Genomic DNA, 1,138,084 nt, shown 5'->3' with positions numbered 1-1,138,084 from the left:
AAGAACCAGGAGCCAAAACCATGGATTTGTGGTCGAAACATCCTTGATTCCACGCTCGGCAGTATATCCAAAGTGAAGCTGGGGAGGCCAGGTAGCTCGTTAATTTAGGGCTCTAGCAGCTGGAGAGTATGCGACAGTGTCAGCCCTGCAGGAAGTTGCAGACTTAGGATGGGAATCAAAGATTAGGAAGGTCAATCAAGATTAAGAGCAAAGGAGTTGCTGCTGTGGTACAATGGGATCAGAGCCGTCTCTGCAACACTGCAATGCAGGTTCCATCCCCAGCCCAGCACAGTGGGTTAAGGATCCAGCACTGCTGCAGTTGTAGCATAGGGTGAAATTGCACCTCCAGATCTGATTCCTGGACCATATGTCTCAGGGCAGGCAAAAAAAAAAAAAAGATTAGGAGCAAAGGAAAGGGGCTGGGTGTAGGCAGATAAAAGGTGGGATGCATGGTGGGTATATTTACTATATATTTACATAGATAGGACTTTACAGTTTGTATCTATGTAAACACCATATATTTCCATAGATAGGACTTTACAGTCACCCAGAGACTGCTGGCACTGTCTCATAAACTTGGCTAAGTTCACTAACTTCTTGGCTTTCCAACTTGATTTTAAGTTCCTTGAAGTCAAGAGCTATTCTAGTGATCTCTTGCTATGTAACAAATCACTCCAGTATTCAGTGGCTTAAAATAAAAATAGTCATTTCAGAGTTCCTGTCGTGGCACAGCGGAAACGAATCTGACTAGGAAATGTGAGGTTGTGGGTTCCATCCCTGATCTTGTTCAGTGGGTTAAGGATCGGGCGTTGCCGTGAGCTGTGGTGTAGGTCAAAGATGCAACTTGGATCTGGCGTAGGCTGGCAGCTGTGGCTTCGATGAGACCCCTAGCCTAGGAACCTCCATATGCAGCGGGAGCGGCCCTAAAAAAAAAAAGAAAAAAAAAAAGTCATTTCGTTATCTCATAGATTCTATGAGTCAGGAATTCAGAAAATTCTCAGCTGGGTGGTTCTGGCCTTGATCTCATGGAATTACAATCAGACAGTGGACAGAGCCACTGTGGGTTGGCTGGGCATCTTTAAGTGGTCTCAGGGCCACTCCATCTATGGGACTTCGGCCTTCCTCACAGCATGGCAGCCTCGGGTAGCTGAAAACTTCAGAAGTGAGTTTTCCATACAGGAGTATTTTTTTTTTTTTTTTTTTTTGTCTTTTTGTCTTTTTGTCATTTCTTGGGCCGCTCCTGCAGCATATGGAGGTTCCCAGGCTAGGGGTCCAATCGGAGCTGTAGCCACAGACCTACGCCAGAGCCACAGCAACTTGGGATCCGAGCTGCGTCTGCAACCTACACGCCAGCTCATGGCAACACCGGATCCTTAACCCACTGAGCAAGGCCAGGGATCAAACCCAAAACCTCATGGTTCCTTGTCGGATTCATTAACCACTGAGCCGCTACGGGAACTCCGGTTGTCTTCTTTGTTGTGACCTTTCTGCCATCCTCTAGAAAATCCCGAGACCTGAGAGGGAGTGGCTCCTTAGCAAGACTCAATGAGAGAAGTCACGTTAACAAAACTAATGCTCTGCTGATCACACTGGGACTTGGCATTGCCTGTGGCTTCTAAAGCTTATGGGTACTAAAGCTGACATTCTTCTTCGTCTTCTTTTTAACAATTTCAAAATTTTATTGTCTTCATAATAGAAGCTCAGAACGGGATCACGTGGCCCTTTCTCTCTTCTCCGCCCAGCTCAGAACATTTGCATCTCTTAACAGCCAGCATTCTCTTAGATCAGCAACTGGGCTCAAGGCGTTCAAGCCTTGACCCATCTTCTTTGCAGTTTTGGCCCTTTTCCGGAAAACCAGCTTGGTCTGCCCACCACAGCCGCTCCGCTTCCTGTCATAGCACCGCTTTCCCTGGGCACACAGAGAATCCTTGTGCTTCTTGTACCATGTCACTTTGTGGCACTGGCCTTTGCCACACTTCTAACAGAAAGTCCGGCACGTTTTAGGAACATTCACCATGTTTGTGAGAGTGCTATCAGCACGAGAAGCCAAAGCTGATATTCTTCTGGGTCCTGGTGAGTGACCCCTGGGATTACAGAAACATGGGTTACCTCTGAAGACTTGGGGGAGGGTAACCTGTCAGTCCAGTAGATAGGGGCTCAGGGCATAGCTGATGGGGCTGCAACCAGGGACCCTCTGCCTGGGTGGGAGCAGGAGCCAGGAGAGATGGGGGCTGGAAGATGCTTTTGTACATACCTGGGAGACTTTAATTCTCTCCAGTACCAATCACCTCCAGTCTCCTCCACAAACACCCTCCTAGTCACCTCCCACCAGACTGATGACAGCAAGCCCCTAATGGGACCTTCTGCTTCTGGCCCTGCACCCTACTGTCTATACAGCAGCCAGAATAACCTAGTGAAAGAGTAAAAAGACTACATCCAATAAAATAAGCTTCCTCAGGAATTCCCGTCATGGAGCAGCAGAAACAAATCCGACTATGAACCATGAGGTTGCGGATCCGATCCCTGGCCTCGCTCAGTGAGTTAAGGATCCGGCATTGCCATGAGCTATGGTGTAGGTCACAGACACAGCTCGCATCTGGCATTTCGGTGGCTGTGGTGTAAGCTGGTAGCTGTAGCTCCAATTAGACCCCTAGCCTGGGAACCTCCATATGCCGTGGGTATAGCCCTAAAAAATTTTTCAAAAATTTAATTTAAAAAAATAAAATAAACCTGGCGTAGGCTGGCGGCTACAGCTCCGATTAGACCTCTAGCCTGGGAACCTCCCATATGCCGCAGGAGTGGCCCAAGAAATGGCAAAAAGACAAAAAAATAAATAAATAAATAAATAAAAATAAATAAATAAAATAAGCTCCCTCAAACCTGCCATGGCACCCTATCTACTAGAGTGAACGCCTTGGTCTTTTAAGTCTTGCTTGGTCTGATCTCCTTCCCCCCCCCCAATCTCCATAGGCATCATTATCAGCTTTATTTTTTTTAGCATATTGAGTTTTTTTGTTTGTTTATTTTTTATTTTGGCCTTGCCCACAGCATATGGAAGTTCTCAGGCCAGGAATCAAACCTGTGCCACAGCAGCAACCTGAGCCACTGCACTGACAACACCAGGTCCTGAACCCAGTGAGCCACCAGGGAACTCCATATAATTGGCTTTATTAAGGTCTGTTTCTCTCTCTCCCCTCCCGCACCATACCGTAAGCTCCCCGAGGGCAGGTATTTTTACTTGTTTTTTTTTACTTGAACTGCTCTGACCAGTTGTTGCCAGGCAGAAGCGGAAGCTCAGTGTTGCCAGAGCTTCTGATTTTTCAAGAGAAATTACATGTCTGGATTTTTATGTCAAATCTGATGTTGAAGTACCGGCATGTAATAAGATTGTTCAACAATATTGTGCTGGCCAAGTAAATTAGAGTCATGGATTTCTAATTTATGGTCTGGTGCTTGTGTAAAAAGGCAGTGGCCAGGTGTGGAGAGCTGGCTCAGGAAGGAAAAGGTGGGGTGGAGTGGGGGCTGGTGGGGAGACCCCTTGTTGACATGCTTGGTGGTGGCCACTAGGGGGCACTCCCTACTACCTCCCCTCAAACCACACCTGGACTATCTCCACTCTGTCCCCATCCTACCCCCATCCCGGGAAGGGTGGGGAGGAAATCTTGGAAAGAACCCAAACCAGAAAGCACTGGCCAGAGGTCCCCAAAAGGAGGTGCATCTGGTATGATGAGCAAAGTGGTCCACGGCTCTGGGGTCAACATGGCCAGGTCTCTTCAGTCTTCTCTTGGGATTTCTCTTGGACCCTCCCTGTATTGGAATGCTTCTGGCTCCTCCAGTTGGATTCCCACCTCTCAAACCCTAGGTGCCTAGATGAGCCTGGGTGATGTCTACCTGCAAAGTCAGGGAGGGGCAAGGTGAGGCCAGAATAGGGAGGGACAGGAAACCCAAGCTGGGATGGGACTGAGCTTCAGTGAACACCCCAGGGGGACTGAACAGCTGCTTCATGAACAAACATCAGGGGACAGGCCGATTGTCAAGAACAGCTGGACTTTGGAACCTGGTCCAGTGTCCTTCTGTCTTGCAATTACCAACAACCTCACGAGGGATGTGATGTCTCCATTTTTGTGGACAAGGAAAAGTGACCAAAGAAGTGACAAACCCCAAGCCTCACAGCTGTGAGTGTTGGGATTTGATTAAAACCCAAGGCTGTTGCAATCCAGAGCCCAGGTTCTTTCCACCCCTACAGATCTGCCCAGGAGGACAGCATAAGTGAATCATAAAAGAATCAGATTCCTAAGACTGGAAGGACATTTAAAGTCCCTGAGTCCATTGCCTACTGGACTTAGAGCTTCTTTTTTTTTTTTTTTTAACATTCTAAAATAGAAAATAATTTTTTTTTATTTAAATGTTGTTTGCTATGCTCTTGGACTGGAAGAACTAATATTATTAAAATGGCCATACTACCCAAAGCAATCTACAGATTTAATGTGATTCCAATCAAATTTCCCATGACATTTTTCACAGAACTAGAATAATCCTAAAATTTATATGGAACCAGAAAAGAGTCAGAATTGCCAAAGCAATTCTGAGGAAAAAGAACAAAGCTGGAGGCATAACCCTCCCAGATTTCAGGCAATACTGCAAAGTTACAGTAATCAAAACAGCATGGTATTGGCACAAAAACAGATCAATGGATCAATGGAACAGAAAAGAGAGCCCCAAAGTAAACCCACACATCTATGGTCAATTAATCTTCGACAAAGGAGGAAAAAATATACAATGGGGAAAAGAGTCTCTTCAGCAAATGATGTTGGAAAAGTTGGCCAGCCACACGCAAATCATTTGAAGTTAGAATATATGCTCACACCATCCACAAAAGTAAACTCAAAATGGCTTAAAGACTTAAATATAGGACATGACACCATAAAACTAGAGGAGAACATAGGTAAACCATTCTCTGGCATAAATCACACCACTGTCGTTGTTGTTTTTTAGGTCAGTCTCCCAAAGCAATAGAAATAAAAGTAAAATAAACAAATGGGACCTAATCAAATTTATAAGATTTTGCATAGCAAAGGAAATCATAAACAAAATGAAAAAACGATCTACAAAATGGGAGAAAATATTTGCAAATGCTGCTATGGACAAGGGCTTAATTTCCAAAATATACAAACACCTCATACAACTCATTAAAAAAAACCCCACCCAGTCAAAAAATTGGCAGAAAATCTAAATAGATATTTCTTCAGAAAAGATATACAGATGGTCAACAGGCACATGAAAAGATGCTCATCATCGCTAATTTTTAGAGAAATGCAAATCAAAACTACAATGAAGTACCACCTCACATCAGTCAGAATGGCAATCATTAAGATGCCAACAAATGATAAATTCTGGAGAAGGTACGGAAAAAGGGTATCCTCTTTCACTGTTAGCGGTGATGTAAATTAGTGCAGCCGCTATGGAAGAGAGTACGGAGGTTCCTCAAAAAACTAAAAATAGAGTTGCCATAGGATGTGGCACTCCCACTCCCGGACATATATCCAGCCAAAACCATAATTTGAAAAGATACCTGCACCCCAGTGTTCACAGCAGCGCTATTTACAACAGCCAAGACATGGAAGCAACCCACGTACCCCTCAACAGATGAATGGACAAAGAAGACGCAGCATGCATATATATACTGGAATCTTAGTCATAGGAAAGAATGAAATAATGCCATCTGCAGCAACATGGATGGACCTAGAGATTCCCATACTAAGCAAAGTATAAGAAAGACAAATATCATATGTTATCGCTTACGTGTGGAATCTAAAACATGACACAAATGAACCTAACTACAAAGCAGAAACAAACTCACAGACATAAAGAACAGACTTATGGTTGCCAAGAGGTGTCAGGGGAGGGAAGGTTTGGGAGTTTGTGGTTAGCAGATGCAAACTATTATATGTAGGATGGAGAAACAACAAGGTCCTACTGCACAGCACAGGGAACTAGAGTCAATATCCTCTGATAAAGCACAGTGGAAAAGGATACAAAAAAGATTATATATGTATAACTGAATCACTTTGCTATACGGTAGAAATAAACCCAACATTTAAATCAACTATATGTCAATAAAAAGTTTTTTAAATGCTGCTTGTTATAAATATGACGGTTTAGGGAACATTTATCAGAAAAAACTGAGGTAAATTCTATATGCTTCCTACGTAATTTACAGTGAGCTCAATCCCCATTTATCCCATGTAACTGTATATAAAGTTCATCTTTTTTTTTAATTATATTTTTTGAGGCCTACCTTTATTGCTTGTAGCTATTGGTCACCAGTGAAAGGTCCTGTGCATAAATCCAGCCAGACGTCCTTCCTGGTGTGTCTCTGACCAGCTCTGATTGGAACTTTGTCTCCCTGGGAGGAGCCCAGCCTCTGTAGGACTTCATCCTCTTTCCCTGAGAAGGTCCGTTGTGTGTTTGACCAGGAAGGAAGGCCTCCTATCTTCCAGAACGACACATCTTTTTTGGCCGTGCCCAAGGCATGCGGAAGTGCCCAGACCCAACATGGAACAAGGCCACAGCAGTGACCTGAGCCACAGCGAACTCCAGGCACAACACAGCTTCTCTTTAAAAGGACCCAATGCAGGGAAAGACCCTACACTGGGATTTGAATCAGGATCAGTGCGAGGCAGGAGCTGAGCAAAAAATGGGGGTGGGGGACGTCCACAAACAGCATCTCTCACTCACCCCATGAGCTCCAAGATCCCAGTCAGAGAAAGGAGGTCAAGCCTCACCTTTCGGGGGTTTGGAACAAGCTTCCCGGCCAAGGTTCTCCGCCCTGGTCTGAGAAAGGGCAGATGCTGATCGGGCTTCCTTCTCGGCAGCGGCGGACCATCAGGCCTCTCCTGGAGCTCTCTGGCTCCTCTGGTCTGCTCTTGTCTGCTTGGCCAAAGGCGACAGCACTTGCCGGTGCCACTGGGGCCAGAGCTATTGCAGGTCCGCGCAGATGCACAGGCGCGGAGGGCGGTGGGCGTCGGGGTGGCGAGCAGGCCGGGTGGGATCAAAGCTGGTGGAGGTAGAGTCCGTCCCGTCCACTGGCCTTGCCTGCGCACTGACACGCACCTTGCTGAATTACCTGGGTTCCGGGGATAAACCTTCCTTCCAGAAAGGCTCCCAAGAGCAAGCCGCACGGTGAACGCACTGATCAGATCCCGCGAGAAGTTGTCCGGCGCCTTTCCCTGAAGTGCGATCGATCTCGTCCCGTTTCCAATTTACGCAATTTATGCAATAAGAAGATGCCTTCGTTAACTTCATAAGAAAAGCACCTTAGTCTATTCTAGAGCTCCTGCTTGCTTGTGAAAGCATAAATAATATCAGTCCCTGTTAATAAATGGAACCCATCAGGAAAATCAAGACTAATTACTGTGCTTATTAACTTTCGGTGATTAACATTTCAAAAACAATTTAAATACATACAGTGCAAATCTGAGAGGGAGCCCCAAGGTAGCCATCTGTATGGAGTAGTACAATACTCATCGGAACCCGGGCAATTCTTGCTGTATAGCGCGGGGAACTATATCTAATCACTCGTGATGGACCCTGAAGGAGGATAATGTGAAAAAAAGAATGTACCGTATGTGTATAACTAGGTCATTTTGTTGTGCTGCAGAAATTGACAGAACATTGTAAATCAACTATAATACGTTAAAAGTAAATAAATAAAAGTCATGGTTTTCAAGGTGGCGTAGAAAGTGAACCTCTCCAAGGATCTCAGGCTGTGGGGAATGAATGGGTCCAGGGCAGCGGCCAGGAGTGTTCCTTCTCCAAGGGCAACAGGAGCCTGGAGGTGGCTGTCCTGCGCTCTGTCCATCCTACTCCTCCAGGGTCTTTAGTGAGAGAGAGAGATGGGACCAGAGGGCAACCTGATTCCAGGGCAGCGGGCAAAGGCTCTCAGGTGGGTGTATGCATTCTGGAAACACAGTATCTTATTTCTTTTTCTTTTTGTCTTTTTGGCTGTGGCATGCAGCAACTTGATGTGGGATCTCAGTTCCCAGACCAGGCATTGGACCCCAGCCACAGTGATGAAAGCGTGGAGTCCTAACCACTAAGCCAGTAGGGAACTCTCAAAATTCTTCTTTCTTTTTTTTTTTTATAATTTTGATTTTTTTCCCATTATAGTTGATTTACAGTGTTCCGCCAATTCCCACTGTACCAAAAGTCTTATTTCTTAACTTGCTCTGTTCCAAACTTCCTGCGCCACTGTGATAGGCTGAACAATAGTCCCCTAGCCCCTTAAAAATATCCGTGTCCCAATTCCTGGTGCTTGTGAATATGCTGCCTCGCTTGAAGGGAGGAGGGAACTTTGTAGACGTGATTAAATTCAGGATCTCTTTCTTTTATTATTGAAGTATAGTTGATTTACAATGTGTTCATTTCTGGTGTACAGAAAAGTGATTCATTTATACCTATAGATATTTTTTTCATATTCTTTTCCATTACATTTTATTACAGGATAGTGGATATAGTTCCCTGTGTGCTACAGCGGGGACTTCTCATTGATCCCAAATCCAGGATCTTGAGATGGGGTGATTTTCCTGGATGATCCAGGTGGGCCCTAAAGGCCACCACATGAATCCTTATAAAAGGGAGGCAGAGGGAGATTCTACTACACACAGAAGAGGAAGAAGCAGTGTGACTGGAGGCAGAGGCTGGAGTGCTGTGGTCACGAGCTGGCGAGTAGCCACAGCCACCAGAGAAGCCAGAGGAGGCCAAGGACAGATGCTCCCCTCCAGCCTTTGGAGGCAACAGGGCCGGGCCGGTGAGAATGGTTTCAGATTTCTGGGCTCCGCAAGAGTGAGAAGATACATGCATGTTCTGGTAAGCCACCATGGTCGTTGTAATGCATCACAACAGCCATGGGAAATTCAGAGAGCCACCTGTGTGACTTTTGCCAACTCTGCACGCCAGTCGTGCGATTGTTTACTAACATCTGTCTTCAAATCAATCCTGAGCTAACACAGCGTTCTATGCTCACCCTGTGCTAGCAAAAATTTCAGGAAATCCTAAGTTTGATACCCATAAAAATAGTCAGCTTGACATCATTTTAAATGCTCATCCCTGTGCCCCCTACAACTGTCTGATGAATCACCAGACCTTCCGTGGAAGGGCCCTCACTTCATGAAACACTGACCCAGCTCTGCACAGCTTAGGAGGGATCCGTGGTGCAGCTGGGCTTTCTAAACTGCTCCATTAAGTTCAAGTTTCACTTGGAAATAATCAGAAAAAAGAAAGACTCAGCCCCTTTAAAAATAGAAGCCATTTCTCCAGCAGATTTTCACAGAATCAGGTTTTAAAATGCAGAACTTAGCAGAATCTTAAATCATTCTTGGTAGAGTTTCTAACATATAGACAAGGACCCCTTAAAGGGGAAGGAAGGAGCCATAGAGTGTGCTAGCGAGGGAGGGGGACCTGATGGCAGCATCTAGCTACCTGGAATCTTGTTTCCCCAGCTCCTATGGGAACTGCGGGTCTCCACGTGTTTCTCTTCTCGGCTTCAGGTCGGAGGGGTACGTAGGTAAAGCAGGAATGACTGTGCCAGGGAAGGGACAAGGGTTCTCAATGCCAAGGGACAGTGAAGTGGTAGAATTGAGAAGGTCCCCAACTGGAGAAGAATGTGCCCATGATGGAAAAGTTCCCCATGACTGAAGCAGGGCAAAGGGCAAGGCAGGAAACTTTCATCCCAAGGCTGGGACTGCCCCAGTGGGCACATCTGGGGAGGTCTTCAGCTCCTCCAGCATATGGTTGGGAGTAGACATGGAGAAGCAGTGGAGGGGCCAGTCCTAGATTTGCACCCCATTTCCCTGGGGAAATACTTCAAACACGTTGATGGGAAAACTGATGAGTGAATAGAGTCTCTCTTTTAGTTTATACATTACTTTTTTTTTTTTTTCTTCTCTTCTAGCGCTGCATGTTCAGCTTATGAATGTTCCCAGGCTAGGGGTCTAACTGGAGCTGTAGCAATGCCCAGATCCAAGCCAAGTCTATGACCTACCACAGCTCACAGCAACACCAGATCCTTAACCCACCAAGCGAGGCCAGGGATTAAACCCATGTCCTCATGGATCCTAGCCGGGTTTGTTACCGCTGAGCCATGATGGGAACTCCTCTACTTTTTAATTCTAATAGGTCTGTAGCTTAGATCATAAGCCTATCATTCGAGGCTCCGCCAGCCAAGCCTGGAGGAAACCAAGGTCTCTGACCTCACCTAAGTGAATGATCAAGTGTTTCCTCCAGCACCTCTGTATCTCAGCAGGGACCTGGCCCATCTTCTGATCATCAGTACCACCCCCAAGGCTCTAGGAGGAGCTGTCTCCGCTCAAATGCCATCAAATACTGACCTGGAGCTGGAAGGCCACTCTCTTTTTTATCTTCCTAGTGTCATCCCTCCTTTTTCTGGCACCAGCATCCAGGACCTCCCCATGGGAAGACTTCTTTAAAATGGCTGGCTGGATGGAGTTCCCATTGTGGAAACAAACCCGACTAGTATCCAAGAGGATGCAGTTTCGATCCCTGGCCTTTCTCAGTGGGTTAAGGATCCAGGGTTGCTATGAGCTGTGGTGTAGGTCGAAGATGCAGCTCGGATCTGGCATTGCTGTGGCCGTGGCATTGGCAGGCAGCTGTAGCTCCAACTGGACCCCTAGTCTGGGAATTTCCATATGCTGCTGGTGTAGCCCTAAAAAAAATAATAATAATAATAATTTTTTTAAAAACTGCTGGATGGAGCTTGAGCCAGGTCCCCTTTGTTTCTAGGGGTATCTATATAGTGCAGATTCAGCCAATTAGCATATCACGTCTCCTTAGCTCCAGAGAATGTTTAAGGGAGGGGTCAAAGGGAGTCAGGGTCAGAAGTTTATTTCAAATGCTAGAAGAAAGAATCTCCATACCTGGGCTGAATCTGAGAATCAGTAAGACTGGAGATGTCGACTGCCATGATAATGAGCGAGCTGTAAAGGACAAAGTTGACAGAGTTATAGCAAATCAAAAGAAAGCAGAGTTACTGCATAGAGAGGTCAGGACATTGAGACCCTGGATCCAGCTATGCCTGAAGTTCCACAGCCCTGCGTCCTTCATTTATAGGAATCTATATGTTATAATACTTTCTTCTTTTCGCTTTCTTCTTCTTCTTCTTTTTTTTTTTTTTTTTTTTTTTTTTTTTTTCCTTTTTTAGGACCACACCTGTGGTATATGGAAGTTCGCAAGCTAGGGGTTGATTTGGAGCTGTAGCTGCCAGCCTACGCCACAGCCACAGCAATGCTGGATCCAAGCTATATCTGTACCTATGCCACAGCCTGCAGCAATGCGGGATCCTTAACTACCGAGCGAGGCCAGGGATTGAACCCACATCCTCGCGGATACTAGTCAGATTCTTAACCAATTAGTATCTGTGCACATACCTCTTCTAGAGAAGCATATTGCAAAAAAGTGTACCTGTCTGCTCTGACTGGGGCATGGCCAGGTTATCAGAGTTCAGCCCGGATTGCAATCCCCACTTCATGTTGTGGGTTTCCTTGTGCAGGGATTAACCTGCACAACCACACTTGATTGTCCCATGACTCAGAAAGGATTTTCTCTTTGTGGTAGCCACCCTCCAAGATGGCCTCTGACGAGCCTCACCTCCTAGTATTCATGCTCTTGTGTAATCCTTCTCAGCCCCATGTGGGGCTAACGCTGTAACTGATAAAATACTGTAGAAATAGGATGAATAACTTCTGAAGCTAAGGTCATGAAAATTACTGCAACTCTGTTTTACCGGCTGCTGGACCCCTCTCTCTGGAGGAAGCCAGCTGTCATGTCACGAGGACACTCAAGTAAAACTATGGAAAGGATCCATGGGTTGAGAACTGAGGCCTCCTGCCAGCCGCCACCACCAGCTCATCGACCACATGAGTGAGTCGTCTTGGAAGCAAGTCCTCCAGCCCCAGCTGAGCCTTCAGATGATGCAGCTCCTGCTTGTCTCTTGACTGCAAACCCGTAAGAGACCCCAAGCCAGAAACACTCAGTTCAGCTGCTCCCAAATTCCCGATCCACAGAAACTGTGAGATAACAAAATATTTATTATCTCTTCAGCCACTATGTTTTTGCAGGAATCGTTCCATAACTAGTGCACACTTCATCCGTCTCCATCCCGATCCATCTCTTCCTCCTGGCTAACTTCCCTGATTTCTTTACCAAGATACCCACCCCTGCTCCATGCAGCCCTTTAGTCTCATCCTCTGTCTTCAGCTGTGGTTTTCTTTCTAAGGTTCACCCTTCAGTGCAGCCCCCAGGCTTCCTCTCCAATCCCTTTGTTCCTGCCTTCCTCCTCCACCTGAAGAAATAGCTCTTTCTCCTTCCTACATCCCCACTCATTTTCCTCTTGATAAACATCATGACAGCAACTGTGGTTGACGATTCTGGCCATTAAAAAAAAAAAAAAAAAAAAGTCGATTTCTTCATGTATCTCAATAGACCGGGAAATCTCGGGTTTTGTTTGGAGACTGCTGTTGCCTCCTTTGCCCCACCTTCTCAAAGCACAGAAGGGGAAAAGCTCCCACATCTCCTTCCTGTGGAGAAGTCCAGGCAGTGTGAAAGGCTCTGTGAATTCTGATTTTTCACAGGGCTTTTACAGTGGCAGAAGGGGGCTGGGGAGCAGTACGCCAGAGTCGTCATGGCAACATGCTCCCTGGTGGGTCCTGGGCTGCACTCCCAGGCATGGGAAGCAGCTCCCAAGTGTGTCTCTCACTATGGGCATCAGAAGGCGAGCTGTCCGGAAAACAGAAGGGCTGAGACAGTGAGGCTTAGCAGGTGTCCTGTCTCAAGAGGCAGACTGCCAGGTGGCAACGTCAGTGAGTCCAGCACTAGAAGAGGTAAGCTTGACCCAGGGCCTAACCAGAGCCCCAGTGGGCAGGTCTCTGCCCCCCTGCACTATGTTTTCTCCCTGATGATATGATCAGTTCTGCGTTGCAGGTGACTCCTGCCTCTGGAAGTAAAAATCACCAAAGTCCGTCATTCACTCTGTCAGTGGGTCCCAAAATCAGCTAGCTGTTCATTGGCAGCTGTGGAGAGTTTGGCAAAATGCTGCTGCCTGGTTTTCACTCCCAGATATTCATTTACTGGGTATGGAATACCACCAGGTCATTAGGACCTGTTAAATCTCCAGGTGATTCTAATATACAGCAAAGATGGGGAGCCTTGCACTAAGCCAGCGTCTCAGCCAAGTCTAGGCGCAAGAACCAGCGGGACTCAAGAATGCACACCCCGGCCAGGTCCCTCCAACCAAAGCCTCCATAGGTGATCCCGGGTGTCAGAGTTTGTCACAGGCTCCCAGTGATTTCGGTGAACTGTTAGTGTTTCTATCATGAATCAGCAAACATAAGGCAAAGCTTTGTTGAGTGGATGGTCAGCAAGGACTGGGGGAGGAATGGGATGGATTACAGGCATCTGTGGGCCTCACACTACCTCTTGGTAGGTCTGGATGGGGGATATTGCAGGGAAACTGTTATCCATATAGACAAAAATGTTAAAATTGTTATTTGTTTAGACCAAAAATGATCTGGCATTGTTATTTTTGTATGGTTCAATCTAATACCAACTCACTAGGAGAAAACTGTTTCAATAGGCTTCTGTAAGAAGGCAGGGGTGGTGGGGGTTCGGGGGGATGGTCGGAGTTCAAGGTTCCAAGTGACCCCACAGGGTTAGCTGCATGCGTTATAGCACCGGCTGGAGTTATCATCCCAGTGTTAATTTCTGATCCCATCCTGTGACCTGCACAGACGTGAAATCCCCATTTCAGCAGCCTTTTGCTCAAGCTTCAAGGCTTGACACCTTGCTCAGGAGTCGAACAGGTTCAGTCTCTGTAAGGAGTTTGTTGCTAGAAGGTGGAACTCGCCATGGCCTAAAGTGTCCAGATCCCCTACCTAACCTGGTAAAGGATCAAAGGCACAGAATCTCTGTTCATTATTACCTTGCTTATTAGGATTAGTTAATAATGGTTTTTTGTTGTTGTTGTTGTTTTTTGTTTTAGCCATGCCCACAGCCTGCTAAAATTTCCAGGCCAGGGATCAAACCCATGCCACAGCAATGACAATGCCAGGTCCTTAACCCACTAAGGGAACTCCTTAATTTTCTTTATTACTCTTTTTTAGCTTTAGGTTATAAGTCATATGTGCTTATTGTTTTTTGGGTTTTTTTTGTTTTGTTTTGTTTTTGCTTTTTGTCTTTTCAGGGCTGCACCCACGGCATATGGAGGGCCCCAGGCTAGGGGTCTAATCGGAGCTATAGCCACCGGCCTACACCACAGCGCACGGCAACGCCAGATCCAAGCCGCATCTGTGACCTACACCACAGCTCAGGGCTATACCGGATCCTTAACCCAACCTCATGGTCCCTAGTCGGATTCGTTTCCACTGCGCCACGACGGGAACTCCATATGTGCTTATTGTAACTAATGAAATGATCCCAAGATTTACGAAGAAAGGGTCCCCTCCTCCCACCCTCCCCTCCAATCCCACTGCCTTTCCCTCAAGTGACCAATGCTAATAACTTCCTCATTTAACTTTTATTACAAAGTGAATTGTTCCACATAAATGGACCTGTCCCTTTTTGCGAACCCGCCTACACTCTTGGTGGGCATGTAAATTGGTGCAGCCACTATGGAAAACAGTGCGGAGGTTCCTTAAAAAGCTAAAAATAGGAATTCCCTTGTGGCTCAGTGGTTTAAGGATCCAGCATTGTCATTGTTGTGGTGTGGGTTCGATCCCTGGCCCAGGAACTTCCGCATGCTGTGGTGCAAGCAAAAAACCTAAGATAAAAATAGAGTTATAACACATTCCTGTGCATACATCTAGAAAAGATGAAAACTTTAATTCAAAAAGACTCATGCACCCCAATGTTCATTGCAGCAATATTTACAATAGCCAAGATATAGAAGCAACCTAAGTATCCAGCAACAAATGAATAGATAAGGAAGACATGGCATTATATATATATCTATATATATATATACACATATATACACATATATATGAAAAAGAATGAAATGATGCCATTTGCAGCTACATGGATGAACCTATAGATTATCATACTATGTGAAATGTCAGATAAAGTCAAATATTATGTGATATCACTTACATGCCGAATCTAAAAAGATAATACAGATCAACTTATTTACAAAACAGAAATGGACTCAGACATAGAAAAAGAACTTATGGTTACCAAGGGGGAAAGGTGGGGGGAGGGATACATCGGGAATATGGGATTAACAGATACACACTGTAGGACTTCAAGGCTTCTCCAAGGAAATAAAACTCAAAAAGCCTCCAGCCAAGATAAGAACTGCCAGACCCTTTATCATCCCACCTGTCTCACTATAATTGTTACAATGGTCCTAAGGACCTCTCCACCCCAGCAACTTGGCCTGCTCAGTCCTGCCCCCTACTAGTGAAGGTATGTGGCTCACTCCTCCCCTCCTCCCCTCGACCAACCTGGCCTACTCCTTCCAGCCCCCGCTAGAAAAGGTATGTAGCCCACTCCTTACCCTGCCCCTAGAGGGGCAACATATGCCCCCGACCAACCAGCAAGGATGGGTATCCAAAGACCCCATCCTCCCCAACCAACCAGTAAGTATTTCAGAAGACCCCATTCTTCCCAGCAATCAGCAGGTCAGCAGGTGTAAGGCAAGACCCTTCCTCACACTCCTTTGTCTTTGGGCTACAAAAACAGACACAACCATGCACCCACAGTCGGCTCTCCCTGATTATCAGGGAGCCAGCCCACTGTGTTACAGTGTCTCTTGCCTCAATAAAATGGTCTTTCCAGAAAATTCTTTTTCCACCCGCATGCAGAGACCACAACACATACTATTATATATAAGATAAAGAACAAATATTTACTGTACAGCACAGGGAACTATATTCAATATCTTATAATAACCTATAATGGAAAAGAATCAGATATATATATACATTCTTCCCCAACCAACCAGTATTTCAGAAGATATATATATAGAGAGAGATAGATATAGATATATATCTGAATCACTCTGTTGTGTACCTGAAACTAACACGATATTGTAAATCCACTATACCCTAATTTAAACCCCCCCCCCCCAAATAGTGTCCCCTTTACTTGCACGCACATGGAATAACTTGAGGTAGTTTAAGCACTGTGGATGAAGGCAGCCACAGATTGGGTCCCCGCCCCAAACTCATGTTGAAAGCCAGCCCCCAGTGTGAAGGTACTAGGAGACGGGACCTTTGGGAGGTGCGTGGGTCATGAGGATGGAGCCCCGTGAACGGGATTAGTGCTCTTACACACAGAGCTGGTTTGTCCCTCCTGCTGTGAGGACACAGTGAGAAAACAGTCCTCCGTGAACAAAGAAGCTTGTCCTCGCCAGACACTGGGTTTGCGGACGCCTTGATCTTGAACCTTAGCCTCCAGAAGTGTGAGAAATAAATTTCTGTTTATAAGCCCCCCGGTATAGCAGGTTCTGATGGACTTCAGACAAATGGACTAATGAACAAAGATCATTCCCAAAGGTTGTTACATGGTGCCCTGACTTCTACAACGGGAGGGCTCAGGGCCATTGTCACTCGGACGTGACTTTTTATTTGAGAACGTTTCACAGTTCACGAGCTGCCTTTCAATGTTTTGCCGACTTTGGTTACTCCAACGGGCCTGTGGGATAAGAAGCGCAGACACCTTTGTCCCTGTTGCACAGATGTGGGTGGGAAGGGCAGGGTCCAGGGCTGGATCCCCACGGTCTGCTCTTCAAGCTTAGCTCAGGGTCTGCTTACTCAGCCCCACCTCCACGGTGCTGCTGTGCGTGTCAATGCACGTCCATCACCACATCTGAGAAACGCCTCTGGGCTGAGACACTTTTTCTTTCCTTGCTTCTTTTTCAGTGATTCTCCCAGATCCTTCTCCCCATCAGCAGCAACTGTCAGCTGGCACTTCCTCTGGCTGGCTGTCAAGATACCTTGTCTCATAGACTGTGCACTGAAAAATTAGGTAAGAAAAATAAGTTTAATAGAATTGTCTCAAAACTGAGTGAAGAGACTCTCGCTGAGATTTTGAAGGACTTTCCTAAGAGGCTCGAGAACATATACCTCCTTTTTTTTCATTCTGAAAAATATCAAACATATAAAAAAAAGGAGAGAGAATAGAATAATGAGCCCCCGCCCCCACTGAAGTAGCCCAGCTTCAATAATAAAAGCGTGGTATACGTTGCCTTGTTTGTTCAAAATCCCTTTTTGCTCAATTTTCATTGAATTCTGGATTCCTCAGGCATCTGGATATTCCTGTACCATTATCATCAACTTTGAATACCCAGAGAGGCCCCCTGTCAGCCGCTCTTTCATTTCTTAGGGGTCACTCCAGGTGCTGGCATGGGCAGTTTGAAGGGCAGTTTGCTAGAAGGTTCTCAGGAAGCATGTGTCTGCCCCATCTATCTCCAGGCTGCCCTCAGGGTCCACACAGAGTAGTTCTGACCTTCGGGGGACCACAGACAAGCACTGGCCTGGACCAGGAGATCCTGCTAGGGACATTAGTTAGGAAGAATGTAAACCTGTGTTCTATCTCCTCATCAAGGTTATTCTGGAAGGCTCTAGAAGGAATTTTTATTGGTCTAGAGAGTAAATAAGCATGAATTCCACTGGCTTATGACACCAGGCCTGGAAGTTTCCACACACCACTCTGGCTTCACAAATCCCAGATTTGGGTAAAGTTTCTTCCTGTCTGAACCCAGCCCCATCTGCATTTGCTAGAGCTGGACTCTGGACCAAGAACAGTCCCCGGACGGCCTCCTGTGAGCACATCCTTCCTGCTGTCTCCGGAAACAGGCATCCCCCCCACCCCTCCCCAGCTCTCCTACAGATGAGGAAAAGGAGTTTCCGAGAGGTGAAACCACTTACTTGTCCCAGGCGTGCAATTAGTAAGCAAAGACGTTGGGACTCAGATGAGCCTAATAATTTGAGTCTTCATTAATAAACGGAGAGCTAATTATAGTCGTCGAAGAGACTGTTCCTTTTCTGTTGTGATTAATTCCGAATTTATTTTTAGTCTTCAAAAGAACGGGGACTCGCGGTAGGGTTTTGTTCTGAGCCCGAAACGTGCTATTTCTGAGTTTTCCTGGGCCGTCCCCCTTTCCCACGAGGAAGCCAATAACCAGCAGCAAGGTCGTCCATGTGCATTTTTCCAAAACTCAAGATTCTGCAGAGATCTGCGTCCACCTGAGCTACCTTGGAGAAGCATTTTCACACCTTGATAAAAGGAGCAGGTTTCCCAGTGAAAACCTTGGCTTGGCCATGCTGTTGGGGAAAGGAATTAAGGTCTGGCTTGTCTTTGGGGGTAAGAGAAGCAGGCTAGGATGCTAATCAAAAGCCCATCGTGTGTGTGTGTGTGTGTGTGTGTGTGTTTCAAAGACAGCAGAGACCAAGAGGGGCAGCAGGTCTCATAAAACTCTTAAACTTCTCTTTTAAGCCCAAGTCGAGTGGATTTGTCCAGGCCTTGCATGTTGATAGCTGCCGTCACATTGGAAATGGTTCTTGACCCTGGAGACCAACTGCTTTTTTTTTGTCTTTTTAGGGCTGCACCCTCCGCATATGGAGGTTCCCAGGCTGGGGGTGGAACTGGAGGTACATTCCACAGCCACAGCAACTTGGAATGCTAGCCAAGTCTGCGACCTACACCACAGCTCACAGCAACGCCAGATCTTTGACCCACTGGGCAAGGCCAGGGATCGAACCCGAAACCTCATGGTTCCTAGTTGGATCCGTTTCCCCTGCACCACAATGGGAATGTCTCTTCATGCTTCTTTTGCATGAATTTCACGGGGGAAGTGGGGTCTGGCTGGAATCTCCTCTGGCTTCAGAGCCCGGTGGGTGTGGAGGGGGAGAAAGATGGGCTGTCTCTTCCCTCCTCCCTCTCTGCTCTCCCACCCCTTTCTTGTCTTGCTTCTATTCTACCCCTTTTCTCTTACTCTCTAGTCCCTGTCTCTCCCACTCCTCACAATGTCGTCCTCTCCTGACTCATCTATTACACCCCCACCTCCCACTTTTTCTGCCTGCCTCTGGCTCTGCTTCCTCCTCCCTGGACACTTTTTTAAGTGTTCGTGCGCCTGGCCAAATAGGATGCAAATACAAATCCTTCCTGCTTATAAATGGCAATGTTCTCTGATGGTACCAAGAGGCCCGAAAATGTCTGGCAACTTTGGTGTTAAGGATGATGCTTCTCTAAGTATCCTGTAAGAACTCCAGTAGGAAAATCTGGGCGTTTTATTAAAAAACATGGATCCCTGGGTCCTATCGTAGATCTGCTAAATCAGGAAAAGGCATCGTTTTTTTACATGTTGCTTGGGTGGTTCTTATACACACTGATGTTTCGGAATCTTTGGCTGGACCTGTGGCTCAGACTCCAGATGGGAGAAGCCAGGGAGGGGAGGATGGAGCTCTCAATGTTTTCTCCTCCTTGTAGGCCCAACGCCAGGTGTTTCCCAGACTCCAGGAATAGAAGGGGACCCATGTATTTCTTCCAAAGTCATGATTTCAAAATGCTTATTTTCAGCATACCAATGTCCTTTTCCATCCCACCGTCTTTTTTTTTTTTTTTTTTTTTGTCTTGTCTTTTTAAGGCCACACCCAGGCTAGGGGTTCAATCAGAGCGAAAGCTGCCAGCCTACACCACAGCTGACAGACACGCCAGATCCTTAACCCACTGAGGGAGGCCAGGGATCGAACCCGTGTCCTCATGGATACTAGTCAGGCTCTTTTCCACTGAGCCACGACAGGAACTCCTCCTCACCGTCTTCTTAAAGCTGACTCTCGAGATCGCCAATTCCTACAAAATGCACAAAACATCCACTACCATGCAGGGAAGACAATGTTAGCACCTCTAATTGTGTGTAATATATATTTTAATATAACCCTTTTAAAATTTTAATCTTGTGCATTATAAGATACTTATTAGGGGTCCATGTATTTACTTTATAAATAATAGATATACATATATTTGGGAGTTTTACGGATAGAGGCACACAGTCAATAAAGTTTGGAGAATATCGCTGTATAATCAAGATGCTATACATTCTTTGAGGTCAGGGTCTATATTTTTTTCTTTAACATGTACTGAAGCACAGCATCCATACAGAAGGTGCACAAGGAAGTACAGAGCCTGGAGAGGAGCCCTGTGGGAGTAGGACCCAGATCAGAAAGTGGGTTAACCAGCATCCCAGACCCCCTCCACACCCGCCTACCCTCTGTCAAATAGCGACATTCCCGACTTCTAGGAATTTTATATAAATGGAATCATGCTATATGTACTCCTAAGGGGTTTTCCTTTTTCTTTTCTTTTTTTTCTTTTTCTTTTTTTTTGGGGGGGGGGGGACAGTGCCAGCATGTGGAAAGTCTCGGGCCAGGAATTGAACCCTTGTTGCAGCAGTAACCTGAGCCACAGCAGTGACAACACTGGAGCCACCGGGGAACTCCTCTTTAGTGCATTTTTCTCAACTATACGTCAGTGAGATTCACTTACATGCAGCAATGTTTGTTCATTCTCAGAGTGTAAAGGTTTCCAGTGTATAAATATATCATCATTTATCCACTCCACTGTGGCAGTTTTCAGTTTGGGGCTATTATGAATAGCTAATGCACACTGTATCTGTCTCTTGGTGGACACGTGAACATATCTCCGTGACTCTGTACCTAGGAGGGGCAGGGTGAGGCTGAGCCGCTTTGCTAAGTGTTGCTTTTCCAACAGGCTCTGCTTAGCAGCCTGTGAGGGCTCTAGGTGCCCCAGGGCCTTCCAGTACCTGGTATTTTTCTCTTTTGTTTTTATATTTACCACTCGATGAATGTATATTGTTATTTCCTTTTGATTTTGATTTTGTTTTGTTTTGTCTTGTTTTCCCCTTTTTTAGGGCCACACCCTTGGCATATGGAAGTTCCCAGGCTAGGGGTTGAAACTGAGCTACAGCTGCCAGCCTACACCACAGCCAGGTCCAAACCACATCTGCAACTTAGGCTGCAGCTTGCGGCAATGCTGGATCCTTAAGGCCGGGATCGAACCTGGGATCAAACCCACATCCTCATGGATAGTAATTGGGTTCCTAACCTGCTGGGCCACAATAGGAACTTCCACAGTCCAATTTTAGGACATTGTCGTAACCCTAAAAAGAAACCCCCTGCCCTTTTGCTTACTCTCCCATTCCCACTTCTGGCCCCGGGCAACTGCCATCTATTTCCTGTCTCTATAGATTTGTCCTTTCTGGGCACTTTATGTAAATGTATCATAAAATACGTGGCCTTTTGTGTCTGGCTTCTTTCGCTCACGTGATACCTTTGAGGTGCAGCCGTGCTGTAGCACATGTCAACTCCAGTCTTCTCTGGGGCTGAGGGAGTTGGCCGCTGTTTACCACGTCTTCTCTGTTCATCTGTTAATGGGCATGTGGATTATTTCCACTTTTTGGCTGTTAGAAATAGTGCTACTGGGAGTTCCCCTGGTGGTATAGTGGTTAGGACTCGGTGCTTTTACCGGTGCGGCCCCGGGGTCAATCCCTGGCCCGGGAACAGAGATCCCACATCAAGTGGACAAACGCCATGGCTGAGCAAAGAAAAGAGAGGAAACAGGGCTGCTATGCATAGTCCCTGCAAGATCCCGTGTGGCCGTTTGTCTTCATTTCTCTTAGGTAGATACGTGGAAGTATTGCTGGGTTATGTGGCGAACTTATGTTTAACTTCTGAAGAACTTGAAACCCTTATATTTCTCTGCCATCCATAGGCCGATGATGGAAAGGCACATGAGGCTGTCCTGAGTAGGAAGGAAATATCTGCCAGCACAGAGTCATCACATGCGCAGTGCCGAGGGAAAGCTAAGAAAGGGAGACTAAAGCCTGCTCTTAGGAGTTTACAGTCGAATCCAGATGTTCTAACACATGTGTTTATAGAGCAAATGGCAATATGGAAAATCTGAATATGACAAAAGTCCGAACAATCCGTGCAAAACGAATTCAGGAAGTACTGAATGCCTGCTTTTTGCCATGTTAGGCCTTAAGAGGCTTAGACACAAATTTAAAACAAACATGTTATTGCTCCCCTGAGTTACTAAGCATCTCATTGGTAAAACCAGACTTAGTTATCAAAGAAGTTAAATAATTAAAGACAAGTTCGAGATAATAATAGAAGATGGGGAGGGACGGGGTTGGAGGCGGAAGGCAGGGAGGAAAATAGATAAGGGATAAGCGCGTCTTTTTTTTTTTTTTTTTTTTTTTGGTCTTTTTAGAGTCACACCCACGGCGTATGGAGGTTCCCAGGCTAGGGGTGGAATCAGAGACGTAGCTGGGGCCTACGCCACAGCCACAGCAACATGGGCTGCGACCTCCACCATAGGTCAAAGGCAACACCAGATCCTTAACCCACTCAGCAAGGCCAGGAACCAAGCCTGCATCCTCATGGATGCTAGCTGGGTTCGTTAAGCGCTGAGCCGTGACAGGAACCCCGAAGCCCATTTTTCTTTCAAGATCTTGTGAGAAAACAGAAACCCAGAGTGTGTTTCTTTAAAATTTTTGCTATTCCAAAGATAGAAGGGTTTCCACTTCTATTGCCCTGAAATATTCGTTCAAAAAGAAGTGTTGGATAGAAAATAACCAGGACCGTGGGACTAGATAAATAATGACTGCTAATATGAGTCCTTAATGTGCTAGATATTGCTCTAAACAGTTTACATTTTTACTCATTTCATCCTCTTAATAACCCTGTGATAAAATACTACTGTCATCTTCTAATGCTGAGGAAAATGAGACTCAGAGAGGATAAGTAAGTTGCCAAAGGGCACACAGCTAGCAAATGGCAGAACTCAGGTTTGGATACAGGAACTCCAGAGCTTATACATTTAAGCACCTCAAGTCTCCTAACCCAGCTATAGGATTCAGTCTCCAATAACAGTGAAATCAACCCACAGGTGTCAGCGGATTTGTCTGAGGCTACTTGATTGATAAGAAATCAGGGACAGAGACTTCTATCAAGACTGGCGTTGGGGGAGTTCCTGCTGTGGCTCAGCAGTAAGGAACCTGACTAGTATCTATGAAGAATGACGATGTGGGTTTGATACCTGGCATTGATCAGTGGGTTAAGGATCCGGTGCTGCCATGAACTGTGGTCGCAGACGAGGTTTGGATCTTGTGGTGCTGTGGTTGTGTGCTATGGCTGTGGCGCAGGCCAGCAGGCGCAGCTCCGATTGGACCCCCAGCCTGGGAACTTCCGTATGTCACATGTGCAGCCCTAAAATGCAAAACAAAACAAAACAAAACAAAACAACCAACCAACCAACCAAACAAAAGACTGATGTTGGGTATCACCAGAGAACACTTTCTTAAGATGCTATTTGTGGATAAGCTATAACCATACACAGATTCCCAGACTCTTGTAGGGTGGACTGGAGGAAGGAGTGCTCCATGCACAAGAAGCCAGACCTGACCTTCACTGTGGATGGCCGTATGATGGTGGGTGAGTCATACCGTCTAGAGTTTCTACTTGTAAACTGGGGGCAGTGACCACACCAGCTCATGGGAATACAGAATGAAGTGGAAGAAGAAGAACTAAAGGAGTTGAGAGCCATTGTCAATTTGGGTGCTGCAGAACGGTTTGGGAGGGTCATTTGGAACTGAAGTCAATGGGATGATGTGAAGGCTGAGATTTCTCAAGTCCAAACTGGATCAGAGGATTCTGGGTTGTAAGAAGGCTCTGGACCAGCTGTTCTAACCTGAACTGGGCCACAAATCAGATATGAAACCTGAGGTCAGCCTACAAACAGTCACATGTGGCCATGATACAGGGTGTTTTAGTCCCTTTTAAGACTTGACTAGGTCAGTTACTTTTTTAGTGACTGTTTTCTTTAACAGATTTTGCTTTAAGGGACTCTTAGTGGTGACTGTGGTCAAGAGTTTGTTTCCCCAGGATTGTGGACGAGCAAAGGTTTGTGAATTTGCAATCGATGGAATATAATAAACAATCTACACTCGTCAATTTGCCCATAGCCAGAGGCTAGGCTGAGGCTGCTCAAGAGAGATGGCTTCGATGTAGCATTTGGCTCAACAGTGATTCTCAAAGCCATGGTCGGTCTGGGCGTGAGCATTTAAAGTTACTCAGGTGATTCTAATCAGAACCTCTGATTCAAACATGTAAAGATGTGCCAGACCTTAGGGCTCTTCGTGGCGCAGCCAGACTGGTTCTTGAAGCGCGAGTAGACAAGCACAGAGAGATGAGGCTGGGGGAGGTGTTGTGGAGGGCTGGAAATGCACAGGCTGAGAGAGAAGTCGATACTTAACATAAAAGGCAATAGGGAGCCTTGAAAGGTTACTGAGCAGGATGTAAGGGTAGGCAGTTAGAAGTATACAGAGATTAAAGGGTCTAGCTCTTTACAGTTTAGGAAATAGAATTTAAGTTTTCCTATAGAGCAGGCGAACAAAGCTTTCCTTTACTTCTGTACCCTCAGTTCAAGGTCAGCTTCTTTCAGCACCCAGGTCCACTGGTCCCAGAAGAGCAGGAGCTTGTCCAAATGAATTTTGTAGATACCTGGCACGTTGAGTGAACCGTGGTAGCCTCCCACTAATGTTTGTTGACTGAGTAAATGAGTGTAGACTCTTCAGTCTGGCCCATCTCGATTTCAGGGGAGCTAGTACCCTGGGCCAGCCTCCCCTTTGCATGCAAAACAAAGCGGAAGTTCCGGGGCCAGTAGCGACCAGAGCCACTGCATTGACAACACAAGATTCTTAACCCAATGAGCCACACGGGAACTCCCCCCCTTCTTTTATCTCTAACGACTTGTTTCCAATTCTGCCAACTCGGATTTCGACTCAGTCGCCTCCCCTCTCCGGCCTTCCCGTGTAACGCGCTGCCACCCGGCTTCCCGGTCAAGGCGCCCGGCTTCAAACCAGTCTTTCATCCATTCATTGTCCAGTTTCCGGTGAGTCAAGTTCAACCCCAGGTTCAACCCTTACAGTGTTGGCCACAAACATTCCTCTACAGGCACCTGGGAGGAGACGCCCGCCCACCTCCCGCCGCCAGGCCTACGAAACCAGCAGAGAGGGGCGTTTCTATCCCCGCGGCTTTCTGGGGTGGGGGTGTGAGCAGGGAGACCCCTCCCCAGTGGCCGGCACGCTCAGCGAGAGAGCGCCCGGCCCTCAGCGGGCGTGGCCGCCCTGGCCCAGCCCCCGCCCCGCCCCGCCCCCCCCCGCGCCGAGACAGCCCCCGCCTGGCCGCCCGGCCGCCAGCCCCTTCTCCACGTCCGCCGCCACTCCCTCGCCGCGGAGCCGGGCCGAGGGGGATGCTCCGGGTCCCACCTCCTCGGGGAGCTGCGCATTTCCGCGCGCCAGGGTGGCCCCGGCTCCGGCCGGCCCTCGCGGCGGCCGCCCGCGTTCCGCGTCCCCGGGAAGTTGTCTCCGGAGCCCGCGGCGCCTGGGTCTCCTCCCCCTGAGCCCCGCCCCCCCGCCCCGAGCTGGGAGCTGCGAGCCGCGAGCCGCGAGCCGCCCGGCCCGGGGGCGTCGCCGCTCGCTCTCTGAAGCCAGCGAGTCTCCGCTTCCCTGCGCGGGGCTCGCGTCCCCCGCCTGGCCGGGGACCCCTGAGCACCCCCGAGACGGCGCGCGCCCAGAGCGCGGGAGCCCGGAGCGCCGGGCGCCTGGGACCCCGCGGGGCCGCTGCCCAGCCCGCAGGGCTCGTCAGGGATGCAGGCTGCGCTGTGAGCCCGGGCGCTAAGGCCATGTCCGGCGCCCGCTGCCGGACCCTGTACCCCTTCTCCGGGGAGCGGCACGGCCAGGGGCTGCGCTTCGCCGCGGGCGAGCTCATCACGCTGCTGCAGGTCCCGGACGGCGGCTGGTGGGAAGGCGAGAAGGAGGACGGGCTCCGTGGCTGGTTCCCGGCGAGCTACGTGCAGTTGCTGGAGGTAAGGGGCGAGGGCCCGGGCTGGGAGACCGGCGCGCGCGTATACCTGTTGCCCGCACCGGGGAGGCGGGAGCCGCCCTCGCCTGAAGGACGCCCCGGGGGCTGCCGCTCCGCGCCAGACCCTGAGCCGCGCGCTCCTGGGGGCGGCAGAGGCGGCGGGCGCCCCTCGGTGCGTGGGCAGCGCGGGGCTCGACCTCCGAGCGCCCCCGGTGCCGGGCCCCCGGAGCACATCGCGACCGCCCCGAGGAAGCAAGAACTTGTTGCCAGTGGGAGTTCTGGAGCCGGCGGGCTGGCCGGAGCGTTCCGGCGGTGGCCGGGCCGCCGGAGGGCTGCCGAGTCCCGTAGTCTAGGAAGACGCATGGAGGATCGGGATCGGAAAAGTGGCACCGCTTGGGCCCCAGAGCCCCGAGCCTGCCGACCCGTGGACGGTTGTGCTGCGGCGGGTCAGGCTGCCTGGTCGCCACGGGGCCGCCCACTTAGCGGTCAGCTGAGCCTGGCTGGCCACCAGCCCAAGCCCCGTCAGCAGGCTTGATCCAGAGGTGACGCAGCCCCCCGCCAGCGCCCCCTCCCCTAGTCCAGCTCCCCCCGCCCCCTACCAGGCCAAGGTTCAGAACCCGAAAAGTGGCTTGTCCTGGGGTTCTGGCCTGGCCCCAGAGCTTCACGGGACCTACTGAGCCAAGTCGCCTGGCTGTTTATTGTCTGGGTGACAGTTGGGAGGCCTTGCTGTCCTCTAATCGCTGAGCTTATGGTCACAGTTTGACTGGGATCCGAAGTTTCTCAAGTCCTTTGATGGGGGCAGGGAGGCGATAGTACAGGACGCCCCCTTTAGTGAAAGGCTGCTGACCCCAGGATTGTTGTAAAGACTGTGAACATGCAAATATTCTGGCAAAACACTGTCCAAATCATAGAGATTGAACTGATTAATAATTTAACCCTCGACCTACTTCACAAAGAACAAAGTAGCACATTTTGACTGAAAAATGCTCTGTGCAGCTCAAAAGAGAAAGAAAGATAGGATCGAAATGGTTATGGGTGAGTCTGCCTGAGAAATATTTTGTGGAAAGCTTATCATCAAGCCTGGCCTCACTGAGGTACGTGATGTTTCTTTCAGGCTCAGAGAACAACAGAATCCCTCCTAAGTGGATTAGTAGTTGCGTTTGAGCAAAGTTGAGGCTGGAAGGAGCTTTCCAGGGCTGTCAGCTGAGTGTGTTTGGGAACCTTCTTGGTTCTGTAATTTGAGAACCTGTCTGGGGAGGAGAGGCTCAGGTGTTCCTCAGCTTGCCTGTTCTCCTTGCTGAGATTTAGGTGTGAAAGAAAGTGAATTGTTTCTTAGGAAGACCCGGAGCCTCCTTGCTTCTAGCCCAAAAGCCCTGGGAGAAACTCCTATTGTTGAGTCCTCTGGTGGCCACGCTTTTCCAGGAAACACTGATGTGGAAATTCGGCTCTTGGGTGTCCGGCGAGGAGCATCCCTGCCTGGACTCCGCCAGCTGTGTGTTGGGTGGGGGTGAGGCTGATGGATTTGGTGGCTGTGTTAGCAAGAGTGAGGTGGCTCTGCCTTTTCTTCCTGGGAGGAAAGGGAGGGTGAATCAGACCTCTGGGGACAAGTGGAATAATTAGCTGGGACAGTTGTGGGTGTGTCAGTCACAGTTCCTGGGGCGTAAGAGTCTGTAGGAAATCTCTCGCCTAAGGGGCTTCCATTTCTAAGCACCTGCTAGGCACCAGGCTTGGTAATTCATTGTTACCAGTTCCCCTGACAGCCCTAGGGAGAGGGAGGCACTGGGCCCATTTTACAGGCCGGCAGACTGGATGGGAGACAGGTGAAGGCAGTTGTCCAAGGAGTAGTGCTTGCATAATTGGTTAGCATCTCAGCTGGCTGAATGTTACCCTCTGCCTATGTCTCTTTTAAACTCAGTATCCTGGGCCCAACTGTACCAGAAGGCAGGTGCATGAAGGGCCTGGATCCTTGTGGGTCCAGCGGGCAGCATGAGGTCAGAATGGTCAGTGACATCCATAAGGGGAGGCTGAGAGGCTGGGGTACAATGAGGGCACCTTCTCACTTGGGTTATGTCTCCTGCGGACCCTGACGTTTGATTTTACTCAGAGCCAGCTGGTTTTCCTGAAGGTGGAGGCAGAAGTGGGTCTGAGCCCTGGGACTTCTCGGGGCCAAAGCAGATGCAGTTTCAGCAGGATTGTAGCTCATGCCCTCTGTATCTGGGAATGTCACCCATAAGCAGGCTGGACCTCAAGGCTGGGTGGGGATGGAGGCTATGCAGGCGGAGTCCCTTGGGATGGGGGATGACTCCCCAAAGACAGGCTGGGTTAGTGGAGAATGTAGAGCTCCCCAGAGTGTCGCTGGTGGTGGACTGGCCAGTGTATGGACTCATGAGTCTGGAGGAGTGCCAGCCAGGTGTTGGTACAGAAGCAGGAGGCCAGAGGAGGGGCCCGCAGAGACACTAGAGGTGGTAAACCTCTGCTGGGGAGGGGGGGGGCACCTGGCCCTGAGCTTGCGGGGGAGCTGTTGCGGATACAGTCAGAATGGGTGACACCAGCCTCCTGCGGGAAGCGTGGCCTGGTGGGTGCACAGCTGAGAAAGGCACCGCCAGCATACCCCCGACCCTGGTGCATCTTTTGTTCTCTGGAAGGACTGAGGTCAGGAAAGCTCATCTTGGCAAAAGTGTGCTAAAGATTAAGAGCAGCGGGTGCAAAAAAGATTTCCTCCTCGCTCCTATGAAAAAAAGGGAACTGAGAGGCCCTGGCTTGCAGGAGGCCTACCCCGCAGAGGGGAGTTGAGAGCTAACTGAAAGGGTCACGCCGGTGGCCAGCCAGCCCCAGGGGAGAGGCCGGTGTGGTGGTGGTTCTGGCCCTGGTTACCGGGAAACCCCTTTGGTCAAGACCCCAAGGAAGCGGTGGGACGAGGCGGAATGTACTTGGCTTACAGAGGGTGCCTCCAAAGCTCAGCCAAGCAGAGAGGGGGGTGGGGGGAGGCCTGGTGGGCAAGGACTGGCCACAAGGATCCTGCTTCAGTGGGTGGGGCAGCCTTTCAGAGGGTGCTGGGAGGAAGGAGCCAGTTCCTCCCCGAAAAGGGAGGAGGCCGGACAGATAAGTCCCCCAGCTGCCCAAGCATTATCAAGGCCCTTAGATAAAAGCAGCCAGAGACATCTTGAGGTTCTGCCCAGCCATGAAGAGGGAGAGGAGCTGAGACTGTTCTAGTATTTGAGAGACGTGGTCAAGGAGGAGCTGAAGTGATGCTCTTTCCTCAAAGAGAAGAAATTAGGGGTCTGGACAATACTGGAAAGCATCTGTGAAAACCGCCAGAACTTTTGGGAGGTCATCCTGGGGGGTAATAAGATTGGAAGGTACACTCAGCAGAGCTTTCCTTGTCTGAGGTGTCATTCTTAGAATCCACGATCTGGTTGCAAGGTCTGGACCTCAGAGGTACTGACAGAATATGAGACTGTTTACCAGCTGAACTGGTCTGCTGCATTTTGGATTTGAACTGGTCTCCCATTTTGGATTCATGTGATTGATGGGAGGTGTGGCCAGGGGAGAGAGGTTCAAGGCTGGGGAGGTGGGCTGTGCTGTGAATAATTAGGGGTAATGTTTTATCCATTGCTTTATAACAAGCCACCCAAAAACTTAGCATCACAAAATAACAGTTTATTATTATCTCACACATTTCTGGGAGTTGATGGGGCTCAGCTGGGCAGTTCTTCTGCTGGTCTATCTTGGTGTCTCTCAGGCATTTGCAGTCAGATAGTGGCTACAGCTGGGGTCCTGGAGGCTCAGCTGGGCTGGAATCTCTGAAATGGCATCTACACTCACATGACTGGTGCCTTCCATGTGGCCTTTCTCTCTGCATAGTGCCTGATCCTCTGATTTCTGTGGTGCCTTTCTGCACGGCCTTTCTCTTCAGCAGGGCAGTTGGAGTTTTTACGTGCTGGCTTCCTAGATTGCAAAAGCACAAACTGCCAAGCCTTCCTAAGGCTCAGGCTCAGAACGGGCACATCATTTCTGCCCTATTCCATGGGTCACGTGCATCACAGGACCAATCTGGGTTCAGCGTGGCAGGAAGGTGCACACAGGTAAGGGTTTCAGGTGTGAATACAGTGAGGCAAGGTTCATTGAGGGCTGTTTTGCAGACCAGCTCCCTCAAAAGGGTAGCGCTAACACACTGGGACAAAGGATCCATTGGAGGGGAAGCAGCGCCAGGTCCGGCTGATTAGCGAGCCTCTGGGAGGAAAAATGGAGAGTCTTGGCTATTCTGTTAGGAAATTCTCCATTGTCATTCTTGGAAGGTTTTTTTTTTTTAAGGCACCAAGGATTTCTTTATAAAGGCCACACGATATATGGGGCAGCTGAATTTCAAGCCAGATTTTCCTGGTCCCTGACGCCTGAGTCCGTTTCCTAGCCCACTGACAAACCAGCCCAGCTTTTCCAGGTCCTGGCCATTTGGTGCTGGTTGTTGGTGGACAGGGTGGATCTGAGCTGCCCGATGTCTATAAGTGCTTGATGTGTTACACAGATTGACTTTAATACAGGGCTTTTCTTTCTGGCACGTGGAAATTCTCTAAAATGGGGGCGACCTTGGCCCTCACGCCCGTCTTTCTTACGGAGGTCATCCACTCTGTTCACAAAAGGTATGACTGGGGCGGGGGGTTCGTGGAGCATGTAACTGTGGCGGAGAAGATCAAGGCGCTGTCTGCCAGCTTCACCAAGTCATCCTGACCTTTGATTTGGGGGCTGAGGCTGGCGTTTGTGGCTCCTGCTGTTTGAAACTGTACTTCGGCCCCCGCTCTGTCTGCCTCTGCTCCGAGGAACCCCCCTCTTCACGGCCGTGCGCTGCTCTGGTCAAGTGGCCACCCCACTGGACTTCAAAGCACTGGGCAGGGCTTGCGGATTCTCTGGATTCAGGACATCGTCACAAAAGTTCCCTTAGCAACAAGTCGGCAGGAATCCCTGACATCTGTTAGCCACCACGTGAATCCCTGCGGTCCATTACCAGCTAGAAACATGAATGAGATGCTGACCTGCTTGTACTCTTCTGAGCCTGAAAAGGCCCAGCTTTTATCTGCCAGCCGGGTCGACCTCATCTACAAGCACAGAAGCTGGTCCCCGTGTGGCTGGTCAAAGACAATGTTTGGTAAACCAGGAAGGCTTGGATACATGTGTTAGGATTTTTGCCGGGCCACTCCAAGGGATGGCATTCTCCCAGCATGTCCCCTTGTTACTCCTAGCAGCAAGGTGGCACATGACAAGCTTTCTAACAGAATGTCAGCATTGGTCTCCCTGGAACTTAATTGTGAAATGAGTATATCCCATTCTCCCTGCAATGGCGAGGCTTCTGGGTGATGCTTGTTGCCATGGAGGGAAGTAGCAGCGGTGGCTGGCAGGTCAGTCTGGCTTGTCCTTTGGAGGACCAGAGCATGGGGTGACATTGTGGAGGTCCAGTTACAACAGGTGTGTGAACTGTGTGAGGCTTGTGTGGATTCCTAAGAGAATTCACCCGCCGCCTCCTCTCACATTTAGTGTCTCTCCCGTCTACCATCCACTAAAGACTGGTTCTGTTAACGTCCCAGTTCACTGTATTTGCGACACAGACACACACACACTGCTTTGTTTTGTTTTTGCCTGCTGCGTGCAGCAGCTTGACATGGGATCTCAGCTCCCAGAGCAGGGACTGAACCCTGGCCAGAGTGGTGAAAGCGTGGAGTCCTGACCACCAGATCGCCAGGGGACTCCCTTCTCTGACGTCTAGAGCTGATGTCCAGACTCAGTCCCCAGGGACTCACACATCATGTATCCGAACTAAACTTCATCTCTCTCCTCCCTTCACTGCCTTCTATGCCCACCCTTCCAACCTGGAGAATGTCACCAGCACCTCTCCATGGCGTCACCTGGCAATACCCCCCCCCCCACCCCGTTACCTTTCTTCTCCTGTTCATTCAGTTGACAAGTCTGGTCTGTTCTCTCTTAGAAATATTTCTCAAAAGCCTTCTCCTTCTTCACTCGCGTTGGCAAACTTCTTCTGTAAAGGGCCAGGAAACATTTTAGGCTTCGTGGGCCAAGAGGCAAAACTGAGTTAGAGCTGCATCACTGTGATGTGCAGTGCGCCAGAGGCAGTGAGAAGCCGTGAGAGCGCCCATATGGTCTCTGTCACAGCGACTCAGCTCTGCCCGTGGAGCACAAAACGGTTAGAGAGGATCCCCAAACCGTCGGGCATGGTTGCGTTCCAATCCAACTTTATTTAGGGACACTGAGATTTGAATCTGTGCCATGCGGTATTCTTCTTTTCCTTTGTTTTCAACCATTTAAAGATGGATAGGCCATTCTTAGCTCATGGGCTGTGTGTAGTTTGCCAGTCTCTGTTCAAAAGTTGATTATTTGTTCAGCAATCCCTAATCTAGTGCCTGCGATGGGCTGGGAGCACTCTTGTAGGTGCTGGAGATGAAGCAGTGAAAGGCATAGAAAAGCATACCTTTAAAAAAAAAAAAATTTAACTACAGCTGGAGTTTCCGTTGTGGCTCAGTGGTTAACGAATCCGACTAGGAACCATGAGGTTGCGGGTTCGATCCCTGGCCTCGCTCAGTGGGTTAAGGATCCGGCGTTGCCATGAGTTGTGGTGTAGGTTGCAGATGAGGCTCGGATCCCACGTTGCTGTGGTTGTGGTGTAGGCTGGCAGCTACAGCTCCGTTTAGACCCCTAGCCTAAGAACCTCCATATGCCGCAGGAGTGGCCTTAGAAAAGGCAAAAAGACAAAAAAAAAAAAAAAAAATTAAAAAAAAATTTTTGTTCACACCCATGGCATGTGGAAATTACCAGGCCATAGATTGAACCCATGCCACAGCAGTGACCCAAGACGCTGCAGTAACAACCCCAGATCCTTTAGCTTCTACACCACAAGGGAGCTCCAAGAAAAGCATACCTTTTGGTTGGGGAGATGGTAAACTAACAAAAGAAAAAAAAAAGATAATTTCAAAGCCGTACGGGGCCAATAAAACAAGGTGCTGGAGTTCCTACTGTGGCTCAGTGGGTTAAGAACCCAACTAGGATCCATGAGGATGTGGGTTCAATCCCTGGCCTTGCTTGGTGGGTTAAGGATCCAGTGGTTTAGGTTGCAGCTGTGGCTTGGATCTGTCATTGCTGTGGCTGTGGTGTAGGCTGGCAGCTGCAGCTCTGATTCTGCCCCTGGCCTGGGAACCTCCATATGTCACAGGTGCACATGGAAGCACCTAAAAAACAAAACAAAATACCAAAAACCCACCAAAAAACAAACAAAAACTCCCAAACAGGCTGCTCTATAGAGTAGAAGTGTGGGGTACAGGAAGAGGGGTTCCAGAAGACTGCAGGGGAAGGCTTCCCCAAGGAGGGGTATTTGACCAAAGACTTGAATGATGCAGAAGGGCCAGCTGTGTGAGACGGGGGTGGGGGGGGTGGGGGGGAATATGTGAGTATTTGCGCTACGAATGCATATCACCCTGGTGAAAGGAGTATGCTTGATAGATTTGAGAGAACCAGAATATTGCAGAATGGTTAGAAAGCAGGGGGCAAGGACAGGAGAGGTTGGGAAGTGACAGAGGTGGAGGCAGGTAAGTTGGATAGTTGTCTTACCCCCCCCCCCACAACTTTTCTCTAGGAATTTCTTTTTTGAACCCCTGTTCTGCAGAAGAAATGTCCTGTTAGATAATTTGAGCTTTCTTGCCTTTCCCCAGGTGTGCATTTATGTTCTGGGGGATGTAACTGAAAACATCGTTCCAAGGGCCCAGCTGCTCCTCGATGTCCTTTGAGCATCTGCTGAGCTGTGCTTCCCCGTGTGGGTCTCTGTTTGTCTCTCCATACTTTTGCTAAAGACGTCTCCTGTCTAACAGGTCCCTCCATCTGGAGCTCCCTCCCCTCCCCAGCAGGTTTTAGGAGGACAGAATTGGAGTATCCTTCTCTGAAGATGCTTCTGCCTCTACTGGTGTGCTGGTAAATGTTCAGCAGCCAGCTTTGGGGGATGGAGAGTGGGAGGGTAGCAAGAGGGAAATTCTGACGTGGAGCGTTTGCCAATTTCTGGGGTGTAAACACTCCTGCCATAGCTGATTTCAAGCTACCAAGTGGCTTCTTTTAATTGAATGTATTTGACATGTCATCTTGCGGCAGGTTAACATATACAGTGTTAATACGCTACGTTTATATATTGTGGTGGCGAGAGTGAGCCTCTCATCACATTACCTAATGATTCTTTCTTCTTAGTGGTTGTCAGTAGTTGTCTGAATGCAGCAGAAAACACTTTGGTTTGGCTGAAGGGGATGGGTGCTCTGGTTTGTTTCGGAAAGCTCACCTAGGCTCTATGTGGAGAATGGATTTGAAGAGGGCCGGGAAGGATGCAGGCAGACGAGCTAGGAAGCTTGGAGCAGGGTGGTGGGAGTGGAGAGGCTGAGAGAGAAGTGGATGGATTTGGAATGTGTTTCACGCGTTGAGTCAGAAGGATCTGCTGGTGGACCGACTGCGGAGGGTGCTGGGCCTCACCTCTGCGGGTCCCTTGTGATGCACTCTCTCTGTTGTAGTTTCCTCATCTGTGAATCGGACATTCTGCCGCCACTAGAGACCCCTTCCTTAAAAAATGAGATAAAAGGCAAATAAAAATTGGGGAAAAGCTGATATCCTTAGAGCAGAAAGTGCCTTTATAAATTATTTAAAAAAACCAAAAAACAGGAGTTCCCGTCATGGCTCAGTGGTTAACGAATCCAACTAGGAACCATGAGGTTTCGGGTTCAATCCCTGGCCTTGCTCCGTGGGTTAAGGATCCGGCGTGGCCGCAAGCTGCGGTGTAGGTTGCAGACGAAGCTCGGATCCCGCGTTGCTGTGGCTGTGGTGTAGGCCGGCGGCCACAGCTCCGATTAGACCCCTAGCCTGGGAACCTCCATATGCCACAGGAGCGGCCCTAGAAAAGGCAAAAAGACAAAAAAAAAAAAAAAAAAAAAGTGATAAATGAATAAATAAACCAAAAACAAACACATCAGTGTAAGAGTGGGGCCGTGACTTGGACAGACACTTTATAATAGAAGATGCAGAGTCATCAGCATATCCAGTCTCACTAGTAATCCAAGAGTTGCACATTTATAAAAAAATTAGCGTTAATGAAAACTGTCAAAACAAAACAGAATGAGTATTGACAAGAGTGTTGGAAACTTGTCACATGCTTTCTGGAGGGTGATTTGGCAATGTACGTTAAAAGCTTAACAACAGAAATGACCTCTGATCCAGCAGTTCCACATCTAGAAATCTGGACTCAGGAAGCATCTGGTAAGCAAGCTGTAAGCCTCAGAACACCCACTGCAGCCTGTTTCTAATATAGAGCAATAGGCCACATCCTACCTGCCACGTCCTACCAGGAGGAACTGGTGAAAATAAGCTTCACCTGTGCTTTGCACAAGGCCGGACATGCAGAAGGGACTCAGCTGAGTTTTAAAAATATTTTTGTCAGTGATGCTAAACATTTTCATGGCGTTAGCATGGTTCAGATTTTTGCCATATGACCAAGCAAAAAGAGATGGTGTTTCTAAGAATGAATTGCTCTTTAAAAGCAGAGACTGTGTCTCATGTCTCTGTACGTATCTTTTTATACAAAGAACAGGTTGAAGAAATACTTGCCTGGCTCAGGGCCACATTCTTTGAAATATCCTCAGTTACAGCAAATCTTTCAAAGGGTGAATCTGATTTTTTTGGAAACAGCCAAAATTCATTTGGAGCCACGTCTGGTGTGTCTGTACATGTGACTGTCTGTCACCTTGTCGAAAAAGGGATGTAAAGGCAGCTTGGCAAAAAGCATACGGTACAATAAGATGAAAGCATAAATATGTGGGGAAGTCTGGGGAAAGGAGGAAATGAGACGACTGTTGGAGTGAGGTCTGGAGTGTAGACGTTGATTGAGTGATGCTGCTCAGGGTTTAAAAAGAGGTCCTACCTTCAAGTCATGATGCTTTTGAGCAGTTCTCAGTGGGAGGTAGCAGATGTTCTGAAGACGGTGACATTGGGCGCTTGGGTGCTGTGTTAGACGGGTTAGGAAATCACTGCCATGACAAATACCACCCAAGTCTCAGTGCTTAAAAACAACGTAGGCTTGCTTCTCCCTCTCGCTGCGAGTCTGTTGGAAGTTGGTTTGGGGCTGCGGGACCATCCAGGGCCCAGCATGAGAAGCAACCACTGTCTGTAGTCTTGCTGGTGACCTTGTTCAGCAGCACAAGGTTCTTTTTCTTTTTTTTCTTTTTACAGCCACACCTGTAGCATATGGAAGTTCCCAGGCCAGGGGTCCAGTGGGAGCTGGCCTACACAGATCCTTAACCCACTGAGCCAGGCTAGGGGTTGAACCCACACCCTCACAGAGACACTGTCGGGTCCTTAACCTGCTGAGCCACACGGGGAACTCCAACAGCTCGTGGTTCTTAAAGCTTCTTCCCAGAAGTGACACATGAACTCAGTGCTCAGGTCTCATTGACTAAAGCCCAGCCACACCAAATTTCACGTGGGTGGGGAAATGCTGTCCTGCCATGAGCCCAGAAAGAGAGAAGGGGCAAGCTGAATATAAGTGGACTGCTCTGGTGACCACCACGTGTGTCCTCACTCAGGGGGATGCCCCGTTTCTCGTCTAGTCTGGTTTCACTATTTTTGGCCATACTTAGGCAGTGCTTCTCAAGCTCATTCTGTTGCCTCTAGAGCAAGGCTTCTGGATCTTGTTGGATGCAGGGGCTACCTTAGTAGGTCTGGGGTGAGGCCTGGGGGCTCTGCCTGTCTGACAGCTCCCTTGGCCTCAGCAGGTGTCCTTAGCTTCTGAGACCTGGATGAGCTCATCTTGTTCTTTTAAATCAGCTCCCCCTCCCCCAAGCTCTCCTGGCATCTAGCCTGCTGCGTATGTACACCAGCGATACTTGGCCTGATCCCAGACTGCCTGTGATTTTTTTTTTTTCTTTCTTTGGGGTAAATACATCTGTCAACTTTTGGTTCAACAAAAACAAATATTTATATTTGAGCACCTACTGTGTGTGTCAGGCTCTCTCCACAAGGCTCAGTGGGTACAGTCAAGACTTGGAGCTTCCCCTGGGAGCCCTCCAGGATGAGCTGGTCCCTCCAGGTGACTGAAGGGCGACTTCTCTAAAAGACTTCAGTTTCATACTTGTTCTGTTGGAATGTAAGCCCTTCCAGACATTTGAGCATCCCTTGTTATTTCGCAGATGCCTTAATTCCTCCCCCCTTCTCCTTTGTTTGTCAAATGCACAGAATTCCCAGATAAGTCAACAAAAAAACTAAGTTGTAAAAACTCTTTAGAAGTGATATTTAAAAACTTCTTCAGAAATGAGTCCTTGTCCTAATTTAATCACGACAGGGATTCTTATTTTAGCAGTGGCTCATGGAAGAGTGTCAGTGAGGCATTTGTTTTTGATTCATAATATAATGTAGAAACAGGAAGCTGGAGTTCTCATTCAGCAAGTGTTTTATTGATAAATAGCTACAAGCCTTTGTTGTGCTTGGAGTGAAAAATAAAACTGTTGCGTTTTGGATAATCAGGGACATACTTCATACAACGTCTACTGTTCTGCTATTCTGTCTAATATTGTCATTTATAGAAAAGGTTCTGGGTATCTGGTGCTTCTCTTGGTGTGGGCACAAAGAATCTACCTTATAACATTAGTGTGTTATGACCACTTCTCAAATATTAACATGCGTGCAAATCACTTGGGGCTCTTGTTAAAATGCAGACTTGGATTCAGGGGGTCTCGGGTGGGGCCTGAGACTCTGCATTCTCTAACTAGCTCCCGGGTGATGCTGATGCTGCCGGCTTAGGAGCTGCAATTTGAGTAGGAAAGCATTTGAGAAACCTAAGGGGTTTTTAAGTTTGCAAGTCATGATTCGATCCTGGAATTAGATTGGATTTAGGTTTTTTTTTTTTTTTTTTTTTTCTTTTTTGTTTATGGATTACATGAGGCTACATGGGGTCATGGAAAGAACACAGGTTTTGGAATTAGCCCTCACTTTGGGTCTGTTTAATCTGAGGCCAGAGGAATGGAGCCGGTAAAAAGGTAGAAAGGGGGAGGGTGGTGAATGGTGTTCCCATTACCTTGAAGAGTCCACATCACGAGGTGGAGGTGGGGCCGGATTTAGAGCCGGCTGGGGCAGAGTGGTGAGTGACATGGGCGTGGCAGGCCCTGGGTCTTGCCTGTGGTGTGAACAAGATGGCAGAGAGCGAGCCCAGGGGCGTCTTGCCAGATACTGACAGTGCTGGGAGAAACACGCAGGGGGCTGTGGCCCCCACCTCTCAAGGCAGCTTACCAATTCCAGGGGGATGCTGGATGCTTTGTGTGGTTTGGTTTGTGGGCTGGAACGTGAGCCCTACAGCTACACATTGGTGTGGACTGCTCTGTGTTCAAGGAGGGAGCGAGGACCTCCCTCTGTGTGGGCTGCAGAGGGCAGGGCAAGTGTGGTGGCTCTGGGTTCAAATCCTGGCTCAGCCCTTGCTGCCTGTGAGACCCTGGGTGAGCAGCAGGATCTTCATAAGCTTCCTAGGGCTCCTGGGAAGGTAGCTGGAACCTTTACATCCCGCATGTTCCAGGGATCCAGCCAAGTTGGATGCTGAAATATACCAGCTAACTGGGGCTTCCAGTGAGGGGGCTGCTGGGGTGGGAGAAACCTTTTTTCTATGGGCCACTCTGAGATCAAATATAAGACTATCTGGCTGCAGCACTGAGGTCAAGGCCTTGCACACATTTCTTACAAGCTCTAACAAGGAGATGCTGCCGGTCTTGGGCCCACTCTTGGAGCAGCATGACTGGAGAGCACATTGAGGGGGTTTTGGGAAACAGGTCCTGTTAGTTAAAAGCAAGTGAAGCTGCTGCTGCCAGCTGGTTCTGGTTTATTTGAATCGGCTGTGTGATGGTTGCTGCTGCTCAGGCTGAGCTAATTAGTCTTAATTGCTTCTTACCTGGGTCTGATGGGCCTCTGGCTGCCTGGACACTCCCTGAAGAGGCTCTTATAATGAGAAAAAGGCTGTTTTCGGGAAGTGACACATCTTTTGGAGGTTGCTCAAGGATTTAGGTATTTCATTTCATTTCTGCTGGTCCTGGAGCAAAGGAAAGGCTTGTTTCTAGGCCTGGATGGAAATTCTCTCCTGCAAGGGTGTCTCTGGGGCAGAGGACACCTGCACCGGTGGTTAGTGCCACAAAGCCGGCATCTCCCGCAGCCCTGGGTGGAGCCCTCGGGTCTGCCCTGCTCTGCGCCTGGCTCTTGCCTGGACTACGGCCATGGCCCCTACTAGCAGTGGCTGTCCCTTTCCTCCCTTGGGGATGTCCATTCTCCACAGCGATGTCCCCGTGATTTTCTTCTAGCCAGGTGGACCGTGGAATGCTCCTGTTCAAGACTTTGCTTGGGCTTTTGGTTGCCTTTACGATATACGACGACTTAGCTTTGCTTACAAAGCCCCTCGTGACCTGGCCTCTGCCTCCCTCCCCAGCCACGTTTTTAGCCACTTCTCCGTTTGCGTAACACAGCCAAGTAGGATTGTCATTTTGTATATAAGGCGCAGCAAACAGTTCTTATTTCCTGCTGGAGGGAAAAACAGGCAGGCGTTCGGGAACTCGACCTCCCTGGGGGCCGTCTGCTGATGGGCTCATCCTGAGAGACTCGAGCAAGGGGCCAGGACACACCCCTTAGGGCCAATATGGCAGAAGAGCCCGCTGCCAGCGGACCTCGCGACTCATTATGCGCTCATTGTAATACATTAGCATGTTAATGACGCCCACTGGCGCCATGAAGGTTCCGGGCTGGCCATAAAAGGCAAAAAGTGGGCGGTCCCCCAGTGGCTGGAAATCTCCGCCCCCCTTTTAATGTATTAGAATATTCCTTCCACTCGTTGGCCTATGAAATCACCCAGCCCGTAAAATCTGACCATGCTCTGGGGTCTTTCGGCCTTTTGAAACCGCCTATGCTCTGCTTGGGGAGTGTGCCTCTCCCTGAATAAACTGATTTCACTCTGCTCTTGAATTCTTTGCTGCTGGAAGCCAAGGACCCTCTCTTGGCAGCGCGACCCAGGAACTTGCTTGAGACCTGGGATGTGACTGGGGTGTGACTGTCCTCTTTTGCCCCATTTTCCAGTAACAATCCCCCCAAAATCCCTGTTTGTGGACAGTCTGGTGTTTAGAGCTGAACTGACCTGGCTTTGGGTGCTGGCTCTGTGGCCATTGCTTACCTGACCTTGGACCTCGGTTTCCATATCTTTAAAATGGGGATGATAAGGTTCATATCAGAGGATCCTTGTGGAAGTTAGAATCGGCTCCTTTGATGTAAATGCTCTGCGGGGAGCATGGTGTCAGGGCTCCGGAGGTGCTGGTGGCCAGTTCTGGCCATTATTTTCTTAGTAAAGAAACCTACTTCCCCGAGTGGTAGTTGCACCTCTTGGTCACCATTTTTGGTGGCAACTTTGTCTTTCTGGCTCTTGTTACCTCAATTCAGTTTCCATCTTGGTTCTTCCAAAGTAAGTCCCTTTCCTCCAGGTTTCCTATCATTCTTGAAGACGTGTTTTGCCCGAGGAAGTCACGGCCCTTCTGCAGAAGGACCCTCAGCTGTGTTGCGCTGTCTTTAGACCACAAACTTAAGCCAGAAATGTTTGAAATGTCACTGTTGTCTGAATCTGCTCCCATCTGGACCCGTCTTGAGGGTGATAGACCTGTGGGTGTGACCAAGATAAGAATCTTAACTACAGGTCAGTAATTTCGGGGAATTTTATCTTAGAGCTTGTGGCAGAGAAACCTGCCTGTAAACGCCTACAGAGACCTGTGGGTAGGGTCCTGCTGAGTGAGGGGTCATAGGACCTGTGGGTATTTTCTTTTCTTTCTTTTTTTTTTTGGTCTTTTCTAGGGCCGCACCCACAGCATATGGAGGTTCCCAGGCTAGGAGTCTAATCAGAGCGGTAGCCACCAGCCTACACCACAGCTCATGGCAACGCCAGATCCTTAATCCACTGAGCAAGGCCGGGGGTCGAACCCACAACCTCATGGTTCCTAGTCGGATTCGTTAACCACTGAGCCATGATGGGAACTCCTTTTTTTTTTTTTTTTTTCCTGTGAATATTTTCAAGTTGATGTGTTTGTGATGTGGCCGAGGGGCCCTTAATTCCTTCTTTCAGCCACCTGGCTGCTGAATTTCTGAGCATGGCTGTTGGTTCTTTGCGGATAGGAGGGGGGCACAATAGTGGGAAACGCTGCCTCAGCTCACAGCAATGCTGGATGCTTAACCCACTGAGCAGGGCCAGGGATCAAACTCTTGTCCTCATGGATACTAGTCGGGTTTATTACTGCTGAGTCACAGTGGTATAATCTGATTATTCGCAGTGGCACCTGTACGGCTCTCTGCTCATTCTTGGCCCCGCCCCTGTGCCCCCATTAACCAGGGCTCAGAAGGAAAGTCTTCTCTCTGGGTTCATGACAGCCCACCCAGAGGAGAGGGTGGGGAAGGTCTGCTGCTGCCGCCGCCCTATTTTTTGGTTTTTGGTTTTTTTTTCTTTTTTTTCCGCTTTTAGGGCCGCACCCACAACATATGGAGGTTCCCAGGCTAGAGGTCCAATTGGAGCTACAGCTGCTGGTCTAGGCCACAGCCACAGCAGCTCAGGATCTGAGCCTTGTCTGCGACCTACACCAGAACTCATGGCAACGCTGGATCCTTAACCCACTGAGTGAGGCCAGGGATCAACCTCGTGGTTCCTAGTTGGCTTTGTTTCTGCTGTGCCACGACGGGAACTCCTGACTCCCTGTTTTGCAAAGAGAAGACCGTCTGGTCTTCAGGAAGAAAACATCCATTTTCCGGTGGATCTTTTAAAGGGTTCTGCTCGCCTCTCAGACCAGATGACCTATGCCTGCTGATTGGGAATTTGGGGTCAGAGCGACAGTGAGCCGTCTGTGGGTATAAGACCTGATCTCTAGGTGCCCTTAAGGAGCCCCGTGGGGGTGTGTGGCTGCAGTGATGCTGTTGATGTTGAGAATTTCAGACGGGTGTCCTCTGTCTCACCTGGGAGAAGGTAGCCAGGCCTCTTCCTCAGCTGTGCAGAGTCCACTGTGGAGTCATTCTGAGCGGGTTGGAGGCCCTGCCAGTGAGGGAGATGTGGGGAATGGCTTGGCCAGAGCTTGACTGGGCACTCCAGGGGGTTTGTGGAGCCAGGCAGGCCTGAGCCCTTTGCCCTTTGCCCCTGTGTCCCCAGTCCATGAAGGCAGCTGTGCTGATGTGCAAATGCAGACAGGGGAACCAGATCCAGCCTCAAGTCTCCAGGGCTCCCAGACCTGGCTTCACGGGTGCTCCTTGGGGTCTGACCCAGGCACTGCTCTTCTGGCTGCATACCCGCTCTGGGGACTCCTCCAGGAAGCCGTGGTGCTCTAGGTGACACTGTTTGCAAAGTCCAGAATCCCAGTCCGCTACACGCTGCCGCTCCTCTCTGCTCTGGGGCATGCCACGTGCAGCTGTTCTGGTGTGTTTCTGAATTGCGTGCCAGGGGCTGGTTGCAGTGCTTTGTTACTCTAGGTGGCTGGTCTGTTTTATTATTAGTCTTGGAGAAATGATTTTCTCGGAGGAGCAGCAGAAGGTGTAAATGATGCTCCACGGCAAATCATCCAGACGATATATACACTCAGCTACAGCGGCACGTCTCCTGCAAATGAGGGCCGGCGTGAGAGGCGGGCAGGGTGGAGAGGGATCCGGCGCAGACCTGCCGCTGGCGTGATCCATCCTCGCAGAGTCCCGTGCCCTTGGCCTTCTCCTGGCTTGTGGGGGAGGGGGGAGGAGGACGGTCTGTTGTTTCTGGAGGGCTGGACCCCAAGGGGGAAGGCTGGAGGGAGGTGGTTGGAAAGTGGCTGACGTCTCCCAGGGAGTGGCAAGTTTCCTGTTAACTGGCTTCCTAGTCAATATCCCTGTGTTCCAGCTGAGCCAGGGACCCCAGGCTTGGGGCTGGAGTCCCACACTTCCTAGCCTCGCGTGGCCCTCCACGGTGTCCTCCTACAACCTGAGTCCTATGGAGCCATCTCCACTGGCTCCCCACTGTCCCGAGAGTCGGGCTGCTCCTTGCTGGGGGACAGGGGCCTTCACAGACCACCTTCCCCACCCGCCCCAGCCTCCTCAGTTGCCCTCTCCGGGTACACACACCTCCGCACCCCGTGCCTCTGCACACCCGCCCCTCTCTCTGGGGTCCCTCCCCCTCTTGCCTCCCCCAGACCCAGCCCACCTGTGCCCTTCGGTCGCTCCCCAGGCCGGTTGCTCCTTCTCCCCTGGCTTGCACAGGGCTGCCCCCCGCGATAGCCCTGGCCGGTGGTGACTCGTGTGACCCTCTCCCCCTGCACCCTGAGCCCCTCCAGGGCAGGAAATCTCTGGGATGGCCCTGCCCGGCCCTCGGCTTCCATGAGGCCTGGCTGGGTAACTCTTGGATGGCTGGTTGGACGGCTGGCTGAACTGAAGAGGATAAAGAGATGAGAGCTTGCCCTGGGGAATCAGGCCCACCTTGCTGGGATGTGGGCCCCTGGCTTAAGCAGTTTTTCTTCGAGAAGGCGTGAATGGCCTTGTCACGGAGTATGGGTTGGGGTTGTGGAAGGCCCAGGTGGACAGGTCAGTGCTGAACCTCAAAGTGAGGCCCCTGGGTCCTGGAGAGCCAGGCTCTTTGGGCTACAGGACAGGACACCCCAGAGAGCAGGTGTCATGTGAACTGGTCCTCTCCCTGTCCTGCTTCTCTTCTTTTTTTCTTTTCTAGGGCCGCACCTACGGCATATGGAGGTTCCCAGGCTAGGGGTCGAATTGGAGCTACAGCTGCCAGCCTATGCCAGAGCCAGAGCAACGCGGGATCCGAGCTGCGTCTGCGACCTACACCACAACTCACGGCAATGTAGGATCCTCAACCCACTGAGCAAGGGCAGGGATCGAACCCGCAACCTCATGGTTCCTAGTTGGATTCATCAACCACTGTGCCACGATGAGAACTCCCCCGTCCTGCTTCTTGATGGGCTGCCACAGGGGCCCATTGGGTGGAGCCGAGGGCTCTGTGGACAGCGGTGGGGCACCTTGGGTTCTAATTGTGGAACCCCCTACCCCCTACACTTCTGGGCTCTTTGGCCTGGCAAGAGTCACTTCAGAGATTTTGAACAGTTTCCTTATTGATGCAAAATGGAAGCGATCCCCGTCCTGCTGCCTCTGAGGCTGGAGGGATTTTCAGGGTGACGGTGGGTGTGAACATGCTTTAAACCTCAGGGGTGGGCCGAGGAGGGGGGCAAGGCCTGTTCTCACAGGCTGTGCGTGAAACTGGGGTGGGGGTGGGGGTAGGTCTGGTGCCCCTGCATCCCCTGTCCTGGCTCTCCCTGGCGGCCTTGTCCCAACCACGCAGCCCTCTGCTCTGGTCCTTTCTGCACTGGATCCTTTGAACTTGCTTTGGAAGCCCCCTCCTCGGTCCCCACTTGAGTGATGAAAACACTGTGAATATTCTTGTTTCAGACAAGCTTTAAGCATTTGATGGAAGAGCTCCATCAGTCTCATCACCTCCTGTGTCCTTCCACGGCCTTTGATTGGGGGACCCCCCCCCCCACCCCGCCCCAGCTCCCGCCACCGAGGACCAGCTATGTGTGTTCTAGGCGCTTGGGGATGCTGCAGAGAATGAGACTGACTGGACACGACTCTGAGGTCCCAGAGGATTCCAGGCGAGTGGCCAGGGAGATATGCCCAGTGCTGTGAGGGGCCCTGGGAGGCTGTCCAGGGTGATGGGAGCCCTTGGCACCTGTCATGGGCTGCATCGTGTCCCCTGCCCTCACCCCAAGTCCATATGCTGAATTCCTAACCCGCGGTCCCTCAGAAGGTGACTGTATATGGAGCAGGGTCCTTTAAGAGGTCATGAAGTGAAGTGAGGTCGTTAGGGTGTCTTTATAAGAAGAGGAGGTTAGGACACAGACACACAGGAGAAGGCGGCATCTGCAAGTCCAGGAGAGAGGCCTCAGGAGAAACCAGCCCTCAGGGTGGACACTTTGATCTTAGACTTCCAGCCTCCAGAACTGGGAGACAATGGGTTTCTGGTGTTTGAAGCCCTGGGCCCGCGGTGCTTTGTTCTGGCCGCCCCGCTGGACACCTACAGGGCCCTTAATGTGAGTCTGGGTGGGAGACTTATTTGCGTAGTTGTGTGTGGGATTGAAGCCTTGGACCTGTGTTTATCTCCTTAACACGTGTCCCTGGCGAGCACGTGATGTGTTCCGTGTCCTTCATTAGAACGTGAGCCCCAGAGTTCCTGTCGTGACTCAGCCGGTTAAGAACCCAACTAGTATCCATGAGGATGTGGGTTCGATCCCTGGCCTCACTCAGTGGGTTAAGGATCCGGCTTGTCATGAGCTGTGGTGTAGGTTGCAAACATGGCTCAGATCTGGCGTGGCTGTGGCGTAGGCCGGCGGCTGCAGCTCCAATTGGACCCCTAGCCTGGGAACCTCCATATGCCGCGGGAGCGGCCCAAGAAATAGCAAAAAAAAAAGACAAAAATAAATTAAAAAAAAAAACAAAAACAAAAAACATGAGCCCCACGAGGGCAGAGCTGTGCTTCTGGTTTGTTCACCGCAGCGTCCCCAGGACCTGGCACAGGTGAGGGCCCGTCCAGGCCCTGGACTATGTCTCATGGATGCATTCTGTCTGAAACAATGGCCCAAAGTCAAATTCCTTGCTCTGGGCCCACATCCAGGATTTTTAATTAAAATAGCTGGTTTTCCACCACTGGGTCTCTGCTGGGGGCTCACCCTGTGAGCTGGCTTCTTGCTCTTTGTACAGACTCTGTGTTCCTTATCTCTCTAATCTCTACCCAGCCACGGCATGTGATTAAAATGTATTAAAAAATCAGAGGAGGAAGGTTCATGTATTAGTTTGTCTTTACACTTGGTGGGCTGAGCCCCAGGTTATATTAAATGGGGCCGTACCAGCCAATGAGTCGGAGCGCTGTTACCCTCCAGAGGCTTAGCTCAGGGAAGCCAGGGATTTGATGACTGCAGCGTCGCTGACACTGATGACAGTGGCCGTGACCCAGAGGTGGGGACTTGCTCATCTTTGGGGACTGAACAATTCCGTCAGTAGAAAGGGCAGATAACACATGCTGAGCCTTTGCCAGTGGGATCAGCTTGGCCTTTCTGCTGGGAGGCCAGCCCCACCCCGAGCCCTTCTCCTCTCTGCTCCCGGCCCGTTTTCCTTCCCAGGCCGCTGCTGGTGGTTCTTTGTCTGCAGCCCCCTGATGAAACATCCTGTTACCTCCTCCCTGTAAGAGGAGGGGTCTCCTTTTCTATGGCAGACCTCCCTCGGGGTGTGACATGCGGAGAGGGCCCCTGATTTTGAGAAACTCATGACGTGCCCGGGGATTTTAGTTTGCTTCCTATTCCTCGGACTCTGCATCCAGTTTTCTCACTTTGCTGTTCATCCCCCCTACCCCGCCTTTTAAAAAAAAATTGTGGTAAAATATACTGCATCCAAAATTTAACAGTTTAAAAGTGTACAGTTCAGTGACAGTTAATATATTGGCAGTATTGTGTAACCATTGCGGCTGTCCCGTTCCAGAACATTTTCATCACCCCCCCCCCCCCGAAAAGAAGTCCCATACCCATTAAGCCGTCATTTCCCACCCCTTCTCCACTCCTTGAGCCTCAGCCAACCACCCATCTGTTTTCTGTCTATGGATTTCTCTCTTCTAGGCATTTCATGTCAGTGGAAGCAAACAACATGTGACCTCTTGAGTCTGGTTTCTTTCACTTAGCAGGATGGTTCATCCATGTTGTAGCACGTGTTGTGACTTCATTCCTTTTCATGGCTGAATAATATTCCACAGCATGGATTCACCACACTTGCTTATCCGGTCAAAGGTTGATGGGCATGTGGGCTGTTTCCACATTTTGGCCGCCGTGACTAATGCCATTCGCTTCTTTCTCTGCATCTGGTTCTGCCTCCAAATGCTCTTTAGTTTTATGTTCAGGCTGCATGGGTTCCTGGCGGTGGCTAAAGCACTTGTAAAATAAGAAGGCAGGTTCACAGTCCTAGCTCCCGCTCCATCTCTGAGATTGTGTCAAGCCCGTTTGCTCGTTTCCAAAAGGGTATAAAATTCTCTGCCTTCCGGAGTTCCCGTCGTGGCTCAGTGGTTAATGAATCCGATGAGGAGCCATGAGCTTGCAGGTTCGATCTCTGGTCTTGCTCAGTGGGTTAGGGATCCAGCGTTGCCATGAACTGTGGTGTAGGTCACAGACATGGCTCGGATCCTGCGCTGCTGTGGTGGTGGTGTAGGCCGGCACCTACAGCTCCGATTAGACCCCTAGCCTGGGAACCTCCATATGCTACAGGAGCAGCCCAAGAAATGGCAAAAAGACAAAACAAAACAAAAACAAAACAAACTCTCTGCCTTCCTTACTCAGCCAGCCAGATGTTCTGTGAAGCACACATCATTAACGTGTGAGTTTAAGCCCTTCCTAAGCTGGCACATCAGATGGCAAATGTGAGTTCGTTGATGTTCCTCATTTTTTTCTTCTGATTTTCTCGATTTCTGTTTTTCCCTCCACTTCCTCTTTTCTCCTTTTGCTAATGACTGCACTTGAATTCCCCTTTCCCGTCTTCTTCTTTCCTCTTTTTTCAGCTGGCCCCAGGGATGTAGGAGGCAGTCTCCTGTCCAGTGCCTTCAGAGGAACAGATGATGGATGTCACATGGGCATCCTTGGGTGGGATGGGTGGCAGAGGCAGGCGGTGAAGTCAGCCACAGCTGGACCTGAGTGGGAGAATGTGGGAAGAATTGGCCCTGCCATGCCGTTGGGCTTTGCTTTAGAGACTTTGTCAACATGCAGTCTGGAGGCCTTTTGCAGTCCAGGAAGTACGCAGATTGATGGATATTTAGGCAGATATTAGGATCCAAATAATCAGGCCCAAGAGACACGTGGAGGAAGGTGGCAGATGGAGGTGTATGCTTTGCTCCGTGTATTGCTTTGCAGATGTTCCGTCTTTGCATGCAGCCCCCTGTGTGTTGTCTTCCCAGCTGAAGTTTACGCTTCTTGCAGGCAAGGGCGATGGCTCTCTTTTATTTCTCTGCCTTATGCTTGCTCATGGAGTCTGTCATAGATTCTGAATGTAAGTGGTGTTGAATGTTTATGATAAGAGCTTCGTTTGTTTAGTCTATAATGGTAGCTGGGGACTTCCTCATAGGAGTTCTGGTTTGTCTTCTCAATAGCCCGGCAAGGTGGATTCCATTCTCCAGTAAACAAACCTAAGGCTCAGAGAGGTTAAGAAGCTTACTCAGGACACACAACCAGCCAGAGGGGCACCAGCTCGGCACCAGCTCTCCCCACTGCTTCCTCCTCCCTCACAGGGTTTTTAGCAGATAAGAACCATGTGGCAGCACTTATTTAGAGAGGTAGAAAATGAATCCTTGTGTAGCTGGACCCCCCTTTATCTTGGAGGTTTTTGTTTGTTTGTTTGTTTTTGGTATCTTGGAATGTGCAGGTCCAGAAGTTCTGTGGCAGGTGGCCTTGCCTCTTACTCGATAGGTACAGATTCCTCTTTTTTCCACAAGCTTCAGAGAAGCCTTGAGGAAAGCTGATTCCTGCTGTCTTGGTGTGTTCCTCATTTGCTACCAGCGGGTCTGATTTAAGGAACTCTTGTCATTTTTGGTGACAGGCGTGGAGCCAGCTCTGGATGAAGCTGCCACTTGAAACTGAATTCTGGGTTCAGTGTCGGAGCTCTGGGTTGGAAGATGTTGCTGAGCAGTCTGGCTCCGACTGGGTCTTGCGGGAGAGACGGGTGTGAGCGAGCCCAGGGAACACGTGCCGGGAGGAAATTGGGTCAAGATGTTCCGTTTTAACACCTCTGGTTTTCTTCCAAATCAGAAAAGGAAGAGATACTGACTTAAGGGACAAAGGCAGGTTTAGGGTTTTCCCTGAATGGAGCTCAGACCCGATGGAACCTAGGTTCTTGGTGGTTCAGGTGGAGCGATGGCGAGAAAAAGTGCTTGGCAGTTAGGACGGGCTCTGGGCTTGGCTGGGCCCTCAGCAAATTGCTGAACTTCAAAAACATATGGACTGGGAGTTCTCGTTATGGCTCAGTGGGTTAAGAACCTGAGTAGTATCCATGAGGATGCAGGTTTGATCCCTGGCCTTGCTCAGTGGGTTAAGGATGTGGCATTGCTGTGGCTGGTGTAGGCCAGCAGCTGCAGCTCCTATTTGACCCCTAGCCTGGGACCTTCCATATGCCGCAGGTATGGCCCTAAAAGGGAAAAAGAAAAAAAGGAAAAGAAAACATGTGACCCAGTGGTGTCTGCCGAGTCAGCCACAGAAAGTGCCTGCTTGCCTTCGAGTTGTTCCAGGACCTGTCGTGTGTTTTTAAGGTGGTATTTTTAAGCTTAGCAGCCTTTCCTGAGGTGACAGAAGTGCTGGGTATAATAAAAGGGCACTTCCTTCCCATTGGAATCCTTTAGCATTTTAACAAGATAAGGGGTTCCTTCATTGTGTGAAAGCTAATAAGCGCCTACAGCGTGCACGTCACCACCCCCTGCAGCTGGAGATGCGGTAAAGAACAGGAGAGAAGAGTTTATATTCTAGCTGAGGGCAACAGACTGTGAACAAAACTAAATGGTGTGGTGATTGAGAAGATTTGTCTTTTAAACAGGATGGACGAGGAAAGTCTTGTTGGGAGAGGGCATTTGCGCAAAGGCCCCTGGAAGAGGGAGTAAGGGGTGTGGATTTCTGGGAGAAGAGCATTCTAGCCAGAAAGCAGAGGGAAGAGCCAGTGCAAAGGCCCTGTGGCCTGAGCACAGCTGGAATTGAGGACCAGTGAAGTCAGTGTGTCTGGGCCAAGTGAGGATGCATAGAGGGGCAAGGAGACCTGGAGGATGCAGGGAGGTCACTGGGGTGGGGGGGGCGGGGGGGGCGAGGGAGGAGGAGCTCGGAGACCCTCAGGAGGACCTGATTTTACTTCGTGTGGCCGGGGGGCCATGGAGCAGAGGATTGATGTGACCCGGTTTATTGTTTACCTGGGTTACTTTGTTAAGAACGGATGTGAGAGATGCAGGTGGAGTCGGGGACAGGACGAAAGGAAGGCGATGAGGACAGAGGTGATCACAGTAACACAGGTGGGAGGTGACGGTGGCTTTCAGCGGGGTCGTGGGTGTTGGTGTGGTTGAAACGGTTGGATTTGGGCTCTCCTGTGAATAGAGAACCGATAGGATCGGGTGATGATTCGGACGTGGAAGGTCTGGGAGAGAGAGCGTGAAGATTGCTCCAAGAATTTTCTTCTGGTTTTTGCATCCGTTTGGAACAGACACAGGCGTCTTAGAAGGCTGAAGTTCTATTTGCATTTCCTATAAACCATCTCCCCTCCTTGGGCCTCACTGGCAGCTCCATGTCCATTTAGTTTGGGGAAGGAGCTTTTATTGATTGATTGATTTGCTTTTGAGGGCTGCACCGGTGGCATATGGAGGTTCCCAGGCTAGGGGTCTAATTAGAGCTGCAGCTGCCGGCCTACACCACAGCCACAGCAGTGCCAGATATGAGCCGCGTCTGTGACCTACACCATAGCTCACAGCAACACCGGATCCTTAACCCACTGAGCAAGGCCAGGGATCAAACCTGTGTCCTTATGGTTACTAGTCAGATTCGTTTCTGCTGTGCCACAATGGGAACTCCCAGAAGAAGCTTTTAATTAAGAATTTTTAATCACACCAGTAATGTGTGGGAAAGGGGGAGTTGGTTCTTGGATGGCAGGAACATCCTAGGTCTTATTTTAAATAAGTAATAAGAGTGTGTTATTTCTTGGAGTTCCTGTCATGGCTCAGCAGAAACGAATCTGACTAGCATCCATGAGGACACAGGTTCGATCCCTGGCCTTGCTCAGTGGGTTAAGGATCTGGCATTGCCGTGAGCTGTGGTGTAGGTCGCAGACACAGCTCAGATTCCATGTTGCTGTAGCTGTGGTGTAGGCCAGCAGCTGTAGCTCCAACTAGACCCCTTGCCTGGGAACCTCCACATGCTGCTGGTGCAGGCCTAAAAAGGGAAAAAAAAAAAAATAAGTGTGTTATTTCTTAATTTCATTTCATTTCCACTCAATGACACATCTTGGAGGTATTTTCTTGTTAGCACATGTACATTGATGGTTATTTATTAAAGCTGTATGATATCCTATAGGATAGGTGTGGTGTAGTTCATTTAACATTTTGTCGTTGATGGATATCTAGGGCGTTTCTAAGTTTTTCTCTCCTCTCCCACATTTTCTTTTTTTTTTTTTTTTTGGTATTAAAAATACCATCGTAGTGCTCATTTTTTGTACACGTGCCCATGCTCGATGCCTGTCGAGGGTCGTAGAAGAAGATGACTTCCTAGGCAGCAGGACAGAGTCTTAGGACTGAGGGGTGGAGGAAGAGAAGGCGTCAGGCTCCATAGCAGGTCCCTGCAACATGCTGTCTCCTGCAATCTCCATGACAACCCCAGAAGACAGGTCTTTTTTTTTTTTTATGTCCTATTCTAGCTATGAGAAATCTGAAGTTTAGAAAAATGGAATAACGGTCTAAGGTCACACAGCAGGTAGTGGAAGAGGGCAGGCCTGAGGGTGAGACCCTGTCCATTGCGATGGGCTGGCAGGTGAGCATCACTCTGGGGTCCTTCACGTCTGTGAGCATCACTCTGGGGTCCTTCACGTCTGTGATTGACTCCCTGGGGGCTGCCCAGGCTGTGGGAGGCTGGGTCCTGGCTTTATCAAGATGCTAGTCTTTTTCCTTCCGTCAAGGGTTCTGTATTTTGTTGTTGTTGTTGTTGTCTTTTTAGGGCTATCCCAGCAACCTAGGGAGATTCCCAGGCTAGGGGTCTAATCGGAGCTGCAGGTGCCAGCCTACACCACAGCCACAGAAACGCAGGATCTGAGCCAAGTCTGCAACCTACACCATAGCACACGGCAATGCTGGATCCTTAACCCACTGAGTGAGGCCAGGGATCGAACACATGTCCTCATGGATGCTAGTCAGATTCGTTTCCACTGAGCCGCAACAGGAACTCCCTGTATTTTTCAAATATTAGAGCCCTTGAAGTTGTTTTTATGATCCTGTGCGTTCACTCTCCAAGCAGAATAGACCACATTTTTCTATTAAAAAAATTAGTTCGCCATATATAAAAGGCTATAAATTGTGTACAATAAAATCCCAAAGTTGTGTAAAAAAAGATTTTGTGTGTGTGTATGTATAACAAAGTCTGAAAGAAGATTCATCAAAATGCTAATGAGAGTCCTGGCTGGGTGAAGGGTTTATGGGAGTGTATAGTTGCTTTTGGGGGCTTTCTCCAATTAGCCTCTTAAATAACATGTATGAATATTATAATCGGAGAAACAGAACATTTATAAAAGGGAAATGCCAATATTTCATTAAAAAGCAAAAGTCAGGAAGTTCCTATTGTGGCTCAGTGGTAATGAACCCAACTAGTATCCATGAGGATGTGGGTTCGATCCCTGGCCTTGCTCAGCGGGTTAAGGATCCGGCGTTGCCGTGAGCTGTGGTGTAGGTCACAGATGTGGCTCGGATCTGGCGTTGCTGTGGCTGTGGTGTAGGCTGGCCGCTGCAGCTCCAATTCATCCCCTAGCCTGGGTGCAGCCCTAAAACAAGCAAGCATCAGCTTTATTGAAGAAGTATCTGTACCCCCATGTTCATTGCGGCATTATTTGCAATCACCAAGGCATGGAAACCACCTCAGGATGCATCAGTGGATGACTAGATAAGAGTCATGAGGTACACACACACACACACACGCACACACGCGTGAATATTATTCAGCTGCCATGAGAAGGAACTCCTGCCCTGTGGGACAATGTGGATGAATCTTAAGGGCACTATGCTGAGTGAAATAAAAAAAAACCCCAATTATTGTATGATCTCCTTTCTCACTTAAAAGTAGAATCTCAAACAAAACAAAACAAACCCAAAAACCTAAACTCATAGAAAAAATCCGATTTGTGATGCTCGGAGGCAGGGGTTGGGGGAGGAGGAATTGGGTGAAAGTTGTCAATGGGTACAAACTTCTAGCTATAAGATAAATAACATCATAAATCAGCTATGCTTCAATGAAATTTTTAAAAGGGATAAGTACCCGGGAGGTCGCGTAAAGATGGTGACTGTGGTTGACCCTGTGACATGATAGGAAATGAACCTTGTTAGTACATTCTGAGTTCTCATCACAAGGAAAAAAATTTTCCATGTCTTTAATTTTATATGTATATGAGACGATGGATATTCACTAAACTTAGGTGATGGTCATTTCATAATGTATGTGGGTCAAATCATTATGCAGGGCACTTTAAACTTAACTGGAGCCCCATGTCAATGTTATCTCAATACATTTGAAAAAAAAAATTAAAAGGAAGGAACCCAGAGAAAGCAAAGAGCTCGTTCCCTGACTTGGTGTGGTGCCAACTCTTGTACCCATTTGTTCCATTTAAATTCTCACGGGGAGAGGAGTGAGATGAAGGGGCTTCCTCAGCATCTTAGACCCTGGAAATGAGCCGTTGTCTGGGTCCCCTGGTGCTTGTTGCTCTGAGAGCTTTGGGGGGGCTGCCCAGGGTGGGGGCAAAATGGCCTTTCTGTGTGATTGCAAGGTGTCTGGAATCCCTGAGACAGCATGGGGTGAAAGGATGTCTGACCAAGCCCACCTGGGCATCTGGTTTCCAGGCCTGAATCCAGGAGGGCTGCAGGGGGAGGAGCTGGAGTTGGGGCTCTGTCTCGGGGGGAAGTGCAGTATAAGGATGCAGGCAATAGACCTTTTGGTTGTATTTACTTTGGGGGTGCAGTTGTCTTTGAAGATGTCCCGAGGGAAGAAGAAGGTTTGACTTTTTAAAGACACTCTTGGCAAAAACCCAGCTGGTGGACCAAGCCTGCCAACATGGTGGGCAGGCTGTAGAATTTGATGGCAGAAAGTGTTGCTAAGTAACGAAGAGGCTGTGAGATCCATGAGGGTACCACATTGCTGCTGTGAGAACTTTCCACCTGAGTGAGAGCCGCGTGTTTTCCTTTCTGACACATTTTGTAAACCTGGGTATTAGTATTGCTTTACACCTTGTTCTCATATATGGTTTCCTATGTAAAGCATTTTTCCTTGCCCATTTTTGGTTTAAAAATTGGTAATATATACATAACATGAAATTAACCATTTTCACCTTTGGAAGCAGTTCGGTGGCATTTAGTATATTCACTTGGTTGTGCTGCCATCCTCCTCCTCCATCTCTTGCACAGCTGAAACTCTGTACCCGTTAAACAGTAACTCTCCGTTACACCCCCGGCCCTGGCCCCTGGCAGCCACCACCACCATTCTACTTGCTTCTCTATGAATTTGGTGGCTCTAGGTACCTCATATAAGGGTAATCAGAGTGTTTGTCATGCGGAAGTCCCTGGGCCAGGGATTGAACCAATGTCACAACAACAACCTGAGCCACTGCAGTGACAGTGCCTGATCCTTAACCCGCTCAGCCACCAGGAAACTCTTAAAACATTTTGAATGGGCAAATAATTCTGAAAAAGAAAAATTCAGCTGAGTAAACTTGAATATCTACTTGGATTTAAAGGGTTTTTTTGGGACACATTCTGTTTTTATCTCTATCTCTTCTCTCTCTCTCTCTCTCTCTCTCTCTCTGTCTTTTGGCCCTGCAGCAAGTAGAAGTTCCTGGACTAGGGATTGAACCTGTGCACAGCAGGGATCTAAGCCTACGCAGTGATAATGCCAGGTCTTTAACCTACTGCTCCAGAAGAGAACTCCCAGTTGGATTTATTAAATGAATTGGGGTGCACCCCAATAGGTAGCAAGTAGAAAAGCACCCTGAAGAGCTGTACCAGAGGGAAGGTTTTCATAGGTAGAGAAGGAAGCCTTCAAGGAATGAAAAGGCTTATTTAGGGCTAGGTCCTCTTCCTTTGCGGGGGAGGGCTGGGGTCTGCCTTGCAGATTACCTCCCTAATGTGGATCAGTAAATTCCAGACTGATTGGTTTAAAATTCTACTCCTGGGAGAGGCTAGAACTGCCCTTAGGTTAGGTATCATGGTTTAGTTTGTTGCTACGGGGCTTAGCACGGGTGACTCCATTTTGGGCTGCTTGCTTCTTTTTCTTTTTAACATCATTCCTGCTGTTCTCTTATACCCGCTTGTGGATTCATAGAAAAATACAGATTGATCAGGTATGACTCTGTTTTTTTTTGTTTTTGCTTTCTTTCTTTATGCTTTATACCAGTCTGGAAAAGCAATGTGACAAATGGTCAGCAACGTGAAAAGATTGAACTTTTAGAAAATGACCATGGAGCAGACTTGGATCTTTGAAATTTTTTGAGGGTCCCCCCCTTTTTAATGTCTTTTTAGGGCCTTACCTGTGGCATATGGAGGTTCCCAGGCTAGGGGTCTAATCAGAGCTACAGCTGCCAGCCTACACCACAGCCACAAGTGACGCCAGATCTGAGCCGTGTCTGCAACCTACACTGCAGCGCTTGGCAACACCAGATCCTTAACCCACTGAGCAAAGCCAGAGATCGAACCCACATCCCCATGGATAGTAGTTGGGTTCATTACTTCTGAGCCACAACAGGAACTCCCTTCTTTTTTAAAAACATCAGAAGATAGGGAGTTCCCGTTGTGGCTCAGTGGTTAATGAATCTGACTAGGAACCATGAGGTTGTGGGTTCGATCCCTGGCCTCACTCAGTGGGTTAAGGATCTGACGTTGCCGTGAGCTGTGGTGTTGGCCAGCAGCTACAACTCCTATTAGATCCCTAGCCTGGAAACCTCCATATGTTGCGGGAGTGGCCCTAGAAAAGACAAAAAGACAAAAAAAAACCCAAAAAACAAAAAAAACTATCAGAAGATATGAGCTCCCCCCCAGGTCTTTGTCAGGAGTGCCTTGAAAGGGGGGATCCTGAGAAACTTGAAGGATAAATTGAGTCCTTTAAAGAAATTTAGGAAATGACAGCTAGGCATGGTTCACACCATTCCTAAAACATGTAGGCCCCTCCTGGAGAGAGAGGATTCATGGGATTTTTTTTACCCCCTCCTGAAACAAGTGTGCCCAGCTCTCTGAAAACAGGTTGTGTGATTCTCATATGGAGCAGTTCCTGCTCCCTCAGCCCGTCGGCCAGAGAAGGGCTGGTTCATGGCCAAGGCGCAGCATCTGTGCATCTTCAGAGGGGCCAGTGTGCACCTGTGGAGTGGGGGCTGATGGGCACGTTGTCTGCCTCTCTTTGGCTTCCTCATCTGTCATTGGATGTTGCTGCCTAAGTAGTGGGCATATTTGATCCACATAACCACCAAGTGGATTGACAGCTGAAATGTGTGAGGCCTGAGGAAGTTCAAGTTCAAAGACCGTGACCTTCCTCCAGGGGCCATGGTAGAAATCTGCTCGGATGCTTGAGTTAGGGGGCACAGATGCCACCGACTGTGTAGGTAGCTCTTCTTTACTGTCCCTCACTCTCCTTATTCTGGTACTAGCGTCTCCCTTTTTCTTTGGAGAACCACAGGTGTGGGGGATGCAGAGAAAAGGAATGCTTTTGTTGGAGCTGGTGATACCCTTGAACCCTGAAGGGGGCCCTGTGATCCAGGCTTGACCTGACTCCCTCTGGCCATAGTGACCCAGGAGTGGGCACGTGGGAGTCCTCTTTCCCTGGGACCTTTTGCTATTTTTCGGCCAGCATTGTCTCAGTTCCGGTTGCACCACATCCTGGCCCCCGCTTGCCATGCGTGGCCTTTGGAATTTCAGACATTTGGATGCGTGTGTATTAGTCTCACGTTGCATGTTTTATCTTTCTCTTTTCCATCTAAACAACTTCAGTGTTTTATTATGAAAAATTACAAATGTCCAGAAAAATTGTGAGAATTTCGTAGTCCCCACTCCTGCGCCCTCACCTAGAATCTGCCGTTAGCACCTCACTCATTTATTTTTTAATTAAAGTATAGTTGATTTACAATGTTCTGCCAATTTCTTCTGTACAGCAGAGTGACCCAGTCATATTTGTGTGTATACACACACACACATTCTCTTTCTCTGTCTTCTTTTTTTTTGGCGGGGGGTTGGGGGGAACACGCACCTGAGGCATGAGGAAGTTCCCAGGCCAGGGGTCGAATTGGAGCCGCAGCTACCCACCTACAGCCCGGCCACAGCAACGTGGGATGTGAACCACCTCTGTGACCTGTGCTGCAGCTCATGACAATGCCGGATCCTTAACCCACTGAGCAAGGCTAGGAATCACACCTCGCGGACACTGTCGGGTTCTTAACCCACCGAGTCACAACGGGAACTCCTCCTCTTCTTCTGTGATCTTGCTTTATCCCTGGAGACCGGCTATCGTTCCCTGTCATTAGCACTTTATTTTGCTTGCTTTAACATAGATCTGTTCTTCTCTCCATCCATCCATTGTATTTTGGGGGGAGGCATTTCCAGGTAAGCTGAGAACATCTGTACCTACCCCTCACCCTAAAAGCTTCAGCATACAGAGCACTAACCACAGCACAGGGCGGGCACTTATTTTATTCCTTTGAGGTTTAATTGACATATCGTCCAGTGTGTTTACGTAAGTCCTTTGGTGAGTTTTGGCAGCTACCTACACCTACCTGCGTGGCCCCAAACCCATCAAGTTACAGAGCGTGGCCGTAGCCTTCAAGCCCCTTCCCCTGTTAGTCCCTGCCCCCACCCACCAGAAGCGACCTTGGCTCTGATTTTTTTTTGGTCTGCTCTGGACTCTCACTGTGGTTTTCATTTGCATCTTCCTGCTGACTAAAGGGGCTGAGCACCTTTGAATATGCTTACGGGCATTTGGGTTTCCTGTCTTGAACCCTGTGTAAGGATAACTTCCTTTTTTTTTTGGTTGGGCCACATGAGGGCCAGGGTCCAGTTGCTGGTATGGGACCAGCGGTATGTTCCCATAACAATTTGCTTCGCAGGTGTCTGCCGTTATTTGAAGGTGCGCTTTCATACCCTGTAAGGCTTCCCGAGGAGAAAATGCTGAGGCGTTAAGAACTCATCCCCAAATTGGGTAGCATGGTGCTCGAAGCCTTATCTTCTAATCATTTCCAGTTATGTAACTTTCCTCCCGGTGAGTATGAGTCTAGCAGAACTCAAAGGCATTATCAGGTTTATAAAGAGACTTGACCAGCTGCTGCCACAGGAAATGGGACTCTGGGCTCCTCCCCACGTTGGTGTCAGACTCGTCCTTGTAATGAAAAGCGAGGCTGCTGGCTGGCGCAAGGCCAGAGGTTCTCAGGGCAGGTGGCAGAAATGGATCTTTTTTTAAGAAAAAAAAAAAAAAAAGATTTCAGTTCCTGCTGTGGTGCAACAGGATGGGTGGCGTCTCTGGAGGGCTGGGACGCAGGTTCCATCCTGGGCCAGGCACAGTGGCCTTGTTGCAGCTGTAGGTCACAACTGTGGCTTGGATCTGATCCCTGGCCCAGGAGCTCCATATGCGGTCAGGTGGCCAGAAAAGAAAAAAGAAAGACACCCCTCCCCCCCACCAAAACAAAACAAAAAAAAAGGTTTCCCTGGTCCGCTCCAGCGTTGGCTAATGTTGTATTTCAATCTTGTATTTCGGGGGTTCAGGCTTTGTGCCACCCTTCGTCAGGGAGAACTCTGGGTTTGCCGCAGGTTTGTGAGTGCTGGATGTTTCCTCCTCCCTGGCCCGTCTGTCTCGTCCTGTAGCTGGGCTGGTGGCCTTGTCAGAAAGAGTGGGCTGGAGGGGAAGAAGTGAGGCCACCCACATCCTTGTTCAGCCTTTTTGTTTCTTAGCAGGTTTCATTTTGCAAAGGAACTGTTGGTTAGCGGGAGGTGGTCACCAAATGTCCCAGAGAGCCTGTCCTCGGTGGCAGTCAGAGGTGGCAGTGGCATCTTTGGAGGGCGTATTCATCAGGGTCTGGAGGTGTGGTGGGATTGAAAGAAGAGCCTTTTCCAGAGGTGTTGATGGGGTTAGGGGAGCAGAAGCAGGCCAGGGAGGCCGGGGGAGGGAGCAGTGACAGGGAGTTAGGGTGAGGGGCGGACTGGTGGCCAGGTGGTACAGCCAGCCCACAGCCCGCGGAGGGGGCAGGTGGGCATGTCTGGACCTCGCTTTCCTCCTGAACCCTCACCTCCTACCTGTCTCCCCCCATCGCTGAACCACCTGTGAAGCAGCACGCGAGGGAGTGCTCACATGCAGTCCGTGCAGGCCCGCCTCCTGGTGCACGGGGCAAGCAGGAGAAAGGCCAGGAGAGTCACCAGCCTCAGGTGTTTCCAGACCTTTGTCCCGTGTTCGGGTGTCACTGTGTCTGCTTTTGGAGGGAGATATTTTGAAACCCTCTTGGAGGATTTGAAGGGGGACTCTGGCCTAGGAACTGGTGTGAGATCAAAAACAAACGCAGAGGCTGTGGGTCAGAAACATAGCGATCCTTCCTCTGCTTGCCTTTAAGTCAGGGAGCAGTGGGAGGGGGCACTCGTGGGCCGTGGCACCCTGGGCTGAAGGAACAGGGGCACCCTGGAGGAATTTTGAGTCTAGGAGGCCAGGGGAGCCTCTATGAGCTCCCTGGGGCGGGTACCTGGGAAGTCCACTTACTAAGGAACCATCCAGAAGAGATGAAGGCGTACCCTGGTGGCTCAGCGGGTTAAGGATCTGGTGTCATCACTGCTGTGGTGCAGGTTGGATCCCGGGCCCAGGAACTCCCACAAAGAAAGGGAGGCCGTGGCAGAGCTGAGATGCTGCCTAACAAGGAGGAAAAGTCAATCAGAGCTGGAGAAGCAGCCAGGTGCGTGCTAGAGAACCCTGTCTCTAGGCTGGTTTATGGAACAAGAAGGGAGACCAGAGGGCCCAGTGCAGCAGGCTATGGAATGAGCTGAGTTTAAGCCAGCCGATGAAGGAAGGAGGGCTTATTCCCAGGGATCTTGACTCCTGCTGATAGTTGTCCATGGCTGTGGAGGATAACGGTCCAGCGTGTAACCCCTAGAGCCAGAGTGCTGGGGTCTTCTGCCACGTAGTAGCCGTGGACCGTGGGCAGATTGCTTAACTTTTCTGGGTCTCAGATTTCTTTTCTTTTCTTTTCTTTTTTTGCTTTTTTTAAGGCTGCACTTACAGCATATGGAGGTTCCTAAGCTAGAGGTTGAATGGGAGCTGTGGCTGCTGGACTACACCAGAGCCACAGCAACATGGGATCTGAGCTGTGTTTGTGACCTACACCACAGTTCATGGCAACACCAGATCCTTAACCCACTGAGTGAGGCCAGGGATCGAACCTGCATCCTCATGGATCCTAGTCGGGTTCATTAACCGCTGAGCCACAAAGGGAACTCTGGTCTCAGATTTCTCATCTGGGAATGAGACCATTATAATACCAGTCACATAGGGTTGTACGGAAGCTCCAGCAAGTAATGGACATCCTAATGTCTAAAATAAGGCCTAGTGTGGAGTTCCTGTTGTGGCTCAGTGGTTAACAAATCCGACTAGGAACCATGCGGTTGCGGGTTCGATCCCTGGCCTTGCTCAGTGGGTTAAGGATCTGGCATGGCTGTGAGCTATGGTGTAGGTCGCAGACACGGCTCAGATCTGGCGTTGCTGTGGCTGTGCCGTAAGCTGGTGGCTACAGCTCCGATTAGACCCCTCGCCTGGGAACCTCCATGTGCCGCGGGAGTGGCCCTCGAAAAGGCAAAAAGACAAAAATAAATAAATAAATAAATAAATAAATAAATAAAATAATGCCTAATGTAATCAGGCAGTTAGGGTTATCTGTTAATAAGATTGTCATTAAAAAAATATCATTGCTTGGGGCCCATGCATTAAACCAGCCTCCCCAGGAGGTTGGGCCTGGGCATTGGCATACTTTTAAAGCTCTCCTGGTGCTTCTAGTGAGGAGCTAGAAGCCATGCACCCCTGCTCTATGGTTTAACCTTCAAATTCTCTGACGTTGTCCCCAAGCCTGCCTCCGAATTGTAAAGGACCGAATGGAGCAGTTTTGGGATGTGGGAGGTAGGGCAGAGCGGTCCCACCAGGGAGGAGAAAGTGGGAGGAAGCCGGGATCCACTTTGACCCTTTAGATAGTGGTGGGGAGTAAGCCCAGGAAACCGGCTTGAGTTTGCTTCTATTTGGAGGCTGGTCATTTGCCACAGAGGTGAAGTTTGAAGCTCACTAGTCATTTACACCTTAGTATGAATCAGTACTAGGACCATCTGGTTCTGAATAGGGCCCAGTGGGGGGCCTGTGAGGGTGTGGCTGTCAAAAGGAAGAGGGTGGGAAGCAGGGAGGTGGAGGGAGAGGAATCCATTTTCCTGGAATGTTTTGTTTCTGATCTTGAAGAGTCAGTAGGATTTAGGGTAGAGATCCTCTGAAGCTTTGTGGGGATGGGTTTAGGGGCGTGTGTGTGTGTGTGTGTGTGTGTAGGGGTTGGGGGGGGTCCACTTTTATGAAACATTTCTCCAGGGTAGGTTTCCCAGAGCACAGGGCAATGAGCATCTCTTTTCAGCTATAAGGAAGATGTTTTCTGGGTGGCTTGGAGCGTCATGATTGGCAGCATCATCCAGTCGTTAAAGGCACAGGGATAGGGAACCCAAGGGGCTCACACTGGGTTTGAGTCCCTGCTTGGACCCTCTGGCCTGTGGCGAGCTGCTCACACCTCTCACTGCATGCATTTCCGTCTGTCAAATGAGCATCATAATCTGGGCCTCAGGTCGTAGGGTTGTTGGGAGAATTAGATAAAGGAGTTAATAGATGGAGGTAATTTAGAAGTCGATGGGTTTTCTTTTGTCGTGATCTCCCACCCCCGCTGATTTCTTTGGAGGCCATCTGAAGGTGTCTGACAGATGCCCTCTCTTGGACCCTGGCGTGGCCCAGCTGGCCCTCCCACCCTCTCTCTGCATTCTGCAAGTCCTGCTGATCACCCAGCTCTGGAGTCTTCCTACCTTGACGTACGCTGCCCTGAATCAGCATTTTTTTTTAATCGAAGTATAGTTGATTTATAATGTTGTGTCAGTTTCTGCTGTACAGCAAAGTGACCCATCCAGGAGACTGGATATAGTTCCCCGTGCTGTACAGCGGGACCTCCTTGCTGATCCATTCTAAATGTATTAGTTTTGTACCTTCTCACCCCAAACTCCCAGTCCATCCTACGCCCTCCCTCCTCCCCTTGGCATCCATAAGTCTGTTCTCTGTGTCTGTGAGTCTATCTCTGTTTTGTGGACAGGTTCATTTGTGCCACATTTTAGCTGAATCGGCAGTTTCAAAGCATAAGATAGATCCTTGAGGACAAGGACCATATATATCTCTTCTGTGATTTTTGACGCAGTCTTTTGTACCTGGGCAGTGATGTATGACGCACCAAGACTTGAGGCATTTGTGGTTGGGTTCACGTCTCAGCTGCGTGACCTTGACTGAGTCGCTCGGTCTAGGGGGGCCTTACTTTGTCAGGTATAAAATGAAGCTAATACTGCTGAGAGCTGCAAGGGTTAAGAGATGTCTGTGAAACCACCTCTTCTCTGCGAAGTGCAATTGCAGACTCTTATCCGTCCTCCTGTATTTCAATAGCGTGCCTTAGTCAGTGCTGAGCGTGTTATAGTTTCCCAATAAAATCCTCCTGGCAGTTAATTGCCTTCCAAAGGGAGTTGCTGTAGCTTTGGTTTTGATCTGCCTGTCGTGATGTCCTCTCTCTTATCTTTTGGGGAGACTCTCCCCTCCTCCCCTGACCCTGTAGTCCTGGTGGGGCTTGTCAGCCAAGGTAGGTTGCTAAGCTGGGAGGAAGTTACCAATTGCCCTCTAAATTGAAGAGATTCCACCGGCAGAGGACAGCCAGTCAGAGGTGAGAGGTGGTGCCCTGTTTTGTCTGAGCCCCTGGAACCAGTCATTCCTGAACGTCACCCAGTAATAGGAGCTTATAAATCCACCCCGCCCCACACACTCCCCATCCTCTTTGGTTTACACTTGTGGATTTCTGAAAGCCGGCTCCTCCTTCCAACCTGGAAGGCAAGGATGATCTGATAATCTCTTCTGTTCCATTAGCAAAAGGGAAAGAGAAAGGGCGTGGCAGGTAAGAAAATCAAAACTGGGAGTTCCCGTCCTCGTGGCTCAGTGGTTAACGAATCCCACTAGGAACCATGAGGTTGGGGGTTCGATCCCTGCCCTCGCTCAGTGGGTTAAGGATCTGGCTTGCCGTGAGCTGTAGTGTAGGTCGCACACGCGGCTCGGATGCCGAGTTGCTGTGGCTCTGGCTAAGCCAGTGGCTACAGCTCCAATTAGACCCCTAGCCTGGGAAGCTCCATATGCCATGAGAACGGCTCAAGAAAAGGCAAAAAGACAAAAATAAATAAATAAATACATATATGCATAAATACATAAATAAAATCAAAACTGGAAGGTTATTTAAAATGTATATACATCTTCCTATAATCAAAGACTCTGCTGCTGTAGGATGATGTAGAAGAATATTTGATAAAATGTCACCAAGGCACAGCGAACATGTGTTAGTTTTATAATTAGAAAACAGTCTTCAAAAGAAGTTTTGCATCAGGAAGAGGGCTTGGAAGTCAGGTTTGGGAAACCTCAGCGCCAGCCCCGCTGATGGGTTTCTTTCACTTTCTTCAAACACCCATAGAGGATTTGCTACGTGGCAGGTGTGGTTCTCGCTCTAATCCTAACAGCGACTTCATGAAGTAGTCTCTACCATCGTCCCCCGTTTTATAGGTGGGGAAACTGAGGCCTAGGAGCAAAGTGACTTGGCCACAGTCACACAGTGGCACCTTGATTGAAGCTTGACAGCCACTCCCCCAAATCATGTTCCAAACTACACCCAGGATGCTGCCTCTCACAGGCATTTATTAAACGACTATTACCTGAAAGGAGAGAAGTTATTTTTATTTATTTATTTAAGCCACACCCACAGCATGCGGAATTTCCCTGCCTGCCCAGGGATTGAGCCTGTGCCACAGCAGTGACAACCTCAGATCCTTAGCCCACTGAGCCACCAGGGCACTCCAAGAAGTTATTTTTTTCAAAAGGTTGCTACCTCCTAAACTGCATTTAGTCATTCATTATCCCCCCTTAAGGATGTAAGCAGTTCAGGGAAAGAAACAGAAGCAAAACAGAGAAAGGGAAGAAAAGTCAGATGCAGGAGGGAGGGTGTGGGAGGGAGAAGGGAAAGAAAAGAGACGCCCGAGAAGGCGTGGGGTTAGGAGGTGGAGGGTGAGATGACGTCAACTGTGTATGGCACAGCTGACTTCCTCTTGGATGGCAGGGAGTCACTCCTCTTAGAGCTGCCCTTTTGCATCTCGAGTTGGCTAGCTACTCTTCATAGCTCTTTATTTTTATAATACATTTAAAAAATGGAGTTAGAATTGACAGCACATAAACTCACCTCTTTAAAGTCGGCACTTTGGTGTATATCCACTAGTTAATTCTAGAACATGTCTGTCACCCTCAAAAGAAACCCTGTACTCACTAGCGGTCACCCCCATCTTCCTCCTTCCATCACTGCTGACAACCTCTAATCTGCTGTCTGTCTGTCTGGATCTGCCCTGTTTTGGGCATTTCATAAAATTGAAACTATAGACTGTGGGGCCTTTTGGGTGTTGGGCCTTTCAGGTGGCTTGCCATCTTCAAGGTTCATCCATGTTGTAGCATGTGTTAGGACTCCTCCTTTTTCATGGCTGAATAATATTCCATTGTGTGGAGAGAACAAGTCTTTATTTATCCATTCATCCGTTGATGGATATCTGGGTGGTTTTGGCTTTTGGCCATGACAAATAACCCTGCAATGAACATTTGTGTACCGGTTTTTGTGTGGTTGGTTTTTATTTCTCTTGGGTGTATAATCAGGAGTGGAATTGTGGGGACACATGATGACTCTATGTATGCTTAATTTTTTGAGACATTGCCAGCCTGTTCCTAGCCCTTCAACTTCTAATCCTTAAATGTCATTTATGGAAGGTTGTCAGAATTTAACTTGCTGCTTCATTCTTTGGCTGCAGCATCCTAAATTCTATGAGATGGGTTGGAGTATGCCCAGGAAAATGGCCCCTCTTCTGCTGAAGCTGATGTGCAGCTTTCTGCGGTGAGAGCCTGGCTCACGGGTTCCTCCAGGTCACCTGAGGGATGCAGCCTCCTGAGGGAGGACGCCCCGCCCCACCCCGTGGTGATTCATGACCAGCAGTAAAGGGTCATCAGAGGACGGGGTAGAGAAGAGCCCAGGTTAACCCAAACCAGCAAAGCCCCTCCCTGTCCCATGGAAGTGATTCCCCAACACCAAGATGCAATTAAGACGTTAAAAAAACCTTAAACAAGAGTTGCCTTTGTGGCTCAGCAAAGTTAGGATGAGCCTGACCAGGATCCATGAGGTTGTCGGTTCAATCCCTGGCCTTGCTCAGTGGGTTAAGGATCCAGCATTGCCATGAGCTGTGGTGTAGGTCACAGACAAGGCTCGGATCCTGAGCTGCTGTGGCACAGGCTGGCAGTGGTGGCTCCAATTTGACCCCTAGCCTGGGAACCTCCATATACTAAGGGTGCGGCCCTAAAAAGCAAAAGCAAAAACAAAAAACCTAGAATAGGAGGTCCCCCTGCAGCCCAGTAGGTTAAGGATCCACCATTGTCTCTGAGGTGGCTCGGGTCGCTGCTGAGGTGCAGGTTTGATCCCTGGCCCGGGCTGTGGGTTAAAGATCTGGTTTTGCTGCAGCTGTGGCATAGGTCACAGTGCAGCTTGGATCCCATCCCTGGCCTGGGCACTTTTATATGCTGCAGATGCAGCCAAACAAGAAAAGAAACAAACAAAAAAAATCCTTAAAACAAAACAAAACATCCTAAACCAAAACACCCTAAAACAAATGACCCTGACTCTGTCTTTCCCGAGCTACTCAGTCAAAAATGCTTGTTCTTGGCAATGAGCAAGGTTTACATGAGCTCTAAGGCCTCCGTGTTCTCACCTGTCACACATGGCTGGTGCTCAGCAGGACCCTGAACTTGAGCGACCAGTGACCCCTCCCATCCTCCGGATTTTATAGCAGGAGGCTCAGAATTTGTGATTCGCTCCAGGTTAGGAAGTGGCCGTTAGCCCAGGACAGACATAGCATTCAGACCTTTTGACTCAGAGTTCTGTGCTGGTTTATTGCTAGCTCTTGGCAGTGTTTACACTCGTTTTAAAATCTAGATAAAGGTACTCTGATTTTTTTTTTTTTTTTTTTGAAGGAATCGTGTTCATTGGAGAGTCGCAGCTTGGTTGGGGGGAAGCTTTGAGAAAATTGCGGTGGGATGTTTGGCATGAGGGAGAGAGGGGGGGCCCCCAGCCCGCCCTCTGTGTACAAACACAGTTTCCCAGTGTGTTTTTACAAGTTTATTCTCTGTGTTTATGTGTGAGGTTTCTTCCTCTGCTTGGCTGGTCTTAGAGTCCCACTTGGAGCTCTAAGAGGAAAGAGAAGCGTGTTCTTGTGATTTTAAATAGCTGGTAAATTCCAAACTGGTAGATAGGTTCAGCCAGGATCAAACACCGTTTACAGAAACGTTCGGGATGTTTCCTTTTGTCTGAGTATTTCAAAAATCAACCTAATTGAGGGTGTCTAAGAGTTTTTTGCGAGTGTCAGAGACACAGCTGTATATTTATCTCTCACTGTGATTAAACACAGGGACACACACGTCTCCCCACTCCCGGCCCGCTCAAAACCCCCGTCCCCACTGCTGTGGCTTTGCCTGGAAGCGTGAAAACAGCTGTTTAGTCATGAGCCAAAACCCAGGCACATAGTGGATCTTGCACAAGTATTGGGTCGGTAGGAATAACTCTTTGGCCATTAACACATTAACGAAAAATGTAAATGGGTGACTCACCGTGTGTAGAAGGCTTTTTGGTTTCCTTCTTGCTTGTCGAAATTCTTGACTTAATAGGTAAATCTCACTTCAGCTTCCCCAGGGGCGCACGGATTCTGGAATGGCAGGCCCTAAAGTGAGGAATGTTTACCGTCTCCTGCAGGAAAAGGAAGGCTCTTTGAAGCCTCTTGCCTGCGATGTAGCCTGTTACATACAGAGGTGGTCAGCTTCGAGTCTCGGTGCACAACAGTGGAGCCAGGACCGTGGCGTCTCCCAGAGGGCCTCGGAATCTGCATTTCTGGAACGTTCCTAGTGATGCTGGCTTGTGCCTCCCCACCCCAACTGCTTCGAGTAGCAGGGCTCTGGAGCATTCACTGTCTCTTGAGAGGATTTGGCTTGGTAAAGAAAAGTGTGACATCAGCGGAAGACTTGGCCAGGACCCATTCCTGGGGCGTCTTTTCTCTGGTTGACCCGAGAGGTGGGCTGGGGTGCGGGAACCAGTCCATTTCTTTTTCTTTTTCTTTTTGAGGTTTTTTTTAAAATAAATTATAGTTGATTTACAGTGTTCTGTCGAGTTCTGCTGTACAGCAGAGTGACCCAGTCATGAATGTATATACATTTTCCATTTCTTATCCATATTTCTCTATTTGCTACTAGTTTTGGACACAAAGCCTGCGGGTTCGCAGGGCCTGGGGCTCACACTCTGTCCTTTCCTAGTCCTGGCTTTGGACCAGCAGGGACAAGTTGTATCACGGAGGTTGTCGCTCTAACCCCCACAGAGACAAAATAGTGTGTCTCTCCACCTCCCCGAGCCTCAGGGTTCAGAATTACGCCCCTTTGAGGGCTGGGAGGTGGTCCTGGTTTCCGGGGGTCTCAGGGGGCATTGTTGTCACACCCTCCTTCCTGAGCCCCGACCAGGCACTGATTCCCTGGCTGCTGGTTCTCACCCAGCCAGTCTGCCCAGCAGTAGGTGCACTGGTGTCCCTGGCAGGAAGAGAGTATCCACGATGCCTCTCTTCCTGATGCCAGGGTGAGGCCACCGATGGGGCTGTCGCCCCCGTGGGAACTCGGGACTTGGTCCTGGGGGCCCTGGACTCTGCTTAACCTCCCTGCCATGTATATGATGAACCACCGAGGACAGGGCAGGGCTTCAGCATCTGGTTCTTTGGCCTTGAAGCTTTCTTCCAAGCCTCTGCTGCCTCCTCCCTTAACTAACTTTTCTAACCTTGGGGTTGGGGGTCCTTCTGGTCTTACGTGCTGCCTGAGCTTCCAGGCTCCTTTTCCTTCGATGAACCTGGGCATAGCTGCTCCCGAGGACCCTGGGAGCTCCGTCGTCCTTTCCAGGGTGTTTACAGCCTTGAGCTGAGGTTCTGTGCCAGTGACAGGCTGTGGCTTTTCTGTTGACACCATCTGCCCGGGCCCCCCAGCTTTCCTCGTGCCATCTTGGTGAAGCGGCCCAGCCCTAGCTGAGAAGTCCCTTTCGAGACCTGGCTGTGTGTCTCCAGAAAACACTGCTGGTCTTCGGGACCAGGTGGCTTCTGTCATTTGCTTTCTGTCCTTCCTCCCCCAGCGCCTGTTTCTGATTAGGGGTTTGGTTTCCAGAGGATTCTGGTCAGGAGACAGGCAGGAGCTACTGATCTGGCCAATTGTATCTGCCATATACTTTTCTTCTAGCTTAAAGATGATACTTTTTCTTAAAAACTCAGTGTCCATAGATACTGATTTACAAAGTCATTTTCCACACTTCTCTTACCTGATAGCAGGGGTCCTGCAGAGATTGGTGACTTAGGGCTGAGCTCACAGCTTTGCGTGGAACTCGCTCCCGTCTAAGAGACCCCACCCCCCTGCAAGCATCCTGAGGTCTGTGCTGCTCTGATTGGAGTCATTCGTGTTCCCTTGGGGAGGGTTTCCCTGGACCCAGCACTGTCCATAGGAGGCAGAGGTCCCTAGGAGGTGGATGGGTGGGTGCCTTCCTTTTGGCGAGCCCTTTGGCAGCTGTGGTCAGGGCACACTCCTGGCCCTGATTTAGGGGCAAATGAGGAGTGTAGTGGGCTCAGCAGCAGAGTCCTCTGCTCCCCGTAGGAGCCCAGATGCAACCAATCGCCAGCCTTTGCCGGGGGCTTTGGAGTCCTTGGAGCTGCCAGGGTCTCCTGTGATCGCATCTCAGTGGGCCGCTGGCCGACCTCTTTGGGCATCCCTCTACTTCTGCTGGGGGTGGGGTCTACCACCTGACCAGGGCCCCCCCAGCCCTCAGCCCTGGAAGTGTGGGGTAGGCTGCCTCCAATAGGCTCCCCCCACCCCCACTCCCCACACTCAGCAGCTCGAGCTGCCGCACTCGCTTTGCCCGGGGAGCCCAGCGCACATGCTGTGTGGGTTTGCTCAGACTGCCAGAATAAAGTTCCACAGGCTGGGCACTGAAATAATAGCCATTTATTTTTCGCGGTTCTGGAGGCTGGATGTTCAAGATCAGGGTGCCGGCAGGGCCGGTTTGTGTGAAGGCCTCTCTCCTCCTCTTGCAAACAGCCGTCTTCTCCCTGTGTCCTCAGGTGGCTTTCCTTCTGCATGTGTCTGTGTCCTGAACTCTTCTTATGAGGACACCAGTCATGTTGGATTAAGGCCCAGCCTAGTGACTTCCTTTTACTTGAGTCACCCTTTCAAAGAGCCTGCCTGCACGGCCACATCCTGAAGTACTGGGGGTTAGGGCGTTAACATATGGATTTGGGACGGGGGTGACAATTCAGCTCATATTACGCACTCTTATTCCTGTCTGAATCCCCATGAGTTCTGTCTGTGCCTGTTACTGAACCGTACGGCCTGATCAAGGGTGTGTGGGATGTTAAAAAATACTAAGATTTGTGTAAGTTTGGAATCAATTGAGGACATCGGAGAATTTTTTTGGCCACACCTGTGGCATGCTGAAGTTCCTGGGCCAGGGATCAAACCCGAGCCATAGCAGTGACTAGAGCCGCTACAGTGACGATGCTGGATCCTTAACCCACTGAGCCACCAGGGAACTCCACAACATTATTCTTAAGAGTGGTGTCTTAACAAAAATAATGAATCCATATTACACTTAATTTTTCTTAATAAGAATTTTGGGGTTCCCTGGTGGCTCAGCATGCTAAGGACCCAGTTTTGTCATTGTTGTGGGCTCTTTTATTGCCATGGCACGGATTTGGTCTCCAGCCCAGGAACTTCTGCATGCTGTGGCCATGACCCAGAGAAGTTGTTTGAAACCCCTCCACAACTCTGCCTTGTAAGACGTCTCTTATACATGTTTGAAAGGTGAGGAATTCAGAGAGAGGTTGCCCAGGCCACTGGAGTTATTAGTATCTGGCAGAGCTGGCGTTTGACCTGGAGTCTGAGTGACTCCTGACTTGTTAGGCCTGCCCATTGGGGTAACTGCTTCCACTGCCCCTCTACCTCCCTTTTATTTCTGTGGAGCTGGGATCTCTGGAGGGGAGTGAGCGTTCAGAGCTGCAGATCTCTAGGGCTTGGCCCTACCCTGGGGTACCCGCTGGGCTGGGCAGGGCTGCCAGATACTTATTCAAACAGTGGCTCTAATGTCCCCTCCATCTGGCCTGTGAGCCTCCTCCCAGGGCAGGGAATTCCAGAAGTGAGTCAGGGCCAGGGCCCTGGGGCCACCTCCCAGGGTCTCTGAAGCATCCTTTCCGTAACTCTCAGTGGGGCCCAGATGGGTGCAGGGTGGGGCGGTACCGACAGGCTAGGGGTGTGTGTGTGTCCCTTAGGGGACCTAGTGAGGCAGACCTTCCGCTCAGTTGCTTGTGTCAGCAGTGCCAGGGACATAGAAGGGATTCAAATTTCTTTTCACTTCAGTGAGGTAGGAGGAGGGACCGACTTGACTCTGTACTGCCTTCCAATGCCCTGACCTTAAACTTCAGCGTCCCATCCCCAGCCTCTCTAGTGACACTCCCCGCCTCCCACACCACATGGCCCCTGGAGAACTTGTGATGAGAAGCAGCTGAGCTCCTGGATTAGCCAGGCTTCAGCCAGATCAAGCAAGAGATACGTATGCAGACGTTGATAGACGTCCACACACACACAGGCACACACGCACATGGGTACGCAGATATGTGTGTAGACAGACATTCACAGGCACGTAATGCACACAGACACACATATACATAGACACACATGTAGGCACACACAGCGTACACACACATGCACAAATAGATACGTGTTTTGAAGGGTTTTTGCAGGGCATTGGTCTTCTGCATCACGGGGCTGGTTAAACAGCTTCTGTTATGCTGTCGTCTGTGCATCTGATTCTGGAGCTTGAAGCCCACAGGGCAGGCAGGGTCGGGGAGGGAAGATGGTGAGCTGGAAGCCCAAGAGGATGGACTGGAGTTGCCCTTGACCTTGGTGGTGTGGGCATCCTGTGGAAGCTGGGGCCCTATATCCCAGAGTGCTTTATATGCTCACCTGGCCCAGGGGTCAGAGGAGGTGAAGGGGGCTTTTGCAGCTGAAGGAGGATGTGGGGGCAGGGAGCAGCTGCAGCAGGACACTGTGTCACGCTGGCAGTGAGGTGCAAGGAGGACGAGGTGGCCACCACTTCTCTCTTACCCTCCTGCCTTCCACCACTCTTCCTATGATTCATCCTCACCAGAACACCTAAGAATATAACTTCTGGAAACCGAGGGCCCGCCTCAGCAAGGTGACACATCAGACACCCACCCCACCACCGGAGAGTTGGGAGAACTGATGGCAAGACAGCAGGTTTGGGGAGTCAGAACGATCTGAATTTAAGGAAATGGTCTCATCTGTGCCTCTTGCATGAAGAAGGAGTCATAACGCAAATGCCCGCTTTGCAGGGGGTTACTGATTGCGAGGATTACAGCGAATCAGGGATGCCAAGCCTGTCACTTTGCTCCTGGGCCCAGGGCAAGAAATCTCAGGCCTTTCACAGTTCTTAACACTACCCAGGACCATAATATCACCACATAATGAGGTTTCACTCTGTCTGCTCCATAAATGCCTCCTTCACCCAGGGCTTGTGTACTCCCTGCATTAAGTTCAGCCCTAGGAAGCTGATGTTTCTTCCTGTTACTGTGAATGAAATTTAATTATGTTTCTAAATTGGTTATTGATGATATATGGTCCCAGAAGGCTGTTAATAAATAATCATGCTCTGTCTTTAATGGGAATTCCTCTGGGGTTTCCTCGTAACTCTGATCCTGGCTGTGGGTTTTAGATAGCATGTATATGTTCTCTTTAGCATTTTCACACCCTTTTTATGTGTGTTTTTCTGTGTCCTCATGGAGAGTATAAGATTAAGCTGGTCCTGGGGTTCCCTTGTGGCACAGGAAGTTAAGGATCCGGCATTGTCATTGCTGTGGTGTGGGTTCCATCCCTGACCTGGGAACTTCCGCGTGCCAAGGGTACGGCCAAAAAAAAAAAAAAAAAAAAAATTACGCTGGTCCTAATACCAAGAAGAGGTATTTTTGAAGCCAAAAATAGATGTGGAGTTTTCCCAAATGGTATCTTGTCAGCATCTTTCAGGATATCATATATTTAAAGTTCTCTGAAATATGGTTCATGGTATTAATAGATTTTCTAGCAGAACAGTGTTGAAATCAGAGGCGACTCGGTAGGAAGAGCATAGGACAGAGGGTCTGCCGGATTCTAGTTCTAGTTTGGCTCTTGGTTACAGACTTGACCTCAGACCCGCCCATGCGTTTCCTTCTTTCCTTTAACGATGCCCCTGGTCCCCACGATTCCTTACCCCCAATGGGCAGCATCTGGTTTCCCTCCCTTTCTTACTCGTGAGTCGGGAGGGTAACAATGGATCTTTCCTCTACATCTGTTTCATTGCTTTCTCATCTGAACCCTGAAGACATTACAAAAAAGTGTCGAACGCGGGTGCATCCCTGTCTCCCCGAGTGGACCGTCATCAACCAGGAATTCACGTGTGCATTCACCATTCCTCCAGCACATACTGAGGGAGCACCCGCAGCGTTCTAGGAATTGTTCCAGACCCTGGGATCACAGCCGTCGCCCAGGTAGACCTTGCAGACGTCAGCTAAGTGCTACATCAGATGAAGGCTTTATAAGCAGGGGGAGCAGGTGGAGAATGAGGCAGATGGGGGAGGCTTCCTTTAAGTGGGGTGGTCAGGGAAGACCGCTGAGGTGACATTTGAGCAGAGAACAAAATGACGAGGAGCGAGCCATGTGGGGATCTTGGGGGAGGGATGCGAGAAGGGCCTGAGGAAGGGCGGCGGTGCCCCCGGAGGCTGAGTTGGGAGAGCTGGCAGCAGCAGGAGGGGGAGAGGAGTTGAGCCGTCCAGGAGGGTCAGGCGATGCAGGACCTTGGGGGACCATCACAGGTGCTTTAATATTGTTTGAAGTATGAAGGCAGCCTTGGGAACTGTGAGTTGGGAGTGACACGGTCAGGCTTTCCATCCCAAAGGCTGCCCATGGAGGACAGGTTGAAGCTGCTTGTGAGTCGAGACCTGCAGACTTGAGGGAATGGCGGCCCCACCTGGGATGGGACAGCGGAAAGTGGTGAGAAGTGCGGGAAGGAGGCACCGACGGACTAGCGGATGGATCGCAAGCCCCATGGTGTCATTATCATTATTATTATTTTGGTCCTTTTTAGGGCTGCACCTGCGGCATACGGAGGTTCCCAGGCTAGGGATCCAATCGGAGCTACAGCTGCTGGCCTATGCCAGAGCCACAGCCACGCGGGATCAGAGCTGCATCTGCGACCTACACCATAGCTCACGGCCACGCCGGATCCTTAACCCACCGAGCGAGGCCAGGGGTTGAACCAAGTCCTTTGGGATACGAGTCACGTTTGTTACCGCTGAGCCACCACAGGAGCTCCAAGAGGCCCATCTTAGAGGTGGCTCCTTGGCTCTTCCCTGGAGAGGGAACTGTGTCAAGCCTGCTTGCTCCAGTCTGGGGAAATCTGGCCTCTTTTCCGCAGCGCCTCTGTGCTGCGTCGGGAGAAACTCCGAGGACTCTAGCCACTCCCCAGGCCTCTGGCTGGACGGAGAGATGAAAATAACCAAGGGGTTTGGATGTTCCCCGGGGAGACCGTTCTGAGGCCAAGCCCAGAAACAGACAGATCCACGGATCCACAGATCAGACGGGATCCACGGAGGACGCCCCAGCCTCCGTGGTCATGGGAGGTTGGTTTGGAAGCAAGATGAGCGAGTTGGCCCCACGCCCTGGGTTCCAGTTTGGCGTTAGTCACAGGATGCTTCGCCACGGGTGATACCGTGATTAGCAAATAAAAGACAGCCCACGTTTGGGAGGCATTTGCTTTAATTCGGGGCCTCCGGCGGGCAGACAGCCCTTTGTGCCTGCTGGCTGCACACCCCGCCCTCGTCTGGGGCCAAGTTGCTAATTTATGTCCTTGCCCTTTAAACGCTCTCCCCTCCCCCCACTCTGAACCGGAAAAAAGTTTCATCTCTACTAAAATGTTACAGCTTCAAGTCTTCCCCCCTGGTTTTCTGCTAGTGTTCCTTGCTTTGATCTGCTGCTGGAAATTTATTTCCCTCCCAGAGCTGAGGCGTCCAGCTTGGAGCAATGCAGAGGCACCTCCGTCCCTGAAGCTGATGGGCGCCCCCCTTCCTACCCCCAGTTCTGAGGCTGCATCTTCTGTGCTAACCAGGCACAGGGCTCAGAAGGTGGACAGGAAAGAGAAAGCCATCCTGCCTGCACTCCTGGGCTTATTCCCTGTACGTGGAGATAGGAGAGCACACGTTAATGATAATATTAGCAGACGAAGTCAGGAACAGAGTCCAGGCCTCCCTGTCGTGGCTCAGCAGTGACAAATCTGACTAGTATCCATGAGGATGTGGGTTCAATCCCTGGCCTTGCTCAGTGGGTTAAGGATCCAGCGTTGCTGTGAGCCGTAGTATAGGTCACAGATGAGGCTCGAATCCTGCGTTGCTGTGGCTGTGGTGTAGGCTGGCAGCGTGGCTCCGATTCAACCCCTAGCCTGGGACTCTCCATATGCTGTGGGTGCGGCCCTAAAAAGGGACAGAAAAGAAACGAAAAAAAGAAACCAGAGTTCCCTGGCGTGTGCACAGCTGCTCCCTTGCCTTCATTGGTGTAGGAGGAATCTCTCTGGCGAGCTTGATCCCTGGCCTTCACTGTGGAGAAGCACTCTGAGCAATGGGCAGAGGGCCCGAGCTTGGAGTGGCCTGCAGGGCTAATTTTAGGAAGGAGAAAGGCTGGTCCTGAGGATGTGTGCATGAGTGACTGTGGGTCTGCCTGTCTTTTGGGGAAGGATGTCTGCAGGGCCGAAAGACCCAGCCCGCGAGGCGTAGAGGAATTTAGAGTCCTCTGGAGACAGGAGGAAGGAGACTTGGGCTTTGGCTGCTGCTGTGAGTCAGATTGAAAGGGAGAGTTAAGTTTGCTGTGTGTTATGAATGAAGTGCTCTTCCTCCTTTTCAAAGGTATTTTAGTGGAGTTCCCATCATGGCCCAGCAGAAATGAATCTGACTAGCATCCATAAAGACACAGGTTTGAACCCTGGCCTTGCTCAGTGGGTTAAGGATCTGGCGTTGCTGTGAGCTGTGGTGTCGGTCGCAGATGCGGCTCAGATCTGGTGTGGCTGTGGCGGAGGCCAACATCTGCAGCTGCATTTCGACCCCTCGCTTGGCAACTTATGTATGCCACGAGTGTGGTCCTAAAAAGACCCCCCCCCCAAAAAAAAAAAGATATTTTAGTGAAGATCTGGTTGCTTTTTTTTTTTTTCTTTTTAGGGCGCACCTGCAGCATATGGAGGTTCCCATGCTAGGGGTTTAATCTGAGCTACAGCTGCTGGCCTACACCACAGCCACAGCAACACCAGATCTGAGCCTCATCTGCAACCTACACCACCGCTTACGTCAATGCTGGATCCTTAACCCACTGAGCGAGACCAGGGATCGAACCCACAACCTCATGGTTCCTAGTTGGATTCGTTTCCGCTGCATCACAGCAGACACTTGCCAGTTGTTTTTAAAACAATTTTGGTGGTACAACCGCTATGGAAAACAGTGTGGATGTACCTCAGAAAACTCAATATAGAACGACCATATGACCCAGCAATCCCACTTCTGGGCATATATCCGGACAAAACTTTCATTGAAAAAGATACATGCACCCCTATGTTCATGGCAGCTCTGTTCACAATAGTCAAGACATGGTAACAACCTAAATGTCCATCCACAGATGACTGGATTAAGATGTGGTATATATACACAATGGAATACTACTCAGCCATAAAAAAGCAAGCAACATGGATGGAACTAGAGACTCTCATACTAAGTGAAGTAAGTCAGAAAAAGAAAGGCGAGTACCATATGATATCACTTATATCTGAACCTATCTACAGAAAACAAACAAACTCATGGACATGAAGAACAAACCTATGGTCGCCAAGGGGGAGGGAGAGGGAATGGGATGGACTGAGAATGGGGGCTTAGTAGATGCAAATTATTGCATTTGGAGTGGATAAGCAATGAGAGTCTCCTGTATAGCACAGGGAACTATACCTAGCCACTTGTGATGGAATATGATGGAGGATAATGTGAGAGAAGGTGTGTGTGTGTGTGTGTGTGTGTGTGTGTGTGTGTGTGTGTGTGTGTATAGTTAGGTCACTTTGTTGTATAGCAGAAATTGACAGAACATTGTAAGTCAACTATAATAAATTTTTTTAAAAAAGCGGTTTTGGGAAGAGTTCCCGTTGTGGCTCAGCAGTTTGAGGACCTGACACTGTCTCTGTGAAGATACGGTTTTGATCCCTGGCCGTGCTCAGGGTTAAGGATCTGGAGTTGCCATGGCTGCGGTGTTGAGCTGCAGCTCTAATTGGACTCCTCGCCCAGGGACTTCCATATGCTACAGGTGCAGCTGTAAAAAAAAAAATAAATAAATAAAAAATAAATGGAAAAAGAAAACACACAGAAAAACAATTTTTGGTTGCCTGAGTGATGATTCTTGGAGAGTGGTACCCTGGAGAGACCAAGTCACGGCTGTGCAGACAGACTCTGCTGATGCGTGTTAATGCTCTCTGTGTGCACCAGATGCATATGCCGATGCAGATATGCAGGGCGGCTGGGGTTGAAGATCGGGAATTTGGGAGAGCTGGAGTCGATGGTAACTCTACTTAAATTTCTGAGGAACTGCCGGAGTATTTCCTAAAGCAGTTGGCATTCCCCTCTGTAGGAGGGTCATTCTGTCCTTGACACTGTCACACTCTCTCCGATGACAGTCCTTCCAGTGGTTGTGAAGTGGCATTTCATTGTGGTTTTGATTTGCATCTCCCTGAAGGCTAAGGATGTTGAGCATCTTTTCAAGTGTTTATTGACTGTTCATATATCCTTTTTGGAGAAAGGTCTTGTTGGAGTCTTTGCCCGTTTTTGTCATCTTAAGTAACAAATGTCTTGATGATTGAGTTTTAAGTGTTCAGATACTCCAGATAAAAGTCCTTTATCAAATAGACAATTTGCATAAATTTCCTTCCATTCTATGGGTTGTTTTTTTCCTGTCTTGAGAGTGTCCTTTGAAACACAAAATTTTTTGTTTGTTTGTTTGTTTTTTGCCATTTCTAGGGCTGCTCCTGGGGCATATGGAGGTTCCCAGGCTAGGGGTCTAATCGGCGCTGTTGCTGCCAGCCTACACCACAGCCACAGCAACGCAGGATCTGAGCCGCGTCTGCGACCCACACCACGGCTCACGGCAACGCTGGATCGTTAACTCACTGAGCAAGGGCAGGGATCGAACCCAAAACCTCATGGTTCCTAGTTGGATTCATTAACCACTGCGCCATGACGGGAACCCCGAAACACAAAAGTTTTAAAGTTTTGTAAACTTCCGCAGCATGTGGCAGTTCTCAGGTCAGGGATCGCACCCTTGACACAGCTGTAACCAGAGCCACGGCAGTGACATTGCCGGATTTGCAACCCGCTGAGCCACGAGAGAACTCCAGAGGTTTTTAATCTTGATAATGTCTGTTGTTTTCCCCTGTGTCCCTCATGCTGTCCTTGTTGAAGAAACTATTTAATCTGAAGTCAGGAAGATTTACCCTATGTTTTCTTCTAAGAGTTTTATCGTCGTAGCTCTTACATTTAGAGCTCAGATCTGTTTTGTGTTCATTTTTGTGAAGGGTAAGAGAAAGGCGTCAGCATCTTTCTTTTGTGCCTGGCTAACTTGTGCCAGCTCTGTTTGTTGAAAAGACTGTCCCCTCCTCTGTTTCAGGGCCTGGGCGCTTTTAACCGTGTGCTACGTATTTTAATCGTCGGGTAGGGAAACATCTCCTGTCTGGTGATCCACGGGGGAAAATCACATCCCTCAAGGATCATTTACATTAAAAGGTGCCTTTGTTGGCATTTTAAACAAGACGTCAAAGACACCTTCCACTGAAAGTGAAAATAGGCAACAAACGATGCTATTGAATAAATATAAGCCATGAAACGTCGAGTTTTCTTTTCCAGCCCAGTTCAGGGCGAGCGGGGGAGACGCTTGATCTCGGCTTACTCTGCTATTCCGTGGTCCATGGACTGAACTCCAGAGCTGCCTGCATCAAGGGTGGGTCTGGGAGCATGAGGAGCCCCACGTCCTACCCCCTCGGCCTCTCCATCCTCCGCCCATGGCTTCTTAGCTCTGGGAGGTCAATGCAGGGACAGCCGGGCAGAGGGAGCAGTCGGCTGGGGGACGCTGCAAGTTGTTTCTTGGCCTTGATTTTGGAAGGGGATTAGGGAATTATTTCCTCTAGAAGCCTCCACCACAGAAAGGAATCTGGAGCGCTGAGGCCTCTGCCTCCCACGTGTGGGCTGGGCGGTGGCGCCTCCCCGGTACTGCGGGTGTGGCCAAGGAGGATGCATCCAGGGCCTCCTGTGGGACCGGCTGGCTGGGGCAAGGCTGGGTGCTGGGCTCCCAGGCCTGGCCCAATTCCCTGGAAACTGGACCCGGATCCTCCTCCGGCTCCACTGTTCCCGGGAGTCCACCCAAACTGAACACCCCAGAGCGAGGATTAGCTCAGTCCAGATGTCTGGAGTCCTGACTCAGTGTTTATGTGTGCTCTGTCCAGGGCGTATGTGGCCCCAGAGGTGGTCCTGGAATCGCTCAGATCTTTCTGTGACTCTTGTGTGTTATCCCTGTTTCTTGGGAGAGGCTTGGCATTCCAGGATTTGCTCAGCGCTTTCTGCGCTGGTCTGCTCAGCCTGGTGGGACCTTGCTCAGTCTCGGGGGCTTTGGGCGATGGAGGCGGGGATCACAGCTTTGAGGGGAATGGGGTCAGAGCTCTGGGCTTCGGGGACTCCTTGCCCAGGTGCTGCATTTCCCAGGTTCAAAGTTCTCGAATAGTCCAGCCCCGAGGCTGCCCCTCGCTGAGCGGAAGTTGAAATGCTTTTGGGGAGCTGGGTTGGGCTGATGGTGACCGAGGTTCTGGAATAGTGAAAAAGTGAACATTCACGTAGCTCTCAGGACCCAATCTCCTCCAGACAATGAAGCCAGTAGTCAAAGCCCTCCTGCCAGCCCCCAGTAGCCCCCGAGTGCAGACTGTGCAGAAGAAAGAAGTCCATGTGGTGTCCCCCGGAAACCAGGAGTCCCCTGAGATGAGACAGAGCCGGGTCCAAGGAGGGGCTTGTGCGGTTCTTCCTGGGGCTCCCCGAGTCTCTGCCTGTTACTTAAGCCCAGCATTCAGAGCAGAGAGTTACCCACAGTCCTGGAATGTTGCATCATCTCAAGTGGGGGGGGGGTGACAGATTCAGATGTCAGGCGCCAGGTAGGTCACTAAGCTGCAAGGAAATATGCCCCGTTGGAGACAGGCAGCCTCAGCCAAGGGTGGGGAACGTGTGCCCAGCTGGAAATGCGAAGTCGCCCCATTTTGTAACGTTGGTGATTGATTCAGACTCAAAACAACAGCCAGCAGCACTCTAAGCCAGCCAGGACTTACCAGCCTCTGCCTGGCTGCAGCCCTCTCCTGCCAGGACATTCGTTTCTAGGGGGGCGGGGTGATGTGCCCAAGGCTGCCAGGCCTGTCAGCAGCCTGCCCTCACTTGGGTCCAGACGCCTGGGCTCTGGTGCTGAGTCTGGCCAACTGTCTAAGACCCGACCCAGCTAATGAAGATTAGGAAGGGGCAGGACCCGGGTTTGAACTCAGAAGTGGCTGCTCAGAGAATTATATACTCGGCACAGAGTGGGTGATGAGCAGACGTTCTTGTCTTTATTTTCAGGCCTTCCTCAGTTATTCCAGCGCACGTAACTTCTCCTCCACTCCCCTGGGCCCTGGCACATCTCTGTAATTCTCATCTGTCACTTCCTCCACCACGGGACAGCTTTCTGCTTGCAGACTTAAGATATGAGTGAGTTGAATCTTTGAGTGCATGCCGGTAACCCAAGCTCTTAAGTGGGCTATTCCTCGGCCCTCGGACACCTAAACAGGTGGATGGACGTGTGTCAGGATCCCTTGTAGCTCTTTCTGTCAAACTAAAGGGAGGACTTTTTTTTTGGTCTTTTTTAGGGCTGCCCCTTTGGCATATGGAGGTTCCCAGGCTAGAGGTCAAATCAGAGCTGCAGCTGCCGGCCTACACCACAGCCAGAGACACGCCGGATTCGAGCCACGTCTGCGACCTACAGCACAGCTCATGGCAACACCGGATCCTTAACCCACAGAGCGAGGCCGGGGGTCACACTCGCATGCTCACCGAGGCTGTGTCAGATTCTGAGCCACAACAGGAACTCCTAAAGGGAGATCTTGATGAGGTCTGTTGCCGCATGCAAATGGCACTGTGGGCCAGGTGAGAGGGGCCGTATCTGCCAGCAGGGACTTGGGCGTGTGCGTCGGGTGCATAGCGTGTCTGGGACCTTCCTTTGGGGTCTGGGAACTAACTCTGTCCTGGAGGCCGTTTCCCTCTAGGACCCGTCCTGTTGGGTCTCACTTGCGACTCTGTGTTTCCATCAGGTCTCCAGGGGTTGAGGGCCAGGCTGCCCTGGCCTTCACTCTTCCTTGTCCACCTTTAGCCCGGCCTGGCCTTGTCGCAGGCTTGGGCAGGGCCCTGGCACCAGGGGCTGGTCGGAGCTGGGAGCCGCGTGGGGCGCCCTCTCGGGCACAGTGAAGCCCCTGTTTCTTCCTCCACCTCATGGGGGGGCCCCCATTCACGGCAAGGAGAGTCACGCATTCCCCCTTGAGAGAAGAATAGAGCCCGACTGTGCCCCAGGACAGAGTCCAGCTTCTTCAGCCGGCCCTCTGAAGCCTGGCGAGGGCTCCCACATGGTACTGGCATGAGTGGGCCCTGGCTGCCTGCCCCGCTGGCCCCTTGTGCATTGTGTGGCAGGGACACTAGGAGCAGTGTGCGTGCCTGCCCGGCCCCCCGCCCCCAGAGCCCACTGTCCCCAGGCTGTGCTCAGGATGGAGGGGCTTGGCCTGGAATCAGCTACCCAGGGCCCCCTGATGCCCCTTCCCTTCGCGGGGGCCTCGGACTCCACCCTCCCAGCCTTGAGCCTTCCCCCAAGCAATGGTGCCTGTCTGCACCTGGAAGGGTAGAGTCCCGGCTAGGGGCGCAGACAAAGGAGAGGCCACCCAGAGGTCCTTCTGCCACCCCGAGGAACAGGCAGCAGGGACCAGCAGGTCCCACAGCTTGTGGGTGATGCATGGGTCCTGGGGCCTCCATCTGCGCCCCGCCTGTGTCTGAAGTGGGAGCTGGAACAGCCTTGCCTCAGTTCAACAGCAGGACCGGACCAGGAGCCATTAACCAGGCACAGGGTATAGAGTGTCCCCTGGCTTTTCTTGGCATCATGTTGTGTGACTCCTTGTGTACTTTCCAGCCTTCAGATTCTAAGGCCGGGCTTGTCAGACTGTGGTCCCTGGACCAGCAATCACCCCTTAGACCTGCTCAGTCAGAAAGCAGGAGTGGGGCCCGAAGTCCATGCAGAACTTGCTCTCCAGGGAATTCTGTTGCAGGGGGAGCTCCAGGACCCCTGCTCTAAGGAGGGTGTTTGAAAACGGCTTTCCAGGGGCCAACAGGTGACTCTTGAGTGTCAAGGCCATGGCAACTGGAGAATGTAGCCGCATCCAAAAGCATTCAGATAAAGAGCTATTAAAACATGTTTGACCATGGAGTTCCCCTTTTGGCCTTAAAACAGATAATGATCTCAGCCTGCCCCTTTACCCGTATTTTGGTTAATTCTGCACATCAGGGTTCATGGGTGAAGAAAACCAAACTCCTGGCCGTCAGTGAGTAACTGGCCTGTGCAGTGGGGATGAGGTTGGGAGCCAGGGTTTTCCACTTTGAGCTGGGGGCTTGCCACCCTCCCTCCAGCGGCTGTTAACCCAACCCTCCGTCAGCCACAGGGGCAGTGGCTTGTCCCAGGGGGCCAGGCCCCAGGTGACTCCTTGTCTGGCTTGAGAAAATGAGTTGTTTTCACATAGAGCCACACACACGAGCCCATGTGTTTGGGACAGTGAAGGATGCCAGGGGGTCTGAGAGATGCTGGCTTTTCCAAGGAGAAAGCACTGTTGGACAGGTCTTCAGTGGGAGGGCAGGTTGCAGGCAAGCAGAGTGGCCGACCATTTCTGAGGCTTTTAGAGTTTGCAAAGCTCTGTTTCCTGGGTGGGGCTGGGGGAGCCAGACCGCCGCGGTTCACAGATGGGGAAACATGCTCAGGGGGTTGGGGTCGCTCAGCTCATCAGCAAGTGGTGTCCTCTGATGTTCTCTGCCCTCCGTCTTGTCTCCCACAAGGGCTGTGGCACTGATGGTGTTTGGAGCTGGGGCTTTGACGTTGCTCTTGAAGCGTGGAAGTTGTATGGCCGGTAGCGAGAGGTCAGGCTGTCACCGTGGGCTTTGGGGACTTTGCGTCAGGGGCTCACTGCCTCCCAAGTCTTCCCCTGGGGGAATGGGTCTCAGGAAATGCTGAGGTCTGGTGCTGTGCCCTGGCTGGGAGGGTTGCAGGATTCTAGACTGGAGCGCTAGGGGCACCCAGGAGTCCCCGGGAGCGGACGAGGAAGAAGCAGGTGCTCTCCGTGGTCCGTGGTCGGATCCTCCCTCCCCCTCCATAGCCACATTTGCTCTGTTTTCTCAACTAATAAATGGGCCTGTGGCCACACAGGTTTATGCACTCCTTTATGTATGTATGTATTTATCTTTTTTGGCTGCTCCCGTGGCATATGGAAGTTTCTGGGCCAGGGATCCATTTTGAGCCTCAGCTGCCATCTACACCACAGCAACGCCGGATCCTTAACCTGGGAACTCTGGATAGACTGTTTCAAAACAGATCTCTCGATTTAAAAATTTTTAATAATAGGTGCATTTTCATCTCACCTGCTGTTTTTTAAGACACATTCTAGATACTGTACTTTATTTATTTTTGGCTTCCCTGTGGGCATGTGGAGTTCTGGCCGCTTGGGCGACACCAGATCTTTAACCCACTGTGCTGGGTGGGGGATTGAACCTGTGTCCCAGTGCTGCAGAGATGCAGCCGATGCCATTGAGCCACATCAGGAACTTCTATACCTTTATTTATTCACTCACATAATCCTTACAACAGTCCTATGGGTGCTGTTGGGCCCATTTTGCTTATGGGGAAACTGAGTCACAGGGAAGCGGGATCGTTTTTTCAGGGTTAGCAAGTCCGTGGCAGGGTTTGTGCCCATGCCATCTGTCTCCAGAGCTGGTGATCTGAACCACTGGTTACTGGGGTTCCACACATGGGGGGGGTGGAGCTCCTGCAGCTGTGTCACCCACATGCCTCCCCTCCCCACCCCACCCCCGACCCCGGTTGCCCGTCTGTATGGCTGTTGAGGTGTGATGGGCTCAGAACAATTCCCCTGAGAGTCACCCTCGTGTCTTGGGGATTGAACCCTGGTCTAGCTGGACCCCTTAGGGGAGATTTAGGACAGGAAGGAAGAGTGTAGGTGCCCCAACTTTGGGGAGAAATGAGACCTGAGGGTCCATGGCAGAGCAGAAGGAACGAGAGGGCGGCTGGGCCAGCTCCTGGGGGCTGCTCCTTCCCGTCCGTGGCTGTGTCATCTACCAGGGCGTGGGGCCAGCCCTGGTCCAGCTGGCTCACAGCTGGATGCAGAGTGGGAGGAGATGGAGGGTCCAGAGGCCAAAAGACGGCCGGGGATGTGCATCCAAGGCCAGCCTTGACTTTCCTCCAGACAGGAAAAGCCGGCCTTCGTGCTCAGCTCACTCGCAGTTCGCCGGTGGGTTAGTGCCTCTGATAAGAGAGTTCCAAGTCGTGGTCAGAGACGTGCGCCGCCCAGCCGCATTTGGTTCCCAGACAGCCGAAGTGTGACATCCTCCCCTGTCTTCCTCTGCCCCCAGGCCACAGTGGCCTGGGGAGTGACCAGGCTCAGCAAGAGGACAGAGATGGGCAGAGCCGAGGAAACGAGGGCCAGGAGGGGCCCCAGGACGGGGGCTGGCGCTTCTGGAGATGTGGGGTCCCACGCATGGAATTGACAGTTAGTTCTGAGGCCCCCAAGCCAGTCAATAGGAGTCCAGCTCCTGGGGTGATGGTGAGGACAGGGTGTGAGGGAGGAGGAAGGAAGTGGACGAGTAGACGGGGACTTTGACCGTGAATCAGACCCTCTTGGGAGTGTCCGCCATTGTGCTCAGCGCTTTGCAGGAACCCCATTCATCACCCACTGAATTAGCAGGCGTCTCAACTTCTGTCTCTCTGAATAAAATGGATAATAAAATGTGAAATAAAATGTTTTCGGGAGGGTGGGGAACACCTGGGGCTGGCCTAGGGTGAGAACTCAAGTAACTGTTGGAGGGAGAGAGGAAGGGAGGAAGGTTAGGGGGCAGAAGAGTTAGAAAGATATTCCGTGGTGACCTAGAAGTGCTTATAACTGGAGTTCTGGTCGTGGCGCAGTGGAAATGAATCTGACTAGGAACCACGAGGTTGCGGGTTCGACCTCTGGCCTTGCTCAGTGGGTTAAGGATCCGGCGTTGCCGTGAGCTGTGATGTAGGTCACAGACGCAGCTCACATCTGGTGTTGCTGTGGCTGTGGTGTAGGCTGGTGGCGACAGCTGCAATTTGACCCCTAGCCTGGGAACCTCCATATGCCACGGGTTCGGCCCTAAAAAGACAAAAGGCAAAAGAAAAAAAAAAAAAAAAAGTGTTATAACTTTGCTTTTTTTTTTTTTTTTTTTGGCTGTGCCCATGGTATGCAGAAGTTCCCAGGCCAAGGATCAAACCCGGGTCACAGCAGTGGCAACACTGGATCTTTAACTGTGAAGCCATCAAGAACTCTGCAGTTGTAACATTTTGAACTCTTTAAAATTGCTACCTGCCCTCCAAGTCTACCCAGAACGTGTGATTTCTCTTACCTTGCTCTAGTGTTTTTGCTCCAGCACCTATTATTCTTCATAGCTTACACATTTATTGCTTTTATTGTCTCTTTCCCCTTCCCCCCGTGCTGGAACCAGTGCTCCATGGAGGCAGGGTTTTTCCCCTCCTGTCTGATTGCTGACATGCTCCAAATGTCTGGAAACAGCACCTGACATTGAGTGGGTGCTCACTGAGTATCTGTCAAGTGAATGAATGGACGAAAGCACCCAGGAAGAGCTTGGCTTGTCTGTCTTTGAGGATCCGCGCGCGCGCGCAATAGATGTCTGAGGACGTGGTCCCCTGGGAGGTGCCCGCCCAGTCTGGCCACCTGCCCTTGACCCCAGAGGAAGGGCGACGCTGGTAGTGCCCATTGCTCAGATACAGGAAGACTTTCTAGAACTTTGGGCAGGACAGTGAGGACCCTGGGAGAACGACCAGGTAGTGAGTAGAGCTGCCTGCAGCTAAGGATTCTGAAGCCTGTGGTCCGACCGCATTCCTGAACCTCTCCCCTCCCCCTCCTGTCCCCACAGCTTGGACCCCACCCTCTGGGCTTGAGAGGTAGAAAAATGCTGGATTGAGCAATTCGGGCCGAGATGAGATCCCTGTTTACTCAGCCTCTCTCTTCTTGTCTAGTAGCTGGTGCCCGACCCACAGAATTAATCCAGGTTGTCCTGGTCAGCTCCACACCTGGAGCCAGGCGTGTCCCATTACTCAGGGTCAAGTCCAGACCCCACCTCTCAGCCTGGTGCTTGGGCCCAGCCTAGACCTCTGTCAGCAGCTCCCCACCCCCGGCCCCTGCCATGGGATCCTTAGCTGTGCTCAGCAAGTCCATTTCCAGTCTTGGCTCCCTTTTGCCCATGACCTGGATATGACCTGACCCATATCCAGGTGCCCTCTTGGCGTCACCATTCAACCTGTTCAGATGTCATACCCCCCGCAGCCAGTCGTGTTCAGTCTGTCCCTCCAGCCACTCCGGCCCAACAACTGTGACCCTCTTTTCTCCCGTGTCCCGTGTTCAGTTTATCAGGTTAGCACGTGGGCTCCTCCTTCCAAATAGATTTTTTAAAATCCACCCACTTCTCACCACCTCTGCTGTGTCATCTTGCCCCAAGCTGCAGCCACCCTTGTGTCCTTGGACCAGTGGAGTCACCTCCTGACCCCAGGCTGTTCTTCTCAATAATAAGTCCAATCAGGTCACACTGCTTCTCAGAACATCCCCGTGATGGCAGAGGAGGAGCTGAGGACTCTTCCCTCATCTTGCTGACAAGGCTCTGTGCCCCCAGGCCTGTGACTGCCCTTGACCTCATGGCCGTTCCTCCCTCATCTCTAACCTGCAGCCTGGCCTCTGTGACATCCTTCAGATGTTCCAGCCATGCGTCCTCCTAGGTGGATTGAGCAAAGAGGTCCCTGTCCTAATCCCCAGAGCCCGTGGGCGATAACCTTACTAGGCAGGCAGGATGTCGCAGGGCTGATTCCAGGAAGGCTCTTGCGATGATTTGGGCTTATTCAGGCGGGTCCAGTGTAAGGACAAGTGTCTTTATAAGGGGGAGGCGGGAGTGTCAGGGTCAGGAGTAGATGTGGCAACACAAGCAAGAGGTCGAGAGCGGGGGAAGGGGCCCCGAGCCGAGGAGGGCGGGCAGCTTCTGGAAGCCGAAAGAGGCGGAGAAGTGGATTCCCTTCTAGGACCTCTGTAAGGAGCCGGCCCTGCCAGCACCATGACGGTCACCCCATGAGACCCCTTTTCGACTTCTGACTCCAGAGCTGTGAGATAGTACCTTTGTGATGTAACTTTAAGGCTCTTAGCTGGTGATAATTTGGTTCAGCCACCACCAAAAACCAACCCACTCCTTCCTCTCCTTGGAGTGTCTTGCTCACTCTTAATTGCCCATCCCTTTATCCTGCCCTGTCTTTTCCTGCATCACTCATCACCTTCCCACAAAACCGGGTTATTACCCTGTGTGTCAGGTGACTTTAGTGTCTGTGTGTTTCTTTCAAAGCTTTGTCGGAGTCTAAGGGACCCTGTTGTTCTCTAAGCCCAGCCTCTTCTTTTCATGCAAGGTGAAGGTGACCTTGGGGGAGAGGGGTCTTGCTCCAAGGTACGACAGACGTGATGTGGTAATTTCTAGAGCCCCCAGGGCTCAGACCTGCTGGTGCTTTCCTCTCTGGCAACTCTTTGGGGCTCCTCCTCCCCACCCCACCCCCGGGGGCAGCAGGACCTCGCTCAGGGCGGGTGCTTAGAACGTGAAGGCTGGGAATCACTCCTGGCAGAGGGATGGGTGGGTGAGGCAAGATCTTAAAGGAAACCAGGAGGTTCTCCCCAGGGAGGAGGCTGGGAAGCGTGCGTGCGTGGAGGGTGGGGTGTTTGGAAGACGGAAAGGAAGACTAAGAAAGTTCCCATCGTGGCTCAGTGGGATGCCTGAAGATGTGAGTTCGATCCCTGGCCTCGCCCAGCGGGTTAAGGATCCAGCATTGCCATGAGCTGTGGTGTAGGTTGCAGACGTGGCTCAGGTCCCACGTTGCTGTGGCTGTGGAGTAGGCCGGCAGCTGTAGCTCCGATTTGATGCCTGGCCTGGGAACCTCCATGTGCCGTGGGTGCGGCCCTAAAAAGACAAAAAAAATAAAGAAAACATCAGTGATGGGCGAGCTGGTGGGGCAGGAGTCGTGTGCCCACCCTGGGCACCGCAGGCTTGAGCTCCCCCAAACGGCGGGGTGCCTGGCCAAGGAGAAGCAAAGAAGGATAAGGGAGCCCTTCTTTCAGGAGGGTCTGAGGTTTGCTTCCCAGGACGCAGCTGCAGGCTGTAAAGGGTGACCAGTTGGCTATTAGGAAGACTCCTTCCTGCCCCCTTCTCCGGAGGGGGTGGACACATTTTGAAAAACTTCCTGAGCTGGGGAGGGGACGTGACATTTTGCCCCCTCTCCCCAGACTGCTGATGAAGTGCAGTTAGTGATGAGCTTACAGCTGTGTTTTTGCGCCGCTCCCCCCACCCCCAGCCTGTGCACCCGCCTGTCCCCTGGGGCTCCCCCCACTGCCCCCCGCCCTCCCTGGTCCTCCCTCTGCTGGCGGGTGACTCACTCTTGTGCAACAGCCCAGGCGCTCCAAGACGAGCTGGTTTCCTCCGTGCCATGAGCTCCCTTCCTGATTTATGTCTTTCCATTTGGGTTAATGCTTTCCACATTTGGGTCTGAAAATTAGTGTGTGGCTCATTGCTGCAACCACCAAAACCCCAGTGCCCAGCCTGGGTCTGGCACAGAGAAGCCAGTCAGCCGGCGAGCCAGCCAGACAAGCCAGAGGGCGGCTTAGAACTTCACCTGGAGGCTGTCTGGCCTCCAGTTGGCCTCCCTGCCTCCAGGAGGGAGGCACAGAGAAGCGTGCAGCCCCCGCTCCCAGCTCGCCTGCTTGCTGTGAAGGGGACACAGCTTGGAGGGGTGTGCAGAGGTAACTGCCCGAGCCTGTGGCTTCTCATCGAAGAAGCTGTGTCGGGAAGTGAGAGGCACACGTCGCAGGGCGTGGAGAAGCCTTTTATCTCTGTGGCTTTGAAAGCCGAAAGCCACATACTGCACGTTGTGTGTGTGTGTTTCTCTTTTTCTTTGGGGAACAATAATATTACCTTCGTTGCCATGGTGTTGTTGTGGGGGTGGCTAATTGGACACAGACCTGATACAGGCTGGTGGCTGGTGTCCATAGTGATTATCGGACGCGGCCGTGGGACTCGCTTGCATCGTCTCCCCTAGTGTGAGAGGCTGTCAGGGCATCATTGGCCATGACAGCGGGCGCCCTGGAACGGGGTGGCACCCCCTCTTGGAAATGGGACCCGGAAGCTGGGATTTGTGCAGAGGCAGCACCACCCCCTGTCATTTCCAAGGCTGGATCACAGCCCAGGGTTGCTGAGGGCCAGAGCTTTGGGAACTGCTCCTTGGAGGCCAGCAGGGAGGGGACACCTGCTGTGGGGGGGAGGGGACAGAGGCTTCCGTGGCACCTGGGGGCTCATGGAGGCTGGGCAGGTAGGTATCAGTCTTCTCCTTGCTGTTGCAGCATTCATGCAGAAGGGTGTGCATGGGGTAGGTTTCAAATTCCGTTGAGTGTACATCCCCAGAGTGTATCTTTATTGGTTAATTTATTTTTATTGAATAGGTAAAATATAGATCAATTCTGACATTTGATAGGCACTGAAAAATACAAGTAGTTTCCTCCCTCCCACCCCCATCCTCTGCCTCTCAATCCCCTTCCTCAGAGGTGAGCAGGTTACCGGTTTCTTGTGGATGTAGAAGAAATAGTGCAGATATTAACAGATATACCTGTGCCTTTATTTCCTTCATACCTGTGGTAGATCCCTTTTTCTTTTCCTTGCTGCAGTCTTTTTAAACCTGTAAAATATATCTTGCAGTGTAGTCAATGGAAAGATGTTCTTGGGGGAGTTCCCTGGTGACACAGTGGGTTAAAGGCCTGGCATCACTGCCATGGCTCAAGTTGCTCCTGTAGAGGAGGGTTGATCCCTGGCCTGGAAACTTCCACATGCCGGGGGCATGCCCCCCTCCCCCCCCAAAAAAAAGGGTCCTCATATTTTAAATGCCTTCTTGACTCATTTCACCGTTCGGCATATAGGTTGCTTGTCATCTTTTCTTGTTACCTTAACCTGCTGTTTGTACCCTGTGCCCCCTTCATTCTGCACACGGGGGAATGTCAGGGAAGGATCAGTCCTTGAAGTTGAAAAGCTGGAGCAAAGAGTATGTTTGTAATTTTGTTAGAAAGTGCTAGGTTGTCTCCAATGAGGTGGCTCTATTACCCTTCCTACCAGCTAGGTCTGCGAGTGTCCATTTACCCACAGCTTCACCAGCACTGTGCATTTTTAAATTTTTAAATTTTCTTTTTTTTCTTTCTTTTTCTTTTTTCTTTTTTTCTTCTTCTTCTTTTTTTTTTTCGCTTTTTAGGGCTGCATTCATGGCATACGGAGAGTCCAGGCTAGGGGTCAAATTGGAGTTATAGCTGTCAGCCTACTCCACAGCCATAACAATGCCAGATCCGAGCTGTGTCTGTGACCTAGACCACAGCTTACGGCAACACTGGATCCTTAACCCACTGAGTAAGGCCAGGGATCGAACCTGCAACCTCATGGTTCCTCGTCAGATTTGTTTCTGCTGAGCCGCGATGGGAACTCCTAAATTCTCTACATGGAAAAGTTTAGTGTCTTTGCTTTCAGTTGGTTTCTGAGCAGTGGTGCAGCCCCTCTGTAGGTTGGTGATTGTTTGACGTTCCTTTTGAACTCAAGGGAGGCCTCCTTTTTGGCATTTGAATTTTCTGCTCGTGATAACATTGCCAGAGTCCATTTCCTCAGTGCTGCCCCCCTACCCTTCCCTGCTTCTTCCCTCTCTAAACTCCTCCCCCCTTCCCCGCATGAGTCCTGCCTCTTATTTGCAGTTTCCCTACCTGCTCTTCTGGCTTCTCACTGTCCAGAGATAGAGTCTTTTTAATGAAAAGTCAGGCCAATGTGGGCCAGTATCTCTGGACTCCAAGCTGTGTGTCTTAGGACTCATGCTCAAGAACGGATTCCAGAGTAGGTTGGGGTCGGGTGGCTTGTTTCTCTCCCCCTAAGGTTTTCTAGTTGGGGAGCCAAGTGCATTCGGGGAGATGCTCGTAGTCAGCCCAGTTCAGTAGATCTGTGATGATGGAAAGCTCTCTAGTTGTGCGATCCGGTTCAGTGGCCACTCACATGTGGCTGGTGAGTCCTTGAGATGTGGCTAGTGTGGCCCAGAGGCTGGGTCTTCCATTTTCTTTGTAATTAACTTTTATTTATTTATTCATTCATTCATTCATTTATTCAGTGCTTTTTTTAGCGCCTCACCTGCGGCATATGGAAGTTCCCAGGCCACAGGTCGAATCAGAGCTACAGCTGCCGGCCTGCACCACAGCCGCAGCACCGCTGGGTCCAAGCTGTGTCTGCCACAGCGCTCGGCAATGCCAGATCCCCGACCCACTGAATGAGGCCAGGGATCAAACCTGCATCCTCATGGATCCTAGTTGAATTTGTTTCCATGGCATGGCACCAGGAACTCTGTAATTAACTTATGTTTACATTGTTATATGCACCTGGTGGTACCATATTGGGTGGCAAAGCTCTTAGCCATACGTTTCAGGATGAGACGCAGAGTGTATCTGACCTGGGTTTCCTCACGTCGGAATACAGCTGCAGTTCTCCCCGAGGTGTTCAAGCGCGGTCAGCTGTTGCTGGACCTTCATGTGTTTCCCTTAGTGTGGAACACACTGGGGAGGGGCCCAATTCCACCTTGGAATACGGGCCTTCCTTGAGGAGTCTGGCCATCCGCACATGTCCATGGCTGACCCCAAGCAAAGCCCTGTGGACACAGGCGTGAACCAAGCGAGCTAGCCCTGTCCGCGTGGAGCTTCTCATGCTTATCCTTCAGTAATGAGCTCGGGAGAATGTCAGTATCCTTGGACACTTAGAAGCTGACCTCACGGTATCACAGAAAAGGAAGTGTATTCGTTTCCTATTGCCACCAACGCAGCAGCTTTAAACAACACATCCTCTCCTATAGATCTGAAGGTCTGAAGTCTGAAATGTGTCGCAAGGTTAAAATCAACATCCCAGGTCTGGCTCCTTCTGGAGGCTTTGGGGGGAATCCATTGCTCTCCTTTTCCTTCTTCTAGAAGCTCTTTTTGTGGCCCGTGGCTGCACATTCTATTGTGTTCTCCCCATTTTGCCCTCCTGTTGGCTTCTTCCCTCTTTGACCTTGTCTCTTTTTTTTTTCTTTCCTTTTTTTTTGGCCATGGCATGCTGGGCCACAGTGGCCAAAGTACCACATCCTAGCCACCAAACCACCAGGGAACTCCTCCTGTCTCCTTCTTATAAGGACCCTTGTATTGTATTTAGGGCTCACCCAGGTAACCCAGCAGAACCTTCTCATCGCCACACTCTTAGCTTAACTGCACCTGCCAAGTCCCTTTTGCCATATAAGGTAACACCTGCAAGTTCCAGGGATGAAGATGTGGATCCACTTGGGGGACCATTTTTCAGTCGGAGGGTAGCTTTCAATACTCGAAGGAGAACACGCTTGTGTGAGAGGAGGTTGTTAACCAAGTGGGGTCCTTCCCAGGTGTTCTCAGTTGGTGGAAATGGACAGAACTTGGACAACTCCTGTTGAAGTTCTGATGTTCTAAAACAGTGCAGCTCGCTGTTCACAATGGCCAAGACATGGAAGCAACCTAGATGTTCATCAACAGAGGAATAGAAAAAGAAGATGTGGCACATGTATATGATGGAATATTACTCAGCCATAAAAAGGAATGAAATAACACCATTGGCAGCAACATGGATGGACCTAGAGATTATCATATGAAATGGACATATATCATATGATACCACACATGATGCCCATTGACAGAGGAGTGGATAAAGAAGATGTACATATACACAATGGAATATTACTCAGCCATTAAAATGGATGGACATAGAAATTATCGTGCTAAGTGAAGTCAGTCAGTGAGACACCAACATCATATGCTATCACTTACATGTGGAATCTAAAAAAAGGACACAATGAACTTCTTTGCAGAACAGATACTGACTCACACAGACTTTGAAAAACTTATGGTTTCCAAATGAGACATGTTGGGGTGTGGGGGGATGTGCTGGGGGTTTGGAATGGGAATGCTATAGAATTGGGTTGTGATGATCATTTTACAAGTATAAATGTGATAAAATTCATTGAGTAATTTAAAAATAAATACATAAAAATTTTAAGCAGAAAAAAAAAATCAGTACAGCTCCCATTTGGCAGGTCTCCACGTCACCTAGGGAGTGTGGGGACAAGAACAGAGGCCTAGATCGGATCCCACTTCATGAAGCCTTGACTGTGCACTCCTTAGGAACTCTCCAGGTGACTCTTCTCCCCGGTAAAGTGTGAGAAGCCCTGCTCTTGGGCGTCCTCTCAGAGATGCTGTGTGTGAGTGTGCACCCGGGAGGTGGAAGGCGGGCCTTGGTGAGTAAGCGCCCGAGCTGGGCTGGGGACAGGAAGTGCTGAAGAAGGCCAGAGGAGGGGCCGGTGTCTGCAGAGGAACTGCCACCTGAGCCACACCTGGGAGGCAGGAGAAGGTTTGGCCACAGCAAGAAGCCAGGAGAGTGCACCGGGCAGAGGGAGAGACTTGACTGCAGTGTGGAGGTAGGACAAGCATGCACATCTGGGGACACGGAGGCCATTCAAGGTCAGAAGGACAGGGACAGGGAGTTGATTTGACAAGGGGAGTGCTAATGCAATTCACCTGCTAGGGTTGCCAAGGTCAAGGCAGGGCTGAGGCAGGATCCAGCTTGTGGAGCTGTCTGCCGCGGGGCCATGGATGAGGGCCCAGGCTGGGTGGTGGCGGGGAAGATGGAGAAATAGAGGAGGAAATGGGAGTGACACTACCTGAGCAGGTGTGTCAGGTGCCGGAATGTCAAGAGCAAGGCTGACGAGGCCCTTGATTGCCAGGTCTGCTTTGCGGTGAGGAGGTGTATGTGTGGGGCAGTAAACAGACACACCCAAGCCAGCAGGGAGAGTGTTAGTGGGAAACGGTGGAGAAGAAATTGGTTCATACCATCGGCAGTAACCAGACGGAGGCTCATTTAGACTGGGTGCTTCTGGGGGAAACTCCCATTTAAGCTGATGTCAGAATCCAGCCATAGGAAGAGCGGGGGTGGGGGTGGCAGGGATTGGGGGGTGGGCACTGCAGCAGAGGTGACAGTGCAGAAGCCATCCAGGGAAACCTAGAACAGCACTGCCCACCAGCCCTGTTTGACAGCTTAGCACCCGGGACACTGCCTTGGCAGACTTAGGAGCACATTTCACGTTTTCTTTTCGTTTTCATTAATTGCAATTTAACTTGAGGAGCTCCCCCCGTGGCGCAACAGGATCCGTGGCGTCTCCGGAGCACTGGGACGCAGGTTTGATCACCAGCCCGGCACAGCGGGTTAAGGATCCAGCGTTGCCGTCGCTGCAGCGTAGGTCTCAACTGCGGCTCAGATTTGATCCCTGGCCCAGGTTCTCCGTATGCTGCAGGGTGGCCAAAAAAGAAAAAAAAATACTTAAAAAAGTCAAACTACAACTGGCATCCACTGCATTGCATGACATTGAGCGAGAAGGTTTGGTGTGGCTGAAGGGGGTGGGGTGCAGAATAATAGAAAGCAGATTTTATTGTTTTGTGAATTAGACTAAAGAGTGTGGATTTATTCTTTCAAGGAGGAGCGCAAAGCCTTTGGATGATTTTAGTTAGAAGGCTGCCATAGGTTCCTGTTTTATGCGTTTGCTCTGGCTGCCGTGCTGAGAATGGCTTGTAGGGGATGAAGAGTGGAACTCGGAGACCAGTCGGAAGATCACTGGGATGGTAGCGAGTGCTGATGGTGCCTTGGCAACCACGGTGGCAGCATTGGAAACGGGAAACACATGGGTGGGTTCCAGCTGAGTTTTGGAGGTGGATTGACGACGGGAGTTGCGAGGCACTGGATTGGTAAGGTGAGAACTTGAACTTGGGGATCCTAGATTTGACACATTAGCACCATGATGGGTTGTGGTGCCCTTTGCTAAAATGAGGCCTGGAGAGCAGGTTTGGTTTTGCTTTGTTTGTGGAAGCCGGGAAGGTGTGGGGGGTTGTTAGAGATTCCTCCAGAGCATCTGTGTAGTGCTGTGACAAGTAGCCAGGTGGATGTGGGGGAGAGGTCAGGGCTGGAGAAGTGGATTGAGGGGCATCAGTAAATAGAGGGTGTAGAAAGCCCTGGGACGGGCAGGGTCAGGCCTATAAGGAGAGGGTAGAAGCAGAGAGGAAAGAAGGCGAGTTCCCGTGTGGTTCCGCGGGTTAAGGATCTGGCATCGTCCCTGCAATGGTTTGGGTTCGATCCTTGGCTCGGGACCTTCCACATGCCGTGGACATGGCCAAAAAAATAAAAATAAAAAATTCAAAAAAGAGAGGAACGAAAGCGAGGGGCAGGAGCTTGCTGTAGCATTTACAGTTGCGCCTGGGGGGAGATCTAGCTGGAGACGACTTGGGAAAACATGAGAGGCCACAGAAGCCGCGGTTTCCAGAAGGAGGGAATGTTGAAGGTTGCCGTCTGGCTGAGGATCGTCAAGGAGAGTGCCGGGTGCCCTTGCTTTGGTACCAGCTTGGAGGCCTTGGTTGACCTTGGACGTCAGGCTCAGTGGAGCGGGTGGGCGAGCATTGGAGGTCAGGAAGCAGGGGTCCCGACTGTCAGGAGGTCTTTTAGTGAAAAGAGTCACTGTGATGAGAAGCGAAGGAACATGCAGGGGCAGGAAGCGGGGAGCAGGGGAGGGGTCAAAGGATAGATTTAGCTTTCTTTTTAAAAATTTTTGATTTATGTATTTTATTTATTTTTATTTTTTATTTTTTTTTTTGTCTTTTTGCCTTTTCTAGGGCCGCTCCCACGGCATATGGAGGTTCCCAGGCTAGGGGTCTAATCTGAGCTGTAGCCATCGGCCTACGCCCCAGCCACAGCAACACGGGATCTGAGCCACGTCTGCAACCCACACCACAGCTCACGGCAATGCCGGATCCTTAACCCACGGAGCGAGGCCAGGGATGGAACCCGCAACCTCATGGTTCCTAGTCGGATTCGTTAACCACTGTGCCACGATGGGAACTCTACATTTGTATATTCTTTTTCTCACATTTTTCTCCATCATATTCTATCACAAGTGACTAGATAGAGTTTCCTGTGCTATACAGCAGGATCTCATTGCTGATCCACTCCAAATGCAATGAATTTACTTTTAAATAATTAATTTTTAAAGACAGTGTATTTCCTTCTTTCCTTCCTTTGCTTTCTTGGCCACAGTGTACAGCAACTTGCTCTGGGGTCTCAGTCTCAGACCAGGGATGGAAACCAGGCTGGGAAGTGAAAGCACCGAGTCCTAACTGCTAGGGAACTCCCCCACTGAATTTACTTTTAAGGCAGAGCAGCAAGAATTGAGTGCCAGTTTGAGACTTGTGGCCATCCATTTAAAGCGGGCCTTCTCAATGTTAGAATTATCTGGAGATCCTAAAAAACAAACCAAAACAAAACAAAAACCACACACACACACACACACACACACAAAACCCCGAGCCTGGGTATTTTGATTTTGATTGAGATTCTGATTAATCTGTATGGGCTAGATCTCAGGCACCCTGCTTTTTCAGTGTTCCCCTGGTGAGTTTCATGTTCATCCAGGCTTGAGAAGCACTGATTTAAAATACCAGGTCAAGGGGATGACCAGGTCAAGGGCATGCCCGTGAGAGTAGGTGGCTGAAGTAGGCCATGTGTGGGCCCATGTCTATATAAACAACTTGGGCCACCCTAACTCAGCACGCCAAGGCCATCTAGTTGTCTTACACAGTCCCACCAAAGAAATGCCATGTTGGTCAGCAGGTGTGTCTGCTCACCAGGCTGCTCTGGAACCTTTACAGGGTCCTGGGATGACCCTATCGGTACCCAGTCTGGGGCTCCTAGGGGCATCTGGTCTACCTTAAATACGGGCTTCATGGGTGGAGGGACTGACCCATTTGGGTATACGGAGGGTGCTGCAGAAAGGTTCTCCCAATCCCTGCTGATCCAGGCTCCTTAGACAATTTCAAAGAAGGTCCTGAAAGGGTGGGGTGCCTTGGGCCACGCGGCTTGGTCCTGAACAAGGGAAGAGGAAGGAAACAGTTGAGAAACTGAGAGCCCACCTTCGAAGATGGGTCCTCTCCCCCCAGCTGCCAGAACTCAGAAGAGGAATCATCACGAAAGCCAGGAACTCAAGCATCTCTTGGCAAGTAACTCACGCCTCGACAGCCAGCAAGGATCTGAGGTCGGCGCACAGCCACGTGAATGAACTTGGAAGGGGATTTGCTGGCAGCCCAGCCTTGAGGAGACTACAGCCCTGCGCTGCAGCTTTGTGAGCAACCCTGGGTCAGGCTCCAAGTCTGGGTTAACTGGACCCAGAACTCTGACCTGCAGAAACCGAGATGACACGTTAGTTGTTCGAAGCCACTGAGTTTCGGGCTAATTCGTTACTCAGCAGTGAATAAAAGGAGAAGAAGAGGCAAAGCCAGTGTCATTAGAACTCTCCATCTCTTGGCTCTACTTTCCCCTGTGTCGACGTCATTTTCTAGCTTAGTCACCTCTTTGCAAAGATTCTAAACCTCTCAGTACTTCCATCAAAAAAGGATTATCACTAGGCACTTGTGCAGTAGAGCCTAGGATGGCATAGTTGGGAAGTGGATCGTCCTAACTGTGGCCTGAGGAAGGAACAAGAGTGGTACCCAGGGGAAAGTCAAGATCAGTTGACTCCAGAGGCAGGGAAATGGAATCATTCTGCTCCAGCTCCCAGGCGGAGAGGGCACTGAATGCTTAGTGTCATGGACCATCAAGGGAAAAGTCTCAGGGCGTAAAGGCAACAGCTTCAAGGATCTTGGGGAGAAGTGAAGGCTGAGAAAAGGCCCGTGGGAAGTGGTGAGGCCTGTTTTATACTGTGGGAGAGATTTGTGTGCCGTGTCCAAGGAGCACACTGGTGAGGTGCCAGGCAGGCAGCTAGAGACCATTCTTGGGTCATCTGGCGGCGAGATTTTGCTCATCCGTGCTAATAGCAGATGAGGTTGTAGGTTGCACGTCTAGAAATACAAAGACATTCATCTCCAAAAAGGCAAGGCCACCAGGAACCGTATACATCACTCGTGTCATCATCTGTTAAGCCTGAAGGATTCCGAGTTGTCTCTTAACCTCGTGGTTCCGTTTCCTCCTCCTGAGCCTTCAGAGCTCCTGGCAAGGAGGGGCATCATTGGATCCCAGCCTCTTCTTTTCTTCTTTCTTTCCTTTCCTGGTCTCCTGTGTAGGTGCTGAGGAGCTGGGCTAGTCATAAGCTAAGAATATTCCTCCAGGCCGGGAGGAGAGCAGAAGAGCAGAGCCTGGCCCTTCCCTGTCCCCCGTCATCTGCCTTTTGGAATGAGGTGGGGGCCGATCGCGAGTTTAGCTGATCATGCTGTCCAGTTTGAGCGATGCCAGAGAAGATCTCTGGGGGCAACTTGGCAGTGGCCACCACACGGACTGGCATAGCTAGGTGTGTGCCCAGGGCAGCTAACCTTGCCAGAGGCATGGAGATGCAGCTCTCTTTTCCAGACCAGATGTTGTGTGTGCAGACCAGATGTTGTGTTACGAAGATGCTGTCGTAACTGCCTGTTCTCTTTCCTCCATCTCCGGCGCATCTCACGGGGCGGGCGTGCAGGGGGTTGCGGAACTCACCTTGAGCCTGACCATCCGACTTGGCCTCCTAAGTGAGGACACTGGGGGGTGGGGATAAGGGGAGGAGACGTGAGAAATGCCGTTCGTTCCTCACTTCCAACACCCGCGTGGAGAGAGGCTGACTGCCTCTGCCAGCTCCATCCCAGCCAGGGCCCTGGAAAGACGCCCCTCTCAGGTCCCTTGACACCACGACCCGGTTTAAACTTGTCACTGGCCAGAGAGATTTAGAGAGTCCCCGCCTGCTCAGGCTGCTCACTTGAGCTGGTGTGGTGGAAAGCCTTTCCCAGGGAGCTCTGTAGAAAGGCATCGTGACTTTGCAGGGGCTGCTGGTGTTTTGTAGGTGTTGTTTGGTGAACAGGGGTGCGGGAGAGGGAGGGCTGGATGGGCGGGTCCCGGCTCCCTCTGCTTTTTCCGATGACTCACAGGCTGCAATGCTGGAAGGGGCCTCAGAGATGGCTCATCAGATCCAACAGGCTTATTTCACAAGTGTGATTTCAGAAACGGGGCTCAGGGGAGGTCCTGGAGCAGGAAGTGGGGCAGTGGATGTGGGACCCATCGCTCCTCTTCACGCCTGGGGCCACACTTTGCTCCACACATAACCTTTTTGTTTTTTTTTGTTTTGGATAATATATACATCTGGCTGGGATGGGTTGGGGAATGGAATTGGTTTTGGACATGTTGTCTCTGAAGCGGAATGTGGTTTATCACGTGTGTGAGAAGTTGAATGAGAATCTGGGAATGGTCCATACAGATGCAGAGAAGGGGCTGCGGGAGGCTGATCTTGGTTGGGTCATTGTCTTTGGTTGGATGATGAGCAGCCTGTGGCCCATGGGCCATGCACGTTCTCCTTGGTTTCAGGGCTGCTATTTCGGGCCGCCTTCTCTATGCTGGGAGGGCAGAGCCAGCCCAGAGTCAGCCGCATCTGCACGCTGGATTGATGAGTCCACATGCCCATGACTTAGTCCATGGGTGACAGATGTGTCCCCACCTCTGCAGACACGCAAACTAGAATGATGTGGCCACAAGCCAAGGGCTGCTTGCAGCCACCAGGGGATGCAGAAGAGGCCGGGAGCAAAGCCTCTTAGCACCTGCAGAGCGAGGGAGGTCCTGCTGACACCTTGGTTTTGACTCAGTGCCGCTGCTTTCAGACCTCTGGCCTCCAGAATTAGAAGAGAAAAACAGGGGTGTTGGTTTAACTGCCAAGTGGCAGCAGCTGCGAGAGACAGCACACATCTGTCAAAGTCAGCCTGTTGGGATGCCCCTTGGGAGGAAGAAAGTGATTCCTGGTGAAAGCATTTTGAACCTTGAACAAATGCACGTTCATTTCACACATTCAGCACACGTCTTTGGCGAGCCGCTGTTGCCCATTAGGCCCTGTTCTAGGTGGTGGCATTTTTAACACCGTCCCTGCCAGTGCCACTTAGATTCTCCCAGGGAAAGCAGGCAGTAGAAGACAAAGTGCTGTGTGATAATGAGGTACTGTTTTCCTTGCAGAGCAGAGGGTGACAGGAATTCCTATTTTACTTTGTTTGGTTTCTTTGCTTTTTAGGGCCACACCTGTAGTATAATGGAACTTCCCAGGCTAGGGGTCGAATCAGAGCTGGAGCTGCCAGCATACACCACAGTCACGCAATGACAGATCGAGCTGCGTCTGCAACCTACACCGTAGCTCATGGCAATGCTGGATCCTTAACCCACCGAGTGAGGCCAAGTATCAAACCTGCATTCTCATGGATACTAGTTGGCTTCGTTACTGCTGAGCCACGACAGGAACTCCAGGAGTTGCTATTTTATTTGTTTAATTACTCAATGAATTTTATTACACTTATACCACGATCATCACAACCAAATTTTATAGCATTTCCATCCCAAACCCTCAGTGCATCCCCCCACCCCCTCCCAACCTGTCTCATTTGGAAACCATAAGTTTTTCAAAGTCTATGAGTCAGTATATCTGTTCTACAAAATTCATTGTGTTCTTTTTTTAGATTCCACATGTAAGTGATAGCATGTGATGTTGGTGTCTCAGTGTCTGACTGACTTCACTTAGTATGATAGTTTCTAAGTCCATCCATGTTGCTACAAATGCCGTTATTTCTTTGCTTTTAACAGCTGAGTAATATTCCATTGTGTATATGGACCACATCTTCTTTATCCACTCCTCTGTCGATGGACATTTAGGTTGTTGCGATATCTTGGCCATTGTATAGAGTGTTGCAGTGAACCCTGGAGTACATGTGTCTTTTCGAGTCATGGTTTTCTCTGGATAGATGCCCAGGAGAGGATTGCTGGATCAGAGGAGTTGCTGTTTTAAATGGGGTGGACAGGAAGGGTCTCTGGTTGCTGACATTTGCACAGAGACCAGAATGCAGCAAGGGAATAAGCTCGTGGGTGTCTGAGGAGAGTGTGTCCCAGGGGAGGGAATTAACACGGGCCAAGAGGCGGATGCGTTCTCGGTCTTTCCATTGGTCTGGGATGGAGGGAGGGAGGGAGGGGAGGCCGCTCAGGCCCCCATGGACATCTGAGGAAGGTGGGCCACCTTGGGAGAGATTTGATTAGAGGCATGATGTGATTTTTTTTTTTTTTTAAAGATGGAGGTAAAATTCACCTAACGTAAGATTCACCATTTAATTTTATTTTTATTATTTTTAAGTATGGTAAGTATGGTTGCTTGGGAGTTCCTGCTGTGACACAGTTGGTTAAGAATCCAACTCAGAAGTGCAGGCTGGCTCCCTGGCCTGGTGCAGTGGGTTAAAGGAGCCACTGTTGCTGCAGCTATGCCTTAGGTCGCAGCTGCAGCTTAGATGCAGTCCCTGGCCTGGGAACTTCCATATGCTGCAGGTATGGCTGTAAGAAAAAAAAGGAAGGGAGGGAGGAAAGGAGGAAGAAAAAGGAAAAGTTGATTTACAGTGTGCTAATTTCTGTAAAATTAACCATTTTAAACTGTACGATTCACTGACGTTTTGATGCATTTGCAATATTGTGCCACCACCACCTCTATTTATTTCCAAAACATTTTCTTCGCTCTTGAAGGAGACTCATGCCCATTAAGCAGTCACCACCCATACCCTCGGCCCTCCCTCCCCCAGCCAGTAGCAGTCACCTATCTGCTCTCAGTCTCTGGATTATCTGTGTGACATGATTTTTTTTTTTTTCCGTCGTCTTGTCCTTTTTAAGTTCGCACCCTCGGCATATGGAGGTTCCCAGGCCAGGGGTCTAATCGGAGCTGTAGCCACCGTCCTACGCCACAGTCACAGCAACACAGGATCCGAGCTGCATCTGCAACCTACACCACAGCTCACGGCAACGTCAGATCCTTAACCCACTGAGCGAGGCCAGGGATCGAACCCACAACCTCATGGTACTTAGTAGGATTCATTAACCACTGAGCCATGACGTGAACTCCAATGATATATTTTTAATTTTTAATTTTGGCTGTGCCCAGGGCATATAGAAGTTCCCAGGCCAGGGATCGAACCCATACCACAGCAGTGACCCGAGCTGCTGCATTGACAACCCTGCATCCTTAACCTGCTGCAACCACAAGGGAACTCCTATTGTGCCATGATTTTTGATGGGCATTTTAAGAAGGATCACTGTGACTGCTGGCTAGAGAATGCACAGGAGGTAGTGGCCACCGTAAAAATCAGGGAAGCAGTTGGGTAAGAGGTGGTTGGCCTGAGCCATGGCCAGAGGTCAAGGTAGTGGAGAAAGATGGTGAGTAGGTTTGGATTCAGGATGTGGCATTGTCACCTAAGGCCTCTGAGAAGACCTGGTTTAATCCACACTTGACAGCAGAATCCCCTTTTCAGGTGGTCATTCAACACATCGAAGCTCAGAGAGTTCATGGTATAGTGGAGAGGATCCTGGCTTGGAACTCGGGGGAAGTGGGTTCTGAGGTTGCCACCTCCTGGTGTTGAGACTTCCAGCCTGTCTCACTTCACTTCCGGGCATCCTCCTCTCCAAACCGAGGACATTAACTGGCTTCCCGATTCCACAGCTCAGTGACGTCATGCCCAAGGATACATCACCGTTATCTGTGAAAACGCTCCTGCATCTGGGGAAGGCAGGTGCCCTTGTGTCAGTGCCTGGGATGTCAGCCCACCCCAGTGGCTCTGAAAGCTCAGGACAGGTAGGGCCGGCGTGATGGAGTGGGAAAGAGGACCGAGGTTCTTAGGCACATGGAACTTCCGTAAAGTTGGCTGACTTGGAAGAGCCCGGCGTCGGAAGCCTGGCATCAGAATTGTACGGGACCGCTTGGAGGAGCCGTCCTCCTTTGCCACGGGTCGTGTGATGCTATCGTGTCTCCGCCGGGTGTTTGGGGAGGTGCAGGGATCTGTCCCTAATGATTCTGGTGTTTCCAGAAGATTGACTAGTGCGTGTCGGTCAGAGCAACCTCACAGTTATCCTGATCACAGCACACGCCCCCTCGCCTCGCAGTCCGGGAGGTGGTCTCTCCTCGGTGTCTCTGCTGCACCCGTAAGAGCCTCTGTCTTACTGGAAGGAATAGCACACACGTGGTCGAAAACAAAATCACGCCGTCCTGAAGGTTGAGAGTATGAAGCAGCACGCACACGGCTTTCCACTCCCCTCTCCAGCCGCATCGTATGTTTAGTTCTCCTGACACTTGCTTCCACAGTTTTCGAGAAAATGCTTAGATGTTGTTTCGTGGTTTGCTAAAGTTAACACTATCTCTTGGTTTCCTGTTATGGAAGGTGAGGGGCTGTTTCTGCCATGCCAACCTTGCTCCCCAAATGTGGCAGTTTTTGTGCTTTTATCGTATCAGTGAGACCTTCATGACGTGGCGGGGGGTGGCGGGGGAGCTGCCGCTGGGAACTTATACCCGGGCTTTGGAAGGACCTGGTTCAAACCAAGGGTGGAATTGAACAGCCCTCTGAAACTCATGGTCTTTAAAGACTTTTCTTTTTCTTTTCTTTACTTTTTAAAACTGTTGTCTTTCTGTGAACCCGTGGGAGGAATCGCTTTAGGTGTTAGGGCAAGAATGGGGCTGCCCCTGAGCAGGTGGCTTATTTAGTCTTAAGGACACGGGGGACCCTTTACCCTGCACATTTCCCTCGCTCTATGCTCTGGCTGCAAAGCTCCGTGCCAGATTTGGGGCCCCCTCTCGTGCCGGGAGGTGGAACCGGAGGGGTCCTTGACCCCAGCCAGACCTCATCTGGTGTGTGCCCCTCTTTTCTCTGGGTCTTTGCTCTGGATCGGGAAAGACGCGGCGTGGGGACTTTAATTCTCTTCCCTCCGTCCTCCCAGCCCCTCTGCGCTCTGAAATCAGACCTGCTGAACTTGACCCCCTTTTCCTGGGGTTCGTGCCCACACCGTGCTCCGCCCTCCCCCCTCCTCCCAGAATGGGAAGCAGCCACTCCAGAAATAGGACGCGTGGCAGCCTGCCCCGTGTCTTTAAGGGTGATTTATTCCTCTGTTAGAGACACCGGGCTGTGTGAGGATTTACCTCGAGTCCCTTCAGTGCTCCGGGCTGAGCCTTGTAAAAAGATGCTCAGCAATTAGAGCCGAGCGGAGCCGCCTTCGGCCGGGGCCTGTACAGGCTTTGACGAGAGTCGGCCAGAGGCCAGGGAGCCTCATGTTGGCACGTTTGGCTCCCCTTTTCCTGAACCCTCATCGCCTCGACTTAGGGGCTCAGAGTAACCAGACTGTCAGAGGCAGGAAGATTGCCAGCAGCCGGGCTGCCTGGGGGTCTTATACCCACCCCTTCATCCTCCTTCCCTGCAGCTATGCTGGCTCAGTGATTTAGCCCCCCACCCCCCACCCTTTTTAGAGCAGTGTAGACCTTTCCCCTCTTTCATATACTGAACTTGTTCCTGGTGGGGTTGCACTTGACAGTGAGGTGGAGGGGTCTGTTCTGGTTGAAGCCCCCAGCAGCCCTCCTGCCGAGCAGACTTGTCTGCTCCTGATACAGCCCACCGGGATTTTATTCCCTCTCTCCTGTGCAGCACACCCCCTAATAGGCGGATGCATTGCTTTATTTTCAATTCCTTTCTCCATAAAGGATTCTTAGAGACCTGTGGATTTCAGAACTGAGAGGGCCTCAGAATTCGGTCCTGCTTCCATTTCTGTGCAATAAAGGGGCCCTCAGAGTTCCCTCTGTGGCGCATTGGGTTAAGAACCTGACTGCATTGGCTTGGTCACTGCGGAGTCTCTGATTTGATTGCTGGCTTAGCATGATGGGTTAAAGGATCTGGCATTGCTGCAACTGAGGTGCAGGGCACAAGCTGCGGCTCAGATTCAGTCCCTAGTCCAGGAACCTCCATATGCTGTGGGTGTAGCCATTGGGGGAAAAAAAAAAAGGCCCTTATTTCTGAGCTCAGAGGTGCCAGGCTGGCTGCCTTCTGAGATCTTAAGGTTTAGTTCTCTTAACAATGATGGAATTAACTGTTTGAGGGAACTCTTCAGAAAGGCTTCATTTGTTCATTCATTCATTCATTCATTCATCCATTCATCATGGTTCAGCAAACCTATATTGAATTTCTTCAGTGTGTAAGGCATGTCAGCTGGGTGCTGTGGGCAGTGTAGACACCCAGTGGGAACACGTGGCCCTCTGCGTCCCAGGAGCCGACAAGCCCCTTGCCAAGCTGGGACACGCACCTGCCGTGCTCCAGCATAAACCTTTTCTGGCTAGTGATGCTGAGGGCCTGGTGGTGATGAGAGCGGCTCAGAAACCAGCCTGGTCCACTCCTCTATCGGGGACCGCACCTTCCGGGAGAGGGCTGCCTGCTGAGCAGGACTGGGGCAGTCTGTGTGTCCAGGCCTCCGGGGAGGCCAGGCCCAGCTCACTCTGACATCTGGGCGGGTGGGAGGCCTCCTCGCTCTGCAGTCTCCTCCTCTGATGGACTTGGCTTTTTGGATTTTCCCCACGTACACCTGAGCCTCTTGATTGACTCTGAGACTAAGCAGGAGCCACCGCTGTTCCCTTTGTTGAGCAGGGAGGGAAAAAAAAAAAAAAAACAACCCCTTTTGTGTAACCTTTGGCTGTATCTGCTGGTGCCCTGGAGAGGTCTTTTTTTAAACTGATAGAATCATTTGAGTTCCTTGGGAACCACTAAAAGTTTTCCTGGTTGGTCCGAGGGGATTCCTGTAAGCTTCTAGGTTCCTGCGGAGGTCTCTGGCACTGGAGTCTCTTGGGAATCCAGGCTATGGCTCTTACTGTGCTCCCCGCCCCCGGCACACCCCCCCATCTCGCTTACAGTTCAGTCAGCTGTGGTGCTTTCCCTGGAGCTAGGAGCTACGGAGTATCTTCTAAGACTCCTTTTCTTCCTCCCTGGAAATGCGTAGGACCAAACTCAAGTCACGCTGAGATCATGCTCAACTCCCAGCAGGATCTCTCAGGATTTCTTCCTGTGCCACCCTTTAGGATTGAGTCGCAAGTTTAGGTCTGAAGTCGGAATTCTCCACCTCCCAGCCGTCCTTCCCGATTTCGACAGCTTGGGCAACCCGAGTTCGTTGACTTTTCACGTCACGTTTAATTCCCTCCCTCTGGTTTTAGCTGAAACTCTGCTAGGGAGCCCAGAACAAACTCAGGTTCCTTAGGAGCTGGGACGGTATCAGGTGTCGTAAATGCTGTGCCAAAGCCAAGGAGACGTGATCCCCGCTCTCTGAGCCTCAGAGGCACTCAGAGACCCTATTTGCTCCCTACCCCCTGCCCCCCGCCCCCCAGAGTGTATGCATTCTCAGCTGATGAGCTCATGATTTAGGACTGGGCTGGTGCAATGCCACAGCCCTGAGTCACTCCCTAACAGGTATGGACAACAGTGAGCATGCTCTGTTGCCATGGGAACGTAGCCATATATTCCTCTCCAAGCAGAGAGAATTCACTTCCACTCGTCAGGGATGTGGCTGTTTCCCACACTGTTCCGGGGCCAGTCTGCCCTCCCTACGGCTGCAGTGTCCTCTTCACCCCCGCACCCCCCCCCCCCACCATCTCATCCCTGTCCTGCTCTCCTGGGTCAGTGTTTGGTTGAGTGTATGCACTGGTTCCCCCTCACCCCACCCTTCCATGCTGTGGGTGCAGCCAACATCCTATTGTGCCTCTGACGCTTAATTTGAAGTCCTGGTGACCTAATTGTAAAGCAGGAGAAGCCAAAGACTTCAGTGTTTCCTTGGGGTGAGGCAGCGTGATGAGGGGACAGGAGCCAGGCTTTAAAGTTGAACAGATTTGGCTCAAGTTCCGGCGCTGTCATTTATGAGCGCTGTAACCTTGAAAAAATATTTTTCTTCCTCTTTGGCGTCCTTGTAGATAAAGTGGGGTCATCTCTACCTTACCAGGCTGTGGGAAGGACAAAATTAAAGCAGGTCAGCCTGCTTCCCGTATCCCTCAATACGTGATCATCTTTCTCATTCTGTGTCCCAGCAGCCTGGGGGGATTGAGGCGTTGACATCGAAGATCTGAGAAGCTAGCTTGGTGGCCGCCATGCCCAGAGACATCCTTGAGAGTTCTGAACTCTGGGCCGTGGGCCCCGCCTACCGGTGCCCGTTGGGTGATGTGCCACATGGGGTTCTTTGGTTGCAAACTTCAGAAACCGATTCTGCCTGATGCAGGCAAAGCGGAATTTCTTGCAAAGATACTGGAAGCTCCCAGAATGGGCAGGAGGCTGGAGAAATCTCCTGAAAGCCAATAGAAACCAAGATGCTTGGCTCTGTGGGACCAGGAGGTAGGACTAATAGGAACAATCTTAGAGCAAACGGCGAGTGGCCTGGCGTGCCTGGTTGTGATGGAGAGCAGGTGTGCTGGGTTGCAGAGGGGATCAGGTGTGCTGGGTTGCGGTGGAGAGCAGGTGTTCTTGGTTCCGATTCCTCTCTAGAAGTGTGAGCAGAGAGCGTCTGGAGGCGCACACAGCTCTGCCCTGTGAAAGAGGAAGCGCCCCCCACCACTCCCAACCCAGGACCCCTCAGCCTTTGTAGGGGGAGGGCTGGCACCTGGCTTAAGAGACACATAGGAGGTACCCAGTGGGAGAGAGAGAATTCCCTGAAAAAGGAGTGGGGCTGTTAAGGTATAGCTTAAAGACACTGGGAAGTGGAAACAGCAAATGTCTGCGGCAGTGACCTTGGACAGATCTCACTTTGGGCTTTTCTGGAAATGAGAGATTTGAGCTAGATGGTCTCAAGGACCCTTGGGTGTCTAGAAGGACTGCTGCCATGATGACATAGATGGTGCTGCCACTGGGAAGAGATAGGAGTTCGCACCCATGTCTCTTCAGTTTTTCATTCTCCCTGTGAAACCTCTTGCCCCACTGTCTGTGTAATTGATGGCCAACATTTAAAAAAATCCACTTCATGTTTAATAAAATTCATCTGCAAAACATGAGATCATAGCAAATGTATCGGCTCTCCTTATTTTAAAAATCAACTATAATTTATATAATTTACCATAAATGTATCATAATTTACCATAAATACATAAAATCTACCATCAGCTGTTATTTACCACAAAATAAAATGCACCCATTCTCAGTGTACAGGTCAGTAACTTGATGAATAGACACACCTGTGTACCTGCCACGCTGATTGGAGTCTAGGACATCTTTCTGCAAAGTTTCCTTCTTGTCTATTTGCGTTTTCCCTTCTCCTACTTATCTCCTCAGGTCACCTCTGATGTCTACCTCTAGCTTAATTTTACTTATTCTGGGATTTCATAGACATGGATCATGCTGAGTATACCTCGAATCTAGCTTCTCTTGTGCAGGATAAGGTCTGAGATTTATCCATATTGTTGTATCAATCCATCATTCCTTTTTTATGGCTGAATAGAATTCTGTTAGTTGAGTGTGCTAGAATTTGCTTATCCCTTTGTCCACTGATGGACATTTGGGGTTATTTCCAGTTTTTAGCTATTATGAGTAATTCTGTGGACATTTGTATTTAAGTCTTTTGGACGTGTTTCCATTTCTCTGGCGTAAGTACCTAGGAGAGAAATTGCTGGGTCATATGGTCAGGGTATGTTTAACTTCATAAGAAATGGCAAAACTATTTTCTCCATTTCACTCATCACTCACAGCAATGTATGAGCTTTCAATTCTCCTAGCTTCCTGCCAATATATACATATTTTTTCCTGTTCTAGTGAGTATGAAGTAGTTTCTCATGGTGCTTTCCACTTGTTTTTCCCTGGGATTAATGATGAACATTTTTCATCTGCTTATCACCATCTCTGGATCCGACAAGTCTTTTTTTTCTTTGTCTTTTGTCTTTGTAGCACCTCACCCACAGCATATGGAGGTTCCCAGGCTAGGGGTCTAATGGGAGCTACAGCTGCTGACCTCCACCACAGCCACAGCAACGCCAGATCCAAGCCGTGTCTGCAATCTATGCCACAGCTCACGGCCACGCCAGATCCTTAACCCACTGAGCAAGGCCAGGGATCGAACCCGCAACCTCATGGTTCCTAGTTGGATTCGTTTCTGCTGCGCTGAGACGTGAACTCCCTGACAAGTCTTAACACTTGCCAAATGTCAGTCAAAAGTAACACGTGACTTGGTATTAAAAAGAAAAACATCCCTGCATGTTGCTCCAGTGCGATTCCCTTTTCTCCCCAGAGGTAACGGCGATTCTCTGGTTGGTGCATCTTTCCCATGACCGTGTTTAATATCTTCATGAGCATGTATGCCTCTGACATCGCACTCAGTAAAGTCTTGTGTGTTAGGAAACTTACATGAAATATATTTATCTTTTGGGGCTTGGTTTTCTTTACACATTGGGTTTTTGAAGTTTACCCACGTTGATACATGCAGACCGAGTTAATTTTAACCGCCCTCTCGTTTTCTAGCAACACAGAGCTCAGAATTTATCCCTGTGGGTGGACGTTTTAGGTTATCAGGAACCATTGCGCATCTCCTTGTGCCCTTGCGTGAGTGTTTCCTGTAGGGCAGAGACCTGGAAGGAGAATATCTGGGTCTGAGTAGGTACCTCTGGGCTTTACGGTTATGTTTTTCAGAGAGGTTTTGCAAATATGCATGTGTTGCTACCCACAGAGCATTAGAATATCCACTCCCCTTGCCAGCATGTCACACTTATTTTTGCCATCTGAACGTGTGAAATATTACACTTCAGATTGAACTGGGGTTTGCATTTCGTTTCCTGCATTGCTTGTGAGGTCCTGTGTCTTTTCGCATGTGTATTTGCTTGATTTCCTCTCCTGTGATTTTCCTAACGATACTCTGCTCACTTTTCCATCACGATCTCTTGTAAGCATGGCTGTCTCTTTTCCTTTTTCTTAATAGTGTATTTTGTCATGTGGGATTTTAAAATTGTAGTCGAGTCAAATGTATTTATTACTGCATGGACTGTGCTTTTTTTTTTAATTGAATTTTTTTTGATTGCACCCACGGCATGTGGAAAGTCCTGGGCAGGAATTGAACCCGAGCCACAGTAGTGACAATGCTGGATCCCCAACCCAGTGCACCACCAGGGAACTCCTGGACTGTGCATTTTATGTCTTATTTAGGAGAACCTTTTTTGTTGTTGTTGAGGGCATAAGAAGGTCAAAACTACTTTCTACAAGTTTTAAAGTTTTGTGTTTGACATTCAGATCTTTGAGCCATCTGTCATTTCCTCCCCCTGTTTGCTGTAAGGTTGGGGCCCAATTCTACTCTTTCTCATTGAGTTGAGCCTCACCCTCTTAGCTTTAAAACAAAACAAAACTACCCTCACTGATCCAGTGGCCACATTTGCCTTGCATTGGCATACATGTATGATTTCCTGGGGGCTCTTCCTCTGTTTTGTTGTCTATTTCTCCGTGTACCTGCTCACAACTTTAATAAGAAGGCTTACTCTCAAAAAAAAACAATCTTTACCCTTTGAGTTCTGTGAACAAACCTGTTAGGATTTTGTTGAAATAGTACTGCCGCCGCCTTCTTTTTGACTGCCCTCATGGCATATGGAGGTTCCCATGGCTAGGGGTTGAATCAGAGCTGTAGCTGATGGCCCTTGCCACAGCCACCACTATATACCAGATCCGAGCCTCGTCTGCAACCTACACCAAAGCTCGCGGCAATGCCAGATCCTTAACCCCCTGAGCGAGGCCAAGGATTGAACCTGTGTCCTCATGGATGCTAGTCAGATTCGTTTCCTCTGAGCCACAAGGGAACTCCGTACTGCCTTCTGAGATCAGTTTGGAGTGACGAGCCTCCCATCTCGAAATAAATGCTATGAGCCCAGTTGGTTAGGTCTTTAATACAGCCTCCTAAATTTTTTTTTTTTGTCTTTTTGTCTTTTTGTCTTTTCTAGGGCCACATCCACAGCATATGGAGGTTCCCAAGCTAGGCGTCTAATCAGAGCTGTAGCCGCTGGCCTATACCAGAGCCACAGCAACGTGGGATCCGAGCCGCGTCTGCAACCTACACCACAGCTCACGGCATCGCCGGATCCTTAACCCACTGAGCGAGGCCAGGGATCGAACCCGCAACTTCATGGTTCCTAGTCGGATTTGTTAACCACTGAGCCGTGACAGAAACTCCAGTCTTATAATTTTCTTTTTTTTTTTTTTTTTTTTTTGTCTTTTTGCTATTTCTTGGGCTGCTTCCGCGGCATATGGAGATTCCCAGGCTAGGGGTTGAATCAGAGCTGTAGCCGCCAGCCTACACCACAGCCACAGCAATGCCAGATCTGAGCCGAGTCTGCAACCTACAGCACAGCTCTCGGCGATTCTGCATTTTAAATTGACTTGTTTCTTGTTGTTATCTCCCGCCCTCCCAAGGTATAAAGATTTCTGTTTTCTTCTCTGTACTAAGTCATTACCGTTTATCTATTTGTTCTTCCTTGTCCAGAGTTTTGTGGATGTGTTTACTTCATTGTCAACTCTTATTTCATTTCTTTTTTCTCTTTATGGCTTTACACGCATTTCTTTCTTTCTTCAGTTTTTTTGTTTGTTTGTTTTTGCTTTTAAGGCCGTACCTATGACCCGTGGAAATTCTCCCGCTAAGAGTCAAATCAGAGCTATTGCTCCTGGTCTACACCACAGCCACAGCCATGTGGATCTGAGCCGTGTCTGTGATCCCACCACGGCTCTCGGCAGTGCCACAGCCTCATGTGAGCAGGGCCTAGGGATCGAACCCACACCTAAATGGATTCTGGTGGGGGTCATTTCCACTGAGCCACAACGGGAACGCCTTTTCAGTCACTTCTAATGGGGTTTGGAAAGTATGGAGATAATCTGATTTTAGTCAGCTGTTTGAGCCATAAGTATTACATGTTATGATTGTTACTTATATTTAGGAGTACTGTTCATTTTTATAAATAGATCCTGAACTGTCCTCCAGGTTCTGATGGTCTGTAGAATTTCTTGGATTGTTTGGATAGACAATTAGATGAAGGTGTCAGCAGTTTCTTTTGCAATCATTCAATGTTTAAAATTTTCATTTTCTTGCCTTACTGTGTTAACACTATAATACAGGGTTAAAGCAGAAGCAGTAGTGGTGTCTTATTTATTCCTGATTTTTAAGGGACCAGCTTCCAGTATTTTCCATTAAAGACGAAGTTTATTTTCATTTTTGATGTCACAATTTGTCAAACCAAGAAAATTTCCTTCCAGAACTCCAGTTTGCGAGGCGTTTTAATTTCCATTTGGAAAATCACCTTCCCAAACTCCAGTTTGTGAGGAGTTTTAATTCCCTGATACTTTTTGTGCATCTAGGTTATTCTGTTGTTGTTGTTTTTCCTTATAGTCTTGTAATGTGGCGAGTTTAGTTAATGAGCTTTCTGCTGTTTTAATATCTCTCCATTCTCAGGATTTGCTAGTGTGTGTTTAGGATTTTTATACCTATACCCTGTGAAGTTAGGAGGTAGGCCTTCAATTCTTACATTGTTTTTCTTTGAAGATGGGTATCGGGTATTATGAAAGGAACTGATGGTGGTTCTCTCGGTTTCTGGGATAGATTTATAAGTGTTGCCTTTGCCTTAAAAGTTGGAGGAGACTTTGTAAAACTACATAAGCTCATTATTTATTTATTTATTTATTTTTAAGGTAGATCTTAGGCCACAGAATCAATTCCTTTGAAGGTTACAGATCTGTTCAGGTTTCCTATTTCTTCTTGCGTCAGCTTGGAATTTTTAGCTTTTCTGAGAAATGATCCATGGCAGGAGAGAGCAAATGACCAGGCAGTCCTGAAACGCAGGGAAAACAGCTTCCACCGCCAGGAAGGGCAGACACGTAGAAGGCAGGTAGGAGAAGATGAAGGCGAAAGCCCCCATTGCAGGGTTTTGTATTATTCAGAAGGAGGAAAGAGCTACCGGTTACCTTTATTCTTGAAGTCAAGTGTACCTGTTAAAAATGTCCATGTAACCACCTAAGTAGTATAAATAGAGTCTACAAATACCAAGTTTGTGTGGCTGCAGGGAGAATACAGAAAATGCAGTCAATCCAGTAGAATGCAAGACTCATCTAAGGAGGGAGCAGAGAAGGCAAAGAGAAACGCCTGGTGAAGAGAAAGCATGCCCTTCGGTTGGCCTGGAGGCAGCACCTTTTTGGACCCTGTGTTTTGTCCCCTTCGTCCTCTGCACATCCATCACTCTGCACTGTGCCTGCCTGTCTGCCACCTTCCTCTCTTCCAAGAGGCCACCTTCCCGGGGCTGGGCTGGGTCATTTACCTGCGGCGTCTCAGCACCTGACATATCACAGATGCCCACTACGTGTTTAAATGAGCGTGGCAAACACGTAAATAATTCTGGACGGGTGGCTCGATCCAGTTCAGTGGCTGTGGAAGGCGTTTTAATCAGTGATGGCTCGGTTGATCTGTGCGTCGGGAACCCAGGCAGTCACTTCAGCCTTGGGTTTGTTTGATGGGGGAGGCGGGCCTGTGACGCCCTCAGCGTGCTGTGTGGCTGTTACCCACTTGAGCAGATGAGTGTACTCTTGTACAGCAGTAAAATAGCCTGTGGTGCAAACACGAACCTGAGCCCAGTTCACCCGGGGTGCTTAGCAGAAGGCATGGCTTTTCCCCAGGGCCTCAGGGACGACAGAGTGACCCCAGACTTAGAGAAGACGCTCAGATGAAAACCATTCTGACCGGCGACCATGAAAGATCCCAGCCCCCGCCGGCCCGGGAGGAGTAGCATTGGTTTCGAGCTGTGTTTCACGCCTCCAGCCCTGAACGCAGAATGAATTCTCCAAGCTCCCAGCAGCGTGATCACACGCTTTCCCATTTTCCTGCTTCTCAGGCCGAGCCACTTGGCCTGTCTGGACACGTCGCCTCCTGGGAAGCCCTCATTTTTGTGATTCACATGTCACTTGTCACTCTTCTCTGGCCCTGACACACTTTATCTGTGTGATCAAAATCCCATCACCTTGCCTTATTCCTGTGAGCCTTCGCCTTGCTGTCACTCAGGACCTGGGGCAGGAGGGCCACCTCTTACATCTCCGTCGTGCTCCCTGCCCTGGCCGAGGAGAGGCCTCGCCCTGTACACCTGGCATCAGAACACAGGCTGGAGACCTGTGACATCCTGCCACTGGCTTTCTTCTTTCTTTTTAGCCCCTTGTTCTTAAAGAAAGGGCACAAAATCAGTGGGCAGTGCCCCAGGTTGCAGGTAAGCTGGCAGTGCACCAATCCTGGGGCCAGACAGACCACAGGCGCCAGTCTGTCCCTGAGCCTTGGTCCCCAGCTCACCCCAGTGCTGGCACGCAGTCTGTTCTTTTCCTTCCATTCATGATCGATGCCTGTGGATCCGGGAGGTTTGTGGACAGAAAGATCATTCTCTCAGTAAGTGATGGAACCTGGCATTTCTCTCGGCATGATCTGGCTCCAGGGTTTTACAGAAAGCATATTTTAAGCTAGAAGAACCTCTTACCCAGCAGGAAAATCGAAACTTGAATAACTTTGGGGCTGTCCCCAGACGTTGTGCAAGGAAAGCCTTCCTATGTGCTTCTGCCATGCACATCTGGACCTCAGCATGCTTCATCCTTTATCCTTTTCCCAGGATGGGCAGAGGTGATGCGGCCCTGAGAGGAGGCGTGGGGGCCTGATGCCAGCCGGCACAGCTGCGGTGGAATGGGCGATGGTGAAAGCAGGGGCTGCCGGTGGGGTCTGCGTGCTGCCTTTGTGTCCCCAGCCTGGCCTTAGTATTAACCTTGGACAGGCTGTGGGCTGGTTCGTGTCTGGTACCGGCTCCAGAGGCAGGTGGAGGCCACAGAGACATCGGAGCAGCCCTGTTAGAACCGCCTGTGAGCTTTCGAGGCAGCCAGCTCCATCTCTCTCCCTAGACATCCTGTTTCCCAGGCTGGGGGACTTCTGGGCATCCAGGTGTCTTTAAAGCTCCCAGGTGATTTTCACAGACAGCCGGGCTGAAAACCACTGCATCAGAGGATGGCAGGGAAGATGGCAACACTTATCTTCATTCTGTTAGAACAGCTTCACTGTGGCCTTGCTGCGTTTTCACCAGGTGATTGCAATCTTTATTTTTTTCCTGGGCAATTTCCTGGTTTTTATATGTAGGCTCCGGATCTACAGGCTAAACCCTCACCTCTTTGACACAAACATTGTTTGGGCTGAGCTGCATCCAGCCAGCCATTCTCTGCACACGTGTGACTACGCGCCCCTTCACGCACCCTGCCTTTGGCCGCTTCCTAGTCTTGTTCTTGGCCTCAGACTCAGAGCCCATCTTCATAAAAATAACCTTCCTGAGCTCAGACCCTGGGCAGTTCCTGCCGGCCTACTCTATGGGATATGTATCATTTTGACCCCATGTTTCAGATGTGGAAAGCTGCTTGGATAAGGGGATGATGCAGTCCGGACTCAGACCCATGTGTGTGCCCCATAAGCCTGAACTCTCAGTCATTGCGCTGCCTTTCCGTGCTTTGAGGTGGCCTGGCCTGCTGCCTGGGAATACCCCACAGGGTGGCTTCTGACTGGGACCTTGACTCTGATTGAGTGACTCTGCAGAAGTTGTGGTTGGGCTGGACCAGAAGGCCCTATGTGGTTCTGGGGAAGTGAGAATCCTGATGTAGAGAGAGGGTACCTTTCCAGCTTCTTTTTATTTTTCTTCTTAGGGCTGCACCTGCCCCGTATGGAATTTCCCAGGCTAAGATTCAACCCATCAGAGGTGCAGCCACAACCACAGCAATGTCAGATCTGAGCTGCATCTGTGACCTGTGCCGCCGCTTGTGACAATGCTGGACTGGTAACCCACTGAGCGAGGCCAGGGATCAAACCTGTATCCTCATGGATACTCGCTGGATCCTTAACCCTCTGAGCCACAGTGGGAACTCCACCATTTCCAACCTCTGAACGCTCTCCTCGCATCCCGCATCCACTCCCACATCCCAGATTACACCTTGCCCATGAGAGAGCCTCTGTCCCTCTCTCTCAGCCCCTCTGGATTTTGGAAATGGGCTGGAGGGACAGCATCTTTGCTGGCATTTTCTCTCCCCGGGGTCAGGCCAGTCGCCAGGTCTGCTGAGTGGAGCCGCTGGAGGCAGAAACTAGGAATGAGGGAGAACAGGGGGCCAGGCTGGGCGCAGAAGGGCACAGCTGGTCCAGGTGGGTGCTGATGGCACGTGGCTCGTGGATGCAGAGGCTGGAGAACAAATGAGCCAGTGGGAGAGGAAGGGATACGGGATGGGGCCTGGGGCACACAAGAAGCCAGGAGCCCCTGCTTCCCTGCTGCCTGACAGAGCCAGCAGGGCAGGTTCCTATAGTGCACATGGTAAAGTGTATCATTTCCCAAAAGGCCGGGCAAGAGGGCATCTCGGTCTATGGGCAAGGCTTTCAGTCCCACTGAACCACAAAAGGAGAAGAGTTTTCTCTTTGCAGCTTGCACTGCTCCCAGTTCCCTTAAGGAGGAGGTTTCAGGTGGAGCTGGGTGAGAACAGGCAGGATGGAATATTCCTTTCCAGCTAGAATGGAATAACATTGTTTGTTTGTTTTTGTTCTTTGTTTTTGTTTTTTGTCTTTTTAGGGCCACATCAGAGCTACAGCTGCCAGCCTACACCACAGCCACAGCCACACCAGCTCCGAGCCATGTCTGCGACCTACGCAACAACTCACGGCAATGCAGGATCCTTAACCCACTGAGCGAGGCCAGGGATCGAACCCGCAACCTCATGGTTACTAGTCGGGTTCATTATCCACTGAGCCATGATGGGAATTCCAGCATTGCTTGTTTTTTTGTTGCATTTATTTTTGTGCTGTGGATTTCTGGCAGATGTTACTAGTTTTCCATTCAGAGAATACCATAACATTTTCTGAGAAATAATTTTTTAAAGTAAAAAAGTGAGTCAACTAAAAATATTAAGTAAACAAGAGAAAAAGTGGGATGATGTTATGTTGAAAATGCTAATGTGGTCAGTGGAAGACAGGCTCCCCCTGGGGAAGCTGGGTATCAGAGTTCAAGGTCAGCTGTAGGGTCAACTAGACTAGACTTTACACCCGTTAAAATGGGACATTGGTCGGAATTCCTGTTGTGGCTCAATGGGTGAAGAACCTGATAACAGTGTCCTTGAAGACGCAGGTTCGATCCCTGGCCTCGCTCAGTGGGTTAAGAATCCAGCATTGCTGCAATCTGCGGTGTTGTTTGCAGGGGTGGCTTGGATCTGGTGTGGCTGTGGCCTGCAGCTGCAGCTCCAGTTCGACCTCTAGCCCAGGAACTTCCATATGTGACAGGTGCTGCTGTAAAAGGGAAAAAAAAAAAAAAAAAAAGGAAAGGGACCATGGGCAAGTCATTTCATGCCTCTAAGCCGTAGTTGTGACACCATTATAAAATGGGAATATTGGAGTTCCCATTGTGGCTCAGTGGTTAACGAATCTGACTAGGAACCATGAGGTTGCGGGTTCAATCCCTGGCCTCGCTCAGTGGGTTAAGGATCCGGCGTTGCCGTGAGCTGTGGTGTAGGTTGCAGATGCGGCTTGGATCCCGCATTGCTGTGGCTCTGGCATAGGCTTGGCAGCTACAGCTCTGATTAGACCTCTAGCCTGGGAATCTCCATATGCCATAGGAGCGGCCCTAGAAAAAGGCAAAAAGAAAAAAAAAAATAATGTGAATATTATGTTGTTGATGTGTGTCACTTGCTAGGCCCAGTGCCTGACACAGTCATAATAAATGGTGGGGGTTATGGTATGAAGTATTTATCAGTTATGGCACTCGAGGACTGTCTGCATAAGCCAACCGTAGACCAGCATGCTTTATGAGGGTGTGAGCTCTCTGCCAGTGCAAGTGTTTCTGAGGCTTGTCATCTGTCTAGGAGTTGGTTGCAGGAATCTGCCACTGAATGGGTTGGATAGCAGGGGAGGCCCCTTCTAAGGAGCCTTCTATACCCATTGTGCAGAATCGGTTAACTGAGTCTGCCCGAGACCGCTTGCAGTGTTGGTCTTGGGCCGGCGTCAGGGACCTTGAATTTAGGAAGGGTTCCCAGCAGTTCTCAGATGATAAGGATGGCTCTCCTGGAAACTTCTTACAAACATGGTGGTTTATGAAGACCACCCGCTTTCCTTCTGGGGCCTGGAGTTTTGCTCTGTGTCAGGCAGATGGTGCCTACAGGACCAGCCCCCATGAAGCCCCTGGGCTCTGAGTCTCTGGCTGTCCCTGGTAGGCACAGGTACCTCTGTCACAGCTCATTGCTGGAGTGACTCTTTGCATGTCTTGTGGCTGCACTGGGAGGGCGCTCCTGGAAGCTCGTGCCCAGTTTCCTCGGGGCCTGGCCCCGGGCACCTTTTCCCTTGGCTGATTTTTCTCGCGTCCTTTTGCTGTGATAAATCATGGCTACGTATGCGTCCTGCAAGTCCTCCTAGTGGTTCTGGGAAGTCTACCCAGCTGGGCTCTGCCTTCCAGACGGAGGAGAACCAGGGCTCCATCGGCCCTTTGATGCACAGGGAGTGAGGCTGCTGGTGCTGCTCCCGGAAAGAGCAGGCCCATCAAGAGCGTGTTGGGGGCTGCCCTCTGATGCGATCTTCCTGCGCCCTCGCGGAGAAGCTTAAGAGGTTTGGGAGGAATGGTGGGGGGTTTCATGTGAGCCTCAGTCTCAGGTGTGGGGCGTGTTACATTCTGGAGGACAGGTCACAGGCCCAGACTTGTTCTTGCAGAAGTGACCAAGGTCAAGACCATTGTTGGATACCGCTAGCGTCAGAGACACCACACCCCCACTCTTTACAAAATGCGAGGTGACTGCACCTCCGGGTCAAGGTCAAGATTGAGGGAGGTTGCTGTCAACTTCCTCCAGTTATAGAATCAGTGTCTTCCAACTGAGGTCTCTCTAAAGACTTCCCAGGGATGTTTTGTCACCAGTCAAGGCCAGGGCAGGCCGCGGTGGGTGGTGTCCAAGCTGTATTCTCAAAGAATCATCTTGATGGGAGGGTAACAAAGCCTGATAGCCCGGCTTGAGGCTGGTGGGGGTGGCCTGGTGGTTCTGGGCAGGTCTCCAGGGAGGTTTTCCGCCAGAGGGGAGCTCAGAGAAGAGGGCCTTCCTGTGCCTGGAGGAGTGGATGGGAGGCCTTCCGTGACCTCGGGGGAGCCGAAGATATCACGGGGGCGTGAAGAATGACAGGGACCACGTACTCCTCGTGTGCTGGCTTTAAATGGTTTCTCCTAATAGGCCTTAACATGAGCGTGGGGCGCTTTAGAAACCGGCCTCTGAGACCAAGGGCTGGTCTTGGCACCACCGACGGGAGCACCTTGGGTGGTGCCAGTGTTACCGGAATGCCTACCCTTTGGGGAACCCCACTTAGCCTGATGAGTAGGGTCTTCCGACCACAACGGAAGCTCAAAAGTCTGATTCTGATCTTGGTGTTTCCTGAAAGCTCTTTCCTCTGTGCGTTGTGGGCGTGTCCCGACTCAGCACTCCCCCCCCCCCCCACCCCCGGGGGGGGGGGTGCGCGGGGGCGGCTTCCGGCTGTGGTCAGAGGGGGGAGGGGGGGAACCTTCCCCAGCTGCCCGGGTGCCCCTGGGGGCTGGCAGCAGCAGACACGTGGCTTAGGTCCTGGTCGCTCAGACACCCTTGTAGGCGTGAGCAGTACCTTGAGGGGGGCGGGGGACCACCCCAGAGGCATGGCCCCACCCTCGTGCTGCTGGCGAGCACCTGCTTCTCCAGCTGGTGATCTTGCCTTTCCTTTGTTCTGGTGTCAGGACCCCCTTGACAACAGGTTCCAGGCAGAATCACCTAAGTTGTAAGGAACAGCCCAGCTGGACGGGGGTTCCCGTCATAGTCTCTCCTTCTGGCTCCATCCCTCCTCCTTCTGGTACCCAAGGAGGCCTCTCCCTGCTACCCCACCCCCAGCCCTCCTGGTCATTGGGGTGCATGTGGGGGTGTATTCTAATTATTCTCGTCTTGCTCTGAGGTCAGGTTGCATTTTTATCCCCAAGCAGACAGGCCCCTGACTCTAGCACCCCTAAATGGCCCTGATCAGACCTGTCCAGGGTGCCGGCCCGGCTCCGCCTCGCGTGGGCCTCTGCGCTCTTGTGTGTCTTCTACTCTGACCCTGTTTTTCCAAAGCGCCAGTTGTCTCTTCTCCTCGTGTCGCTCGGCCTGCCCAGCAGCTCCCTGTGGTTCTCTGAAGACTCTGAGGCTTTGGAGGCGGGAACAGTGATGTCTCATCCCCATTCACGTAATGGTCTGACTCGGCCACCCTGCAGGGGCGACAGCTCCCAAAGATGTGCCCGCATCCTGATCCCTAGAACCAGGGACGGTCATCCGAAGAGTTTTTGTAAATGTGATTAAATCAGATATTTTAAAATGAGATGAGATTATCATGGATTGTCCTGACGGCCCTAAATGCAATCCCTGTTGTTCTTAGAAGAAGGAGGCAGAGGCTAGAGTGATGCAGCCTCAAGTCAAGGGAGGCTGGCAGCCCCCGGGAGCTGGAGGAGACAGGGAATGGATTCTCCTCTAGAACTTCCTGAGGGAATGTGGTCCCGCCAAAACCATAATTTCAGTTCAGTGATATGGATTTTGTACCTCTGGCCTCCAGAATATAGAATGTGCATCCACTGTTTTTTGCTACCAAGTCTGTGATAACTTTTTACAGTGGCCATAGGAAGTTAATATAGAGGTTATTTGGAAATGCAGATATCTTTGGGAGAAGACTTTACCACAAAGGCAGGTCTATGAAAGGGGCCACATTTCTAATACTCTCTGCTTTATGTTCTTTAAGCTTTGTTGTCTTTTGTCTTTTTTTTTTTTTTTTTTTTGTCTTTTGGTTTTTTTTTGTTGTTGTTGTTGCTATTTCTTGGGCCGCTCCCGCGGCATATGGAGGTTCCCAGGCTAGGGGTTGAATCGGAGCTGTAGCCACCGGCCTACGCCAGAGCCACAGCAACGCAGGATCCGAGCCGAGTCTGCAACCTACACCACAGCTCACGGCAACGCCGGATCATTAACCCACTGAGCAAGGGCAGGGACCGAACCCGCAACCTCATGGTTCCTAGTCGGATTCGTTAACCACTGTGCCACGACGGGAACTCCGATGTTCTTTAAGCTTTGTTGCCATTGATATTATGCCCTGGCCTGTGCTGAGGGAATATTAGGCACAACTCTTTCTATTGCATGTTGCAGAAATGCCACTCAAATTGGCTTCAGATTAAAAAAGAAATTTATAGGTTGGTGTAACTGAAATAGTCACAGGTTATCAGCTTCAGGCACGGTTTGATCAAGGGGCTTATACAGTGTCAGCAGTCTGATGTCTCTCTTTGCCTCCAACCCCCAATCCTTTCCCTCTGTTCCTCATTAGCCCCTTTTCTTCTGACTGTCCTCTGTTCTCAGGGAGGTTTATCCTGTAGGGTGTCAAATGACCATCAGCAGCTTCAGGCTTGTATTCTATATAATACTGCTTCCTCTCCCCAGTAATTCCAACCAAAGTCCATGGATTGAATCTTTGGGCCACCTGCCCATTCCAGAACTAGTCACTGTGGCCAGGGGGATAGACTGTGCTCCTTGGAGAAGTGAGGGCTACTTGTCCCCACAAACTGGGATGACACAGTTGGGGAAAGGTGTATCCTCAAAGAAAAATCAGGGTGTTCTCACCAGAAGCAGGGGTGTGTGTGACTGTGGGGCAGGCATGCAGATCAGGTAACTGTCACAAGTTGCTTCCAGTCTGGTGGTTCCTGAGGTTGCTAAGATGCCCTTGGAGCCCGGGGTGGTTTCCAAGCCCCCCAGATCACGCACAGTGGTGTCTAGGCCCCAGATCACCCACAGTGTGTTTGGAGATGTCAGCTCATGCCACTGAGGCTTTCCCTCTGCCGCAAGAATCCAAGTGTGAAACCCAAGTATGAAAACCAGACATGGGGCCCCACACGTGGTCACAGGAGATAGAGAAGCTGAACCCAGAGGTCCCAAAAGAGGGGGATCAGGTGAAGTTCTGTGTCCAGTGGCAGCAGCTGCTTGTATTAGAAAATCCCATTATCAAGGCATCTTTGCACTTTGGTTGGCATTTGCATGACTAATGTTGGCTCTAGTGAAAGCCGTGCTTGGGAAATGGGAAAGGGAAGCGGTGCTGGGTGCTCCCGCCACAGTGGGGCTCTCTCTTTAGCAACCGTCTCTGGAGGGAGGTGACTCATGGTGATGACTGAGCAACAGAGGAACTGCTGTGGCCACAGGAACAAAGCACACACACCCCCACCCTTTCTCCGCCCCTTGGAGGTGGGAGCCCTGGGCCCCAGGTCTTGAAAGAGGCATTTCGCCAGGAAAGATGCCCGGCGGTTGAGCTGTGCTAGGTGGTGGTCAGGAAACTGTCACAGGGAGCAGGTTAAAGGAGAGGTGACGCGCTAAGAGTTCCCGAGCCAGAGGCGCAAGTTCAGCCCCCCTCAGTGTCGTGTCTTGTTAACTGTGTGACTTTGGGCTTGTCACCCTGACAGAGCCTCAGGGCCACCTGGGGTCCAGTCCCACCCCGCACTGCCGGGGTGAGCCCTAAATGCATGCACATGCCTGGGCAGGCTGCTAACTCTGTGCACCTCAGTTTCCTCCCCTGTGAAATGGGTATACACATCTCCCTCGCCTTACAGCATTTCCATCGGAAGTTGGAAGTATTGCAAAGGTGAATATGCATTTGATACACGTAAACATACAGGTCCACATGCTATAGTCCAGTCCACCTTAAACATGCTCTGAACGTTTGTGTTATCTTAGAGTTGGGCAACATCATGGAACACAGAGTCTGTTTCATAAATTGTTGACTACCTCATGTCATGGATTGGATGCTATACCGCAAGTAAAAACCAGAGTGGTCGCCTGGGTCCGGTGTGGCTGTACGTTTACCTTTGTGATTGTGACCGTGGGGCTGACCAGGAGCCGTGGCTCCCTGTACGAGGCCGAAAAAAGATCCAAGTTCAAGATACAAAGTCTGGTTCCTACTGAGTGCTTCACGCTTTCTGACCATTGTAAAGTTGAAAAATCCTGAGCAGAGCCAACCTAAGTTGGGGCCCATCTGTCCCCCTGGGACCTTCCTCCAGGGCTGCGGTGGAGAGTGAACGAATGCATATGTGTTAACTGTTGAGAAGATTCAGGCACGTTGTGTCCTGTGAGGTGTTTACCGCTGTGCTTGTAATGATCTGAAAGGGAAGATGATGCGTCACCTGTCCCCAAAGTTGGTGTGGATGTTAGATGATGTGGCCAGTGTCTAGAGCTGCTCCTCATCCTCTCCCCTCATTGGACTTGAGCTCCCCATGGACAAGGTCCTTCTTTCTGGGCTGTTGTGGTTTCTGGGTCCAGAAGGCTGTTTAGAGCATAAAAGATGCGTGGCAAACATTTGCAGGACAGACCGGTGGACACAGTGTGTGCTGTGTAGCTGACATCTCGTGCAGGGGGTCCCCGGGCCCCGCGTATCTCACAAGTTATGTCAGTTTCACTAGAGCCGTCGCTTCCATGCTTTGGGGCAGAGATGGTGGCTTTGGCAGAGAAGGCAGGATACTTGCCACAGAGGAGTTCAATCAGCACTTGGTTGTGCGGAGCAGAGACCAGAAAGCCAGGCTTGTCTGGGCTGTAGGGGACAGGGACCCCTGGGTGTGGGACATGGATACACTCTGGGTGCCCCTGTGCCTCTGCTCATCCTTGGGATGGACGTGGGAGGGAGCAGGGACTTCTTTTGTCAAAAGGACAAAAAGGTGGTGTCAGCAGGTCCTGCCTGCCTGTGCCTGCCAGGGGACGCGCACCAGAAACCACCACCGAGTCACTCTCCAATCCTGCGCCACAGCAGCGACCTGAACTGCTGCAGTGACAACGTGGCTCCTTAACCTGCTGTGCCACAAGAGAACTCCCTCTATTGCCTCCTTTTTTTTTTTTTTTTCTTTCCCCCATTTTAGGGCTGCACCTATGGCTTAAGGACGTTCCCAGGCTAGGGGTCGAATCAGAGCTGCAGTTGCCAGCCTACACTGCATGCAGCTCATGGCAATGCCAGATCCTTAACCCACGGAGCAAGGCCAGGGATTGAACCTGCATCTTCACGGATACCAGTCAGGTTCTTAATCCGCTGAACCACAACGGGAACTCTTGCTTCCTCTTCTTGACCCACTCTGGGGAACCCAGCCAGCAAGGGGCCCACGGGGCGGGGTGGAGGTTGCCGTTGTTGGAGAGCGTCCTTTCTAGGTGGCACCTGGGTACCCAGAGGAGCCAGGGGGCTGGAGGGCATTTGATGTGGGGACCAAGATGTGCAGGGTCATTAGGAGTCCTCATCAGCTGCTCAGCCCTCCTGGCGGCGGCGGCAGCGGCGGGGGGCCAGGGGGAATGGGCATCTGAGCTTGCTAATTCAGGGATTTCTGAGGCCAAACAGCACCCCGACAGCAAAGCAGAATTAGCCGCGTTATCTGAAGTTATTTACCTAAGGAGATTTAAATGATCTGTGTTCACTGCGTTCATGTGTCTTCAGTGGGCAAGATGCATTTTATTTGTTTTTAAAGTCTGCATCTATTTTCTGTGTTATCAAAGAAGAATTATTTGAGGTTGTGGATTAGTCGGTTGGTTCTGGATGCTTCCAGAATCATTGATGGTTCTGGTTCTGGAATAGTTACAGAATCCACTTAAAAAATATTGACCAGAGTGGTAAATATGCCTTCTCGATTGTGAGTCCGAGCTTCTGTGTGACCTCCAGAAGTCCTGTGGTGGGTCTCTCTGTGGAAATGGACTTGAGCCAGGGTCACTGGGAACCAACTAAGTCCTGGTCAGTGTCAGGCTGGACCAGGGTTTCTCAGCCCTGGCACCGTTTGCATTTGGGGATGAATGGTTCTTTGTTGCAGGCAGGAGGTCCTGTGCATTGTAGGACGTTTAGCAGACGCCAGTGGTAGCCAAAATCAGGATTCCCCCCCAACCCCCGCAGGATGTTCAGCTCCTTGTTCCTGGATCCTTAGGTCACATGATGAGGGGGAATTGAGATGGCGGTAAAATTAAGATTGCAAATCCACTGACTTGGAGGTGAGGAATAGCTTAGATGATCCAAGCGGGCTCAGTATGATCACCAGGGTTCTTTTGATAGACGCGGGAGATGGGAGAGACAACCAGAGAGATGACAGAATGAAGAAGACGCGACCCACCACTGCTGGCTTTGAAGATGGGGGAAGGGGCCGGGACCCAAGGGGTGCAGGTGGCTTCTGGAAGCTGAAAATTAAGAGAAGGAAACAGAGTCTTTGCAGGAACCTCCACAAGGAACGTGGTCCTGTGAACACCTTCATTTTAGCCTGGCGAGACCCATTTCTGAACTACAGAACTCTAAGGAATTGGTCTGAAGTTTGTGGTCATTTGTTACAGCGGCAGTAGGGAACTGATACACTCGCATCTCTCCCACCCTCATGTGACAACCAGTAAATGTCTCCAGACGTCGCCAAATGCCCCCTGTGGGGCAGAATCGCCTCCGGTTCAGAAACACTGGCTGTGGGGACCGCCGCGCTCAGAACCTGGGAGAGGAAGAAGTGTCTCTCCTCTGTGATGAGAATGAGGCCAGGAGTGGGTGCACCCAGCGTGGTTGGCTCTGTGCCCCGCATGGTTCTCTCTGGGAGGGAGGAACCAGGGTGTAAAAGAGGGCAGGGGTGGGGGCACAACTGCCCTCCCTGAGTCTCCTGGAGGTGCCACACTGCCATCAATGGCAGTGTGCCTATCCGTATGAAAGTACAAAAGAAGCTGCACCATAAAAGAGAATATAAAAACTCAATAAATGTCACCCAAAGCAGCATTGTTCCCAGGGTCATTGGCAGGCAGGGACAGCATGCTGGTCACCCCTGGCACTCACTGTGGGCACCGTGGGCGGTGGGGAGAGGCCAGAGAGCCCAGCCTGCGCTGGGAGCCACCAAGCCCAGGCTCTGGGCCAAACACACCACCCCAACCCTGATGCTGTAATTCTGTTTATTTTGCCCACTATGAAATCCATGTGGTTCTGATTTCTTTATGATCCGCTATCTCCGTGTGGCTTCAGAGCCAGAATCCACGCGAAGCGGCTTTGAAGTTGTTGTTTGAGGACAAGTGGGACGTGGGGCTTTTCCAGGGTTCCCGGGGGCAACCACCCGGGTCCCGTTTGCTTCGAGCCGCGCTCCAGGAGTTGAGGGTGGGAGGTGGGCTGGCGGGAGCGGGGCCAAGTCAGCAGGGGCAGAGCCTCTGGGGCAAATTTGTGCAGCCCAGGGCCTCTCCCTGCCCATCAGCCTTGGTGGCAAGGACTCTTCACCCAGACCTCCCGTGAAACACCACCTGGTCCCATGTCGGTTGTGGCCTCGGGTCGTCAGATGGAGGTGTGGCTCTTGGCGCCTCCCTGAGGGCCGACCGCTGGCCGTACTTGGGGGCAGAGTACAGGCAGAGGCAGGGCGAGAAGAAGAGAAAAGGGGAGGCCAGTGAACAAGTCGGGTGGAGACATCACTTGCATCCGTGGCTTTGATACAGAACCCCAAACCATTCTGTGATGGGCTGGCCTTAGCTGGATCTACTTGGTGTGTGGAGGCCGGTGGCTCCCAGGTTTCAGCATGCGTCAGAACCACTCACCCAGAGGGCTTGTAACAATAGAGTTTCTGTATCGGGAGGGCTAGCGTGAGACCTACAATCCGTACTCTGGAACACATTCCCAGGTGATGCTGCTGGTGCCAGGTTGAGAACCATTGGTCTAGAACGAGAAGAGGGTCTTTGTAACTGAAAGGGGTCCGAGTAACGAGTGGTTCTCAGAGCTTTACACTTTCTTGGTGAGGACCCCACTTTTAAAAATTGAAGTACAGTTAATTGACAATACTAGTTGCAGGTGTACAACATAGTGATTCAGTGTTTTTGTAGATTATACTCCATTGAAAGTCGACATGAAATAATAGCTGTATTTCCCCGTGCCGCATCCTTGTGGCTCGTGAGGACCCCACCTTTTTTGGCCATGCCCATGGCATGCAGAAGTTCCTGGGTCAGGGATCGCACCTGTGCCACAGCAGTGACAATGCCAGATCCTTAACCCCCTAGGTCACCAGGGAACTCCCAGGTCAGGACCCCGCTTTTGGTCTGGATATGAGGAAACAGCATCGTCATCTGTGATTTTTTTTTTTTTTTCAAGGTGAAAGTAGCATTTGTTTTAATTTTTGTCATATACGGAAATTGACCTTGTTTGGTGTACAGTTCTTTGAATTTTAACACATATTATAGATTTATGTAGTCACCACCTCAACTGGGGTATGGAAGTTTCATCACCCCAAGATCCTTCCTGCCCTTCCTTTTGCATTCACGCCCTCCCTGCCTGACTCCTCACGGGCCATCCATCCCTCTGGTTTTGTCTTTTTGAGAATGTCGTATAAAGGGAATCCTACAGAAGGTAACCTTTTGAGACTGGCTTCTTTTTTTTTTTTTTTTTCTTGTGTCTTTTTAGGGCCCCTCCCGTTGCATATGGAGGTTCCAGGCCAGGGGGCTAATCAGAGCTCTAGCTGCCGGCCTACACCACAGCCACAGCAATGCAGGATTCGAGCTGCGTCTGTGACCTACACTACAGCTCATGGCAACACTGGATCCTTAACCTACTGAGCCAGGCCAGGGATCAAACCCACAACCCCATGGTTCCTAGTCGAATTTGTTTCCACTGCGCCATGACAGGAACTCTGAGACTGGCTTCTTAACATCTATGAGGTGGATCAGGCTGTGGCATATATCAGTTGTGCATTCCTTTGTGTAGGTAAGTGGTATTCCATTGCATGGATGTACCATACATTATTCCTTAGTTGGGGGTTTTTAGGAATAAAGCTGCTGTGAACATTCATGTGTAAGACTTGGTGTGGACAATATTTTCATTTCTCTTGGGTACATACCTAGGAGTGGGATTGCTGGGTCATATGGTAAGTGTATGTTTATAGGAGACTGCCAAATTGCTCTACAGAGTGGCTGTACCATTTTGCATCCCCCCCCAGCAGTGGATGAGATTTCCAGTTGCTCCGTATCCTTGTCAGCACTTGATGTTGTCAGTCATTTAAATCTTATTCATTTGCTTGTTTTTGTCTTTTTAGGGCTGCACCTGCAGCATATGGAGGTTCCCAGGCAAGGGAATCGGAGCCACAGCTGCCGGTATACACCACAGCTACAGCAATGCAGAATCCAAGCCCTGTCTTGAACCTACAGCACAGCTCACAGCAATGCCAGATCTTTAACCCACTGAGCGAGGCCAGGGATCAAACCCGCAACCTCATGGTTCCTAGTTGGATTCGTTTCTGCTGCGTCATAGCGGGAACCCCACGTCAGTCATTTAAATTTTCGGCGTTCTATGGAAAGACAAGCAGATCCTACTGTGTAGCACAGGGCACCATAGCCAATCTCTATATGGAAAGTAATTAAAAAGCAGTGTATATGTAGGTATAACTAAGTCACTTTGCCATACAGCAGAAATTAGCATAACACTGTAAATCAGTACACTTTAATAAAAATAATGATGATGATGATGTTTTAGTCATTCTGGATCATGTCTGATTTTTGTTTTTTGTTTTTTGTTTTTTGTTTTTTTTTTTGTCTTTTTGCTATTTCTTGGGCCGCTCCCGCAGCATGTGGAGGTTCCCAGGCTAGGGGTCCAATCGGAGCTGTAGCCACTGGCCTACGCCAGAGCCACAGCAACGTGGGATCCGAGCCGCGTCTGCAACCTACACCACAGCTCACGGCAACGCCAGATCGTCAACCCACTGAGCAAGGGCAGGAATCGAACCCGCAACCTCATGGTTCCTAGTTGGATTCGTTAACCACTGCGCCACGACGGGAACTCCCATGTCTGATTTTTGAATGTGTAAATGAGTTGCAGAAAGCCTCCCCTGTCTAAGGCGCCTGGCCTCTTGGTGGCTCCTTGAATAACTAGAATCCAGACCTTTTGACAGGAAGGTTCTGAACATCATGAGATGTTCAGATGGCTGTGCTGAACAGGATTGGCAGAGGGTTATTCCACGAGCCAGACTGGGAACCACTAGCTTCCGTGTGTGACTAGAGGCTCCAGCACTCTCTGTGTAGCAGGGTTAAGGCATATGCCCAAGGACTCAGGAAACAAAGTCAAAAAAGGAAGTGAGAAAAAAAATAAAAAAGCATATCCTAGAAAACCAGAAGTGGGAGGCACAAGGCTCCTTCTCCCTGTCTTTGTGCCCCCTTATTTTTAAATTGGGGCTCAGAGAGGGGAAGCAGCCTGCCAAGCATCACTCAGCTCACTGGTGCCTCTCAACTCTTTGCCTGTGGCCCACAGTTGGCAGAAGCCACCTTTGTTTCCAGAAGCTTCCTTGGGAGGAACACTCGGGCCACCGGCTGCTTCCTCTCGGTGCTTGAGGAGTAAAGGTTGTGCGACACGGCATACCTGGTCAAGGACATTGTACTCCCTCAGTGTCTTGGCCTCAGGCCTGCTCTGGGTCGGAGTTGGCTTCAAGACGGAGCTTGTGCAGGGGGCCACGGCCACCGCAGAAACCAGAGCGAGTGACTTCATGGGGAGGAGGTTGACGGAGGACCAGGCCCTTCTCTGGAGGCCGTCCCACCCACCCTCGCGGGGGACGCGGCCCAGCTGCCCTGGAAGGCTGTGGACATGCTTTCCCCATTGCAGAATACTTCTTCTGAATATCATTTGTTGGGTTGCCACGGCAACGTCAAGTCTATTTTAACGCTAACCTGCGTGGCTGCAACTTTCTATATATAAATGCTGCTTTGCACAGTGAATTAGCTGATGCCACGGGGGAAGCAGCGGATGTGGGGACAGTGGCAGAAAATGACTAGCGGGTCAGCTTTGCAAGAGGAGGGACTGTGGGGCTGAGGTGAGTGGGCACCCTGGGCGGTGCTGGTTATCTTCGGGGCAGGTGCTGGGAGCTCATTGGAGCAGGGGGAGAGCGAGGCAGTGGCCACACCTGCCACACCTGCGGGAGGGAGGGAAGCCCTTTCTGGATGGCCTCAAGCTGAGTGGGGTGATTCTTCTGTTTCCCCACGGATCTCCCACCTCCTTCCTTCAGTGCATCTGGGCGACACGGGGACCTGAGGCCTCGGAAAGAGGAGCCAGGGTGGTGCTGCGGTGAGCTGTGTGTGCAAAGTGAGTTTTCATTGCTTCCTTTGACTTCAGTGCTTGGGGCTGGATCTTCGCCTCCTCTGTTTTACCTATTCTTCCTTCCCAAGTGTGGCTCCCTGTTGGGGCCAGATGGCTGATCCTGGTGGTAGTGGAATACCTCGGAGAAGCCCAGAGTACCTCGGGAGTCAGCAGGTTCAGATCCCTCAGCTCTAGATGAGGGAGCAGCCCAGAGAGGTCTGTGCCCTGCAAAATGTCACACAGCTAGCCAGGAAGAGAGCAGGACAGGACCAGGTCCCCAGGGATCTCAGGCACCTCTGCCTTGTGCGGGCACTTATGTCATCGGGGGGTCAGGATGGCAGCGGGTGTACACACCAGACTTAGCAGGGAATGCAGAGAGGGTGGCCCAGTGGGGAGTGCTCCTTTATCGGGTCACAAGTCGGGGGGCATGTAAGGAACACAGAATTATATAACAAGATTAGAAGCCACTGAGGTTTCTGGAAAGAGCTCCAAAGCTGGAATCTGGGAACCTGGATTCAAGTGGATTCACCACTTCCCATGTGACAACTGTGTCCACTTTTCGGAGGCTCAGTTTCCCCACTGATCTTTTGCCCAGCAACCTGGTTAGGGGGTCAGGGTCACAGCTGATGTGAACCCGCAGAAGGCAGCATTTGGGCCCCATGGGGGGGTGACACAGCTGAGGTCAGAGTGCTTTGGAAGCCATTAGGCACTTCCTGCCCCCCTCCCTCCCCAACCGGGCAGAGAGAGGCTGTCACCAGGCCAAGGGCTTCTGTGGAGACTGGGTTTCCGCAGTGCCTTGAAACACAGTACAATTTTTTATTGTCCTTGAGAAAGTCTCATTCCGGCTCCCTCCTCTGTAATATCACACATTCGACAAATAGTTGAAGTGCACTGGATCCAAAGATTCGGACTCTGTTCTTGGAAAGAAAAAGTTTCTGTAGTTATAACCCTGAGTGCCAAACAGTCTGTGGGACTGGGAGCTTGGACATTGGGAACCCTTGGCTCTACCGGGGTGAGCCAAGAAAAGGGGAGCTTTTGTAGGAATTTAGGATGCACAAGGAGGGGGATTTTGCAAAAGAGAATTGGGACCAGGTCATGTTTCTTGAAGCAGGAGTCCTGAGCCACACCGTGCACGTGATCTGTATTAACCAGCATGGAAAATAGAACGGGCAGGCAGCGGAGTGCGTTGCATGTAGAAAAGCAAGCAGTGCTGTGTGAACTTTTGCTTTGCGTGTGTATTGGGTTGTGAGGAAAATGTGCTTTTCACTGTGGGTCAGACTTTCCCAAAAAATGACAACTGCTGGCCTTGAGTGGTGACCCGGCCTTGAGTGGTGACCCAACAAGGTTGAAGTCGCCTGTGGATGGCTGGGGATTTCCTCTCCCGGGAAAAGCTGGGAGGAGGAAGGCAGGGCTCTTGGGGTAGGGATGGGGTGGGGGACCGACCCTATGCCAGCGGCGTTTTGAGAAGCTGGCGTGATGCAGTGTGCAGCTCAGACAGGGACCGGCAGGCTGGTTGGGAAGCATGAGGTCTGGGGGCCAGAGGTGGCAATTTTTCTCCCAGGGCCTGAGATCTGAGGTCGCTGTGGGCAGATTGAGAGGAATGTCTGGGATTCCTTCAGCGCCTGCCCGCTCCTGCTACTCTTGCCCTGGCCCAGAGCCCTGTGGATTTGGAGCCACCACTGCTTTCACAGGGGACAGACCTGGCTGCCCTCCCACCAGGACCCTGCCCTAAGGGTACCGGCTCCTGGCTGTTCAGCATGTGCCATCTCCAGTACGTGGAATCTCTGCTCACTGTGGTGTCTGTGTCACCTCACTTTCCTCCCCAAGGATGCAGCTCTGCCCTCCCCGATGCTGCTGTGCGTGACTCACTTTCTCGGTTCCCTCCAAACGCCTTCTCTGCCTGCCTGTGCAGCTGGTGGTGCGTGCCTCACTCCTTAAGCTGTGTCGGCTTCCTCGCCGCCCCCTTCCCTTCCAAACCTTCTCAGCAGCTGCTGGGGTAGCACTTTTCCATAGACGGAGTGGGACAGACTCTCCAGCCAGCATCCCTTCTGGCCCCGAACCTTGTCTTAGGCTTCCCTTCCAAGAAAAGCCGGACCTGGGCTGGGCGCTCAGCTCTGGGTGAGATGGAGTTGGCCACAAATCTGTAGCCTTTGGGAGGTGTGTCCTGATACCCTGGGAGCTGCCACTTAACTCACCCACCAAGAGATGCTGGGAGTAAGAAGTCTCAGCCAGAGGGTGGTTAATATATGGTAAAAGTGCTAATTATACTCTTAGTCCAGGATGGTGGTGTTCAATTCTTTAAAACAAGGGCACCCTCTCTACAAATGACTGCTTATACCGATACCCAACAATTAAAACCAGGAGTTGCCCACTGGTGGCCAATGGGAAAAGTCAAGTGCACAACGGCAGGGGGGTTTGGTGGTTGTTGTGTTTTCGTTTTTGCCTGTGGTTTCATTTAAAATGTTCTGAGTTGGTTGCCAGCATCTGTAACTCAGCAGATTTCACATTAAAAATTCAGATCCCTCCGGGTTCTCTTGCAAAAATGAGTAGTTTGGCAACACAGAGTCCGCCGTCCTACATGGCAGCCATATGCCGATGATGGTGAACGGTGGGCTTTCCAGTTTGCCACAGTCCCCACCCATCCCTGCTGGTCGTCAGCACCAAGAGCAATAATGGAACAGTTGCCAACATTCAGGTGACGTGTGATGTTTTTCTCACGGTTAGGAAATACAAAATAGACCCTGCACCCATGTCTGTGAAAAGAGGGAAAGTGAGAGGGCCGCACACAGTTTTCAAGAAGATCCTACAGAGTCTCTTTCTTTTTGAAAGTGAATTTACTGGCCCCCTAACGATTAATTTTTAAGGAACAGAGATAGATTTAGAACAAGTGCTCTCCCCCCGCCCCCGGCCCCCTCAAAATCAGTGGTTCTCAAAGTGGGATGCCTGAATCAGCAGCGACATCACTTGGGGTCTTGTTAGAAATGCAGACTCTGGAGTTCCCGTCGTGGCGCAGTGGTTAACGAATCCAACTAGGAACCATGAGGTTGCGGGTTCGGTCCCTGCCCTTGCTCAGTGGGTTAACGGTCCGGCATTGCCGTGAGCTGTGGTGTAGGTTGCAGACGTGGCTCGGATCCCACGTTGCTGTGGCTCTGGCGTAGGCCGGTGGTTACAGCTCTGATTCAACCCCTAGCCTGGGAATCTCCATATGCCGCGGGAGCGGCCCTAGAAAAGGCAGAAAGACGAAAAAAAAAAAAAAAAAAGAAAAGAAAGAAAGAAATGCAGACTCTTGGGTGTTAGCCAGACCTACTGATTCAGAACTGTGGTGGGTGGGGCCCTGCGGTCTGTGTTCTGATGCAGCTGAAGGAGCTGAAGGCTGAGCACCACTGCCCGGAGACTCAGAACACAGGATGCCAGCACCTGCTTCCGTTGCTTTCCATCCTCTTAAGACTCTGAGGGGAGGAAGGGCCGGGATCTCCAGCCAAAGAGAAAGCTTCACCTGGACACCACTCCAGGCCGAGTTCTGCGTGTGCTTTGAGGCCTGGAGGAGCCTTCCGCTTTCGGGATCTCAGCAAACCCCGCCTCCCTTTTGTCCAGCAGTTCTATCTTTGGGTCCCTGTGGGGCCACAGGGGTGAGGAGTGCTGGTGCCCTTGACTGCTGGGGCGTTAGATGGTCACTGGGCTCTCTTCCCTTGGGAGCAGCAGAGGGGACCCCAGCAAACAAGGCCGGGCAGTGAATCACATCCAGAGGGAGCGGATGGGCTGCTCAGGCTTACGTCAGAAATGACCAGGTCCTTAAGTGAGAAGAATATCCCTGTTCTTTCAACACTTAGAGGGAAGAGCCAGTCCCACAGGGACATTTTAGAGCCGCCCTTGGTAACTCGGGCAGCTGTAATCACAGATGATCACTTGGCTTTGGGCCACTTTCTTTCTGGCTAAAGGCTTTAATGGCTTCAGTGGACAGTCTACGTGAGCCAGGAGAGAGTACGTTTCTTCCCTGTGGATTTTCTTGGCCGGCCCTAGGCCCGTGAGAGGCTTGTTTCTGAGACGCCGACCAGGCCAATGAGGACTTTCCCCCTGACCCATTTCATTCAGTGGTGATTTGGGGGCCCTGATGGCATTTCAGTGTGTAAGACCCCTCCCGGTGTAAAATAAACATACGGGCAGTACTTCTGCCTCTATCTTCCTGCTCTCCTTTCCCCCTACCTTGATGCCCCATGACCCTGGGAAAGTAAAAACATGCTTTCTTTTTTCTTTTCTTTTCACTCCTGCACCTGCGGCATATGGAAGTTCCCGGGCTAGGGCTCAACGTGGAGCTGGAGCTACTGGCCTGCACCACAGGCTTAGCAATGCCGGATCTGAGCCACGTGGGTGACTGACACCACAGCCCGAAGGAACGCCGGATCCTGTAACCCACTGAGCGGGGCCTGGGATGGACCCCACATCCTCGTGGATGCTAGTCAGGTTCTTAACCCACTGAGTCACAATAGGAACTCCAAGAAACCCGTTTTCTTAGTGGGCTGACAATGTAATCAGAGGCAGGAGGAACGCCGTTGATTCAACCCATAACAATTCGGTGTGTTTTCTGTGTCTGGGGACAGATTTAAGAAGGACATGTTTCGTGTGCTTCGGGAGCTCAGGGGTGAGGACCGCTCATCATTGGCCCCTGAGCAAGAACAGCCGGGGAGGTGGGGAGCGGGCCAGCCCAGGGGGAGGGAAAAATGGGATTGGTGGGGAGGGGGCTGTGTCTCCCAGGAGACAGCAAGGAGTGAGGCGTCTGGCCCACCAGACAGAGCGGGGTGGGTCCCCGTCCGGGCTGGAGTGATGAACCCATGCTGAGCCTTGATTCATGGAGGTTTGGAGGATGGCCTGGAGTCGGGAGGAAATGCATTAGCCTTCCTGAGACAGGACATCAGGTCCAAACCAGTTCTGTGTCTTGTTGGTGGTAAGACGTTGGTTTATTCGATTACAAAATGAAAATAAAAATACTTCTCTTCCAGGATTCTTCCGAAGGTCAAATAAGCTACAGTAGCTACAAGTTCCTGGCCCAGAATAGACAGAAAGCACACCAGCAAGGAAGCACCGTGGGAAAAGACAGGAACTAAAGGTGTGAGGTTCAGGTCGTGGGATGGACTTCGGTGGGAGAGAGACCCCTGATCCTTTGTCCTTCTTATTATCCAGCCTGTCTCCGTTGTAGGAGCATGAATTTGGGGTAGGGAGTGTTCTCTCAAAGTGTCCTTAGTGATGGCAACAGTTCAAATGAAGCTGGACACAGGCTGCTTTGGGAAGGTGGCCAGGCCCCGGATGGGGGCTCACAGCTCTTGTCTGGTGCCACATCTGATCCCTGGTCACTGTCTTTTTGGTCACCCTGGTGGACATGGGTGTTTTCTGGTCTCTTCTGATGTTCCCCCAAATCCCAGTCTTGCCCTCCCCATGCTTGGTGATGCCACGCAGTGGAATCTCACACGTGCCATTCTGTGTCAGGAAGGTCAGAAGGTGTCATTCTGAGAGGTTAGCCCGCAGGCCATGCCACAGGAGTGACTCAGCGCCGGGGACCGCTGATGAGTTTTCTGAAAGGTCGCTCCGAGATTTACTGCGGATGGGACAGCACGGGGCACAACCGATATTTGCAGAGTTTCTTCCATCCCTTCGACCTTCTTATGTAGTCTTTGCAAGAATTTTGTGCCGTCGGTGGTGGTATTTCCGTTTTTATGTGGAAAAGAAAACAAGAGGCCCGTTCAAAGAAGTGAAGTACTTGCTTGAGGTTATACGGGGGCTGAGCGGCGGAACCTGTGCTTGAACTTCCTCTGCCCAGCGGATGATTAGACGCTGCGTTTGGGGACCAGCAAAGGAAGGTCTCTGGGCATTCGAGCGGTTTGTGGGGGTTGCACCTTCTGTTTCGTATCCATGCCCACGGCCTGATGCATCGTGCCCAGCTTGTTTTGGGAGGCCCTGTCCCAGAGTGGAAGCTGTGGTTCCTCGAAGCCTCTGGAATCTTCCAGGCCTCCTTGTTGGAGTGGCGCATTGCATTTCAATGAGAGGAAAAAAATAAGCCAGAGGAGTTGCCAAAAGGGAAAATGAAGTGCGTCTCTGTCTCCTCTTTGTGTGCACAGATGTTTCCTCCCTGGGCCCCCCACCCCACCCCCTTCCCGGGGGCTCCCGGGCCGCAAACAGATGGGAAGGGACCCGCGCTGGAGCAGAGAGCCAGACGCACTGGCAGAGGTCACCGTGCCCAGGACCGCAGAGGCGGGGAGCCGGGGGGAGTCGGGGAGCAGCCCAGGGAGAGGTCCTACGTGGGGTTTGGTTTCTGCCATGCCCTCCAGCCTGAGCTAGTGCCCCAGCCATGACTGAAGCACCAAGGTTTAAGGCGGCCAAAGAGCAAGGAGGAGAAGACTCTGTGGGGACCGAGAGCCTTTGGCATCTGCTCTGCGCTGAGCCTCAGTTTCCCCATCTGTAAAGGGGCAACATGGGATCAAGGGATCTCTGCGGTTTCTGTGTTAGCCCTGCGTTGGTGGAGGAAGTTCTTCACTGTTGCTCATTTCGTCTTCATCTGGTTTCTTAAAAAATAAAGCCCCACCCCCACCCCCACCCCAAGTCTCCCTGCCATTTGAAGGATAATACCATGAACCCGCATTTGATAAACAGTGTTCATTTTAGAGGATGGCAAGTGAGATGGGATCTGTCGAGGGGGATTTTATTAGCACATATTATCTAAATATTTTAAATGAGGCTGTGTTCATGGCTTAGTTCATCATGGAATACACATTTTTTAAAAAATGCCCTGAGGTGAATAGGCTTATCATGGAAAATCTGGAAAATACAGAAAAGCATAAATAAGAAAAAATAGAATCCTTCTCCTTTTTTTTCCCCCACTGTGCATATATGTCTACATAATTGGGATCACAGGGTATATCTAGAATGGTAGATACTGATGGGGGGGCAGTGTTTTCCGCTCGTAAACGTAATCAGACACATTCTTCAAACAACGAAAGATTACATTTTTAAATTTTAACCTTAACTCAAAATTTGAAACATGATGACATGAATACAGCTGCAACAGCCGGTGACTCTCATAACACAAAGATAACCTTTGTCACCGTTTCCGTGTGTGTTTCCTTCGTGCTTTGCTTGGGCAGGGAGCGCGTTATGTTTTCCGTAGCTGAGATCATGCTGCATATTTTGATTTCTAACACAGGAAGTGCTCTTAGAAGATGCTCTAAAAAAGGGTTTTGATGGCAAGGAGGCATTGGCCACTGGGTGGTTTATTAGTCTTTCCTGTTTTTTTGCGGGGGAAGACTTGGTTCATTCAATATGAGTTGTAAATAGGCAGAAAATCATCACTCAAGTTCTTTGGCAAAGAAAGCGGCCGCTCTGGTGCTTTGCGCGGTGCAGCCCTGCTTGGGTGGATGCAGAAAACAAAGAGGACCTGTTTGGAGGTCCTCCCAGCACAGCATCCACAGCGCTTCAGTAACCCCCCACTGTGGACACGTGCTTGGACAGACAATGCGGCATCGGTTATGAGGGTGCCCCACACGTGGCTGGAGGCTTCGTCGGGACCGGTCTTGAAGGATGTTGCAAGAGAACCGTGCATCCTGGCTCCAGGATGGGAGGGAAGCAGGAGAGGAGAGCTGGGGAAAACACTCCGTGCCAGACCTCACCCCCGAGCTGGAAAATGCACCAGATGGCACAGGTCGATCGATTTCTGAGTTGGGGGAGTGCGCGAAGAAATGCATGTATACGGTCGTCTTCCCAATTTTGGTTTCTCTCTCAATGCCTGGAGAGTGAAGGCGTGGTTTCCTTACTTGCACGCTTATTAGAGCCCTTCCTGTATCTTTCATGTCATAGGGTCACACAGTGTGGCTGGATAGGTACCTTTTGGATCTCAGATTTGGGGGCAGGAAATCACATTTGCCGCACTGGCAACAAATGTTTACTGGGTCCCTGCAGGGACGAGCAGCATGATGGCCGGGCCCGTGAAGCTGAAACCTCAGTGGGATTTGTCTCCCTGTACTTTCTAGCACTTTCGGATGGGCAAGGCCGGGTCCTGAGAAGCCGAAAGCAAAACAGAGTCCCCTCCTCTGGTGGGAAGTATTCTCTAGCTGTTCGTAGGAGTAGAGGAGAAGTCTGAGGAAGAATGGGTTTCCTAGATAACTTTTCTCTTTGCCAGCCAGTGTGCACGACGTTTTTAATTATCCAACATCTTTTACCATTGATTATTGATTTTAATGTATTGTTCTGGTCTTTTTTTTTTTTTTTTTTGTCTTTTGTCTTTTTGTCTGTTGTTGTTGTTGATGTTGTTGCTATCTTTTTGGGCCGCTCCCTCGGCATATGGAAGTTCCCAGGCTACGGGTCGAATCGGAGCTGTAGCCACCGGCCTACGCCAGAGCCACAGCAACGCGGGATCCGAGCCGCGTCTGCAACCTACACCACAGCTCACGGCAACGCCGGATCATTAACCCACTGAGCAAGGGCAGGGACCGAACCCGCAACCTCATGGTTCCTAGTCGGATTCGTTAACCACTGTGCCACGACGGGAACTCCTCTTTTTTTTTTTTTTTTTTTTTTTCTTAACAACTGTGCTTGCAACATGTGGTAGTTCCTGGGCCAAAGATTGAATCTGAACAAATGGTAATGCCAGGTCCTTTACCCCCCTGTGCCAGGCTGGGGATGGAACCTCCACGGTGACTCGAGCCACTGCAGTTGGGTTCTTAACCCACTGCGCCACAGCAGGACCTCCCTGTTCTGGTCTTTTCAAATGGAATCCTTTTTTAACCTTACATTGATTCATTGTTTCCTTGCCTTTTGTTTTGTTTTGTTTTGTTTTTGCACTTTCGGGAGATCCTCTTCAGTTTACTCCACACTGTACTGATTTAACTTTGAATATTTTTTATTTATCCACAACTGCTAATGTGGCTTTAAATGGGCAATTTTCAGATAACCCTTACCTCATCTGTTTTCTTCTTTATGTCATTCTTTCTGTTTTGGCTGGTTTTTTCCATTAATGTTTTTCTGTTCCTCTTGCCAAGAGGTCCTGCATCTTGTGTCCTAGCAGCTTCCTGACATTTTGAGCTACTTTCTGAATTGCTCTCTGAAATTGCTCTTTGAGTCTTCAGGATGGTGTTTCCTTACTCATTTCACGTGTGTTTCCCCTCTTTCTTTACTCATTCTTGGTTTTTTTTTTTTTTTTAACCATGCCCAGGACACGAGGAGGTTCCGTGGCCAGGGATGGAACCCCCACCACAGCAGTGACCACACCATGTCCTTAACCCGCTGAGCCACCAGGGAACTTCATTTTACTCATTTTTAGCAAAGCAGGATCTCTGTAGACCCTGCTTTATACCAACAGAGTAGAGACCATCTGTCCCTGGCTTTGGCCCCCTGGGCTCTTGGAGGCAGTTGCATCCCCTTCACAGTTACTCACCTGGAGGTTCAGTGATGCACGCATCTCCCAGCCCAGCTCTTGTTTTCACATTGGCTGTCACCTACCACACTGCTCTTTCGCCACCCGCTCTCTGATATCCCAAGCGGGTGGCATGCATGAGAAATCACGGCTCCCCTGGCCCCCATTCCCACACCCCGCTGCCAGGGCACTCTCCAACCTGACCCGGGGGAATCCGTATCTCTCTGAATGATAAACACCACCCCCCCCCAGCCTCGGCCCCTCCTGCCCTGCCTGCTGGCTGGTTTTCTGGGAGGAGCAGCTCTCAGGCTGCTCTGAGCCGCAGGGGCCAGCTGATCAGCGCTTGGGTGGGTGCAGATCCTGCGTCGCACGTCAGGGGCCAAGAAGGGCGAAGGTGCAAGTGCCTCTCAGATTAGACACCAGAGCAGTGAAGGTGTGAAGTGCCGTTTCCCCTTTCACAGGTAGTCTCTGTCTTGTAAGACGTTCTCCGTGTCCTCCGCTGGCCTTCGTGATTCTGGAGGGTTTTTTCCTGATTTTGATGGGCTACTACTTTTGGTTTTTTCAAAGCCTGGGTGAGTTTTCTCTTTTTCTCTGATGCCCAGTTTAATCTGAAGTTGACAGAGGTGTCCTCCGGGCGCCTGTCCAGTGTCCCTTTCCATGGGGAGTCCTCTGTGTCCCTCCACTGTCCTCTTGGCCCTCCCCCCCGTGGTGATTCCGGCCCCTCCTGGGGCCGCATTCCTGCAGTTGGGCGTATGTGGTCAGTAAAGAATTCAAGTTTGGGTGTTTCCACGGTGATGCGGAGGGTGAAGAATCCAGCTGATCCAACTGCAGCAGCTCGCGTAGCTGCAGAAGCATGGGTTCAATCCTCGGCTATGCTGTGGGTGCGGCCATAAAAAAAAATTCAAGTTTGGTTTTCTGGGATTCAAAAAAGACCATTGCAAGGACACTGCATGATCATTTTACACAGAGGCTGAAACTGTTTCTCAGAGTGGGCTGAGTTTACAGCTAAGGAGAGGCGACATCACCTTAGGTCACGTGGAGATGATAGTTTTTAAGTTCCATTTATTTTAGCGTGTAGTAGAAGAACAACAACCTAGTTTCGTAGAAATTATGGCCTAGGGCCAGGCTGAATTCAAGTTCCATGGAAGTCAGTTAAAAATCACTTAAGCTGGAGTTTCTGTGGCGGCTCAGCAGGAACGACTCTGACTAGCATCCACAAGGACGCAGGTTCGATCCCTGGCCTCGCTCAGTGGGTTAAAGATGCGGCATTGGTGTGAGCTGTGGTGTAGTTTGCAGATGTGGCTTGGATCTGGTGTTGCTGTGGCTGTGGCATAGGCTGGTGACTGCAGCTCCGATTTGAACCCTAGCCTGGGAACTGCCATATGCCACGAGTGCTGGCCAGGAAAAAAAAAAAAGACCAAAAAAAAAAAAAAATCACTTAAGTAAATCACAGTGCAGCTGATGCAGGATGATGAGAAAGTTGTGACAGCAGAACGTGAGTGATGGAGGTTTGGAGACGCTGAGCTGGGGAATCCCGTGCATCTCGAACAGGACCTCTGAAACCAGATGCCATATGTCCAGTCCACTTGATCTTAGGACTCTTTTACAGTGTGGGACACAGAAACCTTATGAGGGGCCTCGGTCCCAACCAAATTGAGTGCAGGAAACTGGCTGCCAGTGACTTCCTGTGAGCCTGCTGGGCCAGGGCCAGCCGCTGCCTACATGCAGCCCTGTCCTCTTTCTTGCTTGGTTCTGAATGGGCATCTCTCTGAGTGTCCTGCCTCCCTTCCTGGTGTGTCCTCGTGGTCCCTAGCTCCTTGTGTGCCTGTGTGCACATTTCCACGCCCACCTCATTTCCATATTCCTCTTTCTTTTGTCTTTTTTTTGTTGTTGTTGTTGCTATTTCTTGGGCCGCTCCCGCGGCATATGGAGGTTCCCAGGCTAGGGGTCCAATCAGAGCTGTAGCCACCGGCCTACGCCAGAGCCACAGCAACGCGGGATCCGAGCCACGTCTGCGACCTACACCACAGCTCACGGCAACGCCGGATCGTTAACCCACTGAGCAAGGGCAGGGACCGAACCCGCAACCTCATGGTTCCTAGTCAGATTCGTTAACCACTGCACCACGACAGGAACTCCATATTCCTCTTTCTGAGTTAGCCGGGAAGGGGGTGGGGGGAAGGACATCCTCTCGTTTTCCCTAAGCATTTTCTTCATTTCTTCCGTGCACACTTCACTACCTACTTCTTGTTAAGAGCCCCTCTCTGCGATCTGATTCTCAGAACTCACCCCTGTCCATTCCCCATCGTGTAGCCCCTGAGTGTGAGGCCCTGGGTTGGGCTGGAGGGAAAAAGATTAAGACCCGATTTTTAGTGTTTAAGAGTACGGAGAGGGGCCAGGGGGTGCTGCGTGAGCTAAGGGAGGACACAGGGCTGGGGTGAGTCGAGCCCAGATATCGGGGAAAATTCATTCTCTTGCTCCCAGAATCATGTACCCCCCCCCACCCCGGGTTCCACTGTGCATCCTTCCTGCACGAACTGCCAGCCCCCCTGTGAGTTCTCACCGCCATCTCCATGCAGATGCTTCAGCTCCACCTGCCAAGGGCCAGGTTCCCCCCACTTGCCCAGGGATCCCTTTGAACTTGAATGTGTAGACAGCAAACTCCACCACGTCCTTCTAAAACGTCTCCCACCGCGTGGCTGGATCCCAGGGGGACTGGTTCTGACTTCTCTTGTTCCCTTTGGAGTCGACTTTTACTTTGTCCTGTCCCCCATGTCTTAGCAGTCACCAAGGCTTACCTTCACCACGGCTTATCCTACTTCTTACGAATGTCCATCTGCTCCGGTCAGGCCCTTCCTTTTCACCCTTGCTGTCAGCCCGCTTCTCTGTCTTCTGAGGCATTGCCCCTGCTCATCCCAGCTGAAAGCGCTCTGCCCTCTGAAAGTTCTTTTTTCTTCTTTCCCTTTCCTCTTTTTAGAACTGCACCTGCGGCATATGGAAGTTCTCACGGCCACACTGAATCCTTAACCCACTGAACGAGGCCAGGAATCGAACCTGCATCCTCATGGATACTGGTGAGGTTTGTTACTGCTGAGTCACAACAGGGACTCCCTGAAAGTTCTTATTGTCCCCTGACTTTGTGGGCGCTCATCACAGACTCCTGTGTACGGGCATTCCTTTTCTTCACTTGTGTTCGTGCCTTTTCTTCCACACTTTCAAAGTCAAGTCCCACATTACCCACAGCATTCAGGAAAGGGTCGTTAGTGGCCCGACTGATTATTAACTTGATTAATTATTAGTTGATTGATTGACCATGTAGCCAGAGGGGCTGCCTATCCAGGGGGCAGGGGTGTCTTTGAGACCCCGTATCCTGGAGACCACATGGGCTGGTGAATAATTTTTCCCTTCATGACTATGAAGCATATTTAGAAAAAGTGAGTCATCATCCCCAGATGTTTTTAGTTAATTATGATTGTAAGACAACATGACGCGTCCCACAGAGGACAAAGGGCCCGCAGCAGATGTGGTGGCCTCTTTTGATGGACAGTTTTCACCTCAGCCGAAACTGAGAATAATTGCAGGAGGGTTGGTTGCATGTGACGCCACTCAACTCTTTGTGCTGTTGGATCTCGGGTTTTCTGCTGCCTTTTGTTTGTCCATGTGCCCCCCTCCACCAAGTACAAACATACCTATTTGCAGAGACCAAAAGGAGGTGAGCAATTGGTGCTTTTCCCAGCCAGTTTGAATGGTAGAGGGCTAGAGCAGTGAAGCAGCATGAACGTGACTTCTGGGTTGGGATGCTCGGATGCCCCCAGTCAGTAAACCCGTTAGAAAGTGTGTGCGCCTCTAATACAACCGGAAACGTTAACGTGGGTGACTCCTAAAGAACACAGCCTCTGCAGGACTGGTTTGTTCTGTCTAGTTCTGGTCAGAACAATGGTCAGCCTCCTGGATTGTAGCAACCCAGAAAGGCCCCTTGCTATTGGCCGGAGGCCTTACGGAGAACTGCTGTGATGGGCTTTCTGTGTTGCTTTCAGCGGGGCCTTGTCTGTGGTTATATCTGCTTATGTGTGCGATGCGGTGTCAGAGGGGTGTCAAGGCTGAACAGCCTTGAAACCGTCCCTTCTTTGCTGTTATAAAAACAATAAGTCGTGGGCTGTGAAAACTTCCATCACCTTTTTTCTTTTTGTCGTTTTTTTGCCATTTCTTGGGCCGCTCCCACGGCATATGGAGGTTCCCAGGCTAGGGGTCTAATCGGAGCCGTAGCCACCAGCCTACGCCACAGCCCCAACAACTCGGGATCTGAGCTGCATCTGTAACCTACACCACAGCTCATGGCAACGCCGGATCCTTCACCCACTGAGCAAGGCCAGGGATTGAACCCGCAACCTCATGGTTCCTAGTCGGATTCATTAACCACTGAGCCACGACGGGAACTCCTCCATAGCCTTTTTAATTCCACAGAACCGGGGGGGCCCCGAAGGTGGAGGGTCTTGCCTGTCTAGGTGCAAAGGAAGTTTTGCTTCAGTCTTCTCTGGAGCGGGATCCCATTTCCAGGAGCAGAGAAGGACCTTGCTCCTGTCTGTGTGTTCCAGGGCATGGCTGGTCCCGCGGCTCAGGGTGTGGGTTTGCATCCGGCCTCTCCTCCCCCGCTACAGAGAGACGATTACCCCGCAGCCTCCTGCCTTCTCTTTGCTTAGGGGCTGGCCTGGGGCCATTTTACAGATGCAGATTTAGGCTTGTGGATAGACTACATTTTGTTTATCCATTCATCCGTCAATAGACAGGTGAGTTATATCCACCTTTTGGTTAATGTGAATAATGCTGCTGGGACCAGGGGTGTACAAGTATCTATTTGAGTCCTTGCCTTTGAGTCTCGTGGGCATATCCCCAGAAGTGGACAAGCTGGATCATATGATAATTCTATGCTTAGTTCTTTGAAGGATTGCCTTCCTGTTTTTCAGAGCATCTCACAGTTCCATCGGCAGCGCAGAAGGGTTCGGGTTTCTCCGCATCCTGGTCAATACCTCTTCTTTTCTGGGTTTCGATAGGAGCCATCCTAAGAGGTGTGAGGTGTTATCTCATGGTGGTTTGAATTTGTATTTCCCCAGTAACTAGAGATGTATCTTTCCAAGTGCTTTTAGGCCATTTGTGTATCTTCTTTGGAGAAATATCCTTTGCCCTGTATTTTATTTATTTATTTTTGTGGCTGCACCCACGGCGCATGGACGTTCCCAAGCCAGGGACTAAATCCAAGCTGCAGCTGTGACCCGAGCTGCTGCCATCAGACTCTTTACCCCGCTGTGCCATAGCGGGAACTCCTCCTTGGCCCGTTTTAAAATCAGGCTGTTTGCTTTTTGTTGTGGAGTCTCACCTTTTTTTGCGTCCAGGGAAACTGCAGCTCCTACTCTTTCAGCCCCTTCTGGTGGTAACAACAACAGCAACAGCACCTCGCATCACTCTTGGGCTATGCCAAGTGTTTACACGGATTTTTTTCCCCCGTTTAATCCTCACAAAGGCATTTTGGGAAAGATAACTGTGATTGTCTCCACTTTACACTGACGCTTAGAGGCCTCGCCCTGTGTGTCACAGCAGGTAAACGGGGACCCAGCAAGGGCGTGACCCTGATCTGACTCTCTCCCTCCACGATGGTGCTGATGGCCCAGCCGCCACCCGAGGAGCTGGCATTGACAACCTCTTCCTAAGTAGACGCTTCATGCATGTGTTTGAGAGAAGAAGTGAGAGTTGATAGGAAACCACCAGTCCTTAGGACCTCAGTTCCTCCGGAAAACCCTATTTACTTCGACGTAAAGAATCAGTTCCTAAAATCCCAAAGGTTTGCATCTGAAAGCAAACCCAGAAATGCATGACCTTTTACATGCTAAACCTTCGGCTGCTCCAAAAAAGCCTTCTAAGTGGTGGGACATGATAATATTGACCAAGAATCCAAGACCCTGTCCACACTCGTTGGTGGAGGCAGTGTTGCTCCCAGGGTCCAATGCTCTTTTCACTTGAAACGAACAGCTTTGTGATCACAGGTGGCTCTCATCGTAGGTGCCCGCTGTCACCTCCCTTTTCCCGCCTTCTGTCCAGGTTTGGAGGTGATGAGGGTGGAGTGAAGACGGGCCCGGCAGCTTTCTGGCTCTGGTTGGGTCTAACACAATGGTTCTTTGGGAGAGCGTTCTCCATCCTTTGTATGTGGGTTTTTATCTGGCCTTGGGTTCGCGCAGCTGGGGCTGGAGCCGGGGCCAGAGCCGTGACTTCGGGTTGGGAAGAAGTTGGCGGAACATTCCCCAGCAGGGCTGGGGCAGACCCAGGGAGTCCCGCCTAAAATACCGCGGACAAAGGCGCTCTTGTCCACAGGCCTGGGGGTGGGAGGCGATCTGGTCAGTGACACAGGCTTGGCCATTGTGTGTCCTGACCTCAGCCAACTGATTTTAGCTGAGAAAGGGGAAAAAGAGAGAGTGCAAAAAAGAAAAAAAGAAGGAAAAAAAAAGGAAAGAAAGAAATAAGCCAGCAAGCAAGCAAGCCAGCCTCCGGATCCTTTGCATCTGGAAAGTCCAGAATGCATTGTCAGTTTCCTCCCAAGAGCCGGAGCAGATTTGGAAGGAACTGTGCAATGTAGTGGGTTCTTTGTGAAAGAACAGCGACGTGAAAAGCCACAGAACATCCTCCGGGGTGCCTGGGGCCCTGACCCCAGGGTGGCAGCTCGCCTGGGCCTCATTTCCCGCAAGGGGGCATGGAGAGGAAGCTGGCAGGGGCCTGGCCAGCAACCCCGGGGACTTGAGGCGGAATCCCTGGCTCTCTGAGTTCACAGCCCTCTCAGAAGATGAGCTCTTCTCCGGGGGTAAGCACCTGCTCGCCGGCCCAGGTCTGTTCTGCTCGCTTCTCCCCTGCAGGCTTCTAAAGTGGCTTCACCGTGGTAAAGAGGCAGCTCTGAGCGCCCTCCGAGAGGGGGGCTCCAGCTGAGCCTGCGAGGCCTGGTGTGTCGGGGGCATCTTTCAGGGGGCCCCGGGGGAAAGGGAGAAGAGACGATGTGAGCGGTGTTGGAGAAAGCAGGAAGGGAGGGGGCGGGGATAAGGTGGCAGAGGGGACGTTTGTGGAGGGACCGGGAAACGGAGCGGTGACACGGAGTTTTCTGTTGTGTAGATTGTGGTCCAGACCCTGCCTCTCCCTTTCTCCCCAGCCCGGACCTTGGCTTCTGCCCACCCCACCTTCTGCACCGTGGCCCAATTCCAGCTGGGACACTGTTGGGTGAAAGCCCATTGGGGGACACAGCTCCCCTGAAGGCACCTGCCCAGTGGATCCAGTATCTGCCCCGTGGTTCCAGGCTGGGCTGGATGCGTGTGTCCAGTTTGGTGGTGGCAGCAGTGGCCGCCATCAAGGTGATGGAGTCTCTCCTGAGACTTAGGGAGGGAAGAGACTTATTTTGCCAACCTCTCTGCCCCTCAAAGTCAGACTCCCTGCTTCTTTGGAAAGAGGGACCTCTGAGCAGCCAGGATTTTTGTGAACCACTCTCTTGAGGTTCTGGACAGCTGGGGAAGGCCCAGGGTCCACGGAGAAGCTCTTCTGTCTCTTCACCAAACCCTCCTCTGTCCCACTGGCTGAGTCAAAAGCAGCATCTCTGGTTTGGGCATGGCTGCCGGTGGAGGCCTGAACCCTACCGGGAGGAGAGATGGGCTCATCGTCCTGGAGCAAGCGCTGGCGGGCCAGGGGACCTAGGAAAGCTGGGCTGCTCAGAGCTTCAGGTGCATCTGAATTGCCAGGGGCCGTTATAATGTAGAGCCTGGCTCGCGGGTAGGGCTTGGGGCTCTGTGTTTCTAACCAGCTCCCAGAGGACACCGGGGTTGCTGGTGCAACGACCACACTTGGAGAATGACTGTTATAAAGAAACCCAGACCAACCAATCCAGTTCTGACCGTTAGAGCTGCCCAGGAGCCAGCTGCAGAGCACTGGGGGTCCAGTGGGCCTGGCCCTGGCTGTGGGTGGTGGCAGGAAGGTTTGTGGGAAGACGGGATTAGCAAAAAGATGGACACTGAGGGGCATTCGGGGAGCAGGGTGCAGCCCGGTGAAGCTCTTGGCAGGATTGAGGTGTGGGGGTTGTTGGCCATTGGCCAGGTGTACCCAAGCTGCGGCGGGCTCTATCTGGGGTGCAGTGTGTGCAGTGAGCAGTGGCGCTGATTGTTCTGCCAGCAGATCCAGAACAATCCTGCTGGAGCCTGCCTTTGGTGCAGGGCGAATTCTAACTTCAGACACAGGGAATCTCAGGATGCCAGGTGAATGTCTGGTTCTAGGCAAGATAGAGTGTGACCATGTGTGGCTCTGGGGGTGACCGGGGAGGGGCAGACACAGGCCATCAGGACAGAGGCACTCACCAGAACTCCCCATGCTGAGAGGTGGAGGCACGGAGCTCCGAGGGGTTGAGGCAGAAGCCCAGGTGTCTGGGGCCCGGGCAGCGTTCCAGGACCGTCCGATGCCTCTGCATCACGAGTCTACACTTGAATGTGACTTTTTCCCTCCTATAAAAATGGCACTTCCGTAAAACAGACAGGCAAACATCCAGAACCATCGAGTATTATCCCATATATTCGAAACACAAAGCCACCCTGGAGACCATCTGTCCAACTTCCGTATTCTTGAGATGAGGAAATTCCGCAGTGGCAGAGACGAAGCCTGTTGCTCAAGATGTCACAGCAAGGCAGCGGCCGCTCCCGGCCTGGCGCTCTGGCCTCCCTGTCCTTGGCGTGGGGCTCCCAAGCGGAGGTCGATCCCAGACCGTGACAGTCATGACCTTGGCTGTCCCCTTTGTCTAGTTGAATCCGCACGAGGAGCCAAGGCTTCCAAAATGGCAGCTGATGTGGGTTGCTTGGAATCGCACCCCTTCTGACTCCTAGAAAGGCGTCCTGGCCCTGTCCGCCTTAACCTCCCTCTGGTGCTCATGGTTCAGAGCCGGTTAGGACAGGCTGGGAACCAGCTCCCAGGGTCAGAAGTCTTTGACGGGCATCGCTGGGAGCACGGGCCATTGGCACTGCAGTCGCTGGAGTGCATTTCCAAGGAGAGAAGAACGGCCGCCCCAGGTTTCCCTTGGTGCCTGGGGGCCTGTACGTGGCATCCACAAAGCCGGACCCGCTGGATGGCGGCCGTGGGCAGGCCATCTGAGACACCCATCGTTGTGCCCTAAGGAGCTCCAGTCTGCCTGCCTTTAAAACGGCACCAGCTCCCCCGAGGAAGCCTGCTTTTGCCCCCAGAGCATCTGTGGCAGCAGCCGTGTCACCTGTCCTTGACGTTCCTTTCTGGCAGGCAGGCTGCTTTCTGCGAGGTACCGAGCGTCTGGCTGCCCAGGCCAGCCGCGTTCACCCCTCTCCCTCACTTCTGAGGGTCTTACATCCATTTCAGACAGAGCGGAATGCTTGGGAAATTTGGTTATGGGGTTTTCTTCAGAGTCATAATAGCTTAAAGTGCCAGAAACAACAGCATAAGGCATTTGGGGGTTTTGCACCTTAACACTAAAGAAAGGCTGTATTTCTCTTTCTCATCCCCTCCCCCCTCCCAATTCCAAGGGCTGGCAAAACTCTCATTCCTGGTTTTACTCTCTGTGAGGGGAATCGGAACTGGAATCATCTAGAGGGGTCTTTACCCCACCAGGAGCCCCCGAGGGAGCGTGGTGCTGGTGAACAAGCCTCAAAATATCCTTCAGAAGCTGCTTCTAGGACAGGATACTTGATATCAGCATAGATATAAACTAGTATAGAAAATCTAAGATGTGGGGGGTGGATTGATTTTAAAAGCTTTTTTTAAATTAAAGTATAGTTGATTTACAGTGTTGCGCCAGTTTCCTGTATCGCAAAGGGACCCAGTTGTCAGTATATATATTCCTGCTTTAGGATGGATTGGAGAACCCTTGCAACGATGAGACGTGCTAGACGCTGCTCCACTTTCTTCCTGTGCTAAGCAGGGAAATTTCGGTCCTTAAGAAGCCAGGACCTGTGGCATAAGGAGGAGAATGAAGGGTTGAGCCTCCCCACAGAGGCGTCAGGTATAATGCTCCCAGTTTAGTGTCCTGGGGTTGGGCATCAGTGTAATGGTTTGCAACTTTTATTCATCACTGCATTTTTCTGGGGTCTTTTCTGAGTCTGGAGTGAATGAAGCGGTTCTCTCTAGACTGAGAGAGTCTCAGACCTCTTCCTCTTTGGAGCCCAAAAGAATTTGGTGCAGGGGAAAAAAAAAAAAAAAAAGCGATGTTTCATGACCGTTTATGTTCCTTGTCAGGAGGTCTCTGGCACCTCTTTTATTTATGTGGCAGTGGCTTTTGCAGGTTTCATTTAAATGCCTCGAAACTTCCCTTGTGGTGGTTCTGGGCTCCGTTACGAGAGCTGTTCGACAGGGGTGGAACCCCAGTGCTGGAGGGCTGGCCGCCGCTGGTTTTACAGAGGAAGGGGCACATGTCCAGAGAGGCGGAGGGCACAGCGTAGACAATAGAGCTCGCTGTCTGGGGTCGCGGCCTCTTGATGCCTAGACCCCTGTGCTCTCTGCCCATGCATCTCCAGTGCTGAGGTGGGGGTGGGATGTCAGGACAGCCCCGGCTATTTTTATCTGCCGGGGCAGGGGTCGGAGGAAGCCAACTTGTCAACAGCTGGTCAGGAAGCTGAGTTGGAATAAAACGTCTCTGTTAATCACAAGGTGGTGAGCAGAATCACTTGGCTTTTTCCTGCTCAGAAGCCAGAGCTGGACCAGGCTGCGGGGAGCTCGCTGCCTTGCCCCGGAAAGCTCCGGAGCCTCGGGATCAGACAGACCTGAGAAACGGGACAGAAGTGAGGGGCTTTCTCTGGGGTCCCCCAAGCTCCTGGAGACTCCAAGAAGGGGAGGCAGCTGTGGTTCCCCCTTTTACTCCTGGAGCCATTCTCTGTGTTTCAGGGCTACCCCCTTCCCCCTGTGGCCTTCACCATGGCCATGACGCCTCTGGACACCTGCTCCACACCTCGTAAGCAACGAGAGAGGCCTCAGTGTTCGGTGGCACAATTATGCCGTTCGGTCAATGTGGAGATTCTCCCAGGAGATGCTGGGGAGTGGGCATGTCACAGATCCCTGTCATGCTGGCTGGCGTCACCAGGAAAAGGACCGGCCACGCAGAGTCTCGCATTTCTTGCACCGTCTCCTCCAGAATCCTGTTAATTGGCCCTTTTGTCTTATATGTGTATGTCTTATAGGTGCGAGGGTCCTGATAGGTCTTTTCTTCCCGGTCAGTGACATGGGGTTCATGCAGAAATGTGTGCTGGGCCCACTTCCTACAGGATCGATTCCTTCCTACCCTCTGCTATTCGGCCCCCAGATACTTCATGGCTGTGAAAGGGCCGCTGCACCAGGAGAGTTCATTCATCCAGCTCGTTCTTGTCATTCGAGTTACTGCTTGCAAAGCTTTTCATCCATCCTTGCCCTGCCGGAGACCCCTTGGTTTCCACTTGGGCGAGTTTTCCCGCGAGGGTTGACTTCCTGTATCCTTGCATGGACCACATTGTAATTGTGTTCATCAAAATTCCTGGTTACCCAGATCACTCCCTTCCTTTTTAGGGTCAGAAAATACAGAGTTTATTGTTCTGTGTCCTTTCCCGGTTCGGTCCCAGTGAGTTGATCCCCCCGCCCCCGCCGCCACCCCCAGGAGGCACCAAGGGGCTTGCTGATGGATATTCAGAGTGGGCAGGACCCTCGCAGAGTCTCCAGGAGCCAGACACGTCTGCAGTGCTCAGAGAGGTTCAGCCTCCAGGCCCAGAGCTGGCAGCTTTGTGGGGACCAGGAGAAAAACCTCATGGCAGTGATGTCTACCTCTTGTCCACCAGTGGCAGCCACAGTGTGAGGCTGCCTCTGGCTGCCTCGTGGATGGAGGACTGTGTCGAGTGGGGGGGATTGCGGAATCGAGTAGCTGATGCAGGCAAGGAAGAGCGAGGCAGTCCCTCACGGGGATGGGGCCAGGGGCTGGGAAGCCCAAGTGAATCACCCTCTGGGCTCTGGTAGACATTGCTCTAGGAGGCTTCTCGTGGGGTGCAGGTGCAGCATGAGCAAGTTGGGAAGTCAAGCCAGAGGGATGTGGATCTTTGCTGTGAAAGGGACCCCCTTCATCCAGCCACCCCAAGCAATGAGGCCCGAGGACACTTGGGTACCAGGTTTAGCAGAATCCCGGGGACATGTCCACTTAAGGGATTGGAGGCTGGTTGGGAAATGTCCTTTGAAATGGACTCGAGGAGGAGTTCCCACTGTGGTGCTGCAGGAGGGGCAGCATCTCTGCAGAGCCAGGACTCGGGTTCAGTCCCCAGCCCGACACCCTGGGTTAAGGATCTGGTGCTGATGTACCCACGGCCTAGGTTGTAACTGCGGCATGGATCCGATCCCTGGCCCAGGAACTCCATATGCTACAGGGCGCCCCCCCCCCCCAAAAATGGACTCAAAGACACATTTTGGACGCAAAGGCACATTTTAAATCAATTTTAAAAATAAATGTTAAAAGAATAAATGTGGCACAAAAATGAAATAAAACGGACTCAAAGAGGCAGCCCTGCCAAGCGGGTGATTTCTTTTTTTTTTTTTTTTATTTTCCCACTGTACAGCAAGGGGGTCAGGTTATCCTTACATGTGTACATTGCAATTACAGTTTTTCCCCCACCCTTTCTTCTGTTGCAACATGATTATCTAGACATAGTTCTCAATGATTTCTAATGGGAGTGTGAGGATACCCGTGGAGGGCTGGCCACAACCTCCCACGAGGCGGTCACATCTGCTGAGAAGTTGTGCACAGAGAGGAGTGGAGGAGAGAGAGGCGTCCCCGTGGCTCTGTGGCTTCTGGCGGGCAGGGGCTGGAGGCGAGCCTTGAGGTTTGATTCGCATTCACAAGGGATCGGGGGAAGCAGAGCAGCTCAGATGCAGGCTGAGCAATAGCTGCAGTCTTGTCTGAGCGCTGAGCCCAGCTTTGGCTCTGAGGGCTTCTGGGAGCAAACGGGCTACAGGTGAGGTCTTCCGAAAGCCCTGGGCTCCTGAACGTGCCCTCATCCATCAAAGAGGTTTGGACCCACCCTGTCCACCTTCGTGGACATTGGGGCTCAGGATTCCTTGTGGAGGCACGTGTATGGGCTTCCAGGACCCCTTCCTTTGGCTGTGTTCCCTCTGGCTGGAACCTGCCCTTCTCCAGGAAAGAGAGGGAAACAGATGCCAGCGGATGGGAGGGGATCTGAATTGGGCAGGTAGCTGGCCAGCTGCGCAGGAGAGGAGGAAGAGGTCGTCGTTTTATGGGGTTGGGAAGAAGAGCGGGCTCTGCTTTCCTTTCTCGCGGTGTCCTTGCTGCTTTCTCTCGTCCCTCCTGATCTGTTTTAGGATTATCTGGAGTTTGGGGTGCAGGTCGTTTTCTTTTTTTTCCCCACACTCTATATTGGGAAGGGTGACACATACACATGTTCTATAACTGGGCTTATGTGATTATTTACACGTTTTTTAAGCTCCTTTCAGTGTTCAGCCGTGGTCCTCTTCATTCTTCACCTGTCATTGTTTTTTGCTGTGTTTTGGCTTTTGGCCGCACCCGAGGCACGTGGAAGTTCCCTGGCCAGGGACTGAACCCGTGGCACGACAGTGACAATGCCGAATCCTTAACCGCTAGGCCACCAGGGAACTCCATCCTGGGATTGTTTTCATCTTTTAGGCACCCAGAGTGCATCTTTAAGGCACCTGCTTGGTCAATAGCCTGAACCCTTGTCTGGAGAGCAGTGCATTTTGATCACTTGCAGTCGTGAAAGATCGTGGCCGCGGAAGACGGGCTCAGCGTTTTCTGCAGGACAGTCCAGGGGTGGAAGTGTGGCCACAGAGGAGCCCCTGTGCGCCTTTAAGGAGACACCCTCCTCCCGCGTAAACGGTGGTGGGACTTTATCCTCTTGGCGGTGTAGCTGTACTGCTGGAAGGTGCCCTCTTGTTTGGCCTGGAACAGGGCAGGACCTTCGGGCCTGTCTCCTCGGAGCTGGGGGAAGTTTTCTTTTGCCCCATCAGCCTTGGTTTGTAGTTTCTCTTCTGTTATGGCTTTTGCGCTGGTCTCCTCTTCAGGGACACCGAGCATCCAATTCTTGGTCTCCTCTTCGGTTGCCTGTGCTTTCGTGTCTCCCCATTTCCTTTGCGTTCCGGGGACAAAACTCTTCTCTTTGTTTTGTACCTAACGGATCTTTTCTTCTTTTTGCAATACTCCTTCTGTGTTCTGTTGCAACCACTGCGGATGTTCCTTCTGTTCCTACCTTTTCCATTTCCCTACAGTTTTGAGCACATCTTGTCCCTTTTGGATATCTATTTATTTATTTCTGTCTTTCTGTCTTTTCTATGGCCACACCCGTGGCATATGGAGGTTCCCAGGCTAGGGATCAAATCGGAGCTGTAGCCGCCGGCCTATGCCACAGCCACAGCAATGTGGGATCCGAGCCACATCTGTGACCTACACCACAGCTCGTGGCAATGCTGGATCCTTAACCCACTGAGCGAGGCCAGGGATGGAACCCGCAACCTCATGGTTCCTAGTCGGATTTGTTAACCACTACGCCACAATGGGAACTCCTTGATATCATTGAAAAAAAATCAACTTGCCTTTTCTTCCCCCCATGAGTCTGTTCTCTCTTCATGACCTCTTGCTTTGGTATCGTAGATGCCGTATCTTCCTCCCTCTTTGGAGGCTGCTAAATGATTTCCTGGCATTTTCCTTCTGGAGACCAGATGAGCTCAGGAGAAATTTGTGCTGCTCCTAAGGCTTCTGGATACTGTTTCTTGATTTATTTTTCTGCACTTCAAGAAACCCTGTATTATCTTGTCTCCCACACCTCCTGTACTCAGAGCTGAGCAGTCCAGCCAGACCCATGGAGAGCTGGGATTTGTCACAGCAGGGCACACGCATTGCCTGGACTGCCATGCTCTACTTCTTTGGTGAAATAGCCTCTCAAATGTGTTTGAAGCCCAGTTTCTACAATTCCCAGTTTCCTTCCTTCTATGCATCCATCCATCCATGCATCCATCCAGGGTTCTGGGTACTGGGCTGAGACCTAAGCTAGGAACAAGACGATGGATATGGCCTTGCCTTCCTGAATCTCAACGTCTGTTTCTCTCTTACGTGGCCTGTCCTCCTCCACCCCTCTGTCTGGGTCTCCAAATCTCTCAGCCCTGGCAGAACATGAAGATGCTGCCAACGCCCGTCTTCTCCCCACCAGCCTGTAGGACTACCCGTGAGGGCTACAGTTCCCAGAATGCATGGTGTTGTGTCCTTCGTCCCCTTCTTCCTCCCCAGCTATCTTCTGAGTTGCTCTCCATGGATGCAAAGGCTGCCAGAGCCAGAGAGAACAATACTTACACCTGGGAGACAGAGGAAACGTGCCCAGGATTCTTGTAGACGCTGACCCGAGGCTGGCGATGTTGATATGGGAGGTGGGGCCCTGCCTGATGCCTTGTGTCTTAACCTGTAGCCAAGGCTTGTCTTGCTTTCGGAAGCTGTTCCCAGCTTTGTGGAGGAAACTCTCCACGCTAAGCAGGTGTCCAGCCCAAAGGCATGGTGTGGCCGTGACTCTCCACGCTTCGGCCCAGCTGGGTCGTGGTCTTCTTGGTGGCTCCCTTGCCGTTCTGTCCCTAATTGGCTGACCCATGTTGAGTGACCGTGGAGGCCACTCCTAGCCACTGGATCCAAGACTGCCCAGGGCGGGCTAGTAACACACCAGGTTCTGGGGACTGATGCCTCCCAGGCCCCCCTGGCCGTGTCCTCCCCGCTCCGGGGTGTCCCAGCTGGCTGTGTGGTTGGGGAAGGGAGAAGTTGCTGGAGAGTTCTTTGTGGAGAAACCTTCAAGCAGTGCCAATCACGGCACCCGGCTCATTAGCAGTCATTGCCATGGCAACGGGTCTGCCAGAAAGTGGCTCGTTAGGCTGACAACTTCAGCACTGTTATATATATAGATGTGGGTGGGGGGAGTGGGGGTGTGGGGCCCCGTGGATATGCCTTTCTTTAGCGCTCCTCTTGCTTCTGGGTTTGGGGTGTGAGAAGACGCGGATTCGGGGGGCCCTTAAAACGGTTTGATCCGGCTGTGAAATCAAGTGCCTAAAGACCATCCGTTACCACCGGCGAGCAGCGTTTGCTCGCATCTGCGGAAGGTAAGACTCAGGTGCTTCTGGAAGTCTCCTGAAGAGAGAGGAGTCCCGGGTTGAACTTGAAGAGTCAGGGAGGCCGTGGGGAGCTGAGGAAGGGGGTTCCTACTGCCTGGAGGCTGCAGACAGGAGGGAGTCGCTCTTAAAATAGTCTATGTGAAGGGTCGGGGCTAGAGGCTTGGAGCCTTGCCTTCTACATGTAGCCATGCAAACGTGGTCTTTGGAATAAAGTACTAATTTTCTGTGCCCAGTTTTGATTTTAGGAGTGATGTCTCCATCGCTCCTTCTAAATAAAGCTGCAAGCCAGTGTCTTCTGAGTTCCTTGAGCATAAGACTCACCTAGGATACATGTTAAAAGGCAGCTTCCCAGGCTCAAGGCTGACTTGGTGTCCAAGACAGGGCCCCCGGAATCTGTACTTGATCTCGTATCCTGGGTGACGAGAGAGGGAGTCCCAGGCACCACACTTTGAGAGACGCTGCAGCAGGGGGACTTGGGTTTGTTTGTTTTGTTTTGTTTTTGCCTTGCCCGAAGCATGCAGAAGTTCTGGGGCTAGGGATGGAGACTGCACCGCAGCAGTGACCACACTGGATCCTTAACCCTTAACCCACTGTGCCACCTGGAAACTCCCTAGGGGGATTCGTTGTTAGTCTCTGGATGACTGCTCTTCATTGCCTGCTTCACCCCCACCCCCGCCGGATCAGTAGCCATCATTAAGAGGTCTTTGGCTGTGTTGTTTTAAGTAAAGGAGACAAGGAAGTCAGCCCACAGCCGGGGAACGTGACGGCTTGGACGTGGGTGGTGATATTTCTGCACGTCTCCTGGGAAGGCATATGCTCATTTGGAGACGGTGAGACAGGCAGGAGAATCAGGCCCAAGTTGCCACCTTCCTTGGGTGGGAGCTGGGCTGTCAGGTGGTCCAGGTGCAGATACAGAGCTGATCAGGGACAGCCGGGGAGAGATGGGCCGAGGGTAACCGGGATTTGGGTAACTGGGCAGAAATCTCTAGAACAAAGCGACTACTTTAAAGCTTGGTCTTAACATTTAAGCTGTGCGACGTTGGGTGAGATATTAAACTCTCTGAATCTCAGATTTCTCCTTTTAAAAATGGGGGAAAAATGGCATCTCTGTGGCAGCTTGCGGTAGCGAGGAAAGTGTGCGAAGCACCCGGCCCAGTCCTTGGTGCACGGCAAACATTTGCTGAGCAGAAAGACCTGATCAGTTGGTACACATGGGATCTGAGCTCAGCTGTTTCTTGAGTACCTCCTGGACTGGAGTTCTGCAGCGGTCTCGAAACTCTGTATCCCATGGGAAATAGGGTGAGTGGATGGTGCGTACATGCCTCCATTTCAGAGGCCAGAAGACCCATAGTTTTCTTCAGATTCTCAGAGGATGGGCTCTCGTATACAGTTGAGCAGGTTGTTTACTGAACAAGGGGGCACAGATTGCAGGGAGGGATCAGGGAGGCTGAAACCCAGCCTTGCATTCAGAGGGCTGGCCCATCTGGAGAAAGAGGCAGCGTTTTCTGATTCCCACAAAGCCATCCTGTGCGTTAGGTTTAGAATTTCTGAGCGGAGGAAACTGGCTTCACCTGCCCTCATTCCCACTCCTTCTGATCTTGTTCATTGTAGGTGGGGGCTCCCCAAGCTCTGGGCCAGCCTCACCCGGGCTTCTAGGTCCTGTTCCCATGGGAAAGAGCAGCCGGAATGGAAGGGGAGAAGCCACAGGACTAGGGATGGGAAGGGAAGGATTTAAGTTGGAAGGAAACTAATTAGAAGAATAGGTTTGGCAGAGACCTTAATTACTGGGTAGTTACACACTGAATGCTCTTGATGGCTGTGGGGCAGCAGGGGGCCTGCCCTTCCACTGCCAAGGGGAGTGAGGTCCTGTTGACAGACTGGGCCTCTTCTATGAGAGCCTGCAGGTGGGGAGGCCAACTTTTTTTTTTTTTTTTTTTAAATACACCGAACAGAAATTTACCAGCAGCGACACTGCGACATTTATCCACGCACAGCTGTGTGCAGTCGTCGCCATCGCCCCCCAAAGGAACCCCTGCACCCATTTTCCCCTCCCCCCAGCCCCTGGAAACCGCTAATCTGCATTCCCTCTCTGGATTTTTCTCTTCTGGGCATTTCATGTAAATGGGATCACACAATATGTGGCGTTTTGTCTCTAGCTTCTTCCACTCAGCACGATTTCCAGGTTCATCTGGGTTGGCATATATTATTACGGCTCATTCCTTTGGGTGGCTAAATATTTTTTTGGGAGCCACAGTTTGTTAGCCTCTTGTTCGTCCCTTGATGGATGCTTGCGTTGTTTCTGCCTGTTGGCGATTGTGGATAATGCTGCTGTGAACACGGGTGTCCAGGGTGTGTTTGAGCGCTGCTTTCGGTTCTTTCGGGGTGCACGCGGTTGTCCCCACCTCTTTGACTCCTGACTTATTTCAGGTCAGCCAAGAGGAGAAACTTTATGGAAGAAGGGAGAAGGCACAGGGGACCGTGGCTGCCCTTGGATGGTGGGCAGAGCGGGGCCCCGGGGCCATGCTTGGAGGTGGGGGTGGAGACTGTCTTTGCCACAGTGACCAAGCCAGAAAGTTGGCTGAGTTGGCCCGGGTGCCCTGTCCCCTCTTTCAACACATCTCGGCCCTTCTGGGCTCAGCATCCAGGATGCCTCCCCCCGACCCCCTGAGTACGTTCCAGAGGGTCCTGCATCTCCTCGATGGAGGAGACCTCAGTCACGGCCCCTCCGTGGGCATCACTGTCCTCAGAAACCTGGGCCGCTTCTGACCCGACAGTGTGGGGTCAATTACCTAGTCATGCTAAAGAGAAAAGTCACGTAGCTATGGAGACAGGACAGATGTCCTTGATGCTATTTCATAGGTGGGCCTTGGAGGGACACAGCTTCCGTCCACTCCTTCCACCAGCCCAGGGGTCTTCTCACCAGAGCACATGAGCCAGCTCGACATTGCCCCCCCACCCCATGCTGGGGGCATCTGGTGACAGGCATGACCCTGGATGGCCACTCTGTTATCAATCTCCAGGGCATCTTATACAAGCAGGCTAATATCATCACCCCCCATTTCACAGAGCTGGCAGTAGACACAGCTGCTTGAGTCATTTCCCCGGGTCACATAACAGATAAGTGGCTGAGTCAGGATTGAACCTGGGGCCAGAGGGCTGGTTTTCGCTCTGTGTCTGGGTCCCTTGCTCCTCTGCCATCTGTTTCTGGCCAGTCCATCTCTGAGCCTTGCTGAACACATCCTAACAATGTCTCATTTCTTACCAAGGTATTTAGACCAGCGCCAATCTGGCCGTTCCATTCTTGGATGCTGTAAGTTAGCTGAACTCAAGCGGAAGCAACCTGGTTCTAGAATGTTTCTTTCCTCAGCCAAGCCCCCTGCCCTCCCTGTTCCTCCTTTGTTCCCAGTTCCATTCAGCCAGAAGTCCATCTCCTGCACGTGGTTTTTTTGTAGACATGCAAACATGGCCCTCATCATAGGGCTTGCAAGTAATTTTGACCCCCTTCCAATCTGGAAGAGGCCAGAGCAGTGTCTGGACGCACAGGTAAACGTGCTCAGGTGTGTGCTTGGGCTCAGTGGGTGTGCTCTGCAGGTGAGCAGGCCTCCTGGCATCTGTCTGGTGTTCCCCCCACCACCACTGCCCGGTAGTTCTAGAAGCCGGTCAGAGAGGCTCTGTGAGTTAGCAGGTGCAGAAAACAGACGTGATCAGGGCATAGGGGAAGGCTTTTAATTAAATCGTGAAGATTCATAATGAAATATACACCGCCCCTCCGCCCTGGGCCACTGGGAGGCTGTGTTTACTCAAAGTCCCAGGAGCTGTTAGGATGGATCCCATCCCCCCAGGGCCTGCGGGGCAACCATAGGAAGCAGAAGCACGTGGTTTTGCAGCTTCAGAAAAGCTGACAGCAGTCCGGAAGCTGTGTGCTTCTGCTGCCTGCTTTCAGTCTCTGTTTTCCAAAGCCGTGGTCATCAGTGACCAGAAACTGCTTCTGTGCCATAGAGGGGGGATGCTTGAGGACACTTAGGAGCTGATGAATTTTAATATTTCTGAACAGGGTCCAGCTTTGTTGAGAAATTCACAGCACTTCTCCTTGTGTGGCTGAAATTCTGATTTTAGTCAATTTGCTTTCATCGCAAGGAACAGCAATTGTATGATGGGCTAATTTGGACCTTCTTTCCTTATTTTTAAGTGTTCTTGGGAGTTCCCTGGTGGCTCAGTGGGTTAAGGAGCCAGCATTGTCACTGCTACGGCTCTGGTGACTGCTGTGGCACAGGTTCAGTCCCTGGCCTGGAAACTTCCACATGCTGCAGGCACTGCCCCCCCCCCAAATGTTGTATAGCTGTCAACTTTTGTTTTTGTGTTGATTGAAGAAAATTTAAATGGAAGAGAGAAGCAAAAAGAAAAGAGTAAAAATTCCCCATAATCCCACCACCAGAAATTGCCTGATTTAGCCTTTGTATCTGCCTCTTCCTTCTGTTACATTTTTTTTCTTGGATTTTTTTTTTATTTTTATTTTTTTTGAGAAAAGTACTACCGAGCATAGTAAAAGAACTAAACTGCGCATCAGTGTGTACGACGGGAAGGAAGTCTGTTTTGACTCAGGTCCCCAGTTGTCTTTCCCAGGGTGATTTGGACACTTGACGAGAAACCACCATTAGCTCTTCATTGATTCCCAGCGTCATCACGGCAGCTTTTACATCTCGTTTTGTTGAGACTTGCATTAATTCCTCCTAAGTAGGTTCCCACAGCAGGTCCTGGCCTTGTCTGCCGCTGTATTCAGAGGTCCTGGGGATTTTCACATTCCACAGCAGGGACTGGGGAGTGACCCCCCCACACACACACACACACACTCGTAGGTGTGGCACCCCGTGAGTGGTTGTCTAGGGGCTCTGGAGGAGAAAGCCCAGATCTGTTAACTGGCTGACATCTTCCTGGCCTCTGGGGGGAGCTGTCCCTTCTGCGGTGGTTCTGAAAATCCAGGTGCTCCTCCCACCTGAGGCTCAGGCAACCCCAGACATCACACCTGCAGCCTGGGACCTCCCGCCGGGAGGCCTTCGGGCCACGTGCGAGCCCCCCATCCCCCCACAATGTCGAGCCATCCCAGGGACACCTCATCTGCCTCCGACTTCCTGGTTGAAAGACAGGTGCAAAAGTGCCCCATGTGTGTGACCTTTTCTCTCCTCCTCCACAGAAGCCTGGTATGGTCCCCCCTCCACCGGGAGAGGAAAGCCAGACTGTCGTCCTTCCACCTGGCTGGCAAAGCTACTTATCCCCTCAGGGCCGGCGCTACTATGTCAACACGGCCACCAATGGTGAGTCCAGCTCTGGGTAGCATCCTGTGCCAGTCCTGGGGGGGCGGGGGTCCCATCTCCCTGGGGCGGGGGGCACTCTCCTCCTTCCTCCACCTCCTGGGTTTTAGACTTTTCCTCTGGACATCATCTCAGAGGCCGCAGGGGAATCTTGCCTTCCCTGCAGGGCTGGGTGGCAGTGGACCGAGCCTGTGGGGGGAAGGCTTCCCTTCAAGGTTGGGGTCATCCTCGGAACCCCACAACCACCGGGCATCTTCGTGGAACTCAGCCTCCTGGTCTGGAGCTGTCAGGAGGGTTTACGGTCCACAGCTGGTTTAGATCAAGTTAAACGGGTTCAGCTACTGCCTCATTTCTTGGAACTTGGAATGCACCAATTGAATTGATGGGATCTACTGATTGATTGAGAGTGGGGTTTTCCTAATTTCTCAGCATCGCTCTCTCTTCCCTGAAGTTTCTCACTGGCTGGTGTTTCTTAGACTGTCCTTTGGGAAATGCTGGGGCTACGTATGGATTAATAGGGGTTCCCTGTGCATGTCTGAGTTGAGACATTGTTGTGGGCATTGCTTCACAGTGACTCCAGGATCCCAGCATGTAGGCTGTAGAGTGACCTGCAAGAAGGCAGGAGAAGGGTTAGTGGCAGGATCTATAACAGAGTGGGTGGCGCACTGTATAGACTGTGGTCTTGGGCCGGGCAGAGCAGAGCCAGCCAACAGCTCTGTCTCTGACCTCCGTGACTCCCCAGGGAAATTGCCGCAAGAGAATGGTGAGAATGGAAACACCGAAAGTGACATTTGGTGGGAATCACAGATGTGTGTGCTGAGGCAGAAGGTGACCTCCTACTCAAATCCACCTGTTGACACCTCGCTTCTCTCATCTGCGCCCACCTCACTCACAGCCACCTCTTCTCACCTGACGGGACCGTTGATGTGGCTTATGTTTATGCACCTGCCCTTGGGGGGGACCTGGTGACAGGAGAGCCAGCTGCTATCTAGAAGGAGCAACAGAGAAAGCAGCTGACAGCTGCCACTCAGGGTGGCTGGTTTGTTTGTATCCCTTGGCAACCTGGCCTTCTGTGGGCTCGAGGGGGGGTTCCAGTTGAAGAAGTAACCGGAGTTTCTAGGAAAAGGGAAGTAAGGCTATTTCTGACTATTCTAATCTTAAACTTCCTCAAAATAAACACATGAGCAGCTTTGTACTGTTATCAGACTTTGAAGTTTTAGGAGAACACGTGTTTATGTGCAACACCTCATCTGTAAAATGCAGAAATTGGACGATATGACCCTGAGATCATCAAGATTTTGGCTTGAGAGCCTCCTCCTGCCCACTTGTATCTCCCATAAGCGTCCTATTTTAATAAATCTATTTCTTGCCTATCAAAAAAAAAAAAAAAAGGATTTGGCTCCATTCTTCAATTGCAGAGAGGCAGGGGGCTAAAAGTGGCTTTCTAAAATCTAACTCTTTTTTCAAAAATAGCTCTGGAACAAACAGTCCATTGACAGTGGCCTCATTTGACTAGCCCCCTGTTAATTAAGTGAGTAGTTAAGACCCATTTTAGATGGCCAGACAGTGTCAGGCAGCCTGTTTTCTGAGGCCCAGATGTTAGTAAATGCCATAGGTCAAGCCTTTCTTTTTGGCCCTGGGTTATAGTGATCCCAAGAGACTCCAGGCCAGGAGTCAGCAGGCTTTTTCTCTAGAGGTCCAGGTAGTAGATGTTTTAGCCTTGGAGGCCCATGAGGTCTTCGTTACAGCTATGCGACTCTACCGTTTTCACATGAAAGCAGCCATAGATGATAGTAGACCCACGGCGCAGCTGTATTCTAAGAAAACTTTATTTGTGGACACTGCAATGTGAATTTCCAATAACTTGGATGTCCGGAACTAGGCTTCTTTTTTCAACCATTAAAAAAAAGCTGACCTTGGAGTTCCCATTTGTGGCTTCTCCGGTTAAGAGTCAGACTAGTATCCATGAGGACGCGGGTTCAATCCCTGGCCTTGCCCAGTGATTTAAGAATCCGGGTTGCTGTGAGCTGTTGTGTAGGTCGCAGATGCAGCTCAGATCCCGTGTCATTGTGGCTGTGGCTTAGGCTGGCAGCTGTAGCTCAGATTCAACCCCTAGCCTGGGAACCTATATATGCCACAGATGCGGCCCAAAAAAGGAAAAGAAAAAAAAAGTCGATCTTAGTTAAGGAGTTCCAATGCCCGTGAGATGGCATATGGAAGTTGGCCCACAGGCCATATTGGCTGCCCAGCCCTCTTGGGACTCCATTGTCCCCAGTCCAACTAGCCCTGTTCACCTCCCCCAACTCCATCTGCCTTTCAGAATCCTGGCTCCTTGGTCTTGCATTCTAGACACATGCCAGTTTCATTTTTTTTTTAACTCAATAATCAAACAATTGCATGTATTATGTACACATAAAGTGTCAAATTATTGCTAAATTACCCACAAATAATTTTACTGAACCTAATAAAAAATCCAGTAAAACGGTACTTCTCCATAGGGACAAATTTTACTCCCAAGGGGGCAAGTCTGCAAAGAATTTCGATTGTTCCAAGTGGGGGAATATCTTGCCATCCAGGGAGTAGAGGCCAGGGATGCTTATCCACATCCTGCAGTGTACTAGACATGTCAGTTCTGGTCATTCACTGTTTCATTCATTCCTTATCTCATTGATCAATTGACGCATTCATTCAACAAGCATGTATTGGGCCTCAGATATGTTCCAGGCAGAGTATTGGGTGCTGGGGATATAATAAGAACAAAGAAGTAGGCTCGGCTCTCAATGGGCGTATCTTCTTTGAGTGGAAGCAGATTTTAAGTGAATCCATATTTGATATTTGATTACACTGGAGCAGGGCTGTGAAGGAGGCATCCACAGCCTTCTGCCAGCATGTTCCAGAGAGACCCTGGGAGGTCAGGGGAGGCTTCCTGGAGGAGGAGGCGCCCTTTGGCTGAGATGGGAAGGCTGACAACATCAGGCACGTGTAGGGGGATGGTACGAACCCTGACCATCACGTGAAAGATTCTGCTCCTTAGTTTTAAGGAACCAGGAAGCCCAGCTGTCTTTCCGATTCTCCTCCGGAATCTTTTCTCAGACCCGTTTTGTCTGGCTGCTGGGCTGCTTTGTAAATTTTTGAACTTGACCGCCCTTCCACAGAAAGGTACTTACCAGAACAGCCGCTCGCCCTTCTCACACCTGCATCTGTCTGACCCCCTGATGTCTGGAGGCATTTGGAGGAAAGCCGCATCCACCTTTCTGCCCCAACTCTTGAATCTCTCCTGCTGTGTAACTCAGGCCAGAGCCCGGCACCACTGTGCAAGAAGCTGAGCCCCTGCTCTCAGCCGCCACGGGCCATTTCTCTCTTCTTCTTCTTCCCATCTGTCTACCTTTCTTCCAAGCTCTTCTGCTCTCCCTTAATCCCTAATCACTCCTTTGGCAGAGGGCGCTGGGGCACAATAGGTGTTCTGTCCCCATTTTTACACCGTGCACAAATATAAGGCATTCAAAGCCCAATTTACATTTGTATTACCTCACTCTCTCGGGCTAATCTGCTTATTTTCAAATCCATTTAGGATTTTCTGCCTGGGGATTGTCACAGGGCTGGGCTGTGGGGATTCAAAATCAAGCCAAAGGCCATCCTGCCTTCCAAGACTGCAGTTCTGAGGGAGTCAGAGAAGCACAGAAACCGATCAGTGTTGCAGGTGTTGGCATGAAAATCTGGGGGCTCAAGGAAGGGGCTCCCCAGCTTTATCAGGGCATCGGACGAATCTTAGTTGGGGTGGGGGGAGCTCACTGCGGGGGCAGCGTGAGCAGAGGCCAGGCAGCAAGGGGAAGGCTCATGTGTCCTGCGCAGTTGAGAACAGAGAGAGGGAGCTGGGATCTAATCCCCTAAAGACCCCGTGGGGGCACTTTGAGGTGTTGGGGCTTTGCCCTGGGGGCATGAAAGCCATGGAAGGATTCAGAGCGGTGGCTTGACATCCTCAGCATGTTGTGGCAGGATTGCTGGAGCAGCAGAGCAAAGGCTCTGAGGATGGTGAGCGGGGACCAGGCCGACGGCGTGAGAAGTGATGAGGTAGCCGGGCATCTGAGCTGTGGCCCCGGAGGAGGATAGGATCTGTCAGGTGGGACGTGGCAGGTCCCAGAGGGAAGAACGCTCAGATGCCTCTGCGTTTTCTGCCTTGCATTCTGGATCCCTGCCGGGAGAACAGGAGACTCGAGGGAGGAATGGGTTTGGAAGAAAGCAGATGAATCCGCATTGAATGTAGGGTTCCTTGGGGGACCTTCAGGGAGGGGCGGCCAGCGTATGTGGGATGGATGGGTCTGTGACTCGGGGTGATCTGGGCTAGAGATGAGACTCAGGGGGGCCATGTGGGTGCATGGCATGGCAGGTGGAGAGCAGGATGGGTTTTCACCCCCATTGGCCCCTTGGTCTGACCCCAGGATAGGGACTGACCAATCTGCCAGTGGTGGCCCAGACCATGCATTTCATCATCGGAGGAAGAGGAAGTCAGAGAATGCCGGAGACCCCCCAGGGCAAGCCTCCAGGAGAGAGCAGAGTGCTGCTGGACCAGGCTTCAGGGGTGGGGCTCAGAAAGAGTTGTCACCCTGCAGCTGGCAGTGTCATGAAAGGCAAAGGAGAAAAGGTTGTCAAGACAGACCGAAATCCAGATGAGATTTATGGTAGGGGATATTTTAAACCCTTGGGGGAAAGTGCAGATGATCTAATAAATCGTGTTGGGCCAGATGGCTCGCAGGAAATTTCGGTGGGTAAGTTAATGCAGTGATGCTGTTGCTTTCGTATCAACTCAGCAAGACCATCAGAGCAGACAGGAGGCCCCCATCTCCCCTTATCTCCTCACAGTCTATGGCTCCCCAGGGCACTTCATCAGGCAGGGTGGTCCTGAGCTCAGGCCCCGGGAACCCTGGAGGTTCTGCTATCAGGAAATCGCTTGTGCTACACGGTTCCAAAAAATGCTCCGTTCCACCCAAAGTTGACTCTGTTGCCAAAAATGGGGGTTGTGTTTAGTTTTTGGATGTTGAGCTATTATCAATAGCCAGCCTGTTCAGGGACCTGAACTAGTGTCAAGGAGGAAACCTCTTATTTGTATAAGATCTTTATTTATTTGTATCAGATCTTATTTATTTATTTGTGTAAGATTATTTGTATAACCTCGCATTTGTATAAGATCATTGCATTTCAGGAAATATAGCAGAAAGCTACTCCCTTCGTAATAGGAAGGCCACATCTGATCACTTAACGGAGATATGGTTCGAGGTATTCACATCTTTTTTAGCTGTTGTCTAGAGTAGAGTTTCCCATTTGGACCTTGCAGGGCTATGTGAAGCCAGGAATTAAGGCCAAGATCAGTTTTGCTTAGTTATGAGTCTGTATTTGACCTCTTGTATATATATTCATGTCTGTCTACTTTAAATTGGACAGTTTCATTTACCCGTGTCTTTTATTTCTAAACTGAAGGTGATTTAAGAGGGAGCTCCGTAGCCCTGTTTCTCTCGAAGGCAGAGCCTGAGGCAAGGATTCAGTGTTGACATCTTGTTTAGGAGGCATAAGCCCAGAGCAGTGAGAGTGGGTGAGAGGGCCAAGGGGGTAAAGAAGAGGTGATGCTGGGTGGCAGGGCCACTGAACTGCAGAGAGATCCAGCAGGTCCCTCAGCAGGTGTGTTCAAGCTTTGCAGAGAGGAGCCAGGCCTTTGCGGAGTTTTATGAGCTCCCCTCCCTCTCACCTCCTGTTTCTGATTGGCCACGTGTCTCCTCGTGGGAGAGCTGTTTCATCAGACCCCCAGCAGCCTCTTGGGGAGCGTGACTCCACCTCCCCAGAATGATGCTTCATCCAAGCCCCAAGGCGGATGGTCATTGGAGAAATGGGTGGGGTACCAACCAAAATAGAAGGAGGTGGGCATGTGAGGAAGAGCCCAGTGCCTGGCCCAGCACTGTAAGCTACGTGCTGTGCTGTACATCCCTGTCTGCCGGCGAACCTTGATGACTTAATTATTTATAGGGTTTCAGTGGCCAGTGACTTTTACTCCATAGTCATCCATCCTCAGCCGGGGGTGGTGTGGGGTCGGGGGGAGTCTTCCAAATCATTAAACACAGAGGTTGGCAAACTACAGCCCTTGGGCCAAATTCAGCTTGCAGCCTATTTTTATAAATAAAGTTTTAGTGGTTCACAGCTTTTGTGCTCTTTTGTTTTCCTGTTGCCCAAGATGGCCAAGTTGAGTAGAGTCCAAATCTCTCACAAAACCCCAAATATTTATTCTTTGGCCTGTAAAAGGAAAATTTGGAGTTCCTATGCGGCTCAGCGGCTTAAGGGTCTGACGTCTCTCTGAGGATGCAGGATTGATCCCTGGCCTTACTCAGTGGGTTAAGGATCTGGCGTTGCCGCAAGCTGCGGCGTAGATCAAAGAAGCAGCTCAGACCAGTGTTTCGGTGGCAGTGGCCCAGGCTGGCAGGTGCAGCTCCCATTCGAACCCTAGCCTAGGAATTATCATAAAGGGCGGTGGGGGGGAAGCTTGATGATCCCCAGTCTAACAAATAGAACTCATTCATTTTACACAGGGGGAAGGGAGTCCCTTACGTGGTAAAGAGATTCTGCCAAGGTTACCTGGCCATTCAGAGGCCAAGCTTTGCCAGGTTCCCCCGTCTTCTACCTTTTCCTTTTTTGGCCTCAGTATCCAGGAAGATGGGCATGGGGTATGGGGGGTGATTTAATTTGCAATAAGGATAACTGAGTTCATGATTAGTAGGAAAAATAATCCGAAATAACTTTTGTTTTCAGGGGAAACACAACCGTTTTCTTAGCGTGTCCGCTGAAACCCAGGAGAGCTGGGAATTGTTTTTCAACTCTTTTGACAAAGAATTCATATGTGTAAATGTGCTATTATGTTTGTGAGGGAAGCTTGGTGCATTAAACCAAGATTTGAGCTTTTGGATTCATTTGCCACATAGTCGGCACTTTACTTGATTTCTTGTTTTAATTTTTCTTGAAATGAGTAGATTCCCATTTAACTTTATTACCCACAAAGCTAATGTGAGTTTCCGGAGAAGTTTTCTGATAGAATGCTTTTAAAAGCATTCTTTGAGCTTTTCTCTGCAGCAAATAATTGGATACTTTTCTAACTACCCAGATAGCATTGTCCTGATCATTTCCTGTTCGTAAAAGTCACCCTGAGAAACTCTTACCCTAAAAACATCCATGTTATTTTCTTCTGTCCATCTGTGTTGAACAAATGTGGGACTAAAGAGACATTTTTATCTGGCACATCCAGTTGATTGAATTAGCTGTGTGTGCTTGTGCACTTGTGTGCGTGCACGTGCGTGCTCGCGGACACGTTTCTTAGTTTGGCTTTATTGCTTTTCTTTAATGGACTCTTGGTGGGAGGCTGTTAGACCTTAAATCTTACTATTAATCTGTTTCTGTGTGGGTTGTATTTTTTTCTCCCAGATAATTCGTTTTAATTTAAAATGTTAACGTAACGCTATAGTATGTAACACAGCCCTCATTTCTCAGGCGTTTTTACAATTGATAATCTCTTGGAATTTTGACATATGCTAAGTGGGTTAGAGACTCATCATCACTGAGGGTGAATTGAAGACCCATAAAATCAGAAGACAGAGGGGACAGGCAGAATTGTATTGTTTGATGGTGTCACTTTGAAAAAGACTTCTTATGGTCAACTTTTTCTTTTCTCAGAGTACTTAACCCTTTTTTTTTTTTTTGAGAGTATGTAATTTTTGTAGTTGTTTATTTTCTTAATTTTTAAATGATTTTTATTTTTTCCATTATAGTTGGTTTGCAGTGTTCCATCCATTTCTACCGTACAGCATACTGACCCAGTCACACATACACACGCATTCTTTTTCTCCCATCAGCCTCCATCCTGTTCCATCACAAGTGACTGGATATAGTTCCCTGTGCTACACAGCAGGCTCTCCTTGCTTATCCACTCCAGATGCAAGCGTTCGCACCTATTAACCCCAGATTCCCCGTCCATCCCATTCCCTCCCCCTCCCCCTTGGCAACCACAAGTCTGTTCTCGAAGTTTATGGTCACCTTTCCTCATTGGCTCTTAAGTGGGGTCACTGATTAGCAGCAAATGGTTCAGAGGTGAAGCAGAAAGCGATGTGTGCAATTTGACCCAGCCATTCCGCTCCTAGGTAGATACCCAAGAGCACTGGAAACACGTGCACACAAAAACACACACATGCATGTTCACGGCAGTATTGTTCGTAATGGCCAGAAACACCCAGACGCTCCTCAGCGGGTGGGTGGATAAACACCATGTGCTACATCCCTCCAGTGGGACATTAGTCATCCATGAACAGGGACGAAGGACTGATGGGTACATGCCACCACGTGGGTGGACCTGGAAAATGCCGTGCAAAGTGAAAGAAGCCAGACGCAAAACGTCATATGTTTATGACTCCATTTATATGAGATGCTTAGAACAGGCAAATCCTTCGACACAGAAAGTAGCTTCATGGGTTCCAGGGACCGGGGGTGGGGGGAATGCTGACTTGTCACGGGTAAAGTGTGTCCTTCTGAGGTGATGAAAATGTTCTAAAGTGAGCTGGTGGTGATGGTTGCACATCTGTGTGAAAATACGGAAAGCCCCTGGAGTGTATGCTTTTATTTATTTTTTTTTTAATTTTTTTTTTGTTTTTTGGCCTTTTTTAGGGGTGCACCTGCGGCATCTGGAGGTTCCCAGGCTAGGGGTCTAATTGGAGCTGTAGCTGCCGGCCTATGCCACAGCCACGGTAACACCAGATCTGAGCCGCGTCTGCAACCTACACCACAGCTCATGGCCACGCCGGATCCTTAACCCACTGAGCGAGGCCAGGGATGGAACCCGCAACCTCATGGTTCCCAGTCAGATTCGTTTCCGCTGCGCCACAACGGGAACTCATGTAGTGTATGCTTTTAGAGAGAGCGTTTCATGGTATGTAAGTGACATCACAATAAAAACAGGCCTGCTGGGGGGGTGGACAAGCTGGTCATTTTCCTGATGTTCTTCTGACACAGTTCCTCAGATGCTTCTGCAGGACATCCCTTCTGCCCCATTCCCCAACTTGGGTGGGCATTGGAGAGAAGCATGCTGGGGAGTTTCCTGGCAGCCTAGTCGTTAAGGATCCGGCACTGTCGTTGCTGTGACACAGGTTTGATCCCTGGCCTGGGAACTTCCATATGCCGCAGGTGTGACTCACCCCCCAACACCTCCAGCCAAAAATAGAAGCAGCACATCTGGAGTTTGTTAAAAAAAAAAAAAAAGTGTATATCCATACACAGGTCCCATTGCAGACCTACTGAATTGGAATCTACTCTTTGGAAGGAGTAAACATTTCTGGTTTAGATTTTGAAGAGGTTTTGCGTGGTCTCCGCCTATTTTTTGCGTGTTAAGGACACAACCAGATGGATAACAGCATGGTCAGTGGATCAGAGCTTCTGAAGCGAAGAGTCCATTTAAATCCAATTTTCTCTTACAGAAATTCCATGAGAAAATACCGTTTTCTTCCAACAAGTAAATATGCATCGTAGTCCCAAGGTTAAAGGTTATGTAACCATGAACTTTTGTAGTTTGTGGAAGAGTTACTTGAAAGCAGATGACTCACTTTTACACTGACAAGACACAGAACGAGTGTACACCTGCCAGGAGAGGCTCTTCACCTGTCTTGTGTTTATACTCTTAAGGGATGGCAGGGTAGCAGACTTGTGGATATTTCTAGCCTTCACTCTCATCCTCATAACAGGATGTAGTGGCAGGTCTCATGATTCCAACACTTTTGGGTCAATAGCTCAAAAAAATTTTTTTTGCAATCTCAGTGTTTTTCCATTAAAAAAAAAAAAATCTATAGACTCTGGTTTCAGTTGTGTTTCTAGTAACAGCTACGTTAAAGAATTTGGGGCTTGTGTGATTTCCCCATTCTGCGGAGCACTCCGACATGGAGACAGGATAAACAGCATCCTTGTCTTCAAAGAACTTGGCGTTCACAGAAACAGTTCAGGCCATGGAGAGGTAAGGAAGTTGCAACCTTCCTCCCTCCCTTGCTCTGTATTACAGTTGATTTGCAATGTCGTGCCAATTTCTGCTGCACAGCAAAGTGACCCAGTATATACAGTCCCTTTCTTCTGTCATCCTCCACCATGGTCTGTCCCGAGAGACTGGATAGAGTTCTCTGTGCTACACAGTAGGACCTCATTGCTCATCCATTCTAAATAAACATGATGGAGGATAATGTGAGAAAAAAGAATGTGTGTGTGTGTGTGTGTCACTGGGTCACTTTGCTGTTCATCAGAAGTTGACAGAAACTGTAAATCAATTATACTAAAAAATTTTTTTTTAAAGCCTGCTGAGCAAAAAAGATTCTAAAGCAATGCGCTAAATTATTAAAAGTGATGCTCTCTGGATAAAAAAATAAATAAATCAGTAGTTTGCCACTACCAACCCCACCCAAACTCCCCATCCACCCCCCCCCCCCGCCGCCCCCCGGCCCCCGGCAGCCACAGGCTTGTTTGCTATGTCTGTGACATTTCTTCCTTTATATTTCTCCTCTCTGGAGATTTTTAGCCTGGGGTTTCCTAGCTTGCTTCTGCTTTGGTTAGGAAGTGGGTGCCAGCATAGGGTCACTGTGCCCTCATCATGTGTCACATCGCAGAGCCCAGTGGTCGAGTGAGTCTGGTGGGATGGGCTTGTACTGAATGATTAATCCAGCCGTGTCACACTGATCCATCCGTATTAAGTGGCGGCGATCTCTGCCAGTCATTGGAGCCACCCATAGGCACTTGTTAAAGGCCAAGAAAAACACAGCTTGACGTAAGCTGTGTACCCCTAAGGAGTGACGTTTGCTTGGTTTGAACTCTTTTTTAAAAAGTGCTGGTCTGTGGTGACTGCATTTCTAGGGTGGTGACATGGTAGTGCCTCTGCAGGTGACAGCGGGAAGCGAGGTGGCATCAGGACCTCTAGAACCTTGTCCTGGCAAGAGTCAGGTGGAATGGCTGTCACAGGTTGGATTGTCTGCAGGTCAGAGCTGTCCACAGAAGCATTTCTGTGCCCAGTCCTTAAAGACGTTCACTTGGGCTGCCACCATTGAAAAATTGAGAGATTTTTAGAGCTTGCATTGTGGCTCAGTGGTTAACAAATCCAACTAGCATCCGTGAGGACGCGGGTTCCATCCCTGGCCTTGCTCAGTGGGTTGGGATCCGCATTGCCATGAGCTGTGGTGTAGGTCACAGATGCGCCTTGGATCCCGCGTTGCTGTGGCTCTGGCGTAGGCTGGTGGCTTCAGCTCCAATTGGACCCCTAGCCTGGGAACCTCCATATGCCATGGGTGCAGCCCTAAAAAGACAAAAAAATAAAAATAAATAAAAATAGAAAAATTGAGGTTTTTCGTAAACACCCAGACACTTGTCTCGTTTTGAAAGACCACAAAGTATGGCCACACATGACCCACCTTCCTGCCTCAACACACCTGGGTGGATCTGATCTGAGAAGGTCCACTCCCGATCTTATTGCCGAGCATCTGCGGCATGCAGCGTCTTACGTGTCAGTTCTCGCGGGGGCGTGAGCTTTGGCCTGTGCCTGGACATAGCCTCACGGTTTTACAGCAAATGTTGCAGGAGAGAATTGACATTAGACGTGAAGTCAGGAAGCTATTTTATTTTTATCATTTTCTACAACTGCGCCTACGGCAGATGGAGGAACCCAGGCTAGGGGTCGATTTGGAGCTGCAGCTGCTGGCCTACGCCAGCCAGAGCCTTAACCAAGTGAGCAAGGCTAGGGATTGAACCTGCACTATATCAGGTTCTTAACCCATTGAGCCACAACAGGACCTCTAGAAAGCTATTTTACAAATGCGCTAGGAAGTTGGAGATTATGAAAGGGGAGCAGGCAAGAAATGAAAGCATCTGGGAGGAAAGGAGAGACTGATGGGCCCACTTCAAGGACCTGAACAGGGCCCGTCAGGCTCATCGCCCAGTCCGCCTTGTTCCTGGAGCTTTTATGCTCCCCCAGCTGACTAGTGCAGGAAACCCTGCCTTTCGGGGGCTTCTGTGAGGCCCGTGTGTGGGGGAGGGGGCAGCGGGAGCACACAGCTGCAGCAGGAAGTTGGGGTCCCCAGGGAAGAGAAGACGGGACAGAGGCAGCCGTCGCAGCTGTGTGAAGGGCCGGGTGCCATGGAGTGAGTGCAACGCCTGGCAAGCGGAAATGATCCGTCAGTTATACCCGGAGAAGTGAGTGGGCAGGGACCATGTGAATTGATTGTCAAGCAACAAGGGTTGGCTCAAGGCTTTGTCCGTGTGCATCTCATTATCCACCTGGATGGCTCCTTGCAGAGGCGGTGTGGGCGAACACAAAGCAGCTGGCTTCATGAGTGCTTCCTGGTGGAGACAAGATTGTTTTGTTTTGTTTTTTGTCTTTTGTTTTGTTTTGTTTTTGCCATTTCTAGGGCCGCTTCCCGCGGCATATGGAGGTTCCCAGGCTAGGGGTCGAATCGGAGCTATAGCTGCCGGCCTACACCACAGCCACAGCAAGGCAGGATCTGAGCCGCGTCTGTGCCCACACCGCAGCTCACGGCCACGCCGGATCCTTCACCCACTGAGCAAGGCCAGGGATCGAACCCGCAACCTCATGGTTCCTAGTCGGATTCGTTAACCACTGAGCCACGACGGGAACTCCGAGATGAGATTGTTAAAGCGGCCTTTCCTCCCGGAAGAGACCTTGGAAGATGCCTTCTGGCCAACCCTGCGAGTCGCCCTGACACCATCACCTTCAGAAACGCGCCTCCGTGTGGCTTCCTGGCGATGGCATCCTCATGACTGGAGGAAGATCTTGGCATCAGGGAACAGCTTTTTTTGTTATTTGAGTTTGAGTTGGATTCCAGAGTGCTCTTCCAGGAGGCGTGGGAGGAAAAGGGGGTGAGAAGTTAGTTCCGTGAGATGCGGGTTGACTGCGTGCTGCTCCCCAAGAGCGGGGAGCTGAGCTGGACCTGGGGTGCTGAGAGCTTCTTTCCTTGAATGGTCTTCTGTCCTTGGACAGATCACAGCCTGGGTCTGGCACCTAGAGGGCTGCCTGGGCATTCCTGCTGAAGGAAGCTCTGCCCGCTTGCTGGCTGTGCTAAGCGCCTCCTGTGCGCCCAGGGACACCCTCAGCCTGAGACGAAATAGGGCCTGTAACGAGTAAGAGTGGAGGAAGCTGCTGAGCTGTCTGGCACAGGGAGGAACGTGCTGGGGTCCCACCTCCCCTGGCCCTTGTAGGGACCTAATGGGGGGTTCCTGGTGACGGGACGTACTTGCAGGGGGTGATTGGAGCAGAAGCAACTTTCCACCTGATGCGCTATTTGAACAACCAGTCTGTCTGCCCTTGTGCTCTGCCTGGACACCTGCTGGGATGTGGCTTCTGGTTCCTCGGGGTCAGGCTCCTGGCTGCCTCTGTGAGCTCTGCCACGGACCTGGACCTTCATCTGCTGAGCACCCGGGCGCCTCTGTTCCCTGGTTGTGCAGACTTTCTTGCCCCCAGATCAACTCCACGGGTGAACTCACCCTCCCTCCAGGCCTGCCACGGTTCCCAGGAGCTCCGGCCTTTTGCTTCCTGATAGGGGTTGAACTGCATTGTGTCCCCCTCCCCCAAAGAAGTTTAAATCCTAACCCCCAGGACCTGCGCATGTGACCTTGAACACGGGGGTCTTTGCCGACGATTGGGTTACGGTCCTGGAGCTCGGTGCACCTTCACCCAGGATGTCGGATCCTTACAGAGAGTTTGGGACCCAGAGACACACACACAAGAGGGAAGACCACGTGGAGACACAGTGAGAGCCCGTTTCTGAGCCTGGGGGCCATGGAGACGCCCCAGGAGGCAGGAGAGGGATCTGGAACAGACTCTCGCTCGTGGCTCTGGAAAGGGACCAACCTTGCTGACACCTTGAGCTCAGAGTTCCAGCCTCCAGTGCTGCGCCACCATACGTTTCTGTTGCTGAAGCTGCCTGGTTTGTGGTGTTTGATGAAAGCAGCCCCAGGAAACCAGGACATATTCATGCCCCAGCATACCATACCCCTCACGGTCTGTTTGGGCACCAGTAAGCCAAGGAGGTGATGTTTTGTCCTCCTGAGTGCCCAGGAGAGGAGCAGCTTGTCGTCTGAGTCTCAGACACCTGGCCTAAGGGTCAGGCAGCACCAGCACTAGGAAGGGTGGTCTCCTTAGAAGACTGGCAAGGCCAACCTGCCAGTCTTAGAAGCCTGGGTACCAGAGCTCTGGTAAGAGAGAAGCGGGTGCAGCAGCGCTTTAATAGTACCGAAAAATGCACTTACAAAGCAATTGATTTCCTGGTAAGTTTGATGCTTCTCTTGAAAATAGTGGGGAGGACCTGGCTGGGGGTCGTGGCTCCAGCTCCGCCCTGGCCTGGCTTAGCCAGTTCCTACGTGCACCTCTGCATCTGGTTCCTGAGCCCCCATCTCTAAAATGACAGCTGGGCTGCTTTTGAAAGTCCTTTCGAGCCCTGTATTTCCTGGGGACAGACCCTCGTAGCCATGCAGACAGGACCCAGCTCCTGGCCACCACCTCCCTCTGTCCCTGATTCCTGCTGCCTGGGGTGCCCTCTGCTCCCATGATGTGCCATTGCATTTTTTTTTTTTCTTTTTGGGGCTGCACCTGCAGCATATGGAAGTTCCTGGACTGGGGGTCGAATTGGAGTTGCAACTGCCAGTCTACACCACAGCCACAGCAATGCAAGATCCTTAACCCACTGAGCAAGGCCAGGGAGTAAACCCACATCCTCGTGGAGACAACATCAGGTCCATATCCCACGGAACGGCAACGGGAACTCCCACCATCGCATTTAGATGTGGAGGGGGATACTTGCTTACAATGGTTCTTTCTGAGCAACGGGATTAGGGAGGATTTTTATTTTCTCTTTGACTTGTCTGTTTTCCAGTGTTTTCTCCCTGGACCTGTATTACTCTTATAAGTAGGGTAAAAATATTTTCTCTGAAATAGAGGAGCAGACTGGAGCCGAGCCCCAGGGCTGTCTCTTCCCTTCCCCAGCATAACATCCCGCCCTCCTGTGTTCCTGTGGAGAGGTGGTCTTGTGTTCTGGGATCCTTCCAGGGCAGAGAGGCCACACCTGGAGCCTGAAAGGGCCCTGGTCTTTTTTATATGGTGCGAGGAGCATCCAAAGATGTCAGGCCACGTGACCCGTGCTGCGAAGGAGGCGTGTGCTGGGCTGGGAGACCTCCACCCTTCCTCCCCTTTCCCTCTCTGGCACAGATAAAGACTTCACTTGCTCTCTGCTGCTCGTCTATAACATTTATATGTGCCGATGGGAGAGCCTCTGCAGAAAAAGGTTTAATGAGCACAGAGCAGGGACACAGCCTTGGGAAGCAGGGTAGAAGGGGCCAGGGAGCACACAGAGCTTTTGGGCACCACGTCCCTGCCCAGCTGGCTCAATTCGTGTGCACAAGGGGTGAAGTCCTATTACCAGGTGTGCAGATGCAAAGCCTTCTTAGCTGGCGGCCTTTGGAGATGGAGAGGAAATCCTCAAGAGGCTTCCATGGCAACCCGAATGTTCGTGTCCCGGCGGATTTCTCCTTTGCTCTCAGAGCATCTGCCCAGTGGGGTTCACTTTTCTGCATCTCTCGGGCCAGCTTGACTGTCTGGCACAGTCTTTGGCAGCATCTCCCTTGCAGAGGAAAGGGGTGAGCAGCGGATGCTTTCGAATCAGAAGTAATTTAGGGGTTGCTTCGATTGTTGCACCTTTCAAAACAAAATCTTTTTAATGGCCCTGCCTCCAGCCTCTGGAGACAGGTGAAGTGTTGCAGAGAACCCCGTTCTTCTCTGTCTTTCTCTAGGTCTGTGGTTCGCAAAGTGGGGTTCCCGGAGCAGCAGCAGCCGCATCACCTGGGGATCTGTTAGAAATGCAGCTTCTCAGGCCCCACCCTAGACCTCCTGAATCAGACCCTCTAGGGGAGGGGCCCTGCGACCTGTGGCTTAACCAGCTCTCCAGGGGATGCCGTTATGCTCCAAAGGCAGAGGGGCCCCTGTCCCCCAGCATTTTGGCTTTTCCCTAATTGGCTGAGGCTTTCAGGCTTCTTTGCAGGGCAGGTTTTGTTTTGTTTTGTTTTGTTTTTTAACCTGCTCCTGCAATTTCCCAAGGAATCTTGTTTCACTCAACTCTAAAACGCTGCCTATTCCTTCCCCATGCTGTGTGGTCTTTTCTACTCCAGATGCCCTTTCTTTTTCTTTTTTTTTTTTTTTTTTTTTTTTATTCCTGCACCCGTGGCACATGGAAGTTCCCAGGCTAGGGGTCGAATCAGAGCTGCAGCTGCTGGCCACAGCCACAGCCACAGCAATGTGGGATCCGAGCTGCATCTGTGACCTACAGCACAGCTCACAGCAACGCCAGATCCCTGACCCACTAAGCAAGGCCGGGAATCGAACCCACGTCCTCACAGATACTAGTCGGTTTCATTTCCACTTTGTCACAGTGGAAACTCCCTGAATGCCCTTTCTTGATGTTTGAGCTCGTTTCCCCCAGATGTCGATACCTGTTTTGCAGGGCTGGCTCACAATGAGGAGTTCCAAGCACTTGCAGGAGCGGGCAGGGGCCTCTGTGATGCTGGCCGGCGGCCTTCCCCAGGAATGCGGCGGCCTTGGAAGTGCCTTTGTGGCTGCAGCTCAGAGAGATTACTGCTTATTTCTCTTTCCCAAAATAACCTTAGCTCTTTCTGCCAGGTTCCTCCGGCTTGTGAAAAGCAACACTCTCCGTGATTCTGAGCAGTATTTATAAACGCAAAATCACACCTTTTACTGGAAAGTCTTCTAAATCTGGATTAGCAACGCGGAGAGACTGAAGTTCAAAAATGCCGAGTTTCTCAGAAAACAAAACAAAAAGATGGCATATGGGTGGAAAATACCCCTTTGTGGATGGACAAGCTTCTGAACCATTGACCGGTGTGATTTTTTTTCCCCCTGGAGAGGTTGTGGAAGCCTCCTTGGGGGCATGTGCTGGAAGTCACAATTCGGTGTGGTCACAGAAGATTCCAGATGAGGATGGAATGGCTTTGGGGCTGGCATTGGCCTTTTGCAGAGCAGTGCGGTTTGGGGAACGTCCATGGGCAGGGACCACCTTTTTTATAGGAACAGAAGCCTCCCCAAACTTGTGTATGAAAAGGGACCTTTATTGGAAGGATCTGGGCATCTCATGAAGCCTCTCCTTCAGGACTGGAAAATCGGCTGCACGGTTTTCCTGGGTTTCTGGGACCTTGTGATGTCTTATGCCCGGTTCTTTCTTGGGGTTTGTCTCATACGTAGTTCTCTTTCTCCTCTTGCCTCTTTCCTTGAGCAGCCCCTTAGCAGAAAATGACCCAAGGGGTTAAAAAACAAGCTCTCACCATCCTAACGTGTCCTCGTCCAGCTCTGCGTGAGGATGAGCACCTTTTCTTCTGCGCTGGTCATTTCTGCGAACCACTTGCGTATGTTCTTGTCTCTTTTTGTCTTTTCTTTTGAGGACCGCTCCAGCAGCGGCGTATGGAAGTTCCCAGGCTAGGGGTCATGTCAGAGCTGCAGCTGGCGGCCTACACCACAGCCACAGCCACGCCAGATCCGAGCCACATCTGTGACCTACACTGCAGCTTGTGGTAATGCTGGCTCCTTCACCCACCAAGCACAGCCAGGGATCAAACCCGACTCTCCGTGGCCATTAGTTGGGTTCCTAACCTGCTGAGCCACAATGGGAGCTCCTGTTCTTGGCTCTTTTGGATTGGGCAGCTAGCTTGATGTGTAATTCATACTGTGTGAGGGGATTGGTGTTCCCGTCTGTTCTCCCCTGGCCCTTCTTTGTCTTTCCATCGTCTGTTTGTCTTCTTTTAACACACACACACTCATTTTCCTTAATTTTTTTTTTATTATACTATTTTTTGGTGGCACCTTCTGCATGCAGAATTTCCCGAGCTAGGGATCAAACCTATGCCACAGCTGTGACCTGGGCCATAGCAGTGACAATGCTGGATCCTTAACCCACTGAACCACCAGGGAACACCACTCACTCATTTTTTTTCCCCCACTGTACAGCAAGGGGATCAAGTTATCCTTACATGTATACATTTGTTTTCCCCACCCTTTGTTCTGTTGCAATACGAGTATCTAGACATAGTTCTCAATGCTACTCAGCAGGATCTCCTTGTAAATCCATTCCAAGTTGTGTCTGATAAGCCCAAGCTCCCGATCCCTCCCACTCCCTCCCTCTCCCATCAGGCAGCCACAAGTCTCTTCTCCAAGTCCATGATTTTCTTTTCTGTGGAGATGGCCATTTGTGCTGGATATTAGATTCCAGTTATAAGTGATATCATATGGTATTTGTCTTTGTCTTTCTGGCTCATTTCACTCAGTATGAGAGTCTCTAGTTCCATCCATGTTGCTGCAAATGGCATGATGTCATTCTTTTTTATGGCTGAGTAGTATTCCATTGTGTATATATACCACCTTTTCCGAATCCAATCATCTGTCGATGGACATTTGGGTTGTTTCCATGTCCTGGCTATTGTGAATAGTGCTGCAATGAACATGCGGGTGCATGTGTCTCTTTTAAGGAGAGTTTTGTCCAGATAGATGCCCAAGAGTGGGATTGCAGGGTCATATGGAAGTTCTATGTATAGATTTCTAAGGTATGTCCAAACTGTTCTCCATAGTGGCTGTACCAGTTTACATTCCCACTAACAGTGCAGGAGGGTTCCCTTTTCTCCACAGCCCCTCCAGCACTTGTTATTTGTGGACTTATTAATGATGGCCATTCTGACTGGTGTGAGGTGGTATCTCGTGGTAGTTTTGATCTCCATTTCTCTTATAATCAGTGATGTTGAGCATTTTTTCACGTGCACTCACTCATTTTTAAAGTCAGCCACTGACCGTGTGATTGGACTGACTTCTAACTGTGCTTTTTTTTTAGCTTCATCTTTCTTCATGGCTGTAGCAGGTGCCAGGGAGTCAGGGATGCGTTTGTTTGACGCAGTCCCTGCCCTCAGAACACTTCTGGGGAAGGACTGGATTTGAAAGCACGTGTTATAGCTGAGACAGGAATAGCTCACCTGCCCCCAGGTCGGCTTCCTGGGGGCAGTGCCGCTGCCGTGAGCCCCCGGCCCCCTCCCCGGCCCCAGCCTGCTGCCTGGTGAGGGTTAGTGCTCAGAAGGTCTGCAGGAGGTTGGCAGAGAGCACACAGGACCTGGAGCGTCCCAGCCAGGCTGGGACTATCCTGCGGGTCCCGACCTGTCAGCTCTGTCCTCGCCAAGCACCTGGGAGCAAGATTACATAAAACTCATCTTTCCTGTCCTGATGCAGGGCTTTGTCCTCAGGGGCTTAAGATAAGGCTCTGTGGACCAGGCCAGGCAGCGCTGGAGTGCCGCCCCCTCCAGGCTGCCCACGCACTAGCACCTTCTCCCGGATCTTTTCCCTCTCGGCTCCCTTCCCTGCGGTGCCTTCACCTGTCTCCCCGAGCAGCTCCGATTCCAGGGAAAACCCTAGGGACTCGGTCGTGCTAAAGGGTGTGTGATGATCCCTGTAATGACAGCTCTCAGAGGCATGTGTTCTGAACCTGGCATTTTGGGGGGGTGGGGTGGAGGGGGCACTTGGGAGTTCCTCAAGTCACCCTATGTTGCTGTCTCACATCTCACTTGGTGCTGTGCCCGATCCTGTATCTGACCCCTCCCTGGGATTTTTGTGTCATCCGGGTACCTCCCAGTCTGCGGCTGGTTCCTGTCATGTTTTACTGTGGCCTCTACCCGTTTTTCCCCCATCAGGCTAATCCCTGAGACTGCTTGTTAAAACGCCGACTTCCGGGTTCCACCCAAGATCTGCCAAACCAGAATCTTTGGGCACGAGGTCTGGGAATCTGTCATTTCAGTGGGTGGCCCTGATGAGAGACCACGTTTGGGAAATAGGACCGGAGCTTTGCCAGATAGCTGCTCTTAGGCTCTGAATCCTGAGCAATCCAGGCTTTGATTTGATGAGATTTCCTTCTCGAAACCTACCTACATTTTTCTCAGCCATACAGAAGGGGTCATACCGTCAGTGAGCTGGCAGCCAGCTGCCCACACTTGTTGGCTCCATGGCAAGACACCCTTTTTCCTATGTTGCATCAGCCCTCATCACCCCCCGGCCCAAGTTCAGGGATTTCCCTGTGTGTTCACCGAAGTCCATACTCTCTGAGGAGGGTGGTACATCAGGGATCCATCGTAAAGGGACTAAAGGACGGGCTCAGGGAGTCCCAGGCAGGCCACCTCTCTCCCCGTTGAATTCTTCCAGCAGATCCCGGCCTTGCTCTGCTAGGCCCTTCTGTGCCAGCTGGAGCCAGTCCAGAGGTTGATTCAGGCCAGTATCTGAAGGGCCAAGGCACTAAAGGGGCTTCTGCTTCACCCACATCACCAGCCTCTGTATCATCTGTGATGTGGGCGTCAGGGCCCCTGCCCCACCTGGACCACAGGGCTGCTCCAGGATCCTGGGGGCTGCTGTGCTGTGGGCAGTTCCTCTGGTTAAGCGAGGCCCCCCTCTGCAGCTCAGACATGCTAGTGAAGACCCTCTAGCTCTTCTTGCCCACAGCACCATAGAGGAACCCTCCCCCCCCCCGCCGCCGCCCCGGTTTTGGGAGGTGTGTTTTGTGAAGGTGTGAAGAGGAGGTTGGGGCAGGGCCGTGGCTGGTGGAAGTTGGAGACAGAGTGAAGGAACGGAGAGGGGTCTGCTTTATTCGTGTTCTTACTGTTGTTTCATGTGTTTGGGGATGTGATTGGTCTCAGAGACTATGCCGGAAGCTGTGCCACTGACTGCCCATCCCAGTGCCATGGGGCCACAGCTGCATTATCCCCGCTTTGCTGCGAGGACACTGAGGCCCAGCACCCGGTTACAAGGGATGCACCTGGGATGAGAACCTCTGTCTGTGTTGCCTGAGCTCTTAGGAACAACTCCAGGCTCCTTCCAGATATTTGAGGGGTGTTTTAAATACCTAGGCCAGGTTCCATCCCGTTTCTTTCCTTTCTTGTGGCAGCAGAGTCCTGGTGTCCCCAGCCCTCCTCTTCCTCACTGCTCAGGGAAGCACCCTGGAGCCGAGTGTGCCGCCTGAACGCTGGGAGTTAGGGGGCAGTAACTGCCGCCTCGCCCACCCCCCGCTCCAGCAACCTCCAACTCAGGTTTGACTCCCACCAGCGTTTCTCACTGAAGACCTCGGGTCCCTGGGTGTGGGGTCTGTTTGCTGAAGATCAGGAACTAGATCCTGGGGCCCAGTGTCTGTGGTGCAGTCTTTTCTGAAACTCTCGGTTCTGGCCCAGGCTCTGAAGCCCTCTTGCAAAGATCCCTGCTGTGTCCAGGATGTCTCTGGAGCACTGGGATGCGGGTTCCGTCCGCGGCCCAGCATAGTGGGTTAAGGATCTGGCATTGCCGCAGCTCCAGTGTATGTCACAGCTGCGCCTCGGATCTGATCCCTGTCCCAGGAACTCCATATGCCTTGGGACAGCCAAAACAAAGTCCTCTTGCTGGTGATCAGACCTAGATGATTCTGCAGAGCAGTTCTTCAGTGGCAGGGGCCTGTGAGAGGGTGTTTCCGAGCAGCTTTCTGATTCCACATGCCCTGTCATCCCTGCCAAGGGCATCCGAGCTGTGTGTAAAGATGATCCAAGAACCCAGTTCCTCCTGGGTTGGTACCTGGAGTTATAGTTCACCTGATAGCCAGTGGGGGCAGCAGAGAGCTATTACCACAACCAAGAAGATTGACCAATCATGAGCCAGGAGTCCACAGGTGGGTGGGGCAGAGTGTGGGATGGGGGGGGGGGGGCAAGGCGGGAGGGGAGGGGAGAGGGGAGGTGGGACCGCAAGGCTTCCAGATCTGCCCAAGGCACATCACCATGACCGGCAGCCTAGGTCCAGGGGCTCAGTGACATTCCCTCTGGAATCAAATCCTTGTAATGCATGTAGGATGCAGTCTTAACAAGGGGACAAAAAGTCTAGATGTGCCCTTTTTTTTTTTTTTTGTCTTTTTAGGGCTGCACCCGCGGCATATGGAGGTTCCCAGGCTAGGGGTCTAATAAGAGCTGTAGCTACCGGCCTATGCCAGAGCCAAAGCAACACCAGATCCGAGCCGCGGCTGTGACCTACACCACAGCTCCCAGCAACGCCAGATCCTTAACCTACTGATCGAGGCCAGGCTTCGAACTCGCAACCTTATGGTTCCTAGTCGGATTTGTTTCCCCTGTGCCACGATGGGAACTCCTAGACGTGACTTTAAAGTTAGTAACTCCTGCCTTGCTTACTGTTTTTTTAAATTAATAACATTATTATTTTAAGGCGATGACATCGATGCTCTGAAACCAGATTTGCATCACTTTCCACCTTTCAACTGTACTTTCTCTCTTTAAAAGCTTTATTCTAGGAGTTCACGTCGCGGCTCAGTGGTTATTGAATCCGACTAGGAACCGTGACGTTGCAGGTTCAGTCCCTGGCCTTGCTCAGTGGGTTAAGGATCTGGCGTTGCCATGAGCTGTGGTGTAGGTCACAGACATGGCTGGGATCTGATGTTGCTGTGGCTGTGGTGTAGGCCAGCGGCTACAGCTCCAATTAGACCCGTAGCCTGGGAACCTCATATGCCTTAGGAAAGATAAAAAGACCAAAAATAAAAAAAGTCTTATTCTACATGGGGCAGCCCTTGTAATCCACTGATGGGAAAACGGAAACTTCTAGCTTCTCAGGTGGATGGCTGGCTAGACCAGCAGACTCCTTTGGGCCGATTTGATCCATGGGCAGCTCATTTGTGTGTGTCCGGCTCCCCTGGTTTCAGTGGAAGAGGTTCCAGTTGAATTAGAGTTGCTTTTGGGAAAAAACATGTTTCTCATGAATCCGGTTTGATCAGAGGTTTTAAGTGTGGATCTCACTCCTCCTACTCTGACCTCACTGTCCCTCCTAGGGCCTTGGGGGCCCACATGACAGTGACTGTTAGGAGTCTGGGTGGTCCCCTGGAATGACCTTGAACCCCAGGATGGAAGCCCAGAGGAAGCAAGGGGGCCCCAATGCAGGGTGACTTGGGCTCCAAACTGCCGCTTGAGTTTCGCTTGGGCTCCGTCAAGGAGCCTGGGGAGCTGTAAATAGATTAGGGAGACTTTTATTGGAAAAGATGTGGAAATGGCTTCCTCCTGTGGGCGGCGTGGTCTTCTGGGCCGGTTTTTCCTGCTGCTGCTAAGGTCAGTCAGCCAGAGCCCCCGGGTGGGGGTGGGGGTGTTCCCTCTAGATGTCAGCCTGGCCTAGCCCCGCTCCTGCCCCACGTTCCCAGTGGCTTTGTGTTTTGGGTTGGTCCCAGCTGGCTAAGACCAGGGGGCAGACTGGGCAGAATCCCCCCCCTGTTGTCTTTGTTGTCCCTGATGGAGCCCAGGTGGAGGTTGGGTAAAGAGACACACTACTGGAGTTCCTGTTGTGGCTCACCGGGTTAAGGACCTGACATTATCTCTGTGAGGATATGGGTTCAATCCCTGGCCTCACTCAGTGGGTTAAGGATCCAGCACTGCTGTGGCTATGGTGTAGGCCGGCAGCTGCAGCTCTGATTTGACCCCTAGCCTGGGAATCTCCATATGCTGCAGGTGTGGCCCTAAAAAGAAGGAGAGAGAGGGATGCAGTACTTCTGGGGAGAAGGGACTCCAGCTCTGGGGGCCTGTGAGTGACCCAGGCCAGTGAGGGCAGGGCAAGGGACCTCCTACTTGGGACCCAGCATCTAGCAGGGGATTCTGACTGCCGGCAGCATCTCCCTATGATTTCAGAACCTCCTCCCCCAGACCCTGGGAAGGCTGCACAGTGGAAGAGGCATTTTAGTTCGGACTTGACAAATGAACACTATTCTGGCAACCAGGGGTGGCAGGGGCAGGAGCCGGCCAGGGTGCGGGAGCAGCTATAGCAAAGGCATGTTCTAAGACCAGCAAGGGAGTTACCTGGCCTGGAGCGAGGGCGGCTGGCATCAATCTGGACAGACAGACCAGGTGGCCCTGCTGGAGCCTTGCTGGCCAAGAGGTGGGGCGGGGCGGGGAGGGGCGTACAAAGCTTGGACTTTATTCTCTGGGCCATGTTGGAAAGGAGTCAGCAAGGGCTTCTCCAGGGGAGCAGTATGCTCCCTGTGATCCCAAGTGGGGAGACACGGTAGGAGCCAGATGGCAAGAAGTGGGGGGGGGTGATGGAGGGGCACTGCCAGGCCATGGAAACTGATTGGACGGGGGTGGTGGGACCTGGGGAGATGCTGGTAAAGCCATGGAGGTTGGTCCCAGGAGCCCCAGGGGGCCGGGCTGGAGAGGGGAGCCTGAGCTGGGTGCTGGGGATGTGGGGCCAGCCCTGTGGCCTCCAGGTGGGGCCACTCCAGCAGGTGGAAGAGAGGACACTTGAGAAAGGAGACAGAGGCTGCAGGCCGCGTCCGGTCCCTGGGGGAACCCACCTCACTTTGTAGGAAGGCTGTTTTCTCATCTAAGTTTCCCCGCGTTTCCACATCCAGCCTCGCTGGTCTGCTTGCTTTATTCGATTCTGATAAGGGACTTGCTGTGGTTCGCTGTCATCCTAAGCACCTTACATGTAATAACCCATTTCATGCTATTACAGTCCTATGTAGGTGCCATGTTAATCCCCTTTTTAAGTTGAGAAAAACAAAACACAGGCTTAGGTGGCTTCCAAAGGGCGCTCAGTTCCTGAACAGTCAGGCTTGGAATGCTTTCTACGGCCCTTGGCCTCTAAACAGGCCAGCGGGATTCACATAGGTTTTCCAAATCTTGGTACATGTCTCTCCTCCTCCAGGGAGACCACCAGGCTTGCTCTTTTGTTCCAGGTCACATCCTCCCTGCTGCTTCCCCCTCAGTCTCCATTTTCTCTCCCTTAAGACATGAAAGAATCTTATTACCACCCACTTCTAAAGCCATAAGAGTCATAAACCCGAATAATGGGTCTGAAAGTTTTAAGACCACTGATCAAAGCTGGGGCGGGAGGTGGGGGTCAAGAATGTTGGGACCTAATACCTCGGGTGCGGCCCTAAAAAGACAAAAAAAAAAAAGAGAGAAGAAAAAGATTATTGGGACCTAAAAGACCAGTCAGCTCAACCCTTTCATTTAAAATGATGAATCGGAGGAGAGGACCAGAGAGGTAGCATGACTTGCCCAGGGCTGCACAGCGGATGAGAGGCAGCGCTGAGGCAGAAGTCCAGTTCTCTCACATCTTACTTGAGAGAGGTCATTGGAAGTTTGTGCTCGTTTTCATTTTTAATGTTTGAGACAGTTGAATTTTCAGGAATAGAATTTTTGACTAAGTGACATTATTTCTATTTATCGGACTAACTTTAAACATAACTTCAGGCTGCAAGCTTGTAAGGGGGCATTTGACATGAACACAGTGGCTGCCGTGGGTGGGGGCCAGGATCGATCTGCTGTGACAGAGGAGGAAACAGAGGTCCCGAGAGGACAAGTAGCTCAGTCCGGGTTACACGGGTGCCAAGAGGCAGAGCTGGGATTCAAACCCAGGCCCTGGCCCCAGACTCAGCACTGTTAATAAACCCCAAGCACTGTGCCCTGTTTTTGGAAAGATACCCACAAAAGTCTGTCGGTGAAAAGAATGGACATTGCGGTTTTGTGTTCTGAAGATGTACGCATGCCTAGAAAAGAAATCAACATAAAAGGACCCAGGCCTTTCGTGACAACCTCCAAGCTGATCTTGGGCGCTGCTTTTTCTTCTTTGTGCTTTTCTATGCCATTGCTTTGTAAATAGTGAGAAAGTATTATTTCTATTCCTCGATAATTGAATGGGAAGTCTCTGCTCCCAGCCCTGAGGAGGGTAAAGGAGAATTTGGGGGAGTGATCGTATAGCCACAACATTGGCTTCATTTCTGGCTGAACATCGGAGAAGCGACCAACCAGATGCAGCGGCTGTAACTCACCCAACGCGTGGAATTGTGGAACCAGAAAGGAGGTCACCCCCACGTGGTCGAGGACCCGTGTCTCTGGACAGACCCCCAGCTGGTGGGGGTGGGGGGGGGTCTTCCCTCTGCGCTTTGGGGTTTTGAGTGACTGTGGGCATTTGGGGAATGATGCCTGGCTGGCAGCTGGCTTTCCGGGACTGGGACTGAAGCCGGGGGGTGTGCGAGGGGTTGGCCTCCAGGGATAAGAAAGGGTCCCAGCCAGAAGGCCCCCTGCTCTGGTCCCAGCTGCATGGAGAGGGGTCCCCGCAGAGGGAAGCTCTGTCTTCAGGAGAGGAGGTGGGTGTGAGAGCAGAAGGCAGACTCCTGCCGCCGCCACCCAGGGGAGGGGCCACCAGCCACTTCTGCTCCATGACACTCTATGAAATTCTTAAAACGGTTGTGTTTTTTTCTTTCTTTGACCAGAGACCACCTGGGAGCGTCCCAGCAGTTCTCATGGGCTTCCAGCCAGCCCTGGCCCTCACAGGAGCTCTCTGCCTCCAACAGGTACTGTCCACACACCACCGCGGGCATCAGGGGAGGGGGGCACACATACCTTCACGGGAGAGGCCGAGACTCTGGATTCCGGCTCTGAACCCTGCCCAGAAAGCTAATGGGCCAGACCCAGGGAGGGGTCTAGAGGGCTTGTAGGCCCCACAGCCTGTGGCCCTGTGGGATGGCATGGCCCTGGCCGTGCCAGCAGCAGCTGTGGTCTATCTCCGTCTTTCTCAGATGCTGGGGCGGGGGGGAGGGGGAAGTGCAGCTGGGGGAGGGGGTGAGGTGTTAGAACTCTTACCTGTCTGCCAAATCGGGATTAGGCTCCCAAAGTCATCAAGGAGCAGAAGTTAAAGGAGGCACTTGTTTAGAGGGCACCTTTCAAACAGAATGTCTAGAAAGCAAATGGATTCCTTGCAAGGAGATGAGTTCTCTGTCTGTCTAGGTAATCAAGCAGAGGTGGCCGAGGGAGACATTCCAATAACAGGTGGTTTTTCCTTAGGAGACATGTCACTCCAGGGCCCCAGGAGGCAGGTTGCAGGACATTCCCATGGGGAGAACAGCTTCTGACTTCCTGTGGTTTAGGCATTATTTTAAATGTCACCTCCTCCGAGAAGCCTTCCCTGACCCCTCCATTTAGAGTCCTTACCCATCACTCTGGATCCCTGCCTCCTGCAGTTTCATTGTCCCCAGAGTAGTCCTACCCCCCTGTTGGCTGTCACTCTCCCACCCAGATCATAAGCCCCCTGAGGTGGGGACTCTGTCTCACTTTTTCTTTTGTGGAATCCTCTGTCCCCAAGCAGAGCCTGGCCTCAGCAGCATTGGGTAAATTCACAAACGTCTCCAGAGTCCTTGAGACGGTGGTCCTGGTTGTGGTTGCAGCATGGAATTTCAACTTGGAATGGCGTTGACAATGTGGCAGAGATTGTAGCCGGATGGGGGGTTGGGGGGAGGCCTGGGGCTCTAGGGGGTGGCGGGAGAAGCCACGTGACGTCCTCCACTCACCCGGAAGGGAGGGGACACAAGAGCCTCGCACCCTTCTTGGAACACAAGTAACTTCAAGCGTCACAGGTAGCCAGAGGCAGAGCTGGGACAGCAAGACTCATAAACCCTGGATCAGGGAAGGGCTGTGCAGGCCCCCCCTTTCCTAGTGGGGGGTCTTGAGATATTATCCACCATTGAGAAATCAAAGTGGGATCAAAGTACATTACCTAGGGGTATGGGGGTTGCCAACAGAAGCACCCAAAACCGGAGTGATGGCAAAATAGACCCAGAGAATCAACTTAAGCTCAGACAGGTGTTTGGACTGGTGGGTAGTTCCCAGGGAGAGTTCTTCTAGGATTTGTGTGTGTGCGCGCGCACGCGCATGTGTGTTATACACATTTTTTTAACATAAAAAAAGGCCCCCTGGGGAGCAGGGAAATGAGGCATTTCCTCCTGATTTCCTATGGGGCAGTGATTGCTCCATTCTCGGACCAGATCCCCAGAAATGGGGCCGCTCAGCCTTCCGAGCTGTCATGGGAGAGGCAACATTTCTGGGCACGCTGCCTTGTCTTTTGCTGCTGTTCTTGTGCTTTTTGAACAATGGAAATGCTCGTGTGAATGACGAGAGGTGTGGCCCTCTATCCTGGCTGGCTCCAGGCCACCCAGGCACTAGACAGAAAACCCAGCTGTCTTTTTCGGCCAGAGGGGCCCACGGAGCAGGACCAGCTGTGACACAGTCAGGGGGAGGCTTGGGCGCGTGAGGTGACGGGCGGGAACTGCCCAGCCTGCCGCCCTATATGGCCTGCTATACGGGGCTGCTCGGGGAATTGGCCCTCTGTGTCAGTGGGGTCCCCTCTCCAAAGCCTGCTGTCCCTGGCACCGTCCCCAGCGGCATCCCCTCCCCCCTCTGCTTTTGGGAGCCACCCCCAGGAGAAGGACTAGGAGGAGCTGGCTCAGGCCACGGGGACAGATGTCCACCTTCACGACCAGCACAAGGGGCCAGGGCCACTCATGCGTCCATCCTTGTGTGTGTGTGTTCGCATCCTGTGCACATCCTTGTCAGCTTCCCTGGCTCTGGCATGGTGCTTCTCAGCTCAGGGGTGATTTTGCCCACCTGGGGATGTTTTTGGCTATGACTGTGGTGGGGGAGGTGCCACAGGAATCTGGTAGGTAGAGGCCAAGGATGCTGTAAATATCCTACAGGGCTCAGGACAGCACAGCCCCACCGCGTGGAGCTAGGCAACCCACGTGTCAGCAGTGCCAGGGTTAGGCGCTCTGTTCTAGGGGGACCTGGGACCCTAGCTCAGCACTATTCAGGGCCTGGCTGATGGACCACAGACCACGGCAGTGAGAAGCAGCAGCAAGTTACGCAGGACCGCAGCTCGTTGATTCCAACACCCATATTGATATCTTCGTTTTGTTTTGATTTTTTTTTTTTTTTTTTTTTAGGGCCTCGCCTGTGGCATATGAAGGTTCCCAGGCTAGGGGTCAAATTGAAGCTGCAGCTGCTGGCCTACACCACAGCCACGCAGGATCCAAGCCCCATTTGTGACCTACACCACAGCTCACGGCGCCGCCAGATCCTTAACCCACTGGGTGAGGCCAGGGATGGAACCTGCAATCTCATGGTCCCTACCTGGCTTCACTTCCACTGCACCACAGCAGGAACTCCCCATGTTAATATCTTGAATGAAACCCGAGTTCCCGTTGTGGCTTGGCAGTAATGAACCCAACTGGTATCTGTGAGGATGCAGGTTCAGTCCCTGGCTCTACTCAGTGGGTGAAGGATCGGGTGTTGCTGTGAGCTGCTGTGTAGGTTGCAGATGTGGCTGGGATCTGGCACTGCTGTGGCTGTGGCGCAGGCCAGCGGCTGCAGCTCCAGTTGGACCCTCGCCTGGGAGCCCCGTGTGCTGCACGTGTGGCCCTGAGCGGCAAGTCACCATCACTGTCGTCTTGAAAGCAGGTGTTTCCTGGTCTCGTTGGAAGCATCGTTTTCTCTTTCTCAGCAGGACTTCAAACAAGGGCGCCTCTAACAATCAGTAACACCTTAGATTTGTGAAATCACAGCTCGTCAGCCCGGGGCCTGGGGCACAGCCCTCCTCTTTGCCTCACTTTGCCCACGTGTAAACTGGTGCCTGGAGGAAGCCCCAGGCTGGGGTCCCGTCCAGCCCTCTGTGATCTGTGCTGCGTGGAGCCCTCTGCCCTGGGTACAAACACGCACGTCAGCCCTCCATCCACCCTCCGGGATGGAAGCGGAGAGAACCCGCCCATGAGGCTGGAGCAGGATCCACGATATTCTGACATCTTCTTTACTGTTTCTGTTTTGTTTTTGTCTTTTTGCCTTTTCTAGGGCCACTTCTTGCAGCACATAGAGGTTCCCAGGCTAGGGGATCTAATCAGAGCTGTAGCCACCGGCCTACGCCACAGCCACAGCAATGTGGGATCCGAGCCGCGTCTGTGACCTACACCACAGCTCACGGCAACACTGGATCCTTAACCCACTGAGCAAGGCCAGGGATCGAACCCGCACCCTCATGGTTCCTAGTCAGATTTGTTAACCACTGCGCCACGACGGGAACTCCTTTGGGTTTTTTTTGTTTTTGTTTTTGTTTTTTTTTCCTCGTCTTTTTAGGGCCACGCTCTCGGCATATGGAGGTTCTCAGGCTTAGAGTTGAATTGGAGCTGCAGTCACTGGCCTACGCCACTGCCACGCCAGATCCAAGCCACATCTGCCACCTACACTGCAGCTCACAGCAACACTGGATCCTTAACCCATTGAGCGAGGCCAGGGATCAAACCTGCATCCTCATAGATACTAGTCAGATTTGTTTCCGCTGAGCCACAACAGGAACTCCTCTTTCCTGGTTTTTGAACTGAGCCTTCTGTCTAGAGAGTAGAATAGCCGTGCTGGTATTTCTCTCTAGAGGGGGACACTGGGATTTTTCCCGCCATTCCTTCCTTCGGTTTTATAAGCAGCTTTCAGGAGATTGCATTTTGTTGTGGGGAGAGAAATCAACTTGAAGATGCAAGGTTGCTTCAGAAGCTGACGGTGCCCACCTCACGCTCCTGGGGTGGTGGGCGCCTCGCTTAGAGACCCTCAGGGCCGTGGATCTCAGCCCCTTTTGTTCTGCCCCTGCTTCTGCAGAGCAACCGTGGTGGAGTTGCAAGCCTTTTCATTCCAAAAGTAGGCCGTGTTGTCCTCGGAACAGGGGATGCAGCCACAGACAAGCCAGACCTTCGTGGTCCCTGCTCCAGAGACGCTAATTCTAGCAGGAGCGTTGGGCGGACAAGCAGACAGGAGGACGTCACATGATCTGTGCTTGGACAGCAGGGCAGAGTGTGTGGCTGGGGCCTCAGTGAGGAAGTGCCGTGTAGGTCAAGCTTTAAAGACAGTGAGAAGACGGTATGTGTGTGAGGTGGTGGTGGAGTGTTCTCGGCCTGGGAGCAGCGAGTGCAAAGGTCCTGGGGCAGGAGTGACCTTGGCATGGTTGAGAGCAGAATGCAGATCAGTGTGGCCAGGGTTGGGGGTGGGGTGATGGGCACTGAGGGAGGAGGGTCAGCAGGGACCAGAGGAAGGTGTTGTTGGGATTCCATTCCGAGGGTGACGGTTGAGAGGGGGTAAGAGGGAAATGCAGCGGCAATGTCTTGGCTGACGGCAAAGATGCCTTTCTTGAAGCAGCCAGGCGGCTCTGGGTTAGCAGTGGGGTTGGGGGTAGGTGCCTGCAACGTGGGCTGGGGTTGGGGGGCAAGAAGATCATGGAGGAACATAGAACTGCAGTTATGGACCAAAAGCATCCCATGTGGTCGTTCCTGGAGATCGCGGAAAAACAGGCAACATGTGGGCCAGGTTACCAGCCGCTGTGAGAGACCTGCAAACACACCCTGGCCCCCCCCCCCCCGCCCCCCGCCACCTGGATTCCGTGCTTTGAATATTAGGGGCGGCTTTGAGTCAGCGCAGGGCCCAGGGCTCTCCCTCCATGGCTTCCTTTAATAGCACAGTGGGAGCTGTGTTGGTTCAGTAACCGTACTGGAGGCATTTCGTGCCAGGCTTTCTGAGTGTGGTCCCCGTAAGTACAGTTGAAACCCAGACAGAACAGTCTGTTCTGTAGCTGCTGCACGTATGCACAATCCCGGCCTTTGGGCCGGTTTAGCAGGCAGTCTAGCAGGAGCGATCTGTGTAGAGAGGCAGGGTCGCAGGCCGATGGAAAGAAACGATGAATGAAAAACGAGCTTCTAGAGTTTCGCGTTTGAGTTACGAGGTGGGGTGGGGTCAGAGGGACATGCGGGGGACACGTCTCGGACAGACCAGGGCTGTCCCTTAGAACTTTCTGTGCTAACAGAACCATGCTGTATCTGCATCATCCAGCGGGGTAGCCGCTGGCCACGTGTGGCTCATGGGTCCTTGAAATGCGTCTAATGTGCCTGAAGAATGAAGTTTTAAACCTGTGGAACGTCATACGTTTCAAATTTTGGAATAACTTCAGGTTTACCAAAAAAAAAAAAATAATAAATGTAACAGCAGTGGAAGGAGTTCTTGCCCACCCTTTTCTCCGTTTCTCCCATTGTTAGCCTCTTACATCATGACGGTACATTTGTTAAAACTAAGAAATTAATGACGAATGTATTATTCGCTCAGTTAGATTTCATTTAGTTTCACCCATTTTCCTGGTATTGTCCTTCTGGTCTAGGGTCCAATCCTGGGTATTAACCTGCTTTTAGATTTTATTGAAATTTTACTTGTTAGGTTTTTTTTGTTTGTTTGTTTTGTATTTTAGGGCTGTCCCCGTGGCATGTGGAAGTTCCCAGGCTAGGGGTCAAATCGGAGCTACAGCTGCCGGCCTGCACCACAGCCACAGCCACGCCAGATCCTTAACCCACTGAGCAAGGCCAGGGATTGAACCCTCATCCTCAAGGATGCTAGTCAGGTTTGTAACCCGCTGAGCCACAACGGTTACTCTCTACTTGTTAAGAGTTTGAGTAGCCGTGGGTGGCTGGCAGCTGACCCATCTGACCAGGCAGGGCTCCTGCGGAGGGAATGCCTTCTGAGCTTCTGGGCCTGGGATGTGCGTTGCCCTTGCGTTTGTGTCTCCCTTCGGGATGGAGGAAATTGTCTCTTCCTGAGTTGCCCCAGGAGAGGACACCTGGATTCAGAGCCTGGCTCTGTCTGGCCGGGAACCTGACTCCCCAGAGGGATCACGCGTGGATAAGCCGCTGCCTCCAGCAGCCCCACGGAAGCCAGATCACAGGAGAGTGAGCGAGTTCTGTCATTAATCAGGGTGGACCTGCTTTGGAGTCTGGAGTCTGCAGACAGACGGCGGCACTTGCCCAGAGTGGAGGCCCCCGGGGGAGCGGCCCCAGGGCCTCACCCACAATGCACTTGCTCCTTCAGATCAGGGAGCCCTGAGCGGCTGTCCCCTCCCGTGGAGGGAAGCAGAGAGGGACCCTCGCTCAGTGCAGGATTAGCAAGCTGCCGGGCCCAGGTGGCCTCCGTGGTCCTCGCTGGGCTCGCAAGGGTACCCCAGGGAGGGCCATGAGGGCTGTGTGTTCCTTTAGAAGCCGTGTTCCTTTGGGCTGAAGCCCCAGGGGACAAAGGCCTGTTTAACCTTTGATGCCCTGAAGAATAGACAGGTTTCCAGCCCTTCCCACCCACGGACGCCTCTGTGATGGTTTCTCTTTGCGGGGAGTACGGTTCTACATCTCAGACAGGGAGGCAGTGGGGACTTGGGCACAGGGGGCAGAGGGAAATTTGGAGACCAGAAGGATTTCTGGACCAGAGGCTATAGACGTAAAACCACTCCCCTGAGTGGAGCCAGGCAGGTATCGCACACAGCTGGGGAGATGCACAATGAAGAGCCTGCTTGCAAGGCCTCCTGGGGGAGGGACTGGTGGGGCAGCGAAGCATCCCACCCTGCCTCCAGGGATGCGGAGCCCAGATCTGGCTCTGGCTGTGTTTGCCTCTGCAGCCCAACCTCAGAACTGCCTTCTCATGGTCCCAGCCATGTTTCCCAAAGTGGGTTCCAGGGCACCCCTCCGGCCACAGATGAGTTCTGTGCTACCTCGCTGTTTGAGATTCCCGGAGCACATTGGTGTATTTTTAAAGGCTGCCTGCAAACAAACCAAGTTAAATCTGAGTGAGGGGACATGTGTCCTCCACCCTGTGGTGTGTAACACTCAATGGTGAACACCCTGCAGAAGTGATACTTGCCTCTCGTGTCATGGAGGTGATCCCACGCGGCCCCATTACATGTCACATGGTGGTGGGAAGAAGGCTTTCCAGAACACGGGCCCCGGGGCTCTCAGGCTTCTCGGCCTTGAGAAAGGAAGTTACTTGTTGATTCCAGAGAGAGAAGGGCCACGAGGCCAGCACCACAGGAGGCAGAAGGAAGGTGTCCCCTGTCCGGGGCTGACTCTCTTGTTTGGAAGAGCAAGTCTTACGTTTGAAGGTCTGGCCTTTTGGGAGTAGAACCTGGATACGGGGGTTTGGGGGATGGATTGTCTTGGACGGCGGGTCGGAGCTGGGGCGGCGTGGACCTGTAGAGATGGGGAATGCTGGGCTGTGGACGATGCTGGCGTCTCCGTCTCTGGACCGTGCTCTTTATGCTGCTGCTTTCCTGTTCTTGTCCCCCTGCCCCACGGGGAGCTCCTCCTCCATCCTTTCTAGGCCCTTCCTCTCCCTGTGTGTCTCCCCAGCCCTCCCTTTGTCTGTTTGCCTGCCTGCAAGGAGGAAATGACCTGTGTGCAGGTGTGTTTTTATATCCGTTTTTGAAGTTACCAAAATTACTAGATAGAGTTCTCTTCTCCCTTTTTTTAAAAACAGCTGAATTTGGCATTTCAGGTGTTTTTGGTTCGTTTTGCTTTTTTTTCTTGTATCCCCAGCTGAATTCTGATCCTTGTGGCTCTGAGTGGTCTTTGACCACATTTTATGGTGTTTTTTCCCCCCGGAGGCTGGCCTCGTTTGTTGGGGGGATCTCACCCTCAGCAAGCTGGGGGCTCAGAAGCGTGGCCGTGCCCGTCAGGACCATCACGGGTGAGCTGTCACCGTTCAGAGCCCCACTGATGACGTTTCCGGAGGGGCCAGGGCTGTCGGCGTGAAATGCACTTGGACAGGCTGTCAGAGGGACCGGCTGTATGAGGAGAGAGGGTTGAATGGAAAATTATTTTTTCTCTCCTGGTGATTGTTTTGACATGAGCGGTAATTAGCCAAGAGCTGACAGACCAGAACTGAAGTGAGAACAAGAGGACGGATTAGGGGCAAATGCCACCGCGTTACACGGTTCCTCGCTGCCGTGAGCGTGGGGGCCACCAGCCCGGGGGAGGCCGCAGGCAGGAGGATGGTGCCTTGAGGGCACACTTTTGAGATGCCCTGGAGGGAGAAGGCGGGGGTCACAAGGGCAGCCTCTGTGCTCAAGAAGGTGGGAACCACCTTGGGGGACAGGGGCCCAAGGCCATCAAAACTACTGGCTGGCTCTAAACTAAGGCCTGCCCAGGTAAGAGCTTTCTTTCATTTTCATGATCAGCTGCTCGGTGGGTCTATGTCTTTGTTGTGCTTGGTAGATTTTAGGTCGAGGCGATGCTGGCTTTGTAATAAACTGGAAAGTTGGCCAGGTGTTTCTCTATGGTGCCGTCGGGGCCTGTGTGTTTCTTTGTGGAGAGCTGGGACCCCGTTGCCCATACAACCCTCTGGGTCCGGTGCCTTTTGGAGGGAGGTCATTTTTCAAAGATTTTACTCCTTTTGGTAAAATGGATCCTTTCAAACCATTTTGATCCTTTGCATCTTATGGATGATTTTGTATTTATTAGCATAGAATTATAAATCATATGCTCTTGCATGAAAAAAAAAAAATCTTGGAGTTCCCTTTGTGGCTCAGTGGTTAACGAACCCGACTAGGATCTATGAGGATGCGGGTTCAATCCCTGGTCTCGCTCAGTGGGTTCAGGATCCGGCGTTGCCATGACCTGCGGTGTGGGTTGCAGACACGGCTTGGATCTGGCGTGGCTGTGGCTATGGTGTAGGCTGGTGGCTACAGCTCTGATTCAACCCCTAGCCTGGGAATCTCCATATGCAGCAGGTGCGGTCCCAAAAAGCAAAAAAAAAAAAAAAAAAAAAAAAACCACACAAGCAGAACAAAACAAAATCTCTCCTATGTTTGCCGTGCTTCTGCTTGCTTTCTAATTCCCAATCTAAGCATTTGCATTTTTCTCTCACCTCACGTTAGGGTGATCTGCCTGTTTATTTGCCATCACTTTCCACCCCGCCCCCGCCCCCACCCCCACAGAACCAGCCAGCGTTGCTAATGTTAGCCTGTCTCCTGAGTCATTAACTTCTCTTGCCATGTTTATATCCTATTTTCCTGTTTTCCTCTGATTTATTTTATTGGCTTAAAACTTTTTTTTTCCCCTAAATTCTTAAGTTGGATGTTTAGTCCATTTATTTTTATTCCCTTGGCTTTGGTAATGACATAATTAAGGCTATGGATTTTCCTCCAGATAGGACTCAAGCCCTACCCCCATGTGTTTTTTTGATGTGTTCTTCCTCCTTCTTTTCAAAATATCATGTAGTGATCATTTTAAATTCCTCTTTGACCTGAGATTATTTAAGAGGGTGTTTCCTTAAATTTCCAAGTGTTTGGGAGTGGGGGGGGGGCAGAGGAAGGGGGACCTGGTATACTGGTTTTTTTCATTATTTGTATCTGCTTTTATTGCTTTCTGCTCCAAAGACGTGGCTTGTGTTCTTTGTACCTTCTGCAGTGTATTGGGACTTTATTTGTGGCTTAAATAGACCCAACTTTTTTTTTTTTTTTTTTTTTTTAATGTTCCATGGCTTCTTGGCAAAAGATAGCATCTCTGCTTATAGGGGATGAGGTTTAATACATGGAGTTCAATCAGCCTTTTAAATTAAATCGCTGAGATGTTCCACCTCCTGACTTTGGTCCGTGAATCAGTCCTGCACTGAGAGCCGTGTAGTAAGGTTTCCTCTTGCTGTCTGGAGATCCTCCGACGTTTGTCTGTTACCCGTTTCAGCGCAGTGGTCTTTGCCAAGTAAAATTCACCAAGGGTTTATGCCTTCCTTGTGGGCTCCATTCATCACTGGTCTAGTGCTTTTCCTGGCATAGCTGGTGCCAGCCTGAGTAGATTTTCCTTGGCCTCAGCCCCTCCGATGCCCTTGGAATCCCACCCCTCCACCCCCACCCCTTACCTGGCAGACTCCTGGGTGGTGTCAACGGTTGACCAGCCTCCCGAGGGCCCTGAGTGTGGGCCGGGAGTGCGCCTGGCCATGCAGGGTTAATATGTCATTTCTCATTGCTTCTCTAAGCCATTGCCGTGGGGGCCAGCTCTGTGGCCAGTTTTCTGCTGTCCTGGTGGGTCTGTGCCAGTCCTTCTTTTGGGGTATCAGGCCAACAGGCGGATGGGGAGAAACCCAGCAGCCGCAGGAATCTGCACAGCGCACCTCTGCTTCCAGGTGGCCCGGGATTTTTTCTGCGCCGTTGGTGGAGAATGGGGGGCATCCCCCAGCATGAGAAAGGATCTTTGTGGGGCCTTCACATCCTTCCACTTGCCCCGTGATTGGGGAGGTGGTGGCCACTCCATCACTGCAGGGCGCTCTCAGCAAGATTGTGAGCCGGACGTTGGCTTGTGCGTGTTTTTCTAGGCCGACGTGCAGTGTCTGTTCTAGCAAACGCTGCAACGGGAAGGCGTGCTTTCCTGGTGTCCAGCGGTCATGCAAGGGCCACCTGATCGAGGAACAGAAGCAAGCAGTGGGCTTTCGTCTCTTCGTCCCCCCCCCCCCCCGCTTTTCATGAAGGGCTTTATAACGCACAGATGTCCTTTGCAGTGGGGGCTTGTTGGATTTTCATGCCAGCTGAGTGGGTTTGGAGACTAGGTAGACCTGTCCCCACTGCGCAGATGCAGAAGCTGAGGCTCACGGGACTCTGTCCAGGAGAGGGGGCCGCCGCCCCGGGAACTGGGGATGTGTGGGCTGCAGGCTGCACCTGCGATGTCAGGACCCTGCCTCCGTCCCCCCTTGAAGGGCAGGGGCATCAGCTCATGCTGGGAGCCTGCGTGAGTGTCACAGTGATAGAATTTTAGAGCCTTGAATTTTTGTTAATGAAAGGACAACCTGTGACCAAGGAAGGACATCATATGATCCCCTGGCTATTAATTGGCAAAGCCGACTTTCATGGAAACCAGTAGAGCCAGTCCTCTTTCCGTTTTATCCGCATTATACTGGGTGAGGGTGAGAAGGTCCTTAAGGAGAAGTTCGTGGGGGCGGGGGTTGGCAGGAAGTGGGGGGGGCTCCTGACAGTGTAGAGATTGGACCCTGGATCAGCATCAGTGACCCCCGCCCATGCGACATTTTCGGTGACGGCTGTTGGGACCTCACCTTCTCCTGAGCCTCATCTTTTTCTTCTCTGGCTCAAAATGAAACTCGGTCCCCCGGGGAAGTCGCTGGGCGGGTGCTGGGGGTTGGCGAGGTGCTCTCCACCCGTGTCCGGCCCTGCAGAGATGGGTGAGATCCTGAGAGGTGGTCCTGGCCCCTCAAGACCCCTCCGGAGCAGGCAAGGAGGTGGGAGCCGGGGCGGCAGCCGCACGCGGCCGGAGGTGCCCATCTGAGCGGTGTTTCTGTCCCCGCAGTGAATGGACACCACACGTCAGGGGCCCCGGCGCACCCTCCCGAGACTGCCCACATGAGTGTCCGAAAATCCACCGGCGATTCCCAGGTAAGGGGTCTCTTCCCCGCTTCCGGGAGGCAGGGGCCGCCGTTTGCGCAGCCCAGGGAGGTGTCTTCAGGATGGGGGCGCCACAGGGGTCCCAGTGGCTACAGCCCAGTTCTGCCCACCGCCCCCGCCCGAGGAGAAAGTGGTTGGTATCCGGGTCCTTGGTGTCTGGCTGGTATCTGGGTCCTTCCAGTGAACTGTGACTGGGGGGGCGCGTGGGCGAGTGTGCTTTGTTGGTTTTTGTTAGACGTGGAGGGTGGTTTGGCTGAGGTGAGGGGGTCCTAACGCCGTTGGGGCCAAGGGTTCCATCCTGCTGTTGGGATTCCTAGTACTGCGTCCAGATTTCCCATGGCTTTAGGACGAGGGACGAGCCAGGCGGTGTTCTGTTCTGCACCCCTTTCCCGCTCCCGATTTGCACAGGATGGAATTGAGAAAAACACCGTATCGCATTTAATAACCTAGCAGAGGGCCAGCTGTGCGGTAGAAGGACATGGGACGGTGCTTTACGATCCCCCAAAGCGCTTTCTCATTGGTCATCTCAGTGACACTTGGCACGCCTGAGGGAGGTGGCAGGATGACCCCCTGTTACAGAGGACGTCACAGAGTCTCAGACCTCGCCCAGGGTGACACGATTACCAGGTGGCCAGACTGGACTTGAGGCCAAGTTCTTGCGGTGGCATTAAGCTGCGTTCGAGGAACTGAGGCCTGGCCTTGTGTGGCCCATCCGTGAATGGTCCTAACCTGCCCTTTCCAGGAGCTCAGAGCCAGGCCCCCATGGCGGTGGTGATGACATTGGTAACGATAGCGTCGTGTGGGCAGCCACGGTGGGGACTCTGACCCAGTCCCTGAGAGAAAGACCTTGTGGCCCATGATGACCGTCGGCCCCCATGTGACCTCTGGCTTTAATGCCGGCAAGAGGGTTAATTCTCAAAAACCACTTACGATGTTGTCTTGGGAGGCTGAGTGTTGGGCTCGGGTCCGTTCAGTTAAAACTCCGGAGGGGAGTTGGGGCGTCTGTGTAGACCCAGGCCTCTTAGCTCCTGCTGGACTTGGGAATGTCCTGGCCTCCTGGTAGAAGGCGGGGTCTGACTCAGGAGGGCCCGGAGGTTCTCGGTTTTAACAGGTGACACTGAAGCTTGCTGCTGCGGGGACTGAGCCTTGGCAGTCAAGGCTGCAGGCGCAGCTGGTGCACGTGTGTGTCCCTTCAGCCCCTGCCCCCGGCACCCGGCACAGCCCCCCACGGCCTTCTCAGCACAGCCCCTGCCAGGCCGCTGGAAACGGGGCTCATCCGCCGCCTCTGCGCAGAGTGTTTGCTCAAGACGTCAGCCTCAGTTCCGCTGCGGTTTCCCAATAACTAGACAAGCTGGTCCCCGCTGGGCGCCGTCTGGAATGATATTGGAAACAACTCCCCCTTCCCGACTCCCTCCTAACAGCCTTCCTTCCCTGAGAGAACGTGGCTCCCCCACCCTGAAGCACTAGGAAGTTGCTACTTAACCATTTAAAACAAAACCTCAGAGTTCCCGTCGTGGCTCAGCAGAAACAAATCTGACTAGGATTCATGAGGACTCAGGTTCAATCCCTGGCCTCGCTCAGTGGGTTAAGGATCTAGCGTTGCCATGAGCTGTGGTGTAGGTTGCAGACGTGGCTCGGATCTGGCGTGTCTGTGGCTATGGTGTAGGCCGGCAGCTGTAGCTCCGATTCGACCCCTAGCCTGGGAACCTCCATATGCCGCAGGTGCAGCTCTCAAAAGACAATAATAAGAATAAAAATAATTAAAAAAAAAATAAAACCAAACCTTCTCAGAAGCCCCTTGGACAGGGTGTGCCATAAGCCTTTGACCTAAGGATTTCCCTTCCAGCCTCTCTTCTTGGGGTCCATTCAGGGGTTCTGACCTGTGTGTGAGGCTGTTCACTTAAGTGTTATTTTCAGCCCTGCAACGTTGGACCCACCCTAATTGTCTAACGAGAGAGGATGGGTCCGATGGATTGTGGCATTGAGCATCCACATCCAGAAGGCAACCATGAAGATGCCTTCTGAAGAAGGTTGAATGATTCAGGACCGTGACAGTGAAAAGCAGAATGAAACGATACATCCAGCCAGTCTTCTGTGGGAAGAGGCAGTCTCTCCACACGTGAAGAAAGGTGACTGGAAGGAAAATAAACCAGAATGGCAGTGGTGCTTCTGTCTGCATCTAGGACCGTGGTTCTCAGTCAGGGGGCGTTGAGCAGTGTTGGGAAGGAGACATCTCGGTTGTCCCAGGTAAGGGGAGTGGGGGTGCTACTGGCATCTAGTCTGTCAGGGGCTGGGCTGTTACACGTCCCACGAGGCCCAGGACGGCCCCCACAGCAAGGAATTATCCCATCTGAAAAGACGACTGCGAGTTCCCTAGTGGCTCAGTGGGTTCAGGAGCTGGCATTGTCACTGCCGTGGCTCAGATTGCTGCATGGGTGTGACCCCTGGCCTGGGAACTTGCCTATGCTGCAGGCACAGCCTCCCCCCGCAAAACCCACCAACAAACAAAAACAAAACAAAGGGAAAGAAAAGATGATTGGTGCTGATGTTGAGAACCATTTGTCTAAGGTGACTTTTCTTTTTTTTTTTTTTTGTTTTTTTTTTTTGTTTTTGTCTTTTTGCTATTTCTTTGGGTCGCTCCCGCGGCATATGGAGATTCCAAGGCTAGGGGTCCAGTCAGAGCTGTAGCCACCGGCCTAAACCAGAGCCACAGCAACACAGGATCCGAGCCTCGTCTGCAACCTACACCACAGCTCAAGGCAGCGCTGGATCCTTAACCCACTGAGCAAGGCTGGGGATTGAACATGCAACCTCATGGTTCCTCATCGGATTTGTTAACCACTGTGCCACGACAGGAACTCCGACTTTTACTTTCTTTGTGCTTTTAAGGATTTAAAAATTTTCCTTAAATGAGCCCATTTTACTTTTGTGGACAGCAGGTGCAGTGAGCCTTATAAAAGAAGGCGTTAGAGGCAGGGTACCTGCCTGAGGATGCAGGGGACATCGGCCCCAGAGACCCTGGCCGGGCAGCACGTCAGGACGGGTAGAACCCAGGGTCTTTTCGGATGATTATTGAGTGCATCTCGTGTCATCAGAGTAACAAGAGTAGGCAGTGCCAGACATGGAGAGAGCAGATTCCCATTTGCCACTCATTCCCAGACCCGTAAGTTTCCGTGGTAGCCCTGGAGGCTGTGAAAGGTTTGTGATGTCGCGGAGCTGGCTGCCGGCAGAGGCGCCACAGACCATCCACCACAGGTTAAGAGGAGTTGGTGTGTATAGAGAGCGCTCCTGGCCCCAGCGTATATCCAGCGAACTTCAGCGTGTATAGTCCTTACTCCCCTTGTTCCAGGCTGTCAGCTATGATTAATGACAGTGATCAGCTAACATTGAACGAAAGAAAGAATGAGTGAGTGAAGGAATGCGTGAAGGCGTGGCCATTTGAGATGCAGGGTTGGGGGTGGGTAAAGCGGGTTGGTCAAACCCCCGTTGTGTTCTTTTTCTGCTCCCTGCCCTTCCTTGAGCCAACTCATCAGGAAGGTTAGAATGTTCATGGAGACCAGGAGTGTGTCTGTGCTGTCATGGACGCAACTGATGGCTGGGTGCCCAGCAACCCAGGGCGGGGAGTTGGGGGGAGCAGCAGCAGGAGGAGGGTGCCTGCCTCTCCTCCGCCCCAGCTCTGGGAGACCTGGAGGGCTGGGCACAGGTGGTGGTGATCTGGTGCCACCCAGTGGAGATTTGTAGGCCTGCAGCCCAGGGGCAGCTGCCTGGGTGCCGGAGACTTGGGACCCATCTGATGGGTGTTGGGAGATCAAATGCCGAGGGTAGTCTTGGTGGCCTTGGCAGAAGCGTGTCCTAGCCTGTCCCCTGCCTGCCTGCCTGGGGCTTATGGTGGCGTGAACCCCTTCCGATCCCTGTGCACGTACCAGGAGGGCAAGGAACCTGAGCCCAGGTCCTTTTTGTCCCTTTCCACTGTTTTAATGTCCATGAGCCACCACCCCCCTGTCCCAGGAAGGCTGTCTTTAGACTCAGGAGAGAGAAAAGGGAATGGGACCAAGAGCTTGGAAACTTAAGGCACCTGTTGGAAAAGGTAGTTTGAAATATAGAAAGAGGCGAGATTCTGAGAGCTCACTTACTTAACAACCCCCCCCCCCCCAGTAAATAGCTCATGTCCTATTGAGCATTTACTGCTTTGCCAGGTGCTGAGGCATAGACCAAGGTAGCCCTTGTCTTGATGGAGGTGAATAGCTGGGGCTGGAGAGAGACGTGAGCTAAATGATTATTTCATTTCGGCCCCAGTGATGGGGCTGGAGGGAGTGTGTGCTGTGAGGACCTGCCCAACTGGTGGTGGAAATGTTGGGTGGCTCCTTTAAGAAGAGCTAAGACTGGAAGGATGAGCAGAGGTTTAGCTTGGTAAAGAGGTGGGAGTAGGGGAACAGTATTCAGGTGGAGGGACTAGCATATGTGGATGCCCAGAGGCAGGAAGGAGAACAGTGATTTCAAAGAAGCCATCGAGGCTGAGGGAGGCTGTGGTTGCTAGATTAGTGGGTGTAAGGGGGGCAGAGGAGGAGGCTGGAGGAGTCCTTGATGCTTTTTGTGAGGAACTTGGGTTTTATCCCAACAGTGCTGGGAGCCTCTGAGAGGTTTCATCGTGGATTCCACCTGCTGAAGGTGTGGGGCCCAGATTCTTAAAAGGCAGGGCTGAGAAGACACGCAGAGCAGGGGCTTGCTAAATCAGCTGGGAATGACCCACGGCAACCAAGATTTTTAAAAAGAGGAGAAAACCCCTCTAGAATCGTAGGAAAAGGACATTTTTAAAAACAGTCTTGTGCTATGGACATTTGCAAACATTTATAACATAGGACCACGGACCAATCATTTAAGCTCAGTTATTCAGCCAGTCTGTTTTATTTGTACTCCTGTTCTCCTCTTCCTAACTCCCCACTGGATTCATTTAAAGCATATTCCCCACATATTATTTTAGCTGTAACTATTTCAGAATGTATGTCCAAGGATGAAGATGTAACCACAATACCATTAGCACACTTAAGAAAACATTAAGGAGTTCCCTTGTGGCACAGTGGGTTAAGGATCTAGCGTTGTCACTGTAGCCGCTCGGGTCACTACAGTGGTGTGAGTTTAGTCCCAGCCTGGGAACTTCACATGTCATGGGCATGGCCAAAAAACCCCCAACATTAATTCATTAATATATATATGAAATCCATGTCTAAACTCTTCACTTGTCCCCAGAGTATCTTTTGTAGCTGCTTTTCTCCCTGATTCAGGCACCAGTCATGTTTCACACACGGATACATCAATTTCTCCTCTTTAGGTTTTTTTTTTTCCCTTTTAAACAGTTTTATGAAGATGTAATTCACATAATGTAGAATTCACCTTTTTAAAAACATACAGTGCAGTGTTTTTTTAAAAATATATTTATTTATTTGGCCATACCCGGGTCATGCGGAAGTTCCCCGGCCAAGGATGGAACCCAAGCCACAGCAATGACACCACCAGGTCCTTAACCCACCGAGCCACCAGGGAACTCCAGCCTAGTAGTTTTTAGTGCAGTCATCCACCATCAAAATCAGTTTCAGAACAGTTTCATCACCCCTACAAGAATCCCCGTAAGCCTCAGGCTGCCACTAACCTGCTTGCCGTCTCTAGGTCCGCCTCTTCTGGACCTTTCACGTACGTGGGTCCTACCGCAGTGACCTTTGTGTGTGTCTGGCTTAGAACACTGTTCAGGGCCCGTTCATGTCCCCGTCTCCACACGTCACTGTCTTTCTGGCCAAACCATGTTCCATCGCAGGGATGTACCATTTCATCTCAATGGCGGCTTTAGTCACTTTTCATCTCGATTGCGTTCTCTGCACATTTGCCTTTGTGTCTGTGCTCGCGCTGACGCTCTGGGGGAGGGGTCCAGGTCAGGTGTGTGGTCCAGGGACCTGTGTTCCTGGCACGGCTGCTCCCTTTTGCTTGGGCTCAGGTTGTGCCGCTGGGGGCCTGTTGAATACTCTTCCTGGTGGCCATCAGGGGACACGCTCCCCGTTCATCACTGCTTCTGATGTCAAGTTTGAGCTTTTAGGGAATCTGGTGACCACAGAGTTCTCCTTGGCAGGGTCCGTTTTCCCATTTTAATGTGTCTGTAAGCCATGGGGCGATCGAGCCCCAAGTGCAGTTCTGTTTCCTGACAACGTTGTCACTCAAAGCTTTGGGTGTGCCTGATGATGGTGGCCTTGAGTCGCCTTTGACATAGGGGTTTGCCAATGGTGACTTTCGAATTTCTTTTTTTTTTTTTTTTAATTTGACTTATTTTATATACATACATTCTTGTTTTAAAATATTATTTTCTGGAGTTCCCACTGTGGCATAGTGGGTTAAGAACCCGATGTAGTCTCCATGGGGATGCGGGTTCCATCCCCGGCCTGGCTCAGTGGGTTAAGGATCCGGCTTTGCTGAAAGCTGCAACTCAGGTCCTGCGTTGCTGTGGCTGCGGTGTAGGCCAGCAGCTGCAGCTCCGATTCGACCTCTAGCCTGGGAACCTCCATGTGCCGCAGGGGCAGCCATTATAGAAAAAAAGACATTATTTTCTTTCATGGTCTGTATCCCAGGAGATTGGACATAGTTGCCTGTGCTATACAGTAGGACCTTGTTTCTCCCTTCTAAATAAAGTAGTTTGCATTTATACATGTTTTATTGGCCTTCTTCTGTAAAGAAGCATGGCTCCCCCCCTCCATCTTCTGGAGTGAAACCTTTGAGGTCATTATTTGCATTATTTGCAGTCCTGCTCCCAGGTTTGGCTGGCGGGAGCGCCTTTGAGCTGGCGTCTGTGTCCCTTCCTCATATGACATCGTTTATGGAGTGCTTTCTTACCTCCAGAGGTCCCAGGTCCACCTGGCATTTGGAAGTGCCGTTTCTCCAAGGAGCTTGACGTCTAGCTCAGCACAGGCGTGGGCATCCATCCTGCTCAGGGACCCTGTTGAGTCCCTAGTGGAACTTCTGATCGTGGGACAACAAAGACCCAGAATTGACCCTCCTCTTTAGGGTTGTGGGCTGTTGGACCAAGGTGATACTTTCAGCTGGCAACTCCTAGTTTTCCGGACCAGCACCATCCTAGGGCTGGGGTGAGCTGCTGAGACCCTCTGGGCTTGGTGGTCCTTGGAGGATGTTTTCTTGTGGGCAAAGGGAAGACGTAAAAAGGCAACCCAGAGTGTGATTGGACGCCAAAACACCCTCCCCGCTCTTGGGGTCGGCAGGGTGACAACTCACGCAGGTGGCTGAGCACGCCCAGTCCACACCTCACGTGTCTAGGACGTGATGCGTGAGACCTGGGGGATTCGGAATAAGATGTCATGTTCTGAATCCTCGGTGTCAGGAGGTGGTGGCCTGCCATCTGCCTTAACTCTCTGCTCCCGGGTAGATGCTGCAGGTTAAGGCAGCAAGCAGCCCGCAGAACCGCTCACCAGCAGAGGGCAGCTGAGGGGTTAACGCCCCCACCCCCGGCGGGGAGAAGCGGCAGCCCCGGTTTGGAGCCGTTTCTTCTCTAATTCGCCTTCGAGCCTGGACACAGGCGGCCCCTGCCTGGCCGGTCCCAGAATATGGTGACCGAGGGGTTAAGGAGCATCCCTGAACTTCCCCGTCTCCGCGGAGCTTCTAACCAGTCCCTCCGCCTTCGGGGAACCCAAATAAAAGAGGATGTCTAACATGGAGAACAGCTTTGACGATGTTTCTCGCCTCTCTCCCCAGAACCTGGGATCCTCGTCCCCCGGCAAGAGGCAGAGCAAGGAAAACACCATCACGGTAAGCGGCTCCGGGGGAGCGCGTGCGGGTCGGGCGCCAGGCAGGGGCTCTGGTCCACCGCAGCGGCGGGGCTGTTGCCATGGCAATGCGGACCGCGGAGGGGAAGCGATGCCCAGCCTGGAAATCTGGGAAGTTCCGAAGCGTGGATGTAGCCCAAGTTTTTTCCCCACTGTCCTTCTTCTGTTGTTTTCTTATCTCATTTTTCTCTCCGGGCAGGTGAGCGAAAGGCTGGGCTTGGAAAGCCACAGAAGCCATTTTTGCAGGGCAGGCAGGGGAAGGTTCGCGTGAAGGAGTGGGTTGGAGGGGGTGGACCATGCGCTGAGCAAGTGACGTGACGTGTAAATTACAGCCGTGGCAGGGTGGCTTTTGTGCGGGGTAACTTCTAGAAGACATCGAAGTTAAAAGCAAGAGGAAGCGCCCTAAGAATAGAGTTCCTGGGAGTTCCAGATGGGGAAGCAGGCAGCCTCTACCTAGAGGGGCCAGGCAGCCTCCCAAGGCTCTTCCAGAAAGCCTGCTGAGGGAGTTCCCTGGTGGTCAAATGGTTAGGATTTGGTGCTTTCATCTGTGGCTCAAGCTCAATCCCCAATCTGGGAATCAAGATCCCACAATGTGCTGCCCACCCCACCCCCCGGAGATAGAAGCAGGAGAGAGTGCCTTTCCTGGGCTCATGCAGGCTGCACATCCTGCTTTGGAGGGGGGAAAAAAAAAGGTGATAGGCAAACAATGACAACAACAGTCATCCTTGTTGCCACTGTATGTGCATTTATTATGCACAGTAGGGCCTTTTTTTTTTTTTTTTTTTTTTTTTTGGCCATACCCACGGTGTATGTTCCCAGGCTAGGGGTTGAATCGGAGCTGCAGCTGCCAGCCGGCACCACAGCCACAGCAATGTCAGATCCAAGCCGTGTCTGTGACCTACACTGCAGCTCACGGCAACACCAGATCCTTAACCCACTGATCGAGGCCAGGGATCGAACTGGCATCCTCAGGGATCCTAGTTGGGTTTGCTACCGCTGAGCCACAAGGGGACCTCCCACAGGAGGGTTCTCAGTGCCCGTTTCATTCTCCGCTCACTGCATCAGGGGCAGGCAATAGGACCGAGGTGCTGTGGTGACTGCACTGCCTCTGAAGCCAGGGTGTCGGGCACAGCCCCTCCCTGCAGGGCAGTGCTCCTGGGCACGTTTCTGCGCTTGTCTGTGTCTCTGTGTCCACGTCTGTGCAGCGGGGAGGCGGTGGGTGGGTGTGCCTTAGGAACGGTGTGAGGGCTAAGCGAGTCCACGCGTGGAAATCACAGAACAGCCTGGCACAGAGTAAGCACTCAGTTCCCACTCTGGTCACCCTGTTTATAGAGGCGGAAACGGAGGCCCGCAGGACCTCGCCCAAGGTCACCTGGCTCTAAGCTTCGGGATTTGAGGCCTGTGCTCCTAACTGCCAGCTGTGCCCCCGTGAAAGTGGTGGCATGGGCCTGAGGGTGGGACACCTGGGCCAGCGGCGGCTTCCTGGTTCCTGGAGCTGGTGGGCAGGGTGTGGGCAGGCCCTGGAGCAGAGCTCCTAAGGGTTCTGCCTCCACAATGAACCTCAGCCAGGGCACAGCCCGAGCTCCTAGAGTTCCCTGAAGTAGGGAGAGAGAGAGGGAAAAGCAAGTGTGAGCGGGAGCGAGCTAGCCTTGTAGAGGAAAAGGAAGAGAAACGACAAGGAGAAGCAGAGGGCTACACCTCCCTTTAGTGATGGGCCCAGCTCGCCAGCTGTGGCCGAGTCACCTGCTCTGGGCTGCCTTTCAGCCCCAGCGTGGGCTGGGCGTGGACGTGGCCCTGGGTCTCCTGGCAACACAGCTGGTCCATCCCTGCCTCCCTGACTTCTGCCTCCTTCCTGCTGCCCTAAAGCCATGCTTCTCACCTGGTGACCTGCAGCCTTGAGTGGGCATCTGAAGCCTTGGGGCACTTGTTTAAAACGCATGTTCCTCGGTGGAATCCTGGACCTATAGTTGGTCTTTCTGGGGCCAGCGGGAGACTTTGCACTGTCACCAACAGCCTCCCAGAGGTTTTAAATAAACCCTCAAGACCTGGGGGCTTTTTTGCTGGGGAATCTGAGGAGGGGGAGGACTGGCCAAAGGGCGCAGAGTGAGTATGATCAGAGCCCTGAACTTAATCCTGGGTCTGAACCTGAGTCTGCGGCTGCCAGCCCAGGTGCCCCCCCTCATCTCCGCGCTGGAGATGGGCCTCCTTGCCAGCCGGTGGGGCTGAAGACTGCTGGACTGCTGCTCTTTCCCTTCCATGGAGCACTCGCTCTCCCCGTGCAGCCTCTTCCCCTGAGTCCTGGTCCTCTAGGGCTTGTGGTTTTCCCAGGAGGAGACGATGCATGGGGGCGGGGGGCGGGGGGTGGGCAAGGCTGGGGCCCAGATGCCCCTCTCCCTGGCCTGTGGGGATGCAGCAGGCAAATGCTCACGCCATCTGACTCAATGAGCAGAACTTTGCTGGCCTGAGTAGCAACGGCTGGTGCATCCAGGCATCCAGGTCCAGCTCACAGAAGCAAGGACTGGGCCTGATTCTGCTGCTCAGCTCCCCTACCCAGGCCTGAAACAAGCTCTGAAGAGGCAGGCACGTGGGCTACTTGACAGCAGCAGGGCCTCGGGCAGGGCTGGCAGTGAGTGGGCTGCTTGATTGGGAGTGACGGGCGCTAATGGCAGTTCACAGCCCTCGGCACAAACAGGATGTGTCAGAATCTAGAGCATTCCGGAAAAGATGACAGGCAAGCCACTCAGCCACACTCCTGTCCTAGAAAGAGGAGTCTGGGGATGTGCGGGGCCCGGGTGGGAGCTTGGGGGCTGGATGTGCGTGCTTGGGGGGCATTTCTATTCTGCTTCCACAGGTCCCAGCTCGGGCTTTAGCCTCTGCCTCCCAGCTTAGCTCCCCACCAGGGGGAAAGTCAGGGCCCGCTTGGCTGTGAAAGCACCTTCTCTTCTGTGCTGCAGGCGGCTGTCAGAGAGGAAGGCACGTAGCTGCAGTCTCTACCTCCAGGGAGGCCTCCGGGCTGGGCCAGGGCTTGCTCAGGGCCACCTGGAGGCAGGCCCCTTGGGTGGGTTGCACTTGTGTTCAGTGGCTCTTGGGCCACGGCCAGGTGACTTAATGGTGACTGGAGCCCCCCTGAGGCCCCCCAAGAGAGTTTCCAGGGGCAGCTCATGGTTCTGGCTGCCTTTGTGTAGGCTGGTCCTGGCAGAGTCTCAGCCGCTCAGTGAGGGGCAGAGGGGTTGTTACTCTGTTTCCTGAGGGCTGGAGAGAGCAGAGTTGGAGCCAGAGTGCAGACCCTGCTGGTGGGGAATGGTGATTTCGGGGGGCAGGAGTGGGAGGGGCCCCTGGAACTCCCCCCGAATAGTTCAGCGTAGGAGGCATCACCCCTCCCTACTTGAGCCCCCGCCTTGGGTGGGGACGTGGCAGATTTCCACCTAAGCATGTTAGAAGGTAGTGTGATGTAGGTTAAGGGCTGGGTTGCCTGGCTTCTGACCCACAATACCCACAAGCTGTGTGAGCTTGCATAAGTTACTTAACCTCTCTGTGCCTCGGTTGCCTTATCTGTAAAATGGGGTGACAGTCACCCTTGTCCTAGGCTGTTGTGAGGCAATACGTGTAAAGCGCTTTGGCACATCATTAGCCCTTAAGAGAGTGGGATGTGGTTCCTTAGGATGTGCCCTGTGTTTTCTGGGTGAAGATGGAATCGGGGCTCTTGCGATGCCTGTGGGGCCTCCTGAGGCCCAGACGGGCAGAGGTGACGTTAACCGCCCGGGAAGTGTCTGTCACTCAGGACAGGCCGGGAAGCCCCTCGTGGCTGTTTCTGTGGGGAAAGGGCTCTCCCACTTTCTTCTCTGGCCCTTGGAGCCCACGGTCAGCCTGGGCTGTGTCTCTGCTTCCAGCCCTTCTGATCCAGGGGCCCGTGAGCCTTGACTGTGAGCTGTGGTCACAGAAGCACAGAGCAGTGCTCAGAGTGGTGGCCCAGCAATTGGGGAACCAGCTCTGGAACCTGCATTGCCACTTTGTAGCTGCACTGATAGTGTGCCAAGAACTTAACCTCTCAGGGGCTCAGGCTCCTCACCCCCGCATGAGCTTGGACCAGGCCCCTGCACGTAAACATTTCAGCTCTTGATGGCCTGGGCCGCTGGCAAACCCCACTGCTCCCACTGCCCCGCTCCGCTGCCTCAGCCCCCCTCTCCCGGAATCGGCTGTTTCCCATCTCCGTGGGTGGAAACCCTCCTGCCGGCCCAGGCCAGTCAACTCTGAGCTCCCCGGAACAGGAACCGTGTCAGGTGGGATGTCCCCGTTCCAAGGGCCGGTCCCGCGGGTCGGAGCATGGTTACCGCCTCCCTGGCCTCTCCCCGCAGACGCCAGCAGCCTAAGCCCTAGCTAGGACAACCCCAGATGCCTCCAAGTGACCAAAGGTCCCCAGCGAGGGGGCGGGGTTAGGGAGCAACGTCACGCCCACTCGGCAGTTAGGGAGGTAACGACGTCATGGAACGCTGCTCTGCTGGGCCTTTTCTAGGCTGCTCTGAGCCACCAGCACAGCTCCCGGTCCTGGGCCTGACTCCCTCCAGTGGCCTTCAGGCTCCAGAGGGGGGCGCTCACCCCCCGAGCATCCCAGCCCGCGGGGCCCCCCTGACCGAGCCCAGCCGTGGGTGTGCCCTCGCCCCCGGCCCCCAGCGGTGCTTTTCCTGCCAGCGGTGCTCTTTTCACACCCCCCCCAACCTGCCTGGATTCTACCTCCCTAGCTAAATATCACTTCCTCCAAGATTCCTCCTCCGAATCCCTGGCCCTTCCTGTCACCCCCCGGACACCTCCTGCTCACCCGAGAGGTAGATTTTACCCCAAAGGGGTGCAATGAGTTATTTACTTGTTTGCCTTCCTCGTTAGGCTGTAAAACCGTCCTAGGCAGTGAGGACACCATCTATCTGCAGCCTCCATTCCTGGTCTCCAGAAGCATTTATAGCGCCCACTGCGTGGCTGTGCGGGGCCGGGTACTAGGGAAGCAGCGAGGAGGAGGTGGGCTTCTTCCCCTCCTGGGACAGACTGACTGGCAAAGGGAGATGCTGAATGAGCAGCCCCGAGAAATAGAAACGTGCGTGTGCAAAGTGCCGGAAAGGTCTAGCCTAGTGTGCAGTACCAAGTAGCCAGTCAACAAACACTTGCGTGGACCGTGGACCGTCAGGTGTTCCACTGAACGGCATCGTGGGGCGGGTGAGGGCTTGAGCGCTGCCATCCACCCTGTCTGGGTGCAGATACTTCTATGATCCTAAGTGGCTCAGACGAGGCCAGCAGGACCCAGCCTGTGGGGTTGCTGGGAGAATGAGGCGAAAATGCACAGTAAGGAGGCGCGCCAAGCTCTTGCAGGAAATCTAGGAATCCCGTGAGTTTTCCAAGGGCCTCCCACCGTGGGGCCGGTGAGGTGCAGTTCTCAAGATGCCCACCAGGGGGCGCAGGGCTCTGCGAGGTCTCAGGGACATTGCTGTGGGGTCGCTGGGCCCGAGAAATCTCAAAACCAGAGTTGACCGGGGTCAGGCCTGCTGGGGTCACTGGCCAGTCGGTCTGAGGACTGTCTGTCCCTCCTCAGACAATGGCAGAAGCCACAAGAGGGTTGGGAACTTACCCTCCCCCGGCACCGCTCCCCCAGCCCGGCTAGCTCTCCTTCAGTGGTGGGTCAAGGGCCATTTGTGGGCCCCCTCTGCCACCCCCACCCGCCAGCTCCTAGATCCCGGACAGGGTTCTCTAGAAGACCTTCATACCTGCTTTTGAGTGCCTTCAGCCTCCTATATCCATGACTTCATGCCCAGGATAGTGTCACAGTTTATTAAATTCATTAAATTTGCTTGAAATTTTCATAGACTCCGTTGTAAGCAAAATGAAGAGGGGCTGCCATCATCATTATCTGCTGCAGCACAAATAGCTGGGATGCGAAATAAGGAATATGTGAAACCTTGGAACCCAGCCCTGAGTTCCTGGGGGAGACTCGCCTCTGGATACGCACTGGGGCCTCAGCCGAGAGGGAGGTTGCCTGAGCTGGGCACTGAGAGGCTGGCTCCTGAGGCCAGTGACACCCCAGGTGGCTGTAGGTACAGGATCTGGGGGGACCCTCACCGCGGGTCCTTCCCGCCCCTGCTCCTTCCTCCCGTGTCATGCTTCCCCACAGAGTGGGGCTCAGACGTCCCTCTCTGGGAGGAGGGGCTCTTTCCTTGGCTGAGAGGAGGGGACTGCAAGTGGGGCCGGTGCCCAGAGAGCTGGGGAAGGGGCCTAGATTTACTTCCCACCGCCCCCGAGCCCCTGAACCAGAGGCCATGCTGGGGGGCCCTGACTCGGCTGGCAGAGGGCTTGGTTTGGCCCACACAGTGTTGATGCTATTAACACTGAATTAATTGCCAGCATTTAAGCATTGAGATACTTCACATGCAAATCCTGATTCTCTGCTGCTCTCCAGTCATCCCATTAAACCCACAACCCTGGACTCCTCCTCCGGGCCTGACGGCCCCTGGGGGGGAGCCGAGAGGCACCTGCCCCCTAGACAGGTCTTCACAGACCCCGGGGCAGACACTGGTCACCCTGTCCCCAAGCCGTCGTTTCCACCGCCTGCGGCATCTCACCTGTGTGCACAGCCGCCTGGCCGTGGAGTCCGTGGCTTTTATTTAAAGCCCCGGGGTTTGTCTGCAGTGTTCTCACCTTGAACATCTGATGGCTCCTACTTGGGCTGGGGCTGTGATGAGGCTTGAAGACTCCAGGGCTCAGGCCTTGGCTTCCCGAGGCCTTGCGGCTCCCAAAACCAATCAGCCAGCATCTCGGGAGCGATCTGGGGCTGAAAGCAGCATCAGTGGGATCAGAGGCAAAGCCACCTTTGCTGAGCGGGGCAAGCCCAGGCACCATGCACAGGGCACCGGCAGGAAAGTCAGACGGAGCGCAGGAACCTGCACTGTCCATGCCTGGGCCTGGGCCAGCCCCAGGCACATACCCTGGATTATAATTTACACTCGATGGGGTTGTCGGATGCAAATTATTATACACAGGATGGCTAAACAACAAGAAGCCACTCTGCAGCCCAGGGCACTCTCTTTAGTATCCTGTGAGAAACCGTAACGGAAAAGAATATGAGAAAGAATGTCTGTCGATGCTGAACTGAGTGCCTTTGCCGTGCGGCCGAAATTGACACAACTCCATGGGAATAAAACAAGAAAATAAACTAACTCTCCCTGTTCATAGACTATCAGGAGATAAAATTCGCAGGTTAACATCTCACCCTGGACTTATTTCCTTTTCCTGGTAGCTGATGATGTCATCAGTTTCCAGAAAGTTCCAAACGGGTATCTATGCCTTCCTCCGTTTTTTATTTTGTTTTTTTACACCGAGGTGGGAAACAGCAGATATTCTTCTGCACCTTGCCTCCTCTCTACCCACTGTACCCTGCCACACCGTCCTTACGGAGGAACGGTCCCGCAGCATCTTTCTCCACACATACAGTTCCCATAGATGTCTCTCTCATACTGTGGAACCCTTCCCCCTGCTGATGGGCAGTGGGGTTGAGCTGCAGCCTTTTTGCGAACAGTGCTGAAAAGCCCTCTAGGTAGGTCACTGTCCCCTTGTGCAGCTGGCTACAGGGTAGAATCCTACCAGTGCAGCTGCTGGATGGAAGGTTCTGGACATTGGCGGTGTTGCTGGCTCCTGCTGCACTGCTCTCTGGGGAGGGGGTGACTGCTGGTCACCTCTTTTTGGACATGCCAGCTCGTGGAGTACCCCATGACCCCGTGTGTATGCCTCATCAAGCTGGCCCTGTAGGGAGGCCTGTTTGTTTGTTTTTCACTTTCGGTCGCCCCACGGCATATGGAGTTCCCAGGCCAGGGGTCAGAACCTAAGCTGCAGCTCTGGCGACACCAGACTGTGCTGGGCTGGGAATCGAACCTGCATCCCAGCGCTCCCAAGATGCCGCCGATCCCGTCGCGCCACAGCGGGAACTCCAGGAGGCCTCTTCAATGCCAAGTCCTGGGACCAAAGCTGGCCCGGCTTCTCCCAGCCCTCCAGCCAAGCCGTGTTCTCTCCTCTTCTGTGCCCTCCAGATAAACTGCGTGACGTTCCCTCACCCAGACACGATGCCCGAGCAGCAGCTGCTGAAACCAACCGAGTGGAGCTACTGTGACTACTTCTGGGTAAGTGCTGCCTCGGTTTCCCCTGTGCTGTGGCCCCAGGGACCAGGAGTGGACACGCGGCGGGGGGGGGGGGGGGGGGGCGCTTGAGCTCAAAGCAGAGCGACCTCTTGGGCGAAACCTAACGGGCTGGCTGTCGATTAAGCACCTGAGGCGGAAACTAAAGACCCGCTTGGAGTCTAGATCATTCCCTCAATCTCAGAGCGTCCTCAGGGCTTTGATTCCTGGCAATGTGGAAACCCCAGCCAGGGTGCAGGGAAGCTGGAGGGTCACCTTGCTCGGTGGTGGCAGGGGACCAGAATCAGCTCCATTAAGAGAACCTGGGCATCAGACCAGCTCTGTTGCTCTTGACGGTGACCTTGGACAAGGGCTTCTCCTCCTGGACGGCCTCACTGTTTCCATCAACGTCACGAGGCGCTCGGGCACAGGGGTCTGGAGGGAGCCCAGCTCTAATAACTCTGCGGGTCCAGAGCTTTTGCATATTGTGTCATGGGTACAGAGTTTCAGTTTTGCAAGATGAGAAGCTTCTGGAGAGGGATGGTGGCGATGGTTGCACGGCAGTGTGAATGGACTTAGTGCCACTGAACTGAGCACTTAAAAATGGTTAAGGTGGCAGCTTCTGTTGTGGCTTGGCGGGTTAGGAATCCGACCAGTATCCATGAGGATGCGGGTTCGATCCCTGACCTTGCTCAGTAAGTTAAGGGTCCAGCATTGCCATGAACTGTGGCCTAGGTCACAGATGTGGCTCAGATCGGGTGTGGCTGTGGCGTAGGCCTGCAGCTGCAGCTCCAATTTGACCCCTAGCTTGGGAACTTCCTTGTGCTATAGGTGTAGCCACAGGGGGGAAAAAAGATTAAAGTGGCAAATTTTTATGTGTATTTTTCCAAAATTTAAGAAATGTCTTTTGACAAGCGTGGAGTCCTTTTCCTAGGAAACTCTGGAAATAGCCCCGGACATGTGTGTTTTAAAGCTGATAGTAACTTTTAAAATGAAATCACCCCATTCTGGAATCAGATAGTGACCTAAAAAACAAACAAAAAAACACAAAACAACAACAAAAAACCCACTTTTGCAAAGGCCCTAAGGAGCCAGAAATAAACAAAATAAAAGCTTCCTTTTTTAACCCCTGTGCAGAATGGATTAGCTACCCTGTTTTATATTTGCTCACCACATATTAGACAGAAGTCCCTTTTGCTTCCCATCACATGGCTCGAGCTTTAGAAAGTAGCCGAAGATTCCTACTGCCCCGCCTGTATTGGGTCCAGACCTTCTGAAGCCGCAGTCATAGAAAGGGCTGGCTTTGGACATAGAAAGACCCAGCTGGGGGCGGGGGTGAGCAGGGGTCAGAGTGCACGGGGCTTCAGAGGCCCGCTACGTGTGCTGGGTCTTACCCTGTCTGCAGCAGGGAGGGGTTGGGGGCTTCTAAGCAGAAATAGGATGTGGTCGGTTAGGAGTGCATCGTGCAGGGCTGTGTCAGCAGGAGGGCCCGTGAGCGGGCGGGTGGGGGGCCGGGGAAGACGGTGGCGGCGGCTGCGCGGGTGGAGAGAGGGAGGGTTTGGAGGCCTCCTCCATAGAGAGGGGCGCAGGGGATAGCGTGTGGGGGAGACCAGCTCAAGCCCCAGGACTGGGCACCCTGGAGCCAGACAGAGGTCAGCATGTGGGGTGTTGTGGGGGGCACGGGGGGCTGGCGGAGTGGGTGACTCTGTTGCTGGTTGGCACCATCCAGCTCCCACCGTGACCCACGCTCCCTGGGCTCTGATCCTCCAGGGTGTTATCTCCCTTCTAGAAATTTCTCTGCTCACCCAGGCCTTCAAGCCCACCGCTTTGGGCTGGTTTTCCCAGGGTGGACACACCACTTGCCGCATCCATCCTCGGGGAGGCAGTTTGGGGCTTGGGGTTTTGGCTCCTTTCTCTTTGGCCTTTTCTTCAAGCTGTAGCATTCCTACAGCGGAGTGCACGCATCTTCAGTGTCCTTGCAGTGACTTCTCCATGGCCAGGGCAGCCCCAGTGTGACGGGGGCCCACGTGGTAGTGACCTCCCCGTCAGGAGAGGTATTCCAGTGGGGGCTCAGAGGGCCCATGGAAGGGATCCTTTGGGAGGGAGCAGGGAGGTAAGTGGGGTTCTCCGGGCATCACAGACCTGTTTCTTTTCCCCTCTCCTACAATAACTGCTGTGAACTGCATCTTAGACGTGCGGCCCATTCTTAGATGAGGAGGAGGGGTAGGGGACACAGCCTAGGATTGGAAGGACCTGACGGCGTCCCCCAGTGGCTGAGAGAGAACCTGGGTCTTCCTGGATCCTGGGACAGGGTTCCCACTGCTGCTGCTTTCTGCGATGGCAAAGGACTGTTTTTTTAAGGCCACACCTGTGGCATATGGAAGTTCCCGGGCTAGAGGTCAAATTGGAGCTGTAGCTGCCAGCCTACACCACGACCGTGGCAACACCAGATCCAAGCTGTGACACAGCTTGTGGCAGTGCCGGATCCTTAACCCACTGAGCAAGGCCAGGGATGGAACCTGCATCCTCATGAATACTAGTCAGGTTCTTAATCTGCTGAGCCACAACGGGAACTCCCCAAAGGACCAACTTTTAACTCCTTCTATGGATTCCTGGTGGGGAAGGCTGCCATGGAGGGGGACAGCCGCAGGGGCAGTGCCCGCCAGCAGGGTCAGGGAGGGCTCCGAGGGGCCATCTCCTGCCGCCGCAGCCGTGGGGGCGGATGCTGGAAATATGTGCAGGGAAGGCCATGCTGGGCTACCAGGCGGACGGTGGGGCCAGTGGAGAGCAGGAGAAGAGGTATCCAGGCGTCCTTGAGGAGGGGCAGGCGAAACAAAACAGAAAGCGACTAACTTCGAAATGTTACAAGTAGTTGCTTGTAAAATGAATTAACAACTTCCCATCTCATTGACCTGGGCCTGTTTCCTGAGTCCTGAGGTTTCTTTAAAAGTAACCAAAGTTTTGGAATTCCCTGGTGGCCTAGCAGTTAAGGATCCAGCATCGTCACTGCAGTGGCATGGGTTCAATCCCTGGCCCGGGAACTTCCACATGCCATAGGCACAGCCGGAAAAAAAAAAAAGTAGCTAATATTAGGTACGATCTATTGAGGTGTTTGCTGACCACAGCTGTGCCCTTTCTGGGTCATTTATCTTGAGGGGACCATGCGAGGTGGTGCCATTATTTGCCTGGTTTCATAGAAAGGCAGGCAGCTCAGGTTGGGAATGAGGGGACTTGCCTGGGGTTCCCAACTGGGATGCCAGCCCTGGAAGCCTCTGCCCCTTTTCTGCCCTGGCTGCCTTTCAATCTGCTTTCTCCCCAGAAGTTGCTAAGGTTTCTTATGATATGACTGGAGGAGGTCCCTGCCCAGCCAGTGCAAGAGAAGACGGGCTGGCCCCGGGCTGGGGTCACCTGTCCCCACGGCTTCTCCCTGTCCCAGCTCAGTCCAGGTGCCAAGACTCCCTAGGGGCCCAGCCCCAGCCGCCACCTGTGCATTTGGCCACCGGCCTTCCTTCTCTTCTTTCCCAGGTCGGGGGGTTGAGAGGCTTGGACACGGGGCGGCCGCAGTGGCCAGGCCTTACACATCAGGGAGCACGTGGAAGTGGGGCCACCAGGAGAGGCATGAGGCGGGGGCAGCCAACTCTTCCACCCTCTGTCCTTGCTCTCGGGCTGAGGTTGGCACATTGGGGTTCCTGCTGGTGTCTGTCTTCCTTGCACTCCATTCTCCCGGCTTCAGACGTCGGCGTGACCTCAACGCTCATGCTTCTCTTCCCAGGCTGATAAGAAGGACCCCCAAGGCAACGGCACCGTGGCTGGGTTTGAGCTGCTGCTGCAGAAGCAGCTGAAGGGCAAACAGATGCAGAAGGAGATGTCGGAATTCGTCCGGGAAAGGTGAGGCCCGGGCCGCCCAGCTCCGGCGGCGGCAGCACCCGTGGGGAAGTGAGCCGCGGGGGAGCCCTGCCAGCCAGCGCTAATGGGAGCCCAAGACGAGAGTCACAGACCTGCGGCCCTCAGGACAGGCCCTTGAGTGTTTTTAAAGATTTGCACCAACAGTAGACAAAATGGTGGCTTTGACATTAAAATCTGCATATCTAGCTCTGCATCCCTCATGCGACACCTGGGTGGAGCTCAGGAGCAGCTGTCCTTGTGCAGGGAGCCTGTGTTTCCAGTTTGCCACGGTCCCCACCGCTCCCTAGTGTCTCCCCACACAGGTTGCTTGGCTCCTTTGCTTACCTATGCCCCAGCCCCCATGCGAAGCTCTGTTTCTTCTCGGAACAAAAGAAGAGACTGTTACCTTTCTGTTCATCGTTGAGCTAAAACTGTATCCCAGTCCTGGACCCACAGACACCACTCCTCCCCGCCCCACCCCGGCCCTTCCCTTCCCTGCCTTCATGGAGGGAGAGTCACGTAAGGTCTTTATGATGAGGGCACGAATTATAATGCTGGTTTGCCTGAGTACAGGTGAGGAGGCAGTGACTTCAGCCTTTGGACGTGGGGAGAGCCACCGAGAGAAGTTCCTTCTCCAGCTCCCCGTCTTCAGCCCCTTCAGGTTCTGAGACCATTAAGCTACACACACATGCATGCACGTAGCCCAGCAGGTGTGCATGCACACCACACACACACACACACAGCCTCACCTCCATCAGGAATTTCTAGGGCACACTGGAAATATTTACAGTCAATGGCCATAGGGTTTTTTAAATGCCTTTTTAGAATCAGCAACAATAATCCAGTAACAATCCTATGGCATTTGAAAGCACCTGTTTTCCTCTGGAGGAAAAGCACCTGTGTTCTCTCGGTAAAAATCACATCTTTATTTTATGACCCATTAAACTGCTAGGAGATTGAGGTTACCTAGCTCAGGTGTGAGAAGACAATAGGCTAAAACAGGCCAAGAGGGAAAGGGCTGTCGAAGCAGGGCTTGAGCCCCCGGAGGGCTCATACTTTGCTGACGATGCGGTGTTAACAAAGAAGTGGAATCTTCGGTGTGAGAACGCGGGTCTTTCCCTGGGGGAGGTGGAGCCTGGGACGTTACTCAGCCCACCTGGGATGTTGCAGGGAGGACCTCTCAGAGCCGGCAGGGCTGGGGGCTGAGGTGCAGAGAGAGCGTGCTGGGCGGGCGGGCGGGACGGGGGTGGACGTCTGGGGAGCCACGTGGCCTCAGGTTAGGGGAGCGGTGCTGGCGCCAGGTCTGGAGGGGATGGGCCTCGCGCCCGTGCATGCACTTGGCATTCACGAGGATGGGCTTTGGAGGTGTGAGGCTAAGGGTGTGACACGGTTAGATCTACTTTTTTGTTTTGTTTTGGTTTGGTTTTTTTTTTTTTTGGTCTTTTCTAGGGCCGCACCCGCAGCATATGGAGGTTCCCAGGCCAGGGGTCCAATCGGAGCTATAGCCGCCGGCCTACACCACAGCCACTGCAACATGGGATCCGAGCCACGTCTGTGACCTATACCGCAGCTCATGACAACGCCGGATCCTTAACCCACCGAGCAAGGCCAGGGATCGAACCTGCAACCTCATGGTTCCTAGTCAGATTCGTTAACCACTGAGCCACAACGGGAACTCCTAGATCTGCTTTCTCGAGAGCTCTCCTGGCCTTGGGCTGGAGGCGGCAGGCCCGCCGTCCAGGTCCTCCCGGGGAGGGGAGGCCATGGAGGCAGGAGGTCGGCTCGAGAGGACGTGGAGATGGCGGAGGAGGCGGTGAACACAGAGCCGCGAGAGGAGGCACGAGACGGTGGGTCTCCCGGTCCTGAATCGGGGAAAATGATCATGACTCAGGGCGCCAGCTCTGTGTGCTCACACTTGCTGCGCCAGCTCCGGAGCAGCAGGAAGCTGCTTTGGGGCCTTTCCGTTTGCCGAGCCTTCCTGAGGCTGCAGTGCCCTGGCCGGCCCTGGCCGTCACAGCACAGCTCCTCGGGGGACCGCTTAGGCGGTGACAGATACCTTGATAGCGTGTTTTACATGGAGGGGCCAGATGCTAGAGAGCCCTCCCCGGAGAGCTGCCTTGAAAGTGTGTCAAGGGCCTGCCTGCTGGAAGCAAAATCCGAGGCAGCTTCCCTCTCGGAGAAGTGGGGTCCGCTGGGCGCCGCGGTTTCCATGGCAATGCTTGTAGCCTTGTAGGCTTGCCCGTTGGAGGCACTGGGGGCTGGGTGGCCGCAGAGAAGTGTTCTCTCCTTGCTCCTGGGGGGCGACACCACCTTGCAGGGTCTCCGCCCCAAGCACTGGGGCTGGAAGGGAGAGGGGGACAGCAGTGGCCCATCACGATTCCATCTGTTCATTGACGGTGTGTCCTGTGTCCTGCCCTGGGCCAGGAGCCGTGCGAGTGACAGCTCCTCATGCGCGATGCTGAGGACACAGAGGGGCATGTCCCACTTTGCAGAGGGGGAGACAGGTTCAGAGGGTGTCGTTCATTCATTCATTCATTCAATTCATCTTGACGAAGCCCCTGCTGTGTGTCAGACAGCCAGACAAGAGCCACGTGCCTGCAGCGCTCGTGGTTCTGGTGGGTTGATAAGCGGCAGGGCTGCAAGTTCGACTCACAGTCGAGCACAGAGGAGCTGACGTGTGGGGTTTTCTCCCTCGGCAGGATAAAGATCGAAGAAGAATATGCAAAGAACTTGGCTAAGCTCTCGCAGAACTCTTTGGCTGCACAGGAGGAGGGGTGAGTAGCGGGGTCAGTGATGGGGGCGGGGAGGGGACTCAGGACGGGGGATCCCGTTCCACCCATCACTGAGCATGGCTGTGAGCCCCTTCGACGGGGAGGTCTCCACAGACCTGGCTGAAGGTGGGCGCCCCTGGTCAAGGTGAGCATTCACGGCTCCAGCTGGGCAGCCATGACTCCAGTGGGCATCCCCCCTCAAGGTTGGCACTTGCACATTATCTGCGCTCTGGTGGCCAAGATCCTCCTGGAAGGTGCTGGAGTATGTCAGGACCCCCCTGCCCTGTCCGCTAGGACCCCTGCCTCCCAACGCCCAACCCTGCTCCCGCCCAGGGCAGGCTGGACTCCACCCCCCGCCCAGTGTGTAGAATCCTCTCTGTGGTCCTGAGATCCCGCTGCCCTCCCTCCAGTTGTGACAACCCAGACCGCCTGGAGTGGGACCTGGGCCGGGGGGCTCAGCCCCACTTTCCCAGCCACAGAAGGATCCATAGTTGGGGAGAGATTGCGGCTTCTCTGCTCCGTCTGTTAACAGAGAGTTTCAGCGGCTGGCGGGAATGCCAAGTGGCGCAACCTACTGTGGAAACCAGTTTGGCGTTGCCTCAACAAACTAAACATAGAATTACTGTGTGACCCAGTAGTTTCACTCCTAGATTTATATGCAAAAGAACTGAAAGCAGATATTCAAATGTACATACGTGCGTGTTCACAACAGCATGATTCACTGTAGCAAGAAGGCGGAACAACCCAAATGTCCATCAAACAGCAAATGCGGTCGGTCCACATGGAATGTGTGACTGTACAGTGTCATGTTCTTCAGCCATAAAAAGAAATGAACTCCTGATCCAGGCGACTCTGTGGATGACCCTCAAAAGCACTTTGCTCAGTGAACAAAGCGAGACACAGAGGTTGCCTGTTGTGTGATTCTTTTTGTGTGAAATGTCCAGAAGAGACAAATCCATAGAGACCGAATGAAGCTTGGTAGGTGCCAGGGGCTGGGGAGAAGGAGGGCTGGGATTCACCGTGGAATGGGTCTGAGGTTTCCTTTGGGGGTGCGTGTTCATCTGCTCCAGCTGCTGTAACAGAATCCCATAAACTGGGGGCTTGAGCCACAGAAATGCCATCCGTCGCAGTTACGGAGGCTGGAAGTCCAAGATCAGGGACTTGGTTGGTGCCCAGGGAAAGCACACTCCTTACGTGGCAGGTGGCTTTTTCTCAGGGAGGAGTGAGAAGGAGCTCTTGGGGTCTCTTTTTTAAGGTCACAAATCCTGTGTGATCAGGGCCTCACTCTTAGGACCTCACTGAACCCAACTACTTCCTTCAAGGCCCCTTCCGCACGTATCAGCCCCACTGTGGGTTAGAGCTTCAGCCTGCGAGTGTGGGGAACACCAACTCTCAGTCCAGCTGTTTGGGAACTAGATGGAGGTGGTGAATGTACCACATGCGTGTTCTCTTTAAAGTGGTTCATTTTGTGTTATGTGAATTTCACCTCAGTAATGACACAGACGCAGCGTCTCAGGAGGTTAGAGTTGAAAGGTCCGCCAAGGTCCCCCGTCTGGTCTGACCTTCTTCTGGCGCAGGCCCTGTTGGAATCCCTCCTACGGGGGACGCGAGCCCCTGGGGACAGGGGACAGCCTGTCGTGCGGTGGCTGTGGCCATCAGAAGCCGCGATGTTGAACAAGCCCCCTCTGCCAGCCTGGCTCGAATCCTTCAGGGAAGGGGGCTTTACCAACCACACGTGGCTTTGATGGGCCTCAGCGGGAGCTCACTGTGCAGCCTAGAGGCCATCTTCGCATAGTTTGCACTGACCCGGGGTGGCCCTGCCCAGCCTGCGTCTCTATAACAGGGACATGCACGAGGTGGCCTCCAGCCTCCTGCTTGGTGCCCTGGGTGTGAGACTGTGGCAGGAAGGGGTTGCTGGAGAGATGTGCCCCTCTGGCCTGGGAAGGGGCTTTCCTAAGCATCCCCATGCCTCGCCGTGCGGTGTTGCTCCGGAACCTTCCAGCTTCCACCTCCTCAGCCTGGGCTGCTGCCAGGAACACTCCATCCTGCCAGCACGCACAGCACGTGCTCCCAGCTCCCGAGTCAGGCCCCCACCACCACGCCGTGCACACTCGAAGCTACAAACACGCGGGACCCGCCGCCCGCTCACGTTCACCTGCTGGCACTGCTCAGGGACAACACAGCCGTGAACACAGATCCGGTGCACGCACCCTCCTTCCTCCCCTGCTCACAGCGGACAGCGCCCCTGCTTTGCATTCCAACCCCGCTGGTTGGGTCGTCGGTCCTTCTGCCTGAAACTGAGAGCACAGTGCTGGCACCTGGAGATGCAGGGCAGACCAGGAAGACGCTGATGGGGAGACACCCGCTGTGTCCCCGTGAGATTGCACAGGGCGTGTGCACAGAGCCAGGGGCTTTTTCCCCCCTTCAGTTTTACCCTCCTTTGTGGAAAGCAAATGGGATTTGGGTTGGTAATTGTGACAGTAACATGCGTTTGGGTGTGGCAGGCCCCAGACCGTATGGTGGAACAGCAATCAGATCTCTGGTTGTTTTTTGTTTTGTTTTTTTTTTCCCCATCGGTCTTGTCAGATAAAAACAAAAAATCTCCAGGGGTTCCCGTAGTGGCTCGGCAGTAATGAACCTAAACTAGTATCCATGAGGATGCGGGTTCAGTCCCTGGCCCTGCACAGTGGGTTAGGGATCCAGCGTGGCTGTGGTGTAGGCCGGCAGCTGCGGCTCGGATTGGACCCCTAGCCTGAGATCGTCCGCATGCCGCAGGTGTGGCCCTAAAGAAAAAAAATCTCGCTTCACCGTGAGAATTTCCAAATGGCTTTTTTTGTAACTCCTGAGTTGGCTCCAGGCGGTGCTGGGACACTGGGGGGTGGCCCGTGGGGACGCATCGGCTCTTACAGGCTCAGCTGCACCAGTGACGTCCTCCTCCCACCTGTGAGGACCCAGCCAGGCGGTGCGGCCAAGAGCAGTAAAACCTTGCGTCTTCCTTCCCCCCAGCGCCCTCAGAGGACAGTCCCTGGCCACTGCCGCTGTGCCTGCCCAGTTCCCCGCCACGTGGTCTGCTGAGAGCAGGCCTACAGACCCTTCCCAGCACCCAGGGCTTCGGGGCCCTTTGGTACCTCCCGCAGGCTCGCGTGTAGCAGAGCTGCAGGGACAAACCCCTCCCCTCCCCCGTAACCGGGTTCCCCTGGCCTGGGACTGCTCCTGTGAGCTCGTTGCCTTTCACTTTGGATGTGAGATCTGTCTTAAGACGGTCATCTGGGTGTATGGCTCGGGGTCAGCGCCCGGATTCCTTTTTTGGATGTACAGTTGTTTCCGCACCACTTGTGAAAAGACTGTTGGAGTTCCCTGGTGGCACAGAGGGTTAAGAACCTGGCATTGACACTGCTGTGGCAAGGGTTCGATCCCATTTGATCCTGCATGCTGTAGGCAAGGCCAAAAAGGAAAAAAAAAAGACTGTCCATCCCTGTCGAGAGGCTTGGCAGCTTTGTTGCACACTCGGTGGCGCCCTTATCTGGTGGAGCTGTGTCTGTATCTGCATGACCAGCACAACTGTTTCCGCTCCCTCCTTCCCCCACCCAGGACCCCCTACCCAGCTGCCCAAGCAGGTGAGACGCCAGGCCACCCAGCGTTGCCGTGGCCCGGCTCCCAGGAGCACAGGCCCTTCAGGCCAAGACAAACGTCAGCAGCCTGGATCACCCCATCTCTCACTCCATCTCTTCTCCTGGGGGCCCCCCCAGCCAGGATCACCCAGGGGGACCGTTCCTTGCTGCCAGACTCCTAGATAAAGTCGGTCAGTCATTTCCCATAAACACCCACCCGGGCCTGAGCCAGCACCACAACCAGATAGGCCTGGACTGTGATCAAAGGATCCGCTCTGTGGGGTAATTCGCAGCTGCTGGCTGCTCGGCCCGAAACCCAGGAGCCTCTCAGCATGCTGCCTTTTAATCAGCTTTTGCCACTCAAGTTTAATGAATTCTCTGGGGGAAGTGGCTTTTTGAGGAAATTAAGCCAATAGAACGTCCAGCCTGGGCTTGGCGGCCTGGCAGAGAGGTTTTGAGCAAGGATGCAGGGGGACTGTTTGGATGGTGAGCCAGGTTCAAGGGTTCCCAGTGAGGGGGGGACTGGAGCCTCGGGCCCCGGGCTGGAAAGTCCTGGGGACTTCAGGAGATGGCTCCCATTTGGAACATCTCGGAGTGGAAAAGTGATTTAACTCAGAGGATGTTCCGGGAGGCGGTGGGCAGCGCCGGGGCTCACATCCAGAATCAGCACTGGCAGGTGGGCGCCACGCTCCTGAGGATGGGGGCGGCGGGCCTCCTGTGCTGCGTGGGCGTCCCTGAGTGGTCCTTCCGAGGTCTGTCTTTGCTCCCCTTGGAAGTCAGGCCCCTGGAGGTTTATCTGCAAACTGGGTGGTGTGGTACCTTCTCTTTGAGAAGGGCTTCTCCCTAAAAAGGCATCTGTTCTCCTTCCTTGGTTTGCGAGCAGGTACCCCTGCACCTCCACGGTAAACCAAGGAGGGATGACAGGAAGGCCAGGGACAGGAACGGGCCAGGTGTCAGGGCCCTCCTGGCACTGTACTGTGCCTGTGTTTCCCATTCCCCCCCCCCCCAGTCCCCTGGGCTTCTGGAGAGTTCCCCCAGGCACTCGGCTGTCTGCCGCAGTCTGTTCTTTCAGCTCCAGGACCCTCAGCTCGGTTTGGGATGGCTCGCCTGGTCCTGTTGGTTGGAGCCTGGTTTGTTCGGTGCCCAGCCTCTGCCCCATCCAAGTCCATGGTCTCTGATGCCATGTGTTCCCCCAGGACTCAGGGTCAAGACCCACCATCCGGCTTCAGGGAGGGCCGTGACCTCTGACTTGAGGTTGGCGGCCCTCCCTGAGCCTCCCCCTCTCCTCGCTGTTGCAGCTCCCTGGGAGAAGCGTGGGCGCAGGTGAAGAAGAGCCTTGCAGATGAGGCGGAAGTTCACCTCAAGTTCTCCGCCAAGGTAACCCCTCCCCGTGGCCTCCCTGGGTTGGTCTGACACACTGATGTGCTGCGAAACGTTTAACAGCTGTCTCGCCTCAGTGTCGTGTTGCCCAATATCCGTGGTGTGAATTTCAAGAGTTGGGACAAGCTGGATAATATACACCGTTAGACGATGCTCCCACGGGGCTGATACGGTAGCATCAATAACCACACACACCCATCAAGAGCGTGAGTGATGGTCAGTTTTAGTTAACAAGGGGTGAGGTATGTATTACCCCTTTTTTTAATATAGATTGTTACTTTCAAGCTTGAATCATTTAAATTATTTTAATGAATTCTTTTTTTTTTTTTTTTTTTTTGTCTTTTTGCCGTTTCCAGGGCCGCTCCCGTGGCATATGGAGGTTCCCAGGCTAGGGGTGGAGTCCGAGCTGTAGCCGAGGGCCTACGCCACAGCAACTCGGGATCTGAGCCACATCTGCAACCTACACCATGGCTCAGGGCAATGCCGGATCCTTAACCCACTGAGCAAGGCCAGGGATCGAACCTGCAACCTCATGGTTCCTAGTTGGATTTGTTAACCACTGAGCCACGATGGGAACTCCTAAATCATTTAATTTTTCATACTGGCTGTCTTTAACAACTAGCTCACAAAATTCCTCCAGCTGATTGTGGATGCCCCTCAGTTGCCCAGATGAGCCCGAGTGATGAAGCCCCACTTACACGTAGCTGGGCTTTCAGAGGAACGCACTGGCATGTCTGCCTCCTCTTGGTGTCGGGAAAGACGAGCCACTTTCACAGGGAGACATGTTTTGTTTTGTTTGTTACAAACTTTCAGACTAGGCAGCGGACCCATTTTTCATTTGGTTCAAAAGACTCCAGCATCATGGCCTTAAGGACAGCACTGTTTCTGTCCTGCTCACTCTGCCCTCAGTTCTCAGGGCATTGCCTGGTACCTAGTAGATGCACAATATATATTTTCTGAAGTTAGGAGTGCATGGGCCTCTGCTCAGCCCCTAGTCTCTTCAGGCTTTCTTTCTGCCAAAATGCCTCTGTTTCCAAATGACTCTCTCTCCCCCAGTCCCTAGCTCCCGCCTCCAAATTCCTTCCTAGGCTCTCAGCTGCTTTTCAGGTAGAAAATACACCAAGAGTCCAAGGGGAAATTCACACTAAAGTGTGCATGACTGATGGGACTGCCCGCTAGGATGCTTGCCTGGAGAGACCCTGGAAGGTAGCGCCAAGCCCGCTGACCTTTGTCTGCTGGGTCTACACTCTTTGCTCTGCCCTCCCACAGTCACTGTTCAGACACGGCAGCCCCAAAGGACCCTAAAACAAAGAGCTTAAACCCTCTGAGCCTGGGAGGGGGGTGCACGCCCTCCCTTGCAACTCAAAAGTGGCCTCCCCTCCAAGATGGCTGCCCCTTCCCGGGCCTTCCAGGCTCAGCATCCCCTGCTTCTGTCCCTTTCCCAGCGCTTCCCCCAGCGCAGTGGCAGTTCTGGGCTTTGTGTGCTGTTGGGGGACAGGGAGCTGGCTTTGTCTCCCCAACCCACCCCCTAATGGTTCTCTGCAGAATGAATGACTCATGTGGCTGAGGCACTTACAGGCACTTTATACAGAGCGGGGGTGGGAGGAAAAACAGTGCCTACCGCCAGCTCCCCGCTTCTGAAGGATGCTGGTGCCCCAGGATGGAGTTGACACCCAGACGTGACAATTCCTGGGCTAACAAGGGCACACTAACCTCAGCACCAAGCGCTTAGGAGCCTACTGCTCAAGCACTGGGAGAGAAGGGAGGCCCTTGGATGAGTCTCTTTGCAGCCTTGCATGCAAAGCAGAGAGTTGTTTTAAATGGTAGATCACGGTCGTGTCCCCTCTGGGTTTCTTTTCTGCTCCCCTAGCCCCCAGCTGCTCCATCCTCCGCGGTGGTAGGAACCCCCATTGACAGTGAGATGAATGGGGAGGGCGCCCTTGTGCGCGGTGGGGCTGGGAGCCAGGGCTGCGAGCTTCTGAATGGTCGCTCGCCCGATCCCCAGGAATCCTGGTGGCATTTCCTCTGTATCAGCAGGACCTCTGATTCTCGATGGTTTATAAAGTCCCCTCCGGACGGCAAAGCACTATTTTCCTCTAATCTCTCCTTTTGCTACTGCATCTCACATCCGTGCTTCTGGTCACCCCGTGTGTGAGTTTTCCCTGAGCCCTGCTGGGGTGTCCTGCATTTTATTTCAGTTCTGACACTGACCGCCTGGGGTCAGCCTCAGGTCCCAAAGGCTAGGGACTCAGTCCCACCGCACTGCCCTCGCTTCGGACGGCGGTTCTAAGCAGTGGGTCCCGGGTGACCCATGACTTCAGTCCACCTTGGCCACAAATCATGGGTCCCCATGACCCCTCCTCAGGTTTGATAATGTGCTAGGACAGCTCATAAAATGCAGGGAAGCACTTATTAGGATTATTAGTTTATTTTATGCAAAAGGAGATGACGAAGGCTACAGACGAAGAGACGGGCAGGTTAGGGCGAGGAAGGGTCCTGAGTGCAGGAGTTCCTGTCCCCGTGGCGCTGGGCTGCCAGCATGTGGGTGTGTCCCCAGCCCAGAAGCCCTCTGGGGCCCGTGCTTTACAGAGGTTTCATCACATAGGCACAATCAATTATTAACTCCGTCTCTGGCCCCTCTCCTCGGCCCAGGGCTTGGGGCGTGGGCTGAAAGCTCCAAGCTTCTGATCATGCCGTGGGCTTTCTGGTGACTGGCCCCCATCCTGGAGCCCACCCGGAGTCACCTCCTTAGAACCAATGAGGCTCCTAACACACGGGAAATTGCAAGGAAAGGAGCTTGGTCTTGGGAACCGGGGGCGGGGGGGGGTGCGGGGACACAATAGTGGACCAGACGCTGCTCCCAGCACCTTTGGTGTTTAGGAAATCGCAGGGCTCTGGCCAGGAGCTGAGGATGAAGACCGTTGACAAATGAGAAGGAACAGAGAGGTTAAATCACAGCCCATGGTCACACAGCCAAGTGGGCTCAGTTACTGAGGAAGCAAAGGAGAGGACTGAGCCAATTGGAGACCTTTGCTGCAGGCAGACCAGTGACATTTAAAACCCAGAACTCTGTTCTTTTGTGTGTGTGTGTGTGTTTGTGTGTCTTTTTAGGGCCTAGGTTCCCAGGCTAGGGGTCACATTGGAGCTGTAGCTCCTAGCCTACACTATAGCTTATGGCAACGCTAGATCCTTAACCCACTGAGCTGAGCTGGGGATCACACCCGTGCTCCAGCAGCAACCTGAGCTGCTGCAGTTGGATTCTTAACCCACTGCGCCACAGTGGGAACTTGATGGTTAGCATTTTTGGCAATAAGAGTAAAAAATAATAAATATTTTAAAAATTAAGGTATGTGCATTTTTAAGGCATAACGCTATTGCACACTTAATAGACTAGCACAGTGTAAACACAACTGCTACATGCACTGGGAAACAAAAAATCCATGTGCCTCGCTTTATTGCCATACTCACTTTATTGGTGGTTTGGATCTGGACCTACAGTATCCTGGAGGTCTCCCTGTGGTCTGTGAAATTCCTTCCAACTTGAGACTCCTCTTACTCTCTTCTGATGAGTGACATGGAAGGAGGAAGCAGGAGTTCTGGAAGGCAAACCGAATGGCTTTAATAGTCTGTTCCATCAGAGACAGGCCAGCTCAAGTTCACAGGGACAGGCTTCTATCTCAGTTAGCCAGAGATGCTTAAACGTTACAAACAAGTATAGAAAGATACTCAGCCAGCTTCCATAAAGAAAAGGTTGGCTTTTTTTTTTTTTGGTCTTTTTGTCTTTTCTAGGGCCGCACCTGTGGCACATGGAGGTTCCCAGGCTAGGGGTCAAATTGGAGCTGTAGCCGCTGGCCTACACCACAGCCACAGCAACGCCAGATCCAAGCTGCATCTGCGACCTCCACCTCAGCTCATGGCAATGCCAGATCCTTAACCCACTGAGCGAGGCCAGGGATCGAACCCGCAACCTCATGGTTCCTAGTCGGATTCGTTAACCACTGAGCCACAACGGGAACTCCAAGGTTGGCCTTTTAAAAGAACTTAAAATATAGAGGGAGAATCCCTGAGTCTTCAACCTATAGGGTTGAATCACCTCTGACAGCTGGTAGTCAGTGTTTCCAGGAAGTCATTTGGAACTTGGGGAGAGCCCTTGGATGTATTGGCAGGATCCTGGGCCCTTCTCCAGACCACAGGACCTGGGCCGAGGCCCAGGAATCCTGAGTGTTGAAAAGCCCCTCCAGGTGTTGGGCACGTTGAAGTCTGCAAATCGCTCTCTCCCAGCTCTCGGGCAGAGACCCCAGAGTTGGCGGGTGAGCAGGCGGCCTTAACCCACATAGACCCCACCAGGAGCAAGTTCCCCTGGCAGCCAGTGAGACAGCCCCTCCTCCTCAGCCAGTGCCTAAGCTGGGTTGGGGAGGGGCTTTCTTGTTGCCAGCAGCTCCCAAGTTTGTGGCATCTTACAGACTGCCACCAGATGGGGGTGTTTTCCTGCACTAGGACATGTCCGAGGGACGACAGCAGACATTGTAACCAACGTGAGGACGAGGGGGCGCTTGTGTGGCCTGCTCTCCGTTAGTCTCTGAAGGTCGACCACCAGCAAAGTATCATCTTGGCACCCCAGGCATTGGGTCCTGATGATCTGTCATTGCTCCGAGTAGCACGGGGACACGCATGGCACACCAGCTCTGGCCAGTCACTGTGGACACAGCGGTGGCCTTGCCTCCTTCGAGCCCACGGTCATGTGTGATCGGTGGTTTAGGACGAGGAACTCCTCTCTCCTCCAGGCCCAGGGAAAAGATAATGTAGCCTGGGGAGGGAGAGGAGAGAAATCACAGCCTCCCAGAGCTGGGATGTCACCCGTCCATGGAAGTTCAGCTCTGCTACCAGGGGGACAGGTGGAGGCCGTGGGACCCTAGAAGGCCGAGTCGGGGCCATAGGAGGCCAGTGCGGGGAGGGGCTAGGAGGCTGTGTCAGGAGGTCTTGGGAGGGCAGGTCTGGGTAGGTGGGGCTCTGAGAGGCTGAGGCTGGGGCCTCCTAGCTGTGACTCTGACCACAGCAGATCCACGTGTATCTGTTCTCTTGTCAGCTGCATCTCATGTTCACCCCCCCCCCAATTTTTAAGTAAATGTTCTCCTTCCAAAGAGAGCAGAGTGGAAAAGAGGGAAGGAATAAAAGAGAAGGAAAAAGCTTAAAACCCCAATGCCACCCAGCGCCTCTCAGAGTATAAACTCCCTCCCCTGGCCCTCGGGTGCGAGGCTGGTCTTCTCACATGGCACGGGGGTTCATCAGCCTCCATGTGGACCAGCCGGCGCAGCTCAGGAGAGGGGCCCCGGGAGCTCCCAGCACCACTGCCTCGAGCTCCGGACCTCATCCAGATCATCTGTGGTCTCAGCACCTGGCACATAGTAGGTGTTTAATAAGTAGAACCAACCTGAGATCACCCAATTAAATGTCATCCATGCAACAGTCGCTATGCTACATGCTTAGGGACACAGAGATGGTGGCTTGGTTTCCGCGCAAGAAGCTCCCAGTCTGGAAAGTAAGAGAGTCTGAAATGTGAGCAAAGCCCTGGAGGGAGCTTGGGGAGCTTAGAGCAGGTAGGGGGTGCCCACAGGGACTCGGAGGGCTCCAGATGCTAACCCATCCATCGAGACGAACGCTGGGGCCTGGCCAGCTGAGGCGACTTCCTCGACCGCGATGCGATGAGCAGCCACTTGTCTCTAACCTTCCCCATCCTCCCCCGTGGGGTGGGGGGAGCCCCCTCCCTCCACTTGCAGCTGATACCCCAGGGTCCTGAGTGTGTCTCCCCCATCAACAGCTTCACAGTGAGGTGGAAAAGCCGCTGATGAACTTCCGAGAGAACTTCAAGAAAGACATGAAGAAGTGCGACCACCACATCGCAGACCTCCGCAAGCAGCTGACCAGCCGCTACGCCGCGGTGGAGAAGGTGAGGGTCCCAGATGCCCGGCCGGGTGGGAGGGGTCCTGCTGGAGGGAGGGGGCGGGGAGCCAGAAGGGGATCCCTGTGCCAAGGCAGGGGCCTTTGTCCCCACCACCCCGCCGGGCAGGATCTGGTGAAGGTCCGTATGAGAACCCCAGCCTTAGGGCAGGTTGGCCACTTCCCCGTGGTGCTCAGATCCCCAGTGGGAACAGGCAGGGCTGCACCTGCCATGGTGGGTGAGACTCCATCCCACAGGTGAGACGAGGTGCATCCAGATTTTTGGTCTCGGAGCCCGGAGGCACTGCCAGCCCACACGTGTCCCCTTTGGGTCTCACCTGGCAGATTCCCTTCTGACTGAGTCACCCCCTTCCCAGATGCGGAGGTGGTCTGACCTTGGGAGCTGCGGATGCCAGTCATGGAGCAGGGAGAGGTCTCCCCAGAGGCTGACTCCGGGGTCAGGAGATAGGGGATGCAGGAGACGGGGGTCAACACTGCTACGGGCACCCCAGACGCTGCCGGCCACAGCCACCACAAGGCCCATGCTTTCGCAGAAAAGCTGTAATTTTAGGACCACCTGTACACATGCCAATGAAAACATGCTCTGAGCCTGCTCTGGACCAAGAGACAGAGATGAGAGGATGCTTTGCAGCCTCTGCGTGGTCCCTAGCTGCCTGGGTGATGCTGGTCTAGCTGCTTAGCCTGTCAGAGCCACTGGGACCTCATCCACAAAAGCAGGGAAAAGAAGGGACTCTTCCCTGGAAAAGGGGGAGCCAGGCCCCGGGCCCCATGGGGCCCTCCCGGCTCTGAGCCCATGAACAGTTCCATGTCCTTGGACCCCAGGCCCGGAAGGCACTCACGGAGCGGCAGAGAGACCTGGAGATGAAGACCCAGCAGCTGGAGATCAAGCTGAGCAACAAGACGGAGGAGGACATCAAGAAGGCACGGAGGAAGTCCACGCAGGCGGGTGAGTGCGACACCGTGCCCACTGCCCCTCGCCAGCTTTGCCTGGTCACAGGAGCACGAGGGGAGAGGCTGGAGGGGGGTGCCCAGGAGGGCGCATCCCACAGGATGAGGCTGTGGAGCAAGAAGCAGACCAGGCTATGTCCATACACCCCCATAGAGGGTCCTTCTGGCCAAGCCCTCTTCTCTGGTCCAGGAGGTGGACAGTCTGCCAGGCACCTGGACCTGGGGTCCTAGCCCTGCATGGAGCTCCAAGGAGAAGTGCAAACCCCACCCTCCGTCCCAAGTGATCCCACCTCCCTGGGGAGCCACACTCCAGAGGTTCTCCCAGGGCGATGGGCTTCTGCCCCAGGACAGAGGCCAGCATTTTGTTTAACGAAATAACTACATTTAGATTCTCGCCACAAGATTCGCCCAGTGAGTCAGTTTCTGCTTCCACCTAGAGGTAAAAATTAGCTAATGCACAAGGACGGGGGAGGAAAGTCAGAAACAGTTAAAAAAAAAGAAAATTGTTAAATATTTCTTAAAAAGAAAAACCATTCCACTACGTGCAAGGACAGTGCGTTTTGCTTTCTGGGGTTAAAACGTGACGTGCGCTGTGGGATCAGAGTGTGGATTAGAGGATCTCTGAACCCCTCTCACGCCACCTTCCGGTGACCCAGGTACAATTAGTTCATTATAGGATGAAGCAGCCACCTTCTGGACATGTTGAAATCACGTGGTCTAAAAATGTCATAACAAAGCAATGTCATATCAGTAGAGCATTTCACATAAAGATCTGATAAAGTTGTATTGGATCCAGAAACAGAAGGCACACTGCACTTGTTGGCAGTAGGAAGGGAACCCAAGGACGGGGAGAGACGCATTTAAATTCATTTATTAAACTCTAAAAAAATAAAACGATATTACAAAAACTGTATTGCTGCCTGGCCAAAAAAAAAAAAAATTTAAATCAGCCCATAAGAATAGAAAATCTTACATAATCACCATCTGCAGCTCCTAGTGTTTTAATGTTTTGTAATGTTTCTAAATGTTTTAATTGACGTATATCCCATCATATTATACTCTCTGTTCTGAACGCAGATTTTTAACCATCTCAGAGCCATGAATTTATTTAGCCATCCCTTCACGCACATCGGACGCCATAGGTGGTTGATGGGTGTGCAAGGGTCTGGTTGTATCCGGATGTGGGTCACCCTTCCTCTCGCTGGGTTTTGTGGGGCTCTTGGTTTCAGAGTGTCTGCCGGCCTCGGCGATGCTGTTACTGTGAACGCATCTCTGCGTGTATGGGGCTGACTCCGCATCTAGACAGGACAGACGTGGGGTCAGGAGCTTGTCTTCATGGGGATGGGGCTTCCACGCTGCCTTCCGGAGGGGCGTGCCCGCCCCCCGATCTCTGGATGCCTCTTCCCTTACATCTTGTCAGCACTCGTGCCATCATCAGATTTTGACATCGTCATCTCTGGTGAAAAATAGTGTTTTGTTTCCTCCTTAATTGACACTGCTTTTTGAGTGAAGGTGAGTGGTCTTAAAATAGGCTTATCCGTCAGCTGTGGCTTATTTTGCTGGGAACTGAGTCACCTCATTTTCTTGTCACATGGCTGCTCCTTGTCTTACTGATTGATGGATGAGGATGCTTTATGTTAGGAAAGTGAGCCTTGTGTCATTTGAATGGCAGATATTTTTCCCTAGGTTATTTTTTGATTTTGTTCTTTGTATTTCATTTCTTCTTTGGGGGCTTTTCTTAGTGTTGTTTTCGTTGTTGTTGTCCGTTTTTGTTTAATGGTCTTTTCTCATAGGAGTTCCAGATTTGATGACTTAGAGTTCCCCTTTTTCAAAATTAAAAAATTTTATCTCTTAATTGATTTATACTAAAGAAAAAGTTCATTTGTCTCAGCTCCCACCCCTGCCTCTCGGCAACCAGCAGTCTTTGCTTGTATGAGCTTGATTTTTTTTTTTTTTAAGATTGCACATGTAAGGGAAATCATATAGTATTTCTCTGGATAGACCTAGAGACCAATATATATATTTTTTTGGCCTAGCTGTGGCAAATGGACGTTCCCAGGCTAGGGCTTGAGTCAGAGCTCAAGCTGCTGGCCGACACCACAGCCACAGCAACACGGGATCTGAGCCGCGTCTGCAGCCTACACCACAGCTCACGGCAACGCCGGATCCTTAACCCACTGAGCGAGGCCAGGGATCGAACCCGTGTCCTCATGGAAACTGTGTTGGGTTCTTAAACCATTGAGCTGCAACCAGAACTCCGCGATTATTTTTTCATCACTTTCTCTTCTGACTTTGTTTTGGCTTCAGAAGTTCTTTTTAACTATTACAACATTTGATCCACCAGACATTTACTTTTCCTTAGGCCACTGCTTTCACTGCATCCTCCTATGAGTTCTGGTTGTGCCGTGTTTTCATTTTCCTCATATCCTAGGTAGTTTGCTGTTTGTGTTTTAATTTCCCCTTTGAGCCAAAAAAGAAAATCTTTGCATTTCCAGGAGTTAGGGCTCTGGTCCTCTTATTGTCTAGTCTTGCTGTTTGCTTCGAGTCATCAGGTAATGTAATCTCCTGTTTCTATACGTTGGCATTATTCTGTACTACTCGGACTAGTCCTTAGACCTAACTCTAAAACATTCTGCCCTTCGGAGCCCTTTCTATGTGCCAGGCACCAGGCCCATGCCATGGAACCTTCTCTTAAACTCACAGTCCTGCTGTAGGGAAGTAGCTGTATACCCTTTTATGAGTGAGAAAACTACTGACAAACAGGATAAGAAACTTTCTCAAGGCCCTTAAGTGTGGGGAGTTCCCTGGTGGCTCAGCAGGTTAAGGATCCAGAGTTGTCACTGCTGTGGCTCAGGTTTGCTCCCTGGCCCCAGACCTTTCACATCCTGTGGACATCGCAAAAAAAAAAAAAAAAAAAAAAAAAAATTTGGAGTTCCCATTGTGGCTCAGGGGGTTAAGAACTTGAAATAGTGTCCATGAGGAGGCAGGCTTGATCCCTGGCCTTGCCCGGTGGCTTAAGGATCTGGCGTTGCCACAAGCTACAGTGTAGGTTGCAGATGTGGCTTGGATCTGGCGTTGCTGTGGCTGTGGTGTAGGCCAGTGGCGGAAGCTCCGATTCGACCCCTAGCCTGGGAACTTCCATACGCCACCGGTGCGGACCTAAAAAGAAAAATTTTAAAAGGTGTGTTGGCCCAGAATTCCATCTTTTCTTACTCCTCTTCCTCCAAAGCCTCACTTGTCACTGTTTTGCTGGATGGCTTCTTACCCAGAAAATACCAGCTTTTCTTTCCTCCTGCCCCCTTTCCCGCCCCGCCTCATCTTTTCCAGGAAGCGAGGGCATCTGGATCCATAGGGGGCTTGACACCACTTTGTCAGGTGGATCATTGTCCCCATAGTTCACATTTATGGTGCCGACTCTGTGTCCGTGTCTGTTCGAAGCCCTTGACATGCATTGATTTCTTTAGTCTTCACCGTGGCTCTGAAGGTACCGTTCGTTAGTCCCATCTTACAGATGAGGAAACGGAGGCACAGAAAGCTTCCCTGACTTGTCCAGGATTACACAGCTAGTAACCAGTGGAGCTGTGGACCGCCCAGATATTCTGGTTCCAGAATCCATCCTGCTGAAAGGGGTCTGAGTTCAAACCCTTGGCGTGTCGAGACAGGAGACACAGCTGCCTTCTTCACCTACACTGTTGCCTGAAGTTGCTGAAACACATTCTCAGAGTCAGGATCAACACTCTGGGAGTTCCCTGTTGGGTTTAGAGGGCGACCGCCCCCGCCGCGGTCAGGCCCAGGCTCTTGGTGGGAGCGCGTCTGCAGTGAGGAGCAAACTGTCGGTTCAGTCCTTCTCGGGATCAAGGGCCCAGTCGCTGGCCTTGGACCAAGGGCACAATAAACCGAGCCCTTGATTTGGGTTCTGTGCTATTCAAGGCTTATGTCCCAGCTAATGGGGAGGTTTCCTGGGCGGGGGACGCTGAGCCAGGCCCTGGGGCGTGCGGGCGTAACTCCCCCCTCTTTCCTCCACTTGCGTATCTGACCCACACCACAGGGATCCTTGGAAGAGTTAATCCGTTATCTTTGGGTTAGGGTTCGCTCGGGAGTTTTGAGCAAAGACAGGTGATGCCTCCTTCCCTCTGGGACCCCGTGGTTGATCAGGAAGCTACGTGCTGACCAGGCTGTGCTTCTGCAGTCGTGACACGCACGTGAATCTCCTGAGACTCTTGTGAAAGTGACTTCTGATCCACTAGGTCTCAGGAGCATCCTGAGAGGGCGTTTCTAGCAGGCTCCCAGGGCGCAGTGATGCTGCTCGTCCCGGAGCTGTGCTCTCTGGAGCCAGGGTCCTGCGCCGCTGGGACGCAGTCGTGATTGCAGTTACCATACAGTCTGTTTTTTCCTCATTACAAAATGTTTCTAACATACGTACTCGAGAGAGAAGACTACCAGGGGTATCAAGAGTGCATAGTGACGTTTGTTTCAGATCTCTCGCTCATGAAATAAAATGCTGCAGGAAGAGCTCGCTCCTTCCCACCCACCTTTCCCCATCTCCCGGGGTAACCACCAGCCTGGGGTCGGCACGTCAAGCTCCGGTGCCTGTTTTTATACCATTGCTACACGTGAATGAGCCACGAAGCATCAGACACATTGTTCTGTGTTTCTGAATGGCATCCTGCTGCATGTACACACACACATGCGCGCGCGCACACACACACACACACACACACACACACACACGGAAGTGCTTTGCAAACATCTCTTCTTTAACCAGCACCAAGTTGCTTGAGACACATATTTCAGGCAAGCAGTGTGAAACGAAACGACCGTCTTTAGAGGAGGCAGCATTTCGCAGGCTGGTGATAGAGCTGGGGGTCCTGGGAGTACACCGCCCCCCCACCCCCCCACCATATGTGCATTCTTGCTGAGAAACCCCCTTCCCAAGTTGCTGGCGTCTGGAGTCAAGCTCGGGTGGACACCGAAGCCAGTCTCTCTCGGCGCTGTGTCTCCTCCCCCGACTCCAACTTTCCAGGGGCTTCCACTGCCCCAGGGAGAGGAGGGGCTCTGGTCGCGGGGTGCAGGTGGGAGCGGGCGGCCACAGTGGGGGCAGGACGCAGCGTGACCGTGGCGTTGGCCCCTTCCAGGAGATGATCTCATGCGCTGCGTGGATCTCTACAACCAGGCCCAGTCCAAGTGGTTTGAAGAGATGGTGACCACCACGCTGGTGAGTGACCAGACGCGGGAGCCTGTCCGTGCAGGGGCGGCCGCGCGGGAAGCCCTGGGTGGGCGCTGCTGGACATGCGGGCCACGGAGCGGAGGTGTCCGCAGAGCTGCTCGTTAGATCTGCTCTGGTGTTGGGACCAGGGCCCCGGCTGCGGACCAGAGCCTTGTTCTGGCGGTTCCCGGCTGTGTGAACACAGGCAGCGACTGGCCCTAGGGGCTCAGGGTCAACCGAGTAGACGGGGGTCCCTTTAGAAGAACATAACCCAAGTGGAAGGAAGCACGAGCCTTCCCACCACCAGAGTGTCGTGGGTCCGAGATAGGAGAGCCTTGCGAGGTGCGAGGACTAGCTCAGCTGGGGCAGCAGAGTGGGAGCCCGGGGGGCGGGGGGTGCCTCTGACCAAGGGCTGGGGGACAGGCACAGACCTTTTTGCTCCTATTTCCTGTGACGTCAGCGCCCACTGAGTGGGACCGGGACGTGGGATGGGCCCTTGGGCCAGATGAGAGAGGGGACATCATGCCAGGTGCTTATGCCATCCCTCTGCCCCAAGCCACCCCCGTCCATCTGTCCATCCATGTGGGGCTAACCCTCTGCCTTCCCCAGCCGCCAGCGCCCAGAGCAGATTAGAGGCCTCACCCAGGGCCCGTGACCTGGTTTTCCTCCTGGTTATCTCCTAATTAAGCTGCCGGCTTTACTGCCCAGCTCCCTGGTTAATCACCTGGGCAGTGACCTAGTTGTGCACAGAGTAACAACCCGATCCCCTAAATTCCAAAGATGCAGGAGCCAAAGGGTGCGCCCTCTCCACTCATGCTGTGACCGTGGCCGCCCCGCGCCCGGCCCTCAGCCCTCGGGGTAAACAGAGGAGGCGAGGCCACTCGGCAGAGGCCAGGGACAAAGCTCCTAGAGTTTGAGGCGCAGGAGCTCCTGCACGTGTTCAGTTTGTCCACCCTGTCGGGTCTCGCTGGGGCTGCACAGAATCACGGGATGGACGGGGCGTTGGGGGTCAGTAGCTGCAACCTCCTAGGTTTAGAGGTCCTGCTGTACAGCATGGGGACTCCGTCTAGTCTCTTGGGCTAGAACACGACGGAAGATAGTATGAGGAAGAGAGTGTCTGTATATGGATCACCGAGTCCGTATGCTGTACGGCAGAAATTGACGCAACACGATGAATTAACCACAACCTAAAAAATAAGTAAATTAAAAATACAGTGGACCCTGGTGCAAACCCCATTCCTCGCATCATTCTCTCACTTTGGGCAAGCGACGTTACCTCTCTAGGTGTTAATCCCCGCACGTGGTGAGATACCACCTCTCTCTTAAAGCGATGATGGGGACAGTTAAGCAGGGCATGCAAGGCCGGAGCGCCCACCGTGCCTGCGGAACAGGGTTCAGCAAACAGCAGCCCCTGCACCAGCAGCTGCAGCTTCTCCCCAGAGCTGGGGCAGGTCCCCGGCAGACCCCAGCGGCTCAGCCGGGAGGGGGTGTGAACAGGTGGCGTCTGGGTGTTGTGTGCGGAGTGGTCCGGGCCCGAGGGCTGAGAGGGGCCCCAGGGCTGGAGGGACAGGGGCTTCTGGTGGTTTCCTCCTGTGCAGGAGCTGGAGCGGCTGGAGGTGGAGAGGGTGGAGATGATCCGGCAGCATCTGTGCCAGTACACGCAGCTGCGGCACGAGACAGACATGTTCAACCAGAGCGTGAGTCCCCGGCCCGGGGAGGGGGCCCGGGGGAGGCCTGCCCCGTGGAGGCAGGCTGAGGAGCCGCCACCCGCGAGGGTGTCCCCAAGGTGGGCAGGGGCTCGGGCCCGCGGGCGACCTCTTGGGACGGCCGTGCCGGGGACCCTGGACGGCCGTGTAAATCCACGCCGAGCGCGTGAGGTGACTGATGCTCCCACGAGCTCTTCTCCTGAAGACGGAGACACTCCCGATAGTGAAGATAGCTGAGGGCGTCATTGCCTCCCTGGTGGATTCCATACCATTCTAGAAATGTCCAAAAATAGCTAACGCTCCAGTTCCCTTGGACCTGTTCTCAGGTGGCAGATGTGGGAGGGAGGGAGGAAGCCGTCACAGACCCAGAGCCCTTGAGGCCACCTGCCTGTTCGTCCGCCCCCGGGGTCTGGAGGGCCACGTGCCCGAGCGCCGCAGAGCAGGGGAGGGAGCTCCAGGCCCCCGTTCTCCCAGCGCCCCCATCTGTCCCTCGCCCGGGGTTTCCCTGGGGCGCCACCCCTGCGGGGACACCAGGGGGTGAGCAGCGTGCCTCAGAGGATGTGTCCCTGGCCCGGCCGCTGCCTCTGACAGCCTCCCCTTTCTCTCTCCCTTGCAGACAGTCGAGCCTGTGGACCAACTGCTCCGAAAGGTGGACCCCGCCAAGGACAGGGAGCTGTGGGTCAGAGAGCACAAGACGGGCAACATTCGCCCTGTGGACATGGAGATCTAGCCGCGTGGCCGGGGTCCTGCTGAGGAGGGGCTGCGGGTCCCACGGAGAGGAGGTGGCAGTCCCGCCAGGGGCGGGGGGGGCTGCTGCCGCGCGGAGCTGCCCTCCCACCCACTCCCCTGGTCCCCCGAGGAGAGGGGATGGGGCCGCCAGGAGGGCGGCCCCGCTGGCCTGTGAGGAGCTCCCCAGTGTCCCGGGCCAAGAAGGCGGACCCACAGCCCTGCCCTTGTCCCCGAGGCGGAAGCCCCCCACTGCCCCCCCCAATTCTACGCCATGCTTGCCACTCTGAGAACAGACTGAGGCTGGAACTCTGTGGCCCCTGCTGAGCCCCAGAGGCCCCTCCCCGCCCAGAGCCAGCTGGGTCGCACACCCCTGGAAGCCCCAAGGCCCTTCCTCCAACTGGTCCCCTGTCTCCAGGGCTTCGGAGGGGCAGGGAGGGGGTCTCTGTCTCCAAGCCAAGCGTCAGGATCAGCATCGTGGATAGAAGGTACCCTTCAGCTTAGCAGCCTGCGCCCAGAATCCTTTGCGGCCCTCCCTCTTTAGTTTCTTTCCCATTGCATCCTGGGCCCCCACATTCTGGCTCTTCTCTGCTCCTGTTTATCACCAGGAGTCTTGGGGAGAAGGCCGAGCTCCTGTTTGCCCAGACGGACCCTGCCTGGAGAGGTCAGGATGGAACTACCTCATTCAGCAGATTAGCCCCGAGTCGGAGCACGGAATCGTGTCTCCTGTTAGATCAGGCCTTCTCTGTCAAGTGTCCCCTCTGGCAACTCACTCCTCCCGCCCTCGCGCATCCCAGGGCCTGGGCCAGTCCCACAAGGGAAATGGGTCGGGGCAAGCCTGTCACCCAACCCCCCTGCCCCCCAGATGGCTTCACCCGCTTGTGCACCGTGAGTTGGGGCCACTGTCCCTCGTACGGCTTTCACAGGCAGGCACGGTACAGGCGTTGCAGACCCTCGTGGCCATAGTATGTGTCACCATCCAGGCAGCCCGCCACCTCGGCCCCTCAGCTTCCTCTGCACGGTCCAGAGCCCTGCACGGAGCCCGTGCTTGGTGCTGGTACCACGCTGCCCTTTCCCACCTCCCGGGGGAGAGCCTGAGCTGAGTGTGACCTGGGAAGCCCTCAGCACTGCCACTGGGTCCCCCCTTCAACGTGACATCTTGAGAATCAGCTCGAGGGGCCCCGGAAGAGGAGGCGGCTGAAGGAGGCCACGCGGCTCGCAAGGCGCAGATCGCAGCCTGGAACCCAGGCCCTGAGGTCCCATCTTTCTTGGTCATCTTTCCCACTGATTACCTGCAGTTTACAGGACCCACAGGTCTCTCCTAAGGGCCGAAGTCTAAGAGCACAACTCAGTAGGTTTTTCTTCCCGACGTCCATGCTGGTCACCGGTGACGCGTTGATCTGGAATCTTTCGGCCCCTCTTTCATTGAGGTCAGAAAGGCACCCTCGTGGTTATAGGAGAAAGATGCCCCATATCCTAAAGCAAACCAAGCTTTTTTTTTTTTCCTTACTGAAACCTCCCAACCGAAAAGGTCAGTGCAAAAACGTCCCCCAGCATGAAGGCCAGCGGGACAGCTCTGTATCGGGTACAGAGACCCCTCCTTCCAGTCTGGGGTGGGGCCGTGACACCAGCCACCAGTTTGGGGATATCATTTCTTGGTTTCTTTATATATATAAAAAAAAAAAGGGTGCTAGCAGTACTTGCTTCGTGGCTTCGTCAACTAATTTGTGGATTTTCTGACATTCGAAGCCGACAGCCTTGTTGTTTAACACGGATATTTTGAGTGTGATGTGGCTCATTGCTTTTGTTTCCTCATCTCCATCTGAGGCTGCCAGCGTCTTCTGTTCTCCCCCGAGGCTCTTCCAGAGCCGCCCCAGCTGGCCCGGAGGCGGGGGCCAGTGTTTCTTCTGAAGTCGTTCTTTCCCCCAACGCCCCTCCCTGAGGTCTCACAAGCCCCTCCGCACGCTTTTACTCCCGCCTTTATTGGCACATCAAGCATTTAAGCCCAGCCTGGGCAGCATGCTACCACCTGGCCCCCGCATCACGGAAGCCCCCGGTCTCTTCCTTTGCACAGACGTGTCTTTTCTCCAGGGGTCTTGCAGGTCCGTGACCTGGGCGTTCACATACAGCTTCTCTTCTGCGGAACTGAGGTTTGCAAAGACACGATCTGTTGTGCTGAGAGCCCTTCCTCCCTCCCCTCATTCATTCTTTTATCCAGCAGACACCTGAGGCAAGCCAGGCATTGCGCGGGTCTGGGAATGTAGCTGTGGACGGGCACCCCCCCACCCCTGTGCTCCGTGTGGACGGGAGGGTGTTCGGGTCCTTCTGGGGGAAGGACTGTGTCCCTTCCACATTTAATCCATGGGGCGCCTGTGGTCATCGCAAGCTACCATCATGTGGCCTCTACCCAAGGATGGAAAAGCTGGGCAGCAACAAGTTTAATCACATGGTCGCCCGACACCCACCGTCTGGTCCTGCATCCAGCTTGAATTTCAGAGGTTTCTTTCGTTTTAAATCACTCTCTCCACTTTGCAAAGAGCAAGGATGAAGCCTGGGGGTGGCTGGTGAGATCCGTGAAAGGAGCAGCAGGGCTGGGGCTGAAGGCCAGGCCCCTGTCCCTAGGTTAGCGGGGCTCCGGCTGCAGGTGAGGCCAAGGTCCAGAGAAAGCCTGGAATGCCTGAATGCGTGCTTCAGACCAGTGCTCTGTTCTCGTGGTTGGTTTGGTTGTGGTTTCGTTTTGGTGTTAAGGTTACAGGAGGACGTGCCTGGCTCTATGTCCAGTCGCTCCAGATTATTCTTCAGGGCATCCATTGCTTCATTTCTGAGAACAGGTGAGCCCTGTTCTACCTGCCTCTACCCGGGAGATGCAGGTGGGCATACTGCGTTTTGTCTGTGAAAATCTGAGTTTTAAAAAAAAATCTCGATGACAAAAGTGAGCTGCCACAACAACGTCCAGGGAGAGCTCCCTGTTCCTCCCCACGGCTTCTGCTGCTTTTGAGCAGCATCGTAAAGACAGCTGCCCCAGGGAGGTTCTGCCCAGGGGGCCCCCTTGAGGCCACCCCCGCAATCTGTTGGCTGGGGTGGGGATGGGGACACGGAGGGGGAGGATTTTTGCGGTAGGAGCGGCTTCTGTCCTGGCTGGGGATGATTAACGGTGGAAGCAAAGAGAGAAACCCGTATACGCGTTCAGGAACCAGGGGTCTGTTTCTCTTCCCTTTGTGGAAACCAATGAGTTACTAGAAGCGCAGACGGGTGTGCAGAAAGCTTGGTGGAGCCAAAGTCCCTTCTTGGAAACACAAGCCGTAAAATTCAAAGGGCGTCAAAGACTTGGGCTATTTTAAGTGGTTCTACTGCCAGCTGTGAGCGGCCTTGACAGGGTCAACGCCGCAGAACCCTTGATGTTTCCACAGGGTTCTTTCTGCAGCCCTGCTGGTGACCAGGTAGGCAGGGAAGACACGGGGCAGGGGTTAAGTGGGGCACAGCTGAGCCGCGCTCGTCTAGCCAGCATTCCGTCTTTGCCCCCATCACGCTTCCCACCCCTGTGACACCTACTGCCTTTCCTGTTCCCAGGTTTACTGGGATGGTGGACACACGGTTCTTGACATAACAGTAAGATTCACCCTGTTGAAGTGCACGGCTCAGTAGGTTTTGACAAACTGATGTAGTCTCGTAACCACCACCCAAACCAACAAAATATTTCCATCCCTCCAAAGACATCCCCTCAAGCTCTTCGGCTGTCAACCCCCTGCTCCCACCCCGGTGCCTGGCAACCGCTGATGGATCTTCTGCAGATGTGCCTTTTCTAGAATGTCACGGAAATGGAGTCGCACTGCTGTGGCCCCAGCAGTCTGTCCCGCCGCACCTCCACGTAGTGTCCGTTGCACGTCCTTCCTCTTCAAAGGGCTTGTTTGGCCCTAGAGTTCCGGGGCCAGGGTCAGGGTCTTCTGCTTGTTTGCACGGCTCCTTCCAGCCAGCTGCGCCCACAGGTGGTTCTTGGGGCTCACACTTGCTTTTTGGGTTCGTTCTTGGTTTTCGATAATGCAGAAGGTGGCTCAGGATTGCAGGGAGCGGCAGGCAGGGTCTCCGGTGCCTTCCTCTTCCACTATTCCCTGAAGTTTGCATCCCAGCTGGCAGATCTGCTGGTCCTGGGGACCCTCGCTTCAGCTCCTCCAGGACTGTTAGTTGAGTGTCGGGGCCTGGAAGGTGGATGGAGGGAGTGGCGATGGGGAGGCAGACCCCCCGGGCCCGCCACCACCCTTTCCTGGGCCTCTGTTCCTCCATCTGCAGGCGGAAAGTGTTGGCTCCAGGTGGTCTCCCAGGCGTCCTCAGCTACTGCCGTCTGTCTCCTCCTCCTCGCTTTCCGTTTTGTACCCTGTGCCCATGTCGTGTCCGATCTGGGTCCCGTTGGCGCGGCTGTGCGCGGCGTTGCCTAAAAGCCTCGTGAGAGATACCCGGTGCTTCTCTGTTCAGATGCAAAAATTTCAGCATTTCCTGAGCTGTTGAGAATGAGGTAGTTCCTCCCCAGACCCCTAAAGAAAGCTGAAGTCACTGCCCTTGGAGCCTCATCCACAGTCTTTGATAACGTGTCCTCAAGGTCACATCCAAGGAGCAAAACCAGGCACGAAGACAGAGCCCACCATTCCCGTTCTTGTCGTGCCCTTGCTTACCTGGCCCGAGCCTCCGCCTTCTGGGTGGCGTCAGGTGGTGGCAGAGAGAGGACCACACCCCACTGAAGCTGGCCAGGCTCTGGGCGTGACCCCGAAGGTGACAACCCCTCTAAGCCATGTCTTTCTTGAGTGGACCCTGCCCAGTGAAAGGGGAGCCCCCGAAGGCACCAGGCCTCTGCCAGCATATGGGAGACATTTTGGGGTCCCAGCCAGGCGAAGGTGCAGGTCACAGAGTCCGAGTCACAGGATCCTGGGCTGCCAGGATGCTCCTGGGTTGCATTTTGCTGGGGGAGGGGCTCTCCACATCCCCCCGCTGGAGTGTTCTTTCTGACAGGCCTTTCCCGAAGGTGAGGGACCCGACTCCTTCCTGGTGTGGATGAGAATAAGCCAGGTGACCAAAACCAAGGGAACGTTCCCTCCCCACCCCCACCGCCCAGGTGCTGGGGCGCGGCCGTCGGGAAGGAGCCTTTGTGGGAGAGAGTTGTGATGGGCTGGGGTCTCTGAGCTGACCCTTTGTGTGTGGGGGGGGGTGTTGCCAGTGGGACTGTGGTGGGGGAATGCAGGGGCTCCGTCGCACGGGGGCTCTCATGGGGACGAAGAAGGAGAGCGTGTGGCAACAGAGCAAGAGCACTGGACTGGCTCCACTCTGCCGTCGCATCTGTCCTGTAACCGGAAAGTCAGTCACATCCCCTCCTGGGAGGGATGTGCTTTCTGTCAAGTGCAGACGTGCCCTGTCCAGGGCCACCCGCAGTAGCGGACTGGCTCTCGGGACACTGACCACCAGGCAGCCCTGTGGACCCAGGAAAAGTTGTTCAGAGGGACACCAGCCATCCTTGGTGACAGGGGCCCCACATTTGCCTCTGTGCCCTCCCCTCGGGAAGGAGATGAAGGGGGAGCAGCCCTTTCACAGACACGAGCACATCAGCAAACCCCATGAACGTGGAATTTTCTAACAAAATAAACTTGCTTGTTTGCTCTGTTTTCTGTAACTTTTGCTAAATACTTTATACATTTTTAATGTTACAAAGCTGTCTCCTCCAGCACCCCTCATCCCGGTATGCGTGTGTTGGCGCCACACTGTATACCCTTCCATGCCCTGGCTGCCGAGATCCGTACATAAAATCGTTGTACTATAATTTTTAAGTAACACTGTTGTGACCCCGACGGAGGCTGTGACCCGCCCTGCCCACTCTGCTCCCACCCCACCCCCATCGTAGCACTGGTGTGTATTAATGCTGAAAAAAAATTAAATGTTTGAAGGGGTTCAAATTTTGAAGGCGTTTGCTATATATAATTGCTCTGCATTATTATAAAGCGTTTTCAGGAAGTTAAATGCTCTCATTTTTTTTCCCTCCAGCTCTGTGTGTACACTTGAGATGCTTAGATTCATCCCATGTAAAATAAACCGAGCAGAGACACTGAGTCGTCCCGCTGGGCAGGCCTCCTTCCTGGAGGGGCGCCCTGTTCTCCTCCGTGCACGTGGGCTCAGCGTTCCTCCCGGACTCCCAGGCTTAGGGATGCTCTTATCCCTGACGATGTAGCAGGGGGACGCATGGCACCCAGGCACTGACCCTCAGGTATCATGCTGCCACACCCATAGCCCCCGGCTCTGGCCCCTGTCCGCTCCCTTGGAGACGTTTGTACCCAGAAGGCTCCTGGCTATTGCCTCTTTTCTCATCCATCCATCGGTGCAATTGTGAAGCACCAGTGTATGCCAGACACTGCTCTAGGTACTGGGAACACATCGGTGGTGGAAACAGACCAAGAACCTTGACCTCATGGAACGTCCTTTCGAGCAGAGAGAGACAGACGGAGGGAAGCGTCCGGCGTGGGTGGAGGAGATGCTAGGAGTTCTGGGGAAGGACGGACAGCAGAGGGAGGGGGTGGGACCTTCAGGGTAAGGATGGGTTTGCTGCCAAGTGAAATACGGTGGTGGGGGTGGCCTCACTGAGAAGGCGGCATCTGACCAACGTCGAGGAGACCTGGGAGGGAGCCTGGCAGGTAGCCGCGGGGAGAACGCTGCAGGCAGAGGAGGTGGCCCAGTTAAAGGGCAGAGGTGCCTGCTTGTTCAAAGCTGGTGTGGCAGAGCGGGGGCTGGTCTGCAGAGCTTCTCAGGCCTTGGAAGGCCCGTGACTTCTACTCTAGGGGGTCCAAGCCAGGACAGTGCCGTCTGACTTCCTTGCTGTCGGGGCTTCCTGTAGGACAGGGGACAAGGGCAGCCAGAACACAGGGTGAGGGGACGGTGCCTGCAGGGTGGGGTGCGGTGGGGTGGTCAGGTTCTGGATGTGCTTTGCGGGTGGAGCCAAGGCCGTTTTGAGCCAGACCGGAGTGGAGTGTGACAGAAAGAGAGGCGCCGGGGATGCCTCTGAGGATTTGGGTCCAAGCAACCAAAAAGATGGATTGCTGTTCACTGCGATGGGAACGGCTGTGCCTTCTCTGCCTCCCCCACCCCCGACCTCCACTTCCAGGCCCAGGGGGCGGGGGGGGGGGGGGTCCTCCTGTCTCCCAGCTCACAGCGGGGAGAGGGAGAGGAATGGGCTGGGGGCTGGGGGGCTTCCAGCTTGGAATGCGACAGGCCAGCCTCTGAGAAGAGTTTGCTCCTTTCCGTCAAGGCCAGGCTGGGAGGGGGAGACACAGACAGACTCACAGGCCAGCCAGAGATGGGACCTTCCCCCCAGTGGTCTTGGGGGTTTGGGGACAGTTTATGGCCCCAGCTCAGACTTAACAAACCCGTTCACGATACATCATCTCCAGCGACTTGTTTGGCTACGGAGCATAAACTCTCTCTCTGATCGAAGATGTTTATGCAGGTTTTCAAACAAACCTCCAGGTCACGACCCCTCTCTCAGCAGCATCAACACAGCTGCCTGTGTCCCCTCCCACGGCCGGGCCCCTCCTGGGCACAGCAGCCTGAGGAAGGTGGATGGTACCTGGTCTGGCTGCGCCCTCCTTGCCCTTGGGAAGGGGCCGGCTGCCTTCTGCGTTAACCCTGGGAGCCCCTCTCCTTGCTGCCTCTTCCGTTGTCACGGCAACCCAGCGCCTCCTCCGGACACACAGCTTCTTGCTCACTCCAAGAAAGGCGACGGCTGTAGGGCCCTGGCTTCCTCCTGGCTCTGCCATTTAGCAGGCAGATGGGTGATGTCATTTTGGAGCCTGGTTTCTCCCTGTGACACAGGCCTCGCCTCACCTGCAGGCTGGGACTGGACACGCAGAAGGCACTTCCAATCACCTCCCATGCCAGGTCTGGACACAAGGGTGGCAACCTCTGGCCTCACTTTCACGGCCTGGGGTGGGTGGGTTGGTGGGTGTTTTGGTGGGTTGGTTGGTTGTTGAGTTCATGACTATCCTATTTCTAACTGCTCTTGAGAACAAATGCCTTTTGCTGCAGGATTGTAAACGTCGAGAAAGAGAGAAAGTGCTCCTTTTAAGAAATAACATGCTCTCACAAGCTGATGGGGAGAAACAGTAAGTTGCACCCCCTCCACCCCCAGCATTAAACCCACAGCGGGTGGGGTGGGCTGGAGTGATGGGTCAACACGCCTTTGATGCCTGAACTTCTGGTTTCTTCCTGAGCAACATCAGGCAAGGCTGGCAAGTGACTTTGTCCCAGCAACGGGACCCTACTTTCCCTGCCCTCAGTGTGCTATGAAATAGCACTAAGATCCCAACTCACATGCCTCGACGCCGTGGGCTGTATTCTTTGTAGTTACCACCCCTGGACAAAGAGGAGACGGCTCTCCCATCCAAGATGGCCATGCTGGGGTTGCAGGCCACACGTGCAGCCGAGCCAGGGCACTGCCGACCTCTCCTCTGAGTGATGAGAATTCAGGTACCAACCCACTCACCGGGGTTCTTCCCTGGCACCTAAGCTGACCCCAGGGATGGGAGCACTCCCTGGCTGAGCCCCTGCCTCCTACCGGTCCATTCACTCACCCTGCAGGCATTTACTGGTTGCAGGTCCCGGCACCAGGCTTGGTTGCCAACTGAGGACCTGCAGGCTGAAATCAGGCCACAGAGAAGCTGTATCTGACCCACATCATGTTTCTGAAAGTTTTCCATCACTCACTCGCAAAGTTAAAAAGTTTGAAAACTGCATCTAGAAATCTGACTTCTGGATTTCTCTTAGATTACCCAAAAAAGCTAGTCACACTGGGCCACAATCCCCCCTGACTGCGTGCACTTGGAGTCGAACATGGGCAGCCCCTGCTGCGTGTGACGCAGGCCTCACCGCTCCCCGCCGCCTCCCTGATCCACCCTCTCCCCTCACAGTCCCCCTTGCTGGCCCTGTAGGCGTGTAGCTTTGGATCCCCGCTGTGGAGGAAGAATGGCACCACCACCGTGTGTTCGGCTCTCCGCGTGTGCCAGGCTGTACTCGCAGCGTGTTGCACAAACAAACTCATCTCAGCCCCACAGTAACAGCGCGGGAGACCCTACTATCATGCCCATTCACTCAAGGCATAGGCACTGAGGGCCCAAACCTGCCAGGTACCCTCCTGGCAATGGAGATGCAGCGGGGAGCAAGACAGAATCCCTGTCTTTATGGAGCTTCCATGCCGGTGAGATAGCTGACAGCAGGCAGAGTAAGTAGACAGGTCAGAAGGTGCCCGTGCGAGGGAGAACACTGAGCAGGAGGAAGGGTTTGGGGCGCTGCTGGTTGGCGTCGGGGGTGCTAGTGTGAAGAATGTCGGTGTCGGCCTTGCTGGGAAGATGATGCTTAAGGAAAGCCGTGAAGGCGGTGAAAGATGAGAGGAACAAACTAGGCAGAGAGAGATTGAGAAACGTGCCTGAGGTTGCACAGCTAGTAAACTGCAAAGTTGGGATCTGAACCTGGGCTGGTTCCAGAGCCTGGTTCTTAAGCCCTGCATTACAGGCCATCCCTGCGGCCCAGACCCTCAGAGGGAGGGCATTAGACAGGCAGGGAACACAGCTGCCATTAGTGGGCAAGAGCTGGGGGTGGGTTGGGCCAGGGATGGACGGGGCAGCGGGAAAGGCCACAGCCTAAGGCTTCTGCCCTGAAGATTCTGATCTCCTGTCCTGTCCTGTCCTCCCAGGAGGCCAGGATGGACTGACCCCCTGCTGGCAGCTCTTTAATTTAATCTCAGGAGGCTTCTGGGAGCTTGCCTCCACCTTCAAGCTCCAGGCCCCTCCTCCTTGCAAGCAACTGGGGTGAAGCAGCCACAAATCCTCCTAATCTGCCAGCATCTCAGGGTCCGACCATCTTGGGCAGCACCCAGCCTGGCAGCGGGGAGGCCCCATCGCTCCCACCCACCCAGCCGCGACTGCCCAGCCGGGCCCACGCCGCCTCACCCATGGGGAACAGCAAGAGCGGGTCCCTGTCCAAGGAGATCCTGGAGGAGCTGCAGCTCAACACCAAATTCACGGAGGAGGAGCTGAGCGCCTGGTACCAGTCCTTCCTGAAGGAGTGCCCCAGCGGCCGCATCACCCGCCAGGAGTTCCAGACCATCTATGCCAAGTTCTTCCCCGAGGCCGACCCCAAGGCCTACGCCCAGCATGTGTTCCGCAGCTTCGATGCCAATAGCGACGGCACCCTGGACTTCAAGGAGTACGTCATCGCCCTGCACATGACCAGCGCGGGCAAGTCCAGCCAGAAGCTGGAGTGGGCTTTCTCCCTCTACGACGTGGACGGCAACGGGACCATCAGCAAGAACGAAGTGCTCGAGATCATCACGGTCAGTGTCGGCCTCCGCTCTCCGGCTGTGGCCGGGGGGGCGCAGGGGGGCACGCGGGCGGGCACGGGAATCGGGACCCCCTGCTTCTGTCGCTTCCACAGGGGGCGCGGCAGGAGGGGGAGGGGGGTCCTGGGCTTTGTGACACAGTGGCTCTGAGTGTGTGGTCAGGAGGGGCCTCTAGGAGCTCCCTGGTGGCCTAGGCGTTTAAGGACCTGGCAGTGTCACGACTGTGGCTTGGGTCACTGCTATGGCGGCAGTTTCAAATCCTGGCCCAGGCATAGCCAGAAATTTAAAAAAAAAAAAAAAAAGAAAATAAAAAAGGAGGGGTCTCTTATAGACCGATATCAATAGAGGGCTGTGCAAGTTCCCACACCTTCATTCTCCTCCTAAAGAAGAATCTAGATGTTTCTTATTATTCTTGCCCTCCCACCTTCCCTCCTTTCTTCATTACACTATCCTTCCAAACCTTCACAAGCCATTTTAAGGACACAACGTGTTTCAAATACCTTGGCCCAGGATCAGATCATCTGTGAAGATGTGGGGTGTGCGAAAGTCCTTTTTATTTAATATGTAAGTAATTCATGCAATTTATAAACCCATACAAAAGAAACTTAAAATTGCCTTGAATTTCAGCATCCTGAGAAAACTACTGTCAACATATGAGCATGTACCTTTCCGGTCTTTTATCTACATATTTAAAAATAATTTTGGAACTATGACAGTCATATATTATTTTTATCATACTCTTTTCAGCCACTGTTTTATTGCGAACGTTTTCACTATCAAACCATTTTTAATAGCTGCTTAGAATTCCATCTTACGGACATGCCCCAAAATTAACATGGCCTACATTTCTGGACCAGTATGATGTTCCTGTGTTTTCCCTATTACATCATTTATGTTTCCCTTCATTTCGTATCATTTTACTTGATCTTTTTTCTCCCCGCGCCCCCAAGCCCAGGTCCCTTGCTTTATTTCTCTAATTCCATTCCATTAAGAGAGAAAATGTTTTTCCTATTTTATATAATTTTTGATGCATTTATAACCCTGCTTTCATAATTTTGCTCAATTCCCTCACCTTTATTAGGAAAAATCATAAATAAAAGAGCTAAGCACGTGGTCAGTGGGCCTCCCAAGTTGGGGGCAGGCATGTGCGGGAACCTCCCTGGCCTCTGGGTACGGCCTGCAGAGCACACGACCATGGATTGGCAGGTGGCCTGGGGTGGGGACCACTCCTTCAGAACCACCCGAAGGATGCCAGGCCCGGCAGAGGCCTAGGAAGGAGGGGATGCTCCTTCGGGGAGGGGAGGAGGAAAGGGAGGAGTGAAGGGGGGGAGACGAAGGGGGGAGGAGGGGAGAAGGGTGCGTCCATGGCCGAGGCCGTGCAGGATGATGCCAGGCCTCTGCTATTCACCAGGTCCAAGGTCACCGGCCTGGGAATCAGCAGTTCTGGGTTCTGGTCCGGCTGGACCACCAGCAAGCTTCTTGGCTGCAGAAAACCATACAGCCTCCCAGTGCCCAGGGTGGGGATACAATGGTTCCTTCTCAGCCCATTCACCAAGGCCCTAACAGTTGGTCCTCGGTGTCAGAAGCAGGGTGGGCAGGCAGCCAGGCACTCCCAGCCCTTAGCCCTCGGGCCTGCATGTGGTTCCTGGGCTCCGGACAGATAGAGGAGTTCAGGGACACCTCGGGGCTGGGCTCTGAGCGCTGTCTGCCAGGCTGCTGCAGCTGGGTCTGACTCCTTGCTCCTCTGGCTACAGCACTGAGCACGGGGCTGCTGAAAGGGGGCTCCCGAAGCTGCCCATCTTCCCGCCAGGCTAAATCACAGGCACTGTGCCCCTGCCTGGTTCCCCAGCATCCCAGTCCCAGCATTTGCATCACAAGCTGGGATAGGCTCAGAGCCACAACCTTGAATGGAGCTGGGCCTGACCAGCCCTGGAGTCACCGAGCCGGTAGAATTCTAATAACCTGGCCCTGGGAGGGCACACCGATGCCACCTTGTCCCTTTCTCTTGGCACAGGTCAGGAGGTACTTCGTACTTTGCCAACAGGACATTGTCCATCCGGCTCCTTTATTAGCAAGAGTAGAGGGGGTGAGAGCTTAAAGCTCAACCTTTCTCTGGATCCCTCCCTGAGCAGAAGAATAAATAAGGGGCTTCCTGTGCCCTGGGTGACCTTCCCCAACCTCTAGAATGCTCTCTAAGGCCTTCCACATGATGCAAGTACAGAGGTTCTAGAACCAAACTTGCCCAGGTTAGAATCTCCACTCTTCTGCTTCTAGCTGGGTGACTTCCAGCAGGTTGGTTGACTCAGTTTCTTCATCTGTGAAATGGGGCCGATAACACCTCATGAAGGAGTTCATATGTAAGGATGCTTAAGAAAGAGGCACGCTTAACAAAGGTTAGCCCTAATCATCCTTATTACCCTCATAGACCTTATTACCCTAAGTCAACCTGGCTGGGCAACCAAGTCCGACCTGGACTGGGAAGGAGCCATTTGATGTGCTACAATTTCTAGGCTGTGGGGTTTGAGGTAGCAGTTCCCTGGGGCAGCTCTTTATGTCGTATTTTTCTGCTTTAATAAAATGAAAGTAATAGGTCTCTGTGGTGAGGAAGTTCAAACAGTGACAAAATAACTGAAAGCCTTCTTCACCCCACCCCCACATTTCCCACCCCTTCTGGGCAGCTCAAAAGTACAGATGCCCTGGGAGTTCCCGTTGTGGCTCGGCAGTAACGAATCTGACTAGGATCCATGAGGATGCGGGTTCAATCCCTGGACCTGCTCCGTGGGTTAAGGATCTAGCGTTGCCTCGAGCTGTGGTGCAGGTCGTGGACGTGGCTGGGATCCTGCGTCGCTATGGCTGTGGCACAGGCCGGCAGCTACAGCTCCCATTGGACCCATAGCCTGGGAACCTCCATGTGCCGTGGGTGCGGCCCTAAAAAGACAAAGTGCAGATGCCCACTGCCCACTCCCAGGAACGAGGGCTCAGCAGGGCAGCTGGGGCCTGGGCGTCTGCACTTCAACCTCTGCCATAGGGGGTCCCTGTCAGCGCCGTGGGACTGCTGACCAGTTCTTCCTCTTGATCCGGTGCAGGCTATTTTCAAAATGATCAGTCCTGAGGACATGAAGCAGCTCCCCGACGACGAAAACACCCCGGAGAAGCGAGCCGAGAAGATCTGGGGGTTCTTTGGGAAGAAGGACGATGGTGAGTTACGTCTCCTTCCTCGCCTTGGATTTTACAGTCACTGGCCGCGTCCTAGAGGCTCCAAGATTTATCCTTCCAAGTTCAAAGTCCAGGCAGGACAGGGGACACCTCCCACTGCAGGGCTGTCTAGGCCGTCGGGGAGTGGGGGCGGTGCACGCAACGGTCAGCGGGCAGGTGTGTGGCCCTCCTCCAGCTAATGGGAAACGGCCCCATATCCCACAGTTGATAAAACTCCATCGCTGGAGCCCCCTGGTGTCCTAGCGGTTAAGTCGCCACTGCTGTGGCTCAGGTTCCATGCCACAGACCTGGCCAAAAAGCCAAAACAAAAACTCCATCTCTGCCAATCTCGGGGAGAAGGGAGGCTCTAAATGAGGGTGTGCCTTTGAAGAAGGAACCTCTTTTGTTAGGAGAGTTAACCCACATCGTGGGAATAGTAAAAAAGTCAAGGCAGCCGCTCCTTAGCGGTGTGCATGAAAATGCTAAGTTTAGCGGTTTCGCAAGCAAACCATTTTCTTTTTAAATGAGTGCACATTAAAAAAAAACACTTTGGTTTACTGGTTTATCAAAATGCCTTGTGCACAGTTGGGATAGGACAAAGCTCAGGTCAGTCAGCAGCTGAATTAGCATCACGTTCCACTAAATGGGATCTAAATTTACAGGGTTTTTCTTTAGGAAATTAGTTTGGGCCCCTCAAGAAGCACCGCCAGGTGGGATTAGATTGAAATTAGATTGCGAGAGATTGATGGGGTGGGGCTCTGACGGAAGACGGGGGCCGGGGGGTGGGGATCTGGAGGCGGCTGGCATGAAGGCGGGTTGGAGAAGAGAAGTCTTAGACTCTAGTGCTGGGCTCAGAGAGTCTGGCAAAGCTGAGGGGGGTGTCCTCGAGCCCCTTCTTCCAGGAACGGGCCTGACGTGACTTCCTGGCCTTTTATTCTGGCCCAGAGTCGCCCGGTTGGCGACTCAAAGAGGTGACTGATTCCAGGACTGGGCCTCAGAGGCTGCAGGTGCATGATGCCCATGTCCAACTCCAGAAGGACACAGGAAAGGAGGGGGCGTCAGACAGGGGCTTTGAACTTCAATGGCCAAGGTGCCTGGATGATGAACGTGGGAGAAATGGACAGCGAGCCTGTTCAGTGATAGGGCCTGGGAGACAGTGGGGCCTGGGGTCTGGACCACGTGGGAATACAGAGCCGCTGGTCCCTCATAATCTGATTTGGTAGAAGAGAAGGCAGCAATTGAGGGTTTTTGTTTTTGGGTCTTTTTAGCCTGCACTTGCAGCATGTGGAGGTTCCCAGGCTAGGGATTTAATCAGAGCTGTAGCCTCCAGCCTACACCACAGCCACAGCAACGCAGGATCCAAGCCGCATCTGCAGCTTACACCACAGCTCATGGCAATGCCAGATCCTTAACCCACTGAGCGAGGCCAGGGATCAAACCCGAAGCCTCGTGGATGCTAGTCGGGTTTGTTAACCACTGAGCCACCCTGGGAACTCCAGCAACTGAGCTTTTTGAAAACCAAGTGCCTCAAGTAATGAAACACTGCATGGCCCCAACATACCTGAGGAGCCAGTACTGGCCCCTGTGTGATCTCGGGGGCAGTCTCTTACCAGGGTTCGAGGCACAGGCCTGAGCAGGATGTTCAACGAGAGCCCTACAGCTCTACAGTCCGGGAAGAGGGTGGAGAGGGGCCAGAACTAGGGTGCAGCAAGGGAGGGGCCCAGCACAAAATTTAAGGAGGCATGCCTTCGCAGGCGCCAGCCCTGTGCTCACCTGCCCGAGAGTGAGAGCCTCCTTAAAATCTGCAGGGCGGCGCCTCCCTTGCTTCACTCAGATGGCCCCTCCCCTGTGAGCACAGTCTCCTGGCTGCTTAAGGCGTGTGTCCCACTGGCACCTCACCTCAGGGGCTCTTTAACCCACCTCTTGACAACCCTCTGTGTCTGCCACAGGCTGAGTCCCTTGTTCTGCTACCTGCAAACCTGCAAACTGACCCAGGTGGACACTGTAGGAGGCGGTGCTAGAGGAGGCAGGCCTGGCACGCCTGCCAGGCGACCTGTGTTTTCACATGGCCCATCTGCAGACAACGCCTCACTCCGGAGTCAGGTTCTGCGGGTAGGAGTTTCAAGCTGGGACTTTAAAACCCAAATTTCAGGAGTTCCTGTTGTGGCTCAGTGGAAACGAACCCGACTAGCATCCCTGAGGATGTGGGTTTGATTCCTGGCCCCACTCAGTGGGTTAAGGATCCGGCATTGCCATGAGCTGTGCAGCTCATATCTGGCGCTGCTGTGGCTGTGGGGTAGGTCGGCAGCTGCACCTCCGATTCAACCCCGAGCCTGGGAACTTCCATATGCCGCAGCTGTGGCCCTAAAAAAATAAAACCCCAATTTCACCACCCTGACCTGCACAGGGAACCAGCCTGAATCCTAATCTGGCAAAAGGATTAAGGCTGCCTAACAGGCCTGGATCACAGGCCCACGGAAACCCAATTCAGTTCATCCAAGCTTTGCTGAGGATCCACTATGTGTAGGACTATGAACATAGACCTAAGCAGCAAAGGACACCTGCTTCCTTCTAGAGTCACTTCTACAGCTGAGTCCCCATCAGACCAGCAGTTTCCAGGGCCACACCCTGCGTCTGACCCCTGCAATGACATTAGCCCCAAGCACAGTGGCTCTGGCACAGAGGAAGGGCTTAGTGCATGTATTTAAGAGGAGAGAACTGAACTCAGTAGTTGGGGGAGTTCCCGCTGTGGCACAACGGATCAGCAGTGTCCTGGGAGCGCTGGGACGCAGGTTCAATCCCTGGCCCGGCACAGTGGGTTGGGGATCCATGTTGCCGCGGCTGTGGTATGCATCTCAGCTGTGGCTCAGATCTGACCCCTGGCCCAGGAACTCTATATGCTGCAGGGTGGCCAAAATAAAAAAAATGGGGGGGGGCGGTAAGGCTCTCATCCCAAATGGGGATGGAGATTGGGGATGCAGAGATGCCTAGAAAAGGACTGGGGAGGGGTCATCAGCCGAGAATCAGGGAGCTGCCCATGAGCGGGGAGGGGGCGGAGAGACCCCTCCCTAAGCCATCCTGTCCTCGGGACTCCCCCTTCACTCCCTACTCCCTGGGTGGATGCTGTTCCCCGCTTCTCAGCTGAGACCCCGTTACTCTGCCCTGCCCCAGAAGTTCCCCCAGAACCTGAGGCTTGAGACCTGGGGTGATATTCAAATGACTTCAGAATCAAGCAAGGCCAGAAGCACCAACCAATCAGAAGAGACAGGGCAGACGACTGCCTCCTGGAGGCCCCACAGTGTCTGTCATTGACCCTCTTGCGGCTGGTTCACGGGGGTCCAGGGGTCCTAGGAAGGAGTCGGGGTGGGGTACCCTCTGGGGCATGGAGACGCAGTGTTTCCTAACAGTATTTTTTTTTTTCATTTTTGTCTTTTGTCTTTTTAGGGCCACACCCGCAGCATATGGAGGATCCCAGGCTAGGGGTCTAATTGGAGCATAGCCGCAGGACTACACCACAGCCATAGCAATGCAGGATTCAAGCCCCATCTGCGACCTACACCACAGCTCATGGCAACACCAGATCCTTAACCCGCTGAGCGAGGCCAGGGATGGAACCCGCAACCTCATGGTTCCTAGTCGGATTCGCTAACCACTGAGCCATGACAGGAATTCCCTCTTAACAGTATTTTTCTGTCCTGGGTATGCTAGCTGCCGCCAGCCTCACTGCAGCTGGAAACAGCCTATCCTGACTGTGGCTTTTTTCCCCCACACACAGATAAACTTACAGAGAAAGAGTTCATCGAGGGGACCATGGCCAATAAGGAGATTCTGCGACTGATCCAATTTGAGCCTCAAAAAGTGAAGGAGAAGCTGAAGGAAAAGAAACCCTGATGTCAGCTACTCAGGTCTCCCCCGTCCCCTCACACACACACACACGTGTGCCCACAGGCGCCCACCCAGCCCCCCGGGGCTGGAAGACCCCCCCCCCCAACGGCACATTAACCTGCAGCACAGCTCCCCGCCAAGCAGAAGTGTCTTTAGCGAGTCAGCTTGTCCTTCCTCTAGTCCTGCCCACTACACCTGCCTGGCCCCCCCACCTCCCGCCAGCCCAGGCCTCAGAAATAATCCCAGGATTAGGTCACAAGAGTCCCAGATATCGCCCCCTCCCCTCCCCGTCCCATGTAAGCTCCTTTGCGGACTGCTGGGTAAGCAGGTTCCAATAAATGCACGAGGAGCTGGGCACACAGCTGACTGGTCGTTGTTGCAAAGGAAACGGGTTCTGTCAGCTCGGCCTCAGAGCCCGGGATGCGTTACTGTTTCGGTCACAGGCCGGGGTGCGGGGACGGTGGTGGTGGAGAGAGAGACACGGCCCTTCTCTCGCACCGCTCAGAGGGGACCAAAGACCTTGAAGAAGCCGGTACCGGTGGGGACGTTACCGTGGAGACACGCAAAGCACTGTGGGAAGGTCTAAGGGGCCTCGGGAAGAGACACCCCAATGCGGACCCAGGGGACCGGCAGGGGAAGCAGTGTGTCTCAGACCCGGAGGCAGGAGCGGCATTTCCAGTTCCAGGCCTGTGAGGCGGCCAGTGGAGCCGGAGAGCAGCCGGGAGGAGGGTAAATTGTGAGTTAAGCCTCCAAGGCAGGCAGGGGCCGACCACGCAAGGCCCTCCTGTGGCCTTTAAACCCTGGGGTGGTGGGTTCCACTGCAGGGTTTGAAGTAGGAGGGATTTACGTCTGTAAGAGAGCCTCTGGCAGGTAGAAATAAATCACAGGGGCAAGACTGGGGCCGGAAGATCACACGCTTCGAGTCTCCCAGGTGGCCTGGGCAAGGGGCACAGCAGTGGGACGGAGAGAACAGGAGCTGCCCTGGAGATGTTTAGGAGGCAGAATCCATGGGACTGGTTACGGAGGACCCCACCCAAGTGGCCCTGTCACTCCAGGCTAACAGAAGACGTGCTAATGAGACGATGACTCCCTGGTCCTCCACTGGCCAACAGAAGATCCAACAGCCCCTTTGGCCATCGGAGGACCCAAGAGTCATCACCTAATTAGCAGTCTTCTGTTGGCCTGGGGTGACAGGGCCACATGGGCTGCGGTCCCGTACAGCTCTAGGGCACGCTGTGGGGAAGATGCTAAGAGAACTCGGAGGCAAAATCCAACCTGACAGAAGGGACAAGGAGGCGACAGAAGTGCTGATGAGCTATGCCAACAAGACTCTTCCAGATCAAAGAGAAGAAGAGCCATCCCCAGCTGCTGTGGCACAAATATTAGTAACTCATGTAACTGAAATTCCAGGAGTAGCACCAGCTTTAGGTCAGGCTTAATCTAGGGGTTCCAACAAGGTCTCGGGGCTCTTTCTCCATCCCTTGGCTCTGATTTCTGCTGTGAAGTCTCTATCCCTAGCCAGGCTGTTCCCCCAAGAGGGCCACCAGCTGGTCCAGGCTTAGTCTCCACAGTTCCAATTTCTTTCCTCCTCCCTCTCTTCCTTCTTCCCCTTCTTTTTTTGTCTTTTTAGGGCCGCACCCACAGCACATGGAGGTTCCCAGGCTAGGGGTCCAATGAGAGCCACAGCTGCCGGCCTGCACCACAGCCACAGCCACACCAGATCCAAGCCGCGTCTGCGACCTACACTGAAGCTAGCGACAACTCGGGATCCTTACCCCCTGAGCGAGGCCAGGGATTGAACCCACCCTCTCATGGATACTATTTGGGTTCTTAACCCACTGAGCCACAACAGGAACGCCTTCACAGTTCCAACCTCAGCAAAAAAGAAAACAGGGTTTTTTTTTTGTTGAGAGTCCCCCTGGTTCTGGCTGGTTACATGCCCATCCCTAACCCAATACCTGGTGCCAGGAGGATGTCCTGCTCAGGGTGGCCAAGAGGATTTTCATGCCCATCCTTGGGGCTGAGGATGGAGTCAGGATGATTCTCACTTCATAGACTCGGAGCGGAAGACGCATGGTTTCCAAGAGGAAAATTTTGGTGTGGTCAGTAGAAGAGGGTGGGGATTGTAAAAACAGACATCCGCTACAGAGATTCTGGGGAGATCACGTCGCATCGCTGAATGTCTGCTTCCTCCTGCACAAGGAAACTCAAGGGCAGAAATGGCCTCATGAGGAAAAGCCGCGCACACTCTTCTCACAGGGTCCTGGCTGCTTGGGCTGTGGCCCTTGAGCATTTCTTAGCAGCCCTAGGCGGCACCCCAGACAGACTGACCAACAGGGCCCCCTCAGTGCCAGGTGTCACTGCCGCCACCAGGCAGCACATTCTCACTGCAGCCCAGGCAACCATGCTCCTGACACGCCCAAGGTGTGCGCTGGGCAGCTGGTGTGCCTTCTGGGGTCAGCAGCCATCAATGCTTCTAGGCAGTTTCCCAGGTTACAGCACACAGTGGCTTGATGTAGCATCTCAGTTCCCAGACCAGGGGTTGAATCGGGGCCGCAGCAGTGGAAGTGCCAAATCCTAACCACTAGACCACCAGGGAACTCCCCAAGGCTGGCTCTTCAAGGCAACGGCAAAGGGAACAATCTAGGAAATGGTTTAGAAGAAGGGAGACCCTTGCCGCCCCACTTGTGACCTCTGACCTCTGCTTCTCTCCCCTCCCCCGCGGCCCATTCCTCTCTGTCTCTGAGATACTGGACCACCCAAGTCCCAGGCTTAACACTGCAGCTCTTTTTCCCACTTCTGGCCGGAACAGTGCACCATATTCTCCAGGGGTGGAGACCTTCAGCTCCAGGGAGAAACCAAAGTAAAAGAATCAACAAAATACAAATCAAATTAAAGAAACTTGTTATTTTAATTGTCAGCAGGACAAGTGCAAGCAGCGTGCGTGCGCCACCCTACCTACGGCGTGAGGGAGGAGGGCATGTTTACAGACGCTCTAAAAACACTTCCTTCCGTAGCGGCCGAGTCCTAGATAACTGACCCTAAGAGCATCGGATGCTCCCGAGAGGTTTTTGTCTTGTCTCCTTTGACTGAACGTGTTCTGAGCACCTGCCCGGACCGGCTGTGCTGGGTACAGGCTGAAATAGGGCACAACCCAGCTTTCTAGGTACTAAGAGGCTGCTGAGAAATGACAGGGGCTTTTGCAGGAAGGAAAAACTAGGACATACATTTTAATGATTGAACTATGGATATTCTGGATGCCAAAAAACAAACCTATGCTTAATTATGTACTCACCTAATGTCATTGCTTTGTTTCCTCCTGGTGCAAAGCTGAGCTGGGACTGGGGGGAGGACAAGATGAGCACCAGCCTCGGGTACAAAATTTAAGGTGGGAGAGTAAAAGCCTCAGTAACTGAGATAAATAATATTTTGATGCAGTTGTTCAAAAATAAAAATTAAAATATCCATGATGAGCAAAATATCAATTTTCTTTTTGGCTTTTTATAGCCACACCTGCAGCACATGGAAGTTCCCAGGCTAGGGGTAGAATTGGAGCTGCAGCCGCTGACCTACACCGCAGCCGCAGCAATGCCAGATCCAAGCTGCATCTGCAACCTATGCCGCAGTTCTTGGCAACGCCAGATCCTTAACCCTTTGAGGCCAGGGATCAAACCTGCATCTTCATGGATACTAGTCAGATTCTTAACCCACTGAGCCACAATGGGAATTCCTCAAAATTTAAAATAATCAGGACCAGACCCTGTGTTTGCATCTCATGGCCTCACTTGTTCCCCCCCCCCGCCCGCCATTTGGGCCCTGGTTTCAGTAAAAGTTATTTCTACAAATGGCCCAAGGGCTGTAGTTTGTGGATTTGCTTTTTTAAGACAGTGCATTAAAATATGACTTAGCAGTGGAGAGATTTTAGTCCTCTCTTAAATGTTGCACCCAAACTGAGCGCCTTACTTGCCTCATCCTGGTCCCTGCCCTGCTGCAAAGTGTCCTTTACAATGGACTTGCCAGATAAACTGCAGACTGTGCAATTAGATTTGAATTTCATATAAGGCATGTCCCGTGGGATCTTCTGAAACAATGGTAGTATTCATTTATCTGATATTAAAATGGAATTGTGCCTTTTTGTTGGTTTGTTTTTGTTTTTTGTCTTTCTAGGGCCTATGGCATATGGAGGTCCCAGGCTAGGGGTCTAATCAGAGCTGTACCTGCGAGCCTACACCACAGCCATAGCAATGCCAGATCCTTAACCCAGTGAGCAAGGCCAGGGATCGAACCCGCAACCTCATGGTTCCTAGTCAGATTCGTTTCTGCTGTGCCACGACGGGAACTCCAAGGTTTTTTTTTTTGTTTGTTTGTTTGTTTTTTTTGCAGTACCCACAGCCTGTGGAAGCTCTTGGGCCAGGGATTAAACCCATGCCACAGCAGCGAGCTGAGCCGCTGCCATAACCATACTAGACCCTTAACCCACTGAGCCACAAGGGAGCTCCTGTGTATTTTTAACTGCTAAATCTGGCAACCCTACTTGCTGAGTATCCTATCACCCCTCCCCCTAATATAAGGCAGGATCTGCTCCCACAGCAACACACCCCACCTACCCTCGTACACATACATCTTACACACAATAAAGTCGACACTGCTGAGCACAGACAGCCTGCTTCCGCAGCACAGTCCTCCCTTGACCTTCCTCAGCCTCCTGCCTTCAGTGTCCGCCACTGAGCCTGACACTGACGGCCTGGCCCTCCTCAGCCACCAGGAGCATCCTCCACTCAGTTGAGTCGGGAACACAACTCAGATCCCCAAGCCCCGCCCTCTCGGCGCACGGGTCGGATCAGCCACAGTCCTCTCAGTGCGGCCAGGCCCCCTGCGGCTCTCAGCATCCCTTTCCATGCGAGGAGTGGGATGCTTATCAGTGGGGCTCGGCCTCAGAGAGAAGCAGGCGCACCTCCCAGGGCAGGAGGTACGGCCACCCAAGTATGCGTGGGAAGCCAAAAATGGCAGAGAAGGAGAGGCAAGTCAGGCTTGAAGAAGCCAAGCTCAGAAAGGTAGGTGGAGCCGGAAAAGCTGAGAACACGATGGATGGAAACTTCCAGAGGGACCCTGGGAGCTGGAGCCAACCCTCAGAGGAAGCACGGGCTCATCACAGGTCAACCAAGACTCCCCCTGCCCACGGTGGGAATGGAGATGGAGAGAGGGAGGAAAGGCTTGACAAGAGAGGGCAAGAGTGGGCTGGTGGGGGGAGGTGGCCTGGAGTCCATGCAGCCAGAGAAGGACAGATGTGTCACAGCGGAACGCCTGCATTCAGAACCCTGCCGCCGCCTCTGGCCATGAGCCAGCTCAGAGGGGCTTCTAGCTCCTGCATCCCCTGTCCAGGGTTTTCCAAGCACGGGCTTGCCGCAGAACGAACAGGATGCTTGTTACCCACAATTCCCGCTGGGCAGCATCCCAGACACACCCTCGTAGGATCTCTGCCAAGAGTCAGACTCTGCGTTTAAAACACTTGGCAGGTGGTCCACTGCCACCCGACCCTGACTTCAGACCCACACCTTCCACCATGAAGGGTAAAGGAAGGAGAGCGTTTGGCCTCTATTTCATAGCAGGCATTCCTCCGTGTCACAGGGCCCCATCCACGTGAATTTAGGGCCAGCCCTAGAGGCTGGGGGGTGGGCGTTCTGGAGAACACACCTGTAGTGGAGATGAGGAGGACAAGGGCGGCGGAAGCGATGAGTGTTTATGAAGCCACTGTCATACAGAGCAGGAAAAGCCTCCAAGAAACAGATGTCTGGTTGGAGTGGGAGGGGGCGTGGGAGGAGTGCTGCCTTGGCACCCCAGTACCACAGGCCTGGCCGGCTCCGGAGTCCCCAGAGAGCAGAGTCGGCGCGGTGGCCCCGTCTAGATCTCACTCTCCTCGAGAATCTCCTCCATGGTGTGGACCAGGGTGAAGTCGCCCTCGCTGCTCTCCGACAGGCTGCTGCCCCTGGGCCAGGCTGGGTGGCCATGGCGGGGCAGGGCTTCTGCCTGCCCCAGCCCATCTGCGGTCAAGTGCAGCGACTGGCCCCGGCCAGACGAGGGCAGCGCCTTCTGCAGTGTCCCGGTGCCAGTCCCCTCCGGGACCTTCTTGGGACATTTCCCCAGGAATCGGAAGTTCTTCTCCAGGACCCAGGCTCTGCAGCCCGAGTAGTGGGCTAGCAAGAAGCGGGCCCACTGCTTCCGCAGCTCGGCCTTCACCTGCCAGGTGAGAAGGGGCGGGGTTACTGTCTCGCAGTCCACGCAGCAGACAGGGACGGAGGGGCTACGCTGGACCACACTCGGGAGACCTACCTTCCTGCTGGGGGACGAACAAAGAAAAGCAAACACAAGAGCAGAGCAGCTGGGAGTGACGCGTGAGGCCAATAAGTAGGACAAGGGGGTGAGGAGACAAAAATCTGAGATAGGGGCTCAGAAAAGGACTGTGTCGAGGTGACACTTGAGACGTGCCTGATGGATACACGGTCCCTGTCCCTGCGTGAAGATACAGAAAAGGCGGCGGTGAGGCAGACGGAAGAGGTTGTTGTCAAGAAGCTTACATACTAGGGCGAGGAGACAGAAATCAGCCTTTCACCCTGGGACGGGGGCAGGGGAAGATGCAAGGGAACAAGACATTCTACCGCCTCCTAAAGTCTGGAGAAACCTGCTGCAGCCTCTGTCCCCCATCCCACCCCCCAACCCCCGCCCCGCTTCAAGCCTCTCTGGCGGGGGTGGAGTGGAGCAGAGAGCTGGGTGTGGCACTGCAATATTAAAAATGAAAATAAGCACTGTTACCAGCATGCTGCAGAGCAGGGGTGGTTAGTATTCCCATTTTACAGACAAGGAAACTGAGGGTCCAAGAGCCTGACTAACTCAGAGTTCCTGAGTGAGTGAGTCATGGCTTAAACCCAGGTTTCTGGACTCCAGCGTTCCAGCTGGTTCCTCTCTCACACTCTGATACTCCAAGTGCCGCTCCAGCGGGGCTGCAGTTGGGTTCTGTCACCTTCATCTCAATACCTTTCCCCACTGGTCTAAGCCACCTCTCTACTGGATGCCCATGGTACCCATTTGTCCCAATGGTCACTGTACGCCCCCCACCGTGGCACCATCACGTAAATGGAACTCTCGGGGTGGTGGGGGCAGTAGGATGCCAGCCCCAGCCTTGCAGGAAGCTAGGGTGGCAGTGTGAAAACGTACCTCTCCGTTGGCAAAGCAATACTGCAAGGCCACGAGCAGTCCCTGCAACGAAAGGAAGAGGTGATATGAAGCTCGGCGCAGCAGCAGATGTGTCTGAGGGTTGCCTCAAGTCCAAAGGCTGCCCTCAGTCCTCGAAGCCCCTACAAGGCAGGCAGCTACTTGCTTACACTGACTAGAGTTAGTCCTACTGATGATGCTCACTCAGGTTTCTATGGGGTCTCTTTTTACTTTGACACCCGCCACCCATGTCAGCCGAGGCTTTGCTTAGGTGCTCATAAGTCAATGATGCTTCAACGCGAAAGGCTCTCCATCATTCACCCAATTACATCGATACCGTACAAGGCTCTGTCCCATGTCTACTTGTCCATGGGGGGCAATGGATAATATTTTTTTTTCCTGACTTGCATCCTTTCCTTTTGGAAACTGACCCTCCCCTACTCCCTGGGCTTCTGGCAGGGCTGTCAAACATGTCCTAGAATGACGTCGCCACAACACACAGCCCCAAAGCAGGGCCAATCTGAGTTCCCTCCACCAGGAAAGAGAAAGTTGCACTCTCTTCCCTGCGTTTGCCAGCTTCACAGTCAAATTAGTCTGGAGACACTGAGGGAGGGGCATCTTCCCAGCTACATGGAGAGAGGCTGTCTGAGGATAAAGCCAGCTTAGAGACAAGCAGAGGCTGGAGATGGTTAGAAAAAGATGTCTGATGATACTGTTTGAATGCCTGGATCCAGCTATGCCTGATGCTGACGCTTTCTTTTACCTGAGATAATAAATACCCTTTTCTCTTGTCAGGATATTTCTTTCGAAAAGATAGATCATTTCAGAGTTCCCTGGTGCCTCAGTGGGTTAAAGATCCAGCCTTGTCACTGCTGTGGCTCAGGTTCGATTCCTGGCCCAGGAACCTCTACGTGCCATGGCAGTGACAATGCTGGCTCCTAAACAACCCCCAAAATTTTTTTAAAAAAGATCACTCATGCCAGTGATTTCCCATCGCACTTACATGAAAACCCAATATCCTTGCAACTGACAAGGGCTTAATCTCTAAAATATACAAACAACTTATACAACTCAACAGCAAAAGAGCCAACAACCCAAGTGAAAAATGGGCAAAAGACCTGAATAGACATTTCTCCAAAGAAGATATACAGATGGCCAACGGGCACATGAAAAAGTGCTCAACATTACTGATTATTAGAAAAATGAACATCAAAACTCCTATGAGGCACCACCTCACACCAGTCAGAATGGCCATCATTAATAAGTCCACAAATAACAAATGCTGGAGAGGGTGTGGAGAAAAAGGAACCCTCCTACACTGTTGGTGGGAATGTAAACTGGTACAACCACTATGGAAAACAGTATGGAGGTACCTTAGAAAGCTATACATAGAACTACCATATGACCCAGCAATCCCACTCTTGGGCATATATCCGAACAAAACTTTCCTTGAAAAACACAAATGTACCCATATGCTCACTTCAGCACTATTCACAATAGTCAAGACACAGAAACAACCTCAACGTCCATCGACAGATGAATGGATTAAGAGAATGTGGTATATATACACAATGGAATACTACTCAGCCATAAAAAAGAACAAAACAATGCCATTTGCAGCAACATGGATGGAACTAGAGACTCTCATACTGAGTGACGTAAATCAGAAAGAGAAAGACAAATACAATATGCTATCACTTATATCTGGAATCTAATATACAGCACAAATGAACCTTTCCACAAAAAAGAAAGTCATGAAGAACAGACTTGTGGTTGCCAAGGGGGAAGGAGTGGGACGGACTGGGAATTTGGGGTTAATGGATGCAAACTATTGCTTATGGAATGGATAAGCAATGAGATCCTGCTGTATAGCACTGGGAACTATATCTAGTTACCTTTGATGGAGCATAATAATATGAGACAAGGAGTTCCCATTGTGGCTCAGTGGTTAATGAATCCGACTAGGAACCATGAGGTTGTGGGTTCCATCCCTGGCCTTGCTCAGTGGGTTAAGGATCCCGTGTTGCTGTGGCTGTGGTGTAGGCCGGCGGCTGTGGCTCCGATTCAACCCCTAGCCTGGGAACCTCGATATGCCATGGGAGCGGCCCAAGAAATGGCAAAAAAATAAAAATAAAAAATAAAAAAATAATGTGAGACAAAAGAACATATATATACATGTGTGACTGGGTCACCTTGCAATACAGTATAAAATTGACAGAACACTGTAAACCAGCTATAATGGGGAAAAAAAACATTAAAAAAAAGAAAGAAAGAAAACCCAATATCCTAACGACAGAAGCTGCAGTGATATGAGCTTGTGTCTATGTCACTGACTCCATCCTGTGCCACGCTGCCCCACCTCCCGGCCACTACAGCCCAGCCGCACGGGCCTTCTGGCTGCCTCCAGCCTCGCCAGCCAACATGTTCAGCTGCTGTATAACTAAGTGGATCAAAACAATAAAGATTTATTATCTCACATATTTCCTCTAGGCCAAGAATCTGGCAGTGGCTGAGCTGGGGCATTCTGGCTCAGGGCCATTCTTCTGGTTGCAGGCAAGATGTTGGCAGGAACGTTGGGCATCTGAAGCCTTGACCTGCTTCCCAGATGACGCAGAGGCCTGGTGAGTTGGTGCTGGCTGTTGGGAGGAGGCATCCGTCTCCCTCCATCGAGCTTCTTGAGTGTCCGCATGACATGGCAGCTGGCTGCCCCAGAGGGGGTGACCCAAGGTGGAAACGGCAACCCCTCGCACATCCTCGCCTTCCACGCCACACCCTGCCGTGTCCACGACCCCCTAATGGCCACACAGGCCGGCCCTATTCTGTGTGAGAGGGAACTGCTCAAGGCTCTGCAAACCCGGAGGTGAAGATGATTAGAGGGCCTTAGGGGCCCCCGGATATCAGCTTACATCTTCCTGGGGTCCCTTTCTGTCCTCTGGACCATTCTTTCCTCCAATCTCTGCTTAACTTGCTTCTCAAAATTCAGGCCTTAGCTCTCGCATGTCCTCAAAGAGAAGTCTTGGCCAACCACTCCATTCTTGGCAGCCACTCCAGGCACAGTCACGGTCCTCTATTCTATATTCTTCTGAAAACCAGAATTGTTCTTTGTTTGTCAACAACATAAATCTGTCCCTCCCCACCCCCTTTCCCCAACCAGACTCGTGTTTGGGGGGGGGGGCGGTTGGCCACATCTGCGGCAGGTGGAAGTTCCCAGGCCAGCAGTGACAAAGCCAGGTCCTTAATAGCTCGTCTACCAGGGAACTCCCAGACTAGCATCTTCACGTGGTCTTTTCAATGCCAGATCCGCAGCACCTGAAATGCTGGCACATGATGGGAGCTCAACAGTATTTGCTGAATGAGTGAGTGAGTGAGAGAAGGAATGAGCTGGGTTTCTGACACAAGGAAAAGAGTCTTGCCTCCTACAAGGTCAGACCATTTCTATGACAAGAGAGCTTCCCTTCTGATCTCTTCCTAGTTATTCAGAATTGTGGGCACCAGGACTGCAACGAAAACAACGGGCCACCTTTCTACAGCATTTCCATTCACAAAGCGTCCACGTTGGGGAAGCTTCCAAAAAGGGATAATGTCTTCAACTCGGGAGCATTTTCTGGATGCGCTGCTTACCTGCCAGGGGTCTGGAATCAAAGGGGCCTAGTTCATGTTTGTTTCCATCACTTCCTCAGACACCTATGCATCCTGATTCGTTAAAGAGCCCCTCGTGGTAACCTCTGTGTCACAGATTTCCCTGTGATGTGAGAGTCTGAGGGACTCGGGCTGTGTGTCCGGTCTATCAGAGCTAAATATGTGTGCAGGACCCGGCTGAGTACAACAGGGAACTATCTCCAATCACTTGTGACAGAACATGAAAAAAAATAATACAAGAATATATATACATATATGCCTGTATAATGGGTCACTTTGCTGTACCACAGAAATTGACGGAACACTGTCAATCAACTACAACAAAAAAAAATTTTTTTAAAACTGTGTGCAGGACCCAAGGTCTTGGGTGTTTCTGGCAATAAGCTCTGAAAGTGCCAGGACTCACAAGGAAAGGACACATTTCCAAACAGAGCACGAAGGTCCCAATGCAGGCGGACCCCCTTCTCTCGCGGTGACATTTCTCTCGCCCCCCGCTGCGAACAAGGGCGGTCTGGTGCCGGGACAGGAGCTGGCATTGGAAAGGAATCGTCAAGGGCGGCTCTGGGGGGAGACGCTCAGGCTCCTCGTCTCGGAAGCCCGGGATCTCCACGCTGGCCCACGTGACACGGGCACACGCTTGCACTGCTGGCGCCTGGGGACTTCTCCTTCTCTTTACTCCACAGCTACGGCTCCTAAATGAGGGCTTGGTGGCACCAGTGTGCCACTGTCACATGCCAGCCTCCTTGGAGGGTCACGGCTGCCCTCACCGTTGGCTCGGCAGGGGTCATTGGCCCCTGGGAACAGGACATTAGAAGGCGGAGCTTTCGAGGCACCAGAACTCTCTCGAATGAGTGGGCTAAAGTAAGATTCCACATCACAAGCATGTCCTCCACGCCCCCAGGGGCTGGAGGTGGGCAGAAGGGGGGAGGCCTCCACCCACACACGAGCCTCTAAGTGTGCCTCTGGCTCCATCTGCAGAAGCAGCTCCATTCGCCTTCCTTCAGCGATCCCCAGTGGGGAAGAGCACACAGGCTGCTGCAGGACCAAAGGATCCAGGGTGGCAGCGGGTCTCCCGAGATGGCCCCAGGATCTCTCCCTCCCTGTTGGCAAGTGCTGCTCCTCACATCAAGAGGGGGATCTTATTTTCCCTCCCCCTGAATCTGGGATGACTCCTTCTTCTGGCACAACGTGGTAGAGGTGACACTCCGGGACTTCCAAGCTTCTGCCTTAAGAGAGAGTTGGAAGTGCCTGCTTCCCCCTCTTGGAACACTTGCTCCTGGGATGCTCTGAGAGCCCAGCTGCCACGTTCTGAGATGCTCAAGATACATGGAGAGGCCACACGCAGGAGAACTGAGGCGCCCCAATCCAGCCCCAGCAGAGTTCCCAGCCAACAGCCCACGTCAACGTCCAGCCGTGGGAATGAGCAGCCTTGGATATTCTGGCCCAATCAAGCCTTCAGGTGTCCGCAGCCCCATTCAAAGGGGCATCAAAAGGATCACCCTGCTGAGTCCAGAAGGCTCCGCTCACAGAATCATTCAAGATAACAGCATGGCTAATGCCATCGGCAGCAGCATGGGTACAGCTAGAAATCACCTCACTCAGTCAGAAAGAGAAAGACCAACACCATATGCCATCACTTCTATGTGGAATCTAAATACGGCACAAGTGAATCTATCTGCGAAGCAGAAGCAAACTCACAGACACAGACCTGTGTTTGCCGAGGGAGTGGGATGGCCGGGGAGTTTGGGGCCAGTAGATGCAAACTGTTACATTTAGGATGGATAAGCAATGAGGTCCTGCTGCACAGCACAGGGAACTCTGTCCAGTCTCTTGGGATAGACCAGGATGGAAGAGAATATAAGAAAGGGAATGTATATACATGTATGCCTGGGTCCCTTTGCTGTACGGCAGCAACTGGAGTAACACTGTAAATCAACTATACTTTAATAAAAAAAATTTTTTTAAACTCTACTAATTGCCTAAGTGTGAGTGAACTCTTAAATTTTGGGCTGTCTCAGAAAAGCATCCTCCCCCACTTCACAGGAATGTTCTTAGAGTTTGTGACATTTACGACTAAAAATAAAAGATAAACATTTTAAAAAACGGGAGATAATACCATGGTTACAGCTTCAAACCATGAGGTCTGGGGGCAGTCTCTTGCACAGCAACGGATGACCCGAACATGCGCCCTTGCCAGCGGGTCTGACAGGCCGGATTCCTTCTCAGAGATCTGTCCCGCAGAGCGACGCCTGAGGATGCCGTTTCAATCCCTGGCCTTGCTCAGTGGGTTAAGGATCCGGTGTAGCTGTGAGCTGCAGCGTAGGGCACAGACATGGCTCGGATCCTGCGTTGCTGTGGCTGTGGTGTAGGCTATATAGCTGCAGCTCTGATTCGACCCCTGGCCTAGGAACTTCCACATGCCACAGGTGTGCCCTACACTTGGCATCTCCTTGCAGGGCACCGAGGAGGCACTATGGCATAGTGGCTACAGGCCGGTGCAAGCAGCTTTTGGCAGGAAAGGGCCCTTTGCAGGAAAGAGCTCTCCGCAGGAAGCACCCTTTTGTCTCGTCACTAACCTGAAACCGGTGAACCCACGCTCTACTCATCCCCCACCCTATGGCACCTTTCCGATCTGTTGATCACACAATATCTGGCCTAACTTGTCGGTCCCTTCCGCAGATCGAAGCGATGGATGTGAAGAATACATCATGAACAGAGGGCCAGGTCTCTTCCCCGGCATCCCCCTCGGTAACACCATCAACAAACTGGGAGCAAGACGGCATCGAGAGGAAGACCACGCGGAACTGATGAGCTGCACGCAAGCCTCCCCGCAGTGGGGGTAACCTCTGTGACCCCCATCTCATTGATCAACTGAGATTTCTCCCCTCCTTCCCCCTGTGCAGAATCTTCAGAGGTGGTTTTTGGGGACGCTGAGTCCACCATGTCCCCAGATGGCTGGCCTTCTGAAGAAAGGCACCTTCCAATTCCATCAACATTGGTGAGTACTGACTTTGTAAGCAGTAGGCCCTGACTCCGTGACACAAAGGCTTAATTTCTGAATGCAAATCTCATCTCGGACACTTATTAGCACATGCAAATTCTCCTGAGAGCCTCAAGTCCGTCACTGTTTTTTTTGGCCGAGCCTGCAGCACACAAAAATCCCTGAGCTGGGGACTGAACCTGCACCACAGCAGTAACCAGAGTCACAGCAGTAACAATGCTAGATCCTTCACCTGCTAAGCCACCAGGGAACTCCCATGGTCTTTCACTTTTATTGTGAGCACATGGAGGTTCCCAAGCTAGGGGGTGAATCAGAGCTATAGCTGCCAGCCTACACCACAGCTCACAGCAACGCCAGATCCTTAACCCACTGAGCGAGGCCAGGGATCAAACCCGCAACCTCATGGTTCCTAATCGGATTCGTTAACCACTAAGCCACGACGGGAGCTATGATCTTTCACTTTTAAAATGATAGAATAATGTCTCCATTACAGTGATAATGTGAGGATTCAATGGAATTTTTTTTGGCCCAAATAAAGCCACTCCAGCTAGCCTCAGCCGTCCGTGCCTTTGCAGCGTAGGCCCCAGACACGAGAGTGGATAAGTCATCTAGAAGGTTCAGCCCCAGCAAGACACCCTTCCGATGTCCCACCTGGATTCCCGACCCCCAGAATCATGAGAAAGAATAACATGTATTGTCATTTTAATCCGCTAAGTAATGGGTAACAACTGGACCAAAGGCAAACCACACCACCTAGGTACCTTAACCACAACTGCTTCCTGTTTCTAGTGTCAGCATCTGAAAAGGTTCAAGAGCCTCCCCATCTCTACTCACTGGTCCCCACTACGCTGTGCTGCCTTCTGAGGATGTCAAGTGGAGCCAGTGTTCACTCTGCACAAGCTTTGCAGAGAACCCGGCGAAAACCAGGCACTTAATAAAAGGCTTCCTGTTGACACTTGCCGTGAACATGACTGTGAGTCATGCCAATTATCCCAGCACAGGAAACAACCCACTTTCCCTTCTTCGTCACAGAGTCCTGCTGACAGGATGAAGGCAGCACTTCCAGTTACACACTTCGAATGCCAAAGGCCCTCGCGATAAATCCTGCTGACACGAGAACGCTCTTTCCACCTGTGGATGGCTCTCCACCCCGCGTCTGTGTGGATCAAGGGCATTTTGTCTTCTCTAGAGCCAAGGTGTCCTTGTTCGAATGTCTACTTACATGGAAGGAGCTCAGAGTCAACTGAATGAAGAGTCGTACAAGTTTCGCAAATCCTTCAACTTGATCGTCCGTGACGAAAGCGAAGACGATCTCGTGAACACCCAGTAAAGGGATGAGGACCAGCGTGGACTTTGCCAGCCTGCAGAGGACAACCAAACGACTGTCACGAGGGCCACCCTGGGAAGAGGCCACCTTTCCTGCTCCCCTTTGCATCCTCCACTGAGCTGATGAACGGCTGATTTTCCCATGTGTCTCCTTGGCTACTCACTGAATGCCTTAAGGACCAGGGCGGTCTTGTTCACTGAAGCATCCTTGTACCTGACTCACGGATGATGCTCCGAAAACATGAACTGGATAAAGGAAGGAAGGAAGGAGTTCCCCAGGTGGACTATGATATACCTGCAGATCTTGATGTTTCGTTTGATGGAGAGCCTTCCATGCACATGGCTGTCCCTGTGGGACACTACGCCCCCTCCCAGGTTCGACAAGTTTCCTATGACCTGGCTAGCAGGTGTCTCTCTCTCTTTCTCGATTCAAGACTTCCCATGTCAGTGCTTTACGGAGCCTGGGAAGGGAAAGAAAATGCCATGGCCAGGGTGGCACAGCCACTCCGTGGCACCTCCCAGCCTGGAGGCGGGGCTTCCGACCTCACACTCAGGCCTTGCACCCTCTGAGCAGGACGTCCTTGCCATCCCCCGGGGCTGTCCTCAACCCTGGCAACAGCGAGGGCAGCAGGAAATGAGAAACTGATCCTCCTCATAAAAAGCGCTGTGTGGAAGCTCGAGGCTGTATACACTCCACACAGAAAAGACAAACATTCCTCTGTACCACCCACGTGCAAAGTGCACAGCTGGGGCCCGAACTTGCTGTACTTGCACACCGGTGGGCCCCAAATGGGCCGACTATCAGAACTGCTTACGAAGCGTTTACAAAAATAATTTTTGTTTAGCTATGTATATGTTATATATTACATGCATTTTATATATTTAGTATTTATATTTATAAATAGACATATATTTTTATTGATTGACCATGTAGGTGTGTGGATATATACACACAGAGAGAGACAGACAGAGAGGGAGAAACAGTGCCTCCTGAGCCCAGTGCTGACGCCCTGAATCCAACCCTCCTGGAGGCTGGGTCCTGGGAATGAGAATTTCCCGGACCTCCCCACAGGCTACTGATCGGCAGCCCCATCAGGGAGTAACTGCTCTTGACCATGAAGCTGCTTCTCCATTTAACACGTCCTATGTTAGTTAGCAAAGGTGACTCACACTCAGAGCATAAACAAAGCTACCGTCTGATACACGTTGGGAAGGAGAGCTTAATGTAATGATTCTTTTAGCTTAAGTCACTGGTCTTAAAGGGCCAGACTGGGAGAAGATGTTTCCTCATTGAAAAAAAAAACAAAAACAAAACAAAAAAAAAAACCAGGGAATTAAAGATGTGGAGACGGAGAGGGTCAGCAGCCCCACGGGCAGCATCTTCAGGAAGGCTGTACTGTAAGCAAGAGAAAGCGTTCCTCCTTCACGGGAGTTCCTGCTATGGCTCAGTGGTAATGAACCCAACTAGCATCCGTGAGGACACAGGTTCGATCCCTGGCCCCTGCTCCAGTGGGTTAAAGCTTGGATCTGGCCTTGCTCTGGTGGTGTAGGCTGGCAGCTGTAGCTTCCGTTAGACCCCTAGCCTGGGAACTTCCACATGCCACAGGCGCAGCCCTGAAAAAAAAAGAGAGAAAGAGAGAGAGAGAGAAAGAAACCACTCAAAGACATCCTCAACTCCTGGAGGAGCTCCCCTGGTGGCTCAGTGGGTTAAGGATCTGGTGTTGTCACTGTTGTGTCTCGAGTCATTGTTGTGGTGTGGGTTCAATCCGTGGCCTGGCAACGTCCATACCCCTCGGACTTGGCCAAAAAAATTAAAAAAAAAAACACTCCTGGAAATTAAATAAACAACCCCCAAACTCTTAAAACAGTGTCTCCTTGGGAGCACATTTGCTCAGCTAAGTGACTGGGCACAGGTGGCCGTGGGCGTGCAAGAAGGCGTGAGCTTGGCACAGGAGAGCCACGCAGCCAGGCCCTGGGCCTCAGACTCCCCACTCCTTGGCCTCCCCTGACCAGCAAGGTCCTGGGACACTCAGCCCACGGCCTCGGAGCCAGGGGTGTCCTCTCCTTGGTGGCTCCTGTTCAGCTCCCGCTGGCTTTAGGTCCTTTTAGGGCACAAGGTGAGGTTTTCTTGTTTCACTGACGACCTTGCGCTCAGCTCCAGAATCCACTCCAAGATTCCACATTTAGTACAGGATGACTTATAAAGGATGACTATTTTTTACGGAGTTTTGGGCCATTTTAGTCACTGCCATCTCTCTGGGTGGATGTCAGAAGGGGTTTCCCACTCCTCACCTGATTCTAAGTTCTCTGGAGACGAAGGACTATTTGTTCAGATGAAAATCCATAACCATCTAGAGCACTTCCCTCTCATGAACTGTGTTTATGCCTGTTTTTCATCTAGAGTCATCTGTTTATTTAAATGGTTCAGTTTATTGCAGTCATTTAGCTCTTCAACAAATATTTATTGGGCATCTGCTCTGGACACAAGAAGGAGCACAGTGAGAGAGGAAGAGCTGGGGTCAAAGACAGTGGGCCACAGGGACAGGGCCTGGGGCCTGGCTTCAAATCCCAGGGCTGCCAATTACTAGCCACGTGGCCTTGGGCAAATTATTTAACCTCTCTACCTGAAAAATGAAGACTGTACTACTAATGATATAATACGAAATTTTAAAATAATAATACTATTAATAAGAATTCCTGGGAGTTCCCTGATAGTCTAGTGGTTAGGATTCAGCTCTTTTACTGCTGCAGCCTGGGTTCAATTCCTGGTTTGGGAAATGAGATCCAACATCGAGTTGCTGCACGCTTCAGCAAAAAAAAAAAAAAAAAAAAAAAAAAGAATTCCTGACAGGGCCATTATAGGATTTTTTTTTTTGCTTTTTTAGGGCTGCACCCATGGCATATGGAGATTCCCAAGCTAGGGGTCGAATCAGAGCTACAGCTGCTGGCCTACAGCACAGCCACAGCCACACCAGATCCAAGCCACAACTGCGACCTACACCACAGCTCACGGCAATGCCAGATCCTTAACCCACTGAATGAGACGAGGGATCGAGCCTGCAACCTAATGGTTCCCAGTTGGGTTCACTTCCGCTGCGCCACCATGGGAACGCCTGTAAGAATTAAATAACATGTGGCCAACCCTCAGAATGAATGTTACCTGATGCCCGGTCAATAAAATTTAGTTATCGCTGTTTTCTTCTGGCCACACCCGTGGCACGAGGAAATCCCCAGGCCAGGGACTGAACCTGAGACTCAGTGGTGGCAGCACTGAGTCCTTACCCACTAGGACACCAGGGAATTCCTAAATATCACTATTTTTGTTTTGTTTTTGTTTTCTTATTAGGGCTGCACCTGCGACATATGGATGTTCACAGGCTGGGGGTCGAGCTGGAGCTGCAGCCTACACCACAGCCACAGCAATGCCAACCCTGAGCCCCATCTATGAACTCTGCTACAGCTCATGGCAACACCGGATCCTTAACCTACCGAGCGAGGCCAGGGATCAAACCCACATCCTCATGGATGTCCAGTGCATTCTTAAACCACTGGACCCAAGGGCCACTCACAACCACTGTTTTTAAAGACGCCGTCCCTGATGCCCTCGAGTGTTCACAACCTCAATGACTTGGATCAGTTTTCTTCCATGTGTGACCGTTTCCTGAAAGTCTTTTCAGAAAGGGGCCTGGGGTTTAGCATGGGAAGAAACGATGCTCCCTTCTAAGTCTGCTAAGGGCTCTGCCCCATGTATCACATGGAAAGTTAAGATCGCTTATCTAGGAGGACAGAGCCACTGCCGTGCTGGGAACCACAAAGAATGGAGAACTCCGACCAAGCTCAGGGTCTGCTGCTGTCTGTCCACAGTCCAAGGGCATTGCTCCCCCTCCAGACCAGACAGCAGGGCTGGTTACTCTTCTGCTTGACTGGTAGAAGCCAGGGGACGAGGGCTAGGACTACAGAAGGTTCTCCAGTCCTAGCAACGTGCCCCTTTGGCGAGGCCTCCGTGTGTTTAAACATTCCTAAGATATACACCCGGAGCGGGGGCCAGATCTTGAGAACCGCCTTCTGAAAGTTCTCAAAATCTGGGAGAGGTGGAGGCCAGGCTGCTCCTACCGAATGCACAAAGCTCCCCCAGAATGCACCAGACCCCACTGCCCGTTCCTCCTCACCCTAGCCGGGGCCCTGATGGGGTGGGGGGAAGCCCCCGTGTGCCAAAGGCCACTGTGAGCTGGGGATGACGGCACGCAGCCCTCCCAGGGCTTGGAAGTGAGGGACTTGGCACTGATTGGACAGAAAGATGGGCGAATGCACTTCTCAACGCTGCAGGATGCCCCGGCCCAGGGAGTAAAATTAGGTGGCCTGGGTGTGTCCAAGAGATAGAGCCCTGACTTGGCTAATTAACACGCACAAGCTAATCACCTGTATTGCACTCTGCATGCAGAAAGAATAGAGCCAGAAATCAGATGGTGGGAAACACCACAAAGAAGCAGGACGTTCTCAGTACTCATCCAGCCCTAGGAGGGGAGACTCTGCGGAAGGAACCTCCCTCTCCCCAGGCAGGGGGCACCACAGGACAGTGGTGGCTTCTTGGGCCATGGGCAGTGATCCTTGAACACCAACCACTTCACTTAGGTGGTGATAACCAAACAACATTCGGGTGACTGCTCTGCATTCCTGGATCTTCTGGTGTCAGCGTTACGAGAAGGGCAGGCACTAGAAGGAACCCTCCCCAACCCTATGCTTACCTTTCACAGACTCTTAAAAATGAGTAACTGTACCATCTGGTTTATACATCAGTCTCTTGTGAGTTTAGTCAGCATTAGTCAGCCCTTCAAAGTCTCAGCCACTTGGGAACACTGACAGATCCCCAGGACAGTCCCCAACTGATGGCAAACTCGCCAAGGTGAGGTGTCTCATGCTAAGAAGCCTTCAAGCAGGCAGGCACACAGGTTCCTTTGCACATTTTTTTTTGTCTTTTTAGGGCCACACCTGCAACATATGGAGGTTCCCCAGCTAGGGGTCAAGGTGGAGCTGTAGCCACTGGCCTACACCACAACCACAGCAATGCCTCATGCGAGCCACATCTACGACCTGCACCACAGCTCATGACAATGACGGATCCTTAACCCACCGAGTGAGGCCAGGGATCGAGCCTGCGTCCTCATGGATGCTAGACAGATTCACTTCTGCTGAGCCAGGATGGGAACTCCTTTTCAAGCTTTTTCCTTGAATAAGTTTGAGGGAAAGGAAAAAAGTTTCCAGATGGATTGTATAGGTCAGGTGGGATCACTCTTTCTCTCCCCAAAACAGCATCCTGAATCACTGCTCAGTCATGAAGGTCTCCCCAGGATCTTGATTTATCCCTCCCAAGATAACTGCCTCTGAATCCGGGGTGCACACTTCAGGGCTGTGCAAAGAACTCCATTAGAAGAATACACACCAAGAGAAGACAATGGAAGTTCTGTGTATGTTAAATTTTTATGCATCTTTTGTCATTTTCTCTACTTTGGTGCATCTCATAATGTATGGAACAGCTCAGGAGACCACGTGTATGTACGATGAGTGACATTCTTTACTGACAGAGACTGATGATGAGAGACGTGTGGGAGCCACTGTCTTAGGGAAGTCTACAGAAAAGCCTGGAAAAGAGGATGTCCAAGCTGCTTAGAAATACATTTGCCACGGCCCGACCAGAAACTTTCACACATTATTTTATCAGAGCTTCTGTAAAAACCACTCTGGCTTCTTATCAGAATCTCCTGGAGACTCTGCTGTACGAGGGCCTCACGGAGGGGCTTCAGCGCACTTACTGAGTTGAATGCCCCGTGGAAGGGCTCCCGAGTTGAGGGCTTTGGCCAGCTGTCGGTGATGCTTAAAGCGGCCAGGACGAAGAGCTACTGTAGGGGCTGCTGTGGCTCCGGAGCTCAGGGATGGCCCCAGTGGTACACAGTGGGCTTTGGGGGCACCCATCGGCAGGGGTTAGACTCTCGGTCTGTGTGGCAGGTGGCACCTTGGCATTCATCTGCCCCCAGTTTCTGTCTCCTGGGAGCCCTGGCCTCTCTCGGGCTTCCATGGTGCCTGGGATTCCCCTCTGCCTGCTTAGCCAGAGGGCTGCCCTCCCTGAATGGCCCCACGCAGGGTGGATGAGGAAAGCCCTGCTCCTGGCCTTGGACCTCCACGCTCCGCAGTGGTGAGAGGCTGAGCCTTGGGAAGAGGGCCAAGGAGCCTGCCAGCACTTGGAGCCTCACCCAGAGGCTCCGAGAAAGGCGGGGTAGCGCTGTGCGGCCCAGGCCAGCCTAAGGGCCCCAGGACTAAGGGGTTTTGCACAATACTTGAGCCAACTACCATATACGTTTGCCCGACCCTGATCTCTGGGAGTTTATCCTTCTGGAGCTCTTGCGGGCAGAGTTTTAGGCTGAGAGGATCTGGGGTCTGGGTCCCGGGCAATAACGCCCCTCTTCTGCTTAGCTTGGGACACGTGGAACTCTGACACCCTTTAGTCCTCGTAACAAGCAGAGGGCACGTCTGGTGTGACACTCGCATGATACACCTCAGGGCACAGACCCAGCGAGACCGGGCAACGTGCCCAAGGTCAGTCCAGGGTCACGGCCGGCATCAGCTCTCCGGACCACACCAAGCCACAACATTCCCCGGCGACATCCCGATCCTTGCGAGGTGGAGGGTGTGCTCCTCACGGGGGTGTCCCCAGCCCAGTCGCTTTTCACTGGCGGCACAGCGCCCAGCGCATCGTGGGCTTTCGTCAAACATTTACTGGATAAAAGGAGAAACTACCTTCCCAGCATGCCCGGCTCAGGGCCCATTCTGGCCTTAGAGTCGGAGAAGCCAAGCCACAGCCCGCCTGACTCAGCCCTCTGCCTCTGGCCCGGACTAAAGTCTTCACCTTTGGGCTTAAACTTTGGGTGAAAACACTCTGTCCCCAAGAAGAGCACACATCCTATAAAAAGCAGCCAGAAAAGGGGGGAGCGAGCCCTTTCTCTCTCATCCTTTGGTTCATTTGTTTTGTTTTTTGCTTTCTCCCTTCCTTCTTTCCTTCCTTCCTCTCTTGGGCTGCACCTGCAGCATATGGAGGTTCCCAGGCTAGGGGTTGAATCGGAGCTGCAGCTGCCGGCCAACACCACAGCCATAGCAACGCTAGATCCTTGATCCACTGAGTGAGGCCAGGCATCAAACCCACACCCTCATGGATACTAGCCGGGGTCCTAACCCACTGAGCCATGATGAGAACTCCTCCTTTGGCTCATTTGCATTGACAGCAGTGCAGAGCCCAAAAAATACCATGATCTGACTTACTGTGAGATGGGACGTGTTATCACGTGGAAAGCAGAAGACCAGACGCAGCAAAGACAAGTCACAAGGAAGGGTGACTATGTGAGCACTATATTTTCTTGGGCTCCAGAGGTTTGTGGTCTTACTGCTCAAGGTCTTAAAAAAAAAAAAACCCCAAATAACTCTCTGCTGGGTTATGCTCTTTTACTCCATTACCTCAACTTCTCCTGGAAGGATGGCAACAGTCAAATTCCCCTTCGTGTGACCCTTTCCTGTCCCTGCAACCCACCCATCCTCAGGGGCGTTTTGACAGTTTCCTGCTGAGGAATGTCTGTGCCCTTGACTATGCGCCACTGATTTCCTTTTCACGGGACCAGAAGGTCCTCACCTTCGGCAAAAGCCCTACATGATCCCACGACACCTTGTTCAGAGGGGCTCTTGCTGACGCGTGTCTTAGGAGATAAATGTACTAATGCAATGGGCCCCCTTCCTGGGACATCAGCCAGAACAGCCAGAAGGGGCCAAAGTAACCTTGGACTACTGGGGACAGGCCGCAGGCCACTCACCTGTATTTATAATCTCTGAAGCACATCTGATGAGCTTTGAGCTTTGAAATGAGAAGCTTGAGAATTTTCAGGAAGATGAAAAAGTTGACCTGGGGGGGAAAAAAAAAAAGAAGAAAGGAGTAAGTGATGGGCTCCACGTGGCTATGAATATCAAGGTCACCCTGGACCTGGCCAACAGACAGATCCTTGTCCGTGGAAACCAAGGTCAATCCGCAGTCAGGGGGTCCTCACGGGAATCCCCCCTCTCCCCAAGGCCACCTCAACTGAGTCTGGAAAAGATCCTGAAAGACCCCTTAGTTTAGTCTTCTGCCTCTAGAAACCCCACCACAAGAGCCATCTGCGAGAGAGAGAAGGACACTTACACTTTTTTGGTCACACCGATGGCATGCGGGAGTTTCCTGGGCCAAAGATCAAACACACGCTACCGCGGTGACCTGAGCCCCAGGTGCAACAATGCCAGATCCTTAACCCATCGAGCCACCCGGGGACGCCGACATCACTATTTTTTTTTTTTTTTGTCTTTGTCTTTTGTTGTTGTTGTTGCTATTTCTTGGGCCACTCCCGAGGCATGTGGAGGTTCCCAGGCTAGGGGTCGAATCGGAGCTGCAGCCACCGGCCTACGCCAGAGCCACAGCAACGCGGGATCCGAGCCGCATCTGCAACCTACACCACAGCTCAGGGCAACGCCGGATCGTTAACCCACTGAGCAAGGGCAGGGACCGAACCCGCAAGCTCATGGTTCCTAGTCGGATTCGTTAACCACTGCGCCACGACGGGAACTCCTGACATCACTATTTTTAATTAACATGTACTGCGTGCTCACCACGGCAGGCACTGGGCCAACCTTCCATACATGATTTCATTTCATCCTCGCAACAAGCCTCCGAGGAAGCCATGCTGTTTGTGTGCCATGACGCAGTGAGAAAACAGAGGCGCAGAGGAGACAGGTCCCACTCCCAGGGCGGCCCAGCCAGGGAGTAACGGAGCCAGTCATTAAATCCACATTCATCTGATCACCACCCTCCCTTCACTTAAACAGAATCCCAAGCTGCCTCCCACCGTAAAGAACGCCAGGCCTATGGGTGTTGAACTTGAGGTCCTACTGCTGCTTGGAGTTTGGGGAAAGCACGTGTCCACTCCCTAGACGACTTTCCACAACTGTCGTGGAAATCAGCCCGTCACTCTCAGCCTCGGGAGACACGTTTAAACATGTCTGCAAATTCTTGACACCTCTCCCTTCAAAAGGCTGAGCCTAATTTCTCTTTCCTCTCTGCAAGGTGAGCGAGGTTCAGCTACTTGCTTCTACCAACGCTGACCTCGGAGGCGAGGTGTGGGGACGCTGACTTCCGAGGCCAGGTCCTCAAAGGGGTGGCGTCCACCCAGTTCCTTCTCCCTCTCTGGGGAGAGGCAGCCGCCACGCTGGGAGGACACTCAAGCAGCCTGTGGAGAGACCCCCGTGGGGGGATCCAGTCCTCCCACCAACAAGCAGCACCGCCGCCAGCCGTGTGTGTCGGCCCCCGGGAAGCTGATCCTCCAGCCCCAGTCAGGCCTCCGAAAGGCTGCAGCCCTGGCCAACCTCTTGACAGCAGAATCACGAGCCTCCCGGAAAGGCAGCCGAGCAAGGGGCCAGGTGCAGGCAGGGGCGGAGAGCGCGAAGAGCGTGCGTGAGACGCGAGGCTGGACAAGGAGGGCGAGTCCGCTTCCCGCAAGAGCCCTGCGTTGTCACACGGAGGAGGCGAGGTTTTCTTCCGAAAACTGCGGTGCTGGATTTCCAGCTGCAAGTGACCTCGTCAGATGTGCACGTCTGCACTTCAGCCGCAAGTGCGGAGACCAGGTTTAATGACGGCCAGGCTGGAGGGAAGGGGACCAACCGGGAGGCAGTCTCGGAGTTCCCGGGGAGGGTGACGAGAGATGAAGTCAAGCAGCGGCCTGGTGCTTCAGGGACGGAACGGAGACGGGTGAGGCATCACTAAGAGTGTCAATCAGATGACCTCCGTTACCGGCTGGACGCGAGATCAAAGAGGACCCCAAAGCGGCACGCGGCTCTCAACGCGTGGCAGTGCCCATCACCGAGAGAAGGACCACTCAGAGGAGGAGAAGCATTCGGTGGCGGGGAGGGGGATCTAGTATTTTGGACACAAGACATGTCCCGAGGCAGTGAGATACTGAGGTCTGGGCCGCAGCAGGGAGGTCCCAGCCAGAGTGTGGCGCCACTGGAGTGGGTGAGCTTATCCAGGGAGGCTGTGTAGACTGGGAGAAAAAGAGGGCTAAGAGAGCCACTTGGCCGTGAAGGGAAAGGTGGAGGAGGTGGAGACAGCAAAGGAGACTGAGAAACAACGGCCAGGGCCACTGGCGCGAACAGGGGCTTCCTGGACGCTCACAATGGGAAGGATTTTAAGAAGGTTTAAATGCTGCATGGAACTGAAGCAAAATAAGACTGCGCCTGGCAACAAGGAGCTCCCTGAGGGTAGCTGCAGTTTATAGGCAGGAGCACAAGCCAGATCACAAGGCTTTGTTTTGTGAACAAAGCATGAAGACGGGAGACAGCGAGTGTCAACCACACTGAGGAGGCTTGGCTGCAAAAGGAGGCGGCTTGATACAACAGTAGTTGGCAAAGGTTTCAGAACAGAGAGAGGGAAGGTCTCCACTTCTGTGTGGGGCTGGCAGAGGTTTTGGGGGTACCATCATTTTTTAAATAGAAAAGACTCAAAAATGCCTCTGTGCAAAGCAGAAGGAGCCCACAGAGATGGTGGTCAGGTGACAATTTTTGGAGGAAAGTCTCCACAGACACTGAGCTAGCACAATACTGATGCCCCCTGTCTTAAGCCCCAGACTGAACACAGGCTGCAGAATCCAACAGGCCCCTACCGTGACTGGCCTTACTGCCCTCGGGAGAACCAAGACTCAAAGCTAAGAGGCTATTTATCCCGTCCACAAGCCAACCAGGATGATGGAGACTCCCAGCCAAAGAATATTTAGTAACAGAACACTTAAACACAAACTCAATGTAACCAAGTAATTTATCCCTTTTAATGGGTATCTGTTCTTCATCACAAAGAGAATACGCTGTGTCCCTGGCTCAGTGATTTGTTGAACTCAGGCATTTTTCTTACAAAGCGAGCCTAACTGGGGAAAGGCACATATTTCAGCAAAGTTATTTCAATCAGAACTATCTCCTAAGAAATGAAGGCTTGCGGCGAGGAGTGTGTTGATTCACTGTTGTGTCTCCCAGAGACCAGGCAAGAGAAAACGGGCCTCAACCACAGGGCCAAAGGAGGAAGCACTTCTCCACTGCCATGGCATGAAAGTCCAGCCCAGTGGACCACAGAACCTCAGTCACGCAGCCGTCCCGAAGACAGGGGCCGGCCACCACATCTGGATGGGACTTTTGTCACTTGCGCACGAGCAGGAAAGGGGCTGAGGAGGAAAGTGGTGAAGAACGCAGCCACCCTGGACCCTATGACCAGCTGTAGGGCACTTAGGAGTCCAAACATCTAAGGCTGCCTTTCAGGTCCTGGATGGTAGAGAATGCATGCGATCAGATGTCCCATTCTCAGTGACATTTCTCTGGCACCCCAACTAAAATGCCTACCATTAGGGCCACTCCTCTGGGTTGAAACCTCTATCCCCTAGAGCCCTGCTGAAGTGCACACGCCACAGAGAAGTCCAGGGATGGCTGGGGGAGAAGGGCTTTCTCTCTCGTTCATTCGTTTCATTTTTTCAGCAATGACTTCCATAAACACCTATGATCCGACTTACTTTTACCATGGAAAGCAGAGGATGGGATGCATCAAAGGTCAGTTTTTTGTTTTTGCCTTTTCTAAGGCCGCTACCACGATGGATGGAGGTTCCCAGGCTAGGGGTCTAATCGGAGCTGTAGCCACCTTCCCATGCCACAGCCACAGCCACGCCAGATCCAAGCTGTATCTGCAACCTACACTACAGCTCATGGCAACGCCGCATCCTTAACCCACCAAGCAAGGTCAGGGACTGAACCCGTGACGTCATGGTTCCTAGTCGGATTCGTTAACCACTGAGCCAGGATGGGAACTCCCTCCAAAGCTAAGTTTTGTTTTGGTTTGTTTGGCCATGCCCATGGCATGTGGAAGTTCCAGGGCCAGGGATTGAACCCACACCACAGCAGTGACCCAAGCCAGTGACAATGCAGCATTCTTAACTCACTGCGTCAAAAGAGAACTCTAGAGTGTTTTGTTTGTTGACTTGCTCATTTGTTTTTTAAGCAAAGGTAAGTTTTGATGGGGTGGAAAATCCAGGGTATGGGGAGTAACTCTATCAAGGAGGGGAGCGTGAGAGGGGAGAAGTCTTAGGAAACCTGGAGACACACAAAGCCAGTAAAAACGAATTTTACTAATTTCTTAGCTTCGCCAGTGTCTGAGGCTGTCAGAGAAAACATCTGGTCAGACAAAGCGAAGGCATTTGATTCTACAGCTTCATAAAACTGATACATGATGTGTTCGATTCATTGGCTCAAAAATGCCATTCACCGGCTATTCAATACGGCCGATCTGTTACCTTCAGGGGATCAGGGAAGTGAGGAGGACAAACGTGCAGTTTACTGAGTTTGTAAGGCTGTCCGTGAAGGGCTGGACAAATCAAGCTTCTACGGCTTTACTACTGGGAGCAGCACAGTCTAGGATATAAGACCATGTTCCCCACGCAAGGGTAGCAGGTTGCTTTAAGCAGTCAAGTCTTATACCCTGAAGGAGATGGGAGTTCTACAATTTCCATGTCTGGTCAAAGACCCAAATATCATCCGAATTCTTAGGGTGGTCATGCTTAAAAAAAGGGACTCAAGAGGGCAACAAAGTCAGCTGACATGGCTAGAAATGCAGTATGATGTAATCAACCCATCAGCAAATGCAGACCCCGCCCGAGACGGTGGGAGAAACCCAGCTGTGGTAAGTGGGGATCCTCACTAGGGAGCCTGAGTCTGGGATGGGAAACCCTCCTTGTCCCACTGCTCTGCTCACCCTGCACAGCTGGGCTTGCTCTGCTCCACGCAGTCATTCAGAGACCCAGGTCCCTTCCATGCTGTGGTTCCAGGAATTCTATTTTGGAGTCTGGGTTATGCCTACGCAGCTCAATGGAAAACAGCAACCTGCGGTCACATGACCAAACATGAAGGCAGCTGTTGGCTCCGTCATGGTCTGATGGACCTCAGAACAGTAACTATTAGACTCCGAATTCCCTGGGGGTAGAACCTATATGGATATCCATCTTTCTTCCCCTCAAAGAACTCAGCACTGAGTCAAGCACAGAGAAGGTGCTCAGCAAATGTTCCGTGAAGGTGCAAGAGAATGAATGAATGCAATTCCAGTGCCAAGGAATTCTGATTCCACCAATGTGGGGGGAAATCCAGGCTGGGCATTTTCCAAATGTCCCAAGTTGTTCTAATGTGCAGACGCCGTCTAATCTAGGGTTCCACAACCTCAGTACCATCGACATTTGGGGCGGGATAATTCTTTGGTGTGGGGGCTGTTCCGTGCACTGTAGAATGTTGAGCAGCACGCCAGGCATCCACCCACTGGATGCCAGTAGCACCCCTACCCCAGTGTGACAATTAGACATGTCTCCAGATGCCGCCATATGTTCCCAGAGGCAGAAGCAGCCTCCGTTGAGAACCAGTGGTCCAGTCAAGGTCTGAATTTATAGATGAGGAAACTCACTTGGCTAAAGGCCCTATCACAAGTTAGTCACGATGCCCAAGCTCCAGACTCCTGGATGGGCTCCCTGCATTTCACTGGGTAGCCTTGCTTTTCTCTTCCATGTCTGATAGGGCATGGAAATGCCACTCTCCTGGGAGGCCTGAAACCCGTGTGCAGAATCAGAGGCTCCAGCGCTTCCCCAGGGGATTGGGAAGACCAATTGATGGAGGTGGACAACACAAAGCCTTTCTCTGTGGCCCGTGGCAGTACCTCACCGGTCCACAGGCAGATATCCCTCCTTGTGACCAAGGGGCATGTTCCCATCTCCATTCAAGCCCATTTCCTCTTGTCCAAGGCCCCCTTGACACAGACAATAGTTTAGTAATATCCTCAGTAAGACCTTCAGAGACCTGGAGATGACTGGGAAACTGCCCCTTCCAGGTACCTCTGTTGACTTTCCTTAATTTGAGGGACAGAGAAATTAACAAAGGGCTCAGTCCACAAGGAGGAAGAGTTTGCCAGGCAGATGTGGCGCCATCAGACTGGCATTCTAGGCAGAAGGTCGGCGTGTGCAAAGGCATGGAAGGAGCAAACATCAGGACGGGTCAGGGGAACTATGAGTTTCCCCATATAAACAGAGCATGGGGTGCTTGTGGTTGGATGGGAGTGACGGTACTTATCATATTAAGGAGTCTGGAACCAAGCCTAAGGGCACTAACAAGCCATTGAAAAGACACACATAGAAAACATACTCAAATTTCACTCAAGAAAGACTACTCTGGTCGCAATACAGAGGATGGATTGCCAGGGGCAGGAAAAAGGAAGGAGAAAACAGGAGGCATTTGTAAAGCTCTGCGCAAGAGACCCAAGAGGCTGAAGAACAGTAAATGGAGGAAAAGGAGACAGCTTGGAGAGAAGGTCAGAGAGAGAACGGACAGGACTTGCAGTCTGAGTGGATGTTTCAGGGAGGAGGTAGGGAGAAGCGAGGTTTCTGGCTTGGGTGGCTGGTAGGTGGGTGACACTGTCGTTCTCTGGGTGGGGTGAACAGGAGGAGGAGAGGCTGTGGGTCAGTGAGAGAGGAGCCACTGCGAGCCAAGGTGACTGTGGCCACTTCAGTGGAGCTGCCTACGACTGGAGTTGCAGAGGTAACAGCACGCGAAGGTCATTTCATCCACAAGAAGACAGAGCGCATTCTCCGATCCTGAGAGGAGAACTTGGCTCCTGGAACCAGGAAGCACCGAAAGAAACCAGCACACAGGGCAGCCAGCTGTGGCCAGCCAAGCAGCAATGCAGAGAAACCACCACAGCCCTGACCATGGATTAGAATCACTTGGGAGTTTTGTTTTTTTTGTGTTTTTTTGGGTTTTTTTTTTTGTCTTTTCTAGGGCTGCTCCTGCAGCATATGCAGGTCCCCAGGCTAGGGGTCGAATCAGAGCTGTAGCTGCCAGCCTACACGAGAGCCACAGCAATGCAGGATCTGAGCCACGTCTATAACCTACACCACAGCTCACGGCAATGCCAGATCCTTAACCCACCGAGTGAGTCCAGGGATCAAACCCGCAACCTCACGATTCCTAGTCAGATTGGTTAATCACTGAGCCACGACGGGAACTCCACCTGGGAGCTTTTAAAATCGCAACTACCTGGGTCCTCTTCCAGAATTTCTGATGAAATCCTCTGGGGAACGTGCCATCGTGATGTTTAATGCACAGCCAGTTTTGAGGCCCACTGGTGCAGGGGCATAGAGCTTCACAAACTTCATTGGGCACCTGGAGCCTCGGAATCCTGTTACAATGCAGACACCCCATTCCGCAGGTCTGGGGTGGGGCCTGAATTCTTTACGAGCCCTCAGGGGACCACACCTGAGCTTTTCATTAGAATCCCTAAGCCACATCTGAGGTCAATGCAACACAAATCTCACACAAAAGGAACATTTCAAGATATCCAGGTGATTCCAAGAGCAACGAAGATTGAGAACCACTGATGTAGCTTCCATTAAACCACAGGGTAAATGCCAGGGATCCAGCTGGAGCGACCCTAAACTACTTCGTAGGGAAGGCCCTCCTGCTTTATTCTGCCTGGTTAGTGAAAACCTCCAGTACCCAGGAGTGTGGGTCACATGCGTTCACTGACTAAGTTTATGCAAAGCCCGCCGTATGCTCGCACTGGCTGCCAAGGAGCAACAGAACACGGGGCTTAGAGCGACAGCAAACAGGTTTTAGACAAGTACTTGCAATAGAAGTTCCCGCCGTGGCTCAGCGGTTAACCAACCCGACTAGCATCCATGAGGGTGCATGCAGCTTTGATCCCTGGCCTCGCTCAGTGGGTAAAGGACCTGGCATTGCCGTGAGCTGTGGCGTAGGGCGCAGACGGGGCTCGGATCCAGTGTTGCTGTGCCTGTGGCGTAGTCTGGCGGCTACAGCTCTGATTCGACCCCTAGCCTGGGAACCTCCATATGCTGAGGGTGCAGCCCTAAAAAGACAAAAAACAACAAAAAAAAAAACCCAAAAAACAAAAAAAAAAAACCTAGGAATAAAGTTTTGCTCAGGTTATAGCAGAAGTTGGCGCAGGATCTCGGAAGGACACAGGACAGGGTGTGCCCACTTCTATTTTTTGGGGGGAGGGTGTTCAGCTACGGTGGCCAAGTGGATAAGATGGCGGAGGGAGCGGGAGGAAACGCGTGAAAAGCCCAGAGCACTGCAGGCATGTGGCCTGCAGGCAATACATCCTTCGGGGCAGCCGCACGGTGTTGTCATTACAAGGGCTGGTGTCACTTGGTCAAACTGAGATCCAGCACCCCCCACTTACTGACTCTGTGACTTCAGACGAGCACCTTTGCATCTGTTCAGCATCCTCTCCAATAAAAGAAACACAAGAATAGTGCCTACCTCCCGGGTTTGTTTGGAAGATGAAATGAGTTAACACGCGCAAAGCACTTAAAAGGGTGCTGGTACCGAGGAGTCACTCAATAAATATCACTCAGCCGCAACGAAGGTGGCCGGCCAGGAACAGGAGCTGGAACCACGGCAGGGCAGTGCCGGTGGGAGGCCAGAATGCGTAGACGCACAGGGTGTGCGTACTCCGACGTTGTGCGTGACCTGACGTCGTGCGTGCTGTGACGTCATATAGAGCATTCGCATGCGCTCTCAGCTGCATACGGAAGGCCCGGAAGGACCGGGGTGGGGAGATTACCAGCCGGCGCACAGGCTACTGCTCAGAACATCTCCATGCTCCTTGCTTTCCCACCGTTTCTATGACTATTTTCTCCTGCTAGACACACTCAGGTCTGGGCAAGAGTTGCTTCTATTCTTAACAAACATTGACACTCTTCTATAAAAACAAGCTTTTTTCTTTTGTGAAACCGCAAATGCAGATTACTTGCATAAAACGGCGAAAATTGAAGGCCCAGCAACCCCTTGGAGAAGACAGTGGGGGAGAGGGGCTGTGGGCACCCAGGGATGCTGGCCCTCTGTCAGGGGGAAGGCTTTGCGCCTCCCTCCGGGACCTTGCTCATTCTTCCATCTGTCTGCTAATTCCCCACCCGCTCCGCCGGCTTCTTTGGCAAACAGCTTTCTCATGCTGTCAGCTAAAGGCGCTTTCGAACTCTTCATCCCCCAAATTCTGAGCCTTAAGGAATAAAGGCCCTTCCTCCTAAGGTCTCGGAGCAGCATCATCTCCCGAGCCTGAGCCCCATCACAGCTTTGGATTAATACCGACTGGATGGTTTCCTTCTCTAAAAGAAGCTTCCCTAGTCTCCTCCCTCCTGCTCGTGGTGTTAAAATCCAAACTAGCAGCTCTCCTTTCCCAGGCTCATCCATGGCTGAAGACACCTGCACCCCCAGGGCCTTGTACACACCCCAGGCGGTCAATAGGAGGTCGCTGAGCTGATTACCGGTTTCTTAACATAGTTTAGAAACACAGAGAGAAGAAGGCTTATGTTGTAAACCTGGGTTTAGGTAACTGAACCAGAGCAAGGAGGTCTCTCTTTTTTTTTTTTTTTTTTTTTGAGGCAGGTGCTATATAGCACACTTATTTCTGCCATGATAAACACCAAGGAGTAGTTTCTTACTTGCTTCTTCTCATTCAACAGCTCCTACTCACAGCTCACCATCTCCATCTCAAGGGCTCTTGCCCAGGCTCATTTTGACCCAGAAAATACGGTGCGTGGCAGAGAAGGGGGTGGGGTCTTCCACAGATGCTGAGCTCAAGGAGGAAAAAGTTTGGATGGGGTGGTTCTCACCATTACGCAAAGCATCATGGGTCCTCGGATGATCCACCAGATATTCTTATTCCGGTTGTTTACCCAGCACCTATGGCAAAGAGCAGGCAGTAGAAGACTTCAAGACAAGACTTCAGTCGAGACAAGGTGGAATATATAGGGCTCAGGGGAAGAAGGATGCTGGCACTGGGGAAGAAGGATGCTGGCACTCAAGACTCGCTTGGGAGGGGGAGGGGAGGACTCAAATCCTTCCTATTGGGTTGGTACTTTGACTTTTCTTACTAGGAGAGGGCTCTTCATGCTAACAACTTGGTGTGTATCCTTCCGCCTTTTTCTCCGTGATCAAAAGAACATCAATTCTTAACGGCACAGGCGCACCTCATTTTATTGTGCTTCACTTGACTGCATTTCACAAATACTGCGTTTCTTACAGATTGGAGGTTTGTGGCCACCCTGCAGGGGGCAAGTCTATCAAGTCTATGGGTGCCATTTTTCCAACAGCACTTGCTCACTTGGTGTCTCTGTGTCACATTTTGGTAATTCTCACAATATTTCAAACTCTTTCGCGATTGTTCTATTTGTTATGGTGACCTGTGATCAGTGATCTTTGATGTTCCTATTGTCACTGTTTTGGGGTGCCACAAACTGCACCCATATTAGATGGCAGACTTCATCCATAGATGTGTGTTCTGACTACTCCACCAACCAGCCATTCCCTCATCTCTCTCCCTCTCCTCGGGCCTCCCTCTTCCCCAAGTCACAGAAATACTGAAATTAGGCCAATTAGTAATCCTACAATCACCTCTAAGTGTTTAAGGGAAAGGAAGAGTCACACTTTAAATCTCTCGCTTTAAATCAAATGTTAGACATGATTAAGCTTAGTGAGGAAGGCATGTCAAAAGCTGAGATTGGCTGAAACCTAGAGTTCTTGCATCAAACAGTTGGCCAAGTTGCGAATGCAAAGGAAATTCAAAGCGTGACTCCAGTGAACACAAATGATAAGAAAGCCAAACAGCTTTATTACTGGTTCGGAGACAGTTTTAGTGGTCTGAATACACGATCAAACCAAACACGACATTCCTTTAAGCCAAAGCCTAAGCTAGAGCCAGGCCCTAACTCCTTTCAATTCTATGAAAGCTGAGAGCTGAGGAAGGTTTAGGAAAAAATGTGAAGCGAGCTGATGTTGGTTCATGAGGTTTAAGGAAAGAAGCCATATCTACAGCATAAACATGCAAAGTGAAGCAGCAAGTGCTGAGGTAGATGCTTCAGCAAGGCATCCCGAAGATCTAGCTACGACCACCAGTGAAGGTGGCTCCACTAGACAACAGCGTTTCAAGGTAGCCTTCTATTGGAAGAATACGCCATCCAGGACTTCCAAAGCTAGAGAGAAGTCAATGCCTGGTTTCAAAGCTTCCAGGCCGACTCTCTTGTTAGGGGCTAATGCAGCTGGTGGCCTTAAGTTAAAGTTGATGTTCATTTACATTCCAAAAATCCCAGGGCCTTTAAGAATCATGCTAGGTCCAGAGTTCCCATCATGGTGCAGTGGTTAATGAGTCCAACTAGGAACCATGAGGTTGAGGGTTTGATCCCTGGCCTTGCTCAGTGGGTTAGGGATCCGGCGTTGCCGTGGGCTGTGGTGTAGGCCGGCAGCTACAGCTCCGATGAGACCCCTAGCCTGGGAACCTCCGTATGCCATGGAAGTGGCCCTAGAAAAGGCAAAAAGACCAAAAAAAAAAAAAAGAATCGTGCTAGATCTACTCTGCTTGTGCTCTATGCATGGAACAACAAAGCAGCCTGGATGACAACGCATCTGTTTACGACATGAGTTACTGAATATTTTAAGCTCACGTAAATATTGAGTTGGGATCTACTTCTCATTTTTTTTAAAAAAAGATTTCTTTCAAAAAGGGATCTGCTCATTCACCCAAGAGCTCTGAGGGAGATGACAGTAACGTTGTTTGCATGTCCGCTGACACAACATGCACCCTGCAGCCCCCGGATCGGGGACTAATCTCTACTTTCAAGTCTGACTATTTAAGACATATATTTTGTAAAGCTCTGGCTGTCAAAGACAGTGATTCTCCTGATGGATCTGGGCGAAGTACATTGAAAACATTCTAGGTGTCATTAAGAACATTCATGCTTCATGGGAAGAGGTCAAAAAGAAACATGAATCGGACTTTGAAAGAAGTTGACTCCAACTACAATGGATGATTTAAGGGGTTCAAAACTTCAGCAGAGGAAGTAACTACAGATATGGTGGAAATAGCAAGAGAGCTAGAGTTAGAAGTGGATCTCGAAGATGTGACTTACTTGCTGCCCTCTCATCATAAAAACTAAACAGATGAGGAGTGGCTTCTTACGGATGAACAAAGGAAGTGGTCTCTGACGATGGTTAGCGTTTTTTCAACAATGAAGTATTTTTAATCAAGGTATCGACACTGCTTTTTTGACATAATGCTATGTCACTTAATGCTAGTGACGTAATGCTACTGCACACTTAATAGATTACAGTGTAGCAATAAACATGACTTTCGCATGCACTGGGAAACCAAAAAATTCACGTGGTTGGATTCATGGCGATATTCGCTGTGTTGTGGCTGTCTAGAACAGAACCCACAATATTGCCAAGGTATGCTTACTGTGTAGGAAATTTTTTGGTGCTGACTCTTTGGAGGGGAAAAAAAGTGGGATCACATGATATGCATTATTCAGCAACAGGCTTACCAACCTTAATAATGCATTGTCGAGGTTTAGTCCCTAAAAGCCAAAAGATGCAGACCTGGGTTGCTTTTTCCATAGTTTTAGAGGAGTCCACCCTATCAGGCCGCAATTTGAGGCTCCCCATTAAGCAATGGATGGGGTGTTCAGGGGGTTGATTTTGCTCCCCTCTCCCCCACCCCATTGTGAATGACCATTGGAACAACCATTCTTGTACCTATATCTGTCCATAGCCAGGGTCGTTGCTCATGTTAGCAGCCAATTTTCAAGCTGTGTTGTGCTAATTTGCATGTGTAGCTAATTAACAGACTAATTACGGCAAGAAAGGTCTCTATTTTATCTACATTCTTAAGTATATTCTAGATGGTTAAAAGGGAAGGGAGTGCATATTCTCTTTGGGAAAACAGTAGATTTCCTTATATCAGGGCCTGTCTGGGAGAGACTAGCTCATGGATGCGTAAAAACAGGTGAATTACCTACCCTGTGTTCTCCAGCTTTGCACGGGCCACGCTCCAGGGGACAACAAAGAGCACCGGGAAGGCTGGGAGAAAACACAGAAGTGTAGTCACGCGCTGGTTGGCCAAACCTGCCTCCTGCCCACCCACCCTGCTGGGCCACGTACCACTGGTGGTAACTCATGCAAACCCACACATCACAGAAGAGTGGACTGGGAGAGCTGGAGAGGCTGAGGGACAGAGGCACAGAGCCATCCACTGTTCTCCCATCAGAACCAGGAAGCAGAGAGGACAGCAGACTCCACATGTCACAAAGCAGCTGAGAGTTAATCCAGAGCCACTAATCCAAACCACCTGAATCATAAGCCCGAGTTCCTCTGAGGCTACAGCCTCGACTTCCGCAAGAGTTTGGGGCCACAAGGGTTCCAGACCCCACCTCGGAGACTTAGTTGGCACAAGGACTGAAGGTTTGTGTCCGTCAAATCATATGTTGAAGCCCTGACCCCCGCGTGATGGCATTTGGAGACGGGACCTTTGGAGGGAGCTAGGTTTAGGTGAGGTCTGGGTAGGGGTGGGTATTGTAATGGGATTAGTGCCCTTTAAGAAGAGAACAGATGGAGTTTCCGTGGTGGCTCAGCAGGTTAAGAACACAGCTAGTATCCATGAGGATGCCAGTTTGATCCCTGGCCTCACTCAGTGGGTTAAGGATCTGGCTTTGCCACAGGCTGCAGCATGGCTGCAAGATGTGACTTGGATCTGGTGTTGGTGTGGCTGTGGTGTAGGCCAGCAGCTGTAGCTCCAATTTGACCCCTAGCCTGGGACCTCCATATGCCATGTGTGTGGCCCTAAAAAAAGAGACAGAGAACAGAGCCGCCCCCCTCCCCCTACACACAATGAGGCTACAGCAGCAAGAAGGCAGCTGCCAGCAAGCCAGGAAAAGAACCTTCATCAGAACTCAACCATAAGTCAACCATCCTGGCACCCTGATTTCACACTTCCCAGCCTCTGGAATGGTGAGGGAAAAAAACAGCTGTGTTTTGGAGTTCCCGCTGTGACGCGACAGGATCAGTGGTGTCTTGAGAGTCCTGGGACACAGGTTCTATCCCTGGCCCGGCACAGGGGGTTAAGGATCCAGCATTGCCACAGCTTCGGCTTAGGTCACAACTGCGGCTCAGATCTTATCCTTGGCCCAGGAATTCCACATGCTGCAGGGTGGCCAAAAAAGAAAAAAAAAAAAAATCTGTTTTAAGCCACACAGTCTGCAGTATTGACCAGTACAGCTGGGGACAGGGTAGGAGAAATGCCATCTGATTCTACCAAAAACCTTCCCGATTTGTGTATGTGTGTGGTGGGTCTAGAGCACTTATGTACGCATGCATGCATGTGAGTTCATGTGCACACACATGCATGCGCGTGCGCACACACACGCACACACACACACTCCTCTCTTCAGAGTATTTTGTCACAGAGGAATCATCTGTCCCAGAAACCTCTCTCCAGCTGAGTCTCTAACTCAGCCAAAAGCTTTGCTGGGCTCCCCCATACTAGTAGGTCCCCAGGAGAAGAGGCTGGGGATTCAGGTCACTCACCCCAACCCACCAGCAGGTATCTGGGCCACAGGCGCCTTTCAGAGAGCGCGATGGGCTCCAGCAGCGTGTGGAGATAAAGGCCCTCTATCAGCAGCCACGAGTAATTGGCGCCCACGAAGTAGTGCAGGAGAACCTGGGCCGTGCGGCAGGAGGGCGACATCTGCAGAGGACAGAGCACCGGGGTGAGTCCAGGATCCCTCAGCATCTGGACCGCAACGGAGTGGAGAAGGGCCTCCCCATGCCGAGCCCCTCCCCAGAACTCCCCTCTCCCCCAGACCCTCCCCGACCCTCTCAGAGAGGCTGGCCACAGCCGCAAACTGTGAAGGGGCGCTTCATGGAGGTTTTCAAGTCCCGTCTCCTCCCGGACATCCTAGACATTTTTAGACAAAACCGGAATCCAGCAGCAGCAGCTTCCATAGAGAAAGCATGGAAAGGCAGGTTCTCTGATCTCAGTTCAATGAAGCGAGAAATCAATGATTTAAAAAATCTGGAAATGATTAGAAATGAGGAAGTAGACTTTGAAATAACGCATGAATCAAAGACGAGATGATATCAGAAATGAGAAATTATTTCTGAACGGAAGGTAGGCGGGATATCGCATATCAAAACTTGAGGCATGCAGCTAGTACCACACCCAGGATGAAATCTGCAAACAGAAATGCATTTATTAAGGAAGCAAGAGACAGAAGATCAGTTATCTTAAATATGTCAAAAATGTTAGGAAAAGAAGAGCAAGTGAAACCCAAGGAGAGTCCGTGGGAGGAAATAATAAAGATAATGCCAGAAATGAATGAAATAGAGGATAGAAAATGAAGAGAATCAACAATGCCAAAAGTTTGTTCTTTGAAAAGTCCCATAAGATTGAGAAACTTGAGCAAGAAATGATCAAGGGGGGAAGAAAAGAGAGTGAGGGTACAATTAATACCAGGAATGAAAAAAGGAACACCTCTGTAGATGTATCAGACCTTAAAAAACGCAGGAAATAGAAACATTATGCCAATAAAATTGAAAAGCTAGATAAAGTAGGAAAATTCCTAGAAAAACACACAATTAAAGCTGATACCAGAATAAATAGAAAATCTTTCTTTTTCCCCTGCCAAGTCCTTAACTGGAAGGGGACTCCCAGGCTCAGCAGATAGTTTATTTTATTTATTGAGTTAGTTAGTTAGTTAGTTATGCATGTACTTTGTTTTTATTTATTTTTATTTTTTTATTTTTTTAATTTTTGGTCTTTTTGCCTTTTCTAGGGCTGCTCCTGCGGCATATGGATGTTGCCAGGCTAGGGGTCGAATCAGAGCTGTAGCCACCGGCCTGTGCCATAGCCGCAGCAAGGCGGGATCTGAGCTGCATCTGCAACCTACACCACAGCTCAGGGCAACGCCGGATCCTTAACCCACTGAGCAAGGCCAGGGATTGAACCCACAACCTCATGGTTCCTAGTTGGGAACTCATGTATTTTGTTTTTAATAGCTGCTCCTGAGGCATATGGAAGCTTCTGGGCTAGGGGGTCAAATCAGAGCTGCAGGTGTTGGCCTTCACCACAGCCATAGCAACACCCGATGTGAGCCACATCTGTGACCTATGCTATAGTTTGCGGCAATGCCAGATCCTTAACCCACTGAGAGAGGCAGGGCTTGAACCCTCATCCTCACAGACGCTACATTGAGTTCTTATCCCGCTGAGTCAAAACGGGAACTCCAGAAATAGAAAATCTGACTATAAGATTCATAATTAATCCACAGTTAAAAGCCTTCCAATAAAGAAAACTCTAGGTCCAGGAGTTCCCGTCGTGGCGCAGTGGTTAACGAATCCGACTAGGAACCATGAGGTTGCGGGTTCGGTCCCTGCCCTTGCTCAGTGGGTTAACGATCTGGCATTGCCGTGAGCTGTCGTGTAGGTCGCAGACGCGGCTCGGATCCTGCGTTGCTGTGGCTGTGGCATAGACCGCCGGCTATAGCTCCGATTCAACCCCTAGCCTGGGAACCTCCACATGCCGTTGGTGTGGCCCTTAAAAGACAAAAGACAAAAATAAAAAAATAATAAATAAATAAATAATTCTTCCAGGAGTTCCCATTGTGGCTCATTGGGTTAAGAACTTAACTCGTATCCATGAGGATTCAGGTTCCATCCCTGGCCTCGCTCAGTGGGTTAAGGATGCAGCATTGCTGTGAGCTGTGGTGTAGGTTGCAGACGTGGCTCCGACCCAGTGTGGCTGTGGCTGTGGCTGTGGCTGGCAGCTGCAGCTCTGATTCATCCCCTAGCCCAGGAACTTTCATACGCTGAGGGTGTGGCCCTAAAAAAAAAAAAAAAAAAAAACCCAAAAAAATTCTTCCAGAGAAGTGAGAAAGAGATGATGTATTTTGAGAGATCAGCACAAAATTTATCCCCAAACCTGATAAAAGCAGCACAAGCATATCTTCTCCACAGTGTTCTGCCTTTATGAAGCGTCTCAGATACTGTGTATTTTTTTTTTCTTTACAAATTGAAGATTTGTGGCAACTTTTGTCAGAGGATGATTGGTACTTCTTAGCAATAAAATATTTTAAAATTAAGATACATAGATTGTGTTTTGGGGTTTTTTTTTTTTTTTGGCCCATTTGCCATTTCTTGGGCAGCTCCCTCAGCATATGGAGGTCCCAGGCTAGGGGTCTAATCAGAGCTGTAGCCGCCGGCCTATACCACAGCCACAGCCACGTCAGATCTGAGCCACATCTGCAACCTACACCACAGCTCAGGGCAACGCCGGATCCTTCACCCACTGAGCAAGGCCAGGGATCGAACCCGCAACCTCATGGTTCCTAGTCAGATTCGTTAACCACTGAGCCACGACGGGAACTCCCATAGACTGTGTTTTTGACACCATGCTAACGCACTCTTAATAGACAACGGTTTCCTGCGCACACACTGTTACATGCACCGGGAAACCAAGCGCTTCGTGGGAGTTGCTTTATTGGGACATGCTCTTAATTAGAGGGGTCTGGAACCCAACCACACTAGCTCCAATGCATCCTGTGCAAGAAAAGAACGTGACACCCTTTCTCTCTTTCTTCCCTCCCCAGCCCCACCTTCCGCCCCCTGACTCCCAGGACGGATCCACCCGGTGGGAGCGTGGGTCGGGAAGGACACACCTCCGACACGTAGGACAGCCACGCTTTCTCACTGTCGGGCCTCTTGGAGTAAGAGCTGTCAAAGATGACGTCCTTCGCCAGCACGGCCACGGCTTTCAGGATGAAAGAGGCAAACAGGTTCATGTGGATGTAGTTGCGTGTGCAGTGGAGTTTTCTGTGCAAGGAGAGAACCGAGTACCTTCCCTCAGAAAAGAATGGCTCAGACCTACACGAGTGTGCCGGAACCTGTGCACCCATCCCGGCAGGGCACGGGGGCAGAGGCCAGGCTCTAGAGCTGGATGCCTGGGCTAAAGGATCTTACCTCTCTGTGCCTCACTTCCCTCATCTGTGAGATGGAGAAAATAACACCTCTCACCCATAAGGTGTCCAACGTGCCAGGCTCTGTTCCAAGCTATTTGTGGATGTATTTATGGGCATCCTTACTCCTCATCACCACAGGGGCCGGGGGCAGGGGGAGGTAGCATCATTATCCTGACTTCACAAATGGGGACATTGAGGCAGAAGCCTTAAGCGACCTGTCCAGAGTCCCAGAACAGTAAGTGGTGGGGCTGAGATTTACACCCAGAAACTCTGAGATCAATATAGGACTCTCAGAGACTTGACTTCCTGTAAGACCAAGGGGACACTGGAGTTCCTGCTGTGACTCAGCAGAAATGAACCCGACTAGTATCCATGAGGATGCGGCTTTGATCCCTGGCCTCACTCGGTGGGTTAAGGATCTGACATTGCCCTGAGGTGGCAGAGGTCACAGATGTGGCTTGGATCCCCCATTGCTGTGACTGTGGCATAGGGCGGCAGCTGCAGCTCCGGTTCGACCTCTAGCCTGGGAAGTTCCATATGCCGCAAGGGTGGCCCTAAAAAGAAAAAAAAAAAAAAAAAGAACAAGAGCACTCACCACAGAGGGCTGCAGGTGGATTCAATGGGTATAAAGGGCTTACACAGTACCTGGCACATAATAAGCGCCCACCCAGAGCCTCCGGGGCTGGTGGATGTGAAGCCAGGCACCCTTGGCCTCTCTGGCCGAAGGACCCTTTTCCATCACAGCGCTCTCAGAGCCCAGCTTGTGCTCCTCTGCTGTGATTATCTGGTTCTGCTTTGCTTTAGAGCTGTTATTACTTTTTTAGTCTCCAAAAAGATTGGAGCAGTCTTTGGGTTTTACGATTTGTGCATCCTTCTCCCTAGAACAGGGGTGATTCAAGGACAGGGACCGGGTCTGGCTCTTCCCAGAGCCAGAGGCGAAATGGACAGGCAGTAGAGCCAGGCTCTGCTAAGGTTATTTCCTCCGGGGCTGGGCAGGTGTTTTCTCTCGGCTTGGTTCTGGGACATTGGGGAGGTACGTGGAGGAGAGAGCAGTGGGCACAGGCTGTGGGGTTCCCCCCCATCGTTCAGTAATTGCTCTCCCAGTGGGATACGTGGTCATGACTCCTCTCGCTGCTCCAGGAGCTAAAGGACGTCACGGGATGGAGGGGTCAGGTGGGGCCAGACCTGTGCCTGCAGAGCCCAGGTGGGGAGCAGCTCTGGAACTGGCATCCGTGTCGAATGCTCACTCTGCCATGTGTTACTTGGTTATGTTTCCGAATGGACCATGACCAGGAGGGATCTTGGAGGGGGTCTATTAATATCTCACAGGGTGGGTTCTAGAAACATGATTTACTAAAATGCACACAGGTTTTGGATTCTGGAAGACAGCACAAGGGAGTGAAAATGCTCAGGCTCTGGACAGCCTGGTTGTGATCCTGGCTCCATCACTCACCCACTGGGTGGTCGTGGACCAGTGGCTTGATCTCTCCCTATTTCAGTGAACTCCCTTGTAAAGTGGAGGTGATAAAATGCTCACCTCCTAGGATTAGCATGACTCAGCTCTGATTAGGAAGGGATTTAAATGACTTAATGCATGTACATGCTTAGAACAGTGCCTGGCACCAAGGAAGCACCCAAATGAGGGATGGCTGATTGGAGTCCCAGGGCCCTGGATTAAAACCCCACCCACTAACTTGCTTTGAGGACATTTCTTAATCTCGTCCATAAGATAAGGCATCTGGTGAAGCGGTGAGAATGGTAGCAATGACGTGAGGAGGAATTTAGAACAGGGCGGGGCAGAGGGCAGCTCATCCGAAAGGGTCAAAGCAGAGTCAGGAGTCCCAGAATCCAGTCCTGGCTGTGCTTTGGGACCCGGGGTGATTCCGTGCCTCACCCTGGGCCTCTGAGATCTCTTTTCTTCACCTGCAAAATGGGAGGGATGGTCGGAGACTCTCTTGGATCCCTTCCACCTCTGGTGAACCACGGAATCCCCCCGCCCGGGCTTCTCCCGCCTTCTGAAGGTTGCCAGGGAGCACATTCCCCGGGATACATCTGAACACGTGCCAGCCGACGATCCACTCACCGAAGACACAAGAGGAGGGTCAGAGCCAGGAAGAGGGAGGCGGTGGAGAGGGAGTAGCCCACCGTGTACAGCAGCTGCAGGGTCGACAGCAAGGCGTGGTGGTGCTCCACCTGAGAGCAGAGGAAGAGCAGACGTGACCACCAGCCAGCCAGCCGTGCTGTCCAACCCCCAGCTCCACACCCAGGGCCACCGAGGGTCTAGTACACCTGTTGACACCAACCCTAGTACACCTGTCCACACCATGGCCCTCTGATACATCTCAGAGACCAAGGAGCCTTTATGAGTGAAGAGCCCACGGTGGGTCTCACCTCCGTGGCTGGTCCCCACAGCCCAGCACTGATGCACTAAGATTCACAGCATCATAGGGGAATTATGCTGGGACAAGAGAGCACAACAGGAGTTCCCGTCGTGGCTCAGCGGTTAACGAATCCAACTAGGAACCATGAGGTTACGGGTTCGATCCCTGGCCTCGCTCCATGGGTTAAGGATCCGGTGTTGCCGTGCACTGTGGTGTAGGTTGCAGACACAGCTTGGATCCCGTGTTGCCGTGGCTCTGGTGTTGGCCGGCGGCTGCAGCTCCAATTAGACCCCTAGCCTGGGAATCTCCATATGCCGCAGGAGCGGTCCTAGAAAAGACAAAAAAAAAAGAGAGAGAGAGAGAGCACAGCAAAGATGTGGCTTGGATTCAATACCTGGCCTGGGAATTTCCGTATGCTGTGGGTGCAGCCTAGATAAATAAATAAACAAATAAGTAAATAAATATTTTTGGAAACGATCAAATCAAACAAAAACAAACCCGTACACACAGAGAACAGAGTCGTGGTCCCCCGAGGGGAAGGGGCAGCGGGGAGGGTGAAGCGGGTGAAGAGGATCAACTGGGTGGGGACGGATGAGAACTAACGACTGGGTGGCGAGCACGCTGGAGCTGGTACAGAAGCCAAAAAAGAACGTCGTACGCGTGGAGCTTGTCTAATGCTATAAACCAACATTACTTCAATACAAAATAAACGCCCGGCTTAAACAACTGCAGCAGTTCATGCCTCTTCTACTGTGAGTGGTCGTCCGTTGTGAACATACCACGATGGACGCACACGTCCACCCACGCACGGACTTTGGGATTGTTTGCAGAGCTTGACTTTCACAAATAAAGTTGCTCTGAAACTCTCTGCCCACTTTTTTCCTCCCTTTTCAGCCACACCCGCAGCATGTGAGAATTCCCAGCCCAGGGATCGTATCCGAGCTGCAGCAGTTGGCAACCTAGGTCACAGCTGCAGCAATGCTGGGTCCTTAACCCACTGTGCCACAGTGGGAACTCCTCTGTGCCAGTTTTTAGGTAGAACAGGCTTCCTGTTTTTTTTTCTTTTTAGGGCTCTACTCACAGCATACAGAGGTTCCCAGGCTAGGGGCTGAATTGGAACTGCAGCTGCCGGCCTACGCCACAGCCACAGCAATGCCCGATCCGAGCCACATCTGCGACCTACACCACAGCTCATGGCAATGCCGGATTCTCAACCCACTGAGTGAGGCCAGGCATCGAGCCTGCATCCTCAGGGATACTAGTTGGGTTCTTAACCCACTGAGCCACGACGGGCACTCTGACATAGGAAGGAAATAGGCTTTCCTTCCTCTATTCTAGAAAGAGAATAATGGGGCAGTATGGTGTATGTTTTTCAACTTCTTAAGAAACTGCCGAACTGTTTTCTAAATAAGTGGCATCAATTTGCATTCCCACCAGCAGTGTATGGGAGAGCCAGCTGTGAGAGATTCTAGTAACACTTCATACCATCTGTCTTTTAAATTTTAGCCATTCTGATGGGAGTGTAGCACTCTCACTGGGGCTTTAATTTGCACTTCTCTAATGATTACTGATGTTGAGAATCACTTCATGTACCAATGTGCCATCTGTATATTTTATTTGGAAAAGTATATCTGTTCAAATATTTGGCTGTCTTTTAAATTGGATTGTTTGTCCCCATTTTGAGTTGTAAATCTTCCTTATATGTCCCAGATAGAAATCTGCCAGTTAGGTGTGTTGCAAGTATTCTCTCCCATGCCGTGGCTTGCCTTTTTCTTTTTTCTTTTTTTTTTTTCCTTTTTTCGTCTTTTGTCCTTTTAGGGCCACACCGCAACACATGGAGGTTCCCAGGCTAGGGATCTAATTGAAGCTACAGCTGCCGGCCTACACCACAGCCACAACAACGCCAAATCCGAGCCGCGTCTGCGACCTACACCACAGCTCATGGCAATGCCGGATCCTCAACCCACTGAGCGAGGCCAGGGATTGAACCCGCAACCTCATGGTTCCTAGGCAGATTCGTTAACCACTGAGCCACGACAGGAATTCCTGCCTTTTTCTTTTTTCTTTTACCAGTGTCTTTAGAAGAGAATAAGCTTTTAATTTTGATACATTAAAATAATTATGAATAATTCTGATATCAACTTTGTCTTTTATCATTGGCCCCCTTTCATTTGCAGTTTGACTCTCTGTGGTTTCAGTTACCTGCTGTCAACCTTGGTCTAAAAATATTAAATGGAAAATTCCAGAAATAACCAACTCACACATTATACATTGTGTGCCATTTGGAGCCGCGTGATGAAATCTCACATGGGCCCCCACTCTGTCCTTCCCGGGACGTGAATCGTCCCTCTGGCCACACATCCTACTCATTCGTCCCTTAGTGGCCCTTTCAGTGCATAGATGGACTGTCTCAGTTTTGCAATATGTGTGTTCAAGTGACCCCGATTTTACTTTTTTTCCTTTTGGGCCATGCCCATGGCATGCAGAAGTTCCCAGGCCAGGGATCGAACCTGTGCCACAGCAGTGACCTGAGCCACAGCAGGGACAATGCCAGATCTTTAACCTGCTGAGCCACCAGGGAACCCCCAACCCTTATGTTACTGAATCATGGCCCCAAAGACCAGCGATGCTGACAATTCAGAGGTGCCACTTCTTTTAAGTGAAGAGATGAAAGTTCTCAACTTAATAAGGAAAGAAAAAAAAATCATATGCTGAGTTGCTAAAATCAACAGTGAGAACCCATCTTCCGTCTGGGGAATTTTAGAGACTCGTGCAAGCCTGGCTGTCACACCTCAAAGGGTAAAAGTTACAGCCACGGTACGTGATACGCGCGTGGTAAGGATGGAAAAAGCATTAAGCGTGTACAATAAGCTATTTCGAAAGAATAACTGAATCACTTTGTTACACAGCAGAAATCATCACAACACTGTAAATCAACTACGCTTCAGTAAAACTTTTTTTTCTTTTGGCTTTTTAAGGCTGCACTTGTGGCATATGGAGGTTCCTAGGCTAGGGGTTGAATCAGAGCTGCAGCTGCCAGCCTATGTCACAGCCGCAGCAATGCAGGATCCAAGCTGCGTCTCTGACCTGCACCACAGCTCATGGCAACGCCAGATCCTTAACCCACTGAGCGAGGCCAGGGATTGAACCTGCAACCTCACAGTTCCTAGTCAGGTTTGTTTCTGCTGTTCCACAATGGGAACTTCCCTCAATAAAACTTTTAAAAATGAAAAAAAAAAAAGGTATTTGGAAAGAGAGAGACACACACAAGTGCTTGTGTGCAAGCATGCACATGCGTGCGCACACAAACACACACACACACACTCTCTCTCTCCCCCTTGATCCTTAAAAAGTACTAATCAACATGCATAAGGACCCCCAGTGTGTTGTCAGTTGGAAAAACATAACACATCTCATTTGCCAAAACTCCAGAGGGCAAGGATTTACTAACACTTAGCCTTTTTTGGGCAAAATTTCAACCCTCTATTAGAAACACAGGTAAACATGGCCAGATTTTTTTTTAAAAGTATTTGATTTCTTGGAAGTACATCCGTTTACAGAGAGCCATTTGTCCCCACTGCTCTAAAGAGAGAAACCTTTACTTCCTCCCTTAGAAAGTGCAGTTTTCCTTCTTTTTCTATTTTTTAAAAATATATTTATTTTTATTTTTTAATTTAATTTTATTGGCGTATGGTTGATTTACCATGCTATTTTCAGGTGAACAGCAAAATGAGTCAGTCCCATGTATAAATACATCCAATTTTTCCCCATATAGGTTATTACAAACTATGGAGTATGTTTTCCTGTGCTACACAGTAGGTTCTCGTTAATCATCTATTTTATATAATAGTGTGTATGTGTTACTCCCACCTTCTCAATTCTTCCACACCTCCAACATTTTCACTAGGGTAACCCTAAGATTGGTTTTGAAACCTGTGAGTTTGTTTGGCCAAGACGTGGAAATGTCCATCAACAGAGGAACAGATAAAGACAATGTGGTACATATATGCAATGGAATACTACTCAGTCATGAAAAAGAAGGAAATAATGCCATCGGCAGCAACATGGATGAACTGAGGGATGATCAGTTTTCAAATCTTGTTCTGCTGTCTCTATCCGCTGACCTCAGCCCAGAGCAAGCAGCAGGCATCTCACACCTGCTGGTGGATTCATCCTTATCACCTCTGTCCAGTCTCTTCAGAGTCACTTGGGGAACTCTTCTACCAGTACGGAGGCCTAGACCTCACTACACCCCCATTGACTCAGAATGTGTGAAACTGTTCATTTAATATTTCATGAGTGCCCACTCTATGTCTGCAAAGGCTTGTGTGCTGCCCAGCACTAGGCCAGGGGGTGGCAGGTATCAGATTTAACTATGACTTTGTCATCATTCTCAAGGAGCTTCATCCAGGAGGGAAGATGAGAAATAGACACAATGCGTCCAACTTGGGGCAAGTGGTAAGCACAGCTTTGGTGTTTTGACAAAAGTCACATTCTTGAGAGACTGAATCCAGTCTGCCCACAGATGTGATTTTGATAGCTCTAAGAGGGGGGACCTGTCCCACAGTCAGATTGTCTGGGGAACATGGAATTGTGTTAAATCAAGTCATAAAGTTAAAAAAGGTTTAGAGTATTTCCCTTGTGGCGCAGAGAGTTAAGGATCTGGCGTTGTCACTGCAGCAACTCGGGTTGATGCTGTGACGTGGGTTTGATCCCTGCTCTGGGGAACTTGCACTTGCCAAAGGCACATCGAGGGGGAGAAAATAGGTTTAGAAAAAAATTCCCTGCGGATAGAGCGGACGTGGTGGGAGGCTCTTCATGCCTGATGGGAAGGCGGGGCAGACTGAAGAGACCCAAGGACAGGCTGATGTGTACTTGGAAGGAGATGAGCAGCATCCCGGATGGCTTACTGCCCAGGGGCCAGGCTGGATGCTGGTGGCGGGGGGCTGGCACCTTATTTACGTCATGCAGACGAGGAGTCAGATTCTCCCTGGAGACCCGTATGCCTATCAACTCTCTAAGCCCTCACAGCGGTCACATGCAATAAACATGCTCCCCAGGGGCTGGATGGGGAGGAAGAAGCACAGAGTGATGGAGGGTGGGGCGTGAAGAGCACGAAGCAAAGCCTCTGGACGTGAAGTCCAGCTGCCTGGGCCCTTGGCCTTGAGCTGGTGACCCCAGCGCTAGGTGTGCGTCCCCCTCAGGAGTCAACAATTTAATGGGGGTGGGAGAAAACCATCTAGAGGGGACGGTGCTGTAAAGGACTTGGGGGGCTAGGGGGGAGAAGGTAGAAAGTGACCACAGTGGTGGCCTTGGAAGGTTTCACTTGGAAAGCGACATTGAGCTGAAACATGGGTGACAGGCAGAAGGAAGGTGCTCCAGGCAGAAGCCCAGCGGGCACAGACGGCTGGGATCCCGTCTGGTCCCAGCAACAGGAGACCCTTGGCGGCTGCCGCAGGGGTTCTCTTTGGTGGGACTGGGGACCTTCCAGGGTGAGTCTGGGGCAGATGCGCTAGGGGCAGGCTCTTGAGGGGCCGCCGTGGTGGGGGTCTCAGCGGAGGATGGTCTGGGCCGCAGGGTGCGACCTCTCAGAGCCCAGCCGACTCACATTTTGTTTGAAGCTGTGGTCCTCGGAGCACTGGGAGTCGTCCTGCCAAACATCCGTGGAGTTCTGCAGCGTCTGCCAGGAGCCCCGAGGCAGGCAGTATCGGTAGGCCCTTCCAGAGTTCTCTGAAAGTAAACAGAGCTCTGGGGGAAAGGTCGGAACACGCAGCCCGCTCCCTGAGCACGTGGGAAGGCCGCCGCCGGTCCAGCCGGGCTATGGAAAATCCCAGGGAAGAGGAATTTTCGCTTCCCCTTCTGGGGGCTGGTTAGCATCCCTGCTGTTTACTTGGGATGGAGAGAAAATCACGGAAGCCTCTGCCCCTTTAACATCTGCAGTGTTTACCAAAGTCTCCGGAGCTAGAACAGTCCCTGGTGACTCAGAGGTGTGACAGCCCTCCAAGGTGCAGTCCAGCTGGGAGACACAGGCCTGGGGCTTCCTGGCACTTCGGGTGCAGAGGGGCGTCTCGTTCTGACACCCAGGAGGCCGTGCCAGCAGGGAGAGGGGGCCCTGGAGCAAGCCTGCTCTGCCACCTACAGCTCTGTGGCCTTGGGCGGGGCCTCAGTGCTCTCTGTCCCTCACTTCCCACTTCCGATGACAGGTCTTGACTGTCCTACCTCCAGTCTTTTTCTCTTCTCTTTCCTCTTCCTTCCAACCTCTTGCCTCATCCTCTCTTCTTCTGGGCCTCTGCAGAAGCTCCCAGACTCACCTCCCCAACCCCCTTCATCCCGCAAACCGTAGGCCAGCAACCTCATCTCCCCAAACCATGAATCCCATGATGCCTCTCTCATGCTTCCACACCTTCCGGGGACCCACAAAGTCCTTCCCTGCAGAGGGAAGTTTAACACCCCTGGGGTAAAGCACGGTTTCCTTGGCCATCAGGCCCCAGCTTGTGGTCCATCTGCCGTGCTAGGCATCCTCTTCCTTCTCATGTCCTAACACTCCTGCCTCTAATCTCATCTCACAAGGATGCTGCTCCATCCTTTCCTCCCCAGACACCTGCACTGGTCCCACCTTCTCCTTGGACCACAGGCACCTGTTTAGACTTGAAAGACTTAACACACAAAATGTCAGGTTGGAAGAGCACCTTTCTACCTTTTGGGACTCACACTCCCTTGAGTACATTTCAGAAACCCAGGATCCAATTTTTTTTTTTCTTTAAGAAAGACTTTAATTCAACTTTTTGGTAAATTTGATCACTTTCTCTCTCTCTTTCTCTCTTTTTTCCCTCCCCGCACCTATGGCAGGTGGAGGTTCTCAGGCCAGAGGTCAAACCCAAGCCGCAGCAGTGAGTGACCCAAGTCGCTGGAGTGACAATACCAGATCCTTTAGCCACTGTGCCACCAGGGAACTCCCTGATCACTTTTTCCTCTTACAATGGAATGGATCTGTGTTTTTAGCTCTTGGGAAGGAACAGGTAGACAACGGAGGTGGGCAGAGGTGATCTGTTCCACGTGCCCTTGAGGTGTCACAGACATTCAGGTCCTTAAAGCCCTGAAGGTATCCAAGGGTCTGAGTTTGGTGGGGTTCCGCCTCGGCTCCCATTTACAAAGCACCTGCTGTGTGGCTGATGTGTGGCTGACTCAGTGTGTGCCTTGTCACTCCTTCCTCAACATGACCTCGAGAATTGGCCAATATTCACTTCCCTTTACAAAGAAACCACAGCTCAGAGGCTCTGGGAACTAGCCACAAGTCTTGGCGTGTTGAATAGAGGGACAGGGTCCATGTCCAGTGTTCTTCCCTCCCCACCGAGCCGACCCCTCTAGTCATCAACTCTCTAGCATCTTCCCTCAAACACACATCCTCATGCTCCTGGGCTCATTCCCACTGGATTTCCCCAGAGAACATTCCACAGAATGTGTCACTACTGCTCCCACCCAGAACCGCACCTTCCTTCAAAATTCTCTCTCTTTGCATTGGAGGCATCAGCATATTGAAACCCAATTTTAACTGATGTGATAACCTCTTGGGTTGAAGTTAGATACAAAATATCACCATCTTGCCTTCTCAGAAACCCATCCTCTCTTTGTCTTGCCTGGAACTTTGTAACCGCTGATGTTTCTGGAGAATAGTTGCCTGGTCTTCGATTTGAATGGTTTCTCTCTCCCCTTCCAGCCCAGCAGAGGCTGGGTGGCTGGGGCAGGTGGAGGTGGTTCTTCAGTAATGGGTGGGACAAGCTAAGGGTTAAATCCCCCATCCGAGTTCCATGGGGCTTAAAAGCACCAATTCCACCGCACCTCCTCCCAACGCTATTGCAAGGGTAGTTTTGACATCCTTCTTCTCCATCAGAGGAGCCAAAGGCTGTGGGGCCGTGAGCACCCCAATCTTTCTCCCCATCTTTCTCCTCGCCACAACAGCGATCATTCTGACTCTCCCTGCCACAAAGTCAGGGGCAGTGAGACCTGGACCCTCCAACCTTCAAAGAAAAGAGGGATATTCTAGAAACAGGACATTCAGGCACAGAAGACTTGTAGGAAGGCAAGAGAGAGGCAGAGAAGAAAAGGACATGTGTTGCTGATGCTTCAAAGGAGACCTCTCGTGGGAGAAGAGGGCTTGAGAAAAGCACCTGGTTGGAGCCCTCTCCTAACCGTCCCCTGGCTGGTCTACCCAGGAGAGACCAGCCATTAAGGCAACTGTCAGAAATTGGTAAAATAAGACCTTACCTTCACGCCACCAAGGTAAGTATGAGGGGCAGGGAACAGAGACGTTTCCGGCAGAGGAATGAGGCCAGCATATATACCGATCGAAGGTCCCGTTACACACTGTGTCTGCAGACAGAAGGAGACAAAATAAACTGATGGAGGCAGAGCTACCAGGAACCCAGAGCCCGCCTTCCTGGCATCCCTGTTGTAAGAGGAATGGGGACCAGCACGGGCGCCCGGGCCTCCAGACGGGTCAAGGATAAGGAACCACATGGGGAGGGCAGGAAAGCTTCATGCAGCCTGCCAAGCTGTGGCTCTGTCTCCCCAACTTGACCCCTGGCAATGGTCCAGGCGGTAGGTCAACGTGCACGTTACGCTGATGATGGTTTACTTTACATGAGCCGAAATCTCATAGAAGCTCGGGTCAGGAGGATGCCTGGATGTTCCGCCAGTGCCTTCTGTCCCACCATTAACTAAGTAATTGTCAAACCTTCACCAGTTAGATCCCGGAACACCCTTACTATGACATGTGCCACAGGACCAGTGGCTATAAGGGCACCTGCAGAACTGAGGTTCAGGGTCACGTGTTCCCAACACAAGCACTGCCTGGTCAGATTCTCCTGCTGGAAGACTAATCCAATGATTGTTATGAAATATGTGGGCAGCTCAAGCTCAGGGGATGAGGTACACCCTGGTGCTCGGTGATGAGATGCTCCAAACCTAAGTCCCAGCCTTCTGGGCCCCCAGAAGCCAATGAAGGGCTTCCAGTGGATTCCAAGCTCCTGGGGACACAGCCACCATGCTGCAAGGAAGCCCAGGCCGTATGAAGAGGCCAGGTGAAGTTCTGGCTAATAGACCTGGCTTGACTCTCAGCATCAACCAGACACAGGCATGACCCAGACTTCAGATGCTTCTAGTTCCTGACTTTGAGTCTTCCAGCTGAATTCCAGACCTTGTAGGGCAGACACAAGCCACCCTCCATGTATTCTGTCTCAATTCCTGACCCACAGAAACTGTGAGCGTTAATCATTATCATGTTTTAAGCCACTAAGCTTTGGGGCTATTTGTTACACAGCCATAGACAACTAATACATGTGCTTACCGGAAGTTTCCTTGAGTAAGTCTTTCAGACACTTCTCTTTGTACTGAGCCCACTTCCGTGTTGTCTCCTCAAGGAGAGAGCCTGTAACCTGAGCAGAAAAGACTCTGGTGACCCCCAGGTAGTGGCAAACACAGAGGCAGACTTGATTCTTTTTTTTCCTTTTTAAAAAATTTTTTATCTTTTTCGTCTCCTGTCTTTTTAGGGCCCCATCCACGGTGTATGGAGGTTCCCAGGCTAGGGGTCTAATTGGAGCTGTCACTGCCGGCCTACACCACAGCCACAGCAATGCCAGATCCTTAACCCCCTGAGCGAGGCCGAGGATCGAACCACAACCTTATGGTTCCTAATCGGATTCGTTTCTGCCGCACCATGACGGGAACCCCAGCCTTGATTCTTAAACCTTCCCATTGAAGAGCCCATAATGGTCTGCACCACAAAACAATTTCCTCGGCATCTTATGCTTTATCTTAAAGGTACATACACATTTTACATTTGCTCCATAGTCTGATCACATTGGGTTTGATACAAACAAGAAAGACTTTTTTTTCCCGAAACCTTCAATGAGGCTGACATTTCAAGAGGCGTGTCCATCCTGAAGTTTCACAACCGACCAGACCAACAGTTGCATGTTTCTAAGACTATGTAGAGAAGAACAGTAAGCGCTCAAGGATGTGTCAGAGAAGGGCCACAACTGTCGCAGGGGCCGAGCTCTGCCACCCAGGTGCTTGCGTGTCCAGCGGTGCAGACACGGGGTCCGCAGATGCTCGGCTACTGCACCCAGGCGTTGGGATGTTTTTTCTTTCCAACATTCCATAAACCCTTGGATGTTCAGCACATTCCTTTTGGGGCTTTTCAGATCATTGGGTTGCCTAACGACTTGTCATTGTGTGGCTGGACCATTCGTGTTGGTTTTGAAAGGGGCTGTCTCTTCTTCAATGTCCTCATTTTCACTGAGCACTTCCTGTGTGCCAGGCTTTGCATTAGGAAGGGATTGAGGGCCTTACAAAGAGGGGCAGAACAGTCTCTGTCCTAAGGGACTTAGCATCTGCCAAAGATACGGCGGTTATGTAATCGGTTGGCCCACTAGGTCAAGTGACAGTCTTACCCTGTCATCCTCTGCTTCTGAAGAGGCTCGTCCCCCGGGGGCTCAATTTTGACACCACTGTCCTCTTAGTCACAAACCAGAGCCAGGAGTTGTCCCCCACCCCTCCCTCGCCTGCACCCCCACATCCCCCCCCACCCCCCGCACCAGAGTCTGTCCTCCCACAAATCTCTCCTGTCCAAGCCTGCCTCCCATTTCCTCCACCTGCAGCCTGGTGCCTCTGCCCCACCTCCCCCCGGTCCAGGGGACTGGTCCGCAGGGCAGACCTGCGCATGGGGCTCTCCTGCCTAAAGGCTTCCCCTTGGGACCTGCTGACTCAGGGTTTCGCTTCGCAGCCACCCCTGCCCCACGTCTCTCAAGCCCAGGGTGGTCTTTGCTCTTCCCACTGGCACCTCCCTCCCACTCTCATCTTCCCTCGGCACCCCCCACTCATCTCTCAACGTTCAGCAAGCTCACGACCTCTGGTCCCCCTTGGCCACCTCTCTCACTGAAGTCTGGAGCTGCGAACATTCCTCAGTCCCTGTGGCCGACAAACAGCCCATCATATTATATTGTCACCGACAGGTCCCACTTGTTCCTCGCACTCACAACCCCGTACGTTCCTTGGGGCTGAGATAAGCTTTCTTTCTTTTTCTTTCTCTTTTTTCTTTTTTTGGTCTTTTTAGGGATACACCCAAGGCATATGGAGGTTCCCAGGCTAGGGGTCCAATTAGAGCTACAGCTGCAGGCCTACACCACAGCCACAGCCACGGCAGATCCAAGCCACGTCTGTGACCTACACCACAGTTCATGGCAACACCAGATCCTTAACCCACTGAGTGAGGCCATGGACCGAACCCACAACCTCGTGGTTCCTAGCTGGATTCGTTTCCGCTGCACCACGATGGGAACTCTTGAGGTAGGCTTTCATCTCTGAACACCAGCCACTAGCACAGGAGCTATGTTCTCTTTCCTCCCCATTTTCCAGGTAAAGAAACAGAGGCACAGTTGTGAGGCAGAAGGGGTGGGATGAACACGGGAGGGGTTAAACATGAGGTCTGGGCGAAGATCACCCAGCTAGTCCCTCGGCTTTCCAGCTTGGTCTCCTCTCACAAGCGGTAACACACCGAATGCTTTCCTGTGCCAGGTAGATAATCTGAAAGAATGAGGTAGGACCAGTGTGGCAGAGGCCATCATAAACTGGGAAGATGTTCCACCAAAAGGTATTCAAACAGAGAGTGAGCGAGAATACACACAATAAAACAAAAGCCACCTACGAGCCCACAGGCAGGCAGGTCTCACCTCCTAAATAATGGTCGAATCTACCCCCTCCTCCGCCCGGTGTGCACCCCTCCCCCAGGCCCAGGGCATTCATGGTGGGGCCTGTGAGTAGCTCCTTTGCAATGTTTCCAGAGAATCACACAGCCAACTTTCCAAAGAAGAGCTAGCATGGTCATCGTTCCCAAACTTTCTCAATTCTTAGCGTTTTTCACGTCTTGATAATTTTTCCACAGGACCCCCAGGCCGAAAGAAAGACCTCAAGTTCCACTAATTATCTGAACAAAACCATAATTCAAAAAGATACACACACCCCTATGTTCACAGCAGCCCTATTCACAATAGCCAAAACATGGAAACCAGCTAAATGCCCTATTCACAATAGCCAAAACATGGAAACCAGCTAAATGTCCATTGCCAGAGGAATGGATTAAGAAGATGTGGTACACAGACACAACGGAATACTACTCAGCCATGAAAAAGAAAAAAATAACGCCATTTGCAGCAATATGCATGCAACCGGAGGCCATCATACTAAGTGAAGTAAGTCAGAAAGAGAAGGACAAATACCATACGATATCACTTCCACATGGAATCTAAAATATGGCACCTGATCCCTGGCCCAGGAACACCATATGCCACAGCATGGCCAAAATGAAAATAAATAAATAAATAAATAAATAAATAAAACACAGCACAAACGAACCTACCTACAAAAGAGAAACAGCCTGACAGACATAGAGAACAGACTTGTGGTTGCCCAGGGGGAGGGGGGCAGAGTGGGACGGACTGGGAGTTTGGGGTTGGTAGAGATGCAAACTACTACATTGAGAATGGATAGACAACAAGGCCCTACTGAAGAGCACAGGGAACGACAACCAGTCTCCTGGGATAGACGATGATGAAAAAGAATATAAAAAAAGAATGTACATATATGTATGATCGAGTCACTTTGTGGTACAGAAGAAATTAACACGACATCATAAATCAACTTTAATTAAAAAATAATAAATTTCCACTAATTAAGTCAGTAGGTCCAAACAACTGAAATAAGTTCCTACGTCCTAACAACGTAGTGCCTGCTGGGAGGTGACAAGCTTCAAACCTAAGAATCAGAGAGGACACCCCCACCTGTGTCCCTGCTCTACACAGACCTCTTGTGGGGTATTTGCCTTTTATCACAGGAACTGCAGAAAAAGCCCAGCTTTGCAAAGATGCGACATCATCAAAAGGAATGAACCATGATACAATGTTGAAACCATGAACTCCCTCGAGTTAGTCATTGCCACAGTGTGAAAACATTTTGTACTGCTGCTTCTCTCAAAAAAATTAAGACATCTACCAGTGATGCCCTGGGGTACCTTAGCACACAATTTGGAAACCGGGGGATTAGACAAGAAATAGTCATTGTGATGATTGTGATGATAAGATAATTGGCATTTACCCCTTGATTTCGGTTCACAGTGAGCTTTAAATCTCTATTAATAATCTCTCGCTGATATGGCCCAAGAGGCAAATGGAGCATTAGCAACACACTGTTTAAAGAAATACACATCCAGGAGTTCCCATCATGGCGCAGTGGAAACGAATCTGCCTAGGAACCATGAGGTGGCCGGTTCAATCCCTGGCCTTGCTCAGGGGGTTAAGGATCCGGCGTTGCTGTGAGCTGTGGTGTAGGTCGCAGACGCAGCTCAGATCTGGCATTGCTGTGGCTCTGGCGTAGGTTGGCATCTGTAGCTCCAATTTACTCCTAGCCTGGGAACCTCCATATGCTGTGGGTGCAGCCCTGAAAAGATAAGAAAAAAAGAAAGAAAGAAATACACATCCTAATGGGACCATAATTGACTATATTGTTTTCACAAATTCAGGGCAGAACCAAATCAGCAGCTTCCAGAATCCTCCAAGTCACCCAAGTAAGACCCTTTCTTAGATCAAGTGCTGTTTCTCTCCTCAGGGACTTTACCCAGACCTGGCAGGAGAAGCGATCAGAAAATCAATGGTGTGTGTGAGCCGGTGCTGGACTAACTTTCCCCGATGCCCCCCTGCTCTTTGACATGGCGAATGCCCGTGGTCAAAAGCAGAAAAAAAAAGAGAACCTAAGATGCACTGAATCTGGTCTGTCTAGGGAGCTGGACAAACACAGATTACCTTCCCAGGTACTGTCCTAACGACACCAAAAGCCAAAGAGGCAAAGCCAAGTTCAATCACAGTCAAATCCAAACAAAGTCACGCAGAAAGGAGATGCGTGAGTGGGTGGTTTCCACCTGGAAAAGTCCAGCTTGATCTTGATTCCCCTTGTCCTTGAATGAGCCACCAGCCTCGGGGACTAAATTGGCTAAGAAGGGATTAAGGAAAAGAAAGGGGGGAAAGCCGTGGTTGACTTGCGTTAAATGAAGCATCTATTATTCTTCGTAACTGAAGGAACAGACTTCACTGTAAATAAAATTAAGAGGTCCAGACAAGGAAAAAGGGGAGACAATGGGATCTTAATCTTTTTACTCAGACACAACCATCTCCTTCCAGAAGCTTCTCTCTGCCCTCACATCCATCCTTTTTCTTTCTTCTCTTTTGAATTGTAACCCAAGAGGTTAAATCTTCTGCTTCACTGGACGATATATTGGGAATATATTTCCGTTTCAAGAATGACACTTTTAAAACACCATTTCAAGAGTATCCATTTAATTTTCCGTGGACGAATGTGATATGATTTTTTAACTCTAGTACATAACATCTACATTGTTTTAGATGTTTGCAAATATAAATGATGCCCTAATGAAAACAGTCACTGCTAAACATTTGAGCGCATCTTTATTTTCTTAGGAGAAATTCTTCGAATTGGAATTTCTGGGTCATAGGCAATGTACTGCCAGACTATCCGAACCAAAACAAATTTTTTTTTTGTTTTAATTTAAAAATATGCACCTTTTTACATTCCCATCAGCCATATATGAAAGAGCCACACATTTTGCTTCTCAAAGAGCCTTGGAGAGTTGATGTTTTTTGATGCCGGAGCAATTACTAATTAACATAAATGAGTTGGGGGAGGGGGAGTGAAAAGATGGCACCGTTTCCCCAGCTGGAATTTGGAAACTAAACTATCCGTGAGAATTCCTCATTAAGTGAATTTTATGAAGACTTCCTGCCAAGAAACACGCCACGGTCACTCATATCCAGGCACAACTCATCATGGAAATCTACGGAACGCCTCATCCCATAAACATCTGGAGAGAGAAGATGGTGTTTAAGACGGATCACCAAGAGGAAGGGGCATCGGGACTGGATACACGCACCTCAGCACAGAGGGGGAGGTTCTGGAGACAGACCGGGTGGCAGAGGCGGGGAGGGGACACTGCTCACAGGCACAGTACGGACGATGGAAATACCAGGGTGTGGCTTTGTCAGCATTATAAGCCGGCCCGAGGCACGGCAGAGCCTGCTGTTGTAACAGAAATGTTCAGGTGTCAGCAGCTTCCGAGGAAGAGGAACGCTAGGGAAGAAAGAACACAGGACTTCAAATACCCTGGGGGTAGGCACGCCGGCCCCACTGCTCCCAAGCTGCACGGCGGCGATCACCTGGCTCCTGTGCATCTTAACTTCCCTGTCTGTTAAATGGGTTCAGTAACAATACCTTTCTCCGAGGCTCCTCATGAGGTTTGGGCAAGATGGTTTATGCTAGATGCCAAGTGCTGCAGTGCTTGTTTGCATCTAATAGACAATTTGACCTCAGAGACACTGGAGGCAAAAGGGATGCAGAATTTGGCGGCTGCAAATCAAGATGCGCTCTGCCCACAGACCAAAGGAGAAGAGAAGCATTTCTCAAGACCTTTCCTGCTTCAGAGGAAGGGAACTGAAGCTCCTTCGCATCATGGCCCAGAATAAAAGCCGAACCTCGAAAAGGGGCAAAGGTCTCGCCTCCTTGGATAAGACTAGAACAAACTGTCAGCATGCCCCCCTAAAGGGAATGGTCACACGCGTTTTGTTACATTCCTGAAGCCCTTAAACACCATGCCGGGCAGCTCCAGTTAGAGACGCAGAAAGAGTTCAACCTCCTGTAAAATGGGACTCACAGGAGACCCTCCCTCCCAGGGTTGCTAGAGCATGAAGTGAGATAATAGGAGGGCACCAGACCTGGTGCATAGTAAGGGCTCAATAAAAATGTTAGCTTGTGTTATTCATGTATTTTGCTAGGAAAAAAGCAAGAAAATATGTATAGCATGTTATAGCATGAGGTGATTTTTTTTTCAAGCTTTATGTAAATAAATGGTACAAAAGCGTCTGTAAGTATAAGGTAAAAAAAATGTAAGGGTGAGCTCTGGGTGGAGAGAGTACAGTGATTTGTAGTTTATCTTTATACCTCTTTGGGGTTTATAAGTTTCTTTTTTTTTTTTCTTTTTTTTTTTCTTTTTGCTTTTTAGGGCCACACCTGCGGCATACGGAGGTTCCCAGGCTAGGTGTCCAATTGGGGCTACAGCTGCCGGTCTACACCACAGCCACAGCAACTTGGGATCTGAGCCGCATCTGCGACCTACACTACAGCTCATGGCAACGCTGGATCCTTAACCCACGGAGCGAGGGCAGGGATAGAACCCCCAACCTCATGGTTCCTAGTCGGAGTCGTTTCCGCTGGGCCACGACGGGAACTCCAGATTTTATAAGCTTATTTTTTAAAACAATGAGCATTCTGTATTTTTTAACAGGAAAGAAGAAAAAAAGGGAGGAAGGAAGAAAATAAAAGGATCCACCCGTTCAACCTAAATACGCAAACCCGAAAGAATGATGAAACGGACAGGAGGAGATATGCAGGAATTTTAAATGCTATTTGCAGAGTTCAAGCTAACATGGAAAGATGCGTATAATATGATGTAAACAGGAGACCAGGATCCAAAATGTGTTCTGCATCCTAATTCCAGCTGTGTTAAAAAAAAAAATGCATAGAAAAAGTATATGAAGAAAATATGCCAAAATATTAACAGTGATTACCTCTGAATGGTCGGGTTAGGGGTGATCATTCTTATCTTAATACTGTTGTATATTTTCCAGATTGCCTACAAGAGGCCTGAAGTGCTTCTAGAATCAGAAAATACAGACAACTGATAACAATAACAGTAACAATATAAACGGCTCTTACTTGCTTGATGGAAACCAGAAACAGCAGGGCCATGAAGGGCCTCACAGGAGTCCGGGGAGCACGCTTCCTCGGGGAGGGGAGAGGCCTGGCCCCCCAGGCGGCAGGGATGCCCGCGGGCAGCCCGTGGGCTTCAGGCAAGAGCCCCGCTCGCTTCCTCCCGGGCCCCGCCCGGCTCCGTTCCGGCCTCATCTTCATCTTCCCGTCGCCGCGGTCACAAGTGCCGGCACATCGCGCCAACAGTCCAAGAAGTACCCCAGGCTGCCCCCTCTTGCATTCCTGTCCCTACAGCCAGAAAATGTTTGCACAAACCCCCTGCACGCCGCCGCGCCCAGAGCGGCTGCCCCAGTCGAGAGGCATCTACTGCATCTCGCAAGTGTCTCATGGGCGGTGGATCAACCCCCACCCCCACCCCCCCTCCGCCCAGGGGCAGGGAGATTTTTCCCAGACCTCCCCCAAGTCAGCTGTGCTCCTGGGACTTCCTCCGCAGAGGCTGCTCTGGGAGGAAGGCAAGGCAGTCTGTGGGTTCCACCCCCAAAGTCCTGCTCTCTGCACAGGATCAGGGTGGGACAGGCCTGGGATCCAGCCGCTGAGGACTGGTGGCCGGGGATGGGCCCCCCGGCCACGTCTGAGATGGGCATCCTAATAAGGCGGGGGGGGCATTTCTTACTAAGGCTTTGAGCTTGTCCAGGCCAGGCTGAGCGTAGCCACAAAGGCAGGGCCTCCTCTGGGCCCTGTTTTCCGCGGACATGTAGACGGAGGACAGCCGCCCAGCCCCAGAGAGACCGGCTCCCCACCCAGGGCCTGAAGCAAAACCCCACTCAGTGACTCGAGTTCCATCTACACAACAGCAAGACCATGTGTTGAAAAGTTAGAAAGTGTGCATGCTGCTGGATGTCACTCTTTGTCCACAAAGGTCGCCCAGCCCACCTGGCAGGGCCTTTGACAGAACCCATGATCCATCACTGCTAACTCATGCGTGTGTACTGTCTTTTTTTCCCTGCATTTTTTCAAGTTTTATTTACAGCGTTCTGATCATTTCTGCTGTACAACAAAATGTGTGGGTACTTCCTCACCACAACTCACATTTTCAAAATCTTTTTGCCCTACATTGATAACCCTCAGGATAACTCTGTAAGGGTTTGATCATTTCTCCATGGAGAGCTGAGACACTGGGAATCAGAGAGGTTAGGTGGCTCGCCCAAGGCTACACAGCAAGTACACTGCAGAGCTGGGATGCTCGGGTCTTCTGACCAGTCGCCTGACCACAGCTACTTGGTAAGGGGCCATATTTGACTGTAACCCTCTAGCTGAGTTGCTTGTCTCTAGAAGGCTCCGTACCGTGCCTCTGAAAACTCTGCTTGGCCCTTCTTACCCACGGCCCCGTGTCCTGCTCCCCACTCCCAGCATCCCCTTCCAGCTCTTTCCAGCCTCCTGAACTGGAGGCCCAGGCAGGGGATGTCCTGATTGGATGAAAGGCAGGTCAGCAAACAGTAAGACCACGTTTCCATTTAGGTTCGTTGTGTTTTTGTTTCCGTAAATTGAACCAGAGTAGCTCCTCTTGGTTAACTTACCCAAGTGAGTGAATTCTGAACAGTGGGGGGAAAACAAGGGAGCATCATTTAATGAAAAGTCTTGGAAATCTGAAAAAACAACAAAACCAAAAAAATCCCATGTGGCAAGATTTTAAACCTTAACAGTAAAACACTCATAATGAGCCCAGACCCCCAAAATGGACTCACGTCATGATGTGACCTGCAATCGATGCGGTCGCCTCTTTGGGACAGCAGAGAGCGGGATGGAGTGGCCGAGAGGGAAAAAACTGCCCGTGTGACGACGGCCCTGATCCTCTGATGCAGGCGGGAAGTTAGCCTCCACGGCAGGCTGCAGACTGTCTCCCAAGTTGCCTGCTGGCAAGGACAGTGCCTCTGGGTAAGAATACTCTAACCTCTCGGAACTTTTCCTCAAAAACCTCCTTTTTCTGAAGGGACAAGAGTTGGGGGGCTACCCAGGACCTCCCCACCCGTTGGAAGGTTGCCATCTAGTGATAAAACGAGGGAACACCTCTTCCCACAGGACCGGCCGGCAAGCAGGAGACGCGGCTCACAGGCTGCACACAGCACCTAACACAGCCCTGGTCTTTGCCAGCAAAGGAGTACAGACAGCGTGGTACTGACCCAAACGATGCTGGGTTTCCCTCCCACCTGCCCAGGCTGGCAGATTCTCCATTTAGCTGGGCGGGGGGGGTCTTCGGAGGTGCCTAACACAGGATCAACAACCTGCGTGCTCCAGGAGTTCCCGTTGTGGCACAGTGGTTAACAAATCTGACTAGGAACCATGAGGTCGAGGGTTCAATCCCTGGCCTCGATCAGCGGGTTAAGGATCTGGTGTTGCTGTGAGCTGCGGTGTAGGCCAGCAGCTACAGCTCCCACTAGACCCCTAGCCTAGGAACCTCCATATGCCGCGGGTCCAGCTCTAGAAGAGACAAAAAGACACACACACACACACATACAAATTAAAAATGGTTAAGATGGTGGGAGTTCACTTGTGGTGAGTGGGTTAAGGATCTGGCGTCACTGCAGCAGTTTGGGTCGCTCCTGTGACGCGGGTTCATTTCCTGGCCTGGGAACTTCCACAGGTGGTGGGCGTGGCCAAAACAGAAATGGTTAAGATGGTAAATTCCATATTACGAGTGTTTCACCACAATTAAGAGAATAAAAACAGAACACCAGCACCCTCCGCAGCACCTCCACGCTCTGGGGAGGGAGGACTGGGGGCCCACAGTGTTGAAGGGAGCACGGCCCAGCTCTGTGCCCGCTCCTCGGGATGCCACATGCTGGCGTGCACTGGTTCCCCAGGGGATGTGAGGGAAGATGCAAGGATGCCAGATGGTGGGCGGGGAGGGGCGGGTACCAGGACGAGGTGGGAAGGGGCCCCCGCTGCTCATCCTGCCGCCGCGCCGCACTCAGCCATGGACCGGGCCAGGTGGCAGCAGGCGCTGGCCCTCCTCCCCGTCTGCCTCGCCCTCACCTTCTCCCTCACGGCCGTGGGCAGCAGCTACTGGTGTGAGGGGACCCGGCGGGTGGCAAAGCCTCTGTGCCAGGGCCACCCCGGGGGGTCGCACTGCATCCACTACAGCAGTGGCAGCGGCGATAACGGGAGCCAGGCCGTCCAGTACATTTGGGAGATGGGGGACGACAAGTTCATCCAGCGCAGGTTCCACGTGGGGCTCTGGCAGTCGTGCGAGCAGAGCCTCGGCAGCGCAGGTGAGCACGGCCCTCGGGTCCTGGGGTGATGGGCGCGGGACTGCGGCCACGAGCAGGAGCTCCGGCACCAGGCTATCGAGTTTGAACCCCAGCTCTGCTGCGGATCACCCGTGCCTCCTCAAGCGGGGCCCTCCTCCCCTCTGAGCCTCGGTTTTCTCATCTATAGAATGGGAACAATGGTCGTACCCATCTATTACCCTAAAGATGAGACAACAGGATTCACATAAAACTTCGGCAACAGCGCCAGATACACGGCGAGTGTTTATCACCCATGAGCATCTACCCTTTATTTTTGTCACGCCACCCCTGGAGACTCTCAAGGGTCCCCACTCAACGCTCATCGGCATCCCTGCACGTCTAAGGGGTCTTGGAGGGGAAGGTCCTCTTAGGAAACAAACTCATCCTCACGGGTGGGAAGGGAACCCCCTTTATGGAGCATCTACCAGAAGGAAAATCATTTACAAGTCAGACCTTTATCTCAGGCAAGGCTTGGAACAACCCAGTAACGTAAACAGCATTTCCTCAACCCACAGATGAGGAAGCTGAGACCTGAGAATTTCAGGTCACACAGCAACAAGCCCATTTTCTCCCCCCACCGTGTTACTCAGCCCCAGCTGGGCATCTTTGGAGCTTCTGTGGGCTGGACTGGGTGATGGTGAGGGAAGAGGAGAGGCAAGGGGAAGTTAGAATTTGAAGGACTTATTTCAGAAAAGGGTGTATTTACCCTGGGAGGAATTCACAAGGGAGGAACTGGGCTCCCCAGTGTGAGGCAGCCTGGCTCGGACCCCAACCCCGTGCTTGGGGCGAGGATGCACTTCCCTTCCTGCTGGGAAAACACAGCCTTCAGGGTGGAGAGGAGATGGACCCCCCAACCATCCCTGTCCTGACCTCAGGCTTGTTACTTTCTTATTGATTTTTTATTTTCCTAGAGTTTCTAATTGCCTTTCTTTTTCCATACGCAGGGCAGTAGTTGTTTATTCCTGAGGTCTAACTAAAAGGCAACAAGTAGCAACCCTCTGAGAGGCAGAGAGGCAGTGCCAAGGCTGACCCAGCCATGTGTCCAGGCCAGTGCTCATGGGCTTCGCTTTAAGTGTGGTGAGGACACTGCAGGGGGGCCTGGAGCCAAGGCTACAGGAAGGGCCTCCCCCACCCCGCTCTTATGGGACACGCATTATCTTTCTAGAAGTCCACTCTCTGTACCCTCATAGACACAGGAGGCTCGTGAGCCTGCATCCAGAAGGGTCCCCAAGATGGTCTCAGGCTTTTGGTTTGGAAAATACGCTCACCACACCCACAGGCAAAGGGCCTGAGGACCTCCCCTCCCTTTGCATGTCCCCATCTGCTTCTATTTCCGCAGGTGTCTGTCTACAAGCCTCCCACCGGTTATCAAATGGTGTGCATCTCAACCAGCCAGGAATTTGTAAAAATCCAAATACCCAGCCCTGGAGATTCTGATTCCACAGATCTGGGATGGGGTCTAGAAATCTACATTCCTTGTTGTTTTTTTTTTTTTTTTTTTTTGTCTTTTTTTTTGGTCTTTTTTGTTGTTGTTGTTGTTGTTGCTATTTCTTGGGCCGCTCCTGCGGCATATGGAGGTTCCCAGGCTAGGGGTTGAATTGGAGCTGTAGCCACCGGCCTACGCCAGAGCCACAGCAACGCGGGATCCGAGCCGCGTCTGCAACCTACACCACAGCTCACGGCAACGCCGGATCGTTAACCCACTGAGCAAGGGCAGGGACCGAACCTGCAACCTCATGGTTCCTAGTGGGATTCGTTAACCACTGCACCACGACGGGAACTCCTGTTTTTTTTTTTTTAAAGGGCCACACCTGCAGCATATGGAGGTTCCCAGGGTAGGGGTCCAATCGGAGCTGCAGCTGCTGGCCACAGCCACGGCCACGGTCACAAAAATGCAGGATCCGAGCCTCATCTGTGACTTACACCACAGCCCAGGGCAACGCCGGATCCTTAACTCACTGTGCGAGGCCAGGGATGGAACTTGCATCCTCAAAGATACTAGTCAGGTCTCCGCCTCCACGTTTCCCCTTTGGTAACCATAAGTTTGATTTTGAAATCTGTGAGTCGGTTTCTGTTTTGTAAATAAGTTCTTTTGTCATTTTTAAATTAGATCCCACATATAAGCGATATCACATGATAATTGTCATTCTCTGACTTCACTTAGTTTGATAACCTCTAGGTCCATCCATGTTGCTGTAAATGGCATTAGTTGTTCCTAATGCTTTTGAAAGAAGAAAGCATCCTCTGAAGTGAATGTTTGAAACAAAAATTCCTGGGAATTTCTGGTGGCTCAGTCGGTGAAGGATCTGGCATTGTCGATGCTGTGGCTCGGGTTTGATCCCTGGCCTGGAAACTTCTGTATGCAATGGATAAGGAAGGCAGGAAGGGGGGAGGGAAGGGAGGAAGGAAGCGGGGAGGGAAGGGAGCCTCCAAGTTGTGGCAGTGCTTTGACTAAATGTTTTTCCTTGGACGAACGAATTAGACCCCAAAATGTATTGATTTCCAATTCTATGCAGTTCTGCTAAACTCAGAAAGTTCAAGGACAGAGGGTCCTGGACACCCCATAGCTGGGGGGGTGTGGGAAGGGGGAGGCCAAGCAGACGAGTGACAGAGTCAGTCCCTAGGACTGACCCTGTTTCCCGGGCTGGCCGGCTGCACCGCTTGGCTGGTGAACCTCTGTGGAGCTGTGTTAACACCCGCCTTTCTGGCTTCATGGGATTTATAAAGATTTTTCTTTTTAATCCTGCTGGCCTTATCCAAAAGGAACATCATTTCTGAGGATTCATATTAATCAAGGCGTCTGACTGTTCGCCCAGGCTAAACTCGCCCTTCTAAGCCATTGTGAATTCTCTTAATCCCCTGGGCTGGCCTCCGTTCTCGCTTTGCTCTGCCCCTGGCTCTGTACCTGTCCTCCTCCCCATTCTGTTGCGACAAGGCAGCCCTGTGTGGCAGTAAGGACAGGATAGACCCTCAGTCCTCCGTGGTAAGCAGAAAGACTGCAGGTGGTGATGTGGGAAAAGGTTCAGGGTCTCTGGTGAGAAAACCCACTTTCAATTCCGGACTCCACCACCTGGTTTGAACCTGGCCTCCAAACCTGTCAGTGACGGAGGTCTGTCCCTGCCTTTATCAATAACGAAACTCATCAAAAGGGTAAAGCAGTTCACAACACACTTTTGCAACTTTCTCATCGGAGGACTGTGATGATACCCGTATCGCTGCTGGAGAAAGCAAGACTCAGAGAGGTCGAGAAATTTCCTGTGATTCCTGATTGTGACGGAACAGGCATAGAAGCCAGTCTTTTTTTTTCTTTTCTTTTTAAGGCCAAACCTGCAGTCTGCCATGGTCCCAACCCTCCATCTGTCACTCACCCCCCAAACCAGAATTTGGTTACATCCCCACACTAAGCAGCCACTTAAGCACGTGATCTCTTCAAAGGGACTACGCATTTGGGCAGCAAGACTTCCTAGCCAGTATGTGCGACAGCACAGATGATACAGGCCAAGCGCATTCCCAGGAGCACTGAACGGTCTGCGGGGGGTTTCTGCCCAGCACCCAGTACACACGCAATAACCCCTTCCCTTCCTGTCCTCCTCCAGAAAGCAGGGTGGCGTGCAAGTCACTGGCTCACCAAGTAGCAGAGAGAGTTCTGAATCTGTTCTAATTTTTTTTTTTTCCTTTTCTTGGGCTGCTCTTGTGGCACATGGAGGTTCCCAGGCTAGGGTTCTAACCAGAGCTGTAGCTGCCGGCCTACACCAGAGCCACAGCAACTTGGGATCTGAGCCACATCTGCGACCTACACCACAGCTCCTGGCAACACCGGATCCTTAACCCAATGAGCGAGGCCAGGGATTGAACCCTCGACCCCATGGTTCCTTGTCGGATTCATTAACCACTGAGCCACGACGGAAACTCCTAATTTATTTTTTAAGATTATTGCAAACGTTGTTACTTTCCCTCTAGCCAGAAACAAATGATTTGAGACTCACATCCTAACGGGCGCGGTTTGTGAAGTGGCGTATCCCTGATCTAAGGCTGGCAGCGTCAGACCGGATGGGCTAGGTTGTGCTGTAATAGCATATAACTCCCAAATCCCAGAGGTCTAAACCAGCAAATTCATTTCTAGCTCTGTTTGTATTTTTCAGGAGGGCAAGGGGCATCCCCTCGCTGGAGCCACTCGAAATGCAGACAGACAGACTCCATCTGGACATATGCTTCTGTGATCACAGAGGCAAGAGAATGAAAACCTTTAGACAAAAACTGGCTTCTAAAGCTTCCAACGGGAAGTGGCCCACCTCATGGCCAATCCCAATCCACTGGCCAAAGAAAGGCACGTGCCCCCCCCTCCCCGATTCACTGGGGAAGGACTATAGCAAGCTCCCATAGGGAGGGGCAGCCCCCTGTCCAGGAACAATAAAGCCACACTCCCCAAGCCTTGTCCAGAATAACCCAAATACATGTCAGGGACTAGAGGACAGTGTGTCAAGGTCACACTACTTGGGATTCTCTTCTCTTTTCCTTCTAGATGAAAGGTGTAGGAGTTTCCAGAGTGTAGTACCAGCCGAAGAACAAGGTAAGTACTTTCCTCAGATTCTGTCTACCAGCCCTCCTCGCAATTTGGACAATCTCTATGGTTTTGGTTAGAGTCGGGGGAAAGAGATAAAAGAGCTTTTTGTGCTTTTTCCATGAAGTTGAACCCCAAAGCCAAAGCTACAGGCTCTTTTCACGTGCCCTATAGTAAATAATGCTAGAACATGTTCCATGACCAACTTTGCAGGGGGGAGGGGAAGCCCTGATTGGTGTGTTTGCCACTTTCGATGGTGTAAATATTCGGACCATGGTTGATTTCAGGCTATGATGAAAAGTGAACACAGAGTAGGAAAAATATGAGACGAGCTCGTCACTGCCTACAGCATGTTTTCTTCTCTATTATAACACTCATCGAGTTAGTACTTAATTTCTTAGTATCTCTTTTCCCAGGAGGAATACACCTTTTATGACGGCCTGGACTGCATCTGTTTCATTCATTGTCGTGTCCCTTAGAGGAGCCCTTTTGCAAATATTCATTTCTCTCCCTGTCCCCTTGTCATTCCCTTCCACATCCAACACCATTCCTTGAAGCTACAGATGGGGTCCATCCAGAGGGTAAATCCTAGGCTCACAAAGAAACAAGTGAGGTTTTGGCACCTCGAATCTCTTAAACTCTCAGACTCCTCTGCCCCACCTTGAGTAAATTCATCGTCTCCTTTAAAGGACAGTGTCTTCTGGTGGAATCAAAACAACTCATTAACTTTTGAACCAAGGAATGGAGACGCCTAGTATCTCTCAAGTTTTCGCATCCGAGTTTTGCTTAGTTGTTTTTTTTTTCCTTCTAGGCAATGACAATTTTTACTTTCAAGTCCCAGAAGCCCCCTTTCACTGTCAACTTTCCAAGACTCAGCAGGAGTATCTGCAGTTTCCCCACCCTCCCATGATGCTTTTTGTTGGTTGGTTGGTTGGTTTGGTTTGGAAATGAACTACATCAAAGGACTGAACGTCCTGCTCCTTCTGAATTCTAGGTTCCCACCGTCTCCGTCTTCCCTACATTTTGCAGGTGTTTTGTGGCTGTCCATTGGGGCAGAGGTCCTGAATATCCTTCTGACGTTGACAAGCGCCATCCTCCTGGGCTCCAGAGTGAGTTATCACAGCTCTGGTTTCCACTGGCTCAAGGTGGATGCCTCTGTAGCCATCCTCACGGCGCTTGCAGGTACTCTCCCAGAGCATCCTCAGAACAGGCAAATTCCCCACAGGCTGCCCCAAAGGCAGAGAGGCAAAGCTCCAGGTTGGCTCCTCCTGTCATTGGCCAGTTCGGCAGGACAACGGCCCACTGGAGAAGCTACTACGTTAATCCCATAGGTGGAAGCAATGGCTGATGGATGAGAAAAAAAGGGATAGGCACAAATGGAGAAATAAAATATTTCCGTGCGTCTTTATCACAACCCTGGGAAGGTGGCAGGGCGGCGTCCACTGGCTGTGAGAATAGAGATCGCCTGACTTAGAACAGTAGTCAGGCATGTGTCTGTGCACAAATCTTGCCTGGGTTCAGAGCTCTCCCACCTAAGGGCTGCGTGACCCTGGGCAGATGACTTAACTTCTCTAAACTAGCTATCTCAAAGGCTCTGGTGATGACTAAATAAGAAGGCTCATGGGATATAGCAAGTATGCAAAAAATGGTGACTTGTTAAAAATTATTATCCAAGTTGGGGGTAAATATCCCTCATGAGTAAAGAATCTCTTTTTTATTTTACTTGTGGGCTCTCCAAGTCACTTTCAGAACAACTTTATTTGGTCTCCCGGGTGGGCCTTTCCACCAAGGAAAAAACCCTGAACGTACAACCTCCTTCATTTCTCTGGCTGGATACACCAAGTTCGTAGTGGATCAACCCAGTCACTTCTGTGCTTGATGGGAGTGATGCATCCACCCCAAGGTTTCTTGTTTGTTCGTTTGTTTGTTTTTGGCTGTGCCCTTGAATTTCCTAGGCCAGGGATGGAACCTGTGCCACAGCAGTGACCTGAGCCACAGCAGTGATAATGCTGGGTCCTTAACCATTAGGCCACCAGGGAACTCCTTTTCTAAAAAATTATTTTAAAAAATGTTTTTTCCCCACGTCTTATCATCAGTGAATAAGACGATAAAATCCCAGTTCTGGGTCTTTATAGCAAAGAGGCCAGACGACTCCTCCCCATGTCTCCCCAACATCCCCTCCTCTCTCATCATGAGTAGGCCTCTTTCTGGATATCTCTGAATGTGACTTCAGGTGGAATTGTTTAAGGATTTATTTATTTATTTATTTATTTATTTATTTATTTATTGTCTTTCTAGGGCCGTACCCACAGCATATGGAGGTTCCCACGCTAGGGGTCCAATTGGAGCTGTAGCTGCCAGCCTACACCACAGCCACAGCAACACCAGATCCAAGCCTCACCCCCACAGCTTGTGGCGATGCTGGATCCTTAATCCTAATCCACTGAGCAAGGCCAGGGATCAAACCTGCGTCCTCACAGACACTGGGTCATGTTCTTAACCCGCTGAGCCACAGTGGGAACTCCTGTTTAAGGACTTATAAGTGCAGACACATCATAAGAACTTTAAACATGCCCCTTCATATGCAAATCATGGCCTCTCCACTAAAAACTAATTTCTACTTGAACTACTGAAGCCAATCCCTAGTGGCTCACTGCTTGCCAGACAATTATTAGATTAAAACCTAGGTTTAATGGGAGTCCCTGAAAAAGAAAGATGAAACAATAAAATAGCTAATATTTAAAAGTAAAATTCAAGGGAACTTTCTTGAACAAGAGACCAATATCTATATATAGAAAACTTCCTTCAGGAGTTCCCACTGTGGCTCAGCAGGTTAAGGATCTGAGGTGGTCTCTGTGAGGATGCAGGTTTGATCTGTGGCCCCATTCAGTGGGCTAAGACTCTGGCATTGCCACAAACTTTGGGGTAGATCACAGTTATGGTTTGGATTCAGTGTTGCCATGGCTATGGTGTAGGCCTCAGCTGCAGCTCCAATTCAACCCCTGGCCCAGAAACCTCCATGTGCTGCAGGTGTGGCTGTAAAGAGAAGAAGAAAGAAAGAAAAAAAGAAAGAAAGCTCCTTGCAAATACCTGCAAAAATTGACACAGTACCTTCAATCCCTAGGCCTATCCCACTAAAACTATTACAGAAAAATTTTTCCTCTGGTCTCTAGGCAAAAAAGTCAATTCACTTCCAAACAACAGAAAATCACATTGGCAGCTGACTTCAGTTCCCACTACTTATTGCCAGCGAGTCTAGTCTGGCCAGAACGTATTCAGAATTTTATGCAAAGTTTTGAAGCGTTAGCAAACAATTCTCATTAAAAAGAATAACATGGAGTTCCCACTGTGGCTCAGTGGTTAACGTACCTGACTAGTATCCATGAGGATGCAGGTTCAATCCCTGGCCTCACTCAGGGGGTTCAGGATCCAGCGTTGCCGGGAGCTGTGGTGTAGGTTGCAAATGTGGCTCAGCTATGGCATGACTGGGACTGCGGTGTAGGCCAGCAGCGGTAGCTCCGATTGGACCCCTAGCCCGGGAACCTCCGTGTGCTGCAGATGCGGCTCTAAAAAGACAAAGAAAAGAATAACATGACAGCACAGAGGAACGTATGGCTCCAGGCTGAATGCAGCCCAAGGACCTCTCGTCTGTGCTGGGAAAGAGGGCTATGCATCGGAACCCCGAGACATGATACAACAGAAAGAGGTGGCCATGGGCGGGATGACTTGGCAAATATGCCACTGTGTGGACTGGTGGCCCTGAGAAATTACTGTACAGGTAGAACTTGGGCTACTCGGGTGGGCTCCAGGAGGATGCTAGTGGGCTCCTGAAATCCACCTCCTGCACCGTCGAGAAACTGCATTCTTCGCCGTGGCTCACGAGCTTTCCTGGTGCAGGGCTCCTCGCCATGGTGGCCCACATGATGTACACAACCATCTTCCAAATCACGGTGAACCTCGGACCTGAAGACTGGAAGCCTCAGACGTGGGACTACGGCTGGTCATACTGGTGAGTGGCTGGCCGTGGTGCTCAAGTCCCTAAGGCCAACAGGGATGCACAGACGTTTTGTGGGTTCGCTGACCTAGATGCTAACGCTGCCACCTGCTACTCTTGTGACTCTGGGTTAACTTCTGAAACTTTCTGTAGACCCATTTCCTCATCTGTAAAATGATGCTCCCTGCCTCAAGTGCTTTTATGGGAGTATAAAGGGATTATGTTTATGATATTCTTGGCATGGAGCAAAGTGCTCAAGAAATGGAGATAGAGTTGCTATCATCTTCTTAAACACAGCTTAAGGGGGAAAGTCCTGTCAGAATGCCTACTCAATACCTGACTGAGATGAGACCCAGCCCCTGATTCTAATGGACAGATGGGCCATAATAGAGCAGATCTCTCTTTAAGAGAAAGACTCAGCCATTCATAAAGACCAGTGGTTCTCTTTGATGTGGGCCACTGAAGCATGGCTCCATCTTAAAAATATACGTACATGTACTTACTTTTTCATCCTAACCTCTTGTGTTACTTTCCTCTTTGTGTTACTTTCCTCCTCCTCCTAGCCCAGGGTGACTACGCCTGTGCTACAGCTGTTCATAAGCTTCAGGATGCATCAGACTTTGAACTCTTTTTCATCTTCCCAATCTGAAGAAGTTAATTGTTATAAACGTTTTTCTTTACACCATTCCCTCCACCTGTGCATCCCTTCAGCCGCCCCCCTCTGAGCAGGTGCCATTGCTTCTGAGGTGTTGTCACCAGCACTGCACACAGTTGAGAGAACCGCTCCGATGGATGTTGGGTGGGTCAGGAACCAAGGCCAATTTATATTAAGGTCCGATTGCTGTGGATGAAAGCAAATCCCAAACATCACTTGAGTCTGAAGAACGGTCGGTTTCTTACCAATATCATTTCGTTTTGCCTTTGTTTCCTATTGCTTTGAATGTCTTAATTTTTCATAAAATATTAAGATGTATATGCAAGAAGTTTTTAAAAAGAAAATGGTACTCAACAGTCTCTTAGTCCTACCTCTTCCTGCTCCTGCTCCATCAGAGCCCTCCATCCTCCTGCTCCACTCTGGAATGGAGCAGAGTCCCTTGTTTCCTTGTGTCCTAACTCCTGTATCATCATCTTACTTGGTTTGCATCCATGTTTCGTGGGCGCACACCCCATAGGAGCTTCCAAAGAAAAGGTTCAATGAGCGATACATCGTTTTAGTCCTTGAACGTCTAGAAATGTATTTATTCAGTGTTCCATCTTGTTCGAGAGTGTGGTGGAATATAAAATTTTCTGCTGAAAATCATCTTCCTTTAGGATTCTGAAGGCGTGTTGTCATTTCCTTCTAGAATATATTTTTTTCCATTGAGAGTCCCATACTATTCTGATTCAGGTTCTACAGTAGGTAATCTATTGTCTTCTGCTCTATTGCTGATGTTCTGAAATGCCAGGATAAAGTCCCTTGAAAAGGATCTTCTTTCATTCTCCTTCGTTCTCTCATGTGCTTGGTGAGGCCTTCGATCTGAACACTCATGGCCTCGAATTCTGAGAATTTGCCATGTGTTATTTCCTTGATTGTTTCTATTCCTAAGTCTTCTGTTATCTTTTTAGAGAACTCCCATTACTTAGATTTTTGGGCCCTTTGGAATAATTATCAAGATGTTACTGCTTCCCTTATGTCTTCAATCTCTTTCTCTTTTTTGGAATTTCCAAAAACTTTCTAATTGCCCTCTAACCTTTCTAATGAATTCTTATTTTGGATTTTATTTGAATTTCCAAATGATTTTCCCTGTTTTCTAGTTGTCCCTTTTTCATGTATCCTTATCTTGTTTATTGATGCAATATCTTCTCATATACCCCTCAAGATATTAATCACAGTGTGTTCTTTTTCCAACTAGTATCCATAAGGATGTGGGTTTGATCTCTGGCCTTGCTCAGTGGGTTAAGGATCTGGCGTTGCCATGAGCTATGGTGTAGGTCACAGAAGTGGGTCAGATCCCTAGTTGCTGTGGCTGTGGTGTAGGCCAGCAGCTGCAGCTCTGATGCAACCCCTAGCCTGGGAACCTGGGAACCTCCATATGCCATAGGTGCAGCCCTAAAAAGCAAAGAAAAAAAGAGAGAGAGAGTGTGTGTGTGTGTGTTTTCTTTCTTTCTTTCCTTTTTATTTATTTATTTTTTTTTTGTCTTTTTGCCTTTTCCAGGGCCGCTCCCGTGGCATATGGAAGTTCCCAGGCTAGGGGTCCAATCAGAGCTGCAGCCGCCAGCCTATGCCACAGCCACAGCAATGCAGGATCCGAGCTGTGTCTGCAACCTACACCACAGCTCACAGTAATGCCAGATCCTTAACCCACTGAGCAAGGCCAGGGATCAAACTTGCAACTTCATGGTTCCTAGTCAGATTCATTAACCACTGAGACACAACGGGAACTCCTGTGTGTATGTTTTCTTTTTATTGCTGTGTTCTTCTGTTCCTTGAGTTATCTTTCTCCTTTAGAGTCTTTTTTTCTGGTTATTGTTGGGCCTTTCTTCTTGATCTTGGTATGCTGGCTTGTCAAGTCATGTTTAAGGATGATTGGAAACCCTGGAGTGGGTTGGAACATACCCGCTGGTAGGTATTTTGGTAGATGATTGGCTATGGAGCCGTCTATTTAACCTGGGAAACATACACAAATGCCCCCTTGTAGAGGTTCTTTCTCAGCAACCCTTCTGCTAGGTTCTGGGAAAGATGCAAAGAATAGACCATCAACTCAGAATGCAGCAGGCTTCCAGAACAGAAGGGTATAAAAATAACAATGCCCAAGGCCAGTGTCCTGGCTTCCAGCCAGCAAGAACAAAAAGTAACATATGTTAGTAGCTACTATGCTGAGGACTTCCCACCCATTAATTCATTGAATTCCTCACAACCATGTTGGGTGCAGCATTGCTATTATTCCACTTTTGCAGATGAGGAAACTGATACGAAAAGGGGAGGTCGCCAGCCTGAGGTGGCACAGTTACTAAGAGATGGGTGCAAACCCCCAGCACGAGCTCAGGGCAATGACACCGGGATCCATCCTCATAACCATCAACACTTTGGCTACAACACCACATTGGCCACTCTCTCAAATTTGTGATGCGAAAGTCCGGGTCCAAACTGGGTAGAACCCAGAGCTGGTTTTTCACCAGACTGACACCCAGCAGGAAGACCTGAATCAGCCCCACACCCTTTCCTAACTCTGCCTTTTGTTGACAGCCTCGCGTGGGGCTCTTTTGCCCTGTGTATGGTTGTGTCAGTCATGGCCACGAGCAGATACACGGCAGCCCGCCTGGAATTCGCAGAGAAGAAAAGTATGCAAAAAGGCAGTCAGCACTCTCAACATGACTTCCAGGAGCCCAAGGCTTCAGAAGGTGTTTGGGAAACAGATGCTGCTCCCGGCCTTGCTGGGCGTGCCCTTGTCAGTGTTTCTGGGCACCTGCCCTCAGATGCCCTGGGCAAGGTGTCCATGTGCTAGCTAGGGCTCATGGCTGCCAGATCTGTCACAGTGAATATCTCTGGGGTGGGTTTTTCAAGGCTGTGGTCCAAGTAAACCTTCCACCTGCTGTCTCACCCTTCACTATATACCTTTGGCTTCAGCTTCTGATGCCTGTTATAATGCCTGTATCTTTAAGTGAGATAAAGGTTACAACTATATCAACCATTGACACGCTAGTATAAATGAGCATCTCAAGCTTAAGGATGACCAAAAAAAGAGGAAGCATATTGAGTAAGAGTACAAGAAGCTGAAGAAAGAGGAAAACAAGGCTTTGACTACAAAGAATGTAAATTTGTTGCCCACAGTTTTGTTGATGCAAGAATCCAGAAACTTTTTTTCTTTAGTGACACACACAAATTGATAGTATGTGTGACTATCCCATATTTTCATTTTTATTTTAACCCAGAAGAAATGAATTTAAAATTTTGTTTTGTGTTATTTTTAAAACATATTTTCTTCTAAATTTCCTAATTTCTACCTATAGGAAAATCAGTTTGAAGGGATAATCAAGTGGCAAAATGAGAAAACGGTCAAATTGAATGACATCTTATCACAGTTAAGTGGAACAAATGTTTGAATTGTTGTGCTTAAATTAAATTGCCAGGCACTTCTGCTTCTAAAAATAAACATTGCAAAACATGAAAGTCTTATTTGAAGCAGTGGCAGGCTGCATGTTTCCTAATGTGTATAGTTATGATATTATATAAATGTATCTTATATTTTAAATTAACATGTTATTGAGACCACAGGTTGTTAGAGACATAATTTGGGTTTCTGAAACTAAAAAGGACTGCCAAATTCTAATGACCCTAAATGCATCCTAGCTTAGATTCGTCTAAAAATATGTGGTTAGTGAACACATCATTTATGGAAAAAAAAAAAAAAAAAAGCCCTGGATGTTTCAATAAAATCGCTCTGTCTGCTTATGCCGAATTGTGGTATTTGTACTGTCATGGAATAAGGACAATAATCCAGTTAACTTCTTCATGTTTGGGGCTCTGCTGAGTACCCGCCCAGCGAATGACGGTCCCATGGAAGTTTGTGTTTTGTTGAACCAAGCATGCCTGAAACGGGGTGAAATGGATTTTTACCGGAACGCGTCCAACACAGGGAAGGCATGCTGAGGTTCTCTGGAGCAGAAGGGTTTGTACGCAACGGCCCCTGCCTCATTCTCTTAAATGATCAGTCACCCCGTGTATCTGTGTCACTGTCACAATATCAAGACAGAGACTGATCCTGAGAGAAGGAAAGGAAATCCACTAAAATGTTCACAAAGAGAACCTCCCTTTCTCCAACTCAACTTCGCAAACTTTGCTCTCTCAGGAAAAAAAAAAAATTATATATATATATTTTATCTTCAGGCACTTTCTTCCTGAAGGTGCCAAGGAAGAAACGAATTTCTGGAGTCACCTGAGAGAAGCTGACATCACCAGACAGCACAGGTGGCGTCTGGGGAATGGAGCCAGTGGTTGATGAGACACCCAGGCAGGGCGGGAGGGGATCAGCCCCTGAGACGCAAGTCAAAACCAACCTGGCTCCATGCTCTGAGTGTCAAGGCCCTTGGCTCCCTTTTAAATGTTTCAAGTGTCAATTTTATCCAAGTACAGCACACATACAGAAAAGTATGCCAACCCTACATGTACCGCTTAATGAATTTTCAATGAACAGAGCCGTGGAACCACCCCCAGATCAAGAAAGAGAACCAAGATCTCATGTCCACCGTCCTTTGCTGTAAGACAGGCCCACGTGGATTTTAATTCCCCAGGATATTGAAATAACCTGTGTAGGAGTTCCTGCTGTGGCACAGTGGGTTAATGATCCGGCTTGTCCTGTGGAGGCACAAGCTCAATTCTCAGGATCTAGTGTTGCTGTAGCTGGGCGTGGACTTGATCCCTGGCATGGGAACTTCCACATGGCATGGGGGCAGCCGATAAAGGAAAAAAAATCTGTCAATGGTTCCGTGACCCTCCTATGGAGTATAAATTATTTCCCCATGTCAAGAACTGTTCTCTGCAACCCCCAGCATCTAGAACAATGGTCAGCAATAGAACCCACCCATACATATACACAAACATATGTACATATGTATGTGTGTGTGTGTGTACATGGAGCATCTATCTATAGAAGGAGCATATGTACTCTAGCAAACAGACTTTTTTTAATGGCCACACCCGTGGCATTTGGAAGTTCCCAGGCTAGAGGTCAAACTGGAGCCGCAGTTGTGGCTTATGCCACAGCCATGGCAATGCTGGATCCGAGCCACATTTGTGATCTACACCACAGCTTATGGCAACACTACCTCCTCAGCCCACTGAGTGAGGCCAGGGATAGAACCTGTATCCTCACAGAGACAACATCAGGTCCTTAACCCCCTGAGCCACAATGGGAACTCCAAATAGGAGATTTTATTTGTTAGTTTGTTTGTTTGTTCTTAGGCTGCCTCATGGCATATGGAGTTCCCTGGCCACAGATCAGCTCCAAGACACAGTTGTGACAAAGCTGGATCCTTAATTTACTGTGCCAGGTTGGGGATTGAACCTGTGTCCCAGGGCTCTAGAGATGCCTTTGATCCTGTTGCATCACAGCAGGAACTAGATTTTTTTTTTCTTTTCTTTTTCTTTTCTTTTTTTTTTTTTTAGCATTTTGTGGGAAGGAATATAGCTGTGATTAAGAGTGTGGACTCTGGAGCCAAACGGCCTGAATATAAATCTCAGCTCCTCACTTTGACCTTGGGCAAGTCACTTGTCTCTCTAAGCCTCAGTTTTCTCATCTGTAAACGTGAGGGGATAATCCCATCTATTTTATTTTATATTTTCTTTTTCTTCTTCTTCTTCTTTTTTTTTTTTTTTTTTTTTAGGGCTGCACCTGCAGCATAGGGAAGTTCCCAGGCTAGGGGTTGAATCAGAGCTGTGGCTGCCAGCCTACATCACAGCCACTGCAACGTCAGATCTGAGTCAAGTGTGCAGCCCTCATCCCCGCTCACAGCAACACTGGATCCTTAACCCACTGAGGGAGGCCAGGGATCGAACCTGAATCCTCACGGATACTAGTTGGGTTTGTTTCTGCTGCGCCACAGCAGGAACTCCTAGTCTTAACATTCTTTTTTTTTTTTTTTTTTTTTTAATGATTTTTATTGTTTCCGTTATAGCTGGTTTACAGTGTTCTGTCACTTTTCTCCTGTACAGCAAAATGACCCAGCCACACATACATGTCTACATTCTTTTCCTCACAGGATCGTCCCTCGTGCTCCATCGCGAGTGTAGTCTTAGGATTGCTGATCGCTAAAGACAACCATAGTTTTCGTCTCATGGGCCAGAGTCTGCTGTGGATGTGCAGCATCTTATTTTGTTCTCCCAACAGTCCTGCAAGATGAGCGTTATGCCCATTTTACAGATGAGAAGGCTAAGGCTCAGAGAGGTGGCAGAGCTTGACTAAAGAGCATCACCCGCAACCTGCCGCTTCCAATCGCTCACGTCACACCTCTTAGTGGTTCACTCTGCAACAGGCTCCATTCTGTTTAACAGATTTCCTGGGCTTTTCACCCCCAACCAGAGAGGAAAGGCCAGATGGCTCGCTGCTGAACCACCTGGAAACACAGGAACGGGGGAGCAGGGGGTGGGGGTGGTGGCGGTGGTGGGGATGTTTGTGCTGAAACCCCAGGTCCCGATCCCTAAGGCCCAGCCCCAAAGGGCAGAGGAACCCTCTATGAGTGAGGCACCGGGAGAGCTTTAAGAGGCTTGGCAGGAACTCTGAAACCAGACCCGGCCAGCATGTGTTCCTGAATATCAGAATAGACACTATATTTACCCCGAAAGCCCTTTAGTGCACTGAGAGCTATAAATAGCCATTAGGGCCAGAGCAAGTGGCCTTAACACATGGATTTCCTTCCAAAAATGCAGACCCATTTTAATTAAATTTGTCCTTAACCTTTGAGAGGGCAGGCCCCTGGATTCCGTCTGCTTTCGGAGACGCTGTGAGTAATTTCCTCTTCATTGACCATTTGGGGATTAGCAGGCCGGCTAGGAGGTCGGCTGGGGAGCAGCCCTTGGGGAGGTTGCACGGAGCCAGCTCTCTGGAGAGGCGGCTCCAGGCTCGGTGCACAGGGGCGCCCTGCAGCCTTGGGGCTCCCCCTGCCCTGGGTCCCCATCGGGGTCTCTCCGCCAAGCCAATGCCCTTGCCCATCATCCCCCAGGCCAAGATGGGTGTCACAGCCGTGCTCGTGCTGCCCTTGCTGCTCTTGGGGATCAGCGGCCTCCTCTTCATCTATCAGGAGGTGTCCAGGTTGTGGTCCAAGTCCGCCGTGCAGAACAAAGTGGTGGTCATTACTGATGCCATCTCAGGACTGGGCAAGGGTAAGCGAGTCTGGCCCCCCACGGGTGCCCACGCCCACCCGGCAGGATGAGAGGCGATGGGGTGGTGCGGGGCTGAGCCTGCCAGGCAGACGGGGAGGGGGTCGAGGCTGGGTTCTCCCCTGGCAAGTGTTCTTAACCAGCGAGTGTCTTCTTTCTTGGCGGCTGCGGCTTCCTCGCCTGAGAAATGAGGGGATTGGAAGGCTTGGGGCTGTAAACGCAGCCTGCGGGCCATGGTCGCTCTATAGATGTGTTTTGTTTTGCCTCCATGGGGGGTTTCCAGAAATTTTGACATGCCAAGCCCTCAGCCGGGGCAGTGAACTGGTCACCAGGCCAGACTTGGGGACTGGGTGCAATTCTTGGCTTCACCACTTACTAGCTGGTGACTGCACTGGCTGGCCTTAGATTTTCCATCTGGAAGCAGGGAAACTGGAACGCTGTGCTTCACTGTGCTCTTGTGATGAATAAATGAATTGAGAGATGGAAAGAGCTTAGAACAGTGCCTGGAGCGATAGTGGGCACCTCTCAAGAGTTAGCAATGGGGAGAATGATGAGCAGATTTAGACAGAACATGCAAATGACAGCGTGCCACACACCCCACTCATCCCTATTGTGTCACACGTGGCCTGGTTCTCTCAAGCATCTCACCTCCTGGCCTTGAAGGCATTTACATCTGCAGCTTCTGCATCAGATGGCCTCAGACAGATAGCCCCTCCACTGGTGGCGTCTGTGACACGAGATAGTATGTATCCTTGGGTGTGTGAGTCTTGCTCATTCCTAGCAATGGCAGTGCAGCCCCATGTGTTATATAATATAGTGTGGGGATAATCTGCTGGGGTTTTTTTTGTTATTTTTCATCAAATGTAGAACACACACACTAGCCAACCACGCATGAGGTCACTCAACGAGCATCCACGGCGTCCACTCTGTCCTGGCTACTGAGAAGGGGCCGCTGGCGGGCTGGGAATCCACTGTGTGGTGCCACCGTCACAAGAACGTTTGTAACTTCCTGTCTGGCAGTTGCCTCAGAGCCTCCTTCTCTTGGGCATCCCAACAGCAGCCCATACGCATACATCCAGAGTGGGTTCAGTTTCCATGGGTGATCAGCTTGGGTTGCCCACGGGAGATAAACACCGAAGACAAAGGCAGCCAGACTAGCGTCCTGCGTGGCCCCTATGGCCGGGTCTGGAAGCAGTTTCCCAGGAGGATATCCTGCCTCATTCAATTCAGTACTCCAAGGGGACGGCGCAGGGGGAGGGGGGACAGACTCCCTCTCTCCAGGGACACACACGTGTGCCTAGCAGACAAGACAACAGGGAGTAGCGGTGGGGGCGCTGGGGAAACAGAACAGGAACGCCCACCCAGAGACACTCAGGGTTCATCTCTGGGGCAAGATGCTCTTTAACACAGGACACTCCCACCTCATGTCCGGCCAGCTGCCAACACAAGACCCCTTCATCACCTGCATCCCCCGCCACCTTGGCTGCTCCTCCCTCTCGGAGGGTCCCTGAGGAGCTGGCTCCTGGGCTCCGTGGCTCCTCCCCAAAATACACTATTATTCATGGTGTTTCTGGGTGTTTCTCAGTTGTCCCAGGAGATGGACTCTCCTGGTCAATGACCCAGGGGTGTCTGAAAGGCATGTGAGATGAAGTCAACTGCAGGTGTGGATGAGACCCTGTTGGTCGAGAAGGCTGTTCGGTTCTCCAGCCGTTCTGATTTTCCATCTTTCCAGATAGGACCTCTATTACTGAGAGGTGTATTTGATATAGGAGTCCTGTTCCTTCATTTTTCAAAATCTCCTTCTATCATCATCAAACATTATACACACCAGGAATGCAGGAAAAGGCATTTTCAGAGGAGTGGTCTCGTTTCGCCGTGACGAATGTCATTGCTCTTTCTTACTGTGTCTTACGGACTCCCCGTCGGAAGAAACGCAAAGCAGGAAAAAATTAAGTCCGAGTATTTAGAAGTAACTCGAGAAGCTGGGCGTGTGTTACCTTAAATAAATGCTTAGCCAGACTATGGAACTGACCAAGGTGATGCCAGGTTCAAAGTGCTCTGTTTCCCAGGTCCAAGGCAAGAAAAAAGCCAGGGGCACCAAGCTGATGACGCAGGCTCTGTGCAGCCTGTGACACACGCCTGGGCCGTGGAACCTGACCCAAGCCAATGGGTAGCAGCGGCTGGCAGCCAGGAGCCCAGTGCCAAGCTGTTTCCTAGGGGACACAGGCAGACAGAGTCCAGGACTTCTAGCCCTCGCCCCAAACCCACACAATTCAGCCACATCAGCCATCAGGTCACCTTGTACCCACTGTGTCTGCAGCCAGAGTGATTCTCAAAACACTTCACCCCTGTACTTGAACTGCTTCAGGGGGCACAGCCCCTGCCTGGGTCGCACGCCTCTAAGGCAAGATTTTCAACTTTCGACATTTCTGAAAGTTGGCTAATTGTCTCTCCATCGAGGGAGAGTCACAGGCTATCCTTTTGCATTTGTGTGTCTCCCAAGTCAGAAAGCCCCTTACAGGCTGATGGCATCTTCAATTTGAGAAACTATGAAAGGAAGGGCTCCGTGGATGGTTGCTGCATGAAAAGAAAAAGCCTGGTACCCACGGGCTCAACACAAGATACAGGCTGTGCTGAGCTGATAAGGAATCAAATAAGAGGCGCTCCCTGGTAGCTGAGTGGGCTGGGGATCCAGCATTGTCACTGCTGTAGCTCTGGTTACTCCTGAGATGCAGGTTCAATCCCTGGCCCCGGGGAACCTCCGCACACCGCAGGTGTGGCAACAAAAATGAATAAAATTAAAACACCTGGGTATGATAACTAATACCTGGACAGAAATGGCCCCTTTGGGAATGCGTCTTTGGGCTGCACCAAAGCAGTGATGCACCACTGGGCTCCCGGCTTCCAGGTCCACCTGGGAAAGGGTGTCAGCGGAGAAGAGGGAGAATGGCTGATGGTAATGAACTCCCATGGCTGCCTCTCCTAAGGAGGTCAAGGCCAGAGGCTTGGTCTGACTCCTGGCCACAGACCCACAGCTGCCCCAGTGCCCAGCTTGTAAAGATGCCCGTCACCCCTGGAGGGAGGGACAGCCCCAACCTGCTCCTGAACAAGGGACCCAACGGGATTTTTTTTTTTTTTCTTTTTGGTCACACCTGTGGTTCTAGGATCAGGGATCAAACTGCAGCATAGCAGCGACCTGAGTCACGCTAAGGGACAATGCCAGCTCCTTAACCCACTGAGCCACCAGGGAACTCCCAAATACCACTTTAAAGTAGTAGGTTCTTTCCCCACTGACTCCATGTGCTAACTTTGTCATGTATTAAATTTTTATGAATACTCAGCTCTATGTTTAATCAGTATTTCTATCTATACTCAAACCTCTAATAGTGCTGTCCTCTCTGTCACTGTATAATGTATTTTAATAACTGGGAGTTAATCCAACCCCCCGATTGTTTATCAAAATGTTCTTTTCTTTTCTTGCGTATTTATATTTCCAAATAAAATTTGTCAAGTATTCCAAGTAAAGATTAGGCTCTTCCTGACACTTTCCAAGACATGCTGGGATCTTGACTGACTGCCTCAGAGTCACTTGGAATTAGAGGGACGTCTCTGCTGCATCTTGCCATCCAGGAGCGTCTTGGGCAGCCCTTTTCTCACCAAGACACCTCCAGTTAGAGAACTCGCCCATTCTCTGTGGTCCTAACAACTCAAGGTGCCCTTCTGAGACCTTCCCTCCCTAGAGCCTCTCCTTTTCTTCTCTATCAGCCCCTCCTGCCTTCACTCCTGCTCCTCTCCGGCTTAGGCTGAATGGTCCAGCACCTCCGTTAAGCTCTTTCCAATACCACAACTCCCTGCCCACAGTGCCTACTTATCTAACACCAGCCAACTGTCCCATCCAGCTGGTCCCCTCTTCTCCCCCTGCCCCAGCTGCTGAGACTGGCGGGAGAAAGTCACACAACCCCAAGATCACTTGCAGACATCGCACCCAGGATGTCCAGTCTCTAGTGGGCACCCAGTGCCTCCCAACTACCCTTTGGCATCTATGGTCAGTTCGGGTCCACCCCTGCTTGGTGTAAAATGAGACAGTAATGGGTACCCCCAGTAGGAAGTATTGGTGGTGCCCTTCCCAGATCCCCGTACCTGGTCAGTTCACCCTTGTCCCAGGTGCCATGAGGGTTGGCAGCCATGGCTCAGAGCCTCGCCCTCTGCCAGTGGACACCCTTGGTACCCACCCACAGAGGAAAGCATCGCATCATCAGACCGGCCCTCCTGCACCCAGGTGGGACAGCTTTGCAGTTGAGTGTACACTCCAGAGCCTTCCTTAGATCCAGCCAAGGCTAGACTTGACCTGAGACCACATCCTTGCCCTGCACCTGTGCCTGAAGACCACTCCCTCGATTAATCCAGGGCACCTGAATTCCTGTCTTAGGCTCTGCTTCTAGGGAACTCAACCAGAACAACAACTGCATAAGGTTACCATGAGAATTAAATGAGCTCATGTATGCAAGTCTCTTTCGATAGCCACTAAAGCAAGCAAACTGTCAAAATCTGTTAGCTCTTCATGTTTTAAAATATCAATGTTATGGCCACATAAGAATACTTCTATTGGAGCTCCCGTTGTGGCACAGTGGAAACGAATCCAACTAGAAACCATGAGGTTGCGGGTTCGATCCCTGGTCTCGCTCAGTGGGTTGAGGATCTGGTATTGCCATGAGCTATGGTGTAGGTCGCAGATGTGGTTCAGATTTGGTGTTGCTGTGGCTGTGGTGTGGGCCGGCAGCTGTAGCTCCAGTTAGACCCCTAGCCTGGGAACCTCCATATGCTGCGGGTATGGCCCTAAAAAGCAAAAAAAAAAAAAAAAAGGAATACTCGTATCAACCAGCCATTGCCCAGATGTGAACAGTGGGTGAGTCAGAAATACATCCAGAGTAAGACCAGCTCAACAGAAGGCAGGTTTACTTTTTTAATTAAAAAAAAAAAAAAAAAAAAAAGAACCCTGGCTGGAATAACCGCCCACAGAGAAAATGTGGAGGAAACTAGTGACATTGGTCTGAAAAAGCTTGGTAGCTGCCTCCAATATCTTTGAGGGAGTCCAAAGAGCATACGGAAGTTTCCAGGCTAGGGATGGAACCCACACTAGGGTTCCCTGGTGACAAAGATATTGGAGGAGTTCCCTGGTGGCCTAGAGGTTAAGGATGCACTAGGCCACCAGGGAACTCTCCAATATCTTTAGATTGAGACACATTTACAGCTGTGGTTCCGGGGGTCTCGTTGGACAGCATCATCTTTGTGTCCAGGCTAAGAAAGAATGTCCTGGTGATGAGAACCAGCCACTGGGGGCGGGGCGATTTCACACCATCCCCAGCTGCCCTTCGCAGGAGGCAACCCTGCCAAGGCTGGAAACAAGAAGAAATTCCAGAAACGGTTGAATGCGGTGACCTCTAAAGGAACTCATGGCTCCAGACGTTCGAGTTCTTTGAACGCCTGACTTTGCGAGAGAGAGGGGCTCCCCGCCAGTGGTTTCGTCCACACAGTGCGTTTCTGTCCTCTTTCCTTCTTCCGCACAGAGTGTGCGCGGGTGTTCCACACCGGCGGGGCCAGGCTGGTGCTGTGCGGAAAGAACTGGGAGAGGCTTCAGACCCTGTACGATGCCCTCATCAGCGTGGCTGACCCCAGCAAGGTAAGGCCTTCTGGCAGCCAGCGCGGGAAGCACCTGGGCTTGCTTCACCTTGGTTGATTGTTGGAGGGCAGCCCTTTGGGTGAAGTTTGGTGATGGCTTTGGGCCAGGATAAGGCAATGGTCTCATTCACCTTGACTCTGCCCATTTGGGGACTGACTCATTTTGACCATTTACCATGTCAGTTCTCTAGCCACTGAGCCAACACCCCCCCCCCCAATCTATTGACGTCAGGTTCAAAGAGGATCCCAGAGGCAGGACATGTCACAGTTATGGACTCTGGTTATCCACACGCATGGCTGATTTTTTAAAAAAATAATACTTCAAACATGAGATCATGAACATGTGGAATCTAATAAAAAATGATACAAAAGAGCTTATTCACAAAATAGAAACCGATTCAAAGATTTCAACATCAAACTTATGGTTACCAAAGAGGAAACGTTGCAGGGGGAGGGAAAAAACTGGAAGGTTGGGATTGGAGTATGTGCTCTATTATACATAAAAGTGACAACTACCAAGGACCCACCGCAGAGCACAGGGAAATCTACTCAATACACTATGGTGGCCTCTGTGGGAATAGAACTCGGAAAAGAAGAGATATATTTCTATGTAGACCTGATTCCCTTTGCTGTTCACCTGAAACGAACACATCATTGTAAGTCGACTCCAGTACAATTTAAATAATAATAATAATGCCTCACATAGTATTTCCATCCAAGAATCAGGGAAATGACATTCCCTTCTCCGAAATTATAGAGGAAGCGGACCCATTTCAATGCAGCTGAGGTTTTCAAAGCATTTCTGGAGCACCATTTAAGAGATGGCTTTCAGAGATCTCTTCGGGATTTTTTTTTTTTTTTTAATCTTCATCCTCGATGTTGAGCTTGGTTTGGGAAATAGCCAAAAATAATCCAGAACCATGTCTGACATTTGAAGAGATGGAGCAGACAGGACAACACGGCGCCGTCCAAGGGAGATGTCTTGGGATCTTATTAGGTATTGAGTGTAAGGTAATAGGATCTAGAGTTCAAGGTACAGGAGATACTGAGTTTGGCCAAGTCGGTCTGACTAATTGCGTTACTGCAGGACTTTTCAGAGCCTTTGATACACCAATGTACATTGAGTATCTCTGAGAAGGACATATACTAACCTGCATTTCCCAAACAAATTTGACCTGGGAACCCCCTTTTTCACGGCACAGCTCAGGACGAGCGTTTGTCAAACACTGGGATGGTATTTACAACATGGGAGGTCCAACTTTTCCATCCGTGCCCCTCCTAAGTCATGAGAACCTTGATGACAACAAGTGCTTAGGGCTAAACACAAGGGCGGGCACATAGATGGCGCTCTAAAAAAACTGTGTTGTGTGTATGATTTTGGTCAAAACCAAAACGTGGCTACCAAGTACTGGACAGATTCTCTGGTGGCTTAGAAGCCACTTTGAAGGCAATTTCCAAAAAGGAGCTCAGAAATGTTATGCATAATGACCTCACCCGGGCATCGGGGCATAGCCTCCATGTGGATTCCTCAGGTCTGGCCCCATGACCAGAAGGTCAGGCTTAGGACTGCATGTTTGCATGTCTGGAATGCTGTTGTTATTCTGGTCCCCAAGAACGCATCTTTCCCGTCAATTTCCTTCCTTCCAGAGTCAGCTCTGCCCCTTTCCCCTCATCTGACTGTCACCATTCCATGAGGTCTGAATTTCAAAAGGGGTGGCTCTTAGGTTGAAGAGCCCCAAAGTCTCGGGGAATGTATCCACACGTGCCTTGACTTTCTCGTTGGTCCAGCAGACATTCACCCCAAAGCTGGTCCTCTTGGACCTCTCGGACATCAGCTGCGTCCAGGATGTGGCCAAAGAGGTCCTGGATTGCTACGGCTGCGTGGACATCCTCATCAGCAATGCCAGCATGAAGGTGAAAGGACCTGCCCATAAGATTTCTCTGGAGCTTGACAAAAAGATCATGGACGCCAATTACTTTGGACCCATCACATTGACCAAAGGTCTTGTGAGTTTGACCTTCCCGTGGATTTCTGGGCCATGGGCTGCTCAAGAGAGGGTTCTGTCATCCAGCCAGACATCCACTTCTGAGTCTCCAGCCCCCCTCACTAAAACCCCTGCTTATTTGGTGAAAGCTTTCAGCATCTGACTATAAACGCCAATGAAAGAAAGGGAATGTGAAATTGTCCTACTAGCGTATTCCACCCTCTCTCTCTCTGAAGCTCCCACCCCAAGCCCTGCCCTGCATTCCTCTTTTCTTACTCATATCCGCGGCTCCCCTCCAATGCCATTCCACGTCTCTGGACCACTGTCTTCATCCCCTGCACATCTTTGAATATACTGACCTTGGGCTTGATCTGCCCCTAACCGTGATGGTTGGTCCAAAGGCAGACACTCTGTCCTCAGTCATGAAAGAGAAAGACTTTATCCCAAAGTACAAGAGACCCAGAATACTGTCAATCTCTTTGCAGAAATGGGAAGGCAGGAGGATGTCTTTCTTTTAAGGGTAATCCGGTGGTTCCTGTGTGGACACTTCTAGCAGCCAAGTTCAAATGCAGGTCTGAAGTGGAGGCAGTCGGGTGGCTAGAGATGACGCGGAATAGAGCCAGGAGCTGACGCGTTCCCCCACCCCCACCAATAAAGTTTATCCAAGCAGAACCACAAAAGGGAGAATATAAGCATGGAGAAGGGTTACACTTAGGGAGTAGGGGGCCCTGGCAAAGGCTGAGAAATGTAAACTTAGAGCTGCTTCCCTCTGGCCAGAATCTCCACGATAATGGGATGCTGAGAACTGTGATAGATGATGGGAAAGAGGCATTTGGAACAGAAAGAGAACTTCCCAGAGGCTCCACAATGTCCCAGAGGGGACAGAGTGGGATGGCCTGGGAGTTTGGGGTTGATGGATGCAAACGACTCCATTCAGAATGGATGAGCAATGAGGTCCTGCTGTACAGCACAGGGAACTCTATCCAGTCTCTTGGGATAGACCCTGATGGGAGAGAATATGAGAAAGGGAATGTGTTATACATAGACGTAGACATAGACAGACAGACAGACAGATGGAGGACTGGGTCACTCTGCTGTAAAGCAGAAATTGGCATAATATTGTAAATCAACTATACTTTAATAAAAATTTTTAAAATGCCCCAGAGATCACAGTTTCCTCCAGCCCAGTCACTGTGGACACAGCAGACAGGCCAGCCAAAATGTATCGTTCACTTAGCCTCTGAGAGCTCAGGGTTCGCTGGCATCAAAGTGAGGAATGTGAGACTGGGTCTCTGGGCATCTCCTTATTCCACCTGTACTGTACACACTCCAAATTTTTTAAATTTTTTTGGCTGCACCCCTGACATATGGAAGTTCCTGGGCCAGGATCACACCCGCGTCACAGCAGCGACCTGAGCTACAGCAGAGATAATGCCAGATCCTTAACCTGCTGAGCCACCAGGGAGCTCCTTCACTCCGTGTCTTTCTCTGCATTGCCTCATTTGTCAATGAATTCAATTTGGGAGAAAATCTTTACCATACATTAAGAACCCCTTTCCCTCTCCATAAATGGAAGAAAGCCTGAAATCGAGACAAAGTAGCAAGTTCTCCCAAGACCCAGAGCTGAGGGCTTTCCCTCTTGGTCAAAAGATGAGCACATGCCAGAGGGGCGTTCGAGACCCACTGGAGCCAAGGTGAGACCTGTAGGCAGTGAAGCACTAGGAGAGGAAGAAAGGGATCACCTTTCTCACTTCTGACATCAGTCCCACGTCCCGCACACGCATGGGTCACCACCGCACAGCACCCAGCCGTGCCCTAGTTGAGCCCAGCCCACTCCTAGAAAATACAGGTCCCGTTCCATCTGCATCCCGCTGTAATCTAACGACCGGGGAGGAAGACGAGCCCAGGGTGAGGAGAGGGTCTGGAGGCGGGGTCTGCCTGCGGCCGCCTGACTCCGTCTCAGCTCTGTAACCGTGACCGTGACTCTGTGCTTTCCAGCCCTGCTTCCCAACATGATCTCCAGGAGGACCGGCCAAATCGTGCTGGTGAATAACATCCAAGGGAGGCTGGGGATCCCGTTCCGCACGGCCTGTAAGTTGCTCAGACAAACACGTTGCGTCTTATGGTTTATGTCTTATTAGACAAAGGATGTTGTGTCTCGGACTAGGCATGTGGTTACACGGGGGGAGGAGGTCCAGAGCTGAAAGCATCTGTTGGCTTTTCTTCATCCCTTCAGCTCCTTTTTTTTTTTTTTTTTTTTCCCCCTGTGGCACTCATGGCATTCAGAAGTTCCCAGGCCAGGGATCAACCCTGCACCACAGCAGTGACAATGCCAGATCCTTAACCCATTGAGACACCAGGGAACTCCCAGGAGGTTTTGCTTCAAACATTCATTTCAGAGGGTACTTTCTTTCTTTGAAAGGCATTAGGAAGAACTAATGCCACTGACACCGTTCCTCACGGTCACTTAGGGGCCCGGGGTCATGGTGGCATTTTCCATGCAGTCAAAGCTGGTTCCTGCCCCGTGTGGCTTCTGGCTGGCAAGAAGAGGGCACAGAGCATCGGGGAGGCGTGCCCAATGTCAAAACTCCCGGACCAGGCGCTGACATACCGCACTGCTCACAGCCTTTTGGAGGGAACCCAGTCACAGGCTTACATCTCACTGCAAGGGATGCTGGGAGTCACAGCCCACCCGTGGGTCCAGGAGAAGAACGGAGCTGGGTCTGCACAGGGCCGTCTTTGCCACATCCCTTGTTCCTTCTCTGCCCCGGCCCATCTGTGGTCGTCACCGCGTTACCTTCTACTCACAAACTCTCCACGCATGTCATTTTCAGCAGCTGGATTACACTCCACTTACTCCCTGCCTTCATTCATTCACCAGACAGCAAATGCCTAGAGCCAGGTTCTAGGGACACAGACAGCAGTGACGTGATACACTGTGGCATGGGCAACCCAACCCAGTGGGCCCTTTGGCCACCAACCAACAGGGACCCCAACGCACTGGTTTCCTCGGAGCGCTCCTGAGACACATCTGGAGGGCGGAGAATAACCCAGGCAGGCTCTCTCCATCCCAACCTGGGCGAGGTCTGGCTTCTCCGCAACTGAGGGATCGAGGGGTGCAGGGTGTCCCACTTAATGTCAGAACAGCTGAGGCCACCTGGGCCCACCCCAGGCCCTCTCTTCCTCCTGGTCTGGCTTCTGCCAGGCACCGGGGGCTGGCCTGGCAGCGACCGAGGTCATTTGACTGCCCGGCAAGTTTCCTTCTCCACCCAAAAGAACCACAGCATCCCTGGTTGCCACAGCAACACCCAGACTCCAGGGGCTCAGGCCAGACAGGTAGGCGTGGAGGTGCCCGTCCTCTCTTGGCCCAGGGGCCTCTCGGCACCAGTCACACCTCATGGGATCACTACTGCCGCAGCCCACCTCTGCCTCCAGCGCCCTACCCAGGACGCGGCCTAGAGCGGGAGCTTCACTATTGAATGATTGAAGAAATCCACAGGTTGGTGGGTAAATAAATAACACGTTGATAATCCTTTGTTGGGGGGGATGCCCTCCTCCCCGCGGCATGCGTAAATTCCTGAGATCCAATCCACATCACAGCAGTGACAGTGCCAGGTCCTTAAGCACTTCGCTACCAGGGAACTCCCGTGTTCCTGCGTTTTGGTCATGATAAATAAGACTACCTTGCACATTCCTGTCGAAGCTTTTATGTGGATGAACGTTGTTATTCCTCTTGGGCATAAACCCAAAAGTGGAACTGCTGGGTCCCCCGGTGACTCTATGTTTAGATGGTTGAAGACCAGCGGCCAGTTTTCCAAAGCAGCTTTGCTGTCTCACACGCCCACCTGCGAGGCACAGGTGTACCAGCATCTCCACTCGCGGCCAACACTTGCTGTTCTGTCTTTTTGACTTTAGCCACCCTAGTGGTGTGATGTGGCATCTCCTGGTGGGTTTTGCTTTGCGCTGCCCTGATGGCAATGATAACTCTTTTCCTGCAGGCAAGGTTGGGGCCACTGTGAGCCACGAGGGGTGTCCTGATGAGACAGGAGACAGGAGGCCTGGGTCCCCGTCGAGGCTCTGCAGACTGGTGCCCATTTACATAACTTTTCATTCTTCCTCATCCACAAAGCGGGGGTAACAGCATCTCAGTCCATCTTCATCCAGTACATTCCGTTTGGGAGAATGGAACATAGGTGCAGAGGCCACGCGAGCCCAAGGCCATACATGCGTTGTCTAAACGCACCCACCTCCGGCTGCTTTTCTCTTGCAGACGCTGCCTCCAAGCACGCGGCGCTGGGCTTCTTCGACTGCCTGCGGGCGGAGGTGGAGGAGTTCGACGTGGTTGTCAGCACTGTGAGCCCCACTTTCATCCGCTCCTACCACGTTGATCCCGGCCAAGGGAACTGGGAGGCCTCCCTCTGGAAATGTGAGCTTTCAGAGGGAACCAGAGGGCTGGGGGCTGGGGAGGGCTCCCGGGGCGCCCGAGGGGTGTTCCAGACACATGACACCCTGGGCAGTGGGGCCCCGGGCCCCAATAACAGCAGGCAGGGCCCCCGAAACTTTCATCCTGAGGCAGCAGGACTAACCTGCAACCAGCAGACCAAGGCCGGGCTGGGCTCCATCACTCACAGGCTCTGTGACCTTGGCCAGTGAGTGCCTGTCTTTGGGCCTCAGGTTCCCACGTGGAACGGCCAGGATGTGGTCTATGAGAACCTCCTGCTCCCCCTGCCCGAGGAGGCAGCCCGGAGAAGCCGAGAGCCGGGTGCCAGACAGGCTGCATTTGAAGCTCACCTCTGGCTCACAGCAAACATTTCAACACGGACACTTCCCTTGTGGAATCTTAGGGAGGAAAGTTCTGGCTCACAGAGGGTTTGGAACAGCAGCCAGCACACAGTGAGTGCTCGGTAAATGCCCCTATTGTCATCGTTCTAGAATGTTCTAAACAGAGAAGCCACTCTCTGCCGGAGGCTCTATTAGGGAATCAAGATGAGCCAGGATGTGGGCCAGCTGTTCCGGGAGGCTCCCCACAAGCCCAGATTCGCAACAATGATCAGATCAGCCCTTTAATACATCTAGTCCCTCCTGTACCTTCCTATCTTCTCATCCTCGCTGCGGCTCATCACCGCCCTGGGATGTTCATAGGGTAGCAAACTGCGCCCACTTTACGGATGAGGAAGCTGAGGCGCAAGGGGTTAAGCGCCCTCCCAGGGATGCTCGGCCAGCGGATGCTCCGCCCCCGCCCGAGGCGCCCATGACCCCGCCCCCTCCTGGGGGCGCTTCAGTCTTTTTCAGGAAGCTGACCTACGGGGCGCACCCGGTGGACGTGGCGGAGGAGGTGATGCGCACCGTGAGACGGAAGAAGCAGGAGGTCTTCCTGGCCAACCCCATCCCCAGGGCCGCCATGTACGTCCGCACCTTCTTCCCCGAGTTCTTTTTCGCCGTGGTGGCCTGTGGGGTGAAGGAGAAGCTCAACGTCCCAGAGGAGGGTTAACGGCAGGGGCCAGACGGTTCCCCCCACCCAGGGAATAAAGGCTTTCCTGGCAGGTGCCGGTTCCTCGGTCCTCTCAGCACTGGGGGCCCCGGTCCCCCAAGCCGCGCCCCGTCTGTGGGGGCTGTCCAGTGAGGGTGGCCCCGTCTCACGGGACCTCTGGGTGTCTCCCATGCAACATCCCCAGGACACACTTAGAGAAAATTCTCGACTCTGTAGGGTGACAGCCCAGCAGAAAAACAGGAACCGTAACAGCTCCAGGCCAGATAGAACTTTCTGGAATGATAGAACTATTCCATAGTCTGCAGTGTCCAGTATGGCAGCCACCAGCCACTGGCTGTCGAATACTTGAAATGTGGCCTGTGCAACTGAGACATGGAATTTTAAATTGCATTTAATTTGAATTAACTTGAATTTAAATAGCTGCCTGGGACTAGCGGCTCCCAGGCTGGTGGCAGGGCAGAGCTGTAATATGCGGTCCTGGGAGCACAGCAGAATCAGCCCTTTCCCTGGATTTAATTGGTCCAAAGAGGAGCCCAGGCACAGCTGGTTGAAATGCGTCTTCAGTTGATTCTAAGATGCAGCAAAGCTTGAGAACTTCTGCGCTGGGGCATTCAGCTCCTCGCAGCCTTTTCATACCTTCTCAAAGCAAAATGCCTTTAAAATTGCCATCCTTGTTTTTTGCAGCTGTTTCACTTAGTTTACTTTTTCTTCAAAAGAGAATGAATGATTCTTGAGATCTTGGAAAGTGTAGGGTATAGTTTTTGCACTCATATTATAACTACTGATTCCAACGTTTTGAATCTTTACAGATGAAAAAGGGCTCTGATTTCTTCCCTGAGCCCAAGCCATTTGCCAAATTAACACACACGTGGTACACATACCCACACAGATCCCTAAATTTAAGAAGCACACTGTTTGGGGTCACGTGATCACCAGGGACCTGGGGCCACCCCAGGATAAGGCTGATGGTCAGGCGTGTTGCCGGCAATCAGGAGGGTCAGCTAAGGCAGGGCAGGCCGGGAGCTGGCAAGACTGTTGTTGGGGGGCTGGGGAGGGTGCTCAGGCCAGAACGATGGAGGGCAGGTAGGGGGCTGGGGGTGACGGATGGATGACAGCGTCAGGAAAATGACTGAAACGTGATTAATGGCCAAAGACAGAGATGGAGGCTTCAGAACAAGAAGGGTTGGAGCCGGGTCTGCAGGCACCAAGTCCCGGGGTCACACCAGTGCTGGGCTCCAGGCCGAGCTTGGCCAGCACCCAGACCCAGGCCTGGGGTCCTGACCTGCGCCCTTGAGCGCTCTGCCTGCCTCCTCTCAGATGAGCTGGCTGGAGCGGGCCTGAGGGGACCATCCTTTGGGGGTGGGGGGTGGGGAGGGGCGGACGGGCATCGGGGAAGCATCCACACTGGCCCTGAGCCGATTCGGGGAGAGCAGAAACTGAACACTTCAAGGTGGAGGAAGACCCCAGACCCCTGGGATTCCCCAAAAAAGCCACATGGAGCAAGTGGAGCAGGAAGAAGGACCTTCTTGTCAGCAGAGGGTGCCCGGCAGCCAAATGGGGACGGAAGCCTGCAGGTGGACCCTGCCCTAGCTGGACTGACTGGCCAGCCCCTGAGGCTCCCTAAAGTTCAATCTCCTGTCCATGGACTTTGGCTTCCTTCTGACTGGGTTGCCTTCCGGATGTCCCTGTGTCCGCTCAGGCTCTGGTGCCCCTCAGGAAGGGTATCTCGCCAGCCTAGCAAGTGAAAACCCACCCTCTTTAGACTGAAACCTAGGGGAAATTTTATTTTTAAGCTGTGGTGTGGGGAGCATCATGCAATAAGAGGAATGTCCACCAGGTGTCACTGTGGCTTCAAATCTATTTTATAGCTGCCCTCTCTGACCCAGAAATCCAGCAGAGCAGTAACAAGCCCACAAAATTGCAGGCAGTTCACCATCCCCAACGAGCATTCCCCTCCAAGACCCCTTTTTGTTTTCCTATCAACCCTGAGTTATTAGAACAGCTGACAAATCCATTTCATCAGTGATCATGTTTTCCGGGATACCATGGCAGAACCAGAACCAGAAGCAGGGCAGCCTGAAGGCAGCCCTCAAAACATAGAAGGACTGGAACTTAGAGGCCAGTGACCGTTCCAGACCACAGAGTGGACCAAAACATTGATTCACCCAGGTAACTAGAAAGTCCTCATTCAGGTATAGTTAGATCCAGGGGTCCAAGGGACAGCCCCAGGATTCAGTCTTATTTTTTTTTTCTTCATCTCCCAACCACATATTCTGCTGGGTGGGCTTCAACCTCAGCAGGTTCTCCCCATCTTCACGACAAATGGACTGCAACATCCTATCTGCATAGAAGCCATGAAACAACGATTCCTCTTTCCCCCTAGTTCCAAACCCCTCTGATCATGTAGCCATCTCGAGGCCACCATGTCATCTGATTGCTCAAGCCCGGGCCACGTACCGGTTCCAGAGCAGGAGAGGTGGGGCACAGAGTGGGGAGGCAGTGGTTTCCCAAGAGAAAACGAAGAACCTCTCACAAGAAGAAAGAGAGGACACACTTACAGGCATAACAAGCCTTTCTTGGTAAACGCTTATCTGTGGGGAAGATGGAGGAACTTCTGAGCATTCACCACCTACCTGGTACCTTACGAGGAACTTTCACACAGCACCTCATGCAGTGCTCCCAGCAAGCCTCCGACTCCACCACCATTAGGGGTTCCAGTTCCACCGATGCGGAAAACAGCCTCGGGAGGCTGGGTCCATCTTGAAGCCCAAATCCTGCAGCTGGTCGATGGCGGAGCTGGGGCTTGTGGGTGGAGATGGCTGGAGCCCTTGCAGCTGAGGAGGACCAAGAAGTCAGTCCTTCCCGTGTTAGAACTGGGCGAGGTTTCCAAACGGAGAGCCAGATCACCCCCACCTTCCTGGAGTAACCGTAGTACCGGGGGGGGGGGGGGGGACTTGGGGTTGCAAAGTCCATCAAGGAGTTTCCATTACGAAGGCTGAGCTGCAGCGGGGAAGTTTGGTCTGGACTAGATGGTGCCAGAAAGGGGACTTGTCCGGGTAGATATGCGAAGGGCCATAGGAATCCGGAGGAATTAGCAGGTGCTTCTGGCGCCCTGTGACATGTCCCCTCCGGGACGGTGGAAGGCTCCCTCGCCTGCCGACAGCGTTCCACCTCACCTCTCCACTTCTCTGCCTCGGGTTTCCTCTAAAGCTGGAGGGTTCCTTCAACCCTTGCACGGGAGTCCAGAACTGCAGAAGAGTTCGTGTCCCTGGGGTATGATGTTCGACCAGTGGGGGACAGGAGTTGGTGGCCAAGGACCCAAGCTCTCAGCCTCTGGAGGGCAGATCTGAAGCCCATCAGACGAGGTGCACACACAGGAAGGGCCATAGGAATGTCAGCTGATGCCGGTCAATGTGAGCTTTGCAGTTTCAAGACGTAATCAAGTCAGCGAACCTGGTTCACTCGCCATCCCTGTGCCCGAGCCCCACCGGGGAGAGGCAGCCTGCTGAGCGCACCTGGAAAGCAGGGGGGGAACCAGCACATACCTCTCCATTTGTTCCCAGATCTGCAATTCTTGCTCCCTCTCCCTCTCTCTCTAGAAATGCCCGCAGTATGTGGAAGTTCCCGAGCCAGGGCAGTGACAACGCTGGCTCCTTAACCTGCTGCACCACCAGGGAACTCCAAATTCTCTAACTCTTGTAGATCGCCATCTCCTCGAGTTGTTCGTTCTCCTCTGACCCTGTGAACCCTTGGAGCATCTACCACCACCATCCCGGCCCGAGGTTCTGACCTGCAAACCCTTCCCTCCAGGACTGGACGGATAACGCAAAGCAGTGGCAAACCTGGAGGACACGCTGGGAGCCAGGAGGGCGTTGTCACCACCAGACCCGTGTCCCTGCCTCAGGAGCAGGGGTGGGTCCAGGCAGGGTACCCAGGCTCGCAGAGGAGGGTGGGAGGCCCTTGCCAGCATGCTGAGTGAGCTCAGTCACAGGCCGCTTTGAATCTGGCTCCACGGCTTTCAACCCACCTCACACTCCCATCTCGAGGGGGCAGCTTTGTGATTTGAAAAAAGCAACCCGGTACTTGTGCCGCGCGTCCTCCTTAAACACCCTTGACCAGACGCCCACTGTGCACGCTCAGATGCACGGTCAAGGCTGGGACGGTGCCTCCAGTTTGGGCAGAATCCTTTCCCATGCTCTGTCCTCCCCGCCTTCCCGACCGGGTCCCTCTGGAGGGAGAAGCAGCCTCAGGGGAACAGAGACCAAGGGGCCTCAAGCTTCCTCGCTGAAGACCCGGGGTGGCAGCCAGAACAACCAGGGACCAGGTGTAATTGCCTCTTCCTGTCCCAACGTCAGAGCCTAAGGCAAATGCCCCAATTTACGGGGTGTCACAGAGGAAACTGCTAACCACGGGGACTTGTTCATGATACGCAAGGGTTTTTAGGGAGACGCCTGGGGGTGCAGGCCTGAGTCACGGCCCCATCCCTTGGAGGCCAAAGCCATTGAGACCAGGCTTGGGAAGGTCAAGGGATCGAGAAATGACAACTGAAGGTCAGCAGAGGGGAAAGAACTAGAGTGGGGGGGGGACCGACGACACCTAGTCTCCCTAGATTCCGGTCACCCGGGAGGGGGCGGGGGCACGGACGGCCCCGCCTCCCTCGCCGCGGGAGGGATCAGGACTTGAGGAGCGCAGAGACCTCTTTGGAAACGTAAACCCACAGGTCTCCCGGAACCGGAACCGCAGTCCCTCTGGGTCAGGTGGCCGATCCCCTGCTTTCTCCTTCTGTGATCTCAGTTCTTTCTGTCTTGGAACCGTGGCGCGAAAGGACAGTGTCTTTCCCTCGGGGGCGGGGAGTAAAAAGACTCTCATTCTTCCTTAAGAGAAAAAAGTGGCAGCAGAGACTCACCCGTGAGTCAGGCCATGCGTATGACGAAAAACTAATTTTTGGAGTCAGGGGTCTTTCACAAACGGTGCCCAGCAGAAAGGAAGTATTTCTAGAAAATGGATGGTTAAAGTGGACTCACAGACTTGCCAGTAACTTCAAATGACAAGCCCCCGACCTGGGATCAGGCTTAGCCGCTCCCCAGTAAGGAGCGGGGGGACAGGTGTTAGAACAGCCACTGAGCAGTGGGCAAAGCTCTCGGAGACAGAGGACAGCCAACCGGAGGCAGGCTGCCACCTGGGATCTGGGACCCTTTACCCAGGAGCTTGCCCCTGGACAAACATCTCCTCCAGCAGCAGGTACCGAGAAACCACAGGGGACCAAGAATAACGGCGCACGTGCCCAGCAGGGGCCAATTATGAACATGATACAAAGAGGTCAAAGCCCAGCTGCCACTTCTGAGGTCCTGGGAGCAAAAGCAGGGTCCTGGGCACGATCCCTGCCCACGGCACCGCCAAGGAGGTGGGCAGATCCCGCCAGACCCACCCATCCGTGCCCCCCCCCCCATTTAAAGGACTAGCTCGCCCCACCCCCATGAGCAGGCAAGGGCACCTGTTACCCATTTTCATTTTCACTTCCTCCTGCTGTAACATGAGGCCCAGTAAAGTCCCTTGTCTGGTTTCCTCATCTGGCCTCTCATCGATTTCTACTGGATAAAGAGTCCAAGGACCCTGGCCGGTGACAAAGTGATGGTCCATTAAGACAGGCTCAGACACTGGTCCTTGAAAGCACATGCGCGCCAGAGAGAAACTGGGGAGACTTCCATTTCCTCAGAGAACAGCGAGTCATTTTAATTAAAAGCACTTGAAATTTTCAGAACCAACTCAATCCATGGCTTTTCTGAGATCAACAGCAAGGAGCTTAGATAATCAACAAGAACCTACTGTATACCACAGCACTCAGTCTTTTTTAATAACCTAGAAGGGAAAAGAAGCCAAAAAAGAACACATATTTAAAACGTGCAGTGAGCTAAGTTTATGCAGCAGAAACAAAACAAGATAATTTGTCTAACTTGAATAATTCAGAGAGCCATTTGTACATTTCACCAGTGAGCTTTTATTAAAATTGTACATAGATCTCATAGTTACATTTTTTAAAAAAAAAACTTCCCTTTTTCCTTAGTATCAAAATAGTTATCTTCTTTAAATACCTTGGAAAAGTTTAATACAATTATTGTGTTACATATTAAATACTCTCCTAAAATCTGTCATTTCTCTTGCCATCTCAGTTCTTTTAGAATCCTGCTTTACTGTCACTACCACCTTTCTTTGCATCCTTCATGCTTTGTCCCAGAGAAATATGAAGAGGAAAAGAAGATTTTCCCTTTAAGTCCACTATTGAAAAAAATAATAATTAAATAGGGGAAGCCAATGACAGTATTTGATTTGATACTGAAGATTCTTATTCATTAGCCTTCTTCACAGAGTTACGCTCTATGTTTTGCCCCCATCCATTCACCCTTTAGTACAAATACTTAAACCCTGGAACTGTTTGAACAAAACAGCATTTCTTGCCCTGAAATGATTATGCTGACCCACCAGCGCCCTCTGGTGGTCTTGAAGTATAAAAGCAGCCAACAATACAGGTAGGTATTTTTGGAAGTTCGGTGTTGGAAATCTAGATGCAGAAACCAAACAATTTTTTTTTTTTAATTCTTACTATTTTCAGAGGTCACAAGACAACTGGCTCCCCCAAGTCTCATTACCAACACAGGTAGGTGCTCAGTGCAGAGTCGAGAGAATAGGCCAGGTCCACACATCACCGGGACACACCCACCATCAGAGGCTGGACTCGGGCAATGTTTTCTTCCGACGTAAGGAGAGCGTGTGGTACTTCACCTTTGGCAAGGCGCCCAAAGACGTCTGTTCCCCGGGAGCAATCCTCTGTGATGTGCCCAGGGCACTGGCCCGCGGGGGCCTGCCGGCCTTGCGAGGGAGGTGCAGAGAGCTGGGGGCTGACCGGACATCCCTTTCCAGGGGGCCCGCTGGACCCCTGGCCAGGCTCTCTCGGATCCTGAGCGATGGAGAGGAGCCTCGGGCCTGCTCACCCACAGCGGGGCTCAGCCTGCCGCTCCCTAGGGAGCCGGGGGCCGCCGGGGGGGCCGCCTCCGCCCTCTCGCTCTTCCTGTTCTCTTTCTTCCAGAACACGGACCTCAGGAGGGTGAGTGTCCCCTGCGGGAACCTGTCTGTCTCGGAGTCCTTTCTCTCCGCACCAGCCCGCATCTTGTCCAAAGTATTTCCGCGACCACCAGCACTGTTTCTAGACAGCGCGGCAGTGCTCAGAGCATCCTTGGGGGAGGGTGCTTGGCTGCTGTCCCCCGGCCAGGCTCGCCTCCCGTTCTCCGCTGAGGACATCACTGGGAGGGGCAGGTCGAACTGCCTGGGCAGCCTGATATCCTGACTTGCACTTTCCTTGAGTTTCCTGGCTGCGTTTGGCCCATCCGAGTTGACCGGGACGGCACAGTGGCTGGGGTGTCCCGAGGGGCAGGGCGCTCCGGCCAGCACTCTGTTACCGGCGGGCCCTCCATCGACACTCGCGGCAGAAAGGGTGGCACTGGACTTCTCGTCCCCGCCGGCCGCCGCGGTCAGCAGTGGCACGATGGACTGGCTCGTGGATCGAGGTCTCCTTCTGGACTCTAAGTATTCCACCAGCTCGACAGATGCGCCCAGGGGTTTCTCCCGGGTCCCAAAAGACCACCGAAGGGGCATGGTCTTGAAGGCCCCCTGCTTGGCTCGGGGAGGGGCACGGCCCTTCATGCTGATGCTTCGGCCTTGCACACCCCGGGCCAGAGGCCTGGACTCCGAGCCTCCTGAAAGAGACACCGAGAGCATCAGTGCCCGAGTAGCCTTCCGCGGCAGACGCAGCGGCAAGGGCGGACTCTAAGGAGCACTGGCTCAGCACCTCTGATGGTCTCGGCCAGTGCCCGCATCGGGGACACAGCGCGGAGGAAGGCACTGTGGTTCCTGCCCTCGGTGGCATCAGTGGTTTCACTCACTATTTCACGGCATCCACTTATGCATCTGAAGCCAGTGCCAACTCCCGAAGGCAGCTACATCAGGCAGTGCGGACTCCTGAGAAAGCTCAGTGTCCGAGGCAGCTCACCTAAAGTTTAACAGCATTTTCATGCCTCTTTTTTTTTTTTTTTTTCATGTTATCTATTATTTATTTTTGGCTGCACCTGTGGCATGTGGAAGTTCCCAGGCCAGGGATGGAAAGTCATGACGCAGCAGTGACAGCGCTGGATCTTTAACCTGCTGAGCCACAAGAGAAAGCTATTTTCATTCCTCTTTAAATATGGCCATGCACAAATGAACCTTTCCACAGAAAAGAAAATCATGGACTCGGAGAACAGACCTGTGGTTGCCAAGCGGGAGGGGGAGGCAGTGGGATGGATTGGGAGCTTGGGCTTCATAGATGCAGACTCTTGCCTTTGGAATGGATGAGCAATGAGATCCTGCTGTGTAGCACTGGGAACTATGTCTAGTCACTTATGATGGAGCCTGATAATGTGAGAAAAAAGAATGTATACATGCATGTGTAACTGGGTCACCATGCTGTACAGTAGAAAATTGACAGAACACTGAAAACCAGCTATAACGGAAAAAAAAAAACTTACATATATAAAAAAATATGACCACGAAACCTGCTTTTCCAGGTCTAAGTAGGTGCTTGTCCCTTTCAAATGCATGAATGTCAGACAGTCTACCTTGGGAGAAAGAAAGAGAAAGAGGGAGGGAGGGAGGAAGGAAAAGGAAGAGAGGAAGAGAAAAAGGAAAAGAATCATGCGCTTAATTTTATCAGATTGCCAGATATGCCTCCATTGTGTGTTTTGCTGCACCTGCATATATTAGAAAGATGTTTTCGATATATACTGTTAAGTGAAAAAGAGTTTAGAAAAAGAGTTTAGAAAAACACAGGCATCCAACGTGAAAAAATGTATACACAGTGTGTGTGTGTGTGTGTGTGTGTGTGTGTGTGTTTAGGATTTGTTCATGTGAACTCATACAAAGAAGTCTGGAGAAATAAATACTAGCGTGACATGGTGTGGAGGGAAGCGAGAGGGTGCTGTGTAAGACTGACTGATTTTCTTCTCAAGTCTTTCCTAAATCTCAGCATTTCTAAAGGGAACATACATAGACACAAGGTTGTGTAGTTTGTCTTAGGAAACAGCCGACCGGTTACTGAAATATTCCATTTATGATAGCATCAAAGCGAATCAACCACTTAGGCATTGACTTAACCAAGGAGGTGACTTGTACACTGAAAACTAGAAAATGTTGCCAAAGAAACTAAAGACGACAGAAATAAATGGAAACACATCTCATGATCATGGTTAGGAAGATTTAATAGTGTTTAAATGTCAATATCACCCAAAGCGATCCACGGATTCCATGCCATCCCAGTGGTTTTGAAAGAGAAAAACTCATCCTAAAATTCATAGGAAATCTCAAAGGACCCGAATAGCCAGTCATCAAAAAGACACGGACTGTATGATTCCACCCTATGAGGTACTCCGAGCAGCCAAAATCAGAGAGACAGAAACTACGAAGGTGCTTGCCAGGGGCTGGGGGTGAGGGTGGCAGGCAGGGAGTTAGTGTTTACCAGGTACGGAGTTTCAGATTTACAAGAGAAGCGTCACAGGGATGGATGGTGGTGGTGGCCACACAACAACCATGAGTGTGCTTAATACCACTGACTGTACACTTGAGATGGTAATGTGTGTTATGTGTATTTTAACACAATAAAAAAAAGTGTCAAAGTCATCAGTCCTTGTACCACTAAGATGCCTTGATTTACAAGATGCCTGCAACCACTGAGAAAGAAATCCTCAACTGAAGCACACGTGGCACAAGGCCAGTCATGCGACGACGGAAAGATCCTGGGTCAAGGGCACCCACATCTTGCCCACTGCTGTCCGCTGCTCATCCTGGAGTGGAAGTCAGCTCCCCAAGCGAGCTGGGACTGCACCCACCAAAGATAACCTCCGCGCTGTATGGAGAGGGACCAGGGGTCCTCAGAGGCACAGACAGGGGCTCAGGAGGTCCAAGAAGCCGGTACCAGGGGCAGCCATGCCTCGGGCAGGGAAAGCACCTAGACATCAGGGAGCAGAGAGCCCATCACCTGTCAGGCATCTGGCAGCATCTCAGAGGTTCTGTGGATCCTGCCTTTCAGGTTTTTCACAGCTAATCTTTGGCCTTTCAAAGCCCTTCTTTAGATTAGCCAGCAACAGACAGTCTCACCCCTAATACTTTGAAATTTCAGTCCTCATTGAATGCTGTTGCTCCATCATTCAATTCCCACACCTCGTAAGGAAAAAAAAAAAAAAAAAAAAGACTGTTCTGGGGGCTGAGCTGTGTGGGAAGGGTCTGTTCCCCGTCTGCAGCCGTGGGAAAGGGCGGAAAGAGAAGCTCTGTACGAGGAGTCACACAGCGGTGACTTTCAACCTTTCCAAATGGGAGGCCCAGCCTGCAGCCCGGCAGGTGGCAGATGGCATGGCACCCCATCCTGCCTCCTGGGGTGGAGGCTCCTGGCCACCCAGCTTGCGGGGGGCGGCTCATTTCATGTCTCTGAAACCTCAGGGGGCCACAGGGGGGGGGCCGGCTCCTCTTTCTCAAGATGGAGAGAGAAAGGACCATCACTGTCCTTATTTTATTTCATTGTTTACTGGGTCTGAGAGGGAGCCAGGGCTTTACCTAAATGGAGAAATGACTGGGAACACGCCCTCGTGGATGCAGCAAGTACTTTGCCGCGGCGAGAAGCGGGGAAGGGCAAAAGGAGGAAGGTGGGGAGGGTAAGTCCCCTGCTCCTCCCCTGGATGCTGGGAGCCAGAGGCAGAGGTGCGCCTCGGAGACCCCCCCCGAGTGATGCTTCCTTCTCGCCCTGGCGCTTGTGGCCTTGCTCACGCCCAGGCTGGCTTGAGAAGCAGGAAGGGCCCACGGTCTGAAGCTACATCGAGGACCTGAATGGTTAAGTGCCTCCTGAAGGCCAGAGAAGCCCCAGAGCGCACAGAACGAGCTTGCCAGGTCCCCAAGAGCCCGTCACTCAGATGGCGCCTGTGTCAGCCCAAGGGTGTGGCCCCCACCACACACAGTGGCCCTGGAGCTGGCGGGTGCTGCGATGGGAAAGGCCACATCTGTTCCTCTGTGACGTTCTCCTCGGCTAATGAAATCAGGCCTCAGGGACGAGTGTAGGGCACCAGGGGGCAGGGCCTCTTCTCGCCAGCCCCAGCCCACCTGCGACAGGACGACTTTCCCCTGTCCCGTGCTTTCGGTCTCTCCAAGGGTGGCCTCGACTTCTGCGTTCAGCAAATATTTAATGAGAGCCTCCTGGGGGCCGAGGACCGTTTTCAGTGCTGGGGATACGGCAGTGAAAGGAGTATAGAGTGCCTGTTCCTGACAGGGTCCGACAAAAAGCAAAACTAGATCTCGCTGGATGTGGTGATGAGAACTTTGATGGAGGATGAGGCAGGGGGACTAGCAGGGCATCGGTGAGTGAGTGCAGAGTGAGCAGAGACCTGAGTGAAGGGAGGAAGCCACATGGAGACCCGGGGTTATCGGGTGCCAGGCAGGGGGGAGGAGCAGGTGCAAAGGCCCTGAGGCACAGGCAAGCTGGGAGGGTCAGGGAAGCAGCAAAAGGCCCTCCGTGGCTGTAACCAAGGGAGAAGAGAGCCCCCACTAGGCGTCTTCATCTTCTGAGCCCCAGTCTGCATATGGAGACACTTCTGTCTCTGGTTGTGCAGTGCAACCTGGGGCAAGCTTGACTCCTGATCTTTCCTCTGGTCCCACAGAAGGTAAGGAGACGCTGCACAGAGCGGCTGAGCTTGTCCACCTCTGAGACTGAGCCTGCGGGACCAGGCTGACAAGGGGAACGGCGACCTCAGGGGTGGCCAAGGCCATCGCCCCGTTCCTCACTCCAAGAACCACTCCCGCCCGGGAGAGGGTGGAGGGAAGCCCCGATGGGCAGAAACAGAATGCCAGCCCACCTAAGGAGTCAGAGAATGAAAATAAACAGAACCAACAGAACAAGGCCCGTCCAGGCCATCAGAGAAAACAAAGGAAAAGCTCTTTGGCTCAAATATAGAACAACAGGGACTGAAAATGGGAGCCTCTCGGGTTTAAAAATTCAGTCCATGAATTGAAGGCATGCAGGGTCACTGCTAAGCCTCAAATAAGTGCCTGGAGATGGTCTGGAAATTTATGACATTTGGTAAATTTCACAAATTTTTCTCATTGTGAGAGCAGCGTGCCCCGTCACGGAGCAAAATGACAAAGACAGCAATCGCAGAGAAACGCTGGGAGAGTTGGAACGACAGAGCAAGAGGCATGACAGGCAAATAACCGGCATTTGAAAAGCAGGCAGGATGATAATTTGCCAAAAAGAGCATTTCCCTAAAGAAAGTTCTGCTTCTGCAGAGGGAGAGGCCTCGTCAGGCTGCAGGCAGGGTTGAGGAATGAACACAGGCCCAGGCAGATTCTGGTAGAATTTCTAGCCTCTTAAGGTCAAAGACAGCATCTTCAAAGCTGTCAGCCAGAAAGAACAAGTGACTCTCACATGAAAAAGAAGAATTTCTCACCTGCAACCCTGAGATCGGCAGACCGTGGGAAAATGTCCCCAGATGCCTGAGCGAAGGGGTTGCAACCTAAGAGCCCCTCCCCAGCCGAGCTGCCCTCCGCTCTCCGGGGAAAGGAAATACCTGGGCCGCGAGTGAGAGAGGGCATCATGCCTTCCTGAGAGAACTCTCCACGAACACTGAAAGTCAGCACCCAGACCCCAAGAGAGAGGGTGACGAAAAGGTGGCAGACGGCGGTGCCCAGTGGACCTGCCATCATGGACCTCCCACCCCCTGCGGGACACGTGGTCTTGGGATGCGCTGCGGAAGGTTAAGTTAGCGTGTTTGGGACAGAAAAGGACCAGCAAGAGGAACTCTGACTCCAGTCTGGAACAGAGCAGGAAACCATCTCAGCAGAATCCAGGAGCTGCGGGTTGGCACGGGGAGTTCCCGAAACAGACCACCGGGAATGGGAGACATCAGCTCCAGGCTCTCAGCTCGGGGGAATGACCTGGAAGCAGCGTATAGGTCTCACTGGAGGGGGGGCGGGAAGGCGGTGAGGAAACAGAATGACTGGCAGGAAAGAGCAGGCTTCTCATAGCCATATACTAACGGGACAGTGCATTTGACTATAAACAATGGGAAGCAGACAGTAACAGGAAAAGAGCTGAGCTGCCCAGTGAACAAGTGGGAGAAAAGGGAACACAGGGCCATGTGAGCACATCGGTAAAAATAAGAAAGAAGAGCAGTCACAGAAACACATTTAAAGGAAATGAACGCATACACATACATCAAATAGGTAGGCGACAAGGAACTGCTATACAGCACGGAGAACTATATTGATGTTTCGTAATAACTTATAGGGGAAAAGAATCTGAGAAAGAAGAGCATGTGTAGCTGTATCACTGCTGTCTACGTGAAATACTATATGCTCAATCAACTTTACTTCCATTTTTAAAAAAAAGATCTCTATCCAAACTCCATGTGCCAAGAAAAAAAAAAAAAAATCAAGTTTTGTAGTTGTTACACAAAGTATGAACGGACGGAACTTTCCCTTTGTAAGACAGGCTCTGAATTTTTTACGTTACAAAAAACAAACCAACCAGCAACATGCTATTTTTCAGACACTACGTACAGCCACTCAAAAAGAAAGGTTTATGAAACAAAAGAGAAAGGAAAGGACACCAGGCAAATGCAAGCACAATAAAGCAGGAAGGAGGGAATTCTGCATCGCAAACAAGGCAGAATTGAGGATAACAAAGCATGAACAGGCCACAGAGCCACATTGTAATACAAAGACCATTCGTAAAGACGATCTAATGGTCACCAGCTTATGGACACCTATTAACGAAGCAGCTGACAATCTAAAGCAAAAATTAGTACATTTCTGGGAGTACTTAATTAAAACTGCAGGCATACAGGGAGTTCTCTTGTGGCTTAGCGGGTTAAGGATCCGGCATTGTCACTGCTATGGCTTGGGTTCGATCCCTGGCCCAGACACTTCCACAGGCCACGGGTGCAGCCAAAAATAAATATAAATGAAATGAAAAGAAAATAATAAAAATACAGGCATACATAGCATATGCCTCCACAGACTTCTTTCCTAGCCAGTCAGCCCTAGGTAAGGTCAATTGAAGGTCATGGGGACCACAGATGGCCAGTGTGCACATGAAAGATGCTCAGTGTCATTAATTATCAGAGAAATGCAAATCAAAACTACAGAGGTATCACCTCATACCAGGCAGAATAGCCATCATTAAAAAGTCTAGGTGTTCCCACTGTGGCTCAGAGTGGATCCAGTATTGCCTCTGCTGTGGCTCAGTGGGTTAAGGATCCAGTGTTGTTGCAGCTGTGGTTCAGATTTGATCCCGGGCCGGGGAACTTCCATATGCTGCAGGTTGCAGTCAAAAAAGAAAAAAAAAAAAAAAGTCTACAGATAATAAACACTGGAGAGGGTGTGGAGAAAAAGGAACCCTCCTACACTGTTGGTGGGAATGTAAATTGGTGCAGCCGCTATGGAAAACCGTATGGAGGTGCCTTTAAAAACTCAAAATAGTACTACCTTAGTTCCCATTTTGGCGCAGCAGAAACAAATCTGACTAGGAAACTTGAGGTTGTGGGTTTGATCCCTGGCCTCTCTCAGTGGGTTAAGGATCCAGTGAGCTGTGGTGTAGGTCACATATGCAGCTCGGATCTGGCGTGGCTGTGGCTGTGGTGTAGGCCAGCAGCAGTAGCTCCAATTAGACCCCTGGCCTGGGAACCTCCGTATGGCACGGGTGCAGCCCTAAAAAGACAAAAAGACCAAAATAAAGTAAAAAATAAAATAAAATAAATAAAAACAGAACTACCACATCATCCAGCAATTCCACTCCTGGACATATATCCGGAAAAGGTGAAAACTCTAATTAGAAAAGATACATGTACCCCAATGGTCATTGCAGCACTATTTACAACAGTCAAGACATGGAAGCAACCTAAATGTCCATTGAAAGATGAATGGATAAAGAAGATGTGGTATATAAAAACAATGGAATATTACCAAGCCATTAAAAAGGAACTAACGCCATTTGCAGCAACATGGATTGACCTAGAGATTATCATCCTAGGCGAAATAAGTCAGAGAAAGAGAAATATCATATGATATCACTTAAATGTGGAGTCTAAAATATAATACCCATGGAATCTAAAATACGATACCAGTGAACTTATTTACAAAACAGAAATAGACTTACAGACGTCGAAAACAAATTTAAGGTTACTGAAGGGGAAAGGGATGGGGGATAAATTAGGAGTTTGGGATTAGAAGATACAAACTACTATATATAAAATAGATAAACAATAAGGTCCTACTGTATAGCACAGGGAATTGAATTATTTTCAATATCTCATAATAACAAATAATGGAAAAGTATATATATATATTCTTAAAATATACATGTATTATATACATATATATAAAACTGAGTTACTTTTTTGTACACAAGAAACTAACACAACATGATAAATCACCTATACTTCAATTTAAAAAAGGGAGATGGGGGAAATTGAATACAACAATAAACTCACCTAATTTAACAGTTAAGGTGTAAAGTGCACATCCCTCAAACAGACAATGTACGGTATTTTGTGTGTAAACAGACACTGACAAAATAACCACCACGTACTTACTTGATCACAAAACAGGGATAATTTTCGAAAACCACATCCTTGGATCATAATCCGTAAAATTAGACACAAAGAATAAAAGGGTGACCAAAACCTCTTAAATACTTGGAACATCCAGAGAACCTTGAGATCAAAGGAGAAATCCAAACTGAAATAACATCCTATTTGGAAAGCACTGGAAAAGAGAGAATGAAACCTTTGAGGCTCAATGAAAGCCAGCGAGGAAATTTACCATCAGGAGCCACAAACACTGAAACATTGCAGTCCCAGGGCCCCTCTTCAGCAAAGGAACTTAGCTTTTTTTTTCCCCCTCGTGGTCATATTTTCATAACAATTGCAAAAGTAAGGTGTTTCTATGTCCCTTTTTAAATAGAGCCTCTCCCAATACCTGTCCCCAGTTGTGTAAGTTGCAGATCTCACAAAACTTGGATCTGTTCATTTTTGTTTCAAATGCCTTATTCATTTCTGTTTGTATTTATTTATTTATTTATTTTGTCTTTTCTAGGGCCGCACCTGAGGCATACAGAGGTTCCTAGGCTAGGGGTCTAATCAGAGCTGTAGCCACTAGCCTACGCCACAGGCAGATCCGAGCCGCATCTGCAACCTACACCACAGCTCACGGCAACACCAGATCCTTAACCCACCGAGCAAGGCCAGGGATCGAACTGGCAACCTCGTGGTCCCTAGTCAGATTTGTTAATCACTGAGCCATGATGAGAACTCCTCAAATGTCTTCTTTATTATGAGGTCCCATAACCAGAGCTAATAGAAGGATGAAGCTGCCAAGTTATCGGTGTTTGCCTACAGGGGACCATTGGCATTTGGGAGGGACAAGTTTATACGACATGTTACCATCCCTGGGCATTGCAAGACATTTATCATCCTCGCCCTCTGGGGACTAGTGCCAGTCGTCCCCTCTCCTCATTTTGACAATAAAAAAAAATTCTCCCATATACCCATGGGGAGAGGAGGTTAAAAATCTATGTGATGTATTTTGATCTTGCCCTGGCTTAGTACTAACAGGAAAAAGAGACTGGATTTTCAACCATCTCAGAGCTTCCCAAATAGGTTTCAAATCCATCATCACTATATTCAAACTCCAAGAGGGAACGTTCCCTTTGGAAGCAAGGCTCTTGCAGTGTCCAAAGAGAATAAACTTGAATTTGGAATTTACACCTAAGAGCCACAGAGCCAGGACTCTGGTGGCCAGAGGGAGCCCAGGGAGTGGGTCTATTAGCAGCTGAGCTGCTTCCCAGGCTCGGCTTCCTCCTGTGAAAGGACCCTCATTTCCTCTCTGCCAGAGATCTGGATGAGCAGGTGAGCAAAATGCCCGCAAGAGTCTAAAGGGCAGTTCTCCTGTTATTACTTCTCCCACCCCAGCTCTCTCTGTCTCTCTGGGGAGTTTTGGGGAGCTGTGCCTGACCCCTGTCTGAGGACCAATGTTGAAAAATCGGCCACCTTCTGAAGATGCTTCCTTAAGAGGTGTAAAACACAGTTCTTCTGGGGAGAACTGCGAAATGGCCCGAGGTTCCACACCTCCGGACAGGACTGAGACGAATTTATGAGCTTGTCAGAGGCTCATGCTGATGGGGGAGTGGACCAGCTTGGGATAGAATGCCTTTTTTGTTCACTCGAAATGTGCATTCCTAAAAACATGAAGGGAAAAGAACTGCCCAGACAGGGTGAGTCAGAATATAATGCATTAAATTGCCCTCCTATACAGATTGGATTCTGAGGAGATCAGACCAAAGTGACCTGCAGGTGGAGGTGGGCCCATGGGTAGTCTGTCCAATAGTGAAATACTGGAGCCAAAATGCTGAACATGGGGGAATAATCAACCAAACTTTGCTACATAAACCATAATAACCAGAGGGTTGGAATCCTGGTAATCTAAAGGCATCTACAGTTTTAAGATTCTATCATCACATTTATTCCCTTGCAAATAAGTAACAAGAGCCTGGGACACACCAGGAACAGTGGTGGCTACTTTTATACAATAGCAACAGAAAGTATAAAGAAATAGGCAGCTGATGAATAAACACACAAACATCCCAGCAATTCCGCTCTTAGGAACATACCCAACAGAAATGCAGACATAGGTATGTACAGCAAAAAGGCGCGAATAAAAATGGTCACAGCCATACGACTGCTAAAAGCCCCAAATGGAAACAAACCCAATATCCAACCACAACAGAAGACATAAACAAAACATAATCTCTTCCTATAATGCGGGAGGTTTTGATGAGGCAAGAGGAGCAACCCACCAGGACCCAGATGCCATGGATAGACACCAGCAGGCATTTCCCAAAGACAACCCATCACGTCCATCATATCCAACTGCAAAAATGTGGATTTCTGGAGAATTCACAAATAACTCTAGAATCCACACATCTATTCTCACCCAAGGTGCTTCCCCAGGTGATAAGCCAAACTTCTCCAGGTCAGTCTCTAAGACTGACTCCAGCCCATCCATGAATCCCACTCATCAAGATTTTTTTTCAAAATCCTTGCTTTTGCTTTTTTACTGACCATGATGGTCAACGTTAACAGACAACAATCTCTCTCCCTCTCTCTCATATGCACAATTAAACTTCTGTGCAGAGAACTTCTAACAGAGAAGAACAAATCTGATTCCATGTTGAATCTAGTCCTTTGGCTCTAACCCCTGGGCTCTGTGGCCAGAGCTTAGTCATGCCAACTCTGCACCTTTGTAAAAGAAAGTTGGCGGATAGCTGCAAGAACAAAGGATTCTGACACCAAGAAGTCTGCAACGACCAGCCAACCCCCCTCCTTTTTTATTATAAGAGAAGCCTGAATTCTACCTTGGTTCTTTGGGATGTAGGTCCACCATCTTCTTCACCATCAGGCTCACTCCCACCCACCAGGCTTCACCTTCATAGCTCCTTGTCTGGAGCACGTGCCCAGACCTGACATGACTCACCGGCACGCAGATATCTGCTCCAAACACCCCCCTGGAAGGCCTCCCCCACCCGCCCTCTGCATCCCTCCTCCCCACCCCCCAGTCGAGACACCTTCTTCCTCTGATGGTTTATCTCTCTGCCCGCATCCCTGCTTTCTATCACATCAGAATATTCACTCACTCATTGATGGGTCATCTCCCCCTTTAGATGGTTGGCTCCAGGGAGCAGAGAAAGAAAGCACCTCAGCTGGAGGGCAATGGACCGGGGCTGGGCTGGGTCCAGGAGATCTGATTTGAGAGGTGACTAAACCAGTCATAACAAGGGGCTCTATACCCACTCCAGGTCACGAGGTGCCAGCACCTTGATGAAGCTGAGGAGCAGCGGCCATCCCAGAAAAGGAAAACAAGATGAGCCAATTTAACCAACACAATCAGACGTACGTACCCTTTTCCTGCCGGGGCAGGCTGCTGGTGGCGAAGGCGGGCTCAGGTCCGCGGGGCAGGGCAGGGCCGGGGGCAGAGCTCCAGGACAACAGGCTGCCCCTCGTGCTGCCATCATTGCTCCCAAGCCGGAGGAGCCAGTGGTCAGACAAGGAGGAGCTGGTGGAACCTGCAGAGGAGCATGGAGAGGTCAGGCTGGACCTGGGTCCCTCCCTCCGGGTCCCCAGGATGCCAGACTCCCACCCCCCGAGCCCGGAACTACAGAACCAGAGCAGAATCCCGGAAATGCCAACAGATCTGGGGGATCTGGGCCCAGAAAGGGCCGTGTGATGATGTGTGCTAAAATCCTTTCATGAAATTAATGGTCGCCAACTCCAAACAAGGCATGTTTCCTCATTCTTTCCAGATCTATCTTCTTTGAAAAGGAGGCGGATTTTGCAAAAGGGTGGATTTAGACCTGCTGGGGCGTCTTGGTTTTATTTGGCCATTTTCCAACAATTGGGGCGTGGGAGAGGGGAGACAATTCAAGGAATTTTTTACAAAATGCTCTTTCGCCTCAAGAATAAAGATGGCCAGTTTGCAGAGTGAACTAAGGCACCCAAAAAGGTCCTTTTTGACCCCGTCTTCCCCCCAACTGCCAAGCAAGTTTGAGGTTGCTAATAAATGCATCTCTGGGGTTGGTTAAGTAGTTACTTCCTCTAAGACCCCCCATCCATTATAACTGCCTCTCCCTTTGTAATGGGACTAACGCAAGGTAATACTACACAAGCTTAATTAAAATCTGACTCAAGGACTTTCCGGGTGGCCTAGTGGGTTAAGGATCCCACATTGTCACTGCTGTAGCTTACGTCAATGCTGTGGCACAGGTTCGATTCCTGCCCTGGAACTTCTGCATGCCGCAGGCTTGGCAAAAACATCAAGTAAAATAAAATAAAATCTGGCTCAGTTATGAGTGAGACTGGGAATATGGGATCCCAGGCTCCCAAGAGCCACCTGCCACAGATGCAAAATATTATTCTCTTTCCCGTTCTTGGATTTCAGCGGGTCCATCCCACATGCTTACGAATGGCACACTGGTCCATAGGGATCTACACACTCCATAGGAGTAGACAGGGCTTCTGCGTGTAGATCCTGCCGACCCCTCCTAGTCCATAATGCTTGACTGGGCATCTTTCTTGTTCTCAACCCTCACCTGTCCTGTAATAGGAACAGCACCCACCTCTCATGGAGCTGCTGGCTGACCAGGGAGGAATGCTGTTTCTCTTCTGATAAAACAGGATATAAGCCCCTCGCGTATTGACCTCATCTTCTAGAAGCGGTTCCACTGTGCTGTCATCGTAACTGTACCACTGGCCGTCCAGAGAGTTCCGGCAGTAGGCTGCAAAGTCCAAACCCCAAGTCCCTGTTATTGGAGACCCCCAAAGCAGGAAGACATTTCCTGCTGGTGTGGCTGAAAAAATAGAGGTTTGTAATGGAACGAGAAACATCAGTCCATTTTTAGCCAGAAACGACTTTGGTGGAATCAGAAAAGATCCATCAGTTCCACTCCCAGAGGCTCCCTGGAAAAGTGGGCTGTTACAACACAAGCCGAATCCTTATCTTGTGGCGCTTGCTCGGGCAAAAACTCCAACAACAGGGATTCCCAAGTTATCTCTGGGAGTTCCGGGTAACAACGCCAACGTCCACCCCGGTTCTTCTGAGACGCTCCCAAGTGCGGGTGTCTGATTCAGGAGGCAATGAATACAGGCAGTTGGGGCGATGGTGTGCTGCCTTTCTTTTTCTTTTTTCTTTTTACAGCTGCACCTGCAGCATAGGAAGGTTCCCAGGCTAAGGGCTGAATTGGAGCTGCAGCTGAGACCTATGCCACAACTCCAGCCAACAGTGGATCTGAGCCACATCTGCCATGTATGCCTCCCACAGCCCACAGCAACACTGGATCCTTAACCCACGGAGCAAGGCCGGGGATCGAACCCAAATCCTCACCAAGACTGCTTCGGGAACTCCTGGGATGCTTCTTGGTGACCTAAAAGATCCTCTTCCAAACAAGTGTAAGAAATATTCCTTTCCGTCCACATCTCAGTAAATGCACCATAACATGTTAACCTGGGAGTCAGCCAACTTGTGTTCAGTAATAGGCCAAAGAGCCAACGTTTTGGAGTTCCTTGGTGGCTCAGTGGGTTAAGGATCTGGTGTGGTCACCACTATGGCATGGGTCACTGCTGTGGCGCAGGGTCAGTCGCTGGTCTGGGAATGTCCACATGCTCCAGGTATGGCCAAAAAATAAAAAATAAAAATATCCAATGTTTTAGGCTCTGCAGGTCGCCTATGGCCACAGACATTCTCTGCCAGGTATTCTTGCTGGTTTTGTTTTTTAACCACTTTTTTTTCCTTCTTTTCTGGCTGCCCTGAGGCATATGGAGATCCCAGGCCAGGGATCAGATGCAAGCTGCAGTTGTGACCTAGGCTGTGGCTGCGGCAATGACAGATGTGTAACCCACTGTGCCAGGCCAGGGATCACACCTGGGCCCCAGCTCCCCCGAGACACAACTGATCCCATTGCACCACGGGAGGAACTCCTTTTACCACTTTTTAAGGTGTAAAAACCAGAGCTCCCTTCATGGCTCGGCGGTAACAAACCCAACTAGTATCCACAAGGACAAAGATTTGAGCCGTGGCCTCACTCAGTGGGTTAAGGATCCCGCGTTGCCGTGAGCTGGGGTATAGGTCGAAGATGTTGCTTGGATCCCCAGTTGCTGTGGCTGTGGGGTAGGCCAACAGCTCTAGCTCCAATTCAGCTCCTAGCCTGGGAACCTCCATATGCTGCTGGTATGGCCCTAAAAAGACAATAAAATAAAATAAGATAATATAAGATTAAAATAAAATAAAATAAAATGTAAAAACCATTTGTAACAGGTGCCAGACTGGATTTAGCCCACGAGCCCACTGTGCCGGCATGGAGAGTCCATCTTTGCTCTTCCCTCTCTCTTCCACCCCACGCTGGATCCAAAAGCCAGTCTCACCGATTCTGTTTCCACAGTGAGTCTTGACTACCCTGTCACCACCCGAGTCCCAGCCAACACCATCTCTCACTCGGGCCCACAAACACCCTCCTCACTGGCACTCCAACGTCCACTCTTGCTCCCTTGCACCCACTTCTCCATAGAGCAATGACCTCAATTTGTGATCTAGACTATGCCTTTACTCCTTTGCCTAAAAGCCTTTCGATGGCTTCCCATCACCCTTTGGAAAAAGGCCAACTCTCACCCGTGGCCTACAGGGCCTTCTGATCCAGCCCCATCTTGTGTGACTCTATCCTGGATCACATCAGCCACCACGGGCTTCTACTGGTCCCTAAACACAGCCAACTCTTTCTGCCTCAGCGCCTTTGCATACGCTAGCAGCTCTGCCCACAGTTTTTTCCTCTTATTATTCACAAAGCTAGGGCCACCTCACCCTGCAGCTCTCAGCCTAAAGGTGACATCCTCAGAGAGGCCTTATCTGTATCTCAGACACATCAACCAATCACCTTTTCACGGTAACCAACAGTGAAAGTGCTGAAGGGACAGGCAGCCTCTGTGTCTGAAATCAGCCCCATGAGGGCAAGACTCTTGTCTGTGTGTTTGTCACCAAGGCTCCAGCACCAAGCCCAGGGTCTGCACATAGAACGGGGACTTCATAAATATTCGTTCCATGAATGAAGGAGTGACAATCCTGGGTTTTTATACAGCCCTGTGTTTTCCAAACTGCAGGTTCATTAGCACATAGGAATAGTGCAGTTTTCAAAAGTCAAAAGATTTTCAAGCATTTTTTTCAAAAATGACCTAATTTATATTAGTCTAGAAGAGACCAAGGTATATGCTTTTGAACGATGGGATGGGTCGCCCCTGGTCTTTGTTTCTGCCCTTCCGTCCTTCATTCTCTCCAGGTTCCTCCAAGTTTAACTGTCAGTCCCCACTGCAGGTCCCCAGGAGAATGAAAAAAGACCAGATCTGATAAGGAGAAGGCCTTGGGTTGCATCACAGATGAGGATGGACGTTCTCCCCAGATCCCAACGACCACCCTCCGATATCTGATACGGTCGGAGAACTCAGGCATAACTGGCTTTCCATTCCCACCGCCAACCTGACTCCACCCTATGTCTGCCCTCTGGCAGGTGCCTGGTGTGCAGCAGGTGAGGGGACAGCTGGGGCAGAGGGCCCGAGTGAGCTCAGCATCCCAGGGGTGGCTGTCCCCGGGGCATGTGGAGGCCAAGGCCACAGCCACAGGCGTGGCCGCAGCAGCCACGGGCCGAGAAGCAGTCTCACCTGTGTAATGCCCACCTTGCAAACTGCCCTGGTGGTTGCAGACGGCGTACAGGTCGTACAGGAAGTCCGGCGGGTAGCTGGTGGGCAGGCAGGCCGGCTGCTTCCAGGAGGGCCAGGGGCCCGGCGCGCCCTTGGGGCCGGTGCTTCTCTGGGCCACGTGGGGAGCCATGTCGAGCCCGGAGAGCGGGAACTTCACCAGCGTGGAGAGCTTGTTTCTCCTCTCGCCCACCTGACAGAACCTTTTGAGGTGGATGATGAGGATGTCGGGCAGCGTCCACAAGCTCAGCTTCACCACGCCCTGCTGGAGGGCCTGGCAGTGCGGGCACCTCCACGCGTCGTCCTGGGCCAGCTGCAAAGGAAGCCACGGGACCGTGAGACTCCACCCACCCAAGGGCCCCGCCCACCCAGCGAGAGGCCCCGCCCCCCCCGCCCCCCCGCGGGGCGGGACCTGCTCCTCCTTGGTGTAGAACTGGAAACACTCGTCCAGGGTGCAGCTGTGCTGCTGGTGCGCCTGCTGCTGCTGCCACACGCTGTCCGCGTCCTGGACCCGCTCCTCCTGGACGCTCCCGAACAGGCTGCGCGAGAGCCGACAGGCCGTGTGGCTCATCCCCCTCGGCGGGTTTTCCCCAGTCCCCACTCCCAGCTAACAGCGCGCCCGGCACCTGCCGGGGAGGCCGAGGCCCCTTCCTCCAGGTCCCGGGGATCGCCCCCTCTCCTTTCCTGGAATTCTCGGTCTCCCTCGCCAGCTCCGAGAGGGACCGCGCCCTGGGCTCACTCATCCTTGTCTCATGCCGTGACGCAGGGCCTGGCGTGCTGCAGGTGATTAATAAGTGTCCTTCCCCAAAGTCGGGCAGGTGCCCTGGGTGTGAGAGCCGTGGCCATGGGCTGAGTGATTCAGAGCTCGGACGCAAAGCCTGGGGCCTCCCTGTGCCGGGGTTTCCACATCTGACGGTGTGGATTAGGGTTCGGCCCCCTGGAACACTGTGATGCATGAAATCAACTGCGTGAGTGTAAAGCGCTTGGAGCAGTGACTGGCACGGGGACAGTGGGTGTCCCCTAACCGTTGACAAGTATGACCATTAGCGCCACTGGCACCGCCCACTACTATCATGACCACTAATCCTGTCACTGTTGTTTATATACAAACAATTGTCACTGGGGCTTCCGGAGGAAGGGGTCACACGGCGTCCAGGAGGCCTCAGACACCCCACGGTCACATCAGGGGAACAGGCCCAGGAAGGCCCGTTTGCACACACAGGCCGGGCCTCGTCTGCCGGGGGTCGGACTCTGCTGGACTCACCGCTCCTGGGTGCCGCTGTCCCACTCCACAGCCAGTTTGACGTGCGAGGGGCCTCCCGGCCTCCTGAGGTGCAGAGCCCTGAGGACAGAACTGGGAGCTTCAAGCAAGGACCTCCGCCCCACGCTCTCCTCCACCTCCACCCCCACCCCGACCGCTGTTCCCAAGAGTAAGCAAACCACAGAGGAGCGGACACTACAGGAGACCGCTTGTGTGCAGTCCCCAGAGTGGTCACGGGTATCAAGTGTTAGTTTTGAAAAACGAAGAGATGTGCAGGTTGGAGTTCCCGTCCTGGCTCGGCGGCAATGAAGCCGAGTAATATCCATGAGGACACGGGTTCGATCCCTGGCCTCGCTCAGTGGGTTAAGCATCCAGCGTTGCCATGAGCTGTGGTGTAGGTTCCCACATTGCTGTGGCTGTGGTGTAGACCGGCAGCTGCAGCTCCCATTTGACCCCTAGCCTGGGAACTTCCATATGCCACAGGTGTGACCCTAAAAAGCCAAAAAAAACAAAGAGTAATGAGAGGAGACAGACAGAGTGTAAGTTCAATCGTTAAACCTTTATGATACTCGGTATACTTCACATTGCTCTGTCATGTGCTTTGATGTTTCTCAGTACTTCCTCCCAAGTTCTTGTCAGGACAGGTGACACTCAGCGTATAGGCTGGCACCACCAAACTGGAGCTCCCGTGAGGGCACGGCTCTTTTCCCTTCTCAAAGGCCCCCACCTCATGCTCCCTCTTTCTGTTGGACCCCAGCCCCGATCCACAAGCCTCTACAGTTTGGGCCAACGATCCCAGTGGGGGTTCTCCCCTCCCCTAGAGCCACCATTCGGGTTGAATTTGGTAACAGAACCTAATTGAAGGATTTGGGATTTTTTCAGCCCGAAGAACCCGGGTTCAACTTCACAAATGCCATGGGAGCCTGAGCAAGTTAATCTCTGGGGATCTCCGTGTCGCCTCTTCTCTGAAGCAGCCACTGGTCCCGCTCTAGACATAGGATTGAAAGCCCAGGGTGTGGATAAGGACCCGAGCCAGTTGCTGGTGCCGGAGACCAAGGGCAGCTAAGCTGTAACCAACGTGATGGATACACGGGCTCGGGGGAGTCTGGTCAGATAAGAATGCATTCATTCTCTGACCACATCGGGAATGTCCCCTTACCTGTCAACTGCCCAGTGGCAGAGGGGCCGACTGTCCTGTGGGGACAAGTAGCTGCAGGCCAGGGAGAGCCCCACGACCCGGATGGAGAACAGCGACCCCGGGTTCTGCCAAACCAAGAACCGGAAGCAGCAGATCATCACGCATGTTGCTGGAAATCAACGGTTAAGTGCAAAGAAGCGCCTCCCAAAATGCAACCTTCTGATTATGGCGTATTTTGAATACGCCCTTAATAATTAGTATTCCCAACCTGGAGACATAAACGCTCTGCTTTTTTAAGACGATACACACTATTCCTTTTCACAGAGTGAGTGAACACCATATGACACATTAAATTTTCCAAAACAATAAACACAATGATTTAAAATAACCCATGTTTAATAAATAAATTAATTAATTAAATTAAATAACCCATGTTTAATTAGAGCAACTATGGGCACAGTTCATAGGAAACGGAGCCCATTCTGTGCATTAATTACTATTCTTTTTCCTTTGTTTTTTCTCTCTTCCTCTTTCCTTTCTTTTTTCTTAATTACTCAATGAATTTTATTACATTTATAGTTGTACAACGATCATCACAACCCAATTTTATAGCATTTCCATCCCAAACCCCCAGTGCATCCCCCCACCCTCAGCCTGTCTCATCTGGAAACCATTAAGTTTTTCAAAGTCTGTGCCTTAGTATCTGTTCTGCAAAGAAGTTCATTGTGTTCTTTTTTTAGATTCCACATGTAAGTGATAGCCTTTGATGCTGGTACCTCACTATCTGACTGACTTCACTTAGCATGATAATTTCTAGGTCCATCCATGTTGCTGCAAATGCCGTTATTTCCTTCCTTTTAATGGCTGAGTGATATTCCATTGTGTATATGTATCACATCTTCTTGATCCACTCCTCTGTTGATGGGCATTTAGGTTGTTTTCATGTCTTGGCTATTGTATAGAGTGCTGCAATGAACACTGGAGTACATATATCTTTTCGAGTCATGGTTTTCTCTGGTGTGCATTAATTATTAATAGGCAATTTAATTTCCTTTATTAAGATTATTATCACCAAATTACCAAAATGAGGCAATTAACTAAAAGCAAGTTAGTGTATATCTTACATATCAAATGCTAAGTATTTATACAATCAAAACAACCCACATAAAAGAAACACTGCCTATGTTTTTATTCTAAGATGTACTTTTTTTCCATGTTCCAACTTTTCTGAAATTGAAGTGAGCCTTAAACAGACTTATTCGCAATCATCACCAGGTGGAAGGACCCAAGTACCCATCAACAGATGGGTGGATAAACAACACGTGGTGTACATATGCAGTGGAATATTACTCAGCCTTTAAAAAGAAGAAAATTCTGATGCATGCTACAACAGGAGTGGACCTTGAAAATATTTTGCTTTGTGAAATAAGCCAGACATGGAACAGCAAATATTGTATGATTCTGTTTACATGAGGTACCTAGAGTGGTCAAATTTATAGAGACAGAAAGTAGCATGGACATTCCTGTGAGCTAGGGGTTAGGGGAATGGGGAGGTTTATTCAATGGGTATAGTTTTTGCGGGAATGATGAAAATTGGGGGGGGGGGTAATAGTGGCGATGGTTACACAGCTCTGTGAATAAAATGAATGTACACTTGTGAATGGTTAAAGTAAATGTTATGTACATTCTATCACAATTAAAAAAAAATCAATGGACTCATCAAGGCATAGAAATATAGTTCTTAGGAGTTCCTGTTGTGGCGCAGTGGTTAACGAATCCGACTAGGAACCATGAGGTTGCGGGTTCGGTCCCTGCCCTTGCTCAGTGGGTTAACGATCCGGCGTTGCCGTGAGCTGTGGTGTAGGTTGCAGACGCGGCTCGGATCCCGCGTTGCTGTGGCTCTGGCGTAGGCCGGTGTCAACAGCTCCGATTCGACCCCTAGCCTGGGAACCTCCATATGCCGCAGGAGCGGCCCAAGAAATGGCAACAACAACAACAAAGACAAAAAGACCAAAAAAAGAAAAAAAAAAAGAAATATAGTTCTTAAAATGGTCCCTGGTGACCTTGGCCGCAACTAGGAAAAAAATAAAAATGTTCCTACAAACTCTGGCAGATACACGAGGCCAAAATCTCTGCTACAAACACTGGAGAAGTACAGGTTGAATGGACAGGAGAAGAGAGAGAAAACATTGCAGTGCAAAGAAAGACCAGGGCTGGAGTTCTCGGATGGTCTGGCAGTTAAGGATCCAGCATCGTCATGGCTGTGGCTTGGGTGTGAACTCTGGCCCAGGAACTTCCACACGCCAAAGGCATGGCCATTAAAAAAAAAAAAAAAAAGAGGAACAGGCTATGGAAAGCCTGTGTGACCCAAAACTCAGAAAGCTGTTACCTCCTGGGCTGCGGCCCCTGCCATGTACAGGGGGCCATGAATGTGACATCTGGGGAGTGTGTACACCTAGCTGGACTCAACGCACACTCTAGTTGGCACAGCTTCAGCAAACACAAAACTGATGGCCGGAAGCAAGCTGACTTTGGGGACTTGGGTTCAGGGAACGCCGTGTGAGAGGTGACTTCCCAAGGAGAAGTTAGTTAAATCTGGAGGGGGGAAGCTCTCCTTCCTGGCACCCCTCATTGAGCCTTGCAGGTTGAATGATAACATAACCAAGGTGCCGACACTTGTTATGGAGGCAGCTCACCCTGCCTGTGCACAAAGAAAATTCATGAAGTGTCCAGAAACATGTCTTGGCAATGGTGAAATGCCTTTTCAATAATGCATGCAAATGAATCCCAACCAGCAAACTGCTTCTTTTCTTCATAAGAAACATTTTCCTGCCCTCTGTTCTGGGCTAGGGAAATTCATTTTGGAACCTTCAATATACATTCACTACTTTTAATCACTTCCGTTCATGGTGAGAAGGTGGAAAGAATTCTTTTCAAATTATCACCAATTATCAATTCTTTTCTAGTTCTCCTCAAAGACTTCAAAACACTGTACAAAAAGCCCTATGGGTACTAAGGCTAGCCTGGGAGGGGTAGGCTAGCCGAGGAGCCTCGCAACCATTTAAAACACAGTATTCCTGGAATTCCCACCTGAGCTCAGCAGTTTAAGCATCTGGCATTGTCCCTCTGGTGGCTTGGGTTGCTGTGAGGTGTGGGTTCAATCCCTGGCCCAGGAATTTCCACATGCTGCAGGTGTGGCCCCCTCCAAATTTTTTTAAACAATCTTCCTACAGAGTTCGCGTCGTGACTCAGTGGAAACAAATCTGACTAGTATCCATGAGGACGGAGGTTCGATCCCTGGCCTCACTCAGTGGGTTAAGGATCCAGTGTTGCCATGAGCTGTGCTATAGGTCACAAATGCGGCTCAGAACTGGCATTGCTGTGGCTGGGGCGGAGGCCAGCAGCTACAGCTCCAATTTGACCTCTAGCCTGGGAACCTCCATATGCCACGGGTGTGGCCCTAAAAAGACAAAAATAAAAATAAAAATAAAAAACAAAAAATATACTCTTCCTACAGAAAATCATGCCCATCCACGCATCCACCGGAAAGTGTCCATAGCTGAGTTGGAGGTTGCCTGTATCAGAATTTTGCTGGCCACACTGGCTGCTTGATGGGTTTCTAAAATCAACATGACTGCAGAGTACAGAGGCAAATGGACGTGGGTGAACGGGGGACGGTGGAGGGGCGGTAAGGACAGCTGACTCAACATTCGCAGGAAAAGGGGTTTCATCCACTTTCACTGTCAGGAGCTCAGGGTTTGGGGAAGGTCAAAGCTATTCCGAGATATCCTGACCTACTTAGAGAGAAGCTAGAGCTTCTAATTTGGGCGCCACAGGCAGATCGGCTGGGCAGTTCATGGAGCAAAATCCTTTGGAGACACAGATATGGTATGAAAGTAGAAAAGTGATATTCGGTGTAATTCTTGAATCAAATGTACAGTTTTCCCGGAGGAGGAAGGAATATGAATTATGAAGGATTCCCTCTGAGACGGTTGATGTGTCCCCCAGTTGAAATGCTGGGGAAAAACAAAACTCTGAAGCGTCTGACCTGTCCCTAAAAATGTCACTGTCATTAGTATCCATGAGGACACAAGTTTGATCCCTGGCCTTGCTCCGTGGGTTAAGGATCCAGCATTGCCATGAGCTGTGGCATAGGTCGCACACGTGGCTCAGATCCCGCGTTGCTGTGGCTGTGGTGTAGGCCGGCAGCTGGAGCTCTGATTTGACCCCTAGTCTGGGAACCTCCATGTGGTGCAGGTGTGACCCTAAAAAGACAAAAATCAAAAAAAGTTACTGTCTTCTGTGCCAAGCAGCCATCAGAACAGGTTCTGATACCACAGGGACTAAAAGGAATAGTTCTAGTACGTATCATTTCTATTTGGAATAAATAAATGAACAAGGCAAAAACGTGCTCCCCTTGAGTTTTTATCTGTTCTTCAAAAACTGGACAAAATTATTTTAATACCTAGGTTTTTATCTTTGGACATAAACATCGATTTTTTTTTCATCAACATCGATTTTAATTTTAATTCTTCACAGATGTTCTACTTCAAATCCCTTGATATTTTTGATCCAAATGTATAAGGTACAGTTTATTACAATAAGCTCCCCTCCAGGAAGAACTATGGAAGCCATAAATATACAAAATTGAAAGGAATGATGTAAATCCTGCTTTTTTTTTTTCTTTTGTCTTTTTAGGGCGAAGCATATGGGGGTTCTCAGGCTAGGGGTCCAATCAGAGCTACAGCTGCCGGCCTACACCACAGCCACGCCGGATCGTTAACCCACTGAGCAAGGCCAGGGATCGAACCTGCAACCTCATGGTTCCTAGTCAGATTCGTTAACTACTGCGCCACGACGGGAACTCCATAAATCCTACTCTTTATTCCAATGGTGTTTTGAAAGATTTAACAAGGAGTTCCTGCTGTGGCGCAGCAGGTTAAGGAGCCGGTGTTGCCGCAGCTGTGGCAGAGGTCAAAGCTGAGGCTCAGATTCAACCCCTAGGTGGGAAACGTCCATAGGCCGCAGGTGCAGTCCAAAAAAAAGAAAAAAGGAAAAATTTAATGAGCAAAAGCTCTGTGCATGAAAGATATTTTGTAATGCCTCAAAGAGAAAAACAGCATGGCCAGGAAAATGGTTATTTTCTCACCTAACAATCAAAATTGTTTTATATGACAATGTGAACATTCTCATTGGCAGCAAATTCTTATCTCTCCTGAGCTACCTGTAGATTCCTACCCCCCATCCCCCACCACACACACACACACACATGCACACACACACACACACACACACACACACACACACACGCACACTGACCTGTACGGGCGCCTCGCCCTTCATGAGATACCGGACCTTGTTGAGAATGGACTGCTGGAGCTGGGCCCACGAGATGGCCCTGTCCTCTCTTATCAGGAAAGGTGGCCCAAATCTGGACATCCAAGGAAATGAGGTTATTTCAGCACAAGAAAAACCAACCGTACCTAAGAGTCGAGAGCGTTTGCTCCACGCGTTGGCTTCTCTCCACTGGATGAGAGCACCACATACTATACAAAACTGCCCACCAGAGACCCTCCCTACAAACGGAACCATTGCAGAATAACAGAGGCCAGAGCTGCAAAACCAAAGAGAGACACTGTGGTGTAAATAGATGGCTCCCAATGGTCGGCGAGCTGGGAAACCCTCCTCCCCAGAGAAAGAGTAGACGGAGGGAACAGGGACCCAGAGGGAAGTCAGGCAGAGCCATCCAGAGGACACCTGATGTCTCAGGGTACCAGGAATGGTCCTCAGAACTGGGAATGTAGCCGAGACATGGCATCAACCCAAATGTTCACTGATAGATGATTGGATTAGGAAGACGTGGTGTATATATACACAACGGAATACTACTCAGCCATAAAAAAGAATAAAATCATGCCATTTGCAGCAACATGGATGGAACGAGAGACTCTCACCCTGAGTGAAAAAAGAAAGAGAAAGGCAAATACCATATGCTATCACTTATATCTGGAATCTAATATATGGCACAAAGGAAACTTCCCACAGAAAAGAAAATCACGGACCTGGAGAAAAGAGTTGTGGTTGCCAAGGGGGAAGGGGAGGGAGTGGAAGGGACTGGAGGCTTGGGGTAAACAGATGCAGAATGTTGCCTTCGGGATGGATTAGCAGCGGGATCCTGCTGTGTAGCCCTGGGAACTCTGTCTAGTCGCTTATGACGGAGCTCGTAATGTGAGAAAAAAGAACATACACATGTAAGTGTAACTGGGTCACCATGCTGTACAGTAGAGAAAAATATATATACATATAAATGATAAAAAAAAAAAGAAGTGGGAATGTTTTCCTCTCCCAGTCTGATGAACACACAGCCATGAGCTTGTCATGCCAAAAGGGTCCCTGTCAGCCCCAGCTCTGCCCTGGAGCCTCTGGGCAAATCGCTGACCACTGCCTGTTCCCTGCCCTCGCCGGGTCAGGTTGCCTGGAGATCCAATGGGGTGAGAATGTGCTGCTGTTGAATTAGCTTCAGTAAAATACGGCTCAACTAGGAACTAGTGTGTCTGGACAGGCAAATGCACTGGGTGTCAGTTGCTATATGGACAGATGGGTTGACTGACCTTAACTTCTATTACTAGGCATTCAGGTTGTTTCCTTTGGGGGGTGGGGGGCACACATAAGTTCCCAGGCCAGGGATCCAACCTGTGCCACAGCTGTAACCAGAGCCACAGCAGTGATGATGCTGGATCCTTAGCCCACTGAGCCACAAGGGAACTCCTCCAATTTCTTATTGAAGCAATGCTTGCTTTGGCAGGAGCTATACACTTTTTTCTTTCTTTCTTTCTTTTTTTTTTTGCATACACCTCCTGATGCACCTGACCAATTGCTTCCTCAGGATAAAGTTCCAGAAGTGGAAATGGGAAACCAAAGCTACGTATTCCTAAAATGCCCTCCAGAAAATCCGCACCAATTTACCAGGGAGGAACTTGCCCCTTTCCCCTGACATTTGCCAAAGATGAGCGTTATCAATTTTTTAAGCTTCTTTAATAATTTGAAAGGTTGGTATAGCATCTTGTTACTGCCATCAGAATTTCTCCTACTATTAACAAAGCTGAATATTTTAACCTGTGCTTGTATTTCTTCTGTAAATTAACGTTAATCTCTGTGGCTCTTTTTACAAGAGTATTTCTCTCAATAATCTGACAACTAGGTTTTATATGATGCGTTTGCGTCTTTTGGCTGTCACATAAGTATTTTTCTTCATTTGTGCATTGCCTTTCAAATTGCCTTTAGCTTAAAATTGTAAATGTATTTAACAGAATGTGTTTAAAAGTGTGTTTGAAACATTAACACATTTAATTTTTTTTTTTTTTTTTTTGCCTTTTTAGGGCCACACCCGTGGCATATGGAGGTTCCCAGGCAAGGGGTCAAATTGGAGCTGCAGCTGCCAGCCTACACCACAGCCACTGGCCTACACCACAGCCACAGCAATGCTGGATCCAAGCCGAGTCTGCAATCTATACCACAGCTCATAGCAACGCTGGATCCTTAACCCACTGAGCAAGGCCAGGGATCGAGGCCAGGGATCAAACCCACGTCCTCATGGATCCTAGTCGGGTTTGTTAACCACTGAGCCACAACGGGAACTCCCATTTAAATGTATTTAAAACATGAACTAGGCTTTTCCAGAATAGCCTCCTACCTTAGGTGTTAAAATTGCCCCCAACCCAAAGACATAAATATTCCTCTGCATTATCTTCAAGTGATTATATGGTTCCTTTTTCTGTAATTACCTCTCCAATCAATTTATACATGTGAATTTACGGTGGGAGTAAAACATTGATTATTTAAAATAAAGAGAAAAAGAAATCAATTAGCCCAGCATTGTATATTGAATAATTCATTCACTCCTTAATAATACGAAAGATGCTGTTTTTATCCCTACTAAGAAATTCTTAAATATACATGTGTCCTATTCTGTGTCATTGACTTAAATGTATATTCTTCTGCCTATATCACAATATTTTAATAATTAAAACCTTATTTTAAGAGAACATTCTCTCTTCCTTCTTTCTCCCTCCCCCAATATTTTCTGGATTTTTTCTTATAAGTCTGTTCTTCCAGATAAATTTTACAAACATTTTATCATTCTAAACATTTTTCGTTGGAGTGATACCTTTTAAACATTTCATCTGCATTCTATAAGAAAACTCTCTGGTTTTGTATATTTGTGATGGAACCAGTCACTTTCCTGAACTCTTGCATTTGTGCTAATCACTCCTGAGTTCTCGGTTTTCTAGGCAGACAATAATATAATCTGCAAATAATGGTAACTTTAGTTCCTCGTTCCTATGAGCAGTTTCTTTTTCCCCTATCTTACTGCACTGCGTGGGTTTTACAATACAGTGTAAAATAACAGCGGTGACAGCAGTAACAACCTTTCCTAGAACCAGTAGGAAAACTACACTTGGAACTAACACAGCCATTGTGAATTCCTATTCTTCAATTTTAAAAAAAGGAGTTCCCTGATGGCACAGTGGGTTAAGGATCCAGCATGGTCACTGCTGTGACTCGGGTTTGATCCCCAGCCTGGGAACTTCCACATGCTGTGGGCATGGCCAAAAAATTTTTAAAAACAAGAAGGACAAGAAAAAAAAAAAAAAAAAACCAAGAAGAAAACTTCAGATGCTTAATTGTTAAGGATTGTGTTAACCAACCACTTTTAAGCAGTGACTCTTTTTTTTTTTTTCATCTTATCATCATTTCTTGGGCCACTCCCGTGGCATATGGAGGTTCTCAGGCTAAGGGTCGAATCAGAGCTGTAGCCGCCGACCTACGCCAGAGCCACAGCAACGCGGGATCCGAGCCACGTCTGCGACCTACACCACAGCTCATGGCGATGCTGGATCCTCAACCCACTGAGCGAGCCCAGGGATCGAATCTGCAATCTCATGGTTCCTAGTCGGATTTGTTAACCACGGAGCCATGACGGGAACTCCTAAGCAATGATTTTTGATCCTCTTGATCAGGAGGTACCAATGCCGATTCTTCATTGATCAACCAAGCGTGAGAATGGATATTTAATTTTTTGCAAATTAGAATTATTCTAGGCCAAATTCCAAGGACATGTCCACACAGCCTAGATATCATGGAAAAGAAGGAGGACGTTAAACATACCTGCTGGCCTGCTGCCCTGAGCCCACCAAGTTACAGAAAAGGATTAGCACCTTGTTCTCGCCGAGGACGGGCCGAGATAGTCTCTGACCCTCGCGGGCAGCCAAGCGCGGGGAGACGGGCAGGCCAGGTGGACAAGCTGAAGAGAGAATTACATTCGGGTTCTTAAAGCAGTTACTGCACTGGGTCAGAACCCGGGCGTCTAGCTCCTCTTCTCTTTGAGCATCTATTAGTCACCCTTGGGAGACACCGGAGGGCTTCAGGGAAAGTGATATCAGGTTCATGGAACCTATGTGGTTGGGCCCCTGGCATTAAGAAGATGATACACGTGGTAATGAATTTGCCGTGTGTGTAGCAGGGATTTTAACGAACGCTCTCCAAAGTCAATCTGAAAAAGACTCCGAGGTGATTCTGGTTGCTTGTGTGCTTTGACCAGAGAGCGGCAGAATAGCCTCCCCCCAGGAAAGCTAACGTAGGCAGCACAGAGAGAAGGTAAAAATCTTCACCATTAAGGAAGTAGGGGGAACCATCGTCCATTGCCGAGCACTGCAGAAATGTTACTTGTAAGGCACAGATGTGTCACCTGTGACTGAGTTTGAAATGGGGGGCTTATTTTACTGAGTTATAACACTCTCAGGGCCACTCGATGTCCTGTTCTAGATTCCGAGCCCAGATTCTCTCTGTTGACTCAGGGCAGCTGCAGACACCTGGTTCCCACAGCCTGCCTGCCACCCAGACTGGCCAAGGATATGGGCTGGGGCACAGGATTCATCTGGGGTAAGGGTCACACTGGCGTAAGGTCCTCTAAATACGGGCCTTCTGGACTAGCTAATTGGACCAGCATGTGTGCTTGACCTACAAGAGTAGGTCAGAAACTGACCATCTTTGCCAGTCCAAAGATTAGGAGAAGCAAGCACAGAGACATGGGACTGTTACCAAAAAATCATTTCATAACCTCTTCGACCATTTACTGCTCCGCTCTGTAAATTTTACTTCAACGCACTGGCCTTGAACCATAAGAGCCCTAAAGACACAGATCACCCCAACACCTGTTCTGAAGAGTGGTTCTCAAAATGTGGTCCTTGGACTGGCTACATCAGCCTCACCTGGGAACTTGCTGGATATGCAGTTTCTCAGGCCTGCACCCCTGGTCTACTGAGCCAGAAATTCTGTGGGAAAGGCTCAGAAATCTGCTTCAACAAACCCTCCATGTGACTCTGATACTAAGGCTTTAAGAATCCATGTATTAGCTGATTAATTTTTAATAATCAACCCTCTGTACAACTATCCGAGAAAATAAGCCTGATATTTCCAAGTACTAAAATTAAATGTCTTATGCCTTAGATCCCAATGAATACCTCTCAAGCCTATAACTCATAATATCCAAATAAAATTATTCAAAGCACTCTTGTACCTGAGAGCATCTCCTGGCCAGGTGATGGAGGGGCTTGGAAGGCATACACATTATCTCCTTCTGCAATAGTATTCAGGTCCTCTTCATCAAAGAAAGACCGCTGCAGCCCATTGGGATACAGTTCAACCAAGATCACCTGAAATGAGAAGGATCATTTTTCCTCTTGTTTTTTAAAGGGAACTTAAGAAGTCTAAAAGTGACTGACGGTCTGAAACCTCTCTTTCACTCTTTCTGTCTTTCTAAGTCGTTACTTATTTTTCATAATAAAACACAGTAAGTGTAACAAATAGATGGACCAGAGGCATCCCAACCACAACTACAGAATATCAAAGTGCTGACAGAAGAGTGAGGAGAAGAAAATTGAGAAAGCTAAACTTTTATACCCAGCTGGACTACCACACGAGACTGAGCCCACAATGAAGACTTTGGACAAACAAACCGTGAGAGTGTTTATCACTAACAGAGCTCCACTTAAAGAACTTCTAAATAGTAGTGCCAACTTTTTTTTCACATTATATCATAAGTGGAAAACATTTTTATGGAACACTGAGGCAAGCAGAAGAAGCTGGTTTTGTAGTGGAGGAGAGAGGTGAATGCCTTGAGGGCCCTGGCTGTCCTCTCAAGGCAGAAGGAATCAACAACTCAGCACAGATAACTCATTCAAGGCACTCTGGCTGAGAAATTCTCTTGCAAAAGATACCTTTCAGGATTAAAACAAACAAACTGAACTCAGAAGGAAATGTTGAATTGTAAGGTGAGACGATGAAAACAGAAGACAGTGAACACAGGTAAGTGTAAACACACATTGACTATATAAACCTGTAATATAACAACTATTCCTACTAACACAACCTGTGAGAAAGGGGAGGAGAGATGCAAATATTGGATAATGATGCCCATCTGTAATAATATCTTAATCAAAAAGGTTTAAGCGAGGAGTTTCATTGTAGCTCCACAGGTTACCAACCTGACTAGTATCCATGAGAATGGATACTGGCCTCACTCAGGGGATTAATGATCCAGAGTTGCCATGAGCTATGGTGTAAGTCACAGATGTGGCTTGGATTTGGCGTGGCTGTGGCTATGGGATAGGCTGGCGACTGCAGTTCCAAATCTACCCCTAGCCTGGGAACTTCCATATGGCACAGGTGCAGCCTTAAAAAAAGAAGGCATGGACCCTTTATTGTGTCTATGTTATTCCTTAATAAAGAAGTTAAAAATATTCTCCCTTCAAAAGAGTGCTTATTTACTGTATTGTATTATTATTGTTACTATTTTTAGCCACATGTGCAGCATACTGAAGTTCCCAGGCCTGGGATCAAACCCATGCCACAGGAGCAACCCAAACCACAGCAATGACAACACTAGGTCTTTAGCCTATTGAGCCACCAGGGGACTCCTAAAAATGTTCTTTAACTAGAAAAATAATCCATAAAGTCACCAGGGAAGTGTAAAACTCCCATTTTACAGTTAAAGAAACAGAGGACCAATTACTTTGTCCAAGGTCAAAAAACTAGAGAGTGACTGAGTCACAGTTAGAACCCCATCCTGGGCCCCTGCCCTCATACCGCGTTGCTTTTCACCACCATCACCTCTACCCTGTCCTTTCAAGGGGGCCCTCCAAAGTCACAGTGAATCCAAACTTTTTACCAAGATGTTCGGGGCGGGGAATAGAGAACACCCATCCTCCTCTCCCCCAAATCGCCTCTCTCATGCCCACATCCCAGTCTAGACAGCTGGCCCAGTTCGCATCCATCATCCCGTGCCCTCCCATGCAATTCCATCACACCTCAGCCGCAGGAATGCCGCCTTCCTCTGCGACCATCTTCCTCAGGGCTGCCACCGTGCTGAGGATGGGCACAGCCAGGCCAACCCGCAGGAACCGCTGGCTCTGAGAGAGGAAGACCAAGGTGACGCTCAAGAATCTGGAAAATAGGAAGGAGACCACATTCTCAAAGGACTGACAGGAACTGTCACCAACAGCACTGGCACTGGATCAAGGGCAGCACGCAGGCAAGATAATCTCTCCTGCCCAGTCGTTATTGTACTTCAGGTATGCTGTCACCAGGTGGCAGTGGGGAGCCAAATCTCCAAGGGTCTCTGCTGAGTGTATTTTGCCAGCAAATTAAAAAGATACATAATTTAAAAACACAATACAGATCTTCTTCAATTTATGATGGGATTAAGTCTCCATAAACCCATTCATTGCAAGGTGAAAACGCATTTAATACACCGAAACTCCCAAACATCGCTTCTATGCCTCACCTACCTTAAATATCCTCAGAACACTTAGATTAGCCTGCAGTTGGGCAAAATCACCTAACACAAAGCCTATGTGATACTAAGGTGAGGGAATCGCTCATGTAATTTATGGAATACTACACTGAAAGTGAAAAACAGAGTGATTGTAAGGGTATCAGTTGTGGTCCCTCGTGGGCGCCAGGCTGACTGGGAGGTGTGGCACTGCCCTGCCCAGCACGAGAGGATTGTACCCACATCACTAGGCTGAGAAAAGATCTAACTTCAAAATGCAAAGCACAGCTTCTACTGAACGTGCACCACTTTTGCACTATCATAAAATCAAAAAACTATAAATCGAACCACTGTAAGTCAGGGACCATCTGTAGAGATCCATGGCCTCAAGGTTCTATTTGCCAAATAGATGATCTTAAGCCCCCAAAGGAACGTTGAAATTTGAGAAACAGAGCAGTCAAGCTTCATCTTCCAGTATAGCTCCAAACCAGGGATGAGGCTCTCCTTTCCCTATGGAGGTCCCCCCTTGGTCACAGGACACAGCCCTCCTAGCCCCCATCCTCTCTGGACACTGTCTCTGGTCTCACTTCCTCCCAACCCCAGCAGCACACCAGGGCTCACCCCGTCAGCTCCTGTTTCCCCTGCTCTCCACGCAATTAATTATCCTGTATCATGCAGCTAGTTAGCAGAGCTGGGACTTGAACCCAGGCCATCCGCCCCAGAGTCAGCGGCCCTAACCACCACGCTGTGCTGCATCAGGCCAGGCAGCACAGCTCACATCTCAGGAGACATCATCTGATGGGAGCACAAGCCAGGGCTGTACAGTGGCACAGAAAACCCACACGTAGGAACTCAGAGCAGAGGGACGACTGAGTTGCCAGGAAAGGCTTCACGAAAATGGTAGGTCTCCACTGAGCCCTAAAGACGGAAGGGGTCAGCAGACAGAGGGCCAGGGAAATGGTTTTTACAAACCACACCGGGGAAGAACGGCCACCTTCAATGCCAGTAAAGGTGCCCATATAAGAGCTCACTAAAATTCCACAAGGTGGACCCTGGCCCGTCACCCTAACAGTCACTGCTAGACCAGGGCTCCTGGGACGCCTGTGCTGTGTGCCTCCTCCCGAAGCCTGCCTCCTCCTGTCTTTTTTCTCATATCTCCTAACAACCCTTTTCCTTTTTCTTTGCTCCTTAAACAAACCTTTTTCTATACCTTCGCCAAGAGGAGAAAGGATTTGGCCATAAAGCAGGGGAAAGCAGATGGTGAGAGATTTTCTCCGCTTCGACCCTGTCCGACCGAGTGGTACCAACTGGCCCAGGCCGGCGTCTGAATGGGCCAAGGACGGAAGCTTGGCCACGGGGCTGATAAACAAAAGCATGTTTATAATTCCTTCTTCAGCTACAGAAGGGACACTGTAACCTTTCACGTTAATGGTTCCGTTTCACAACTACGTGTCCCTCAGCTACAGGGCTGGTTTCTGGACCAAAAAACAAGGCTGAGAACAAAAGGTTCCCAGGGAACCAAGGACGGAAGCCACGTTCACAGGACGGAAGCCAAGTTCACAGGACGGAAGCCAAGTTCACGGGACAGAAGTCAAGCTCACAGGCATGATGCTCACGTACCTCGTCTGGCGCAAGGGGATCGGCAGCGACACACACAGGAAAGGGTCGAAGGTGTTGCTCTGTTTCAGGCAGTGGGGGCAGGTCAAGGAAGATCTGTGAGGGCGGAAGATACACACGGAAGCTGCATCACACTGGAACAGTTTGGCTGTTTCTCAAGAACTAGAATCCCCACTGCAATCACACCCGGAATGGAAAAAAAAAAAAAAAAAGAATGCCAAAGAGAATTGAAAACCTAGACCCCAAAGAATTGAAAACAGGTGCAAATCCTTGTACACAGAAGTTCACGGCTCCGCTACTCACAAGAGCCAATGGGAGGACAGACACATCCCAAGTGTCCCTTAATGGAGAGATGGGTCAACGAGACACAGCACAGACACACAATGGATTATTATGCAGCTACGAAGTCGGGATGCTCGCTACAAGAACGAATCTCAAAAACATCACGAAACTACAAGAAGCCAGACACGAAAGGCCACATATTTTATGACTCCATTTCTATGGAAGAGCCAGAGTGGGTAAAACCACAGAGACAGAAAGCAGATTGGTGGTTTCCAGGGGCTGAGTGATTGTTTAATGGGGACCAAGTTTTCTTTTTGGGGGGGGCAATGAAAATGCTTAGGAACCAGAAACAAGGGGGGCTTTCACAACATGGTGGATGTTCATGCCGCTGAATGGCATGCTTTAAAATGGTTAATTTTAGGGAGTTCCCTAGTGGCTCAGTGGGTTAAGGATCTGGTGTTGTCTCTGCTATGGCTCAGGCTTGATCCCTAGCCTGAGAAAAAAAGGTTAATTTTATGTGACTTACACCTCAATTCTTTATTTATTTTTTTTTTTTCTTTTTAGGCTGCTCCGAGGCATATGGAGTTCACAGGCCAGGGATCAGATGTGAGCACAATTGTGACCTATTTGCACCTGAGGCAACACGGGATCCTTAACCCACCTCCCTGGGCTGGGGAATCAAACCTGCACCTAGGAGTTCCCGTCGTGGCTCAGCGGGTAAAGAGCCCACCTAGGATCCATGAGGACTCAGGTTCAATCCCTGGCCTTGCTCAGTGGGTTAATGATCTGGCGTTGCCATGAGCTGTGGTGTAGGTCGCAGACACAGCTTGGATCCTGTATTGCTGTGGCTGTAGTGTAGGCTGGCAGTTGTAGCTCCAATTCCACCCTAGCCTGGGAACTTCCATATGCCGCAGGTGTGGCCCTAAAAAAAAAAACCCAAAACCCCCTGCATCCAGAGATGCTGCCTATCCCACTGTATGACAGCAGGAACTCCTTAATTCTTTTTTGTTTTTTTTTTGCTGCACCCACAGCACCCAAACACTCCTGGGTCACTGATGCCGTCCACCCCCCTTATTGCATACAGCTAAAGAAAACAAAGCTCAGAAAAGAGCTGCTAAGAGGAGTTCCCTGGTAGCTCAGCAGGTTAAGGATCCAGCATTGTCCCGCAGTGGCTCAGGTTGCTGCTGTGGAGCAGGACTGATCCCTGGCCCAGGAACTTCCACATGCCAGGGGTGTGCCCCCTCGACCAAAATAGCAGCTAAGAGCTAACAGTGAAAGAGAATTTACTAAGAACCAGGCATTGGGCACATATTAAGCCCTGTGTTGCCCATAACCGCTCAGATTAATCTCACTTTACAGAAGGAAAAAACTAAAGCACAGAGAGGTTAGGTCACTTGCTTGGGGACACACAGCTCTTAGGTGGCAGAGCCCAGGCCCATCACCATTTCTTCAGCATCTTTAATACAAATAGATCCACATCATTTATTTAGACTCTTTAAACTGTTTTAAATTTAGCACATCTCTTCTGAGAGCAAAAGGCAACTTTTGGGTTCCATACCAGTGCTCTTATTTAATTTCCTTCCTTGTAGAATGTGCCATGTTCTCCTCAGTGTAACGGATTTCTGGATGTTACGGTCCTCATCCTAAAATCTGCACAGACTTCCTGGGGATGGAGAGGAAGAGCCCACCAGCAGGCCGTGCTCTCACCCCTGGACCGTCCCAGGGTGGGTCGGCAGAGAAACCAGGGCTGCAGTCAGAAGAGCTTTCGGGGATCCCTACAGAAAGCACAAGTCCTGCTGGGTTCGTTTTCCACTGAGCAGACCAAAGAGAACAAACCAGGGCCGAGCCAGTTTTGTTCAGTGTTCAGGCTGCTGCCCCAGGCAACCCTAAAGGATCTACTCATTGCGAGCTGCCTTTCCTGATACAGTGAACAGAAGGCCCAGGGTGACTTTAGAAAGCAGACAGAGTATTTAATGATCAGTCACTCTTGCTGCCTCTGCTACGTTCCCTTTAGGAAAATCATGGTAGTGTTTTGGTTAAAAAAAAAAAAAAAAAAAAAAAAAAAAAAAAGGATGCATCAAACATTGAGCTCCAGCCAGCAGGGGGCTCTGACATTTGTGGGGTCTCCTCTGCCACCCCATTTCTCTCCCTCCTTCTCCCACCCTCACCCATTACTTCTCATGGCACCACATAGGCCTGGAACATGTATTGTTGTCATTGGGAAAATTTCAAAATCTTGTTTCACATTTAAGCGAACAAATGAGAAGGAGTATTTTCCTTTGACTTCTTTTAAAAAACAAAACAAAACCTATTAAAAATACAGGGAGTTGCAGTTTTCATCATATTCAACACAGATTCAGGGGTACAGGCTTTATATTTATATTGAGCCATGACTCTGGCAGGAAGCAAGAGATGTATAATTTGGCAAAAACATAGAATAGACTAAATTTTTTTTTTGCCTTTTTGGCCACACCCAGGCATATGGAAGTTCCCAGGCCAGGGACTGAATCCGAGCTGCAGCTGCAACCTATGCCACAGCCGAGTCAATGCCAATCCTTAACCTACTGCATGGGCTGGGGATCGAACCGGCGCCCCCCCTCAGAGACAATGCTGGATCCTTCCCTTGCTGTGCAGCGGGAACTCCTAGAATGGCCTCATTTTGTACCTAAAAAATGAAGAAAAGGAGTTCCCAGTGTGGCGCAATGGGATCAGTGGCGTCTTGGGAGAGCTGGGACTCAGGTTTGATCTCGCCCGGTATAGCGGTTCAGGATCTGGCGTTGCCCGCAGCTGCAGCTTAAGTCATGACTGCGGCTCGGATCTGATTCCTGGCCTGGGAGCTCCATATGCTGTGGGCCAGCGATAAACGAAAGAGAGAGAGAGAGAGAGAGAGAGAGAGAGAGAGAGAGAGAGAGAGACAGAAGAAGAAAGAAAAAGGAAGAGGAGGAGGAGGAGGAAGAAAACGTGTTGTTTTCCTGACAAACTACAGAGAGGACGTGAAGTGCCCTGTTCCTCAAAGGCTGAGAAATGAGGACAGAGAGTGGGACCAACGGATCTGGGGGTTGGGAGAAGGACCAGTGTCACTTTCCAGAAAGCTCCAGGCATTCCCAGGCTCCATCTACACCTCAAATGTGGCCTGGCTGTCCTTGCGTCCTCACCATCCCCTCCAGAGCGCTCACAGTGCTGACTTACTGTCCCCCAGGCGCTCCCGGGGAAAGTGACAGAAAGGCACCTGGCCCCCTTCGGTGTTCCCTGGCCCACCTCCCTAGCGCAGTTCCCCTTCTGCTCCAAAGCCAGCCTCCCACCTGCCGCCCTTTGCTCTCCACTGGTGACAAAGGTCCCACGATGACACTGCTGGCCTCTCTCTGCTGCTGAATACACGTCGTCCACCTTGAACCTGGCCAGCTACACCTGCTCGCTGGCCGGGGAGACAGACGGCCACGCCGGCCACGGTAATTATGATAACGTAAGAAGTCACCACTCCGGGATCTGGTCTGAGGAGGCCTTCGCAAACACACTCCACCCAAAAGGGAATGCTGCCCACCACGGGGACCAGATTAGGCTTTCTGTGAACAAAAGCTACGAAAGCCACGAACGGATGAACACACACACACACACACACACACACACACACACACACACACACACACAATCCCAAAACCAACAGAGCAACAATCCTTGGCTATTAAACTTGCAAATGTTTTCAGGCTGTGGTTATAATCATACAGAATCACAAATTATTTGTCTCTAGTCTATAACCTATAGAAGTTATATATTATATAACAGTATATATTATAACTTACACTATAATGATTATAACTAGCATAGACTATAGAATATATAAATATATACTATACTATATTATACATGATATAATACAATAATGTATACAACTGTATACATTATCTGCATATACATTATATACATCATATATACAATTGTATGCATAATGTAATACAATATACTGATACTATGTAATTGTATATACTCTTCTTCCTTCTCTCCTCCAGCCAAAGGCAAAAGCTCAGCCCCCAAAAACGGGGGACAAGGACAGTCAGAAGAGAGAACCTGAGTGAACAGGGGCCTCTGAAATAAGCCGTAACACTTCCAGCTTTCAGTTGCAAAAGGAAGGCTGATACCAGGGCGACCCTCCATCCCAGACACGCCTCCCCCAGGAAAAGAGTCCCAGCAGCAAATAGCACCCTCAGTGCGGAGCTGGCCCCCACTGACCGCTGCAGAAAATCACCTCGCAGCCCTCAAGAGCCCCAGCCTAGACGGACACCGCTAACCATATTGTTTCTTTACTATGGGCTCGCAGGCACAAAGCAGCTCTTTTTAGCCGTCACCAGTCCTTTCTTGCGTAGCACGAATATCTTGCTTCTTATCCATCATCCCACCAAAGGGTACTCGCGGCCCTTAGTATCTGCTCAGCTCAAAGGTCAAGTCTTCAGGAATCCTCCTCGCCTGACTCACCTCGCACACCTTGTGCTACTGTGATTTATGATGAGAAATATACATTTGGCCTCCAACACCTGCTCCTGGCACAGCTCCCCCAACCCTTGGAATTTCCTGAGTGATCCGAGCAAGAATAAAGATCAAAGGAGCATCCTGTGCTATTCACGACAAACCCCACACAGCCACAGCCGAGTGTATGATAACGAAGTGGTATCTGGAAAGCCCCCAGACAAAACCACAGGATGGGGGCTGGTTGCCAGAGGCACCAACCGAGGGATGAGGGGGCTGGAACTCGCAGCTCCATCCGCACCTCTTGGAAAAAGAAGGGGGCCAGAGGTTGAGTCAATCACCTATGGCCAATAAGTGCATCCGTCATGCCCACATCATGGCACCTCCATAAAACCCAAGCAGAAGGGGTTGGGGAAGCGTCCAGGTTGGTGACCCTGTGTGTGGAGGCCCTGGGAGGGTGGTGCACCCCGAAAAGGGTGTGGAAGCTCTGCACCCCTTCCCACATACCTCACTCTAGGCATCTCCCATCATGCTATTCCTGAGCCACATCCTTCTCAAATAAACCGGGTCATCTGGTAAGTATGCTGCTGCCTTCTTCAGGTCTATGAGCTGGTCCAGCACATCACTGAACCTGAGGAGGCACTGATGGAAACCTCCAAGTTATAGCCAGTGGGTCAGGGCACAGGCGAGGACCTGGGACTTGTGATGGGTGTTGGGGAAGGGGGTGGTCTTTATGGGACTGAGCCCTTAACCTGCAGGGTCAGTGCGGACTCTTAAGTAGACAAAACGGAGTTAAACTGTGACACTCAGTTGGCGTCCAGGGAGAAGTGCAGGACCGCCTGGTGCGGGCAAAACACCCACACATGGGGGGCCAGAAGTGCTGTGAGTGCAGCAGTGGTCAGGAGTAATGCAGGGGGAAACCAGAGTTTTCTTCCTCTTTCACACCCATAACAGGCACGTCCATACTCCCTCAATTTTGCCTTCAAAGCACTCACCAGTCACACCACTACTGAAAAACCCTGGGAGTTCCCTGGCAGCCTAGCAGTTAAGGACCTGGCGTTGTCACTGCTGTGGCGTGGATTCGATCCCTGGCCCTAGGAACTTTGGCGTGTTGTGGGTGTGGCCAAAAAAGAAAAAGAGAAAAACCCAGGAGTCACTCTAGATGCTCACTCTTCTCCAGTCCCCACGCCGTATTCCCTTAAATCTGCTGCCAAGTCCAGTCAACTCCACATCCCAAACTTGTTCCCCACCCACCCGCCTCTCTCCATCTCCAGCCACCATCGCTCTCCCGCTGGGAAGCCAGCACATCAGCTGCCACTCCCACTTCGAGACCTGCCTGCCTCCGTCACCAAAACATTGAGCCAGTCTCTTAAAAGCATAACTGCCCACACCCCGCTTTCAAGTCTGCAGTGACTTCCCGTGCCACTTGGGCTACAGCCCCCACACTACCAGGTGCCCGACCACGACTCCAGCTTCCCCACCCCACCCCGCACCCTCACTGCTTGGCAGCTCTCTGTTCCTTGAACTTGCCTTGGTCATTCCCGCCCCAGGCCCTTTGCTCTTCTTCCTGCCTGGCATACCTTGTCCCCAAGTATGTGCATGGCTGGCTCCTTGTCACTCCGCTCTCAGCTCAAATGTCCCCTCTGAAAAGAAACCTGGCCTGACCACCTTATCTAAGGCTGGCTGCCTCCCCCCCCCCCCCCAGGCCTTCATCTCACCCAGGGTTATCACAAACTGTGGCGTGTGTAGAATCTAACACCTCCCCCAAGAGAACGCGAGCTCCTTGAGAACAGGGGCTGGGTTTTGTTCACAGCTCAACTCCAGCACCCAGAAGAGAACCTGGCACGTAGCAGGCAGGAATTCAAAACCCAGAGAATACGTGCATCTATTTGGTTAGCAATTGTCTCCTGTGGGCAAGGAGTTACCCTCCTCCTCGTGGCCACTGGACCAAGCACGATATCAGACACTCAAGTGTGTCAAAGAAGGAAAGGAAGAGGGGGTCATGGACAAGACGGGAAACGAGTAGAGAGAAGGAAGTGGATTTATTACACAAGGACACCACGAAGCGGTACCTAGAGGCAATTATGGTGATCCTTCCCTAAGCTCTTATATATATGCATATATATTTTTAATAACTGGCTGCACCCATGGCGTATGGAAGTTCCCAGGCCAGGAATCAAATTCAAGCCGCACCTGTAACACCGCTGGATCCTTAACCCACTGTGCTACAGTAGGAAATCCCGAATCATGTACTTTTTAGACCCTCCATAATGCTGGGAAATCTTGAACTCGGTGTGTTAACCCAGCTCTCTGGCAACACAGAACAAATAAGAAAGAGCATCCCTGTCTCAGCGACGGCTGCTGGGGAGACCCTGGCTTCCACATTCATAGTCTGTAGGACCGCCTCGCATCACCCCTCCTCCCAGGGGGGATGGAAAGCCCAGGAGCCAGCAAGAAGGAAAAGAAATAGCAAGGGTCAGAGACAGTAGGAGCAAGTGGTTGACTGAAACTTGTCAAGGCGGAGAGAAGGGTGTTTATGGTTTCTGCTGTTTTGTAATCTCAGGATAAACCTGGCCACGGGAGGCTGGCTACCAGTGTGCTGAGCCCTGAAGTGACCCATTCTAAACGCACCCCAGCCTTACCTATATTGTGCTTGGAAGTGGCTTTGGACAAAGCTTTGGCCTAGAGAGAGCTGAGCCGATGGCGACGGGGGGTTCTCAGAGGTCTTCCTGGCTTCGGGGAGAAGCTGCAAAGAGAGGAAGCGAGGAAGCGAGGTTAGCTGCATCTTCCATCACTGCACAGCTTTCAGACCAGGAAGTCTTCGGCCTCCTCCGGGGCCTACAGCATCCCTCTCTGGGCCTAGACCTGCAGCACCAGGACCTTCCACGCTGCCTTACCCTAATTCATTAAGCCCAGTGTGACCAGACACAGGATGTGCCAAAGGGCTAGTGAGCCTGGTACCATGTGGGGTGGAGCCGTCAACATCCCAAGGAGGACCTCCGGTTCAATAAACAGCGGAGCACCAGAGTGAAGGATTAGACCCTGGAGTCAGGCTGCAGGGGTTCGGATCCCCGCACCAGCGCTTAGCTGGGACAGATACTCAACCTCTGATCCAGCTAAATAAATGACTTAATTTCTTCGTTCCACGGTTTCCCACCTGGAATAAAGGGGTAATGGATGATAGGAACCAATTCCCACCCGAAAGGGATATTTTGAGATGAAAAGAGTTAACATGCAGAAAACACTCAGTGCCTGGCACACAGCACGCACCGCGCACGTGTTTGTTGTGGGGGTGGTTACAGGATGGGGAGTATCCGAGAGGCTTTGAGCCCAAGTGGGGGCTCCAGGGGTGGAGACCTGCTGTAACTTGACAGGAGGGCACAGGATGGAGGAGGGGGAGGCTGGAGTTAGGACACAGATTAGGAGGCTCGAGGGCCCAGGTCACAACGGGGTGACCTAGAGCAGAAGGGATGAAAACAAAGGGAAGCAAAATGAAGCGAAGCGAGAGATGAAATGAAATGAATGAAAATGAAGTGGAATAAAACAAAAGGAACTGAGGAGATCCTGCTGTAGAGCACAGGGAACCATACCTAATCACTTGTGATGGAACAGGACGGAGGATCATGCAAGAAAAAGAACGTGAATATCTATGTATAACTGGTCACTCTGCTGTACAGCAGAAACGGACAGAACATTGTAAATCAACTATAATAACAAATTTTAAAAAATTGAATCATTAACTCATAACTTTCTAAAACAAAAAGCACCAGGCCTAGATGTCACTGGTGAATTCTACGAAATACATTAAGAAAACAATGCACCCGTTTGGTGAAGTCTGTTTCAGAATATTAGCAGGGGGAATAGTTTCCAACTCATTCTTTGATGCCAGACTGGATCTAATACCAAAACTGGAAGGAGAGTAAATTCCATTTGGTCTTGTGTCTTTCTCTCTTTCCGTTTCTTTCTTTCTCTCTCTCTCTCTTTCTTTAAAAATTAAAAAAATAATAATAATAAATGAAAGGAAGTGAACTGAAGTGAAATTTTAAAATGAAATAAAGTGAAGTGAAATGACATAATGAAAACAAACTAAAATAAAAAGGAAGGAAGGACCCAATCAGGACACCCTGAATGCAGAGCTCGTAAGTGAGCACCGGTGGGGACGAGGGGGTGACAGAGGCAGGAAGCTCCAAGCTTCCAGTCTGGTGCCTGAAGAACCCATGTGGCATTAACAGAAGACGGAAAGACAAAAGGAGACAGGGGTCAGGGCGGGTCTGGGACCCCGAGTTTGGGGGTGACCCACACCCAAGCAGAGAACCTAACGCGAGCAGAGAAAGGGCTCAGGGGAGACAGCCCTTGGATGCATGTGGGGACTCCAGGGTTGACTCCTCTCCTTTGGAAGGGCCCCCACTTTGGGGACACTGACTCCAGTCCATGGGGGGGTGGGACGGCTCTTTCATCCCTTCCCCAGAGGGTTGGGTGATGACCCAAGCTAGGCAGATGACATGTCCCTGTCCTGAGCATTCATCACGGGCAGAGGGACCAAGGGCTGCAAACAGGGACTCAAGCAGGAGGGTCTGGGCCGGAGGATTGAGCCCTTCCTGCCTCTGGGACGCCCATGCCCAGAGCTGTCTGGTTCTGGACAGCCTGGTCCTCAGCCTTCCCTTCACTTCCGCATGCGCCCCCTTGCTTTTCTAACTAACGCCCTTCTTGTTGGTGTCACCTGAATTGGCCGCTATTCCTCCTAACCAAAGACCTCACGATGACACAGGCTGCTACTCATCGGGGTCATAAGAGCACACGCTGGCAGAGGGTGTGGACGGGACCATCCGAGGATGGGGAGGGGAAGAGAAAATCCAGACCAGGCTGGGGTGAGCGGTAGCAGAGGGGCACTCACCAAGCATGGTCTGTGAGGTCAGACCAGGCTGCCGAGTGACCCCGAGATCTCCTGGAGCCTCATCTAAAAGCAAGAGGAGGAGTTCCCACTGTGGTTCAGTGGGTTAAGAACACAACATAGTCTTTGGGAGGATGGGGCTTCGATCCCTGGCCTCGCTCAGTGGCTTAAGGATCTGGCATTGCTGCAAGCTGCATTATAGGTTGTGGGTGCAGCTCAGATCCAGCATTGCTGGGGCTGTGGTGTAGGCTGGCAGCTGCAACTCTGATTCAGCCTCTAGCCTGGGAACTTCCATATGCCTCAGGTGTGGCCCTAAAAAGAAAAAAATAATAAATAAAATAAAAAAGGAAATCAATAGGAGTTTCAAATCCACTTCATGGAGCCACTATTATTATTATTATTATTATTTTGTCTTTTTAGGGCCACATGCGCAGCATATGGAAGTTCCTAGGCTAGGGGTCGAATCGGAGCTGTAGCTGCCGGCCTACACCACAGCCACAGAAACGCCAGATCCAAGCCATGTCTGCGACCTACACCACAGCTCACAGCAACGCCGGATCCTTAACCCACTGAGCAAGGCCAGGGATTGAATCTATGTCTTCAGGTCGGGTTCGTTAACTGCTGAGCCACGACGGGAGCCATCATTTAAATCATAAAAAGATGTGGCTATCTTGCTGGGGTACACGGTAGGTGCTTAATAAATGTTGGCTTCCGGGTCCTTTCCCCAGCCTCATCCCTTTCTTAATTCTGCGAGAGTGGCATTTTCTGTAGGACAAACCACCAGAAAGATTGCTGGTGTCATGGTGTCTTTAGGAGAGTAAAGAGATGGCCTTTTCACCAGATGAAAACATTTATCATTACATTAACAGAGAAGAAAGTGGGCCTTAGGTTTTCTATTCTAGTTTCACATAAATCCAGCGACATGACTTTTATATGTTTTGAAACAGAAATAACCTCAGAAAGAAAAATGCTTCAGAGTCACCCAGAGGACAGTCCCTTTCTGTCTTGGACACAGAAAATGAACTTTGTGCCAAAGAGCCCAACAGCTCTGCTCTTTTGCCATCAAGGGTTCACAGCCAGGGCGCCACAGGCAGCCCAGTTTTCTAAGAGCCAATTTCAGGAGAGGCTTTGACCCCAGACACAGGGAAAGATCTTCTCTGGTTTCAATTGGGTCAAATGAAGAGCTGGGCAAGCGCCTCTTTCTACCCGGGTTCTTGCTGGGTCTTGTAGGCCTCCTGATGCACTCAACCACTGAAGGAACAGAGAGCAGCCAGTGTGACCAAGGACAATGAGCAAGGGGCAGAGGGACCTGAAACCAGGCAGAGTGTGTGGTGGGCCAAGTCAGGTAGGGCCCCGTCAGCTGCATAGGAGTCCGGATTCTGCTGTAAGTGCAATAAGAAGCCGCGGGTTAGGGGGAGGGAGAATTTCAGTGGGAGAGTGACCCGGATCTTATTTCTTTTCTGAAAAGACCCCTGTGGCCGTGGCGTGAAGCACATGTAGCAGAGGGCCCCCTGGAACATGGAAGCCCAATTAGAGCTGCTTTTACGTGGGTCTTGAAGTTGCGAAGAATTATTGGCTTAAATAAGCTCAACGTCATCTTAAAGAAAGATTTGGGGGTGCTGTACTGTGGAGGGGAGCAAAGGGCCCCCCCCCGAGCAGAGGTTCTCAGCTGGGGAACGCTTTGGCCCCCCAGGGCACATCTGGCCACATCTGGAGACATTTTTGGTTGTCAAGCACAATTGGGGTGCCACCGGGATCTCGTTAAGTAGAGGGAGGCCACCCATGCTGCAGTGCACAGGACGCCCCCCACCCCCAACAGAGACTTACCCGGGTCCCAGCGACAAAAGGGTTGAGGCTAAGAAGCCCTGGACTAAAGTCGAATTTTCTAGATCTGGATCCTGGCTCACCCTCTTACTTGCTGTGTGACCTGGGGCATGTTACGTAACCTCTCTGTGCTCTTCCCCACCCGTAAGTCCAATGCCTTTTTCCTGCCACAAAGGGACAAGAGAGGAAGACTGAAAGGAACTGAGAAGGCTGTTTATCCCTCCTACTTTCCAGGTAGAATGAGCTGCCTGGCAGTCAGGGAGTGGGGAGGAAGGGAAAACAGGTAAAGGAGCTGTTTCTAGATGCACCCGGGTCTCCTCTTTCCCCTGGTGGGGGAATCATGAGAAGGAAAAGGAGCCAGCACACTGGCTTTGAAATAGACAGACTTGGGGTCGATTCTCTTTCCAAGGTAGAAATCGAGGGACCTTGGAGAACTTCACCAAAATTTCCATTAACTGTAACCTGTGTTATCTCTTCACCTTAAAGCATGAGAGCTACTTGGAGTTCCCGTCGTGGCGCAGTGGTTAACGAATCCGACTAGGAACCATGAGGTTGCGGGTTCGGTCCCTGCCCTTGCTCAGTGGGTTAACGATCCGGCGTTGCCGTGAGCTGTGGTGTAGGTTGCAGACGCGGCTCGGAATCCCGCGTTGCTGTGGCTCTGGCGTAGGCCGGTGGCTACGGCTCCGATTAGACCCCTAGCCTGGGAACCTCCATATGCCGCAGGAGCGGCCCAAGAAATAGCAAAAAAAAAAAAAAAAAAAAAAAAAAGACAAAGCATGAGAGCTACTTCATTTATTCAACCATTCAAGCGCTTATGAAGGGTCTCCTACGTGTCAGTAGTGAAATAAGCCAGGAAAAGTATCACGTGAGACACCCCGCACATTCCGAATTTCAATAAACAGTCTCTCTCTTTTCTAAGACATCATTCTGATTTCAAAATGCGTTCACGCTAAGATCATAACATGTTTATCCGTTTGGCTTTTCTTGGGAGAAGCAACCTGTTCCAATTCTGTAGAATCCTTCCTTGGCCCTGTGATTTGGGGGAGTTCATCCCACAGGCGTGGGACCCCAAGTGCCCAATCAGAATAGTCCATCCTACTGGATACCTGCCCAGGAACGGACATGTGAGCCAAGCTAAATAAGACAGATTCCTTCCTGGGCTTTTTCTGGAATCCCAAGTAAAAAAGACTATATGAGCATAGCACTGTATGGGTGGAGCCAATTTGAAAATGAAGAGAGAGATAAGAGACAAAGGAGAGGGCCTAAGACCTAGTGACATCATTTGAGTCCTTGGAGCCAGTCTTAGCTGAAGCTGGATCTACCCTCAGACTTCTAAGTTCTAAAAGCCAATAAATGCCCTCTCCTAAAGTTGGACCCAGTTTAATTTCTGTCATCTGCAACTAACAGGGTCTGAATTAGAGAAACAGAAAAATCACTGCACACATAAGGAAAATCACTCTTAATCCCACAACCCAGAGAAACCACCTTAACCTCGGAATGCTGGGTCTTCCCAGGTTCTGCCTGGTGATGTTTTTGCTTTGTTTCATCTGTGTGCTTCGGGGTTGAATGGGGTGGTTTTTTTAAAATAAGAAAACAGGAGTTCCCGTCGTGGCACAGTGGTTAACGAATCTGACTAGGAACCATGAGGTTTCGGGTTCGATCCCTGGCCTTGCTCAGTGGGTTAAGGATCTGGCGTTGCCATTAGCTACGGTGTAGGTTGCAGGCAGGGCACGGATCCCGTATTGCTGTAGCTCTGGTGTAGGCCAGCGGCTACAGCTCCGATTTGACCCCTAGCCTGGGAACCTCCATATGCCATGGGAGGGGCCCAAGAAATGCCAAAAAGACAAAATAAATAAAATAAAATAAAATAAGAATAAGAAAACAGTCTTGCAAGCCAGACCCCCTGAACTTGAATTTTGACCCTGATTCTTCTTAAGCTGTGCTGCTTTGGGAAGGTGACCCCCCCTCTGCTTCTTGGTTTACTCATACACAAAATGGGGACCATAACTCTGGCAACACCCCACAAATGACAGCGGCTCCTCATACTGCATGGAACCCTGTAAGATGTGCTCTGAGGACACACAGCATTTTCCCTGTTCCATGCACTGGCAATCTGCTGTCTCAGACCCCAGAGCTGATTTTGCAACTCTGTCAAGCTCTTAGCGTCCACATTATATTGCTGTTTAAAATAGGTCTATTTTTACTCAAGACATAAATGGCTATGTGCTCCCTTTCTTAAAGTGGCAACTCGTCATTTTAAAAGAGAAAGAAAAAAAGGTAACAGTTAGCTACATGGACAAGTTAAGGGGGAAAAAAAATGACTCAGCTTCCCGAGCCATTTCATTTTAAATAAGAATTGCAGAAGTTCCCACAGAGGTAGAGCGGAAACAAATCTGACTAGGAACCATGAGGTTTTTGAGTTCGAGGCCTGGTCTCGCTCAGGGGGTTCAGGATCCGGTGTGGCTGTGAGCGGTGGTGCAGGTCCCAGACATGGCTTGGATCTGATGTGGCTGTGGCATAGGCTGGGAACCTCCATATGCTGCAGGTGTGGTCCTAAAAAGCAAAAAAAATACAAATAAAAATAAAAAAAATGGAATTGCAAAATAGTTAAGGGGTGCAATACGATGATGTGACGTACAGCTACGCAGTGAAATGGTGACTTTAGTCCAGCCAATCAACACAGCCATCTCCACACATCGTTAACCTTTTTTGTGTGTGGTGACAGCACCTAACACCTGCTCTCTTAGCAGATTTCCAGCACGAAATACAGGATTATTAACTATAATCTCTAGGTATCTAGATTCATTCATCCTACAGAACTCTGACTGCCATTCGATCGCCCCTATTTATTTTCGTATTTTATTTTTTAAAAACTATTTTATTGATGTATAGTTGATCTACAGCGCTGTGTGTTACTTTCCGGGGTCCAGCAAAGTGATTCGGCATATAAATATACTCTTTTTTTTAATATCCTTTCCCACTACGGTTTATCAGGGGATATTGAATATAGCTCCCTGCACTGTTCAGTAGGACCCCTTGCTGTTTATCCGTCCTATAAACATCACCTTGCATCTGCTAAGCCCCAACTCCCAACCCATCCCTTGCCCACCCCTGCCCCAGGTAACCACAAGTCTGTTGTCTATGCCTGTCTGTTTCTGTTTCATAGATATGTTCATTTGTGCCTATTTTGCCATTCAGTCTTGAGTACTCTAGAATAATGATCTCTCAGCAGATAAGGTAAGGGTGGGAAGGTGACGGTGGAAAGACACTTCCAAAGGGCTTTTTAATTGATTCACAAGAGGAATGGGAATAAAATATCCAGATTTCAAACACATAAACAAAAAGACAAGGAAAGTAGTTCTTACAGCTGCATCTGAATCAGTTTCAAGACACAGCCGAAGCAACGTGCATCTGATCAATTACCAAAGCTTGTGAAACGTTTTTTAAATTACGGCAGATCCTTCATGGATAGTCAGAGTAACGTTGCTCACGGCATAATAACGTCACTCACTTTTGCTTTCTCAAGTGGGAGCTGAAAGGACAGCCTGAGAGCAGAGCCTACCCTTGATCGATATTTAGCAAAGCCGTAGACAACACAGCTGATGTATCAATCCATTGGACTATTACTTCCGAAGAGATAAGGTTTCTTACTTCCAAAGATCTGAGGTTTCATCCAAATCTGGGAATGCTTTTTTAACTTTTTTTTGCTTTTGAGGACCACACCCACGGCTATGGAAGTTCCCAGGCTAGGGGTTAAATCAGAGCTGGAGCTGCTGACCTACACCACAGCTCACGGCACACGGCACTGCTGGGTCCTTAACCCACTGAGCAAAGCCAGAGATTGAACCTGCATCCTCACAGACACTAGTCGAGGTGTTCTTAACTGGCTGAGCTGCAAGGGGAACTCCAAATCTAGGAATGCTGAGTGCACACATGTAAAAAGATTGGGGATCTGTGCCTGGAAAAAAAAAAAAAAAGATTGGGGATCGCTTGATCTGTAGGATAAGTGTGAAAATAAGGGTAGAATTAAAATGGTAACACCTGAAAATAGTAAGCCACGCCCTCGTGGCCTCAGATGATGAGACTAAGGCACAGAATAGTGACAAAAAGGATACATTTTTCAAACTTTAAACTGAACAGAAAGTCTGCTCGCTCCATCACTGGGACTAAAGAGGCTGCGTGACTGCAGGGGGAGGAAACGCTTCTCTAAAACAAACGGGACTAAGAGGGGGAGCAGGGAACGGTAGTTCGTGTGCCGCAACCAGAACACGCACAGATCTGCAAATCTGAATTCCAAGACTGCGTTTTGAGACTCGCGTGCATCGTCCAGGGAAAAAAAACGGAAATCAAACACAGTGTAGGGTCTGGAGGGTGACTGACCTTGTCGGCCGCCGGGCCCCGGGCCGAGCCCTCCAAGTCCTCGTGCACACGGTCCAGCAGCCAGAGCAGGAACTCCAGGGCGTCGTGCTGGGAGTTGCCTTGGAACTGAGAGCCGTACTTGGAGACAGCATTCTGAAAGGAACAAGAAAGCCACAGGGGCCACTTTGGCCTTTTAAGCATCCAAGTAAGGGCCTAGAAGCACCCAGCCCACCCAAGGTGGGGATCCAGCCCCAACCGGCGGGATGGCAACTCAGAAACAAGGTGGGTTGAGATTTGTTCCTTCCTGCTGCAGTCTGTCCTTTGGGGGCGCGGGGCGGGGGGGGGGAAGGGTCCTCCAAAGCTGAAGGTTCTCTGTATAGGAGGAGGTATCATTTGTTCCAGAACAACTAGCAATATATATCCTGTCATTGGAACACCCGCAGGGTCGGAGCTCCCGCTGTGATGCAACGGTATCAGCAGCATCTCCGGAGCGCGGGGATGCAGGTTCGATCCCCAGCCCAGCAGAGTGGGTTAAAGGATCTGGCATTGGGTTGCAACTGCAGTTCGGATCTGATCCCTTCCTTAAATGCCAGGCACATCATTCCTTCAGTTCCTCTTCCTAACATGAATGAAATTTGGGAAACAGAGACCTCTCTTTCAGCGCTTAGACCACAAAATGTTTGAGCCAGTCCTTCATTCCTTTTATATTTTATTTTATTTTATCTTTTGTCTTTTTAGGGCCGTACCCACGGCATATGGAAGTTCCCAGGCTAGGGGATGAATTGGAGCTACAGCTGCCAGCCTACACTACAGCCACAGCAACGCCAGGTCCTTAACCCACTGAGTGGGGCCAGGGATCCACATGCCGCGGGGGCAGCCCCAGAAAAAGCAAAAAGACAAGGAAAAAAAAAAAAAAAAAAAAAAGCTAAAGCCTAACTTGGGAAGGATGAATGGCAATATTTGGTATTTCTACTCTGCAATATGACATGGCTCTATCTATGTGTATGTGTGTGTGCTTGTGTGTCTTCCTCTCACCAGACAATTTATAACATATTTGTTTTAAGAAGTATTCCTAATTATTTCACATATCTGCTTATTCTTAGGAATGAAATGTCATTTGTATATGTTTCTATATGGGTCAGGTTTTGACTTTTTCTACCTTGTACCTGACTCCATTAGCGACAGCCATAATTCTAAAATGTGGATTTCTAAAACCATTTTGTAATTTTCCTTCTGTTCAATATTTTTTACTTCATTTCCATTTTGGATCTTACTGTTTTGTCCAGAACTTCCAAAACATATACGTAATGAAGATGCCCTTGTTTTTAAAAAAGCAACACCTCCAGTGTATCACTCAGGCATCATGTGTGTCTAAAATTCCTGGTCTAGGAGTTCCCATTGTGGCGCAGTGGTTAACAAATCCGACTAGGAACCATGAGGTTGCAGGTTCAATCCCTGGCCTTGCTCCATGAGTTAAGGATCCGAGATGCCGTGAGCTATGGTGTAGGTTGCAGATGCAACTCGGATCCCGAGTTGCTGTGGCTGTGGTATAGGTCGGCGGCTACAGCTCCGATTCGCCCCCTAGCCTGGGAACCTCCATATGCCACAGGAGTGGCCGGAAAAAATGGCAAAAAGACAAAAAAAAAAAAAAAAAAAAAAAAGAAAAAAAAATTCCTGGTCTAAAACGGATCTTCAAGCACATAAGCCAAGATAAATTCCAGATGGCTGAAATCCTTAATATAGCCACAGAAAAACTAGAAGGACATAAAATAGAATGTTTATCAACAGGTATGAAATAAACAAATCTAAAACTTTCAGTAGGGAGAAGGAGAGAGTTGGGAGAAAACAGTGGCAGCAAATATGCCGAGAGTGGAGGAACTTCTAGAAACAAGAAAAAAAAGAACAGTAAGACAAGGCAGAATGGACAGACAAAGCACAAGAAGCGACAATGCCAAGAGCAGTCTTACAACAAGTACGAAAGCATGGAATGATCCAACACCTCCCTCCTTATCAAAGACACACACCAAAGGACCCAGATGCTACTTCTTTTGGTTTAATAAAGTAATAAGAGCGACTCTCCTATACTTAGGAAAATATGCGTTGCTGGTGTATCTAAAACTTGATACAATATAATGATTTGGAAAGAAATTTGTCAGTGTGGGTATTAAAAAGAATGAAAGCCAAGGAATTCTCTGGCCTTGCAGCAAGTTAAAAATCTGGTGGTGTCACTGCTGTGGCTCGGGTTGCTGCTGTGGCATGGGTTCGATCCCTGGCCCGAGACTTTCTGTATGTTGCAGTCACAGTCAAAAAAGAAGCCCAATAACGTTGATCTAAAAACTAAAAAACAATGAATACTTAAAATTGGGATGGTGATGACACAGCCACATGTCGAAACTCTTCAGGTTGTACACTTACATTTTTTTCTTAGCCCTGAGAAAAGAAATGCTGCATTTGCGACATTAGCTGGACCATGAGGACATTATGCTACGTGCAATAGACAGAGGACGACAACGAGCGGACAAATCTGAAAATAGCGAAATCGGAAAAGCAGAAAGTAAAAGAGTGGGTATCAGGAGCCGAGGGTGGGGAAATGGGGAGATGTTGTCGCAGGGGGTATCCTGTGACCAGTGGATGAATAAGTCCTGGAGACTAATACACAGCACAGGCAGAACCCAGGGGTATTGTGGGTTTGGTTCCGGACCACGGGATAAAGCAAACATCGCCACAAAGCAAGTCTCACAAATTTTGGGGGTTTGCAGTGCACATAAAAGCTACATTTAGGGAGTTCCCGTTGTGGCGCAGTGGAAACGAATCTGACTAGTATCCATGAGGATGCGGGTTCGATCCCTGGCCTCGCTCTGTGGGTTGGGGATCCGGTGTTGCCGTGAACTGGGGTGCAGCTTGAAGACATGGCTTGGACCTGGCGTTGCTGTGGCTGTGGTGTAAGCCGACAGCTGTAGCTCTGACTCGACCTGTAGCCTGGAAACTTCCATGTGCTGCAGGTGCAGCCCTAAAAAGACAAAAAAAAAAAAGTTACACTTACACTATACTATAGTCTCTTAAGTATGCAATAGCATTACGTCTTTAAAAAAAACTATGAAAAATAATTTACTGCTAAAAAATGCTAACCATCAGCTGGGCTTTCAGGGAGTCCAATCTTTTGCTGGTGCTGGGTCTGGCCTTGATGTCAACGGCTGCTGACTGATCAGGGGGGTGGCTGCGGGAGGTTGTCCATTTCTTAAAGTAATGACATGTGCCACATCGCCTGACTTCCTTTCCCTGGGACCCTCGGAGGCCACTGTAGGGTTATTAACTGGTCTAGTTTCAATACTGTGCGTGTTGGAAGCGCGAAGCCCCAGGAGAAGGAGAAGGCGAGAGACAGGGACGTGGCCAGTCGGTGGAGCTGTCAGAACACTCAGCATTTATTAAGTTCACCACCTTCCAGGGGCGCAGTTCACGGCGCCCCCAAACAATGACCACAGTAATGTCACAGATCACTATAACAAATATGCCAACCATGACAGAGTCTGAAAAGGTGACACAGAGACACAAAGTGAGCAAACGCTGTGGGGAAAATTGGCACACACAGGCTGGCCCATCTCGGGCTTGCCACAGACCTGCAGTTGGTAAAGAGAGGGCAGTAAAAGGAGGTGCACCTGTCGAGTGGATGCAGACGACAGAACTGTCTTATGCTATTAAGCCTGCCTAGAGACTAGATCGTAATTGTCTCCCACGCTGGAAGAAACGCTAATTCCGTGATGAGACAGAGGTGTTCACTGATGCTATGGGAGACTATCAATCATATTGCAGACACAAATCCACCAAATTGATATGTTGTGTACCATCCACCATGTCGTATCGCAAATATAACTCGATTTTTTTACATGGGTGCATTTCGCAGTCCATAATGTAGACCTCAAAAAAAGGGTTGATTTAAAAAGAAACAAAAATGACAACAGCAAAAACAAATGGAAAGCAAGAAACATTAAAAAGAACAAAAGAGTCGTCTTTGCTTGGATCATGTAATTTCACTGCCAGGAATTAAGCGTAGGGAAAGGACCAGAGCTGAGGACTCTGATACGGATACAAGAGTTTCCACTGCAGTGTGAGAGCTGGAAAGGTGTACCGTCTCTAACTGGCTCCCTAGGGATTGGTTCACTTCATGAAACATTATCCAATCATCACCAGTTTTATAGAATATTTTAATGACCAGGAGACAGTCTTATGATAATACGTACATGGAAAAAGCAGAATACAAAACTAGGATTTCCAATTATTTATATAGGATTTAAAGCACATCAAACATGTTTATGAGGGTTGCTTTGAGAGGGGGGCGTTCCAGGTCTTATTATTTTTTTTTTTTTTAATTTTTCTCTTTTTTTTTTGTCTTTTCTAGGGCCGCTCCTGCGGCCCATGGAGGTTCTCAGGTTAGGGGTCTAATCGGAGCTGTAGCGACATGGGATCCGAGCCACGTCTTCGACCTACACCGCAGCTCACAGCAACGCCAGATCCTTAACCTGCTGAGTGAGGCCGGGGATAGAACCCGCAACCTCATGGTTCCTAGTCGGATTTGTTAACCACTGAGCCACGACAGGAACTCCAAAGATCTTTTTTTTTTTTTTTTTACATTTTAGCACTTTTCAATTTTTTACATTTATACATATCTAATTAAATCATTTGAAAAGCAAAGTATTATGAATGATACCATGGGTGGGATTTTTTTAAATGTATTTATTCGTTGGCTGTTAAAACAAAGAGTGGTCCCCGCTGTCTGTGGGAGGCTGGGTGACTCAGGGCTCAGGAAGGGGCAGCACCACAACCCCATCCCCCCACCCCCTGATTTGCGTGGCTGGGCTGGGTAACTCACTCCAGCATGCCAGTGCCCTCTCAACTCACTCCCTTCCTCGCTCTGAAGCTAACCATCCCTCTTAAAGACCAAACTCAGAGTTCCCTGCAGAAACGAATCCGACTAGGAACCATGAGATTACAGGTTCCATCCCCGGCCTCACTCAGTGGGTTAAGGATCTGGCGTTGCCATGAGCTGTGGTGTAGATCGCAGATGCGGCTTGGATCTGGTATGGCTGTGGCTGTGGCGTAGGCCAGCAGCTACAGCTCCCATTTGACCCCTAGCTTGGGAACCTCCATATGCCGTGGGTGCAGCCCTAAAAAGACAAAAGACAAAAAAAGACCAAACTCGTCTCCACTACCTTCTGAGGTTTGCCCCCAACCAATCCTCCAGCCCTACCCCCAGCCACACAGGCTTTCATTAATTCATTTTAAACATGTTTTATTACAGTACAGTTGATTTACCATGATCTGTCAATCTCTGCTACACAGCAAAGTGACCTAGCCGTGCATATATTTATACCTTCTTTTTCTCACATTATCCTCCGTCATGTTCCATCACGAGTGACTGGACAGAGTTCCCTGTGCTGTGCAGCAGGACCTCATTGCTTATCCATCCTAAATGTAACAGTTGGCATCTACTGACCCCAAACTCCCCGGCCATCCCACTCCCTCCCTCTCCCCCTTGGCAACCACCCGTCTGCTCTCCAGGTCTGTGAGTCCGTTTCCGTTTTGTAGATAGGTGCATCTGTGCCATATTTTAGATTCCACATATGAGTGATCTCATACGGTATTTGACTTTCTCTTTCTGACTTACTTCACTTAGTAACGACGATCTCTGTGTTGCATCCATTCATTAATTCATTTGATCATTCATTTATTCTGCCCAGCCTGGAAGGCCCCTCAGTAATTGGCACGGCCACCCTCCCATGTCCTGAGTTCCCCCTTCATCCTTCAAAACTCAACTCGATGGTCACCTCTCCTGGGGAGCCTGCCTGCCCCACCTCCTCACCCCACCTCCCCCAAACAATCACATCTTCCTACCAGAACTGCCATTCTGTCTAGCATCTTTATTTCGAAGCACCTGTCACCAGTTCTTATCATGTGCCTGTGGCATTATTTCACTAACATCCCTTTCTCCCGCTGGCCTATAAGCTGCTGGAGAGGAGTCCCAGGAACAGGATTTATACTCATCACCCCACAGGTATTCCATGCTCCTGTAAAAGAAGAGGAGCCCAGGTGGATTTCAACCCACAGGTTTAAAAGCCCAGATTCCGCCATCCTTCTGGACTCTCTCCAAGGCTGCCTTCCTGCAACATCCCAGGTACCCCTGGACCACATCACCTTCATTAACATACTAATAATTTGATTGTTTTTCTTTCTTTTTTTTTTTTTTTGTCTTTTTGCTATTCCTTGGGCCGCTCCTGCGGCATATGGAGATTCCCAGGCTAGGGGTCGAATCGGAGCTATAGTCTCCGGCCTACACCAGAGCCACAGCAACGCGGGATCCGAGCCGCGTCTGCGACCTACACCACAGCTCATGGCAACGCCGGATCATTAACCCACTGAGCAAGGGCAGGGACCGAACCCGCAACCTTATGGTTCCTAGTCGGATTTGTTAACCACCGCGCCACGACGGGAACTCCAATTTGATTGTTTTTCAATTCCCAAGGCTCGCGCGGAGCTTCTTGGCCCTAGAGATGTGAGAGCAGGAGAGGGACAGGAAATCCAGGTGAGTCGGGGAGGGTGACTACTAATTTGAGAGTGTATCCAGTAAGAAAAGGCGCCCAGCAGGTGAGGAGGTATAATTAACATATCTTATGCTCTCAGCAACCCCATCAGAAGGTAGGTGCCACTGGAGCCCCATGGGAACAGATGAGGAAAGATGAGGCACAGCTGAGATTTTAGTAATTTGCTCAAGGTCACAAAGACCTTGCCCTTCACCGCTAGAGGATACTGTCTCTCACATTTAAAAAGTGAATGATGCCAAAAGATCTGACCCACTGACATCCATGTGACCCGCTGACTCTTGCAGAACAGCGCTTCCCTAGTGGAAGCAGGAGAGAGGAGGGTGAGGGTTGGCACCCTGGTGGGTCACGTGGCAAGGACTGCTTTCTCAGGCTGAAACCCAAGAGCGGTGATGCTTGTGGAATGAACACTGACAAGTTCGCCCTCCCCCGAGAACAATCCCTAGTCTCCGGGGAGCTTCAGCTCTTGGCACAGAACTGTGGTTTTTTAGCAGGAAGCCAGCCACGCACATCAATTATCAGGACGCTTTGATCCAACTGAGACCCCAAACAAACACCTGGCTTTAATCCTGGGTGAAGTGATACTCCCAACTTCCAAAGCCTCATGACCCTGCAGCATCCCCAGTAAGTAGATTGTGATCCAAGGATACAAACCTAGGGGATTTAATTCACACTAAACAAAAGGATGCCATCTCTGACAGGGCACACCCCGTTACCTCTCCCCTGCGGCACTCAGCGCAGGACCTGGCACACAGGTTCTCAGCTTCCACAGGGCTTAGAATAAAATCCAAACCCTTCACCGCTCTCTCCAAAACCTCTGGCCATCCTCACTCATCTACACCCCATTCCACTCCTCTGGGCAACAGCCACCCTCGTTCTTTCCAGCCTCCAATTCTCAGCTCCTTCAGCCCTCTGGCCCTTGTACCCAACTGCTTCATCTCCCCAGGTCATTCCTCCATCCTGACCTGGCTGCGTCCTTCTCATCATTCACCTCCTTCCTCCCACGGCTTAGCTTTCGATGTCCAACCCCTCGCATTGCACCCCTGTAGACTGGAAACTCCATCCCTGGCGTTACGACTACATCCCTGCTTCAGCTAAGGTGTGTTGAACGCAAAAACGCTGAACACACTCAAATCTACTAGCTCTTTGCACTTACCCCTCTCAAGCGGTAACACACTAATCGACCCCAAACAAAAGCGATCATCTGAGGCTAAACGGGTAAATGACATCGAAAGAAGTCCCCGAGAACCCTTTCCTGATGGAGCACACATGTTTCAGAAGGGAAACCAGAAGGGCCGGAACGCGGCTGCCGCCGGGCGGCGAAAGCTGGAGGCCGCTGGGCGCTGCCTACCTTGAACTCGGCTGAAAGTTGGGGCGTGTATTCGCGCGTCCAGAGCGCGCGCACCAGCGCCGCCAGCTGCTCGGTGACCTCGGCGCGGCCCGGCACCGCCCGGTAGCGCCCCAGCGCCAGGAACTCGGCCAGCAGGTCGGTGTTGCTGAGACACTGCACCACGGCGTTCATGAAACAGGTGTTGCCGTGGTTCTTCAAGCCCTGCGCTCCCGGGGGCCGCGCCCCGTCGCCGGCGGGAAGCTGGGGCTGGGGTCGCGGCGGGCGCTCCTCCCCGGGGCTTCCGGGCGCGGCTGGATCCGCTCCTGGGGCGCTCGCGAAGCCCCCTTCCCCGTCGCCATCGCCGTGTCCCGGAGGAGGCTGGGACCGGGGCCGGGACGGTGAGTCCCCGGGGCGGGAGCGGCTGCCCAGCGCCAGCAGGAAGCGGCTGAACAGGCGGCGCAGGGAGCGGCGGCGTCTGGGCCGGGGCGCGGGCGGCCCCTCCGCGGCCGCGGCCCCCGCGCCCGGGTCCATGGCTCCCTCTGGCGCCCCTCCCGGAGCGGAGTGGCCAGTCCCTGAGCCGCGGGCGGAGGAGCGGTCACCAGGCCCTTCCAGGCTCCGAGAGGCACCAGGGCGCCGGCTACCTGCGGGCCAGGTGTACCGGACCGGGCGGGGCGGGGCGGAGGCGGAGCCAAGGGCGGGGCCGGCCCCGCCCCACGCGGGAATCCGGCCGCAGGCCCGGCCCCCGGCAGCGCCCCGCCGCACCCCGCCGGGTCCCGCCCCCGCCGCGCCGAGCCGGAATAAAAGCCCGGGGGCGCCGAGCTCAGGTTCCCTCCCCCTTCCTCACCTCGGGCAAACCTACCGACCTGAATTTAACCTCTGCTCCTGTTTCCCTCCCAGCCTTCCGGCTGTGAAAATAATAAAGGCATGATAAATATGAACGCCCTCGTAAATTGCAAAACCTTGGCTCTTTCCAAGTTTCTTGTAATTTCGCCCAGGCGAACGGGAAGGGAAGGGCAAGGAAGAATCCCCAAAGCGCAGCCTCGGGCGCAGGGAGCGGTGCAGGGGTGGAGACGGCTTCTGCAGCGCCGGTTGCTCGCCAGACTCAGGTGCGGGCGGACAGGTGGCGCCACCTCCTCCCAGCCCGTCTGGCCGGCGGGTGAGACGGAGCCTTTGCCGGGACCAGAACTGGCAATCTCCGTAGGGCCCCCTGAAGAAACATCGAGACGGTTGTGGTTTGCTTGCTTACATTACAGACTAGGGTAGAGTTCACAAGAACTTGCCAGCGAGACTTGATTATTCCCACTTTGGTTGGAGAAACGAGCTCAGAGAGGTCAACGCAGCGGGCTGAGGCCACACACCCTTAAGCAGAGAAACCGGAACGCAGCCCGAATCTGCGTGCGGCCTGCCAACCCCGCAGCTCGGCTCTTTCCAACCTCAGTATTTGCTTAGCAGGAAGTTTTCCTTCTCCCGGGCGCGCCCCCTACGCAGTCTTGATTTCACTCCTGAACGCAAAATCCGGGCTGAAATGTTGCCCAATAAGAATTGGTTTGGCATCGCCCCGCCCTTGACTCCCTGGTAATCCCGGGGGCCTCCGCTCACTTTATCCTGTAAAGGTCAGGTTTATAATTAAACAGGCAAAGTCCTGAAAAGTGAATTTCTCATCAATTTCTAGTTCAGCAAGAGATCAGCAGGATGCATTATTATCGCCCTGAAATGTGACTTATTATTTGATAAGCGGTCGTCATTTATTAAATATCCACCTTGCTGTGTCATATAGAGCAGGTTGGTTACTTGATGCAATAAATAAAAAAATAAATAGCTAGCTAGCGGCATTAGTTAAAGAATATACCCAGAACAAAAGACGGTACTGTGAATTGCAACTTGAAGTGTTTCTGGAAAATGCCATGATTTACTCTCCCTGGAAAAGGGTACCTGGTTGGATGGTCAGTACCCAAAAGCTCCACTCCCTTGCCCTTCGAAAGGTAAGCCAAGGAGAAAGATTTAATGGCCAACTCCGGAAAAGCATCTGTGAAATTTTATCTTTGATAAGCACCCCCAATACACATTTTCTATTTTTTTTTTTTTTTTTTTTTTTGTCTTTTTGCCTTTTCTAGGGCCGCTCCCACGCATATGGAGGTTCCCAGGCTAGGGGTCTAATTTGGAGCTGTAGCTGCCAGGTTATGCCAGAGCCACAACAATGCGGAATCCGAGCCGCATCTGCGACCTACACCACAGCTCACGGCAACACCGGATCCTTAACCCACTGAGCACGGGCAGGGATTGAACCCACAACCTCATGGTTCCTAGTCAGATTCCTTAACCACTGAGGCACGATGGGAACTCCTACACATTTTCTTTTAAAAAGCACCATAATTCATATTTCACTGTTACTCTGTGTCATGAATTCTGCTGACCCTTTAATAGATTATTTCACTTAATTCTCACAATAACTTTCAGAGCAGGTATTCTTGCTTTACAAAGGAAAAAGTGGATTAAAACAAAACGAAATCCACCCAAGATCTGCTTTCAAACCCACAGTCTTGCCCCAGGCAGCTTGACCAATGAAATGCTGATAAAGAAGGTAAATTCGCCTTCCTTATTTTTAGAGTAGCAGCAATGCTTATCTGTGGACAAATTCTGAGGAAGGGCTGAGGGGTTTGCAGAGTCAGAGAATAGCGATTATGACAGGGAACCAAAGACAGGGGGACTTACTCATCACTAAAAAAAAACCTTTTCAAGTTCCCATCATGGCGCAGCAGAAATGAATACGACTAGGAACCGTGAGGTTGCTGGTTCGATCCCTGGCCTCACTCAGTGGGTTGAGGATCCGGCGTTGCCGTGAGCTGTGGTGTAGGTCGCAGATGCGGCTCGGATCCCACGTTGTTGTGGCTCTGGCACAGGCTGGCAGCTACAGCTCTGATTAGACCCCTGGCCTGGGAATCTCCATGTGCCGCAGGTGCAGCCCTGAAAAGCAGAAAACAAAAAACAAAACAAAACAGACTTTGAGTTACAGTCTGGACTAATTATTCTTGAACACATTTCAATTTTAATGTACCATTTAAGAACGTAAAATGCATGCTGTAAAGGGAAGGAGAGACTCATAGATAGAACATTTTGACCAAAGGACAAAAACACAGACGTGAGAAACCAAGACGAGTTTTGGAGTTCTTTAAGCTCAGTCTTCAGCAGGGCCACACGCGATGCAGCAAAGCCAGGAGGTCGCTGCTGCTTCACGAGGGAAACGGGTACTTCCACCTCAAAATGGCCCCGTCGGCACTTACGCTAACGATGTACTCATTTCCTGGACTTATCCGGACGCGGGTGATGTTGCCGCTGTGTCCCACCCCAACATGGGTCACTTCGCCCTCATTGTAATCCCAAACTTTGACCAGATGGTCGTTCCCCCCTGCAAAAGACCATCAGTTATGTGGCACTGCTGCAAGAGAGAAAAGCCAAAGAGTCCCGATTTTAAATAACTGGATCATTTTCAATACATTTCCCATATGCCACTTTAAAGAAACACCTATCTGTATAAGACTTCTTTTCGTTAATCCTCAAAAACATCTAGGTCTGTTGCAGTAAGTGTTGGAGACAATATAAAGAGTTGACCTCCCGAGGTCACCAGTGGTAGCATCTTGCTGTGGTTCCTTTGGGTCTTTTCACTGTAAGTTACACAGACGATGCGTCTGTATGCGTGAGGGAGAGGAGCCTGTCTCTGATGTTATACCATGCTTGAAGTCATGTATTTGTGAACCTTTAACTGGTTGGAACATAAACTTGTTCATGTCCTAAAGGGTCCAAGAGGCTGACAAGAAATGAGACTGATGCAGTTCCAGTAGACATGCTGTGTGGGAAGTGCCCCGGAGATGCTGATTGAAGAGCTTGGCATTTAAGACTCCCGGTAGAAGACAGCAGAGCAAGGGAGGCTGGACAGCCCAGCCTATCTATCTACCTATCTATCTGTCTATCTATTTAAAAAATTTCTTTGGCTGCACCCGCAGCATAAGGAGTTCCTGGGCCAGGGACTGAACCTGCACCACAGCAGCGACCCAAGCTGCTGCAGTGACAATGTCACACCCTTAACCCACTGTGCCACAAGAGAACTCCTGAGCCTGGCCTATTTAAAGGCCCATTTTTTTTCTTTCTTTCTTTCTTTTTTTTTTTTGTTGTTTTTTTGTTTTGTTTTGTTTCTTTTTTTGTATTTTTAGGGCCATACCTGAGGCGTTTGGAGGTTCCCAGGCTAGGGGTCGAACAGGAGCTGGAGCTGCTGGTCTACACCACAGCCACAGCAACACCAGATCATTAACCCCCTGAGCAAGGCCAGGGATCGAACCTATGTCCTCATGGATGCCCGTCAGATTCATTTCCACTGAGCCACGAAGGGAACTCCTAAAGGCCCTTTTCTATCACTGCTGCCCACCACAAAAAAAAAAAAAAAAAAAAAAAAAAAAGCAGTGAAAGCTTAGCTTTTATTTGTGCCTCCAAGGCTCATGGGCGCAAAAGTTTCCTCTCAATGAAATGTGACTTGTGCCTCTTTCTTTCCCAGCCACTCCTGCTGCGGAATCTAACCACACGGCCTTTAGACCCTGCTGTGCTTATTTCCAACAGCCTCCCGCCTGCAGGGTCCATGGCCCCATTTAAATAAGCCGGGCTTGGCTTTCTTTTCTTCTCCCCGGACTCACCTGTGACAAAGTGCACTCCTTCCGGCGTGATATCCATGCCATTGATCGAGCCGGACAGGGAACCATCCAACTCTCTGATTCCTGACCCATCAAATACTTCCCAGTAAGCAATCTGGAATTCGGGGAAGATGCACGGAGACAGGGTTCAGCTCAGTGGAATCATCCACACGCATGCTAACAAAAGAGGGTTCTCCTTTATATAGCAGGCAGCAGAAATACATCCCGGGATGATAGAGCGGGCGGAAATTATAAATAGGCTAAAGCAGGGGCTGGAGAAATCATTTTAATATTTTTAGTAGTGGTTTTTACATTTGCATTCTATTTCAGGAGCTGCTGATATGCTGGTGAACCGGATGGCGACAGAAAGTGCATTGGGTTCCACCAGGCAGCCTGAGCCTGAGGCAAAGCTGGAAGGAAAGACGCCAACAGCCCTGCACCTACTTTCCCACCCAGGCAGGAAAGGAGGAGGGCGAGGCTCCCTGCAGGCCTGGTGGGAGGGGAAAGCCGTCCCTTCCTTGGGCTTGGGGGATGAGCAGTGGGGGGCCGAGCCTTAGCAGGTCCCTTCTCCCTGTGGCTGGCCCTCCGTTGTCCTCATCCCTCCCCTCGTCCCAACCTTCTCATCTGCCTCAGAGCAAAGGGACAGTCCTCAGGGCCAGGCTGAAACAGAAACTGATAATATCCCCCCCCCCCCCCCGCCGCCCCTTCTCCCGGGCCAGGGAACTAGGTGAGGAGTGGAAAGGAGACGGGGCTTAAGGAAGATTTCCCTCTGCATAGACTGCCTGTCTACGTTTTGAACACTGAACCTCATAAATGTACAACCGATTCAAAAAGACAGCTTCTTTCTAAACAAAGAGCACTTGACCAGGAATGGGGAGTGACAGCTTGGGTATCATGTCACCCAGAACTTTCTCTTTGTTGTTTTTTTTGTTTTGTTTTGTTTTGTTTTGTTTTTTGTCTTTTTAGGGCTGCACCCTCGGTATATGGAGGTTCCCAGGCTAGGGGTCCAGTCGAAGCTGCAACTGCCAGCCTACGCCAGAGCTACAGCAATGCCAGATATGAGCCACGTCTGTGACCTACACCACAGCTCATGGCAACGCTGGATCCTTAACCCACGGAGCGAGGCCAGGGATCGGAGCTGCGTCCTCATGGATGCGAGTCAGATTTGTTTCCGCTGAGCCACGGACGGGAACTCCTGTTTCATGTTGATGGAAGCTTTGCTGGGTCCCAGTCACAACGCCAAGAGTCTGTATTCCTCTGAATTTAGCTAGAGACTGTACGCTATTTAAGTTTTTCTTTAATTATTTTTTCTTTATAATTTCTACTGCTACTGGACACGTTAACACAATGTTCTGTTTTCATAGTAAAAGCACAGAGGAGTCTAAAAGCAGGGCAGAATCCTAGTTCCTCAGGAGTCGCATCCGTAGAGGTCCTGGTGCTTGGCTACCAGCGGTTCTTGGCCAAAGAAGCCAAAGTGAGCCTCTCCTGGGCTTTTCCAAGGGTCCTCTGCCAGGGATGGGCTTCTCCAAGATCAAAGCATGGCGAGGCCCTCCTGGCACTCAGCCTTCAGCTCAAATGTCACCTCTTTAAGGAGACCTGCCGAGCATCCTGTCTAAAGCCACTTCCTTCTCCTGTAACTTCTCTCTGTAACTTGCTCTGTATATTTTAGAACCTTTCACTGTCTAGTACTATCTTGTGTATTTATGGGTTCACTTACATGCATACTGTCCAGTTCCGCACCCCCCCCCCACAATTAATGCATAAAGTGAGCTCCATGACAGCAGGGACACTGTCACGGCCCAGCACTCAGAGCAGGCTGACCAATTTATGGTCAAAATTCAAATAAGCGGGGAACAGTCTGCTGCAAGTCCCATTGGCTGAAACCTAGAATATGACAGATGCCACAGGCTGATTTAGAAATGCTGTAAGCTGCATATCAAAGCATCTATTGTGATGTGTGGCGAACTCCCTGATACCCATCCCACCCCAGTTCCAAGAGGAAGCCCATTTAGATCACAAACATGGTTGGGGGATGGGCAGGGGTAGGCCCATTCAGGCAGATGAGACGCAAAGACACTAACAAGGTACAGAGACTCTAGGGGAGGCAGCCTTCTACACCCTCCCAGATTTGCATCAGGCAAATCCTGGTTGGACCAGGCAGCATTCCTTGGATTTTTATGACAGAGTGTCTTTCGGCAGGAATTCCCAGCCCCCCTGGGAAGCTTAAACAGGAAGAAGTCCCGTCCTGCTCCTAGATGCTAGTTTGGGGGGTTGGGGTGGGGGGGGGAGCAAGGCACTTCTAGTATTTTTCCCACAATATTTTTATAATTTTAACTCCATCAACTTAGCCCGTAGTTGGCAAAAAGGCAAATGCGAAACCTCCTTCCTCCTCCGTTATCTCAAAGTCATCTCAAAGTCTAAATTAGGGGAATTCAGACTCAGTAATTGGATGTGCAGATAATTAGGCTGAGATCTGGCTGATCTACACGGCTGGCAGGTGGAAGACACCCCCGCCTCTCTGCCCCTCCACAGGCCTCTCTCCTGAAGCCTCTCACTCGCTCTAAGGGGAACATTCCCCCCGAAAGAACGGCCAGCTTTCACCAAGGACACGGCCAGCCCAGTTAAAGAGGCTGCACCTCGGCATGCCAAGGTTCCTGGGCCAGGGATCAAACCTGTGCCACAGCCGTGACCTGAACCACAACAGTGACAATGCCCGATCCTTAACCTGCTGAGCCACCAGGAAACCCCAAGAGATGAGACAGGGTGATGAGAGATGAAGGGCTCTACTGTCATTCAGTTTGAATTTGATCAAAGTGACATCTGGTTTGGGTTCAGTGATTCCCTTCCAGCCTTAGATGTTTCCTCATAAGCAAAACAAACACTGACTGTGTACCCGCTGTGCGCCAGGTCCCTGCTGTATAGTCAGCCTGACTTTAATCCTCCCAGCGTCTCCGTGAGGTCAGCGGTATCATCCCCTCCATTCTGCAGATAAGGCAGCAAGGGTGCCCCAAAAACTTACATCGCTTCTCCAAAGTGACCTGGTGGGTCACATGGCGAGTCACCAGCTAACCTGTCCTTTGAACTGGTGCGGCTTGACTCCAGAGCCACGATGCGTCTCTGCTTTTCTCTTGTACCAGGAAGATCTCAACTCTTACCTTTCTGTCTGTCCCGCTGGTGATGATCTGGAACTCTTCCGGGTGGTAACAGACACACTGGAATAAGGTGTTGGCCAGGATCATCTGATTCCTCCTAAGACGACTGAAAAATAGATCCCAAAGCTCTGAAACGCAACTTGGTAAAGCTTAGATTTGGGTTGGGTGATTTATCCCAGATAGACTTCCTGTTACTCCACCCACCCCACTCAGCATCTTTCCTTCGCCCTTTTCTAAAGACAAAGCACAGAACCCAACAGGACGCCTCAAGGTCCAGTGAGACGGAAGCAGCAGAGCCTCAACTCAGGGCCAATCTGCCGTCTTCCACACATGGGACTTTCTTCCCGAGGCCACCACTCTGGAGTGAAGGTCCCTATGAGCAGAGAGGAAGTTGCAGGGGAAGGATTTTTAAAAATGGGTATTGTTGGGCCTTATCACTAGAGATCTGGATTCAGTAGGAAGCGATCAGGCCAATAGTTCTGCATTTTCATCAGCATCCCATTGATTGTCCCAGGCACAGTACGTTGAAAACCACTGCTTTGGATACGATACTGAAAAATAAGTAAATATCACTTTTCTTTCTACAGACCATGTGGCTGGGTGGCCATTTCACAGGTCAGGCTCTACTGGCTAAAAACAAAACAAAACAAAAACAAAAACAAAAACAAAACACACAGGAGGGCATGCATAGTGCACTGGACTTTTCAAAAAATGCAAAAACAAAAACCACCTTCTGAACAGTTTTTTCTTATTGCGGAAGTTTTCAAATGAGTGCCTGAGCTAAGCATTTTTAGAAGATTCTGAAATGCAGAAATTAACCAAATATTCCTGCTGCGCAACGGGGAGGATTTAAGGCTTTGAGTCGGTCCCGAACCATCCACCGAAGCAAGTTCTGACCTATCCTTCTAGCGATGGAGTTTCCCCATGGGAAGTTTGGGTGCAGGTTTAACACCTGCTGCAAGGGTGGTCCTGGGACCAGCACCAGGGGCACTTGTCAGAAATGCGGAATCTCAGGCACGGCACTAGACCTACTCAATCAAGATCGACATATTAGCCAGATCCCCAGGTGACCGGCGTGTATGGCACAGTTAGAGACACACAGAGCCCGGAGACAGGGGTTTGCTTTGGTTGTTTCTTTTTTTTTTTTTTTTTTTGCTGCACCCACAGCATGTGGAAGTTCCCAGGCCAAGGACTGAATCCACACTGCAATTGTGGCCTGGGCCACAGCTGTGGCAATGCCGGATCTTTAACCCACTGTGCCGCGAGTGAACTCCTGGTTTTTTAATGTATCAAATAAAAAGTGTCCTGCCTCTGTCTTTAATTCCACTCTCTTCTCTACAGTCAAGAACATTTCAGGAGTTCCCGTCGTGGCGCAGCGGAAATGAATCCGACTAGGAACCGTGAGGTGGCAGGTTCAATCCCTGGCCTTGATCAGCGGGTTAAGGATCTGGCATTGCTGTGAGCTGTGGTGTAGGTTGCAGACGCGGCTCAGATCCCACGTTGCCGTGGCTCTGGTGTAGGCCGGCAGCTACAGCTCCAATTAGACCCCTAGCCTGGGAACCTCCACAAGCCGCGGGTGCGGCCCTAAAAAGACAAAAGACAAAAAAAAAAAAAAAAAGTTCCCGTTATGGTTCAGCAGAAATGAATCTGACTAGTATCCATGAGGATGCAAGTTTGATCCCTGGCCTCACTCAGTGGGTTAAGGATCTGGCATTGCTGTGGCTGTAGGCTGGCAGTTGCAGCTCCAATTGGACCCCTAGCCTGAGAGCCTCCATGTGCCGTAAGTGCAGCCCTAAAAAAGACCAAAAAAAGAAGAAGAAGAAGAAGATTTCATATTCTTTCTGCAGTACCTCTTTATGGCAAACCTATCCATCTGTCTGCCTAGCTATCTATCTACGCAACTCTCTCTTTTTTCCCCCATCTCTGTACTTATTCAAGTCTTTCTAATGCAGTTATATATAGAAATGAGGCATCTTAGTGGTAGAGGGGTGCTTGCCCAGGACAGGGGTTAGAAGAATAGCATACAATTCTAAACAAAATACACAGAACAAACATGCTTATAGCCAGAAAAAAAAAAAAAAAAAAAAAAAAGCATCCTTGAAAATCCTATGAATTACTCCAACAGTCAAATTCACATGCTTTGGTCCAGTTAGCTTAGGGTCAAGCACCCTACAGGGTAACAACAGCACTCACAGTATAACTGGTCCCCGAGCACATGGCCCATGGGCGCCACTGCCCCGCTCCCACTCCTAGGGCCGGGCTCATTCCGGGCCTGACTGGACTGCAGGGATGACCAGAGGAACTGCCTGCATCCCTTACATCATGCCTTTCTCCCCTTTGGGGGGAATTCTTAGAGTTGCATTCGTGCAAATCAAACCGGCCTCACCCTGTGTATGCAGAAAGCCACTTCCGTACCTGCCCAGAAATCCCTAACATCCAGCTCTTCCTGGGACCTCCACCCTTCCTACCCGTATCTGCAAGCCCTGAACGGTCCTGGAGATGAAAGGCTTCAGAGGAACAGCCCTTTACTGATGCCTGAAATAAGATTTCCTCCCTTTGAGTGGTCCCGCAAGCTCAGTCAAATGCTAGAATTGCTGAGATCCGGGCAGCTCCGTCCTCCCACCGCTGGTACCCACACGAGGTCCCAGATGATGCAGGTCCCGTCCGTGCTGGCCGTGACGCACTCCTCGTTGTTCTTCTTGACCCTGATGCAGGACACGGAGGACTTGTGCTCCTTCAGCGCCTCCTCCAGCTTCTGGGTCTGGTGGCCTATCTGCCACACTCTCACCTGGAAGCCACAAAGCACAGGCTCTCGATTCCAACTTGCGACTTTTGAAAAGGGTTTAAAAAAAAAAAAAAAGGAGTTCCCGTCGTGTCTCAACGGAAACGAATCCGACTAGTATCCATGAGGATGCAGGTTCGATCTCTGGCCTCGCTCAGTGGGTTAAGGACCTGGTGTTGCAGTGAGCTGTGGTGTAGGTTGCAGATGTGGCTAGATCCTGCGTTGCTGTGGCTATGGTGTAGGCCAGAGGCTGCAGCTCCCATTCGACCCCTAGCCTGGGAACCTCCATATGCCACGGGTGTGGCACTAAAAAGCAAAAGAAATAAATACATAAATAAAATGTAAATAACAAATAATAAATTTTAAGATTTTTTTAAAAAGGAGTTCCATTGTGGTGCAGCAGAAATGAATCCAACAAGGATCCATAAGGTTGTGGGTTTGATCCCTGGCCTTGCTCAGTGGATTAAGGATCCGGCGTTGCCGGGAGCTGTGGTGTGGGTCACAGATGCGGCTCGGATCTGGTGTTGCTGTGGCTGTGGTGTAGGCCAGAGGCTGTAGCTCCCATTCGACCCCTAGCCTGGGAACCTCCATATGACATGGGTGCAGCCCTAAAAGGCAAAATAATAATAATAATAATAACAAAATAAAAAATAAAATCAGGGAGTTCCCATCGTGGCGCAGTGGTTAACGAATCCGACTAGGAACCATGAGGTTGCGGGTTCGGTCCCTGCCCTTGCTCAGTGGGTTAACGATCCGGCGTTGCTGTGAGCTGTGGTGTAGGTTGCAGATGTGGCTCGGATCCCGCGTTGCTGTGGCTCTGGCGTAGGCCGGTAGCTACAGCTCCGATTCAACCCCTAGCTTGGGAACCTCCATATGCCGCGGGAGCGGCCCAAGAAATAGCAACAACAACAACAACAAAAAGACAAAAAGACAAAAAAAAAAAAAAAAAAAAAAAAATTCAGTGGTTCTCAAGCCCATCGAAGCCAACATACACTTTCATGAAAAGTACCAACAGTCCTTTGCCACCTTGAAATGAGATGCATAGGTGATAGAACCACGTCAACACACAATTTCCACACTGTCAGCAGGACGCCCTAACTGTCAGAAAAGGAATCAGTAAAAGGAAAGGTACTTGGTTATTAGAGCAGGTCCTACACCGGATAAACGCTCTGTCACAACTCTACCAGAAAACCCAATAATGCAGCCAGATGCTTATAGCTTCTTTTTTGTTGTTTGTTTTGTTTCAGGTGTTTTGACGGCCCCTGGGGCATGCAGAAGTTCCGGAACCAGGGACCAAACCCTTGCCACAGCAGTGACCCGAGCCACCGCAGTGACAATGCCAGATCCTTAATGTATGATGCCACTGGGGAACTCCCTAAAACTATGGTTTTTTTAAAAAAACGAAGTCTGGTCAAACACCAACATGGATTCCTAGCTCAATTCCATTTGGAACGCTTTCAGATCTGTAATGTCCTTTCTGTGAACAAATATATTTATGCGTGTATATTATTAGAACTCTATTTTCTGATGTACTTCAGAGTTTCATCAAAATCTTTTTTTTTCTTTTTTTTTTGGCTTTTTAGGGCCACACCCATGGCATATGGAAGTTCCCAGACTAGGGGTCGGACTGGAGCTGCAGCTGCCAGCCACAGCCATGGCCACAGCAACACTGGATCCGAGCGGAGTCTGCAACCTACTCCACAGCTCACAGCAACGCTGGATCCTTAACCCACTGAATGAGGCCAGGGATCAAACCCACAACCTCATGGATCCTTGTTGGATCAGGTTTGTTACTGCTGAGCCACAATGGGAAGGTTTCATCAAAATCTTAATTTGGTCCTGCATGACTCCTTGTACAGTTGGAAAAAAATCAAATTAGTGCCTGATGGAGGCAGACTGCTCTACATCAAGGGCTATTTAAAAAAGATTCTGGGGAGTTTCTGTGGTGGCTCAGTGGTTAACGAATCCAACTAGGAACCAAGAAGTTGCGGGTTCCATCCCTGGCCTAGACCCATAGCCTGGGAACTGCCATATGCCACGGGTGCGGCCCTAGAAAAAAGACAAAAAAAAAAAAAAAGATTCTGCCTTCGAGAACATTACCTCCCCTTCCCCACCGCCGCTAATGACCCGGGTGCAGTCACTGGTGGTGGCGACGGCTGTCACTCCGATCCTGTGGGCGTTGCTAATGACATACATCAGCCGGCCTGTCTCCGGGGCGAAGGCTCGGATTTTACCGTCATCCCACGCTGGCATAAAGGGGAGACAAAAGGTGTGCAGGATCAGTGCTCACACTGTCTGCTGATGGGGGCACCCCGAAATCATAAGTAAGAGGCAGGACTGGGGGACAGTGGTAGTTACAGGAGGCAGAGGCAGGTCCCCCACCAACTGCCTGGAATCATGTCGCCTTTTTCCCTGGTTCTCCAAACTGGCCACATCTGGCAGAGGGACATGAGAGGCTTGCCTCGGCTGAACCCACCTCCAGGTGCACCCCACTCCAGGAGAGAGAAGTTGGGGAGCTGGGGCTCCCACCTCTCCATGAGCCTCGAAACTTGCACGTCCAGCTAGTTAGCTGACATGGCATCTGGGACGTAGAACTTAACATCTCCCAGTGAATGCTGGCTTCCCACCCCTCACCCCACTTTAAACCTGATGCTCCTTTCCCCACTCGCGCCCTCTTCCCCAACACAATAAAAGTTGCCACCATCCATCGCACTGCCCAAGCCTCAGAGCCATCCTAGATTCCTCTCTATTCCAGCCACCCAACCCACCCCAACCTGCAATCCATCACAAGCCCCATCAGCTGAAAACATAATGAGCCTGGCTACGTCCCAACCCCTCCCTGGGGACCACCCTGGTCCAGGCCACCGGCATCTCTCTCCCAGAATATGAGCCCAGCTTCCTCCCTCAGCTCGGATGCTTGCTCTCCTACAATCAATTTTTATGCAGAGGCCAAGGCGAACGTCTTCAAATCATGGCAGCCCCTTGATCAAGACGCTTCAAGTTTAATTCTACTTTTAAGAATTTTCAAAAAGCCCTTCCACTGCTCTTACAATGAAAATCCATCTCCTTTATTCTCCACAGTAACCAGTTCCTGCTCCCTACCTGACCTCTTCAACTTCCTCTAATACCGTTCTCCTTGAACCCTGACCCTGACCCCAACCTGACCCTCTAAGCTTCGGACACACTGGTCCTCTTTCCGTCCCTCAAATACACTGAGTGATTTCCCACCTCAGGGCCTTTGCACTCGCTGTTCCCTCGTCCTCTTAGGCTCTTCACCCAGGTCTTCGCCCGCCTGGCTTCCCATCACCTCTAGTCTCACCTCCTGACCTTAGCAATTTCAAACAGGATGCTGCAGGTAGATCCCATTCGGGCAAAGACCCGAGGACGTGAGGTGGTGAGGAAGTGAGTCATGGGGCTGTCGGGGAAAGTACATTCCAGGCAGACCGAACAGCTAGAGCAAAGGTCCTAAGGCTGGCTTAGGAACAGCAAAGACGCAAGTATGGCTCCAGGGGCTGAGCAGCAAGAGGCGGAGTCAGAGGTAAGAGGGTGGGGGTGGGGAGGAGGGTGAGCACCTGGGACCTTGTGGGCAATTTCGGAGACTGTCTGGAGTTCCCTTCGTGCCGCAGTGGTTAATGAAGGATCCATGAGGATGTGGGTTCGATCCCTGGCCTTGCTCAGTGGGTTAAGGATCCGGCATTGCCATGAGCTGTGGTGTGGGTCACAGATGCGGCTCGGATCTGGCATTGCTGTGGCTCTGGTGTAGGCCGGGAGCTGCAGCTCCGATTCGACCCCTCACCTGGGAACCTCCATATGCCCAAAAAAGACAAAAAAAAAAAAGAAAGGACAAGACCTTTGAGCCCTAGAAATGGCACCACCTGACTCAAACTTTACAGCATTTTCTGGCTTCTGTGTTGAGGACAAATCAGGGGAGCAGGGTCACAGGCAAGGGCAGAGGCATGGAGTCCTGGCAGGAAAAACCATCTAGGAGAGAGACGTGGTAGCTGAGACGAGGGAGAAGACGACGCCTCGAGACGGGATCCTGAAGGGGGGCCCTTGGGGCAGATGGAGGGGGGACGGGAGAGGAAAAGAGGAGGCGGTGATGCCAAGGTTTTCGACCCCAGGTTTGTCAGCTCTAAGGGTCAGGTAAGCCAAGAGCTCCTGGAGGCCGGTCTGTGGCGACGACAGGCCCCGCGGGCGACGCCAACGCAGAAGACAGAACCGGGGAAAGAGGAAGACGCGGTGGGCTCCTGATGTCACCACCCTAATAGCTGCCCCCGAGCCCCGCCTGACCTTCCGTGGACGTGAACCAGTGTGTCTGCTTTTGGCCCCTGGGAAAATTCATACTACGGATTTGAACTCAGGCAATACCGGGAAATTGCTATTTCATAGGCAAGTCTTTTCAGCAATGTGTACTGAAGTTCAGAGGGAGAAGATCATAGCGTCTGCAATTTATGTTAAAACGTTTTGGCGGAATATAACCAACTGAATTAAAGGTGAATTCCCTTGGGAGACACAACCTCAAGTCAGGTTTTTAATCTTTTTCTTTCTGTCTTTTTAGGGCTGCACCCTCAGCATATGGAGGTTCCCAGGCTAGGGGTCCAGTCGAAGCTGCAACTGCCGGCTGACGCCAGAGCCACAGCAATGCCAGATCTGAGCCACGTCTGTGACCTACACCACAGCTCACAGCAACGCCGGATCCTTAACCCACTGAGTGAGGCCAGGGATCGAACCTGCCACCTCATGGTTCCTAATCAGATTCGTTTCCGCTGCGCCACGAGGAGAACTCCGGGTTTTTAATGTCTTGAACCACAAAAGGGGTTCTCGAATAAGTGCCCTGTGCTCACTAAGGCCTCAGATGCATCTTGTAAAGGAATCACTCCAGTTCCTTCCTCGCGAGAGAGCAACATACTACAGGCAACAGTCTGGAGGAAGAAGCATTGCCATTCGGGAAGTCCTGGCTCCGACAGTATCCCACCCGGAAGGGAATTCCAAGGAGGACTCGTTGAGAAACAGCTGGACCCCGGGAGGCTGTTCCAGGTCATCCCCGTGTCGAGACCGGAAGGATGGGAGTGATAAGAACCAAAGCCCCAGCCAGAGCCTGAAGCCAAACCCTGGATCGTCGGCGTTACCAGAAATGAGGCTCTTGCCGTCTCGCATGAAGTCGATGCCGTGGCAGGTCATGTTGGGCACCGTGATCCGAAGCAGCTCCCTGTTGGAGAGCGTGTGCCACACCCGGATGTCCTTCTTGGCACAGGTGGCAAACAGCTCAGCGGTGCCGCTGCAAAGAAGCCACCAAGGGGATGAGAGGGGCAGCCATAAGGGACACACGGCAATTCTGAGATGCATGTTTGACACTAAAATGGGTTTCACGAGGATGGAGGGAAGGATGCCTTGTATTTATTTATGTATTTATTGTCTTTTTAGGGCCGCACTTATGGCATATGGAGGTTCCCAGGCCAGGGGATGAACTGGAGCTGTAGCCGCCAGCCTACACCACAGCCACAGCCACGCCAGATCCGAGCCGCATCTGTGATCTATACCATGGCAATGCCGGATCCTTAGCCCACTGAGCGAGGCCAGGGATTGAACCTGCATCCTCAGGGATACCAGCTGGGTTCGTCACCGCTGAGCCATGACGGGAACTCCAGGAGGATGCCTCTTAGACACCTTTTATCTCCGGCACAGTGGCCTTACAGCTTTCTTGTGTAAGAGGCCATCGAATGCCCTCAAACCACCTGTGGACAATCTTTCATAGTCCTTTCTCCTAGGAAGGGTTGGGACACAGTTGCTCAAATAGAAAATGTCAATTTACAAACCTTTCAATGTCTGGTTGACTGGAGGATGGCAAGTAACATGTGAGACGACATGCATCTGTGGAATATTTACATTAAAAGAGACTAAACAAGCCTTTTCCTGTAAAGGAGACCACCTCGATAAAGTTTCAAAAAAGAAAATGACAAGGGTGCCAGAATTCATGTTTGCAGATAACCCCAAACACTTCTCTGCTTAGTTACGAAAACATGTGAGATTGTGGACAAGGAAGAGAAGCCCAGAGTAGCTGGTCTGTCGGTTTTTCTTTTAGAAAAGGACAACTTACAGGGGAGTTCCCTGGTGGCCTAGAGGTTAGGACTCTCAGTGCTGTCACTGCTGTGGCTTGGGTTCAATCCCTGGTCTAAGAACGGAGATCTCATATCAAGCCACCGCACGTCACGGCCAAGAAAAAAAAGGGGGACAAATTGTAAATAAAATGAAAAATGTCAATGTGTCAAAACAAAAATAAAGACGATTCCAATTTGGAGGAGAAAATAGAGTCATTCAAGGGCATAATAAAGACCACCTGCTCTACATAGATATTCCTGACTACTGTCTCTGTGGGACTATACTTTTTAGATATAATAACTTCTCGAGGAGTTCCTGTCGTGGCGCAGTGGAAACAAATCCGACTAGGAACCATGAGGTTGCGGGTTCGAACCCTGGCCTTGCTCAGTGGGTTAAGGATCCGGCGTTGCTGTGGGTTGTGCTGGAGGTCATAGACTCAGCTTGGATCTGGCATGGCTGTGGCTGTGGTGTAGGCCAGCAGCTGTAATTCCTATTAGACCCCTAGCCTGGAAACCTCCATGTGCTTCGGGTGTTGTCCTAAAAAAAAAACAACAACAAAAACAACCCCATGAAAAATAAACAACCTCCTCCCAAAAAACTTCTCTAATTCCTATCTAGGAGTTCCCATTGTGGCTCAGTGGTAACAAACCCAACTAGTCACCATGAAGATGTGGGTTCGATCCCTGGCCTCGCTCAGTGGGTTAAGGATCCTGCATTGCTGTGGCTGTGCTGTAGGCTGGCAGCTGTAGCTCCAATCAGACCCCTAGCCCAGAAACCTCCACGTGCTGTGGGTATGGCCCTAAAAAGCAAAGCAAAGAAAAAAGAAATTCCTATCTATCAGCATAAGTACATTCATAAAAAGAGAATCCCGCTCTCTTGTTTTAAGATCTACTCATGTTGGAATCAATGGAAAAATAAGTAGATCTTTTCCACATATACAGCTTTGGGGCTGAGATGAAATTATGATGCTGGACCCGTCACTCAGAATCAGCAAGTGCTAGAACAAGACAGCAGGAGCCTCTTGCCAGGCAGTCCTGATCAAGAGAGATCAAATCAAGCCAACGTGAAAGTGTTAATATTTATTTGAAATAAGACATGTTTTATATCAGACACTGCCTTCGGTGAATGAGAGCCTCCTTGGGGGAAGATGAGCTCTTAAGGACATATACAGACTTCCATGAAAATCAAATGTTATGGAATAAGGTATCTAGAAAACTTTCTAAATTTTCCCTACCCCTGATGGACAATCCACTTCCTCAGGAGTTAAGCCTAGTCCACAAATGTCCTTAGGTTAAGATCTGAGAGATTAAGTTCCAAGTTGCTTGGATTGAGATGGCACACTAAGTATGTGCCATCCCCTCCCACCTAAAATCTACTTCCTGGGCATCCATTGAGAGAAAACCATAATTCGAAAAGATAGCTGCACTCCAGTGTTCATCAGGGCAATATTCACAATAGCCAAGATACGGAAACAACCTAAGTGTCCATCAACAGATGAATGGATAAAGATGTATTATATATACACAATGGAATATTACTCAGCCGTAAAAAGGAATGAATAATGTCATTGGCAGTGACATGGATGGACCTAGAGATTATCACATTAAGTGAAGTAAGTTTATACTTCACAGTACCATATATAAAACAGACAAACAATAAAGACCTACTGTACAGCTCAGGAAATTATACTCAATATCCTGAAATAACTTATAATGGAAAAGAATCCAAAAATATATGTGTATAACTGAATCACTTTGCTGTACTCCTGAAACGAACACAACAGTAAATTAATTAGACCCCTAGCCCAGGAACCTCCATATGCCATGGGATTAAATTAATTAGACTTAAACAAGTAAATAAATAATACATTTAAAAAACCTATCACACTCATGTCGCAACAGAAGAAAGGGTGGGGGAAAAAAACTGTAACTGCAATGTATACATGTAAGGATAACCTGACCCCCTTGCTGTACAGTGGGAAAATTAAAAAAAAAAAAAAAAAAAAACCTATCACATGCTGAATTGCATTGTTAAAAATAAAATAAAATCCTGTGTAAAAAGATAGAGATAGGGATGACAGAAGTGGAGAGAGAAAGAGAGAGAATAAGTAAGCTAGAGGTGGATATAGATACACATGTTGTTTCCTTAACAATACATTAAAGCAGGAAATATGATCAAAAAGGCCAGAAACATTGAGGATAAAGAGAAATCAGCCAGCCCGGAGTTTCCGTTGTGGCTCAGTGGTTAATGAATCTGACTAGGAACCATGAGGTTTCGGGTTTGATCCCTGGCCTTGATCATTGGGTTAAGGATCCAGCATTGCCGTGAGCTGTGGTGTACATCGCAGACGCGGCTCGGATCCTGCGTTGCTGTGGCTGTGGTGTAGTCAGGCAGCTGCAGCTCCGATTCGACCCCTAGCCTGGGAACCTCCATATGCCACGGGAGCGGTCCCAGAAATGGCAAAAAGATGAAATAAATAAATAAATAAATAAATAATTTAAAAAAAGAGAGAGAGAAATCAGCCAGATCAGATCTGTGGAGAAACAAAATTAGAGAAAAACACAGCCCAAAAGCCCTAGCAGAGATTATATCTCTCATATTATTCAACACATATGTAATTTGACTCTCAGGAGGAGAAAACGTAGACATTTTTGAAGAAATAATGGCTGAAAATTTTCCAGTTTGGTGGAAAACATGAGTTTGCAGATCCAAAAATCCTAACAAATTTCTATGCAGGATAAACACAAACAAAACCATGTCAAGAAGTGTCATAGTCAAACTGATGAAAACCAAAGAGAAAATCTTAGAAATAGAGAAAAATGGCACGTTACAAAAGAAGGGAACAATGATAAGACTATAGACTGACTTCTCACTAGAAACAAGGGAAACCAGAAGGCATGGGAATGATGTGTTCAAACTAATGAATGAATAGAAAACATCAGCCAGGAATTCCACAAGCAGTGAAACAACTATTCTGTGAAAGCAAAGCTTTAAAAATGTAGCAAGCACAGAGTTCCGGTTGTGGCACAACAGAACTGACAGCATCTCTGGGACACTGGGAGGCAGGTTAGATCCCAAGCCCAGTGTAGTGGGTTAAAGATCCAGCATTGCCACAGCTGTGGCATAGGTTACAACTGTGGCTTGGATAAGATCCCTGGCCTAGACTCCATATGCCAAGAGGCAAGCAAAAAAAAATTTTATTTTTTTAATTTTTTCTTTTTGTCTCTTTAGGGCCTCACACGCAGCATATGGAGGTTCTCAGGCTAGGGGTCGAATCGGAGCTGTAGCTGCTGTAGCAGTAACGTGGGATCTGAGATATGTCTGCCACCTACAACCACAGCTCATGGCAACACCAGGTCCTTAACCCACCGAGCAAGGCCAGGGATTGAACCCATGTCCTCATGGATGCTAGTCGGCTTTGTTAACTGCTGAGCCACGATAGAAACTCCCTAAAAAAAAAAAAAATTTTTTTTAACATAATAAGTATGAATGGGTTAAATTTTATGAAAACACCAAGACTTATCAAAGACTAAGCATTATTAATGGGCTAAAAATAAAGAGTTGGAAAAAGGCATACAGTTTCTTTTGCTAAAATGCATACTTGCAGAATGTATATTAGCTCATGTGTAATCAGTAAACAGGAAAATGATGGCAGAATATTGGAGAAGGTGCATTGGTTTCATACATATTTTTCCCTATATTAATGTGTTGGTATACCAAGTAATAGCAGCTGAAAACAAAATGCATGATCATGACTAAATTAGCAAAGAAAAGGAAGCATGAAGTCCTGTACATGATACTCATTCTCTCCATGTTTTTCCTCTGAGCTCAACTGCCTCCACAACTCAGCAGAGGGCAGAGAGGGGGGCCAAAGAGAGAATGGGTGGTGACTGCTGATATGTTTCTTTTGGGGATATAAAATATCCTAAAATTAGATTTTGGCGATGGTTTATAACTCTGTAAATATGCCACTAAGAAAACCATTGAATTGTATACTCTAATGGGTGAACTTCATGATATATAAATTATATATCAATAGAGCTATTTTCAAGAAAAAAAGAGGTATAAATCTTGAATAGATTAATAACTACGTAAGAAATTGAAAAGGTAGTTAAAAACTTACCCTTATGTAAGGCACCAGGACCAAATGATTTTATAGACTGAGTTTACCAAGCTCCTTAGAAAAAGAGAGGAAAAGTGATAGAGAAAGGAAATACCCAATTTTCAAATAAAGATTCACCTGATAAAAGGCATTTTAACTGTTAGAAATATTTGGAAGAACCTAATCACAAAGACTTAGGGAACCCAAACTATATTTTGTAATCTTTTTTTTTTTTTTCTTTGTTGTTGTTGTTGTTGTTGCTATTTCTTGGGCCGCTGCCGCGGCATATGGAGGTTCCCAGGCTAGGGGTCCAATGGGAGCTGTAGCCACCGGGATCCGAGCCGAGTCTGCAACCTACACCACAGCTCACGGCAACGCCGGATCCTTAACCCACTGAGCAAGGGCAGGGACCGAACCCGCAACCTCATGGTTCCTAGTCAGATTCGTTAACCACTGCGCCACGATGGGAACTCCCTATTTTGTAATCTTAAAGACCAAGTTCTCCAAGTTCTCAAAGTGAGTCTTGCTACCTTTATGACACTGATTTTAAGTTTTGCAAATTAAGCCGAATACTGAGGAAGTTCGGAACAAGAACTGTGACCAACCTCACAGAACAAATCTCACCAAAGACAAAACAGGTTTCAAAATCAGATACTGGTAAACTGTGTCTACTGCTCTTTTTAACATTAAAACGGTTGATAGTTTTCTGTTCCACTGGTTTAGTGAGGGATTTACCAAGATAGAGAGCAACTAGATCCAAAAGAACTCAATCTTATGCCCACTGCCGTCGAGCATGCCAACTCTGGAAGACCCAAGACGTGCAAACAAATGACTTGAAAGACATTTGTAAAAAGTCCTCACTAAGCCTTTCTCCAGACAGCATTGGGCAAACAGAAAAAAAGTGTTCCCAATCTTTTCACCCTTTTCCCTGGTGGATTTACTAGCAAAGACAGCATTCTCAAGAGGCCCAAATTTGAATCATAAAACCAATGTAGCTGCTTGGCAAAGCCAATAGAAAATCTAGCGAATCAGTTCACTACAAGAGGAAAATTTAAGGAGAGAAAAATAATAATCTATTATGGTTTATCATGATTGACTAGGTTAATGGGCATTGAAAAATGCATTAATAAAATTAAATTTCCTTGTGTACGACATGGAATGTCCACATTCTTATCATTTGTACTCCCTTCTACTCACAATGGAAAGACAACGTCCTCAACAGCTTCAAAGTGACACGTTGTAACAAGAGTCTCCTTGAAATCTGTGAAGTTGACACGATAAATGTGCGATTCTTCTGTTCCTACGAAGAACTGGTGTCCTTCCCCTCGAAGTGTGATGGAAGTGATGCCACCTTGTAACTGGATTTTCCTTTAAGGAGAGCAAAAGGGGAAGAAGATTTACTCAATCAAGGAAGATTCATTAACCACTAAGCATTAGAGAGAAGACAATGAGGCATATGACCTGGGACCTGCCTTCAAGGAGGTGACACACTGGAAAGACAGGAGTTACAATATCAAGTGCCCGTGGTCAGCAAAGGGAGAGGCCAGCATGGCTTACAATCATCAAGACAGCTTGTCAGTCTGAAATGGGTCATATAACATGTGATTTAGAGAGAGGGAACATTCCAGGCAAGCAAATGGGCACAAACGACTTTGGCAATTGAACACTTTATTAGGGGTTCCCACTGTGGCTCAGTGGAAACGAACTCGACTAGGATCCATGAGGACCTGGGTTTGATCCCTGGCCCTGCTCAGTGGGTTAAAGGATCTGGCGTTGTTGTGAGATGTGGTACAGGTCACAAGTGAGGCTCGGATCCTGAGTTGCCGTGGCTGTGGAGTAGGCCAGCAGCTGTAGCTCTGATGTGACCCCTAGCCTGGGAACTTCCCTATGCTACAGGTGCAGCCTCCCCCAACCAAAAAAGCCAAAAAAAAAAAAAAAAAATCCAAAAAACCCCAACACTTTATTAACTCCATTTCTGGGAAATGATCCTAAAATCAGAGGGAAAAAGCCTTTATGTCAAAGGATTTTATTATAACCTTATTTAAAAGAGTAAAAAGTTGGAAACAACCTAAATATCCAATTGTAATGCTTAAATGCTCTATGGAGAAGCAGCTTCAAAAAGAATGTGCCTAGTCATATTTAAAAGGTTATGGAGTATATATGCTTTACCACCATAATTTTAAAAAGATTATGTAGTGATACTGGAAGTATTTATGATGTCTTCATTAATTAAAAAAAACAGCAGTTCCTGCCATGGCTCAGTGGTAACGAATCTGACTAGAATCCTTGAGGATGCAGGTTCCATGCCGGGCCTTGCTCAGTGGCTTAAGAATCTGGTGTTGCCATGAGCTGTGGTGTAGGTTACAGACACAGCTCAGATCTGGTGTTGCTGTGGCTGTGGTGTAGGCTCGCAGCTACGGCTCTGATTTGACCCCTAGCCTGGGAACTTCCATGTGCCCCGGGGTGCAGCCCTAAAAAGAAAGAAAAAAAAATTAACTTGCATAATAAATGTCCTTGAATAAACCAATTTTGAAAGGTTGAAATTTGAGGTTATTGGTTGGGTAAGTTTCCTCTTGCATGACTAGCGTACTGGCTAAATAATAATTTACGTGTTTATTAGAAGGGCAGTATCCCCCTGGGTAACACTGCATTGCTCTGACTTGATTCAACATAAGCCACTGTCTTTTCATTGCCAAAATCTGCCATCTATTGTGATGCCCACCACTCATTTTAATAGCAGGATGAGCTTCACTAACCAAATAGCACTTAGCCAATATCACTTGGTTGCTGGCTTTAAGCAAACTTCCCTCTAGAGGGTCTCTCCAAATCCAAACCCTGTGGGGTCTGGAACTTACTTGATGGGTTTGTAGCTGGGGCTTCTACAGAAGACCAGCAATCCGGCTCCAGAGCCCACCAATAAACCCCCCGTCTTCAGGCACTTGATCGCTGACACTCCCTAGGGGACAAAAGAGCATTAAGAAAATGGCCCAATTGGAGTTCCCGTTGTGGCTCAGTGGTTAACGAATCCAACTAGGAACCATGAGGTTGCGGGTTCAATCCCTGCCCTTGCTCAGTGGGTTAAGGATCCGGCGTTGCCACGAGCTGTGGTGTAGGTTGCAGACGCAGCTTGGATCCTGCATTGCTGGGGCTCTGGCGTAAGCCAGTGGCTACGGCTCTGATTAACCCCTAGCCTGGGAACCTCCATGTGCCACAGGAGCGGCCCTAGAAAGGGCAAAAAGACAAAAAAGAAAAAAGAAAAAAAAAAGGCCCAAATGGTTTCATCATTAGGAATCTATGCCTGATCTGACACAGAGGGCATGGCCAGGGCCCTGTTGTTTGGATGACGCTAAGGAAGCTACTGCCTGTGAGGACCCCTGAGCTGGCGAAGAGGCTTCAGTGCCAACCTTGAGCTCCTGGGCCAGGAAGTAGCCCTCCTGGTCTTGCAAGAAGTGAACATGCTTCACCAAACCTCGAGCCTTTAAAACCACCTGTGAATGCTGAATACATTAAAAATCAACACTTTATACGCACTCATGCAGTTAGAGCAAAAGGTAGAAGCCCAGCCACAGCGACATCGGTTTCTCCGTTGCCAGTGTCTTCACCAGCACTCCATTCCTATCTCGCAAAGAGACCATATTTTCTGAACTAAATGCAGCAATCAACTTGCCAATAAAAGGAAACCTATTCCAATTTAAGGCCATCTTCAGTGTTTGGGGATGAATGATGGCCATTGCATAGCACCCGCTAGGAAGTCTTTATTTTAAAATGTGCATGACCAATATCTTCTTATAAAACAATCAATAGGAATATAGCTAGTGACTTTATCGGTTTGCATCTTAATGAAGCTTGACTATCATAAAACAAATATAATGTCCCCTCAAATTACTTTACATTGAATGTCGCCTCTTCTGGCTCAAAAGGCACCCTATGATGTTTGAGAAAAGAAACCCAAGGCTGGAGACTATGAAAGCCAGCTGCCCTCTCCTGCGCCCCACCCCACCCCCACTCCAAAAGCACGGCCGCAGGACCATGGGGCGAATGCTTGGCCCATAAGGAAACAAGCCTGAAGACCAGATATTTTTAGCATCTGTTCGGGGCTCGGGGAAGCAGGGGATAAAGAATTCCACAGAGCTTCAAAGCTTTCATACATGTAATTTTTTTTGTCTTTTTTCTTTTTTGCCATTTCTTGGGCCACTCCCTTGGCATATGGAGGTTCCCAGGCTAAGGGTGGAATCAGAGCTGCAGCCACCAGCCTATGCCAGAGCCACAGCAATGCCAGATCCGAGCCGCGTCTGCAACCTACACCACAGCTTACGGCGATACCGGATCCTTAACCCACTGAGCAAGGGCAGGGATTGAACCCGCAACCTCATGGTTCCTAGTCGGATTCGTTAACCACTGAGCCATGATGGGAACTCCTCATACATGTAATTTTTAAATAAATGTTTTTGAAACTATAGGTATTGTTCAAGTTCACAGTCTGCCTGGGACCCAACACCAGTTCTCCTACTTGCCGGCCAAGAGATGCGAAAGGTACAGGCCTCAGTTTCCTCATCTGTAAAGCAGGATGAAATGGTCCTTAGGTCTCATCAGACTACGGTGAGGATCCAAGGAGGTCGTTCACGGAGGGAGCGATGCTCCACGTCTGACCCCATCAACACCTACTGAGCACGTAATGGTTTTAAAATTATGATGATGATCATGGCCTTTTTCTTCTTTTTTTTTTTTTGCTTTTTTGGGCCAAACCTGCAGCATACGGAGACTCCCTGGGCTAGGGGTCGAATGGGAGCTGCAGCTCCCGGCCTACTCCACAGCCACAGCAACGCCGGATCCTTAACCCACTGAGCGAGGCCGGGGATCGAGCCTGCGTCCTCATGGATGCAAGTCAGATTTGTGAACCGCTGAGCCACGGCGGGGACTCCTGATCATCGTTGTCGTCGTCTTTGTTCCAGGGCTCAATGCCTAACAGGTGCATTTGAAACCATTCCAGTTCTTTATCTTTCTAACCTCAGAGCAAATGTTTTTGTTCGTTTTAAGTTTGGGGGGGGGTTGTTTATTTTTTTTATTGAAGTATAATTGACCTACAACAACTAGAGCCAACATTTCAGGAGCGATTCAAAACGGGTAACTGCCCGAGGTTCCTTGATGTTCAAAACCAAAAGGCTCCGGTGATACTGCCCATCCCTTTATGCCCAAAGAATGACTTTCTTTCCACTTGTGTCAAAGGCATCTCGGAAACACTGCCTGAGGGGATTTACCATCGAACTCAAATTAGGTATTAAAGCATCCCCAGGAAGCTGAAGCGCCCAAGGTTTGAGGAACCCTAAGAAGAGTCAGCATCTTTTCTGGAGAGATACTTATGTTCCAAGTGCTACGGAGGCAAAAATATCCAGATCAGAATTTTCACATTGTGTTTTATGGGGCCCTTTGGAGGTGTCCCAGGAGTCGGAACTGGCAGGGCTCTGAGCCTCGTCCTTCTTTCACCTGACCTGCTTTGCTTTTGTCTATTTAACATATTGGAATCCCTCCCCTAAAAAATAATTTGGAAAACACCGATTTGGAGGGCACCTGGCTCTCCCGTGGGGTTATTCCTAAACTCTTCTCTACCTGTGCTATAGCTTTCTCCCATCCTCACGCATTTCCTTAAAAGATTGACTATTAAATGCTAATATGATCAAGGAGTTCTCGTTGTGGCCGCAATGGTTAACGAATCTGACTAGGAACCATGAGGTTGCGGGTTCGATCCCTGGCGTTGCTCAGTGGGTTAAGGATCCGGTGTTGCTGTGAGCTGTGGCATAGGTCGCAGACTCGGCTTGGATCCCACGTTGCTGTGGCTCTGCCTTAGGCCAGTAGCTTACAGCTCCAATTAGACCCCTAGCCTTGGGAAACTCCATATGCCACAGGAGCAGCCCTAGAAAAGGCAGAAAGACCGAAAAAAAAAAAAAGCTACTATGATCGAGAACTCTGACATCATCCCAGGAACCTGGTACAATATTTCAAAGCTTCTTGGGACTATGATAAGTATCTAACCTTCGTTAGAACCATCTGCTCAAACTGTGTGCGGCAGCTTGATGTGGGATCTCAGTTCCCAGGCCAGAGACTGAACGCCGGGCCGCAGGGGTGAAAGTGCTGAATCCTAACCACTAGATCACTAAGGAACTCCCAGAACCATCTGCTCTGCTATCAGACAGGAGATAGGCAGGTGCAGAGTCTGGTAGAAGCTTTCAAAGTCAAAAGTTTCGTGGAAACAGCATTTAGAACTTTCCGGGGCCCTGGAAATAGCAGGACTTATTCTGTCCAATTACCCTTTGATGGCAGGCTTTTCATTTGGTTTAAATATCAAAGCCTCTCACTGAACTTTTAACCAGAATTGCTAGGGATTCTGCAAATATAAACAACAAACAATTTCAAGGTCTTGCTGATGACTCAAAATGTCAGTGGAGGCCAAAAATCTAAGATCTGGTTGTTAGATTAGAAAAAAATGATACATAGTCTTATAAATCAAAGAACCTGTGTCTCTTACACACAGCAATGGGGCTGCCCAAATGCTGGAACCATTTCTGTTGCAAATCACAAATCCACAGACCCGAAGCTTTGAAGATGTGAAAACTAATTCCTAGTTGAGAATTCCAAGGAATACCTCTGTCCTGAAGATAAGTGATGAGGGCTCGAAAGAGCTAGTCGACACACCTTGCCAAATTCAGGTGCAGCTTTGTAACCTAATAGGAACTTGTATGAATGGTTACCTTTTAGACTTGTCATTTTCTTTCTCTCTCTCTTTCTTCCTTCCTTCCTTTCTTTCTTTTTTTGTCTTGCCTTTTCTAAGGGCTGCTCCCGTGGCAAACGGAGATTCCCAGGCTACGGGGTGAATCAGAGCTGTAGCTGCCGGCCTACGCCAGAGCCACAGCAACTCGGGATCTGAGCCGCATCTGCGACCTACACCACAGCTCACGGCAATGTCAGATCCTTAACCCACAGAGCAAGGCCAGGGATCGAACCCGCAACCTCATGGCTCCTAGTCGGATTCGTTAACCACTGAGCCACGATGGGAACTCCAGACTTGTCATTTTCTTTCCGGACTCTTGCCAGAAGCCTGTGCTGCTCGTGGAGGGAAGAAATCACTAGAAAACAGCAGAGCAGACCAGATTTCCACGGTCGCTACTCACCAGGCTGAATTTGTCCTTAGCGGGCCCAGTGTCTGCCAGCAGCTTGGTCCTAGGGTTCATCTTTAGAATATCTCCAGTTGTGGTGCCAAGGTAGAAAAAGCTATCGTCACTGGCCATCTGGGGATCAGAGAGAAAAGGAACCCTGAGAACCTAGTTGTCCCCAGCGATGCCATGAGCCACTGACAAGATATGGGATGAATTTTCTCTGAACTCCACAAAGACCTGCCAAGGCATCCATGGTGACTTCCGTTTCCGGAGACCCAAAGATGGGTAAGAACAGCTTTAGGGGGGAGCAGAGTCAGGGCCATACTCAGAACTGGGGGAAATAGTAGACTCAGTCAGTCGGTGCATTTCACCGGAGGTCAGCCTGCGTCTGCAGTTAGCGGACACATCATGAGTCACCCTCGAATGGCTCCTAGGATAAAGGTGTGCTTTATCTCCTGCTTCCCAGAGTCTACATGCAAAAAATGAGTCCGCATTAAACAAGAGGAACAAGTCAATGGAGAACAGGGCTATATGTCTGAATATTTGAATCCACATTAAAAACATATAAATAGGGAGTGCCTGTTGTGGCACAGAGGAAATGACTCTGACTAGTATCCATGAGGGTGCAGGTTCGATCCCTGGCCTTGCTCAGTGGGTTGGTATCTGGCGCTGCGGTGAGCTGTGGTGTGGGCTGCAGCCGATGCTTGGATCCCACGTCGCCATGGCTGTGGTGCAGGCTGGCAGCTACAGCTCCAATTCGTCCCCTAGCCTGGGAACTTTCATATGCCACGGGTGTGGCCCTAACAAGCCAGCAAGCAAACAAACAACAAAACAAAAACCATATGCATAATTCCTCTTTATGGAGGCGACTGCATTTCAGCAAGGAGAAACTTGTTAGGAACTTCCTTTGCGGTGCAGAAATAGCGTAAAACTTCCACAGGGATGTGCTGCGGGCTCTGAGCACCTTCTGGCTACACTACTTCCTCCAGGACAGGCAGGTTTCTGCGGTCTGATGGCAGACACAGGTCACTTCCCAGCTGGCGAGGCAGCTTCCCACAGGAGCTCCTGTACTGAGACTTGCTCACCTGTGACTCCTCCATCGAGGTCCCTTAGGTCCAGACCTCACCTCCCGACCCCCAACCCAAGGGGCATGTAAGTACACACATGTATAACACACACACACACACACACACACACACACACCCCTCTCTTGGGCAGTACTGTTAAGAGGAACTTGTACCAACAGTTACCTAAAATAAGACTTAGAGCAGTACTTACTGAGATGCTCATGACTATTCTTTTCATCTGTCCCGTCTGGCACTCGGTTGGCCAGATCTTTCGGTTTGGGAGATCCAGTTCCCACACTCGAATTGTCCCACTACAGAAGAGAAACTCACCATCAAATGGATGCCCATTGGATACACACTCCACCTCTTCTCTGTTTTCTCTAGTCCCTTGAAGGAGAAGCTGAAAGGACGAGAACTAGCTATGTTTGAGGATTTGTTGTGGACTGGTGATCTACCTAAGATAAAGTCGTCCCTTAGCGTCCCGGGAGCTGGTCCCACGCCCCGCCTCGGACACCAGCATCCACGCATGCTCAGGGGCCCTGGGGTGGGGGGCGTCCTCCTCCGTGTTCGCTGGTTCTGCATCTGCGATTCCGCACTCGCAGATTCTACTACCCGCGGATCCTAAATGCCCGTACGTGATCCATGGTTGGTTGAATCTGCGGATGAGGAACCAGGGAAACGGAGGTCCAATTGCACTCCATTCGAAACTCACAACCGCCCACGCTCCAAATGAGAAAATGCAGAGCCTCCACACAGAGGAGCAAGGATTCACATCCAGCTGTCTCACTTTGAATCGAATACTCCATCCCCGAGCAAAAACAAACGTACAAACAGATAAGCAAAGCACAGCGGAATTCATCAAGTGGGTTTCATTCAAAGTACAGGGTCGTGAGGCAGTTTGGGGGGGTGCTGTTTGTTTTATGGCCACACCCACTGCATATGGAAGTTCCTAGGTTAGGGGCAGAATTGGACCTGCAGCTGCGGTCTACACCACAGCCACAGCAACGCCAGATTCCTGCGGCTTCTGCCCCCCCGCGCTTGGCTTGGGGCCGCATTGATCCTTAACCCACTGAGGGAGGCTGGCGATGGAACCTGCATCCTCACAGAGACAAGGTCAGGCCCTTAACCTGCTGAGCCACGATGGGAACTCCATGAGGAAGTTTTTTAAAGGGAAGGCATCATTATGGAATGTCCGGTCTTATGGAGAAATGAGACTAAACAACTAAGAGTCAAACAAAATCAGCCCCTAACCTGGGACTTGGCCCATAGTTGCTATTTCATCATTATACGCTGAATTAATAGTTGTATAAAAATATCGAGGCGAACATCACCAAGACTTCAGCTACGGAGTTCCCGTCGTGGCGCAGTGGTTAACGAACCCGACTAGGAACCATGAGGTTGCGGGTTCGATCCCTGGCCTTGCTCAGTGGGTTAACGATCCGGCGTTGCCCTGAGCTGTAGTGTAGGTTGCAGACGCGGCTCGGATCAAGCGTTGCTGTGGCTCTGGCGTAGGCTGGTGGCTACAGCTCCGATTCGACCCCTAGCCTGGGAACCTCCATATGCCGCGGGAGCGGCCCAAGAAATAGCAAAAAGACAAAAAAAAAAAAAAAAAAAAAAAAAAAGACTTCAGCTAATGTCTTAAATAGAAAAAATTAATCTAAAAATACATTCAAAAATAAAAATAAAAATACGTTCATCAATTTCATTTTCCTTTTTTTTGAAGCCCCAGCGTTAGGCACATAGTGCTCCACAGTATTGTGAATATACTTTCCAAACTAAAGACAATCAGCTTTTCCTTGGCCTCTTGGGTAGATGTCATTTGGATGCTGAAACACTGGAGTCTGCAGCACGTCTGATGGGGGACAATATAATGGAATACGAGAAATTGAAGCCATTGTGGAGAACCCAGGGTACATGGGTACCATACTTAAGAATGCCAGCTTTGGAGTTCCCGTCGTGGCACAGCAGAAATGAATCTGACTAGGAACCATGAAGTTGCAGGTTCGATCCCTGGCCTCGCTCAGTGGGTTAAGGATCCGGTGTTGCCATGAGCTGTGGTGTAGGTCACAGATGCAGCTCGGATCCTGCATTGCTATGGCTGTGGTGTAGGCTGCTGGCTGTAGTTCCCATTCAACCTCTAGCCTGGGAACCTCCATATGTCGTGGGTGTGACCTTAAAAAAAAAAAAAAAAAAAAGGATGCCAGCTTTTTCTCCATTACCAGTGTCACATGAAATTAAAGCAGACCGAGAATAAAGATTGTCCTAAACACTTTTTTTTTTAAACTTAAATTCATGTAGGTTTTCATGCCAGCCAGTTAGTTTTACAGTCTCTGAATAAATCCTGCTTCGTAATTAGCCATGGAACGGTTGCATTCCTGGTGTCACAGGTAGTGGGACAGGAAACAGCAGAGATGGGAGGAGCAGGAATTCTTTCCTCTGGCTGGAAAAGTAACTGACAGTGTGCGACTTTCACGGGAGACCACCGGCGAGGTTGAAAAGGAGAGTGCCACCCAGCAGAGGTGTCGGCCGTGCAGTCACGGATCTCTGACCTTTGAACTGATACGTGACACAAAATGCCTTGACACAGGTTTAACTTGCACGTCACGCTCCCAACAGGGCTCTGAAATCTGTAAATTGATTTCTTCCAGTGGTCAGATGCTGGCCTCTGTTCAGACCTTCAGCTTGGTGCCCCCCTTCTCCGTGGCTTGGAGCCGACCCTACCAGAAAGGACCTCGCATGGCTGACGGTCAAATATTTGAAACTTCCTGGAGCGGTTCCTTTGCAAACTCTCATTGTGTGAGACCTAAATGAAGAGCAGGTGGGAAGATCCACCAGTAAGCGAATCGGTGCAACTGGGCAAATTACCCTGTGAGCTGGGATGGCGGGCGATGTGTCATCAGTAACAGACAGACCAGAGTCTGCAGTGGGTTTAGCAGATTGGCAGAACCTTTTCAGTAGGAAGCACAGAATGTGTTCAAATAACCGTATTTAAAAAGACTTTCGCCTCAAAGGATTTTTTTTATTTCCTTGTTTTGGCTGCCCCGCTCCATATGGAGTTCCCGGCCAGGGGTCAGATCCCAGCCCCAGTTGCAACTGAAGCCGCAGCAATGCTGGATCCTTAACCCACTGTGTCAGGGTGGGGCATCCAACCTGTGTCCCAGCACTTCCAAGATGCCATCGATCCTGTTGTGCCACGGTGGGAGCTCCCTAAAAGAATTTTTTTTTTTTGTCTTTTTAAGGACGCTCCCAAGATACATGGGGTTCCCAGGCTAGGGGTCCAACCAGAGCTGTAGCCACCAGCCTACACCACAGCCATAGCAACACAGGATCCAAGCCATGTTGCGACCTACACCACAGCTCATGGCAACGCCAGATCCTTAACCCCCTAAGCGAGGCCAGGGATCAAACCTGCGTCCTCATGGATGCTAGTCAGATTCGTGAACCACTGAGCCATGATGGGAACTCCAGAAGAATTTTTAATGACTCCCAAATCATGAAAATCATGATGGGGGGTCTTCTTCCAGGACAAAACCCACATCTCCCTGCAGTGGGATGACCAGTCAAGTGATTCATGAGTTCCAAAACCCCTGACTGCAGATGCTTACTTTCCGGCGGTGACAAACATCTCATCATGGCATTGGGAGAAGACGACTGAGGTGGCGTTGCCCACGTTGAGGCCGGCTGCTGGGCTGCCACAGATGGCCTCTGTCTTGGCTATGCTCCACACCACCACACTGCCCAGACCAAAGGACAAAGAGTCAGAAACGGGCTTTCAAAATAAGAATCGGCTCTTTTAGTGGTTCTAGAAGGAAAAAATAAAAGCAGTTACTTGCAAAAGAACAAAAGAATTACTCTCACCACACAGCCCCCCTCCAGATGTCTCCTCAATCACCCTGGGTGTTAGAAGACAAATGGGAGACCTTGAAAAAGTTTGGAAGGAAAAGAATTATGAGGCTGGAAATCCATGAGCCTATCAATCAAGTCTGAGGCTAAAAGAAAGACTTTTCAGACCTGCGGGGCATAAACCTTTACCCCTCATTGCCCTCTGATAAAAAATTTCCCTGGGGACGTACTCCGGCAAAAAAAGAAATTACTTCATTAATTAAAAGCAAGAAAGAGGACGAAAGAAAGGTGTGTTTTTAAACTTGAACATGTATCTGCTTCACCTGGAGGGCTTGCGAGCCCAGAAAGTTCTAGGACCTACCCCCAGACTTTCAGATTCAGTAGGTCTGGGGTGGAGCCTGAGAAATAGTTTTTCTAAAAAGTCTCAGGTGATGCTGATGCTGCTGATCCGGGGACCATACTTTGAGAAGCACTGTTTTGGGAGATATTTCTGTCTTTCTGAGTTCAAACAATTTAGCCCTAAATTGAGTAGCGTTTGGTGAATAATATAGCAAAGGTATGTGGGGGTGTGTGTGTGTTACATTAGACACTGGAATCAAAGTATTCAAGAGAAAAGAATGCGGATGGTACAAACCTCGTGGATGGAAAAACATGCTGACCGGAGTTCCTGTCGTGGCTCAGCGGTAAGGAATCTGACTAGTATCGGTGAGGATGCAGGTTCGATCCCTGGCCTTGCTCAGTGGGTTTAAGGATCCAGCGTTGCCGTGAGCTGTGGTGTAGGTCACAGACACAGCTCAGGTCTGGCATGGCTGCGGCTGTGGTGTAGGCCAGCACCTGCAGCTCCGATTCGACCCCTAGCCTGGGAACTTCCACATGCCACGGGTGCAGCCCTAAAAAGACGAAAACAAAACAAAGCAAAAAAAAAAAAAAAAAACCCATAAACAAACAAACAAAAAAATTGCCCACCTACATTTCTCACATTTTCTACCAGTAGAATGTATTATCACAGGCAGTCTGCAGTCAAGGTATAACCAAGATTGCCAGGAACCGGGAGGGAAGAGGTAGTACAAGAGCTGTAAAGGCATTTTTCTCAGTAGGAAGTTATACCATCTAATGTGGAACATTCGAGAGGCATATCTCTTGAAAGGGGTAAAGCCTGGATGAGCCAAAATAAAAAAGACCATTAAAACGTCATGCCCGAGAGAAATAAAGATGGACCTCCAGGCAAAATCTGGTACGGGAATGTTCACGACGGCGTTGTAATACTAGCCTAAAAGTGGAAGCGACCTAAAAGTCATGGACAGGAAAAATGTGGCGAATCCATATAATGTGAAAACAGGCACCAAAGGCCGCACAGCGCATGATTCCACGTATGTGAAGCATCCAGAGCAGGCAGGTCTATAGAGACGGAAGGTTGCCTGGGGCCAGGGGACAGCCGTGGAGCGGGAATGGGGAGTGACTGCCGGTGGCTACGGGGTTTCACTTTGAGGTGTTGAACGTGTCCCAGAAGTGATTGTGGTGACAGTTATACAACTGTGAAAATGTCCTTGGGGAAGTATTCTGGCCAAAACACACACACACACACCCCCGCACTCGACGAACCCTCCACTAAAAACCACTCTACGGTACATCCTGAATGGATGGATTTTATGGTATGTGAAGTGACTCTCAATAAGCCTGTTAAAAAAAAAAAGAATCCTGGTGCCTCCAGAGAGTAGAACTCTGTATGGTGGAGGGGATGTGAATTTTAAATCTTTCGGCTTAAAGATTTAGCATATGCACATTTTATTTTATGTTATTTCATTTAGTGTGTTAGTAGGACAACGCACTTTCTTAATAAACTGTGAGCAGCTATAGCTTTGATTTTTCAAAAATAAGTTCAAGATCTAAAAATAAATACAAGAAACCAACATAGATACTTCGCCAAATAAATCCCAGCATATCCGTACAGTTGAATAGCATAGTCATTGCAGAGAGGGATATATATGTGTATATATGTGTAGTTTATATTTTGATATATAGACGTGTAGATAGATAATAATACAGATGATGTTCTTAATATAAAATTAGCCAAAGCAGGTTGTATTACAACATTGTCAGTACGACAACATTTATGCAAAAAATTCATAGATAGGTTACAAAATATTTTATATGTATGCATATGCACTTTTTTTTTTTTTTTTGGTCTTTTTAGGGCCACATCCATGGCATAAGGAGGTTCCCAGGCAAGGGGTCCAATTGGAGCTGTAGCCGCACAGCCGTAGCAACTCGGGAGCCGAGCCATGTCTGCTACCTACACCGCAGCTCACGGCAACACTGGATTACTGAGCGAGGCCAGGGGTCGAACCTGCATCCTCATGGATGCTAGTCAGGTTCGTTAACCACTGAGCCATGATGGGAACTCCTGCATATGCAAATTTTACAATGTCCACTCGAGTTCCCAGCATCCCTTCTGCTTCTCCCCCTTTGTGGAGACCCCAGGGGCTTTGGGGAGAATGGCCCCTCCACACGGCAGGGTTGACCTGTGACTGTCCAAAACCTGTCCCCAGGACCCCATGGTCCTCAGACCGTGGCTGTTCAGGGATGGGCATATTGCATTTTCCTAGCAGAACAAAGTTTGTTTTTCTTTAGAATGTTTGTCTCAACATTCCCTGATTTTCTGCAAATAAATTTTAGAGAGCCAAAAATCAAGCTTGAAATTACAGAGGAAATGAATGATGTTGCAGATTAATCTTGGTTAAGGGGCCATTTTTCCTCCCCCAAGGCCTAGCCTTGGCAACTTTTTGGCAAGGGGTAGGGACGGAGGTGCCAACTGTTGAGCTTGAAGAATCTCTGGGGCCGGGCCCCCGGCATCCATGGTCTTACTTCCTCGGCTGATTCCAGGGTGCACCCAGGATTGAGAACAGCCCCCCTCAGTTGAGCTAAGACTGTTAATGGATGATTTGTGGATGCATTTCTTTCTTGTCGGCCATGCCTGCGGCATAAAGAAGTGCCTGGGCCAGGGATCAGACCCGCGCTGCAGCAGTGACACTGCCAGATCCTTAACTTTTTGTGCTACCAGGAAACTCTCGGATGCCTTTCTTATGAAAACAGCAACAACAACAACAACAAAAACCTGTCAAATGGGGATGGGCCAGGGAACTGGGACTATTTCCATGGCCGGAGAATGACTATGAAAGGAGGAAGTCTCATGACGATTTTGTGGATTTGCTATATATTAAGAGATTTCTCAATAATATACGTATTACATGCAGATAATACAAACCTTGTTGATGTAAAAACATGCCGACCTATGTTCCCCATATTTTCATTGTACTTAACTTGTGCAGCTCAAATGAGAAAATACCTGTAGATGTGCACCTAAGTATTAAATCCTAAAAAAATAAAAGGTGGGGGGAGTTCCCGTCGTGGTGCAGTGGTTAGCCAATCCGACTAGGAACCATGAGGTTTTGGGTTGGATCCCTGCCCTTGCTCAGTGGGTTAAGGATCCGGCATTGCCGTGAGCTGTGGTGTAGGTCGCAGATGTGGCTCAGATCCCACGTTGCTGTGGCTCTGTGTAGGCTGGTGGCTACAGCTCTGATTAGACCCCTAGCCTGGGAACCTCCATATGCCACGGGAGTGGCTTAAGAAAAGGCACAAAGACAAAAATAAATAAATAAACAAATAAATCCTACACAAACCCCAGGTGTTATTATTTTTCTTCTCTAGCGTTTATATAGGGGTATCCACCTTCCTTTAGCATTTATATAGGGATATGCACTGCATTGATGTTCTTCCTAACAGAATACTTTTAAATACTCCCCCCCCCCCAATTTCATTTGTATGTATCCTCTGCCTACTAAACTTGATTGTGAGATTCTTGAGGGCAAAGATCATGTCTTGGCAAGGCAAGTTAAAAATGCCACTTCTGGGAGTTCCCTGGTGGCCCAGTGAGTTAAGGACCTAGCATTATCACTGCTCCTGGCTTGGGTCACAGCTGTGGCGTGGATTTGATCCCTGGCCTGGGAAATTCCGCATGCCACAGGCAGCCCTCCCCCCCCCCCAAAAAAAATGCCACCTCTGGAGTCACACTGCCAGGGTTAGCCCCCCAGCTCTGCGACTTAGCTGCTGGTAACCTTAGATTGTCATCTGTCATGTGGCCCCAAGAACTCCCACCCCATGGAGCTGTCATGAGGCTTAAAGGATAGTTAAAATGCCCAGCACACACATGTCCCACAGGAAGTGGTCAAAGGAAAAAAAAAAAGAAAAGCTGTTGGGGACAATGAGGATGACAAGGATGATGTCATCTTTTACAGCAATGGTTCTTGTTTTAGCTGCCCCTTAGAATCCCCTGGGAGGTCTTTCCAACTTTTTTTTTTTTTTTTTGGTCTTTTTAGGGCCACACCTGTGGCATATGGAGGTTCTCAGGCTAGGGGTCCAATTGGAGCTGTAGCCACCAACCTACACCACAACCATGGCAATGCGGGATCCGAGCCGTGTCTGTGACCTATGCCACAGCTCACAGTAACGCTGGATCCTTAACCCACTGAGCAAGGCCAGGGATCGAACCTGCATCCCCACGGATGCTAGTCAGATTCATTTCTGCTGTGACATGACAGGAACTCCTCTTTCTAACTTCTGAAGCCAAAGCCAGCTGATCAAACTCTCCAAAGGTGGAGCCAACCATTAGAATTTTCTGAAGTTCCCAGTTGATGCCAGTGCAGGGGCGGGCTTGAGAACTGCTTTCCTTAAATACAAGCAGGCCAACAGAGACTGTTAGAAAGGAGAGGCTACTTAACACTGGAAATATGCCTGGTGGAAAAACAAGTAAATATGCTTAATTCATTACCTTCCATCATCTGGGCCTCCTAGTGATACCAAGTACAAATCATTTGGTGAAAAGGCCAGAGCTTCAATTTTGCCTTTGTGAAGCGACAGCCGAGCCATCAACTCCCTTTTCTTATAGTCCCACAAAATGATATCTGCCTGGGGGCAAGAATACACAGTCAGGTCCTTGACAGGCTTTCAGAGAATCAGAGGAAGAGTTCCGGGTCGTGGCATAGCAGGAAACGAATCCGTCTAGGAATCATGAGGTTGCGGGTTCAATCCCTGGCCTCGCTCAGTGGGTTGGGGATCCGGCGTTACCGTGAGCTGTGGTGTAGGTCACTGATGTGGCTCGGATCTGGCATGGCCGTGGCTCTGGTGTAAGCTGGCAGCTGTAGCTCCTACTAGACCCTTAGCCTGGGAACTTCCATGTGCCATGGGTGCCGCCCTAGAAAGACAAAAACCAAACAAAACAAAAGAATTGGAGGAGATAGCTACCCTTCTGCGTGAAAAATAATCGCTCCTCACTTTTTTAGAAATTAGAGTACCTTTCACCAACAGGACAGCAGCAAAATGGAAACAGTTATGAGAAGGGACTTTCATATTACCCGTCGCAAGCTGCAACATCGGGTATAAACCTGCCAGGTTCCTTCAGGTGCAGCCTGATGGAATGCAAGTGAGTCTCAAGAGATGACAAGAGAAGAAGAGGAAGGATGTAAACAGGGCAGCGCAGAGCTATTCAGAAGCGGGGCAGTTTTTCTTGGAGGCACCTCTAAATCAATTCGCAGTGAATGATTTTTTTTTTTTTTTTTGGTTTATTCACCTTGAAGCCCATGAATGTGACTTGTCCGGAGGCAATGTAAACTCCACTTTTGGAGATGGTCACACAGGAGACGTTGTTGCTGTGCCCATGTAGGAAATTCTGTTCCTGAGTTTTTATTGCCTGAATGAGGATGGTGCAACCCAGAGGGTAAATCAGATGTTCCTGGTCAGGATGGCATTTTAGACCAGTGGGCACATGTCCTGAAGGAAAGATTAAAAATTGTCATAGTCAGATGCAGACGTGGCTGGTGATTTTTTTTTTTTTTAACTGAGCATAAAAGAGAATGCTATTAGTTCAATGAAAATAAGTGTGTGTGGAAGGGGGTGGGGGTAGCAGGTCTAATATAGAAGCTCCTCAAACTTTAATGTTCATAAAAATCCCCAGGGGCTCTAGTTAAAATGCAGATTCCTTTTTTTTTTTTTTTTTTTAGGGCCACGCTTGCAGCGTATGGACATTCCCAGGCTAGGGGTCAAGTCGGAGCTGCAGCTGTTGGCCTTTGTCACAGCCACAGCAACACCAGATCTGAGCCACATCTGCAATGTACATCACAGCTCCCGGCAACGCTAGATCCTCTAACCCACTGTGTGAGGCCAGGGATTGAACTCGCATCCTCATGGATACTAGTCAGGTTTGTAACCCACTGAGCCACAACGGGAACTCCCTCAAATGCAGATTCTGATTTGAGGTCTGTGGTAGGGCCAAGATTCTACATTTCTGACAAGCTCCCAAGTGATGCTGATGCTGGTCCAGGAACCTCACTTTGGACCCAGGTCCAGTTTTTGTAATCCCGAGAAGCACAGGGAGAACATGAATTCACTTCTACCCCTCAATTGTGACTCACTTACTTCTGCCTAATTTTATCTGACTTTTTATTTTAAAAGCTTTTTAAAATTTTTGGCCTCCCATGGAATACAGAAGTTCCCAGGCCAGGATCAAATCTGAGCTGCAGCTGCAAATGATGCCACAGCTGTAGCAATGCCGGATCCTTAACTCACTGTGCCACAGCAGGAACTCCCTGCCTAATTTTAAGGACTACTTGAATGAGCCCTTCCTTGACTCCGCTCAAACCTAGAATAGAACAGTCTTATCTTTGGGAAATGTAATGATGGCTGATTTTTCTTTTCGTTTCACTGCTTTTCCAGTTTTCTCAACTCCCGTCCTTAAATATGGCTCTGGAGTTATCCCTGTATTCTCAGTGTGTAGCATCCTGTTTGGCATGTAGCAGTTCTAGAGAAATGCATATTTGACTAGATGAAAGAATATACATTGTCACAAAACCAACAAGGTTAAAAGCAATTCAGTTAATTTTATTCAGTTTTAAAAGGCCAGGATACTTGCTGTGGGAAACACTGGGGTATAACTGACCCTATATTTACTGTTTGAGTTCTGCAAACAGGCATGAACTCTCTAGCAGGGCTCTGCTCTGATCACCAGTGTGGCCCTTTGCTCTCATAGCAGGTCAGTCACTTCCTTTACCAATAATCTGGTCACCAGCTCTAAACATGGCCAATATCTCACATGAACTAACTGCCCACTTTCTATCACAGACAATTTTTTTTTTTGTTTTTTTTTTAGGGCCCCATCCAGTCATATGGAGGTTCCCAGGCTAGGGGTCAAATGGGAGCTACAGCTGACAGCCTACACCACAGTCACAGCACTGTGGGATCGGAGCTGCATCTATGACCTACACCACAGCTTAAGGCAACACCAGATCCTTAACCTACTGAGTGAGGCCAGGGATCAAACCTGCTTCCTCATGGATACTAATCAGATATGTTTACCGATGGGCCATGACGGGAACTCCTAACTGCCCACTTTCTATCAGAGTCTATTAAAGGACGAGAAGACTCAGGAGTCAAGTTCTAGAATGTGCTAAAACTTTAGTCATTGCTTGGTCTGCATCTACATCACCAGTTTGAAAGCTTTCAGGCGTCACAACCCAATTTTTAAAAGTTTGCTTTTTCTAAAATGTACCCATTGCTTGTTTTTGTCCTTCAAAAACTCGACAGCATCCCCCACCCCTTAATGTTCCAAATAGCAGGCGGTCCTAAGTCAGACTTGAGCAAAACAACCCAGCATCTTCCAGCCTGAGAGTCTCTCCCTTCCAGCTCCCCCTGGCGGCCTCGTCGCCTTTTATTGTGGTCTGAAATCCTCACTGTAGGAATCCTTCCTTCTGGTTAGAGAACCAATCATCATTCCCCTAAAGTAGCTGCACAAACCCCCCCCCCCCTTTCTCATTAGTACATCCGCTGGGATTTTCCAAGTTAATTGGTCCCAGGGGCCTGCACGGATTCTCTAGGCCGGTGGTTACTGAGAGGCGGGCAGCTTTGCCGGCTGCCTGGGGCTTAGATCCGGGGGCAAGCTGACAGTGGGAGCCGGTTTCAAACTACACTTACTTACCCTTTCGGTCCGGTGAGGAGGCATTTGGTTCCTTTTAGGTGCCGGCAAGACCCATCCCGTTCTTTGAGGCTTGGAGCGAGTATGTGACTCTCTAAGGCCTTTGGGCAGGAGGGGCTATCTGGTCCCTCAGTGCTTGGCCCTGACCGAGGCTCCTACTCCTGCCCCAAGCTGCCTGTCAGTCCGTGGGTGTCTCACTCTCCCAGTTTTCACTACACGTCCCCGGGGTTCCTAAACCACCCAGCCCAGACATGCTTGGGGGCTCACCGTTGAATCCGATCACGGCCTCAAGTTCCAGCTTGGCCACCTCGGCCTTGGGCTGAATTTGGTTCTCCATCACCCAGAGACTACGCTCACAGTCGGCCTCCGGAGGTGCGGCGTCTTTCCGGTTGTTATGGTAACGGAGTGCGCATGCGCGTCAGATCCACGATGCGCAGACCCCAGCCTGCGGGGTTTCCTGTTCTTTTGCCCTTTTGCAAATGGAGAGAAGGCTTCTTTTTGCTCTGAGGTACTTCTCTGGAAATTGAAGGGGCAGTAAATATACAGAACTAATTCCCTCCTCCCCCGTGTAAAGAATCTGTGACATTATAATCAAGCACCTAATGACATCTAAAAATTAAACATAAAGGACTGCCTCCGATGGGAGGGCTGCTGTAATATATAAATGATATTTCTTTGGGTCCCTTGATTGAAATAGGATAAAAATAATTTTTAAGTTATATTGAGGTATAATTTACGTATAAGATATGCTTAAAGTGAGTTTTAGTAAATTTATACGGTTGTGCAATTATCACCATAATCCAGTTTTTGTTTATTTTTGTTTTCAGCAGGGATACAATGTTAAGTAACTGCTAGAGGTCTTGAGGAGCTCCCACGTTCCTGGGGAAATGCTTAGATTTTATTTAAAAGTGAATTTCACTTTAATTGCGCCCAGCGGTTCGCGTCCCTTAATGGGAACAGATGGCTCCAACCTACAGTTCCCTGGGGGAGCGCTTTTCTTTCCTCATCCTAATTTTGAGGCCCTGGCTTATGTGCACTTTGCAAACTGCAGGTTCCGGTCGCGCACGGGTCGAGCCGCGGGGTGTGAGCCGCGCGGGCCGCCGTAGTCAGCTGCTGCGAGCAGGAAGTGTCCGAGAAGCAGGCGGAGATTGCACCATGGCCCCGGACCCCTGGTGAGCCCCGGGTGAGGGCGGCCGCGCGCGGACGGTCCCGGGGGAGGCCGGGCTTCTGGGGAGCGGGCGATCGCTAGGCATTGGGGCCCGAGGGCTTTCGGGATGAGGGGTAGGGGAGCGAGGACCCATCCAGCCCCTGCTGTCAGGGGCGGGGGGAGTTGAGAGGATGGGCTCTGTCGCATCCCTCCACCCTCGGATCCGGCAGGGGTGGCCGAGACGGGAGACCGCTCCGGGAGCTAAGTTCCAGTCCGAATCTCTGAGCATTCCTTTAGCCCTTCTTGGCTGCATCTCCAGGGTTTCCCGCCCATCCTGCTTGTGGAGCTGGCAGATGCAGAGGCCCCTGGACTCCTGCAGAAGTGAAGTCGAAGTAACCTTTGTGTAGAATGCCAGTCCGTCTGGTGAACCTCCGTATTTCCCGGGTAGAGAGACCGAGGTTCAGAATCCATGGTCACTAGCTAGTCAGTAACCGGTTGGCGCTAGGATCTCGGTCTTGTGGGCCTTTCAAAAAACTTAAAGGAATCTGGGAGGAAAATTGTGCGTTTGCTGATAAGGTCGATGAGATCACCTTTATCTGTGTTCACGTCCTGGAGACTTTCTACGGCAGCAACTTCTGCAGTAAAACAAAGATCTTGATTCAGCAATTAGGTCCCAAGGACTGAATGAAAGACACAAGAACTCAAGGAATATATTGCTATAGGATTTTGAACTTGAGTTTTTTGTTTACTAATTAAAAGCACTATAGCTCTACAGAGCTCTTGTTAGAGAACATATCTCATGCTACTTCTAACATAGTTTAAAATTGTTTACCTTGCAGACAGTCTAGTTATTAAGAGATTAACTTTTCAAGATCAAAGTTTCCACTGCCTGGGATCTACATTATCTGGACCAATGGCTTAATTGATTCAGCATTAATTTTTTTCCCACCCAATTTTAACACCTTGATTGAAAATTTAGAAAATACTGAATATTTGTAGAGGAAAAAAAAAAAAAAAAAGCCCATCTGTTATTTGGAATAATGGCTACTGCTGTTTTGTTTTTGGGTTTTTTTTTTTTTGTCTTTTTGTCTTTTCTAGGACCTCTCCTGGGGCATATGGAGGTTCCCAGGCTAGAGGTCTAATCCAAGCTGTTGCTGCCGGCCTACGCCAGAGCCACAGCAACGTGGGATCCGAGCCACCTCTGCAACCTACACCACAGCTCATGGCAACGCCGGATCCTTAACCCCCTGAGCGAGGCCAGGGCCAGGGATCGAACCTGCAACCTCATGGTTCCTAGTCGGATTCGTTAACCACTGCACCACGATGGGAACTCCCGCTACTGCTGTTTTTAAAATGAATGCATTCCTTTGTATCATGTATGTGTGTATGTGTGTGCACACATGCACTACACCTTACATATTTCACAAAACAAGGAACATTTCTCTGTATCACTGAATATTCACTGAAAACAGTTTTTATACAGCTTGATGGTGCAGCGTATGAATTACCGTGAGGCACTAAGGATTTAATCTTTCCCTTCTTTGTAACTTTTTTATTATTCATTTATTTATTTATTTGCTTTTTAGGGATGCACCTGCCCCATATGGAGGTTCCCAGCTAGGGGTCGAATCAGAGGTACAGCTTCCCCTAGCCACAGCAAGGTGGGATCCGAGCGGTGTCTGCAACCTACACCACAGCTCACGGCAATGCTGGATCCTTATCCCACAGAGCGAGGCCGGGGTAGAACCCACATCCTCATGGATACCAGTAAGATGCGTTTCCGCTGTGCCACAACGGGAACTCCTGTACCTTTTTTAATATCATGGTTTTTTGAAAAAAATAAATAAATAAAAAAGGAGTTCCCGTCGTGGTGCAGTGGTTAACGAATCCGACTAGGAACCATGAGGTTGCGGGTTCGATTCCCTGGCCCTGGCCTCGCTCAGGGGGTTAAGGATCCGGCGTTGCCGTGAGCTGTGGTGTAGGTTGCAGAGGTGGCTCGGATCCCACGTTGCTGTGGCTCTGGCGTAGGCCGGCAGCAACAGCTTGGATTAGACCTCTAGCCTGGGAACCTCCATATGCCCCAGGAGAGGTCCTAGAAAAGGCAAATAAATAAATAAATAAATATTATGGCTTTTTGGTTTTTGGTTTTTAAAATCGCAAAGACTGCCCGTTTGTTCCATCTCTTATTTCCTTGGCTGACTCCCTAGAAGTGGACCTACTGGGTCCAAGCGTATGAACATCTTTAAGGCCCTTGATGCACACGGCTAAGGTGCCTTCCACCCCCTGGACACTAGCTCCCTCATGTCACCCAGAAGGTAGAATAAAGCTCAGAAAGAAGCTCATTTAAGTCGGTGGAAGCGATCGCTGAACTCCAGGCCTCTTAATAGTGAAAAAGTATTTGTAATTTTCCCTGTTACTCTCAAGTGGTTTGCCTTAGCTTTCTTTCTGTTGCAAGTGAAACAGCGGGGCGCTCTGCTGGTTGCTGATCAGGAGAGCAGAAAGGAGTATGGAATCGGACTTTGGGAAATCCTTAAAAACAGACTTGACCACAGCTTTGCCCTTGTTCTGTTGAAAAATTGTACACTAGAGATGCTTTCCTCCTGAGTAGTGGTCTAATGTTTAGAAATGGAATATAGCTGTTACCGGTTTTATTTTTTTTATTTTCTATTTTTTGTCTTTTTGCCTTTTCTAGGGCCACTCCCTTGGCATATGGAGGTTCCCAGGCTAGGGGTCTAATTGGAGCTGTAGCCACTGGACTACGCCACAGCCACATCAACGCCAGATCCGATCCTCGGCTGCAACCTGCACCACAGCTCGTGGCAACGCCGGATCTTAACCCACGGAGCAAGGCCAGGGATCGAACCCACAACCTCATGGTTCCTAGGTGGATTTGTTTCCGCTGCGCCACGACGGGAACTCTGCGCCGTTACTGTTTTAATGGCATGTCAGAGCAAGTGGTGAGCTCACTGTGTAATAGAAATAGCAAGTAGTTGCTGTCTCTGAACTTTGCTGGGATAAGCAGCTTTAGCACTAGGACCACTTAGGTACGGATGCTGTATCGTTTCTTGAAAAATGATGCTTAACCCTTAATAGTTGTGCATTCAGGTTAGGCTTTTTTGGGGGAGATCTGTTTACTTTAAACATGTTATTATGGGAGGTGGAAAATATGCAAAGTGGAATAGTATAATGAGCCCCTTTATACTCCTCATCCAGTTTCTGTCATTATCAACATTCTGGCATTCTTGTTTCATCTCCGCTCTTCACACCTTTTTTCCTCCCCCCCCCGAGTGTATTTTAAATAAATCTTATATCAATTTAACTGTATATGCAGTGTGTCTGTGATGGAAAAGAAGCCCAGTTATTAGTCTGGAAACTTTTCTTTTGTTCTCTCCTTTCCGGTTCCTCTGCCTCTGTCATGCCATCACCCTCTTCTTCATCACGTTGGCCTAAAAATCTTGTCAACTTTCTTTCAGGCCTAATTCATTAATCTCCATTGTTTTTTTCTTTTCGCCATAGTCCAATCCTTTATAGCCTCATGCCTTACAGAATAACTAGTGGTGACTGGTTACGGAGTTGAATAGCTGGAGAGGTCTCTTTTCACTCTCGTCTCATGCCCGATTATTTATGCCTGGGGAGTTCAGGTTACTCTCCTTAAACTAGTGCTTTAGGCACCTGGATGTCTGATTCCATGAAGAGGTTGCCTCATACCCCCAGGCCAATGGTTCTCAAGCTTTGCTGCAGATTGGAATGCCCTGGGGGGCTTTACAGCTCCTCATGTCCAGGTCGAATCCAGACATGCTGTGTTGGGTTCTTAACCCACTGAGCCACAATGGGAACTCCCAGAACTGCTTTTTAGAGCTGAAGCGAGAACATGAGGACTGGGCGCAAGACATCTGGGCTTCTGACTGTCAGCATTTCATATGACCTCTGCCAGTCCTCACTCGCTGGGTAAAAGTACCCCCTCCAGCTCCCAGATTCACTTCTCAAAGTCGAACCTTGTTATTCTGCTCTTCAGGGCTCTGCAGGAAAAGCTCTGACACATGTCTGTCATTTTGTACTTGACCCTGCTGCCCAGAGGATCCCTCGGCCGTCCACACCGGGCTCATATCCTGCCTTTAATCTTCGCCTGCCCCCGGGGCCTCTCACCTCGTCTAGAAGATGCTCCTCCTCCTTCGTGTGGGAGGGAGAGGCCTGCTTTGCCCTTGTGGTTCAGGGCAAGGTGTAAGCTCTCGGCCCAGCCTCATCAGGTCTAAGTGTCTCAGCCAACAGCGATTTCACACGGGACGTGGGCACTTGCCGTTTCCCCTCCACGTTGTACCTTCTTAGTGATTTTCATGTGTGCGATCTGGGAGCACAGAGCCAGACCTAAACCTTCTTCCGTAGGTGATGGTATGGAGGGAAAAAGGAGGAATATGGCAAAGCTGGGCCCAGGACCCACTTTTCCTACCCAGCCTCCCTCGTCTGTTCTTAATCATGTGTGGTCTGTATCACCTGCTGTCGTGGGTGTGCATGAATAGATAGGTGCATATATTCACGAATCATGAATGTTGTATGTTCCTATATGGTATGCCTAAATCACGCATATTTGAATGATGCTGCTTTATAGTGGTGAGTTGCTAAGGATCCTGGTTACTGCACCGGACCTGGGTCCTCTCACCTGCGCCCAGTAAAGCCAATCTACTGACGCCGGGTTGTGGTGCAGGACAATGCAGCCTTTATTACAGATCACCAAGCAAGGAGTCCAGGCAGCTAGTGTTCAAAAGGCCTGGACTCCCCAATGGCTGACCCCAGGGAAGGGTTTTTAAAGATGGGGGGGGGCTTGTGGGCTGCGGGATCAGCTTGTAGACATTCTTCTGATTGGTTGGCGATGAGGTCATTGGGACTCGACATCATCACCCTTCTGGCTTCAGCGGGTCTGGGGTCTGCGTGCTTGTGGGCAGCACGCAGTTAGCCTCTTCCCCGTGGTGGGGGCTTCAGTAGCTGCAAAACAGCTCCAAGGATGTGGCTCAGGATGTTATCTCTAGCCCTGGAGGGAGGAACTACAGGTCTTTGCCTTTTTTTTTTTTTTTCATTTTTTAAAGTCTCACGGAAGTAGAGTTGATTTACAGGGTTGTGATAATTTCTGCTGTACAGCAGAGCGATTCAGTTGTATGTGAACACGCATGTACACACATCAATTCTTTTTCGGATTCTTTTCCCATATAGAGCATCACGGAATGTTGGGTAGAGTTCCCTGTGCTGTACAGCAGGACCCCCCGTTGGCCAACCATTCCACGCACCCCCGTGGCATCTTCCATATGCCAATCCCAGCGCCCCAGTCCATCCCTCCCTAAAGGTCTTTGACTGTGTTGAATGGCTAACTCTTATTTTGTCTTGCTCCACCGTTTTCCTTCCTTTCTGCATTTTCTCACTGTGACTCCAACTAAATTGACTCTTTGGAGCTCTGGGAGGGCCTAGGAGGCTAAAGTTTTTCTACAGACAAGAGACAAGCGGAGGACATGGCCGGGCAGGTGGGGGGGAGTCTTTTCCAGGAAGGTCTCATAGGGTCTTGCTTGGTTATACTACTTCATTGGATCCTTATTAAATTTAAAAATGTAAAGCTCTTACAGCAGAAATTGGCACAACTTTGTTAATCAACTATGCTTTAATAAAATAAATAAATACATCTTTAAAACATGTAAAGCCTCCCAGCACCTGGCCCAGATCAGGTGCTCAGTTGCTAGCCGCAGCTATAATTACTGTAGTAAGATTCCTAAGGGAACTGATTGGAGATTGTTTTTTTCCTTCACTCAAAGAGGCATTTGCCAAGTTCCCTCAGTGTTCAGAGATTTGGGAGTTCAGAGAGCTTCAGAAATGAGTTGTGTATTTTTTTAAGCAAAAATTGGAACATTAGGTCAAACAGCAGATTTTAGTATATTTTATTGGGACCGTCCTGGAAAATACATTTATTGTCTATGCATAATCCCTGCACTTTAGGAGAGATGAAATGGGTATTTTCAGTACGCATTTAAAGAAAATACCTAAGTATTTTCTGTAAAACAGATAATAAGTCAAAAGGCTGTAAGCGAAGGGAAAAAATAGGCATGATTGGGGATTCACTGTGAATCCTTCAAAGCTCCCACGCTGTTGGATAACAGAAGCTCAGGACATGCTTTGAGAAAATTCTCATTAGTTTAGATGGCAGGTGGGTGTGTGTCCTTTGTCCCCAGAGCATTGTGTGCCTGTCCTCTGTAGCTCTTCCCCAAGCAGCTGCCTGGCTAGCTCCCTCACCTGTCACTCTCCATCCTTTTATCCTGCCTCACTTCTCTGCACATAGCAACACCTGACATCCTATGCTGTGGTTTGTTTTATGCCGTTTGCCCTTCACTGAATCCTTGAAAGCAGGGACTTTGTCCATTTTGTTCACTGCTGGATCCTCCGGTGCCTGGAGCCGTGCTCAGCACAGAGGCAGCCCTCCAGAAATGTTTGAGGGATGTTTTGCGAATGGACAAATACAGAGGCTGATCGGCGGCAGGATCGCACAGTGGTGAGCAGCGCAGGCTGAGCCAGGCAGCCTTGGTTTGCAGCTGGTGGTATCACTAGGGCCAGTTGCTCCACCTCTGTGCCTTATATTCTCGAGTGTTCCATGAGGATGGTAACCCCCCCTCCCAGCGTTCTTGGGTGGATAAGTGAGTTAGTACACATGAAGCGCTCAGATGGAGCCTGGCTCTTGTTAAGTACCTTTCAACCTGCGTTGCCATTACTGCTGCTGTTCTCATCCTTCCTTTCTGTTTGAATTTGCGACTGGAATTAAAAACTGAAACCTAGGAGTTCCCGTCATGGCTCAGTGGTTATCAAATCTGACTAGAACCATGAGGTTGCGGGTTCGATCCCTGGCCTTGCTCTGTGGGTTAAGGATCCGGCGTTGCCGTGAGCTGTGGTGTATGTTGCAGACGTGGATTGGATCCCGCGATGCTGTGGTGTAGGCCGGAGGCTACAGCTCCGATTCGACCCCTAGCCTGGGAACCTCCATATGCTGTGGGAGCGGCCCTAGAAATGGTGAAAAGACAAAAACAAACAAACAAACAAACAAAAATCCCTGAAACTAGATGGTGCAAAAGTTTCCCGGAAAGCACCTTCAGCATTTTTTCTCCCTTTATGACCTTGACACAGGTTCTCCACGTACGATTCTACCTGCCAAATTGCACAAGAGATTGCTGAGAAAATTCAACAACGGAATCAGTATGAAAGAAATGGTGAAAATACAACCAAGGTAAGACCCGGGGAGGATCGGTTCTTCCGATGATTTATTTGAGCGCTGAGGTCTGAGGGCCCTCCCTTTCTGAGTGTGTGTGTGTGTGTGTGTGTGTGTGTAGTGACCTATATGTTTACACATGTCGAATTGGCGTTGCAATCCGTCTGTTAATGGCTAATTTAATCACCGAGACTAAATGAAACGTGACATCTGTTTCATTTCTCCGAGCTTACCTGAAGAGTTTCTAACACTTTTATAATCCAGTTCAAGGGTTGGTACCCTTTCCCCAGGTGGTAAATCTTTCACGCTTTGCAGGACCAGAGGCCAAGTTCTCACCTTGACAAAAGGATAACAGTCTTTTTTACATGCGACATTTCAGAATGTAAAAATCGTCCATAGCTTGCAGACTGTAAAAAGATTAGTGGTGGGATTGGGTGAGGAAATATGTTTTTTAGAAAAGCATGAGTCCATGCCAGTACCTTTGATTCTAATCCAGCATCACAGGTTTCCTTGTAGCTTCCCCATTCCAAATTAGTATTTTCCTTCTCCCGCAGTGAGAACCCAGGTTTCCAAAAGCATGGATATGTTTTTGCTCATTTAGTCAGTCTCTGTTAGAGTTTCTAGAAAATAGTTTTAGAATTATTATACAAGACTAAGTAAAGTTTGAGTTTGTGTCTTTTTTTTTTTTTTAATTTAGAATCTCCCCCTGAAGATACTGAGGTTATTCTAGTCTAAATTTATTACAACTGATTCTTTTTTTTTTGGTCTTATGCTCTCCTTTGTATCTGTTTATATTCATTTTTAAGTTTTGCTTTTTTCCCTAACCCTGCTGATTTAATTGTAAATATGTTAAATGTTCACATAGTTCAAAACGCACCATTATATACGAAGGTATATTCAACATTTTGTTCCCACCTCACTCTTTTCCATTCCTTCTTCACCTACTTCTTAGTAACCTTTTAAATTAATTTTTTAAATTAATTTCTCACTTATTCTTCCTGTGTTACTTTTTGCAGAAATAAGCATCTGCGTGTGTGTACATGTGTGTATTCTCATTTCTCTTCTTTTAACACAAAAATTACTCTTCTGTATCTTGCTTTTTTCACTCAATAATATATTATAGAAATCCCTCCATGTTAATACTGAGATTTTCTTGATTCTTCTTTAGGGCTGTATAGTACTCCATTGTTTGTCCTATAGTTTGTTAACCTGTCTCCTAAGAATGAGCATTTAAATTGTTTCTGGTCTTCTGCTGTTATAAATCAGTCTGCAATAAATAGCTTTGCAATTTTTTTTTATTTATAGAGGTTCTTTTATTATTTTTTTAAAAAAATTTATTGGAGTATCGTTGCCTGAAAATGTTGTATTTGTATGGAGGGTCTCTTAAAGGTGAATTCTCAGAACAAGGCATATGTGGGGTTTTTTGGGGGGTTTTTTTTTGCCTGTTGCTAAGTTCCCCTCCAGAGGGTTGGCTTCACAGCCTGGGCGGCACAGGGTGTTGTCGTCCGTCTTCTGAATTTTTGCCAACCTGGTAATTGAGATAAAACATTTTAGTGTAGTTGTATTTTATGTTTTAATTGAAGTATAATTGACTTGCAGTATTATATTAGCTTCAGACATACAACATAGTGATTGGGTATTTTTGCACATTACAGAATGATCACCAGATAAGCCTCGTTCCCATCTGTCACCGTATAAAGTTATCTCACGTTATTATGTTCCCTGTGCTGTACATTGCATCCCTTTAATTTATTTACTTTATAAATTTGTACCTCTTAAGCTCCCTCACCTTCCAGTGAAGTTTTAATTTTGCATTTTTCGTGTTATGAATCAAGTGGTTTTCACATGCATTAGCACTATATGCAAATACAAATATGTATATATGTGTATATATATATTCTATGAACTAAATTTTGTCTTTGACCCATTTTTCTATTGGATCATTGGTCTTTTTTTAATTTATTTTCTTGCTTTTTTTTTTTTTTTTTTTTTTTGGCTGCTCCTACAGCATATGAAAGTTCCCAGGGTAGGGGTTGAATCGGAGCTGCAGCTGCCGGCCTACACCACAGCCACAGCAACGCCAGATCTGAGCCACATCCGCAACCTGCACTGAGGCTCGCAGCAACGCGTCATCCTTAACCCACTGAGCAGGGCCAGGGATCGAACTGGATACTGGTCGGGTTTATAACTACTGAGCCACAACGGGAACTCCCTTCTGTTTGGCTGCACCAGGGCATGTGGGACTCCCCAGGCGGGGGATGGAACCCTCACCACAGCAGTTACAACACTGGATCTTCAGCCTGCTGCACCACCTGCTTCCTTGCAGCTTGTTGGTCTTTTTAATGTTTAAGAGCTCCCTGTGTACTGGGAAGATTAGCTCTTTGTGATATGTTGTCATTATCTCCTCGCCTTTATCTTTTATTGTTTGCCTTTGCTCATGGTATCTTCTGCCTTGAGAAAGTTTGCTGTTTTTTTGTTTTTGTTTTTGTTTTTAATGAAGTTGACTATCAGCTTTTAATTGCTGATGTATTTTCTTTTCCTTTTTTTAGCCCAGTGAATTTTATTACATTTATAGTTGCACAGCGATCTTCACCACCCAATTTTATAGTTGCTGCTATATTTTCACTTATAGCATGTGCTATTTGTAGGTTGTAAAGGAATTTATTCCTGTTTTTTTCTAGCAAATGCATGGTTTCATTTTTAAAGTTTAGATCCTGATGCATTTAGGCAGTACCAGCTTCCTGGACCATTAGATTATTTTTAACTGTAAGTGAGTTTTGAGTGTGACTTAATTATTGCCCAGATTAAAGTCCTCAGTGTAGGCCTTCTGGATGTAGGCTGTTTAAAATTTTAAGCATCTTAAAAATGGCTCAGAATTACATTTCTATACCAATTCTGATTATCTTTAAAAAAATCTCACTCTCTTAGGTGAAAGTATACAATAGTTTAATATGCATTTTTAAAAATCACTTATGCCATGAAACATCTTTTCATATATTAATTGGATGTTTGTATTTCTTTTTTCTTTTTTTGCGTATTAAGTCCCCAGGCTAGGGATCCGATCTGAGCCACAGGTGCAATCTATGCCACAGGTGCAGCAATTCTGGATCCTCAACCCACTGTGCTGGGCGGGGGGATGGAATCTTAATTCCTGTGCTGCAGAGATGCTGTCAATTCTGCTGTGCAGCAGCAGGAACTGCTGGATGTTTTTATTTCTTCCTTTTGGAATTGCCTGTTATATATATGTCCTTAACCTAATTTATTAGTTTCAAAGTGTTTTCTCTCTCTCTCTCTCTCTATATATATATATATATATATGTTAAGTTTTGATCTGGCATATTTGGCACATATATTTTTCTATTAATTTGGATTTTGATTTTGTAAATGACATTTTAAAAACATTTTATTTTATTTTATTTTTTTTGTCTTTTTTTTTTTTTTTGTCTTTTGTTGTTGTTGTTGTTGCTATTTCTTGGGCCGCTCCCTCGGCATATGGAGGTTCCCAGGCTAGGGGTTGAATCGGAGCTGTAGCCACCGGCCTACGCCAGAGCCACAGCAACGAGGGATCCGAGCCGCGTCTGCAACCTACACCACAGCTCACGGCAACGCCAGATCGTTAACCCACTGAGTAAGGGCAGGGACCGAACCTGCAACCTCATGGTTCCTAGTCGGATTCGTTAACCACTGCGCCACGACGGGAACTCCTTAAAAACATTTTAAATTTGGGGTTCCTGTTGTGGCTCAGTGGTTAATGACCTTGACTAGTGTGCATGAGGACGCTGGTTCGATCCCTGGCCTTGCTCAGTAGGTTAAGGATCTGGCATTGCTGTGAGCCGTGGTGTAGGTCACAGACATGGATCGGATCCCGTGATGCTGTGGTTGTGGTAGGCTGGCGGCTGCAGCTCCGATTTGACCCCTAGCCTGGGAACTTTCATATGCTACAGGTGCTGTCCTAAAAAGAAAAAAAAAAGAAAAAAAAAAAAACCCATAAAAATTTAAAAAATAAAACATAAATTTGTTCTAAAATTTTATTTGAAATTATCATTATTTTTATTTATGACCTTCTCTTATAGGAGATAATGCCTAGAAAGGCCTTTCACAGGCAGAGATTATAGAAATATTTTGCCTAATTATCTAAATTTTCTTTAGGCTTTTTTCATTTTTAATTTTTTAACACACATTTTTGTAAATCTGAAATTTATTTTGTGTTTGTAGACATCTAATTTTTTTCCCCATTTGCTAAATTATTAATTCCCTTTCCCCACCAAGGTAGGATGCCTTCCATATTTCATGTCCCGAAGTTGTATACAGTTGCCCTGTTTCTGGACCTTCTGTTCTGTTGCACCAATGACGCCATTGGCAACTGCCAGCGTCATACTCCTGCAGCTTTTTGTAAAGATTTAATTAACATCTGATTGTTGAAGGCTTCCTTTGCTACTCATATCTGTGATTGTTCTATATTTCCCTTTGCTTATTCTCCGTGTAGGGTAATTCTGCTTAGCTTTATTAAAAAGAATTTTGTGGTGTTCCCGTCTTGGCGCAGTGGTCAGTGAACCCAACTAGTATCCATGAGGACTGGGGTTCGATCCCTGGCCCCACTCAGTGGGTTAAGGATCCAGCATTGCCATGAGCTGTGGTGTAGGTGGAAGATGTGGCATGGATCCTGCATTGCCGTGGATGTGGCACAGGCTGGCAGCTCAGCTGTAGCTCCCATTTGACCCCTAGCCTGGGAACTTGCATAAGCCACACCTGTGGCCCTAAAAAGCCAAAAAAAAAAAAAATTGTGCTGTGCCTCAATTACCACCTCTTCTCCAATAAAAGGACTTCAAATGGGATTTTGAATAGGCGTGTAGTCTATCTGTAGATTCATTTGGGTAGCATTTACATTTTTGCAGTATTGAGCGTTTTCTTTTACTCAGCAGTATTTTCTGCAGTTACTAATATGCCAGGCACTGTGCTAGATATTTTTTAGATTTTGTTGGTATTGTTAATGTTTTAAAATAATAATTAAAAAAAAAATTCTCCCTAGCTATTACTTGAATCTAGGAATGCCCTGAAATGTCTTCATTTTCTGAAAAAAATTCAGCATCCTGAATTTTTATCCTGTTTCTAGTCATCTTTCAATTGGTCCTCTTTTTTTTGGACTTTTTTGTCTTTTTAGAGCCACACCTGTGTCTTATGGAGGTTCCCAGATGAGGGGTCCAATCGGAGCTGTAGCTGCTGGCCTACACCACAGCCACAGCAGCTTGGGATCCCAGCGGTGTCTGAGACCTACACCACAGCTCACGGCAGCGCTGGATCCTTAAAAACGCTGGATCCCTGAGTGAGGCCAGGGATCGAAGCCACACCCTCATGGATGCTAGTCAGGTTCATTAACCATTGAGCCACGATGGGAACTCCTCGGTTGGTCCTCTTAACTTTACCAAGTAGACTGTTATCAACCTGCAGATGATAATTTCATTTCCTTCTTTTTAGCTCTTGTGTCTTTCGTTAACTTCTCATATTGCATTGGTTAGAACTTCTGGACCAGAGTTAAATGATACTGCAGTTAAGGCCATACTGATCCATTCTTAATTTTCTTTCTCCGTTTTATTTTTCATTAACTTCTTCCATGCTGTGTTCATCCTGTGTTTTAGTCTCTTTCTAGTGAGTCACACTCTGAGCTTTATTATCAGATTTCCTAACACCAAACTATTCTTAAATTACTCGAAGTTCTACCTGGTGGTGGTGTAGTGTCCTTTTTAATATCACTCTGAATTTGCTTTGCTAATATTTTAAAAAAGACTTTTGCATTTACAATCCTTGGGGGGGGGGGATTGGCAAATGATTTATTTTTTTCTAATCTCTCTGTCAGTGCTTGTTGCCAGGGCTGTGTTAGCTTAAAACATGGCTTTGCCTTTCTATCCTTTTCTCCGCTTTGGAACGCTTCTGTTAAATGATCATGACGGAAATTTTTCGTGGTTATGAAGGTAGTCATTTTCTAATAAAATATTAGGAAATCCCACTCCTTAAAGATAACCCCGCTTGATGTTTTGCTGTCTTTAGTTCCCGGGTTGCTTTTTCCCTCTCTGTGGGCGACATTTCATTTTACAACTTGATATCTTTTAATACATATTTATGGATAGCTTTCTGTGTTAACAAGTTGAGATATTTCAGTCCTACTTTATAATAGCTACATACTCTTCGATCCATTGAATGCTCTTGACATTTAATTTTGTAGAGTCTTCTGAGACCCAGGGGATGTGTGTGTGTGTGTGTGTGTGTGTGTGTGTGTGTTGTTCTTTATTTGTTTGGCTTTCTGCTTTTTGAGTGAGGGGGGATCTGCTTTCCTCGGCGTTGCCCCCCAAACATTGTGGGTGGTTTTCCTGTGGTCCCCAGGGGTATTAGAATAGTTAAGGGCAGACGTGTCTTGGCTGCTGCCACCCTGGAGGGTCGCTGGATGTGTGTAGCCCTTGGCCAGCCTCTGGTGTTCAGCCCGGTGTTCCTTAGTGCGACCCTGCTCCGGGGAGAGAGCTGCTGCTCCCGCCGCAGTTGTGTGAGCCCCCCTTTTAACGAGGTAGCACGTGAAATCTGCGATCGTCTGTCTCTTTAAACCCATCTCTGACTCTCTCCATGGTTGGCTAGTCATTTTCCATATTTTCAAGTTCCCGAGGGGCTTTCTCCCCAGCCCTCCTGGGCAGTCCTTGAAGGCAGCACTTGGAGTCAGAAACAAAACATGTCCTCTGGGCTTGTGAATTGCCGAGAGTTCCCACCCTCCTAGGAAAAGGACTCACTGCAGGAACACTTTTACTGGCTTGTGAGTATACCAGTGTGTTTAGGGAAGACTGGCCGGGATGGCAGTGGGACTTGATGCCTTGTCCTTTGAAGTGCGGTTGAGGGAACCATGAGATTTTCGCCGGTGATCATAACCTGGGGACACCCACTTTCCTGCCGGGCTCCGAGGGAGACAGACTGGATCAGAGGGTGGATACTCAGGGGAGAGAGTTCAGCTGATGATGACAGCAAAGTGACCGTGTCCGGTTGATGTCAGGGTTCAGGGTTCGGAATGGACCAGCTCACCACCTGGTCAGGTTGCAGAGTTGGGTACAAGCGTCAGGTGGGTGGCCGGCCCGGGAGACCCTGAGGCTCTCAGCGTCTCTGCCAGCCCGGCCCTGATTGGAGCACAGTTTGTAAAGCAGAGGTTACATGATTTATTCAGGGGCCCCGCCACCTCCAGACTGGCATACTGAGGCTGTGTTCTTTTCTTTTCAGCTTACGGTGACAATCAGAGCTTTGTTGCAGAAACTGAAGGAAAAGATCGCCCTTTTGAAGGACTTATTGCTAAGAGCTGTGTCAACACATCAGATGTATCCATGTAAACATTTCCACCTCTTTCTAGGGTGGGAGGAAAAGCAGTCTTATTTTAAGAGAGGAAGGAGTCTGGGCCACCCAGATTTTTCCACAGCTTGCGGAAGACCTGGTTTCCAAAATATTGCCTGTCATCTCGATTTCTATTTTAAGTGTCCGTTCCATGTTTTGCAGCGAATATGCTGGCGAGGCAAGACACGCTGCAGGAATTCACTTAGTTGGGTGTCACCGTGACAGTGCAGGAAGCTCATGCTTTGTGTCAGTGCTGTATTTCCACGGAGCCCCGCCGTGCTCCCTGTCTAGACGGCCTGGAAGGTGCTTAGCCTCTGCTCCAGCCGGAAAACTTCCCTGATATTCCGGAGCTGGGATTCTGCGTCTGCAGTGCCCAGCGTCTTGAACGATTCATTTTCTTTTCCGAGGGGCCAGTTCCAGGCGAAAGTATAGATCCCCCACCCCGATTAAGTCGATTATTGAGATCTGACTTCTTCGGCCTTACTTTTCTAGAGGTGCAGACACTCCTCCGGCTTTGAGGGGATTTTTGGGGGGTGTGGGAGGCACTGGCCTGAAGCAGACTGGGACCTCACCCTCAACCCCCTCACCACAATGTCGAGAATTAATAAGACATTCCTAATCTGATCAATTTAGGAAAACACTGGTGACTGCGTAAGCTAATCCTTTAAATCTGAGCTTAAAACTGACCCCAAACCGGTTCTCTCTTACCCTCCCTTTCCATTGGCCATTGTTCATACCAAAGATCCAAACTTTGGTATCTCAGGAAGTGTTTTCTGCTGCCCGATGTTATGCTATTTTGGCCGGGCCCACGGCACTGTGGAAGTTCCTGGGCCAGGGATTGAACCTGAACCACAGCAGTGACAATGCCCAATCCTTAACCGGGAGGTCACCAGGGAACTCCATGCCTGATCTTAAATGTGGGAAAATGTAGGAGTATAGGTTTTTAGATAAAACAATGTGAGATGGTTTTTTACAAAACAGTTTTCTCCAAGTATCACCTCTTTATGTCACCAGGGAGGTTGGTTTAGATTAGTTGCCTGATTTCTGATAGTCAGTTATCAACCCACTCAGATTTCAAACAAACTTTAATTTCGGTAAACAATGGGAGTCTTATTTGTAACAGAGTTGGAATATTTTGATACGTGTAATTTGTAACTTTACCCTCTCTGTCTGGCATCATTTGTTACTGCACAGTTGGTCTGTTATATAAGTTTTTAGGAGTTCCCGTCGTGGCTCAGTCGTGGCTCAGTGATTAACGAATCCGACTAGGAACCATGAAGTTGCGGGTTCGATCCCTGGCCTTGCTCAGCGGGTTAAGGATCTGGTGTTGCTATGAGCTGTGGTGTAGGTTGCAGACTCAGCTCGGATCCCACGTTGCTGTGGCTGTGATGTAGGCTGGTGGCTACAGCTCCGATTAGACCCCTAGCCTGGGAACCTCCATATACCACGGGGGCAGCCCTAAGAAAAGGCAAAAAGACAAAAAAAAGAGTTTTTTTATTTTATTTTATCAGGATCCGCCAGTCTTACTATATAGACCTCAAGTGGTTTCAGTTGGCAGAGCTTTTTCTCCTCTTCAAGTACTAGGAAGTCTGTATATTGGGGTCAAGCTATGCAAACTCATTTTAATGTTACCTAAATCACCTGTATTAGAAACGGAGCTAAATATTGTTTCATGATATATTATTAATAACTGTATTTGCGAAAGATAGCATTATGATTCATCTTAACCTATAGGGCTAAGAAGATGTAAAGGAATAAGTTTTGCTTTTTTCTATTAATAATCTCTGCTAGTTATTAATTATAGGGCCTCCCGAGGACGCTGCAGTAATAATGGACTTTGTTCTTCTTAATGCTTGCAGTCTGGCCATATTTTGAAATCTTGTATGTAGACTCCCGTTTGGTGGTGATCTCAGGATTTGCTGATTAAGCACCCGGCATTAAAAAACACCAGGCAGTTATTAAATACAGTATGACGATATTTAAGGACCTTCATGTGAATACTTTAGAATTTTCTAGGAGAAATCAAAAACTTGACTAGAAAATGACAGCTTTCTTTAAAATTCTGTTTTGTTTTGTTTTTTTTCCCCCCAAATAATCGGGTCTGTTTCTACCCGAACTACAGCCGGTCTTAGGGATGAAATTCAGATAATCCACCACATGGGGGCGCTCACAAACCTCTGCAGCGTCAGGGAGACCCTTTCTTTCGATAGAAGGGGAAGGAGGTTGCATCTGCTCTACAAAGGCCTCCATTCAAATCTCCTCTTCTTCCTCACATCTTCCCTTTCTCTGAGCTCCCACTCTGCAAACATTTAAAATAATCCTCTGGCAGTTATCCTCCAGATTTAAGATGTATTTGATAGCAACTTGTCAGGCCTAGAAACCTCCTATTATTAAACGGTTTTGGTGGCTTTTTCCTTCTTTACAAAAAAAGTATTGAGGCCAAGTCGAACTTGCACCTCAAATCACCGATGGAGTTGGAAAGAGAGCAGAACATTCCAGCAGAGGAATATTTTTTACACCGAGGAGAAGAACCTTCAAGAGCTTATATAATGTGCCCTCAGACCTCACAGCTAAGTGGAAAACCAGGATTCTGATGCGGGGCTGTCTGAACCCTAAGCCAGTTGTTGAGAAGCCGAATTCTACTTTATCAGAATACGGTCCACTGTCATCTGGCGCATCTTCGGCTAGAATTCCCTGTTACCTGGCGTGCTGCTGCAATGCCAAGACAAATCCTGTTTATAGTGCAAATCCTCTAGACCGTTCTTAATCATCAGAAAGATTAAACAGTGCTGGAGTTCCCCGCGTGGCTCAGTGGTTAACAAATCCGACTAGGAACCATGAGGTTGCGGGTTCGATCCCTGGCCTCACTCAATGGGTTAAGAATCCGGCGTTGCCGTGAGCTGTGGTGTAGGTTGTAGACGAGGCTCGTTTCCCAAGTTGCTGTGGCTCTGGTGTAGGCCAGCGACCACAGCTCCGATTCCACCCCTAGCCTGGGAACCTCCATATGCCGAGGGTTCGGCCCTAGAAAAGGCAAAGAAAAAAAAAGTAAGAAAGAAAGATTAAACAGTGTTCACTGTGGTTTATTAGGTAGACTTTATGATGTTGTAATTCTTAGAAAAGTTTTTGTCCATAAATCACCAGTAGAATGACTTTTTCATCCTTATTTGAGGCGTAATTCATGTTGGGTGACTTTTTTAATGGGACTATTTGAATGCCACGTTTCCTCACTGTGTCAGGTAGTTGAGAGTTTATGGTACTTCACTTGATAAATTTATGCCTTTCTGCATTCGTGAAGCTTTTCCAAAGAACACTAGGAGTTGCCAGGAAGATAAGTCCTATGAAAATGCCTTCTATACAATTAAATTCCAGGAGGTTAGGCATGAGATGTTATTGCTCTTTCCTGAAAAAGTATTTTTCTGTGACAAGAATAAATGCGAAATGAAAATGAAAGTGGCCTGCTTTTGAATCCGTTAGCTTGCAGTGCAGAATCCAAAGCCCTGCAGCCAGAGAGTTGAAAATTGCTGAAGAAGAAGAAGAAAAAAAAAAAAAGGAAAAGCCTATGAACTTCTATTCTCAGTGCTTCTTGGAGACCAGGATTATAACAGCCTCCCCAGCTGAGAAAAGATGTGGATCGCAGGAGGCCGCGCAGGCATTTCAGGTGGCACCAAAATTATGCTTAGAATCAGCTTTACAGGAAGCTGGTCTTTTTGTTGGTGGTTTTTCAAAGGCAGCACTTTTAGTCCTTTAAAGGGCATGAAAGGACCTCTTTACAAAGGGGTTCCGTATCAAAAGTATTTTGGTCTCTTGGAAGAGGACCTGGAGATATACTTGTTTTTCTTTTCATGGCCACACCTGTGACAGGGAAGTTCCCAGGCGAGGGGTCCAGTCGGAGCTGCAGCCGCCAGCCTACACCACAGCCACCGCAACGCCAGATCCGAGCCGCCTCTGGGACTCACACTGCAGCTTGTGGGCAATGCCAGATGCTTAAGCCCCTGGGCGAGGCCAGGGATGGAACCCCTACCCTCATGGATACTAATCGGGTTCTTAACCCGCTGAGCCACAACGGGAGCTCCAGAAATAATTTTTTAAAGTCTGTAAATAACTCTGCTCCACTTTGGATTTGGGGGAAAAAAAAGATGGGTAGACAGACGGGCAGGTGGCTGGGTAGATAACAGACCTGGCTGCAGGTAGGTGTGGAGAGGCCAGCTGGAGAGATTTTAGGGTTAGCCCCTGGGGTCTCCAGTGGAGTAAAGGGACTCTCACACACGACCTGGCTATGACCGTTGTGACTGCTGTGTTGCTCCGGTGAGAAAAATAATAATTGCCAGAGAGCCGTTTCGCCTCTCTCGATGTTAGTTTCATTGCCTCTAGCGCAGGAATAATCCTACTTGCTTTGCAGGTGGTCGAGAACATTCAAGAAAATACCTTTAAAGTATCTCGCAGGACCAGCCCCCCACAGGCGTGGGTGTTGAATCGTTATCAACCCTGGGTGGGCAGGTTACTTCACTACTTCGTGCCTCGTTTCCTCATTTGCAAAACAGGAATCATAAAGTACCCCTGGCTGATGGGCTGCTCGGGAGGGTTACGTTAGAGGCATAGAAGGGGCTTGGCATGAAGTCAGTCCTCCCTGGGCATTGGCTGCTACAAACTCTTTTATCATTGCGAGCACGGCAGCCGTCCTGGAGAATTTACGTGGTCCTTTTACAGAGTTTATAACCACGTAAGGGGGCCATATCAAAATACACAGATATTGGTAGTATTAAAACACTACTTGCTGGGAGTTCCCATCATGGCTCAGTGGTTAACGAACCCGACTAGGAACCATGAGGTTGCAGGTTCAATCCCTGGCTTTGCTCAGTGGATTGAGGATCTGTCGTTGCCGTGAGCTGTGTGTAGGATGCAGACTCGGCTCAGATCCTGCGTTGCTGTGGCTGTGGCGTAGGCTGGCTGCTACAGCTCCAATTGGACCCCTAGCCTGGGAACCTCCATATGCCATGGGAGCGGCCCTAGAAAAGACAAACAAACAAAAACAAAAGCCACTACTTGCCAAATGTCATCCGAGCTTTAAGATAAAGACCTGGCTTGGTACATTATAGGTATTCCGTAGAGTTTGTTAACAGAAGATAAAAGATGTGAAGTGTCCTGTGAGCAAGAAAAACCTTCTGGTTTCTAGCACCTTAAACAATTCTTCATGCAGCCCTGGGAAGGAAGGATCCTTCTCCAGAGCAGTTAATTTGCATGTAAGACTTGCCTACATGCTTTTTCGAAAAATTTTGAAATTATTATTATTATTATTATTATTTTTTGGCCTTGCCTGCGACATGCAGAAGGGCCCAGGCCAGGGATTGAACCCATGCCACAGTGGTAACTGCAGCCACTGCGGGGACCATGCTGGATCCTTAACCGGCCAAGCCACCAGGGAACTCTAGACTTGCCTAAACAAAGAGAAGCTCCGGGAGCTGGCGTGGGGGTGGGCCATCTCCCGCACCCAGCACCACCCTCACCCCACTCCATCGCAGGCTGAAACTGCTTCCCAGGTCAGAGCAGAGGCGCTGGGCTGAAGCACCCTGGTGATAGGTAAGACAAATCAGGATCCAGTTTCACCAGCCATGAGTCGGTTATAATTACGTGTAAAATTAGCCTCGCTGATGACAAATTTCTGTGGCACTTCCATGTTCCTTTTATTTGTTCTCTGACCTTCTTCCTTGGTTTCGCACCAGGTTGGTGGAAGAGGAGGCCACTGGCTGTGTGCCCGGTTTTCCCCTGTCCTCTCTTCCCCTGTCCTTACCCCCCCTTGTCCTTGCAAGTCCGCATCCCCGCAGTGTGATCCTTGGATCCAAAGATCCAGATGGTTCTTTGATGTCTCGTGAACAGCCTCTGCGTGGCCAGCGTGAAGGGCTGTGCGTCTGTTTCTTCTCTTCGGTGCCCTCTCCCCTCCTTCTCTTTGTGCTGTGCTCTCTTAGTAGACGGTTTCTAGCAGGATGCTAAGAAGTGGCAGAGGTAAGCCCGCCGTCCTGGGGGCCTCAGGGTGGAGAAGCCCCCGGAGCTGGCGGGAAAGCCCTGACCTAGTTCAGAAAGGGCTGAGCTCTCGTCCATTATGGCCACTGCCAGCCACGTGGGGCCCTGGTTTCCTGGTCGGGAGAAGAAGAGAAGCAGATTTGGGATGCCCGAGGCCTCTTCTAGCGTCAGCTGTCGGTGATTCTCCAGTTACTCGTCTTCAAAACATAATCACCAACTTCTACTGCTCTTAAAATTGATTTTCCTCCTTCCTTCCTTCCCTTTCTTTCTTCCGCACCGGTGGCATGTGGAAGTTCCCAGGCCTAATCCTTCCATTCAAGCATTGAATCCAGGCCACCCCTGTGCCCTACACGGCTGTGGCTGGATTTTTCACCCACTGCAGCAGTGGGAACTCCATCAAACAGATGTTCTTTACCTGTTAGTTTATTCTCAACTAGTTCAGATCTAGTGTCTGCTAATTTTTCAAACTTGCCTTTCGTTTGTATTAGAGAAAGTACTTCCTACCTGTATACTTTTTACTCTTTTTTTACCAGGGATTCTCTCTCTTCCTTATCCCCATCCTTTTGCAGCTCATGCTTCCTAGTTCATAGTGTTGGGGGTGGTTGGTATCTGTCCTCACAGACTTTCTCAGACATAAAGAAATAAACATACACATACATATGAGATGCTTTTGAGGAGCTAGGGATCATGCTATACCCGTGTTTCTGAAACTTTTTGTTTATTAGCATATGATAACGTCATATGATATAGCATCAAACAGTCTAAAACAATATTTTTTGGAAGGCAAGGCTTCCTCACACCCGAAATCCCCAGTCCTCTTTCCTTAGAGGCAGTTGTGTGTCCTTCCAGAAGTTTTCTGTGTATATACAAACATATATGTCTGTCTGATTAAAAAAAAAAAAATGCATGCAGTGGGAGCATACTCTTCACTGTTTGGCTCTTTACTGCTGCTTTTTGTTTTTGTATTTCATGGTGCTTTGGCGATTATTCCTCATCAAATGTTTTATGTAGCGCTGAGTGTGCGCTCGGAAATGTTACTTATTGTTGTCACCAGTACCTAAGGAACTTCCTGTTCCCTCTGTTTGTTTGGGGGGTGGTAGCTGCAACACATGCCCTTGCAGAGATGCCCTCCTTCCTTATTGGGCCTTCGACCGATAAGGAAGTATTGGGCCAGTATAAATAAGGCTGCAGTAACATCTTTGTGTCTCCCTCTGCGCGAACATATCCGTAGGAGAAATTCCCATTGAGAGAATGTGCCTTTTCAAGTTGGGTGGGTGTAAGAACATCCCACTGTGGCTCAGCCATAACGAACCACCGGCCTAGAATCCAGGAGGTTGCGGGTTCGAGCCTTGACCTCGCTCAGCATGTTAAGGATCCAGTGTCGCCTTGAGCCGTGGTGCAGGTCGCAGACGCGGCTCAGATCTGGCGTGGCTGTGGCTGTGCTGTAGGCCGGCAGCTGCAGCTCCTGTTCAAACCCTAGCCTGGGAACTTCCATATGCTGAATGTGCGGCCCTAAAAAGACAAACAAAAAACAATTTAGTAAGTGTATGGAAGGCAATATGGCCGTTAGTTGGCCCTGTTTCTCACTAAGGATGTCTGGGGCGTGCTTGATTTCTTGGCTCTTTCCAGACCTGCCCTGTCAGGGGTTGTTATCTGGTGGGTGGACGTGGTATCAGGTTTCCATTGTGCATTTCCTTTACTGATGTGAAACTGCACGTTGTTTTTTCCATTTGACTGGTGTCATCACTGTTTCTTTTATCTGTGCCATTATATCCTTTGCCTGTCTTAAAATTTGCCACAGTTAATTTGTCACTTGTAATTTTATTTTGCAGCTGTGGACTATTTTTATACCGTCAGATTTACTGTTTCCCTTCATAGCCTCTGGGTTTTCATTCTTGACTAGAAAGGTATTTTTTTACTCTAAGATTATTAGAAAGTTCTCCGGGAGTCGTCATCTACTGATAGGTTTGTAGTTTGACTTCTTATGTTTAAATCCCTGAGCCAGACTTGTGCTTAATTGTGAAATTGGATTATCATTGCTTGTGCTTGCTCGGGTGGCTGGGTACTAAGAGCCCAACAAATCACAGGCTGCTAGAGTAGGCTAAACACAGAGCAGAAGACATGGCCAGTCAGCACTGTGATATAAGTAATAGTTTCCAGAATTTAAAATTCCTGTTTGGGGAGTTCCTCTGTGGCTCAGTGGGTTAAGGACCTGGCCTTCTTGGCATGACTGCGGCTCCATCTTTTGGTGGCCCAGGTTTGATCCCTGGCCCGGGAACTGCTGCTAGCTGCAGGCGTGCCCAAAAAGAGAAAAAAAAAAAAGTCCTATTTTGTCCTGAATTATTCATGTCACAACTTCTGTCTCCCGCCTCCCTAGGAGTTTCTTTTAGATAAAAGAAGAGCCTTCTGCTTTATTGACAGTTTACCAGTGATTTGAAACACTTTGATTGATATTTATTCTTTTTTTTTTTGTCTTTAAAAGAAAAAAGGCTGCACCTGCGGAGGTTCTCAGATTAGGGGTCTGATCAGAGCTGTAGCCGCAGGCCTCGACCACAGCTCATGGCAACGCCGGATCCTTAGTCCACTGAGCAAGGCCAGGGACCAAACCTGTGTCCTCGTGGATACTAGTTCATTAACTGCTGAGCCACGACAGGAACTCCTGAATATGTATTCTGGATGCTGCCTTGATGAAAAGGCTAGTATTTGGCCTCTTTAGAGGAAGGACTCGGGCTCACTGTTTCTTAGTTACAGCTCCTTCTTCAGGGTTTCCAAGATGGGTTCTTAGCGACTGGAGTCAGGCAGGAAACGGAAAAGCAAGAGTCGTCAGTTTTCTCTGGAAAGTGTGGCCTTCTGGAATGTTGGGAAAACTGAACTGTTCCGTTTTTGTTACATACCCAAAGTCACTAACGCTTGGTTACATTGGTGTGGGTGGGTGGGGGGAAGGAGTTACGATTTTTCTCACTAATCTCTGTTACTAGGGAAAATTTTTTCTGGGGTTATTTGCTTTTTTTGCTAGCTGGCCAGCTCTTTCTTCCTCAAAATCATCAACACAAGTAGATTCACTGGGCCATGGTTTTCCCAACCAAGGAAACGGCCTGCTGCTGCCAGTTTCTCAGCATCTGTTGGGGCCTCAATGCCCTGTTTGATGTTCCCTCTTAGACGGGAAAGTGTCTCGAAATCTAAAGCAGTAGTTTGAGCCTTTTGCTGAACCGGGAACATTGTGGCCATGGATGGTACTGGAAAAGCTGTGAAAGCTTATGTAGGGTCACACACAAGGAAACAGCCCGTCAGGTACCTGGTTCCGGGTCATAAATAATGGTCAGCGCAGGACCAGTAGGCCTTTGGACGCCTAATCCAGCACGTTTAGTAGACGAAGGCAGGAACATATGACTCTTTCTTTGTAATTTTGTTTAAAGATCATGCAGTGCATTTAATGAGCGATGGTAGCAACTTCTAGAGCAGCTCTTTACGAAATCGATTCCAGGTGTGCTCCTAGGTATTCCCATGGAAAAGGAGGGCAGCGAGAAAATGGTTCCCTCTCCCTTTTCCTTTTCCAACAGAGTAGCCTAGGGTATTCACATCTAGCAAAACACCCTTGACCCCTGGGGCCTCCAGCGCCAACCTAAGGACCCCCTGAGCCAGGCGGCCCTGTCGAAAGGAACACCACCCAGGGTGGGTCCCCGGGAGGGACATGGAATCTGCATCTGCATGTCTCAGTGAGGGACCTCGTGGGGCGCATCTGTGTCCGGGCTCGAGGCCCCTCAAGGTTCCGGCAGGGTCCTTTTCCGGAAGGATCTGTCAAGTCCGAGATGAGAACAGGAGGAGGAGGAGGCTGGCCGGGGCCTCTCCTGGGTGGGCCGGATTAGCCTGTGGCTGGGGGAGCTCAGTTAGTGACGTCAGAGGTCAAGGAAGTCGTTCACCCCCTGTTGGACCTTAACGAGATGCCCGCAGCACGCAGCTCGAAGGAGACCGAAGACAGAACCTATTGGACGATCTTGTAACTCGAGAGAGACTCCTTCTGGCCTCCTTTAAGAAGGAGGGCGCAGAGCCGGAACCCATCAGGTACGATGCTTTTCTTTGCAGGGATCACGCGGCGCGGGGCAGATGCGTGGGCGGCGATTGCCGCTGCTTCCTGAATGGCTTGACGTCTTTAAACAGCAAAATACCGTCTGTTCATTTATACGGTTTGACTCTCATTTTCTATTCAATTGCATTTTTTGTTAAATTTCTCAGTAAACCAGGTGTGTTCAGCTGCATTCCATCTTGGAGGAAGACTGTTTAGGTAGAATACAGATGAAGTCACTAAGTGTCTCTTTTTTAAAAATTTGTTGTTTTTTTTTTTTACTTTGCAAAAAAACATGTATTATTTTCCATCATGTTCTCTCCCAGGACATTGGCTGTGGTGCCCTTTGCTATACAGCGGGGCCTCGTTGTCTGCTCATTCCAAATGGAATAGTTTGCATCTGCGAACCCCAGCCTCCCCAGCGATCCCACCCCCTCCCCCCTTCCACTCAGAAGCCGGCCTTTCACCCTTTGGTTGAGCTTTCTGCTATGTTAGCTGCCTTTTAAACTCCAGAAGTCCTGTCCTTATCTGTGTTGGAAAATGATTTTTTAAAAAATTGGCTTGTTATCCAAACGCATCCTGAAGTCCGTAGCCCCTGGCTCACGGAATTAGAGGAGCAGCAGGGCGTTGGCTTCCCAAGGTGAGGTTAGGGAACGATACATGGTGATATCTTTAGGCTTGACCTCTCTGCTGCTTCTAGAACTCTGTTAACTCCTGGTGGGAGCCATCCCAAAAGAGATGAGAGAAACTTGTGTCCCCCCCCGCCCCGCCCTGCCTTCCCCACAAGAGATGCTGCCTTCATTATGGGCAGCAGCTCCTTCCTGATTGCTGGCCCCTGCTTAGGAATAATACGGTTTCCCAAGGGCCGCGGTGTTTTTCACCCGGGCTCTGCCCGAGGCAATTAAACCCAGGGGCGGGGCCGGGGGGGGGCGTGGTCCTAGAGGGGGTCGTGATCCTGGGATGCGCAGGCTTGAAAACCACTGCGCCAGGGCGAGCTGATGGGAGCAGCTTCCTGTGGGTTCCGGTCTTCTCAGGAGCGTGTGATCCAAGGTGTGTAGGAGGAGCTGATGGCCTTCGGGAAGCCGGATGGAATCCTGAGTTGTTTCTGTGGAGAGAGAAAAGCCAGGGGTCCGGCACGGAGGGGCTGGTTGTGTCCGGGCGGGATGGGTAAGGACGCCGGGGCCTCCAGAGGGCTGAGCCGTGGTGGTGCCCAGCGCTCCTCTGGTGGATGCAGCCCCGGCCGAGGCGGGAGTCGAGGCGGAGGATGAAGGCGGAGGTGCGGGGCTGGTGAAAAAGAACAGGGGGACCCAGGGGGAGGAGAGGGTACCATCTGTTGGGGAGAGCCTTTGCTTTGAAATCCAGAAATGGAGCAAAGGTAGAGTTGGGGGTGGGGAGGGGGGCCACACAGGTGCCGGTGGCAGAGGGGGAAGCCTGGACATCCTCCCACGGTGGCGTGGGGGTGGCCGTTCTGACCAGGGGGGACAGCGATGTTCCAGAGCCTCTTGTGTGTCTGGTTCTGCTGTTCCTCAATGTTGTTTAATGACGTTGAAGGGGCCAACCTGGGCATTAGGACTTGGCTGGGGGTGGGGGTGGGGGTGGGGTTGTGGCTTTTGGGTATCCTCTCACTTGTCACCCCAGTTCTTCTGGTCACCCCTCTCTCCTATAGAATCTGTTTCTTTGCTGTTTAAAGCACAGCTCGTTGCCGAGCAGGGTCAGTGGCACCTTGGGAACATGCTAGAAAGGTGTTGTCGATAGACTGGTGGCTGCCAAGGTGGAGCGCAGGTGGGGGAGGGCTGGGTAGGAGTCCGGGCTGAGCAGATGCAAACTCTGATGTGTAGGCTGGCTAAACAAGGTCCTGCTATATAATAGAGCACAGGGAACTTTATTCGGTATCCTGTGATAAACTATAATGGAAAAGAATATGAAGATAGTTGTATAACGGAACCATTTTGCTGTGCAGCAGAAATTAACACAATGCGGTAAATCAACTGTCCTTCAACAAAACCTTTTTAAAAAAAATGTGGTCTTAGACCCCAGCCCACGTGAATCAAATCTGCCTTCTAACAGGATCCTTAGAGCTTGCGAAATTCTGTCTTGCATCACTTCATTGTGGCAGTCTGCATCAGAAGCACCCAAGAGGCTCTCGGGTAGCCCTGACATGGGCAGCACGGGGCAGGGACCCCTCCTTGGGTGGTTCTGACAGGTGGTGAGGTTAAAACCACTGCTTTCCATCACAGGGTCCGAGTGATGAGAGCTCATAGCTTCCATCTGCTGCGTGTTTTCTACGTGCCAGGCTCTCTTCGCTCAGGTTTCCTGGGCTCAGGAAAGCTTCATCACCTCCCCTTTTACACAAGAGAAACTGAGGCTCAGAGGATCCAGGAACTCGCCCAAGATGGTGAGGCTGGTCCATCTCAGCCTTGGGATTTCTCTGCAGCTGTGTGTCTATAGTTGTGAACTTTTTTTAAATGGCTGTTGATTATATTTATTGTGAGATGTGACCTCCTAATTATTGAGCTGTAAGAAGAGCAGAACCAGCAGTTAGAAGAACACGGCTCTGTTGCTTCCTAGTCTACCCTCTGGGCTTCAAAACCCATGGCCCTTCAAATGGGGGCCTGTCTTCTGCCTCTTGTTCATTGTTTGAACCCTGTGAGCTGATGGTTACCCGAGGGGCTGGGTAAACTCTAAAGCCTTTCCTGAGGCAAGGTGTCCCTCAGGCTGGGAGGGAGCTCCTGTTGCCCCCTTTGTTTGCTGGGGACCCCCCCCACCCGTCCCCCTGAGTGCTCAAGGGGGACCTGGCTTCCCTGACCCTCTACCTTCTGGTTCTCGCCTCTCAGCCCTCGTCCTGTGTGCCTTTCCTCCGTGCCAGCTTGCTGCGTGTTGTCCTGATAGCAGACAGCTGCACGTGTATTCTAGCAATGGAATCCATGGCTGGCAACGACTTCCCTGAAGCCTCCTTCAATTAAAAAAAAAAAAAAATTAAGTGGTGGGAGAACTTTCGGGAATGTGGCCGGTTAGCCGCACAGGTGTTTCCTCTGAAGGTCCTATTCCGGGGACGCCCCCTGCTCCTCGTGGGTTTAATGGAAGGCTGATCTGCATGGTGGGCCTGCGGGTGTTCCTTATTGGTGATGGGGGAGGCTGTGAAGCAGAGATAACGGAGTCCCGAGGGTTTGAAATCATGCTGCTAATCAGCCGGGCTTATTCACACATGCTCTCGAGGTGAAACTGCGCAGGGACCATATATATGGCTCAATCGTTTTCGTTCAGGCACAGAAGTCTAAGGTAGTCCAGAATATTCTTCCAGGGAGTTGTCCTTACAAGTACATAAGCACTATAGAGTCATGACTCCCAAGGAGTGATCGGAAGAACTAATATGGAGAGAACAGGCCGTGACAGCCCGTTCCAGGCAGCAGGTGTCTGGCCAAGGGCGAGAAACCAGTGTGACCGTTAGATGTTGCTCCCTGTAAAGACGGCCCGTCAGTCGTAGACGAACAGAAGAAAGCGAACGGTAGGCGGCCTGGAAGGTGGATCCCTGGTGATTGCTCGGTGGCCGGGATGGCTCAGACTTCCCTGGACCCGTGTCTGTGTGTACCTTCTGGATCAGTGCGCTAGAGCTACTGTCACAGTCCCACAGACTGGGTGGCTTGGACAACAGAAATGTATTTTCTTACAGTTCGGGAGGCTGGAGGACCGGGATTGAGGGGTTGGCATCGGAGTTGGTCCCTTCTGAGGACAACAGGATCCTGGACAGAAGGACCTGTTCCAGGCCTCTTGGCCTTGGCATGTCAACAGCCGTCTCCTCCCTGTCTCTCCTCTGTCGTTTGTCTGTGTCCGCACTTCATTTTCACAGAAAGATGTCATTGAACTAGGGCCACGCTCCTGACCTTGGTTTAACTGCCTCTCTAAAGAATCCTCTCCAAATCCCCTTTCATTCTGAATTACTTGGGGGTTAAGATTTTGCCAAATGAGTTTTTGTGGGGACACAGTTCAGTCCATAACTGTCCAAAAAAAGTGCAACTCCCCGAGACGTTCCAGGAGAATCTGATCATTAAGGAAAAGCAGGAGTTCCCGCTGTGACGCGTCGGGATCGGTGGCGTCTCTGCAGCCCTGGGACGCAGGTTCGATCCCCAGCCCAGCAGCGTGGGTTAAGGATCTAGAGTTGCCGCAGCTGCAGCATAGGTTGCAAGTGTGGCTCTGAGCTGATCCCTGGCCCCAGGAACTCCGTATGCCTGAGGGCAGCCAAAACAAACAAAACATGTATATGAAGTGCGTACTAGGGACAACCATTGTAAAATATGCGGAAGAGTCCCCGGGAAATCTCAAGGGCCGTGAACTGAACACACAAGTGGCATGACCCGACCCCAGCTCTGCAGGGAGGTGGGTGGCAAGCGTGAACACGGGTGAGGTCGGGCAGTTGGCCAGACGAGATGGGCTGAGAGCTGAGGTCAGTTTCCAGGCTTGGGTTTCACTCGCCTGCCCATGTCCAATTCCTTTTGCCTTTGTTCTCACGAACCCCGCCCTGGAGGTCCCCCCGCTTCCATCTCCTGCTTCCCATTCCCTGGTAACTCTGGGGCTTGGCCTGGCCTCCTAAGGACCTGCATTCAGTCGTAGACACATGACCAGCTGGGGTCCATGGTGAGCCGTCGCCCTCCTGATGCCAGGCTGCTCAGTCATTTCTGAGACCCCCAGGAGGGACCATCCAGGTCTGTCTCTGGAGAAGCCTCCTTCCCTCCCCGCCCGCTGGTAGCTCATAGCCCGCGACTTCTCCTGGCCTCCGTTGGTCAGTTGCTCATCCTGGGCTCCTCTGGCACTTGTGTTGGCCTCTCTCATCTCTGGATTCCTCCAGGACTTTTGTCGGCTTCTGTCATTCTTGATACCAACGTGGGTTACCTTGTCACTGGGGAGGGGACCAGGGCTGGGGGGGCACAGTCTTTCCCTTAGGTCACCACCCACAGAAACACCTCCCTCACTGCGGGAGGACTGGGCTTGATCTGTGGCTCAGCAGTTTGAAGCCCAGTGATAACTGGCAGCAGCACCGCAAGACCCGTTGACCCACCAGGACACCCTGTGGCACCTCTGTCCTCCGAGCGCTCTGCTCTCCATTCCCGTTTCCTCCGTGTCCTCCTCCACCTCTCTTCTCTGCCCCGGATTTTGCTCTGTCTCTGTCTCTCTTGCCCATCCCTCCTTCCCTCGCATCCTGCCGCCCCTCCCTGTCCTCCTGTTTTTGCTTCCCCCTCGTATGCAGCCTTATTAAGGAGAGGAAAGTATTGTCAGACCTCAGTTTGGATTAGCGGTTCCTTTAAGCAGACCTGAGTGTGGCTCTCCCGTCATTGAATGTGGAGCTGTCATGTGAGGACACGGGAGTGGCACCTCACGGATTACGGATGATTCTTGCAAAGCAGCAAGCCTTGCTGGGAGACCTGGGTCTGAATGAGCCATGGTTGACTAATTGAGGGCATTTGGAAACTCGTTAGAGAAATCTGGGAACAATGTCTCTTAGAAGATAAGCGGTAACTTAGAAAAGCAGTGACACAGCTTCTGAAGTCAAGCCCTACTGCTCTTGAGATTTGAGAGCGTTGCTAAGTCACAATTAGTTAAATCTTCGTAAAGAGGAGAAAAAGAGAAAAAAGTCATTGCATCCTCACTGCTCTGTGACCGTCTCCAAGATTATGTGATTAACTTGGCTGTCGTGGGTGGCTAATTGGCTAAGCTTTAATCTTCACACCACCCACTATATTGAGGATTGTAGGACATAGGAAGTGATTGAGAGGCCGAGGTGGTGGTTGTGTGTGAGCAAAGCTGTATTTCCAAGCAGAACAACGGCTCAGATCAAAAGGCGATGTGCCCATTTTCTTAGGGGATGTGCTTTTTCCATTTAACTTGAGATACGTTTTCTTTGAGCAGCTCAAAAATAAAATGTGATACCTGGAATTGATGTCTTGCAGCTCGTTGTTGGCAGCCAAACAAGGCAGAGGAAAAATTTACACTGAGGAGTCCATTAAAAAAAAGTATTGCCCCTGTGCCACCATTTCAGTTCCTCCAATGCTTGTTTTCAGTTTACAGCTTGGTTTATAAGAAGGATGATGTCTACAAAGGGTGATTTTTTTTTTTTATCTGCTGGTCCTGGGATTTCCTAAGAAAAATTAGTTTATACTTGATGTTGCTTGAAGTGATAAAACAACTCTTGCCCAAGTAGAAGATGCCTGAGGAGCATAGACGTGAGCTCAGCCATTACTTTTTTACTTCTGTTCCCAGAACTACACTCACGCTCTGGGTCACCTCATGGGCAAAGGATGCTCTGAAATCAGTAAAGGGAGATTTTCTCTCTTTCTCGTTGAGCCCAAGGATAGTGGAACCAAGGTGGTACTGAATGTAGTCAAGAATGTTAAATTTCTGGTAATGAAATACCATTAATCCAAAAAATGTAGCAAATGGAATGTTTCTTTTGACAGATTCTGTGCGCCAAGCACTGGTAATGGGAGTATGGTGACAAAAAACAACAACCAACAACAAAAAAATCTAGTTTTTCCATTTGAGCTCTTTATCATTCAGAGAGAGAGACAGACATGAATTAAAGATTCATCCAGATAAGAAAAACCTGTGGTGCTCTGAGAGAATAGTCGTAGGGAGCTGATGGAGCTAGGGAGGCCACATAGTTTAATATTTGTTCTGAAAGTGTTGTCTCTCCATCTAAATTTTAAGTACCTTGAGGATAGGGACCAAAACCTGACACAATGCTTAATAGATACTGTTCACTGAATGAAAAAAAATTTTTTTCCCCTTCTAGCTTTTAACACCTAGGAGAATTTGGTATATAGGAAGCACTCAGCATATTTTGATTGATTCAAAAGTTGACTGAGTCAGAATGTGATCAGGTCCTGATAACTAAACAAACCTGGGACCCTTAGGGGTTTACCACTTAAATTTTTTTTTGCCTGCCTCGTGGAAAGTCTGGTGGTTCTCTGGGACAGTTCCCTTCAAATAATGACTCAGGTTTTCCCATCTTACGGCTGTGCAATCTCGACACAAGGTTTCCATGGTCAGAGAAGAGAGGGAGTGTGGAGGTCTGGCACCTCTCTTATATGCGGTCACCTGGCAATTTCATAGATAACAGCCCATTGGCTGTAGCCAGTCACATGGCTCCAACCTAACTGCAAGGGAAGACTGGGAAATGTAGTCTTTGTGCTCAGGAAGAGAAAAATGAAATGGGACTTCGTGCAACACACAGCTTTGTCTCTGCCTCACTGATTATCTTGGGTAGTTCGTTGGAAAGGGGAGTAACTTTGGTCCATAGTCGGCCTACCTTGCTTAGCAGAGATTAGAACCTGAAGTTAACAGAGGCACGTGAGATGGGCTGAGAGGTGATCCTGGTGGGGTTTGTTCTCCTCCTGGGATGCTCATTCTGAGTCCAGTCAGGCGAGGGAAATGTCGACACAGTTAGGTGTGTACAACGCAGACGAGCAAGGAGGTTGTGTCTGCAGCCGTCAGAGGAGGACGACCCAGTAAAGCCCCTCACAGGTCTAGAGGAAGACAGAGGTTATTCTTAACCGAGGGGGTGCCTGGTTTAGCTGACCCACCTGTACAGCAGTTAGGACACCCTGAGCTGCAGGGAACAGGTAAACCGCTCACATGAGGAAAGGTACCTCCACGTAAGAAGCTCCAAGTCGAGAACGGAGAGGGATGGTTAATTCTTCAGCCAGTGATGTCACAAGTTTCCCCTGTGCCTCGTGGTTGAGAATACCCGCAGACAGTTCCCAAACACCCTCCCAACAGCAGGAGGCGATAAATAATAATACTCTTGGCAGAAGTAATGTCTTCACCACGTGGCTGCGACACGTTAAAAGCGCTGAACGGTGTTCAGTGACGAGCTTTCCTCCCACTGGGTCCCTCCCTCCAGGGTTCTCTTGGGTATATGCCAGCAAGTAGGCACGTGTTTTCTTATTTCCCTCCCTTTTTAACGCAAATGGTAGCGTGTGACACACATCATGCCACACCCTTCTTTTGTCATCTGAACGTGTTGGAGATCTTCGCAAACCACGTGAGGTTTTGTCTTGAGTTTCTAGAGCCTTAGCATGTTTCATTGTGTGTGCTACCGCTACCGTGTTACTTGGTGTATTGTTTTCCACTCTGTTACGCTGCATTTGTGTCCATATTTAATACATGTATCTTTTTCTATTAGTAGAATATAGCGGTGAAGAACCTCACATGTAAGGGGTTTCCTATGTGTAAAAGTCCACCCCTAGGTAAATTCTTAGAAGGATGGCTGGGTCAAAGGCTATGGGCATTTACTAGTTTTCATGAAAGCGGTTTGGACTGGTGCTGGCAGTTGAAGCGAGTGTCTGTTTCTATAGAGTTATTAAGAGCGTGTTATTGAACTTGCGGATCCTATTCCAGTCTCCTCTATGAAGGCAGTTATAATATTTGCTCAATTCTTGTTAAATTTGTTTAATGTTTGTTAAATATTTGATTCACTGGGCATTTAGTTTGGTGAGGGGTATGGCTCCCACTTCCCCCCTGCTTGACTATTTCCGTGACTGACTACATTTTTATTATTGTCTTTTGTCTTTTTGAGGGCCTCACCCATGGCACATGGAGGTTCCCAGGCTAGGGGTCAGATCCTGAGCTGTAGCTGCCGTCCTACACCACAGCCACAGCAATGCCAGATCCCAGCCGCGTCTGCGACCTACACCACAGCTCATGGCAACGTCGGATCCTTAACCCACTGAGCAAGGCCAGGGATGGAACCTGCAGCCTCATGGTTCCCAGTCGGATTCATTAACCACTGAGCCATGACGGGAACTCCAGTTTTTCTGTGTTTTTGAGTTACTTGTTGCCTAAGAGGAAAGAAACTCCTCCTGGAACCTTTCACGGTAAATTGTGGCTCAAAATAGAAATAGGCTTGGATTGTTACCGCATGCCATGGTGTACCAAAACCCATGAGGGACTGCAGTTGCCCTGACCGTTGGTGCTGGCTTACTCAGGGTAAGATACCTCCCGGAACAGAAACTGAGGACAGGCTTATGTTCCCTGAGCAGCGGGACCTTGAAGCAAAATCGAGTTGTGCTGACAAGGGAGAAGGGGCGTGACAGTGTGGGGTGGGGTAGTGGATCCAGTCTTCACCGCATCGCCTTGGCGACAGTGACTCTTCACCTGGACTTCTCTTCTGACACCAGAGACTCAAGGTTCCTCACTGCTCTGTCCTCTGTTCTTGAAATCCTGGGGACGTGGGAGCTCACTGGCCTTCTGGGTGGTTTTATTTAGGTCCAAGTGGAACTTAGAGAATTGCTTTAAGTCTCCCGTTCACTTTTTGAAGACGCTGGGCTGTTGACCCTTGGCTGCCTTCCTGGAGAGGCTGAGGAGTGCTTTTCAAAGCACACCCCAGGCGTAAGAACCACACGTCGATCAGCTTCCTAGCCTGGCTTGTCCTCTGCAGACAGGTCATCCTGCGCATCTTGTGTCCCTCGCCAGTGCATTTGGGGGAGAGGATAGCTTCTGACTTGGGCTCCATGTTCTGGGGAGGTGTCATCGGTCAATGTGCTGCATGGGCTGAAACTCGGCATGACAAGAGGGAGTATTTGGAAGACGGACCAGTGTGAAAAATCTGGAATATGTGTTGCCTTAGTCCATTTTTTTTGGCCCGTGTTCCTTACCGGTCTAATGCTGGCCATGCAGAATATATGGGAATCATGTTTTCTTGGGGAGAAAACTTGGTATGTCATGTGGCAAAGGATTTCTTAGGACTTCTTTTCCGAAAGAGTTGAGTTGATGGCGTCAGGCCCAAATGGTGATGCTGAGGGATATTCCAGTGGTTAATGGGAATGAGTAGGAAACTTGCTTTGGGGGGGGGGGGTCTTAAATATAAATTTAAAATGGGGTTCCTGTTGTGGCTCAGCGGGTTAAGAACCCAAGAATGTCCCCAGGGACGTGGGTTTGACCCCCGGCCTGGCTCAGGGATCTGGTGTTGCCACAAGCTTTGGTGTAGGTTGCAGATGTGGCTCAGATCCCGTGTGGCTGTGGCGTAGGCCAGCAACTGCAGCTCTGACTCAACCCCTAGCTGGGGAACTTCCATATGCCGCAGGTGCAGCCTGAAAAAAAGGAAAAAGAAAGTTTGATGTGGCAATTTGAAGAGCAGAATTTGGAAGAACGGAGGTGGATGTTCTCACGATCCATTCTCAACACTTAGCATAAAGCCACAGTGTGGTGTTGGTACAAGGACAGGCAGAGAAACCAGGGGGTCACGCTAGAGAGTCCAGTAACTGTCCCACACCCGTATTGCCACTTGATTTACGACAGAGGTGTCACTGCGGTGCAGTGGAGCACAGGTGATGTTTTCAGCAAATAGTGTTGGGTCAGCTGAAAGCCCCAATGGAAAAAAAAAAAAAAACAAATCTTAGCCTCTGCTGTCCGCCCTCCATGAAAAGCAACCTCAAAAGGATTCTAGACCTACATGTGAAAGGTACAGTAAGAAAGCTTCTAAAAGAAAACGTGGGAAGATGTCTTTATGCCCTTGGGAATGGAAAAAGCCTTCTTAGACAGGACACACAAAGACGGAACATGGACCACGTGGCAAGTTGGGTTTTATGAAAATAAGAAATTCTGGGTATTGAAAGATAGCACAGAGAGAGCATGCCAAGCCGCAGACGGGGACTCTAGATCTGCCGTGAGTCTTGCTGACACGAAAGTTGTATCCGGAGTTTATAAAGATCTCCGTAAATCAAGAAGGGAGACAGCTCCTTAGAGAAAAAGAGGCGGCAGAGTTGACATTGTACTTGGGAGAGGATGTCCCGTGGCCGCTGGACGTCTGAAAAGGTGCTCGGCTTCCTCAGCATCAGGAAATTGCGGACTCAAATCATGCTGTCACACCCTCACACCCGCCAGACTGGCTGACATGAAAATGACACGTCCCTGCTGCTAGGGCTGGAGCCGCTGGAGGTCTCACATCCTGCAGGCCAGGCTGTCAGCACACGGCTCTGAAAAACCATCTCCTCAAGCCAAACTGTCCTAGAGGCACGGCCCTGCTTACAGCATCCTTCTAAATAGTCCGACCGGAAACTTCCCATGGAATGTCCACCCTGTAGGGGTGAGTCCACGATGGTGCGTCCGTACGGGGATGCTACGCAGCTAATGAGGGAGCGCCCTCCAGCCTCCCGCACCCAGGGCGCATCGCACAGAACACGGGGGACCCAAGCCAGACAGAAGGGGGTGTCCTGGGTGATCCCCCCGTAAAGGCAGGCCTTGCATATGGTGTTAGGGAGTCACAGAAGTGGCTCCCTTTGGAGGAAGAAGGGATTAGGACGGGGCGTGGGGAGGGTCCGGGGTTCCTGCCCTGGCGGTGTTCACTTTGTGAGTTATCTTTGAGCTCTGCACTTTGTTGGCGTCGTTTATATGTTCTACTTGAATTTTCAAATACCTTAGTACACATGTATACACACATGTATGTTATCCACTTGTATACAGGCATACACTTATATATGCACACGTGTATTTATAAATATGCGTATATGTGTGCTATGCACATAGACTATGCGTATGTGTGTCACACATACATGGATCCTTTTTTTTTTTTTTCCCCTTTTTCAGCTGTACCTGTGGCATGTGGAAGTTCCCAGGCAAGGGATCGAATCTGAGCTGCATCTGTGGCCCAGACCACAGCTGTATACTTCGGTCTGCTTTCTCTGTGTAATCTGTAACGGTGTGTATATAAGCATGTATGCTTTTATATATAAGTATGCACACGTGTACACCTAGACACATAGCCATCCACACGCAGGTACATAGGTGTGTGTGGATGCACACGCGCACACACGCAGCTGTGTCCTGAACAGACCACCAGAAGGGGAGACTGCGTGGACCTTCCCAGTTTCTAGATTTGGGGAAGTTAGGGTCCCCCCGCCCCCAGAAAGTGAGACGGTGAGGACTGCCCCCTCTGATGAGGAATTGCACGCTTTTCTTTCTCTCTGATCCTCTCCTGTTTCCTCTGTGTCGCTGCAAACCCGATCATCGCGTTTCAGCTCCTCCTCCATGCCTCTCCGTCGGCTTCTGCCCCATCCTGCTATGAGCTGTCTATTTCTTGTTTCTTTCCCCATCTTTTGTCATCCTGCCTTGCTTTTGCCTGTCACATCTTTCTCTTCCATTACTTTTCCCCCTGGAAAAAGATGTCTGGTCTCGGCTCTTTTTTGTCTTTTTGCCATTTCCTGGGCTGCTCCCACGGCATGTGGAGGTTCCCAGGCTAGGGGTCGAATCGGAGCTGTAGCCACCAGCCTATGCCAGAGCCACCGCAACGCAGGATCCGAGCCGCATCTGCGACCTACACCTCAGCTCACGGCAACGCCAGATCCTTAACCCACTGAGCAAGGCCAGGGATCAAACCCGCAACCTCATGGTTCCTAGTCAGATTCGTTAACCACTGTACCACGATGGGAACTCCTCAGCTCTTTTTTTAATAATTTACTTTTTTTTACAATAGGACCTCCTCGCTTATCCATTCTAAATGGAATAGTTGGCGTCTCCTAACCCTCAACTCCCAGTCTTTCCTCACTTCCTCCCCCTTGGCAACCACAAGTCTGTTCTCTGGTCTGTGAGTCTGTTTCTGTTTTGTAGATAGATTCATTTGTGCCGGATTTTAGATTCCACATATCACTGATAAGATATTTGTCTGTCTTTTTCTGGCTTCACTTAGTATAATCTCTAAGTCTATCCACGTTGTCTCAAATGGCCTTTCCTTTTTCATGGCGAAGTAGTATTCCGTTGTATGAATGGACCAAATCTTTTTTGTCTGTTCTTCTACTGATGGACATTTAGGTAGTTTCCATGTCTTGGCTATTGTGAATAGTGCTGCTGTGAGCATAGGGGTGCATTCTCTTTTTAAATTACAGTTTTGTCTGGATATATGCCCAGGAGTGGGATTGCTGGATCATATGCTAATTCTCTTTTTAGTTTTCTGAGCATTTCTTGATTTTAGTTTTGCTTCCCATTGTTCACTTTGAAAGAAAAGTAATGCTTAAAATATGTCCAAGAGTCTCCACTTCAGGTGTCTTTACTTTTGTGGGTCTTTGCTGCCTTATCTGCCCCCGCCCCCATTCCCTCTCCCTATGGGGAAATGACTGATATTTAATTAGATTTAAAACAGATAATCAAAATGAGACATGTTGAGTATGGCAAGTGAAACCACACTGAGGTCTGAGCCAAAGTTAATACCCTCGCATGCCCCCATGCCCCGTGCCATTCTCCTGACATGCCCTGTGCTTAGCTCCCCACATTTATCTGTGCTGGGACAAGTGTTTACAAATACAGTTATGTGAAATAGGAGTGTTCCTGCTTTTTTATGAAAAAAAATTTTACTATACATAATACTCTATAATTTACTCCTTTTTCATTTAAATTTGGGTGTTCCTCCAAATCAGTAGATCTCACAAAATTCTTTTCAATAACTGTATTTTCCCCCAGTAGAAACCAGCAATGTTTTTCCAATCAACCCCCCCCCCCCCCCGCCATGGGTAGATACTGGATGGTTTAGTTTTTTGCCATTGCAAACAATACTGCAGTAAATATCCATCAAGAATGTGGCTTCTAGAGTTCCTGCTGTGGCGCAGTGGGTTAAGAAGTTGATTTCAGTGGCTCAGGTCACTGCGGAGACGTGAGTTTGATCCCTGGCTTGGTACGGTGGGTTAAAGCATCTGGTGTTGCCACAGCTGGGGCTCAGGTTCAGTCCCTGGCCAGGGAATTTTCATATGCTGCGGGTGTAGCCATCCAAAAAAAAAAAAAAAAAGATTTCTACTTCAATAGGATAGCAGCCCTAAGTGGAGTTACAGGGACAAAAAGCATGGATGGCCAGAAGGCACAGGTACTGCCATGTCTGCTTTTTAAACGTTGTGGTGCTTTGCGCTTCTTCTGACAGTACATGGAAGAGCCTACTTCCCTGCACACACTGGTTGGGTTTTCACACATGGTGAAAAACGGTACCTTGTCCTGAACTGCAGTCCTTAACTGGCGGTATCGTTGTGACTTTTGATGTGGGAAATAAAAAGATTTCCTACTTCTGCGTGCACTAATTTTAAAGTGGAATTTTAAATCATTTGGGAATTGAAAAAGGAAGAAAAGTCCAGGCTGTGAAGAAGGAAGGAGAAAGAGAAGGAAGGAGAAACCTGTACACACTGTTGTTAAGTTAGTTGATTTTTTTTTTTTTTAAGCTTCTATAATACTTTCCAACGTGTGTGTTGTAGAAGTGAAAATTGTAGAGAAACTGACAAAGGATTTCCTTGCTGATGAGAGAGCAGAGTGTTCTCTTTCTCCTTCCCTCTCTTTTTACCAAGCACTTTGATGTTATTTTATTTGATCTTCATCATGCTCTTCAAGGTCAGCAGAGAAAGGATGCCTTTTTTGGCTCACAGATGAGATTGTCTTGGTGCCCGAGGTGGATTAACGGCAGGAGGAGACGGGAGCTCGTCTTTCTCGTCCTTTGCTGTGGGCTTTTTCCCGGCCTTGCCCTGAGTTGTGACGTTCTGCCCTGGGTCCCTTGCAGGGACCCGCATCTGTGCCCTCCTGCCAGCTCTGAGTACTGGGCTCTCCGCTTTGTAGATGCCCGCCCAGGACTGTAAATCAATGGAAGGAACAAAGGGTTTAGGGTTAGAAAACCTGGGTATGAATTTTTTTTTTAGGACTGCACTCGCGGCATATGGAGGTTCCCAGGCTAGGGGTCAAATCAGAGCTACAGCTGCCGGCCTACACCGTAGCAACGTGGGCTCCAAGCCACATTGGCGACCTATGCCACAGCTCCGGGCAACGCCAGATCCTTACCCCACTGAGTGAGGCCAGGGATCGAACCTGCGTCCTCATGGATGCTAGTCGGACCCATTAACCACTGAGCCCCAGGCACTCCGAATCTTGACTCCGTTTCACTTTCTGTAAGGTGACGGTAGTTACGACTCCCCCCGGCGTCGTGAGGTTCCGATGAGACTCGGGTATGTGAGGGTGTGTATTTATGGCTCTGTGAGGTGCGGTGTGACTTGGCGTCATTGATCTTAGCCGAGGGGGGATTCAGAGGTGGCATGTGTTCCTGTCCTGCCCAAGACAGGCACAGGACATGGTGGTTTATAAGTACTGAGTTGTGGGACATGGGCTGTAAATGGTTTAAGAGCTGGAAAGAAAAGAACGATCTCTGTTGGGGGCGGTGGGGTGGGCAGCATCAGGGAGGAGGTGAGAATTCCCTGGAAGGAGAGAGTCTTGAGATGGCCCTTGTGGAGCGAGTAAGATTTGTCCTCACGGTGCCCCTCTTTCTGTAACCCTAACTCTTCCCAGACCTGTCCTTTCCAAGCCCGTCGGCGTATTGGTGCCTCCTTGGTTGCAGCAGGTGACCTGAGGGAGGCTGCAGATTGCTGAGCCCTGCCCCCTGAGGGAGCAGGTGCCATAGTTAAAAGCTTGGGTGCCCGTGTCATGAATCTGAGTTTTCAGTTACGAATCAGAGTAACTGGTACGAAGCGAGGTGGCAGAGGTGGCAATGATGTTGGTACAGGCGGTCCTTGGCTCGTGTGCCTCTTTTGTGTGAATACGTGATTCGGTGATGCCTTCACCAGTCTTGGAATGCCAGACTGGGATTTTGGTGCTGCAGCTGACAAAAATTCCTCTACCATAGGCTTCTTCACCCTGTGGAGCTTAAGCTTTGTCGTGGTGAGTTTTACTCCCTGCCATGATTTCATTTTACTGGACTTGTATCTTTGTCCAGAGAACTGTGTTAATTTGCACAGTTGTTGTAGTGCATTTTATCTTTATTTTATAATGAATGAGAACGGAATCAAATATATAACAAGGGGGAAATGTGAGTTTGCCGGTGGCTCCGCAGGTTAAGGATCGGGCGTTGTCACTGCCGTGGTGCAGGGTTGATCCCTGGCCTGGGAACTTTTGCGTGCCAGTGGCGCTGCCAAAAAAAGGGAGGGCAGAAATAGTGAGGTTGAGACAGATGGAAATCACTGGGCATGCCTCGTGCCTAAATGCACATCGTCAGTCTCATTTGAGCTCTCGCTGCTTTTGTCCTTTTAACTGTGTTTGGTCTCGAAGATTAAAGTGGAAGATGTAGAGCAGTTGTTGCTGAAAATTGTGTCCAAAAGGCACAGCAGAAACTCCCTCATAATATGGAAGCGTATTGTTGATGTCCACGCTTTCTGTTTTGAAATGTGTTTTCAAGGTTGTACTGAAGGAACTGCTTCTAAGGGGAAATTACTACCTTGCTGAACATTTTGTAGTCGAACTTCAATTGCTCACCAGCAGGTGGCGCTCAGTCACCATAAATTTGGCCCAGCAGCTAATTCATCTCAGAATTCTCAAATTTTTCTGCATCACCCCTTTTGTCCCTCTGTTTTTCAGATACCATGACAGTCACACTTAAAAGAACTGTTCCCTTTGGGAGTTCCCGTCGTGGCACAGTGGAAATGAATCTGACTGGGAACCATGAGGTGGCGGCTTCAGTCCCTGTCCTTGCTCAGTGGGCTAAGGATATGGTGTTGCTGTGAGCTGTGGTGTAGGTCGCAGATGCAGTTCAGATCCTACGTTGCTGTGGCTGCGGTGTAGGCTAGCAGCCGTAGCTCAGATTCGACCCCTAGCTTGGGAACCTCCATATGCCACGGGTGCGGCCCTAAAAAAACCAAAAAAAAAAAAAAAAAATTGTTGCCTTGGGTCTTACTTGCTTGCTTTTAGATTGCCTGGATGGCTTGCACAGCTCATAGAGGTTTCTCAAACTCAGGCTGTTGGTGTTCTTCTGTGAACGGTTTCAAGTTTTAAATTTAACTGAGTATTTCCTTTGCGAGAGGCGTGGTGTTCGGCATTGATTGTCCCTGGAGTACCAGCTCCCGGAGGTCAGGTGTCTGTCGCTTGTTCTCTTGCAAGTCCCTGGATTCATGCTGGCACATAGAGGAGACCCCCGTGTGTGTCGGAAGCAAGGGGACGGGCGAGTAGGTGCATGGGAGGCGGAGAGAGTTGGGGAGAGTACCAGACTGCAGGGAGTTAGCCGTCTGGCAAATACGGCTCCACGTAGCTGTGGATCCGTAGATGCTGATCGAGGCAGAGCAGTTTTACCTCGGGGTTGGCATTGGGAATTAATGTTGAAATTTGAAAAATTCCTGAAAGGCAGTGAAAAATTTCCCCGAGTCGTGTCGGGTCTCCAAGTCACCCAACTGGAAATCTTTGTCCACCGTTTCCATCCTACTCAGCAGCTACCTGCGGAGCTTTCTGTGAATTGCGGTGGGAGTTGTCCCCTCCCAGCTGTCCCTGCCTGTCAGTTCCCTTCCCAGACCCCCAGCACCTTCGGCCTGATTGCCACTGGCCTTCGGGGCCACCTCCTGACGTCAAAGAAACTATTTCTGACGGAAATCGGAGCCTCTGTGCGTCTCTGTCCTCACGTGAAGAAGCTACCCGAGAAATGGTAGGGAAGGGAATTGTGCTCCTCACACCATCCAAACATCTTCACATCCGCAGGCAAGGCCGGCTCCAAAGCTGTGCAGACTCGATTCAGTTCACGGACGCCCTGGAAATACCATTTCTCCTAGTCCTAACTGCAAGCCTCTCTGTGGTCTGTGAACACTCAACACGGATGGTTTTTTGCAGACAAAACAAACATTTTCTATAGTCCCTTTGACATCTTTTTGAAATGCGAAGAAAAGCGACTTCTTGGAATTCACTGCTTTTTCAATCCTCTGTTCAGTTGATAAGAACACCCGCCCTGTGAACGCCAACAGGCTTCAGCTTTGTACAGTTGCCAGCTGTACAAAAACATGGGTGTTCTGCCCCCTGCCCCCCGTATTAGGGTAATTTGATAATGCGCCTTGTTTGCTGTGGGGGATGAAAATGAAATATTTCTATTGCATCAAAAGGGACTCTGAAACTTTTTGGTAAAGTCTTGAAGACAGAGATCTCACCTATTTGGTACTGTGGCATTTATTTGCTCAGTTCCATTTATTTGCTGAGGTTCACCCCTCCCCCACCCCACCCCACCCCACTGCCACCCGCAGCATATGGAGGGTCCCAGGCCAGGGGTCGAAATTGGAGCTATAGCTGCCAGCCTACACCACAGCCACCGCCACGCCAGATCCTTCACCCACTGAGCAAAGCCAGGGATCGAACCCGCATCCTCCTGGAGCCTAGTCAGATTCGTTTACATTGTGTTGCACCGCGAACTCCCAGCTCAGTTCCGTCTTGAAAGAGTATGGGTGCAAATGACGGATGGATTTTTAAAGACGTGGCTAGTCTGCCCTAACCTCAGAAGCATAGAATTGAGCGTTTCCTTTCTTCAACTTATTTTTTTTTTTTTTCCAAAGGAGAAGCCCTCCTTCATTGTCCTTCCAACAGCGGTCTTGAGCTGCAGGCTGTTGCCGTGACGGATCCCTTTCAAGTACGAGTCTCTCCATCGGCTTGACCGCCCGTCTTTGGCGCTCAGCTCTTGGAGGTCGCAGTTGATGTCAGTGAGACATCGACCCTCTCGTTCTCTTTGGCTTAAAAAGCTCCTTGGTTTTCCCAGTTCAGGTTCATAAACACGTCCTGCAGGCTTACTCTGTGGTGTACTTGAGGAACCGCTTCTCTGGCCCGGGGGACATAAACCTGAGTGTCACGGGGCCACTTGGCTTCCAGCGCTCGTAACTCAGGGAAGGGAGACGGATGCGTAAATAACGAACTCGGATCCTGCCTGATGAATGCCCCGCCGGAGGCTCCGCTCCGGGAGTGATGGATTCAGGGGAAGCTGGTGGGGCTGGGACTCGGGAAGGACTAAGCAGCAGAAGTGACATTTGAGTGGAGCCTTAGGGGCCGAGTAGAATTTTGCCAGATGGACGGTGGGCTGGGGGCGGGGCCCCTCCAGACACCTACGAAAACAGAGTGTGAACGCTGGTGCCTTTGTCTGAGAAGTGGGGAGCCGCCGCTGGGGCCAAGGAAGCGTAGGGTGTGGGGAGATGCTGCCGCCGGCCGGCCCTGGGGCCCTGTCGTAAAGCTTAAACTGGATCTGGAGCTTTAAAATACAGGAGGTCTCTGTTTTTGGAAAGATGGTTCTTATCCAGCAGAGGATATATGATGGTTAGACGGGGCAGGGGCGGGGGGTGATGGGGACCAAGGGGACCAGTCCGAGGCCATGACCGTCTCCTACACGGAAGGCGATGAGGTTCTGAGCTGAGGCAGCCACCAGGCCGGGATGGACGGACATGGAGCCTGGGCGGGAGAGTCACCTCGGAGGGAGGCCTTGGTCCCTCCTGAGCCGGGGTGAGGGCGGCGCAGAGAAAGGAGACCAGGTTTGAGTGCCTCGGGAATGCGGCGGTGCTGTGAGCCAGAACAGGATGGGAGGAGACACGGCTTACGGGGTGGGGGGGTGGGAGTAACGAATTTGATTTGGGATGTGTTGAGTTTGGAGTGGGGTTCCCAGCTGGGGATTGCCTTAAAAAAAGAAAAAGAAAAAAACCCCCCAAAAACAAACCCACACATGCAGAGAAAGAGCCTGTAGGCAGATGTCGCAGGTGGAGATAAAATTGAAAGTCAGTGGTTTTTCAATCAGGATGAGGGGGCGGGAGGACAGGCCTCGCCTGGATTTTGATTTGTAGGACTTCTTTTTAACTGCTTGTGTGCCATTTATCTCAGCCCCAGATTCTGATAGTGCCCTGCTAGGGTGGGGGGCCCCCAGATGCATTTGGGGTTGGTGGATGCAAACCATTTCACTTAGGATGGATAAGCAGAGAGGTCCGGCTGTACAGCACAGGGAACTCTATCCAGTCTCTTGGGACAGAACATGATGGAAGAGAATATGAGAAAAAATGAATATATACGTGTGTGTGAGAGAGACTGGGTCACTAGGGCTGTAATTGACACAACATTGTAAATCAGCCATACTTTAATAATAATAAAAAAATCCACCCCCATGATGACTCAAGAACATGGCCTGTTTCAGTTTTTGATGGGGCGTGAAAAGGGTCTACGCCCTGCTAGCATCTGTTCTGAGTCCGAAACCAGATAAAAATGGCCCGGGAGAGACAGTGCAATGAGAAGAAAAAGATGTATATAGCATCCCTGAGAGACGCCCGTATTTAAAGGGTGGACGCAGGAAGAGGTACCTGCAAATTCCAGAGAAGAAACTAAACAGGGGGAGAGGGGGGGAGGAGTTGCAGGGGAAGCCCCGGGGGGCCAGGGGGCTAGAGCTGGTGAGCACAGCCTGTGCGGGTGGATCGACTCCACAATGTAAGTTTAATTACCCTCATCAATTTAAGACTTAAGGACACCTTTCTTCCCAACTGCTAGAAAATGCGGACGGAGTAATTGGGGCATCTGAGATTTTGTTTATCGCTGTCAAGCAGCTTGTCCTGATTGTTGCTTATAGAACAGTCTCCCCAAGAATAACCAAATAGCATCGTAAGTCAATTATATGACGGCAGAACATTCAATATCCTAAGAAACACCAAGAATTCGCAAACTGTTGCTTCAAAATCTTTATTTTGTCTTTTTAGGGCCGCATGTGCAGCACATGGACGTTCCCAGGGTAGAGGTCAAATCGGAGCCTTCGCCTCAGGCCTACGCTACAGATCTGAGCTGCATCTGAGACCCACACCACAGCTCGGGGCAACACCGGATCCTTAACCCTCTGAGCAGGGCCAGGGATCGAACCCGTGTCCTCAGGGATACTCGTTGGGTTTGTTACTGCTGAGCCACAGCGGGCGCTCCATCGCTCCTGTTTTTATCCCTTCGAGTGATGTCTTTGCATCTTTGCTCGAGTAGCTGGACCTCGCCTGCTCTTCAAGGCGGTTCTGAATCTCCTTACCTGAGTGAAACCCCCTCTGAGAGGCTAGAAAGAAGGGGCGTTGGGTTAAGGGTCAGAAGACGGGGTTGAACCTTTAGCTCTGCCGCTACGTACATGACCTTGGGAAGGTCACTTGATGTCTCGCCCGCCTTGATGTTCCTGTCAGTCACACCTGCTCTGACTCAGACGCAGGCTTGTACACGATTCGCATGAGGTCATGTTTGTGAAATGCCTTTGAAACGACGGCACAGCAGCCCTGCGTCAGACGGCAGCTTCCTCCCTGCTCTTCTTCCTAATTTTATTCCTTCAGCTGTGGGCTTTGCCGAATAAATTAACTCGTTCCACTTTTTTTCCAGTGTCTGTTCTGCCAGGCGCTGAGGATATAAAGAAGAATAAGGCAGTGCCCACCCTTGTGGAGCTAATGCTCTAGAGTGGGAGACAGAAAAAAAAAAGTATAACCCATAATGGCTGGTTGTTCAAGTGTGATAAAGAAAAAGAAGGCGGGCTATGAAGGAGGAGAGCTCAGAAGTTACAGGGAAGGGTCAGTTTTCTTTTTCTGCTCTTTTTTTTGGGCTGTACCAGCAGCATATGGAAATTCCCAGGCCAGGGACTGAATCCAAGCTGCAGCTGCACCCTGTGCCACAGCTGCGGCAATGCCAGATCCTTAACCCAAAGCATCACAGTGGGAACTCCGAAGGGTACTGTTTGACAGAGAGCAGCTGATCAGGGCAGCATTTCTGGGGATATGGCATTTGAACCGCGTGCCCGTCTGGGGTCGAGACCCTCAGCCATGAGGGGGAGGCGGCAGGTGCCAAGGTCCTGAGGCAGGAAGGCGCTCAGGGTGTTCTAGAAACAGCAAGGAGGCTGGTATGGCTTGTGAGATAGAGTTAAGATGTATTTTATGCTAAGGGTGTTGGCAGGACACTGGAAGGTTTGAGCCGAGGAAACATTTCCACAGTGATCGCTGGGGAGTTAGCTTGCCGAGGGTGAGAGCTAGAGCAGGAGGAAGGAGTGTCAGGGCGGAAGCAATAGAACAGAGATGGTCAGATCCTAGGTGTGTTTTGAAGGCTTTGCTGCTGGACCAGATGCTGTGGGGCATGAAAAAGTCCAGGTTGATTCCAAGGGCATGGGCCCGAGCTGATGGCTGAGTGGTGGACTTGAACTCAAACTGGGAAGCCTGGGGGAGGGGAGAATGGGTTTTGTGGGGAGTGTGTCCTTTTTTTTTTTTTTTTTTTTTTTTTTTCTCTTACTGATGGAATTTAGTCCTTAATGTGAAAAGCTTGCGTTAAAACTTTCGAGGTTCTTAGGGAGTTCCCTTCGTGGTTCAGTGGTTAACGATCCCAGCTAGGATCCCTGAGGACTCAGGTTCGATCCCTGGCCTCGCTCTGTGAGTTAGGGATCCGGTGTTGCCGTGAGCTGTGGTGTAGGTTGCAGACGCTGCTCGGATCCCACATTGCTTCGGCTGTGGTGTAGGCCGGCACCTATAGCTCCGATTCGACCCCTAGCCTGGGAACCTCCAGGTGCCGCGGGTGCAGCCCTAAAATGTGGTGGTGTGTGTGTGGGGGGGACTTCAGAGGATCTGAAAAGATTGTCGAATTCAGTGACTTCAGTGAGAGAAGATCAGCTTGTGCAGGGTGGCCCAGAATACCTGCCTCTCCCATGAAGATACGTCTCGCCCTCCCCTGCCAGCCCCACCCTTGACGAGGGCATCGTGCCCCTCCATTTGGGGGCCCGAGTGAATGTTGCAAACCATTGGCCTACGTGCTTGACTCGTTTGATGGGTGGGAAAACCAGGGCTGAAGAGGTTGTTGGCATAGCCCGGGAGTACAAAGCCGGCTGCTCCCTTGTTTAATTTTTTAATGTCTGTGAACGTTGATGGGAGGAGAGGTGCTGCACAGGGCCCAGTTCGTTTCAGGCGAAGTGAGTCGGTTGTGCATCTGTCCGTTCTCTTTTCCCGTGTGGGTTATTCCAGAACATTGAGTAGGTCTCCCTGTGCTCTGCAGTGGGTCCTTGTAAGGTAGCTGTTTTATGTGTGGCTGTGTGTATTTGTTACTCCCATCCTCCTAATTGAACCCCTATGGTAACCTGCAATTTGACTTCAAAATCTGTGAGTTTGTTTCTGTTTGAGAAATAACTGCTTTTGTATCATTTTATTAGGTTCCACCTGAAATTTGTATCAGATGAGTTGTCTTTGTGTGACTTTCTTGGTATGATAATGTCTAGATCCATCCATGTCACCGCTGTCTTATTTCAGTTAAGAATTCCTTCACGGGAATCCCCGTCACGCCTCAGCAGTTAACCCGACTAGCATCCATGAGGACGCAGGTTCGATCCTCGACCTTGCTCAGGGGGTTAAGGATCCAGCGTGGCCGTGAGTGGTGGTGTAGGTCGAAGACGCGGCTTGGATCCTGTGTTGCTGTGGTGTAGGCCAGCAGCTGTAGCTTTGGTTTGACCCCTAGGCTGGGAACTTCCATGTGCCACAGGTGTGGCCCTAAAAAGCAAGAAAAAAAAAGTCTTGCCCGCACTGGCACCTATGATCTTAGCTGCTCTTATTAGTAAAGGCATATCCATCATTGAATTTCCCAATAGATCTGAGACATCAGGAAAGTAGAGACACCAAAGGGAGGGGGGATGGGAGTGGGGGGAGGGGGAGGGAAAAGGGGAGGGGAGGGAGATGATGCTTCAGCCTTGAGGAGCTTAAGCAGAAATTGGAAATCAGCCCAGAAAGAAGGCATCAGAGGATAATATTTACTTTGGCAAACTGCATCGTGGTTTACCTTTGTTTGTTTGTTTGTTTTGTTTTTTAGGGCCACACCCAGGGCAATATGGAGATTCCCAGGCTAGGGGTCAAGTCGGAGCCGTAGCCACTGGCCTACACCACAGCCACAGCCACGTGGGATCCAAGCCGCGTCTTTGACCTACACCACAGCTCACGGCAACGCCAGATCCTTAACCCACTGAGTGAGGCCGGGGATCGAACCGCATCCTTGTGGATACTGGTCAGATTCGTTTCCGTTCCCACTGTGCTGCAGTGGGAACGCCTACCATTGCTTTTATATTGAACTATGAGAGAGTGAGATCAGAAGAGTCCTTTCAGGACCTCCATAACACCGAATTCAGTCCTGGGGGAGCTTTCCTGTGTGTCTGGTGGTTGGTACGTGGAATTGTGCCTGTGCTGTACTTTTATCCTCTAATACCTGTTTAAAAAATATCTGTTAGACTGTAGCCCTAATGTTACAATTAGAACTAAGACAACTTCCTTCCATGTTTTTTCCCCTTGAATAACTTAAAATGATTTCTGCGTGTGGCAAGAACTGCCTGTGGGACATGGTGGCATTAACTTTGGAGGAGGTCCCTGTCGGCTCCGGTGCAACGTGCTAATGGGAACGGATGCCCGTGGCTGGTGATAGATGCCCTGTCAAGGTCACTGTGTGTACCTCCGCCCCACTATGCGAGGGTGTAGCCCTCACTTTTGTAACGCTGCACCTCACGGCTCCTCCTGGATCAAGAGCCGGCCCTGGAAGATGGGGTAGAGCTTGGGGGGCAGACTTGGGTCATCAACTGCCTTCTTCGTTTCCTTTTTCCATTGTTTTCTTTCCCCTGTCTTCAGTGCTTGGTGACAGTGACTATTGTAAGGACTCAATCTGAAATCTCAACATCCTAGATGCTTGGGGCCAACCAGGTAAAGGAAGCCTTTAAAGAAACCCTCCTGCCTTTCCAATAAAGTGGCAGAAGGTGGCCCTTGTTTAGCACACCCGAGTAGAGAGACCAGCTCAATGCTTAAAATTGTAGTCTAGGGAATCAAAGATTTTTCTCCCAGTTTTGGCAGGGTGGTGGGTGGGTTGGTTGGTTTTTTCCTCTTCTTTTTTTTGGCTGCTCCCTTGGCATGCGGAAGTTCCTGGCCCAGGGGTCAAACCCGAGCCACCGCAATGGCCATGCCAGATCCTTAACCACTCGGCCACCAGGGAACTCCTGGGCTTGTTTCTTGATCCATACCATATGCTTCCAAAGGTTCTACAATGCTCCGCTCAAAATGAAATTAGTAGAGCCTTTTGGGGACTTGTTAACTATTCCAGCGCTTCCTGGGCACTCACTGTATCAACCGGGCAAATGATCATGGTTAATCACTCATCGTTTTCTCCCACCAGGGCGGAGTGGGCATTTCACACACTGTCCCCCGACCAGAACGGGAAGCAGCCCCCATAACCAGAAATTCCTGCTTGGCGAGGGCAGAGATTTTTCTGTTCTGTTGTTTTCTCATCTTCATCGGTGAGAACAATGCCTGCTCACAAGAAACACAATGTTTTTTGAGCAAATGATTCTTTTCTTTAATCCCAGCAGCCCTCAGAGGTAGCAGTGACTATCCATATGTTGCTGGCAGGTGCAGGAGCCAGGATTTGAGCTCCTGTTGACAGCAGCTCGCTCCCCGTCGGCGAGCAGAGGCTGGGCCAGGGTGATGTCGGTTCCTGCCTTCTACGCGGTAGGCGCGAGGCTCATCTTTGTAAAAGGATAAACAGTAGGATGGCAATTTTTAAGAAAATAAGAGAGATACAGAAAGGGCTAGAAGAACGACCTGAAAATGGAGATGCGCAGGAATATGTATAAACCGCCCGGAGCTGCCTGGCACACGGAGATGCTTGCTGCCTATTCAGGATTAAGTGCTACGGCAAGGTCGCCGTCGTCACACTGTCATTTTTTAAAATTGAACTATAGGTGATTTACAGTAGCAGCCAGAGTGATGCAGTTACATGTGTGTATATATATGTTTTTCAGACTCTTTTCCCTTAGAGGTTATTACAAAATACTGAACATAGTTCCCCATGCTCTACGGAAGGCCCTTGTTGATTTATTTTATGTGTAGTAGTGTGTGTCTTTTAATATCAACCTCCTATTTTACCTCCCACCCCTTTCCTTTTGTATTCATAAATTTGTTTTCTACGTGTCTCTTGATGTTTTGGAGATACCTTCATTCGTATCTTTTTTTTTTTTTTTCCTTTTTAGATTCTACATGTAAGCTATATCATATATTTGTCTCTCTCCATGTAGCTTACTTGACTTAGTGTAATAATCTCTACAGTCTATCGATGTTACTACAAATGGCATTATTTTTATGGCTGAGTAATATTCCATTATGTATCTACACCACATTTTTTTTTTTTTTTTTTTTGTCTTTTGTCTTCTTAGAGCCATACCCATGGCGTATGGAGGTTCCCAGGCGAGGGGTCGAATCGGAGCTATAGCTACTGGCCTACGCCACAGCCACAGCCACGCAGGATCTGAGCCATGTCTGCGACCTACTCCACAGCTCACGGCAACACTGGATCCTTAACCCACTGAGCAAGGCCAGGGATCGAACCTGCCACCTCATGGTTCCTAGTCAGATTCGTTAACCGCTGTGCCACGATGGGAACTCCCATTTTTCATTTTTTTAAGGAACCTCCATACTTTGACCATCATTTTAAAATGAATCCTGTGAAATATACTCTGAAGTGAGTGACTATTCATGTCTGGGAGGAAGTGTCTGGAGATGGTTTTTGCAGCAAGATGGTCCTTGCAGCTTGGACGGAATGTGGGCAGGTGGAGATGGGGGGAGGAGACACCAGGCTGAGAAGGATCCTGTGAACGTGGACCTGAGGCTGGAAGTGTGCGTTCCGTGTTCCACAGCCAGCAAGGAGCCCTCTTGTGTCTGGTGCAAAAGAGGCGTGCGGGTTACGAGAGGGAGTAAAGATGAAGGTGGATAATTCCAAATCTGTTGCAAATTCTGCATTATATTCATAAAATTGGTGTCGAGCCCCTGCGCGTGTTTCTCTGAGCAACCAAATACCCTCTAATAAGAAACGGTCATTTTACAATACTATAACCTGTAGTTGCAATATTCTGGCTTCTTGAGGAATCATCTCTGTGCCTTTAGGGCTCTGTAGCCTGTGAGACAAGCTTCGTCCTAACAGAAAGGCCACTTGCATTTGGCCTTGTGTTTTCGTAATTTAAGACTCTCCTTTCTGATCATTGACTCAAACGTATGTTGGAGGATTAGTAAGCGTATTACGTGCTGCCGCGGTCTCCTTAACAGGCCGTAATTCTCCCGGGGGCCAGGCCTGTGCCTTATTCATCCTCGTATCTCTTCCAGCCCTGAACACGGTTGCTGGCATAAACTAAGGGTGCAATAAATTGTGGTCGAATTAAATTTTCAAAGCAGGCAAGGCTGGCCACCTCTGCGCTTTGTGGGAGTGATTTGCAGCAGGGCTCTGGTTTGGGAGTCATGTGAACGCATTTCCTCTTGTTCCTAGGTCCAGCCTGATGACAGGAGGGGCCAAGCGGGCAGTACCCAACCCTTGGCTCTTCGAGGAGCCGGAGGAGACCAGAGGCTTGGGCTTTGACGAAATCCGGCAACAGCAGCAGAAAATCATCCAAGGTACTGAACACCCCCGAGAGTGTGCGCTGAGAAACCCGGTCCGATTTTACCACGGCCGTGGATGTTCCTTCATCCACCGAAGAGGGAGGGAAACTGCTGATGTTTAGGCGTTACGGGTGATTTTGTGCCTCAGGGTACCGTGCTGTCGTCCCTCCAGCAGTTCCCGGAAGTAGAGAACCCACCTGGGACCAGCGCAGGTGACTCGGAGCCATGCGCCCTCTTCCTTTTCCCCACGATGGGGGATCATTCTGCAAAAAGAGACTCCCTGGTTTTCCCATATTACAAGACCTCACTTTGGCTTTTGCCTTCGAGTTTGTCTTGCCCACGGCTTTTAAACCTGTTGATTTCGGAGTTCCCGTCGTGGCGCAGTGGTTAACGAATCCGACCAGGAACCATGAGGTTGCGGGTTCGGTCCCTGCCCTTGTTCAGCGGGTTAACGATCCGGCGTTGCCGTGAGCTGTGGTGTAGGTTGCAGATGCGGCTCGGATCCCGCGTTGCTGTGGCTCTGGCGTAGGCCGGTGGCTACAGCTCCAATTCGACCCCTAGCCTGGGAACCTCCATATGCCGCGGGAGCGGCCCAAGAAAAAGCAACAACAACAAAACAACAAAAAAAAAAAAAACAAAAAGGCAAAAAAAAAAAAAAAATAAACCTGTTGATTTCTTCTCTCTGTGAATTTCAGAAGTAAGGTGTGATTGTTACACAAAGTTGCAGCAGTATAGGGATATGTAACATATGGCAAGTTACCATCTTGTTTCTCCACTCAAGCTGTAAACGGATAACAATATATATTTCCTCAGGCTTTTTTTTTTTCCCTATACATATACGTATGTACTGTATATTGAGTATAGACACACATATATTTTCCACAAATGGGATCATGAGGTCGGTGATTGCAGTGTTTTAAAGTTTTATTGAAGTACAGCTGATTCACAATGTTGTCATAATTTCTGCTGTATGACGCAGTGATTTAGTTCAATACTGAGCCATTTGGGGTCAGATTCTTCGCCTGTACAGGTTATCACCGAACACTGGGTAGAGTTTCCCATCTGTGCAGTGGGTGTCTGTTGACCGTCCGTCCCATGTGTAGTCGTGTGCACGTGCCAGTCCTAAACCCCCAGCCCTTCCTCCCTCACCTCTCCCCTTGGTAACCAGAATTTTGTTTTTGAAGTCTGTCTGGTTCCTAAGTTCATATGTATCATTTTTTTTTTTTTTTAGATTCCACATATAAGTGATACCGTATGATGTGTCTTTCTCTGATTTAGTATGATAATTTGAGTCCATCCATGTTGCTGCAAGTAGCATTATTTCATTGGTTTTTCATGCCTGAGTAACACTCCATTGTGTGTGTGGGGGGGGGTTATATAATGTACCACGTTTTCTTTATCTAGTCCTCTGTTGATGGACATTCAGGTTGCCTGCATGTCTTGGCTCTTGTCAATAGCGCTGCAATGAACAATGGGGTGCAGGTATCTTTTTGAATTATGGTTTTCTCCAGGTAGGTGCCCAGGAGTGGGATTGCTGGATGGTGGTTCTGTTTTTAGCTTTTTGAGGACCTTGCCTGCTCTTCTCCACCGTGGTTGTACCAATGTACAGTCCCACCAACACTTGAGGGGGGTTCCATTTTCTTCACCCCCTCTGCAGCGTTTATTGTTTGTAGGCTTTTTGAGGATGGCCATGCTGACCGGTATGAGGTGAGATACCTCATTGTGGCTTTGATTGTCATTTTTCTAATTCGTGATGTTGAGCATGTTTGCATGTGTTTTTTGGCCATCTGTAAGTCTTCTTTGGAGAAATGTCTATTTAGATCTTCTTTCTGTTTGTTGATTGGGTCCTTTGTTTTTTTCATACGGAGCTGCATGAGTTGTTTATATGTTTAGGACTTGAATCCCTTGTTGGCTGCTTCATTTGCAAATATTTTCTCCCATTCTATGGTTGCCTTTTCCTTTTGTGACGGTTGCCTTTGCACAGCTATTTCTTTTTACTTGCTGTGTGTCAGAGACCTTATTTATGTCAGTCTTAAAAATATTCTAATTCTACATTTTAAACAACTTTCTGGAGGCATAGTTGATACCATAAATAGCACATATATAAATGATTCAGTAAGGTGGTTTTTTTTTTTTGTTTGTTTTTTTTTTGTTTTTTTTGTTTTTTTTTTTTTTTAGAGCCGCACGTGCAGCCTACAGAGGCTGGGGTCGAATCAGAGCTGTAGCAGCCGGCCTGTGCCACAGCCACACCAGATCCAAGCCGCATCTGCAACCCACACCGCAGCTCATGGCAATGCCAGATCCTTAACCCACGGAGCGAGGCCAGGGATTGAACCTGCATCCTCGTGGTTATCAGTCAGATTAGCTTCTGAGCCACGACGGGAACTTTAGTACGTTTTGATACAATGTATACACCTGTGAAACCATTACTACAGTCGAAATAATTAACACAATCATTGCTCCCAGTATTTTCCTTTTAAAAGTTGATTGACATATAATTGACTTACAGTGTTGCATTAATTTCTGCTGTAGAGCAAAGCGATTCAGTTATATACATAGTCTTCTTCATATCACTGAAAGTGGTTCCCTGTGCTATACAGTAGGACCTTGTTTCTTCGGTCTATACATAGAATTTGCATCTGCTGACCTCACACTCCCAACCATCCCTCCCCTCCGCCCCCCCCCCCCCCCCCCGCAACCACAAGTCTGTTTGCTGTGCATCTCCAACAGTTTTTTTCTTTACCTCTCTTTGTAAAACTTTTTTTTTTTTTTTTTTTTTTTTTTTTTTTTTTTTTTTTGCTTTTTAGGGCCACACTCAAGGCATATATGGAGGCTCCCAGGCTAAGGTTGGAATTGGAGCTACAGCTGCCAGCCTACACCACAGCCACAGCAACATGGGATCTGAGCTCTCTGTGATCTACACCACAGCTCATGGCAACCCCAGATCCTTAACCCACTGAGCAAGGCCAGGGATCGAACCTGTGTCCTCATGGATGCTAGTCGGATTCGTTTCCACTGAGCAGGACGGGAACTCCTGTGGGCATGTTTTGGCAATTAGGAAAAAGCTGCTGTTGACATCTGTGTGCACGCAAGTCTCCAACTTTTTGGGTAAATACCAGGTTTGCAACTCTTTGGGTGCCATTGCTGGATCACATGATAAAAATGCTTAGTTTAGTAAGAAACCGGGCTTCTGAATTGTTTGAGGAAGCTGTTCAGAAAGGCTTCATTCATTCATTCATTTATTCATCCATTCATATGGTTCACTGAACCTTTATTGAATTTCTTTAGTGCGTAAGAAATGTCAGCTGGGTGCTGTGCGCAGTGTAGACACCCAGTGGGAACACTTGGCCCTCTGCGTCCCAGGAGCCAACAAGCCCCTTGCCAAGCTGGGACATGCACCTGCCGTGCTCCAGCATAAACCTTTTCTGGCTAGTGATGCTGAGGGCCTGGTGGTGATGAGAGCGGCTCAGAAACCAGCCTGGTCCACTCCTCTATCGGGGACCGCACCTTCCGGGAGAGGGCTGCCTGCTGAGCAGGAGTGGGACAGTCTGTGTGTACAGGCCTCCGGGGAGGCCAGGCCCAGCTCACTGTGATGCCTCCTCGCTCTGCAGTCTCCTCCTCTGATGGACTTGGCTTTTTGGATTTTCCCCACGTACACCTGAGCCTCTTGATTGACTCCGGAGACTAAGCGGGAGCCACCGCTGTTCCCTTTGTTGAGTTGGGGGAGGGGGGGGACCCTACGTGTAACCCTTAGCTGTATCTGCTGGTGGCCTGGAGAGGTCTTTTGTTGATTTTTGTGAAGGGCGGAGTATCTGGATTAAACGTTTTTGCATAGGAATTCCCGTCATGGCGCAGTGGTTAACGAATCCGACCAGGAACCATGAGGTTGCGGGTTCGGTCCCTGCCCTTGCTCAGTGGGTTAACAATCCGGCGTTGCAGTGAGCAGTGGCACAGGTTGCAGACGCGGCTCGGATCCCGAGTGGCTGTGGCTCTGGCGTAGGCCAGCGGCTGCAGCTCCGATTAGACCCCTAGCCTGGGAACCTCCATATGCTGCGGGAGCGGCCCAAAGAAATAGCAAAAAAAGACAAAAAAAAGTTTTTGCATAATCTGGATTAATACCACCTTCTTCCAGCACCATTTGTCTTTATATCACTGCATTTTCTTTGCTGCTGTGTCAGATAGCATTGACTGTATTTATGATGGTTTATTTCTGGGCTCTCATTTTTTCTTCTGTTGATCTGCTTGCTCTTTCACCAGGACCACACTGTCTTTCTTTTTTTTCTTTTTGGCCTTTTCTAGGGCCGCTCCCACGGCATACGGAGGTTCCCAGGCTAGGGGGTCTAATCAGAGCTACAGCTGTCGGCCTACGCCAGAGCCACAGCAACGTGGGATCCGAGCTGCGTCTGCAACCTGTGCCGCTGCTCCAGGCAATGCCACATCCTTAACCCGCTGAGCGAGGCCAGGGATTGGACCCACACTGTCTTGATGACTGTAACCTTGTAGTAAACCTTGAGGCCTAGTAATGTCGTGTCAGTCTAATTACTTTGTTCTCCTTTGGTATTGTGTAGGCTGTCCTGGGCCTCTGGCCTCTCTATATAAATTTTAGAATCCGTTTTGTTGATATCCACAAAATAACTTCCTGAGTTTTTGATCAAAATCATATTGACTCTATCGATCAAATGAGTAAGAACTGATCTCCTGACAATACCGAATCTTTGTATCCATGAACATGGGATAGCTCTTGATTTATTCAGTTCTTCTTTGATTCCAGTCATCATTTTTGTAGGTTTTTTGTCTTTTGTTTTTTTTTCATTTAGATCGTGTACATATTTTGTTAGATTTTTACCGAAGGAATTCATTTTGGGAGGTGGGAATGTAAATGGTAATTGTTTTTCATTTCAAACTCTACCCATTCATTTCTGGTATGCGGGGAAGAGATGGACTTTTGTACATGGCCTTTGTTTCCTGAAACCCGGCTATACGTATTAGTTCCAGGAGGGTTTTTGTTTGTTTTTGCCAGTTCTTTTGGATTTTCTACATCAATAATCATGTCATCTGCAAAGTCTTCTTTCTTCCCAATCTGTATGCCTTTTCTTACTCTGGTTGGATTGTGTTAGCTAGGACGTCCAGTACCGTGTTGGAAAGGAATGGTGGGAAAGGAATGCCTGGTACCTAACCTTAGTGGGAAAGCTTTGAGTTTCACATCAAGTATGATGTTAGCTGTGGAGTTTTTGTAGATACTCTTTATCAAGTTGAGCTTCCTCTCTATTCCTCGTTTACTTAGTTTTTATCATAAATGGACATTCAATACGTTTCCTGCATCTGGTGATGTGATCGTGCTATTTTTCTTGTAATCACACACATCTACAGGCTAAATGTTAATTAATTTTTGAATGTTGATCCAGGCTCGCATACCTTACACAAATCTCCTTTTGTTACTGGATACAATTTTTTTAATGTATATTGTTGGATTCTGTTTGCTAATTTTTCTTTGAGGATTTTCCCATCTGTGTTCATCAGTGATTTTGGTCTGTAGTTTTTCTTGTAGTATCTTTGTCTGGTTTTGGTATTAGGATCATGTTGGCCTCATAGAATGAATTAGCAAATATTTTCTCTGCTTCTCTTCTTTGAGAGAAATTATAAAGAATTGGTGCAATTTCTTCCTTAAATGGTAGAATTCATCAGTGAACCTACTGGACCTGGTGTTTTCTGTTTGGGAAACTTTAATTTCTTCGATAGAGGCCCATGTGATTTGTCTGTTTGTTCTTGTGTGAATTTTTGCAGCATGTGTCTTTTACGGCATTGGTCATCTAAGTTATCAAATTTGTTAGCAAAAAGTTCATCATAGTTCCTTTATTTTTTAATGTCCATGAGATCTGTAGTGATGTCTATTTTTTCATTTCTGATACTGGTCATTCGTGTGCTCTTTTATTTATTTATTTTTATATAGTTAGCCTGGTTAGAGGCTTAACAACTGTATTGATTTTTTTTTTTTTTTTCTGAAGAACCAGCTTTGCTTTCATTGATTTTTCTTGGTTGATTTCCTGTTTCCAGTGTCATTGATTTCTGCTCTAATTTTTATTTCTTCTGCTTATTTTGGATTTAATTTGCTCCTCCTAGTTTGCTGAGGTGGAAACTTAAGACTATTGATCTTAGGTTAGCTCTTCTTTTCTAATACATGCATTCGATGCTGAAAATTCTCAGAGCACTGCTTTTGCTGTATCCCATACATTTTTAAGTTGTGTTTTCATTTTTTTTAGTTCAAAATATTTTTAAAGTTCTCTTGAGACTTCTTTGATCATGTCTTATTTAGAAGTATGTCATTTAGTGCCTAGGTATTTGGGGATTTTCCAGCTGTCTTTCTGGTACTGATTTCTAGTTCAATTCCATTGTATTCTGAGAGCAGACAGGGTATGCTTTCTGTTCTTTTGAATTTATTAAGGTATGTTTTATGGCCCAGAATGTGGTCCGTCTTGGTAAATGTTCCATATGAGCTTGAGAAAATGTATCCTGCTGTTGTTGGATAAAATTTTCTATAGATGTTCATTGTGTCCAGTTGATCAACAGTGGTGTGAGTTTAGTGGTATGTCTGCTGGATCTGTTCATTTCTGATGGAGGAGCATTGATGTCTCTGACTATCAGAGTGGATTTATCTATTTCGCCTTCCTGTTCTACTGTTCTTTTTTTTTTTTTTTTTTTTTTTTTTTTTTGCCTCATGTAGTTTGATCCTCTGTTGTTAGGTGCATACATGTTAAGGATTGTTATGTTGTTGGAGAATTGACCCCCTTATAATTTTAACTTCTAATTGATCCTTGATAACTTTACTTGGCTTTGAAGTCTGCTCTGTCTGTAATTAATATAGCAACTCCTGCTGTCTTTTGATAATGGTTAGTATGGTATGGTTTTATCTATTTAATTTTAATCTATATATGTCTATAAAGTTAAGTTCTTATAGACAACATGTAGTTGGCTCTTGTTTTTTGAGCCACTCTCAGAGTCTGTCTTTTGGAGTAATTGTATTAGTTCATTTCAATCTGGGTGCCTTTTATTTTTCTTTCTTGCCTTATTACACTTGCTACAACCTCCAGTGTAATGTTGGAATGATGAAAGTGGAGGACACCCTTGTCTTGTTGCTAATCTTATGGAGGAAATAGTCATTTCAAAGACAGATGTTTTTCTTTGCTTGGTACTGGGTATTTTTGTCCTTTAAAAATATTCTTTTTTTTTTTTCTGGGGTAGAAGTATTTGAGTCTTGCTTTGTTAGGTGGACCAGAGTAGTGTTTGCTTTAGAGCAGAGGTCAGCACACCATGACCCATGGGCTACATCTGGCCCACCACCTGTTTTTGTAGTGGTCTGCAAGCTAAAAATGGTTTTTCCATTCTTGAATGGTTGAAAATAGTTGAAAGAAGAGTATTTCATGGCTTGTAAAAATTGTCTAACATTCTAAGTTTAGTCCATAAATAAAGTTCTATAGGAACACAACCATTGCTCATTTATTTGTGGATTAGTTAAGGATGCTTTCCTGTGACAACAATAGGGTTGTGTAGCTGCACTAGAGACCATAAAAACCCTAAAATATTTGCTCTCTAGCCCTTTATGGAAAATGCTGGCCGACTCCAGTCTAGAGGTAATTCCCCTCACTTCTGAGCCAGAACCATTCTGTGTGACTCTTAGCCGATGCCCTGGGAATTCCGAGGAGACGTGCTTGGTGGGAATAGGACCTGTGTCCATCTTCTTTGAGCTCAGAGGATGATTTTTTTCTAACCCTTTCGAGTGGTTCTGTCCCCAGTCTCGGGTTCTTTTCCTCACAGGCCTGCCCTGATCAACACTTGCCTGAAGTCTCAAGATGGACCCTGAGCAAATCTGCAGAGTGTGCTCTCTCTGCAGCTCTCTGGTACTGTGCCCAACATATTCCAGCCACCTTGACCTATTCTTCTCAAGTCAGGGAGACTGCTGGGCTCCACCTGGCACCCCCCTCCCCCACACCATGACCTGGGAGTTCTATCCAGGCAAGATCTGGGGCAGAGAGCTTTTTTTGTGTCATTTGTTGCCCGTCTCTCGGGGATCACTGTCCTTCCTTTCCCGACGTCCACATTCTTGAAACTGTTGTTTTGTATATTTTGCCTGTGGTTTTGTGTTTTGTTTTCCGGTTGTTGGGAAGGCCAGAAGTAAATCTGGTCCCTGTCAGTCCATCTTGGCCAGACACAGAGGTCTAACTCTATTCAGACCTCCCTTCTCACAGTGAAACAGTCTAGAAAACACCGTGCCTCCCATCTCTCCCCCCCCCCCCCTTTTACAGCCACACCTGCAGCACATGGAAGTTCCCAGGCTGGGGTCGAATTGGAGCTGCAGCTGCAACCTACGCCACAGTTTGTGGCCACCCTGGGTTCTTAACCCACTGAGTGTGGCCAGGGATGGAACCCACACCCTCACAGAGACAGGGTTGGGTTCTGAGCCCACTGAGCCACAGTGGGAACGCCCCATAGATCTTCAGTTCTCCGTCTTTCACGCGTGAGCATGTCTGAAGCAAAGAGAAGAAGCGCAGAACAGTACAGCCTCACACGTGGCCCCGGCATTTACTCGCAGCGCTCTATCCGCCAGGATTCACGGTTCCTGACGGGAATACCTTGCTCGCTAGCGCCGATGAATTTTCTGGCATTGTTGCATTTGCCAAGAAAAGTGGTTGGCAGTCAGGAAAAGCAGCCCTGCCCCCCAGAAGGTGTCTCAATCCGAGGCGGCTGTGGGCCAGGCACAAGAGGCTGCCGTGTGCGAGGCTTCTCATGGAGCCTCCAAAATCCAGAGCATCCTTCCTGAGAGGCCTGACCTTTGGAAGCCGGCTGGCCTTTGGGGGATGGGGATGGGGCAGGCAGTGAGGAAATGGAGGCGAGTAGCGGCCCCTCTTAGAGGCCAGGATGGTTTTGACTCTCTGTGTTTTGAAATGCTTCCCCCACGTGCCCTGGCTGTCCCAGCAGGCTGTGTTTTCAAGGATAAGCGCAGACACAGAAGCCATCTTTTCCTGAAACCCTCATGCGTCTTGGCTCCTCCGCCTCGGGAGCCTTGGTGCTGTGCCGAGGTTGCTCTGGCTTTGCTTCATGGCCAGGTCCTGTACTAGGAAAAAAAAAATATGCAGACCCACGAAGGGCCATGCCTCACTTCCTTTTGCCTGTGGAATCTGTTAGCCTTTCTGTACTTGCATTGGCCCTTAGAAGACACTTGGAAAATCACCCTCAAGTAAGGGTCTGTTGGCTGCGCTTAGACTTGGGGCAGCGAATGTCTTCCTTTGCTGACCTGGGAGCTCGGCCTCCGTGTAGCCAGCTGGCCGGCCTCAGCTTCTCTGCTCCTCAGGCCATAATTTGAGGCACAAATGGCCTTTCGGGAGGAGATGGGTGAGATGACGACAGTAGCTGGATCCCCTCAAAAACCCCTGAGGGAAAATAAGGGCCGGTGCCTTCTGGGTCAGTACAGACCCCTGCCTCTGAACTGGGTGGTGGATGCTGACCTTGGAGAACGTGCCTCGTGTGCCTTTTCCCAGGAGGTCTCTGTGACTGCGGCATCTTAATGAGCTCCTTCTATTCTTACCATAGGCTATAGACATTCTTTCTGGATTCTAGTAGAAAGCTGTTCATTAGTTCAGGGTTTCCGTGTTCTTAGGTCTCTAAATATTTTCGTTGAAATAGCAGTGGGGAGGGTGACTGGCCAGTCTGCCTCGAACCCTGGTACATCTTGGCAGCGCATCTTTGGTCCCTCGAGGTCATAACTTCACCGCCGTTTCTCTTTCAAGATGCCCTTTCTTGGAGCTGCCACTTCGACCAGGATTCCTCCCCCCGCCCCCAAATCTTAAAAACATCTGTTCTTAGAACTCGGGCCGAGTCTTTCCAGTGTGGTGATTAACTTCACCCAGCTTGACCTCCGCCTTTGCCCATTTGTTCCTGCCCCCGCTCCAGGGGCAGCTCCTGGGTGTCACATGGAGGAATTTCCATTGCTTCTCTCTGTGCATTGGCTTCATTTTTCTATTTCCTCAATGCGGAGGGCTGCCTCCTAGGGATCAGGAGCCCATATATATACATATAAATATATAGCAGAGACTGTGTTTCTTTCTTCCACAAACCTAGAGGGCCTTATGAGTCACGCTTTGCTTTAAACCTATGAGGTTCTTGCTCTGTACCATCATTTAGGTTCAGACCTGGGGTGAAAACAGAGGAGAAGAAGACATAGTCCCAGCCCTTGGGGCTCGGGGGTCCAGTTCTTAGGAATCTCCCTTGGTTTGATTGACTTGTTGAAATGTGGGTAACTGCTTGCTGTTGGCAGGTGCAAAGATGCGAAGGTGGAGAAAGATAACTGCATCTTATCCGTCATTTGTTTCAGTGATTGGCAACCCTTAGTGTCAAGCTTCATCTATGTCTCCCCACCTACCCACCTCCTAGATTATTCTTAAAACAAATCCTAGATATCAGACCATGTCGCTGGTGAGTATCCCAGAATATATCTCTAACGTCTGTCTGTGAAGGATAAGGACTGTTTTTAGAAAACAAAAGCAGGGAGTGCCTGTTGTCGCTCAGCAGATTAAGAACCTGGCATAGTCTCTCTGAGGAAGTATGTGGGTTCCATCCCTGGCCTCGCTCAGTGGGTTAGGATCCACCATTGCAGCAAGCTTGTGGCGTAGGTTGTAGATGTGGCTTGGATCTGGCGTGGCTGCAGTGTAGGATGGCAGCTACAGCTCTGATTCGACCCCTAGCCGGTAACTTCCATATGCCGCAGGTGCAGCCATAAGAAAAAACAGAGGAAAAAAAAAAAAAAAAAAAGACCACGATGCCATCATCACCCTTAATAAGTTAACAGTAATTCCTTTACAGAATCAGATGGCCAGTCAGTGTTCGGATTTCCCTGATTGTCCCATGAGGGGTTTTTTTTTAGCTTGTTGAGTTCAGGATCTGAATGCGGTGTATACATTGCAGCTGATTGCTAGGTCCCTTAAGTTTGTTTAATAGATGGGTACCTTTGCCGCCTCTTACTTATGTGTGCAGCTTCTTTGTTGAAGAAACAAGGTCCTTGGCCCTGTGTTCTCCCACCAGCTAGACGTGCTATTTGTATCTCTACACATTAACATATTTCTCTGTCCCACATATTTTCTGTAAATTGGTAGTTAGATTTGGTGGCTTGATCAGCATCAAGTTTGTTATTTTTGGCAAGCGTACGCTATGATGACTGTCCCTTTATTTTTAATCTACAGCCACCAGATCATCCTCCCACAGTCACAGGATATTGAGTTAGAAGATGGTTCTTCTGAGTGTCTTAAGAAGGGAAGTATTCAAACACCTAACTGTTCTGAAGGGATTTGCAGAAAGAATCATGGTATTAGTTTGCTGTTGCTGCTAAGATAAGTTAGCACAGACTTAGTGACTTAAAACACGAATTTAAGAGTTCGCTTTGTGGCACATCGGAAACAAATCCGATTAGTATCCATGAGGATGTGGGTTCCATCCCTGCCCTCGCTCAGCGGGTCAGGGATCTGGCGTTGCTGTGAGCTGGGGTATAGGCCAGCAGTTGTAGCTCTGATTCGACCCCTAGCCTGGGAACCACCCTATGTCATGGGTGTGGCCCTGGGGGAAACAAAAAGGAATATATTATCTTGCAGTTCTGGAGGTCAGAGTTCAATGTATGTTTTACTGGGCTAAGATCAAGGTGAGGCTCCAGGGGAGATTTGAGTCCCTGGTCGTCTCCAGCTTTTACAGGCTGCTCACATCCCTTGGCTCATGGGTGCTTTCTTTAGGGCCAGCAGGTTGCCTCTCTCAGACTCTCTTCATATCTCCCTCTGACCAGAGCTGAGAAAGAATCTGTTTTTAAGGACTCGTGTGATTACATTGGGCCTACCTGGATAATCCAGAATGATCTCCCTCTTGGATTCCTTAACCTGAATCACGTCTGCAAAGTTGGGTTGGCCATGTAAGGTGGTATATTCACAGAATCCCAGGATTAGGATGAAGACACCTTGAGGGGCCATTGTTCTCTGTAGCACAGTGGTCATCCATTGTTAAAGGTTAGCACCTTTAAAATTGCAAAACTGAAGACTGATGGGCAGCATGTGGTATATGGGGCATGGTCTGTGCTCATACCCTAAGGACTTGCGTCGTCAGTAGGGGAGAGGGCAGACGGTGGTGATGAGCTGTCGTTATGACGTCATGGTAATCGTGCGTGCCTCTGGATAACTTCCTCCCCTTAGAAGTGCTGCTTCGACCTGTAGACGCTCAGGTCATCAGTATGACGGTCATTCTCTACACAGCATCTCCGTCATCTGGCCCGTCCGCGGTTTTGAGTTATTGGATGAAATGCTATGGTAGCATTTACACATAGAGAAGAGGTACTAAATTCTTGGAGAAAGGATTTGAGCAGAGCAGCATGTTTAGCCCTCTCTCTGCTTCCCGTTCGCAAGATAACCTCTAGGTAGCTAAGTCTGACCATGAGTCAAGGTTGAGTGAAAAGAGAGGAAGGCAGGTATTTTGCATTCGCAGTCTGTGTCTCTGCTGGGTACAGCAACATGAGGAGTCGAGTGAGTTTTTTTTTCTGTAGTTGAAAACCATAGAGGACTCTCCTTGGCTCTTTTTATATTGTTGTGCCTTTAACCCACCTTGACACTTGAGCTTCAGTGTTATGTGTAGATGACTGGGGGGATGCATTTGGAATTTTACTGTAACATCGGTTATCCTATAGCAGCCCTAAGTGGATGATAGGGTTTGCTTGGAGTCCATCCAAAAGGTGGTTAATGAAGACCAAAAGGACCTCATTATAAAGTGATTTTGCCATAAAATGGTCCCTTGGAATGATCCCTAGAGACAGCAGGTCATGTGTACGAGGTAAAGAAGCATGTGGTGTCAAAAAATGTTACTAAGGGGTCCTTACCACACGCCCTTAGTTTAAATATATTCCAGATGAATTAACAAGTCAAGTGTAATGGCTTAATTCCATAAAAAGACCAGGAAAAAATATAATAAGGACGTATTAATACGATCTTGGGTAAGAAGACCTTTGTGCTTTAGATGGGCCTTCCTGTGAGACAGATCCTTGGAAAAAACCCATCAACAAGCAAAGCCACATGAGCGCGTTACCCTCCTCTGGCAGAGAGCTTGGTAGAAAGTCATTAGACCAGCCTCGGAATGTTCTTTCCGACGCACCTGAAAGCAAAGGAAAAAAGTACTTGCAAAGAGATGGAAACTGCCTAGTTAAAAAAATAAATAAATTTAAAAAATTGGGCTCTGCCTATGGCATGTGGACATTCCCAGGCCAGGGATCAAACCCGAGTCACAGCAATAACAATGCTGAGTTTTTAACTGCTAGGCCACCCAGGATCTCCAAAAAAATCAAATGTTAAAGGATCTCGAGTCACTTGAGTTCTTTTCTCTTTACATTTGCAAAATCTAGAAAAAGAACAAAAATGGTATTTGTCCATTGTTTTATATATATATATATATATTTTTTGTCTTTTTGTCTTTTTTGTTGTTGTTTGTTGTTGTTGTTGTTGTTGCTATCTCTTGGGCCGCTTCCGCGGCATATGGAGGTTCCCAGGCTAGGGGTTGAATCGGAGCTGTAGCCACCGGCCTACGCCAGAGCCACAGCAACGCGGGATCCGAGCCGTGTCTGCAACCTACACCACAGCTCACAGCAACGCCGGGTCGTTAACCCACTGAGCAAGGGCAGGGACCAAACCCGCGACCTCATGGTTCCTAGTCGGATTCGTTAACCACTGCGCCACGACGGGAACTCCCATTGTTTTATATTTTATAAATTCTTTTTTTCTTACAAATCATGAACTTTTTAAAATATTTTTATTTAATGGCCACGCCCATGGCCTATGGTCTGAGGTGTAGGTGTTTAATTTTTTTCTTTATTTTGTTCTGATATGGTTGTCGGTCTTTTCCTAAGTGATCGAATGTTCCTTGGATCACATACTGAATTGCGTTGCCGGCCCGGGTCTATTTTCCTTTGGTTTTTAGTTCGTTAATTGTCCTACTTTTCTTTTTAGAACAGGATGCAGGCCTGGATGCCCTTTCCTCGATCATAAGTCGCCAGAAACAAATGGGGCAGGAAATTGGGAATGAACTGGATGAACAAAACGGTAAGGACACGGCTGCGTTTGACCGGCTTTGCCGTTTGGTATCACGCTCACGGCTTGAGTATTTGTTAAGTGATTTTAATGTTACCAAAGGCATGTAGGAGTTTGGCATCAGTGGATGACGAGGGTTTGATGGACCCGAGGGAGGACTGCAGCACGTCGAGATGGTAGTTACTAAACACTATGTAAAGAAATTCGATTGCAGAATTTCCCGTTTTCTGTAGCTGCTTTTAAAAACACTTTGTCTCATGATCTGTTTATCCCGTGAGCGCGCCTCCTGCCGTCATGTGGTGAAGCTGCTCCGTGCTCCGTATGCTGACTCAGGGTCCCCAAGACTGTGGGGACCAGGTCTTTTGCACACCCGGGGGAGAGGGCTCCCCTTCTGTACCAAGCTGCAGGGCAAAAGGGTACTCGAAACTTTTTTATCCAGGGCTTGATGTGATACATCTGGCTGGAGAAAGACGCATTTGCAAAGCCACAGGCAGGGTGGCTTGGGAGAGACAGAGCTTTAAGTCCTGAGCCTCCCGGAAAGGCTCCTGTGCTTTGAGGTGCGCGGTGTGGGGGACAGGGGCCTGAACGGAGGGTGGGGACGTAGGCGTGGAGAAGACAGGATGGAGGCGGGGGACTGATGGTGCCTTGACTGCGTGGACCTGGTCAGAGAAATTGCGGGGAGGTCCCTGGTCTGTGAGTGGAGAGCCTAAGTCCAGTTTGGACGTGTCCCGTTACAGCCAAGTCACAGTGTCGAGTGGACAGTGGGAGATAGGGTACAGGAGCTGGGTGAGAAGATAGGACCAAGCGGGGAGGTGGGAGAAGCATCAGCTCAGGTGATGGGGAGGTGGGCGACGCGTCGGCTTAGGTGATGGCAAGGAGCGTAGGAAGAGGTGAGTTTCAGTGAGGCCGGCATTCATTGAAGGCGCCTCCTATGCGCAAAACCCTGGAGTCTGTGTCTTTTCATTTCATCAGTGCACAGCATTGTGAAGGCACTGTTACCGCTCTTGGTTAGGGGTGAAGCCCAGCGTGGCTGAGGGACTGGCCCCCCCATCACTTCACCTATAAGGGACAGGACTGAAATTTCAATGCAGGCTTTCTAATCCTCCTGTGGCTGCTTCTGCTGCTACCCAGCTTCCTCTGGAACGGAGACAACATAGGGAGAGAAAAGTAAAAGGTTCTAAGGTTTTAGCTTTTGGTCCCAGAATCGTGGAGGCTCACGATGGAATGGCTTTCAAGAACAGGGACCCTGATTTGAGAGGGCATTGGCGCCCTGGGAGTGGGCATTGCTCGCCCTGAAGGGGGTGCTGCATCTGTCAGATTGTACAGGCTCCTCTTTTCCTGATCTCTATGAAAAGTGAGTTCAGGAGTTCCCGTCGTGGCAGAGTGGTTAACGAATCCGACTAGGAACCATGAGGTTGCGGGTTCGGTCCCTGCCCTTGCTCAGTTGGTTAACAATCCAGCGTTGCCGTGAGCTGTGGTGTAGGTTGCGGACGCGGCTCGGATCCCGTGTTGCTGGGGCTCTGGCGTAGGCCGGTGGCTATGGCTCCGATTAGACCCCTAGCCTGGGAACCTCCATATGCCGTGGGAGCGGCCCTAGAAAAGGCAAAAAAGACCAAAAAAAAAAGTTCCCATTGTGGCTCCATGGTAACAAACCGGACCAGTATCCACCGCCTCGCTCAGTGGGTTTAAGGATCCGGCGTTGCTGTGAGCTGTGGTGTAGGTTGAAGACACAGCTTGGAACCTGCATTGCTGCAGTGCAGGCCGGCAGCTGCAGCTGATTCAGTCCATAGCCTGGGAACTTCCATATGCTACAAGTGTGGCCCTAAAAAAAAAAGACAAAGCAAAAAAATTCTGGAGTTGAGGCTTCCAACACGCGTCTCCCTGGGCTAGGAGCAGTGTCGGCAGGGCTGCGTTGCTTCCTGGAGGCTCCGGGAGGGGAGGAGGCATTTCCCACCTGGTCCAGGTCTGCAGGCTGCCTGCACTCCGGGCCTTGGGGCCCCTCCTCCATCCTCAAAGCCAGCAGTGGTGGAGTCCTTCTCACATTGCATCCCTCTGACGTCCAACTTCTGCCTCCCTTGTCCACTTTCAAGGGCCGGGGTGATTCCCTTGGGCCCACCCAGATAATCTGGAACACTTTTCCTATTTAAGGTCAACTGCCTTAGCAGCCTGAATCCGTCCACACCCTAAATGCTCTCTGGTCCTGTAACCCAGCCTGTTTCCAGGTCCCAGGAGACAGGGCTCTGGGGGGTCTTGCTTCCGCTACCGGAGTACTTGATGCCGGACAATCAGAACCTCCAGGGTGAGCCCCACACATCAGTAGTTTTTAAAACTCCCCGGACGATTTTAATGCGCTGCCAAGTGTGAGCACCAGGGCCCTTGCAGAGTGTGCTGAGACTGCTGAGTGCTGTGCTCTTCGCCGCGCATGGGACAGATCCGGCAGTCACGTGGTTACGTACGTACACGTGGCCCTTGCGGTGCAGACGCGCGCATCCCGTTACATGTGCTACCCCCACCCTCTGACCTCTCGCTCCCGGCCCCCTGGTCCTCGTGTCCGTTCCAGGCCCGGATGCATCCGTGTGTATGCAGACAAACAGGATGTATTTTTGCACGAGCTGCCAGAATAAGCTCGGTTTTCTCTGCGGAGGCCTCCCAGGGAGCCAGCAGCGCTGCTGGTGGTTGTCAGATGTGCGCATTTGCTCCGCAGAAATAGGGCAGAGTCAGCCATTTTCTTTCATAGGCTCGGAGAGGCTCCCTGAGGGTAAAAAATTATAACCCTGCAAGGACTGTAATCAGCCTTGATTCCTTTTGTCAAAGTCAGAAAGGCTGTTCTATCCAGAGGTGTTGAGAACAGGGCGGCAGGCCCCTCGGGATTTCTCGGGTGACCCGAGTGTGCCCCCCGAGGCATCGGGGACCTTGGAGAAGTTGCCCCTTTGGATGTCAGTATCTCTCGTTGGTTGATCGACCTACGGGATGACTCCAGGAAGCGAGAGAAACAATAGGCTGAGCTCAAGGGCCAGCCAGGCCATTTTGGAATCAAGCATTGAAACCATACTGACAAAATACACAGGACTGAGTACATAACCACAAAGCCAAAGGGTCGAATTATCATCAGTTGAGGAATTCTGTTTCCAGTCCTCTCAGAGTTAAAAAGGCCCTGGCCCATCCCGGTAATGACCCTGTCCCCAAGCCAGCCACCAGGCCTCAGGAGGAGGAGGACTGGCAGCTCAGAGAAAATGCCCGGGATGGGTGACCCGAATGTCTAGAGGGGGTGGGGGCTGGCAGGAGAGGGGACAGAGGGGCCTGACCACACCGATGGTGGCAAACTGTAGGAATGGCTGGGCTCCAAGGGCTCCTGTCGGGCCGACCAGGCGGCTGTCCTAGAGGGAAGCTGGGGGACCGTTTTACTGAAAAATCCCATAAAGTTCATGCTTCAGAGGGACGGGCCTTTTGGAAGGAGCCCTCCGTATGAAGTGGAGAAAGACAGATGTCATCGGATGGCGCTCAGATGTGGAATCTGCTCAGTCATCCAAAAGAACGTGCTTTTGAAACAGACGCAAAGATTTCAAAATCAAACTGAAGGTTACCAGAGGGGAAGCGTGCGGGGGGATAAGCTAGGACTTGGGGATCAACGTATGTGCGCTGCTGCTGTGTTTAAAGTAGGAAAGTCACTAGGGCCTGCTGGACAGCACGGGGAGCTCGGCTTGATCCTCTGTAATAACCTACGTGGGAAAAGAATCTGAGAAAGAGAGGTTGCCCCATGGCACAGCTGGTCAAGGATTGGGCATTGCCACAGCTGTGGCACAGATCATAACTGTGCCAGTTCCATCCCGGGCCCGGGAACTTCCACGTGCCACGGATGCAGCCGAGAAATAATAATGTGAAAGAGAATGGGTGTGTGTATAACCAATTGACTTCGCTGTACACCTGAAACTAACACATTTTAAGTCGGCGATACTTGCCTAAAATTTAAAAACTAAAACAAAGTGAATGGGATTGGAGTTCCCATTGTGGCTCAATGGGTTAAGAACCCGATTAGTATCCACGACTGTGCGGGTTAAGGACCTGGCTGTGTAATAGCCCCCAGAGGTACCCACATCCTGATCTCTGGAATCCGAATGTCACCTTCTACGACCAACGGGGCTTTGCAGGTGTGTTACTCCCTTAACGACAGTGAGGCGGAGCGCTCATCCTGGGTGTTGTGCTTGGGGCCGAAATGTAGACAGGTGTCCTCAACGAAGGGAGGCCGGGAGAGATGTGACAGCAAGGCAGCCAGCGGTGACCGAAACAAGAGGCTCTGGAACCGGCTTCACAGGCGAAGGAAGAGCCAGGGGCCCAGGGGGGCAGGAAAGGCAGCTCTGGAAGCTGGAAAAGGCCGGGGAGTGGATTCTCCCCCCTAGAGCCTCTGGAGGGACGCCTGGGTTCCAGACGTTTGATCCCAAAACTATAAGGGAGTGCGCGTGTGTGGTTTTAAACTGAGAGAGGCAATGATGTCCTTTTCTCAATCATCCGTGAATTCAGGTTAACCACTTCTAAACTGGAAAGAGTAGATTGAATCCTTCGCATGTCTGCAGCCCCTCTTTTTTCTTGAGGAGCTTTCTTTGCAGGCTCTGCAGTAGGACGTTGGCTCTGGTACCCTCGTCAGCCTCTGCTGGAAGCCTCTCAAACTGTGGGGCACTTGGAGAACAGAATTTATATTTTTAGTTTTTTTTCTTTTTTCCTTTTTTTAATCGACCAATTTAATTTTATTAATCATGACTTTGTTTTCATTATAGCTGCCTTACAGTGTTTTGTCAATTTTCTACTGCACAGCAAAATGACCCAGTCACACATACATATATGTATTCTTTTTCTCACATTATCCTCCATCATGCTCCATCATAAGTGACTAGATATAGTTCCCAGTGCTATACAGCAGGATCTCCTTGCTTATCCATTCCAAAGGCAATAGTTTGCATCTATCAAGCCCAAATTCCCGGTCCACCCCACTCCCTCCCCTTCCCCCTTGGCAACCCCAAGTCTGTTCTCCATGTCCATGATTTTCTTTTCTGTGGAAAGGTTCATTGGTGCCATATGTTAGATTCCAGATGTAAGTGATAACATATGGTTTTTGTCTTTCTCTTTCTGACTTATGTCACTTAGTACCAGAGTCTCTAGTGTCATCCATGTTGCTGCAAATGGCATGATTTTATCCTTTTTTTATGGCTGAGTAGTATTCCATTGTGTGTATATACACCACATCTTCTTAATCCAATCATGAGTCCCTCCAGAATTTAGTCTTGTCCTGGTGAAAAGGTGGGAGGGCGTTTTGGTGAAGGAATCTCTTTGTGGAATATCCGGTGTCAGGACCTCCCTCAGTCCGGCAGGCAAGGTGATTTGAAGAAAAACGGAGAGAGAGAGTTGACACTGTAATGGCTGCATATTTCAACGTGTGATAGAAGCCCCTGCTGGAGTGACACAGATGACTGTCACAGGGGCAGTTTTCAGCCCTTAGGAGCCAAACTGCCTCTGATGCTCACTAGTCGTGGGACTTCAGTCTTTTTCTGTCCATCTTTCTCGTCTAGAACGTGGGGATTTTAGTGCCTGTGGTGGTGTTAGGAAGATGAAATGAGTGGCTGAGTGTGAAGTTCGAGAATCCTGCCTTATACATTGTAAGCCACCTATGAGTGTCTGCTCTTGTTGACTGTTTGATTGCAGTACAGACTGCTGAGCTGATGGGCAGTCCCCTCAGTTCCTTTTCCAAACACACAGAAATATTTGATGAACCCTTTTTTTTGACCATGGGATGCAGAAGTTCCTGAGCCAGGTATCAAACCCATGCCACAGCAGTGGCAACATCGGATCCTTAACCGCTAAGCCACCAGGGAGCTCTGAAAACATTTTAAAAAATTGATGTCTACTGCATAGCTGAGCTTGACAGCAAGAAAGAGACCTCCCCAGGTGGCAGGGTTGAAGGAAGGCTCTAACCCACAGCGGTGAGTGGGACGGAAGCCTCAAGGCCCTTGCAGGGAACTGAACAGCTCCGTACATCGGAGGCTGGTGGTTTTTGTTGTTGTTTTTTTTGTTTTTTGTCTTTTTTTTTTTTTTGCCATTTCTTGGGCCGCTCCCACGGCATATGGAGGTTCCCAGGCTAGGGGTCTAATCGGAGCCATAGCCCCCGGCCTACGCCAGAGCCACAGCAATGCAGGATCCGAGCCAAGTCTGCAACCTACACCACAGCTCACGGCAACGCCGGATCCTTAACCCACTGAGCAAGGCCAGGGATCGAACCCGAAACCTCATGGTTCTTAGTCGCATTCATTAACCACCGCGCCACGACAGGAACTCCTCGGGGGCTAGTGTTTTAACACCCATACAGAGATGGGAGTTGAGGCTGTGGTCCTTGTGTATTTTGGGAGGGCCTGAAAGCAGGCTCTCCATACAGAGCCAGGAGCTGAGACATGACAATTTTATGGGAAACGAGTTTCCCCCCATCCCCACCCAAGAACGAGCTGCTCAGCTAGGCCACCCACCTTGGGCCACAGCCACTCTTACATTTTTAACATGTATACTTAAGTTTAAAATGTATGCTTAAGTTTACATTTTTCTAACAAAGTCTAAAGCAAATAAATCCCTCTGAATAAATCAAGTTTAGACTTCTTAAACTTTATTTCAAACTCCTCCTCTTTCATGTTGTTTTAAACGGAAGCCCCCTCTCTTTTTTTCCCCCTGCAGTCAGAATTTGATTTAGATTTACCAGCAAGTTTTACTGATTGCTGTTAGTTACATTGTTGTATCCATTCTATTACTCAGCTGTTTTAATTGATTTTTTTTTTTTTAAGTTTTGAGAACTGGGCTTTTAAACACCAAAAAGCTCTCATGCTCACAGTTGTTTCACCCCCCTACAAATGTACGTTTTCAGGATTGTAAAACTTTTCGAACTTTTGAATGGTGCTAGTCACAGCTTGGCACGTTCCTTCTCCTCCCAGTGTTTCTGTGCTCCGGGTAGGTTTTGGTTTATTCATCTCAGTTTTTTTGTTGTTTCATTTTTGTCTTTTTAGGGCCGCACCCATGGCGTATTGGAGATCCCTAGGCTAGGGGTCTAATCAACACTGTTGCTGCTGGCCTACGCCTCAGCCACAGCCACACCAGATCCGAGCTGCATCTGCGACCTATACCACAGCTCACGGCAACACCGGATCCTTAACCCACGGAGCGAGGCCAGGGATCGAACCTTCAACCTCATAGTTCCTAGTTGGATTCATTTTCGCTGCACCACGACGGGACCTCCTCATCTCAGTTTTTCTCTCACATGCTTTTAAAGGCAGAGTTCTGTCCCCTCAAAAGTCATAGCTTGAGGTCCTGTCTCCCAGAACCTCAGAATGTGACTTGACTTGGAGATAAGCTTTTCACGAGGTGACGAAGTTAAAATGAAGTCAGTGGGTTGAGCCCTAATCCAACGTGACTGGTGTCCTTCGAAGAAGAAATGAGGAATTCCGTTGTGGCTCAGCAGGTTAAGAACCCGACACAGTGTCTGTGAGGATGCGGGTTCCATCCCTGGCCTCGCTCAGTGGGTTAAGGATCCTTCAATGCCGCAAGCTACACCAGGCGTAGGTTGCCAGTGTGGCTCGGATCTGGCATGGCTGTGGGGTAGGCCATCACTGCAGCTCTGATTTGATCCCAAGCCTGGGAACCTCCACATGCTGCGGGTGAGGCCATAAAAAGAAGAGGGAATGAAGACGTGGACACACATGCAGGGAAGACGGTGTGAGGACAGCAAGAGGGCGGCCGTCGGCAGGTCATGGAGAGGGGGCCTCGAAGAAAGCAGTTCTGCCGACACCTTGATCTCATACTTCTGGCCTCCAGGATTGTGAGAAAATAAATGTCACTGAAGCCACCTGATCTTGGTACTTGGAGGCAGGTCCACGAGTCAAGGACCGGGTTGAGCAGTGTAGGTGGCTTGCTTGGTATGTCAGTGGGTTTGTTTACCCCCAAGTCGTCTTTCTGGGATGGAGTCTGTATGGACGGGCAGGTGTACTGGCAGGCAGCTTTCCCCTTAGGGTGTGTGGCTGGGGTAGAAGAGGACACTGCAGACTCAGGACCCTTGGCTGCAAGCCTCACCCCAAAATCACGAAGGGAAGGAGAACTGTAACCTCGGGGTGACATCTTTTTAGAGGCTTTATTTCTTTTCACCTCTGGGCCTGTCCCAGAGGCTCTTCTTGGACTCACTTGTGCCAAGCACTCCCCAGGCCGACCTTCCTCTGAAGAAGCTCTTCCGGGGCCTCCAGCTGGGAGCCGGTGCTGCTGACCCCAGTGCCCACTGGGCAAGCGCGAGGGCCAGGCGCTCAGCTGCTCTCGAGACAGCTCTCCGCGCAGATGCCCTGCCTCCTGCCTCCCAGCCTCTTCTCTGTAGGCCATTCTTTGGCTCCCAAGGGCCATTGACTCCAGGCTTGGAGCTTCTCCAGGGTTCCACCGGGAAGAAAGAGCTCCTATCTGTAGCTCTGATCGTGTATTTCAAGTTGCAGTTTTTCTTTTTCTTTTCAGTTTTGGTTTATTTGTCAGTACAGTCCCAACTATCTTTTTTTAAATTTTTTTTTAGATAAAGAAAACCTTTCACATGACTTGCTCATTGATGGTGTTTCATTGATAGTGTTCCTTCGTGTTTCAGTGCCTCCATGGATTTATTCTTTCAAACACGATTTTACTGGCCTTTCATTGAGCTCTCGGGAAGGAAGGGGGCAGCCGTGTATACTTGCTCTACTGTCCTGAGCTCAAAGTCTCTCTTTATATTTCTTAACGAGGTCTCAGCATCTATAGACATCATTTTCCTGAAGCAGTCAGTGTTCTGGAAGCTTCAGTCAAACAAGTTTTTCATCTAGTCCAGGAAGGTTGTTTTCTAGGGCTTCATTAATTTGAGGGATACCCCAAGGTAACATCTGATGTGTTTACAGATGACTTTGCCTGAAGGTAAGACAATGAGAGGTTTGGAAGAAGGTGATGCTTTTCCTGGACCTTAGGGGATTGAATACTCCGTGAATGTGAAATCAGTCCTTGTTCAGAGTGTTCATTATTCATTTCTAGGCAGGGCCTGGTTTATAGTGAAGGGGCTAGTCGGGGGGAGAGAGGGAGCGAGCGAGCGCATGAGAGCAAGTATGTCGTCCCCGCAATTGTCCGGCACCAACTGGGCGTCCAGTGATTGAATTCCGCTTGGACACTGTTGACGCCGCTGAGGGCGTCAGGGTTCCTACCCCGGGACTGCCTTCACTTCCGATTCCCGCCGGAAGTCCTGAGGAGGCGGAAGCCCTTCTGCTCCATCAGCTACAAATGCAGTGTTCCCCTGACCCCACCCCCGCCCCCCACTTCGGGATCAGGAAAGCCAGTGGAAGGGGTGCAGAGGGCAGCGTCTTGGGGTGGGGGGCCCGCAAGCTTGCATGCCCTCTGCAGGCACATCAGCCTCCTGGAGCCTCCGTGTCTGCACCAGTCCAGAAGCTCCCTGAACCTCGTTGTTCAAGAGTTGTCTTCGAGGCTTTGCCAAAATAGGAGAGATGGGTGAAACCTTGGGCCGCGTGAAGAACCCAGACTCTGCGTGTGCCGGCTCTGCAGAAAAGATCCTCGGACACAAGCATCTGCCTTCACTGGCTTCACCCCTGTGGGAGAACTGGGTCGGGCCCGATTCAGGTCCCAAGGACGTCCTTGGCCCTCTGCTCTGGGAGCTCCTTCACCCCTTTCTTCTAAGCCAGTGTCTCGATCTTTACCCTGGCCCCCAAGCTCGTCTGGGAGGTCATCGGATGATAGGGTTTTCCAAAGGGAAAGCTGTGGACACAGTTGTCAGGGAAAAGGCCATTGATCCTCGGGCAGCGGGCCCCGCTCCCCAGGCTTCCTTGCCGCGGCTTCACCACAGTTCCCAGCTGACTGCCAAGGGGAGGTTGTCAGGCCGACGGCAGCAGCCGGAGTGGAGGGAGGACAGAAAAGCCAGCACGAGAGCCCGACGAGAATCTCCCCTGGAGGGACTGAGCGGCCGCAGACGCAGGAGCCCGTCACCCCGGGGCGCTGCCTTCCGCCACGTTGACCCAGGGGTGACGCTGCTTGTCTTCCTCGGTGCCTTTGCAGGAAGGGGCAGTCGGGAGCTCTCCCTGGAGGTCATGCCGGGAGTCTCCAGAACCACCCCCAGGTTTGGTGCTTTGCTAGAAGGACTCCCAGGAGCCAGCAGCCACCTGGCCACCGATGGGCATTTCTGTGCACCCCTCAGGACTCCCCGTGCTTTTGCAGTTGTTCACCTGTAAAGAGACGCACACTCTGAGGTCCTCCAAGAGCACCTGCCAAGCCAAGGTCAAACCAGGCGACAGGCTGCCGTGCTGTGTTCATTCACACACAGAGGTGGCCAAAGGATGGGGACTCCAGCGCGGGGGCCTGTCGGACAGGGTTTGAACCCCAACCCTGGCCCCTGGTAGGGGGGACAGCCTCGGGCAAGTCCTGAATGCTTCTGGACCACCTCTTCTCTTTTGAAAAATAGACACATGCTTCCAGGATACCCGGATGAGTTGTTTCGGATTTAAGATATAATCCGTGGTGTGTGTGTGTGTGCATTTATATGCATATACATTTCTTTTAGAAACAGTGATTCTATATTTGCAAATTCCGTATTCACGGTGACTTTATAGAACAGACGTACCAGGAATAAGAAGATTTGACTCTCGTTGGACTCACAGTGATTAGGAGTGATTTCAGTGAGAGCCCAAAGCACAATTAGGGAAAAGGCAGGGGGACGTCCAGGGGGCCTCTCCCAAGGGCCAGAGCCACGCCAGATGTGCTAACAGCCCCCAACTGCTATTGGGACACCACCTACGAGGTGTTGCCAACCAGGAGAGCCTCAGGGCCCAGCGCTTTTCTGAGGGACTGGTCACGAAGGCACCCTCTGCCTGGCACATTCCCAGATTCCAGAAGGAAAGCAGGCTTTCTGCACGAGCCCTACCTTTCCTGCAGTTGAGGACCAGCGAGTGGTGGGAACCTTCCCCAAAAGTTCCCCGACGGCAGCCGATGATGGAAGCACAGCTTTTCCTGGAAAAGCACCCAGGTCTGGGGGGTTGACTCTCTGCGCGGAGGCCTCTCCAGCCCGGTTTATCCTACGGCTCCACTTCTCTGTGACGGGAGGGTCTATAGCCGACTGAGGATGCTGCGTCCCAGCAGCCAGGAGACCTGTGCCCCTCAGAAGGGAAGGGGTGCAGGGAGGAGGTGGAAGCTGCTGGGACCCAGCCCCACTCCACTCCTGGTCTCACCCAGAGCGTGTCATCGCCGACCTTCCGCTGAGCTTGGCCTCCCTGCAGGAGCTCGGAGGACGTGCGCTGTTCAAAGTGGCACTTGCTCCGCATCTGGGGTGGTGAAAAGGATTGAAGCGCTTGGGTCATAAAAACCAAAGCAGCAGGAAGGAAGTGGTCTGATTAGAACCAAGTGCGGGGCGGGGGCAGTTGGGGGGAGCCCCAGTTGCTGAGCGGTGCTCTCAGGTGGCTCAGGGTCCTTAAAGGAGCCGGAGCACAGAGGTGGCAGGGCTGGACTGTGTCTGGAGGCGGCGGGGGGGAACACGATGTTGTCTTTCCATCTGGACGGTCCCCCCAGGAGGGAAGACTCTCAGAGAAAACATGGAGAAGGCAGCGGCAAAGACCTTTTCTCCCGGTTTTATTGTCATTACAATTGTTGTGATCATTTTAAACAGTAGTTTAGAAACTGGGTTGTCATCCAGTAGTTCTGTCAACCAGTTTGTTTGAAATCCATAAACACAGCTTTAAAAAAAAATTATTATTTTTTTTATATTGTGTCCTGAAGCATTAACCACCAGCCTGTGAGTGTGTTTCAGTGGTACGTGCTGTGTACCCACGAATAAGTGAACTGGAGACCCCTGGGTGTTTCTGTGCCCTCGGGGACATTTGAGTAGGATCATGTGAGGCCCTGCTTGCAGAAGGGACCCTCCCTTCTGCTTCTGGATTCACGCTTGGCTCCTGTAGGATTTATGCCGCTTAACCTCATTGCAGGCTTGGCCAGGCGTGGGGTCGGGGGAGGCCAGTGTGCGTTTACTGTCTGATGTCGTCATCTAATCAGAGAGCATGCGAGTAGCCACTTTGGTTTTGCTTTGTTTTAAAAAAATAATACTTTCTCTTGTACTTCTTCTTGGTGGAAACGGGCAGAACATCTGGGAGGTAGGAAGTAGCTGGGATTGTGGAGATGTTTTGGGTGGGTTCGTGGAGAGATGGGGCTTGAAGTCATGGTCGGCATGGAAATGAATGAGGCAACGGTAACGGTTTTAGGTCACTTATGTGCGTGTAACCTAACACCACTACAGTCAGGCCTCAGTTTTCCATGTGAAGGGAGGGAACAACCTGAGTGAGTGTGTGTGTGTGTGTGTACAAGAGAGACGGAGAAAGACACATGTGGGCTTAGACTCAGATTTGCCTAGGACCACCTCTGACGGTCTAGGAGCTCACAACACATCATGTCCCAGGTGGCACTTCTGCGCACCTGCTCGGGGGAGTGTGTGGGCCTACGGGTGCCTCAGCTTGACTCGGTGGGAATTCTCTTGTCCTCCAGTTGTTTGACAAGAATGATGCAAAGACCAACCCAGGAGGAGATGCTCAGTCTTCTTCTCGATTGAGTTGTACTTTTTTATTATTGTAATTTGTTTTGACTGCAGAAGTTTCTGAGCTGGGGATCAAATCCGAACCACAGCAATGACAACGCCAGATCCTTAACCTGCTGAGCCACCAGGGACCTCCTAAGTTGTGTTTGAAAGGCCCATGGAGTGCAGGTTGTAGAGAGGAGGAAAAGTCCCATTATAATTAGGAAAGCTTTCTTCTTGCCTCCTCTCTTAACTTGTGTCCCTTAGCTTGAAAATTGAGTATCTGTTTCTTTTCCGCAGAGGCACTGAGTCTCAGGTTGGGAGCAGACTCTGGAGGGAGTCGAGCATGCAGGCTGTTTATTAGGTTGTACCTCTGGCATCAACACTTGTGGGAGGAGGCCGTGGAAGCAGGAGGGGCAGAGGGAGAAGCTGAGCTCAAAGGCAGTGTCTGCCAAGCCCCATGGGAAGCTTTGGAGCCAAAATGGCCCGACAGGGTTGGCCCGTGTTGAATTCACATGGCTGGGCCTTGAGACCCTCAACGTGGTGAGCCACTGGGTGTGGACGCCCTGCGAAGACCATGACCTTGGGCAAAGACAGCTCCATGCCTTTGCTGATGACCAAGGCCGTCTACCGAAAGCACTCCCGGTAGCTGGGGCTCCGAGCCTTTCCTTGAAGGAGGGCCTCGCTGGTACATCTCTGTGGGTGCCCCTGCCCCCCCGATGGATCAGTTTTAAACATCTGAAAATTGTTAGGTGTAGACTAAGAAGTCATAGGTCAAATGGGACACGAGGAACCTGGGACGCAGGTCTCTGGAAAGGATGGACCCGTACCCAGCGCCTTCAGAAGATGCTCTTAAGTCTTCGGAGTTAACCCAGCATGTTGTTCTGGCCTATTTCTAAGCATAGCTTTGTTAGTAGTTAGGATAAAACTGTGGAGCCTTGTGTCTTTTCACCTTTTTGAGTTAAATGTGTATCATTACAGGAGCTGTCTGTATTTTAGGGCCTTCTGTCTTTAAAAGCTGTTACTCAGAGCTTGTTCAAAACTAACTGGAATCTGTCAGCAGATAGAAAGGGTTCTCTTCGGGAACTTGGGAAATCAGAATAAAAAACCCCAACCCAGTAAAAATACTTATTTGCCTTGTTCTCTGTGCACCAGTGTCCTACTAACCGGCTCTTCAGCATCATCCTTCTTTTATTTTAAAAAAAAGAAAAACCGGAGTTCCCGTTATGGCTCAGTGGATAATGAATCCTACTAGGAACCATGAGGTTGCGGGTTCTATCCCTGGCCTCGCTCAGTGGGTGAAGGATCTGGCATTGCCGTGAGCTGTGGTGTGGGTCACAGGTGTGGCTCGGATCCTGCGTTGCTGTGGCTGTGGTGTAGGCCAGCGGCTACAGCTCTGATTAGACCCCTGGCCTGGGAACCTCCATATGCCTCAGGTGCAGCCCTAGAAAAGACAAAAAGACAAAAAACAAAACAAACAAAAATAGTTCCAGACTTGATAGTTTTATTCTTGTAAAAATTTCACACTGCAGGGGTAATTTTCACCATGAACTAAATAATTAAGAGGAAAATGAAACAGGCGGATTTCTCGGTGGGGACGGAGACCACGTAGAGGCACCCCCGTTCTGTGAGTTCAGTGGGAAATAAGGGGCTTTTCTTTGGGGATTCGCTTGCATGCTCTCTCTGCCTTGTACAGTAGAACAAAGTAACCTCTCCTTCCAAGAGGTGTTTCTCTTTGTCACATCAGCTCAGGCTCCATTCTGAATTCACTCTGGTTAAAATTACAAGGAGTGGTAACGACCGTGGCTGGGACAGCTGCAAAGGTCAGAGCGGGCAACCCCTGGGCTCTGCAACCTGGAGGTCCTTCCAGAGCCTTCCCACGCCCGGAGCTCCCCCAGAGATGGGGTGAGCACCCCAGCTTTTCCCCGTCTCAGGGGGAGGGGTGTCCTGCGTCTCAGGGAAGCAGAAGGGAGCAGAACGTGTATCTTGATCTTTGCGGGATGGTAGCATCTGGGTTTCACTTCGAAGAGCCTGCAGTGTGATCTGGGTGAGGGACTCGGTCTGCGACTCGGGCAACTTAGTTAACGTCTCTGTCCGTCAGCTTGTTTTGAAAGCAGGAAAACTAGTGCCCACCCGACAGCGTTTTGGTGGGGGTTAAACGGGATAAAACATGTGACAGGCGCACTGCCCGGCATTCTCAGAGCTGCCCCTCATGCCTCTCAGCGTGGTGCCTCGTGCTTTGCAGGTGGTCAGTGAAGGTTTGTTGAATTGAGATTCTACAGGTTCTCACGGAGCCACTGGGCCTCCCCACTGTCCCCCTCACTCCATCGGGCAGAGGGAGACGGGATGAGGGCGGGGTGGACACCGGTTGATGTCACTTTGTCATTGGAAGCAAGTATGGGGATTGAATCTCGATCCCTTTTCGCGTTGAAACTGGCTGGGAATCTAACACCCTTCTCAAGTGTCCACTGTCTCACTTAGGATTTGGAAGCGCCAGCAAATGCCTCTGATGTTCCTGTCCACGCTCTCCATTGAAAGGTCACTGTCAGCCCCTCTCAGCGGCCAGGCTGTCTTTGCTCTTGGGGAGAGCACTTAATTGACTGCCCAAGCTGACGAATGTGTTTCGTCCGTCCTGTGGAAATAGGTGCTTCCCGCGATTTTCCGAGACCATCAAGTCGAACCCCCGCCTATCCGGGGTTTAGTATTTCTTCCTTCGGTATCTGAAAATTGTTCGGTCTGTAGAGTAAGAAAGCATAGGTCAAACTAGGTGGCCCAGGTTTGTTTGCCCAGGTGTCTGCCGTGCCTTTATTGCAACTTTGGGGCGTGAGAAAGGGGGAAGGCCTATTAAAGAGAACAGTGGTTAAGAACAAAGGCTTTGGAATTGGAGAGGGGACCCCCCCCCCCATTTTCCAGCTGTGGAACCAAGAACAATTTTCCTAATCTTTCCAAGCTCCGTCCCCCCATCTACAGAGCCGGGATGGTAACACCTACCTGACCGGCCGTGAGGATTCAACTGAATAGGATCCCGCCTCAGGCCTGCGACGGCCCCAAGCTGAAGTCCCCGGCCCAGGGCGGCCCTGTGGCCCAGCCATGCTCCGATGCCCCCCGAGCGCAGTTCCGTTTTTCATCCCCAGTGATGACAGGCGTGCTGCCTGAAGAAATGTTTGAACTCGCCTCCTTGACCGTTCCGTTTCTGCAGGTGATGCCGCACACCTGTGATACGGCTGCTCTCAGGGTATAAATCTCCCCAGCGCACAGAATGTTCCTTTTCACCACGCGCCGTGCGGCCCCAGCATTAGTCACTGATCTTGGAGCCTTCTGGTTTTGATTGGCCGAGTCAGGGTTCACCGAGGCACATTCCTCCCCGAGATCGCACCATATGGTCCGGAAAAGGGAGTGTTTGCGAGCCGCGCGGGCGGCCGCGGAGACACGCGGCCCGGAGCCGGCGCATGGTGCCGTTTTCGGCCCCTCCCGGCGGACAGCCGCGCAGGATGATTAATCTTTTAGCATCTTTGTTCTTTCTGTTTCGTTATAACACTAGCGCTGTTTAAATCACTCTGGAAATAACACGCCTGACATTTCTACAGTTCAAAAAAAAAAAAAAAAAAAAACCGCACACACACAAAAACGACCAGAAGAAATAATCCCCTGCCTGTTCCTGAGGAAGTGTCTTGGTGGGAAAGGAGAGAGAAGATTGCAGGACTTAGGGGAGAAGGCCGATGCTGAAGCGCTTCGTGGTGGAGAATGCATTACGGCCCCGTAACGCCCAGAGGCGTGCCCGGGTGTGTGTATTTAAGAGGCTGCGATGGGCATCGGCGGGCGCGTAGGTTCCAGCCCTGGACCCTGTGTCCGGCTCCCTCGCAGGGTTTGAGCTTTCACTGTGCACCCACTTCTGACGCTCTGCGCACGTGACACTAAGAAATGCCCTTGAGATTTTTCAAGAATCGCGGTGTCGTCCTGGGGAAGCTCGGGAGACCGGAGATCACGGTCGAATTTCACATGTAGGTGCTTGGCTTTCCTCGTTGTGCTGCCCTGTCGATCTCAAAGGAAGGTTGCTCAGCTGTCCCTTACCCCGCCTGCTCTGCGACCGGCATGCCCGACTGAGAATTGCTTTAAGGGTTACGCCGAGCAACCGACTCACCAGGGTCACCATGGGCCTTGTGTTCCTAAAATAACTGCACGTCATAATTGCAAGATCATAATTGCGGATCATGATTTAAATCCCTCGGCATACCGTTCTATTTATAGGATCAGCTTCCTTGCTGCAGAAAAAGATTTTCTGCTCTTTCTGATAATTGCCTCTTGCAGCTGCTAATTTTGAAGAATCAGGTGGAAGAAAGCCATAGAGCATGTGGGCTAACTCTCGCCTAGAATTATTTCAGCCCTCTGATAAATCAAATATGGAACTTGGGAGAGTTCACATTCTTTGGATTTGGAGGAAAGACCCCAACACAGAAAGTCTCCTAATGAAAGCGGCTCTCGTGATGTCTTTTATTATCGGCAGTTCGGTAGTAGGGAGAACACATCGAGTTGTTGCTGTGACTTGGGGGCCTGCTCTGTTCTAGGCACCGTTCTTCCTGATGCCGTAAAGGACCGGGTTTAATGCTCGTCCCATTTCGGAGATGAGAAAACCACCCCTGAGGGAATCGAAGGCAGCGGTAAATGGCAGTGCCCTCTCAGGCTGTATGCCCTTAGGCCAGCGAGGCACAGGGGTGTGCCCTGCAGTGAGGATTCCTTGACTTGACTCCTCTCGGCGATGCCGTGCCTTCTACGCACAAGGCCTGGAGGTCTCGCTTCGTGACCTTTAGGGCCCAGGTTGAACGGCTGTTTCTTCCTTGGACTTTGTAGGCTGTGGCCTAGGCTCTGGGTCCCCATCTTCTGGGTGCCTGGGGAGTGGGACCGGCCCCTCGGCTGGTGCGTTTCTTTAGCTCCTTCTCCGAGTCTCCTCCGCTGCTCCTGTCGCCCCGGTGCAGAGGAATCAAGAAGGTCCCTCCCTGTGCAGACTGACTTTATCGGAAGGTGCGGCGTCCCCAGTGATGGCTCCTTAGGGTTTGCTTGTCCCTTTTTATCATTTCACAGGGGTCGTTTTGTTTGGTTTTTTCCCCCCTGGTAGAAATCCTTGAAAGGATAAAGGACTCGGGGTTGGAGTGAGGTTTTGTTCTCTGTTGAGTCCCCACTGGTCTCTGCTATGGTTTTACTTAAAACTGTACTGGCACTGCTGGGCTGGTCGCCTTCACAAAGCCCCTCTGGGCCCCTCCTGTGAAGGCCTCTGCCCTGGGCTGGCTTCGTGCCCCTCCTCCGCTGGAGCTGGCCACGTGGCCTTGTTCCTCCCGACGCCCTCACCCCTGTCCTGCCCCCCTAGCACGACCCTGAGGGTCTGAAGTCACACTCGCACCTCGAGTTTGGGTCCGGACACCTGGCTTTGCTGTGGCTCGTTGTGCGTCCGTCCGACTGGGATGGAAGGGCTTTCTCTTCCTTACTTTCTGTTAGCGTCTGTCTCTCTCCCGCTCCCAAAGGAACGATGTGTTAATGATTTCCTAAGGGGCTGAGCCCGAATCTAGGGTGATGGGAGGCAGAGGGGGTGTGCCCTTAGAAGAAGCTCTGGGTGATGCTGACACACAGCCCTCCCCATCCCAAATCACCCTCTCCGCCCTGACCCGCCTGTCTCTACCCTTCCCAGGGTGAGAGTGTGTGTAGTTTGTTGTTTGGATGGGTCCACCGTTCAGATTGGTCAGGGAAGATAGCCTTTTTTTTTTTTTTTTTTTTTTTAGAAGCTGTGTACATGGTGGAAAAGAGGCAGTTTTACTCTCAAGGAACTCTGATTTTAGTTGGAGGGATTAGTTATTTTAAAAATAAAAAGGAGTTTCCGCTGTGGCTCAGCAGTAAACAACCAGATAGTATATCCATGAGGTTGCTGGTTCAAGCCCTGGCCTCACTCAGTGGGTTAAGGATCCAGTGTTGGCGTGAGTTGTGGTGTAGGTTGCAGATGCGGCTCGGATGTGGCTGTGGCTGTGACGTAGGCTGGCAGCTGCAGCTCTGATTTGACCCCTGGTCTCGGAACCTCCATGTGCTGTGGGTGTGGCCCTAAAAAGACCATAAAAAAACAAATGTAATAGTAATACATTGAGATCAGCATTGTCCTAGAGGTAGGAACGCTGTGGAAAGGCTACATAGCAATTTTCTCAAAAGTGAGGATGGACAGCAATTTTCTTCCTTATGTTATAAATTCATGGGAGGCAACAACAAAAAAAGTTGATGGCCAGCTTCCCAAGTTCTCTGATGGTCACTTATTAATTAAATGGCCACAACAACCTTGTGAGGTAAGTCGCATCACCATCCCCACGTGACAGCTGGAGAAAGTGAGGCTCAGGCGGTTGAAATAACTGGCCATACAGCCACGAAGCGTCAAAACCAGGGTTGGAGCCCATGTCTGTCCGATGACAAATAACATGCTTTTAACCACTGTGTGTATTTACTGCCTCCCTACATGACAAAAAACATCATCGGGAATTCAGTAATTCTTTTAAAGGGCTGCTTGTAATACAAAGATGACTCTTTTTGTCCACCTCCCACCCCCCGGAAGGAAGGGCAGTGATAACGGGTCTGATTAGTGCAGCGGTGAGCGGCGGGATGGGCGAGGAGAGGAGGAGAAGACTGCAGTCCGTGAAGGTGGATTGGCAGCTCCCAAATGTGAACACTGCGGTTTATTATTTTTTTGTCTTTTGTCTTTTTAGGGCGGCACCCTCAGCACATGGAGCTTCCCAGGCTAGGAGTTGAATCGGAGCTGTACCACAGCCACAGCAACGCGGGATCCGAGCCCCATCTATGACCCACATCACAGGTCACGGCAACACCGGATCCTCAACCCACTGAGTGGGGCCAGGGCTCAAGGCCGCATCCTCATGGTTCCTACTCGGATTCATTAACCACATTAACCACTGAGCCACGATGGGAACTCTGCTGAACACTGCTTTAAAAAAATCAATCAATCAACCAACCAACCAATCAATCACATTGTCCTCTGAAACCTGCTTGTCTCCTCGTCTTTCCCAGAGACTTCCTGCTCAACTACAGAAGAAGGCGTTTTGCCCCTGGCATCACATGAGCGCTGCTGCTTGTGCTCTTCATAAGCCATTTTCTCTTATGCTCCAAACACACCCTCCTGTGCCCCGGATGGCAGTGCTGGAGCTGGCACCCTGCCAGCCACATCCTGCACTGCCAGCCGGCTTCTCGTTAAGATGTGCCAGCGGGGAGTGCCGGAAGGATGCTGCAAGGGTGGAGCACAAGAAGGGGCGGGCACCTCCTCTTTGCTTTCTCCCTGCTTGAAGCCCACCAGCCATGCTCTGCAGCCCCATGCAGTTGGCAGTTTTCCAGCAGCCGCAGAATCAGCCTCTTCGAGTGCCCTCCAGACTTCAGCCCCCACTGAGTGGCAGCTCCTCCTCCGAACTTCGAGTTTCATTTCCGTAGAGCCCACCTCTAGGCTCTTAATTTTAATAATCTTAACGTATTCCTTTTGCTACCAGTACTACTTCCATGATATCGTAGAGTGTCTTCACCCTTTCAAGTGCGTAGGTCATAACTTTTCTAGCTTAGTTAACAGTTCTCTGTACTAAATTCTCTCTATTAAATTAGCCAGTTGATTTCTGTCTCCTGATTGGACCCTGACTGACACAGCCGTAGAACTCAGACTTGTGGTGCTTGGCTGAGCTTCATTTCATCATGTGCCATCGTCTTCCTCTGGGAGGGACGCTCCGTAAGCAGCCTCGAAGGCAGGCTCACTCTGCCTTGGAGAGGCTGGCGTGCTGACAGCCTGCCTTGAGGACACGCTTGAAGTTGGGACTTGGGGTCTGTTTTCTAGCAAGCCACCCAGGGGGGTGGGAGGAGCTGCTCAAAGTCCTGATGCCTTCTGATGGCCCTGTCAGGGGTAGCAAAGGGTGCTCTAGGGTAGACAACAGCAGATCTCAACTCTCCTGTCCTCCGTGGACCCCATATCTACATCTCGGCATCAAATAGTATGAACAGAAATAGCTTGAACTGGAAGAAATAGTCAACTTCCAGCTGAGCTTCGGTTTTCCTGGTGACGATGACCTAATGCCTGCCCTACAGGGTTGAGGTGAGATTAAGCAAGATGTGATGCCGCTCATCCGGCGAGGAGCTGGACCTTCAGGTGTTAAGTGGTCCAGAAGTACTTCCTTCTCGGCGTCTCCCGCGCTGGACTGAATGTGACGGCTGGCTCTGACGGCCACCGCAAGTCAACAGTCCGTGTCAGTGACCAGGAACCATTCTCCTTGTCCAAAGTTGGGTTGATAATGGGCAGGTGACGCATCTCAGACAGACACGAAGGAGAAGCATGGCTAGGGCCCCTGGCAAAGGTTCTCTCCCTTCTAAGAAAGAGGCGCAAGAAAGAGACAGCTTGGCTTTTGCTTCCTCTAGAAGGTGTGTCTGGTTGTGATGCTTGGAACTACTTTAATTTTCATCGTGTGACTCTCAGGGGAAGCAGCTTGAGGTCAAAGCCCTGGCTGAGATTGTGGCGGGCTGAGTGGTGGCCTCAAAGATCCACGTGCTGGCGTTCCTTTCGTGGCTCAGTGGCTGACGAATCCGACTAGGAACCATGAGGTTGCGGGTTCCATCCCTGGCCTTGCTCGGTGGGTTGGGGATCCGGCGTTGCCATGAGCTATGGTGTGTGTTGCAGACGTGGCTGGGATCCCGTGTTGCTGTGGCTCTGGCGTAGGCCGGCGGCTGTGGTTCCGATTCGACTCCTGGCCTGGGAACCTCCATGTGCCGCGGGAGCGGCCCTAGAAAAGGCAAAAAGACAAAAAGATCCACTTGCTAGCTCCTGAAACCTATGACTCTGTTTCTTTACACAGAAAGAGGGGCTTGGAGATGAGGCCATTTCGGATGATCTGCATGGGCCATTGTAATTCCAGGGGTCCTTAAAAGCGGAAGGAGGCAGGCGGGCCTGTGTCAGGGAGCTGTGATGTGAGAAGGGCCCCCAGCTGCTGCTGGATCGAGGATGGAAGGGGCCCCAAGCCACGGATGCGGGCAGCCTCTAGAAGTCGGCAAGGCCAGCAAATGGGCTCCTCCCTAGAGTTCGAGGAAGGATTGCAGCCCTGCTGCCACATTGATTTTTTTGTTTTGTTTTGTTTTTAGGGCCACACCTGCAGCATACGGAGATTCCCAGGCTAGGCATCAGATCGGAGCTATAGCTGCTGGCCTATGCCACAGCAACGCAGGATCCAAGGCTTGTCTGCAATATACACGACGGTTCACGGCAACACTGGATCCTTAACCCACTGGGTGAGGCCAGGGATCGAACCTGTGTCCTCATGGACGCTAGTTGGGCTTGTTAACCGCTGAGCCATGACGGGAACTCATACATGTTGATTTTTAACCTAGTCAGACCCAGGTCTGACTCCTGAGCTCCAGATCTGTAAGTTTGTGTTGCTTGAAGCCACTGAGTCTGTAGTAATTTGTTACAGCAGAGATGGGAAACTTAACTAATACAGAGGTAGAAGGAATCTGGTTATTTCAGAACGTTGCTGAACCTCCAACCAGCTAACTCTGGATAGCTGACTCTTGAATTTCTCATCACAGGAGACAGGTTTCTGTGTTCTTTAAGCCAGTCGAGGCTGATTTTCTGCTTCTTGCTGCCTAAGCTGTCCAGCCTGACATACACAAGCTTTGCAGAATGGACTCGAAGTGAGCATTTGTTGAATTGTGAGAAAATGTTGGAGAAAAGCCCCAGAACCCACATCTAAAGAAGCGGGGCTGTTTTCTGAGTCATACTAAGTGTAATAACTTAGAGCTTTTTTTTTTTTTTTTTTAAATAAAAGACACAAAAGATGTTTGGAAGGATGGATAAATTATTTGAATGCTGAGACGGCCTGGAACTTCAGCAGGTGCACTTTCAAATTGCCAGATTCATTTCCTATTGTGACCTCCAGGCATCCGCATTCTCTTTTCCGAAATAACATTTCAACAGACCCAGCGACCATGCCAAGACGTGATTATTTTTACAAATCCAGATGACTTCCTAATTTAGGATCGCTCCAGCAGAGGTAGAAATGAAGGGAAACATAGACTCTTTTTCCATCTCCGCAGAGTGGGAACAGCCCCAGTCCTGGCCTGAACCAAACGCTGCTGACAACTATGAAAGCGGTTATCATCGGACAGCTGTTCAATGGCCCCGGTGAACTCAGCTGGAGGCTCAGCCCAGTTTAAGATCAGAGAGGCCAAAGATCAAATGCTATTTCGGTTGGTTGCCAAGCCCTTGCTCCACCACTTCTGGGTTTCAAATTAGTGTTGGTAATCGCTGCTCACCAACCCTGAGACCCGCGACCCTCTGTACTCGCTCCACCCCCCACCCCCCGGATAAACATGCTCAGTCTCGCTGCCCCCTCCTCCCCCTTCCACCAGAGAACCGTTTTTTCCAAGGTAGATAAATCTCCCGTCCACGGAAAAACACAGCTTGTGTCGTGGCATCCCGCCCTGCCTGTGTAGCGAAGGCCTCCTCTAAAGGTTGTGTGTTTAATATACGGAACATCCGTGAACCTGTCCTTCCCAGCATCCAGATCCTGCAGATCCAGCTGCAGTTGTGGTGTTAGGGTGGTGGGGAGGGTGTCCCGGGGACAGTCAACGGTACCCCCCAGTCCCAGAGGGGAGGGTGGGGCGGTGGACCGCCAAGGATTCTTGGCCCAGTGTTTCATGTGAAAAATGGTCAGAGCCCTAATGAGACTCGCTGCTCAGAGACGTGCGCTTGGAGTTGCAGGCTGTAAAGTTGTGTGAATAATTTTAAGAGCGTCTTGGGTAAAAGACTCTGTATGGAGCGTTAGCCCGCTTGGTGGACACGGTGAAATGTGCCATCTGGAAAGCGTTACTCCAGTGTCTTTCTTGTCGGTATGGGGTTCCTCCTTCCCTTTTCTTCCTCTCCTGAGACCACCATCAAAATCATCCTGGTTTTCCTTCACCTACTGTCTTGATGACTTGCTGCATCGCAGTTCTTTTGTTGGCGCTTTTTTCCGTACCAGCATGCCAACGTATTTCCCTTGCTGTGCCTTCTCTGGCATTCCCCCAGGGCTTTCGCTGTTAGTTATCCTTGCTTATAAACATGCATACCTGAAAATAAGATAATTCCTGCATTTCCAAAGAGAAGACCCCACCCTACCACCGAATTTCTTGCCCACCTTGGACTGTATATACTTTTAGGGCTATAGTTGAAACAATCAATTGTCTCCTTATAAAATGGGTAATGACATATTTAAAACAACTTGGAAACATAGCTAGTACTATAGCCTTTCCCACATTAATTTTATGAAATCATCTCATTCGGACTCCTCCACTGCGTCTTTATTGATTTATTTATTTGTTTTGGCTTTTTAGGGCCGCGCCTGTGGCATATGGAGGTTCCCAGGCTAGGGGTCGCACCGGAGCTACAGCTGCCGGCCTACGCCACAGCCACAGCCCCGCAAGATCCAAGCCATGGCTGCGACCTACGCTGCACCTTGCAGCAAGTCTAGGTCCTTAACGCACTGAGCCGGGCTAGGGATCGAACCTGTGTACTCGTGGGTACTCGTTGGGTTTGTAAGTGCTGAGCCGCAGTGGGAACTCCCTCCATTGCATCTTTGATAACAGCGTTTTTGTCTCCAAAAACCACAGTAGAGCAGCATCTCCCAGCTGACCCCTCTCTCCAGTACAATTCCCACTTCCCTGTTGCCCTCCTAGTTGGGGCAGGAGGGTCTTAACAGTAAGACCTTGCAGGAAAGCAGCAGCCACATGGCACATTTTCTTTCTTGACTCAGCAAACCTTTTTCCAGCACCCTCGGTCGCACAGGGCTAAGGGCTGCTGCGTACAGAGGTAAACTGGAACGGGTTCCTCTGCCCTTCTTCCCCCAGCCGCCTCCAAGGGATTTATATTCTAGTGGCGAAGGCAGCGCTGGGAACAGGGAGTCACGATATTTTATAAGAAAGGCAGATAATAGGAGCTACCAAGTGCCGTTTGAAGGCTCTGCACAGTGCTTGTCTTCCTGTCGGATTCAGATCCGAACGTGTGTGTTTTTCACCGTCTGTGTGACCGTTACGGCCTCGTCAGTGTTAATAATAAGAGTATTTTTCTCCGTATTTTTCCTCTACATTTTGACTGTAGCTGTGGCAATCAAGCTGGTTAATTGTTAGCTTTCTTGGCTGTCCGCAAGTTTTACAGTGGATTGGATAAGCTATGAGCCAGTATCAGTGCGTTTCAGGGCCTCGGAAATGAACCTTTGGGCCTCTCACCCCAGTTTCTAGCCACCTTGGGCCCTAGAAACAAGGTCCAGTCCATCCCGGTGGCAAACGTAGGGATCTGAGCGTTCCCAAGTGGATGTTCGCCTGGACGCCCTCAACGGCTCGGATCTGTCGTGGCTGTGGTACCTAAGCTGGGCTGCAGCTCCGATTAGAACCCTGGCCCGGAAACTTCCATATGCTCTGCACGCACCCCCCCCCCAAAAAAAGAAAAATAGAAACATTTATGTTTAACTTCTAGTTGCACCAAGAATTTTTTTTTCTTCCATATTTGGTACCTGAATTCCATTCAAGATTGAAGAGAATTTTTTTCCCCTCTTACCCCACCTTTTTCTCCAGCATCAGTTTTCTTGCCCACAAGCACTCTTGTGTTTGAAAGCAGGGAAAATAGAGCTAATCGTTTCAGGTATTTCTAGGCCGGACAAAGGCTCCACCAGGCAGCTCTCAGGTATGGGAGTGTCTGGGGTAAAAATGAATTAAGATCCTTAGAATAAAACACCAAAGATACCAGATTATGTTCTAGTCACTGCTGGGGAGAATTTGAGTCTCATACCAGCCTGGTTCATCGTAAGGATGAAATTGCCATCGGGACATATCTTTTGGTTGCTTATTTATCTTTGGACCCCAGTAGAATAATTAATGCCCCTTATGTTAAGACAGAGTTGCAGTAAATGCTTCTGTATTTTCAAGGTAGATCATTCAGGCAACTTAACTGGGTTAAGAAGAAAGCATACATCAGATACAGCTTGAATCAAACCAAAGAAGCAAAAAGGAAGCAAACTGTCAGACTCACATTTTCTAAGCAGTGAAACTTTTGGTCCGTTTTCTAAGAATCCTGGGACCATGTGTGGATGTGTCAGTGGGTGTAGATATTTGTATATTTCTATTACGCATTTGTTTCTTATGAAGTAATCAAAAGTCAGTGCTTGTTGGGGGGAAGAAGCCAGCACCTCGAGTGTTTTTCCATTCTTCCTTAAATACTCATTTTTCATGGAAAGGGGAGAACTTAGAGATGGGTTTGTTTATTGAATTCTAAACGTAATTTGGGCAGAAGTATTGTGGGAACTAAATGATGACTCTTGGCATAGGGATTCTTGTGCCTTTTACCTGACACAAAGTATATAATATTTTAAGCTCTACAAGCCACTCGAAACCGTGAACTCTGGCGGGAGCCAGATCTGTGTCAGAAGTACCATTTTCTTTAGAAAAATTATGAAACCCCTTGTACCCAAAGGGAATTAGTGCTTCGTTGGGAAGAGTCCATCAATGGTTGACATTATGCCTTATGTAAGTTCTCAAACGGGGACTGTCTATCTCCAGAGATAAGCGCACTTGGTGACAGTGTGAGATGAACAGATGAGATGACCTTGGCTTGTGCGACTCTGTTTTTTTTTTTTTCCTCCACAAGCAGATGGATTTAAGCCGCCTCCGCCCAGACTACTCTGAAACTTTAACAAGTTAGGGGGCTTACAGGGAGAATTCGATCTGGCAAAGTGAATAATTCAGAGGATGGATGCCGGGAGAGACGGTGTAAACAAAGGCGAGATTTCTAGAATCGAACACAGGCCAGAAGTGTCGTGGGATAAAGGTCAGCATGACTTGAGGACGGAGGAAGGCAGCTTGTCTGGTTCGCGCTGTGTCCTCCGTGCTGAGCCCGGGCCCGGCCCGCAGCCTCTTCTTCCCAAACGTTCACTGGGGTGTTGGACGCTGGGGGAAGGGTCTTAGGCAAGAAGGCCACGGAGAGGGCTTGTTTCAGGATGTCGGCTGGAATTCCTCCCTCGGCAGTTCGGAGCAGATACAGACTCCTGAGAAGACCACCAAGAAAGAAAAGTGCTTCGTGAGAACTGTTGCTGTATGAGCTTAACAAAGATGCTGATTTGAGGCTGAGGACTGGGTCGTGCTGTGCCAAACCATTTTGCTGGTCTTTGGTTGGAGTGGCAAAATGCATCTGATTTAAAACAAACAAAAGTCATGCCATTATGTGATGCCTGTGAACAGTGGTACACATGAGAGGAGAATTGGAAGGAATCGCCAGTGTTAGAGCCTTATTGTCTTTTGTTGCCTTTTTGTGCGTGTTAGGTTTATTGGGCAATAATTTACGTGTAGTACATTTTGTCCTTTGGGGGCAACAGTTCCTGAAGTTTTGGTAAGCACGTGCAGTCATGGTATGGATCAAGTCCGTCACCACGGAATGTTCTCTTGTGCCCTTTGTAGTCAGTTCCTCCCTCCCTCCCTCCCAGCCTCTGGGCATCCCTGGTGTGGTTTCTGCCTTTATGGTGTTGCCTTTTCCAAAATAAAGTGTAGCGTGGAATCATGGAGTATGTAGCTTCTGTTATCTGGCTCCTGGCACTGAGCACAAAGGCATTTCGGCTCCATCCCTACTGTTGCTTGTATCAGTAGTTGGCTCCCTTTTACTCCTAAAGAATGTTCCACTGCATCGCAATTTGTTTCTTTCAAATTTTTATTTATTTATATTGAAATCAAATTTTTATTTATTTATATTGAAATAGTTGATTTACAACATTGTGTTAGCTTCAGGTCTACAGCAAAGAGATTCTGTTATACATGTAGATGGGTGTATATGTATGTAGTGTATACATATTCTTTTTTAGATTCTTTTCCATTACAGGTTATTATAAGATATCAGATATAGTTTTCTGTGCTATATCATAGGTCCTCGCAGGTTGTCTATTTTACATACAGTAGTGTATATCTGTTAATCCCAAACTCCTAATTTATCCCTTCCTTCCTCTTTTCCCCTTTTTTAGCCACACACTTGTTTTCTATGTCTGTGTTTTGTAAATAGGTTCATTGGTATCTTTTTTTTTTTTTTAGATTCTGCATAGAGGTAATATGCGACATTTGTCTGTGTGGCTTCACTTAGTATATAATCTCTAGGTCCATCCATTGCTGCTAATGGCACTATTTCATTCTTTTTTGTGGCTGAGTAATATTCCATTGTATGTATATCCCCTTATCTTCTTTATCCACTCATCTATCAATGGCCACTTCAGTTGCTTCCATGTCCCGTCTCTTGGAAATAGTGCTGCTGTGAGTGTGAACTGTGTTTCTGCATTCACCAGGGGATGAATTGGCTTGATTTGGCAACTTAGAGTCAAGGCGCTGCAAACATGTGCATTTAGGTCTTCGTGGGAATAAATGTTTCACTTCTCCTGTGTAAATACCTAGGAAGAGGCGTTCTGGTGTATTTGATGAGCGTATGTTTAGTTTTCAGAGAAACTGATAAACTGTCTTCCAAAGTGACGGTAACATTTGCATTCCCATCCTGCAGTGTATGAGAATTTCAGGAGCACCTCATTCTTGCCAGTGCTGGGTACTGTCGCTTTACAAAAATTTTAACCATTTTTGCTATCTCTCTAAAAGTTAGTTTTGTTAATAACGTTTTCTGATGTAGAGCACTTAACCTTCAAAAGCGAACTGTCTTTCTCTGAGGAGTGAACAGTTTGCATTAAGGTCATGAACAAAAGTAATTGAGTCTTTTCTCATTATTGACGGTGCCTGTGGTCTGCAAAGCTACCACGGAATTCACCGAATAATGAATACGGAACCATTGCCCCAGGGGAAATACCAGTTTTCTCAGCTGATCAATATGTAGGCTCATCTTCAGTGTGTTTGTTTGAAGACATGTCATTTATTTTGTCGATTCGCCTGAACAAAGCTAGTCTAACACATGCGTTTTCTCCATAAGGCGCATCACAGCCCAGGCTCAGGGGGTGGGGAGGACATTCCAAAGGGGCACAATTGCCAACAAAAAAGCACGAAAATGTGGAAAGCGAGTCACTAGATGGACCAGGATGCAGATGCTTGTTTACGGGGTGAGAGCTGAAACAAGAAGGTGGAAGACCGTCTCCTTGCACCTCAGCTGGGGACACGCACGTCGGATGCCTCAAATGGTTCACTCTGTGCCTGTCCAGGACTGACCGGAGATGTGCCCCGAGTGTTGTTTTTGGGGGGTTATGAGTAAATTTTAGCACTTGGGCAGATTCCACTATATTTTTATTCCCTTTGAAAGGGCTTAAACTGAGTTCCCTTTAAATGGTGATTCGTAGGAACTTGATGCAGAGCGAAACATAATTATTTAATAATTTAATCAGTGCATCACTCAGAAAATTAACCGGCCCAACCAGGACCCCTCCGCACCGAAGGCTGTTTTACAGACACCTCAAGACCTGCCACAGATTTCACCCCCATCGCGGAGGGCGTCCTCTTGATTTATGTCAGAAGGCTTGATGGACCATTCAGACATACCGAGCACACACTTCATTCCTGGAAAGTAATATAAAATGTTCACCTCTGAATTTGATCACAGTAATAGCGACAGGGTATGTGTTTAAATTCACGGAGACAGATTAATGCACTAACCAAAAACCCCCATTGCCGAAAAGTAATTATAAGTTTTCTAGATTGACTGCCAATATGATAGAGGCCCCCAAGAAATGGCCCGTCTTGACGAGACAGAACAATAAATTGGTTTTCCTGAATACGGTGGGTAAAGAATCCAAGTTCCTGACCCTGAATATTTCACTGGTCGTGTTCTATGCAGTAGGGAACAATCAGGATGACATTTGCTGAAATGTCTGAGATTTATAACATAATAGCTTGAGCATATGTGCCAGAAAATAAGAATCTTAAAGCCGATCAAATCAAGATTAATCACCTATTAAAACGCTAACAAATAGTATAGTACAGGTGGTGTAACACGCTGTCTCCCTTCATATATTGTTACAAAACAAACTCTTTGGCGGCAACATGAAATATCCTGCATCTTCCATCTCGCTCTCGGTGGGAAAAAGGGGAAAAAAAATGGCTACTCGGTCCTTCGCAGTGTGGATTTTGGCATTTCATTAGGAAGTGCTATCACAAACCTTTTCGCTGAAAAGCATATGCAACTCTCTGGAAACTGCTAAATTTCCTGGCTTTGTACTCCTGCCAAAAAGCTGTTGCTTCTCCCTGCCATTAACAACTGCACTTTGATTCCTTTCTATCTTTGCAGAGAGTAAAACCCACGCAGCACTCCCCTGAAAAGGAAAACAGTAGTTTGCTTCCTCCCCCTCCCTAGCTTTGCAGGAATTAATCCCAAGGGCTCAATGTCGTCTTTATAATCAGCTTTAATTTTTAGAGTTTCAGTGGTGGACCAAGTGGTACCAGAAATGGTACAGTCCTGATGGGGTTGCTTCCTTGAAGTGGTTTCTCATATTTGGGGGGGACTCGATGATGACATGTTGTCAGTGATCCTTTGATGAGCGAGTAGAAGTGCTGGCCACGTTGGTGCCCAGTGAATAGTCAGTCGGCAAGTGAGGATCTAGGACACGCCAGGTGTTCTAGGCTTCAGGGACCCTGGAGAACAAGGCAGTTCCTACCCATGTAATGATAGCATTTTCCTTTGCTCATATCTTTGGTTATAAATGTTCTTTATTGGAATCAAACTCACACAGACTAAACCACATCAGCAGGCTGATGTCTTTCTCTAGTTTGTCACTTGAGTACCAAGTTCTTTAAGTACCTGTGCCCTGCCTGCTTGCGTGGTGTTTCAGAGCTTTTGTTTGGGGCCTTGGGCTCCCCTCTGCATCCTAAAGCCATCCCAGCAACGGGCCGTTCTTTTTCCGAGACCCTGGATCATCTCGCTACGAAGGGTGTAACAAGCTTCGTTTGTTTTTGCAAAATCAACTCTTCAGCCGTGACATGAAATATCCTGTCTCCTCTTTCTCACTCACTGTGGGAAAAAGGAAAAAAAATAAAAAATAAAAAGTCCCCTTGGTCGTTTCTCTTTGTGGGTTTTGGCGCTTTGTTGGAAAGTGCCAATGGATGTTCATTTTTGGTGTTGCCGTGGAAAGCCGCAAGCAGCCTTCCCAGTCACAAAGCAAACTCGGTCCCTAAGGGGTCTCCAAACTCAGGTCAGAAAGGTGGGGCCCTTGTGTTTTTCCAGGCAGGGCGTGCATGGATCATACCCTCGCGACCTGCCTAGCTTCCCCGCGTTGTCCTCTGCAGCCGGCCTCTCCGCTCAGAGAGCTCCGCATCAATCTGTCGCTGATGGTCAGCGGAGCAGCACAGAGCCAGTGTTTTTGTGAACCTGCAGCAGAAGGACTTGCTTCCCAGCTGGTGATCAGTCTGTGTTGGACGGCAGCATGTTTGCCTCTACAAATGAGCTGGACCCTCTGCCATCTACCTCTGCCAACTTGTGAAAGAAAGAGTCTGTTTCCATTCTTTTCGGGGGTGAAGGCAAAAAGCCTGCCTCTCTTCACACAGCCGGCGATGGACCAATCCATGCAAATCTCCGCAGCCGGTGTCCTAAGGAAAGTGCGTGCAGAGGTCAGGAAGTTGCCCTGAAAAAAGAACACGTGTGTGTATGTGTGTGTTCACACACAAACGTAATCAATGTCTTTGTTTTTCTTTTGTCAAAAGTATGTGCTCATGGTATTTGGTATATTACCTCTGGAGATTTCTCACTTGGGTCTAAAGAGATCCTGGGCTTTAAGATGTTGACTGTACCTCCCCCAAGTTGCAGGTGAGGCCAGCCTCGCGACGATGCTGGGAAAACTGCGGCACAACTTTGGGTTGAGGTTTATTATGATGAATAGAGGTGGACTGTCCAGGTCTAGGCTGGGAATCACGCCACTGCCTGCGTGCTCCTGGAAACACACAATGTGCATGAGTAGGTGTGAAGTGTCAGGAGTGCTTTGGCGAGGTTCACGTGGGCAGACAGGGGCCTCTGGGGCTCAGAAACCATGGCAGAGTGGAAGGGCTTCGAGCAGGTGGAGCTGAAGAAGTAACAAAGTTGCCTACAAGGTGATGGGAGCGAGGAACGGGGTGAGGAGGGCCCGTGGGTGGGGAGCACAAGTGTTGGGAAGATGTTGCGGGGTCGACTGGCTGTAAGAGTGCTGCCGTCTCCTTGGGGAAGCTGCGAGGGAGTGAATGATAACGAGAGTGAAGACGTGAGCCGGGCTGGGAACACAAAGTGGAAAACTTGGAACAAGTGTCAGAAAAGCCGTCTATCATTTGGGGGAGCTGTAGAAACACAAATTGTTCTTGCTTGTCTCCGATCATGTCAGCCCACCGGATAAACGGAATCAGTTGTCATTTAGTAGAGAAGTGTAAAGAACCAATGGGATTTTCTTGGCAGCGTGGTCGGGATGGGCGGGGTACCTCATTTCTCCGTAGGGCGCTCCAGACCCAAGGAGGAGCGCGTAAACATAAGGTAAATGCAGAGTTCCCGCTGTGGCAAAGCGGGTTAAGGATCCAGCGTTGTCTCTGCTGTGGCTCAGGTTACCGCTGAGGCGCAGGTTTGATCCTTGGCTGGGAAACTTCCGTATGCTGCGGGTGTGGCCAAAAAAGGGGAGGGGGCTAGGAGGAAGGAAAGTCTAGAAAGACTTTGACCTCCAATTGCTGTTCTGCTGAGCCTTTGTCCTTGAGCCATAGAAGGGATTTCTGGTTTAGGTAGCAGGTGTTTTAGATGAGCTTAGTGGTACCTTCTAGTATCATATGACACAGGAAACTGCAGTGGACTGTACCACGTTGCTGGATTTCAGGTTCCTTTGGGGTAGAGACCATGGGTGATCCATCCTTGTGTACACATAGCAGGTGCCCAGTGTATGCTTGATCCATGCCTGCATCAGCCTCGAGTTCTGGCAAAGAGAAAGAGGCCGAAAACTCTACAGCTGCTTTCAGTAGTTGACTTTCCTATTCAAACGTGAATTCTTGTAACTCATAAGGAGAGTAGTGTTGCCCTCGCGATTGGACAGGTGACCCTCCCAGCCCCCTGAGCCTGCCTTGGAAGGTCATGGACAAGGATTACAGAGGGGCCTGTTCTTCAGTAGGAACTGCCCTGGGTTGGTAGTATCTCAGCAAACGTCTAAGCAACTCTCCGTAGCCCCCATGGCTTTTTCACGGATGGAATTTTCTAAAGAAGTATCCGGCTGTAGCCAGCACATGTCCCAGTTTCATCAGCTTGTGCGTATAAATGAATTTACATGGACGTTAATGCCCACGGAGGCTCTATGGACTTCAGTGTCCCAGTCTCTCTCCTGTCTTTAAATGTTTTGGTGAATCCCAAGAGGATCTCTCATAAGATCTCAGGAATCTGAGCTGCACATACACCGCCACCGCCACCTGCCTTTCCTCCTTGGAGCCAGTGCTCCCCTCCCCCCAGCAGGACTTTCTGTCCCCTCTCTTGTTCCAAGAGGACCAATTACATTTGCACGAAGAAAAGACGACTTCGGGGTAATGTGGGTGACAGGATTAAATGAAGGAAAAGCAGTCACGGGATGGTTTGCAGTCGTTTAATCATGAGATGACGGTTGGGCCAGCCTGCGGGGATGAGGGTTGGGGGGAGGAGGTGGAGAGAAGTGGACTGATTGTGAGAGGAGATAAAATCAGTAGGACTGGAGTTCCCTGGTGGTTCAGCAGGTTAGGGACCTGGCATTGTCACTGCTGTGGCTCTGGTTGCTCCTGAGGCACAGGTTTGTTCCCTGGCCCTGGAACTTTCACATGTCATGGGTGCAGCCAAATCTTCTCCCCCCCCCCCAAAAAAAAACCCCACCCCATATCAGTAGGACTTCATGATTCACTAGCTTCTGGCTTGTGCAGCGGCATAAAATCGATAGCATGTATTCGGATCCAGGGCACCCAGGGAGAGGATGTTTCATGGGGGTAGAATGAGAAGACCTTGGGTTCCAAGAAGGTGCTTGAGTCCCTCTTGGAAGGTGGGGGCATCGGAAAGCGTGTGCTGCTTTTGAGTTTGGAGCTCAAGGGAAAAGTATGACCTTGAAACTTGACGTCTGGAGGTCGGAGTGTGGATGGTGATCAAAGTCATGGTACCGACCACAGAGCCGTGGGCCGGGTTCTAGGGTCACCGTTAGCTTTTGGAAGATGGTGTGCAACAGTGGCCAGAGGGGTCAGGAAAGTCAGAAGGCCCCTATCAAGGTCAAATGGCATTTTGATGGCATTCCTATGGTCTTCTCTCATTTTGATCTCTTCGCCCCTAGTAGCATCGGCCTTTCCCTCGGCGGGACTGGTAATTATCCGAGTATGTCGTCACGCTTCCTCTTGGACCCGACGGAGGGAATGTTGAGCCCCGCTCGGAGGCGAGGGAAGCAAATGAGAAGGGGCGACGTGCGGGAAGGAACCCTGCCCTGGGTGTTGGAGACCAGGAGGGGGCCGGTCTCTGTGACGGGAGGGAGGGTGGCTGATGGCCTTGGCAAGACTGGAGAGCACCGAGGATGTGGGGTGCTCTAAGGATCGGGGACTGCCCACGACTGATTCGAAGCCAGTACCAGTTTTGGCGAGGAGGCTGGTTGCGGATTTAACGGGGCAGCGATGTGAAATATGACGGACGCCAGTGTTCAGTGGGAGACACGTGCAGCAGGTTTGGGGTGATGCATTAACCAGGGTGGCCGCAGTAAGAGTGGAGAGAAGGGTGCCTTTGAGAGAGGAAGGAGGACGCTGCAAGCTTTGGTGATGGGTCCGAAGGGACCTCTGAAGGTGAAAGTGCATGAGAGACGACCCCCCACCTCTGAGCCCCTGTAGCGAGATCAGTAACGGTACCAGTGTCCAGACTGTGGTTCTGAGTTAGAAAATATCTTGGAGTTCCCATCGTGGCTCGGCAGAAACGAACCCGGCTAGTATCCAGGAGGACGAAGGTTCGACCCCCGGCCCTGCTCACTGGGTTACGGATCTGGCATTGCCGTGAGCTGTGGTGTAGGTCACAGATGCGGCTTGGACTGCAAGTTGCTGTGGCTGTGGTGTAGGCCGGCAGCTGCGGCTCCAATTGGGAAACTCTGTATGCTGCGGGTGTGGCCGTCAAAAGAAAATACCTTTGCAATCAACTAATCCAAGGTTTGCCCATATAGGATCTAACAGAGCAACTCAAGTTGAAAGCCTTTAGACTGTGAAAGGAGCTCTCCCCTCTTTTCTGGCCGAGGTCCCTCTCTCTGTCCCTTTCCTCGCGAGATTTCTCCAGGGCTAGTTTCTGCATCACCACACTTAGCCTCCAGCTTTCCCCTATCCATCCCGACCAAGGCTGGAAAAATCCCATGTGTGGTGGAACTTAATAACAGATGGTCCTTTGCCATGTGTCTTTACTTTTTCAAGGACACGTGGGGACGTTTTGGTAAGGATTTTTTATTTTTTAAAAAGAATTTTATTACATTTATAGTTGTACAGCGATCATCACAACACAATGGTAAGGGGTTTTTATGGCAGTACATTCCGGCTCCAGAGCGCACTCTCAGCCCATCAGAAAGAAGACGGAGCTTTCCCAGATAGAAATTACAGAATTTACGCTGAGCAAAGTGTAGTAGTGATAGTAGCCATTGGTTATTCCAGTGTGAATAAGATACAGCTAAAGGTGCATTTTGCAAAATATTAAGAGCCTTGATCATCCAGCCGTGTTGTGTGCTGCTGTGCTGAAAGAAGTGCTGTGTTTGGAGTTCCATCATGGCCCAGCAGGTTAAGGATCCGGCCTTGTCGCTGCTGTGGCCCTGGTTCGATCCCTGGCCTGGGAATTTGTGTATGCCACGGGCACAACCCGAAAGGTGCATCTTGCAGAATTATAAAAAGCCTCGATCATCCGGCTATGTTTGATACTGCTGCGTTAAAGTGAGTGTTGGGTCAAGCCTTAGGTTTACATTCAAAGTAATACGATGTTAGAATCAGAAGATATTGCAGTCTTGCTCCACTCTGTATATATTTTTTTTATTAAAATTATGGTTGATGTACAGTGTTGTGCCATTTCTGCCGTACAGCAGAGTGACCTAGTCACACATATAGACACACGTATTTTCACATCATCCCCCATCGTGTTCTGTCCCAAGGGATGGGACGCACTGCCCAGGGCTGTAGAGTAGGATACTCGGAGGAATCTGCCATAGTATTTGATTCAGCTACACGTGGCCACGTGAAGGAATTGAAATGCATTACCTAGAGGTGGGGCCCAAGCCCGGCAGCACTGGCAGGTAATGTCCGCTTGGAGCCCCAGGGCACAGAGCAGGGCTCCGCAAACGGTCCACTGCCTGTTTCTGTGCGGAATATAGGTTTGTACATATTCAAATGGTTGTGAAGACCCAAGCGCAGAATACGATTTTGTGACAGGTGAAAATGATGTGAAATTCAAATTTCGGTGCCTCTGAAAGGTTTTTTTGAATACAGCCTCCCTTGTTTGATGACACATGGTCTGTGGTTGCTTTTACGCTCTAGCAGCGGAGTTGAGTAGTTCCGACAGAGACATATGGCCTGCAAAGCCGAAAATATTTACCATCTGGCCCAGTGCAGAATATGCTGACCAACTCCTGGGCTGAGGCAGTGTTTCCCAAACCTTAACATGCACATGAATTGCCCGAGAACCTTGTTAAAATTCAGATTCTGAGTCAGGAAGTCTGGGGTGGGGTCTGAGAGTCTGCATCTCAGACAAGCTTCCAGAAGATGCCAGAAGGACTGGTCCTTGGATCCCAGTTTGATCTGCCAAGGGCCCAGGTATTGAAGGAAAGGGGAAGAAAAAGTGTGTTGTAAAGTAGAAATAGGCTTAGTTGACTTGACTTCAGAGGCTAAAGGCTAGGACCCGTGGGTACCAGCTTTGGCTTTTACTTTAGGAGGCGCTAATTAGCAAAGGTCATCGCAGTGGCTGCAAGTGAAGAGCAAGATGGGAGAATGTGAGAGAAGATTCCTGGAGTTCCCGATGTGGCTCAGTGGGTTAAGAACCCAACCAGTGTCCACGAAGGATGCAGGTTTGAATCCCTGGCCTCGCTCAGTGGGTTTAGGACCGCACGTTGCCACAAGCTGTGGCAGAGGTCGCAGATGTGGCTTGGATCTGGTGTGGCTATGGCTGTGATTTAGGCTGGCAGCTACGGGTCCAATTTGACCCCTAGCCCAGGAACTTCCATTTGCCTCAGGTGCAGCCCGAAAATAAGGACATTAAAAAAAAAGAGAGAGAGGGAAGATTCCTAGGTTGGGCCCGTGGCTGGACTTTGCCCAAGTCAGAAAGTGGCAATTGAGATCTCTTCCAGCTTTGATTGCCAGTGAAAAAGTAGACAGAGAATGTGGAATTGGGAAGACAGAACTGAGCTGCTCGTAGATCCGAGGCCTGGTCTAAATAGGTGTGGCTTTAGTGGGATTAATCTCTTTAGGTGGCACAATAGCTCATTTCCTGGTGTAACTGGAGTAACTGTCAAGGCCTAACATTAAACTCATGGAGGGCAGATGTTCAGCTGTGATTTTTATAATTGTGCTGAATATGACTCAGTCTGCCCAAGTGTGCCCTGAATAGGCTGATGCTGTCAGGCACGCGACAGTTTTCTTTGTACACGTAGGAAGCAATTAAAAGGTAATCCCTGCCTTTCTTATTCTCTGCTTGGGCCCATGTCTCCCCGCGTCACTCCCCTGAAACCTCTAGTACTTTATGAATGAATCCATGCCTGCAGTTGGCTCTCCCAGCTGCAAGTCATTTGAGGCCCTGAAGAGTGAATCCTTGTGTTAATGGCTCCTCTAAGAAGTACTTTAAAAAAAAAAAAAAAGAAGAAGAAACTAGGTATTTTGAGCCAGCCGATAAATGTTGGCGTCTGTAGCACATTTAGACCGATGAGTGAGCCACGGAGTATTTAAGCAACTTGATATTTAACTATCGACAACTACCTTCAAGACCACAAAACTCATTAAGTTAACAGGACAACTCTCTGCCCCAAATTCCATGCAGGGCTGTCTTGGCGGCCTCCTTATGTTCTTCAACTTTGAACGCTTTTCATTTCAGCTTGTCACGGGCCTTTAGAGACATGATTTATGCTTCCTAATGCCCCAGGGAGGTGAAGTATTTTCGTATATTTATTGCACGGAAGAGCGTTCTGTGCTCGCTCGCCTGTCCTAAAATCGGTTTGGCTGGAAAAGGACACACAAGTTCTGACCTCAGCTCTCTATCCAAACCAGGAGTCAGCGCTTGAAAAATGTGCATCAATATCTTGCCCAGAGAATGCGTTTCCTTCTGCTAACCTGGGGGAGGAGCAGGTGGCCGGAGGCAGCGTACGCACAATGCTGCTTTTTTCTTGCACAAATCCCCTGTATCCCCACTCCCAGAGCTCAGCCTCGGAGCTGCAGGCCAGGCATCTTTCAGCTCTCAGACTTTTCAGACAATTCTTCATCATCCACCGTATTATGTTCATCGCCACCATAATGAGTTTTTAAAATTTTATTGAAGTGTAGTTGATTTACAGTGTTGTGCCCGTTTTGGCTGTACAGCACTGTGACCCAGTCATACACGTAAATACTCCTTTTCTTATATTATTTTCCGTCCTGGTCTATCTCAAGATTGGATATAGGTCCCTGTGCTGTACAGTAGGACCTCATTACTCATCCGTCCTAAATGTAATAGTTTGCATCTGTTAACCCCAAACTCTCACTCCATCACACTCCCTCTCCCCGCTGGCAACCACGAGGCTTTTCTCTGTCCGTGAGTCTGTTTCCTGTTTTGTAGATAGGTTCATCTGTGCCATATTTTAGAGTCCACGTATAAGTGATATCATATGGTATTTGTCTATCTTTCTGCGTTCACTTACTGTGCTAATCCCTAGTTGCATCCATGTTGCTGGCATTTGATTCTTTTTTATGACTGAGTAGTATTCCATTGTATATATGTACCATATCTTCTTTATCCATTCATCTCTTAATGGACATTTAGGTTGCTTTCATGGCTTGGCTCTTGTAAATGGTGCTTCAGTGAACACTGGGGTGCCTGTATCTTTTCAAATTATTTTGTTTTTCTGGATATATGCCCAGGAGTGGGACTGCTGGATCATGTGGTAGTTCTATATTTCATTTTTTAAGGAGCCTCCATACTGTTCTCCGTAGCAGTTGCACCAGTTTACATTCCCACCAACAGTGTGGAAGGGTTCCCTGTTCTCCACACCCTCTCCAGCATTTATTGTTTTAGGCTTTTTTTTTTTAAGGTGGCCGTTCTGACCACGCTTGTTATGCTGATGGTTAATACAGCGTAGCACAAAGACTCTAGATTCTATCCTAGGCATGTTCACGATCTTTCCCTTGACAGGTGTGTGCGCATGTGTGTGTATTGATAAGTTTCAAAATCATAGTCGTTTTAGATACCCAGCCCCTCTTCCTCTTCTCTCTGTGTACGAGGTCTCTGCCCACTTTTACAACTAAAGAGATGTCCTGGCCTTTTCTTCCCGTTCTTGTTCGCCTTTCATGCTGTCCTTGGGTTTCTTATGGTTCTCTTCTTTTTCGGCAAGTCAGAGATGAGGGGATGTTCTAAGAAAACCATTCTGGGGCCCATGCATTGTTGTTCCGTTCAGTTAACTGGATGGGTTATATCCCTTTTGGCTGTAGTGTCCCCCAGGACCAATGGCTCAATTCCCACAGTTAATGCCTAATGGGTCCCTTTGCTGCAGAATCTCTATTTTTCCTTCCACCCTACAGACCACCCCTTCATAAATCTTGTAAAGCTACTATTTTTGTTGCATGACTTCTGTACCCACAGAGCTTTGTTTTCTTATCTGACAGATGACACTAAAATTCCTTAGGTCAGTATTTAGGGGCCACTTTAACCCAACCCTAATTTTCCTCTGCTCCATGTAAGTTTCTTCTCATCAATTCCACGTGTGTCTCTTACATGCATTGCTGTTCTTGGTGCTGTGTAAGCAGTGGGTATAAAGCATTATGTTTTGGATCTATCTGGGAAGATGGTATGTTTTACCAACACCCATAAATAAGGATAAAAGGCAACATACAGGTAGGCGTGGCTTAAATCGCGGCCTCTTCAGAGCCCTGTCTGTGGTTTCTGCCACTCTGCATGCCCTTATCCAGGCCGTCTCTTGTTACGATTGGCTGATCCCATCCCTGCATCTGCGCCTGTGGCTTCAGCCTTGCCTGGGTGCTGAGCACCCGTCCGTCCGTCTCTATCTCCAGCCTCGCCCAGCATCTTCACCGTGAGAGGTCCCTCTGAAGCAGCTTATCTGAAACGCAGTTTATTTTCATCCCCCACAAACCTGTTCCATTCCTCACATTCCGCCTCGCTTGTTGGTGTCACCATCCAGCTACTCTTCAAGGTCAGGCATCTGCAGCCAGTCACTGCAGTTAGTCCATCTGCCTCTGAAACGGTCTCTTACATCTTTGCTTCCACCAGAACCACCTCTGCCTTCATTGAAGGCCCGTCTCCTCCCTTTGAGAATGGTGACGGGGCCCAGCAAGTTGCCCTGTCCCCAGGCTGCCATCCCCCTGCTGCCAGAATTAGCTTCTTACAAATACACCTGAGTGTTTTCTTTTTTCTTTTTTTTTCTTTTTTGGCCTTGCCCTTGGCACATGGAAGTTCCCAGACCAGGGCTCGAACCCATGCCGCAGCAGTGACCCAAGTCGCAGCAGTGACCACACCAGACCCTTTAACTAATAGGCCACCAGGGAACTCCTACGTGTTATTTTCATGCTAAAAAATTCCTAGTGCTTCCTTATCACAGTGGGGATAAAACAGCACCCTTAAGAGGCTGGCACCTTAGAGCCACCTTTGGCCCCTGAGCGGCTCCATCTGTGGGAAGACACGCGGACTCCAGTCCTTTTCACACTCACATTGCTCTGCTCACATTGTTTCCTCTGCCCGTGATGCGCTTCCTGCCTTTTTGAGCTAAAGGACACAGTCACAGTTCAAATGTCATCTTCTCCGTAAAACTGTCCCCCATTGTCAACTTTGGGCCCCTGAGATGTCCCTGCAGCCACTGAAGTCCCTGTTAAGGATTTTCCCCTCCTTTGAATATCTGCACCCCCCCACCCCGCCCCAGGCACTCTGCAGGACCCTCGGGAGAAGCGATTCCATTGACTTGTCTTTTCCTTGCCAGGAGAGCCAATGGAGTGTGTTCGGGGAACAAGGGTGTCATGAGTTAGCTTGTGGGCAGGGCTTTGTGAAGGAGGTTCCTTGACTCCATCTAGAATCGCAAATTGAGCATCTGCTCAGTGCGAGAGCTCAGAGGCGAAGGATCAGGCAGGAATAATTTCTGCAAAAGCATTTCCACTTGGCAGAGCTGGAAACAAAAACTCAGGTTAAACAATTTGGTTAAGACTGTGTAGCCAAAAAGCAAAGGCGTCATGATTCCGACCCAGGCTGGTCTGGGGTCCGAGCTCACACCATGTCTGCCAGCGACCAAATGCAGTTGTCAAGGGATAAGTCTCAGGAGCACAGCCCTGAGCCCTCCGCGAGGATGACGCCTCTGAGGTTATAAAGCATCAGGAGCTGGAGAAGGGCGCCTGTGGTTTTGTAAAGCACTGGAGCTGTTTGAGCAAGTGGCTTCGCTGACTGCATCTATGTCTGTGTGGCCCGACTATTGTTTGACTCCCAAAGGAAAATGGTTGATTCACGGTGAACCAGTTCAATGTTCATTCCCCATCGCTAAGAGTATTCCACCGTTTTTTACACCACACCTGAGCTATAAACAATTTATCCTGAAGGCAACAGGGTTCCTATCGCAGTATGTAAACCTTTAGCTAATAAAAATCAAAGTAGCCTAATTTGGAAAGTACACCGAAGGTTAGAGGGAAACCTTGTAACTCTTTTCAAAGACTCTGTATTTAATTCTATCACCAGCTAGCCAAATAAATAGTCCAGCTGCTCGCTCTGAAAGGGACACGTGTTGGAAATGAAATGTCAATAGTTTAAAATGCACTGGTCATTAGAAATCAAAAGGAACACAAGGTACACTTTTTAGTTTATGAGAAACAAGGTGAAAGTTCCCCAAACACATTTGTGGTTAACTGGGTTTAAAATTGCTTTCTCGTCTTGTGTTTTAGTGGCTCATACTTGCCAAGGAGGATGTGCGGGCCCGCGCCCTCCCTCCCCATTTTGATGCAAAGGCTTGGAAATAAATGCAGAGTGGGAATCTGGAGAGGGTGGATTCCGCTTTTCCATGTGTCCAAGCTGTTTGCCGTCAATTGCAAGCTGCGTGCCAGACTCTTCTGAGGAATGGGAGGTTACTTGCAGTAATGTGCCGAGATTGACCTGACACATGTAGCCAGCACATCTGTTTGCAGGCGCTGGCCTTCTGCGAGGAGGTTATACTGGAATTAATTACCTCTGTTTGGTATTTGACATGTTTTCTCCGCGTCTTGCTTTACCGTAATAAAACTTAGAAAAATCAATTGGAACCTCTCTCTTTTTCCTTGAAAACTTAAGAAAAAAAAAAAAGTTGGTAAGGAAAGAATCTGTAAAGCAGTGTTTTCTTGCTGGCAGCACATGTTGCAGAAAAGCATCCGCGTTAGACATTGCTCTCTTCAAATGTTTGTTTTTATCTTAACATTAGGGTGGAGTTGGAGTCCTTTCACGCTGGACAGTAAGGACCGCTTTAAAATGTTTGATTTTGGAGTTCCCTTCACGGCTCAGTGGAAGCAAACCTGACTCGTCACCATGAGGTTGCGGGTGGGACCCCTGGCCCTGCTCCGTGGGTTAAGGCTCTGGTGTTGCCGTGAGCTGTGGCGTCGGTCACAGATGCGGCTCGGATCTGGCGTGGCTGTGCCTGTGGCGTAGACCTGGGGCTGCAGCTCTCATTGGACCCCTAGCCTGGGAACCTCGATGTGCTGCAGGTTCAGCCTTGAAAAAAACAAACAAAACCACCTGCGTGTTCTGGATAATTGAGGACTCGAGCATTTGAGCAGACGTACACAACATTTTTTGTGAGTTGAGTATCCTTTTTTCTCTTTCTTTAAAATATCCTCTTCGTGAACTTGAGCAATGTGCCACTTTGCTGTCGGCCGTCGTTCTAGATCGGTGTCGTCCAGCAGAGCGGCCAGGGCTACCTGTGGCCCCTGAGCACTTGACACGAACGAGGCTGGTCTGAATTGAGAGGTGTGATGCGTGCAAAATGACAGGGGATTTCGAAAATGTGGTACCATGAAAAGAGTGTGTGCTGTCTCGTGAATAATTCTTGTGTTGGCTACATGTTGAAATGATAGTATTTTGGATCTATTAGGATATATAAAATACACTATTCGATATATCGCTGCGTTTTTTTTTCTTTACTTTTTTTTTTTTTTTTTTTATTTGGCTGAGCCCTCCGCATGCCGAAGTTCCCAGGCTGGGGGTCAAACCCACACCACAGCAAGTCGCAAGGCTGAGTCCTGAACTGCTAGGCCACCGGCAACTCTGTCTTCTTACTTTTTAAAGTGTGACTGCCAACAATTTTGAATCGCCTGGGTGGCTCCTAATACATTTCGATGGAACAGGTGGGTCTGGAAATCAGACCTACCCACCCTGGGATTCCCATGCTTTGAGATAAAGAATTGCTTCTGATGAATAAGCAGAACACAAAAGAATTCCCCAAATTGGCCTGGGTGTTGAGGGATCTTAGGCCCCAAGTAGAGCCGCCTCTGCATCTCCTCCTCCAGAGGTTCTGGAAGTGGCAGACCTGGGAAAGGTCCTTCTCCAGCAGGAGGTGTGCCCTGAGGGTCAGCGAGTCCCCGGTCCTGAGTTGACCTGCTCCAGCACAGGTTCGTGCAGTTGACAAGTTGAGGAATGGGGAGTTCCTGTTGTGGCACAGCGGAAACAAATCCGACGGGTCTCCATGAGGTTGCAGGTTCGATCCCTGGCCTTGCTCGGTGGGTTGAGGATCTGGCGTTGCTGGGAGCTGTGGTGTAGGTTGCAGATGGCGGCTCAGATCCTGCGTTGCTGTGGCTGTGACATAGGCTGGCAGCTGTAGCTCCGATTCACCCCCTAGCCAGGGAACCTCCATGTGCCGTGGGTGTGACTCTAAAAAGCCAAAAAAAAAAAAAGTCAAGGAATGATGTCAGGAGACCCTGGAGGTTGGATTGGTTCAGAGGCAGGTTTCGTTTGGCAAGAGCAGCAGGAACAGTGGTGGAACCTCAGCCCTCGACAGGAAGGGAAAGAGCCCTCCCAGGCTGCAGGCGCCTCTCACCTCTATTTTAGGAAGACAAAGAACAAGCGCCTGCACTCAGGGTCCTCTCCCCAGGGAGGACACCCGGCCCTATAGGACTCTGGGCTCCTGGCAGGGGTACCCACCCACCACATCCACCTTACCAGCGAGTGGCCCCCTGGCTCTAGCCTCACTGTGTGCTCATGCCAACCTTGCCACTCGGTTGTCCTTCTCTGTGTCCCGAGATGGCCATGGCCACGCTGAGCTACTTGCCTGGGCTGCCCGAGTCATCTCCCTGGGTGGGCAGTCTTCCTTTGGTGACTGCTCTGGCTGCAAAGTGACATGGGGAGTTCCTGCTGTAGCTCAGCGGAAGCGAATCTGACTAGCATCCCCGAGGATGCAGGTTCGATCCTTGGCCTCGCTCAGTGGATTGAAGATCCGGCATTGCTGCAAGGTCGCAGATGTGGCTCAGATCTGGCATTGCAGTGGCTATGGCGTAGGCTGTGCCCATAGCTCCAATTTGACCCCTAGCCTGGGAACCTCCATATGCTGCGGGTGTGGCCCTAAAAAAAAGAAAACCAAGGTGACATGGGTTTCAAGGGGTCTGCTCATCGTGGTGTTAGCCACCATCAATCCTATCAGCATGTGCTTTTGCAGGAAGTGAGGCTTTTTGGAAAGCATATACCCATTATCACAGAAAGAGCCGCATGAACTTCATCTGCTCCTTTGGTAGGCGGGTCTCAGGATTCCAGGTGCCTGCCACCCCGGGAGGGCGTGTGCCTGGCATTTCACAGTAGACTCAGGCTGAGACCGTTGTACATGGTGATCAAGTGTGGCGGGGTTAGTGCCATGACCTAAGATGAGGAGGAGGTAGTCTGTGGGCACCCTGGCAACCAGTCTCCCACACACACACAATTATTTCTAGGGGAAGGTGTGTTCCGGCCTTCCTGACTTCTAAGCCACCAACTTGCTAATGCACTTTGAGAATTCATTCTCTTTGCAAATTGGCAAATGCCTGTAAACCTTTAGACAACAACCATTGAGTAAGGAGAAAATGGGACATGGGAACTTTGGGAAGCTGGAGGGGTCGTGACGGTCATAGAACTTAGAAGGTAATTAGTGATCAAACGGGAATTTCAGACTTCCCTTCCATCTCCTAACGAATAGATACAGCAAGGAAGTTCCTGCTGTGGTGCAGCAGGTTAAGAATCCAACTAGTAGCCATTAGGATGCAGGTTTGATCCCTGGCCTCACTCAGCGGGTTAAGGATCCAGCGATGCCATGAGCTGTCGTGTAGCAGATGTGGCTTGGATCTGGTGTTGCTCTGGCTGTGGTGTAGGCTGGCAGCTGCAGCTCTGATTCGATCCCTAGCCTGGGAACTTCCACATACCATGGGTACAGCCCTAAATATATATATATATACACACACACACATGCATATAAATACACTGAGACATAACTTACATTGAGTTACTTTGATTTTCTGAGGTCAGTACCTCCGAAAATCTTTAGAGAGTAGATTTTTTTTTTTTTTTTTTTTTGTCTTTTGTTGTTGTTGCTATTTCTTGGGCCGCTCCCGCGGCATATGGAGATTCCCAGGCTAGGGGTTGAATCGGAGCTGTAGCCACCAGCCTACGCCAGAGCCACAGCATCGCGGGATCCGAGCCGCATCTGCAACCTACACCACAGCTCACAGCAACGCCGGATCGTTAACCCACTGAGCAAGGGCAGGGACCGAACCCGCAACCTCATGGTTCCTAGTCGGATTCGTTAACCTCTGCGCCACGACAGGAACTCCTAGAGAGTAGATTTTTCCAGCCCAATTCTTGATTGACATACGAGAAATCCTCCAGAATGTCGAAATGCAGCATTTGGGACGCTTGGGCCCTCAATCCGCTCAAGTGACAGCTGGTCTGGCTTCTGCTTAGGGTGGATTTCAATGGCTGACCAGTCTCACTTGAGAAGAGCGGGAACAAGTGGTACAGGATAAAGCCTGTGACCTTGAAGCCAGATTCCTGCTGTGTGTGTGTGTGTGTGTGAAGAAAGGCAGAGGCTGAGACCGTCTCGTCCATGGACGTGTGTACAGAGGGGTTTGTGCAGAGCGTTTCCTCCGGGGGCTGGACCACCACGGCCCAGCGACAGTGGGGGCTGAGCCCACGACATGTCCACATCGTCTCAGGGACTCCTCTGGGCCTGGTGGAGCTCGGGAAGCTGTCCCATCTACCTGTCACTTAACCAGAGGCAAAAATGAAATCTGTCCTGCGTTCTTTGGCGAGTATTGCTGAAGGTGACAGCTCATTAAATTGACATTTGGGTCATAATGGATGGTAATGGCATTTAAAAAGACGGTTTACTTTTCACCGTGAGAAAACCTTTGGGTGGGAATCCCCGCAGTGCCACATGGCTGGTAGTTTATTAGCGTTACTAAGTGTCGTTATTAAAATGTACAGTCCCACCCACCACCCCCGGTTCAGGCGCACGTCTTTGTTTTAATGACAGAGGATTCGTGTCATTTGTTATACAGATATTAATAGTGTACATAATTTAAAAACACAGTGACTCGGTGAAATACAGTTAATTAGGCTGTTGGAAAGAGCAAACCCAGACAGGGGGAGATGCGATTAAAGTGTCCGAGGTTTCAGAGAGGCTTGAGTGGTGACGCCTGAGACGGTATTTTTTCTCTGCCCAGTCGCGAATGATGGAGCATTTCAGACAAAAAGCCCGCGGATGAGAAAGAACCTAATGACAAGTGACCCAAGTTGCTCATTCCTTAGACCCAGGATTTGAAAGAGAGACTTTGCCCTAGTCTGTGGCCCGCAGTTTCTCCATCAGAAACTGTGCCCTGCGTCCCGGCCCGGCCCGGCCCGTGGAAACCCTGAGCGCTGATCAGTATCAGCCGCCGACGCTGGTGACGTCGTGCCCTGCGCTCCGTGCCACTTAGTCCTTCTCTTGTGACCGGGAGTAGCCTTTGTGTTGGGTTATTTATAGTTATTTCTGAATTCCTTTCCCCCTCCCCCCTTCTGCTGGATGTCCAGGTCCTTCAGGAAAGAGGACTGTCGCGTTCGGAGGAGAACACGGAGCCCCCCAGACACAGGCGACCTCAAGAAAGAGAGTCTGTTCAGTCTGGGGCTGCTTCCTCCGTTCATTTTGTTTGTAGCTTTGAGGGAACCACACCCCAAACATCCGTCGTGCCCTCGTGACCTGCCCAGAATGCTGCTTCGAGCAAGCGGATGCTGTAATGCGGGCTTGAGCCTGAACAGGCCAGGCCTGAGCCACAGGGAGGAGGAGTCAGGGTCCCGCAAGCAGAGTCTCCCGGGGCGGGGAGAAAGGGGGTCCCAGCTGCAGGCTGTGGCAGGAGGACCAGCCGCTCTGCTTGAAGCAGGCCTGCCAGGAGGCCTGGGGAGCGTTGGTCTCTCTGGGCATCTGTGATGGGCTGATAGTTGACAGGGCACTTCAGCAGCAAGTTGTGGGGACCTGGCCAAAGGGGGCAGACTGGTTGGGAAACCAGGCCGAGCCTCTGTCTGGTGGGGACCCCAAACAGAGCAGAAGCTCACTTCCCGGGGGACAAGGATCAGGCAGGCTCTCAGCCCCGGGGCACAAACAGCAGGGGCTTGGCAGGTGCAGAAATGCCCGGCTGCCGAGCTGCTCTGCTGCTTGCCTTCTCGTCCAGGCTCAGGACTGGCGCCCGGCCGGTTTCAGAACTTCAGGGGTTACCCAGCCCAGGAGCCCAGAGGGGTTGCTGGAGTTGAGGGCTGGGAAAGATTCAGACTCCAGGCAGGGCTTCCACCGCCTTGGCGGGTGGCAGTCTTATGAGGTCAGCACATCTGGAAAATGTTTCGGGCCCATCAGCATCCATGGATAAACCCTGCCAACCCACCTGTCGGGGCTGGCTTGTGTGCTGCAGCCCAGGGCACCGCCATGCCGCGCTCTGGGGCGCTGGGAGATTTGTAGCATCCTGTGCCTGACACTTAACGGTATGCTTTTCAATAATAATCGGCAGAAAACTGGGATGGAATGTAGTCCGTGACTGACAGGGGCAGCATCTGAAAAGATCATCTGGTGCAGTGTTTAGCTTTCTGGCAGATAAAACCTTGCCCTATGGTTGGGGATTTTTCTTTTTTCTTTGCAGGGTCACTGACCTGCAAGGGAAAGGGAAAAAGTGAAATCACATAAACAAACAAACAAAAAAAACCCTCATACATGGCATTTTGTTTTGATTTTTTAAAACTTTCCTGTTTAAAAGCATGTATTTGGGGTTTCTTGGTGGCCTGGTGTTTAAGGATCCAGCATAGTCACTGCTGTGGCACAGGTTTGATCCCTGGCTCAGGAACTTCCACAGGCCAGGGACCTGGCCAAAATTAATAATAATAAAAGAAATGGACCATAATTTCCTCATTTAGCTAAATCTTTTAACTGTGATAATAAATGCATATAAAAGGTTAGAGATTTCAGTCCAGGAAGATACAATATACTAAGAGAAAGTGTCTTGTGATTCTTGGGAAAGGTTTTTTTTTTTTCCCCTCTTTAGGGCCACACCCATGGCACATGGAAGTTCCCAGGCTGGGGGTGGAATCAGAGCTGCAGCTGCTGGCCTACACCACAGCCACAGCAACACCAGATCCAAGCCACACCTGTGACCTATACCACAGCTTGTGGCAATGGCAGATCATTAACCACTGAGTGAGGCCAGGGATGGAACTTGCATCCTCATGGATACTAGTCAGTTCTTAACCCACTGAGCAACAGCAGGAACTCCATCTTGGGGAGGTATTATGCAAATATGTTAATGTGTACTTATGAGGGTTCTTTTTGTTGTTGTTGTTGTTGTTGTTGTTTTCTTTTTAGGGCCAAACCTGTGGCATATGGAGGTTCCCAAGCTGCCAGCCTACGCCACAGCAACGCCAGATCCAAGCCGCGTCTGCGACCTATACCACAGCTCATGGCAACACTGGATCCTTAACCCACTGAGCGAGGCCAGTGGATCAAACCTGCTATCTCATGGTTCCTAGTCAGATTCGTTTCCGCTATGCCATAATGGGAACTCCTTTATGAGTTATTTCTGAAGAAAAGCGGAATATATGCTAGCCATGTTATAATTCTTCGCTTTTTGACTTAAACCCAGAGCTCTTTCCCTATCAGCACATCAGCATCTACCTGATTCTTCTGAGAAGGTGCATGGTATTATACAGGATGGATTTACCGTAATTACACCTGTCCTCTGATGATAGACATTGTTTCCAGTATTTTTCTGCCAACAGTGCTGCCGTGACCATTAGCAAAAATCTTTGCTTCTGCAGGTCAGGGCGGGTATCGTCCAGGGGTTGGCAAATTTTTCTCAGTCAAGAGCCAGACAGTAAATACTTGCAGCGCTGTGGAGTTCCCGTCGTGGCTCAGTGATGACAAACCCAAGTAACATCCATGAGGAAGCAGGTTCGAGCCCTGGCCTTGCTCAGTGGGTTAAGGATCCGGCATTGCCATGAGCTGTGGTGTAAGTCACAGTCGTGGCTCGGACTCCTGTGGCTGTGGCGTTAGGCCAGCAGCTGCAGCTCCAATGCGCAGTCTAGCCTGGGATCTTCCACATGCCAAGGGTGTGGCCCCCAAAAAATACATGTGTATTTTCGGCTTTGCAGTGGGCTAGACAGTCTCTTTCACAGCCACTCACATCTGCACTTGCAGCGCAAAAGCATGTCTCATTGGATAAACAGATTGTGGTGTGTGCAATGGAGTATTACTCAGCCATAAAAAGGCGTGAAGTACGGATACATGCTGTCACATGAACGGGCCCCAAAACGTCAGGCCAAGTGAGAGAAGACACGTGGCGTGATTCCCTTTGTATGAAACGCTTCTTGTAGGCAGGTACGTGGAGAGAGCTCAGATCGATGGTTGCTGGGGGCTGGGGAGAGGAGGCAGGGGAAGCAGCTGCTCGGCAGGGGTGGGGTTTCCTGCTGGGGGATGGAAGGGCTTTGGCACTACGTAGGGGGGTGATGCCGAAAATCTGTCCCCCGTTTGCCGGCCCCGTTGCTGCTGGAATTGAGTGTTCTCCCACCTCACTCCTGTGAACGGTCCCAGCGGATGCCACGTGTCTCCTGGAGCCCACGGTGCCCCCTCCTTGTTAGAAAGGTGACTTAACAGGCTTTTGTAAAGCAAGCTAGACACTGTTAACATGTAGGACAGTTCTCAAAATGTTTTCTCGTTTTTCAGAAAACTAGGCAGAGCGTGGTAAACGACCAAGCCTAGAGAAAATAACCCATTGTTTAATTTCTGAAATAAATCCCCTTGGATTTGTCTTTCCTGAACCATCTCCTCCTAGGGATTTGTCCTATCTTTTTTTTTTTTCTTTTAGTGCTTTCTTTCTATTCGTAATATTGATTCACTTCCTTATTTTTTTTATTATTTGTTTTTGTCTTTTTGCCTTTTCTAGGGCCACTTTCCATGGCATATGGAGGTTCCCAGACTAGGGGTCTAATCGGAGCTGTAGCCACCGGCCTACGCCACAGCCACAGCAATGCAGGATCCAAGCCACGTCTGTGACCTACACCACAGCTCACGGCAACGCCAGATCCTTAACCCACTGAGCAAGGCCAGGGATGGAACCTGCAACCTCATGGTTACAAGTCGGGTTCGTTACCGCTGAGCCCTGTTGGGCACTCCCTCTTAGTTAATAAACCTGGATTTAGTGTAAGAAATGCAAAGCAGCACACTAGCTGTCACAGAAAAAGAAGGCTTCTACTCAATTGCTTCCAGCAGAAACCTTCACATATCGAGGAACTTGGGGGATAGATTCAGCTGCTACCAGAAAGGAATTTGCATTTGGCAGCGTGTGCTGAGTACCTGCTGTATGTCTTGCAGGGTAGTTGACAGTGTGGGTGTTGGGAGAGAATTATAAAGCAAGGTCAGATCTTCAGAAGGCTTGTGTTGCAGCCCAGGAGGGAAGACTAGTACCCATGAAACAATCCGCACAGACCACCGGGCTGTAGGACAAAACACAAAGTCGTGTTGGTACATGAACTTAAAAAATAAGGTCACGCGGAGTTCCCTGTGTGGTGCAGCAGAAACGAATCCCACTAGTATCCATGAGGATACAGGTTCTATCCCTGGCCTTGCTTGGTGAAGGATCCTGCGTGGCTGTGGCTGTGGTGTAGGCCAGCAGCTGTAGTAGCTCCGATTCTACCCCTAGCCTGAGAACTTCCATATGCCCTAAAAAGCACCCCCCCCCCAAAAAAAATTCACAGAGTTTCCAATGTGGCGCAGCAGGTTAAGAATCTGACTGTAGTGGCTCGGGTTGCTCTAATGGCGTGGATTCAATCCCTGGCCCAGAGCAGTGGGTTAAAGGATCTGACGTTGCCGCAGCTGTGGCATATAGGTCACTGCTGTGGCTTGTATTCAGTCCCTGACCTGGCAACTTCCATATACCATGGATGTGTCCATAAAATTTTTTAAAAGTTCACTGTGATTGGGAAGCTAAGCTAGCCTTGAGGCTAAGAGGGAAATCTAGCCCATCTTCAGATGCAGCACTTGATCCAGGGAGCGGTTCTCAGCTTTTGCTGCCCATTAGAATCACCTGGGGAGTGTGAAAACTCCGAGTCCAGGCTGCACATAATACCAAGCAGAGGGTTTTTTTTTCCTCCTGACGCTAAACACGTGGCGTCTTTCCCAGCGTCCGTCCTCGGATCCTCTGACCTGACACCAACTGGGTAGCCTCTACTTCAGTTCAAGTCCAACCCTAATTAGCCTCGGACCCGGCAGGCTTAGGCGATCGGTCCCACAAGGCTGTCCTCACTTGAGACACCAATTGCAAGTAGCAGGTCCCCAGGGGACCACTTCTGTCCAGCTCGATTTCAAATTCGGGGATTCCCATGACCCCCTCCCTCCCCCTCGGGCGTGATCATCTGCTAGGAGAACTCAGCTCGGGAGGATGCTGTAGTTACTATTAGTTATCATCAGGGAGACAGGTGGCAGCCAGATGAAAGAGGTTCATAGGCTCCCAAGAGCACCAGCCTCTGTCCCCGTGGAGTTGGGATGCATCACTGCCCTGGCAGGTGGGTGCATTCGCCCATCTGGAAGCTCTCTGCGTTCCACTGTTCCGGGGCTTTTATGGAGGTTCCATTTCACAAGCATGATTGATGAAATCACCAGCCATTGGTAATTCAGCTCCATCTCCAGCCCCGTCTCCTCCTTCCTGGGGTGGGACTGAAAGTTTAAGCCGCTAATCACATGGTTCCTTCTGGCCGCCAGCCCCCATCCTGAAGATCTCCAGAGGCCACCAAGAGCCACCTCCTTAGCGGAAATTCAGGTGTGGTCGAAAGCATCCTGGTATGAATACTGGAGGAGCCGCCTATCGCCAAGGAAATCCCAAGGGTTTTAGGCACCTTGTGCCAGAAACCGGGGACAAGAACCACATGTATTTTTTATTACACTACAGCTAATTCAATCAGAATTTATGGGAGTAGGAACCAGGCATCTTTATTTTTAAAGCTCCTCCTGATGCTTCCAGCGCTTGCAGCCAAGTTTGAGACGCATGGTTCTCGGACGGCAGTTGTAAATGCTTAAAGAAAAGCCTTAACCCCACCTCCCAGCCAATGAAGTCAGTCTCCGACTGTGAGGCCCAGGGACCTTTCGCCTTCAGAGAGCCCCAGGTGCCTCTCCAGTGCAGCCGAGCCCAGGAAGGATGTGTCAGGTGGTGATGGTCTGTCCCCATGGATGTGGCTCTGGAGTGACGTGAGGAGGGGGAGCCAGAGCTTGAGGGAGGTGACGGCCTCGAGTTGTCCACTTGGGGGTGATTGGCAGGTTATCATTGCAGACAAGAGGGGCCCCAGAAGAAGCCCTGGAGAGACCCCAAAGGAAGAGATGGTGCCAGCATAGGCATTAGCGTCTAAGGCGGAGAAACAGGTGGCGGGTTTTCACGGGCTTCGTAGAGGAGAGGTGGGCAGCGTGACTGGGGAGCCATGGAGAGGCTGGTAAGCTGAGGAAGAAGAGGAGCCACTGCTCTGGTCATAGCTGTATCTCCAGGGGGTGGACGAGCGGCCACTTTCCCTAAAGCGTGTTGGGGCAGAAGCTGCGTTTGGTCCCTTGTCTGAAGCCGCGCATGTCCCAGGTGCCAGGAACCTCTTGGTGAAAGGAAGGTGCCCACCAGGGCAGGAGAGGATGCAAGGGGAGGTCTTGAGGGTTTGTTTATCCCAAGGTGAAGGCACAGGAGACGGGCCCAGGAGGGGGGGTCTTCCGGCCAGAGCGGGACGGGGGTGCCCGGGGAAAGGGGAAGAAGGGAGGCGCTCTAGTCACCAGCCTTGTCCCCAAGTCCTTCCTCAGCCTGTGGGAGGGGCGGGTGCGGAAGTCAGGTGACAGCACAAGTGGCAAGAGCTGCGTCCTGTGACGGGGGAGGGTCTGAAAGAGACGGGGACAGACACTTGTGCCTCCCCGGTTCTCACAGGTGACCAGGCTTAGAGCTGTCTGGCCCCACGATGCCACCAGGTCAGCTGTAGTTCAAATAGTGTGTTTTCTGTGTAAATGTGGCCTCCGTTATGGGACCAGAGCCTGTCCCTGAACCGTTCGTGCCCAGGGCACAACGAGGCGAGTGCGGGAAGAACTCAGACTCTTAAACAGCATTTTTCCATCGCCATGACCTCCAACTGCTCCAGGAGCGGGCTCGCATTCTATGGATTTTTTAAAACGTCATTTTCCTCATGGTTCATTTTTATTGTATTTTGTAAAAGCATTGGTCTATGACAGATCAGAAATTTAAAAATGTAAAAATCCAGAGTTTTCTGATGGCCTCGTAGGTTAAGGAGCCCGCCTTGTCACGGTTTTGGCTTAGGTTGCTGCTGTGGCTCAGGTTCAATCCCTGGCCTGGGAACTTGTGCATGTCGCGGGCACATGCACAAAAAAAAGCAGACAAAAATCAAAACACGCTGTACCACAGGGAGTTTGAAAAGTAGACTTCAAGCCCCTCCCCTCTAGTCCGACTGATGCTCTCAGCCCCTCTTCTGGAAACTCTGTGGCTATCACTTATCTCTAGGATACTGTGCGGGATTTTCCCTGCTTCTTGGATGTTGGTATTTGCTTTCATGGATGGATGAATAGGAGGAAGGAAACGCAGGTACGCAGCCTGTGACCCTCTAGGGAAAGGGGCAGGCATGGCCCTCTTTGCACAGGGACAGCCCCGTCCCACAGCTGCCTGCAGCTGCCCTCCCAGGTGCACTGGCCCTGGGGCTGCTTTGTATCTGCCGCCTCATCCCGCAGACGCACCATGAGTAGACAGATGTGTTGGGGAGTTTGAGACATTGGCAAGTGGGTGGTGGTTCCTCTGGGGCGGAGGCTTGTTGGGCTTGAGGGCTGCCCTCAGGAAAGCAGTGGAGAGGTAAGGCTACCCTTCCAAGCCCTCAGCCCCGCTCGTGGACTCACAGCCCGAGGTTCCGGCACCCCGTCCTGGGTGCTCAGACTGGAGCGACCTCCAGGTCTGTGGGAGCAGGTCTCAGGCCAGGCCAGCCCCAGCTGTGCTCCCGCGGTCACAGCCCCGCACCTCATCTGCCCCCAGCTGCTCCTCGGACAGTGCTCCCCAGCAGACGCACAGACAGTGTCGGGCTTTGTGCTGCCACCTCACGTCTCCGGGGAAAGGTCCCCTTGCCCTCGTCAGTCTGCCTGTGAGCAGAGGCTTTCTTCTCATGGTGACACGTGGAGCCCCCTCTGTTCCCCACTGCCTCTCCCCCATTTCAGGCCAGTTCCGCTCCTGTTCCTTCCTGGGGTCCCTGCTCAGCCTCCTCCCCACCCACTGCCCCCCAGGGTAGACGGCGAGCTTCCTGAGGGCAGGCTTGTGTCTGCCCCCGTCCCCCTTGTATTCCTAGACCTCAGGCCCTTGTCGGACACGTCGCTGGTGTTCAACCCCTATTTGTTATTCAGGCACGATTGGTTGTCTTGTCATTTTTTAAAAAAATTGTATGGCCACACCCACGGCACATGGAAGTTCCAGGGATTGAATTTGAGCCACAGCTGCATCAGTGCCAGATCCTTAAACCCACTGACTGGGCTGGGCCTTGAACCCGAGCCACTGCAGTGGATTCTTAACCCACTGCGCCACAGCAGGAGCCCCCTGTTGGCTTTTCGTCCTCTGCCCTGTAGTCTGGTCTCGACCCCTTTCAGCATCGTCTCTCAGAACGCCAGACCATTCCTGCTTAGGCGTAGAGCACCCCGCAAACAAACTGCAAACAAACACATATTTCGACAAAAGCTCTGCAGATGCTGCAGGCAACTGGAGCACCTAAGTGCCCCCGTCAAGGATGCAGCAGTGCCAGCGACCGTGGCATAGAAGAGGCAGGTGAGGGAGCAGAGGGGGCCGCTTCGGGGCTGACGTCCGCTCGGCTTTATTTAAAATCATTTGCAGGTTTTTGGTGCCATGCTGAGTTACAAACCACTGACTTTCCACTGACTTTCGGTTGATCAAGAAGCTGTAGACATAACGCGGAGAGTTTCCTTATCGTCCTCGTTCCGCTTTGCCTAACGTAACATTCCTCAGACTGCGTTTGCATGGTTTTTAACGCAAGTTCAGTGACTGCTCAGTCACCACTGTTCGAACTCGTTTATTTTATTTTTTTGTCTTTTCCAGGGTGGCACCAGCAGCATATGGAGGTTCCCAGGCTAGGGGTCGAATCAGAGCTGTAGCCGCCGTCCTACACCGCAGCCACATCAAACGCCGGATCCAAGCCGCCTCTGCGACCTACACCACAGCTCACGGCAATGCCGGATCCCTAACCCACTGAGTGAGGCCAGGGATGGAACCCGAAACCTCTTGGTTCCTAGTCAGATTTGTTAACCACTGAGCCACGATGGGAACTCCAGAACTTGTCTAATGTTTCTTTGAATAAGACAAAGATGTATTAAGTTTTACCAACTTTTTTTTTGGCCGCACTTGTGGCAGGCAGAAGTTCCTGGGCAAGGGTTCAAACCCACTCCACAGCAGGGCCAGTGCCAGATCCTTTAACCACTAGGCCACCAGGGAACTCCTATTAACATTTTTAGATCCTGCAACACATTAGTAAAAATTATGAGCAACTGTCTAGAATTTTTCAATAGTTGCATTTATAAAATTGTACTTCTGTTCTCCAAACATGTGGCTGCTAAAATGAGAAATCAGAAAAGGCTGAGATTAAAAAAATAAATCCACATTAATAGAAGTTTTAGTTTTTCCTTTCTACATGCCTGGGGACCAGCAACTGAATCTGAGCCACAGCTTCGACCTCCCCACAGCTGTGGCAACACTGTGTCCTTAACCCACGAGGCCAGGCCAGGGATCGAACCTTCACCACAGCAGGGACAACTCAGGATCCTTAACCTGCTGCACCACAGTGGGAGCTCCCCTTGCTACGTGCTAGTGAATCTCTTGTGCACCCTGATTTGTAGGTTATTAGCCTAAATTACGGTCCTGGCTGAAATTCCTCCTCTCCCGACAGAAAGGAAACCCGGCGAGAACTCGATGATTGTCTGTGTGTTGTTTTAACATGGATTATCCGGAACTCTGTAATGTGGGAATTTTCTGATGTGCAGTTGGGAAACAGATGAACTGCTTCTGAGAACTGCACCAACTGGGGTTCCTTGGGAGCTTTGTGGTGAATAAGGTAGAACTGTTTGCTCTTAAAGCTCCGGCGTCAGCTTGTCTTAGGGTTAAGAGAATATTCATCTTAGAAGCAGGGGTCTCAGGGTCTTTATAGTGGAACAAATGCTTTTTTCAGATCCAGACAGTATGAAAAATAAGGCTCTTTGCAAGGTGCTTGGGCAAGTTCTAAGTAACTCCCAAGCGAGGAGGCCTTTGTCCTGGAGGAAGGGGCCCAACTTCAGAGGTTAATCCGCAGGACGACGGAGCATCATCATTCACGGCTGGTGCAGGTCAGAGAGAAAAGTTCACATCTGGGTGTTCCCACCAAGCCCTTTCTTGTGGTCCTTTCAGAAGTGATAGATGGTAAGCATCCCAAGAGCAGAAGCCTTAAGCGGAGATTTATTGGGGGAAATGGTCCTTGTCAATGTGATAAAGTTATGTATTTATTTTCTTTGAAACTCAGGTAGGTTGCCATTAAGGACTTCGCAGTAGTTACTGAAAGAAATAGGCTAGCAAGTCGTCCTAGCTCAAGTGTTGACGTTTGCACGTTACAGTGGCTGGCGTACAGTTTGTCAGTTGCCCGGTTGAGTGGGTCAGTTGAGATGAGTACAAAGTTGGCTGGTATCATATCATATATGAGGTGGGCAAGCACGTGGAGATGGTACAGCTTCTGCTTTGGAACTGCTGGTTCAACTGTGCGAGTAAGACAGTTGCTTTTCTCTCTGCCTGTTGCATCTCATGACAAAAATATTTTTAAACATTGTAGGAAAAAAACTCTGTAATGAAGTCAATGCCATACATGGATTTTGTTTCCTTTAGAGGTTTCTGGGTAACATGCCTAAATTTCCCTTGTCAAGTCGAAGCATAAACATTCGCGTGTTTGCTTGTCAACACATGGAATTTGGTAATTAATTTATATTTAGAAAGCCCTCTCCAATTTTGAACATTTTAGGGAACAGGGTTTGCAAGTGTATCTTGCGAACAGCCAAGAACAGCTGCATTTATGCATAATTTTCAAACGGCTTCTCTGTAACATCTGTAAAAATAGACAACTTCGGAAACGAAGCTTACCATGATTGCATGGCACGTAACAGTGTTTTATGATGTATGGGGGCCAGAGCCCCGCTGTGGCTGGACAGTGTACTGGTTTGTGCAAAAATACGCCCTTGACTTACACCTGAATTCCAAGGTGACATTTATTGCATCAGCGCAAGGGTGGCAACTGCGGTCCTAGCAAGGCGTTCTTAACTTTTGTTTACCCAGGCTTAAACTGGAGAATAAAAAGATGACTCCTTCTTCATAGACTGGAGTTGGAACGGGGTTAGCAAGTCAGTAATACGCAATGATGGCTTACCTGGCAGGGCTGGTATGACCCTCACTGGTCAGAAACAATAGGGAAGTTCAGAGTCTGTGCCAGTCATGCGAGCCTGAACAGAACTGCAGGTGTTTGGGGTGTGGGGTGGCCATGGGAAGAACACCTGCACACCCACTGCTTGGGTCTGTTCTCTGGCCAAAGCAATTTTTGGCTTCTCTTCACTCTTTCTCCCCCAGCCCCAATTTACATTTCATAGGAAACGACAAGATCAGTCTTTTACAACTCAGCTCGTTAAATAAGGGGGATCACGGGACAGTGTCCTGGTCTGTAGATGTCCAGATTTGTACATGTGGCAAAGGCATGTACAGACTTGCTCTGTTTTTACCAATAAAAGCGTTCACTAGAGAGAACCCCCAGACCTGATTCCTCGACCCACCTCCCACCCACCCCCAACCCAGTGGTTCCAGTTAGGGATCTATTATCTCATTGCAGATAATTGGAAAAGGATATTCAAGATACTGCTTCGTGTAAATATGGCTTTTGCTCTGTTCCTCGGAGTTCCAAGCACATCTGGAGCGAAGGCGGCCCCAGGGGCATTGAAGTGCACTGTTTGGGTTGGCGCGGTGACATTACAGTATATGCCAATTTGTAATGGCTTTTGGAAACAGGCCGTTTTAAACTCTCCCTGAACTATTCCCCCGAGAAATTATTCAATTAAGTGCAACTGAAATTAATGTTGAGCGTTTTTTATTTAAATAAAATAGGCCGCTCGAAAGGGAGACCTGTGGTCCGTGCTTTTGCTTGAGTCCAAAACCCAGCTCGGAAGAAATAATGGAGCGTCCGGGGTTGGTGCAGTTTCTAGAAGGGGGGACACAGTGGCCGGGTCCTCTGTGCCACTCTCACGCCATACATGCGCCTCCCTTGCTGCCCAGGGAAGATTTAGGCACAGGGCAGTTGTCCCATTGCCACCCGTCCAGCACCCGCTGGGGAACCACGGGGAACACAGAGCCGGAAGGACTCCTTTTTTCTCTCTGCTTCTTTCTCGAACTTTACATGGGCACAGGTATCACCTGGGGTCCTGTTAAAATGCGGATTTTGATTCATTAGTGCTGAGATGGGGCCTGAGATGCCGCATGTCTACCGAGCTCCCAGGGGCCAGTGACCATGCTTCAAGTAACCAGGGTACCAGGGGTGGCACACTGGACGGAACCGGGATTTCTCACGTGTGGCTTGGCCCTGCGTGTGTCCGGGTAGGTATGACTCTGACTCTTCTTCCGGGCATATCCTTACTTCTTTCTCCGAATCCCTGATTCTCTTGGCCCTTCCCAGGAGCCCCCCTTCCCGGCCCCGCCCCTTGGTCTGTTTTGTGAAATAGGACCCTTTTCTGATTGATGAACCACAGGAGAAGGGCTTCAGTACTTGTCCCGAGTCCTCCTGAAATCCAGATGCCTTGTCTGCCTGTTTTCTCTAGTCCATCTTTTTGAAGCCTTGTTATAAAGAAGGGAAAAAAAGCTAACCTGGGTAATCCACAAAGTCCTATGATGTAGCACCGAGAATGCTTTTCAGTTGTCCCAGGATAAACCGGAATGGAAAAGAATATTTTGCAAAAGAGTGTGTGTGTGTTTATACATATACTCTTTTTTTAAAATATTGTACGCATACGTACGTGTATAACTGAATCCCTTTGCTGTACAGCAGAAATTTAACACAATGTTGTAAATCAACTATACTTCAGTACGGGGGCGGGGGGGTGGAGGGGGCGGATAAAGCTAACCTGGTATTCCTTAGTGTCTGTTGCTAGACGTGTTGGCCAGAACCCTGGTGAGTGAAGGAGTGTGAGTAAGTGTGGCTTCGTGGTTTGTAACCAAGCAGCATCCCTTTCAAGGTTCGGCCCCTCCATCGGAGGTCCAGGGCTTTGATGGTCAGCTTTCAAGGGTGGTCTGATGGGGACGTGGTTAAAACCCACCCTAGGTGAAATCTCTTAAAAGCCTGATTCATAACCCAGGGTGTTTCTTTATTTATATTGAGAGGAGGTTCTACGAGAGAGATGACAATATTTATGTTGCCTGGACCGCCTCTTGCCTTCCTTTTTTTTTTTTTTTTTGCCTTTTCTTGAGCTGCTCCCACGGCTTATGGAGATTCCCAGGCTAGGGGTCAAATCAGAGCTGTAGCCACCGGCCTACACCAGAGCCACAGCAACGCGGGATCCAAGCCGTGTCTGCGACCTACACCACAGCTCACGGCAACACGGGATCCTTAACCCGCTGAGGGAGGCCAGGGATCAAACCGGCAACCTCATGGTTCCTAGTCAGATCCGTTAACCACTGCGCCACCACGGGAACTCCTTGTCTTCCTTGTTTTACATACTACTAAAGTCAGAACTATCAGATAGAAAAGGATGGAGACATCCGTGCAGTGGCCACCCCGTAGACCCTCTGATCTTCCCGCCACAGTCAGGGTGGGGTCCCCTGGAAATGTCACACTTTTATTTTTTAAACTTTCCCTCTTTCAGTCTATCCTTTATTTTTTTATTTTTTCTATCTTGATCATTTTCTTTGTAAAATACAGTTCTGTTCACTGGCTTGCTAAAACCCTTTGGCGGCTCTTCATCGCCCAAGCAACGTCTCCAAGACCTTCAGGAAGGAAGTTTGTCATGTTCACCTGCTCTGTTATTCATGTACAATTCTTCTTTGGGCTTAATTTTTTAAATTATATTTATTTTATCAAAATAGTAAATGTCGAGGACTTCCTGTTGTGGTTCAGCACAAACGAATCCGACTAGGAACCATGAGGTTACGGGTTCGATCCCTGGCCTTGCTCCGTGGGTTAAGGATCCGTCATTGCCGTGAGCCGTGCTGTAGGTTGCAGACGCAGCTTGGATCCTGCTTTGCTGTGGCTGTGGTGTAGGCCTGCAGCTGTCGCTCTGATTCGACCCCTAATCTAGGAACTTCCATACGCCACAGGGGCGGCCCTGAAGAAAACAAAAAATAAAAAAATAATAAATGTTGATTACAAAATCAGAATTAGAAAGCTTAGGAGAAGCAGCCTCCTCTTGAAGTTCTCGCCCCCAGGAGCAGTGTTTCTCATTCTTTTGGTGGTTTATGTGTCAGCATGTGTAGTACAATATCTATATTTCAAAATAATGTGCTCCTGTTTCGTAATGTTTTTTGATCTTAGCCTCTGTTGACTTCCTCCAGAGGAAGATGTGAATTTACCCCACAGCAGTCCTGTGCATACACACCACCTCTGGCCCGTGTTGCTCACACGTTTGAGTCAAATCAGTGCTGATGGAATTATGACTCTGTAAAGTCATGGTCATGACTGAGCCACAGTCGGCACTGGAACTAGAATCTATTTCATTACACCATTTTCCTCTAAAGTCACTAATTGCCTCTTTCTCGTTTTTTAGTTTGCTCTTGTCTTTGTTGATCCTTTTCCAGGCCCCACACCCCCCACCCCATGTGTCTGGAAGAACTGTGAATTTCTTTGCAATCTAGGCAGACTCTGTTGGCAGCTGTCTTTGTCTGCTCCAGCTGCTGTAACAAAATAGCACAGACGGGGAGGCTTATCGGCACCAGAAATGTATTTGTCACCATTCTGGAGGCTGGACATCTGAGATCGGGGTGCCATCAGGATGGCGGGAGGCCCTCACCAGGTCGCAGACTTGGCTTTCTGTCCTCACGTGGCAGAAGGGCCCAGGGAGCTGGGTGGGGTCCCTCTCATTCGGCACTGATCTCATCAGGAGGTTCCAGCCCTATGACTTAAGCATCGCCAAAGGTCTCTGCTCCCAGTACCAGCCCCATGGGGCTTAGGACTTCAGCGTTTGACTGTGTGGGGGGAGGGGGACACGGCCCTTCCCCTTGGAGCAGGGGCCTGCCCGTTTCGTCTTCTGATCGGAGTCCTTTGTCTCCCTGCTCTGCGCTGAGCTGACTGCACTCAGGGTGCTGTTGCGGGGGGTGGGGGTGGGGGTCTGTGCACCTCCACACTGGGACCGCAGCGCCCTCTGCCTCCCTTTGATATGTGATGTGTGCTCCCTGTTTTCTGGATCTCAAGTCTTCCTTGTTCTTCCCCTTCCCCCTTTTCTGATGGAGCTCATTCTTCAGAAACTTCCAAGAAAGAGTGCCTGGGAGTTAAGAAACATCTAAGACTTCGTACTTCAAAGAGCCCTGCATCCTCCCTTTGTGTCTGACTGGAAGAGTGACTGCACCAAGGTTGGTGGTGTCCTCTCAGCATTTTTTTGGTCAAAGTTTCCCAGCCAGGGATTGAACCCGAGCCACAGCTGCAGCTTGAGCCACTGCAGTGACAATGGTAGATCCTTAACCTGCTGCACCACCAGGGAGCTCCCTGTTTTCAGCCCTTTGGAGGCATCCCTCCACTAGCCTCCAGCCTTAGGTGTGATTTCTGTTAAATGCGAGCTGGGTTTTCTTTCCTCTCCTCTGTGTCTGAAAGCTTTTAGAATCTTCGGCAGTGTTCTGAAATTTTATGACAATACACATGTGATCCCCTCCCTCCCCAAATCATTGCTTTGAGCACGTGGGACCACTTTTCATCTGGAAACGTGTCCTTCGATTCTGGGAAACTGGCTTGCCTTACTGTATGATTCCCTCCACGTGATTTCTCTCCACTTTCTCATTCCTGTTGTCAGTGTTGGGCCTCAAGAAATAATCCTCCATTTAATTTTTTACTTTCATTTTTCATTGCTTGATCTTGCTTGAGTTCATCCATGATGTTCTCAGCTCTTGTCTTCCTTCTAATTCATTCCCTTTTCCTCTCTCACTGTCTTGTCCTAAAAAAAAAAAAAAAAATTTAACTTTTCATTTTGAAGTAATTACAGATGCACAGGAAGTCGTGAAGGTATAACACAGAGGCCACATGTCCCCTTCGCCCAGTTTCAACGGTTACTGCCTATGTGATGGCTGGACAGTATCACAAGCAGAAGCTGGACATTGGAACAGTGTGTGTCTAGTTCTAGGTGGTTGTATCACACATATAGATTCGCGTAGCCATGACCGCAGCCAAGCATCAGAACTATTCCTGCTGTCCTAATTTCTGAGAAGTCTTTCTTGTTCTCTGAAAGTTCCTGTTTTACACTAGAGTTTTGTGGACACATTGTCTTTTCTTATCTCTCTAAGGAGGCGCTTGCATGTTTCTTTGCTCCAAAAGAAGGTTGGAATCTTTTCAGATGTCTTTTGCTTCTAAATGCTCAAATTTAAGGTGAGACACCAAAGGTTGGTTGGGAAGACTGTGCTGGCTGAAGCGTAACCTGCTGGACTCACTTCCGGGCGATGCAAGAAGGACCCAACCGTTTCATTATCATCAAATATCAGAGTATTTCCATCTTTTCTCTTGGGCTAGTCCGTTTCTGGAAAATGTGCCTCCAGCCTCCTCTTAGGGGCTCTTTGCAGCCGAGCTCCGGATGCTGACTAAGGAGGGATTCAGGGAAGAGGGGTGCTGAGCGGGGGCTCAGATCTCACACTTGCACCTACCACTCCTCTTTTTACTACACATCCACTTGCTCAGCGGTGCCCGCATCCCGGGCACCGAGCTGCCCAGATGGAGTTCAGACCTCCGTGGGCAAGGTGTGGGCTTCTCCACAGCCTGCTGGGTGGCAGAGAGAGCCCACGGGTTGCCCAGGCTGGTCCACGGAAAACACTACTCTTGGGGCCGGTGAAGGAAGGTGCCACCATGGGGCTGGGTGAGCAGTTAGACTTCTAGAGGCTGAAGGCAGACGGAGGCTGCTGTGGACACGCAGTGGGGGTCAGGCCTTGGGAGTGACTCTTGGGCAGGATGGGGTGTGGTGTCCACATCTGGAGGCCAGGCCCTGAGCTCACAGCTGGGACCCAGCACCCCTGGATGTTGTCCGTATCCATCGTCACTGGGACCAGTGCAGCAACAGGAGGGAGAAGGAACCCCAGCACCCCAACCCGGAGAGGCCCTTTCCTCTAGCTTTGTCCCTCCAGCGCCCTCTACTGATTTGGCTTAAATTAGCATCACAGTCACTGCAGAGGAGAGGTGCTTAGGGTTCAGCCCAGGATATCAGCCTATTGCTACATTTGCTAAAATAGGGACATTTTCAATTTTCAGCAGTTCTTTAACTAATGAGACCTCCTCCTCCTCCTCCCATTTTTCCGCTGGTCTGTGCTTCATAGAGTATTTTGCATTTGGATGTCTCTTCTCTACTTGGAGAGTTTACACATTCATAGAAAGCAGAGTTACCTCGTGGCTCAATGGGTTAAGGATCCGGTGTTGTCACTGCTGTGGTGCTGGTTACACCTGTGGCATGGGTTTACCTTCTGGCCCAGTGACTTTCGCATGCTGAGGGCACAGCCAAAAAAGTACATAGAAAGTAAAACACCAGGATTTTTAAAGTACATGTGTAATCAGATGGAACGCGGTAGAGGGTGGCGTGAGAAAAAGAATGCGTGTGTGCGCGTGTGTGTATACACACGATGTACGGCTGGGTCACTTTGCTTACAGCAGAGATTGACAGAACACTGTCAATCAACTGTAATAGAAAAATGCGTGTATAATGAGCGAAGATCCATGGGTGAACCGTAGCTCCAGGAGGCCTCTCCCCTCTGTAGATACTTCCTTGGACTTTTCCTCGCCCTTTTAAGAATGGGGACGCCTCAGGTAGGTCTAGAGTTGGAAACTGGTTGGAATAAAGGGAGGTCGCTTTTCTGCAGAGGAGGAATGTTCTGAGCTGGAGAATGTTTTCTTCTTCACGTTATTTTTGTAAAACAGGAGCACGTGCTTGACTGCAGCTTTCTGACTGGTCGATGTCCTGGTATCAGACCTCCAAACCTATGTCTTTTTATCCCCGTTATGTTTTTATTAAGGTATAATTGACGTATAGTGTTGCCCCCATTTCTGCCCTACAGCAGAGTGGTCCCGTCATACATACATACATTCTGTTTGTTAGATTCTCTCCCAAGAGACTGGCTAGAGTGCCCTCTGCTACGCAGTAGGACCGCCTTGCTTATCCACTCTTAGTGGAATAGCTTGCATCTCCCCACCCCGAGCTCCCCGTCCATCCCCCTCCCTCCCCCCGGCAACCACACGTCTGTCTGAACCTGTGTCTCGACTCACACTCTGGGCTTCATCAGACATCTTCCACTAGAAAGGGACGTAGGGAGAGATGTAGGCGATGCTCCGATGGAATGGGAAAAATGCAGACTCTGTTTAGTCTGGAGGGTAGACATGGACCTGAAATTCCAGACCGAAGAGGTACAGGAGCTACCAAGCAAAGCTTTTGCATTGAAATCCAGTGACCTGTCTTTGTGCCCTACTGCGTCTTGCGGGGTGACTTAAACAAATGACATCATCCGCGTGGGGCTGTTTTGACATCTTCATAGTTGCCCCATCTCTCTCTCAGGATTGTCAGGATCAGATGAGATAATCAATGGTTACAGTGCTTTAAAGATGTATTACCATCGTGGTACGTATTTTTAAAACTCTTCATTTATGTGAAATCAGACTGAAACAGGGACTGTAAGCCCTCACGTAGAAATCATGCCGTTTTATGGATTTCGTCAGAAGCGAGTCTCTCTTGTGCTCGAAGAGGAAGAACCCAGATGCTCTCCAAACCTAACGTGTTTAAGATGCTCTCCAAACCTAACGTTTTCTTTTTGTTACACCCCCCCCCCCCCGCCCAGAGTACTTGTATCATTTTAAAAAATTTATTAAAGTATGGTTGGTCTGTGGTGTTCTAAGAGTTTGGACATGCTCTAAATTTTCAGTAGCTGGAGCAGATACGGAAATGTGAGACTGGGCTCCTGTTAGCCTTTTTTTGAGTCCCAGGGGAAGAGTAATTAGGCAGATCCTGTTGGGTTTGAGATGTAGGCAATTTCTCAAAGGAAGCAAAAGTGTAATAGTTTGGATCTTGGCATTTCCTGAGAGACGGTCTAGATGCTTAAGTGATAAAATGGAGTTGTGTAAAAATTGTGCAGGACTTTCTCTAGTTGCTTGTGAGGGGGGACATGTTGGCAGTGACCTTGACTCACAGTTGGAGGTTATGTCCTTGACCAAAGTCCTATGACGTTATTTGATCATGATTATGACCACCAACATACAGCATTGCAACATGTAAGAACTACATTTTTATAACAGTTACAAATAAGGTTGCATTTTTAGTTTCACAGCATTAAATCCACTGACTGTACAAAAAGCGCTAAGTCACTGCAATGTCCATATACAGCATAAAGAAACACTCAACCGGATCATGGCTTTGGCTCAGGACTCATAGTTTCATTATACTAAATAATAAACATTCGCAATAGTTTAGAAGGTCTTTATAAGGAAAACTTGAATGATCTCGTCTTCGAACAAAGCAAAAGAGACAAACGCGGCAGTCTCGGCGTTTGATCTGATGTCCGCTTTTTCCTTTCTGAATGTTGGGAAGAATCCTCTGGAATCAGACAGGTGGCAGTTCAGACGGGCTTTGCCACTTAGCAGCTGCGTAACGTCAGACGTGTCCCTTAACCTCTTGGAGCTTCTCCTCTGGGAGCCCTTGCCTCGGGAGGTTGCCCCGTGGATCACCAGGGCTAGTGCCTGTCCTCAGGAGCCACTTGGAGAATTCCTGTGTCCCCTTAACATGTGCTCACTCTTCTGCATGAGCAGAGATCCTGAGAGACTTGTCAAAAATGGGCCTGCTGACGTTCTCACAGGGCCTGCGGTCCGTGTGGTGTCCTTAGCGGAAACTCTCTTGGCCACGTGTGCGAATCCGTATCTGGACTCTTTTCTGTTCCCTGGAGCTTTTATCCATACAAACCGATGTGAAATCAGATCGTATGACTTTTCCAGCTCTGGCTCCACCCCCCCAACACACACCCCTGGAAAACATTGATTAGACTTGTTTGCCTAATAGGCATCTTTGCCTTCTTCCTGATTGCAGGGGGAAATGGTTAATAGGTACTTTTTTTTTTTTTTTTTTTTTTTGCCTTTTTTAGGGCCTCTCTCATGGCATATGGAGGTTCCCAGGCTAGGGGTCAAATCAGAGCTACAGCTGCCGGCCTACACCACAGCCACAGCCACGCCAGATCCAAGCCACGTCTGTGACCTGCACCACAGCTCATGGCATCGCTGGATCCTTAACCTACCGAGCAAGGCCAAGGATCGAACCCGCATCCTCATAGGTACTAGTCAGAATTCGTTTCCACTGAGCCACGACGGGAACTCCCTTAATGTATCCTCTTTAAATATGACGTTAGCTGTTTTTTGTTGTTGTTTTTTAATAAGACTTTATTCTCTAGGACAGTTTTAAGATTTACAGAAAAAAATGAGACGATAATCCACGAGGGCTCCATAGATCCTTGCACCTGGTCTCCCTATATCTTGCATTAGTGTGGAATATGCTCATATGTTTTACTTTTAATGAACCAGCATCACTATGTAGTGAAGTCCTTAGTTTATCCAGAGTTCCTTAGGTTTTATTTTTATTTTATTTTATTTTTGACCGAGCCCTCAGCATGCTGTAGTTCCCTGGCCAGGGACTGGAACCGCACCACAGCAGCGACCTGATCCACAGCCATGATAGCACCAGCTCCTTAACCCACTGAGCCACCAGGAAACTCCTGAGTTCCTTAGTTTTTACCCAATGTCCTTTCTCTGTTCCAGGGTCTTATCCAGGGTACCCTGTCCCATCTCACTGTCCCGTCTCTTTAGCCTCCTCTTGGCCGGGACAGTTTCTCCGACCCTTTGTTTTTGATAACGTTGACAGTTCTCAGGGATGCTAGGCAGGTCTTTTGTAAGCTACGACACAGCTAGACTGTGACACATGCCTCAGGATAAGGCCAGAGTCACGAGTTGTTAGGAGGAAGCCCACAGGGGTGAAGTGCCATGTGCATCCTGCTGTGTCAAGGGGATGTACCACCCACATGACCTGTGACCCTTCATATTAGCCTTGGTCACCTGGCTGGGGTGGTGTCTGCCAGGCTTCTCCCCTGTAAAGCCACTCCCTCCCCTTTATTTCACACTCTGTGCCTTGGAAAGAAGTCGGTACCTGCAGCCTGCACTGAGGGGGGAAGAGGTCCACCCTCCCCCTTGCAGACGGACTGTGTGCAGAAGCCATGGGATTGCTCCTGGGAGGAGTCTCTTCTCCCCCATTTACGGACACATCCAGTCAAGTGTTTATATCGGTGCGTAAATCAGATACGAACGCATGATTTTATAAAACAAATGGCTGCATGTCTTGGATAAGCTTTTGGCTACTTTATTTTGTGGCTCAGAGGCTTCCAGTCTTGGCTGTTGGGGGCTCTGTAGGTGGGCCCCATGCTCCTTTGACATGCCCCCACCCCCCGAGCACCACCGATCTTTTTTTTTTGCTTTTTAGGGCCCCACCCGAAGATAGGTTCCCAGGCTAGGGGTCAAATCAGAGCAGTAGCCAATGGCCTACACCACAGCCACAGCAATGCCAGATCCAAGCCGTATCTGCAACCCACACCACAGCTCATGGCAACAATGGATCCTTAATCCACTGAGCAAGGCCAGGGATTGAACCTGTGTCCTCATGGATCTTAGATGCATTTCCACTAAGCCACAACAGAACCCCCCCCCACACACACACTGCTCTTGTTGGTTGTTTTTTAAAGCACTTCCTTGGTTTCTGGTCCTACCACATACTTGAAACTTAGCTTGTGTATTTCCTGCCTGAATCCAAGAGCCATCTGTTCTTTTTACTGGACAGGGGCCTTAAAACCAAGATCTGGGTACTGAATGTGCTGGTTGCTCCTGGGGTATTTTGTTTTTCATGCCTTTTCAGCTGACAAAGCGTAGAAATGCACGTATGTGTGCTGCCCTGTGTGTGTACGTGTATCCACAGGTCACCGCCTTTGTCTCAAGGCAGACGGAAGTTCATGTCTAAGTCTCATTCATGACCCCATGGATTGTCCCAGCCTCCTCTGCTTGCTTACCTGTAAATTTCACTCCAACAGTGAGAATTGGGCTCTCACCATCCACCCTCCATTTTCTTAACTATTCACTTCCATATACATGCATAAGCACTGTTGGAATTTTTTTTCATTATTATTTTTTTAATAGTTATTTCTCCAATACAGTTTTTTTTTTCTGCTGTACAGCATGGTGACCCAGTCACACATACAAGTACACATTCTATTTTTGCACATTATCAGGCTCCATCATAAGGGACTAGACATAGTTCCCAGTGCTACACAGCAGGATCGCATTGCTAGTCCATCCCAAAGGCAATAGTTTGCATCTATGAACCCCAAGCTCCCCAACCACCCCACTCCCTCCCCCTCCCCCTCCCCCTTGGCAACCACACGTCTATTCTGCAAGTCCATGAGTTTCTTTTCTGTGGAAAGGTTCCTTTGTGCCGTGTATTAGATTCCAGATATAGGTGCTATCATATGGTATTTGTCTTTCTCTTTGACTTACTTCACTCAGACCGTTGGAGTTTTAACTCGTACCCCCTGGAAAACCCCTTTATCAACCTGGGGTCCAGTGCTTACATGCCGGTGCCTTTGCCTTTAGTCTTACAGACTCCCCTCATTTCCAGAGGGTTTGGTCATCCCCTTTTCTACCCACCCTTTGCAGGGAGGTTGCATCATACATTTATACCACAGCTGAATGTGCGTGTCCCAGTCTGTGTTCCTTCCTCGAATCCCCAGCCTCCTAAGTGACTTCTTTTAAAATTAACATTCATTCAGGTTCGCTCTCTGTGCTTTCCCGTTGGATGGGTTTTGACAGATACTTAATGTCACGTATCTACCGTTACCGTGTGGCACAGGATTTTTTTTTTACCGCCCTAAAATCCCCTCCGCTTCACCTGTCCATCCCACGCTTCTCCCTCCCGGACTCCTGGCACACACTGGTTATTGTATCGTCTCTATAATTATGCCTTTTCCATAAAGCCATGTAATTGGACTCAAACGGTATGTAGCCTTTTTATGCCGTGAGAGGTGCTAAGAAACCTGTTGATTATCTTTAAATCATTCAGTCAGAGCTGAGCACTTAATCACCAGGATTCCAGTTTTCTAAAATAACGGGAAGTGTATTTTTATTATTACCTTATTTAGCAAGCGTTCTGATATGGCTTACATTTTAGTGAACTTTTTATTGAAGGACTAGGAAGACTGCTGAGGTCAGCAGTTTTATCGCAATTGTAAAGTTGCTTAATTGTCTAAATTAAGGTGATCTATGTCAACGCATTTAGCATTGTCTTTATTTTTGTCTTTTTTTTTTTTTTTTTTTTTTTTTTTTGGTCTTTTGTTGTTGTTGTTGCTATTTCTTGGGCCGCTCCCGCGGCATATGGAGATTCCCAGGCTAGGGGTTGAATCGGAGCTGTAGCCACCGGCCTACGCCAGAGCCACAGCAACGCAGGATCCGAGCCGCGTCTGCAACCTACACCACAGCTCACGGCAACGCCGGATCGTTAACCCACTGAGCAAGGGCAGGGACCGAACCCACAACCTCATGGTTCCTAGTCGGATTCGTTAACCACTGCGCCATGACGGGAACTCCTATTTTTGTCTTTTTAGGGCCGCACCTGCAGCATATGGAGGTTCCCAGACTAGGGGTTGAATCAGAGCTGTAGCTGCAGCCCACACCTGAGCCACAGCAATGCCTAATCCAAGCTGCGTCTGTGACCTACACCACAGCTCATGGCAATGCCGGATCCTTAACCCCCTGAGCAAGGTCAGGGATCGAACCTGTGTCCTCATGGATACTAGTCAGATTCGCTTCCACTGAGCCACGGTGGGAATTCCAGCATTGTCTTTAATTTAGGATTGATGGTGTCTTCTTTGAGCTCTGTGGGTTTTTTTTTGTTCTTTTGTTTTTTTTTTCAAATGACTTTAGAAATTTTTTTTCTCTCTACTATTGATAATATGTAAACATTAAAAGAATATTGTGGAGTATCAGGATGCCCACTGAACTGTGGCTTGTCATGCAGTTCTAGCCATTTGTATTTGTAATTGTCTTAGGTCCCAGTAGTCCTTGGCCGATGAGAAAAGGAGGTGTTCTTAATACGTGATGGTATATTTGCTTCCAAGAGAAGGCCAAAGGCTGTCACTCTGCACTGTACGAAGGAAGTCTCCCCAGTTGGAATAGAGAAAAGCAGGACAAACCCAAAGGACCTGTACATCAGCCTGTATCATATTCCTGCTTCGAGTAGCAATTTACTCTTCACAAAACAAGCTTCACCTGTCAGCATGAACTTACTGTTGTTAAATAGAATTTTAGTTTTTATTTTTAATATGAATAGGTACTTTTAGAACTATGAAAAAGAGCTATCAACATAAAGAATATATACCTACATTGAGGTTTATATTTAATTAAATACAATGACATTAATACTGAGCATTATAGAGAATATTTTAAACCTTATAACTATATACAACTCAATATTAGAAAACAACAACCTAGGAGTTCCCTGGTGGCTGAGCAAGGAGCCCAGGGATCCCACCTTGTCACTGCTATGGTACAAGTTTGAGCCCTGGCTTAGGAACTTCTGTAGGCGAGGCCAAAAACAAACAAAAAAAGCAGTGACTTTAGTATGTAGCAAGTTTCCAGTGAATATTAGCAGTAGTTGTTTGGGTTTTATGTAGCATGATCCTTGTTAAGGATCCCACCTTGTCACTGCTATGGTACAAGTTTGAGCCCTGGCTTAGGAACTTCTGTAGGCGAGGCCAAAAACAAACAAAAAAAGCAGTGACTTTAGTATGTAGCAAGTTTCCAGTGAATATTAGCAGTAGTTGTTTGGGTTTTATGTAGCATGATCTTTCAGTAACACACTGGTATGGTCTGGCCGCCTTCCCTTCCCCACGCTCTGGCGCGCGGTCAGCCCTGCAGCTCAAACACAGGGCGCCCTCCTTCCCGTCTCTCCCACACCCGAAGCCCAGCTGCCAACCCAGAGCCATGGTACGCGCCACCCTCTTTCCTGCAGCACATTCCCTTCTAGGGTTCTTTTTCCCTGAACACTTGACTGTATGCGTGCTTGTGTAGTGCTGTGATTTTGAACACACGTGTAGATTTGGGTAACCACTACCACACCCAGGACACAGAACAGCTCCACTGGTCCAGAAATCTACCCCGTGCTGTTCTTTTGCCCTCGGTGACCACCAGCCGAGCTGCTCTCCATCAGCGTAGTTTTGTTTTTTGGAGACTCTCATATAAATGGGATCATACAGAGGAACTTTTAGAGTAACCCGGTTTTAATTTTTCTGCTGTGTTTTTTGCTATGTATCTTTGTACAGATTGTATTTGTGGTTCCTAGAGGTGGCAATACCTATACTCAACTTTCTGCAGTCTACATAGAATCAGTATTTTATCTTGTCAGATGAGGTATAGAAACCTTAGCTCTCCAGCCCGTTTACCCTTCCTTCTCATAAGTATGTAAGATACTTCTGTGCATTGAAAACCAGACATCATGAGTTTTGCTTTCAAACAGAGAACTTAATCGGAGAAGATTCTGTTCTCCATTTGTTAATAAGATGAAGTTCTCTCTCTGCTCTTCCTTCGTTTCTGACATTCCAGATTTTCTGCTGGGGCAATTTCCCTTCTGCCGACAAATTGTCTTCTAACTTCTTTATGTGAGAATATCTTTCACCTTTGTTCCTGAAGGATATTTTTGCTGGATATAAAATTCCGTGTGGACAGTTTTCAGCATTTAAAAAATGTTACCCTTTCTTCTGGGCTCCATGATTTCTGGTGTGAAATCCACATTCTTTCCAATCTTTATTCCCCTGGAAGGAATATGTCATTGTGGTAGGTCGTTTTCAAGGTTTTTTTTTTTTTTTCCTTTGTTTTTAGTGTTTAGCTGTTTGGGTTTGATGTGTCCAAGAATGGGTTTCTCTGTGTTTATCTTTCAGGGGGTTTTCTGAGCTTCTGAAGGTATAGGTTTATGTTTTTTGCAAAACTTAAGAAAATTTCAGCCATATTTCTTCAAATATTTTTGCTGCCCCACACTCTTTTCCTCTCATTCTGGGACTCTGATGACATACATGAATGTTTAACCTTTCGCCATTGTCCTGTAGATCCCTGAGGCTATGGTCATCCCCTGCCTTTTCTCTAATTGTTCAGATTTGATCATTTCTACTGACCTGCCTTCCAGTTCACTGCCTCTTTCCTCTGTCATTTCTGTACTGCTACTGAGCCCATCCAGTGGGTGTGTCTAATTTAGTTCTTATATTTTTCAGTTTTGTGATTGACATTTGGTTCTTTATTTTCTGGTTGGTTGGTTTACTGAAACTGTCTATTGTTTCAAGAGTGTTCACCTTTGCTTGTTGAGGCATTTTTATTACAGCTGCTTTACAGTCTTTGTCAGTTAATTCCAGCAACTGTGTCATCTCAGCATTGGCATTTGCTGATTGTCCTTTTCTCTTGCATCTTGAGATTTTCTGGTGCTTCTTATGCTGCCTAGTTTTGGATTGGATCTTGGAAGTTTTGATTATTATGAGATTCTGGTTCTTGTTAAAAAGAAAATTTATTATCTCTTCAGCTACTCTTGCTTTTTCTCTTTTCCTAGATCTCTATCCAGATCTGTTTCTTTTTTTTTTTTTTTTCCCTCCCATATTTCGTCCTCTTTAACCTTTTTCTGTGACTTCCAGGAGATTATTCCAATTTGTTTTCTAATTAAATCTTTTATTTAGATTCCAATCTTTAGCTCCCTACACTGTGTTTGTTTTTTTTTTTTTTGTCTTTTTGTCTTTTGTTGTTGTTGTTGTTGCTATGTCTTGGGCCGCTCCCACGGCATATGGAGGTTCCCAGGCTAGGGGTCTAATCGGAGCTGTAGCCCCCGGCCTACGCCAGAGCCACAGCAACGTGGGATCCGAGCCGCGTCTGCAACCTACACCACAGCTCACGGCAACACCGGATCGTTAACCCACTGAGCAAGGGTAGGGACCGAACCTGCAACCTCATGGTTCCTAGTCGGATTCGTTAACCACTGCGCCACGACGGGAACTCCTACACTGTGGTTTTTGACAAAGTGTTTCTAAGTACTCTTTCTTAAAACTTAGTTGGTTTCTCATTGTGGCTCTATTCTGTTACACCAATTTTGTGACCTCTTGAATCTTGTTTTTAAAAAAGAAACCACTTTCTCAAGGTGCCTCCTTTTCTAGAAGGAATTGTATTTTCTAGGGTGGAAGTGAGGTTTTTTCCTGGAATGCTTGCTCTTTATTAATCCCATTAGCTTGTTGCTCCTCTTCACACACAGAGGTCAGTGAGTCTGTGGTTAGAAGGTGAGAAGAGTTCAACTGTCACGTTGGCCTCCGTTATATGTTTCACCCCAGTGATGGAAGACTGAGGGACCACGGGCCTAATGGTGGGTGAAGAAGGAAATTTGCCTGTGCTTTCTGCCCAGCCTGGCCCACCTGTCCCTGCTTAAGACGCGAGTAGGCCTAGGCCTCCAAAGCTCAAGTGCTTCCCAGAAGCTCTGTCTGGGGGTGCAGGGACTCCCCACCAGCTGCCCTGTCACAGGGCACTGTGGCTGAGATGTTCCTCTTCCTCTGCTGAGTCACAGATTGCCCTTCTTTCTGTCCCTGGTTCCCTAGTGTGCAGAGAAGCGTATTGTCATCCGCTGCATGTTGAGTTTCCATTGTGGGGAATAACGGGAGTTAAATTAATGCCCTCAAGAAAAGGTCTTTATTCCTTGTTTTTGTTTTTAAATTTATTTATTTATTTATTTATTTATGGCCACACCTGAGGCATGCAGAAGTTCCTGGGCCAGGGATCGAACCCACGCCACAGCAGCAACCTGAGCCACAAAAGTGACAGAACCGGGTCTTTAATCCACTGAGGCACAAGGGACCTCCAGAGTGAGTCTTTTCAATGTTTGTCTTCACATGTCATTAGTGATGTAAGGGAAAGGCATAATAACATAAGGACTTTGGGAGTGCCAGCTTCCACTAGGAATACAAAAAGGCACCAAACTTAGCTGAAAATGTACAGCATGCTTTCTGCTCTTAGATAGGCTGTCCTAAAGCTATAATTGAACAGAGGAAAAACTTAAACACAATTAGATTCAGATGTATTATTTGGATCTGGAAAATATATCTTTCTTCTTTTGGTCCTCTCAGTTTCTTGTCCCACGTTACATGGTCCATTTTCCCCATTCTGTGTTGGATTGGCACTTGGTATCTCAAGTTAACATATGATAGAAACATAAGCTTTCTCGATGCAAATAGTTACCGGGAAGCAAAATAGCAGTTGGTCTTTGGAGGCTGTACTGTCAGGAATCTGAACAAGTCAGTGGTGCTTTCTCGCCCTGTAGTCTGAAACCTGTGTTTAATTTGCTCCTAATAGACAGTAGCTGGGGAAATTCCCCCCTTAGAAGCTACTAGGCTGCAAGGTGGGAATTCCCCCAGGCTCCCCACCCTTGGGAACTGCCCTGTGAGGTCATGCTGCCCAGTGGGGTGAATTCTGTCAAGCCAGCCAGCAGCGGCAGCACAACCCTTGTAAAAACCGATGTGGCGGCATCTTGCACCATCCATGGGGCAGTCATCATCACATTTAGTTAACTTCAGGAAATGATACATGAGAAGGAAGATGAAAATGGAGGAAAGAATTCATTGACTCATTATGGAGACATAGGGAAAGAGCCTAAGCTTCCCACAGTGGGCTATTTTTAATGAATGTTTATTTAATGGAATGAATATTTTGTAACCATTAGAAATTATAACTCTAAAGACTTTGTAACAACATGAAAGAGTACAAATGATACGTTAACAGGGGGCAAAAGGCTCATATATTGCAATTACATAAAAAATATATATGTTTATGTCAAAATCTTAGAAAGGAGTCCGTAGCTGTGACTCCTGGGGTGTGTGGATAATCTTGGACTCTTGTTCCCTCTCACTTATAAACTGCTGTGAAATCATTTTTATCACTTAAAAATAGTTTTGTTTTTTCCTTCAAAACAAATAAACTAGTAATCAGATGGGATTTGCCAATCAAGACGAAAAACTTTGTGTTTAGGCTGAGATGAAAACATTAACCCCTTCTGAATTCCTGTTGTGGCTCAGCGGCTTAAGAACCCTGCCAGTATCCATGAGGATTTGGGTTCAATCCCCGGCCTCGCTCAGTGGGTTAAGGATGAGGCCTTGCCAAAGGCTGTGGCACAGGTCGCAGGTGTGGCTCGGATCTGGGGTGGCTGTGGCTGTGGTCTAGGCTGGCGGCTGCAGCTCTGATTGAATCCCTAGCCTAGGAATTTACCATATGCCACAGGTGCAGCCCTAAAAAGAAAACAAAACAAAACATATTAACCCCTTCAGCGTTGACTACTGATTTTTGCTTAGCTAATCTCCTTCAATTTTTTTCTTTACCTCTAAGTTATAAATATTTACAGATTTAATGAGAGCTCCATCTAGAATCCCAGTTAACAGGTAACAGCTGACATATTTATTTCGTACCCGACAAGGGATATTTTGCACTTTCTTACAGTGCTAGAAGCTCATTAAGTCTGAATTTTAGATTACATGTGTGGCATTAAGACATATCATGCAATCCCGAGTGTGATTATTTGCATGACAACAACATACTGAGCAGCTCTGGGGAGCTTAGCTGTTACCGTGGGGTAGTCTGAAGAGCCATGTGGAGTGGCACATCAAACTACTTGCTTTTATATCTGCCGCTATATCTAAACTCAGCGTGTTTTGTGTTGCCTAATCCAAACCTGAGCAGATGGATCCAGGTTCAGCACACAGCGATGTCGCAAGAGCCAGGTGTCACCTCCTCCGAGGCTCTGTCAACCATCCAAGCTAGGTGTCTGCAGGTGGAGACAAGGCAAAGGAGTTATGTGAGGAGAATTGTCTTGTGGAAGGAAGAACGCTGGCATGTGTCGTTCTAGCAGAGAAGGTGGATGTTAAAAGCAGGCAGATTTTCAGCTCAAAATACAGACCCTTATAATGACCAGGGTCGCCCTCTAGCTCAGCCATGGAACATGAGCTTCCTGTTCCCCAGCCCTGTGGGTGTTGAGTAAAAGGCTATCCATCCTGGAGTTGCCGTCATGGCACAGCAGAAACGAATCTGACTCGCATCCATGACGTTGTGGGTTCAATTCCTGGCCTTGCTCAGTGGGTTAAGGATCCAACATTGCCATGAGCTATGGTGTAGGTTGCAGATGCCGCTGGAGGATGCACTCTGAAGGGAAGGAGCTTGCAGCTCAAAAATTTTGTTATTCTAAGTCATATATTTTGTCTTCCCAGCAGACACAAATGTAGGTCTCTCTGACCACCAAACCCCTTTGAGCCTGTCCTTCCTTCCTTTCTGGAAAATCAAAGAAGCATCATGATTTTTTAAACTTGAAGTTTTTTTTTTTTCCTGACATGCACACACATTTCAAAACAAACAACTTTTTGATGGAAGTATAGTTGACTTACAGTGTTGTATTTCCCGTATACAGCAAAGTGATTCAGTTATCTGTGCCTACATATTCTTTTCCATTCTAGGTTATTACGAAACATTGCATATAGTTCCCTATATCATACAGTAGGTCCCCGTTCTTTCTTTCTCCCTTCCTTCCTCCCTTTCTTTCTGTTATTTATTTATTTTTAATGGCTGCACTTACAGCCTATGGAAGTTCCCAGGCCAGGGATCCAACCTGAGCTGCACCTGCCAGCCTGTGGCACAGCCATAGCAACACCGGATCCAAACCACATCTTTGACCTTGCAGTTTGTGGCAACACCAGATCCTTAACCCCCTGAGCCACAACACGAACTTCTCCTTGTTTCGATTTACACTGTTCATTGAGGTATAATTTACATACAGCAAAGTGCAGAGATCTTTAGCATTCAGTTCTATGCATTTTGACAGCTGCATGTATTTGTGACTGTTTGAAACATTTCCATCCTCCCAGAAAGTTCTCCTGTGTCCGTTTCCAGTCAGTACCCATCCCACTCCCACCCCAGAGGCAACTGCTTTCCAATATCTGTCCAATAGGTTAGGTTTGTCCTTTTATACTTCATATAAATGGAAGGATGAACTGCATATTATTACTTTGCCGACAGAATGCTCTTGAGATTTATATGGTCATTGTGTTTAAAAGATGCTCTTTGCTTTTCTGTCTGAACCGTATTCCACTGTATTGTCATACCACCCTTGGCTTATCCATTCTCCTGTGGATGGGTATTAGGTGGTTTCTAGTTTGAGTTCTAATGAGTGAGGCTGCTGTGTATATTTTTGTACAGGTCTTTATGAGAAATATGTTTTTACTCCTGTTTGGTAAATTCCGAGGTGTGACATTTGTAGGTCATAGAGTAGCTGTGGTTAACTGTGGTTAACTAGAATAGAAATGACAAACACGTCTACATCTCTGCAGTTGCCTTCAGTATTAATTAATATTTCCCTATGGTTAGTATCCTCACTCTGTAATTTTAGCATCATAATGGGTGTGAAGCAGTATCTTATTATGGTTTAAATTTGCATTTCCCTGGGAATTCCCATCGTGGAATTCTCCTGTGTCCCTTTCTGGTCAGTACCCACCCCACCCCACCCCCACCCCCCACCCCATAGGCAACTGCTTTCCAATTTGGGATTTCATTTTTGTTCCCTGGGTTACTTAGGGATGGTTTCCTTAATATTCAAATAATGGGGATTTTTCCATTTTTGTCACGTGATGAAAGCTTTTGTTTTATCTCTGATCATATTCTTTGGCTTAAAATCTATCTGGTCTGATACTGCTATTGTTATGTCAACTCTCTCATGCAAACACTTGCTGTGCTTTATATTTGAAGTTAGTTTCTTGTGAAAGCATGTAGTTTTGTTGTATGTTTTTAATCTTGGCCGACATTCTTTGTCTTTCACTTGAGGAGTTAGTCCATTTATATTTAATATGATATGGTTGGGTTTAAGTCTGCCATCTAGGTATTTATGGTCTTTCGTCCAGTCTGTTCTTTGTTTCTCTGTGCTTCCTTTCTTGCCTTCTTTTGGGTGAATTGTGCATATTTAGTATTCAGTTTTCTCTCCTATAATGATTTTTTTTTAAAGCTATACCTCTCTTGGTGGTCGTTGTATGATGGTGGTGGGTGTGTGTTTTGATTTTATTTTTTCTAAAAAGTGATTGCTTTTGAACTATGTTGTTTAGTAGAATAGTCACTAGTCATGTATGGCTACTTAAATTAATTGAAATATGAAAGAATATGTCCCTGGCTAATAGTATGGAGAATGGATTGAAGGGATTCAGGAGTATAAACAAGAAGGTAAGTTAGGACATTATTTTAGAAACACTGGAAAAATTTTGTGAGTTATTAGTAGCAGAGTTTAAGAGAAATGGTAGGATTGAAAGATACTGGGGAGGAAGAATCAACTAGAGTTGCTGACAGATGGGATATCAGGGGAAGAAGGGAGAAGGCGTGGGACTCCAAAGGTGTCCATCATGGGCAAGCCAGGGCGTGACAGTGCCAAGGCAGGGAACCTGGGAGCGGAGTCACCTTTGGGGCAAGATGAAGATTTTAGAGACCTTAAGAGTCAAATGTTTGTGGGAATGTCAAGGAGGTAGAGATGCGTAGTTAAGCCGTTGGCTATATGAGTCAAGGATTTGAGAGAGCTATGCCGAACAGAAAATGTTCAGGCTTTTAAATTTAAAAATCAGTAAACTAAAATGCATATATAAAATGGAGTAAAAACATCCGAAACTCTGGGTATCACCAACATTTAAGAGGAAGAGGAGACTCTAGACAGAGCTCATACATCCGGTGAAAGGAAACCCAGCAGAGACTGTGCGGCTGAATACAAGAGAGTAGAGAGTTAGGAATCGATTGTTAAATAATCATGAAACGTTTTTCTAGGCAGGTGTTGTGTAAATAATATTTGACAAATTGGGCTTGGATTCAGTTTTCTAAGAACGAGCAAATTATTCACCACTTTGAAATTACTCAGAACTTTTTATCTTTTACACCCATTCATTGATCGCCTTTGTCTTCTAGTATATATCTTGCTGATACACAGCAAAATAAATTAAAAACGAACACATAGGCACTCTCCTAGGGATAGGAGACCGTCGAAATGAACAGTGTTTGTTGTGCTCTTTCTGTAAAAGAAAGATGAGCAGATAATTAGGATACACAAATAGGGGTCTCTAGGTAAAAAGAGGCTGTAGGAAGCGCTGTATGAACTAGAAGAAAGACTCCCCCACCCCCCAACTCTCCTGTGCCTGTCACAGGCGATGCTTTTGGCAGGAATCGCCCTCTTCCTGCTTCCTCGCCCACATGGCCTTCAAAACTCAGCTCAGACATCATTCTGAAAACATTCTTGGCCGTCCTTATTTTATTTCATTCTTTAAGAAAACGGGTAACGTTTGGAAAATGTAACTGTGAAGTAATCACTAAAAAAGGGGGCGGGGAAGAAGGGAGAAAGAACCAAAATTGAAAAAAAAAAAAAAAATAGGATGAGCTAGCTCGATATGCTAAGACATTCAAACCACGCAGGAAATAAAAGATCACCCAGGGTCCCATTATTAACCTCAGGATAACATCTTCCGAGTCCGTCCACATAGATTTGTGTGTACAAAAGGAGGGAGAGGGCTCGCTTTTACATCCTTAGGATCATAGTCTAATTACATTTTCATGTTAAGTGCTTTCCGCTTTTAAAAGATTAGCATAAGAAAGATAGCCTTCCCATAAAGAATTCGTTAGGAGAGGCAGTAATTGCTGAGAGATCTAAGGGTAACCAAAAAGTTAGACGACACGTGGAAGCTCGGATTTTTATAAAGTCGTAAAGTTGGACTTTTCCGCAGCTCGAGAGGACTCGGCTGCGAGTGAGGAGGAAACGGACACCTTAACTTGGTTCTCCTCCCCTCCCGCAGCTGCTTCCCGATGCTTCACTTCCAATCACAGCCTCACTGTTGATAACGTTTGTCTGCTTTTCTGTAATCCATACCTTTGTAGGTTCTCAGCTCGGTATTTCAATGGGTTCCATTCTCCCCGCCATCCTTTCTTATGCCATGGCCTTTGACTTCCCCAGCCCAGAGTTCTGTGTGTTGGGTTGTCTTTTGTTTGTTTGTTTGTTTTATTCACCTCTTGGTTGGCTACACGTCATCACTGAGAAGTTTTCTTAAGAAGGACCCGCGTGGTCCCTGAAGTCCTCTATGCAATCTGTCGGTCACCTTTATACTCAAGTGACACCTTGGCGGGGCATAAATGTGTTGGGTCGTGCTTTCTTTCCCTTGAACTTTTGACATCTCTCCTCTGGGTCCTGAAATGGTGTTGAGCTGGGTTTTTTCTGTACGCCCTTCCCTCCCCCTCCCACCCTTAAGGGGTCAGAACTGCAGCTTTCAAAGGGTCCCCTGAGTTCTCTCAAGCCCTCTCACTCACTGGGCTCGAGAGAACTGTCACAGGGATGGGCCAGCACGGCGATGACACCGGGGATGTGAGCCAAGGCATTCTGGGGGTATTAACCTCGCCTCTCTGCTTTCCTTTCTAGAGATAATTGATGACCTCGCCAACCTGGTGGAGAACACCAACGAGAAGCTCCGCACCGAAACCAGGCGCGTGACCCTGGTGGACCGGAAGTCCACGTCCTGCGGTAAGAGGGGGGCCGGCTTCCGGTTCTGCCTCTCCCATCGCTGGCAGCTGAGGTTCCCACCATGGTCGAATGGTACCACAGGGATTTGGTTGCTCAGCTGAATACAGGCAGGTTTTGGTTTTTTTTTTTTTTTTTTTTGATGAAGCGCTGAAATGGCCAGAAAATCCAAGACTCTTGTTAAAATGAAATGAATGCTCTCGAGTGCAGGGCAAGTATTACACATTGTTAATTTTTTTTTTTTTTTTAATTTAAAACAAGAAACCTTCCTGTTTGCTTACAGAGCATAATAGTTTGGGGAAATTGTGTGACATGATGCAGATGGGCGGTGGTAGAACTCTTGGGTTTTAAAAGCGATCTTGCTTATTTTGTGCCTTGTTTTGGCCCCAAGCTTCATGGTCGAAGCTTGAGCCGCAGAGCAGCGAAGAGATCTGACTGTCAAGTCCAACCAAGTTCAAATCCTCTGTTTAATAATGTCATCTTTGGCAGTCGCTTTACTTCCTAACACCATGTGTATGTACATTGAGGTTCCCAGGCCAAGATAAGAATCCCTGGGGGTGATTCATAAAATGCGATTCCCTGGCCTCCCTCAAGCTTCTGCTTGAGTGGCACTAGGTTGGCGCTGGAGAGCGTTCGTTGTTTAATAAGCCTGCCAAGCAGTCCTGGTGTAGGTCCTTGCCCTTCTGCAGAAGTTCTGATGCCAGTGTTTGTGGGGGCTCAGTGCTGTCGTGCCCGGGCACAGTGCCTTGCCCACAGGTAAGTGCCTACAAACGGTGCGGGCCGTGGTTGTCATCACAGCGGTGGTTACTCCGTGCTTCGTCTCACAAAGGTGCACCGCGTTTATAAAGCTAATGCCTTTCTTATAAATAGACTTGCAAGAGCACTAGAAGAAAACGAAATAAAAAACCAAACCCAACCAAAAACACTAGCGATCTGAGCCCGTGTTTTGCCTGACTTGAGCTCTTTCAATATGAAAAGTCTAATGGACGCCTCTGACCCATCCAGTCTTGGAACAAGGACCTCTCTGTGAGGGTCCCCCGGGATGCGTAGCTTCCTTGCCTGTGTCTGTGGTTAAACAGAAATCCAGAACAACAGGCTGATGGAAGACCAGGCAGCTGTGGACTCGGGAATCTCAGAGGAAGTGGAGCCTGGGGGCATCAGCTACTTCCCTTTGAGCACGTGTCTGCTCCCCCTCAACCAGGCAGTTCTCACCCGCCAGACACCAAGCCGCTCCCTGCTTCTGCTCCTGTAGGCGTGTGTTTCTTTCTGCTTCCTGCCCAGAGCAAAGCCTCCTTGACTTGGCTTTACCAGCCTTCTCGAAACTTCTGACCACAGAGACTTTGTTCTTTGTACTAGATCCTGAAACCTTGTCAACAGAAAAATGGGTTCACTCCCACCTCCACTTTATTCTTACATAAACTTAAACTTTCTGAGCCTTAGTCTTCTCAGCTGCAAAATGTTGATGACCTGGTTATCAAAATGAAATTGCATAGGGAGTTCCCTGGTGGCCTAGCGGTTAAAGACTCGGCATTGACACTGCTGTGGCTAGGGTTCGATCCCTGGCTTGGAAACCTCTGCGTGCCGCAGGTGAGGGCAAAAAAATGGGGGGGGGGCAGGGTTCCGTTGTGGCTCAAGGGTTAAGGACCCAACATAGAGGATGCGGATTTGATCCTGGCCTTGCTAGTGGGTTAAGAATCCAGTGTTGCCTCGAGCTGTGGTGTAGGTTACAGATGCAGCCCAGACTTGGCATGGCTGTGGCAGTGAGTGGCAAAGGCTGGCAGCTGCAGTGCTGATTCCATCCTTAGCCTGGGAACTTCCACATGCCATCAGTGCAGCCCTAAAAAGAAAAAAAAAAGTGTCGACTCCAGAGCCCGAATTCACATCACACAGCTTTGCCTCGATTTTTCCGTCTGTGAAATGGGAATAGTAATGGTATTTACCCTAGAGTGTTGTTGTAAGGGATGAATGAGTTAATGCAGATAAAGATGTGGATGATGTCGCGATAGATCCGTGGGTAGGTAGGTAGAGGCAGAGATATTATATAACACTTGGACCAGTGTTCAGCCCAGAGTAAGGAGTGAGCAACTATTAGCTATTATCTTTATATGTCTAATTGGGAAAGCCTTCCCAATTAAGTGGCAACTGTCCTGAGGTCTTTTGCATGTGCTAAGCAATCAGGTTTTTACTAATTCGGAACGAACACAAAGAAACAGGAAGATTTTCTGTTTGCAACATAGTGGCCTTCAGCACAAGCCTGTCATGTCATAGTGAAGAATAGTGGTTCTGCTCTTGCAGATTTTTTATTCTATGGTTTTACCCTAGTATTGGTATTTATGTTCAGGAATGTTCATAAAATCTTCGGAGCAGAGCTGTTTAACTTTTTTGTTGTTGAAAATTTAGAGACTCCCAGAATGACTCAAATGCATGTTTTTTGTTTTGTCTTTTTGCCTTTTTCTAGGGTCCCGCCCGTGGCATATGGAGGTTCCCAGGATAGGGGTCGAATCGGAACTATAGCCGTTGGCCTGCACCATAGCCACAGCAACTCGGGATCTGAGCCACGTCTGCGATCAACACCGCAGCTCATGGCAACGCTGGCTCCTTAACCCACTGAGCGAGGCCAGGGATCAAACCCACAACCTTATGGTTCCTAGTCGGATTCGCTAACCACTGAGCCACGACAGGAACTCCGGATTTGTTTTGTTTTGTTGTTTGTTTGTTTTGTCAAACGTGCATTGGTATCTTCAAGTGTGCAAAGTATAAATTTATCTCATGTTCCATTTGTATTTACTTACATGTAGCATCGGAAATAGATTACATGCAGGCATTCAGAAGGGGAGGCCACAGAAGTACAACAAACGATGCTGAAAGAAGGCATTTCTTCAGATTTTTTTCCATGGAAATAACTTTAGAGAGAATTCCTTCTTTTATGCCTTCAAATTTTTCCCCAATATTTATTTCACAGTGTTCCATCAGTGGTATATCAACACCAAATAACCGGCCACAGCTAACTTGAAAAGAAAATGCGCATTTATATGTTTTCAAGGGACCTTTGCAATTGTGTATCTGCTCCTTTTGCGTATTGCTGGAGGTTCAGCCTATAGCCTCCAAGGCTCTAGGGAGGTTCAACGTGTATTTAGGACCCCCAGCAATGAACTTCTGGGTCTTTACCTGATCGATGTTAAGCCTGGGAACACGAGGTCTACTGTGCAATTTACCGGTCTTAGCAGCCCTGGGCAAAAGTAGCCTTTTAAAAAGTGGAGTTCCCGTTGTGACAGTGGTTCATGAACCTGTCTAGGATCCATGAAGATGAGGGTTTGATCCCTGACCTCGATCAGTGGGTTAAGGATCCAGTGTTGCCATGAGCTGTAGTGACAGCTCGGATCCCCTGTGGCTGTGGTGTAGGCTGGCAGCTCTAGCTCTGATTCAACCTCCCAGCCTGGAAACCTCCATGTGCCTCAGGTGTGGCCCTAAAAAGACAAAAGATAAAAATAAAGTGGTTTCGTTTTGGTAAAATACTCCTAACATAACATTGACCATCGTACCTACTTTTAAGCATGCAGTGCAGTGGCATGAAGTACGTTCACCTTGTTGTGGAGCCCTCACTACCACCATCCGTTTCCAGAACTCTCCATCTTCCCAGACTGAAGTGCTGTACCCATGGAACACGAACTCCCCATTCCTGGCCTAGCTGCCCTTGTCCGCCAACATTCTACTTCCTGTCTACAAAAATGACTCCTCCAGGTCCCTCGGATAAGTGGAACCATATACTCCTTGTCCTTTCGTATCTGGTTTATTTCCCTTAGATAAGGTCTTGAGTATTCGTCTGTGTTGTACCGTGGGTCAGGAATTCCTTCTTTTTTTTGGCATGACGCATACCCCACTGTGTGTCTGTACCACGTCTTGTTGATCCATGTATCTGCCAGTGGACTCTTGGGTTGTGTCCACCTTCTGGCCGCTGTGAATAGCGCCACTAGGAACACGAGTGTACACGTGTCAGTTCAAGCCCCTGCTTTTGTCTGCATTGACCCAGACGTGGAGTTGTGGAATCAAATTGCCATGCACTGTGAAATTCTTGGGGTTGGGGGAACCACCCTAATAACCCGACCTTTTATTTTGCTTCCAGCTTTGAAACTCTTAGGTACTTTCTAGCAGTTTCTTTTTTTAATTGGATAAAGCCCACTTGCAGGCAGGACTCAGGGACTTGCATAGCCTGACAGGGCCAGCCAAAGGGGTGGAAGGTGAGGTCCTGGGCTCCCCACCTCATTGGGAAATGTAATAGGAGACCCCCCGCCATTAAAGTGGGGCCCCAAAGAGCTACACCCTTCAGGTAAAAGAGTATAGATCTAAACTTGCCCTTGGGGATTGTGCAGAAGGCAGCCTTGACACTGAACAGATAAGAGAACCAGAAAAGGAGAACTATGGTTCTCACAAGTCACAGTCACAGAAAGGCCCTCTGTGCCTTTGCGCCCTGGGTCGTACTCACCTGTTCCAGCTCCAGGTGGCTGGTAACAACCATGAAATGCTTCTGGAGTGTTTCCCCTTGGTCTCCAGGAATCAACTAGAAATAAGATTTTCAGGGCCATGACCAGCACACAGTCAAAGATAACCATGGGAGCAGCAGAACACAAGCAAAGACCAGCCGCAGAAAGCAATCGGTGCAGGCTTGTGGCATTAGAATCATCAGATGAGATTATAAAATCACATACAATTGCATTTAAAGAAGGTCATAAGTTTGAAAGTGTCTTCAGAGAATAGGAAGCGATAAAAATTAATGTGAAACCGTTGAAAGGAGATGGAATAGAATTTCTAGAAATAAAAAGTAACTGAAATTCAAGACTCAGTGGGCATATTTGATACTAGCAAAAGAGAGGCTCAAGCAGCGGATGGATAAGAAAAAAGAAAAGAAATGCCCTTTCTCTAAAAGGTTGTCCAAATGCCATAGAAGTTAAATTGCAGTCTTCATAAGAAAGGCACGGGGGTGGGCAAGGGCTTTTGACCCAAGAGCTGCAAGACAGAGCAGAGAGTTAATCACTTGTTCTTCCAAATGCAAGGCTAGGTTGATCTTTTTTTTTCTTTCTTTCTTCCTTTCCTTTCTTTTTACCATACCTGAGGCATATGGAAGTTCCCAGGCCAGGGATGGAATCTGAGCTGCAGCAACACCAGATCCTTAACCCCCTGCACCAGGCTGGGCCTTGAACCCACACCTCCACAGAGGATCTCTAACCCCCAACGCACCACAGCGGGAGCTCCGCCAGGCTGATCACCGATACGGAAACCCATAGCCACAGTACAGGAAACTGTGGGCAGGGCTAGTTTTAACTTTTGGGAGGGTGGAGAGAATTCATCAGCCCACTCAGGGCACCTGGGTTCCTCTTCACAAACGACTCTTTGACTCGGGGACTTGAACGAACTGAGGATGGAAGCCGCACATCGTCCTTGTGCCGAAGGTGGCACAGGAATAGCCTGTGAACCGTGACCCCGTCTCATTTTCCGACCATCAGCCTGTCTCCCTTGCTGACCTGCTACACCGTCCGTCATAGATGTTTTCGGCATGAGAGCATTTCTCATTATAAGGACAGACCTGACTGCAAGGGGGCCGCGCAGCGCAGAAGGGCTCGCAGATGCATCTGTTTGGTCCGTGGTTAACAAAGGATGCAAGTACCTCTTTGTGAACCTTTCACTCGGGGAGCCCGGCCTGTACCTTTTTTACTGGGATCTTTGCTTGGTTTTTCCTCCCTTTGCTTCCCCCACCCCAGTAATCGCGTCGAGGGGAAAACAGTCTTGTCTCTGTCCAGCTTCTGAAGGCAAATTAGAATGATGCTTTCCCCTTGGTATCTGTCTGTACCCTGAGATCTGTCATTTGTGCTAAGAACAGCTACATAAAAGCGGGATCTTTGTAATTGCAGTTTAAATATTCATTGTGCCTCGTCCTCATTAGAATTCAAAATAAAGCCTCGTCTGAGTCTGCCGGACACAGCCAATTGTGAAAGGCCAGACTCCCAGTTCTGAATGACTGCGGCTGAGAGACAGTGTCGCCCCTCAGCATCTTGCCTATGACGTCATGTTATCGAAGCACGTGGATTGTGGTTTTTTTCACAGCGGCTCAGTGCTGTGGTTAGAAAGGAGCCCAGGGGGCTTTGCGGTCACAAGATCTCCATCGAGAGCCTCTGGCTTCGCTTCCCTTCCTCGCAATGCGGAGCATCCCGTGGTTGGGATGGGACCGTGCAGCGTGCGTGTGGCACCGAGCGGGCCAGGGTCACGGTTTGGGCTCTGCCACTGACAACCTGGCGACCGGGAAAGCCGAGTCCCTCAGAATGAGGGGAGCGTGGTTGTTCGCAGACTAAATGGGAGCAGGTTGGGCAGCGCCCTGACTGGTGCGAGTGAATCCTCAGTACATGCCAGCAGTGTTGACATGTGGCTTTAAATGGGTGGTCGAGAGGGCCTTCGTAAAGGAGACTCAGGGGTTCACCTCTCTCTGAAGCCAGCGTAGAAAGGTCTTTAAGGAGAATAGTGATGATTCGGTAAGTGAGGCAGGGATATTGTGGACCTGAAACGCTTACAGCATCATTTACTCAGAATGGATTTGTTTGTTTTTTTTTTTTAATCAAATAAACTGAAATTTATAATTTTGTGGCCAAAGCTGTTACCAGTCATGAAGTTAGTAAAAAGCCAGTGCATATGCGGGTGGTGGTGCCGCTGTGCTGCTTTTTCTGTCAAGCATGAAACTGACTTTTTCTTAAATTAGCTCTTTTTTTTCTTCTTCTTCTTTCCAGCCGCACCTGCAGCACGTGGACATTCCTAAGCCAGAGAGGGAATCTGAGCCCCAGTTTCAACCTACGCCACAGCTGAGGCATCACTGGATCCTTAACCCAGTGCACTGGGCTGAGATCAAACCCACGCCTCCACAGCAACCTGAGCCACTGCAGTCAGATTCTTAACCCACTGTGCCACAGTGGGAACTCCATTAGGTCTTTTGAACATGACACAAAATAGGTAAGAAACTGAATTCGGAGTGGTCTCATTTATTTGACTGACCTTAGAGACAGTTTAATCTTTCAAGGAAACTTTTTTTTTTTTTTTTTAGGGCCGTACCTGCTACATATGTAGGTTCCCAAGCTAGGGGTCGAATTGGAGCTACAGCTGCCAGGCTACACCAGAGCCACAGTAACGCAGGGTCCAAGCCATGTCTAAGACCTCTACACAGCTCATGACAATGCCAGATCCTTAACCCACTGAGCGAGACCAGGGATCGAACCTGCAACCTCATGGTTCCTAGTCAGATTCATTTCCGCTGCACCACGATGGGAGCTCCAGGAATCATTTTTAAAACCCTACCACGAGCACAAGCAATTCATCTGAAGCAAAAGAGAGTTCAGGTTAAGGCTCCAGCGCTGTCACTGCCCCGAATTGGGTTGGACCCCTGGCCTGGGAACTTCTACATGCTGTGGGCATGGCCAAAAAAAAAAAAAAAAGGAATACTCTTGGGCTCTAGGTTCGTCCTTCTTTCTCCTACCCTTCCTTGTTGAGGTGAGCTAGGCGAATTCCACAGCTTTCTTATTTCTTGACATACACATGTGCCTGTCCCCATACCCATGTCATCTTTCATTTAGTCTGTGGAGGAACGTCCGGGCCTCCGCTAATGCACGTCCACCTCCAAGTCCTCTTGTCCTTAAGCTGATCGCTGCCTTTCCCATTCGTTCATTCATTCATTCTTCCTCCATGCCACACAGTCACTGGGCATCATGTGTGTACCGGGCACTGGGCTCATTGTGGAGCCGAAAGGTACCGGGGGCCAGTTTCTGCCCTTGGGGACCTCAGAGCACAAGATGGGGACACACGGCATAAATCCCCAGGGACTGCGGTAGCGCAGGCAGCCAGCAAAGGATCTCCATCCGCCCAGGGGCCCCAAGGCTTCCAGGAGGACGTGACACACGAGCGGAAGCTGAGGACTAAGGCGGAGATACTTCGCCTGGGTCTGGTCACGTGAAGAACCCAACTAAGCAGGCTGTATAGGCTGTGATGCCGTTTGAAGGAGAGGGGGTGAGAGGGAAACAGAAGAATCCACTAAGTGCCGCGTAGCAGCATTGGTTAGAGCGTGAGGACCACGCGGTCGGGCAGGTGCGGTCAGTGTCCCTTACTGCAGATGGCAGGGGGCAGGGGGGGTGCTTGGGGCTGGGTGGCAGGAGCGTTTCAGTGTTCACATTGTTTTAGAATTTTTTCTGTAGCTTTAGATTTTTTTTTTTTTTTAAAGTCTTTTTTTTGCTATTTCTTTGGGCCGCTCCCGCTGCATATGGAGGTTCCCAGGCTAGGGGTCTAATCGGAGCTGTAGCCACCAGCCTACGCCAGAGCCACAGCAACGCAGGATCCGAGCCACGTCTGCAACCTACACCACAGCTCACGGCAACGCCGGATCGTTAACCACTGAGCAGGGGCAGGGACCGAACCCGCAACCTCATGGTTCCTAGTCGGATTCGTTAACCACTGCGCCACGACGGGAACTCCTAGAATTTTTTTTATCATAAGCCTGTGTAACTTGTTTTTAAGCCTGTATTACTTTGGTAATCTAAGAATTAACATTCTAAGCAAAGTAGACCTCTACTAATATTTTGGTACTTCTAGTTTTTTTTTTTCGTAAATAGTATTTTGACAAGATTAGGTTAGTCCTGTATTTTTAGCCCTTTTGAATGTATCATTACATATTTTAAAATATTTATTTGAAGAATAGAGGCTTTACAGTGTGTCAGGTGTGCGGCTAAGTGATTCAGTTTACACATAGATATTTAGATTCTTTTCCATAATAGTTAATGTCTTATTATAAACCTAGTTTTCTTGCAGTACCATCCTGTCAAATAGATGTACCATCACTTACTTGGGTACTCTTGCTGGGGGCCTTTTTTACTGCCCCATTTTCCTGTATGAGTAACGCCATGCTAAGTATTGTGTCCAGAAAGCCTTTTTTCCACACTTTGGATTTTTTTTTCTGCCGGGCAGGTAACCAGCATTCGGATGCTTCCAGGGTCAGAATCAGAGGTGGGCTCTGGCTGCCTTACTTATATCAACAGGACCCTGATTGGCAGGTTGGTTGAGGCTCAGAAAAGGGACAGAGGGGCTGAAGAACGACGGGGGGAGCAGAGCAGCCAGCCTGGGCCAGGAGAGCGAGGTCAAGATGCTGCACCGGAGCTGCTGAGCGAGGCCACTGCCTCTGCCCATCCCTGCCTCTCTCGGTCAGCGGAGGAGTGCCTGGCTGCCCAGGGTGGGCCCAGGAAGCGTCTGGCCGTGTTAGGCTTCACATGATGGGTGTTCCTTCAGAATGGGGCTTGGATCTGGACAGCCAGGAAGTGGGCTGCCGTGCTGCTCTTCACTGGCAAATGAAAGCGTAAACAGCATTTTCCCACGTGGGAATGCCATGCCAGATCGTCTCTGTTTATTTTTATGAGAAGCCTGAAACCTGGATCTTTCAGTGAAATCTCCCAATATTTCAGTGTCGGCAATAAACGAACCATTAAAACAATTCCACGTGGACCAAATGAAACACATGGCAAGGGCCTACCCGTGCAGGCCTCTCTTTGACCTCTGTCTCTCTGGTCAACCCCTGGGCCTGTTGGAGAATAACTGAAATCTGTCTCTTCCCTTCGTCACTTTGTGTTCTCCCTGCTCCACTGCTGGTTCTTGTCCCATTTCTGTAGCCCTTAAAAATAATAGCAAAGAAGTCTGTTTCTTGGCACAGGAAAACGTGCATGAGGGTGACTTTGAGCATATTGATAGAAGCCGTGGGCCCCCCATGTGGTGGGTTCAGTGTCTGGATGCAGCAACCGTCCACCCAGCTACCAGGGCCAAGGTTAACAAGGTGAGGCCCTCTGCTTAGGGGTCCCTTCTTTTGTAAACGTGCCCCTTCTCAGTCGATTGATTGCTGTTTCCCTCTGGAGACAGATTGGCTATTTCAGAGAAATGACTTTTCTCCGCCACGGAGATAACAGATACCATGTAGTGAAGCCGCAGAGCGTAAAATTCTTGGGAGACCCGCCTCTAAAATCCAAGCGCAGCCTGGCGGGCTCCAGCGAATATATTGGAATGGCTCAGTAGTCATTTCAGGAGCTAAAACGTCTTTGCAGGCCTGAGTACTCCCCTCCCCGGACCCGAGGGTGCCCGTGAAGGTTGCAGGGTGCCCGTGAAGGTTGCAGGGTGCGCAGGGGACGTGGGGGCCTGGTCAGATGTCTTCGCTATGTGCCCACATCCCCGTTGTCTGCTTTGGTTTTGAGTTCCTACCGTGGAAAAGCCGGCCTCGCTGCTGACAGCATTTATGTGGGGAGCCCGTCTAAGAGCAGTAGGTTCCAATGCTGATGCTTCGGCTTAATCCAGGCAAAATGCAGCCTTTGAGAGAAGCGCCAAATTGGAAAACCTCGACTTAATGGGAGGTGATTGATAAGGGCTGACAGCCTCAGAACTACCACCATGACCGCCTCCGCGGCCGCCCCCGCTGCTCTAATCTGTTACGAGGCAGTGACTTTGCTATCATCAAGGGGTCAGAAATGATCACAGAGTAGAATCAGTTTCTGATGATTGTTTTTGCTCAGTGTGGTTTGGAAAGATAAGGTGTGATTTCCAAGAGCGGCTTCTGCTGTGAGGGAGTAATAATTAGGCCGCGCGGGCTGGGCTGACGCCGCCCCCCTCGTACGTGTTGGTGCGTGTTTTCTGGTGATGCGTGTTCACCGGTGACTCCGTGCGCTTTGGACCAGCTCTCTGGGACCAGCAGGTACTGGCTGGGTTTAGGGGGATGCCGGCGGGCCTGGGATGTCAGAATGGGTTTTGCACACTCAAAGCAGATTTCACCTCTATTATGCCACTACGTAGGGGAGGAAGAAAGCCCCAAGGCCTCCAGGTATTTTTGCCCACCCAGCCTGAATTTTCAAGAGTTCACCATGGTGCCCAAGTGCTTCTCATTCATACACTAATTTTATATTTGTAAATTGAAGGGAAATGAAGAATTGGATTCTAGCTGTGACCAAAACAACCTGCACCAGGTAAGCTTAGGCGTGAAGGTAGTTGTCTTTTATACATCGAAGGTCAGTGGCGGAGACTATGTGTTCTTTGAGGTTCCATCCAACTGTCGTTCTCTTTCCATACCCCTTTGAAGAGAATCAGACACTTTGCTCCACCCTAAACACACACACACATCAGACATGAACCAGCGCTCTAGGCCAGAACTTGGCTGATCTCAGTTCGCATGTGCTGGGTGGTGGCAGGTTAGATCCTTGCGGAGTTAAATCTACCTGAACAGAGCCTTTGACCTTCAACGTTCGGTCTTCCCGTATGGACTGGAAAAAAAATTTTTTTTTTTTTTAGCAAACTTATATTTTTTCTCATCAGAACAGATGAAAGATGGCGAAACTGTTCAATGGGAGATGCAGAGAAAGCGAATTGGCTGTTATTAGTACCTGTGTAGGAAAATAGAGAAAGGGGTTATTGAGCAGAAGCCCTGGGTTCTGTATTCAGAAGGGGTTGGTAGTGACGCCTTGCACTTTTCTCTTAAGCTGGTGTTAGTAGCTTTAGGGATATTTTTAATTAGTTAAAATTTTTAAAAAAGTGAGCTGTTTTTTTTTTTTTTTTTTTTTTTTTTTGGTCATTTTTGGGCCACACCCGTGGCATATGGAGGTTCCCAGGCTGGGGGACTGATTGGAGCTACAGCTGCCGGCCTACACCACAGCCATAGCAGCGCCAGATCCAAGCTGCGTCTTTGACCTACACCACAGCTCACAGCAGTGCCAGATCCTTAACCCACAGAGCGAGGCAAGGGATTGAACCTGCAACCTCATGGTTCCTAGTCGGATTCATTTCCGCTGCGCCACGACAGGAACTCCCTGAACTGTATTTTTTTAAAAAGCAGCCCCTAAAATTTAAGTTTTCAGTATAGGTGTTGCTGCCTCTCACTCCTTAAAAATTGTCGTAGTGGGTTGAAGTAGCTGATTTAAGTTTATTGAAGTCACAGGGGTTCACAAGTGCATCGCCTTCTCTGTGTATTATCAAAAAGGAAAAGGAAATATCAGATGGCCTTCCTGACTTTCTAGTGCTTGCCGCCTTATTTATGAGGCTCCCTAGGATTCCTGCTGTGGCCCGGCAGGTTAAGGACCTGGCATTGTCACTGGTGGCGCAGGTTCAGTCCCCAATCTGGTGCAGTTGGTTAAGGATCCAGCGTTGCCGCACCTATGGTGTGGGTCACTGCTGCGGCTTGGGTTTGATCCCTGGCAGGAGAACTTCCCTAAGGGTCTCCTAGCCCTAGCCAGTTGCTGGTGTGTGTTAAAGGAAAAAGATGATTTTACTTCAGCATTAGCTGTGATGTCCAGTGCGCATGCTTATTAGAACTAAGAGCCACTGAGGAAGGTGAACAGGAAAAAGCCAAATGAAAAGAGCTCTCATAATAATTAGTACCTGGCGGCAATCATTGCTCAGGTCACAAAGCATCCTGGCAGCCCCACCTGCTGCTCTGGCTTTGGGTACACCCCAGCCCCTACCTCTGCTCTCAGAGCCGCGTGCTTCTGGTGGCACCACGTCAAAAGCAGCTCCATGGCAGGGTTGTGCTTGCACTCCAGGGCGAGGACACTAATTTTCTAAAGTCTCGACCTTGTTGCTTTTGTGAAACTTTTTATCAGCCCCGGGGATCCATCCGCTCCCACAGAACCCCACCGGCGGCAGTTGTTGCCCCGCTCTTTCTGTCTCAGGGCCGAGCAGACAATTTTCAGTCACTGAACCAGCGTTAAACTCCTAAGAAAAATTGATTTGGAGCTCATTCGAAATCCGCCTTGGCTTTTCTCTGCCCCGGAGTGTGAGCACTGAGATCGATTTCTCCGCATTAGCCGCAAAATGATCTTTGTGTTGGTCTGGGGCTTCGGTGGTCCGTGACGCGGCCCTCTGCGCATGCCCAGCACCCGGGGCGCGCCTGCATCTCAGGTCCGCCGCGTCGAGCCGACGGCAGCCGGAGGATGTGCCTCGGTGGTCTCGCCGGGGCAGGTGTCTGCTGACCGGCTTCCCCCCCACCCCACAAGTTGATTCTCTCTCTCTTGGTCCTCGGAGCGGCCATTCCTTTCAAAATGACTTTTGGATTTCTGATGAAAAGTCTTATTTTAAAAATGTTTGACCAATAGGGATTTCTCATCATGTTGGCGTTCAGTTGAACTTACTTGAAAACAGAGAAAACTGAAAATGGCCATTTTGAAAAATGAATCAATGCGGTAGGGGTAACAACACAACAGTGTGAATCTCCTTGATGCTGCTGAACTGCAGACCTAAAACCAGTTAAGGTGGTAAGTTTCATGGGTATTTACCACAAGAAAAATATTTTTCTACTTAAAAATGTGCAGGTAGTTCCCTTTGTAGCTCAGCGGTAACGAACCCGACTAGGATCCATGAGGATGTGGGTTCGATCCCTGGCCTCACTCAGTGGGTTAAGGATCCGATGCCGCCATGAGCTGCGGTGTAGGTTGCAGACATGGCTCGGATCCCGCCCGTGTGGCTGTGCCGTAGGCTGGCAGCTGTTAACTCCGATTCGACAACTAGCCTGGGAACGTCCATATGCCTTCAGTGGGGCCCTAAAAAAAAAAGAAAAAAATGTGTAAATACTTGGTTCCTTCCATGAAATTATGACAAAGTTAGAATAATACAGTTTGTAAAATTCCTTGGCATCTTTGTAAACTTCTGTTCCATACAACTATTTTTTATTTGATGTGGTAACCGAATCTTAATTACGTTTCTATAGATTTGCTGAAGCAAAATAGAAATAGGAACAAAAGTGGGTTCAAAATCTAGCGGACGGGAGTTCCCATTGTGGCTCAGTAGGTTGAGAACTCAACGTAGTGTCTGAGGATGCAGGTTTGTTCCCTGGCCTCTCAGTGGTTAAGGATCTGGTGTTGCCGAAAGCTGTGACATAGGTTGCAGATGTGGCTTGGATCTGGTGTTGCTGTGGCGTAGACCCCAGTTGCCGCTATGATTTGACCCCTAGCCTGGAAACTTCCATATGCTGCAGGTGCAGCCCTAAAAAGAAAAAGATAAAAAAAAAAAAAAAAACCCAAAACCAACCAAAGGACATCTCAGAAAATGAATATAAATATAGCCTTATGGTTGCTATTTCTGATTCTTTTCATATTACTAAAGCACAGTTAACGGGTGACGGCTATATTCCTACATCCAAAATATTAGCAATTGGTATCTGAAACCTAGAAGGAAAAGTTTCATGCCTGGAGCATTTGAGTTGCAGAGACACTATACTTTTTGGGTAACTTCAGTAACGTCTACTCTCTTAGCATATTCTTTACAACCATGGAATCAGGGGGCCTTTTGCATCCATTTTTTCGTTCAATTTCCATTTTGTTTGTAGTTAATGAAGCCTGTAGGAGTCCCTATAGGGGACATGCTCATCAATTTAGGTAGATAACAGGCACATCTTCCGGTGACATTGGATTTGTTCTATGCTTTCTCTTCCTTAGAAAGGCTGAACTCCCAGTCCTTCCAAAAAAAGGATTACCCTCTTGGCGAGCCACATTTACGTCTCTTTCGCCTGTTTTTTCAACCCTGCTTTTCTTTCTTTTTCCTTTTTAAAATGTGATCTGGGACTGCTTCTTGGAGTTTTTCTCCTTACAGAGAAGTACCTTTTAGGCGCCACATCTTCTATTTTTGATGACATGCGACGGCTCCCATCAAGAGAGTGGGCAGAACGTGCCGGGCATACCTGCTAGACCTTTAGCAGCTTTTTTCAGACCGAAAGGCCATGTCAGCTCTCAGTACTAAATACATGTATTTCTAAGCACTTTGCAAAGTGGAGACAATGATTGTGATATAATTTCATATAAAAGAAGCGGGGAGGGGGGAGGAGGGGCAACAGGAAGGAACTTCCCTGTATCCTGTGACTGCTTCTTCTCATCCTTTCCAAGCTGACCTTAACATAACTTATCTTTGCCAAATTAGAGACGTCTCATCTGTTAAAGGCGTATATGTGTTTGGGTGGGGACGGGGGGGTCAAATGACTACTGACTCTTCCAATAGTGACCCTCAGAATGAACACAGTAGTTGTCCTGTGCAAGCTTTTCTGGCCCAGGTGACACGCAGACTTGTTTATATAACACTCATTTCACAGAAGCCCCCCACCCCCTCCAGTTCAGGGGTCTGTGGTTATCGCCGAGTACCTGGCCGACTGTTCAGTTTGCAGGTGACGAAGAGGAATGAGGAGCCCGTTGGGGAATTTCTATTCAAGGGCTTGAGGCTCCCTCTCCAGCCCTTCCTCCCAGGGCTGATGCGTTGATTTGGAGGGTGCTAACTCTAGACAGTAATGCCTCTCCTCCTCCAAATGAACGCTCAAAGTCAGGATCAAGCTCCCTAGCTCCAGAGCGAGGATGCTGTACCTAATCTTACGCGGGTTTCTCTGAGCAGAAGGCGGGGGAGTCCAGTAGGCCGCCCCTCCCACCTCCGCCAGGGCCTCACTCTGATAGGCTCTGGACCCCGACGACAGCCAATCAGGTGGGGCCTTAACTCACCCGCTTGAAGCCAAGTCTCCGACCCTGGGGTGCTGGGTTCTGTCTTCCCTACCGTCTCCCTCTTATCTCCCCCACCCCTTTTCTCTTTCTCGTCTTTTTTCTTTGTTTTCTCAGTTCCTGCCTCCTCTCCCCACTGCTCTTCTCTATTCATCGTCTCAGTCAAGAATCTACCTTTCAGCAGCCTCACTCCTCCGCCTCGTCCCACCCTCTGGGTCTGTCTGCCACATCCATTTGCTTGCCCTCCCCGATGTGTCACAGAGCATGAAACCATCTGGAAGTGTGTTATAGAATATAAAAGAAAATAGGAATAGTCCAAGAAGTGCGTTTTTTTTTAAAATGCTGCTGTATCATATCTTTGTGATATACTCTGCAAATTACTTTTTAAAAAATCTGTTGTATGTATTTTCTTGCCACTTAAGTTACTCATTTTAAAGTGTATTGACGAGGCGCTCCCACTGTGGTGCAGTGGGTTAAGGATCTGGTGTTGCCACAGCTGTGGAGTAGGTGACAGCCGTGGCTCAGATTCCATCCCTGGCCCGGAACTTCAGTATGCCACAGGTGTAGCAAAAAAGGGTATTGAAGAGAGTGAACTCGTGGCTGAGGGATGTAGCACGACTGTGTTTTGAAGAACTGAAGACTCTAGCAGGCTTATCCCAGCTCAGTTTCATGTGTTCATTAAAAGATTTTTTGGGAATTCCCTGGTGGCTCAGCAGGTTAAGGACCGGGTGTTGTCACTGCTGTGTCAGGCACTTGATCCCTGGCCCAGGAACTTCCGTATTCTACAGGGACAGCCAGAAAAAATTTAAAAAAAGAGAGCTTTTCGTTGTTGTTTGGTCGCCTTAACAGGATGCAAACCATTATGAATCAAACTTTTTGAATATGGGTCTGCCTGCACTCACCTACTTAGTTTGGAGATTAAATCCTTTAATTTAAGATTTTGCATTAGGATAATTTTACCATCTTCCACAGATGTCTGATTTTACCAGTAAAAGTTAGATGATACTTTTTTTTCACTTCTTAATTTTTTTCTTTTTAGGGCTGCACCTGCAGCATATGGAAGTTCCCAGGCTAGGGGTCAAATCAGAGCTATAGCTGCCAGCCTACACCACAGCCACAGCAACACCAAATCCAAGCAGCTTCTTCGATCTATACCCCAGCTCACAACAACGCTGGATCCCCAACCTACTGAGCAACACTGGAGATCGAACCCGCATCCTCGTGGACACTAGCTGGATTCATTTCTGCTGTGCCACAATGGGAACTCCCCAGATGATACTTTTGCATCATAACCATAGATGAGGCCTTGTACCCTTATCTCTCCTGATAACTAGGACTTCTAGAGACTTTATACATTTTCTTTTTTATCCTTCAGGGAGGCTCTGTCAGCCAGGGGCCAGTTAGGAAGAGGAGTGAGCATACTGGGTATTTCACCCAAAAGAGACCTAGGGCAGAGAACTTGTTATGATTCTGTTGGAAGGACCCAGAGGATAAAGAGGAGAAGCTGGAGTATTGCAGGGATGAGTCACTGTGTGAAGCAGCTCCCTCCCATGGACTGAGGGAAGGAAGGGGCAGAAGTGTGTTCCAGAGCCCACGTGTACTCACTGCTGTGCTTACTCCTGGGATGGCAGCTCAGACTGCCGGGGCAGCGGGGATGCGTCTCCTGGACTGGTGCTTCAACCATATACTGATGTCACCAGTCCAGAGGAGGGCTGCCGTCCTGGTTCTGGGACTGCCAAAGAGGGAAAGTACCTCTAGAAAAAGAGATGTGTGATGCCCGAAATGAGGGAGAGAACTAAAGAGAATTCCCTGGATGATAGCAATGGGAAGACCCAGGATGTCACTTGTGCAACAGAGCGAGGGAAGCACCGGTGCAGAATAGAGCTGGAGGTTAGGGGAGAAAACAGAAGGTTGTCTTGCCTGCATGAAGAACTGCACTGAGAGGCTATTGGAGTGTGTGAGATTTAGTAGGAGGGCGTCTAAGCCATGGAGGAAAAAAAGGCGACCATTATCTCCAGGAAAACTAAAAGTCACGCCAAAAAGGAAACATCATTATGATGCATTATGAGTATGTCCATGGCCATGACAATGTAGACATTAGTTGTTAATATTAACCAGACTGTGATTTAACTGTGAGGAAGATGGGGGGAGCGGGAACAGATGGGGTGTAAAAAGGCTAAATCCCCCTATAATGAAAGAGGAAATGACTATTTATCTCAAACTGATGGAATTTAGAGATTATAGTATAAGCAAGTCATTTCACAGTGTGGAGGATAATGATGGAGGAGGCAGAGATGGCTGGTTTTATTTTTATTATCATCCTTATTATAAATCTTTGTAGAATTATTTGAAATTTTATTTCTGCGTGAATCATTTTCATCCAATGTTTTCTGTAATGTTGAGGTCTTTAGGAGTTCCCGTGGTGGCTCAGTGGTTAATGAATCTGACGAGGCATGAGGTTGAGGGTTCGATCCCTGGCCTCGCTCAGTGGGTTAAGGATCTGGCGTTGCCATGAGCTGTGGTGTAGGTCGCAGACACAGCTCGGATCTGGTGTTGCTGTGGCTGTGGTGTAAGCCAGCAGCTGTAGCTCCGGTTAGACTCCTAGCCCGGGAACCTCCCTATGCCGCAGGTATGGCCCTAAAAAAGGCAAAAAACAAAAGGATCCCGTGTTGCCATGAGCTGTGGTGTAGGTCGCAGACACAGCTCGGATCTGGTGTTGCTGTAGCTGTGGTGTAAGCCAGCAGCTGTAGCTCCGGTTAGACTCCTAGCCCGGGAACCTCCCTATGCCGCAGGTATGGCCCTAAAAAAGGCAAAAAACAAAAGGATCCCGTGTTGCCATGAGCGGTGGTGTAGGTCGCAGATGCAGCTCAGATCTGGCGTTGCTGTGGCCGTGATGCAGGCCAGCGGCTATAGCTCCGCTTAGACCCCTAGCCTGGGAACCTCCATATGCAAAAAACAAAAGAATTTGAGATCTTTAGATGTGTAGGTTCTGTTACAACCTGAGGCATAAGCTTCTAAATAGTAAACAAAAAAAGAATCTATTAATTAAAAATAGTACCGAGTTTATTCAATAAAAAGAATTCAAGTAACTTTTAAATAGAATTCTTTGTATGCCCTAAATTGGATATATTCCCTCGATGATGGGGTGGCAGAAATCTCCAACTCTGCTAAATAGGTTTGTGGTCAGGAGTGACTCGAGTAGAACAATTCTAAGTCTTCTGCGTGTGTTAGGAGGAGGGAGTAAGCGAGTAAGCGTACTGATAGTCTTAGGAACCAAGGAGATAGAACAAATGGGAAAAGGGAGAACAAACTTTATGGCCTTAGATTTCCATTAGAAGTATTATTGTAGGAGTTCCCATTGTGGCTCAGCAGTTAAGAACCTGACTAGTGTCCAGGAAGATCCATGGCCTTGCTCACTGGGTTGAGTATCTGGCATTGCCATGAGCTACAGTGTAGACCTGCAACTGCAGCTCTGATTCAGCCCCTAGCCCTGGAACTTCCATGTGCCATAGGTATGGCCCTATTTAAAAAAAAGAATGTGTCTATTTATGTGTGAGTGGGTCACCTTGCTGTACAGTAGATAATTGACAGAACACTGTAAACAAACTATGATGAAAAAAATTAAAATCTTTTCAAAAAAGTATCATCGTAGACTCATGATTGAGAAAATAATAGATGTCCTATGTTTAATGATTGAAAGAACCAGAAGCAATGATACTCCAGTATTTGAGCACAGTTAGCACCCAGGTTTTAGGTGCTAAATACTCTTCATCACAAAAAGGAACCAAGGTTTCTTGCAGAAACAGCAAATTCCAGGTCTGGGGCAGGGAAATAGAAAACAAGTCTAGAACTTCCAGTGTCAGAAGTCAGGGAAGTGCAACCCGGGAAAAAAAAAAAAAAGTCAGGGAAGTGCACTCACAGTGGTGAGGGCACACACAGCTAAAGAACATGGGAGCTGGTTCAAAGGGACTCTCACGGGTCAGATTTGGGGCTGTTGAAGCAGTACAAATGACGATGATGAGAAATACTGGATTTTAAAAAATGCATTCACAAGTCCACGTTGATAGTCAAACAAGGCAGCGGCGAGGCTGAGGACAGGGTCACCTTGCCCGTCCGTGTAGACGCATGATAAAATTAGAAAACCAGGAGTTCCCGTCGTGGCGCAGTGGTTAACGAATCCGACTAGGAGTCATGAGGTTGCGGGTTCGGTCCCTGCCCTTGCTCAGTGGGTTAACGATCCGGCGTTGCCGTGAGCTGTGGTGTAGGTTGCAGAGGCGGCTCGGATCCTGCGTTGCTGTGGCTCTGGCGTAGGCCGGTGGCTACAGCTCCAATTGGACCCCTAGCCTGGGAACCTCCATATGCCGCGGGAGCGGCCCAAGAAATAGCAACAACAACAACAAAAGACAAAAAGACAAAAGACCAAAAAAAAAAAATTATAAAACCATCATTTTGCAACCATAGTATCGTCCCTCCCGAATCATCCACGGGTGCGAAACTGTTGGACAGAAGGTCATGGGAGGCAGGATAGTCACTACTTAAAATTTCAAATTATTCACTACAGAGGAGGAAGGAAATGTGAGCAAAGGGGTCCCCGTAGCACCAGCAGCACCAGGGACAACCTAGCAGCATAGTCTGCAATGTCCAGTGCCACAGCCTCCCCGCCAGATCTCATGGAGAGAAACAGAGCAGCTGAGGCTGATGGCGCGTCTCTAAGACAACGTCCTGGGCCCTTTGAAAGTGTCACGGAAGAAGGAAGTAAAGGGGGGAGAGCTGCTGAAGAAATGTGACCGCTGCAGGCAGGCTGTGCTTTGGATGGGAGTCTGGATGGGAACACACACCGCAATAAGGATGTGAATGGGCTAATGAGGGCTGTGTTTGCCCTACTTTTCTGTAGGTGTTAACTCTTTCCAAGTAAAGAGCTGGGGAGGGAGGAAACAGGAAAAATAGAGTGAACTTTCCTCCCGTGGGTTATGACCACTCACGTTTTAATCCGCCGTCTAAGGAGGGAATGAAAACCTGGTGTCTGGCTCCGTGCCCCGAGGAAGCTCTTTCCAATCCGGTGTAAAACTGTAGGAAGATCTCGAAAGACGAAGGCGCCTTAGTGGGAGCGAGATGGTGCACTAGGCAGACGTGACGGGTGCTGCATGGGAGCTGCACGTATACGACCCTGTGGTTCCAGCCATGCGGGGAAGGCACACTGATCTCGTCATGGCTTTTCTCTGAAGAGAGGCCATCAAGAAGGTAGGAAGCAAAACTGGGAGTTCCCACTGTGGCTCAGCAGTAATGAACCCGACCAGTATCCATGAGGATGTGGGTTCGATCCTTGGCCTCAGTCGGTAGGTTAAGGATCTGGCATGGCCTTGAGCTCTGGTGTAGGTCACAGACAAGGCTTGCATCTGGCGTGGCTGTGGCTTTGATGTAGGCCGGCAGCTGCAGCTCCCATTTGACCTCTAGCCTGGGAACTTCCATATGCCTTGGATGTGGCCCTAAAAAGACAAAAAACAAAACCAAAAACTGCCGTATTACCTACTCGAGGATTCAGGATTCAGCTGGAACACTTGGTGAACTTGACCCATCACAGCATAGATTCCCATTCCTCCAAGTCGTCACACGGCCGTGAAATTGGATGTTTATTTTCGCATTAGACCTTGGGCTTCCTGGTGTCTTTGACTGTCCTCTTTCAGTTCTGAGTCCCAGCAACTAGCAAAATGATTGCCTTTGAATGGGATTTATTTGAAAGAATAAATGGCGGAAGTCATGTGGGTGAGGATTTTCTGTCTTTTTAATCTCTTTTGATTGAAGGATAGTTGGTTTACAGTGTTGGGTTTGTTTCTGGTGTATGGCAAAGTGATTTAGGGGTGCCTATATTCTTTCTCATATTCTTTTCCATTAGGTTTTATTACAGGATATTGCATATAGTTCCCTGGGCTATACGGTAGGACCTTATCATTTTATCTCTCTTTTATGTAGTAGTTTGTATCTTGGATGATGATTTTCTGAATCTTTTTTTTTTTTTTTTTTTGGTCTTTGTAGGGCCGCACTCTCAGCATATGGAGGTTCCCAGGCTAGGGGTCTAACTGGAGCTACAGCTGCTGGCCTACGTCACAGCCACAGCAACGCGGGATCCAAGCCATGTCTACAACCTACACCGCAGCTCACAGCAATGCCAGATCCTTAACCCTCTGAGGGAGGCCAGGGATTGAACCCGCATCCTCTTGGATGCTAGTCAGGTTCATTAACCACTGCGCCATGACGGAAACTCCAATTTTCTGAATCTTGCAGCTTTTTTTTAAGGACTTTTCAGTCTGGAAAAATGGAATCTGAGTAGGGCTAGAAAGTTGATTTCATCATGGATGGCATGGCTAGGGGTCACTCGGATTTGCTCCTCATGGCCTGCAATATTCAAATGTCTAGGGTCATTCAAAAGAAATGCCACCCGTCACATAGGGAAATTCCTGACCTTTAACCCCCATGATAACCGGCCACCACTGTCCCTTTTGCAGATGCTCCCCCCAAACCATGCAGTGGGGTGTTATTCAACTAGAGACAGGAATGAGATTCTGATACATACTACACTGTGGGTGTACTTGAGGTTAAGAAGAAGAAGGCAGCCCTCAAAGACCATTTACATGTAAAGTCTAGAAGAGGCAGGTTATCCAGAGACACACAGCAGATTCGTGCTTGCCCGGGGTTAGGGGTTTGGGAAGAAGGGGGAGAGGTTGCCTAATGGGTATAAGGTTTCCTTGTGGGGCGATGGAAAAGTCCTGGAACAAGACAGCGGCAGTGGTGGTAGGAGCTTGTGCAGTGTCTTGAAAGCCGTTGAATACGCAGGTTACAGTGGTCAGCTTTATGTGAGGCGTCTTTTACCACCATTTTTTTTAAAAAAGGAAAACCAGTAAAAATAAGGAGTCCTCTCTCTAGGATCCTTTGGTTTCAAGCAGCGCAGACAATCTGGGGAGGCTGGGGGTTTCCTTGTTTTATGTAGAATGACAATAGGTTATTATTTAATCAGAGGCTCGTTGAACTTTTGAAGCTGCTGCGAGGAGAGAGATTCTTTCCAAGCAAGTTCTTCAGTCATAAAAGCAGCGAGGATGGGACGCTGGATCCGACCCAGTGAGGCCGGTCCTATGGTGTCGCTGTTGTCAGCAAGTTAGAGGCTCCAGGGAGCCTGTCCACTTCCTGGCCTCTGGGTTTTGCTTTTTCTGAGTTTGTTTTTTCCAAGTTTGTTGGCTTTTTTCTAAAATACTGCATCTGGATGCCTGTGCAGTCAACCCTTAGACTCGCATGTGCTCGAAGGCCCCCTGTGGCATGTGTGCTAAAAGTTGTTGGGTTTTGTTAGGAACAGTGATGGAACGTGGCTCGCGTTGGTGGTTTGCGGTCAGCGCTTGCGAAACTTTGTCTTTCTGTTGCACCTGTCGCTAGGTTTTCACTTTCCATGATGCGCCAGAGGGTTGCGGTTGAGGTTGAGGGGATGGATGGGTGGACGGCAGGCAGAGGCACGCTCCTCTGAGGAGAGAGAGATGGGAGGGGGCAGGGTCGGGGGACGGGCAACAGAAGGGCAGATGAAGAGATGAGAGGGACAGACGGAGAGGGAGGAGGGCAGGGAACGTCACAGCAGAAAGCAAGCTCCCCGGGCAGTGCCTCCTGCCTTGCCCTTGGGAATCTGCCTCCCGACTCTGATTCCTTTTTTGGTCTTCATAGTGGAGGCGCTAGAGGGTGGGGGGGATGGATGGGGAGTTTGGGGATAGCAGATGCAACTGCCATATACAGGATGGAGAAACAGCAAGGTCCAGCCCTGTTCAATATCCCGGGATAAACCATCATGGAAAAGATGTAAATCTGTGTAACTGAATCACTTTGCTGTTCAGCAGAAGTTGACACAACATTGTCAGTCAGCTCTCCTTCAGTAAGATACATTTTTAAGAAAGTATCGGAGCCACCCCTTGTTTCTCAAGTTCCTGAATCGATTATAAATGTGGAAAATAGGGAAGCTTGGTTTCGGTATTGCAGATGGCTAGCTCTGGAAACACCCAGCCCTCAAAATATTTCTTCTCCCCACTTGTGTGATGAAACCCTTTATTTAGTGGTGCCATCCTTTAGAGAGCCATGTAGGCCTGGCATCGCCAGTCCAAACGGCAGTCAGGTCAAGAAAATGAGAGCTGCAGATCAGACACATGACAGTTGGGAAAGACGGGTACCCCTTGAGCTAGAGCGCGTGCGCCCATCTAGGCAGCGTGCTGGCCTTTCAGCCCCTGGAACTTGGTGCCACCTGGAACGAGGGTCTCAGGGCTGCCAGACTGGCTGGCTGCCTTTTTTTTTTTTTTTTTTGAAGAAAAAGAGAAACCTGATTTTATATGAAACATGCCAGTTTTTACAACTGCTGTTCAGATCAAAACGTAACTGCAAACTGGACATGATTCCCTGGCTGTGAAGTTAAGACCAGTGCTTTAAGTTAACAAATAGCTAATATACAAAGGCTGGATATGGTGGGAGGTGGGGGAATAAGAGGAGGTCACAGACTTTGTTACCTTTCAGAATAACTTTTTTTTTTTTTTTTTTTTTTTTGCACGCCAGATGCATTCCTGGCGTGCAGCAGCTTGATGTGGGATGTTTCCTGACCAGGGATTGAACCTGGTCCTTGGCACTCAGTGCTTCCTGCACGTTGGGAAGAATCACAGCCCTTTCCAGGTTATGTGAATAAGAGAAGGTCAGGGCGGGGATGAAGCAGCTTGCCCTCTGATAAATGGAGAAAACCAGAGTAGCTGCCTCCTCGGCAGGTGTTTGGCAAATTCCCACACAGGTACAGGCTCCCCATGAACTATTGTTTATTGTATTTGGGCTTCTCTTCATCTCTCCATCCCATTTTAATTGAGTCCCTTCAGCGATGCCCAGCTACAAGGAGGATCCCAAGATGCCTCAGCTGTAGTCCTGCCTTGGAGTTGTTTCAAGCCTAGTGGGAGACAGGAAGATACGTCACAGCTCCAGAAGCACAAGAGAGAATGTGGCGAGTGTTTCTGATTTCCTAAATGACCAATTTAAGAAGTTAATAGTGGAGTTCCCTGGTGGCTTAGAGGGTGAAGGACCCAGATCTGGCATTGTCAGTGCTGTGGCACAGGTTGAGTCCCTGCCTTAGGAACTTTTGCATGCTGTGAACGCAGCCAAAAAAAAAAAAAAAAAAAGGGTTAATTAGGAATAAGAGGAAGACGTTTGCACGCTGCTTTCAAAGATACATAATATGTCTTCCACACCTTACATCACCTCTGTGGGCAACTTTGATTCTATGCTCATCTCTCTTAGATCCGTGATGGAAACCAGATGCATTCCTGGCTGTTGCGGAAAAAGCCCTTTCTGAGCATTGATCAATAGACAGTACAAATCAGGAATGAGAAAGTATCTTTCTACTATATTTAAATTTCTCTCGGTCTCTCTCTCTCTTTTTTTGGACCATGGTGCGGCATGTGGACGTTCCCTGGCCAGGGATCAAACCCTTGCCGCAGCCGTGACTCAAGCCACAACAGTGACAACGCCGGATCCTTAACCCACTGCACCGCAAGGGAACTCCTCTACTGTATTTAATTAAGTTCCTGTAAATTTTTTTGGTTTGTTGATGGAAGTGATACTGGAAAGATGATACTGAAATCCGGGTTCTTGTTCACAGCAGTTGCAGAATGAATTCCGTGAGCACCCAGGCAGCAAGCAAGCAAAGTCTTCATTAAAGGAAAGCAGAGAGCTCCCAGGGCTGCTGGGAGGTGGGAGAAGAGCCCCCTTTCTCTATTGTCCTATAGGGGGTTTTATTCCTTAAAGCTGGAGGGGTTTACCAACGTGGGGTCCAGAAAGATGTGGTTTTTCTCTCCCATTGGCCTTGCTCAGTGACCCATATCAGTCCTTGTCCAGTAGGGCCTTAGGGGTGGAACTGTCCCATAAATCTCAGAGTTTCTTTGTCCTTTTCTTCCGGTAAACTGAGTCACAGGGGATTAGGGATTACTGTCCATCTGGGCGTAGGTTCACTCCCTATAGTAAACAAGGCCTGTGGGGATGTAACTTCCTGGAGCCCTTAAGCCACAAATGTTCATCAAAGGCCATCTCAAAGAATATGCATCGCAGCCCATGCTCCTCCACTGACCCCCTGAGTTCAAGTTCTGCCTCAGAAGCACCTTGATTTGTTAGTGCGTGGTGGATGAGCAGAGGGAGGAAGTGAAGATGCTTCTCGGTGTGCCAAGGTTGTACTCGGGCGTGCAGCATCAGGTGTTAGGCTTCACCAGGTCCCGTCTCTCCAGGGGACTGTCGTCTTGTCCCCTGATTCTCTGGCTTTGGTTCTCACCTGCAGTGTGCCCTCTGCCCACCCAGTTCAGCACATCCTGGCATTCGTAGGCGAGCAAGCATCCCCGAGGTCCCGAAATAGGTGATCCTCGGGAAGGGTTCTTTGAAAAGCTTTGGACTACACGGCAGAAAAGATGGTAGACAAAATGGAATTGCGGAAATGGAGCCGTTGTGGTGGGGGCCAGGTGGTGGTCCGTCCCAAGTGCCATGCACGGTGAGCTGCGGGGAGAGCTCGTTTCCAGCCCGGGAGGCATTCGGGTGCGGGCGGGGCAAGATGGGTAGGGCTCTGAGGACTTGAAATGAGTAAGGAGCTTCAAGCTCAGGGAGTAGAATGGAGGGAACACTGGGCAGCTGGGGGGTTGAGAGCAGTGGGTCCTTAGGGGACCCCATCAAGTCTCTCCCCAGCTTCCAAAGTCCAGTGGCACCTGGGCCTCAAGGGTCAAGTCCAGACTCCAGAGCATGGCTGCCATAGCCTGACAGATCTGGTCCCAGGCTTTTACCCACACCTCCCACACCTCCCCTCCACACACACACACTCACACACTCACTCTCTCACTCTTCCCCCTCCCCCTCCTGCTACCCTCCCTCCCCGCCCCTGCCCCCAGCTAAGAAGAACCTTCCCAACAGAGCTGCCATCCTCTTTAGGCCTTTATTTCAGTGGCTTTGCATATATCGCTGCCTCTACCAGCATAAAACTCCCAGTGCCTGGATTCCCCTTCCCTGTAAATGGTGATTTAATTGCTCTGGAATATAGTACATTAGGATTTTAAGTTTTCCAGAGGATTCTAACGTTCCAGTGGAGAAGCAGTGGGCCTCTTGCCTGACTCCCAGGTCTGGGTTATGATGGACCCCTCAGCACCTTGGTCCCCAGTCTCCCACCTGCTGGGCGTGTGTCCCTCTCTGGACTTGGAGCTGCCAGAGCAGGGCCGTGTCATTGGTTGAGGCGTTGGTCCAATCCAGTCAGTTCGGGAAGGGCTCACAGTGCCTCTGTTCTAAGCTCTACACTGAACAGGGTACCAAAGATACAAAACAGACTCAGCAGTGCAGAAGGAGAAGCATCCTTGGGCGCAGTGCCTGGAGTGCGCCGTTAGCGTAAGTGTTTATTGAATGAGGAGAAGGGAGGGGCAAGAAAAATGGAAAGAAAGGTGGGGGGATGCTGATTTCCAGCAGGCATTTCAGGGTTCTGGACTTCATCTCCCCACCTCCTGTTTCTAGGCGTGGCCTGGTAGGAAGGCGTGGACAGGAACAAACCTCGATACTGAGGGAGAAACCTAGATGAGCCAGTAAGGTCAGATATCCCATTTCGCAGGATGGCAGTACCGGGTATGGTTCCTGCCCCTCTCAGTGTCCCATTGAGCCTTGAAAGCCCTGTTCTTCCTACTTTGTCACCTGGTCTGTGAAGTCGCATTTGGCAGCTGGGTCTTTGACACCCCGTTGGGTTGCCACTCCCTATCAGAAAGGGCTTTCACCCCGGTTTGCCCTCAGCCTAGGCTTTTCTGCAACCTACGGAATCCTCGCACTGAGAAAGTTCGCAGGGTTTTGAAATGCTAATGCACAGCTGTTGACAGGTATGAATACCCGTCAGCCTGGAATGTCACACCTATTCAGAGTAATTGAGCATCCTTGAATAAAATCTCCTTCAAAACCCAGAAATGTGACACTAGGTTGCTTCAAGCTGAGAGAGGAAACTTCCTGCAGACTCTAAAAGCAATTTCGTCTCAATAAATTGGAAAATAAATAAATAAATAGCCATAGGATCCCTCCACTCCCATGTTTCTGTACAGCTTTAGGCATGTATATCTAGGGAGTGTGTGTGTGTAAGACACACCGCTTGGGTCCCTGCTGTATTAATTTATAATTCATTTGCAAATTTTTTTTTAATGGTTTCTTTTGCTGTGCAATTTAGTTATCTGTTTTTTTTGGGGGGGGGGCGGGTTTAGGGCTGCACCTGAGGCATATGGACGTTCCCAGGCTCGGGGTTGGATCAGAGCTGCAGCTCCCAGCCTTCACCACACCCACTACAACCTGGGATCCCAGCCTTGTCCGCAACCTACATCACAGCTCATGACAACGCCGGATCCTTAACCCCCTGAACGAAGCCAGGGATTGAACCCGCATCCTCATGGATACGCGTCAGATTCGTTTCTGCTGAGCCACAACAGGAACTCCTACGTATCTTTTTTTTTTTTTTTTAAAAAAAAGCTTTAAATAGAATAGATTTCCTGGAGTAAAATGGTCGAAGAACTATAAGCAAAATAAAAACCTTCTACATACAAAAAAATCATTATTAACCTTTTAGGTGTATCTTTCCAGTCTTTTTTTGGGTGCCTACCTATTGCATGTCTACATGTATGACTTTGGTAGGTCCTTTGCGATTATATATTACATACCATGTAACTCGCTTTTCTCACTCCCCAGAATCTGAAAAATGTCTCTGTCTTTACATAGTTTCCAAAACAGTGACTAGTGGCTGTATAACTTTTCTGTTGTCATTGCCTTTTGTTAGGGCCACACACACAACATATGGAAGTTCCCAGGCTAGGAGTTGAATCGGAGCTACCCGGCTGTTTAATGTTTTGAGAAAGTGTGTCTTTAATATCTTTTTACATCACCCCCTGCTTTAAGCAAGACTAAACCTTTCTAGCATTTAAATTATTATCTGTTACATTGATATGGTTGGTATTTATTATAAGATCTATTTTCATTGGGAATTTGGGAACCACAGGAAACTCTTACAGTTCATGCTCATGGAGGGACACGACACTCGGATCGTTCTGCATCTCATGCCTTTGGGGAGTGGCAGCTGTGCATTTTCCCAAAGGCAGGCAAAAAATAACATCACCCCCTTTCTGCAGGCGTGTCTGGGATTCTGGGTGCTGGACTGGGTGAGACAAGGGAGGAAGTTACCCCTGTGCTGGGGGTGGGGGCGGAGTGGCGGAAGAGATGGCATACAGTCAACAAACACGTAACTGTAAGAACTACCGGTCGTGATGGTCTGGGCAGAAGGCCCTCTGGATGGAGATGCTCTGAAAAAGGAGCAGGTTCTGCATTACTTCTTTTATAACATCGCTAAGTCGTCCCCAGAGAGTGGTTTGGATCAGCGCGTTGAGGTAATTAGCACAGATGAATGAAATCGAATGCCATTAGCTCCCTTTGAATGTGTTATTAACCCCTCCGCAGGAGTTCCCATCATGGCTCAGCGGTAATGCATCTGACTAGTAACCATGAGGACGCAGGTTCGATCCCTGGCCTCGCCCAGTGGGTTAAGGATCGGGCGTTGCCTGCAGCTGCACCTCCGATGGGACCCCTAGCCTGGGAACCTCCACATGCTGCAGGTGTGGCCCTAAAAAAAATAATACACCATAAAGTAAACTGCTCTCTGGTTCCTCATCACCATGGGATGAATGACGTGTCATCAGAGATCTAGATCTGGAGCGGAGGAAAGCGAAGATTTTTGTTCTAGACTTGGGGGGCCTTCGCCTCCGCTCGTGGCGGATGTTGCTTAAGGTCCCCAGAGCCGGTGCCTTGAACAGACGACACATACAACCAGGTCTCATTGTCCAGGCTGCTTTGGAGGAAGGAGAAACGAGGAGGTCGCTGCTTCTCCGTCGCCCTCCCTGACGCCAGCCCGGCCCTCATTCTGACTCACCCCGTGTCCATTATGAAGCAGAAAAGACGGCTGAAGGCCTGGTTTATTTACCTAATAAACTGGCTCTTGTATTGCCTGGGAAATGCGGACATTTTTTTAGCCACGAAATCCTAGTAACGAGCAAACACAGAGGTCCAGCCGTCAGGTCTGAAGCAACAGCAAAATGAAGGTCAGCTCACATGGCCATTATTCTCCTTCCTGGTGGCCATGACAGCCCCGGGGTTTATTTGAAGATCCCAGACTTCGAATCATTGCTTGCATTGTTAGGCGCCCAAGTATTGTAGGCTGTGCCAACAGTTTCAGATATTAATGTATTCGGGAGATCAGTGAATGGGGAAGTCCTCCGCACTTTTTTCCTTTTTAATTTTTTTCCCCTTTCCATACACTTTGTCGGTCGTGTCTTTGTCTGCCAGACGTTGCTGGGCATTTCTAATGAGAAAGCAAAGAATCGCAGAAGGAAAAAGGCAAGGGGCGGGGGCGCGGTGTAGGGAGAAGAAAACAGGCGAGGAAACACGGGGCGTGTTTCGCACTTTTAACAGCGAGGTGACACTTTTACAAGCTAGTCAGGTGCCGGGGACTCGTGGGGGAGAACCGGGGCGGCGAGGCCGAGGCGGAGCAGAGCGCGCAGTTTGGGAAATGGCTCAGCCTCGCGCAACAAAAACCCACTTTGATTTCTGAGCATCATTTTCCCCGCAGGACCCCCGGCCTCGGTGCTGCTTTAAGTATTCACGGCAGCTTCATTATTGCAGCCACCTCGCTCACCCACCCCGGGCAGCTGCTAAAGGGGGGCGGGGGATTTAAAGCAATTCGGACTCCCGGTGACTTACTGCTGCAGGGTAATTGGTTTCTGTTTGCAAAGAACATTCTCCCCGGCAACGCCCAGAAAACAGAAAGATTTGTCTGAGAGGGTTAACGGGGCCGGGATAGAAAGTGCCGAGTGGGGAGGGCTGTGAAAATCGCGTATATTGCAAAGGCAATTAGCTAATGATGAATTTTTGGTCATATCCTGCGACACCAGGACGGGTCCTTCGGTGCTCCCGGGCTGGGTTTGTAGCCCGCCCTTTGATAGCTCATGGAAATGTAAACGAGATGAAACCAGTTAAAGGGCTCTTTAGACAGCCATGCTTTGGGGAAGGCCGAATGAAATGCAGACCCTCCGAGGGCTTCTCCCGCACACAAGAAGTCCCTTTGTTTCCCATCGTATAAACCAGAGGCATGTGTACAATTGCAGGGAGAGCGAGAGCGGCCGGAGGGTGGGCGCCGGAGACGGGGCTTTCTAGATTTAAAAGGGGGGGGGGGATGGTCCGCCGGTTCTTCGCGCCCCGGGTTTGATAGGCAGGGCAGGGTGGTTTTGAAGTCCCGTAGGAAGGTCCTCTGAAGATGTGAGCAGGATCTGTCTTTCACTCGGACTTAATTAAGAAACTTGCTGGCTTTGTCTGTAGGGGGCCCATTACGCGCAAGCTGCAGCCCCCTCTGAATAGGGGCTCAGCCTGGAAAGTGTATACATGCCACACCGCCTTTGTGCCGTGTTGCCAAACTGGAGGCCGGAGCAAGTGGGGACGGGGCTCTGCCAGGGGTCACCCCTTGTTGCCCCCGGCCCCAAACAGAGCGACCGCAGTGCACGGGCATCCCTGGGGGACCTGGGACTCATGGACCTTTTAGCAAGTTCCTCTAGTAAGCGGAAAGGGGGTCGAGGCTAGGGGAGCATCTGGAATGGGCTGGACGGCTGACCCACGAGGCGGGCGGCCCTGGGAGCCAGCGCTCGGGCCGGGCTCCGGGCACCGTCTCACCCCCACTTCGCTTCCACCCAGCCCGGGGAGAGGGTTTGCCTGGTCACTGTTCTCGTAACCTTGAGAATAATTTCCCCCTGGTGGGCTACTGTGGCCTTGCCTATTTAGAACAAAGTTGCTGAATGCTGGGGGATAAAGAACAGTGGGAAGGCTGTGAGCAGTGGTTAATCAGCTAATTCGCATTTCAAAAGACACTAATAAGAGGTGATCAATTCACATAAAGCCCTGGGTGTGAGTCCTTTCCTCGCCCTGGAAAGCCTGCCCAGCCGGCCTGCCAGCGGCGCCCCCCCTGCCCCCCGCCGTCCCCCTCTTCCTGCCCATCTCCTCCCTCCCCCTTTGAAGCTGTAGGACCTCCCGGGGTTCCTGTACCCGCACCCCTGCAACCCCCTCCGAGCGAGCGGGACCTTCACCAGCAGCGGGCTCCCTTGGGGCCCCAGCCCCGGCCCTTGTTTCCTGGATGCCCAGTGCCCCCCGCGCTCTCCCGCACCCGTTCAGCTGGAGGACCGCCAGTCTCTTCTCTCCTGAATGCATGACAGCTGCCTTAGCTGCACCCTTGGCCTCTCCTGATGGGTGATATCTGGCAGCCTGTCGCTACCCTGTCCAGTTGCCACTTGCTTGGCCGGGATGGGAGGGACCCTCGTTGTTACTTTGGCCTTAAATGTCTTTCCCAAAGACCCGCCTTGTGACTGCCTGAGGGGCCTGCGGGGCCGGAAGCAGCTCAGCATTGCCCCCGTCGTCCCCGTGCCTCTCTGCCCGCTGCTCCCACGCCTGCCCTTAGAGTTGGGTGGGCTGCATCTTGGGCTTTGCAGCACGGCTCCTCATAATTGGGCCTCTCAGCTATTACAGGCTAATGGAACCAGTGTCACTCACCCAGTGACTGGAAAATCACCCGGCCAGCCAAGTGGCACCGTCGAAATAGAGCTGTAATGCCAACAATCTAGTGATTTCTGTTTCAGCCAGGAGTTCAGTTCAAGTGTTGGGAAATGAGCTTGTCAGAGCTTTCTTTCCACCTCCTCTCCCAACCCTTGGCAAAATGTCGAATTTTGTTGCCATTGATAGAACACGCCTGGAAAGGCGGAGAGGAATGACCTGGGGCACCCCTGACCGCCTGCCGGAGCGGCGTCTCTGTGTTCCACGCTTCTGGGTTTTTGCTGTGGCCGTTACGTTTGTGTGGAGTCTTTGGAAACCGGGTCCTCGGTTTTCAGGATCCCAGAGCCCTTGAGCCCCTTCGTGCTCTAGAAATCCTGTAGGAACTCAGCGGCCACCCTAATGACATACTCTGAGTGACATTTCGTCTTTGGTCCATGAGTGATAAGGAATTTCCCTGAACTCCATCCCTGACAGCGTGATGACAGGTAAGGATACCCTTGCAAGCCCGAGATGACCAGTGACCTGGAAAGGTATAACTGGGAGGTGGCCAGTCTTGAGCTTTGTCACCCAGGGTAATGGCTTTTTGCGTTGCATATCCTCTGGGTATCAGGAGGATCTGTATTTCTATCTTTCTTTGACTTTGAGTTATTCTGGAAGGATTCCTGCTTTCAGAAGGAATGTGGACCCCATGACCTGCCAGGTCCCTTCCATGGAGGGACTCCTGTCCTCCCTGGGGGCTTGTGTCCCGGCAGCATCTGACCTAGGACTCATGTGCTCTCTGTCAGCTGAGGGAGTTTCAGGGTAGACTCCATAACGGAGTCCAGCTTTATTTATTTTTTCGACAGGTAAGACATTGATTTCTTCAGATAGGATGCTTGTGAGAGAAGCAGGCAGGTGAGGAGGCTCTGCCACCAGAGTCCAGCTTTCTATCAGGAAAAAGCTCTTGGGAGTTCCTGCTGTGGCACCAAGGATGGGTGGCATCTCTGCAGTGCCAGGACAAAGGTGGGATCCCTGGCCCAGAACAGTGGGTTTAAAGGATTCAGCGTTGCTGCAGCTGCGGTGTAGATTGCACCTTCAGCTCAGCTCTGATCCCTGGCCCGGGACCTCTATAGGTCCCAGAGTGGCCAAAAAAGAACAAGGAAAAAGAAAAAGCTCTTAGCTGTAAGCTCTGCTTACTGAAGTATAAAAGGAATTTATTAAAAGGACACTGAGTAGTTTGAAAAATCAGTCCTGGGAAAGGCTGGAGTGGCAGGCCAGTTCGTGGGGAGAAACCACAGGGGCTGGGACCATCAGCGCAACCCCACCACAGAGCCGTGCAGGAGGGGGTCTCCTTGCCATGCCTGCCGTTAGCGGGCACCGCCCGCGCTGGCCACCGGGCCTGTAGCCAGGAGGGCTGCCTCTCCCATGCCGGAGCATTGATGTTGCTGTCCCCTCTACCAAAATGCGTTCTCCATGCTCCCAGCGCCTGGGACTCCCGGGCTGGCCAGGGAAGGCCAGCAGCGGCCCTTCCGGCCTTGGCTCCTACCAAGACTCAGATGGCTAAGGATTCCTCCCTTGTTTGGGAAAAAAAAAAATAAAAGTGTTCAGAAGCACAGCAGCTGAGAAACTAACTGGTGTCCGCTGCAGACTCGCAGCTCCACTGTGGGTTATTTGCTGGAGACGTCCTCTCCCCCCCGGACGCCTCCCGGTGAACCACCGAGATTGACCTGAGAGGAGCCACGTAAAGCGTGGGGCCCAGTGAACAACAACAATGCAGGGTCCCTTGTTTAGAAATTACTAGGAATAGCAGGATGGCAACAATAGGGGGCCTTTCTAAACATGGAGCCCTGTGTCACTGCCCGGGTCACCTGCCTGGGGAGCCAGCCCTGTCTTTACCTGAGCAGGGCCATGGGTCCATGGTTGCGTCCTGGGGCCTGTGCGAGGATTTGTGAGTGGATTCAGATTTGTCGGTGTGATTGCCTTTCCTTCCCACCACGGGAGGTGGGGTCGTGATCCCCCGTTTGACAGCAGGGCAGGGCCCGGGGAACAGGGCAGCTGTGTGGTCAGGTCTTGTGACTCTTGAGTTCCGCTGCCTCCGTACCAGGCGCTTCCAGGAGAAGAGCTGTGTGGCCTCCCCTGGAACCCCCGCTCTCAGGGCAGCATCTCCAGAACCGTGGATGTGGAAAAAAGACTGCTGACTCAGTGTGAAAATAAGCTGTTGGCTTTGACCTTCAAGAACACATTACAGGAAGGAAGGAGCGTGTACTCCCCCAGCCACTAGCCAGACCACCCCCGGGCTCTAGTTCCTTAATTCAAAACAAAACACATGGGGAGTTCCCGTCGTGGCTCAGCGGGTTAAGAGCCTGACATGGTGTCCGAGAGGATGCAGGTCTGATCCCTGGCCTCGCTCAGAGGGTCAAGGATCTGGTGTTCCCCCGTGCTGCGGCCTAGGTTGCAGAGGCAGCTCGAGTCTGGCGTGGCTGTGGTGTAGGCTGGCAGCTGCAGCTCTGATCTGACCCCTAGCCTGGAAACTTCCACATGCTGCAGGTGCATCCCTGGGGGAAAAAACAACAACAACAAAAACCCCACGCACAGACTTTGTGTCACACAGAGGTACACTGGCGTGTGCAAGATGCCATAGGACCTGGAGCAAGCTACTCGCTCAGCTTCCCAGGGCTCCGGTCTTCTCCTTGTTGAAACTCCCCGACCTTCTCTCCCCGTGTGGGGTTGCTGCCTCCCCGTCTTGCTGGCCCAGCAGGCACATCTCATTCTGGGGACCAGCACACGCTCCAGGGCCCATGTGCGTTCCTGCTCTTCCAGCTCCCCTTCTGCCACCTGCCCTGGCCCTCCGTGTTCCCCTTAGGTCTCACCTCTTGGTTGCCCAGCCCGTGCTCACGGCCAGCTCCTCCCAGTGCCCCTTCCATCAGCACAGGGCTCGGTACCCACTTCCTTTGTCCCTGGTCCTGGCCTGGTGCATCCTCTACGGCACAGTCGCTTCTGCCTTTCTCTGCCCTCTCCCGTTCTCTCCTGTTCTGTATGTCCTGCCCCCCGTCTCGTTCCCCGCGTGCCCACCTCAGTGCCTTCTGCCGAGCGGGGGCTCGTGACTCCATCATTCTCACATATGTTTTCTCCACTGTTTCTCCTCGTCTGTGTTTTTCTACTTCCTCAGTTCCCTTCTCTGGACACACTCTGAAATGAAGGCTTTTGTTTTTTTTTTTTTTAAGGATATTTATGATGTTTATAAAATACAAGATGATTTGACATGTTTGTAATTTAAAAATCACAGCTCTCCAACAAAACGCAGCTCTTTTTAAAAAAGCTATTATGAATTTAACTTTTTTAGTGATATGTAGTCTTTAATTGATTCTTTTTTCCCCCCTTAATGCCCCCCCCCATTTTAAGCCCAGGGAAGGAGAAATTTCCAAGGGTTATTAGTTCATTAGCTGTTAGAAGGAATAATTGATCTGTCAACTCAAAGGATTTATAAGGATTCGGCTCACAGCATTCATGAAAGCGGGAGCGTACGTTTAAGTTCTGCCTCAAAAGAAAACATTTCAGAAGGGGCTTCCCCTTACTTTCTGCGAGATAAAAATTAGCATCTCTCTAGTGATGAAAAGGCTCCCTGTTTTTTTAAGCTCCTTCCCATCTTAAGATGCCACAGCTGTGGCATTTGCACCTATACCTGAGATAATTGGATATGTATTTCAATCCAAAGAATGGATTATAAACAAATAGGAGAAAGTTTTGAGTTTCTTCCAGAGGGATTTTTTTATCCCCCTAGTCAAAGGGAACGGAACACAACTAGCATTTCTTCATCCTCAAATGGGGTTTAGCTTTTTTTTTTTTTTTTTTTTTTTTAAGCAAATGCACCCAAATTGGTTTTGGCTCACAAAGGAAAGACTGACTGCAGGGCTAACAGACCCATCATTAGCCATCCCTGCCCTCTCAAATGCCCTGTCCATGCCACCGCTCACAATATGGGACCAAGGCCGTAAACAAGGGATCCAAGAGAACCCGGGACAAGAAACATACAATGGAGTGGGATACATTTCTTTAGCATAAATAGCAGTCTCCAAGGGTGACTGGTGTGAATGGATTCCTGCTGCGAGGGTCTCTGTGCCCACAGAGGAGATCTGTGGCTTTAAGGGCTCTGGTCCCACCCCCTGGGCTGTGGAAGTGCTCGGTCTCCCCTGCTGGGCTTGGTCTGCAGGCCCCCTGTGGGCCTCCTCTTTCCTTTCAAGCTGTGAGTCCTAAGGAACTCCGTGACAGCTCCTCTTTCATTCCGCCCTGCAAATCCTCGAGCTGTTCCTAGTGCTTTCAAAAGGAAAATATCAGACATTTTACTTATTCTGTCCAGCAGGAGCGTTGGAAGTCTGGGAAGACCCAGGGTTATTCGGGCAGCGAGCCTGGGGAAGATCTTCCTCTTTGTAATGACTCGAAATTCCCGAGGACGACCAGCAACCCGCAGCTGGTACTGCCCACCTCCTTCACATCCTGCCCCGTGGGATGCCAGCTGGGTTCTGTTCCCCCGAGGACTTGGGTACTGCTGGCCGGTGTCTGGATCCCCACACAGGAGCTGTGCCGGTGGAACTGAGTATGTCCGAATGCACGTCAGAGTGCGTTTTCTTAGCAGCCATGAGCCAAGATATTCAGGTTCTCGAGTAGGTAATTCTTTTGAAAAGAATTAGGAGTTCCCTGGTAGCTCTGCCGTTGAGGGGTCTGGCATTGTCACTGCTGTGGCTCAGGTTGCTACTATGGCACGGGTTCAGCCCTTTGGCCAGGAACTTCCATATGCCTTGGGTACAGCAAAAAAAACGAAAACAAACAAAAACCAGAAAGAAACAAAAAAAGAAGCTATTGCATATACACAGTCTAAAAACAACAGTGCCCTGCCTCATCCATCCTTATCTTCTGTCTGGACCCCAAAAGTCAGTCACTTTGAACCATTTTTGCGTATAACTGAATGACGTGTTGATACACACTGTTATTAACCTATTTCCTGACCTGACCTGTAAGGTTTCACTCACTCTGTGCATACCTCTTCTGTTTTGAATGTCAAGGTTTTCATTCCTCTGTGTGTTACTATTGTAACTTTCAGCAGTAAGCTTGATCTCTGCCTCAGGGTTCCCTGGGTTATAGACAGCAAAGTTGACTGGCCTTTTGTCAATATCTTAGCTCGCTGCCCTTCACTTCTGTCCGGTGTGGATACATTGTGATCCATTTTGACCACAATTAAGATTTCTCCACTGTGGTTGAAGGTTGTTGCCAAGTTCAAAGCCATGGCGTTCTCTTGTGGTGCAGTTGGATTATGGATCTTGCACCATCAATGCAGAGGCTCTGGTTGTTGCTGCGGCACGGGTTTGAACCTGGGCTCAGGAACTTGCACATGCCAAAGTTGTGCTCAAAAAATAAGGAGTTCCCGTCGTGGCGCAGTGGTTAACGAATCCGACTAGGAACCATGAGGTTGCGGGTTCGGTCCCTGCCCTTGCTCAGTGGGTTAACGATCCGGCGTTGCCGTGAGCTGTGGTGTAGGTTGCAGACGCGGCTCGGATCCCGCGTTGCTGTGGCTCTGGCGGAGGCCGGTGGCTACAGCTCCGATTCGACCCCTAGCCTGGGAACCTCCATATGCCGCATGCGGGAGCGGCCCAAGACCAAGAAATAGCAAAAAGACCAAAAAAAAAAAGTTAAAAGCCAGTTAATAGCTTTCAGATTGTTATATTTGTGTGAACACTAAGCACTGATAAACCAAGAAGTGTACTGTGGGTGATGATATTTCCACTTCTATGCTAACTCATAATCCTTCTGTTAGTCACAGGAGAATATTCACATCTATTCTCTTTTCTTGCATTCCATCATTGGTTTAAAATGCCACACCTTAGTTTGCTAAAACTTGTTTCCAAATTTTTTGTTGTTGCTGCTGCTGTTGTTTTTACAGTTCTTAGGATTTTTTGTTTTTTTCTTCTTGGGAGAAACATGTCTTTTTCGCCGAACTCCTGATATGTTTTGAAGCCATTCCATTCTTACACAAGTTCACCAATTTACTGTTTTAATTGGCTTATTTTAAATTACTTCTTACTTAAACCCCAAAATTTATCCTGTCTTTTGTATTCCCTGGAGTTTCTGACTGCCTTTCTTTTTTCTTTAAATTCCTTTATTTTGTCTTGAAGTTCTTCTAAACCGAATCTCCTTTTTTTCCCCTGGAAACCTAGATTCTCAAGCCCTCAGGCTTCCTGTTGCAATCTGGATGGGATTGTGACTCTGTACATACGGTTGTCGGCTGAATCACGTGCTATGACACTGTTCTTTTTTCTATTTTGCATAACTTTTTGATTTTCCAGATAGTTGGTAATTCCCTTTTTTGTTCAGTTTTCAATGCACGGATGGATAATTGTTCCCAATGCATCAACATCTCTTTAACATGCCTCACAGTTCTGGAGTTCCCATCATGGCTCAGTGACAACGAACCCAACTAGTATCCATGAGGATGTGGGTTCGACCCCTGGACTTGCTCAGTAGGTTAAGGATCCGGCATTGCCATGAGCTGTGGTGTAGTTCATAGATGTGGCTTGGATCCTAAGTTGCTGAGGCTGTGGTGTAGGCTGGCAATTACAGCTCTGATTCAACCCCTAGCCTGGGAACCTGCATATTCTGTGAGTGTGGCCCTCAAAATAAAAATAAAATGCCTCACAATGCTAATTTCCACATGGGAAAACATATCGAATTATCTCTCAAGGTTTTTATTTCTCTTTTGGTTTGTTTATTGTTTGCTGGTTTTCCTGGAGGTTGTTCTTAGAGACCCCTTTCTGCTTCCTCCTAAACTAGGTTATTTTTGGTTTTGTCCTGGACTTTTGTGCCCTGTTGATCATCATGATTGTTTCTATTTGTTATTCTGTGTGCTTATTTTGTTTCTCTGCTGTCTCTCAAAAACTTTTGCTGAACGATATCCGGCTTTCTAAGAAAAGGCGCAGGAGTGGTATGCCTTATGAATTCTCACGTGTAAAAATACATTATTCCATTTTCATGCTCAAACGGTAGGTTGTCTGGGTGTAGCATTCTAAATCCTAAATTACCTTCCTGCAGAATTTGCCTTAATGTCTAGTAATACCCAGTGTTGCTAATGAGAAGTCCACCCCAATCTGATTCTTGTTCCTTTGTTTGTGACCTTTTTTTTTTTTTTAATCTTGTCATTGACAGTGGTTTTTTTTGTTTTGTCTTGTTTTGGGGGTTTTTTGTTTTTAACCTCAGGCAGCTTTTGGGGGTCTGTCTTTTATTGTTGCTGTCAGAACAACAGAACGCTGTCTCTGATTGTGGGTCTTTTAACCTATAAAAGCTCTTTCTTATTCTTTTACTTACTCAATGAATGTTATTAGATTTATAGTTGTCTAACAATCAACAGAACCAAATTTCATAGCATTTCCATTCCAAACCCTCAGTGCATCCCCCCACCCCACCCCACAACCTCATTTGGAAAGTGTAAGTTTTTCAAAGTCTGTGAGTCTGTACCTGTTCTGCAAAGAATTTCATTGTGTCCTTTTTTTAGATTCCACATGTAAGTGATAGCATATGATGCTGGTGTCTCATTGTCTGACTGAGTTCACTTAGCATGGTAATTTCTAGGTCTATACATGTCGCTAAAAATGCGATTCCTTCTTTCCTTTTAATGGCTGAGTAATATTCCATTGTGTATATGTACATCTTTTTTATCCATTCCTCTGTCAATGGACATTTAGGTTGTTTACATGTCTTTTTTTTTTTTTTTTTGTCTTTTTGCCCTTTCTTCGGCCACTCCCACGGCATGTGGAGATTCCCAAGCTAGGGGTCAAATTGGAGCTATAGCTGCCAGCCTACGCCAGAGCCACAGCAACACAGGATCTGAGCCGCATCTGCAACCTACACCACAGCTCATAGCAATGCCAGATCCTTAACCCACTGAGCAAGGCCAGGGATCGAACCTGCAACCTCATGGTTCCTGGTTGGATTTGTTAACCACTGAACCACAACAGGAACTCCTCCATGTCTTAACTATCGTATAGAGTGCTGCAATGAACATTGGAGTACATGTGTCTTTTCGAGTCATGGTTTTCTCTGGATAGATGCCCAGGGGTGGGATTGCTGGATCAAATGGTAATTCTATTTTTAGTTTTCTGAGGCATCTCTATACTGTTTTCCACAGTGGTTGCACCAATGTACATTCCCACCAACAGTGTAATAGGGTTCCTTTTTCTCCACACCCTCTCCAGCGCTAATTGTTTGTAGACTTTTTGATGATGGCCATTCTGGCTGGTGTAAGGTGGTATCTCATAGTGGTTTTGATTTGCATTTCTCTAATAATGAGTGATGTTTAACATCTTCTCATGTGTTTTTGGCCATCTGTATGTCTTTGGAGAATTGTCTGTTAAGATCTTCTGCCTGTTTTTTTGATGGGGTTGTTTTTTTTTTTTTTTTGATATTGAGCTGCAGAAGGTGTTTATAAATTTTGGAGATTAATCCCTTTTCAGTTGATTCATTTGCAAAGATTTTCTCCCATTCTGTGGGTTGCCTTTTCGTTTTGTTTAGGGTTTCCTTTGCTGTGCAGAAACTTTTAAGTTTCATTAAGTCCCATTTGTTTATTTTTGTTTTTACTGTCATTACTCTAAGAGGTGGATCGGAGAAGATGTTGCTGTTGTTTATGTCAGAGCGTGTTTGGCCTATGTTTACGTCTAAGAGTTTTATAATAGCTGGTCTTATATCTAGGTCTTTAATCCATTTTGAGTTTATTTTTGCATGTGGTGTTAGGAAGTGTTCTAATTTCATTCTTTTCCATGTGGCTCCAGTTTTCCCAGCACCACTTATTGAAGGGGCTGTCTTTTCTTGATTGTATGTTCTTACCTCCTTGGTCATAAATTAGTTGACTGTAGGTGCGTGGATTTATTTCTGGACTTTCTTTCCACTGATCTATATTTCTGTCTTTGTGCCGGTACCGTACAGTTTTGATGACTGTAGCTTTGTAGCATAGTCTGAAGTCAGGCAACCTGATTCCTCTAGCTCCATTTTTCTTTTTCAGGATGTCTTTGGCCATTCTGGGTCTTTTGTGCTTCCAAACAAACTTTAAAATATTTTGTTCGAGTTCTGTGAAAAATGTCCTTGGTAATTTGATAGGGATTTCATTGAATCTGTAGATTGCCTTGGGTAGTAGAGTCATTTTGATTATATTGACTCTTCCAATCCAAGCTCTTTATTATTTCTTGAGTGTTCCTTTTTTGTTAGATTCTGTCCTTGTTTTTATGGGTGCAATATTTTTCCCAAGTCTTTTCAAGAGTACCAGCTAGAGTCTTCTGTCATGTTATGTTTTGTTTTTCTAAGTTCTCTTCTTTTATCAGAATTATCTCTGTATCCTTGGGTGTCAGTTTTTCTATTTGTTTATCTGTGCTTTCTGTGTCATGCTGTGGACTTTGCTCAAGTGCTTCATGATCTTAGGGCTGAGTTTGTATATATGAATCTAGAAGTAGAAAGGCTGTTGGGAAGTGCCATGTAATTGGCTGGATTTGAGGCCTCATGGCCAGGTTGCTTGGGGACACACCCCACCCCCGCATAATATGCCAAAAAGCAGATAATTCCACTTGAGGACAGCAACACCCATGTTAACAACTGTAGTGCCCCACAGGCAATTTGATTGGTCTCTGTAGAGGAAACACTTCACCTGTTTATGGAGCTGTAAACACTGGGCTGCTGATGGTTTTGTCGATTGATAAGTGGGAGGCCCCTATGCAGATCTGCAGTGAGTCCTGTTTTCAGTCCATTCTGCACGCTCTTGCTTGCTGTCTCTCAGGAGTCTTCCCTGGCAAGTTAGCATCCTCTTCAGTTCTGGCTCCTCCTCATGTGTCTTCTAAGACACCACTTCCTCCAGGGCTTGGGAAGCTGAGAAGAACACGGAATTTCATCACACGTACACCTGGCCTCAAAGAGAGATAAGACAGGAATCTAAATAGTTCAGTAGAGGAGTTCCCGTCATGGCCCAGTGGTTAACGAGGAACCACGAGGTTGCAGGTTCGATCCCCGGCCTTGCTCAGTGGGTTAAGGATCCGGCATTGCCGTGAGCTGTGGTGTAGGTCGCAGATGTGGCTCGGATCCTGCATTGCTGTGGCTCTGGTGTAGGCCGGTGGCTATGGCTCCGATTAGACCCTTAGCCTGGGAACCTCCATATGCCAGGGCAGCAGCCCAAGAAATGGCAAAAAGACAAAAAATAAATAAATACATAAATAGTTCAGTAGAGAAGATGAGACTCATATTTAACTAACTTCAATACAAGGTGAAATGAGAGATGGTATAAGAGGAATCCAGCTAGAATGTTGTAGGACTTTGAAGGGAGAGGAGTTCCCTGGTGGCTCAGCGGGTTAAGGATCTGGTGTTGTCACTGCTGTGGCACAGGTTTGATCTCTGGCCACAGAACTTCCACATGTGGTGGGTGCGGCCCTACATAAATTAATTAATAAATAAATAGATTACTTTCTGCAAATGTACATGGAGAGTAAAGGAAAGTAAAGTAGGCTCTTTGAAAAATGCTCACTGAAGGAGTGAATTTAGACAAATAGAGATGAAGGGGAAGAGAGTGAGTTACTCAGATGAGTCTAGGGTACAAGGAGAACCTCATCTCCCCTGGAGCCAGAATTTCAGAGCTGCTGGTACTGTATCACCAGTAAGGAATACCCCTGTCCTAGAGCCTTGCTTCTAGCACTGGCTTAATCGAAGCATAGATTCCTGTGGCAATACCTTGTTCAGCGAAAGGCATTTATTCTTCCATGAGCTTCGTATTTCAGAGCCATAAAGCATGACTCCATGTCCCCCCATGCTCCTGTCACTCCACCCAGGGACGGCCACACCATGTCAAGTCAGCGTCTCCTTTCCTTTCCAGCCCTCACTCCTTTTGATCGGCGTCCTCACCACCCACTCGAGCCCTTTCTCACTTTCCTCCGTGAGTTACCGAGGTTGCACAGTTAAAGGGTACCTTTCTCAGAGTCCTTGTCACCAAGGTGCCCCACGCAGCCTGGCTTCTTCCTGACGGGACTTCGGGGTAGAGGTGACCCGTGTGAGGTGTTTGCGAAGCCCAGGGAGATCAGGTTTTTTGCTGGGTGTGGGGGTTGGGAGCATTTAGCTGTCTGTGGGGAGCCCAGCAAAGATTGTAGTGCCTGGTCCCTGTCGTCCCGTGTGGCACGTGCCAGTCCCTGCAGCAGTGGTACGCAGCGTCCTCTTGAATGATGGGTGGCCTACTGGTTGTATAGCCTCCAGATCCCATGTTCCAATTGTGCTGAACATATGGTAACCTCCCAGGACCCTTAAAAATCCCCTCTTGCCTAAACTAGCCAGAGTGGATGTTGTCATCAACAACGAAAGCCCCCGCCGATGTGACGTGTTTCACTCTTCAGTCACCCACCTGTGTTCCTTGGGGATTTGGACACTCAATTCCCAGTTACCTCTCACTCGGCTTCCTGCCGTCCTGCTAGGAGATGAAAGACTGCCTCCTGATCCGGCCAACAGCCTACCTTCATCCTTTCTGTTTCCATGGCTACAGGGAGTTGGTCTCTCTGGAGCTGTGTCACCTCTCAGAGGTTCCCTCTGGAGTTCCTGTTGGGGCTTAGCAGTAATGAACCTGACTAGTAACCATGAGGACTCAGGTTCAATCCCTGGCCTCCCTCAGTGGGTTAAGGATCCAGCACTGGCATGAGCTGTTGTATATGTAGGTCACAGACATGGCTCAGATCCGGCGTTGCTGTGGCTGTGGTGAAGCTGCAGCTTCAATTTGACCCCTAGCCTGGGAACTTCCATATACTATGGGTGCAGCCCTAAAAAGACAAAAAAAAAAAAAAAAAAAAAAAAGATCCTCTCTTCAGACTCCAGCCTTGTCTCATCCCGCTTTCCCACTCAGACCTGCTCTTGAACCTCGGAGTGACCTTCAGTCTCATAATCCTTCTCTCTTCTAACACATCAGCCCAGCTTCCTTTCCCTGTAAGTCCTGCCCCAGCGGGTATTCATTCCCACTACACTCTTACCAACGCTGAGTTTTCTCGCCCTTTTGGCCTCCCTGTACACTTACTGAGTCGGATGATACCTTTAAAATACACCATGCTGGGAGTTCCCGTTGTGGCTCAGTGGCTAACAAATCCGACTAGGGACCGTGAAGTTGCGGGTTCGATCCCTGGCCTTGCTCAGTGGGTTAAGGATCTGGCGTTGCCATGAACTGTCATGTAGGTCGCAGACGCGGCTCGGTTCCCGCGTTGCTGTGGCTCTGGCGTAGGCTGGAGGCTACAGCTCCGATTCGACCCCTAGCCTGGGAACCTCCATATGCCGCGGGAGCGGCCATAGAAAAGGCAAAAAAAGACAAAAAAAATATATATATACCATGCTGGCAGAGGCCCTCCACTGTACATTTCATAATAAGACTGTTGTATTAGTTAATGATTATAACGTGCTTACGAGGTCCCGGGCACTGTTCCCAGCATTTTAATGGATTAATTTGTTGAACCCTCACAACAATCCAAGGAAATGGGGACATTGAATGTCCACGTTTACAAATGAAGAAACTGAATCGTGGGAGAGTTAAGTGCTTTGCAGAAGGCCACACAGCTAGTAAATGGTTGAGCTGGGGTTCGCACTGTCTGCATTGCTGATAACCTTATTCTATTTGCATTCCTTTAGTCTATTTTAAAGGATTCCAAGATATCTGTGCATCTTTTTTTTTTTTTTTTTTTTTTTTTGTGGTCCTTTTAGGGCCGCACCTGCAGCATATGGAGGTTGCCAGGCTAGGGGTGGAATCTGAACTGTAGCCACTGGCCTACACCACAGCCACAGCAATGCCAGATCTGAACCGCGTCTGTGACCCACACCACAGCTCACGGCAACGCCAGCTCTTTAACCCACTGAGCGAGGCCAGGCATCAAACCTGAGGCCTTGTGGATACTGGTGAGATTTGTTTCCACTGAGCCTCGATGGGAACTCTGCTATCTGTGCATCTTTACATGGGTATTAAAAACATTTTTTTCCTGTTTAGCTGTAAATGTGATTGCTATCTCAATGTTAATATCATAAAGTTGTGGTTTCTGCAAGCTGCATTCCATTAATATATCTGCCAGTTTTCTTTAATGAAAAATTTTCCTTCTCTTCTCCCATGGCATTTCCTTGCTGCGCATTCTGCGTCTCAACTTGGTTGAGAAGTGTAGCAGCTTACTCTTGGAGATGAATGTTTGTTTAGGCAACTGTCGAATCGCTTGGGTGATGGATTTTCGATATGACTCTTCTTCTTTCAGAATTTCCGTCCTGTTGCACCCAGTAATGCATATTCTTTTATAAATAAAGTGTAGCAACTTGGGGTATCAGTTGGTACCTCTTTCCTCTCCTGTCTTCCAGGGTAAGTCTAGTGTGGTAGGATTAGTCTTTGGGTTCCAAAATCAGACAGTGGGGGCTGGGGGCTCTCTGACCGTGGGGAATCCCAGCTCAAGCATTGAGACCTTGGGCCAGTCGCTTAACCCCTCTAAGGTCCAAGCATTTCATGTGTAAAAATGGGGGTAGCCATCAGATTACAAATGCCAGAGAGGGTGTGGAGAAAAGGGAACCCTCCTTCACTGTTGGTAGGAACGGAAGTTGGTGTAGCTGCTGTGGAAAACAGTATGGAGGTTCCTCAAAAAACTAAAAACAGAGTTGCCGTATGATCAAGCAGTCCCACTCCTGGGCACATGTCCAGAGAACACGCTCATTCAAACAGGTACATGGCACCCCTATGTTCATAGCAGCACTGTTCACAATAGCCAGAACATGGAAACAACCTAAATGTCTATCAACAGATGATTGGATGAAGGTGTGGGTGTGTGTGGGTGTGTATACATACATACATACATACAATGTGATATTACTCAGCCATAAAAAAAGAAGGAAATAATGCCATTTGCAACAACAGGGATAGACCTAGAAATTATCACACTAAGTGAACTAAGACAGACACCATATAATATCACTTATAATACGGAATCTCAGATACAACACAAATGAACTTATCTACAACAGACAAACAGACTCACAGACACAGAGAACAGACTCGTGGTTGCCAAGGGGGTGGGGGGACGGGGCAGGGGGATGGACTGGGAGTTTGGGGTTAGCAGGTGCAAACGATGACATATAGAATGGGTTAACAACAAGATCCTACCATACAGCACAGGGAACTCTCTTCAGTATGCTGTGATAAACCGTAATGAGAAAGAATAAGAAAAAGAACAAATAAAATAATGTGAACCACAAAAAGAAAACTAAAAAAAAAAAAGTTATTTTGAATGTCACGTGAACCCATCACCATTGGACACCCCCCCAACCCCTCCCCCCGGGCCACACAGTTAATTCCAGTGCATCACTGACAATGTCCCCCCCAAAACAAGTACATAATCATTACACATGCACATGACAGTTTCAAGAATTGTGATAAAATATAGAACTTGAAGGTTTCATATCAAGATAGAGGAACAGGTTACACTGTATTCCATGAAGCAGCTCTTCCCTAAAAAAAAAAAAAAAAAACCAGAGGCTCTGCTTGATCATTCGTTGCTCTTTCCCCAGAACCTCCCTTTGGCTTCATGGTCCCCACCCTCCTGGCCCAGCTGGGCACAGACTGGATCTTGGCAGTTCCTCTGCTTTTATCAGACAGGTGGGAGGAAGCCTGAATTCCTGGGAGTCAACGAATATTCATTTATAAGAGAAGCAGCAGAAGTATTTCACTCTATTAAATGATTTCACTCTAAGCCTGACGTGGGGCGTTCCTAGTGCTTTGACCGAGATGCATGAGTGCGGGCTCTCTTTTGGACCTCCTCCCATTGCCGCTGTACTCCTCAAAGGGAGGGTGTCATGCTTATTTAGACCGGCTATTCGCAGTTCAGTTGCTGGAAGCAGAAAATCAACACTGATATTAACAGCCTCCGTCAAGTTCTTTTATTTAGATTTTGGTCAGTAGAGGTCCCAGTCAGCTTCTTTCTTGGTTGGTTTTTCCCCCTGCCAGAAACTTGAGTGTTCATTTTCTCTCTCCAGCTCATGGTTACATTTATTTACTTCCCTGGACTTTTTTTTTTTTTTTTTTCCCCAAAACGTCCTTTCAGCCCTTCCCTCAACTTGCCTAATAATAGTCAACCTGATGATTGACGAGCATGAGCTACAATGAGTACTTCCAGCAGGGAAGAAATTTTTATGCCACGATAGACTTGAACCTGGTTATTCATGGCTGCTTGATGTATACGAAGTCATTTCTTATCAAAATGGAGTTTATGAAGTTAATGTGTCACGGTCAGGGAGACCAGGTTTTCCTAGACTGGTCATTTTACTGGCTTTGGGGTCTATGCTTCTGTTTTAGAAATTAAAAAAAGAAATCTTGTAAATCTGATAACCTTCCCCCTTTCTGTTCATTTGTGTCAATTATATGGTGAACCTCACCCATCAAAGCTAAAGAACTCGCTGTTTGGAAAGTTAGATGAAAATGCAGCGGAGTGGGGGTATTTAATGCTTCCACAGAAGGTGCCTCATTGCAAATTATCCAGGACCCAGTAATGAATGTGTACTGTCAGGGGCCAGGGATCTCAGGGGGAAGAATTTCCCAGGGTTTAATCATTTCATAAGGCCCCTGAGTGTGACTTTTTCCCCAATAATCTACTTATCTCAGTAATTTACCCCTCCTACCGCATTGCAAGGAAAATGAGTCTCCCAGGTTGTTTGCATGATAAGTAGCTGGGAATTGTGTGAGCCTTTCAAGAAGCAGCCCTGAGTTAATTGTAGCAGCCCGAGCTAATGGTTTCCCATGTGAGTTGGCAGGTTAAGTGAAGAAGAGGGCTTGAAAACACCCTTTCTCACAAGTACCATGCATTCGAAAAGCGAAAAGCTGAAATCTTAAAAAATGTAGGCTTCGTGGAAGATCGTTCCCCTCGCAAAGGAAATGGGTGAGAAAAATGCCCGTCCAGAGATGGGACGAGCAGTTTGGCAAATAGCTCTGGATGCTGGCTACTTGGAGGGGTTAGGGGGAGGGGTTTGTTTTTGTTTTTCCAAGGGATCACGCTAATGTGCCCTCCCCTCCTTTTTTTTTTTAAGTTAAATCAGAATTGAAGAATAAGCCACTTGTGGCAAGCAAACATCTAAAAGAATAATCACTTGGCAAAAAAATAAAATATGCTTTCTTTTTTCCTTTTTTCTTCCTATATTCTGATTGTGCTTTTTAAGGTTTATTTATCCTTGAAATTTTTAGTACTAACACATCAACAAGTACAAAATGGATTTTTTTTTTTTTTTTTTTTTTTTTTTTTGGGCTACACCTGCAACATATGGAAGTTCCCAGCCTAGGGGTCAAATCGCAGCTGCAGCTGCCGGCCCACGCCACAGCCACAGCCATGCAGGATCCAGGGTGTGTCTGCAACCTTCACCACAGCTCACCGCAGTGCTGGATCCTTAAGCCTCTGAGCAAGGCCAGGGATGGAACCCACATCCTCATGTATACGCGTCAGATTCATTACCCCTGCACCACAATGGGAACTCCCAAAACAGATTTTCTGTCTAGGAAAAATGTTACAATACAGCTTGCTTTGAAAGGGAGGACTCAGCTTCTCCCCACTATCCTTAGCAGACAGAGAAAGTTGCGTGGCATCTTTCCGAAGGTCTGGAAGGGTGATGAGACCGGCTCAAAGATGGGCCAGAACAAAGATACTGCCTTTTCCACATTACATAAGCTGTGTTTTTATGTACATTGCATAAATTCCACATTACTAAAACTGCCTAACTCCAGAAAGCATAGGGAGAAGTTCCTGTTGGAAGGTAAGCCCTGGAAGAAGGGAGAACTAGAAATACTTGCTGGGTGCGCTCTGTGCACCTGCTCTGCCTGGTCAGCGACTTCCCACCCTTCACATCTCTCCTCAAGGATCCCTTCCTCCAGGAAGCCTTTTCTGATCCCAGACCGGGGAGCTTTATACACTCATAGCTTTCCTTTATATCATTTCCACAGTTGTAATTGTCCATTTTTCGTGTGGTCAAATTATTATCTGTTTCTTTAACTTCCCACGAGTCCATAAGGACCCTGCCTTTTACATACTGTTATAAACTCAGTATCTAAATTCTCAGAAGATAGCTGCTGCACAGATAGCTTGTTGAGGAGTTCCCATCGTGGCTCAGTGGTTAATGAACCTGACTTGTGTCCATGAGGATGCAGGTTGGATCCCTGGCCTCACTCAGTGGGTGAAGGATCCGGCATTGCCATGACCTGTGGTGGGTGAAGGCCGGCAGCTGCAGCTTTGATTTGATCCCTAGCCTGGGAACCTCCCTATGCTGTGGGTGCGGCTCTAAGAAAAAAAAAAAAAGTGGCTTGTTGTGAGAACAATCATTAGAAATATTCCAGTAAAGGATATCAGGGTGAGTTCCTGGGTTACCTGCTGACTGTCCAGGAGGACTTGAATTTAAGAAGCTCGTTACGGGGAAGAGAAGAATCACAAACCCCTGAAGAGTAAAGATGCTTGGGAGCAAAAATGTGGGTGTGTCTGTCTGTCTGTCTCATATTCTATGAATAACTGGCCCTGGGAGATCAAAGAGAAAAAACGGACTGTGCGTGGTCTTTCTAAGAAACCAATGACGGACCACTCCCAACCCAAAGGAGCAAGGGGGAAAAAAGGCCATTCGTGAAATTTGGTGAAAGCTGGAACCAGAGAAGAGGGCGGCAGACGGGAAGTGTGGTTCTGGGGGGTACAGCCGCTGCCAGAACCGCAGTGCTGAACCAAGAGGAAAACGGGAGACGTGGGCCAGCCTCTCCTTCTGACTTAGGCTGCAGCCAAGGCCTCTGTTGGCCAAGCCCCACAGGAAGCTGGGTGGAGGGAGAGCCCGCTGATGTTCGTGGTGGAGGTCAGCCCCCCCCACGTCTGTCGGCAGCCCCCGCCCCCGAGGCCAGCGTGCAGAGAAGTCGGGGGGTGGGGGGGGTCCCCGAGAGGCCAAGGGAGGGTAACCAGCCCAGTGAGGGAACTTCGGTTCACGACTTTCTGTTCATGTTGGTAAAGATCTTTGTAAGAACCTAGAAAAATACACTGATGTGGATTATTAAGGACCTGCGGCAGATTTTGGGGGGAGGGTTTTTTGGCTTTTGTGTTTCATTTCTATTTTATATTGGAATGTCGTTAATGTACAGTGTTTCAGGTGTACAGCAAAGTGAAGCAGTTATACGTGTCCACGAATCCATTCTTTTTCAGATTTCTTTTCTCCTACAGGCTATTAGGGAATGTCGAGCAGAGATCCTGTACTCTACAGCAGGTCCTTGCGGAGTGAATGAGTTGTTTTTAAAAGGTCCATTTTTGGGAGCTCCCGTTGTGGCACAGTGATTAACGAATCCGACTAGGAACCATGAGGTTGAGGGTTCGATCCATGGCCTCGCTCAGTGGGTTAAGGATTCAGTGTTGCCGTGAGCTGTGGTGTAGGCTGGCAGCCACAGCTCTGATCGGACCCCTAGCCTGGGAACCTCCATATGCCGCGGGTTCGGCCCTGTAAAGACAAAAAGACAAAAAAAAAGTCCATTTTTTCAAATACCTACCTGCAATTTTGCTTCCTAACTTTTTTTTTGGGGGGGGGGTCTTTTCAGGGCTTCCCCCGCAGCATATGGAGGTTCCCAGGCTAGGGGTCTAATCAGAGCTACAGCTGCCAGCCTACACCACAGCCACAGCAATGCAGGATCTGAGCCGCGTCTGCAAGCTACACCACAGCTCATGGCAACGCCAGATCCTTAACCCACTGAGCGAGGCCAGGGATCAAACCCACAACCTCATGCTTCTTAATCGGATTCGCTAACCACTGAGCCACGATGGGAACTCAACTGCTCTTTTTATTATCAATTTTAAGGAGCACTTTATGTGTTAGGAAGAATAATCTCTTATGATGATATGATAATGCATTTCATATGTCTTGTTTCCTAATTTATGTGTCACTTTCTACTTTGTGATTTTTTTTTTTGTGCCACTAAAAGTTTCTCATTTTATGTAATTGTAATTACCAGTGTTTTTTATGAAATTTAGATTTTGAGTCTTGGTAAGATCATCCTCACCCCAAGGCCGTAAGGAGATTGGATTTTTTCCTAGAACTTTAAAGGTTTTGTTTGTTGGATTAAAAAATTTTTTTGGCTGTACCCATGGCATGTAAAAGTTTCCTGGCCAGGGGTTGAACCCACGATGTAGCGGTAGCAATGCCGGATCCTTAACCCTCTGAGCCACAGGGAAGTCCTAAATTTTTGATTCGTTAAGAGTTTATCCTCAGAGTTAGAAAATGAAATAACCCCATTATTTATGAATGTTCATATTTTTATATGTATGACACACAGATATACATACGCACACACACACATTAAGTAAAGAATAATCTACTAAGGAGTTCCCGTCGTGGCTCAGTGGTTAACGAATCCGACTAGGAACTATGAGGTTGTGGGTTCGATCCCTGGCCTTGCTCAGTGGGTTAAGGATCCAACGTTGCTGTGAACTGTGGTGTAGGTCGCAGATGCGGCTCGGATCCTGTGTTATTGTGGCTCTGGTGTAGGCTGGCAGCTACAGCTCTGATTCGACCCTTAGCCTGGGTACCTCCATATGCCGCAGGAGCGGCCCAAGAAATGGCAAAAAGACAAAAAAAGAAAAAAAAAAGAAAAAAAATAATCTGCTAAAACAACCACTTCAAAACAGTATGGTGGGTTATACAACATGGGACTGTATTTATGTTTCATGAAACAGCCCCAAGTGAGCAGTTGGGGGGGGGGTCCATTGGGTCATTCTTTTTTATTTTATTTATTCATTTATTTATTTATTTATTTTTTTGGTCTTTTTGCCATTTCTTGGGCCGCTCCCGCAGCATATGGAGATTCCCAGGCTAGGGGTTGAATCGGAGCTGTGGCCTCCGGCCTACGCCAGAGCCACAATAACATGGGATCCGAGCTGCATCTGCAACCTACACCACAGCTCACGGCAACGCCGGATCCTTAACCCACTGAGCAACGGCAGGGATCGAACGTGCAACCTCATGGTTCCTAGTCAGATTCGTTAACCACTGCGCCACGACGGGAACTCCAGGTCATTCTTTTTTTAAGTCAAGTATATCGAGTCTTAACTTACCTACATTAAAATTAAACATCTTTGGAGTTCCCTGGTGGCCTAGCAGTTAAGCATTCAGAGTTGTCACTGCTGTGACTCAGGTTCCATCCCTGGCCCAGAATCTTGTGCATGCCGTGGGCATTGGCAACAAAATTAAACATTCTTATGTGACCAGTTCATTGAGTTTTGACAAACATAATATTATTGTGTAGCCACCATCGCAATGCAAAATATCACGTATTTGCCCTCCACCCCGCTCCCGGTGCCTGGCAGTCACTGATCTGAATTCTGTCTTTGTGGGGTCATTCTTGGTACACTGTCTTGTCTCCCTCCGTGCTGTTTGGCTCCTCATCACGGGCACACCGTGTTACACGTCCAGAGAAAGCAAGACCATTGGCATTCCCATGGTGGCTCAGCGGAAACGGATCTGATGAGCATCCGTGAGGATTCGGGTTCCATCCCTGGCCTCACTCAGTGGGTGAAGGATCCCATGTTGCCGTGAGCTGTGGTGTATGCTTGGCTCAGATCTGGCGTGGCGTAGGCTGGGGGCTACAGCTCCAGTTTTGAGACCCCTAGCCTGGGAACCTCCATAGGCCGAGGATACCGCCCTAAAAAGACAAAAGAAAAGAGCATTAATGTGCATTGCTGGTTTCGGATCTGGAAATAGGACGCATCCCTCCTGCTGGGTTTCTGTGAGTGAGAATTTAGCCGATGCCCACGTCGCTAAGAAATGTCTTCTGTTACTGGGGAAGCAAAGGACAGTGACTTCTGAGTCAATCTGGCGGTCGTCCCCCTGCCACCTGGCCACCCACATGTCCACAGCCACCTGCTGCCCGCACAGAGAACACACCCCGTCCCCAAGGGAGACAACCCCCGGCCCGCTCCATCCCACTCAAAGGCCACGACTGCCAAGTGACAGAAAGTCTTCTCCAAAGAGTTCCGAGGTGGCTCCCCGGGGTCTAGTGACCTCAAAACTAAAAGCCGAGCTGTTTGACTCTCCCCCTCCCCTCGCCTCCCCAGGATTATGGTTTCTTTAAAAACTTACGGGACTCTGGCTCCGGGTGCCGGGAACCGCATCCAAGCTCCACTTCTGTACATGGTTCTGGCTGATTTTCTGACTTCCAACTAGACTCGCACAGTTTTCCCCAGTTCCAGGGCAGCTGCTTTGGGGTTCCCTGAAATGATCGATTTCAGAACCTCATCTCCGTCCTGGGGCTGGACCTCTTTCATCGGCTTCATGGGAAAGAAGGGGCCTGGACACCCCCAGGCTCATCTCCTGCTGTTCCAGGTGTAGTGGTACTTGGCTTTTCCAACCAGTTTTCTAGACTGTCTCTGCTCAGAAACTGGTCACTTCTCGAATGAGCTCATTTCTTTCAATAGCTTGCTAAAAGGTAACAACTTATGTATAAGCATTTATCTCTTTTTACTACTATGTGCGCATGATCTTAAAACATACAAAGAGGTATTATTATAGTTATTTTAATAAAAGACTGTTAAGTAATCTTCTACCACCTAATTTTCAGGATAAAGTCGGGTGAATGTGACTAAATTCCTTAAAAAGCAGGCCTGTGAAATCAGACATATAAGGAAATGTTATGAGTGGCACAGAAAGCAGCGTTGCCCACACTGTTGTTATGGACAGAGGGATATTGACTATGGACAGCGTGGTATAAACGCAGGAAGGAATGGGCGAAGGCAGACAGGATCCGGTATTTGCCAAGTCTTTTTGCTTAGACATTCGTATTATTAGAGTAGGTCAGATGAGGGAGTTCCCTGGTGGCTCAGCAAGTTAGGGATCTGGCATCGTTACTGCTCTGGCACAGGTTTGATCCCTGGCCCCAGGAACTTCCACATGCCGTGGGCGTGGCCCCCAAAAAAAGAATACGGCAAGAGGTTCCACTCTGGTGCAATTGGATTGGTGGCGTCTCTGCAGCGCCAGGATGCAGGTTCGATCCCCAGCCCAGCACAGCAGGTTAGCATAAGTTGCAGGGCGGTCAGAAGGGGAAAAAAAAAAAAAAATTGGGTCAGATGAGACATAACACAGAGAACAGAAATGTAATAATCCTGAATCAGAAAAGGCTAATTGATAGCTTTTAAGAAGGATGACCATTCAGTGCGTTAGAAAACATAAATAGTGAATTTAATAACAAATACCAACTTGTCTATGTGAAAAGGTGAATTCAATAGATAAAAGATGTCACGTGTCCTTGCAAAACAGAAAAAGCCAGTCTCCCCAAAGACACTGTGCACTTTTATGAGCCAATTCTTTCAAATTTCCCGGAAAAAATAATTTCCATGTCATAGAACTTGTTTGAGAGTATGGAAAAGAAGGAAAGCTTCCTGACTGATTTTATGAATTCAGAATAACTGATATTGAAGCTCAACAAAGATGTCATATACTCACGAATCTGAAGGTCAGGCTTGCTTGTGAATATAATTATCCTGAAAAGAAAAATCCTAACTAAAATAAAAATCAGAAATTAAAAATTAAAAAATCCTAAAAAAAAATCCTAAATAAATAAATGTATCCACTAGCAAATTGAATCCAGCTCTCTATTAAAAGCGCAGAGCACTGTGCCCAAGTGAAATTAATCTCAAGGATGCAGAGAGGGGAGTTCCCATCGTGGCTCAGCAGAAACGAATCTGACTAGGATCCGTGAGGACGCAAGTTCAATCTCTGGCTTCACTCGGTGAGTTGAGGATCCGGCATTGCTGTGAGCTGTGTTATAGATCGCAGATGTGGCTCAGATCTGATGTTGCTGTGGCTGTGGTGTAGTCTAGCAGCTACAAAGAATTTGGAGAGAGATTAGTGTTTAGAAATGTATTAATGTGATTCACCACATTAATAAATGAGAAAAAGCCATGCGGTCACCTTAGTAGACGCTAAAAAGGCATTTTATAGAATTCAGTGTCCTTAGATTTTTTTTAAAAAGCGCTTCCTCAAACTATGGATTAAATAAAGGGTACTTCATTATTCTGCTAAAAAATAACTATCACAGGTCAAAAGCTATCCTTTTGCTTGAGTGTAAAACATCAGAAGACCAGATCAGAGATAAACTCAGAACATCACCTCTCACTGCTCACACACATCATTAATTTTGAAGATCTAACCTCTCAGTATGCAAATTAATAAGGAGAAATTAAAATGATCACCATGGGGTTTTTTGGGGGGTTTTTGGTGTGTGTTTGTTTTTTGTCTTCTGGGGCCCACACCCATGGCATATGGAAGTTCCCAGGCTAAGGGTCAAATTGGAGCTGCTGGCCTATACCACAGCCACAGCAACGCCAGATGCTAGCCGTGTCTGTGACCTACACTGCAGCTTCCAGCAGTGCTGGATCCTTAACCCCCTGAGTGAGGCCAGGGATTGAACACATGTCCTCATGGATACTACTCAGGTTTGTTACTGCTGAGCCACAACAGGGACTCCCAATGATCACCATGTTTATAAATACTTACAGTCTTCTACTGGGAAGGTGCAAGAGAATGAACTGGAACACTAAAAAGAAAGCTGAGCCCTTGACCCATTATAAAATAAAAATACAAGAGCTATTTTCTCTTACAGCGCTCATAACCAGTTAGATGTCTCAGAGGACAGAGGAAAGGTCACATTAGCAATACCAACACAAACTGAACAAGAAGCAGGACCTCTGAAGCAAACTACAAAACCTTACTGAGATTCAAAACCCAACTCCTGGAGCTCCCTGGCGGCACAGCAGGTTAAGGATCTGGCATTGTCACAGTAGTGGCTCCAGTACTCCTGTGGTGTGGGTTCAATCTCTGGCTCAGGAACGTCCACATGCCACTGGCACTCCCCCCCACCCAACCCTCCCAAAAAACCCCATCCAATTCTAACCAGCTTAAGCTAAAGGGGGGTTATTATGATTATAATGGGGAAAGTCACACGTCAAAGGAAGGGACTGCAGGAGTCAGGGCAGCTCTGAGGCCTTAGACAACAGCAGGAGCTCATGGTTCTCAAAGCTCCCAGGACTCTTTCCATTAGGACAGCATGGTTCAGTTGTTCAGAGCGTGTACTGAGCAAGTCTGAACCTCAGGGCTTGCCGTTCACAGGCATAGTTACTGTAGATCCCGTTAGGACAGCAGTTTTAGGGTGTGTTGTCACAGGAAGGAGCACTTGTTTCTAAGGTACACAGAGCTGCCATTATTGGTGAGGCTGCATTCCATCCCGCCGCTGTCTCTGCTTTGGCTTCATTGTTCCTGCCACAGATGGCCCTTCTTCTCATCGTGGTGGAGGCTGTGACCACCGCAGCCCACACTCAAGTCCTCCTTCCTCTGTGGAAGGGTTCCTTCCTGACAACAATTAGTCCCGGGAAAGGTTTCTTCTTGATGGGTCTTCTGTCTGTTCCCAACACAAGCGTTATTGCGTTCAGCCTAGCCCATGGTCCGGGGCACAGGCAGGTTCTTTTCTCAGGAGGGTATAGAGGTTGGTTAGGTGATGACTGCTAGGCAGGGAAAATTATAGCTGTAGACAGATGTGAATAAATGTAGGAATATGCCATAGTCTTAGATCCATTGGCTTAAATTAAATCACAGAGATGTACTCCCCCCCCCATGTTAGTATGTAAATTTCACAGACTCTGATTCAGAATTCCCAAGGGAGTCTGGGGACTATGTAACATCATGATTCTAAAGTTCATCTGGAAAAACAGACATACCTGCTGGGAATAGTTGGGAAAACTCTGCCCAGTGAAAGGGAATGACCTTAACTGGTATGTTGTCATTATTTTATCATCTATCCTGGGCTTAAAATATGACCCAGGGTTGACGCCAAAATTTTTAAAGCTTTTCTCCCTTAACGAATTTTATATAAGCCAGGGAATTCTGATTTAGGTATCCAGAGATCTAATATCGGATATCCTTCAAATTATTTTGAATATCTAATATCTCATCTATGTATGAGATGCTGTGGGGTTTCATTAAAAGTGGAAGACACACCTGCTTCCCAGCCATCACCCCTTACATTAGCCTTTTCCAACCAGAGATGGGTAGTAGACATTTTAGGTTTGTCATTCTTACCTATGATTCAGGGAATAAGTTTGCCAAAATGAAAGGAGGAGAAAGAAGATGCGCAAGGATCCGATTCAAACTCCCAAGTATGCAAAAGGATTCGGGTGTTGTTTGGTAAAGGGCTTTAGCATCTGCACGCTCTTGGGTGGGGGTGGACCACATAGGTTTTAAATATAAGGGTATTTGTGGAATTTGTGGAATAGTAGTAAAACCCTGACATTGCACCAAATGTTCAGAGATGTGGAGCTGACTTGAGCAACACCCAAGCCAAAAAGCTGGAGAGGAAATGTCAGTTCAAAAAGCACTTGCCTGGGAGGAGTTCCCCTTGTGGCACAGCAGAAACAAATCCAACCAGGAACCGTGAGGTTTCAGGTTCTATCCCTGCCCTCGCTCAGTGGGTTAAGGATCTGGCATTGCTTTGAGCTGTGGTGTAGGTTGCAGATGTGGCTTGGATCCCGCATGGCTGTGGTGTAGGCCAGTAGCTTCAGCTCCGATTGGACCCCTAGCCTGGGAACCTCCATATGCCGAGGGTGCAGCCCTAAAAAGACTAAAGACCAAAAAAAAAAAGTGTTTGCCTGGGAAATAAATGCTGGTCAGCAAAACTGACATTTGTGATTTTGGTTTGTGTTTGCAAATGGCACTCTCCTTGGGAAAGTAAACCCGGGATTGAAAAGGAAGGCGGATGTGTGATGCATGAAAATGCCTTCGTAAATACATGTCATGTCTCATTTCTCTTGGCTGTTGAAACAGTCGGGGACTTTTCAACTCTGGAAATGTAAAAAAAAAAGAAAAGAAAAGGGGGAGTGAGATAAATGTTTATCTTCTGTGATTTATGTTCACGCTATGCGTAGTTCAAAGATCTCAGCTAGGGCACCAGGTCAAGTTCGCTTCATCTCCAGGTGTTGGCCAGGTTCATTGATGGAGGCAAACCTGAACTTACAAGGGGTCTGCACTGCATTCGGAGTCAACAAAGAGCTTGAAAGGAGGGCTTCCAGAAAGAGAAGTACCCCAGCTCCGCCGCCGCCTAGAAGCAGAAGTCATATAAGCGGAGTGAAATAGTGTAAAGACGGAGGGGCGACAACAGGCAGGCAGGCTCCCTCCCCCTCCCGGGTCCTGGGGGTTTCACAGCTCAAACGCAGGCCCTCGGTTGGCTTTGCAAAGCAAGGGCAGATACGGTGAGATTCCGCATGTCTGTGGAGCATATGTTTGGAATTTATCGTGTAACCGCATTAGCCCCAGCTGAAGTCGGAGCGCAGGAAGACGCAGACAACCACAGTGAGATTGAATCCAGGAGAAGGGGTCACGGTGCCCGGTGCCCGTGCTAAAACTTGGGATGTTGGAGGAGGCTCTTCCCGGCCGCCAGGCCACCTGAAGCCCCAGGGCGCAGGGGAACCCAAGGTAGCCTCAGACAGTGAGCCCCCAGGCCAAAGGGAAGTGACCTCCATTGGCTGGTGGGGAGCAAAGGAAAGTGAGGGTGAGCTCACAAAACATGGAGCCACGGAGAAAAACCAGGTGGCGAGGCGAGCGCATCTGACTCATTGGTCACAGGCTGTAAATTCCCCACAAGCATCTTTCTTTTAAGCCACATCTGCCCTTGCTCCTCAGAAGGACCTGGGTCTTTGGAGGGGTGGCAGGGGGGTGTCTGCAGGGATGGGTGCCACTCAGCTTTGGGAGGCTTTTTGTCTTTTTTTTTAAATTGATCAACAGAAATATGCCTGCTCACAGAGAAGAAAAGGCACAGAGAGGAAAAAAAGGAGCAGGGGTGAGGAGGTGTTGGGAGGGCACTTAGGAAAAGCCAGTCTCCTTGCTCCATCAGCCTTACCAGGGCCAGATCCTCTCCTGTGGACGTGGGCTCCAGGGCTGGCCAAGACCAGAGGCGGGACGGCCCTCTCCTGCCTCCAGCCTCTCCCCACAGCCCCTGCTCCACCAGCTCAGCCGCTCCGCCACCCACCTGCAGACGCTGCCCTTCAGCCTCTGCGTCTGAGCCGTCCAGCATCTGCTGCCCCGGCGCAGAGGACTCCCCGGAGCTGATGCATGCCCAGTTCCTGGGGAAAGTATTGTTCTGGTTCGTATGGGAGAAGAGTAAGAGAATGAGCTTGACATAAACAAGAGCCCCCCAGTAATGGCATTTCAGGCACCCTGACCTGTGCTGAGAATAAAGTTGGGACCCGTCAGGTTGTCCCCAGTCAGGTGACCCTTTGTTCTGGCCTCATGAGGGGCGTGGAGGTGGCTTGGTTTATACGGATGCCACTTAATATGACGGGGGGTGTGTGTGTGTCCCAAATGGTCCTGCCTTCAGCAAGTGCCTGATGGCATCCCTGCTCAGAAGTGTGACAGTACCTGCGGTGGCCTGGCAACGGGTCCCTGCTTCCTCTGGGTTGAGAAGTCGCATGTGCTGAAATCGAAAGGTTTTTTTCTCTCTTTTCCTGTACCAACCAAGGAAGACGTTCCCAGCCTGTCCCATCGCCTTCTTGAGCCCCGTGGGTTACGCTCCTCTTGCTTTGGCATTTTAAGAAGGTGAAGGATACCTTCATGAAACTGGAGGGGCAGGAGAGGTGGCCGTCGTGAGACCTTGCTGCCCAGGTCTCACGGTGTATTTCTCTGTTAGGGTATTGGGAGCAGTATTCACTTTCCCCTCGTAGGTCCGGGTATGTACTTCCAGGCTGTATGGGAAAGGGTGCAGGTTTGAACACCTCTGAACTACGGTTCAGTGAGGCGCAGTGACGGAAGGAGAGCCCGTGTTCATGGAGGCTCACAGTGTCCTGGCACCAGCTATGTGCCCAGGAGTACCCAAACCCTCATACCCACCTTGCATGACAGGTACTGTTGTTATCCGTGCTGACGAGCTAGGACAACTAGAAGATTCATTGCATCCTTAATAACTTGTGCGCTTTTCTGAATGTGTGCTATACCTCAGGAAAATTTATGTTTAGAAAAAAAAAAAAAATGAGGCCATTGTAGCCCAGAGCAGTGACGTCCCTTCGACAGGGTCACTTGCTGGTGTTAGCAGGGTTCAGCCACCACATCTGTTTCACCTTGGAGCCCACGCAGCCCCAACCCTCTGCCTTCACGTTTCCCTGTAGGTTGTAACCGTGCCCCATAGCGAGTCGTTGACACAAATAACTGATGTTTGCATGCTCGTGCACAGCTGGCTCTTCATTTTATCGTTTCCTCACCAACTAAGAAATGCCGCCTCTTTCAAGAGGTTCCTCATCTAGTAGGGGTAGACAGACTTTTGTTTAAAAAAAAAAAAAAGGCAAAGTGTTATCGGGGAGTTCCCTGGTGGCCTGGCAGTTAAGGATCTGGCATTATCATTGCTGTAGCTTGGGTCACTGATGTGGTGCAGGTTCCATCCCTGGCCTGGGAATTTCTGCATGCCGCAGGTGCCGCCAGAAAACCCCCAGTGTTACGGGTTCTCCATTGAAACCTTCAGGGAGTGGGAGCATCTAGGAGGACGTGGCTAGGAGGGCTGAGAACGCCCTCCCGGGAGAGGTAAGGCTGAGTTTTCAAGGGTGATCAGCGCTGCTGAGGGCCGGGGTGGCAGGTCAAGGCCCCCTGTATCAGTGCACTCAGCTGCAGACCGGGTGGCCCAGGCAACAAGGCAACTGTGTTGTCTTATGGTTCTGGAGACGGGAAGTTCAAGGTCAGGGCGCCAGCAGATGTGGATTCTGGCGGGACCTCTCTCCTTGAGTGGCCGACGGCTGCCTCCTCGCTGTGTCCTCACGTGGCCTGTCCTCTGAGGCTGCGGACAGAGACAAGTCCTCTGCTGAGGACATCAGCTCTGTCGGATTAGGACCCCCCGCCCTATGACTTTAATTACCTTCTTGGTTTGGCCCCGTCTCCAAATACCGTCCCATGGGGGCTTAGGGTTTCAGTGTATGAACAGGAGTTTGCGGGGGGGGGAGCATACAACTCAGTCATGACACCAATATCCAGAAATTCCCTGGACCCCTAATTCCCCCCTGATGTCTTATCACCGAGGTCCCCCAGAGTCTCTCTCCCCGTGCCTCATAGGCATCCCTTCCTATGCATCCTGCCCGCCCCAAGAAGTCTAGGTAGCAGTTCAGCACTCCCAGTCTGCCCCTAGTCCTCTGTTCTACAGAGCATGAACCTGCCAAACCTCTTGCTCATAGGAGTTTCCTGGTGGCTCAGCGGGTTGAGGATCGGGCGTTGTCACTGCCGTGGTGCAGGTTCGATCCCTGGCCTGGGAACTTCCGCTTGCCACAGATGCAACAAAACAAAAAGCCCAAACGCTTAGTGATAAAACATGAGGGAGGGGTCAGATGTCCCACAGTCACCCAGAGCTGATCGTGACAGAGAAGCGCCTTCCACCTAGAAGCCCCCTCTTTCAGGCCTTCTGTGTCCTGAGCCCCAGGGCCCAGCAGAGAGTTTGTACACGGCGAAAGCCTGCAACATCTCATCCCCTGGCCCCCGCAGGCCCTCTTGTTGGAGCTCCTGCCTCCCGCTTCTTGTGTCGGGCCAGCCCCTCACGAATAGTTCTTCGCTGGCCCTGGGGGTCAGGACCACGAGCCGCCGCAGCCAGCAGCGCCGGGACAGGTGTCAAAAGCCCAAACCCTGGGCCACCTCCGAGCTCGGCCACGTGACCCGCGCCAGCCGCTCCCCCTGCCAGATGGACAAAAGACTTGCGATGAGAGACTGGGACAAATGATAGTTACAGCTGACGTCCTGGAGAGACCGCAGAGCTTAGAGGCTAATAGAGGCGACACACACAGGGCAGGATTCACGTCAAGATGAATCCTCGTGTTTTGCTTTTGCGAGAACATTTTTGGGGTGGCTCATCGGACCTTGTCACAACTCTTGGCTCACTGTAGTTGCATCCGAGGTCGCTGCGAATGCCCCAAAGCGGCCCCAGAACCCTGAGCCACCCTGTCCCCGGGCCCAGGTCTCCATGCGCCTGTGTTTTCCCAGCGTCCCGACAATCCCAGGCCTCCCGTGCAGCCTCCCCACCCTGAGTAAGGAGTCGTGGGGTGCCCTCCCCAGGGGGCCACGCACCACGGCGGTCACGGGTGAGAGTTGTGTGGTCTCTTCCCGGGTTGGAGCCCCGCTCTGGACCCTGCCGTATCCCTGCCTTCCGTTCCCTCCCTGGAAACCGAGGGTATTAATGAGCTCGCCGTCATGTTGGCAGGTCCGTGGGAAGCACCTGAGATTCACGCTAGAGCCTTCGGGACAAGGCCGGTCACACAGCAGGTGCTCACTGTCCCTTGCTGTCCATCCCCACCCCCACCCCCCCACTTCTGCCAGCAGGCACGGGGCCTGTGGCTCCCGTCCCCCGAGCGTTGTTGAGGGATTTGACACAATCCAATCCTGTTGGGGAATTGCATTTAAATTGGTTTAACCCACCCGTGCCGGGTGGGAACGCTATCAGACCTTGATGTGTGGCTCTGTTTCCTGTCAGATCCCTTTAATCTGCATTGAAAATAGCCTCCACAGGAGTTCCCATTGTGGCGCAGCGGAAACGAATCTGACTAGGATCCATGAGCATGCAGGTTCGATCCCTGGCCTTGCTCAGTGGGTTAAGGATCTGGTGTTGTGGCTGTGGGGTAGGCCAGCAGCTGTGGCTCTGATTTGACCCCTAGCCTGGGAACCTCCATATGCCATGGGTGCGGCCCTAAAAAGACAAAAAAAAAAAAAAAGGAAAAAAAAAAAATAAAAATAGCCTCCACAGATGTGGCTTGCTGGCCAGATGTAAGGCCACATGCTGGCAGAGAGGGCTGGGGGCCTGGCATGTGGATGAATACCCAGCGGTGTGCCAGCACTGGGGCACAGGGACTGAAGAGCAAATTCTTTACAAAAAAAAAAAAAATATATATATATATATATATATAATTATTATAGTTGATTTACAGTGTTCTTTCACTTTCTGCCCTACAGCAAAGTGACCCAGCCATCCGTATACACACATTCTTTCTCTTATAATATTTTCCATCCTGTTCCATCACAAGTGACTGGATATAGTTCCCTGTGCTGTGCAGCAGGACCTCATTGCGAGGCCACTGCAAATGCAGTAGTTTGCATCTGCTAACCCCAAACTCCCTCCCCATGAGTTGAAGAGCCAATTCTTAAAGAGCCAGAGGGGAGGCTTCATTGGCCCAGAAGGGAATTCTGCCTTTTTCCAGACCAGCTTGGGGTAATGAAGCGAGATGATTTTGCAAGGCCTGGTCAGCCGGAGCCAGCGGAGAGCGCTGTGCTCTGAAGGGGTTCCATGGCCAAGTGCAGAAGCGGGCCGGCGGAAGGGGGTGTCTCTTTTTCAGTTGGGGGGGAGGGGGGAGGCTGCTTCCCGTAGGCCTCAGAAGAAAGCCCGCTGGAGCTTAGCTCTGTGCAGGTAGCTCGGGGAAGGGTGTGCTTCCTCTTTATTTTGTCTGCGGTGTGATTATCTTTCTGAAGTCTGTGTTGTGTTAGGAGGGAGACAAGTTGAATAAACAGATGCTATTTTCATCCGGAGCCATGGCTTGGATAAGCGCTCTCCATCTCTGGACCAGGACCCCCCCACCCCCACCCCCCGCACCCCGTCCTGTGCCTGTTCCTCGCTTCCACCACACGGTGGTGACATCTAACCTGCCGGGGTGGGTCCCAAAGCCAGCTAATGCTGAAGTCCCATCCCCCCCCCCCCAGCCTGGCATCAAGCTTGAGAGGGTGGCACCAGCTTTCCAGATGCCTTTGCCCTGATGCTTATAACATTCATGTTCAGGGTCCATTTATTTGAGGTTTTCCTCTAGTGGTCAGAGGAATTGCCAGTGGGCAAGGGCAGCCTCCATCCCCTGCTGGCCTGCTCCCGATACTCCTGGACTCACGCTGTCTCTGCCCCAACTCTGAGGTTCCCTTCTGGATTCCGGTTCTGGTCCGATTACCTAGCCACTCGGGAACACATAGACATGCAAGAAAAACAATCCTGCTTCCCCCTTCCCCTTCCTTCAACTAAGGCACGGCTGGAGCATCGGAAAAAAACTTTTCCTTGGAAACAACAGCAAAGTCTGCACAACAGCATAGATAGATGGATGAGTTCACAGAGCCCAGCCTGCAGACCAAGACGTAAGGGTGAAAGAGCGACACAGCGAGCAGTGGGAGCTGCCAGGCAGGCTTCCAGACAATCCCAAGCCGAGGTTCTTCCCCACCTGGGGATCTCCAAGTCTCGTTGAGCAAACTCCAAGAAAGACGGCCCAGCTTCTCCCAGGCTCGATTTTATTTGTCATGTGTAAGCTTTGTGTTCCAAAGAAGATGTGCAGGGGTTTACAGTGGGGGGTGTGTGGCTGTAAAAGCTGCTAAGAATAAATTAAAGATGTTTGACTGGAGACGAGGACATAAATAGGAGAGATCCCATCGGTGAACTAACACCACGTTCGAGCTCAGCGTCAGCACCAAGAATAGAATCCCGGGAAGCCAACCCAGAAAGGGCTCTGGGGTGTGTTACCCAAGGGCAGCGTCTAACAGGAAGGAGTCACGTAATTCACCAGGAACTGTACAGAGCGCACAGGCGCCCTTCCACGGGGTTGAGAGTGGCGTGAGTTTGGCTTGAGGCCTATGTTTAGGTCTGATGAGATTCTCTCGTCTTCCCCAGAATTTGTTTCTGTGTTCTCCCTTTCTTAAAGCTGCTGTTAGGTGAAGTGGGGGACACCTCCCCCCCCGCCCAGGCTCCCCAGCAGAGGACAGGGATGAACCCAACTAGTATCCATGAGAATGTGGATTCGATCCCTGGCCTCGCTCAGTGGGTTAAGGATCCAGCGATGCCGTGAGCTGTGGTGTAGGTCGAAGACACGGCTCGGATCCTGTGTGGCTGTGGCTGTGATGCAGGCCGGCAGCTACAGCTCTGATTTGACCCCTAGCCTGGGAATCTCTGTGTGCTGCAGGTGCAGCCCTAACCCTAAAAAGCAAATGATAATTAATAATAATAATAATATGGGGAACTGTCTATGACCTGGGATGAGAAGACGCCCATCAATCAGAGACCTGGGCCCCTAGAATAGGGCTTCATGACCCTTCCTCTGGGTACAGTAACAAGAGGTGATTTGAGGTTTTTCTCCCTTTGGGAAGGAAGGAAATGTAGGTCGGGTTGCCCATGGGGGTGTCGTGTGATGATACATGAATTGTTAGATTCTTGCGATTTTGTGTGTGTGTGTATTTGTGTGCACAGGCCCACGTGTGCCAGCTGGGCAGCCAAGGGGAGGCTGTCAGGGACCTGAGTTTCTCTCCTCCCCTGCCCCCCAGCACCTGCTTATTCCATGTGGTACTGGCGCAGGTGACACTCACTCCTGTTCCAGCCACACCTGCCGCCGATCCCCAGGCCAAGCCACAGAGGTGCGGCTGGCCTGGTGACTGCCTGAGCGTAGTTTACAAAGACATACGGTTCCGCAGGACACAGAAAGCAACCACTGCCCGCCTCCACCTGCCTTCCCACGCTTCAGAGGAAAAAGGTCCTTTGGCCCTTTCCCCTGTTTCTTCTGGATCTTACTTTCTTCTTTCTAAATCCTGTGCTTGTGCTAATGTGACTTGACGTGGTTGCGGTTGGGGACGTTGGCTGCTACCCTCCTGCACTGGAAGAAGAGGCGCTTCCGTGTCTCCGGCTCTGCCACCAACGCAGTTAACGCGCAATTGTCAGGGAATTATTCCGCCTTTTCATTTAGACAGTCTCAGTATTTTTGGCTGAGCCATGTAGCTTACTATAATTAGATTTCCTTTCTTACACAATACTTGTTCTCCCTGAACTTGTCATCTGTCCCCCACTTCGCTGATCGTAATTCTTGCCCTAAATCGCCTGGGGAAATGGCCCGTCAGATATTTCCCCTGGAGGGGGCTCAGCCCTCCTGGAGTTGAAAGATTCCTTTCTCCTGCACTTTGCAGTGGCGTGAGAGACGCATCTAGAGCATCTTAGGTGGGAAACCCCGGGGGACGAGCCTTTCGAAGGCCGTCTCCGTTGTCCTCTGGCCTTTTCCTTGTTGCTGTTGAGGACTCCAGGCCGTCCTGATTTCTGGACTGGGTCACCCGTCCTGTCTGGCTTTGGAGAGCTTGCCTTGAGCCTCAGCAGTCTAAATTCCACGCAGGCCTCTGGGAGCTTCTTCCCTTGCCCTGTACTTTTGTATTGGGTGCTGGGTGGATACTTCAGCCTGGAATTCAGGTCCTTGAGTTGCGGGCATTTTCCCATTTATTGCCGCTTTGATAATGACACCCTCAGTTTTTTCTTTGCTTTCCTGCCGGTACGTTCTTTGGGGGGAAATGGGGCTTTTCTGGCTTAGTCTCCTTTCCTTGTTATTTTCTCTCTTGTGGTTCCTTTCTTTGTCTTTGTGTTCATTTGGGGGATGCAGTGACATCTTCAAAGCCTCCTATGGAATTTCTTTGTTGTTGCTGTCCTTTTAAACACACAAATTTTCCGATTTTTATTTTTATTTTATTTTATTTTATTTTTGCCATTTCTTGGGCCGCTCCTGTGGCACATGGAGGGTCCCAGGCTAGGGGTCTAATCGGAGCTGTAGCCACCAGCCTACGCCAGAGCCACAGCAACATGGGATCCAAGCTGCGTCTGACCTACACCACAGCTCACGGCAACACCGGATCCTTAACCCCCTGAGCGAGGCCAGGGATCAAACCCGAAACCTCATGGTTCCTAATCGGATTCGTTAACCACTGAGCCACGATGGGAACTCCTCCAATTTTTAAATGTTACTCTGCTGTGGTTTTATCATACAAAACGTTTTCTCTCTCTGAGCGTATTCATTATCATCTCTTTGTAGCTTTTGATTCTTTGCATTGTATCTTTTCACTGAATTCTTTTTTCTGTTTTTTTTGGGGGGGGGGGAGTGGGGATAATTGGGTTCTTTTTTCTTTCTTTTCTTTGCTCAAATGTCTGCTAATGCTTGGCTACACATGACTGTTTAAGACTGAAGCACTAAGGAGCCACAGAACGTACTCTATGCTTGGGTGGGGTGTGTTGAGTCGTAGGTTTCATAAGCGATTACCAGACATGGAAGGACCTAGTCGTTTCACTGCGGACCCCAGATGCTGGTGTCTGTGGGTCTTGTCTTTTTGGCGAGTGCCTTTCTGCTGAGTGGAGCCCTGTGAGCTCCTGCCTGATGGATAGAGGCTTAGCTGTTAGCATCCGGGAGCCTGATAATGGAGAGGGGACGAGAGCTCACCATTCCCCATTAAGACGTGTGCCTGGACATGTAGCCCCTCGCCTTATCCCTTCCTCCTCCTGCACCTGTTGCCCTGTATTGATCAGAACTCCTCTGTCTCCGGGTCCTCCACTGAACCTCTTCCCCAGAGGATGGTGCAGAGGCAACTTGGCTGCTTGTGGGGATGCTGGGGGGGACCTGGGCTGTCCTTGGTCCTCGTGTAGTCCTCAGCCAGCCCCCTGTAGTTAGCTCTGCCTTCAGAAGTACCTGGTGCCTCCCATCCCTGAGCCTTGCCAGGGGTCTGGTGCAACAGCCAACTGCTCTTTTGGTCCCTACCCCCCACCCCCCAACTCCTACTCGATTGTTTGTTTCATCTTCTAAGTCATCCATCCCTTGTCCATGGGCTGTCTGTCTTCCAACACTGTATTTTTACTTTTTTTTTTTTTTTTTAGGGCTGCACCTGTGGCATATGGAAGTTCCTGGGCCAAGGGTTGAATTGGAGCTGCAGCTGCTGGCTTTCGCCACGGCCACAGCCACGTCAAACCCAAGCTGCATCTTCAGCCTATGCTGCAGCTTTTGGCCACGCCAGATCCTTAACCCACAGAGCAAAGCCAGGGATCGAACCCACATCTTCACGGACACTATGTCAGGTTCTTAACCCGCTGAGCCACACACAAAGGGAACTCCCCAACACTGTATTGATGTGTCTGATTGGATGTCACTTTCTGCCGTGTTCTTTGGGTTATGGGTTTATACCGTTTCTCTCACGGGAGGTGGCGTTTTGGGGTGGGGGGAGCGGTGAGGGGTGGGGGTAACCATGGGTGTTCGATTTGCCGTGTTTGATGGGAGCAGCGCAGCACCCACACGGGCCCCCCTCTGACGTCACGTCATCCCATCCTGCAGATGAGGAAGGCAGACCGCCCCAAGGCAGAGGCCCTCTGCCAAGGTCACGGAGCTCTCGGTAGCGGAGCCGAGATTTGAGCCCAGGTGTGCCCCTGAAACCTGCGCTCTTTCGCCCGCATCACGCTTGTTCTGAGTCTCCGGGATTGCTCAGGCTTCCCTCTGACCACACCGAGCAACATCCATCAGGCGCACATACCACACACGATCCCGAGGGGCCGCCTAGTGCAGCTAACAGGCCTTTTTTTCCCCCCTTCCCTTTGTTCCCCGAAGCAATTATTTCTTTATTTCATTTAAAGACCCGGCCTCTGCAGCTGCTGCGGACAGCTTAGAGTTTGTCTGAAGGTTGAAGACGAGAACCAAGCCGTGAGCTTACGAGCCATCAAAGTTGAAAGATGTATTGAGGTGAAATACCGCTGCAAAGCCTCCCCACCAAACCTTTTTTTTTTTTTTTTAAGTGCTTTTTTCTTTCCCAAATGAAAAAGAACTATTTGTATTACACATGCATTTAAAAAAAAAAGAAAAGAAAAAACCTCCAGCTTACACACAAATATGTTCAGCCCTGGCGGTGTTCAAGACAATTTTTTTGGGCAACTGCCCACCCCACCCCAACACAGCAGACAGCCTAGCCTTCCGAAGCCAAAATAATTGCATGTCATAGATCAATATTTAGAGTCAAAGATTAGTGTGTGTGAGTGTGTGTGGGTGTGTGTGTGTGTGGGCCGGAACATGTGCCTCGCCTTGTCTCTCTCAGAGAAGAATCTGTGCTAACAGTTAAATAACTTTGTTTTCATACCGAATATGTAAGTTGCACATTTGAGCCACGTGGGCTGAGGTTTGAAATCAAGAGCCGCTTTCGGAGTTGAACCCCTGGGGATGAAATGCGGGAAGCAGTTGAGGCGAGTGTTTGATCCCTTCGTGATCGCGCCCCAGTTTGCCTTTCTTCCAGCCCCACCAGGTCTGGCATTCCCCTTGGCCTTCTCGGGAGGGCTGTAGAGTTTTTGGCAAGCATGAGGCCCGTAACGTGGGAATTCCAGAAGACATCCGTCGCAGCCTCTCGGTATAGGGTGCATTAGTCACTTGCGAAGGGGAAATGTGTGAAGGTATTGTTTGTGTTGCAAGTTGTTTGTTTTTCTGAGCGCGCCTACCGGAGCAACTGTGTGTGCAGACAGGTTTGTTTCCGCGGGATTGGTGGTAAACAGTGTGTCTGTTTACAGCCAGGCGTTGGTTCGTGTCATCGTCTCCGTGGCGGTTTCCAGGCGTGATTGAACCAGGCCGTGACCTTTCCACGAGCCCTTCTGCCACTCCTCCTGTTGCCCTCAGGTGATCACTGCTTCAGAGTCACACCAGTGGAGGCCTCGATCTGCCCCGAGTAGGGCCAGGCGGGCTCCCCGTGGTCTGGAGGGCTTTGGGCTGAAACCTGGCTCCTGGAGGCAGGCCTTGGAGAAACGGCTCATCCAGGGGAGACCGGGAGCTGCAGGAAGCAGCCTGGGCCCAAGCCGACCAGCAAGTCCAGGATGCTCCACCTGGGGTCACAACAGCCTGAGCTTCTCTTGATTCTGGCTGCTCAATGTCCGGCGTTGGCAGAGTAGAGATGGCACCTTGGCAGCCAGAGACAAGTTTCTGCTGACCAGATGTTGCCTGGGGCCTTATAAGAGAATGCAGATTCTGGGGCCAGCCCCAGGATTTGCTGACCCCGGGGCCTGGGCATGTACCTTCCCCCTCCCAGCTCCTGCCACCCCCACCCCCGTCCTTCGGCAAAGTCCCATTATCCAGGGCCGCATTTTCCAGTGTCCTCCGTGATAAGGATTCCATGATGGTCTGACTAAAAATGCAAATTCCTGGGCCCCATCCTGGAACCACTGACTCAGAGTCACCAGTGGGCTGAGGCCCGGGGAGCAGGGAGTAGTGGAACCTAGCATTCCAGGACACTTCAGATGCCAAGGCCAAGGTTGCCTGCTGGAAACCATCAGAGGGAAGGAACCAAGGCCCAGGCCATGCCTTTGAACGGCTTTGCGTCTGTTAATTGAAACAAAAAACTAGCCAAAGGCTGAGGACACCCCCAGGGCCTTTGAGCCCAGGCAGGTCCCATCAGAAAGTTTCCTAGCTTTTCACTCATCTACCTGTCCCCCTCTGAGAACTTCCAAAGCTTTCTAATTCTGCTAAGTTGAAATCAGGATATAAACTCCGTCCTTATGCTGCTGGTTTAAAGATTCGAGGCAACGTTCTTTTCAGTAATTATCTCCAAAAGTACATTTCATTGGGCTTGATTTTTCAAAAGCAAGGGTCACGTTTTCTGCTTTTTAAAGAAAGAAAATTTTCCACACCTGTCATTTCTCCCAGCTTCTGAAGTTTTCAACTTCATTTCTATGTAAACCCTGAGCTTCTAAGGCCCAAAAAACACATAGCGTTTATCTCTGTAGCCCTTGGGTGCAGATCGGCGCCGAGCCTGTTCCATGGATGCGAGGAATATATTTTATTTTCCTCGGTGAAGTTAAACTAAGACTCTCCCAGTTAAACTTTACCTATTTTGGGGGTGAGACATGGGACATGCGGTTGGTTATTGGCTTATTAATTTGAAGATTTATGAGAGGCAAATGCCAGTCTTTTCTTTAAAAAAAAAAAAAAAAGTAAAACCGAGAGACAAAACCTACAATTGTCCGTACCAGCAAAGGGATGTCCAGATTCCCCTGTATCCTGCCGAGGAAATTTCCTTGCATAAATGGGTTTCTATTAGTTGATGGAAAAATTAAGTTAACTGGAATCCCCAATTCACCAATCGTGCCAGTTCACTGAGGTATTAGTGTCCTGTTTAAACTCTCAGAGCTATTAAATTAAATGGTCATGACATGAAACCTCAGAAAAGTCTTATTGTCGTCTAGAAAGATTGTGTACAGGTGTCGCTAGCCTGCTTTAGAATAAAAAAGGCTTCAGTATTCTCAGAAATCATTTCCCCTGCTGAGGAAATGCCCCAGAGTGAAATAGCCTTTTCCAGCGCCGTCCTTGCTGGCTCTCGGCCTCAAAAGAAAAATCCTCGAACGTTGCTCGGGTTCGTTGCCATCCGATTTTCTGGAATAGATGATGATAATTTTATGTTTGATTAACAATTCCAGAAATGAAAGGAACTGTAACCCCCGTGGACCGAAGTTGTGGGAAACACTTTGTTGCTCACGAAGGTTGTTTTTAATGTTAAACGACGCGTCCAGGAATTCTCGCTGCGGCTCAGCAGGTGAGGAACCTGACACAGTGCTGATGAGAATGCAGGTGAATTTCTGGCCTAGCCCGGTGGGCTCAGGATCTGGCGCTGCCACAAGCGGTGGTGTAGGTCACAGACCTGGCGTGGCTGTGGAGTAGGCTGGCAGCTGCCTCTCCGATTCGACCCCTAGCCCAGGAATGTCCGTATGCTGCAGACGCGGCTGTTAAAAAAAAAAAAAAAAAAAAAAGGAGTCTGTTTAAGCTTAGGAAGTGAAAATCGCATCTCCCATCTCTGGCAAGAATTCTCCATTTCATTTCAAGTTGGTGTGGTGCGGACTTATCTTAAATGTATTCTTTAATCCCACGAAATGAAAAGTCAGAGCATTCTCTTTCAAACAGCCAGGGGTGACTAGTTTCTCAACAGGGGAAAAACCACCTTCATGTAGGAACAGTGTTCTTAACTTGTCCACATCTTGATTGCGGAGTAAAAGATGGAATTTGTCGGCAGAGGGTTCTGACGTCACCACACGCAAGTCCTGTGAGTTTCATAAAGCACAGCCTCTCATTTGCTCCTCCCCCGAGGTCACGTTCCGTTTGGGTGTCTGTGGCTGTGAACCCCTCTTTCCTGTCGAGGTACCCGTCTGCCTTCCCGGACGGCCTGACCCCCTGCGCGCCTAACCGGGTCCTATAGCAAATCCCTGACCGCTCTTGCTTCCTCCTGCGCCCGCTGGCGTCTTCAGTCTCCCCGAGGTACACATGGTTCCTCAGTTTGGCTAAAGGAAGACAAGTTCATCCCCATGAAGCGACTCCCTCCGAGTTCCCGCTGGGGCGCGGCGGGATCAGCGGCCTCTCTGGAGCACCGAGATGCAGGTTCAATCCCTGGCCCGGCACAGTGGGTAAAGGATCCAGTGTTACCGCAGCTGTGGCTTTGGTTGTGACTGTGGCTCGGATCTGATCCCTGGCCTGGGAGCTCCATGTGCCTCGGGGCGGCCAAAAAAGGAAAAAAAAAAAAAAAAAAAAAGCTACTGTCTCATTTCACGTATGGAGATTGGCAGGTTCCGCTCTTGCCCAGATATTTCCTCTGAGACGCGCTGAGTCGGGGACGCTGCCGCAGGTGAGCACAGGGGACCCCTCGGCTCTGCTCTCCTTGGCCCGAGAGGCTGGCCAGAGGAACGCGGAACAGAGAAGACAGCCAGCTTGCCTTTGGCTGCCCTTTCCTTCCAGGCTGATCACCAGCTTAGTCCAAGGAACAGGGGGAGGCAGCGGAGCCTTAGAAGTTAAGAAAGGCGACCCCTGCAGACCGCGGGCTTCACTGATTTTCAGAGGTGGCTTCGGAACACATGTCTTCCCGTGGCAAACGTTGTTCCCCGCTTTCAACCGAGGTTCTGTCTGAAGGAATATAATGAAGAGCTGCACTTAGCCTGGGATGTTACAGTAAGAAGGTATCAGCACGTGCCAATCAGAACATTCCCCAAAATACAAAAGCATGAAACGAGTGTCTGGGAGCCTTGGGGTGGAGGGAGAAAATGGGACGGGGGCGTGGGGAGACCTTCTCGGTGGGAGGCCTCTGCCAGCCATGGATGCTCCACCCGCACCTGAGCCTCTACCCCGTCCCAGTCACTCCTGGATCTGCTTTGTATTTAGGATTCTTCGCGTAGACGAGGTCTGCCTCCAAACCCCCCACCAAAGTAGGAACCTTTCCCCCAATGGCTTGCTGGGCCCACAGACAAATTTTATTTAATCCCAGTGGAAGAAAAGCAAATGGTATGCTGTCAAAACGTGCTCAGAATAATCCCCAGGCCATCCAGAACTGGGCTCGTGATCTTCTCCAGCCCCGCTCTTCTTTCTCCGTTTTCGCGTTTGATGAGCAAGACCACCAAGCACTCAGGCGTCCCAGCCAAGCGCTCGGGAGTCGTGCCTGGCTCCCGCCTCGCGCCGAGAGGCCCAGCGTCCCCGTCGGTCCCCCGGCTCCGCGTCCTCAGAAAAGCCGCTTGCACGGTTTCCCGCAGATGCCTGCCGTCTTCCGGATCCGTCCCGCTGCCTCCTCGCCCATCGCCCTGTCTCCAGTCCTGCTCCCTCTCGGAAGCCAGCGTGCGTTCGCTCTTATCAGCCCCCTCCCATGGGCACCACTTCTCTCTGCTGAAGCCTTTCAGGCGCCCCCCCCCCACCGCCCAGATTCCTGGTGACAAGGCGCAGGGCCCTCTGTGACCTGCTCGCCGTCTCATCTCCTTCCCAGTCCCCCGGCCACCCCCTGTTCTGCAGCAGCAAAGGTCAGCCGATGCTCGCGCCTTCCCAGGGCTGGGCTCGTACCTGCCCTTTGTATTCCCCTCTCTAAGCCCTGGCTTCCTTATCCGCAAAAGTAGGGGTGGCCCCGGCGGCCTCTCCATCGTCCCTGAAACATCCATCGCAGTCTTTATTTTTGCTGATTTAAATGTTGATATTGATTGATCCATGCACCCGGTCAGGAATCCAGCCTTCCACGATCAGGAGGGGGCTCTCTCTTCATTAGAATATTCCTTTATGTCCGTTTTTACTTGCTTGTTCTGTGTGTAGGAGCTTAGTTACGAATCCGCTTTTCTCGTTGTCCTTTCTGATGGATGGTGACCCGTTCATAAGAAAGGGGGTGTGTCTGTCTGTCTGTTAACCAAGCGCTTTATGCTTTAGTTCAGATAGGTTTTCTGTCACCTCTTTAGTTATTTGCAGGTTAGGCTTTCTCATCGTCTGCGGATAAGAACTCTCTGTCTGTCTCCTTTAGTTCTTGCAGGAAAACAGGAATGCACGTGTTTAGGCTTGGAGTCCACACTTGAGAGGAGGGCTGACTGGGCAGCAGAGGGCGGCTGTTGACCCTGGGTCGGTCTGGATGCAGAAGACAGGAGTCCACAGTGGGTTACTTTTTTTTTTTTAAGGTTTTGCAGAAGTACGGTTAATTTGCAAGGTGTGATCATTTGTGCTGTGCCGCAAAGGGACCCAGTCATACGTATCTACGTGCCCATTTTCTCTCCGATTCTTTTCCCACACAGATCATCACACAACACTGGGTGGAGTGCTCTGGGCTGTACAGCGGGTCCCCGTTGGCGGGTCATTCCTTAGACCTCAGTGTGTGCAACCCCGAGTCCACCCCCCCGCCCGCCGGCCCCACCGGTAACATAACGTTTTTCAAAGCCTGAGTCTGTTTCTGTTCTGCAAATCAGCTCATTTGTATTCTTTTGGGGTTTTTAAAGAGTCTATATATAGGTGATATCATATGATGTTTGTCTTTCACTCTCTGACTGACTGCACTTAGTATGACAGGTTCTAGGTCCCTGGCGGGTTCCCTTTGAATCGGGCACCTGGCTGTGGACGCAGAGAAGGTGGTGGAAGCGGTGCTGTTGGTCTTCTTAGGTCTCTTTGTGATTCTGTCCAGTCTTTTTTTTTAAACAATAAACTTTCCATATTTGAAAAGTTCTAGATCTACAGAGAAATTGTCCAGTCTTAACATTATTGCAGACTCGTGATTGGAACTGTTGGAGTCAGTTCACATTCCAAGGACCAACACCGAAGCGCTTTGAAACCGTGGATAAATTGCTTCGTTTTGCTGAGCTGCAGGTTCTGTCTTTGTCATTGTCGTCATGGTGACAATAACAGCAGTTTGCAAGGTTGTGACAGGGCTCACAGGTGACATACAGAAGACAGCAAGCATGGGGCCTGGCGCACAGCGGACCCCCCCCCCCCCCCGCCGCCAATGCTCACATCTCTGCTGCTGCTGCTGCTCCATCCTTGTCAGATAGTGGCAGAGCCAAGGACTTCCCTTCCACCCCTCCCCTGGGGGGGGGGGCTAGTCTCCAGAGTCCCTAAACTTGGAGTCCCCCCTCTTCCCCCAGCCCTAACCTCCTCCTGCTGCTCCAGCCCTGCACCTCCCCTGATCTCTCCTCTCTCAGCTCCCCTTTGACCTCTGAACCCATAAGCATTGCCACCTCGCCAGCCGAGACCCGTCTCCTGAGCCCAGGCTCGTACTGTGCATCCAACTGCTCCCTCGATCCCTCGGTCCAGATTCCTCAGCAGAAATCCTGTTTCCTCTGCTTCTGTCACTAAAGCCTCCTCTCTCTCATCCAGAAGGAAGCCCTGGTAATTCTCGGCTAAAATAGATGTCAGGTCCTTCCACCTCCACCGCCGCCGCCCCGTCCCGCCTCACCCTCTCGCCTGGATGCTGTGACCGTGCTGTCAGTAAGGGCTTGTTGGCGTTACTTGTCCCTGGAGACTGGCCCTCCAGTCCAGTGTCCACACGGTGGCATAAGTAACTGCATAATGTAAATCAGAGGAGGCTCCTCCCTGCTTAAACCCAGTGGTGGCTTTGCTCTAAAACCCAGCTCCTGGCCGCAGCCTCCAGGGCCCTACAGAGCTTAGCCCTTGGCCTCAGGGTACTCATCTTGGGTCCTCTCCTTCTCTCTGGCCATTCCAGCCACAAGGACACTCTTTCCAGCTCATGAGGTCCCCAAGCTCTCCGCTCACTCCCCTGCCGCTGGAATGGGCTTTGCCCAGCTTCGCCTGTGGCTGTAACGTTTAGGCCCCGACTTAGCGCCTCCTCGGCAGGAGACGTTCCTTTCAAGGGGTCCTGATCCTAGTGCCTTGTTGGTTTCCTAGCCCATCGCCGCCCTCCGTCGTTGTCTCATGTGGTTACTTGGCTCTGCCTCCCCCTTCAGCGTGTCGGTTCCGTGGGGCGAGGTACATGCCATCCACCGTGACCGCTGTCGTGTTCCCAGCATCTGACATGGTACCTGGCACGGAGCAGGTTAATGATGGCTGGAAGATGAGAGCTGCCCTTCCCTCTGCTCAGCCTGGACCCCATCGGGAGCCGTGTGGCCTTCCACCAGCTCTCATTTCCAGCCCTGCCTTCACCCTGCGCTCTAGAAAGCTCCAGGATTGCTCGTTGGAGAAGCAGTGCCCGGGGACATTGTCCAGAGAGACAGGGAAGTTCCCTGGAAAGGAGTTCACCCTTCACTCCCCTTAAGTCACGGAGACTTTTGTCCTTGTGAGACCGACCGATGCTGAAAATGTGGATCTGGGGTGGGTGTTTTATTTTAATTTTAGGGCTGCCCCTGCAGCATATGAAAGTTCCCAGGCTAGGCGTCCAGTTGGCGCCGTAGATGCCAGCCTATGCCACAGCCACAGCCATGCCAGATCCAAGCTGCGACTGCAACCTACTCCACAGCTCACAGCAATGCCGGATCCTGACCCACTGAGCAAGGCCAGGGATCGAACCTGCATCCTCATGGTTCCTAGTCAGATTCATTTCCACTGACCCATGACAGAAACTCCTGGGGGTGGGTGTTTTAAAAGGCAACTCTGACTAAAGCCAGTTTTGTTCTTGTCTTAGTTTTCTCGCTGCTGGCCTAAAACATCTGATGTCAAAAGTGGCAGGATGCCTTCCAGCCGTCACGCGGGTGATAAAATGTTGCAGCTAGAAATGTATTCCCTCAGGCTGAGTCCTCCGTTTCCACCTATGCAGGTGATAAAATGTTGCAGCTAGAAATGTATTCCCTCAGGCTGAGTCCTCCGTTTCCACCTATGCAGGAGATACAGATAATTAAACCTGTGTCCTTCGGCAGGGGGGGGTCTTTGGATGGGGAGAGGAACACAGACTCACTCCCGTCCTCACAGTGATAAACCCAGGTGTGTTTGCCATCAGGACCCAGGGTACCGTGTTAGGAAGCAAGGCGGGCCGGGGTCGATCCCGATGTCCTAGTTCAAGTCCAGAGAAAAGACGCTGCTCGCCCACCTCGGCTTTGCGTCTGGGCTACACTGGCTACGGATGGGCTAGTGGCCAGCCAGGGGTTGCCTGACCTCTCTGTACCCCCGTGTCACCGTGGCTTGACGGGCGAGGTTGTGGGGTATGCCTTGACTCACTCCCCCCCCCGCCGCCCCAACTCCCAAGGGCGTTGATCTAAACAGATCGGCCAGTGCACTTGTCTGGTAAAACCTGAATAAGAGGAGTTCCCGTTGTGGCGCAGTGGTTAACGAATCTAAGCACCATGAGGTTGCGTGTTCGATCCCTGGCCTCACTCAGGGGGTTGGGGATCCGGCGTTGCCGTGGGCTGTGGTGTGGGTCTCAGATGCAGTTCCGATCCTGCGTTTCTGTGGCTGTGGTGTAGGCCGGCATCTACAGCTCTGATTAGATGCCTAGCTTGGGAAACTCCATATGCCCAAGAAAAATACAAAGAAGACAAAGGAGTTCCCGTTGTGGCGCAGTGGTTAACGAATCCAACTAGGAACCATGAGGTTGTGGGTTCGGTCCCTGCCCTTGCTCAGTGGGTTAAGGATCCGGCGTTGCCGTGAGCTGTGGTGTAGGTTGCAGATGCGGCTCGGATCCCGCGTTGCTGTGGCTCTGGCGTAGGCTGGTGGCTATAGCTCCGATTCGACCCCTAGCCTGGGAACCTCCATATGCCTCAGGAGTGGCCTAAAGAAATAGCAAAAAGAAAAAAAAAAAAAAAAAAAAAAAAAAAAGCCTGAATAAGAAAAGTGCCTATTTGTTGTACGCTTTCCACGTAGCAAATGTCATCCCTGGGTTGTTATGTCTGCAACAGTTATCTCCACGTCAGGAGGCCCAGAGAGGTTAAGTAGCTTGCCCATAGTCACACAGGTGGGGAAGGGAGTGGCCAGGACCTGAACCCAGGCAGTGCGGCCCTAGAGCCACAGGCCCAACCATTCCGTACGCGTCACTGACGCTGTGGGCAATGACAAGGAGAAGGGGCACGGACCCGGGGAAGGCGGGGTGGCCAGGCAGTGGGCGCTCGACCCAGAGGCAGAGAGCAGGGCGGCCCCCGCGTCAGGGGCCAGGCCCCCACTGAGCAGCGAGCAGGGGAGAGTTGGGCCTGGGAGGTCAGAGCCAAGGGGAGAGCGGGCTCTGCAGAGACCCGGGAGGCCCGGCCGGACCCCTCAGCCCGGATCCGCCCGAGCAGCAAGGGCGCCTGATCACCAGACGCCGAAGCGGGGGCCGTGGTAAACAGACCCTTGACCGTAACAGTCACGTGATCGTCGGGACTCGGGTGCTTCCTGACCTAGGGACGTTCTAAATAAATTCTTGTCCTTTCGAAGCCTCTGTTTAAACAAGTGTGGATGGCATCCATAAATTTGTTCTGTTTGGTTTGGTTTGGTTGGACACTTGCTGGTCGATGTGACGGACACAGCCAAGCTGGGGTCAGATCCCTTCTGGAGCCCTGGTCGGGAAGGTCGTGCCACCCCCACCCCCGTCCAGCAAGCAGGTGACACGTCTGAACAGGAAGGCAGCTCCACCACCTGTGACGGGACCCAGTTAGGTGAAGCGGTGGCGTGGCGAAGCGAGAGCCCCCCGGCAGGCTTGGCAACCTGAATGAGAAAAGTTACTTTCGGGCCTGACTTTCTTGGAGAAACATCTCAGGAGCAACCCCTTAGGGTCATTTCCCCAGAACCAGCATGAAATGGCATGATGAACATGTGGGCTGTGATGCAGTTGCTCACGCCTTATGTGGGTTACCTGAATTCAGGTACATCGTTTCCAGAAAAACCACCCAGAGGGGCCACTTAGAGCAGATTTGGGGCGGTGGCCGCCTTGAGGCCCGGCCCGGGGAACCCAGGGCTCCACGGCGAGGAGGAGCCGCTGAGATGTCCAGCACGGGATGCGAGATGTGGGGGGCCCCCTCGCCGAAGCCCAAAGGCCCCAGGCCAATTATGCAATTAGCCAAGAGCCTCTGCTGGCCTCCGCACTTGTTTAGATAAAAGTTGCAATCATCCGAGAGCTCTTGAGCCAGGGTCTGTCTGCGAGGAGCAAGTCAGACTGTATAAACCCGCCCAGCGCCACGCAGGATGGTCCTCAGACAAGTCCCACGCCCCCCCGCCCAGCAGAACAGCAGCATTTGTAGAGAGACCTCTGGCTGTGTGTGGCCTGGCGCCGTCCTCACTGGCCTTGGCAGGGGGGTGTCACCCCGAGGGTGGCCACAGGGGCTGGGATCCCGTGAGCGGCTGGGCTGCCCTAATCACACGGCCTGCCCTGGCCCCGCGTCAAGGCTCACCCCCAGCACATTTGAACCTGGCCAGGGGATGCTAATGAGTGGAGGCTGGAGCTCAGGACTGGAGGGGGCGCTGCTAGGGAACCCCCCCTTCCAAGAAGATGACTTTTGGACCCAGAAAGGGGAACTGCGCTCCAATGGCCTTGATTCGAGGCCCTCTGAGCACTTCCCACGTATCTCGTCTATCCTCCTGACACCCCTGAGAAGTAAGTTTGTTTAAGATTTTTCCGCGGTTATGATTCTGCCTGTAGATCCCAGTCCCTGAGTCCATGTCATTCTAAACCCGGAGTCTCATCCCCATCTCACTTTTCCTAACATAACTAAACCCTTCAGGGAATGAAACATCTCAGGCTTCAGCCCAGCCAAAGGGCGATTTCTTCTCCCCCTTCCTTTTTCTGTTGTTGTTAACTTTGATTTATTACTTAGCGTTCTAGCCAGGCTCGATGGATGTTCGGAATATTATAAATAACGTGGATTGAAAAGATGGTGCTGAAATGTTTATTGCATTCTTAGAAAGAGCACGGGGGACGGCGTGGAGAGCGTGGCCGTGGGGAAGGAGGGGCATGAGGAGGGAGGGGAGGCCGATGGGCCGATCTTGCTCCGAGGCTGTCGATGAAAGACTGTGCTCTGAAAAGAAGGCTTGTGTATTGCAGCCCGGCTGTGAAGAATGCAGAAGTGTTCCAGCGGGTGTAGAGAATATACTTCAGGAACGCCAGGGCCATACGGAACTAATCATTAGACAGGCCCCCTCTCATTTCCTCACCCGCAGTGCTCCACGGAGGCTGTCGATGGAGCGGCCGCTGCCGCACTTCATAACTAGCTCCCCGACCCTCTTCGGGGTACCCTCTAGGGTGGCGGCAGCCAGGGCTAACCGTGTGCGCTGGAGAAAGCGCCGCCTCTGCCCGACTTAGCACCCTGGGCTTTAGCATTCCGAATCTCCGTTCTTTGTTCTCAGGGTGCACTGGAAAGACACGTGTTTTCCGAGATCAGGACCCCCGACGCGGGAAATAAATGTCACGTTAGCCCGTTTGCATCCCTTGGTCACAAGTGAAGCTGAAATCATACCAGGCTTTTCTTTCCTGCGAGGAGGAAGCAGGGTCGGAGCTCCGTAGTGGCTCAGGCTTGGCTCAGGCTGTCTGGGTCAGCCTGATGCTGGTTGGAAAAGTCTGGCCATGTGGCCAAAGTAATAGGTAATATTGGTTTGGGATGGGGGCGATTTGCGATAGCAGTTGAGTTCTGAGCATCAAATACACCCCAGGCTGCTCCCCCTCCGCGCGAGGATGTGTGTCATCAGCGGAGCCGGGGGCCTTCCTCCCGGCTGGGGACCCCTACCCATCACCTTGGTGGTACCCAGGGGAAGCTGCAGCTCTTCCGTCCTGTTGGCAGGATGATGTTTGATTTCATGGGGCAGAGAATGGCCCTGACCTCTAACCCACTGGGCCTCAAACCTGAGCCCCAGAAGATTCATGGGCGGGGCTTGTTAACACCCAGCTTCCTGGTCTGCCCGCCCCCGGAGACCCAGACGCAGTGGGAGCAAGGCAGGGCCCTCGAAGCTGGATGTCTAACCAGCCCCCAGGGACACTCCCAAGTTCACGCCGTGACCAGCAACGTAGCATTTCTAGCACTGCGTAATTTCTGGTCAGACCCTTCTCTGGAATATCTGTGGGTGCCGCTGAACGCAAGTTCCAGGGATTGAGGGAAAATGTAAAACCGGACTATTTGATTCAATCCAAAAAGGGTCTGCTGGCTGAAAATTCTGAGCCTAAGTCATCTGTGTTAGAAAGACACTCTTGAGCATCTGGTTAAAAATCCCAGCATTTCCCTGCAGTGTAACTCTGTTCGTTACTGGAAAGATCCGTCTAGAATATATGCTCTGCTAGAATTTTATATTCACGTCACCAGCCACTAAGGGACAATCTATTGATTGTGAGTTTGGCAGCACCAGCCGTACTTACCTTGTACCTGCGTATTTTTTTAGAACCGCGATTCCAGAATAGCCTGTTTTCTTGAGTTTATTATACTCCTCCTCCATCCATTCACTCTCTCATCCTTTTTTTTTCCCAGCACATATTTATTGAGATCGTACTATGTGCCAAGTACTGTTCTAGCTGCTAAAATATCCACATTAACTGTTGCCAAGTAAGCACGCACTTGACACCCATACTGCCGGCTCTTAATGTCCCAAGCAATCTTTGAGTCTAAATGAGGAGCTGCAACCCAATCATGCAGAACAGAAATACGCACCTGCAGAGCACATGTTCAGTGACACCTGTCCAGGTACCTATGGATCACATGTCGGGGACACGGACGTGGAAACACGCAGTCTGTCCTCTCCAAGGATTTCTTCAGACTCTCGGGGGGGGTAAACCATGAACCCAATCATTTGTTAATTTCCCTGAGTATGAAGTCAGTTTCTTAGCGCACATGTTCAGTTTGCAGCGCAGCCCAGGAAGGGCCGTCCAGAGATCCGCTTGGGGCCTGGGAAAAAAGGTGTCCCTGTGGGGGGGGGTACATTTCTGAGCTGAGGCCCAAGGCCAGGGTCGGCGCTGGTGGTGTAGACGCAGGCAGAGGGCTCCGATGCAGCACGAACATTCCCTGCCAAGGAGCCGAGGTGCGAGCGCACGCGGCATGTTGAGCAGGAGGCTAGGGTGGGAAAACTGGATCATTTCTTTGGGAAGGCGTCATAATTCCACTTTTTTATTTTGCTTTGAAATTATTTCTGAAATATCTGACACACCATGTTTCTTTGTGAGCCAACAAACATCTCAAAGCCAAATCTGACGTTTAAATTGTCTCTTCCTGCGTTTTTTTCCCAGAGACTAGAGAAGCGCTTGATGACGTCATTTGAGTGTTATCCTCAGACACCTCTTATCATCTGCCCTCGTACCATACACCTGAAAGGCAGATACCCTGTGTGTGTGTGTGTGTATGTACACAGTGTGTGTGAGAGGCAGACACTCAGCCGCGGCTTGCATTGAATGTGTGACCTGTGATACTCTGCGGTCATCAGTGTGTTTCTGCGACTGTATTTCTGAGGTCTCTTTATGCCCCTTCCACACCGACCACCTCCAGAGGAAGGACAGGGCCTTGGACATGGGTTCCTGGGTTGCCCTGTCCTGGACAGTCCCTCAAGCCACGTGTCCTGGCCAGCATTCCAGGCAGTTCCTTCAGATGCATGTTCCTAGTCCCCCAGCTCTGCCACAGTGAATCCTGGGCCTCAGATACTTCTGTTCCTGCTTCTTGCTGATGGAATCCTCGCTCAACAGTTTTCAGGCTGTGTTCTAGAACGTACGGCTTGGGGACCTTATCTGTTTGGTTTTTTCCGGTCGGCTCAGGGGGGATGGCATGGACCCAGAGCACCTGTCAGAGCCGCCCAGGGCTCGGAGGGCAGCCGTGTCCACCCCAAGTGTCCACACAGGAGCCCATGGCTCGCTGCCTCCCTGACCGTCGGCACTGCTGGGAGTGGCACCTTTCCCCTGTGAAGCTCGAGGCTCACGGGTCCTTGGATGACAGCTGGTAGAAGGCTGTCTTTGAGGATGAAGCGTGTGAGAGAACCGTCCTTCCGGAGGTCCCAGGATGGCAGGCAAAGTGCCTTCACCCCACAGCGTGGACCGCGCCTCAGGAGCCGGCTCTGCAGCCTGCTTGCTCCAGCGTGTTTTGAACTGCGAGCCCCGTGCTGCTTTGGTCCTTGCCCGTGACCCCGCGCAGAGCAGCTTCTCAGCCTCTTCGTTGTCCTCACCCGCCCCATCTTGGGGAGGCCATGGCCTCACGACTCTTAGGGCTACTCACAGAAAGCTGGCAGCTGACGGGCATGCTGGCTGGTTTTCACTGCACCCCTGTAACCAAGCATCTCACCACAGCGACATCGTCAAATTCACATCCTGAAGCCAGAAAAGGAGGCCCTGGGACACTCTGGGTAGAAGCAGCGGCACTCCCTTCTGATGGAGTGCTCCTACCGTAGTATAGGTTAATACGGGTATTTTGGGAATTCCCGTCATGGCACAGAGGAAGTGAATCCAACTAGGAACCATGAGGTTGCGGGTTCGATCCCTGGCCTTGCTCAGGGGGTTAAGAATCCGGCGTTGCCGTGGCTGTGGTGTAGGCTGGCAGCTGTAGCTGCGATTAGACCCCTAGCCTAGAAACCTCCATGTACCTCAGGTGCAGCCCTAAAAAGACAAAAGACCAAAAAAAAAAAAAAAAGGTATTTTTATTTCTGTGCCTATGGGCTATTAGAGAATTTTGCATGAGCATTCATTTCATTTCAAAATCTTTTCCTGGTGGAGTCCTTGGAGAGACGTAGAGAAGGCTTTCGAGAATGGTGGCAGCCGTCTTTGGGTTGCGTGGAGTGGTCATGACCCCGGGTGGGGCCGGCCAGATGCTCCTCAGAGGCCCCTTTTTCCTGTGGCGCTGGTGTCCTGTGCGTGCAGCCGGGGGTGCGGGCAGCATCGGAGACTTGAGGTGATGGAGGCTGAGGGCAGATCCGAATGTCCGCACGCAGGGCTTGATGACCGCGAGTGCCTCGTTGGTAGCAGAAGCAGTTTCCAGCGGGTCACGGTAGCCACCAGTGTCTGTTGAGACCATGCCACGTGACTGGTCATGTGCTCTGCACGAAGTGTTACCTCGTTTCGTCTCCATGGCAACTGGGAGCTCAGGGTTAGCGTTCTTCTGATTTTAGGCTCAGGATTGGGTTCCTTCCGCGGATGACGGAGCTGTGATTTGAACGTGGGCCATCTGGCGTCCCAGCCTTCGGTGGGTTGTTAGGCCCCGCGGCCTCCCCGAGGAGGGAAGACGTGCACGTGGGCACACGCTTCTCCAGCCTCTTCCTGCTTGGTTGGAGAGTGACACACGCGGCGCTGGGAGGTAATGGGACAGGGTGCTTTCGATTGCTTCACCGTGACCGCTTGAAAGCAGAGGCGATCCCAGGAAGGCTCATTTTTCCACCTCGACGAGGGGGACAGGCTTCGCAGCCACACAGAGCGACCATGACATATGTTCTGGTTATTTGGTAAAGGGCTCGGCTCTTCGAGGGGAAGGACCCCGCCTGGCTGTCTCCCCAGCTCTTTATTTTTCTTTTCTCCCACGGCTCCTAGCAGTCATCTTTCTTCTGCCCTCTCCACTGTGGCTTTTGGTAATATATGGTCCCTGTCACCTCGGAGGCCAAAGGCATGCTGAGGTTAGGTGGGGGGCTGAGCCGGCCTCCAGGAGGACAGAGTCACGCTCCACCCAGAGCACGGGGACCGTCCCCCCTGCAACCGAAAAGCATTTACCCAGATCCTTCCAAGCTTTGGGTGACATCTTGCACCCACTGTCATCGGACTCCTGCTGCCACCCCCCACCTTCCTCTCAACGTCAGCCACCAGCTGGAGCCCAAAGCAAAGCACCCCTGCTCAAGGCGATAGCCACTGGTTTACAAAGGACGCTTTTCACTGGGGTGTGGGACTCTCAAAACAGGCCACCCGAGGGCCCGCTGCGGTCCAAGGAATCGGTGCACTGCCTTGTCACCTGGACCCCACGTCCCCGCAGACCAGGCGGTGACAGAGTGCGCTGGCCGGGGTCCCCGCCAGCATCCATTGGCAAGTCCTTCCCCCACTCACCTTGCCTCCGCTCCATAATAAGTCCCCTTTCTGTTTCCACTTGTCATTACGTCACCCTTCATTCCAGCAAGCTTGCGTCACGTGTTATTTCTAGGCTTACATATTATGAACATTCAAGGAAGGCGGTTTCCCGGTGCCATGGAGGAAGGCGCCCCAACCTCACGCGCAGTCTGTGTCCAGATCCCAGTGCGGGCTGGCCGGTTTCTGGAAAGTATTAGAGCTCCCGCCCCCTGTGCTCCGGGCACCTGAGGGAGAGGAGAGGCGGTGAGCTCCCACCTAGAGCGCAGTGCAGAGGGACAGGCTGTGTTTCTCTTTCTAGCACTTACCCCTCCTAGCCCACAACTCGCTCGCTGATTGTGGTTTTGTCTTCACCCGCTGCACCCATCCAGCGCGCTCGCACGCACACACACACACACACACCCCACACCCGCACAGAGCGGCTCGGGGAGGGGAGGGGTTTCTGCCTGTTTTGTTCATTGCTGTATCCCCAATTCGGGAGTGGTGCCTGCCACCTGGTCCTGGTTCCATCAGTGTCTGTTGAACAAATCAGAAGCCAGAAGAGCTAAAGAAGCCAGAGCACGTGGGTGTGGTCTCTGCTCTTCTGGCCACGTCCGCCGTGGGGAGCTTCTGTTTCATCTGTGGCTTAAATGTTGATCAAGCAGCGCAGCATATATAATGTATATGAAGTACCTAAGTGCCCAGCCACGCTGGCAGCACGTGTGGCTTTTGTCAGGAGAACCGTGATGGTAGGGACCGTGGGGGTTCCCCTGGGACCTGCTTGACCCAGACGCCCGAGGGGTCCTGGGGAGGAGGGGACCCCAAGGGAGAGGCCCCGAATACCTAGTTCATTCCATCCAAGGTGGTCCTGTTAGCCTCGTTTACAGGGGGACTGGCCTGCCTGGATCTTTGCTCCGTATTCCTCCTGCCTGAGAGCTCGAGTATCTTTTCTTTTATTCTTCTTCTTTTTTTGGCTTTTTTTTTCAGGGCCACACCCACAGCATATGAAGGGTCCCAGACTCTAGGGGTCTAATTGGAGCTGCAGATGCCGGTCTACGCCACAGCCACAGCAACGCCAGATCCGCCGCGTCTGCGACCTACACTGCATCTTGTGGCAATGCTGGATCCTTAACCCACTGAGCAAGGCCAGGGATCGAACCTGCAACCTCATGCTTTGTAGTTGGATTTGTTTCCACTGCGCCATGATGGGAATTCCATGAGTGTATCTTTTCTTCACGGCGACTCTTCAGGATACGTCCAGCAAATCAAAGAATACTTATAAGATAATAGGGTATGTGACGGTAAAAAAAAAAAAAAAAAGAATTTTGGTCTCTGAAGAGGCCTCTTAATGGTGACAGCTTTCAAGTGGGACCTTGGCCCATTCAGAGTCAGGTGCTCAGTGCAACCCAAGACTGTGCTCCCAGGAGCCATACCTTCGAACGGTCCCTCCAGCGCTAAACCCAGTCAAGCCCAATGGTGCTCATGTGACTCTGATATTTTTCGAAATGTTTTTCGATGATCTTGTTTAGGTTAAAAAACAGGTAATTTAATTGAATGACAATGGGTTAACTTGCAAGCATCTAACGGATGACCAAGCCAGGCAGGTCGGGAAGGGTCGGCACACAGCTGGGTCTGTGAAGGAACCCTCTGGTGTGTCCCCGTGACTGTGACTGAGTCCAAAGTCCCTGGAGAAGCAAGTCTGGTTGGCCTCGCTTGGGCTCCGCCACTAGACCCGCCAGCTGTGTCTCCAAAGGCCAGATCAGGTTGAGCAGACGTGGCCACTCCCTCCTCCCCTGCCAATGATACGTTCTTTGGAGGTTTGAGAGACGCAGGTCAGATCGACCAGCCAGTCGCCTTTTGCATCTTGATCGGGCGGTTTGCTTTCAACCCAGCCTAACAGATGGGCGAGCCTTCGGCTCGTTGAGAACGCCTTCCCCGACGGCCGCCCTGCGCCACCTGAGTTAGGACTCTGGTGGCAGTGCCTTCCGGTCACCTTGCCCGCCGTCCCTCATTGATGCCAGGTGATGGCTCCCAGTCCACACGGCACAGAGGACTGGAGCCCTTCAGACACCTTCTGACCCTTCGTCAGGAGGGACTTGTCAAAACAAGGCATCCGTAACCGGGATGCTGACCACCTTCTCAGAGACACTTGAATTTCTGCCAGGCTCCAGCCAGATGCACGTTCCCAGGGGTAACGCAGCGCAGCGAGGGGCTACTTCTTAGCAGATACTGATCGGCATTAAATTATTGCCGTGACAGCTCCGAATAAGCTGCTTTTGATTGCTGATATGAGGGATTATCTGTTTACAGTTGAATCCCCTTGTGGAATCGTGGTGATGGCCGGGCTGAACTTATTTCAGGGCAGGGAAATGAAGAACACTTCAGAACACAGATGGGGCCCCAACCTCGTCAGCACGTTCTGTGCAGGAAGCAGCAATAAGGGCTGCGTTTTCACACACTCCCTCCAAGGAACGGTATCGCCCGTGGGGTTGGTGGGGGGCGGGGGGATGCTGTTTTTCTGCCTCAGGAAAGAGACCCGGAAGAGGCTGTAAAGAGACAACGTGTATCTTGGCCCCAGTGGGCACACATTTGATTTTGTCGAGTCTGGTTCTGCTACAGGCAACTCTAACTCTCTTTGGCAAATCTTAGCCAGGACAGTGAGCTTGGTCAGGGCACGTGACCCACAAGTCTGACCCCTTCGTGGAGACCTGGTTTGCCCTGGGCCAGTGAGATGAGCGGTCACATCCCCACGTCAGGTCTCCGTGGACCAAGTGTCAGCCTCACCGTGCTGGTGGCTGTCACAGGGCCACCTGATGCCCAGTAAGACCCTCGTTCCTGGAGCCCAGAGCCCAGACCCTGGGAGTCTGCCTCCCACCAGGCTTCTGTCCAGCTCCTCTGCCCCACCTCTGGCAGTCTTTTCTTTTTTTTTAAGTGTAATGAAATAGATTTTTTTTAATGATTTTTATTTTTTCCATTATAGCTGGTTTACAGTGTTTTGTCAATTTTCTACTGTACAGCAAGGTGACCCAGTCACACATACATATACAGGTTCTTTTTCTCACATTATCCTCCATCATAAGTGACTTGATATAGTTCCGAGTGCTGGATAGCAGGATCCCATGGCTTATCCATTCTAAAGGCAATAGTTTGCATCTATTAAGCCCAGACTCCCAAGTCCATCCTACTCCCCTGCTCTTGCCACCACAGGTCTGTTCTCCAAGTCCATGATTTTCTTTTCTTTGGAAAGGTTCATTTGTGCAATATATTAGATTCCAGATATAAGTGATATCATATGGTATTTGTCTTTCTTTTTCTGACATACTTCACTTAGTTTGAGAGTTTTTAGTTCTAGCCATGTTGTTGCAGATGGCATGACTTTTCTTTTTTATGGCTGAGTAGTATTCCGTAGTGTATATACACCATATCTTCTTAATCCATTCATCTGTCAATGGACATTTAGGTTGTTTCTGTGTCTTGGCTCTTGTGAATAGTGCTGCAGGGAACATATGGGTACATGTGCCTTTTTCAGGGAAATTTTTGTCCAGATAGATGCCCAAGAGTGGGATTGCTGGGTCATATGGTAGTTCTATGTATAGTTTTCTAAGGTACTTCCATACTGTTTTCCGTAGTGGTTGTACCAACAGTGCCGGAGGGTTCCCTTTTCTCCACACCCTCTCTAGCATTTGTTATTTGTGGACTTATTAATGATGGCCATTCTGACTGGTATGAGGTGGTACCTCATAGTCTTGTAGTCTTAATTCCTTTGTATCTCCTGATTCTAGGCCAGTCCTTTCTTCCTGGCCCCACGCCCACTCCTCTCGGTCACCTCCCTGCTTCCTGCTGAGAGCGCTTGCTCGCTCTCTCTGCCCCCAGATGCCTCTCCCTGCATGGCTCTCCTCTGCCCCCCCTCCCCAGATGCCTCTCCCTGCAAGGTGCTTCCTACTTTTCAGAGCTGCCTCTTGTCGGGTTTTTCTCTTTACACCGAGCATCACTTCCTGTACATATTGAAGTGGGGTGTCAGCCTGGGCCTTAGGACTGGCACCGGAGGACCCTTCTTCTCCCCTTGGCATCACCAGCCCTGACACCCTTGGGGGCACTGAGCTTGTCACTTCAGAGAAGACGTCAGCTCTCACCTTCAGGGTGGAGCCGCTGTTCAGTCATCAGCAGCACACGCAGGCCCTCAGCCAGTGAACTCACCACATAACCCTCTCGTGGCCTGGGGACATGTGTCACCACCCATCCTGCAGACACAGGGGCGTCAGGTACTAGCTCACACAGGCCAGCAAGGGGCCAGGCTAGGGTTGACAAGCCCTGTCCCACCCCATGTGCCATGTCCCTAGGCTGTGACCTTGTCGAAAGGCAGAGACACAAATGCAATGACAGACATATTCAGTCAGTGGGACTTAAAGCCACTGGAAAGTTATCTGTTTCATTCAAATTTTCTTTGTTTTCACTTAGAACAAAAACAGGCACATCCCAGGCCCCCTCTTTGCTTTCTGGGGTACTTCTTTGAGGAGCTTCACAGTCCCTGCTGGGTCACAAACCCTGGCTTTCCACCTTCACCCGGCAGGACCTCCTCGGGCCCCAGGTTGCCTCCTCCCAACCTGATGTTCCATCCCAGCCACCCCTGTGGCTGCTCCCACCCTCACAGGCTCTGCAGGTAAGGGCCATGTGGGGTGGGTCACCCCTGAGCCTTCACTTTCTCCCCCGTGAATTGGGGGAGATTATTGCTCTGCTCCCTCAGGACCTGATGGTGAGGATAATATTGGGTGGTAGGATAGGTTGTTTATTCGAGATTTCTTGTTTTTTGAGGAAGGCCAGTATTGCTATGAACTTCCCTCTAAGAACCGCTTTGGCTGCATCCCATAGGATTTATATGGTTGTGTGAGAATAACATTGGTATTTTAAAATTTTGAATTGAAAGCTTTGAGAACACACATACCTTGTGGCAGAATTCTTGCTCTGACTTTTGTGCTTCTCGAATTGTTATCGTCATTCATGCTGTCAAAGCTAGAGTGCCCGGCTTCTCGGACCCTGAGTCTAGCTCTGCCCATCACCCCATGTGGATGGACGTTGCAGTGCCGGGCACACCTTTGGAGCTCCCTCAGGCCCACACACACCTTCTGGATCTCCTTTTGGGTTTGCTTTCACCGTCCCCCCCTTCCTGCCTGCAACCCTGGCCTCAGCATGCCCCTGCCCTGACCTTCCCTCCAGCAAAGGCCTTTCACATTTCAGTTTTTCCCGGCCTCTCTCACCTGATGTCCACCTGGCTGTGCTCTGCTTGCCTTCTGACTTCAGCCGGCGTTTTGCCCAGCACAGCTGCCCTTCCTGTGGCTAATAACCTACACGGATGCTGCCAGATATTCCATTCGGAGCTTCCAACCTTTCCTGGACGCCCGTCATTGCCGCTGGGCCTCAGCTAGAATCAGGCTCTCTGTTTCTCAGCTAAATGCCACCCAGGTGTCCCTCTGTTCCTGCTCCCCCCCCCCCGCCCCTCCAGAATGAATGGCATTTTGTTTCTGTTGTTAAGACAGGAGGACGGCTCTCCTCTGCCGCACACACGGCACCGTTGTTGGGCAGCTGGTTGTGCAAGAAGTTATAATTATTGTCATCGTAGCTGCCATTTATGGAGTGCCAGTTATGACCTAGAAGTTTTATATACTTCATTTTATTGAATCCTCACAACAAGCCTATGAAGTCAATATTTTTAAGCTTGCTGTACAGATGGTGGAACCAAACTTGGAGTTAAGGAACTTTCCCAAGTGTTCCTGGCAGGTGGGCATTGAAGTGAGCTCTCCCCAACTCCCCAGGCCAGTGCCCCTTCCACCACGCCAGACAGCACCGTCCCTGCTTGTGGACTTGCTGTGAACCAAGGAGAGACTCATTAATCGATAAGAATTAAAAGGCCAGGTGGTGGAGTTCCCATTGTGGCACAGTGGGATTCACGGCACCTCTGCAGCACCAGGATGCAGGTTCAATACCCAGCTGGTGCGGTGGATTAAGGATCCAGCATTGTTGCAGCTGCAGCTTGGGTCGCAACTGCAGCTGGGATCCCTTCCCTGGCCAGGGAACTCCATATGCCACAGGGCTGTCACATGGGGGGAAAAAAAGCACTGAAAGGCTGGGCATTGAGGAGCAGGGGCCTTGCTGTGAGTTCTCTGACTTCAGGGAGGTGGGGTCTTTATGGCCTGAGAGGGCTTCACGGAGGAAGTGGACTCTGAGCGGTCAGCCCCTCAGCCCTGTGGTCGCGGGGGCGAGAAGGGGCTGAGGGTACAAGCAGCGGGGGCAGGGGGATGGATGGCCGATCTGATGGGGAGATGGGGGGGCCTGCCGGAGCTCCTGGAGGACGTTTACCCACCAGCTGGGGCAGCCTGGAGGGGTGGGGTGAATGCCCGGGAAGAAGAAAACCAAGTGCAGCAAAACCCGAGATGACTTGAGCACCGTGTTTTGGTGAAGAGCTCGCTTTGGGGAGGAGTCACAGGTGAAATGAATGCAGGAGCCGGGAGAAGAGAGGCAGCCGGAGCCTGTCTCCCCACCACCCAGGCCCCCCTGGCCCGCGGCCGACCAGCAAAGCCAACACGGCTCCCGAGAAGGGCGGCCGGCCCGAGGGCTGATCTGCGGGCAGGTGCGATTCTTCTGCCCTTTAATCTGAAAGTCAGAATGGAAGTGTGTGTTCACCTTCTCTGCACGGCGGCTACTCTTTTTTCTTAGCTTGTTTGGCCGGCAGTGGGATTAAAGGCAACATTTACATGAACTTTGGAAAACAAATATTCCAGTTTTGTCTTTTCTCCTGCTTCGTCCCCATCTCAACTCAGGAGCCTGCTGGGGAAAAAAAAAAAAAAGTCTGCTTGATCCGTGCCAACCCCCTGGTTAATACATCGGCAAATGTCACCTATGGGTGAGCACAACTCGGGGCGGCGGGGGAATACCAACCAACGACAGTCTTTCATAAACGTCTTCTGCGGCTCTTTAGAGGCTGCTTGAGAGCTGGTTTTTGGCCCCAACCTTGCTGGTGTGAAGGACAAAGCAGACAATAGGAAATTTTGGGGGTTGGAAGCCACTGACCCCAGCAGGCGGCCAGGGTGGCTTTCCTTGTGATAAGTAAAACCAGACAAAAAGACTTGCAGATGACATCAGCCTGTCCCCTCACCTCCTGTTCCCTGGTTCCTCCATCCCCGCTCCCCCACCAGCCTTCTCCCCAGTTTAACCAGTTTCCGAAGAACTGGCCCATGCAGACGCCGGCTTCACTCTCTCAGGCCAAGCCAGACTCCCTCCACCCCCCGCTTCTCGTCACTAAGTACCAGGAACCACGCTGTGGCAGAGGTGTTGGCCGCCCAAGGCTCCTTAATTTGCTGGTTTCCAGTGTTTCACTGGAAAAAAATATGGACCGTTAAGTGAACAATCTTCAGCAAACACACAGCGCTGTTCCTGAGAGACCGTGTTTCACATCCGTTCCCCTGTTTGCGAAGGAGTTTGCTTTCTTGCATCTTTTTGTAAGTTGCCCGGAGCCGGGCTTGTAAATATCATACGCGGCTGAGGGAGGCGCTTCTGCTCAACTGACCAAAGGAAACGGACGCTCTTTTTCCACCCCTGGAACCCTGGCATCCCGGGCCTGCCCCCAAGAGGGGCCCTGGGGGGCCGGAAGGGGAGGCAGCCTTGCCTGGTGCCTCGGGCCCGGCCGCAGAGCCCTGCGTGGGAAAGGCCCCGGTCCACAGCCTCGCAGGTGTGCTTGTGCCCCTGTCCGGGGCAGAGAGGGCTCTTTGTTTATGGAGTTGGCAGGTTCCCAGAAGTTCCACTGTCTTTCCGCGTTCCGAAATGTCATACATTTCCCTCTCGGTGGGTGGGGGGGTGGATGCCTCGCCCCCCCACCCCGGGGTTTAAGCCCTCCTCTGAGGCCAGAGAGAGCAGTTCTCTGCTGCATGAGACCAGGTACTTTCACCGTCTGCCAGTGGCCGTCGGGGGCTCCGTCCCCCGCGTCCTCAGGCTGGGACCACTTTCTTACAGCTGAAGTGCTGAGTCCCTCCCCTGCCTGTCTCGGAGTTCCCATCGTGGATCCATGAGGGCTCCCACAAGCCCCACTAGGATCCATGAGGACGTGGGTTTGATCCCTGGCCTCGCCCAGTGGGTTAAGGATCCAGCGTTGCTGGGGCTGTGGTGTAGGTTGCAGACGCGGCTCGGATCTGCTGTGGCCGTGGTGTAGGCCGGCAGCTGCAGCTCCAGTTCAACCCCTAGCCTGGGAACCTCCACATGCCACAGGTGTGGCCCTAAAAAAAAAACAAAAGCAAAAACAGAACAGCAGCCTCTCCGTGTTACACGCGGTGGTGGTGGGTTTTGTGACGATGCCTTTCCATGGTACTTAGTGAAGTATTTGCAGAGGATGCGTGCCTGGGAGTTGCTTCAAGGCAATTGTCTGGGGACAGGGAGCGGGTGAGGGTGCAGATGAAACGAGATCAGCCCTGAATCCATCCTTGTTCAGGCCGAGCAGTGGGTTCATCACGGTTCCTTAGACTCTGCTTCTACTTTTGTGTTTCTTTCGACTTTCCCAACATAAAAAGTAACAGGAAGGAAGAAAAGGGAAGAGGAAAAAACAACGAAGAAGGGGCCCTCTATCTCAGTGTTTCAGCCCAAAGACATCTGGGCCTCCCTCCCGGAAGACCCCCCGCACTGGGTTGGAAGTCGGGACCCCCCTGGATGGGCCCCACTGGTGCAGAGAAGGGGTGAGAGCATGGCTGAGGGGTCCGTCCCGGCTGGATTCCAGTTCCAGCTCTTCCTCTTAACGGCTGTGGGGCTGGTGGAGAAGGTCAACCTTCCAGAAGCTCAGCTCCCTCGCCAGAGACCGAGACGAGCGTTCGGTCTTGCTGAGCCGCAGGCGAGGCCCTTCCTCCATCACACTCAGTGTACAAGCCGGCACGTGTGCATGGGCCACGCGCACGAGCCATGGCCCGGCTCTCCCTGGCTTTGAAAAGGTCCTTGGATCCTCTTCCTGAAAGATCCTGCAGAGGCGAGAGACTCCGTTCAAGACAGGTGCCGGAGCTGGGCTCGCATTCCAGAAAAGCCACAGGTCTCGAGGGAGAGGATTGCGGTGAGACGGTGTGTAGACGCTGACCTCTGACCCGAAAGAAGCGCAGCTGGCTCGGGCTTATCCTTGTCACTGGCCGCCTTAGAATGACGTCCTTAACTGACCCCGTCGCAGCCCAGTTTACTTAAGCCTGCCCAGGACCTCCCAGCCAGAGGCCCCCTGTGTGCTCGGCGCAGGGTTTGAAATGGCCAGGTCACCTTGGTCGTGGCCCCCAAGGCCGCCTCTTCATCTTTGGAAGAGTAGCCGGTTGATCGCCTGTTATCCTGCCGCCCTCCGTGGTGTCAGTGAGTGAGGTGCAGTGTCGATTGTCGCAGGCATTGTGGACCCTCTGGTCCCTTCCGGTGGCACAACTTGTAGAGCTCAGGGTTTCGGGGATAGAAGACTGAGGAGGAACCGCTGTGTTAAAAGCAGTTCCAGTGCTTTCCCCGCCCGGCACCGGCCCGGCCCCTGTCCTCCTGGCGTCTCTGCAGGCCTTGGAGCTTGGGACCGACCCCTTTTTGAAGTTTCTCTTTTCTTGGCCTCCTGGACGCATCTTCCCAGCTCGCCTCTCCCGGGTTTCTGTCCCTTTCTGTCTTCTTCACTGGCTCTTCTTCTTGTTCCTTCCAGAGGCTCGATGAGTTTATTCATTTATAGAAAAAGGAATGTCCTGTGCCTCTTTGGCGTGCCAGACTCCACCCCGGGCACTGCGGGTGCGGGCAAACCCGATGGGCACAGTCCCTGCCGTGGACACTCCCCCGCCGGGGGCGGAGGCAGGTGGTACCTAACTGAGGACCTAAATCGTGGTTTCGGAAGGGTCACAGCAGAGACAGAGGACATGGCCCATTGCAGGTCCAGAAGGAGTTCCCTGAGGACGGGGAGCTGATGCTGAGTTTGGGAGGATGCGTGAGGATTAGCTCAGCCAAGAGGGGCCAGCGCCCCCTGGGCGGGAAGGACGGCAAGGGTACTGGCCGGGAGGCAGGACGGCTCCAGCCCAGGTACGGCCTGTGGCTGCAGGGGCGGCAGGGGGCCCGATGGCACAGGGCCTTCAGGCACCGTGAAGAGTGTGGATTTGAAGCCATGGGGGAATTTGAAGCCAGGAAGTAACCGGATCGCATTTCCATCCCAGCTCGACTGTGAGGAAGAGGGTTGGGGAAAGTGAGCGGCAGGTTGGTCCCCGCAGTGGCCCAGGCGGGAGGCGGTGGTGACCCGATGCTCGAGGCCTCTTGCCTTGGAGCGGGGGCTTCATGCGAGGAAACTCAAACCAGATGTGTGGTTTCGCCTTCCCGGCCGGTTACTGCTCCTATTTCTCAGTCCTCATCACTTGATCTGCTTCTCTCCGAATCACCCTCCGTTGAAAATTCGGGGCCGGGAGCTCCCTGGTGCCCTAGCAGTGAGGATTCGGCGTTGTCCCTGCTGTGGCCCCGGTTTGAGCTCTGGCCCGGGGACTTCCATATGCTGAGGGAGTGGCCAAAAATAGAAGAGAAAATCCAGTGTCGCCTGTATCCGCCTCCCCTGGGGGCCGCCGCAGCCCCTGGTCCAGAACCCGTGCCTCTCGGCTTCACGTGCCCTCAGCTCCCACCCTCGTCTTGTCAGCTCCTCTTTCCTTAGAAATGACTGATCTAAGGTCGATCCTGCGCTCCGGGCCGCCAGCAGTTGCTCCGGCGCTTCGCCTGGTCTGTCCGCGTGCCTCGTTTCCAGTATTTTTGAAGGAAATTTGTTGCACAATGTAAACCCTGCCCCCCAGCCGGGTAGTGGCGGGATTCCTGCCCCGGTGCAGCTTTTGGTCAACCTGAAGATGATTCTGGAGGCAGCAATGAATGAGAAGATGTGTGCTTTTGGTTCTGGCAAGAAGATGGAGAGACACACACACATCCCCCACCTTACTGTAAGCATCTTGAGATGCTGGATGAAATACTACAACACCTTCTAAAATGTGAACGCAGGGCTGCCTTTACAAGGAAGAAAGCAACGCCCCCGAGGAAGAGCTGGAGAGAGGGCGGGAGCCCAGCGCCGAGGTCCGTCACGGCGACATGTGGCAGCGTCCGCAGCCGGTAGGCGCGGCAGGCTTTGCAGACCCCAGACAGCACGTCTTGTCGTCTTTTTCTCTTCCGACAACCCTTTGAATGTATAAAAACCACTCCGAGCTCATGAGTTGTACAGAAACAGACCACAAGCCAGAGAGGAAGTTTGCAAACACCCCATGGAGAGGCCGGGGCTTCCGTGGATGGAGGCAGGCGAAGTCTGAGGTCCCCAAGAGGGGGCGCGCTCGAAAGACTGGGTCATCGGCACAGAAGGGGTGTTAGAAAAAGTCCACGCACCGTCACGGGGAGATGATGCGGCAGCTTGCCCTGTAGTTTGTGCAGGTTTCTCAGTGTTTAAAACCGTGGATGTGCTGCGCTGACATGGGTTGGGCTTAAAATTGACCTGGCCTGACCTATGTTGAATCCTGGGGATCTGAGGATGGAACTCAGGGAGTCGGTGAACTTGGATGAGAAAGCTAATGGCATTCTTCTTTTTCCCAGCCTCTAAGTGAGGGTTAGCAGTTCCTTCAGTTAAGACGGGAGGCAGAGGAGTTCCCTGGTAGCCTAGGGGTTAAGGATCTGATGTTGTCACTGCTGTGGTGCAGGTTCAGTCCCCGGCCCAGGAACGCCTGCGTGCTATGGGCACAACCCCCTCCCCCCAAAAAAGAAAAAAGTGTTGAACTCACAAAATAAAACCATATTTAAAAAAAGAAGGCAGGAGTTCCCGTCGTGGTGCAGTGGTTAACGAATCCAACTAGGAACCATGAGGTTGCGGGTTTGGTCCCTGCCCTTGCTCAGTGGGTTAACGATCTGGCGTTGCCGTGAGCTATGGTGTAGGTTGCAGACGCGGCTTGGATCCTGCGTTGCTGTGGCTCTGGTTTAGGCCGGTGGCTGCAGCTCCAATTCGACCCCTAGCCTGGGAATCTCCACATGTCGCGGAAGCGGCCCAAGAAATAGCAAAAAAAAAAGACAAAAAAAAAAAAAAGAAGGCAGGCAGCAAACAGTTAATACTGATAGGGCCTGTGACTTTGTCATGTAGAAATTAGACAGTTTCACATCAAAATATAGTACATGTGTGATTATCTCAGAATTTTACAAATAACTATTTTGATAAGCATGTTTCCATATAACTGGAAATCTTTTTTAATTTTTTGTCTTTTTGCCTTTTCTAGGGCCGCTCCCCGCGGCATATGTGGAGATTCCCAGGCTAGGGGTCAAATCAGAGTTGTAGCTGCTGGCCTACACGACAGCCACAGCAAGGCAGGATCTGAGTCGTGTCTGTAACCTACACCACAGCTCACGGCAACACCGGATCCTTAACCGACTGAGCGAGGCCAGGGAGCAAACCCGCAACCTCATGGTTCCTAGTCAGATTCATTAACCACTGAGCCACGACGGGAACTCCATCACCAGAAATCTTGAAACACACTTCTGAATAATTATCAGGCCAAAGAAGATATTGTTGAAGATGTTAAAATATTTCGAATTTAGAAACTAACAACAGTGAAAGTATCTTGTATCAAAACTTGCAGGTTTAGAAGGGTAATATTTAGAAGAGCGTGGAAAACAAAGGAGTTAACTTTCACGTGAAGGAGTTAGAGAAAAAACAAAGTGTATCCAAAGAACGTGTATGAATAGAATTAAGAAAAATAAATGCAGAAATTAATAAATGAGATCTGATCAACAGACTCAAAAACTTGTTCTTGGAAAGGATTAATAAAAAGGCAAGCTTGTGGCAAGGCTGGAAAAAAAAAAATGCACGAACAGGTGGTGTGAGAAATGAAGAGAAGGACAGAAACGGGGCAGTCTTTAAACTATGGGGGGATATAATGAACAGTTTTATGCCAGTGCTTTTGGAAACTCCGAGAAAATGGGCAATTTCCCAGAAAACCGTAATTTAACAAAACCAAGTCAAGGAGAAGGGAAAGCAGAATTCCCAGCGTGGGACGCTGTCCAAGTGTGGAGTGAGTGTTGAAAACACGTCGAGCAGCCCTTCATTGATTCAGCACTTGTGTGTCGCGTCTCCACACCAGGCACTGTTGCAGATGCTGGGGATGCAGCAGTAAACAACCAGAAGGCCCCACTCTGTCCGTTCCGTCCCGAAGAGCATTCTAGGATGATGGATACGTTCCTTACTGTCTCTGTCCAAGATGGTAGCCAGTGGCCACAGGGGGCTCTGAAGCTCCTGAAGCCAGATGTGGCCAGCGGTTATCTGGCTAGTAAGGTCTGTGACGTGTGAGCCACTTCCTGTAAGAGAAGAGGTTGCTCCGCTCTTGGGACCCTGACCTTCACCGAAGCAGCTCCCCAGTCTGAGGTGGGCTGTCCGGGGGCCACACAACCACGTGATCCGACTCACCTGTCACTTCGTAGAGTGTTTTTCTTTTTTGCTTTTTAGGGCTGCACCCGCGGCATATGGACGTTCCCGGGCTAGGGGTCAAATCGGAGCTGGGGCCGCCAGCCTACGCCAGAGCCACAGCCATGCCAGATCCGAGCCGCATCTTCGACCTACACCACAGTCATGGCAACGTGGGATCCTTAACCCACTGAGCGAGGCCAGGGATGGAACCTGTGTCCTCAGGGATGCTGGTTGGGTTTGTTACTGCAGAGCCGTGACGGCAACTCCCATGGAGCGTTTTCACCTGCTGTGTCTGCTATCTGGGGGGGGACTCAGTAGCTCAGGGAGCCTTTGCTTAGCATGTGAACACTTTGTCGTGGCCTCGCCCAGTCTCTGGGAAGCACTCATTACCTGCTGGGTGAGTTGGGATGGGAGACGGGAAGCTCGGGGAGCGGAGGGGCTGAGTCCTGGGCCTCCCTCTTCATCGGTGTTGAGGGAATGGGCAGGAGTAGGTGCTGATGGGGAGCTGGGGCTGGGGCGGGGCTGGCGTGCTCCTTCATCGACAAAAAGAGAAACTAAAACTAGACGATGTCACTATAAAAGAAATTTAAAGGAGTTCTCTGGTGGCTCCATGGGTTAAGGATCCAGTGTTGTCACAGCTGTGGCACAGGTTCACTCTCTGGCTCGGGAACTTCCATGTGCCGTAGGCACAGTGAAAACACAAGCCAAAACAGAAACAAAACTTTTAAAGAAAAATTCCCTCTCTCGGACTTTGTACAGATGGGTGCCTTAAGTATCTTGGGCTCAAGAAGAAAAGGCCAGGCTGGGAGTTCCCTGGTGGTGCAGCGGGTTGAGGATCCAGCATTGTTACTGCAGCAGCTGGGGTCGCTGCTGTGGTGGGGCTTTGATCCATGGTCTGGGAACTTCCACATGCTGCAGGCGTGTGCCCCCACCACCCCCCCAAAAAAGAAAAGGGCAAAGCCATGTGGGTCGGGGTGAGAATGCGTTCTGGAATCAGTACTTCTCCATAAATTCTAGAGCCTTTAGGTTTATTGGGGCTTCGTCCATGCAAACAGCAAACAGTGCCGGGTGAGGGGCTGCACCGGGAGGCTCTACTTCGTCAGGAGTGCGGGCACTTTGGGGGCACAGCTCTCGAGGTGGCGAGGTGGGAATGCTGTGGGGTCCCCGGACCCTGTCCAAAGTCAGCAGCTGCTGACGGCAACAGCGTCCCCCCCCCTCCCGCCCCGAGAACTGTATGCGCAGTCCTCTCGGGGGACACTTGCTAAGAGGGCTCTCCGGTGTGAGTGGTTCCAGGACGCCTTGTGTGCTTCTGTTTTTCAGGGATGATACTGGTGATCGTGTTGCTGCTCGTGGCCATCGTGGTCGTGGCAGTCTGGCCGACCAACTAGTGGCAGTCGGGGGCCCACCGGCCATGACACCTGCCAGTGATGGAGAAAACTCAGCATCCTCTTGGTACACGAAAGCTGCTCTCAATAAATGCCCCCAAAGCTCTCAACTCGTGGCGTGTGTTGCTTCAGCAAAGGCAAATGGCACGGTGGCTCCAGAGAGCTGCCTGGGTATCGGGCAGCGTGGCCCTTTGGGGTCCTGCCTTGGTCTTTGGGGCGCTCCCTCGTGACCCCCCTCCGTGTGCTGGGTCTCCTGGGGGACGGTGCTGCGTTCAGAGGCAGTCGGTGGCCTCTGGGGAAGTCGTGTACCCACGTGGGAAACAAGTGAGCAGCCAGGGCCACGGGCGTCCAGGTGGCGAAGAAGGAGTGACGTGAGGGCTGTGACACAGCGTACGACTCTGTGTGACTGCCACCCGCCGCCCCGCCCAGGTCCCCCACCGTGGTCACCAGTCCTAGTGGGGACGTATCTCCGGACTCCACCTGGGGACCCCCCTTCAGCCGTAGGAGCGTGTTCTTTTTCTTCGCTGGGTGTGGGGAGCCCGTTTTCCAGCCCCGAGCATCGTGGTGAGTGCAGGGCATCAGCTGCGGGCACGGAACTGACCAGGCCTCAAAGAAAGGTGGAGGGTGGCATCGGGACGATGGTGCCTTTATTTGGCTCCTAAACCAGCCCGACAACCTCGAGGGTGTGCGAGTGGACGCGTGTGTGGATGACGGGGGCACACGGGTGGGCCAGGCCCGCGAAGGGCGCCAGGCGCGAGGGAGAGGTGGTGAGAGCGGGTCAGGGGAGAGGGCCAAGCGTCGTGCCCCCAGCCCCGCCAGCCGTGCGGAGGGAGGGCGGGCTCTGCCCCCCAGGGCTCGAGGGGAGAGGGTCAGGGCTGGTGATGGGGCGCTCCCGGCACAGGGCTCCCCCGAGGAAGAGGAGAGAGCAGGCAGCGGAGTCCTGGGGGGTCTCGTATGGATTTTCTAGAGACTACAGGCAGCTGCGCTCCAGAGGGCGTGACCTGACCGCCATCCCCAACCCCCGGGACTAAGACAAGCACAAGGGGACCACGGACAGCTGGGCGCAGCGTGGACTCCAGGGACCCCAGACCTGAGGGTCCAGTGCTCCGGCCCCCCCGTCAGAGGGAGTCACAGCTCCGGACTTGGCCTGTCGTGAGTCCCTGCAGAGTGTGGGTGACCCTCTTCCTGGCAGTTCTTCCCTGGGGGGGCCGGTCACTCCCAGGCCACCCGAGCAGTCTGCTTCCTCCTGGGGCATGTGTGGCGGTGGCACACGGCCCTCATTGGGAGGTAGTCTAGCCCTGGACGTGGCCTGCCTGGGGTCACACTTGGCTCCATCCACGTCGACCGGGACAGGGCTGTGTTCACAGCCACCCAAACCCAGGACCATCCCAAGGGTCAGCGCCTCCCTTGGTCGCCTGTCCGTGCAGCTCAGCTCCGGGCTCCAGGCCCTGGTGGGTGGGACAGCTGCACGTGGGCTCCCTCAGAAGGTGGGGGACTCTGGAGACCCTCGGCCCAGAAGTGAAGCCAGAGCTTCTGCTCACAGCTCACTGGCTGGGACCTCAGCAAGGGGACCAGAAGTGCCCTACAGCCTGAACTGGGTGGACAGGCCCCAGTGACAACCGCAGGCAAGGGACCTGCTCTGTGCTTCGTTTCCTCCTCTGGAAAATGGAGAGGAGACGGCCTTTTGCCTGGGGCTGCCGCCAGGACTCGGTGAGTGAGCACTTGGAAGCGCAGAGACCCCCTGTGGCTCAGATGATAGGATCCTCCCTCTAACCCAAGTCTACACCCAGTGGGCCTGGTGGGCCACACCGGGAGACCCAGGCCTCTGACCCGGGGTGACAGAGCAAACCCTGGTGAGGATGTGACACGTGGGCCCGGGCAGAGCAGGAGCTCCGTCTGTCTGGACCCCGGGGACCAGCACGTGCAGAGCAAGGCCAGGCCCTGGGAGCGGTTCACACAGACAGTGGCTTGCGGGTGGAGCAGGGAGCCGGGCAGCCGTGAGCTTGAGCCACGCGGTTGGGGAACGGGATTGGGAAGCAAAGGAGAGGACCCGGAGGCAGGCCTGGTTCAGGACGGACGTGCTCCTGGAGGCGAGGGGCCGGGCTGGACGGGGAGGGGCAGCGGCAAGGCCCCCGGGACGGGTGTTCCTTGTGGGCAGGGGTGGGACGGTTGCTAACGGATCCCCTGATGGAAGGTCAGGAATCCACGGAGCACATCTTGCAGGCTTGTCGCACAAAACCCCAAATCTGTATAAATAGCGTCTCCTTGGAGCCCCCCACTTTGGGGCTCATGGGAGGCGGCCCTGAGGGTCTGTTTGACTTTCTCACCTCCTCTTGACTTGCTCAGCACGGAGCCCCGGCAACGCATGGGGCATCTCTGAACCAGAGCCACGGCGGCCTGGCTCAGCCGCACACAGAGGCCTTTCCGAGCCAAACGCCGAGCCGACGTCTGCACACAGCAGCTTCTGTTCTCCTGGCTGAGTGGGCTCGAGGCCCGGGCCCAGCGCTGCGGGCTGGGTAACCTGGACCAGTGGCTTCACTTCTCTGGACCCGCAGGCAGGGGACGGCATGAGAAGCTGGTCAGGTTAGATGGTGGGGACCTGCCCTCCAGGCCCCGGGCGGTGCCAGGCAGGGAGGCGCCCGCTTTCCTCAGCTTCCTCGAAGAGGGCTTCTTACGAAACACCCGCCCCACTCTGACCCCAAGGGGACCCAGAATAGGCCGAGCTGGGCCAGTCTGGGGATCTGTTTCATCGGGACCCACCCTGGAGTCAGCTGGCTTTGGCCAGGCCTGGTTGCCCCCCTTTCCAAGGTGTCGGGACCACAGTCCCGTTGGCCGGCCAGGTCTGAATCAAGGGGTTGAGCAGGAAGAACTTAGCCGAGGGAAGCGACGCAAGACCCATCACCTTGGCTGCGTCTCCGAGGAAAGTAAACTTTATTAAAATAACAGCCTAAGTATTGTTGAACTTAACTGATTATTAATTATAAGCATTTATGTCTGGATACCATATAAAGAAATCCAGATACCTTGTTCCACCTGGTACTTCTGTTCCGTTGAAGCTTCCTTATTATTAATAACTGTAATTAAACCTTAGTTTTCATTAGCCCCCGGACCATCTGCTCGCTCAGACCCCCCAGGCTCCAGCCGGGCCCTGGCCCCTCCTTCCGAGGGGCTGCTGCAGGATTTCTGCCTGCCCCTCTGCTTCGAGAACCATCAGGTTCTCTCTGGACCCGTCCTCGGAACGGCCAGCCCGCCTGGCACTGCATTTTGCTTCGCAGACAGCAGAGCTTTCTGCCTACACTAGTTAGAGATGATCTTTTATGTAGTTGGGGCTTCTCCAGCCCTGCTGAAGGTAAGTAAGTCCCCTGCCCCTTGATTTAACAAAGCGGCCAAGACGCAGCTTTCCTCTGATCGCTTCCCACGGCTCCAGCTTGCCTTCCAACTACGCACCAGTAACGGGAAGCGCACCCCCTCTTTCCCGCAGTGACTCGCGGTCCTGTAGCGTCTCCAGTTTGATACAGGACTTGAACCGATGAACTCGTTCCTTTCAGCGCTGGCTCCATTTGGCCTTTCACGCCGAGTTATTCCTGGCGTATTTCTTACGTCTTTATTTAGTCTTAAAAAAGTAGGGCGTGCTCCACTCAACAGAATCAGAAACCTAGGTGCGTCTCTGCCGTGAGCGGGCAGTGCCTGCCCCAAGGCGCTGTCTCGGGCCAGCGGGGAGGGCTTTACAAAGGCGTGAGCCTCCACGGGAGCTGGCCAGACCCTGGGGAGCTCTCTGACCCCCAGGAGGGTCTGGGGTTTGGACTGGACCATGCTGGCCCCTCAGCAACCCCTCCGCCGGCTCTTGCCTTGGCGTTCCGGGCTCTAAAACGGACCTATCCAACCCCCTTGCATCAGGAATTAGCAGCCGCTTAGGGGACTGGCTGCCCTGAACGCGGCAGATGTCTTGAATCCTGCACCTGGTCCAGCGGGGTCTGAACTGGCTCTGAGAGGAGCCTGTGGCTGCAGGAAGGTCTCGCCCGAGACCCGCACCCTGTCCCTACCGGCTTGGTGTCAGGCACTGCCATTCCAGCTGGGACGTGGACCCGGGACTCCCCCTGCGTCTCCCCACCCTGGCGTGGACCCCTGGTTCCTAGAGCCGGACTCCTGGCGCAGGTTGGGCTGGCCCTGTTCCTTTCCGAGCGGAAGCTAAGGGCGCCTCGGCCAGCTTTCCGCGCAGCGGGGATGTGCCTTCCGGGGCCAGATGAACCTGCGTCGCTTAGACTTGTTTTCCAAACAGCTGGGTGCAGAAATTACAGCTTCCTGGTGACAATCGGCTCCACTTGGCATGGCCACCCAACATGTCCCTAATAACTGAATTGTTTATTTAATAGAGCAATCACAGCCAGTTGGAGGTTTAAACCGCGCTCCCCCGAAACCCAGTGAGCTCAGCCCCTGGGGGCTGCGTAGCGCTGACCCTGACCCAGGCCGCCGCGCCCCGTGAAGCCTTAGCGAGGAGAACCTCTGCACGTCACCAGCCCTGGTGTCTTTTTAGCGCATCTCCCCTTGGCTGCAGACAGAAGACTGGTGGCGGAAAGACCCGGACACTCCTTGCAGGTTTGGGGTCAGATGGGGAGGCTGCAAGGGTGGCTCTGCCCTGTCCCCTGGGGCCCCCTGGCCCGGAGCCCTAGGAAGCGGCCGGGATGGATCCCAGGGACGGCCTCTTTGGGGCTGTCCCATTTGAGAGCCTCTAGCTCACAAGCACAGTCGGAGCCAGCCAGCCCCTCGGGCCTTCCAAGGAAAGCTGCCCTCTCCTGTCTGTCTGGCAGGGGTCTTTGGGCTCTGTCACACTGGTGTGTTCTCAGACCAGAAGCCACCCGCCTTAAATGGCCTGAAAACTGCCATCCTTTCCTCTGCACACCGACCACCCGCACTCAGGCCTCCAATAAAGACCGGGAGATGGAGAACAGTGTACAAGAGTTTATTTAATTGATATCGGAATTTAGTTCTATCATGTGGGGCCCACGTTACAAGTTCCATCTGGGTCCATTACAATTCTAACCAAAAAAAAAAAGAAAAAAAAACCTTAAAAAAAATCCACAACTTTTTCATGTCATTAAATATATTCATATATAATAACTGTAATATATTAGTATGCATTGGAAAGGAACATTGACCCAAACAATATGTCATGGTCACAACTAAACATTTACAATTCTGAGTGAACAGAACTCCGAAAGGCAGGAGGGAGTCGGGGAGGGTGGGAGGCGCTGGGGAGCAGGAGGGGAGTGGGGCTGGCGTGGTCTGGGCGCGGACACGCTTGGGTACCCTAGGGTGCGGCCTGGCTGTGGTCCGGGTCTGGGCCCGGTAACCCCACTGCGGTTGCTCCACGCTCCAGCCTGCCTTTGAACACGGAGACCCTGACATTTTTCAGTTACCTAAAGGGACCAGCTCCTGATCCCTCGGGGTCTCCGTGATTTCTATCGCGGCGCAGCCCGGGCAACTCAAGGCGGTCTGTGCCTGTTGCTGCGGCTACTGCAGAGGCAGAGCCCCAGTGGGCAGCTCCCGGCCTCCCCTGCTTGGGCCGCAGAGCTCCCTCCCTCCCTCCCTGGCAGCTGTGGGACCTGAGGCTGCTGTCCCTGCGCCGCTCGCTCGCTCGGCACAGAAGCCTCAGCCTGCAGGCAGGTCCAGGGGGCAGCCCCCCATCTGTCCCCTCACCTCCACCCCAACCTTCAGCGTCACCGTGTGGCAGAAAAGCAGGGACCCCGCACCACCCAGCAGGTAAGGACAAGGACAACTGGGAATCTTTTTCTTTTAAAGACTAATCTGGTATGTTTTTCTTCAAGCACCTACACATCACAAGTCTGGTTAATACACTCTTCGAACGCTAGCGCCACTCCACACCCTCTCCTAACTGTACAAACCGCAACACCTCACCTCCTGTTCCATCTCCCGGGGCGGGGGCGGGGGAGGAAGAGACGCTTCCCGAGGCTGGGTCCTCACTGCCACCTGCGGGGTTGGGTTCAGAGGTGGCCGGGGTTCGGGCTGGGCCTGTGACGCGGGGAAGGCAGCCCGTGTGGACAAATGCCAACCTGGCCGAGCTGCCACCTTGACCGTCCGCAGAGGCCAGGCCCCTTTGTCCTTGGGGTGCTGAGCAGGAGGGCGAGGCTGGAGCCTGGCTGACCAGGAAGCACAGTGCCCTGCTGCTGGGCAGGCCGCTGGCTCCAGAGCAGGGGCGCCTGGGACGCCAGCAGTGCGAGCCCCTCGGGGACGTGGGGGGGAGACTCCGGCCCAGGGCCGGAGGGGGCGGGGCTGCCACAGCCCTTCCAGGCAGAGCAGAGCAGCCGGGCTGGTGTGAACAGAAGCAGGACGACTGTCTCAGCAGGGCAGTGCCTCGCAAGGACTGGGCCGACAAAACGCACGCACACCACACGGGGCGTTGGAGGGCTGCTGCCTGCTTGGAAAAGCTCCTTGGCTCTCAGCCTTGGTCCTGGATCCCGCTGAGACCAGTACGCCTTCCCAGGGCTGTTCTGTCTTCTCCCTGTCTCTGGGGGCGTCTCTGAAATGCCCCCAAACACCTCCAGGCAGCCAAACAGCCTCAGGATTAGCTGAGGCCAGGCTTCCAGAGACTTGCCCACCAGCCTGGCTGCCACCTCTGAAGATGACACTGTGCCCAACCTCAGTGGTGACTCACCTGGCAGTATTCCCCTGCAGCCCGAGAAGAACTGAGTAGGGGCCGCAGAGCTTGCGTGCAACGAGGCCTGTGGTCCGAGAGCCCAGCTCCAGTCTGAATCCAGTTCTCCCACTTTCCTGCCCAGTGACCTTGGGCTTCATTTTACTCCATGTCAGTGGGGGTGAGAACCCCTGTCTCACAGGGTTGGTGTGAAGATAACATGAGGTCGCAGGAGTAAAGTGCCTGGCACAGAGCAGGTGCCCAGTACACGGCAGCTGCGACACGGGCCGAAGCAGGGAGGCAGAGGGAACCCAGACCAGGAGGGCCCAAGCTTCCTGCTGGGCTACGACCCTTTTGGGCTGCCAAACTCCAGCAGGGAAGATAAAACCAATTTCCTCTCTGAGAAGAGCCAGGCCTTGACTTTCAGTGTGCGGGCAGGTCTGGGGGGCCCCGGGGCAGTGCAGCGGGCTCGGGCAGGTGGCTGGGCAGGGGCATAAGCCTGTGTGAGGACATCGGACCCCGTGGACCAGGGCTGCCTGCTTGGGGACAGTATCTCTAGGAAGCTTTAGAAAGGATGCCTGGCTGTCCTTGGGGGCGAGGAGGCGTCCACCAAGGAGGCAGCTGCCAAGGAGCGTGGCCAGGTGCAGCCTAGGCCTTACCAGGACAGCTGCGGAGGCAGCCCGGCCTGGAAGGGCTGTAGCAGGCTTTCTCAGCCTAGCAGCCTCGGGCCCTGCTCCAGGAGGTGGCAACTGCTTCCTTGGTACCCAGAAACCCAGTGGTCCTGCCCCTGCCAGCCCACACCGCAGGTGCTCAGGCACCTCAAGGCACGGCGGTCCCCACTTCCCCCAGCCATCCGAGCGCCTTAGCCTATGTTCCAGGCCCTCCCCAGCTGTTGACACCGCTGAGGGGCCTTGTGGGAGCTGATGTCATTACACAAACAGTGTCACTGCCGTAAACCCAGCCAGCGCCCCTTCCCCCTCCCCTGGAAAATGTCATAAAGGGTCTGCTTCCAACTTTCCAAAAAGGAAACGGAGGGTTTGCATTTGCAGTGCCGCCTCCAACCCAAAGCGCCAGCAGGCGCGGTGGCCGACCACGACCACCCGGCTCGGGCCTCTCGGGGGTGTCCCTGGCCCCATTGCCCTCGATCTGGGCCAGAATCCTGGTCCAGCATCCACCCCCCAGCTGGGCGGGGGCAGGACCAGCAGGAGCTTCACTGCTCTGGCTGCACAGATTGTAAACCACCCCCACCCGGGGGGACAGAGGCGGCAGGTGGAGGGCGGGCTGGACAGACTACTTAGGCCTCCCTCAAATGCCCCTCGCCCAAGGTGTCGCCGTCAAGATCCCTGTGGGAATTCCCAACGAAGGCTGGGAGGAAGGGGAAGGGATTCTTCGGTCTTGTGTGTTTGGGGTGATGGTTTGGCGGCGGGCCTGGGAGTTCACAGTTCTCCTCAGCCGCCCTTCTCGAGCCCTCGCCGAGGCCCACCTGCGCGGTCCTGCGCCCGCCCGGGCCCCCCTCCCGGCCCCGGGGGAGCGCATCGCGGCTCCGGACGGAGGCCGTGAGGTAGCTGAGTCTCGCCCTCCTTTCTCCGGGGGCCTGGCCGCGGGGGAGGGGGCCCGTGGGGCGGGGCGGGGGCGGGGCCGCCGTGGACCCCGCCCCCGCGCCGGCCGCGGCCCCGCCCCCCAGCTGGGAACGCCCTCGCGGGCCAAGTCCACACGGCCGGCCGCGGTGGCGGGCCGCCAGCTCCCGCTCCCGCTCCCGCGCCCCGGCCCCGCCTGCCCGCCCGCCCCGGCGCGCCGCTGCCTCCGCGCTAGGCCTTCTTGCACTTGCCCTTCTTCTCGCGCTGCTGGAACTTGCGCAGCCGCCGCGCCCACGTGTCCCGCCACTGGATCACCAGGCTGCTCTTGTCCGCCACGATGCCGCTCTGGTCGGGCGAGTCCTCCGCGTTGCCCAGCAGCAGGTACTTCTTGAGGGGCTTGATTTTGGGGCACTTGCAGGCGATGTCCCGCGAGCGGATCCACAGGTTCTGGTCACCGCGGCGGATGCGGCTGGCGCCCTGCTTGTACACGGAGATGATGTTCACCGTGAACTTCCACCAGTCCCCCGCCTTGTCGGCCTTCAGGATGTGGATCTGGACGGCTGCAAGGAAGCACACAGGGGAGTGGGCCTCAGCTGCCGCCTGGGTCCCCAGCGCCTGTGGCCAGGAGCGCCGGGGATGGGACTGCCTGTGGGATGGAGAAGAAAGAGGAGACCCGGGGCTGGGAGACCCCACCGGGGCATGCCTGCGTGGTGGCAAAGCCGACCCTGGACCCTTGCCTGCTGATAGGGCGCCAGGGCCACTGCTCCAAGAACTCTTCCTTCCTGCCTGTGCTGAAGGTGTCACCCAAGCATCGTCTTTGGGGACAACCTCCCCCAGGGTCGGGGAAGGCCAGAAGAAGCCTGGAGGAAGGGACCACGCCCCCAGCGCTCTGGGCAGACTGCAGCTGCCAGGCAGGTGCCCTTCACCAGCACAGTGCTGGCCCCTTGGCACAAGCTGAGGGGAGCCTCTTCAGCTGGCACCCCTGCCCCCAGCCACTTAACATCAAGTTCTATGACACTTCCAGATACACAACCCTTGCCCTTGACCCAATCTCAGAAAGCCAGAGTGGGGTCTCCATGCCCAGGTGCAGTGCCCTTCAAGAGGGCCACAGCATCCCCTCCAGAGTCCAGGATCCTTGTGCTGCCCACCTGCCAGGCTGCCTCGCCCTATCCTCCTGACCCTCTCCAAGTCCCCAGGTCACTGCCCCCCCCATTCTATTCTACTATTCCCCTGAGTGCAGGGGCTCCCAAACTGGAGCAGGTATCAGAGTCCCCTGAAGGGCTTGTCAAACACGCACTGCTGGGCCTCACCCCCGTTTCCCACCCAGGGAACACACTTCGAGAATCCCTGCCTTAGTAAATGTTAACAGATGTTATTTCTGCAGGATATTAAGAGGTATTTTTTTTCAAAAGGAGGACATGCTTTAACAAAAAGGGGGGGTTGCTAAAATATGTGAAATACTCGGTCAAGAAGTCTCCTTATTGGAGGCCTTTTCTGATCCTTTCATCTACAAATTGTGGGTGTGTGCGCATGCCTGCGTACTGGTTTCCTAAACAACTCACTACAGGACCCTCTAGCTGGCGCATCTCAAGTCAGCAGAGGCCCCTGGGACCTACCTGGGGGAATTCTGGGGCGGGGGGGAATGGGCACACTGTCATTTCGGGGAGTAAGTGCAGAGGTCTCTACTGCACTAGTCTCCACTCAAGGTAAACGTGGCCTTCCTCCCCCCGCCACGGTCAGAACACAGCACCTTCTCCTTGGGCCCATACCCTACACCCCTGGCGGCTGCCTGGCCCGGAGCTCTCCCGAGAAAGAAGCTTATCTGTCCCGACTGCAGGTGAAGAAGATGTGATACAGGTGAACTCAGTGGCTTCAGCAGCCATGAGGACACGTCCCCAGGGAAGGCTGAGCGGTCAGCACCTGCCCGCTTAGCTCTCGGCCCACCCACCATTTGTCCTGGCCTCCCACGCTGGCTGGCTTCTCTCAAGGTCTCTGGGGGCCCCTCCCGTCCCCTCCCGTGCCCAGGCTTGGCTCAGCACGATGGGAAGAGGCAGGCATGGCTGGGCGCGCCATCAAACGCCATCCAACTCACCCTTCTGGGGTGAGGAAGTGGCGGATTTTCCCATATTTTCACTTCAGCTGTTCCTGGGCATCCTGAACTTTGCACTCCAGTCTGAGGGCTCCAAAGAAAGGCTGCCATGGCAACCGTTTCCATGTTTTTGTCACCAAGGGACTCAACACTCAGTGTGAACTCTGGGGGGGGGGGGGGGAGTCCTTCAGCCTGGAGAAGTGGCTGGGCTGTGTGTGTTTGACTGTGCAGACGGGGGTCACCGTGGCAACTGCGTGCCCCTCAGCTAAGCAAAGGGGGAGCCGCCCCCAGCATCCCCGAGAGCCCCGGTTTCCTCTCCTCCTGGTGGCTGAGCTGAATACAGAATGAACATGCCCCACGCTGTGGCTCTCTTCCTGCATGGGACCTCAGCCCTCTGGCTCAGCGGCAGGGGGGGTGGGGGGGTGGGGGTGGCCCGCTGAGGATGCTGCACAAGGCACCTCTGGCTGGGGCCCCCGGACAAGGTGGCTTTGACCATCTGCTGGGGTGAAGAGCTGAACTGTGCACCCCCACCCCCACATCCTGACAGCAAATGAACACGGTGATGTCCCAACCCCGGTTCTCTCAGAACGTGACAATTTGGAGAGTCTGGAAGCGCTAATGACGTTCAGAGGAAGTTGCCGGGGTGGACCCTGATCCACCATGACTGGCGTCCTCCTACCACGAGATGAGGACACAGACACGCAAGGATGGAGAAGACAGCCGCCGCAGCCAGGGAGAAAGTCGGAGGAGTCGAGGCCGACCACACCTTGATCCCGGCCTCCGGCCTCCAGCCTCCAGGACTGGGAGGCCAGGCGTTTCTGCGGTTTAAGCCCCTCGGGCTGCGGTGCTCTGTTCCGGCAGCGGGAGCAAACTCAGGCATTTGGAGCGGAGACTCAGGATCCTGGACCTCAGCTCAGAGCCAGGAGGGAGGCAGAGCTGGTGAGATGTCCCGCCGCTGTATGGACAAGAGGCCACAGAGAGCCAGCTGGACAAGGGCAGGCCCTCCAGGGGCCCTTCAGGAATGTGGTCCTTCACAGCAGGAGGCCTGGAGCTCCCCCTCTCCCAGGCAGGGCATCCAGAGCAGCCCCCGCCCCTGAAGGGGACCCACCCATCACCCGGGACACAGCCTGGAGGCAGACCTGGCCCTGCACACCTTGCCGTCCTCAAGATTCCGGGGACCAAAGCAGCGGACACAGGTCAACCGGGACAAAGCACTGGCCCGTGTCCTTCTACCCCAGCAGCTCCCTGGCTGCAGGGTGGGACAGGGCAGGGGCGGGGGGTGGTAGGATTCGTGTGATTATGCTGGAAAAAATCCACATTTCCGCTGCCCTTGGCAACGCCTCTGCATATTACACAGCCCACCAAGTATGAGCTGCACACGCAGTGCACAGGCCAAGTCCCCGCAGTGCACACGGCTCAAAGTATTCAAAACACACACTGCAGCGCTGACCTCAGGCAGACCTACCCCAGACCCTCGGGGAGCATGCTGGGCTCGGCAGCGAGTGGGGCTGCCGCCACCTCTGACGCCCTGCTGGCTGGGAGCCCGGCCTGACTGGGCTCCTCTGGGAACGGGCGTGGCAGCCAGGGGGCAGCTCTGGCCTCCGTGGACCCTGAAAGGCGCCCCTTAACTCCACGTGCCGCTCACTCCAGGCCAACGAACCTTAGCCCTTGGGATGCCTGAGACCCCTAAACCAGCCTCAACGGGGCCAGAACTCGGAGGCCTGGGATGGGGGTGGGGGGCTCCCCCATCCCCTTATTCAGAAACAAGGCAAAGGAGATGACCCGTGAAAAGAGAGTGAGGTCAGCCGGGGTGCTAAGAGGCGTGCAGAGACCCCCGGTCTGCAGGAAGAGGCAGCGGGGCATACCCCCCCACACCCCCGCTGGTGCCTGGATGTAGGGGAAGTGCCCCCTTCAGGGTCCGTACCACACCTCTGAGCACTGCTCACCCCGACAATGAGGTGCAGGCTGGCCCACGCTGCAAGCGGGGCTCTGCTCGGGTGCAGAGAGCAGACCCTGGGTGCGGGGATGAGCCCCCGAGGTGCCCTGGGGAAGCCTCTGTAGGATGCAACAGGCACCCAGGGAACGGCTGGGGAGGGCACAGCCTCCAGAGAGGAGGTGAACGTCCAGGTCCCGGGTCCCAGGTGGCACTGTCTCCTGGCCCTGGGCTGCCTGAATCTGCAGGAAAGCATCCTTCCCTGCTGCAAGCAGGGCGATGCAGCAGCACCGCCCCCTCCCCAGCAGTTCCGGAGCTCGTGGGAAGGCCTTCTGTGCCAAGACCTGCATCAGCCACCAGGGCAGGGCGACGAAGAGTGATTTCCCCTGCCCGCTCAGGCTGAAGGAGGCACACACCTTCTGACCCTTGGCGGAAGCCTGCACCTGACTCTGGAGGCCTGGCTGTGACTCCCCAGGGGGAGAGGAGGGGACTAAAGGCCCCCCCTACGGTGGCCAGAGGCAGGGAGACAGCCTGTGCCCACGCTGGGCTGGTTGTGGGCAGGGGTAGGAGGCAGGCTGAGGGCCCTCTGAGCTGCATTCCCGGCTGTAGCACGAGGCGCCCACATGTCCTTCCATGGGCACAGACCCCGGCCATCCTCCCAGGGCTCCTCAGCCTCGACAGTGTCCCAGCCCCAGGGAGGTACCAGACCGTCCAAGGCAAAGCAACCTGAGAAGTGGGGAGTCACACGTCCGAGCCTGCATTCCTCCAGAGGGGGGAATGGGGGGACAGGCATCGCAGTCCGGAGCCCCCACTCATTCAAAGCCCCCCTTCCTCCACAGCTCCAGCCCTGGCCCAAGAGACCAAGAAGGGTCAGCTCTGGGCCCTTCAAGAACCTGGTCTTGCCACCACCTCAGACTGGACGGTCAGTGGCAGGAGGCTGACACATCCCCGGCTCGCAGGTTTGGGGGCTGGGGGACGTCCTGCTGGGATCAAAGCTCCTGGCTCGGGACAGATTCTAAGGAAGCTACTAGGTCATCAAGGAGCAGTTCCTGCATATTCGTCTGCCAGCCCGGCCTGCCATGGTGACCTGCTGGGCAGGGCCTGGGGCACAGGGGCGGTGGCCTGGCCGCCTGGGCGGGAAGGGCTGTCCTCCTCTCCCCACAAGCTTGGGACACCTGGGCATCGAGGCTTCCGGGCTCGGGGAGGTCTCTTAGATTTATGGGCTGCTCAGGGAGGGGCCCCAGGGGCTCCCCGCCCCTCCCCGCCCCTCCCGAGGAGGCTTGGGTGGTCAGCCCTGGCCGCCCCCGCCCAGCCCTACCTTCCTGTCAGCCAGTCCAGCCAGGGAAGGCTCGACACCCACCTGCCTCTGAGACGGCGGCCGGGATGAATGGGGGAGAGCGCTCACCCCACAGAAACCATTAAAACCACGCGGCGCATCAATCTCCCAGGACGGAAAGCGTGTCATGAGCTGCAGCTGCTTTCATAAAGCGCGGCTCTGACCACATGTTTTGTGGCCCCGTGAAGGTCAGGAGGCTGAGCCTCGTGCGGGGAATGCTGACCTGGGGCTGTGCAGCTGGTGGGGAGTCCTGGCAGCTCCGCCCAGCTTTCACCCAAGGGGGCGGAGGGCTGGGGGCTCACCATGGTCAGACCCCTCCGAGTCTGAGGCCTCAGGAACCCTGGGGCTGCCCCCTCCTGCCACACCCACTGAAACCCCACCTCAGACCTTGAATAAAGTGGGGACACCCAACCTGGGGCTAGTGAAGGCTCCCGCCTTGTCCCTCCTCTGCCAAAGGAGGCACGCCCCCCGCCCCAGCCCAGCAGTGGTGTGGAAGTGGCCTCGGTTTCCCCTGCCGGGTTCCAGGGCTTAGGCTCTGTTCTTAGGAGGTGGAGGGGAGCAGGGAGGCGAGGCGCCTGGGACGGTCTGAGGGCCGGGGGCTCCCTCGAGGAGGGGATGACAGGAGATCTGGGATCCGCCCGACTGGGGGGATCAGCCCTGCTCCCTGGGAGACGGGTATGGTTAGCCCTGGCCCCCTGTGCCCCCAGCTTGCAGGCGAGAAGAACTCAGGGGACAGGCCTGAGAGGCTCAGGCAGGAGGGCGGACCTCCCAGGTCCCAGCCAGAGGCCCGCATCGCGGAGGCTGGGCTCTGCCCGGCAATCGGCCCAAGGGAGCGAGAGCCTGGGGCCGAGGGCAGGAAGCCTCAAGCTGCCTCCCTCCAGTCAGGAGCTGAACCGGCCTGGCCGACTCCTCTAATATGGGGCATGTCCCTGTCCCCAGTTGTCAGAGCGTCACCCTGCAGGACGGCTGAGGCTCCCCCACACCACACTTGCCCAGCCCCTCAAAGCCCAACCACCCTCAGTGGATGGAACCTGCTTCTCCAAGGACAGCCAGAGAAAAGGTCTCGAGCCCGGAAACAGGGACCAAAGCAGGAACCCAGCCAGATCCCTGCGGGGGAGGCACCTGTCCCAGGGATGCCCCGCAGTCGGCCGCCAGCACATGCCCTCTGAGGAATCAATCCAGCCGCAGGGAGCCTCTGAAAGGTGTTCTGACCTCAGGCCACGCCTGCCCCCACCTCCCATCCCTGCCTGAGACCCCCACTGGCAGGTTGAGTGGCAGATGTGTTTGTGGGAAGACCTCAGGCAGAGTGACGGTGCTGGGGTCCTTGTGCCAAAGGTGCTAACCCCCGGGGGGCAGGTGACAGGACCGACGAAACGCACCCCGCTGGGGAAGGACGGCAGCCGCAGCGCCTGGGAGAAGCTCTCTGGGATCCCCAAGCCAAGGCGCTGGTAAGCGGGGAGAAGCCAAGCGCTGCCTGGCCGCAGGGGAACAGCCTGGGGTCCCGGGCACCCAGGACAGATCCCTGCTTCCCCCAAACCCCCACTCGGAGCCTCAGTGTCCCCATCTGTGAAATGGGAGGAGGCACCTTTCATCACATGGCCTTCCCTACCCACACCTCCTTCCTAAAAGCGGGATGTCAGAGGAGAGAAAGCTCCAGGGATGGGGACAGGTGGGGCCTGGAGCTGCCCAGACTCCAGGGCAGGCCCCTGTGGAGCCCAGCACCCCACAGCTGCTGGGGCGCTCGAGAGGAGAAAGCCGGGCTCCACGCTCCCCTGTCTGTGGGCATGGGGAGGCCCTGCAGCCCAGCCCAGCCCCCGCCCGTGGCAGGACGCCCTGGTCCGTGCAGCGGTCTGCGGGCTCAGGGGCTCTTGTCGAGCTGTCACTGGCCTGCTGGCCCTCCCTGCCCGACGTGGTGGTCACCGCCTTCTGCGACCTCAGGCTGACTCAGGCTGCCCCAGCTCCACATCTGGCCTCCATATGGGGCTGGCACTCTAAGGGGGGGAGGTCACATCTGGCTGGGGAAATCAGAGGATCCCCAGGGGGCCGGTGACCCCTGGGGAAGGGTCAGTCAGCCTCTGAACCACCACGCCGTGTGCCGCTGGCTGGTTGCCACTCCCAGCCACCATGACCAGCTGCCTCCCTGCTCAGCCCATGACCATGCCAACTGCCTGGCTCCCCAGCTAGCTGGCCCTTGGGGGACAGCCCTCAGGGGGCTCCTCCAACATCTGCACCCCACTCACCCCAAGGCCTAAAGTCACAACCTTCTGGAGACGCAGGAGCCTGCCCTGTGCTGCGCACGTGCAAGGGCTGATCCTGATCAGGAAGAGCTACCGACCCCGAGGTCGAAAAAAGGAAGGGCAGGGGGTGTCAAGACGGGCAAAGCCATCATTTGCCGAGGCCTGAGCTGTAAGACTCTCCCTGCCACCCCGCTCATCAGATCCCGGCCTGAGCAGCTGGACGGGAGCCGGCAGACCGCCGCGCCCGAGAATCTACAGCAGCTCCACGGGAACCTGCAGTCGTTCCAGCACCAGCTCCACCTCCTCGGCACCTACCTCCCTGCCGGCTGGGTCTCCCCACCCTCCATCACGGACCTTCCGTGACCTGCCTCCCCCTGCCCCCAGTCAGCCCGCCTCTGGGGCATCACCTGCACCCCACCTACCATCTTGGCTCCACCACCTCGGACAGCCCCGCCACCGCGACAGTCACGTGGCCACCCCTGCTCCTCCCCTAGGAGGTCTCCTTGGGGCTTATCAGGAGCTGGGAGCCCAGGGTGCTGTGGGGGAGTTGGTCCTTGAGGCTTCTGAGGAAGACCGTGCCCCCTCTGCTGCCAGAGGCTCAGCGCCTGGCATGGGCGGTGGGGTGGGAGGAGGGCTCTCAGGCTTTGGCGGCCCTGGTCTCTGGCACGTTCTTGACCATGTGGAGTCGCAGCATTCCATCGGCAGGAAGAAAAAGCCCTCCCTCGCCGGTGGTTCTGGGGCTTCACTAAGGGTGAGTGGAGGCTGGGAGGTGCCGTCCAGGGCCTGGCACGGCCTCTGCACTAGGGGTTCTGCTGCCCTGAGAGCACAAGGTACTTGGTGGGGGTACCACTGTAAAGCACAATTGCGCTGCAGTCCCCAGGCCCACCTCTGCCAGGGGCCCCAAGGAGAGCACACGCGTGCACACACACATGCACACACTCAGCCTGACAAACCCAGCTTCGCCCCACACATGCCCACAGAGCTTCTGCTCCGAGCTGGATCCTCAGAAACCACCCTGGAGGGCTCTCGAGAGGATTGCTCGGGGCCAATCATCTTAGGAAAAGCATTCTGATTTTTCCATCCGGTGGTGCCAAGATGTCTTTCAACAAAAGGGGTGACTAATAAACATTTCTGGGAACGAATCATTTTTCCAAGAACTGGCAAAAATGAGATGATTTCACCTTTCAGAACTCAAGCTGTCTGTCCTCCTCCCCCGTGGCTTCCGAACCCCAGGGCAGCAGCACCCCTGTGCCAGCTAAGCCAGGCCAGCTCTCGGTGGCGGCCGAGCGGCTTCTGCACGCGGAGGTGGACCTGGCTGCGGAGACCCACTGGCCTCTCCCCCGGCCTCCGCCCCGCGTGCCCTCTTCGCCCACTTGCCCCCTGAGCTGAGACACTTCGCCCCCTGCCCGGGAGCCCTGCTTTGCCCAGGGAGCACTGGCTCCTTGGGCTCCCTCCTTCAGGAAGCCCTCCCTCCACACCCCCTTCGGAGGATGGTCCACGCCCCGCTCACGCCCACCCAGGCTGGACCCCGGCCACACAGCCCCCTCCTCCTGCTATCATGTGTGCGCGGTCTCCCCGCTGGGACCCGAAGCTCCTGGAGGACTGAGCCTATGTCTCCTCCATCTGTCCACCCAGTGCCTGGGACGGGACAAGGTACGCGGCAGGTGCTCAGTGTCTGAGGGGGACTGGCTGGGGTGGCGACGGCGTGTGAGGGAGCAGGACTCCTGGGATGTGGGGGCAGGGCCCGCACAGTGGCCGTCGGCGACAGGGCAGTGCCGGGAGGCAGTGCAAACCGAGGAGCTGAGGGCCAGATGCCGGCGACTCTCAAGGCACACAGGCCTCGAAGGGGCGGGCAGGCCGCACTTCCACCACAGTCAGGAGGCCAGAAGGTCCATTTCCCACACCAGCCCAGGGGTGTCTCAGCCTGAAGCCAATGCCAGTCCTTGACCTGGCCGGCCTAACATCCCCACAGTTAAGTGCCCTGGACAGTGTCACTGGGTCTGCTCGTCGCCTGACTGCAGGTCCAGGTCCTGCAGCCTGGGCTCCCAGGTCAATGCACCGCAGAGGTGGCGACTCCAACAGGGGTGCTTGCACACGTGCACACTCCCAGAGGCACGTGTGCGGACACACATGCACCCACATACACTCATGTACACACTCAGTGGGAGCATTTACACAAAGGAAGGGCACCTGGGTCTTCCTGAGACGGCGGCAGCAAGTGCAAATACTTGAAACTGGTAAAAAGCGTCTTCCGCGCATACCTGGCCCACACTGAGCCTCCCGTGGGCGCCTGTTCAGCCTTTGAAAGGGGAGCTGGATCCCCCTAGAGGGCAACAGAGGGCTGAGGCAGCCCCAGGGGACCCTGCCCCTTGGAGAGGGCGCAGGGGAGCCGCCATCCTTGTCACACGGCCGAAGACGTCACACCCTCTTGATCACGCCACCACCGGACAGATGAGGAAACTGGGGCCCAGCCTGGACCACGGTCACAGTCACTCTGCAGATACAGACGCGGCCTCCAGATTCTGGGGACAGCGCCCCTCCCTCCAGCTGGGAATGGATCGGCCACCCTGGCCTGGCGTCTCTCCAGGTCCCGAGTGAGGCCTTCCCAGCCCAGATCCTTCCTTCCCTCCCCCCGCCCCCCGCCCCCTGCTGGGCCGTCTCTCACTGGGAACAGGGGCAGCCCAGGTCGCTTCTCGCTGCTCCCACGGACACCGCCCAGGTCAGCAGAGACCCGAATCCGTGCCCTCCAGCCACACAGGGTCCAGACCCTCCGGAACTGGCCTCAGAAGAGGAAGGGGCCTGGGGCCTGCTCCTTGCCCGGCAGGGGCGGCCAACCCGAGGTTCTAATTAGCAGCTTCTGGAACATCCAAGTGCCCAAGTGAAGGAAATGTGTTTCCTAATTGGCTCCCTGCCGGGGTGTCAGTCAGAGAGCAGGGATTACGCAGCCCCTCCAAGTCTCCCTCCCCGACCCGACCCTCCCTGAGGCTCTGGCTGGCTTCGCCGCCTCCCCTCCCAGGCCAGCCAGCTCCCTTCCCGGCCTCCTCCTTCCTGCTCACCTGCCCTGGGCGGGTCCAGCTCTGCCAGGTGTGGAAGGGACATCTCCACTCACACCTCATCCAGGGGTGCTGGGGTTCAGGGGCCCAGCGGGATGCAGGGAAGATTCCTCACAAGGTCCGCAGAGCCCCGTGGGGACCTGGCCCCTGGCCTCAGAGCAAGGACTGCAGCTGCTGCGGGCTGATGCCCTGCTGCCCTCAGGGGCCCCTGCGCAGCCGCCATGGGTGGCACTCGCTCCTTCCCTGACACCCCTCTCTGCCTGCCCCCACCTTGAGCCCCAGACACTTCTGTCCTGCACACAGATCTGGCTACAAAGCTGAGGTGGGGGTGCTCCCCGACTTTCAGGTAACCCTGAAAGTATCATGGCCAGTCTTGGGGACCAGAACCCCCGCCTCCAAGAGTCTTCAGGGGATGCGCAGGGGCAGGGCCAGTCCTGGCCTCAGGGCAACAGGACATTAGACCTGATGGCACAACGGTTCCGGACCTCGTCAGTGTCCTGCGGAGCCTGCCACTTCTCTCCCATGTCTGCCACTTCTCCACTCATGCCCTGCAGCAAACCACTGGCTGCTGGGCGCTGCCTCTGGCAGTGCGGGGCTGGGAGCCGGGGTGCCTGCCATGACGGCTGGGAAGGTGGGCATGCTGGCAACCTCACCCCTCTTGGTTTGAGAACAGGTGGGGCCGTGGAGCTAAATGTGATGGGCAGGGGTGGAAAGGCTGGGCCTCTGCTGGGCAGGTCACCTCAGCCAGCGGGCCAAGGCCCCCACCTGTGACATGAGGGAACCGAAGCCCCAGCTTTTCCGGGATAATCTCGAGGCAGTCAGGTGCAGGGAAGGGAGGGCCGAGTCAGGAAGCAGAGGAGCCCAGAAGCCCAGTTCGACCACCCCTCTTGCTGCCCAGGGTGCCCCAGCAGGCAGGGCTCAGGGAGGGCCCCGTGGGTCTGTAACAAGAGAGAGCCAGGCACCTTCGGCAAGAGAAGGACCTGCCTGCTGATGGAGGGAGGAGAGCTGGGGGGGGGGCGTGGCCCTGCGTTATCAGGGACCGGGGAGGCAGAAGCCTCTGGAGGAAAAGGAGTCAGAAAAGAAGAAAAGGAGACCAAAGAACCAAGAGAAGACGGATTCCATTTAGGTAACTTCTAAACCAAAGCCCGGTGTTTCCTTTGTCCCAGGAAGAACAGAACGCCGGCTGTGGCCCACACTCACAGCAGGTCTGCGCGGCTCCCCCTCCGCCCAGCCCTCTCCCAGGGTCTGCTGAGGATGCTCCAAGACCTGAGCGAAAGCATCCTCCCCCGGCGGCCACCCGTTGCTCCCCCGCCCCCCGCCCCGTCCTAGGAGGAAGCGAGGCGGGTGTGGCAGAGTGACCCCAGCTGTCTGGGCCTGGGGCAGCGCTCGGCCCTCACGCCCTAAGCCCGGGACACTGCAGAACACTTGGGCCCTCCTGCCTGAGGCCCCGCCCACAGGGGTCCCACCTCGCTGTCCCCAGCAGCCGCTGACCGCCCGGGGCCACACAAGCCTCATCCCAAACCACCAGGTGGCCCCCGGTGGCTGCTGTCACTCTGGGCTGGAGACAGCACTTCCTTTACTGTTAAGCCACCTCAAAGCTGGTGTTCAAAATCCAGGTCCGTTTTCCTGGAAAGTCGCGAGTGCTGCACCACCTCAGGGTGAAAGCACTTAAAGGGGCTCTGTAAGAATTCGATGTGGACCCGAAGCCCAGTCACTTCAGAACCGCACCTCCCGCCTCATTCTACTGGGAGCGTGGCTGGGCTTCGGAGTGGGCAGCGGGTGCCGCGTGCAGCTGGGCATGTGCACACACTCTCACGGTAGAGCGAGGAAGTGCCTCGATATTCTTTCAGCCTCATCTTTCACTTCGTGACGCTAAGCGATCCTGACCCTGGTCCTTGTTAAAGAAGAGCACCTTATGTTTGGTGCCAACAGCGGGCACCCCAGGCTGGGCCACCGCATGCCAGTGGTCTGGTAAGGGTGCCACTTGGGTTCTGCACAATGAGGCCTTGGCGCCACTCACAGTTCCCATCCCACCCCGCCTCTGCTTAAGGCTGCACCCACAGCACATGGAAGTCCCCAGGCCAGGGACTGAGTCTGAGCCCCAGCTGCAGCCTATGCCAACACTGCAGCAAAGCTGGATCCCTTAACCCACTGCGCTGGGCAGAGGACTGAACTCACGCCCCCAGGGCAACCCAAGCCGCTGCAGTCAGATTCTTAAGCCATTGTACCTACCACAGGGGAAACACCCCCGCCCCCGCCGCAACTCCACTTCTCCCCCCACCCCTCAACCTGGCTTCCAGGGGACCAACCGAAGTCATTTTGCTGGGAGCCCAGGAGGCGCTGGCCCCGTGCTGGGTGCTTCTGCTTAACACAGTAGGGTCCTCGCCCCTTTGTTACAAACACCACGGAAACTGCGGCTCAGAGAAGCAATCGGACTCGCCCAGGGACCGCGAGAGGCCAGCTAGGAGAGCTGCGCAGAAAACACACCACGCAGCTCCCCAGAGGCGCTGGGGTGCAGGAGAGGGCAGGGCCACCAAGGCCTCTCGTGGGGACGCACCTCCAGGGACCAGATGGAGGAGGGACGGGCAAGACCAGGGAACATCCCGCTGGAGTGGGGTGGTGGGCAGAGGGAGACAGGCGGCGTGGACTTCTGGGGTCTGAGAAAAGATGCTCCAGCCTCAGCTGGAATCAGCCCAGCCCAGCAAGTCACAAGGAGGGGCCCAGGGTGCAGAGAGCCAGGCCTGGGTTCAGGGCCCCTGGGCTGGTGTCCTGGCTGGGTGACGGACGCCCTGGTCTCCACACCTGGCCTTCCTCACTCCCCAGCCTGTGGCGGGACCATCTCCTGGGGATTTCTGTTTTCGTCTCCCTCAGCTATCTGCACACACCTGCCCCTGGGCTACAAAGGGCTCCCCTCCTCCTGCAGGCTCCCTGACCGCCTCCCAGCCACTGTGCAGTTAGTCCCTGACCCCAAATCACATGGTGTCTGGCCAGCCCAGGCCTCCAGCCAGCTCGGACCCACCCGGGGACCAGAAACCACAGGGCCGGCTCCCCACCTCCCCTGGGGAGGACTGGCGTGAGCAGATCCTCAGCCAGGGCTTACGGAGGCAGCAGAGAGCCCGACGGAGAAGGGGCACGGGGCTGCCCAGTACTGGAGTGGATGGTGCGTGGAGAGATGGGGGCCTGACCCCCTCTTTCCAGGAAGGGAGCCTGAGGCCAGCTCCCAGCTGGCAAGGCCCTCGGAGACCCCCGAAGCTGCCCCCCATCTTCTGGTACTTCAGAATTACTGGCAAGCTGCTTCAATGCAGATTCCCAACCCTGCTCAGTCCTCAGAGTCAACCCTCGCTTCTGGAATCGGCCTTTGAAACACCAAAGGGGATGGTTTTTTTCTGATGCCTGGAGGACCTCTCTTTGAGCTACCAAGGCTGAATGCTCAAGGGTGCCCACAGAGCCGCCCGGGGGCAGAGTGAAGCCTGGGAGCCCCAGGCCCTTGGGGCCCCACTAGCCGCGACGCCCCCTGCAAGGCCAGGGGAGAACCAGCCGCCACACCTGGCTGGTCACAGGGGCTCTGTGACCAGCACCCACGCAGGGCCACCTGCGCCCCAACCCCAAGCCCCTCGTGGTCACGAGAGCCCGCCCGGCAGACTAGGGGCCGTTCACTCACCGTAGTCCTTCTTGCAGTATTTCTTCATGTTAATCTTCAGCTTCCCCTTGGAGGCCTTGCAGTAGGAGTCACAGTCTGCAGGGGAGGGGGGAGCACAGACAAAACCTAATTAGGCTGCTGCAGAACAGGCCCGGGCCGGGCGGAGGCCACCTCCCGCACAGCCGGAGGCCTGGGATACCCATGGGCCAGGCCGCACGCGCGGGCGGGCCTTCTCGAGAGGTGCTGGGGACAAAGGGCCCCCGCCCGACCCACCCCCTCGGCCCCCTTGGCCTCCGAGAGGGACTCTGGGGGCTCCCGTATTGTGCCACCCAGGGCTTCTGAGCACCACACAAATTCCCCTGTTCTTAAGACGCAACTGGAGCCTGATTAAAGCCGATAGAGGCCTCATTGTCACCCCGCGCCCCGGGTCTGTGTCAGGCGCTGGCTTCCATGGTGAGCAGCCTCTGGCTGGGGTCAGGCCCCAACAAAAGAGGTCACGGAGGAAATTAGCAGCCCATGAAGCATTAGAAAACCCCTTTGGTGTCCCCTCTACTGGAGTGTGCAAATAAAATGCCCCGTGAGGGAGGGCTCAGTTCTAATGGGCCCTACTGCCGAGAGGCAGGGCCGCGGGGCCCGCGACAGCCGGGTATCACCTTGGGGACGCCCCAGAGCCGAGCCCGAGCAGGGCAGGAGGTGTGGGGGCCCCGGGACCTGCCTGTGGCCCGGCCTGCTTCTCCTGGGGGTGGCCTGTGTCGGCCACCAAACACAAGCCTCCAACACCAGCCCCCGGGTGCCCCCTCCCTGCCAGCTGTTTCTGCTCTGCAGACAAGGTGATGCCATGCCTCTGCCAAGTCTGTGTTCACACGTCAGCTTCTGGCACGACGGCCGGCCCGCTGCAGAGGCCCAATCAATGGCTACAATACACCCTGGGCCACCACTCACAGAGCCCCCTGTGCTGGCTCCTGCTGAATTCTCACCACCATGTCTTGATCTGTGGGTGTTATTCCTACGCTTTGATAAGGAACCAGAGGCCGCCTGCCCGATGTATCTCAGACAGCTAGCAAGGGGCAAAGCCGAGCCTCTCCCCTCTCCCCATCTGCAGCATGCAATAGTTCCTGGGCCAGGGATCAAACCCGAGCCACAGCAGTGACAACACTATGTGCTTGTCCACTAGGCCACCAGGGAACTCCAAGGCTGCGCCTTGACTCGGGTCTGAGACGGCAAAATCACTGTACTCATGGTTTCACCATGCTGAGTCTCAGTAAACACCAACAGGCTCTCCCTCAGGGCAGGCAGGCCACGCCAGCAACTCCCAGACGCTGGCAGCGAGGAGCAGCCAGGCCTGCCCCAGGGCTGCAGAGAGCTCAGCCTGTTCCAGGAGCAGCAATGCAAAAAGGCTGGGTGTTGCATCCTGGTCAGGAGGACGGAGATACACAGACACACACACACACCCACCCCTCATCCAGCCAAGAGGAAAATCGAAGCCCGGCCGGGGTAAGGAGTAACCTGTGTGCGAGCATGGGAGCCCAGGACAAAGCCAGGGCGGAGGCCAGGCCACCCATCCCCCCCCCACCCCCCAAACCATCACTGAGACCTGCAGAGGACATTCAGAGATCACCCGAGTCAGCCCCTGGCCCCGTAGGAGGTGGCTGCCTCCATTGAGGTCCTAATTAAAGCTGAAACAGCTCCATCCTGCTGCCTGGCAGCCCACAGACGCCCCCTGAGCCAGCTTCCTGAAGCATCCTGTTAGGAACCAGCCTCAGGAAAAAAGAAAAACAGCCCCTCTTCCTGCTCCCAGGGGTCCAACTTGGACCCCCCCTCCCCCACCCCCGCCAGGACGCCATGCCCTGGGGCACCAGAGCCCACAGCGCCAGCCCCTCCTGCCAGCTGGATGGCTAGCTGGTTACTGGGGTCAGGACCTCTTGGAAGGCAGGGACCAGGGCATCCAGGGAGTGCTGCGTTCCACTGGGGCCCAGCCAAAGAGGTCGGGAGAGAGGTGACAGTGGGCCCCACACACAGTCAGTGGCACTGGCACCCCCCCAATGGCACCACCCGTCACTGCTGGGAACAGCCGCTCCAGGTCACATCTCTGCCAGCTCAGGGGCAGATGATGCTCATGGCAAAGCCACTGCTGGGGCTGAACCCAGGCCATGCGTGGGTCCTTGTGTCCCCAGTAAGGTGGCCGGAATCCCTGCCTGCTCTTTCCACTCGGGAAAGGACTGGAGCAACAGTGGTGCCAATGACATCACTGCAGGGACAGGCCTGAACCCACTCTTGTCACTGACTCGCTATGTTTTTGGCCCACCCTGGTACCTGCGTTTTGATCAGCTTCCTGCCCTACCTCCTGTGGGGTCGAGCCATTCCCCCCACCTTCCCATCTCAGCCCTGGAGGCAGCCCCTGATGGGACATTAGCTCCTCAGCTCCTCCAAGCCTCAAGGCAGCCCTGCGAGGGAGACACCGGGATCCCCATGTCTGCACAGGACAGCAGGGCTCAGCAAGGGTGCAGGGTGCCAGCCCGAGCACCCCTGCGTGGTGGGGGAGGGGGAGGCAGTGCCCAGGCCCACCTGCCCCTGCACCTCCGCCCACTCCCCCCGCCATCACCCTCTAGCAGCACCTACAGCTCTTCTCTTCAGAGCTAAGAAGCCACCTGGGACAGGTGCATCCTCAGACGCGGGCACCCATCACCACCCATTTGATCCAGCTCCAGACCCGCCTGACAAATCAGTCGCCCCACAAACGTCAGGGGTCTGCCCCTCCGTGACGACAGCCGGGCACTAGCAAGGCACTGCCCTCAAGTCTGCCAAGCAGCCCATTACACAGACAAGGCAGTCTGGCTCCCAGCCCAGGCTCTACAGTGGAATAATCCAGAAGCTTCAGGAAAGCACGGATGCCTGGGTCACGTTCGCAGACATCCTGACTTAAATGCTTAAGAGGCAGCCTGCGTGTCTAGATTTTTAAAGTTGCCCAGTGAGTCCAAAGAGCAGCCAGGGATGGAACCACTGTCTGAACCAGCCATTGCTGTGGGAGGTGGGGACAGGGTCTCTGCACCCAAGACTTGCACGGAGGACCCAGGCTGGCAGAGGAAAGGCCCAGACAGGTGGCTGTCCCCTCAAAGGAGAGTCACAGGGCAACCCCAAGCCGCGTGTCCTTGCAGGAGATGGTGCCAGCCTCAGCACGTGTAGGTGTGTAGCTGTACCTGGTTTTCGGTGTTGTGCTTTATTGTGTGGCTCTCATGTCTTTTGGTCAGAAATTCTCATCGGGTCAGTGTGCTTGTTATCGTCAAGTGTCCCCTGGTCCCGCCCAATGTGCTGACTCCAATTGAGCTGTGAGCTAGGAAAAGAGCAAGACCCCACTTGCTGGAATTGTGCGTCAAGCATGGGTCGGGAGGCCTGGAACGCGAGGCCGAACCACTCTCTTGCGGGTGAAGCCAACGACCCCAGAGCACGGACTCCGTGGCAGCGCCTGACTGCCTGTGGACTCCGGCTGGCTCTACTCCAGAGAACTGAGGTCACTGGACAAGTGGTCCCTGGACAAGGAACATGTTCCTGCATTTTCTTTTCTCCAAACACATAAAGCTACAGAGACTGCTTCTAGGTGGACTAAACACTGCTTGAAAATGCATCTTGGACTCCTTCAAAATGGCATCTACTTGGCAGCTACCCATGCAGCCTCTCCTGTTTTGTTCCAAAATAGCTATAAAGACAATGAAAAAAAAATGAAAATTCACACTCATGCCAAAAACTAAACTGATAGATGACCCAGTGCTGGAATCTGGGAGCAATCGCTATTAATTAAAGGCAGATGGTGGTGGAACAGGCAAAACCTGTCCAGCTTTTACCTCAGGACACAGCTCTTTGTCTGATGAACAGAGAAATCCCGCAAAGGGGGAACATGACGGGGAGATGACAACCAGAAAACAAATGGGCAGGAAGTGGGTGGGGGCCTGGCGATGGTGCCCCCGTCCGGCGAGGGGACGCTTAAGGAAGGGGAGGGACGGGGAGGATGGTGTTGGCAGCGCGTGCGTGTGCACGTGCAGTTTCATCTCCATCGCTGGTCAGAGAAGGAGAACATCAGGCAGGGGAGATGGAGCAACAGCACCTCCAAGACAAGGAGCAAATGGAGGAAAAGGCTGGTGGGGACTGGGACGTGGAGAGGGAGCTGGACACAGTGCCCTGCCGTCCAGCGTGGCTGGAACGGGAATCCAGCTGTCACGCCAGGACAGGAATCTGCAAGGTTTGTTCTTGTTTTTTTTGCCAAGTGCCAAACAATGAACAGTTTAGGCTTTCCAGGCCAGAGGGTCTCTGCCACAGTATTCACATCACTGTTGCAGCTGAAAACGGCCATAGATGATATGTAACTGCATGTGCCTATCAGACGAAAATCAATGAAAGACAGGGCCTCTGTGAGATAGGAGTAAAAAGCCGTTGGGGAACACGAGGCCGAGCTGAAAAGGGCCGTAATGACACAGAAAGGGGTGGATGCATGAGAGAAAGAAGAGCTGTCGAAACCAAAACCCATGAGACCAGGAGCACAACTGAAACAGACTTTGGAAGCAGTTGACAGAAATGTAGAAAAAGGATTCAGAAACATGGAGGATAAATTAGAGATTCTCCCAAGATTTGGAGGAAAAGGATCAAGACATAGCACCTGTGCAAGAGCAAATGACAGGGATCTGAGAGGCAAAGCGGAGAGATGGTCTGTGATTGGGAGGAAACTGCAGCAGAGACCAAATTCAACAGCAGGGAGCACCCAAGGCAGGGTTCCTGAGCTAAGGGCGACCTACACAGGCACAAGGAGAGACACACTGCATTTCTGGAAAGAAGGAAAAGAGACCAACACGACCACATACACATTTGCAAAACATGAAATACCAGGATGAGGGAGTTGCCATCGTGGCCCAGCAGTAATGAACCCAACTAGCACCCATGAGGACACAGTTTTGATCCCTGGCCTGGCTCAGTGGGTTAAGGATTCAGCATTGCCATGAGCTGTGGCGTAGGTCACAGACACGGCTTGGATCTGGCATTGCTTTATGGCTGTGGCGTAGGCCAGGGGCTACAGCTCTGATTTGACCCCTAGCCTGGAAACTTCCATATGTCATGGGTGCAGCCCTAAAAAAAGTCAAATATATAAATATATGTGTGTGTGTGTGTTTAAATATATATAAATACCAGGATAAGGGAAAAAAAATGTCTGTGGATTTAAAATCGACACGAAGCTGGCCAGATGACCATGGAGCAATGTCTAAAGGCTGTGAGGAGAGAAATGTTTGAGAAGCAATACTTTTATACCTAGCTAGACTGTCTTCTATGTATGCAGGCCACAATAAACCAAAGACATTCTCAGGTATGCAAAGTTCCAACCATGTCTCCTTTTTGAGAGGAATAATTGAGAATGCTTTCCAACCAACTAAGAAATAAATCAAAATAAGAGCTTAAGAAAGGAAAGTCCTGGAATGAATACACTGGTGTATTTTGCAGTGAACAGCAAACAGAGGTCCCCAATTGGGTTCTAAAAGTGAGGATAAAGATCAAAATAATTTTAAAATGTTTGAAAGGGAGCCTCAGAAAATGTATACGTATGTATAAATAACTAAAAATTTAGGCTGAAACTTCTGATTAACAAAAACTTAAGAATGAGGTGGGGAACACAACTTTTTGTCTTAAGTAGAATGCAAAAGGTGCTATTTCATACTTGACTTTGGTAAGTAAGAACTATTAGATCAAAGAGTGCTTCTGAAAAACCCAAAGATAAACACAAACACCAGAGGAGTTAATAAATAGGTTATAGGTAATACGCCATGAAGATACGAAATGGAAACTATAAAAGGCAATTAAGATCAATTTGGATCACAGAAGAACACCTTTCTAAAAACAAAACACTGAATGTAAATGGAATCAACTCTACTGAAAATTGATCTTAAAAATATTAAATGACTGCTTAAGAGAGACATAACTAAATGAAACACATTTTTTAAAAGCTTACAACTTTTAAAGAAGTTGTAAGTTTGTCACTAGGAGACAAAGAAGTTCAAGAGTAACAGAGAAATTTGTGTCCAATAACATCGTATTGAAGCATGCAAAAACGGCGAGAAATACAAAAAAGAACAGACAGAAACACATAACTAGGGAGAGAAGGTTAAATTAATTCCAAGGAGCTGAAATTGCACTGGCCACATTTCCCGACCACAATATAATAAATATTACTTATTATTAAACAAACAAGGATGAAAATAAATGAAGTGCATTCAGTTCTAGGAGTTAGAAAATAAGGGAAATAAAACCTGAAGAAAGCTAGAGAAAAGAACTAACAACAGGAGTAGAAAATAATAAATTAGGACACAGAACAAACTCAAAAGTTATAAATACACCCAAGAACTGATTCTCAGCAAAGCTTCCAAACCAACAAACTGAAACACACGCATGCATGCGCGCATACACACACAAAACAGACAAAACACTGTCATGTCTAATTATGATTAAAAGAGAGGAAACAGACCCATTAGAAAGTTAATGAGAAAGGGGTATAACCACAATCTAAAGAGCATTTTATAAATTACAAGGCGATTGGCTACAGCTTTAGGCTGAGGTCTTGGACATCCGAATGAAATGCATCGCTTGTGAGGGAGACACAAGGGACCGAAGGCAGATCAAACCTGAAGAGAGAGAGAACCTGAAGCAATTTCTGGATCCAGATGCTTTCAGAGGCTGACTCCGTGTAAACATTGAAAGGACACACCCTTTTCATGCTACTTGATCCAGTTAGAAAAAGAAGGGAGGACGAACCACATGAAAGGGCCTAAAATCGACCATTCTTCAGCTTTAAGAGAGAAAAGCAATGTCCTATGGTTTGACCCTAAATAAGAACTGGCGTGAGCTTAGACGCACAGACCCTGCAGAACAGTTGGCCGGCCGCACTGACTAATCGGGTCCAGTATTTTCTGCCCCGCGGGGCCCCATCCTCCTGGCACCCAGGGCCCCGCTCCACACAGGAGTAAGGGGGCCAGGAAGCTGGCGGCCCCCACTCTCTCGGTGGACCCTTAGGTGCAGGTGATACTGGAAGATCCGCCAGGGGCCCTGCACCAGGCCCCCATCCCCACCCTCCCAGCCCCCATCCCCGCCCTCCTCCCCAGCGAGACAGGAGCTGCCAGGGACGGACTCTGCCTGCCACCCGGACGTGCTCTGTCCTGGGGAGAGGGCTGAGGCCCGAGGCCGCCATCTGCAGCTCGCAGCAGGCCCATCCTGGCCGGCTGGCATCCTGACTCCTCCTGGGAGCCGCCAACCCTTCCTTTATCCCCCCACCTGCTCCCCTGACTGACCCACAGCCAAGAGCCGAGAGCCCCCCCACCCCCGCAGGCTCCGTCCCAGTGGCTGAGATCCTCCCTCCTCTTTCTCCACCTTGGGTAGCTCGTCCTCTGCTCTGCCTCCTGTGCCCCAGGTGCCAAAAGTCCTGCTGGGCAGGCCTGCTCACCGGATCGAGGCTCAGCTCCGAGCATATGGCAGGCGGGGCCCAGCATCGCCGGTTGGAGCCAGGGGCGCTGCATCTGGTGCCTCCCCGGGAGCAGGGCGGGGAGCTGGCCAGGGTCTCGCTCCCAGCAGCACCCCGGCCTCTGCTCCTGGGCTGTCAGCTCGGGAAGGTGGACGGTGGGGATAAAGAGCAAGGGACACCCGGCCACTGAGGTCCAGCCCAGGGCAGAGACTTGGAGCTGGGGAACTTTCAGATGCCACTGGCTGGCCACAGGGCAGGAGCTCCCGGAACCCCCCACCCCGACCCTGTCGGGGTGAAGAGCTAGGAAGGACACCCAGCTGGCTCCGTCCCTTTCAGCCTGGCCACTCTCCTCAACAGCAGGTGACAAAAGACAGGTGAGGCCAGTCGGCTCAGTGAGCTTTGGCTCTGCCTGACCTGGATCCACAAAGCCACCTGGAACTCCTCGGGCCAGGGAGATGGGCTTTCCATGCATCCGGGCATCCACGGGTTTCATGAGGCCACGGCGAGGACGGAGGAGACACCCCCCGCAAAGCCAGCTCTCAGCTCTTGGTCCCAGGCTGCAGGTGGCTTACGACTCCCCTGATGAGGCCACCTTCTCAGCACCCCCACCACAAGCACTTTGCCCAAGAGGGAGCCAGGGCCCAGAGGCGGCTCCTGAGCAGCCGAGCATCTCTCCAGGCCTGTGCTTGTCCCACCTGCCCACTCTGTCACCTCCCAGTCCTACTCGCCTCCAAGCATCAAGCCCATTGAGCTTTCGGCTCTGGGGCAGAAAGGTCAAGGACCCCCAAAATGAGGTAGCCCCAAGCAATGGGCTGGCAGAGGAGATGGGCAAAAGGCCTTCCAAAACCTTTGGGAGCAAAGCCAAAAGTGTTTGCAACGGAGAGAGCAAAGGGTGGGTGTCTTTAATACATAAAGAGCTCTTCCAAATCAATAAAAAAGGCAAGTAACCTAATAGTCAAAGCAGAGGAACAAGCAATTCATAAGGAGGAGAAAGAGATGCAACAATGTTCAATCTCAATGGAACGAATGCAAATGAAATCAACAGGAAGGGGGCTTTTGCAGGGCAGAGTGGGAAAGCGCACACGCACACACACACTCAGACAATGTGGCTGGAGCCCAAGTCACTACCCACTTTTCTGGGCGCAAATGGCACGAAGGTCAGAACTCTGGGGAATGTGCACCCTTAGATTCGGCACCCCCACACCTAGGAACTTAGCGTCCCTTCATCCACTTAAAAGTGTGACTAAGAGATTTCCCCGTGGCTGGCTCTGGGTGTCACTGGGTGCACCCTGGGGCTCACGGAACAGTCAGGGTGGCCTAATAACCGGAGGGACGTGTCAACGTCCTGAGTGTGAGCACCACTCGTCCAAGAGCGACACTCAGAAGGGACGCCAACACCCAGCGTGCGCTGCGGAGGGTGAGGATGGGGACGGGGTGCAGGCGGAGACCTTCTTGGGTATGAAGGCCAGGCTGAGGAGGGGACATGGAGAGGACAAGCAGGCAGCTCTCAAGGCAGCCAGGGCAGGAAAGGGCGAGGCAGGTGTGAGGAACCAGCAGAAGGGGGACCTGGAGCTGGGAGGGGGAGGGACGGCCAGAGGTCCGGCTGCCTGGTCCTAGGGGACCCTGGGGGCTCATCAACCACAGGAGGGGGTTGAATTTTATTCTAGAAAAATATACTGTGCACTGAAATGTGGGGTGGAGAGGGACTGGCTGGTTTTTATACTTTTTTTTTTTTTTTTGCTACACCCTTGGCACATGGAAGCTCCTGGGCAAGAGATGGAACCCTTGCCTCAGCAGCCACCAGAGCCACTGCAATGCCAATGCTGGATCCTTAACCCACTGCACAACAACAGAACTCCCTGGTTTTTATACTCTTGCTTTGTCTTATCTGTGTGTTTAATTTTACTATAGTGAGTACACCATTCTCATACTAAAAGGAGAAAAACACCAGAAATACTCTGAAGTCTGTTCTCCAATGAGGACGGGGACCACTTATGGGGGGAATCTCGTAATTAGGTGATATTTCTATTCAGTGAGGTGGCTTTTGTATTCCAAATCCACTGGCTTCTCATGCTAGGAATTGCAACGTCTTCCTGAGGGAGGGAAAGCGTGTGTGTGTGTGTGTGTGTGTGTGTGTGTGTCTGTGTGTGTGTGTGTGTGTGTCTGTGTGTCTGTCTGTCTGTCTGTCTGTCTGTCTGCCTGCCAGTAGGGACACTGCTGCTCTCAAGGGTGCTCTGGGAAAGCTCCCTAAGGAGGTAACACAAGACGGAGACCTAAATGTGCGAGGGAGGCAGGAGCAAGAAGGGAAGAGGGTTCCAGCAGGAAGCAGAGCCTGTGCAAAGGCCCCAAGGCAGGATCGAGCCTGGCAGAGCTGAGGGGAGGAGCCGAGATGCAAAGTCACACCAGCCACACAGGACAGGTGGGGCTGGGTTTGGTTTGGATGCTGTTTTAAATGTAATGCAAGGCCACCAGGGGTTCCAGCCAGGCCTGGGGCTGCGGGGACTGAGGGGCCCTTAGCTGCCCGAGGCTTTCGGCCCTCACCATCAGGCTGGGTCTCCTGGGCTGCCTGGCCCCAGCCCTCACCGAAGCACGACCTCTGTACTGTCCCTACAACCAGAGAAACCTGACTGTGCTTCCGCTGCACCAGCTCATTCTTTCCCCAGGACAAGCAAGCGTCCCTGGGAAGCAGCCTGGGTACCATGCCTTCCACCAGGAGCCACTGCCAGGATGGGGCGGGGCCTCCCCCAGGGAAGCCCCACCCCTTCCTCCTTTTCCTTCCCTTGCGGCGCCTTCCCTCCAGCTTCCAGCTTCCCACGTGGCTCCCTTGCTGCGCCAGTGGGAGACAGGCTCCTGCGCCCGCCCCCCCCGCCCCCCACTCCAGTACTTTCTCAAGAGCCCCGCTCTGACGGCCACATCAGCAGGCCTGGGTCTGACAGATGTGCTGTGGCCTCCCCAATACCCATTCTCCTTCCTCCCCAGACAGCAAACCCCAAAGCCTCCAACTTCAAATACCCTTCTTCACAGACTCCTCTGCAGCTCACCAGGGTCCTGTCCCCATTTCTGGCCCCAAGGGTGTAAGTAGAAGTCGCCTAGGAAGCGCTCCTGGGAAAACAGTTATGTCTTGTAACGAGGGATCACAGCACCCGCCCCCTGACCTGGGGCCCTTAACCACCCTGAGCATCAGTTTCCCCATCACTGAAATGGGTTAGCGGTATTGATAATAACTGCCCTACCCATCGGCACGACTTGGAAACAACCACGTGCAGTGAGAGATAAGGGGCGCCCAGCCCCCAGGAGAAGACCTTTCAGCTGGAACCTGAAGATCAGGAGGTGCTGCCAGCTGGGGGTGCTGGGCTCCAGGCGGCCTCGGAGGGCCCCCCTCCCCCCGGCCGCGTGATGGGGAGAGGACGGGGAGTAGGGGAAAGGCTGGGCCCCACGAGGCGAGGGGGAGAGCTCGGATCCGAGCCGGAGTGACCCGGCTCTGGTCCTCGGCAGAGGCTATCACACTGGCCCGGATCGGGGTGATGGACTCCGCCTCCCAACAGGAGCACGTCTGCCTCCAAGACCCACTCCTGGGCCACGCTGTGGACCCAGAGCCGGCAGCAGGCCGAGAGAAGGTGCCCCCCGCCCCCGACCAGACGGAGAGCCCTCGTGTCCGCCCGAGGTTGGCGGTCTGGGGACGTTTCCTCTGCCCACCTCACGTCGTCTCTATGTGAACGAGGGGGACGAGTCCGCCGATGCACAGAGTATCTGGAAAGGGGGAACCTAACCCCACAGAGGCTGGAGAAGCCACAGGCTCTCAAGGTTCAGCCACCACGCCTTGGCCTTGAGTCCTAGTCCCCCTCGGCTAGCTTCCTCGGACCCCACTCCCAGTCACTTCCCTGTGTGGCCTTCCTCTTGCCCCCCCGAGCCCAGCTGGGCGCCCTCAGCACCCACGTCATGGTCTAGAATTATGTGTGCCCCCTCCCCCTGGGGAACCGGACCTGGTCCCAGCACCTGGCACCGGGTGTCTCACCACTGAATGCCCACCAAACACGCTGGAACGTGAACTCTGGGTGCCCCCCGTGCCCACACACGCAGTGTGAACCAAGGTGAATGCGGCTGCCCCTGTGAGATGCCAAGACCGCTCGGACAGACAAACCCACAAATCGGGCTCCCCAGACAAAAGACACAGTCGGCTTCCTCCACGATTATTCTGGTGACACCCATGAGAAAGCCTGGGCAGAGCGCTCAGGCCTCTTTTTTTTTTTTTTTTTTTTGTCGTCTTTTGTCTTTTTTGTTGTTGTTGTTGTTGTTGCTATTTCTTGGGCCGCTCCCGTGGCATATGGAGGTTCCCAGGCTAGGGGTTGAATCGGAGCTGTAGCCACCGGCCTACGCCAGAGCCACAGCAACGCGGGATCCTAGCCGCGTCTGCAACCTACACCACAGCTCACGGCAACGCCGGATCGTTAACCCACTGAGCAAGGGCAGGGACCGAACCCGCAACCTCATGGTTCCTAGTCGGATTCGTTAACCACTGCGCCACGACGGGAACTCCTCAGGCCTCTTTTAAATCTGCTAAGCTCTGTGACAACACAGAGGACAAGGAGAAGGCTGGAGTGGCACAGAAGTCAGGGGTGCTGGGACAGACAGAGGGGTCAGGAAGCCGCGCCCTGAGCTCTGGAGCTTGTCAGTGGTTCTCAGCCTTCTCTCGCGGGGGTGGTGTGTTTGTAGGACAAACCGTCTCCACCTGGACCCGGGGTACCATCCCGGGCACAGGTGGGCTCCAGGGCTGTGGGCTGCGGGGAGCGGGTAGCAGGTAGGCTGGCGAGGGGTGGGGGTGGGGGGCGCTCAAAACGGTAGCTTTTCAACTTGCCAGCTGTGTGTCCTTGGGCTAGTGACCGCCTGTCTCTGAACCTCAGAGTCCTCATTTATCAAACAGGGTAAGAGCACGAGTCCTTTGAAATTCTACTGAGGAAGCGTGACAAGTTTTAAAACATGTCAGCTCATTATTCTTACAATAACTCAGGAGCCATGACAAGAAAATCAACCTCACTGTATCCTGGCACACCAAGTAAAGCAATGTTTTCTTCAGTTTCTCCATCAATGTATTTACTGCACGTACCGACCGCCTCGGCTGGTTCAGAAAGCAGACCCACCTCCGGGACGCGGTTCCTGCCCAGCTCTCGTCACCACCACGCAGCTCACGTTTTCTCAGCCTGCTTTGTTCACTGTCTGTCTCCCTCCCTGAAGGCAGGGCCACGGCCCGGTCCCCTGCTCTGCCCGGGGCCCAGGACACTTCCAGGCTCTTGATAAATGTTTGTCAAATGAAAGGAGGACTTGGCTGCTCCCACCACATGGCAACGTGACCCTGGGCCCCAGCAACTGCCACACCCAGCCCCCAAGTCCAAGAGCAAAGCCACCACCGGGCCAGCAGGGAGTGCCGCAGGGTGGCGGGGGCGTCCGTGTGAACAGCAAGAGAGCAGAGGCCTGAAGCAGGAAGCTGAAGAGCAGGAAGACACGCCGTTGGAAAACTCAGAGACCCGCAAAAGCTGCAGCGTGGCCAGAGCAGCCCTCGCCTGGGGAGCGCGACCCTGCCCTTCCCGGGCCGTGCGCAGGGCTTCGGTGTCTTGTTTGGACTTCATCTACAGAGATTGGAAATCCGCTGCCTTATTACGCAAATGTATTTGCAAAGTGAACACGCTGGGCCTGGGATTTGGACGGCGGCCCCGCAGGAGGGGCTGGGTGACCTGGAACGAGGAGCAGGCCCCTCTCAGGCCTGGGCTGGCGGGAGGGCACCAGCCAGGCAGGCGTCTTCCCCCTCCCGGAGCTGGTGCAGGGGGCTGATCGCCCTGGCCCGCTCCCTGCAGCCTGGTTTGGGGGGTGGGGGGCCGGGCCGCGGACTGCACTGGCCACGTGAGGCGGGGAGCAGCCCCTCTCCCCACTTGGAGCAAGAGGGGGCCAGGAGTCCCCAGCACGCTCTTTCTTCTTCCTGAACAAGATGGATTGGAAAACAAATTGGCTCAAATAAAGCATGTAATTAGATTAAAGCCTCTTGCCCAGAGCCTTGGGGACTGCAGAAGCCCTCCTGACTGGAGGCAGGAGACCTCGGTGGGCTCAACCAGTGCCTGGACACCCAGAATCTTCTCTGGCCCATCATCGGTCCTTCCCAGCTGGGTCCAGCTATGCTGAAGGGATTAACGCCACTGCCGAGACAGTCCCAGGGCCCCCTCTGCCATCAGCCCCACAGGCCCGGGGTCCCCCTCTTTGCTGCCTGCAGGTGCCGCCTCAGAGGGCAGCGGTGTCCAGTCCACGAGCCCCCACCGAGCTCATCGTGAACACCTGGGACCATGACAGTGACAAGTCTGCACCTGGGCAGCCCCCGTCAAAGCGCTTCCCACCCACGACCTTATCTGAGCAGCACCACACTCCCTAAGGAGGCCGGGTGGGGGCACTGGGACTGCCACGTCCTTCACTCACCACACACACACACACACACACACACACACACACACACACATTCTCCCTATCACCAACAGCTCCTCACATCAGGTCAGGGCCACCCAGAGGAGTCTTTGTCCCCAGAGCCATAGGGAACCTGATGATTGAGCAGCGACCCTTAACCTCTGCCCATCCCAGTGCAGGGGACGCCCCTTCTCAAGGGACCATCTTCTCGGCTCCCACCCTGAGGGACAACTGCTGTGTAACTGCCCACACCCTCGGCCACCCTCCCATCCCTTTCCAAACAGCCTCCACCACGCTGCCCCTGTCCTTCCTCCCGCCAGCCATGCCCTCTGGAGATGTGGCTGTGATCACAAGCGCCAGGGAGAGGCAGGAGAAGGTGCCCCATGGTCAGGAAGCTGCTGCACCCCAGGAAGAGACTTCTCTCCCTGCAGAGCAGATGAGCTCCTGGCCCTGAGAGCTCAGGCAGAGGAGACAGCAAAAGGAAAGCAGGATTGACGCTTGGGAGTCCTAGTTTGAAAGGCCTGATCGGGAACAAGCGTGGAGGCAGGAAAAGCACACAGGCAGCACACACACGCCGTTTCCCAACCAAGCTCATGGCAGACATAACTAATCAACCTCAGCACCCAAGGGGCCCGGAACTCAACAAGGTGCTTCTCGTTGCTCAGTGGGAGCGCTGACACACTCTTGCCATCCCTGGTTTATTCTGTCATCTGCGAACAACTGACAGACCGGACACAGGTCACGAAATCCTTTTGGGAGCTGAAAGGAATCTTAAGTCGGTTGATCCCTGCACCTCCTTTTATCATCCCACTGTCTGAATCAGCCTCACCACCAACTCCAGGCTTGGATGGGAGGTCCACCAGCTGAGCCTCACCTATTTCTGCAGCTTCCCCCAGACGTCCTTAATTCTGCCCAGCCCAGCACACGCGCACCCGCCACCTCTTCACCACAGACCAGCGCTCAAGACTTTCCAGGCAAGTGCCCCTCCCTCCCAAGCTTCTTGGCTCCTTCAAACTTTGAGGACATGGCTTTCAGAACCCCCTTCATGGAGTTCCCGTCGTGGTGCAGCGGAAATGATCCGACTAGGAACCATGGGGTTGCAGGTTCGATCCCTGGCCTCGTTCAGTGGGTTAAGGATCTGGCATTGCTGTGAACTGTGGTGTAGGTCGCAGACGTGGCTCAGATCCTGCGTTGCTGTGGCCATGGCATAGGCCAGTGGCTACAGCTCTGACTGGACCGACCCCTAGCCTGGGAACCTCCATACACCACAGGAGTGGCGCTCAAAAGCAAAAAAAAAAAAAAAAAAAAAGAACCCCCATCATGCCAGTCCCACTTTTTTCTTTGGCTGTGCCCACAGCACATGCAAGTTCCTGCGCTGGGGATCAAACCTGTATTGCAGTTGCGACCTGCACACAGCTATAGCAATGCTGGATCCTTAACCCACTGTGCCACAAGGGAACTTCTGCTGGTCCCACTTCTTAACCTCTCTGCTCCTCAGTTCTCTGACGGGAGAACCGAAAAGTCCTCCTCTCTACTTTACGGACATCTAGTAGTTGAGTGTGGCACTGCCTCCACCTACCCGGAGGCCACCTGTTCTCAGTTCTCTGGGACACAGGTGAGAACCAGGAAAGACAGATGGAAGGAACTGAATGCCTGTTGTGAAGGGAATCCTGTTAGAGCTTCATTCACGGCTTAACTATCCTTTATTTACAAACACTGATAATAAATGTCATTGCTGCCATTCCCAGAACAGAGCAGTTAGGGTCTATGCATTTATCTACATATTTAAAGGGCAGGGTGACCCTCCAGAGACGTGGCCCTTGGCAGGAAGATGGAATGGCTAGGAAACAAAGGGCAAGAGGCAGCAAACTCTCCAACTACGAAAAGCAGATGTAGAAAATCCAAGGGCCATTTGAATAGAGGCCAAAGGCCCTAAAGGCTGCAAAAGCTTCCCTCCAGTCTAATTCCCTTTTGCAATGGCTGGGCCGTCCCGAAAGGTTCAATCCTGTTCAATGTGCATTGCTTCATATGGCGGGAAAGTTGGCGATGCATTTGGGAAAGACTTCCATCCAAGATGGTTTCAAAAAATTATATGACATTTCAATAAATTATTCTGTAGGTGTGTGAAAACCGTATTTGTGGGGGCTGCTTAGTCCACAAAAACACAAGAACCCTGGCAGATCCTGAAATCGGCCGTTAAGACCAGACTCCGCTGCCTGGTCAAGGGGAGAACGAAGGCACTGTGTGCTCTGGGCAAGAAAGAATTCTGGATACACTCCAGGTCACCAGAGACCCCGCGCCCCCACGGAAGGTGCTGGAGTCTTCGCGTTCCCGGCACGGGCACAGCTGTCCTCCCCAAGAGCCACCACAGGGTCTAGAAGACGATGGTCCCAAGAAGCCAGTGGACTTCACCCCTGCCCTCCCCACTGCCTTCAGCAAGACAACCAAGACCATCTTTCACACCCGGCTTCTGTTTCTAACCTCCCTCTTCCGTCTGCAGGAGCCCCTCAGATGCGGCCTTCCCAGCCCGAGCGCCACACCTGTCTGGCCCTTTTAGACGGCGCCCTCCCAGCCCTGCTGCGCACTCCCACCCACCATCCACAGACCAAAGGGACCGGGAAGCAGAGAATGGCGTGTCTCAGGGGCCCGGGCATGGCTGTGGGTCCCACAGATGCCCCAAGAGCTGCCCTGACCCACCACTGGACAATGCTGGTGGCCAGGCCGTATGTGTGGGAGGCCCGATCGGACTGTTCCCGGCGCCCACAAGTGTCAGCTCCTGTCGGAAGCCGGGAGACAGCTGCCTGGGCGGCTGAGACAAGTTAACTCGGGGCCTTCAGGCTTCACGCGCCTCTGCCGATGGAGGTGAGGCTTCGCGGGAGCCCTGAGGTTCCGAGCACCTCCTTCCCTCCCCTCCGCACCTTAACATGCCCTGAGCCACAGAACACGTTCCAGCATCTTTTGTCAGAGTCAAGGAGGCAAATGCTTGCCCGTGGTGAGCAGCACAGATCTGTGCGAGCTGGAGGAGGGCTGGCTGACGGGGGCAGCGTCCCCATCTCCATGAGAGACGTGGAAACCAAGTCGGTATCAGAGCCAGAGAAACACAGCCACCTAGGCTTTTTCTAAGATGCAAATTCCGCCATGCAAGGTGGGCTTTCCAGAGGCTTTGCTTGAGGACCCCAAACTTTCCACTGGCTCTCCTCACCTGCCATGGATGCCATCAGGAAACAGCAGCCCACCTGGAGGGGTGACGAGCCACCTGGGACTCGAGGCTGTGAAGGAGCACAAACAACAGAGCCAGCTGGCTCCTGGCAAAGCCTGACACTGGGAGGCCCAGAGACGGCCACGTGGGTATCTGCTGACATGCACCCAGGGGGCTCTGCTCTAGGAGGTAAGAGTCTGACTCAGGTGCATCGATTTGTGCCTCCTTCTCAGAGCAAACCTCAGACCCTTGAACTTGGGGCTCCATGTCCCATCAATTCTGTAAGCCCAGCCCCTCACACAGGCCCTCAGTAAATGTGCGTCTGATGAATGAATGAAAAGAAAATTAACAAATGGTCAAGATACAAATCCTCAGATGGGAAGCCCCGAGGGATGCTGGGAGTTGTGGGGGGGCGGTACTGAAAGCCACTCCCAAGCCTGGCTGAACAAGAAATCCCCATTTTGGGCTACAGCCTGGATGAGGCCAAGGGAAGGATTTATAGAGCGCAGGATCAGTATTTCATAAACCCTTCCAAATTGCAGAAAAGGCTGCACCTGCCTCCGTCAGTCTGCGACCGCTAATCCGCTGTAACAGCTCTGTGCCGCCTTTCTGTCCCCGCTCGGAGGGCAGGGTTAGCCTGTGTATTCGCCTCTAATAAGCCGGAGCCATCGGGGCGCTGCATTCACGGCTATCTGCTCCCACAGGGCCGGCCCCACGGGGCCTCCTTGTCGGCTCTCCGAGTGAACAGGGGATTTTGTGTTCGGCAGGGGAAACAAAGCTGTCCCGACGGGGATCCAGTTGGCTGTGGATTCGCTTCTCCAGCGAGAGCCAGCGGTGGACACAGCCTGGCGCTGTCGTCAGCCCTGAAGGGGAGGGAGGCTCAGCCCGGCTCCTGGGAAGGTTGTGAAAGCGAGGGGAGCTTGTGGCCCTGCAGCGTCTGCCCTGCTGGCTGGCAGGCTGGTGTGCCCAGCGGGTTAGGCCAGTGCCAAGGAGGCCACACCTTTGCCGAGTTCCCCGGGTGGCCCATACCCCACCCTGGGCAGCTGCCGGCGGGATGTCCACCCTCGGCTAAGACTGGGCCAGACTGCTTCCTATACAGAGAAAAGGCCCTCCAAGCTCATTATCCTTTTCTGAAGTCAGTAACTGAGGTACCATAATGACAAGTGGCCACGGACACCCCTGAAGTCAGCAGAGTGAACAGAAAAATTTATGGCAAAGGCTGTGCACGGTTCCCAAACACTGTTCTGGTTTCCTCCTGGGCTTAGAGACTACATTACCCAGCAGCCCTTGTGGCTAGGTGTGGTCATGTGACTGCGTCCACCCATGCGCAGAAGTGAGACAGCCGCTTTCAGGCCTAGCCTGGAAAAGTCTCCCATGTGCTCCCCTAGGTGCTCTCTTTCCAAACCAGTGATGCCAAGGCCAAGGGGGTGGTAGAACCACATGACAGAAGGAGTCTGGGACCCCGACTCACCGCTTGGAAGGGAGCAGCCTAGGAACACCTGCCAGGGACTGTTGGGGCTGCTTGTTATGCAGCATGGAGCCCACCCTGACTGATCCAGCACTGGTGAGAAGTGAAGAGAGTCTGAATTAGGACAGAAGCAGCCGTGTGTGCAGGGCAGCGAAGAGAGATGCGTGATCCGAAGACAGCCTTTACTGAGTGACCAGCTGGGTATCAGGGGAAGGGAATAACCACCAGCCTTTCCACAGCACAGGCCTGTTAGAGAGTGAAAACCAAAGTCCACAGATGGTCCCCGAAGCCCCAGTAAAATGTGCCTTCCCTGCCCATAACTTATCAAGTATGGCAGATGTGGTGGGTGCCCTGCCCAGGCCCCTCTTCTGGACCTGTGTGCCCACCTCTGGCTGCCATGGCTGCTGGCAGCGCCCGGCTCACTTGCACTTTCTCTGAAGGATTGCCCTTGGCTGACGGAAACGGCTCTGCTTGGAAACATCCACACACTCCATCCCGGTGAGCAGCCCCCTGCCAAAGGCCGGCTTCATGGGCAGGTATAACCCCCCGGCCCTTCTGCTTTTAAGTAGGGTAACTTCAGACAATTCACTGTCCAGAGCTCCAGTGGGAACAAGCTGAGGCTGGACTTCTCCTGAATCCACACGTTTCTGAGCTTCCTCCTCTGCCCTCTCGGGCTCCCCTCACTCTCTGAGACCATCCCCTCAATAAGTCACCTGCACGAGAACCCGTCTTGGGGACCCTGTCAACCCAAGTGAACAGCTGGCCCTGCACCTCTTCCATCCACAGCAGCACACTCATCACAAAGGGCAGGAAAGACAGGGACCAAGTCCAGGACCGGGACAACCCTGGACTATCGGGCCTAAAAGGGTCGCCACCTTCTCAGGGGTCGCTCCAGCAGGTGAAGGCGCCGAGCGCGCAGGGAGGTTTTAGATGCTGAAGGACGACTTCCCAACCCAGGACCAAAGGAGTGGCCTCATGGGACAGAAGGAACGCTTGGCGGGGAAACAGGGCTTATGTCCCGCCTGCTGGGGGAGGGGAAGATGGCAAGAAGCGGCCGTGTAACCAGCGCAGCCGGGCTGGAAGGGAATCCGAAAGCGGCTTTCACTAAACCTGCTGTCCCACCATGCAGCAATTTCTCACCTCTCCTCGGCATGAGGAGCCTGCCAAGTCCCCACGTCTCATTCCCTCCGCGTGAACCGCCTGAGAGGGTGCTGGTTTGAGGCGCGATGGTAAATGGGAAGCTGGGAGACCTAGGTCCTGCCACCAACCCACTGTGTCACCTCAGCGAGCGTGCCGTCCTCTGGGCCTGCCTTCCCCTCTGCCAAACGCGAGCCTGGGTCGCATCATCCCTCTCCAGGTTCCCTACTGGAATCAAGAGACAAAATCCCACTCCTGGAATGCCTTTCAGGAGAACTGCTGAGAAACATGTGACCACCAGCTCTCCAGGGAGAAAAAGCCTTGATTCACAGCTTGTGCCAATTTCAAAGGTGTAAATACTCCCACCACGGCCAGTTTCAAAGCACCAGCCTGATGCCTTGAATGCAGAGTCGGGAAGAGATGAGACAGTCGGTTCCCGCAAGCAGGTGGGTGCTGGCTCCAGCACGCCACCGATTTTGAGCTATTAAAAAAAAATTTATTTATTTGAGCAAAAAAATTCATTTCAGACCCCGCTTTGTTTCTTTTTTTTTTTTTTTTTTGTCTTTTTGCTATTTCTTGGGCCGCTCCTGCGGCATATGGAGGTTCCCAGGCTAGGGGTCCAGTCGGAGCTGTAGCCACCGGCCTACACCACAGCCACAGCAACTCGGGATCCGAGCCGCGTCTGCAACCTACACCACAGCTCACGGCAACGCCGGGTCGTTAACCCACTGAGCAAGGGCAGGGACCGAACCCGAAACCTCATGGTTCCTAGTCGGATTCGTTAACCACTACGCCACGACGGGAACTCCCCCCGCTTTGTTTCTAACCTCTGCAAACAAAACAGCTCTGTCCTTTCCTCAATCCTACAACACACTTTACTCCTGAGCAGGGCCCACAAGACAGTGCAAATCACACTGGCCACTGCCTTCCCTGGGGAGAAGCTGACCTCTCCCATGGGCAGAGCTGGGGCTAGGTTCACAGGCCGCTCACATGGCTTTGGGAGCAGGGGGACACGCGGTGGCAGAGAGTCCTTCTCACTGGGACGTGGGGCGGGGGGGCAGTAGTCTGCAGGGTACCGGACGGCAGGAACTGCCCCCACCGCAAGGCCGTGCTGGTCCTTCCGACACGGAAGGGCATCGTACACAGCGTGGAGGGCGCCCGGCTGGTGGCAGACAATGTCCCTGGGCCTTCCTCCTCTTCCCTCCCACCCTCCCTGGTCCAGATCCCCCAGGGTCCCCTCCACACAGCCCTGGATGACCGCCCCCAGGCAGCCACCTGGGCTCTGTGACCAGCAGGCCCCGTGACTCGTCTCCCAACCAGCCGGGACCAGAAACACGGAGTGGGAAGGGACCACACAGATCCTCGGCCTAACACCTTCATCTCGACCAAAAACTGAGCCCAAAGCTGTCAAACCGCCAGCGGGGCCTTTGAATTGGGGTAGGAAGAGGGTCACAAAACGTCACAATCCGGAGTTCCCATCGTGGCTCAGTGGTTAACGGGTCCGACTAGGAACCATGAGGTTGCGGGTTCGATCCCTGCCCTTGCTCAGTGGGTTGAGGATCGGGGGTTGCCGTGAGCTGGGGTATAGGTCACAGACGCGGCTCGGATCCCGCGTTGCTGTGGCTCTGGCGTAGGCTGGTGGCTACAGCTCTGATTTGACCCCTAACCTGGGAACCTCCACATGTTGCGGGAGCAGCCCAAGAAATGGCAAAAAGACCCCCCCCCAAAAAAAGTCACAATGCATGCTGTTAAGTAAGTGACTGCATTTAAGCCTGTTGCCCTCACCCCTTGCCAAGGACTGCACAGGGTCCCACCACCTCTCGAAGTGAAGGGATTCAGAGGTGGGGATTGTGGGGGGTCATCAGGGTTCGATGAGGTCATGGGGGTGACGCCCATGCGGGTGGGCTGAGGGCCCTGAAAAGAGACACCTTCTGCTGGGGAGGACACGCCGAGAAATCGGCAGTCGGCAAGCCAGGAAGGGGCCTGCACCAAACCCCAACGTGCCCGTGCCGTGATCTTGAACTTCCAGCCTGCAGAGCTTCTGTTAAGCCACACAGTCTACAGTGTTTCATCAGAGCAGCCCGAGCACCCCAACAGACCACCTCTATTACTGGGACTTAAGTTGGGAGTGATTTTCAATCTGACAGGGCATTTGAGAAACCACCTCTGGGGTTGGGGGCTTTACTAGCTTCGGTGGAACGGACGTTCTGCAGGGGCCGAGCCCGGCGGCAATCCAGGGAGGGGACTGACAGATGGCCCAGGGCCTCGGGGGGGCACCTGGCACAGCAGGTTACTGCGCAATCCCTCCCACCAACGCCCACCCCACGACCTCAACAGGAACCCCCAGGGAGGTTCCAGGCAGAGCCCTGTGGGGGCGGCGGGGGGGTGGGGGGGTGGACCCCTGCCTCAGTCTAACCATGCAGCGTCCACCCTGCCTCAGCCCAACCCTGCAGCCTGCACGCCACCCAACCCCCAGCCTCTGCCAACAAGGACCTTGTGACAGTCGCGTGACATGGGGGCGGGCCCTGGGGATTCCAATCCTCTTTCTCGCTGCCACCTGTCACTTGGCCCATTCGCACCAACCATCCCCCTGGAGTCCCCAGTGGGGAGAGAGGCTAAATATTCCACCCCACTTGCCCCTCTGGCCGCCAAGCTCATCCCTTTATCCTCCTCCAAGGCTGGTGGCAGCCCCACCTGCAGAGCCCAGCCTCGGGGGAACAATGGGGGTCCCGAAACCCCCAATGCAAATGGCTCCCTTTGTGCTCCTGGGGTGACCCAGGCCCCTGGTGGCGGGGTGGGGACGGCCCTGCTCACCCCAGACTGACCTTTGCCCCGGCCCTTTGTACAGCCCCAAAAAGGAGAGAGAGGAAGGGGAGGGGGAGATGGGGGAGGGGGAGGGAATCAGGAAGGTGGGGAAGGGGGACAGGGAGAGAGGCAGGGGAAAGAGGCAGAGACGGACAGTCTAGAAAATCAGAAAGACAGACCCACAGAGGAAGCAGAGCTTCAGGCAGGCTGCCCACAGCAGGTCTCCTGGCCTAAGCAATGGAAACGGAAGGTCGGACCATGGGCCATTTTGGGAGGGTCACAAATGGTCAAATAAAGTGATGATTCCAGGAGGTCCTGTCGTGGCTCAGTGGTTAACGAATCCGACTAGGAACCATGAGATTGCAGGTTGGATCCCTGGCCTCGCTCAGTGGGTTGGGGACCCAGCATTGCCGTGAGCTTGGATCTGGTGCTGCTGTGGCTCTGGCATAGGCTGGCAGCTACAGCTCCAATTAGACCCCTAGCCTGGGAACCTCCATATGCCTCGGGTGCAGCCCTAGAACAGACCAGGGGGGAAAAAAAAAAAAGATGATTCGATGTGGCCCAACCTCACACACACAGATCAGTGTGGCCTCCAGCCCAGGCGGGGGAGGGGATCGGGCAGGTCCCACTCAAGGGAAGAGCCCAAGTATCTGCCTGCCGCCCCTCCCCATCCCCGCTCAGCCTCTGGTTCCCCTCCTGGAGGCTTCCAGGGAATGGAGCCCATGTCAGGAAATCCGGATTCTTTTTTTTTTTTTTTTTTTTTGTCTTTTTTTTTTTTGTCATTGTTGTTGTTGTTATTGTTGCTATTTCTTGGGCTGCTCCTGCGGCATATGGAGGTTCCCGGGCTAGGGGTTGAATCGGAGCTGTAGCCACCGGCCTACACCAGAGCCACAGCAACGCGGGATCCGAGCCGCGTCTGCAACCTACACCACAGCTCATGGCAACGCCGGATCGTTAACCCACTGAGCAAGGGCAGGGATCGAACCCGCAACCTCATGGTTCCTAGTCGGATTTGTTAACCACTGCGCCACGACGGGAACTCCTGGAAATCCGGATTCTCACCCAGAGGCTGTTTTGCCCCCAGGGCACAGCTGGCTGTCACAACTGGTCCCCTGGCCAAGGATGCAGCACCATCGGAAACACAGAGAGCTCTCCAGCCCCGCTGATCCGTCCCCATGATGGCACCGAAGTCACCACACCCTCTGATCCCGCCACAGAGGGAGGTGGCAGGCACTCATGATGGTGACTGGCTCCCTTGTCCCCTCTGCTGTGGAGGTGCCCTTTCCTTGGGGACGCGCCCCTGAGGAAAGTCCAAAGTTCAGGCCGGACGGGGCCGTGCCTCTTCCTTCAGAGCACAAAGTTGATGACAACGACAACATGTGACGACTTCTCACCAGACACGCCACTTCCCATGCAGTCTCCCCAGAAGCAGGACCCAGACGCACTTCCAACACCATGCTTTGGAGTTCCCGTTGTGGCTCAGCGGGTTGAGAACCCCAAACAGTGTCCATGAGGATGCGGGTTCGATCCCTGACCTTGCTCAGTGGGTTGAGAATCTGGCGTCGCCTTGGGCTGTGGTGCAGGTCACAGACGCGGCTTGGATCGGGCGTGGCTTTGGCTGCAGTGTAGGCCAGAGGCTACAGCTCCAATTAGACCCCTAGCCTGGGAACTTCCATATGCCACGGGTGTGGCAGTAAATTTTTTAAAAAGAAATAAAAATATAATGCTTTGTGGAGCACATGGTTGCATGCTGTGTTAATAATTAAACCACTGAGTAAGCCAGCTGTGAAAGACAAGCGTTTGGGGACAACGCGGAAAGCTGGAGGACAGACCAGGCGTCAGATGATATTCAAGACATTTGGTTGGTTTGGTTTGGTTAGGGGTGACAATGCTGTTGAGAAGATGCAGGAAATGTTCTTTTTCAGAAAAGGGATTCTGAAATATTGATTCTGAAATGTCATAAAGTCTAAGCTTTTCCTGGAAGATACTTCAGCCAAACAAACAAAAAAAAAATTTGCTGAAGCAAACAGGACACAACATGAAGTCAAGGGGACAGGCAGGTGGGGGCCAACCAAGCTGTTCTCACCCCTGCTGAGATTTTTCATCATAAAAATGTTAATCAGTTGAATTACATTAAATCAAAATACAGTGACAGGAAGTTCCCGTGTGGCGCAGTGGCTTAAGGAACCGGCATTGCCGCAGCTGTGGCACAGACTGTGACTGCGGCACCGGTTCCATCCCTGGCCTGGGAACTTCCACATGTCATGGTTCTGGCTGAAAAAAAACGTGATTTTGGGAGTTCCTTCATGGCTCAGCTGGTTAAGGACCCAGTGTTGTCACTGCTGTGGCTCTGGTTACAACTGTGATGCAGCTTCAACCCCTGGCCCCCGGAAGGTGCTTATGTCACAGGAGTATGGGGGAAAAAAAATACGGTGATACAACAGTAAAGCTCAGAACACGGGATAATTTTCCTATTAGTTGGGCTAAAATTCACCTGGAAAAAGGACACAAATACTTGGCAATGTGAACACAGCATTTCCCATGGTCACGCAGGAAACGCTTGCTGACTTTAGAAACTCTCCTTTCAAATCCCTCAGCTGCACCCACCTCAGTTCAATGCCCTTCTGAGGAGCGGGTAACCCTCCTTAACACACGCCCAGAGAGCACGCGGAGGGCACGCTCAACAACGCACCAGGGCTTCTCAACCTCGGCCTCCACTCACTCCACTGAGGCAGGGGCTGTCCCCTGCCACGCGGGGGCGGGGGGGGGGGGGGCGCAACGTCCCTGGCCTCATGCCACTCGATGCCAGGAGCACTCTCGCCCCAGCTGTACCAACCCAAGACCCCTCCAGAAATGGCCCTGGGTCCCCTGAGGGCAGAAGGGCCCCAGGCTGAGAACCACAGGAATACAAGAGCCCAAGGAAGGAACTTACTTGGAATGCTCTGGGGGCCTGCCTTTTCACCAAAGTTGACCCTCTGCATGTAACTGGCGATTGTGCTCTGGCAACACATCATGTCTTTCCACTTCCTCCTTAAATACTCCCCCACGACATGCTTCTACGGATGTTCCCACACTAAGTGAAACTACCACGGACACGGGGTTGTCTCTCTTTCGTTATTGCAAACACTGCTGCGACCTGAGCTAAGCCTTGCCGCATACCACTCCTTCCTTAGGCTAAATTCCTAGACGTGAAGAGATGGGATGGAAGGTACATTTCTGAGACATGATGCCAAACCACCCTGCTAAAAGTGGTGCCCCTCACCCTCCCATGACCAGAGCATGTCGGGCCCATTTCCTTAACCCTTTCAATCCTAGGAATTACTTTTGGTTTTCCAAATGGTGTCAACTTAATGAGGTTTTTAACGATGACAGTCTCGCTATTACTATGTCTTTATCACCAGGAAGCATAATGCTTTAGATGCTTATTGCCATGTATACAAAGTCTCTGACTTTCTAGCTCCTTTTCTCACCTCGATTTTGTATCAGGATCTCTTTTTCAGCGAACTGTAAAAGTTATTTACTGAGGCTACTACTCTTTGATGAACCAGGTCAAAAATGTATCTCTCTCAGCTTTTTGTTTGCCTTATATTGCTTATAATAAGAGTTTCAAAGTACAGATGTTTTATCCACTTAAAACCTTTCCCTTTATGACTTGACTTTAGTATCCTAGAAAGTCTTCTCTACCCCAATGTGTGTACACACACACACACACACACACACATTTTTTTTTTTACAGCCGGCACCTGTGGCATATAGAAGTTCCCAGCTAGGGATCAATTCAGAGCTGCAGCTACTGGCCTACGTCACAGCAATACCAGATCCAAGCTGCATCTGTGACCTAAGCCGCAGCTCATGGTCATGCTGGATCCTTAACCCAGGGAGGGAGGCCAGGGATGGAACCTGTGTCCTCATGGATACGAGTCGAGCTCTTAACCTACTGAGCCACAATGGGAACATATTGACACGGATATGCTTCATTTTAGAACTTTTTAAAGAATTCACTTAAAATGTCTATTTAACCCATTGGGACTTATGTGGGCTTGCAGCACGAAGTAGAAATTTTCTTATTTTAAATAAAGAGGCAGTTTTCCCAGCACCACTTACTAACTGATTCATCCTTTTTCTGATTTATAATCGCAGCCTTATCACATACAAGTTCTAATGTTTACATTCACATCTATTTCTAGACTTTCTACTCAGCTTCGGTGATTCCTCTATTCCTATGCCAATAGCCAATATCGCACTAATGAAAATATCCTGTTTGCGATATTTTTAAAATCTGGTAGGGCAAGTTACCCTTCATCACTCTTCTTTCAAAAAACATTCTCGGCTATTTATTTTCAGTCATTTATTTTTCTAGCTGAACTTAAGAACTGTGTTCTTTCCAATTGGGATTTTAACGAGAATTATGCTCAATTTATAGATTCCAGACAGAACTGACATTTCACAATTTTAGTCTTGTCCGCCCAGAACATGGTAAGACCTTCCACTGTTTTTCTTTAGTGTACCTTGGGGAAATTTTATCCTTTATATAAAAATACATAATTCTGAACTTTTGTGTCTTTTTGCCTTTTCTTTTTTAATCTTTTGTCCTTTTGTCTTTTCTAGGGCCGCACCCATGGCACATGGAGGTTCCCAGGCTAGGGATCTAATCAGAACTGCAGCTGCCGGCCTCCACCAGAGCCACAGCAACTCCGGATCCAAGCAGTATCCTCGACCCACACCACAGCTCACGGCAACATCAGATTCCCTAACCCCCTGAGCCAGGCCAGGGATCGAACCCACAACCCCAGGTTCCCAGTCAGATTCATTAACTGCTGAGCCATGAGGGGAACTCCTAATTCTGAACTTTAACTGCTACATTTATTTGTATGTATTTGATATTTTTGTTGCTATCCTAATTGGGAGTTTTTTCCATTATCAAAAAAAAAAAAATTATATTCCTCGAACACTTACTAAAGGCCAGATATCCTATTATATACTTTTCACTCGGGATGACAAGGTTTTGTAATCTCTAACACTGAGATATATAAGAAAAATTACTAACCTTTGTGTCTTTGTGTGTTATTTTTGTTGCTGGGTTTTTCTTTCTTTCTTTCTTTCTTTTTTTTTTTTTTTTTTTGGCCAAACCCACAGCATGCGAAAGTTCCTTGGCCAGGGATCGAACCCAAGCCACAGCAGCGATAAGGCTGGATCCCTAACCTGCAGAGCCACAAGGGAATTCCTGTATGTTAATTCTGTAATGGCCTCCCTGGGGAATTCAGTTTTAACCATTTTCATCTGACCCCACAGGTACGTTTTCTAACACAAGGGCTGCAAGGAAGGCACCGAGACCCTACCTGTTTGCCACCTCCCGCCCATTCTTAGGTATAAGCTGATTCATATGCCCTGTCTCCCTCAGCTGCCTGGTGACCACTGGGACACGTCCCTGCTGACTGGTTCTCCCAAGCCCAGAACATGCAGCCACATCAGTTCCACCCCCCCACCCCAACCAACCACACTCCCAAGGGTCGCTTTCACTGGCCCCTGTGGAAAATGGTGGCTTCTAACTGGCTGTGCCTCCATCTCCACCTTGGTTTCAGGTCCCCCGGGGACCCAAGTTTGTCTTCTCTCTTGGAAGGATGTCACCACACGGTCAGGTAGATATACCTTACTGCCCTAAATCGACCAACCAGCAGCGACTAAGAGGCAGAATCAGGTTAAGGCCCATCACAGACCCACAGCCAGGCAGCCTCGACGCGAAGCCCAGCGCACTGTCACCTCAGTGCCTCGGCTTCTCCCGTGTGAAATGGGATCATAACGGTATTGACCTCACCTGGGTGGAGGAGCTGATGAGGTGGCTAAGAACCGAGAAGCTTTTCTGGCAGAGAGCAAGCATTATACACATGTCGTCTCCTCCTCCTTCATTCAGCCAGAGTCTGTCTACCATCACTCGGGGGTCTGGCCCAGTCTCTTCTCAGGATACTTATCTGATGGCCATTTACCCCCACAGCTGATCCTATTTCACACCATCCTTTGAAAAGCAGGTCCTCAATTAACAGACCTCCTTCTTTACAAGTGATCAGGAGCCGTGATCCCAGCTCCCCGCAGTATTCCTCCCACAGACCCGTGGTCAGAGATCCCAGCTCCCAGCAGAATGCCCCCCATGGACCCATGGGCAGTGATCTCAGCTCCGAGCAGAATGCCCCCCATGGACCCATGGTCAGTGACCTCAGCTCCCAGCAGAATCCCCCCCATGGACCCATGGTCAGAGATCCCAGCTCCCAGCAGAATGCCCCCCCCCCATGGACCCATGGTCAGTGACCTCAGCTCCCAGCAGAATGCCCCCCATGGACCCATGGTCAGTGATCCCAGTTCCGAGCAGAATCCCCTCCACCCTGTACCCATGGTCAGTAATCTCAGCTCCAAGCAGAATGCCCCCCATGGACCCATGGTCAGTGATCCCAGTTCCGAGCAGAATTCCACCCAGGGGCCCACAGGCCCCTTCCTCCTGACCAGGAGCGCCAACGGCTCGCTTAAGACCCAGGGCACCACGTCCTTCTCAGATGACTCTAAAAGCCCAAGAGGACGCAGGCTGTACAGCCATGACGCTGGGCAACACTGGAAGACAACAGAGGACCGTCTGCCACGTCCCTGTGTCGGCCTAGCTATTTCTGCTTGGCGACAAAGTGGGGCTAAGAGACCCCCCACCTTGAAAAGTCCCCCAGTGAGGCAGGGCTCAGGAAGGCAAGCATGTCCCCCACTGCAGCCCAAGACCCAGCGCCCTGTCCCCAAGGTTCCCACTCTCACTCAGCACCCCCCCCCCAAACAAACCAGATTCACTGCACCCTTGAACTCTGATCTCCAAAACTCAACTCTTTTTTTGAAATTGTGGCAAAACGGACATAACATAAAATTTACCATTTTAACCATGTTCAAACATAAAATTCAGTGGCATTAAGTATATTCACAATGTTACCCATCACCACTCGCTAGTTCCAGAATCTTCCATCACCTCAACAGGAAAGCCTGCACCCATCAGTCACTCCCCGTTCCTCCCTCCTCCCGGTCCATGGCGATCACCAATCTTTCTGTCTCCGGATTTGCTTATTCTGGGCATTTCATATAAATGGCATCATACACTCTGTGGCCTTTTGTGTCTGGTTTTGTGCACTCAGCGAAATAATTTCAAGGTTCATGCCAACTGTGTAGCGTGTGTTGGTATTTATTCCTTTTCATAGCTGCATGATATTCCCCTATGTGGATATGCCACATGGAATTTGTCCACTCTGCCACGGGTCGACATCTGGGCTGTTTCCCCATTTTGGCTACTGTGAAGGCAAACCCTTGACCCTTAACTAACTCCCAGTCTTTAACAGGATTTTACAATGTGGGGGGAGTTCCCTCAGCTGTCCTTCCTCTGCCTTGGGCAGCGCCACCTGCTCGGATCAAGTTTCTCTCAAGAGCCTGCCCTCAGGCTGACTCTCCACACCTGGCCTCTTGCAAACCCACATTCCTGGGGAGGAGCTGGGAGATCAGAGCTCAGCCCACCCCTCCGCACGCTGGGCTGTCGGTATCTTCCATGGCGTTCCACTGTTTTTCCTGAGCCACTTATGATAAGCCTGCCACGGAATCAAAGGCTTTACCCAGATCATCTCATTTAATCCCCACAACAACCGTCCGGGGCAAGCTTCTCATCCCCCGGCTCCACAGACGAGAAAACAAGACGCGGCACAACTCCCCACTCCGCGCCCCCCATCCCGCTCCCCTACAATCTGCCGACGCTGGGTCCAAGCTACCAGCTCATTCCCCCACTCGCCCAACCTCCTCCCCACCTTGGAAAACCAAGGTCCAAAATGAGAATAACCCAAGCGTATCCAGCGGCAGGCCTATGAAAACCCAATTTTCTTCCACGAGAAAACGGAGGGGCTGCAAGACCACCAGATACGACACCTCTAAGCCCCCCCACCCCCACCGCACACATACCTCGGGGGGCTGCTCATGCAGGTTCAGCGCCGGCTCCCTTGAAGGGCTCCCGGGGGGGCCTTGGCCTCCGCACTCACCCCCAGGCTGGGCGCTTGTGCAGCTGGCAGACAGGTGAGTGCACCTGGGCTGGAGGGGCGCCCAGGACCCGGTTGCGAGGTGGGGGGAGCCCAGGGGTTGGCCGTTGGCTGTCACACCTCCCTCCTGGGTCCAGCTTCCGCTGGGAAGACGGCCAGGCGCCTTCAAACACAGGCGGCCAGCCGGGGGCCATCAGCTTCTGGCGTGGCCGAGACCACGCCCACAGCCCATTTCCGGCGTCGACACGCCACTTCCGGTGGAGGCTCACGTGGGCTCGGAGGAGGGGGGACGGGGGCTTTTCCACCCGGGAAAAGCAGCAAAGGCTGCCAAGCAGGCCCCGCCCCAGCCAGGTGGTAACTATTTACCTGCGGCCTCTGCCTACAGACCCGCACGGAAGAAGCTGATCATGGGGGGGTGGGCGGAAGAAGGCTTAGCAGAAGTTCATTACATAGAGTTCCCCTTGTGGCTCAGTGGTTAAGGAACCCGAGGAGCACCCATGAGGACACGGGTTCGAGCCCTCAGTGGGGTTAAGGACCTGGCGTGCCTGCGAACTGTGCTGGAGGTCGCAGACGTGGCTCAGGTCCCCAGTTTCTGTGGCTGTGGCGTAGGCCGGCAGCTGCAGCTTGGATTAGACCCCGAGCCTGGGAACCTCCATATGCCACCGTTGCGGCCCTAAAAGACAAAAAGAAAAACAGCAAAAAAAGAGTTCATTCCTACCAGGAAAAGCAGGGCAGAGAGGGCCCAGGCCCACCCCTGCATCCTTCATGAGGCAGAAAAGAGAGGTCTTTGCTCTGTCCAAGGCCCCACGGCCAGAGAGGAGTCAAGCCCAGGTCTCTAGACTCCAAGACAGCGCTCCTTCCACTGAACTCAGGGCCTCCGCAAACCAAACATGCAGATCAGCAGCTACCACGGAGGCCTCTACAGCCCTAAGCAGGTGGGTTGGGAGTGGGCTGCCCCTGTCTTCCTCCCAGCCTGTTACCCTCTGCCACTGCACACACACACACCTCCCCCCCTCCCCCGGCGCCCCCCAGCACCATGGGCATAGCACTCCTCCCCCTCCCTGCCCCAAGACAGGGTACTGGCCAACCCGGCGAGCAGGCGGACAGCATTCCCTGGGGTAGGCTGGCCCTTCAAGAGGATGGGTTCAGGGTGAGGTTATGCCCATCAGCCTTCAGAACAAATTCGGCTCCGTTTATTAATTCTCCTCCGTTCTGCAGGAGAAAGTAAACAAGCTTTTCTCAGGCAGCCGAGGCCTTCCCTATTCAAACACTGCGCGTATCGACGGGCTTGGAAGCACTTAGCTCCCAGGCCCTGCTTCCCTGGGGGGCCCCTTGGCCTCCTGCCCAAAAGTCCCTCCTGCTGAGACAAGGCGAACGGGGCCTCTCTGGGGTGGCAGACCCCAGAGTCCCAGCGCCGGCAGTCTGGGCATGGCCCAAGATCTCCAGAGACAGCATCAGAGATCCTGGGCATCCAGAGACCCAGGTAAGGCTACAAAAGGTCTGGCCAAGGACACAGCACCCCAACAAGCAGCACACCTGCTCACTCAGCCCCACTGGGAAGATAGCGCTCTGTCGGTGTGCACTGACTCTTTGCTTCCACTTAAATCGTGCTTTTAAAGGTCCAGAAGGAGGAGTTCCCTGGTGGCCTAGCAGTTTAGGATGCAGTGTTGTCACTGCTATGGCTTGGGTCACTGCTGTGGCACAGGTGCGATCCCTGGCCCAGGAACTTCCGCGTGCCTCAGGCGCAAACAAAAGGGAAAAAAAGTCCAGAGGAAGAAAGGAAATAAACAGTGACAAATTCAAAAGGAGTCCCCCAAGTTCACTGAGAGCTGGTACAGACTTTTCAAAGGAAGATGCTACAAGCCTTTCTTGGTTGGTTGAGTGATAGTCACTGCATGCTTTACAACTTCTCATGGCTTGTACAGAAATCACACGAATTCTTTTTTTCTGCTCTATTTTTTTTTTTTTTTCCATTTGCCCATCTCTTGCTCTCTCTTTTTTTTTTTTCCTTTTCTTTTTGGCCGCACTCATGGCATGCGGACGTTCCCAAGCTAGGGATGGAACCCGGGCCACAGCAGCAACCAGAGCCACAGCAGTGACAACACTGCATCCTCAATGTGCTGGGCCACCAGGGAACTCCAGCCCATTTCTAACTTGGAAGAAAAAGCCAAAAACCACTGCAAGAAACCTAAAGTCAAGCTTTCAAGGACCAGAAAGATGGAAAGCGGGAGCATGATCTGCCTTGCCCTTGTGATCAGCTATGTACTCAGCCCAAAGAGCTGATCTCCGTGGGACTCATGCAGGAGGCAAGAATCAAGACTCCATTAAATCACTTTCCTCAGCGGCTGCTAAGGGGCTCCGACCTTCCGAGGAAGCTCAGGCAGCACCGGGGCGAGGCCCTCACCTCGTCCAGCGACTAGCACTGCGCCCAGCAGCGCCCACCGAGCATTCGTTCGCACCATGGCCTCTGTCTCGGCGGTCGCCTGCAGCTACTCTGCCCTCCTCCTGCATGACGATGAGGTGACCGTCACGGAGGACAAGATCAAGGCCCGCGTTAAAGCAGCAGGTGTGCATGTTCAGCCATTCTGGCCACGCGTGTTTGCAAAGGCTCTGGCCCGTGTCCACATGGGGAGCCTCATCTGCAATGTGGGGGCTGGTGGCCCTGCCCCAGCAGCTGACACTGCACCAGCAGGAAGTCCTGCCCCAGCCCCCACCGCTGCCCCAGCTGAGGAGAAGAAAGTAGAAGCGAAGAAAGAAGAATCTGAGGAGGCTGATGATGACAGGGGCTTTGGTCTCCTGACTAGCCTTCTATATAACATTCAGTAATAAAACGCTGAGCTCTTAGGGAAAAAAAAAAAAAAAAAAAACTTCCATTAAATCGAAGTGTCTTCCCGCTTCCAAACCGCTCTACCCGAGAGCTGAACTACCTGGGGACGTTCCTCTGATTCGTGTTTTTACCAAAGGCCATCCTCATCCTGCCTCCCAGGCCCCTCCAACCCCTTCCTAGCACGAGTCCTCTGCTAAGTAGCCCCGCAGCTCAGCCAAAGGTGACTGACGACGCTCTTGAGACTCTCCCCAACAATCTGGGACCAGAATACCTGTGGTTCCCCCTGGCGTGGCCTCTGGTGCACCCTGAAATTTTCTGCCTTTTCCTATAGGAGGGCTGCCTGGTGACTGTGCACATCCAATAGCCAAGTTCCGCATCTCTTTTCTCTCAAGTTCCCAGGGCATGGCCAATACTCAAAACATCCAGTCTATTCTCCAGTATGCAGGCAACCACTTGGGTGTGCAGGCCTCTCCCACAGGCTGATCTGGAGAGGAGCGAGGGGTCCCCAGAGCAGACACCACTGTCCATGCTTGGCCCCACTGCCACCATTTCTGCCCCCCGCCCCCCGGCCCCGTTCCCACTCCTGTTCCAAGTACCAGTATACAAAAGCCCTGTGTGGCCCTAGGCCTAGGGTGCTGGGTGCAGCCTGACCTGCTCTCCACCTGGTGCCCCCTCCAGCCAGGCTCCGAGCCCTCTCTGTGCCCCACACCAGGGCCAGGTGACCCTTTTTGTATCGAGGACTGGTGGGGTCCACAGACCCTTTCTCACTGGCATATTTTTAAATGCAAAAGTAGAACACAGAGGACTGTGTAAGAAATTAATAAATACTGAAATACACTTACCCAAATATTTTCAAAACCCCAGATTTATGATACAGTTAGGTAATGTATGTATTTCTTTATTAATGATTATAAATCAGGATCTAGCGGCCGGTCTGGTACCTTCCATCACTCTGAAGCAGTGAGCGAGCACAAGCAGTATTTCACGAGAGCCGCGCCAGCGCTAACGTGATGTGCAAACGGCTGTGATTTCTGATGGTGGCCAGATCACCGGGGCTCTAGACGCCACTGTGGTATGTGGCCTGCCTCGGCCATGGAGGGAACTTCAGGTAGAGGGGAGGCAACAGCTGGGGGCTGACATCCTCCCGTCCCCATTCATGGGCTCCCCGGATTCTGTCTGGGGACCCCGGTGCTCTGGGTGCCTTTCTGCAGCCCCACCACCCGTCTCCTTCCTTCTCTGCAGCCCCCAGGAGGAGTTGCAGACCCGCAGCTGGAATGGCGCTGGGCGGGGAGGCGGTGTCTTCGTTGCTGGCTTTGAGGATCAAGGCTTTGAGGGTCCCAGGTCTTGGGGACAGACTAGTGGGCAACCGTAAACCCTCTTCCCTTTTGCTCTTGGAGGGATGTTGCAGACAAACGCCCGGTGGCTCCATCCTCCTCAGCCCCGCCCAGGGCTACTGGTACGGCTCACACGGACCAGCACCACCTCTAACCCCCGCCCCCGGCCCCCACCCCAGCCCAGGGCGAAAGCGAGACAGCGGGCGGGAGGCAGGCTTACCTTCGGGCTCCTCCACGCTGCTGGCGGCGGTGGTCGGCGGCGCCACGGGGATCTCTTTGTGAGGTTCCGGGCGGGCGGAAGAGGAAAGAGGGTAAGAACACGTTGCTGTGGGGCCTCGAGGAGCGGGAACCCGGCACCGGCTCCCCCGCCCCTTGCTGGGCCCTCCCTCCCGGGCCCGGGCCTCCCCCAGCAGCCGATGGTCAGGGAGGAGGGGAAGGCCGGCCGGGGGAGCCGGGCACACTGCCTGTTCTCCCGCTGAGCTGACCCTCCACCCGGCGGGCACGGGAGGGAGGGCAAGGCAGGACCCTGCCCCCTCTGCTGTCTGTGTGTGCCACGGACTCGCCTCGGCCCCTGGGGCAGAAGGTGGGGTCCCCAGGCCCTGTGACCATCGCCACCAAGCTGGGTGGCCCGGCTCACCTCTGACCTGGGCTCGGTGGAGGGGAAGGGGTCCGTGGCCGGGCTGGCATGCGGGGGGCTGGGACGGGTCTCCCGCGTGCGGAGAGAAGCCTGCATCACCGGCCAGGCTCCCACGGGCTCCCACCTCACAAGCTAAGGTGTCTCCTCAGTGGGCAGAAAGGGCTGACCACACGGAAGATGGAAGGGCCTGACCAAAGTTTTACCGGCACCATTCCTTTTCCACGTAAAATGGCAACTACTTCCCACAAACGCCTGTGCTCGGCAAAGGACGGGAGGGCCAGCCCGCCTCTGCAAGAGACCCAGGCTTCAAGGCTCTCTTTCGACCACCCTGCGGCACATGCCGTTCCCAGGCCAGGGATCAGATCCGAGTTACGGCTGCCACCTAAGCCACAGCCACGGCAAGGCCAGATCCTTAAGCCACTGTGCCGGGCCAGGGCTTGAACCTTTGTCCCAGCGCTCCCAAGACACCGCTGATCCTGTTGCGCCACAACGGGAACTCCTCTCGGCTCTCCAGCTGAGGCCAAACCACAGACAGACAGTCCCTGAGAGGCAAAGACTCACCTCACCTGGTGAGTGACCATGTGACCAGCGGTCCCCGCAGTGTGATTCTGACCAAACACCTGACTGTGAGGGGAAGACCTCCCTCGGACCCCTGGTCTCTAGATGGGCTGGCACCTGAGGCTTAGGGCATCGGGATGGACTACTCAGGCCTGGGGCAACCTGAGCCACCCATGCAGCCAGCCTCTGCGCCTTCAGAAGGGACAGGCGGAGGACCAGCCCTGGCTTTGGAGTCAAACCTTGCCCTCGGGTGACTTTCTCAGCAACACCGAGCCACAGGTGCGCTGTCAGCAGCTCCTTAAGACGCCAGGCCTCATACCTGGCCCTCTCTGAGCCCACATGAGCTACCTGGCCCCGGGGCTCCCAGGGCTGTGGCGAAACAGACACAAGCATCTTAGGCACTGTCTGGGTGCCTGTGGCCCGGTGCTGGCAGGGGGAGCTCACAGAAGCCTCAGGATGGAGCCAGGCTCTGTAGGGTGCTGGCGGGAAGGCCCGCCCTCAGCACCAGCCCAGCCTTTCCCAGAGCAAGGGGGGAGGGACAGAGCGTCTCTGAAAGCGGGAGTTCCCGCCTCCCAAGGTTTCTGCCTGTGACTCTGAAACATCAGCTCCATTGCAAGGCTTGTCCCCTTGGGGATGAGAAATGCTGGTTCCAGCCTTTCCTGGGAAACTCGACGGCTCCTGAGTCCCTTTAAAGGGCGACCTCATCTGTTTGCCCCATGTTTTCAGAAGCCCAGACGGCAGTGCCGGTGTTCTCCAGCTTTCTCCTTTTTTTTTTTTTTTTTTTGTCTTTTTGTCTGTTGTTGTTGTTGTTGTTGCTGTTGCTATTTCTTGGGCCGCTCCCGCGGCATATGGAGGTTCCCAGGCTAGGGGCTGAATTGGAGCCGTAGCCACCGGCCTACGCCAGAGGCACAGCAACGCAGGATCCGAGCCGCGTCTGCAACCTACACCACAGCTCACGGCAACGCCGGATCGTTAACCCACTGAGCAAGGGCAGGGACCGAACCCGCAACCTCATGGTTCCTAGTCGGATTCGTTAACCACTGCGCCACGACGGGAACTCCCAGCTTTCTTTCTAATCACGTTCACTTTGCAGCTTTTTGGATGGACGGCAAAGAGCCCGGTGAGCCTTGAGACCCTGACAATTAGACGTGAAAAACGTTTCAACTTGCTCTGCCCTCGATGGAGGCTACAAGCTCAACCCTCTGGGGCTGGGGTTCGGGCTATCCGCTATTACTGGACCCCTGCCAACACGAAACACCTCCCGATGGTGCAAGTGGTCAGAACAGCTGCTGGAACCATGCAGCCAATGTGTCCTGGATGTGAGGCCACACCCAAGTCAGACGGATGAGGCGTATCTCAGCCTCCCCCCTGGTGTGGGGGGATTCCCTGCAAGGTCTGTGGGGGCCACTCTGAGGACCCCAAGAGGCTGCCGGGCTGAGGGGGCCCCCCAGCCTCCTGCTTCTGCCTCAGGCTGTTTTGTTTGTTTGTTTTGGCTTTTTAGGGCCACATGCATGGCATATGGAGGTTCCCAGGCTAGGGATCCAGTTAGAGCTATAGCTGCCGGCCTACACCACAGCCACAGCAACGCAGGATCCTTAACCCATGAAGTGAGGCCAGGGGTCGAACCCACGTCCTCATGGATGCTAGTCTGGTTTGATAACCACTGAGCCACGACAGGAACTCCTGCCTCAGGCTCTTTGTTCCAAGCTCCTCCAACTTGTCCTGAGAAGCTGGTACCCAGCCGGAGCTCCAGGCACTGAAAACCTAAAGCCGGGGTTGGCGGGTGTGTCCTGCAACTACTCAATTCTGCCCTTACAGCCCCAAAGCAGCCACAGGCAGCAGAGGAACAAAAAGGCATGGCTGGGTCCCGTAAAACTTTATGGACACAAAACTCTTCATTTCATACCATCTTCACAGGTCATCAATTGTTAGTCTTTGCGTTTTTGTTTCATTTTAAAAAGCATTTTTAAAAAAACAAATAAATAAACAAAAAGCAAGAAACCATCAAGCCACACAAAAACAGGCTGTGGCTCAAATCCCCAGGCGAGGTGCACACCCCTGCTCCAGAGAGGCAGACTTATTTCTGGGGTCTGCCAAGTAGGCTGGATTTGCTCCTCCTTCATTCCCCTTTCTGGGCTCGGCCCTGCACAAGGAATCGAGGCAGTCAAGGCCAGCAGTGCCCAGCCAGGTCTGACTTCCACCCAGGGCAGCCCCTCCACCTGGAACACCTGAGCGATCCTACCAGTTGTGAGATGTTACAACTCTTACCGCAAAGCCCCTGAGTGGCCCCTGCCACCTTGCTCGTCCCCCTCCCCAGGTTCTGGCATCTCAGGGGCTGACAGCTGGCCTGCCAGGGCCTCTACGACCTCAGGGAGGCTGCCATCCTTCCTAAGGGTGGGGGCCTGCATGGGAGCCCTGCCGGGCTTCTCTCCAAGGCCTTGTGGACTCCGTCCTTTCTGTTCCGAGTCTGCCAGAGGCGGGGGCTCCTGGCATGCCCGCAGCAGCAGTAGTGGCCGCCCCTGGTTCAGGTCCCCCACTCCCCGCAGGCCCAGGCTCAAGGTGGAATATGGGAGCAGGACTCGGGGAAAGGGAAGGAGCCTGCTTCCCCTGGGGGAGCAGGAGATTTCGTCTTTGTCAGAACAGAGGGACACAGATGGGCTTGGGGAGGTCTCATGGGGCCCCTCTGAGCGCAGAGATCCACGGGAATCAGCACTACCCCCACTGGATGGGGGAGGGGAGACCAGCCTCCGGAAAGCCCCGCCCCCCGCCCAAGCCCCGCCTCCAGAAGTTGGCTCCCGCGTACTTATGCAGGGGGCGATGGGGGAGCGGCTCTGCTGGTAGCCCTTGGCGCAGCGGTTGCAGGTGACGCCGGTCACGCCGTCCTTGCAGGGACACTGGCCCGTGGTCTGGTTGCAGGTCTTGCCAGCGGCGCCCACCGGGTGACAATCACAGGCTGTAGAGAACACACAACATGGGGTCAGAGGGCAGGAGTGGCCAGAACACACACACACACACACACATGCACCCCTGGGGGGGCCCTCCCCAGCCAACAGTGCCCTGGACCCCAGCCCAGCGGAAGAGCAAGGCTGGGGCTGGCAAGCCCGCACGTTCCAGAAGCTCTGATGATGGACCACCTGCCTACCTGGAAGCGGGGGAAGAGAATGAGAACTGACGGCCTTGAAAGGAGTGTATGGGCAGCAGAGGTCCTTATGGAACCCTGGGAAGAAGGCCGACACACACTGTGGGGTTATAGTGCGTGCAGGAGGCGGAACTGTGGGTACCCCTGCCCTGGACCGGCTGGTGCGTGCCCTCTGCCCCCTCTGCCCCCAGCCAGCTTCTGGCCCCCAGGCTTTGGTCCTCCCCACACCGGGGGGGAGGGGCCTGATGGAGCGCTGAGGGTTGCCAGGTCAGAGGGAGTCAGCAGGGAGGTATGACACCCCTCCTAGGCTGCCATCCCCACTCTGCTCTGTCCACCCATGGTGACGCGCAGCCAGCAGTCTGAGACTCAGGCTTCAGAACACGAAACACAGCAGGTGCAGCACTAGGAAGCGTCACGGGGATCGCTGAACTCCAGATGCAAAGAGGCAGCCCAAGCTGCGAGGGGCCACGAAGCCCTGATTCTCGGGTTCTTGGCTGCGCATCCCACACCCCTCCTCCCAATTCAGAACAGGCCAGAGCGCTGGGGTTGCCCCCCTTGTCACACTGTGCCCTGAGGCTCCCTCCCTGTGTTCCAAGGACCCGATCCCAGCCATGAAATGACCAGAGGAGTTTGAGGGGACATGCCCTCTACAGCGGACTAAATGGCTGTCCCGCTCCCCTCTGCAAATTCATATGCTGAAGCCCTCACCCCCCACATTAGGAGGTGAGGCCCTTGGGGGGTAACTCAGTTTGACGGAGGTCATGAGGTGCGACCCTCGCGGTGGGCTTAGCACCCTTATGGGAAGAGGAATTAAGAAGGATCTCTACAAGCGCACGGCGAGGCCACAGTCTGCGGAGCAGGAGGCAGCCTCCAGCAGACGCTGAGTCCGAAGGCACCTTCCTCTTGGATTCCCGGCCTCCAAAACCAAGACGTAGCTGTTGTCTAAGTCACCCAGCCCACGGCGGGTTTTTCGGTTTTGTTTGGTTTTGTTTGACCACTGCACCTGTGGCATATGGAAGTTCCCAGGTGAGGAGTCGAATTGGAGCTGCAGCTGCAGCCTATGCCTCAGTCACGGCAAGGCCAGATCCTTAACCCCCTGAGCAAGGCCAGGGATAGGACCTGCATCTTCAGAGAGACAACACTGGGTCCTTAACCCACTGGACCACAACAGGCACTCCTCTGGTCATTTTCCTAGCGCAGCCCAAGTGGACTAAGACACCCCCTAACTCCGCGATGCTTGAGCAAGATCTGCGGTACCTGCAGATACAGTCCCCTGCCTCCCTGGACGCAGGCAGTGGACCCAGAGTGGGAGGCAGGATGAAGGAGGCCAGCCTTCGGCCTGTCCCCACCTCCCCGGGCCCCCTGCGCCCTCCCCAGGGAATCCTGGAGAGGGTAGGGAGTTGTCTGCAGGAGGACAGCCTGCAGGAATTTCACTTGGTGCCAGAGCTGCTCTGTTTCTACCCCAAATGGAAAAAATCTCCACGGGAATAAGTGAGAGCGGAGCTCCCCAAAGAGCCAAATTAGCTCTTCCCCGCAGCGGAGCTGCTCAGCGTGAGGCCCGAGGCTCTGGGGGAAGATCCAGCCGCTCCCACCGGGTCGGCCTCGGGCCCAGGAGTGGCTGCGGAGGAGCAGGAGGCAGAGGAAGGAGGAGGGAGGCGGCGGCGGGAAGCAGAGGAAGGTCAGGAACGGTTTGTGAAGCTGTGGACACGAGAGCGCTTCTGGAAGCCCTGGGAGTGGGGGTCGGGGCCATGGGGGTTCCGTGTCGGGTTAGAGGAGGGCTGGGGACGCAGACCTGGGGGGGACAGGGCACTGTCCCACCCCTCCCCTGTACGGAGCAGCGAGTCCTTTTGTTAGAAACGCATCTTAAATCTATGAATTCAAGTTCATTCCCTTTTGGTTTTTTCTTCCTCTTCCTCCTCTTCTTCCCCCCCCCAGCCCGGATGCCTGCTGTGGATGATCATGGGAGGAGGGGAGGTGACCTCTGACCTTCCCCTCCAGCCTCTCAGATCCGTCTGTGATGGGAACGGAGAGGGAGCCCGAGGAGCATCTCTGAGCGGGCCTCATGAGAGCAGAGGGCCCAGCATGGGACCAGGTGCCCAAGCCCGTGACGTGGGCGTGGGCATCGGGTGGCCGTGGACTGCCGAGGCTGCTGCCAGCTGACCTCCCGTGGCTGCTTCGCAGGCCTGCTGGTAATCCGGAAAGCCATGCCAAGACGCCCTCCCCGCCGCGCTGACGGAACGCAGCTGTGTGCCAGTAACTTCGGGGCCTTGGACTTGGCCAGACAGAGGTCACCGAAGGTTGCCTGGTCACTGGAGGGTCAGAGCCCACTCACCCCCAGGTCCAGGTCATCTTTGCCGAGGCCGGAGCTGGCCCAGAGCAGAGCCTGGTGGGAAGGGGTGTGCAGCGCCCTCACCCACGGGCCCAGGAAGCAGGTGGACCCTCGATGGCGCGGCTGGCGTGCTGCCAGCTGGGGTGGGCAGAGCTGAGGGCCATCCTCACTGATGCAGGGCAGCTGTGCCACTTTGTGGAGCAGGCACATCCTTAGGCCCATCCTTTGATTAAAAGAGAGGGCGCTTTGCTGTGTGGCTTCCGAATCTTTCTCCCAAGATTCTGCCAGGCCCTTTTGCCTGGATTCCCAGAGACAGGAGGCTGGGCTGCCACGCAAATTACTGCTCCCCAAGAGAAGCTGGCTGGGTCCCAGAGGGCGGGGGCTCTGGAGGCTGCTTAGGGCACCTCCAGGGAGGTAGGCTTCAAGGCCCCTTCAAGGAGACAGACCTCGAAGCCTCCGGCCAAGACAAGAATTCCCAGACCCTTATCCTGGCCCCACCCATCTGACTGTAATATACCCTCCCCCTCCTTGAGCCACCTGGCCAACTCCCTCCTGCCCCCGACTAGGAAAGGTATGTGGCCCACTCCTCACACCACCTCTCTAGAGGCCTTATATGCCCCCAACCAACCAGCAAGTGTATCATAGGACCCCTCTGCCCTCAACCAATCAGCAGGTCAGCAGGTGTATCATGTGACCGCTGCTCTCCCAGGGCTATAAAAACAGACATGACTACATGTTGGGCAGCAGCTCCCCTAGATCATCAGGAAGTCATCCTGCTGCGCTAGCAGCATCCATCTCATATCTCAAACTCTTCTTTCTCTTCACCTCGCCACGCTGGAAAATTCTTCTTTCTGACCCATGTGCACAGACCACGACACAAAGGGGTGGAACCACCCCCAACGGTGGAGCCCTCCTGCAGCGCAGCACAGCCACCCAGACACCTGGGAACACTCGGGCACATCCACACCCTCCTCCATCACCCTTCTGGTCCTCCCACCAGCTATGAACTTGGCATGACCGTACAGAGGAGCCCACGGACTGAACAGAACTGCCGGCAGAGGGAGCAGCGCTGGGAGATGGAAAGGCCTGATTTCTGAGTGCATCGCCAGGGCCCTCGCCCCCCCGGACTGCCCCCAGGCTTCTTGTTCTGCCAGGAGACATACACGCATCCCTAGTGACATCGAGGCCAGGTGGAATCTCCGTTACGTGCAGCCAAATGCGGTCCCAAGAGAGACTTTCACTGTGCTCCTTCTCAATTCCAAGCTACGTGGTCCCAAAGGAAGGCCGCTTCCCCAAAGCCCATGAATAAGGAAAGCCTAAGTTACACCCTCTGTGCAAAGAAGGGTGAGCTTCAAGGTGTGGGGAGCACTGCCGGGTGACCACAGCCTGCAGTGGGTCCTCGAATGCCTTGCACAAGGGACTTGGCCAGCAGTGTCACAGGAAGCAGGTCTGAGCTGCCCACTGGTTACCAAGGAGACGCCGGCCCTGGTCCTTAGGGAGAGAAAGCCAAAGGGATCCTGCTGTAGCCCCACACCCCAAGCACCCAGACACGTGGAGATGCCACAGACGCTCCTGCACACACAGCGCCACAGCCGGCAGGGGAGCGCAGGGCCGCCCTGACTCTGCCGAGAACCAGGTCTGGGTCAGAACATCTTCCGCCACAGGAAGCTGCTGGGTGACTCCTGTTTCCCTGGAAGTCAGCCACTTGGGGCAGAGGTCAGGCCGGTCCCTGGGAAGTCACCCCTCTGCACGCAGCAGGCAGCACCTGGGCCTGGGGCACAACCTACTCGTTTTTCCACAAAGAGGAAGGTGAGAGCAGGCGGAAGCCCGGGGCCTGAGAAGGCAGCAGGGTTCGGTTTCTCACGACCACGCGGGCTGGAGGGCCTCCCAGCTCAGAGGAGAACCAGACTGTCCTTGCTCCAGGTCATCAGCCGGGAACAGCCAGCTCAGGACACACAGATGTTTCAGATGGGCGTCAGGAGATCCCGGTCTGACCCTGCCCTGCCACTAATGCTGTGCGACCCTGGATCAGCACCTCGCTCTCTCTGAGCCTCCGACGGCTCCCCACTAAGGACAGAGTCCATACTTGCCCTAGCCTGCTTCCGGCTCAGCAGGCTAGGGCTTGGCTTCCACACGGCTCCAAGGATTCAAGGCAGCACGGCCTGCCCCCCGGGGCCATCACCCGCACAGCCACAGTCCAGCACAGTGTCCTGGCTCAGGGCACCGGAAAACCGCTCCTGCAGCCAGGCCTTCCCTCCACACCCAGGGGCCCGACACCACCCCCCGCTGCACTGGGCCGAACCTCCTCTCTGAGATGTGGTTTGTCAGCTCTGAGAAGGGCGCCACAAAGCTGACCTGGATCCCGGAGGCTTGTCCCGAGCCCCTCCTGCTCCCTCTGACAGGCTGCCCTGAAGGCCTGTGGCCTCCGTCGGGGCGGTGCACCCTCTGGGCTGGCCCTCTCTCCATGGCAGCTCACGCCACAGCTGTGGAAATCCATCCTGGGCTCCCGTGGGGACTGGCTCCACGCAGTGACCCCAGGACACGTGCTTGTGGAGGGGAGGGGAGCAGCCCCACGCAGGAGAGAAGAGAGAGCCACCACGGCACCGGGCCTCACTTTAGACGTCCTTCCCGCAGCCACGCCAGCCGTGGAGCACTGGCCTCAAGCTCTGAATTAGTGTTCCCGGAATTCAAACGCTGACGTCCTGACTCCAGTGTCTCAGGATGCGACTGCACCTGGAGGCAGGCTCTTTAAAGAGCAGATAAAGGTAAAATGCAGCCACCAGGCTGGGCCCCAAGCAACACGACTGGTGTCCTCCTAAGACAAGAGGACACAGACACACGCAGAGGGAGCAGTCGTCAGAGCCTCTGTGACCACTCGGGTCCCCCAGCATGTACCCCACAGCAGTCCTCACTGATGCATTGACCTGAGGGCTGTTTCCAAGAGGTGGCCCACGGGGCCTCAGGCGGGGACTGCGCTGGGGGTCCAGGCTGAACAGGAGGCTGGCGCGGGGTCGGGGGCAAGGCCTGCACCAACTGCTTCTCTGGGGACCCTGCCCATGGGCAGCCCTGTGCTGGGAGCCTTCTGTGCCGGTCTTTCAAGAAAGGGCCAAACCCCAGGTGCTGGGGGCAGCCCTGTCCAGCCAAGGTCTGGAAGACACACCCCTTCCAGGACCCACTGGGCCTCCAAGGCCCAGAGGGGAGCGTTAGGGAGAGAAACCACCCTGCCCTGAAGCCGTGGTGCTGCTGGCGGTGAAGGTGGCAGCTGCCTAGAGCCAGGCAGGGGGCCCTGGGACTCCAAGGCCCACCTCTGCCTGAGGCGCTGGGTTAGGACGAAACCCCTCCTCGCCCGGAGTGAGGCTCTCTGTGTCCTCGGACGCCTCCCACAAAGCAAGCAGGAGCGGGCGGGCCCTGCCACGTGGGCCAGGCTGAGCTCTGGCTGTTGTGAGGGTCGGGGAGGAGGAGAGAGGTTGCTGAAAGTCACCGGGCTCCAGGGAACGTGTCTGGCCTGGGCCCCGCTGTACCCCAGCTCCCACGTGGAGCAGGTGCTCCTAAGCACGTGTTGGATCAGTGCAAACACTCGGGGCCAATCTGCCGCCCTCGCCCTCCCTGTGGGGAAGAGGCCGTTTCGTGGCCCCTGTGAATCTGGAGGAGAGGAGGAGGGACCCGCAAAAAGCTCCTCCTGTCACATCCTAGACCACGGGCGACCTCGCCCACGCACACTGCCCACTCCTAGACTCTCCGTGCTCATGAGGGAGCGAGGAGAATTTAAAGCCACAGATAATCCGCCGGCTTCTTCTCACCTCCTCCGAGGCTCTGCTTTTCTTTCGCCCAGCGGTCGCTAGGAAGGCACAAAAGAGTAAATGTTTCAAGTCACATGGCCTCTCTTTCCCCCACCGCTTTTGCAGCAAGACGGCAGGGAGTGGAAGGGGAGCCCCGTAACCCCAAACTGGTTATCGGACCCTCCGAGATCTCGTTAACTCCGGGCTTCCTGCACCTGATTTACAGCTGAGGCGAAAGGCACAGGTCCTACAGATGGTTCCCAGAGTGTGCCCGAGTGGGTGGGTGTGGTCCGCAGGGCATGCACTGGCTCGGGCAGGCACGCAGCGGCTCTACATCTTCTCATTTAATCTACACCGAAACCCTAGAAGGGACTGTTATTCCCATTTTCAGATGAGAAAACAGAAGCACCAAAGAGTGACCACTTCGCCCTGAGGTGGAACTCGAACCCCGGTCTCAAGAAATCCAAGCTCCGTGCCTTTAAAAGCTCTTCATCCCAAGCCTGTGGCTGGGGTCCACCTGCTGCTCCCTGGCAGCAAATGCGATTTCCCAAGTAAAATGCACCTGTTAACTAGGGGAGCGTGAGGATCGGGGGCTTTTCTGCTCAGCCCCGGGCCCCTGGGGACTCTCCAGGAATGTCCATATGGAATCAGGATGAGAGCAGCCTTCAGAGGCAAGGGGACTGACACCCAGGGAGGTGACAAAACTGGCCAGGGGTGCCCAGCAGAATGAGATGGAGGGCTGGGTCTGAAAGATCCCGCTTCAGAAGAGCAGGGGACCTCGAGGGCCGGGTCACAAGATGGGTGACTCTCTTCATCTGTAAAGACTGGGACACCACCACCTGCACCTGATGTCCAGGCTCTGCCAGCTTCTCTGAGCCCCCAAGTCACAAACTTCAGCGACATGAGACATTGTTCTACTGGATCATTTTTTAAATGATAGATTTTTGAATTTTTTTAATTAAAGGGTTTTCAAAGCGAGCACGTGGGATGTGGAACATCAAAGCTGGAGGGGCCTCGAGGATCGAGGGACGGTGTATCTGAATGCGACTTCACAGATGCGGAGACCACGGTCTAGGGAGGGCCCGTGACTCGTGTGATGCTCGCTGGGCCTTGAGACTGGAGCCAAGCTGGAGATCAGGATTCTTTTTTTTTTTTTTTTTTTTTTTTGTCTTTTGTCTTTTTTGTTGTTGTTGTTGTTGCTATTTCTTGGGCCGCTCCCGCGGCATATGGAGGTTCCCAGGCTAGGGGTCGAATCGGAGCTGTAGCCACCGGCCTACGCCAGAGCCACAGCAACGCAGGATCCGAGCCGCGTCTGCAACCTACACCACAGCTCACGGCAACGCCGGATCGTTAACCCACTGAGCGAGGCCAGGGATCGAACCCGCAACCTCATGGTTCCTAGTCGGATTCGTTAACCACTGCGCCGCGACGGGAACTCCGAGATCAGGATTCTGACCCCTGCACTCCCCGGGGAGCACAGGCCACAGGTGGAGCTGAGCTCGTCCCCAGGGGCTCGCCTCTCCTCTGACGGGCTCGCACCACAAGGGTGCTGGCCTCGACTGGACCCTGGGGTTGTGGTCTCTATCCTCTGAGCTGGGAGCCGCTCCAGCCACTGAGTACCTTCCACCCAAGACGACCAACCCCTTTCCCCGCAGCCGCCAAGATGACAGAAGAGGAACGGTGACAAGGAGCCCACAAAATGCAAGGGCGTCTCTGGTTTCTAGGCTTTTACAGGCTGCACGGACGTAACCCTGCAGCCCGGAAGGGACAGGGGTCTCAGGTTCCTAGCTGTGCTGCCACTAAACCCTCAGATGACCAGAGCTAGAGTTTCTCCCTCTCTCTCTCTCTCACACACACTATGTAGCAGTGATGACTACTCCATCCCATCTTTCATCTGGACACTAGAGCATCAGACTGTACCACTAAGCTCCCAGACTTACCAGTAGGATGCAAACTTTTACAATTGTAAAGACACATCCCCCTCCACCCAGTTTTCAGCAAGACGCCATCAAAACACTGAAACTTATGGATGCTAAGTCTCTCCCCTCTAAGGAAGAACTCCTAGGCCCCCTCTGAGTCGTCGCTTGCTCAACACACGAGCAAGTCTCCGTACTGATTTCTCATTCTCCTTACTGTCCCGCTTCTCAGCCTTGGCTACAACGCCGAGGGGTTAAGGAGCCCAGGGGGTGGCCCCAGGCACCAGCTTCCTCCCCAACCCTTGGCAGAGCTGCTGGAAGAAACAGCGGGGGATGGGGGCAGCGAGCAAGTCCTGGTGAAGACGGTGTGGACCAGCACGGGCTTCTGCTCACACCGCCCGCCCCTTCTTAGCGGCCAGGCAGCGCTCAGCCCTGCTGACTGGACTTGAACGGGGGAAAGAAACAGGCAGCTCTGAGCGGGGATGCTAGATGCGGTGGGCAACGTCCCCTTCTCATCACAATTCGGTTCACGGGAGCCCCCTGGAATGTCTTTATCCATCACAGATGGTTTGGGGAGATGATAAATTAATATCGTTTAAATGGAGGCATGGCTGAAATGGTTAAATGGTAAGTCTTCTTTGCTGCCTCTAAAGAGAAAGAGCCCGCAAGTCCATAAAGAAGACAAATGGTAAACAAAACCGCCTATCTTCTGACAGATTCCAGGACGAGTATCATTCACACAGCATTCTGCGAGAAAAGGGAGAGATTCATCTGGTCTGACTTTGTGCAGGACAACAGCCTGCGCCATAATGAGCCCTTCCCAGGGCTGTGAAATCGCGCTGAATAGGGGGAGAGTGCAGCCGCCTGTCCCCTGGGCATGTTGATTACAGTCCTTTGTATGCACCAGCCCTGCCAGCCCCGGTCTGGTTCTAAACTAGGGGAGGGCAGAAAGAACCCAACAAATTTGTTGCTATGAAACTTCCCCAATGGGGGACGGGGCAATGCTGTTTGGGATGGAGTGCCCTTGCTCCAAGCTGTTCTTGTCTGGGTTCCACCCCTGCTCTCAACTGAACAAGGCTGGGAGGCAGCCAATCACCAGCAGTGTATGGGTGGCCTCAGCCCCCTGCCCAGGGCTCCTCCCAGGCCCTGGGAGGTCAGGGGGAAAAGCCCCCCCACCCTCGCCCCCCCGCAGGGTTATTCCCAAGCACCCTCAGGCCAATGGCCAATCCGAGTCAAGAGGACCCCAGAAAATGCATCTGAAACAGAGCAGAGAAGTGCAGCCTTGGCCCCAAGATCTCCCACAGGGCCAGGGCTGGGGGTGACTCCACACCTACACGATTCTGGAAGCCTCTGAGAGCAAACCATCCGAAATCAAAATGCTGGGACCAAATGGTTCAACCAAGGAAACCGTTTCCTTAAACCATCCTCAGGACAGTGGACGCCACGGTGCGCGCGCGCGTGTGCCTGTGTGATGGAGACACCCCTGTCTGAAGATCTCCGGGGAACACATCCCCTGCCGGTGTCTGAACTCCCACAGCATTTATGCCAAGATCCCAGCGTCTTTCTTTGGTAGGAAGTGTTCTGTGACGGAACTGCTGATTCAACGTTCCCACAGCCCCTCAGGCGGTGACACCAGGAAAAGAAGAGCTGAGGGGGAAGATCCGGAACTTTCAAGGCATGCCACCAATGAAATGGCAGGCCCTTTCAGATCACATTCTTCTCACCAATCAGAAAGCAGATCTTTCAGGCGTTGTCTTTTCTCACCAATCACGAAACAGGGCACTTAGGGCAATGCTTTTCCTCACCAATCAGGAGGCAGGATCCTTGAAGGCTTTCTCCACCAATCAGGAGGCACTGAGAGTCCCCCCCACCCCTTTCCTGAGACGTTTCCCCAGCAGGATAAGCAGGTGTCGTGCTGAGCAGAGTCCATCCTTGTGTTTCTCCTCTTCCATGGATGGGTTCTTCTCCCAGGTTACCACCGCAGCACTTGCTGTCAAGGGTTGGGAGGAAAGACACAGCCACCCAGGCTGGCCACAGTATTTGAACTAAGGCAGGATCACACCTTCATCTGCCCGCATCTGTCCCTCCTGGAAACCAGCAAAGGAAGCCAGCATCCTTAACCAGAGTGGCAGAGCCTGGGAGAATGATCTGCGGGTTCCCACGACCCTGTGGCCTCCTGACACCTCACTCCCAGCAGTGAGAAGCCACACACAGCCTTCGTCCCTCCCCACAGCAGCAGAGGAAAGGGAGGGGAGGCAGATGGCAAGATGACCAAGGCCCTGCTCCTTCCTGATTCTCCAGGTGACATGCCTTCCCTGCTCTGACAGCAGAAACTGGCACCACAGGAAATGACCACTGCCCTTTCAGGCAGAGACCAGACCTTTGCACCCACCAGCACAGGGCTGCCCACCTGAGTGGCTCTCGTTGACTAAAATTTCTTGGCCAAATCCCCAAGAAATCTATGCGCAAGCAGTTTGTTTACAAGACCCTGACTCCAATTTCTTCTGTAGAAAAAAGACAATAAACACGTGGGCACAAGGCACTGGCTCCCTTCCAACGCCATTCTCTGAAAACCCAAAGCCCTCCTTCCCTGGTGCCCCTGCCTTGCTGCCACCAGAGGCATTTCCTGGATCCCTTTGCCCAGGTCATCTTCTCAGTTCCAGCTCAAAGCTTCCAGGGGATTCTCACCTGGATCAGTTTGTTTTTGGGAGTTTTGTTTCTTTGTTGTTTTTAATGTGGAAATAGCCCAGCTACCTTTATGCTTAAATTTCTCTCAGCAACCACCAGAGGCAGCCTTAAGTCCACAGATCTGGAAGTAGAGTGGACTTGTGTGCTGGGAGCCACCCTATCCATCCCCCGCTCACTTGGAATCCAAGGGTTTCTCCTGGAGCAAAGAGACAGGACCCTGCTTTTTGGAGAAAAGCACTCTGCAAGAGCAGGGCCAGCCTCGGGAGTCCTGCACTCAGAAGGGTACATGCTTGGTCGAAACTCTACTGGCCATTTTGAAATTCTTAGCAATTCCTGAACACGAAGCCCCAGGGGTTTTCATTTTGCACTGGAGCCTGTGAATTATGTAATCAGTCCAGCACACAAGTGCCCGACATCTGGTGGATTTCCTGTTAAGAAGATGATACTTTGGCTGCATCCAAGGCTAAGCAGTGGCCACAGAAGGGGTTCTCTGCTGCAGCCCATCATCTGGGCCTGTGTCTGCATGGCCCGGGTCCGCCCCGCGCCAGGGTCTTTACAGGTCCCTGGGAGGACCCCCATCCATGCTGGCTTGGGGCCCAGGAGCCCTCGGAGACCACTCTCCTCCGGAAGCCATGCTCACAGCAAGCCCTGGCTCCAGGCCCCAAGTTTTGGACCCGGAGAGCCCTGGTTCCTGGAATTCCCAAAAGCAAATGTTGGGGGGAGGGAAGGGGGCGGGCACTTTCCCCTCCCCCATGGTCACTAAATCCCCTGGCACTTCATCAGCTCCTCTGAGTCATCTGACCATTGCTTCATTTTTGTCAGTGGGAGAAAACAAACAGGCGAAAAGTTAAAACATTACTGCTTGCTTCGGTGAGCGAAAATAGAGTCCCCCGTCTCCCTGTAGGTTTTTTTTTTTTGTCCTGAGACGTGAAACTATTTGCAGGTGGATTAAAGCGCTCCTCTGAGCCCCTCCCCCCTCGCCCCTCCCCATGCGGCCGACCTCGCCGCCGCCGCGAAGGTGCGCGTCTGTGGGGGCGTGGAGGGGCGGGCGGTGGGGGCGCGCACACATCCCCCCACATGCATCTGTGCGGGGTTTGGTGAAAGAGGGTCCTTTGTAAGCTGGGTGAACATGACCCTCGCCCTGTGGTATGCGGCGCACCTGTGCGCGCGGAGGGGGCGGGGCCCAGGCTGCACCCTCGCGGGGCTCACACCTCCTTTCTTCTCCCGGGCCGCTCCTCCGCCGCCCCTTTGTTCCTCCCTGCACCTCCAAATACCTGCGAGGCGTGCGTGCGTGCGTGCGTGCCATGGGGACGAGGAGGAGGAGGACGGGGGGAGGGGGAAGAGGGGAGGGAGGAGAGGGGTGGGGGGGCGGCCCCCGGCCCCGCCCCGCCTACCTTTGCAGGCCTTGCGGTGGGTGATGGGCTTGCCCAGGTCGCGGAAGTAGCCCTCCTTGCAGTAGTGGCAGTGGCGACCGGCCGTGTTGTGGCGGCAGTTGAGGCAGACGCCCCCGCTCTTGCGCCCCGACAGCTTGTAAAGCTCCATGTTGAAGCGGCAGCGGCGAGCGTGCAGGTTGCAGTTACAGGCTGCGGGAGGCAGGACACCGATCAGGCAGGGGCGTGGGAGACCCCGTCCGCCCCCCACCCGGCTCCCCTCCTCCGCTGCCCCACCGCGAGGCAGCCTCTGCTCGGGAGCTTTTCCTGGGCCCTCCTGTTTGCATCCATCCGAACGTACTGACCGCCTGGCAGGACCTGAACCTTCATGGCCAGGCGCCTGCTTCCCTCCCAGGTAGAGAACCTTCTTTTCCCTCAAAGAACCCCACCCCCCCCCACCCCCACGGAGTTGGGAGGTGCCACTGGCATCCTCCGCGTGCCCCAGTGCTGCTTGTTAGGAGCTGAGCTGTGTTCCCCTCTTGCCTGTGCCGAAGCCCTAACCCCCAAACCTCCAAATGTGCCTGTATTTGGACTCATCCTGAAAGAAGACCCAGCTTGGAGATGGGGCCTTGGAGGAGAGGATTACATTTAAGTGAGGCCATTAGGATGGGCCCGAGTCCAGTCTGACTAGTGTCCTCTTTTTATAAAGATTCAGTCTGGACACACAGAGAGACGGCAGGGGTGCACACGCTGGGTTAGAAAAGACCACAGGACGACGCAGGCAGGCGGCCGCCTGCACGCGGAGGAGAGAGGCCTCCGGAGAAAACAAGCCTGCCCACACCCCGATCTGGACTCCGGCCCCCCAGTCGTGAGAAATCAAGGGGTGCTGGTTAACCTCGAGGTGGGTGGTATTTTGCCACAGTAGCGGGAGCAGACACACGCACTGCTTCCAAGCATCACCTCTACGCCCCCCCCCCCAAACCCCGCCGCACTCCCCCACTTCCTTGTTCTCCGGCCGCTGGAATGGACGCTCTCCTTTTCCCACGCCTCCTCCTGCCACAGAGGGCTCAGGGCCCTGCCGCGGTGTCTTCCCTCCCACCCACACACCTGGCCGCTGGATCCTCTGGACAGGTCCTCAGCATCCCCCTCCCTTGCCCTCCCCGTGCCTGCTCCCCCCACGCCCCTCAGGACTCCCTCTACTAGGATGCTCTCTTGAGCCTGCCTTGCTCCCCCTTCATGGCACTGACGCCCTCTGTACTCCCACTCTGAAAGCAGCATTTCCAGCTTCTGCTTTGGGGTCTCCGAGGGGACCCAGGGGCACTTCCCCCAAACCCACTTGCTGCTCTGCACCCATCAGGCCTCGGGCCCTCTGTCACCTGCGCTGAGCCCTGCAAGCTCCCAACACTGTAGGCAGCAGGAGTTCCGAGCACCTAGCTGAGGAGGTCTGGTACCTACTTAAAATCTTGCAATAGCTCCCCACTGAAAAAACCTGCATCACTTAAGGGCCTTCCTGGGCTGTGAATAAACGTCCTGCTCTTCCCTCCACCGGAGCTCAGCTCATCACCCCTCCCCCCCTTACATTTCAATGGCTATGACACTTTTTCAGATTCTAGAGCATGCCACGTGGAGGTCCCCTCTGGCTTTGCATCCGCTGTGCCTTGCCTCCTAGGACCCTCTGCTCTCAAGCCCTCTTCTCATCTCCTGGGTTGGTTTCCATGTCCCTTCCAGGCCCACCTCCACCTCCCGCCAGCCCTGCTCCCGCTCAGGGGCTCTGGGCTCCCCCCGCACGTAGCCCGGCCCCCACCCCAGCCCTCCTCCTACTGCTCTGTGACGGGGCCACCTGCTTCTTCTTTAGGCTTCTAACACCAGGATATCTCCAGCTTCAATCTGGCCTAATCTTGCTCATTCTGCAACATGATGTGCCCTTGCTTTTGTGCTGAGCTTGTTTTAAGTGGCATTTTATGTGGTTGCTGAAGAAAGGCATGTTTCATACAGACCCGTGAAAAACAAAAGCAGAAAGGTGTTAAAAAAAAAAAAAACCGCACTCAAATTTCCACCAACTGCTGTTAATACGGGGCTTTGCTTCCAACTTTAATTAACATTTGCTCAGCTGTGCAGCTCTTTAATTCTTTCCTCCAGATACCTCGCGCTCTCTAGCCTTTGTTGCATGTAATGATAGACACCTTTGACTGTCAGATAATGTCCTTCCTGATTTTGCAAGGTCGCGGGGTCCTCTGCTGTACGGATACATGAAATGGGCTCCCTGGAGCCAGAAGTGGATACAGTGAAAAGCAGGGCCTTCCCGGGGGTGGGGGATGAATTTATTTCCAGTTGTTCCTCATTACAAACAACTCAATGGGGAGTTCCCTGGTGGCGCAGCAGGTTAAGGATCTGCTGTGGTCACTGCAGGGGCTCGGGTCGCTGCTGGGGCACAGGTTCGATCCCTGGCCTGGAGAACTTCTACATGCCACACGGGCGAGGCCAAAAGAAATAAACAAAGTAGTCACAACCTTTGAACGTGCATGTGTGTCCTTTGCTCTGATCACTGTCATACGGTAAATGTCTCCAGGCCGATTTGCCAGGTGAAATGCTGGTGGTTTTAAGTCGGGATCCCAATTGCCAAATGGCCCTCAAGAAAGGCTGACCTGGTTTACTCTCCCCCCAGCAGGATGTGAGAGCGCCTGTTTCCCCAGACCCCGGAGAAGAACAACGCGACGCGTTTTGCACAGGCATCTTCTCTGTTTTTAACTGTTGCCAATTCGTCTGGAAAATGCACATACACACACGATTCTAATTTGCATGTTTTTGATCACCAGTGAAGCTGGACATTTCTCCATGGGCTTGTTTTGTTATTTCCATTTCTTTTCTGTGTGTAGGCATTGCCTGTTCATGCCATTTGCCCAGTTTTCAAATAAGCTGGGGTTTTCCCTCCTGATGGCTAATGCTCTGACATAGGATGGATTAAAAAACCGTTTTCTTTTTGACACAGGAGCCGCCTATATTTTGCACCATTTTCGTATTCACCGATTGCTTTTGTGATTTAAAAAAAAAAAGAAAGTCCGTCTCGAGTTTTTCTCTCCGATGTTAATAAGCTTCTTTAAATAGTCTTCCCAGAGTCACCCCCCCAATCACACACCATTTACAAGCAGAGACGGACAAGGCCTTTAGAGGAGGTGCTGTGTGTATCAAAGAACTGAGTTTATGCCTGAGGGCTCGAGGAAGCATCCAGAAGCCAAATTAGGCCAGAGAACGACTCCCGAGAGCTTTACAATTATCTCCTCGTCCCCTCCAGCCCTTGGGACTGAGTTCAACCAGATGCGAAGAAAATTCCTCCGCTGAGCCCTACCCGCCAGCACAGGGAAGGACGCGTATACTCAAGTTCATTGTCCCTGTGCGCTCAGCCACACAAGGGTGATGGGGGCGGCTCGGAGGGCTTGAGTGACTGACCACAACCGAGCCAGTAAATGCGGGCCCAGGACTAGAACCCAGGTCTTCTGGCTTCCGGCCCACAGCCCCAGAGGAGGGAACCCACATCACTGGGAGAAGCAGCCTGGTCTAGACGACAGCTGGGAATCCGGATCTTTCCTACCAGCACACAAGTCACAGGGCCTGGCACAGCTCAGGGACAGGGACCAGGAGGGATCACGGGGGTGTCACCTCCTCAGGCCTCTCGTGTACAACAAAGGCCTCAGAATCTTCTGGTCCTTCTCAGAGGCAGATGCTAAGCCTGCGTCCACGTCTGTTCTCAGCTCCAGCTGCCCCCCATCTGCTCCCCGGGGCTCAGACCCCCTTCCCCCGAGCCCAAGGGGGACTCTGGCTGGTCTCTCTCCTCCACGTGCACCTTGCACCAACAAAGCATCTTCCTGAACAACGGGTCACACAAAAGAAGGCGCGGCGGCCAAACATCAAAAGGCAGGGCTCCCCCTGCCCCCCTGCCCTGTCCCCCTCTTCCTGGAGCTGTCAGGGGACATCAGTGGCAATTGCCCACGCTCAGCCTTCTGCAAAGTATTTTACGGCTTGTTTTCTTTTCCCTTTGTTTTATTTTCTCTGCACAAATGGAAACATACGCTGGGCAAAGCCGCTCACATCTGGATCCCTTGGCTCCACACAGAGGTGTCGCTCAGCTCCCGGCCTGTCCCCTGCCCCGTCCTTGGAAAGACACCTTAATCCCTCACGCCTTCCTGTTTATCTCCTGCCTCTCTCGGAGGCAAAAATAGGGGGTATTCATTTCATTATCCGATTTCAAGGCGGCAAGGAAGGGGCAGCTTTGGGAGAACGGAGAGGTCAGCCTGTGAGAGGCGGGAGGGCAGAGGGCAGTACTGCTTGTGCGTGGGCTGGGCAGGGGCCCCGAGGGGCACTGCGTCCTGTGCTGGGGTGCCCCGGCTACGCAGAGGGAGCTGGTCTAGTCTAGACCCCAAGCTTCTGCCCTCCTTCAACTGTCACGTGGGGCCCACCTAGGACACATCACTCGTGGCTGCATTTCAGACCCAGGGGGATAATGTGGGGTGAGCGCAAGGGGACGGCCCGGACTCACAACCAGAAACGTGGTCCCATTTTCCTCTCCCACTGAAAGGTCCCCTAAATCCTATTTTAACATATGCATGTCACCCCCACTCCTTAAACTTCTTGGAACCTCTCCCAGCAACCTGGACTGTCCAACCCCCTTCCCGCAGGCAGTTCAATCCAACACACATTCGGGTGCTTCAGCTTCGTGCCAGGCCCTGTGCCACAGGCCATGAGGGAGCTGGGACGACGAACTCTCAACTATCGTGGGGCTCGGGCCTCGGCAGGGGGGACACAACCAAAGCTCTTGGCGGTGAGCTCTTTGATAAAGTGGGATAAATGTTCCCTTCAGGGGTGCTGATTCCTGAAGGACAGGGGCAGTGTCTGCCCTTATACTTTCCAGCCCAGAGCATCCCTCACTGTGTTTCTGTTGAGAGAGCAAAAGAAAGCAAGCAAGAGAGGGGGGGTTGATAAGTAGATGGATGGATGGTGGTGGGTGGATGGATGGATGGGTGGAGGGAGGGAGGGATGGATGGATGGGTGGGGGTGGGTGGATAGATGGAAGGATGGACGGGTGGGTGGTTGGATGGTTGGATAGATGGATGGATGAATGGATGGATGGGTGGTTGGATGGTTGGATGGTGGATGGACAGATGGCTGGGTGGTGGGTGGAGGGATGGCTGGGTGGGTGGGTGGATGGATAGATGGGTGGGTGGGTGGATGGATGGCTGGGTGGCTGGTGGGTGGGTAGGTCAGGTAGGTAGGTAGAAAAGTAAGCCAGATGGTGGACTATGCAATCCACCTGGATGACACCTAGGCACAGCCTTGTGGCATTTGTGACATTTCTTGTTACTTTGAACTACTTTGAACTTGTCTTGCTTGCTTTAACTCATCGACTTAGCTTCTGGCTGCTCAGGCTGAATGCACCGATTTAAGGAGGAGAACCCACAGTAGGACTCCCCCCGGATGCCATGGACTCGCACACCATGGGGGCTGAATCCACATCTGCCGCTTTGATCAGGTGATCAGACACAGCCATTGGCCCTCTCTTGAAAGGTCTGATGTGCTAACCCTCGCCCCCACGAGGGCTCCCCCAGGCCCAGAAAGGATGGAACGGACGTTGCTAAGCTGTATCCTGGCCCAGCCTCTCAGCAACTCTGGCCCTGGCCCTGGCCCCCCTCAACTTCATCTGGCTCCGGGGTGCTAGCGGAACAGGACGGCCCTTCGGCAGTGGGTCTCCTTGGACTTCTGGGCTCAGTGCAGGGTCTTCCTCCACCTCCCCGCCCCCAGGACCACTCCTAACAAGTCTCCCCTTCCTTCCAGGCCAATTCTTCCGAGGCTGCCCAGGCGAGTTCTGCAGCACAGCTGGAACTTCGGGCTTCTGTATCGGCAGCTGAACTGCCCCAAATAACAGCCTACGTAAGCTTCCTCCGCAGGCTGGGGGCTGTGTATGCAAGAAAGCAGTCCCCAGCCTTGGGCTGCCTGGGTGCCTGGGGAACCAGCGGGGGTCGGGTGGGGGGGGGGGTCGGTGCTGCTTCCCTGCCCTTTGCTGATTTTGTCTGTGACTGCTGGTAAGGATCCCAAGACCTACTCAACCACACACAAAATCTTCATCACTTCCCAGGTGGAGGGTTAGAGCGGTTCTGCGCCCCCCTCCCCCGCCCCCCAGCAGACATTTATGACAATGTCTACAGGCATTGTGGGGTGTCGCAGAGACCAGCGAAGCTGCTAAACATCCTACCAGGCAGAGAACAGCCCCCATGACACTGTTACCCTGCTTGAAATGTTAACAGTGCCGCGTCTTCGAAACCCTAGGTTAGCGAGCTCTCGAATCCCCCACCCGCCGGGTAGGTGAAGCTTCACAGCCTTGGCTGCGGCTCTGGGAGTAAATGACGCTGTCCAGGAAGTGACTGACATTTGCTCCTTCAACAAACATCAAATAAGAAGCCTTGAAAATGACCCGATCCCAGTGTGTGGGCAGGGGAGACAGGCTGACAAGACAGGGACCTGCCCTCAGGGCGCTTCTGGCTCAGAAGAGAGATGAACAGAAGTCTGGCAAGTGCACAGCAGACCTGGAAATTCCCACTGTGCCCTGCGGGGAAGGGATGACGGCGGGGGTTGGCCTTTCTGCCAGGACAGGGGTCCGAGGGCAGGGCCTGAGAAGAGAGTCAGAGCACGTATATTCCCGCCGGGGCTGCTGCAAGATGCAGATGGGACCGCTGTTCAAAGGCAGGTTCTGATTCTGAGGGGCTGGGGCGGGGCCTGGGAGCCTGCATTTCGGGCAGGCGCTGTTGCTGCTGCTGCTGCTGCTGGTCCACAGACCAGCAGTACAGGTTTGTGGACAGGAACTAAACTGAAAAGAAATCAGCTGGAACAGAAACCACTCTGCAGAGAGAAAGAGCCCGGGGAAAGGTAACAGGGACAGTTTATGGCGGGGTGTCTGCGATGGAGCCGCGGGGAGAGGTCTGGTTTCAAAAGACACTTCTTAAATGATTGGCTCAGAATAACAAAAATATTTGAGAGTTATTTTTAAGAGTGTGGGGTAGTTTGGATTTCTTTTTATTTATTATTTTGCTGCTCTACTTGGTATGGTGTTTATTTAGAAATTGTTTGCCCTGTGATTATAAATGTGAAGAATTCTGCCCCCAGGGGTGCTGTCTGAGCCCAGTGTCGGCTTCTCCTGAGATGACCAGGCTGAGCAGTCACCGCTCCCCACATACCTGGCTCCCGCCAGCCCCTGGGGACACTGAGCTGGGCTCTCAAAGGGTTCCTTTGGGAAAAGGGGCTGAGGCAGGCCCGGCCCGAGCATCTCTGGAGCCACAAGCTTTCTTGTCTGCAGGTGAGCTGGGCATAAGAGAAAAGACGGCGCAGGTAGATAAACAATCAAATCCCAGACTGTAGGTTTGGTTCTACTAACGGCAAAACTGGTAGCTCGTGGTTTATTTATTCACTCATCGTAGGTGCGCAGATATGTATTGAGCACCTACTACGGTCTAAGCTCCAGGCCAGGTGTCAGGATAGACCCATTGGCAGGACAGATGTAGTCCCCGCCCTCTCAGAGTCTTTGCAGACTCCTGGTATGAAAATGTCTGCTTAATGCAGTTGTCATTGTCACCCCACTCCAAGGACTACCCTTTCCCCCTAAACACAAGGCTTAAACCCTGTCAACTGGCCGAGACACCGCAGCAGTGACCCGCAGGGGTGAACCAAAGAGACCGCGCAGCTGCTGAGAGACCAGAAGCAGCTCACAGGAGCCGTGTGGTTCCAGCCCGAGGCGCGAAGGCTTGCAGTCATCCGCAGGGTGCCTGGTGTCAACGTCAACCTGAAACACGGCTGGCACGCACCCCTGGGACGTGGCCAGGACACCAGGCCACAGGCTTGTCTGGAAGAAGAGTCAGGAAGAGTCCACGCTGGGGGTGACAGTGCCCAGGTGAGGACACAAACACAGAATACGAGCGGGGAAGATGCGACACCTTAAGACATGACACAGAGTCACCAACGACGCCCAGGACACTGCACGCTTCTCGCAAAGCAGAAGTTCACGTCCTCAGTCAACAAATATTAAGGGAACCCTTTCGATGTGCCAGCCGCTGAGTCAGGGACCACAGCTGGTACCGGGCTGACACCAATGCACTTCGCTCGTTCAAGTCTCTGCCCCCTCTTCCTCTCTAGAGTTCTGGTTTCCTTCCTTCTTTCCTTCCTTGGTTTCCTTCCTTCCTTCCTTTTTTTGGCCACACCCATGGTATGCAGAGATTCCGGGGCCAGGAATCAAACCCACACCAGAGCAGTGACTACTACCCTGAATCCTTAACCGCGAGGCCATCAGGGAACTCGGAGTTCTGGTTTGCTTTTTTCTGCCTTTTAGGGCCGCACCTGCAGCATGTGGAAGGTCCCAGGCTAGAGGTCGAATCAGAGCTACAGCCACGTGGGATCCTACCTACACCACAGCTCACGGCAATGCCAGATCCTTAACCCACTGAGTGAGGCCAGGAACTGAACCCACACCACAGCAGTGACTACTACGCTGAACCCTTAACTGCTTGGCCATCAGGGAACTCCAAGTTCTGGTTTTCAATTCACATAACCACTAATGCCCTCCCAAGACCCCAACATGGATGGTTCTCGAATGTGGGTGTGCACAACTGCCGGGTCTGCTCCACAGAGCTAGGCCCCCACAACAGGGGTTTCTGATTCGGTAGGTTGGAAGTGGGGCCTGAGCAGCTGCACTGCTCACAAGTTCCCAGGAGATGCTGGTGCTGCCCGTCCAGGGCCACACTGCAAGGACCACTGGTCCAGAACGTGCAGAGAAGAAAAAAGACATCTAAAGACGAGAACCTGGAGCTCACATGTGAGTGTAGCTTTGATCAAGTGAACACAAATGGCACACAACCGACACAGCATCACAAGGCTGCCTGGACGAGGGGCAAGAGAACTGGACCTGATTTGGGAGACCCAGAACCTGAGCCCTCGTCTTGGTTTTGCAGCTCACCCAGCAGTGCACCCCTGGAAAGCTCACTTGGCCTCTCTGAGCCTCCAGGTTCTCACTGAGGGCACTGAGCATGAGGATCTGAGTTCTTTCCTGGCCCTAGAAGTCTGTGGCTGCGTGACACCAAAACTCCTGGAGGTAAGGGGTGGATTCCAGCCGGCAGGGAAGCTATTGGGAGTTCAGGATGAGTGTGCTTCAGCTGCAAACAAGCCTCAGGGGTGAGACTGAGTGGGGCATCCTGCAGACTCCCACAAACTCAGCAGGGAAGTAGCTGACAGCACTGGGGACCATCTGGTTCAGAAGGACTGACTCTCCCGGGTACTGGGCGGAGGAAGCCATTCAGAGGCAGGAGGTGGTCCACGTCGGGGCACATGGGTAGGGGAGGGCGTCCGTGGGGGTGACCTTGGTGAAAGGCTTTCCAGGAGGGCAGTTAGGGAACCTCCCTCCCGAGAGCCTTCTGAAGCCAAGTTCTCACAGGGAGGGGTCCACTGACCTCTCTGGAAGTTCCTCGGACAGTGTCCCCTCTTGGGGGACAGAGGGCCTACGAAGGTGCAAGGTGTTCTTTTTTTGTTGCTGCTGTTGTTTTTTTTTAGCTTTTTAGGGCCACACTGCGGCATGTGGAGCTTCCCAGGCGAGGTGTCCAATCAGAGCTGTAGCCACCAGCCTATCTATGTCACAGCCACAGTAACGCAGGATCCGAGCCACGTCTTCGACCTACACCGCAGCTCACGGCAACACCCGATCCTTAACCCACTGAGCGAGGCCAGGGTTGGAACCCATGTTCTCATGGATCCTACTCAGGTTCTTAACCCACTGAGCTCCCCACAACATTTTTTTCTAAAGCTCCAACTTGAAAACAAACCCTCTGACCCCCAGATCTGGGCGTCATCTCTGCTCTCAGAAACAGAAAAGCTAAGAAGTGGGTCAAGGTGGTAGGAAAAAGGAAAAAAACCAAACCAAAACTGGGAAATGCGCTCCAAGGCCGGTTCCCCGTGTCTGTCCAGGAGGCTGGCGTTCCCAGCCGCCGCTCGGGCTTCGAGATGGTCCCTGACAAAGTCCCAGGAGAGAAGTGGCCTGTGTTTGTCGAGGGCTTAGGGAGCTTTCGCCGCGGCCGCACACAAAGCGGCCTCTGTCAACAGTCCTTCAGGCCACTAATCGGGCTGAACAAACAGAGGGTAACAGGCTCTTCACACCTGTGGGGCTTGGGAACGGCGGGCCCTTTGTCCGGGGAGCAGACAGAAGAGCGCGGCCCCCACCGGCGGCCCCCACCCGGCCCGACCCTCCAGGGCTTCTGGAGCGGGGACGGGGGTGGGAGGGGGGACAGTTCTGAGGCCTGTGAGCAGAGATGTGAACTCCAGCCAGGCAGGGAGACGGCGGATTGACAGGGTCCCGGCACACAGGCGGACGGCCAGGGGACTGGAGGGGACACTGAGGGGGGGGGGCGGGCTGAGCCCGCAGCGGGATGCAGGGTGGCCGCGGGGTGAGAGGCCCGGTGGCTCTCTCTCCCAGGAGGTCTGTGCCGGCGATCGGCCCCTCCCAGGGGACCCTGCGGGGCCATCCCCCCCCCATCGGCTTGACCTCTGCGTCATTTTTTCCACTGACTTTTCTTCTCTGTAAACATCGCAGCCTTTTCTCTCCCCGGTGCCCTTTTTCGGCTGCGGCGCCTCCCCCGAAGCCTTCGAAACGCTCCTTCCTACCGTCTCCCAGGCCTTCTGCTGCTCTGCGTGGCTCTGGTGAGCCAGAGAGGACAGTTCTTTGTCCACAGGGCTTCAGAACCTCCCTTCCCGGCCCCCCAAGTCCCGCCCCAACTCCCTCTCCCAACCCTCCTCTTCATGTGTCCCTACCCTGTTCCAGAACCTTCCAAGGCGGCCCCACTGACTATAACAGGCAAACCTCCCTGCCCTCAAGGGCCCTGGTTTCAAAGGAAAGGTGCAGAGATCAGGAGTCTTGCTTCTTCCTCGTAACAGGTCCTTGCGGGGACATCCCCGCCCCACCCCCAGCCACGTCCAAGGCCCGTCAGCCAAAGACAGAAAGAGGGTGGCATCCTCGCAGGCCGACGGGACCCTGAGGCTGGTGGGGGTTCCGGGGCTTCCTAGTGTACCCTCTTGTCGCAGAAGCGACAAGAAAAACGAGGCCCTGACAGGCAGGGGGACCTTGCCAAGGACCTGGAGCTCGTTAGGCAGCTCTTGCGAGACCTCCAGCGCCAGAGGTGGCCGAGGCCGTGGCGGAAAGTAGCGTGATAAACTCTGTGGTCGCTGGAATTCATTCCCAAAGGCCGAGAACTTTCAAAGGCAGAGAGGCTGCCTGGGGCAGAACTCTCCCCACAGCTCTGCTTTTGCCATGAGCTCCTCTCCTTGCAGCCTCTCCATCCCGCCCAGATGCCTGTCCAGCAGCACGGGGGCTTCCAACCCGTGGGGTACATCCCCCCACCCCCCGTGCTGTAGGACACAGACACAGGAGGGCTGATCTGCCCCTGCTCCCCACAGCCATTTCCCATCTGTAATGGGTCCCATCACTGAGGCTGGCACATGCCAGGCTGCAGACTCCAGCGGCAGTGGGAGAGGCTGGCAGGGAGGCAGCTTAATGACTTGCAGCCGAGTCTGTTCCTCTGACACCAGCAGGAAAACACGCGACTCCCCGGACACCTCTCCCACTTCCTTCCCCGCCGTGCCCCAGCCCCGGGCTTCTCTGCTGGACCAGTCCTTTAATTCAGCTCTGCAGTGAACTGTGCCTCGCACTGGAAGCCCCGGACACAAGCCTCGGCTGCAGCCTCCACTTGCTCCCAGCACATGGCACTGCCCGCTGGGTCACATGAGCGCAAGAGATGGAGGTTCCTGCTCGTGGATGGGGACAGGCTGAACCCAGGGTCCCCATGGGCCACTCCCGGTCAACACCAATGTGCCTTCAAGTTCACTCTCCAAGGAGGGCTGCCAGATTCGGCAAATGAACACACAGGACGCCCAGTTCACTTGCAATTTCCACAAGCCCTTTTGGACCAACATCTCTGCCAAGAATCGCAGGGTGGTCCCATCACCGTCCCCTTCCGGCTCCCCATCAAACTTGTGCTCTGCCCAAGACCTGTGACTTGGCATCACAGCTTCTGTTAAAGGTAACGCCGATCTTCGCCGCACCCGAAAATCCCAGAAAAGGTTCAGAGGGCCCCTCAATGCATCAGGACCAGGAAGGGAGAGGGGCTGCTGGGGCTTTTCAGAACTCCAAGGTTCCTGGTGTGGCTGCGCCAGCCCAGCCTCCCCAAAACACTCCCTTTGCTCCATCAGCTCTGTGAGAACAGACGTCCACTGCCCGAGACCCCGTGCGACACAAGAGAAGGAAAAGACCCCGTCCATCTGGTGACCCCCACATCTTGGTAGACACCACCGCCAGCGCCGAGCAGACAGGCTCTGTCCCCACCAGGCGCTCCAGGGGTCCCCCATTTCACAGGCCGAGATCCCACGTGGAATCGCACCACCGTCCGGGGAGAGACAGGGGGAGGAAGGCAGTTGTGATCAGAACGGCCCAAACTCTTGACCCAAACAAGGTTTTCACCAGGACAGGCTTTGTGGCAGAACTGACGAAACTCAGAAAGCCAATTCTGAAGCCAGTTATTTGCATCACACCAGTAGGCGCAATTTATTTAGCTAGCAGTCAAGTGTGGAGGAAATCCCAAAAGACGTCAAACGCCATGTCACTGGAAGAGGTAGGGAGCCTACCACGGGGCGGAGGGAGTGACAGGGAACAGCAGATTCCAGCTGACCTAGAATGGGCTGCCCCCGGGAGAGTGATCGTGCCGTCTCTGGAGGCAATCAAGGAGAGGGACACAGCACAGGAGATTCTGGCTTTGAGGAGGAGGGGAACCGGACAGATTAAGTCTCTCCCAACTCAGCAAGCCTCGGAGGAGACCCGGTTCCACCTCCGGGCTGGAGGATCCAAGTTTGAGCCTCCGACTGGCCTCGTTAACATCCTTACACATGAATTAGTGGAAAGGGTGTCCTGAGAAATTCCCCAGGTTATAAATGACCCCGAGTCAGAAGGAAACAGCAGAAAAACTTCTCTGTGGGCAAACGTGGGGGGTTTATTTGCAGGAAAAGACTCCAAAATGGTCCCCTGGAATGACATCCCCCGTGATGGGCCACGGCTAGGGAAAGTGGCCTGGGGACCACGGCCACCTCGCCCTCATGCACAGATGATGACTCTGCAGCTGAGCATTTTCCCAAAGACTCTCAGATCAGCGCAGCAACAGCAGGTCAGCGATGGCTCTGCTAGGAACCCAGCCACTCTTTCGGGGTGTTAAAGGCCTGCAGAAATGCACCCGTGCAGCTGCATGCAGCTGGCATCTCTGTGATGGCTGGTGCCAGGAAGGACGGCTCACTGAGCATTTTACGCATCTCCCCTGCATTCCGGAACAGGCCATCCCAGGGGTTGCCGGCTCTGTGTTGCTGAAGCTCCGGCAGGAATCACATGCGAGAATGGCCCCCAGAAACAAGAGGGTCCTGCACTGAGTGAGCCCTTCACCCGCCTCGTCCAGACTGTGTGGAGCGCCAGCAGTGCCCAGAGACTGGGCTGCACTGCTCTGGCTCAGCACCCGGAGGGCACGGCTGCTGGAGGGTCTCCCAAAGCTCCGTGGGGTCTCGGGCACCACTAACCAGTGGGATACAGGAGGCAGGGAGGGACTGCACTGTCCTTTGCTCCTGGCCTCAGGACTGTCCCCTCCTTGAGGCCTCACCCCCAAGTGGGCGGGAACATTGGTGCTTACAGCCCCCCCCACCCCGCCCTAGGAGCGCCAAGAGGACAAATGCCAGGCCACGGCCTGGAGGATGGGGCAGGCAGGCGGGCAGGGAGAGGGGGGCAGAGGGCAGTCCTTAAAGATGGAGCGGCTTCCACTAGAGACGCACTTTAGCCACTACGACAGTGACAGGGGAGCTGCCCAGAGCCATCTCTAGGCACCACGGTAGCGCCAGAACCAAGCACCACGCCTCTTCCCAACCTGGCCCAAGGCAGGGCTCGCCAGGCCCCTTGCAGCACCTTACTGGGCTGCATCCCCTGGCTTCTCCACCCCTGAAGCAGCATCACCTGCCTCAAGGCATGTTGTCAAGGTGAGGGATGCTCATGCAAAGGTACAGAAACTTCTAGAAGGGTCCTTAACCCTGGACAGCCCAAGCTACCCAATGGGAGACTTCAGATACCACCTCCTTTTCCCGCTTCCTCTGCCCAGGGGCACGGATGGACACTAACACGAACACACCTGCTCTCCCAAATGCCCCCGCCAATTAAAACACGCATCTTCAGCTCAGCAAAGGAAGCCATACAATCAAAAAGGCAGCAGACAAGGGCTCTCATCTTACACACGTTACCCACCAAGAGCTCACAAAGATCACGCCCATTTTACAGGTCAGGAGGTCGAGGCCCCAGGCAAAGCCTCCGAGGCTCGCAGAGGGGGACACAGATGGAACCCTGCTTGGCTCCAGCTCAGATGATGGGGTTTAGCCCTGCCCCCCCCGATCTCCACCGGTGACCCTATGGGCTTCGTAACTGGAACCATTTGAGGTACAAGCTGGACTGAACTGGGAGAGTGTGGTTTAGTGACAGTAGTTCCCCTCAGGTGAAGTCTTTGGATGGTTTTTCTTGCCTTAATATTAGGAGCTTTGGGAACCAGACAGGTTTCTTGAACAGGCAGGGCGGGGGCGGGGGGGTGGAGTGCCACATGTGAACGCCCCACATTTCTTGGCCCTGGTGCTTCTGGCTGCTCTAGGTCTGGCTAATTCCCTGGGCGTCCTCTGTAATTCCACAGTAATGTGGCTCTAATTGTCCCCAAAGCGGGCCATTCTTCCTTTATTGTGCAGTAAATTTCCCTCCAGAGTTCAGATTTCATGCGCCTGCCCCCGCCGGGGAGCCGGGCGCCCTGCCGGCCCCGGGGGGAGGCCGCTGTCCTCACGCAGGCCTCTCGTCCTGGCCAGCGGCCCTTGTCCTTCCTTGGCCGAGCCTGGGGGCTCGGGGTGGCCCTCAGGCCCCCGGGGCGGGCACACTGGCAGGGAGGCAGGGACAACTGGTCTGTGGTTCTGTCTGGAGAACGAATTAGCTGAACAAATGCAAACAAGCTGCCAGGCCAGGACGCATTAGGCTGGAGTCGAGACTGCGTTGCATCCGTCTGTCTCATCAGCACGCCGGAGGTGGGAGCCGGGGGCACTGAAGAAGAGGCTCAGGGCCTGCTCGAATCTTCCACCTGGGCCACCTGGGCCAGGCACCTGCCTCCCTCCCGGCCAGCTTTGCCCATCTGGGATGCAGAGTCATTACAAGCCCCCGCCTGATCCGATGAGATAAGGGAGAGAGCCGGGAGCTTGGCCGCATGAGGTCAAATGCCTTCTGTCACATGCCCACACGTGTACCGGACCTTGGGTGTGTCTGTGAAGCTGTGTCTCAGGTTCCCTACCTGGGGGTGAGGACAATAACGGTGGCCGCCTGTGAGCAGCCGCTAAGCCAGGAGCCCAGGCACCGCGGTTTCCATTATCGATGTGACAACGCAGTTCCGGGAACCCGTGGAAGAGCGGGATGCGGGGACCCGAGGCTCAGTGATGCTCGGTGCCCTGGATGGGTTCCTCGGGGCAGAAGGAAACAAAATGACAAAAGGGTCCCCTCCTAGGTGGCTGTGACCCTGGAGAGGCAAGACCAGCTCTCCTCCACAGGCCTTTGCGGTTTCACAGGCGACCCTTCTAGCAGCGGCCTGACACGGTTCAGGCCCAAAGGTTTTAAGGGGTTCTCACCGTGACCGTCTTTCCTTTCCAGAACCGAAACCATAGAACCGAAACCATCTATATATTGCATTTTGGGGGGGGTTTTGTTTTTGCTTTTTCTTTTTAGGGCTGCACCTGTGGCATATGGAAGTTCCCAGGCTCAGGGTTGAATCAGAGCTGGAGCCGCCAGTCTACAAACACGAGATCCGAGCCACATCTGCAACCGACACCGCAGCTCACGGCAATGCCGGATCCTTAACCCACTGAGCATGGCCAGGGATCGAACCTGCATCCTCATGGATCCTAGGCGGGTTCGTTATCACTGAGCCACGATGGGAACTCCCCCCAAAGCATCTAGAACAGAGTCAAGAACAATACAAAAGGACGAGCAATCTCTGAGCAGCCCAAACGGTGGCGACCACTCGTCTCCACTAAGATGGATGCTCTGTAGTCCCAGGAGACCCCCAGTCCAGCTCCTCCTCGCTCTCCATTCACAAGAATGCTAACACAGCAAGAGAAGGGGGAGCAGCTGCACAGGGGCTGGAAGACAGAACAGGCGAGGTGAGAACCCAGGCAGCGTGAAATGTGGGGGCAAGAGGACGGGGGCAGCGCCCCACCCCTCACAGGTCTCTGCTGCAGGACATTATAGTGGCTGATGCCCACAGAGGGGGCAGGTGGCACTCAGAGCCGATGCCTCCACCCCCACATCCCAGCTGAAGGACCCTGAGCTCCTGGGGGATCCCCCGTCTGAGCTCAGGCCCACCCACCTCCCCCCGGTCACCTGGTCACACCGCTGCTTCCTCTCCACACCCTATCACCACCTGGGGTCACACCTGCCTCCTCTTGAAGAAATAAGGCCCTAGGCTCTTGGTCCACGGCCCCTTCATCATCACGACTTTCTCCCTCTGCCCTCTGCCCTCTGCTTTCATCCCCCTGCCCAGCCCTTTTGGAGAAGGTCACCCCACAGGAGAGGTGGACACATCCATAAATCCACGACCCCCAGTCACCCCAGACAGCCATGTTTCACTCTGTCACAACCTTCAGGTCTTGGCTCTGCTGGCCCTTCTCAGGGACACCCACTCTGGCCGCCACCCTGGTTATAATGTTGTGTTAGTTTCAGGTGTACAGCAACGTGATTCAGATATATACGTAAATATATTTCTCATCTTTTCCATGACAGTTCATTACAGGACATTGAATACGGTTTCCTGTCCGATACGGTGGGACCTTGTCGTTTATCTATTTTACACATGGTGGGTTACATCTGCTCATCCCAAACTCCTAATTTATCCCCCCTCTTTCCCCTTTGGTAATCACAAATTTGTTTTCTATGTCTGAGTCTGTTTGTTTTGTAAATAAGTTCCTTTGTATCATTTTTTTCGATTTCACATAGAAGTAACACCATCTGGTATTTACCTTTCTCTAACTTACGTCACTTAGTCTGAGTCTCTAGGTCCATCATGTTGCTGCCAGGAGCATTATGTCATTATTTTTAACGGCCGAGTAACCTTCCACTGTATGTCTATGCCACAGCTTCTGTATCCATTTCTCTGTCTCTGGATGTTCAGGTTGTTTCTGTGTCTTGGTTACTGTAAATAGCGCTGCTACAAACAGCAGGGTGCACTGTATCTTTTCAAATGAAGAGTCTTCTCAGCTATACAATCCACGAGGGGGGCTGCAGGATCCCATGGCAGCTCTATGGTTAGCTTTTTAAGGAACCTCCATACTATTTTCCGTAGTGGCTGCACCAAATTACATTCCCGCCCACAGTCACATCCCTCAGAGGATGATCCTTCTTCTTCTTCTTTTTTTAAATCTTTTTGCCATTTCTAGGGCCGCTCCCGCGGCATATTGAGGTTCCCAGGCTAGGGGTCGAATTGGAGCTGTAGCCACCGGCCTACGCCAGAGCCACAGCAACGCGGATCTGAGCTGCGTCTGCAACCTACACCACAGCTCACAGCAACGCCGGATCCTGAACCCACTGAGCAAGGCCAGGGATCGAACCTGCAACCTCATGGTTCCTAGTCGGATTCGCTAACCACTGCGCCACGACGGGAACTCCCTGATCCTTCTTATTATCTTCGAGTGTGTACCTACTTCACATACTCATCCACCTACTGTGCTCCCGCGTCTAGAACATAAGCTCCATGAGGGCACAGATTGTCCTCGTTCTTGTTCCCTGATGTATCTGCAGGGCCTAGAACACAGTGCCTGGTCGGGAGCAGGGACTGGGACATCCTCTCATCCTCCTGGCTCCCGCTCCGGGAAAGCCCTCCCTCCAGCCCCCATCTCCCCGCCACCGACGCCCTCCCTCTGCCCCTCCCAGCTCAGCTCCCCAGCACCCCCGCTCACTCTCCACTCTGCCTTCTTCCGCTGGGAACACCCAGCTAGGGCCACCCACAGCTACGATACTGCAGGTCCAACGGAGGCTGCCAGATCTCCTCGTGGGCCCCCAGCAGTTCTGACAGCGTTCGCTCCTTCCTCTCTTTCTTCTTCCTCTCCCCCTTTGATGCTCAGGCCTCCCTCCCACGACCTGCCTCCCAGGCTTGCCGGGAGTCCCAGCTGGAGCTCTGGCCGGGCAAGTGAGCCTGCTTCCTCTTACTTGACTGTTCTGTCTCCCTTGATAATCTCACCCGACTCATCCATCACCTTCTCGGAGAGAGCAGACTCCCAGACCCACGGTTCTTGATCCAGAACTTTCTGAGCTGCAGACTCATATATCCGACCACCAACCCCACATCTTGGATCTCTCAAAGGCGCTTCAAAGGCATCCTGCTCCCTCTCAAATGCAGGTGTCTCGCAAGGCACAACGCCATCATTGACCCCCAGGGGCAAGTGGGACACGGAGGACGCACCTTTGTCACTCCCGCTTCTCCAACCCATGACCAAGGCCTGGTTACTTCTGAATTCCCCCATCTCCCCCAGATCCCTCTGCTTCTTCCCTTAGTGCCAGTCGCCATGCTCTGTGACCTGCCCAGGGCTCACGAACTTGGGCTTTAAACCCACCTGAGGGCTGATCCTCTTCCCCCTGCAGCCAATGAGGTCGAAACTGGCTGTCTTCGTGGCTCTCTCCTGCACAGCAGGCTCACAGCTCACGGGCCGTACCCTGAGAGAGTCGCCCTGCAGGGTCTCAACTTGACACGCATCCCCTGTCGGGCTCCCTGCCTGCACCTCTGGCCCCGGGTCCCACTGAGCCCAGGCTCCAGGTCACAAGGGTTGGTACCCTCCCGTCCAGAGGCAGCCCCATGATTCCACTTCCACTCTGCAGGCCTCAGTACATGCCTTTTTCTCTAGCCAACTTAGTGATGCATTTTTTCCTAAGTTTGTGTTTTGGTCTGTTCCTTTTTTTTTTTTTTTTTCTTGCACACAATATTCTCTATTTTTTTTAAAAACATACTGTCTGTTCCTTTAAAAAACACTCCGTCCTGTACTTGTTACCGTTGCCTTCAGAGGCGTCCGTTCCTCCATATGCCACGCAGATAGGCTGCTGGATTGGGGGCCACCAACCTTCAGAGGACCCGGCAAGGACCTGCCCTCTCCTGACCCAGAGCACACACTGCCCGCACCACCAGGCAGACCCTTTAAGAGCCACACAGCCCTCCTGGCCACCTGCTAACTTGCGTTAATGAGTGTGTTGGCTTTGCTCCCCAGTGCAGCCAGCACTTAACAAACCAAGGCAACAATCTGTTAAGCAGGTTGCAAGATGGGCTCAGTGGGTTGAGGGCTAGTGTTGGGAAAAAAACAAAACAAAACAGGGAGTTCCCATTGTGGCTCAGTGGTAATGAACCCCACTAGGAACCATGAGGATGCGGGTTTGATCCCTGGCCTCGCTCAGTGGGTTAAGGATCCGGAGTTGCCATGAGCTGTAGGTGTAGGTCGCAGATGTGGCTCGGATCCTGTGTTGCTGTGGCTGTGGTGTAGGCTGGCAGCTGTAGCTCCGACTGAACCCCTAGCCTGGGAACTTCCACAGGCCATGGGTGTGGCCCTAAAAAGACAAAAAGAGAAAAAAGAAAAAAACAAACCCTTAGAGAACAGAAAACATCAGGGCGGACCACTCATAGCGAAGGTCTATTAAAGTTTTATTCTGGACGGATGGGCGGATGGATAGACGTACTGGGTCATGATTCATATAGTAAATGTATTTTTACTGTGTGTCACGGTTGAAAAATGTTTCCTTTCAATTCCAGCGCCCTGGTTGTGCTCCGTCCTTGAGGACGAGGCCCGTGTCTGCCCTCCTCCCTGTTTTCTCGCCGACAGGAAGCCTGCCAGGCTCACCGGCGGGTCCTGGCAAACACGGGGTGACCCGGAATGGACTCTGTTTCTGGAGCGAGTGAGGGGATCACGGAGAAACCGACGCCGGGAGGTTGGAACACGAGCCCCTCCTCTTGGAGCTGGAATCCGTTTGGTCTTAGCAAGCCCTGTCCCTGGACCTTGCCAGGTGAGGCCACGTCTGTCCTTGCAACAGCCTCACTTCGGAACCTAAAGGCAGGGCTCCGTGAAAACTGGTTTTCCTCAAGGCACTGCTTCAGGGGAGGATGATAAAAGTGGGGAAAGTGGCAGATCCGAGAAGTCAGGGCTGCCCTCACTCTGCCCACGTCCCACCCACATGGGCCCGCGGCCCTGCCCCCCATTCCTCCTGCACCTCTGCCACTGCCCGGCAACAGGTCTAAAGTGGCTTTTTTATCAGGCCCCTGTGTGATCAGAAATCTGCCTGGCTCCACGGAATCTAAAGGACACGGCTAGATTTCTTGGCTCGGCATTCAAAGCTCCTCGCCCCCCCACAACCCCTGAGCCAGTGTCACCCCGCCGACGCCTTCCGCTTCACCACAAGCTGGGCTCCAGCCCCACCCACCTACCCCCCGACCAAGACCCCTCTGACTAAACCCCCTCCTCTGTGACAGCCACAGAATTGACCCAGAGCACCCACCCCCACCTCCACCACCACCACCTGCCTCGGGAAGAAATAGGACAGTCAGGTACATGAAGGGTTCCACGGCCTCTTGTGTCCACCGCCGGGGGCCGGCCAGGGGCTCCAGCCCCGCCCATCTGGGGCACCCCTGCTGGGGAACTCAGCCCTAGAGGGTTCCTGGCTCTTCAACGAGCCCCTCATCAAGCCCCATCCTTAGCCCTCAGGTCCCAAGTTCTCCCCCCAACTTCCCAGGCCCCTCGAGGCTCCGACTGCCCGGGCTCTGGCCTTGAACCTAACAGGCTGCCTTGTCTTGTCCACACCGCCCCCTGCACAAGGGCCTTATCTTCCTGCGTCTTTCGCTCCGCCGTCTCCCCGAGGCGGTCCCCAGCGGCTGGCTGTCAGTAGGACCGCTCTCAATAAGGCGGTGCCGATGGATTGACTGATGGGGAGAGGATGCCAGAGCCCAGGTGGGAGCGAGGGTGCGTCTGGGCAGGGCCTTGGGTGACAACGTGCAGAGAGAGGGGGGGGCGGGCTGAGGTCAGAGGCAGGCGGGGCTGGAGTCCGGCGTTGAGCCTCCTGCCACGGCCGCCTTTGCAGGAGCTGGTGCCTGGGACCAGCCCGAGAAAATCGCAGACACGCGCCTGGGCCAGACAGGCCCTGCCACCCGTGTCTGCTGCCCCATTATGAGGTCTGTTTGAGCTTCCTAGGCCTGGGGCAATATCTCACCACTAAAATTTATGCAAATGAAATAATGAGCAATTTGGGGAAAGGAATGAAATGCTGAGCAGGATCCAAACCACCCCAGACACCCGCCTGCAGGGGTTTGTGAGTTGAGCAATCATTTTAAAGACGATTGAAAGTCACTCGCTGGGAAAAAACACACCGGGATTCCTGCAAACCAGCAGGCCCTGTGGCTGTGGCAGCAGGGGACCACTGGCCTTGCCGAGGGGAGTGGGGGAGGCCAGGAGGCCGGGATGTGGTGCAGGACCTCAGGGGGCTGTTGTGAGCACACTGCAGGGACCGGCCTCTGGCCCAGGCATCCTACAACACCCACGTCTCTCTGGAAGCAGATTCGGGGAAAGCTCCCGGTCCAGCCCGGGACACCCGGAGCACTCACCACCTCTGACTCGTGGAGGCAAGCCCACCCCAGGGACAGGGCGCTCTGGATATTCATTCATCCATCCATCCATCCATTCACTCAACAAATCTTCAGGCAGTGCCCACCCTGTGCAGGGTATGCCCTCAGTACTAGGGACACGGTAGGAAACAAATATTCAATCAGCAAACTTCCCCTGTACTCCAGCTTCATGTCATAATGGACCTGGGCAATGTCAGGGCGGGGGGATGAGGTGCATAAACAATAATAAAAAAAAGTGAACAAGAGACACTGTCTCTGGCCTCTGGAAGCTTACGTTCTGGCAGGGAGGGGACAAAGCACGGATGAAACTCAACTTCTAGGCACCGATAACAGGCAGGGAGGGTTTAGAGATGATTTCTGAGGGGGCCGGTGGAGGAGTCTTCCTGGAGGAGGTGTCCTCAGAGCAAGGTCTTACGGCATGGGTAGGAGCTGGGTGTTCGGGGGAGGGGAGGGAAGCTCTCCAGGCAGAGAAACCAGTACGAGAAAAACATAAACCACCACGGGGAGTCCTGGACCATCAGCCTCCCTCCAGATCCCTGAAGCAGAGAATCGGCCAGAGTGAGGAGTCATTTATTTTCTCCTGGCTTTCCATGTACATTCCTATTTGGATGCTAAAAGATCAGCGTCTCCCCGTGCCTTCACTCTGCTCGCTTTCTGAGCACAAATGAGGATCGGGGCAGGGACGAGCTGGGAAGGAAGGGTTAGGAGCCAGGGGTCCCATGGCAGGAAGACCCGAAATTCTTGTTTTTTACAGCTACACCTGTGGCATATGGACGTTCCCAGGCCAGGGGTTGACTCAGAGCTGCAGCTGCCAGCCTACGCCGCAGCCACAGCAACGCCAGATCCGAGCCGCATCTGTGACCTACACCACAGCTCACAGCAACGCCGGATCCTTAACCCACCAAGCGAGGCCAGGGATCGAACCAGCATCCTCACAGAGACGCCATCGGGTCCTTAAGCCACGGAGCCACAATGGGAGCTCAGAAAACCCTAAATTGCATCAAGGAGAGCGTGACGGGAGTAGAAGGGTGTGCCCGTTGGTTGCGGGTGTCCTCACCCTCACACCACAGGATGCCCCCAGCTGGCAAGACTGGAGTAGAGGATGCAGCTGGGGGCTCCATAAAGACCAAGTTCTTAAAAAAAAAAAAAAAAGGATAAAGCAAAAAAAATTAATGTTGCAATTTGATAAAGCTGGAGGGCGGGCACATAGGCACTGACCACGTATCCTCTTTTCCTAACTATTTCAGAATAGAACATGTTTCAGCTGGGTGGGTTTAGTTCCGTAATGACTGAAGCACAGAGGCGAGTGGTCCTTCCGCTGACCTAAGCCAGGGTCTGGACCTGCACAGCTTCCCGCCCCTCCTTGCACGGAGGGCTGTCCCTTCCAGGTCTGCAATAACTTCTCCTCGGGGGTGGGGTTGAGGGGATGACTTGAGGAAGATTCCAGAAAGCAGCAGGGGACAGAGCATCAGGAGAGACAGGGAGACAGGATCGGAGCCTACGAGAGGAGCGAAGAGGAGAGGGGTGCCATGCACACGTTTTTGTCGACTCTGGAAGCCCAATCAGATGGCCAGGGTGCCAACTCCGGGCAAGGACTCCACACAAATACCCCCGGAAGCTGCAGGACCATGACTTGTCGATGCAATGATGGCGCCAGAACAAATCAGTCTGGTCTCTGCAGACAGAATGGGCTCCATGAACCCCATCTAACCCCAGAGTGCCAGGGGCTCTACCACTCTGGAGGAAGCTGATGGACTCGAAAGTATCCCCCGTTTCAGGGGTCAGAAGGGCATTAGACGGTCGTCGGGAAGGACTGTGAAGTTGGTCCCTGAGTTGCTAATGAATTAACCACCGCTGGGAGCAAGAGACAGGCTGAGTCTTCCAAGAAGGGGGCAGTGGGAGCAGATGTGCAAAGGCTCAGAGGCAGGAAGCATACAACTATTTACAAGAGCCAAGACCTGGAAACCACCTAAATGTCCGCTGACAGAGGAATGGATAATGAAGACATGGTACACATAGATACATGCAACTATACAATGGAATACTACTCAGCCGTAAAAAATGAATGAAATAACGCCATTTGCAGCAGCATGGATAGACCTACAGATGATACTAAGGGAGGTAAGTCAGGAAGAGAAAGACAGACACCATATGATACCACTCATGTACGGAATCTAAAATACAACACAAATGAACTTATCTACGAAACAGGAACAGACTCACTGACATAGAGAACAGACGTGTGGTTCCCAAGGGGGAGGAGGGAGGGAGAAGGCATGGAGTGGGAGCTGGGGGTTAGCAGATGCAAATGATTATAAACAGGCTGGATAAACAGCAAGGTTCTTCTCTGCAGCATGGGAACTCCACTCAGTATCCTGTGATAAACCATAACGGGCGGGGGAACGGGACACCAGATCACGTGGGTGATGAAGGTGGAGGCGCAAAAGATCTGGCAAAGGTGAGCCGCCACGAAGACCTGAGCTAAAGGAATGGGGGTGGAGAGGAGAGACCAGGGAGTCAGGAGTGGGTCCCCATAGTGGAAGAGGGGCCAGGTAGAGAACTCAGAGGGTTTGGGTCGGGGCTTGGGGTTGGAGGCGGAAGGTGGGGGTGGGGTGCCCATTCCACAGTCGGCATCCCCCTGGGCCTGGAACCTCCCACACGAGACTGTCACGTCTCAGACCAAGTTTTCTCCCCTCGTGACCCAGCATCGATCAGTCCCGGTGAGGTGCATTTCAGGTCTGCAAACACCCAGCAAAGCAGACACCATGAAAAAGACCCCAGGCCTCAGCTCCAACTCGGGGCGTCGTGAGGCAGAGACTGGTCTGCACCCTCCCCTTGCACTGGAACCGGCCGGGCAGGGCAGGGGTCGTGAGCAGCCGCCGTGTGCTGAACGGGGCCCCTGACAGCACCGGGCTGCACGGAAGGAAGAGCCAGGTTTCAGATGGGAGGCATCATCCATCCAGATGGTTCTCCAGTCCTGCTGCATAGGAGACTCACCTGGAAAGCCTTTTTTTTTTTTTTTTTCCAAAGTGTGGTGGTCCCTCCCCAGCCCCCGCAAGACTCTGATGAATTAGTCCAAGTGTGGCCCTGGCCTGGGTAGTTTTTAAAAAAGGTCCCAGGTGGTTATAACATACAAAGAGGGAGACCCCATCAGCCAACCTGATTTCTTTTCTTTTTACAAAATGCATGGATGAAATTGTTTATAATATCTATTTTAACCATCTTTTAAAAAGTTTTTAAATTTTGTTTTTATTAGAGGATCGCTGATTTACAATGTCATGTCCATTTCATGGTACAGCAAGGGGGTCCTACACACACACACACAGACACACACACACACACACACACACACACACACACACACACGCCCTTTCGCACAGCACCCTCCTCAGGGCCTGTCCCACGAGAGCGGGCAAAGCTTCCCGCGCTGCACAGCAGGGCCTCCCTGCTTGTCCATTCCCAACGGAATAGTCTGCATCCACCCCACTTAGTTTCTCTTTTCCTCTTTCCTTCCTTTCCTCCTTCCTTCCTTTTCTTTCTCCCTTTCTTTTTCTTTTCTTTCTTTCTATCTTTCTTTTCTTTCTCCCTTTCTCTCTCTGTTTCTCCCTTTCTCTCTCTCTTTCTTTCTTTCTTTGTCTTCTTAGGGCCTCACCTCTAGTTTCCAGGCTAGGGGTCCAATTGGAGCTACAGCTGCCAGGCTACCCCACAGCCACAGCCACAGCAACACCAGATCTGAACCACATCTGTGACCTACACAGATGCTCTCAGCAACGCCAGATCCTTAACCCACGGAGTGAGGCCAGGGACCGAACACACACCCTCATGGATACTAGTTGGGTTTGTTTTTTACTGCTGAGCCACAATGGGAACTTCCAATTTGTTTTTCAAATGCAGTCCCAGGACCCTGGGCCTGAGGGAGAGCGGGCTGCACAGGACACACAGGAAGCAGGAAGGGTGGGGGCCCCGGTGATCGCTAGGGAGGGACTGGCCGGCAACCAGTCATTTGCAGGACAGAGGAAAGCTCTTCCCAGCCCCAGGATTGATAGGAGGACTGATAGGAGGTCCTGGCAAAGTCTTTGAGGCCCACCTCCCCAAAGGCTGAGTCGGCACAGAGACACCTGAGCTGCCAGCTCAGGGTCCTCACTCGCCTTCTCGGACGCCCCCAGAGGACGCAATTAGCTGCATCCATGGACCTCAACCTCCCACTGGAGAGGTACAGTCTCAGAGACCCCAGGGCAGGGAGACAGGAAGGGGACTAAACAGTTGTCCAGGGCTTGGGAGAAGCTGGCACCCCTCTTAGGTGAAGTGTGGGCAGCAGTTTCAGGGGAGGGAGGACTCCCCTCGGGCTGTGAGCATTTACAATCTGTGCAAGGATGCAGCCAGATTCCTCGAACCAGGGACACCCAGAAAACGCCAGGAGTCAGGCTGGCCACACCCATGCTGCTCTCGTCACCCGGAGCTTCATGTTATCGGTGTGGCCGCCTCATCCATTTCTACGCTGACTCACGAGACATGCAGGTCAGCCTCGTGCCAGGCACTGCGCCAGGCCCGGGGCGGGGGGCACAAAGAGGTGCCGGGTGTGGTCGCCAGCTTGACAAGTTCATCTTCCAGCAAAGGAGGGCGGCGTGCTCTGGGGAGCGGCCCCTGCTAGAGGGGAGGGACGATCTAGAAAGAAGCATTCGACGCAAGTGAGGGATGCATAGGAGTTTGCCGGGAGGCCAAGGGGAAGGGCGTTCCCAGCAGGTGGAACAGCAGGAGCTAAGGCTTGGAGCTGGAAATGTTTAACGGAAGCACACGGCTGACACAGTGAGGCCACGATGAGCCCACAGTGTGAGTGTGGGGGGCGGGGAGCAGGAACCCAGCCGAGGCTGGGGGACAAGGAACTGGGGGACGGGGTTGGATGAGGACATAGAAACCACCCCAAAAGCTAGCCTTTCAAAGACCTAAGTGACACACGCCGAATTCTATTGAGAGAGAGACGTCGGAGGAGGCCGGGCTGAGCGTTCATTCATCAAAAAGGAATCGAGGAGATACGAGGGCCAAAACAAACAGAACAAGGCCCTGCCCTCCAGGAGGCCGGGGTCTGGTCGAGAGGCCAAAATGGACCATTTAAAAATGGGCTAAATGCACGTCATTCATTCATTTCAGCAAATATTTATTGAAAGCCCACGTGCCAGGCACCGCGCCAGGCACAGGGGATTCAGCCACGAGCAGACAAAATCCCAGCTGCCAGTGACGGAGGAGAGACGCCCGGTCCCCGGGCACATGAGGAGAAGCAGGGCGTGGGAAAGGGATGCGGCGGTGATGACGGAAAAAGAAGCAGGAAAGGCGGCCAGGGGGTCGGAGAGGGATGCCGTGACTTTACAGAGGAGGGCCAGGAGGCCTCGCCCTGCAGGTGACACGGGAAGTCAGACCTTCTAACAGCTGCGTGGAAACAACAACAAGAGCTGTGTGAGCTGCAGAGCTGCCCGGGGGGAAGCGCAGTCCAGGAGAAGCAAGCCAGGGCCAAGGCCCTGAAGGGAGCTCCCGCTGGGGCTCAGCGGGAATAAACCTGACTAGGATCCATGAGGATGCGGGTACGATCCCTGGCCTCGCTCAGTGGGTTAAGGATCTGGGTTGCTGTGGCCGTGGTGTAGGCCAACAGCCATAACTCTGATTGGACCCCTAGCCTGGGACCCTCCATATGCTGCAGGTGCGACCCTAAAAAGACAAAAAAAAAAAAGGCCCCGAGGCAGCAGTGTGCCTGGACATTTGGAGGATGGCAAGAAGGCCACCCTTGGAAGACAAACAGGGGATCAGGGCAGAGACACAGGAGAGGAACTCCGCCCAGCCCCAGGCAGAGAGATGATGGAAACGCCTCCCCAGTGGAGGTGAATCTAGACTCAGTATTACTGAGAAAATAAAGCGTTTGAGATGCAAAGGTGCTGTGCAGCAGAGGCCGGCACAACCCTGTGAATCAATGACACTTTAATTAAAAAAAAGAATTTAATGGAGTTCCCCCTGCAGCACTGTGGGGTAAGAACCTGACTTGCAGCAGCTCAGGTGGCTTCAGAGGTGTGGGTTCGCTCCCCAGCCTGGTGCCGTGGGTTAAAGCATCCACGGTTGCTGAAGCTGCGGAGTAGGTCACAGCTGTGGCTCGGATTCAATCCCTGGCCCAGGACTAAATTTTAATGGCCGGTGTGGCCATTAAAAAAAAAAAAAAAAAGAATTTAAGCAATTCAAAAAAGTGCAGAAAAGAAAGTGACAGAAGTCATTTCCAATCTCGTTACCCCAAACAATCATCACATTGAGTGAACATATCCCTTTATCTTTCTATGTATATACGCACCCAGAGGCCAGAGAGAAAGCTTTGAAAAACATTTTTCATGAAACAGGACTGTAGTTTTATTTGAATTCGCAGATAACAAATGAAAGTAAGATGAAGAGAAAGGAATGGCTGAAAACTCAAATTTTCGGTGGCACCTGGAAGTTCCCAGGCTAGGGGTCAAAATCAGAGCCAAATCTGTCCCCTACACCGCAGTTCGCGGCAATGCCAGATACTTAATCCACCGAGCGAGGCCAGGGATCGAACCCATAACCGCATGGAAACAATGGCAGAGTCTATTTGGAGCCACAACAGGAACTCCCTGAAATTCAAGTGTTTTGAATCAGTAAGTATATATATATATTTTTTTTTTTTTTGGTTGCTTTGTGACACGTAGTATCTTTTTAAAAATAAATTTGTATTAGAGTTGATTTACAATGCTGTGTCCATTTCTGCTGTAGAGCAAAGCGACCTAGTCATACAAGTAATGTTTTCCCCACATTATCTTCCATCGGGTTCTATCACAAGAGACTGGATATAGCTCCCTGTGCTATACAGTAGGATGAATCAGTATTTCTTAAAAGATCCTTTTAGGATTAGATACAAGGATTATGGGAGTGAGGAGAGACCCTAAGATAATCGGGCCACACTCACAGTAGGTCAGACGACCACTGTGCTACAGGGTCCCGCAAACTTGGGTGGCAGGCTGTGGGCTGGGGGCCTGAGGCAGGTGGGATGTTGGGGATGGGGGAAGGACACCCACTGGAGGGGGGTGGGGCAAACTTGGGGGTGGACGCCAGCGCAGGAAGAGCGGGAGGCATCTGGGATGCCCTGAGGTCTTTAGGGTCCAAGAGGTGTCAGGGACCAAAGGGGCAAACCCAGAGTTGGGGCAGGGCTGGGGGGCGCAGATGGATTCAGCTCTGGTGGTTGCGTTGGAGGGGCAGCTGGTGCGCAGGCTGCCCAGGACGCAGGTGGCCACTCCAGCTATGCCTCTGGGGGACAGGGGCGGGGTCTCCAAACAAGATCAGAAACTCCTGGAGGACCAGCACTGGGCCACCTGCCTCAGCTTTCCTTGGCTCCCCCGGCGCCTGGGAAAGGAAGGGAAGGCTACACGTGGCCAGCTATTACCTGTGAGCAAGGCGCACGCCTCCCTGCCACCTCCCTTAGGGCTCAGGGCTACCTCTGTCCTAGAGCCCAGGGGACAAGCACGTGGACAGGTGACCCGTGGGAACACAAGGCGGGAGGAAATCCATGTCTGCCCCACTCTGAAGCCTCTGCCTTTCCCACCCCATCCCCTGCCTTCCAGAGGTGACAAATCCTGACTACGTCGAGGAACAACAGAGACAGCATCGCCCAGCCTGACCTGGGGGTCCCCAGGCACCCACCAAGGGTGTTGCAACCCCCCCCCACCGATGGCTCTAAGGCACAAAGACATGACTTCCCCCGGCTCCTGAACCTCCTCACAAACAAGGCACCTGCTTCTAGAACCAAGGCCCAGGGACCGGGGTCACTGGAGGGGGTACAGACACCATCGCTGGTCCAGTGAAGTCACAGCCTCGAGCTCAGGCGGGACCCGGGCTTCTGTGCACCCCTCACACTCTTCTATGTTTTGGCGTCTCTGGAGCCACCAGGCAAGAGTGGTGGCTCAACAGTCACCGGCTGCACGCGAGCACCCAGACACGCCACGCGGGAGCTGACAGCATAGAGGACTCGGGCACCGAAGCCCCAGAGTCCCTGGAGAGTCAGGGAGACAGATGCTGAGCAGGTCCATCTCTCCGACCTTTCATCCCCACAAGCCACCCACCAAGTCCTGGTGACACGCCCGCCCCCACAGACCCCACAGATGCCCACTTCTCTCCATCATTCCTTCCGCACCCAGGCCTCCATCTCTCACCTAGAAACCCCCAAGGCCTGCCCGCTGCCTCCTCCAGAGCAGCCAGGTGATCTTCTGAAACGGAAACAGGATTCTCTCACATCTCAGCTCAACACACACCCTGGAGCTGCCTTCGCAATGGGAATAAAACCCAGATGCCTTCTCTGGCCTCCCACCGCCTGGCCCCCACCCACCATCGGACCTGTCTCCCTGACTCCCCTCCTTCCACCTGCCGCTCCACGGCTGTCTTCTCCAGCTCCACCAAGGGGGGGGACACGGGACACGCGGCAGCCTGCTACACGGCGCCGGCCCCCCAGGGGAAAAGCAGCTCCTCCAGGCCGCACGCGCTGGCCGCCCACCCGAAGCACAAGCCCCCTCCCCTGGCTGGCAGCTGTGGCCCTCTGCAGGGTGAACTCACGGGCTGGGAGTCCTCGTGTCCCCCCGCCCCCGACGCATGCTTGTCTCCTGTGGCTCCCCCTTCCCCTCCGGCCACAGACCTCCTGCCAGCCATCCGAGCTGTCCCCCATCCCCGTCCGCATCCCTCACGGCCCCTGGCCCCCAAGCCAGGTGAGCCCAAGCGGGGCCAGAGTGACTGTCCAGTTCCTTCCACATCCGCAGCTGGTCCTTTCCGCCCGCCGCCCTCCTGACACCCCGCCAGCCCTCCGCGCATGACACCGCTGCACGAGATCCTACCGGGTTCTTTCAAGGAACCTCACTCTCTACTTCTTTCAGTGCCTCTCTGCCTTCCCCCCTGCCCCCCGCATCCCCTGGTCACCTACCCATTCAGTCTGACTCCGCTCAGGAGCCAGGCTGATAGCAGATGACTGCTGGCCCCGCCACTTGTCACCTGGACACTCGCTGGCCAATGACTTAGACCGACACCCCCCACCCCAAGCTTTGGGCATCAGGCTGCTCATCTGTAAAAAAGATGTAACGCCTAATTTCAACCCTTCGTGGTGCTCACGTTTCTCCTAAGAAGACATACGGGTGGCCAAAGGGCATATGAAAAAAATGTTCGGCATCACTAATTATTAGAGACATGCAAGTCAAAACCACAGTGAGGTACCACCTCACACCAGTCAGAATGGCCATCACGAACAAGTCCACGAATGACAAGTGCTGGAGAGGGTATGGAGAAAAGGGAACAGCCCCCTCCCCCCAGATGGTGGGAATGTACAATCACTATGGAAAACAGTACGGAGGTACCTCAGAAAACTAAATATAGAACTACATATGACCCAGCAATCCACTCCTGGGCACATATCCAGATAAAACTTTCACTAAAAGAGACACATGCACCCATATGTTCATTGCAGCACTATTCACAATAGCCAAGACGTGGAAACAACCTAAATGTCCATCGAGATGAACGGATTAAGAAAATGTGGTACATAACACAATGGAATACTACTCAGCCACCAAAAAGAATAAAATAATGCCATTTGAGGCAACATGGATGGAACTAGAGTCTTCCACGCTAAGTGAAGTCAGAAAGAGAAAGACAATTATCGTATGATATCACTTATATCTGGAATCTAATATATGGCACAAATGAACCTATCTACAGAAAAGAAACAAACTCGTGGACTTGGAGAACAGACTTGTGGGTGCCGAGGGGGAGAGGGATGGAGTGGGAGGGGGACGGACTGCGAGTCGGGGGTTAGTAAGTGCGAACTATTGCATTTGGAGTGGATAAGCAATGAGATCCTGCTGTGTAGCACGGGGAACTATATCCAGTCACTTGGGATGCAACATGATGGAGGACAGTGTGAAAAAAGAATGTACATAAGTGTATCACTGAGTCACATGGCTCTACAGCAGAAATTGACAGAACATTATAAATCAACTCTAATAAAAAACGCTTTTAAAAAACCCTCAGTGCAGATTAGATCAGATCATGTGCTAACCAGCCCAGCACAATAAGGGGTGACATAATTATATCGATATTATCATTAATAGATATTTAATGAGCGTCCACTCTGCAGGCAGGTTGTGCGACGGCAAATACCGAAGAGAACAAAGGGGAGTTCCCCGGTGGCGCGGTGGGTTAAGAACCCCGTGCTGTCACTGCTGGGGCTCGGGTCACTGCTGTGGAGCAGGGTCCATCCCTGGCCCAGGATCGTCCACATGCGCTAGGCGTGGCCAAAAATAAAATTAAATTAAAAAAAAATTTAAAAGGACAGAGGGCTCTCACAGAGCTTGCAGCAGCTGGATGTGTAGGAAAGCCATACACACCCAACAACGACCACACTGACTGCGAACAGGAAGCATGTGCCAGGCACGGGGAAATGTCCGTATAGACCAGGCCGTTTCATCCGCTCAGAACCCTGTTCTACACTCCCAGTTGACAGACGAGGAGACTGAGGCACAGGAAAGTGAAGTCATTCTTCCAAGCATCAAAGGAGAGGCAGCATCAGAGTTCAAGCCAAGGCAGTCAGGTCCCGGAGCCGGAGACTCACCCCCCTTGCTCGAGCCAACAGGCCCGGGGACAGTAAAGCCGGCTTCTTTTAAGTCCCCACAGCATCTCCCACTGTGGATGCCCAGCCACAAGACCGATGAGTGAACAGGAGGCCTCAGCAGGACTTCCTTTTCGTCGTCCGGCGACCACCTGGCCCTCAACACGGTCACTGTCACGGTCGGCAAAGAAGGCAGGGCTGAGTGTGGGCTGAGTGTGGCCGGGGCCCGTATTAGGTCCTGCACAAGCTGTGGCCGTGGGGCTCCCGGGAGTCTGGGCAGAACCCCCAGCAGGCTTCCACCCGCAAGCGCCCTGCAGCTCAGGAAGTGGAGTCGGGGGAGGGCACCGAGCATGGTCTGTCCTACTCACTGTCAGGGCAACAGCCCAGGGAGGGGAGGGGGAAGGGGCGTCCCGCGCTCCCTGGAGCTCCGTGTCCGCCTCCAATTTCCACCCTGAGGTCCCCACCTTGGGAAGGAAAAAGCAAGGATGGTGCCCGGCACACCCACCCAATTATGGAAGAAAAGCATCCAAGAGTCAGAGAACATGAGTCAGCAGAGGGGGGTTGCTGATTTTTAAGAAAAACGGATGTGATGATGAGATGTAGGAACGGAGGGACTCGCCTCTCCTGGGGATCGGGCGCCATGAGAGCGAGGCTGAGGGGCAGGGGACAAGCCACAGGCTGCCCGCAGATCTCAGCTCTCGTTGGTTCAAAAGACAGAGTCGCTGTGCTCAGGGTCCCTGGGGACAAGCTCTCCAGTGCTACAGATGGTTTGCTGTCATCAGGAAGGACGGCAATTATAAGCAGATTCTAAGACTTGCTGCTGGGGTCCAGACCGTGAAGCTGCCCCAAGTCTTATCATGAGCCCCAAGAGTCAAAATGCTAATGAACTAGCCTAAGAATAGAGACAGCACCTAAGCAGATAGAAATTCCAAAATAAGACCTGTTTATATCCTAAAAATAGGGGGAAAGTTGAGGCAAAAAAAAAGATAGGTGAGGTGATTAGTGGTATTGAGACGGGCTGACTATTGGGAAGCACAATAGCTACTACACTCTACTCCCACTCCTTCCATCTAGAAATCCCGGACAGTTTGCATGGGGTTCCCGCTGTGGTGCAGCGGAAATGAATCCAACTAGGAACCATGAGGTTGTGGGTTCGATCCCTGGCCTTGCTCAGTGGGTTAAGGATCAGGGGTTGCCATGAGCTGTGGTGTAGGTCGCAGACTCGGCTTGGATCCTGCATTGCTGTGGCTCTGGTGTAGGCCGGCAGCAATATCTCTGATTAGACACCAAGCCTGGGAACCTCCATATGCCTCGAGTGCGGCCCCCAAAAGACAAAAAAAAAAAAAAAAAAAAAAAAAATCTACATGTGAGGAAGTTTTCATCGTGCCTCAGCAGTAACAAACCCGACTAGCATCCATGAGGACTTAGGTTCAAGCCCTGGTCTCACTCAGTGGGTTAAGGATCTGGCTTTGCCATGAACTGTGGTGTAGATCGCAGACAAGGTTCAGGATCCTGTGTTGCTGTGGCTGTGGTATAGGCCGCTGGCTACAGCTCCAATTTGAACCCTAACCTGGGAACTGTCACATGCCACAGGTGCAGTCCTAAAAACACCAAAAAAAAAAAAAAAGGAAGAAAGAAAGAAAGAGAGGAAGAAAAAGAAAAGTTTACATGTAAGAAATGAGGCTGCAAAAATTATTGGAAGAAAAGGTAAGTAGTTATATAATCCTGGGGTCAAAAATCGCTTTTCAAAGGATGACACCAAAAGCAAACACTGCAAAACATGTATTTGACTTATGACTTATTTTATTTACTTCTTGGCTGTGCTCACAGTATGCTTAAGTTCCTGGGCCAGGGATCACAGCAGTGACAACACCAAATCCTTAACTGCTAGGCCACCAGGAAACTCCTATATGACAATTTTAAACTTGATATGCCAAAAAGTACCACAATTTAAAAATTTCAGTAAAAGCAATAACAACCTGAGAAAAATATCTCTAAGACAGAAGAGGGACCAAAAGTTACATCTTTCATATAAAGAGTTCATTAAAGAAAAAAGATGAGAGTTCCTGTCATGGCGCAGTGGAAACAAATCCGACTAGGAACCATGAGGTTGCAGGTTTGATCCCTGGCCTCACTCAGTGGGTTAAGTATCCGGCGTTGCCATGAGCTGTGATGTAGGTCACAGACGTGGCTCGGATCTGGAGTTGCTGTGGCTGTGGTATAGGCTGGCAGCAACAGCTCTGATTAGACCCCTAGCCTGGGCACCTCCACATGCCGCAGGTGTGGCCCTAAAAAGACCAAAAAAAAAAAAAAAAAGAAAAAAGATGAACTCTTACTAGAAAAATGTATGAATGTCCCAATGGGTAATCCACAAAATATAAACTTAGGAAAAATGTTCTACCTCTATTGTAAGTTCTCAAAGGTGTACAAATTAAAACAATCAAATACAACTTTTCGTCTTCCAGGTTGGTTAACATTTTTTAGAGTAATTAGTGCCCAATACCCATGAGGAAATACAGACAAGCGGTCCACGTGCCGTAAACTGGGGTGATTTGGGAGAGAGCAGTGACCCACACATATTAAGAGTTTTCAGCATGTGCTTACTCTTTGGACCGGCAGTTCCACATCCGGGACTTTACCGTAAGGGAACCGAGTGGCATAAAGACCCATTGAGACGGATACTCAATACTGTGAAGCTTAGAGTGCAAAAAATCTGTAAATAGCCCAAAAGCCCACATGCCCAACTTCAATGCCTGATTAAATAAGTCATGGTACATCCACAGATACAATACTTTGCAGCCCCACAAAACTACAGAGTAGAAGACCATTCCAACACATAGAAAGACAGCAACAACTTAGTAAGTAAAAAGCAGTGTGTCTGTGTTACAGAAACATACACACACACACACAGAAGATCTACAAGGTGACGGATACTGTAAGGTGTTAACACAGTCCCTTGGGCTCGTGGGATTAACTGGTACTTGCATTTTCTTCTTTTATTCCTAGTCTGTCTTCCAAGTTTTCCTTTTTCTTTTTCTTTCTTTCTAGGGCAGCACCTGCAGCACATGGAAGTTCCCAGGCTAGGGGTTGAATCACAGCTGCAGATACAGGCCTATGACACAGCCAGAGCAATGCGGGAGTCCGAGCTGCATCTGTGGCCTATGTTGCAGCTTGCAGCAATGCCAGATCCTTAACCCACTGGGCGAGGCCAGGGATCGAACCCGAATCCTCACGGATACTATGCTAGGTTTTTAACCCGTTGAGCCACTAGTTTTCTACAATGAAGCAGCATTACCTTTATTCATGAAAAGTAAAATGCTAAGGAGTTTTCTGGTGGCACGGAAGGTTAAGGATTCAGCATTGTCACTGTTGCAATAAGAGTGCAATCCTTGGCTTGGGAACCTCCACATGCCATGGGAGTGTTCCCCCCAACCCCCAAAAAGAGTAAAACAATAGGACAGTTTAATCAGAAACAACAGCACAAGGGATGGGGGTGGGGGTCCAGGGTTATGCCTTGGTGTGGAAGGCTCCCCTAGACCCCCTCCCCTGCTCTACATCAAATGTCATGGCCTCCTTGTAGTCTGGCCAGGAGGACTCTGGGAAATAAAAGCCACTGCCCCAAACCCGAAGCCTCCCATCAAAGTCACTATAGCTATGAACCAAATTTGGGAGGACTTTGGGGGTGTGGGGAGTGTTGCTGCTAAAAGAATGTAATTCGAAACTTAACTCCTTAGAACCCCCCATGCATACAGACCAAGAAAGACAGCGCGCCCTTGGCCCTGACCAAGGGTCCTATTCCAGCTCTGCCCTGTCAAGAGGGGCACTGACACACTAGAAGGTGTCAGGGGAGGTGACCGAGAGGATGAGAGGTCTGGAAATGGTCACACGCAGGAGGACTGGCTGGAGGAAGCAGCTGTGACAGCCTGAGGGAGATAAGACTGGGGCAGTGGGGAGGCCGCGCTGAGAACAGTGGGAGGCAGCAGCGGTTCTGGGGGGTCCTGGGGAAGCCGTCCTGGCCGGAGCTGCCAAGCCCGCGGCTGACGGAGCGGGACCCCGCGGCGGCCCGCGTTCTCACAGCGCGGCGGGGGGCGCGGGGGGCGCGGGGGGCGGAGTCACGCAGGGCGGGGGGCGGGGCGGCGGAGCCTTCGCGGAGCGCGCGGAGCAGGCGCGATGAGCCTGGTACCCGCGTGACCATAATCGAAAAAAGGCCGAGCGATCCCAGGGAAAGAACGAGTGCCTGGACGGAGCCGGGAGTCACTGAGGCCCGCGCGGGCGAGCGCGGATGAGCAGAGAAGACGGGGAGGAAACCAAACACAGGATGAGGCCCAACTGCCAGATACTATACTGCGCCCAAGTAAAAGATCCCCCCTCCTCCCCACAGCGAAGGGAGGGAGTGGCTGGTGGGGGTGGGGGTTGCTAGTTCAGGGGGAAAGGGCTGAAAGCCACAGGGAACCCCAATCTGAATATAAATGGGCCCTAGGCAAAGAAGGAGAGAAGCATCCCTTGGAGCAGACGGGAGTTTTATCACCAGCGGGGTCATTAACGAGCTGGCTGTGGGGACGCCATTCACTCCTGGGAATCTTAATTATGACATCCAGCTATCTGCCCGATGTGTCCATCTGGACCATTTGCGTCCCGATTTTTCCTGGCCCCACGTGGCTCTGTACTGAAACAGGGCCGACCTCCCTCCAGGTCCCACCTCCTGGGATGACCCAGAGCCTGCGACTGAATCCTTAAGGTCCCCGCAGGTGCCCTCCCTCACACAGGCCTCCAGGGACAGTGGAAGATACATTTGACAGTGCTGAGGTCAAACCGAACCTCAGCTCCCCCATCACCAAGGACTCACCAACTCCTGGAAAAGCCTGAGTATTTTTAAGCCAGACCTAAAGGAAAAGGAGAGCTTACACGGAGCCCAGTGGTCACCTGAGCAGCCCGCAGCTGGTACAGAACAGCGCAGGGATGACGTGCCTTCAGGAAGGATTTGTGGCCAAGGTATAAGAGGTGGCCACTGAACCGTCGCTGAGACGCCGTGGTGGGGGATGGGGCAGGACTGGGGGCATCTCGATGGCATCCCCATCACTGGCAACACCCCCACCAGCAGCCTCCTAGGGGCCTGTGGATGAACGAAATCCCAAACCTGAGCAGCAACGAAGTCACTGCCCAAGGCAGCAGCTGTGGGCAGCCAGGTGCCCTGCCAGGGGGATGTGGGGAAAACCAAACGGTCAAGGGTCAGGTGGGCATTTGGACCGAGGCGAGTTGCAAATGTTCCAGCCTCTCCCTGAGTGTGGGGATATTTGAAGACGAGGAAAAGCCACTCAATTCCACAAGTCTGGCCATTTACGCAGCGCCACCCCGCCCCCGTCCCTCAATCCTGCGATGCCACATCTTGGGGACTCTCCTTAAAAGTACCTTCCAAAAGCTTCCCTCGTACAAGGCATTCCGCCAAGCGCCATCTAAGAACTCACCAGTGAAAATGGGCAAAGGATCTCAATAGACACTTCGCCAAAGCAAATGTATAAATGAACAACGAGCACAGGAAAGGAGGCTTAACCTTACAAGCCATCAGGGAAAGGCAAACCAAAACCACAATGAGAACCACTGCATACCCACCTGGAAGAGACAATTAGCAAGTGCTGGCGAGGATATGAGAACATGGAACCTCATGCCCTTCTCCTGGCGGGAGGGCAGCCACTTTGGAAAACAGTTAAACAAGGGGTTACCACGTGACCCAGCAATTCTACTCCCGGGTATATACCCCAGGAGAGTGAAGACACACATCCACATAAAAGCCTGTGTGCACATGTCCATGGCAGCACTATTCACAAAACAAGTGGAAACAACCCAGAATGCCCATCGACGGCTGAACAGATAAATGAAATATGGCGTATCCACACCATGGACTATTACCGGATCATAAAAAGAGATGCAGTTCTGATACATGCTACCACACGGATGAACCTGGAAATGAGCACAGGAAGTGAAAGAGGCCGGTCACGAAAGACCACTTGGTGTATAATTCCATTTTTACGAAATGTCCAGTACAGGCAAAACTATAGACAAGGAGACGAGCGGTTGCCTAGGGCTGGGAAAGGGGGTGGGTGGATGGGAGAAAAAGAGGAGTGACTACGGGTAAGTACGGTACTTCTTTTGCAGCGTGATGAAAGTTGACTTTGGTGATGGTTGCCCAATTCTGAATATACTGAAAGTCACTGAACTACATCTTCAAATGGGCGCACTCTACGGTCTGTGAATTACGCCTCAGTAAGGCTGTTCTTAAAACAGAATTAACTCCGGAAATGCACAGCAAAACTACACTCACACTGGTACCACCTCACACTGGTCAGAACGGCCATCATTAAAAAGTCCACAAATAAATGCTGGAGAGGGTGTGGAGAAAAGCCAACCCTCCTACGCTGTTGGTGGGAATGTACATTGGTACAACCACTGTGGACAAAAGTATGGTGGTTCCGAGGAAAGCTAAACACAGAATTACCGCATGATCCAGCAATCCCACTCCTGGACGTATATCCAGACAAAACTGTCATTCAAAACGATATCTGCACCCCTTATGTTTATAGCAGTGCTATTCACAATAGCCAAGACGTGGAAACCACCTAAATGTCCACTGACAGATGAATGGATTAAGAGGATGTGGTACATATATTCAGTGGAATATTACCCAGCCATAAAAAGAATGAAATAATGCCTTTTGCAGCAACATGGTTGCAACTACAGGTTCTCATACTAAGTGATGTCAGAAGGAAAAATACCGTATGATATCCCTTACATGCGGAATCTAAAATATGACACAAATGAACCTATCTATGAAACAGAAACAGAGTCGCTGGCATAGAGAACAGAGTCTGGTTGCCAAGGGGGAGGGGTTGAGGGTGCAGGAAGCAGGAGGTTGGGAAGCAGATGCAAACTATAATGTATAGGACGGATGGACAACCAGGTTCTACCGTAGAGCACAGGGAACCATATTCGATACCCTATAACAAACCATCATGGAAAAGAATATTTTAAAAAAGAAGCTATGTATCTGTATACCTGAATCACTTTGCTGTACAGCAGAAATGAACACACGGTAAAAATCGACTAAACCTCAATAAAGATTTTTTACTATGTTTCAATTAAAAAGACCGAACTTGGAGTTCCCGTCGTGGCGCAGTGGTTAACGAATCCGACTAGGAACCATGAGGTTGCGGGTTCGGTCCCTGCCCTTGCTCAGTGGGTTAACGATCCGGCGTTGCCGTGAGCTGTGGTGTAGGTTGCAGACGCGGCTCGGATCCCGCGTTGCTGTGGCTCTGGCGTAGGCCGGTGGCTACAGCTCCAGTTCGACCCCTAGCCTGGGAACCTCCATATGCTGCGGGAGCGGCCCAAGAAATAGCAAAAAGACAAAAAAAAAAAAAAAAAAAGACCGAACTTAAGTCTCAAATCCCTTTGAAATAGGCACTAATATTAATCCCCTTGTACAGGTGGGGAAACTGAGGCATGAAGCTTAAGCTACCCGCAGTCACTTGGCAAACCACAGAGCCAAGGGGCGTGATCGGTGGCCCTCACTCCCAAGCACAGCTGGAAGCTGCCTGCAGCCCTCAACGTGACACCTGCCCCTGCACCTGCAACGTGGAGGGCACGGGGGCGGGGGGGCGGTCCATGGCGCCTCTCCCCCTGCCTCGGACCCTGTCCCCCACCCCAAAGGTTTGGGGCCAAGGGCGGGCACGAGCCCTGCAAAGGGAGGCTTCCTGAGGCCACAGCCACTCCTCTGGGCACAGACCAAAGGCCAGTGGGCTGAGGCTCTGCCCGGCCTCACGCTTAAGAAATGCACAGCCTGACTCCTGGCATCGCCAGCCCTGCCGCAACTGCTCCACCCGACGCCGGGCCTCCCCTCGGGGAGCAGAGCGGCCTTTGCCATTTTCCCTCCAGGCAGCGGCAGGGCCCCTGCCGCCAGGCAGCCCCTCCCCCCGGCTCCGGCGACAATCTGCTTCGTGTCCTTTCTGCCTCCCTGCCCTGTCCCCCGCTTTCTCTCTATTCACGCGCTGTTTCCTCAGACGCTGCATTTTTTCCTATAACATCATGTCTGATCCAGACTTTCCTAAAAGCACCCTTTCACGCCCTGCAGCTTCCCCAGCGGCGCCCGGGCTGGGCTGGACCAGGCCCCTCCTCTGCCACCCGGCCCCTCCCCCGCCCCATTCAGGGAGTCACAATGCCCATTTTCATATCAAAAGCCACCCCTTGTACCTCGGCCACAAATCCTTCCTGAAAGCAGACAAGATATCCTGGATCAACAAGAAATAAACAGGATGCACTCAACACTTTAGAATACTTAGTGCCCACACTGCAACACACTGGAACGTTCTCCCATCTTCCACTCCCTGTCTAGCTTCAAAAGAATTCATCTCTTCTCACCTCTGCTGGGGACGACAGGGGGTATTTTTCCACGCGTTCTGTGAAAGGCAGTCCCCCAGGCCATACAAATAAGACTGGACGGAGGGCGATTGGAAGCTGACCTTCTGGGACCTTCCAAAGCGACAATGAGAAGGTGATGGATGGGAGTGTTTTCTGGCCCCGGCTTTCACGCTGAGGCAAGCAGCGTCTTCCTTGCCTCCACAGAACGGCCTGGGGTTTCAGCTTGAGAAGTAAAATAGGGGGACGTCGGAGAGATGGATTAGAGAAGGGGGGACCTCAGGAGGAAGCCCCCACCGTCACAGCGGTCCCTGCAACCACTCAGGTCCCTGCAGAGAGCCAGCAGAGCGTCCAGTCCAGAGATCATCCAGTTTGACCTCCTGGAGGAAAAGTGGGGACCGCAGAGGCCACACAGGTAGCTGCGGGGCGGGTCACAACTCTGCCTCCGGACCCCGTGGGGGGCTCTGCCTGCCACACCGCGCTGCCTGCCCCGGCCACCACCGCCACCAAGGAGCACCTGCTCCCTCGCCCTGTGCCTGGCAGGGCCGCCTGCCTGTGCAGACAACGGCCTGAAAGGCCCGCGCCCTCTTCCTCAAGAACAACAGGGCCCTCGCCTGCACCGAGAGGCCATGGCGCTTGGTTAACCAAATAAGCTGATGGGGCCTCCGAGAAGCCTCCCCAATCTGCTCCCTGGAGAAACAAATGCAGAGGCTGAAAAGACGGCCACCCAGCCTGCTCCTGGGGCCTCCGCCTGTCAGCCTATTTGTTTTGTTTAGGAGAGGAAAATTCGCCAGTTGTCCAGCGGAGGGGGGAGAGGAGGTTCCCCCCACGGTTTCGGAGCTGGCGGGGACCTCGCCCCCACTCCGTGGCTCCATCGCCCTACAGGAGGCTGGTCCCGGACCTCAGAGCTGCCCGGCCTGCCCTCTCTGGGGGCTGCGGCCGCGGGAAATGTCAGAGCCGTGTGTCACCGCCCCGGGGGAAGATGAGTCAGCACGCAGACCTCGCTCTGCCTGCCTTCTTCCCCTCGGAGGCCTCCTGATTGTGTTTGTGAAGCTGGTCTTGAAACGAACCCCAGCACACACGAGTGGGAGCGTTTATAGCCTTCATCGAAACCTTCTCCGGGTTGCAGCGGGATCTGTCCAGCTCCAGGAGCCTCTGTGGACAAGAGCCTCCTTGCAGCAGTCTTGGCTCTCTCTCTGACTCCCTCACGGAAGCTCTGGGGCTAGTGAGCGGATGCCTGGGTACCAGGGAGGCTGCTGAGCTGATGCCTGCCCTGGGCCTTTGAAGAATCTCACTGACCTGCCTCCAGCTCCCCACTCCATCCCACCCTCCAAGGGTTTGCTCAAAAGCTTTGAATCAGTCTCAACACCCCTTCTGGGCACCAGAACCAATGAGCTCGAAAGCATTAGTTCTTCGTGCTCCCACTTTCACCGGCCCCTCCCCGGGGCTCCCACTCGGAAGAAGCTCAGGCAGGAGGCGGGGAGGGCTGTCGAGGCCGAGGCAGCCCGGGGGGACCAGAAGGATGCTCACACAGGCCACACCCTCCCCAAGATTCTCCTAGCATCTCACACGAGCCGCCCACTGTGTGGGCTTCTAGAAATACAAAGCCTGTGCTCAGGAGGCTCACAGTCTAAAGCAGGAGATGGGCACAGATGCAGATGGTTCTGCCATGGGATAAATGCTGCCAGTGGTAGGAACCAGGAGCCAGGAGCAAAGAGAGGAAGAAGCAGTGCTTCTCAACACTTTACACTGTGATGCCTTTTCCTCTTTATTCCCACTTGAATTGTTTTTTGGCCGTGCCCGTGGCTCGAGGAAGTTCCTGGACCAGAGAGGGAACCCATGCCACAGCAGTGACAACACTGGCTCCTTAACCCACTGTGCCAACAGGGAACTCCCCCCACTTTAATTCTTTAACCCAAGCAATACATCAATATTTTTGCAAAAAAATCAAACACTATAGAAACACATGCATGTTATACACTCAGAGTAACTTTTATCCCACCCTAAATACCTTAATATAATCCGCCAAACCTTCCTAAGTAAGCACATATACATTTTTTAAAAGAAAACAAACTAAGGAATTCCTGTTATGGTGCAACAGGTTAAGAATCTGACCGCAGCAGCTCAGGTCACTACAGAGGCGCAAGTTCGATCCCCAGCCTGGTGCCGTGGGGTAAAGGATCCAGCATTGCCTGAGCAGTGGGTGTGGCCATTAAAAAAAAAAAGAAAGAAATTAGAAACTTATCCTACGCTCCTATTATTTTAAATACTACATTTTCCTTTATTCCTTTTGTCAATAAATGTTATATAACGTAATATAGGTATATTATACATATTATATAAACAATACCTTAAGAGCTGAATCACACACATTTCACTTTGTAGCCACATGAGAGGTTTTTTAGACAAATCTATTGTTGGACCCATCTTTTGCTCCTGACTGCAGGCCAGTTTTTTTTTTGTTTTTTTCCTCTTTTTAGGTTGCCCCACAGCACATGGAGGTTCTCAGGCCAGGGATCAGATCTGAGCCACAGCTGTGACCTATGCCTCAGCTGCAGCAACACTGAATCCTTTAACCCACTGGGCTGGGCCGAGGATCAAACCATCGTCCTGGCGCTGCAGAGGCGTCGCCGATCCCATTGCACCCCAGTGGGAACTCCAGCTAAATGGATTTTTGATTCTGCAATGACTGCTTCAGATTTCTTGTACTCTTTCTTCATATTCCACTATTCTATCGCTACATCCAGCTTATCCTGCTGCCTTTGAATCTCGGACTGTCCACGACAGGACGGCTGGGCTCGGCTGCAGGGAGGAGATCGTATTCCCACCGACGGGGCCAACTTCCTGACATGTGCTCCTGGATCTTGACGTGATCCTTTTCAGAGGCAGACTCTTGCAGATGCAACTGACCCTCTTCTGCGCGGTCACACTGTTTGAGGTTTCAGGAACACTCAACAGCAACCACTGCCCCAAAGGGAAATGCGGTGTGAAGCTCCTACGAGCCCCTGGCCGCAGTGCGGGCGCAGACAGAGCAATACTTGACCTTGGTGCGTAAGTGTGTCTGTTTAAAGACACTTTACTTAATATACAGTTGACTCGTCAGCCTGGAACTCGTGGCCAACAGCCCTGCAACACATGCCTAAAGGAAGCTTATCTAACACAGATTTTCTCTGCGAGGCTCATCACAGTCTCCCTGCATTTAGGACGCTAGACGGTACTTCAGCCCTACACTCGGGGACCATTTTATTTGATTTATTTATGTTTGTCTTTATTTCTTTAGGGCCGCACCCTCGGCATATGGAGGTTCCCAGGCTAGGGGTGGAATTGGAGCCGTAGCTGCCAGCCGCAGCTGCCGTAGCCATGCCAGATCCGAGCTGTGTCTGCGACCTGCACCACAGCTCATGGCAACGCCGGATCCTTAACCCACTGATCGAGGCCAGGGATCAAACCCTCAGCTTCAGCTTCTTGGATACTGGTTGGCTTCGTTTCCACTGAGCCACAGCGGGAACTCCTTGGGGGCCACTGTAAACAGTGAAATCATCAATAAAAAGCACAATAATCAAAAACATGTGACACCAAGTGGACCACAAAAAGGACACCTGTTTACAGTGTGAGCTGAAACAGAAAGGCTGTGTGTGGCCCTGCCACCTCACGTGGGAGTGTGAGCTTGGGGTGACTCAGATTGCCCCCACCCCGCCTGCTCACCCCGGGGGGGACAGTGAGAGGCCACGAGGGCTGTTTTTGGGGGGGACAAACAAATCCTCCTGCGTATATAACTTTGCTACCAGGGAATTCACCGAGAAGAAGGGTTGATCCACGGTACTACTTTTTTCCTTGGTTCTGCTGTTCTTCCTGTGGGTCCTGTTTGTTTTCCCTTATCTTCCAAAGGGCTGGATCTGTACGAGTTCAATATCTGTCAACAGACAGGTGGAGTCACCCACACTCTGTCCCATCTGGGCGCACTTCTGTAGGGGTGCGGTCACCTGCTCAGTTCCGCGGGCGGCCGGGTCGATGCTCGGCCAGGGGGCATCTTCCTTTACACCCACTGCCTCTTCTCTGGGACCCTGAGCAGGTGGAAAATGGGACAGAGCACGATGTCCGGCCTGGACAGCCACTCCTCACAGAACAGAAGGGCTGCTCCTCTTCTATGTCCTCCTGACTCTGCCCCCCGTTACACACACACACACACACACACACACACACGCGCGCGCGTGCGCGCGCACGCACACGCACACACCCGGATCTTAACCTAGTTGTTCTCTGAGATTAATGTGGTGGGTTGGAGTTCCCGTCGTGGCGCAGTGGTTCACGAATCTGACTAGGAACCATGAGGTTGCAGGTTCGATCCCTAGCCTTGCGCAGTGGGTTACGGATCCGGTGTTGCCGTGAGCTGTGGTGTAGGTCACAGACGTGGCTCAGATCCTGCGTTGCTGTGGCTCTGGCGTAGGCCGGTGGCTACAGCTCTGATTAGACCCCTAGCCTGGGAACCTCCATATGCAACGGGAGTGGCCCAAGAAAAGGCAAAAAGACTAAAATAAAATGAAAAGTAACAGAAAAGAAGACACGGAGATACACAGAAGGGAAGCCATGTGAAGGCAGAGCCCAGCATGATGTGTCTACAGTCAGGGACCCTAAGGCTGCCAGCTGCCACCAGAAGCCACTAGCAGAGTCCTGAACCGAATTCTCCCTCAGCACTTCCAGGAGGAACCAACCCCACCGACACCTTGATTTCAAGACGTCTGGCTCCTGAAGTCTGAGAAAATACATTTTGGCTGTTTTAAGCCACCAGGATGTGGTGATCTGTGAGGGCAGCCCCGGAAAGCAAATGCACCTAGATCAAGAGATCGGCGGCGGCGGGACCAAGGGAAAGGTTTTCTGCTCCCGTCGCGGGGCAGCCCAGCGCGGGTTCCGGGTTGACGAGGGTCTGAGTCAGGCAGCAGCTGGTGGGGGGCCGTCGGCTGTTCTCATTCAAGCTTTCGCAGGAGGCGAAACCACATGGGAGGATACAAAGGACAGAAGAGGAAAGGACGACGACAGACAGACAGAGGGGAATGACGGCAGCCCGAAGAGCAAGGGGTTGGTGTCCAGAGTATGTAAAGAACTCAACAAATAAATAAAAAGATTCAAACCAATAGATCACACACACACACACACACACACACACACACACACACACTAGCTATGAATGTGCAAGTTACAGAAAAGGAAATCTGAAAAGCCAATAAACATACAAAAAGATGCTCCACATCACTGATGAAGAGACACATGCAGATTACACAACAATGCAAATGCACGTTAAAACAATACGCCCACTGGACTGGCACAAACATACACGTCTGACAAGGCCGAGTGTGAGGCAAGGAGCATTGAAATCCTCCCTGAAGAGCCGGCGGAAACGCATGCATGTGCCTTGGACAGCCGTCAGGCAGCATCGAGGAGGACTGGAAGGAGCCACACAGTTATGGGGTTTTTGTCCATCCTAGAAAAAGCCCACGCGGGACCCCGGGGAGGGCAGACAAAGCTGCCTCTTGCAACAATATTGGTAATAAGAAAAAAAAAAACCGGAGGAAAGGCTGAATGGCCATCAGTGGGCAACGAGTAAATGAGGAACTGCGGCTTGTTTATACAATGTCATATCATACAAAACCCTTCAAATGAATGACACAGAACCCTCCGAAGCAACACGGATCCGTCTCAAAAACACAGCACGTTATAAAGTGATACACCTGGGGCGTTTCGAGACCCTCCTTGAGTCCCAAACCAACACTCTGTACCCCGCATCGGTACCCACAGGTCGTAGACGCCAAAACAATACGGAAAGATGACCCGACGGTCCTGTGTCTCTGGGAGGAAGGGAGTTTAACGGAGCTAAGTGGAGACCGAAAGGACTTCAGGGCACAGACAACGTTCTCTTCTCTAAGAGAAAGTCAGGAAGAAAGACCCAGAGGAGCAGACTTAGGAACACACTACTGTCAAACCAAAGAGGCTATCCTAACTTCCTGGACAGTGGGCAGAGGGGGTTCGCAGGGCGCAGCGGGGAGAGGACTCCACTTTGCGAGGAAGGCTTCCCGGAGGAGGTGGCACAGAGCCTTGACAGACGCGTGGTTGGGATGGAGAGATGGGTCTGAGAACGCCCTTCCGACCACCGGAGGCCTGCTCTCTTGGCCACTCTGGGTCAAGCTACTCGCTGTGTTTGCTGAATAAGGCCTTACGTTCTCAAATTTTAAAATAAAAAGTGGACGTGGACACTTTATCTTTCAAGGCAAAGCTACCAAGGTGACGGCTGTATGTGATCTGATCCGGCTCCCCTGACGCCCTTGCAGCCAGCCTGTGTGATCTGGGCTCTACCAGCTTGGCTTCTTTGTGAATCCGTGGGGTGGGAAGTGCCAGGGAGGTGTGGTTCTGGAGCTGGCAGCAGCGGCTCCACGGCCTGGTTCTGCAACTTTCTGATTATGCCAGAGGTTGGGGTTAGGGTTAACCCGAACCCTGGTGGCTTGTTCGGTGAGAGGTCTGGGGTCTTTGTTCCTAGAAGTCCACTTAGAGTCCCTTCTTCAGCCACCGACACCAAGAGTTATCTAAACGCTAAAGAATCCCTGGGCGCTTCAGGAGTGGATTCTGCTATTTGCAGCCAAGAACCTTGATCAATGCAAGTTCGCCAGTGCTTCTTGGTATCAAGCCTACAGGCCTTGGTTTGCCAACCACCTCTCACCACAGGCCAAGAACATAATAAACCAATCATCCCAACCTTTGCAGACGTTGGGCAAAGTCAGCCACGCCCTGGGTCTCTCGGTCCATCTGAATGAGTTGTACGTAAATCTAATCTAACGTCTCCGTGTTCACAGGGCCTCCTCCACTCCTGCCCCCTTGACCCCCGACTTTCTCTTAAAATGCATGATCTGGAAATAGTTGCAACTAGGGAGAGAGCACTCACAGGCCCTTCAGATTTTTTAATTTTTTTGCAACAGCATAAATCACATTTTATTTGAGCATTTGGGATTCTTTTCTCTCAACTGGCTGAGATAGGCAGAATTTCCATTTCAGTCTATAATTAAAATACAATTAAAATGCATATGGAAACTTAAACTGACACAGACATTTGTGTTTATGTTGTAAAATGTCTTGATACACTTTTACATATGGTAATAATAACCAAACAAATTTGGCACTCGCAGGCTAACTTCTGCCCTAGAATCACAGAATTTGGAGTATGTCACAAATACAAAACATACTGCAGTGTTACCTAACCGCCCCGGTGTAAATAAGTGTTATGTTGGAGTCACATGGGCCCCAGGACAAATTCCATCTCCTCTGCTCTCCAGAGGGGTGATAGTGGGCATATTACCTACTTAGCTTTCCGAGCCTCCGTTTTGAAATGAGATTAGCATGCGGTTGGGGTGACAGGTGAGAGATCCTGTGTGTCAAGCACGGGGCATGGATCCCAGGAGGTGCTTGATAAAGGGTCAGTGCTGTGATGATGGTGGTGGTGGTGGGTGGTGGTGGCGATGACCGAACAAAGTATGTTCTGAAATGACAGGGACCGGATGACAAATCAAGCCCACTGTACTTATGGTGGTCAGCTCTGTGTCTTAACTCAGAAGCAGATCTCCAATGTCAAAACTTTTGTCCCCAAGACATAAAATGCACAGGATGCATCCAGGCACGAATCCTAGTACCAAACATCAGACCGTACCGCCCATCGCACCTCCACAGCAGGAAGAGGTCCCACCCCGGGACGAACCAGCTGTGGGATCACAGGCAAGCCACTGCACATCTCTGGGCTGGGACGTGTGACCCATTTAGCGCTCCCCAGACTTCAAGGGGCACACGAGTCACCTGGAGAATCTTGTTAAAATGCGAGTTCTGGAGTTCCCGTCGTGGCGCAGTGGTTAACGAATCCGACTAGGAACCATGAGGTTGCAGGTTTGATCCCTGGCCTTGCTCAGTGGGTTAAGGATCTGGTGTTGCCATGAGCTGTGGTGTAGGTCACAGACACGGCTCGGATCCTGTGTTGCTGTGGTGTAGGCCGGTGGTTACAGCTCTGATGGGACCCCTAGCCGGGAACCTCCATATGCCACGGGAGCAGCTCAAGAAAAGGTGAAAAAAGACAAAAAAAAAAGCAAGTTCTGATTCAGTGGGTCTGAGGTGGGGCCCCATCCTGGGCACTGGATACAAGTTCCCAGGTGCTGCTCTTGCAGCCAGAGCCCACACTTTGGGAAACAACAGCCCGGAGGATTTCTTGGTCCCCCAGCCTCAGACTAGCAAAGCTCTGATCAGAACGCGAGGGCCCACCTGCTCCCCACTCATCCTTTTCTTTGTCCTTCTCTTCAACCCACTCCCCTCCATCTTTGGGCTGCCACCCCACCCATGGGTTTGGGGGCAAGGGGAGGATTCCCACCGCTGCTAACAAACCAGAGACAGGTTATCTGTCCTCTATCAACAGCACAAACAGCAAGAGAGAGACAAAGAAGGAGAGCTACCAGATCCCAAGGAACCAAAAAAAAAATCTTTGAGGTTCCTCCTTAACTCGGAGCCCTCCCCCGACCCCCTGCTCTCCATGCAGAGGCCAGGGGTAATACCACGAGCACACAGACCGCCCACGTCTCCGGAGAGTTATAACAAAACTGTCTCAGCAGGAAGAATTATCCTGGATTAATGCCTCCTACATCCACCTGCCAGCTGAGAGCGTTCTTTTCCTTTGGGGGGGGGGGGCACACCTGCAGCATGTGGACGTTCCTGGACCAGGGATGGAACCTGCGCCATAGCAGTGACCCCAAACCACAGCAGTGACAAGGCCAGGTCCTTAACCCGCTGAGCCACCGGGGAACTCTGAGAGCCTTCTTTCTTTTTACAGCCACACCTGCGGCATATGAAAGTCCCTAGGCTTGGGGTCGAATTGCAGCTGCACCTGTGACCCACGCCACAGCCACAGCAACACCAGATCTGAGCCGTGTCTGAGACCTATGCTGCAGCTTGCAGCAACGCCAGATCCTTAACCCAGTGAGCGAGGCCAGGGATCAAACCTGCGTCCTCATGGATACTAGTCGGATTTGTCACCGCTGAGCCACAACAGGAACTCCTGAGAGCATTCTTTTCTCGTCTAGAAATGTCCATGCGTCTCTCAGGCCACCATTTCCCTGCTCCAGGCTCCAGAGATGCCCCAGAAAAAGCCCTGAAGAGGCGGCCAACCTGGGATGAGCAGAGTGGCCGGGGCTGACCGGCCAGGCTGGCCCTAGAAATCTAGGTGTCAGGACACGGCCTTTCTGGGAAGTCTGTCCCTGCTGGTAAAAGAGTTCTCACCACGCCTCCCCATGCCAAAGCAGATGCTCAAAACAGAACACCTGCCCACAGCTCCCCAGGGTTCTGGCCCAGACAGGAAGCAGGAGCTCTGCCCCCAGTGGGCCCTGAGCACAGGCTGCCTCCCCATGCCCCTGGGGGCTGGATCCCTTGCCGCCCACACAGTCAGCAGGGCCTCTGTTCCCCCAGTGGCGGGTCACCCAGCCCTGCTCCACTTGGAGGCGTTGGCTGTGCCAGGGGCCTCAGCCTGGCACGGTCCAGCCCTCGGGTGCAGGAACTTGACTCTGACTGCAATGTCCTGCGGGCAGCAGGCCCTGGCTGTCAAGTCAGAACTGCGGTTCCAACTTCTCACCACTCCGCAGAATAAGGCCCATGTGGGAAACCCTACCCTGCCAGGGGCCGGTCGCCTGCTCTGAGGTCTCCTGGTCTCCAGGCCCTGCCGGGAATGCTGCAGCAAGGTCAGCACACGGCCAGGCCCGGGCACTGAGGAGGCCAAGGCTGGACCCTGGGGTGCCAGCCAGAGAGCAGCTGCCCTGGGGCTGGCACGAGCACCCCCCGAGCGTGCCAGTTTCGACACGTCAGCCTGTTTGCCGGGCGGCTCTGCCCCCACGGCCACCTCCAAGGTCACGTCAGGCCCTCCCCACCCCAGGAGGGGTCCCCAGAGCCCCGCGCACTTGACCTCCCCTCCCAGGCCTCGCTTGCATCCCTCCGCACAGGGACTCTGGTCTGCCCATCAGTGCTTGCGTCCGGCTGTTTTTTTCCTTCGGTAAAACACACCCTGCAAGCCAGTTACCGCCCTGACCACCTCTGAGCGCCGTTCGGCGACAGGAAATACCTTCATGCGGCGCAATCATCACCAGCCGGCTCTTGCCAGAGCCGCTTCGCCTTCCCAAACTGAAATTCGACCGGCGCAAAACAGTGACCCCCAAACCCCGCTCCCCAGCCCTTGGCAACCACCAGGCCACCTTGTGACTCCATGCATGGGAAGACCCCAAGGGCCTCGGAGAAGTCCAGCCTCTGTCCCCTTGGGTCGGACTCATTTCACTAAGCGTAACGGCGTCAAGGTTCCTCCAAGCGGTAGCAGCACCGCGTCCTTCTTGAAGCCCGAGCAGCGGCCGCTTCTGCAGCGAGACCACATTTTGTTCATCCATCCGTCCACGGACGGGCCCTGGGCTGGCATCTGCGGTTTGGCGACTGCGAATAACACTGCTAGGGGCCCAGGGGTACAAATACCTATCCGAGCCCCTGCTTCGAATGCTCGGGGGCCTCACACCCTGTCGATTCCTTCTGAACGCGTTCCCGACAGACACCACGTGGCAGGAAATTGCTCGGAGAAGCGTCCTGCTCGTGGAATGGTCACAAACTGAAAACGCCGTGTCCTCAGCACCCGGGTGAGGAAGCGGCACAGCACCCCTCCCCCCCCCAGAAGCCCCCTCATGTTGCCACCTCCCCCTCCCAAGCAGGGCAACCAGTGTCCTGACTTCCAACGGCAAAATACATGGGTTTTGCCTGCGTTGTTTTCGTTTCACTTGACACGGGTGGCATGGCTTCCCTCACTCCGCCCAGTGTCTGGGTTACGGCTGCATGTAGCTGTGAGTTAATCACACGCACTCTCGTACCGTATTTCACTGTAGGAAATGTCACAACTGATTTTCTGTTCCTTTGGTGATGGGGGTTTACGGCTAGATGGCTAGTGTCCGGTTTGGGATTATCACAGATACTGCTGCTATACATTCTCACACCCATCTCTCAGAAGCATATGGACACAGTTCTTTGCTTGGTTGTTTTTCTTCTTTTAAAGGCCACACCCGTGGCATATGGACGTTCCCAGGCTAGGGGTCGAATCGGAGCTGCAGCTGCCAGACACAGCCACAGCCGCAGCCGCAGCCACGCAGGATCCAAGCTGCAGCTGCAACCTACACTGCAGCTCACGGCAACACTGGATTCTTAACCCACTGAGCTAGGCTGGGGATCGAACCTGCATCCTCACAGAGACAGCGTTGGGTCCTTGAAACCCTCTGAGCCACAACAGGAACTCCACATGCACACATTTCTGATGGGTCTATACCTAGAAGCGGAATTGCTGAGTCACAGGGTGTACCCATTATCAGCTTTAGTAGGAAAAGCCAGTTTTCCAAAACAGCTGGAGCAGCGTACACTTCTGCTAGCAGGGTTATGTCACCAGTACGTCGGACTCTCTTTTTCCTTTTAGCCATTCTGGTGGGAAGGCAGTGGCAGTGCCTTGTGGCTATCATTCTGCATTTCCCTGATGACTACTGAAGTTAAGCACCTTGTCATATTTCTTATTCTCTCTTACGAGAAGACACAGGGGGAACTCAGCATCTACATGGCTGCGTCTCCAAGCCTCCCGTCCACCCAGGGCACACCATGAAATCCAGGCTTCATCTATGTCACGTAAGGCGAGGCTAAGTTCTCCACACACCTGGCCAGGTCGCGGGCATGGACCCTGGGCTGGATGTCTAGGTACAGCCAGCCTACGGCTCAGTCCCTGTTTGCTCACGACAGTGTCCCGAGGGCCAGGCCTCTTGCCAAAAGTGCCAGATGTCACTGGGTCGGCGCTGGCGAATGCAAAAGGCCAACAAGTATACATGTGCAATTCTTAAGAACAGTGCGTTCCTTTTGGAAAGGCACACCACAAACATGGAGAATTCTGCAATCAGTAAAGGAACAAAAGTAACCCATGTCTGGTCTTGCTTAAGAGTCATGCCCACAAACCTGCTTTGCTGGTCCACCCGAACTCAATATGATTCAATCTGGTAAGTAGGTATTGAGGCACAACCATGTGCCAAGCACCGAGATGAAGGAGGCTAGGCTTGGAGACATGGAAGATGGTCCACAGTGCACAAGAACATAACTTAAGGCAGAATGTGATAAAGGTCCTAAGTAAGGTGTGCACATAATGCAGGCCGGACACGAAGAATTTAGTGGACAGAAAATGTCAGGTTATAGAGAATCAAGGAGGCGTCATGGAGAAAGAGGAGCTTGGCACAGACTCTGCACAACAGGCAGGTATCCCAACAGCTGGAAATTGGTAAGGAGGGTCCTTTGGAGGGGGGGCAGCATGAACTAGAACTAAGACTTTGAGGTAGAGAGGTTGGCTAAAGTTTTAGTTTGGCAGCAGAATGACAAAGGCAAAACTCATGTTAAAAAGATACTGATAGGACATAAAAATTAACTTCTGTAGGAGTTCCCTGGTGGTTCAGCAGGTTAAATAAAGATCTGGCGTTGTCACTGCAGTGGTTCTGGTCACTGCTGTGGCTCGGGTTTGATCCCTGGCCTGGGAACTGCCACATGCCACAGGCGCAGCCATTAAAAAAAAAATGAACCTCTGTTTAAAAAAAAACCCCACAAACATAATTAAAAGGCAAATACTACACTAGGAAAAAATAAGGTTTATCTTGCATCCGAAGGTAAACCAAGGGAGTCATTTACATGAATTCTGGCAATTCACACAATAAGCCACTAAAATGATGAGGTAGAGCTTTCAGTACTTTCTGACCAGTTGAGACTTTCATGACCTGTTGCTGGGCAGAAAAAGCAAGTTCCTAAAAGACATGGAGTAAACGCAGGCAAAATTACACACGGCGAGACGCACTGTCCTCAAAATGTCAGCAGTGATTATTTCCAGGTAGAAAAAGGATTTACTCAGTAACTTTTTCTTCCTCTTATTTCTTCTACGTTGTTTATTTTCTAAAAGTAATATAGATTATTTTAAATTCAGAAAAAAGCAATTCCACTTTTATAATATCCGATCATTATTTTGCCAAATACATAGGCCAAGATATTTGTAAATAACAATTCTGACGAGCAAGAGTTTAGGGCATTCTCACATGGTTCTGGTAGAAACATGACTGCTTTTCATACCCTTTGGAGAGTAATGTTTTTCTCCCCCAGGGCCGCACCTGCAGCGTATGGAAGGTCCCAGGCTGGGGGTCGAATTGGAGCTGTCGCTGCCGGCCTACACCACAGCCACAGCAACACCAGATCCTTAACCCACTGAGTGAGGCCTGGGATTGAACCCGCATCTTCATGGATACTAGTCGCATACAACTGCACTTTATACAAATTATTAAAGGATGAGTTATTTCAAACCAGGTCCTTGTTGCTAGAAACTTCCACTTTCCCCTCTCCTCCCTCTCTTCCCCCCCTCCTTTCCTTCCTGTTAAAAAACTTCTACAGAGAATGTCCTAGATGTATATTTGTGTAAATTCCCAAGTTCCTTATAATAAATTCCTAGAGGTGAAATTTCTGGGTCAAAGAATAAACATATTTTAAATTTAAATTTGCTCTCTAGGAGTTCCCACTGTGGCTCAGTGGTACTGAACCCAAGATAACAAAAGCTATCCTGCCTGAGGAAAATGTGAGAGAAAAATTGCTCATCAATCTGAAAACCCTCATCTTCCCCACAACCTAGCACAGCAGCAGCTCACTAACCTCCCTGGGCCTCACCTGGTGATAGACAGCGCTTACTCTCTTCCCACGCGGGTGTAGCTGGAAACACCTAGCATCATCTCAGGACCTGCTCCAGCCCAGGCCCCAGAAAGACATCTTTTTGCCATGTGGTCCTTGCAGATGAGGTTCCTCCCTGATGCTCTGGCTCCACCAGAGTCTCTCTGCACCTGCTGCATCACTTGGGATACTCTGCAGTGACTCTCCCGCATCCTTCAAGACTCCCTCTTCAGGTTCCCCTTCATCCCCCCGCTGCTCGAGGCTCAGCTCACTGTGACAAGCAACCTTCCAAACTGCACAGGTGCCTCCCAGGACAGCCAGCTGCATCGTCAGGGATGCTGCATGGCCAGGTAAGGTTCACCTTGCCCATACACGATGCTGATGAAACTGAGAATGAATGACAACTATGGTGGATGCAAGTCACGTCCTAGTTGGGTCAGGTGGCATCAACCTCATCTTTTGGGGAGGAGAGTGGGAGACATCTGGAAGGTATCATTTAACTGAAAAACTCAGAAGTAAGGAACACCAGGTGACAATAAAGAAACACAAAACATCCACTTCGCAGTCACAATAAACGACACAAAGTCCTTGACTAACATCTGTCCACTTTGCTCAACAGAATCATCAGACTCTCAGCACCTATCTATTCTATCAGTTTCCTTTCGGTGTTGAATAGTTCACCTGTTTCTTTTCTTGGGGGGGGGGGTCAGAGTACGTTGATTAGGAACAGAAAATCAGGAGAGAAAAGGCTTCTATTTATACAGATGTTCACTGTCGACATTTTTGTTATAACAAAAGACCAGGAAAACCTAGGTAACACCGGGACAATGTAAATTACAACACCTGCATTCAATGGCAGGATAAAGGGTCCATATGTCCTGATTTAGAAATACTGTCACAACATATTAAGGGCGAAAAGGGTGCTGGATTACATAAATAGTGTGCGTCTATTTGTGTTAAAAATGCAAAAAATGGGAGTTCCCACTATGGTGCAGCGGGCTAATGATCTGGGTGTCTCTGTGGTGCTGAGGGTTCGGTCCCCAGCCAGGTACAGTGGGTTAAGGATCTGGCGTTGCTGCAGCTCTGGCATAGGCTGCACACATATCAGATGTGGCTCGGATTCAATCCCTGCCCAGGAACTTCCACATGCTGTAAGTGTGGCCGAAAAAGGAAAACAAAACTGGAGTTTCTGTCGTGACGCAGCAGAAACAAATCCGATTAGGAACCATGAGGTGGCGGGTTTGATTCCTGGCTTTGCTCAGTGGGTTAAGAATCCTGCGCTGCTGTGGCTGTGGTGTCGGCCGGCAGCTACAGCTCCGATTGGACCCCTAGCCTGGGTACCTCCATATGCCGCAAGTACAGCCCTCAAAAAGACCAAAAAAAAAAAAAAAAAGGAAAGGAAAACAAAGCTAAAGAAAACAACAATTTTAAAAAATGCAAAACTATATGAGGTTCCCTGGTGGCCTAGCAGGTTAAGGATCCCGCATTGTCACTGCTTGGTGCAGGTTCATTCCCTGGCCCGGGATTTCCACATACTGTGGGCACGGCCAAAAAAGCAAAACAAAAATATATATTCACATACACCCTGGTATGTGCATCAAATGAACATATCTGCAAGGATATAAAACATTGCCTTTTTTGGAGTGAGCAAGCATTTGGTGCGGGAGACACTTTTTACTGCAGTGTTTAAATTTTTCGGTTTTGCTTTTTACTTTTGTAGGGTTTGAAATGTTTTCCACACTCGTGGATTATGACTTCAATTAAAACAGTGGTTTAAAAAAAGAAAGAAGAAAAGAGGGATAACTCTTGGAAGGAGACACGGTGAGCGCAGACATAATTGAGAACAGACAGCTTGGGAAGAACGAGAGAAGAGATGCAAGGAAAGTGTCAGCCAGTCCAGAAAGCACAGGAAAGAGCACGGAGGTGAGAGCAAAACAGAAGCTTGAAGCCCACCAGTCGAGGAGAGTGTAAGAGCCCCTGATCCCAAGCGACATTACTGTGTCAAAGGATGACTTTTAACTGTGTGCTAACAATGCCCCTGAAACATCAAAATAAGACCCGGTTGCATTTAACTCTCTTTAGACAGATCAATCTGAAACACCAGTGACATTCCCATTTATGTCAGAATTAAGACAAGGATGGCTGCTATCAGCCTGACTATTTAAAGCTGTTCTGGATGGTGCAGCCAATGCAACAAGACAAGAAAAAAGAACAAACAGCATAAATGCTGGAAAGAAAGACAAAAGATGCTATGAAGATGCTATGATGACCTACCCCAAAAACCCAGGAAGAGAGACCCTCAGTTCAGCGAACAGGCCAACTGTGACATACAAATGCGAAAATTCATTTCCTTGATATATACCATCAGCAAACAATCAGAAAACAACTGGAAGGGATGCCATTTACCTTTCCTGCAAACAGTTCAAAATACCCAAGACTAAACTTAAGAAATGGGCAGGAACCTACAGGAGAGAACCATATGAACAGCTGATAGAACAAACTGAGGTTTCAGATGAGAAGAGCCTAAGTGATAAAGACTCCAACGCCCTCCGCATTCACCTATAAATGCAATGCATTTTCAATCAGAATCACAGAGGAATTTTTTTCCAAGTTGACCAAATCATTCTAAAGTTCATTTGGAAATAAAATGCAAGAGACCAGCCAAGAAATTTTGTAATCAAGGGAGTCGGGCCCTGAAATAATTAAAATATTAAAACAGCGTGGAACTGGCAAAAGAACATAGACGCCTATCATTGGCCAGAAAGAACTCCAGAAACGGAACCAAGAATATGTGAGAATTAACACATGACAAGGTAGCCTTTGGAACCAGAAGGAAAAAGACAGTGTTAGGAAAATGTAAGACTGGATTCCTTACCTCATGTTAGACAGCAGATCATTTTCGGAAGGGATTCAAGATTTAAGTGTGAAAAATTAAGCCATGCAAGGGCTAGAATAACCTAAAATGTAGATGAGTATCTGCAATATCTTAGGTTGCTCAGAATGACACCAAAGACAGAAGTTAAAAGAAAACCCCTTAGATGTGTCTTTACATGAAAATAAAAAGCTTTTTTTTGTCTTTTTTGGGCCACATCCATGGCATATGGAGGTTCCCAGGCTAGGGGTCTCATCGGAGCTGTAGCTGCAGGCCTACGCCACAGCTCACGGCAACACTGGATCCCCGACCCACTGATGGAGGCCAGGGATCAAACCCACGTCCTCATGGATGCTAGTCGGGTTCGTTAACCGCTGAGCCATAATGGGTCTGCAGCTCAGATCTGGCGTGGGTGTGGCTGTGGTGCAGGCCGGCAGCTACAGCTCCCATGAGACCCCCAGCTGGGAACCTCCATATGCCGTGGGTGCGGCCTAAAAAAGCAAAAAAAAAAAAAAAAAGGCACTAAAAGCAAAACTTAGCGGGGTAAAGGGCAAACTGGAGGAAAATTATTTGCAATTGATATAACAAACAGTTTACATGCTGGATATACAAAGATCCTTATAAATTAATAAGAAAATATGAATTCCCCATGGAGGAAAAAAAACTACATAAAGGCCATGAGTAATCAACGCTCGAAAGAACACAAATGGCTCACAGACACAGAAATAAAAAATGTTCAAAGAAAGGCATACTTTTTCAACTAAGCGTCTGTTTTTTTTACCATTCAAATTGATTTTTTTTTCTTAATGACAACACTTAGCGTCAGGGAGGGCCTATGGGGAAACCATGACTCCTCAACACTGCTGATGAAAATACAAATAAGCAAACTCATCTGACAAGCGACTGGCATGTGAAAGACTCCAAAGACTGGAAAAATGTGCACACTCTCTAACCCACCGACTGTGCTTAGAAGAACCTACACCAAAGGAAGCACTCACCCGGAGTGCAAAGGTCTAGCTCAAAGATGCATTTCACATGCAGTTGGTAACAGGGGAGAACGGGCAAAGCAGCAGGGGGAAGCTGGTTGGAATGTGCGGGACATTCATGCCCCCAAATGCTGAGCAATCCTGAAAATGATGCTGTCGCCACAGAATCAAGATAGCAGCAAGTTGGGTTTTTCTTGTCTTTTTGCCATTTCTTGGGCCGCTCCCACAGCATATGGAGGTTCCCAAGCTAGGGGTCGAATCGGAGCTGTAGCTGCCGGCCTACACCACAGCCACAGCAATGCAGGATCTGAGCCGCGTCTGCAACCTACACCACAGCTCATGGCGACGCCGGATCGTTAACCCACTGAGCAAGGGCAGGGATCGAATCCGCAACCTCGTGGTTCCTAGTCGGATTCGTTAACCACTGTGCCACGACGGGAACTCCTTTTTTTTTTTTTTTTTTTTTTTTTTTTTTTTTTTTTTTCTCTTTTTGCCTTTTCCAGGGCCAATTCTGCGGCATATGGAAGTTCCAAGGCTAGGGGTCTAATTGGAGCTGCAGCCACCGGCCTATGCCACAGCCACAGCAAGGTGGGATCCGAGCGGCATCTGCAACTTACACCACAGCTCGCGGCAACGCTGGATCCTTAACCCACTGAGCAAGGCCAGGGATCGAACCTGCAACCTCATGGTTCCTAGTCGGATTCATTAACCACTGCGCCACAACGGGAACTCCAAGATAGCAGTAAGTTTTATACAATGCGGTACCACCTCACGCCGGTCAGAATGGCCATTAATAAGTCCACAAATAACAAATGCTGGAGAGGGTGTGGAGAAAAGGGAGCCCCTTACACTGCTGGTGGGAATGTAAACTGACACAGCCACTCTGGAAAACAGTATGGAGGTTCCTCAGAAAACTAAATATAGAACTACGACACGATCCGGCAGTTCCACTCCTGGGCATGTATCCAGACCAAACTATAGTTCAGAAAGACACATGCACCCCTAGGTTCTCTGCCGCACTATGCACAATAGCCAGGACAGGAAACTACCTTAATATCTATGGACAGATGAATGAACGCATTAAGAAGATGTGCCTCAAGGAGTTGCCGCTGTGGCGCAGTGGAAATGAATCCGACTAGCATCCATGAGGACGCAGGTTCAATCCCTGGCCTCGCTCAGTGGGTTAAGGATCCTGCGTCGCCGTGAGCTATGGTGTAGGTCGCAGACACAGCTTGGATCCCGTGTTGCTGTGGCTGTGGTGTACGCCGGCAGCTGCAGCTCCGATTCGACTCCTAGCCCGGGAACCTCCATATGGCACACCTGTGGCCCTAAAAGATAAAAAAAAATAATAATAACAATAATAATAAAATTAAAAGTGAGACAAAAGTACGCACACCAAAATGTACACATATATATACCAACAGTTTCTCTGGATTATGAAGTTATGGGTGACTTTTTTTCTTTTACCATGTCTATCTTAAAAAAAAATTTTTTTTTTAATGATTATACTTCTGAAAGAAGGAGAAAGGTTTTTACTAAAGTTATTTGTAAGAGGGCGTTCCCTTCGTGGCTCAGCGGTAACAAATATGACTAAGATGGGTGTGGATACGGGTTCGATCCCTGGCCTCGCTCAGTGGGTTAAGGATCTGGCATTGCCTGTGAGCTGTGGTGTTGGTCACAGATGCAGCTCGGACCCTGCGTGGCTGTGGCTGTGGCATCAGGCAGCTACAGCTCTCATTTGACCCCTAGCTTGGGAGCCTCCATATGACACAGGTGTGGCTCTAAAAAGCAAAAAAAAAAAAAAAAAAAAAGTTATTTGTAAGAGAAAGCTTGAATACACCGCATTCACAGCAGCACGAGTACAATAGCCAAAAGGTGGAAACGACCCAAGTGTCCATGGATGGATGGATGGATACACAAAATGCGGTCCATACACACAATAGGATATTATTCAGCCTTCAACAGGAAGGAGCGTCTGACACCTGCTACAACACAGACGAACCTGGAGGACATTATACCAAGTAAAATAAGCCAGTCACGAAAGGACACACACTGTATGATTCCACTTAAAAGCGATCAAATACACAGATAGAAGGCAGAGCGGTGACTGCCAGAGGCACCTCGCTCCACTGCGGACCGAAAACCCGTGAGGATGGGAAATACGACGTGATGAGGATTGTATCATGGTTTTTTAAAAAACAGGTCGACACACCCAAGAGTTCCATTTTCAAAGTTTGGGGGAGGTGCCTGCGTTGTTCTTTCGGAAAGGCACTTGGGAAGAAGAGCGCCCGCTCTGACGATGCCAAATAAAGGAGGTGTTATTATAGACAGAGAGACACAAGCAACATGCCAGAGACCTTGCATTTGGCACCCATGATGACTTCGCCTGGCCTCCAGTGCCCTGCTCGAGCTGGCATTTTTTCAACCCATCTCCCTTGCGTCAGCACCCCCCACCCCCGGTCTAGGGCTCTGAGGTCCCACTATGGAGCAGGGCTTCCTGTCCCTCGGTGCAGCAGCTTCGGGATGGCCAAGCCCGCCCACCCCCCCAATTCCCCCTACCCCGCTACCCCGACCCCCGCGTGGCCCAGCCTCCGACAGCCTTGCCAGCCTCCCTGCCCCCTTCTCTTGGCTCCCAGTCCGTAGGAGCATTTGACTTTCTAATTCTCCTCTCCTCACAACAAAAAGCTAAATGTTCCCCAGGCACTTGGCCTGGTTTCTGTCCCCGGGCAGAGATGGCCGGAGAAGGCAGGCAGCAAGAAGCCAGCCCCAGCAGGCTCCCGAGAGCAGCTGCCTCACACACCATCGGGCTTCTGAAACCCGCACAGACAGGCCCATCGTCCTGCTCAGCATCGGCCGGGACATTAAGTGACTTCCTGGCTCAGGATCCCAGAGTGCGCCCCTCCCTGCTTGGGAAAGGGAGAGACACCAAGTCCGCCTGGGGCAGCGGCCCCTGGTTCCTGAGAGAAGAGGAATCAGCGCCCAAAGACAGGAGAGGCAGATGTGACCATCACCCGATGCTCAGGTCACCGTGGCCAGTTCTGTGGCCTCGGCCTGTCCCTCCTGTGTCCTCAAACGCCCATCTCCCCACTGAGCCTCAAAAGGCTGGGCGGGCGCCTGGGCTTCAGGACTTCCCGGCACAGAAGGGAGCGGGGTGCATTTCACTTTGTCGTGAGTGGCTGTGTCCAGATAGCTTTGTTAGTGTTAAAAAGACTCCGTTTGGCCCTCTAACAAGTGTTCGCCAGAAACTGCAGGAGGCTGGTGGCGGCAGCCAGGTTCCAAAAAGGAGATGAAACCTCCAACTGGGGGGAAAAAAAAAAAAGAGAGAGCAAGCAGCTTGAGGCATTTGGGGTGGGGTGAGCAGAGAGACAGGGGCCAAGTGTGGCTGGGGTCACCCAGGCACAGGGGTGACACAGCAGGTTTCTCAGAGGGGACAATTAACACATAGAGTCGAGCAATAGCCTGCAACCCACCAGGGACCAGGAAGGAGGAGCCTGGGGAAGGCTTAGGCAAAACTTTCATTCTTTTCATTACAAATTTTCAGCAAGGAATTATCATCAGAGCTGGTTGCTGCCATGTGTTTATGAAGGCATCAAAAAGTAGAAATTGGAGGGTAACCAGAATATGCGCATTAATTCAGTGCGAAAGACTTCGAATCAGGTTCCTCGAGCTTGGTGGTTTTTGTAGTCGTCCCCCGACCCATCCCTGGGCTGCAGGCCCTGGCTCCACCCTCGTCACCACCGTTCCGATGGCGGCCACCCAAGGTCCAGGCATGGGGCTGCAGAAAAATTCATCAGCAAACCCGACCATTTCAAATAATTCAGACACATCAAGCTTGGCAGGGTGAACAGGTGCCAGGGAGGGCTGCGTGGTGGCTGGCCACACAGAACCCGGAGAGTGGGGGTCTCTCCAGATTTGAAATCGTTCAAACTCTTGATCCTGGAAGGAGAAGAACAGATTTGCAAGCCTGAGGTCCTCCACGCGTGCTCCCAGCCAGCTCAGAAACAGTTAGCACGGCTCAGCCAAGCTGCTAGCCCCGTCTGAAAACCCCAAACCTGCAAAGAGGGTCACTGAAGCAGAAAAAGCCTCCATCTGCGACGTTTGAACGTGGTCCAGGCTTCCGGGGCCGCCCTGAGGTCTTGGGCCTCTAATGCACCCCCACCCGGGAGTGGTGGAGGGGTCCGACGGGGACTGCTCACCCATCTGCCCGGGGCACACACCTAGGGAGGTCCCTGGGAAGCCAGGCGTCGAGTCAGAAAGGACTTCTTGATTTTCAAAAAGGAGGCTGAGGCCCACAGAGCGGAAGACTGGCCCATGTTACCCGGGAGTCGGGACACAGCCAGGCCCAGGGCCCAGACCTCCGGACCCCAACTCCCTAGGGTCCCTCTAAATCTTCGAGAGCAGGATGATGGGAAATTTCAAGTCACAGAACAGGCAGCTCTTGAGGACACCCACCTGGGCGCCTGCGGGACCCCCTGGGCATGGCCTTCAGCTGTCCCCCCTCCCCCCGGCCTCCCGCTGGGGCTGCCTGCCCACCCTCCGGGCCAGCTGGGTGAGGCTGGGGTCCTGCTCACTGAGCCAGCGTGGCTGTGCGGCCCTCAGCTCTGGACGCAGCAGCCCCCGTCCTCCGGCAGAGTCAGCCAAAGCTGTGCTGCAGCCTCCAGGAAGGAGGGGACAGTGGCGGGGAGCAAGGGACAAAGTGGCTTCCTGCAGCCGCCCGGTGCAGCGGGTGTAGCTACATCTGCTTCCGGGCAGAGGGGGAGCTTCCTGGGTCAGGAGGCCCAAGGAGCCTCTGCTACTACCTGGGACTTCGGGGACTCCTAGGCCCTGACCTTCCAGGCTGGCTCTCAGCCTTGAGAGAAATGCCTCAGATGCCCTGCCCCTTCCTTGGACCTGGGACCAGGTTCGAGGGTCAAGGGACCAGAGCACGAGAGCAGCAGAGCAGCCCCGGGATCGAAGCCCCTGACCTCACGCTCTACAAGGTCCCGTTCTCCAGACGGTCACCTCTTGAGGAAGCACAAGTTTGGCTTAACGTGAACCTTTCCTCGGCCTTTGAACAGGAAGTTCTACAAAAGGCAGAGCTCTGGGAGCTCCCGCTATGGCGCAATGGGATCAGCGGCATCTTGGGAGCGCCAGGACACAGGTTCAATCCCCACCCGGACACAGGGGGATAAGGATCCAGAGTTGACACAGCTGCTGCTTAGGTGGCAACTGTTGTTCAGATCTGATCTTCCAGCAGCTCCACATGCTGCAGGATGAGCAAAAAAGGAAAAGGCAGAGCCCTAGCCTTCTGCATCAGATGCTGAATTCACTGGAAAGCTTCTCACGCAAATGGGCCCAGGCCGGAGCCCCACCCAAGAGGACGGGTCACTGTCCTGAGAGGAGATGGCGACGCGGCCTCCGCCTCCAAGGGAAGGACACCTGGACAGAACTCTGAAGGTGACGGCCTACGTAGAGAGGCGCCCCCCCCTTCACCCCCAGGACTTTTGTACGTGGGAGGGAGTCGACGTCAAACACTCCCCTGCCCGTCTCCCCCCTCAGCTCCCCGTCCACCGTGGGAACAGGGTGGTCCTTCCAGAGCGCACATCCAGCCGTGACCCCTCTCGTTTAGAATTTTCCAATACCTTCCTCCTGGCATCAGCAGATAGTCCACATGCCGGACACATGCGGAATGGGCCCTGCCCCCTTGTCCAGCCTCATCTCACATCCAGCCTCACAGCCTCTGTGGGTCTTCAAGGGCCCCCAGCGATGGGTCACCTCTGCGCCCCGTGTCTGTGACGCCCTCTCCCTGGAAGGGTCCTGACCCCAACCCTCCTGGCCAACTCCCACTCACCTTCCTGGCACGGAGGGTGCAAACAGCCTGGGCTCGAGTCCTGAGTCTGACACTGATAGACTCACCGTGTGACCTTGGTCAAGCTGCTTCACCTGTTCGGGCCTCATTTTCCTCAGCTCTAAAGGGAGACTACTAACTTCCTAGGGTCGTGGTGAACAGGAAATGAGACGAGGCAGGCAAAGAGCACAGCGCCACACACACAGAAGGTGCTCCAGGGATGCTCACTGCTGTGGTGACGGGGATGACGACGGGGACGGTGAGGGTGGGGGTGGTGATGGGGATGCTGGTGATGATGACGGGGAGGGTGAGGATGGGGATGGTGGGCATGGTGACCAGGGATGCTCACTGCTGTGGTGACGGGGATGACGACGGGGACGGTGAGGGTGGGGGTGGTGGGGATGACGGGGAGTGTGAGGATGGGGATGATGGGGACGGGGATGGGGATGCTGGGGATGCTGGGGATGGTCATCACGGGGATGATGACGGGGTGGTGACGATGGTGATGACGGTGATGACGATGATGATGGCGAGTGTGATGCTGGTGACAATGGGGATGATGATGGGGTGATGGTGGCGATGGCGATGGGGATGATGATGACGGGGAGGACGCGTGAGGATGACGTGTGAGGATGGGGAGGATGGGGATGATGACGGGGATGGTGGGGATGACAGGGGGTGTGAGGATGGGGAGGACGGGGACGGTGACAACGGGGATGATGATGGGGTGATGGTGGTGATGGCGATGGGGATGACGGCAATGGCAGGGGTGAGTGTGATGGTGGCGGTGGTGGCGACAGTGACAACGAGTGTAAGGATGGTGACAACAGCGGTGACAATGAGGATGAGGATCTGTCTCACGACGCTGTCACTCCCCATAGGAAGCCTCCCCTGATCCTGCCTCACACCTGGCCCAGGTGCCTCCTCGCCCCACGTCCACAGCGCCTGTCCCAACCCCTCCTGTGACACAGGTCACCCTCCACTGTCACTGCTGGTGTGCACGCCCCTCTGGAGGGTGACTGCCTGGGGGGCAGGAGCCGGGTGCTGGTCTCCCCCGTCTTTCCACCACTTAGCGCGGAGCCTAGCATGAGACGGATGCCTCAGAAATGGCAACTGAATGATTTTCACATCCGTTTGCTTGTATTTATGGAGACAGCATGACAGCTCATCTCCCTACACCTACTTTTACTCGCTGCTCTTAAAAAACAAAAAGAGCCTCCTAAAAAGAATGAGGAAAAGAGTGCTTTTTTGTTTTAAATGAATACAAATGGGTTGCTCCCTGGCTTTTATGAAATGGCTTTAATAAGTTATCCGCAGAAAGGCAGCTCACTTAGGCTCTATCACTAACTGCCAAGACCCCCGGGAAGACGCTGCCAAGAAGCCCTGCCTCGGTTCCCCAGGTGTGGGAACAGCGAGAGCAGGGAAGGGGAGCGGTCGGAAGAGCTGCCAATCCTCCCCGAGTGGGCGCCGCTGTCCCCCGACGAGAATGTGAGGTCCCCAGGACTGGGCTTCTGTCTGGTCTGCTCCCTGCGGAAGCGCCAGCACCCTGACCACAGAGCAGGCGCTCCAGACCTACTGGCTGACGGGCCAGAGGAAAACAGCCGTGATGGCAGCTCCCTTCTGAGTGCCCAGCTCTGCAGAGGCGCTGGGCAAAGTCCCCACCCACCCACCCCGCCACCATGAGGCTCCGATGGGTTACGGGGAGGGCCAGGGGGACAGTGAGCGATCCCGTGGGTCCTGCCGATGCAGCAGAGACGCCCACTGCCCCCAGGACCCAGTTTGCCCCTTCCTTTTAGTCATGGGGACACAGGACCACCCAGCTAGAGACCCTTCTTCTGAGTGTGGCCACATGACAAAGTCTGAAGAGATGGCACATGAGTGGAAATGGTATGTCACGCCCTTAACACAGCTCTTTCTCTGCTCTTCAGGGGGCCCTGAGCGAAGACAGGTGCTGGGGGACCAGCTTCCCCCACGAAGGTGAGGGCATCAGCCCAGAGGGAGGTGGAGCCCCGAGACGGAGGGCTGCGTCCTGTCCTGGATGACGTCGTGGAGCAGAGCTGTCTGCTCGGCCTGGCAGAGCCCCTATGTCCGAGCAATTCAGGGAAAGAGAAATAAACACCCACGCTGCTTGAGTCAGGGTGTGTTGAGGACTCTGCTAAAGAAACCAAGCCTCCAGCAGACCAGGAGGTCCCTGCCCGGGTCACACGGCTCATTGCCCGCGAGTGTCCCTACAGCACCCTGGTACAGGAAGCCACGCTGCTCCAAGTGTCAGAAGGAAGCGTCAAAGCAGCAAGACCAAGAGCAAAGCCACGGAGGCCCACAGGAAGCCCGGGGAATGAGGTGCACACGGTCCAGGCGTCTCCGTCCACCAACGCTCAGGAACACGGCAGGAAAGAGGAGCCAGTGGTCAAAGGATGCTGCTCCCCAAAGGGAACTCTCCAGAACACTCTCTGCTCCCCCAAGGGCCAGCCTGTGGCAGCATCTTTTGAAAGCCACACTCCGGTGGCTGTTTCTACATTGAAATGATGACAGCTTGGGGTCTGGGTTTCCCTCCCACAAAATGACTAGACGAGATGGCTTTGTGTCATTCCAGCCGCCCTGCGCCTTTGTGGCAATCTTCTCTTGCTGTTCCCAGCGTGTTCATGGGGGCCACAGGTACAGCTGAGCTCATGTGACACGCGTGCTCCTGAAGAGCCAGCCGCCCCGCGCAGCTACCAAACCTCATCCTTTCCAAAAATGTGTGTGCTGAGCTGTCCATTTAGAGAGGTGCTGCTGCTGGGAATCTACACGTAAAAGTGGCTCGTCGCCCCCACTGGCGACACTCTTTAAACCTGCATTCCATATCCTTTCCCGCACCCAGAGCTCTTTCTCCATCAGCTTTCCCACAGCTCCTCCGGGTGCCTCTAAAGGACCAGGGCCCAGAAGCAAATGCAATATTCCACACACACGGGTCCACCCCCGGAGGAGGCGACGGCTCTCACCTCTGCGGCAACTGAGATTCTCCACATCCAAGTAACAGAAAACTCACCTCAAAATGTTATGGGCTCAGGGTAACTGAGAAGGCAGAAGGCAGGGCTGGCTTCGCTTAGGGGGGCCGTCAAGCACTGTTTCCCTCTGTCTGTTCTCCTGGCCTCTGGGGTATCCGTATCATCCTCGGGTAGCTTTCCCTCGTGGTGGCAAAAAGGATGCAGCAGTTCCAGGCATCCAGGCACCACACCATCCCAGGGAAGAAAGAGGGCTGGCTTCCCCAATCTCCCAGAAGAGGATGAGAGAATAAGGAGTGCCTTGATTTCTTTACAGGAGGTTTACAAATGCCTCCGGCCAATGGCCTCTCGCACCTGCTGAGACCAAACCGGGCCGCATGCATATTCCTGAGCCAATTCCTGTAGGCAAGGAACTGCTGGGTGTTGATGGATGAATCATGTAGCAAGAAGGACCGCGGCATCCGGAATGGATGGGATGGATCGCAGACCATCTCCCAGGGCCAAAGGCCAGACAGAGAAAAGGAGGGAAGCACCGAGCTTGGGGGGATGATCAGTGACAGGAGATGACAGCCGCTTCCCTGGGAAGCCACGCCCACGGGCGACTCATCTAAACCTTCCCTTCGGCTCAAGTCCTCCTCAAACAAGGAGGCATCCCAGGGTCCCGGTGCCATTCCTTTTTGGAGCCGTGCCAAAGACTTTAGATTTAGGCCCCGGGTTCTCCACCTGGTTAGGCTGTCTCGGTCGAGACTGTCATCCACACGGAACACAGGAAACCTCTCAGGACCCACCTCTACTCACTGCACTGCCTACATTTTGCACCTCTCTGCGCAAAACCTCCAACCACCTCCGTCCTCGGTGAGCAAGGGCGGCTCATGGCTCTGAGGCTCTCACCGGCCAGTGGTGCACGTTCCCGGCCCCTGAGAAGGGCCGCTGTTTCTATGAAAACTCAATTGGAAAGGCTGAACGGAACTAAGCTGCTCCCCTTGCAAACGGGGTGCTGCCCACGGAGCTGTGGAGGAACTCTCTGGACAAGATGAGAGAGAGACAGATGCTGGACGCAGATAACTCCACAAGCGTCTCTGAAGAATCCCTTCACTCTAATGAAATGGGACCAGGGACCGCAGGCAAGCTTTACACAAAAAAGAACCCAGAACCCAAGCAGCAGACTCGCACTCAAAGAAAATGCCTTGGCCCGGCATCAAAAGCTTGGCAAATGCATGTCCACGTCTTAAGTCTAATCAAATATGTGAATGTTTATCTGTGTTATTGATTTTCCAGCCAACTACTGCCTCTTGCGGGGGGGACATTAAAGGGCTTCCCCGATGGCCAGCCCACCCCCCACGCCCCAGCTTCCTGCCATTCAGAACTTTGCCGGCCTGGCATCAATCTTCTCCTCAACGACGCCGGGAAAGGCGGGCTAAGCCCAGACCTCTGTGCCAGCAGGTCTGTTTCCTCGCTGACGTGTCCTGATGGAGGGAGGTGCTTTCTAACAGCCAGGGTGGACGTGGGGCAGGTGGGCTTTGGGGGGAGGGGGGCAGGTAAAGAGACCAGCTGGGGGAGGGCGCGGTCACAGCTTCAGGGGCACGGAGCTTGGGGGTTGGCAGCGCGAGGGGAAAGGAACGGGCAAAGGGACTGGCATGGGCACCCTGAGGTCTGTGCAATGACTGGCCATCGGGGACCTGCTGCACAGTGCCGAGAGCTCTGCCCAGGACTCCGGGATCATCCATGTGGGAGAAGATTCTGAAGGAGAATGGGTGCGTGTAATGCGTGATGACATCACGCCGTGGTCCAGCAGCAACAATCACCTCCTTGGAAATCAACCAGAATTCAATAAAACCTTAAAAAAATTAAAAAGCATGGACGTCCCGTCGTGGCGCAGCGGAAACGAATCCGACTAGGAACCATGAGGTTGTGGGTTCGATCCCTGGCCGTGCTCAGGGGGTTAAGGATCTGTCGTTGCTGTGGCTCCGGTGAAGGCTGGCGGCTACAGCTCCAATTCGACCCCTCGCCTGGGAACCTCCAAATGCCGCGGGTGTGGCCCTAAAAAAACAAAAAAATAAAATAAACAAAAAAGCAAATGGGATATTACAAAGAGATCATCAACAAGATGGGGGGATTGTCTAAGGGGTCAAAGACCAAGAGGGGGCTCCTGGGGTGACCCTCGTAGGCATGAACAGGGAATTCCACAGAAGAAGCACACTTGGGTTTGTGGAGGAGAGCCACAAACCCAAGTGTTCGAGGTACCCAGATCTTCTGTTTCGAGAGAGAACAGAGGTAGGTGGATGGTTGGGAACCGTGTTTATCTCCAAGTAGAGTCTCTGAGACCAGCATGTAGGGCCGGATGGGGGACAGGGCTCACCTCACGTCTGGGGGCCAGAGGAGGAGGGCGGCCAAGGGGACAGGCCTGTGCAGGGGCACGGGGAGAGACCGCGGTCATGTGTCAAGGGCAGAGAGCTTCAACGGGGTGGGAGAGGCCAGGCAGGGCCACCACATTTAGTCTTTAGGCGTCGAGGTCACCAGGAGTCCCAGCTGCCTGGGGGAACCAGCCCTGCGCTGCCCGGAAGCGGCTAGAAGGTGTCAGGGGAAGGGGATGATGGTCATGGAGAAAGAACCGCTGTGGCGGGGCCAGGCCACGCTCCCCGGCTTCCCCGGCCTGCAGGACACCCCTCAGAGGCGCTGGGAGAAAGTCGAAGCTCTGGAAGAAGCATCTCAGACACGGAGAAGGCAGCCAGGGGTGGGGGCAGAGCACAGCCACCAGCGCCCCCCCACTCCCCCCCTCCCCGCTGCCCCCAATCCCCCACCCAGGGTGCAGGGCCCTGCGGGGAGGCCTTTGCTGCCCAAGGGAGTCTGGGGGCTGCTTCTCTCCTCTCCCGGGGCCTGGCCCGGGGTGGGGGGTGCACGGGGGACGCCGGGGGGCCGTGAGGAGCACGCCCAGACATGCGACTGCCTTGCAGCCGGATGTACCCCAGACCTCCGCAGGCCGTGTCTACGAACCCCCAGAAGGGTTCACAGGAAAACAGGAAGGGAGGGCGGGCGGGGAGGCCGAGAACAAACAGAACCCTGAGTGCTGACAACGAGAGCCTAACCGCTGGCTGGGAACGAGGACGCGGAGCCCAGCAAGGACAATAAAACCTGCCGCGCAAAACATCTTCCCGGGGACGGGCGACCTTCCCACTCCCAACACAGAGCCCGAGAGCCTCCAAAACGCTGAGGATCCACCCACCCACCCACCGCGGCCGGGCTGCAGCCCCCGCCACGCCGCTCTCCCGGCCGGCTGGCCGAGGCTGCCGATGCCTCGGCTAAGATCAGAGAAATGGGTGGTTCTTTTTTTCTTTTTAATTCTTCTTTTTTTGGCCTCTGTGTGCAGCGGCTTAACGTGGGATCTCAGTTCCCAGACCGGGGCTCGAACCCCAGCCGCAGCAGTGAAAGTGCTGAGTCCTAACCACTAGACCACCAGGGAACTCCCAAACGGGGCAAGGTTTAGGCATCACTTCTTCTGCCTTAGAGTCTCCCCAAGGACCCCGCCGCCATCTGCCAATCTTCTGGGGGATCTTCCTAGCAGCCGAGGCTCCTCTTCCCCAACCTTTTCCCACTGTGTCTCTGCCACATATATGATCGTTATTATTATTGTTATTATTGCTATTATTCTTCACATAATACCTTAGAAATGAAGCATGTCATCTTGGCCTTAGCGCCCCTGGCCTTCTCCCCCGTGACGGAGCGAGGCGTTACCACCGCTCAGCAAGCTGAAGGCACTTGCTCGAAACGCTAAAATGAGCTGACGGAAGGGCCTGCATCAGAAACCGAGTCTTCTGACCCCCCGCCCAGGGCTCCAGCTCCAATATCCTGTTGCCTCTGGACGGCCTCCCTGTCACCTCCACTGCATGCGAACTTCTGTTCTCCTGGGCCTGCTCCTCAAACAACGTGTAGCCCAAACTCTGCCCCACTTCCTGGCCAAAGCCTACATCATTTCTTCCACTTCTGTTCTTTTCTTCTCTTTTCTCTTTTCATTTTTTCCATTTCCAATGGGCGTGTTGGGGCTGGTTTCCCACATTTCGGAGACATTTGATCTCCGGCTGGTATCAGTTCTTTCCTCTTGTCTCTTCCTTTGTTAATTCCGAGATGCCCAGAACAGGAAAGAAAATGATAACACGGCCAATGCTAGGTTCGCCCAACTGTCACCTGCGGCAGAGGAGGGCAGGGCGCACGTCCAGGAAAGAGGGAGGGCGGGAGGCAGCAGTGCGGCCAGGGTCTCCGCCCCAAAGACGCCTCCCCCCAGCAAGGAAGCACCTCCAACAATGTGAAGCCAGGAGACACCTGAGCCCCAGCTTAGGGACAGGTGGTTAAGAGAGTCGCACAGGAGGGGAACATAACTGACAGTCAAAATACCCTTAAAAATCCCGTGAATCAGCAATGTGAGCGCAAAACGTGTGGTGCTGAGTGTTCAGTTGGACTCTATGTGGTAGATGGGCTGAAGAAGGCGAAACGGGGGGGACACATGTGAGCGTTCCCACTGTTCTGCCTGGAAGGAATCCCAGCCGTGGCCAAGGCGTGCGTGCGTGTGTGTGTGTGTGTGTGTGTGTGTGTGTGTGTGCACACGCATGTGGGGCGGGGGTGCGGGGCTCTGCACGCCCCTCCCTTAGGCTGGTCCCTCTCCCCTGTGACACGGGGCCCCCTTCTGTTCGGGGAGGTGGTGGCGGTTGTGAGGATGGAAGCACACGGTGAGGTCAGGCGTCCTCCCCGGGGCTGGGCTCGCCCATCTGCTCCCGAGAGGGACCCTGGGAACCGTTTCATCTCTCTGACCAGCAGCTTCTAACATACCTCCAGGGGCCCCACCGTGACGGCTACTCTGGGGTTGAGGGGTGGCCCAGCGTGTGGGGCCTCCTTCACTCAACCCGAGGAACGGTGAGTCCCCACCAAGGGCAACTCCTCCTAATACCGACCGGAGAAGACTCTCCCAGAGCCTCGTTTTATACGATGGACAACGCGAGGCCCAGAGGGCGGGGGTGACCTGCCCAAGGTCACGATCATCATCAAGCGACGGGGCTGGGATCTGAACGCAGGCGGACCAGCTCTGGAGTCCTTAACCGCTGGGCTACACTGCCTCTCAAAGAGCCTTTTTTTTTTTTTTTCTTTTTTAGGGCCGCACCTGCAGCGTATGAACGTTTAGGGGTCGAATCGGAGCTGCAGCTGCCAGCCTATGTCACGGTCACAGCAACGCAGATCCTTAACCCGATGAACAAGGCCAGGGATCGAACTCCCATCCTCGTGGAGACCAGTCAGGTTCTTAACCCGCTGAGCCACAACGGGAACTCCTCAAAGAGAGTCTCGGTACGCGAACCAGCTGGGTCTGACCACAACGTGGAGCGGCCTTCTGGGCAAGCCAGAACACCGGTTCCGCACCCTGCGCGTTGGGGAAGGCAGCGTAGGACTGCTCACTTATTCCAACTCTCAGGGACCTGCCCTAGGGGCTTCTGAACGTCCCAGGTGGCGGCAGCTTCAGCCGCTGGACCAGGACGGCACTTTCACATCCAGCCCCAAGCTCTGGGGGTCAAAGCTGGTGAACAGGCTCAGGCAGCGAGGCTGGGCGATGTTGCTGTTGGATGAAAACACGCTGTGACTCCCAAGTAACAAAACCGGCTTTGCCCGGTGGGGCTGGTAAGCGGCTCCAGGGCCAATGGAAGAAGTGCATCTCCTCCGCCTGGGGGAGCGGGGGAGGCGTCCAGCGGCCAGGACACTCCCCTGGACCTGACAGCTCGGGTCTGTTCGGTGAAAAACAAAAAAGTCAGCTCTCTGCTGGACAGTCACACCTCAGAGGCCAACGAGTCATCGTGAACTTGGAGTTGTTTTTCCGACGCTGGAGATGAATTTCCACGGATGTGCACACCCGCTTGCCCGCTCCACAGCTCGGCCTCATAAGGAATGACACACATTTTCGAGAAGGCCGGCCAGGTGAGGGGTCAGCCCAAGGCCGCGTGCAGAGAGAGACGCTCCATGACCCTAGATGAGAATGAGTCACAGCCCTGCGCTCCAACCGCGGGGAGCTGGCCAGGCCCCCGCCCGAATCCCTCTGAAAGATGCAACGGCCGACCCTACACGCCGCCACCCTTGCCAGCCTCCTCCCTTCCTGCGCTGGGTCAGTTTCAATGGCACCAGCGGCCGGCCCGGCTGCCTTCTCGCTGATGCTCCCTGCGGTGCCTAAGCGCTGCCCGCTGGCTCCTGGCGCCAGCAGAGCAACCCCTTGATGTTTTCACTCAACATTTCCACCAATTCCTGGGCCTCTGGGGCTGGTCACTGTTCCCAAACAAAGAGCTCAGGGTGCCAGGCCCCTGGCAACAAGAATCAGGCATCTTCCAGGTCCCCTTTCCGGTTTCCCTTGCAAGACCATTGAAAATTGGTGGGGGGAGTTCCCGTTGTGGCTCAGCGGGTTATGAACCCAACTAGCATCGATGAGGACGTGGGGTCGATCCCTGGCCTCGCTCAGTGGGTTAAGGATCTGGCGTTGCTGTGGCTGTGGGGTAGGCTGGCAGCTGTAGCTCCGATTGGACCCCTAGTCTGGGAACCTCCATATGCCGCACGTGCGGCCCTAAAAAGCAGAAGCAAGCAAGTAAGCAAGCAAGAAAGAAAGAGAAAGAAAAATAGTGGGGAACTAGTTCAGGAAAATACCCAAGGTGGGGAAGCCGGACCCAGTGCACCAAAGAAAACACAGAACCCCATCGGGCTGACACACAGAAGAGAAAGCCAAGGTCACGCTCAGGACAAGCACCTCCTTGCTGCCAGTTTCTGATCACGCTGGGCCATGGCTTCCCCGCGTTCCCGAAAGGCACACCCCACACCTGAATCAACAGGTGCAATTCCCAGAATCTCTCTCTCCAAGAACTGGCCCCGGCAGAGAGCAGGTACCGCCACGGAAGGGGGCAAAATTAAGGCGTTCGTTGTCTGGGTTCAATGCAAAGGGGGTTCGCGCATTGAGTGCGAAGTCAGACGCTGCATCACCTCTAGTATCCTCTCAACCAAAAGTGTCTCGAATCTGTGACAATCTAACACCAGGAAAGACACACACGTGCCCCAGCCTACCAGCGACATCAGCACCTGCCTTGGGAAGACCGGGATTTCCATCCCAGGCTGTTCCAGTGGGAGAGCTGCCCTCAGCCTGGCGCCCTGATCTAAGAACTCACGGGGCAGGAGGTGCCGGGGACCTCTCCCGGGGACTGGCTGTAAGAGGTCCATTTCTTCCCAGACGACGCACCCTCGGGTTCAGCTCTACCCTGCAGGCACCTCCAGTTTCTCCCGCCCCCGGAGGCAGGTGCCTGGGGCCCAGGAGGGAGCCCCGCTCCTCTCTCGGGGCCACCGTTTGCAGGGCCGGGCCCTGTGCGGGCCTCCTCCTCGCCCGGCCCCCTGAGCGAAGCGCCGCTGCCAGCCTGCTTTCAATATCCGTTCGTCCCTCGCTGGCCTACCAGCCAGACGGTCCCCCCACCCCTTTCTCTTTGAAGAAAAGTGATTTAATTTCATGAGACTTTGGGGTAATCATGTTATGATCTTCAACATTAACCAGAACCAACTCCCTGCTCCGGGAGGGCGGGGAGGCGAAGGGGGAGAGGAGAGCCGGCGGCCCGCGCGGGACCGCGAGGAAGGAGAGGAGAAGGAGCGCCCGCGCCGCCGCCGGGCCCCTGACGAGGACCGGCTCTGCCAGAAACGGGCCCCGGTGCCAAGGTTTCTGGAAACAAGGAAGTTGGGCTTGGCAGGGCCTCCATCGCTACAGGTTAATCAGCTCAGTTCTGGGGGGCGGGGGGAGAGATTGGTTTTCACTCCTTCGCCTTCCCGCTGTTCCCACCCTCCCCCCACCCCCTCCCTCCATCCCCCCCCACCCCCCCACCCCCCGCCAATGGCCTGACATCCTTCTGCGCCTGGGCACGGGCCTCCCTGCCTCCCCTGAGGCCGGCACGCAGCGGAGACCAGGTCCAGCTTAGGTTTCCCTGAGGGGCTTCACCTCCACCCCCACCCCCACCCCCGCACCCCCCTCTCAAAGCTGTGCGGACAACAAAAGGAGGCTTGATGAGCCGGCCTGGCTGCCAGAAGGCGAGAGTAAGTCAGGGAGAGGGGGGCTTAGAAAAAGGCAAGGACCCATTCAGGGCCCAGCCCCCGAACAGTGCGTCTCAGGGTTAGCTGGAACCCGCGAGGAATTCTCACGAACAATGGTCCTTCTTGGCAGACAGTCCAAGGGTGTGGTGCTAGCTTGAAAAAACAGCAAATAACCCAGGCTCCAGGGCCACCGGGAGGGGGCTAGTGCGACGAGGAGGAGCTGCAAAGCTGGCGTGAGGGCGCAGACACCCAGGAAGTGACGCAGGAGGGTGCTGCCCCTGGGGCCGAGGGCTTGGTGAAGGGCAGACAGCTCTGGGGTCCGCTCTGGCCCCCTCCCCTCTCTCAGGGTTGCCTGTCTGCTCAGACGCCAGCCCCCTCCCCCCCCCGCCCCCTGGCTTCCCTGACCCCCCCCACCCCCACCCTGAGGCTCAAAGGGCAGACAGAGTCTTCTGGGGGCTGTGACACCGAGGGACTCACAATGCAACTTCCCACACCCCATCGCCTGGTCAGACCCAAGGAACCATTCAGGTCTGAAGCCAGGACTCAGTGTCTTAGGAATTCTGGAGGGAAACAAGCCCCGGATGTGACTTCAGGGACATATGTTTGCAGTTTAAGTTCCTTTCAAGAATGTAGGGAAAACAATACAAGTGAAATCGGCCCCCATGTGACGGTCACGTTGCCCCCAGACCCTCGTTCCAGGCTCCCGGCTGAGGGCGGGCGTGGCCGTAGAGAGGGAGGGGCGTCTCCCTCCTCCCAGACAAGCAGGTGGACGCATCCCCAGCGTCAGGGTCAGGGTCAGGGTCAGGGTCAGGGTGTAAATGAAGTCCTCGGCCTCTGTGAGGCGTGACAGTGCTGGACGCAGAAACCACCCTTCCTTTTAAATATATTTTTGTCTTTTTGTCTTTTTTTTTTCCTTTTTAGGGCCTCACCTGTGGCATGTGGAGGTTCCCAGGCTAGGGGTCGCATCAGAGCAGCACCTGCCCGTCTACACCACAGCTCACAGCAACGCCAGATCCTTCACCCACTGAGCGAGGCCAGAGATCGAACCCACATCTTCATGGATACTAATCAGGTTCTTAACCCACTGAGCCACAGACAAGAACCCCTATACATTTCTGTCTTTGTGAGCACGTTTTGGGGACCTTGTTTTTTCCCCCTGAACGAAAATTTTAATTTAAGATAAAGGTCAAACAGAGGAGAACAGAGGGATTACAAGGTCTAATTAGTGAGGATGTGAAAAGGTATCATTATATTAGAAAAGTGATCAAAACAGGCTTAGAGCAAGCCGTGGACCAGGTCCGGAGCTTAACGCGGCGGATCCAGAGACGGCCCACGGCATGCCTGAGAAATACTCAAGAAAATCCCTCTGTCCCAGGGTATCGGTGCTCAGTCAGTCCGTCCCCAGAGAGAGCTGACTCCTTCAAGGCAGCTGACGGTGGTGGAAAAGCACTGGGTCCCTGAGCCCTTACAGCCTTAGTGGTTTGTGGTGACTCTCTCCATCTGGAAAGTTCCACGAGGTTGGAGGCACTGAGGTCTTCAGGGCGTGGGGGGTGAGCTGGGGACCATGGGACGCCCTCGCGGGGAGCACCGTGGCCGTCATCCACGGCCGCAGCATCCTGAGCCACAGCATCCCCGACGCTGGCAAGCCTCAGCTGGGGGTCCTGCCCCCATCCAGTGAGACACAAAGCGCTTTTCTCTTTCACGTGAGCTCCACATCAGTGGCAGCTGAGATGGTGGTGCTGGAAGATGCACTGGACCAGGAGGTAACAGCTTTAGGGTCTCGTTCCAGTTTTCACCACGCTGCACTTTCCCAAAGCCTCTCAGGGCTGGTCAGGCGACGGGGGCCAGGACAGCTCCGGGTCAACCCCACTCTCTACGCCCTCTCTAAATACTGAAGTGCGTTCAGACAAAACCTTTCTCAAAGAGGGGAAACAACCACAGATGAAATTTTCTGGAGTTCCCATTGTAGCTCAGCAGGTTAAGAACCCGCCTCGTATCCATAAGGACGCAGGTTCGATCCCTGGCCTCGCTCAGTGGGTTAAGGATCCAGCGTTGCTGTGGCTACGGTGCAGACCAGCAGCAACATAGGTTCCGCCCTAAAAAGCAAAAGAAATAAAAGACGGGAGGGAGGGAGGGAGGGAGGGAGGAAGGAAAGAGAAATTTCCTGAGTGTCCTAACTAGCAGCTTAAGCAAAATCCGCCCAGAAAGCTGAAGGCTATCATTTGTGGAGCACTCCCTGTGAACCTAATACTGTGTCGGGCGCCTGAACTAACTCACTTAATGCTGAGCAGTCATCACTACCACCCCCAAGAGCTGGAAGGAGAACCTGAGCCCCGGCGAGGCCGAGACCCCAGCCCCACATCACAAAGTTAGGACACGACAGAAGTGAGGTCTGAGCCTAGACATTCAGGCAGTTCTAGAAGCCCTACCTCCAAGCCCGAGAAACCACAAAGCCTCTTAAGGAGACACAAGTCGAACATTCCCAACGTGCTCTGGCCATAAAAGCCCTCGACCTTACGGCTGGGAACACAGCTAGACTAGCTCACAGTTTTTCTCCCAAGAGGCTGCCTGCTCGTATCTGGGTTACCCGCCAACCTTCTCCCAGGAGGATGCTCCATGGGTAGCTCATCTAGCCTGTGGCGTGACCGGGTCTTGGTTCATTCACGCAGGGAGGCAAAAGTGGCACATACCAGGGCCACAAATAGGAGAGCAAACTTCAAACACTTTCCTAATGCGGGTGACCGCTGTGCCAACCTTTCTTCCTTGGGAGCAACTGGGAGTCCCGCGCAAAACTTCTGCTTGGATTCTTCGACATTTTTATTTCCCGTGTTAAGTAATTTCTTAAAGACTGTGTGTAAAGAAAACCAAAATATTCAACCTCGTTCCTATCTGAGGCTTACCTTTTTTCTTGCAGTTACTGGCATTTTTACAAACTGTTCCACCTTAAGCGCCTTAGTTATTTTGGCTTTTCCATAGTTTATGCACTTATTCATTTTGTTTTCCGTTAATGTGTTTATCAATATTCCGCAAAAGAAAAAAGGATCAATGTCCATCTGTTATGAGCAACACATCATGCCTCACTACTAAATAAGACTTTTTTGTCACTATCCTTAACAGTTGGAGGGGAGGTGGTTTGAATTCATGCTAGTAATTAAGCATATAGGGCTCTCTCATGGCGCAGAGAAGGTTAAGCATCTGGTGTTGTCACTGCAGCGGCTTGGGTCGCTGCTGTGGCACAAGTTTGATCCCTGGCCAGGGAACTTACACACGTCGTGAGTATGGGGGTAAAAATAGTATTTTAACAATTTTTTTTTAATTTCATACTTTTTAATTTTTTTTTTTTTTTTTTTGGCTGCACCTATGGCATATGGAAGCTCCCAGGCTAGGGGTGAAATTGGAGCTGCAGCTGCCAACCTACACCACAGCCGCAGCGACACAGGATCCGAACCAAATCTGAGACCTGCGCCACAGCCTGCAGCAACAACGGATCCTTAACCCACTGAGCAAGGTCACGGATGGAAGCTGCATCCTCATGGATACTAGCTGGGCTCCTAACCCACCCAGCCACAATGGGAAGTCCTAAAAACTTGTGATTTTTTTAACCGAAGTACAGTTAATTTACAATGTTGTGTTAGTTTCAAGAGCCAAGCAGAGCGATTTATACACATGTTATATTCATATTACATATTCTTTTCAGATTCTTTTCCATTACAGACATTCTTGCTTCAAGATGCCTCCTGGCCCGTCTGGCCCCAGGTCCCATTTGGTGACAAGAAGCTCGGTTCCCGAGATGCAGGCAAGGCCAGACCTCCACCGTGGAGAATGTGGAAATTTCAGGAAGGAAGCCACGCAGAAGACTCAAACTCTTCTCGAAAAGGAAATGACCTCCTTGGCTCCATTATTTTGTTTTCAGCAAAGTGAAAGTGATTAATCCACACTCAAACCAAAATAGTTTATACACAGAGTCTGCTGAGGGCTTTTTAATTATGAAATATGAAAGAAAAAGAATGTTCACTCGTCTGCTTTGGAATAACAATGAGCCAGGAAAGTGGGAATTAAACTGATCTTTCAAGAAGACTAGAAAGAAATGTCCCTCAAACTTAATTTCCACTCTTTTTTTCTTTTCCAAAAAAAAATTCCCATAACTCTAAACTAGCTGAATACCTCTTTCAAATGTCTTAATAGGAAAATTCCTGGGAGAGGAAGTGAGATCTTAGTGTCTGAGAAGTTCAAACGTAACAGTTGAGAAAAGCATCTAGCAGCCCGCGGTCCCCCTGAGACGGTGAAATGCCTCAACGGGGGCCCTTGGCACTTGGTCTTCACTTGGGGCGGAAGGGGCCAGACTGGAAAACCAGAGTCTGCGTGTGGAGCGAGGAAAAGTCAGCATCCCACTCGGAAAGGAGCACGAGTCACTTCACGAGTCACTCCTACAGCCCCGCAGCGGTGGGGACTCATGCAGGTGCTACATGCAGGCAGGACACCAGCCAGGAAGGGAGCTGGGGTCTGTCTGTACCGCTGCCCCTGAGCCCAAAAGCAGCCCCAGCCTCCACCCCCCCAACCCCATCGCAGATGTCCCGCTGGAAACTTGAGGCTGATGCACCCACGGTTCCCCCCAACGGGTCTAAAGGGAGAAAGGGCTTATACAGAAAGAAAGCAGGTCTTAACTAGGGAACATAATCTGACTCCATCCACACCAAAGAGGTACTTCCGAGCTCATCAGTCCCTCTTTAGCGTGGCCATTTACACAACCAATATGCCTTTATTAGGGGTCTCGGATGAGATGCTAAGGCTTTGCGCCAGGAGACACAATCTGAGCTGCAGAAGCAGGCGTGTGGGTTTGCCCTGGAGCACCCAGCACCTGCGCAGGAGCGTCCAGGCTGAAAAGCCACGGACTTTGCCTTCATCCCCTCTTCGCCCCCCACCCCCAAGCCTGGAGCCCCTCCCCCACCTCGCCTGTTGAGCCCTTCTCCCACCTCGCCAGGCAGAGCCGCCTGGAAGAACTGCTGACCCAGGCCCTAGGGGGCTTGGTCAGCACAAGCCTACAGGGACCCAGAAGGCAGCTGAAGACGTTAGAGGGATGGGCATTTGGGATGGACGGAAAAGGCCTCCAATTCCATGCACAGGAGTTGGGGCTTGATTCTGTAAGAGATGGGGCGTGAGAAGCAGAATCACCGAGCAAAGTCATTTGGGGAGTGTGGGAATGCACGCGTGCAGCACGCGGGCCAGTCGAAGGCGCCCTACGCCACTGACGAACGTGTTTATTACGAGGGAGACCGTGAGAGTCACTGCCACGTCCATGCGTCCACCCACAACCCACACTCCGCTCTCCAGACGATTTACTGACCGTCCATGGGTTACATTCGCCCGACCTGCATATCTGCAACCGAAGGTCATGTTTCACCCACGCAGAAGGCAGCCGACACCAATGCAAGCCTACAATGCCTTTAAGACAACGAGTGATGTTTGTTATCAGACAATAAAACCCATTACAGCACTTTTCCCGTTTTTAAGGGCTCATGCTTACATCCACAGGGACGTGTCCACTCCACTGCATTTCTCTCCAGGTGGGTATTTTCTAGCTTCCTCCAAACACAGACAAACGTACATAATCTCAGGTTAAACGGAGATACTCTATTAACACAAACATGCTACTATATATAAAATAGACAAGCAATGAGGACCTGCCGTACTGCACTGGGAACTCCACTCAAGATTCTCTAACAACCCAGGTGAAGAATCTGAAAAACCTCCCACCAGTCAGAATGGCCATCATTCCTAAGTCCACACGTAACAAATGCTGGAGAAGGTGTGGAGAAAAGGGAACCCTCCTGCACTGTTGGTGGGAATGTAAGCTGGTACAACCACTATGGAGAACAGTAGGGAGGTGCCTTGGAAAACTTCTATTCATAGAACTACCATTTGACCCAGCAATCCCACTCTGGGGCATATATCCGAACAAAGCTTTCCTTGAAAAAGACACATGCACCCGTATGTTCACTGCAGCCCTATTCACAAGAGCCAAGACATGGAAACAATCTCAATGTCCATTGAGGGATGACTGGAGTAAGAAGGTGTGGTGTATATACACATGGAATACTACTCAGCCATTAAAAAGAACAAAATCATGCCATTTGCAGCAACATGGCTGGAACCAGAGACTCTCGAAAGAGAAAGACAAACACCCTATGATATTGCTCTTAGCTGGAATCTAACATATGGCGCACATGAACCTTTCCACAGAAAAGAAACTCGGGGACATGGAGAACAGACTTGTGGTGGCCAAGAGGGAGGGGGAGGGAGTGGGATGGACTGGGAATTTGGGGTGAATGGATGCACGCTATTGCCTCTGGAATGGATAAGCAAGGAGATCCTGCTGTGAAGCACGAGTCCCTTATGACGGAGCCGGATAATGTGAGAAAAATGAAGGTATACACGTATGTGTGACTAGGTCACCTTGCTGTACAGAACACTGTAAACCAGCTATAATGGAAAAATAAAAATCATTATAAAATAAAACAAACTAAATAAAATTATCTTTAATTTTTTTTTTTTTTCTTTTTAAGGCCGCATCTGCAGCATATGGAGGTTCCCAGGCTAGGAGTCCAATCTGAGCTGTAGCTGCCGGCCGCACCACAGCCACAGTAAAGCCAGATCCAAGCCTCCAAGCCATGTTTGTGACCTATATCACAGCTCATGGCCAAGCCGGATCCTTAACCCACTGAGCAAGGCCAGGGATTGAACCAGCATCCCTGAGGATACAGGTTCGATCCCCGGCCTCGATCACTGGGCCAGCAGTATGTCATCGCTGCCGTGAGCTGTGGTGCAGGCTGGCAGCTACAGCTCCAATTGGACTCCTAGCCTGGGAACCTCTATATGCCACAGGTACGGCCATAAAAAAAAAAGACAGTAATGAATTTTAAAAAATCAAGCTTCCCTCCTTCCTTGGAGCTCGTCAGTAAGAGGCCAGGTGCTTCAACGCCTACACGCTGCCCCTGCTCCAGACCAGTGCCCACGGTGAGATCCCCAGCACGGGTCCTGTCTGTGGCCGGTCACACCTTCCTGCCTTCCTTCAACAGCTTTTTACTGAGCTCACACGCGGCACCCAGGCTTGGTCCCAGAACGAGGGCACAGGGACCTCCGCAGACTCGACGGCTACCCTAAGGGTACTTTCCGTCTCTGCCAGGAGACGAGCATCACATGACCAAATATGACAATGCGATCACTTCAGAGGGTGGCCACAAGACACTCTGACCATACGGGTGTGTGGGGGGGTCCCTATTTCAGACCCAGTGGTCAGGAAGGCCTCTCTGAGGAACACACTTGAGCTGAAATCCTAGGAATAAGGAAAAAACAAACCCAAAAAACCAGCCAAAGACAGAGAGAGAAGTGGCAGGTCGGAGGTGAACGGGTCTGAGGATGGGAGCCTGGCGCAGCCGCGGTGTGGGGACGGCACCTGCCGGCCAGGCTGGCATCACACCAGCAGGAAAGGCATCTGAATGGCAGTGCACCACAAGGCCCCCAGGTTTGAAAGCAGGGGATCCGAGTTTCCCCTGCTGCCACTGGACACAGATCAAACCAGGGCAGAAAAAAGAAAAGCAGGAGAGCAGGGAAGAGGCTTCGGTGGGAGCTGGAGGGATGACGCGAAACAGACTGATCACAAATTTGTGGATGGAGTCCCCACCGTGGTGCAACAGGATCGGCGACATCTCAGCAGCGCCAGGATGGAGGTTCAATCCCCGACCCTGCACTGTGGGTTAAAGGACCCAGTGTTGCCGCAGCTTCAGGGTAGGTTGCAACTGTAGCCAGGATCTGACCCCTGGCCTGGGAACTCCACATGCCACAGGGGAGCCAAAGAAAAAAAGAAGGAGGAGGAGGAGGAGGAGACATTTGTGCTCATACTGATCAGACTCAGCGATGAAGGGACTGGGGGCGAGAGAGGTGAGAGAGCAAAAGGAATCCAGGCTAACTCTCCTATTTAGTCTGAGCAGCCTGAGAAAAAGTGGGCCGCTGGGGTTTGGAGCTCAGAAGAGAGGCCAGGCCAGGGGAGTCAAACGGCAAAGTCAAAGGGAGCGGCTCTGCAGGGCTTTCTGCAGAGCCAAGAGAAAGGGTGAGATCCCCTGAAGAAGGAATGCACGGCACCAAGGGAGGAAAGGGTTCTGGGGTGAGCTCCAGGACGGGGGAAGGTCGGTTGGAGGAGAAGCAGCCCCAGTGAGGAGGCTGGGCAGGAAGCGCAGGTAAGCTAGGATTCTCGGATGCATGGATGCGTGGATTTATATGCAAACAATTACATAATCAGCAACGCAAACAGGACTATTTACTCAACACACCCATTCTCCTCTCCACCGACTTGGAACCTACATCCTTACAAGACAATATAACTTCTCTATCCTATTCCTCGGAGGACAGCAACAGATTCAACTACACACTAGATCTTTTTGTTTGATTGTTTGTTTCCTTCCACTTTTTAGGGCCATGCCTGCAGCACATGGAAGTTCCCAGGCTAGGGGTCAAATCAGAGCCACAGCAGCCGGCCTACTCCATAGCTCACGGCCACGACAATGGACCCACTGAGCGAGGCCAGGGATCAAACCTGCATCCTCACGGATACCAGTCGGATTCGTTTCCGCTGAGCCACAAGGGGAACTCCCACGCACCAGATCTTGAGTAAGAAATAGCCAAATAAGGGACTAGTAACTAGGATGCTCTGTAGTACATCCAATTAATGATTGAAAAAATATGCAAATCATATTGGAAAACCCTGGGCAAAGGGATCAGAAGCATTTTTCTCATTCCCATAAGCACTGGGCTATGACCACGGCTTCTTCCTCGAGCTCTGCATCAGTCTTGGCTAAAAAAGAATCTTGTAGGAGATCCTGCTGTGACACAATGGGATCAACAGCATTTCTGCAGCACCAGGACACAGGTTCAATCCCAGGCCCAACACAGTAGGTTGAGGGATCCAGCACAGGTCCCAGTTGCTAGAATCTGATCCCTGGACTGGAAACCCAAAGAAGGATGCTAAAGGTATGAAACCTTTCGATTATGGACTAAATCCTGCCTCTGCACTCAGACCACAGAGAAACAGCATTTTGTTTTTATGGTGGCAAAAAAAAAAAAAAAAATCACAAAGCGTTATGTGTGACCGGGTCACTTTGCTGTACAGTGGAAATTGATGGAACTGTAAACCGACTATAATGGAAAAAAATAAAAAACATTAATAAAAAAATCACAAAGCTTTACGACAGAAATAAAAGCAAAAGTAAACCAATGGGAGCTCATCAAACTGACAAGCTTTTGCACAGCAAAGGAAACCATTATAAAAAAAAAAGACAACTTACAGAATGGGAGAAAATAATTTCAAACAATGCAGTTGACGAGGGCTTAATCTCTAAAATATACAAACAACTTACACAACTCAACAGCAAAAAAGCCAACAACCCACTGGAAAAATGGGCAAAAGACCTGAATAGACATTTCTCCAAAGAAGATATACAGACAGCAACGAGCACATGAAAAAAATGCTCAACATCACTGATTGTTAGAGAAATGCAAATCAAAACTCCTATGAGGTAACACCTCCCACCAGTCAGAATGGCCATCATTCATAAGTCCACACGTAACAAATGCTGGAGAAGGTGTGGAGAAAAGGGAACCCTCCTGCACTGTTGGTGGGAATGTAAGCTGGTACAACCACTATGGAAAACAGCATGGAGGTGCCTTGGAAAACTTCTATTCATAGAACTACCATTTGACCCAGCAATCCCACTCTGGGGCATATATCCAAACAAAGCTTTCCTTGAAAAAGACACATGCACCCGTATGTTCACTGCAGCACTATTCACAAGAGCCAAGACATGGAAACAATCTAAATGTCCATTGAGGGATGACTGGAGTAAGAAGGTGTGGTGTATATACACATGGAATACTACTCAGCCATTAAAAAGAACAAAATCATGCCATTTGCAGCAACATGGCTGGAACCAGAGACTCTCGAAAGAGAAAGACAAACACCCTATGATATTGCTTTTAGCTGGAATCTAACATATGGCGCACATGAACCTTTCCACAGAAAAGAAACTCGGGGACACGGAGAACAGACTTGTGGTGGCCAAGAGGGAGGGGGAGGGAGTGGGATGGACTGGGAATTTGGGGTGAATGGATGCACACTATTGCCTTTGGAATGGATAAGCAAGGAGATCCTGCTGTAAAGCACGAGTCCCTTATGACGGAGCCTGATAATGTGAGAAAAATGAAGGTATACACGTATGTGTGACTGGGTCACCTTGCTGTACAGTAGAAAATCTTCAGAAAGCTGTTTATAGTGTAAACCAGCTATAATGGAAAAAACAAAAATCATTATTAAAAAAATCACAAAGCTTTAAAAGTCATTAGTGATATCTCTAAAAGACAACAGGATGTATGAAAATTAGAGTCTTTCCTTTAAAAAAAAAAAAAGGCATTGATAGTCTCATCTCTGGAAAAGGATTTTTCCATGGAAATGGAAAAGTAGAAATTTCAAAAGATGTGCTTTCAGATTTTAGGTAGGCATGTAACAAATCCGGAAGACGTTTGCCACAACCCTGTATCTTTTTTGTAACAGAAGGGCAAGGCTGGCAGGTCTATCAGATTTCTACTCTGAGTTGACACGGGCAGATACACCGGGTGTCAGAACTCCGTATCACGTGATCGGTACAATGTAATGCCTGAGCATAATTTCATATGCTGTTCTCCTGAGCTTTCTCATGAAAAGCAGGGTGATTTCTTGGGTAGCAGCAATTTACCTTTCATACTTCTGTAAGAAATCAAGGTGCCTGATTGCCCGAATAACACTGCAGGCTGTCAGAAGATCTCAGGGCTAGGAATTAGCATTTCAAAACCTTTTGAAACCAAGGGTAGGAGGGCTTTTCCCCTTCACTACTGACTCGGCTGGCTGCTAAGAAGGAAGTTGCTAAATGCACACCTGGAGAAGCCTGATTGCTGTAGGTGGACACTGGATGGGGGACGGGGGGAGACTCAAAAAATGTGTCCAACAGCTGGAGAAACATTCTGGCTCAATAATCATACAGCCTGACATTTCCAGAAAGGATCTGAGTTTAAACATTCTGCCCAAAGGCCCTTTAACCCATCAAAACATCCTACATGTCTCAACACTTGAGGCACAGAAATGATGTTTTCCCGGATTGCTTCTCTAGCCCTGCAAGGGGCATAAAAGTCTACTGCCTTTAATGCAGAGCCGGGGAGACCTTCATACCGAGAAAGTCTGTGGTCCTCAAAATAAAACAATGGGAGTTCCCGTCGTGGTTCCGTGGTTAACGAACCAGACTAGCATCCATAAGGATGCAGCTGCGATCCCTGGCCTCGCTCAGTGGGTTAAGGATCTGGCGTTGCCATGAGCTGCAGCTGTGGCTCAGATCCCACGCTGCTGTGGCTGTAGTGTAGGCCAACGGCCATAGCTCCAATGGACCCCTAGCCCCTGGGAACCTCCGTATGTCACAGGTGCGGCCCTAAAAAGACAAAAGAAGAAGAAAAAGGAAAAAATATATGCATACATATAACAATGGCCTCAATGACTTTTTCGTTAGTAGGCTAAACATCCCAGGCCAAAGATCTACTGAGATTTAAGACTGACTGAGGAGAAAGCCGCCTGATTTAATGAGTGACTGCTCTCCCAGCCACACCCAGTGGCCACCTGTTACACCGTTCCCAGGCTTGTCCCCTTCTAAAGACAGGTCCTGGTTCCACGACTCTTATGGTGGGTCTGTAAGTGGGGGTCGCAGACCAGCAGCATCAGCATCACCTGGAAGCTTATTAGCAGTGTGATTTCTGGGGCCCCCACCCAGACCAACTAGTTCCCAGGAGGTGGGCCCTGGCCCTCTGTGACTCTGCGGCCTGCTGACACGTGACAACCACCTGCCTAGGTAAATCCTACACCCCTTACCCTGGCCACTGTCTCGTGCCGTCTTGCCCGTGCCATCGCTGTGCTCCATTCCTACTGCTGTCACTGACCGCATGGTCCCTGAGAGGACCAGCTCCACCCTCTCCCTTTGGGCCACCGTCACTCACTGTCCTCCCTTGCCTAGAACCTGTCACCTTCCTCCTCCCTTCCTCCCACCGCCACTCCAGGCTTCCATTTTCCAGGAAAGGGAGCCCGGTAACCCAGACTGAGCCCTCCCAGGGCTTCTGCCAGGCCCGCTCCACCGCCCTGGGAACCGTGGGCCTCTCTGGCTTGGCCGGCGTGTCCCACCACTGCCACTGAACGTGGCGTCTTTCCTCGGTGCGAAGCAAGCCACCTAAGATGACTCAATTAAGGTAACTGCAGCAGAGGAGCTGCAAAGTAACGGCCTCAATTTGATGCTATCTCCTAAACCTTTGTTGCCGGCACCATGCCACCCCCCGGAAGGCTGCCTTGCTAATGACAAAATAGTTGTAAACAACCTGGTCTTCCACAAAGAGCGCTGTGACATCTGATGCTGTCGACCTCACGTGTCCCCAAAGCCACTGCGGTACCATTCACTTGGCAGTTAACACACTTCGGGCAAAGCATGTAAGGCCACCATATCAGTACACAAAGGACATTGTGGCCATGGAGACATCAGCCCCTGTGGCCGCCCCACCCCCACCCCCGACTGTGCCGATTCAGCGGGAGAAGAACAGCCACCGGCCGGGGAGTTAGGGTGTCCGCCCCTGGAATGACCTCAGTGAGCCGGGACCCTTGCATCTCCCCATTCAGAGAAAAGCACGAAATTCACTAACTTGAGATGTCCGGTTTCTCTTTCACGAGCAGTTATCTCCTGCAATTCCGTCTACCTGGTTTTTTGTTTTTGCAAAAACTCTTATATATCCTGGCTCCTCCCTTTGCTCTTTGGAACAGTCCCTCAGAGCCACCTTCGAGGCTGTCTCCTGGTCTTAAGTCCTCAGAAAGTCCCCTGAATCAAACCATTCCCAACTTTGAGGTTGTGCTTTTAATTTTTAGTCAACACCACCTTCTGCAGCAATGTGTCGTTTTTCCTAATCATTCTTTTTTCATTTTTTAAAGTTTCATTGATTTACTATGTTGCGATCATCTCTATACAACAAAGGCACTCAGTTATAATGTCCACACATCTACACTCTCTTTCAGATTCTTTTCCCACACAGATTATAGACAGACTATTGGGTGGAGGTCTCTGGTCCCAGTTGGCCATTCATCCCATAGACCTCAGTACACAGAGGTCCGTCCCAAAGCCCCAGTCCGCCCCCCACCCTCCTGTCCCCTTTGGTAATCATACGTTTGTTTTCAAAGTCTGGGAGTCTGTTTCTTGCTGGGTTTCAAGGCCTCTTCAAGGAGACAGACCTCGAAGCCTCCGGCCAAGACAAGAATTCCCAGACCCTTATCCTGGCCCCACCCATCGGATTGTAATATACGCTCCCCCTCCTTGAGCCACCTGGCCGACTCCTTCCAGCCCCCGACTAGGAAAGGTACCTGGCCCACTCCTCACCCCACCTCTCTAGAGGCCTTATATGCCCCCAACCAACCAGCAAGTGTATCGTTAAGACCCCTCTTTCCCCAACCAATCAGCAAGTGTATCGTTAAGCCCCTCTTTCCCCAACCAATCAGCAGATCAGCAGGTGTATCGCGAGACCTCTGCTCTCCCTGGGCTATAAAAACAGACAGGCCCACACGCTCGCCTGCTGAGCCAGCGGCATTTCTATTTTCAATAAACTCTTCTTTCTTTTCACCCAGAATTTCTTCTTCTGACCCTCGTGCACAGACCACGACATCTCTGTTCCTACCCTAATCATAATGGCTATTATGAGATATAAACATGCACGCACACACTGACCCCTTTTCATCAGCCTCCCCAAGGAGACCTCCTACCCATTAAGCAGTCACTTCCCATTTCCCCCTCCCTCCCTCCAGCTCCTGGCAACCACTAATCTCCTTACTGTGTCTAAGGATATTTCACCCCAACGTAATCATGTAATACGTGACACACTGTATCTGGTTTCTTTCACTTAACAGAATGTTTCTGTGGTTCATCCACATTGTAGCAGGTGTCAGAAAGACTTCCTTCTTTTTTTTGGTGACTGAATAATATTCCCTTATATGTGTGTACCCACACGCTCCGCCTCAAGCTGGGCACCGTCCAGCCCAGGTGCCTTCCCTGCTTCTCCTTTGCAGCCAGACGGGCCATCAGCCTACCTGAAACCCTCCAAGGGCTTCCCCAGGGTCCTCAGCATCAAGTCCAATTTCTGACCGCAAAGCCCGTCCCGACGGCTGTCCTGCTGCCTCCTCTCCACCACCCCTCCCACCCACCGCCCTTTTCGCCATCCCTCAAACCCAGGAAATCCCTTCCCGCATCTTGTTCTTTTGACCTTGCAGGCTCTCACCTCTGACCTCTACAAGGCTGCCTCCTTCTCGCACTCAGGTCTCAGCTCAATGCACCTGCTCAGGAAGCCCCCCTGGCTCCCGGCTAATGCCCCCTCCATGCAGGCCCTGCTATCATCACCCATCATTTCCTTCCGGAACAGCTGTCCCGTCCCCTCCCCCACCCCCCGCCCCGACCAGAACATCCACTTCGTGAAGCAGAGACCCTGCCTGTCTGCTGTGGTGCTTACAGCCTTCGAAACGGCCTGGACAGAGTGGGGGGTCCTGTGCCTAACTGTCCGCTGCACAAATGAAGGCGTGAACGCCTGAGAAAACGAGGAAGTGAATGGATGGGCTGGATGATGGTGGGCATGGTTGGGCGCCTGGATGCAGGAGTGCAGCGAGGCAGGGAGAAGGGCTTCAGACCCACCCAGTGACCCTCAGCTCAACCTGCCCTCGGCCCGAGGCAGGGGGCTGACACCCAGCCAACCGGGGTCCGACCTCCATGATCCACCTGCCCAAGGTGCTGCCAAGGAGACGTGCGTTTGGTTCTTCTTTTTCGTACCACCGTCAGACTCCCACTGTCCATCTGAGCCTTCATGGCTTTGTCCTCGACTTGAGGACACCTCACAACTACAGTTTCTTTCTTCTCCCCTTGTTTTCTCTATGGACAGAAACGCTCCGTTCGGCTTCCCTAAAGGCCGTGACAGCCCAAAGGGCCTCTGCTGAGGGGAGAGGTGGGTCCTGGTGGAGGGGCTGTGAGCGCTGCCCCCGGGCCTGGAGTCCCCTGCCACTTGGCACTCCCCCCCCCCCACCTCCCCTGGTCCTCTGGGTTCAGATACCAGCAGGTCCTCTCATCCTCCAGTTTCCAAGGCTCTCCCTACCTCTCTCTCTCCCCAGGGAGCTCCTCTATTTGTTTAAAATACTTTTCATTGCTGCATTTTTTAAATTTACTTTGCTTTTCTTCTTTTTTTTACAGCCACACCTGTGACATATGGAAGTTCTCAGGCCGGGTTGAATTGGAGCTGCAGCTGGGGCCTGCAGCCACGGCAACGCTGGATTCGAGCCACATCCGCAACCTGCACCTCAGCTTGCCACACCACCGGATCCCTGACCCACAGAATGAAGCCAGGGATTAAACCTGCATCCTTACGGACAGTAGGTCAGGCTCTTAACCCACTGAGCCACGATGGGAACTCCTCACTGGAGTATTTATTAAGCACCTGCTATGTGCCAGTGTCCTGCTGGGCCCTGAGGACACAAAGATAATGGCCAAAGGACTGTCCTTGGGGGGACTCCCATCTGCTTCGGGGGCTACTTAGGAAACAGGGCCCGCAGAGGTCCTAGAGCTGACACGAGACCTGCCCTGGACAGGGCACTGCTGCAGGGCTGTGTGTGCTGGGGAGGCGAGGCGACACAGGGACTTTTTTTGAAACGCTTAATTCATCGTACAGTAGCCGTCCATCCCGGCTTTTACAAACAGCTCTTCCAAACCTCACTGAGCTACCCGGCGGCAGCGGCGGGAAGGGCCCACTCTTGTCACCATCCCCCAGGGACTGGAAGAAATGGGGCTGGTCTGGGAGAAGGTTTAGGAGAAGGTTCAACAAACTCTTTCTGTGGAAGGGCCTGACACTAACTCCTGGAGGCTTGGCAGCCCGCAGGTTCTCAGCCGCAACTACTCAGCTCCAACTACTCAGCTCCGCCGCTGTGCGCAAAGCAGCCTCGCCCAGCCCCGAAGCGACAGGCGTGGCTGCGTTCCAGCGAGGGTTTCTGGACACAACAGGCAACAGGCAGAAGCGGGCCCACAGGCTGCAGTTTGCCAATGCCATTGTCCAGTTCAGCCCCGGACAGAGAGGATCACCTCCGGGCCTGGCTCTCATTAATCGAACCAATTAAACTAATAATCCACGTAATTAACAACAAACTCAGTGAAGTCACCCATTTCCTGAAACCGATGCTGCTCCAAAAGCGCCAGAGCCACGGCAGGGCCAGAGGGAGGTGAGGGGCAGGAAGAGGTACCCCGACCTCGGTGATGGGTGAGGCAGGATACGGGCGCACACCGGCGTTTGTGGCTTTACCTGCAGCACCAGAGTCTAAGGCGAGAACAGACCAGGTTGTTTCACCATTTCCTTACTGATAAGACGCTCAGGCTGTGTTCTCTGTCTCTCTCTTTGGGTGTATGTAGACATAGACACGGCTGCAGAGCTACAGATACAGCAATATAGATACAGTATGTAAAGACCGGACATATGCAACAGACACGCAGAGCTAAAAATAAAAATGATGACAGACACACAGATAGACAGACAGGCAGGCAGGCAGGTAGACAGACAGACAGACAGATAGACAGAACAGACAGAGAGACAGATAGATAGATAGATGATAGGTAAATAGATGGAGATCTGGGACGAGCACTTGCTGGTACCTTCCTGGGCACCTGTGCGTTTCTCCAGGGTGGGCACCGAGAGGCGGAACTCCTGGGTCACGGGGAAAACACATTTAAAAGACACTCAACGCTTGGAATGTCCCGATTACGCCTTGAGCTCTGGCTCACCCTCTTGCGTCCCTCTGGCCCCATGGGGAACCCAAGTGACAGAACACGGAGGGATCTATGTAAACACAGGGACTGAAAAACCACCTAAAGTGCCTGACCCAATGGGAAGCAAACACTAACTGCTTTGTTTTATTTTAAAATAATCCATTAAGAAACCACCCAGGGCATCCGCCCACGGGCTGCAAACGGGGGAGGGGGGGACAGGGCGGCAGGTGGAAGGAGCACCACCGTTGGGCCTGGGGCCCGGTCTCCGCTGTCAGCAGAACAAACGCCTAGAGGGAGCTGGCTCTTAGTGAACGCTAATTAATTTGGACCCAGGGTCAATGACGGGAGCAGGCCTGGGAGGGGAGCTCTCCTGAAGGTTCTTGGCATTCCTGGAGTCGGGGGGGGGGGGGGGGGGGGGGCGGTGTGCAGAGCTACAGGGATGGTCTGAGGACTTGGATTTCTGAATTCAAAGGCCAAGCCCAGCCTGGCCCTGGCCAGGTTGAGCCTTCCTTTGTGTCTGAAAACCCTTTTTGTTTGAAGTTGGTGTAACTCTAAGCGGCCTGCCAAGGAGAGCCTGTGAGAAAGCTCCCCAGGCCAGACGCTTCCCCCATCTCAGCCTCGGTCAAACCCCCGCCTTCTCCCGAGATGCACCTTTTCTCAGCTGCCGCCCAGGGTGCTGAGCCGGCTCCCTGCCAGGCCAAACAGCCCAGCCCAGAGGAACGGTTCTCTCGCTCCCAGGGCCGGAGAGGGGACTTGAGGCTGATGAGTGGGAGAGCCCCCCCCCCGAGCCGCGGGGGAGGGCTGGCATTTCCTGAGCAGCTGCTACACGCAGGCGCTGGACTCAGTGCTCTGCGTTCATCCTTTTGAAAAATTTAGCCTCCAACGATCTGCAGGCACAGCCCTGCTCAATCCCATTTCTCAGATGATGAGCTGAGGCTGAGAGGCTCCGGATCTGGATGGCAGGTGATGGCTGGAGGTGTCCAGCAGAGGCCGGTCCCATCCCAAAGCCAGCAATGTTTCTGCTCCACCAACAGTTTTCAAATTGGGAGCATCATGACACTATAGGGTGGCGACGTCACATGAATTTTTCAGTTTCAAATAATTTTAGACTTACAAAAAAGTTGCAAAACAATGCAAAGAATTCCTATGTCCCCTTTATTCCACTTTGCCCAATTTTTTTTTGAGGTGGTGGTGGGGGGCCTTGATAGGCAGAAGTAGTTGCTGGGCCAAGGACTGAACCTGCGCCACAGCAGTGACAATGCAGGACCACTGGGCCACCAGGAAACTCCTCCACATTCCCAGATGATAATGTCTTCCATAGCCATCCCACGGTGATCAAAACAGGAAACTGCAAATAACCACAAGCCTTATTCAGATGTCACCAACTGTCCCACTAATGTCCTCTTCTGGTCCAGGATGGAGCCGATCCAGCACCTGACACTGCATTTAGGTCTCTTGTCTTCTTTTTCTCCTCTAGGCTGTGACAACCCCCCAGTCTTTATTTGTCCTGGGTACTCTGGAAGAGTACTGGCCAGTTGTTTTGTAGAATGTTCCTTGTCTGGGATTATCTGATGTTTCTTTATGATGAAATTTAGGTTACATGTTTTCAGCAAGATCCCACAGACCCCCTCAGTGCTCAGCAGGTGACACATGATGTCAGGACAGCCCAATACTGGTTCTCTTAGTTCTGATAACTTGGTTAAGGTGATGCCTACATGGCTTCTTCACTATGAAGGCACTGTGTTTCCACTTTTAAAATTCTGGAGAGAAATTTTGATACTAATTTTCTATTTTTTACTTTTTTTTTTTTTTTTTTTTTTTTTGTCTTTTCTAGGGCCGCACCCACCACAAACGGAGGTTCCCAGGCCAGGGGTCTAACAGGAGCTGTAGCCACCGGCCTACACCACAGCCACAGCAACGCCAGATCCGAGCCGCATCTGTGACCTACACCACAGCTCCCGGCCACGCCGGATCCTTAACCCACTGATCAAACCTGCAACCTCATGGCTCCTAGTCGGATTTGTTAACCACTGAGCCATGACGGAAACTCCTATTTCTCACATATTTTCATTCACTAACTTCAGCAGACATAGCGATTCTCTATGATAACTATTATTGGGATTTTTTTTTCCCCCAAACAGTGATGGTCTATTTCCTTTTTTTTTTTTTTTTTTTTTTTCTTTTTGGTACATGGAGTTTCCAGGGATCAGATCCGAGCAGCCATTGTGACCTATGCTGGCAGCCGCAGCACTGCTGGGTCATGTTTGTCTATTTCCATCACTCTTTTTACACATATTAATGGGAATCCTACTAAAAGTGAAAGTGGGCAGTAGTTCTTAAACCTCTCCATGCACTTGTTTCATCTAGTGCATCACAGACTTCAGGCCCTACCCCCCGATATGTGACTTCTTTAACCCGAGCCAGGGGAATGCTCAGAAATACACATTTTCATAAACATTTCTCACTCCCCACAGGTTTGTTGTTGTTGTTGTTTTAAATTTTTTTTAAATTGCCACAAACTTGCTGGCTTAAAACCACACAAATTTCTTATCTTACATTTCCTAAATAGTTCAGGAATCTGACACGAGTCTCGTGGGACGATTGTCGAATGTCACAAGAGCTGCTTTCCCTTCAGAAGCTCTTGCGAATAACTCATGTTCTTGGGTCTTCTGGCTTCTAGACGTAACCCCCATTCCTTGACTGGGGGCTCCTCCAACACTGCTGGATCGCTCAGATCACACTCAAGTCCTTTTTTTTTTTTCCAATTTTCTTTAAATGAAAGTATATTTGATTTACAATGTCGTGCCGGTTTTTGCTGTACAGCAAAGGGACCCAGTCTTACATATATATACGCATTCTTTTATATATATGTATAAATATATATATTTATAATCTTCCATCATGGTCTATCTCAGGAGATTAGATATAGTTCCCCGTGCTATACAGGACCTCATGGCTTATCCATTCTACATGGAATAGTCGGCATCTCCTAACCCCAAACTCCCAGGCCCTCCCACCCCCTTCCCCTCCCCCTCCCCCCAGCAACCACAAGTTTCTTCTCTCTGTCTGTGAGCCTTCAAGTTCTTTTTAAACTAAAATATAATCCCCATACCATACAATGTACTTTTTTTTTTTTTTTTTTTTTTGGTCTTTTTGCCTTTTCTAGGGCCACTCCCGCGGCATAGGGAGGTTCCCAGGCTAGGGATCGAATCGGAGCTGTAGCCGGCCTACACCAGAGCCACAGCAACTCGGGATCCAAGCCGCATCTACAACCTACACCACAGCTCACGGCAACGCCGGATCCTTAACCCACCGAACAAGGGCAGGGATCGAACCTGCAACCTCATGGTTCCTAGTCGGATTCGTTAACCACTGTGCCACAACGGGTCCGGGGAATGATTTTCTAAAGTGACTACATCACTTCACATTCCCACCAGCAGTGGAGGGATGAAAGTTCCACTGTCTCCACACTCTTTTCAGCCCTTATTATGTTCTGGATTCCAGCCACCCTAGGGGGTGTGCAGTGTTATCTCACTGTGATATGATGACATTTCTCTGATGGCTTAGGATGCTGACATGGTTTTGTGTGCTTACTGGCCATATGTCTATCATCTTTGGAGAATGTAGGTTCAGGTCCTTTGCCTGCTTTCAACTTTATTTTGCCTTTTTGTTGTCGAGCTGTAAGATTTCTTTATATATTATATTCTTTATCTAGTCTGGACCTTATCAGATACTTGAGTTGCAGATGTTTTCTCTTGTTCTGTGGGTTATCTTTTCACTTCCTGGGTCTTATCCTTCGAAGCACAAGTTTTAAATTTGGATGAAGTCCCCTGCATTTGTTTTTTCTTTAGTTCTACAGAAAACTGCGATGTAGGCTGTCTACAGACACACTCCAATAGGCTGATGAAGATGCTACTTTACACTTTTAAATTTTGTTAGTAAAAAATTGTTCACCATCTCTCGACCGTATCGTCTCTGCCAGATCTCCAGTCACGTCTCTTTCTCATTCCTCTTGTTCTTTACTGGTGCCTTCTCCGTTTTCTCCTCGACTCATTTTTCCAGATACTTGTTTCCTGTATCCATCTTCCCAAACAACCAACTTTTGGCTTTGGTTGATGTCTCCGTTGAATATCTGTTTTCTAGTTCACTGACTTCCGTTCTTATTTTGATCTCCCTCCCCCCACCCCCACCCCTGACGCCCGATTTGTTCTGGCGTATTCCGTTCATTTTTTTCCAACTTCCTAAATTAGACACTTAGCTCATTAATTTTCAGCCTTTCTCATGGCTCTGGTATCCTGTGAAACACATGCCTCTCTTCAGCATCGCCTTCTCCTTCGATGGATTAATCACACCTTGGCAAAAGACTGAGAGCACACAGAGGCAGGCGTGGAAGCGGTAACCCACCCATTCCCATAGGTAGCTGCCTATGGAAATGCTCTTTTGGAGAACCCAGAGCTCCTGGGGGCTTATTCCAGAGCCAAACCCAGCCATCGGGGTCATATTTCATTCCAGGAGGTGGCACCCCATGTCAGGGAATCCTGGTGGCCTCACCATCTTGTCCTTGCAGACTGCGTGCTATTTCAGCACGTCTCCTTTGCCAGGCCAAGAGGCAATAAGGCAGATGCTCCCGTAAAGATAGGAATGAGCCAAAGCAATAAACCCGGCCCCAGCTGTCAGCTCAAACTGCTCCCGTTTCAACTAGGAAGCATCCTGTCCTTTTCTTTGCTTCTAGGCCTTACTCTTGGTGAATTTCCTTCCTGGCATCCCTGAGTGGAGAACCCCAGACCCATCCCCATGGAATGGGAGTACCGAAACGGACGGGGACTCATCTGCCAACTCCCTCTTTTGGCCACAGAGGATACCCAGGCTCAGGTGGCTTCCGTTCAAGTTCATGACACAGTGCATTTTTTTCCTGACATCAGTATAAAACCACCGGCTTGGCCCTATATCATGTTCTGCTCTGAACTCTACATTTCAGATACCATTCTGTAAGCCCTGCTTTGGCTTTGTGTTCACTTGCTGTATATGGTTTAGCACATCTCTTACTTTTTAAAAGCTTAGAGGAATGTCACTTAATTTGTTAAACACTGAAAATGATATTGTTAGAGACTCCCATTAACACTGTCTATTTGTCACAGCAGCACTATTCACAGTAGCCAAGACATGGAAACTACCTAAATGTCCATTGACAGATTAACAGATTAAGAAAATGTGGCGCCTATACACAATGGGAATACCACTCAGCCCTAAAAAAGACCGCAATGATGCCATTTGCAGCCACGTGGATGGAACGAGAGATTTTCATATTAAGTGAAGTTAAGAGAAATACAAATACCATATGATATCAATTATGTGTGGAATCTAAAATATGGCACACTGGAGTTCCCGTCGTAGCGCAGTGGTTAACAAATCCGACTAGGAACCATGAGGTTGTGGGTTCGATCCCTAGGCTTGCTCAGTGGGTTAAGGATCTGGTGTTGCCGTGAGCTGTGGTGTAGGTAGCAGATGAGGCTCCAGTCCCGAGTTGCTGTGGTTCTGGTGTACGCCGGCAGCTACAGGTCCGATTGGACCCCTAGCCTGGGAACCTCCATATGCCACGGGAGTGGCCCAAGAAATGGCAAAAAAGACCCAAAAAAATAATAAATAAATAAAATATGGCACAAATGAACCTATCTACGAAACAGAAACAGACTCACAACCACGGACAACAGACTTGTGGTTACCAAGGTGGAAGGGGGAGGGAGCGGGATGGGCTAGGAGTTTGGGGTTAGTAGATGCAAATTATTACATTTAGAATGGATAAGCAATGGGGTCCTGCTGTAAGGCCCAGGGAACTATATCCAATCTCTTGGGACAATATGAGAAAAAGAAATGTATATATATGTTTGACTGGATCACTCTGCTATCCAGCACAACATTGTAAATCAACTATACTTTAATTTTTTTAAGTGCATCAAAAAATATAGTCTTTTTGCTCCAAGTAGGCAAAAAAAAAAGATACAGAGTATTTGAAGAATATAATCAGTATGATTGATTTTGATAAATATATTGAACTCTGTGCCCTAAAAACAGGGTCTTCTTTCAGTTCCCATGGAATAGCAACAGACATGACCTTACACACACAGACACAGACAGACAGACACACACACACACAAGATTATTTTAAAACAAAACAAGAACTGTACTAAGTGTGATAATAATAAATTGGATATTAATAACAAAATGTTTTTCGGGACAATACTCTGGAAATGAAAATCCAATTCCAAAATAACTCCAGAGACAAAAAGAATATCAAAACCACAAGGACACCACCATTGGAAAAACAGTAATGGTGAGAGCAGTGCAAATCAAAACTAAGGGGAAGTGGTCAAAGCTACTCCACGAAGGAAAAGTCACTGCCTTAAATGGTTGTACTGCTGAACAGGAATAACAAAACCATGGTATTAGTTGAACTGAGAATGCAAGTAATAATATTAGCAGGACCACAAAAACTTAAATAAGAAATCAATAAAGATAAAAGAGACCCATCATGGCTCAGTGGTTAACAAATCCAACTAGGAATCATGAGGTTGGGGTTCGATCCCTGGCCTTGCTCAGTGGGTTAAGGATCCGGCGTTGCTGTGAGCTGTGGTGTGGGTCACAGATGCGGCTCAGATCTGGCGTTGCTGTGGCTGGGGCGTAGGCCGGCTGGCTACAGCTCTGATTCAACCCCTAGCCTGGGAACTTCCATATGCTGCAGGAGTGGCCCTAGAAAAGGCAAAAAGACAGAAAAAAAAAAAAAAAAAAAGAGAGCGAAAAGAGAAATTAGAAAACTAGAATAACATTTTAAAACATTCAAAAAGAAATGGCAGATGCAAAATAGTAGAGCAGAGCTCTGGTTCTGAGAGCAGAGAGGTCCTGTCTGAATTATAACTCTGGGCTTTGCAGCTGTGTGACATCAGGCAAGGGAAATGCCTGAACTTCTCGACCATCTGCAAATGGGAGTACTACTACTCAATTCACAGAGCTATAAAGACTCTAAAAATTAGTGCATACAAAGTACTCAGCACAAGCCTGGTACACAGTGAGTCTTCAACAGATATTATAAGGCGATATTACTCTTACTTTCAAAAACATCAAACAAACCTAGGCAAAGAGGGAGTGAGGATAAATATTCATTATCAGAAATTAGAAAGGTAGAGCCGCATATGAAAGTTTTTAGAAACACTTTTAGTGATTACTATATACAACTATGCTTAAAAAAATGAAAATCTGGGTAAACCATTATTTTCTTGGAAAATAAATTACCAGATTTGACTCAGAAAGCAGTTGAAAAATTCCTGAATAAACATATAAGCATGGAAGAAATTGAAATGGTTATCAAATAACTCCTTCCAAAAATGGCACAGGGCCCAGATGGGCTAATTCTAGCAAGTCTTCAAGGAACAGTTATTTCTCATGCTGCTTAAATTATTCTAAAGCATAGAAAAGAACAGAAAACTCTCACTTTCATTTTATAAAGTTAGAACAGCCCTGATACAAAAAGCAATAAAAAAGAAAAAAGGTCAGATTACACTTTTTAATAGATACAAAAATCAAAAATAAAATATTAGCAGAGAATAATACATAACCAAAGAAACTTTATTCCAAGAATGCTAGAACAGTTCACATTGAGGAAATGACAAAACCACACTGACACGCCACTTCACATTCACCAGAATGGCCATAATCGAAAAGAAAGCATGTAAACACTGATGAGGATGTGGAGAAATTGGGATCTTCATACATTTCAGGTAAGAATGAAAAATGGGACTGCTGCTTTGGTAAGCAGTCTGGCAGTTTCTCAAAAAGATAAATACAGAGTTACCATAAGACCCAGCAATTCCACTCTGAGGCATACACCCAAGAGAATGAAAACACAAAACCATGACGAAGCCTGTACATTTATGTTCATAGGAGCATTATTCCTAAGAGCCAGAGAGTGGAAACCATCCACATGTCCGCCCACTGAAGAACGAATAAATAAAATGTGGCCTATCCATGCGATGAAATATTATTCAGCCATAAAAAAGGAATGAAGTACGGACACGCGCTATAACACGGATGAACCATGAGAACATTCTGCTGAAAGAAAAGGCCACATATTGTATGATTCTATTCCTATAAAATGTACAGACCAGACAGATCCACAGAGATCGAAAGTAGATTAGTGGCTGCCTAGGGCTGGGACAGTGACAGGTGGGAGGAAGCAAGAATTGACTGCTCATGGGTACGAGGTTTCTTCTAGTGCTAACAAAAATGTTCTGAGATGAATTTTGGTGATCACTCTATAAACATACTAAAAACCAGTGAATCGCATGCTTTCACTGGGAAAATTGCATAGTATGTGAGTTATATTTCAATACAGCTATTAAAAATTTTATAAAATCAATTAATGTAATTAATTGCATTAACAGTCAAGGCAGAAGTATTGTATGATCATTTTGATTGATATCTAAAAGATTAACACTCTACATATTTTTTTTAATTAATGGCCACACTCACGGCATATGAAAGTTCCCAGGCCAGGGACTGAATCCGAGTCACAGCTGGGGCAACACCAAATCCTTTAACCCACTGCACCAGGCTGGGGGTCGAACCCACACCTCTGCAGCAACCTGAGCCCCTGCAGTCAGATTCTTAACCTACTGCACCACGGCAGAAACTCCAACATTCCACATATCCTTCATTTAAGCCCAGAGGTTAAGGATCCAGCACTGTCTCTGCAGTGACACCAGTTTGATCCCTGACCCGGCATAGTGGGTTAAGGATCCAGCACCCATGGCCGGGAACTTCCATATGCCACAGGTGTGGCCAAAAAAAAAAAAACATTAAAATTAAAAAAAAACAACAAGGGAGTTCCCACTGTGGCTCAGTGATAACAAACCCGACTAGTATCCACAAGGATCCGGCTTCAATATCTGGCCCCACTCAGTGGCTTAAGGATCTGGTGTTGCCATGAGCTATGGTGTAGTTTATAGACAGGGCTTGGATCTGGCATTGGTGTGGCTGTAGCATAGGCTGGCAGCTGTAGCTCTGACTGGACCCCTAGCCTGAAAACTTGCATATGCCACAGGTACAGCAAAAGGGAACAAACTTTTTAGTAAACCAAGAATAGAGGTCATTCTCTTGAACACAATAGAGAATATCTACCGGAAATTAGTAACAAGCAAGATACTTAATGATAAGACCCTAGAAACATTCTCACTCGAGTCAGAATCAACACAAGGGTGTATCTTCCCATTATTATATACCATTACTTTGAAGATCTACCCAATGCAGTAGGACAAGAAAAATAAAACTTCAAGCATTAGAAAAGAAGAGCTAAAATATTTACCATTTTTGGATTATAACTGAATACGAAAAAAATTTGAGAGAAGAAAAATTAACTGAAACACTATGAAAATTAATTTTAAAAGAGTTCAGTCAAGTTTCAGTTGCAAAACACATACATAAAAATCAACAATTTTAGGAGTTCTCGTTGGGGCTCAGGAGGTTAAGAACCCAACACAGAGTCCACAAGGATGCGGGCTGGACCCCTGGCCTTGCTCAGTGGGTTAAGAATTTGGTGTTGCCACAAAGCTGAGGTGTAGGTTGCAGACGCGGCTCGGCTCTGGTGTGGCTGTGGCTGTGGTGTCATATTCTGCAGCTGCAGCCCCAATTCGACCCCTAGCCCAGGAAATTCCATATGCTGCAGGTGCAGTGGTAAAAAGAAAAAAAAAAAAAATCAACAATTTTCTACATGTCAACCAGGTCCAGTTGGAAAATAAAACGAGAAGGAAAAAAACATCTCCCAATAGTAATCAACATTATAAATACATAGAAATAAATTTTCTGTAAAAAGTGTAAGTCTAATATAAAGAAATGTACATAGGCTACAGAAAGGCATAAAAGAAGATATGAATAAATGGAAACTTTCAAGGCTTCTGGATCGTAGGGCTGAAGACACTAAAGGTATCTACCAGGCACCCACTGGAAGAGCCAGAATTAACAAGAAGACACAGCAAACGCTGGGGAGGAACTGGCCCTGGAGAAACGGCAAGGCTCCTTCACTGCTGCGATGACCGTAAAACGGTACAACCGTGTGGGAAGGCAGTTCGGAAGTTTCTTGAAAAGCTAAACATATACCTACCATACAACACAGGCATTCCATTCCTCGATATTTACCCAAGAGAGATGAAAGCATATGTCCATGCAAAAGTGGATGCAAGAATGTTCACAGCTGCTTTGTCTGTAACAGCCAAAAACGGGCAACAACCCACGTGTCTATTAAAAGCTGGATGGGTGGGTTACAGCATATCCATCCAGTGGAATACCCCCTACTGATAACAAGGAACCGAATATTGATGCACATAAAAACATCCTGGATAAGTCTCAACAATCACAAAAGCTGAAGAAAACCAGACCAAAAAGAATATATACCACACGTGTCCACGTATATAAAACCCTAGAAAAGGCAAATGAATAGAAAATCAAAGAAGAAGCACAAGGCTGGAAAAGGCAGGACGTCCAGAAGGAATTACCCAAGAGCATTAGGAAATACTTGAGGCTGATGAATATGCTTTTTTTTTTTTTTTTGACCACACCCAGAAGGTCCAGGGGCCAGGCAGGGATGGAACCCATGCCACAGCAGTGACAACACTGGATCCTTAACCACGAGGTCACCAGGGAACACCATGATGGATACAGCTTCGTAAGTAGATACACATGTCAAACTTTCCAAATTAGATTATTTAAATAAAAGCACTTTCTTGAATTTTAATTAATACCTCGATAAAACTGTTTTAAAATTTTATCTGGAAGAACCAAATAGAGCCAATTTAAGATTTTATTCAGGCTCACATCCGACCCTTGTCATATCTTAAAAATTATAAAAGGATATTTATAATGAAACCATTAAGTACAACAGTTGTGTTAATTAGAGTTGAATTTTTTAAATGTCAAGTTAAATATCATCGACTTCATTTTAACTACAGTACCATCATATTACCAATGACCTTGGCATTAAACCTTGAGAAAATTATCTGAAGCCTATGCATGTACACGTATGCACACAAGAATAGCAATGAGAATAGCCGCAAAGAATCAATGAGGAGTTGAAAGGAACCCAACTAGGAACCATGAGGTTTGAGCCCTGGCCTCGCTCAGTGGGTTAAGGATCCAGCATCGCCGTGAGCTGTGGTGTAGGTCACAGACATGGCTCGGATCTGGAGTGGCTGTGGCTGTGGCGTAGGCAGCTGTAGTTGCCGATTAGACCCCCTAGCCTGGGAACCTCCATGTGCCGAGGGAGCAGCCCTAGAAAAGGCAAAAAGACAAAAAAAGACAAAAAGAATATGTAATGCACAGCAGATCTCACAAGCAATAAAAGGGAACTCCCAGGTGCTGGAGGAAATAAGAGTGTGAAAGCCAAAGTATTAAGAAACCCTGAGACCACAAAGACCACGGGGTGTGTGAGTGAGGAGGGAAGAGAGGGAGGAAAGAGGGGAGACGGACTGGAGACGGCCTCAGGGCTGCGGGTTTTAGCACCTGCACACGCACATGAGATGAGACCCTGGGTCTCACAAGGCCAGGAGTTAGAATGAGCACGTACCATATGCCAGACTCCCTGTGAACAAAACAGACAAGGATTCCTGCCTTTACGAAAATGTACACGCATTAGAATGGAGTAAGTGGCAGGATGAGAAGATGGTCAAGAAGTAAATTAAATAGTGTGTCGGAAGGAAGGTGCCAAGTGTTATGGGGGGAAAGGAGAAAGTGGAGCAGAAGCAAAGTGTGAGTATATATGCCTATTGGAAAGAGACAGACGCAGATGAGGGGCTGTTTCAAGATGCTATCAAATATGGAGTTCCCGCAGTGGCTCAGTGGTTAACGAACCTGACTGGCATCCATGAGGTTGCAGGTTCGATCCCTGGCCTCGATCAGTGGGTTAAGGATCCAGCGTTGCCATGAGCTGTGGGGTGGGCTGCAGACACAGCTCAGATCCCGAGTCACTGTGGCTGTGGTGTAGGACGGCAGCTGTAGCTCCAATTCGACCCCTAGCCTGGGAACCTCCATATGCTGTGGGTGCAGCCCTAAAAAGACAAAATTAAAAAAAAAGAAAAAAAAGATGCTATCAAATAGGACAGTCAGGGCAGGCTGCAATGAGAACTGACAGCTGTTCAAAGGCGTGAAGGAGCGAGGAGGCCAGCCATTCACATATCTGGACAGAGGGAACTACTACCAGGAAGCACAGACTGGGAGGTTGGGGGACAAGGATAAAGACAGGGAGACCCAACAGGATCAGTAATCCAGGAGGCCAAATCCTGCACTATCTACAAGGAACTGGAGTTCCCTTCGTGGCTCAGCCATTAACGAACTTGACTGGGATCCATGAGAATGTGGGTTTGATCCCTGGCCTCACTCCGTGAGTTAAGGATCCAGCATTGCTGTGAGCTGTGGCGTAGGTTGCAGACGAAGCTTGGATCGGGCGTGGCTGTGGCTGTGGTGTAGGCCAGAGGTTACAACTCCGATTCAATCCCTACCCTGGGAACCTCCATATGCTGTGGGTGTGGCCCTAAAAAAAAAAGAGAGAGAGAGACTACTTACAAGGAACTATTGCAGAGCAGAAGAAGCCAGGTATGGAAAAGAACTTGGAGTCTGATTTCATGGACATTAAGTTCACGCACGAGCAAAAGGCAGGCTATGGTGTTAGAAGCCAGGACAGTGGCCGCACAGTGGGGTGCGATGTGAAAGGCACAGGAGGCCTTCCCGAAAGAGCTGAGAGCGGAGCTAGTGCCACAGGTGAGTTGACTGTGTGACCTTTCATCCAGCTGAACACGCAGGACTGAAGAGAGAAGACTGAGCGGCTGACACAGCAGAGGGCAAAGAAGGTGCGATGCCCCAGGCGGTGGGTGCCAGACAGCGAAACGCCCCTCCAATCAGAGCCCCCACGGAAATGAGGGGCTGGGAAATAACGCGGTTCACGCAGCAGAGCAGCCTCTGGTGGCGATGGGAAGGGAGGGGTGGCGCGGGGGCGAGGAGCCGAGTCCTCAGCAAAAGGAGGGGGTCACACACCCACAGCGCTCGCGGTGGTCTCGCCACCCAACCCGCAACTTCGAAGACGAGAAAGCCGAGGCCCACAGAGGAAAGGGACTCGCCCAAAGTCACCTTTGCCCCCAGTCTTAACCCTCTGCCTCGACGGGGTCCGAACAGATGGAAGCCGACAGGCGGCCGGGCGCAGCGGTGGAGAGCGAGGCTCCAGAGCCACAGCGCCTGCTCCCGAGTCTGCTCCTCCCCTGCGGGCAGGGGGCGCTCTGGGCAAGGCATGTGCCTCCCGCGTGGCTCGGGTCCATTCCCCCATCACGTGGTGTATAAATGGAAACGTCGCCAACCTGCTTTCTGCAAAATACAGAACCACCACGATGTACTAGAGCTGAGTGGACACCTACCCTAGAAGCCTCGATTCCACTTCTAGACACAACCCCACAGAAATGTATTCGAACGTGCATCGAAAGTCAGGGACAAGCAGGGCCACGGCCGCATTATTGTTAATACCTAACATCTGGAAACAACCCGAATATCCACCATAAAGGGAACAGATGTTGTCAAAGCAATGAGAACAAATGAAACTGCTACTACCCGCAGAGAAATACCGCAAGTGCACTACTGAGCAGAAGCAGCCAGACTCTGATTCCGTTTACATGAAGTTCAAAAACAGTCTAAACCAATGCGTGGGGGGAAGGGGCATGGTGCCTGGAGACAGCTTCTGGGGTGCTGGTTATGCCAGGGTATCTCCACTGTGACAAGTCTTTGAGCTGGGCACCGAGCATTGGTAAGCTGTCCTGTATGTATGTTACACTGCAATAAAGAAACTGACAAGCATCAGCACAGCCCACCTCATCAGGGTGTTACGAGGATTAAATAAGGTCATTTTTGTAAAGTGCTTAGGCAGTAGTGAGGGTGACTGAAATGTGTGCTGATAAAAACCCCCACGTCTTTAATTTTTCCAAAGAGTAAATGCAGCTGGTCCACAGGCACATGAACAGATGCTCAGAATCACTAGGCATCAGGAAAATCCAAGTCAAAACCACAATGAGACAGCATCTTCACCTGTCAGAATGGCCATCATCAAACAAGAACACAAATAGGAGTTCCCGTTGTGGCACAACGGAAACAAATTCGACGAGGATCCATGAGGTTGCAGGTTTGAGATCGCTGGCCTCACTCAGTGGGTTAAGGATCTGGTGTTGCTGCGAGCTGTGGCGTGGGTTGCAGACATGGCTCGGATCTGGCATTGGCTGTGGCTGTGGCTGTAAGGCCAGCAGCAGTAGCTCTGATTCAACCCTTAGCCTGGGAACCTCCATTCGCCAAGAGTGTGGCCCTAAAAAGCAAAAAAAAAAAAAAAAAACCCCACAAATAGCGGCACTGGTGGTATAGTGGTGAGCACAGATGTTTTCCAAAAAGAACACAAACAACAGATGCTGGCGAGGATGCAGAGAAAAGGGAACCCTCAACACAGCGTTGGTGGGAATGTAAATTGGTGCTGCCACTGAGGAAAGCAGCATGGAGGTTTCTCAAAAAAAACTAAAAACAGAACTACCATATGACCCAGCAATTCCACATCTGGGTATGTATCTGAAAAAAAAAAACAAACAAAAAAAAACCACTAATTTGAAAAGACATAATATACCATTAACATACTAATTTTTTACAATATATTATTTACGATATACTGATTTTGGAAAGATAGCAGCATTATTTACAGTGGCCAAGATATGGAGACAACCATCAACAGCTGAAGAGATAAAGAAGACACGGTTTGTGTCTACAATTACCCAGCCATAGAAAAGAATGAGGAGTTCCCGTCGTGGCGCAGTGGTTAACGAATCCGACTAGGAACCATGAGGTTGCGGGTTCGGTCCCTGCCCTTGCTCAGTGGGTTAAGGATCCGGCGTTGCCGTGAGCTGTGGTGTAGGTTGCAGACTCGGCTCGGATCCCGCGTTGCTGTGGCTCTGGCGTAGGCCGGTGGCTACAGCTCCGATTCAACCCCTGGCCTGGGAACCTCCATATGCCGCGGGAGCGGCCCAAAGAAATAGCAAAAAAAAAAAAAAAAAAAAAAAAGAATGAAATGATGCCATTTGCAGCAACACGGATGGACGCTGAGATGATCTCACGAAGTAACCCAAAGACAAATGCTATATGATATCACTTATATGCAGCATCCAAAAAACATAACCGACGAGTGAACGTAACAACAACCACAAAGCAGATTCGTGGATACAGGCTAACAGTCACCTGTGGGGAGAGAAAAGGGGCGAGGGGCAATATAGAAGCAAGGGATTAAGAGGCACGAATTATTAAGTATAAAATAAGCCTCAAGGGGAAGTTTCTTGGTAGCCTAGTAGTTAAGGACTCAGCATTGTCACTGCTGTGGCTCGGGTTCTATAACTAGCCCAGGGAATTTATGCATGCTGACGGCACAGCCCAAAATAAAATAAAACAGGTTACAAAAATAGATTGTACAACATAGAGAATATAGTCAATATTTTATAACTATGAAGGGAGGATAATCTTTACAAATTGCGACTCCCTATGCTGCATACCTGTAACATCTAATCAGTACAGCAACTCTGCCTCTTTTTTTTTTGCTTTTTTGGCAGCATATGGAGGTTCCCAGGCTAGGGGTCAAATCGGAGCTGTAGCCACTGGCCTACACCACAGCCACAGCAACTTGAGATCCAAGCCACATCTGCAACCTACACCACAGCTCACGGCAATGGCAACGCCAGATCCTTCACCCACTGAGCAAGGCCAGGGATCAAACTTGTGCCCTCATGTATGCTAGTCAGATTCGTTTCCACTGATAGGAACTCCCGTAAAAAAATTCTTAAAGGAAAAGGGAAAATAAGCTTCCAATGGAGGAGCAGCCCACTGCCTCGGGGTCTCCTTTGTATGCCCCTGGTCTGAGCCCCCTCCTTGGCACAATGCAAGGGCCCCTCTCACACCCCACCCTACCCCATACGCCAAGGTGGTCTTGAGTGGAGGCCCCTGGACATCAAGGCCTTGAAGGCACAGAGTAGTAAGGCACTTAAGTAATAAGTCCAAGGTCACACCGTGGACTGGGTGGAGTCAGGACTTGAACCCAGGCAGTCTGAAGCTGCAGATGGGTTCTCTCAACCATAACCCCTAGCACACACATTTGGGTGTTTCAGACTTTTTTTCTTTCTTTCTTTTTTTTTTTTTTTGCCAAGCCCACAGAATGCAGAAATTCCCAGGGATAGAACCTGTGCTATTGCAATGACAACACTGAGTCCTTAACCACTAGGCCACCAGGGAACTCCTCAGCCATTATTAAATAGAACGCTGTGCTCTCGGAACTTGACTTTGTGTGTGTGTGTGTGTGTGTGTGTGTGTGTGTGTGTGTGTGTGTGTGTGTGTGTGTGTGTCTTTTTAGGGCCACCCCCACAGCATATGGAAGTTCCCAGGCTAGAGGTCGAATCAGAGCTGCAGCTGCCAGCCTACACGACAGCCACAGCAATATCAGGTCCAAGCCTTGACTATGACCTACACCACAGCTCACGGCAACACCAGATTCTTAACCCACTGAGTGAGGCCAGGGATCCAACCTGCATCCTCATGGATACTAGCCAGGTTCTTAACCCGCTGAGCCACAATGGGAACTCCTCTGATCTTGACCTGAGAACTAAATCATTTCTACACAGCAGGAAAATCAGAACCTGCTTTTCACTTAAACGTGGGTCTTCTGCAGACATCTTGGATTAAAACCAGCACACAGTTCCCTCCCTTGGTCCCAACAACACACCAGGGTGAGAAAGACAGGGGATGCCCAGCCCGATTCCCTAGGATGGCTGTGCCAGCATGATGGCACATCTCCCCGCGAATATGCTTGAGGCCCCATCAGTTTCTGTGGATCCGAGGCAGAAGCAATTTCCTCCCTCATGGCAGCTGGGAAGGCCGAGTGCTTTCTCACGGCGAGTTCTCCCAGGTCTGAGCCGAGGAGTGAGACAGGGCTGGCTCTGGGAATAAAGAGCTGGCAGAGATGGACCTGCCCACCTCTGAGGTCTGGCTGCGGGGAGAGGAAACGCGTTGGCCGCAGGACTCAGAGCAGGGGGCCCGCTGTCCAACAGCCCTGCCCTGGGGCGCCCGACCCAAAGGTACTTTCATGGTTCCAAGGCCAAATTCTGTATCTGTAAACAGAATGTGTTTCCTTTTTCATGCTGAGGTTGGAGCTGTGATTGCCTGGCACCTTCTGCGTCGGCCCAAAGGGAAGCAGAGTGCGCACCTGTGCCGAATCCCGTCTCCCGGTGCCACATCCACGTGGTCTGGGGGCCGGGGCCTGACTTCTGGGGTGGGAAGAGCCCCAGGCCCTGAGCCAGGCGGGGGTGTCCTTTCCGCCCCAGCTGGGGGCAGTTCTAGAGCTTTCCCCGTCCAGGGGACCCTGCACGGGGACTTCAGCGCGGACTCTCCTGCAGAGTCCCCTCTTTTCAGGGGCCCACGGTCTCTCATACTGATGGGCTGGACGAAAACAAGCACTAAGAGCAGAGGCCAGAGGAAAACGTGAAGGGGACCACGCTGCAGTCCCTCCCCGGCACCGGAGCCAAACCCGAAACCTGCTTCTTCTCAAGACCCTCAGCACCTCCCCTGCCCCGAGCACGGAGCAAAGTCCACCTGAGTTTATGCTCAGAACAGGTGTTCACCGCCCACGTGCAGGCCCTCCCCGATGAGAGTGTACCCCACCTGCAGGGGGCGTCACTTCACGCTGCTTTAAGTTCCCAGACCAGGTAGCGCCACCTAACCACTGACAGCTCCGGAAACGTCCCTTATAAGGGCTTCTTCGTCTGCAGGCTGGGGAAGCAGGGGGAGGTCTTTGGGGACCAGAAGTGTCACAGAGTTTTCATCCCCTAGACTGGTTCTGAGTAATGGCATCATATTGAGACATTCTCAGTGTGGCCCAGTGGATTAAGAAACCTGACATAGTATCCGTAAGGATGTGGGTTAAATCTCTACCCTCGCTCAATGGGTTAAGGATCCGGCTTTGCCACAATGTGGCTCAGATCCAGCATTGCTGTGGCTCTGGTGTAGGCCGGCAGCTGCAGCTCTGATTCCACCCCTAGCCTGGAAATTCCCATATGCCGCAGGTGCAGCCATAAAAAGAAAAAAATTTTTTTAAAAAAGAAAAGGAATCTAATACCTTAAGACCAGTTCTGGAGTTAGGAGAAAAGAGTGCTGTGATGGATTAGTCATGTCTGCCCTGGTTTCAGAATTGGAGGTTGGTGGCACGTTTGATAAATACTCACTACAGCCATTCCAAGAAGGAACAGATGAAATCAGAAGCCCTGACAACCGTATTCAGGCAGCAGGAAGCATTCGTCCCTTTGGGATGATCCATCAAACACGCACCACACAGACACCAGGGAAACTAAAGGAGATTTACATCATTTCCTTGTTATCTAAGACTCATTCCTGTGGTCCTACAGGTTGTCTAACTTAGATGTGGAGCCTCTGGAATGTATGGAAAACTGGACACGACAACCAATAATCTCTCTTATCCGTAGGCAGAAAAGACGTGGGGAAAATCTAGCAATAGCACCAGTCGGGAGGGGCCATGAATGAGCCCTCAACTAAACCTGGACCTTGCCTAGACGAGTCCTGACGCCTCCACAGAGACAGACCTCTAGTGCCTCCTTCCAGGCTGAGTTGGGAGGATTCACTGGCTCTTAGCCGATGCGGTGAACGTTCTGTTCCTCTTTGTGCTATTTTCGGCCTTTTACGGTTCTCAGCCAACAAACTTACTTGGATTTCTGAAACACCTCCTCCCCTTTAAATAACCCGGAAGCCCCCCGTACAGAAGCATCTTTCTCTGGATCTTCTTTCTGTGCATAAAGGCACTGCGGCCTGATTCCAGCTTAGCTCCAGCTCATACACTGACCCCAACAGCAGAAAGCTCCAGGAATGACCCCCACAGGGCACACTCCACGCCTCGGCAGTACCCCTCAACCACGGGTGCACCTGTCCCCCTCGAGGACATCTTCCCTCGGTCTCTGAGGGCCAGCAGATGCAGGCGCCACCGATGCTCCTTTGCATCCATCCCAAAGGAGGCTTGGGGTGGGCGCTTAAGTGTTTGGGAGAAAAAAGGCTCGGATGAGAGGCATTTCACTTCTGGCCCATCCCACGCCCACAGCCCCTTTCCGTCAGAGGGCAGATGTGGCACAAAATAATATAGTCAGAGATGAACACACCTGGCCAGGGCCTCCCAGGAGCTGGGGACGGGAAGGAAAGCAGTATCGCTACAGGTAAAAAATGACAGCTGGAACGGGTCTCTGCTTTCTGACAGGGGCAGGGCAGCGGGGGGTGGGGGGGACCACAAAAGTTACATAAATTTTACAACATCCCAAAGGCAAATTAAAAGCTAACTTCATGTAGAAGTCCCGGGTGGTGCAGCAGATTGAGGATCCGGCGCTGCCGCAGTTATGGAGCAAGTCACCACCGGGGCGCCGGTTCGAGCCCTGGCCCAGGAACTTCCACATGCCACGCGGGCAGTTGAAAAAAGTCAATAACTAAATCAAGTTTAAAATCTAACCCCAAGTTTATAAGAGGGCTACATTTTTGGAATAAGAGTACAGAGTACAAAAAGGCAGAGTTCCCATCGTGGCTCAGGAGAAATGAATCTGACTAGCATCCACGAGGTGCTGGTTCGATCCCTGGCCTCGATCAGCGGGTTAAGGACCCGGCGCTGCCGTGAGCTGTGGTGTAGGTCACAGATGCGGCTTGGATCTGGCATTGCTGTGGTGTGGGCCGGCGGCTACAGCTCCGATTGGACCCCTAGCCTGGGAACCTCCACGTGCCGCGGAAGCAGCCTCTTTAAAAAAAAAAAAAAAAAAAAGTACAGAAAGGCGACACTGAACTCCCCGTGTTGTGTTATCTGAATCAAATCTCAAGCCAGCAGAAGGCCAGCAGGGTGTCTGAGGACCGTCCCAGGCAGCTGGCTTATTGCAGGCGCTGTTCAGAACCATCCCTGGAGGCTGGTTACAACAGGACGTGGCTTCTATGTGATCAGCCTCCGATACAAGCGTCGCTGATGGCCCCTGCTCCCTGTGTGTGTAACAGCGTCCCTGGAGAAGCCAAGACATGCCCTGTCCACACTCAGTTTTGTTTGTGTAACAGCTGCCCTTTGGTGGCAGGGACGTGGGGTTGCGAAAGGCTTCCGCTCCTGGTGGCGAGCTGATCCACAGAAACAACGCACATGTAAAGCGCCCAGGACAATGCCTGACACTTAGTAGGGGTTTGCGGTCTGTCTTCAGGATGCAACCCGACACCCCCACACACACTCCCCCTGCCCCCCGGACCAGCATCCTAAACTCCCTGGCCACCCAAACCAATGCCACACCTTCCGAGGCTGCAGAGACCACAAGGGCTGCTGCGTGTCTTTCCAGACAACAGGCAAAATGCTCTGGGCCACTCTGCAAGTATTAGGCTTAAATCCTGAGCATTTCAAAAGCCCTCTGAGACCTGCAGTCTCCCCCTAATGAAAGGCAATACAGAAACCCAAGGTATGATTATCACTTCCGAAAGGAAGAAGAAAAAAAAATTCTGGCTCACAAACACCCGTCCCAGTGCATCGACAGATAAGACCGTTTCATAATCCAGTTCCCCGGAGAGCCATTTATTTTGGTGAGGCCAGCGTGCATAGTAGACGCTGTAGAAGCCATCGAGATAACACGAATAACAACCCAACGGACTTTTGAAGTGTAAACATAAAAGTCTATTAAGAATACAATGTTGGTTTAATCCCAAGACAAAAAATTTACTTAATGAAAAGCACAACTCATCTCGAGAAGGAAATATCGATACCAGCTGTGAGCAGAAAATGAGGGGATTCCTTCCAGGGAACATGTGAATTTCAACCCACTGCCTTTCCAATATTTACTCTGGACATAAAGTCTCAAATACTTTTCCGAGGATCTCATTTTTCTCCAGGAGGAGGAGGTCAGGGAGGAGTCTGGGCAGGGCCAAAGGAGAGACTGGCAAAGCCAGGAAAGGCACAGGCGCACCCCCACCCCACCCCACCCCACCCCCGAAGTCTTCCCATGACGCAGCTCTGTCTCGCCGCTCTGGGTAGAGCGGGGAGCAGCCTCCCGGCCCACCACGTGCTAATGAGGGACCCCAGCAGAGACCCCTCACTCCAGCTGCCACGGGGCCAACAGAGGTAAAGGACAGCAGGGCACCGCTGATGCGCACGCCCTGCCCCTCCCAGCCCCGCATCACGCCAGTGACCAGGATGTGGCTCTCGACTCGCCTCTCTAACGAGACTTCTCCACCCCTCCCCAGACTTTTTTCAGCATGTTCTGGAGAAGCAAGGGGAGGCTGCGTATTAAGAAGAAAGGAGGCCTTATTAAAAAATGATTTTATGGAGTTCCCATTGTGGCTCAGTCAGTTAAGAACCTGACTGTTATCCATCCCTGGCATCGCTCAGTGGGTTAAGGATCCCGCGTTGCCATGAGCCGAGGTGTAGCTCACAGACGCGGCTCGGATCCTGCGTGGCTGTGGCTGTGGGGTAGGCCGGCAGCTGCAGCGCCGATTGGACCCCTGGCCTGGGAAGGTCCACGTGTCACAGGCGCAGCCCTTAAAAAAAAAAAAAAAAAAAAAAAATTCTGATTACAAACTCTGTCCCGCCACCTGTGAGAGATCACAGGCCCTGAAATCAAGCAAAGCCTTGGCCATCAGCAACACCTGTGCACGCCGAGACCCCACACAAAGGTGCAGGTCCACCCTCTTCACCCGCGTTCCTGAAAACTCCCAGCTCCCACCAGGCCTGATGGCTAAAATCAAGGACAACTTCTTACATACGATTTCATATTTAAGTACGTAGGAATATCATAAATGTGACACGCGACTCAATGTCACGTAACAGAACACAATGAGGGAACCGCGGTCAACGCTAGCAAGAGCTAACAGGCTGTTCCAAATTTTCTCCTCTACGGCAGACCTCGTTTTAAGGCACCCTGCTGGACTGAGCTTCATAGATACTGCTTTTTCTACAAATTAAAGGTTTGTGACAACCCTGCCTTGATCGGGTCTGTTGGCACCATTGTACCAACAGCATGTGCTCGTGTCACTCTTCTGTGTCATTTGGGTGCTTCTTTGCAGTATTTCAAGCTTTTCCGTTATTACGACACGGGTTATGGTGATCTGTCAACAGTGGCTCTTTTTTTTGGCCAAAGCGTGCACCAGTTTGGTGTGGGATCTAAGTTTCCAGACCAGGGGCTGAACCCAGGCTGCAGAGATAAAATGTCATCAGTGATTTCTGATGTTACTTCTGTGCCTGGCGGAAGGCTGAGACGACGGTTAGCATTTTTTAGCAATGAAGTGTTTTTTAATTAAGGTGCGTACATTGTTTTTTCAGACACAATGCTACCGCACACCTCACAGACTACAGTACAGTGTAAACAACTTTTATGGGCACTGGGAAACGGACTTGCTTCATTGCAACACATGCCACGGTCTGGACCTGAACCCACGACCTCTCTGAGGTTGGCCTGCACGTGGATATGTAACCACCACTCACTCCTCCATCCAGCCCTTCTGTGGGAAGGCAGCACCAGGGATGCAGTAAAACAAAACAAAAGTCAGACTGGAGCCCTCACTCCATCACCTACGAGCTTCATGGCTTTGCGTAAACCGTTTGGTATCTCTAGGCTATGGTTTCCTCATCCGCAAAGTAAGCACACTAATAGGGCCTGTTATCAGCACAGTCCCAATGATTCAATGACCAAAGTCAGGCGCATGTTAATGCAAAAACACCAAGCCCTCAAGGGTTAATTATAATAATGACAATAATTATAAGAATGACTATGACTACAAAAACCTTCGCTTACCTACAGCTATGTACCAGATCCTGAACTAAGCAGCATCCTTTTAGCCTTCTGATTTTGCAAGTCTTTAGCAGGGCATTCGATTTCTCAGGCCGACACCTCCCCTGTCACCTCCCTTTCCTGCTGGTGGGCCCAAGCACCCGAGCCATTTACAGCCCCCTCCCAAGGCCATGTTTAAACAATTACGAGCATTATGCTGCAGGCACCCGTGACCACAGGAGGCCAGCCCAGCTCCGTGCTCATCTTGCAGAGATGTCTTTTGTTGCGGGTTTTGGGTTTCAGGTGGGCAATGCAAAGCCATAGAGTGAGTGGCAAAACGAGTTTTCCTAAGCTCGCCTTGTCACAAACCAGGCAGGGGTTCAGGCTGACATCCCCGCCGTAAGATTAAACAGCATGCTTCGTCAGGCACTAAATACTAACACAGCTCCGACGTCAGGGGGACACGGATGAGAACTGATGCCAATAATTTATGAAACACAATATGGTCTTCAGATGCTCTTTTTAAAAAAAAAAAAAAAAAGGAAAGGCGGGGAGGGCCTAGCAAGCCAGGTGGTTTAAAACTGTTCATGCCTTTCTCTTGAATGCACACCCCCCCCCCCCACTGGGCATGGATGCTTCTTTACACAATGAATATAAATGCACATGTGTGTGAGAGCATGTGAATATCGCTGATACATATGGGCGGAAGAAAGTATTTCGGTATTCCACGGAGAGCTGTCGAAGCTGTAACGTTATACGGAGCCTTGTCTTTCGTATTGTTTTTTTCCTTTCTTTCTTTCTTTCTTTCTTTCCGGAAGAAGTCCCAAATTGCGTTGAAAATAAAATCGGGCCTTAACAATAGTTCACATTTATTCCACAGAGAATGTAACCTTGAAGCAACACTGAAAAGAAAGCAGGGCGAAAGAAAACCTATAGGGTTTAGGCATTTCTTCCTGATCTGAAAGCACCTTGGCCCTACACAAGACTGTTTAGGCAAGCGATAACACTGATTTTTTTTTTTTTTTAAGTTTTTTGGATGGGGGGGTGGAGGGGGTGGGAGGGAGTTAACCTAGGGAAGGAAGCCACTTTCGTCTATTACAAATCGTCTCATTATTTTAGCATGGCAAAGACAAAAGAGCAGTGACAGTGCTTCATTTTTCTGTATCAAGGCTCATGTTCAGAAGACCAAAAAACTACACTTCTTTCCTCTGCCTTAGTTATAAATAATCTGGGTAGCTTGACTTGATATGGCAACCGTGTGAAATTCACAAGATGGGATTATGTTGGGGGAAAAAATCTGAGCCTCTGATAGTACAAAAGTTAGGGTTTGAAGGATTTATTAATGCTTTTTCCTAGCCCAGTGCCCTAGAGTGTCTCAGAACACCTGTCAAATACTAATTCAGTCGCATATCTCCACCTCAGGGCCTTTTCATAAAAAGCTCCACCTTTAACTGTAAATTACTTCTACACTGTCGTTGCTGTGGCTTTCTCTTTTGCGGAATGATGGAAAAATCACTAAGACTTCAATTAAGACTTTATGGGAACTTCAACCTGACATTCCCGGGGCTACATCTACAAGGTATCAGAACAGCTATTCAAAAAGGAAACTATAAATAACTTTAACATCAGTTGAATTGGCTTGGCTTTTATGAGATGACTGAGTAATTGGCAAGATTTAAAGATACTTTAACTACTGAGAATTAAAATAACTTCAGTAAAACCCAGAAAATATTGTTCGCCGATTATTTGTCATGCAGATTACGTACTTATTAGGCCTAATTAAACTTTTTGAACAAAAAAGGCTTACTAATTACATTAGTTAATATGTTGATTGCTCCGTTTGGCTTTAAAAAAAAAAAAAAAAAGCAGTCAATCCAATTTGAGCACAGAGTTAGTGCTTTGGTCAAAAGACAAAATCCTCGACTCTAGAGATTATTTCAAGTGCACGGCCATTGTCACAGCAGTTGCGGGTTACGTCTCCATATTCAAAGCGACAGGAAAGATGAGGGTGCGGGGTATCCTCACAACACCAGCACTGCGAAGACAAACCTTCCGCCGGTAAAACGTTACCCTCCTACCCAGTGTGTCTGCCTCAAAGCTTTCGCTGGGGCTCTGCCAATCAGACCCTGCTGGTGACAATGAGAAGTTATCTTTCATATGCACATACAAACTAAAACTGATAGCAAAACCCTGGGAGGCCTTTTAAATGTCAAGAAAGGGTTTTTATGCACAAAGGGAAGAAAAGAAAAGAGGAAAGGGGAGAAAGAAAGAGAAGAGATGGGAAAAACCAACATTTCTGAAGGAACTGAGCAGATCAAAGGCACTGTATTCTCAAAGACCACTAAGGCCGGCTACCACCACCATCCCGCCCACCGAATGAATCCTAAAACGTCTCTTCAAACTGGTTCCATCCCTTAAAGGAGGGGGAAGAACAATTGGGTCTGCAGGAGCGGGACACGGGGAGTGCAGCACGGAGGCCCCGGCAGGCAGTGGAGACGGAGCCCTCTGCAGACCAGGCCGCCCGCCTGGGCCTCAGGGCCGCCCGCCCGGCCTGTCCCAAACATGTTTTCCATTCCAAGAGTCTGCATCCACAGTCATGAGGCACAAAGTATTCGACAACAACATGACACAATTAATCAGAACCAGACCTCAAAACGTGTGTTTGTGGGGAGCAGCAAACTTTGCAATGCGCCTCCGAGGGTGAAGCAACTGAGGAGCCGCAGGCGGGCTGCGTGGGGCTGGGGGAGGGGCAGGAACCAGCCACACTTCACAAAAGATGAACACCCCGACGGCCCACGGGCCAACGAAATAATCCTCGCAAGTAAAATCTGCCATGTGGAAAGTTACATCTCATACTGGAAAAGCAGAATGCACTCTGGGTACCTCCCCCCCCTTTTTCTTTTTTTCCTCCTGGGGAGAAACTGATGTCTCAGAGTCTACCGCAGCAACACTGCAGAATTCGGAAAGAGAATGGATCCCTCTCTTAAGCCTCATTTCTTACCCACGGTGCCGGTTTTGTCAGGTTTCTCTTTCAAGAACTGAAACCCCATTGAATCGAAAATCTGGGCCCTTGGGTTAATTCGGAACTGTTTAATTTCACCAAACCCTGATGTGAGCAAAAAAAAAAAAAAAAAAAAAGAAAGAAAAAAATCTGCTAGACTTTTTTGGACAAGGATTGAATTAGTTTAAAATAAGTAGTGAAGTTTCTTTTGTAATCTATAAATAGCAATTAATTGAAATCGCATCATTCTTTTGCTAACACAAACAGGCCATCCAAAAGAAAAATATATTTTTTCAAACCGTAAAAGACAAATGGAGGACGCAGGAGTGACATTTGTCAGGTAGGGAAGGATTTGCCACATCCCAAGGGATTTGTGGCCGTAGAGCTGCAACTGCCTGGGAACCGGGCCGGGGTCCCCAACTGCGCGCCCAGCTGGAGCCCTCGGAGAGGGGGTGGGGCGGAGATGGATCTCCGGGTCCCGCCAAACCGAGCGGAAGGTAATTTAAGTATTTGCCTTTGGAGCTGGGGTTGGTGGGGGGGGGGGGCGATTGGCAAATTTTCTGCAAAGCCCTCTCCCCGCAGCATTTCCCCTGCTTCGAATTGGCTTTGCACAGCGCACTGGATGCAACCCCGAGCGTCCACCGCCAGCGTCAGGCGCGAGAGTGGACCGGCTCTCTGCCCTGCCGGGTCCAGGACTTGCTGGAACGCGCCTCCCACCATTCCCATCACACCACGCAGAGGGTGATCCTCTAGGGTGGCCGCCGCCGGAGCTCCGGGAACCTACCGTCGCGAGGCCCGGGATCAGCCGCCCAGGTCCCCGCCCGCCTCCCGCGTCCCCGCGGCGCCCCACTCACCCACGCATTCGTTGGCCTCGCGGGCGGTGGCGCGCTGCCAGGGCCGGTCGTAGTGGAAGGGCTTGCAGCGGTCGCACTCCGGGCCGGCGGTGTTGTGCCTGCAGTCGCACACCAGGCTGTCGTCGCGGTCGCGCACGCAGCGCGCCGCGTGGCCGTTGCACTTGCAGCGGCCGCCCACCTGCAGGTCCGACACGGCGTAGAAGTACGAGTCGCGCGCCAGCTCCGAGTCGTCCTCGTTCTCGTCGCCGAACGTGTGCAGGCGGCTGAAGGCCACGCGGATGTCGGTGGCCGTGACCCAGTCCTGCAGCACGGGCGAGTTGTCGAAGTCGTGCGCCGAGGGCCGCCCGTCCAGCGTGCTGAAGGCGATGAGGCCACCCGAGAGCGGACGCATATCGGTGTGCGAGTCGGTGCACACGGCCTCCTGCTCGTTCTGCTTGGTGATGGGCGCGCGGTGCGGCCGGTTGTACATCTTGCGGCACTGCGTGGAGTAGAACTGGAAGGGAACCCACGTGCGCCCGTAGTCCATAGACTTGTAGATGGCCATGGACTCGGGCCGTGGCGAGCAGAACTGCAGGCTCACGTAGGTCACCTCGAACTTCTTGCCGAGCGACAGTGTGAGTGTGACGTTGTGCGGGAACTGCAGGTAGTTCTCGGACTGCCAGCACGTCAGGTTGTGCGGGTTGTTGAGATCGGTGAGGAAAGCGGGTGGGTGCGCCTTCTTGGGGTCCGACGCGTTGCAGAGGTGGCAGGAGCGCAGCCGCTCCTCGCCGCGCTCGCTCACCACGCAGTAGCGCGCCGGGGGCCGGCCGCAGGTGCTAGACACGCGCACGTCCTTGCCGAAGGCCGCGTTGACAAAGTCGGGGATGCAGCGGCGCGGGTGGCCGTTCTCGTCCGAGCAGGGGTCGGGCTGCGCCGCCTGGCCGGCGAACATGCTGAGTCCCGGCCCTCCGCGCACCGCGCCCACCAGGCACGACACCGCCGCCAGCGCCGCCAGCGCCTCCCACACTGCGCGCATCATGCTGCGTCCAGCCTGCCCCGGCCCCGCCGCGCCGAGGAGTCGGTCCGCCCGCCGCAGAAGGCGCCTGCGGAGAGAGGGGAGCCGCGCTCAGCCAGCCCGCCCCGCGCCCTCCACCCTCCAGCCGGGCGGTGAGCGGGGGCGCCGGCGAATGCCCGGCTTCCCCGGCACCAAGTCCGCGGCCGAACGCCCGCCTCGCCCCCCCGGGTCCCGGGGGCAGACGAATCCCGGGGCCCCCAAGTCCGCACCGCCCGCGCCTCTACTTCCCGGCCCGCGGCGAGCCGGGGCCGCGGGAGTTCTCTTAGCTTCCCCGCTGCCGCCGCCGCCGCCGCCTCCACGCCGCCGAGGGTCATGCCCGCGCCTGTCTGCCCGTCCGCGGCTGGCCCAACAGCACCCCAAATCTCGGGCACGGGAGAGCTCGCGGGCCCCCGAGCCCGCACAGCCCGCACCCCCTCTTCCCGCAGCCTGGGGTCCGGCTCAGCTGCCCCAGATCGCACCACCGGCGGCGAGTCCGCGTTCGGGACTTTACCTCTGGAGAGGGCAAAAGAGAAAGAAAAGTTTGCCCGGCTCGGCCGGGGAGCCCGCGCGCCGGGCGGCCGAGAGCCTCTCGCTGGCTGCTAGCAGGCGCGTCCTGCCTCAGCGCGGGCTTGCCAGCTCCATGCCCCGCGCGGCCGCCGCTGCCCCAGCCCCGGCCCGGCCCGGCCGCCGCCGCCGCCGCCGCCGCCGCCTCTCCCGCCTGAGTGACGACGCGGCCGCCCGGCTCCCGCCGCTCCTGCCGCGGTGCGAGTGCCGCCCAGCCCGCGCCCGGGGCGCACACACACACACTCCCGCTGGCTGGCGCGCACTCACACACGCACGCACGCCCCCGAAGGCTCCGCCGCCGCCGCCGCCGCCGCTCGCGCTGGGAGTGGGGGGCGGAGGGGAGCGCGGGGGCGGGGGGCGGGGCCGCCGGGCGGGGCGCCGGCCAATAACGTCGGCGAGCAGCCGCCTGCTCGCGAGCAAAGTTTTCACCCCGGGAAAGAAGAAAGTTAAAGGGAAGCGGCGGCCCGGGGCGCGGAGAGCGCGAGAGCCGCGAGAGGGTGGGAACCGGGGCGCCCGAGGAGGAGAAGCGGAGACAAAGGGAAAGCGCGGAGAGCGCCCGGGGAAACCCCGGAGAGGGGGCTGGGCCCGGCGCACACCCCGCCGGGGGAGGAGGGGCCGGCCGCGGACGCTCCCGGACGCTCCCCGGCTCCCCAGCCCCGCGCGGCCCCGAGAGCCCCGCAGGTTTCCGCCGGCCCCGCGCCCCGAGGAGCGCGCGGGCGGGGGGAAGGGGCGACGTTCGCCCTCCCGGTCCCAGGCAAACACATCTGTGTTTGTTTTCTTGGCTGCGCCGAGGTCGGGCCTTCGTTTCACCCAGCCTGATGGCCCGGGCGGCACCGCGTACAGGGCCGTGCCCCGTGGGCAGACAGCCGGGCATCGTGAGGAAGAAGAGGAGGAAGGAACCTCTGCAGGCTCACCCCTTCTGCCCGAGGCCCCTGGAGGGGGGAGGGTCTGGGGAGTAGGACCTGTTCCCCAACTCCCTGCCACCTCCGGTTGTCATCAGGCGGCCCCTTTCCTGCCCGGGAGCCGTGGTGGGCTGGAGACTGAAGCGGGAGAAAGCCGGACAGCACCTGGGCCCCGGCCAAAGCTCCCCCCAGAAGGCTCTGCCAGGCCGCGGGCTGGGGGCAGCCTAGCCCTCTGGAGAGGCAGAGGCAGCCCTGTATGTACTTAAGGGCTCAGTCTTTAAGGGTGCTCTAGCCCATACCATCTCGTAGGCGCTCTCAGCAGCTTTATAAAGTAGTTATTAGACCCCATTTTGCAGATGAGGAAACTGAGGCCTGAGGAAGTGAAGAAGCTTGCCCAAGATCTGCAAGGCAGTCAACATCCCATCTGGGAAGAGAGACTGGCTTCTCCTCACATCTGGCAAAGGGACAATCTCACTCGATTCTAGTCTCCCCCGGGGCGGCCGCAGGGCCCCCCGACTTCTCCTCGCCTCCTTCTCTGCCACCCTAACAAAAGGACTGAGGACAGTGACAGCATCCTTTGACCATCTTGCAGCCACAGCCAGAGCACTTTGGGGAAAGAATAGGCTGGGCTGAGTTTGGGACTGAATTGCTGTTGCTGCTTTTAGATGAGTGAGCTAGTAACAGGCCTGGCTTGAAAGCCCAGGGTCCTGGTTCTGGCCCAACAGCTGACTAGCTGTGTTATCTGCATCGAGTGCCTCATTTTGTCTCATTGGTATTTTCATAAACTCTGCGAATCTAAGAAGGGGTCTCAGGGCTAGTCTGGTCCAGCTCAGTCTCTTTGGAGGACTGCCTTCGCCAGCCTCCCTGAGGGACGGCCACCCAAGCCAGCTCTTTCCGCAGCCCAAGGACATAAATCCACTCCATTGCAGGGCAGCCTGGACTCAGCCGCTCCCCTGAGGGCTAACATTTTCACTTTGCCTTCTTGTGCCATGTACCACTTTCTGTTGTTTATGTATGCCTCGCCCTGTGGCAGAGGGGATTTCAGGTGACTTACAGGGTACTTAAAACAAGGCAAAATAACATAAATTAGAAAGTGAGGTGGAAGGAGATAAACATTTGTTTCTTTTTTCTTTTTTCCCTTTTTGTCTGTTTAGGGCTGCACCCTTCGGCACAGGGAAGTTCCCAGGCCAGGGGTCTGCTTGGAGCCGCAGCTGCCGGCCTCCACCACAGCCACAGCAACACTGTATCCCAAGCCTTGTCTGTGACCTACACCACAGCTCATGGCAACGCCAGACCCGTAACCCACTGAGCAAGGCAAGGGATCGAACCCTCATTCTCACGGATACTATCTCGGGTTCTTAACCCCGCTGAGCCGTGATGGGAACTCCAGACATTTCCTTTTTTTTTTTTTTTTTTATGTTTAACCATGTGGACTCTGCAGTCCCAGGGGGTACGGAAAGGCAACAGCAGTTAGGAGCACCTGCCTTGGAACCGGAGTGTGACCTTGGCAAGTTTTACATCTTTCCTGGCCTCGGTTTCCTCATCTGTAAAAGGAAGACAGGCATCTTTATCTCATAGGATTGTGGGCATCAAATGCGTTCACGCATGTAAACATACATATCGTTCTTGGCTCGTCGACACGAGCCTACTTCCGTGCCAGGTCTCCGTGAACGGACGTAAGGCCAGGCACGCAGGAAGTGGATGCAGAAGGTTAGTTGTTGGTATTAAAATCGCTCGTAGAATTTCAAAATGATTTAAAGAACATTTAATGACATGGTAGGATGTTCGTGACATATTACGAAATGAAAAAAGCAAGTTACAAAACACTGTGTCCCCCCCAAAAAAAAACACCAGGCACAGTATTCACTCCTTTTTGGTTTTTTAATATGCACAGAAAGACAACGTGATCGGTGGCTGTCTCTGGATAGTGAGGTGACAGGTGGGTTTTGTTGATTTTTGTTTGTTCTTGATTGTGCATAGCAAAATAAGAAGGGCTACGAGAAGAAAGAAAAACCAAGAGGGGAGACAAAGTAGAGACGCAGGAAGAAAGGTAGCATGCGCCCTGGGGATGTCCTTTTCACCGGCTGGGGGTGGGCCACCGATGCGGCCCTAAGCTTTCCTGCTGCCAAAGTGAAAAGGAGACCTTGTCAGTTGCACGAGTCCCAGTGTCCACGAGATAAAAACAGACCTATTACTCAAGAGCATTCGCACGATTCTGGCTACTAAAATAAGACAGGAATTTCTCCTGGGAGGCCTGATAAGGAGAAAAGAGGATGAAGTCACGAGCCAACATCTTCAGCATCCCGAAACCTCACGGAGACGGGATGTCCTCAACGTTCGCTGATGGCATGGCACCAAAACACAAGTCAGGAAGACGCTCTTCCAAGGATTCGTCTGAAAGAGGCACCTCGGGGTACCCCGCTCACCGCCCACCCTACTTGGTCTACTTGGGGGCATCTGCAAGACCAGCTCGCCCAGCACTCTCCAGCCTTCCTCCTGCTGTGTCGTTTCTGTCCCAGAGCTTGTGATGGATGTTGCGTGGCAGCAAGTTTGAAATCATATTCCCTGGGGTGCCCCTCGCCAGCTGAGCTTCGGCCAGCGGTCTTCAGGAAGGACGTGTGTCGCGGGGGAGGGCATTTTCCATTTTTATTGTGATCCCTCAGGTCCGAGTTTATCTTCTGTAGTATTCCTGGTGGACAGGCCTGTCACCTTGCAGCCCAGAGGCCCACAGCACTGTAAGAAAACCCGTCTCCCTGTCACGTGCACAGTTGGTTCAATTCCACTTCCGCAGAGCAGCCTAGAACAAGGCTTGACCTCTTCGAATTTTTGAAATCAGCCTTCTGTCATCCCTCAGGTGTATCTGTTCTAGGCAAAATGTTACCAGTTGTGTGTGTGTGTGTGTGTGTGTTGGCCGCGCCCACAGCATGCAGAAGTTCCCACACCAGGGATCGGACCTGCACCCCAGCAATGACAATGCCGGACCCTTAACCCACTGAGCCATCAGGGAACTCCCATGTTCCCACTTCTTTTCGTGAGTTCTCACGGGACCCTTTTTTCTGACCAATCTGCAGCCTCCCCCATGCCCTCTAATTTGTCAGTGTCCCTAGAGCTTACTGACTTTCGAGGGGGACAAATGAAAAAAACAGATGTCCAAGTGTTGTGAGAGCTTCTCAAAGGGGGGGTTATAAATACACACCCGAAAAGGCGTGTCAGGCTCTGAGCGGCAGGAGTCACAGCACCAACTGGTGTCAAAACACAACACTGAGGCTCTTGGGTGAGAAAGAACATTGCCAGGTGTTTTGGCAAGGCATGCAGCCTTGGGGGTGAGGGGGGCCCTGTTCCTGGCACCCCGCCTTACCTGTGAAGCCCAAGGATCACTCTAGGAAGATGGGAGTGTGGCAGTTTCAAGAAAACTTAGCATTACCAGAGCAGTAGGAAGAAAAGCAGGGGACTCAGGTGTCCTAGAACCCGAGGGGCAAGTTTCAAGGGGGGTGGGGCCGAGAGCGGTGTCACCTGCCTCCAAGGTCAAGATAAGATCTGGAAGAGGCCTTTGGATTACACTACAAGGAAGTCGCGGGTGACCTTGACTGGCAGTGGCAGAGGAGTGGTGGGGACAGAAGCCAGACGGCCGTAGACTGAATGGGAGGTGAGAAAGGGGAGACAAGCAGTGTAGACAACTTTCAAGAAGTGAGAAAACAAGTGGCAGGAAAGAGAGATAGGGTGCTCGGAAGGTGACAAAGGACCGAGGGCAGGTCGGGATTTTTTATTGTTGTTTATAAGATAAGGCTGTTTGAACTGCCTACATCTTGATAGGAAGGAGCAGAAGGAGGAGGCGAAGACAGATAAAGCCAGCCATGTACAATGGGTCATCAGGTGGTCTGAAAGCCACTCCGGTTCCAGTTCAATAGGAAGTGACACCACCGCTGAGAGCAGGGGGCTGGTTTGGAAAGGCAGGACATCTCAACTGGGTCCTTACAGGGAAGAAGATAACGCCTGCGGGGCAGAAGTCAACCTCCTGTGGAGGTTGGTCACCTTTGTCTATGAGAAAGAATGCCAGCCGGCAAAGTCGTGCCCCCTGGCAGTGCTCAGCGGCCCCATGTAGACCTTGGGAAAGCAGAACCATTGGATTAAGCCAGAGGTGAAGGTGTTTTTCCGGAGGTGGGACAGAGGGGCAAGGGAGAGAGGGTAGCTGAGGCCATGAACCACAGAGACAAGGCTCGAGGGGGAAGGACGTGAAGACAGGCCAGTGGCGGGAGAGGAAGCGGAGGCCAGGGGTCCAGAGCCCAGCTGTTCCAGACAGCAGCCAGGAACCACGTGTTGCTCATTCAGCTGCAGCTTGAATGAGCTAAAAGTACAGGGGAAAGCTCAGGGGAGTTCCCCGGTGGCCTAGTGGTGAAGGATCCAGCGTTATCACTGCTGTGGCTCTGGCTCCTGCTGTGACACAAGTCTAGTCCCTGGCCCAGGAACTTCTGCATGCCACGGGTGTGGCCAGATAAATGAAAGAATGCAGAAAGAACTTGCATCATGGCAAGAAAGAACATTCCCAAGTCACAGAAAGTTCTATCGGACAGAGCTGGTCTAGAGTTCAGGAGGATAGACGAGGAGGCGAGACAGGAATGACGGAGGGGACCCTAGTCTGAATGTGGACGTCGGCCGGGGGGATCCAGAGGTGGACAGCATGGGGTGGTGACAGGGCCCATCAAGGCCAAGGGGCAGGGGGTCTCTGCTGGGAGGAGCAGAGGAGAAGCAGCGCTAAGGAGGCCGACCAGAAGGGCTGTCCACCTGGGTATGAAAGATCCCCGGGACCAGCATCAGGGCTCGCGGGCCCCAGTGCTGGTGTCTTCAAAAAAGGGGAAGAGTGGAGTTCCCGTCGTGGCGCAGTGGTTAACGAATCCGACTGGAAACCATGAGGTTGCAGGTTTGATCCCTGGCCTTACTCAGTGGGTTGAGGATGCGGCGTTGCCGTGAGCTGTGGTGTAGGTTGCAGACGCGGCTCAGATCTGGTGTTGCGGTGGCTCTGGCGTAGGCCGGTGGCTATAGCTCCGATTCGACCCCTAGCCTGGGAACCTCCATATGCCACAGGATCGGCCCTAGAAAAGGCAAAAAGACCAAATAAAAGGGGGGGGGGAGAGTGACTTCCGTGGGGAGGGGATGGCAGGGGGGTGGGGGAAGGAGGCATCGCCACGGTTTTCAAAACGGAAAAACAGCGGGGGTTGAGGAGGACAACAGCTCCCCCTACCTGGGCGTTGGGTGTGTGTGGTGTGGGAGAAGGACAGCCCCGCAAACAGTGTGGGTGCGGGTCCAGGCTTGAGGGGGCGCAACCAGTGAACAGGCGAACTGGGTGAGGATGCAGGGTTGGGAATGTCCCATGACGAGGGGCACAGCAGGTGGCAGAGGCTCATGGTTGGCAAGGAAGCAGCGCAGGAAAAGAGTCAGGGCTTCGGAGCAATGAGATGACCTGAGGGACCTTCACCTTGGGCATGACTGAGGGTTTTCCTTTTGAAATCAAACACTTATTTACACAGTGCTTACGGAGTGCCAAGCCCTCTACAAAACCCCTTAGCAGTCATGAACTCAAAGTCCTTATGAGAACCTTATGAGAAAGTTACACCACTAGCTCCATTTTCCAGAGGAGGACACTGAGGCTCAGGAAAGTCAAGCTGCTGCAGCTCAGATCGCTGACAAACAGAGGGGTGGGGCTGTGAACTAAAGTGACCCGGTTCCAGTGTTTGGAGCTCTTAGGCTGCCAGGCTTGGGGGATGTCAGCTGACACACCTCTAGGAGAGGGGATCCAGGTTACCAGCAGCATGAGCTGGATTGTGCTTCTGAGCAGGTCTGGTGCAGTTAGGAGAACACGCTTGAAAAAAAAAATTTTTTTTATGGCCTCACCCACCGCATATATAAGTTCCCAGGCCAGGGATTGAATCCGAGCTGCAGCCTTATGCTGCAGCTGCTGCATTGCCAGATCCTTTAACCCCCTGTGCCAGGCTGAGGATCGAACCTGCATCCTGGGGCTGCAGAGGCACAGCGCACCCCACTGCGCCACAGCAGGAACTCCGAGAACATATGTTAAATGAAACGGTTCCCAACACAGACTGGACATTGCAGCAGCAGAGGATGCTGAGGCCGGGACCCGGGCTCCTCGGCAGAGTCATCGTGCTGCTCTCGGAAACAGAGAGAACTTGGACAAACCTGGATTCCCCATTCCGAGCGTCACTGTGTCACCCTGGGCAAGTTGCTTCACCCATCGTGAAGGAAAACCTATCAGGTTTCTCACAGAGAAATGGGGGTCCTTGCACTTACCTGAGAGGCGGGTGAGGGTGATTTAAAAATGATGAACCCGAGAGGGAGAAGCTGGCCGAGGAGCTGCTCGATATATGACAGTTTAGGGGGCTTGGGGTTTGGGGGTTTTTTGACCACTCGTAATCCTCAGATTGTTCACCTTGGAAGAATTGAGGGGCCCCTTTAGAGCTCCAGCTCACCCGATCAGCCTCGTGGAAATTGCTCAGGGGAGCCCAGGCCCCTGGTCAGTCGGGAGATGCGATTGTGCTGGAAAAGGCTTTCGAGCACAGAGGAGCCGGCGTGTGTGGTGTGGGGCTTCCTGGAGGTTTACCGGTCGCCTTGCTGTTGTGTATGTGTGTCTTCAGCTCAGGCCCTGCCCCACGGCCAGCGTCTTGGCTGGGGATTCCAGAGTTGGGCAGAGAAACCCATACAAACCCCAAATCCACCAAATCCTTTAATCTACCAGAGCTCTTTGAAGGGGTGAAAGACGCCTGTGGATAAGGGGAACTGGCAGATGTAATTTATTTTCATTTGCAAAAAGCTTTTGACAAGGTCCCGTTCTGAACACTAGTAAAAGAAAGAAAACAGGTCCCCGTCCGGGGAAGCTTTGTCGCGGGTGGAAGACTGGCCTCGGCGGAAGGAAACAAAGGCAAAGGGTGCAGAGCAGAGGCCGGCTCCCTGGACGGGGAGACCGGGGGCCTCGGAGCCAGAGCTGGGGTTCTGCTCACCAAGCACGTACCCCAAATCTGAAGGAGGGTGTCCCCTCGTGAAACCACCGAATGGAGACGTGATGCTGGCGTGACCTCAAGAGGAAGGGGGTGAACCGGAGGCTCTCTCGCAGTTATCGGAATGGTTCACGGGGCACGGGTTTGGCAGAAGGTGACAGATGAGGGGAGAAATAACTTGAAATACTCTTATAGGGTGAAAGGCTATCAGTTACCATTGGAAAAGACTATTTTAGGAGTCCGGCACGAACTGTTTCCTTAAGCTGGTTTCTCCCCAGAGGTGCTGCTGGTATTTGGGGCCAGACAGTTCTTCACTCATTGAGCAGGACAGTCCTGTCCACTACAGGACACTGAGCATCCCTGATTCCTGTCCACTAAATGCCACTAGGTCACTCACACACACACACACACACACACACACACACCCCCCCCATCATCACAAGTGAAAAATGACTCCTCACAAATTCCCCCTAGAAGGCCCCACCCCCCACCCCACCCCATTCTGATCCTCTTGATATTTCACTCAATGTGTTATTAAGGCCAAAAAAGGAAGAGAACTGGCAATAAAAACAGGATGCATTGGGAGTTCCCTGGTGGCCTAGTGGTTAGGATTCAGTGCTTTCACCACTGTGGCCTTGGTTCCGTCCCTGATCTGGGAACTGAGATCCTGTATCAAGGCGATGCATGCCAAAGCCGAAAAAACAACAAAACAAAACAAAACAACACACCAAAAAACGCAGGATGCATTTGGGTTTAGGCTTTTCTGGGAACTTAGAGTCATCACACTTCAACATGCTTGCAGCAGAGGCCCCTGGTGGTGCAGTAGGTCGAGGACCCGGTGTTGTCACTGCTGTGGCTCAGGTTGCTGCTCTGGCGAGGGTTCAGTCCCAGGCTGGGGGAACGTCCTGCCATGGGCACGGCCAAAAAACCCCGAAACCAAAACAAAGCAAAACAAAAAAATGCTTGTAGAGATGGTGAGGGCCTCGAGAAGGGCAGCTTGACTTGCTAAGTCCTAGGACATGAATAAAGCCTTGGAGGGAACAGCGCCTGGAGGGGAAGTGGATTTTAGACGAGGCCCTTGGGGAGGGGCTTCTCTGCAAAGGATCCAGTAGAGCAGAGTTAGGAGAGGAAGGGAGCTGCAGGAGGTGGGGGAACAGGGCCAGCTGGGTGGGGGGCTTGGGGAGCGGGAGGGGCAGCGGCGGGCATCCCGGGGACCTCCAAGGCCTTGGAGTTGCTTTTCCCTTCACACTTTTTTTTGGGGGGCCACCCTGAGGCACGTGGAGTTCCCAGGCCAAGGAGCAGACCCGAGCCGCAGTTGCGACCCAAGCCACAGCTGCAGCAACGCCAGATTCCTAACCTGCTGTGCGGGGCCGGGATTGAACCCGCATCCCAGGGCTCCAAAGACGCTGCTGACCTCACTGTGCCACAGCGGGAACTCCCCCCTTTGCTCTTAGTATATTGTTCCTCTGACTAATCCATGAGCTTCTTGAGGGAAGAAGTGTATCGTTTCCCTTTCAAACCCCAGGGTTCAACAGCCTGCCTGGCGCAGAATGGGCGTGCTCTACAAAGTCGTGAAAGTTAAAGCCCGAAATTATGGGCCACTGATGTGACCAGCTGTGCTAGGCTGGCACCTGTTCCCCCTCCCCCCGAGAGAGCCAGATCTTAATTCCTGAAACCTCTGAGTGTGACCTTCGATGGCAACAAAGGGTCTTTGCTGATGTAATGAAGCGAAGGATCCTGAGATGGGCAGATGGCAGTGGATCATCAGAGTGGGTGCTCAGTGTCCTGATGAGACCGAGGAACAGGGAGCTCCGACGAGACTGACGAGGAGCTGGCCGGGTGTAGACAGAGGCGGAAATCAGAGCGGTGTGGCCGAAAGCTGAGGAACACTGGCAGCTTCAAGAAGCTGAAAGAGGCAAGCAACTGATTCTCCTCCAGAGACTCTGGAGCAACTGCCGTTGATTTTTTTTTTTTTTGCCTGTGCCCATAGCATGCAGAAGTTCCCAGGCCAGGGATCGAACCCGTGGCGCAGATGTAGCCAGAGCCACAGCAGGGACAACAGCAGACGCTTAACCTGCTGAGCCACCAGAGAACTCCCACAGCCCCTGATTTTAATCCAGCGATACTGATTTTGAACTTCTAGCCTCCAGACCCATGAGTTCTGTTGCTTTAAGCCACCAGGGTGAAGCCTTCTGGTACAGCGGCCATAGGGAACTCGCATACCACCAGATCCTAGAAATGCTAGGATTCAGAGGGTCTCCTGCAACCCCGCAAAGCGTGGTGACCTTGGCGTAAAGGAAAGGAACGAAAAGAGGGTGCTCTGGTTTTGAAAGGCTCCTTCTTCCGAGGGTCTGGGTGACCACATCTCCTTGCTCTCTGCCTCCCTCAGAGCTGAGTTCAGCGCCTCCAACATACTCCCGCCAAGAGCTTGCTGTTTGCATTCAGGTGGCGTAAACCCCCTTTTCCTGGAGGTTGGGGTCGCAGCATCCTTTGCAATTCAGAACCCAGTCCAGCAGTGACTCAGTAGTCTCCCGGGCCTTTAAGAGTCGCCGCCGTGCTCTCTGGGGATTTCAGTCCGCGGGGAGGCCGGGGTTCTAAGATGAGGTCAGGCATTTTCTGTTCTCCCAAGGGTCACAGAGAACCATGGATCAGGATCCTTGGGGAGTGGGTGGCTGGGGACCCCTGACACCCTGAGCAGGGACAGGGGAAAGGAGAAGCCGCCATGGCCACCGCCGGGGGACCAGGGCAGGTCTTGCCACCACCCACCTTCCCGAGGGCCCAGCAGAGTTAGGAAAGCCTGAGAGCGGCCCTTAGAGAGCGTCCATCCGGCGGTGCCCTGATTACGGGGAAGGAAACAGAGGCAGGAAGGCCGAGCGAATCGCCCAGGAGCTGATGTTCGGAAAGACGGCTTGAGAATGACCGGCTGGAATGGGTTGCTGGTCACCCACTCAACCACACCTCGGAAGCACGGGCCAGTCTCGATTCTGCTGACTTAGGCGGGGGGAAAAAAATCATGATTTTGGGGGGGGGAGGGGTAAACACTGACCTAAAATGTTCCTGTGCTTAAAGGAGTAAGCGTCTGCTAACTGCGAAAATCAATTACGTGGAACGCCTTATTTTTCCCCAATGTCGGTAACACGAGGCATTGCTGGTCTGCATGTCGCATGGGGAGAAAACTTAGGGGACTAATTCCAAGAGGTGGTACAGGATGAAAATAGACATGGGCCATCGATTCCAAACAGATTGCATAAGCACGTGAGTTATTCAGCTCGAACAAGGTATTAAGGGAAAGTTGGATGCGCAGGGGGTGGGGGGGATGGGGGACCGCTCCCTACTGATACCACAATCAGGCCACCCATGCCTGCCCCCAGAAGGACACCAGAAACTAAACCCAAGGCTGGATGGACGCGCCCTGGCCTGGGGAACAACTGCCACACCCCTGGCTGCGCACCTGGCTTGTGGGGCCTCCCAGGACCCCAGGTTCCCAGCCCCGTCTGGCAGGAGCAGGCTTGGATTTTACTTCATGACCTTGACAGTGGGTGCTAGGGACCAAACGACTGCATCCTTCCCCCAGTCCACTGAAGCCCTCGTCCCCAGTGCGATCCTATGTGGAGGTGAGGCCTTTGGGAGGTAATTAGCTTATGAAGGTGGAGCCCTCATGCTAGCATTGGTATCTTTATAAAAGAGACAGGAAACCAACAAGTTATATGTCAATTATATATATATCTACATTCGAAATTTTCATTTTTATGTTCTTCTTAGGGCCACACATTCAGCATATGGCAGTTCCTGGGCTAGGGGTCGAATGAGAGCTAAGCTGGTGGCCTGCGCCACAGCCCCAGCAACGCGGGATTTAAGCCACATCTGCCACCTACACCGCAGCGTGCAGCAACACTGAGTCCTTAACCCACTGAGCGAGGCCAGGGGTCCAACCCACGCCCCCATGAATCCCCGTCGGGATCGCCACCGCTGAGCCACGATGGGAACTCCCGCTAATGAAACTTTGTAAGAGAGGAAGAGACACGAGAGAAACAATCCCTCGCTCCACCATGTAAGGACACAGCAAGAAGGCAGCCACCTGCAAAGCAGGAAGAGAGCTCTCGCTGGCAACTGCACAGGCCGGCACCTTGATCTTGGACTTCCCGGCCTCCAGAGCTGTGAGGGTTGAACACGTGTGGCCCAGGCCACCCAGTCTGTGGTGTCCTGTTTCGCAGCCTGACAGTGGGCAAGTCATTTCGCCTCTCTGAGCATCGACGTCCTCTCCAGAAAATAGTGACAGCATTCGTCTCCCTCCCTCCCTCCTTTCTCCTCCTTTCCTTCCTTCCTTCCTTCTCTTCCATCGATATCAGGAGTCCTGAGTAAACCTGAACATATAAAAAAGACCCTGATGTGTCAAAAGCCCTAAACAAATATAATTTGTATAAAGTCGTGTGAAACCAGCTAACCCAGTGCCACTCCGTCACCGTGGCTTCTAAACCACTTGAGAACAGGAGAAAGTGCCCCGGGGCCATAGGAGCTCCTGTACAGACAGTGACAGCTAGCACGGCAGAAGGACTGGAGTCCAGCATTCATGAGCATCCGCCATGCTTTACTAATTATCAGTTGCTATGAATAATAAGTCAAGAAGCGTGAATAATAAGTAGCAATGCAAACTTTCCCCTTCAGGAGTTCCTGCTGTGGTGCAACAGATCGGCAGTGTCTCTGCAGGGCCAGGACGGAAGGTTCAAGCCCTGGCTTGGCACAGTGGGTTAAAGGATCCAGCACGGCTGCAGCTGTGGCATAGGTCGCAACTGCGGCTTGGATCTGATCCCTGGCCCAGGAACTCCATATGCCACGGGGCAGCCCCAAAATACCAAAAACCAAAACAAAAAACCCCACCAGGATCCACTTCAGTTTGGGGTCAGGTAGATCCCTCCAGACCCAAGTCCCCAGATAGCAGCCACGGTTGTCATCGTGGCCATAATTACGGCCACGGCCGTCATCACGGTCACAGCCATGGTCACCACCGCAGCCATAAGCACCGTCATCGTGGCAGCTCACACTTACAGAACCCCCGATTCGCTCCCAGGCCCAGCCTGGGAACTGGGAGGGTAAGTCTCAGCCAGAGAGCTCGCTGAGGCCGTGGTGGTGGTGAGGAGGCCAGAAGGGAAATTGCGAGAAGTTTCTCTTTCCCAACGGGGAGGGGGAGGGGAAGGCAGACTGTGGGGCCCTGGTCTGAGGGCAACATCTTTCTGGGCTTTTTTTTTGGCCACACCAGCGGTATATGGAGGTTCCCAGGCTAGGGGTCAAATCAGAACTGCAGCTGCCGGCCTACACCACAGCCACAGCAACGCCAGATCCTTAACCCACTGAGCGAGGCCAGGGATCGAACCCACGTCCTCAGGGATGCTGCCTCCTTCATTACCGCTGAGCCACAGCAAGAACTCCCATTAACTCTTTACCCACATGAAGAAGACACCTTGCAGGTCATGCGGGCCTTGCCCGAGAACTCGGATGATCCTGGCACCATTCACACACACACACACACACACACACACACACACACACACACACACACACCCCACGTCTCCTGGCTGCAGGGTGAGAGCCAGCCCTTTTCGACAGGAGCCAAGGACCCTCCCTGGGCTGGGTGCCCTCACCCTGGATCCAAGGACTCAAGAGGCAGCTGCCTCCTGCCTGGGCCCCCTCAGCGAGGATCTGATTTTCTCATCATCTGGATAGTCTCAGCGACTCACAGCAAAGGGATGAACCAGCCTGACCTTTCTGGAGGTTTGTTTAAAGCAGAACAATGTTTGTCTTGTCCAAACACTATGAATTACTCCAGAGAATCCTGCCCAGTTTTACAATCCACAGCTACAAACGGCTTACAGAAATAGGGACGCAGCCCCTCCCCTCGCCCCCCTCTGTTCCTAACAGCTCCCCCTGCCTTGGCTTTCCTCTGCTCCCCCAGGCCTTCCCCATGCGCCGCCCCCACCTCTTCTCTGAGCCCCAGCCCAGTGAGGGCGCAGGTGTCCAGCCTTCTGGGCCGCAGGGCGCACCTGGGTTATTGCTGGCATGGGTCCCCTCGGGCAGACTGCTCTGCCTCTGCCTGGGCAGGGTTCGCCGGGCTAAGGGGGGCCGCCGGGCACCTTTGTACTGCCTGTGTGGGGCCTGCAGTGCAGAGTTAGGTCCAGCTGTGAAAGCCTGTTGGTAACAGGAGGCCCCTAGGTTTGGGGGTGCAACGTCCAGTCAGCCTGGAGTGCACTTAGGCCACTTCTCATCTGGCGGGGTGCTCAGCTCTCCCATCAGCTGCTCCCTCTTAGGCTGACATTCAGGGGATCCAGAGGTATCTCCTAGAAGTGTTCCCCCCCACCCCTGACAAGGGGCCTCCAGTAGGGGTGGGAGCTGGCAGATTGTTCTGCCCATCAAATGAGAGTCACCGAAAGCAAGCCAGGCTTGTGGCCTGGGAGGGAAGGGGCTGCTGGGGAAAGAGCCCAGCTCCGGCTCAGCTTGGTGGCCCTAAATATACTTTCTACCCCACCCAAACCGAAAGGCCTTGGGCGGCCTGTTTAAAATGCAGATTTCTGGGTCCCTCCCTAGGCCTGGGGGTTGGAGCGGGTGGCGCAGGAGGAGTTGATACTCAGGGTTTGAGCTTCACTTCTCTGCATGAAATCCTCTCCAGCTCCAGTCCTCTGACCAACTGGCTGGATGACACCACAGGCCACTCCGGGGCTCAGTATCACTGCCGGTAAAATGACTTCAGACTCTTCAAAAGGCCCCTCCCAGCTCTTAGAATGTGTGGAGAGCTGGCTACCAGAACCCAGATGCAGCAAGGCTGGGTGGAAACAGTGCCAGGAAAAAAAAAAAATGGAGAGAATCCTTATACTGGGAGGAGAGGTGTGGGTGAAGACTTGGGGAGATGCAGGGGTCGGGGGGGGGGGGGTGCCGCTCAGTGGCTCTTTTACCCAGAGCCCCACGCTTGAGCCAAACGAGACCTCATTCCACCCTCATTCCTTTGCAGACAGAGAAACTGAGACTCAGGAGTGGCTTCCCTCAGAGGCCAGGGAGGGGCGCTGGATTTGATCCCCCACACACTGAGACACCGACGGCCGTTCCGGAAGTTCCTTCCGCCCTGGTCTTTCCAGCCCCTCCGCCCAGTTGCGGGTGGACGTTGGGACCGGAGCTGCTTCTTTTTCCCCCGAGGGGAGGGGCCCACCGGGCAGAAGGGCCCAGGGCCAAATCCGCCCCCGCCAGGTGTACGCGCGGTGAGCCCCCAAGGCAGGAAAAATCAAGGGCCTGGAGCTTCACCGGGAGAGAGCCAAGCCGGCCCTGCCCAACCCGCGGCTTCAGAGCCGGGCTGGGGGCGCTGTCTGGGTGCGGTCCTCGCGGTTGGGGCCGCGGCTGCAGCGTACGATCCGCCTTCCCCAGAGAGCAGGTGTCGCCACCAGGGAGAGGTCCCAGCTTTCAGAGCCTGTGCCTATCCCTTGGAGTGACCCGAAGTCAGAGGATAAAGCACCGTCACCCACTCAAATGATACCCCAGGAGCAGACCCCAGGGTCCACGCAGGAGTAAGAGCTGGAGGCCGCGGAGGGCACTGTGTCACCTTCCCAGCCCCGCGGGCAAAGAGCTGATGTCGCAGTGAACCCGGGATTAAACTTTCGGTCGAGGGTCAGGCAAGCCTTGCCTCTAGGATCAGTGCTTGTGCCCTGGATTCCATTTACAATTTGGAGATCCAGACGCTTGCTGTGTGACCTCGGGCTGCTGCGGTCGGCTCTGGGCCGCGCATCCTCCTCTTTGGCGAACCGCGGGATGTGGGACGGATGTTCCCCCAGCCCAGCTCCAAGGTCCGCGCCTGGAATTAGCTGCGCCTCCGTCTTAGTTTAGCATTTGCTTTTCTAATCAAGCTCTTTGTCCCCTGTGGCCTTAACCCGAGCCCCCTGCTTCTCCGTTTCCCCTCGGGCCCCGCCTGGGTCTCGCTCTCGCCCGACTTTCCCGTCGAAGGCAGTCGAGTGAGTGATTCCCGGGAGCCGCGGCCGAGGCCGGCGGGTCCGCGGCGCGGGCCGGGCTGTATGGAAATGGCCAGAGGAGCCGGCGGGCGCGGCGGCGATTTATTCTGGGAGTGACAGCCCCTTTGAGCGCTCAGCGAATGGCATTTTCTGTCTGTGAAAGCCTTTCTTCCCACCTCTGTTCAGATTAGCCCGGGGGATGAATGCGCCCATTATCCAGCCCGCTGACCATTCTGAAACGCCAAATTAATTACTAAGCACTGAATCAGGCGCCGGGGCCGGGGCACTGGGAGGTGTGAAAATAGCGAGCGACTGGAGCTGGGGAAGGCGAGGGGCGCAGCGCCGAGAGGCCGGGCGGGGTGGCCCGGGGCGCGGGCGCGGGCGCGGCGCGGCTGGGGCGGGCTTGGCCGGCCGCCGAGCGCGACCTGCCGGCGTGACCGGACGCGACCGCGGGGCAAGCGGGCTGCCGGGGGCCCCCGGCCGGCGGCAACGCGCGGAGCAAGGGTGGCGGCTCCCGCGGGCTAGGCTCGCCGGAGGCGCGGCCGGAGCGCGCCAAGGGCGCGGGGCGCGGGGCCGCGTCCGGAGCGTGCGCCGAGCGCCGGTGCCTCCTCGGCTTCCCCGCGGGGGACGGCCGCCCCCAGACGGCCCTGGCCCCGCGGCAGCGCCGCCGTCCCCGCCCGGGCGCTCGCCGCTCCAGCTGCCCTCCGAGGCCTTCCAATAACTTGGGCTCCGCCGGGCTACCGCGGCCCCGACCCGAGCTTCCCGAGCGCGGGGCCGCCCGGGGCTGCCCCACCGCGCCCCGACTGCGGCTCGGCGGACGGCACTTACCTCCCGAGGTGCCGGGCGGGAGAGGGAGGCGAGCTCTCGGCGGCTCCCGCTGGAGTGCGCCGGGCGCGGGGAGCGCGCGCCTTTAAGACTCTTCCCCAAGACTCCGCCAGGTGGTGTCAGGCCGGCCGGGCCCTGGCGGCTCCGCACCCCCGCGGCCACCCTGCTTCCCCGCCCGGCGGGGCAGCACCCAGCCACTCGCTCCCACTCGGCGCCCCGCCGCGCCCACTCCAGCGAAGTGGAGCCCGAAGCACCGGAGGATAGGATGGGTATAATTTGGGATCCGCGGATGCTCGCGAGAAAGGCACCCATCCTACCCCTCTAGCTTTAGTGGATGGAGGAATCTCTCTTGGGCCGGAGGCTGGAGTGGGGGAGGGGGAAGAGGCGAGGATTGAGAAGGCTTGTCTAGGACGTGCGATTATGCCCCCACTTTCATCACCCCAGGACGCGCCTTCAAGTCCCCGCGAAACTGGTCCCCTCGCCCTTGATCCAAGATGGCGAGTGACACGCCTCCCCCGGCCACCGCTGAAACGACTGGAGGGATGAAAGAGAGAAGTGTCGCCACTTAAAACTAGGGAAATGTACCCGTCACCCTCCTGAAACAAAACTTTCAGAGGACCCGAGGGGAGGACCCCTCTGAGCTGCAGGAGTCGGCCGGGGACGCGCAGAGAGCAACCCTCGCTCCCGGGCGCCTCCTCCAAGCTGCGGAGGGGGAGTTGAGGCGCGCGGCCCGCACCTGGGGACCCTCTGCCCAGCTCCCCACGCCGCAGGGCACACGTTTGCGAGCGTAAACCAGGGTTCTAGCTTCAGGCCATTGTTCGAATTTTCCAGTATGTGTCTTCTGGTTCAAAAAAAATTTTTTTGACGCTTGTTGAGATTTCCAACTGCGTGAATGCTTAACTCAGCTTTTCTGTCTTCAGTGTTCACTGAGACGTCTTTGATATAAACGTCTTCCTCATTCCGAGTTCCTTATTTTAATTAATTTCTCACACAACTGAAACGCTTGGGGGAAGGGCAGAGAGGGCACTTTTTGAGTACGGCCGAGAATGCCTCTCTATTAACCTACACAGACCCTAGTTAGACATTAGATCCCATAGGACAGAGAATCCACCACCCTTCCGGCTCTGCCAGACAGGGGTGTGGTTAGCATAAAACCAGGGAAATGGGCAGAAAGAGCTTACGTTGATCTGTGATCCGTGATTCAGAGGAGCCATGAAGTGACTCTTTGTGACTAGGCGTTGTTAATTCATCGTGTTCTGATTTTGATGGTTGCAGAAATGTCTCCTCGGTTTTAGAGAAGAGCCTCATTCAGACCTTTCCATCTTTTGGGGGCCATCTGGCTTGAGTTGCCTCCTCTACTAATTGTGCCCTTGGGTTCGTCCCTTCTCTTGTCCCCTTCTCTGCTTCTCCTGGAAAATGAACACGCCCGGCTACATGATCTCTGTGCTCCCATCCGGCTCCAACAGTCTGGGAATCTAAAAAGCAACCCCCCCCCCCCCACGGTAACACACTATTTCATACCAACGAGGACGGATATAATAGAAAAGACAGATAATAACAAGTGTGGGCAAGGCTGTGGAGAACTTGGAGGCTTCCTGCACGCCTGGTGGGAATGGAAACAAATTGGAAAAGCCTGGCCATTGCTCAAAAGGTTACACGTGCAGTCACCTGTGATCCAGGAATTCCACTCCTAGGTAGGTACCCGAGAGAAACGAAAACATATGCCCACACAGACACATGCACGCAAATGTTCGTAGGAGCGTTATTCATGATAGTCTCAAAAAGTAGAACCAACCGAAATGTCCATCAACTGATGGCTAGACCAATACAATGGGGTCTATCCATATAAAGCCACGTTATTCAGCCAGAAGGAGGAATGAAGACTAATACATGCTCCAAGGTGGATGGACCTAGAAGACAGTGAAAAAGTCACCGACAGTCACAGATTTCCTGGTGCCATTTATTATGAAATGTCCAGGGAACGCAAATCTGTAGAGGCAGAAAATAGATGTGTGGTGGCCTAGGGCTGGGGCCGGGGGTTGGGGGCAATGCGGACTGAATGCTAATGCGAGTGGGCTTTCTTCTGAGGGTGGTAGAAATTGATTGGGGCCAGGATTACACAACTCGGTGACTCTACCAAAAGCGTAGTACAGCTTAAGGGGATGGATCGTATGGCATGTGAGTTGTATCACAATACAGATATTATATGAAAAAATACCAACTGTGTCTCTCTTCTTGTGAAGCTTAGAGGATAATTGGGGAATTAGCCATTTCAAGGCCTCTGAATCGCCCAAGGAATCAAGCACCCTCTTCACGCTTCGGCACAAAGATTTCCACGGTGCATACAAAGGCAAGACTCTTCCGGATCTTACCATGTCCTAATACTTACGTATGAACTTTCTGCTCTTCTTCCTCTCTTTTGGAAATTCTCCAAATGGCTGCAGGCCTTACTAGTCTGGCTCTCGGGATAAGGTCCCCCAGGACAGCAAGGCTATAGCACAGTTGCTAAGAGTAGCAACTGTAGAGCCAGGCCTCCAGGTTTCAAATCCCAGTCCTGCCTCTCACTAGCTGCCCCTGTGACAAAGTCAAGTCCCTTACCCTCTCCGTTCCTCGGTTTCCCCGTATGCAAAATGGGGACAACAGTGCCTATTTCATAAGGATTATGTCAGGATTAAATGGGTTAATCTAGGAAAAGTGATAGCCCGTGGTAGGCACCCCATAAGGGTTAGGCACTCCATAAATGTTAGCTCTTGATATATTACCTTATTATCGTTAGGCATCTGCCAATTAAAGCACAGACCTGCTATTTTCCCATGTGCCACTAGGTGGCGCAATCGCACCACTTCGGGCAACGAAAATGGCCCCTGGGTCCCGTGAACAGTTAACCCTGGACTTGGCGAAACCATGCAAATGCGCTGCGGTTGCGGTTCCACCTGTGAACCGTATATAGTAATATCACCTCTTAGGCGGTAAACGTCTCTAATCAGTGCCACTCACTGGAAAAAAAAGTTCTTTCCAATCCAGAGAAACCAGTGCATCTGTGTGAATAAAAAAGCCTGGTCCCTACCAGCTCATGCATTACCCCCGACCCACAGCGGCGAGTTTTCCCACCGCGTCCTCCTTTTTATTACAAAGATTGGTAACACCCTCCCATCTCCATCCCGAAATGAAATTTATAGACGACGTAGTTCTCCGACACACATAATTTCTCCCCCATGCCCGTACAATGCCCTGAGAGTAATATAAGGAAGACATAAAAAGAAACTTCTGGGTGGTAAAATAACTGCATTTCAATATGCAAATGCTTGGGCACGACGACATTAGATGGCACAAAGAAACAGCTGAATGCTCGCACACCTGAGGAGAATTACCGAGAAGACGCCAGCAGCAAATGGTCTTTGAGAGGGTGTGTTGCTTTGGGGCTTCACACATCTTGAGTGGCGCTGCCCCGGGCACCATGATTTTCCAAAAGGGGTCAACACAGTTCTGGGTCAAGGTGCCTTCCCGGAAATATTAGTGGTGTGAAAACTGGGAATCAAGACAAAACAAAACAAATTCTTTGTGTTCATAGACAAAATACAATTAAAACCCTGGGCACAGATTTTTTTTTTTTTTTTGTCTTTTGAACATCTATTGGGACATTTAAAAGTTGTACAGGAAGTTGGGTTGTGACTGTCCCCATGTGCACTGCAGAGGCCTGGCCCCTCTGATTCCTGACCCCTCAATAGCAGGGGTGTGACCCCCGTCACTGTGACAGCTGAAAACCCCTTCACCACACATTTTCAATGGAACAACAGCAGCTCTGCTGAGAACCAGGGTCTAAACTGTTCGGGGGCATTTCTAGCAAAGCTGGCACTGGGTCTGCTTAGGGCTCAACTTGTAAAAGGCACTGGCTTTTTTCTCCTCTACACAAATACACTTGTCTGGAACTAGAGCCGGGATTGGAAGGGGGTTCCAGAGAGAGGGAGGCTGTGGGAGGGGCCTTGGCCTCTAAGCATCTCTCTTGGTGTTAGCTCTTTGTCCGGGAAGGGGAGGCCTCAGGAGGGAGGCTGGTCTTGCCTGCCAATCTCGGGCACAACCCAGTGGTCTGTTTGAGGCTTTTCCTAAAACCCAGCTGGGAAGTAAATCAGCACAGACATAATCCTGATTTTAGCCACAGGGGCCAGGGCCTCTGAGCAAACCCCTGGCTTATGAGAATTTCCTGCTGTACATTCGCTTGGCATGTCAATCTCAGGCTATTCTTACGCTGCGTTCTCAGGAATGGGGCCAGCGAGACCAGGGCTCCTGGGGACAAGGTTCTGACACACTGGCACGTTCAGGCTTGCTCGCTGGCTCCATTAATTACGTTCACCTCCACCTGCTACACAGCTCTTTCCGGTCCTTGCATCTGGCCCTTCCTTTCTCTCGGCGGCTATGGCACCAGCGTGCACACCCCCCTCCTAACTCCCCACCCCAACTTTCAGCTCGTCTGGCTGGAGAGGCAGGTAGGACACGACCCGACCCCCACCCCCACCCCCACCCCCCTGCTGGTATTCCTGGAATTCAGCTGGTTTCGAAAAGCAAGGCGGGAGCTCCCCTGAGCCCAGGCAGCTGCATCTTTTGGTACACATTCCATCGCTCCTGCCAATTGATGTCTCAGGGCCAGCTGGTCATCTCTGACACAGGTTTGGATGCCACAAGAATTCCCTCCCAGACTCTCTGGTCCAAAAAAGGGCAGCTGAAGGGCCCAGGAGGCTTCCTGTCATCAAACAAATGGGTCAGAAGCCTGTGACTCTGGATATTTCTGCTCTGCAGACAACAGACCAGATGGCTCCTCACCGAGGCATCCACACACCTGCAGCCGTAAGCCCACATGGCTTATCCAGTGCACACACATCCCGTGACCACCTCCTGTGCCGCGAGTTTGCGTTTCCCTGATGACTAGTGATGCTGAGCATCTTTTCATGGACCTGTTGGCCATTTATATGTCTTCTTTGGAGAAATGTCTATTCGAGTCTTCTGTCCATTTAAGAAAATCTGATTGCTTGCTTTTGCTATTGAGTTGTATGAGTTCCTCATGTATTTTGGACATCAGCCCCTTTTCAGATGGGTAGTTTGCCAATATTTTCCCCCATTTTGTAGGTTGCCCTTTATTTTTTGTTGTTGTTTCTTTTGCTGGGCTTTTCAGTTTGATGTTGTCCTACTTGGTTTTGGCTTTTGTGGTTTGTGCATTTAACGTCATATCTAAAAAAATCATCCATGGGGTTGCCTGGTGGCACACCATTGCAGCATTGTCACTGCAGCGGCTTGTGTCGTTGCTGTGGCACGGGTTTGATCTCTGGCCTGGGTACTTCCACATGCCATGTGCAGTGGCCAAAAATAAATAAATACAAATTGAGAAATTAAAAATCATTCAAAACTTTCTAGAAATTCAAAATTGTTGTCAAGGAGCTCTTCCCTTATGCATTTTTCTAGGAGTTGTATGGTTTCAGGTCTTCTGTTTAAGGCCTGAATCCACCTGGAGTTAATGTTTGTGCTTAGTGTAAAGATAGGCGCCTAGTTTCATTCTTTTGCATATGAATATCCAGTTTTCCCAGGACCATTTTTTTTTTTTTTTTTTGTCTTTTTTTTGTTGTTGTTGCTATTTCTTGGGCTGCTTCCGCGGCATATGGAGGTTCCCAGGCTAGGGGTTGAATCAGAGCTGTAGCCACCGGCCTACGCCAGAGCCACAGCAATGCGGGATCCGAGCCGCGTCTGCAACCTACACCACAGCTCACGGCAACGCCGGATCGTTAACCCACTGAGCAAGGGCAGGGATCGAACCCGCAACCTCATGGTTCCTAGTCGGATTCGTTAACCACTGCGCCACGACGGGAACTCCCATTTTTTTTTTTTTTTTGTCTTTTTTTTAGGGCTGCACCCACAGTGTGGCATATGGAGATTCCCAGGCTAGGGGTCTTATCAGAACTACAGCTGCTGGCCTGTGCCACAGCCACAGCAATGCCAGATCTGAGCCATGTCTGCGACCTACACCACAGCTCACGGCAACACCAGATCCTTAACCCACGGAGCAAGGCTGGGGATTGAACCCGCAACCTCAAGGTTCCTAGTTGGATTCGTTTCCCTTGCACCATGATGGGAACTCCCCAACACTATTTATTTATCCTTTCTTATTGATTATTCTTGGCTCCCTTGTCAAACATTAGTTGACTATATATGTGTGTGTTTATTTCTGGGCCCTCTAGCCTGTCCATTCATCCCTGTGTCTGTTTTTATGCCAGGACCATACTGTTTTGATTACTACAGCTTTGTAATACAGTTTGAGAACAGGAAGTGTGATACCTCCAGCTTCATTCTTCTTTCTCATAATTGCATTGGCTGTTCAGAATTTTTTGTGGGTTCATAAGGATTTTAGTATTTTTTTATTACTCAATGTGTTTTATTACATTTATAGTTGTGCAACAATCATCAACTATTGTTTTTACTATTTCTGTGGAAAGTGCCATTGGACTTTTGATAAGCATTGCAGTGACTCAAGAGGTGGCTTTGGGTATTATGGATATTTAAACAGTATTAAGCGTTCTGATCCATGGACATAGGATAGCTTTCCATTTACTTGTGTTTTCTTCAGTATCTGTTATCAATATCTTAAAGTTTGTGGTGTATAGATCTTTCACGTCCTTGGTTAAATGTATCCTAATTTATTATTTTTGGTGCTGTTGTAAATGGGGTTGAGTTTGCTAACAATAGGAACACAACTGATTTTTTTTTTTTTTTTTTTTTTTTTGGGCTTTCCCACAGCACATGGAGGTTCCCAGGCTAGAGGTCAAATCGGAGCTGTAACCACCAGCCTACGCCAGAGCCACAGCAATGCGGGATCAGAGCCATGTCTGTGACCTACACCACAGCTCACAGCAATGCTGGATCCTTAACCCACTGAGCGAGACCAGGGATCAAACCCGCAACCTCATGGTTCCTAGTTGGATTTATTAACCACTGTGCCACGATGGGAACTCTGGAACACAACTGATTTTTGTATATTAATTCTGTATTCTGAATCTTTACTAACTTCATTTATTAGTTCTAACGGGTTTTCGGCAGTCTTCAGGATTTTCTATATACAACATCATGCCGTCAACAAACCATTTTACTTTTCCCTTTCTGAGTGAGATGTCCTTTACTCCCTCCTAATTGTATAGATGCTCTGGCTGGGACTTCTAGTATTATGTTAAACAGGAATGATAAGAGTGGACACCTTTGTCTCATTCCTGATCTTAGAGAGAAAGCTTTCGACCTCTTACTGATGCGTATGAGGTTACACTGTGGGTTTGTCCTATAAGGCCTTTATGGTGTTGGGGTATCTTCCTTTTATATCCAATTTGTTGAGAGTTTGTTTGTTTTTTTTAATCATGAAATGATGTTGAATTTTGGCAAATGCTGTTCCCGCATCTGTTGAGATGATCAGGTGGTTTCTGTCTTTCATTCTGTTAATGTGATCTAACATTGGTTGAACTAGCTTTGCATTGCAGGGATTAAGCCCATTTGATCATGGTGTATGATCTTTGTTTTTCTGTGCTGTTGAATTTGGTCTGCTAGCATCTTGTTAAGAATGCTCGCACCTATATTCATCGGGGATATTGACCTATAGTTTTCTCTTCTGTAGCATCTCTATCTGACTTCGATATTAAGGTAATGCTGGCCTTGTAAAATCAGTTTGGGAGTGTTCCCACTTCTTCAATTTTTTGAAAGAATTTGAGAGGGACTGGCATTAATTCTTCCTTAAATGTTTGGTAAAATTCACCCATGAAGCCGCCTGGTCCCAGGCTTTTCTTGGTTGGGAGATTTTTAATTACTGCTTCATTCTCCTTATTAGTTATCGGTCTGTTGAGATTTTCTAGTTCTTCATGATTCAGACTTGGTAGAAATTTATTCATGTCTTACAGGTGGTCCAGTTTATTGGTGTTCACAGCAGGTTCTTATGAGCCTTTGTATTTTTGCAGTATCCATTGTAATGTCTCAGCTTTCAATTATAATTTTATTTGAGTCTGCTTTTTTTCTTGGTAAGTATAGCTAAGCAGTCTTGTTTATCTCTTTAAAAAAAAAACAACTTTTAGGAGTTACTGCTGTGGTGCAATGGGACTGGTGGTGTCTTTGCAGCACTGGGATGCAGGCTGATCCCTGGCCCCACACAGTGGGTAGATCTAGCATTGCCACAGCTGCAACTTAGGTCACAGCTATGGCTCAGATCTGGTTCCTGCCAGGGAACTCCATATGCCAAGGGGCAGCCAAAAAAGAAAAAAGAAAACTTTTGGTTTTGTTTTCTTGCTTTTTTTTTTTTTAATCTCTATTCTGATTTTTGTTGTCACTTTTCTTCAGCTAATTTTGGGCTTAGTTTGTACAGTTAGACTGTTCAGTTGAGACTTTTTTAAAATGCAGGCGTTTATTACTATAAACTTCCCTCTCAGCATTGATTTTGCTGCACCCCATCAGATTTGGTAGGTTGTGTTTCCGTTTTCATTTGTTTCAAGATATTTTTTTTATCTCTCTTTTGGTTTCATCATGCCACTCCATGGATCAGGAGTGTGTTGTTTAATTTCCACATATTTGTGAATTTTCCAGTTTTTCTTCTTAGTTTCACACCATTTTGTTCAGCAAAGATACTTGGTACGATATCAGTCTTCTAAATTTTTCTAAGATTTGTTTTGTGACATAACATGTCACCTATCCTGAAGAATGTTCCATATGTACTTGAGAAGAATTTGTATTCGGCTTCTGTTGGCTAGAATGCTCTGTATATGACTTTAGGTCTAGTCAGTCTAAAGCAGAGCTCAAGTCCAATAGTTCCTTACTGATTTTCTGTCTAGACGATTTAGCCATTGTTGAAAGTGGGGTTCTGAGGTCCCCTACTATCATTGTATTGTTTCCTATTACTCCTTCCAGATTTGTTACATTTTACTTCACATATTTAGATGCCCTGATGTTGAGGGCACCTGTATTTACAGTTGTTAAATCCTCTTGATGAACTGACTTCTTTACGGTTACATAATGACTTTCTTTGTCTCCTGTTGCAGTTTTTGCCTTCAGGTCCTTGTTGTCTGATACGACTACCTGTGCTCTCTCTTGGTTTCCATTTGCATGAAATACCTTTCCCCACTCCCTCACCTTGACCAATGTGTGTCCTTGGAGCAGAAGTGAGTCCCCTGTAGGCAGCATATAGTTGGGTCTGTCTGTCTGTCTGTCTTTCTTTCTTTTTTCTTTTCTTTTCTTTCTTTCTTTCTTCTTTTCTTTTCTTTCTTTCTTTTCTTTTCTTTCTTTCTTTTCTTTTTTTCTTTCCTTTTTTCTTTCTTTCTTTTTCTTTTTTTCTTTCTTTTCTTTCTCTCTCTCTCCCTCCCTTCTTCCCTCCCTCCCTCTCTCTCTCTCTTCCTTCCTTCCTTCCTTTTAAATCCATTCAGCCACTCTACTCTTTTTGACCAGGGAATTTAATCCATTTCTATTTAGAGTAATTATTGATATAAGGACTCACACTTGCCAGCTCATTAATTGCTTTCTGGCTGTTCTGAGGTCTTTTGCTCTTCTTCCTCTCTTGCAGTCTTCCTTTAGAACAGAGGATTTTCTGTAGCAGTTCACTTTGATTCCTTTCTCCTCATCTTGCATGTATCTACAATAGGATTTGGTCTTGTGGTTACCTCGAGGCTTTCTTGAAACATCTTACAGAGATAACAGGATGTTTTAAGGTGGTAACAACTTACCTTCGAGGGCATACAAAAAGTCTACCTTTTACTCCCCCCTTTTTTATGTTTTTGCTGTCACAGTTTAAATCTTGTAATATTGCATATTCACCAACAAATTATGGTAACTATAGCTATTGTAAATAATTTTAGCCCTTATACTAGAGTTAACTGGTTAATACACCACTGTACTACAGTATTCGAGGGTCCTAAATCTGACTATATACTTTCTTTTACCAGTGTGTTATATATTTTCACATCTTCTCATGTTACCAATTAGTGTCCTTTTGTTTCATCTTAAAGAATTCTGTTTTTTTTTTTTTTCTTTTTAGAGTCATACCCACGGCATATGGAAGTTCCCAGGCCAGGAGTCAAATCAGAGCTGTAGCCGCCAGCCTACGCCACAGCCACAGCCACGCCAGATCCCAGACGCATCTGTGACCTACACCACAGCTCACGGCAACACCGGATCCTTCACCCACGGAGCAGGGCCAGGGATTGAACCTGCATCCTCATGGGTATTAGTTGGATTTGTTACCGCTGAGCCACAAGGGGAACTCCAAGAATTCTTTTTAGCATTTCTTATAAGGCAGATCTAGGGGTGAGGAACCCCCAAGTTTTTGTTTTTGGGGGGAACGTCTTTATATGGCCTTTATCAGCTTTGAAATCATTTGAGAGGCAGTGAGTAGTGAAGGGGCAGGCCCCAGACAACCTGCTTTAGAAACCCTGGCCCCACCGCATACTTACCATGTAAATTTAGGCAAGTTATTGCGGCCCTGGGCCTCTATTTCCTCATCTCCAAAATGGAGATAATTAACAGCACTGACTTTTCAAGGTCATTACATGGATTAAATGACATGTTACACAGAAAGCACTTGGAAGGCCACTGGCCCTCCTTAGATTTCATCAGACGCTGCCCCTGTGAGGCCTGGCTTCCCACCAGCCACAGAAGGAAGGATGGCAGAGCCAGAGCAGCTGGCACTGGAACCAGAGCCTGTGATCTTCCTATGGGCTCTTTCCGGCCCTGCTGGCCTGGCGTCAGAACTCTCGTTACAGCCAAGAACCTGGACCTGGACAGCCTTGAATGGCACCCACTGGGTTGGCAAACCCTTCTGAGTGCTGGTTGGCAGGTGGTTTGTGCCCAGGAAACCTCTGTGTATGTTGCAGACAATTACGCCAAGAGTTCTACCTCCACTGTCATCGGAGTGTGCCTGTGAGGGTTCGGAGGTGGTGGAAGGGTGGGTGGAAGGCGGGCTGGTGATGGTCTCAGCCTGTGAGATCCCTGCCCTGCCAGAGAAAAGGGCAGGACATTCCGTCCTGGGTAGCTCGCCCGCCCTCAACTGGAGGCCTGTTCGCCTCTTTCTAAAATACCAGCGCCCCCTAGTGGGAGGAAGTCTCCAGTCACATCCCAGAGTTCTTCACCTGGATTGTTCCGTTCAGAGGAGAAAAATAGACGTCTTCATTTTTACTCACTTTCAGTGGAAACTGGGCATTTATTTTCTTTTTGTCTTCTTTTTTGGTTGCCCCATGGCATATGGAGTTCCCCGGCCAGTGATCAGATCTGAGTCAAGGTTCGATCTATGCTGCACCTGCAGCAATGCCGGATCCTTTAACCCACTGTGCCGGGAAGGGGACCGAACCTGCGTCCTGCCGCTACAGAGATGCAGATCCCATTGCACCACAGCGGGAACTCAGAGTGTTTCTTTTAATCACAGACATATGTGCCCAACCACAGAGGTGCCAACAAACAGAACCTGTGACTTTATCAGCAGTACATTAACTGGCATTTTTAGATCACACTATAGTTGTTGCTGATAATAGAAGTATCAGTTACGTTTATCACTGACTAGAAATTATGCCAGCTATTAGCTCTGCCTGGGAGCATGTTATTTAGCACATTAACAAAGAAGCACATATGTTACCAGCTTTCCAATTTATTTTTATTTATGTTAAAGCTGTAATACAAAACCGTTGTTTTCTTTTGGGTCCTATGTGTTTTATTTTTTGAAGTTAAAACGGTCTTCTGAAATAGAGTCCATAGGCTTCGTTGGACTGCCAAAGGGGCCCATGCCATAAAAATGGTTAAGGACCCTGGCTTTAGAAGGAGCTGGTTTAATCAGATCCTCTCCTGCGGCCGAGGGAGGGGCTGCGGACCGCGGTGTAAGGACAGGATTCAGAACAGCCAGGATCGAGGAGAGAGGGGGTCGGAGGTGGGAAGTGGGGACGAGAGGTACACCCCCCGTGCTCTGCCTTAGACTGACGCCCCTCTGACACAGCGGCCTGAGTCCAGACGTCCACATCGGGACTCTCCAAATCCTGCTGATGTTAGTGCATGGCGGGGGTGCCAGCCAACACGGACAATGACGTTGACTTGTTAGACAAACCCATGACAATACTAGGAGCCAGAGTTGAGTCTCACAGAACTAGGCAGACTTGCCTTATGGAGAGAAGAAGGCTTCCAGATTGAAGGGTATAAACCGCCACGTTTGGAGATAGAAAGACAAAAGACGTCTACATTTTTTTTTTTTTTTTTTTTTTTTGGTCTTTTTGCCATTTTCTTGGGCCGCTTCTGGGTCTAATCGGAGCTGTAGCCACTGGCCTACACCAGAGCCACAGCAACTCAGGATCCGAGCCGCGTCTGTGATCTACACCACAGCTCTCGGCAACGCCAGATCCTTAACCCACTGAGCAAGGCCAGGGACCGAACCCTCAACCTCATGGTTCCTAGTCAGATTCATTAATCACTGCGCCACGACGGGAACTCCAAAAGATGTCTGCCTTTAAAGACCATTAACAACCTTTTTTTATTGTGGAATGCAGCACAGATCAGGAAAGGGCATACAGCATACGTGCACAGTTTAATAAATAATTATAAAATGTGTGACCACTGCCAAGACGTAAAATATGGTCCCCACGTCCCAGGAGCCTGTCACGAGCTTCTCTCTGATCATGAGCCTCTCTCTTCCCTCGTGACCACTCTCCCCACTTTCATGATTTTAATTTGCTGATTATTAATAAGATGGTGCATCTTCTCCCATGTTTATTGACTATGCTCTTTTTCTAGGAGATGCAAGTTTATGTTTTTTGCCTACTTTCTACACAGATGTTTTCTTTAACTTATTGGTTTATCGGAGTGAATGTGTGTGTGTGTGTGTGTGTGTGTGCGCGCGTGTGCGTGCGCTTGCTTGTGTTGGATGTTAAATGTCGGTTCTACGTGTTGGAAATTATATTCTCCAAGTTTGAGGTCTGTCTTTTCACTTTCTTTACAGTCTTTCAATGAACAGAAAGGATTAGTTTCAAGATGGTGTCAATACTTTACTCTTCCATTATAATGCGGACTCTTGTATCATGTTTAAGAGCTCTTCCTTAACCCACGGTCGGAAAGATATTCCCCTACATTTTTTTTCCAGAGTCTTAATGGTCTGTTTTCCACATTTAAGGGTTTGACCCATTTAGGGAACTTTTACATCCAAGAAGAATGTAGTAAGTGCTGATAAGCTTCTGTTGCAAAAACTAAAAACAACTGGATAAATAACCAAAAAAAAAATATATATATATATTTTACACATCAAAGTGTTGTGGAAGCAAAGAGAATTTGATTAACTAAAATTTCAGAAAAAGAAGAACCCTTCTTAGTTGGGCCGAAATGAACAATCTTTGTGTTCCAAAGGATATCTCTTGAACCTGAGCACAGACAGAGGATCAGGTTTGCCGCGGGAGAGGGTCTAATAGCAGCAGGAGAAAACAGCAGTGCTTTTAGAGATTGCGTGGGCTGGCAGAAGGGCCTGGAATCTAGAGGGGCCTCAAACGGAAAGCTGATTTTCCCCGTGGGATACATGATGAGTGCTGGGGTGGCTGGTGGGCTGGGGAGCCGGGTTAGAAGGGTACATGAAATCTCCTGCAGTCTTGCAGTGCTCAAAAACCGAAATCCAGCTGGAGAGCAGTGCATATGACACACACGTGGCAGGGCTCGCCATGGGGAGATTTGAGAGCAGAAATGGACGGAGCGGAACTAAAGCTTGGACCCCTCCCACAACTAGCTCATTTCTGACTGGACTGAGATGTCAACTCCTCACTCTACGTGCCTAACAGAGGGAAGGACACACTCTCACTGGGAGACTTCGGTCTCCATGGTTCTTTTAGAACCATTGTCCAACGTACAACAAAAATGAATGTGAGTGACATGTATGGAGGCAGGAAAACATACCAATAATCAACAGAAAAAACAAACAACAGAAGTAGACTTGCAGGTGATCTAGATGTTGAAGTGAGCAGACAAGGATTTTTTAAAACTATTAGAGGTACTGTAAATGAAATAGAAGAAGAAAACCAGATACAATGGATGAAAAAATGGAGAATCTCCATGGAGAACTAGATCTAAAATGAATCACCTGGACAGTCTAGAGCTAAGACATATGATACATGAAGTTAAGAACGCATGGGTTTAAAAGCAGGACACAGGACTGGTAACCTCAAATTCAGATCAAGAGAAAATATACAACTACAGCACAGAAGGAAAAAAAAGAAAGGAAAAGAAGAAGTAAAATAGTCTTTATTCACAGACAACATGACTATCTATGCAGAAATTCCAAAGAAGCTACACAAAGCTACTAGCTCCCAACAACTAAGTTTAGCAGTGTTTCAGGATATAAGATCAACATGCCAAAATCCATTGTATTTCTATGGACTAGCAACAATTGGAAATTGACACTAAAAACAGTACCTTTTACAGCAGCAGCAAAAAATATAAAATACCTATAGATAAATCCGACAATAATATCACAGATCTGTATACTGAAAGCTATAAAATATATTGCTGAGAGAAATTAGAGAAGACCTAAATAAGTGGAGAAATATACCATGCTCATCAATCAAAAGACGCAATACTTGTAAGCTTTCAATTCTGTCCAAGCTGATCTATGAAATCTCCATCGAAATTCCAGTAGACACCTTTTTGGTATAAATTGTCCAAGTGATCCTAAAATTTATCTGAAAATCATGCAGCTTTAAAGTTGGAGGACGTACATTACCTGTTGAAGACATTGGAAAACTCTAGTAATCCAGCCGGGGTGGTACTGGCACGAAGACATACAGATAGATCAATGAAGCAGAAAAGAGAGTGAAGAAAAAGCCCCACACATGAATGGCCAATGGATTTTTTTTTTTTTTTTTGTCTTTTTGCAATTTCTTGGACTGCTCCAGCGGCATATGGAGGTTCCTAGGCTAGGGGTCTGATCAGAGCTGTAGCCACCAGCCTACACCAGAGCTACAGCAACGCGGGATCTGAGCCACGTCTGCAACCTACACCACAGCTCATGGCAATGCTGGATCCTTAACCCACTGATCAAGGCCAGGGATCAAACCCGCCACCTCATGGTTCCTAGTCGGATTCGTTAACCACTGAGCCACGATGGGAACTCCAATGGCCAATTGATTTTTGACTAAAAGGCAATTGCGCTAGACCAACTGGATAGCCACATGCAACAAGACAAAACAAAACAACCCCAAAAAACCTAATAAAATCCCAGAACTTAGATCTATACCTTACAAAACTCACAGAAAGGAACACTAATGTAGCACTAAGTACCCAGACTTAAAGCCTCAAACTTTAAAACATCTAGAAGAAAAGAAAGAAAAATCTTTGAGAGCTCAGGTTAAACAAAGATTTCTTAGGTATGGCACCAAAGCACAACCTCATAAAAAGAAAAATTAATAAGTTGGACTTCATCAAAATTTACAACGTCTGTATTTTGAAAGATACTAATAAGAAAATGAAAAGCTAGAGACTGGGGGAAAATATTGCACACCACGTATCTGGTAAAGGAATCATATTTAGGAGTTCCCGTCGTGGCGCTGTGGTTAACAAATCCGACTAGGAACCATGAGGTGGCGGGGTTCGGTCCCTGCCCTTGCTCAGTGGGTTAACGATCCGGCGTTGCCGTGAGCTGTGGTGTAGGTTGCAGACGCGGCTTGGATCCTGCGTTGCTGTGGCTCTGGCGTAGGTTGGCAGCTACAGTTCTGATTAGACCCCTAGCCTGGGAAGCTACATATGCTGCAGGAGCGGCCCAAGAAATGGCAAAAAGACCAAAAAAAAAAAAAAAAAGGAATCATATTTAATATAGAACCCTCAAAATACAATGATAAGAAATCAAACACACACATACTCTCAGGATGAAAAAATATTAGAACAATTTCCAAAAAAAGATACACAGATGGACAATAAGCCCATGACAAGATGTCCAAAACTATTAGCCACTGAAGAAATGCAGAATAAATCCTTTTTAGATATTACTATACACACATTAGAATGGATTTAAAAATTTTAAACAATATTCAATGTTGGGAAGGATGTGGAACAATTAGAATTCGTACCTACTGGGGCGGGGAGTGTAAAATAATACAACCAATTTGGAAGACAGTTTCGGCAGTTCCTTTGTGGGGGGGGCCCACCCTTGGCACGTGAACATTCCTAGGCCAGGGATTGAACCTGTGCCACAGCAGGGACAGTGCTAGATCTTTAACCTGCGGCAGCACCAGGGGAAACCATATGTGTCAGCCAGTGCTTCCTAGGTCCTTGCCCAAAGGGTATGAAAGCATCTGTACATGCAGAGACTTACATGTGAATGTCCAAGGAAGATTTAGTTGCAATTGGCCCAAACTGGAAAAAGCCCAAATGTCCATCAAAGGTAAATGGAGAAACTGTGGTAAGTCAGACCATGGAATATTATGTAGCAATAAAAAAGGATAAACTTTTTTTTTTTTTTTTTTGTCTTTTTGCCTTTTCTAGGGCTGCTCCTATGGCATATGGAGGTTCCCAGGCTAGGGGTCTAATCAGAGCTGTAGCCACCGGCCTACACCACAGCCACAGCAACGCGGGATCCGAGCCGTGTCTGTGACCTACACCACAGCTCACGGCAACGCTGGATCCTTAACCCACTGAGCAAGGGCAGGGATCGAACCCGCAATCTCATGGTTCCTAGTTGGATTTGTTAACCACTGCGCCACAACAGGAACTCCAAAAAGGGATAAACTTTTGATACCCAGCAGCATGGATGAGTCTCAAAATTATTATACTGAGTGAAAAAAATCCACACCGTTGCCAAATAAGAAATACATTTTGTTTCTGTCATGGTTCCTGGCACAGAGCTCCCACTACACTTGGAACTTACTGAGTGGGAGGAGTAACTTTTGTTATTCACAAGGAGCCCGTTGTGATCACCTGTGAGTTTATGTTAATAGGACGATTTGAGGTGGGGGCCCTGGACAGTCTCAGGATGGGGCTGGTCACCAGAAAGCCCACGTGATTAGACAGATGACACATGACACATTCAGCCGCACCCTCCAACCTTCAACAATAGGAGGGGGGCAGTTCCCATCATGGCTCAGCGGAAATGAATCTGACTAGTATCCATGAGGACACAGGTTCGATCCCAGGCCTTGCTCAGTGGGTTAAGGATCCGGTGTTGCCGTGAGCTGTGGTGTAGGTTGCAGACATGGCTCAGATCTAGCGTTGCTGTGGCTGTGGTGTAGGCTGGCAGCTATAGCTCTGATTGGACCCCTAGCCTGAGAACTTCCATATGCTGCGGGTTTGGCCCTTAAAAAAAAAAAAAAAAAAAAAAAAAAAGAATAGAAGGAAGGCTAGAAATGAATTCTATGACAAACTCTTGAGCAATGGGATTTGCTGAGCTTCTGGGCTGGTGAACGGATGCTGGGAGGGTGGTGCACCTGCAGAAGGCATGGCGCTCTGAGCCCTCCCCCCCCCAGTGTCCTGTGCCTCTCTTCTGTTTATTCTGGAGCTGCATCATTGTAACACACATAAGGGGACTTTCTGAGCTGTAGCAAATTACTAAACCTTCGGAGGAAGTTGGGGGAACTCTCAATTTCTAGCTGGTTGGTTGGACGAACCCGAGCCCCGGGACCTGGGACTGACATCTGAAGTGGGGGGGCCCGTCTGGTGGGACTAAGCCCTTGAGCTGTGTGCTCTGCAGAAACGCCAGGGAGCTAGTGTCAGAATTGGACTGAATTACCAAACACCCATCCGGTGTCCAGAGAACTCAAGAATGGGTTATTGGCGTTGGAAAAAACACTCTGATGGTTTTTTTTTTTTTTTTTTTTTTCTTTTTTGTCTTTTTAGGGCCACACCAGCGGCATTTGGAAGTTCCCAGGCCAGGGGTCTAATTGGAGCTACAGTTGCCAGCGTACACCACAGCAACACAGGATCCGAGCCACATCTGTGACCTACACCACAGCTTACAGCAATGCCAGATCCTTAACCCACCAATCGAGGCCAGGGATCGAACCTGCACCTTCATGGATCCTAGTCGGATTCGTCAACCGCTAAGCCATGAAGGGAACTCCTAGATTTTTTTTTTTTTTCAAAGAGTACATACTGTATGATTCTAGTTATTAAAACTCTAAAAAGTGAAAGCTAATCTATATAGCGACAGAAAGTAGCTCAGCGGTGGACTCGAGGCAGCGAGTGCTTGGGAGGAAGGGACTAAACCGGGGCACAAGGACATTTAGGAGGAGATAGAAACGCTTGTATCCTGATTGTGTGATGTAGTTTCGTGAATCTATACATAGAACCTCTCAAGTCGTACTCTTTACATGCATATGTATATTTTACTGTATATCAATCACACCTCAACAAAGCTGTGAAAAAATTTTTTTAATCCCACAAAGACAACTCTAGGCCCAAATGGCATTACTGACTTTTTTTTTTTTTTTTTTTTTTTTTTTTTTTTAGGGCTGGACTTGTGGCATATGGAAGTTCCCAGGCAAGGATGGAAACTAAGCTGCAGCTGCCAGCCTACATCACAGCCACAGCAGCTCCAGTGAGCTACATACACAGCTCTTTAAAATCAGGCACAAGCCAATCTAAGGGAAAGAAGCCATTGACACAGGACCCCAGGTGATGCCTGCGCAGCTCTGAACACACTAAACACCCCTGATTTGTTCTCTTTAAATATGTAAATTTGAAGAGCATGCAAATGATAGTCTCAATAAAGCTGGGGTTGTGGGTGGTTTATTTATTTACATATTTTTGTCTTTTTAGGGCCACACATGTGGCAAATGGAAGTTTCCAGGTTAGGGGTCCAATGGGAGCTACAGCTGCCAGCCTACACCACAGCCACAACTATGCAGGATCCAAGCCGTGTCTGCGACCTATACCGCAGCTCACGGCAACGGCAGATCCTTGACCCACTGAGCAAGGCCAGGGATCCAACCTGTGTCCTTATAGATACTAGTTGGGTTCGTTACCACTGAGCCGCAGCAGGAACTCCAGATAAATTATTTCAAATATTTAAGGGGGACTTAATGCCACTTTGCATAAATTCGTTCATGGTATAGAGGAAGAGGAAATACTTCCTAACTCCTTTCATGAGGCCATTATACACTGATAGCAAAACCAGACAAAGATTTTTTTTTTTTTTTTTTTGCTTTTTAGGTCTGTACCTGCGGCATATGGAAGTTCCCGGGCTAGGGGTCTAATTGGAGCTGTAGCCGCTGGCCTACGCCACAGCCACAGCAACGCCAGATCTAAGCCACATCTGCGACCTACACCACAGCTCACAGCAACACCGGATCCTTAGCCCACTGAGCGAGGCCAGGGATTGAACCCGCCACCTCATGGTTCCTAGTCGGATTCATCTCCGCTGCGCCATGATGGGAATTCCACAAAGACATTTTAAGAAGGGAAAAATGACAGGACAACTTCTGTCATGAATCTGGATGCGGAACATTAGCAAATCAAACTCTGCAACATGTAAATGAGATAACGCGTCTGGGTATAACCGGGTATAATCTAACTGTGTACTGTTGCGGCTTATCGCTACGTGATTCTTTTTGGGAAGCCAGATGTTTTTATTCCAAATTCACTGCTCTTAGCAACATCCCACAACCCAGCACCTGCTCTTTCAAAAACAGCATTATTAAGAGAAAGCTCACGTGCTAGAGAACACACCTATTTATAGCACACAGTTAAATGGTTTTTCGTATATTCAAAGAGGCGCAACCATTATTAGACATTTTCATCATCCCCCCCCCAAAAAAGAAACCCCATACCCATCAGCAGTCCCTCCCCGTTTTTCCAACCATCCTCATCTACTATTGGTTACCAATTCACTCTTGTCTGACTCTGAGTCTGCCTACTCTGAATACTTCATATAAACAGGGTCACACACCATGGGCTCTTTGGGGGTTTTTTGTTTGTTTGTGTTTTAAAAAACAGCTTCATTGGAGTTCCCGCCTTGGCTCAGCAGTTAAGGAACCCGATTAGCATCCATGAGGATGCAGATTCAATCCCTGGCTTTGCTCAGTGGGTTAAGAATCTGGCGAGGCCGTGAGCTGTGGTGTCGGCTGGCAGCTGTAGCTCCCATTCGACCCCTAGCCTGGGAACTTCCATATGTCACAGGTGTGCCCCTAAAAAGATAGACAGATAAATAAATAAATAAACCACCCACACCACAACCCCAGCTTTGTTGAGACTATCATTTGCATGCTCTTCAAATCCACATATTTAAAGACAACAAGTCAGGGGTGTTTAGTGTGTTCAGAGCTGCGCAGGCATCACCTGGGGTCCTGTGTCAATGGCTTCTTTCCCTCAGAATGGCTTGCGCCTGATTTTAAAGAGGATGCGTCTAATACTTTCTTATTCAAACGGTTTGTTTATAATAGGTACTGAGGAGATGTCCTATGGCAGGTGAAGGAAATTTTGTTCCTGGTTTTCTAAGAGGTTTCCTTGTTCTATCATACAGTGAGAACTCTACCAAATGCTTTCTCGGCATCCAACCCGAGAAGTTCAAGCTTTCTCCCCTTACGTTGTAAATATGACGAACGGCACTGCAGAATCTCCTCAAGCCAAGGTACCCCGCGTTCCTGGGATACACCCCAGTGGTCACAACACCTAGTCATCTTTAGCCTCCGAAGAGCTCTGTGTCTAGACTCACAAATACGCTGGATCTGTATTTTCCTTTTGTCTACTATCTTTATCCAGTTTGGATGTCAAGGTTACGGGGTCCTTTTAAAATGACTTGGGGACAATTCCTTCTTTTCCCATTGTCTGAAATGGTTAGTTTCTTTCCAATCAAGAACTGTTCCTTGGAAGTTTGCTAGAACCCCCTGTAAAATGGCCTGGGTCTGGGGCTATCTTTGTGAAAAGATCTTAAGTTATTGCTTCAGTGTTTGAATAAGTTATGAAATTGGAGGCATTCTATTTCTTCCTCTTCCTTTTTTTTTAGTTCCCAGGCTAGGGGTCGAGTCAGAGCTATAGCTGCCCGCCTACACCACAGTCGCAGCAACGCAGGATCTGAGCCGTGTCTGTGACCTACGCCACAGTTCACAGTAACGCTGGATCCTTAACCCACCGAGCGAGGCCAGGGATCAAATCCACAACCTCATGGTTACTAGCTGGGTTCGTTACACTGAGCCACAACAGTAAACTCCTCTATTTCTTCTTCAGTTGGTGTTATTATTTTTTTCTAGGGGAAAAAATCCCCATATCATATAAGTTTTTTAATGCATTAGCATAAAGTTGTTGAAGAATCATATATTATCATTTTCATAACCTTCACCGTATCAGCAGTTAATCTTTTTTCATCCCTAGTATTATTTTTAAAATTTATTTATTTTTCTTTTCTTTCTTTCCTTTTTTTTTTTTTTTTTTTTTTTAAGGCTACACCTGCGGCATACAGAAGTTCCCAGGCTAGGGGTCGAACTGGAGCTGCAGCTGCTGGCCTACGTCACAGCCACAGCAACACCAGATCCAAGCTGCATCTGCAGTCTTTCCACAGCTTGTGGCAACACAGGATCCTTAACCCACTGAGCAAAGCCAGAAATTGAACCCGCCTCCTCATAGATACTAGTTGGGTTCTTAGCTTGCTAAGCCACAATGGGAGCTCCTCATCCCTAATATTATTTATTTGTTCTATTTCTTATCTATTTGGCCAGAAATGCATTTGTCTTTTCAAAGACCATCTTTTAATTTCATTTGGTTTCCTCTGTTGAGTATTTGTTTTCTATTTGATTTTGACTCAAAACAAAATTTTTTTTTTTTAGGCTATATCCATGGCATACAGAAATTCCTAAGCCAGGGACTGAACCCACACCACAGCAGGGGCCTGGGCCCCTGCAGTGACAATGCCGGATCCTTAACTTACTGCACCACAAGGGAACTCTGATTTTGGCTTTTATTTTTATTATCCTCTTTTGGGGGGCCAGGGTGAGGACTTATTCTGCTCTCCTTTTTCTAACTTCTTAGAAGCTTAGCTAATTAATTTCAGCCTTTCTTCTTTTCACACTGGCTTTTTTTTTTGAATAGTTTTATTGTAATAATGTAATTTTTTCCCTAAATGAAAACACAGTCATTATCAAAATGCAAACACTTACACATACATAGAGGAGAAAAGTGGCATTTGCTCTTGTTGTATTCCTTTTCCATATTACTCCTCTCCTTATGCAGATATAACCACTGTTAATGATTTGATATACTATTTCCTTCCCAACCCATTTCTGTGCAGTTAGCAACACATGCATGTGTGGGCACGTGTATTTATGCACATTCACACTGGCATTGAAAAAGCTGTAAAGTATCTTCTTTGCCGCTTTTACTGTATTGCATGAGTTTTGATATGTGATATTTGTATTATCATTCAGTTCTAAATATTTATCTTTCTTTGTCTTTTGGGGGCCTCACTGTGGCAATATGGAGGTTCCCAAGCTGGGGTCAAATTGGAGCTGGAGCCGCTGGCCTATGCCACAGCCACAGTCACATGGAATCTGGGCTGCGTCTGCAACTTACACCACAGCTCATGGCAACGCTGGATCCTTAACCCATGGAACAAGGCAGGGGGTCAAACCCACGTCCTCATGGATGCTAGTTGGGCTCGTTAACCACTGAGCCACAATGGGAATTCCAGTTCTAAATATTTAAAAAAAATTTTTTTTCCATTGCAATTTTCTTTCTGACCCAGGGGCCATTCAGAAATGTCAAATTTTATGGTAATTTTTAAACTGTCTTGGTTGTTGACATCCAACTTAATGACACTGTGGTCTGGGAATGTGGTCTGCATGACATCACTTCTTTGAAATTTGTGAAGACTTGCTTTGTGGTCTTGCATGTGATCATTGTGGTGACTACTGCATGTGTGCTTGAGAAGAATGTGATTTTTATTTTATTTCTTACTTTTTGGCCACCCCTGGGGCATGCAGAAATTCCCAGGCCAGGGATCAAACCTATGCCACAGCGGTGACCTGAGCCATTGCTGTGACAACACTGAATCTTTAACCTGCTGAGCCACCGGGGAACTCCATTTTTTTAAAAGAATGTGATTTTAAAATTATTGGGTGCAGGGTTCTGTGTTCATTAAATCCAATTTGGTTTTGATCAGATCTTCTACTACTATATTCATTTTAGCTCGTGAAGTAGTAATAACTTAGAGAGGCTTGTTGAAACCTTCCATAATGATGGTGCCTTTCTCAATTTCTCCATGCAGTTCAAGCAATTATTCTTTTATCTATTGCTTAGATTTTTTTTTTTTTGGTCTTTTTTGCCATTTCTTGGGCTGCTCCCATGGCATATGGAGGTTCCCAGGCTAGGGGGGTTGAATTGGAGCTGTAGATGCCAGCCTATGCCAGAGCCACAGCAATGCGGGTTCCAAGCAGCATCTGCAACCTACACCACAGCTCACGGCAACGCCGGATCGTTAACCCACTGAGAAAGGCCAGGGATTGAACCCGCAACCTCATGGTTCCTAGGCGGATTCGTTAACCACTGAGCCACGATGGGAATTCCTACTGTTTAGATTTTTAAGATTAGTTTTGTATAGGTTTAGATCTGTTTTATCTGTTGGTTGATGAAACCACCTCTAGTAATACTTAAGTCTATTTTAATATGAGAATAAGACAACTAACCACCTAGAATGTAAACTGGTAAAACTGCTATGGAAAACATTATGGAGGTTCCTCAGAAAACTAAATAAAGAATTACCATATTTGATCCAGCAATCCCACTCCTGGGCATGTATCTGGACAAAGCTACAATTCAAAAAGATGCATGCACCCCTATGTTCACTGCAGCACTATTCACAATAGCCAAGATATGGAAACAACCTCAATGCCCACTGACAGATGAACAGATTAAGAAGATGTGGTACATATATATAATGGAATACTACTCAGCCATTAAAAAGAATGAAACAATGCCACTCACAGGAACATGGGTGCAACTAGAGATCTAATACTAAGTGACGTCAGTCAGAAAGACAAATACCAAATGATATCACTTATATGTGGAATCTAGATTATGGCACAAATGAACCTGTTTACAAAACAGAAACTGACTCACAGACATAGAGAACAGACTTGTGGTTGCCAAGGGGGAGGGAGGAGGGAGGAGGATGGACAGGGAGTTTGGGCTTAGTAGATGCAAACCATTCCATGTAGAATGGATAAGACAATACGGTCCTACCTTACAGCACAGGGGACTATATCCAATCTCCTGGGACAGACCATGATGGAAAATAATACCAAAAAATGTATGTATACATCTGACTGAGTCACTCTCCTGTACAGCAGAAATTGGCACAACATGGTCAACTACACGTTAATAAAACATTTTTAAAGACGACAACTAACCACCTTTATTTTGGTTGGTATATGCCTGGTATTTCTTTCCTTCTCCTTTTATTTTCAACCTTGGTGTCTTCATATTGGAGATGTAAACGGCAAGTAATCAGATTTTATTTTTTCCAAATGCAACGAGCGCTGCCACGTTTTTCTTAGGAGTTTCCCACTGTGGCCCAGTGGGATCAGCGGCATCTTAGAAGCGCTGGGATGCAGGTTCGACCCCCGCCCCCGTGCAGTGGGTCCCCATACACAGTACCAAATTTATCCTTACAGTGAGAGTTTAGGAGAATTTTGAGTCTCCAGATGTTAGAAAACTCTGGGTAATACAATTTCTTTTATGTTTGTTTATAAAGTTTATATCTCGTTGCTTAACTTTGTATTTTTTCCTTATAAAGTTAAAGGTTTTCCCACATACTCATGACTACGTGTCTATTTTGGGCGAACTGTGTGCCTAACAGCGCAAACCACTTTTCTTGGGGTTATGCAATATTTTTCATGTAAAAATACATTTTACATTAAGGATGGTATTCTTTATTTTTCATTGTAGATACTTTGCCCTAGTATACCATTTGCTTTTTTTTTTTTTTTTGTCTTTTTTTGTCTTTTTTGTCTTTTGTTGTTGTTATTGTTACTATTTCTTGGGCCGCTCCCACGGCATATGGAGGTTCTCAGGCTAGGGGTTGAATCGGAGCTGTAGCCACTGGCCTACACCAGAGCCACAGCAACTCGGGATCCGAGCCGTGTCTGCAACCTACACCACAGCTCACGGCAATGCCGGATCATCAGCCCACTGAGCAAGGGCAGGGACCGAACCCGCAACCTCATGGTTCCTAGTCGGATTCGTTAACCACTGCGCCACAACGGGAACTCCCCATTTGCTTTTTAATTTAATATTTATGGTGATTTTCCATGTATAGAAGTTATTTTACTCTTTTTTTTTTTTTCTTTTTAGGGCTGCACCTGCAGCATATGGAAGTTCCCAGGTTAGGGGCTGAATGGGAGCTGCAGCTGCTAGCCTACGCCGGAGCCACAGCAATGCCAAACCTGAGCCACATCTGCCACCTATGCTGCAGCTGCAGCAACGCTGGATCCTTAACCCACTGAGAGAGGCCAGGGACCAAACCTGCATCCTCATGGACACGATGTTGGGTTCTTAACCACAACAGGAACTCCTATTTTACTTTTCTACATGCAAATCAATCTTTTTTTTCCTTCATTATTTCTGATTTTGGTGTCATGCTTTAAACGAACTGCTCCAATTCCCGTATGACATACGCATTTCCTTTTTTTTTTTTTTTTCTGGACTTCGCTTGTTTTATTTTTGGGTCATGCCTGCAGCATGTGGAGTTCCTGGGCAAGGGGTCAAATCCGTGGCACAGCAGTGACCTGAGCCACTTGCAGTGACAACACCGGATCCTTAACCCACTGCACCACAAGGGAATTCTGGACTTGCCTTGTTTTCACTTTTACATGTGGGTCTTTAATTAGTTAGGACTTGGGGAGCTATGAGATTTGAGGCAGAAACCACAGGTCTCTTTTCTCCTAATGGTTAATTAGTTGTTCTAGGCCATTTATTGGGTAACTGATGTTATCTTCTTTATCATACATTAAATTAATTCAGACGTTTGTGTTTCTTGTGCTTTTTCCTCAGCCTCACCAGAGGCATATGGGAGTTCCTAGGTCAGGGATCGAACCTGAGCCACAGCTGCCATCTGTGCCATAGCTGCAGCAATGGCGGATTCTTAACCCGCTGCCCCACCACGCGACGCCCACTTGGACTTGCTTCTGACAGATCAATTTAGCCCTATCGATCTCGTCACTGCCTACACCCGTACTACAGTGTTTTTTGTTTTTGTCTTTTTGTCTTTTTCGGGCTGCACCTGCAGCATATGGAGCTTCCCAGGCTAGAGGTCGAATCAGAGCTGTAGCCACTGGCCTACGCCACAGCCAGAGCAGCACCAGATCTGATCCGAGTCTGTGACCTACACCACAGCTCACGGCAACACCGGATCCTTAACCCACTGAGCAAGGCCAGGGATCGAACCTGAAACCTCATGGTTCCTAGTTGGATTCGTTAACCACTGAGCCATGACAGGAACTCCAGGAGTTCTTAATATAGTCTTTTTTTTGTTTTTTGTTTTGTTTTGTTTTGTTTTGTTTTGCTTTTTAGGGCTGCACCCACGGCATGTGGATGTTCCCAGCTAGGGGTTGAATCAGAGCTACAGCTGCCGGCCTACACCACAGCCATAGCAATGCAGGATCCTTAACCCACTGAGCGAGGTCAGGGGTTGAACCCATATCCTCTTGGATACTAGTTGGATTTGCTACTGCTGAGCCACAACAGGAACTCCTAGGAGTTCTTCACGTATTCTAGATGAAAATCCCTTCTCATATTCATGGTTTGCAAAAATTTCTCCCATTCTACGGGTTGCCTTTTGTTTCTTTTTTTCTGTCTCTTTTTGTCTTTTTAGGGCCGCACCCACGGCATATGGAGGTTCCCAGGCTAGGGGTCCAATCGGAGCAGTAGCCTCCGACCTACACCACAGCCACGCCAGATCCAAGCGGCATCTTCAACCTACACCACAGCTCACGGCAACGCCGGATCTTTAACCCACTGAGGGAGGCCAGGGATCAAACCCGCCACCTCATGGTTCCTAGTCGGATTCCTTGCCACTGCACCACGACGGGAACTCCACTTACTGTTTCTCGATGGTGTCCTTGAAGCACAAAAGTTTTCAATTCTTATGACGTCCACCTCATCTGTTTCCCCGCCGCTGCCCCTTTGGTTGTTGGTGCTTCTGAGGTCTTATCTTAACAACCACTGCACGGGCCAAGGTCAGGAAGAGCTACTCCCATGTTTCCTTCTAAGACTTGTATAGTTTTAACTCTTACATTTAGGTCTTCCATTCCTTTTGTGTTAATTTTTGTGTGTAGGGTGAAGTAGGGACTCCTTTTCTTTTTCTCCCCCCCCCTTTTGTTTTTGGATCAGGGCATCCAATTTTCTTAGCATCATTTTTGAAAAACAAGTCTCTGCCCCTTTGAACTGTCTTGGCGCACCCTCACCAACAATCAATTGCAAATGTCAGAGTTTATTTCTGGCCTCTCAACCACGCATCTGTCTGTAGCTTTGTGGTAAGTTTGGAAATCAGGGCACTTGAGTCCTCCAACTTTGCTCTTCTTTTTCAAGACAGTTTTGGCTACTTCGGGTCTCCTGATTTTCCTTTTCTTAGGCCTTTTTGTTGTTGGATGAACGAGCTCTCTTCTCTTTGGTCCCTGCTGTGTAGAGGAAACTACTCAGAGGCACAGATTTCTTTTTTGGTCCAGCTACTTTGCTGCGCTCTCTCCTAAGGCCTAAAAATTCCTCTGCCCATTGGCCAGGGTTTCCCAGGCAGTCAATCATATCTTCAGCTGGTAATGATAAGCTTGACGCTTCCGCCCCCAAATTGTGTCTTGATGGGTTTTCTTCTCGGGGTTTCCCCTTGAATTTCAGAATATGGTCGACACTCTGCCGTGTGTGCCACCCTTGGTTTGCTCCTTGTTGTCATAGGAGGCCCTTTGTCATGAAGGACTATGTTATCGGCATGGTGGCTCTATTATGAGCCATCCCAGGTCATCAGCAGGCATCACTTTGTCGGGTGGACTGAGACCAAAACATTTATCATCTCGACAAGGTCTTTCTGTTCTCTGTCACCCAGAGTGTTCACCATGGCGCATCCTGTGTCCTGTTCCTACGATGAACTATATTAATAAACCTTTAACACTGAAGCCCGCCCCTTGTGTAAACTGTGTCTCCGGAGCCAGTGGGAACAAATGAGCTCCCATTGACAGGAATAACTCAGGTCTCACTGGTGCAACCCCCACGGCTATAACATGGACCAGATGTCACACCCTGAAAGGCAGGAGGTCGCAGCTGGTGTGGCCTGCCAGGGGGGGGAACATACTGTTTCAAATGCGTTCCCAGCACTTCTGAAAAAAAAAAAAAATCAGGCGATTTCAGATGAAGAGTTCTGATTTTTGCTTTCTCTTCACCAGTGATCCGATCTGACCACATCTGTCCTGCGTTGCCACAGGGTCACAGTGGGCTGAAGCTGCCCCTGGGTGGGGGTGCTTTAGAGGGCTCCTCATCTGCATCCTCGCCAGGCTACTGTCTCCCTACCACATTGTTCCCAGGCCTCAGGGTCAAGGGTCAGTTCCCCTTTTTTCTATCTGTGCGGTTGTTTTCCTCACAGTGGAAGGAGGTGAAAGTGAAACGTCCTGTAATCATGCCTCCAGCAAAGGTGGAAAAACAAAAGGGGCCAAGAGGGAAATGTGTTCTGGGGGAAATGGGAGCGCACATGTTTCTCAGTGCAAGTGAAGAGTATTCCTCCGTGGTTTTTACTGTTGTTTGCTTTTTTTGCTTTTTAGGGCCACATCTGCAGCATATGGAGGTTCCCAGGCTAGGGGTCCAGTCGGAGCCACGGCTGCCGGTCTATACCACAGCCACAGTGACACAGGATCCGAGCCACGTCTGCGACCTACACCACAGCTCTTGGCAACCCCGGCTCCTTAACCCACTGATCAAGGCCAGGGATCGAACTCGCAACCTCATGGTTCCTAGTCGGATTGGTTTCCGCTGCACCACAACAGAACTCCTATGCCTATGTGTTTAACCCACAGAGTGGGCCTATTGAAAGGATACGTGTGAGATGCCACCAGCCACGAAACTCATAGGAAGACCAGAAGACATGTGCAAGGGAAAGAAAACCTTACTGAACTGAAAAAAAAAAAAAAAAAAAAAAAAAAGGAGTGAAATCGCAATAGCGTTTGTTTCAGGAGGCACAGAGCGTTGGCGATGCTACCACGAAGCGCCGTGATCTAATGAATTAACACCACCTCCCCGCTTCTGTCTCGGCTGTCCGGCTTCTGGAGACGTCTGAGTGCCTGACTCCTGCTCCAGCCCTCCGGCAAAGCTGCCTTCAAGGGGGGCTCCCGTGTACCCCAACCCCGCCCGCCCCTCTCACCTGCTTGTTCGCTGCTGTGCCCTGGATTTCCAAGATCCTGATGGAAACAGTCCCTCATGGCTTCTGCCTGAAGCTCTTTGCCCAGAAGGTTCCGATGCTGACCTGTGAGGTTGACCGGGGACAGAGGTCACACTCCACCCGTAACAGCACTAAGGGCTTGGGCGGGGTGGGGGTGGGGGTGGCCCATCAGCTCCTCTCCAAACATACAATCTGAATTCTAGAATGGTGATGGATCGGTCAGACCCTAGGCCTCTCCTATGTTGACCTTCTGGAGCTTCCATTAAAGGCCATTCCTTATCTTGGAACCCAAGGCCCACCCTTGAATTCTCCTCTCAGGTCCCTGACTTTTTTCTCTCCTTTTTTTTCTTTTTCTTTTTGTTAGAGCCGCACCCGTGGCATATGGAAGTTCCCAGGCTAGGGGCTGAATTGGAGCTGCAGCTGTGGGCCGACGCCACAGCCACAGCCACAGCCATGCCAGACCCGGGCCACCTCCGAGACCTACACCACTGCTCACAGCCACGCCAGATCCTTAACCCACTGAGGGAGGCCAGGGATTGAATCTGCATGAACATTAATTAGGTTCTTAACCCACTGAACCACCGTGGGAACTTTGGGCCCCGACTTTTAACCAGGTACGTGTGTGGGCAACCAGTCCAGCTGGAGGCACTGACTAGGTCTGAATCCCTTTAGGCTCACCCATGATCTGCAATCCCTTGAATAAACTCTACCTTGTCAGAGCACATCACCGTTTTAATTCAAGCTTGGGTATAATTAGGGCTGATCTTATGTCAAGTTTTTAAATCCATGTCATAGAGAAGAGTGTGGTAGGTAGTTTTCTTTATAAGTTGTAGTAACAGAGAAAATGAAAGGGGAAGTTTTTCAAAAGTTTGTGGGATGTATGGTATTTTTTTTTCTTTTTAAAGATCGTATGTTGAAGTAGTTTTGGAATTACATTTTTTAAAGTTGCAAAGCGTAAGATACAGCACCATAAACTTTCTAAAAGAGATCACAGGCAAAACATAGAAATCATACCAGTGTTTTCTTTCTTTCTGTCTGTCTGTCTGCCTGTCTGTCTGTCTTTTTCTAGGGACGCTCCCTCGGCATATGGAGGTTCCTAGGCTAGGGGTCAAATTGGAGCTGTAGCCGCCGGCCTACACCACAGCCACAGCAACGCGGGATCCGAGACGCATCTGCAACCTACACTATAGCTCACAGCAACACCAGATTCTTAACCCATTGAGCAAGGCCAGGGATCGAACTCACAACCTCATGGTTCCTAGTCGGATTCGTTAACCACTGAGCCACAACGGGAACTCCTAGAAATCATACCAGTGTTTTCTTAGGTCCGTCTCCCAACGCAATGGAAATAAAAACAAAAATAAACACATGAGACCTAATCAAACTTATGGGCTTTTGCACAGCAAAGGAAACCATAAACAAAACAAAAAGACAACCTCCAGAATGGGGGAAAATAACTGCAAACAATGCGACTGACAGGGGTGTAATCTCCAAAATATACAAACAACTCATACAACTTGACCACAACAAACCAAACAACCCAATCAAAAAATGGGCAGAAGACCTAAATAGACATTTCTCCAAAGACATACGGATGGCCAACAGGCACATGAAAAGATGCTCAACATCACTAATTATTAAAGAAATGCAAATCAAAAGTACCATGAGGGACCACCTCACACCAGACAGAATATCCATTATTAGAAAGTCTACAAATAACACATGCTGGAGAGGGTGTGGAGGAAAGGGAACCCTCCTACACTGCTGGTGGGAATATAAATTGGTGCAGCCACTATGGAAAACACTATGGAGGTTCCTCAAAAAACTAAAAATTTACTTGCCATAGGATCCAGCAATCCCACTCCTGGGCATACAGCCAGGCAAAACTGCAATTTGAAAAGATATATGCACCCCAATGGTCACTGCAGCACTATTTACAATACCCAAGACCTGGAAGCAACCTAAATTTCCATCAACAGAAGACTGGATAAAGAAGATGTGATACTTGAATGCAATGGAATATTACTCAGCCATGAAAAAGAATGAAATAACCCCGCCATTTTGCAGCAGCATGGATGGACCCAGAGATTATCATACTAAGTGAAGTGAGACAGAAAAAGAAGTTCAAATATCATTTGGCATCACTTATATATGAAATTTAAAACATGATATAAATCAGAGTTCCCGTCATGGCTCAGTGGTTAATGAATCTGACTATGAACCATGAGGTTGCGGGTTCGATTCCTGGCCTTGCTCGGTGGGTTAAGGATCCGGCGTTGCCGTGAGCTGTGGTGTAGGTTGCAGACGTGGCTCAGATCTGGTGTTGCTGTGGTTCTGACGTAGGCTGGTGGCTACAGCTCCAATTAGACCAGGGGAACCCACACATGCCGAGGGTGTGGCACTAGAAAAGACAGAAAGACAAAAAAAAAAAGAAAGAAAGAAAGAAAAAAGAAAAAAGATATAAATCGACATATCTACAAAACAAAAACAGACTCAAAGATACAGAGAGCAGAGCTGTGGTTGTCAAAGGCGAGGTGGTAGGGGAAGGAATAATTGGGAGTTTGGGATTAACAGAGGCAAACCATTGTATAAAGATGGATAAATAACAGGGTCCTACTGTATTGCACAAGGAACTATAGTCAATATCCTGCAACTAACCATAATGAAAAAAATTGAAAAAGAATATATATGTACCCACACACATATATATATATATATTTATTTATTTAGCTTTTTAGGGCCACACCTGCGGCATATGGAAGTTCCCAGGCTAGGGGTCAAATCGGAGCTACAGCTGTTGGCCACAGCCACAGCCTCAGCCACGCAGGATCCAAGCCATGTCTGTGACCTACACCACAGCTCACAGCAATGCCGGATCCTTAACCCACTGAGCGAGGCCAGGGATGGAACCTGCATCCTCATGGATCCTAGTCGGGTTCATTAACTGCTGAGCTACGAAGGGAACTCCTTTGTATATTTATATCTGAATCACTTTGCTGTACAGAAGAAATTAACACAACACTGTAAGTCAACTATACCTCAATAAAATTTTTTAAGTTGTAAACCTAGAGTTTCCACAAACCTTTCCACATATTAGCATCATACACAACATGTATGATGACAGAAATCGTGAAATTAATATCAATACTATATTATAATCAAATCTCCAGACTTTATTCAAAAATTTCCAGGTGTCCCATCAAAGACCTTTTCCTGGTCCAGGATCCCATCCAGAATTCCTCACTGACTTTCACTGCGGCAATCTGTGACAGTCCCCCGTTTTTCTTTGTGGCTCCTGACCTTCCTGCTGTTGAAGATTTTATAGACCGTCCCTCAATTAGGGTTCACCTGATGTTTTCTCATGAGGAGCCTGTCCTTTCGAATCCTGAATCTTGTGGGTTTCATACCTTTGATTTTGCTGTTTTCTTATCTTTGTCAGTGGGAGTCATAAACCCACACAATAAGGCAGTCCTCGGAGAGCAGAGACAAGAGGCCCACGGAGGCAGAAAGCCTGACACCGACCTTCTTTTCCCACATTTTAGGTACTGAAATATAATTTACGAAGAGTGGAATATGCAATTTTTTTTTTTTTTTTTTTTTTTTTTGCTTTTTAGGGCCACACCTGCAGCCTATGGAGGTTCCCAGGCCAGGGGTCGAACTGGAGCTGTAGTTGCCAGCCTACACCACAGCCACAGCAACGCAGGATCTAGCCACATCTGCCACCTACACCACAGCTCATGGCAACACCAGATCCTTAACCCACTGAGCGAGGCCAGGGATCAAACCTGCATTCTCATGGTTACCAGTCAGATTTGTTTCTGCTGAGCCACAACGGGAACTCCGGAACATGCAATTTTTAAGCCAACGTCTCCATAACTTTTTCATGTGTACACACGACGACCACCCCCCAAATTAAGATAGAAAACATACCTCTCACCCCAGAAAGTTCACTCACATCCTCTTTCCACTGACCCTGCTCCCCTCCCCCACTCTAACTACCATTCCCACGCCGATCACTACAGATTAGTTTGCTGGTTCTTGAACTTCCCACGCCGATCACTACAGATTAGTTTGCTGGTTCTTGAACTTCCTATACAATGTTTCATCCACATTGACGGGATGAGACAACTCGATTTGTCATTTGGGGTTTCCTTGGTGCCTTTTTCAGAGCACCGAGGAGTAAAGGTCAGACAGAGGAGGAAGTGGAGAAAGGGGTAGGCTCCTCTTTGAAACCATTAGGCAGTGAACGAAAGGCGAGAGAATCCGAATACACATACATTTTTCGGTGAAGCAACCACAGAGGTGTCGAAAGCAGCACACACGTGAGTGACAGAGGCACCTGGAATCCTACCAGCAGCTCGGGAGAGATGGGAGTTGAAGCGGGTGGAACAAGGTTGTAGTTCTAGGTCTGGCCACTAGGTGTCAGGTGCTGACCAGACCTCCTGGTCGGTCTGCTCTCTTGGACAGGGAGACGCAGGTGGAGCTGGGGGCCGGGTGAACGACAGGCACGACTAACACCTGGGTCACACCTGGCGGTGGAGAACGAGCTCGCTCACGTTTGGGAGGATGCGGGATGAGACCAAGAGGGCTTGCCCAGCTCCTTGGTCATGGACTCTAACGGGCAACGGTTCCCGCTTTCCTCCACCTTCAGTGTTAGCAACACCAAGACCAGGGAAGACGTCAAGGATCTCACAACTCCTCCGGCACTTCCTTCAGCTTTCAAAGCGCTCTCAGATTCCGCCCTGGCCATCGGGCACGCACCTGTTATTTGTGCTCCTCAGTTCCGGCTCCTAGGGCCGTTCAACCCCTTCCTCCCTACCTGGCCAGCCCTGGGCTGTCTCCAGGGTCCCCCTTCTCTGCTTTGTCGTGGGAAAAGCAGGGACTTGGGAGACCAGAGTCCTTGCCCTCCGTCCTCAAGTCGCAGGGCCTGCACCTGTCATCAGGCCTGTCCTCTCACCGCCTTTGTGGCTCTGGTTCTTTATCTGTAAAACGGTGGGGGCGGGGATCTGCGAGGTGGGTGAGGAGCAGAGGCACTGGAGGGTTCTGAGCACATTTCCATCTCTGCCGCTGGGCTGGAACCAGTCCTCTGCGTTCCCCCAAGGTAATTTCTGTTTCTGTGCCTTTGGGGAAGTTGCTTTTTCTTGGTATTTAGCGAGCCAAGAAAAAACTCACTGGCCTCCGCATGTCTCAAAGCCTCAGGTAGGGCTGTGGCTTCTGACCACCAATAACGGCTGACCTTGTGGGCTGCGCGGAACCACTGGGACAGATATTGTGACACCAAGCTCCATTCTAAAGTGGAAATGGAAATTCCAGCCTCGCCCTTTGTGAGCTGTGAAATGAACTGTTACTCTTTCTCAATGTCGCGGCTGCCTGGCAAATGATCCCCACTTTGTCATGAGGAAACAGAGGGACGGGGAAGTGCAGGATTCCTCAAAGAGTTCTTCCAGCTCTGGGTAAAATGACATCGGCCGCGTGGCCTGTGGGGAGAAAGGGGGCGGCAAGAAGGGGGCCTGGCCTCTGCAGACGACCCCTCCCAGCTTCAGGAGCTGAGAAATGGCTGACGTCACAGCCACTGGTGCCGGAAGGTGAGAAAGTCGGGCCAGAGGCTGGAAGTCTGGATTGGCTTGGTAATTCTAGAAAGGCTTCTGCTGAAGGATGAGGAGGGTCCCAGAGCTAGTCTGCACAGCAGGGATGCCGACATTTTAGAGGTTAAGGGCACCCGAAGAAAATAGAAGTAGGAGGAGGAAGTGGAGCGCTGGGTAGCAGTGAGAGAAGGAAGCAGCTCGCGGGAGGTTCCCCTTTCTCCTTCTTCCCCGAAGCCCCCACCCCAGGCCTCCCTCCTGCTCCGCCCACCCATCTCCCGCTGGGCCAAAGCCGCGCTTCCGCTCCCCTGGCTGGGCCGCACCTTACTCCTTGGTGGGGGGGGGGGGTCGCTGGTGCCCGGCGCTGGCGTCCCTCCGGCCTTGGCCGCCCCCGGCCAGGGTCTGTTCCTTCCGTGGGCAGACGGGCTCAGAGCTGGACGGTCTTCTCAGACATGCTCCGGGGCTGGGGCCAGACTCCGAGGATGCTTGGGCCAGGTTCGCGCCTCGCCGCCGCCGCCTGGCCACCAGGTGGCGTGAGCGGCAGGCTGGGCGGCCGGTTCGGCCCGGCCCCGCCCCCGCCCAGGCCCCGCCCCGAGCAGGCCCCGCCCCGGGTGGCCCGGCTCGGTCGGAGCCGAGTCGGTATAGATGCTGGGACTTGTTCCGCGCGTCTCTAGCTCCGGCGCGGTGGTCCTGACCGTATCCGGAATCGCAGGGGGTCGCCGCTGGAGAGGGGCTCGGCGCCCGGCGGGGACTGCAGGTGTGTGGCGGGCGTGCGAGGGGCAGGCATGGGGGCCCGAGGCAGAGCCGGAGCTGCCCGCCGACCGTCGGGGAGCAGCGCGCCCTGACAGCCGCGGCTGCAGCGGGTGGGCTGGACAGGCCCTGCTGTCTGCCAGCTCCGCGGATGGGGCCCACCGCCAGGGACGGGGGCCGCACACACGCGTGCCCAGGAATCCCAGAGGCGGAACGGGCTCCGGGCGACAGTCCCTCCTCATCGACGTAGCCACTGCTGGACAATTCTGTGCGGTCCGAGTGTGGCCACAGCTTCCTGCTGCCTCTTTCAAGGCTGCCTGGTGTCGTGGGGTCAAGGAGTCTGAGCTCTGGCCTGGGAGCTCTCTCAGGGAGCGTTGGCATCAGGGGTCCTTAGCCGTGAGGACCTCTAGCGAGCGTGGGCCCCCACGCAGTGGCTGCTCCTCTCGAGCGCCGCCGCGCTCTTGGCGCTGTCGGAGGACCAGTGTTTACACCCCGGGTGCCCGTGCGTGACTCCGGGTGCGTGTGTGCATGTGCGTGCGCGTGCGCGCTGGCCCATCCCACCCCTGGGGGTAAATAAGCGAGCAGTTCAGGTCAGTAGGAGGAAGGAGATTTTCAGAGGGAAAAGGAAGGCGAGATGAAAGCAGCAGGATGTGGTATCAAGCGAGTTACAAGCCTCCTGCAGAGAAGGGGTGGGTTTAGGCGAAGTGCGGGCCAGAAGTAGGCCAGGTCTGCCCCCAGGGTCCCTTCGGGATCCCCTTCTCTCCCCTCCCTGCGTGGCCGCTTCTATCTTCCTTCCTCCAGGCCTGGGACCACCCAGTGGGGCCCTGGTTCCCAGCGCCTGTTAAAATGCACCGTCTCCAGACACCCCCTACAGCACCGCCAAGGGTGGGGTCTGGAATCTGTATTTTTCTCAAATTCGAGTAAGCTCTTTAAGTGACCAGGCTGGGATGGGGGCCTGGGAGCCCGGCGTGATGTGGAACGGAGGCCTGGGTTCCAGCCCGGCCCAGCTGCGTGACCGTGAGCGTGGCAGTGCCCTGCTCCGAGCCCGCTTCCCCGTCTGGGAAATGGGTCCTAAAAGCGACCTTGCCGGGCCGCGGGAGAACCGACTGAAGTGGGAGGAGGGCGGCTGCACGCGAGCTAGCTGCTGCCTGGGCGTTTGCAGAACAGAAGAGTGGGCGTCTCGGGCTTACCTGCTTCCTCAGCGTGGCCACCGCAGGGTGGGTCCAGGAAGACAGAAAAGAGCGTTCTGAATGGCCCAGTTCTCTCTGCCCGCTTCAGGATACCCGCCCCTGCCTTTTGGAGAGTAGCTCAGAGGACGCTGGGGCCTTTGCATGCTGGCCCTTGGGGAGGGGGGGGTTAAGACCCCTCGCTAATTTCTCAGGGGAGGGATGACCGGCTGCCGTGGAAGCTTCTGCCTCCCCGCCCCCTCTCCTTCCCAGGACCCCCTTGTTTTCTCTTCAGAGAAGAAGCAAGTGGAAGCTAAGTGGGTGAAAAGCATGTGGGGGTTACTGGAGGGTAAGGACAGGGAGGCCCCACAGTAGAGGCTTCGGAGGAGGCCCGCCCTTGGAGGCTGCTCCATGGTCCCAGGTTCGTCATGGGTCATGGATTTGCTGGCTGAGAAGTAGGAAAGGGAGAGCCAGCTGCCCAGCCCTCCAGGCTCCAGCTTGGGTTCAGCCAAGCACCCAAGTGCTGCTGACTTGGTCTCCGTTTATAGAGTCACCTTAAGGGATGGAGCTGGCCAGCCCTGTGGGACCATCTGCAAAAGAAGACATGTTTGGCTCAGCTGTGGGTGAGCTGCAAGCCTAGATCAGCTTCTTAAGAGAGGAAGCTTCTGGAAGGGTACAATAGAGTGATTGCCAGCAGCTCAAGGGAGAGGTGTTGAGTTTTGAGTTTTGAGCCCCTGGCATAGATGGGGGGCGGGGGGGGGGGGAGGAGACTCCATCTGACCTCTGCCCGAAGGGAAAACGAGACATTTCCATAGCAAACATACATACATAATAGGATAGTCTGCCAATTTGAAGATGTACCTGTTTTCACATTTTAACGACTCTGAAATCAAGACGCATCTCTCCGTCTGTGGCCTCTTACCATTATAATAGGTGGCAGTACTCCTTCCTTGGTGACAAAGTCATGGTGCATCTTACAATTGATGACCTCTTATTTGCTTCTGTTAAAGACGATGTGTCTTTTACAAATACGGTGGGGGGGTACACACAGAATCACGTCATTCGCCTCAGTAAGTTTGTACACGTCACCTTTTTTTTCCGGGAGCTCTAGCTCCTAAATGCCAAAGCTTTTCATTGTATCCAGTTTTAAAGGAAATCTTTGGGAAGTAGGTTTCTGGCCTTTTAAAAACACAGCACATCTGCCTGCTGTTTTGTACCCTGGACCCGCTCTGGACAAAATTTCTCCTGTCTTGCTTTTCGTCCTTTTCCTCGTTAGCTGTAATTTCATGGTGTCGGGCGGTAGGCTGAGTACTTCTTTGTTTCCTTTCATCCTCACAGCCACACTCTGAGGTCGACTCAACTATTATCCACACCTCGTGCAGGAGGAAACTCAGGGCCGAGACCGCACTACTTGGAGGTGCCAGATCTGGGCTGACTCTGGCGTCTGCTCTAGACCAGAGAAGACCCAGCCCAACTGGCCGCCCGCCTGTGTCCGTGGGTGTGGAGAGCGTGGCTTGTAGGGCATGGCTTTGGGGGCCTGAGTGGTGGCCATCGATTAGGTCTTTTCGGTTTGCTTCCAGGCTAGTGGCTGGGGGGTTCTGGATAGGTGGGGTTCTCAGCCCCCCCCCCCCCACGATTTCCGGATAAGTGAGAGAACGCTGTAGCGATGTGCCCACGATCCGGGAGGGTGGGGGCTGATGAGTGGGAAGACGTGGGTCACACCTTTGAATCTACTGGGTCTCCCAGCTGGGGTCCTAGGCTTTGAGCTTTAGAGTCTGGCCTCCAGCATCTAGCCTCCAGCCTTCCCCAGTTCCCAGGGCAGCCTCTCTTCTGTTGCCATGGTGATGTGAGTGGATTGCCAACTGCACACCTTTCAGACCTGCCCTTGCCTTCTGAGAAGGTCTGTAACCTCTTCGTGTGGCTTGTAAGGCCTCCCATCCCCCAGCCCTGGTCCAACCTCCCTGCTTCATTTTTTGAGGTTCACGCAAACCTCTGTACCTTTGCACATGCTGTTCCTTCTCTCCACATTGCCCTTCCCTTCCTCAACCTGCCTGGTGGACTGTGAAATCATCCTTGGCTGCCCAGCTCCAACCTCATCATCTCTGAAGTCTTTCCCAACCCCCACCTCACCCCACAGCGCTGGCCACCCCATCCTTCCATCCTCACTGCGCCTTTCATGTCCTACGAGAGCCAGCCGGCCACTCCAGCCTGCAGGGTCTGACCAGTGACCTGGTGGCTTGCTCCCCAGAGCCTCCTGCTGCCCAGCACGGCTGTTCAGCTCTCCCCATGAAACCCCCCAGGATCTCCTAGGCGAGAAATCCACACACAGCAACCGTGAAGGCTGCCGAGGGCAGGGTGGTGTTGGGGGCAGAGGGTGGGGCTGGGAGGGAGTGGTGTGCTTTTCATTTTCGTGTCCTGGAGTCTGGCTGCTGTTGTTGTTGACCTAGGCAAATGGGTCTGTGTGGTTTCCTTGTGGGGGGCAGGGCTGGGGTGTGACAGCCACAAGCCTCTGCCTCCCTTGGAGTCAGGGGGCCGTGTGACTGTCCCCCCCCCTCCCCAGGACCTCTCCACTCCCAGCCCTGGGGACCCTGGGTGAATCCACAGACGTGTGTGGGTACCGGTTCCCCATCTCCCTGGAAATATGCATGAGATGCTTTCCGCAGCCCCTTCTTCACTCCCAACATTCCATACGCTGGGGCAGCCCCTCTGCACCGAGCTCCTTCCACGTGCCAGCCATGTGCCAGGCTCTGGGGATCCTGGAGGAGACAGATAATGTTCCCACCCTGGTGGAAATAAGCCCCTAGACGCATACCATGTAGTCACCATCGTGAGAGTGATGGGGTCCTGGGAGGCTGTCGGGGGAGCCCAGGATAGCGTGGGGGTTAAGAAGAGGCTGCCTGAAAAGTCACATGCGGATGAGACTTGAGAAGAAACAGAAGAAAATAGGGAGTTCTCGTTGTGGCTCAGTGGCTTAAGACTCCGCCTAGTATCCATGAGGTTGCAGGTTCGATTCCTGGTCTCACTTAGTGGGTTAAGAGTCTGGCGTTGCTGTGGCCATCGTGTAGGCCTGCAGCTGCAACTCAGATTTGGCCCCTAGCCTGGGAACGTCCATATGCTGCGGGTGTGGCCCTAAAAAGAAAAAAAAAGAAAGAAAAAAGAAAAGAAAAGAACAATGCTAATAAAAATAATCCCTAACACTGAGCAGACCGGCCTGAGCACCCTCTGGCTGCCCCCTCTCTGGTGTTCCTTCCCAATCTGTGTGGGGTGTGGGGCCCTCCTCTTCTGTGAGAACCAGGTGAGAAAACTTGGGCCCAGGCTGGGGGCTCCCCCCCTGCACCCCACTGCCGCCTTCCTTGCCCCTCCCCCATACACCAAGGTCTGGCTTCTTGACATAACAGCTATAAATACGATTAGGCGGCACCTCCCTTTTCCTCTGCACTGGTCATCAACCCAGCGCGTGCTTCGTTGCTGCTGCTGGGGTTCTGGAAGGAGTTCTGGCATTTGTGCCTTCACGTTGACCACCCACAGCGGAGGGTCTCGGTCCGCAGAAAACCACCGCGCTGTCTGCTGGGCGATCGCCCCGTCCTCCTCCCGAGCTGCTGTTCTTGCAGGATTAAGCAACCCTTATCTTCTCTGTTCTCTAAGACGTCGTCCTCCGTTCAGCCCCCACATCCTTCTTCTTCATCCCGTTTTCTTCCCAGAAGCACGAGATCTCTACGGATTCTTAATTTGATTCTTAATCAGGCATTTCTTCCCACGGCCCCTTCTTCCCACAGCCACTTCCATGCAGCCTGGCTGAGGCCCCTTCACCTCCTCGGTGCACCTTCGGGTTCAATCACATCTGCCCCTACAGCTCTTCCCGGAGGGGTTTGAGGTGTTAAATCATCTTCTCATTGCCCCCCCCACCCCACCCCCCGCACGAAAGCACACAGCTTTCACAGTTTTGCCTCAAGCCTCAGGGTCTTGGCGTTCCCATTGTGGCCCAACAGGTGAAGCACCTGACTAGTGTGCCTGAGGATGCATTTCGAACCCTCACCTCAGTGCGGCTGGCTGCCGTGTGGGTGTCAGATGCGGCTCCGATCTGATATTTGCTCTGGCTGGGGCATAGGCCAGTGGCTACTGCTCACATTCGACCCCTAGCCTGGGAACTTCCACATGCTTCAGGTGCAACCCTAAAAAAAAAAAGCCTCCCGTCCTCTCAGATCTCTGCCGTCCACCAAGGGACCCAGGATTGGAAGCGATGCTTCCCAAAAACAGGAGTTGCCCTACAGAGATTTCTTTGACTGACCCGCAGCACAGCTCCACGCAGGACAAAGTGGGGGTGACGATGGGCAACGGACACCTGCGGACCTTGGAGGAGGCCGCTGGTGCCTCGCGGGGGAGATCTGGGGCTGCGGTGCCCGAGGCTGAGCCCCTGACCGCTCCCGAGCTGTCGCCATGGACACGCTTCCTGGGTTTGCCATCAAGTCGTGATTTCGGCCCATTTCCAAGATGATTCCAGAGCGCTCCTTTGGCTAGTGGTGTCCCTAAAAGAAGCCCTCTGCCCTGACCCTCCCCCCACCCAACCCCACCAAAGAGGGAGCTAGATTTAAGGGCAGAAACGAGAGGCAGAGGAGGTGCGTGCTGGTGGCTGTCAGCACTGATGGAGGTGGTCCCGGAACAGAGAGGTGGCCCCGGCCGGGGCTGTTGCCGCAAACGTTCTCACCGCCACCCGAGTCCCCAGGGACGGGCATGAGCCTGAGGCTTTGTTTCGCTCATGTGGTCACAGCTCTTTAGTGCCAAGGCCTTAAAGTCAAGTGCCACTCGCGAAGGAAGTTTTCTTCAATTCCTCATTTCGGAGGCTTTGAAAAAGCATGAATGGAAGTTTGGTTTGTCGGTCACGACCTGAAGCACCTGCCGGGGAAAGCCTTGTATTCTTCGAGATCGATTTGCCTGACATGTCTGATCATTAACTTCCTTCTTCTGTTCAACCTCCTTGCGCTTCTGGAATAAACTACTGGGTCGAGGTGTCGCATTCTTTCAATCCAGTGCCGACGTGCTGTGATTCCCTTTAAGATTTTTGCATCTATGCTTCTGAGTCAGGTCGGCCTATATTTTCCTTTTCTGTGCTGCTGTTGTCAGGCTGTGCGGGGCTGGTTTTGCCAAGTGACTTCAGAGGCATATTTCGTGTCCTTCTGCTCCCAGGGGACAGCTTGTAGTGCAGGGAATGATCTGTTGCTCGGAAGTCGGGAGAGCAGCTCTGGCCTTTAGGTCTTCCACGGCTGGATTCTTGGTTCCTTCCAACCCCCACCCTCCCACAAACCTTCCTGTCCCCCCCCCACCCCCCCAGCCCCCGTCCTCCCAGGTACACACTTGTCACCTCCGCGCTCCCAAACCGGAACCTGAGAATCATCTTTGATTCTCGGGCCTCCAACCGTCAGCCCCTAATTCCCTTGAGACTTTATTTTCTCTCCCTTCCCCTGAGCAAAGGCCCATTTTCACGCTAAGATGCTTCCATCCAGGCTCGGAAAGCTGATCCGTGCGGGGGCTGCATTTAGTGGGAATGCTGATAAAGCACCGCCTTATGGCCAGAGGAAGCTAACCCGGGTAGCGATGGCATAGTACCAATGACCACAGAAGCAGAGATGTTGTCCCTCTAAGAAGGGGACACGGGGAGAAATAATATTTATCTTCAGGCATTGGAAGGGGCAGCATCTTTGGAAAAGGTTAGGACCTGCCGTGGGGAGCTCACTCTCCAAGAAGGCAAAGGGCCAGTGAAGGAGACAGACCTCAGCTCGCTGCCAAGAAGATGTCAGAAATTCAGAGCAGATGGCCAGTGGAACTTGTGGTAGTAAGTTCCCCGTCGGCAGAAGTGTTCAGGGAAAATGCCTGTCGCTTGTAGAAACGAAAGCCACGAGGCTGGACACCGAGAGCACTTCACTCCGGAGTCTCTAGTTCTCCAAATCTCAGTGGCTGCCACTTACTGACAATGTAAAAGTTGGTTGTTCTGAGAACATAATTTGAATTTAGGAAATTCGGTGGCCTTGAGTAAACAAATCCCAAAGCTGGGCAGTTCCCTCACAAATCCCCCTGCCCCCTCCCCTCCTCTTGAGCACAGTGGTGGTTCAAGAGCCCGAGGCGTCTGTGGTGAGACCCTGGAGCCACCTCTGGATACAGGGATGCTCGCCCACATCACGTGCTGGAGGATGGACTTTCGGGGGTTTGGTGGCCGGGGGGGGGGGTGTCTCTCTCTCTTTTCTTTTTCTTTTTCTTTTTTTGCTTTTTAGGCTCACACCCGAGGCCCATGGAAGTTCCCAGGCCAGGGGTCAAGTTGGAACCGAAGCTGCTGCCAGCTTACACCACAGCCACAGCAACTTGGGATCTGAGCTGCATCTGTGACCTACACCACAGCTCACGGCAATGCTGGATTCCCAACACACCAAGTGGGGCCAGGGATCGAACCCGCATCCTCTTGGACAGTAGTCAGATTCATTACCACTGAGCCATTGACAGGAACTCCAGGGGCAGGGGGGAGTCTCTTGTTTTTGGCTCCTCCCGACACCTGGTGAAATGGACCAGCGCAGGCACCCCTTTCCAGTGGCTGTCCCAGGTAAGCTCTCAGAGCCCACCTGCCCAGCCTCCAGGTTGCACTGGGAATGAATGGCCTCTTGTTGGGGTTTCCGAGCCAGCATTTCGTTTGCATTTTGCATTCACTTCTGTACTGCCATCTTGGGAGTTTCATTTTGAGAAAACCCAAAGCTGAGAGCTCTGCTTGGCCTGTTATTGTGCTGATGAGAACACCGGGGGCTGTGGGGGTGGTGTCCAGACGACAGGATGGGAACAGATGAAAGCTGTGGTCCTTGCTGGCCCCACCAACCTCCTCATCGCTCTGAGCTTGCTCCCTCTGGGGTCAGTGGGCTCAATATTCTGACATCCGCGGGTTTTCAAAGGCTGCTCTCCCAGAGTGCACTTGCAGGGGCCGCTCTGGTGGACTGAGCAGCGAGGAGACCTGCTCCTTCCCTCATGGTGCCCATGTTAGGGCAGGACTCCCAGGGACGCACGTCCTTCTGATTACAGTGGCGCCGTGCCTCCCTCTGGCCAGGCTCCCCTACCAGGTGGCTTCCTCTAGGGTCACTGGTGGCTTTGTAATGGCAGATTCCAATGGCCTCCTCCCAACCTGCATCTCCCTTTGAACCCTCTATAGCATTTGATGCCCGGCAGCCCAACCCAGAGCCTGTTTCCCCATATATACCCCCTGGCACCCCTCTGTACATGCCTCTTTCTGCCATCCATGGATACGCTTTTTTTTTTTCTTTCTAGGGTTGCACCTGCAGCATATGGAAGTTCCCAGGCTAGGGGTCGAACGGGAGCTGCAGCTGCCAGCCTACGCCACAGCCATAGTCACGTGGAATCCGAGCCACATCTGTGACCTACACCAGAGCTCAGGGCAACACCAGATCCGTAACCCACTGAGTGAGGCCAGGGATCCAACCCACGTCCTCATGGATCCTAGTCGAGTTCATTACCACTGAGCCACAGCGGGAACTCCCCATCTCTGCACAGGCTTGTCTCCGTCACCCAAACCCTTCTCTCCAATGTTGGTCATTGTCACCATTTCAGCTGGAACCCGGGTCCAGAGCCAGCTCCTCACTGGCACAGCATGCCTCCTCTGTCAACTTCCCTATTTGGGGCATCTGGTGAAACCAGACTCCCGGGCTGGAGACGCAGTCATCCACGGCTCGGTCCACCCTCCCTGTCCCTGGCGTCTGTCATCCAGCCGCCTCTGGCGGGTGCTTCCTTTCCCCCAAGGTTCTTGCTTCTTCTTACTTCCCCATCGTCCTCCTGCCACTAAACTCCGCTTTCATCACTGTCCCATATGCCCGCTCGGGGGCCTTTGGGGCCCCACGCTCTCCCTTGCTTCCCCAAGAGACTCTTCTCATGAAAACGCCTTTGTCAAGCCTTCGGTGCCACCTGCCTCCGGGGCCAAGTCCAGAGTCCACGGTCTCGGGTTTTCAAGTCAAAGACCAGGTCTTCTCCATGAATCCTCACCCTCCCTCCGGCCAGACCGCCTGACTCAGTCCCCCCAGACCTAATGGGTGTTCTGGCCTCTCCTATCCCCCTCCTGGTGAGGAAAACTTCCCGACCGGCCTGTTTGGCACCCACCCCGCAGCACAGGGCCAGGGGGTGATGGTGCTGGGTGGGTGTGTGCGGAGTGAATGACTGCCTGGGTGAAGCAGCCCGGAGGAGGCTGGCTCAGCCGTGCGGGCTGATGCTCTGGCAGATTGGGCTGCCCCCCATATCTGAGATCTTTGTGGGGTTCAGGCATCTAAGGGATTCTGTGGGCATCTAAGGGACAAAACCAGGCATCTTGACACTCTGGCACAGGCGGGACAAAGCCGATGTCCTTCTCTGGGCTGCTTCAGACCCCGGAGCCCCTGGCAAACTCCAGCTGCTAAGACGCGACTCCATCTTCACCCCGCCCGCCAGGTGACTGAGATCTAAGGCAGCCGCTCTGTTAGGTCTGAAAGCTGGAAACGGCCCCCAGACAAACCACTCCCAGGCTGGTGACCCCGCCTTGATAGGAGCCTGGGGAAGTGTCTGTTTGCGACATGGTGTTTACAAGGCAGAGGGGCTTCCTGCCCCGCCTGCCTGCTCGCTGCCTGCCTGGCAGGCTGTGGGGCAATCCGCAGGGCTGTTTTCAGGGAGAGTGGGGCAAAGAAATGCTTGGATGACTTCTGGGGGTTCTTCAGCCATCCCTGGGGTGGCCTGGCCAGGCTGACCTTGGAGGGAGATGTGGAATTCAAGTTTTTTTTTGTTTTTTGGTTTTTTTCCCACTGTACAGCAAGGGGATCACGTTATCCTTACATGTATACATTTTTCCCCCACCCTTTGTTCTGTTGCAATATGAGTATCTAGACAAAGTTCTCAATGCTATTCAGCAGGATCTCCTTGTAAATCTATTCTAAGTTGTGTCTGATAAGCCCAAGCTCCCGATCCCTCCCACTCCCTCCCCCTCCCATCAGGCAGCCACAAGTCTCTTCTCCAAGTCCATGATTTTCTTTTCTGAGGAGATGTCCATTTGTGCTGGATATTAGATTCCAGTTATAAGTGATATCATATGGTATTTGTCTTTGTCTTTCTGACTCATTTCACTCAGTATGAGAGTCTCTAGTTCCATCCATGTTGCTGCAAATGGCATTATGTCATTCTTTTTTATGGCTGAGTAGTATTCCATTGTGTATATATACCACATCTTCCGAATCCAATCATCTGTTGATGGACATTTGGGTTGTTGGAATTCAAGTTTTTAAATTGGGAGAAATTTAAGCACGACGGGTCGTTGTTAAGAACTTGCACATTTCAGCTTCGAAAGTGTTGTTTGCAAACGTGGCCCCATTGGTCTAATGTGGGGAAGCTTTCAGAGCAAAGAGACACTCCCCTCACTCACTCTGGAGCAGGGATGAGCTGCTGCTTCTCTTTTTTTTTTTTTTTGAAGGGGAGTTATGCTTTGGGGAGGAGTGAAGGCTTTCTGGGTATGGGGACAGGAGTGGAAAGGCCTCCCCAGGAGAGAGATGCTTCATCCAAGACAGAGAGCGACGCCCCTCTCCATGCCCCCCTGAGAAATGGGTCGAGGGGGCCGGGACTGGCCTCCCTGCCTCCTCTGAGGGCGGTGGCAGCCTGGGGGCGCCCACCCACCAGCCTGGGCCCACCGCCACAGAACCTGCAGGAACCCAGCCCTGTGTCTGGGGCCCCTGCCTATCTCTGGGCTCCAACACAAGCGTCCAGGAAGGTCTGAGATGGTTCCTCGGGCTCTCTGGGGCCCGGGGACAGGACTAATCCATGTCTTCTTCCCAGCGAGTGGGAGACCATCTTTGGCCTCCGCCTCATCACATAGCTTCTGATGACCTGACGTTGTTTCCTGGGGTGCATTCTTTCTCTGAACCCATCAGAGAGCCTGAGCTGCCCTCCTGCAGGGCAGAGGCCCAAGGGCCCCCCTGTGCCACCGAGACATTAGCCTGCGGGTCACGGTGTGATAATATTGGTTTGTATAGAGAGGTTTGCTCTAAAGCGTGGAGGAAGGACAACTAAGGGTTTGGCCTTTTAAAGCATCTGATCGTCAGACCTCCTACTTGAAAGTGGCAGAGGCTGGCCTGAGGGGTGGGGTCGAGGAGGGAGGTGAGAAGCCGAGTTGAGCAAGGGCTAGCCTTGTGTGGCATCCAGATAACACGTTTCTGGATGAGTGAGGCCACGGAGCTCAGGGCCGAGGCAGGTGACCTGTTTGGGAGTCGAGAAGGCACCTGATTGTGCTAGAAAAACAAGATGGTGGGGACGTGTGGGAATTGGTAGAAGCAAGCCTTCCATACTGGGCCAAGCACTGGATGCCAGGGATGCAACTTCCCATTCCTGGTCCAGCCTTCTCCCTGAGATGGAGGTAGCTGAGACCGCCTCTTCTTGGGCCAAGCCTCAACTCTCCCGGACTCCTGCCAAGGCTCCTGTAGGGTGAAAGTCGAAGGGACGGGGTTGGCGCCGTGGTTGAGTCCAGACTCAGTCCTCTTAGAGAGTCTGGTTCCACTGCCCCCTGACCCATCCAGCTCATTTTTGAAGATGGGAGTATTTCCCATCGACTGCGTGACTCCTAAGACCTGCTCAGTAGGTGGAGGTGGGGACATGACATTTTAAATAAAGACCAAATTTTTTAGAGCAATTTTAGGGTTACAACAAAACTGAGAGGAAGGTGTGGGGCTTTTCCTCATGCCCCTGCCCTACACATGCAGAGCCTCTTGCATTGTCAACCTCACTCACTAGATGAGGGATTTTTTTTTTTTTTTTTTTAAACCAAGGATGAATCTACGTTGACTCATCATAATCACCTAAAGTCTGTAGTTTCCCTTAAGGGTTCATTCTTGGTGCTTTACATCCGATGGGTTTTATAAATGTATAATGACATATATCTGTCGTTATAATATCCTACAGAGAGTATCATCCGTGCCGTAAAAGTCCTCTGGGCCTCATCTGTTCATCTGTTCCCCTCCCACTCCCTCCGGACATCATAGATCTTTTTGTTATTGCCATCGTTTTGTTCAGGGGACCTAATTTTTCGCCAACCTGTTTGCTCTTGTCTAGGGAGAAAAAGTTTTGTCATACCCCCTACCTTAGTCTCATGGTACCTTCTTATCAAGTAGCAAGACATTATCTCTAATTCATTTGCCAAAATAATACCCTCTCAACTGGAATTGCTTCAGTGACAGCCAGTGAACCCAGCTTGCTCCTAAAAATATCTGATCTTCCAAGAGCTCAATCCCTGCTGCTCCCCCAGAGTGGGATACACAGAGGTGGGAAATACATGCTGCTTCTCTGCAGGATGACTTCAGCTTTTATGAGGTGTCCTTTTACAAGGGAATTTTGGGTACACCACGTGGTCTCTATTTAAGGTCAGACCATACATACACATTTGGGGAAAATCCCGCCAGCTGTATCTAAATGACACAGTCATAGACAAATAAAAACATAATTTTGCTTCTCAGATAAATCAGCAGTCACTGAAATACTAGTTAGTATATTGGTCTGTTTTTTTGCAGGGACCCAAAACGGTAGTGGCTTAAGCAAGAGAAAGCTTTATTCCTCCTTCATGTCTGAGCATAAAGTGGTCCAGACTTTATATGACAGGCTGGTCGGTCAGGAACCTACACTCCTGCTATCCCGTTGCTTTGTCTTACTCCCCATGTAGCTTTCATCTCGTGGTGCGTGGTGGCTGCTCTCGCGATTGCCATCACATCTACATTCCAGCTAGCAAGAGGAGGGAAGAGGGAGAAGAAGGCATGCCTGTTCCTTTTAAAAGGATGATTTGGAAATTGCCCTCATCAGTGTCTGCTTAAAGTCCATGGGCAAGAATGTAGTCCAGTGACCACTTAGCTGCAAGAGAATCTGGGAAATGTAATCTAAATTTTCTAAAAAACGGTGTTACTGTATAGAAGAGAGGAGAATGGGTATGCAAAGACAATTATGACTCTCACCCCCATTTGAACTCTATTAGCTTGAGATCTTTCTGAATCTTCACTGTCGTGTCATCGTTCTTTATCCCTTTACTGTTCTGGAGCCCACCTTCCAAGCTCTATTGAAAACCATTCATAAAAATGGCATGCTCCAGTTCCTGTTGTGGCTCAGCAGGTTAAGAAGCTGATGTAGCCTCTCAGGATGCGGGTTTGATCCCTGGCCTCGCTCAGTGGGTTAAGGATCCAGCATTGCCACAAGATGTGCTGTAACTCACTGCTGCGGCTTGGATCTGGCATGGCTGTGGCTGCAGCGTAGGCTGCCATCTGTAGCTCCGATTAGACCCCTAGCCTGGGAACCTCCATATGCTGCAGGTGTGGCCCTAAAAAAAAAAAAAGAAAAGAAAAGAAAACAAAAAGGCCGTACTATACCAAAAGGTGGAACCAACCCAAATGTCTATCTACAGATGAGTGGGTAAACAAAATGTGATCTATACATACCTATAACGAGATATTATATGTAATATCTCAAAAAGGAAGGAAATCCTGATACATGCTACGATATGGATGAACCTTGAGGATGTTATGCTGACATAAGCCCATCACAAAAGGACGAATATTGTCTGATTCCACGTCTCTGAGGTCCCAAGAGTAATCCAGCTCCTAGAGAAATGGAAGGGTGGCTACCAGAGGCAGGGGCAGAGCGGAAGGGGGAATTAGCGTTGAAAGGGTCCCGAATTTCCGCTTGGGAAGATGAAAAAGTTCTGGAGATGATGGTGTGATGATCACACAATTTTGTGAACGTACTTAAGGCTGCTGTGCTGTAGCCTTAAAAATGGTTAAAACAGTAAAATGGGTGTTACTTCTATTTTATCAAATTTTTTTCCCATGGCATGCTCTAAATGACGCAAAGCTGAGTTCTCTGGCCTTTTAGGAGAGGAGACCCCGCAGATGAAGGCCCCCAGGGCTCTTGGGTGAGGTTCTCAAGCCAGTGGTGAATCTGCTTATCTGTTAATGGAATCTGTTACCATTCTGCTCACATTTTTTTCTGATGTCCTGAGCCAATGGCTGGACTCCTGATCTGCTGTTTTCATGCTTTGTCTTGTATTACTGGCTTAGGTAGTGAGTCCATTCCAGCCCCTGGTGGTCCCCGGATCCTTTGCCGAAGACTCTTCACACACTGCCTCTTCCCATCATGCTGAGAACATGGCTGGGGGGGGGGGTGGCGCTTGCAGGCTTAGAGACTGTAGTTTCCAAGATTCTACTTTTTTTTTTTTTTTAACCTTCTCTGCAATTGGGGCAACCTTTTCCAGTGACTGTCCCCGTCTCTCCCCATCTTTCTCCCTCTTTCTCCGTCTGTCTCACTCTCTGTCTTTCCCTTATACATCTTTCGTTTTCTCTGATCCATCAAAGATGAGCAGTGGCAGTTCCCTTTCACAACCTCAAGTTTCTTTATGACTCTGAGAGGTATTTATACCCATCTGCAACCCTCAATTCTTCTTAAGCGGCAAGCTCCCTGGTTGTCAGCCCTTGGTTGTCAGCCCTCGGTGTCAGCCCCTTCTCCTCCCAGGCTCCCCCTCGCTCCCTTGCCGTTGTGGTCCTCTGCAATCCCCAGGCTGATGTGACATTTGCCCATTGGAAGTTTGGCAATAGTTCCACATGGCATCTAAGACATAGTCCGCCACCTCCCAGCCAGGGCACCTTCCTCTTCCAGTGCGCCCGAGTCAGACTTTATCCTCCAGGAGTTCTGAACGCCTGCCTGTTCTCTGCAGGAACCATGCTGTGTCACTCCCACCACCAGGCCTGCATCCAGGGCAGCTTCTCCTTCCTGCAAACCCATCTCAGGGGTTACCTTCTTGGAGAAGTTTTGCTCATTGACCTTGTCCCGCCTCCGTTGCACCTGCCCCTCGTGAACGCCACCAGGATGCCTCGCCCACTGGGGAGGGTTGCGTTGGAGGTTATTTTGAAAGGTGCAGCTCTGAACTTTCTGGTGCTTGTCTTTCGAGGTTGTGCCCGGAGAGGGAACTGCTGTGTCACGGGGCAGGCGCAGGCTGCGCTCTGGTGGGTAACACTGAGCGGTGTTCCACTTGGCAGGTGGCTGGACCAGTTCACACTCCCGCCCGCAGTCGTGAGGGTTCGGGTGCTTCACATGCTCACAAACAGGGTTCTCCATCTTTTTCTCATTGTAGCCACCGCAGTGGGTGTCTCGTGGTATTGATTGCATCATGGTTTGAATTTGCATTTCCCTGGTGACTAATGACATCGAGCATCTTAGCGTGTTTATTGGCCATTTGGAGATCCTCTTTTGTGAATGGTCTATTCAAGCTTTTTGTCCGTTTTTCTATTAGGCTATTTGTCTGGTTTTTTTGTTTGTTTTATTTTGTTTTGTTTTGTTTTAATGGCTGCACCCATGACACATGGAAGTTCCTGGGCCAGGGACTGAATCCGAGCCACAGCTACAACCTACACTGCAGCTGTGGCAGTGCCGGATCCTTTAACCCACTGCACCAGGCTGGGGATCAAACCCACACCTCTACAGGAAACCGAACTGCTGCAGTCATGTTCTTAACCCACTGCACCACAGTGGGAACTCCCAGGTTATCGGTCTTTTTTGTGGTTTTTTTTTTTTTTTTTTTTTTTCTTATTGGTAGTCCTACTGCATTGCCTGGTGACTTTCAGAAGCCTATCATTGTCCCTCTGACCATGAGCCCCTTGAGATTTCTGAACCCCCAGGGCCTAGTAAGACCCTCAAATAATAGATGCTCCATACATGTTCGCTGCTGACTAAATAAACCGTCTTTGATCCATACCTTCCAGTAGAATGACCATCCTCCTTAAGAAAAGACGTGGGGGAACGAGCCGTGGAGCAGTTCCGCCTTCTCTCTACCATCCGTCCCGAGTGGCTAACCTCGTCTCTCCTAGGCTCTGAATGACTCCACGGGCCCTTTTGGATATCGCCAGTGTTCTTCTCGAGCCTTCCTTTTGGGACGTGCTCATTCTCACTCTTGCATTCATTCTCACTTGGGGACCTCACTTCCTTCTTTTACTCCTGTCCCAGGAAATTGCACGCCGGCGCCTGACATTCCCCTCTTCTCTCTATCCTGAGACGAAGCTGGGGCTCGCCTCCAGAATTTAATTGGCAGAGTTTTCTTTCCCTTGTAAATCACCCTCTCTGATTCTTGGCTTCTTGGACGTCTGCTTCCTTCACGTCTAAGATGTGGGTCGGACTGTCCAGCATTTTCTTCCACGACTGGTCCAGCCGCTGAGGTGATGTGGTCATTTTTCTTCCTGTTTTCTTCTCACTCCTATTTCACAAACCTCCCGTTATATATTCAGGGTCAGAATTAAAGACACAAAATAGAACAGTTGTTTTCCTCCTTGTTGCCTTGGCATTCCAAGAGATGAGATGATCAGAGGAGCAAGGCTTTCTCCGATGGCCTGGTTTTAACCCAAGGAGATGTCCAGCTGCTGTCCAGGCAAGGCGTGTGGCCCTCCCTAGCCTTGCCCAGGCTCAGTTCTGTGATGCATACGAAGAGAGCGGCCTCCCCATCTCAGGCACCTGGACATGTTTGATCCCACGCTCTCCTCTCTCCTGCTATCAAACCTCTTTATCGCCCACTTCTTCAGCCATTATTCATTTGTTCATCCAGCAAGTAAGTGCCAGACCCTCTTCCAGGCCCTCGTGGAGGACATCCCGGTGGGGCTGGAGGCGAGAGACACGCCATAAACATGATAAACAACAAGTAACATGGGAGTTCAAGGTTTTCGAGCATGAGCCACCTGTTCCCCTTACTTGGCCCTACAATAAGCCTTTCTCTGCTCCAAAGCAAAGAACCAAAAACACTAATATGTAACATGCATAGTATGTCAGCTGGTGATAAGAGAGGTGGAAAAATAAAGCAGCACGTGGCCAGAGGTGGGGTTTACCAGAAGGCTGCACTAAGAGCATACCCTAAAGACTGCAAAGAGCAGAGGTTAGCCGAGCAGAGCACTCCAGGCAGAGGGAGTCCTGCGGCAGAAGCAGGCCTGGTGTGTTGCCGTGGCCATTCTCGTTCGCAGAATGTGGCAGCCTCCATGCTGGCATCAGCCAAGCTCCATATCTGAAATGAAGGACAGTGTATCAGTTGTTGTTTTTTTTTTTATCAGCTACAGCATCCAGCAAGGTGTCTCGTGGTCATAGGCACTGGATAAGAAAAGGTTTTAATTTGAGAAAATGAACTTAGGCTGGACCCCGCTAAGGGTCCTTTCGCCTCTGAATTGCTGTGACTCTCTTAGCTGCCTAATGGGTGGCACCCGTGTCTGAGTCATTGTCCCATCTGGGCTCTTCCGAACACATGTCCAGTATCTTCTGGCCATGTGGTCTGGTGTCTGTCAGGGTGTAGGACCCACACTGGATATGTATGTTCCTGATGCTACTGCTGTGTAACAAACTACCCCAAACGTAGTGGCAGCAGGCTCTAACCATTTTAGTACGCTCATGGATTCTGGGGGCCGGGAATCTGGCAGTGCGCGATGGGGCTGGCTGGTCTGCATGCACTGATGTCTGGGAAGATTTGAGCAGTTAGGGATTGGAATTGTAAATCAAAGAGCCTCTCCATGGGTCTTGGGCTTCCTTGTGTCATGGCCACCTTCAGGTGGCGAGTCAGATGTCCTGTGCGATGACCCAGAGCTCCAAGCGCAAGTCTTTGAGCAGATGAGGCTGTGGCTGTATCACCTTGGGAAGCCACACAGCGTCCCCTCTGCTGTCATCTATCAGTTGAAGCAGTCGCCAAGCCCACTCAAGTTTAAAGGAAAGGAATCAGATTCCTCCTCTTCATGGAGCCCGTGGGACGGGAGACGTATGAGTGTCTTTGGAAAAGACAACCTCGTGATGTACCTTCTATTCCCTTGGGGAGGAAGTCTCCTTTTGTGTCACTCCTGGGCAATGGTGGCTGCTCAGATGTCTGCTTTATACCCCATCCAGTGTAAGCTCCCAGTGTTTGGAGAGCTGCCAGGACCAGCGCCCACCCCCTCCTCCCCTGCTTGGCACCTGTATGGATGAGTCTCCGAGGCGCAGGGATGGTGGGTGGCCCGGCACAGAGCAGGTGCCCTGCAGGAGTGTACACAGCCCCGGGGCAGAGCAGACGACACTGTGCCACTGTCATTCTTTTTCTCAGTGTGAGAGTGGTCTCAGGTTGAGAGTGTCCTTGTCCTCGCGGGGTGCGTGCTGATATATTAGATTGAGCCGTATGAACTTGCTGATGCCTGCTTGTGTTTAATGTGGTCCAGTCCAGTATTGAGGAGCGACTTGCCCTGATGTCTGCAGCCTGCAGCTGACTTTCCAGCGGGTGGGCAAAAGGCAGTGTGTAAGGTGTCCAGCTGAGGCCCGGGTCTGCCCCCTGGGGTAGCAGCCGAGTAGGAATAAGGCTGAAGTAGATGGAGGCTGGGGCATCTCTGTCTCCCTTCCTCCATCCACAGCCGCGACCTGCAGCCTCCCTCCCAACCCTCCCTCCGGGAAGTGGCTGGTGGGGCTCAACCGGAGCTCTGCAGGCTGGGTCTGTGCAGGTCTGAATGGCCGCAGCCTGAACCAGCGAGGTGAGGAGAGGTTGGTCGATTTTCTGTGCGGACAGACCGCTGGCTCCCCCACTGGAAAGGCCAACAGGGAAAGTGACATCTTTTCTCAGGGCCTGGGGCCCCAGGATGTGGGAGGCAGCAAGAGTGGGGCAAGGAATTCCTGAGGAGGCTTTGGTTATGGATGGAAGAAGAGGGGAGCAGAGGGGGGCTCTCTGGGGCATCTGTGTATTCCTGGAGGGGGCCCGGGCAGGCAAGGGGCAGGTCTGGTTCCTGGGGCGGGCTGGAGAGAAGCAGGGGGCCGAGGTGAGTTGGCGGGAGCAGACTGATCTCCTCCAGGGCTTTTGAAAGAAAGAGCCCAGGACCCACGGCAGCAGGAAAGTGAGGCGCTGAGAGGGGGGCGAGGGTGGGGGTGGGGCGGGGGCTGCACCCACTAGTGAGACGTCACAGGGCACCCCGCCCTCCTTGAGCCCTCTGCTCTCTGGAGCCCCCACATGTCCCTGACCCGTGACGGGACAGGAAATTCTCGGGAATTCAGCCGGGGGGATTCGGGGGACCACCCATCCGCGCGCCTCCTCCGAAAGGGTCCTTCGCGCCCCGCGGATCTCCCTGCCTCTGCGCATCTGCAGACCTTTCAAACTTTTCGGGCGGCGCTGCCACATCCTGTGCCCGGGTACCGCTCTCGAAGCACAGGCCAGATGTGCAAATTCTGCGGCCGTGCCTAGGGCCGAGCACAGCAGAGCTTGCTTTTCTTGGAAATCATTGGTGATTTGTTAGAAAAACAGGAAACATTGGGGCTGCTGGTGTACATTCTGCCTTTTTTTGTTTTTGTTTTCGAACCTCTTTCATCCGTCTCAGTGTCAGGCCTGTTTTAGGGTATTTCTGCCCTTCACACCTCCTCCTGGACATGCCTCCCCGCCCTGCGCATCCTCCTTCTCCCTCGGTCTTGCCTTCGGCCGTACCCCACCCCCCACCCCCCATCACTGCTGCAGGGAGGGGGCAGGCCCGGGAAATTGGGGCTGCAGGTGCCGCATCTTCGCGATGCCTGGAACTTGGGCACGTGTTTCTGGGGAGTCCGGTGTCCCTGCACCTGCCCTTCTGCTCCTGCCCCGCCCCCGCCTGTATCACGGTGGGTGCACAGAAAACAGTGTGGGACCTGCCCCAGCTGGAGCAGCTGTCTTGCTGCTGACAAACGGGGCTGATGGGGCTGGGCTGGGAAGTCCTTCATCCCTGCTGGGTCAGACCTGAGTGGGGAGGGGGTAGCCTCAGAAGTCACTTTGTCTCTGAAGACACTGAGGCCAGGGGAGGAGGCAGACTCTTCAAGGGCCCCAGGTTGATTAAAGAGCAGGAACAGGAAGGGGTAGGAGGTCCGGTCCAGCTCTGGCCCTGTCCCCAAATTATTCTCTCCCTGGCTGTGTCTCAGAAAGGCGGGGACCGGGGCTGTGGTCATTTTGTGCATGGAGCCTTTAATAAAGCCCCGGAAAGCACCGCTGCTTCCTGGCGTCGCTTGGCGAGTGTTTCCTGGGTCTCATCTTGTTGGGGACGAACTCTGAGCATGTCTGGGGATGGGTTCGGGGTGTCCTGGAACCTTCTTGCTGTCCATTCCCCCCCGCCCTGCAGTGTGCCCCTATGGAGAGGCCCATCCCCCACTCTGTGGGTGAGGTCCAGACGGGTGACGTGGCGCAGCCACTGCCCTCTGCTCCCCAGGCAGCCCCACGAGGCGAGGCCAGTGGCCCTCCGCACAGGAAGGCCCCCCTCGCTGGGTTCTCGGTGCCTCTGTACCACACCTTCAGCGGGGGCCTCCCCCTCTCCCCGGGGGAACTGCCCTTAGGGGCTGCCCTTCTGAAGTCATATGAGAAGCCTGTTATGAGAGATTAGAAACTCCCCAACCCTCTCTGGGCTGTTGTTGAAAAAGGCACCAAACTGTCCAGGGAGAGAAGAAGGGAAGGCAGAGGCTAAGATGGGAGCCGGCCTGAGAAACCCAAACACTCTTTAGGGAGGTTCCCAGAAAAGAAGTGGATTTGAGGACTTCTGGGCTGGGGAGGGAGAGTGGGCGGGAAGGCGACCCCCTCCTCACACACAGGGTCTGAGAGGGGGAGGGAGGGAGTAGGAGGGGGGCCCTCCCCCCTCCCCCCCACCTTCCCATGCTCTTTCTTCCCCCCCCCACGCGGGCACGCAGCTTCTGGGGGGTGGAGACTCTCAGCCAGGGGTCTGTGAACTCCGATGGGAAAGATGTGACCTCTTGCTGGTCACCCACCTCTAACTGAAGCTGAGGGTTTCCTGCCATGATGACTGTAAGCAACAAACCAGAGTCACATTAGGAGCGCCTGTGACTGGGTCACCAGCAGAAATCCAGATCTTGGCATATCATTTTGCAGTTGCTATAGCTACCACAAACATCATTTATGCTTTTTTTTTTTTACCACTTCGAAGTGGTAATAGTGATGAGACGCACTGTTATTTAATGTGTAAGGAGAAGAACAAACATTACCGTATCACAAGTCTGATGACTAAAAACTGTTGATAATTATATTTCAGTGTAATTCACTTCCTTGGCGGTCCTGTGTATTTCATTTCATGCGTGTAAAACATTATTCTGAAGGGGCGGGGATGGACTTTCTGTAGACTTTTCCAGATTGCCAAATGGGTCTGGGGCATAACGACGTTAGGAATGCCCACTACCAGAGCATTTAGGTAGAAAATTCTAGGTGGGACCTGACAGCTAAGGAGGGCTTTGGTGTTAGGCACAACTGAGTTGGGTCCTTGCTGCAGACCCTGAGCAAATGGCTTTATCTCTCAGAAAGTCGTTTCCTTCTGTGTAGATGGAGATGAAGGAAGGTCTGCCTTGAAGGACTGTTCCATATGCAAAGTGCCTGTTCGTCCACTGCCTGGCTGGGGGCAATGGCAGTGGTTTATTCAAGAGACGCGAGCAGGATTCTTTTTTATTACAGAGGAAACTCCAGGCTAGGTTAATTTCTTACTCTCCCTCATACAGAAAGGAAAACTGTACACCTGGATAATGCTTCTCATCTTTTTCTTTGGTTCTGGACTGGGAGCAGCTAGCCCCCCCCATAGCCAATATTCATCTTGGTCCATAAATGGAAGTATTTAAGAAATACCTGTGGTACGTCCTTATAATGGAATAGTATTCAGCCATAAAAAGGAGTTAAGTACTGGCACATGCTGCAACATGGCTATGCCTAGAGAACATGCTAAGTGAAAAAAGCCAGATGCCAAAGACTACATATTGTATGATCACATTTAAATGAAATGTCTAGAATACGGAAACTCACAGAAACAGAGAATAGATTAGCAGTTGTCAGACGATAAAGGGAAGGAGAATGGGGAATGTCTGCTAATAGGTGTGAGGTTTCTTTTTGAGATGTTAGAAATGTTCTTGATTTAGACCGTGTTGACGGTTGCACAACTTCGTGACTGTGCTGAAAACCACTGAAGTGTGCCCTCTATTTTATTTTATTATTTTTATTTTTTGGCCGCCTGGTGGCTTATGGAGTTCCTGGGCCAAGGTCAGATCCAAGCTGCAGTTGCAACCTAAGCCACAGCTGTGGTAATGCCGGATGTTTTCTTTTTCTTTTTCTTTTTCTTTCTTTCTTTTTTTTTTTTTTTTTTGGTCTTTTTAGCACATGGAGCTTCCCATGCTAGGGGTTGAATCAAAGCTGTAGCCACTGGCCTTCGCCACAGCCACAGCAACTCAGGATCTGAGCCATGTCTGTGACCTACACCACGGCTCATGGCAATGCTGGATCCTTAACCCACCGAGCAAGGCCAGGGATCAAACCTGCATCCTCATGGATGCTAGTCAGATTCATTTCCCCTAAACCATGACAGGAACTCCTGAAGTGTGCCCTTTAAAAATGATACATTTTATGTTACATAAATTATATATAATGACTAAGTGGGATTTATTCCGGGTATACAGGCTGATTCACATGAAGATCCGTTAATATAACCCATTACAATGAGGCTAAAGAAGAAAAATTAGATGATCGTCAATAAACACAGAAAAAGTATTTGACAAAATCTAACACCCATTCATGATAAAAATCTGTTAGCAAACTAGGAATAGAGAGGGAACATCCTCAAGGAGGTAAAGAATATCAGCAAAAACCCTACAGCTAATATTACACTTAATGGTGAAAAACTAGATGCTTTCGCCCTACGATTAGGAAAGAGGAAAGGCTGTTCCCTCGTATTCCTCTTATGCACCATTGTACTAGAAATCATAGCTAGTGCAATAAGACCACCCCAAGAAAAAGGAAATAAAATCCATGCAGATTGGGAAGTCTTGCCGTGTGATCTAGCAACCTTGTTTCTAGAGGTTTGCCCAAATGAGTTGGAAATTATGTCGGCACAAACACCTGCACGTGAATGCTCCTGATGGCTTTATTCTGATTGCCAAAACTGGAAGCTGCCAAGAGGTCCTTCAGTAGGTGAATGGATAGACAAACCAGGGTAAATCCATAGACTAGACTATCATTTAGCAATAGAAAGAAATGAGCTATGAAGCCAGGAGAAAGACCTGGTGGAACCTCAAATACCTATTACTGTGTGAAAGAGGTCCGTCTGAAACATCTATGTAATGTCAGATGCCAACTGTATAACATTCTGGAAAAGGCAAAACTAACTATAGAGACAGTAAATGATCTGTGGTTGCCAGGACTTGGAGAGAGGGGAAGAGATGAGAGCATGGGGGATTTCTAGGGCAATGAAACTGTTCTGTCTGCTATTGTAGTGGGGGATGCATGGCATTTTGTGTTTGGCAAAATCCATAGAAGGCTCAATACAAAGAGTGAACCCTAATGTAAACTGCGGGCTTTAGTTAATACTCTTATCAATATAGGTTCATCCGTTGTAACAAATAACCACACTAATGGAAGGTATCAATAATAGGGAAACCCCAGGGCAGAAGGGAGGTAGGGGGGCAGAGGGAGTGTATGGGAACTCTCTCCTTTCTGTTCAGTTTTTCTGTAAGCCTAAAACTGCTCTAATTTGATAAAAAAGGATTTTTTAAAAAATGATTTCTTTATCTCCTTATATCAACTGAGCTCCACCTCGGAGCCCCACCCATCCTGCCAGGAGCTGTCCAGGAGCTCAGAGTTTCACACTGTTCCTGCCACAGACCCTCCCCAAAGTGGTTGCCTTATTAGGGTGGGGACAGAGCCTGGGGAAGGAACAATGTCCAGAAAGAAATTATTACAAGCATCATAAATTGTCCTGTATGATACCCGGGGGCCTGAGGAACAGCTCCTAGAAGGCTTGGCTTCTGACCTGAATCTCTCCCTTGGGACTCTGGCAGAGGGATACAGGAAGAAGCAGGTCTCTGAGGGGACCTGCCCACACTGTGGGTGGCCAGAATGACTGCAGCCCCACCTCCCCCCAGGACTGACTCACTGGGAAGTTACAAGAGACGTGATTTCCCCTCGAGGCCTGAGAAATACCCCCCTGTTGCTCATAGGGTCACAGCATCACAATGATATATCTGGGTGGGGCTTTGGGTTTGTAGCACATTTGCATATTCACCTAACTGTCCAGGGAGATGTGGCCCAGGTCTTGCGCAGGCGCTGGGGTGAGAACCACGTGCGTGGTGGACAAGCCACTGTCGTCAGAGCCAAAAGTCCAGTGGAGGAAATGGTTACAACACAGGCAGAGGGGAAGCAGAGACGGAGGCTGGACACCCAGCCCTTCCTAGGAGTCAGGAGGCCTTCCCTGAAGAAGCAACCTTGTCAGGGTGGCAGAAGAATGTATATTAAGAGCCTCCTTGTGATGGAAAGGAGTCCGAAAAAGAACACACACACACACACCCCTCCCACACACAGATAAAACTGAGTCACTTTGCTGTACACCTGAAGCTAACAGAACATTATAAATCAACTAAACTTCTATTAAAAAAAATAATCTCTAGGGGAAAACAGAGCCAGGCGGAGGGAACACAGGGAAAATAAAGTTCCTTAGGGGAGGTAGGGGGTGACCCTGGTCAAAGGGGGAAGGCTCAGATCTTTGGGGGGTCTCATAAGCAGGGTTAGGGAGTGAGACTTTGTCCTAAGGCAACAGAAAACCGTTAGAAAGCACTAAGTGGGAGTTCCCACCATGGCTCAGTGGTTAACGCACCCAACTAGCATCCATGAGGACTCGGGTTCGATCCCTGGCCTAGCTCCATGGGTTAACGATCTAGCAGTGCTGTGAGCTGTGGTGTAGGTCGCAGACATGGCTCCGATCCCACGTTGCTATGGCTGTGGTGTAGGCCGGTGGCTACAGCTCTGATTGGACCCCCTAACTGGGTACCGCCATATGCCAAGGGTGTGGCCCTAAAAAGACAAAAGAAAAAAAAAAAAGTACTAAGTGGCAGGGAGAGAAAGACAATCAGGTGTGCTTTTTCTGTAGACAGTTTGGCATAGACCAGCATCTGTGCTATGCTCCTGTTTATGTAAGAAGATGCACGCTTAGGGACGGGTATGTTAAGTAGGCGTATCAATGCTTTAACAAATCCGGAGGGTTAACAGGCCAAACTGAGCCGGAGAGTGTGTTTGAAAGGGAGAGTCCGGAGCAGGTAGGAAAAACTTAAGATTTTTTTTTTCATACACTTAAGTATGCGTGAGTCTTTTAAAAAAACCATTTTTATTGGGGTGTGGCTTACATACAGTGAAATGCACACATTTTCTTTTAGTTTGAGGTGTTACAGAAAATATGTATGTATGCCCGTGTAACCTGTACTCCCATCACGGTGCAGAATATTTCTATCATCCTAGAAAGTTCTCTCATGCCCATTCCTGGTCACCTCTCCTTGTATCTTCCAGAGACAACTACCATTTTGAGTTATCTCACTATTCGTTAATTTCAGCTGTTCTAGAACTTTTCAATGAAACCGCAGGGTGTCTCGTTTGCATGTGTGTGTCCGGCTGCTTTGCACATGTTTTTAATATTCATTCCTGCTGTCACACTCATTTGTAGTTTTCTCTCTTTAATTCATTCCATCACCAAGTAGTAAGAGATTATATGAATTTACCGAACGGGTTTATCCATTTTCCTATGGATGGATCGGGTTGTTTTCTGTTTGAGGCTCTTTTGAGTAAGGCTTCCATGAACATTTTTACACAAGGTTTTTTGGTTGCTATGTATTTTCACTTATTTGGGGATAAAAAGTGGAATTATTGGGTCCAAATGGTGGCTATTCATTCACTTCATAAAACCGCCAAGCTGATTTTCAAAGCTGTTCCACCAATAATGTATGGTTGCCCTCTGGCCTCGCCAGTTTGGCACTGGTCATCATTTGACTTTTAGGTATTCTACTGCAGTGTGATCTGGTTGTGATTTTAAATCTGCATTTTCCTGCCGGATGACTAATGATGATGAGCGTATTTTCATGTGTTCATTGACCACTTGGATATCTTTTGTGGAGTGTCTGTTCTTATTTGTCTGTTCAGTTCTATAATACGAGTCATTGATCAGATATATTGATTGTGAATATTTTCTCCTAGGTTGTGGCCATTCTATAATTTTGTCATTTCCAAAATATTATATAAGTGGAGTCACGAAATAAGGAATCTTTTGGGATTGGCTTTTTGATTCAGCGTAACTTTCTGGCAATTCATTCAGGTTGTGTGTTTCAGTAATTGTTTCTTTTTTATTGCTGCATAGTAGTCCTTGGTATAGATGTACGTTGTTTGTTTACTCACTCCCTAAAGGACATCTGGATTGTTTCTAGTTTGAAGATATTGTGAGCAAAGCTGCTATAAACATTCATGTACGGGTTTTTATGTGAACATAAATTTTCATTTCTCTGAGATAAATGCCCAGGAGTGCAGCTGTTAGGCCATATGTTGGTTCTAATGTATGTATTTACTGCTATGATTTTTCCTTTTAGAACTGCTTTAGCAGAGCTCCGTAAATTTCGATATGTACTGTGTCCATTTTCATTCCGTTCAATGAATTTTTGGATTTCTCTTGAGACTTCCTCTCTGACCTATGAATTATTTAGATGTGTGTTTAGTTTCCAAGTGTTTGGTGATTTTCCTGGTGTGGTTCTGTTATTGCTTTCGAGTTTGATTTCACTGTAGTCATAGAACACACGCTGTATTATTTCAGTTCTTTTAAATGTGTTGAGGTTGGTTTTACAGTCCTGGATATGACCTATCTTGGTACATGTTCCATGGGGACTTGAAAAGAAGTACCCATGGTGTTGTTGGATAGATATCATTGACTTTCTATACGACCGTTCTATCAGTTGTCTATAGAGGGATGTTGAAATCTGTAACTACATAGGTTCGTCTATCGCTCCTTTCCATTTTATTATTTTTTTTAGTTCACATATTTTTATAACTCTGTTGTTTGATGGAAACATGTTTGGGATTGCTGTGTCTCCTTGGTGGATTGGCCTTTTTGTTGTTATATAATATCTCTCTCTAATTTTCTTCACTCTGAAATCTATCTGATATTAATATAGCCACTTCTTTTTCTTTTTGACAAACGTTTATATGCTGTATCTTTACCTACGTACTACTTTTAATTTATTTTCTTTATCATTATGTTGGAAGTAAGTTTCTTATAGACAGCAAATAGTTGGGTCATGATTTGTAACCCACAGCCAATCTCTGTCTTTTAATTGGTACATTTAGCCCAATTAAACTTAATGTAATTATCATTGTGTTAGGGCTTAAGTCTATTTTATTATTTGTTTTCTGGGTTTTTTTCCTGTGTTTTTGTTGTTTTTTTCTGGGTTTTTGCCCTGGATTCCTATGGATTACTTAAGCTTTTTTTAAGAAATCAGTTTGATTTATCCATACTGTTTTTATATGTATCTTTTATATATAGCTTTTTTTAGTGGTTGCCCTAGATATTACATTTTATATGCATAACTTGTCGCAATTTAATTATGTCATAATTTCACCAGTTCTAATGAAGTGTAGAAACCTTACCATTTTTTAGGCCTCTTTATTTTTCACCAATTACTATATAATTGTCTTAAATATTTACTCTGAATACATCTAGAACCACATCAGACAGTGTTACAATTTTTGATTCAACCATCAAACATAATTTAGAAACCTTAAGAGGAGAAGGGAAGTCTATTATTTACCCATATTTTTGCTTCCTGTGTTCTTTCTTCATTCCTGATGTTCCAAGGTATTTTTCTTTTATCATCTTTTTTTTTTTCCGTTTAGAGAATTTCCTTTAGCCATTCTTCTAGAGTAGGTATGCTGGCAACAAATTCTCTTAGGTTCTTTTTGTTTTTTTGCTTTTCCATCTGAGAATGTTTTGGTTTCCCCTTCATTTCTGGAAGATATTTCCACTGCATATAGAATTCAAGGTTGACAGTTCTTTTCTTTCAGCATTTGGAAAAATGTCCCATTCCTTTTGGCTTTCATGACTTCGGATAAGAAATCCAGTGTCATTTGAATTGTTTTTCCTTGCTGCTTTCAAGATATTTCCTTTGTCTTTAGTTTTTAGAAGTTTGACTATGGTGTATCTTGGTGTGTATTTCTTGGACTTATTTCGTTTGGTATTCATACAACTTCTTGAATATGTAGTTTTATGTATTGTGCCAAATTTGCCAAGTTTTCAGCCTTTATTTATTTGAGTACCTTTTTAGCTCTGTTCTCTACTCTGGGACTCAGATGACATGAATGTTAAGACCTATTTGTTATAGGCCTACATTTCCTTGAGATGGTGTTCATTTTTCTTCAGTTGATTTTCTCTCTGCTGTTCAGATTGGATCATGTTATTATTCTGTATTCAAATTCATTGATTCTTTCCTCTGTCCCTTCCATTCTGCTCTCGAACTCATCCACTGAGGTTTTTTTAATTTCAGTTATTATATTTTTCAGTTCTAAAATTTTCATTTGGTACTTATCTCTTTTGTTTCTTTGCTGAGACTTTTCAAGTTTTCATATGTTTATAATTATTCATTGAAGCATTTTTAATGATGATTGCTTTAAAGTTTTTGTCAGATATTTTTAACATCTATCGTTTTGATGCTGGCATCCATTGATTGCCTTTTTTTTTCATTTAGTTTAAGAGTTTTCTTATTCTTGATAGACTAGTTAGTTTTGATTGAAACCTGGTCCTTTTGGGTATTTTTCCTTACAAGTTATGAGTCTCTGGATCGTATTTTAACCTCTGCCTTGCTGGCTTTCTCTGACATGTCCCTGAAAGGGTAAGCGGGGCCGGGTGGGGGGAACCACCTTTTTACTGCCAGGTGAAGGTGAAAACCCATGTTCCGTTCTCAGCTTCCATTGACACCGGGGAGATGCTCATTAGTGCTGGTGGAGTGGGAATCCTGGCTTCCCACTAGGCCGCCACCGATCTCCCTGGCTGGGAGGGACAGGAGGGCCTCGTCATTACTCCATTGACACTGTGGGGTAGAGGAAATGACCTCATGCCTGCCGGGCAGTAGTGAAAGTCCTGACTCCTTCACTAGGCTTCCTCTGACATGCCCCAGAATGGGGAGGGGTGCTCTTTACTGTCTGGTTGGGCTGGAAATCCAGGCTTCCCAGTGGTCCCCACTGAGATTGAGGGGCGGAAGGAAGTGTGGATGGAAGGCCTGGCTCCCTTGGCTTTCTCAGATACCACCCATGGTTGGGAGAGGGGTTGGGGCACTCCATTATAGCCTGGCTGGAGTGAAGTCTGTGGCCTTTGCTAGTGAAGATGACTCTGTGGTTTTTTTCTATGGTGTTTTGACTGGAGTAGAGCAGGTACTGTCTAAAAGTTTTCTGACTTATAACCTGCCTCTTTCCTGGTCCTTTGGGTAAAGAAAGTAGGTTTCCCTTCTCCCCCCACCTCCCCACCTTTTTTTTTTTTTTTTTTTTTGGCCTCTACCTATTAGCATTTCCAAGTTGCTGGCTCTTCAGCTCCAAGTCTGGGATATATGAAGCAAGCAAGCAAACAAACAAACAAACAAAAAAACACAAAAAACAAACCCAGCAACAATAACAACAAAAAACCCAGGGAACTCACCACCATATGGCTTCTTGTTCCCAAGGTCTCCAAGTCTGCCTTCTCTCCCCCTTTCAGACACTCTATGCTAGTTGATTATATAATACCCAGGTTTTATAGTTGTACTTAGCGGGAGGAATAGAGAAAAGCACATCTACTCCATTTCCCCAGAACCACTGTCTATTTTTAAAATAGTTATTGTTTATGTGATAAAAATACAAAAGATGTGTATTATTATAACATTTTATAGGAAAAAATTATATCTAATATTGCCTTCACGAGAACCACTAACACTTTGACAGGTAATCATACAGGGTGGTTCTTTTTAGATGTATATACAGATCTTGGAAAAACATAATTAGGATCCTTTAGGTCACAATGGCCACAAATGAATGTTGCTAGATAAAGAAAGAGAAGAAAGTTAGCAGAAGGATGGTGGGGCATCTCACAAAACCCAGCACTTCTCAGCAAATCTTTGAGTTGCTAACTTGCCCTACTTACTCTTCCAAGGTCACACACTACTGTCATGTTACCAGGCCCCCTCTTTATGGATCTGCCCTCATTTTACGGATTTTCAGCCACACTCCATGATCCCTCCTTGAAACACTCGGTTTGATTTTTGTTTTGGCTGCACCCACACTATATGGAAGTTCCCAGGCCAGAGCTGCAGCTGTGACCTGTGCCACAGCTGAAGCAATTCCGGATCCTTAACCCACTGCACCACTCTAAAATGCTCTCTTGGTTGGTTGGTTTGCTTTTTAGGGCTGCACTTGCAGCATGTGGAAGTTCCCAGGCTAGAGGCTGAATCAGAGCTGCAGCCGCCAGCCTCTACCACAGCCACCGCAATGCAGGATCCGAGCCATGTCTGCAACCTACACCACCGCTCACAGCAACGCCAGATCCCTGACCCACTGAGCAAGACCAGGGATCGAACCTGCATCCTCATGGATACTAGTGGGGTTCGTTTCCGCTGCACCACAACAGGAACTCCTGAAATGCCCTTGTTTTGAATTCCTGCGACATCATGTTCTCCTCTCACTTTGTGAGTTTCACCTTCTCAGTGTCATTCTGCTGATTCTTCCCATGTCACCTCTTCACATGAAAAGCTAGGGCTAGGACTCTAAGCTCCTCACTTTCTCGCTGCACAGTTTCTGGCCTCAAGGAGCACCCCACTCTCTTTGAACCCCCACATCAAGAGCGGCAGCCAAGCCCCCTCTCTCTCCATTGGTTCAAAATGGGCAATAATTTGGAACAAACAAAACTCTTCCCCCTTCAAAACTGTCCTCTTCCCAAACTTCCCCATCTCAGCGAGAACGTGACCCCCCCCCCCAATATCATGGACGGGGCAATCAGAAAGGGATCAAATATACAAAAAGTGTGCACATCCACTTGGGAGGCTAAGCTTTTATCAGCCGTGTTGCAAGCACCACCTTCCATCCTCAGAGATTCTGGCCTGAGCTGAAACCTGGGTTTCCTTAATCCGTTTCCATCTGATTAAGATAGAATGTCAGTGCCTGACTCCAGCCTGTCAGCATGGGTTTTCTGTTTGCCTTGTGTCCATATGTCTTCCTTTTGTGTGTGTTTTCCTGGGTATCGTTGGTAGGAAGCTGGGAAGGATAGCACTGGTGCCTGCTGTCCTAAATGTCTTGGTAAATAGCCTTTTAAGAGTCCGAGGGAATTCTAGACTAGACTGAATGGGACTGTAGACTAGTTTCGTAAAAAGGTATAAAAACAACCCCTGGACAAGTATCAGGAGGAATGTCTGATGCTAGCTCGGTCCACATCCCTTGACAATTTGATTTCTTTTCTTGTTAGAGAAGTTTCTCTCACACGAATAAACCATATTCACGAATGGGATAGAGAGAGAGGGCAGGAGATTTTTCTTATATAATTGGACCAGCGTTGAGAGGGAACAGGAGACTAAAGAAGATGGATAAGCTGGCATCCGAGAGCAATTACCCGCTGGTGGATTAATGGAGAGACGATGGGGTGGGAAATGGTTTTCACTCTAGGAGGGCAGAAAAGACGGTCAGGGGAAAGAGATAATGAATTAGACGGTCTGTCCCAATTGGATCCCAGTGGCAAAGCATCTGGAAGTCTCAGTGCTCCATAAAATCTGCTTTGCCTCAGACTATGAAATCTTCACGCACATCGAACTAACTCCTATAAACTGGAAGTGATGCTGCAGAGAGGGAGCAGCTGTAATGAATGCAATTTGTCACAACCACAATCTTTCCACATCCAAAAAAAAAAAAAAAATCAGAAGACTGCCAGTGCATGTGTAATTGGCCCCTCTGCGTTTCTGCATTTGCACTCTCTTGCTGCTTTATTGCTCTGTGAGTGCTGGCTGGCAAAGGAGACGGGCTCTCAACGTGAAAGGCAGCAGGATTAAACAGTCTCAGTGCCCAGGGGCCCACAGAGTTTGGTTGCTGCCTGGAGTCGATACCTTGGTAAATTCTTCTAGTCTTTCTGTGGTTCCCCATCTTGGCAGTAGTTTCCGTTTGCCCATCCCCGGCTGGGGTACGGCTTCCTTTATGCACACAGAACAGCTCAGTTGCCTCGGTCATGCCAAGAAAGGACACGCCTCACTTAACCAGCTGAGAGGATGCTCTGTGCTTCATGTCCCCATCTGTAAAATGGGAAAATGGCAATGAGAGTGTCTGCCTCTTACAGAGTCTACGAGTTAATTCATAGAAAGCACTGCTGTGCGTGGGCACATGGCAAGCCCTCAATCCATGTTCCTGCTGCTACTATTATAACTGTACCCAAAGGCACCAGGATGCATCCATTCGCCTTCATTCTTCTTCCAGATGATCTCCTGGGTAGGAGGGAGTCAGATAGACTGGGGGGCAAATTCTGCCTCTGCTACTTGCTAGTCCTATGACTTTGGGCAGGTCTGTTAGCCCCCAGGAGCTGGTGGCTGGCCATCCTGGTATGTTCAGAGTTTCATGGGATCGTTCTGAGTAAATGAGATCAGTGCTTCAAGCCCTAAGCACCGTCCCTGGCGCAGAGTCAGGGTCTAACCCGCCTACATGTTAGCATCTTTCCCCCTCCCCGCGTCTCTCCTGGCTCTTGACTAGCTTTGTCCTCCTGAGCATCTCTCTGTCCTTTCCTTGGTAAAGAGGAGGCTGAGCAAAGGTGAGAAGCAGGCAAAGGCTTATCTCGGCTCCTTTAGCCGTTCTCCCTGACCTTTATTTATTTATGTATTCTTGCCGCACCAGGGGCACGCGGACGTCCCCGGGCTCGGGATCGCACCCACGCTTCAGCAGCGTCTTCCCTTTTGCACACTTCTGCATCCTCTGCGCCCTGCCCTCCGATGCCATCGCCACCAACCTTTTCACATGTCCTCCCTCTCCTGGCCCCAGAGTCGTTCCTCTGCCCCCCCACCCCCACCCCCATGTCACAGGCCCGTTTCTCAGCTAAATGTCCCTTCAGGAATCTTAGCTCTTGAAAAAGAAGCTAGGACCAAGGAAGTGAGCCACCCCCACGCCCCGTGGAGAATGAATCACAGACCATGCGGTTTGAGGCAATTCATGTGCAAGAAGGCTTCCCGGGAAGCCTCCAGTTGTGCGGCAGGTGCGAAACCGTGTCCTCAGCCCTTGGGGCGCCTCGAACGCCGAGGGGATAACTTCCGGTGAAGCTGGCGTGAAGCTGGCGTGAAGCTGGCGTAGGAGAGAACGTGAGCTTTGGGAACCGGCCAACTTTGGATGTGCTTCCAGCTCAGGCCGTAGGAACTGTGGCCACAGGACTTGGGCCAAATCCATGACTCACCCTCCCTGAACTGCAGGAAGCGGGGTGTCCGGGGGGTGCTTATGATCATTAAGCTGGACAGTCAAGTGGAAGCACCCAGCACGGGTACCTGACATGGAACAGCTGCTTCCCGCCTGTTCCCTAGGCTGAAACTCAGAGAGCCTTGGCTTTCCTATGTCACATCACAAAGATGTCAATTAATTCTTCTTTTTCCCCTCTCTTGAAAAGTTGAGGCAAAATGCATATGGCTTTGTTTTTAATTGTACCGTCCAGTTGTGTTAAGTTTTCTCACATTGATGTGCAGCTAACCTACAGGACTCTTTTCTCCTTGTAAAACTAAAACTCTATACTCGTGGAACAACTCCTCCCCCAACACCTGGTGACCACCATTCAGCTTTCTGTCTCTATGAATTTCACTACTCCAGGGACCTCACAATGGTGGAATCATACAGTATTAGTCTTTTTCAGCGGTTGGTCTATTTCACTTCGCATAATGTCCTCAAGATCCAGCCATGCTGGAGCCTGTGACAGGACTTCCTTCCTTTTTAGGGCATCAGAGCCCATTGTATGTAAAGACCCCTTTTTATTTACCCATTTATCTGTCTGTCCGTGTAGCCATTCATACATACAATGGGCTATCCTGCATTTCGGCTGTTGTGACTAATGCTGCAGTGAACACAGGGGGACACGCATATGTTCAGGTCTCTGCTTTCAGTTCTTTTGGGTATATGCCAAGAAGTGGAGTTGCTGGGTCATATGCTGATTCTATTTTTAATGTTTCAAGGAATCACTGTGCTGTTTTCCATAGTGGCTGCCCCCCTTTACCTTCCCACCGGCAGGGCACAAAAGTCCCAGTTTCTCCACATCCTCCTAACACTTAGTTTTGTTTTATTTTGTTTTTTCCCAATAACCATACCAATGGGTATGCAGTGGTGTCTCATCGTGGTTTTTATTTGAATTTCCCTAATGATTAGTGATGTTGAGCATCCTTTTATGTGCTTATTGGCCAATGGTATATTTTCTTTGGAGAGATATTTATTTGAGCCCTTTGTCCATTTTTTATTATTTTTTTTGTATCTGATGTGCAGATATTTTCTCCCTTTTTGTAAGTTGCCCTTTCACTCTGTTGATTTTTTTCCTTTGATGTACAGTTTTAAATTTTGATGTTGTCGAGTTTATCTCTCTTTTTTCTTTTTTTTTTTCTTTTGTTGCTTGTGCTTTGGTGTCTTTTCCAAGAAATCATTGACAGATCTAATGTGCTGAAGCTTTCTTCCTGTTTTCTTCTGAGTTTTGTAGTTTAGGCTCTTTCCAGTTAGGTCTCTGAATCATTTTGAATTGATTCTTTATGCCCTTAAATCTTCCTATCTAGACAGGGTGTGCATTTCCATTTATTGTCTTCTTTTGCGTCCCTCAGAAGTCTTATTTCATCAAAATCCTGTGTGTTTTAGAAGTTTATTTTCTGTCATTTTAGTCTTTTTGTTGCATAGACGTGGGTCTTTTTTTTCCGGCACAATTCTGTTCTTCATTTGTTTGATGGAATGATATTAATTTCTATTTTAATTTGTACCCAGTCACCTTGCCTAGTGCTCTTTCTTGTGAGAGCCATTTTTCGGTTGATTATGTTGGCTTTCTATAAACATTTGGAGGGTGAAAAAATTATAACTCGTGCCACTTCCATAATCAGCAAAGCTACAGTTTATATAGTGAGTACCTCACCCACACATTCTTACAGAGAGTACTCGAAATACCCCAGCTGAGCAAGAAATGAATTAAGAATAAAGAACTCATGAGTAGGGATGGCCTGGTATGAAACAAAACAAATCAAACTTAAAGCTACTGTCGAGAAAAAAACCATTATGGTTATTATATGTATTACAAATTTCAAAAATAATCATTTAAGGAATTGTGATGTGCAAACATATTTAATGCAAATATGGATGGGTATTGTAAAAGAAACCATAACATTATAACACTACGATTAAGAGGCGGCTAAAATCACAGATTCAAAAATAATTTTTAAAAGTATATAGGACATCTATATATAATGGAATACTATTCAGCCATAAAAAAGAAAGAATGATACTTGCAGCACAACATGGGTAGAACTAGAGATTATCATACTAAGTGAAGTATGTCCAAATACAAAATGATATCCCTTATATGTGGGATCTAAAATATGACACAGGAGTTCCTGCTGTGGTGCAATGGGAACGGCACCCTCTCTGCAGCACCAGGCGGCTGGTTTGATCCCCAGTACAGTGCGTTAAATGACCTGGCATTGCTTCAGCGTTGCAATTGCAGCTTAGATCTGATCCCTTAGCCCGGGAACTCCACAGGCCACAGAGCAGCCACAAAAAAAAAAAAAAAAAAAAAAAAAGAGAGAGAGAGAGAGACACACACACACACAAATGAACCTATCTATGAAACAAAGACAGACTCACAGTTACAGAGAACAGACTTGACAAGGGGGAGAAGCGGGGGTGGGGGGGGATGGACTGGGAGTTTAGGGTTAGCAGATGTGAACTATTACACATGAATGGATAAACAACAAAGTCCTGCTCTACAGCACAGGGAAGTGTATTCAATATCCTGAGATAAACCGTAATAGAAAACAATATAACGAAGAATGTAGGGGGTTCCCATCATGGCTCAGTGGTAAACGAATCCAACTAGGAACCCTGAGGTTGCAGGTTCCATCCCTGGCCTTGCTCAGTGAGTTAAGGATCCGGCATTGCCATGAGCTATGGTGCAGGTCACAGATGTGGCTCGGATCCCACGTTGCTGTGGCTGTGGTGTAGGCCGGCGGCTACAGCTCCAATTAACCCCCTGGCCTGGGAACCTCCATATGCTGCGGGTGTGGCCCTAGAAAAAGGCCAAAAAAAAAAAAGTTTATGTATGTATATATAACTGAGTCACTTTGCTGTACAGTAGAAATTGCCACGACATTGTAAATCAACTATACTTCAATAAAAAAGAAATGTATGTATTTTAAAATATATAGGACTTCTAGAGCCAGATCATTGCTAATGCATTTTTAAATCTGACTCGAATGAATGCTGTTGTTAGGAAACCTAAATTTACAGAGTTGACACGTGAAGTAATCGAATGCCCTGAAACTCTGGAAGAAATTTGAAAAAGAATTCTAAAATTAACCGTGAGGAGAGGAGCTGAGGCACCAGTATCTGATTCCTATCCAAGCCAGAGGATGCCATGACTGTCCGGGGTTCTAGACTCAGATTCTAGTTACAGATTTGCCCCTTTCTCATCTGAGCCAGGCTCTTCATTGCTCAGAGCCTCTATTTTCCTATCTGCAGAATGGGAGAGTCGTACTAGCTGGCCTCTAAGGTGCCTTCCCAGTCTTGTAGTCGTGTGTTTGTGTGGTGAGGAGGTGGGTGTGTATTTATTTGTAAAACAGAAACCATTACTCTGAATCAAAGTCTTCCAGGGAATGTTTTATTTCTTGGCCTTATCTCAAAGCCACCTGGAGTTGGGCAGCAGAAATGTGTATGTTAAGAAAGCACCTTAAGGGGCTCCCGCTGTGAAACAACCAGGTTGCGGTGTCTCTGCAATGCTGGGACACAGGTTCAATCCTCAGCCCAGCACAGTGGGTTAAGGATCTTGTGTTGCCACAATTGCGGCTCCTATTTGATCTCTGGCCCTTATGCCATAGGGCAGCCAAAGAAAGAAAGAAAGAAAGCACCCTAATAGCTAATCAATAGCATTTATTGAATGCTTATTATGTGCTAGGCACTATTCTAAACATTTTCTGTATTTTAACGCTTAGGCTCAAACTTGAGCTCTCGCGGATACCAAGAACACACCTGGCATGCCCTGTCCTTTTAGGGGGACAACAATTCGGTGATAGACACAAGTGCATTGGCATCTCATGGTGGCATTTGGTCATGGCCTTATCAAGATGTTCCAGAATATACGAACGATACGAACGACTAACTATTGCCATCGAAAGGAAAATTTGCCTCTAAGAGCCTCCAGAGATTCTCAACCCCAGTTTAGGAACGTGGGGTTAGGGGATTTTGAGGCAGCCAGCTCCGCACTGGTCCCCCTCCCAGTAATTAGGAACTGCGACTCTTCATTAAATAGCAGTTTAATCAAGTTCATGAAGGACAGTGAGGCTTTTGAAAACCACCAGGAAAGATAGATAGAGGGTGTGTGAGGCCAGGTAACCATAGAAAGGGTTACGTGGTCCCCAATCCCCGTCACCAAGCTTCCCCCTAATGTTAGCAACTTACATGGCACGGTATAGCCGTCCAAATTCCAGGAAGAGGGCATTGGTCCAAACCCTTATTTGGATTTTAGCCTCTTTCCCCCAACATCCCCTTTCAGTTCCAAAATCCAGCCCAGGATCCCACATTGCATTTCGTCGTTTTTGTCTCCTTCATCTCTTCCAGGCTTTGACAGTTCCTCGGTCTTGCCTTGTACTTTATGACTTTGGGTCTGGTGAGTTACTTTATAGAATTTTTTTCTCCATTGGGTTTTGAATCATCTCTCATGGGTAGACTGTGTGGTTATGAATATTGGGCAAGAATCCCCCAAGAAGTGATGCTACATCCCCCTCGGGACCCCGTATCTGGGGACGGATGGTGTCGCTGCTCAGTTTGGTCGGGAAGTTGAGGCAGGGCTGGATCTCTTCACTGGGAAGTCCTTGTTTTCTCTTTGTAATTGATCCATTTCTTGGGGGAAATACCCTGAGACCGGGTAAATATCTTGTTTCCTCTCAGATGTTCACCTGCAGATTTTAGCATCCATTAGTGTATCTTCCTTGTAAATAATTATTACCATGGTGCTTGTGTGCTGGTCATTTTGTATTTCATTCCTCCCGCGTTTATGAGTTGGAATTCTTTTGTAATGAAGACTTGTCCCTTCGCCTCCATTTTTTCCTTTTAACTTTATTATTTATGACATTAGTGTAGACGCATGGGCATTTGTTTCATCCTATGAATTGTAATCCAACACTGTTCACTATTTAGCTGTTCGGATTGCCCTGGCTTTGGCCGTCGAGGGCTCCTTTAAGCTGGCTTCCATGTCCTTTTGACACCCCTCATCCTTTTTCAAGGATTGGCTTGTTTTCTGGCTCTACAAGATGTTCCAGATTTATCTTCTATATTTTCTGCCCAGTCCTAGATTCAGCCACTTCTCTAAGGAGCCCCGGTTCCTTTGATTGGAGAATATTGAGAAACCAAGGTCTGGGTACTAGGGGGGCTCATTGTTTCTAGGCTCTCTCGGCAGACGGAGCTAGAAAATTGAGAGGTATATATTAATCCGAGCGTACGCACATCTTTTTTTCACTTCTATATCTATCTACCTGTACCTACATTAAAAACTATGAGTTCAGGAGATGCAGTGTGGCACAGTGGGTTAATGATCAGCTTGTTTCTGTGGAGGCGCTGGTTCTGTCCCCAGCCCGGTGTGGTGGGTTAAGAATCCGGTGTTGCTGCAGCGGTGGTGGAGGTTGCAGCTCTGGCTTGGATTCGATCCCTGGCCTGGGAGCTTCCATATGCCACTGGTGCAGGTGGAAAAGAAAAGCAAACAAACCTAAGAGCCTGTACTGATTTCTCCGATTCCACTCCAACCCCCAGGGTAGTTCATTCTAGACGTCTCCCTTTATTTATTTACTTTTTGAAGTTTTTTTTCTTTTTGCCATTTCTTGGCTGCTCCCGGGGCATATGGAGGTTCCCAGGCTAGGGGTCGAATCAGAGCTGTAGCCACCGGCCTAACCCCAGAGCCACAGCAACACGGAATCCGAGCCGCGTCTGCGACCTACACAACAGCCCACGGCAACGCCGGATCGTTAACCCACTGAGCAAGGCCAGGGATCGAACCTGCAACCTCATGGTTCCTAGTCTGATTCATTAACCACTGAGCCACGACGGGAACTCCCCGTCTCCCTTTCCTTATCTGTAACTTCTCTCTCCATCAGTAAGAAACCCGCTCTCATTATCCGAGGTTTGTTCGCTTATTTGTTCACTCCTGGCATATCTATGAAGAAATTTCGGGGGGGGGGTTAACCCCCATCCTCATGAGAAACAGGTTTAGTAACTAGAACATCGTATTTGTATACGGTTCTTTTGGTCTAGGGCCTTACGGTATCCAATCAAAATACTATTTTCCAAAGTTACTCAACGTAGCTCTTGCGTTCCCCTTTTCTTTTCGTGTGGTCATGTGAGTCATTTCTAGTACAGTTAGGTTGATTTGTTATTGTTTGTGTCCCATTTTTGTCCCCTCCCCCCATATCCCGAAGTTTCTTTGATTGAGGGCATGTAAAAGGATTGCTGTGGTGTCCAGGAGTCAAAGCCTTGTCTGAGGTCTCCCCAGAGAAGCGTAGCTCCTCCTTAACTGCCATCTCACGCCCTCCTCCTTCAGCCCCTCTCTCACCCCCATTCTCTTTGGTTTCCGGTGTATCTACATTGGAAATGAACGATTTTTTGTTTTATATTGATTTATTTATATGTTAGGGCCGCACCCGCGGCATATGGAAGTTGGCAGGCTAGGGGTCGAATGGGAGCTGCAGCCACAGCAATGCAGGATCCAAGCCGCATCTGCAGCTTCCACCACAGCCACAGCAACGCCAAATCTACTGAGCCCTAATGGGAGTGGCCACAGCTTTAAATTAGTTTGCAGAAGAAATTCTGCCTTCCTAGGAGTCACGAGGATGAGCGTGGTGACAGGGTGCGGGGGTGTCAAGCCGAAGAGGACCTTGGGAAGGAAGGGAAGGAGGCGGGGCCAGGACTGAAGTGGGCGGGGTCATCGCAGGACCACATGCCTTGAAGCTTCTTACGTCCATCTGTGGGGCTGAGTCTTTAAAGCATGGGCCTGGAATAGTCCAGAACACCAGGGAAGCAGTGCGGGGTGTGGCCAGAGCCTGGGGCCCCTGCTTCTCTCCCTAGAAGGTATGGCCCCCCCAATTCTGTCCTTCTGCGATGGGGAGCCCTCCCAAGAAAAGAAGCTGCCTTCCCTGCCCCGGGTAGAGCATCCGGGTGTGAATCCAGGCAGACCCTGCCCCTCTGACTAGTCCTGAGGTCACTAGTCAAGAGGAGAGATGACCCCTGTCTCGCATCATGAGGTCACGTCAACATGTGAAGAGGCGGTCTCCCCCTGCCCGCTGCCCCCCACCCCCACTCCGGCTCCAGGCCTCAGTGTTTAGGGTCCTCAGTGCTAAAGGATTCATCCTTACTGGCTCAAAAGAGGAACTTGGAGGTGACAGCAGGCCCTGCTGTTGAATGTTTCAACACCACCTCCTGTGAGTGGCAGGGGGGTGTGTGTGTGTAGGGGGGGAGCATTCCTATTCCGGGCAGCCGCTGGAATTTCGCAACTCGAGCTGCTCTTACTGAGGTGCCAGGGTGGGTGGGAGGATGATGCCAGGGGAAGCCAGGCCTTGCCGGCCAAGCCTTTGACGAAAGGCATCATCCTTGGGGAAGGAGAGCAGCCACCTCTCCCCCGGTCATCTCCGCGCCCAGAGCCAGTGGGCTTCTGCTGACAAGTCACCAGAACGTAGAACCACTCGCGACTGACTCATCAAAGGGAAATGAGGGTGTCCGAGGGCCAGGCAGCGAGTCTCGTGTGCTGCATGAATCCCTGTGGAATCAGCTGAGGATCCTCTGCTGGCCGGGCTCGCACCCCTCGGCTCCGGGCAAGTCCTGCCTCTGAAGAGCTGAGGCAAGATCTGGATGGCCTCGGGATGTCAGAGAGGCTGGCACACCGGGAACTCTGCCCAGTGCCCTGAGGACAAGGCCCAGACAAGGGAGGAAGCATGGACCCTGAGGCCTTGGGGGGGGGTGCTGCCGGGGGGCATTCCGAGCCCCTGTGCAGGTTGCTCGCAGCCACCCCAGGACGCTGCTCTAAGGATAGGGCTGCAGCGGAGGTGATATCGGCTGAGGATGTTCATTTGCATCTGGCCTTTGCATCCACTGCACTGGGTCACAGTGGGGCAGGGTGACTCATTCCTGCCTCGTGACACAGCCAACATGTCTATCGCAGCAGGGACTCGGTGGAGGGACCTTTAAACCTAGTCCGCGGGGTTTAGCCCTCAGTCTGAGCGAAAGAACACCTGAGCCCCTCGAGCCCCCCGGGCCATCACCGGGTCCAGCCTAGAGTGTTGCTGCGGTGAGCCCTTGTCTTCTCTCTGGAGGAGGCTGGGCTGCAGTGGGCAGCTGGTATAGACAGACATGTGGGCTCAAGATTCCCAGCCACAGGGAAGGTAGGTCGCCTAAAGCAAGATCATGTTACAGGTAATTGAGTCGGTATTTGCAGGGGTGGAAACGTGCATTTGTTTTATTTTTCTTCCAATAACTGCATCTGACTGTGCTGAGGGGCAGCGGACTGCAGTGGTCCAGAGCCAGACTCCCTGGGTTGCCACCTCCTAGCTGTGTGACCTTAGGCAAGTTGTTGAACATCTCTGTGCCACAGAGCGCCCATGGCTTCATCCCGCTGGCTCCAGCTTCTCCCACGGGGGGTCGGCCTCTCACTGCTGAGTTTCCTTCACCCTGCTGGGAGCCCTCTAGTGAAGAATCAACAAAGCAGAAGTCAGCTTTTCATCCTAGTATCCACCCCCCCACGCCCCCCGATACACACGCAAGGAGCTCATGACTTTGCCTGCCCCAGCAGGCACCTGCCCCTTCTGCTCCACCTCGCAGCCCGCCCGCGGCTCCCAAGTAGCAGGGCAGCCAGTGTGCTGGCTGAAGGGAGAGGGAGCTGTGAGCACAGCGGCAGCCTCCCCTCCTGGCAGGTGTCCAGTCTGAATGAGGGATTCTCTTTAAGCCCCTCTGCCCTTGGCCTTGCGGGGAGAAGGCAGGACCCTTCTCTCTTTCCAGCCCTCTTGGATTGGCTGAGGGAAGGTGGGCAGCCGTGCCAGGTCTGGACGGATCCCTGCCGACAGGCCCCCCCCCAGCACAGCTGCTGCCCCTCCCCGGGAGCCCACTCTGACTCCTGGCGCCTCAGCAGCAAGGTCTCCGAGCACCTTCTGTGCTTCGAGCTGGGCCTCAGCTGCAGTTTGGGGTTTCACAAGCCCTACGTTAGATCCCGGTCTTTGTATTGCGGCGTGATGCTCCCAGCTCTGCCCCCACCCCAGGCTGCCCTCCTCCTCGCGGGGTCTCAGCGTCTCCTCCCAGCTCCTGCCTAATGGGGAGAAATCAACCTGTGATGACAAAGCCCTGCGGATGCCAACTGAGGCGGCCATTCATGCGCCAGACTCATCCTTTCGAAGGTGCCTGGCGCTCTGGCTCCTCTAGGGGGCGCCAGTCAGCCCTGGGCCCGCAGCGGGCGGTGCTTAAGAGGGTCTTGTACTTGGGCGGCCACCGCAGGCAAAAGAGCTAGGCGCAGGCCAAGGATTCCTTCCGGGGACACACAGCCGTGCTGGGTGCCCGCGCATCCAGGGAGGAGGGGCCTCAAACCCTAGTGCACGTGGTGTGGCTCAGGGTCAGTCGACTCCCTGCCTGGCCTCCCCGAGGAGTCAGCACACAAAAGCCCCAAAGAGACACGAAAGTTGCCCAGGAAGGGCCCAAGGTCGTCTTTGGACATCTAGGTACCACTCGTGGAAACACACCCAAGATCCGCGGTCCTGACTGGCGGATGAGAGTGTTTCCGAACTCGGTCCAGCCCCTCAGCTGCGGGAAGATGGGTGACCTGGGGGGCTGGTCCGTCCTGGGCCCTGTGCTCCAGGTCTCAGCTCCTGGCAGGCTCATTCCTGTGTCCAGACCTTGGCACATACTGCCTCCTCTTTCTGGAACATTCTTTCCTCTCACTTCTCTCCTGGCCTCCTCATCCAGTTAAAATGCCCCTTCTGAGAGCCCCCCCCCCCCCTTCGGCCGCCTCCCAGTGCCATTACTTTTTTCCTGGTGTGTGTCCCCCTCTGCCACGACATCTTTCTGTGTTAAGTTGTTCCCATCGCTGCCTCCCGCCACGCGGCACGGCTGCTGGGTTCACTGCTGTGTCCTCAGTGCCTGGCACATATTAGGGGGGCTGGTAAATCCGCGGAAGGATGAACGCATGCGCTCTGCTCCCCTTGCGCGCGCCCCCAGAGCATCACCGAGGTGAAGAAGTGGGGCTGGGCCGCTCACAGAGGGCTTGTCTCCCTCGGTGCCTGGTTCCTCCCCGGCTGGGGAAGTAGGAGGATTTGCCTACTGGGGCTTCTGTGACTTGCGAGCAGCGTCCACGGCAGGATTTCCTAGCTCTTTGCATGTCATTTGCATGGCTCAGCTCTGCGCTCTCTACTTCTGCTTGTGGTTTCCTGGTCCATCTCCAGGTCCACACAGCTGGACCACGGCCTGCTCAGCTTCCCTCTATGACCTGGCCCGAGCAGCCAGCTTCAGGGTCTGCTTGGATGGGGTGAATGCAGTGAAATTCCTGAGAGAGACAGGGATTGTGGCAGAGACGATAGCGGGAGAGTTCCGTGTCCTGAAAGCTTGCTCAGGGCATCCCTGCGGCATGTAATCTTCCCAACAGCCCTGCGGGGTGAGTACCGTCGTCAGCCCCATTTTACAGACAAGCAAACCGAGGTTCAGAAGAGTCAAAGAAATTGCCCAGTTGCGTGACCAGCAAAAACTAGAGTTGAGATTTGGGTCCGGGTCTGTGGCTGCCAAGGGCCAGGCTTATTCACTGTGCTAAACTTCCTGTCCCAGCTTCCCAAGGGACCCAGGAGCCCACACACATCGCTGTGAAGCTGGGCTGGCCCTGCTGCAGGCTCTCGGAATGTGGCCATTGGCACAGTTCCCCATCTGATGCGAAAAGCCCTTCTTAGATCCCCACCCCAGCCTCCAGCCCGCACGCAGCACCCTCCGTGGGGCAAGGGAGGGGTTCTTTGGAAGACCAAGCCGAGCCAGGTCTGTGGATAACTGGCGACTTTGCTAAGCCTCTAAGAAAGCAAAGGAAAATGCCCAAAGTGGAGGTGAGGCAGAAAAGGACCGGGTGCCTGTGGGCTGGGCACCCCGCTGACGGTGTGGCTGGGTGGGGTCCGGGACACATGAAGTGTCCACCCACCCGGACTCAGCCTCCGAGCACCCAGCACACAGAGGGGACTCTCTGGGGCCTTGTCATCAGGACCAGCATCCCTGTCTAGCCCCGGGGGGCTGGGAGACTCCAGCCTGGAAACTCAGGAAAAGTCCCCCAAGGGATCCTGATTTTTCCTTTGAGGTCCTCCCGCACAGCACGATGGTCTGGCCCCATCCTGGGCAGCGCCCCCCTCCCCGGGCTCTTGGAGTCACTTGCCACTGGCCGGTGGGGCCCACATCTCTCTGCTCCCCCCGCCCCGGCTTCCCGAGGCCTGTGCTGTTGGGCCTCAGGAGTGCCCTGTCCTGCCGCTCCAAGCAGCCCCTCCAGGAGCCCACGAGCCACTCCAGCCCTGGAGGCAGCCGTCAGCCCCTGGTCCTGTGGCCACAGCAGCCAAGCTGTGGCCCGGCTGGCGGCACTGGGCTTCTTGAGCCTGGAGGTCTCCAGGCTGACCAGCATCTGTCCCACCTCCCCCCCTTGCAGGCGATGACTCAGGATGCAGCCAGGGGCCACGACGTGCACGGAGGACCGCATCCAGCACGCCCTGGAGCGCTGCTTGCACGGGCTCAGCCTCAGCCGCCGCTCCACCTCCTGGTCAGGTAGGTCTGAGGGAGCCGGGGTGGCGCAGCTGGGACCCCAGGAAGCCTCAGGGGCTGCATCGAGCACCAGACCAGGAAGTGGCAGGTTCTGGTTCCAACCCTGTCTGTAAAGTGGGAATAATGACAGCAGGAATCACCTTCCCCCAGGGGAGAATGAGCGACTCAGTGGAGGCAATTTGCGAAAGGCCTGGCACCATGGAGGCACACAAGAGGGGTCAATCAATGACAACTTTCTTCCTTGTGGCCTCCTACCCAACTTTTTTTTTTTTTTTTTTTTTTTTTTTTTTGTCTTTTTGCCATTTCTTGGGCCGCTCCCGCAGCATATGGAGGTTCCCAGGCCAGGGGTCCAATCGGAGCTGTAGCTGCCGGCCTACACCACAGCCACAGCAACTCAGGATCCAAGCCACGTCTGCGATCTACACCACAGCTCACGGCAAAGCTGGATCCTTAACCCACGGAGCAAGGCCAGGGATCGAACCCGCAACCTCGTGATTCCTAGTCGGATTCGTTAACCCCCTGCGCCACGACAGGAACTCCTACCCAGCTTTTAAAAGACTAAGCTTCTAGAATTGAGAGGCCATCCTTAAGTCAAAGCATACAAAAATACCTGATTTTTGCAAATTTTACAAAAACCTGTGACTGAAGGAACACATTGCTGGGGACCTTCAAGACCTTGGGAGGATCTGCTGCACATCCAGGGGCCACTTCTGCCCCCGTGGCCATCACTCCCCACCCCCACGCCCACACCTCTGTGATCGCCCCTTTAAAGGGGGGGATTTACCCTTGCGGACTGCAGGGAAGCAGAAATTGACAAAATAAGAAAGTCTGGGGAAGTTACAGGGTGTCAGAGTGCTCATCAGAGTTTTCAAAATATAAATGAATGGCGCTTCCCCTTCCCAGGTACCCCTGGCCGGGCAGCCCTGGGAGATCCCTGGCTGTCGCAGACTCCGCCTCGCGTCCTGAGCTGGAGTTTCCCGGGGCCCCTTTCATCCTGCCAGCCACCTCTGCTTCTGTCCCTTTCCCTGCCACTTGGAGATTCCCACCCCAGAGGCCCCAGGCAGCAGAATCATTGCTATTCCTCTAAGGGGGATCCCAGCCCCTCTCTGCATTTTCAGAGCCTGTGGATGTTAGGTCCTGATGGGGTGGGATGGAGTTGAGCATGTTGATCCAGAATTTTCTGAGATTCTTACTTTAGCATAATTTTCTTTTTTATTGAGCCACCGTTGCGACATGCTGGATCCTTGACCCGCTGTGTTGGGCCGTGCATCAAATCTGCATCCCTGCACTCCCAAAACACTGCCGATCCTGTCTCACCACAGCGGGAACTCCTGAGACTCTTACTTTCGAAGGGAATGCCCAAATGCAGCCCCAGGAATTCCCACTGCCCTCCAAACACCAATGACCCCTGGCCTCTTTCTCCCTTTCCAGCTGGGCTGTGTCTAAACTGTTGGAGCCTGCAGGAGCTGGTCAGCAGGGATCCGGGCCACTTCCTTATCCTCCTGGAGCAGATCCTGCAGAAAACCCGAGAGGTAAGGGCCGGACAGGGCTCGAAGGGTGGTGCTGGGATCAGCCTCATTGAGTTAAGAAGAAACAGATCCCCGCAGAGTGTCACTTCTGAGGTGCCTGGGCCACCGAGGGGCTTGGTGAAGGCGCTGGAAGCCTGTGAGTTCTCTGCTTCAGCGCTGCTTGTGGATGGAGGGTGGCATGTGGAGGTTCCCAAGGAGCCAGCATGTCGCAGCTGTGGCTCGGATCTAGGGGTGGAATTGGAGCTGCAGCTGCCAGCCTACACCACAGCAACTCAGGGTCCAAGCCGCATCTGTGACCTACACCACAGCTCATGGCAACGCCGGATCCTTAACCCACTGATCGAGGCCAGGGATCCAACTCACGTCCTTGTCCTCATGGATGCTGGTTGGGTTCATTACCACTGAGCCGCAACGGGAACTCTGAGATACGAGCCTTTCAATAAGAACCTGTGATAAGTAAGCCAGGCTCCTGAGTTGAAGCTGCTTCTTAAGACAGATGTTGCTTGGAAGTCAAGGTATTGGCTGGAATGGTAGAGAAAGCCCGACTGAATTCCTTTCCTCAAAAAGATCCATGAGGACAAAGACACGAGAGAAAACGGGCTGGAGAAAACTAACAGTTCAGTAAGTAGGCTGTTGTGACTCTTTAAAAAGAGTGTGTTTGGAGTTCCCTAAACCCAGCAGGTGATGGATCTGATGTTGTCACTGCGCAGCTCAGGTCACTGCTGTGACATAGGTTTGATCCCTGGCCTGGGAACTTCCAAATGCTGTGGACGTGCTGCTCCCCCCCCCCCCAAAAAAAAAAGCAAAGAAAGAAAAAAGAAAAAAAGAGATGATTCACAAAAGAAGAAATAGAACTTGTAAACACTATGGAAAACATTGCCTCAGTCATAATAAAATAAATGCAAATGAAAACCATGATGGCACAGCGTTTGCCTAGCAAATTTGCGAAAACATTATAATAACCAGTAGAAGCAAGAGTGTGGTGAAACTGATACTTTCACATATACAAGGTATTATAAATGGCGAAATTCTTTTGGAAAAGCACTTTGGCAGTACGTTTCAAGGACCGTAAATATGTTTATAGCCTTTGGTCCATTAATTCCACTACTTGGGTTCTATCCTAGATAAATAATCCACATTGTGGAAAAAGGTGTGTACCCAAAAGTTTTCACTGCACAAGTACTTAAAATAAAAATAATCCAAAGTGTCTAAAATAAAGCTAATAACTTATGGAGATCTACCAGAAAGAGCATTATACAGCTCATAAAAAATGATGGATATTCTCCAAGGGTAGAAACAAAATTTAAGATATTAAAAAAATTGCATCAGTAAAATTTATTAAATGGTTTAGGGAAAATTGATGAAATATTTCAAAACATGGGGAGAGTCCCAATCACATTACTCAGCAGATGAAAGTGTAGATGGGTTAAAGATTTAAATTTAAGAAAATGAAGCTTCCAAGAAAAGAAGAGACTATATAGGAATATTTACATCATTTTCGCATGCAAAAGCAAAAACCCGTAAAGGAAAAAGCTAACACTAGTCATTCAGGTACACCCAGAAATCCATAAAATTGAAACAGCAACACCAAAGCTGGAAAACATAAGAGTTCCCATTGTGGCATGGCAGAAATGAATCCGACTAGGACCCATGAGGTGGTGGGTTCCATCCCTGGCCTCGCTCAGTGGGTTAAGGATCCGGCGTGGCCTTGAGCTGTGGTGTGGGTCACTGATGTGGCTTGGATCTGGCCTTGCTGTGGCTGTGGCTGTGGCAAAGGCTGGCGGCTGTAGCTCCGATTAGACCCTTCGCCCGGGAACCTCCATATGCCGTGGGTGCAGCCCTGAAAAAAAGCAAAAAAAAACCTCCAAAGAACTGGAAACCATATTTACAACACAAATAATAGATAAAAGTATAGCTAGGAAGGGGGAAGATGTGGTTTTAGACATGATGTAGCAAAAGAGAAACCCATTTATAATATGACAGGTAAAAGACATTAAGCCTGAACACACGTATCTGATGATTACAACTTTGCGGAGCAAAATGCACAGAGAAATGGCGTGAGGAGGAATATACGTTAAAACAGGACTTGTGGCTGTGTTTGGAAGGGGGGTACTGTGGGTTTTTTAAACTTCTGTTTTTCTACAGTTTTTGTCCTGTGATTACGTTACTTTTCACTTAAAAAAAAGGAAAGGAAAAGGGAGTTTCCAGGTGGTCGGATGGTTAGGATTCAGTGCTTGCACCGCTGTGGCCCCGGGTTCAATCCCTGGTCTGGGAACTGAAATCCCACATCAAGCTGCTGTGTGCTGTGACCAAGGAAGGGAGGGAGGGGGGGAGGGAGGAAGGGGGGAGCAAGGGATGGACGGAGGGAGGAAAGAAAGGCCAAAAAGGAACAGAGAGGAAGCTCTGTTGTGTAGTGCACGCTGTGAGTGAGCCTCACCCCTCTCCTGTCCTTGCCGCAGGTCCAAGAGAAGGGCACCTATGACCTCCTCGCGCCCCTGGCCCTGCTCTTCTATTCTACTGTCCTCTGTGTAAGTTCCAGCGCGGGCCCGGCTGGGGATGGCGGGTCCAGAGGGAAGGACAGCCCCCGTGAAGGGGACGTAGCCTGCACAGCTCTGCCCGTAAACACACGGGCGGAAACTGTCCCCAGCGACACTGGACATGGGTGTCAACCCTCCGATGGCTTCAGATGAGCCGTTTGAGAGGCGCCCATGTGGACGCCACTGTGCCTGGAGTGTCTGGCGCCCATAGAGGAAATCCGATCACAGCCTGTTCACAGGCCACAAAGGAGAGTCTGCTAAGCGAGTGGATGCCCGCCTCCTTTGGTATCTAGCGGGCAGCTTCGCCCAATGCAGTCACCCCCCCTCCTTCACCAGACTGGTGGCACCAAATGACCGCATGTACCCAGAGTCAATCCACTTCAAAGAATAAAGGTTTGCCTCTTGTGAGGATATTTCAATAAAGGTAGTTTAGGCATCGAAGACCATTCCCCGAGATGAGGGGCAGCAAAGGATCCCATTTAAGATGACCTCAAGGTGACAGCTTTTCAGAGAGGCGGTCTCATGGATTTGGCACACTCTTGGGTTTGGTTAAAAACAAGGCCCTATGGTAGAGACCTCCTGGGCACCAGTTTGCCCATCTGTAACCCACTTCCTGTCGGTGGCTTTCAATGCTGCCTACCCTCATCCTGCCGCCAGGAAGTGTGTGCCCTTGTGGAACATTCCAGGAAGGAGCAGGACCTGTTCTGGATTATCAGTGAGCCTTCTCTCACCCAGCCCTCTCTGCTTGCCGCTCCCTCCCCACCCCAGACGCCACACTTCCCGCCAGACTCAGATCTCCTTCTGAAAGCAGCCAGAACCTACCACCGATTCCTGACCTGGCCGGTTCCGTACTGCAGCATCTGCCAGGAACTGCTCACCTTCATCGATGCTGAGCTGAAGGCCCCAGGTAAGTGCGGAGGCAGCCCGCACGTGGGCCAGGGGCCACACGGTCAGGAGGTTTCCAGCTCTTCCGAAACTAGGCTTTGGCCATGGCCCTTCTTGCCCCCTATCCCTCAGCTCACCTCTGCCCTCCACCTGCTTCACAGCCTCGGAGTCCCCTCTTCACGGTGCTGGGTGCATCACAGTTCATCAGTCGTCAGGTGATAACTCAAGGAGGAATTCTAGGGTAACCTGGGCAAGGGTTCAGGACAAGGAGGCCCCGCCTGTGCCTCTGCTCTGGTTAGCCAAGGGGTCTCCGAGTCTGCGCAGGTCAGACAGAGAAGCCCCCGCAGTGCAGACAGGAGACCCCTGTTCTCTTTACCCCAGGCGCAAGTAGAGGAATGCATGAGTGCCTGGACTCAGTCCTGACCCGGGAAGGTGGCTGGTGCTGGGAACAGACAGGTAGCTGGGCCCTGTGACAGGTGTGGACAAGGGCCGGGTACTGCCCACGTTTCGTACGTGGATTCTGAAAAGTAGGAGTTCTTGGGAAACTGCAGGTGTTGTCACAGACATGAAAGTGAAGTCTAACAAAACTATTATAGAGCAAAAAAATAAAAAATAAAAAAGTGTGATTTGCAGAGAGGTGGCCCCACATTGAAGTAATTCATCACATCGGTGGCTCAAAGGAATGAAGTCACATAAACATCCCAGCAGAGGCTTTTGAAACATTTGATAAAATTCAACATCCACCCCAAATAAAAATATTTAACATTAAAAAAAAGAAATAAAGAATTCCTGATGTTCAAAGCCCCTCTAATATGTGGAAACTATTAATATCTGAAAGGGCCTTTAATAAGGAAAGAGCCCCCTCCCTCCAAAAAAAAGAAGAAGCTTAGCAAATGCCCTGGCCTGGGAGCTCCATATGCTTTGGGGCAGCCAAAAATGAAGTCAATAAATAAATAAGGTAAGAGCCCACAGGGAACCACTGGAAGCATTTGCATTGTTAGGTCAGTCACCTTCCTCTTCATCCTTATAGAGATTTTGCCTATGCAAAGAGACAAAAAAAAAAAAAGGAATATTTCCTCTTCCGGAGAAGTTGACATTTTAATGACGTAGAGATCAAACAATTGCTTTTCTGTCAAGACGAAGAGACGCACCCAAAGAACTGTCAGACTAGTATTCAGGTAGCTAAGAGCTTTCTTATAGAATAGCAGTAACCAGAAAGAAACCATAATGGGGGGAGAAAAACCCAATTTACAATAGCAACAAAAAATATAAAATAAAGAAATGTGAAAAACCTACGTACAGAAAACAAAATTTACTGAAGGATAAAGAATTTCAGAGACACGTTGCTAAATTGAATCAATATTGTAATAACATCGAGTGTCATGGAAATTAACGTAACTGCAACCAAATATACCAATAATATCTCCTAAAATTTAACAAGATTAAGTCTATTGCATGGAATAAGTGTTCTATGGTAATATTTATTATGTATGTATTTATGTATTCTTTAAGAAGAATAAGAATGAGATACTTTCCTATTAGGTCTTTAAAAATACTATATGGCTATAGATATTAAAATAGCACATTATTGGAGTTCCTGGCATGGTGCAGTGGAAACAACTCCGACTAGGAACCAGGAAGACGCAGGTTCGATCCCTGGCCTCGTTCAGTGGGTTAAGGATCTGGCGTTGCCATGAGCTATGGTGCAGGTCGAAGACGCAGCTCAGATCTGGCGTTGCTCTGGCTATGGTGTAGGCCGGCAGCTATAGCTCTGATTAGACCCCTAGCCTGGGAACCTCCATATGCCGCAGGTGCGGCCCTAAAAGGAAAAGAAAAAAAAAGTGTGTCATTTAATATCCAGCATAACTGACAGACCCAAAAAAAGGGGTGAAAATTCTCTCCAAAAAATTGAATTCTAGTGCAAACATAAAAATAACTTTCAGATGGATTAACTACTTAAATATGGAAAACAAAACCATAAAAGTAATAGAATAAAAATAGGTTACAGGAGCCTAGAGTGGAGCCTGGGAACAGATGCCAAACATGTCCACCCAAGGCAAAAATAATAAGAGGCTGACAGATTTGGAAGCATGAAATTAAAGCTTCTCTATGGCAAAACCCACCATAAGTGAAAAGTAAAGGACCAACTAAGAAAAATATTTGCAGCAAAAATTAATATATTCAACCCTTGGAAGATTTCTTTTGAGCTAATTGAAAAAAACGAACAAACACACCATTGGAAGTAGGAACAAAGGATATGACTCAGGCACATCAGAAAAGAACCATAAACAACTGAGCAACACCCCTCAAAATATTCACCCACTAGTAATAAAGAAAATGTAGAACTAGGAGTTCCTGTCATGGCTCAGTGGGTTAAGAACCTGACTAGTATCCATGAGGATTCAGGTTCCATCCCTGGCCTCACTCAGTGGGTTAAGGATCCGGCATTGCTGTGAGCTGTGGTGTAGGTCACAGATGTGGCTTGAATCCTGCATTGCTGTGGCTGTGGTGAAGGCTGACAGCTGTAGCTCCGATTCGACCCCTAGCCTGGGAACCTCCGTATGCCACAGGTGCAGCCCTAAAAAGACCAAAGAAAGAAGGAAGGAAAGAAAGAACAAGTAGTATTAAACAGTGAGAGACTTTTTTTTAATCCCCCATCAAATTGGCAAATCTAAAGAAAGAACAAAAACACCAGGAGTTCCCACTGTGGCACAAAGGGGTCAGCGAGTCTCCACAGAGCCACGACACAGGTGCGATCCCTGGCACGGTGGGTTAAAGGATCCAGCATTGCCGCAGCTGTGGCATAAGTTGCAGCTGTGGCTTGGATCTGATCCTTGGCCAGGAAACTCTATATGTCTGTTGCAATCCTAAATGCTATGTACGTTTTTTTCTTTTAAGTCTGTATATGCTCCAGGCCCTCTTTAATACTGAGAGTGACTAACTCTCATCGTGTGCATTAAATGCAGGTAGGGCAGGAGTACCAAATCTTATCCCCCAACAATTCACAGACCTTGGAAAGCTCAGGACTGAAGCTTTGTGTGAAAATTCCTTTGGAAGTGTTTATGACTTCCTGCCCCAACAGATCATCTGATTTGTCTGCCCTCAACCCATCAGCTGATCTGTCTTCCTCCAACCAGTTAGTGGATCTGTCTTCCTCCTACCAATCAGCTGTTCTTGTCTTTCCCCCAACCAATCAGCTGATCTGTCTTCTTCCAACCAATCAGCTGATCTGTTTGCCTGACCAATCAGCTGATCTGTCTTCTCCCCTCCCAACCAATCAGCTGCCTGTTGTTACAATGGAGCTGAACAGGGGCAGGCTAGGGTTGGCCATCCACCGAAGTCTACCTGTTGCATGGGTCTCACCTGGTAGAGACTTGGGTGAGAGAACTGAGAAGTCAGGAAGGCCCTGGGGAGAAGGGCTTGGACTCGGGAAGGTGCACAAGCACATGATGAATAAACACGTCAGTCAACCTAGCTTTCCAAGGCACCCTAAGGGAACAAACCAATGTAATCTCTTTCATTCCCTTCCTCCCTACTGCCCCCACCCCCACCCCAACAAATAGATCCAGATCACCTCCGGGCTTCTTGCTAGTGACCAGACAATTCCTTTAACACGAGTGCAAAGCTTTTCTTCCTTTCTCTAATGAGATTGATAGGATTCAAAATTCAAAGCCTAAATGCTACAAAGTTTGGTCGTGATGATCGTTGTACAACTATAAATGGAATACAATTCACTGAGTAATTAAAAAAAAATTCAAAGCCTTTGGCAGGACCTTCAGTCTATATCAACGATCTAAATGACCTTACTCTGAAATGGGTAAGGGAGAGGCGGGATTAGGGGAGGGCTGTCCCCTGCGTTCAGGGAGACCGCTTCCCAATTTAAGTGAAACCAGCTGGCTCTCCTCAGCCGCATGCACGCTATGCCTTGAGATGTTTTTTGTGGGCAGCTGAGCAGGAACCCAGCTCTGAACAACCCAGGGAGCAGATGTGGAGCCCAGGGGAGGGCTGTGGGGAGGCCCAGACTCTGGGACGTGGGTCCTAAACTTGGGGGGGGGCAAGAGCCAGGCAGAGCAGCAACTGGAGATGGAATGAAGGTCCTGGGACTCAGAGCAGGGAGGACTTCCGGAACCCTAGTCACTGCTCGGGCTTCCCCCCGGACCTTGTCCTTGGGACCATGTGGGACCTCAGGTATGCTGGGGACCAAAGCAGGTGCCTGGAGTGGAATGCTCAGGCCAGGCTGCCCTGGGCTAGGAACGCCTCCTCTTCCAGGGAAAGCAGAACTGAAATAGGAAACCCTTAGAGAGAGTCATTTCTAAACACTTAAAAAAACAGCCCTGATACAAATGTCTGGTGAGCCTGTGTCAAAGATGCCTTCTGGAGTTCCCGTCGTGGCGCAGTGGTTAACGAATCTGACTGGGAACCATGAGGTTGCGGGTTCGATCCCTGCCCTTGTTCAGTGGGTTAAGGATCCAGCGTTACCATGAGCTGTGGTGTAGGTCGCAGATGCGGCTCAGATCCTGCGTTGCTGTGGCTGTGGCGTAGGCCGGTGGCTACAGCTCCGATTGGACCCCTAGCCTGGGAACCTCCACATACCTCAGGAGCGGCCCAAAAAATGGCAAAAAAAGACAAAAAAAAAAAAAAAAAAGATGCCTTCTGCTTGTTACTGAGGCAACCAGCACGGTGGGCGAGCCAGTTTCAAGAAGAGTAGGAGGTGAGTTCCCTGGTGATGCAGTGGGTTAAGGATCCCGTGTTGTCACTGCTGTGGCACAGGTTTGATCCCTGGCCCGGGAACTTCTGCATGCTGACCGCACAGCCCAAAATAATGATAAGAATAATAGCGTATAAGAAACTGAAATGAAGTTCTCATATAAACCACAATAAGATTGCAGAATTAGATTAAGATTAGTTAACTAATCTAACATTTACCCCCCAGTAACCCCAGCTAACATTTAGATTAGTTCATCTGAGTTAACATCACATGGGGAAACAAAAAAACCTTTAAAGTTATCTTGTAGTGGATAAAAATTACTCATCTCACACCTGCAAATGAACATCCAATTCCACAGAACCTGCGCCTTGATTAATAGCAAGTAGTCAATTAAACCAAATTACCTTCTTCAGCATAACCCTAAAGTGGACTAGTGAGGAAGTGCTTTGGGGTGATTTTGTAAAGGCATCTGGTACTTGTCTTGCCTGGTTGCTGGGAGGCTCCACCCCCAGGAACCCCCGCGGAGGGAGGCAGAGGAGGAAGGGGGAGGGACTAGACGGGAGGCCGGCGAGCAGAGGCTGAGGCTGAGGCTGAGGCTGAATCCCTTGGTGGTTGCTGGTACTTGGTACTAGACCATCGTGGTTTCAAATTCTGGGGCTGTGGGGCCTTTGGGAAGACGTTTGACGTCATCGGAGCCTCCGTTTCCTCATCTGTAAAACGGGCGTCTAAGAACGGGTCTCCCTCTCAGAGCAGTTTGTGAGGATGAACGCTGGCCTCCATTGATTTCCCACTGCTGGGGGGCGGTCCAGTTTGGGGTGGTCTTAGTTTGCTAGATGGATCCTGGCAAGGCCGCAGAGCAACCACGGCAAGGGAGCTAGGGGGCAGGACCCTCTACCCCGGGAGGCTCAGGGAGACAGTTGCCATGGAGATAAGTGAAACAGTTTCTCCCACTTTGATGTGGCTGGGTGGCAGAGGAAGTGGGCAGGTTATCAAGCATGCGGGCCTCCCCCTTCTTCCTGACTCCACCCCCAACAGGGTCGCCTACTGCCTCCGTCTGGGGGTGGCAGGAAACCTCATGCTACCAGGTCCCACCCACCCCAGCCCTCTCGGGTTCAGCCCACACGTTTGTTGAGTATTTACTCTGCACCCGGCCGGCCGGTCGGCTGGCTGTGCAGCCCGCAGGGCTTGCCTGCAGAGAGTTGGTCTGTCATCCTGAGAGGCTGCCCTGGGCCCTCCTGTGTGTCAGTCACTCTGCAGCTTTGAGAGCATCTCACGTTCCATGGCAGCATCTCATCCAGACCACAGCGCTACGGAGTAAGGGGGAACAGCATCTCTCCCATTTTGTTCAGGAGACAGCCAAGACTCGGGAAAGTTCGATGATCTTGCTGAAGCTGTAAAGTCAAGTGTGAGAGAAGAAACGTGGGCTTTGTGGTGGCAAAGACCTTCTTTTTCACTTATTAGCTGAAGTCCTTAGGCAGGTTACAGAAGCTCTCTGGGCCTTCTTGTCAAAAGCAGGACGGTGTAGGCATTCCTGTTGCAGTGCAGCAGCAACGAATCCGACCAGGAACCATGAGGTTTCAGGTTCGATCCCTGGCCTCGCTCAGTGGATTAAGGATCTTGCGTTGCCGTGAGCTGTGGTGTAGGCCGGCAGCTGTAGCTCCGATTGGACCCCTACCCTGGGTACCTCCATATGCTGCAGGTGCGGCCCTAAAATGACAAAAAAAAAAAAAAAAGCAGGACTGTGTACACAGCAGCCCCCTTGACCACAGCCAAGACAAGGAAGCAACCTAGGTGTCCATCAGCAGAGGACTGGATAAAGAAGGTGGATACACAATGGAATATTATTCAGCCATAAAAAAGAATGAAATAATGCCTTGGCAGCAACATGGACGGCCCTAGAGATTATCATACGAAGTGAAATAAGTCAAAGACAAACATCATATGATATCACTTGTGTGTGGAACCTTAAAAAAGGATACAAATGAACTTACTGACAAAACAGAAGCAGACTCACGGACATAGAAAACAAAATTACGGTTACCAAAGGGGACAGGAGGCAGGATAAATTAGGAGTTTGGGATGAGCAGACACACACTGCTATATAGAAAATAGATAACCAGCAAGGACCTACTGTATAGCACGGGGACCTGTATTCAGTATCTTATAATAACCTAGAATCTGAAAAGATCTGAAGAAGAATATATGTATATAAGGGAATCACTTGGCTGTACATCTGAAATGAACACAACATTACATGTCGACTATATTTTAATTTTTAAATTTTTTTTTTCGCTTTTTAGGGCCACATCTGCAGCATATGGAGAGTCCCAGGCTGGGGGTGGGGGTCGAATTAGAGCTGTAGCCACTGGCCTACACCCCAGCCACAACAACGCCAAACCCGAGCCCTGTCTTCGACCTACACACCACAGCTTGAGTTATGCTGGATCCTTAACCCACTGAGCGAGGCCAGGGATCACACCTGCAACCTCATGGTTCCCAGTCGGATTCATTTCCGTTGCGCCGCAGTGGGGACTCTAGTGCATTTTAATTGTTGAAGCAGGACTGCCATTGCCAGGGATGCCGGTGGTGACGGCAGGGAGGGCGGTGGTTGCCTCCCTGGTGCTGCTGGTGCCCTTGGCACTGCGGAGGGGCAGCATCCTGCTCCTCAGAACTGGCCCCCGGCTCGTTACCATGACTCCCACCTTGCGGGTGAGGAAACCGGAGGCCAGACGGTTCAGTAGCCGCCCACGTTCACATGGCTCCCAAGACCTCTGCCACCTGAGCCCATGCCTGCTGGACTCCACAAACCATATTCTTAGACTCTCAACACCACCGTCTCAGGTTTGCATGAGGCTGTGTTTCTACCAAGAGGCCTGGGCTGTGTGTGTGTGTGTGTGTGTGTGTTTGTGTGTGTGTGTGTGTGTGTGTGTGTGTGTACACGATGAAACCTCGCAGCTTTCAGAGGGGGACAAACCTGGATGAGTCACTGCTGTCTTTCCACTAGTGGCAGGTGAATTCTAATATCCTCCAGTGGCCGTACGTTTCTCTGGGACGTTACGGATCAAAGAATCTGCATTTGACACTTTTCATCAAAAAGTGATTGTGGAACGAGAGGGGTACAGCCCTTCGAGGGAAGTCACACATCATGGGCTGGAGGTAGGGGGCTGTGCCGAATAAACATGCTGCGCCCCCCAACCCCCACCCCGCACCAAACTGTTCTCCAGGTTGCCTGGCACCAGCTGGGTGTCCGGCGCTTCAGGTCGGCGCTGACCCGAATTCCCTGGAGTTTGGCAGACCCCACGGGCTAAGGGCTCAGTCCCACAGGCTGCCCCACTTCAGATGCCAAGTCCGGGCCTCCTTTACTTGGGATGGTCCGGCTCTAAATCCTGGGGTTCCCTTAACCTCTTCCTCATGTTCTCCGATTTGCTCGAATGGCTCATAGAACTCGGGGAAACACTTGACGTATTGATTTGTTATAACGCCTATCAGAAGGGATACAAATGAACGGCCAGATGATGGGGTGCAGAGGGCCAGGTCCGGAAGGGTCCCGCGTGTGGGATCTCCTGGCCCTGTGGTGTTGGGGTGCCTGACCCGCATGGCACATGGGTGCACTCTCCACCCTGGAAGCTCTCCTAACCCCACAGTTGAGGTTTCATGGAGGTTCTATCATGTAGGCATGATTGATTAAATCTTAACTCGGGGAGTTCCCATCGTGGCTCAGCAGTAACAAACCTGACTAAGAGCCATGAGGACGAGAGTTCCATCCTTGGCCTCGCTCAGTGGGTTAAAGATCTGGCGTTGCTCAAGCTGTGGTGTGGGTCACAGCTGCAGCTCAGATCTGGTGTGGTTGTGGCTGTGGCTGTGGCTGTGCCTGGCGGCTGCAGCTCTTATTCAACCCTTAGCCTGGGAACCTCCATATGCCATGGATTCGGCCCTAAAAAGACAAAAAAAAAAAAAACCCACAAAACTTAACTCAATCCCCAGCCCTCCCTGGAGGCGGGGCCGGGGGGTGCAGGCCAAAAGTTCCAACCCTCTAATCACAACCAGCCCCCCGTCCAGAAGCTCAGGACATAAACGCAGGTCTGGGTTAAGAGGGGCTTTTGCTGTGAATACCAGGAAACGCTCCTCCGTCGGAGGAACGGGGCTAAAGACCATGCATATGTTCATCATATCACAATGTCCCGGGGGAGATTCGGGGAAAGGAATGGTAGGCAGCTCTTCCAGAAATCAGAGTGATCAGTTAGGACCGAGCCAGCTGCCTATAACAGAAAACCCCAAGTAACAGGGGCTTAAACTCATAGGGGTTTGTTTCTTCTTCTTACACGAAACAGATCTGGAAGGTGGCAGTCCAGGGTTGACACAGTGGTTCCGTGAACATTCTGGCCCAGACTTCTCCCATCTTTCTGCTCCGCCATCCTTAGCAGGAAACTTTGTCCTCAAGGTCACTTCGTGGCCTAAGATGGCTGCTGGAGCTCTGGCCATCGCGTCCCCATTCCAGTTAACAAAAAGGAGGAAGCAGGGGGTGTTAAAAAGGGGTCTTCCAGAGGCCCCACCCACCTCTTTCTGCAAGGGACGTTGAAAACGATGACTCGGCAGCTGCGTGCATTGCTCAGGGTCTCATTGGTAAAGAAGAGGCAGTGCCTAGTAAGCCCTGTATGACTTATGGTGAGAGGGGCCTGGAAAACCCGGACTGGCCCTGTTGAGGTGACTAGATGCTGGGGTGGCATGTCTAACTCCCAGGCCTGGAGGCTCTGCCAAGTGAGACTCCACCCAACCCACAGGCACTTCTGGAGGTCGCTGCACTTGTTCAAAGCAGCATGTGTTTTTTTCACCTTGGCCCATTTATTCCCAGAACCATAACCCCTGTGCCAGTGTGGCCTTCTGTGCAGTGGTCTCCTTCCGCTCTCCTCCCTCTCGCCTTCCTGACCTGGCGCAGGCCTGACCCCCTCCCCACCCCACCCCACCCCCACCCAAGGCTGTGCCTCCCCTTCCCACCCAGGGCCTGCGGAGGCCTCATGGCCCGAGACCCCAGTTCCCACCGACTTCCTAGAACCCAGGCCCCCAGAGACAGGGGCAGGGAGCCGCTGCTCAGGGACCCCAGAAAGGAGGAAAGCTAAGAGACAGCCAACGGCTGGGAGTGTTGGCATCAGGGTACCAGGTGGGTCAGGCTCTATCACACAGGAGTTGCCGGTCCCTGCAGAGGCCGGAAGAGGAACTCGGCCTGCTCTCCTGCAGGGACTGGGATGCAGCTAAGGCTGCCCCTCCCCTGCCACGTTAGCACTGGGGACTCTGTGGCATCGTGGCGCTTAGGGGAAAACATCAGGCGAACCGGGACACTGTTCTTGCTGCCACCTCACGGATGCCCAGCCCCCCCCCCCCACCGTGTCCTCAGCGTGACATTCTGCAAGGGTGTCATTAAGGTGGTACCCGTGCTCGGTGACACTGGTGGTGATTGTCACACATCCTATGTCTTCATAGTCGGCTGTCTTGTGCAGAAAGGCCATTTCTGGTCATGACTTTGAAAAAGGGGGAAAGTGAGGGATAGATTTGGAGTTCGGGGTTAGCATATACACACTATTTGTATATAAAATAAACACCAAGGTTCTACTGCATAGCACAGGGAACGATCCGCAATATCTTGTAATAACCTCAAATGGAAAAGAATCTGAAAAAGAAGAGGTGTATATATATATATATATATATTTGTGCGTATAACTGAGTCACTTTGCTTTATACCTGCAGCTAACACATTGTAAATCAACTATGCTTCAATCAAAATAAAATGATTGGGGGAGTTCCTGTTGTGGTTCAGTGGTAATGAACCCAGCTAGTAGCCCTGAGGATGCAGGTTCAATCTCTGGCCCTGCTCAGTGGTTTAAGGATCCAGAATTGCCATGAGCTGTGGTATAGGTTGCAGACGTGGCTCGGATCTGGTGGCTGTGGCCGTGGCTGTGGCGTAGGCCAGCAGCTGCGGCTTTGATTAGACCCCTAGCCTGGAACCTCCATATGCCGTGGGTTCAGCCCTAAAAAATAAAATTAAATTAAATTAAAATTAGAAAAAGACAAAAAATAAGATAAAATAGGTAAAATAAATTTTATTTTATTGTTTTTTTATTTATTTTTTTATCTTTTTGCCTTTTCTTTTTTTCTTTTTGGTTTTTTGTTTGTTTGTTTGTTTGTTTTTGCCATTTCTTGGGCCACTCCTGTGGCATATAGAGGTTCCCAGGCTAGGGGTCGAATTGGAGCTGTAGCTGCTGGCCTACACCAGAGCCACAACAACGCGGGATCTGAGCTGCGTCTGCAGCCTACACCACAGCTCACAGCATTGCTGGATCCTTAACCCATTGAGCGAGGCCAGGGATCTAACCTGCCACCTCGCAGTTCCTAGTTGGATTCGTTAACAACTGAGCCACGACGGGAACTCCTCAAATAAATTCTAAAAAGTTAAGAAGGGAAGCTCATGTGGGTAAACAAGGCTCCACTGGGAAGGGTTCAGGTGGCTTTTGAACTTCATGTGGCCACCTGCCACCGGCCCCCACCGGCCATGACCTTGCCTGTATGAGGCGGCCCTTTCGATTTGCTACAAGTTAGTACCTGACACCGAATCACCTAGGCATGTGTTTCTTCAGCCCCTTGGGGCAGCCTTGATCTAGAAAGAAATCCAGTCACAGAAAGCTGTTCCCACCTGCTGAGGTGCCCAGGGCAGGGGGTGAAGGTCAAAGGGAGAAGCGCCCATCCTCCCCGTCCCGCTGCTCCCAGAGAAATGCAGGATCATTATCAAGACAAGCCAGGGAGGGGGGTTGATGGGTGTCTTTGGGAGAGGGGTCGAGAGTTTCATCTGAGGCTCTAGGATCCACTTGGGAACTGCTGGAATCTGGGCCTGGCCTGCGTCAACGGGGGCAGAAGTGGGAGTAGTGACGGGTCAGCAGGGTGTAGGTTACAATTAAATGCATTACATGGTAAAAGGAAAGTGAGGACGGGCCAGAAGAAGGCTTTGCTATGTATTTGTCTGGGACTTGGGGGCAGGGGGGCTGGGGGGCCTGGGCGGGCGGGGTACCAACTCCTCCAGCACTTTGTTGGGGGTTCAAGGGGCAATGAGGAGGCTTGTCTCTGTCATGCCTGTGAGTGGCCACCAGGTGGTGTCGTGAGTCCTGATAGTCACCAATGTTTCCGGGGCTTTCCAGTCAAAATCGGCATAACATTAACATCTAAACACGTGATCATTACCTACAAGACACAGCAAACAGAAGGCCCCACATCAAAGCAATTTGATCCAAAGTTGGAAGAGCATCCACTGGGGCTTTTCAGCCATTTACAAGTCATGGCCCTTCTGTTTGCAGCGGTCTGTAACCGCAGACTGGGCTTTGTGCTTCCCTGAGGAGCTGGCCTTCCCGCCCCCAGCCCACACCCAGTTCACAGCCAGCAGGGCCCCCCTGGAGATGTCCAAGCCCTGCCAGGGAGGCTGCCTGCCCCCCTGAGTCCCAGCCCCATCAGCGAGGCGAGGGAACTGCTGTCTGATGTCTTCACCGCCAGTGACACAGAACTGAATCCATACTGCGAAGGGTCTCTTTTCCAGCTACAGAACTGCATCTGGGTGCAGGAAAAAAGGGAAAACTTGGGTTCGTTCCTTCTCAGCACATTGGCAGCAGAGGAGATGAGAGGTGGATGAAGCCAGAGGGGAAGGCGGGGCGGGGGCTCAGCCTTAGGGAGGGACAAGGTGGCACAGCTGAGATCCCCTGAGGGTGTGTGGGAGGCAAGACGGGGATGCTGAGGGGAGGGGGGGGCTGGCTGGTGCCGGGCTGAGCTGAGGGGTGCCTGACACCAGGAAGGGGCCACGGTGACAGGAACCAAGACCAGCTAGACAGCAGGAGACACGACCGCTTCAAGGCCCTGCCCTCCTCCCAGGGTGCCTGGCCCCACCGTCTCTGAAGAGTGAAGCTTTGCGGGGCAGGTGGAGCCGAGCTGGGGCCTGGGAGTCAGACTCCCAGCTCTAATCTGCCCCTAGTTTTGATCCTCATTCCAAGCCCCCGCCCTGATTCTCCAGTGCTGGGCTCCTGCCAGGCGCAGGGCCATGGCTGCCGAAGGAGCAGATACACCTGTAACCTGTTTCTTTTTGTTTGTCTTTTTGTGGCCACAGGAATCTCCTACCAGCGACTGGTGAGGGCGGAGCAGGGCCTGTCCACAAGGAGTCACCGCAGCTCCACCGTGTGAGTGCTCTTGGGGAGGGAGGAATGGGGGTGTGTGCGAGATATTTGGGGCATCAGCTCATTTTTCTGGGCTAAGGATCTTCCATCAGATTCCTAAATGAGTCTGAGACTTAAAAAAAAAAAAAAAAAGTTAAAACCACCTGCCTTGATTGTGCCAAGTACTGAGGACGCATTACCTAACTTAACCCCAACTTTTCAGATGAGGCAACTGAGGATCAGAGAGGCCAAGCAACTTCCCCTAGGTCACACATCTAGTAAATGTCTGAGCCAGGATTTGAACCTTAGGCTTACTCAAAAGCCCGGGATTTTTCCATAATATCTTTCTGCCTGTTTTCCAAACTGTTTTGACCAGGACCTACAATTTAAAAAATGCATTTCATGTAATTGTATACATGTAAGGATAACTTGATCCCCTTGCTGTACAGTGGGAAAATTTTTAAAAAATGCATTTTACATGAAAGCCTGGCATACACACACGCACACGCACACAGATGAGACAAGTTTCAGGAAGTGAAACTCACCCTCTCCCAAGGATGAGCTCTGACCTATCCTGGTCTATTTCATTTAAAAGGCTGTTCTAGGGAGTTCCCCAGTGGCTCAGTGGGTTAAGGATCTGGCATTGCTGCTGCTGTGGCATAGGTTTGACCCTTGGCCCTGGAACTTCCACCTGATGTGGGCATAGCCCCCCCCAAAAAAAGCAATTCTGGTTGTGACTCCAGGAATTGATTTCGTTACCCATTCCTGGGTCCCTGCTTGCGTTTGGAACAGCATTAGAGAGGAAGCCTCCATTCTGAGGCCCTGCTGCAGGCCTCCAAGCACGTGGGGGCCCAGAGACCACAGCTCGGAAGCTCTGGTCACCCCAGCTCCTCCACTTCCTCAGCCCCAGGAACTCACAGCACATTCACTGAGCAAACATTTGTGGAGTTTTATCTTAGTAAAGACAAGCTAAAGAGCCAGGGGTAGATTTTGAGAGAAACAAAAAGAGCATAAAAAATGTCCCGTGATGTTGCTTTGGTAGGTAAGTGGGACCCCACTAGGGGCTGAGGCGGGTGGATGGAGGGTGACGCCAACACCTTTGTGGCGCTTCCTGAGCCCCGGGCACCGTTGAAACTATTCCTCCATCAGCCGGTCCTGCGAGCCCTGAGAGAAAGGTACTTTTTGGATGGGACTGAGGCTCAGAGAGACTCACAGGAGCTTAGAGCCGAGAGACGGTCTCACTCTGGTTACGGGTCCGCTGGGAACAAGCGTGCAGAGGAGGTGGAGGTGGTGAGGGCATGGGGGTGGCTGGCCTGGCCCTGTACACAGTGGCGCTCAATGTGTGTCCATGAGGGAATGAAGGGGGCTCAGAGAGGGACCGCTTACACAAGCCCACTCCCCTTTGCTTACAAACAGAGAAGCCAAAATGAGTTTCCCCCAAACCAGGGGGGCTCTGACAGAGCCTGGACCGAGGGCCAGCGTTAGGACAGCCACCCCCAGGGACCGGCAGGAAGGCCCCCTGCCTGGGGCGTCTTTGTGTGCTTTTAAACACAATGCGGATTGGAGTTCCCACCATGGCTCAGTGGTTGACGAATCCGACTAGGAACCACGAGGTTGGGGGTTCGATCCCTGGCCTCACTCAGTGGCTTAAGGATCTGGTGTTGCTGTGAGCTGTGGTGTAGGATGCAGATGCAGCTCGGATCCCGCGTTGCTGTGGCTCTGGTGTAGGCTGGCGGCTACAGCTCAGGGAACCTAGCCTGGGAACCTCCATATGCCGCGAGAGTGGCCCTAGAAAAGGCAAAAAGACAAAAAAAATAAATAAAATAAAAATTAAAAAATAAACACAATGCGGATTTTTGAGAGAGAGGGGAAGCAGGTGTGAGCAGTTTGTACTGAAGCCTTCGCAGGCATAATACCACGATGCCTTTGAGAAAATGCAGTGACAAGGTTGGCGTGGGTGACGAGAGAGCAGCCAGATGTAAACTGTTAACTGAGTGATTGACACTTCGGGGTTCACGATTCTCTTACAAATTTCATGTCTGAAATTTTCTGTAATGAAGACCCATAAACACTAGCATAAAGAGGGAGCCCAGGGGAGTTCCCACTGTGCCACAACTGGATGGGAGGTGCATCTTGGAAGCACTGGGATGCAGGTTCGATCCCTGGCCTGGCACAGAGGGTTGGGGGATCTGGCATTGCCACAAGTGTGGCTTGGGTCACAACTGGGATTCGGATCTGATCCCGGGCCCAGGAAATCCATATGTTACAGGAGGCCAAAAAAGAAAAAAAGGAAAAGAAAAGAGGGAGCCCAGGGCCCAATGGGAAGAGGTGGGGGTGGCTGGATGCACACGCCCTCCCCCAGCCGGATGCCAGCTTGTGTGATAGCTTTGGCAAGTTAGAAAGGGCATCCCCTGTGAGCAGAGGAATCAGGTACAGCCCTGACTTGGCTCCTCGGCCTCCAGGCAGACACTGCCTCACTGAAATTCCAGGCCCCACTGCACAAAGGCACATGGCTGCCCTGCTGTCCCCTCCCCAAAATGACCACCTGGCTTCAAGTCACCTCGCCTAAAATACAATCCTTTTTTGCATAATCTTTCATCTGATCAGATATCCTATAGGAAAAAAAATGTGTCATATAAAAATTAAGGTACCGAGTTCCCATTGTGGCTCAGTGGGTTAAGAACATGACTAGTATCCATGAGGATTTGGGTTTGCTCAGTGGGTTAAGAATCTGGCGTTTCCCATAAGCTGTGGTGTAGGTCGCAGACGCAGCTTGGATTAGGCGTTGCTGTGGCTGTGGCGTAGGCCGGCGGCTACAGCTCCTAGTCGACCCCTGGCCTGGGAACTTCCATGTCCTGTGGGTGTGGCTGGCCCTAAAAAAAAAAGACAAAAATTAAGGTAGAATTTATTTGTGAAAACTAAGTTTAATTTTTAAAAGGTCTTTGAAAGCGCCAGCTGAAAGCCACTCAAAAGCAGATCGTAAGCTTTCCCCTTGGAACTAGGACCCTTGACCCCTCTCCCCCAGCCTCAGTGTGGCTGCCCTCCACCCCAGTGCCCACAGCTGGTCCTCTGTGTCCCCAGCACGGTGCTCTTGCTGAACCCCGTGGAGGTGCAGGCTGAGTTCCTTGACGTGGCCGACAAGCTGAGCACACCAGGGCCCTCGCCGCACAGCGCCTACATCACCCTGCTCCTGCATGCCTTCCAGGCCACCTTTGGGGCCCACTGTGACCTCTCTGGTCTGCACCGCAGGTTGCAGGTATGTGCCTGGGGCCCTGGGCTCAACATCGCCCCCCTCTGGCAGAGCGCCTCTCTGAAGCCCAGTACACTGGCCTCCCTCACCCTGAGTGACATGGCCGGCCAGTCACGGGAGGTTCCTGTTATGCTAAGTCCCAGTCCAGGGGGGATGGCACCCTAGACAGTGGCCTCCGAGGACCCATGGGCTGGGTGGTAGAGGAACAAGTTTTAGAGAAGCTGGAAGCCCTGGGGTCCAGTCTGAGCTCTGACAGTTCAGCTGCATGGCCTTGGGCAGCCCCCTCCCCTCTGGGCCACAGAGGTGAGCTCTGGACCTTTCTTTCTGACCATTTCTGGAGCACAGGGGCTGAGCAGGAGGCCTGGCTCCCTGATCAGCAGGGGGTGGAGGCGGGCGGGGAGGGACTGGTCTGTGGGAGCCGGAGAAGTCGGATGGCAAGTCAGCCTGCCTCCCCCTGGGCTTTCAGTCCAAGACCCTGGCAGAGCTCGAGGCCATCTTCACGGAGACAGCCGAGGCACAGGAGCTGGCCTCAGGCATCGGGGATGCAGCTGAGGCCCGGCAGTGGCTCAGGACCAAGCTGCAGGCGGTGGGAGAGAAGGCCGGCTTCCCTGGTGTCTTAGGTGAGGCTCTGGGCGTGGGGCCCACCCCCATCCCCATCCCCGTCCCCGTCCCTGTCCCCATCCTCCCCACCCCCCATTCCAGCTCCCCAGGTGAGTCAGCCTGGTGGTTCTGCTCCACACAGCCATTCAGGGACCCAAGTTCTTTGGCAGCTCCTTGTTCCATCGTCCCCCCAGGGCACGGTTCCTGTCTGCAGGATTAGGGTTGGGCTGCCCCATGGCCACTGGGGAGGCTTGTGGGAGGAGGACAAAAGAGAGTGGGGCTTTGCCTTCACACTGAAGATGACGCAGAAGTGCAGGTACCCCTTGGAGCCACCTTAGTCACATGGCCCACCTTGCCGGACGGGTCCAGGAAAGGTCCCTTCTGCAAGTCTGTTCTAGAGGAAGGGAACCTGATGAGATGCTGCCCATTGTTCACCGGTTGGAACCGGAGCACAGAGGCTGCCTTGGCCCCATTCACACAGCTCACAAAAGGGCGTGGCATCTACAGGGCGCGCTTGAAGGAAGCCCTCTGGCTGCGAGCCAGGCAGCCCAGCTTCCAACTCGGCCTCGGCCCACCCGGCTGCATGTCCTGGGCTGGTCCTCTCCCAGCTCCGGCCTTTCCAATACGAGGGGCCTGGGCTGGCCCGTCTCAAGGCCTTTCCCTCCCTCGTTCCTCCAGACACCGCAAAACCTGGCAAGCTCCGCACCATCCCCATCCCGGTCGCCAGGTGCTACACCTACAGCTGGAACCAGGACAGCTTCGGTAAGCAGCCCGCTGGGGCTGGGGCTGGGGTCCCCCCAAAGGGCCGGGGCTCTAGCCCGGGGCAGCTGCCTGCCCCGCCCTCGACCTCGGCCCCGCCCCCGCCCTCCCACTGCGCAGGCTCAGAGCGGAGCAGGGGGCGGGGCTCCAAGTCCGGGGCTGGCCCTCAGCCCTCTTCTCCCCAAGGTCCTTCTGCTGGAGCCCATCTCCCCTCCCAAGGGTGCCCGGAAGGCGATCCCAGTGTCCGGACACCCAGAAGATGCCTCCCCTTGCTTCGCTGCAGACATCCTGCAGGAAATCCTGCTCAAGGAGCAGGAGCTGCTCCAGCCAGAGATCCTGGACGACGAGGAGGACGAGGACGAGGAGGACGAGGAAGAGGACTTGGACGCCGACGGCCACTGCGCGGAGAGGGACTCCGTGCTCTCCACCGGCTCGGCGGCCTCCCACGCCTCCACGCTGTCCCTGGCCTCGTCCCAGGCCTCGGGGCCCACGCTCTCCCGCCAGTTGCTGACCTCCTTCGTCTCGGGCCTCTCGGATGGCGTGGACAGCGGCTACATGGAGGACATCGAGGAGAGCGCCTACGAGCGGCCCCGGAGGCCTGGCGGCCACGAGCGCCGGGGCCACCGCCGGCCCGGGCAGAAGTTCAACAGGATCTATAAACTCTTCAAGAGCACCAGCCAGATGGTGCTGCGGAGGGACTCGCGCAGCCTGGAGGGCAGCCCGGACAGCGGCCCGCCCCTGCGTCGGGCCGGCAGCCTCTGCAGCCCCCTGGACAGCCCGACCCTGCCCCCGTCCCGGGCCCAGCGCTCCCGCTCGCTGCCCCAGCCCAAGCTCAGCCCCCAGCTGCCCGGCTGGCTCCTGGCCCCCGCCTCCCGCCACCAGCGCCGCCGCCCCTTCCTGAGCGGGGACGAGGACCCCAAGGCTTCCACGCTGCGTGTCGTGGTCTTCGGCTCGGATCGGATCTCGGGGAAGGTGGCCCGGGCTTACAGCAACCTGCGGTAAGAGCCGCTGCCCTGGGCACCAGGCTGGTGGCGCTGGTGGCATCTGGGCTTGAGGACCGGGGTCCCAGGGGGACCAAGGGCTCCCTTCTCACCACCTTCTTCTTAGCAGGCGGCTGGAGAACAACCGTCCTCTCCTCACACGGTTCTTCAAGCTACAGTTCTTCTACGTGCCTGTCAAGCGGAGCCGTGGGACAGGCACCCCCACCAGCCCAGCCCCTCGGAGCCAGACGCCCCCCCTCCCCACAGACGCCCCGAGGCACCCGGGCCCTGCAGTACGTCTCCAGCCCTGGGTGCAGTGGGTGGCAAAGGCCAGGAGATGAGAGCAGTTGCCTGAAGGGGCTGGTCAGATGTCACCCCTGGCAGCCACCCCTGTTCAGGGGGCACCTCGTCCAGCTCTGGGGAGCCATCTCTGCCCTGCACAGTGGGGAGGGGGGGTGCATTTTGCTCTGTGACATGGTCTGAAAGCAGTCAGACCTCTCCAAGGGCAGGGAGAAGCTCAGGGCGGGGCTGCAGGTGCCATCCAGGGCTGCGGAGCTAGGGGGGCAGTTGTCCCAGGTGGCAGGGAGTGACTCTCACCCATTGCCTCAGGAGCTGGGCGCCGCCCCCTGGGAGGAGAGCACCAATGACATCTCCCACTACCTCGGCATGCTCGACCCCTGGTACGAGCGAAACGTCCTGGGCCTCATGCACCTGCCTCCTGAAGTCCTGTGCCAGGTAGGTGCAGGGAGAGGCCCCCTGGCTGCAGGCACCCAGCCTCACCTCCAAGCCCCTAGTTTGGGGGTCCCGCTCGAGGCCCCCTTGGAGGAGCAGGGCTCACATGGAGTCGGGCACAGAGGGTGGGTGGAAGCAGGGCTGAGCTGAACCCAGGGCTCAGGGGGTCGGGGGCGGGGGGGAGCAGGGCTGGATCACCACGCTACTGGGAGGGGCCCCAGTAGGGTCCGGGCGTCTTAGGCTCCAGCCCCTTCCTCAACTCCCAGCTTGGCCAGGGGCCTCCCAGGAGGCTGGTGTGCCAGTGACGGAGCTAGAGGGCGGGCCGTGGGACCCTCCCTGACCACGGGCTTTCCTGCTCCCGTCTCACCATCGCCTTCCCTGGCCCTGCCTGCCGCTGGATCTCTCTCCTCGGTGTCTGCACCTCTGCCGCTCTTCCTCTCATCCGCCCTTTCTGTCTCGCTCTCTGCCCGCCTGTCCCTTGGGCTCCCCACCCCCACCCCCAGCAGTCCCTGAAGGCTGAGCCCCGGCCCCTGGAGGGCTCCCCTGCCCAGCTGCCCATCCTGGCGGACATGCTGCTCTACTACTGCCGCTTCGCTGCCCGGCCGGTGCTGCTGCAGGTCTATCAGACCGAGGTAAGGCCCGCCCCGCCGCCTCTGCCCCGGACTCGCTGCCGGGCCCCAGGCCTGTGCGGGAGGAGCCTGGGGGCCCCTCTGGGAGGTCCCCACTGAGCCCACGCTCCTGCCCTCTCCAGCTGACCTTCATCACCGGGGAGAAGACGACGGAGATCTTCATCCACTCCCTGGAGCTGGGCCACTCTGCTGCCACACGTGCCATCAAGGCTTCGGGTGGGTGCTGTCGGAGCCCCGGCAGCGGGGCTGGGGGTGGGGGTGCGCCCCGGAGGTGGGGCCCCTAGGGGCAGAGCTGGAGGGAGGAGGGGTCCCGGGGAGGTGGGGCAGGAGGGACAAGAAGGGGGCAGGGAGGCAGAGCCAGGGTCTGTGAGGACACTGCAAGGGAGAAGGAGCAAAGGGTCTGTCTGTCTGTGTGTGACACAGGTCCTGGCAGCAAGCGGCTGGGCATCGATGGTGACCGGGAGGCCGTCCCTCTAACACTACAGATAATTTACAGCAAGGTGAGAGTGCTGCTGCCCAGCCCCTCGAGAGCTGCCCCCCATGCCGCCCCCGCCAGCCTGGAAGGCTCTGTGGGCTCCCCAGGCCCTTGGGGGTGCTGAGAGGAGGGGAAGGGGAGGCAGCGGACCTTCCCCTCCCCCTCTGCCTCCAAAGCCTCCCCTCCCGCCCCCCCATCCCCCCCCCCGCCCCGGCCCCGGGGTCTCCCCGCTCCTGAATGTACTCAGCCTTTCCATGAAGTGCTGGGGCCTGGTTCCCACTGACCTACCTCCCAGGAGGGAACAGTGGGTCTCCTACAAAGGGACTTCTGTTTGGGGTCGGGCTGGGGATATGTGTGACATGGTCAGCTTTGAGGCCTGGAAACTCCCGGTGGTAGCTCTGTGTAGAATATTGGAGGGGTGCCCAGGGGGTGTAGGAAGGCCAAGTTGCAGGCTCCTGGGCTTGTCCAGGAGAGAAGTGTGGGCAGCCTCCACCGGGTGGAGAGAACTGGGAGCTCTGTGCCAATGACATGAGCAGCGGGGCTTAGGGGCGGGTTAGAAAAGGAGGGGTTCCCGTTGCGGCTCAGAGCCAGTTCGGGAAATTAGAAGCCTTCCTTGGGAAGAGCTGAACTCGACTAGTATCCACGAGGACTCGGATTGGATCCCTGGCCTCGCTCAGCGGGTTAAGGATCCACCATTGTCGTGAGCTGTGGTATGGGTCACAGATGTGGCTCAGATCCCTCGTTGCTGTGGCTGTGGTGTAGACCGGCAGCTGGAGCTCCCATTAGACCCCTAGCCTGGGAAGCTCCATGTGTCACGGGCGTGGCCCTAAATAGACCAGAAAACAAAAGCAAAGAAAAAGAAAAGGAGAGGCCCCATCATGAAAAAGTCTACAAATAACCAGTGCTGGAGAGGGTGTGAAGAAAAGGAAACCCTCCTACCTTGCTGGAGGGAATGTAAGTTGCTACAAGCACTTTGGGAAAAGGAAAGGAGATTCCTAAGAAAACTAAATACAGAATTTACGGTGTGATCCACCGTTCACTCTCCTGGGCATCTATCCGGATAAAACTCTAATTTGAAAAGATAATAATATCACTCAGCCATAAGAAAGAAGGAAATAATGCCATTTGCAGCAACAGGGAAGGGCCTAGAACTTACCCCCCCCCCTTTTTTTGTCACGTCCAGAGCATGCAGAAGTTTCTGGGCCAGGGACTGAACCTGAGCCATAGCAGGGACACGCCAAATCGTTTACCAGTAGGCCACCAGGGAACTCCTAGAAATTATCATACTAAGAAAATACATCAGAAAGAGAAAGACAAACACAACACGATATCACTTGTATGAGCGAGGCCAGGGATCAAATCGCCCCTAAGCCCTGCCACTTGTGTCATTCGCAAAAACATAACACAAGTGAACTTATCTGTGAAACAGAAACTGACGCACATACATAAGAGAACAAAGTCGTAGTTGTCAGGGGGTTTAGGGAAGGGAAGAATTGGGAATTTGGGCTTAGCAGAGGCATACTATTATATATCTGTGTGTGTGTGTGTGTGTATAATGCCATATATATGCTGTATATATATTATATTATATATATGCCATAAACAACAAGGTTCTACTGTAGAGGGCAGGGAACTCTTCGTTAATTTAACCTGTGCTCAACCATAACGGAAAAGACTGTGGAAAAGAATATATACACACTAACCGAATCCCTTTGCTGTGCAGCAGAAATTTACACAACATGGTAAATCAGCTATACGTCAGTAAAACTGCTGAAAAAAGAAAGAAAAGGAGAGGCCCAACCCAGGGGATTCCTGCCGTCTGCCCCTGGCGGGACCCCTTCCTCAGAAGCAGCCCAGTCCCAGCGGGAGGGAGACACAGAGGCGGGGTTCGAGGCGCCCTTGAGCCGGAGGCAGGAGTCAGAGCAGGCAGGGGCGCGTGGGCCTGGCTCCAAGGTCAAGTGTGAGGACAGGGCTGTGGGTGGTCAGGGAAGAAGGGCCTGAGCGAGGTTCCCCGGGGGAGAAAGTGGGCCTGAGAGAGCAGAGGCCCCAGGGGACGGGCTGAGACCTGCCTCTCGGGATGAGGGCAGAGGCGCAAAGCGAGCCCGAGCCAGCCTGGCGCTGAGCAAACCTGGAGCCCTGGAGAGGAGGCGTGGACAGCATGAAATTCTCCTGGAGGCCAGTAAGCTGAGGCCTGAGACATGCGTGTAGGTCTGGCAATGTGGAGGCCCCGGCTGAAAGGGACCTGTAGACAAGGACCCAAAGAGGGGGGCTGTGGCCTGGCTCTGCCCCGGACCCCCTGCCGTCGGGCCTGTCTCTTCCCCCGTCGGGGCTCCAAAGAGCCTCCCGGTACCCCCTGGCGGGGCTCCCAGCCATCGCCCCCTTCACCCTGGTCACAAGATTGACCCGCGGACCACACCCGGACCCGCGCCCCTCTCTGGAGCCAGGGAGGTCTCTGCAGGGCCCGGGGGGAGTTCGCGGAGAAGACAGCGGGCCCCCGGGGCCTGTGGCTGAGAGGGTCTGGCGTTGCTGCCTGTCCAGGGGGCCATCAGCGGCCGGAGTCGCTGGAGCAACATGGAAAAGCTCTGCACCTCTGTCAACCTCAGCAAGGCCTGCCGGCAGCAGGAGGAGCTAGGTGAGGGCGCGGCGGGCCCGGGGCTGCCAGGGGTGGCCGGGGGTTGGCAGGTGGCGCGCCCTGCCGGCGGGTCCTGAGCCTGGCCTGAGCCGCCCTGCCCTTCAGACTCCAGCACAGAGGCCCTGACGCTAAACCTGACAGAAGTGGTGAAAAGACAGACCCCTAAATCCAAGAAGGGCTTTAACCAGGTAAGGGCATCCCTCTCCTCCTCGCCACCTGCTGGGGAAACTTGGGGTGTGTGTGTGTGCATGTGGGGGTGTCAGGCGGCTGTGCTGGGCCTGGCCGGTGGGAGGGGAGGCAGGCGAGGGTGGGGTGGGGTGCACACTGTTGGGGTTCAGGGAGGAGGAGCCCCCTTAGACCTGTGGGAAGGGTCCGTGGTGGACGCAGGGGAGCCCCAAGTCCAAGGTCCAGCGGGCTCCGTGTCAGGGAACCCGGGGCTGTCCCGATGTGGTTTCTCCTCCCGAGACACTGGCTCCTTCCAGACCCAGGAAAGGTCAGAGAGGAGGCCCCTGGGCGCCTGCGGGCCCTGAGCGCTGGCAGCCCCACGCCAGCCCCACGCCCTGGCCCCAGCTGGGTGGTTCTGAGGGAAGAAGCCGCCAAGATCTGGCCCGGCTCTGGGGCCAGGGCTCCAGGGCTGACCTGGCCTTGCTTCCAGATCAGCACCTCGCAGATCAAAGTGGACAAGGTGCAGATCATCGGCTCTAACAGCTGCCCCTTTGCCGTGTGTCTGGACCAGGACGAGAGGAAGATCCTGCAGAGTGTCATCAGGTAGGAAAGGGAGGGCCCCCAGACCCAGCCTGGGAGAGCTGGAGGGATGGGGGGTCTGGAGAGAGCTGGGGGGGATTCGGAAGGATCTGGAGAGATGGGGGGGCCTGGAAGGAGCTGGAGGGAGGGGTGGCCTGGCCTGACACCACCGCGCCCCCCCCCAGGTGCGAGGTCTCGCCCTGCTACAAGCCTGAGAAGAGCAGCCTCTGCCCCCCACCCCAGAGGCCCTCCTACCCGCCAGCGCCGGCCACGCCCGACCTCTGCTCCCTGCTCTGCCTGCCCATCATGACTTTCAGCGGAGCTCTGCCCTAGCCGCCACCCTGCACCAGCCTGGACAGGGAGCCGGGGGGCAGCCTCCTCGGAGCCCCCTCCCCAGAAGACTGGCGGCTGAGAGGGTCGTGCTCCCTGTGGAGAACAGAGGGGCCGTGTACTGGGTCAGGGTCCCGCTGTGGGCCCTGCAGCAGCAAGAGCGGGGGCTGCTGGGGCCTCAGGGCTCTGTTTGGGCGAGAAGCAGGCATTAGGGAGAGGGCCTGGCCCCACGGCTCTCAGCTTCCTCACGGTAGCGGAGAGAGGGATGGGTGAGCTGACCTCAAGGCCCTGGCCTCCAGTGGGGTCCAGGATCCTTTCTGGAAGGAAGATCCGAGGCGCTGGTGCTCTGGGGTGTGGTGTAGGGCTCCCCCCCCAGCCCTGGGCCAGGCCCCCCCGTTACTTTGTCAGAGACTTGGGGATCCTGTGTCTGGAGGCTCAGTCCCCCTCCCTGGGGGTTCAAGCAGTGGAAGTATGGATGCGACTTTTCTGACGTTGGTGCCATCCCCGCCCCCACCTCACCCCCCCACACACACACCCCTTCTCTCTGTCAAGTTCCCTGGGTCTTCTGTGAAACAGCACTAACACTTGACCTGGCTGTGCCAGCACTTGGAACAGATGCTCCCTGGATCGAGAGCCTTGGGAGACAGGACAAGCTTAGGTTCGGTGGTGGCTCAGTTACCTTCTAGCGAAATGAGCAGAAGGAGGTGAATTGGCTCCTTCGAGGCTCCCCTACCTGGGCACTAAGATGGGGGGAATAAGGCCGCCTTAAAGGGTTGGGGTGATGTCGTCTGCAAAGCGCCTGGCCCAGTGGCCGGCTGGTAGCAGGTGCGGCCTCACCCTCTGGGCGTCGACTCCCTCGTGTGGCGGGAGGCTAAAAGGATGCCCTGCCCCCGTGATGCTGTCATTCCCTCCTTCCAATTCACTGATGAGGCAGGACCCAGACTGAGGGGGTGAGGGGCGCACAGTTCTACCTTTGAAGGAGGAAGTGCCTTGATCAGAGTAAGAGGAGGGTGGCCCAGGCGCCCCCAGCCGCCCCCTCCTCCTCTCCCAGGTTGGCCCCTGTGCCTCCCACTCCCATCTCACTCCTTGGGCTGGCGCACATCACGGGCACAGTCCTCCAGCCCCACAGTTCACTGGTGCCATGGCCCCTGGGTCGGTTCGCAGAGGATGGAGGATGCAGAGCTGTCCTCGAGGAGCTTGGGGTCTGATGGGGAAAACGGGTGATGGAACATGAGTGCCGAAGATTTAAAACTCCCAGGTTGCAGTGGTCGGAGAAGCCGGCCGCACACGCGGACTAGGGTGGTAGGGAGAGGGCAGGGCTTGGGGCCGGGATTTGGACTAGGAGAGGCGGGGGAGGTAACCAGAGAAGCAGACAGTTGTATCCCGCACAGACCTCCCCGCCCCTCCCCTCCTGCTCTGGCTCCATCTGCTTCAAAGGGTCTGGGCTTTAGGAGCCCGTGGTGCCCAGCGCAGCGTACTCAGGACTCGAGAGACGCGGACCGTGCCAGTTCCCACCCTGTGCCACTCCAGGCCCCAGGGAGGGGTTTGCAATATACCCTCAACGTTTTTGTGTGTGTGGTAAGGTCGTCCTAGGACCCAAAATGGAATTTAACGTTATTGTCAAATAAAACTTGATTTGTCTTGGATTGAAGGACCTGCTAATTGCATAGATCACATATGTCAGTTCCCGCAGAGCGGAAAGATTTCTCGGGGGATTGCTTTGTTTATCTTCTTGTAATTCTCCTCTCTACAGAAAACACTTTTCTGCTGAGATATTCCGTATAGATCTCATCACGCTGCCCAGAGGAACGGAAGTGTGCTCGGTGCTGGCCCTCGGGGGGCGCTATTTCTAGACTTGGCTCACGGGGAGGGAGAGAAAAGAAGGTGGAGGGATGGAGGAGGACCCCTGTCATCTGGGAGGAGTAGGCGGGCACCCGGGTCCCGGCAGAACTGCTGGAGATGGAGGAAGAGGGACCCGTGAGAGGTTGTACTCTGTATCGGCCAGCTGATGCAAATAGAAAAGCACACCGAACACTCGATGGATGAAAACTATGATCATTTCATTCTTGCTCGTGCATCTGTAGGACATTGATTTAGGTGGGGCTCAGAGGGCTGTGGCTCTGAGGTGCAGGTTGGGTTCAGGTCTGCCCTCTGGGTCCCTCAGGCACCTTGGGCCAGCGTGTTAGCCCAAGAGGGGTAAGCAGAGACATGTGATGCCACCTAGGGCCTGGACCTGGAACGGGCACCGTCTCTCTGCTGCCAACATTCAGTTGGTGAAAGTCGGTGAAGGTCAGCAGCCCATAAGTTGATAAATCAGTAAATCTCACACAGAATAGAAACAAACCCACAGGAGAAGAGAGCTTCCCTCTGATGTTCTTTCCAAGACCCCATAACCCTCCCCTAAAGGAGAACTAGGGATGGCTGAAGAGCACGTGGAAAGATGCCCAACATCTCTGGTTATTAGAGGGATGCAAATCAAAACTACAACGAGGTATCACCTCACTCTGATCAGAATGGCCATCGCCGAAAAGTCTACAAATAAAACGCTGGAGAGGGTGTGGAGGAAAGGGACCCTCCGGCACTGTTGGTGGGAATGTAAATTGGTACAACCCCTATGGAAAAACAGCGTGGAGATTCCACAAAAAAACTAAAAATAGCACTTCCATATATGATCCAGCAATCTCACTCCTGGGCATCTATCTGGAGAAAATTATAATTTGAAAACATAGGAGTTCCCATTGTGGCGCAGCAGAAACAAATCCGACTAGGAACTATGAGGTTGCAAGTTCAATCCCTGGCCTCGCTCAGTGGGTTAAGGATCTAGTGTTGCTGTGGCTGTGGGGTAGGCCGGCAGCTGTAGCTCTGATTCAGCTTCTAGCCTAGGAACCTCCATATGCTGTGGGTGTGACCCTAAAAAGCCAAAAGACAGCAACGCTAATAATAATAATTTGAAAAGATACATGCACCCCAGGGTTCACTGCAACACTATTTACAATAGTCAAGACAGGGAGTTCCCGTTGTGGCTCAGTGGTTAATGAATCCGACAAGGAACCATGAGGTTGCGGGTTTGATCCCTGGCCTTGCTCCGTGGGTTAAGGATCCGGTGTTGCTGTGAGCTGTGATGTAGATCACAGACACAGCTCGGATCCCGCATTGCTGTGGCTCTGGTGTAGGCCGGCAGCTGTGGCTCTGGTGTAGGCCGGCAGCTGTGGCTCTGATTCGACCCTTAGCCTGGGAACCTCCATAGGCTGCAGGAGCGGCCCTAGAAATGGCAAAAAAAAAGAGACCAAAAAAAAAAAAAATAGTCAAGACAGAGAAGCAACCTAAATATTTATGGAAGGAGGAATAAATAAAAATTTGATACATACAATGGAATATTACTCAGCCACAAAAAAGAGTGAAATAATGCCACCTGCAGCAACATGGATGGACCTGGGGATGATCGTACTAAGTGAATTAAGTCAGAGACAGACGAATATTATATGGTATCTCTTATATGTGGAAGCCTTAAAAAGATACAGGTGAACTTATTTCCAAAACAGAAACAGACCCACGGACTTGTGGTTCTCCATGGGGGAAAGGTGGGAGGAGAGATGCAGTGGGAGGTGGGGATTGGCAGTTGTACCCTATCGTGTACGGAATGGATGACGGGGACCTGCTGTACAGCACAGGGAGCTCCGCTCCATATTCTGTCATAACCTATGTGGGAGACGGCTCAGAAAAGGAAGGAATCTGTGTGTGTCTGTGTGTAACTGTATCACTTTCCTGTACAGCACAAATTAATACAACATGGCAAATCAACTCTATGTCAATTACATTTTTGAAAAATGAAAAAAAAAAACAAACCCTGTAACCCGAAACTAATCATAAGGAAAATACCAGACAAACCCAGATTGTGGGACATTCTGCAGGGTAATCTGACCAGTGCTCCTTTAGACAGCCAGGACGGGAAGAGGAGGAAAGGCCTGAAAAGTTAATGAATGAAGGCAACCAAGGAAACCTGAAAACTAAGTGCAATGTGGAATCCTGAGCCGAAGAGGTTCCTAACAGAAAACCTGTGAAATCCCAATAAAGCCTGGAGTTTAGTTTAAACACACACACACACACACACACTTCATTGTCAAATTTCTGGGGGTTAGGGGTCATTAGAAAATCTTAAAGATGGCCAGAGGAAAAAAATATATTTTGTTTTCAAAGGATCAACAAATACACTGAGAGCTCCCTTCTCAACAGAAGCAGTGACGGCCAGGAGACAATAAAATGACATCTATTCTATTCTATTCTATTCTATTCTATTCTATTCTGTTTTGTTTTTAAGGCCACACCTGTGGCATATAGACATTCCCAGGCTAGGGATGGAACCAGAGCTTCAGCTGCTGGCCTAGGCCACAGCCACAGCAATGTGGGATCTGAGCCAAATCTGCAACCTATGCCACAGCTTGTGTCTATGCAGGATCCTTAACCCACTGAACGAGAGGTCAAGCCTCATGAAAACTAGTCAGGTTCTTAACCCACTGAGTCACAGTGGGAACTCTGACATGGCGTCTTTAAAGTGCTGGGGAAAAAAATGTCAACCTAGGATTCTATACATAGAACTATCCAGTGATTTTTTAAAAATTATACACTGCTCACAAGAGATACACCATGTATGTATGTATGTATGTATGTATGTCTTTTTAGGGCCACACCTGCAGCATATGGAGGTTCCCAGGCTAGGAGTTGAATCCGAGCTGTAGCCGCCGGCCTGCACCGCAGCCACAGCAGCATGGGATCTGAGCCGCTTCTGTGACCTACACCACAGCCTCACGGCAATGCCAGATCCTTAACCCACTGAGTGAGGCCAGGGATCGAACCTGCATCCTCATGGATGCTAGTCAGATTCGTTTCCACTGAGCCATGACAGGAACTCCAAGAGATACACTTTAAATCTAAGAATACAGAAAGGCTGAAAACAAAAGGATGGAAAGGACAACACCAGGCAGATTCCTCCCGAAAAGATGGTGACGTTACACTAATATCGGACAAAATTTTAATGCAAGAAGCATTACAGAAGCTAAAGAGGGACAGTTCATAAAAATCAAGGAGTCAATCCAACAAAAAGACACCATCATCATAAATCTGTATGCACCCAGTAACATAAACCATAAAGCAAACATCGACAGAATTCACATCCCCACAATCACAGCACAGCTCTCTCAGTAGCAGATAGAAGACATACAAAATCAGTAGAGAGATGGAGATCTGGCAACACAACACATCTGATCTCACAGAAACAACACTCTGCCCCCAGACAATAGAATTCACATTGTTTTCAAGTGTGAATGGAATATCAAATTTCAAATGATTGAAATAAACTGAGTACAATGAAAGTGTGCTGACTACAATGAAATGAAACTATCAATGTGGAAAATATTTTTAGAAAATCCCGACTGCTTGGAAACTAAGCACTGCATCTATAAATAACCTAGAAGTCAAAAAAGAAAGAAAAGTGGAAACTAGAAAATACATTGAACTAGTTCCTAATGAAGATATGTTATTGAAACTCACAGGTTGCTAAAGCAATGCCTAGGAGAAAATTTATTGTCATAGAAAAAGCATGTCTTAAAAAAAAAAAAAGAAAGAAAAAGAAAAAGAAAAAGCATGTCTTATAATAAAGCAAAAGCTAATAATGCTGTTTACATTTACATGTCAAAAAGCCAGAGAGGAGTTCCCATCGTGGCTCAGTGGTTAACGAAACCGACTAGGAACCATGAGGTTGTGGGTTCGATCCCTGGCCTTGCTCAGTGGGTTAAGGATCCGGCGTTGCTGTGAGCTGTGGTGTAGGTCACAGACACGTCTTGGATCCTGCGTTGCTGTGGCTCTGGCATAGGCCAGAGGCTAGAGCTCCGATTCGACCCCTGGCCTGGGAACCTCCACATGCCACAGGAGTAGCCCTAGAAAAGGTAAAAAGACAAAAAAAAAAAAAAAAAAAAAAAGAAAGTAGGAGGAAAATAAGTGTAATAGCAGAAATCTATGAATTAGAAAATGAACATACTAATTGATAAGCCCCTAGTGAGACTGATGAGAGAACAAATTATCAATATCATGAGTATAAAAGGGGACACCTCTACAGTTCCTATACACACTAAAAAAAATAATAAATGAGTATTATAGATTTACCAAGAAATTTGGCAATTTAGATAAAACAGAGAAATTGCTCAAAAATACAATTTGCCAGTCTGACAGAAGAAATGAATTTCCCAAACAGGCTAATATAGTTAAAGAAATTGAAACCATTGTTTTCTTAATTAGCCTGGCATCTTTTTGTCGTCTCCATAGCTACAAATTTTCCAGAAAATCACATGGTTGGAACCATACAGTGTGTAACTTTTTTAGCTTGCCTTCCTTCACTTAGTACTATGCATCGAAGCTTTCTCCATGTCTTTGTGACTTCATAGCTCGTTTCTTTTTGTTGCTGACTCTTTCACTTTATTGACGTACCACAGTTTTTTGGGTTTTGGTTTTTTCTGGTCATAGCTGTGGCCTATGGAAGTTCCCGGGACAGGGGTTGAATCAGAGTGGCACTGGGGCCTTTGCCACAGTCACTGCAATATCAAGCCGCACCTGTGACCTGTGCTGCAGCTTATGGCAACACCCTAACCCACTGAGCCAGGCCAAAGATCAAACCTGCATGCTCACCGAGACAGCATTGGGTCCTTAACCTGCTGAGCCACATCGGGAACTCCCACAGTTTATTTATTCGTTCACCTACTGAAGAACATCTTAGGTGATACCAATTTTTGAGCAATTAGGACTAAAGCTGCCATAAACATTCGTGAGCTGGTTTTTATTAGGACATACATAAGTTTTCACCTCGTTTGGATAAATACCTAGAAGCGGAGTTGCTTGATCACATGGCGCAAGTGTAAATGGGTTTTTCTGTTTCTGTTTTTTTTTTTTTTTTATTTTAATGCCCAACTGTCTTCCTAAGCGGCCGCGTGCTTCTCTGTTCTCACCAGCAATGACTGAGAATTCCTGTAGCTCCCAGTCCTTGTAGCATTTGGTGTTGTCAGTGTTTTAGATTTTAACCATTCTAAGGGTGCGTGGTGACGTCTGGTTGTTTAAATGTGCAGTTTCCTAAAGACAGCGATGTTGACCATCTTTGCATGTGCTCCTTTGCCATATATGCATATTTTCTTTGGTGAGGTATCTGTTCAGATCTTTCGCCCATGTTTGAATTGGGTTATTTTCTTACTGTTGAGTTTTAAGGGTCTGTATATATTTTCCATACTAGTCCTTTCTCAGATATGCGTTTTGCAAATATTTCCTCCCCGTCTGTGGCTTGCGTTTCCACTCCCTTCACAGTGCCTTTTGCAGAGCAGATGGTCTTAGGTTGAATGAAGTCCAGTGTATCCATTTGTTCTACTCTGGCAGCTTGGAGCTTCCTCTGGGGCCTGAGCCTGATGAACATGCTGGTCTAGTACCATCCTTCCACCTCTCACTGGGTCCCTGACATCAAAGTCGAGCCTTCTCCAGAGGGACGGCTTCCCCCTGGGGCAGGGAACGCTCAGAGCCTCTGAAGACTGCTCGAGGCAGAGGCACCAGTCGGAGTGGTTTCCAGCCCCTGCAGCTTCATCCAACCCAGGAGATGTGTGTGGACCTGACCTGCTTCGTCCCAGCCCAGGGCTGCAGACTTCGCCGCCCCCACTGTCACACCCACTGCACTCTCCAGCCCTGGGGTGTTAGCAGCTGCCCCTGGGAAGCGGGTTTCTCAATTTTCTTGCGGGAGAAGCCTCGCCCTCCTTTTCCCCAAGTCTCTAAATCCCTTTACTTCCTCCCCCAACCCTACCAGTACAATCAGGGTAAAGGAAACTGGGTCTCCTGGGAAAGAGTGCCCTCCCCATCCCTCTGGGGCAAAGACAGGCAGGTGGCAGGCTGTCCCCATCTGTGCACTTCTGTCCATGCAGCAAGCGCACCTGTGTCCTGGTTCAGACCACAGCTCCCAGGATCTCCATCTGCTTGGGTGGCTACAACAAAGAGCCGGTGGTTTAAGTAACAGACTTTCACTTCTGATAAGGCTGGAGGCTGGGAAGTCCAGGGTCAAGGGGCTGACAGGTTCAGTGTCTGGTGAGTGCTCTCTTCCTCTTCTTAAAAGGTTCCAAATCCCATCTCAGGGGCTCCACCCTCATGACCTCATCTAAGCCCAGTTACCTCCCAAAGGTCCCACCTCCTTAAACCATCACATCAGGGGTTCCACACAGGCATTGGGGCAATTCTGAGAGCGTGGTCCCCAGAGAGGGCGGCGTGGTCCCCGCAGTCACGTGTGTGGGACTGTCTACGCATACGATGAGTGGGAAGAAACAGGACCCTCCTGGGGAATCTCAGGAATTTAGAGCTGGAGGGCTGGGCCTCTGAGTCACTGCAGCCTAACCAGGGAATCTCCGCTGAGCGTCAAGGTAGCACAGACTGAGATATTAGCAAACGCGGGACATGGGTCCAGCCCTGTCCACACGCTACAGGTGCTTGTGTTAGCTCACGCGTGCCTCCCAACGGCCCCATCGTTACCTACCAGGGTTCTTAGAAAAAGTCAATAGAAAATGATGAGAGGCCAGAGGAGGAAATCAGGCAGGGCTTTACTGGGGCTCCTGCCAGGTACAGCATGGGGGAGCCAAAACAAGTAACAGGTGCCCTTGCTCACTGGCCCCAGGGTGGGGGGTTGGGGGGGTGAGCTGGTTCCTTAAGTGGGGTGAAGGATTGGTGAGTCCGGCTGCAGGGGTGGCTCAGGTGGTCTGCCCACCCCCTTAGGGGTGGTCTGCCCTCCCCCTTAGGGATGGTGCAAGCAGTACCCTGCTTTTTCTGCTGGCACCTCAGAAGTGGCAGTCGGAAATTGCAGCCTATGGAAGGAAGTTCCCAGGCTAGGGGTCAGATCCTTTCACCCACTGAGTGAGGCCAGGGATGGAACCTACATCCTCATGAATACTAGTCAGGTTCTGAACCCCCTGAGCCACAAGGGAACTCTGGGTTTTCACCTTTTTGTATCTTGTTCACAGTCGGCCCCTCCTGGGCATGTGTGCAGTTATTTTTAGTCCCTTATAGTTTCTTTGTATCTGTTGCTGGAGGAGACGTTTGTTTTTTTCCCCCCAGATGCAAGCACTGCAGTAAAAGGTGTCAGCTCCCAAGCTGTCTCAGCAAGAGGTAGGTACTATTGTGCTCCATTTTACAGATGGGGAAACTGAGACAGAGAAGCTAAAGAACTTGCCCGAGGTCACAGAGACAGTGAGAAGGAGAAGCCAGGACTCAGCTGGACCCCAGAGTCTCCGCTCTTAACCACCAAGCTTCGCTGCTCCCTCAAGCCCCTCCCGTGTGTTGTGGGGAAACTGAGGCCCAGAAAAGTGAGGTTCACGCAGGTCTGGGAGGGATGGCTTCGTTTTGACGGAATTCCGGAGGTGGGGATGGAGGAGGAGAGGGAAGCTGGGGGCCCGGGGCTCCTGGCAAGGCTGTGCAGTCACTGCTGGAGAGAGGGGGAGTCAGGAAGGAAGCCCTCCGCGAATGAATGAATGAATGGCGCTTCATGCCCAAGAGCTGACCCAAGGGGGTCCCCGGAGACCTCTGCAGCTTGGGACGTGGGGGGGCGGGGAGGGAGAGGGGCGGAGCAGCCCCACCGACCCCGCCCCACCCCCATCCCCCACCCCCAAGAAAAGGGGCTTCCCTGAGCAAAACCAGCGGCAGATCCCCGAGGCCAGAGCCAGGAGTGTCCGGGGAAGAATCTGGAGGAAGCTGCTGAGGGCTTTGCAAACACCCTCTCCCATTCCCTGCGTTGCAGATGGGGACACTGCGCCCCAGCGAGGAGGATCCGCAGGGGCCGCGCGGACCCGAGCGGGGCCGGACGGCGCCCTTTGGGGGTGTGGCTCCTGCGGGCGTGTGCGCGCATGTGCGCGGCCCGGCAATTTGCCCCGGTAGTAAAGGGTTGGGGGTCTTAGAGTTTTCGACTGATCTCCTTCTGAGTGTGAATTCCTCTGTGGGACGGAAACAGGGAGCGTGGTGGGGAGAGAGTTGATGTCGACCAGAGCCTCCAGCTTCTCCTCCGCTTTCTGGGAAACTTGCAGACCTGCCCGGGGGGAAGCTGCGTGTTAGCAAGGTAAGGGGAGCGGCGAGGGGGGTGCCGGGAGGGGAGGAGGGTCTCCGGGCTGCCCTGAGAAGCGAGGGAGTAAGAGGAGCCCAGACCCCACGGCAACTCCAAGTTCTTTCGGCCCCTGACCCCGTCCCAAGGCGGCCCGAGGGTCTCGGGGAGTTTGGAGGCGGGGCGGGGAGCGGGGGGGACAGGTGCACCTGCAAAGGGCTGCGAAGGTTTCCTCACCAACGTGCAGCACGGCTTGTGCAGGAGGAAGGGGCAGGTGTTCTCGGTGTCTTTCCCGTCTTAATCCCCGCGTTACTAGTGCAGAAAATACGGACATTTAAATTTAAAAGAAGAGCGTGGTTGAAGGGTGGGTAATGATCTCCAAGAAATAACACAAGTCAAAGGCAAATTTGTAAAAAAGTCACCCCAAGCCGTGGCGTGGTGATCACCGGGTGCGGAGGGAAAGGAAACTGGGAAGGGAGAGGATGAAGCTCTTTTTTATTCTAGACGCTCCTATAAAATGTTTGTTTTCACAGTGAAGATGTATTTGCTTGAGTAGTTTTTCCAATGCTAATTTAAAAAAAAAATGTGGATAGAGTTTTAAAAAAACAGCATTTTGGGAGTTTCCCTCGTGGCGCAGTGGTTAACGAATCAGACTAGGAACCATGAGGTTGCGGGTTCGGTCCCTGCCCTTGCTCCGTGGGTTAATGATCCGGCGTTGCCGTGAGCTGTGGTGTAGGTTGCAGACGCGGCTCGGATCCCGCGTTGCTGTGGCTCTGGCCTAGGCCGCGGGCTACAGCTCCGATTCAACCCCTGGCCTGGGAACCTCCATATGCCACAGGATCGGCCCAAAGAAATAGCAAAAAGACAAAAACAACATTTTGGAGTTCCTCTTGTGGTTCAGTGGTAAGGAACCTGACTAGTATCCATGATGACGCGGGGTGGATCCCTGGCCTTGCTCAGTGAGTTAAAGGATCCTGTGTTGTGAGTTGTGCAGGTCGCAGAGGTGCCTCGGATTTGCTGTTGCTGTGGCTGTGGGGTAGGCTGGCAGCTGTAGCTCCGATTGGACCCCTAGCCTGGGAACTTCCATATGCCACGGGTGCCGCAGCAAAAAGCAAATAAAAAAATTAAAAATAAAAATTCCTTCTCCCCACCAAAATAACTGTGGCTGAAAGGCTGGGTGAGTGGATAAAAGTATACATCTGCTTCCTACAGCTGTCACCCATTTAGCCAGGATACTGGGTGCTCACACACCCCACAAGACAACACTGCTGGAACTAAAGGGTGGACAGTTCTGGGCATGTGTGCGGCTCCTTTTCCAAACCCACAGACAGTGCTAGTTGCTGACAAGGTCCCAGGTGCTGCTGATGCTGCTGGGCCAGGAACCACAATTTATGAACCACTGGTTTAAAAGCATGTTGTTTTTCTGCTGCCCCTGCTTTGCTGGGCCAAAGGTGTAAGGGCTGGAGGGAATTCCTTAGAAGCAGAGGTGCCCACCAGGTGAGGGCCAGCCTTGCCATGGCCTTGGTCTTCCTGGAGTGGAATTGAGAGACAGCACAGGCCAGAGTTCAGGCTGTCTCGGCCCGCAGGTCCCTGTGGCCCTACCATGAATGCCTGGAAGAGGTGTTTCCTGGCTCACGGGTCACCACCCGCCAGTAACATGAGCCTTTACCCATCTCCATAATCGTTCTAACTTATGAAACAATTGTATAAAGTAAAATGTGTTTCTCTAACAGGTATTTTCTGGCTTATTATCTCTTGAAGCTTTCTAAGAATGTGTCCAGAGAACTGTTTGTCTTTTGGTTGTTCTTAATGAGTTTGGGGTATAAAAGCTGGGAGGCAAGGATTAGAATGGAGTTGAAGTGCTCTGAATACATTTCAAAGAGGATTTTTTTTTTTTTTTTTTGGTCATTTTAGGGTTGCACTCGAGGCATATGGAAGTTCCCAGGCTAGGGGTCCAATCGGAGCTGTATCCATGGGCCCACACCACAGCCATAGCAATGGCAGATCCAAGCTGCATCTGCAACCTACACCACAGCTCACGGCAACGCTGGATCCTTAACCTCCTGAGTGAAGCCAGGGATTAAACCTGCGTCCTCACGGATGCTCATCAGATTCTTTTCCACTGAGCCACAATGGGAACGCCCTCAAAGAAGATTTTGATGTGTTTGTGAAAAAATCTGGGTGAGAGGAGCCAGGAGGGTAGTGAGCTGGGGTCACTTGGGGAGAAAAGAGAAAGGAAAAAAAATTTATCAGTCCAATGGCTTGGTGTGGAAGAGAACATTCTGACCACGGGAATATGCATGGGAGATTTTTAAATAGCTTATTAAGAGATGAGTCATGTCCACGTCTTTTCCCTCCTCTCAATGTAACCTTTAGTGGAATCTACATTGCTTATTAGGATTTTCTGAGTAAATTCCATAGAAAACTCAAAGCGATGATGAATTTTGCATCTTCTACTGACTGGTCCCACACAACTCCGGCAGGAAGTGGGGCTGGAGCAACGGCCCAGGTGACCCTGGGTTCCTATATCCAAGGCAAATAGTTCTGGCCTGCCTCCAACACCCTGGCTCTCCAGAGTGTCCTGACCCCAGCCCCAGTTACAGGATTGAACTTGTTTTAATTTGTGTAAAAATTAAAAGCTTAATTGAAGGAGTTCCCTCGTGGTGTAGCAAGTTAAGGATCCAGCAACATCACTGCGGCGGCTTGGTTGCTGCTCTGGCAGGTTTGATGGTGGCCCGGAAACTTCTGCAGGCCTTGGGCACGGCCGATAAGTAAATAAATAAATAAATAAATAAATAAAAGCTTAATTGGAGTTCCCCGGTTGCCTAGTAGTTAAAGATCCAGCGTTGCCACTGCTGTAGCTTGGTTACTGCTCTGGCGAGGGTTCTGTCCGTGGCCCAGGAACTTCAGGTGCAGCCAAAAAGAAAAAAAAAAAGTGTAAAAGCTTAATTTTTGTAAATCTCTCAGCCGCTTTGTAATAGACAGGAAAATGGGTAAGAAGTCTTTTTCTGAATAGAAATGACTAGAAAGAGGAATGAGGGTGGAAGAGAAGCAGTTGATCTCCAGGAATGATAAGTGATCTTGGTGGCCCCCGGCTCTTCCTTGAACCGACTTCCAAACACGCAGGCTGGGATAGAGGCACCTGCGGAAAAAAGTCATCACAGCTGTGCCCAGAGGGGGTAGGCGGGAGGTGGGGGTGTGAGGGCTGGGGTGGGGGCGAGGGGGCGCCTGCTTGGCTGAGAATAAATGAGGAGCCCCTACTTCTGTATCTTGGGCATTGATCTCTCTAGAGTCGCGTTATCTGACCCCGTGATCTGGGGACCAGAGCAGTGAGTACCGGGAATCCGAACTCTCTCACGGATGCTGAGGGATCCTGTGGTCTTTGGGGGAAGAGGGCTGTTCCTGGGAGATGGATGCAGATGAGAAACTGGGCAGCAGCCTCGCTTGAAAGCCCAGATGACACCCTAAGAAGCGTGTCTGGAGGAAAAGGGTGTCGGGGGATCAATCACAGGGGCAGTGCCACCCACGTCGGTGATGTAGGCGTGGGGCTTCGGTCCTTCCTCTCTTCACTCTCTTTGTCCCTGGCTGGCCGTCAGCCGCGTGCCCTCAAAATAAGGGTGCCTCAGCTCCTCCTTGCAGGGCCCAGCTCCAGGGCCGTCGATGGTCCCCAAGCAGCCCCTTCTGCGGCTATCACACCCCCAGGAGTTGCAGAGACAGCAGCTGATGATAAGAGAGACAGTGCAGCCACAAGAGGCCAACATCAGCTTGTGATTTCCGCTTCAGTTAGGCCCGAGCTGATAAGGAGGAGGACTGCCCGAGATGGCCACACTGCCTGGCTGCTGCTGGGTCCTGAACCTGCAGGGGCTGACTTCTTGGTCCTCTTTCCTGACCTGGACTTACTCATCTCACTCATCCATCCATCCACCCACCCATTTGTTTTATTTAATAAGCTAAACCATCTCTTAACATTCTCTTATCCCATTGGATGTCTTATCCTGATGGGCTGAATCATGAATTAAAACCTAGCCTCTGCTTTCCCGGAACCTACTGGCAGAAGGCAGCGGGATGAGACAGACACGTGACCTAAGAACTCAAATACAGAGATGCAAGATAAAATGTGAGTCCAGTCGCATGAGTGGGACAGAAAAGAAGTAGATATGGAAAGGCAGCTGAGCTACAGAGCAAATGATTTAAATTTCTGGGTTTTTTTTTTTTTTTTGCAAATGACCTTTTCTGCAGAATGAAGGGAAGAGACCCATTCAAACCCTTTCAGAGAAAGGGCGGTGACTTCTCCTTTGGTTGCAAAGGAGAGATCCAAGTGACAGAAACCCAGTGCAAATAGTCTTAATCAAAAAGGAGTGAAAGAGTTCCTGTCGTGGTGCAGTGGTTAATGAATCCGACTAGGAACCATGAGGTTGCAGGTTCGGTCCCTGGCCTTGCTCAGTGGGTTAAGGATCCGGCGTTGCCGTGAGCTGTGGTGTAGGTTGCAGACGTGGCTCGGATCCCATGTTGCTGTGGCTCTGGTGTAGGCCAGGGGCTGCAGCTCCGATTCGACCCCTAGCCTGGGAACCTCCATATGCCGTGGGAGCAGCCCAAAGAAATAGCAAAAAGACAAAAAAAAAAAAAAGGAGTGAAGGGGACATGTATTGGATTATGTAGTTGAACAACAAAAAGTAGACCTAGGCATTAGGGTTTCAGGCACAGATGAATCCAGGTGTTCATGCTCTGTCCAGAGCCATTAACCCATTCGACCAAATCAAATGACAGCATTGCTGTGAGTTTTTCAAAGGCCTAGAAATGTGTTGGAGATTCCCCCCAAATGTTGCTTGGCTTTAAAATGTGAGAAAACGATGGGAGTTCTCTGGTGGCTCAGCAGGTTAAGGATCTGGCGTTGTCACTGCTGTGATGCGGGTTCAATCCTTGGCCTGAGAATTTGCATGCTGCTGGCGAAGCTAAAAAAATAAAAGTGAGAAAAAGAGAGGATATGGCAAACTAGCAAGCATGTCCCTTGGAGATGATCTGCTCCCAGCACTGCTTTTGCTGATTATCAAGGTCAGCAGATGCTCGTGTGCATCTGTGTCCTCTCTGGGGTCTTGGACACAGTTGCCCATCATGTCCTTGGCACTGTCCGCTCCACACACACCCCGCCCCCGGCTTCCCTGGCCCTCCATTTTTCCTCCTGCCTCTCTGACCTGTTTCCCCCCCTTCTGTTCTGAAGGAAGATGACTAGGGGGAGGCGGGGGAAGGGAGAGGAAGACAATCCCACTACACGTGTGAAAGCCTGGAGTCGAGAGACAGGCGGGATCATTAAAAAAAAAGCAGTCACTGGAGTTCCTGTCGTGGCGCAGTGGTTAACGAATCCGACTAGGAACCACGAGGTTGCCGGTTCGATCCCTGGCCTTGCTCCGTGGGTTAAGGATCCGGCGCTGCCGTGAGCTGTGGTGTAGGTTGCAGATGCGGCTCGAATCCCGTGTTGCTGTGGCTCTGGTGTAGGCCTGTGGCTACAGCTCGGATCAGACCCCTAGCCTGGGAACCTCCATATGCTGTGGGAAGCGGCCCTAGAAAAGGCAAAAAGGCAAAAAAGACGCTTAGGACTCAGGACTCTGGGAGGCGTCAGTGTCAGGGGATAAAGCCTGAGCTTGGGACTCAAGGAAGGACCAGCTCAAGAAGGGTCCTGCCAGTCATGCTATGGAATTTGGCCCCTCTCTTGAAGGTAGTAGGGAGCTATTGAAGGTTGTCTGTCACAAGGGTGTGATGTGATCAGATTTGTGTTGCACTATCAGAAAGAGACCTTTGGCTGTGAGGTAGAGGCAGGGAGACGTCGGGCCTTTGCAGTCATTTAGGAGGAAGACGTAAGTGATCTCATGACAGCCGCGGGGATGGGCCAAAAGGGAACAAATCGTGAGGCAGGGACAGGACTTGGTGCCACTGAGATGGAGCAGGTGAGTGAGGGGAAATGGGGTGTAAAGGATGACACCCAGGTTTCTGATTCAGAGGTGCCGAGTAGAGAAGTGGGTTTAGAGGGTGAAGTGATGAGCTAAATCCATACCCATCGAGTCGGAGGAACTTGTGGGCTGTCTGGCTGGTAGTGTCGGTGTGTGTGGGGGGTGTGGTGCGTCTGGATCTTGAGAAAGAGGTCAGAGCTTCCTGCATCGCTGCTCAGGCAGCACAGAAGGGGACCCTAGGAGGTGCCACCCTCCCACCTTATCAGAATAAGGAACCTCCAGTGACCATGACCATGGCTGACCACAGATGCTTCTCTAGAAAGCAGCCTCACAGCAGGATGTGTTCTGGGAGGAGCTTTGAGGGCCGTGGGCAACGGGAAGGAAGAGGAGGGGACAGAGCCGGGCCTGTGTGACACTGGGCTTTTCTCTGCAGATCTGGAAGCTGCAGACCCCCGTCAGGGCTCCTCCGAGACAGCGGGTTGTCTGGGGCTGGCGGCCTCCCCGGGCAGGACTTGGGGAGCTCAGCGACAGCTGATTCCAGGTAGGTGCGGGCTGGGGTGGGGTCTCCGGGGAGAGGCAGATCTGAGCAGAGCAGGTGGAAGGGCCAGGAGGGGAGGTGCGGGAAGCAGAGCCTGTCGGCAGCCGAGGCATCTCTCGTTCTCGCGAACACACGTCCAGCCTTTCTGAGAAGGTTACCCAGGTGTGGTGGCTCCTGGGACCACTCTGCCCGGTGGAGATTATTCAGCCCATTTTCACAAGAAGAAAGGCTGTAGGACCCCATGAGAAGCCCTCTCCTCTCTTCTCCAAATCCTGTGAAGGCCGATCATAACAGGACTGATTAGACCTGGAGCTTTAGAGTGATAAATGCGTTATCCCATTGGATTCTCATGGGCGGTTGGAGGAGGGCCGGAGCTGTGTTCGAATGCCTGTTTTATTGATCGGGAGACCGAGGCTTACTTGCCAAAGGTTGCAGAGTGGGTCAGCAAGGTGCAGGGCTCAGCGAGAATCTTCTGGGTCCTCGTGCACACACCGCTGGGACATCTTCTGTTCTCCGGGGTCTGGCCATTCCGCACACATGCCCACATGCACACACGTGCATGCATGCACTTACACGCACCCACACCAAGCATCCTCTGTGTGTGCAGCTGGCACCAGAGTCTGACCAAAGCCGTGTCTTCCTCCTCCAGAGCTGCCTGGCTGGTGTGGGGCTGAGACACAGCTCCGAGTGACTAACAGAAAGTAACAGGTGCCAGAGCCCGGGGAAGGTGAGGGGTGCGTGCAGGTGGAGACGGCCACTCACCTCCTCAGGCAGGGTCAGGGCAGGTTCCCTGCACAGTGGCTCCTGGGCCTTTGGAGCAGACGGAGGGCTTGTGTGCAGAGACGAATGAGGGGGACAAAGTGTGCAAACCCAGATTAGGGCAGCGGTTGTGGAGGTTGGGAAAGGGAACCGCTAGAGATTCAGTTTGGCTGCTACCCTGGGGAGCGTGTGGAGGACTTAGCGGCAGGTCCTGTTTCTTCCTTTGGCTCTGAGAGGCTTTCCAGGGTCCTTTCTTTGCGTCCTCATAGTGATCCTTTGAAAGAGGTGAGATTATCAGGTCTTCTTGAAAGAAAGGGATACTGATGGAGGTCCCGTCGTGGCTCAGCGGAAACGCATCTGACTAGCATCCATGAGGACGCAGGTTCCATCCCTGGCTTCACTCAGTGGGTTGAGGAGCCTGCGTTGCCGTGAGCTGTGGTGTAGGTCGCAGATGTGGCTCAGATCTGGCGTTGCTGTGGTGTAGACCAGTGGCTACAGCTCCGATTCAACCCCTAGCCTGGCAACCTCCATATGCCATGGGTGTGGTCCTAAAAAGACAAAAAAAAAAAAAAAAAAAAAAAAAAAAAAGATAGGGAAACTGAGGCGCAAAGACTCTAAGCAACACGTTGCCATAGCAACAGAGAGCCTTGGAACCCAGGCGTCCAGCATCCAATGCTCCCTGCCCAGCTACTCGGCCGCTCTCCTCTGTCACCTCCTTGGCCGACATGGTGGGCGTCCCTGCCGGGCGGGCTCCTGGCCATCTGGTCCCCGGGGCTTCCTGGTCTGTATTCAGGCCCCAGCAGGTTCCCTCCACGCCCCCTGCCCCTGGGAACAATGCTCTCCTCCCCCAGACGCTGTCTCACATCCAGGTGTTTCCTCCCCAGCCAGCGATGGACACAGCGGGGAAGCGGGCCTGCCTGGTCCTCCTCTGGGGAGCAGGGTCCTCGCCGGAGCCCTCGGGAGTCTGGAAAGCCCAGTGGGCCTCGTGGGGTGAGGGGTGAGGGGGCGCCCTCAGAACCCCACACTTTGCATTTTCGCCTCCGCTAATCCCATGCTCTAAACCAGAGAACTGGGTGCGATATCTGGCAAGTCTTAGACTTTCCATGGAGAGAAAAAAAGTCACAGTCCTGGAAATGACGTCTGGTCCTGACACCCCGGGGGCGGGAGGCAGCAGCGTTGGGAGGAGAGGGGCAGCTCCCTGGTGGGGAGGTCCTTTCTCTCTGGGCCAGAGTGGAGGGCGGGGGGCCGCAGGGGGACAGAGGGGTACTCCTGGGATACTCTGTGTCTTTCTTCCCAAAGGAGTGGCCATGGGTGGGCTGCCTGGCGGCTTTTTCTATCCGAACAGTCTGCCCAGGAGCCGGCAATGGGGGCAGGGGGCTGCGGCAGGCAGGGATCATCGGAAGCTGAGGTTGTCGTGGTGAAACACTGACCTGGAGCCAGGCCTCTTCAGACCCCCTAAACCCTCCCCTGTGCAGCCCTTCCTCCAGCCAGGAAGCCTTTGCCACGATCTCTGCACACGCAGGACGGGGCCCCCTCTGCTTCCTGCTGTGTACCTTAGAGCCACCTCTGTGGTCCCGTGGCTGGTACTGTGGCCTGCCTCACCCCATGTGACCAGCCATGTGTTTGCACCTGCCCGGGGGACTGTTCGTGGCTGATGTTCTGTGTTGAAGGAAGAACGCCCGCCGAATCCCACTTCATTCATTCCCTCATTCATTCTTTGTCTCTGGTCTCGTCTCCTGGCAAGAGCTGTGACGGGTCTAAGATTGTACCCTACTTGTCACTAACAAATTAGGCTGCCACAATTTGGGGGATGCTGGCAGAAAATATGAGACTCTAGAGTCAGCGGCCAAGGTCTTTATCGCTCTCGGGGCAGCCGGCGGCCTGAGCATCCTGCCCCCGAGTCGCAGGGGAGCAGTGCGGAGGGGGTCCCAAGTGACGGCTGCATGACATGGCCGAGGGGCCCTGAGCTTAGGAAAGCTGCTGTTTCTCACTATGAGCTGCAAGCAAAGCTGCCACCTTTGCCCTGGAAGGAGCCGCTGTCTCTGCTCCACTGGGTCTGCAAGAAAATCCGCCCTTGGCCTTGGAGAAGACTCTCTCTCTGTTCTGAGAATGTTCATGATACAAACCTTCTGGAAGAGAAGAGATGAGCTGGGACAGAAGCTCACAAGGCGGGCACAGACCCACGGAGGACAGTCTGCCAGCCCCTCCTACTGTCCCTTCACTGACTGTGCCCCAGCCGCGCTGTCCCTTGAAAAACCTCAGGCACCTCCCTCGTCAGCTCTTGACTGGCTTGTCCCTTTGTTGGGGAGGTTTCCTGCAGATAACACCTGGCTTCTTCCCTTGCTTCCTTCCCCAGGCAGGCTTCTACTCAGATGTCACCTCCTTAGTGACATCTTTTTTTGACATCTTTTTCAGAAGATGTCACTATTTAAAATTGCACCCCGCCCCCCCCCCCCGCCACCTCTGGACCCGCACAGCCCCTCTTAGCTCTTAGCATCTAATATTCAACTTAATTATTGCTTTTATCGTCTGTCCCCTCCACCCTTTATGAGAGCAGGTGTTTTGTCTACCTTAAATGATGGCCACATCCCCCAGGTCCCGGAACAGGGTCTAAGATAGAGAAGGGGCTCCATAAAGATTCATTGTGTGAATCCATCCACTTACTCGATCTTCATCTGAAGACCTGGTTGTCCCACTGGAGTCTGTAGGACACATGAGGCTCAATAACTATTGAGCAAATGAAACAAGGAATGACTGGCAGGCCCAGGTGGGGGGGCGGGGAAGGGAGGTCAGAGACCACAGGGCAGTGACCCCAGAGGGGGCTGCTTCTCTCGGGTTGTTGGGATTCACCCCTTGGCTGCCTTCTGTGCTGCCCGTGCCAGCTGCTGGAAATCCTCCCAGCTGGTGGCAGAGGCTGGAGTGTTTCTGTCCTGTGATGTCACGTCCTTGCCGTGACTCGGGGAACTAGGACAGGGCAGGGGCTTGGGAGCTGAGCGTGGACATGCCATTTGCTTGGCCAGTGGCACCAAAAAAAAGAGAAAGAGCCACAGCCTAAGATGGAGCCTGAGACAGATCCCCAGCGGGGTGGGGGTGGGGGTGGCATAGCACAACGTCCTAACCCCGGAGTCTGGGTCCCCCCTCTCCCCACTGGACTGCTGTCTCTTTCCCAGTACTTTTTTTTTCTCATTTTTTAAGAATTGTATTAAAATGCAGTGGATGTGCAGAAATCTGAGCATCAGCACCATCTCTGGTTCCCGTACCATTTGCTCGAACAACCATGTGGGACAGACTTGACTCTGCTCCCTCGCCTGGGGAGGGACAGCTTGGGGACAGGGACCCTGTCTTGTCTTAGCACAAGTGCCTGACAGTCACGATACAATGCGTCAGGTGCTGTGGAGAAGTAGAGAGGTTGATGGAATATTTGCCGAATGACTCACATGACACCACGGGGCAGCCCCAACGCGGGTCGGGTCCTTCACGTCTGTGAGTGATTCTCCCTGCGACCTGGGACCTGGGCCACAGGGTCAGTCCCCGGCTTCGGATGGTTTGACTTAAGATTTTTCGACTCGACATGGTGGGAAAGCGATGTGCATTCTGTAGAAACTGGACTTCAAGTGTTGATCTTTTCTTGGCCGGTACCGTGAGTGTGGTCCTCTCTGGCGATGCCGGGCAGGGCAGTGCCCAGCCGGCCCCGTGATCACAAGCCTCTGCCGTTGAGAGACGTGCGGCCACGCTGCACCCAGACAGCGGTTTCACTTTTAGCGTAGTATTCAATCCATTACACAAGAGTCAACCCTTGATTATCAAAGAGGCTTTGCGTTAGGCTGTTTTGCCCAAACGAGGGTTCGCGGAAGTTCTGAGCGCGTTTACGGTGGGCGGGGCTGAGCTGTGATGACGTCAGTAGGGTGGTCGTGTCCCAAGCATTTTTGACTTAGAATGTTTTCAACGCACGATGGGTTTATTGGGATGTAACCCTGTTCTAAGTTAAGGAAGATCTGTATAGCTTGTGGAGTGCCCGCTTGTCTGCCTCCAAAAGGCTGGCAGGGAGCGTGAACAATGCCACAGACAAGCTGATGGTGGACGCAGGAGGAGGGGTGACTATGGGGGCCTTGCGGGGGGCAACCAAGGCCCCCTGATGGGTGCTGCGTGGAAGTTCTTCCAGTTGCTCTAGTGATTCCTTTTAAGTAAAAGCTGAGTATCTAAATTTTTGTGCTAAATATGACTTTTTTTTGGGGGGGTGCACCCCTGGCATGTAGAAGTTCCTGGGCCAGGGATCGAACCCATGCCACAGTAGTGACCCGAGCCACTGCAGTGACAATGCCGGATCCTTAACCCACTGCCACAAGAGAACTCCAGATCTGACTTTTACATGTGGGCGGCACATTCCAATGTTCTAAAACTGTGGCTTCTGGGAAGAAGGACACTTTGCCTTTCACCGTATGGCATGTATACCTTTCAGACATTTGGCGTCTTTTTTGACATGAGCTGTGAATTCTAATAATATACCCGGCAGAGCAGGTCTCTGTGTGCCCCGTGCAAAAGTTACTGAACCAGGCTCATTTGCCCAACGCGAAGCAAGCCAAGTGCTAAGACACCAAGGTTTCCAGCAAGAAAGGGTTTATTTACGAGGCAGCTAAGGGAAGAGACCGGAGAACAAATCTCAGACCCGACTCGTTGAAGGCAAGGAGCAAGGGTACTTAGGAGATAAAGATGCGGTGGGGGCAGGCGATGGCCTTAAGAACAGGTCGTCCTCATTCTCTGCAGCTAAGCTACAGGTTCTTTTGGGGACACATGTTCTGAAAATGGCACCATTAACATGTCCTGAGGGTGGAGGTTTGGGGGCAGCTAATGTCAGACGGTCACCAAATGGACCCTCGCACATGCTCAGATGGAGGGTCAGTAATCTGTCTTCATGACTTTGAGCTCAATCTGGATTACAGCTGACTGTGAGTTCCTTAAAAAACAGAGTGGGGAGTTCCCATCGTGGCTCAGCGGTTAACAAACCCAACTAGCATCCATGAGGCTGCGGGTTTGATCCCTGGCCTCACTCAGTGGGTTAAGGACCCGGCATTGCTGTGGCTGTGGCGTGGGCTGGTGGCTACAGCTCCAATTGGACCCCTAGCCTGGGAACCTCCATCTGCCATGGGTACGGCCCTAAAAAAAGACAAACAAAAACAAACAAACAAAAAAACTTGGGCAAACGTCTTACTGTTAGGCTACGTGACGCTTGGAAGACAGGCACGTTTTTGTGAAAACAACGACGGTGAACCTGGTCAGCGAAGGCAGTTTATTATTTATTAATGGCTAACTGATAACCAAATGTGGTGTCATGAATCTGTGAAATGGGTGTGTGGTCAAGTTTGTTGTGGGCTTTGAGGCCAGTGTGCCAATCGTGGGTTGAGAATGTGGTGGGTAGGGCCGTGCTGGGGTCAGTAAGGAGTTAAACAGGCTGGTAGACCCCGAGCCGCTAAGGACAAGGACGGTGTCTCATACATTTATCTCTAGATGCTCTGGCCTGGCCCATGGAGACAGTGTTTCGTAAATTGTCTTTGATTTCCTCAGCTATCCAGCCACTCAAAACACTTCTAGGAGCTGGGAAGAGCGCTAGAGGGCCTCGGAGCAGCCCGAATGGATGTTCCAAGCCCATGGATGGGAGTTCCATGCTCTTTTTGTAGATCAGTCTCTTGGGCTTTGTCTCCACCTTTTGTGCACAAGACAAGCCCGTGTGCTCATCTGGCTTCCCAGCCTGCAGCAACTTGGCAGTCGGGTGAAAGAGCAGAGGCCACGCCAGGGCAGCTACCCGCACAGAGGGGCCTTTGTTCAAATGAGGGAGAAGCATATCCTCGGAACAGACACATGCAGCAAGCACCTCTTTGGATAAATGACAAAACCTCGCCCTCCCTGGCCGGGTACATTACCAAGAGGCCAGTGAGGCGGGGGGCTGGACGGTCGCCCCATCCACCTGCTTTATGCGTGGTGCAGCCCCCATGGCTGAAATAGGGATCATCCCTGAGAAAGTGGGGGCCGTTCAGTACAGGATGGAGGCTTCCTTCCCCCGCCAACGGGCCCTGAAATCTTCACCGTGTTACAGCGCGGTACGTGCAGTCAGCTCCCACGAGGTGCATCGCGAAAACCTCAGGGGCTTGTGTGGGTGCTTAACCGGGCAGGCTTTACTTCCTGAGAAAGTCATGTCCTCCTGAAGTGAAACCAAGGAGACGTTGATGCATTTTGAGAATGACCTGGGTTCTGCTTCTTTCTGTTTCCTGTCTGGTGCAAGCTTGACCCTGAGGGCTCTCCCCCACACCGGTGCGGTCAGCTGCCCCGACGGACAGGAAATAGAGGACAGAGGTCCCCTCAGAGGAACAAGGAGGTAGCACAGAGCATCCCCAGGACCCGCACCAGTGTGTATATGGGCACTGAATAAGTGTTTGATGAATGAATGAGTGAGTGAATGAACAAATAGAGGAACGAACAGGAAAGTCTTCTGACAGTGATTGTTCAAGCTTCTTAGAATTTTACTTCCAATTAAAAATCAGCCCAGACCACCCCCAGCTTTTCAAAGTAAGTCCAGAGGGGGGGGGCACCCATGGCATGTGGATGTTCCTGGGCCAGTGATCAAACCCATGCCTCAGCAGCGACCGGAGCTGCTGCTGCAGTGGCAATGCTGGGTCCTTAACCCGCTGCGCCATGAGGGAACTCCAAGGGCTGTTTTAGAAAGACGGGTCAGGAAAGGCCTCTCTAAAGAGGTGGCATTTAAAATGAGACCTGAGGGAGTTCCCTGGTGGCCTAGTGGGTTAAGGATCTGGCATTGTCACTGCTGTGGCACAGATTCGATTCGTGGCCTGGGAACTTCTGTATGCCAGGACATAGCCAAAAAAAAAAAAAAAAAACTCACAAAGGGCAGTAAAATGAGACTTGAATGTTGAGAAGGAGCTAGCTGTGACAAAAGCTTGGGAAAAAGGTGTTCCAGGCAGAAGCATGCAGAGGCCCCGAGGTAGGACTGAGGAACACAAAGAGCCCTGAGGTGCGAGGCTGGTGAGCCAGAGGGAGAGCGGAATGAGACGGGGCTGGGAAGGTGTGCCGGGCTCAGATCTGGCCAGGCTTCGGCAGGATGAATGCGGGGTTCATTGTGAGGTCTGAGGGAGGTCCTTGGAGGGCTTTCATTGGGGGCTGGATTGTAGGGGGGACTGGAAGCTGTGAGGCCCACTGGGGGCACCACTCTAGTCTGAGCCAGAGCCGATGGTGGCTTGGACCCGGGACGGGGGCAGGTGGCAGGGGGTGGGGGGGGAGGCAGTGGGGTTGGAGCAAAGGTTATTAGATCCTTCCTCACAGCTGATGGGGGGGACTTGGGAACCTAACTTTGTAGGTCCCCCTCGAGACGCTTCTCTGGGCTTCCCTCCCCCCCAGGATTGGGGGTCCTGACCCAGATCTGCCCTGTCCGTGCTGCCTGTCTATCTGGGCAGTGGCTCTGACCACAGCATTGTTGTCATTTTCCGGCTCCTCTCCCTGGACTGGGAGCCCCCCGAGGTCTTTCACTCATGGTCGATTTTCATGTTTGAATCTTCGCAGTTCACTTCGATTTCAGGAGCTACCCTTACCCGCCAAACCGTGCCGCTGAGCATCTGCAGAATGAACAGCATGAATGCTTTTGCCACTTTCCCCTCTTTAGTTTGGGTCCCCAACGTCCAAGCCCAGCCCTTGCTCAAAATGCTGTCATAAAATCATCTGACGTTCTGCCTGACGCTTCTGGGTGCTCCTCTCACGAACAGAGGAGGCACCTGCAGCTCAGAGAGGCCCCCGTGGGCCACCAGGAGGCGGGGGGAGGGGCTGGGACTTGAACCTGATTCTTCAGACTCCAGCCCATTACCCCTCCGCCTGGTGTGGGCAGCCTCACAGCTCAGCAGCCTCAGGGACCCAGGAGTTGAGAGAAGAGCAATTATTTTAATAGGTTTATCGTTTTTTCCCCTCCAGTTATACGTTACACACAGTGCAACACACTGGTCGTGTTCTTGAATAAGGAACTCAGGGTGTCTGGTTTATTATTATTATTATTATTATCATTATTATTGACTGCCTAGAGGCATATGGAGTTCCCAGGCCAGGGATCAGATCCCAGCCACAGTTGTGACCTGATGCTATAGCTGTGGCAGCACCAGATCCTTTAACCCACTGTGCCAGGCTGGGGTTAGGACCTATCTCCTGGTGCTGCAGAGACGCCGCCGAGCGTGTTTTGCCACAGCAGGAACTCCTGTTTTATTATTTGGCTTCCCAACTTAAATATATGTCAGCACTCTCTCTGTCTCTTTCTCTCTTTTTCTATTGGCTGCACCTGGGGCATGTGAACGCTCCCAGGCCAGGGATTGAACCTGTGCCACGGCAGCGACCTGAGCTGCTGCAGTGACAATGCCAGATGCTTAACTCACTGGGCCGCAAGAGAACTCCTCGGCTCTCTCTTTTGTGTGCCATTTGTCATATAATAAAAATAAAGTCAAAGATACTTAACATTCAGGAATCAGATGTAGAGGAGTTCCCGTCGTGACTCAGTGATTAATGAATCTGGCCAGTATCCACGAGGACACAGGTTCGATCCCTGGCCTCGCTAAGTGGGTTAAGGATCCCGCATCACTGTGAGCTGTGGTGTAGGTCTTAGACACGGCTTGGATCCCACGTTACTGTGGCTGTGGTGTAGGCCGGCAGCTAGAGCTCTGATTCCACCCCTGGCCTGGGAACTTCCACATGCTGCAGGTGCGGCCCTAAAAATGAATGAATGAATAAATAAATAAATAGAGATAACTCTTTTTTTTGTTTATTTGTTTGTTTTTGTTTTAAACAGAGCTACAGTACTGTTACCTCTCTCTGCCCAGATTTCTGTGATGGTCAAATTCCCAGTTACCTCGAATGTTGTGGGGTTTGGTAATGGTTTGAATTAGGATTGAAACAAGATTCACACGTTCACTTGGTTTCTGATGTCTCTTAAATGCCATTAATCTATAGCCCCTCTTCCTTCGCTTCGTGTCTCCCCTCCCACCATCACCCCACCTTCCTTGTGATTATCTGTTAAATAACACAGAATGTTTGTCCTGTAGAGTTGATCAGAGCCTGGAGTTCCCGTTGTGGCGCAGTGGAAGTGAATCCGACTAGGACCCATGAGGTTACGGGTTCAATCCCTGGCCTTGCTCAGTGGGTTAAGGATCTGGCATGGCCGTGAGCTGTGGTGTAGTTCGCAGACGCAGCTCTGATCTGGCGTTGCTGTGGCTGTGGTGTAGGCTGGCAGCTACAGCTCCAATTCGACCCCTAGCCTGGGAACCTCCATATGCCGCAAGTGCAGCCCTAAAAAGCAAAGCAAAAAAAAAAAGTTTATCGGAGCCTAGACTTTGCATCCTAGTAACATGTGTCAGCAAGTTCTGTATTTCCTGTAAGTTGGTAATTAGATATAGAGGCTTTTTTGCTCTTAGAATATATAAAACATGCACAAATTGAAAAAAATCAAAATGATCAAAAAGAGTACAGAGCAAAATGTCCATTTTCCACCCCAGTTCCTCGGATGTTTTCCAGAAGGTAGCTGTGCCTCGTGTGTAAATGCTCTGGAGTTTTATAAAGATGCGAGAGCACCACTGAACAAGCTTTCCTTTTTTTTTTCTTTTGTAAATTCTAGAATTTTTTTTTAAAGCATACTTTATTTACTTATGTCTTTGTGCTATTTCTTGGGCCGCTCCCGCGGCATATGGAGGTTCCCAGGCTAGGGGTGGAATCGGAGCTGTAGCCACCGGCCTACGCCAGAGCCACAGCAACGCGGGATCCGAGCCGCGTCTGCAACCTACACCACAGCTCACGGCAACGCCGGATCGTTAACCCACTGAGCAAGGGCAGGGACCGAACCCGCAACCTCATGGTTCCTAGTCGGATTCGTTTCTGCTGGGCCACAAAGGGAACTCCAAGTTTTAGGCATTCTAGTAGGTATATAGCGGAATCTCATAGTTTAAATCTGCATTCCCATATTAGCTAATAAAGTGCATTTTTTTCTTATGCTTATTTGCCACTCATTTTAATGAACTCTCTATTAAAATGTTTTGCCCATTGAGGAGTATTATTTCTTTTCCTATGATTGAGTTTTGAGAGGTTTTTTTTTAATATATCTTGGAAACAACTTCTTTGTCAAATATGGGATTTGAAAATAATTTTCTCCAAGTCTGTAGTTTGTGTTTTCACTCCCTTAAAGATAGCTTTCATAAAGTCAAAGTTTTTTAATTTTGGCAAAGTCCAACTTATCAGTTTTTTTTTTTTTCTCTTATGGGTCATGCTTGTGGTATTTTATTTAAGAACTCCTCCCGTAACCCCAAACGTCACTAAGACTTTTTCCTATATTTTCTTCTAAAAGTTTACAGTATTACATGTTACACTCAGATCTGTGATATATTTCGAGTTCATTTTGTTTGACGATGTGGGCTTAAGTCGATACCTTTTTTTAATATATTGATAATGAAATACTTCAACACCATTTGTTGAAAAGACTATCCTTTGTGCATTGACTTGCCTTCATAACTTTGTCAAAAATCAATTAGCCATGTCTTTGTGGATCTATTTCTGGACACTGCTCTGTATCTAGTCCTTCACAAATAACTTTATGACAGTTCTTTGAAAAAGACTATGACAAGTTCCTCTGTGGCTCAGCGGGTTAGGGATGTGCTGTTGTCATTGCTGTGTCTCTGGTTGCTGCTGTGGCTCTAGTTTGATCCCTGGCCTGGGAACTTTTGCATGCTGTGGGCACAGCCACAAACAAATAAACAAACAAAGACAAAGTGAGAGGAGTGCCCAGATTTTTTTTCAAAATTGTTTGGCTACTCCACTGCCTTATGAATCTTAGAATCTGCTTCTCTGTATCAACAAAAATATATTGCTGGGTTTTTTTTGTTTTTGTTTTTTGTTTTTTTGGCTGCACCTATGGCATGTGGGAGTTCCGGGCCAGGGATTGAACCCATGCCACAACAGTAACCAGAGCCACAGCAGTGGCAATGCCTGATCCTTAACCCAATGAGCCACCAGGGAATTCTGCTGGTACTGTTATTGGAATTACTTTTTTTTTTTTTTTTTTGCTTTTTTTAGGGCTGCTCCTGTGGCTTATGGAGGTTCCCAGGCTAGGGGTCAAATCAGAGCTGTAGTTGCCAGTCTACACCACCGCCATAGCAACACTAGATCCAAGCCGAATCTATAACCTACACCACAGCTCATAGTAGCACTGGATCCTTAACCTTGAGCAAGGCCAAGGATCAAATCTTTATCTTCCTGGATACTGGTTGGGTTCATTTCTGCTGAGCCACAACAGGAACTCCAGAATTACATTGAATTTATAAATCAATTTAGGGAGATGTAAAGTCTTTTTTTTGGCTTTTCTAGGGCCGTGCCTGAGGTATATGGAAGTTCGAATGAGAGCTGTAGCCACCGGCCTACACCAGAGCCACAGCAACACGGGACCCGAGCCGCGTCTGTGACCTACACCACAGCTCACGGCCATGCCAGATCCTTCACCCACTGAGCAAGGCCAGGGATCGAACCCCCAACCTCATGGTTCCCAGTTGAATTCGTTAACCACTGAGCCACGATGGGAACGAGGTTTAAAATCTTAAACATAGTGGGTCTTCCAAATCATAAACATTGTGTGTGTCTTCATTTAGTTAAGTCTTTGATTTCTTTCATCAGCATTTTATAGTTTTCACCATGCAGCTCTTCCACATGATTTGATAGACTTATACCTAAGTATGTCTGTTCTTTCTTTTGGAGCTATTTTCAGTGGCCTTGTGTTTTCGATTTGGGTTTCCAGGTGTTCATTTTTGGCATATATAAATATGACTGATGTTTTATGTTGACCCTGTATCTAGTGACCTCTAAACTCACTTATTAGTTCTAGGAAATTCTTTCAGATTTTTTTAATGTGGACTTGTGACCTTTGAATAGGGTCATTTTATTTGCAAATAGTTTTTCTTTCTTTCTTTCTTTCTTTCTTTCTTTCTTTCTTTCTTTCTTTCTTTCTTTCTTTCTTTCTTTCTCTCTTTCTTTCTTTCTTTCTATCTGTATAACTCTTTTACTTTCTCCCTTTCCCCCCACCCCATGACGCAAGATGCCAGTATTCAGTTGAATTGGTGGATGGGAATGCTGCGAGTGAATCTTCTCCCCTCTTCCTAATCTTTGTGGGGAAACATGGAATCGTTCACTGTTCCGTTTGTTAGCTGTGGGGTTTTTTGGGTAGATGCCCTTTATTAATGAAGGTCCCTTGTGTTTCTGATTTGCTGGACATTTTTTTTTATCAAGAATGAGTATTAAAGTTTGTCAGGAGTTCCCGTCGTGGCGCAGTGGTTAACGAATCCGACTAGGAACCATGAGGTTGCGGGTTCGATCCCTGCCCTTGCTCAGTGGGTTAACGATCCGGCGTTGCCATGAGCTGTGGTGTAGGTTGCAGATGCGGCTCGGATCCCGCGTTGCTGTGGCTCTGGCGTAGGCCGGTGGCTACAGCTCCGATTCAACCCCTAGCCTGGGAACCTCCATATGCCGTGGGATCGGCCCAAGAAATAGCAACAACAACAACAAAAAAGACAAAAGACAAAAAAAATAAATAAATAAATAAAGTTTGTCACATGTGGCGCAGCGGAAACGACTCCGTCGCGTATCCATGGGGATGCGGGTTGGACCCCTGGCCTCGCTCAGTGGGATCTGATGTTGCCGTGAGCTGTGGTGTAGGTGGTAGATGTGGCTCGGATCCCAGGTTGCTGTGGCTGTGGTGCAGGCCGGCAGCTGCAGCTCCATTTGGACCCCTAACCTGGGAACCTCCATATGCCGCGGGTGTGGCCCTAAAAAGAAAAAAATAAAATAAAATTAATTTGTCAACTGCTTTTATTACAGTAATTCATAGGATCATATGTTTTTTCTTTTTTAGTCTTTAATGACATGGTCAATTACACTGATTGACTTTTAAATATTGAAACAGTCTTGAATCCCTGGGATAAAACCCTTTAGATTGTTATGCATTATTCTTTTTATATATTTGCTGGACTTGGCCTGTTAGGATTTTGTTGAACAGTTTTTCACATGTTTGCCAGGAACATTGGTCTGTTTTCTTGTACGATCTTTGGTTTCGGTATCGGGTTAGTGCTGTGGTCATAAAATGAGCTGGAATCGTTTCTTCCTCTTGCGTTTTCTGGGCCCTCAGATTATTTAGAAATGTGTTGTTTAGTATATACACATATTTGGAGGTTTTTCAAATGATCTTTATGTTACTGACTTAATTTCGTTATGGTGAGCAAACCCACTTTGTACAATTTCAATTACTCCAAACATGTGAAGGTCTGTTTTATGATCCAGGGAATGGTCTGTCTTGGTGAATGTTTCATGTGCACTTGAGTTTATAGTCTGTTATTTTGTTGTGTGCAGTGTTTTATAAATGCCAGTTAAATTCGGTTGGTTGATGGTATTGTTCAGTTTTTCTGTATTTTTGCTGATTCTCCCTCTGCTTGTTCTATCAGTTACTGAGAGGATTGTTAAAATCTCTAACTGTGATTGTGGATTTGTCTACTTATCCTTGGGTTTTATTCATTTTTTCCTTATGTATTTTTGAAGCCCTTTTGTTGGGTGCATATGTATTTAAGATTGTTATGTCTTCTTTATAAATAGACCCTTTTATCATTATGCAAATGTCTTTCTTTATTCCTGGTAATTTTCCTTGCTCTGAAATCTAATTTGTCTCTTATAAATAGAGCCATCCAGTTTCCTTTTGGTTAGTATTTGCATACTATATTTTTTCCTGCTCTTTGTCTTTTAATGTATATGGCATTATACATATGGCATTATATTTTTGTTTTGTTTTGTTTTTGTCTTTTTAGGGCCACCCCTGTGGCATATGGAAGTTCTGAGGCTAGGGGTGAAACCAGAGTTGTAGCTGCCAGCCTGTGCCACAGCTCATGGCAGTGCTGGATCCTTAACCCAGTGAGTGAGGCCAGGGATTTGAACCCACATTCTCATGGATACTAGTTAGATTCATTACCACTGAGCCACAGCAGGAACTCCCTGACATTATATTTGAAGTGAATGTATTGCAAACAGCATAGAATTAGTTTTGGTTTTGTTTTTTCTGTCTGTGCTCATAATCCTTTAGTTGGTGTGTTTAGACCATTTATATTTAATGAATTATTGATATGTTTTAATTTAGGTATACTACTTTATTATTTATTTTCTGTTTCTTATTCCTGGGTTTTGTTTTTCTGATAGAGGGGGGAAAAAAAAAGAATTCTTCCTGTGCCCTTAGAACCACAGTTTCTCTCAGAGAGAATTCCCCTTCCTCAAAATTTTAGGACCTGCATGGCCACAAATGCCATTATTGTCATTGCTACCAGTTGTCCCAGGATTGCCTGGAGGATGTAGCAGGAAAAACCAGAGAAAACCAAGGGGGAGTTCTCTTGTGGTGCAGTGGGTTAAGGATACGGCATTGTCACTGCAGTGGCTGGGGTCGCTGCTGTGGTATGGGTTCGAGCCCTGGCCCAGGAACTTCCACATGCTGTGGACACATGCCTTAAAAAATAGTTTCTTTAAAAAAATCCATTTTATTAATTCACAATTCAACTTCCTTACATTTTTGGCCACGCCCACAGCCTGTGGAAGTTCCCGGGCCAGGAATCAAACCCAAGGCACAGCAGCGACCTGAGACACTGTAGTGGCAATGCCTGACCCTTAACCTGCCATGCCACAGGAGAATTCCAGAAAACTGTTTTAATGAAGCTTTTTGTACATATTCCTATTCACTTGTCCAGTTATTTCCTTAGGAGAAATTCCTAAAAGTGAAATTGGACAAAAAAGCGTGCACATTTTGAGTTTTGACACACGTGGCCCAGCTGCCCTCTAGAGAAGCCACACCCATTTCCACTCGTGCCCGCTGAGGGTGGCAGCAGATTTTCTCACATCCTCACCAACAGTTGATGATGTTATTTTTTCTAATATTTATCCATGGTGTATCACATGTGAATATCTGTTTCTATGATATCAATAGGGTAAGATTATTCAGAGTACCTGAGAATTTTAGTATATTCAATTGAATTATTTGATAATTATTTTAAATTTGACTTTCATATTTATAGATGAGCCTGATCTATTTGTTTATCGTGGTAAAATACACCCACCATAAAGTTTACCCATTTAAACTCCTTTAACGTGCACGATTCAGTGGCGTGCAGTGCGTTCCTGGTGTGACATGATTCGTCATCACTACTGTCCAGGTCCCGATGAGCCCATTTTATCCTCCCAGGTGGAAACGCTGTCTGTACCTGTTAAACAGAAACTGCCCATTCCTTCCTCCCCCTTAGCTTCCAGTAACCCCTGTCATGTGGTCTGTCTTTGTGAATGTGCTTATTTTGCCTGCCTCGTGTAGAGGCATGCGTATAGCATTTGTCCTTAGTGTCTGGCTGATCTCACTCAGCATGCTGTTTTCAGGGTTCACCCGCACTGTAGCCCGTATCAGAATGGCATTCTTTTTTAAGGCTGCACACTTTTGCGTTGTGTGTATAGACCGTATTTTGTGTAGCCAGTCACCTGTCATGGACACTTGGAGTATTTCTACCTTGGCCGTTTTGAATAAGGCTGCTATGAACATCGCTGTACGAGGATCTGATAGATTTCTATTTGCAGTTCTTTCGGGTATTTACATAGAAGTGGGATTGCTGGTAAACCAGGCGGTAAGTCTCTGTTTAGCTTTCTGAGGAATCGCCATGCTATTTTCTGCTGCAGCTGCACCATTGCACATTCCAGCCAACAACACGCTCAGGTCCTTATGTCTCTGCACCTTTACCAACACTAGTTGTTTTTTGTTGGGTTTTTTTTTTTCTTTCCTTCTTGCTTTTTTTTTTTTTTTTTTTGGCTGCACCTGTGGCACATAGAAGTTCCCCGGTCAGCAGTCGAAGTCTCGCCTCTGCAGCGAGCCAAGCCACTTCAGTGACAATGCTGGACCCTTCACCCATGGCACCACAAGGGAACTCCTTGTTTTTCTTTTTATATCCCAATAGATGGGACGTGCTTTACCTATTTTTAAAAACTTCCTTTTTAGGAGTTCCCGTCGTGGCGCAGTGGTTAACGAATCCGACTAGGAACCATGAGGTTGCGGGTTCGGTCCCTGCCCTTGCTCAGTGGGTTAACGATCCGGCGTTGCCGTGAGCTGTGGTGTAGGTTGCAGATGCGGCTCGGATCCCGCGTTGCTGTGGCTCTGGCGTAGGCCAGTGGCTACAGCTCTGATTGGACCCCTAGCCTGGGAACCTCCATATGCCGTGGAGCGGCCCAAGAAATGACAACAACAACAAAAGACAAAAAAAAAAAAAAAAAAATTAAAAAAAAAATAAAAAAAAAAAAAAAAAAAATAAAAACTTCCTTTTTAGATCAGAGATAAGCTGGCGTTTTCAGAGAATCTTTTCCTCTCTCTCTGTGCTTTGGAACAGTTTAAGTAACATAGAAATTTTTTTTACTCTTCAAGTTTGAGAGAACTTATCAGAGGAAACATCTGAGCCAGACACCCAACCCCCACTTCTTTTTTAGGGCCGCACACGAGGCATATGAGATTCCCAGGCTAGGGGTCAAAGTGGAGCTGCAGCTGCCAGCCTACACCACAGCCACAGCTCACAGCAATGCCAGATCCTTAACTCACTAAGCAGGGCCAGGGATCGAACCTGTGTCCTCATGGTTCCTAGTCAGGTTTGTTACAGCTGAGCCACGGTGGAAACTCCAGACAGACACCACTTTTTAAGAGCTAAGTCTTTGGCAACTTTTTTCTGTTTCCACCCTGGTTCTAACATAAGCAGTTTTACCCTCTTTTCTGAAGCCTTTGAGTCATTTTTGTTTTCCCAGAAAACCATGTGTGATATAGAGGGTTCAGACCTTTATATTATCGTTTTGTTCTCTCTCTAGCTTTCCCAAATATGTGTGTATTTTCCTTTTGCAAAGAACACGCTCTTGGATTCAATCAGCATTCCTCTGCTTTTCAGTTGTGCAGTGCATTGCCCTGGGAAGCAGACTTTGGGAGCCTCTCCAGCTGGGGTCACCATGGGACAGCCTGGGGTCATGACTGAAATCCTGAACCCTAGAGCCAGATGGCCTGAGTTCAAGGGCTCGTTCCTTTACGAATTAGCTATTTGACCTTGAGTCGTTATTTAGCCTCTCTGGGCATCCCTATCTGCAGAGTTCAGAGAACATCATACCTCATGAGGTTAATACGAAAGAGTTGATAGTTTTTAAGTGCTTAGAAGTGTGCCTGGGAGTTCCTGTTGTGGCTCAGTGGAAACGAATCTGACTAGCATCCATGAGGACGCAGGTTCGATCCCTGGCCTCACTCAGTGGGTTAAGGACCCGACATTGCCGCGAGCTGTGCTGTAGGTTGCAGACGCGGCTTGGATCCCATGTGGCTATGGCTGTGGTGTAGGCCTGCAGCTGCAGCTCTGATTGGATCCCTAGCCTGGGAACCTCCATATGCCGTGGGGGTGGCCCTAAAAGGAGGGGGAGGAAAGGGTGCCTGGCATATAGCAAGCACCCCAAAAGTGCTTCTTAAATAACCCGAACTCCCCTCCAGTGTGTTAGACGCCTCGGTCCCCAGGAGGCCTCTCCAGTCTCCAGATGTGCTCTCTGCACTTCCCCGCCCCTTACACTAACTGTCTCTTATTTTGCAGAACCACCTCTCCGCAGAAAAAGAACCACTTTACTTTCCATTCTGCAGCCCGAGACAACCACATCCTCCTCACACACAGCCCAGGCTCCCATGGAGAGCTCAGGTCAGTCTGGTCAGTGTCGTCTGGGGGAGAGGGGTCTGCTTACTTGGCTGCAGAGTGGGGAGGGCCCCTCTGGCAGGTGGCAATGCCCCCCCCGGGCTGGCAGGACCACTTCCACCCAGCCAGGCTGGGAGACCCCAACTCAGCTGCCCAAATTGGAGAATATCTTGAAAAACAGGCATCCACAGGCTGATAGGAGCCTCAGCTGCTGGCCAGTCACTGAGCTGGACATTGGAAACCATGACAGCAAGAGCCAAAATTTATTGCCAAACACTTGTATTGTTTAATAGAAACTTCTGTGGCCCTTATAATATATCAAGTAGTGGGAAAAAGCTGTAGACAATTATTAACTTGTTTAGTCTTCATAAAGCCCCCATCAGATAGAGTGTATAACTACTTTCATTTTACAGAAAGGGCAAAGGGAGGCACAGAGAGGACAGATATTGTTCCCAAGGTCACATGGATATTATACGGTCAAATCAGGATTTGAAGCCAGCTGTCTAGGTCGCAGCATCCAGCTGTGAACGTTGCCTCATGCAGACATCGGAAGGATTCTGTGACGTAGGGTTGTCAGTAGGATTGTCCTCATTTTACTGGAAGGGGAGACAGGCTCAGAGAGGTTAGGGAATTTGCTTGAAGCTACACAGCCGGTAAGTGGCAGAGCCAGGATTGGCACTCAGGTCTGGCTGATTCCAGAACCTCTTCCTCCTACACCAACCTGGGACAACGAGCAGAGAAGACACTTGCCCCCAAATGTGTATCTTCTAAGGTTCCCCCAGCAAGTCAGAGACCACTCCTCCAGCTCGCAGGCATAGACTCCTATGCCACTGAAGATCCCTGTCCCCAGGGAGGGTAGAGGACACACCAGGGAGGCTCAGCCACCAGGCTGTCATTGTTCCTAGGATATGCATCCTTCCACCCCACACTCACTCTCAGCCTCAGCCAATCAGAAGAAGCGTCAACTTGTAAGTCACCCAATCAGAAGCTTCAACCAGCGAATTACCCAGTCAGGAGCTTCAGCCAGGGAACCTTGGTGTCGCCCTATTCCTGGTTGTCTTTAACCAGCTGGGGTTTGGTTATCAGGAAGAATAGGGGTTGGGAGGTCGCACTGCAGAAATCTACATATTTCAAAAGCCACTTACTTTGCACTCACTTTAGTGATAACAATAAAGACACACTGAACTGTGTTTAGGAAAGAGGTGCACTGATAAAGGTTTTTTGGAGACAAGCAGTAGAAACCCATATGGTTAATTTCATTTGCAACAATAAAAAGTAGCGGAGCATGGAGGAACCGCTGATGCAGCAGGCACCAGAAAAGGAGCAGACACATCTGCCACCAGGACAAGGAGAGGGAGGCGGTGACCTCAGAGAGTGCTCCAGGCTTCCTCCAGTCCTGGCCATCATCGGCACAAAGGTCATGCAGACTGAGAAGGGGTCCATTGGCCGTCTTGGTCCTATGCCACTCCAAGGCCAGGGCAGAGCAGGGCACTTGGATCGCAGACTCACCAAGATTACAATGAGCAGGGAAGGCTACTGGGCAGGTGAGACCACCGACATCCACCCCCAAAGATGTGACAGATGACCCCCTACCCACAATGCACTGGGTGAAAGAAATATCCCCAGATTATCACGCTTGCCCTGGAAGCTCAGAAGGGGAGTTTCCTGCCATGACCAGGACTGCAGTGGTTCTGGCTGGCTTCCCAAATTACACTTGTTTTTAACTTTCCCCACCTTCCTACAGTAATTAGAGTCCACTCATCCTAGAGTTAAGAGGGGCACCTTGGAGTTTCTGCTGTGGCACAGTGGGTTAAAGAGCTGGTGGTGCCACAGCTGTGGCATAGCTCATAGCTGCAGCTCAGATTTGATCCCTGGCCTGGGAACTTCCATGTGCAGCAGGTGCAGCCAGAAAAAAAAAAAAAAAAAAAGAAGAAGAGGGGGACAGGGACCTGAAAAGTAGGATATTTCTTTTGAAGGCTGCAAAAGAGTGATGTTTCAAGATGCCCAAAGGAATTGTTATGTTGCCGTTCCTGCAAATAGGGGCAAGATGGCAAACATTTTTAGACCCATCTGAAACTTTATTGCATGTTGGGGGAAGGCGGGGATCAGGCATGGGAGGGAGGAAAGCGGAGTGGGAGCTGTGTGACTCCGGCCTGTGTTGCGTGTGGGTGCTGAGCACAGGATGTGAATGAACAGCTGAAATGTGGAGATGGAGCTGTCCGTGCATCTGGGGATTCTCAGACCAGTCCTCGCCCCGGGGGAAGGGCCGTCAGTGAGGTCCAGATCGTCAGCACAGGCTCCAGGAAAACGGACCCCAGCTCAGGGGTCAAGGTCAGGAAAAGGTCATGCTTCAAAATAGAAACCAGTAAACACAACAGGTACCAAGTGACCTTGGCCTCTACAGAGCTAAGCTGCCTCAGGTGTTCTAGGCCTGCATTGGATTACCCACAAACAAACCAGATTCTTCTCAAGTGTATTGCAGCTCACCTGGCCTGAAGGAGTGGGACCCCCAGTTAGGGGTTTTATTGTGGTCTTAAAGGGAGTCAAGGAGTTCCCGTGGTGGCTCAGTGGTTAACAAATCCCACTAGGAACCATGAGGTTGCGGGTTCGGTCCCTGGCCTTGCTCAGTGGGTTAAGGATCCGGCGTTGCCGTGAGCTGTGGTGTAGGTTGCAGACACGGCTCGGATCCCACGTTGCTGTGGCTCTGGCGTAGGCCGGCGGCTATAGCTCCGATTAAACTCCTAGCCTGGGAACCTCTATATGCCACGAGTGTGGCCCTAGAAAAGGCATAAAGACAAAAAAAAAAAATATATATATATATATATATATATATTAGAAAAAAAAAAAAAGGGAGTCGACCAGAAAGAGTTGGTTTGTTTCCACTTCCATGCTAGGGAGGGGTTGCTGATTCTGGCTGATATCCAGAGAGTAGAAAAGGACCATTCTCCATAGCATCTTAGTTGGAAGGAAACATCCCACAAGTTCAATGTCTTTGTTAGTCACAATGAATTGGTCTTCTCTTTTCCCAGTGAGGAGGTGAATGGTCACATGTAAGAGTAGGAAGCTTTAGGAAGTTCCCGTGCAGAGCAGTGGGTTAAAGATCCCGAGTTCTGCAGCTATGGCGCAAGTTACAACTGTCACGTGGGTTTGATCCCGGGCTCAGGAACTTCCATATGCTGCGGGCATGACTGGAAAAAAAAAAAAAGAATACAGCTTTAGAGGAAGAGCATTTGGTACACAGAAAGCTCTGCTTCCGCAGCTCTGTGACCTGGTATAAGTCACCTCTCCCCTCTGAGCCTCCTTTCCCCATCTGTGAAATGGGAAGAGCCAGCCTTCCAAGTCCCTCTGGGTCTGACCTTCTGTTGTTGGGGAGGCGATATGCGGCAAAGAGAAGGGCTTTCCATCTGGAGTCCCCAAAACAGAAAGAACAGTGTTTGTTCTGCCAAACTCACTGGGCTCCGCTCAGAATCCAGTGAGATAACACACCAGAGAACACTGTGTGTGTCCCCTGGGCAGAGAACAGTAGCTGCTGTAACAAATGCCCCCAGTGCCGGGTCATCCACACAGCAGATGCTTCTTTCTCACCCACGTCACTGTTCCGTCTGGGCTACAGTCTTTTAGGGATTGTGACTTCTTTCTTCTCGGGGCACCACCATCTTCCACACCTGTCTTCCAGGCTCATGGAGGAGGATGAGGTAGAGGATTTTGTGGCACCTACCGCTTCTGCCACGTGCCATTGGCCAGAACTCAGTCACATGGCTTCACATGGCTGCAAGGGCGTCTGGGAAATGTAGTTTTCCTGTCTCCCTGCAACAGTGATGAAATCGGTTGGATGGACACGTACCTTTGCGTTGCCACGCTTATGTAAGGCTCTCTACGTATACCTTTCAAGTGCAATTGAAATGTTAGGTGTTGGAGTTCCCCTTGTGGTGCAGCAGAAACGAATCCGAGTAGGAACCATGAGGTTGCGGCGTCAATCCCTGGCCTCGTTCAGTGGGTTAAGGATCGGGCATTGCCGTGAGCTGTGGTGTAGGTCAAAGACGCAGCTTGGATCATGTGTTGCTGTGGCTGTGACAAAGGCCAGCAGCTGTAGCTCCGATTTGACCCCTAGCCTGGGAACCTCCATATGCCATGAATGTGCCCTAAAAAGCAAAACAAAACAAAAGTTAGGTGTTAATAGTAATCCTGATAGTTATATCCTGCATTCCTGGGTGGAGGGGAGGATAATAATATCATTTATTTAGTGGCTTTTATGGATCAAGAAGGATATTAGGGAGTTCCCTGGTGGCTCAGCAGGTAAAGGATCTGGTGTTGTCACTTCTGTGCTTCTGGTTACTCCTGTGGCTCGGGTTTGACCCCTGGTCCGGGAACCTTGGCCTGCTGTGGGTGTGGCCAAAAGTAAATAAAAATAACAAAATATTTTTCTAGTGATGTTAGACATGCCCATCACGTATAAGTGAGCCTGAGAGACTCGAGGCACAAGAAATAGTCTTTTTCCGCTTAAATCAAATCCAGCCTCAAGTTCTTGTTTTCCAAGATCAGTACGAATTCCAGTGTCATCTACTTGGGATGCCTCCCCACTCCTTGGGATCCTGGGAGAAGCCCGGGGGTCACAAAGCCGGGATGATGGGAACGTCTGTGGTCTTTGGTCCACGGCAGCTGCAGCCCCCAGCACAGCCTGGCCAGGCTTGCATGGTCCATAGAGAGACAGGGCTCCTTGGAGGACATTCTGGGGCTCCGGGAAAGGTGGCCCGGGAGCACACAGTGCCCTCACCTGAGATGAGCTGCCCCTCCTCTGAGATCTTGGCCACCGCTGTCCCATCACCCTGTGCCCTCACGGTCTGGGGGAAATCCATCCTTTCACCCTAGAATGGCCACTCTGATCTTTAACTGAAACCAGCAGCCTTCATCCCCTTGCCTTGGAGACAAGCCAGACTGATTGTCTCGGTCAGACGGGGGCTTCCGAGTCAAGAGGCGGGGGGAGGATGTGAATCAGGGACCTAAGGGGAGGGGCCCCCGAAGCACTGGAGGAGCTGCGCCGTCTCAAGGGGGCAGCTGCTTCCCTGCCCCGCCATTGTCACATGTGAGAAGAACACACATCCCGTGTTGACAGACTTTCAAGAGAAGCCAGTAATCTGAACTTTTATGCAAAATCTCTTGATTTGTACATGTTGGCAGACAGTTCCTTTTTTTTTTTTTTTTTTTTCCAAGACACTCTGCAAGCCCAAACAAGACGCATCTGCAAGCCAGATGTGGACCAAAGCCTGAGAGTTTGTTCCGGCTGTCCAGATTTTCGAAAACAAACTTTATTTGGGGTTGTCTCCCGGGACTACGGGCAGAGTTTTGTTAACTTCTCTATTTTTCTCTGAAACATAAAAACTGAACTCCCTCTGCAAAGCAGAAGAACCTGGGGCTCCGAAGACAAAGGTTTGGCCACCCTTCTATTAAGGGGGCCAGGGAAGAAATCATAATTATTGCAGTGTTAAGTCTTTTTTGTAGTTCACGGTGGGAGGTGGGGAGAAGGAAGAAAGGAGGAAAGAAGAAAGAAGACAGAACCTAATTTTTATTTTATTTTATCTTAATTTTGCTTTTTAGGGCTGCACCCACAGCGTATGGCGTTCCAGGCTAGGGGTTGAATTGGAGCTACAGCTGCCAGCCTACACCACAGCCATGGCAACGCCAGATCTGAGCCACGTCTGCGACCTACACCACAGCTCACGGCAGTGCCCGATCCTTAACCCACTGAATGAGGCCAGGGATTGAACCCACATCCTCATGCATGCTAGTTGGATTCGCTTCCGCTGCGCTGGAACGGAAACTCCCAGCTTCATTTTGCAATAGTTCACCTTGCGTTAGCTCATTTATTTTCATGCAAGGTGGAGCTGGGTAGATGGAAGGCTTGTGACAAGCCTTCTTGCCAGGCTAAATAATTTCCTTGCCAGGTTGGGGAGAAGGTGCACCACCCAGCAGAGTACACATGGGCTCTACCAACTGCCCACTTCCTGCCTGCTCTCAGCCTGGAGGAGACTCAGGATCAGACGTGGACCTGGTCTGGGCAGGGGAACAATAAGAATCAGGAGGAAAACGAGGGCCAGTCCTGTAGCATCAGGGCACGAGATGCCTTGGCCTTAGCAAGTCTGGACAAAATCTAAAAAGCTGCTGGGTTGCTAGAATTGTCATCCCTGTGCTACCTACTTCCAAAGGGATCCGAGGCCACCAAGTAGCAGGAGCACCCCAAAAGGAGCAAAGGAGAGAGGTCTGTCGCTGGAGCAGATTTTTGAGGCTGGACCTCAGTTTGGCTGTAGGTTTCCTGACAGCGAAGGCAAAAGGGGAACCTCTGGGGCATGTGGTTTGTCCTGTCTGACAACCAGAGATTGCACGCCGGCCTAGAAAGACAAGCTCTAGGTTGGAAATACTCATCAAGGGGAATTTATAGTCCGAAGACTGTCTCCTGTGCTTCCTGTGCTGGTCCAGATCCTCTAAGAAGCAGACATGCAAGATTAGGTATGCAAGGCTTCCTGCCGGGAAACACCTGTGAGACGGAAAATGGAGAGGGAGCTGATGAGGGCTGGCTGGGACAGTGAACTGCCAGCCTGCGATGCCAATCGGACTCCCCAAGAAGGAGGAAAAAAGGAAGAAGGGCTGGGTAGAAATGTGCCAGACTGATGGGTAATGGCTTGGGGGATTCCTGAGCCAGAGTCAGCCATCTGGGAAGGTTCCTGAGAACGAGGCTGCTTTAGAATCTCTGCTGCTGCCCGTATGGTCTAGAACATGCAGCCTCGGCACAAGGTGATAGATTCCACAGCCCAGCAGCACAAAGCTCCTTGGTCCCCTAAACTCCTTGTAGCGAGAGACCAGTGAGTCAGCTACCGTGCTTCCCAAACGCTGATGACTGATGCGAGAACCACTTCTGCTGTTTGGCCGTGTCAAGGCGTTGCTGTTAAAGAAAAAATTATTCTGACACTTGTTTAAAAACCCTAAGGAAGACTTTATTCAAGACTATTGCAATAGAGGAGAGAGATGGGACTCAAAGAAGGCAGACAGCTGGGGACTTCCAGCCAACAAATGGAGGGAGGGGTCAGCGGGTGGAAATTTACTAAGAGGGGACCTCAGGGATGGGGGATTCGTGCTGAACTGACCCAACATGATTCTTGCTGGAGGTGTGGAATAGCGAACCTGATTGATACCAGGGTGAGAGATTCTTTATCAGTCAGTTGACAGCAGGATTCTTGCTAAAACTGGGCTGAGAGGCGAAAGACAGGACAGGGGCTATGCCGAGGGCCTTGTGGAGAAGAGGGCTTTGAGGATCCTAGGTGAAATTTGGTCGGGGAGAGAGTCTTTGTCACCTCCTGGTATTTAGCTGATATATTTCTTTAAATAAACTTTTTTTTTTTAGTTTTTTTTGGCTGCCCTGAGGCATATGGAGCTCCAGGGCCAGGGATCAGATCCAAGCCATAGCTGTGAACGTAAGCCACAGCTGAGGCAAAGCTGGATCCTTAACCCACTGTGCCAGGCCGGGGATCAAACCCACATCCCAGTGCTCCCGATTCACTTGTGCCACAGTGGGAACTCCTAAACTGACTTTAAATTTTAGCTCTATGCTTAGGTTGAGAAACTAGTTATGTATTTTTCCTAACATACATTAAAATAAGTACGTAATTGGTTAAAATTTAGGATCATGTGTATACCATCTAAAATTGTCTTATGTACCACTGGCAGTGTACAGACTACATGCTGGGAGATGTGGGTTTTACAAAGAACCCAGAAATGCTGATTGAAAGGCTGTATTCGAGGGAGTTCCCTGGTGGCTCAATGGGTTAAGGATGCAGCATTGTTGACTGCTGTGGCTTGGGTCACTGCTGTGGTGCATATTCGATCTGTGGCCTGGGAACTTCCACATGCCATGGGCACAACCAAAAGAAAGAGAGGGAAAGAAAAAAAAAGGAAAGCCATATTCCACCCCTGGCCAGCATTGCCTCGGGCACCTCTTAAGGCTGGAAAAGGGGCTAAAGACATTCTCAGGGAGAGTGGAGGTGGGGGCGCAAGTAAGGCCATGGGCTGCTGAGCTCAGAGCTCCCAGGCTCACAGCTTTCCCCACCCTGCTGCTCAGACGTGGAGCTGGATCTGCAGCGGAGCGTACAGGCTGTGCTCAGGGAGCTCAGTGCCCAGGCCCCCGCCCTGCAGAGCAACCAAGGTAAGAGCTGGCAGGCACCACCCAGCGGTTCTCTCTGCTTGCCCAGCCCCACCCCAGCCTGCTCTGCCCGGTTGTTCTCTGGAAAGTGCCCCAGAAGGAGAGGCTTCCAGCCAAGCCCCGATCCTGTTGGAAATCCTTGGAGCCTGAAGGACCTGGACGCCTTCTCTGCCCCCGGCTCACCTTCCCAGTGACTTTGGCAGAGCCCATGGGGGATCTGCCACCCTCTTTCTTAACCACCTTCTCCAGTAAACATTGCTGCTCCATAAGCCCCGTGCACACACCTGTCCCCACTACCGTGTCACTGCTCTTTCTGCCCTGGGAATTCACCGGCCACAAGGGCTGCCAATCAGAGCTGCACCACCTATGAGGAGCCCACCCACATGCGCCCAGCTCGGGGGGCGGGGGGGAATCAGACCTGGCACCCCAGAGCTCAGGGTCCTGCTCAGAGGGGTCTCCTCTCAGAGCCCCCCACCTGCCCGGCTGTGCTGGGTTCCCCTTTCTCCTGGCCCAGGCATGTGCAGGTGGTCCCTGCACAAGAAGGTGGAGCGAGATCCCGGTAAGAGTCCGGCGCTGGTCCGCATTCTGCTCAGAGAACTGGAGAAGGTGGGTTCCCGGGTGTGGGGGAGGCAGACGGTGGCGGGGGGGTGGGGAGGAAGAGAGGCCAGGCCAGCCGGGGACCCAGGCCCATCAGCCCGTGTCCTTCCACTTGCTCATTGGAGTTGTCCCGTATTTCTCTGTCCCCTGGACTTTTCTCTAAACAGTATCATCTTTACAGGGACTCCCACTGTTGGACCTGAATTAATATCTTTCAAAAACAATCTCTAGCAGCTCCCGCTATGGGTTGACGATCCGACTTGTCTCTGTGGAGGCACTGGTTGGGTCCCCAGCCCAGTGCCGTGTTGCTGCGGCTGTGGCGTAGGTTGCAGCTCCGGCTCGGATTTGATCCCTGGCCTAGGGAACTTCTGTATGTGGCGGGGGTGGCCAAAAAAGAAAAAAAAAAAAATGCCTCTATAACATGACCATAAGTGGAAACCCTTCTCATTCGACAGAAATGGAAAGCACCTATAAACATAAATGCGTAATTATTTAAATTTTTCAAAACTCTCCTTAATTATCCTCCACCCCACCCAGTGCCCTTACGTGCACCTGTTTGGGAAATGCTGCACTCGAGGGAGATGCCACGTCTGGGACTTGCTTGTCCCCTTGCTGCCACCTCCTACCCTGAGCCTGCTGCTCCTTCCCCCCCCCTCCCGCACCCCCCTCCCCCCCCCCCACCTATGCACCTGCCCTACTCCACTGTCTCCTACCAGGGCAGGCTGCGGCCCTTTTCCACTCTTCCCTGGGCCTGGTGGGACGCTGCCTTCTGCCCCATCTCCTTCTAGAGTGTGGCAAGCCCCCCCTAACCCCCAGCCCCGTAAATGTCCTGTGATCTCCTGTTTTCCAGGCAGAAAGGGAGGACACCCGGCATGTCATCCTTCCCCTGCTGCACACGCTCATGTACGTGCTCACTAAGGTGAGCCGGGCTGAAGGCCACGGCGGGCCAGGTGACCCGCGGGTGACGGGGCTGCACATTCAGGACACACCCGGTTGCTGCCTGGCGAGCCTAGCGCTCGAGGACTGCCCTGCCCCCTTAACTGGCTTCTCTGCGTAGCCCCGCCCCCTCCCTAATACACGAAGACATGAAACTGGGGACATAACGGGGACAAACATGCGTCTCAGACGTTGGGAGGGATGGGAGGGGAACGGATGTGCTGGTGGCACCGCATGCGGATGGATTTCCAGCCTGATCACTGTGGGGGGGTGTCCAAGAGGTGGGTCTTGGAGATGCTGGGAGAAGAGGCTGCAGGTGCAGATCCGGGAGGGAAGGCCCCACGTCTACTTCTCTGCCACCCATCACACCCCACCCACCCAGGGCCCCTCGCGACTAGGGCTCTGAGCACCCCGACTCCTCCCTCTCGCCCAGGCCACAGGCATCCCGGAGGAGCTCCACCGGAGCACCTACGCCTTCTGCACGCGGCTGCTGACCCTCCCCGCCCCCTACTGCACGGTCGCCCTGGACTGCGCCATCCGGCTGAAAACAGAGACGGCCGTCCCCGGTAAGGACCCCTCCAGCACCCCCGAGCTCTCGCCTTCCACTTCGGATTCCAGGCAGCTCGAAAGTCCCGGCACCTCCTGAGCAAGTGGGAATGGGGGTGAGAGACACGGGGGCCGGCTGGCTGAAGGGGTCTGCCCTGCAGGGACGCTGTACCAGAGGCTGGTCATTGCGGAGCAGAACCTGAGGAGCGAGCTGTACCCCTACCAGGAGAGGTGAGTGGCCCCAGCAAGGGTGGTGCCAGGAGGACAAGCGAGGGGACCGATGGAGAGAAGCCTGGCATTTGTCCAGCAGCAGGGGGGCCGTCGTCAGGGTGGATGGGGTGTGTCTTTCCCGGGGGATCCCTGAAAGCAGTTAGGTCTTCCTGGGCTGGATGCAGGGCTCTCCCACTCGCGCGCAGAACCTGGACCAGTCTGTGGTTCTGGGGGTCCACCTCCATCCTGCCCTTGCCCATGAGGCAGCTGCCAACAGTCAGGAAGCCAGAGGCGGCTCCAGAATAGCTATGATTCAGGCCACAGTCATGCCGTGAGACCTGGGGTCTGTCATCTGTGTGTGCCTTACCTTTGGATAAGATTTAGGACACGTGCACGGCTCATGCTGGGGGAGGAGCCGACAGAGTCAGGGACGCAGCGCTCTCTCTCCTGCTGGTACCTCTGCTGCCCCGCTACTGAAAGCGGCAGCAAGCTCCCTGTTCCTGGAGGGCGCAGGGACGGAAAGGGATTCAGAGAGCTTAGCACTGGAGAGCTTGGGATGACACAGTTGAGTACAGGGAACGCAGGGCGCGGGGGGTGGTGAGGTTGGTTTTCTGGTGTGATGAGGGCAAGGGGAGAAGTTGGGACTCAGGGTTCAGGGCTCAAGTTTCAGCAAGAAGGAGTCAGGGTCCCTCCTAGAGGGCTGTAGGGTCAATGGACCAGGGAGGGAGCAGCATTTCAGTTGGAACTTACCTAAACATGAGACTTGAAGGGCCATGCCTGCTCTTTTTGCCGCAAGCCCCACCACTCCCTAGAGTTGCTCCACTCCCTTAGACGTATGGAGCTGAAGCGCCTGTTTTGGGGGGAACGAAATAACTGGGGTGGGGGCTGCTGCAGAGCTCCGAGGGCACCCCTCGGTGGCCCTTCTCTGCATGGTCATCCTCAGTCAGCCCTCGGTCCCCCCACCTCTGCCCTCAGAGTCTTCCTCTTCGTGGATCCTGAGCTGGTGTCTCCTTCCGTGTGCAGTGCCCTGCTGCTGGAGCTGCAGGCGGCCCAAGAGCAGCAGACGCCCGAGGCCTGCATGCGCCACGTGGTCTCCCACGCGCTGCAGGCGGCGCTGGGGGAGGCCTGCCAGGCAGGCGCACTGCAAAAGAGGCTGCAGGTAAGGGCGGCGCGCTGCCCACCCATGCTTGATCTGCTCCATGTCTCCTTTCCCCTGTTGCCCTGTTTTCTCCCGAAACCAAAAATAAATACACATTTACTAAGGAAAATCTGATAAAATGCAGATGATCCGAGAAAGGAAAGAAAAATCACTCTCACGACTCTGTGCAGGCACATCAGCAATGAACACGTTGGTATGTTTCCTGGAAACAATGGCAGTGATAATCCTAAGAGCCACTGTTTATTGCATGTTGTGTTCCAGGCACCGTGTTAAACACGTTACATGTATCACCTTCAAAAAATTCTCGGAGTTCCCTTCGTGGCTCAGTGGTTAGCGAATCCGACTAGGAATCGTGAGGTTTCGGGTTCGGTCTCTGGCCTCTCTCAGTGGGTTAAGGATCCAGCATTGCCGTGAGCTGTGGTGTAGGTTGCAGACGCGGCTTGGATCCCAGTTTGCTGTGGCTGTGGTGTAGGCTGGCGGCTACAGCTCTGATTCCACCTCTAGCCTGGGAACCTCCATATGCTGAGGGAGCGGCCCTAGAAATGGCAAACAAAATAAGTAAATAAATAAAAAATAATCATAATAATCCCTCCACAGAGTTTCCCTCATGGCGCCGCACAAATGAATCTGACTAGGAACCGTGAGGTTTCGGGTTCGATCCCTGGCCTCACTCAATGGATCAAGGATTCCGGGTTGCTGTGAGCTGTGGCGTCGGTCGCAGGCGCAGCTCAGATCTTTTGTGGCTGTGACTGTGGTGTAGGCTGGCACTTCCATGTGCCACGGGTGGAGCCCTAAAAAAGGAAAAAAAAAAAGCAAAACAAAGTTCTCACCACAACATTGTGTAATAGATGTAAGTATCAAAACAAAGGCACAGAGATGCTGATAATCGACTTGTGGCGACTCTGATAAGAGGTGGCTGTGCCCAGATTTGACCCCAGAGCTACCTGACTTCAAGCCTCCTGTCAATCACCTTCCAGCCCCACCCCCTCCTCTTTTTCAACAGTTGAGATGCCAGATTCTGTGTAGTTTATTTGCTGCCTCTATATGTGCGTATGCATAGAATATTTATTTTTCCTTTGTCATTGGAAATACGCCATATGGAAATATTTTCTTCATAAAGTATGTGCTGCTGCTGCTTTTTTTTTTTTTTTTTCTTATGGACACACCCTTGGCATGTGGAAGTTTCTGCACCAAGGATTGAATCCCGGCTGCAGCTGCCACCTGCACCGCAAGGGGTGGTTCTTTTAACCTGCTGTGTGGGGCATGGGGTGGAACCTGTGCCTCTGCAGCCACCTGAGCTACTGCAGTCAGGTTCTTAACCCAGGGAGCCAGGGAGCTCCGGAAAGTATGTGCAGAGGATTTTCTCTTGTGAGCCGCTGTGGTTTTCTGTGGCTGGTTCCCTGTTCCTGTTATGGGCATTTAGTTTGTTTCCAGCACCTGCCCACATACTTCCTAGCTTTTCTTTCCGGAGCAGCCTCAGCCCCTGTCCAAGGTCAAGACTGCAGCAGGTTGGGGATGCTCTAGCCAAGGTGGCCCCAGGCGCTGGGTTTCTTGGGTGGGGGAGGGTGCAGCACAGTGGGAGGAAAGGCCCCTGCCCTGCGGGAAGGTGGGTTGGAGGCAGACTCAGCCTCCCAGCTCCTCTCAGCTGGGTTTGAGAGCATCGGGAACGGGATAGTGTTGAGAGGTGTTGAGTCAAGAACAGGCTGGAATAATGGGTCTGGCGCATGCGCTATTTTGCTATAGAAGAAAGAAATGCTGAAAGTGAGAGCTGTTTTTTTGTTTGTTTGTTTGTTCGTTTGCTTTTTAGGGCAGCACCTGTGGCATATGGAGGTTCCCAGGCCAGGGGTTGAATCGGAACTGTAGGTGCCAGCCTACACCAGAGCCACAGCAACCGGAGATCAGAGCCGAGTCTGCAACCTACACCACAGCTCATGGCAACGCTGACCCACTGAGCAAGGCCAGGGGTGGAACCCACATCCTCATAGGTACTAGTCAGATTCATTTCTGCTGCGCCACAACAGGAACTCCCTGTATTTTTTAAAGCATAGTCAAAATATTATGCCTCCCCCCGCACCTCACTTTATCCAGAGTCTTTGGCTCTGAGTTTCCATTTTTGGGAATAGAGAGTGGAGGGGAGGGGCCAAGAAGAATCCAGAGAGGATGCATGGTTGATCTGAAGTTAGAGACCCTTGGAAGCTTGGAGTTCAGGGGTCCTCAACGGGAGTTCCCGTTGTGGCTCAGTGGGTAACGAATCCGACTAGGAACCATGAGGTTGCGGGTTCGATCCCTGGCCTTGCTCAGTGGGTTAAGGATCTGGTGTTGCCATGAGCTGTGGTGTAGGTTGCAGACACGGCTCAGATCCCGAGTTGCTGTGGCTCTGGCGTAGGCCAGTGGCTACAGCTCCGATTTGACCCCTAGTCTGGGAATCTCCATATGCCACGGGAGTGGCCCAAGAAATGGCAAAAAGACAAAAAAACCAAAAAAACCCGAAAAACCAAGAGGTCCTCAATGATCCCCAGGCACCCTCTCCCATCCAGGGTGCTGGGGCTCCCCACCCGCTGTGACCCCAGCCTCCGCACTGGAAGTTCTGCCTCTTGAGACAGCTCGAGAGGGGCCAGTGCCAATCAGACCTGCTGGCCCAAAGACAGGCAGGACCTGGGAGCGGTGACTCAACCAGCTACGGTCTGGCAGGTAGGCTCTATCCGACCACCAGCCCACATCCCAGCTGCTGCGGGCCTGGTCCGAGGCCCAGGATGGAGGTGGGAGCAATTGGACTCCCCACGCGTCCAGGACCAGCGGACAAGGTCTTAAGACTGGGAGTGTCTCTGACACTTGGGGCAGGGTTCTGGATGCTGGAGATGGGTCCAGGAAGGGCTGTCCCCATGGCGGTACCCACATGGCTCACTGCTTCCTTCCCTTTCGGGCTGTATGCAGAATCACCTCTCGGGGCGGCTCCTCTGATCACAGGCTCCAACTTCAGCTCCTCCCCCCACTTCCACATCCTCCCTCCCTGCTCGGATTTTCTTGTCATCACTTTACTGTTATTTATCATACTAGAAATTTCCCTTGTCTTGTTTATTATTCCTCCCCCACCGACCCCCACGGCACACACACACACACACACAGATGTACTACAATATTAGCTCCATGAAGACAGGAATTTTTGTCGGTCTGGTTTACTGCTATATTCCAGCGCTTAGACCAGTGCCTGGCACCTAGCAGGTGCTTTTTAAAAAAAATTTATTGGGAGCTCCTGTTGCAGCTTGGAGGTAACGAGCCCAGCTAGTATCCATGAGGATGCAGGTGCAATCCCTGGCCTCGCTCAGTGGGTTAAAAATCTGGCGTGGCTGTGAGCTGCGGTGTAGATTGCAGACATGGCTCAGATCCCGTGTTGCTGTGGCTGTGGTGTAAGCCGGCAGCTGCAGCTCCAGTTAGACCCCTAGCCTGGGAATGTCCATATGCCTCGGGTGCAGCCCTAAAAAGCCCAAAAAAATGTATTGGCGTATAGTTGATTGAAAATGTTGTATTAGTTTCTGGCGTACGGCGGAGGGACTCAGTTACACACATCCGCAGGTCCGTTCTTTTTCCCATGTGGGTTATTAGAGACCGCTGAGTAGACCTCCCCGTGCTGCCCCGCAGGTCGGCGTTAGTAACGGGTGTGTGTTCATCCCACCCTAACAGTTGACACCAAGTGAGGACTTGATAAACATTTAATGTATTTACAGTCAATTTATAAAGCGAAGAAACAACACGAAGTGGCCCCTGTAGCCCTTCCAGCTCTGATTCCTTGTCCCTCTCATTGCTTGAGTTCATTCTGTTGATCATTCAGCAGATCTTTATTGGAGCCCTGGCTGGTCAGAGTGACCCTCTGTCCCTTAGTCCAGGGAGTTAGGAGCCTGCTCAGCAGACCCCTAGTGCAGAAGCGAGATCTGAGCCAGCCCTGCTGTGTCTGCCGTGTCACTCGTTTGGGCCCCGCATCCTCGGTCATGAGCAGGGATTAGTTGCTGGCGGGGGCGAGGGGACATAGCCAGGGATCAGTGATTGGGCAGTACTCAGGGTGGCAGAGCTTCGTCACCACTGGAGATGGGAGCCCACGGTGCTGGAGAGCTCGAGATGGCAGAGTGGGCAACTCTCATAACCCCTTTCTGTTAAGGAGAAAGGCTCAGCGTGATGCGTTACCTTAACCTCTTCAACACTTGCTAGTCTCTCCTTGTTGGCGGGGGGGGGCACACCCGCGGCATATGGAGGTTCCCAGGCTAGGGGTCAACATGCGATCCAAGTCGCATCTGTGACCTACACCACAGCTCATGGCCACGCTGGATCCTTAACCCACTGACGGAGGCCAGGGATAGAACCCGAGTCCTCATGAATACCCATCAGGTTTGTGATCGCTTAGCCACCACGGGAACTCTCATATGTACTTTTTTAAGGCTGCATCCAAGGCATATGGAAATTCCCAGGCCAGGGATTGAATCTGAGCCTCAGCTGCAAGCTACCTACTCCACCGTTGCAGTAATGCCAGCTCCTTTTACCCACTGCTCTGGGCTGTGGGTCAAACCCACATCTCCTCAGTGACCCGAGCTGCTGCAGTTGGATTCTTAACCCATGATGCCAGAGCGGGAACTCCTAATCTCCCTTTTTAAAAAAGAGAAAGCATCCAGCTCTAAAGCCTTGGCAGGCCATAGCACCTGGCTCGAATTTAACAGTAGAGCTTGTGATCATTAGTTACTTACATCTTAGTTATTTTCTCTGTATGAAAAGTGACGTATTTTAGAGCAGCCATATAAAATTTCAATTTGAAATAACTTTGAACCAAACAAAGTACGTCGACCTAAAGAAATATAATGAGTCTACGAGTGGAGTTCTCTGGTGGCTCAGTGGGTTAAGGATGCAGCGTTGTCACTGCTGGGAGGAGGTTCCCTCCCTGGCCTGGGAACTTCCACATGCCTTCCGCACTGCCTCCCCTCTAAAAAAAAAAAAAAAAGTAACTCTAGGTGGAATGCAAGGTAGTACGGGAATGCAAGATAGGAATATTCAGCAAATGTTTATTGAGCACCTGCTATGTGCCAGAAGATGCTCCAGATGTTGGGATGCAGCTGTAAGCAAAACAGACAGAACTGCTGCCGTCCTGGCGTTTACATCCTAGAGATGGCAGGACAGTGATCCAGCTGCTTGTGACATTTCAAGGAGGGTGGACTCCAGCGTTCATCCCAGCCCCCCTGGGTTCCCGACATTGCCAGTCACCAGCTGTCCCCCACACCAGGGTGTGAAGGGCCAAGGGGACCCCAAGCTGCGGGCAGCATGGGGCAACAGCTGTGTCAGGGCAGGAGCGGGGCGCTGGTTGTGGGACGCAGAAGCTTCGCGGGGAAGCTGCGGCTGGTGTCCCTGGAAGAGGGAAGGTGTCCATGCACTGTCTGCAGCTGCGGTCTTAGCGTGGGAGCAGGGGTGGGTGGGTGCTGGGTCAGCACTCAGGCTCTGATGTTCCCCCCCGCCCCCGGCAGGCCAGCCCCCGCCGCACCCTGGAGCGCTATTTCCACGCCGTGGTGACAGCTGTGGAGCAGATGGCTAGCGAGCCGAGCCCGAGCCGGGAGGGCCACCTGGAGAGGCTGGAGGAGATTTACTGCTCGCTGCTGGGGCCGGCGGCGGCCGCCAGGGGGCGCGGCGACGGTAAGCGGCAGGCGCGGTGGGCTGCGGTCCGGGGACCCTGCAGGGGGCGCCAGAGAGCAGCACCCTACCGGCTCGGGACTGCGCGCGTGGCTAACGGGGTGGGACACTCGGCTGCTCCTAGGAGCCTGGGGCCAGAGGATGCCCAGGAACTTGAAGGTCCTGGGTTAATAAAAAGGTAATTTGGTCATGATAACAGCTGACACCTACAGGGCACCCACTATACCCAAGTCGCTGTTCTCACCACTTTACATGTATTTAAATATATTACATGTATTAAGTCAATTAATCCTCACAGTAAACTACTTATGAGATAGAACGCACTATCCCCATCTTACAGATGAGAAAACTGAGTTAGAGGCTGTAAAAAAAAAAAAAAAGAAAAGAAAAGAAAGAAAGAGGCTGTAAATCTTGCCCAGGATCACCCAGATAGCAAGTGACAGAGCCAAGCTTCAAACCCGGGCTGTCTAGTTCTTAACCACGGTACCAGCATAACCAAAGGATCTGCTGGTCCATGGATCCTGTAAAGTGCATCCAAAGCCAAACTGCCTGGCCTCAGTTCTGGCTCCGCCACTCACCGTGTGACCTCAGGCCAATTACTTAACCTCTCTGTGCCCCTGACACCTCTTCAGTAGTGAATAGGATGATATTACCTGTGGCCCAGGGTTGCTAGTAGGATCCAGTGAGATGATGGCACTGTGGGCGAGGTGAAAAGGGTAGCAGGTGTTCCGTGACCTTGGCTCGCTCCCTGCTAAGGAAGCTCGCAGCCTCATGCAGGAGGGAGCTGTGCTCTGTGGAAGTTAAATGCCAAGGCTGTACGTTACGTGTGCCCAGTGTGCAACCAGGGAGGTCTGGGGGAGGAAAGGCTTCGGGGCTGGGGTGTCTGGAAGGCTTCTAGAAGGAGGAGAGGGGTGGGCTGGCCCTGGACTGCAGCTTCCTGCTGCCCTTAGTACTTGGCCATGACTCTGTCCAGCATTGCCCACAGGAGCAAACATGAATTGAGCACCTACTGTGTGCAGACTCCTGAAGGAGGCATTGGGACACACAGAGAGGGGCCTTTCCCCCTGGTCTCCCGACAGTGGGAAGGGCAGCGTGACTGCAGCGGGGCTGCGGGAGGGACCCACAGCAGGAGAAAAGGTTGGGGAAGACTGCGAGCTGGTTTGTGAAGGGCCCCAAAGGCGAGCTAGGAAGTTTGCAGGAAACGGGGGAGCCGCTAGGCGTTCCTGCACAGGCAGGGGACCATGGTGTCGGGTCCGACAAGGCCAGATATGGGAGGCAGAGGGTCTCCGCCACCCCCGTCCAGGCCCCCACAGAGCAGAGAAGAATCCCACAGTCCTCTCCGTGGTCTCCACAGCCTGCTCCCTCCTTCAGGTGGCTCCGTCCAGGACCGGCCGCCCAGCATCCCTCTGCCCAGCCCCTCCATCACCTTCCACCTGTGGACCCATGAGGAGCAGCTCTGTGAGTGCCCTGCCCGTGGGGGGCGGCCCCAAGGAGGGCCGTGTGTGTCTCTGCGTGTCTGTGAGTCTTTATGTGTGTGCGTGCATGTCAACATGTGTCTCTCAGTGTGTGTGCAGGTGTCTGTATGTGTCTGTGTGTTTTTATCTCTCTCTTTTTTCTTTTTTTTCTTTTCTGTATGTGTCTGTGTTTGTGTCTGTGTGCCTCTGTGTGTATCTGTTGTGTGAATGTGTATCTCTGTATGTCTGTGTGTGTGTCTATCTGTGTACATTTGTGTGTATCTTTTTTTTTTTTGGCCACAGCATGCAGCAGCTTGAGGTGGGATCTCAGTTCCTAGAGCAGGAATTGAACCCAGGCTGCAGGGGTGAAAGCACCAAGTCCTAACCACTAGACCACCAGGGAACTCCCTTTGTGTATCTATTGTGTGTGTCTGTGTGTGTGCCTGTCTGTCTGTGTGTGCCTAGGTGTATCTTTGTGTGTCTGTGTCTAAGTCTATGTATGTCTCTGGGTGTCTGTGTATCTCTGTCTATATCTATTTGCGTGTGTCTGTGTATGTCTCTGTGTGTGCCTAGGTGTATCTGTGTCTCTGTATGTGTGTCTGTGTCTTTGTCTGTGCATGTCTCTGTCTGTGCATGTCTATGTGTGTCTGTATGTGTATCTATGTCTTGTCTGTGTGTGTCTCTGTGTCTGTGTATCTATGTCTCTGTGCTGTGTGTCTGTGTGTGTCTCTGTGACTATGTCTGTGCGTGTGTGTTGTGTGTCTCTATATGTGTCTATGTCTTTGCATGTGTCTGTGTGTCTTTGTGTGTGTGTCTGGTGTCTATGTCTGAGTGTGTGTGTGTTGTATGTCTCTGTATGTGTGTCTGTGTGTCTGTGTGTGTGTCTCTGTGTCTCTGTGTGTGTGCTCCTTGTGTGAGTTGTTTGCAGCATCTGAAAAGAGGGTATATTTTCTCTCTGTCAGAACAGCGCTGTGCATTAGCCACTGGCTACATGTGTCTAGAAAGTGCCATGTGCCATGATAGTGCCAACAGACAATGTATGTCCCTGGGAAGGAGTCTGGCACAAAAAGGCTGTGTTCCCGGAGCTGGAGGGGGCCTTCTAAAGAGACCACACTGGGAGGACAACCATGCCGGTCCCCCTGGCTCTTCCCAAGGGAGGGGGGAAGACAGAGGTGCAGGCTGTGGGGGGAAGGGCTGCGCTGGACCAGAGACCCTCTTTCATGTACTGAGTCGCCCTGGATGGATTCACTTCTCTCGGGCCACCGTTTCCTCGTGAATGAAGGTGGATTCAAAAAGCCTGGAGGTCTTTCCAGGAGCTGGTGGTCTGTTATCTGTGACTTGGGGAAGCTTCGAGGAATGGAAGGATGGAGGATGCTAATGAGCGAATAGGGAGAAGAGGGCTCTAGATTCAGGAGGTACCGCGTGAAATTGATTTCTTTGCTGCAGGACTTCTCAGAGCCTTTAAGATGTTCACTCATGGCAGGAGTGTGTGAGGGCCTCAGTCCGTTGGCCACAGAACCTCTGTTCCTTGGCGGAGCACCTTGTGGGGCTTCTGCTGAGCTCACCATGTGGGAGGCACGGAACCACAGGCTTGCCAGGGTGGGGCCCTGCCAGCCTGGCATCCCCTCCCGGTCTTGACAGTCTCTTGGTCTCTGCATCCCAGGGAAGGAACTGGTGCTCTTCCTGCGCCCGCATTCCCACCTGCGCCTCAGTGCGGACCTGGAGGCTTTGGATCTGCAGGGCCTCGGGCCAGACTGGGAGATGGCCCGGGCCTCGGTGCTGTCCACCGACAGCGGCATTGAGCGGGACCTTCCTTCGGGGGCCGACGAGCTGCCTGGCAGCCCCGAGATGGAGCGAGCCGGGCTGCAGCGCAAAGGGGGCATCAAGAAGCGGCTGTGGCCCCCGAACATCCTGATGCCCAGCGGCTGGGATGGGCCGTCAGGGCTGCACCGCAGGACGGGCCAGCCCAGCGGAGATGGGGAGCTGCTGCCTGGGGTCTCCCGACTGCACACGGCCCGGGTGCTGGTGCTGGGGGACGACAGGATGCTGGGGCGCCTGGCCCGGGCCTATCACAGCCTCAGGTAGGAGCCGGAGGGGGGCATCTGGGGGCTGGAGGTGGTGGGGGGCCAGGCGGACCTGGCCTGGGCGTGAAGGATGGAGGAGTGGCCAGGGAGGGTCAGGAGAGGCCAGGGTGGGATGGTGAACAGTACTCCCCGCCCCTCGCTCCCCGCCGCCGCCGAGCGCGGCCACCGCGGAGCCTCACGAAGGGCCGAGCACCTCCCCGCGTTGTGCAGATGAGAGGACGGAGGCTCAGAGAGAGTAGGTCGATTGCCCAGAGCCAAGAGATAATGAATAGCAGAGCCAGGATGTGGAACCGAGTCTGTCCGAAGCCAAAACCCCTGTCTCACGCCTGTGTCTGTGCTCTGCTCCCCTTGCCAGGAAACGAGAGACCCAGAAGTTCTGCCTCACCCCCAGGCTCAGCCTGCAGCTCTACTACATCCCGGTGCTGGCGCCCGAGGTGGCTGGACGCCGGGACCGGAGCGGGACGGGGGCCGGGGGCCGAGGGGGCGGGGCGAGGGGCGGGGCGTCGGGAGCGGCGGTCTGGGTTCCCGGCTGGGCAGGGGCACAGCGCCCCCTCGCATCCCCTGCCCCGGTGCTGGGACCACCCTCCCTGGGAGGCGAGCTGGGAGAGACCTGGAGGGCTGCTGTTCTAGAAGCTACCGAAGGGGGCCCTGCGGGCCGCCTGTGACCAGAGACAAGTTCACGCACTGTGCAGCCTGCCTGTGGCTGGTTTCGTTTGCTTTTCTAATGGAATCAAATTCAAAGCAGTTACTTGTCTGTCCACTTTTACGGAGCCGATGAGCATTTCCCAGGATCCCCGGCGAGTGTCCTCAGGGACCGGGGTTTGGCTTCATCTCAGGTGTAAAACCAGTCTTCACGTGGACAGAAATCGGGGCCCCAAGAGGTTGAGTGCTGGTTAGTTTGCCCCCAAAGCTAGTCAGTTTGGTTTGGACAGGTACCTGGGGACCCTCCGAACAGAAAGAGAGGGCCTGACGGGTCTGCCCCGTCCCTTTTCCCTTTGTCCCCAGAAACCGGCAGCATCCAGGCATTCGGAGCTGGGAGAGCTGGCGGCGTTCCTGGGCCGTGCAGACCCGTGGTTCGAGAGCATCGTCAACACCCTGTGCCCTGCCATCCACAAGCTGGCCGAGATGGTAGGGGGGCCACCGTGGGAGGGCGGGGGTGGGACATTTTCCTGACCCTTGACCTCAAGAGTCAGCCTCAGGGGCCCCCGAGGGATGACACAGGAAGGGATACATACAGGAGAGGGGCCCTAACCAGCTAGTCGCTGGAATTCACTCTGGGCATGAACTGGGCACCTACCTATTTGGACAGAACCGCTGTGAAGAAAGTAAAGTAAAATATTCATTCCCTCTCTCTCTCTCTTTTTTTTTTTTTTTTTTGCTTTTTAGGGCTGCATCCGCTGCATATGGAGGTTCCCGGGCTAGGGGTCTAATCTGAGCTGTAGCCTCCAGCCTACACCACAGCCACAGCAATGCCGGATCCTGAACCCACTGAGCAAGGCCAGGGATGGAACCTGCATCCTCATGGATACTAGTCGGGTTCGTTAACTGCTGAGCCATGACGGGAACTCCCAGAATATTCATTCTTAAGTGTGAAGCCAATTATATGCCTTCTTTTTGGGTTTCCTGTGCCACTTTCTCTCCAAATGCAACAGTTCATGTTTCCTGAGCAGTGCCAGGCACTGTTCTAAGCACTTAGATGCAGCCCTAGGTATCAGGTATGCATGTGTGTGTGTGTGTGCGCGCGCCTATGGGTGTATGTATCTGAATCACTTTACTGTACATCTGAAACAGAACATTGTAAATCAACTGTACTTCAATACAAACATTTTAAAATAGATGCAAATTAAAAAAACACACGGGGTTGGGGAAGGCCTTAGAATAGGACACTAGTCATTTCCCAATAACATGTAAACTTTCGTTTACTCCTATATTCAGATGCCACAAGAACACAAAGAGACACCAGATCATCTGGTTCAAGCTCCCAGCCCAGGATTACTTGGCTAGCGAGTAGCTAAGCGAAACTCAAACCCAGTGCAGACTCACTCATTATGACTTAGCCTCTCAAGCACCTCGTCTGCCTGGAGCACCCGGCACAGTACCTGGTACACAGAGGTGCCCAGTACGCCTGTGTGTGATTGAAATGCATCAGAGTCCCCAAGACGGGGATTTGGACGGGTGTCTTTGGATTAGGGGTAGAAACTGGGTGGAAGGAAAGGCCTGGGCCTCTGAAGGACCGGCTGGGTGAGTGCATCACGAGGACACACGGGGGCTTTGGCGTTTCTCTGTGAGGCAAGTGGCGGCTCACACAGCAGCAGGGAGGATGCTGGCTGAAGGCGGTCTCTCTCCCTCACAGCCTCTGTCCCTGGACACATCCCAGACCGTAGACCCCTTCATCCTGGATGTCATCACCTACTATGTGCGCATGGGCGCCCAACCCATCTATTTCCAGATCTACATGGTCAAGGTAAGCTTCCTACCTGGGACTCCGGGGGGACCACGGCAGCCTGCTGGACCCCATCCCGCCCACCCCGGGAGCTCCTGGGGGGTGGCTTCCCCGGCCGCCTCTGCCTCCAGCTTCCTGCCTTATGAACCCCTGTTCTTCATGCTGCCTCCTGTGCTGAAACTCATCTTATCACCTTCTTGGTTTTGACCTAAATGAGGGATTTAGGCCCTTTCCTGGATTCCCAAAATGCAAACCAAAACCACCACCAGACAAGCCAGTGCAGGGAAAACAAAAACAAAACCTCTCAGGCTGGTCTGGGGCATGAACATCTCAGTAACGCACAGCACATCGCTGAAAGACTAGGCATCGGCCACTGCCCTCCAGGCAAAGCCCACCCCCCTAGGGGGGGCACTGTAACCGCAGAGCTGGGTTCGCTGACTCCCATGGGGAGGGGAGCACACCCCAGGGAGCTTTGGGGCTTCTGGGCTGGAAGAGCTGTTAGAAGGAACTTTCTCTCCTAGGAGTTCCTGTCGTGGCTCAGTGGTTAACGAATCCAACTAGGAACCATGAGGTTGCAGGTTCGATCCCTGGCCTTGGGTTAAGCATCCGGTGTTGCTGTGGCTGTGGTGTAGGCCAGTGGCTACAGCTCCGATTTGACCCCTAGCTTGGGAACCTCCATATGCCGCAGGAGCAGCCCTAGAAATGGCAAAAAGACAAAAAAAAAAAAAAAAAAAAAAAGAGGGACCTTTCTCTCCTGATAGGAGATTTGGAGGGTGGCTCCAGAAAGCAGGACCTTGCTCTGACCAGATGCTACCAGGAAGGGGGCAGGCCTTCCATGGCAGGGCACCCTGTAGTTCTCACTGTCATTCTTTGATGCTAAGAAGCCGTAACTGTAGAGATTTTCATGCCAAGAGAAGTAAGTCAGAAAGAGAAAGACAAATACCTTATGAGATCGCTTGTAGGTGGAACCTAAAATATGGCACAGATGAACCTGTCTACAGAACAGAGACTCAGACATGGAGAGCAGACTTGTGGTTGCCGAGGGAGGGGGAGGGAGTGGGATGGACGGGGAGTTTGGGGTTAGAAGATGCGAACCGTTATGTTTAGAAGGGATAAACGTTAAACAGTTCCTGCTGTACAGCACAGGGAACTATATCCAGTCTCCTGGGATAGACCAGGATGGAAGATGATATTTGAAAAAAGAGGATGTAGGAGTTCCCACTGTGGCTCAGTGGGTTAAGAACCTGACGTAGTGTCGGTGAGGATCCAGGTTCACTCCCTGGTGTCGCTCAGTAGGTTAAGGATCTGGGGGCTGCTGTGGCTGTGGTGTAGCCTGGCAGCTGCTCCAAGATTGGTCCCCTCGCCTGGGAACTTCATGAGCTGAAGGTGTGGCCCTACACATATTTATGGCAGAGTCACTTTGTCCAGCAGAAACTGGCACATTGCAAATCAACTATAATACTTTTAAAAATCACATTCACTAATATATAAATGTAAGCACACACACACAGAAGCCACAGTGGCTCACATTTGGGGGATGGGGGTGAGGGCGTGAGACCTGCACTGTTTCCGTGTTTGGACGAGATCCCTGCGGCATGTGGTCACAGCGGGGTCCTGCCCAACAGTGTTGGCGGCTGTGAAGTTTAAAATCAACCACCGCGGAGGCCGCGCGATCCCCCCCCCCCGGCCACGCCCCTGCGGAGCCCACGGCCTCCCCCTCGCCCACCCCTGACCCCGCCCACCCGGCCTCGCCCCTCCTCTCAGCCCCTCTTCCGGGGCAGCCCCTCCTGCCCCCAGGTTCCCGGCGGTCCCTCCCGCCCTCCCCTCGAGCAGCTCCGGGCTCCGCTGGGTCAAGGACGGTCATTTCTCGTCTCCGACGCTCACCCTTTGGTCCTCAGTGTCTGCAGGAGATTTTATTACCCTCCCTTTGGGAATTTCGTCCCCATTCCTGCCTTTCCCATCAGGCAGTCCGTGGTGCTTACAGGCAGTTTTGGTTTCAATAAGATTCTCCCCCCGTTAATAAATATATTATATTGCTGTGGATCCGGAGGAAGTCAGTTCCAGGCCATCAGTGCATTCAGCTCAGAATCTAGCCTTGGCGGGACGGGTGCGGGACCCAGCCCTGCGTCAGGACACTTCCTGGGCGGCGGGGTTCCCGGGGGAGCTGCCTCTGGCAGAGACTCCATCTCCACCCTCCACCCCCCGCCTCCTCGCAGATCTTCTTCAGTGACCTGAGCCAAGACCCCGTGGAGGACATTTTCCTCACCGAGCTCAAGGTCAAGATGCAAGACTCCAAGTTCCCCAAAGGTGAGCATCCGCTCCCCTTTCCCAAAGCTCACCCTGACTCAGCATGCCCAAGCCCCACTTCCAGAAAGTTCTCCCACCTCACGCCTAGTGATCGCCCCATCCACCTCTGCAGAATCTCTGGGTGTCCTGGGCTCCCATCAAGCTGCCCGGGACTGAAGGGCAGCCTGGCTCCCTTGAGGTGCTGCCTTTCCATCCCGGGACATGCACTGTGAACCCCTGCAACTTCCCCTGGCCTGGGGCGTGGGGGCACCTCCCCTTCACCTCCTCTCTCTCATCGGTCAGAGGGTTGTTCACCCCGGAGGAGAGGCGTGGCCGAGGGCCCAGGGGCGGAGCTCTTCATTTGCTACCAGAAGGTCAGTGGGCGTGGTCTGGAGGAACCGCCGAGGGAGGCCGGCGTCTGGGACGCGGGTGGGTGGGTGGAGTGGGGTGAGGAGAGCAGACCCGGCCAGAGCCAGAGGGGCTTTCTCCCCTTTTCTTGCTGCCGTCCCAAGAGTGTTCCAGCCTCCGGGGAGTCTTGCAGGGCTGTGCAGGTTACGATTGGCCTTCCGCATAGATAAGGAGGCCATCTGACGTCCCCTTGCTCAGAAACAGCTTGCTCTCGAGCTGTGTAGACGCATCGGAGCGTAGTTCTGGGTCTGGAAGCCCGAGCCGACTCCCTGGGCTGCGGGCTCTGAGCCTTCATCCTGTGGCTGCTTCCTGGGTGCTAGGGACGCAGTGGAGACTCGGGGCAGGGGCGGGAAGCGGGACTGCTGGTGTGGGGGGGTGTGCATTGTCCTGAGGACCCCCGTCTGTCCCTGCGTCCCCCTCCCCAGGCCCTGCTCAGTCACCGGGCCCGGGAGGTCACCGTGTCCCTGCGGGCCACTGGCCTGGTCTTGAAGGCCCTTCCAGACAGTGGCACCGAAGGTGAGGAGCGGGAAAAGCGGAGCAGAGAGAGGGCGGGACGCGAAGGGGAGGCGGGGCGCGGAGAAGGAGGGAGGGTGGAGCCACAGGAGGTGGGCCGAGAAGGGGCTAGAAGATTCCCCACCACCACCATCACCACCGTGGCTGAGTCCTACTCATGCTGGGTCCGGGGCTGGGTGCCAGGCTGCCCTAGTGAGGCCTGGCCGGGCCCTCGGGTTGCTCACGTCCAGGCTGATGTCTCTGCAGCTTGACAGCCGCTAGCTGGAAGGTGGAGGGGTCCCGCGAGGGGGTGTAATTGGCCTGGAGCAAATGCATCGGCCACCGAGCTGGTTGTACTTTGTTTGACTAGGTTTTATTTCAAAGGTGGTTCCATGGAGTGGGTACTTTCCAGCTCATAAAGGGCACCGTTAGTCCAAATGATCTAATTCTGGCCAATTACCTAATGAAAGATTATGTTGGATAATGCGATGGATACCTATCATGACTAATAGTAATGGTGAGATCTCACTATCCAATTTGAAATAGAGAGGGGGAGTTCCCGCTGCGGTGCAGCCGGTTAAGGATCTGGCTTGTCTCTGTGGAGGTGCCGGTTGGAGTCCCTGGCCTGGAACAGTGGATTCCCAGGAACTTCCATGTGCCACAGGAGTGGCTGAAAAAAAAAATTTAATCAAAATAAAATAGAGATAGGGTACCGATTTATGTGCATATAGTCAATTATAAATAAGACCTTTTTTTGTCAGCTCATTGAGCTTCTGGAGTAAGAAAAAGGATGGTAACAAAGGCGATTAACCGTTGCACACATTTATCAGAACCGGGCAATGTTCCATGACAAGTACATGAACTCTCTTAAGCACGGTAACCTCGTGAGATCCATAGTGCTAGTGTTAGCCATTGCTTTTTTCCCGGAGAGGAGACGGCAGCAAAGAAAGTGATTTGTCCAAAGTCACCTCCTTGTGGAAGGGTGGGGGCCGGGATTCAAACCCAGAAAATCTGCTACAAGAGCTGGTGCTGCTCACAGCTGCACCACAGCCCCGCCCTCCCTGTTGCCAAACCTCAACAGACCAGATTTAAGGGATGGGTCCACAGATGCTTGTAGAAGGTCCCTTGAGAGCAAACAAGGAATTCTCCGCCCCAGGGCCTGGCACATGGTAGATGCTCAAGCAGACATTTGCTGCAAAAATGAAGTGCTGCTTTACACCCCAAATTTGTGTGTGTGTGTGTGTGAGTGTGTGTCTTTTTGCTGTTTCTCTGGGCCACTCCCGCCGCATATGGAGGTTCCCAGGCCTCCCAGGTCGAATCGGAGCTGTAGCCGCCAGCCTATGCCAGAGCCACAGCAACGCGGAATCCGAGCCGCGTCTGCCACCTACACCACAGCTCACGGCAACGCCGGATCGTTAACCCACTGAGCAAGGGCAGGGACCGAACCTGCAACCTCATGGTTCCTAGTCGGATTCGTTAACCACTGCGCCACAACGGGAACTCCTACACCCCAAATTTTGTTTCAAAGAATGAACAAAGGCGTTCCCATTGGGGCTCAGCAGGTTAAGAATCTGACTAGTATCCATAAGGATGTGGATTTGATCCATGGGCTTGCTCAGTGGGTTAAGGAGCCAGCTTTGCCGTGAGCTGTGGTGTAGGTCACTAGTGCGGTTCAGATCTGGCATTGCTGTGGTTCTGGCGTAGACCGGTGGCTACAGCTCCGATTAGACCCCTAGCCTGGGGACCTCCATATGCCGCAGGTGCGGCCCTAGAAAAAAGAATTTTTTTCCCGTTGAAGAAGGATGCAGCCGCTGCTCCGAAGTCTGGGATATCGGCCAGGGGACGGAGCTGGATCAGTGGGGAATTGAACTTGTCTAGGAAGGACCACGGAGGGGTTAGGAAGTGGGGGCTGAGCAGAGAGTGGGGAGGGGTAAAACAAGAGGGGGTGGTGGTCAAGATGGGGTCATGTCCTCCTTAGAATCTCAAGCTCCTCTACTCCCCCCCCCCCATGTCATTCTTCCCAGTTTCAGGGCCCACCCACTGGTCCCCAGCTGCTGCTCCCCTGACAGACATGTGCCTGAATGTCAGCGTGACAGAGGTCATCAAGAGCTCCAACTTGGCAGGAAGGTCCTTCTCCGTAAGTACGGGGTAGATACTCAAGCTGGGTTGGTGGCGGGGAGCCTGGGGCAGGGGACCTCTGAGCCTTTCTGAGCCTTGGCTGTTGAAGCAGGTCTTCCTGTTGAAAAGGCTCTGCTTTCCAGTCAGTCTCTGAAATTCAAGCACCAGCGGGCCTGAGTGAGGCACGCTAAGGGTTAAGGCCCCCGCCCTCCCCTCCCCCGGGCCCTCTGCGGACCTGGGACAGACTCAGACACTACAAAATGCTCCCCTGTTCTTTTTTTTGGCCTCGCCTGCAGCATGTGGAAGTTCCTGGGCCAGGGATTGAACCCGCATCACAGCCGTGACCTGAGCCACAGCAGTGACAGTGCTGGTTCCTTAACCGCTAAGCCGTCAGGGAGCTCTCAAAATGCACCCATGTGCTGGCGTGCCCTGCACACAGCAGCCCGACTCCCAGACAGCAGCGGTCTAGCCTTTGACCAAATCCAACCAGTGCTTTCAGCCCCATCGCCCGTCCGATGTCCTCGGCCTTGGCCCTTACTGATCCTCAGAGGGTCCCTTATTGATTCAGACATGGGACCCGCCTAACCCGTGGCCGCTCTGGACTTCACAGCCCTTCTCAGCTGGGCCTTCGAGCCCATGACCACGAACTGAGTTCTCAGAGGGCTTCGATCCCCCACCTCACCTACCAGAGGGTCCCCTTAGGACAAGCCTCTTGCTTTGTCTGATGGTCAGGCGGCCAAGGGCCTCCGCGGTGTCTGCATCCTTGCAGATCCGGCCCGCCGCCCGCTCGTGGCCTCCATCTCATCCCCGTTCTTGGCATCACTCGCCCCTTTTCTCTGGACTTCTTTTCCCATTCCCTGGACTGTCAAAGCCACATCCACGGTTTGAGTCCCAGTTGTCAAGGGCGCCCAGTTCTATATCTCCTGCTCTGCCCTTCACCCGTGAGTGTCTGACTCCCAACTAAGTCAGCCTGAAGTGGGTGCCCCAGAACACCCGAAAGTCAAGTTTTTCAAAGCCAAAGCCAGTGATTTCTAGAAGATAGGCATTGTCTAGAGCCAGACTACCCGGCTTCAAATCTTGGCACTGTCATTTGCCAGCTGCACATGTGACGTTAGCCAAGTCCCTCCAGCTTTCTGTGTCTTGGTCTCATTATCTGGAGAACGAAGATAATGGTACCCACCTTATCCGGCTGTTGCGAGGACTGAGTAGTGGTGATGGGTAAAGCTCCTAGAAGGGTGCATGGCCAAGTCAGGGCTGCGTGTGTATTAGCAGCTGTTTTTATTTCATCCCTCCCTCCCCTGTGTCCTCTCTCTCATTCAGTGGGACGCTCATTAACCAGTCCCCATTCCCAGGAACCTGGGTGTCATCTCAGATGCCTCTTCTTCTTCACTCCGCTGTGTCCGCTGGTTTTCTCTCTCAGACACGCTCACAGCTCTCCCTGCCTCTCCATCCTCCTTCTGGTCCAGTAAGGTTGACCAGTTGTCCCAATTTGCCTGGGATGGAGGGCTTTCCTGGGACATGGGACTTTCAGTGCTAAAACCAGGAAAGTTCCAGACAAACCAGGTTGACGTGGTCACCCTTGGTCCAGAGCTTCATCCAGGCCCTTCTTTTGAACCAACGTCTGCCTGGTCTCCTCGGTGTTACTCCAGTGAGCCTTAAATCCACCCTCCGCGTCTCTGCCAGTGCTTGCTTTCTTTTCTTTTTTCTTTCTTTCTTCTTCTTCTTCTTCTTTTTTTTTTTTTTTTTTGGTCTTTTTAGGGCCACACCTTGCAGCATATGGAGGTTCCTGGGCTAGGGGTCGAATCAGAGCTGTAGCCACCAGCCTACACCACAGCCACAGCAATGTCAGATCTGAGCTGAATCTGTGACCTACACCACAGCTCATGGCAATGCCAGATCCTGAACCCACTGAGCGAGGCTAGGCATCGAACTCGCGTCCTCATGGATGCTAGTCAGATTCATTTCCACTGAGCCACGGTGGGAACTCCATCCCCGTGCTCTTTCTAAAGCAGAACTCAGACCTGGCACTCTGTGCTTAAAAGCCCTGGACCGCTTCCCATGCTCCAGGGCAAAGGGGCTGGAAAACTTGCGTATCATTGCAGCTCGGCTCCATCTGCGACTCCACCCCCACACACCCTTTGCACTGTGATGTTCGTGTCACCGAACCAAACTTGGGTCCCCATAAAGCCAGGCTACCAACACTAGGTTGTGGTGCAGGAGAGGGCGGCATTTATTGCAGGCACCAAGCAAGGAGTCCAGGCAGCTAAGTGCCCGGAACCCCAGAAACTCCCTGATGGGTTTCGAGGAGGTGTTTTTAAAGGTCAGGTAAGGGAGGCGGGGCGCCAGGGCATGGGGTCAGCTGGTGCACTGTTCTCTGATTGGTTCATGGTGGCACAACAGGGCAGTGTCACAGAGATTCATTTTATCAATCCTTAGGCTGCAGCTGGTCTGGGAGCTGTCTGTAAGATCATCAAGTAGGGGTTCCCATTGTGGCTCAGCTGTAACGAACCCGACTAGCATCCATGAGGATGCCGGTTCGATCCCTGGTCTCCCTCAGTGGGTTAAGGATCCGGTGTTGTCGTGAGCTGTGGTGTGGGTCGCAATCGCAGTTCAGATCTGCATTGCTGCGGCTGTGGCCTAGGCTGGCACCTGCAGCTCGGATTTGACCCGTAGCCTGAGACCTTCCATATGCTGCAGGTGGGGGCCCTAAAAAGACACACACACACACACACACACACACAGAGTGATCGGGTAGTTCATTTCTTCCATTTGGTAGTGGTTTTAGCATCTATAAAAGAGCTCAGGAGATGGGCCTCAGATGCTGTTATCTTGGCGCTTCAGAACAGGGCTGGAGCAGAGGATGTGGGGAAGGCCCCCCACGTGGCCGTGTTCTGGTGGCCCTCCCGCTGGCCTTTGCTCATGGGCTTGGCTTGGCCTGAACCCCGTTCCTCCCTTTCTCTTCCCCATCTTCCCTTCATAAGCCCTGCTTCTCTTTCTCCACGAAACTCAGGTGTCACCCCCAGGAGACCCGTTCCTCCGCATCCTCCACTCTGCGCCCTGTTCCCCGCTCCCAGAGAGCCAGGGCCTCCACCTCTGTGCTTCCCCCAGAGCCCTGGGGACACAGCCGTGGGAGTGTTGGCAGTGCCGTCAACGACGTGACACCAGCTCCCGGCCTCAGGCCCCATCTCCGCCCTCCTCCCAGCACTCAGGCCGCCGCCCGAGCTCGCCAGATGATCCCGGATCTTCTGTCCAAACCCCTCCTCTGCAGCATCTCACCCCCAGCCAGGGGTGGCTTCTTCTTCTGGGGGGGGCTGTGCCCTGTGGGAGGGCTCCGTGAGGCCGAGCGCTCTGGGCTGAGCAGAGATCTGCCTCCCACAGCTCTGCACTTGAGCGTTAAGCTCCAGGGTGGACCTACTTGCCCTCCGTGTTTCCTCTTTCAAAGTCAGTTCCTTGCAGTGGTTTCTATTTTTAATGACTTCTTTAAACAGCCTGCCTGCGGGCTTTCTGAAAATCTGAACTCACCACCCCAGCGAGTTCCCTTTTACTCCCACTCTGTCTTGCTACCCACAAGGTAGTTGCTACGGTTACCATATATTTTTCTAAATAGGCGAGAAACAAAAGCACGGAGAGCTTAAGAATCATGTCCAAGGTCACACAGCTAATATGTGGCAGAGCCAGGAGGAGAACCCGGGTGGTCTGTGCTTTGAAGCCTCTGCCCAGAGACCCTGGCTGACCTGCCCCCACCCCACGGAAGTCCAGCAGCGATGCCCAGACATGCGGGACCCCCAGGTTTAGGCTCTGTTTGTGCCTCTGTCCTCTGACAGCAGAAAGTGGATCAGCCCGGCCTGCAGCAGGGAGCTCATGAAGAGTGCCCAGGCCTGGGCTGGACTCCAGCCCAGACCACTTAAATCAGAATCCCTAATTTGAGGTTGTGGAAAGGTGACTCCAGGGTTGAAAATACTTGAATGCGGAGGAGTCGAAGGCTCTAGAAATGTGAGGGCCCTGTGGTGGTGCGTCACCCAGAGCTGCCGTGTGTGTGGAAAGGCCCAGTGCCTGGAAAGGCCCTCAGAGCCCCACCTGGAACCCAGGACGTGCCACATCCTCTTTCCGGGGAAGGGGCCCCTCGGGAGCAGCCCCCTCGGCACGGGTTGGAGGGCTGCCTTGGGGCTGTTTCCCTTCCATCCTTTCTGGAGAAGCCTCGCAGGGCTTTGGGTGTGAAAGCAGGAGCACCTCGCCCCGGCTTCCCCACGCAGGGGCTGGAGTCCTTCCGCCTGTAACTGGCCCCAGACGAGTCCAGGGTAGAAGCTGATACAGGCCTGGTCTGAGCCACGGGGGTCGGGGGCCGCTTTCCAGATCCTCCATCGCTGCCCCAGGGAGATAATTTTGTACGCAGGCCTCACTGAGAACTGGGGTCAGGACTTACACAAACCCCAAAGTGCCCCTGAATCGCACACATAACCTGCCTGTCCTGTAGGAGGCGCTCAGGTACCTTGAGCACCTGGAATTCCAGTTGTGTTAGAAATTAAAGACCACAGGTGGTTGGAGTTCCCGTCGTGGCGCCGCGGAAATGAATCCGACTAGGAACCATGAGGTTGCAGGTTCGATCCTTGGCCTCGACCAGTGGGTTGGGGATCTGGCGCTGCCGTGGCTGTGGTGTAGGCTGGCGGCTACAGCTCCAATTAGACTCCTAGCCTGGGAACCTCCATATGCCACGAGTGCGGCCCTCAAAAGACAAAAAAAAAAAAAAAGGCCACAGGTTGGAAAAAGAACTGTGGGAATGATGGGAGAGCCAAGGACCAGGGAAGCCTAGAAGCAATTTTTGTGGGGTTGTCACTGCTGAGAGTCACTTGTGGGAAGAGAGGCGGGGGGCCCCGTGTGCTGGTCTGAAACACAGCAGATTCCAGGGTAGAAGAGGTTGGCTGGGCCATCTGTCACCAAGGTGATGCTCACCCGAGCTGTCTCTGTTGCAGACAGTGACAAACACCTTCCGGACGGCCAACATCCAGATCCAGAGTCAGGACCAGAAACTGCTGACACTGACGCTGGACAAGGACGGTCAGCGAACGTTCAAGGACGTGGTCAGGTGAGGCTGGGCTCGGCGCCCCCGGGGCAAAGCTCCAAGGCAGCCAGGAGCCCCCAGCGCCTTGTCAGGGCGGATCCTGGGCCAGGCGCATGTCCCTGATGGGCGCAGACTCAAGTGATGACTTGCTTCCATGAGGAAGAGCAAATAAATGGCTAACCCGAAGTTTCCCGAATTTCCTCGGCCTGCAGCCCTCCTGATCCGGCGCCCCCATGCTGGCGCTGACCCCAACACAGGCTGCCTTTCTATGACAGCCATGCCCCAGTTAAGGCGACACTTAACAGGTGTCCCTTGGGGAGGTATATTTGGGTCATCCAGGCTCATCCTCTCCCTGCGTTTGTCGTAGGCTCAGGGCTCTTTCTTGAGAGCCCTCCTCTTCCTCTGTGGGCCCCTCGACATTAAAGGGCCCACCTTTAAAATGCCCAGGTAGGAGTTCCCGTTGTGGCTCAGCGGGTTAAGAACCCAACTAGCATCTATGAAGCTGTGGGTTCAGTCCCTGGCCTCGCTCAATGGCTTAAGGATCCAGCGATGCCACAAGCTGTGACAGAGGTTGAAGATGTGGCTTGGACTGGGCATTGCTGTGGCTGTGGTGTAGGCCGGCAGCTGCAGCTCCAATTCGACCCCTAGCCTGGGAAGGTCCATAAGCTGCAGGTTCAGCCATAAAAATAAAAAAAAAAAAAAATCCCAGACAGATGTGACCCCCCCCCCCGCCCCCCACCACCCAGATCGGTCTCCTGAGCTGGCTTCTCTCCACCCGCAGATTCGAGGTTGCTCCCTGCCCAGAGCCGTGTTCCAGGGCGCAGAAACCCAAGGCCTCGTGGCTGAGTTCACATGGGCAGGAGATGGAAAGGACCAAAGCCAAGGCCAAACCCCTTCTAATGCCCATCAACACGTTCTCTGGCATCGTCCAGTGAGCCTGAAGGGGGCACAGAACCGCTGAGTCCGAGAGAGGCAGGCCCGCGAGTAAGAGCACACTACCCCGCCGGCCCCCAGACAGTCACACCAACCGCCGGACCAATGCCCGGTCCCCCTGGGCGGCTTCCAGCCGGTCCTAGAAGCCAGCAGGTGCCTAGAGCAAGGGCAGCGGGCCGCGGGGGTGTGATGGAGCAAGGCCCAAACAAAGCCCAGGGCAGGCCCTGGCCGAGCTGCACCAAAGCCTGGCTCCTCGCACCCAGCTTCATCCTTTGTGGATTTCTCATTCCTGCCTCTCCCGCTGTCTTCTCCCACTCAGGCTCCCTGCCCGGCCCTTAAAGTCAAGGTGAGAGCTGCTGTCCTGGTCAGGGCCCAGCGGCCTGGGGGACACAGGAAGCAGGCAGGGGCCGCCATCCCTCTTCCCTCAGGCCACTGCCCACCTTACCTGCTCCCAGGCGGCCATCTCTTCTGGCTGAGACAGAAATGTCAGATTCAATAAATACACACTAAAGTGTTTCTGCCTTCATCTAATATCATCCATACTTGCATTTTAGTAGAGAGCAGAGGCATTCCTCAGTCCAACTGCATGAAACTGCTTAGGCCAGGTAAAATCTTCAAGAAATATTTACTGGTGTGTTCTGTCCACCTGCCCAGCCCTCTTGGTCACTTGAGGGCCTCCTGACCAGCTCTGTCCCAAACGGAGGTGGGAATGCAGGTTAGTTTCAGAAGAGCCAGAGATTAAAATGCGGGAGTTCCCCTTGTGGCTCAGTGGGTTAAGAACCCGACTAGTATCCATGATGATGCAGGTTCAGTCCCTGGCCTCACTCAGTGGTTTAAAGATCTGGCATTGCTGTGAGCCATGGTGTAGGTTGTGGATGTGGCTTAGATCTGGTGTTGCTGTGGCTGTGGTCTAGGCCGGCAGCTGTAGCTCCAATTCGACCCCTAGCCTGGGAACCTCCATATGCCGCAGGGGTGGCCCTAAAAAGAATAAAAAAGAAAAAGGAAAGATACCAAATTTCTTGGTTTTTGAGTTCAGCCACTTACATCCGGGTATAAGCCCATCCCTGTCCCCTGGGCAGTCGCAGGGGATGGTGGCAGTGGGGTGGACCAGTCCCTTCCAAGTTCGGAGCAGCAGGGTGAAGAGTTAGGCTCTTCACTTGTGGCTTCATTGCCCCGGGAGTCGGGGCAGGTCTCTGATCACATTCTCAGAGCCAGGGGACAGCGGAAGGGGGTCTCCTAGGGGGCCGAGGCAGATGGGCCCGTGGGTGGCCTTAAAGACAGTCCCTTGCCTCCATGGGCATGGGCAGCAGGTAAGGTTTTCCCCAGGTGGTTGAAAGCCAACAAGCACAGGGGTCTCACTGTGAAAGGGAAGAGATGCAGCTGTGAGTGGCAGCAGGGACTACAGATCCTGAACCTGGGTGGGGACCACGGCACCTGGATGGACACCACGGGGTAAGCCCCTGCCCCTCCGCGACCACCAGTCCTGGACCGATGAGGCTCAAGACGTAGATGGATGTGGGGTCCTCCCCTGATGCTGCCGCCTGCGGAGCCCAGGGAGGAGAGGGGCTGGGGACAGCCCTCAGTGGGACTGAGGTGGCTTTAAACTGGAAATGACTGGTATCGCTCAATTTGAGTGAGTTTATCTGAACAGGGCTAGATTTTTTTTTTCCTGCCCCTGGGGTGATAGGAGTTGATTCTTATCAATTTGGGAAATGATCAGTTCTCTTTTTTCCTTTTCTTTTTTTTTTTTTTTTGGCCTTTTTAGGGCCACACCCTAGGCATATGGAAGTTCCCAGGCTAGGGGTCGAATTGGAGCTGGATGCCGGCCTACACCACAGCCACAGCCACGCCAGATCTGAGCTGCATCTGCAACCTACACCGCAGTTCACGGCAACCCCGGATCCTTAGCCCACTGATCGAGGCCAGGCATGGAACCCACATCCTCATGGATGCTAGTCGGATTCGTTACCACCAGGCCATGCCGGGATCTCCAGATGACCAGGTTCTTGAAATAAACATTTGCAGAGTTTACCAGCTGACAGAGTTAGGGGAAAGCTCCTGGCCTCCTCCCCCAACAACCTCTCCATCAGCTCACACAAAAAAGCATGTTGTAGATCAAGTTTGGCTGCGCATTCAGACATGTGTTGGCAAGCAGCCCTTCTCCTCCCCCAGCCCCAGCCCCAGCCCCAGCCAGATGAGATGCTCCACACCAACCTGGCTGCAAAGTTCACTGAACACAGTTGGCTGGACCTTGGGCCGTCTTGGAGTAAAGGCTACCATTCCAAAGGGTTTAGACTGCTGGAATCTCTAGATTCTTCTTCTTTTTTTTAATGGCTGCACTGGCAGCATATGGAAGTTTCCAGGCTGGAGGTGGAAGCGGAGCTGCAGCTGCCAGCCTACATCACAGCCATAGCAACGCTGGATCCAAGCCACATCTGCGACCTACACGGCAGCGTGCGGCATCGAGGGATCCTTAACCCAGTGATCGAGGTCAGGGATCCAACCTGCATCCGCGTGGACATTATGTTGGCTTCTTAACCTGTTGAGCCACAGCAGGAACTTCTGGGTTCCTGTGCCCTGTTCACCAAGGGTGAAAACACCTCCAGAATTTTTAGTAACAACCCATGCGACTTGGAGACCACCAGCTTCACCAGTGCAATTTTGCCAGTATCCCTTTGGCTCCTTAATGAATCCACTTCTGCCGATTTTCAGATTATTAATATGCTTGTCTTCCCTGCCTCTGGAGGGTGGCTTTGGGATGTTAGCTAACCCGCTGTGGTCTGTGTGTACCCAAAATGGACAACTAAGCACTCTTCGGTGTCCCCTAAACAATCTAGTACATGCATAATGTTCAGGGGGAGGCTGGGAGGACTGCTTGGAGGAGCTGCCACCTCAAGGCTGCCCTCAGTCCCTCTCTAGGGATCATCTGCCTTAAAGAAAATTGTGTCACCTAAGGTCATGCCTCTTCCAGAGGCAGCTCAGTTCCCATCAAACAGTTCTAGAGCCTGGGGACAAAAATAGCACTTTGATCCTGATGGCGGCAGGCAGTTAAGAAGAGAGACCGTGAAACAGAAACCGGTAGTGTGTTTGACAGCAATGCGGTCCTAGGGAGAAAAATTAGCCGGGCAGGGGGCGCGGTGGGCTGGGGGTGCGAATCTGGGGAAGGGGCGGGATTTGCCAGTGAGGGTGGACACTGAGGGAAATGGGGTTTGGTTCTTGACCAGCGGGGCATGTGAGTGAAGATCTGAGGAATGTGAAAACGGGGCTAACGCCGTGAACGCCATTCCCTCTCCCTCCCACCCAAGTTGAGGTCAGGGATCTAACCCAGCTTGGTGGGCAACGCCCGGCCCAGGGAGGGGGCGGCCTGGAGCGCCCCCTGCAGGCCACAGTCCGCGACCCTCGCGCACATCCGGCAGGTGCGGCCAGGAGGCCCGGGGACGTGGCAGGTGCGGCCCGCAGGTGCGCGGGCCCCGCCCCCTAGGTGCGGAGTCCTCCGGGCGGGGCCACTTCCGGGCCGGTGGCCGGACGTGGGGGCGGGGGCGGCCGTTGACCCGGTGACCGCGGCGCCGCCGGAGGCTGGAGGCGCCCTGCGGCTCGGTCCCCGCTCGGAGCCCCCCTCCCGGGGACATGACGCCGCGCCCGCCCCGCGCCCCGCCGCGCCCTCCGCCCGCCCGGGTCTGACGGAGCCGGGCAGCCATGAGCGCCAACCCCCAATGGGACATCAGCAGGGCGCTGTGGGTGGCCAGGCTCTTCCACCTGGTGTGTGGGGTCCGGGATGCCTGCGTGACCCCGTTCCTGACCCTCTACCTGCGGCAGCTGGGCTTGGCCGCGCCCTGGGTGGGCATCCTAATGGGAACCAAGCTTCTGATCGCCACCTTCTGGGCTCCGTTCTGTGCCTTCCTGGCCAAAAGCTACCAGAAACGGAGGGTGCTTCTGATAGGCTCGCTGCTCGGCTCGGTGGGAGCCAGCCTGTTGATGGTCCTGGTGCCGCCCTTGGACAGAGACCGCCCCTGTAATGGAAGCCACAGCGTGACGGTGACGGTCCTGCCACCGGGGGTCGCACTAACCGTGAACGTCACCTCGACCCCGGAGCCAGCCTCGAACCGCCCCGCCGGGGGGCCCAGGCGCCCAGCCCAGAGGAGTACTGGGGTCGCAGGAGCCGATGGTTTCAGAGGAAGACCTGGGGAGAGTGGCCGAGAATCTGTCAGTCACCTGCCTGGCTACTCTCTGGGCTCCGTCCACGGGGCCAGGACCACATCGGGCGTTCTCCATCCTACCTCTTCAGGGGTGGCAGGTACTCCTGGGGCAGCTGCTTTCAGCGTGGTCAGTACTGCTGTCCCTTTGCACGCTGGGGGTACAGCGCTGGCAAGTCCAGCCAACCAGTCTGCAGCCAAGGGGAACGCCCAGGCCCTTGACCTCTCCTTGGAAGGGTTGCGGTGGACTTTCCTCCTCTCCCTGGGCTCCCTGGTGTTCTGGGAGCTGCTGAGCGCCCCTCTGGAGCAGGTGGCAGATGACAGCCTTTATGAATACCTGGACTTCGTGGATGCCACTGACCGCTACAGAAGCCTGTGGTTATGGAGGCTGCTGGGCACGTCGGCGGGCGTGTGTGGCATCGCAGCCTTGGTGGGAAAGCTGGACTGCCTCTTGGTGACAAAGGGCCCCCGGGGTGTGGTGCATTTCTACGGCTACGCACTGGTCAGCACCGTGGCTTTACTGGTGAGCACTGCCTTTCCCGTCCCCCTCTGCAGGCGGCGCGAGCCCAGCTACAGAACGGGCAAAGCCCTGTCTCTCGTCGGTGGTGACGCCCGCCTCATCCTTCTCGCCCTCACTGTCCTCCTGATAGGAGCCGCCACCAGTGCCGTGCAGAACTTCCTGTTCTGGCACATGAAAGACCACGGGAGCAGCGAGCTGGTCATGGGCTTCTCGGTGGCCCTGGGCTTGCTGGGGGAAATTCTGCTTCATCCGTTCAAAACTCCGCTGCTCAGGAAGCTGTCCAAGGTGGGCACAGTGGGGTTGGGGCTGGGCTGCCTGGCGGGGCAGCTGCTGTATTACTCGTTCCTCTGGAGCTGGTGGTCTGTTCTCCCCGTTCAGATCTTCAGCGCCATCAGCCACGGGGCTCTGTGGTGGGCAGTCGGGGCCTCCATAGAGGACCTGGCCACTCCGGGCACGGAGAGACCGCTCCATGCCATGTTCCGAGGCCACTTTTACGGGGGCGGGGCCAGCCTGGGCAGCTTTGTCGGCGGCTTCGTGGGGATGCGCTTCGGCCTGGCTGTTCTCTACCAGGCCTGCTGCGTGGTCCTGTGGCTCTGGCTGGCCTTGTTCCTGTCCATCCGGCCCAGACTGCCCCGAGAACGGAAGATCAACTACTCCAAGCTGCTGGCCGTGGAGGCCAGTGACACGAGCGACTCTGAGCAGGGGACTGAACGGGACTGGCTTGTGAAGGCCATGAGGGACGAACCCTCAGACTGAAGGGGCTGAGGGACCGTCAGGGTGCGCTGATCTGGGAAGGAGCCAAGCGGATGGACAGACCAGCCTGCCCGGGGGCAAAACCCATGAGTCCTGCCGGGGCTGCCGGTAGCCCTGGTGGGGAGAAGTGTGTCTGTGCCGAGGCCCCAAGGGATCATCTCATTGCATGATTTTCCTTACTTTTGTGGTAAAAGGAGATTAACTTTTTGCTGTTCGACTTTTAAAAATAATGGAGCAAGAATACATTTGCTAAAAAAACCAAAAGTTTCCCTTTGTCGTCACTCTGTTTTGGTGTCTGAGGTTGGCAAGAGCTTTGCATGGTGCTGTTGATTTCAGCCACTGCTGAAATTCACATGAAACTGAGAGGGCCAGGAAGGCCATGCACCTTGCAGGATTCAGGTGGCGAGGGACAGAGGGACAGCAGGCTTGGATGAGTCACGTACGTTCCCACGAATCCTCTAAAAACCATGCTGTGTGGAGTTCCTGTCATGCCTCTGTGGTTAACCAATCCGACTAGGAACCATGAGGTTATGGGTTCGATCCCTGGCTTCGCTCGGTGGGTTACGGATCCAGTGTTGCCGTGAGCTGTGGTGTAGGCCGGCAGCTATAGCTCCAATTGGACCCCTAGCCTGGGAACCTCCATATGCCGTGGGGGCGAGGGAAAAAAAAAAAAAAAAGAAGCCATGCTGCAGGCAGATAAGGATGAGAACAAAGGAAACTCACTCTCTCCTCACTGACACACAGGCACCCACACTCACATCCAGGTACTTGGGGGGCTGGGGCGAGGAGTCAGACCCCATCACCCTCTCCGTACACGGACGTGTGGCAATATATGAAGTGTCACCAGCCAGGGAGACTGGCAAAGATTTGGCATCCATGGTTTTTACTGGGGCTTCATTATATCAGCATGGCTCTTGAGTGGCTCACGGCCTATGACGCAGTCTTCAACCCCTGTCCCCTTCCTGGAAGTCAGGCTGATATCACATGGCTCAAAGCCCCAAACCTCTATTCAGTCATGCGGTTGATCTTTCTTGGCAGGGTCAGCCCCCTTCCTGAGTCATCTCATTTGTAGAAGGGTCCCTCAAAAGTCTCCTGATTAACATAAACCAGGGGTCCTCCCTGAGTTACTTCATTAGCATAAACACAGGTGTTCTCACCAAGAATAACAAAGACACTTTTTTTTTGGCTACACCCATCGCATGCAAAAGTCTCCTGGCCAGGGATCAACCTGAGCCAGGGCAGTGATCCAAGACACAGCGGTGACCATGCCAGATCCTTAACCCCCTGAGCCACCAGGAAACTCCAGGCCTGCATATTGAAGGAAGAACCAGGTCACAGAGACTTAAACCTCAGAGTTGAGACTTTAATAACCAACCACTAGATTAGTGCAGCTTCGTAAAATTGAAAGCAAATGAAATCCTTCGCTCGCCGCCTCTTGGCTAGCAGAGAGAGTGAGTTCGAACACATCTTAGTCTCAGCTAAGAGGAAAGTATTGGATGAGCCACTAACCTCTCGACTCAGGCTTACTTAAACCATCATTTCCCACGTGGGTTTTGCAGAACACTTAATCCTGGTGGGGCGGGGCTGAGGCATTAAAAAAGGCTTCAAGGATTTCCATTTCCCTGGCTCAACGGAAATGAATCTTGCAAGTATCCATGAGGATGCAGGTTCCATCCCTGGCCTCACTCAGTGGGTTAAGGATCTGGTGTTGCCCTGAGCTGTGATGTAGGTCGCAGATGTGGCTCGGATCTGGCATTGCTGTGGCTGTGGTGTAGGCCAGTGGCTACAGCTGCAGTTCAACCCCTAGCCCGAAACTTCCATATGCCTCAGTGCAGCCCTAAAAAAGACCAAAAAAAAAAAAAAAAAGGCTTTGGGGGCTCACTGATTTGGGAATGATGTAAATACTTATCACCTCTTAGAAACTTACAATTCTCGCGAGACATTAAAGACTCTGGAAAGCCCCCTCGTGGACAAACTCATTCAGCTTTTTGGCCCTGTAATTCCCCTTCCATAAGACATGTCACAACCTTCTTCCAGGCACAGAAGCAGCGCAGTGTTCCCTAGAAGATAGTCTGGAAAACACCAGTGCTGGTCATCTTCTGTGTGACCTTTTCGACTCAGGGACAGATCTGGGCTCCCGCACCCCGATTGGCAGGAATCCGGGGTGCCGGTGTTAAGAACCTGACAGAGCAATCTCATTAAGTCAGAGCATCAACTCCTGTAACAGGTGAAGCAACTAGAGCTCAGACGGTTAAAATTCCAAACCAATCTCTTTGAGCCCATCCTCTCCCCCTCTACGTGACACCTGAGTCAGGTGTGAGAAACGGCGCCATTAAGAGAATGAGTTCTCTGGTGGCTCCGTGGGTTAAGGATCCAGCGGTCTCACTGCTGTGGCTCAGGTTCGATCCCTGGCCTTGGATGGAGCTGTGTCCTGCAGGCACAACCAAAAAAAAAAAGAATGACCCAACCATGAAGCACAGGATACCAAAAAAAAAAAAGTGGTGAAAACCTACTAGGCCCGAGATGGTGGAAGATTAGCCTTCCAGAGGACCTAGAGCCATATCATGTGCTCATTGTAATATATTAGCATGTTAAGGACACACCCACAGGCACCCAACATAGAAGGCCTCAAAGTGGGCTGGACACCAATGCCTGGAAATCCCCGCCCCTTTCCCAAATTAGAATATTCATCCCCCTCATTAGCCTATGAAATTACCCAGCCCAGAGAGGCATTTTCTAGAAGGGGAGCCAGAGGCAGGGGCATGTCAGGGATAAGACGCTAAATTTGCTGGTGGACTGTATATGGAAAATAAGGTTGGAGACAAGGGCTGGAGTCAGAATGCCCCCCCCCCCCCCCCCGCAGTGTCACCCTAAGTGTAATGAACTTTCACAGGTTAAACCCTGCCAGCCCTGACCCCTCTTAGCAGTTGTAGGTAACATGTTGCGAAGTGCTTCACATGGGGCTGGATTGCCTTCTAGTGATAAATCAAGAAATCTGGGTTAGGTTAAGTGCTTAGAATTCAGCAGTAAGTATTTTTTCATGAAGTTGGAGGGTCTGGCTTGGTCAGGTTATTCTAATCAACCAAGATAGGGCTGTATTTTGAGAGCACATGAAGAACATTCAACAGTGCCAATGGATTGTGTTCCTTCCAAACACATGTTGAATCCCTATCAAAGTGATGGTATTTGGAATTGCAAGCCTTTAGGAGGGGCTAGAGTTAAGTGAGGTCATAGGTCGAGAGCTGTATTATTGATTAATTGATTCTACCTCTGAAACTCCTTCGCCTATCATGAGTCTTTTCCAGCTGCCATAATAAGAAAGCAGGGACTAGGTGGAGGCTTTAAGCTACTGCACAAGGCCAGGAATCAAACCTGTGTCCTGGTTCTGAAGGGACAATTTTTCCGTAGGGAACATTCCTAGTAGCATCCAAATTCCACCTTTGCACGTGTCAGTCACCATAGGCTGCAGCCTGGAATTCTTTCATCCCCTCTGCCCTGTTTAAGGAGTGAGGGCATCCTCTCAGGCCTAAGAAGCCGCTTTCTACCTTCCCAGGGAACGTGAGGGTCATTAGTTGAGGGGTCATTAGTTGAGGGCCACGAGCTGGGGCTGCTGAGAGCAAACCAAGACTGGAAAGGAGGAAGAGATTCAGCCCGCAGTTCAGAAGCATTCCACCAGAGGGCACCAAATACACGAGAAAACGCCCACTTGGCTTCCTTGGGCAAGCTGGTCCCCTGTCCTTCCCAAAGCTTCATTTCCAGGTGAGGACACTTGCGCTCTTGGGGCTTGGAACTATCGAAAGAAATGAAGCTCAGGTGCCCCTACTGAGCTGGCTTTGAGTGAGAGGTAGGACACCTCTGGGAGAGGGGCCTGGGAAAGGGGGCGGCTGCAGAGTTTGCTCACACCTTGGCCAGTAAAAGACCAAAGTTTGAGCAGCCCTGCCAGCCCAGAGCAGCCCCTGGTATTTCTTCCCGGGGAGACAGGCTACCCTTAGGCTGCTTGAGTCTTGGTCAGGGGCGGGGGAGTCAGTGTAAGTGTGCGAGAAACAGGGGCGATGCCTGCTCCTTCCACCTGCAAATCCTTGTGCTGACAGCGGCCATGGGGTGGGGGCAGAGTCTGGACAGTAATCGCCTGCTGCTCAGCCCCCATTCCTCCCAACCCTGGCTGGGGCCTCACCAGTTGATATCCGGGTGCCTGCAGAGAGGGCCTCATGAGCATTTACCAGCCAGTCTGCTCCGGCCAGCGTGCACCCACCACAGGTGGGAAAAAATGGGAGGACTTGTCACCTTTGAGCAAATCCTCATACCCTCCCGTCTACCACGATATGGCACCTTCCTGTCTCTCCGGAAGCAGGTGGCATCAGTGATTCTTTCTATGGTTCTTGGCAAAAAACATCAAACTCTGTGTGCCCATTTCCCAGAAAAGAGACTATTCTTGGGGAAGGAGAGAACCTTGCTTGCAGGCTGTCCTGGCTTTTGAGGTTTCCGCTGGAGCATAGTGAGGTGCGTGCCTTCAGGGAGGCGAATTCGGTAAGGAGCTGTGTTTGGGTGTCTCCAATGGACCTGCCTTAAATGTGGACAACCCCCCCCACCCTGGGCCACCTCTTCTAAGGAAACTTGTGAGAGGGACCTGAATGCCTCCTCTCTTCCTGACAGCTGCCACCCTGCCTGTTGTGGGCAGCAAACACATCTGGCCGTGTCCTACCCTGGGGCTGGTGAGCCAGACCAACTTGGGGGATCCTTTGAAGAAATCCTGTCTTCCACAGAGGGCCAGAGGCAGGATAGGTAATATCTGGATTTTACTTGGCATTTTCCTGGACAGGGACTAAAGAAGCATTTAGAAAACAAAGCAGGTTTTGGAGTTCCCTGGTGGCTCAGTAGGTTAAGGGTCCAGTGTTGGCACTGCTGTGCCTTGGGTTCAGTCCCTGGCCTGGGAACGTCAGCATGCCAAGGGCATGACCCAAAAAAAGGACGGGGCAACTTGGAAGAGGAAAAAAGAGCCACCAGGTACCATTACTATATCCAAACTGGGGCCCCCTACTGCCAGTGTGACCTCCACCAATGCGAACAGGTGATGGGGTTTACAGGTGGAGGACGAAGGCTGCCAAGGGGCATGACCAGCATCCAAGGACACAATCAACAGGGTGCAAAGGCAGCCGATGGAATGGGAGAGAATAGTTGCCAGCCATACACCTGACAAGGTGTTAATATCCAGAATATATAAAGAACTACAACTAACAACAAAAACCAACCTGATCACAAACACAGGCAAAGGACTTGAATAGACAATTCCCCTAAGAGCATATACAAGTAGCCAGCAAACACATAAAAAGATGCTCCACATCAGTGATCATTAGGGAAACGCAAACCAAAATTGTGATAAGATATCGTGTCACACCCATTAGAATGACTGCTATTTAAAAAAAAAAAAAAAAAAAAAAAAGGGGGGAGTTCCTGTTGTGGCTCAGTAGGTTAAGAATCTGATTAGTATCCATGAGGATTAGGGTTCGATCCTTGGCCTCACTCAGTGGGTTAACAACCCGGCATTGCTGCAAGCTTCGGCATAGACCAGCAGCTGCGGCTCTGATGTGACCCCTACCCGGGACAATCCATGTGCCTCAGGTGTAGCCCTAAAACAAAAAAGAAAAAAAAAATCCCAGAAAATAACAAGCACTAACAAACATACCAAAAAATTGGAAACCCTTGTGAGCTGTTGGAGGTGAGTGAAAAACACTGCTTTTTTCTGAACGTGAAGAAGCCTGTAACTCAGACGCACCTGCACCTGCAGAGAACAATTGACTCGCCTTTTTCTTATCTCTCTAATCTCGCTTCCCCAGCCCCCCCAGGCCTCAGACCACCCTGCTTCTTTAACCCATAAATAGCCCTCCTCCCTCGCCTTCAGGGAGGTGGGTTTGAGAGGAGTCTACCAGCTTGGCTGCCTCCTGAGTTAACCCTTTCGTGGCTGCAGCCCTGAGCGCCTGGCATTTGGCTCGAACCTGGCTCAGTAACATGAGGTACCTACGGTGGCCAAATTGATGCAGACAGAAAGCAGAACGGGTTGTTACAGGTTTAGGAGCGGGGGAGATGGGAGGTGGTGTTTAATGGGGGCAAAGGTGTCGTTTTCCAAGATGAAAGAGTCTGGATTTGGTTGCACAATGACGTGAGCGGATTTATCTCTAGTGAACGGTACACTTACAGCTGCTCAAGATGGTCAATTTGTTTCAACCACAATTAAAAAAATTGCTTTTGGAGTTCCCATCGTGGCGCAGGGGAAACGCATCCGACTGGGAACCATGAGGTTACGGGTTCGATCCCTGGCTTTGCTCAGTGGGTTAAGGATCTGGCGTTGCCATGAGCTGTGGTGTAGGTCGCAGATGCAGCTCGGATATGCTGTGGCTGTGGCTGTGGCTGTGGTGTAGGCCAGAGGCTACAGCTTTGATTGGACCCCTAGCCTGGGCACCTCCATATGCTGAGGGTGCGGCCCTAAAGTTAAAAAAAAAAAAAAAAAGGTTTTAATTCGGACATTCCCTTGTGGTACATCGGGTTAAGGACCTGGCATTGCCACAGCTGTGGCTTGGGTTGCAACTATGGCTTGGGTTTTATCCCTGGCCCTGGGACTTCCACATGCTATGGCAAGAAAAGAAAGGAAAGAAGCAGCAGGTCTAGGAGTTCCCTGGTGGCCTAGCAGTTAAAGATCCAGCATTGTCACTGCCGTGGCATGAGTTCAATCCTGGGCCCGGGAACTTCTGCATGCCCCAGGGGAGGCAAACAAACAAACAAAAAAGGCAGGTCTAATGGAGGAAGGATCTGTCTCTTCCTGAGTTTGGCTCTCGGAGCTGAGGGTTCTGGGGTGGGGAGTAGAGCTCCCAGCTCTGTTCTTTTTGTGCTAAAGGAGCTTGAGATTCCTCTGGAGGAGGGGAGCTGCCTTCTTCCTTCAGCAAAGCTGCTGCTCCTTGGCGCTCCAGCTACCAAAGACTTAGCAAGACTGGAACAAGTGTAGGGCCAGGAGGGCTCTTCTCCGCCCCAGGAGGAATTTGACCTGTTTGGGAAAGAAAGGATTTCAGGGGTTCTCACAGCCTGGCTACACCAACCTCCAGGGCTATGAGCCAGGATCATGCCTTGCATTTTCAAAAGTATTTTCCTCCTGGAGTTCCCATTGTGGCTCTGTGGTTAACGAATCTGACTAGGAACCATGAGGATGCGGGTTCAATCCCTGGCCTTGCTCAGTGGGTTAAGGATCCGGCATTGCCGTGAGCTGTGGTGTAGGTCACAGACGTGGCTTGGATCTGGCGTTGCTGTGGCTGTGGTGTAGGCTGGTGGCTACAGCTCTGATTTGACCCCTAGCCTGGGAACCTCCATATGCCGCAGGTGCAGCCCTACAAAGAAAAAAGAAAAAAAAAAAAGGAGTTCTTTTATTAAATTCTAACTTTCTTTCTCTATGGTTGGGAAATGTAAGCCATGCCATTCTTTGTAATTTGTGGGGATTTTCTTTGTTTGTTAGGTATAAAGTGTTCTGTGTGTACACATATTTTAGTTTGACTATTAATTGTTAGTCAGATGTTCTATTTTGCTTATATTTGACCTGCTTGATATATCATATTCTGAAAGAATCGTGATACAACCTCCAGATATAATTGTTGGTTTATCTGTTTCCCTCAGTTTTTTTTGTTTTATTTTATTTATTGAAGTACAGTTGCTATACAATATTATGTCAGTTACAGGTGGACAATAGAGTGAGTCACAGGTTTTAAAGGTTGTACTCCGGGGTTCCCGTCGCGCTGCTGCAGAATCAAATCCGACTAGGAACCATGAGGTTGCAGGTTCGATCCCTAGCCTTGCTCAGTGGGTTAAGGATCTGGCGTTGCTGTGGCTGTGGTGTAGGCCGGCAGCTGTTGCTCTGATTGGACCCCTAGCCTGGGAACCTCCATACGCCGAGAATGCGGCCCTAAAAAAATAAAAAAATAAATAAAGTTTATACTCCATTTAGAGTTATTATAAAATATTGGCTGGCATCCCCATGTTGTACAATATATACTTCTAGTTTATTTTATATATAATAGTTTGTACCGGAGTTCCCATCATGGCTCAGTGGTTAACGAATCCGACTAGGAACCATGTGGTTGAGGGTTCGATCCCTGGCCTCCCTCTGTGGGTTAAGGACTCGGTGTTGCTGTGAGCTGTGGTGTGGTCGCAGATGTGGCTAGGATCCTGTGCTGCTGTGGCTGTGGCGTAGGCCAGAGGCTACAGCTCCAATTAGACCCCTAGCCTGGGAACCTCCATATGTCTCGGGAGTGGCCCTAGAAATGGCAAAAAGAAAAAAAGAAAAAAAAAATAGTTTGTACCTCTTAATCCCCTCCCCCTACATTGACCCGCCCACCTTCCCCCATTTTTGCTGTTTGTTGCTTTATATATTTTGAGGGACGTGACCGGGCCTGTGTATGTTTATAATTATTTTTCTTGATTTATTATTCCTTATTAATGTTATAATATCTCTATTTGTCCTTTGTTGTTTTTTACCCTAAATTCTTTTTTTTTTTTTTCCTTCTGATGTTAAAATTGCTACCATGGAGTTCTTTCATTTTTAATGTGCCAGGATTTTTTAACGTTCGATTTTCCAATTTTGTTTAAATGGTCTCTCGCCAAAAAATATATTATTGCAACTTATTTTTATAGCCAATCGAAGAGTCACTGATTTGTGGGTCTCAGTCATCTTTGTCTGATTCATTCACGTTGTGTTAGGACTTTCTCATTTTGTGTTTTCTGTTTACTCTGCTTTCTCCTCCTTTCCATCTTGGAATGGTCAAAAGGTCTTTCCTTCAGTTGAGAAGTTTGGATTTTCTACTTTCGATTGGCAAGATCACATTATTCTGTAGAAAATAATATATTCCAGGAGTTCCCGTCATGGCACAGTGGTTAACGAATCCGACTAGGAACCATGAGGTTGCAGGTTCGATCCCCAGCCTTGCTCGGTGGGTTAAGGATCCGGTGTTGCCGTGAGCTGTGGTGTAGGTCGCAGACGTGGCTCGCATTCCGAGTTGCTGTGGCTGTGGTGTAGGCCGGCAGCTACAGCTCCGATTAGACTCCTAGCCTGGGAACCTCCATATGCTGCGGGCGTGGCCCTAGAAAAGGCAAAAAGAAAAAAACAAAAACAAAACCAGAAAATAACATATCTCATTTATACTCTTCTCATGCTTAACCCTAACTTTTGACCCTTAATTATGCATATTTCCCACCCCCCCACCCCACCCCCGTCAGCTTTTTTTTTTTTTTTCTTTCTTTTTATGGCTGCACCCATGGCATGTGGGAATTCCCAGGCCCAGGGATTGAATCCAAGCTGCGACCTGTGCCACAGCCATTGCAATGCCAGGATCCTTTCACCCACTGCACTGGGCCGACGATCGAACATGTGCCTCCACATCAACCCGAGCCGCTGCAGACAGGTTCTTAACCCATGGTACCGCAGTGGGAACTCCTCCCCCATCAACTCCCTAAGCTTAACAAATCGGTGTGTTTCCTTAAACAGGACAGGTACCCTAGCATGAGTTGATCACCCTCTGGCTTGTCCTCCTTCCGTCAAGTCTCCACGCCCCTTCCCCAGCCATGCTTCTAATATACAGCTTTATTCCTGAATTATCTGTCTCATTTATGTATATTCCCACCACGGGAGAAGCACTGACCATTCAGGCAACATTATCCTTTTCTAAGGTATGTTCTCCTCTTTGCGTATCTCATGGCTTCATCCTGGATTCATCTCCCCATCTTACTGAGGTTCTTCTCTTTTAAAAAGGCTTTCAAGGGAGTTCCCATCGTGGCGCAGTGGTTAATAAATCTGACTAGGAACCATGAGGTTGCGGTTCGATCCCTGCCCTTGCTCAGTGGGTTAAGGATCCGGCGTTGCCGTGAGCTGTGGTGTAGGTTGCAGACGCGGCTCGGATCCCGCGTTGCTGTGGCTCTGGCGTGGGCCGGTGGCTACAGCTCGATTCGACCCCTAGCCTGGGAACCTCCATATGCCGCGGGAGCGGCCCAAGAAATAACAGCAACAACAACAACAAAAGACAAAAAATAAAAAAAAAGTAAAAAAAAAATAAAAAGGCTTTCAAGGGAGATGAGCTTCTGGAACGGTGAAGTGAGGGTCTCGGTGAGCCACGCTCCCCAAAACCCAAAAAAATACTGGCAACACAGCTAAAGTCAACCGTGTTAGAACTCTAGAAATGTACAAAAGCCACTGAACTGAGAGTTATCGACCCGAGAGGAAACCATTGAACTTCCACCAGACGGTGGTGTCCGTGGCATTTTAACTTGCCGCTGTCCCCATCCTCTCTCCCTCCCCAGCTTGGTGGCCCAGGAGCCATGAAACATCAACAGGCTGGAAGCCCACGGAGACGACTCACTTCCTTTGGGGCTCTGTTCCAAGCGCAGTCCTAGAACACAGTCAATCCTTTGCCCAAGTGAGAGGCTCCCTGAAAAAAATCTCAGTTCATAAGGTATTGTAACTATTTGATGTGACTCATAGCTGGGATGAGGGGAGAGGGTTTATCGCCAAGCCATCACCAAAAAACGATAGCAAGCTGCGAATGATATCTTGGCTGCCTAAGGTGGTGATTTCGGCTGGAGCAAACACAAGTCTGGCCAACAGCAGTTTTGAAGGAATCCCTGGAGAGCTTGAACACCACAAGAAACTTTGAAAAGCTCCACCGTATCCTGGAGATCTAGAAGGCTATGCATGTGTGTGTGTGTGTGTGTGTGTGTGTGTGTGTGTGTGTGTGTAGACCTTGGAAAAAGGCCCTAGACATTCACCTCGGATTGACCTTCAGGCTCCGGGTACCCAAGAAGTGAAAGCTGAGTCTGTTCTGTAAACTACCCGCAGTTCAAATGTGTGTCTCTACACCCAGACCTGTGTCAAAGGGTAGAAGACATACAAGCAAGGCATTGAGGGAAAGCTTTAGACCGATCACTGACTTACCACTAAATTATACTGAACTTGGAGTGAACCCTAGGAACCCAGACTCTAAAATAAGAACTTAAAAAGAAAAAAAAAAGCCAGCAGAGAACTCAAGGGCTACACACTGCAAGGAATATAGACTCAATAGAATTCATTCAGAAACATCAGTAACAAATAAGTAACAAGAAAAACAACAAAAAACCAGCAACAACGACCAAGAAAGAATCTGATTTCAGGTCATTAGATATATTATTTTATTATTTTTAATTTATTATTATTTGTCTTTTTAGGGCCACACCTGTGGCATATGGAGGTTCCCAGGCTAGGGGTCACATCAGAGCCACAGCTGCTGGCCTGCAGCACAGCCACAGCAACGCTGGATCCTTAACCCACTGAGCAAGGCCAGGGATGGAACCTGCAACCTCATGGATACTCGTTGGGTTCGTTAACCACTGAGCCACAACAGGAACACCAGAATATATTATTTTAAATGTCTCATTTTTGACAAAAAAATGTATAAGATGTGCAAAGAAAAAGAAAAGTATGCCACATAATAATAAACAGTCAGCAGACAATATCCCCGAGGGGGCACAAATGTTTAATTTAGTAGACAGAGACTTTAAATCAGCTATTTATTACGAATATGTTTAAAGAACTAAAGGATGCTGTATGTAAAGGATTAAAGTATGACCACCATGTCTCACCAAATAGGGGCTATGAACAACGACAACGAAAATAGAAATTACAAAAAAAAGAATCAAAGAGAAATTCTGGAGTTGAAAAGCATAATCCCTGAAGTGGGAAAAAATCACTAAAAGGGCCTCAAGAGCAAATCTGGGCTGAAGAAGAGAGAATCAGCACCTTGAAGGTAGATGAACAGAAATTACCCAGTCCAAGGAAAAGAATGAATAAGATGAACAGAGGCGAGTTCCCGTCGTGGCGCAGTGGTTAACGAATCCGACTAGGAACCATGAGGTTGCGGGTTCCGTCCCTGCCCTTGCTCAGTGGGTTAACAATCCAGCGTTGCCATGAGCTGTGGTGTAGGTTGCAGACGCGGCTTGGATCCCGCGTTGCTGTGGCTCTGGCGTAGGCCAGTGGCTATAGCTCCGATTCGACCCCTAGCCTGGGAACCTCCATATGCTGCGGGAGCGGCCCAAAGAAATAGCAAAAAGACAAAAAAAAAAAAAAAAAAAAGAAAAAACAGCCCTACAGGATTCCCTTAAGCATACCAACATACACATGACAGGAGTTCCAGAAGGAGACGAGAAATACGAAGAAAATAATATTCTAAAAAATAATGACAAAAACGTCCCAAGTTTGATGAAAAAAATTAGTTTTGTTGTATTCTGTCCAAGTGTGTTTCCCCCCCCTACAATCTGGACTTTTTTCAACTTGAGTCTCTTCCAGAAATTCTTGGTCATTTTTTTTTTCTTCCAATAGTTCATCCCTCCCCATTGTTTTTTCTTCTTATGAAATTTCCATTATGACTTAGATTGTCTATTTTTTGCTTCCATCCTCTGTGTCTTAGCTTTTATTCTTGATCTCTTTCTGGTGGCTTCCAGGAGAGTTGCTAAAAATGGACTTTCTACCCACTAATTGTTCCTTGTCGATACCCACCTGCTAGTCAATGCAGCCATTAAGTATTTCACTGCGTTTTTACGCCCATTCTATCCTTTGAATTCCTTCGTCATTTTATGCTTGCTTCTAGCTTCCAGTTTTCCGTATCTCCACTCCTCTCTCTGAGGATAGTTGTTGGGTCTTATTTTAAGTGATTATTCCCTTGAGCCATTGGCTCCGTTTCCTTTTTCCTTTGGTGCAGTTTCTTGGGGTGGCTCCCTTTCTTTTATAATAATTCCCCTCCTTAGACACCTCATCATTTTTCCCTATGAATGCCTGTCCACGGGGCCACCAACGACCTTGGCTGGCCATGTGTTTTTGGGCAGTCGGGGCCTCTGGTGTTGTTGTCCCAAAGCCACCCCTCCCCTTTTCCTTTCCCAACCAGGCAATCCTCTTGCGGAGTAAATCTTCCAGAATCTCATCCCCAGACGTGGTTCTTTTCCAGGGGCTGCCTCCCTCTTGCAACTTCCTCATGGAAGAGGGAAGGTTCAGTGTCTCCGGCCTGGGAGCCCTACACGTGTTCCAATGCTGCCTCCTCCTCATCTTGTGCTCTGGGCTGGCATTAGGTTGGCACTGGGCTAATGCTATTTTTCTTGCCAAATGGTGGAAACAGGGTGTGCAGAGATAGTCCCAGAGGAAATCTGAAGGAGAGAAATGGCCTCGTCTGAGCCCTGCTTTTTTGGTAACTGGCCCTCTTCTGCTGACGAGTATTAGAGAGAGAAGGAGGAGTTCCCGTTGTGGCGCAGTGGTTAACGAAGCCGACTAGGAACCATGAGGTTGCAGGTTCGATCCCTGGCCTTGCTCAGTGGGTTAAGGATCCAGCGTTGCTGTGAGCTGTGGTGTAGGTCGCACATGTGGCTCGGATCCTGCGTTGCTGTGGCTGCGGTGTAGGCCAGCAGCTGTAGCTCTGATTCAACCCCTAGCCTGGGAACCTCCATATGCCGCAGGTGCGGCCCTAGAAAAGACAAAAAAAAAAAAAAAAAAAAGGAGAGAGAGAGATCCAACCACTTTCTGTCCCCCCAGGATTTTCTTCTTGGGTTTTGTGATCAGAGCAGGTGCCCACCAACCTCCCTCCCATCTCGGCAGCATCACAGGACAGAAGCAAAGACCCTCTCCTGGTTTGTAATCCTGTGGGAAACCTGAAAGCAGCCTCATTTGGTGCCTGCTGTTGATGAAGATAAAGTTTACTCTCCACGTCTCCATTCCTTTCTCCTCTGTCCCGGGAGGGTTGGAAGAGAGGGTCCCGAGCTGTCCTCGCTGTAAACAGCTGTGCCCCCACGCGGCACAGGCAGAGGCGGCAGGTAGGAGACACCGAGATATTTTGGGCACACGGTTTCCAAGGAGATGAAGAGACTTCGCGGGGGATGCCCAGCCCGCGGGAGAGCCTTATTCACGGAGATGCATGTCGGGTGAGAGGCGGGATGTCAATCAAGTTTCAAGGAAGAAGGAGAAGGGGACTCTTTCAAGGGCAATGTTTTCTCTTCGAAGAAATCAAGTGTCACATTTGAAGACAAGTATGAGTATGGAAATACTGGTGTGAGATGAAAAACAAAGACAAAAACGGTCCGTGCCCAAGGAGTCCTAGGTAAGGAGAATGATGGAACCGATGGAACAATTTGGGTCAGAACACGAGGAGCTTCCTCTTGCTCACTGGGCCTTTCCTAGGTGATGCCCCAGTGAGCGGCAGAAGCTCCCACACACGACCCGAGACCTTCCTGATGGAGAGAGAGCCACACTCAGGGAACATCAAGGCCAGAAGGAAAAGGAGGATTTCAGCGGCTGCCTAGCAGGGCTGTTGGTTTGGACCCGGGGGAGCTCTCTTCTCAGAAACACCAGTGGTGGGAAATGCGGCATCAGAACAGAGCAGGGAGTCATTTACCATGTCAGGGACAAGCCACAGGGCCGGCTGAGGTTTGGGGCCAGGCTCCAAGGCCAGAGTTGGCCCCTGACCAGTCATTGAGAGGAATCCCACCAGGGTTCTGCCTCATTCTTCCCCTGGAGGAGGCCCTTGAAACCGCCTCGGAAGGGGGCTGTCATTCTCAGCCCCAGCACACCGCCAGAATGGAATGACAGACGACTTCCATGCAAAGATCCTGGATTCAGGGAGGCCACTGGCCTTGCACAGTCTTGCTAGTGACAGCCCACCTGGGCCATCTGTAGGCAAGCCAATCCTGCCAGGAACATCGCTCTGCCCCAAAGCCCAGTGCCACAAACGCATTAAAATGCTTTCCCATCAGAGTTCCTCTTGTGGCTCAGCGTTAATGAGCCCGACTAGGACCCACTTGGATGCAGGGTCCATCCCTGGCCTCGCTCAATGGGTTAAGGATCTGTCATTGCCATGAGCTGACGTGTCGTTTGCGGATATGGCTCAGATCCTGCGTGGCTGTGGCTGTGGCAGCGACTGGCAGCTCTAGCTCTGATTCGACCCTTAGCCTAGGAACTTCCACAGGCCGCATGTGCGGCCCTAAAAAGACAGAAAAAAAAAAAAATCACTCCCATCGACCCTCAATATAATTTGAAGTTGCATCGCCAGTAAATATAATTTGGAGCAAAAGAGTGAGAGGATTTTTGTAAACACGCTTTTGAAATTTTTGTCGATGAATAAGTCGTTTCATTTGCAACTTGCTTGGATATTTTTTTCCCCCAAATCTGTGCCTCATTGGGAATTCTTGAGAAATGAGGCAATCACATCTACAGATGACTTTCCCATGTGTGAAATGCTGTCTGACGGCTAAAATCAATGACTCATGAAGTTCGAATATTAGGTTTGTATGCTTTTACTGAAACATTTAGTCTTTCTTCTGGGGTTTCCTTTCTGCAGTCTAGAGCCAATAATCATTTCCAGGCTTCAGACATTGTTGTGGGCTCTCGAAAAGCTCCTAGACCCTGGGCCCTGAGCCCACCAGCCTGGAGGATAAACAGCCCAGTTGGGGAGATGTTTATGGGAGGCGCCTGGGTCTGTGGGCCTGACCGGCTCCTTTGTCCCAACGCCCCACCTCTCCCCTGTCACGGTCACTTGTGGTCATAGAGGGAGCAGTGTCCTGAAAACAACATCCCCAGACAGAGTCAGCAGCGTTTGTTTACCCCGTTTTCTCGCTTGATGGCTGTAAGAGTGGGGACCTCGTTTGGTGCACTGCTCTCTCCCCAGCCTAGGCGCGTGTCAGGCACATCACAGGTACTCAACATATTTGTCAAATGTATGGTCACTTCTTCCTTTGGCTTTTTTTTTAGAGCCGCACCTGCAGCATATGGAGGTTCCCAGGCTAGGGGTTGAATCAGAGCTACAACTGCCAGCCTCCCCCACAGGCACAGCCACTTGGGATCTGAGCCGCATCCGCGACTTACACCGCAGCTCACAGCAACGCCGGATCCTTAACCTACTGAGGGATTGAACCCGCATCCTCATGGATCCTAGTTGGGTGCGTGAACCGTTGAGCCACGAAGGGATCTCCCAGATGGAAGCTTCTGGAAGATGGGATTGGAGGGTGGATTAACAAGGATCCAACTGGAGCGATCTTGTTTGAATGAGGCACAATGAGAATATATTCCCTCATGACCCTGCTCATAAAAACGTAATTTCAAAATGAGATATCCCTTCATACCCATCTACTAAAAAAAAAAAAAACACAGGAATAAGGTGCTGATAAGGATGTGGAGAAGTCTTAACCTCTGTGCACCGCTGTCGGGGATGTTAAATGGTGCAGCCCATACAGAAAACAGTGTGCTGGTTCCTCAAAAAGTGGAAGCTAGAGATACCCCATGATCCAGCGGTTCCACTTCAGGAATTATATATCCGAAAGGACTGCAAGCATGTTCTCGAAGAGATGTTTGCCTAACCACGTTCACAGCAGTATTATTCACATTAGGCGAAGGGGGGAGGCAGCCCAAGTGTTTATCAGCAGATGCGAGGCTAAACCAAAAGCGCTGTACGCGTCCAGTGGGATATGACACGGTCTTAAAAAGGAAGGAAATGCTGTCACGTGCTCCGGCATGGACACACCTTGAGGATGTTATGCTAAGTGGAATGAGCCACTCACAAAAGGACCTACTGTACAATCCTACTGCTTTGTTTTTGGGTTTTGTTTTGTTTGTTTTTTTTTTTTTTTTGCTTTTTAGGGCCACACCTGAGGCATATGGAGGTTCCCAGGCTAGGGGTCAAATTGGAGCCACAGCTGCCGGCTTATGCCACAGCCACAGCAACCCCAGATCTGAGCTGTGACTGCGACCTACACCACAGCTCACGGCAACGCCGGATCCTTAACCCATTGAGCGAGGCCAGGGCTCGAACCTACAACCTCATGGATCCCAGTCAGATTCGTTGCCACGGGACCACAATGGGAACGCCTGTACATTCCTACTTCTGTGAGGTACCTAGAGCGGTCAAAGTCATGCCAACAGAAAGCAGGGTAGCCGTTGCCAGGGGCTGGGAAGGAGGGGGAAGTGAGGAGCTGTTGATTAACAGGTACAGAGATGTAGCTTTCCAAGGTGAAAATGTTTTGGAGATTGGTTGCACAAAATGTATTTAACAATACTGAACAGTACACTTTAAAACGGATGACAAGGGAGTTCCCACCATGGCGCAGTGGAAATGAATCCGACTAGGAACCATGAGGTTTCGGGTTTGATCCCTGACCTTGCTCAGTGGGTTAAGGATCTGGCGTTGCCATGAGCTGTGGTGTAGGTCGCAGATGCAGCTTAGATCTTGTGTTGCTGTGGCTGTGGTGTAGGCCAGTGGCTACAGCTCCGATTCAACCCCTAGCCTGGGAACCTCCATATGCTGCAGGTGCAGCCCTAAAAAGCAAAAAAAAAAAAAAGAAGAAGATACATTTTAGTGTATTTTACAATGAAAAATACACAAAATTTGGAGTTCCTGCTGTGGCACAACAGGATTGGCAGTGTCTTGGGAACGCTGGGATGAAGGTTTGCTCCCTGACCTGGCACAGTGGGTTAAGGATCTGGCATTGCTGCAGCTGTGGCTTAGTTCGCAACTACAGCTCGGATCTGATCCCTGGCCTGGTAACTTCATACGCCTCAGGGCAGCCAAAAGAGAAAAAAAATTTTTTTTAAATAACATAATTCTAAAGGTAATTAGAGGAGTTCCTGTCCTAGCCCAGAGGAAAGGACGCCGACTAGGAGCCATGAGGTTGCGGGTTCGACCCCTGGCCTTGCTCGGTGGGATCTGGCGTTGCTGTGGCTGTGGTGTAGGCCGGCAGGTACAGCTCCGATTCGATCCCTAGCCTGGGACCCTCCATATGCCGCAAGTGTGGCCCTAAAAACACAAAAAAAAACGGACCAAAAAAAAGTCGATACTGAGCCTAGGAACTCAGACTATCCTTGGGGTCTGCAGGTTGGCTGTATCTCCTGTGATGTGGTCCCAGAGTAAAAAGACCAAAGTTGCCTCCCCTCCCCGTCTTCGGCTTGGTATCACCTCTGCCTTTCAGAAGGTGAAGCTCGTTCTCCTGGTGATTAGCCCTTGGTCAGTTTGCCTTTGGTTGTCTTCCCTGCCTCTTGTTGCATTTAATGTGTATCCAGCCCACTGAAAAATATTAGGATGGGTAGAAAATAGCATCGGAATGGTAGGATAACCATCCAGCCTACGTAAAGGCCTCCTGTTATCAATAAAAGTACAGAACAATTCAATTTTTATCCACATTGAATATATAAATAAGAAACAGAAGAAATGGATATATATGTATATAAAGAGCCATAGCTTCACTAATAACTAGAGAAATTCAAACAATGACGTATAATTGACAAACAGTTTGAAGATTTATAATATACGGTGCTGGTGAAGATGCAGAGAAATGTTATGTTTTAATGTTATCTGTTGGGTTCAGATCATTTTTTATCATGTTGCTAAAGTGCCTTTGTATACTAATAGTTCAGAGATCTTTTAATTTTTTTTTTTTTTTGTCTTTTGTCTTTTTTGTTGTTGTTGTTGTTGTTATTGTTGCTATTTCTTGGGCCGCTCCCGTGGCATATGGAGGTTCCCAGGCTAGGGGTCCAATCGGAGCTGTAGCCACTAGCCTATGCCAGAGCCACAGCAACGCAGGATCCGAGCCGCGTCTGCAACCTACACCACAGCTCACGGCAACGCTGGATCGTTAACCCACTGAGCAAGGGCAGGGATCGAACCCGCAACCTCATGGTTCCTAGTCGGATTCGTTAACCACTGCGCCACGACGGGAACTCCCCAGATCTTTTAATTTTTAAAATTTATTTATTTTTGGCTGTGGCCATGGCATATGGAAGTTCCCAGGCCAGAGATGGAACCCATGCCACAGCTTCTATCTGAGCTATGGCAATGGCAATGGCAACGATAATGACAGGTCCTTAACCTGCTAAGCCGACAGAGAAACTCCTAGAGTTTGTTTGTTTGTTTGTTTGTTTTGTTTTTGTCTTTTTAGGGCCATACCCACAGCATCTGGAGGTTCCCAGGCCAGGAGTCCAGTCGGAGCTGTAGCCACCAGCCTATGCCAGAGCCACAGCAACACAGGATCTGAGCTGTGTCTGCGACCTACACAACTCACTGGCAACGCCGGATCCTTAACCCACTGAGTGAGGCCAGGGATCGAACCCTAGTCCTCATGGATGCTAGTCTGATTTGTTAACCGCTGAGCCATGACGGGAACTCCCTAGAGATTTTTTTTAAATCAGGATGGGCATTCAATTTTTCAGTGCCAAGTTGGCATCTATCACAGGGATCCTAATCTTTTCTCTTGAGATACATTGATAAAATCAATTTTATTAATAGACTTCCTAATATTAAGACATTTTTTGTATTCATGGTCCTGGTAAATTATTCTTTTAACATTACGCTAAATTGGATAATGTTCACTAAGATTTTCTTTCTTTCTTTTTTTTTTTTTTTTTTTGTCTTTTGTCTTTTTAAGGCCACACCTGTGGCCTATGGAGGTTCCCAGGATAGGGGTCTAATTAGAGCTGTAGCTGCCGGCCTATGCCACAGCCATAGCCACACAGGATCCGAGCCACATCTGTGACCTACACCACATTTCATGGCAATGCCAGATCCTTAATCCACTGACCTCATGCTTCCTAGTCACATTCGTTTCTGCTGTGCCACGATGGGAACTCCATCTCTAAGATGTTCATACTTGAGGTTGTGATTGGCCTTTTTTTTTTTTTTTTGGCTACCATCAATTTCTCTATAATACTCTGCTTTCAGCTTACTTCCAAACATTCTTTTATTTCTCAAAAAAAAAAAAAAAAATACAGCGCAGGGAGTTCCCATCGTGGCGCAGCAGAAACGAATCCGACTAGGAACCGTGAGGTCGAGAGTTCGATCCCTGGCCTCGCTCAGTGGGTTAAGGATCCAGCGTTGCCATGAGCTGTGGTGTAGGTCACAGATGTGGCTCAGATCTGGCATTGCTGTGGCCGGTGGCTATAGCTCCGATTAGACCCCTAGTCTGAGAACTTCTATATGGTGTGGGTGTGGCCCCCCCCCAAAAAAATACAGCACAAACTGGTTTGATGCTGCTGAGAACACAGCTAAACCACATCGCTAGCCCCTTGCAGCACATCTAGCCGTATGACCAGTTCCCACCAGAGGTCAGTGAATGGAAGTGGGGTGAGTTTAAGGGCAGACAGGACTTGACTCTGCCTTCTCTTTCCCTTCCTTAGCGACCTTGGAGTTCATGGAGCTGTAAGACGGAAGGGGCTTAGACCCTTTACTGCTTAGAAGAGAACCTCCCAGGAGAGCCGCCCTTGCTGACTAGGAAAATCCACATTGGACCTTGGTAAGTTACTGAGACTTGAGGCTGTTTGTTACAGTAATTAATAACAATGTAATTGACCAAGGCATTTCCAAAACATCCCTATTGAAATGTGTTTGACATAGTTTATCTTCCTGACCCCACTTACATGGCATATAAGACATATACAGGATGGAATATAACCTACACAAGAAGTGGTTTCTTCACACCCAGTAGTCTGTGTGTCTAGCACTATGATGCACTATATGGCAGGATATTTTTTTGAGAGATTAATCTAGTTCTCTTTTTCTCCTAATATTTTCCCCTCTCCCCTAACTGTCTCAGAGGGAGGATAGGACAGGAGAGAAAACAGAAACGACTATGCCTATTGGTTTCCAACAACCTAAAGCCATCAGATTCTCCCAGACGCCTTAGAGACAAATATCAAGATGAACAAGTGGGGGTCAGAAAGCTGGGCTGACCCAGAGAGGGAAGAGGACGGGGTGGAGGAGAGCCCTGAAGTCTGGGACTCCCACACTGCCCTGCAGATTGACCCACAGCTCCGGGAAAGGCGGCGAGACTCTAGAGGGGTTTGGTATGGGCGATGGGGGTGACAGTTCTCAAGGTACAGAAAGAGCTCTCCGGGTGGGACCACAGGCAGGAGAAGAAGATGCCTTTGCAGCCGCCTGTGCACACCAACCTGGCCTGCATCATCTGGTTCGTAGATGTGTCAATATACCAGGGCAAACAGGTGACTGGAGGAGGTCCCTTTGTGGTGCAGGGGAAATGAATCCGACTAGGACCTTGAGGTTTCGGGTTCGATCCCTGACCTCACTCAGTGGGTGAAGGATCTGATGTTGCTGTGAGCTGTGCTGTGGGTCCCAGTTGTGGCTCAGATCTGTCATTACTGTGGCTGTGGCGTAGGCCGGCAGCTGTAGCTCTGATTCGATCCCTAGCCTAGGAACTTCCATATGCCCTAAAAAGCAAAAACAAAACAAAACAAAGCAACAACAACAAAACTTGCATCACACACATTCTCAGGGTGGGGGCACCGTGGGGTGCGGAGTGGGAAACCCCAAACTGTGCCAAACTCTAGGGATCAGCAAGGAGAGAAACACACTCCTTTGAGGAGCTTACAGTGTTACTGGTGCAGCGTCTGTTTCTTGGGGGTGCTCCTGGTGGAGAACCTTCTCTGATGGAGTGGCTTGGTGGAGTGGGGGTGTGTTCTGGGTCGGGTGGGGGCTGTCCTGGCGCCACTGCTGAGCCCGTGGGGGCTGGCTGGGAGCAGCAGGCCTTGGAAGGGAGGCGAGGGGGTGAGAAGGGGAGACCACGTCTCCTCTTCCCGGGCCAGGATTTCGGGTTGGCTCGGACGGCCAGCAGGGGGCGCCAGAGGACCGGCAATGCGGCGGGCTGGGTTTGCAGAGCTCAGGACACCCTCCGCGCTCGGAGACCCAGCCCCACCCTGGCTCCGCATCCCAGACCCCAAGGGACCCAGGCTGCGCTGCTTCCGTGGGCATGGGTGGGGGTGGGGAGCAGAGAACAGAGCGGAGCCCGGGAGCCGGAGCAGCGGCTGGCACGAGGTCACGGCCCTTCCCTCCGGGCGGCCGCCTCACTCACACACAGGTCTTGAATTTAGACCCTGGACTTCACATGCGCTGATGCACGAGGCTCTGACGGAATCGAGGAAGGCAGCCATCCTTAGGTCGACACGTAAAGCATCCGACACGGATCTCACCACGCTTTGGCATTTCTTTATGTTTTAACCATTCTGCCAGCCTCAAAAGATGGCATTAGCCCTGAGTCCCTTACCCTCCAAGGAGCCTCGTTGTGGGCCTCCTCCGTCTCCCGGGGGGTGGGGTGGGGTGGGCAGCCTCTTTAGTCCCCAGGCTTCTTGCCTGTCCGTCCTCCCCTCCTCCCCCAAACCCCCTCCAACACATACACGGCTGCGCATCCTTTGCCCACCACCTGGCCCTCCGCTCTGCAGCCTCCTCCCCTCCTCCCACACCCGCCTTGCTTCTCGGTGCAGCCCCACCCCTGCCTCCGCGAAGCACCTCCCTTCAGTCCTTTTCTTCTCCACCATCTGTTCGAGCCCCAGCCCCCTGCCTCCCCCCTCGCACACCCCTGAGGCCAGGAGGAGGCTGCAGGGACATGCCTCCCCCTACCCAGCCCTGGACACCCCCTACCTCCTGGCTCTGGGAAGCAGCATCTAAGCAGACCTAACTTCTTCCTAGAGCTTCTCAGGGGTGAATGCAGGAGCAGAGAGCCAGAGCCCAGCATGAGTGGGGGCAGAGGTCAGAGGGCAAAGCCTGGGTTCCATCTGTGGTCCACGGAACCAGAACCTGTTGCTAGGTAACCGGTAACCGGATCTCCCAGCACCTTCCCCACACATCCTGAGCTGCTGATTGCCGGCCTCCGGTCACCTTCCCCGAGTCTTGCAGACACCAACCCTCTGCGGGACCCTGAAAAGCAGGAGGAGGGGAGAAGCAAGAGCCCAGCTGCCAGCCCTGAGCCACCTGTGGCTCTACCACCTGTGTTTCACCGTGAAGATTTGCCGGCTGGGCCTTTAGGTCACCGCCGCCATGAGCCTGGGCATCATGGAAGAGGAGGATCTGGCGGAGTACTTCCGGCTGCAGTATGGGGAGCGGCTGCTGCAGCTGCTGCAGTGAGTGTCGGGGGCCTGGGACCACCCCTCCCACCCGGTGCCCCACCTTCCAACCTGCCCTCCTGTTCTTTTAACTCAGCCCCAAATCACTCCGGCACCAATCCATCCAGTCCCCTGGATCCCCGCCCCGCCCGGCATCCCCTGGCCGCAGCTTGCTGCCCGGTCGCCAGCACAGCCCTCTCTCCATCTCAGCGCACCATTCCTTTGGTTCAGATGGGGGAGGTCCCCTTCCCTCCCCACGGTGCCTCTCTCCACGGGGTTCCAGTCCCGGGCTGCCCCAGTGCTCAGAGCCCACGGTCCCTCCCGCCTGTGTCTTGGGCAGGAAGTTCCCCAGCATTGAGGACGAGTCAGACTCCCCATCCGTCCGGCTGCTGGAGAAGAAGAAGGAGGCCAAGATCATGCACCATGCCATGGAGCAGAAGAAGGAGGTGGGCCGCTCGGGGCCGGCGGGCAGGAAGGGCCACAAGACCGCCCTCTGTTTTGCGGGTGGCGGTAGCTCAAGCCAGGCAGCCCGGGTGTGGTCCTGTGTTTCCTCGGCAGAGCGCAGAAGGCATCCGAGGCTCGGGCTACCCGCGTCCTGGGATGCCCCGGGGTGGAAAATGGGCCCCTGGGGACAGGGGCTCTGGGTCAGGGGATGCTGGGCCCCTCCTTGGTTCCCATTCAGGGGCCCTCCTGACCTCTCTGCCCGCCCCCCACCCCAAGACATTTCAGCGCAGAATGGAAACCCTGAACCTGCGCTGGGAGGAACTGGGCGTCAAGGAGGCCCAACTGAAAGCCCACATACAGAAGTTTGAGCAGTTCATCCAGGTACGGAGGGGCGTGGCCTGCCGCCGGGGCCGCCACACTCTGCGGGTCCGTCGAGCCGCCCCTCCTCCCGCTCCCCTCCCCCCAACCCTTCTCCTCGATTTTGCCAACTCCTCGCCCTGGGTTAGATGCTCCCCTTCAAGTCCCTGCCGCCGATTGCTGTTAGTAATTTCCAGCTGCCCTGTCAGTCCCTGCCCCCTTCTAGATGGCCGTTTCCTATTTCTATTTTTCTCTCTCTCTCTCTCTCTCTTTTTTTTTTTTTTTTTTTTTTTTTTTTTAGGGCCACACCTGAGGCGTACGGAGGTTCCCAGGCCAGAGATCCAATCGGAGCTGTGGCCGCCAGCCAATGCCACAGCTACTGGAACATGGTGGGATCTGAGCCATGTCTGCGACCTACACCGCACGAAGCTCACGGCAACGCTAGATCCTTAACCCACTGAGCGAGGCCAGGGATCAAACCTGCGTCCTTAAGGATACTAGTCAGATTCGTTTCTGCTGAGCCACGAAGGGAACTCTGCTGTTTTCTATGTCCTTGTCTGCACTTGGTACCGTTTATTCAGTGAATGAATGAATGATGGGTGATGAACAAATGAACGTGCCACGGTCAGGGCCAGGCACTTGGGACTACAAAGATGAGTCAGGGTTTTCCTTCTCCCAGCTCACCCCGCCCCTCCCTCCCTGCACTGAAGGCTCAGGCAGGAGCCAGGCGCCAGATTCCATTCAGAGATACCCCCTCTCCATCAGTCCTGAGAGGAGAGATTTAACTTGTTTATTTTTTTCTTTTTTTTCTTTTTTTTTTTTTGCTTTTCAGGGCTGCACCTTCGGCATATGAAGTTCCCAGGCTAGGGGTTGAATTGGAGCTTCAGCTGCCTGCCCCAGCCACAGCCACAGCCACGCCAGATCGAAGCCATATCTCCAACCTACACCACAACTCACGGCAACGCCTGATTCTAACCCACTGAGCAAGGCCAGGGATCGAACCCACATCCTCATGGATGCTAGTTGTGTTCATTACCACGGAGCCACAGTGGGAACTCCAGATTTAACCATTTTAAAATCCAGATTTCTCTAGACTTGCACCAGCCAGCACCTGCCAAGCCCTGAAAGGCAGGCAGAGCCGCAGGAGGGCATCGCTGGCCTCTGTTACAGGGCGGTCTCGCTCGCAAGCATCTTCTGTCTCTGTCTGTGCCAAAACCATGTGGGAAAGGAAGCTGATGGACCAGGCATCTTGTCCAGAGGTCCAGTCCTTACTGGCCAGAGAGAAGCTTCTGGAGTGCTTGGGGTGGCAGGGGTTTTGGGGGTGAGGGGTTTTCCAATCGTTGGAATCGTGGGGAGCTGGTCACAGATACAGGCCCCTGGGCTTTTTCTCTCCTTGCTTACAGCGGGCCTGAGCTTGGGCCCCGCCTGCTGTATTGTTAAAAGTGTCCCTAGGGGACTGGGAGGCACAGCGGGACTTGAAAACCACTGGTTTAGGGTCTCTGCGTCCTCTCCTGGACCCACCAGGCAGATGCAAACCCTCTTAGTGGCCTCTCCCCGCCCTGGTTCCATGTCCTTCAAATGCCACCGCTGAGCCTGCTCTTCCAGGTGGCATCACGGGAGCCCCAGAGGGGGAAGGCGTGTGGTGTGAGAGGTTTGCCCCAGTCTTGGGAGGAGGGCTTTGCGGAAGGAAGGAGGAGGGGGTCAGCCCCACCGCAGCAGCTGAGTCTCAGGTCTTTCTTCCTGGGCATCGAATTGCCTGCATCTCCTCCTCCGCTCCCAGCCCGAGGCCGGTCTAAGCTGCAGGAACTCGCTCTCCAGCATGGCCTTGCCCAGCAGGCCCTCTGGGCCAGGCCCACTTCCCAGCCCATCTCCCTAGAGCTCCAGGGTGCTCGCCCCAGCTTCTGAAAGGAAGAGAGCGGCTCCTGCCTCTCATTTCCACAGTTGGAGAAGTTGGGGCCCAGGAGTTGGGGTCTACCAACTCAGGAGACAATTCCAGCCCCCCAAGTCTGGGCCCAGGACTCTCCCCTGTGACCCATGGCCACCATTAAGAATAGAAACAGGGAGTTCCCATGTGGCACAACAGGTTAAGGATCCAGTGTTGCTATGGCTGTGGCACAGGTGACAACTGTGGTGTGGGTTCGATCCCCGGCCCGGGCACGTCCACCTGCCGGGGGCACAGCCAAAAAGAAAAGAAACAAACTTTGTTAGAAGGGTTCCTGCTCTCAGTCCTGGATTTTCTCAGTGTGGTATGGGGCTTCCCCACCCCTGCCCTGTCCCCAGAGCCCACATCCCACAGAATCAGAACCACTTCCTGTCTGGTCCCCCGCAAGCCCGCCTTTTGATGTTGCATTAAACCCCTGTCCTGGCAGCCTCCTCAGTCCACCTCAGTCCATAGACATCCCCTCCCCAGCTTCAGAAAACCCTAGAGAACCTTGTGCTCACATCTCCTCCCCCATATGGGCAGCCTGGCCGCCCCCCCCAACCTCTGGGGGGACAGAGGCCTTGTGGGGGTCCCGCCACCTAGGCTGCACAGAGGGCAGGCCTGCACCTGAGCAGCGCCACTGTCCCCTCCTCCCTACACCCCAGGAGAACGACCAGAAGCGGATCCGGGCCCTGAAGAAGGCCAACAAGGAGCGCGAGCTCAAGAGGCAGCGCATGCGCGAGCTGGCCAAGGCCAAGCAGGAGATGGCAGCCCTGCGGCTGGAGCACCAGCGGCTGAGCGCCAGGCTGCAGGAATATTCCATCTTCAACAAGTTCCTGGAGAAGGTGGTGGAGAACTCGGAGGTGCGCGGAGGGCTGGGGGCGGGGCTTCCTCGGCGCCACCTCCTCTTCCCCGGGGCTCTGGGGGGATGGGGACCCTCTGCGGGGACGGTCCCCTGCTCTGGAGAGAAGCCCCAGCCTCGTGCAGAGCTGGGTGCGCTGCGTGTGCTGGGCCTGGGCTGGGCGCTGTCCACTAGCTTTGCTGCTGTCGTTTCTTTTCTTTTTTTTTTGTTTTTTTTTTTTGCCTTTTTCTAGGGCCACACCCGCAGCATATGGAGGTTCCCAGGCTAGGGATCTGATCCGAGCTGTAGCCACCGGCCTACACCACAGCCACAGCAACGCGGGATGCGAGATGCATCTGCAACCTACACCACAGCTCACGGCAACGCCGGATCCTTAACCCACTGAGCGAGGCCAGGGATCAAACCTGCAACCTCATGGTTCCTAGTCAGATTCATTAACCACTGCGCCACGATGGGAACTCCTGCTGCTGTCATTTCACCGCTTCGAGGAGGGAGTGGAGGCTCAGAGAGGTTGGGACACCTGCTCAGGGTTGCACAACTTGTAAGTGGCTGAGCCCTTGCTTCTAACCATTCTTCTCTGGGCCCCACAAGGCCACCAACCACTGCTCTTCCTAAAATCACCTGTTGCCCAGCGAAGGGAACTTCCCTACCCTCCAGCCACCCATGAGCACATCAGTGCTCCTACCTGAAATTGAAATGCTCCTGTCCCCTCTCCTCTGGGATGCCTCCCCCCTCTCTGCCTTTCTGGTTTCCTCTGGCCCTTCCTTCTCAGGCTCCCCTGGGTGCTCCCCTTTATATTCCTCGGGTCTTTGTCTTGGACCCCCCTCTCCTTTCTCCCTCAGCAATTCCCCGGGCCTCCCGTGGTGCCACCCTGTCAGAGGCCATCCACCCTGTGTCCCCCACGCCCCACGTGACAGTAGGCACCGGGGTGAGCGAGGCAGGAGGTGTGTCCCCTGGGGCATGAATCCACATCCTGTGGGGGCACCAGGCAACAAAGGACACGGGGCTTTTTAAAAAGTCCTGGCAATTCCCACATACAACAACCCGATTGATTTATGCATGAGTCCCAAATCTGGGTTATTTCCTCCGTTCTACCTACTACCTATGGTAGGATAAACTGTTCATTTAATGATTGGGGTTTGGGGGTTGGGAGGAGCGGGGGGCGGGGGAGAGACAACTACACTAAAGCAGCAGATAGAGTATAAGCGACGGCTCAGGTTTAGAGCTGGTAAGATATGTGTCTTAGAACCCAGGAGACGGGCCTCTCGCGGGCCCTCATCTCCCTCCTAAGTTCGGGCCCCTACATCTAATTTATCGTGTCTGCAACTGCTTCCTGCCAGCCCCAGGCCAGCCCTGCCCCTGGTGGGCCCGGCCACCCACCCACAGCCTCGCCAGAACTCAGGGCCTCCTCCTCCCGCAGCCATCCATCAGCAGATCTGGTCTCTTCTGCCTCCTGCGTATTTCTGGAATCCAGCCCCTGCCCCTTCTTCACCCAGACCACCAGGGCACCTCCTCGGGAGCTCAGCTCTGATCATTCCCGGCCACCAGCCTGTCCGGCGTTCTCCAGCCAGTGTGGTTCCAGTCTTTCTCCCTCTCTTCCTTCCTTCTTGTATTTCTTGCAGAATGTTTCAAACATACTGAAAAGCACACAGAAGTATATAACGGCACCCGAGTTCTCACCGCAGCTTTATCAAATCAATGCTTCCCCCTATTTGCCACTGACTCTTTTTTTCTTCAATGAAACACTGCTAGGAGGTCCTGTTGTGGCTCAGCAGAAGCAAATCTGACTAGTTTCCATGAGGACACAGGTTCGATCCCTGGCCTCGCTCAGTGGGTTAAGGATCCGGCGTTTGCCGTGAGCTGTGGTGTAGGTCGAAGATGGGGCTTGGATCCGCATTGCCGTGGCTGTGGTGTAGGCCAGTGGCTTCATCTCCAATTTGGCCCCTAACCTGGGAACCCCCATATGCCACAGGCATGGCCCTTAAAAGCAAAAGAATAAAACACTACTATTAATGGAAACCCCCTGGGGGCCCCCTTCCAAATCCCATCAGAAACACCTTTCCTTAGTGGTAAGGAGTATCCAGATTTTTTTCTTGATCTCATGCTTGTTTTTATTACTTTTGGCAACATGTTACATTATCCATAAACTATGAATAGTGTGTATATGTCCTTTTACGGCCTGTTTCCAAACGATGATTTTAAAAAAAACCAATTTGTATTATGGAAAATGTCAAACATACACAAAAGTAGAGAGAAGAGTCTATTGAATGCCCATGGCTCATCACCTAATTCCAACATTGTCTCTGCCATGTTGAAGCAAATATTTTTTTCATCCATAAACATTTCAGCATAGAACCCAAAAGAACTTTTTTTTTTTTTTTTTTGTCTTTGTTGTTGTTGTTGTTGTTGCTATTTCTTGGGCCGCTCCCACGGCATATGGAGGTTCCCAGGCTAGGGGTTGAATCGGAGCTGTAGCCACCGGCCTACGCCAGAGCCACAGCAACTCAGGATCCGAGCCGCATCTGCAACCTACACCACAGCTCACGGCAACGCCGGATCGTTAACCCACTGAGCAAGGGCAGGGACCGAACCCGCAACCTCATCGTTCCTAGTCGGATTCGTTAACCACTGTGCCACGACGGGAACTCCAGAACTTTTTTTTTAACATGGTCACAATACCATTGTCACAGCTACCTCTGGTCAGTGTTAAAATTTCCCCAGTTATTGTACAAATGCTTTCTGCTCGTTTGGTTGGTTGGGCTGTGCCCGCGGCATGTGGACCTTCTGGGGCCAAGGATTGAAGGCTCCCCACAGCCGTGACAATGCCAGATCCTTAACTACTAGGCCGCCAAGGAACGCCTGCAAATGCTTTTTGCACAGCTGGTTGGTTCCAGTCGGGGTCCAGACAAGGTACCCACACTGCATCTGGCTGATGTGTTTGTCAGGTGCCACAGATGTTATTATCATGCTGAGCAAAAGAAGCCACACATAAAAGGGGACATACTGAACGAGCCCACTGATGTGTTTCAAAGCAGGTAAAATGAATCTTTGAATCTTTGATAACAGAGGTCACAATTCTGGTTTTCTCAGTAGTGGGGGCAGGGGCAGATACCGACTGAAAGGGGGCCAAAGATCCTTCTAGGCTGCTGGAAACGTCCTAAGACCTCTCCTTCATGTATGAGCTAGAAAACTACCATCAAGAAAAGGACTTCATTGGAGTTCCCATCATGGCTCAGTGGTTAACGAGGCTGACTAAGAACCATGAGGTTCCGGGTTCGATCCCTGGCCTCGCTCAGTGGCTTAAGGATCTGGCGTTGCCGGGCGCTGTGGTGTAGGTTGCAGATGAGGTTTGGATCTGGTGTGGCTGTGACTGTGGTGTAGGCTGGCAGCTGTAGCTCCAATTCAACCCCTAGCCTGGGAACCTCCATATGCCGTGGGTGTGGACCTCAAGAGACAAAAAAAAAGAAAGAAAGAAAAAAGGACTTCATTAAGAGAGCCTCCCTTCAACTATTCAAAAACTCTGAGGGTCTTAAAGAAAAAGCTTGTTAAATGCTTGATTCTTTAATTTCTATTTTATTTTATTTTATTGCCCACTCCTGTGGCATGCCAAAGTTCCCGGGCCAGGACTCCAACCCTCACCACAGCAGTGACCCACGCTACAGCAGTGATAGCACTGGATCCTCAAATGCTAGGCCACCAGGGAACTCCAATTCTTAATTAGACTTTTCAGAATACCAAGTTGGCTCTCCAGCACCCTCCAAAAGTGCCCTGTAATGCTGTTAGTATCACTGTGAGCTCATGGTTTGTTTTTTTGTTTTGTGTTTTGTTTTTGGGTTTTTTTTTTTTTTTTTTTTTTTTTTTTTTTTGCTTTTTAGGGCTGCACCACGTAGCATATGGAAATTCCCAGGCTAGGGGAATTCCCCAGCTACAGCTGCCGGCCTGCACCACAGCCACAGCCACGTGGGATCGGAGCTGCGTCTGCGACCTACACCACAGCTCACGGCAACGCCGGATCTTTAACCCATTGAGCGAGGCCGGGGATCGAACCTGCAACCTCATGGTTCCTAGTGGGATTCGTTTCTGCTGCGCCACGACAGGAACTCCCATGGGGTTTTAATATGCTTCCATCCTTTGCACTTATTCTTACTGGCGTTCAAAGTGTCCCATCTTTGGACAGTGGGAGCCTCTTCAAGTTGGCACCTGAGTCCTTTTGACCTCAGTGCTAAGTTTTGGGGAGGTGCTCCCGCGGCTCTGATGCAACCCATCTCTTTGAACTGTTGTGTATCATTGCATCTCTCAGAAACGCAGACAGGAAGTTCTCTCTCTGCTCTGTCCGCCAGTGGATGAAGTCCACAGTCCTCGGGAGGCGCTTCCGTCTCTCCCTCCCCGTCTTGCACTCAGGCCGCTCCCACTAAACTCTCTGGCTTACTGTGGCCATGAACGGGCCACCTGCGCTCATCCTGACCCAGGCTGATCCCTCTACCTGTATTACTCTCTCACCTTCCCCCACCTGTCTTTGGCCAGCTTCTCTTCAAACCTCTGGTCTCACTCTGGCCATCCTTCTCCCCAGGGAGCCTCTTCTGGCTGTCCCCACCTCCCCGCATGCTGGGGGTTCCGTGGCCCTTCCCCACAGAGGATACGTTTGGAGAAAGGCCAGCAGGGCAATTCCCAGAACACCAGTCTATCGCTGGAAATGTTGTGAGATGGAGAAACCACTCAGGGAGTGTCCCCTGGGTGGCCGGGAGGCACACGTTGATAACCCCCCTGGGACATGAGTTGGCATCCTGGAGCTGGTGCTCACACTGCCTGCTGGAGAGGGAGGGTGGCAGGGCTCCTGGTCTATGGGTGGGGCCTGTGAGTTCTGGGTGGGGCCAGAGTGGTGGGCTCTGCCACAGGACTGGAGGGGGCCCCTAAGCCTGGCCTGCCATGGGCCCCAGTGGCACCATCTTCAGCCTCCGCTCCAGGGAGGCCCCAGCAACTGCTGAACAAATGCCAGAAATCACCAGGCGGAAGATATTACCCGACAGTCTGCCTCTGCCGCAGCCCCATCCCCCAGCCACTGATAGGGCTTATCGCTGTGTGTAACTGCCTACTTACCGGCCATCTGGCCTCCCCCACCACCCCACATTGGAGGCTTCATAAAAGCGGGGTCTGGCTTTCTTATCTCCTGCTCTAGCCCTAGCATTTAGCACAGTTCCGGGCTTCAAAGTGGTCCTGGTACATTCTTGCCGCATACGATCACGATTGAGATTGGAGACAGCGCAAAATCGACCCATGCCCCCACCCCAGGTGGCAATTCTCAACCCCAGAATTAGCAGGGGGAACTTCAGAGCGGTGTATTAGTCCAGATCGCTGAGGCTGGAGCCTGACAGGTGTCGTCTTTGAAGTTCCCCGGTTTTTCTAACACGCACTCAGCACCTGGAGCCCCAGGTCTGGATGCACATGCGCCCAACACGCGCCAAACCAACCCAGGAGGCGCGCAGCGCGGCTCCAAGGGCCTCACAGCCTCTGCCCCTCGACCTCGACCTCGGCCCAGGGCCTCCCCGCCAGGCCAGGAGTTGGGGGCGCAGAGTGCGGGTGGGGTGGGAACCCAGGGCGGGGGCGCATTGACCGGAGGCTCCCCTCCCCTCCCCCCTGCGGCAGTTCGAGGAGATCCACGAGGTGATCGCGCGCTACAAGACGCTGGTGAGCATGCACCACGACCTCATGCAGGCGGCGCAGGAGGGCCAGGAGAAGATCGAGCGCGCCAAGGCAAGGCTGGCGCGCTACAAGGAGGAGAAGGATGACGAGATCCTGCAGCACAACAACGAGCTGGCGCGCCTGCAGATGCGCTTCGACCGCGCACGCAGCGACGTCATCATCTGGGTGAGCCCACGGGCGGGGCGCGTCTGGGTGCCGGGCGAGTATGGGCCACACACGCACGCGTGCACGCACACACGCACACGCACGTACCCATGCTCACAGCGCTCACGCCTCCCCCTGCCCTCGCCAGGAATCCCGCTGGGCACACATCCAGAACACCGCCGCCAAGAAAACCCTCTTGCTCGGCACCATTAAGATGGCCACGCTGAACCTCTTCCAGATCGTGAGCAAGCAGCTGAAGGAGGCGACCTTCGTGTCCCTGGAGGACACCCACAAACAGCTGGACATGGTAAGAGGAGGCCCGAGTGCCCGGCCAGCTGGCTCTACTGAGCCAAGATGGTTCTCCATTGGTCGAGTGGAGGAACGACCCGGGCAGGGTAGTGGTCCTCAGATTTTAACAGGATCAGAACCCCCGGGGGCCTGGGAGGATGGCTGGAGCCCACCCGCAGCCTCCGACTCAGTAGGTCAGAGATGAGAACCCCTGAATGTCCATTTTCACCAAGTTCCCAGAGAATGGTGTTCACCCGAGTTCCACACTCCAAGAACTGCTTGACTGCGTTAAGACTCGCTTGGCCCCGGTCAACACGGGCAGAAGCAAGGACACATGACCGAATTCACTGGCTGTGCAAAACAGCCTGGTGAGATGCTGAAGGCTTGTGAGGGAGGCCCGCCCGTGGGGAAAAGAGAAAATTTGTGGGGAAAAAGGAAATGAGCCAGTGCAGAAAAGTGGAGTCATTCTAGTACCGAGCTGAGATTTTTCTCTTTGAAGTAATTGGGAGGAAATTGAAAAGGAAATAGACTTTTCGCTGTACAGTTCAAAGCTACTTGATGCCTTGTCCACGTACCACCTAAAATCAGCTCCCTTCTGACCAAAGGTACACGCATCCCGCAGTTTGGGAACCTCCCCACTAGCAGGTGCATTCCCCGTGCGTCTTGTGACGTGCAGAGAACTTCGACTTGTTATTTATTCGTTTGGCAAAAGGCTTTAGCTCTGCCATGAAATAGCAGAAAGTAGGCTCCCGAAGGCTGGGATTTCTGTTTGCTTGATTCCCTGCCATCTCTGGTGTTTAGAACCATGCCAGGCACGTAGTAGGCACTCAATAAATATTTGGTGAATGAATATGAAATACGAGCCAATAAAAGCAATTGACTAAGAGGTACTTCCTCTGTTTAAAAAAAAAAAAAACGATGAAATTCATGAAATGTAAAGAATTTCACCCACTGACCAGCCAGGAAGAAGGATTTCCGTAAAGCAAAGAATCAGCCTGCAATGTAAGTCATGTGAGAACAGAATTATCATCAGCTCTAAGACTGTAAAGAGAATTTGTAGGAAAGATTGTTTTTGAAATAGTGATCCTCATGCTTTTTCGGTATCAGGATAGCTTTGCCCTCATAAAACTCAGCGAAGACCCTCGAAGAGCTGTAGTTTCTATGTGTTACAGCTACTGCTGTTTCCCATATTAGAAACTCAAGCCGAAAAATTAAAAATCATTCATTCATTTTAAAATGACAATACGAAGTGTGTTACACAAATAGCATTTTTATGAGAAATACGTTCTCGAAAATTATTTTGGGAATTCCTGCCATGGTGCGGTGGGTTAAGGATCCGATTGCAGCAGCCTGGGTCACTGCGGAGGTGCGGGTTTGATCCTCTGCCCTCTGCAGTGGGTTAAGGATCTGGCATGACCGCAGCTGTGGCATAAGTCAGGATTTGATCCCTGGCCTGGGAACGATGCCACAGATGCAGCCCCCAAAAAAAGGATTTTGTGTGACAAGAGGCATTATGCAACACTTGCAGATCCCTTTAATGTCTGGCTTCTTAGTGGGCAAGTGAGTTCTGACACTTGCTTCTGCATTCAGCCTCTTGTGATGACCTATGTCATGGGAACATCCCACTCTTGTAAAAGCCACTGTCGTCTCACAAGAGGAGGGGGGGGGAACCAGCATTATAGTAGCAAGGGTTTTGGTGTCCAGCGGTAGAGTCTCAGGGACTCCCAGGCATCCTTGTGCACCTTTCTTTGGCCGTTGTAAAGAACAACGGGGCAGGAGGCGGTGACCTCCAGCTGGCCACCCCTTCCCGAGCATCCCCGGCTCAGACCACAGCTTCCACCCCAACATCCTCACTCCTCTCAAGCTTGATTTGCCTGCATCGGAATCCGTCATATTGCCCCAATGTTGTTTAAATATCCCACTTCGTTCCCGTAGCATATGAGCCTACGGCACACACATATGACTAAGTAGCCTGAAAAATGAAAAATAAAGACCTGGGACAATGTGAGTTAAAATCTGAGGTCAAGGCCAGAGAGAGACTACATGTACTGTGGAGCCTTAGATTATAGTGAACAGTAGTGCATCAGGGACAGTGGTTGGCTCTGAGCTTCCGGGTAACCAGAAGGAAAAGCAACACGTCGTTCTTAAACCATGTTAAGAAAACAAGGTTTTGGAAGTTCCCGTCGTGGCGCAGTGGTTAACGAATCCGACTAGGAACCATGAGGTTTCGGGTTCGGTCCCTGGCCTTGCTCCATGGGTTAACGATCCGGTGTTGCCGAGAGCTGTGGTGTAGGTCACAGACGTGGCTCGGATCCCGCGTTGCTGTGGCTCTGGCGGAGGCTGGCAGCTACAGCTCCGGTAGACCCCTAGCCTGGGAACCTCCATATGCCACAGGAGCGGCCCAAGAAAAGGCAAAAAGACAAAAAAAGAAAAAAAAAGAAAAAAGAAAGAAAACAAGTTTTTCTCAGAGAGAGCGAACCTTCTGCAGCACTTAACCTCTAGCTGAAAACTTCCAAGGAGGCTTTAGAGACATTCAATGAATGATGTTCCCTAGAGCATTTCTACAACAGATTCTTCCAAAGGGAGCCGATAATCTAGAACCGGGAGCAAGGTGCCCCTTAGGATAAGGGATTCTGCAAATTCCAAGACAATTCGCGTGCCATATACTGTGTGGGGAAGCTTCAGCATTGTCTCTGAATAAAGCCCAAACGGTGTGGAGCAGCATTTTCCAAACCGTGCTTGGCACATCTTACAATTCCAAGACATCAGTAAGTTTCCTCCAAGGGAGTAAATGGACTCTAGGCACTACAAAGTTTAGTGCATGCTCCAGATCCGTACCCACTGCGCACCACAGTAGAAACTCCCTCCCTCTTCCCCTTTTAAAGATAAACTGAGTCCCAGAACAATGAAGTGATTTTTCCAGAACTGCATCAGACCCCAGGTCATCTTTTTTTTTTATTTTTAATTTACTTTTTTTTTTTTCCGGTCTTTTCAGGCCCACACCCAAGGCATATGGAGGTTCCCAGGCGGGGGGTCGAATCAGAGCTGTAGCCGTCAGCCTTATACCCCAGTCACAGCAACTCGGGATCCGAGCCGCCGCTGCCACCTACACCACAGCTCACAGCAACGCCAGATCCTTAACCCAGTGAGCGAGGCCAGGGATCGAACCCCCAACCCCATGCTTCCTAGTTGGATTCGTTAGCCACGGAGCCATATGGGAACTCCCATCTTTTATTTTTTTAAATGGAGGTAGAGTAGATTTGCAATGTTGTCTAAGTTTGAGGTGTATGCCAAATGATTGTTATACATATATCTGTATATATCTCTCTTCTTTTTTCTGATCTTTTTCATTATGGTTTAATACAAGATTTTGAAGATGGTCCCCTGTGCTATACAGTAAATCCTTATTGTTTCTTTATTTTCTTTATTTTTTTTTTCAGTTGTCAGAAAACTTTTAATTATATTCGGAAGGCTATGTTTCTCTATTTTATATGTGATAACGTGCTTCTGTTAATCCCATCTTCCCCATTTATCCCTCCATGTCCTTCCCCTTTGGAAACCATACGTTTTCATGTCTGTGAGTCTGTTTCTATTTTGTAAGTGAGTTCCCTTATGCTGCTGTTTTTTAGATTCCATGTAAGCGATGTCACATATTCTATGTCTTTGTCTTTGTCTGACCTACATCACATCTGATCATGTCTAGTTCCAACCGTGTTGCTGTGAACAGCATTGTTTCACTTTTTATGGCTGAGTAATATTCCGTTGTATGTATACACCACATCTCCTTTATCCCTTCACCTGTGGATGGACAATTAGGTTGCAGACCCCGGGTCTTCTGACTTTGGAGGCTGTGCTCTTTCCACTGTTGGACTGATAGCATGGTTTTGTTTGTTTGTCTTTTTGCCTTTTAAGGCTGCACCTGTGGCATAAGGAGGTTCCCAGGCTAGGGGTCGAATCAGAGCTACAGCTGCCGGCCTACGCCTCAGCTCACAGTAATGCGGGATCCGAGCCGCGTCTTCAACCTACACCACAGCTCATGGCCACACTAAATTCTTAACCCACTGAGTGAGGCCAGGGATCGAACCATCGACCTCATGGTTCCTAGTCGGATTCGTTTCCGCTGCGCCACAACGGGAACTCCAGATAGCATGTTCTTGACAACAGAGATTAGTGAATAGAAATTAAACTTCCCTTGATGACTCAAGATTATCATAACGAGCATCAGCTCTGGATTTTAGGTAAACCACCACTTGAAAGCAATGAAACAGCAGGGTAGCATCTGCCTGAACCTGGCTGGCCCCTTGCAGCCCCAGAGTCTGCTCAGAACCCTCCCTCTGTTAGAGGCAGCCTGGACTTCCTCCTGTCACTGCGTCTGCCGCCAGGGCTTCCCAGCTCTCCCCTGTTTATCCACCTGCTGAGCCTGATTCTCCGTTTCAACTGGAATCATTGCTCAGTGAGGGAAAGTGGCCTCAAGAAGTTGGTCACAGGCAAGTGGTGACTCCTTACAAGCGGGTTATGCCTGGGTGTGCTCTGTGTTTAGCTGGGTGTGCTCTGTGGACAGTTAACGCCTGTCACTGGCTGGCGTTAACGCCGGTCCCCTGGCCTCGCTAGATCCAGCAGTTCATCCAGGACCTGTCAGACATCTGGGCGGAGGTGAAGAAGAAGGAGCAACAGCAAGTCCGGGTTTAAGGAGCAGCCGTGGTCCCGGGAGGTTCGGAAACCGAGACGGAGAGAAAGTCCCTGCTGACCTTGCCGTCCAGTCAGCCCCGTCCAGCCCTCTGGACCTCTGTGCCTTTCTGCTGGGAAATCCCTGTTTTCCTCCTCAGCCCTCAGCCCATACATCCCCGAAAACATTAAATTCTGTAAGAAGCTTGTTCCTAAGTTCTCTCTCTTTTTGGCAGTTTATTCTCGGGGAAGAGGGTCCAATGATGGGAGAGCCCCCAAAACAACCCAACTTAAAGCCGGTCCCTTCAGCTGCCCAGGTCTGGTATCTCTTGGGCTTTGCAGTTTACACAGCAAGTATCCACATGACAACACACAGTGGGGAGGGCCCATAGGACTTTTCTTTACCGCTTCATGTTTTTTTTTTTAAGTTGGTGTTTCCAGTTGGGGTACAGAGATTCAGTAGACACTCTGAAGGCAGCTTCCCAGGGCAGAGAGGAGGTGAGATGGGAACTCTTCCTACCCTGACCTTGGGAGGAAGCCCAGCTCTCCTGTCTCCTGTGGACCCTAAAGCGTGCAATAGCAATGCACTTGTGAGAGTAGCAGGCAGGCTGGGGTGATGGCTCCAAACTGGCGAAGCTAAATCGAGCAGAGCTAATATAAAGCCTCGCACTTGCGGTCAGAAACGCAACTGCTTCTTT

At 51.3% G+C, this 1,138,084-nt stretch overlaps 12 protein-coding genes, 6 long non-coding RNA genes, 1 other non-coding gene and 3 pseudogenes across 111 annotated transcripts; 15 read left to right on the top strand and 7 right to left on the bottom strand.

Annotated features, from left to right (window-relative positions):
* Positions 1 to 1,700: 1,700 nt before the first annotated feature.
* Positions 1,701 to 2,017, bottom strand: LOC100518865 (large ribosomal subunit protein eL42-like; annotated as a pseudogene).
* Positions 2,018 to 25,263: 23,246 nt separating this feature from the next.
* Positions 25,264 to 246,785, top strand: GAS7 (growth arrest specific 7). 24 transcript variants are annotated; one of them, XM_084986133.1, is made up of 16 exons: positions 25,764 to 25,959; positions 134,676 to 134,784; positions 148,897 to 149,111; positions 160,425 to 160,545; positions 186,915 to 186,995; positions 198,600 to 198,685; positions 206,441 to 206,494; positions 214,575 to 214,664; positions 218,431 to 218,546; positions 221,243 to 221,317; positions 226,224 to 226,302; positions 232,124 to 232,252; positions 233,086 to 233,209; positions 238,347 to 238,426; positions 240,016 to 240,114; positions 240,740 to 246,785. In XM_084986133.1, the coding sequence occupies exons 4-16, from the start codon at positions 160,434 to 160,436 to the stop codon at positions 240,851 to 240,853; spliced, it is 1,239 nt and encodes a 412-aa protein (XP_084842259.1). In that variant the 5' UTR covers positions 25,764 to 25,959; positions 134,676 to 134,784; positions 148,897 to 149,111; positions 160,425 to 160,433; the 3' UTR covers positions 240,854 to 246,785. The 24 variants fall into 24 exon arrangements, 23 of the variants coding, with proteins under 23 accessions (XP_020923531.1, XP_084842263.1, XP_084842259.1 ...); XM_084986136.1 differs by lacking the exons at positions 25,764 to 25,959; positions 148,897 to 149,111 and adding exons at positions 129,315 to 129,415; positions 129,608 to 129,684 and having other exon boundaries at positions 134,676 to 134,782; XM_084986134.1 differs by lacking the exons at positions 25,764 to 25,959; positions 134,676 to 134,784 and adding an exon at positions 94,236 to 94,519 and having other exon boundaries at positions 148,960 to 149,111.
* On the top strand, positions 241,289 to 258,649 carry RCVRN (recoverin). Of its 9 annotated transcripts, XR_014821859.1 has the most exons (9): positions 246,874 to 247,093; positions 248,369 to 248,757; positions 248,905 to 248,981; positions 249,223 to 249,345; positions 249,807 to 250,096; positions 250,568 to 251,206; positions 254,299 to 254,410; positions 256,357 to 256,519; positions 258,183 to 258,649. XR_014821859.1 is itself a non-coding variant. In XM_084986153.1 (8 exons), the coding sequence occupies exons 6-8, from the start codon at positions 250,826 to 250,828 to the stop codon at positions 258,296 to 258,298; spliced, it is 609 nt and encodes a 202-aa protein (XP_084842279.1). In that variant the 5' UTR covers positions 245,133 to 247,093; positions 248,369 to 248,757; positions 248,905 to 248,981; positions 249,223 to 249,345; positions 249,807 to 250,096; positions 250,568 to 250,825; the 3' UTR covers positions 258,299 to 258,649. The 9 variants fall into 9 exon arrangements, 5 of the variants coding, with proteins under 5 accessions (XP_084842277.1, XP_084842278.1, XP_084842276.1 ...); XR_014821857.1 differs by having other exon boundaries at positions 244,315 to 248,757; XM_084986153.1 differs by lacking the exon at positions 256,357 to 256,519 and having other exon boundaries at positions 245,133 to 247,093.
* GLP2R (glucagon like peptide 2 receptor) lies at positions 251,745 to 322,469 on the bottom strand. 3 transcript variants are annotated; one of them, XM_084982710.1, is made up of 20 exons: positions 322,284 to 322,469; positions 321,640 to 322,232; positions 320,352 to 320,516; positions 319,280 to 320,252; positions 318,613 to 318,894; positions 311,126 to 311,213; positions 310,045 to 310,149; positions 307,388 to 307,509; positions 301,482 to 301,591; positions 299,099 to 299,252; positions 295,971 to 296,130; positions 294,407 to 294,467; positions 291,227 to 291,296; positions 281,321 to 281,409; positions 273,364 to 273,502; positions 265,505 to 265,546; positions 263,987 to 264,529; positions 260,251 to 260,485; positions 258,193 to 258,277; positions 251,745 to 254,390 (listed from the first exon to the last, which is right to left on the bottom strand). In XM_084982710.1, the coding sequence occupies exons 4-17, from the start codon at positions 319,358 to 319,360 to the stop codon at positions 264,194 to 264,196; spliced, it is 1,839 nt and encodes a 612-aa protein (XP_084838836.1). In that variant the 5' UTR covers positions 319,361 to 320,252; positions 320,352 to 320,516; positions 321,640 to 322,232; positions 322,284 to 322,469; the 3' UTR covers positions 251,745 to 254,390; positions 258,193 to 258,277; positions 260,251 to 260,485; positions 263,987 to 264,193.
* MIR9853-1 (microRNA mir-9853-1) lies at positions 254,524 to 254,593 on the top strand. Its single transcript, NR_128547.1, has one exon. It is a non-coding gene; the product is annotated as a microRNA mir-9853-1 (primary transcript).
* GSG1L2 (GSG1 like 2) lies at positions 321,581 to 333,933 on the top strand. The gene is made up of 5 exons (XM_013981324.3): positions 321,581 to 321,875; positions 326,416 to 326,463; positions 327,484 to 327,636; positions 330,352 to 330,463; positions 333,675 to 333,933. The coding sequence occupies exons 1-5, from the start codon at positions 321,581 to 321,583 to the stop codon at positions 333,931 to 333,933; spliced, it is 867 nt and encodes a 288-aa protein (XP_013836778.3).
* Positions 333,934 to 337,783: 3,850 nt separating this feature from the next.
* DHRS7C (dehydrogenase/reductase 7C) lies at positions 337,784 to 351,510 on the top strand. Of its 2 annotated transcripts, none has more exons than XM_005669235.4 (7): positions 337,784 to 337,927; positions 338,147 to 338,306; positions 343,871 to 343,983; positions 345,774 to 345,984; positions 347,966 to 348,058; positions 350,238 to 350,393; positions 351,250 to 351,510. In XM_005669235.4, the coding sequence occupies exons 2-7, from the start codon at positions 338,153 to 338,155 to the stop codon at positions 351,456 to 351,458; spliced, it is 936 nt and encodes a 311-aa protein (XP_005669292.2). In that variant the 5' UTR covers positions 337,784 to 337,927; positions 338,147 to 338,152; the 3' UTR covers positions 351,459 to 351,510. The 2 variants fall into 2 exon arrangements, with proteins under 2 accessions (XP_005669292.2, XP_003132036.4); XM_003131988.7 differs by having other exon boundaries at positions 345,771 to 345,984.
* A 1,792-nt stretch (positions 351,511 to 353,302) lies between these two features.
* Positions 353,303 to 416,068, bottom strand: USP43 (ubiquitin specific peptidase 43). Of its 7 annotated transcripts, none has more exons than XM_084986110.1 (15): positions 415,425 to 416,068; positions 407,502 to 407,633; positions 399,049 to 399,152; positions 391,667 to 391,759; positions 389,583 to 389,718; positions 387,794 to 387,929; positions 386,383 to 386,518; positions 382,534 to 382,645; positions 377,236 to 377,339; positions 376,080 to 376,157; positions 375,228 to 375,354; positions 374,795 to 375,128; positions 371,695 to 371,853; positions 370,480 to 370,644; positions 353,303 to 354,973 (listed from the first exon to the last, which is right to left on the bottom strand). In XM_084986110.1, exons 1-15 carry the CDS (start codon positions 415,932 to 415,934, stop codon positions 354,903 to 354,905), a joined length of 2,397 nt encoding a protein of 798 aa, XP_084842236.1. In that variant the 5' UTR covers positions 415,935 to 416,068; the 3' UTR covers positions 353,303 to 354,902. The 7 variants fall into 7 exon arrangements, 6 of the variants coding, with proteins under 6 accessions (XP_084842236.1, XP_003132035.3, XP_084842235.1 ...); XR_014821837.1 differs by lacking the exon at positions 353,303 to 354,973 and adding an exon at positions 357,433 to 359,209 and having other exon boundaries at positions 371,695 to 372,278; positions 374,780 to 375,128; XM_003131987.5 differs by lacking the exon at positions 353,303 to 354,973 and adding an exon at positions 357,433 to 359,209 and having other exon boundaries at positions 374,780 to 375,128.
* Positions 416,069 to 418,429: 2,361 nt separating this feature from the next.
* On the bottom strand, positions 418,430 to 456,697 carry CFAP52 (cilia and flagella associated protein 52). 8 transcript variants are annotated; one of them, NM_001444868.1, is given in 14 exon segments: positions 418,437 to 418,809; positions 420,086 to 420,197; positions 423,238 to 423,340; positions 425,871 to 426,022; positions 428,117 to 428,262; positions 431,146 to 431,294; positions 437,415 to 437,585; positions 439,073 to 439,173; positions 443,384 to 443,500; positions 444,647 to 444,746; positions 448,041 to 448,169; positions 453,107 to 453,243; positions 453,905 to 454,104; positions 456,569 to 456,684. In NM_001444868.1, coding segments are annotated over 14 exon segments (1,863 nt in total). In that variant the 5' UTR covers positions 456,639 to 456,684; the 3' UTR covers positions 418,437 to 418,633.
* Positions 456,698 to 457,444: 747 nt separating this feature from the next.
* Positions 457,445 to 709,311, top strand: LOC100622718 (syntaxin-8). Of its 17 annotated transcripts, none has more exons than XR_014821848.1 (13): positions 457,445 to 457,473; positions 464,601 to 464,700; positions 471,934 to 472,028; positions 482,011 to 482,121; positions 509,165 to 509,289; positions 523,293 to 523,385; positions 604,371 to 604,472; positions 704,304 to 704,435; positions 704,798 to 704,932; positions 705,336 to 705,520; positions 705,912 to 706,078; positions 706,715 to 707,717; positions 707,850 to 709,311. It is a non-coding gene; the product is annotated as a syntaxin-8 (long non-coding RNA). The 17 variants fall into 17 exon arrangements; XR_014821847.1 differs by adding an exon at positions 705,036 to 705,135 and having other exon boundaries at positions 706,715 to 709,311; XR_014821846.1 differs by having other exon boundaries at positions 706,715 to 709,311.
* LOC146398403 (uncharacterized) lies at positions 618,655 to 623,630 on the top strand. Its single transcript, XR_014821863.1, has 2 exons — positions 618,655 to 622,653; positions 622,797 to 623,630. It is a non-coding gene; the product is annotated as an uncharacterized LOC146398403 (long non-coding RNA).
* Positions 662,938 to 675,772, top strand: LOC146398402 (uncharacterized). The gene is made up of 2 exons (XR_014821862.1): positions 662,938 to 667,224; positions 671,308 to 675,772. It is a non-coding gene; the product is annotated as an uncharacterized LOC146398402 (long non-coding RNA).
* On the bottom strand, positions 709,311 to 950,719 carry NTN1 (netrin 1). Of its 5 annotated transcripts, none has more exon segments than NM_001044548.1 (8): positions 709,311 to 709,404; positions 712,849 to 713,157; positions 726,907 to 726,981; positions 761,848 to 761,901; positions 765,626 to 765,775; positions 778,068 to 778,256; positions 896,971 to 898,052; positions 915,290 to 915,357. In NM_001044548.1, coding segments are annotated over 7 exon segments (1,803 nt in total). In that variant the 5' UTR covers positions 897,989 to 898,052; positions 915,290 to 915,357; the 3' UTR covers positions 709,311 to 709,396.
* Positions 717,558 to 718,925, top strand: LOC146398401 (uncharacterized; annotated as a pseudogene).
* LOC110255883 (large ribosomal subunit protein P1 pseudogene) lies at positions 759,927 to 760,776 on the top strand (annotated as a pseudogene).
* Positions 821,135 to 825,923, top strand: LOC146398400 (uncharacterized). The gene is made up of 2 exons (XR_014821864.1): positions 821,135 to 822,149; positions 823,353 to 825,923. It is a non-coding gene; the product is annotated as an uncharacterized LOC146398400 (long non-coding RNA).
* On the bottom strand, positions 856,667 to 865,793 carry LOC146398399 (uncharacterized). 2 transcript variants are annotated; one of them, XR_014821867.1, is made up of 2 exons: positions 860,242 to 865,793; positions 856,667 to 859,955 (listed from the first exon to the last, which is right to left on the bottom strand). It is a non-coding gene; the product is annotated as an uncharacterized LOC146398399 (long non-coding RNA). The 2 variants fall into 2 exon arrangements; XR_014821866.1 differs by having other exon boundaries at positions 860,248 to 864,899.
* On the bottom strand, positions 880,828 to 886,438 carry LOC146398398 (uncharacterized). The gene is made up of 3 exons (XR_014821869.1): positions 886,016 to 886,438; positions 882,787 to 884,500; positions 880,828 to 882,305 (listed from the first exon to the last, which is right to left on the bottom strand). It is a non-coding gene; the product is annotated as an uncharacterized LOC146398398 (long non-coding RNA).
* A 7,679-nt stretch (positions 950,720 to 958,398) lies between the features above and the next one.
* Positions 958,399 to 1,026,569, top strand: PIK3R5 (phosphoinositide-3-kinase regulatory subunit 5; the record flags this gene model as incomplete). Its single annotated transcript, NM_213851.1, is given in 19 exon segments — positions 958,399 to 958,723; positions 995,838 to 995,953; positions 997,382 to 997,482; positions 999,939 to 1,000,007; positions 1,000,785 to 1,000,923; positions 1,013,747 to 1,013,816; positions 1,016,874 to 1,017,048; positions 1,017,509 to 1,017,662; positions 1,018,321 to 1,018,404; positions 1,018,685 to 1,019,399; positions 1,019,512 to 1,019,674; positions 1,019,991 to 1,020,116; positions 1,020,620 to 1,020,745; positions 1,020,865 to 1,020,958; positions 1,021,166 to 1,021,242; positions 1,023,756 to 1,023,849; positions 1,023,955 to 1,024,037; positions 1,024,505 to 1,024,617; positions 1,024,779 to 1,026,569. Coding segments are annotated over 18 exon segments (2,634 nt in total). The 3' UTR covers positions 1,024,927 to 1,026,569.
* Positions 1,026,570 to 1,034,847: 8,278 nt separating this feature from the next.
* On the top strand, positions 1,034,848 to 1,095,153 carry PIK3R6 (phosphoinositide-3-kinase regulatory subunit 6). 18 transcript variants are annotated; one of them, XM_084986122.1, is made up of 22 exons: positions 1,034,848 to 1,035,040; positions 1,041,401 to 1,041,508; positions 1,059,952 to 1,060,053; positions 1,068,158 to 1,068,241; positions 1,068,753 to 1,068,844; positions 1,069,686 to 1,069,754; positions 1,070,205 to 1,070,337; positions 1,070,479 to 1,070,548; positions 1,071,503 to 1,071,686; positions 1,077,188 to 1,077,353; positions 1,078,722 to 1,078,808; positions 1,080,468 to 1,080,885; positions 1,081,244 to 1,081,322; positions 1,081,894 to 1,082,016; positions 1,083,242 to 1,083,352; positions 1,085,548 to 1,085,638; positions 1,085,921 to 1,085,991; positions 1,086,451 to 1,086,541; positions 1,088,542 to 1,088,654; positions 1,093,606 to 1,093,718; positions 1,094,476 to 1,094,678; positions 1,094,947 to 1,095,153. In XM_084986122.1, exons 3-21 carry the CDS (start codon positions 1,060,041 to 1,060,043, stop codon positions 1,094,627 to 1,094,629), a joined length of 2,262 nt encoding a protein of 753 aa, XP_084842248.1. In that variant the 5' UTR covers positions 1,034,848 to 1,035,040; positions 1,041,401 to 1,041,508; positions 1,059,952 to 1,060,040; the 3' UTR covers positions 1,094,630 to 1,094,678; positions 1,094,947 to 1,095,153. The 18 variants fall into 18 exon arrangements, 14 of the variants coding, with proteins under 14 accessions (XP_084842248.1, XP_084842255.1, XP_084842253.1 ...); XM_084986129.1 differs by having other exon boundaries at positions 1,069,686 to 1,069,738; positions 1,088,548 to 1,088,654; positions 1,094,476 to 1,095,153; XM_084986127.1 differs by having other exon boundaries at positions 1,069,686 to 1,069,738; positions 1,094,476 to 1,095,153.
* Positions 1,095,154 to 1,098,177: 3,024 nt separating this feature from the next.
* On the top strand, positions 1,098,178 to 1,100,357 carry MFSD6L (major facilitator superfamily domain containing 6 like). Of its 2 annotated transcripts, XM_084986130.1 has the most exons (2): positions 1,098,178 to 1,099,625; positions 1,099,719 to 1,100,357. In XM_084986130.1, exons 1-2 carry the CDS (start codon positions 1,098,324 to 1,098,326, stop codon positions 1,100,094 to 1,100,096), a joined length of 1,680 nt encoding a protein of 559 aa, XP_084842256.1. In that variant the 5' UTR covers positions 1,098,178 to 1,098,323; the 3' UTR covers positions 1,100,097 to 1,100,357. The 2 variants fall into 2 exon arrangements, with proteins under 2 accessions (XP_084842256.1, XP_005674701.4); XM_005674644.4 differs by having other exon boundaries at positions 1,098,178 to 1,100,357.
* Positions 1,100,358 to 1,103,029: 2,672 nt separating this feature from the next.
* On the top strand, positions 1,103,030 to 1,137,602 carry CCDC42 (coiled-coil domain containing 42). 7 transcript variants are annotated; one of them, XR_014820214.1, is made up of 15 exons: positions 1,103,030 to 1,103,852; positions 1,104,512 to 1,104,593; positions 1,104,747 to 1,104,875; positions 1,105,928 to 1,106,104; positions 1,110,423 to 1,110,574; positions 1,120,291 to 1,120,406; positions 1,120,707 to 1,120,935; positions 1,121,998 to 1,123,023; positions 1,123,346 to 1,123,451; positions 1,123,726 to 1,123,830; positions 1,126,393 to 1,126,590; positions 1,129,535 to 1,129,624; positions 1,131,160 to 1,132,454; positions 1,132,582 to 1,132,740; positions 1,137,333 to 1,137,602. XR_014820214.1 is itself a non-coding variant. In XM_084982700.1 (13 exons), the coding sequence occupies exons 7-13, from the start codon at positions 1,122,941 to 1,122,943 to the stop codon at positions 1,137,408 to 1,137,410; spliced, it is 951 nt and encodes a 316-aa protein (XP_084838826.1). In that variant the 5' UTR covers positions 1,103,828 to 1,103,852; positions 1,104,512 to 1,104,620; positions 1,104,747 to 1,104,875; positions 1,105,928 to 1,106,104; positions 1,120,291 to 1,120,406; positions 1,120,707 to 1,120,935; positions 1,121,998 to 1,122,940; the 3' UTR covers positions 1,137,411 to 1,137,602.
* The last annotated feature ends 482 nt before the right edge of the window (positions 1,137,603 to 1,138,084 follow it).

The sequence above is a fragment of the Sus scrofa genome, chromosome 12 (assembly GCF_054392235.1).
Source record: "Sus scrofa isolate SSC_HxYL_T2T_F1_AM1 chromosome 12, Sscrofa_HxYL_maternal_Yorkshire_Landrace_v2.0, whole genome shotgun sequence".
Taxonomy (NCBI): domain Eukaryota; kingdom Metazoa; phylum Chordata; class Mammalia; order Artiodactyla; family Suidae; genus Sus; species Sus scrofa.
This window is presented reverse-complemented; position numbering and strand designations above follow the sequence as displayed.

Bases quoted from the DNA above. Each gene is read 5' to 3' on its own strand.
- GAS7 (XM_021067872.2), top strand. From the start codon at position 25,777: ATGTCCGGCGCCCGCTGCCGGACCCTGTACCCCTTCTCCGGGGAGCGG. The intron at 214,665-218,430 runs GTAAGTGCTGCC...TTCTCTTCCCAG, and splicing joins GCTACTGTGACTACTTCTGG to GCTGATAAGAAGGACCCCCA. The intron at 232,253-233,085 runs GTGAGGGTCCCA...CTTGGACCCCAG, and splicing joins GCTACGCCGCGGTGGAGAAG to GCCCGGAAGGCACTCACGGA.
- RCVRN (XM_084986151.1), top strand. From the start codon at position 250,826: ATGGGGAACAGCAAGAGCGGGTCCCTGTCCAAGGAGATCCTGGAGGAG. The intron at 251,207-254,298 runs GTCAGTGTCGGC...GATCCGGTGCAG, and splicing joins AAGTGCTCGAGATCATCACG to GCTATTTTCAAAATGATCAG. The intron at 254,411-258,182 runs GTGAGTTACGTC...CCCCACACACAG, and splicing joins CTTTGGGAAGAAGGACGATG to ATAAACTTACAGAGAAAGAG.
- GLP2R (XM_084982710.1), bottom strand. From the start codon at position 319,360: ATGTCCGCGGAAAACAGGGCCCAGAGGAGGCCCTGCCTTTGTGGCTAC. The intron at 294,468-295,970 runs GTGAGTGACCTG...GTTTTCTCCCAG, and splicing joins ATACCTGCTGGTGGGTTGGG to CCTTCCCGGTGCTCTTTGTT. The intron at 291,297-294,406 runs GTAGGTAATTCA...TCTTTGCCATAG, and splicing joins GCAAAGCTGGAGAACACAGG to GTGCTGGGTAAACAACCGGA.
- GSG1L2 (XM_013981324.3), top strand. From the start codon at position 321,581: ATGGACCGGGCCAGGTGGCAGCAGGCGCTGGCCCTCCTCCCCGTCTGC. The intron at 326,464-327,483 runs GTAAGTACTTTC...TACATTTTGCAG, and splicing joins AGTACCAGCCGAAGAACAAG to GTGTTTTGTGGCTGTCCATT. The intron at 327,637-330,351 runs GTACTCTCCCAG...TTCCTGGTGCAG, and splicing joins CATCCTCACGGCGCTTGCAG to GGCTCCTCGCCATGGTGGCC.
- DHRS7C (XM_003131988.7), top strand. From the start codon at position 338,153: ATGGGTGTCACAGCCGTGCTCGTGCTGCCCTTGCTGCTCTTGGGGATC. The intron at 345,985-347,965 runs GTCTTGTGAGTT...TGTGCTTTCCAG, and splicing joins ACCCATCACATTGACCAAAG to CCCTGCTTCCCAACATGATC. The intron at 350,394-351,249 runs GTGAGCTTTCAG...GGGGCGCTTCAG, and splicing joins GGAGGCCTCCCTCTGGAAAT to TCTTTTTCAGGAAGCTGACC.
- USP43 (XM_003131987.5), bottom strand. From the start codon at position 415,934: ATGGACCCGGGCGCGGGGGCCGCGGCCGCGGAGGGGCCGCCCGCGCCC. The intron at 376,158-377,235 runs GTAAGGGGACAT...TTCTGTCCTCAG, and splicing joins TGCCACTGGGCAGTTGACAG to GGCTCTGCACCTCAGGAGGC. The intron at 359,210-370,479 runs GTACGTACGTCT...TGTCTCTTTCAG, and splicing joins CCTGCCCCGGCAGGAAAAGG to GAGGCTCGGAGTCCAGGCCT.
- CFAP52 (XM_021066268.2), bottom strand. From the start codon at position 453,204: ATGGCTCGGCTGTCGCTTCACAAAGGCAAAATTGAAGCTCTGGCCTTT. The intron at 444,747-448,040 runs GTAAGCATCTGC...TCTCTTCTGTAG, and splicing joins ATGTTTGTCACCGCCGGAAA to TGGGACAATTCGAGTGTGGG. The intron at 428,263-431,145 runs GTAACGCCGACG...CCTTTATGCCAG, and splicing joins CGGCAAGAGCCTCATTTCTG to CGTGGGATGACGGTAAAATC.
- NTN1 (XM_084982995.1), bottom strand. From the start codon at position 897,988: ATGATGCGCGCAGTGTGGGAGGCGCTGGCGGCGCTGGCGGCGGTGTCG. The intron at 726,982-761,847 runs GTAAGCCTGCCT...CCTCCCCTGCAG, and splicing joins CAGCGTGGAGGAGCCCGAAG to ACTGTGACTCCTACTGCAAG. The intron at 713,158-726,906 runs GTGAGTGAACGG...GCTTCCTTGCAG, and splicing joins ATACTGCAAGAAGGACTACG to CCGTCCAGATCCACATCCTG.
- PIK3R6 (XM_084986118.1), top strand. From the start codon at position 1,068,605: ATGAGGAGCCCACCCACATGCGCCCAGCTCGGGGGGCGGGGGGGAATC. The intron at 1,071,687-1,077,187 runs GTAAGGGCGGCG...CGCCCCCGGCAG, and splicing joins CACTGCAAAAGAGGCTGCAG to GCCAGCCCCCGCCGCACCCT. The intron at 1,088,655-1,093,605 runs GTAAGTACGGGG...TCTCTGTTGCAG, and splicing joins TGGCAGGAAGGTCCTTCTCC to ACAGTGACAAACACCTTCCG.
- MFSD6L (XM_005674644.4), top strand. From the start codon at position 1,098,324: ATGAGCGCCAACCCCCAATGGGACATCAGCAGGGCGCTGTGGGTGGCC.
- CCDC42 (XM_084982699.1), top strand. From the start codon at position 1,122,941: ATGAGCCTGGGCATCATGGAAGAGGAGGATCTGGCGGAGTACTTCCGG. The intron at 1,123,024-1,123,345 runs GTGAGTGTCGGG...TGTCTTGGGCAG, and splicing joins CGGCTGCTGCAGCTGCTGCA to GAAGTTCCCCAGCATTGAGG. The intron at 1,123,831-1,126,392 runs GTACGGAGGGGC...CCTACACCCCAG, and splicing joins AGTTTGAGCAGTTCATCCAG to GAGAACGACCAGAAGCGGAT.